At 42.3% G+C, this 1,133,408-nt stretch overlaps 4 protein-coding genes across 6 annotated transcripts; 3 read left to right on the top strand and 1 right to left on the bottom strand.

Annotated features, from left to right (window-relative positions):
- Positions 1–93,780: 93,780 nt before the first annotated feature.
- LOC126213253 (ankyrin repeat and protein kinase domain-containing protein 1-like) lies at positions 93,781–135,011 on the bottom strand. The gene is made up of 4 exons (XM_049940904.1): positions 134,927–135,011; positions 124,693–125,272; positions 113,563–113,637; positions 93,781–94,391 (listed from the first exon to the last, which is right to left on the bottom strand). The coding sequence occupies exons 2-4, from the start codon at positions 125,259–125,261 to the stop codon at positions 93,812–93,814; spliced, it is 1,224 nt and encodes a 407-aa protein (XP_049796861.1). The 5' UTR covers positions 125,262–125,272; positions 134,927–135,011; the 3' UTR covers positions 93,781–93,811.
- Positions 135,012–227,038: 92,027 nt separating this feature from the next.
- Positions 227,039–712,124, top strand: LOC126212942 (uncharacterized). Of its 2 annotated transcripts, XM_049940459.1 has the most exons (26): positions 227,039–227,172; positions 273,894–274,063; positions 274,186–274,233; positions 298,206–298,280; positions 302,048–302,125; positions 350,434–350,672; positions 370,624–370,846; positions 409,154–409,323; positions 442,302–442,428; positions 473,646–473,678; positions 483,373–483,468; positions 505,956–506,093; positions 526,010–526,147; positions 535,286–535,410; positions 547,481–547,679; positions 565,172–565,242; positions 567,487–567,709; positions 590,916–591,037; positions 605,075–605,264; positions 611,666–611,977; positions 642,921–643,159; positions 644,826–644,898; positions 675,409–675,623; positions 696,686–696,903; positions 697,171–697,297; positions 711,792–712,124. In XM_049940459.1, exons 2-26 carry the CDS (start codon positions 273,976–273,978, stop codon positions 711,948–711,950), a joined length of 3,726 nt encoding a protein of 1,241 aa, XP_049796416.1. In that variant the 5' UTR covers positions 227,039–227,172; positions 273,894–273,975; the 3' UTR covers positions 711,951–712,124. The 2 variants fall into 2 exon arrangements, with proteins under 2 accessions (XP_049796416.1, XP_049796417.1); XM_049940460.1 differs by lacking the exons at positions 642,921–643,159; positions 644,826–644,898.
- An 83,634-nt stretch (positions 712,125–795,758) lies between these two features.
- LOC126213334 (ankyrin repeat and protein kinase domain-containing protein 1-like) lies at positions 795,759–880,893 on the top strand. Of its 2 annotated transcripts, XM_049941028.1 has the most exons (8): positions 795,759–795,829; positions 802,298–802,488; positions 805,468–805,637; positions 805,755–805,838; positions 829,843–829,918; positions 848,175–848,324; positions 854,472–854,621; positions 880,318–880,893. In XM_049941028.1, the coding sequence occupies exons 3-8, from the start codon at positions 805,547–805,549 to the stop codon at positions 880,826–880,828; spliced, it is 1,062 nt and encodes a 353-aa protein (XP_049796985.1). In that variant the 5' UTR covers positions 795,759–795,829; positions 802,298–802,488; positions 805,468–805,546; the 3' UTR covers positions 880,829–880,893. The 2 variants fall into 2 exon arrangements, with proteins under 2 accessions (XP_049796985.1, XP_049796986.1); XM_049941029.1 differs by lacking the exon at positions 802,298–802,488 and having other exon boundaries at positions 795,765–795,829.
- Positions 880,894–955,424: 74,531 nt separating this feature from the next.
- On the top strand, positions 955,425–1,120,827 carry LOC126212637 (zinc finger and SCAN domain-containing protein 26-like). The gene is made up of 8 exons (XM_049940064.1): positions 955,425–955,560; positions 957,486–957,572; positions 964,002–964,064; positions 972,964–973,056; positions 1,046,663–1,046,734; positions 1,056,213–1,056,250; positions 1,064,916–1,065,589; positions 1,120,778–1,120,827. The coding sequence occupies exons 2-8, from the start codon at positions 957,504–957,506 to the stop codon at positions 1,120,825–1,120,827; spliced, it is 1,059 nt and encodes a 352-aa protein (XP_049796021.1). The 5' UTR covers positions 955,425–955,560; positions 957,486–957,503.
- The last annotated feature ends 12,581 nt before the right edge of the window (positions 1,120,828–1,133,408 follow it).

Genomic DNA, 1,133,408 nt, shown 5'->3' with positions numbered 1-1,133,408 from the left:
TCTCCTTAATGTTGCCTATCATACAGATGGACTACTCATTTTGTATATTTGCTCATTTTTTCATAGTTCCACACAACTTCTTCCTCTTTTCTCGATTGATCTGTGTTCAGTTTTTCAAGGCCTGTCCACTATGCCAACTTATAAATAAATCTGAGGGGTTCTGATCGGGATGTTCCCTTGTAAGAACCCTGAATATGGAACTAATAGGAATATAAGAAAAAGGGAGAAATGTTTATCTCAAAAAATGGTTCAAATGGCTCTCAGCATTATGGGACTTAACATCTGAGGTCATCAGTCCCCTAGAACATAGAACTACTTAAACCTAACTAACCTAAGGACATCACACACACCCAAGCCCGAGGCAGGATTCGAACCTGCGACCGTAGCGGTCGCGCGGTTCCAGACTGACGCGCCTAGAACCGCTCGGCCACACCGGCCGGCGAAGGTGTATCTGTTTAGCAAGAGTAATAGGAGGCAGATTCCAGACTACCAAACAGATCAAAACGAAAATATCTGTTCCGACACTGACATTGTTGAGTGTTTATGGAAAAAGTTCAAGGCAATTATAAAATGTGGTCTAGACAGGTACGTGCCGAGTACAACTGTGAGGGACGGGTAAAACCCACCGTGGTTCAACAACAAACTTAGAAAACTACTGCGAAAGCAAAGAGAGCTTCACTGCAAACTTAAACGCAGCCAAAACCTCTCAGACAAACATAGGAATATAAAAACAGGGATGAAGGTTTATCAGTTTAGCAAGAGTAATAGAAGCAGATTTCAAACTACCTAACAGATCAAAACGAAAATTTCTGTTCCGAGACTGACAATGTTGAGTGTTTATGGAAAAAGTGCAAGGCGATCGTAAAATGCGTTTTAGACAGGTACGTGCCGAGTAAAATTGTGAGGGACGGGAAAAAACCCACCGTGGTTCAACAACAAAGTTACGAAACTACTGCGAAAGCAAAGAGAGCTTCGCTGCAGACTTAACGTCTCAGACAAACAGAAGCTAAACGATGTCAAAGTTAGCGTAAGAAGGGCTATGTGTGAAGCGTTCAGTGAATTCGAAAGCAAAATCCTATGTACCGACTTGACAGAAAATCCTAGGAAGTTCTGGTCTTACGTTAAATCAGTAAGTGGATCGAAATGGCATTTCCAGACACTCTGGGATGATAACGGCATTGAACATTGAAACAGAGGATGACACGCGTAAGGCTGAAATACTAAACACCTTTTTCCAAAGCTGTTTCACAGAGGGAGACCGCACTGCAGGTCCTTCTCTAAGTCCTCGCACGAACAAAAAAATGGCTGACATCGAAATAAGTGTCCAAGGAATAGAAAAGCAACTGAAATCACTCAACAGAGGAAAGTCCACTGGACCTGACGGGATACCAATTGGATTCTACACACAGTACGCTAAAGAACTTGCCCCCTTTCTAACAGCCGTGTACCGCAAGTCTCCAGAGGAACGGAAGGTTGCAAATGATTGGAAAAGAGCACAGGTAGTCCCAGTCTTCGAGAAGGGTCGTCGAGCAGATGCACAAAACTATAGGCCTATATCTCTGACATCGATGTGTTGTAGAATTCTAGAACATGTTTCTTGCTCGCGTATCATGTCATTTCTGGAAACCCAGAATCTACTCTGTAGGAATCAACATGGATTCCGGAAACAGCGATCGTGTGAGACGCAACTCGCTTTATTTGTTCATGAGACGCAGAAAATATTAGATACAGGCTCCCAGGTAGATGCCATTTTCCTTGACTTCCGGAAGGCGCTCGATACAGTTCCGCACTGTCACCTGATAAACAAAGTAAGAGCCTATGGAATATCAGACCAGCTGTGTGGCTGGATTGAAGAGTTTTTAGCAAACAGAACACAGTCTGTTGCTCTCAATGACGTCTACAGACGTTAAAGTAACGTCTGGCGTGCCTCAGGGGAGTGTTATAGGGTCATTGCTTTTCACAATATATACAAACGACCTATTAGATAGTGTCGGAAGTTCCAAGCGGCTTTTCGCGGATGATGCTGTAGTATACAGAGAAGTTGCAGCATTAGAAAATTGCAGCGAAATGCAGGAAGATCTGCAGCAGATAGGCACTTGGTGCAGGGAATGGCAACTGACCCTTAACATAGACAAATGTAATGTATTGCCAATACATAGAAAGAAGGATCCTTTAGTGTATGCTTATATGATAGCGTAACAAACACTGTGAGCAAAAGGGGGTTGATCTGATATTCTGTTATTCTGCGCAACGAATTAATCTGAGAGACCCTGTGGCTCCTGCAAGATGCAATTTCCACCTCCACACTACTACAGAAGTCAGAAAGACGCTCTTAACGTTCTAAAGAGAAATGCCTCAAAAACTTTCAGCAATAATTATCTTCTGGAGTCGTCCACTCTAAGGAAATGACACAAAAATTCACAACATTTCTTACTAGTGGGATACTTGGGTACTCAAGTAGTGCTAGTTAGTGTAAGAAAAACATGAAACTAACGAAAATTATTATGTGTTTGCAAAAATTCTGAAAAATCACATTGGCAATTTTAGTTATGAAGTGAACAAGTTATTTCCGGGTTCTTTTCAGAATGTGAAGTTACCTCTCAAGGATGGGATTCGCTAATGAAATTTATATACAAAGTTTAAGATGATTATTGACTTGGCAGAATGGGTCAGAGCCGCGCCTTCTCAACTTGAATAATTATCCGTAAGAACGTTGCTAGGTACGGTCAAGGCTGTCGCGTGTGAAATGCAGTGAAGTGTACTGTTGTGGAGGAAATATGGGGCTGGCAAGAGCTGTAGCGCACAATACCGTAAGCTGCAATGACTGCTGTCTGCGCTACTTGCTGCTGACAAATAAGGTAACTCTCGTTCTATGTGGATTGACCTTCGCCAATCAAACTCTCCCTACGCCTTGATGAAGTCAAGGACTCCTATTCGCCCCTAGTTTAACTATTGGCGTGGTACACCGGTCAGATAACCAGTCCACCACGATGCCACTCAAAAATTCGCTCGCAGGAGTGTAACTATAACTCTGTCTGTTCACACCGCACAATAAGTGTGGCGGCCAACATAGTGAACATCGATTAATCGCAAGGACTCAATAGAGTCATACTCCGATTCGCTCTTGACAGAGGTGCTCTCCCAGAGAAGTGCTGAGGAGAGACTTGTTCCTCGCTCTTTGAGTACATGTACGAGCGCACACGCTCTCGTTACGTGTTCTCGCTCCAAGAGCGACAACGAAACAGCCCCTCTCCACGCCAAACGTGAAGGGGTATATCTTTAGGCCTCTTCCATTACTCCTTCAGCTCAAGGCGTCAGGATTATCGTCTGGCAATCAGCATTGCTCTTCTAAAACGGGAGAATGACGTTTCGTTTAAGGCGACCAATCCGGAAATCTGTAGCATCGGCGTTTGGCGTTTGTTGTCTCCCTGTGAAAATCTCTGAAACTGCCTGCTATATTTATAAAGAATGCATAGGCTGGGCGCTCCCACGCAATGTAGCGGAATTTGCTTTTAAGCCGAACACGGGGTCGTTCTTCCTTTCACTCGGGCAAACGCTGTCCGCTGCATGGGCAGTCGAGGTTGACTAGTTCTCTGAATGGACCGGCCTCCCGGCATGTGGTCTGCCTCTCTTGAACTAAAAGCTCCTGTGACCGTCGTGTCTGGAATGTATGTGTGCACGCCAACCTCGAGTATTTCAACCACGGTGCGCTTACTTGTTATTTGCATAACATTTACATGAATTAATACAACATTGAATTTATTTTATCGAGTTTGGGTTCGAATGAAGCGTCTTGATGTATGGAATATGATTGTGAGGGCGGAATATGTAAGCAATGAAAGTCAGGAGACCACGACATCTTACACTACTACAGAAACACACTATATGCTCAACCAGTGACATTGTTTACACATCAAATACTCGTTCACCCAGAACTTGAACATGCAGTGCAGGGATAGATAATGACAAGCAATCAATCTAAGAAGATCATGTCTAACAACAAGAGGATCCTATGAATAACTGAAAACCTAGCATATTGTCACGTAGAAGAAGGTGTAAGTAGATGAATAACGAACACTAACTTCACTTAACGAAGGTATATTCAGCACTTGCACTTACAACAGCATGGAGCAAACTGCCTCCGGCCACAACACATACAGTATATATAATGCTACAGAACATTCCAGTACAACGATTCTTCACATTTGTGGATACTTCTAGAATGTACTCGAACCGAATATAGAATTTAAAATTGTACGGTCCACGTGAGTTTAGAACTCATGACCCTCCTTGCAACAGTTTAGTATCATAACAACCACACCACGCTGCTACTCAGCTTCTTCCGCGACATTTCTCAATCCTTAAGAGAACATCGTCTCGATGTTACATCGTCCTAGTCCGAGAACGAATCATCCTGATGACTGATTCTCACCCTTGCAGTGATCTTCTTAGAACTTCGTTAGCCGCTACGCTCTTCGTCACCTTTCCGCTTGTTGCCTCTCGCCGGAGCTTCGAATTTACCCTGGGTTGCAGGATCCTTATAGGGCTTCATTCGAAGGACGTGGACCGTATCTATGATCTTTCGTCGTCTTGTGTCGGGGTCTTTATAAGGTCCAAAGTAGGGCCTGAGGAGCTTCTCAGAGAGACCAACCTTCCGAACAGGAGTGAAGATCCAGACGAGGTCACCAAGCTGGTAGACAACAGGGCAGTGGCTCGCGTCATACCCTCAGCGATCGTTTTCTTGAGCCTGCAGCGTGCAGAGTCAATATACAGAATGAAAATACACTACTGCCCATTAAAATTGCTACACCACGAAGATGACGTGCTACAGACGCTAAATTTAACCGACAGGAAGAAGATGCTGTGATATGCAAATGACTAGCTTTTCAGAGCATTCACACAAGGTTGGCGCCGTTGGCGACACCTACAACGAGTTGACATGACGACCGATTTCTCATACACAAACAGCAGTTGACCGGCGTTCCCTGGCGAAACGTTGTTGTGATTCCTTGTGTAAGGAGCAGAAATGCGTACCATCACGTTTCCGACTTTGATAAAGATCGGATTGCAGCCTATAGCGATTGCGGTTTATCTTATCGCGACATTGCTGCTCGTGTTGGTCGAGATCCAATGACTGTTAGCAGAATATGGAGTCGGTGGGTTTAGGAGGGTAATACGGAACGCCGTGCTGGATCCCAAAGGCCTCGTATCACTAGCAGTCGAGATGACAGGCATCTTATCAGCATGGCTGTAACGGATTGTGCAGCCACGACTCGATCCCTGAGTCAACAGATGGGGACGTTTGCGACACAACAACCATCTACACGAACAGTTCGACTACGTTTGCAGCAGCATGGACTATCAGCTCGGAGACTGTGGCTGCTGTTACCCTTGACGCTGCATCACAGACAGGAGCGCCTGCGATGGTGTACTCAACAGCGAACCTCGGTGCACGAATGGCAAAACGTCATTTTTTCGGATGAACTCAGGTTCTGTTTACAGCATCATCATGGTCGCATCCGTGTTTGGCGACATCGCGGTGAACGCACATTGGAAGCGTGTATTCGTTATCGCCATACTGGCGTATCACCTGGTATGATGGGATGGGGTGCCATTGGTTACACCTCTCGGTCACCTCTTGTTCGCATTGACGGCACTTTGAACAGTGGACGTTACATTCCAGATGTATTACGACCAGTGGCTCTACCCTTCATTCGATCCCTGTGAAACCCTACATTTCAGCAGGATAATGCACGACTGTATGTTGCAGGTCCTGTACGGGCCTTTCTGGGTACAGAAAATGTTCGACTGCTGCCCTGGCCAGCACATTCTCCACATCTCTCACCCATGGAAAACGAGGAACTGTCTCGCCACAATACGCCAGTCACTACTCTTGATGAACTGTAGTATCGTGTTGAAGCCGCATGGGCAGCTGTACCTGTACACGCCATCCAAGCTCTGATTGACTCAATGCCCAGGCGTATCAAGGCCGTTATTACGGCCAGAGGTGGTTGTTCTGGGTACTGATTTCTCAGGATCTATGCAGCCAAATTGCGCGAAAATGTAATCGCATGTCAGTTCTAGTATAATATATTTGTCCAATGGATACCCGTTTATCATCTGCATTTCTTCTTGGTGTAGTAATTTTAATGGCCTGTAGTGTAATTAATGAGTTATCTATTTCCGATAGAGTCGGTTAACTATAGTCGAAAAAGAATTAGAAATGATATTATTCTGTGGATGAGAAAAGATCCATTAATGCAAGCAAAGTCACAAATCCATCAAAGCAAGTACATGGCAATAAGCGTCTTCAGTCCTTCACGTTGCTGTTCACAAACAAAAAAATGCATATTTTTGAAAGAAAGTGTTTATCTTCCCGTAACGTCATAGCTTTGTATTATCGTTTTGCAACACTTTATCGCAAACCACTAGAAATACTCGTCGTCCGAGAAACACACTAAAAAACAATCAGAGAAGCATGCACCAAGGGTAAAATCATCACGCAATCCCTAACAATCCCTAAGACCAATATGCCACACTTCATATCACAAATCATTAACGTCTACATAATAATCATAAAAGGCTTGCAATCCTCACTTCTTATTATCTCATCATATCGTTCTTATAAAAATCCATTAATCATTGCTACACAAACATCGTCTGTAATTAATCCTTAAGTCTTCACTTCACATACGAATGGTTCAAATTGCTCTGAGCACTGTGGGACTTAACATTGAGGTCATCAGTCCCCTAGAAGATAGAACTACTTAAACCTAACTAACCTTACGATATCACACACATGCATGCCCGAAGCCGGATTCGAACCTGCGACTGTAGCGGTCGTGCGGCTCCAGACTAAAGCGCCTAGAAGCGCTCGGCCACTGAGGCCGGCCTTCACATAAGACACCTTTAGTAAATTTCATACAGTCAATGAAGACACCTTGCTTATATCTCAGGGTTAGAGTATCTCAGTGCAAGACACTGAAATTAAATATCTCCTCCGATTATTGACAGTACATGTCATACCTGTGAAAATATATATACTGTACTAGTTTTATCAGCGCTATCCTGATTCCGTTATGGACTACTTCTGTACGTTAGCCTGTAAGAGAAGATGCATTATGACGCGCAAAATTCTATGTTATTGTTTCTCATGTTGCTTATTTCTTCTGTGATGCCTCTGCATTTGACATCATTGCGGTCTTCTTTTACGTAATATCTACATGTAAAATGATGTATTGTAAAGATCTGGGTCCGTTATGTTAGAAAATGACGTGGTATATGCTCCGTAAAAATAATTGAATCTGTTACATAAAAGTGATAACACATAACAGTGATAAACATACGAAATGGCTTGTACTTATAGTACTGCATGAGAATAATTGTTATTGTCATTTAGGCACACATGTCAATAAAAGAATACCTGTAGAAAAAGCTATTACATACAAATGGCTGATATCGTATAAAGATAAAATACGTCTTGTCAGAAGGTAACTGTTATCTATCAATGGTGTGGAAAGTCAAATAATTAGTCAATGAACGGTTTCGTATTGGTGATGTGATGAAGACCTCTCCAAGCTTTCGTTCTGGATGTTTCAAGATGTACTACGTTCGGAAGTGGAACTCTTCTAACCCGAAATGGTCCGTTATAAAGTAATACAATTTTCTGACATTGTTCTTTGCTTTACAAGATAGTGGGTGTGCTCGAACTAAAACTTTTTGTCCAACTTTCAATTTCCTAGTGTGAGATATCTTCTTTTGTAGCATTTTCCTCTTTTCAGCTGCCTTTTTTATATTAGTAATTTCAGTGTCAATCAATGACATAAACAGTAACACTTGGAGAAAGAAACAAGTTCTTTTATTTGTCTGGTGGATTTTTATCATTCGAAGCTAAATGTGGCGAGAGCAAAGTTGACTCATTAGGAATTGAATTAATGGTATTCTGAAATATCTGTCCCATTCAGTGGGTTATTTGGTTCGTCTGTTGCTGTCTACCTTTGCTTTGATTTTCTGCGAAACATCGAAGTTAAATTCTTCATCTCCACTGTCGGTAGCAAAAGACGTGTCAGTGAAAAGTGGCGTATACCATTGTGTATTCTTTGTGTATGAACAAAGTTATAATCCGTTAATATCCTGTTCGTCCATTGAAATGCTCTGCAGAATCTACAGCGCTACTTGCTCGTTATTGTCGCGTAGTAGAATAGAAGGATCTTTAAAGTCCAAAATCGCTTCATGTTCTGCCAAGAAATCCATACCTAGCATAACTTCAGTTGTTAAAAGTGGGACGATCCAAAAATTTGCATAAAATGTGTCGCCATGAACAGTAAATTTTAATCATGTCTGTCGATTTACAGCTACTCCTTTTCCTGAAACTGCTCCTCTAACTTTAGTCTTTTGTAATGGGGTTGTAGGGCAAGAATTAGTCACATTGCGTTTATTACATGCTGCATCACAGATCCGTGTAACTAGAGAGCCATAGTCCGTTACTGCTGTAAAGTCATGTGAGTCAATTTGTATTCTGATAACCGGATGGTACAAGTTCTTTTTCCTGCAGTAACGTGTCGCTATGTCTCTATGAACACGTGTTACTGTGTTCATATTGTAAAAATGAGCAAAGTGATTAAATCCTCTACTTTACTATTAATTTTTTGATAAAAACAAAGTGGTCCCCTTGCTATTCACGAACTGATCTCTCTGCGTTGATAAATTTCGTAGCAAACACACTACAAGGTGATATATTTTCGTTACAGTATGTAATTGTTTGGAAACGTGGTGCTTGCCGCGCTCTGCGCACCAGTTGCAAATTTCGGGCTACAGTTACTGAGAGCCTAGTGCAATGCTCCAGACAGCAAGTAAACTATTTTGTACACATCACTGAGTGAGACACTCCTTTAAATAAAAATTAGTTGGATCGAGGATGTGAACAATGCTCTTAGGCGATATATTACTTTAACAATCTGTTTTTACATTATCTGATATATTATTAATCGTATGAAATTCACGTTACAACACGCATTAACATTGACAAAATGGAACATTGCTATCAAACGCATACTCTCACAAATGCTGGACAAATAATTGATACACAGGAACCAACCCTTACACTGAAAATTAAAGGATCTTTAATGAAAATTCGCAGTTTCCTGATTTGACTGTCCAGTTCAACAATGGATCTAACTACGCGCGGTTACTGTCCCACCAAATAAAAAATTTTACCTTCATTCCTCTTCACACTCTTTTCTAATATCCTTACACCTTTCATTATACATTATTAATCGAATTTTTCTGCTCTGTTTCACAACATTCAAACACAAATCACTTTACTTCAACACAGGTGCACAGGCTTACGAAATCCTTAAACTCGTATTACGATGACGAACTGAGAATGAGGTTAAGGTTGAGCCTGGGGATAGTTGTCATACTGTGGCAAATCTCGTCCTACGTGTTTGCTGCCAACATGAGAATTGCAATGAAAGGGCTCGAGAAGTCTGACAGTGACTCGCTACCAGCTGCGACGACTGGTATTCCGACTGAGGCGACAGCCACCGCCACTGAGAAGCCTCCAGCCCACCGTTCAGCCAAACCCACTGACTCCCCAGACGCACCTCGCGACCTCGTGCAAGGTAACTGCAGTGCCAGATTACAAACTACTGAGTTGCAACAAACACGTCACTACTCTTTGATGCCTGATACTCCAAATTCATCCATTAGTAACTCCACTGGGCCAACCTTGTCTACGTTTAGCCCGGAGAATGTTACACCAGCACTCAGAGCTACATTCGAGCAGCAAAGAGTGAAGAGAAAAAGAGGTCAACCGCTATTCCCACATCATCTCCCTAGTTGAATGAGGTACATGAAGTGGCCAAAAAATCGATGCAAGTTAAAGAAGCTACAGAGAATAGAGCAAATATCAGGTTGCTCGCTGGGAAAGAGAAGAAGAAAGAGTAAGTACAAGGAACATCTCTTCAGTTACAGAAGAGGCATACCAAAGAAAAGCAAATTTACTCTACAGAAAATGAAACATCCGAAGACGACGAATATGCGGAATGTACATATTGCAAGGACGGATTGCCTGACAGAAGAGCAGACAGTGGGCTGGGAACTCGTGTGCACTGAGATGTGATAACTAGGAGGAGGTGGGCAGCTGAGACCGTTTACGAGGTTACGAGATACTCCTGGGAGAAAAGGAGGAGCACCGGACGACTGGAAGCAAACCGTAATCCCTCCGCCAGAAAATAAGGGGGACAAGACACACACCCAAACTTACCGAGCTCTCTACTGGGACCTCTGCTGACTGAGACAGAAGACCAAGCAGAACACACAACTGGAGAGTACCAAGCGGGGTTGACGAAAGACAGTTTTTGCCCAGAGCAAATTCGTAACAAGAAAACAGTCCTCAGGATCGGAACAATGCAAAACAACACAGTCGTTACATTCACTGATTTCAAAAGAGCCTACGATTCTGTAGAAGAACAGACAGTATACTTAACACTGGGAGAAGCAGGTGTTGACAGAACCAGCAGACAGTCAATCACACACGTACAGACACAACTTCAAAAGTTACATTCCTAGGAGAAGTTTCTGAAGCTTTCGTAATTGAAACAGGAGTTCGGCAGGGCGATGGGCTCTCACCGATTCTCTTCTGTGTGATCTCAGGAAAGGTCATGAGAGGTTCTATAATCCCATTGTCCTCGATCTGTGGCTTTCTTTTCGTCAAAGGTCTCTTTAATTATCCTGTAGGCAGTATCTATCACCTCTAGTGAGATAAGCCTCTACATCCTTACATTTGTCCTCTAGCCATGCCTGCTTAGCCATTTTGCACTTCCTGTCGATCTCATTTTTGAGACGTTTGTATCCCTTTTTGCCTGCTTCATTTACCGCATTTTTATATTTTCTCCTTTCGTCAATTAAATTCAATATTTCTTCTGTCACCCAAGAATTTCTATTAGGCCTCATCTTTTTACCTACTAGATCCTCTGATGCCTTTACTACTTCATCCCTCAAAGCTACCCATTCTTCTTCTACTGTATGTCTTTCCCCCAGTCTTGTCAGTTGTTCCCTTACGCTCTCCCTGAAACTCTGTGCAACCACTGGTTTAGTCAGTTTATGCAGGTCCCATCTCCTTAAATTCCCACCTTTTTGCAGTTTCTTTAGTTTTAATCTACAGTTCATAACCAATAGATTGTGGTCAGAGTCCACATCTGCCCCTGGAAATGTCTTACAATTTAAAACCTGGTTCCTAAATCTCTGTCTTACCATTATATAATCTACCTGATACCTTTTATTATCTCCAGGGTTCTTCCATGTATACAACCTTCTTCGATGATTCTTGAACCAAGTGTTAGCTATGATTAAGTTATGCTCTGCTTCAAATTCTACCAGGTGGCTTCCTCTTTCATTTCTTACCCCCAATCCATATGCACCTACTACGTTTCCTTCTCTCCCTTTTCCTACTACCGAATTCCAGTCACCAATGACTATTAAATTTTCGTCTCCCTTCACTATCTGAATAATTCTTTTTATTTCATCATACATTTCATCAATTTCTTCGTCATCTGCTGAGCTAGTTGGCGTATAGACTTATACTACTGTTGTAGGCATGGGCTTCGTGTCTATCTTGGCCACAACTATGCGTTCGCTGTGCTGTTTGTAGTAGCTTACCCGCATTCCTATTGTTTTATTCATTATTAAACCTACTCCTGCATTATCCCTATTTGATTTTGTATTTATAACCCTGTATTCACCTGACCAAAGTCTTGTTCCTCCTGCCACCGAACTTCACTAATTGCCACTATATCCAACTTTAACCTATCCATTTCCCTTTTTAAATTTTCTAACCTGCCTGCCCGATTAAGGGATCTGACATTCCACGCTCCGATCCGTAGAACGCCAGTTTTCTTTCTCCTGATAACATCGTCCTCCTGGGTAGTCCCCGCCCAGAGATCCGAATGGGGGACCCTGCTTGGTAATGCAATTGGGACAATGAGTAACAAATGTTCATGCTAAGTTGCTGTAGTTATGTGACGCAAATGGAACAATTTTTTAAGCTGAGGTCTGCCATACAGTTCTAAAACTTTACGTGCTTCCAGTCTTCCTTGTTGGTTGATGAAGGTTTGAAGTCGTCGATCCAGGAGGTGGCGATAGTCACTCATTGTCGGCTGTCGCTGTTGCAGAAGCTGAATGTTGGCGTGCCTTCTTCTCGACGCTGTCACCAGGCGAAACGGGCTCTTGATGTGCGCCACCTAATGCTTCCCGTCCGTGACACCATGCCACAAACTGTCATAGCAAGTCGAGCGCAATTACATGCTGCCAAACCCCTAAAGCGCGGCAACTCGTGGGAGCATCACTCAACACACCTGCTCCACCGCCCTACTCCCGGCAGACTCTGCTCTGCCCGCGCTCCACGCGGCAGAGTTAACTCTACCAAAGATCCTAAACACTTTGGTTCTCCACACGACCTATATATATATACATATATGCATTTATGTCGATGTATAATTGTATAATTTGTATTTTTGCACTGGGTCTTGGTTACGGAAAACTATGCTATCGAACGGTTACATCGATAGGTCGTGTGGAGAACCAAAGTGTTTAGGATCTTTGGTAGAGTTAACTCTGCCGCGTGGAGCCACAGAAGTGTCATATCTTCAGGTGACAAAAGAAGGAAAAAATTTATAGTACAATAGATGGAAATAGGAGGATATGCATTTCCGGCGTTAGAAGTGGATACAATCAAATCGGTTAGATAACACTACAAATAAAGAAAGATCGAGGAAAATGGAACTATCAGACAAACTCGCCCAAATACAGATAACAAAAGATCAGTATCGTTCCGGGCAAAAATTTACACAGTAGTGCTTAAACGAGATGCGCTGTGCAGATCTGAATGCCTAACACTGAGTACAAGAGGTGAACAAGAAGTGGAAAAGCAGAAAAGCTTCAGGGCCACAAAAGAACAAAGTCATCAACTTGACGGAGAGGAGAAGTGAAGAGCTGTGTGGAGACATAGAAAAATGACAGACACAATAAGGAAGAGGAGATTAAAGTTTTACGCTCACATTTACAGAATGAGTGACAACAGACTAAAGATGAAAGTTTTTAATTTCATTTTCACTTCAAAAAACACCATGAGACAGCTGGAAGAGACAAGAAATGATTTGAGAAAACTAAACGTCACAGAAGACACCAGACAGGACAGGGAAAATATCAGGCTACTGATCAATACTAAAAAATTTCTCATCTGACTACAAAATTCACAACCTACAGGATTGATGGCAAATGGACAGAGGCAGGCCGTCAGACAATGCATAAAGAGGTTCTGGGAAGAAGAAAAATATTGTCCCATTGTCTTAGGTCCTAAGCTATCTATAAGTTGGCAAATCCAGTAATAAAAAAATACGAAATTTAAGGAGGACATGAGCAGGAAATAAAGAGAAATCGACACAGCATTCCTAAAAGAAAAAGCACTACAAAACTAACGTAAATTCAAGGAAAAGTGACAAATGCTGGAATCTGTAACTAGAATTCAGCTACATATTTCAATTCTAGATAGCAGTAAAAATTTATTACATTCTGCGATTTTGCAGCAGGTGAGTGCAGTTCTTTGTTACAGGATTTCTGTTCTTGGTGTTACCTTCTGTACTATTGCGATAAATAAGGAATTTACTAATCGCAAACTAAACTTGACCTAGGTAGCTGAAGTACAGAGATAAAAAAAAAAAAACGTAAAAGTAGTAACAAGACACTTAACAAAATTTCAGCGAAAGCTACGTACCGTGGATTGGAGGACTATAATTGACCTATATAACTGTCCCTTTAAGTTCCTCCTTAACTTCCTGCTCAGAAATCATGCTATTTTCGAAAAAATACAACCAAATATTTGTAAGAAGCAAGCTTATAAACGTGACTGCTAATCGTTCCATTCGCAGCAGTTTATGTTGTCCTCTTAGACTCCTGCAGAGCCTCATCTTCGGATATCATGTATTATTCAGAAAACTGTAGCCAAATTATTTTACGAAATCCGAGATTACAAATACGATTGCTGCTTGATTCACTAGCAGAAGTTTAGGCTGTGCCCTTAGGTTGCCGCCTAACAACACTCTCGGAGATCGTGACATATTTACAATAAACAGCATGGTTTACATCGGTTACTAAGACAACCACAAATAACATTTAATAACAGGACTTTCCACCTTCCGCATCGTAAACCCATTATGGCAAACACGACGTTACTGGTTTAAGCTGACAGATGGAACAAGACACTAGAATTGAACCAAAATAGCACTTAATGCCTGAAATTGATCTACAATACTGTAGAAATGATTGTAAAAATAAATATTCTTACGGTAGGAACACGGAGGACGCGTGTTTCAAGAAACCATGACGATGTCCTTACCTTGTCGATCATTATGTAAACGAGCTTGCCGTGGCAGCTTCGTAGGAGCGTTTATACTTGTAATTTACAGACACCCCATCATCCTGGAATTAAAAGATGGATAAAATTATTGTTTCTCCTACACAAACTGCCTTAGACAGTTTCGTATCAACAATACGCTCGACTAATTTTCAAAATTAAATTACTCTGAATATAAGTGCTGTGTCGAAGACCTCCATATTTATTAAACAGACAAGAATCGACAATTAATGTTATGCATCAGCAGAGAGATGCAATCGATTCCATGCCCGTGCTTTGGCAGAAATCAGGCGCTGGTTGATGTCTTACCAGATGCCTTACGGCTGTCGCCGCTGCGTGTTGTTTTTTGAGGCTTTGCTGCGAATGGGGACAGGAACAGTCATCTTGCTCTCGTTTCGACTCGTTTAAAACCGTTGTTATGCAACGGCGTTGGTCGTTGAGGAGAACCATGTATTCTTGACAACTGCGTCACGTGACGATTTCTCTTGTTTACTGTAAGAGGGTACAGTTGACTGATATAGTCAGTTTCGAATGAGCCTTACTCCAAATTTTGACCAAATGTGTTACAAAAGGTAACAGATCCTATACACATAGATATGCTTTCTTCCAGATACTGTAAATGTGTTTATGCGATTGAGTTACAGTGACGTCATTTATGAAAGAGCTCTGCTCCTGGAGTAGCGCCCTTTCAATGGTGATCATGTTCGCATGCTACCTACCGAACACTTGGTGCACTTATCTTTCGTTTCACTTTTCGTAGTTCAATTGCTGTTATTTCTGAATCTGCGTTGTGAAATGTAAAATAACTTATATTACTGGTTTCGAAAGTATGAAAGTAACAAGAAAACAAAGAGATAAAGAAAGAGGTAAGTTGGAAATTATGAACAGAATGCTATAAATACAGCAACAGTGAACTGTCATGGGTGTACTAACCATCTGAATCATTTTTCTTCATACATTTTGAACATCGTAACTTACAGTCACGTGTAAGCACGTAGAATGATTGCACAAGCATACATCCGATGTTTAATTTCCGGAAGTGTCCGTTGTTTTTAATTTTAAAAATACTTACTGTGGACAAGTAGCTATTAACAGGAACAAAATTCAAGACATTCAGCGTTTACTTGATTACATTCAGCGTGAATATAGGTATTGCTACGATGATTTGATGAAATGGCCTGTACGTAACACTACCGCTGCTGCTACTTTTGATGATAATGATCGATGAAACCATTTTATGAACTTTGCTTAGAGTTATAATACTGTGAAATTGAACAGGTAAAAAAGAAACAATTTGAAACACTAGTAAAACATAACTTGTCGATGCATATGAATCACTGATTCGTGAAAAGGGCCTCATTCCAACATTCTGGACTTATTTTTTTCCAATGGATTGCAAACCTTAGCAACTGCACTAATGGGAAACTATCCATTTTGTCCTGTTCTTTAAACAGGGGAAACCCGATCCTGTAACATTCCATGTACCGCAGAATGTTTTCTTTCGCTCCTGAAAACTTAAGATTTTGGAGTAATGCCCTTTCATGGATAAAAACAGTAAAGTCGATCAGTCAAGGTGAATCTTTCACTAGGTTAATATGATGTAAGTCGTTTATCTGTTTTTGTTTCGTTTCACACGTCTAGGCTAAGGAGCAAGTGTCTAAGGTGATGGAACGAGCCACTACATCAAACTAACGTCTGAAACCTTAATAACAGACAAAATTTACATGACTAGTACCCAGATGTCAAGCCGCTAAGTAATATGTAGCGTAATCAACAACACAACACATGAATTTGCTTAATTTTTGTACAAGGAGTCACGTCAGTGCAGAAGGAGTGAGTCATGAAAATTCTTCAGATCAGACTTAAAAGTGCGGGGTTCCTGCTAAGACTTTTTAATTCTTATGGTAGTTTATTGAAAATGGATAATACTCATCTAGTGATATATACAACACTATTAATTTTTTGAACAAGATACTGAACGTGCGCTCTCTCTATCAGCTCACCACCTACCCGTACACATACGAATTTGGACTGTTCGGACTGACAAATGATACGCCCATTATGTCTGAAAAAAATGACAGTTTTAGTTCAGTTGTTCACCATAAACTGTAAAAACTGAGTCTTATTCTGACTTAGCATAAGTTTGTTTTCTACAACCCATGAACTTACGCCTACAACTGCCCTATTTGATACAGCGCTTATGTGGCACTCTGTATTCTTCACTACGAAAAAACCAGCCAGAAAACAGATATATCTTACAATTTGCCGTACACATCTACATTAATACTCCGCAAGTCACCTGATGGTGTGTGGCCGAGGGGACTTCTGGTACCACTAACTGATCCCCCCTTCCCCGTTCCACTCGTGAATGGCTCGTTGGAAGAGTGATGGTCGGTAAGACTCTGTGTTGGCTCTAATTTCTGGAATTTTCTCGTCGTACTCATTTCGTGAGATGTATGTGGAGAGAAGTAATAATATGTTGTCCGACGCTTCCTGGGAAGTACCCTTCCCAAATTTCAGCAGTAAACGCTGCGTGATGCGTAATGCCTCTCTTGTACAGTCTGCCGCTGGAGTCTGTTGAGCATCTCTGTAACGCTCTCGCGCCGACTCGGCTGCCCCGTGGCGAAACACGCCGCTCTTCGTTGCATCTTCTGTACCTCTTCCGTCAGTCCCAGCTGGTAAGGGTCCCAGATGCAAGAATGGGTCCCTGTATCTGCGTTCACACTTCGTCGCTTCTCGGTATGGACGAAGGGGCCCGTGGTCAGCTACTGTGGTTCCTCGTGAAGAATACACAGCAGTCCTTTTCGTACCTGTTTTCATACAGCAAAGCTTAGAAGGTTACATCTCCACTATTGTAACTGCCTGAGATAATTGATTCCCCTACCGTGTTATTACTCCCTATTGATTTATGTACCTTATGAACCCTTCAATTCCAAACAATTCCGGAACGATGAAAGCTACATATGCAAAAAGTAAAAAATGCACTATACGTCTTGGAATCGAACACGGAATCTCCGCTCATGGACCATGTGTCTTGGTCACTAACGTTGTGCCGCTTTCGCTGGATCGTGTTTACCTTGATGCGTGTAAAAACGGCTGTTGTAAAAGTTCCTTTTCTTGATTTCGCGGAAAATACATGTTCGCGTACAACATATATGATGATGAAAAATGCTGAGTTTAAAATTATCTGTCGGTCCAGTTAATTTTGAGGCGATTAGTGTCACGAAATTTAAGGGCGATTTTCTCAAAAAGTGGGAGGTAATGAGCCGAAGTACGTTACAGTCCTTACTTTCTGTACATACACAAGAGACCTGTCAAAAATGAATCAGTTGGCCGTGCCTGAGGTTCTTCCCTTGTATGCCGTTGTAGCTCCTTTTCTGTTCCGCGATCGGTTACCTCCATACCTACCATTTTGATGTTCGTGCGATGAATAGAAGGTGGGATCATATACCGATCTTCTGCAGTGAACCCATTTCGGAAGACTGTATTCAGTATTTCGACCTTCTCTCTGTCTTCTTCCGTCTCGGTGCCTGTTTGGACTCTAAGTGACTGAATGGGTGATTTCGAAACGCTTACTGATTGTACGTCAGACCAAAACCTAAAGGGCTTTTAGTAAAATCTTTTGGCAAAATTTTACTGTCAGAGTCGTTAAACGCCTGTCTCATTGCCCTACTGATGTTCATTTTCACTTCGTTCAGTTTTTGTTTTGAGAGCTAGATTTTGACGTTTCTTGGGCATGTGATGAAGATGTCTTTGCTTACGTAGCGTTTTCCTAATACGGTTTTTAAAAGACGGTGGGTCTTTCCCATCTCTTAACGCCTTGCTCGGAAGATATTTGTCTATAAATGATGCTTCTGAATATTTTCCATTTGTGCTCCACATCTTTGTCCAGAGACTTGTGTATCTAATGTTGACTACTCACACATTCTACAATATGCATCTTGTCATTCTTGCTAGCAAAAAAATATTTTCCTCATTTCTTAATTTTCCTTGAGATAGATACCTATAGTCATAGTTGCTGCCACAGCCTTATGATCACTGGCACCTTCCTCTGCCTTAACTGATTCGACAAGTCCTGGTCTCTTTGTTGCTAGGAGGTTTAACACGCTACATTCACGAGTTGGTTCTCTTACTATCCAGTGTGTAAACGCCGTTGACTCTCGCTTAATAACGAACTGTAATTTTTGTTTTCAGTTCCGGAGAAGGTTCAGTGCAGCGGCACGAAGATTACAGAAAAATTCTGGTGGAAGATATTCCGTTCGTGAATACGGCCCCGTACCGGTTAACCGATTTCTTTAGACGAGAGGGAGGCTAGGTTTTTGGTGTTAGTGGAAGAAGGAACCGTTTACAGTCCGTTAAAAAGTGTTTCACTGGCTAGCATTTCCATCAGTACTAAGGAAATTTTTCAATAATTCTTTCTTTCATAATAATTCGTAATTAACATTATTTGAAATATTTAATTAAAAGTTTTCAATAACACGTACTAGCAAGCTTCTGGTACTTTGTGATCTCGAGAAGTATTTGAGTGAAAGTTTTAATTAAAAGGAAGTAAAATGACTATGAAGATATAGTTTCCAATAACACGTATTAGCAAGATTGGGGTAGTTTATGATCACCAGAAGTTTTAAGTAAAAGGAAGGATAATTACAAAGATCATAAAGTTGTAGGAGAAGAAAATTCTTATACCGTAGTTTCTTTTTGCCTATATATGTATGTAACTATCATTGTTAGCTCGTTACTATTCTTGTTACTATCCCTATTCCTGTTCCGGTTCCTGTCCTGTGATTGCTGTTATTGTTATTGTTGCGATAGCTAATAATGCTTATCGTGTAGAGTGAAGTACTCAAGATGTGCCAAGTTATTTTAAAAAGTGTAACGATAATTTTACAAAAGTATTACCTGCGCCTAGTTGACGTAATTTCCGTAATGATAACTGAAGGTTTGTGATATTTGACGTTATAAGGAAGTGTCAAGTGAAACGTAAAAGCTGAAATTAACTTCATTTTGGTGGGAATATTTGCAAAAGTTAACAGTATCGATAAGGACATTGAGGTGTTAGTATAAAGTTTCAACACTGCAGTCTCTTAGGGTCTCTCGCCGGACTTATCACTTTGAGCTAGCTGCAACGTTTTGATAAATTGTTAATGAATATTTGTTGACCTACCTAAAGAACAAAAAATAGGAAAGACAATAAAAAATCAGCAGACCAGATAATTACGTCGGCGCAGCCCGTTCTGTAGCGTGTCTAATAAACAGTATCGCACGCAGTGACTATAAACTATTTAAATTAAATTTAAAAAGGCTGTGTCATTTTGGAGCGAGGTGTCGGTTCCTAACCTGTGCCTCGTAAGTGACCAGAGTACAATGACTGAATTGAAGCTGCACTGCCGTCTTATTCAAATAAAACCCAGTAAGAGCTAGCATACCCCGGCAACAATGTGTACTATTTACGCCGAGATCTGCTCACACAAACTGACGGCGGCGCTGCGGGGGCGGCGCAGCTGCAGGCTGTGTTGAGCGGCAGACCCCCCAGTATTCACGTCCAAGTGGAACTGTCTCTCTGTGGCCCAGTCCTTACGTTATGCAGATTAGTTCCTCGCATAAGTTCAGAACTTACCCCGTAACGTGTTACGTATTCCTATATCGACTCTTTTTGGTGCTTTACCAGGTCTAGAAGTGGGCACCTACAGACGGTGCTTGCCGTCAGTGTAAGGTCCGTGAGACCGTTTCTGCAGCGCCATCTGCTCTGCTTCCTGTGAAGGCTGCGACGAATGTCAACACACAGTAACCCAAGTTACATACATCGGTATCTGTTTCAAACCCGTAAACATGTGGCGATTTGTGCCTACCGTGGTGTCACCGCCAGACACCACACTTGCTAGGTGCTAGCCTTTAAATCGGCCGCGGTCCGTTAGTATACGTCGGACTCGCGTGTCGCCACTATCAGTGATTGCAGACCGAGCGCCGCCACACGGCAGGTCTAGAGAGACTTCCTAGCACTCGCCCCAGTTGCACAGCCGACTTTGCTAGCGATGGTTCACTGACAAAATACGCTCTCATTTGCCGAGACGACAGTTTAGCATAGCCTTCAGCTACGTCATTTGCTACGACCTAGCAAGGCGCCATTACCAGTTTATATTGAGATTGTTTTATGTATCATCAAGAGCGCCGTTCACCATTTATGGATTAAAGTTAAGTATTCCACCAGCTACGTCCGTTTTTCTAAAGTCTAATTTCCCTGTCCTTTTCCAGACCTCACGCCAGCCTGCGTGAGCTAAAACGCGTGCCTTTCGGCTTCCTCTAGTATTCCTGGGTTGGCTGTCCTGCCAATCCACAACACCTACGAACTACGATTTGCTGACAGCATTGGTTTTTCAGTACCATTTGAAGAAAACTGCTGGAGAATCGCATCGAATGCCTGTCGAAGCTTTCGGCGAACATGCTGTCGGGAAAAACACAGTGTTTCAGGTGGTTCAAAAAGTTGAAAAGTGGTGATTTTGAAGTGAGAAACGACGAGCGCGGGAAACCACCGAAAAAGTTGGAGGACAACGAACTGCAGGCCTTATTGGATGAAGACGATACTCAAACGCAACAGGTACTCACGGAACAATTGGATGTGACGCAGAAACCCGTGTGTCTTCGGTCGAAAGTGAGGTGTGCAAGACCCCTGTTCCCACTATCATGTACTTTACACCACGTTTTTAACGTACTTCCACCTATCTACGTTAATTTGAATTACTATTGTCACTGAGTTTCCGTTTTGCCTGACCGTATCCGGCGCGTATCGATATATCCCCTCTCGTAGTATCTTTGCTCGACTGCTGTTACTTCCCGGTTGTCTGTCGTATACCAGTTCGGGTCGCGAGTTCGGGCTGCCAGTCAGTTGGAACGCGTCTGGAGCGCAGTCCGGACCTGCCAGTCGGGGAGTTGCAAAGCGGCAGTAGTGCAGTCGGGTTGGGGCAGCAGGGAGGTCTGCGTTGACATGGTTCGCCCGACCATTGCCGCCACGCATCACTTGAGCCGGGCCACGGTCGTGGTGGATCGTCCGTCGGTCGTCCTACCGGGCGACGCGTTTTGGCTCGCCGATCGTTCATGAGTCAGCTGTGTGTGAGTGTGTGTAGTGTTGACTCCCGATTTATCTTCGTGCGTGCTTAGTTACTGTTGGGTAGCGTTCAGGTCTTTGTGCAAGTGTTTGTCAAACTGTGTCTGTAGTTGGTGTCATTTCCATGACAACTTGTTTTAAATATTGCCGACGTACTGGCAGTCAGCCGGTCGGCTGCTCTCGACCAGGGAAGTTATCTCCGCGTGGTGCAGTCGGCTGGGTCTGCTGGCAGTCCTTCCTCAGTGTCGGAGCGTGTGTGGAGCTGTCTCATCGCTACGAGCTTCGTGCTTCACTGACCCAGGACGTCAAAGTTGAGTACTAGTTTCAACTACCCAAACCATGTCCTTTCTTGTTGTGTTGTTCGTTTCGGTGGTTCGATGTTGGGGAGATTTTCCTGTGAGCAACACCGAGTGTTTCTATTCCTGAAATTTAGCTGCCATACTGTGCAATTAACTATATTGGTTGACTACAATTCAAGTGCACCGGCGGAATTTACTGCCTTGTGGCCGTTATTGTTTTGGTTACCTGCCATGGCCACTAACGTCCTTTCCTCTCCTGTTGTCGCTGTCCAACATGGTGTGTAATTTTGACAGCTTGACACATATTCCACTGTGGATAATCACGTTTGTAACATTTTGTGTTTGAGTTCTCACGTACTGATTGGTGGTAAGCAAGTCGTTTTGTCGGTTGGTCCGTGGCTATCCCCTGGTTGGGTTCCGACGGATCAAGTGTAGTCGGGCTCACCACCTGTCTCGCCTAAGTGAACGAGGGCAGACCGACCTCCCTGGTGGCTTCTGAGTGCCGTTGTCTTTACTGTCCTTCTCACCGGTATTTAATTGTCCGTTTATAATCTATCATAGCCAATGATTTAAAAAGTTCTTGGTTTTACTAGATTTTATGTATTTTTGAATTTTGGAAAATCAATTGTACGCCTACAGCCGTTTGTAATGCAACTTGTTTATGTTTGTCTATTCACTCTTGCCTTGAGGCTCTCAGCCTCGCTGTGTATATATATGTTAATTATTTTAATTGCAATTTGAACTGCATGTTTTTACCAGTTGAGATCTATCTTGTTGCTTTAAGATTTCTTGTTTGGAGGCCTTTTTGAAACTCGTACTTCTAAAGCTTCGGCTATGTGCCGTTTTGGTTTAAAGGTGTTATTAAATTACAATAAATTACAATTTTGAGTGAACCTGACCGACACCTTACTTGGCCCTTTGCACAATCCTAATCATTTGTTCTGCCCAGCGGGTTTAGCGGGCGTATCAGGAAGTTATGGGAAAGGTGCAGAAAGCGGGGAAAATCGGTTCCGCATGAACTGAATGAAAGACACCAAGCAGCTCGAAAAACCACCTGCGAAATGCTGCTCGCCACACACAAAAGAAGTTCGTTTCTCCATCGAATAGTTACAGGTGATGAAAGAGGGATCCTAAGCGTCGTAAATCATGGTTGATTCCAGGCAAACCATCGACATCCACTGCAGGACCAAATCGCTTCGCAAAGAAGACAATGCTCTGTGTTTGGTGGGATCAGAAAAGTCTCGTCTATTATGAGCTGCTAAAACCTGGTGGAACCGTTAACACTGATCGCTACGAACAGCAAATGATCAATTTAAATGGATCATTAAGTGAAAAACGATCGTTGTATGAAAAAGGCAAGACAAAGTGGTATTGCTCCATTATAACGCCCCATCAGACACAGCAAAACGGGTCAGGGAAAGAAGCGGGGCGTTCAGTTGGAAAATACTAGGCCATGCGTCTTATTCTTCAGATTTCGCTCCGTGCAGTTATAATCTGTTTGCATCACTGGGACGCGCTCTCGCTGAGCGATCCTTCAGTTCGTATGAAAATGTACGAAAATGACTTGCTGACTGGCTCGCTTCAAAAGAAGAACTGTTTCTTTTTGGCGTGGCGTTCATAGCCTGCCAGAGAGGTGGGAGAAATGTGTAAATAGCAATGGAGATTACTTTGAATATCCCAACCAAATTCCGGTTCCATACTTCTACACGCGGTATTATTTATTTGATTTCTTGTTTTTAAATTTTCTTATCAGCGTTCTGTAAACTTTATGCTGACTCGTTCCGTGAAGAAGTACCTTTGACTCGAATCGTCTCACAAACCCTGACAAACCTGAATAATCAAATACGTGACCACATGCTGTAGGGAAGAGAAATCTTGAACAACCTGTCGCGTCTGTAGAACGAACACTGAACAGAGCAATTCCCACGACATAAAAGACAAGTGATTTACCGGCTGTACACTGTACCCATCACTACTCACACAGTTAGTCTCTTCAGTCCTCACGTGTGTTCCTCAGAAACCTCCCTGTTATACGCAGGACCACATCTGGGTGCCACGCAGTAAGAACGATAACTCATAATAACGTCTTCTGTTTAATTTACAATGCACACCTGAATATTGTCTCACCAAACACGTTTTGGGTCAGTCCTACAACATCAGCGACACATCGTGTTCAGGTAGACAAAGGAGTCTTCACATAACGTTTTGTTCTTAACAGTCACTGACACACCTGTGGAATGTAGCACAGACTTTACTTGCGAAAGGCAGGAACCCGAGTACAAGTTGTGGCCTGGCATACATTCTCAGCTATCGCGACATGTTGATTAAAATGCCGCATTTACCCTACTCCAGATGAAAAACGACAGACATGACGCTAAATACCGTGGAGATGCCGGCCTCCTTTTCGCAATGTCTAAGATTCACTAAATTGTCGCCAACGCATAGAATTTACTATGTGTTTAAATCAGGCAAAGGAACAGTCTGAACTCAACAGCGGACATAAAACAATAGCGAAAATGGAGAACGTAATTATAGGTCGGAGAACAGATTATGAATTACCACTTTGCCTGCGAGACATGCTATTGTCTAAATTTCTATGAATACTCTACTAACAGCCTCCGGGGAACAACACACACAGCGAACTATGTAACTGCATTGAAAAATACACGAAAAGGTGTCGTAGTAAAACACACCAAAGCTTTTCAGTAATTCTACCATTCTATGAAGATTGTAACGTTATCAATAATAAACTTAGTTGATGGATTTTCGAAACACGACGTCATAACAAAATGGTTCTGTTGACCATTCACATTTTCCTCATTTAAATTGTTGGGTGTTCCACAGAAAGTAAAAGTGCCGCCTTGAAGCCCATCTGTTTTAGTTTGATCATAATTGCTTACAGTCTTGAACTTTCCCGTGAGGTCGCCAAGTCTGTCGTAGAATCTGCATGCTGGTAGATTCAGTTGACCACGGCCTCAAGTTTTCAAGTCCTTTCATATGATCTCAGTGAAAGGCACTACCCACATTCGCTTTTCCTTTATTTAATCGTTGCTTCATTTTTAACTGGTCTGTATACTTCTATACTAGATACGAGAAATAATCTTTTCTCCAAATAAAAAGTAATAATGTCAAATATGTGAACAGCCATCGTTTTGGTGGTAGCGTTATTCTGTTTCCCTCCAATGCGGATGAACTTCTAACACGAACTACCGAATTTAATTAATCAAGTTTGAAAATAAATCTGCAAATCTGTTATGATAGGAACAAATTGTACGCCAGAATATACGTGCGGTTTACTCTTCATTCGTCATAGATGGCGATGAAGTCGACTAATAACCCGTGTTGTTGTACTTGCAATTTAGAACCGACACGTTTGCTTCTGCATTTTGTTTATGTTGTAAATAAAAACCTTTTTGCTGTCACGGTTGACATCTATGTTCGAAATTTGCTTAGTGTTGCAAATGTGATTTTACAGTAGAAATAATATGGCTAGCCATTGATACTTCTGACATAGCAAAATTAAAGAGGTCTTTGGAGAAAAAAGAAGCAGCTGTATGAATATAAAGAGCGCTGATGGAAAGCCAGTCCTAAGATAAGAAGGGAAAGCTGAAAGGTAGAAGGAGTATACAGAAGGTCTCTACTAGGCTGGTGTATTACAACTCAATATTATAAAATTGTAACAGGACGTTCATGAAGATGAGATGTGAGATATGATACAGTGACAAGAATTTGACAGAGTACTGAAAGACCTAAGTCGAAACTAGGCCCAGGGAGTAGATGGCATTCCGTCAGTACTATTGATAGCCTCGACCATGACAAAACTGTTCCATCTGCTGTGCAAGATGTATGAGACAGGCGAAATACCCTCATACTTCGAGAAAAACATAATAATTCCAATTCCAAATTCAGGTGTCGTGACAGGTGTGACTATTACCGAACTACCAGCTGATTAAGTCATGGTTGCGAAACACTAGCAAGAATTCAGTGCAGGGAGCGAAGGCTATTCTCAATTTGAACAAAAGCCACATAGCAGTTACAAGAGTCCAAGGGTACGAAAGGGAAGCAGTGATTGAGAAGGGAGTGAGATAGGGTTGTAGCCTATACCCGATGTTTTTCAATCTGTATATTGAGCAGGCAGTAAAGGAAACAAAAGAAAAAATTCGACTAGGAATTAAAGTCCAGGGAGAAGAGATAAAAACTTTGACGCTTGCCGATAACACTGTAATTCGGTCAGAGACAGGAAAGGACATGGAAGGGCAGTTGAACGGAATGGACAGTGTCTTGAAAGGAGGATATAAGATGAACATCAACAAAAGCACATCGGGGATAATGGAATGTAATCGAATTAAACCAGGTGATGATGAGGGAATTAGATTAGGAAAGGAGACACTTAAAGTAGTAAATGAGATTTGCTATTTGGGCACAAAAATAAGAGATGATGGCCCAAGCAGAGAGGATATAAAATGTAGACTGGCAATGACTAGGAATGCGTTTGTGAAGAAGAAAAATTTCTTAACATCGAACACATATTTAAGTGTTAGGAAGTCTTTCCTGGACGTATTTGTCTGGAGTGTAGCAATCTATGTAAGAGAAACATGAACAATAAACACTTTAGATAAGAAGGGAATAGAAGTGGTGAAACAGAAGAATGTTGGAGTTTAAATGGGTAGATCACGTAACAAATAAGGAGGTATTGAATAGAAATGGGGCTAAGAGGAACTTGAGCACAACCTGACTATAAAAGAAGGGATCGGTTGATAGGACACGTTCTGAAGCATCAAGGGATCACCAGTTTAGTACTGGAGGGAAGCGTGGAGCCGCGCGAGATTAGCCGAACGGTCTAAGGCGCTGCAGTCATGGACTGTGCGGCTGGTCCCGGCGGAGGTTCGAGTCCTCCCTCGGGCATGGGTGTGTGTGTTTGCCCTTAGGATAATTTAGGTTAAGTAGTGTGTAAGCTTAGGGACTGATGACCTTAGCAGTTAAGTCCCATAAGATTTCACACACATTTGAACATTTTTGAAGTGTGGAGGGTAAAAATCGTAGAGGGAGACTAAGAGATAAATACATTAAGCAGATTGAGAAGGATGTAGGTTGCAGTAGTTACTCAGAGATGAAGAACGTTGCACACGATAGAGTAGCACTGAGAGCTGCACCAAACCAGTCTTCGGATTGAAGACCACAGCAGCAAGAAGCTGCTTGTATGATAACGTAGTTTTCTGCTCCAATGCGGTTGATCAAAATGCTTGATTTCGGTGGCCATCCACAAACCTCGCCCTCAGAGTGACTGATTTCGACGTGTGTTTCCATTCGGCCACAGTAACTCTCACTCTGGCCTCTACGTTGCTCCTGATGGAATACAAACCCCAGCCACTGTAGTATGATAAAATGTAGGTGAAGCGATAGTGACCGACGTATCTGCCGCGGATACTCACCGAAATCAAGCACCCCAGTGGTGAGGCAAGACAACTCACCAACATCAACCTCCCCAGGGAACAGAAAACTACTGCATCCACGTCGTTTTCCCTGCATCACGCTAAACGTAGTTTCTAAACAAACATTGAAATTACTAACTGTATTGTACTATACAATCAAATTTGCAACACTAAGGAATATTTTAACCACTTCAAGTTTGAATAAGACGCAAGCTAATACTGAAACAAAGATTAACATTTTGCACAAGGTACAACATTCATTCAAGTTTTCTTATGAAACGCTATTTGGGGCAAATGACGACCATTCGCGACTACAAAATACTCGAACCATTTCACTCAGTTCTTTAGCACATCTTTCATAATTGCTGGAGGAATTCTGGAATTATCGTCGTGAATTCTACCATTTAACAGTTGAGAGCTTCTCGGCCTGTCGGAGTACAGTCTCGCCTTCAAAAAAAGTAAAAAATCTGTCACAATTCAATCAGGCGGGAGGGGCGACTGTTCAAACGCGTTTGGGAATAATGTGGTTACCAAACGCTTCACGGGGAACTTGTAAGATCTCGTTGGATGTGAGGCATGTTGCGCTGGCTTGTTAAGATCAAGCTGACTGGTCGCGTCTACGACTGCGAAGCGTGTGGATCGGGATCGTCTACGGCATCTCTGTATAGCGTGCGGTGCTCACAGTACGACGTGATTACTTACTGTGTCTACGACGAGCGCCTGCAACACCGGCCACCCGCGGAGCGGACCTGTAGAGCGGGCCCCGGACCGAGTGGGGGTTAGCTTTGCCGGTCCGCTGGTATAAGGAAACTCTTATCGGCTGCCACTATGGGAACCCTGGATCTTTACTGTATATCCCGATTCTACACCAGAGTATACGTACGGTTTACTCAAACCATTGTTTGTCATTCGTCGTAGATGGCGCTATAGTCGACAAATATCAAGTGTGCCTGTTCTTGCAATTGAGAATAGACGCATTTCATTCTACATTTCATTTACGTGGTAAATAAAAACCTTTGTGACGGTTGACATCTATGTTCTAAATACGCTTTAGTGTTGCAAATATGATTACACAGTACAAATAATATGGCTAGCCGTTGATATTTCTGAGAAATAAGCTACTTGTAAGGATTTAGAATTGTGTATCACTATGGAAAGACAGATACCGCCTACAGAAAAATTAAACGGGCCTCTGCAGAAAAAAGAAGCAGCTGTATAAATATCAAGAGCTCTGATGGAAAACCAGTCCTAAGGAAAGAAGGGAAAGCGGAAATGTGGAAGGAGTATACAGAATCTTTCAAATAACTTCCGGGAATTCAGCCAGGTAACACTTTCAGCGACCGCCGATATTTCGGCGGGAGAACACCCCGCCATTTTCAAGGCAAACTGCAACGGACAGGCGGCGTACATGCAAATTTAATACCTCGGTTCTACGACAGAAGCAGGAAAGATAACACACACACTGAACACTAGTGCCACCAAAGATGACCAAAGTCAGAGCTATCGATAGTGAGACTATGAATTCACAGGTGAGGCAGCATTGACTCTGTTCCTCTGTTTTTTGACAAGGGAGAGAGCCGGATTCCAAACAGAGTTTAAACAGAAACCTCCATCCCTGTTAACGAGGTTGCTCGCTAGTTTAATCTCAACTGCCTCCCTAATGACACTGTCCCAATAGCTGGACGTGCATGCCAATATCTCGGTGTTATTATATAACATGGGGTGACCAGTATCCAAGCAATGTTCGGCAACAGCAGATCTATTTGGCTGCTGTAATCGTGTGTGCCGTTTATGCTCAGTACATCTGTCCTCCACGGTCCTGATAGTTTGACCAATATATGCCATACCGCAGCTACAGGGAATACGATATACACCCGCCTTACGCAATCCAAGATCATCCTTAACGGAACTCAAAAGTGCTCTAATTTTAGATGGAGGTCGGAAAACACATTTCACATCGTATTTCCGTAAAATACGACCGATCTTATTGGACGTGTTTCCTACGTAAGGCAAAAAGGCAGTACACTTAGGTGTTGACTCAGAATTATCATCAATCACCCGATGTACAGTTGGTCGATAGCGCAACGCACGTTCAATCTGTCTATCACTGTAACCATTTTGACGAAATGTAACTTCAAGATGGGACAGCTCAGCTGGCAAAGTCTCAGCGTCAGAAACGACATGTGCCCTGTGTACCAAGGTACGAAGTACCCCTTCACGCTGAGCCGAATGGTGACAACTATTAGCTTGTAAGTACAAATCGGTGTGAGTACGTTTCCTGTAGACTGCATGTCCCAATGATCCATCATCCTTCCTCCTAACCAACACGTCGAGAAAGGGAAGGCAACCATCCTCTTCCACCTCCATCGTAAAACGAATGTTCGGGTGGATCGAGTTCAGATGTTCTAGAAAGACATTCAAATTCTCCCTACCGTGAGGCCAAACAACGAAGGTATCGTCAACGTATCCAAAGAAACAGGCGGGTTTTAAAGGCGCCGACTCCAATGCACGTTCCTCGAAGTCTTCCATAAATAAATTTGCGATCACAGGAGACAACGGACTACCCATCGCAACTCCATCTGTCTGCTCGTAATACTGGTCATTAAATAAAAAGTAAGTGGATGTCAACACATGCCTAAATAGATTAGTTAAATGAGCACCAAACCTGGCTTCAATTAACCGCAACGAATCAGACAGAGGAACACGAGTGAAGAGAGAGACCACATCGAAACTCACTAAAATATCAGAGTCATTCAGCCTCAGTCCCTCCAAACGACGTAAAAAATCAGCTGAGTTCCTGATATGATGTTCACACTGTCCTACTTGTGGACTCAACAGAGAAGCAAGATGCTTGGATACACGATATGTCGGAGCGCCGATGTTACTCACTATAGGACGGAAAGGAACCCCTTCCTTATGAACCTTTGGAAGGCCATGTTCCTCTGTCTGATTCGTTGCGGTTAATTGAAGCCAGGTTTGGTGCTCATTTAACTAATCTATTTAGGCATGTGTTGACATCCACTTACTTTTTATTTAATGACCAGTATTACGAGCAGACAGATGGAGTTGCGATGGGTAGTCCGTTGTCTCCTGTGATCGCAAATTTATTTATGGAAGACTTCGAGGAACGTGCATTGGAGTCGGCGCCTTTAAAACTCGCCTGTTTCTTTAGATACGTTGACGATACCTTCGTTGTTTGGCCTCACGGTAGGGAGAATTTGAATGTCTTTCTAGAACATCTGAACTCGATCCACCCGAACATTCGTTTTACGATGGAGGTGGAAGAGGATGGTTGCCTTGCCTTTCTCGACGTGTTAGTTAGGAGGAAGGATGATGGATCATTGGGACATGCAGTCTACAGGAAACGTACTCACACCGATTTGTACTTACAAGCTAATAGTTGTCACCATTCGGCTCAGCGTGAAGGGGTACTTCGTACCTTGGTACACAGGGCACATGTCGTTTCTGACGCTGAGACTTTGCCAGCTGAGCTGTCCCATCTTGAAGTTACATTTCGTCAAAATGGTTACAGTGATAGACAGATTGAACGTGCGTTGCGCTATCGACCAACTGTACATCGGGTGATTGATGATAATTCTGAGTCAACACCTAAGTGTACTGCCTTTTTGCCTTACGTAGGAAACACGTCCAATAAGATCGGTCGTATTTTACGGAAATACGATGTGAAATGTGTTTTCCGACCTCCATCTAAAATTAGAGCACTTTTGAGTTCCGTTAAGGATGATCTTGGATTGCGTAAGGCGGGTGTATATCGTATTCCCTGTAGCTGCGGTATGGCATATATTGGTCAAACTATCAGGACCGTGGAGGACAGATGTACTGAGCATAAACGGCACACACGATTACAGCAGCCAAATAGATCTGCTGTTGCCGAACATTGCTTGGATACTGGTCACCCCATGTTATATAATAACACCGAGATATTGGCATGCACGTCCAGCTATTGGGACAGTGTCATTAGGGAGGCAGTTGAGATTAAACTAGCGAGCAACCTCGTTAACAGGGATGGAGGTTTCTGTTTAAACTCTGTTTGGAATCCGGCTCTCTCCCTTGTCAAAAAACAGAGGAACAGAGTCAATGCTGCCTCACCTGTGAATTCATAGTCTCACTATCGATAGCTCTGACTTTGGTCATCTTTGGTGGCACTAGTGTTCAGTGTGTGTGTTATCTTTCCTGCTTCTGTCGTAGAACCGAGGTATTAAATTTGCATGTACGCCGCCTGTCCGTTGCAGTTTGCCTTGAAAATGGCGGGGTGCTCTCCCGCCGAAATATCGGCGGTCGCTGAAAGTGTTACCTGGCTGAATTCCCGGAAGTTATTTGAAAGTTGTATACGCCAGGAGAAACTCAGGTCTCACGAGTATACAGAAGGTCTCCATGAGAGGTCGTGGTATGTACGGTTCTACTTTCTTCCGCAAACCGGGCCATGGGAGATAGCAATGCATCCTGGAGCGGCCGTATTATATTTTCAATCGTCAAAACATTGTGAAACACCTGTAGAGGCAAATGCGTCGGTGGTATTTTTCGAAAACAGGCTCAGTTGATATTTGTCGATTACAACGACACAAGTACGATGAGCAGAAAACAGTGATTTGAGTAAATTGTCCCTACTTTTTGACGTAGAATTCGCATATACAATAAAAATTGGTGGGAACGGGCAGAGGGAGGGATCACATTTGAAAATACAAAGTTGTCACTGCCCATGCAGGAGTGGTGGTTAGAAGGTGTCTAGTTGTAGCACAGACACATGTCCCCTTTTCTAATATTCACTTTTCACCTAGTACGAGTTTTCGTACCACACATTGTCTCAGGTTAAAACAAAGTCATTGTATACTAGGTATGGCATTTAAAACTTTTGGCCGACATATTGGTCGAAATACACATTGTATTAAAATAGATTGGTAATAAACGTTGTTCACCTCGAAGTGGGATATTCATTAACATAATACTCGACCGCACCCCTTGCATCACCCCCGAGGGCGAGAGGGGACGGGGAGTGTGTCTTTGAAATCTTAAATAGGAACACCTATTTTTTATTGTGGATATGGATTATCCGTAAAAAATATGTAATTTTTGCATGAAACATTTCTTCCGTTTTATGATAGATGGAGCTGTAACTGGCAAACGGAAATGAGGCGACAGTTGTTGCAAAACTATACTATCTCAAAAAAATACACATCCTATTGGGACAGTCGAAGTATTTAGTTGATGTTTTTGATAATGCTATCATATGACACCTCCCACAATCCAATAGCGTATAGACCGTGATCATGCTCTCAGTCCTTGGTCAGAGTCTGCATGTTACTTGAGTAATTCGGACTGAACACATCTCTTAGCAATTGTTACACGATGTCAACGATTGCGGAGAGGGTCGATAGAATTGCCGCCTACTTTCAGGATCAGAGAAATGTTGAGGAACCACGTCAAAGTTATGCTACTCTGTTCCCCTATAGGAATGTTCCTTGTGCAACGACGTTTCGCAGTGTTGTCCACCTGTTTACTGAAACGGGAAGTGTTGGACCTAGTGGACGAGTCTAACCGCGGCCTGTGACAAACGAAAATAACACAGTGAATGTCTTAGCTGCGGTAGCTGCAAATCCTCACATTAGTCCTCTTCAAATTGCGGAACGTCCAGGAATTTCGCAAAGAAGTGTCCTACGCATACTGAATGCACACAAATGGCACCCATTTCATTTATCACTGCGTCAAGAACGGCTTGGTGACGGTTTTCACAATCGCGTGAATTTCTGCAACTGGATACAGCAGTCAATGATAATTTTATTTCACAGATACTTTTCTCTGAGAATCAAATTTTACGAATCGTGGTCAAGTGAATCGACATAATATGCATTATTGGTCCCCGTTGGGTAAGGCAAGTTGAACATCAACGTGGATGAAGTGCCAACGTTTGGTGCGGTATTTTAGGTACGCAGGTAATTGGCCCATATTTCATAGAAGATAATGTGATTGGTCAAATGTACTGCGACATTAGGGATAATTTTGTAGCCATACTAATGGGCTATGTTCCACGTGAAACTAAATTGGATATGTGGTTTCAATACGACGGATGCCCAGCGCATTAATCACGACTAGCTCGAGGAGTTTGAAATCGAAACTATCCGAGTAGATGGATTGGACGAGGAGGTCCTCAAATGTGGCCCGCACGTTCACCCAATTCGATTTCTACCGATTTTTTCCCGTGGGGATGGCTAAAAGAGAGAGTTTACATGGATGTACTAACAACCCCCGAAGATATGCGGTAGTGAATTCGCAGTGAATGTGCAAACATGAGCACAGAGACACTAATACATGTCGGTTTGTCACTCAGACACAGAGCTGCAAAATGCATTAGAAACAATGGTCAACATTTCGAACATTTGCTGCTCTGAAACACTTGTGAGAGGCAAGGGGACTCACGGTAATCAGGCAGAGGGCTCACCAACATCAAGAATCCCAAAGGGAACATATTACTATTAAGTCCACGTCGTTGTTCCTGGGTAACGCTAAATGTAGTCAAAGAATGCACTGCGGGAGGGTAGACGGTGTCACGTGGTTGCATTTTCCCGAATATCAAATAATGTACTTTGATTTTCCAAATCGGATGTGTATTTTTGTGAGATATTATCGTTTTGCAGCAATTGTCACCCCATATTCATGTGTTCCGATTACGGCGCCATCTATCACGAAAAGAAAGAAAAGTTTCATACAAAAGCTACATATTTTTTCACGGACAATCCAAATCTGCAGTAAAATATAGGGGTTTATATTTAAGATTTCAAAGTCACCGCCCCCTCCCACCCCCAGGGTCGAGCGTTATGCTAATCGGTGTCCCTCTTCTAGGTGAAAAACGTTTATTAGAACTTTTTTTTTAAATATTTCTCCAAATATTCTGGCAATCAGTTTCAAATGTCTCGTAACGTATATTAAAACCAAATAACTGACACTGGCTCTTCAAACACGGAATTAAGTTTCTTATTTCCTGAGATTAACCATTCTTCTGTTAAATTCAACTTTTATTTGCTTTAATATTGCAGTTTGCCTACCTTTTTGCCGCCACATTTACTATAGATAAAAACTTATGAGCAAATACTCTTTGAGAAAAGAAGAGGCTGTAATTGCTCAGAAGCTGCACCTAAGTTTTTCCACAGGGAATCTGGTTATTCCTTACATGCAAAACATTCCACAGGGGGCGTTCAAAAAGAAACAAGCCGGAGGCATAATTACATACCGAAAACGCCCAAGGCTATCCACGCGAGTGCAGGAAAGGTTGTGCTGACGTTCTTCTCTGACCAAGATGGCCCCCTTCTAATTCACTACCTGCAGCACGAGACAACAATGAATGCCCAGAGTTACTCGCAAACCTTGACCACCCTTCACCGAACGATCAAAACAAAACGACCAGACAATCTCACCAGTGGTGTCATTCTGCTCCAAGACAATGCAAAACCTTATACATCCAACACAGTAGCGGCAGACTTTCAGATGGGAGGCTTATATAAAGATTGCACCTTCTACATACTTCAGATACCTGCAGCGTGATGTGACAAAAGTAATGGACGTTTCTTGGCTATTGGCTTGTTTCTTTGCTAATCACACAATTCACCTGAGGATTGGTAAGAAACCTGATTTATAGGCAACTACATAGTTCTGTTCTGTTCTGTAAGTACTACGTGATTTCAGATGTTCTGGACCTTAGAGAAATAATGTTATTTCCTTACCTTTCCCTTAGGTGGTTTCAAGCCAGAGGCAGCGCCAGCTGTGGCCGAGTACAGGACACCCTGGTGTGTGGCTCTTTTAGCGGGAATGGCCGGCAGCACCTATTGAGCTGTGGACTCCCTCTGCAGCTGGCTGGGAGAGTCAGGTGAGACGCTGGCAGGGGGCAGGGCCACGCCCCACCCAGTAGAGAAAGCCCTGCAAGGCCCGGGGCTCAGCCCACGTACTGGAGGCGTGTGGCGCTCGGCGCCCCTCCTGGAGAACCGCTCACACGCTGCACTGCTGTCCACCTCCTCTGGTGCTCTGTCCAACTTTCATGTGCGTCTCACAAGCCCCCCAATGTGACTCTCAGAACGCAAAATTGGTGCCACTGAGTAAATAACCGAAACCTAAAACACCTTCTGTGTTTGCGAACGGAAGAATGCCATGTACAGCATTAATAAGAAATACTGTGCTTCGTTAAGACATCAGCAATACATGGTCTTCTACCTGTGCACACCCCAATTATTTACTTACATCGTACCTCGTCTCAGATATCACATTCAATGTATCACAAGAAAAGTTCGCAGTATTCAAGAACATCATAGGAACGATCACGTGAAGTAAAAATGGTCTAGTCAACATCGGCTCTAAAACGCATAGCTTAAGAGCTATTAGAAATTCTTCCAAGCTGCTTTCGATGATCTGAGAGGTGGTACTACGGACCAAATCAAGCAGAAACCTCTATTACACAAGGGATTTAAAGTGTATACTTTAAGAGCTACGACAAATTGTTCATCTGCGCTACTGTGGAACACACCTCTTATAACGAACAAGTGCTCATAATTTGAAGTATGTATTCAGAGCCCGTGTTTACTGAACTTTTTCCCTTATTTGCTCAATAATACCCCCTCCCAGAATAAGGTAAGCAAAGAGTTCACAATAGAAGAGATTTGTTTTGCAGAGTTGCGAATTAAGAAGTGCTCATATCTATTAGGTAGGCATTTTTAGAGACCTTGTTTGCTAGACATTTTGTTTCGAATGAGCATTCCTGTCATATCCCTGCAAACTGACGATACATCCTGGGACTACCTGTATCTTTCGCAGCTCTGCCACTGTGAATTCTCGAGCAACTTTGTGTAACATGTGCTGTACAAAACAGCAACATAAAATGGCTTCTTCTGTAAGCTGAGAGAACACTGTCATGTAAATGAAGCATATTCTTCTTTCCTTGTCACAAGACCATCGACACGTCATGTTTTGACTCGAAACATTCTCTTCCCTTACGTACAATACTAGTCTCGTCAATTACAAATACCCAGAATTAATTCATGCTCTTCAACGAAAAGTGCGTCCAGGCAGATTAAAACTGTTTGCTGGACTGGTACTCGAATCGCGGACTCTTCACTACCTTTCGTGGCAAGCGCTCTACCGACTTTGCTATGCAAGTGTGACTTTCGAGTCTGTCTGGCAAGCAGATTTAAACTGGCTGGACATTACAGACCTTGCATAAGCTGCGCTGTCAACGTGCAAACTTCGTGTAGGCCACTTTTTTAGGTGCTTCACAATTTTAGTTTCGCCACCCCCAGACACGTATTCCATCATGGGAATAGTTGCAGGAGATGCTGACTGCTTCAGAAGAAACTGTAACAACCATTCAGTGGACATTAGACAGAACACGATGTAGACTCGGGTAACACTGCCTCTAGCTTTGGACAGACAAGCGTCCAGTATTCAGTAGGCTCCATTTACAATAGACTCCCATCAGCACAGGAAATGTTAAGTGATAAACCCCAAGTATTCAAATCGAAAAGGAAGGGTTTCCTCGTGGCACTCTACAGCTGTTCCATACAGGATTTTCTCAGAGTGGTTGAGAAGTTATCTCTATAATGTGCTACTTGCTCACATAGCTTCTGTTTTCTGTGTTTTATTGACTCCTTAATACCGGTTTTATATATTTTCTCCTCATTTTTCTGTGAGCTATGTACTGCCTAGTCTCGTGATTAAATATCAGTGGCACACATGGTAGCACAAGACGTGATAAATAATTATATAAATACAAGAAAGCAAATACACGGCTGTTGAACGAACATTGAGCTATGAAGCATTAACTCCATTCTGCTTCAGTTCCCGCAACGTAAAATACGATTTTCCAGCAAGACAATGCGCCCATTTCCTACTTATGGAGTTACTCTCCTGAACGCTCACGTGTGTTCTTCAGCACATTTCATGTGGTATACAACACCGAATTTCGGTAACACACTGTAGGGACGATAACCTGTCAAAACTCTCAGTTTCTTAACGCAGTGTCGAAGTGTTTAGTATAAATAAAGCACATTTTTTGCGTCAGTCCCACAACATCGTCGACGTTCCAGGTCTACAGGGCACTGCACTATTCAGTACTTACAGCATCAATCTTCTCAGTCATCACACATGCTCCTCAGCTCCCTATCTGTGACACACAGGATCTGCTTAGTATTTCAGGCTGCAAAGGACATTAACCTGAAATCAGTTCATGTATTTCCTACAGGATGTATCAGATGTGGAAGACAACAAAAGCCCATTCATGTTCCATTCCTACAATATCACTGACTTATTACCTTTCAAGTCTGTGAAGTTCCATTCTTTACTTATAATATTGTGCGTTTCAAGCCTCGCCATCCAGGGATCTTTTACTGCAGAACTCATGAATAATTTGGGCCCCTTGTTGTATGGAACACTTTTACACAGTAACTTCTTTAGTTTGTTCTGTGATCATTGAAGTGAGCAATAAAAAATAAAGCCTATTCCGTTTTGTTTAAAATAAAAACGACAAATAATCTCCAAGATACAGTATGCAGTATTATTTAATAAAAATGTTATTGTGTCCACCATCGCTATAACTACTCAGCTCTGTTGGTTTGATTTACAGTAGAATCATTAGCTGCCATGCTCCAAGGAACAGTGTCTTAAGACAGTCTCTTGTATTTGTTGAGTGAACATTGAAGTGTACAGTAGAAACAAACCCCATCTGCTTCAGTTCCTACATTGTCAGTGACACGTGCCTTTTCAGGTGGACTCATTAATTACAGTGTCTCACTTCACAATACTCATGCATGTGCTCCTCAACTACCTGACTATTACTGTAGTACCACCTTCGGTGATACTTTTTAGGGAAAATTAACTTAAAATAACTTCTATTGTTTGCTAATCAAACAGTGAATTTACACTATTAATAAAGCACAATTAACTTTCATTACCACATTAATGACACCTGATCTACCAGTTGGACAGTCAACAATTTTTCTCTCAAACTGTTTCTCTACTCATCGTTAAACATGTCTTCCACTACCATTCATGTCAGATGCTAAACCTTTTTGGGTACTTTATGAAGAGATCAATGACCTATTTTAACTTGTTTGGTTAGCTAAGGAATCCTTGAAGGGCACAGTGAATATGAAGCACATTTTGCTGTAATACTTGCAACTTTACTGAACTTGACTCTGGAGGTATAATCCACCAGTCATAAAGTTACACTTTACAGCTCTCATCAAAATTCCTCAGCTCCTGTTCGTGAAATACAGAATTGACATGAGGTACTAACCTGTAGTTAACAATAATCTAAAATGATTCCTGTTTTCTAGGAGAAAATTCAACAAGAGCGAAGAATGACATTTAAGCTGAATACTGTTTCATCATTTACTTACAACTGCACTCTTCTAAATTAATTTTAGTTACTATTCCATGAGCAACAAGTGTTTCCAACTAAACAATACAGCACTGATTACTTACGCTAATATTCAGCAATGTACTATGCCTCGTTCCCCAGTTTCATTACAGTGACACACAGGTCCAGCTTTCAGTATCATGTTGTAAGGAACAGTGGCCTGCAACAACCTCTGGAGTTTGTTGAGAGAATGATGAAGTGAGTGGCATGAGGAAGACCACACTGTTTCAGTTTCTTCGAGATTACTGAGACACAACTTTCCAGCTGGATAACGCGCCATTCCTTGCTACTGCAGATATTCACTTAAATTTGTCAATTTGTCCTTATGTTCCTCGGCATCATTACAGTGGGACACCCAATCGGCTTTACATGTTGACCGGAGTAATAGCAGCTTAAAGTGGCATCCGAAGATTGCTCTTGAGGGAATAGTGAAGGAATAGCATGAAACAAGCACAATCTACTTCCGTTTTGTAGTGTCCCCATATGTATCTGTCGCAAACACTTTTTATTTGTTACGTTATAATGTTTTGAGTGACTTTAATGACAAAAACTCTGTATAATTTAATAACGATTGAAAAAGAGAACGAACATGGACTATAAGATTGTTAATTCTACTTTGGAAAAAACCAGTGACATTAGACTTGATATAACGTGCTACGAAATAGTATATTTACATTTGTGACTCCAACAGTTTAGTGCATAAGTAGAAACGACACTGTGATAACCCCTCTCTCGTCGAGACTCTCTCTCTGGCGCTCTTTCTTAGTCTTTGTCATCATTATAAGATAGCTCTGTGTGTTCCAGGTCTGTACGACTGTACAATGTGTTATAAACTATGAAATAGATTTTAACTTAAATTGTTATTTAATGCTTTCATTTCGTGGTTGTAACCGTCCTGTGTCAAATAGGGAAGCATTTACGGCAATGCTAGCACGCTGGGCAGTCGAAACAACGTAGCATCGCAGGCGCTGCAAGACAGCCGCCATTACGCGGCAAATTTGAATTTTAATATGCTTCTTTACAGTCGAGCAACTACTCGTGCTTCTAGTATAACATTCCACAGCAGCCTACGTACGTGGAGGGGATTTTATTTACATCGAAACAATTAGGTGTACAATAAATTACTAATTTTTTCAGCTGGCCTGACTACCAACCAACAAAGACGTACTTTCAAGTCATATTATAAAGGAATGGTGCGTGATTATCCACTGTTAAACCACTGTAGTTATAAATATTTAATATGATAGTCATTTACAGGGGTGAATTTGACTGTGTGGTGTGAAAATACGTACTTTACTTAAACGTTGTTACAGACGCTTATCATGAGGAGATGGTTTTCTTCTAGGTCACTGCTTATAACAGAATTTACGCCACGCAGTTATAATAACTAGATGCAAGGCTCAATCGTGATTACGAACTGAGGTGTGACTAATATTTATCCCGTAATTTATGACGCAATCGAAATTGATAGGCCCAGAACCTATGCAAAAGTTTATGCACTGATTTCCAAACAATAGTGGAATTTATTATAAAAGCATGTAAATATTTAAACACAAAAACAAAAATAATTTTCAGAATCTGGACACCACAGTTTCCAGAATATTGTTGAACATGGCCGGCAAGTTGGATAATGTCCCAGTCCTTACTTATGGTGTAATTCACTTCCTCCTTCCTGTTTTTCCTCTGCTTCCCTACAGTGACGTGTTGTTCCACATTTGGGTATCATGGTATCGTTGGCATGAAATATCCTGTATGACTGTTGAAAAAATATTGTAGCGAGTAGCAGAAATAAAGCGCATTGTGATTTCCGATTCTGTGACATGAGACACGATCTTCTAGCTCGACAATTACAGATTATATACACACCCTGTAAATGAGCTCCATATTTCTCTGTGTTCCTCGGCTTCCCTATGGTGAGATTCAGTACCTCACTTATGTATAACTTTGTGGGTGACAGCGGTATAAAACTACGTTTATGTTTGTTGAAACGACAATTATTTGAGCGCATAAAAAAAACTTATTCTAATTCCGTTCTTACAACTTGCGCTAAGATCTGAAAACTGTACAGTTCCCAGCCCCTACTTACGCTGAAAATCAGGTCAGCACCTCCTCACGGTCTATAAAATAAATAAAAATAAAATTTTTTGGAATAAAATATTAATGATTAATTATTCTGTATGTGATTGGTTGTAATTGGTATTTGCTTATCTGGAACGTGGACGTTTAATTATTCGGTATCAGACGCTTGACAATGGCTATTTGGAAAAGGCAATGTAACTCGTAGTTGACCGTGAAATAAAACTGAAATAATCGGACTTCGTAATTAAATCGTTTCCAAAGACTGCTGCGGTAGGTACGGACTCATGATCTAATCTCAATATTACAATGATTTGCCAGCCATGCCAATACGTCGTACAGAGGTGATTGTCTACTAAACATAAAAAAGTTACACAGTTAGTTAAATCAGATATATTCAATGAAATAGCCTACAGTTCATAATCCTACTTACTTTTATAAATATAAATTCATTACAGAATCGAGTGCCTAGTGTGGTTGCAACTCGCAGTATTCTTCTATAACATGAAAATATGGCGGTGTGCCAGACAATAAAATAAAATACGTGCTTCTCGCACCACTTCTACCTGAGCTCTTTCTTCTCTTAAACAGACATAAGAGTAACGTAATTATTCTTTTGTCTTTATCAGCGACACAGCGCTGCAGTTGTGTGCCATAGGCTTTATTTATTAGTCACTGATTATTTATTTAATTAATATTTCGCGTTTCTGCGGAAACTCACGCTCGGCATGCAAATGTGCCTTTATATTGCCCCCTGAATTGCGAGGCGAAAGGACACACCTGCAGGCGAGCAATTCACCTAAAGGCACAAGTAAATCTAAGTTATCTACAACTATTCACATGACTTACATTACACACATTATACACATTATATACAAAATTTGAATGACGCGGGTGCGCCGTAAAAGTTCTTATGTTGGCAGATAGAGTGCGTGCATGCGCAGAAGCGTCTGTGTGACTCCGGCAGTGCCGTTATATCATACAGTTAGATCACGCGGCACAGTAATGCAGTTCATATTGTTCGTGTGCACGCGTATCTTAGTCGTTGCACAAAGAAAATATTCAACCAAGATTACATATGAAGACTACATTCTATAACAGGTAACTTAGTTTGAAATTTACAATATTTGTTATATCACAATACAACTCAGATTGTTGAATGTTCTTAGTTACATAGTATTGTTTTGAAATACTTCAAAGAAAAATGTCCGTATGTTTCAGGTGCGTCGACCTATTCACATCGTGTCGTTATTACAGTTCATATTCATCTGCTGCACAATAATTTTTTCACAGGTTAGTATCATCGTGGTATAACAACGTGATTAAAACATAAGCGTGTCCATTTCCATTTCCATTATAGTCGTTGTGATGCAGTTCGTTGTGACAAAAAACATTGTTTATTACAGATCTGACGTGACCCGTTAGTAATTGGTCCACGTGTAGTTCGTTTTTTACATTCCGTGGAAGCTTGGTTGCAGAACCTCGGACGGTACATAGCTGGCGTGGATCCTTGGACAGTCCAGGTAAGAGTGTCCGTCACATTTCGAGAACATTTCATTCCCTGAAGTTCCAACCAAAATTCTTCCACCCGTCGTGTTGTTTTCTGGACAGGCACTTAGTGTCCGTTTAATCCAGTTAACATCTTGAAGTTAGGTACTGTAGTATTGTCACTAGACGATGCACGAATTATGCACTTCACATTTTCAGTTTTTTGCTGAATATAGCTCACCTAAATGTTCGTAGTTATTAATCAAAGAAATGGTTCATCGCGTTTACATAGGTACGATGCATAATGAATGTCATTAACAGTTTCTTTCACATAGGTTTCTGCGTAGTTGCAGAGTTAGTAATGTTCATTAATGTCCGTGAACAATGGTTCACTATGCAATGTCCTTTTGGCACTCGTTTTGTTCAAATTTCTTTTACATAGTAACAGTTACATTATACATCATTGAAAGAGAAGAAAAAAATATAAGTAATCATACATACACATGTCACATATTTTCTTAGCATAAATATAATACAGTTGCACATAAACATGTTTACATCATTATTACATAGCTATGGGTTATTACATTGTGTCACATTTGATTACATGAATTGCAGATAATTACGTCCTCTTTAAGGGTTTTGCTGGGATTTTATCGATGTTTATTTTGTGATGTCATCTGAAATTAAGATAGGTTAGACACAACATTCATTACATCAGTAGGCAAGACCAGGCATTTTCACTACTCAATAAATATTCAAAATGGTAAGAGAGAAAATGTTTGATTCCTCGCGTTTTGTGCGTGTGTGTATAGTGTCTGTGTGGCCTTGACTACTGATAGATGCTTTTCGTGTTGAGAGATGTGCGTCTAATCTATTTCTCAAAGTAAAAGTTCGCTTCACAGATGACGTCTGTCGGTTCGTCAGGTGTCACACCAAGTCAGTGATACCCACAGTCACAAATGTTCCGTGAAAAAATTAATATATCATTCACTGCTACGTAAACATAAATTTTATTTTAATATTCCGTCTTCCAGGTGGTGGCGCGCGCTGAAAGAAGAGTTCTTCTGCCTTCAACTGCGTCACTGGAACCGATGAAATGAAAATTTCTATACTACTTACTATCTGTGTTGTAGCAACAGAGTTTTTTTTGGGAGTTGCTTAGCAATGTTTTGATGGATGTGACTTTGACATTATTCCGCATGAAATGCTCTAAGATCTCGGTGTGCGTATAGCCCAATAATTTTGTTAGTTCTACGATGTTGTAACAAATACGCACCAGGATGCGGTATGTTAACAATTATATAAGGTCCTTCATATAGCAGACTTAGGTAGGACACCCAATTAGTATGTTTTGATGAAATATAGGTCCTCATGAATCGGTTTAATTCTCGGAAAAGTCTCTCAGTCGCGTTACATTGTGGACTAAACTTTGAAATAGATATACTTTTAATGTTATTGTCCTTCAAGAAATTTCTCCATTTGTACCCAGAGTAGTATGCTGCATTATCTGACAGAATTGCTTTAGGTTTTCCCACGTGCGTCAGGTAATCACTTGAGAATCTTCGTATTATAGCACTTGCAGTGGCGGATTTTAAAGCATAGAGCTTTACATGTTTAGAAAATATATCGTAAAAAGCCAAGATATATTTGACGCCTCCAGAGCTTGCTGGATGCGGTCCACTGATGTCAGTACACAGAATTTCCAGGGGTTTACTGGGTAAAATAGAATGTAAATCTGTCTTTGTGGATAAATTCTGAGGTTTTGATTTTTGACATATGACACATGTTTTCAGCTCCCTGTAAATTTTCCTTCTCATATTGCTAAAATAACAGTATGTGCTGAGCTTTGCTAAACACTTCTTCGTCCCATAATGACCCCAAACTAAGTGTGTGTGCCAAATTAGATTACGTTCAGACTCTTTGGGAATGCATACACACCAGTTAGTAGCATTTGAATGTCGGCGATAAAATAACACATCATTGTGTAACTTGTAATACTTAGTCAAAGGATGATTGTGTTTTTCTACCAGTAATGTTATTATCTTATATCAGTGAGGATCAGATTTTTGTAATTTAGCCATGTTTCTGCACATATCAATATAATATTGGTGATACTGCTTGTCTTGCATTAAGAGAATCCTGTAGTCATTTATATTTTCTAAGTCACTGTTGGTTTCATTCATACCTTGTGGAAGTCTAGACAAAGCGTCTGAAAAATGAACATAGCCCAAGGAATGATTTTAACTGCTTTTTAGTTCGAGGACTAGGAAAGTTTCTGATAGCATCTAATTTACTGGGATCAGGACGTATGCCCTGTGAATTAATGATATGTCCTAAATATTTTATCGCACTGCAACCAAACTTTGATTTTCTAAGATTGGCTGTGACTCCAGCTTGTGCAAATTTTTCTAAAATTCTTTGAAGTGTGTCAACGTGTTCATTCCAAGACTGTGTAGCTATCAGTATATCATCAACATAGTGTGTGACTGTCCCAACTAAATCATCGCCAAGCACGGTATCCAGGGCTGTAATGAATACCCCAGAACTGACATTCAGTCCGAAAGGTAGAACACAAAACTGATAGGTTCGCCCCCCGAACATAAATGCAGTATATTTCCGAGAATCAGGAGTGATACTCACCTGCCAAAATGAATTAGCGAGATCTATTGTGGAAAAATACTTTGCATCTAGAAATTTCTGTAATTGCTCTTCTAAATTTTCGGGTTTTGTGTGAACTGGTAAAATTATTTCATTAATAGCTCGTGCGTCTAACACTAACCTAATGCTTCCATTTGATTTTTTGACAACCAGTAGAGGACTACAGTAAGGTGAGGTGGATGGTTCAATGACCTTCCAGTCTAACATTTGTTTTAATTCTTGCCACACAGCAGGTCGTTGAGATAACGGTACGTTATATGTCTTGTGGTAGAAGATCTTGTGAGGCTTAACTTCAATCTTGTACGCATACGTGTTGATAACACCTATTCGCTTGGCAAAAACTTGTAAATATTTGGATAACACTTCCTGTAGTTTTATACGTTCATGTGCACTGAGAGCTGTAGCTTCATTTATCTTATGATCAAGCAATGTTTTCAAGTCCATTAGCTCTGTGTCAGATGAGTGTGTTTGCGTGTCTTGAATGTCATTGTCAAGTACTAACTGAACCTTGTACCCTGTACAGTGTTTGTCATGCTTTAGAGTTCTCCTGTCCAAATCAATAATAATTACACTGCCTCTATCATTTAAAATACATTTACCTTTGGAGAAGTCTATAATGCAGTCCTTCTCGCTCATAATATCTATTCCTAATATGCAATTTGTCACAAGGTTTTGTACAACCAGGAATGGCCATTGTACGGTTCCATTACCTATTTTAATGTTTACAAAAACTTGCTTCGTAACCCTACATGACTTACTACCTAGTGCAGTAGTTATTTTACAGTTTTGGGCAGGAAACTCAGGCACAGGTTCCAATTCACACATCTTTTTATAGAAATTAAAAGACAAAACGCTCACAGCTGCACCTGTATCTAAAATAATAGTAGTTGGAATCCCACCTACTACACCAGTGGTAGATGCTAAAACAATTTCATTTGTGTTTGAACGACATTGTGACTGTCTTGTAAAAGTTCATCTGATATATTGTTATTGTGGTTGTATCTTATAAATAAAACAGGTAATTTTTGTTTAGAATTATTCGGCATATCATTATTCTGATGTTCAACTGTGGTGCCAAATAACTGATTAACATTGAAGTCGCCCCCCAAGAATTCCTCAGCCACGACCTGGGGCATAGAAGTGACTGTTTCTAGTTTGTTGGATTAGCATTTGTACTAAGTACTGACACAGATTGAGGTTGTGTGTCAGGTGTCATTTCTATTATATTCACATTCGGATATTGCCTATTGTGATCTCCAAACTTTTGCGGTTGTTGTTGCTGTTGCGCATTATAACTTACCTGTCGGTCATAAGGTATGCTCCAATTTTGTCCTGGTGGCTGCTGTGGTAAAGCAGTGTTTGAATGAAAGTACTGATCGTTACGAGTCCAGCCTTGACGCTGTCTTGGCTCGTAGTTATTATTATTTCTGTTTCTGTTTGTGTTTTTGTTGTTGCCTATGTATCCGTTGTTACCGTTGTAGTTATTACCGCGGTGCCTTTTGTATGGATTGCCGCATGAAGTGTTATTACTGTTGTAACTATTGTTTGTATTGGAATACGCGTGTTGATTTTGATTTCCGTATTGAGACGGCATGTGAGTTTGCTGTTTTTGTTGTACCGCGTATCCAACTGTGGGCGCGCCAGGATTGAGTTGGCAAGCCTGCATGTTTTGCATTCCACTAGTGTAAACATTGTGGCTGCTGTTTTGCCGCGCGAAGCGCTGATCTTCAAGTAACATGTCAACCGAATCTAAAGCTGTTAAAAAATAATCTGAATCGTCATCCGGGATATGTAGGAGTTTTTCTTTAATGTTGAAAGGCAATTTGGCCTTCAACGCACGGAGTATATCGCGTGTTGCGACTGGTTCGTCTAAAAAGTGTCCCATGTTCAAGTATTTTTCAAAATATCGGCGTAAGTTGCCATTTTTACTGTTAAAAGTTTCAGGTTCTAGAATTTGTCTTCTGAGTCGCTCCTGGACGGATTGCGACCAGAATTTGTTCAGAAAAGCACGCTCAAACTCACTGTACGTGGTACATACGTCAGCTTGACTGTATGCCCAGACAGCTGCATCGCCTTGGATGTAACCGACAATATATGAAATCTTTTTCCGGTCACTCCAAGTGCGTGGAAATGCGTTACTAAAAGATTTAAGAAAAATCACCGGATGAATGGTTCGTTTTTCTGGGATAAAAATCTGAAATTGCCTGTGTTTCATTAAGCTTTCTTCTTCCTTCGCATTGTGATATGGATTTATTCCACTGTAATTACTGCTATGTTCAGCTGGCGAGTAATTACAATAATGTTGCTGTGGTTTACCATGATAATAGCTTGTGTTTGTGTTTGCACCTCGTGGTATGTGTTGTAGTCGTGGTGTGTTTTGTTCTTGTGTGTTTGTCGTGTGCGGTATGTGTGTGTCATACTCGAATGTATATTGGTTCCTGAACTGTACATTTTGACTGATATTTTCGTTACATTCAGACTGTGGTCGATCGGTGAATTGTGTCATTGGTCCATTGACGGATTGTACTGCGTCACTGATCAGCTGTTTGTTATTAGTAATGTATTGCGCTACGGAGTCGTGCACAATTGTTGGTAAATTTTCACGTAGGCATCTATCAAAATGTTTGTCTTTGTTCACTACCCAATCATGAAATTCTTTATTAATGTTTTGAAAATGAGCTGTAGCATCAGATTGTAAGATGTCAGTCAGGTGTTGTTCAACATTGTCAAATTTATTCTGTACGTCAGTAATTCGTTTTTCAAGGTTGTCGTGTACTGAAGGATATGTTTGAATTTGTTCAGTAAGAACTTCACACGTGACATTAAGATTTTTTACTTGTGTCTGTAAAAGTGCTACGTCAGTTGTAGTCTTTTCTTGTGTCGTATTAAGCTGGGAAAATTTAGTACTGAGTTCAGTCATCTGTTTGGTCAGTGTGGCGTCTATAAGTTCCACACGTTTACGTAAAGTGTCATTACTCGTCTTGAGTGCTATGAGGTCAGATTTAATTTAGTCATTTTGTGTCTGTAAGGTTGCCATGTTTTCGGCGTTCTGTTTCATTATCATTTGTAACATGTCGGCAATGTTTACCGTTTGCAACGTCTGTGCCCCCGCCGCGTCATTAGACGTGACGTCATGCATTAACATGGGCTCTGACTGAGACTTTGAAATTTTTGTGGTGGACGGCCTATTGTCAAAATTTCCGTCAACACTTGCGTCAATGTTTGATAAATCGTCACTACCGGTTGCTGTCGTAAAGTCATTTTCTAACATTTGTCTCTCGTCCGAGTCGGATTGTGTCTGAATAGTACGTCTTTGCTGTTCCATTTTTGCGTATTGATTTCTAGTCATTACCATGCCACACATGATTTATGTTTCAAGAAAATATTTGACACTGATTTTAAAATGAAATGCAGTTGAGCATGAATCGCTCGTAGCAACAATGGCTGTCCCGTTAATTTAAAAATATAAACTGAATTTGAGATTATTGGTAATGGCTGCTGGCCATGTTACATCATATCGTACAGAAGTCGGCCATATTGTACACTCGTGTATTGGTATTGTTGGATACGTTATTGTTTAGGAAAAAGTGCTAAGAATGAAATTTGTTACTGAAAACTGTTATGCGCGAAAGAAACACTACAGAATTTACTGAAAAGCTAATACACTGAATTATACGTCTGGTCAAGCCTGCTAATGCAAAGATGCTGCGTCTTACCTTATTTTGCTGGAAGCTTCATTGCGTCTTCCGGCAAAACTTTAGAATTGGAAAATATCTTCAGATTTTCATTATCTCTCATACATTCACGTCCAGGTCCAGAAAGTTGATTTTTGACATGAAACAAAAAGAACAATGTAACAAATGACAAAATAACAAGTCCTGTCACGGTCGCCAATATAAAATAAATAAAAATAAAATTTTTTGGAATAAAATATTAATGATTAATTATTCTGTATGTGATTGGTTGTAATTGGTATTTGCTTATCTGGAACGTGGACGTTTAATTATTCGGTATCAGACGCTTGACAATGGCTATTTGGAAAAGGCAATGTAACTCGTAGTTGACCGTGAAATAAAACTGAAATAATCGGACTTCGTAATTAAATCGTTTCCAAAGACTGCTGCGGTAGGTACGGACTCATGATCTAATCTCAATATTACAATGATTTGCCAGCCATGCCAATACGTCGTACAGAGGTGATTGTCTACTAAACATAAAAAAGTTACACAGTTAGTTAAATCAGATATATTCAATGAAATAGCCTACAGTTCATAATCCTACTTACTTTTATAAATATAAATTCATTACAGAATCGAGTGCCTAGTGTGGTTGCAACTCGCAGTATTCTTCTATAACATGAAAATATGGCGGTGTGCCAGACAATAAAATAAAATACGTGCTTCTCGCACCACTTCTACCTGAGCTCTTTCTTCTCTTAAACAGACATAAGAGTAACGTAATTATTCTTTTGTCTTTATCAGCGACACAGCGCTGCAGTTGTGTGCCATAGGCTTTATTTATTAGTCACTGATTATTTATTTAATTAATATTTCGCGTTTCCGCGGAAACTCACGCTCGGCATGCAAATGTGCCTTTATAGGTCCTCACCTCCGTTACCGTGTCAGTCAATAACGCATTTGTGTGTCATTTTGAGGCGAGCAGTGGCACATAATCCTCCAAGTGTTCGTTGAGGAAACATTGAAGTGAAGGAAATAAACCAAGCCTATTCGGTTTGGGTTCGTAGAACATTTGTTAGACAAAATGAAATGAAATGAGCATACGGCATCGTTGGCCGGGAGGCCACATCCGTGGAATTTCGGCCGCCAAGTGCAAGTCTTATATCAGTCGACGCCACATTGAGCGACTTGCGCGCTGGTGATGAGGATGAAATGATGATGAGGGCAACACAACAGCCAGTCCACGATAGGAGCAAATCTCCAACCCAGCCGGGAATCTAGCCTGGCCCGCTTTCAAGGGAGGCAAGCACGTCACCACCCAGCTAAACAGGCGGACATTTGTTAGACATTATCCTACACATGCAAAATCCACAAACTTTCTTACACTCTAATTCAGTTCAGCCATTCCTTACAGTTCTCAGCTTGCATCAGATGACATACAGTACCACATTTGCGAATGAAACTGTGTGGAAAACTGGCATAAAATAATCTATATGTTCGTTGCAGAAAGACTGTAATGAGGAGAATAAAATAATACTAATGTCCTTCTGTTTCTAGAATACCAGTGAGATATGGTCTTCTATTTGGACATTATCGCAACTTTTGACTATGCTGCCATTGAGTCTAATCCTTCCTTAAAATTTCTGCTTCTTTACAATGATATACAACGCCATATTTGGCTATAGTGTTGTGGGCAACAGTGACGTAAAATATTCTCTATGTTCAGAGAACACTGAAGTCAGCATGATGAGCCAAGCCCATTCTGCTTCCACATCAACAACTTGCATGATCATCCAGCCTGACTACGCCAGTAATGAAGCTCAATAATTTCTTATGTTCCTCAGTTTGCTTCCTGTGACATACTATACCTAATTCGGGTATCCTGTTGCAGGGAAAGGTGGCAGAAAATACATACAGCAGAGGAAACATTGAAGTAAACAGTATACATCAGTGCCAGCCTCATCCCATTGCTATAGCACTGGTTATACGGTAACTTCCACCTGAACACGTCCCATTCCTTACTTATACTGAAATTCAGATCCAAACATCTTTATGTTCCTCACCTTCGTAACAAGAACACACTAAAAGACATTTGAGTACAACATTGTGAGAAAGAAACAGAAACAAACACCATCCGAACCGGCCTCGAAGGCTCAACGGTACCGATGGGCCGCCAGTCATCCACAGGCGTGACCACATGCAGATACAGGAATCCTTGGGGTCAACCCACCACACTCTGGCTACTATCAGTTTTCGTGACCAGTATCGTTATTTCTCAACCAAATAGCTCCTCAATTGGCCTCGCTGTGTACACCCAGCTTGTCAACAACACTTGGCAGCCCGCATGGCGACCCTTCAAAGTGCTAACTCAGCCTGACTGCTTAACTTTGGTGCGAGGTAGTGTTACCACTGCAGCAAGGCTGTGTGTACATTATGAAGAATTAGATGATCAGTATTGACCAAGGACATTCTGCTTCCGTTTCTTCACCAACTATTACAAATAACCTTCCAGCTGGACAATACCCCATCTATTATTCACCTCAGCCCTTCCAGCTGGACAATGCCCCTTGCTATTATTCACCTCAGCCCCTCCTTATGTTAAGACACAAAGTAATTGCAGCATCCTTGTAGTGGCAAACAGCATTGTTGAGCATTGCATTGTGTGTAATAAGAGGGTAAAATAATGTCTGAGGTGACCCTCACTCGTCCCAAAGGTACCCTCACTGTTCTCATTCCCCCATAGCAACCCTCAGTCCTGCAAAAGTGATCCTCACTCCTCAAAGTGGCCCTCATTCCTCTCAGTAGCCCTCGGTCTTCCGAAAGTGACACTCACTCCCCCAAAGTTACCCTCACTCTACCCATAGTGACCCTAACTTCCCCATAAGTTAACGTTACTTCTAACAAAACGAATCAACTACTCTTGTTCCTCCCAAACTGATTTTTACTCACCTGTAGCTACATCGATAACCTACAAACCACTGTGAAGTGCATGCCAGTAGGACATCCATTGACTTTCTCTGATTCCATTCATGTGCAGGTGTGTAGGAAGAATTATTGGTTAAGTACTTCTGTGTGCATAGTAATTAGTCTAAACTAGTCTCTGTGGTTTCTGTGACAGCCCTGTGTTCAGGGTTGTAATATATTCCTAGATTCATGACTCAAAGTTAGTTCTACAGACTTTCTTCAGAATATCTTGTGTCTCCTCCAAAAGTGACCCACATTTCGATAAACCTTAGTTTCTCTTGAAGCATGCAGAAAGGAAAAATTCCGGATTGATCTAAGAAGTGTGGCATTCCAATAAGGCCAACACCCTTATCAGCTTATCGCTCATTTTGAGGATAGCGACAGGTTTGCAAATCCGTTTGTTTAGTGGTTTACTAAAAAAGTGTGAGGATGTCCATAGAGTCCTACCTAGCTAGATCTAGGTCCTCCTCTGACTGGCTCTCCACGCCAGCCCCCAGCTCTGCCAGGAGCGCAGCCAGTGTGAGGAGGTGGCTGGTCCCCCCACCAGCCAGCAGCGCCACCTCCTCGCACCGGCTGAACTCCTGGCGCCCCATGCTGCCTGTGGCGGCGCCGTGCAGCCAGCTCCGAGGACGCCGCCCTGCACCCGGACGGAAACGAGGCTCAGAAAACAATGTTAGTTCAGTCACTGAGACCCAGGGAACCAGTACAAACATGCGTATAAGAGACGTGACCGACAGAGTCTGCTGTCATGTCAAATGCTCACTCAGATCGAAAGAGAGAGTGAAAATGTGGACACAGGGATTAATTTCACCTGGTTGTTTCTTTTAAATGAAAAACACCCAACTGAACGAAAAAACATTTCAGTAGCCAATCTGCTGTTGACAGCAGTTGGATGTAGCATCACTAGCCTTGAAGGAATGCAGATCTGTGTGGGATGCATCCACCGATTTCTGCTGCTTTTACCACAACATGAGTGGGACATAATCTTCCAGCTGCGCTGCTGCAAAACTCCCTTACAGGTCCCATACTAGTTAACATCTTACAAGGAATCTTACTCTAAAGTAATTGCCAGTTCTTGCATTTAAGGAAAACGCTCTCTTGTGGTATATACAATGTGCCTGTTTGACTGTCAAAAGTTCACCTCAGTGAGATATCCACTTTCAGCATGACCACGCTCCTCACTCACTTATTATGTAACACTCTCCCATTGCTTACCTGGCAGTACTATTAAGGACGAAATTATGTTAGCACGTGTAGTGTATCGTCACCTAAAATTCTGCTGATTCTGCTGGAATACTTTACAGAAGACACCAATGTATCGCGTATACCTAGATTGCTCCACTGCTGCTCCTGCACCACGAATGGGACACTAACTTCCAGCAGGATCACGGTTCATTCATTACCCACTATTCACTTTAGAAACCCCAAATGATCTTAAGTGTCTGCAGCATTGACACACAAGGGCCATAAAAGGTGATATGTATGAAGGTATATTTACCAAAAACAAATCTCTGTGTACTTTAAAAAACGCCCAGTTATTTAGTACACACCTTAGCAGTGAAGGGTACACTTCCTACATCAGTGAAAGTGCACTTTTAGCAGAAGAACACCCCTCACTGACTTATCCGTTATATAGTATTAGTCTCATAGGTGTTCCCTACCTCCGGCCGCGGTGGTCCAGTGGTTCTAGGCGCGCAGTCCGGAACCGCGGGACTGCTACGGTCACAGGTTCGAATCCTGCCTCGGGCATGGATGTGTGTGATGTCCTTAGGTTAGTTAGGTTTAAGTAGTTCTAAGTTCTAGGGGACTGATGACCACAGAAGTTAAGTCCCATAGTGCTCAGAGCCATTTTTTTTTTGTTCCTTACTTCATCTTATCAAAATACACCATAGCAATGCTGTTATCATCTTCTGTTGTACCATAACCTGAAGTAACCGCTGGGCAACCGAGCGAGGTGGCGCAGTGGTTAGCACACTGGACTCGCATGCGGGAGGACGACGGTGGAATCCCGCGTCCGGCCATCCTGATTTAGGTTTTCCGTGATTTCCCTAAATCGCTCCAGGCAAATGCCGGGATGGTTCCTTTCAAAGGGCACAGCCGACTTCCTTCCCTAATCAGATGAGACCGATGACCTCGCAGTTTGGTCTCTTCCCCCAAACAACCCAACCGAACCTAACTGCTGGCCTATGTTGAAGAAATGCAGTTGTGTGTATGGTTAGTTGCTGATCCCAAAACGTGACTGGGACCTGGGACGTTATCTTCCTACATGACAGTCCCCTGTCGCTCACTAATACCCTAACAAGCTGCATTTCCCCACATATTGGTTCCAATGGCTCTGAGCACTATGGGACTTCTAAGTTCATCAGTTCCTTAGAACTTAGAAATACTTATACCTAACTAACCTAAGGACAGCACACACATCCATTCCCGAGGCAGGATTCGAACCTGTGACCGTAACGCTCGCGCGGTTCCAGACTGTAGCGCCGAGAACTGCTTGGCCACCCTGGCCGGCCCCCAGATATTCCGAAGCTTTGTTGGCAATGACCTGCAGGAGCCTACTGGGTGGTGAGTTCTGCGGTATTGTAATATGCAGGTCGCCTAGCCAGTCAGACTGGTACTTAAAACTTTTATTTTAGTTTTTAACTTTTAATATCCTCCTGTAACGTTACCAGGCGATCCGTCTGCAGTTTAGAAGAGGCACTTGCAACTCTTTTCTACGATATCCCTGTCTACTGAAGGTAAAAGTGATAAGCGACACGGCATTTTCAACCTAAAAGCAGCCACTGTTTTCTTACTCGTCCCTGGACTGTCTCTACCATTCTATTCTACTCCCTCTCACGTTCTCTCACGCTTTCTGCTCAGTACTTTCTTGTCGCTAGAAGTATGCCCCTGCAGAATCACTCTGAAAGCGGCCACACCTTGGGACCACGTCATCGCCCTGAAATGCGCTGTGTGGTCACATATGTGTCACATTTCTGCAGTACTTGTGACGATTAAACAAGTAAACAAGATATAAATTCGATCAGTAGGACGACTGACAGTTCTACACTTTTTGATCTCAGCTTAATATGTTATCGCTGTATATTTGAGATGTAAGATTAAAGTGATCCACAGTGGCGTTACCAGGGACATGGATCGGGGCCTAAGGGGGAGCGTCACGGTAGCGAGGGTACTGCTGACACAGCGGCGTTCCTCTGGCAGTGCCAGTTTATTTATCCTTATTACCTGTAAGCCTACCATCGACAACAAAGCGACAGAGACCCTTCGTCAACCAGATCCACTGGATGCCTCTCGGAGCACAGCTGCCATTAGAGAAACACTCGGATGAATATAAATAACAAATCGCCAGGTCTTGATGGGATTCCAATTCGGTTTTACAGAGAGTACTCTACTGCATTGGCTCCTTACTTAGCTTGCATTTATCGCGAGTCTCTTGCCCAACGTAAAGTCCCGAGCGTCTGGAAAAAAGCGCAGGTGACGCCTGTATATAAGAAGGGTAGGAGGACGGATCCTGCAAATTACAGACCAATATCCTTAACATCGGTTTTTGCAGGATTCTCGAACATATTCTCAGTTCGAATATAACGAATTTCGTTGAGACAGAGAAGCTGCTGTCCATGCATCAGCACGGCTTTAGAAAGCATCGTTCCTGCGAAACGCAACTCGTCCTTTTTTCACATGATATCTTGCGAACCATAGATGAAGGGTATCAGACGGATGCCATATTCCTTGACTTCCGGAAAGCGTTTGACTCGGTGCCCCACTGCAGACTCCTAACTAAGGTACGAGCATATGGGATTGGTTTCGCTGATGTTTACTATCTACATAAATGTTCTTTTGGATAGGGTGGATAGCAATGTGCGACTGTTTGCTGATGATGCTGTGGTGTACGGGAAGGTGTCGTCGTTGAGTGACTGTAGGAGGATACAAGATGACTTGGACAGGGTTTGTGATTGCTGTAAAGAATGGCAGCTAACTCTAAATATAGGTAAATGTAAATTAATGCAGATGAATGGGAAAAAGTATCCCATAATATTTGAATACTCCATTAGTAGTGTAGCGCTTGACACAGTCACGTCGATTAAATATTTGGGCGTAACATTGCAGAGCGATATGAAGTGGGGCAAGCATGTAATGGCAGTTGTGGGGAAGGAGGATAGTCGTCTTCAGTTCATTGGTAGAATTTTGGGAAGATATGGTTCATCTGTAAACGAGACTGCTTAGAAAACACTAATACGACCTATTCTTGAGTACTGCTCGAGCCTTTGGGATCCCTATCAGGTCGGATTGAGGGAGGACATGAAGCAATTCATAGGCGAGCTGAATGGGAAAAAGAATCCTGTAATATTTGAATACTCCTTTAGTAGTGTAGCGCTTGACACAGTCACGTCGATTAAATATTTGGGCATAAGACTGCAGAGCGATATGAAGTGGGACAAGCATGTAATGGCAGTTGTGGGGAAGGAGGATAGTCGTCTTCAGTTCATTGGTAGAATTTTGGGAAGATGTGGTTCATCTGTGAAGGAGACCGCTTATAAAACACTAATACGACCTATTCTTGAGTACTGCTCGAGCGTTTGGGATTGCTATCAGGTCAGATTGAGGGAGGACATAGAAGCCATTCAGAGGCAGGCTGCTAGATTTGTTACTGGTAGGTTTGATCATCGTGCGAGTGTTACAGGAACGCTTGAGGAACTCGGTGGGAGTCTCTAGAGGAAAGGAGGCGTTCTTTTCGTGAATCGCTGCTGAGGAAATTTAGAGAACCAGCATTTGAGGCTGACTGCAGTACAATTTTACTGCCGCCAACTTACATTTCGCGGAAAGACCACAAAGATAAGTTAAAAAGAGGTTAGGGCTCGTACATATAGGCAGTCATTTTTCCCTCGTTCTGTTTGGGAGTGGAACAGGGAGAGAAGATGCTAGTTGTGGTACAAGGTTCCCTCCACCACGTACCATATGGTGGATTTCGGAGTATGTATGTAGATGCAGATGTAGAATATTCAGAATACATATCTATGTATAATACCACATAAATGGTCTTCACCTGTAGCAACAAGCGTTTCTTCTACTTTAGCCCAAAACACTTGACCATTGAAATTCTGCTACCAGCATCATGCCATAAAATCTAAAACAAGGCTGACTAATTGTGGTAGTCTTACTTCAAAATTGAGGTGTTGAAATGGGAAATAATTTAAGTCACACAGAAGTGGAAAATACGCTTATTGCTGCAGAACATGTGAAATAGTGAAGCCAGTGGCATGATGAACGCACAGATTCCCTAGACGGAATAGTTTGGTTTCTGCAGCTCGCAGAATATTATTAGCACCGAGTGTGAAGGCCTCAGCACGAAGGAGACAGTACGTTCACGTCACGGGGCAGCAGTCTGACCCCAGGAGTGGCCTCCGTACTCTTCGTGGATGCCACACTCTCAACGGCGTTCGTGGTGTTGCTCTCAAAGTGATTTAATAGTTTCACTAACTGTGCATAATATCGACCAAAATGATTGCCCTCAAAGCGGTAAGGAGACGCTCCTCTTTGAAGTGTAGAGCACAGTTTCCGAAACAACTTCATTTCTCATTATCACTTGTTATGTCCCACTCGAATGTCCCTAGAAGCGTTGTAACGTAAAAATATTCAGTGGATATAAACTGTATCGTCTTTTTTAGGAATAATAGTCGAAAACATAATTCTCCCTTTTGGCCAATAAATCCTTCTGTCAACAAGGAGGACAACATTTTCATCTTATCTCTACTAAAAATAGTCATAAATGCTTATATTTCCATACATATGCTGTGACAATTTTTACTGTAGTTTTGTTGAAATTCGGTAGGAGTTCTTTTGCAAACGTCCAAAAAACCGTACACTGTAGATTCGAGTAACTGATGGACAGCAACCTTCAGTGTGGACGCACATTTACGTTCGACCTCCAGCAGGAATCTCACATTAGCGGTCGTGGAGCTGATGGTGGGGGGCTGCGGGCAGGCGGCGCCCCGTGGGAACGCGGGCTGCCGTGGCCCGGCCCGGCCTGGGAACCTGCCGCGGCGGCTCAGCTAAGCGCCGAGTGCGGGTGGCGCAGCGACCGGTCAGCAAAAGGCTACCCCAGGTCCCACTCCCACATTCCCACTCGTCGCCGCCGAGTCCGCATAAAGTCTCGGTGCAGCGGACATCTGTATTTCCTTCCCTTTCCTTCCCCTTCTGCCCCCTGCCCCTTCAATTTAAACAATACGATTCCAGTCAGGTGGGACCAAGCCGAACACCTCGAATATGCACGACGTCGGATATCAGCAAAGTAATACACGATGTAGGAAACTCCGTGTTGCTAACTAGGACCTCACATCAGCTAAGGGAAACTGGTTCCTGGTAAACACCCTCCAACAAAGGCGGGCGGAACAACGGCGCCTACGATCATTGTGACTCAGCAACGATCATTGTGACTTAGCAACGCCAACACTGATGTTGTGTGGCCTGTGAACGATACTGGTCATCCCTGAAGACAGACAGGTAAGCCACTAGCACGAACATAACCGTGATAGGTTACGGTAATAAAACTTGCGACAGTGAAGCCAATGTTCTATACTTCAGAATTGCACAAAAGTATAAGATCGTGTGAACTTACACGATACCGAACGAAATCAAACCTGAAAAATTACGCACATCTTATTCCATTTGTGTCTGCAGCATCGAATCTGGAATCCCAGTATCTGCTTAATATTATGTTAACAGTGTAATAACAAGTTTCCTTAGATTTAATAATGCGTTGTAAGTATTGCTGTTTCGTGATTGTGTAACAGAGTTGTTATGACGGACATTCAGGCAATGGACACCAGTTGTTTATTAGAGAAGGTCGTGACATGTGTGAGCGCACAAACTGTGGGAGGAATCCAGAGCGGCAGTTTTCCCGCCGCAGAGCACGTGGCTGGCGGCTGCTGTGGGGGCGTGGCGAGCGGCTGGCGTCTACCCATATGGCCCTGTTCGCGCGCTTGGAGAAACTTATACGCCACAGAAAAATTAATGAAAACAGAACTGAGAGTGACACTGAGGTGCGAGTTGACACTCACTGACAGAAAAATGTATAAAACTAAGTTATCTAGGTGCGCCACAAAAAAATATAATAGTTTAAAGTTACTGCCGTCTCAAAAATTGTAAATTTATGAAAGTTCGAAAGCGAATATTCCGGCAACGTTTTGGCCACTTAATATGAACAACGTGTTTACGGATGCAGCTAGTAGAGCTGCATCGAGCAACCATAGCCGATTTAGCTGAATATGAACCATTTTTGAATGAGAGGTCGGAATGTGGGATCCCACTGAGAGAAACTGTGTTTTTGGTAAAAAATAAATTTGAAGAGACGAAACTGGCGGCAGCATTATACAGTTTCAAAATGTAGATGAGTAATTAAGTATGTAGTTTTATTTTTTTTATGTTTAGTATCAAAAATCTGGGAACAGTAATATCACGCCAGAAGAACATTATTTTCGCAAAAACGGTGGCAGATACAGAAAATTGGACCTTAAATTGTTACTGCCCGGAAATTTTCCATATTTTTAACGTATCATATGTGGTTTTGTGTTTAGTTTTAGAATATTCGTAATTCTTTTTGTCAGACATTGTTTTGAGTTAGACAGTCGTTTCGAGGGTGCATAGGGCGGCCATCTTTGATCACAAGGGAGTTGAGTTTCAGCTACGCTAAGAGCCGAACGTGGTACCCATCTGGCGGCAGTATTGGCTTGGTAGCCACGACTGGGGGCAAGTATGTATGTAATAACGTTCGAAAACGATCAAGTTGAGCGCAATATAGAGGTGTAGGACAGCAGACAACTGTGTATTTTGTGAACTGTGAACAGACTGTCGAGTGCCGAGATCGCGACATATGAACTTTATAGTGAAGTATTGTAGCATCAGTTATTAACGGCCGCCCTTACGTAAAAGCCCCTCAGACTGCATTTCATGTGTTCATTTAATATACTGAAGACTATACGTTGAAAAATAGAAAAAAATGAACTTCGTGTTCAAATTATAAATTAACGTGACTTTTTTCTAAATTTCACCTCAATAAAAATGGTTCAGATGGCTCTGAGCACTATGGGACTTAACATCTAAGGTCATCAGTCCCCTAGAACTTAGAACTACTTAAACCTAACTAACCTAAGGACATCACACACATCCATACCCGAGGCAGCATTTGAACCTGCGACTGTAGCGGTCGCGCGGTTCCAGACGGAAGCGCCTAGAACTGCTCGCCCACTCCGGCCGGCTTCACCGTAATACTTGCCTGCATTGTTCTTTTACATTTTTATTTCAGCTTGCAAATTGAGTTTACGACAGGTGTGAGCTGGCACCCTATGACTAAAAACGTTGCCAAACATTGAAACCAGCCACACCTCTGGGCCGCTCAATTCAACTGACTATAACAAATATATATTTTTTCGTGCCGTAGCATGTGGGGGCTCGAGCCAAACAATTCAATTTTCAGTGCATTGTTCTCAGTACTGCCGTACATATAAGAATTATATATATCCCTGTAAAACTTTATATGTTTTACAGGGATATTCCACCAAAAAAATAAAAATCGCGGCAAAACAACCTTACCACTCACTATTAATTTCAGTTCTGCAATTTCATACCAAGAATACATACAACGATTAGAAGCAGATTGATATAGGCCGTTGCTCTGTTGTTACCTTTCGGAACCAAACGCATTTGGCCGTTTCAGTAAATGTGGAGAAATGTGCCGTTTACACGGCACTTATAGTGTATCCATAAGTGCAGACCACGGCTGTAGGACGGATGACACTGAGATGTACACAAGGCGGTGTCCACTGTGGACACGCGACGCCAAAGGTGGAATTCAGTGGACCTCCAGCACGCCGTGGGGCGGCCAGAGGGCTTAACGTTGGATCTAGAGTTGACTGGATTTGACATTTCTTGTTACGAGCGTGCTCGGAACGATAACTTCCGCCAGAATCTAGGTCACGATATGTTTCTTGGTAGGATGCAATATAAAAGTAGTGTACACCCATTATGTTGCCTAGATATTACATCGTTGGTAGAATGATTGCCTTTAATATTATGTATATGTAGCATTATGAAAGTGTGTGAAGTGAAATTTTGTGTAATTACGACAAGCCCAGTGCCCACGGAGTATCTTAGCTGCCTGTATTTCACCAAAATTGTAAGGAAGCCCGATGCACAAGCAGACATTTTTAAACAAATTCAATTCATAATCAATTACTAATATTCAGTCAGTTAATTATGAATTCATTTATTTTTTTAAATATATTACAGGTTCCAAAGAACTCTCCATTGGAGTTAGTTTACTGAATGCGACGCAAATATTGAAAAGGTGTGAAATTTTCGAAAATATGTGTTCAAGCACCGGCAGTACAATTAGTATTATCACAGTACACTGAAAATCTTTAGACAGTGCTACACAGGAGAAGAGAAACTTCACCATCCTCTACTTCAGCGCCGACTAAGACGGTGGCTAGGTGGATACTACACTGAAGAGCCGAAGAAACTCTTACAACTACCTAATATCGTGTAGAGCCTCAGCGAGCACCCAGAAGTGGGGAACACGACTTGGCATGGACTCTACTAATGTCGGAAGCTGTGCTGGAGGGAACTGACACAATGAATCCTTCACCACTGACCATAATTCCGTAAGGGTACGAGGGAGTGGAGCTCTCTGCTGACCAGCACGTTGCAAGGCATCCCAGATATGCTCAATAATGTTAATATCTGGGGAGTTTGAGGGTCAGCGGAAGTGTGCAAGCTCAGAAGAGTGTTCATGGAGTCACACTGTAGCAGTTATGGACGTGGTGTGTGTGTGTGTGTGTGTGTGTGTGTGTGTGTGTCTATGGGGGGGGGCGGAGGAGGGGTTGTCGCATTGTCCTGCTGGAATTCCACGAGACCGTCAGAATGCACAATGTATGTGAATGGATCCAGGTGACAGAATGCTTATGTACTTGTCACCTGTTGTCAGAGTCGTATCTAGAAGTATCAGGCGTCTCATATCACTCCAACTGCACACGCCCAGACCATTACAGAGCCTCCACAAGCTTCATTAGTCCCTTGTTGATATGCAGGGTCAAGGGTCCACGGGGTTGTCTCCATACCCGTACACGTCCACCCGTTCGATACAACCAGGCAACATGTTTCCAGGCCTCAAAAGTCGGTTTTCATGGGCCCAGATGAAGCATAAAGCTTTGTATCGTGCAGTCATCACGGGTACACGAGCGGGCCTATAGCTCCGAAAGCCCTTATCGATGACGTTTCGTGGAATAGTAAACATCCTGAAACTTGTTGATGACCCAGCGCTGAAATCTGCAGCAATTTGCAGAAAGATTGTACTTGTGTCACGTTGAATGATTCTCTTCAGTCGTCGTTGATCCAATTCTTGCAGTGTTTTTCCGGCCGCAGTGATATCGCAGATTTGATATGCTAACGGATTCACGGCACACGCGTGGAATGGTCATACGGGAAAAACCCCACTTTTATCGCTACCGCCGTGGTGGTGTGTCCCACAATTTGTGCGCCGCCAGTAAGACCACGTTCAAACTCATTTAAATGTTGATAACTTGCCATTGTAGCGGCAGTAACAGTTCTAACAACTGCGCCAGACACTTGTTGTCTTATATAAGCATTGCCGACCACAGCGCCGTATTCGGCCTGTTTACGTATCTCTGTATTTGAATGCCCTTGCCTATACCAGCTTCTTTGGCGCTTCAGTGTATTTTTCGTGGGGAAATGAAAAGCGATATATATCTAACATTAAATCAAAACAAAGTCGGTAATTGATTTGTGAAAAGTCTACCCTAAATTTCGTGAAGATGTAGCTTTCAAAGCTAAATAAAATTTGTGATGCGATACTATCAGTGTAATGGACGCCATTCTCTTTTATTTTCCGTTGTAGTACGTAAGTGTGAACCACCTGAGCAGCTCGGGACAAAACTAAGTTTTGCTATTTAAATGAACAATTTCGTTATTCAGAGTCAATAATTACGCGAATTCCACTCCAACATAAAAACTGAGCAGTCTGCCACTTTGACGTGGTTGTAATGAAACCATCTCCTTCACACCTCCGTAATGATGTACCGGCTGCTGGTGCCAAAAGCTGTAACTGGGCAGTGTCTTTTCTTACGCTGTCACTTCTCATGAAGAGATCCCCACCATAACTCCCACTGTGTCCACATGTCTCCTTGTTACTCGTTCACCCGTTTCTTCCAATTAGACGAAGGAAATATAATATTTTCGTACTAATACACAAACCTTAACTACTTAATGGATTTTTTGATTCCATGACATACTTTCTCCTTTTTTGTTTGATTTTCTTTTCCTTTAAAACTGCGCTTCGTTCAACTCTTTCAGTCTAATTAAATAAGCACAAAAACATATAATCCGTTCATCATCAGAATAAACCTGATGTAAATATTGCACTATGTATTCTTCCGCGTTTGGGGGAACCTCACTGGATTTCAGTTTCAGGTGGAACTGCAGCCAAGCTGTCGCGAGTACTGTCGACTACGTGCAGTGTCGTGACCAGCTGCAGTTCACACGTAAAACGATGCGTCAAGAGGAGCAATACAGCTTCGAATGTCATTTAATTTTTAAGCACCATGCAGTAATACACTGCAAGTCTCCCACAATACGCTCCTTACAAGGGAACCTCCCCATCGCACCCCCCTCAGATTTAGTTATAAGTTGGCACAGTGGATAGGCCTTGGAAAACTGAACACAGATCGATCGAGAAAACAGGAAGAAGTTCGTGAAATCTTCTCGGGTGATCAGCCGAGTAAAGGCGTCGTCTTCTCGCAACGTTTCGAAGGGTTTCGTACCCATCATCTTCAAGCGAAGTGTCGAGATGCTGTGTTGCGCGGTCCTATAAAGGCTCCTGGACCAGTGACTGATTCCGGGCGCCGACCAATCAGGTACCTGCGGAATCGGCCGCCGCGCCAGTGGTGGGGGGTTCGCGGCGCGGACCGGCCGTCGAGTCCCTGCCGGTTCCTAATACGTCTGTGGCCGCTACCGTCTTCGTGCCGGAGCGTTCTCTTCTAATCAGTCACTGGTCCAGGAGCCTTTATAGGACCGCGCAACACAGCATCTCGACACTTCGCTTGAAGATGATGGGTACGAAACCCTTCGAAACGTTGCGAGAAGACGACGCCTTTACTCGGCTGATCACCCGAGAAGATTTCACGAATGGAATACGCCGAGAAAGTCTCAAATCACAGGAAGAAGTTGTGTGGAACTATGAAAAAATAAGCAAAATATACAAACTGAGTAGTCCATGCACACGATAGGCAACATCAAGGACAGTGTGATCTCAGGAGCGCCGTGGTACCGTGGTTAGCGTGACCACTTGCGGAACGAGAGATCCTTGGTTCAAGTCTACCCTCGAGTTAAAAGTTTAATTTTTTGTTTTCAGACAATTATCAAAGTTCAGGTACTCACACATAATCAACTTCGCTCTTCAAAATTCCAGGACATGTTCAGATTTGCTTGGACATATGCAGGATTTGACGGTCTACACAAGGAAAAATTTGAAAACGTTAAAAACATATGTTTTGACAGAGCACAGGGAAAACTGTGAAACTGTTGCATTCATTTGTTGCAGTTTACGTGACAAACTCTTATGTTTTCATCACTTTTTTGGAAGTGATTATCACATTCACAAGAAAACCTAAATCGGGCAAGGTAGAAGAATATTTTTACCCATTCGCCAAGTGTACAAGTTAGGTGGGTCGACAACATATTCCTGTCATGTGACGCACATGCCGTCACCAGTGTCGTATAGAATATATCAGACGTGTTTTCCTGTGGAGGAATCGGTTGACCTATGACCTTGCGATCAAATGTTTTCGGTTCCCATTGGAGAGGCACGTCCTTCCGTTTACTAATCGCACGGTTTTGCGGTGCGGTCGCAAAACACAGACACTAAACTTATTACAGTGAACAGAGACGTCAATGAACGAACGGACAGATCATAACTTTGCGAAAATAAAAAAATTAAAATTTTTACTCGAGGTAAGACTTGAACCAAGATCCTCTCGTTCCACAGGTGGTCACGCTAACCACGGGACCACGGCGCTGCTGAGCTAAGATTATCCTTGGTGTTGACTATCATGCGCATGGACTACTCAGTTTTTATATTTTGCTTTTTTTTTCATTGTTCCACACAACTTCTTCCTGTTTTCTCGATTGATCTGCGTTCAGTTTTTCAAGGCCTATCCACTGTGCCAACTTATAACTAAATCTGAGGGGGGTGCGATGGGGAGGTTCCCTTGTTAGACGACTAGAGGAAAACTACAACACGTTACCGTTTCTACCTAACGTACTATTGCAACTAGAAACAAGAATGATGAAAATTCCTGACTTAACCACAGGGTAATTTTTGTGCATAAGCTGTGTGTAACGTAAGAGAGTATTCAAGGATTTCGCCGTATAGTTAAATATTGAAGCCACTGAAAGTATTACTTACAGTCAGTCGTCTGGTAATGTCTTAGCTCTTTCCTTATGCAAATCCGAGAAATACATTTCAATTCTGGAAGTGTCAGCTGGTATGTGGAAAACGATCCTGTCAGCAAGCGAATCCACGAAGCCAACCACGCGTTGCAATTTCTCTTTTATGTCGAGCCGTTCTATATCCATCCAGCGTTCGGCAGTGACGTGTGGAAAAGCTGCGTGCGTTAGTCCCAGTACGTCTGGCACCTTAACAGTCTCCATACTTCTCGGGCCAAACCCCACAGCGTGGCTGCAGATCAGTTCTGTTCGGTTCATATTGCAATGGTACAGTAGCAAATGTAACAAATGCACCATTTGTATGATGTGCTCGATGCTGTGAAAATGATTGGTTCAAATGGCTCTGACCACTATGGGACTTAACATCTGAGGTCATCAGTCCCCTACAACTTAGAACTACGAAAACCTAACTAACCTAAGGACATCACACACATCCATGCCCGAGTCAGGATTTGAAACTTAGAAGGTAGCGGTCGCGCTGTTCCACACTGAAGCGCCTAGAACCGCTCTACCACAACGGCCGGCGTGAAAATAATTGTTTTTCGTGTTTCTACGATATTTATCTACTACCTCTGTGTTATAAAACGACGTACAAAGTCCAAATAAAGACGATTTGGTTCGTCATTTTTGCCTTAAAAATTAAATTGTTACGTTTTCTTAATTTAAACGACTTTTATGAACAGTCTTTCATAAAATCTTGATAATTAAGATTTGTATTTGAAATGGAAAAAGGAATTTTGCGTCCAATATGTAGTTAGAAACAAGAAGACGTGCATTATTCATAAGAAATGATGATGAGTTTTAGAATTATGAGATGTAGGTATTTCAAACTGAACGAGGAAAGAAAATGGTACTGCGGAGATTTGGACATACGGACGAATAACCGCCTTCGCTCAATAATCCATTACGCTACCGATGTAGTGTAACGACGTAAGTTTCCTATAAATGGTTTTCTTTTGATATATGACCATGTGCAGACTTCGTCACCTACGTCAGTTACAACCCACTTCAAAATTATTTATATTCCTTTTAAATTGTCTCAGAATGGTTCTTGAACGAAACTGTAAAACATCATTTGAGTCGCATGCGTAGAATTTCGTCACTCAGTCCAATTGGTTTTCGCAAACTTTTTAAATTTAGATTTCCTTTGTTTCTCCTCAGAAATTATATTAATGCACGTTATCTGATTTAATAAACATTAGAAGCACATTGAATAAACTTTCGAGATTCAAACTCGCGATGAACGTTGTTAAAAATTAATAATCTTGTCAAATATGTTATTAATTCATTCACATAATTCTTCATAAATAAATTCTCGGAACACGTATTTAAACTTTTGTAGCATCCACTAGTTTATTATCTTCCTACATATAGACGTGAACCTGAGCCTTGACAAGACAGGACTAACTATTTACAAGAGGATTAAACTTTCTATGACATCATTGTTGTACAAAATTACAAAATTTTCAGTTTTTAGAAGCACGACGCAACAACTCGGTTTCAGGATCTTCTGTTGCTCTTTGGCTGTCGACCCGCGACGTATAGTGGCCAGCAATTTTCTCTCAGGTCCCGGCAGTGAAGATGCTGTCTCCGTTCGTTGCGCCGCCCTCTCCGTACATGAAACATAAAAAATTGAATCCAAACTTTAGACAATTCACAACTATTACAAATATCACAAAAATACAAATATTACAAAAATACATAGAAAAAACACTAAATTAACTTCACCTGCAAACTGGGCTGACACTGGTGGATGGGTGACGCTTCAATTTCACGTCCCACAACACCGACTACGCTACATGTTCAAGGTGAGTTTATCAACTGTGCTATACACAATGCTTGGAAAACTTCTAAGCAGGTTATCTCCGTAAATTTATGAAAAACATGAAGAACAGCATAGTTCTAGGCATCTTTTAGCCGTGTTCCAAGTGCATGTTTGTCTACGGAACAGAAAGCAGCCTCAGCCATTTCCTTACTGTACATTAACAGCGCGAAATCAGAGCACAACGCTGCAGAGGCTGTGACTGTACACGACTTTTGAAATGAAAACTACGCGGCTAAAGTGTGATTAAGAAAAACGTTGATGGTTGTTAATACGTTTGAATATCTTAAAGTTTAATTTAACGTAACTTAGTAATAATATATGTAATATATATACAGGGTGTTTCAAAAATGACCGGTATATTTGAAACGGGAATAAAAACTAAACGAGCAGCGATAGAAATACACCGTTTGTTGCAATATGCTTGGGACAACAGACAAACTTTCGAAATTACAGTAGTTACAATTTTCAACAACAGATGGCGCTGCTGTCAGGGAAACTCTATAGTACGATATTTTCCACATATCCACCATGCGTAGCAATAATATGGCGTAGTCTATGAATGAAATTACCCGAAACCTTTGACAACGTGTCTGGCGGAATGGCTTCACATGCAGATGAGATGTACTGCTTCAGCTGTTCAATTGTTTCTGGATTCTGGCGGTACACCTGGTCTTTCAAGTGTCCCCACAGAAAGAAGTCACAGGGGTTCATGTCTGGCGAATAGGGAGGCCAATCCACGCCGCCTCCTGTATGTTTCGGATAGCCCAAAGCAATCACACGATCATCGAAATATTCATTCAGGAAATTAAAGACGTCGGCCGCGCGATGTGGCCGGGCACCATCTTGCGTAAACCCAGAGGTGTTCACAGTGTCGTCTAAGACAGTTTGTACCACCACAAATTCACGAAGAATGTCCAGATAGCGTGATGCAGTAATCGTTTCGGATCTGAAAAATGGGCCAATGATTCCTTTGGAAGAAATGGCGGCCCAGACCAGTACTTTTTGAGCATGCAGGGACGATGGGACTGCAACATGGGGCTTTTCGGTTCCCCATATGCGCCAGTTCTGTTTATTGACGAAGCCGTCCAGGTAAAAATAAGCTTCGTCAGTAAACCAAATGCTGCCCACATGCATATCGCCGTCATCAATCCTGTGCACTATATCGTTAGCGAATGTCTCTAGTGCAGCAATGGTAGCGGCGCTGAGGGGTTGCCGCGTTTGAATTTTGTATGGATAGAGGTGTAAACTCTGGCGCATGAGACGATACGTGGACGTTGGCGTCATTTGGACCGCAGCTGCAACACGGTGAACGGAAACCCGAGGCCGCTGTTGGATCACCTGCTGCACTAGCTGCGCATTGCCCTCTGTGGTTGCCGTACGCGGTCGCCCTACCTTTCCAGCACGTTCATCCGTCACGTTCCCTGTCGGTTGAAATTTTTCAAACAGATCCTTTATTGTATCGCTTTTCGGTCCTTTGGTTACATTACACCTCCGTTGAAAACTTCGTCTTGCTGCAACAACACTGTGTTCTAGGCGGTGGAATTCCAACACCAGAAAAATCCTCTGTTCTAAGGAATAAACCATGTTGTCTACAGCACACTTGCACGTTGTGAACAGCACACGCTTACAGCAGAAAGACGACGTACAGAACGGCGCACCCACAGACTGCGTTGTCTTCTATATCTTTCACATCACTTGCAGCGCCATCTGTTGTTGAAAATTGGAACTACTGTAATTTCGAAAGTTTGTCCGCCTGAAAATGTACTGTTGTCCCAAGCATATTGCAACAAACGGTGTATTTCTATCGCTGCTCGTTTAGTTTTTATTGCCGTTTCAAATATACCGGTCATTTTTGAAACACCCTGTAAGTAGGACCTACTTCCAAGAGCGTAACAACGCCAGTGTACGTGTGCTACGACTTCTGACCGATCATCGCGTTTGCGTTCGCTTACATCAGGTTTATTCCTATGATGAACGGATTATAGCAGCACTAGACACTCGATAAGAGGGTGTGCTGGTCGTTTTTCTGTACCTGGAGCGGACATGCAGCTCGGTAGGTTTAACGCCCCCGCCAGTGGCCGTCGGTACGCAAGCGGGTGAACTGGAGCCTATCTCGCACCGAACACTGTTCGTGCTTGCTTGCTTACGATCGTTTGCGCTGGTCCCATTTCGTACTTACGCCCGTGCTCCGCCCCGCGCGATGTTCCTACTCTATCTGATTCCCTGTAGACCATCTCGGTCCGCAGTTCGTGGTCGTGCGGTAGCGTTCACGCTTCCCGCGCCCGGGTTCCCGGCTTCGATTCCCGGCGGGGTCAGGGATTTTCTCTGCCTCGTGATGACTGGGTGTTGTGTGCTGTCCTTAGGTTAGTTAGGGTTAAGTAGTTCTAAGTTCTAGGGGACTGATGACCATAGATGTTAAGTCCCATAGTGCTCAGAGCCATATGAACCATATGAACCAGACCATCTCGCACGTCGAGTTCGGTTGCCTCTTCTGGGTTTCAGCTCCCCGCTTTGTTGTCGACCCACCGTCAGCTAATAAGAGCTACATTTGTTCCGACAGTGACGGTTGCACTGCCTTGTCAAGCCCTAAGCAGAAACAAAAGGAGAGATTCAGTTCCCACGTCACGGTGCCACCATATGAAGTACCTATACTGGCTCGCTAAACCTTGAGTAATTTTATTCGTTCCAGTGCGCAGACTGTAGTAAAACACTCAGATAACAAGAAAGAGCCACTCTAATTTTACAGGTTTATAACATAAGTGGTTTACGAATCCTATAAGTTTTAATTAAACGCAACTTTCAATCTTCCCTAAGAACACCATTCTAGTACACTAATAATATACACTGAAGCGCCAAACGCAACTGAAGAGCCAAAGAAACTAGTATAGCCATGAGTATTCAAATATGGAGATATGTAAACAGGCAGAATACGGCGCTGCAGTCGATAATGCTTATATAAGTCAACAAGTATATGCGATTGCAGCCTTTCTCGGCGTATTCCACTGATGAATTCATCTCAGGTTATCAGCCGTGAAGAACTCATCACAAGTCAACAAGTGTCTGGCGCAGTTGCTACATCGGTTACTACTGCCACAATGCCAGCTTATGCAGACTTAAGCCAGTCTCAATGTGGCGCACGAGCGATGGGACACAGCACTCCTATAGTTCAATCCTTTTATCTTGGCGGCTCGCGCTTGCCCGCCCAGACGCGGGAGACTGCTGCGTTGCCAGTTCCACACGACGCACGCGCCAATAGAAGCAGCGCCATAGCATAGCTAGTTTGCAAGCTTACGTTTAGGGGGGAGCGCGCAGTTCGTGAAGTAAAGCCACCACGGCCGCATTAACCCTTTCGCTGTTGGACAAAGACGTGCTCCCTGCATTCCGCGCTGTGCGTGATTTTGTCACTGCACTGCTCGCCTGTGCAGACACATGGTGTTCCCACTGCTTTGACACACTTACCAATTGATTCCACAAAAACTATTTGGCCCAAAAATTAGATTTTTACAGGTCTTCTTGACTGATACCTTCCCCCCATAAATGACTTAATTTTGTTTCGATGTTCAACGCAGTTATTTAGCAGCATTAAATGTAATAAACCATTGCACGAAATTTTGAAGAGTTTGCAGAGGTAGAAGTCCATAGTGTATACTTTCCGTATGGTCGATTTTAGTTGCCAAAATCTTGAGAATTAAATGTGTACAAGATACCGAAATTTCATATAAAATTTACTGTATAACAATATCTCATTCAATTTAAGTACCACATAGGTGTCGTATGAATATTGAGAAAGATTCCGTCTTTCGCGACTGTAATAAAAGTTTTATTTGCACTGAGCACGTTTGGCTTTATTTTAAAGCACTTCAATGAATCAAAAGGAAGTAGACAAAATACATTAAACAAAACTGTGGACTTACAAAAACATTAGGACTTGAATATACCGTCTATCAGTGAAGAGCTCTCAGGCACACACAAACATCATTTATTTGCTGAAACACTGATCGGCCAACACAAACGTTGAATATTGTGTTACCGCAGCACAAAACTACGAAAGGTGACTTGGCAATGGAGGAGACAAAATACTGTCCATTGAAGATGCTTCAAAAGAGAGAAACGCGTCTGGTCTAAATAAGTCGCTTATTACAGCTGCAGAGGAGGAATATATTTCAGTACCATTGGTGAAACTGCGACTGTGGAACAAAAACAAGAAAGAGAACATGAGTACCATTGTGTATGTGCCATACCTTTCATTGATTGAAGTGCTTGAAAATAAAGCCAAACGTGCCCGGTGTAAATAAAACTTTTGTTACAGTCGCGAAAGACGGAACATTTCTCAATATTACATACGACACCTATGTGGTACTTAAATTGAATGAGATATTGTTATACAGTACATTTTATATGAAATTTAGGTATCTTGTACACATTTAATTCTCAACATTGTGGCAACTAAAATCGAACATACGGAAAGTATACACTATGGACTTCTACCTCTGCAAACTCTTCAAAATTTCGTGCAATGGTTTATTACATTTAATGCTGCATAATAACTGCGTTGAACATCGAAACAAAATTGAGTCATTTATGGGGGGAAGGTATCAGTCAAGAAGACATGTAAAAATCAAATTTTTGGGCCAAATAGTTTTTGTGAAATCAATTGGTAAGTGTGTCAAAGCAATGGGAACACCATGTGTCTGCACAGGCGAGCAGTGCAGTGATGACAAAATTGCGCACAGCGCGGAATGCGGGGAGCACGTGTCTGCAGCAGTGAAAGGGTTAATGAAGAGACAAAGCACTAGAAATTTCAAAAAATGGCATTCAAACGAATATAATTCGTTTGCCTATAGAACACAGTGAGGAGTCTAACACGTGACGCAAAATACTGACAAACACTTTTGGTATGACTATGAATTACTCACGCTTCGTCGAAGTACAATAGGAAATAAACAATTACCGCTCTTCTTTAGTGCGAAAAAGCGGTTCGTGAGATTGATACAAACACCTTTCCTTCCTATCGCCTGAATTAGGAGTCTTATTGATTGTTTGGTTTAATTAATTAATAGAATATGAAGCAATTGGTATAAAGAACGCTTCTTCCAAACTTTCTATAAAAGAAAGTCTGCTATCAAGACATTGCTTTTGTTCTATTACTTTATTTATGACTGAACGTTTCTAATACTGAAGACACTCGTCCATGCTATGCACTGCAGTCGGGATCTGGCAACGTCGTTCTCTGTTCATTGGCTGACTGTGTTTTGTGACGTCAGATGCGCAGAACGAAACTAAACTCGGTCGCCAACATAAATGACGCGCACTTTAGGTTCCGATGAATTGGGGTTTTTCCCATACGACCTTTTCACGAAGCTACCGAGAATATCAAGAATCCGGTAACACATCAAATCTCCGACAACGCTGCGGCCGGAAAAACATCCTGTAAGAACGGGACCAACGACGACAGAAGAGAATCGTTCATCACGACAGAAGTGCCACCCGTCCACCAGTTGCTGCAGATTTCAGTGCAGGGCCATCAAGAAGCCCGAGCGTTCAGTCCACTCAATGAAACATCATCAATATGGGCTTTTGGAGTTGAAGGCCGACTCGTGTGCCCTCGATGACTGCACGAGACAAAGCCTTACGCCTCTCCTGGGCCCTTCAACACTGACTGGAAACATGTTGCCTGGTTGGACGAATCTCGTTTCAAATTGTATCGAGCGGATGAACATGCACGAATGCGGAGAAAACCTCATGAATCCATGGATCCTGCATTTCAGCAGAGGACTGTTCAAGCTGGTGGAGGCTCTGTAATGGTGTTGGGTGTGTGCACTTGGAGTGATACAGGACATCTCATAGTCTAGATACGAGTCTGACAGGCGACACATGCGTAAGCATCCTGTCTGATCACCTGCATCCTCTCCACTGTGCATTCCGACGGACTTGAGCAATTCCAACAGGACAATGCGACATCTCACATGTCCAAAATGGCTACAGAGTGGCTACAGGAACACTCTTCTGAGTTTAAACGCTTCCTCCGGCCACCAAACTCCCCAGACGTGAATATTATTGAGCATATCTGGGATGCCTAGCATTGTGCTGTCCGGAAAAGATGTCCAGCTCCTCGTGGTCTTATGGACTTACGGACAGCCCTGCAGGATTCATGGGGTCAGTTCCCTCCAGTACTACTTCAGACATCAGTCGAGTCCATGCCACGTCCTGTTGCGGCACTTACGCGTGCTCGCATGGGCCCTATACGATAATAGGCAGGTGTACCGGTTTCTTTCCCTTCTCATTTTATTTTATATTTGCGTTTGAAATAAGTGATCTAAACCGTTTATTGTTAAATAGTGGTAACGACAGCTGGTGACAACGTAAGTACACCTTACTCTATCGATAGTACTTTGACACTGAGGTTTCTTATCGAAAAGCAAGAACTAGTTAATGAACCAACTTTTATCGCTTTCATAAATCTGAAAACGGCATCTGATGATGTTATCTGTCAAGATATGCTCGGAATGCTGAAGAAAGCAGGTCTAAAATACAAAGACATGCGGGTGACACACAGCTTCTCTAAGAACGGACTGGCTGTGTTTTGGAATTTTCATCACGAACAAGATGCAACAATATAAAAGGCATGCAAAAGGCTCTTCTATCTCTCCTCTTATATTCCATGAATGCATACATGAGGCTGTAAACTAAGTTCACAAAATTGTGGGCCTGCCACGACGGTCAGGATCACTATTAATGGGCAGAAGATAGACATGCTTTGTTAAACAAAGGACATTGCGGCCAAAGGTAATCTAAAGGAGGTCCTGAGCACAATGGAAAGGACGTCCTCTAGCCAGTATGCCATGAGAATAGATAACCGAAGGACTAAAGTGATGTTTAGCAGTACTGAAGAAGGGTATGAACTTTGAACTACAAGAATTGGAAAGGATAGGAACTGAAAGTGATAGAGGAATATACCTATTTCTGAAGCAGGATCGCAAAGGATGGTAGAAGTCGGAAAGACATTGTGAACACAGGCATAAATGGCGTCGAATTTGAGTAAGAATGTACTCGTCAGCAAGTGCGTCGGTCTGAAAATCACAAAAGCATTTGTTTGGAGCGTGGGTCTGTACTGGAGTGAAACTTGAACAATGGGAAAACAAGAGAGAAGACGGCTAGAAAAAAATGGTTCAAATGGCTCTGAGCACTATGGGACTCAACTGCTGTGGTCATCAGTCCCCTAGAACTTAGAACTACTTACACCTAACTAACCTAAGGACATCACACACATCCATGCCCGAGGCAGGATTCGAACCTGCGACCGTAGCAGCAGCGCGGCTTCGGACTGGAGCGCCTAGAACCGCACGGTCAAAGCGGCCGGCAGAAGAAATTTGTTGCTACTGATGGGATGAAGAAGACCAGCTGAAGAAAAGGTGCTGGGAAGGCTGGGCAAACCAGATTTCTGTGGAGGAACATCGAAGCGAGAAGAGCCAAACACGTAGCACAGGTTTTTAAGTAACAACAACATCATTCGAGCAACAGCAGAAGCAGCTATTGACGAAACAAATACCGTTGACCATTACAGCAGATTATGTACGATGTGGTATCCGCTACGTAGGTGGAAACGCTGAGGGAGGCAAAGCAGAAGAAGAGGACGGCGTACTGCTGCAAAGCGACCTCAGTTTTGAACGCTAAAGAGCGAGGGAGACATATATTCGAAGTTGATTTTGCTTAATAATTTACACTGTAAATGCTGTCAGATTATGTGGTGCAGTGACTAATGAGTGTATTGAAGAATAGATCTTCAACTCTTCAGTATTTAAGGGGCTCCGGAACGCCCTATACTTGCAATGTTAAAATAACGCTTATAAATTACATCTTTCCTCACAAAGTATTTGAGGTAGGAAGTTGAACTTGATTATTTATTGGAATATGGGCTACAAATTAACACAGGGATTTTACAAAACTTTAGTTCAGTTATTAAAGATGATTTTTTTTCAATTGTAATGAAAATCCACAACATTTCTTTGCAGTTTTTTATTTATATATTCAAAAATATACAGTTTTTTGAAAAAGGCTGTGTTAAATTATGCAGAAGGTACTGCCTAACATTTACTGAAAGCTTGAAACAAATATGTTTGGAAGATCCTTAGAAAACATGTAATTAGTATGAGAAAATAAAAGTTTTGGGAATCGAGCGACAAAGATTGGATTAACTTTTTAGTGCATTCCAGGTCCATAGGATGGATTATCTTCATCCTCTGCAAACTCCTCCTCCAGCTTCCTCTTGTTCCTCCTCCTGTTTACTCTTGCTTGTATTTCTAGACTCTTTACAGCCCTGTCTGCAGCCCGAAGGCGTTCCTTGTCTACAGCAAGCATCGCTCGTTGTTCGTAGATTTTGCTACCATTTTCTTCAGTTGCAGTTACTGCAACGGTGTTCCAAAAGGTGGTCATGTATGAACACTTATCGCATTTCAGTTGTATTTCACCAGCAAGTCCTACATGCTTTGTTATGGAGAGTTCCAGACCAACTTCACTACAATGAATACATCTTACACAGTTTGAAAAAATTCCTTTGAGAACCGACATATCAAATATTTCATTCACATCCGTTTCGCCCATAAAACATTCATAGTTTTCACTCATTGAACCAAGCTCCTTCTGTGAAGTATTTTCTTTCCCACTTTGACTGCTATGGGCAGGTGTACTTGAGAGGTTAGGTTCACTCACTTGGTTATCGTCTTTATTGTTTACAGTAATAACACATACCTTTGCCTTTCCAACATTTCTCCCTTTCTTAAAAGCCTTCAGAGGATTTCTAATAACTTTACTTTTACTCATTATTATACTTCAACAAAACAGAGACTCAAGAAACAGAATTAATTACGAATATTTTCGAGATAACGACAGAGTAAATAAACATGAAACAATCGACAATCACACCAGCGATATATATTGAACCATCACAGGTTAGCCACAACACATACTTTATCTCACATCACTAAAATGTACCTGATGAACACGGACGTTAATAATAACACCATTTGACAGCAGTTTAACAGCGCCACAGTGGGTCACGCCCATGTAGAACACATTTCAAAAAAAATTTAAAAATAGTTGTAGTCTTCGGAATTGAATAAATTATATATCTATTAAAAGGCAATAGTCTGCAGATTCAGAAAACGCAAAAAACTAAAAATTGAACTTTTTCATGATTTTGAGCCTTTTCGGAGCCCCTTAAGACAGTACAAGCATGTTCACAATGTCGTGAAATGAGGTGCTGGATCACACGTACTATATAAAGAGAGTTTTGTTAAGGACCCAATGTACAGGATGGCTATGTTTAAAATTTCGGTACTATAATCAGTGTAGATGGAAAACTACTTACCGTATGTGTACCCGAGTATACTGCATGTGTACCCAACTTTGTACGAATAATGTTCAAACTGGCCGCTGCAGGATTTGTGTGGTCAGTGGTGTTGGTGCTATTATTCGCCGCTGGGCCCAGGTACTGGTGCGGTGACGTACCATTGAAACACAACCGCTGGTGGGCATTAAAGGGTGCTTCAACGAATTGCAGATTACAGAGTGACAGCTAATTTAAAAAAGTCTAATTTTGGTAAGGAGCAAGTCATATTCTTTGGACATGCTGTGTCAGAACAAGGTATATTACCTGATTCGAATAAACTTGATGCCATACGCAATTATCCAGCTCCAAGGAATAAAAAACAACTAAAAGGCTTTTTAGGACTAGCTTAGTTTTTTCAGACAGTCGACATGGGTCTGGATGAGGCGAGCACTGCTCTAGCCATAAAGCTGTTCTATCAAAACAACAACAGTACTGCTGCTGCTCTTAGCGAGTATCGAAACATTAAAGAAATGTGGAGAGGTCCTTATTATACTCCGGTGTTGGAGAACATGATTCGAAACTTCAAATTAACTGGCGATGTAGGAACCGGCTTCTGGAACCGGTCGACGGCCAATTGCGCCACAAATTGTAGGAGAAGTTACAGTTGGTGTGGGTGAGAATGCTGGATTCGATGTGAGATCTTCCAACGGCGGACGAGCTGCGTCACGACAGCTGAACATTTCACGGACCTTACTTCGAGAAGTGCTATGAGCAACTGTGAAGTATCAGTACAAACTTCGCCATTCAGACCGTGGGTTCACCTGACGAACAGGTTTTATCAACGGCACACTAACAGATGTCGGAGGTTGAAGATGAACATAGCGAGAGAAGTACCCAACATCCGACATGATATGTTTCCGGCAGTAGTACAGCAATATATAGTGCGAGTCCAGCCTATCACTCATGCAGATGGTCGTTACACTGAGCAATGTTCATAATCTAGAACGTGAACTTAGTCCACAATTAACAAATAAAATCATCTGAGGCGGAGACTGAAACATGTTTCTTTCAATGGTTTTACCGTTATTTCTCTTCCACATGCCTTTACAATGTTTCCATATAGTTTCATAGTCCAACAATCACTCGTTTCTCATGAGGGCCCTGTTTACAAATGTTTCAACAAAGTTTCATTGTGCTACAATCAAACATTTCTTTTGAGGACCCGCTGTACAAACATTTCCGCAAAGTGTCATTGTGCTACGATCACACATTGCCAATGAGGACCCTCTTTATGAATGTTTGCACAATATTTTTTTTGTCCTACAATCGCTCCTTTCTCTAGAGGGTCCTCTTTGGAAATGTTTCCCTATAAATTTTCAGTGCGCTACAATCACTCATTTCTCATGAGGGCCCACTTAAAAAATGTTTCCACAAAGTTTCACTGTGCTGCAATCACTTATTTCTTATGAGGGCCCTCTTAAAAAATATTTCACAAAGTTTCATTGTGCTACAGTCACACTTTTCTTATGAGGAACCTCTGTACAAACGTTTCCACAAAGTGTCATTGTGCTACGACCACACATTGCCTATGAGGACCCTCTTAATGAATGTTTGCAAAATGTTTTTTTTTTCTTGTCCTGCAATCGCTCCTTTCTCATGAGGGCCCTCTTTGGAAGTGTTTCCATATTCAGTGTGCTACAATCACTCATTTCTCATGGGGACCCTCTTTACAAATGTTTCCACAAAGTTTCATTGTGCTATGATCACTCATTTCTTATGAGGATCCTCTTTAGAAATGTTTCCACAACGTTTTCATTGTGCTGCGATCACTCATTTCTTATGAGGACCTCCTTTACAAATGTTTCCACAACCTCTCATTGTCCTATGACCACTCTCATTAATGCCCTCTTTACAAATGTTTCCACGACGTTTCATTGTTCTATAATCACTCATTTGCCATGGGGGCCTCTCAAGTAGCGAAATAGCGAAAATTTAATTATAATCACCCTGTATCAAGACGTATTATCCTTACTCTTGTTCTTCAGACGTGTAAAAATATAGCAATTAAATTTTTATGCCCTTCTTCAAGCCATAATTTATGATTTGGCAAAATGATAAATTTCGCTGAACGCTTACAGCCGGTCAAGCGATTAAGTATGGAATTATAGGAGGGCGGCAGCAATATTCATTCTTCAAAATTCGCCTCAGCCATTGATAAGCTCAGCCCTACGTCCTGTAGATGGCAGATTTAGCTAACGGGCAGACAGGTGACGGACATGTCGTTATCTAGCTTTCACTGAGGTAGGATGCCACTGCCGTTGCTCCAAAAATAATAGGAAAGTGCTGAGACAAGCAGTTATGTGAACAGCAGCCTGACACAAGACACTGTAAGAAATGAATGTCTCATTTTGTCGATTTCATTGTGATATTATTTAAGCCTAATCGATAATTTTCTACTTAAACGTAGTACTTCCTGTGCTCTCAAATGTTAGTTCGCGGTGGAGTAAGAGAATGGAATGTTTTGAACCAGAACATCGAGTTACCGAATACTGTGAGGACGGAGTGATTAAGTAAACATTGACATTTGTTTTATCCATTATGGTTAGAAAACACTGCGCCTGTTTTCGCAATTTAAGCTGTAGGAAATATTGGAACCAGCCAAAAGTTTTTGTGAAATTATTTATTTGTATCATTACTAACCACACGCTTGAACCTGTCGTCAGATGGTAGAGTGCTTTCTGGGTAAGTTTTATATTTATGTCCTAAAGTATAACAAAGTTTTTCATATTACGTAATTTGCAAAGATTTTAAATTTGTGTCGGAAATTACAACAATGTTTAGTGATGACTTAGTTTAAACAAAGTTCTTCATTTGGGTCATAAAATATAACAAAGCTTTAGTGATTATGTACGTCACAGAAAACTTTACTGTGTATGTACGCTCTATGCTTTGTGCTTACACCACGAAAAGCTCTCCTTTACATACTATAGCAGACAGGTTGATTATCTTTTTCACTCCAAGTAAGTCCACGAGCAGGTCGGAGTGGCCGTGCTGTTCTAGGCGCTACAGTCTGGAACCGAGCGACCGCTACGGTCGCAGGTTCGAATCCTGCCTCGGGCCTGGATGTGTGTGATCTCCATAGGTTAGTTAGGTTTAATTAGTTCTAAGTTCTAGGCGAATGATGACCTCCGAAGTTAAGTCGCATAGTGCTCAGAGCCATTTGAACCATTTTTTAAGTCCACGAGCCAAACTAAGTACAAGATGGCGGATACAGTTGTTTGCTTCAGCTGTTGATTTAATGTGCAAAGAACGTAATATACACTACTGGCCATTAAAATTGCTACACCAAGAAGAAATGTATTCTATGGACAAATATATTATACTAGAACTGACATGTCATTATATTTTGACGCAATTTGGGTGCACAGATCCTGAGAAATCAGTACCCAGAACAACCTCCTCTCCCTGTAATAACGGCCTTGATACGCCTTGCATTGAGTCAAACAGAGCTTGGATGGCGCGTACAGGTACGGCTGCCCATGCAGCTTCAACACGATACCACAGTTCATCAAGAGTAGTGACTGGCGTATTGTGATGAGCCAGTTGCTCGGCCACCATTGACCAGACGTTTTCATTTGGTGAGAGATCTGGAGAATGTGCTGGCCAGGGCAGAAGTCGAACATTTTCTGTATCCAGAAAGGCCCGTGCTGGACCAGCAACATGCGGTCGTCCATTATCCTGCTGAAATGTAGGGTTTAGTAGGGATCGAATGAGGGGTAGAGCCACGGGTAGTACCACATCTGAAATGTAACGTCCACTGTTCAAAGTACAGTCAATGCGAACAAGAGGTGACCGAGGCGTGTAACCAATGGCGCCCCATGCCATCACGCCAGGTGATACGCCAGTATGGCGATGACGAATACACGCTTCCAATGTGCGTTCACCGCGATGTCACCAAACACGGATGCTACCATCATGATCCTGTAAACAGAACCTGGATTCATCCGAAAAAAAGGCGTTTTGCCATTCGTGCATCCAGGTTCGTCGTCGAGTACACCATCGCAGGCGCTCCTGTCTGTGATGCAGCATCAAGGGTAAACGCAGACACGGTCTCCGAGCTGATAGTCCATGCTACTGCAAACGACGTCGAACTGTTCGTGCAGATGATTGTTGCCTTGCAAAGCTCCCATCTGTTGAGTCAGGGATCGAGACGTGGCTGCACGATCCGTTACAGCCATATGGATAAGATGCCTGTCATCTCGACTACTAGTGATACGAGACCGTTGGGATCCGGCACGGCGTTCCGTATTACCCACCTGAATCCACTGATTCCATATTCTGCTAACAGTCATGGGATCTCAACCAACTCGAGCAGCAATGTTGCAATACGATAAACTGCAATCACGATAGGCTACAATCCGACCTTTATCAAAGTCGGAAACGTGATGGTACGCACTTCTCCTCCTTACACGTAGCATCACAACTACGTTCCATCAGGCAACGTATGTCAACTGCTGTTTGTGTATGAGAAATCGGTTGGAAATTTTCCTCATGTCAGCAAAAAAAAAAAAAAAAAAAAAAAAAAAAAGGTTCAAATGGCTCTGAGCAGTATGGGACTGAGCTCATCAGTCCCCTAGAACTTAGAACTACCTAAACCTAACTAACCTAAGGACACCACACACATCCATGCCTGAGGCAGGATTCGAACCTGCGACCGTAGCGGTTGCGCGGCTCCAGACTGTAGCGTCTAGAACCGCTCGGCCACTCCGGCCGGCCTCATGTCAGCACGTTGTAGGTGTCGCCACCGGCGCCAACCTTGTGTGAAGGCTATGAAAAGCTAATCATTTGCATATCACCACAACTTCTTCCTGTCGGTTAAATTTCGCGTCTGTAGCACGTCTTCTTCGTGCTGTAGCAATTTTAATGGCCAGTAGTGTATGTAGGCTTACAGACATACTATTGGAGCTATTGCAAAGATGAAGTACAGATTATTGGAAAGCTATATATTTAATTATTTAGGTTTGAAAGAAGCTGGTAATGGCCACTGAAGTATATGCTCTCTATCAGTTTCCTATTATTTCTTTCATTTTAGATGTTCTATAGAATTTTGGTGGTACATTTGTTTTCTAAACTGTAGTTCATCATTTAGGATGCATTCAGCTTTACTGTGAATATAGCTGTATACTTCTAATTCTTCTAGCACATTCATTTCTACTCTTTTTTCCTCAAAATGTAATATTTCCCTGTTTTCTTTGAGGCTGGTCTTTGTGTTTCCATGTTGGACAAAGTGAGCAGCGAATATTGATTTATTTATCTTGTTGCGCCTCCGACCATTCGTGTGTTTTCGACATTATCGTTAAAAGTCCTAAAAGATTGGCTTATGTAAAATTTGGGCCACACAGAACACTTTAGGTTATGGATGCCAGATCTGGAATGTACTTCATTCTCTAAATTTAAGTTGTGAACAGTTTTATCTTTCATTTTATTATTTGTGGTAAAACTAGTTTCCACATTTTTATCATGTACTAAGTTTGCAGTCTTATATGACACCTTAGCAGTGATTGGGATGCAGATATATTTCATGGAGTTTCTAGGAGCTATTTGTGTGGATGTGCTGTTTTATGTGGACATAAAACTATCTTTGTTACTCAATTGGTTTTTAAGTTTATTGTGAAATTTATTCGCAGAGAGAATGAATTGACAGAGTATTTGCCATTCACCATTATCAGCATCCTTCAAACCCAAATAAATAAATGTATAGCTTTAAAAGATCTGTATTATGTAAATGTATGTTCACAGTAGCACATATTAAATGATTTGCCACATCAAATCATCAGAAAACGTAATCAAATGTATCCACCAAGTTGTATTTAGTTTATCTGATGGATTAGCATGGAACTAAAAAGAGGATCCGACATCTCTCTTATACAAAGTAGTTTTCTTGCGGTAAGTACAATGTATAGAGTGTACACATAATTAAAAAAGTTTTGTAAACCACATAACCACTAAAACTTTGATATATTGTAGGAGACAAATGTAAAACTTGCCAAGAAATCAATGCTACCTTCTCACAATGAGCTCAGACCCGAAACTAATATCAGGACAAACACTTGTGGCTGCTTGCAGTATTTTTTACTGTATAATTAACATTTAAACCAAATACTGAGCTTATTGCTTAGTTCAAAACTGGTGGCAGTATTTGCGACTTTATGGAAAAATAAGAGAGATCAGTTTTTTTTAAAGAGCTATTGAACCTGGATGTGATGTGTACAACAAACTTACAGCAGTTTTCGGGCATGAATAATTCAATAGATTTTCTTGGAAATGAATTGCAATGTTAGTCATCCTAGACTAGTCGGCGTATCTGTTCAACATACAGACGTAAGCAAACACAAGTAAAGGAAACTTAAGCCAGATTACCATGCCACATTTTGCCATGCCACAGGTTACCATAACGCACATCTCACTTGCCAATCTGACTCTACGTTCTTCTTTATATCCAGTGTACCAATGTACAAGCTGTTTCCATCATTCGTTTTATGTCTTCATTTCATACCTCATGCTCTATTCTAACTTTAACATCATCTTCTTCAACACGTTATTTCCACTGACTCGGCCCTTTCTTTGTGAGATTCACCACTTCTGCCCGTATGCCACAATGCTTTGCACGAAAAATATTGTACAGCTGCTTGTTATAACTGCAGATGATTTCCACTTCCAAACTTTAATAATATATCTACAATGATCAATGAAATGACAATACGGTGGTTATGCGAGTTAATGTCAGACTACCAATTACCTACGTGGTGGGCCTTTACATGGCACAGGACGGTTACATTTTTTGGTAGCATTCTTGGAAAGTGTAATGCATCTGCATAGTAATTCACATAGAATAGATTACTGCAATGTGTTCTAGGGCAACGCTACAATGTTTGAAACATCACATAGGCCTGACAGCAGACAATAAACGGGCTCTAAGGCATTTGATCTTAAGCAGCCGGTATTCTCTATAGGAAAGTTTAACTGGGATGATAAGGATCTTAATGGAAGTATTCTTTATTTTTTTTATTTTGTTTAAGTCAACTTTTCCATAAAACCATGTTGAGGAAGAATATAAAACTGACATCAAAGTAAAACATGTGACTTCTGCTGGCTGCTTCCTTTATCACTGTACAGACCCCTGGGAAAAAGTAAGGGAGATATAGTGCATAAGGAGGTTGTACAGACGAATAATTTGTGCGCCTCAGTCGTGATAGGAATCAATTCATATTGGTATGGAGTACGCTCTCATTTTACTGTACATTGTTCAAGTGGATTTCTGAACATTTCTACTTTCATGTCAATATTCTGCAAACTACTGAAGTGCATGACAGAGGATGCTTCCATCACATGCTCTCGCATATGGAGTGCAGGAGGAATGGCTGCTGGGTTGCCTCCATATGTGCTGTAATTAGTCTGATTTTGTCTTCTCCATCCCTTATACAATGAGTTGTAATATACTATGTTTCTCAAGTAATACTCTGTTTTGAAGCTTCTCAGTGTGCTTTAATGAGATAATTGCAGGCTCCCAGCTCCTGTTTTCCAGCTTTACTGTAATTCTGTCTCAAGGCTAAAAAAAAATCTGTGACCATTTGTGCTGCTCTTTTTGCATACATTTTATATCTCTTGTTAATATCAGTTATTATAACTGCAGTAATATTCAAGTACAGACTCTAAACATGATTTGCAGACAAACTCCGTTTTAGATTAGCTGCATTTTCTCAGTATCCTGCCAATCGACCAAGGTTGTCTTACCTATGAATGAGCCCATGTGATCGTTATGTTCATAGCCTTACGAACTACTGTGCCCAGGTACTTGTACAAGTCGAATGATTTCAGCTGTGTATATATTTGAACCATCGGCTGCTTTTATTTTACACCCAATCATATACCGGTTTCAGTCTTGGCAATCTTCACGGATGAAGGGTTAAAATATCTTAAGCCATCATACTGCATTAGTCTTAATTAAAATGTGTGGTGCATGCCATTAATGTAAATATATGACACACAACTTTAAGAGCAAACATAAGATTACTAAATGTAATCAGCTGTGACTCGTTAATATTGAAAACATAGTACAGCATATTTTAGCTTTCATGTGGTACCCCTACACGATCATACACTAACGGGCGTTGTTGTAATACTCGAATGCTTTTTTGAAAATGAGAGGTACTGTATCTGTCTATCTTAATGCATTGCTTTCAGGATGTCCTGCGAGAAACGCAGGAGATAGATTTCGCATGACGAAAGGTTTCGAAATTCATACTGGTTGGCAAGGATGAGGTGATTCATTTGGAGACACTGATTCGATGAATACATTAATGCATGCTGAATTTATATTTGCTATTACAGCAACATATCCAATTACATATTAAAAATACAAAATGTACGCCGCCTGCACCAGAAAACTTAGAAAATTCTTTTAAATGAACACTTCTCAACAAAGTTTGAATGTGTACGTGATGACTCCTAGAGTGAAGGACTCTATTGGTACATGTGTATCAAGTACTGAAGTACGAAAGGTGTTGTCTACAGTTGACATTGCTTGCATTGATAGCGGTTACCTTAACTTCTACAAAAACTGAGAGTAATCATTGCACTTTAACATTATATGAAACACAGAGAAACCAACTTTCATGAACAACTTAACACAAACTTAATTAGAATCCCTTACTTGATTTATGTGCCAAAGTACTCCGTCGTCATGCCACGAGTGGCCTAACTGGACCATCCATCTTCAGTGGAGGATGCAGATAGGAGGGGCGTGGCTTCAGCACACTGCTCTCCCTGTCGTTATGATGGTATTCTTGACCGAATCCGCTAGTAATCGATCGAGTAGCTCCTCTAATGGCATCACGAGGCTGAGTGCACCCCGAAAAATGGCAACAGCGCATGGGGGCCTGGATGGTCACCCATCCAAGTGCCGACCACGCCCGACAGCGCTTAACTTCGGCGTCTCACGGGAACCGGTGTATCCTCGGCGGCAAACCGTTGCCACTTATGTGCTAAAGTAGGGAATTTTATTTCCAATTCCTTTATTACTTCAGTTACCCCAATTGCACAATCCTCCCTGATGTAGTGGGTGATTACAGTTAAACTTTCAAACTGCTTTAGATACAACACCACTGGTCAGAATGATGTCAAATTGCAAAAATTGCTACGGGATATTATAGTAGAAGGGGGAAAACGTATGGCGGAAAAAACAGTATGAAAATTGGTCAATAGATGGCACTGTATGTTTCAGAACATGGAAATGAAAACACCTGTCATGCACACGACCCACTGAAGTTGGTATAAACACGCCGGGTAGAAGGCGTTTCCCCTTTTCGCATTTGCAATGTTCACCATGACTATCTGAATGCATGATCGCGCTCTACCTGTAAAGCTGTATTACAAAAATGATGGCGGTGCACACGTCGCTCTGCAGAAGTTATGACCCCGGAAACAATTCGATTAGTTGTGGAACATGCTGTACCTCGATTTGAACTTGTGGACTGCATATTGAACATGTTTTGCGCCAGTCACACTGAAATTAATAACCAGATTCGATTTTGATTAATGCTTTTATGCGGTTTTGGGACTCTGGACTATTACAAACAGATTTTTCCTATCCGATGTGATATGACCCTGCCATGGTGGATGGTCTTACGTAACTAACAGTATTACACCCATGCACACTGAGTGGCACGTTAGGAATTGTTGTATGATTCATTTGTAAATTGTAGTCGACTACTATTGAAATATGGTGCTTACAGCGCCATCTATTGCTACATTTTGTAACTATTTATTTTTCTTCTGCCGTACGTTTTCCCCGTTCTCCGAAAATATTCCGTTGAAGTTTGCTGTCATTATGATCAGTGGTGTTATATTTACAGCAGATTGAAAGTTTAACTTTAATTATAATGATACTTATATCAAATTTTGTGTTCAGTGTTATGAATTATGTGTTTGTTTTGTGTTCATAGTTCACAATCTCTCTTCTGCAACATCTATTACTTTTGGACATTGTAATCTGATGACATGATAATATTACGAGCATAATCCATATTAGATGTAGCTTACTCTATATGTGGTAATGTGTCCCTTAACTGCAGCATTACACCGGTGTGGAAAATGCGTGCCTAGAGGTTCTTTAAAGTGATAAAACGGTTTCAGATGATAGGCCTATAACACAGTTTGAATATTGCTACCAGAGCTTCACTGTAATGAAACACAGTAGCTATTGAACCGTCTGTAATCCACACACACCAGTTAACTTAGTCTGGAAATAGAACTAATTTAGTGAGAATTTTGTTAATGATGTCACGTTATAAGTAGAGACACAAATTCCTGGACTACACGCATGGCAGACACAGAAGTAAATTCAGTCTTGGAATTGAACTGGAGACGCTTTATAACTATAAATCCTCTATGGTAGTAATCTAGGTAGGGTGATATTTGCAGTAGTTTCTCATTTCATCATACATGCTCCTACCAAGTATTTTCAGTAATCGTACATTGTGTAAAAAAGATATTTATTAGTAATGGAGTATTATTAAATTTTTGTTGAGTTTTGAAGAAAGGAAGTTTGCCTCCTGTTGCTTAGTATGTTTCGTGGATGTGGTTCCCCACAGCTCTTAAATATATGACAAATGTCATGTTACAGACCTGACCTGTAAACAAAATTCTTCATAAACACAGCCAGTTTAGGTCGAGTGACCACCATCAACTTCATAGAAGTATTCACAGCATCATGTTAGGCCAAATATAAAATTATTAATGTCAGATGATAAAACCATGAACAAGGCAGTTATCACATTGTTGTTGTTGTGGTCTTCAGTCATGAGACTGCTTTGATGCAGTTCTCCATGCTACTCTATGCTGTGCAAGCTTCTTCATCACCCAGTACCTACTGCAATCTACATCCTTCTGAATCTGCTTAGTGTATTGATCTCTTGGTTTCCCTCTACGATTTTTACCCTCCACGCTGCCCTCCAATGCTAAATTTGTGATCCCTTGATGCCTCAAAACATGTCCTACCAACCGATCCCTTCTTCTAGTCAAGTTGTGCCACAAACTTCTCTTCTCCCCAATCCTATTCAATGCCTCATCACCGAGCGAGGTGGCGCAGTGGTTAGACACTGGACTCGCATTCGGGAGGACGACGGTTCAATCCCGCGTCCGTCCATCCTGATTTAGGTTTTCCGTGATTTCCCTAAATCACTCCAGGCAAATGTCGGGATGGTTCCTTTCAAAGGGCACGGCCGACTTCCTTCCCCGTCCTTCACTAATCTGATAAGACCGATGACTTCGCTGTCTGGTCTCCTTCCCCAAAACAACCAACCAACCAATACCTCATCATTAGTTACGTGATGTACCCACCTTATCTTCAGCATTCTTCTGTAGCACCACATTTCAAAAGTTCTATGCTCTTCTTGTCCAAACTGGTTATCGTCCATGTTTCACTTCCATACATGGCTACACTCCATACAAATACTTTCAGAAACGACTTCCTGACACTTAAATCTATACTCGATGTTATCAAATTTCTCTTCTTCAGAAACGATTTCCTTGCCATTGCCAGTCTACATTTTATATCCTCTCTACTTCGACCATCATCAGTTATTTTGCTCCCTAAATAGCAAAACTCCTTTACTACTGTAAGTGTCTCATTTCCTAAACTAATCCCCTCAGCATCATCCGATTTAATTTGACTACATTCCATTATCCTCGTTTTGCTTTTGTTGATGTTCATCTTATATCCTCCTTTCAAGACACTGTCCATTCCGTTCAACTGCCAAATCCTTTGCTGTCTCTGACAGAATTACAATGTCATCGGCGAACCTCAAAGTTTTTACTTCTTCTCCATGAATTTTAATACCTACTCCGAATTTTTCTTTTGTTTCCTTTACTGCTTGCGCAATATACAGATTGAATAACATCGGGGAGAGGCTACAACCCTGTCACACCCCTTTCCCAACCACTGCTTCCCTTTCATGCCCCTCGACTCTTATAAATGCCATCTGGTTTCTGTACAAATTGTAAATAGCCTTTCGCTCCCTGTATTTTACCCCTGCCACCTTCAGAATTTTAAAGAGAGTATTCCAGTTAACGTTGTCAAAAGCTTTCTCTAAGTCTACACATGCTAGAAACGTAGGTTTGCCTTTTCTTAATCTTTCTTCTAAGATAAGTCGTAAGGTTAGTATTGCCTCACGTGTTCCAACATTTCTACGGAATCCAAACTGATCTTCCCCGAGGTCTGCTTCTACCAGTTTTTCCATTCGTCTATAAAGAATTCACGTTAGTATTTTGTAGCTGTGACTTATTAAACTGATAGTTCGGTAATTTTCACATCTGTCAACACCTGCTTTCTTTGGGATTGGAATTATTATATTCTTCTTGAAGTCTGTGGGTATTTCGCTTGTCTCATACATCTTGCTCACCAGATGGTAGAGTTTTGTCATGACTGGCTCTCCCAAGGCCATCAGTAGTTCTAATGGAATGTTGTCTACTCCCAGGGCCTTGTTTCGACGTAGGTCTTTCAGTGCTCTGTCAAACTCTTCACGCAGTATCTTATCTCCCATTTCATCTTCATCTACATCCTCTTCCATTTCCATAATATTGTCCTCAAGTACATCGCCCTTGTATAGACCCTCTATATACTCCTTCTACCTTTCTGCCTTCCCGTCTTTGCTTAGAACTGGGTTGCCATCTGAGCTCTTGATATTCATACAAGTGGTTCTCTTCTCTCCAAAGGTATCTTTAATTTTCCTGTAGGCAGTATCTATCTTATCCCTAGTGAGACAAGCCTCCACATGCTTACATTTGTCCTCTAGCCATCCCTGCTTAGCCATTTTGCACTTCCTGTCGATCTCATTTTTGAGACGTTTGTATTCCGTTTTGCCTGCTTCATTTACTGCATTTTTATATTTTCTCCTTTCATCAATTAAATTCAATATTTCTTCTGTTACCCAAGGATTTCTATTAGCCCTCGTCTTTTTACCTACTTGATCGTCTGCTGCCTTCACTACTTCATCCCTCAGAGCTACCCATTCTTCTTCTACTTTATTTCTTTCCCCCATTCCTGTCAATTGTTCCCTTATGCTCTCCCTCAACCTCTCTACAACCTCTGGTTCTTTCAGTTTATCCAGGTCCCATCTCCTTAAATTCCCACCTTTTTGCAGTTTCTTCAGTTTCAATCTGCAGTTCATAACCAATAGATTGTGGTCAGAATCCACATCTGCCCCTGGAAATGTCTTACAATTTAAAACCTGGTTCCTAAATCTCTGTCTTACCATTATATAATCTATGGTCAGAATCCACATCTGCCCCTGGAAATGTCTTACAATTTAAAACCTGGTTCCTAAATCTCTGTCTTACCATTATATAATCTATCTGATACCTTTTAGTATCTCCAGGATTCTTCCAGGTATACAACCTTCTTTTATGATTCTTGAACCAAGTGTTAGCTATGATTAAGTTATGCTCTGTGCAAAATTCTAGAAGGCGGCTTCCTCTTTCATTTCTTCCCCCCAATCCATATTCACCTACTATGTTTCCTTCTCTCCCTTTTCCTACTGACGAATTCGTCACCCATGACTATTAAATTTTCGTCTCCCTTCACTACCTGAATAATTTCTTTTATCTCCTCATACATTTCATCAATTTCTTCATCATCTGCAGAGCTAGTTGGCATATAAACTTGTACTACTGTAGTAGGCATGGGCTTTGTGTCTATCTTGGCTACAATAATGCGTTCACTATGCTGTTTGTAGTAGCTAACCCGCACTCCTATTTTTTTATTCATTATTAAACCTACTCCTGCATTACCCCTATTTGATTTTGTATTTATAACCCTGTAATCACCTGACCAAAAGTCTTGTTCCTCCAGCCACCGAACTTCACTAACTCCCACTATATCTAACTTTAACCTATCCATTTCCCTTTTTAAATTTTCTTACCTGCCCGATTAAGGGATCTGACATTCCACGCTCCGATCCGTAGAATGCCAGTTTTCTTTCTCCTGATAACGACGTCCTCTTGAGTAGTCCCCTCCCGGACATCCGAAAGGGGGACTATTTTACCTCCGGAATATTTTACCCAAGAGGACGCCATCATCATTTAATCATACAGTAAAGCTGCATGTCCTCGGGAAAAATTACGGCTGTAGTTTCCCCTTGCTTTCAGCTGTTCGCAGTACCAGCACAGCAAGGCCGTTTTGGTTAATGTTACAAGGCCTGATCAGTCAATCATTCAGACTGTTACCCCTGCAACTACTGAAAAGGCTGCTGCCCCTCTTCAGGAAGCACATGTTTGTCTGGCCTCTCAACAGATACCCCTCCGTTGTGGTTGCACCTACGGTACGGCCATCTTTATCGCTGAGGTATGCAAGACTCCCCACCAACGGCAAGGTCCATGGTCACATTACAGTTAACAAAATGTTCTGGGCTATTAGGACGTGGTCAAATGGATTTCACTTTAAAACCTGACGTTTAGTCAGGAGATGGGGACGAAACGTCAGGACACTCTCAAGCTGGATCGTATCTTTGTTGAATGTCCGGTTCACACCCGGGCTCGCTACTGACTGCAGCAAGATTCCGCTTCCGTGTACTGGCGTAGCGTCACGTTTTGAATACGCGAGCACAATTCGCCATTGTTGAATGCCGTCGTCCGCTGTTGCAATCATCCCGTGGTGGAAGAAGACTGGTACACTTCTTCTTCAGCACCAGAATCCGAGTGTCATTCAATGTCACGCCCCACTCCTTCCTACTGAAATTCCTGGGGTGTTTTGCAATCTCCATGGCCTCTCCCATACAGCCTTTCGTGATGTCCACGTGTGGCTGCCAGTACGTGAGTCCTGTCAAAATGAATGTGGTGGTCTGCTGGCTGCAAAGCACGTCTCGTATCAGTTGATATACCACCGTCCCCTCTCCTGCAATGACCCCAGTGCTCTTCTACACGTTTTTTCACAGTTCTTTTTGTGCTACCCACGTATATCTCCCCACAACTACACGGAGTCTTATAAATTCCAGCTTTTTCCAGAGGTTGGCGACCATCGTTGACCAATTTTACGTGATTTTGAATCTTCCGTGTAGATGTGTAGGTTACCGCCATGATCTGCTTTTTCAGGACATTTCCTATGCTGTCAGCCACGTCCTTAATAAATGGCAGGAAAACTTGCGATTTGACTGGCGGTAGAGCATCGCAATAATTTGTATGCAGTGGTCTTAACACTCTTTTCACAGTCGGCCGGTGTGGCCGAGCGATTCTAGGCGCTTCAGTCTGGAACCGCGAGACCACTCCGGTTACAGGTTCGAATCCTGCCTCGGGCATGGATGTGTGTGATGTCCTTAGGTTGGTTAGGTTTAAGTAGTTCTAAGTTCTAGGAGACTGATGACCTCAGATGTTAAGTCCCATAGTACTCAGAGCTATTTGAACCAATTATGAACTCTTTTCACCTCAGCGAACGAATAATCATCCTTGAGCAATGTGTTGACAAGCTGCTTTAATTCTGCATGAAGCAGCTCTGGTTCACAGATTTTAATTGCTCTATCCGCCAACGTTTTTCTGATACCTCGCCTTTGCTGTGGGTGGTGGTTCGAATCCCGGTGTAGGTGACGGTTTGGTACGTAGGTTTTCAGTAAACCATGTGGTCCAGGTTACCATCTTCTTTCTTTAAAACTAGTGCATCAAGAAAATTTTATCTTCTGCTAGCCTCCTCCTTCGGACGACGCCAGTTGGCAGCGGGTAATTGCATTCGCGTATTCAAAACATATGATGTCACGCCGCTGCGCGGAAGCGGAATTTTGCTGTAGTCATTAGCGAGCCAGGGTGTGAACCGGGCATTCAACAAAAGCTATCACCATCTTTGAAAATGTCCTCCGCAGATGAGGACGAAACGTCGGGTTTTAAAGTGAAATCCATGCGACCACGGCATAATAGCCCGGAATATTTTAGTTCTGACATTTGTGGCTGTGAAAGGTTACATTTTACAGTTGTCAAGTCATAATACAAATACAAATACATGATGGAGTGAATGTTTTTATGAACTTAATGCTGGTCAGTCGACAAAAACTGGTAGTGGAAAGAATGAATCTTATCAGCAGCTCAATGCCTAAACAAGACACTTCTCTTCTTAGTTACACTAATTTATAGACGTGTTCTATTGCTGTTATTTCTGTGTTGTAACTTGAGTAGTTGCGATATACTACTGGCCATTAGAATTACTACACCACGAACATGACGTGCTACAGACGCGAAATTTAACCGACAGGAAGAAGATGCTGTGATATGCAAATGATTAGCTTTCCAGAGCATTCACACAAGGTTGGCGCCGGTGGCGACACATGGAACATGCTGACATAAGGAAAGTTTCCAACGGATTCCTCATACACTAACAGTGGTTGACCGGCGATGCCTGATGAAACGTTGTTGTGATGCCTCGTGTAAGGAGGAGAAATGCGTACCATCACGTTTCCGACTTTGATAAATGGAGGTTTGCAAGACAACAACCGTCTGCGCGAACAGTTCGACGACGTTTGCAGCAGCACGAACTATCAGCTCTGAGACCATGGCTGCGATTACCCTTGACGCTGCACCACAGACAGGAGCGCTTGCGATGGTGTACTCAGCGACGAACCTGGGTGCACGAATGGCAAAACGCCATTTTTTCGGATGAATCCAGGTTCTGTGTACAGCATCACTATGGTCGCATCCATGTTTGGGGCATCGCGGTGAACGCACATTGGAAGCCTGTATTCGTAATCGCCATACTGGCGTATGACCCGGCGTGATGGTACAGGGTGCCATTGGTTACACGTCTCGGTTACTTCTTGTTCGCATTGACGGCACTTTGAACAGTGGATGTGTTACGATACGGGGCTCTATCCCTCATTCGATCCCTGCGAAACTGTGCATTTCAGCAGGATAATGCACGACCGCATGTTGCAGGTCCTGTACGTGCCTTTCCGGATATTGAAAATTTTAGACTGCTGCCCTGGACAGCACATTCTCCAGATCTCTCACCAATTGGAAACGTCTGGTCAATGGCGGATGAGTAACTGGCACGTCACAATATGTTGGTCACTAGTCATGATGAACTGTGGTATCGTGTTGAAGTTGCAGGAGCAGCTTACCTGTACGCGCCATCCAAGCTCTGTTTGACTCAATGTCCAGGCATATCAAGGTCGTTATTACGGGGAGAGGTGGTTGTTCTGGGTACTGATTTCTCAGGATCTATGCACCCAAATTGCGTGAAAATGTAATCACATGTCAGTTCTAGTATAATATATTCGCCCAATGAATACCCGTTTATCATCTGGATTTCTTCTTGGTGTAGCAATTTTAATGGCCAGTACTGTATACACATACCTAGATTTGTTGGTTTGTGGGGTTAAAGGGACCACTCATTTATTTATAGATATGTTCTATTGGTGTTATTTTTCTGAGTAGTTATGTACACTAGATAGATACAGATAGGAACCAAAACTGCTGGAAGAAGTTTTCATTATCTTTTATTTAAAAAGAAATAAGAAGAAATCATTTAGAGACATTCTTTTCGTTTTAGTCTACAGATGTTTCTTGGACAGCTAGCTTCATCTTAGCAAGTCTATCAGCTGCTGGCGGTTGTGCTGCCTGGCGATGTCCAGCGGTGTGTTCCCACTGTTATCTCTAGCGTCCCTGTCAGCCCCAGCCTCCAGCAACACAATCGCCGCCGCAGTGTGGCCACTGTATGCTGCGAGGTGCAGCGGTGTCCACCCATTTTGATTCCTGGCATTGTGGTAGGGAGAGGAGGTCAGCAACAGCCGCACCACCTCTGTGTGACCGTGCTGTGCCGCATAGTGCAGCGGCGTCTTCTCATACTGGTTCCTGGCGTTAGGGTCGGCAGCAGAAGACAACAGCAGCCGCACGACCGCCGCGTGGCCGCTCTCTGCAGCCGATTGCAGGGGCGTGCTCTGCCTGGAGTTCCTGCTGTCCACCTCTGCCCCATTCTCGAGGAGACGCCTCACCGCCTCCACCTGTCCCCTGCGTGCTGCCCGGTGCAGGCACGTCTCCCCCTCTCCACCCCTCGACCCCACATCCGCTCCCACCGCGAGTAGCGCCGTCAGCTCCTCCACTGCTCCCTCCTCAGCCGCCTGGATCAGCCTCCTGCTCTTCTCCTCTGCAGAAAGATTCCTGCACAAATCACAGAAATTCTCACACTTTATTACAAGTATATTGGAAGCACAACTATGGCAATCTCTAAGTATACTGAGGTGCAGAGGTGATTTCTTTCGACCTTTCGATGATATTGGTATCTAGTCATTGCCCTCTGCCGACAGAGACGCTTCATACCGCTAATACTAGGCTTTATGAACAGCAAGCCTATCTGACACTTGTAGCCGGCTGAAGTGTCCGTGCGGTTAAAGGCGCTGCAGTCTGGAACCGCAAGACCGCTACGGTCGCAGGTTCGAATCCTGCCTCGGGCATGGATGTTTGTGATGTCCTTAGGTTCGTTAGGTTTAACTAGTTCTAATTTCTAGGGGACTACTGACCTCAGCAGTTGAGTCCCATAGTGCTCAGAGCCATTTGAACCATTGACACTTGCAAATGTGACAAACAAAACTAATCACAACACCAAATCTTTACAGAAAATCCCCCGTCACAGCAGCAAAACATTTCAGTCCCATCGAAGACAGAAACCAAGTGTTTACCAGAAAACCGTTTAGTCCAACCGAGCGAGGTGGCACAGTGGTTAGACACTGGACTCGCATTCGGAAGGCCGACGGTTCAATCCCGCGTCCGGCCATCCTAATTTAGGTTCTCCGTGATTTCCCTAAACCGCTCCAGGCAAATGCCGGGATGGTTCCTTTCAAAGAGCACGGCCGCCTTCCTTCTCCATCCTTCCCTAATCCGATGAGACCGATGACCTCGCTGTCTGGTCTCCTTCCCCAAAAACAATCAACAACAACAACCATTTAGTCCACAGCTTTTAGATATAGGTATGATACTAACTAAACTGCTTGCAGTGCACAGGGTAGCCGATTGGTCTTAGGCGCCTTGCTACGGTTCATACAGCTCTCCGCATCGGAGGGTCGAATCGTCCCTTGGGCATGGACGTGTGTGATAAGCTTAGCGTAATCTGCTTACAATAAGTACTGTGTAAGTCTACAGACCGATGACTTCAGCAGTTTGGTCACATGGGAATTTACCACCACCACCACCACCACCACCACCAACTCCCTCCCACTACACAAAATCACACTTGTCTTCATGTGCACGTGGCCATACTTGCAGGGATAAATTTGCTTGCATGAGAAAAACGTGGCAGGCCGGAGTGGCCGAGTGGCTCCTGGCGGTACAGTCTGGAACCGCGCCACCGCTACGGTCGCTGGTTCGAATCCTACCTCGGGCATGGATGTGTGTGATGTCCTTAGGTTAGTTAGGTTTCAGTAGTTCTATGTTCTAGGGGACTGATATCCTCAGAAGTTAAGTCCCATAGTGCTCAGAGCCATTTGAACCATTTTTTTGAGAAAAAAGTGTACACACACACACACACACACACACACACATTTTTCACTTAAATTATTGTGGCTGTGATGCATGTGAAGTGGATGCGAAGGGTCTAACTATATTCAGAAAGGACAGATTAAATATACACTCCTGGAAATTGAAATAAGAACACCGTGAATTCATTGTCCCAGGAAGGGGAAACTTTATTGACACATTCCTGGGGTCAGATACATCACATGATCACACTGACAGAACCACAGTCACATAGACACAGGCAACAGAGCATGCACAATGTCGGCACTAGTACAGTGTATATCCACCTTTCGCAGCAATGCAGGCTGCTATTCTCCCATGGAGATGATCTTAGAGATGCTGGATGTAGTCCTGTGGAACGGCTTGTCATGCCATTTCCACCTGGCGCCTCAGTTGGACCAGCGTTCGTGCTGGACGTTGTAACGTCCCTTAGCAAAGGACATATTTTGTAGTAAAGAGAAAACAGTGTGCATCATATTCTGTTATTGTATGGAATTATGTATTTTTTTATTATTATTTATTTTAGATAATATCTCTGGCGGCCAGTACTGAAACCGCACAGACGATAAATATCATACAAAGATAAGAATATACCACTAGTATAAATAATACAGAACGAACATTAATTTCTCTGTCTTCTTCTTGGAGTTACGGGAGTAAGATAGCCTGTGTCGCAGTTGTACATGCTAACGTAGTCTTCTTTTGTCATGGTCAATAGATGTACGCCATTACGTACTCAATTTTAAAAAAAAAGGTGTGTATTGTAGATAAGTTAACATATTTGAATGTTTTGAATAGAGTTATTTAATGAAACCTTGCATTATTATTTGTAGTAGCTTGCTTAGAATATTATCCCATCCTTTTAAGACATTTTCAGTTATTGAAATATTATCCGTGGTGCAGAGCTGCGCTACGAACGAACGAGCCGCTGCCGCGGCGCATTCAAACTGCATTAAAAGAAACCGATCATACCGCAAAGAAGCGGGAAGGTAATAGTGAAATAAAATCATCTTTTTCAGCTTCCGGACTTGCAGAGCAGAGCAGCAGATTTTATGATGTGTTTTGCAGGTTGACGCGGGCTGCTGATAATATATTGCTAACAGTACAAAAGAGATAATTTACCTTCGTAACATAATACGAATTTTGCTGTGCTTAGTTCTTGTCTGGCAAACCTTATAGTGGAAACGTATTTTTCTCCAACAATAGTCTCATGTTCTTGTGCTAGTCGTGGTAATTATTGGTGTTTTACTCTTAACAAAAATCCACTGCAAAATTTTGATGTTGAACAATCTTCGTGAACTGTAACATCAGTATTTCATAACAAAGTAATTTTCATTTTCAATAGCTATAAAGTAGGGAAGATACGTTGACTTTTATAGTGAGTTACAGTAACGGAAAATGTTCCTTTAATAGAAAGCCAGATACAGAACAATAAGAATCCAATATATTCTGTTTGTTGAAAATTAATGATTATAAAGAAATTCAAGGCACAGCGTTACTGAAAGGTATTTCGCGGCTCTTTTCGTATATGCGTTATTACGCAAATAATAATAGTAATAATCACAATAATAAAACAAAACAAAATAAATAGGAAAAGGTAGTTACGAGTCGCGAAACTGGCGCCCAACGTGGGGCGCCAGTTTCGCGACTCGTAAATACTCTTTTCTATTTATTTTGTTTTATTATTGCTCGCGTAATAACGCATATACGAAAAGACCCGCAAAGATGATTTTATTTCACTATTACTTTCCCGCTTCTTTGCGGTATGATCGGTTTCTTTTAATGCAGTTTGAATGCGCCGCGGCAGCGGCTCGTTCGTTCGTAGCGCAGCTCTGCACCACGGATAATATTTCAATAACTGAAAATGTCTTAAAAGGATGGGATAATATTCTAAGCAAGCTACTACAAATAATAATGCAAGGTTTCATTAAATAACTCTATTCAAAACATTCAAATATGTTAACTTATCTACAATACACACCTTTTTTAAAAATGAGTACGTAATGGCGTATATCTATTGACAATGACAAAAGAAGACTACCTTAGCATTTACAACTGCGACACAGGCTATCTTACTCCCGTAACTCCAAGAAGAAGACAGAGAAATTAATGTTCGTTCTGTATTATTTATACTAGTGATATATTCTTATCTTTGCTGATATTTATCGTCTGTGCGGTTTCAGTACTCGACGACACAGATATTATCTAAAATAAATAAATAAAAAAAAAACATAATTCCATACAATAACAGAATACGATGCACAATATTTTAACTTTACTACAAAATATGTCCTTTCCTAAGGGACGTTACAACGTGCAGACCGCGTGAGACGACGCTTCATCCAGTCCCAAACATGCTCAATGGGGGACAGATCCGGAGATCTTGCTGGCCAGGGTAGTTGACTTACACCTTCTAGAGCACGTTGGGTGGCACGGGATACATGCGGACGTGCATTGTCCTGTTGGATCAGCAAGTTCCCTTGCCGGTCTAGGAATGGTAGAACGATGGGTTCGATGACGGTTTGGATGTACCGTGCACTATTCAGTGTCCCCTCGACGATCACCAGTGGTGTACGGCCAGTGTAGGAGATCGCTCCCCACACCATGATGCCGGGTGTTGGCCCTGTGTGCCTCGGTCGTATGCAGTCCTGATTGTGGCACTCACCTGCACGGCGCCAAACACGCATACGACCATCATTGGCACCAAGGCAGAAGCGACTCTCATCGCTGAAGACGACACGTCTCCATTCGTCCCTCCATTCACGCCTGTCGCGACACCACTGGAGGCGGGCTGCACGATGTTGGGGCGTGAGCGGAAGACGGCCTAACGGTGTGCGGGACCGTAGCCCAGCTTCATGGAGACGGTTGCGAATGGTCCTCGCCGATACCCCAGGAGCGACAGTGTCCCTAATTTGCTGGGAAGTGGCGGTGCGGTCCCCTACGGCACTGCGTAGGATCCTACGGTCTTGGCGTGCATCCGTGCGTCGCTGCGGTCCGGTCCCAGGTCGACGGGCACGTGCACCTTCCGCCGACCACTGGCGACAACATCGATGTACTGTGGAGACCTCACGCCCCACGTGTTGAGCAATTCGGCGGTACGTCCACCCGACCTACCGCATGCCCACTATACGCCCTCGCTCAAAGTCCGTCAACTGCACATACGGTTCACGTCCACGCTGTCGCGCCATGCTACCAGTGTTAAAGACTGCGATGGAGCTCCGTATGCCACGGCAAACTGGCTGACACTGACGGCGGCGGTGCACAAATGCTGCGCAGCTAGCGCCATTCGACGGCCAACACCGCGGTTCCCGGTGTGTCCGCTGTGCCGTGCGTGTGATCATTGCTTGTACAGCCCTCTCGCAGTGTCCGGAGCAAGTATGGTGGGTCTGACACACCGGTGTCAATGTGTTCTTTTTTCCATTTCCAGGAGTGTAGTTACTCAGTGCAGACTTTATTGTTGACAGAAGTACTTTACGTTGTATTCACACTGACATAGCCAATTCCCGTGAGTCAGTATAAGTACAGGTTACTCTTGACTACTGGAATAAATTAATAAGCGGTTTCTTTAACTGACCCGTGACTCATATGACACACTTTCCGAAAAGTTCAAAGAAAACTTGCGTCTCATCTCAAATAGGTACCCCACTCATAGAATTATATTTGGTTTTAACCTCAATCCATGCTCGACATTGTGGCGAAAATAAATGTTTAAAGTTGGTGGTATGCCTATAGCGTCGCCTGAAATCGTACCGAATGCTATTGAAGAATGTTTTGACCAGCCCACTAAAAGTGTAAACGGTTGCGACCTCTTAGCAATACATAATCCTGACTAAGTACAGAGTGTCATGACCCATACACGGATTAGTAATCACAAGGTCATTGTACTGTGGCTGAGTATCATCATATCAACATTTACCCAAAGTAACGCAAAATACATCCGTTTATGAAAGCAGGTAAAAATTCGTTTAGCGCCTTCGTAAATGGCAGTGTCCCCTCCAACCTAAGTGTAGATCAGATGTAGCTTGAAATTGTATCAACAGCAATTGCGAGATATACACTAAAGAAATCAATAACAGAATGTACTGATTTCTCATGGTACACAGAAGAGGTCACGCCAAATTTAATAGAACGCAAAATCCCTAAGAAACTGTATCTCAATGTCTTGCAGGAAAGCTAAAGAGATTCTCGTCATACATTAAGTTCACTAGCGGAAAGACGCAAGCAGTATCTTCACTACTCGATAACAATGGCATACTGACTAACGACGGTTTCCCGTAATTTCTACCTCAAAGAAGAGGAAGTAAATATTGCGGAACTCGATTCAAGGACAACTGCTAACAGGAGTAACTAGAAGTACATATACTGAGTGGAGTGAAGTAGCTTAAATCACAGAATAAAGGCAAGGTCTCCAGTCGAGACTGTATACCAGGCAAGTCCCTTTCAGAGTATGCTGATACAATAGCGCCATTCTTGGCAGTCATATACAAGCGCTCGCTCGTCGACAGCTGCACACCAATACCCAAGAAAGCAAATACGAGTAATCCGCTGAATTGCAGGACCCATATCATTAAAACTGATTTGCAGCAGGGTTTTGGAACATGTACAGTGTTCGAACATTATGAATTACGTCGAAAATAACGATTTATTTACCAAAAGCCCACACGGATTCAGAAAATATCGTTCTAGTGAAAGCCGGCTAGTTCTTTATTCTCACGAAGCAATAAATGCTATCGACAGATGATGCCAGATTGATTCTAGATTTTTAGAAGGTTTTTGACACCATTCCCCACAAGCGACTTCTAATCGACATGCTTGCTCATGGAATATCGTCTGAGTTGTGGTACTGGATCTGTGATTTCGTGTCGGAAAGGTCACAGTTCGCAGCAAATGATGAAAAGTCATCGAGTAAAATACAAGCGGTATCTGGCGTTTACCAAGGAAGTGTTGTAGGCCTTCTTCGGGTCCTGATTTACATAAGCTGTTTTGGAGACAATCTGAGAAGCCCTGTTAGATGGTTGACATGATGCTGGCATATACTGTCTTGTAAAATCATCATATCATCAAAAAAAATTGCAAAATTATTTATACAAGGTATCTGTAGGGTGCGGAAAGTGCCAGTGGCCTCTAAACAATGAAAAAGTGAAGCTATTCATATGAGAAATAAAAGGAATCCGTCAATTTTCGGTTACGTGATAAATTACACGAACGGAAAGGCTGTCAATTCAACTGAATACTTACACATTACGATTATGTAGATATGTTACGGGGAAGACAAACCAAAGACTGAAATTTGTTGGCAGTCACTCAGAAGATGCAACAGGTCTATTAAAAAGAGACTGCCTACACTATGCTTGTCCAACTTTTCTGGAGTATTGCTGCGTGGCACGGGATCCATCTCGTATTTACCGAGGACATCGAAAAAGTTCAAAAAAGGGAGGCTCCTTTTGTATTATAGGGGACATAGTGTGACGGATATAATACGCAAATTGATGTGGCAGTGATAAAAAAAGGCGACTTCTGTTGCGGCAGGACCTTTTCACGGAATTTCAGTCACCGGCTTTATCCTCAGTTGTGAATTTCAGAGTAATAGTCTACTTGTGGATGAACATTAATATCCACAGCTTGTGAGGGTAAAATTATTTTTCGTACACTTATCATATTCGTAATACTGCTCCAAGCCAATCACGCTTTCCCGAATACGCTTGTAAACGTCAGTCGCAGATGTATGTATTGAAAAATGTTATTTTCATGTGACAGCCTCATTGCAATGTGCGTAGTAGCCAATACCTACATACTGATACCACAAACTACACTCCTGGAAATTGAAATAAGAACACCGTGAATTCATTGTCCCAGGAAGCGGAAACTTTATTGACACATTCCTGGGGTCAGATACATCACATGATCACACTGACAGAACCACAGGCACATAGACACAGGCAACAGAGCATGCACAATGTCGGCACTAGTACAGTGTATATCCACCTTTCGCAGCAATGCAGGCTGCTATTCTCCCATGGAGACGATCGTAGAGATGCTGGATGTAGTCCTGTGGAACGGCTTGCCATGCCATTTCCACCTGGCGCCTAAGTTGGACCAGCGTTCGTGCTGGACGTGCAGACCGCGTGAGACGACGCTTCATCCAGTCCCAAACATGCTCAATGGGGGACAGATCCGGAGATCTTGCTGGCCAGGGTAGTTGACTTACACCTTCTAGAGCACGTTGGGTGGCACGGGATACATGCGGACGTGCATTGTCCTGTTGGAACAGCAAGTTCCCTTGCCGGTCTAGGAATGGTAGAACGATGGGTTCGATGACGGTTTGGATGTACCGTGCACTATTCAGTGTCCCCTCGACGATCACCAGTGGTGTACGGCCAGTGTAGGAGATCGCTCCCCACACCATGATGCCGGGTGTTGGCCCTGTGTGCCTCGGTCGTATGCAGTCCTGATTGTGGCGCTCACCTGCACGGCGCCAAACACGCATACGACCATCATTGGCACCAAGGCAGAAGCGACTCTCATCGCCGAAGACGACACGTCTCCATTCGTCCCTCCATTCACGCCTGTCGCTACACCACTGGAGGCGGGCTGCACGATGTTGGGGCGTGAGCGGAAGACGGCCTAACGGTGTGCGGGACCGTAGCCCAGCTTCATGGAGACGGTTGCGAATGGTCGTCGCCGATACCCCAGGAGCAACAGTGTCCCTAATTTGCTGGGAAGTGGCGGTGCGGTCCCCTACGGCACTGCGTAGGATCCTACGGTCTTGGCGTGCATCCGTGCGTCGCTGCGGTCCGGTCGCAGGTCGACGGGCACGTGCACCTTCCGCCGACCACTGGCGACAACATCGATGTACTGTGGAGACCTCACGCCCCACGTGTTGAGCAATTCGGCGGTACGTCCACCCGGCCTCCCGCATGCCCACTATACGCCCTCGCTCAAAGTCCGTCAACTGCACATACGGTTCACGTCCACGCTGTCGCGGCATGCTACCAGTGGTAAAGACTGCGATGGAGCTCCGTATGCCACGGCAAACTGGCCGACACTGACGGCGGCGGTGCACAAATGCTGCGCAGCTAGCGCCATTCGACGGCCAACACCGCGGTTCCTGGTGTGTCCGCTGTGCCGTGCGTGTGATCATTGCTTGTACAGCCCTCTCGCAGTGTCCGGAGCAAGTATGGTGGGTCTGACACACCGGTGTCAATGTGTTCTTTTTTCCATTTCCAGGAGTGTATTTCGTTCCTTCGCTCAGGACTGAAATGCAGCAAATTGCGTAGCAACTAAAGACAGTTAAGGAAACTTCGTTAAACCATTCTGGAAAGTCAAATATTACATCTGATAAAGCCAAATACGAGTACTCTCTCTCTTTGCCTACAAGTATTACGTACACATGGAGGTGCTAACATCACTGTTTTCTCTGAAAATTGTGCATTTCATGTCCTCCAACCGGACATTTCTGTACTGACAACTGTGTAAAACGCTCCTTGCTCTATGTTGTCGAATTAGGCGGCAGAAAATATCAATTCTGGGCGACTATACACTGGTCAACAACGTGGAAGCCGCTTTGGCCCCAACGCTGCTGCAGTAGGCGTTGCCCTATTGAAGACTTGTTTTGTCTGCGTTGTTTGCAACGGTTCACACGGACCTGTAGTCTGACACGAAGTACTAGTGATGCTTAGTTTCAAAAACGCTGAGAACACTGAGAAAGGCGAAAGTCATTTCTGAATTCTCAAGATATCCTACAAAAGCCAGTTGTGGAAATGGGTACTTAAGCGTAGAGTAACCAAGCCGCTGTACAGTTCCTGTACAGATTTTCGCCTTTACTGCTAGTGCTGTAATGTTAACCAGATGAAAACTGAATAGGGCGAGTGACTGTCAAGGACATTTAGCCTACCAGGTGCTCTCATTACTACTGTGCGTTTTTTGGAATTTGCACTTTTATTACAAGCCTGTTGCCTCATCATCTGTTCCAGTGTAAGAGCCCCCTCCCCCCCCCCCCCTGCTGAAATCCAGCAGATGTTCTGGGTGGGCAAGTTACTATCTACACTGTGTGATAAAAAGTATCCACACACCCCCGAAAAACATACGTTTTGCATATTAGCTGCATCGTGTTGCCGCCTACTGCCAGGTACTCCATATCAGCGACCTCAGTAGTCATTAGACATCGTGAGAGAGCCGAATGGGGCGCTCCGCTGCACTCACGGACTTGGAACGTGGTCAGGTGATTGGGTGTCACTTGCGTCATACGTCTGTACACGAGGTTTCCACACTCCTAAACATCCCTAGGTCCAGTGTTTCAGATGTGATAGTGAAGTGGAAACTTGAAAAAACACGTACAGCACAAAAGCGTACAGGCAGACCTCGTCTGTTGACTGACAGAGACTGCCGACAGTTCAAGAGGGTCGTAATGTGTAATAGGTAGACATCTATCCAGACCGTCACGCAGGAACTCCAAACTGCATCATGATCCACTGCAAGTACTATTATGACAGTTAGGCGGGAGGTGAGAAAACCTGGATTTCACGGTTGAGCGGCTGCTCATAAGCCAGGCATTACGCCAGTAAATGACGAGCGACACCTCCCTTGGTGTAAGCAGCGTAAACATTGGGCGATTGGACAGTGGAAAAACACTGTGTGGAGTGACGAATCACAGTACACAATGTGGCGATCTGATGGCAGGGTGTGGGTATGGCGAATGCCCGGTGAACGTCATCTGCCACCGTGTCTAATGCCAACCGTAGAATTCGGAGGCTGTGGTGTTATGATGTGGTCGTGTTTCTCATGGAGGGGGCTTGCACCCCTTGTTCGGGCATGGCGAATGCATCTTTCAACATGATCGAGCACCTGTCCATAATGCACGGCCTGTAGCGGAGTGGTTGCACAACAATAACATCCCTGTAATGGGCTGGCCAGCACAGAGTCCTGACCTGGATCCTATAGAACACCTTTGGGATGTTTTGGAACGCCGACTTCGTGCCAGGCCTCACCGACCGACATCGATACTTGTCAGTGCAGCACTCCGTGATGAATGGGCTTCAATTCCCCAAGGAACCTTCCAGCACCTGCTTTAACGTATGCCTGCTAGAGTGGAAGCTGTCACCAAGGGTAAGGGTGGGCCAACATCATCATACTGAATTCCAGCATTACTCATGTATGACGCCACGAACTTTTAGGTCATTTTCAGCCAGGTGTACGGATACTTTTGATCACATATATTCTGTTAGTAGCACCACTCGTGCACTTTTCGGTCTCGGTGTTTCGGCTGTTACGAGGGCGTGCTGAATAATAATGCCTCCAAATTTTTAGTTCTGTTCTCAATATCGGTTTAGGTATTACATGTTATCCATATTACTCACTCGACTTTCATGCTTCGCTGATGCAAGCTGCATCCCTCTGACGCTAGAGGGCTCCAAATTGCAACGGCGATGTTTGACGACACTTTGCCGGTACGTGAGAAACAGCGTGTTCTAATCGAGCTTCCCACTGAAATCCATAGTAGAATGAAAACTGTGTATGATGATGGTTGTACCGACATCTGTACTGTGTGACGCTGGGTTGTTCATGTTCGTAGTGAAGGAAATTGTGAAGCTAGCCTCAACATATGTGAGAGAGCTCGGAGTTGACAACCCTCATCGAATCGTTTTGATGAACTCGTCAGAAAAAATTGTCGAATAATACAGACGTAGGCCTCAGGCCAGCGTGGCTTATCACGAGAGCCTGTTCAGGCGATAATTGCAGAACTGCGTTGCAGAAACTGTGTGTACGGTATAGGTGCATCGAATTCTCACTCCTGACATGAAATGGAGGACGCTGGACGTGTGCCAACAGTTTCGTTTGCGTTATGAGCAGGAGGGTGACGGGTTGGTTGAAATGGCTCTGATCACTATGGGACTTAACATCTTAGGTCATCAGTCCCCTAGAAGTTAGAACTACTTAAACCTAACCAACCTAAGGACATTACACAATCCATGCCCGAGGCAGGATTCGAACCTGAGACCGAAGCGGTCGTGCGGTTCCAGACTGAAGCGCCTAGAACCGCTCGGCCACATCGACCGGCGGTGACGGGTTTCTTGAGAACAATGAGGCAGGTGATGAAAGCTGGGTTCACCATTTTGAACCCGATAACAACAGATCACCACCGGAGTTTCGCCTTGAAGGATCACCGACACCAAAACACTTGAAGACCCTGTCACCAGCAGGCAAAGACGTGCTCACAGTGTTCTTGGATGTACAAGGTGTGGTGCATTTGGAACTCATGCCTAAAGACACTACGGTAATGTCCGCAAGGTACTGAAAGACCGTCAGAACAGTCAAAGTACGAATTCTATGAGTCCGTCTTCACATGGAGCACACTTTTCGTGAGCATATCCAAACCTGGGCACACAAGAGCGCTGTGACACGTACAACAATCCGACGCGTTGGGTTTACTTTCATTCATCAGCCTCCAAATAGTCCATACAGTTTCCAAAACTTACAGAACACCTTCGAGGACTTCACGTTGGTAGTTACGCAAGCAGAGGTGAAGTTGTGGCCCCGTCATCATATTCAAATATTCTACAGTGCGGTCATCGCGTAACTGGTCTGTCGGTAGTCGAAATATGTCCGTCGTTAGGGTGACTACGTTAAGAAATAAATATGTAAACATGAAATAAAGATGTGGAATGTTGATACAGTTTGTTGTATTTAAGATGCGTGAAGAGGTTTCACTAAAAATTCGGAGGCATTACCTTTCGGCACGCCGTCGTAAAAGGAGGGGATCTCTGTACTCTAAATATGTTGTTGAAGCACCCAAACACGTCATCTGCAGTGGGTGGACGCTTTGATTTGGATGTGTGTGGGTGCTGGAACGAACAGTGGCGTCAAAATGTAGGGAAGAGAATGGGCTGTATTTCTTTATGTCAGAAAAATACTGGTCTCATTGATGTCACATACGTCATTGAGAACGAAAGAGAAAAATTACATCAGCCCAATGCATTTTAACATGGAGCGCAAAAATTCGAACGTGTGGTGTTAGCTTCTATGCTACCAAGCTGCTTGGTATGAAGCGATGTGTGCAAGTTGATGGGATAGCGTCGAAACTTTGACTTTCACTATCTTGGAAACTATTCAGTGCTCGCACTTACGACATAATAGCGTCCATTTACTTTCTCCTTCTTACACCCAGGAAACTTTTGACTGTGCCAGAGAGGGACGTATTGTGGCTCCTCCTCGTACGATGTAGTTTCAGGAAGCTGCTGATATCACTTCACACCCCTATATGGAGCATGTTCTTGCAATATTTCCGCAACAGAAACATGGATCAAGCAGTCCCTGTGGATCCCGAAAGTCGCCTTTGACAAACTAACATAGTAGCGGAATTAATCACCATGTCCTGCATCTGACAGCATTCCTATGATGTAATTAGGCTTATAAAAGTGATATTAAATAATTTTGATTCTCTTATAACTGACCTGTTTCATTTCCTGTTATCTGCATATTTTTGACTCTCTCTTTTCACACTCTTCCTCAAACTACATCACTGCTGAGCTTTTAGACGAGTTGCTGGATGCTACTTGAGGATTATATAGCCTCGGCAGTGGGTTGACGACAGTATTGGGTGGCGGACGCTCCCCACTGCCACCTTAGCTCACCAGAGTGGTTAAAACAACTCGAAAAGCTGTGGTGTTTGTTAAGTGCGTACGGCCGATCTGAAAACTGCACTGCTTGTGGAAGACATGATTTAGGTTTAAAATGGATGTGTTATAACTTATTTCATGAAGCTCATCTCATGTAATTTTTTTGGCCTCATCAGTGCTTAACTTTTTTAAGATATTCCATTGTGATGTAAAAAGTGTGTAGTCGAGTCTCCGCGACCATTGGTGCTTCTGGTTGTACTCAATTTACCTGACCCTCAACTTTTTAGTTAAGTGAGAGTAGGTGAACTATTGGCTCAGGAGACAAGGTGGTGTGAGCCGTATCTTGATGGCGTTATTAAGCCTTCCCAGTAGCCTCCCAGATGAAATGAACTTACAAATAGCGTTGTGAAATGATAATTAAATGGACACCCTAGCTGCAAACAGGCGTTGCCGGCCGCTGGTGGCCGAGCGGTTCTGGCGCTACAGTCTGGAACCGCGCGACCGCTACGGTCGCAGGTTCGAATCCTGCCTCGGGCATGGATGTGTGTGTTGTCCTTAGGTTAGTTAGGTTTAAGTAGTTCTAAGTTCTAGGGGACTTATGACCTCAGCAGTTGAGTCCCATAGTGCTCAGAGCCATTTGAGCCAAACAGGCGTTGATGAACTTCATTGGGGACATGTTGAAAATGTGTGCCCCGACCGGGGCTCGAACCCGGGATCTCCTGCTTACATGGCAGAAGCTCTATCCATCTGAGCCACTGCGGGCACAGAGGATAGTGCGTCTGCAGAGACTTATCCCTTGAACGCTCCCCGTGAGATACACATTCCCATCATGTCCACACCACTACATTCGTAGTGCGCCTAATAGATTTTTGCCCATCATACTCATTACTCGTGGCAGATTAATCTACCGAAGCAGGAGCTCCCGGGTTCGAGTCCCGGTCGGGGCACACATTTTCAACGTCCCCAATGAAGTACATCAACGCCTGTTTGCAGCTAGGGTGTCCATTTAATTATCATTTCATTTCTAGCAAAGCTGCATGGTCATCCACGGTAACTGTTCTTTCGGGAACAGATACTACCGTCATATATAGTTAAAACAGCGTTGTCCACTGAGTCAGATCCGGTCACAAGTGCTGTGATATTTAACGCCGTAGTCTGTTCTTTTTCTTTAATATTCATATATCGATATTTCAGTTACAGGTGTTGTGAAATCCTTGAGAGATCGTTACTGTGGAACAGCTGAGAAACAACCTTCGTGCAACATGCGCCAGGTGCGGAATAGTTCACAGAAATTCGGTTCCATGCTCACTTAGGCCAATGTGATCTTATTGCCTTGGTTCCTCTACGTTTTAAGCTGTCTGACAGTTGAAAAGCACATTCATCAGGTGCTTTTCGATATGATTGATAAGCCATCACCAGCAGTCATATTAAAATACTTCATTTACTTTTTCACATTTTCATGAATTATTTCTGAATATTTACAAGAAAAGTCTCTGTTACACATTGCCAAGAACTGTTCAGAAATTTCGTCACTGGTCACTGCTTTAGTTTTGGAGATGATTTCATCATTTCACATATTTATTCTTTGGTCAAAGGGACTACTTAGTTGTTGTCACCTTCTGCAATAATTTCCCCTTTAACGATAGCCCCCTGGTCTTCTATTTTCCTCTGGACTCCCACACACGTTGGCAGAACGTCTATAAATGTGTCGTGTAATTTCTTCCTTTGGCTCGCATAGCTTTCCGTCCTCGCCGATTAACTGTTCTATTGCATATGCTTTGCCCTTTTACTCTCCCACGTAATGTGTGAACTTGATGTTTCATCTGCACTGTAATTCGTCCCCACAGTCCCTGGCCTTGCTTGTGAACATTAGTTGTGTTATATTGATTATTGTATTTTTTGTCTGGGTTATCTTCAAAAATTTGTGTGTTATTTTCAGTGTTGATGTGTTCAGTGGAGGCATGGTGGTCAACACTCTCTTGTTTTGTATTGCCCCTTCTGCCACAACGTGCTTGCTGTGTTACGCATGTTGTCATCATTTGGGCAATACTTCTCTTGCTTTGCGCTCGTGAACGAAGTGTATATTCAACTGCAGTATGCTCCTAGCATGGTATCTTTTTCGTAGTGTGGCGTCGATACAAATTTTGATGTCTGTGCACAGGTGACGCAGTACTGCCTTTCAGAGTTTGTATTTTAACCTATGACTGCTGTAGTTTATATTTAGAGCAATTGTTTTTAGTTTTATGTAAGCTCTTTTATTTGTCAGCACAACTGTCTACTATCTACCAAAGAGTTAAGTCTATTTTCTTCGCCCTGTACATCATTGTTTCTATTTAAACTGTACCCATAAACACTTTCTGAACACAGATGCCGTTTTCCAACCTGATTTTCATAATCTCTTGACCACAAAGTTTTTAGGTCCCTTGTTAGACTTTTATCCTATTTCGTTTTATTTTTCTGTGTTTCCTCATACGATTGTTCCGTTATCGTCTTTTCTGGTTTTAGAAACCAATTTTGGTTGCTTTCAGCAAGTCTTCTACACTCTTTATATTGGTCTTTTTGTACTACAAAGCTCTTCAGTTGCCGTGTCTTGTTTCCGCTACTCCATCGACATTATACTAATTCCGATTTTAGTGTTATATATTGTATGTATTGTATTGTATGTTAACTGGGGGCCTAGAAACGATGGAGAGGCTCCGTCCCCGCCCCATCCGCAGTGGTCCACAACCCCACGACGACTACCCCAGTCCACTTCACCCCTCCGCTGCCTCACACTGAGACCAGGGTTATCGTGCTGTTCGGCCCCCGGTGGACCCCCCAGGGAACGTCTCACACCAGATGAGTGTAACCGCTATGTTTGCGTGGTAGAGTAATGGTGGTGTACGTGCACGTGAAGAAGTTGTTTGCGCCGCAATCCCTGACATAGTGTAACTGAGGTGGAATGAGGGGAACCAGCCCGCATTCACCGAGGCAGATGGAAAACCGCCTAAAAACCATCCACAGACTGACCGGTTCACCGGACCTCATCACAAGTCCGCCGGGCGGATTCGTGCTTGGGACCAGGCGCTCCTTCCCGCGCGGAAAGCCGTGCGTCAGACAGCACGGCCAACCGGGCAGACCATGATACATATAATTTTAAGTCTTTTTTTCTGAACACCATGTAATCTGTGTTTCACATTACTGATAGTGTTTCGAAGTCGCATGGTACTGTGTCGTCTTACGTTGAGAGGTCTCCCATTTCTAGTAATCTGATCTTCGCTACGCTCTTTTCGGAGAAGAGATTACTTCCTTGATATTTTCTTCTCGTTGGTTAGCGTGCACCTCTTCTTGTGCAAAATGATACACGTTACTTGCTTGCGTCAAATTTCGAAGATACAAGTCAGACTCCTGTTGCTGTGTATATATGTTCTGTGTCTTTATGCTTTTGAGACACGATGGGGGAACTTCTGCTGCCTACCTATGGTGTACATTGGACCTGTAGGCCGTGCATTCTACGTGTGACTATCCTGGGTTATCAACGCTCGAAATCCTTGAATCACTCTGTATGCAAGGGAACTAAGCTTTCTTACGGCCACTCAAACATTTCTTGCGTCATTACCATTAGAATACTTGCTTTGGTCTCATGTTTCCTCTTGAATGGTTATTGACTGCCACGCCATGCAACAGCTTGGTATGTTCTGCTCAGATTAATTACAAGAGGCAGGCAGAATGTTCTCAGATGTTAGGTCTGGGCTTGTGTATTATTAAGGTACAGGTACCTACTGCATTTTATTTGACTTCAACATGAACTGCATTGGCAAGGAAGTCACATTGCGACCTTATCAACTCATTATCAGATAGCAGTAGCGTTTCTAGATAGACCCAAATGTCATCGTCCACTATCATCAGTCATTCATTTACGAAAGGAAAAGTGAACTTCACGATAGATTCAAGCAGAAACTGTGAATGATGACTAAAATAACTCTACTAACGACTCTTCCAAAACTCTCTCAGCTGGAGGCCTTTGTTTACAACCGGCGAGCTGTCACTAGTCCACACGTCTCCACTCAACCACGCCAACAACAGGACTGCTCGAATTTTGCGACCAGCCGCCTTAGCCCTTGTGCCTTCTGACCACACATACAAATCTGACTCGCTTTCTTTGAGGTTGATGTTAGCACAAATAATTTCCAAACCCTACCAACAGCGATCCTTACGTACGCCTCATGTAGCAGAGTAGGACACCATCGTTCACAGACTCTGTCTATCCAGCGTTGCTAATCCCATACCCTCTGATTCCGGTGTTTAGAAAACAAGGGTCGAAATACACGTGATAATGGAAGTCTGGACTTGCCCCTGTCCTCTGGTGAGGCAGTCTAATGGTTAAGAAGACTGCTCGTCATAAACAAGAAATACACTTTAGATTCCCAGTATGGAACAATTTAATAAATTATTCAATGCTCACCAGATATGGAAACGCTGGAAAAAGTCATTTAAAGAAAAATATGCAAAACATTTTCGCATGATATGTGAACACACACCCAAAACATGCCATTCTTTATTCTGCTACTACAAATTATTTCGTTTGTCTTCTCCTGCTTGCCATTCCCTAATCTTTTCTGTTTCAGCACAGCCACAGGTTTTATTTCTTCATATAGAATCAAAATTTTGACGATTTTCTATCCTTTGGGAACCTCTTTCTCATCCATTACCTAAAGGATTGATTTGGAAGATAGAAAACCTTCAATGAAATACAATAGATTTTCTATCTTTGGAAAAGCATTTTCTTTTATATCACCTTTCCCTTATAACTGCAGTGAGTGAAAAAATTGCATTCTCAACTGAATTTGCACTGAAGCGCCAAAGAAACTGGTGTAGACATGCGTATTCAAATACAGTGATATGTACACAAGCGGAATGCGGCACTATATAAGACAAGTGTCTGGCATAGTGGTCAGATCGCTTACTGCTGCTACAATGGCAGGTTATCAAGATTTAAATGAGTTTGAACGTAGAGTTATAGTCGGCTCACGAGCGATGGGACACAGCATCTCCAAGGTAGCGATTAAGTGGGGACTTTCCCGTACGACGATTTTACGAGTGTACCGTGAATATCAGGAATTCGGTAAAACATCAAATCTCTGACATCACTACGACCAGAAAAAGGTCCCGCAAGAACGAGACCGACGACGACTGAAGAGAATCGTTCACCGTGACAGAAGTGCAAACTGCTTCAGATTTCAGTGCTGGGCCATGAACCAGTGTCAGGAAGCGAACCATTCATCGAAGCATCAGCGGTATGGGCTTTCGGGCCGAAGGCTCACTCCTGTACCCTTGATGACTGCATGACACAGAGTTTTGTGCCTCGCTTGGGCCTGGTAACACCGACATTACACTGTTTAAGACTGGAAACATGTTGCCTGATCGAACGAGTCTCCTTTGACATTCTATGGAGCGGATGGACGAGTATCGGTATAGAGACAACCTCATGAATCCATGTACCCTGCACGTCAGCAGTGGACTGATCAAGCTGGTGGAGGCTCTCTTGTAATGGTGTGGGGCGTGAGCAGTTGGAGTGATATGTGACCCCTGATACAACTAGATATTACTCTGGCAGCTGACACATGCGTGAGCATCCTGTCTGATCACCTGCATCCATGCCTGTCCACTGTGCATTCCGACGGACTTGGGCAACTTTAGCAGGACAATGCGATACCCCACACGTCCAGAATTGCTACAGAGTTTCTCCAGGAACACTCTTCCAAGTTTAAACAGTTCCGCTGGCCACAAAACTCTCCAGACATGAACATTATTGAGCATATCTGGGATGGCTTGCAACGTCCTGTTCAGAAGAGGTCTCAACCCTGAAGGACTGAGGGTGTCGGTTCTCTCCAGCAGGATTTCAGACATTTGTCGAGTCCATGCCACGTCATGTTGCGCCACTTTTGCGTGCTTGCGGGGGCGCTACACGATGTTAGGCAGGTGTGCCAGTTTCTTTGACTTTTCAGTGTAATTCACACTGTGTACCAGGAGGAGGAGGGGGGGGGGGGAGGAGGAAGTATAAGAGTTTATTCGAACATCAATGTTTAGAAATGCAATAACTTTTCATGACAACTAGAACCTCTGCTTTATCAAAATGTGCATTGAGATGACATTCGCTTTTGATCCACAATACTTGATTAACGCTTCTGTAAGTGCTACTGTGAATGTGCAGTGGTAGAACTCACCCCATGGAAGAGACTGCGTCGGCGTCTGGTGGAGGAGTGTGGCAGGCAGCCGTGGTCGGTGTAGGTGTGGCAGGTCTGAAACGAACACGGCCAATGGCAGTAGCAAGTCTGACAATGTCAGAGAGATAACAGTGAGCTATTGATTTCACACACACAAACACACAGCTTCTCCCAAGTCTCCTGTAGCGATAGTTTACTATACCAAAAAACGATTTATACAGAATAAAGCAGAACTCAATCTACAAAAGAGCCAACAATTATGCTAGAGTGATAACGATAGAACAGCAGATTAAATAGCATAATACCGTCATCATGCGACGGTGTTTGTAGCTCGTGAGTTAGGCACTGAGCTGTAGAAATACCATTGCGAAGTAGGGGTAGCAGCTGTTGGAGAGGGTGGGGAAGGAAATACAGAGAAAGAAAGCACACAGAATTTGCAGAAGTTCGAGAGATGGCACCACCGGCGCGTATCGAGGTCATGTTAAGTTAGTAGCATCTTGGAAACATCGACCACGAAGCTTCAGCCATATTGGTCTATGTGTTTGGCATTCGTGTGAATCTTCCTTAAGTCGAGTAATTGTCAAAAAATGGACAAAAAAGAATTTCGAGTGGTGATTAAACATTACTTTATGAAAGGCAAAACGCCTCAGGAGACTAAAGAGAAGCTTGATGAACATTGCGCTGACTCTGCACCTTCGATTAGAACAGTTTGCAAGTGGTTTCAAAGTTTTCGAAGTGGCCATAGGAGCACAAGTGATGCTGAACGTTCTGGACGCCCTGTGGAGGTTATGACTCCAGAAATCTATCATAAAATCCATGATATGGTGATGGATGACAGAACAGTTAAGGTGAGTGAGATTGCTAGTGGTGTGGGCATCTCGAATGACGGGTACATAATATTTTACATAAACATTTGGACATGAGAAAGCTATCCGCAAGATGGGTTCCGCGATTGCTCACGCTTGACCAAAAACGGAATCGCGTGAAGTGTTGCAAGGATGGTTTGCAGCTGTTCAGGAAGAATCTGCAGGACTTTAAGCGTCGCTTCGTCACTGTGGATGAAACATGGATACATTGCTGCACTCCTGAGACCAAAAAACAATCTAAACAATGGGTTACCTAGGGAGAATCTGCACCAAAAAAGGCGAAAACCATTCCTTCGGCCGGAAAGTCTATGGAGACTGTCTTTTAGGATTCTCAAGGGATAATTCTTATCGACTATCTCAAAAAGGGTAAAACTATTACAGGTGCATATTTTTCATCCTTATTGGACCGTTTGATAACCGAGCTGCAAGAAAAACGCCGGCCATTGGACCACAAAAAAGACATTTTCCATCACTACAATGCACTAGCACACATCTCAGAAGTTGTGGTCGCGAAATTATTGGAAATAGGATTCCAACTCTTTCCACATTCCCCCTATTCTCCAGACTTGGCTCCCTCGGACTATACTTGATCCCCAATTTGAAGAAATAGCTGGCGGGACAAAGATTTTATTCAAACAAGGAGGTGACTACAGCAACTAATATCTATCTTACAGACTTGGACAATTCCTATTACTCGGAAGGGACCAACAAATTAGAACAGCGTTGGACGAAGTGTATAAGTCTAAAAGGAGACTATGTCGAAAAATAAAAAGGTTTACCGCAAATACTTAAGTAGTAATTATTTTTGCACGGGCTTTTCAATCCCCCGTCGTACATATATATCTACACTCCTGGAAATGGAAAAAAGAACACATTGACACCGGTGTGTCAGACCCACCATACTTGCTCCGGACACTGCGAGAGGGCTGTACAAGCAATGATCACACGCACGGCACAGCGGACACACCAGGAACCGCGGTGTTGGCCGTCGAATGGCGCTAGCTGCGCAGCATTTGTGCACCGCCGCCGTCAGTGTCAGCCAGTTTGCCGTGGCATACGGAGCTCCATCGCAGTCTTTAACACTGGTAGCATGCCGCGACAGCGTGGACGTGAACCGTATGTGCAGTTGACGGACTTTGAGCGAGGGCGTATAGTGGGCATGCGGGAGGCTGGGTGGACGTACCGCCGAATTGCTCAACACGTGGGGCGTGAGGTCTCCACAGTACATCGATGTTGTCGCCAGTGGTCGGCGGAAGGTGCACGTGCCCGTCGACCTGGGACCGGACCGCAGCGACACTGTTGCTCCTGGGATATCGGGGAGGACCATTCGCAACCGTCTCCATGAAGCTGGACTGCGGTCCCGCACACCGTTAGGCCGTCTTCCGCTCACGCCCCAACATCGTGCAGCCCGCCTCCAGTGGTGTCGCGACAGGCGTGAATGGAGGGACGAATGGAGACGTGTCGTCTTCAGCGATGAGAGTCGCTTCTGCCTTGGTGCCAATGATGGTCGTATGCGTGTTTGGCGCCGTGCAAGTGAGCGCCACAATCAGAACTGCATACGACCGAGGTACACAGGGCCAACACCCGGCATCATGGTGTGGGGAGCGATCTCCTACACTGGCCGTACACCACTGGTGATCGTCGAGGGGACACTGAATAGTGCACGGTACATCCAAACCGTCATCGAACCCATCGTTCTACCATTCCTAGACTGGCAAGGGAATTTGGTGTTCCAACAGGACAATGCACGTCCGCATGTATCCCGTGCCACCCAACGTGCTCTAGAAGGTGTAAGTCAACTACCCTGGCCAGCAAGATCTCCGGATCTGTCCCCCATTGAGCATGTTTGGGACTGGATGAAGCGTCGTCTCACGCGGTCTGCACGTCCAGCACGAACGCTGGTCCAACTGAGGCGCCAGGTGGAAATGGCATGGCAAGCCGTTCCACAGGACTACATCCAGCATCTCTACGATCGTTTCCATGGGAGAATAGCAGCCTGCATTGCTGCGAAAGGTGGATATACACTGTACTAGTGCCGACATTGTGCATGCTCTGTTGCCTGTGTCTATGTGCCTGTGGTTCTGTCAGTGTGATCATGTGATGTATCTGACCCCAGGAATGTGTCAATAAAGTTTCCCCTTCCTGGGACAATGAATTCACGGTGTTCTTATTTCAATTTCCAGGAGTGTATATATCTCACAGAAATTGAAACTTTACCCCGTAAATAAATTTGCTTCACACTGGAAATGGGCCTTTCACTGAACAGGCGAATGTTGAGTATTAGCTGACTGATGGTGTGAGAGATACCAGTAAAGCTAGCAGAGACAATATGCAAGTACATTTATACCCGACTATTGATGTTGATACTCCAGTGAAATTACAAATTATGTTTAATTGTTGTACGCATTCTAATTGCTATGTATCAGACTGTGATCACGAAATTTCCTGAAGAGTGAGGTAGTCAGCATGGACGAAAATAATGACAATGAGTTTACATAACGCAGTGGGCAAAGTGCATTTCCGTAAAGGCTGATGAAATCGTGACTCTACGCAGAAAGCTGTGAAAGTCATCTTCAGCATCTTCCAGAAAGAATAAATTGGCCGATTTATGGAGGCTAAGTGGTAACCACTGAAGAGTGCTCTCGTTGGTGCGTGATTATATTATACATATTGTACTTGCGATAGTTTTTGAGTATGTATAATGTAGTCTGTTTGTTACTGCTTCACGCTGAAACAGCTGGACGGATTTGGAAGAAACTTGGTATGGAGATAATTAACACATAGACGACCTTGTATACATATGTACCTATCAAAGAGGTTGGGGTAAGGGTGAAATACAGTGTGTCCCACGACGCGAGAGTATCCATACTGTATTCATCCATTATATCAGACCAAGAGCTATTAGTGACCTGTATCAAACTTTTTAATTAATGTCAAACACTTAATAAACTTTCTCTTGCTGTTGATCCCTAAAATAATTATGAAAGGGACGAAGTTTATCACTCGCAGCATTTTCGCTTCTCATACAACAAAACTGTCGTGTCAAGCATGGCTTTTTAATTTATTACTTCAGTACTACCGACTTAATTCGCTACACATTTTGTTGACAGCTATCACATATTCAACTGAATTGATCAGCAAAATTATAGCATTGTACGACACACAGTTCAGGACTTGTGACACCATAAACACTGATATTTGTAAAAAATGACCACATCATGCAGGACGTTCTATTTTATTACTTCTTTACTGTGAACTTTGTTCACAACACATTTCACAGACGGCAGCCACATAAACCACAGGATGTAATAGCAAAAACTGTATCATTTTACGAGATATCGTTCAGGAGGCATGGCGTCAAATACTATGACGCGTAAGAAGCTGGCATGTAATACACGAAGTATTAATTTATTAGTTCTTTTCTGTTGACTCTATTCACAACACATATTGTAGAGAGTAGCCACAAGTATCACTGAGTGTATCTGCCAATTTATATCAGTGTACGGTACTTACTTCAGGAGGTAGGACATCATAAACATTGAGCTGCCTGAAAATGAAACTGCACATCGAAATTGGCTAGACACGAGGGTCAAATTTGAAAATCTTTGGTAATGTCTTATGGGATCACACTGCAGAGGTCATCGGTCCCTTAGCCTACACAGGACTTAAACCAACTTACACTATGGACAATGTACTGTTTCTCCTGGGTGGTCTTGGGTTAAAAAAAAATGTAAACTAAATATCACGATAAATTTGATAAAGAACCGACAAGTTACGCCAAGGAAGAAGAGATAGAACTACAATGGACGTGTTATTCCATGGACTCTTGCGCTTCTATGCATGAACTATCCATTCTTTGTCATTCGCTTATCTTATCTGCTTGGATTCGGACCTAAGAGACCTTGTGTAAAGCTCATCTTGCTGTACCAGCTAATATGTAAGTTGTACCAGAAAAAATATAATGATTATTTTGTCAAAAGAATTTGTGTATGCACTCAGTCAACTTGTAATCTGACACCTGTATTGTCCTAAGAAGATACAGGCCTTAACAAAGAATTTTAGAAAATCTTTAACATTTTTCTTTTAGTTCATCTACGAGACGTGCCGTCGGTTAGGACAATTAACTTTCTTTCAGATCCTACGAGCCCGGCGGCCACTGATAATAATTTAGCTATTTTACTTGTAGTTGTTCTTTATATAAGGAGATAACATCCCAGGCAGAAAAGGTCTGGTCACAGGATACCAGTTCCATTATAGGATTTCATCTGTAGATGCTACTCTTGTTATCTTGTATTGGGGAATCGAGACGAAATCACGATATTAAGTTACGTACTACAGTAGTTTACATCGAACAGACTTGTGAAATATTCTCTGCTGTAATAGGCTTACAACTTCTCACGAGCCCGGAATAATATCTGTGGTGCAGGGTAAAGAAGTGAAAGACAAGTAATTGTTGACGTTTACGTAACTTCCCTGAGAACTGAGCTAGTTTATTAATTACTGATCTGTGTTGGACTAACTCAAAAGATATTGCACTATTAAGAACCTTCTTGTTAGTCATTTTCAGAAAAGTGTTTTCAACCGCTACTATTGAGTGATTAAGAATACGATTACATTGGCAGACTGCCGTATATTTTTTATATATCACTGTTTTTATATTTTTACATTACAACAACACACACAGCCATGCCCGAGGGAGGACTCCCACGTACGATGGGGGAGTTGCATGGACCGTTACAAGGCGCCTAGACCGCATGGCTACGAGGGTGATTCAATAATTAAAGACACAAATTAGTCTGGGGAAAAACTGTTAGTAGGGAAAGTTTGGTACTTTTATGGCTTTAAGTTCACATCACTGGGATGAGCCCTGATCAGCTGATGTATCAACATTGTTTTGTTCATAACCACAAAAATACATTTCAAGGTGGAGAGTCCGCTTGAAAATCCACATTAGTTGAACGTTCTGTTATTCGTTTCTTACTTACTGAAGGCGAGAATGTCTAAAGTTTATGGTGAAGGTGATATGAATCGTGGAAATTTTTACAAGTGGGTAGTGCAGTCCAAAAACGGTCGTGATTCAGTGACTGACGAATACCGTTCTGGCCGACCAGTTGCCGCTTCAGCCGGCCGAAGTGGCCGTGCGGTTAAAGGCGCTGCAGTCTGGAACCGCAAGACCGCTACGGTCGCAGGTTCGAATCCTGCCTCGGGCATGGATGTTTGTGATGTCCTTAGGTTAGTTAGCTTTAACTAGTTCTAAGTTCTAGGGGACTAATGACCTCAGCAGTTGAGTCCCATAGTGCTCCGAGCCATTTTGAAGTTGCCGCTTCAACTCCCTCACCTGAAAGTCGAGCTGATGACATTAAGCGGAAGTACTGCAAAATATGTGCAAGATGGATCCCAAGGGTGGTTGACGCGTCTACACAAGGAAACGAGGTTGAGAGTGTGAACAGAGCGGAAGGAACGTTATGGAAGAGAAAGTGAGCACTTCCTCAACAAAATTTTAACTTTTGATGAAACTTGGGTTCACTATTATGAACCAGAATCAAAAAGACAAAGCACAGAGTGGAAGTACACCAACTCACCTGTCAAGAAAAAATTCAAAACCCAAGCATCAGCAGGAAAAGTCATGTTGACTGGTGTTTTAGGGTGGTGAAGGTCCAGTTTTTTTGTGATTATCTCGAAGAGTACCTTACAATGAACATCCAACAGGCCTACTACTGGGATTGCTTTTAAACAAGGTGAAGGGACATCGTGGATCTTAGAGGAGAGCTGTGATTCTCCAGCAAAAAAATTCACGTCCTCGTATTGCTCAACTAAACCGTGAAACCATCAAGAAAATGGGCTTGAAAGTACTGCCTCATACCCCTTACAGTCCTAATTTAGCACCTAGTGATTTACATTTGTTCAGTGCACTGAAGGAGGCATTACGTGGAATGAGGTTCTGGTACAACAAGGACGTGGAAAAGTTTATGAGAAATTGATTCAAACATCAAGATAAAGAGTTCTTTGCAGCCAGAATAAAAAAGCTTGTTGTCTGTTGGAACTAGTTCATAAATGTTCAAGGGGGTTATGTTGAAAATTGGAAAAAAGTATTGTTATGTAAATATAAACCTATTTTCTCCAGATCAATTTGTCTCTTCAATTACTGAATGACGATCTTAGTAGTTTCGGAACATGACGTCCATGAACAGATGCGTCAACCCGGTTCCCAGAACTCTGGAAGTTAGACGTTGACTATGGATATTGTATCACAGACACAGTCCCTTTGACTGTTCAGAGATGTCACTGAACGCCCCCCACCCCCTCCCTCCCCAAAGATGTAAACAACCATGCATGAGCATCGCCTATTTAGATGGAGGGGGTCCGGCAGCCGATCAGTTCCAGTCATTCCATCGGGAAGGAGGTACACGGCTCGTGTTCAACCATGCCTAGACGGTCAATACCGTGGTTCAATTGCGTACGCATTCTTACTTTGTGCCAGGAATGGCTCTCAACAAGGAAGTGTCCAGGCGTCACGGAGTGAACCAAACCGATGTTTTTCAGACATGGAGGAGATACAGAGAGACCGGAACTGTCAGTGACCTCAGTCCGCCCAAGGGCTACAACTACAGTTCGTAACGTTATTTACTGAGGCATGATGCGGTACATTTGTGGCGTTCGATACACACCGAGACAGTTACAATATTTACCGTGCTAAGCATGTCGCAGGCAGTTGTTTAATTACTTATTCTCTCTTCTGGCACATTTTAAAATTCACTATTTGGGCGTTCAAAAACCGTTTCTGAGAAGTCAACAAATGAGTTGCCAGCGATATGAGATCTGTCAGCTCATCCCTTCGTTTCAAAATTTTGTGTTTTCTTTTCCAATGTCAGCCAGCCGCAGTGGCCGTGCGGTTCTAGGCGCTGTAGTCCGGAACCGCGGGACTGCTATGGTCGCAGGTTCGAATCCTGCCTCGGGCATGGATGTGTGTGATGTCCTTAGGTTAGTTAGGTTTAAATAGTTCTAAGTTCAAGGGGACTGATGACCTAAGATGTTAAGTCCCATAGTGGTCAGAGCCATTGTTCCTAATGTCGCGCTGGGCCACTAGTGGCTCGCACTGCAAGAATCTCTAGCGATAACTTTTGTGATGGAGCATATGCATGGATAGTGACTTTCGGTATTAACATGTTTAATAAATTACTGTTGTACCATGGATAACACCATGTGTGTGTGTGTGTGTGTGGTACTATATCAGTTGTGGTACTATATGGGTACTTCAGTTGTGAATAACATTTCCAAACTTTACTTGTGAATAACACAGATAGATTTAAAGGTAATGTATTTGCAGTAGGATATCTTGAAAAGACAGGTATTCTGTACTAAGCGTTCATACTCATGTCACACTACAGTGAACAGACGTGATTGAGGCTGAGCGGTTTACAGCACAAGGTACAACTAAACGAGAAACACGCCATGCACTGTAGACAGTATTACCGCAAAGAAAATTCCCGTTTTTAAAGCAGCTTAGTGACAACTTTATAAATATTTAAACATGTTTGAACATTAATGTAAATTCGTGAAAGTTACTATGCAGTAGACTTTACAGGGAGTATTTTCAATGTGAGACGTTGTGTATCTAATAACGTAATTCATCACTCAGCGTTTAGTAAAACTATGAAGAACTTCAAGAAGGTAGACTTTGGACGCCTGTACCAAAGTACAGCAGCTGTTCTGAGGAAATACTGGCCAGAAAGGGGAAGTAAATGTGAAAGGGACGCCCAGCATAGTGTGGGAATTCCTGAAGTTGGTGTGTTTTTGTTGGGACTCGTTTTGCTATCTTGTCAGATGGTAAGTAGCTACATCCTCTTTCACATTTGCTTATGTTACGTTCCTTACTGGATGCCTTTATCACATGTTCTGACTGTCAAACACATGCTACTTCTTGGAAGTCATACCTAATTTCCCTACACTGCTTGGGGAGAATAAAGGACTTTGTAAGCATATTGCGTCCAGCTATCAAGAAAGCGTAAGAAAAATGCAAAACTTACAAAACTGTAGTACTCGTATAATAGTTATTAGTATAGATGTCTGCTCTAATACACTTAGGATTTCCACGGGTCAGAATTTCCAGTGTGGTAACATTGGTAATGGAATATACTCAACACATTGCTGCTACGTTTGAACGGTGCTGCCGCGTACTGCATTGTCTTTAATGCTGGTACTGGGCAACAGCGTTGCTCCTCACCATCTACCCGTTATGCAGCACGTCGCTGTTTGTAACTACCACACTGCCAGCAGTAGCAGAGACAGCAAACAACAATGAAGAGTACTGCACATCAAGAAGCCTAAAGTGGCCTACACAGCACACAGAGTAAGGAATGCACACTCTCTTGCCCAGGCTGCAAACATTATACGCCACTGCGTCTTCTAATAAAATTTTTCGGCGATGTTGACTGCATTGTCGATATACAATATTGTTCGACGTTTCGGCCACAATTGCAAGTGGCCTTCCTCAGGGCTGTCCTGACAGTGACAACACATCGCTCTTGAGGGAACAAAACCGACAGATGTAAAGGTAATACCCGGAGTACCACAGGGAAGTGTGATACGACCGTTTACAATATACACTATGTGATCAAAAGTATCCCGACACCTGGCTGAAAATGACCTACAAGTTCGTGGCGCCCTCCGTCGGTAATGCTGGCATTCAGTATGGTGTTGGCCTAACCTTAGCCTTGATCACAGCTTCCACACTAGGAGGCATACGTTCAATCAGGTGCTGGAAGGTTTCTTGGGGAATGGCACCCCATTGTTCATGGAGTGATGCACTGAGGAGGGGTGTCGATGTCGGTCAGTGAGGCCTGGCATGAAGTCGGAGTTTCAAAACATCCCAAAGGGGTTCTATAGGATTCAGGTCAGGACTCTGTGCAGGCCAGCCCATTACAGGGATGTTATTGTCGTGTAACCAGTCCACCAGAGGCCTTGCACTATGAACAGGTGCTCGATCATGTTGAAAGATGCAACCACCATCCCACAATTGCTCTTCAACAGTGGGAAGCAAGAAGGCTCTTAGAACATCAATGTAGGGTATGCTGTGATTGTGCCACGCAAAACAACTAGCTGTGCAAGTCCCCTCCATGAAACACACGGCCACACCACAACACCACCACCTCGGAATTTTACTTTTGGCACTACACATGTTGGAAGATGACGTTGACCAGGCAGTCGCCCTACACACACCCTGCAATCGGATCGCCACATTGTGTACCGTGATTCTTCACTCCATACAACGTTTTTCCACAGTTCAATCGTCGAATGTTTATGCTCCTTACACCAAGGGAGACGCCGTTCGGCGTTTAGCGGCGTGATGTGTGGCTTATGAGCAGCCGCTCGACCATGAAATCCAAGTTTTCTCACCTCCCACCTAACTGTCACAGTACTTGCAGTGGATCCTGATGCAGTTTGGAATTCCTGTGTGATGGTCTGAAGATTTGTCTGCCTATTAGGCATTATGACCCTCTTCAACTGTCGGCGTTCTCTGTCAGTCAACAGACGTGGTCGGCCAGTACGCTTTTGTGCTCTACGTGTCCTGTCACGTTTCCACTTCAATATCACCTCGGAAACAGTGGACCAAGGGATGTTTAGGAGTGTGGAAATGTCACGTACAGACGTATGACACAAGTGACACACCATCACCTGATTGCATTCGAAGTTTTGAGTTCTGCGGAGCCGCACGGGATTAGCTGAGCGGTCTAAGGCGCTGCAGTCATGGACTGTGTGGCTGGTCCCAGCAGAGGTTCGAGTCGTCCCTCGGGTATGGGTGTGTGTGTGTGTTTGTCCTTGGGATAATTTAGGTTAAGTAGTGTGTAAGCTTAGGGACTGATGACCTTGTCAGCTAAGTCCCATAAGATTTCACACACAGTTCTGCGGAGCGCCCCATTCTGCTCTCTCACAGTATCTGAGGTCGTTGATATGTAATAGCTGGCAGTAGGTGGCATCACAAAGCACATAATATGAAAAACGTAAGTTTTTAGGGATGTCCAGATACTTTTGGTTACATAGTGTCGTTAAATTTAGATACTGAATAAAGCTGTTATGTTGATACTATTGACAGCTATCAGCAAGGCCATTGATGTTGATTATTTTGGAGCAGAAACACATGTAAGGGAACACTGTAGCAGACACTGTATGCTTGGCATCACATACACACACACACACACACACACACACACACACACTCACACAGTATTAAGAGACACTGGCGACTGGCATGTCTAGTGCTTACCTAGTACCATGTGGTGGTGGCTGTGCAAGCAGACGACTCACTTCGAGCACGTCTTTGGGCTGATTCAGCACTGCGTCTGCCCAGCCCTGCGTCGCCATCACCAGGTAGTCGTGGGCCCTTATGAAGGCGACTGCGGTCGCAGCCAGACCGGGGCAGGAGTGCCTCACCGCCAGCACTGCGGTGGCCGCTGCCGTCTCCACATCCAGCTGCGCTGCCACGTGCCGCTCACAGTCAGCTTTCAGGTCCGGCAATCCGTATTTGTCAGCGGCGGCCAGCATTTGGGGGGCCATGCCTGGCAGCTGGGGGGCCTGCCGGGTATAGAGGTAGGCCAGCAGCTGGCGCAGAACGGGGCCCTCCACGTCAGGGATGGCCACCTGGCCGCTGCTGGCCTCCAGCGTGTCGTGGCCAAACATGGCGGCGAAGACGGGGCTCCTCGCTGTGAGGACAGCCCTGTGAGCCACAAGTCGCGTGCCGCCCGCCACCAACGTGACTACGGCGCCATCGCCTGCGTCCAGCAGGGCACCCAGGTCCACGGCCACCGTCTCCTTAATGTCCTTAACTGCTTCCATTGTGGATGATTCTGAAACACAGTATCACTGGCCAGCCCTTTCCGTTACACACCACCCTCTCTACATATACATCAGCCTCACGAAGCAGAAGTTGGTAAATACTCTCTCCGGCACATCAACTGCAACAATATATCACTTCTGTGGCAAAATGATGAATAACTGTAAATCTGCAGGGTCACTCATTAACGATTGCCACCTACAATAATTCCGACAGTATGACAGGAGCTGAAAAGTTTGTGGGTCAAATGCTGCATGGGACGACAGGGGTCTTTTTCTGCTAGGTGGGATCGTGTCAGCGATTTGATGGTCAACAATGTTTTTTGAAGCAGGATGCTATAGTTTGGTACTTATTTTCTGATACCAGCTATTGAGATCAATGATTTGTAACAGTAAGGTCTTTGAATGTCAACAAAGGTGAAAAAGGTGGCATTTACAGAAAGTGTTCGAAGTGATGACCAGTGGTATCAATACAGATCTTCTTAATTGATTGGTATTCCTTATCACATTGGCACTTACTGAAGCACGTGCTCTGGCAATTCTCACTCGGATATTGTGAAAATAGTAAATATTCGCCGAATACGGTGTATCCATCTAACGTGCCACAGACATGTAAACATTTGGACGGTTTCGCAATACAATACTAATAGAAACGGTAAGACTAGTATCGCCGAATCAAGCGAATGTGAATAATGTATTCCTTTGAAGAACAAGTCGATATGCTTCTCATTTACAGACAATGCCATCGAAATTCAGTGACAGCTACAGACTTATAAGCTGAAAGATATCCTGAAGGTATTCACTCTACACGTTATACATTTAAATATGTGTATGATAAATTGAGAACTGCATCTTTAATGCATCGGAAACACATCAGACCGAGGAAAGTTACTAACGAGGAAACGGAAATAGGAACTCTTACCACTGTGGTTCGAGATCCTTGTGTTACCTCACGTCAAATCGCGAGAGTATCTGCCATGAGACAGAGTGTTCTGCAGTTCCATAAATATTATCCTTACCATATCAGTCTCCACCAAGATTTAACTGGTACAGGTCGTATGCATCGCACTCAATACTGGCGATGGGCTCAACTTCAGATTCAGAGGAATGATACATTTATTAATTTCATTTTATTTACTGACGAGGCTACATTCATGATCCATAGAAATGTTAATCTGCATAATATGCATTACTGGGCAACTGAAAATCCATGTTGGCTGTGGCAAGTTGCACACCAAAAACCATGCTCATTGAATGTATGGTGTGGGCTTCTGGATGGCAGAATTGTAGGCCCCTATTTGATCGAAGATAATCATAATGGTAGGAAGTACACCACATTCCTGCAAGAAACATTAGGTCTGTTGTTGGAAGAAATAGCTTTAGGAATAACGAACAGAAGGTGGTAACAACACGATGGGTCTCCAGCACATTTTTCGCTGATGACTAGAAATGGGGTGCAGAGACATCTCCCAAATCGTTGGATTGGACGCGTTCGTTCGCCACACTTGACGCCTCTGGAATTTTTTTCTTGTGGGGATTTCTAAAAAACGCTGTGTATAAAGAAATATTCCAACTACATCTGAAGATATGCAAGAGAGAATTGTCAGAGCATGTGCTTCGATAAGTGCCGAAGTTATAAGGAATACCACTCACTCCGTCATAAGAAGATTGCAGCACTGCGTTGATACCAATGGTCATCACTTCGAACACCTTCTGTAAATGGACGTTCATGCTACCATTGTGACCTTCGTTGACCTTGAAAGACCTAACTGTTAAACATCATTAGATTCGCTTCGACAGCCGCTATCAGAAAAGAAGTACCAAATTGTAGCATCCCACTTTTTAAAAAAAATGAAGTTGGGCTTCATATGTCTGAAGCGACCCCACCTAGCAACAAAAAACAGACGTCATATTATGGCCCCTGTTGTCCCATGCAACTTTTGTCACACCAAGTTATCCGTTCCTAACATACCTTTGGAGTTGTTCCTGGTGGCAATAGTTACCGTCACATCCTGTACCGTTTCAAGAAATTGCTCTTTGTTTCAATGCATTTTGTCTGAAGAATCCCTGGAACGGCTCCAGATCTCATTTCCTTGACCCCTTTCTACAGTTACAGACAAGAAAACTTTCGAAGTCGAGATCTAGCACAATACTGACTAGGCGAGGAAGAACTACACTAGGACTTTATTCAACTAGTTATCCTCCTGATTTCTCCAGTTATTTAAGAAAATAACGATGTCCCAACACTGGAATCTACACTCCTGGAAATGGAAAAAAGAACACATTGACACCAGTGTGTCAGACCCACCATACTTGCTCCGGACACTGCGAGAGGGCTGTACAAGCAATGATCACACGCACGGCACAGCGGACACACCAGGAACCGCGGTGTTGGCCGTCGAATAGCGCTAGCTGCGCAGCATTTCTGCACCGCCGCCGTCAGTGTCAGCCAGTTTGCCGTGGCATACGGAGCTCCATCGCAGTCTTTAACACTGGTAGCATGCCGCGACAGCGTGGACGTGAACCGTATGTGCAGTTGACGGACTTTGAGCGAGGGCGTATAGTGGGCATGTGGGAGGCCGGGTGGACGTACCGCCGAATTGCTCAACACGTGGGGCGTGAGGTCTCCACAGTACATCGATGTTGTCGCCAGTGGTCGGCGGAAGGTGCACGTGCCCGTCGACCTGGGACCGGACCGCAGCGACGCACGGATGCACGCCAAGACCGTAGGATCCTACGCAGTGCCGTAGGGAACCGCACCGCCACTTCCCAGCAAATTGGGGACACTGTTGCTCCTGGGGTATCGGCGAGGACCATTCGCAACCGTCTCCATGAAGCTGGGCTACGGTCCCGCACACCGTTAGGCCGTCTTCCGCTCACGCCCCAACATCGTGCAGCCCGCCTCCAGTGGTGTCGCGAAAGGCGTGAATGGAGGGACGAATGGAGACATGTCGTCTTCAGCGATGAGAGTCGCTTCTGCCTTGGTGCCAATGATGGTCGTATGCGTGTTTGGCGCCGTGCAGGTGAGCGCCACAATCAGGACTGCATACGACCGAGGCACACAGGGCCAACACCCGGCATCATGGTGTGGGGAGCGATCTCCTACACTGGCCGTACACCACTGGTGATCATCGAGGGGACACTGAATAGTGCACGGTACATCCAAACCGTCATCGAACCCATCGTTCTACCATTCCTAGACCGGCAAGGGAACTTGCTGTTCCAACAGGACAATGCACGTCCGCATGTATCCCGTGCCACCCAACGTGCTCTAGAAGGTGTAAGTCAACTACCCTGGCCAGCAAGATCTCCGGATCTGTCCCCCATTGAGCATGTTTGGGACTGGATGAAGCGTCGTCTCACGCGGTCTGCACGTCCAGCACGAACGCTGGTCCAACTGAGGCGCCAGGTGGAAATGGCATGGCAAGCCGTTCCACAGGACTACATCCCGCATCTCTACGATCGTCTCCATGGGAGAATAGCAGCCTGCATTGCTGCGAAAGGTGGATATACACTGTACTAGTGCCGACATTGTGCATGCTCTGTTGCCTGTGTCTATGTGCCTGTGGTTCTGTCAGTGTGATCATGTGATGTATCTGACCCCAGGAATGTGTCAATAAAGTTTCCCCTTCCTGGGACAATGAATTCACGGTGTTCTTATTTCAATTTCCAGGAGTGTATATTACTCTGGTCGTAAGCGCTAGTCCTGCATGTAACCATGCAACAGTTAGTTGATGCTGCGGATCAACGATGTGCTAGTAAAGGCTAGGGTGCATTTGTGGTAAACCTTATGTTGGCGTAGCATACATAACCAGACCGCAGCATATTCTCAATACTACTGTCACAAGATGACACCAGAACCATAAATAGGGCGGTATACATGATACAGTCATAGAGAAGGTGTCTCATCCTTTACTAACATATGTGATATTGCTCTTTAATTCTTGTCGAACCACCACAAAGTGACAGCTGGTAGTCGTAATGAGATAATTCCTATTGGTACAAGTCCTGAGTTACAACGTCAAACTCTGACTGAAGAAAATCTCAGTTGGAGCTGATACTCAGTATCTTCAATCACTGCATTAGAAGCGTGGGGGTATCCTTTAAATGGGAATTTGAATCACATTTCATTTGTTGCAATTACAGGTATCAAACCATACGACTCGTTGGTGCATTAATTTTAAAACTGGAATTTGAACTTGCCCTGAAAAACCTGAGGAAAAACAGAGACTTGGTAATAGACAATATTACTGACAAATTCATAAAAGCAGGAGGAACGGAAATCCCGTTATCTACTAATGTGCAACTTACACTGTCCAGTCAGAGTAACGTGATCACCTACCGAAAGCGTCAATAACTAGCTTTGGCACTGCAGACCACTGCGAGACATGCAGGAAGGGAGTCAGCAAGGTTCTAGAAGGTGTCAACGTCCTGGAAGGTATCAATGTCCTGGAAGGTATCAACGTCCTGGAAGATATCAACGTCCTGGAAGGTATCAACGTCCTGGAAGGTATCAACGTCAAGATCGAGATGGCCCCACGGCTTCTCGATTGGGTTTAAATCCAGGGAGTTTCGTGACCAGGGGAGTAAGAAACTCATCCTGTTACGAGCAAACTGTGTGATGCGTTGCATTGATCTGCCAATAAAAGCTATTGTGCCGAGAACAAGATACTGCATGTAGGGGTGTACAAGGTCCCAAAGGGTAGACACATACTTGTGTTGATCTATTGTGCCTTCCAGAACGACAAGATCGTTCACCTCACGGATTGCCTTGAAAACATTCCTCGTGACCACAACGCCCACTGCTCTGGCCCAGACCCTCCTGACAAGTGTTACAGGGTGTTTGATTGCAGACGTTTCAACCTGTTCGAGGATATAAAGTAATTCACCTCAAAATGCCACCTGTCGCCACTCAGTGGGCGTTCAGTTGCAGTATTGGCGTCCAGATTCCAGCCTCCGTCGCCGATGAACAGCAGTGAACCAGGTACGTGCTGCGGAGGCCCGTACCCAGCAGCGTTCGCTATCAGGAGACACTGTTGGTAGCCCCTTGGTTCTCTTGGGAAGTCAGTTGCTCAACAGTCGCATGTGTATTCGTCCATACACATCTCTGCTACCATCACTTATCCCTAACATCTAGATCCCTTGGTGCACTACAGTTGCCTTGGCGTCTCTTTTGGATATAGCCATTCCGCCACGCACAATACACTTTAACCTAGACGGCCGTTATGTATATACTTCCACCCTTGGCCTGAAAGCGAGTGATCATGCCCTTTTGGACGACAGCTACATCACTTTTTTTCCTCGTTATATCAGCAACGACTGTTATTTTCCTCGCCTTCTGCACACTACCTATAAAACCTCCACAACTAGCGCTGCTGCCAGCCTTCTGTGTGTGTTCACTGTATACTGTACACTGTACACTATGTTATCAGAAGTATCCAGACACTCATACAAACATACATTGTCATATTAGGTGCATTGTGCGGCCACATTCTGCCAAGGCACCTTGAGGGAGCAGAAAAGGGCGCTCCGCAGAGCTCATGGATTTCAAACGTTGTCAGGCAATTGGGTGTCACTTGTGTCATACGTCTCATAAACACCACCGACAGTTGAAGAGGGTCGTAATGTGTAATAGCCATACATCTATCCAGACCATCACACGAGAATTCTAAACTGCATCACGGTCCATTGCAAGTACTATGACAGTTAGGGAGGTAAGAACTTATTTCATCGTCGAGAGGCTGTTCATAATCCACATATCGCGCCAGTATATGCCAAATGACACCTCGCTTGGTTAAGGAGCGTGAACATTGGACGATTGAACAGTGGAAAAACGTTGTGTGGATCGACGAATCACGGTACACAATATGGCGATCCGATGGCATGGTGTGGGTATGACGAACGCCCAGTGAATGCCATCTGCCAGCGTGTGTAATGTCAGTAGTAAAATTCGGCGGTGGTGATGTTATGGTATGGTTGTGCTTTCCATCGAGGGGGCTTGTACCCCTTGTTGTTTTGCGTGGCACTATCACAGTACAGGCCTACAATAATGTTTCAAACACCTTCTTGCTTCCAACTGTTTAAGAGCAATTCAGGGACGGGTGATTGCATCTTTCAACACAATCGAGCACCTATTCATAACGCACGGCTTTTGACAGAGTGGTTACACAACAACAACATGCCTGTAATGGACATGCCTGCACAGCGTCCTGGCCTGGATCCTATAGAACACGTTTGGGATGTTTTGGAACGCCGACTTTGTGCCAGGCCTCACAGACCGACATCGACAACCCTCCTCAGTGCAGCACTCCGTGGAGAATGGGCAGCCACTCCCCAAAAAACCTTCCAGCACCTGATTGAACGTATGCCTGCAAAAGTGGCAGCTGTCATCAAGGTTAAAGGTGGGCTAACACCATATTGAATTCCAGCATTACCGATGGAGGGCGCCACGAACTTGTAAGTCATTTTCAGCCAGCAGTCCGGATACTTTTGATCACATAGTGTTGGTGGTGGTCACATTACACGGTCCAAGGGACTATTGACCACGAATTTGGATAGAAAATTTACAGTGCCCACCGATAAAAAAGACTTTTTCAAAATGCAAATTTAAGAAATGCGTAGCCTTGTGGTGAGTGTATCATAAAGTAATAATTACCATGATCTTCAAACAATTGATGCCAGGTTCTTAGAATGTTGGTTCTCAAATTAGTTACAGAGCAAAGAATGGAAAGGAATACAGCTTTTGTAGGTGTACCACATATATAGGATGTGTTTAGTATGTCTAATGACAAATTGAAGTTTGAGGTAGTCAAGTAACTCGGAATATACTACAGAGGCTGGTAACGTATTTGGAAGCTCTATAAAACCGAGAGAAATGTTACTGTTAGGTGCTCTACACAGGTTAAGAGGTATACACGGAAAAGAGTCTGGCAAGAACAGGCGGTACCAGAAATTGTTTTTTATCTATACAAACGAGGTCTACTTAAAAAGTGAGAGAATAGAGTTACGTGAGATAATATAAGTGAAACGAATGTTTACACTGATCACACAGCGCGTTTTACCTGATCCTTTATTCATGTTTTTTAAAACTGGGCAAGTTATGGGGAAAGAGTAAAATATACACAAAAATGAGACTACATGAAAAGTTATGGCTAGTGACATAAGACAAAAACCAATGTTGGAGTACATGTATGTGAGCAGCTGGTGCATGACGTTGACTCACTCACTTAGGAAACAAGATGGTTGAAGGTGGGAGAAGCAAAGAAGAAATATGCAGCAGAACTGCCCAAGAAAAAGTTGCAGTACTGACAAGGGGAGTTCCCCTCTCAGTGAGATCGACGTTTTGAAACCGTCTGTATGGTGATATAGGTTAAGATCCCAGGTAGCACACTCTCCAGTTATTTATCCTGGTGGGCCGCCATTTGTAAATAATTGGTGAAAAAATATTAGAATCTTGCATGACTCAACAGCTTTAAAAATGCACTATCCCATTGAATGGTTGTGTGATGTAATGGATATTTCCTTAGAAGTCCGACTATCCTCTGTTATAAAAAAGAAATTGAGTAAAAGAATCAATTATGAACGAGTGTTAAGTTACACTCATCCATACCAAAAGAAACTGACTATTACGAACAAAATGAAAAAAAAAGACAAGATAGGGGAGGTTTTTACGTGCAGAAGTTTGAGAGTTCTAATCTTCTCAGGTACTTTAATTTTTGTGTTTTTAAGTTTTTATCTAAATGATGCTGATCATTATTTTCATTCAGTTAACCGGTTTAAATGTAACTTCTTTATTTCTGTTCCTTTGTTACATCGTTTTAATCATAATATTAGCTACTTCATTTGGTCTCATTTTCCATCCTATCATGTTTAATTTAGATTTAATTTATTTCCTTTTATCATCGTATTTTTTCTTCCATGTTATTGCATACATTAGTTTCATTGCTCATTTTGCTTGAATTTCGTTTTACTCATACTCTTTTCTTCCGTTTAAATCTTCATATGCGTTATTTTGTCCGTGGTGCAGTAGGAATTTAGGTTTGTTTTAAATGTTTGTATGACGATTACCACAAAACAATACACATCTTATAACGAAAAATAGACTTTTGACAGCTTTGCACAATGAATGCATATAGATTATTTCATCTTTTTTGTTGTAGAAGCGATAGATTCGAATTTTCTAATACTTACATCTTATAATAAATAAATATTATTATATTCACATTCAGACAAATTCCGAGCGGAAAAAGAATGATGCAAAGAAAAAATGAGAACGAATGGAAAAATTCATACAATGATTAAATGTAGTGAAGAAAAAGAAATTAAATAATTGCATTCACATAAAGGCTTTACTTTATTAGTTATACCACACAAGCAGTCAAGAAGAAACGCTACTTTATTACTGCTATTAACTGTCACATTAAATTCGAAGTCTTTTTTCGTCGATTGCTTATAAACGAGGGCCTATCGAGTTGAATAGCTGCAGGGTGTGATATCAAGGATCTTTACCCATATGGTGATGTGTAGACGATTTCAGAAAGTCGATCCTCTCCTTGCAATAAATGTGATTCTTTTCTTTGTATGCTTGTACAATCAATGGTTCCATTTAGATTTGTGGTTAGACCAACGCTTTCTGTCCCTGTACGAGATATACTAATAGAGTTCCTTAGCAACATATTGAGTTGTGCTATCATTCAGCTGTCACGTTTTCACTATTCGGTAGTGTAAGTTTTTCTGCCATACAGTCCTGTTTAAACAATTTGTGTAAGACACACTACATAACATGGCACACAGAACTGGGTCTCTATATATCTGCACGAGGATTTTCAACAAGTTGTGCCACACTTGCTTTTCTGGATGACATTTGCGTGCAAATCAGTGTGCTACTCAAATTAAGAAAAGTCTTTTACTGAAAGAACATACAAAATTGCACCCAAGATCATGAAGCTCTGAATCCGGATAACTTTCTATTTCCTGATACTTGTCCTAAACTTACGTCAGTTTATGAGAGTGACGCTTTTTAGCTTAAGGAGAGAAGTGTTCGAATACAAAAACAGTAATACTGTGTTACTTTTGAATACATTATGGGCACAGCAGTGATCAATGGCTTATAAATAATTACTATTAAAGACAGTCTTGATCACGATTTATTTAACAAGGTGACCGGTTTCAACCACTACTGTGGTCATCTTCAGACCATTGAGTAGGAACCTCTTTCTGTTGAAGAATCACTACTACAGTAGTGAACTACTACTACAGTAGTGAACACTACTACAGTAGTGAACAGAAAGAGGTTCCTACTCAATGGTCTGAAGATGACCACAGTAGTGGTTGAAACCGGTCACCTTGTTAAATAAATCGTGATCAAGACTGTTTTTAATAGTAATTAGTAATACTGTGGACGCAGGTCAGGAAAGCATAAGGATGGTGGGAAACCTGTACACAGTGCCTATCGACTCCTCCCAGTACCAGTCCGGTGCCAAGATTTACCCTTTTCACGCTTTAGACTGTGTTCCTTTCACAACTACAGAACTACTAGATTCAAATTAAACTGAGACCTTATCTGGAAGACAAACGGTAAACTGACAGAGTAATATAGCGCCTTCTCAAAAAATCAAGAAACTGTAAGAGTAAAGAGGACAAGCAATTCCTGCAGAGCCCTTACTCACCTTGGAGCCAAGAAGGACAGACGTCGGGAAGTGATCTGTTTGGCTACACGCAGCACAGTACACACCCCGGCAGCCACTGGGTGGCAGTATAGGAAGACGCGCGCCCTGCCGTACCTATCATATACCTGACGGCGGCCGGTGCGGCCGCGTGACGTCACCATTATCTTCCGCACGGTCCTCGCGTGACCATACTCAGGTAGCGCTTTTCAGCTTAGCGCTTATCTCGAGTGCCTATTATCGGGTGTGAGAATGTGAAGTCACGAGTGCACTATGTGAGCTGGTTGATCCAATCTGTCTACAAGCTAAAATACAGGATGAACGTTAATAAAACCGACAAACCGCAGGGACAGATTCCTGACTGGAAATGAAGGGAAAAGGGCCCTACGAACATGTGTCCGGAAATCTACTGTTGCCACGGTAGATGGCTCTGACGGCAGTTCCTCTGACCACGTGCCGTGTGTTCCTTTTGTGTCTCAGGCTGTGTGATTGGCGCAGCGTACTGTAAGCGGCAGAATGCACGGTATTCATTTCGAGAACAAGCCGAGATGGCGTTTGTGTACGGGCAAGCAGATGGAAGCGGTCGAGAGGCAGCAGGGCTTGTCGAAACAAGTAGCCCCACAGACACCAATCGTATCGCCCTTCAGGCGGACGCAGGCGGCGGACTGTGCGTTCACCAGACTTGGAGGATCGGTTTCCACAGGACAAGTGGCCCGCCATTGTGGTGTAAGCGAAAGCATGATTATGTGTATCCTGCGTGACAGCCGCTACTATCCATGTCACCTGCAGTTCAAAAATGGTTCAAATGGCTCTGAGCACTATGGGACTTAACATCTGTGGTCATCAGTCCCCTAGAATTTAGAACTACTTAAGGGGCTCCGGAACGCCCTATACTTGCAATGTTAAAATAACGCTTATAAATTACATCTTTCCTCACAAAGTATTTGAGGTAGGAAGTTGAACGTTTTACAGATTATTTATTGGAATATGGGCTACAACTTAACACAGGGATTTCACAAAATTTTAGTTCAGTTATTAAAGATGATTTTTTTTCAATTGTAATGAAAATTCACAACATTTTTTTTGCAATTTTTTATTTATATAATCAAAAATATACAGTTTTTTGGAAAAAGGCTGTGTTAAATTATGCAGAATGTACTGTGTAACATTTACTGAAAGTTTGAAAAATATATTTGGAAGATCCTTAGAAAACATGTAATTAGTATGAGAAAATAAAAGTTTTGGGAATCGAGCGACAAAGATTGGATTAACTTTTAAGTGCATTCCAGGTCCATAGGATGGATTATCTTCATCCTCTGCAAACTCCTTCTCCAGCTTCCTCTTGTTCCTCCTCCTGTTTACTCTTGCTTGTATTTCTAGACTCTTTACAGCCCTGTCTGCAGCCCGAAGGCGTTCCTTGTCTAAAGCAAGCATCGCTCGTACCATGTTAGAACCTATCTTCATTCCCATATTTCTAAATACCTTTGGCTTTCCAACATTTCTCCTTTTCTTAAAAGCCTTCAGAGGATTTCTAATAACTTTACTTTTACTCATTATTATACTTCAACAAAACAGAGACTCAAGAAACAGAATTAATTACGAATATTTTCGAGATAACGACAGAGTAAATAAACATGAAACAATCGACAATCACACCAGCGATATATATTGAACCATCACAGGTTAGCCACAACACATACTTTATCTCACATCACTAAAATGTACCTGATGAACACGGACGTTAATGATAACACCATTTGCCAGCAGTTTAACAGCGCCACAGTGGGTCACGCCCATGTAGAACACATTTCAAAAAAAATTTAAAAATGGTTGTAGTCTTCGGAATTGAGTAAATTATATATCTATTAGAAGGTAATAGTCTGCAGATTCAGAAAACGCAAAAAAGTAAAAATGGAACTTTTCATGACTTTGAGCCTTTCCGGAGCCCCTTAAACCTAACTAACCTAAGTCATCACACACATCCATGCCCGAGGCCGGATTCGAACCTGCGACCGTAGCAGTCGCGCGGTTCCGGACTGAGTGCCTAGAACCGCTAGACCACCGCGGCCGGCGTCACCTGCAGTCCCGTGGAGCCCACTTTGAACAATTCGTTGCGATGTGGATGCGATGCAGTTCTGTACTTTGTTTCGGGACGATTCGTTGTCGTTGCACGCATACAATCCATTTCTGGAAACGTATTCACAGGACGTACTTTGCTCCATTTCCGGTCAGGAATCTGGCCACGGATTTTGTCGGTTTTGTTAACGTTGATCCTGTAGAGACATTGGACTTCCCAGAATGCGAAATGCTAGAATGCATTTTCTATCTCATTGAGAGCTCGCACTGGATTGGAGCAAAAATGTTGTCGACCTCAGTTTAAACAACATCGAGCAGTACGTTCCTTCATTATCTGTAGAATGGGTGTGGTTGTATTTCAGAAGTCTGTTTGAGAGTTCGGTTTCTATTGAGTGAATCTGAGACGGACTCAGTAGGGTACATATTCCATAAATAATTTGTAATTCTCGAGTTAAATTTTCACTCTGCAGTGGAGTGTGCGCTGATATGAAACTTGTGGTAGATTGTGTGGCGGACCCAGACTCGAACTCGTGACCTTTGCCTTTCGCGGCCAAGTGCTCTACCATCTGAGCTACCCAATCTCCTACCTTCCAAACTTCACAGAAGCTCTCCTGCGAAACTTGCAGAATTAGCACTCCTGGAAGAAAGGATATTGTGGAGACATGGCTTTGCCACAGCCTGGCGGATGTTTCCAGAATGAAATATTCACTCTGCAACCAAGTATCCGCTGATATGAAACTTCCTGGCAGATTAAAACTGGGTTCTGGGCCGAAACTCGAGCTCGGGACATTCAGGCCAAGTGCTCTACCATCTGAGCTGCCCAAGCACGACTCACGACCCGTCCTCATACCACTCGCCTGTGAGAGGCAAAGGTCCCGAGTTCGAGTCTTTGTCTGGCACATAGTTTTAATCTTACAGGAAGTTTCAATTTGTAATTCTTTTCAAACTATGTTACATCTTTTGGCACTGCTGGCTAATAAAGTTGCAACTCCAAGAAGGATAGCGAAACAGGAAAAGGATGAGATTGTTCGTACTCTATAGTAAGGAGAGGGTATGATAAAATTTTAAGCTGATTTGGACTCATACAGGGTGCAACATTTAGAGCCCAGTGCTTGAACATCTGACAGTTGGGTATCGAACAAGTGCACTTGAGTGACAGATAAGGTTATGTCAGCCACTGCTGTTTGGACTATACGCTACATACCTTCAATCTTAGCAGGTGCCGAGTGGCTGTCACAAAGCTACCACTGATGAAATGTTTTAATGGGTGTGTGATGTGGAGAAACTATTGGATGTCCAGCAGTCAAACACCATCTGTAACAAGGTCCGTTAGGAGTGGATAGGCAGTGTTAATATTGGGTAGACCTCTATAGTAGGGCACAGCTATTAGCCTCACCACATCATAAATATAGCGAATACTGTTCATAAAGCTGGCTAAGCGACTAGGCTGTGTTGTGCGCCCAGGAGCACCCCACGCCGTCACGCAGTGTGCAGGGTCTGTACAGTGATGGAAAATGCGCTCTGGCAATATTTAGTCTCCTAAGCTAGCGTGTGCACAGAAAGGTCCATCCTGATACTGTATAGATAACAGAGACCCTTCCGAAAAGACGTCGCCATGCTACTCCTATGTGCTGTGCATTTATTGGCTGTATAACAGTCAGTTTGCCTGTCTCTGCTGTTGCGTCCAGGAAATCAGAATAAATGGTCACTGTGATGATGCTCCTTGATGCTGGAGACGTCGCCCCATTGTCTGTTTTTCTCGCTTCAGACAAACAAATATCTTAAGTCAAAGTGCGTCAGATGGATGTACGATGCTTCATGACCAAGGAAATACACTCCTGGAAATTGAAATAAGAACACCGTGAATTCATTGTCCCAGGAAGGGGAAACTTTATTGACAAATTCCTGGGGTCAGATACATCACATGATCACACTGACAGAACCACAGGCACATAGACACAGGCATCAGAGCATGCACAATGTCGGCACTAGTACAGTGTATATCCACCTTTCGCAGCAATGCAGGCTGCTATTCTCCCATGGAGACGATCGTAGAGATGCTGGATGTAGTCCTGTGGAACGGCTTGCCATGCCATTTCCACCTGGCGCCTCAGTTGGACCAGCGTTCGTGCTGGACGTGCAGACCGCGTGAGACGACGCTTCATCCAGTCCCAAACATGCTCAATGGGGGACAGATCCGGAGATCTTGCTGGCCAGGGTAGTTGACTTACACCTTCTAGAGCACGTTGGGTGGCACGGGATACATGCGGACGTGCATTGTCCTGTTGGAACAGCAAGTTCCCTTGCCGGTCTAGGAATGGTAGAATGATGGGTTCGATGACGGTTTGGATGTACCGTGCACTATTCAGTGTCCCCTCGACGATCACCAGTGGTGTACGGCCAGTGTAGGACATCGCTCCCCACACCATGATGCCGGGTGTTGGCCCTGTGTGCCTCGGTCGTATGCAGTCTTGATTGTGGCGCTCACCTGCACGGCGCCAAACACGCATACGACCATCATTGGCACCAAGGCAGAAGCGACTCTCATCGCTGCAGACGACACGTCTCCATTCGTCCCTCCATTCACGCCTGTCGCGACACCACTGGAGGCGGGCTGCACGATGTTGGGGCGTGAGCGGAAGACGGCCTAACGGTGTGCGGGACAGTAGCCCAGCTTCATGGAGACGGTTGCGAATGGTCCTCGCCGATACCCCAGGAGCAACAGTGTCCCTAATTTGCTGGGAAGTGGCGGTGCGGTCCCCTACGGCACTGCGTAGGATCCTACGGTCTTGGCGTGCATCCGTGCGTCGCTGCGGTCCGGTCCCAGGTCGACGGGCACGTGCACCTTCCGCCGACCACTGGCGACAACATCGATGTACTGCGGAGACCTCACGCCCCACGTGTTGAGCAATTCGGCGGTACATCCACCCGGCCTCCCGCATGCCCACTATACGCCCTCGCTCAAAGTCCGTCAACTGCACATACGGTTCACGTCCACGCTGTCGCGGCATGCTACCAGTGTTAAAGACTGCGATGGAGCTCCGTATGCCACGGCAAACTGGCTGACACTGACGGCGGCGGTGCACAAATGCTGCGCAGCTATTCACCGTAAGGTGGCTCGCGGAGTATAGATGTAGATTCGACGGCCAACACCGCGGGTCCTGGTGTGTCCGCTGTGCCGTGCGTGTGATCATTCATTGCTTGTACAGCCCTCTCGCAGTGTCCCGGAGCAAGTATGGTGGGTCTGACACACCGGTGTCAATGTGTTCTTTTTTCCATTTCCAGGAGTGTAGTTATTTTTCCCATGGTCGCTCACGGTGTGAGGCAGCTGAGACTGTGCGTGGCATCGAGTACGTACATCCTGAATACATCCATTCCATATTCGTGTGACACTTGTAGGGTCCTTCCCCACAGACTGTGGAGGGAGGGAGAAATGGTGGCCGCAACTATTCTGGAGGCTCCCGCTGCAGGCACAGCTCAGGACTGGCAGAGTCTGGTGTCACACAGACATGGCCTCCACTGCAGGCACTTCAGCGTTCCAGGAGGCAGCCATTTCAGGGGGCTGTGGTGGAGGGTGGGCACTGACCTTTGTAATGTGTGCAGCGACTTGCAGTTCCATGTTCCTGACGCCAGTGCCTAGTTTGAACTCTACTACTCTAGTACCGTTCTTATCCACCAAGGCTATTTAACTACCTCTTTTTAACCCTTAGAAAAGATTTCGCTATCTCCACCCTACAAACACTCTTACTGTCTGTCTCTCTCTCCTCCCCCCCCCCCCCCCACCTCTGCCTTTTGTCTCTCTCTCCCTCTCTCTCAGTGAATGATGTTGCAACGTTGAACCGATGAACGAAATAATTTGAGAGAACCTATAAAAAAGTTCTGATTGCAAATTACAAGGGCTGTTTTGAAAGAAAGGTCCGACCAGTCGCAAAATAAAAACCACAATGAAAATCAAATTTTTTTTATTCATAACAGTTAGCCACACCTCGCGGCTACCTCTCTAAATAGTCTCTGCTCCAACTTAGGCATTTGTCGCGGCGTTGTACAAACTTTCCAGTACCATCGTCACGGAAACCAGCCGCCTGTGCTTCCCGCCAATTCATTATACTGTGAGCCATGTAAAAATTGCTTGTGGAGAGCGCGCCGCAGCGCGTAGCGTGAAGCAGTCGCCCTCCGTTTCTCGCGGTGGCGCCGCTGTGGAAATCGCAGCTTTGGTGTCTCCCTCTGGTGGGAAAGGGGAAAGGTAGCCTGTTCATGTGCATTTAAGGGGCACTATGAGCTCGCCAGTCGGTGAGTTGGTCAGCCGGGTCAGCCTGGGGCAGTCAGTGCCTGTCTGTCGTCCGGAGTGATAGTATCTGTTAGGCCGCCAGTCTGCTCGAGTTTGTTCAGGCAACGGTCGCTCATTGGCGGTTGGATCGATCGGTTGGTCGGTCGTGACCTGCGACACAAGATGACTGGTCCGCCTTGAGCGTCGGAGCATGTGAGGTCGCCAAGTGAGTCCAGTGGGCCGCGCCGTATAGCGAGGCGTAGTGGCTTCGCGGCCGACACGAGAGAAAACAGGAGTCAACCCACGACATCGGTCTGGCCGGTGCGAGCTGCGACGCTGTGAGACGGGAGATCGGCGCGCCTTCCTGCGTCCCTTGAAGCCGCTGGCAGCGGACGGTTCGGGAGAGCGTTTTGGGGGTGCTGCGCCAGGTCTTCGCCAGACATCACAGTTTCTTAGAAGTTAAGTGATTAGTGATATGTTGTTTCATTTACTTGCTAAATTCTACTTGTTTTCTTGGTCAGTCTCTCGTCCCCAGCTTGCTCCTCTGTCTCTCCTCCGCATTTGTTAGGCAGCAAGTGTCTGTCTCTCTGTCAGTCTGCCGTACGTTAATAGCTGCCTCTGTCAGATTTGTCGGATTCGGTGTTAACGAATTTATTGCTTGAAGTGTAACGGCCGAATTGCTGATATATGTTTCTACCTTGCCTATCATCTTGAGAGGCGGTATATGTGTAATGTAGAGCATGTTTGGCCAACCTTGTATATTTTATGTAAGACTGCATTACATGGGTTTTTTTTTAAATGGTCATTTTAGCATATAAAGTTGTCCCCCTTCCACCGTAAGTTTTTTTAATCAAGTTGCACCTTTGGTGTCAAGTAAACCGTCTAATGTTAGTGTTTTGTACCATTTCCATGCCTCCTACAGGGTGCATAGTTTATGTGCTTGTGTGAGCTGTTAAAATTTTTAGTTCAAAGTAATCTGGTGTGTCGCAGATTTGCACCAGTGCAGTCTTTTAGAGGTTGTTGTGAGTGGCAAGGTTCTCAGTCTGATAGCTCATACAGCCAAAAATTCGTTCTTCCTGCCTCTGACTTAATTGTAACTTGATATTTCGAGGCTGCTTTCTGATTATAATATTAAATCTGGTAAAAAAAATGCTTTTAGGAATAAAATTTCCATTTGTTGAAAGATATTTGATTTGTTTTCATCAGTTACCTACTGGCAACTAGTTCCACGCTCACATAGTGTGATTAAATGTGTTAATGTTCCTCATGAATCGCTAGTAAATAAAGTAAATTATTAAGAAAAGGTTTTGAAAGTAAATTCACGGTACACACTGCTTGTGCCAAAATGTTGTCTTTGTAGCCGGCCGTTCATTTGAGCAGGGATAAGCGATGGAGGGAACCAATTAAGGGATGTATTCCAGGTGATCAGACACTTCCCATCGAAAAGGCTGCAGGAGCGTCTTCGTTGCCCCTGCAGAATGCGGCTGAAAATTGTCTTGAAGAAAGAAACACATGGCATTTATGTTATGCAGGCTGCATAGTTTCAGGCGAAATCTCTAAACAGATCCTCATACTTGGCTGGAGACACAATTGCTTCTGCGTGATCACTCTGCTGTCTGAAGTGAAAAGAGCAACGTGAAGCGATCGACAGGCACACAACAGACACTGCCGAAAACATCTGCACGGATTTTCACAGTGGTTTCCATTTCGTGCCTAATCCGACCTTACTTTCCGAATACGCCTCGTATTTTCATCTACATCTACTATCCACGAGCCGCAGATCGATGCCCGGTGGATGGAGCTTTGTAGCAGTGTTGTCCAGTTCTCATCCCGTTCCATTCATGTGAAGGGAGAGAAGACATTTTGGGCACAAAGGTACCCACCCTAACCTCTCTTAAGCTAACATGATGGTCCTGTGAGAGAAACGTGATGGAGGCAGTAGAGTCATTGCAGAGCCCACAATGTGTACACTGGTTCCATAAACACAGCCGACGGGGTTTTGCTTGAGCAACGTCTCCTTCCTCCCAAACACTGTCAATCTAACTTATAAACTTTTGTATGAGCTACAGAAACTTGTCAGGATCATAGCTGTGCGTCCCTGAACTGTAACGTCCCCATACACTGGAGCTGTCCTCCGTAATGGGTCGCATTGCAGTGCCGTGTGTTGTGTCTTGATCATATGGTCTACGCCTTCCCAGGACCCTTCCCACAAATGTAATTTCAAATTGCTCTCAGTACTATGAGACTTAACATTTGAGGTCATCAGTCCCCTACAACTTAGAACTACTTAAACCCAAGGACATCACACACATCCATGCCCTAGGCAGGATTCGAACCTGCGACCGTAGCGGTCGTGCGGTTCCAGACTCAAGCGGCTAGAACCGCTCGGCCATACCGCCCGGCCAAATGTGAGTCCTTTACTCAATCCTCCACTTTTAATTTCATGTGGTCTTGATCGCGATTCGTAGTATTTTTGCAACGAAGCAGTGTAGCTTCTCATGCAAAAATCGTCAGCTACCGAAATTATTGGCGGGTTCATATGGCTCTGAGCACTATGGGACATAACATCTGAGGTCATCAGTCCCCTAGAACTTAGAACTACTTAAACCTAACTAACCTAAGGTCGTCACACACATCCATGCCCGAGGCAGGATTCGAACCTGCGACCGTAGCGGTCGCGCTGCCGGAATTAGTAATCAGGTAACACAAGATTCTTTCCTTAATAGTAGACATTAACATTATATTGCGATACGAACTTTCGGTTATCAAACCAAGAGGAAAGTTACGATTAGAGCTATTCCACATTTTCTTTTAGACGTCCTAAAGTTACTCGTCCCTATGGACATCACGGTCTCAGAATGCAGCTCACGCTCTCTGTTAACCAGTTTGTCATGTTCAGAGTATTAATGTTGTGTCGTGCCTTCTTTGCCACAGCAGTAACAACGGTTCCCCTGAGATCACCAAATTTAAGCGCTGTCAAGCTTCGCTAGCACTCGGATGAGTGACCGTTTGCTCTACCGAGCGCTGTTGACAAGTGGGGTGCACTCAGCCCTTGTGAGGCCAGTTGAGGAGCTACTTGACTCAGAAGTAGCGGCTCTGCTCTCGAAAACTCACAACGGCTGGCAGAAGGGTGTGCTGACCACACGGTCCTCCATGTCCTCACACAGTGACGTGTACCGGCTGAGGACGACACGGCGGTCGGTCGGCTTTTTAGGTTGCATAGGAAAGATAAAAAAAGGGCTCCAGTCTTAAAGGGTACAGGGCAAAGAAACGACGTGTATCTACCAAGCAACAGTCAGTATTGTCGTTGTAAACTGTCGTAGATGTGTTGGATAAGTACGAGAGCTTCAAGCGCTGATAGAAAGCACTGAAGCTGAAATCATTATAGGAACAGAAAGCTGGCTAAAGCCGAGATAAATTCTGCCGAAATTTTTACAAGGACGCAAACCGTGTTCACAAAGCACAGATTAAATAAAGTAGGTGGTGTTGTGTTAGTGTGGGTTGGTAGTAGTTTATCTTGAAGTTGAAATAGTTCCTGCGAATTACTATAGGTAGATGTTATACTCAACAGCCGTACCAAAATAATAACTGGTTCCATCTACCGACCTCCGAATCAGATGATATAATAGCTGAACGGTTCAAAGAAAACTTTAATCTCATTGCAAATAAGTACCCCCCACTCATACAGTTATAATTGGTGGAGACTTCAATCTACCCGAGATTTGTCGGCGAAAATACATGTTCAAAGCCGGTGGTAGACAGAAAACATCTTCCGAAATTGTACTAAATGCTCTCTCTGAGAATTACTTTGAACAATTAGTTCATGAGTCCACAGGAATGGTAAATGATTGAGAAAACACACTTGACCTCTTAGCCAGAAATAATCCTGATCTAATAGAGAGTGTCATGACAGATACAGGGATTAGTGAAGACAAGATCATTGTAGCGAGGATTAAAACCATATCAACCAAAACCACTAAAAATAAACGAAAAATATATCTATTTAAAACAGCAGATAAAAATTCGCATGATGCCTTCCTCCATTCCTCCCAAGCTAATCATATAAGTGTAGACCAGATATGGCTCAAATTCAAAGATACAGTATCGACAGCAATAGATAGATTCATACAGCATAAGTTAGTAGAGACGGGAATGATTCACCATGGTACACAAAACTCGTCAGAACACAGTTGCAGACGCAACGAAAAAAGCATGCCTAATTCAGAAGAACGCAAAACCCGCAAGACTTGCTAAGTTACACGGAAGCTCGAAACTTAATGCAGACATCAATTCGAGATGCTTTTAATAGTTTCCACAATGAAACATTGTCTCAAAATATTGTAGAAAACCCAAAGAGATTCGTAAAGTACACCAGTGGCAAAAAAAAAAAAACAGTTAATACCGTCACTGCGCGATAGTGATGGAAATGTTACCGATGATGGTGCCACTAAAGCAGAGTTACTAAATACAATTTTCCGTAATTCCTTCACGATAGAAGACGAAGTAAATATTCCATAATTCGAAATCAGAACAGCTGTTAGTATGAGTGACATAAAAATAAATATCTTAGATGTTGCGAAACAACTCAAATCACTTAAGTACGGCAAGTATTCCGGTCCAGCTGGTACACCAATCACGTTCCTTTCAGAGTATGCAGACACAATAGCGCCTTTCTTATCGATCATATACAACTGCTCACTTGACGAAAAGTCTGTCCCTAAAAACTGGAAAGTAGGACAGGTCACAGCAATACTCAAGAAAGGAAATAGGATTAACCCACTGGATTACAGACCCATATCTCTGACCTCAATTTGCAGTATGCTTTTAGAGCATATACTGTACTCCAACATTATGAATCACCTTGAAGAAAATGACTTATTTATACATAACTAACACGGATTCAGAAAGTATGGTTCTTGTACAACATAGCTAGCTCTTTATTCCCATAAAGTAATGAGTGCTGTCGACAAGGTATCTCAGATCGATTCCATATTCCCGGATTTCCGGAAAGCTTTTGATATCGTTCCTCACAAGCGACTTTTAATCAAATTGCGTGAATATGGAGTATCGTCTCAGTAGTGTGACTGGGTTCGTGATTTTTTCTCAGAAGTCACGGTTCGTAGTGATAGACAGTATATCATCGGACATAACAGAAGTGATATCTGGCGTTCCCCAAGATAGTGTCATAGGCCTTCTGCTGTTCCTGATTTACATAAATGATCTAGGTGATAATCTGAGCAGCCGGCTTAGATTGCTTGCAGATGACGCTGTAATTTACCATCTGGTAAAATCAGACTATCAGTTGCAATTAAAAAATGATCTAGACAGAATTTCTGTACGGTGCGAAAAGTGGCAATTTGCACTAAATAAAGAAAAGTGCGAGGTCATAAACATGGGTACTACAAGAAATCCGATAAATTTTGGGTATACGATATATCGTACAAATCTAAGGGCTGTCAATGGGACTAAATACTTAGGAATTACAATTACGAGCAACTTAAATTGGAAGGACCACATAGATAATATTGTGGGGAAGGGGAAGAAAAAGACTGCGCTTTGTTGGTAGAACACGTAGAAGATGCGAGAAACCCATTAATGAGACAGTCTACATTACAGTTGGCCGTCCTGTGCTGGAATATTGGATCCTTAGCAGGTAGGACGTAGGACATCGAAAAAGCTCTAAGAAGGGCAGCTCCTTTCGTGGAATCGCGCAATATGGGTGAGGGTGTCATGATATGCGAGTTGGGGTGGCAGACTCTGAAACAAAGGCGGTTTTCTATGCGGGGAGATCTATTGACGAAATTTCAATCACCGACTTTCTCTCCCGAATGCGAAAAAATTTTCTTGACACCCACCTACATAGGGAGAAATGATCATCATAATAAAATAAGAGAAATCACAGCTCGAACGGAAAGATTTAGGCATTGCTTTTTCCCATGCACCTTTCGAGAGTGGAATGGTAGAGAAGTAGTACGAAAATGGTTCGATGAACCCTCTGCCAGGCAGTTAATGTGAACTGCAGAGTTACCATGTAGATGTAGATGTACCACTGGTCCTGTTCGGATGGAGTTCTTCACTTTTAGTTGTATCTGCTTCTGGATCACATGAGGAAATTTTAGTATCTATCGCGTTTTCACCGTCAGTATGACATAATTGGTTGATAATTCGACAATTCTATTAGTTGTGTACATGGCTGACAAGATATACCACATGACTCTCTCGTAATAAACAGTCTATAACGAGCTGCAGTACGTAATAGGAAAAGTTGCCTATATTGTACCGGCTCCTAATTTTTTGCGCTACAATGAAATCCGTACCTCTTGCACTGCCTGACACTTTGTGAGCTCAGTGTGAATTACGTGCTTCTTGTAGCCGCGTTGTGAGCTATGAGTCTTAGGCGTTGGGAACCTGGTCGTCTGACGGCATCTTTGATTTTGTTGTAGCCTTCACCTAACTTATAGCGTACATGGCAAAGCGAATTACTGTTATAAGGGAACACAATATTCTGTCTATAGGCGAATATACACGAAAGAACATTAGGTTTCAGGCATGAATCTTTATTCTTTGCGGTTCGTTTGCAGGAAATCAGGAAAGAGACGACGTGTATAATGTACCGTTATATACATGTCTCCACCACAAGAAACATGCTCGTATAATGAGCCTTAAAGTGTGTTCACAATTATTACAGCAACATAATTTGCAGAAATAAAATGGTGAAGTCGCCAGTGTGTTCTTATCCTAAGTCAGTAACCCACTAACCTTTTTGCATTACAATATTGCAACAGAAATGCTGCTCAAGTGACCTGTGTTTAACTGTACCGGTACAACTAAATAAGGCTCAGGGATTAGATTAACGATGTCTCCTGTAAAGCGTGCCTAAGCCAGAAATTAAGAGGTACACTGAAAATAATTAAGAAAATACTTAAAAAGACAGCAAACGGAGATACAAAATTTTTGTCGTAGTAAACTGTTTTCCACCCTTCAAGACCTAGTCAAGGAGCCTGTGAGCTGACGATCAGCCCGTACGAAACACAGCTAATAGATACAAAAGGTAAGAAATCTGTAATTACAGTTGCACCTGTGAAAAGGAAGTGTTTTGGAGACTCTGCGGGGACGCCACCACATAAACTCATTCGTAAAGCAAAGGGATGATACGGCGAGAAATTTTAGAGAACTGTTATTTGGCCGGCCATGGTGGCCGTGCGGTTCTAGGTGCTGCAGTCCGGAACCGTGGGACTGCTACGGTCGCAGGTTCGAATCCTGGATCGGGCATGGATATGTGTGATGTCCTTAGGTTAGTTAGGTTTAAGTAGTTCTAAGTTCTAGGGAACTGATGACCTAAGATGTTAATGTTACTTAAAATCCATCTTGATTGCAAATTTTTTTTTATTATTCATATGACCGGTTTCGATTTATTCAGAACCATCTTCAGATCTGATATATCAGTTACAGGAGTAACCCGTCCAAATCCAGCAACTTTCACATGCTACGTCCAAGAGGATGCTATCGCCATTTAAGCAGACAGTAAGGCAGCGTGCTGTCGGGCATAAAAGAAAAAAATAAAATACCACCCGTGGTGACGAAATGCGTCCTGCACACTGCACACTGCACACTGCACTCACAGTCGTGAGGTCCATTGTTCAGATCCGCACCCAGCCATACCGATTCACAAGCTCCCAGTGTGGCCAATGGGAGCTTAATCTAAAATGGTTCAAATGGCTCGGACCACTATGAGACTTAACATCTACGGTCATCAGTCCCCTAGAACTTAGAAGTACTTAAACCTAACTAACCTAAGGACATCACACATGTCCATGCCCGAGGCAGGATTCGAACCTACGACAGTAGCGGTCGTGTGGTACCAGACCGTAGCGCCTAGAACCGCTCGGCCACTCCGGCCGGCTGAAGGGCCAAAGAAACTGGTATAGACATACACATATAAATACAAAGTTATGCCCGACCAGTGTGCCTGTGTGGTTCTAGGCTCTACAGTCTGGAACCGCGCGACCGCTACTGTCGCACTTTCGAATCCTGCCTCAGGCATGGATTTGTGTGATGTCCTTAGGTTAGTTAGGTTTAAGTAGTCCTAAGGTCTAGGGGACTGATGACCTCAGAAGTTAAGTCCCATAGTGCTCAAAGCCATTTTGAACAAAGATATGTAAACAGGTGCCAGCCATGGTAGCCGAGCAGTTCTAGACGCTTCAGTTCGGAACTGCGCGACTCCTAGGTCGCAGGTTCGAATCCTGCTTCAGGCATAGACGTGTATGATGTCCTTATGTTAGGTTTAAGTAGTTGTAAGTTTTAGTGGACTGATGACCTCAGATGCTCAGAGTCATTTCAACCATTTGTAGTAAACAGGGAGAATACGGCGCTGCGGTCGCCAACGTCTAAAGACAACAAGTGTCTGGCGCAGTTACTAGATCGGTTACTGCTGCCACAGTGGCAGCTTATCAAGATTTAGTGTGAGTCTGAACGTGGTGTTATATTCGGCGCACGAGCGATGGGACACAGCATCTCCGAGGTAGCGGGTACGAGTGTACCATGAATATGGGGAGCCTGGTAAAACATAAGATCTCCGACATCGCTGAGGCCGGAGAAAGATGTCGCAAGAACAGACCAACGACGACAGGAGAATCGTTGAACGTGATAGAAGTGCAACCATGTTGCAAATTGCTGCAGGTTTCAATGCTGGACATCAACAAGTGTCAGCGAGCGAACCACTCAACGAAACATCATCGATAGGGCCTTTCGGAGCGGAAGGCCCACTCGTGTACCCTTGATCATTACACGAAACAGCTTTATACCTCGCCTGGGCTGTTGATGGCTGGAAACATGTTAGTTGCTCACAGGAGTCTCGTTTCAAATAGTATCGAGCGGAGGGACGTGTACGGGTATGGGACAACCTCATGAAGCCAAGGATCCTGCATGTCAGCAGGGGGCAGTTCAGGCCTGTGGAGGCTCTGTAATGGTGTGGATTGCGTGCAGTTGGAGTGATATGGGATCTCTGATACGTCTAGATACGACTCCGACAGGTGACACGTACGTAAGCATCCCGTCTGATTGCCTGCATCCATTCATGTCCATTGTGCGTTCCGACGGACTTGGGCAATTCCAACAGGACAATGCGACACCCCACACTTCCAGAATTGCTACAGAGTGGCTCAAGGGCCGCTGGCCATGAATATCCCCAGATATGAACATTATTGATGCCTTGCAACGTGCTATTCAGAAGAGATCTCCACCCCCTCGTACTCTTACGGATTTAAGGACAGTCCTGCAGGCTTCATGGAGTCAGTTGCCTGCAGCACTACTTCAGACATTAGTCGAGTCCATGCCACGTCGTGTTGCGGCACTTCTGCGTGCTCACGGAAGGGACACCCCACACTTCATGGCATTCGCTTCAGAACTGGTAAAAATTCGTCGGACAATAGACCGCGCTGCTCGAACTGTCAACACAACTGGCACTGCGAAGAGTATCCTACGACTTCCACATCGCTGGCGACGGGTTATATGCAATGCTGGTGACTACTTTGAAGGTCAGTAAAACTTTCAAACACGTATCTATTTTTTACGAGCCGTAAATAGTTGCCACAAGTAAAGTTCCAACCCTCGTATACAGAATTTAGTGGCAACAAGTAAACCTGACCGCTTTGAGGATGTCCACATAAAAACTGGTATCAGTCACTGTGACGCAGTTGTGCAGTCCTAAAGCATCAACAGCAAGAAGGCGGCGACCCGCGCGCCAATGAAAAGAGCGGGCAGCGCCATACTTCCAAGATCACAGAGTTCAGCACCCCCTGAATTAACCAGCCGCCCATCACTGGTCGGGACCAATTCGGTTGCGGACTTGGAGATTATCAGTACTGAGCAATAGGAAGACGAAACTTAGGCTGCGTTTTGCAAGTAGTAACACTGTGTAATGTTCAATGAAATCTTATGGGACTTAACTGCTAAGGTCAACAGTCCCTAAGCTTACACACTACGTAACCTTAATTACCCTAAGGACAAACATACACACCCATGCCCCAGGGAGGACTCGAACCTCCACCGGGACCAGCCGCACAGTCCATGACTGCAGCGCCTGAGACCGCTCGGCTAATCCCGCGCGGCTAGTGTCTAATGTAATGGCACAGACAGCAAGTAAAGTCCTTTTCTTATTAGAAATAAAGCGTCTGATAATCTTGCAATGTGGTTTGTACAGATGATTGTGAGTTCCTGTTTGTCCATTGCAACTCCTTTCCTTTCTTGTTTGTGTCGGTGCTGGCTCCCACAGTGGCTAACACAACAGCAACAACGATTACCAAAGTACAGAGAGACAAACAGGCAAACAGGCAGAAAGATATGCACACATCAAAAAAAGTTTTGCAACACCCCAGATCCGAGAACTCCTGAAGACAGACGTTCATTGTGGATGTTGTATCACAGACACAGTCCCTTTGACTGTACAGAGATGTCACTAAACCCTCCCAGAGATGTAAACAACCGTGCATGAGCTGCTCCTATTAGACAGTGGGGTTCCAACAGCCGATCAGTTCCAGTCATTCCACCAGGAAGAAGGTACACGGCTCGTATTGTCTGCAGTTTAACCATGCCTAGACGATCAATACCACGGTTCTATAGAGTCCGCATTGTTACTTTGTGCCAGGAAGGGTTCTCAACAAGTGTCCAGGCCTTTCGGAGTAAACCAAAGCGATGTTGTTCGGACATGGAGGAGATACAGAGAGACAGGATCTGTCGATGACACGCCTCGCTCAGGCCGCCCAAGGGCTACTACTGCAGTGGATGACCGCTACATACGAATTATGGCTCAGCCACAGGACGTCTTTTTAAAACTCAAACTGTGCGCAATAGGCTCCATGATGTGCAACTTCACTCCCGACGTCCATGGCGAGGTCCATCTTTGCAACCACGACACTATGCAGCGCGATACAGAAGGGCCCAACAACATGGTGAATGCATCACGGTTTCTTCACCGATGCTGTCGCATAAGCCTTCAACCAAACAATCGTCGGAAACGTGTTTGGAGGCAACCCTGTCAGGCTGAACGCCTTAGACACAGTGTCCAGCGAGTGTAGCAAGGTGGAAGTCCCCTGCCGTTTTGGGATGGCTCTATGAGGGACCGACGCACGCCAATGGTGGACATGGAAGGCGCCGTAACGGCTGTACGATACGTGAAAGTCATCCTCCAACCGATAGTGCAACCACATCGGCAGCATATTGGCGAGGCATTCGTCTTCATGAACGACGATTCGTACCCCCTCGTGCACATCTTGTGAATGACTTCCTTCAGGGTAACGACATAGCTCGACTTAAGTGGCCAGCATGTTCTCCAGACATGAACACTATTGAACATGCCTGGGATAGATTGAAAAGTGCTGTTTATGGACGTCGTGTCCCACCAACCACTGAGTGATCTACGCCGAATCGCCGTTGAGGAATGGGACAATCTGCACCAACATTGGCTCGATGAACTTGTGGATAGTATGCCACGACGAAGACAGGCATGCATCAGTGCAAGAGGACGTGTTGCCGGGTATGAGAGGTACCGGTGGGTACAGAAATCTGTACCACCATTTCTGAAGGTCTCGCTGTATGGTCATACAACATGCAATGTGCGGTTTTCATGAGCAATAAAAAGGGCGAAAATGATGTTTATGTTGATCTATATTCCAGTTTTCTGTACAGGTTGTGGAATTCTCGGAAAGGAAGTGATGCAAAACTCTTTTTGATGTGTGTATAAATTCAGTAAACTAGGTAAAAAATCAGCAGTGTCATATGTCAATGAGAAACTTGAAACTTTCAGTATAGGGCAGGAGCATGTAGTGGAACTATGACTTCTAAAGAAATACAGACTACTGCATGATAGGTGTAAAGGAAATTGTAGGACTATACATACTGAATGAAACGCGTTTCGCTGTCGAAAGAGCAATGGGTGATGTTTCCAATGACATCTGTAGCAGAATCTTGTCAAATGATCTTTCACAAAACCCAAAGGAACTTTGGTTGTATGTAAAAGATGTTAGTGGCTTCAAAGTTAGTGTCCAGTCCCTAGCGAATGAGGGTACCAAACAAAAAGCCGAAATGAGTAACTTGGTCTTCTAATGTTCCTATATGGAGCGAAACCCAAGAGAATTCCCCTAATGTAATCCTCGTGCCACTGAAAATATGAGTGAAATTACTATTAGAGTAAGTAGCGTTGAGAAACAGCTGAAATCATTAACATTCAACAAAGCTCCAGACCCCGATGGAACCCCTGTCAGATCCTATACCGAATTAGCGTCTGAGTTAGCCCCTCTTCTCACTGTAATCTACCGTAGATCCCTCGAAATAAACCGTGCCCACTTCTTGGAAAAAAGCACAGGTCACGCACATACTAGAAGAGATCCACAAAACTATGGCCCAGTATCCTTGACGTCGATTTGTTGTAGACTCTTACAACATATTGTGCCCACAGGTACCTCAGACAGAATGATCTACTCCATGCCAACCAGCATGGATTTCGAAAAAATCGATCATTTGAAACACAACTCACACTTTTCCCACATGACATAGTGAAAGCCTTGGATGAAGGCAGTTGGGAAGGTGCAGAATTTCTTGGTTTTCGAAAAGCATTTGACTCAGTACCACACCTCTGCTGGTTGTCAGAAGAACGTCCATATGCAGCATCGAGTGCATTTGTCACTGGATTGAGGACCTTTCGGTATGGAGGACGCAGTATCATATCTTCGATGAAGAGTCATCGTGAGACATAGAAATACAAGGGGGGATCAAAAAGAAAGGAGCTGGAGTCATAATTACAAAAACCAGTATGTGTACGTTAGAAGTATTGTCCCTGGCTGTTGAGACACTTGTCCCACTGTAACACAAGGCGGTGAATGGCTGTCTCATAAAATTGCAGGGGCTGCGATGTTAACCAGTTCCGCATGTAGAGCTGGACGTCGTAGTCCAAGGTGTATCGTTCGCCCCTGAGAACCTAAAAAGGTTCTCAGGTTCTCCCTTGTGATTCATTTCCTGCGGCACGGGACGACAGTGAATTTCCAGCGTTACTCGCAAACCTTGACCAACCTTCGCCAAGCGATCAAATCAAAACGACCAGGTAATCTCACCTGTGGTGTCATTCTGCTCACGACAATGCAAAGCCTCATATGGTCAACACAGTCGCGGCACCTCTGCAGAAATTCAAATGAGAGGTTCACCCTTCGCCATCCTCCGTACTGTCCGGACCTCTCTCCCTGTGATTACGACGTTTTTGGTCCCCTTAAAAAGGCTCTGAGGGGCAAACGATTCACCTCGGATGACGATGTCCAGCTGTACGTGCGGAACTGGTTAAAAAATGGTTCAGATGGCTCTGAGCACTACGGGACTTAACATCTGAGGTCATCAGTCCCCTAGAACTTAGAACTACTTAGACCTAACTAACCTAAGGACATCACACACATCCATGCCCGAGGCAGGATTCGAACCTGCGACTGTAGAAGTGGCGCAGTTCCAGACTGTAGCGCCCAGAACCGCTCGGCCACCCCGGCCGGCGAACTCGTTAACATCGCTGCCTTGGGAATTTTATGAGACAGCCATTCACCGCCTTGTGTTACAGTGGGACAAGTGTCTCAACAGCCAGGGACAATACTTCTAACGTACAGGTGCTGGTTTCTGTAATTATGCCTCCGGATCGTTTGTTTTTGAACGCCCCTTATGACTTTGGGTGTGTACGATGGAAGTGTATTGGGACCCTTGCTGTTCATGTTATATATTAATGACCTCGCAGACAATATTAATAGCGACCTCAGACCTTTCTGCAGGTGACGCAGTTATCTATAATGAAGAACTGTCTGAAAGAAGCTATACATTCAGTCAGCTTTTGATAACATTTCAAAGTGGTGCAAAGATTGTTAACCTGCTTTAGATGTTCGACAATGTAAAATTGTGCAATTCACAAAAGGAAAAAAAAGACACAGTATGCTGTGACTATAATATACACGAGTCCATGCTAGAATCGGCCAACTCGTACTAATACCTGAGTGTCACACTTTGTAGGGATATGAAATGGAATGGAATAAAATGTTCTCAAGTTTCCAACCGCGTCAATTGCTTAAAACTACACGACCTTTCGGCCAAGCACTCCTTGACCATTGTCAAGCGGTATGACGGCCAGTGGGCTGTTGATGCGCCCTTATATATGCTAGCTGCCGGCTGTGACGTCACTGGTGCCCGTGGCATTACCATATATGGGCATGTTTTGAGTCGGCGTTCGACGTGCCCTCTTCAACCGCGCGATCGCTGGATCACAAGCAGCGCTGAGCTGCAAGCCACCGCCTCTATTCATGGTGCTGGCGGTAATGGGTAGCCCGTTGACTCCAGCTGTTGCAAACCTCTTCATGGAGAATTTTGAGGATATTGCCATAGATACTGCGTCATTGAAGCCGAAGTGTTTCTTTCGATACGTTGACGACACGTTCGTCATTTGGCCACACGGACGCGAGAAACTAGACGAGTTTCTGGAACACCTCAATGGCATCGACAGTAATATCCAGTTCACCATGGAGGTGGAAACAGATGATGCATTGCACTTCCTCGACGTCGTAGTCCACCGTAAACGAAATGGGTGCCTTGGCCGCAGCGTCTACAGAAAACCCACCGACACAGTCCTGTACCAGCTATCATCATCCAGCACAGCAGCGCACAGTATTACAAACATTGGTGCGTCGTGCAAGAGTAATATCAGACGACGATAACTTGCCCCACCAACTGATCCACCTACGCAAGGTTTTCAGGAATAACGGCTACAGCGCCCATCAAGTGAGAGAAGTGATTTCTGGGAAGTATCAGAATAAGACAACCGACGAAGAGCAGGAAAAGAAACTTGCTTTGCTGCCATTCTGTGGCTCTGTGTCGGGCAAGATAAGCCACCTGTTGAAAAGACCCAAGATCAAATCAATCTTCAGGCCTCCAACGAAAATCCGTCAATTACTGAGACCAGTTAAAGACGCAGTAGGTCTCAGAACACCTGGAGTCTGCGAAATACCTTGTGAGTGTGGCCAGAAGTACATCGGACAAACAGTGCGCACTGTGGAACAACGCAGGAAAGAATATGAGAGGTATTATCGCCTACGCTATCCAGAGAAATCTGCGTTAGCTGAGCGTGCGTTAGAAAACGGTCACCACATAAAATCTGACGATACATTTGCCGTGGCTCGCACTAATGGCTTCTGGGACAGTTTAATAAAGGAAGCCACTGAAATAAAAATTACCGCAAACACCCTGAACAGAGACGGTGGCTTGCAGCTCAGCGCTGCGTGGGATCCAGCAATCGCGCGGTTGAAGAGGACACGTCGAACGCCGGCTCAAAACATGACCATATATGGCAATGTCACGGGCACCAGTGACGTCACATCCGGCAGCTAGCGTATATAGGGGCGCACCAACAGCCCACTGGCAGTTATACCACTTGACAATGGCCTAGGAGTGCCTGGCCGAAAGCTCGCGTAGTTTTAAGCAATTGACGCGGTTGGAAACCCGAGAACATTTTATTCTATGTTATCGCCGCGAGACTCTGCATTCACACATGAAATGGAATGATCACACAGGCTCAGTCGTATGTAAAGCAGGTGGTAAGACTTCTATTTATTGATAGAATAGTGGAAAAGTGGAATCAGTCTACAAAGGAGATTGTATGCAGATCACTCCTGCCACCGATTCAAGGATATTACTCAAGTGTGTGATTTATTTACATCCATTATATCTGATAACCTTTCCGTTGTCTGGGAAAGAAACTGATGCACTCGTCAGAATCTAAGACATAAATTCAGACGAATGCGAGCATATATACATTCCTTTCCCCAGTTCGATCTTGTCCTCCGACTCTAACGACCTCAACGTCGACGAGATGTGTGAACCCAAATTTTCCTGGGCAGCCGCGCGGTATAAGGCGCCTTGCACGGTTCGCGCAGCTCCCCTAAGTTGGAGGTTCGAGTCCTCCCTCGGGCATGTGTTTGTGTGTGTGTGTGTGTGTGTGTTGTCCTTGCCGTAAGTTAGTTAGATTAACTTTTAAGCCTAGGGACCGATGACCTCTGCAGTTTGGTCCCATAGCAACTTACCACTTTCCTTACCTCCCCGATATTTGGTTTTTCTGTCTCCTGCTCCTTCAGCCCCGCACTGTACGTACGCTAATTGCTGACCTCTAAAGTACGCAGTTTCCCAGGCCGTACAATGCGAGCCTCGCTCCTCTCAAAGCTCGCAGGACGCGCAATATGATGATGAATTTCGAAAGAGGCCGACTGACGCATTGGTATATCGATTACTTGACGTGTTTACTGAGGCGCAACGTGGAATCCGGCAGTCATTTGTCAAGAAAGCTTTCTTAGCTCGAGGGGGGTTGTAATCGCGAAGAATAGGTCAGTTTTTCCTATGAATAATGAGCGATTTTCTTTTTACTTTTTGTTCGATGTTATGAAAGTTTGTACACAAGCAAAGCAACTGGAAAAAATGTAGCGCTTATAACACATAAGTGTTGAATGAACGACTTTAAATCGGTAAACACGGCAGCGACGTCAAACTCTTGTGATCACGCATTCTCCGTTTTTCTTTTTTGTCACAGAAAAGCAATGGACATGGATTCTAACTGTGACAATGCATTAACACTGTGTTCTGTAACTCTTGGCGTAATTGTTTGTCACGAAAATGAGCCCAAAAGAGGTACCTGTGGTCCAGAATTTTATCCTGTATTGGAGGAGATCTACACTGAAGAAAGACAAGGTTTCCAGAATTTTGTCGGAACGACATGTGGGTAGTTTGAAGATCTCGTGGGGTTAGTAGCACCTCAAATTCAAAGGAAAGAGACAAATTTTAGAGCTGCACTATCACCAGCAGAACAGCTTCTTGCTATCTTTCGATTTTTGCAATAGGTGACAGTCACACATGTTTAATGTACTCCCGTCGAATATCTCTGGTCAAGAGTAGTGAAACTGTGTCTAGAGCATGCTGGGTTATCGTGAATTACTTTTTAGATAGTTACGTATGACCGCACTTGGTCACACAGAGAACATATGAGCTCTGACCCACCTACGTCACACATTCTGAAGCATATGTAGACTCAGTCACACGACCGCACTAAGAATAGGCATTTTGAGTTAAGGAATTGTTTTTGGCCGAAGAGGCACATACGGAAGCTCTTTAAGATAACACAATGAAAAGAATTGTATGAATGCCAGGTCCGGAGATGCAGGTGTTTACAATCAGAACACAGCGTCGTCATGTCCATTGTGACCGATGTCGATTTGTTAAAAACGTGCGGACCACCACACTCCAATATGGTGGTGGTGCGTCTTGCCGACAAAATATAATATGTGGAATCTGTACCGAGCTGTGGCCTATTAAATCAACGTTTTCTGCTGATACAAGTGGCCGGTCAGTATTTTTTCCCGACGATCGAAATTTTCACCTTCCCTTTACTTTCAGTGTATGTTTTCGAATGTGTACTGCATTCGAACATTCGAACGGTCAGTATTAATAACGGCTTGTGTACGTTATTCTAATTTAAAGCACATTGCACAGAAAATCTGGAAAACTTGTGTAACATGCCAAAAGTTAAGCCAATTAATTATTCGACAAAAGCAGAGTTGCGACCTATAGCAGTCAACAATATTCTTGATTTAGTCTCGTGTGACATAATGGGTCCTCTGCCAGCATCAAAAGGTAATTTTAGACATGTACTAGCATTTTACGATCTGTTTGCTAAGTACGAAAAAGGGTATACAACAAAATCTGTAAGGGTAAAGCCGATGTTAAAGATATTAACAGAGAAATACACACTTAAAGTGGGGAAAACGAAAGCTTTGTTAACGGACAATGCTTCGAATTGTTCGTGTAGAACCTGGAAAGAGTGTCTGCGCGGATAAAGAAATTGTCACATTCAGATTTCTCGTTTTAGTCCGAAAAGTAGTCCCATTGAACGCGTATTCAAAGAACTAAATCGATTCATGAGAACCTACGTCTGCAGCCAACACTATCGCTGGATAGAATATTTGCAGAAGTTCGAAGAAGTGTATATCAGTTACCCCATTCATCTACCGGTTTTTCCCCTTACAATATCTTATTTGGTAATTGTCAAACAAACAAATGGAATGAAAATCTACCATAATTCGATAATCCATTACCTACAGACAAATCTGCCTTATTTAATCAAGTGCGTGCTGCGATTCAGCATCACGCTAAGTTAAGGAAAACATACTATGATAAACAACTAAGCTTGTTACGTATCGACTTGGAGAAAGCATTTTGTTAAGATATCGTGTAACATCATCTGCCATAAAGAGGTTAAACAAAATGTGGAAATTAAAATATGAAGGTTCTCTCAGAATAGTGAAAATACCTCATCCTGGAAGTTAGTTTCTCTGTAATTAGATTAGATTAGATTAGATTAATACTAGTTCCATGGATCATGAATACGATATTTCGTAATGATGTGGAACGAGTCGAATTTTCCAATACATGACATAATTAGGTTAATTTAACAACATACTTAAGTTAATATAACAACTTTATTTTTTTGTGTTTTTTTGTTTTTCTTTATTTTTTTATTTTTATTTTTTTTTAATATATATTTTTTTCTTTTTTTCTTAATTTATATCTAAAAATTCCTCTATGGAGTAGAAGGAGTTGTCATTCAGAAATTCTTTTAATTTCTTCTTAAATACTTGTTGGTTATCTGTCAGACTTTTGATACTATTTGGTAAGTAACCAAAGACTTTAGTGCCAGTATAATTCACCCCTTTCTGTGCCAAAGTTAGATTTAATCTTGAATACTGAAGATCATCCTTTCTCCTAGTATTGTAGTTATGCACACTGCTATTACTTTTGAATTGGGTTTGGTTGTTAATAACAAATTTCATAAGAGAGTATATATACTGAGAAGCTACTGTGAATATCCCTAGATCCTTAAATAAATGTCTGCAGGATGATCTTGGGTGGACTCCAGCTGTTATTCTGATTACACGCTTTTGTGCAATAAATACTTTATTCCTCATGGATGAATTACCCCAAAATATGATGCCATATGAAAGCAATGAGTGAAAATAGGCGTAGTAAGCTAATTTACTAAGATGTTTATCACCAAAATTTGCAAAGACCCTTATTGCATAAGTAGCTGAACTCAAACGTTTCAGCAGATCATCAATGTGTTTCTTCCATAAGGGTGTGAACAAAGGCATGTATAGTCACCAAGATTTGAAGCGCCTTTGGCTGTAGATTTAAGTTTGTTGAAGGAAAGAAATATTTAAGATTTTAAATTGTTGTCCTGTTCTATAAACTGAATTGAAGATTAGTATGTAAGTAATTTATCTACGGACTTGTTCGTCAGAAGAAGAGTTTCAGTGATACTAGCAATTAAGATAACCTATGCTGATAACCTTTGAAGAAAATATTGAGACTTTGATAACAGACTAAGAAACTTTACTCTGAATAGTATTATAAACTGTTGTACACATTTAGTGGAGAATTCATGTACTCAGCAGCCTTAGGAAACAAGAAAAGCAAGAGACTCAATCTCAATTATAAAATAACTTCAAGATTTGTGCAGATAGTAAATGCACTTTCTTCATTTTATGTTTTGATACAACTGGAAGCAGTTAATACCATAAATTATCTGGGAGTACGCATTAGGAGTGATTTAAAATGGAATGATCATATAATGTTGATCGTCGGTAAAGCAGATGCCAGACTGAGATTCATTGGAAGAATCCTAAGGAAATGCAATCCGAAAACAAAGGAAGTAGGGTACAGTACGCTTGTTCGCCCACTGCTTGAATACTGCTCAGCAGTGTGGGATCCGTACCAGATAGGGTTGATACAAGACATAGAGAAGATCCAACGGAGAGCAGCGCGCTTCGTTACAGGATCATTTAGTAATCGCGAAAGCGTTGCGGAGATGATAGATAAACTCCAGTGGAAGACTCTGCAGGAGAGACGCTCAGTAGCTCGGTACGGGCTTTTGCTGGAGTTTCGAGAACATACCTTCACCGAAGAGTCAAGCAGTATATTGCTCCTTCCTACGTATATCTCGCGAAGAGACCATGAGGATAAAATCAGAGAGAATAGAGCCCACACAGAGGCATACCGACAATCCTTCTTTCCACGAACAATACGAGACTGGAATAGAAGGGAGAACCGATAGAGGTACTGAAGGTACCCTCCGCCACACACCGTCAGGCGGCTTGCGGAGTATGGATGTAGATGTAGATGTAGATGTAGAATTACAATACTTAGCGTAAGAATGGGGAAAGGTTTATAATCATAGTTGCGTGCTGCAACAGAGATGATGGCTAGGATATTTTTTATTAGTTAAAATGGATTTTAATTTGAACATTTATTATTAAGATAAGTATTTGAGAGTTGCATTTTATTTAGTGTAAGAATGATAAAAACGTTTTTCCGTTCTTGGAGCTGAAATGACACTACGTTTTGTACAGGATGTTGATATAGAACTTTCAGTTATGTATGCAAGCTTAGAATCTTTCACAGTATTATGAAACTGTTTAAATAATAACTTTCTCTAGAGACTAAAGAGTAAGCTTGCTTTGTCTAATGATGCGTAAATGTATTAAAAAGGTTGCATGTAGGAGATGTCCAATGCAAGTGTTCTAGAACATCTTGGACAAGAAGGAAATAAATGCACAGGTCATCTGCGACGTAGTAACGAACAAGGAAATGGAAAGGAAGAAGTTCATCCTTTAGCTGGCGAATGAACTCATAGGAACGAAAGAACTAGAAAATCAGACAGGATGCGGGACTCAGATCACCTAGAAAGCGGAGGAGGTTCCATTTCAGCCTGTGTAAAGGCAACAAGAGCAGCGAGAACTGTGCAAAGAACTACAAAGCCGCGTGAGGAAAGCGTGCGCCTAAAACAGAAATCGACTGTGCTAAGGGCGTCTAGCAGGTACCAATGACTTGAGTGAAAGGAATACAAAGCAGCGTATAGAACACATGCGAGAGTAATATGGAACAAATATACTAAATGTGTCTAGAATGTTGTACAAATAGTTAATACATGAAAATCTACAGTTTAGGACATTTGTTAGCATTAGCAACAAAAAAATTTGTAAGGTATATTTTGTTGAAATAAATAGGTAATTATTAATTATCGTGTTACATAATTATTGTGATTACTAAAAAACAAGGTATGCATGAAGAAACACAAAAACAAAGTTCTTGTTTAAGTCAATTATGAAAACATTTTTGTGGGGTCAAAATGACCCCATTCCGCCATTTCATGAATGTGAGAAACTCCGCCGTTCTAGTGTTATATTTTTAAAATCGGTCAGTTACTTCACGAAACACAGGAATTCACGTTTTTGTAGCCCCTGGAAGCTGTTAGTTTGGCAAATTGCAACGTTTGTTAGGTTCCGCGATATTATCTATATTCTTCTCTATAGTTGTGTGTACTCCATTTGGGCCAAGAAAAGTGTCACTTTGCCTACTTACACGAGCACCAGGCCATGTGTTGCCCGTTTGGTGTCTTGCACATTATTTTCCGTGAGTTCTTCTTTAGGGCTGTTCTTGTTAACTTCCCAGAGTTGACAGACGTTCTCTTCCACCGATTTTTTTCTCTTCTAATGCTATATTTCTAAATCAGTATTGTAGACCGCCGTCAGCAAAGTAATTTCCATATCATGGTGGAGATTTGTGCACGTTTGGTTACTTACCGTATGATATATTGGACAGGTGTATGATAACTGGCTACGCTAGTAATTCCCTGCTGGTGTGTATTCGTACGTCCGATCTAATGATTCAGGACTGGTGTGATTTTATTGGTGTTTAGCTGTTGAAACTATAGTTCCTCAGAGCTACTGCGCTCAGTATTCACTACCATAGTATCTGTTTCAAATCCCTAAATTCTTGGTTGATATTGTAAAATTGCCCAAGGAAATATTATTCTTCTGTGTTTTCTTCCAACATTTCGGTCAGTCAAGTTACTGTTTACCACACTATCTACATAATCCGCCTAATAAAAACGAGAAGAGTCTATTAAATCAACGGTCTGTAAACAAGTATGTTGTCAGTGTCGGGATGTAAATAAAGGAAGACTGTGCATGTGCAGACCAGCTGACTGCGCCATTGTACGTCCGGTCGCCAATTTCTAGCTCTTGTTGGCGTGGTTTTTGTATTCTGCTTAATACGCTTTCTACACTGAAAATTAAGATGTTCAAGTCACTGCATTACGAATAGGACTCGCATGTACTGTAATAGTGAAACAGTCAGTTCTCAGAAAGACTCTAACAGCATTTAGCACCCTGTGCTGTCAGCTCCATACTCTGACGCTGTTCTTGGTTCTTAACGTGCGCGGAATGCAGACGACTCTTTCACCTTTCGCTGGAAAATCGTTGTTCTCATGTCCCTCAAACCAGTAGTGATAGTGCGTTCGGTTTATTGTGCAAGATTCAGCGGAATCTCGCAATATAAAATTCCTTCTTATCGGTACTTTTTTTGCTCGGTGAGAGTTTTGATAAAGGTGATGGACACCTCTTAAGTTGTTTATTACAGCCAGCTTACACGTGCCAAGTTGCCACATACTCGACAGATGCCATTCCATGATTAAGAATCTGAGTTACAGATAACTATCGAGGTTTCTCTGTCTCGACATCTTTTCCTCAACTTTGGCAGCAGACTTATCAGTAACCGTGTATTTCGTCCGTCCTTCTCAAACTGTGAACCCACACTGTAACAGTGGCTTTAGAAGACTTCAAGACGACAAAAATAGCTACACCTGTGACAGATACTAGGTCATACAGCTGAATTTGTGGAAGGATTTCTCACAATTCTCGGTCCAAAGCGCCTGATACGGCCTCTCCTACTAACCCTATAAAAAAGGGGGAAAATTTCACACAGCGGCTAAACTATAATAACGTTTAGTAGTCAACATCTTATGCAAAGGAAGTCATAATTCATAAAGTGCACTACTGGCCATTAAAATTCCTACACCACGAAGATGACGTGCTACAGACGCGAAATTTAACCTACAGGAAGAAGCTGCTGTGATATGCAAATGATTAGCTTTTCAGAGCATTCACACTAGGTTGGCGCCGGTGGGGACACCTACAACGTGCTGACATGGGGAAAGTTTCCAACCGATTTCTCATACACAAACAGCAGTTGACCAGCTTTGCCTGGTGAAACGTTGTTGTGATGCCTCGTGTAAGGAGGAGAAATGCGTACCATCACGTTTCCGACTTTGATAAAGGTCGGATTGTAGCCTATAGCGATTGCGGTTTATCGTATCGCGACAGTGCTGCTCGCGTCGGTCGAGATGCTATGACTGTTAGCAGAATATGGAATCGGTGGGTTCAGGAGGATAATACAGAACGCCGTGCTGGATCCCGACGGCCTCGTATCACTAGCAGTCGAGATGACAGGCATCTTATCCGCACGTCTCGATCCCTGAATCAACAGATGGGGACGTTTGCAAGACAACAGCCATCTGCACGAACAGTTCGACGACGTTTGCAGCAGTAGGACTATCAGCTCGGAGACCGTGGCTGCGGTTACCCTTGATGCCGCATCACAGACAGGAGCGCCTGCGATGGTGTACTGAACGACGAACCTGGGGTGCATGAATGGCAAAACGTCATTTTTTCGGATGAATCCAGGTTCTGTTTACAGCATCATGATGGTCGCGTCTGTGTTTGGCAACATAGCAGTGAACGCATATCGGAAGCGTGTATTGGTCATTGCCATACTGGCGTATCACCCGGCGTGATGGTTTGGTGTGCCATTGGTTACACGTCTCGGTCACCTCTTGTTCGCATTTGACGGCATTTTGAAGAGTAGACGTTACATTTCAGATGAGTTACGACCCATCGCTCTACCCTTCATTTGACCCCTGCGAAACCCTACATTTCAGCAGGATAATGCATGACCGCTTGTTGCAGGTCCTGTAAGGGCCTTTCTGGATACGGAAAATGTTCGAATGCTGCCTTGGCCAGCATATTCTCCGTATCTCTCACCTATAGAAAACGTCTGGTCAATGGTGGCCGAGGAACTGGCTCGTCAGTATAGGCGTCACTTCTCTTGATGAACTGCAGTATCGTGCTGAAGCTGCATGGGCAGCTGTACCTGTACACGCCATCCAAGCTCTGTTTGACTCATGCCCAAAGCGTATCAAGGCCGTTATTACGGCCAGAGGTGGTTGTTCTGGGTACTGATTTCTCAGGATCTATGCACCCAAATTTCGTGAAAATGTAATCACATGTCAGTTCTAGTATAATATTTTTGTCTAATGAATACCCATTTATCATCTGAATTTCTTCTTGGTGCAGCAATTTTAATGGCCAGTAGTGTATAAATTAGTTAATTACCATTGTTAGATCTGCAGTAGTGTGTTACATACCAAACTATGTGTAAAATGTTCTGATCTGTACCGTGGTGCAGTCATAAATGTTGTGAGGGCTCAGTAATGTAGGGCTACGCGAGTATTGGTTGGGGAGTTCCCCGCTCGGCAGGCGGGGTCTGCAGTCGCCCTCTCCTTGGTGTGGCCGGTGGCTGCCTCTCGCGCGCTGCTGACAGACGAGGGGTTGCTGGGACCGGCACCGTTCCGACAGCCAAGGAAGGCGCGTTTGTAGCTGAGGACACCTTTGGGTGGGCACCAGAAACACTAATTAATGGACTGTCGGCTCTCTCTTAGTTTCCTGCACTTACTTGCACCTAATCCCACAGAAAAATTTGCAGATTTTTCATAACTACCGGGTAGTTATGATTACACTTTCCATATTTAACACGTTATAACACGGAAACTAATTTCCGTACGAGTACCAAACTTTGTAGCATCAACGTCAAGAACTTTGGGAAGAGAAAAAAAATGCAGAGTCAATTCAACTGAAATACCTTCAATGTGCTGCGACTGTACATCACACTATTACATACCGGTACCATTACTGCTTCAAAAGGATCTCAATACAACGCCCGTTAGTGTCCAGAAGCGCGGGATTGCATTCTGCACAGTAGAACGAAGCATGTGCGTGGGTATGCTGCCTATCGCTCTTCAAACGCTGCCCATCAGATCAGCACATTTGTGAATGTTACCCTTGTCAACACTGCGCTTCGGGTAGCCCCACGACAAGAAATTACATGGAGTCAGATCAGGTGATCGTCCTGGCCAAGCATTTGCAAACGATCGGCTGATAAATCGATCGATTCCAAATGTGTTTGGGAGAAGCAGGTGACCTTCACGAGCGATGCGCGCTAGGACCCCATCTTGCATGAAACCTGTTGAGCTCAATGCGTCTCTCTTCTGTATGCCGGGTACAACAGCAGTAACGCAGACTAGTCACACTGCACGTCTCTGATCACTGAGCGCCAATCTCTTAAAAAAAAAAAAAAAAAAAAAAAAGGGCCAATGATGAATACAGCCGAAAAGGCACGTTCACTGTACAGAGGAACTTCATGCACAGTCACTGGAGGTGAAGATCCCCACACTCCACCTCACCCATCAGAGAAAAATGAGATTCGTCTGTTCATAGGATGATCAGCTTCAATCTTTGCCAGAAAGTGGACAGCCAACTCAACAGGTCGTTGTCCTTCCTGTGGTGCAAGCAGCTGTACCATATGGAACTTGTATGGAAACCATTTGAGAATGGTCCGAAGCACCTTTGTTCAGTGAACCACGAGATGTGTAACTTGCACTGCCCGACGATCGAAATTTGCGCGCAGCTTGTCTGCCATAGCTACAGCGATATCATCCCGGAGCGACGACCAGTTCTCCAGATGATTCAATAGCCTGAACACAGCAGGTGGAGAAAGAGGACCCTTCCGTAATCCTTTCACACGGCGATATTCTCGAAGCGCAGCTGCAGCATTACTGTTGTTTTGGTAATAGGGCTTCACCAGTAATGTCCTGCTCCTTTTGTCCAAGCTCATGTTGACACGTCAACAAGTGCACTGCGACTGGTCAGGTGTGAGACTATGAATCGCGATGACTGTTCACAGTACCTGGTAGCCACAGTGGCGCTGAGACGCATGGAAACCATACACCTCTTGCTCTGGACATCAGTGCTACCAAGTTTGGAACTCGTATGGTGATTAGTTTCCATGACATAGTGAAAGTTTAATTATAACCAACTGGTAAGTTATTCAGATACTGTGAGCCTTTTCGTCCTGAAACTGAGACTCAATGTAGGATCTTTGTCAGCAATGGAACATACATTACTGGTCTTTAAAATTACTACAACAAGAAGAAATGCAGATGATAAATGGGTTTTCATTGGACAAATACATTATAATAGAACTGACATGTGATTACATTTTCACGAAATTTGGGTGCATTGATCCTGAGAAATCAGTACCCAGAACAACCACCTCTGGCCGTAATAACGGCCTTGATACGCCTGGATATTGAGTCAAACAGAGCTTGGATGGCGCGTACAGGTACAGCTGCCGGTGCAGCTTCAACCCCATACCACAGTTCATCAAGAGTAGTGACTGGCGTATTGTCACGAGCCAGTTGCTCGGCCACCATTGACCAGACGTTTTCAGTTGGTGAGAAATCTGGAGAATGTGCTGGCCAAGGCAGCAGTCGGACATTTTCTGTATCCAGAATGGCGCGTACAGGACCTGCAACATGCGGTCGTGCATTATCCTGCTGAAGGGTTTCGTAGGGATCGAATGAAGGGTAGAGCGATGGGTCGTAACACATGTGAAATTTAACGTCTACTGTTCAAAGTGCCGTCAATGCAAACAAGAGGTGACCGAGACGTGTAACCAATGGCACCCCATACCATCACGTCGGGTGATACGCCAGTATGGCGATGACGAATACCCTCTTCCAATGTGCGTTCATCGCGATGTCGCCAAACACGTATGCGACCATCGCGATGCTGTAAACACAACCTGGATTCATCCGAAAAAATGACGTTTTACCATTCGTGCACCCAGGTTCGTCGTCGAGTACACCATCGCAAGCGCTCCTGTCTGTGATGCAGCGTCAAGGGTAACGGCAACCACGGCCTCCGAGCTAATAGTTCCTGCTGCAAACGTCGTCGAACCGTTCGTGCAAATGGTTGTTGTCTTGCAAACGTCCCCATCTGTTGACTCAGGGATCGAGACGTGGCTGCACTATCCGCTACAGCCATGCGGATAATATGCCTGTCATCTCGACTGCTAGTGATGCGAGGCCGTCGGGATCCAGCACGACGTTCCGTTTTACCCTCCTGAACCCACCGATTCCATATTCTGCTAACATTGGATGTCGACCGACTCGAGCAGCAATGTCGCGATACGATAAACCGCAGTCGCGATAGGCTACAATCCGACCTTTATCAAAGTCGGAAACGTGATGGTACGCATTTCTCCTCCTTATACGAGACATCGCAACAACGCGTCACCAGGCAACGCCGGTCAACTGCTGTTTGTGTATGAGAAATCGGTTGGAAACTTTCCTCATGTCAGCACGTTGTAGGTGTCGCCACCGGCGCCAACCTTGTGTGAGTGGTCTGAAAAGCTAATCATATCACAGCATCTTCTTCCTGTCTGTTAAATTTCGCGTCTGTAGCACGCCATCTTCATGGTGTAGCAATTTTAATGGCCAGTAGTATAAGTCGTTCCACATACTCAGGATGTGGGAGGTTATTAATGTACACTCGACAGTGAGATCATTAGAAATGAGGGACAGGCTCGGACAGGATGAGAAGAGGGAGGCAAAGAAGCACCCAAGCATTCAGTTAATTCTGTTTAGTGAAACCAAACAGCGGGAGGGCAGATGGAGGTGCGGACCAAACCCTCGCAAATTGCGAGTGCTGTGCCTGACCGCTCCTGCGACGCGTCTCACGCCGTACACATCCTGGTGTGCGCTTCTGAGGGTGTCGCAGCCAACCTGGAGTACGCCAGCTCGAGTCGCGCTGCCACCGAATGGCGGGCGAATGTTCGGAAGGCCACGTGACTTGGGGTGTAGGGGAAGACCTGCGGGCTGTGTCTGGCTGGGGAAGCCCAGGACTGATGTAGCTGCGACTGGCTAGAACAGGCGAATGGAATGCAGTAGAAAACGAATGGGTAGTTTTAAGAGATGGAATAGTGGAAGCAACAAACAGGTAAACAGACAAACCCTAGTAGAAAGACTTTATTGAATTTAACTGATGAAAGGAGAAAATATAAAACTACAGCAAATGAAGCAGGCATAAGGGAATACTAAAGTCTAAAAAGTGAGATTGATAAGAAGTGTAAAATGGCTAAACAGGACTGGCCAGAGGGCAAAAGTAAGGATTTAGAAGAATATTTCACTAAGGGAGAGACAGACGTCACCAACAGGAAAATTAAAGAGGTCTTTGGAGAAAAGAGGAGCTGCTGTATGAATTTCAAGAGCTCAGATGGAAAACCAATTAGAAGCAAAGAAGTGAAAGGTGTAAGAAGTGTATAGAGGGTGTATACAAGCGACATGAGCGTGAAGGCAATGTTACAGAAATGGAAGAGGACGTAGATGAAGACGAAAGGGGAGATATGATACTGCGAAAGAATCGACAGAGCGCTGAAAGACCAAAGTCGAAACGAGGTTCTGGGAATAATGACTTGCCGTCAGAAATACAGATAGCCTTGGGAGAGCCAGCCGTCACAACTCTTCCATTTGGTGTGTAAGATGTATCAGACAGGCTAAATAAACTGAGACTTTAAGAAGAATGTAATAATTCCAATGCCAAAGAAAAACGTACTGACAGGTGAGAATATTACCGAAGTGTCAGCAATAAGTAGTGTCAGCAAGCAGGTTTAGAAAGATGTAGGTTGCAGCACGTATTGGGAGAAGAAGAGTCTCACACAGGGTGGAGTAGGATGAAGAGCTACATGAAACCAGTCGTCGGACTGAAGACCACGACAGTAATAATAATAAAAATAATAATTAGTATAATAATAGTATTAATGATACCGGTACGTATAAAAATGGTTTATAGGTGTACAAAGTAGATATTTTCTGCCATGGCGAGTTTCAGAGAAGGGAAACTTAAGGAGACTGCACCAGCGAAAAACACTGGAAAATAAGGGAGATCACGATGGAAAGAAAGGTGCAAAGAAGTAACGAGTGTGCACAAGGACAATCGTAGACCTTGTTGTTGCTTGAGTAGCACACATTTAGACCTTGTTGTTGCTTGAGTAGCACACATTTAGACCTTGTTGTTGCTTGAGTAGCACACATTTAGACCATGTTGTTGCTTGAGTAGCACACATTTAGACCATGTTGTTGCTTGAGCAGCACACATTTAGACCTTGTTGTTGCTTGAGTAGCACACATTTAGACCGTGTTGTTGCTTGAGTAGATATGTCAGCAACTGTCGTCTGAAGCTGGAGGTGTTGTTGAGTTCTCTAATGAAGTGTGGGAGGTCATTCCAGAGCCGTGTTGCTGCTACTGAGAACGACCTGGAGAAGGTGGCTGAATGATGGAGTGGGACAGAAGGCATTTTGCTCTGGCGTATTGCTCAAAAAGAGCGTTAAGGTCCAGGAGAAGTAGGTGCGACAGCGTACGTTGATTAGACAGTGGAGAGGACAGAGGGTACGGAAATCTCTGCGCTTTTCTGTACGTAGTCAGGATTGCTATGCATATGATGGTGAAATATGATCAAAGAGTCGAACGTTACAGATATATCGAACACAAACTTCCGTAGCCATTTGCAAGCGACGTGAGCTTCCGCGGAAAAGTCCTACGATAACATCGCTGTAATTGTGAGATGAGCCTACTTACTTGTTACATCACACGCTGATTAAAGTACACTGAAAGAAGGTATACAGCGCCTGTCATATGAGGCACTCATCTCAAGAACAAAACAACAAAAACCAAAAAAAAAGATTACAAACCATAGTTTAAGACTGCAGCAACACGGTACTTCAGGAGTGACTATTAGATGCCAATTATAGTGGCCTATTGACATAAGGCTCTCATAGACGTAAAAGTTTACTTGAATACAGTATCGCATAATGATGGCATCTGGATTTATAACAGTGTGCATAAGATAATAAGCAAAAGCCAACTGCCCAAATGTACAGGCTCTAGCGTTAAGGAAAGTTACGTGTAGAGTGCGCTAAATATATGCGCCCAAGAAATGCACCTAGACTCCATAGACTAGCTTACGTAAATTAAAACAGAAAAAGAAAATCGAGTCTTTTATAAAGCCACTGTAATCTAAAATGATACAACAGGAAACAGATTTAAAATTACGTGTAGAAACGGAATGTGAGAATGTTCTTATAACAGAGTAACACTATAAAGGCATTTCGCTGCGTGTTTAGCAAAACTGATATTGAAAGTAGTAGATACTGTAAAGAAGGGGTAGGGAGGGGAGGGGGCATGAACTACAAGTTATTAAAACGGAATTTAAACAATCGAGCAACTTCCGAGTAGCATTAAAGAAACTTACAAGCTGTACTGAGGCAGAAGAGCCAGTTTTAGATTAGGCTCCAAAACATTAGAAGAACGTGTCGAAAGGGCTGAGAATAACGCTATGTTCGTTTAAAAAGTGGTAAACCGGTGGCAGCCTCTAGTAAACCACTGTACACGGGAAAACGACCCGCGGGAGCCGGCAAACACACACTGTGCGCCCACGTCACTTGTCAGCACCAGCTGTCTGTCCCTCTTAGATAAGTGTCTCAATATTTCAAATTGGTCTAACAAATGTTATTTACAGCCTTTACCTCTTTACGTGAAATCACTGTTTTTTTACCATTTCGTCGGAGAACGATCAGAAATATTCGTAAGCAAATGCTCTGCAAACGAAGAACTTTAAACGTGGCCACTTCTCTTTCCCTGCAGACGCCCCTTACACTTCACCCCAATAGCCCTTCCATTGTGTCCCGTGTGATAACTAGGAAAACCATCGCAACACATTTTGTGGGTGATTGAGTTTGCAATAGGTCCTTGTTCAGTTTTTGTCATGTCCACTGCATTTTTCCTGAAACTGCAGCGGCTACTCCTGTAAGACATATTACCTAAAAATAGTATAGAAATAAACCTCCCATGCCCCTCTTTATTACCTTTCTGTTTATTACCATCTAAATTTGAACATTCTTTTGTTCGTGAATTAATAAAAAAACTGCCCAGACTGAACTGTCTTACGGTGATTATCAAAGATAATACTGTCATTTTGAATGCATAATTTCAAATCGAGAGCATTTGACGCAGAATTAAATTAGTATTCCGGCAGATCCTTCCGCCCACAGGTTATCCATTCCGCAATAAAGTGCGCTTTAAGAACACTACTTTCACCCGATTGTTTACAGAAAGAATCATTCTATTGATATCTATTGCAAGGAACAATACCTACAAACAAGGTGTACTACACTATTATCTTAATAACAAAACGACAAAAGAATGTTCAGATAACATGTATTTAACTGAATCAAGAACCTCTAAGTTTGTGTGATTTAACGTGCAACTGTAACTCATGTGGAAGACCTCAAACTTACTGTTAAGAATCGGTTGCCACTTACCTTGTCTAAAGCATTTTGCATTGGGTTTTTAACTTGTGACGATATTCCTAGACCGTAGCCGGCCGGAGTGGCCGTGCGGTTCTAGGCGCTACAGTCTGGAACCGCGCGACCGCTACGGTCGCAGTTTCGAATCCTGCCTCGGGCATGTATGTGTGTGATGTCCTTAGGTTAGTTAGGTTTAATTAGTTCTAAATTGTAGGCGACTGATGACCCCAGAAGTTAAGTCACGTAGTGCTCAGAGTCATTTGAACGATTTTTGACCCTAGGCCGTAAACGAGAGCATCGTCTGTAAACAGTCGAAGACATCTGCCAAAGTTTCTTCCAAACCATTTACGAGTACACAGGACGTTAGAGATCTGCATCTATCCTTAGGGCGGTTAGTTATTGTTATAATTTAGTATTGCACTCCATCTGAAGACCGCCTCTTAGTAACAAATTGCAGTCTGTTAAGTGTGAGTTATCAGTGGCCTGGTTTAGGGTATCTGGGATGGAGGTGTTGTGGCCCCAGAGCCTGCACTTGCTGTAAGTGACGAAGTAACTACTTCTGCAGGGACTGACCACGTGAGAGGGTTTATGTATTCAACAGCTCAAAACATTCCACACTCATTCAAGGATTGTCCTTTAAACCACTCACTTCATATTTTTTCTGGTACAATGCGCCATAAATACTGTCATTCGACGTACATGACACTTCTTAAACCATGATCGCTATTTCTGGCGTAGTGTAGTACGAGTGCATTCCATTGTTTCAGTTGCACACACTTCCTGGAACCACTAATTTTTTCTGCTGCCAGTACAACCTCAAAAAGATATGTAGAGAATGGTTACTGTTGGACAACGTCTGACAATACACATGATAGAATCCTAACGTACAGCGAACGCAATTACACCTAGTGTGAAACTCGTTTAGTATTTTCACAGATCAAAGGTAAGAGGGCCGGTCGCTGTGGCCGAGGTGCTTCAGTGAGGAACCGCGCGACCGCTACGGTCGCGGGTTGGAATCCTGCCTCGGGCGTGTGTGTGTGTGTGTGTGATGTCCTTAGGTTAGTTGGGTTTAAGTAGTTCTATGTTCTAGGGGACTGATGACCTCAGATGTTAAGTCCCATCGAGCTCAAAGCCATTTGAACCCTTTGAACCAACAAGGGTAAGAGAAGAACAATTTAATCTGTCGTCTCCGTCGAAGGACAATATTTTAAAGAATTAACAAATATTTTAAGGAAGTGACTTACTTAATGCTAAGGGCAGCACAAAACGGCCTGGATGTGACGTACTTCGGATCATTTGTAATGCGCCGACTGGTGGTACTCAAGATCTAACTGGAAACGACAAGGGATCGTACTGCACCAACGTCGCGAGGCCGTTGGGGTGTGGACTCGTGCCGCGCAGAATTACTTCAGCCATCCAGTCGACCACTACAGCAAGATTTGGGTACAGTTTTTGTTTTTGTACTGGCAGTCGATGTTATGACTGTGGATCGCTATCCGATCACAGAAGATTCCAGTAGTAGCCGAGTGCCTGGCAAACACTTGAAGCCTGGCTTGCACAGTAGTGGCACTCTTAGACAACAAACTGAGGACAGATCAACCCTTTGGTGATTAGCAACTGCAACGATAATAAACACTGACGTGGCAGCAGACTCAAATGGTAGATAATTTTTTTTTTGTTGTCATCAGTCTACTGACTGGTTTGATGCGGCCCGCAACGAATTCCTTTTCTGTGGCAACCTCTTCATCTCAGAGTAGCACTTGCAATCTACGTCCTCAATTATTTGCTTGACGTATTCCAATCTCTGCCTTCCTCTACACTTTTTGCCCTCTACAGCTCACTCTAGTACCATGGAAGTCATTCCCTCATTTCGTAGCAGATGTCCTATCATCCTGCCCCTTCTCCTTATCAGTGTTTTCCACATATTCCTTTCCTCTCCGATTCTGCGTAGAACCTCCTCATTCCTTACCTTATCTGTCCACCTTATTTTTCAACATTCGTCTATAGCACCACATCTCAAATGCTTCGATTCTCTTCTGTTCCGGTTTTCCCACAGTCCATGTTTCACTACCATAAAATGCTGTACTCCAGACGTACATCCTCAGAAATTTCTTCCTCAAATTAAGGCCTGTATTTGATATTAGTAGACTTCTCTTGGCCAGAAATGCCTTTTTTGCCATAGCGAGTCTGCTTTTGATGTCCTCCTTGCTCCGTCCGTCATTGGTTATTTTACTGCCTAGGTAGCAGAATTCCTTAACTTCATTGACTTCGTGACCATCAATCCTGATGTTAAGTTTCTCGCTGTTATCATTTCTACTACTTCTCATTACCTTCGTCTTTCTTCGATTTACTCTCAAACCATACTGTGTACTCATTAGACTGTTCATTCAGTTCAGCAGATCGTTTAACTCTTCTTCACTTTCACTCAGGATAGCAATGTCATCAGCGAATCGTATCATTGATATCCTTTGACCTTGTATTTTAATTATATTACGTCAAGCCAAATCGTAAATCCAGCTTGTCATTGTCCTCACAAGCAACGACTTCCCTCCAACGCAGAACAATCTCTATGTAACCGAGTCGTAATCTTTTAACAACTTTTATCATTCATCTCAGATATGAAGTGAGTGCAAATACCGATTCATACCAAACTCGTATTTTGACAATGTTTATACCGGGATAAAGATAACTGAAGCGATAATTCTACTTCTTTCTGTGTAGGGTAATTTCCAAGAATGATTGCCTATCGAAGTCAGTGAGTCCAAACGATACATATCGAACGTGCGATCGGAAATCGATCATGCACTGTGGTGGCGGGAGTTATGAGTATGTTTACGTTGGTCGCTGCAGCAACGACAAAAGAAGAGCGTTACAAAAATACTTTTAATTGCAAACAATCGTCGTCGGCGTTTTCGTGTGAAACTCCATTACGGTGGACTGGATGGATAATTTGAAAGAGACGAACCATGTATTCTTCCTGATACTCGTTAGTTTTCCGCACTATCCGCAATGAAATTGTAACGGTATTTCAGAATCGAAACTGTTCTTACGAAGGTACTTCGCACCAGCACAGTCCCTTCTTTCCTCGTCCGGTAGTACTCCATATTTGCGACAAAAAGTCGAGCAAGTTTCTACGCTGGATAAACACGGAATCAGATTCTTCCATGTGAGAGAATCCGCCGAAGAAACGTCAAGAACACCGGACATGTCACTCCCTAACGACATAAATCGTCTGGGTTTCCTAGCAAGTCACAAATAATTCGCTGAGGAATGTAATTTAGAGCAAGTAAGAGAACAACGGAAAATAGATAAAAATGACGATCACAAATAATTCATCATAACGCCCGCCACCGGAGTAGCATGATTGATTTCCGATCGGACGTACGATATGTATCATTTGGACCCAGCGTCTTCGATAGGCATCATTCTTGGAGATTACCCTGTGTAGCGTAAAGTTGCTACGTAAATAATGATTCGAACTGTATCCCACAGATTAGCCACTACATCTTTGTGAATATGATTTCTGACGTTTCGTCACGCTGTATCTGTCACAGAAAAATAACCACTCATTCTTCCCGAACTCTCCACAGGACTACAACCAATCGACCGCCCAAAACGACGATTTCGCCAAATCAGTATGTAATCCACAACTACTTCGAAATCCTGGGACCTACATATATTCCCTAGCTCGGGAGGAAAACTAAAGTCGCAGCTACGTCTACCAACAGGGGCCTAGACGACAAAGCTGCCACACTGTCTCTGTAAACTGCACAAACTACTACACTGGCTCTACCAGCCAAACTCCTTCACCTCTCCCAAGCCTTAAACACCAATGGCAATGCCTCTATACAACACGCAGTGGGTCGGCTGTAAATCCGGCGTAGACCTGCCCCGAGGTTAACAGTGTTGGTAAAGGATCTACTGGGGAGATAACTACACGACAGTTCCAAGAGCATTATTCAACATGGTGTCGTTGCTGTCGGGGTTCCTCCTAGCCATAATCCGTAGGTAGCGGTCATCCACTGCAGTAGTAGCCCTTGGGCGGCTTGAGCGAGGCATGTCATCGACTGTTCCTGTCTCTCTGTATCTCCTCCATCTCCGAACAACATCACTTTGGTTCACTCCGAGACGGCTAGACACTTCGCTTGTTGAGAGCCTTTCCTGGTACGAAGTAACAATGCGGACGCGATCTAACCGCGGTATTGACCGTCTAGGCGCGGTTAGAGACATCACGAGCCGTGTACCTCCTTTCTGGTGGAATGACTGCAACTGATTGGCTGTCGGACCCCCGCCGTCTAATGGGCGTTCCTCATGCATGATTGTTTATATCTTTGGGTTGGTTTAGTGACATCTCTGAACAGTCAGAGGGACTGTGTCTGTGATACAATATCCACAGTTAACGTCTACCTATAGAAGTTTTGGGAATTGGAGTGATGCAAAACTTTTTTTGATGCGTGTATTACCACTCCTGATTCTGGAAAACAATTAAGACGAAGCAAGGCGAACAAGGAACCACGTGCTGGCAGAATTCATGTTAGAGTGTACAGTGAATAGGCCGCGGATTCAGCTGCTTCTCCAACCCACATCTAGTGATACTATCTACTGCACCGGCCGGCAAAGAACGCAGATCACTCCTGTTTACCGAAAGGCTAAGGGATGGTGGCCTTGAAATCACAGGCCAGTATCGGTGCACGTCAGTCTGTCGGGGAATCCAAGAGCATATTGCAAGCTTCAACATTTTGACTTTCCTGGAGGAAACTAAGCTACAGTCAAAGAATCAACACAGACTCTGGCGTGAGACATAGCTTCCCCAATTCGTACACACCGTCCTACAAACAACAGGTGCAGGTGAACAGGTAGACTCCAGCATCCTAGTTTCCCGAAAGCATTTCGACTCTACACCCTTTCATCGATTATTAACCAAGATACACAAGCGCCAAAGAAACTGGTGTAGTCATGGGTAGTCACATACAGGGATATGTAAACAGGAAGAATACGGCGCTGCGGTCGGCAACGCATATGCAAGACAACAAGTGTCTGGCGCTGTTGTTAGATCGGTTACTGCTACTTCAATGGCAGGTTATCAAGATTTATGTGAGTTCCAATGTGGTGTTATAATCGGGGCACAAGCGATGGGACACAGCATCTTCGAGGTAGGGATGAACTGGGAATATTCCCGTACAACCATTTCACGAGTGTACTGTGAATATCAGGAATCCTTTAAAACACCAAATCTCCGGTATCGAAGCGGCCGGGAAAACATCCTGCAAGAACGGGACCAACGGCGACTGAAGAGAATCGTTCAACGTGACAGAAGTGAAACCCTTCCGCAAGTTTCTGCAGATTTCAATGCTGTGTCACGAACAAATGTCAGCGTGCGAACCAGATGGCTGCACGACAGAAAGCTTAGGCCTCCTCGCCTCGTCCTGTCTGCACTGACAATGAACTGTTGACGACTGGGAACAAGTTGCCTGGTCGGGTGCGCGCTGCTGGAGACAACCTCATGAATCCACGGACCCTGCATCTCAGCAGGGGACTGCTCATCCTGGTGGAGCCTCTGTATGGTGTGGGTCGTGTGCAGTTGGAGTGATTGGGGCTCCTGATACTTCTAGGTACGACTCTGACAGCTGACATGTACGTAAGCATCCTATCACCTAGATCCATTCGTTTCCGTTGCGTATTCCGACGCACTTGGCCACCTCCAGCAGGACAGTGGAACACCCCAAACGTCCAGAATTGCTACAGAGTAGCTCCAGGTACACTATTTCTAGTTTAAACACTTCTGCTTGCCACAAAACTCCCGAGACATGAACATCATTGATCTTATCTAGGATGGCTTGCAATGTGATGTTCTGCAGCGATGTTAAACCCCTCGTTCTCCAACGCATTCATGGACAGCCCTGCAGGATTTATGGTGTCAGTTCCCTCCAGCACTACTTCAGGCATTAGTGGAGTCCTTGCCACGTCGTGTTGCGGCACTTCTACGTCCCTGTAGGAGCCGTACACGATATTAGCGAGTACGAGTTTCTTTGGGTCTTCAGTGTAAAAATATGTACAACGCTACAAGGGAGCAAACTCCTCAGAAAGAAAATTGGAATAGTTGATCATGAAAATTCATCAGGAGGTGAGACAATTTATAAGGGAAAATTGAGATAATACAGAAATAAACAAAAGGGACAATTATTTAACGTATTCCACGTAAACCACAAAAGATGTTCCATGTAATCAGTGGAGAGGAAACGTCTAATTTAACAATGTCACTGTGTGAGAAGGAACCGACAGTTTCAAGCAAGACAGTAGGAAAACGTTGGAATAGCTGGAATTAAACAACGCTATTCGAAACCGTCTTGCAAACGATGCTAGCACATGTACTGAGCAAGTGATACGATGAATAACAGCAAATGGTAACTGTATAACAAAAGGAAAAGACAAACTCACTGTCGACAGACAGTACATTATGCGTGCTAAGACAGCACATGACAAAGAACTGGTAACTAAAAAAAATTGTTGAAATGGCTCTGAGCACTATGGGACTCAACTTCTGAGGTCATCTGTCCCCTAGAACTTAGAACTACTTAAACCTACCTAACCTAGGGACATCACACACATCCATGCCCGAGGCAGGATTCGAACCTGCGACCGTAGCGGTCTCGCGGCTCCAGACTGTAGCGCCTAGAACCGCGCGGCCACTCGGGCCGGCGAACTGGTAACTAACAACAGAGACAGACCCTTACTAGTATTTCCGGACCTGTTTAAATGTTTATGCAGATCAAGGCTCGAGTCAGTAATGCAGATCCCAAGAAAATCGTTACTAAGATCCCTTGAGATTTTAGGAATTAACTCAACCTATGTTGTTACTCTGAAGGATATATGCATCAGAGGTACAGCTTCCACTAGACTTCATTATTGTACGTGAAGTCAGGCAGTGAGACGCTAACTTCCTGGGTTGGTTGGTTGGTTGGTTGCTTGGGGAAGGAGACCAGACAGCGTGGTCATCGGTGTCATCGGGTTAGGGAAGGATGGGGAAAGAAGTCGGCCGTGCCCTTTCAGGGAAACCATCCCGGCATTTGCCTGGAGTGATTTAGGGAAACCTAAATTAGGATGGCCGGACGCGGGATTGAACCGTCGTCCTCCCGAATGCTAGTACAGTGTCTAACCACTGCTCCACCTCGCTCGGTCCAACTTCCTGGGCTTATGTTGAAAGTCCTGAGAGGAAGTTTCCAGCATGTGGAATCTGAAAGAAAGGAAAAGGAGTGCGTCTCAATGCGATAAACGTCAAACACTGTCGTGCTACTGTAAATTTATTGAAAACACCGGTCTGATGATTACATTGTACTTTTCACCTCCAGTGCAGATAAATCTCTGCTAACTCAAATTTTGGAAGTTACTTCTTTAAATCACTGAAATAAAGACCGAAGTCTTTCTAATGAAATCAATGAAGAAAATTGTAGTATCACCAAGTTACAGTGCAAATCGATGTGATTTCAATCATAATGTTTGGATCAAACGACTGGATCGGTAGCAAAATAAATCAATAAAAGAATAAAAACTTAGCTGAGAAAAAAGGAAGGAAGACAAGGGTTTAACGTCCCGTTGACATGGAAGAGATTAAAACCGGAGCAGAAGCTCGGAATGATTCAAGGATAGGGAAAGAAATGGGCTGTGATTTTTCAGAGGATGAATCCCAGCATTTGCCTGGAGTGATTTAAGAAATTCACGGAGATCATAAATCCGTTTGGTCAGATGTGGATTTGAACTGTCGTGGTCCTAAGTATCCTTGAATGCTTGTCGTAAAGTGGACAGAGTTTCCGAAAGAGCAGTTTCAATATTTCTCAGATATGAATACTCAGTGTGTACTACAAGTTTCGAGTTTTGGGCAGTGAGACCTTAATGTGAAAACGATGTGAATGTATTGGGTCAACTGGCAGTTGACAGTCTTTTGTGTAATGGCAAGTGGTAAAAGGGACAAGAGAACCGTTAAATAAAAAAAAAAAAAAACCAGGATACATAACCAGACTGATAGGTGGCAACTACACCTACTACTTCTTCGATGTATGCCAAGAGACATTTAGATAGTGAAGCTTCAACTTGATGAATGAGCGATTAGGTAACAAATACGTGGGTGGTTTGAAATGTTCTCAGAATCACCACCAGAGGCCAGCGCTAGCGCAACGAGTTTTTCACGAGATATTCATTGGACTGTTGTCTATAAACACCTTCCACGCCAGTGTTCTTCGAAGAGGGCTGTGGCGGTGACGTGGCTCTATTGTTGTTCCCGCATAGTGATTTGCGAAGATGGAAAAAAATCGAGATTCTGGAAGTGATTAAGTGCTTCGTAAAGAAAGGTATGGAAGCAGACATTCATGCCAATTTCCAGAATACACTGGAGGACTCTGCTCCTTCTTATTTAACTGTTGCCGAGTGAATTTAAATTTGGTAAGGAGAGCTTACATGATGATCTGCGCAGTGGTCGGCCAAGATGTGTCACTACTCCATAAATCATTGCAAAAGGGCAGAAAATGGTCACGGAGGTTTGCCGATTCAAAGTGCGTGAAATTTCTCATGCTTGCCACATGTCATCTGAAAGGGTATATCGCATTTTAACTGAAGAATTAGAAATGAAAAACGTATCTGCAAGACGGGTGCCACGACTCTTAACACTGGATGAAAATCGTATGAGAATGGACATACATGAACAAAGTTTGACCCGTTTTAGAAGAAACAAACAAGATCTTTAACGCTAGTCTGGGGCCACAGATGAAACTTGGGAGCACTACTATACCCCAGAGACAAGACAACAGTCAAAGCAGTGGAAACATGCTGATTATTCGCAACCAAAGAAAGCAAAGACAATATCTTTGACGCGTAAGGTCATGGCATCAGTGTTCTGGGATGAGAAAGGTGTTCTGTTTGTAGATTATCTCCCCACTGGGCAAACAATTACTGGACAATACTATGCTAACCTCCCGGACAAATTGCAACAAAAGATACCCGAAAATAGCCCAGGTGTAGCAAGGAAGAAAGTCATTTTCCATCAAGACAATATGCACCCGCACGCATGTACCATCACCATGGCCAAATTACACGAACTGAGGTATGAATTGTTGCCACACCTGCCCTATTCACCTGATATGGCTCCATTAGACTTCCATCTCTTCCCAAAACCGAAAATTTTTCTCGGTGAACGAAGATTCACTTGAAACGAAGAATTGATAGCCTGGGTTGACAACTATTTTGCGGGCCTGGAGGAAACTCATTTTGGAGATGGGTTGAAGGCACTAGAACATCGTTGGACCAAGTGGATTAATCTACAAGGAGACTACATTGAAAAGTAACAAGATTTTCAGTGATGTAAGTACTTTTTTTCTGTTCCGTTCTTAAAATTTTCATACCACCCTCGTATTACCGAGTGGAGCTCAGGAAACTGGACAACAAATGAGTTGGCTTTATCATTAGTGGATCCCTCAGGATTATTTCACATTGGTGGGAGATGGAAGGGCATAACAAAATGGTTCAAATGTCTCTGAGCACTATGGGACTTAACTTCTGAGGTCATCAGTCCCCTAGAACTTAAACCTAACGAACCTAAGGACATCACACACACCCATGCCCGAGGCAGGATTCGAACCTGCGACCGTAGCGGTCGCGCGGTTCCAGACTGTACTGTTGAAGGGCATAGATATCGCCAAAACAGTGTTATACACGATGCATTACTTGAAAACTGTTTTTTACCCGCATAAATATGAACACGAGATACCAGAATTCAAATGAACGCAACGAATTAAACGAGGCAGTTTCGAAGTGTGCGGAAAGCGGATTAAGTATGACCTCAGTTTGGTTTGCTCCCTATCCGCCACCATGGTTTTCGCGGAGCACACGTGATGAGACGCTGCAATATGGTCGTGACCTTCGCATCCCGCCTCATATCGCACGAAAAGTATGTCTCATTGCGGCAGACTACGATAACGCGCCAGTCAGCACGAAGAAAGGGAATTCCCCGCGTGTGCTGTCGCTTGGCAACTGCAGCAGCGAGGCCGCGCCGGGCTTATCATACAGATAGCGTCGAGGTCACGAGCTACGTTTAAAGACATCTGCCATTCGTTACTCCAAAAGGCAATTTTGTGTAAGTGTTTGTACAATTACTTACGGTCCTCCAACGACTGCGCTCCTCTGTACAGATGAAACTGTACAGCGGTCGGTCTTGCAGTGCTGCTAATCCAGTTTCCACAAGTGGGTTATGCAAACTGAGTCAACCCGGTGTTAATTTCACTTCTGACAAATATTCACTGTTCAGTATAACAAAGTGGGTTGTATTAGTGAAATATTCTACGAGCCAGTCACCCACTATACATGATACTATACTGACGGAAAAAAGTCGCAGTACCACGGGAGAACTAAGGTTGGTAGGTGTGCGTCTACATCCGAAAGATCGCGTCTGTTCAGATTTTGCACCAATCGCATACGATTCACGCTATTAGCGCCATTATGAGGATGCATGCCAAGAGGCAAACGTCACACATAATTACAAACTACGTAGGAAAGATAATCCAATGGCAGTAGAGAGCGTTTTAAACCTCGCTAAACAATGAGATTGGCAGGATGTTTATACTGTCGATAACAGAGATAACAAATATAATGCATTCCTTAACACATTTATCATGCTCTTTGAGAGTTGCTTTCCATTACAACGTTTTAAATTGTGTAGTCGCAATAAAAGACAGCATGGGTGTCTGACTAGTGAGATAAGGGTACCATGTAGAAGAAATCGGAAGTTATATCAAAGTGTTAGTAGTCACAATCAAGCTACAGTAACCCACTACAAACAGTATTGTAAGGTGCTTAAAAAAGTTATTAAGAAGGCAAAGAGTATGTCGTACGCAAATACAATAGCTAATTCACAGGATAAAATTAAAACCATATGGTCAGTTGTGAAGGAAGTGTCTGGTCAACCGGCTGGAGTGGCCTAGCGGTTCTAGGCGCTATAGCCTGGAGCCGCGCGACCGCTACGGTCGCAGGTTCGAATCCTGCCTCGGGGATGGATGTGTGTGATGTCCTTAGGTTAGTTAGGTTTAAGTAGTTCTAAGTTCTAGGGGACTGATGACCTCAGATGTTAAGTCCCATAGTGCTCAGAGCCATTTGGACCATGATGATATTAAAACTCTTGACATTTACAACTGCTCATACACTAGTTAGATACATATACACCGAAGCGGCAAAGAAACTGGTATAGTCATGCGTATTCAAATACAGACGTATACGCACAGGCAGAATAGGCACTGAGGTCGACAACGCATAAATAAGACAAGAAGTGTCTGGCGCAGTTGTTAGATCGGTTTTATCAAGATTTAAGTGAGTTTGACGATCATGTCACAGCCGGGGAACGAGAGGTTGGACACAGCGTCTCCGAGATTTTCCCGTATGACCATTTCACGAGTGTACCGTGAATATCCGGACTGAAGCGCCTAGAACTGCTCGGCCATCACGGCTGGCAATATCATCATGTACTATGCACTTTTAAACCATTAAGACTTATTAATAATTTACTAACAAGTATAAAATTTAATTATATGTTTATAAAGTGGTTTGTTATTTATGGTTTAAGAGTACTGCCATGGGATTGTCCTTTGTAAATGCGGCGTGAGGCAATAGTTCATTGCTGTTCGATGAAATGTAGTCATTGTAATTTTTCGTTACATTTGGTTCTTGCTTAGTTCTTTTTGCTAAGTTCATTTTATGATCAGTTTCTTCTGCGGGAAAGTTATATGACGAAGCACGTTTTTCACTCTGTAGGGGAGAAGGTGCACACCTGTATAGCGCATTTTGTGTGTCAACGGCATGTCAGGACAACAGATAATGAGGTTACCGTCTTAACAATAGGGTCAGCAACAACACTGGGAAACAACAGAGTAGGCCACACTCAAACTCTGTGCAGGGAGGGAGAAGCCGTCTTGGGCTACTTAGACATCGGCCGCTACTGTGTGTTGAGCTGTTTTCAATGGAGAAGCAGTCCCATATACCTCCTGCATTGGTAAAGTACAGAACTTGGATCCTACTCAACACCTCTGATCTTCAGCGATGAAAATGGTTCATGTCTTTAACTTCTTGGAAATGAGGACACAACTTTCATAAATTCTTTAAATGACGTCGTTCTATATATCAGTATTAATCATTTTTTACTTGCTCCTTTCGTCTATCAAGGACAATAAATCTAACAGGTCACTGAAAAAGAAAAGAATGTTTCGCACGGAATCCCTTGCTCACCCAAGAGCTGATCCTTTGTGGGTGAATGGCGCACTACGTGTAGCTGAGTCCCGCTATACGAGCTGTAGCAACACACATCAAGCATGAAAAAAATTTAAACCGCTTTGTCTGGAATCGATGTTTATAAATCTCAGGCTGCTATTCAGCACCCTAAGGCCAGCGCACACTGTCATCCAGTCTCGAATCCTCGATTTTGTTCGACAGTCGTTGAGGTAGTGGCGTCCTAGAGAAAACAGTTTTGAATTTTTAGAACTAACTTCTATATACCTTGTCAAAGTACATCCTCGAGCAGTATCTTTCCCTGGTCCAGGACTCATGCAGCCTACAGGACGGATGACGAAAGCTGCTTGTTGGTTGAAAATTTTTATGTTCAGTGATGAGTCTGAATCATCGCTACGAGAAGAAAATACAATTAGCGAAACTTTTAATTTAGTTATCATTGTGTGTGTGACATATATTGAGTCTATGCCCCTTCTGAAGACAAAGTACTGTAACTACATTTCAGTATTTTTTCGCAGATTATAAATATCAGGTTATCAATCGTGATATCTTCCATGTGAACTTACCAAAACTGGAAAATCACTTATGGTACCTGTCTTGACCGTCGTTGGGCCTGAGTAGTCCCCGAAATCAAAAATCAAAGTGAGCAACTCATTCAATCTTGAATCGCAACTGTCAGACAAAAATGTTAATCGTTTTCGAGTAGGAATCGTAATCGTAATCAATAATGAGAATGAACAGTTATTTTTAATAAAATAAGAATATTATTCCAGACGGGGTTATAATGACAAGTTTGTCAAGACCAACCCTTCACAGGGCTATAAAAGTGACCATTCCATCAACATCCTACTCCTAGTTGTTAAAAAGAAAATTTAAGTGTTTCCGGCTAAGAGAGGCGTCAAGCTCATGGAGGACTTCAACAAAAATTATCTACAAAAAACAAGCAACGCAAACAATACTTGCCTCTGGTTTATCTACGTAGGTGTATGACCATATATTTCCCAGACGTATAAGTAGTGGTATTCTGAAAAAAGGACAAATGGTGTAATTTGTCTCTCACGTAGAATTTATCCGCTGACAAAGTTGTGCACCTGGGAGCTACTCCACTGTGCAGAGGCGGTTAGCCATGTAGAAAGAGTCGGCAAATGATACGGGTCACGCGCATCTATCAAGTTAGATATGAATGGAAAGTAAGTGGCTTTCACGCCTAGGATGAATATTAACAATTGTAGCACACCATAAGTTGACAAAACCGCAGGACACACGGAGGAATTCCCTAATGTTGTCTGTGCTAGTCGTAATAACACTACAGATTGCAACAGATTATCAACAGATAATACACAAGAAAATAAATAATGGATACTCTATTGATGTTTGTGAGTCTGCTATTACAGTCGTCAATTCCTTCTGCAGTATATTTACCTTTCTTACAGTACTTTCGACACCAGCCGTGTAGAGTGAAACTTGCTTTCTTTTTAGTATAGTATTGTAGTATAGCGTGTTGTAGTTTCGCGGGTGCTAAGTTTATTTTGTGACGTTTTTTCTTTGTCGGTCTCTGTGGGCTACTAGTTTAGAATATTCCTGTTGAAAATATTCAAAGAGTCAAACATAATTTTATGTATTGACTGCGAAATTTGACGACAAGTGAACGAGAGGAACTGAAGAATAAGGTAAGCGTATTTGTTTTGTTTATATACGCTACAAAATTAAAAACAAGTAGGTTCTACGAGCTACGCATACATCTATGTAGGTATCGGCTATAGCTGTCTGATCTTATAATGAAATGATTCATTTACTTCCCAATACAGTAACGATTTATTTGCCACTGAGACACCAGGTGTGGGACTGAATTTTCGAAATCATCGGTATAGTGGCGTAGGATTGTGTGGCAGATTTTACACCGGGCAGGTATCTACCATGGTACGCCCTGATTTGTGAAAGTGTGACAAAGTTAATTCCTCGTGAGACAGTTGTTGTTCTGGTCTTCAGGCATGAGACTGGTTTGATGCAGCTCTACATGCTACTCTATCCTGTGCAAGCTTCTTCATATCCACGTAACTACTGCGCCCTATATCCTTGTGAATCTGCTTACTGTATTCATCTCCTGTATGGTATCGATAGCTAAGATGCCACGGTGTAGGTGCAAGTTCATAGGTTGGCACTACGACACCAACACCGACGACAGCGCCCTCTAGCCGGCGCTGTGCAGCTCTACGAGCGCCGCTGCAGACTCTACCCATTTTGATCAAGACCACAAGGTCGGGACACTTCGCTTCAGTTTCGCTTCGTATAGAGACTTCGCACTAAGGCTTCGCACTTCGTGCTCATCTATACAAAGTTATGTATGCTTCTGTATATATTCATGCACCAGTAAACCACTTTTACTTTACTTGCAGCACCGACGTGTTTTACCTCACCTGCTCCTACTCGCTTCCTTCATTCGGTCAACCTTTCAGTTTTCAGGAGCAGACCCACGCGCTGCCTTCCAGGCGGGATACAAAATCTTGGTCTCCCTCTACGATTTTACCCTCCGTGCTGCCCTCCAATCCTAAATTGGTGGTACCTTGATGCCTCAGAACATGTCCTACCAACCGATCACTTCTTCTAGTGAAGTAGTGGCACAAATTTCTCTTCTCCCCAATTCTTTTCAGTACCTCCTCATTAGTTACTTGATATACGCATCTAATCTTCAGAATTCTTCTGTAGCACTAAATTTCGAAAGCTTCCTCTTCTTGTCTAAAGTAGTTATCGTCCATGTTTCACATCCATACAAATATTTTTAGAAAAGACTTCCCGACACTTAAGTCTGTACTCGATGATAACAAATTTCTCTGCTTCAGAAACGCTTTCTTGCCATTGCCAGTCTACATTTTATATCCTCTCCACTTCGACCATCATCAGTTATTTTTCTCCCCAAATAGCAAAACACATCTACTACTTGAAGTGTCTCATTTCCTAATCTAAACCGGCCTGGGTGGCCGAGTGGTTCTAGGCGCTACAGTCTGGAACCGTGCGACCGCTTCGGTTGCAGGTTCGAATCCTGCCAAGGGCATGGATGTGTGTGATGTCCTTAGGTTAGTTAGGTTTAAGTAGTTCTAAGTTCAAGGGGACTGATGACCTCAGAAGTTAAGACCCATAATGCTCAGAGCCATTTCCTATTCTAATTCCCTCAGTATCACCTGAATTAATTATTAGAAATTCAATTTCTGATCCTCGAATTCCTCATTTCAATCGTTGTTTTAATTTTATTACTTCCCATAAATCTAATGAAGTCAACTTGCATTAAAAATGTGACTGCTGTAAGGTAGCGTTTGTGTTTTTATACGATTTGAATGTTTTCATGACGATAACCATCCAAGAAAATCACGTATCGTTCTGGGAACAAAGTAAAGAGATGTTTTATTTTACATCCTAAGCTTTGAGGCGTAAAGCAAACCAAGGGTCTGTCATTAGCGTTCGCCGCGGCCCCCACGTTGGCTTAATCCGGCAGTGCCACTGTGCTGTTGTACAAAGTTTTATCAATTCGCTGTAGGTATTCGATCTTCTGACAGGTCCAGTCATATGAAGTGATGATTTTTAATTTTTCCAATTGTGTTTAGTGTGAATCAACGTGAGTCTTATCAACAAAAACAGCGTCGACGAAGCATCTGGGATGATAACCAATCCAGCGACGAATATTTTCCTTCACGTTCTCAGTCGTCCGAAGCGTTAACACGTTTTTTTGCTTATTTTCTCCTTTTATTACTACCAATACTTTAACATCGTAATTCGTAGTTTCTTATGTTTAGATGCTTCTACCAATATAAAGTAGACCGTCTTATGTGTAACAGCTGTAGATAAACTCTGCATTACTATAAAATGAATTCTGAAAATTCATAACCTAAAAATTGAGTTACACCAGTTGCCCTAACATGTGATAGCCTGAAGGTGTCCCAGCAACCTACAGCCTTTGGGTATAAAAGATGCTGCAAAAAAACCAAACCAGTGCATTGTTCTGTTTTAGAAGGCAATGATAGATATGTTTTCATAATTTCAATAGGTTTATTAACAATTATGTTTTTATTTCAATAGATGGCATTCGTGGTAGGGGGACACAAGATGATTTAGCTGAATTCAAAAATAAAACGATGACGCAGCAGATGCACAAAGTGATATGAGAAGAGGAAAATAAATAAGAAAAAACTCAAAAAGAGAAAAAGGAATTGTAGATAATCATACACAACAAGAACGGGAAAAGTAGTTGCAGAAAAATCATTCCGTAACCCAAGCTGCAACTGCAGAAACAAATGTTTTTCTAACTTTTAACAACGAGCTCAAGATGTAATTTCACACTCTTCACAAGGAAACTTCTGAACATTGTGATATTCTTGGTATAACCTCAGCCAGTCGACGGATGAACAAGAAAACGTGAAGCTTTAACAACACCAAGAACTGCATCTGTGCAAGGCTGAAAAAGCTTGGAAGTCTATGAAACTGGAAACTGAAAAGTCAGTCTCTGATAGAATATGTCTTTTTCTTTGATTTAGAAAAGGTATTGTCATTCCTAGACTGGCATGTCAAGTAGCTTATTACAAGAGGAACTTTTATGTTTACAGTTTTGGTTGCCATGAGCTGTCATCAAAATATTAAGATTCATGTGCTGCTAGGATGGAGTGAATAGTTGACAAGGGTCCCTAGAAACGGCTGACTGCTTGTTCAACACGTCAGTACAGAAGCGCCAACCTTAAAACATCTACACTGATACCTGTACAGGACAGGACAGGAATTGGAAGACAGTCGTAACATTATTGAAATTAGTTCCGAGTGAAAAGAATAACACTGAAATCGAAGATTACTACTGATCGATTCCTGATGATCGTGACTTTACCTCACTAGAAAACTGCTTCAAGACACAAGAGATATTTCGTCCTGGTGGCTGCTACAATATTATTACAAAGTTAAACAATCTGTTTCATGCTAGTATAATGACAAACAATGTTTTCTTATCTCAGGAAAACTTGAATTCATGATGATGAGTGACACTGAAGAACATCCAGTGTCATGGGTAAGGATGCAGTGGATTCGGTTCCAAACGAATGAAGCATTCACACACTTTCCCAAAAAAAAAAAAAAAAAAAAAAAAAACTTTCTTTCAGAGAAACTATTTCAATGGGAATGGACTATTAGAAGTTGGACTTCAGATAGGGATGCGAAAAGGACACCCAGTCTCACTGGTTAACATACCTCAGTGAAGACAGGACACAGGACCCTAGGCTGTTACAGAGGAGAAGAAGAACGTGGGGAAACTTTTGTGCATCATTCCACCTATTCATCGCTAATATTTTCAACTTCTTCTGACAGTGTTGAAGACATAGGGCCACTGAATGGAGACGATAGTATTCATGATAAGTAAAAAAGACCATCTAAAATTATGTACATTCAGTGTTGTTGACCACCACGTATGTTTCTACAGTAAATTAAATTCTTCACCTGTTTATATCGCAAGTTCTGCATCTTGGGCCTTTATGTCTGACCACTAAGTCGATAAAATTTATGGTAGTTGCTAAACTAAGCTAGAAGTAACCACCCTGATAACATATTTAATAAATAGTAATAGAAAAGGTTCTCGGGCAAAACACAACTTTTATCTTTTGTTTCATTTCGCAGACATGTTTCGCTAAAGTTTCAGCATCATCAGTGGTTTTTTTTTCCTCAAGGTGCGCCCTCCACAGAAACATAACTATTGGTATACAGATGTGGACGAATGAGCTTCAACCTCATGGAAAAAGGACACCGTCTTCAGGCCACAAGTGGCCCATCGGGACCATCCGACCGCCTTGTCATCCTTAGTTGAGCATGTGGACAGGAGGGGCGTGTGGTCAGCACACCGCTCTCCCAGGCGTTATGATGGTTTTCTGTGACCAGAGCCGCTACTATTCGGCCGTGTAGCTCTTCAGTTGGCATCACGAGGTTGAGTGCACCCCGAAAAATGGCAACAGCGCATGGCGGCAGGATGGTCACCCATCCAAGTGTCGGCCACGCCCGACAGCGCTTAACGTCGAAGATCTCACGGGAACCGGTGTTTCCACTGTGGCACGGCCGTTGTCTCAACGTCATGGAGGGTACTGCCAAGCAGATGGAAACGGTCGAGAGGCAGCGCGGCTACACAAAAACAAGTACCCCCACAGACACCCCCATCACACAACATCTTGTGCCCTTTTTAGGAGTTTGTGTGATGACTGATCCTTCTAGACATACGAACGTGCTGGGAGGCGGCGGGCTGTGCGTAGACCAGATTTGAAGGACCGGGTTCCACACGATATTATTGAGATGAACCGTAGTACAAGTTCCAGACAAGTGGCCCACCAACATGATTTACGCCAAAGTACGATTATGTGTGTCCTGCATGACAATAGCTACTGTCCCTATCACCTACAATCCCAAACCTTTTTAACAGAGGAAGACCGCACTGCAGTTCCTTCTCTAAATCCTCGCACGAACGAAAAAAAGGCTGTCATCGAAATAAGTGTCAAAGGAATAGAAAAGGAACTGAAATCACTCAACAGAGGAAAGTCAACTGGACCTGACAGGGTGCCATTTCGATTGGAAAAGAGCACAGGTAGTTCCAGTTTTCAAGCAGGATTGTCGAGCAGATGCGCAAAACTATAGGCCTATATCTCTGACATCGATCTGTTGTAGCACTTTAGAACTTGTTTTCTGCTCGTGTATCATGTCATTTCTGGAAACCTAGACTCTACTCTGTAGGAATCAACATGGATTCCGGAAACAGCGATCGTGTGAGGCCCAACTCGCTCTATTTGTTGATAAGGCCCAGAAAATATTAGATAGAGGCTCCCAGGTATATGCCATTTTCCTTGACTTCCGGGAGGCGTTCGATAGAGTTACACACTGTCGCCTGATAAACAAAGTAAGAGCCTACGGAATATCAGACCAGCTGTGTGGCTGGATTCAAGAGCTTTTAGCAAACATAACACAGCATGTTGTTCTCAATGGAGAGATGTCAACAGACGTTAAAGTAACCTCTGGCGTGCCACAGAGGAGTGTTATGGGACCATTGCTTTTCACAATATATATAAATGATCTAGGAGATGGTGTCGGAAGTTCCATGCGGCTTTTCGTGGATGATGCTGTAGTATACAGAAACGTTGCAGCATTAGAAAATTGCTGCAAAATGCAGGAAGATCTGCAGCGGATAGGTACTTGGTGCAGGGAGTGGCAATTGACCCTTAACATAGACAAATGTAATGTATTGCGAATACATAGAAAGAAGGATCCTTATTGTATGATTATATGATAGCGAAACAGACACTGGTACCAGTTACTTCTGTAAAATACCCGGGAATATCCGTACGGAAAGATCTAAAGTGGAATGATCATATAAAATTCATTGTTGGTAAGGCGGGTACCAGGTTGAGATTCATTGGGAGAGTCCTGAGAAAATGTAGTCCATCAACAAAGGAGGTGGCTTACAAAACACTCGTTCGACCTATACTTGAGTACTGCTCATCATTGTGGGATCCGTACCAGGTCGGGTTGATGGAGGAGATAGAGAAGATCCAAAGACGAGCGACACGTTTCGTCACAGGGTTATTTGGTAACCGTGATAGCGTTACGGAGATGTTTAGCAAACTCGAGTGGCAGACTCTGCAAGAGAGGCGCTCTGCATCGCGGTGTAGCTTGCTGTCCAGGTTTCGAGAGGGTGCGTTTCTGCATGATGAATCGAATATATTGCTTTCCCCTATTTATACCTCCAGAGCAGATCACGAATGTAAAATTAGAGAGATTTGAGCCCGCACGAAGGCTTTCCAGCAGTCATTTCCGCGAACTGTACGCGACTGGAACAGGAAAGGGAGGTAATGACAGTGGCACGTTAAGTGCCCTCCGCCGCACACCGTCGGGTGGCTTGAGGAGTATAAATGTAGATGTAGATGTGGAGGGCAGTTTGAACACCTGTTGTGATGTGGATGCCATGCAGCTCTGTACTGTGATCCAGGACGACTTTTAGTCATTGCACACACACCGTCCATTTCTGGACACATGTTTCCAGTCAGCAATCTGTCTCTCTAGTCTGTCAGTTCTATTAATATTCAGCCCTTATAGCACAGGGTGGGGCAAATAAAAGTGGCCTGGAGAACAGAGTTCCAGGGTACAAAGAAACACAGCAGAGAAAAGGAAATACAGTACTAACCTTGAAACGCGTATGTATTCATTACCAGCGATGGCGAGGCATGACAGAATCTCTGACCAGAGAGTTATTTATCGTAGTAGCGTATAGCGAGTCGGCAGGAACAGTAGTGTGTAGCGAGTCGGCAGAGGGAGTAGTCAGTCGACAGTAGTAGCGAGTGGACGGTTGTACTGAGCAGGCGTCGGCATGCGTCGACGGCGTGTTCTTCTTGCGACTCTGGTCAGGATTGTGGTGGACGATGGGTATTGTTGTAGAAGGTAATGAAGCAGCATTGCGCACATATAGTATTGTATGTTAATTGTAATTAATTTGTTCAAAAAATGCCCCAATAATAATTTTTTCATAAAGTAACTCTTTTAAAGAAAAACACTCATTTCAATTTAAAGAATATTTCCTATGCATTTCCTCCAAGAATCAAAATTAAATATACGCCAGCACTGCACGAAGCTGTGTCGAAGAATGTAATTAAGAGCAGATATAGATGCAGTTTTTTTTTATTGAGGTAAGAATTTTTGCTTTTTTTTATTCAGAATACAGGGCCGAAGGTCAGCGCTGCTGTCCTTATAAAATTTATCAGGTTTAATTATTTCACAGGGCCAAAGGTCAGCTCTGCTGAACTTATAAAATTTATCAGGTTTAATTATTTCAGTTGAGAAGTTAAATATGGTTCATGGTTCATTATCTAATTATTATTATTGTGTGGTTTTTGGTCAATTTTCATTTATCAATGTTGTGGGAAATTCACGCATGGTTCCATTTCACATTTTTTATTTAACATTATTTTGTTGGGAGGTTACGCTTGGCTCCATTTTCTTATTTATCATTCATTAAATTTCACTGTGGGGAGGTTACAACCTGCCTATAGCAGATATTAAAAGTGACCATCATTCACCTCTTGGCACTTTTGGGCCCTGGTCAGCCAGTTGCTGAAGGACGATCGAAGCTGGGCTGCTGGAATTGCTGCAGTCTCATCCCCAATTTATGATGCAGTTCGTCAAGACCATGTGGGTCACCTTAGACTTGAGGGCTCCCCGCACAAAGTAATCACACACTGACCTGGGTGGCCAGCTAGGGCTGCTACCAGACTGACCTCTGCTAATAACCCTGCCAGGTGTGGAGACTGTGTAAATGAGCTCCAGGGTTTGGCTGGCTGTATGGACAGTTGCTCTGCCCTGTAGATCTTTTTCTTGTCAGTTAATGATGCCACAAATGGTTTGAAAATGTTGGCAATGTAACGCACCGAAATGGGAATCTAGAGATACAAGTTGGGACCAATAATGCGGCCTGCAGACACTGTACACCAAACGATAATCTCCTGATTGTGCAATTGTGTTCCGTGGAAGTTACGTGGATTCTCCTCTGCCAAGAACCAGTGATTCCGTGAGTTGACATAACCACTCAGGTAAACCAGGCTTCGTCAGACATAAAGAACAGATACATATCCAAGCCATTTATTCTTATCTCAGTAAACAGCCAGTCACAAAACTGCAGGTGATAAGGAATATCTGCTGGGTTTAATCCATGAAAATGAGACACTTGGTAGGGACACATGTGGATGTCCTGGTGGGGTGTTCGTCCACATGACTTAACTACTTGCTTTAACTAATGCGTTTGATTGTATTGATCACAAGATATTGCTCCAGAAGCTGGACCATTATCTAATACGAGGAGTTGCTCACAGTTGCTCCACCTGGTTGTTTAACAACAGAAAGAAAAAGTCGTTATTCACAGTGTTGAGCATAGCTGTCATGTGGGGTCTGATTGGGTTACAGTCACATTGAAAGGGGGGGGGGGTGCCCCAGGGATCAGTGTTGGGCCATTTCTGTTCCTTATCTATATAAATGATGAGCCCTCTAGATTTATGGGAAACTCTAAAATATTTCAATTTGCTGATGACACTAGCCTGGTATTAAAGGATGTTGTGTGCAACATTGGCTGTTTTTCAAATACTGTAGTTCATGAAGTAAGTTCATTGCTTGTAGAAAATAAACTAACTCTGAACCACAGTAAGACTCAGTTTTTACAGTTGTATCACACAATTGACAAAACACGACTTTTTAATTTCACAGAATGTGCACGTTATTAGTGAAACTGAACAGTTTAAATTTCTAAGTGTTCACATAGATGGTAAACTGTCATGGAAAGCCCATGTTCAGGATCTTGTTCAAAGACTTATATGATGCCATTTTTACTACTCCAACTGCATCTGCAGTAAGTGATTGTTCGACACGAAAATTAGTCTACTTTCCTTATTCTGATTTTCGCTAATGTCGTATGGTATTATATTTTTGGGTAACTCTTTGCATTCGAAAAGGATTTTTTGGTTCAGAAACGGACGGTTCGGGCAGTAAGTGGTGAAAGTTCACAAACCTCTCGTCGACCCCTGTTCACTAGTCTCGGTATTTTCACACTGGACTCTCAATATATATATATATATATATATATATATATATATATATATATATATATATATATATATATATATATATATAGTCATTTTTTGTTAACAGTATCAGCGTATTCCCAAGAATAAGTAGCATTCACTCACTTAATATTCGTCAGGAATCAAGCCTGCATTTGGATCTGACTTCCGTAACTCTTGTGCAGAAAGGTGTGCAGTATACTGCTGCATCAATTTTAGCAGTAATCCACGAGCTTTCAAATCCAAACGGCAGAGTTTCCTCATGGGTCAGTCCTTCTATTATGCAGAGGAGTTGCTTGAAAAATTTACCTTATTCTTATGTTATGTTGTTGATTGCGTGTACTTAAACTTATGGCTTGGCATGTTTTGGGTTCATCAACATTTTATTGTTACTGTTATTTCTTTTATGTTGACGTTTCATGTACAGAGAGGTTCCATGACCTGGGAGATCTGGTTCTCAATGTGGTCCTATGGAACTTGACGTGTAAATAAATAAATAAATGATCGACTTGATATGCCAGTGTCTTGCGACAGGTGTCACGCCGTGATTTGGCAGGACTCTGAAGCGTTTTCTGGTGAACTGCAGCGACATTTTCTGGTGTGCGGGCATGTTTTCCGACTTGTTCAAAACAAATCTTATCTGACGCACATCTTCGGAATAAGCACTGCATGGCACTCTTTGTTGGCACTTTGACACCATTAAACTTCTCAGCAGTTAATTGACCGCACCGTTTCCACGACTCGGTTGTCACGTAACTTTCCACAGCAAACACCCACTGTTCCAGTGTGAGTACCATCGGCCCCTTTGCACTGCTTCACTCACAGTGGCGCAGCTCGCACTACGCTCTTAACCGGTGTGGATCACATGGCGGGCATACACGCGGCGTGCCCCTCCCGTGGTGTGGCTATATGCATATATTCACATCTAGCCGAATCCTCTTGCACGGGGCACTTTTATTTGCCCTGCCATGTACTCGTAGTTTCATAGTTAATGTGGCGATGGTAAAAACCTGTAGCCTAGCGCGCATTCAGCGACACTGTAACCTCCGAGAGTTGTCTGCTGACCTTTCTCTGAGCGACATCCTCCAACGGTGCGCTCGATAATAAATTCAGTTGCGAAGGACATACCACAGAATGGTCCGCAGCTCGTGGTCGTGCGGTAGCGTTCTCGCTTCCCGCGCCCGGGTTCCCGGGTTCGATTCCCGGCGGGGTCAGGGATTTTCTCTGCCTCGTGATGACTGGGTGTTGTGTGATGTCCTTAGGTTAGTTAGGTTTAAGTAGTTCTAAGTTCTAGGGGACTGATGACCTCCGTAGTTAAGTCCCATAGTGCTCAGAGCCATTTGAACCATTTGAACTTCAGGTTTTGTTGGAGTAACACTCTAAATTGCGGTGTAGGAAATCTACGTGGAAAGGCATCGGCACGCGAGAATTCCGCGATTTTGTAATTATAAGATTTTGCGGAAAGGCAGTACGCGAGATAGAGCTCGGCTACGTCCCCCATAGCCGCCGAAGGCCACGGCCTGACGGAATGCATGGTGAACTGGGGGATTTCTGTAATCCGTTTAAAGGCGCCACAGCGGCCACCAGCCTCAGAGGGACGTGCGGCTGCAGGTGTTCGAGTGTTCACCAAAACAGAGCAGTGGATAGCTGGACGGCCTTTCCTGTGCGTGCTCTCGCCTATGACCCACTAATTTTACGCCTTCGAGCCACTCAAGTGGGGCTGGCCAGGAGTTCCGAGTGACAAAACCTTCAATCCAAGAATCTGTGTTCGCTACGACGGGGAATCTTGCCGGGAATGCATCGAGTGGTCTCTTGGGAGGAAACTTCAAGTAAAAATGTTATTGCCCACAGTTGTGGTTCTTCCCAGCCGGCGAGGGCGGAGTTTACTTGTGAAATTCTGTAGAAATAAAAGAAAGATGGAAAAGACACGTGTTCCCAGGCCGTACATTGGTCGGCACTGGCAAACTGGGTATTTTGAGAGTTTCTGTGGTTCACTCAGTGAAAGTTGATGCGAGAAAACAAAGGTGAAGAACGATCTTGCTGGACTCTTGGTAAAGGGCCTCCGTTCTGGGCTCTCGTACTGAGAGGACATTAGCCGTCTCCCGTATTGGTTTTTCGTTCGGAGTGGACGTTAGCCGCGCCAGCTCTTTGCTGCCGGGAAGATCGTTGCAAATAGAGAAGTTTATGGACAGCGGTCTGTTGTCCGAGTAGTGTAGGAGTGTACTTTCCGAGACGGCACACGCCAACCGCACAGCCGCGCCGTCGCCGTCGGAGACCGCCGCTGCAAAAGGAACATCACGGTGAGATCGCTCCCGCTTCGGTCTGTGTTAGGAGTAACGTTAAATAGTTGGATCACGTGCAATTGCTGTTTCCACAGGGCTTTCACGGTACTTCGGGGTTTAGCGGTTCTTCGTATTTTGCCGGCCACGGTGGCCGAGCGGTTCTAAGCACTTCAGTTCGGAACCGCGCGACTGCTACGGTTGCAGGTTCGAATCCTGCCTCGGGCATGGATGAGTGTGATGTCTTTAGGTTTAAGTAGTTCTAAGTCTAGGGGACTGATGACCTCAGATGTTAAGTCCCATAGTGCTCAGAACCATTTGAATTTCTTCGTAGTTTACGTTTTCTGTCGATGTCAGTCGGTCAGCCAAGTTACAAGACATCGCGTTTTGGACCAATTTTAACTCAGTTCACTGCTTATATTTTATTAATAGGATTAAGTAGGAATAATTAATATTTGTCATGTTGGAAATAATTGTGGTAGCAGGGAATGTCTGCACCAAAGTATTGTTGACAAGAGAGACCGCTAATTGATATAATTTTAAAAAGGGCGGGAGAGACCGCGTAAGGATACATTTTAGGAGCGGGAAAGACCGCGCATTGATACTTTTTGTAATGGTAGCAGGGATTGTCTGCACCAGAAAGCATTGTTGGCAGGAGAGACAGCACTTTAGCGTTCCTAGGAAGTCAGTGGTAAGCGAGATGTGGAGCGAGTCGGTTGCAGGTCTGAAGCGAGAGGTTGAGAGGAGCGGTGTGCCTGCCAGCCACCAGCTGTGATTTACAAGAGATCATAAACGGATGTACAGAGACATCAACTAACTAGAATCATAAGAGGAACTAATATTATTGAATTATTTTCTTTGTGAAACTCTAGACTACTGAAGGTATGTTTGCGCAATGCTAGTTGTAAGATTATTGTAAAAAGTCAGTTCCATTTGAACGTTTGTAAAATCATTTCATTACCAACAGTACATATTTGAAGCGTTTTCAAAACATAATTAATTTTTGCCAGCAATGTTCCATTACTGATTATAATCCATTCCAAAAACCATCAACATAAAACTTTGCAAAAATTATATTGTTGTCAAGAAAAAGTGTAACTATGAATTACGTAACTTCAGTCAAATTAATTAAAGAATAACGTCTGCTTCGCTAATAAAGAATAACGTCAGCTTTGGTAATAAATACAGCCACTTATTATGACAGCCCACCAGCAGTTAATAGAGTATAGTAAACCAGAGTAAGTATATTCACGTCGCAGTTCGATGTAGCAGTCAGATGGCGATCCAGTAACAGTAAAAAAAAGGTAGGGAACAGTTTTGGGTTATTGCAGATAACGACTGAGGGCCACGACGACGACACATTCTATTTTTCGTCGAAATAATCAGAAAATCACTTTTAATAAGCAGCAATTAAATTTGTATGCGAAGATTGAGAAAGACTATAAATTTCAAAGGGAAGATTTCATTTGTTATTATTAAGCAATAGATAGAAATCCTAAGGTTAGGTTTCATAGTTTATTGTAAAAGGGGAGGTGGCATAACAAAAGAGACATAGAGGAGACGGTTATTGCGTAACAACAAAAGAGGTATAGAGGAGACGGGAAGGTTTCACTTGGCGACATCCAATCGGTAAGACTCTTTTGTGAATCTACTAAGAAAATGAATATACTGACTCTGACAATTGTATGAATAAGCTAGTGCTAAGTGGCGCAACCCTTATACTAAACTGTATACCTTTAATTCACAGCCCATCGGCAATTCTGTTTGCTTTATTGATTCAGCGTTGAAAAGTGTTTATTCAGTGTTGAATCCGCTTTGAACAGTGATATATTTTGTTGCGTGTGTTAATTATAGACAATGTCCCGCAGAATAATTACTCGTTCTCAAAGTGATAAAAGTGTAGAAAATACTGACGAGGAATTCTTTTCACGAATAGACAGAAATAATACGTGTGAAAAACGCGGTAGTGAAACGTTAGGTGAACAGACATTCGAGAGCAGTAATAATATGGGTTCTTTTGACGAACAATCAACTTCAGAAATGCCAACTGACAATGAGACATTAGTGCGAAATAATTTGTTTTTAAATATAACTGACGCTACACAGCCACAAATTACGCGTAGCAGACATAATAATTTCAGTAACGAAACCACTATAATGCAGTCAAACAGTGTGACTCCATTACGTGCCGAAGCAGATTCAAACGGTACACAGCTACACAATCTGCGTAGCAGATACCACAGTTTTATTGGCAAAAATTCCGAAACCACAGAAGAGGTGACATGATTACAATCGTCCGAGGATGTTCAAATGAACACAGATGTACAACCTTTAACAACGAATACAAATACACACAGAAGTCAATCCGAAACGGATCCAATAATGGCATTTTAGCTACAAATGAGACAAGACAAAATCAAAACTTTAACAGAAGGGCACAAGAATCAGTAGAGCTAAAAAACGAAATCAAGGCAGAACGCACACACACAGATCAGAAATTAGACAAAATGTACCAAAATCTAAAACACGAAATCAAAGTAGAAATTCAAGCAGTCGCTGAAAAATCAAACCAAGAATTACACACCAAGATTCAAGACATAACAGATAAACAACTAGCATTCGGGGTAAGCATACAAGAAACAATGACAGAGAACTTTTCTAAACAAAACGCTCACATTAATGAACGTTTTAACAATCACACAGAAAACTCTTTGATACGTCACCGCAAACTGGTGCGATCACAGAACAAAGAGCGAAAAGAACTATCACAAACAATAAACAGCGACATGACGACAAAAAGAAAGTGTTTGCTCTGGGAAAAAATTATGTGGACAATCACATACACTCGATTTCGGAAGAAATCGGAACTGTTAAGGAGACAAATAATCAAATACAAGAGAGGCTCACGGAAATCCAATCACATACAATTGAGGCGAAAATTTCTACACTCACTGAAATCCAGAATATTAGGTATATATTAACAGAAGAAGTTTTGACACTAACTGACAAAATGGAACACACAGAAATCAATCAAGACTCAGAAAATTTGAAAGCAGATTTTAAGAAAGTAACCAAAAGTAATCGTAAATTACGAAACGAATTGACAGAAAAGGTCAACGAACTCACTACAAGAATAGACCTGTTAGATACTACCAATGACAGTAAATCAGATGACACTACACCAGCCTCAGTTCAACAGATTTCTAATAATAAAGATACGCAAATTACAAATGTGCAACAAACAATCGCAGACCTAGAATCACGTAATAATTTGTTACATCCGAAAATCAATTCTTTACAACAAAGGATAGCTGGCACACAAGAAATAACTGCAAACAACCAATTCCAACACAACACACCATTACGACATGCCTCAGATGCACAATACATATAATGTCGGTAGACTTCAGAGAGTAAGAGATATTAACCAGGCAGAAAGAAACACAAATTCATATTCACAACATTACGAAAATAATTACACACAAGGACATGACGGTTTCGACCATAAGCATTATTTCCTTTCAGTGAGAAAGTTTAAAACAGGACGGAAATACATCCACTGGACTCGATCCAAGAATTCAATGCAGCACTCCCACCACCATGGCCACTTCAACATACGCTACAATTTATTATTAGTTTTCTTGAAGGGAAACCAGCGAGAAGAATGCGACCAATTGCTAATCAGTGTTTTTCAGTAGAAGCATTCCAGGAAGCATTTCTAGCAGCATACTGGTCAGATACCACACAGAGTAGCATTAAAGATCGGCTAATTAGTCTGCCAAATTTTGAGAATTCTACTTTCCCAACAATCACACAATTTTTCGAGTATATGGTTGAACCAAACCAATACCTCAATGAGCCATGCAGTCAATCCGCATTAATACAGTTGTGTATTTCAAAACTCCCCAGAGCATTAAAAGTGTCATTATTAACAGGCCAGCAAAAGGACAGCGTGTACACATTTAGAGACATCCTGCAATTGCTAGAGGGACACCAGGCAGATTATGCGTTTGTTAATAAGAACTTTTCATGACATAACCCAAACCAGACAAACAATACTAATTTTGAGCAAACACCATTTGGCAATAACAGTCATAATAAACGCTTTTGCAGCGAAAATGACAACTGTAATTGAGAATACACACAGAGATTCAATGAACAGCATTATAATAACAATGTACATTACAATTCAAGACAAAAACAAAGCCATCCAAATACCACGACACATATACGACAGCAAATGCCGAACCGGTCAAACTTTCACATGACTCATCACCAAGAAAATGCGACAGGTACAAACAATTACATGGGTCAGTCGCAAAATACACAAAACGAACAAAGACAGCCTTTTCAGAGATAGACGCGTGCCTCACCGTATAACCACAGTTATGACGACAGAAGGAGAGAAAACGAACACCGACCACAAAGGCCATTCTACAATGATAATTTTCATATAATTCAAACAGTGCACAACAACGAAGTTATCGTATGAATGTACCACACACAAGATTTCATCCGCCACCTACTGCTAATAATCGAAACGGTAGAACAGTGCAGCTCACAGAAAACACACAACACTCCCTGACAGAAAATGAAATGTCAGAACATTTATGACCTGAGCCTGTGATGAATCTCTAAATGATGACACTATGGATAAGGACAGAGAAAAGATAACGACAGGCAATGCCATTACATTCGACGACGTGTGTGACACATTGTTACACGAAAAGCCGATCATGCAGAAAACTATATGCCACCCAATAATCCAGAGAAATTTAAAGTCACAAAATATTTTAGCAATAATTGATTCAGGCTCACCAATGTGCATTATTAACGAACCCACATTTAACAGATGCAAGAGCAATAATGATTACCCAGTATTCTCATTACACAAAACTAAAGTTAAGGGAGCATTTCCAGGAAAAATCATTGAAGTCAAAAGACAGACACAATTAACGTTTGTTTTTGCAGGGCAAACTTTCCACAGCAGTTGTATATGGTTCCACATTTAACAACTGATATAATATTAGGAATGAATTTTTCGTACAGTACGATGCAAAGATTGACTTTAAATCGTCATACCTAACATTACAGAAGGAAGACAGTGAAGTGGTAGTGAGATTTCAAAACACAGTGTTCTCAGAACAACAAAATTTGCACAGGATCGAGATTATTGCAGATTCTAAGGATAACGACTGTTATCTCACACTATACACGAATACACATAATAACGACATGGCAGAGGAACAGGAATATAATGTATTAGAGACAATTACACGCAGGGTTGGAGACAGTATAGCAAAAGACGACACAGAGCGCACAGAATTAGAAAATATTCTTGTGCAACATAAAACAGTTTTTAACAATGTTCCAAGAACGATTACAGGATTTCTGTACGAATTTCAGGTGAAACCACACGAGGCTCTCAAAGCAAAACACTATCCAATCCCGCATATATACACAGAAGCAGTTGAGAAAGAGTTACGAGCAATGATTGATCAGGGTATAATCGAACCAGCAGCAAGCCAATATATAAATCCATTACACATCGTTGAAAAGAAGGATTGATCACTCCATTTAGTTTTAGATTCACCTGAGGTTAATAAAATAATCATTACAGAAACTGACCGACCACAGACTTTAGAAGAGTTACTGCAAAAGTTTCGTGGCGCCTCTATATATACCACCCTCGATCTCAAATCAGGATTTTGGCAAATCCAGTTGCATCCAAATTGCCGAAAGTATACGGCATTCCTTTGCTTTGGTGAATGTTACCAATTTTGTAAACTTCCGTTTGGACTAACGATTTCGTCTGCAGCCTTTATACGAGGCATGAATACAATTCTCCCACAGGATCTTAAAAACAAAATTATTACATATGTAGATGACATTCTAATCGCAGCAGGAAACTGGGAAGAGCACAACCACACCCTTCAACAATTACTGAATACATTCGAGCAGAACGGTGTAACTATAAACCTTCGTAAATCTGAATTTGGAAAAGCCTCAATAAAATTTCTAAGTCATATCATTTCACAAACAGGTATTGCACCAGACTCCGACAAATTGCAAGCATTGAAAGATATCAATGTGCCAACAAATAAGAAGGAACTTCGGAGCTTTTTAGGCCTTATTAATTATTTTAGAAAATTCATTCATTATAAAGCATTAGACACACCCTTGCTATAACAGCTCACAAGTAAAAATACAATTTGGTCATGGAATGAAGACGCTGAAGCTGAATTCGAGAATTTGAAAGAAGTGTTAGTAATGGAACCTTTGTTATCGCATCCTGACCCAACACAAAACTTTTACATTGCAACAGATAGTTCAACTACAGCACTAGGAGTACGTATTTTCCCGGAAGTAGAGGAGGACGGTAAGACAATCGTTAAACATATTGCGTTTGCAAGCAGGATACTTTCTCCAGCAGAGCGCAATTACTCTGTAACAGAATTAGAGACGCTATGCGTAGTATGGGCATTTAAGAGATTCCGTCATTATCTATATGGAAGAAACACCACGGTACGTTCCGATCACCGAGCAATCCAGTTTTTATTATCAGCAAAACTTACGCATGATAGATTAAGGCGTTGGAAATTATATCTACAAGATTTCGACTTTACTATTGTACACATTCCAGGCACGTAGAATATTGTTGCCGACGCACTATCGAGATCTATTCAGCATAAACGACTAGAGAAAGAAAATACCTTCTGCCACAACAACCACAGTATTATGTATATCAAACAAGTAGCTTTGGAAAACTTTATATCATCAGCATTACAGGACATAGAGAGAGAACAGCAGAAAGATGAAACACTAAAAGAGATTGTAACGCTTTGGCGAGATAAGAGCAACGTAAAAATCATACATAATTACACTATACATCAAAATATTCTGTTTATTCGCTCTTACCCAGACGGAAACAATTGGCTTTTATGCATTCCAGAGGGGATCAGAAACAAACTGATGTGGTATACGCACCTAAGCTATGCACATTACGGAGTTAGGAAATGCTTTCTAATTCTTCAACAAAATTGTCACTTCAACAATATGGAAAAACACATTCGCAAAGTTATACCATCCTGCAGGATATGTCAGGAAGCTAAATCATCTACAGTATCACATATTCCACCACTGTATCCCATCATACCGGTTAAGTTAATACACATGGCAGCAGTAGATCTTTTGGGTCAAATCCCCAGAACATGTAAAGGTTATAGTTATATTCTAGTAGCCGTAGAACTGACATACAAATTTGTAACATTTTCTCCACTAAGGAAAGCAACAGCTAGATCAGTATCAAGAGCATTTGTAAGAGATTTTCTATCAATAGTAGGACATGTACAGAAGGTTATTTCAGATAACGGACCGCAGTTTAGGTTAGACATATGGAAACAAATGTTAGAGAGTAAGGAAATAACACCAGTTTACATATCAAGATATCACAGTTCTTCTAACCTGTCAGAAAGAATAATGAAAGATATCGGGAAACTTTGTAGAATTTATTGCCACAGATAGCATACCGCATGGGACGAATGCATTCCACAGATGAAGTAATAAATGCGATACCTAATGAGTCAACGACGCTCTCACCAACTGTAATACTGACGAATAAAGACCCACCGAATAAACTTACAGAATTGATTACTTTTCCAAAGACGCGTAGACTTCGTCATTGTGAGATAATAGACATGGCATTAGCGAACATTAAACGAGCTGGAGATCGTCGGAAGAGAGAGCAGAAGCAGGTAAGTAGATTACGCAAGTACGGTGTTGGCGATAAGATACTAGTCCGCACCCATTATATATCACATAAAGGAAAGAAACGATGCAAAAAATTTGAACTTCTATACGCAGGACTGTACAGAATTCGAAATATTCCGCACGCTTATGTAGTACACATTGACACACTCAGAACAAAAAAAATCGAGAGGAAACCGTCATATGTCAAACACGAAGAAATTCTTAAAATAGAAAAACCTTCTTACAGGGATACATATAGACAGAGTATAACAATAAGCTTTTTGACACATCCCAGGAAGCCCGAACACAGTGGGCTACTAATGGGTTATTAACGTGCACAACAGGTCACCTCGATTCGACCGCAGATAAATACACTGAACATTAATAGCAGTCTTAGAAGCGTTCTCGCAGGACATTTATTTCACATTATGTAGGTAAGTGAAGCAATTAACAGGACTACTTTAAAATGTAAATGTCTAACATGTACAAATAATTTTCATACAGTAGTAGCAATTAGATGTAGTCTTTAACGCCTGCATGCAGCATTGTTGTTATAATTCACCAAAATAAACGTAGTTTTGATTATAATATAAGTATTGAACATGGAGAAATGTGGATAAATGCTTTACAGGTAATGCCGAGAGCTGACGCGATTTTCCAGATGCAGAGAGATGTTAAAGTCATGCCGTGCACTGACGATTATTAACCATGAATATTTTGTTATAGGAAATACAGAGAGATATTGAAGTCATGCCGTGCGCTGACGATTATTAACCATGAATATTTTGTTATAGGCTATGTAGAGAGATGACACGAGGTACAAAGCAGAGAGGGGAATGAAGATGTTAGTATGTAAGGAATATAATTTAGTAATGGTTTATTTTGATAACAGGTGACACAGCGTAGCGCAGCACTACGGATGGAGAAACCACATTAAATTGCTTACCATATGTACTTCGCTATTCGAAAAATTTTTTCTGCATTGAACATGATATCTTTTACATCAGATACATACATAGGAAAAACAGATCAAACCAAATGTCAGCATACCGAATCGCACTCTACGTAAAATACAAATGTTTTCTCTTAAATAACAATGACGATGTGTGTTACAGAACTCAAACATAATATATAGTCGACTGACAATATGACTCGCAACTGACGAACACATTACGGAACATACTGAAATCACAGAAAGTGACATATTTTGTCAAAATGTACTTTCATATTTCGAAAACTGTGAATTCACAACCTGTGAAGTAATATGACAATGTCTCTATGTAATTATTTATATGAGCACCAGATAATTATTTATTTAGTGTCACAGAAAGTGACATAGTTTGGATAAAGGTACTTGTCTGTTTTATTTAAAATGTTGATGCCTAAATGTACTACTAAATTCCACTTACAGAAATATTTGTTTATGTTATTGACTGCCACGTAATGTAATATGTATTGTAGGCTGAATGCACTACAGATGGTAAATGTGTTTTTTATGTAATTGTTTAAAACTATAAACTTTTTCTACAGTCACAAAAGGTGACATATTTTGTCCTTTTAAACCTGAAATAAATAACTTTCATGAGCACAGAGGAAAGAGATGATGTAAACTTTGGTAATAACGGTATCAGCCATATCTGTGAACCTTTTGACAAAATGATTGTACCTGTACCTTAATTCCTGTGCATCCCCATGGTTATGGAGCGCAAACAAAGTGAAGAGTGGCCCACGTTACTTCAATCTACGATGTTTTCTATGAGGTGTCGGCAAACCAAGATGCACACCACAGTCATGATGTACGTCAATAGGTGCTTGCATACCAAGATGCAGACCATCACTACTAATGGTCAATTGGAGTTGGAACTTGTAACTGATGTAGCTGCGGCAACTCAGGCAATTCGATGGTTAACTTAGTGTTTGGTTACACTAAAACTATGGATCAAAGAGACGACGGAATCACATGGTGAAACCTGGTGTTGTGCTATGTGAGGGAAAGAAACGGACTTTTGAGTGCATTCACAGACAGTTGCCAGTGCTTTGACCATGCTATCCATTTCCTTTTTTTTTCCTTCCTTAAATATGTTAGTAATAGATGCCAATTTTACCTAAAAAATTAAAATGAAACATAAACTGTGTTCTAATTTTTTGCCATCAATTACTATTAGGCATATAAGTAACTTTTACTACCCGATGTACACTTCCAACTTACTGACTCATATTATTTGTATATTTTGTTGAAAGAAATATTCTATCATTAACTTACTTATTACTACACATATTTCTGTAATCAAATTTTCTCCTTACGTCAAGTCCAAATGACTTAACAACGTAGGAAAATTTTAAGGAAACCCAGTGGAGGGTTATTAAGACGTGTATATTTCTATTGTCTATTGTCAAATCACAATTTATGAAAGATGTTTATATTTTATTAATAAGATTAAGTAGGAATAATTAATATTTGTCATGACACTTCCTGGCAGATTAAAACTATGTGCCCGACCGAGACTCGAACTCAGGTCTGGAATATTTGTCATGTTGGAAATAATTGTGGTAGCAGGGAATGTCTGCACCAAAGTATTGACAAATTGGTATAATTTTAAAAAGGGCGGGAGAGACCGCGGAAGGATACATTTTAAGAAAAGAGCGAGAAATACCGCGCATTGATACATTTTTTATTGGTAGCAGGGATTGTCTGCACCAGAAAGCATTGTTGGCAGGAGAGGCCGTACTTTAGCGTTCGTAGGAAGTCAGTAGTAAGCGAGAAGTGAAGCGAGTTGGTAGCAGGTCTAAAGCGAGAGGTTGAGAGGAGCGGTGTGCCTGCCAGCCACCAGGTATGATTTACAAGAGATTATAAACGGATGTACAGAGACATCAACTAACTATTATCATAATAGGAACTAATATTATTGAATTATTTTCTTTGCGAAACTAAAGACTACTGAAGGTATGTTTGTGCAATGCTAGTTGTAACATTATTGTAAAAAGTCAGTCCCATTAGAACGTTTGTAAAATCAAATCATTACCAAAAGTAAATATTTGAAGCGTTTTCAGAATATAATTAATTTTTGCCAGCAATGTTGCATTACTGATTATAATCCATCCCAAAAACCATCAACGTAAAACTTTGCAAAAATTTTATTGTTGTCAAAAAAAAATGTAACTATGAATTACGTAACTTCAGTCTAATTAAATAAAGAATAACGTCAGCTTCGGTAATAAAGAATAACGTCAGCTTTGGTAATAAATACAGCCACTTATTATGACAGCCCACCAGCAGTTAATAGAGTATAGTAAACCAGAGTAAGCATATTCACGTCGCAGTTCGATGTAGCAGTCAGATGGCGATCCAGTAACAGTAAAAAAGAAAAAGGTAAGGAACAATTTTGGGTTATTGCAGATAACGACTGAGGGCCACGACGACGACACATTCTATGTTTTGTCGAAATAATCAGAAAATCACTTTTAATAAGCATCAATTAAATTTGTATGCGAATATTGAAACAGAGAATAAATTTCAAAGGGAAGATTTCATTTGTTATTATTAAGCAAGAGATAGAAATCCAAAGGATAGGTTTCATAGTTTATTGTAAAAGGGAAGGTTGCGTAACAAAAGAGATATAGAGGAGATGGTCATTGCGTAACAACAAAAGAGGTATAGAGGAGATGGGAAGGTTTAACCAGTCAGGAGGATAATTTGTAAATTGTTCATTGTGTTTTATTCAGCATTGATCTGAAGGTTATAATAAAATTACTGTGATTCAGTAGAGCCTTTACTTTCAGTACTTGATCCTGAATATACCCTTCTGCGTTATTTTATTTGTGTGTATGTGTTTGATGTCATTGAACACTCTTTCATGACCATTCATGTTTGGAAGTAAAAACAGGTGCGATTCATCGTCAACGCTACCACCACAGATTAATTAGGGGTGACAGGGCCACATTTAAATCCAGCGTTATCCATTTTTGTGTGCGGTTCCACTCCCAATTTCTCTGTAAGCTGTTTGTCAGGGGCGAACACACGCAAAACGCGGAAAAGCAACGGGTGGGGTGTTTCAGTACATTTCAATCCAAGTAGAGAAACCTCCACCATTGTGATATCTGGTGACCCTCCAGTGACTTGGGTTCGTGTTGCTGCTCGTAGTGTTGACAAGGCGAAGGGCAGCGTGTGGAGTGCTTGGGGAGAGCGGATCTGATAAATTTCCTCGACTTCTTATCACTATTTATTGCTTTCGTTACAGTTAGTTGAGTTTAACCAGCGGTAATTTTTCTTGCCTGGTGGCTGCTAATGCTCCAGTTGGCTGCGCTGGGGGTTAGTGTACGTAACGGCAGTGTACGTTTCCTCGCCTTGCCACTGCTGTCCGGTGAGGCGTGTAGTTTTGACAGCTTTCTTGACTGTAGCTCGGTGGGTGATTCTTCTAGTCTGGTGGTAGTGGTCCCTTCCTTGTTCCGGGTGCTTGAAACACAGTATTCAGGGGATGTAGTGCGGACCGCCGCTTCCGGATTTCATGGCTCTGAGCACTATGGGACTTAACGTCTGAGGTCATCAGTCCCCTAGAACTTAGAACTACTTAAACCTAACGACATCACACACATCCATGCCCGAGGCAGGATTCGAACCTGCCACCGTAGCGGTCGCGCGGTTCCAGACTGAAGCGTCTAGAACCGCTCGGCCACACCGGTGGGCTCCGGCTTTCATGTATTGTTCAAATGTTTCAATTAGCTCTGAGCACTATGTGACTTAACTTCTGAGGTCATCAGTCCCCTAGAACTTAGAACTACTTAAACCTAACGACATCACACACATCCATGTCCGAGGCAGGAATCGAACCTGCGACCGTAGCGGTCGCGCCGTTCCAGATTGTAGCGCCTAGAAACGCTCGGCCACTCCGGCCAGCTTTGGCGTATTGTAAGCTGGCTTCTCCCAGCTCAGGTTCCCGACCTAAAATTGTTCAGTGGAACATCCTCTATGTCCTGTTAAATTTTTGCACGCTCTTACGGAAACACACTGCGTAAACGGTATGGGAGACAATTTGAGCAGCTTTGTTCGAATGTTTGCAGATGATACCGTTATTTAGTGTCTAACTAAGTCATCAGATGAGGAAAACTAATTGCAAAATGATTTATAAAAGACATCTGTATGATGCGAAAATTGGCAGTTGACCCTAAATAAGGGAAAGGCTGAGATCACCCAGATGTACACTAAAAGCAACGAATCAGATTTTGATTACAGGATACATCAAACAAATGTACTCTCTGTAAATTCAACTAAATACTTTCGAATTACAGTGACGATCAAATTAAATTAGAAATATCACACAAATAACATTGTGGGAAGGCAAACCAAAGACTGCCTTTTATTTGCAGAACACTTGGAAGATGGAAACGGCCTGCTAAAGGAACTGCTTACACTACGCTTTTCCGTCCTCTGCCATAGTTATTGCAGCGCGTTGTGGGATCAACCAGACAGAGTAGACGGAGGACTTCGACAAAGTCCAAAGAAATGCAGCTCGTTTAATATTGTTGCGAAATGAGGGAAGAGAGTGTCACTGATATGATACGCCGAATTGGAGTGGCAATCGGCAGTCGTTAAAACAAAGGCATTTTGTTTTACACATAATTTCAGTCACCAACGATCTCCTATGAATTTTAGCGGAAAAATTTTTTTGACGTCTACCTACGTAGAAAAAAATGATCATCATAACAAAATGAAAGAAATGACAACTCGTAGAAAAAGATTTAAGAGTTCATTTTTTCCATACACTGTGCAGGAGTGGAACAGTAGAAAAAAAGTCCGAAGGTGGTTCGATTAACCCTCCCGCATACACTTAAATGTTAATTGCAAAGTAATCATGTAGATGCCGATGTAGAAAAGGTGTATGTGACTCAACGCTTTTGGACAGCAAACTGATAATGGCCGCGGTAGGGAAGACATGAAATATAGCCTGTGAATAGCTAGAAAAGCATTTCTTAAAAACAGAAATTTGTTAACGTCTACGTAAACTTAAGTGCTAGGAAGACCTTTCTGAAAGTGTTTATTTAGAGTGCAGCCTTTTATGGAATTGGAGCATAGATGATAAGCAGTTCAGACGAGGAGAGAAGCTTTTGATAAGAGGTTCTGCATAAGAATGGTAAAAGTTAGGTAGATTGATTAAAACATTAGGGCGTACTAAATGAAAGAGGGGAAAAACGAAATTTGTAGCACAGCTTAACTAAAAGAAGAGCTGCGTTAATAGGACACATTCCGAGGCATCAACAACTGGCCAGTTCTGTAATTTAAGGGAGATTAGGGGTAAAAATTATAGAGGGAAAGGAAGCCCTGAATGCAGTGGGTCCAGGTTGCAGTGGTTATAGGGAGATGAAGAGGCTTGCACAGGACACACTACACTATGTGATCAAAAGTATCCGGATACCTGGCTGAAAATGACTTACAAGTTTGTTGCTCCCTCTATCCGTAATGCTGCGATATAATGTTTGCCCACCCTTAGCCTTGATGACAGCTTCCACCCTTGTAGGCATACGTTCAATCAGGTGCTGGAAGGTTTCTAGGAGAACGACAGCCCATTCTTCACGGAGTGCAGCACTGAGGAGAGGTATCGATGTCGGTCGGTGAGACCTGGCATGGAGTTCTAAAACGTTCCAAAGGTGTTCAATAGGATTGAGGTAAGAACTCTGTGCTGGCCAGCCCATTACATGGATGTTATTGTCATACAATCACTGCACCACAGGCAGTGAACAGGTGCTCGATCGTGTTGAAAGATGCAATGTAATATTAGTTGCATGGATCTTGTATGATGGTGTGGATAGATGCCTGCCTATTACACATTACGACTCTCTTCAACTGTCGGCGGTCTCTGTCAGTCAACAGACGAGGTCGGCTTCTACGCTTTTGTGCTGAACGTGTCCACGTTTACACTTCACTATCACATCGGAAAGAGTGGACGTAGGGATGTTTGGAAGTGTCGAAACCTCGCGTACATACGAATGACACAAGTGACGGCCAATCGCCTGACCACCTTCGAAGTCTGTGAGTTCTGCGGTGCACCCCATTCTGCTCTCTCACGATTACTGAGGTCGCTGACGTAGAGTACCTGGCAGTAGGTGGCAGCACAATGTACCTCATATGAAAAACGTATATTTTTGGGGATGTTCGGTTACTTTTTATCACATAGTGTATATTGTAAGGACTTTACTCTAGAATATTTTCAGGAACAACAGGAACAAAGGGAAACTTTGTTTGGGTGAATTTATGGAATGCAACAGGATGGGCGTTGCAAGATTTAAAGAACAGAACAGATTGGATATTTCGCAACTACTGTAGTAGCTGTTGTTGTTGTTGTTGTGGTCTTCAGTCCTGAGACTGTTTTGATGCGGCTCTCCATGGCACTCTATCCTGTGCAAGCCTCTTCATCTCCCAGTACATACTGCAGCCTACATCCTTCTGAATCTGCTAAGTGTATTCATCTCTTGGTCTCCCTCCACGATTTTTACCCTCTGCACTGCCTTCCAATACTAAACTGGTGATCCCTCGATGTCTCATAACATGTCCTACCAACCGATCCCTTCTTCTAGTCAAATTGTGCCACAAACTCCTCTTCTCCCCAATTCTATTCAATACCTCCTCATTAGTTATGTGATGTAATCTTCAGCATTCTTCTGTAGCACCACATTTCGAAAGCTTCTATTCTCTTCTTGTCTAAACTATATATCGTCCATGTTTCACTTCCATACATGGCTACACTCCATACAAATACTTTCAGAAACGACTTACTGACATTTAAATCTATACTCGATGTTAACAAATTTTTCTTCTTCAGAAACACTTTCATTGCCATTGCCATTCTACATTTTATATCCTCTCTACTTCGACCATTATCAGTTATTTTGCTCCACAAATAGCAAAACTCCTATACTACTTTAAGTGTCTCATTTCCTAATCAGCATCACCCGATTTAATTCGACTACATTCCATTATCCTCGTTTTGCTTTTGTTGATGTTCATCTTATACCCTCCTTTCAAGACGCTATCCATTCCGTTCAAGTGCTCTTCCAAGTCCTTTGCTGTCTCTGACAGAATTACAATGTCATCGGCGAGCCTCAAAGTTTTTATTTCTTCTCCATGTGTTTTAATACCTACTCCGGACTTTTGTTTTGTTTCCTTTATTACTTGCTCAATATATAGATGGAATAACATCGGGGATAGGCTACAACCCTGTCTGACTCCCTTCCCAACCACTGCTTCCCTTTCGTACCCTTCGACTCTTATAACTGCCATCTGCTTTTTGTACAAATTGTAAATAGCCTTTCGCTCCCTGTAGTAGCTAGTTATTGCGATAGTTTTGGGAAAAATATGTCCAAAATCTTGGTTAAAGTTCGATTTCTTGAGGAAGTAATTCATATGCATTATCAAGTCATGTTTTTAGTAGCGTTTAAGTTGTTTCTTTATCTTACCCGTACATTTTCACAGTACTGCAACGCTAACCAAAGTTCATACAAAATGGTTTGATTGGTCATCATCTGAGGCAGTAGGAGCTGCATTTTTACATACACGCCATTTCACCAAACCATGACAGAAATACCTGTATTCGTGCATAGTATCATCAGGTAAACGTTGAAGATCTTGCATTTTGTTCCGGCTACTAGCCACTGGTCCTGTGTGAGCCTTTTGAAAGTTAAAAGCAACACACACATCCAGATGTAAAAGATCGGATTATGTCACACCACCTAGTTGTAACTTAATGCATACAAAAACATGGTTGAACCCTGAATTTCTGGCATTGTGGAACATGCCTGTGTTTTGATTTGTACGACAACAAATATCGTATGTTGGCCACCACATAAAGGCGTTGTACATGTTTTAAGTTTCTGCTAGCTTGATGGTGAGTGAAATAAAACAACCCTTACTTTTACATTTCTTTTTCGATACCCTAATAAAAGACTCTCTGAACATGCAATTTAGTGGAAGTTTCATAATTCCGATTGTACCAAATATACCTCCACAAAATAAGTGGTTTCATGTAATAGATTAAATTTCATAAAATTTATTATTTCATTCGTTTACTTGTATGTTATGTTTTTCCATTATATGCTAGCATTATTTTGCATTAACTAATTAAGGCATGATTAAGAAAAAATAGGTTGGCATTGTTGTTTTCCACTATTTTGTATAATGTGATGTATATCTTATGTGAAAATCTTCTATATTGTATACGCCAGTTTGGGCATAAAATACGAAAGGTTTTGTGTATAGTTATTCATAAGAACTTTGAAATGTTTATTGTCAATAATATAAATTTGCACTATAGTTTTGTTAACTTCGGTGTTATGAGCACATAAACAAGGGGAGCAGAAAGCTCAGCTGGAGACAGTTCACGGACGCGACCACTGTGCTGCATGTCAGTGTAATAATATAATTGTTGTACTACAGTGGTTTTGGTGACTGTGTAGTCTGTTGTGTGGAGTCGGCTCACACCGAGAAGAATTTGTTCACCTTGTTATTAATAAACCACTATAAAACGATTTGGAAACTGTTCTAGCAGTATACATACGTATCTGTCTCAAAGTTTTGTTTCAGTCGAAGAGGCCAGAGTGATAAATAACGAAGACACCCCCATGATCACACGTTATTGATGTCATTGGAACGTAAGTGTAAAAAGAAACTTTTCAAATTCTCCGTTTAATTAACTAATCTTTCAATGGTTAATTTTTTGTTGTATTTTCGACACAATTCCAGTCGGCCCCCAGCCAAATTCGTTACATGAGTCTACGATTTTTGGAAGCATTGATTTCACAATACTGTTTCGCCATCCACACTCTCTGAGCCCTTCTAGTATCTGTTTCACCGTGGAACATTTCCTGTCACACACGTTTTACGAATGTTGACGAATAGGAAAACACTGCTCCACTTTATCAAAATGTTTTGTGTTTACCAAATATTGGCCTACTGGAATCTTGAAGTGATTCATGTTTTGCCCAACCGCAACCACCGGAAACAAACAAAGACCTTTGACATTTTCTGATACATATTTTTTTATATAATCAAACCGAAATGAGCACACTTCATCTGCTTCTTTCGTCGCAATGCCTTCATGGTATACATGCATTACAGCCTCATAATTTATCATGTTATGCGTACAATTTAGCACTATCATTCAACAAATGACTTGAACGTAGAAAAGCGAAACGTAACGCATAGTGGATCAGGTATTCGATTACTCGGTACGCGAAGATGATCACCAATGAAAGGGGATTATTCTAAGAGTAAAGCCCTTTGAAAAATGTCGTTGCAATCACGAAGTTGCAAGAAAAACATTTACGATACCGTACACGGAAGAGAGCCCTTTTCACGCAGGAAGGTGTATCTACAGTTAAGAGCCAACGAAACTGATATACCGGTTAAAAATATCGCGTAGGGCCTCCACGAACACGCGAAGTGCCACAACACGTCGTAGCAAGGACTCGAGTAATGTCTGAAGTAGTGCTGGAGGGAACTGTCTCCATGAACCCTACAGGGCTGTCCATAAATCCGTAAGAGTACGGGGGGGCTGAAGATCTCTTCTGAACAGCATGTAGCAATGCATTCCAGATATGCCCAATAAAGTTCATTTCTGGGGATTTTGGTGACCAGCGGAAGCGTTTAAACACAGAAGAATGTTCCTGGAGACACTCTGTAGCAATTCTGGACGTGTGAGGTGTCGCATTGTTCTGCTGCAAATGCCGAAGTCCGTCTGAAAGCACAATGGACATAAATGGACGCAGGTGATCAGACAGGATGCTTGCGAACGTGTCACCTGTCAGAGTCGTATCTAGACGTATCAGGGGTCCCATATCACTGCAACTGCACACGCCCCTGTCGCATCCCGGGACAGCCTCACTATACCAGAATGAAGTAAGTGCAAAATGCGTAGCGCAGTCGTGACGTTAACGACAATGGGTTAGTTATAAATTGCTGTCAACCTTTATATCAGAGATGAGAGGGAGAGAATCTCCTTGGTTTGAAGCAAATAAGTTTCCTGAAAAAAAATTACAGAATTGCAATAGGCAGAAAAGATTGGTTAGTTTCTACCAAATTTATTCTCACATATACTTATGTGAGGTGTTGGACCATAAATCCCTTAGTAAGATTCAGTCCATTTATTTGGACTTGCTACTTCAAAGCTAATTGTCAGTACGTATAAGAAACAGGTACAAAGCAATCACTTGTTCTTGGTTAGCACTGAAATCTCTCTGAGACAAAGACTGACAGCCTCTGTTCAACACTATTTCAATGAAACCTGAAAATCCTACTTGACCTGCAGCTCCTGAGTGTCCTCCAGAGTCTATCACCATCTTCTCGTAGTTGAAGCCTTTATCAGTTGTATCGGCTGCTATGGGCCTACTCGGCCCCGCTGGCGTATCGCTGTGGAATCTCCAAACTGCCGGCACTGGCTATGAATCTGCATCTGAATCTCTGCCGGCCGGAGTGGCCCAGCGGTTCTAGGCACTACAGTCTGGATCCGCGCGACCGCTACGGTCGCAGGTTCGAATCCTGCCTCTGGCATGGATCTGTGTGATGTCCTTAGGTTAATTAGGTTTAAGTAGTTCGAAGTTCTAGGGAACTGATGACCTCAGGAGTTAAGTCCCACAGTGATCAGAGCCATTTGAACCATTTGGCACCATCTGAATCTCTGCTTCTAGCTATTTCGCTGCCTGGCCTTTTATTTCGTTTCTCATCTACTTGGGTTGTTTCACACGACCCTTTAATTTTTAAGTGATCGGATTGCACAAGAATACCTATGGTTCCACACGACACTCTCGTTTCTAATTAGTCGGCTTGTGCAAGGATGCCCTCGCTTCCACACGACACTTTCATTTTTAGCTGCACACATATTAATTTGGTTCCACACGAGTCTTTTCCGCACGTGACTGACACTCTCTCTTGCTGCATTATCGCCCTGGTGTTTGCGTCCTCCATTGTGAAAGTTTGATTCATGTTGCTTCCTCTGGCAGGTAGTCAATAAGTTATTTGATCAACAAGCCATACATGGAAGCCTCCGCCACTTATCTTGTCCCTATGTCCTGATGGACTATTTCTTAATGTCGGCTGGCTGTTTGCCTATGGAGTCTGGACTCTTATTATGGTCACAAAAGCAAGAATAAAAATTAAAATTTTCTATGGTCACAACACCCCACACCATTGCAGGGCCTCCACCAGTATGAAGATTCCCCTGCTGACATGCAGGGTCCATTGATTCATGAGGTTGTCTCCGTAGCCGACAAGTGCGTCCGCTTGAAACAACTGGATATGAGACTCGTCCGACCAGGCAACAGTTTTCCAGTAATCAAAAGTCCAATGTCGGTGTTCACCGGCCCCAGATAGGTGTAGAGCTTTGGGTCGTGCAGTCATCAAGGGTACACGAGTGGGCTTTCGGCTCCGAAAGCCCATATCGATGAGGTTTTGTTGAATGGTTCGCAGGCTGACACTTGTTGATGGTTCACGACTGATATCTGCGGAAGGGTTGCAATTGTGTCACGTCGAGCAATTCTCTTCCGCCGTCGTTGGTCCCGTTCTTGCTGGATATTTCTCCGACGGCAGCGACGTCGGAGATATGATTTTTTAGCGGATTCCTGATATTGACAGTAGACTCGTTAAATGGTCGTACGGGAAAATCCCCATTTAACGCTACCTCGAAGATGCTGTGTGGCGTCTGTCGTGCGCCGACTATGACACCACGTTCAAGCTCACTGAAACCTTGATAACCTGCCATTGTAGCAGCAGTAAACGATCTAGCAACTGCGCCAAACACTTGTCTTATGTAGATATTGCCGACCGCAGCGCCGTATTCTGGCTGTTTACATATCCCTGTATTTGAATAGCAAGCCTGTACCAGTTCTTTGGCGCTTCAGTGTATGTGTATGGAACTTGGTACCGCTCGTAAATAATTTTTTCAAAACTTGGGTGAGACCCTTTCAAAAATGACTATATCAATTCGAGCCTGATGCTTCGTAAAGGACCATTCTCACAGCAGGAAATAGCACTGCGGCTCCTGAACAGGCCAGAATAGAGAGAGACAGACCACAAGTCGCAGTTTCGCCTCTTGTTGCCAAGTATTCAGTGGACACTCGCGTCTTCCAAGCAGTTGCCAGGGCCGCCCGGAGACGCTGCTTGTTTGACGAACGATCCGTCAGCTCCTTACTGCGCCCCAACTTGCTCTCTAAATCGATCGATTACACACCCATAAAAAATATCTGACTCTGTATGAACACAGCAGGTGAAACGAAGCAGCCAAAATCCCTCTCCTTGGAGCCGGCCAGAGTGGCCAGGAGGTTCTAGGCGCTTCAGTCTGGAACCGTGCGATCACTACGTTCGCAGGTTCGAATCCTGCCTCAGGCATGGATGTGTGTGATGTCATTAGGTTAGGTTTAAGTAGTTCTAGGGGACTGATGACCTCAGAAGTTAAGTGCCATAGTGCTCAGAGCCATTTGAACCATTTGAGCCTCTCCTTGGATCTGATAATCAGTTGCTTGGCATACTTGAATAAACCTGTGGACTCTGTTCTTCGTCCATTCAGGACTATCGTCAGTACTAGAACGGGGTTGATGGTGTGAGTATCCAGTCTCCTGAGTACGGCAAATTTTTTTCCCGTGCGTGTGTCTCAGAGGAGGGGAGAGAAAGGGCTCCAAAATGAACGCTGGCAGTTGGTATGCAACTGGCCACTGTGGAGTCGGGTCGGTAGCAGCGATGGCGTTTATCGCTTTTTTGGTTATATCAGCTTCTTTCGACGCAGGTTTAACGTGAGCGTTAAAACCGCTCAAAACAACCGGTTTCGGAAACAATCGATTTTCAGTTTTTTAATGCTAGTATTTCTTGTAATAAACGTAGAAATAGGAAAATGACTGAAACGTCTCTGTATGACCATTTTTTTTTCGCGATGGTCGCGGGACCCGGCTGTTCGATTGAGGATGTCGAATTAAATACCTTTCAGGCATTAACTTTCAACCTTATTTTATTAGGCAATCAGTTTCGGCGCTTTATTACGCCATCTTCAGGCTCCTGACCGACGTGTAGGAATAATCTACCTCGCTTGTGGTCGAAGCAGGGGCAGAAATACTGGTATTAGTAGATATCTACTTGCTACAGTGACCACTTCAAACATCACCTGCCGACCAATCTATCTAACCAATTTATCTAACAGTCGGCGGGCGATGTTTGAAGTGGTCACCGTAGCAAGTAGATATCTACAAATACCAGTATTGCTGGCCGCTGGTTCGATCACAAGCGAGGTAGATTACTCCTACACGTCGGCCAGGGGCCTGAAGGTGGCGCGACCGCTACGGTAGCAGGTTGGAATCCTGCCCCAGGCATGGATGTGTGTGATGTCCTCAGTTTAGTTAGGTTTCAGTAGTTCTGAGTTCTAGGGGACTGATGACCTCAGACGTTAAGTCCCATAGTGCTCAGAACCATTTGAACCATTTGAAACTGAAGATGGTGTAATAAAGCGCCGAAACTGGTTGCCTAATAAAATAAGGTTGAAAATTGACGGCTGAAAGGTGTTTATTTTGACATCCTCAAAGATTGAAACGTATTGACTCTCTCAGTTTCAAGGTATATAGAATCAAAATATTAAATTAAATAGACAAATGAAAGAAAACTTAGTCTGAGCGCTGTTTGCTGGTTTTTTCGGTAAGCGGTAAGTCGTTGAATACTGCAAAAAGTCACTGCTGCTCTCCTACCGATTGTAATTTTTTCAAACTCAGCTCAAAAATCGTGTTGTAATCGAGGATCACACTAGTATCTGGCCATTACAAATAGTCGGTGCAGAAGGGTGGAAACTGTGGTTGGATGACCCTATTTTTCGTGTTAACTTCTCCGATTCGAAGGGCTACAAGTAAAAAAAAAAAATGGTTCAAATGGCTCTGAGCACTATGGGACTTAACATCTGAGGTAATCAGTCCCCTAGACCTTAGAACTACTTAAACCTACTAACCTAAGGACATCACACACATCCATGCCCAAGGCAGGATTCGAACCTGCGACCGTAGCGGTCGCGCGGTTCCAGACTGAAGCGCCTAGAACCGCTCGGTCACTCCGGCAAGCCGGCTACAAGAACATAAAGGAATATTATGAAGATACAGATAACAGATGAGCTACTTCCTATTTTTATTGTAAATTATGAATAACTCATTAATTACTTCTGAATACATTGTGGGAGTGAACAGTGATCGAAGTGTTACAAATATTTACTATCAAAAACAGTCTTGATCACAATTTATTTATTTATTTATTATTCAGCAGAAGGAGGTCCTTACTCATTGGTCTGAAGATGAGCACAGTAGTAGTCGAAACCGGTCACCGTTATAAATAAATTGTAATCAAGACTGTTTTTTATAGTAAATAAATCATTAAATTTGAAGTTTTCTCCTTATGTGATGTCTCAAGTTTGTTTATTTTTATTTGTTTTAGGGCGCAACTAGCGTCATACGCGCCCATGTCACAAGTGTAGAACACGAAGACAAAGAGAGGACTTAGAAACGACGGGAGAGAAGAAAGCTAAAATTAATGGGCGTGGAGAAAGGTCAATAAAACGCGCTATAGAGCAAAGCAGGTACTGAACCAAATATTAAATGGTCGTCGCCATATTGCTACGCCGGATAAAATGTAAAACGCAGTCCACAGCCCGCGCGTCGTTCGCTAAAACGGCCGATAACTCAGACGGTAAACAAATTGGAAGGTAAGTGGTAAAAAAGGGGCATCCCGTCATTGTTTCTCCCACTCTTAAAAAGAGGGATGGGTGATTGGGGGGGGGGGGGGGGGAGATTTCCCGACAAACGGGCCGACTTGGAGCAGGAAAGGCACCACATGACATTTTAGTTCCCAGTGTCTATACTTCTAGAAATAAATTTATGAAACTTTGTCAGCATGAACAGGAAGGATTTAGGAGTCACACTCATAGCAGTGGAAGTTCCAAAAAATATTTCTTACATATGAAACTTCATTATTTTTTCACTTACTATTGGCTGCATTTGTTGCTGTAGGTACACTTTTCTTCATAAGTAAGAGAGATTCTTCGATGGTTTTTGAACTGCATACAAACCATACCTACAGGTATATGGAACACTAGAATATCCCAAAACTGTGGTAAAAACTGAGATACACTACTGGCCATTGAAATTGCTACACCAAGAAGAAATGCACATGATAAACGGCTATTCATTGGACAAATATATTATACTAGAACTGACATGTAATTATATTTTCACACAATTTGGGCGCATAGATCCTGAGAAATAAGTACCCAAAACAACCACCTCTGGTCGTAATAACGGCCTTGATACATCTGGGCAATGGGTCGAACAGAGCTTGGATGGCGTGTACAGGTACAGCTGCCAATGCACCTTCAACAAGATACCATAGATCATCAAGAGTAGTGACTGGCGTATTGGGACAAGCCAGTTGCTAGGCCACCATTGACCAGATGTTTACAATTGGTAATAGATCTGGAGAAAATGGTGGCCAGGGCAGCAGTCGAACATTTTCTGTATCCATAGAGGCCCGTACTGGACCTGCAACACGCGGTCGTGCATTATCCTGCTGAAATGTAAGGTTTCGCAGGGATCCAATGAAGGGTAAAGCCACAGGTTGTAACACATCTGAAATGTAACGTCCACTGGTCAAAGTGCCGTCAATGCGAACAAGAGGTGACTGAGACGTGTAACCAATGGCACCCCATACCATCACGCCGGGTGATACGCCAGTATGGGGATGACGAATACACGCTTCCAATGTGCGTTCACCGCGATGTCGCCAAACACGGATGCGACCATGATGATGCTGTAAACAGCACCTGGATTCATCCGAAAAAATGACGTTTTGCCAGGTTCGTCGTCGAGTACACCATCGCAGGCGCTCCTATTTGTGGTGCAGCTTGAAGGGTAACCACAGCCACAGTCTCCAAGCTGATAGTCCATGCTGCTGCAAACGTCGTCCAACTGCTCGTGCAGATGGTTGTCGTCTTGCAAACGTCCCCATCTGTTGACTCAGGGATCGAGACGTGGCTGCATGATCCGTTACAGCCATGCGGATAAGATGCCTGTCATCTCCACTGCTTGCTAATGATACGAGGCCGTTGGGATCGAGCACGGCATTCTGTATTACCCTCCTGAACCCACCGATTCCATATTCTACTGACAGTCATTGGATCTCGACCAACGCGAGCAGCAATGTCGCGATACGATAAATCGCAATCGCGAGAGACTGCAATCCGAGCTTTATCAAAGTCGGAAACGTGATGGTACGCATTCTCCTCCTTACACGAGGCATCACAACAACGTTTCACCAGGCAACGCCGGTCAGCTGCTGTTTGTGTATGAGAAATCGGTTGGAAACTTTCCTAACGTCAGCACGTTTAGGTGTCGCCACCGGCGCCAACCTTGCGTCATTGCTCTGAAAAGCTAATCATTTACATATTACAGCATCTTCTTCCTGTCGGTTAAATTTCGCTTCTGTCTCACGTCATCCCCGTGGTGTAGCAATTTTAATGGACAGTAGTGTTATTAACAATAAAATTTGAATTTCTTGTAAATGAAGTTTAAATTGTAACACGTCATTCATCTTTTCATTAAGTACATTGTACAGCGTTGTACTCGACTGAAACCGCGCTTAGTGAAAAACTTCCAGACTATGGATGGAGCCATTCTCTAATGCAATTAATGTCCCACGGCGACAGCGTGAAACCAGCCGAGGCCCACGAGGTAGACAGGCCGTGGCGGGTACGTCACGGCCTGCGACACTGCACGTCTTATGAATGCTGGGAGCCGTCTTCAGCGGCGAGCGAATAATGAAACACGTCAATGAAATTCTGCATCAGCTCGGTCCGAGGAACCTGTACAGGAAATAGGAATAGAGATCAACATAAACATCATTTCCACCCTTTATTTTGCTCATGAAAAGCACACATTGCATGTTGTGCCACCATACAGCGAGAGCTTCAGAGGTGGTGGCCCAGATAGCTGTGCACACCATTACCTCTAATACCCAGTTGCACGTCCTCTTGCATTGATGCATGCCTGTATTCGTCGTGGCATGCTATCCACAAGTTCTACGGGCAGTGTTGGTCAACCTTGTCCCACTCGTCGACGGCGATTCGGCGTAGATCCCTCAGAGTGGTTGGTGGGTCGCGTCGTCTATTAACAGCCCTTGTTAATCTATCCCAGGCATGTTCGATAGGGTTCATGACTGGAAAACGTGCTGGCCACTCTAGTAGAGCTATGTCGCTATTCTCAAGGAAGTCATTCACAAGATGTGCACGATGGGGACGCGAATTGTCATCCATGAAGACGAATGCCTCGCCAATATGCTGCCGATACGGCTGTACTGCCGGTCGGAGGATGACATTCACGTAGCGTGCAGCCGTTACGGCGCCTTCCATGTCCGTCAGCGGCAGCGTCTGCCCCATATAATGCCAATCCAAAATATCAGGGAACCTCCACCGTGATGCACGCGCTGGACAGTGTGTCTAAGGCGTTCAGCCTGACCGAGTTGCCTCCAAACACGTCTCCAACGATTGTCTGGTTGAAGACGTATGCAATACTCATAGGCGAAGAGAACGTGATGCCAGTCCTGAGCGGTCCATTGGACATATTGCTGGGACCATCTGTACCGCGCTGCGTGGTGTCGTGGTCGCAAAGACGGACCTCGCCATGGACACCAGGAGTGAAGTTGCGCATCGTGCAGACTATTCGGGACTGTTTGAGTCGGAACACGACGTCATTTGGCTGCACGAAAGGCGTTATTCAACATGGTGGCGTTGCTGTCATTGTTCCTCCGAGCCATAATCCGTAGGTGGCGGTAATCCACTGCAGTAGTAGCCCTTGGCCGCTCTGAGCGAGGCGTGTTATTGACAGTTCTTGTCTCTCTGTATCTCCTCCATCTCCAAAAAACATCGCTTTCAGAATGAAATTTTCACTCTGCAGCGAACTGTGCTCTGATATGAAACTTCGTGGCAGATTAAAACTGTGTGCTGGACCGACACTCGAACTCGGGACATTTGCCTTTCGCGGGCAACTGCTCTGCGAAGTTTGGAAGGTAGGAGACGAGGTACTGGCGGAATTAAAGGAGGACGGGTCGGGAGTCGTGCTTGGGTAGCTCAGTTGGTAGAGCACTTGCCCGCGAAAGGCAATGGTCCCCAGTTGGAGTCTCGGTCCGGCACACAGTTTTAATCTGCCAGGAAGTTTAATATCGCTTTGGTTCACTCCGACACTCCTAGACACTTCCCTTCTGCCTGGAACTGATCGGCTGTCGGACTCCCTCTAGTAGGCGCTGCTCATGCATGGTTGTTTACATCTTTGGGCGCCTTTAGTGACATCTCTGAACAGTCAAAGGAACTGAGTCTGTAATACAACATCCGCAGTCAACGTCTATCTTGAGGAGTTCTGGGAACTGGTGTGATGCAAAACTTTTTCTGATGAGTGTATTTCTGACGAGTTTAATAACTCTTGACTCTTGAAATGCACGCAAGTCCTCGATGGCACACGACAAAATTAGGACTTTTAGTGGGTGCCGAGCGTTTGCGAAGAATGGCGAACACCCCCACTAGTGTGACGTGACAAGTTCGTGGCAGGGCCTGCATTTCTCGTTCACCCCGCAATCCACCATACTGACCAGATATGAGGAACATGTGTCTCGCCTAACAGACCGTGCCACGCGGTAGCAGGTACATTATCGTCTTAGTAATGCCGTACCGCTTCTTATGCCATGTATTTCTTGCTCGTTTCTCTCTGCAATAGCACTAACCGCTTTGCCCATTGTCTACAACGACGCAATATTTCGAAGCAATAAATATTTTACGAAAGCCAATGACTCGTACTTTTTTTTAAAAAAGTTTATTTAAAAACTAAACATTTTAGCAGTGTTGCTGCAGCTAATTCACATTTTGTTTTTTACCAAATTATTAGTGTTGTGTGTTCTGGTGTTCAGCCCGAAGACTGGTTTGATGCAGCTCTCCATGCTACCCTATCCTGTGCAAGCCTATTCATCTCCTAGCAACTACTGGAAACAACATCTCTCTGAATCTGCTTACTGTATTCATCTCTTGGTCTCGCTCTACAATTTTATCCTCCACGCTGCCCTCCAGTACTGAACTGGTGATCACTTGATGCTTCAGAACGTGTCCTACCAACCGATCCCTTCTTCTACTCAAGTTGTGCCACAAACTCCTCTTCTCGCCAATTGTATTCAGTAATTCTGCATTAGTTACATAGTCTACGCATGTAATCTGCAGGATCCTTCTGAAGCACCATATTATATATGCTTCCATTCTCTTCTCGCCTGAACTCTTTATCGTCCATAATTCACTTCCATCTATCGTCACTCTCCATACAAATACTTTCAGAAACGACTTCCTGACACTTAAGTCTGTACTCGATGCTAACAAATTTCTCTTCTTCAGAAACACTTTCCTTGCCATTGCCAGTCTACATTTTATATCCTCTCTACTTCGACCATCCTCAGCTATTTTGCTCCCCAAATAGCAAAACTCATCTACTACTGTCTCATTTCCTAATCTAATTCCCTCAGCTTCACCTGATTTAATTCGACTACATTCCATTACCCTCCTTTCGGTTTTGTCGATGTTCATCTCATATCCTCCTTTCAAGACACTGTCCATTTCGTTCAACTGTTCTTCCGAGTCCTTTGCTGTCTCTGACAGAATTACCATGTCATCGGTAACGCTCAAGGTTTTTTATTTCTTCTCTCTAGATTTTCATTTCTACTAAAAATTTTTCTTTTTTTCCCTTACTATTTGTTCAATGTAAATACTGAATACCATCGGGGATGGGTTACAACCCTGTCTGACTCCCTTCCCATTCATTGCCTTCCTTTCGAGTCCCCTGATTGTCCTGTAAATAACCTTTCGCTCCCTGTATTTTACGCCTACCACCTTCAGAATTTGAAAGAGAGTATTCCAGTCAGCATTGTCGAAAGCTTTCTCTAAGTCCACGACATATATTTTCCTTTACTGAGCCTCGCTTCTAAGATACGTCGAAGAGTCAGCATTGCCTCCAGTGTTCCTACATTTCTCTGTAATCCAAACTTATCTTCCCAAAGTTAAAATTTTAGCAGTTTTTCCATTCTTCTGTAAAGGATTGGTGATAGTAGTTTGCAAGCACGGTTATTAGTAAAACATTTTTAAAAATGCTCCTGTTATAACCGAGACTAAAGAAATACCGAAATTACCGGTTATTCGCAACTGGAATATCGCTATCGGTTTAAACCGGGCGGTTTTTCCCATCCCTAGTCGGTTGACGAGGCAAGCTGAGAATATGCGGTATGGCAATCGCCTTAGTTATGACGTACCGTCTGGCCTCTGTGGGTTTGGGTGTTGCGCAAGGATACTACGTGTGTGTGTGTGTGTGTGTGAGTGTGCGTGCCGGGGTGGGGGGGGGGGGAAGGTGGGAGATGGGTCTGCAGGAGAGGACAGAGAGAGGACAGAGTGGGTGGAAGGTCGCCAGCTCAGCGGCTGATAGCCTGAGGGTAAGAGGCCAAGCCGGCGGGCGCCCACTGAGCACGGTGTTTGCGGCGAGCAACGGAGCCGGACCCATGTCGTAAGTCTCTACGTGTTCAAACTTTTTGGGAACATTGTTGCACGAAACACAGGTCTAAATTTATAATCTGTTTAGCAAACACAGCTGTGGTCGCGTGTGCCGGCCGCGGTGGTCTCGCGGTTCTAGGCGCGCAGTCCGGAGCCGTGCGACTGCTACGGTCGCAGGTTCGAATCCTGCCTCGGGCATGGATGTGTGTGATGTCCTTAGGTTAGTTAGGTTTAAGTAGTTCTAAGTTCTAGGGGACTGATAACCACAGCAGTTGAGTCCCATAGTGCTCAGAGCCATTTTTTGTGGTCGCGTGCGGTTACTTCTTATTTGTGGATGATTAGTTTCGATCTGCTACATAGATCATCATCAGATCTACGTGGCTGTTCAAAAAGTAGGGTGATTTTTCAAACTGAGCGGACAGTGTACATTCCTTTTTTTTTTGTTTTGTTTTTTGTAATATTGGTACACTGTCCCGAACATATACAGGGTGAGTCACCTAACGTTACCGCTGCATATATTTCGTAAACCACACCAAATACTAACGAACCGATTCCACAGACCGAACGTGAGGAGAGGGGCTAGTGTAATTGTTTAATACAAACCATACAAAAATGCACGGAAGTATGTTCTTTAACACAAACCTAGCTTTTTTTAAATGGAACCACGTTAGTTTTGCTAGCACATCTGAACATATAAACAAATACGTAATCAGTGCCGTTTGTTGCATTGTAAAATGTTAATTACATGCGGAGATATTGTAACCTAAAGTTGACGCTTGAAACCTCCGAAGTTCAGTTGCGTGTTGTAACTAACACGGGCCACGGTCGGCGAGCAGCATCTGCAGGGACATGTTTACGATGACGACCGTGTTTACGAGTGTCGCTGTAGCGCACTGTTGTGGTTTGGTCTAGCTGTCGCAGTGTCCGCATGTAACGCTTGCTGCTATTGTAATTCTGCATTCGTCTCTGCACGCTGACCAACTGTAGTACACCGAGTTAGCAGACGTCTGTGATAGTGTAGTGTTGTAGGAACTGTGACCATGGTGTATTCGAACTCTGAAAAGGCGGAGATGATACTCATCTATGGCGAGTGTCGACGAAATGCAGCTGAAGCCTGCAGGGTGTATGCAGAACGGTACCCGGACAGAGAGCATCCAACGTGCCGCACATTGCAAAACATCTACCGCCAACAGTATGCAACAGGTATGGTCGTAGCACGCAAACGGGTCCGTAACAGGCCCGTCACAGGAGAAGCGGGTGCAGTTGGTGTGTTAGCTGCTGTTGCCATGAACCCACACATGAGTACACGGGACATTGCGAGAGCCAGTGGACTGAGTCAAAGTAGTGTCATGCGCATACTGCATCGTCACCGCTTTCACCCGTTTCATGTGTCGCTACATCAGCAATTACATGGTGATGACTTTAGTCATCGAGTGCAATTCTGTCAATGGGTATTAACAGAGAATGCGTAGCAGTTCTACCTGCTTACCGAAGAAGCGGGTTTCACAAACCACGGGGCAGTGAATCTACGGAACATGCATTACTGGTCCGTGGACAATCCTCGCTGGCTCAGACGGGTAGAGCGACAGCGTCCGTGGACTGTAAATGTATGGTGCGGAATCATTGGCGACCACCTCATTGGCCCACACTTCATTCCAGGGGCCGAAACAGCTGCAACATACATCGCGTTTCAGCAAACGTTGCTCGAAAATGTCCCACTGGAAACCCGTCGACGTATGTGGTATCAGCATGATGGTGCACCTGCACATTCCGCAATTAACACTAGGCTGACCCTTGGCAGGATGTTCGACAGGCGTTTCATAGGACGTGGAGGACGCATAAATTGGCCAGCCCGTTCTCCTGATCTTACACCTCTGGACCTCTTTCTGTGGGGTACGTTAAAGGAGAATGTGTACTGTGATGTGCCTACAACCCCAGAGGATATGAAACAACATATTGTGGCAGCCAGCGGCGACATTACACCAGATGTACTGCGGCGTGTACGACATTCATTACGCCAGAGATTGCAATTGTGTGCAGCAAATCATGGCCACCACACTGAACATCTATTGGCCTGACATGTCGGGACACACTCTATTCCACTCCGTAATTGATAACGGAAACCACATGTGTACGTGTATCTCACCCCTTATGGTATTGTACATGTGCGTCAGTGAAAAAGACCAATAGAAAGGTGTTAGCATGTGGACGTAATGTGGTGTTCCAGTCTCTTCTGTACCTAAGGTCCATCACCGTTCCGTTTGGATCCCTACGTAATTCGGTGCTCTCCGATACACACGATCGAACAGCGGAGGAGTGGTACTCAAGCGTCAACTTTAGGTTACAATATCTCCGGATGTAATTAACATTTTACAATGCAACAAACGGCACTGATTACGTATTTGTTTATATGTTCAGATGTGCTAACAAAACAAATGGGGTTCCATTCAAAAAAAACGTAGGTTTGTGTTAAAAAACATACTTCCGTGCATTTTTTTATAGTTTGTATTAACCAATTACACTAGCCCCTCTCGTCACGTTCGGTCACTGGAATCGATTCGTCAGTATTTGATGTGGTTTACGAAATATATCCAGCGGTAATGTTAGGTGACTCACCCTGTATATTCACAGATTCAAGTGTACAGTATTCATCGTTTGTTTTTGACAGACTGAAAAGTCAGATGTGTTGTACTGTGCACGGCGATTTTGGATTAATATACAAAATGGAGCAACGAATTTGCATGGAATAAAGTGCTCTGAAACACTGGAAATGTTGATCCCGGGTTCGATTCCCGGCGGGGTCAGGGATTTTCTCTGCCTCGTGATGGCTTGGTGTTGTGTGATGTCCTTAGGTTACTTAGGGGACTGATGACCATAGATGTTAAGTCCCATAGTGCTCAGAGCCATTTGAACCATTTTTTTGTTGATCCCAGTAAAAAAATGTTTGCGAACGGTTCATGCTCTTCCAGCGTGGCGGAAAAGGTGCCAATGGCAAACCTCGCTCTGGACGCCCCAGGGCATCAAAAACAGATCGACGCTGTGAAGAAAATCGTTTTGGAAAATCGTCGAATTACCGAAAGAAGTGGCTCAGGATGTTGGCGTATCTGTCGGCTCGTGTGGGGCAATTTTTTCAAATGGTTTGTTTGGGCACGAGACGTGTGACGGCGAAGTTTGTTCCTAAACTACTCAATTTTGATCAGAAGAATTGTCAAATGAGCATCGCTCAGGAGTTTTTGAATGACCTCAGTGATGATCCCGATTTGCTCAAAACGGTCGTAACTGGCAACGAAACATGGGTTTATGGTTATGACGTCGAAACCAAAGCCCAATCACCCCAATGGAGAGTCAAGACTGAAAAAACCCTGCCAAGTTCGATCAAATGTCAAAGTTTTTCTCACAGTTTTTTTTTAATTACCGTGGCGTAGTGCATCATTAATTTTTCCCTGAAGGTCGTACGGTCAATAAGGGGTATTACCTTGACGTTACGTGCTGTTTGCGAGAGGCAAGAAGCAAAAAACTTTCGGAATTGTGGAAAAACAATTCATGGTTTTTGCACCACAAGAATGCATCTGCTCGTTCATAGTTGCTTGCGAGAGATTTTTTGGCCAGAAACAACACGACAATCGTGCTTCGGCCACCATATTCAAGGAGTTTTGCCCCCTGCGACGTTTTCCTCTCCCCATAGCTGAAGAGACCTAGGAAACGACGAAGATTTTCAACGACTAATGAAATAAATACTACAAGGCTAATGACGAATATTTTTTCTCTTCCTTTGGCATGGTAGGGATTACCAAATTTCTGCTTCACGTTAGACTGCGGCGTGTTGAAGTGTAGAACGCCGTTCTGAAACCATTACCAGAGGCACAGTCCAGATATTCACTATTTCTAAGTCTTCCCTATTAACCGTGCAACTCATGAGTCACCTTACAGCGATTTTTAGTGTCAGAGGCGAAAGCCACTAAAGAGTAAATGTGTTGGTAGGTGAGTGTAAGAATTCCAAGATCCTAGAAAGACTTCTGCAATTTCATCTACAATAGTCTTATTGTTCGCTTTGCTGAATAACCATATTATCTATGTTTTTAATGCGCTTCCGCAGGACGTAATGAGGATGGAAACATTCAAAATAATCTAACATTCTTGTCTTTACATCAACAGACTTGGAGACGTTTCTGAGGGCAATATATGCAAAACTGGACTTTTTGATATGTATAGATCTTATAATTACATTTTCTCCGAGGCATTTAAGTCTCATCTTGATCTACGATAATGTTGGAAACAGAAGAAATGAATCTAGATTAGTGCCGTGATCGGGATTCGATCCCGAGTCTTCTTGCTTACTAGACACAGGTGTTGACCACTGTGCCACCACAGCACTGTAGAGCTATGGTCATCATTTCTGCGTAGTAAGCAGAAGATCCGGGTTCGAAACACGGCCGCGGCACATATTTTAATTCATTACTTCAGTTTCCAAAATATTCTTGATTTGTGTATCTACCTATTGATTCCGTTTTAACCTGGTGTCCATTTGAACCATAAGGAATTTTACAAAGTGTCTTTCACTTAGCTAGTGCGTATGGAAACTGAAAAAATTAATCAACATTAGTGCCGCGATCAGGATTCGACCACGAGTCTTCTTGCTTGCCGGCCGGAGTGGCGAAGCGGTTCTAGGCACTACAGTCTGGAACCGCGCGACCGCTATAGTCGCAGGTTCGAATCCTGCCTCCGGCATGGATGTTTGTGATGTCCTTAGGTTAGTTAGGTTTAAGTAGTTCTAAGTCCTAGGGGACTGATGATCTCAGATGTTAAGTCCCATAGTGCTCAGAGCCATTTGAACCATTTTTGAACCTTTTCTGAAATCGCGTAGTACGAATCAAGACTTAAACAGTCAAGTGTGAACCGCGTGTAGACCTGTTCAGTTGTGATTAGTGCTTGTCTCGCAAGGATGAGTGCGGTGCTCGTGCCACCTGCAAACACTGAAGTTCATTGACCAGCACTTTAAAGTCAATGCAAGACGATTCACGTAGTCTAACAACAAGAGTGCTACCGATCTTTTTTGGAGCTCATATGAAGTGTTCCCCACCTTTATGAGGTGAGTCTCATGCGTGCAACACACTACGATTTGTGTTGCGAAGGCCAGATTCAATCTATGGTAGACGGATGCCATTAATGACACCATCATTCATTAGACTGACATGTAGGATATTGAGGTGCGTACGAACGGATTTTCCCAAGGTCACCAAATATGTCAATAGGATAATTTTTCCTGCTTAGCTGTGAAAATACTTAATTATTTATGTATTGTTTCCTTCGTGAGCCACCGGCATTGCCGCAGTAGTAACATCGGTTCCCGTCGGATCATGTAAGTTAAGAGGTGTTGGGCTGGGCTAGCACTTGGATGGGTGACCATCCGGTCTGCCGAGCGCTGTTGGCAAGCGGGGTGCACTCAACCCTTGTGAGACGAAGTGGGGAGCTACTTGATTGGGAAGTAGTGGCTCCGATCTCATAAACTGACTTACGGACAGGAGAGCGGTGTACTGACTACATGCCCATCCACATCCGCATCCTGTGACGCCTGTCCGCTGAGGATGACGCGGCGGCCGGTCGGTACCGTTGGGTCTCCGGCGCCTGTGGACTGAGTTTACGTTTACGCTTCTTTTGTGAAGAAGTCTTTACGAAAGCTAAACTCTGGGGCTCAGTACTCCATCACAGCGACTTTCTCACGGATTTTGAGAAGATAGGACGGAGTGAAGCAGGTCTGTAATTAAACATATTCTGAAACTTCCTGGCAGATTAAAACTGTGTGCCGGACCGAGATTCGAACTTGGGACCTTTTCCTTCCGCGGGCAAGTGCTCTACCAACTGAGCTACCCAAGCACAACTCACGCCCCGTCCTCACAGCTTTACTTCTGCCAGTATCTCGTCTCCTACCTTCGAAACTTTACAGAAGCTCTCCTCATTCTGGAAACATATTCTGCTTATCCTCAGTTTCATACATCACTGTTCATTGATTACATAATTTTCTTAAGAGTTATCCTGTAAAGTCGGAACAAGATTTAAATGTTCTACTGTAAGCCACGACATAAGCAACGTGATTTCCACTTTTCAGTCATCTGATGATTTTTTTTTAAATGAATGTCTGTCAGTCATTCGTGTAATAACTGTTGAAGTAAATCTGTTGCGTGTGTGTTGGGTTTGTTGGCACTGTGAGGAAATTCTCAGTGTCGTCAAATGCCAGAAGACGACACGGTAGCGGGTGGGTATCGCACGGTAATCAAGTCTTTGTCGTAGGCTCCTCCTCTACTGGGGGCGCCGTTCGTAGCAGCAGCTACAGCTGTGCGCCACGGCACACAGCGGCCACTAAAACTGACTCACTATCAGTAGGAGACAAGAAAGGACTCAAAATAGAACGGCTGCACGTCGATAAACTGAAGGACCGCAACAGCTCCGCACGATTATTTAACGCTATAGCCGGAACGTGTAGGCGCACTGCCAAGCATGTGTTGCGCAAAGACTGGAGAGTAATTCAGCGCTTATGTGTCATTCATGTTGTTGTTGTTCTTTCCTGGTCTTTAGCCCGTAGTTCTGCACTACTCTACGCTATGCGATCCCCATCATCCCACTGTACATGCAGCTAGACCGCGTCCTCTTGAACCTCATTGCAGTATTCAAGCTTGGGGTGGCAGAAATTGGTTAAAACCGATACCGGTATGGTTCAAATGGCTCTGAGCACTATGCGACCTAACTTCTGAGGTCATCAGTCCCCTAGAACTTAGAACTACTTAAACCTAACTAACCTAACGACATCACACACATCCATGCCCGAGGCAGGATTCTAACCTGCGACCGTAGCGGTCGCGCGGTTCTAGACTGAAGCGACTAGAACCGCTTAGCCACACTGGCCGGCAAATACCGGCATCGTAGTTCTAAATTACCGGTATTTCTTTGCTCTCTGTTGTCACAGGTGTTGTTTATTTTTCTACTAATAACTGAGAAATGAAACCGAAATATCAAGTAACCATAGCAGTCGTGATAGTATACAGGGTGAGTCACGTAAGATGTAGCACCCCTACACATAGCGACATGCAGTTTTCGAGAAATGTTAGAGCATGGCAAGTACGTTTTTATTTGGTTCATATTTTTAGCGCTGGTGTCAACTGAGATACAGAAGAAAGAACTTTTTAAAAAAAATAACGTCTACTATAAATTGTTAATGTTGAACAGCAACAAGCCACAAACTGGAATGAGATTTTCACTGTGCAGCAGACTGTGCACTGATATGAAACGTTGTTGTCAGTTCAGAACAAAAAGTGAGCTGTTAGGTCCTGAGTGACCCTTGCAAACTCGTAGATCCAACTGCAGGAAAAGTGATTCGGACAAAGATTGTGACAAAAAAGTTCTATGACAGACCATGTCTCGATCATACTATACTCCACACTGCCCTTTGTCTCTCTCTGTCTGTCTCTCTCCATCCCTCTCTCTCCCCACCCACCCCCCTCTCACTCTCTGTTTCTCTCTCTGTCCCTCTACCTCCCTCTCTCTCACCCCCTCCCCCTATCTCTGTCTGCCTCTGTCTGTCTCTCTCCCTCCCCCCTACCCACCTTTCTGTCTGCCTCTCTCTGTCCCTCTCTCTCCCCAACCTCCCCCTCTCTCTCTGTCTGTAACTCTCTCTCTCTCTCTCCCTGCCCTCCCCCTTCTCTCTCTCTCTCTCTCTCTCTCTCTCTCTCTCTCCCTCTCTCTCCCTGCTACCCCCTCTCTTCCTCTGTCTGTCGGTCTCTCTCCCTCTGCCTCTCTCCACCCTCACCCACTCTCTCTATCTGTCTCTCTCTACCTCCCTCTCCCCCCTGCTCTCCCCCCCTCTCCCTCTGTCTGTCAGTCTCTCCCCGTCCCTCTCTCTCCCACCCTCTATCTCTCGCTATCTGTCTCTGTGTCTCTTCCTCCCTCTCTCTCCCTGCCCCTCTCCCCCCCACCCTTTTTCTCTCTACCATCTCATTCTGTTAGTATAAAAGGAAGACGGCCATAACAGTAATGCGTTCAGAATGCTGAATACTGTAAGGCCCTCTAAACTTATGGATAACATAGATATGACCATGAATACATACCTCTTACAGTAGCACTAAAGGGAATGTGCCATACTGGAGGGAGCCCTGTGTCATGTTTCAATCCTAATTCTCTTTCCAAATTTCGCTTTCCTTTCCTTTCGTCTTTGCTCAGTGTACAGTCTGAGTAACACTGGCGATAGACTGTAATCCTATCCCACCCTGTTGTCAATTGACTCCATATTCTGTGCTTCGACTCTTATAGCTGCAGTATCGTTTCTGTAATATTTCTAACTAACCTTTCGCTCCAAGTATTTTATCTTGGTTACCTTAAGAATTACAAAGCCCATTTTCCAGTCAACATTCTCTATAGCTACCTCTAAATTTACAAATACTGCAGAACTATTTCGTCTATTTTGTAAAATGATGTGCAGGTAAGTACACTACTGGCCATTGAAATTGCTACGCAAAGAAGAAATGGAGATGATAAACGGGTATTCATTGGACAAATATATTACACTAGAACTAAGCTGTGATTAAATTTTCACGCATTTTCACGCAGGTACAGCTGCCTGTGCAGCTTCAACACGATACCACAGTTCGTCAAGAGCAGTGACTGGCGTATTGTGACGAGCCAGTTGCTCGGCCACCATTGACCAGACGTTTTCAATTGGTGAGAGATTTGCAGAATGTGCTGGTTAGGGCAGCAGTCGAACATTTTGTGTTTCCAGAAAGGCCCGTACAGGACCTGCAACATGCGGCCGTGATTTATCCTGCTGAAATGTACCGTTTCGCTTGGGTCGAATGAAGGGTAGAGTCACGGGTCGTAACACATCTGAATGTAACGTCCACTGTTCAAAGTGCCGTCAATGCGAACATGAGGTGACCGAGACGTGTAACCAATGACACCCCATACCATCGAGCAAGGTGATACGTCAGTGTGGCGATGACGAATACACGCTTCCAATGTGCGTTCACCGCGATGTTGCCAAACACGGATGCCACTATCATGATGCTGTAAACAGAACCCGGTTTCATCCGAAAAATTAACGTTTTGCCATTCGTGCACCCAGGTTCGTCGTCGAGTACACCGTCGCGGTCGCTCCTGTCTGTGATGCAGCGTCAAGGGTAACAGCAGCCACGATCTCCGAGCTGATAGTCCGTGCTGCTGCAAACGTCGTCGAACTGTTCGTGCAGAAGCTTGTTGTCTTGCAAACGTCCCCGTCTGTTGACTCAGGAATCGAAACGTGGCTGCACGATCCGTTACATCCATGCGATTAAGATGCCTGTCACCTCGACTGCTAGTGATACGAGGCCGTTGGGATCCAGCACGGCGTTCCGTATTAGCCTCCTGAACCCACCGAGTCCATATTCTGCTAACAGTCATTGGATCTCGACTAACGCGAGCAGCAATGTCGCGATACGATTAACCGCAATCGCGATAGGCTACAATCCGACCTTTAAGTCGGAAACGTGATGGTACGCCTTTCTCCTCCTTACACGAGGTATCACCACAACGTTTCACCAGGCAACGTCGGTCAAGTGCTGTTTGTGTATGAGAAATCGGTTGGAAACTTTCCTCACGTCAGCACGTTGTAGGTGTCGCCAGTATCTTCTTCCTGTCGGTTAAATTTCGCGTCTGTCTCACGTCATCTTCGTGGTGTAGTAATTTTAATGGCCAGTAGTGGCTTTCTTCGAGTCTTCCTACATTTATGCAGAATCTGAAGTGATCATTCGAGTTTCACCATTCTTATGTCAATAATTCTTGCCATTATTGTGTAACCATGTCTTATTAAACTTTCAGGTCGGTTGTACTCACAGCTGTCAGCACCTGCTTTCTGTGTCATACACCTTGCACAGCGGGTAGGACAGTTCGGTCACTGCTGCCTCTCCTAGGAACGTACAGACTCTGCACTTGTGGCAATAAACCACACCGTGACACGGAGCGCCTCTCGTGCAGCGTCTGCGACGGTTTGGTTCAAATGCCTCTGAGCACCATCAGTCTAAACATCTGAGGCCATCAGTCCTCTAGAACTTAGAAGTACTTAAACATAACTAACCTAAGCACATCACACACACCCATTCCCGAGGCAGGATTCGAACCTGCGACCGTAGCCGTCGCGCGGGGTCTAGACTGAAGCGCCTAGAGCCGCTCGGCCACACCTGCCGGCTCTGCGACGGCAGTTGACCGGACATCTGCATCACATTTCCACACTTACAAAATGAAACTGTAACGATACACGTAAGCCATATTTTGCTCCTCGGTATTTCCTCTATCACTGCTATCTGCTACGGATCCCAGACTTCCAAACAGTAATCGCGTGTTGGTACGACGAGTGTTTCGTAAGCAACTCCTCTGTGGGTGGACTACATCTCCTGAGGATTTATCCAGTGAATCTCTCTCTGGCATATTTCTCACCTGCGATTAGCGTCATGATGTCGCTTCACTTTAAATAGCTCTGTACTATATATTTTACAAATGTGAATGCTTCCTGTGATTGTTCTGCAGTTGTGTAATCCTACAGTAAAAGATCTTTCTGTGTGCAACACGCTACATTTGTTTGTGTTGAATTTCAAATGCCAGTCCTTGCACCAAGCGTTGTTGCAATGCAGATCTTCATGCATTTGGCTACAAATTTCTATCGCCACCACTTCTCTGTAAACAACAGCATCACCCACAAAAAGCCTCATGTAGTTTACTGCATTATACACTTGCTCATTTAAACTGATTTAAATCATCATCATTCATCCCCATTACAGTTGGAGGAAGGCAATGGCAAACCACCTCCGCTAAGGCATTGCCTAGTCAGCGGTGTGGGTCTCCCGCATCGTCGGCTACGCTCCTCGGAATATGGGACCTCATCATTATTTAAACTGAAGAGCCAGAGAAACTGGTGTAACTGCCTAATCTCGTGTAGGGCTCCCGTGAACACGACGAAAAGCCGCAACACGACGTGGCATGGACTCGACTAATGTCTGAAGCAGCACCGGAGGGCACTGACGCCTTGATTCCTGCAGGGCTGTCCATAAATCCGTAAGAATACGAGGAAATGGAGATCTCTTCTGAACAGCACCTTGCAAGCCATCCCAGATATGATCAATAATGTTCATTTCTGGTAAATGTGGCGAGAGGAAGTGTTTAAACTAGGACAGTTCTGGACTCGTGCGGTGCCGCATTGTCCTGCTGGAAATGTCCCAATTCTGACGGAAAGTACAATGGACATGAATGGATGCAGACGATCAGGCAGGATGCTAACGTATGTGACACCAGTTTGGGTCGTATTTAGATGTATTAGGCGTCCCACATCACTCCAACTGCACACTCCCCACACCACTACAGAGCCCCCACTAGTTTGAACAGTCCCCTGCCGACAGGCAGGGTCCACGGATTCATGAGGTTGTCTCCATACGTGTACACGCCCATTCGCTCCATTAAATTTGAAACGAGACTTGTCCGATCAGGCAACATGTTTCCAGTGATCAACAGTCCAATGTCGGTGTTGAAGGGATCAGGCGAAGTGTAAAGCTTTGTGTCGTGCAGTCATCAAGGATTCACGAATCTGCCTTCGGCTCTGAAGGCCCATATCGATGGTTCTCCATTGAATGGTTCGCACACTGACAGTTGTCGATGTTGCTTATCACAGCCGTTGTGACTGTCCATTCGATTTCGGCCAGGCTTCCGAATCAGTTCAAAGGTAGTAAGTCTGCTAGAAGTAGAACTCTAGTCCTTGTGCAAAGGAAATACACTGAAGAGGCAAAGACAGACTGGACATCAAGGCAGGTGATCGCACAGGATGCTTACGTACGTGTAACATGTCAGACTCGTATCTACACGTATCAGTGGTGCCATATGGCTCCAACCATCCACGCCACCTACCATTACAAAGCCTCCACAAACTTTAACATTTCCAAGGATGCGCGAGGTTGCCTCCATACACATACACGTCAATTCGATCGATACAATTTGAAATGAGACTCGTCCGACCAGGCAATATGCTTCCAGGCATTATAAGTCAAATGGCGGTGTTGATAGGCCCAGACGTGGCTAAAGCTTTTGTGTTGCGCAGTCATCAAGAGTAAACGAGTGGGCCTTCAGTTTCGAAAGCCCGTATCGGGTTCGCACCATGGCACTCGTTGATGGCCAAGCATTCAAATCTGCTGCAATTTGCGGAAGGGTTGCACATGTGTCACGTTGAACAATTCTCTCCAGTCGTCGATGGTGCCGTTCTTGCAGGATCTTTTTCCGGCCACAGTGATCTCGGAGATTTGGTGTTTTACCGGATTCCTGATATCCACGGTGCGCTCGTAAAATGGTCGTACGGGAAAATTCCCACTTCATCGCTACCTCGCAGATGCTGTGTCCCGTCTCTCGTGCGTCGACTACAACACCACATTGAAACTCACTTAAATCTTGACAGCCTGCCATTGTAGCAGCAGTAACGGATGTAACACCTGCGCCAGACTCGTGTGTTGCCGACCGCATCGAAGTAATCTGCCTGTTTACATATCTGTGTATTTGAATACGCATGCCTATACCAGTTTCTTTCGCGCTTCAGTGTATATGCACAGGGCGCCGATACTTGAAGTTCCAGTTTCAAAACACTGTACAAAGAGAACCACCGCTCAGAATGATGTCTAATCTGAACAGTATATTACTGATGAAGGGGAAACGTCATGGAACAACAACAACAACAACAAAAATGCTAACGAAAACTGTACCAATAAACGGCACTTTATGTGTCTCAAGAGGGACAGGAGGTCAAACAGGCCGATTTGGAGCAGGAGAGGCTCCACATTATATTTTAATTTTCAGTGTCTATATTTTAGAAATAAATTCAAATAACAGAATAAATTATTTTTTACATGTGCAATTTCTTCATTTTTTCACTTACTATTGGCTGCATTTATTGCTATCGGCACATTTTTCATCATAAGTAAGAGAGATTCTTCGATGAAAATTGCACAGCGTACAAACCATACTTACAGATGTATGAAACTCTAGAATTTATTTAATTTATGAAAAAAAGAATGAGGTGTTACATTTTAAACTCTATCTTCAGAAAAAACTCAAACTTTATAGTTAATTGTCTAAGTGTTTACCACAGTTTTTAATAGGTTTGGAAAAATATAGAGTTTCATACACCTATATAGTTTGTATCATGTGCAAAATTCATCGAAGAATCTCTCTTACTTATTAAGAAAAGCATACCTATAGCAACAAATGCAGCCAATAGTAAGTGAAAAAAATGAAGAAATTGCACATGTAAAAAATAACTTATTTTGTTATGTTTTTGAACTTCCACTGCTATGAGTGTGAATCCTGAATCCTTCCTGGTCATGGTGACAAGGTTTTATGAATTTATTTCTAAAAGTATAGCCAGTGGAAATTAAACTGCCCTGCGTGGCGTCTCGTGCTCCAAGTCGGCCCCTTTGACGTCCTACCCCCTTAACGTAAATGGGGTCGGCGACAATCGCAGTCAGACGGCACAGTAAAAGTTGCATATTGCATACTGCACCATCTCTGCCATTCCATCTGCATGACAGACAACAGCTGTTTCACTGTTAGTTGGGTGGCGTCATCCACCACGGCGAGGTCGTACCGCATTGGATAGGAAACATGCATTGTAATTCTCCCGAGGCCGACAACCGCACATAAAGCCAAATGGGATCGGTTTCTAACTGCCGTGAGACTGGCGCAAGACGTGTTCAGTACGGTGTCCACCGCCTTCTACCACAAATAGGATTCGAGTAGCAACACGTTACACAACAGTTCGCAATGTCTCGGGGGGTCAAGTTCAGAATGCATTGCGCAATGGCTGCCTCATTTCAGCTACATTCGTAATTGGAGCACTGAGCACAACATCTTCCAGATAACCCCACAGCCAGAAGTCACACGGATAAGGAGTTGGTGATCTTGACGGCCAGTGTGCATGGAAAGTGTGACGACTGATAATTCTAGCATTTCAGAAATTCGTCTGCAGCAGACGCTTCACTGGCTGCACAGTGCGCAGAGGAGCGCCATCTTGCGTAAAACTGACACTCCTCATTTCCATATTATACGCTTGGTAATTTAAACTGAAGAGGCAAAGAGACTGGTACGACTGGCTAATATCGTGTAGGGCCGCGGCAAGCACGCAGAAGTGCCGCAACACGACGTGGCACGGAGTCGAGTAATGTCTGAAGTAGTTCTGGAGGGAACTGACACCAGTACATAAATCCATAAAAGGGGGGGGGGGGGGGGGGAAGAGATCCCTTGGCTTGCCAGAAATGCTCAATAATGTTAATGTCTGGGGAGTTTGTTGGCCTGCGGTAATGTTTACACTCAGAAGAATGTTCCTGCTACAATTCTGGACGTGTGGGGTGTTGCATTGTCCTGCTGGAAATTCCCAAGTCCGTAGTAATGACAGTAGACATGAACAGATGCACGTGATCAGACAGGATGCTTACGTACGTGTCACTTGTCAGAGTCGTACCTAGACGTAACAGGGATTCCATATCACTCCAACTGCACACGCCCCACACCATTACAGAGGCTCTACCATCTTAAAGAGTCCCCTGCTGACATGCTGGGTCCATGGATTCGTGGGGTTGTCTCCGTACTCGTACGCGACCATCCACTAGATATAATTTGAAACGAGCAAAATGTTTCCAGTCAGCAACAGTCCAATGTCGGTGTTGAGGGGCACAGGCGAGGCAGAAAGCTTTGTGTCTGGAAGGACAAATCGATGATGTCCTAGTAATTGGAAATGGGTTTCGTCTGTCCACAGAATGTTGCATGCAATGCATTATCCATTTCTATGCGAGCAAGAGATTTCGGAACGAAAGTTTGTCTTGAAACATGGCGTGGCCTAATAACCCAGAACATTTTAACTTCAGTGACAACGGCCACGAAAGCCTGCAGACTTACATGAAAGTTCGTCTTGCTGGCAGTTCAGTTGGTGAGAATACTGAACATAAACAATTGCAACATGTGTAACGGTAGACAAAAATGTTCTTCCTTTTTTTCCAAATTAACTGATTTACACATACATTCCGATAACCTGGTTAATGTTCTCAGTATGTGGTGTGACCACCTCTTGCAGCAATACAGCAGGCCTGACAACAACTGGGGTTGCAGTGAATGACGTCGTCGGTCTCATGTTGAGGCAGATCGCCCATTCTTCCTGCAGAGCCACTCGCAAGTCTTGGAGAGTGGTTGGTGGATGACGACGTGGTGCGACCCGCCTCCCTAGCGCATCGCTGACATGCTCTGTGGGATTCAAATCGGGAGACCAAGGAGGCCGCCTCATGTGTGCGATATCTCGCATTTCCAAACAAACATCAACCACCTGTGCTCTATGAGATCGAGCATTATCGCCCTTCAGTACGAAGTGTGGGCCGACAGCACCTCGCAACGACCTCGCGATACCTGGCAGCAGTTAAGACTTGCTGATTCACCTGTACAATTTCATGAAGAGGTGGTCGAGTGTCCCACACCATTAGGGATCCTATCTTTCCATGAGGTCCCAAGATGACCTCACAGCTGAAACTTGCTGATTCACCCGTACAATTTCAAGTACAACTGATCCCGTGGTCAACATAATCCTTGTCCACACCATTAGGATTCCTCTCTGATATCGGTATTTTCCCACGATGTTTCGGTTCCAAAATCGTCTTCCACGTTCCCTCCAGATGCGAATCCGTCGAGAACCACTCTCCACACTAAATTGGGACACATCTGAGAAAAGGACATTGACCCACTGTTCGACCATCCCGGTGTCATTTTGACGGCTCCACTCTAGATGTTCCCTTCTGTGGAGACAAGCTGGAGGTACACATACAGCAGGTCTATGACAATAAAGGCTACTCTGCCAAAGCCTTCTGTACACCGTTTGCCTCGCAACAACACGTCCAGTGGATGCTGCGAGGTCAGACGCCAGTAGATGTGCAGTACTGAGGTGATACCGTCGTGACCTTACTGTCAAACAACGGTCCTTTTCTTTTTGATATCACACGTGGACTGCCCTGCGTGGTCTTCAGGATACGGTTTCGGTCTCTGCCCGCACCTCGTGGTCGTGCGGTAGCGTTCTCGCTTCCCACGCCCGGGTTCCCGGGTTCTATTCCCGCCGGGGTCAGGGATTTTCTCTGCCCCGTGATGGCTGGGTGTTGTGTGCTGTCCTTAGGTTAGTTAGTTTTAAGCCGTTCTAAGTTCTAGGGGACTTATGACCACAGCAGTTGAGTCCCATAGTGCTCAGAGCCATTTGAACCATTTTGAACCAGTTTCGGTCTCTATTACTTATCGTCACATCCGAGAAACAATAGAACGACTGACTTGAACCCATCGGGCCAAATAAGTTTTCGGCTGTTCCGCTTCCACTCTTCCTACGTCCCTCCACTGTTGAGAGTCTGGTAGGCGCCTTCTCTGTGCCATTCTGCACCGGCTGTGACTGTACACACGGCGATTACGGATGTGGGACTACCCAGCAAACACTACCTTGTTTGGTAGGTGCCCTGACACCATCCTTGAATTGGTTTTCCGAAGAGCAAAATGTCAACACGATAATATGGACATCTGTTGGAAATTTGTATGGTTATCGAAGGAAGTAGATGAAGGTGAAATGGGAGATATGATACTGCGTGAAGAGTTTGGCAGAGCACTGAAAGCTCTAAGTCGATACAAGGCCCCGGAAGTCGACAACATTGCATTAGAACTACTGACAGACTTGGGAGAGCCAGCCCTGAGAAAACTCTACCATGTTGTGAACAAGATGTATGAGACAGGCGAAATACCCTCAGACTTCAAGAAGAATATAATAATTCCAATCCCAAAGAAAGCAGGTGTTGACAGATGTAAAAATTACCGAACTATGAGTTTAATAAGTTGCAAAATACTAACACGAATTCTATACAGACGAATGGAAAAACTGGTAGAAGTCGACCTCGGGAAAGATCAGTTTGGATTCGGTAGAAATGTTGGAACACGTGAGGCAATACTGACCCTACAACTTATCTTAGAAAATAGACTAACGAAAGACAAACCTACGTATCTAGCATTTGTAGACTTCGAGAAAGCTTTTGACAATGTTGCTGAAATACTCTCTTACAAATTCTGAATGTGGCATGGGTAAAATACAGGGAGCGAAAGGCTATTTACAATTTGTACAGAAGCCAGATCGCAGTTATAAGAGTCGAGGGGCATGAAAGGGAAGCAGTGGTTCGGAAGGGAGTCTGACAGGGTTGTAGCCTATCCTCGATGTTATTCACTATGTACATGGAACAAGCAGTAAAGGAAACAAAAGAAAAATTCGGAGTAGGAATTAAAACCATGGAGAAGAAATAAAAACTTTGTGGTTTACCGATGACATTGTAATTCTGTCCGACGCAGCAACGGACCTGAAAGAGCAGCTGAACAGAAGGAACAGTTTCTTGAAAGGAGGATATAAGATGAACATCAAAAAAAGCCAAACGAGGATGATGGAACGTAGTCGAATTAAATCGGGTGATGCTGAGAGTATTAGATTAGGAAATGAGGCGCTTAAAGTAGTAAATGAGTTTTGCTATTTAGGGAGCAAAATAACTGGGGATGCTCGGAGTAGAGGAGATATAAAATGTAGACTGACAATGGCAGGGAATGCGTTTCTGAAGAAGAGAAATTTGTCAACATCGAGTATAGATTTAAGTGTCAGGAAATCATTTCGGAAAGTATTTGTATGGAGTGTAGCCATGTATGGATGTGAAACATGGACGATAAATACACTCCTGGAAATGGAAAAAAGAACACATTGACACCGGTGTGTCAGACCCACCATAGTTGCTCCGGACACTGCGAGAGGGCTGTACAAGCAATGATCACACGCACGGCACAGCGGACACACCAGGAACCGCGGTGTTGGCCGTCGAATGACGCTAGCTGCGCAGCATTTGTGCACCGCCGCCGTCAGTGTCAGCCAGTTTGCCGTGGCATACGGAGCTCCATCGCAGTCTTTAACACTGGTAGCATGCCGCGACAGTGTGGACGTGAACCGTATGTGCAGTTGACGGACTTTGAGCGAGGGCGTATAGTGGGCATGCGGGAGGCCGGGTGGACGTACCGCCGAATTGCTCAACACGTGGGGCGTGAGGTCTCCACAGTACATCGATGTTGTCGCCAGTGGTCGGCGGAAGGTGCACGTGCCCGTCGACCTGGGACCGGACCACCGAGCGAGGTGGCGCAGTGGTTAGCACACTGGACTCGCATTCGGGAGGACGACGGTTCAATCCCGTCTCCGGCCATCCTGATTTAGGTTTTCTGTGATTTCCCTAAATCGTTTCAGGCAAATGCCGGGATGGTTCCTTTGAAAGGGCACGGCCGATTTCCTTCCCAATCCTTCCCTAACCCAAGCTTGCGCTCCGTCTCTAATGACCTCGTTGTCGACGGGACGTTAAACACTAACCACCACCACCACCACTGGGACCGGACCGCAGCGACGCACGGATGCACGCCAAGACCGTAGGATCCTACGCAGTGCCGTAGGGGACCGCACCGCCACTTCCCAGCAAATTAGGGACACTGTTGCTCCTGGGGTATCGGCGAGGACCATTCGCAACCGTCTCCATGAAGCTGGGCTACGGTCCCGCACACCGTTAGGCCGTCTTCCGCTCACGCCCCTACATCGTGCAACCCGCCTCCTGTGGTGTCGCGACAGGCGTGAATGGAGGGACGAATGGAGACGTGTCGTCTTCAGCGATGAGAGTCGCTTCTGCCTTGGTGCCAATGATGGTCGTATGCGTGTTTGGCGCCGTGCAGGTGAGCGCCACATTCAGGACTGCATACGACCGAGGCACACAGGGCCAACACCCGGCATCATGGTGTGGGGAGCGATCTCCTACACTGGCCGTACACCACTGGTGATCGTCGAGGGGACACTGAATAGTGCACGGTACATCCAAACCGTCATCGAACCCATCGTTCTACCATTCCTAGACCGGCAAGGGAACTTGCTGTTCCAACAGGACAATGCACGTCCGCATGTATCCCGTGCCACCCAACGTGCTCTAGAAGGTGTAAGTCAACTACCCTGGCCAGCAAGATCTCCGGATCTGTCCCCCATTGAGCATGTTTGGGACTGGATGAAGCGTCGTCTCACGCGGTCTGCACGTCCAGCACGAACGCTGGTCCAACTGAGGCGCCAGGTGGAAATGGCATGGCAAGCCGTTCCACAGGACTACATCCAGCATCTCTACGATCGTCTCCATGGGAGAATAGCAGCCTGTATTGCTGCGAAAGGTGGATATACACTGTACTAGTTCCGACATTGTGCATGCTCTGTTGCCTGTGTCTATGTGCCTGTGGTTCTGTCAGTGTGATCATGTGATGTATCTGACCCCAGGAATGTGTCAATAAAGTTTCCCCTTCCTGGGACAATGAATTCACGGTGTTCTTATTTCAATTTCCAGGAGTGTAGTTTGGACAAGAAGACAATATAAGCTTTCGAAATGTGGTGCTACAGAAGAATGCTGAAGATTACATGGGTAGATCACGTAACTAATGAGGAGGTATTGAATAGAACTGGGGAGAAGAGCAATTTTTGCCACAACTTGTCTAGAAGAAGAGATCGGTTGGTAGGACATGTTCTGAGGCATCAAGGGATCACCAATTTAGTATTGGACGAAAGCGTGGAGGGTAAAAATCGTAGAGGGAGACCAAGAGATGAATACACTAAACATATTCAAAAGATGTAGGTTGCAGTAGGTACTGTGAGATGAAAAAGCTTGCACAGGATAGAGTAGCATGAAGAGCTGCATCAAACCAGTCTCTGGACTAAAGACCACCACAACAACAACAACAACAACAACACCGAATTTGGCACATGACTGGGAAATAGCGGCTTGTTGCTTTAATTCTGGACACCAGTTTACTTGAGACCTAAAGGTTGGCTACGTGTGTCGCTACTGTGAATATGAATCGGAATGAAAGAATACCAGGCGCCTCCAAACGGAACCACATTGTCTGAAAGGGTTAATGCTCTGTTTTAGATTTATGACGTGACCCACCGGTCTAATAATTAATAGCCAGGTTAGCGAGCTGTAAAATAACGGATTTAACAAATAATTAGCTTAAGGTTAATTTTGTTGACCAACACAGTAGAATTACATTATATCTTCTAAAAGTTTAATGAAGTTACCCGGGTATCACCAAACGGGGGCCTCACATGTCTCTGCGGGGTAGGAGCTGTTAACCAATAATTATAAATACTGACAAACTTTAGTAGCGGAGCTTAAATCCCGTGTTGGTTTCCCGAAGCATCAACTACGAAAAGGCATGTGCATGCGTTTAAAGTCCAGATACCGTGTTTCTTCGCTGAACACGTTGCGAAACACTCTCCATTACTCATTATCTAGCGCCACAGCGGACATCATTGTCAGGAAAATAATCTGAGTTCACTGCTGTCTTGATGCTTACAACCGCGACGTTCGAACAAGTGCTTATGAATCGTAATATTCCAAGTCCCGCACGCAGTTGTAGCACTCTTAGTACAACGTCCTGCGTCCAGAAAAATCTAGAGTAATGGCACATTACATTATAATATAGTCTGGAACATTCAGAACCAGTGAAATCTTTAGTTGTGCTGTGACATTTCATCTAAATCATACTAATGGTGTGTGGCGGAGGGTACCTTCGGTACCACTATCTCGTCGCTCCAACCCTGTACCACTCGCGAATAGTGCGTGGCAAGAATGATTGTCGCTAAGCCTCTGTATTCGCTCTAATTTATTGAATTTTCTCCTCGTTCTCAATAAGCGAGATGTATGTGGGGGGAAGTAATGTGTTGTCCGACTCCTCCTGAAAAGTGCTGTCCCGAAATTTCAATAGTAAATCTCTCCGTCAGACACAACGCCTCTCTTGTAACACCTGCCAGTGGAGTTTGTTTAGCATCTCGGTAATGCTCTCTCGCTAGCTAGACGATCCCGTGGCGAAAAGCGCCGCTCTTTCTCGGATCTTCTCTGTCTCCTCTATCACTCCTATCTGATAGGGATCCCAGGTAGAAGAACAATACTCAAGAATCGGGCGAACAAGCACCTCATAAGCCACTTCTATCGTGGATGAGTTACATTACCTTAAGGCTCTACCGACGAATCTGAGTATTATGTCTGCTCTTCCCAAAATTTATTTTATATGGTTATTCCACTTAAGGTCACTCTGGATAGTTACGCCTTTATATTTTACGGCAGACGGTGTCTCCAGCTGTTTGTAATCAATAGAGTAGCTGTACAGTGGTGGATTTATTTTCCTTTGTATGAGCAACATGTTACACTTATTTACGTTCAGCGTCAACTGCCAAGGCAAGCACTATTCATCAACTCTCGGCAGGTCGTTCTGCAATTTATTACTATCTTCTGGTGTTGCTACTTTGGTATAGACAACTGCATCATCTGCGAATAGCCTTAAAGAGCATCCAACGCTGTCTACAAGATCATTTATATATATTGTAAACAGCAACGGTCCTATCACACTTCCCTGGGGCACTCCGGATATTACCTTTACATACACTCCTGGAAATTGAAATAAGAACACCGTGAATTCATTGTCCCAGGAAGGGGAAACTTTATTGACACATTCCTGGGGTCAGATACATCACATGATCACACTGACAGAACCACAGGCACATAGACACAGGCAACAGAGCATGCACAATGTCGGCACTAGTACAGTGTATATCCACCTTTCGCAGCAATGCAGGCTGCTATTCTCCCATGGAGACGATCGTAGAGATGCTGGATGTAGTCCTGTGGAACGGCTTGCCATGCCATTTCCACCTGGCGCCTCAGTTGGACCAGCGTTCGTGCTGGACGTGCAGACCGCGTGAGACGACGCTTCATCCAGTCCCAAACATGCTCAATGGGGGACAGATCCGGAGATCTTGCTGGCCAGGGTAGTTGACTTACACCTTCTAGAGCACGTTGGGTGGCACGGGATACATGCGGACGTGCATTGTCCTGTTGGAACAGCAAGTTCCCTTGCCGGTCTAGGAATGGTAGAACGATGGGTTCGATGACGGTTTGGATGTACCGTGCACTATTCAGTGTCCCCTCGACGATCACCAGTGGTGTACGGCCAGTGTAGGAGATCGCTCCCCACACCATGATGCCGGGTGTTGGCCCTGTGTACCTCGGTCGTATGCAGTCCTGTTTGTGGCGCTCACCTGTACGGCGCCAAACACGCATACGACCATCATTGGCACCAAGGCAGAAGCGACTCTCATCGCTGAAGACGACACGTCTCCATTCGTCCCTCCATTCACGCCTGTCGCGACACCACTGGAGGCGGGCTGCACGATGTTGGGGCGTGAGCGGAAGACGGCCTAACGGTGTGCGGGACCGTAGCCCAGCTTCATGGAGACGGTTGCGAATGGTCCTCGCCGATACCCCAGGAGCAACAGTGTCCCTAATTGGCTGGGAAGTGGCGGTGCGTTCCCCTACGGCACTGCGTAGGATCCTACGGTCTTGGCGTGCATCCGTGCGTCGCTACGGTCCGGTCCCAGGTCGACGGGCACGTGCACCTTCCGCCGACCACTGGCGACAACATCGATGTACTGTGGAGACCTCACGCCCCACGTGTTGAGCAATTCGGCGGTACGTCCACCCGGCCTCCCGCATGCCCACTATACGCCCTCGCTCAAAGTCCGTCAACTGCACATACGGTTCACGTCCACGCTGTCGCGGCATGCTACCAGTGTTAAAGACTGCGATGGAGCTCCGTATGCCACGGCAAACTGGCTGACACTGACGGCGGCGGTGCACAAATGCTGCGCAGCTAGCGCCATTCGACGGCCAACACCGCGGTTCCTGGTGTGTCCGCTGTGCCGTGCGTGTGATCATTGCTTGTACAGCCCTCTCGCAGTGTCCGGAGCAACTATGGTGGGTCTGACACACCGGTGTCAATGTGTTCTTTTTTCCATTTCCAGGAGTGTATGTCGATTTAGTTCCGTTAAGGACGTGTGGAGTTCTATCTGCAAGAAAGTCTTGAATCCAATCGAAAGTCTGCTCCGGTACTGCGTAAGTTCGTATTTTTTTAAGTAAACGGCAGTGTGGGACGGTGTCAGATGCCTCACTGAAATCGAGGAACACGGCATCAGCCTGAGCGCCGTCCTCCACTGCGCTGTGGATCTCATGGAGGAACAGAGCGAGCTGAGTTTCGCAGGATCTCTGTTTGCTGAATCCATATTGATTTTTATAGAGGAGATATTAATTTTCCTAAAAGGTCATACTTCTTGAGCACGTTCCATACTTCGAAAGATTGACGTCAACGATATAGGTCTATAATTGTGGGGATCTGTCTTACGGTCTTTCTTAAAAGCGGGAATGACCTGCCCTTTTTTCCAGTCGTTAGGTACCTTTCTTTGCTCAAGCGATCTACGCTAAATTGCTGCTGGAAGGGGAGCAAGTTCTTTCACATAATCCTTACAAAACCTAGTAGGTATCGTCTGGTACTCAATCCATTCCACTACTAAACGACTGTAGCTGCTTTTCAGTTCCGCGATCGGTTATCTCAGTATCTGCCATCTCGACGTTCGTACGGCGATTGGAAGGACAGTGTCACGACCTTCCATGGTGAAACAACTTCGGAAGAACGAATTTAGTATTTCGGCCTTCTCTGTTATCAAACAATGGACAAAGACTTCTAGATCAATCTAGTTTAAGACTATTTTTAAGTAACATTTCTGTCTATGTATATATGTATGTATGTATGTACAAACGCCTGAAGATGAACTGAACATGTTCAAAAAATGGTTCAAATGGCTCTGAGCACTATGGGACTTAACTTCTAAGGTCATCAGTCCCCTAGAACTTAGAACTACTTAAACCTAACCAACCTAAGGACATCATACACATCCATGCCCGAGCCAGGATTCGAACCTGCGACCGTAGCGGTCGCGCGGTTCCAGACTGTAGCGCATAGAACCGCTCGGCCACGCCGGTTGGCTGAACATTTTCGAAACACGATGTATTATGTTGGATTAAACATAAAACAAAAAATAAAAAAGTGACTGGTAGCAGAAACTAGAAATAAATAACGTCGAGTGCTGCAGTGCGTGGGCGGCGTGGGAGATTTGCAGTATCTTCTCACTGTCTTACGTCACCGGCTTACTCGGCTGTTTCGTTAACATTATTACTTTACAGTACAGACACAAAGAAAAAGTTTGTCGTTACCACTCTGCCTCAGAAGGGCCGTGCAGTCACGGGTTGTAAACAAAGGCAGTACACCAGAACTGAGCTGTCTGTGTGCCTCGTAGAGCACTGGTACAATGCCACGGAACGGGCTCTCCATTGCAGGCCGTACCAAGATCGTCACACTGATCGGACAAAACACGAGACAAGTGGACGTTGCGAATATTGTTCACGTCAATGGAAGTGTTGTCTGCAGACTGTGGAAAAAGGTCGAGGAAACGCATTCTATAGAATATCGACATCGCGAAGGTTCACCATCCATGTGTCACGATGTCTGCATGGAGACGCCCTGCAAAGACAGCGACTGCTCCGCGCCACGAGCTTCGAGAAGCCACAGCGGCTACCGCAAGTACCAAGACCGCGCGCAACAAAATGGTTCAAATGGCTGTGAGCACTATGGGACTCAACTTCTGAGATCATTAGTCCCCTAGAACTTAGAAATACTTAAACCTAACTAACCTAAGGACAGCACAAACATCCATGCCCGAGGCAGGATTCGAACCTGCGACCGTAGCGGTCCTGCGGTTCCAGACTGCAGCGCCTTTAACCGCACGGCCACTTCGGCCGGCTGCGGGCAACAGACTTCGTGATTGGGGATATGCTCGGAGTAGTGAAGCGGCTTAAATCACTTAATAAAAGAAAGTCTTCTGGTCTAGACTGTATACCAATTAGGTTCCTTTCGGAGTATGCTGGTGGATTACCTCCATACTTAACAATCATATACAGCCGTTCGCTCGACGAAAGATCCGTACCCAAAGACTGGAAAGATGCACAGGTCACACGAATATTCAAGAAAGGTAGTAGGAGTAATCCACTAAATTACAGGCCCATATCGTTAACATCGATATGCAGCAGGATTTTAGAACATATATTGTGTTGGAACGTAATGAATTACCCTGAAAAAAACTGTCTATTGACACACAGTCAACATGGGTTTAGAAAACATTGTTCTTGTGAAACACAACTAGCTCTTTATTCGCATAAAGTTCTGAGTGCTATTTACAAGGGATTTCAGATCGATTCCGTATTTCTGTTTTCCGGAAGCCTTTTGACGCCTTACCACAAGCGGCTTCTAGTGAAATTGCGTGCTTATGGAATATCGTCTCAGCTATGTGATTGGGTCTGTGATATCCTGTTCGTTGTAATTGACGGAAAGTCATCGAGTAAAACAGAAGTGATTTCTGGCGTTCCCCGAGCTAGTGTTATAGTCCCTTTGCTGTTCCTTATCTATGTAAACGATTTGGGACACAGTCTGAGCAGCCGTCTTCGGTTGTTTGCAGATGACGCTGTCGTTTATCGATTAATAAAGTCATCAGAAGATCAAAACAAACTGCAAAACGATTTAGAAGAAATATCGGAACTGTGCGAAAAGTTGCAGTTGACCTTAAACAACGAAAAATGTGAGGTCATCCACATGCGTGCTAAAAGGAACTCGTTAAACTTCGGTTACACGATGAATCAGTCTAATCTAAAAGCCCTAAATTCAACTAAATACCTAGGTATTACAATTAAGAAGAACTTAAATTGGAAAGAACACATAGAAAATGTGGGGAAGGCTAACCAAACGCTTCGTTTTATTGGCAGGACACTTAGAAAATGCAACAGATGTACTAAGGAGACTGCATAGACTACGCTTGTCCATCCCCTATTATAATACTACTGCGCGGTGTGGGATCCTTACCAGATAGGACTGACTAACTACATCGAAAAAGTTCAAAGAAAGGCAGCACGTTTTGCATTATCGCGAAATATGGGAGCGAGTGTCACAGAAATGATACAGGATTTGGGATGGACATCATTAAAAGAAAAGCGTTTTTCGTTGCGACAGAATCTTCTCACGAAATTCCAATCACCAACTTTCTCCACCGAGTGCGAAAATATTTTATTGACATCGACTTACATAGGGAGGAACGATCATCAAGATAAAATAAGGGAAATCGGAGCTCGTACAGAAAGATATAGGTGTTCATTCTTTCCGCGTGCTGTACGAGATTGGAATAATAGAGAATTGTGAAGCTGGTTCGATGAACCCTCTGCCAGGCACTTAAACGCAGAGTATCCATGTAGATGTAGATGCAGATTGTACAGCCAAAGACTTCTCGAGGCTCCACCACCCCGTCCACATCACAGGCGTGCTCGTGTATGATCGGCTGGAGCACACGAACGTTGGACACGAAACCGCCGGAGCAGAACGCTGATCATAGACGAAATGCGAATACGCTTGCAGCCTGACGACATATGGAGATGAACGGGGTTACGCAACGATCCATCAGTGGCTGTGGGACGTCACCACCAGTCCAGTGTCTGAGTCGTATTCTGGGCAGGTATCTTGAACGGCTGCCGCACACCACTCCTTCCTATTAAAGGCCACGTGACTGCTGCAGTGTGTGGAAACAACATACAGCGACCCGCAGTCAGGGGATCCACAGAGACTGCAGGGGGGGGGGGGAGGGGGGGTTTCTCTCTACAGGATTACAACGCCCGACCTCATCGGGGTCGCAGTGTGTGTCGGAAGCTGACAGGAGGTGGGATTGGCCAGCATGCTCAAAGGATCTGAGTTGCATAGACCATGGATGGAGCTTGCTCTAAACAGCCATTTCTAGTCCTCAACTTAACGACTGAAGCTGTCATGAATGCTGCCACAATGTGTGTCAAAAGGCCCGCAATGAGTTGGTACTGAGCATGCTTCTTCGCTTTCAAGAGTGCCCGAGGGTTCGTGGAGGAACTAAACGTTACTCAACAGTGCGCTGAACAGATTTTCGGTTTCTTGATGTTGTCGGACATTGCAACTTTTTTGTACGAGGGTGAGTCAAATAAATATTATTTATTGTGCGGAAGTGGTACAAAGCTGCATCACTATTCAACATAATCTCGCCCCACGCTCAATGCAAGTCCTCCAGCGCTTGCAAAGTGCATAAATTCCTTTAGAAAAAAAATTCTTTTGGTAGTCCGTGCAACCACTCGCGCACCGCGAGGCGCACCTCTTCATCAGAGCGGAACTTCTTTCCTCTCATGGCGTCTTTGAGTGGTCCAAACAGACGGGAATCACTTGGGCAAAGGTCTGTTGAGTATGGTGGATGAGGAAGACACTCAAATTGCCGGTCTGTGATTGTTGCAACTGTTGTACGGGCAGTGTGGGGCCTTCCATTGTCATGTTGCAAAAGGACGCCTGCTGACAGCAATCCACGTCGCATTGATTTCATTGCAGGCCGTGGATGATTTTTTAGGAGATCTGTGTATGATGCACTGGTGACAGTGGTCCCTCTAGGCACGTAATGCTCCAAAATGACGCTTTTTTCTTCCCAAAAGAGAGTCAGCATAACCTTCCCTGCTGATGGTTCTGTTCGAAACTACTTTGGTTTTGGTGATGGGGAATGGCGCCATTCCTCACTCGCTCTCTTCGTTTCCGGTTGGTGGAAGTGAAACCAGGTTTCGTCCGCAGTAACGATTCTGTCAGGGAAGACATCACGTTCTTGTTCAAAGCGCCGAAGAAGTTATTCACAAGCATCAACACGTCGTTCTCTCATTTCAGGAGTCAGCTGCCGTGGCACCCATCTTGCAGACACTTTGTGGAACTGGAGCACATCACGCACAGTGTGGTCTGCTGACCCATGACTAATCTGTAAACCTGCTGCAATGCCATTCAGTGTCACTCGGCGGTTTTCCTTCACTATGGCTTCAACTGCTGCAATGTTCTGTGGAGTCACAACTCTCTGTGCCTGGACGAGGAGCATCTTCCACTGAAGTCACACCACTTGCGAACTTCATACTGCATTCGTAGACTTGCTGCTGTGACAAACATGCATCACCGTACTGAACCTTCATTCGCCGATGAATTTCAATAGGTTTCACACCTTCACTACGCATAACCCGAATAACAGAACGCTGTCCCTCCCTGGGGCAAGTCGGAAGTGGGGCGGCCATCTTTATGCTGATACTGCGACGGTATGTGTGCATCTGCACTATGCTGTCACCTACAGGCCATTCTGCACGCTGTTTGTAGCACGCTTACCAACTTATAAGATAAGGGGGTGAAACTTCGATTTGTTATTACAAATTTAAGGTTTTCATTTGACTCAACCCTCGTATTTTAAAATAGTGTTCCTCTTTGATTTCACGATCACACAATATAGTTTTCGTTTCCGAAATATTCTGTGTTATCGAACAATACATGTAAGACATCTATCTCATTTCTAGACACGAAAACCAATAACATATTTAACTTTCTTTGGTGGGTGTACTACGATTAAAAAACGGTCGATCTATACCAAATGTAATTGAAAGAACTACACTACATTTATTAGCAAGTGATTATCTAAGATAATCTAAGGAGTTAGTTAAAATGTGTGATATTAGAGTGTCAATCTAAAATAGCTAAACAAACTTAACTCACACAAGCACGCGTTAATGTACGGTTAGAATATGGCAACGGCCTTGCTGCAGTGGATACACCGGTTCCCGTGATATCACCGAAGTTAAGCGCTGTTGGTCGTGGCCGGCACTTGGATGGGTGACCATCGGCCGCCATGCGCTGTTGCCATTTTTCGGGGTGCACTTAGCCTCGAGATGCCAATTGAGGAGCTACTCGACCGAATAGTAGCGGCTTCGGCCAAGAATACCATCATAACGACCGGGAGAGCGGTGTGCTAACCCCACGTCCCTCCTATCCGCATCCTCCTCCGAGGATGACACGACGGTCGGATGACCCGGTAGGCCTCTCGTGGCGTGAAGACGGAGTGCTATCTACGATTACAAAACGATCTCAACGTAACTCACACAAGCACGCGCAAATGTCAACAGAAAAGCGTCAGTAGGAAATCGTGCGTCGATAAGACGATCAACGCGCCAAGCGTACAGCAACTTCCTCACTGATATCTTAGCGAAAGATCGTGCCGAGAAGCAGAGAAAATTCTGGTCGTGGGTGAAGTCAACAGCCGGATCGAAGGCTTATGACGACCAGTCCGCGCTAGCGACAGAAGACAGCAGAAGGAAAACTGAAGTTTTGAACTCCTCGTTTAAGTAATCATTCACGCAGCACGATGGCACAAATGCAACCGATGTCTGACTGTCACACTGATTGGAGCCTGGATGATATACGATCCGTGGCGTAGAGAGGCAGCTAAAAGAATTGAGCAGAAATAAGTCGCCAGGTCCAGATGGAATCCCGTTTCGTTTTCAACAAGCGTATTCTGCGCCATTGGCCTCTGACTTAGCTTTATCCTGAACCATTCCGCCAGCTCAAAGTCAGAAGCGAATAGAAAAAAGCGCAACTATCTCCTCACACAGGTCGGTCCACCTAAACGTTTCAGTGCAAACATCTCAGGAACAATAGTAGATACTCAAAAACGACTTCCGCGGCTATGAATGTAACACAGGGGCTCTACACTACTGGCCATTAAAATTGCTACACCAAGAAGAAATGCAGATGATAAACGGGTAATCATTAGGACAAATATATTATACTAGAACTGATATGTGATTACATTTTCACGCAATTTGGGTGCATAGATCCTGAGAAATCAGTACCCAGATCAACCACCTCTGGCCGTAATAACGGCCTTGATACGCCTGGGCATTGAGTCAAACAGAGCTTGGATAGCGTGTGCAGGTACAGCTGCCCATGCAGCTTCAACACGATACCACATTTCATCAAGAGTAGTGACTGGCGTATTGTGACGAGCCAGTTGCTCGGCCACCATTGACCAGACGTTTTCACTTAGTGGAGAATGTGCTGGCCAGGGCAGGTGTCGAACATTTTCTGTATCCAGAAAGGCCCGTACTGGACCTGTAACATGCAGTCGTGCATTATCCTGCTGGAATGTAGGGTTTCGCAGGGATAGAATGAAGGGTACGGCCACGGGTCGTAACACATCTGAAATGTAACGTCCACAGTTCAAAGTGCCGTCAGTGCGAGCATGAGGTGACCGAGACGTGTAACCAATGGCACCCCGTACCCTCACGCCGGGTGATATGCCAATTTGGCGATGACGAATATACGCCTGTAATGTGCGTTCACCGCGATGTCGCCAAACACGGATGCGACCATCATGATGCTGTACACAGAACCTGAATTCATACGAAAAAATTACGTTTTTCCATTCGTGCACCCAGGTTCGTCGTCGAGTACGCCATGGCAGGCGCTCCTGCCTGTGATGCAGCTTCAGGGGTAAGGGCAGCCATGGTCTACGAGCTGATAGTCCGTGGTGCTACAAACGTCGTCGAACTGTTCGTGCAGATCGTTGTTGTCTTGCAAACGTCCCCATCTGTTGACTCGGGGATCGAGACATGGCTACACGATCCATTACAACCGTGCGGATAAGATGCCTGTCATCTCGACTGCTAGTGATACGAGGCAGTTGGAATCCAGCACGGCGTTCCTTATAACCCTCTTGAACCCACCGATTCCATATTCTGCTAACAGTCATTTGATCTAGACCAATGCGAGCAGCAAGGTCGCGATACGATAAACCGCAATCGCGATAGGCTACAATCCGACCTATATCAAAGTCGGAAACATGATGGTACGCATTTCTCCTCTTTACACGAGGCATCACAACAACGTTTCACCAGACAACAACGGGAAATGCTGTTTGTGTATGAGAAATCGGTCGGGAACTTTCCTCATGTCAGCACGTTGTAGGTGTCGCCACCGGCGCCAACCTTGTGTGAATGCTCTGAACAGCTAATCATTTGCATATCGCAGCATCTAATTCGTGTCGGTTAAATTTCGCGTCTGCCTCACGTCATCTTCCTGGTGTAGCAATCTTAATGGCCAGTGCTGTAAATACTATGAGACATCCTAAAACGTAAGCAAATATTATTTTCGACACAGACTTGTGCTTTTTACACTGAAGCGCCAAAGAAACTGATATAGGCATGCGTATTCAAATACAGAGGTATGTAAAGAGGTAGAATCTGGCGCTGCGGTCGGTAATGCCTATATAAGACAAGTGTCTGTCGCAGTTGTTAGATAGGTTACTGCCGCTACAGTGGCAGGTTAACCAGATTCAAGAGAATTTAAACGTGGTGTTATAGTCGGCGCACGAGCGATGGGACACAGCATCTCCGAGGCAGTGATGGAGTTGGCAATTTCCTGTACGACCATTCATAAGTGTACCGTGAATATCAGGAATCCTGTAAAACATCAAATCTCCGACATCGCTGCGGCCGGAAAAAGATCCTGCAAGAACGGGATCAACGACGACTGAGGGGCAGCGTGACAAAAGTGCAACTGTTCCGCAAATTGCTGCAGATTTCAATGCTGGGCCACCGACATGTGTCAACGTGCGAACCATTCAACGAAGCATCATCGATACGGGGTTTCAGAGCCGAAGGCCCACTCGTGAGTCCTTGGCTGCATGGGGGGGGGGGGGGGGGGTGAGGGTGCATACACGATATTAGGCAGGTGTACCAGTCTTTTTTTTTTTTTTTTGCTGTTCAGTGTAAATAGAAACCCCGTTTTATTTCTTAGGCAATCAACAACAGGAGAAATCCCAAATACGATGGCGTCGATTGCATAGCAGTATGTCAATTACACCACGAGAAAGTGCTGTCAGAAATTTGTGCTTGAAATGAATGAAACTCGCCGATGTTCCACTTCCCGAGAGGCAAGCGTGAACCCCATGTTGTTCGCAATCACTGTTTGATTGACGTACTACCATGAAACAGACCCTGTACTTATTGCTATTTACACCGTTATTAAGTGGACTGGAAACTATACGATGTCGAGTCACACACAATGAAATACAAGGGAACGGTTTACTCGTTCGTGGTTCGTTAATGTTTGCTACAGTACTATGACATAAGGTTAACGAACTACCGAATTCCACCGGTCAGAGTTAACATAATCATTGGCTGACCGAGGATGTAACAGAGAGGTAAATACTAGTTGTATGTAGTTGGTCATCAGTTACACACTGGTACGTGACACGTGCAGCACATGTTACTGAATATTTTTAATGATTACGCTACAACTGAGCTTGTGCACATGGTGAAGCGGTTAAATAAATGTGGAGTATTTCTCACAAAACACACGTCTTCTCGGAAACACAAAAAAAGTATGCGGGTATGCTGTCACATTTCTCACAGCAGACACGTTACGACGTATGTTAGAAGAGATCGCCATTTTCATGCCAACACCGCTATGCACGCTCTAACACTGATCGACTCACTGGTTTCTGTGTTTGAGGCGTTCTTGCAGCACATGCAGCGGTAATACGACCTTTCATGTCGTCCATTGTTGTTTGAACCCTCCGATACAACACATTTTTCACACGTTCCCAGATAAAATGGTTCATGGGGATGAGGTTGTGTGTCGGCGCTCGAAATCTCTCAACACTATTGCTCCTTACTAGCCGTCGAATTGGAAATTTTTAGTTTAGTACACTGTCGGATACTGTTTCGTTGTATGCACGTTCATAAATAACACACTGAAGGGGACACCGTTATGTACGTCAATCACATCGCAATTACTAGCAACGTGGCGTTCGAACTTGCATCTCGGGACGTCTAACATTGGCGGTGTCAGTTTATTTCAAGCGTCAACTTCGCTTTGCAGTTTCTCAGCACGTAATTGACGTATTGCGTTGCAACCAGTGCCATTATTTTCGACTGACTAAGAAATAATATTCGGTATACATTGCAAAAGCAGAACTTTGTGATGAAAATAATATTTGCTTACCTTTTAGAACGTCTCATTGTATTTACTTTCATGACCCCCTGCCTTACATTCATAGCAGCGAAAGCCAATTTCCAATATGTACGGTAGTTCCAGAGATACCTGCGTAGATACGTTAAAGTGGGCCACCCTGTGTAAGAAAGGTAAAAGAACGGACCCGTATAGCTATAGACCAATACAGTTAACATCGGTTTTCAGTAGAATTCTTGAACACATTCTGAGTTCGAATATAATATATCTCCTTGACACAAAAACGCTTCTGCCAACACATCACCATGGATTTTTAGGGAACACTGCTCATGTGAAACCATGCTTGCCCTTTTCTCACGTGATATCCTACAAGCCATGCATGGAGGGCAGCAACATGTAGCTTCCATACTCCCAGATTTCCGAAAATCATTTGACACGGCGCCACACTGCAGACTGTCGAAGGCCCGACCACACGGGTTAGGTTCGCAGATGGGCGAGTGGCTCAAAGACTTCCTGTGTAACAGAAGCCAGTATGTCGTCCTCGACGGCAGGTGTCGACCAGAGGCAAGGGTATCGTCAAGAGCGCTCCAGCAAAGTGTGAAAGGACTGATCTCATTCTGTAAATAGAAGATCCAAAGAAACTGGTACACTTGACTAATATCGTAGAGGGCCATGCGAGGATGCAGAAGTGCCCCAACACGATGTGGCACGGACTCTACCAATGTCTGAAGTAGTGCTGGAGCGAATTGACACCATGAAACCTACAGGGCTGTCCATAAGTCCGTAAGAGTACGAGGGGGGTGAAGAATTCCTCTGAACGGCACGTTGCAATGCATTCCAGACGTACTCAATAATGTTCGTGTCATGGGAGTTTGGTGGCCAGCGCAACTGTTTAAACCCAGAAGAGAGTTCCTGCAGCCACACTGCGGCATTTCTGAACGTGTAGGGTGTCCTGCTGGAGTTTCCCAAGTTCTTCGGAATGCACAATGGACATGAATGTGTAAGTAGGCTGTTTAGACTTTTATGTTGGTAACGCCACGTAGAGCTCTGTATGAAAATCACTGGCTGTGCTGTGTGAAGTCTGTGGCTGGTTTGCATTGTTGGAGTATTTGCTATTGCAGTGTTGGGCAGCTGGATGTGAACAGCGCGTAGCGTTGCACAGTTGGAGGTGACCCGCTAGCAGTGGTGGATGTGGGGAGATTCAAATGGTTCAAATGGCTCTGAGCACTATGGGACTCAACATCTTAGGTCATAAGTCCCCTAGAACTTAGAACTACTTAAACCTAACTAACCTAAAGACATCACACACACCCATGCCCGAGGCAGGATTCGAACCTGCGACCGTAGCAGTCCCGCGGTTCCGGACCGCAGCGCCAGAGCCGCTAGACCAACGCGGCCGGCCGATGTGGGGAGAGAGACGGCAGAGTTTTGAGAGCGGACGATCTGGACGTGAGTCCGCCAGAAAAAGGAAATTTGTAAGACCGGATGTCACGAACTGTTGTTGTGGTTTTCAGTCCTCAGACTGGTTTGATGCAGCTCTCCATGCTACTCTATCCTGCGCAAGCTTCTTCATCTCCCAGTACCTACAGCAACCTACATCCTTCTGAATCTGCTTAGTGTATTCATCTCTTGGTCTCCCTCTACGATTTTTACCCTCCATGCTGCCCTCCAATGCTAAATTTGTGGTCCCTTGATGCCTCAAAACATGTTCTACCAACCGATCCCTTCTTCTAGTCAAGTTGTGCCACAAACTTCTCTTCTCCCCAATCCTATTCAATACCTCCTCATTAGTTACGTGATCTACCCACCTTATCTTCAGCATTCTTCTGTAGCACCACATTTCGAATGCTTCTATTCTCTTCTTGTCCAAACTGGGTATCGTCCATGTTTCACTTCCATACATGGCTACACTCCATACAAATACTTTCAGAAACACCTTCCTGACACTTAAATCTATACTCGATGTTAACAAATTTCTTTTCCTCAGAAACGATTTCCTTGCCATTGCCAGTCTACATTTTATATCCTCTCTACTTCGACCATCATCAGTTATTTTACTCCCTAAATAGGAAAACTCCTTAACTACTTTAAGTGTCTCATTTGCTAATCTAATCCCCTCAGCATCACCCAGTTTAATTTGACTACATTCCATTATCCTCGTTTTGCTTTTGTTGATGTTCATCTTATATCCTCCTTTCAAGACACTGTCCATTCCGTTCAACTGCTCTTCCAAGTCCTTTGCTGTGTCTGACAGAATTACAATGTCATCGGCGAACCTCAAAGTTTTTACTTCTTCTCCATGAATTTTAATACCTACTCCGAATTTTTCTTTTGTTTCCTTTACTGCTTGCTCAATATACAGATTGAATAACATCGGGGAGAGGCTACAACCCTGTCTCACTACTTTCCCAACCACTGCTTCCCTTTCATGCCCCTCGACTCTTATAACTGCCATCTGGTTTCTGTACAAATTGTAAATAGCCTTTCGCTCCCTGTATTTTACCCCTGTCAACTTCAGAATTTGAAAGAGAGTATTCCAGTTAATGTTGTCAAAAGCTTTCTCTAAGTCTACAAATGCTAGAAACGTAGGTTTGCCTTTTCTTAGTCTTTCTTCTAAGATAAGTCGTAAGGTTAGTATTGCCTCACGTGTTACAACATTTCTACGGAATCCAAACTGATCTTCCCCGAACTCCGCTTCTACCAGTTTTTCCATTCGTCTGCAAAGAATTCGCGTTAGTATTTTGCAGCTGTGACTTATTAAACTGATAATCGGTAATTTTCACATCTGTCAACACCTGCTTTCTTTGGGATTGGAATTATTATGTTCTTCTTGAAGTCTGTGGGTATTTCGCCTGTCTCATACATCTTGCTCACCAATTGGTAGAGTTTTGTCATGACTGGCTCTCCCAAGGCCATCAGTAGTTCTAATGGAATGTTGTCTACTCCCGGGGCCTTGTTTCAACTCAGGTCTTTCAGTGCCCTTTCAAACTCTTCACGCAGTGTCTTATCTCCCATTTCATCTTCATCTACATCCTCTTCCATTTCCATAATATTGTCTTCAAGTACATCGCCCTTGTATAAACCCTTTATATACTCCTTCCACCTTTCTGCCTTCCCTTCTTTGCTTAAAACTGGGTTGCCATCTGAGCTCTTGATATTCATACAAGTGGTTCTCTTCTCTCCAAAGGTCTCTTTAATTTTCCTGTAGGCAATATCTATCTTACCCCTAGTGAGACAAGCCTCTACATCCTTACATTTGTCCTCTAGCCATCCCTGCTTAGCCATTTTGCACTTCCTGTCGATCTCATTTTGAGACGTTTCTATTCCTTTTTGCCTGCTTCATTTACTGCATTTTTATATTTTCTTCTTTCATCAATTAAATTCATATTTCCTTCTGTTACCCAAGGATTTCTATTAGCCCTCATCTTTTTACCTACTTGATCCTCTCCTCTACTGTATTTCTTTCCCCCATTCCTGTCAATTGTTCCCTTATGCTCTCCCTGAAACTCTCTACAACCTCTGGTTCTTTCAGTTTATCCAGGTCCCATCTCCTTAAATTCCCACCTTTTTGCAGTTTCTTCAGTTTCAATCTGCAGTTCATAACCAATAGATTGTGGTCAGAATCCAAATCTACCCCTGGGTATGTCTTACAATTTAAAACCTGGTTCCTAAATCTCTGTCTTACCATTACATAATCTATCTGATACCTTTTAGTATCTCCAGGATTCTTCCAGGTATACAACCTTCTTTTATGAATCTTGAACCAAGTGTTAGCTATGATTAAGTTATGCTCTGTGCAAAATTCTACAAGGTGGCTTCCTCTTTCATATCTTCCCCCCAATCCATATTCACCTACTATGTTTCCTTCTCTCCCTTTTCCTACTGACGAATTCCAGTCACCCATGACTATTAAATTTTCGTCTCCCTTCACTACCTGAATAATTTCTTTTATCTCGTCATACATTTCATCAATTTCTTCATCATCTGCAAATCTTCTTGGCATATAAACTTGTACTACTATAGTAGGCATGGGCTTTGTATCTATCTTGGCCACAATAATCCGTTCACTATGCTGTTTGTAGTAGCTAAACCGCATTCCTATTTTTTTATTCATTATTAAACCTACTCCTATATATATATATATATATATATATATATATATATATATATCCCCCCATGAACCATGGACCCTGCCGTTGGTGGGGAGGCTTGCGTGCCTCAACGATACAGATGGCCGTACTGTAGGTGGAACCACAACGGAGGGGTATCTGTTGAGAGGCCAGACAAACATGTGGTTCCTGAAGAGGGACAGCAGCCTTTTCAGTAGTTGCAGGGGCAACAGTCTGGATGATTGACTGATCTGGCCTTGTAACATCAACCAAAACGGCCTTGCTGTGCTGGTACTGCCAACGGCTGAAAGCAAGGGGAAACTACAGCCGTATTTTTTCCCGAGGACATGCAGCTTTACTGTATGATTAAATGATAATGGCGTCCTCTTGGGTAAAATATTCTGGAGGTAAAATAGTCCCCCATCTGAGCTCTTGATATATATATATATATATATATATATATATATATATATATATATATATATATATATATATATATATATATATATACTACGACTTTTGAACACTATTAAGGTGAATACATTCTTTGTTCTCCGTTAAAATCTTTCATTTCCTAACTATGCCTATCAGTATTTAGTCCCTTCAGTAGTTAGAATCTTTTATTTAGCTGGCACTATTGGCGCACGCTGTAGTTCGAGTAACGAAGATTTTTGTGAGGTAAGTGAATCATGACAGGTATAGGTTATTGTTAGTCAGGGCCATTCTTTTGTAGGGATTATTGAAAGTCAGATTGCGTTGCGTTAAAAATATTGTGTGTCAGTTTAGTGATGATCAGAATAAGTAAAGAGAGAAATGTCTGAGTACGTTCGGTTTCGCTCAGCTGTTTGAAAATCAAATAACGTAAGAGGTTTACCAGCACAGTACTTCATTAATTTCTCTAAGGGGACGTTTCAAATGGATGTAGGTGATCAGACAGAATGCTTACGTACGTGTCACCTGTCTAGACGTGTCCGGGGTCCCGTATCACTCCTACTGCAGACGCCTCACACCATTACAGAGCCTCCACCACAGCTTGAACAGTCGCCTGCTTTCAAGCAGCGTCCACTCATGAGGTCACCCCCATTCCCGTACACGTCCATCCACTCGCTACAATTTGAAACGAGACTCGTCCGACCAGGCAACACGTTTCGAATCATCGACAGTCCAATGACGGCGTTGACGCGCCCAGGCGAGGCGTAAAGCTTTGTGTCGTGCAGTTATCAACGGTACGTGAGTGGACCTTCAGCTCCGAAAGCCAGTATCGATGATGTTTCGTTAAATGGTTCGCTCGCTGACACATGTTGATGGCCCAGCATTGAAATTTGAGCGATTTAGTGAAGAGTTGCACTTCTGTCACGTTTAACGATTCTCTTCCGTCGTCGTTCTTGCAGGATTTTTTTCCAGCTGCAGCGATGTCGGAGATTTGATGTTTTACCGGGTTCCTGATATTCACATGGTCGCACGGGAAAACCCACACTTCATAGCTGCCTCAGAGATGCTGTCTCCCATAGCTCGTGCGCAGACTATAACACCACGTTCAGACTCACTTAAAGTATTGGAAACCTGCCATTGTAGCAGTTGGAACCGATCTAACAACTGCGCCAGACACTTGTTGTCTTACATAGGCGTTGCCGACCGCAGCGCCGTATTCTGCCTGTTAACTTATATCTGTATTTGAATACGCATTCGTATAATACTTTATTTGGCGCTTCAGTGTACAATATGGCAATAGAGATTAACAATAGAGAAATACTACATAGACTTGAAACAATAAATCTACGTACATTTTAGGCCCACTAATCAGAATGTGTGTGTGTGAAATCTTATGGGTCTGCTAAGGTCATCAGTCCCTAAGCTTACACACTACTTAACCCAAATTATCCTAAGGACAAACACACACACCCATGCCAGAGGGAGGACTCGAACCTCCGCCGGGACCAGCCGCACAGTCCACGACTGCAGCGCCTAGACCGCTCGGCTAATCCCAGTAACCAGAATAATTACTTTCATTTGGATTTCCAGTTTCTTCAGTAGAATGTATTCATAATTTTGACTTGGCCACTTATTTTAATCTGCGACTCGTCTTACAGAATAACACTGTATGTTGAGCCAACTGTAACACTTTGAAAATTATCTCTATGAAAAAGCCTTCAATACAATATGCGCATTGTGATTCATTTGATGGGAAATAAGACAAGTAAAGAAGTTGTTAATTAAGCACATCGAAAGGCCAATTATTGTATCTGCTGTGATGGTCAAAAATGAAACATGCTCAAAGTATAAGCCCTTCCCCCTATATATGAGTATATACAGGGTGAGTCACCTAACGTTACCGCTGGATATATTTCGTAAACCACATTAAATACTTACGAACCGATTCCACAGACCGAACGTGAGGAGAGGGGCTAGTGTAATTGTTTAATACAAACCATACAAAAATGCACGAAAGTATGTTTTTTAACACAAACCTACGTTTTTTTAAATGGAACCACGTTAGTTTTGTTAGCACATCTGAACATATAAACAAATACGTAATCAGTGCCGTTTGTTGCATCGTAAAATGTTAATTACATCCGGAGATAATGTAACCTAAAGTTGACGCTTGAAACGTCCGACGTTCAGTTGCGTGTTGTAACAAACACGGACCACGGTCGGCGAGCAGCATCTGCAGGGACATGTTTACGATGACGACCGTGCTTACGAGTGTGGCTGTAGTGCACTGCTGTGGTTTGGTCTAGCTGTCGCAGTGTCCGCATGTAGCGCTTGCTGCTGTTGTTATTCTGCATTCGTCTCCGCACGCAGACCAACTGTAGTACACCGTGTTACCAGACGTCTGTGATAGTGTAGTGTTGTAGGAACTGTGACCATGGTGTATTCGAACTCTGAAAAGGCGGAGATGATACTCATCTATGGCGAGTGTCGACGAAATGCAGCTGAAGCCTGCAGGGTGTATGCAGAACGGTACCCGGACAGAGAGCATCCAACGTGCCGCACATTGCAAAACATCTACCGCCAACAGTATGCAACAGGTATGGTCGTAGCACGCAAAAGGGTCCGTAACAGGCCCGTCACAGGAGAAGCGGGTGCAGTTGGTGTGTTAGCTGCTGTTGCCATGAACCCACACATGAGTACACGGGACATTGCGAGACCCGGCGGACTGAGTCAAAGTAGTGTCATGCGCATACTGCATCGTCACCGCTTTCGACCGATTCATGGTGATGACTTTAATCATCGAGTGCAATTCTGTCAATGGGCATTAACAGAGAATGCGTTGCAGTTTTATGTGTTTACCGATGAAGCGGGTTTCACAAACGACGGGGCAGTGAATCTACGGAACATGCATTACTGGTCCGTGGACAATCCTCGCTGGCTCAGACAGGTAGAGCGACAGCGACCGCGGACTGTAAATGTATGGTGCGGAATCATTGGCGACCACCTCATTGGTCCTCACTTCATTGCAGGGGCCCAAACAGCTGCAACATACATCGCGTTTCTACAGAATGATCTGCCAACGTTGCTCGAAAATGTCCCACTGGAAACGCGTCGACGTATGTGGTGTCAGCATGATGGTGCACCTGCACATTCCGCAATTAACACTAGGCTGACCCTTGGCAGGATGTTCGACGGGCGTTTCATAGGACGTGGAGGACGCATAAATTGGCTAGCCCGTTCTCCTGATCTTACACCTCTGGACTTCTTTCTGTGGGGTACGTTAAAGGTAAATGTATACTGTGATGTGCCTACAACCCAAGAGGATATGAAACAAAGTATTGTGGCAGCCTGCGGCGACATTGCACCAGATGTACTGCGGCGTGTACGACATTCATTAGGCCAGAGATTGCAATTGTGTGCAGCAAATAATGGCCACCACATTAAACATCTATTGGCCTGACATGTCGGGACACACTCTATTCCACTCCGTAATTGAAAACAGAAACCACGTGTGTACGTGTACCTCACCCCTCATGGTAATGTACATGTGCGTCAGTGAAAAACACCAATAAAAAGGTGTTAGCATGTGTACGTAATGTGGTGTTCCAGTCTCTTCTGTACCTAAGGTCCATCACCGTTCCCTTCAGATCCCTACGTAATTCGGTGCTCTCCGATACACACGATCGAACAGCGGAGGAGTGGTACTCAAGCGTCAACTTTAGGTTACAATATCTCCGGATTTAATTAACATTTTACAATGCAACAAACGGCACTGATTACGTATTTGTTTACATGTTCAGATGTGCTAACAAAACTAACGGGTTTCCATTTTTAAAAAATCGTAGGTTTGTGTTAAAAAACATACTTCCGTGCATTTTTGTATGGTTTGTATTAACCAATTACACTAGCCCCTCTCCTCACGTTCGGTCTGTGGAATCGATTCGTCGGTATTTGATGTGGTTTACGAAATATATCCAGCGGTAACGTTAGGTGACTCACCTTGTATAAATTGATAGCGTTCAGCACTTCACTGAGACTGAGGATGTGAACAAGGAGCTGATGCATAATTTGGTGTAAATGTTTCATGTTTCTCAGATCACTGAAGTCGTGGGAGAAAATATTTTGCTAATTTTCCTTCGGAGCTGTTCTTTATTAATAACGAGCTTATTCACAGAATTCCAGCGAACTGCAAAAGAAGTGATGATTTATTTTCGTCCAACTTCTTAAGCTTATTTTCTGACTTTTTAGTAGCACTTAGATTTGTCTTGCTAACATGTTAAATATTTGCTGATTTTACCATAGCATGGTAAATTGTAAATAACTCAGCTTCACTAATCTGCTGATGAAGTTAAAATTGTGATAGTGTCTTGATCATAGTCTGTTATCAATAAAACAACTAAGGACAAGATAGATCAATGGCGTGTAAGAAGCTCTTTGTCAGTATACAAAATCAAATTTCTTGGTTTTTTGCAAACCCACACAACTTCTCGTTTAATCAGCTAGAAATAGTCCTTGAAAATTACATTTTAGCTCTGAAGTGGTCTGTATTTACTTATGCCTACATATATGAAAGTATCCTATTTCCACGGTATCATTTTCCAGATACTTCTATTGATATCTTGAACTGTTTACAAAGTGTAAGTTTTATGAGTAACCGAATAATTTTACGAATAATTTACTTGTGCTGTATTGTGCCGCATGTGTGTAAGATTGAGTGTGCTACATAAAATCCATTTTCTACGTCTACATTCATACTCCGCAAGCCACCTGACGGTGTGTGGCGGAGGGTACCTTATCGGTTCTCCCTTCTATTCCAGTCTCGTATTGTTCATGGAAAGGATTGTCGGTATGCTTCTGTGTGGGCTCTAATCTCTCTGATTTTATCCTCATGGTCTCTTCGCGAAATATACGTAGGAGGGAGCAATATACCGCTTGACTCTTCGGTGAAGGTATGTTCTCGAAACTTCAGCAAAAGCCTTTACCGAGCTACTGAGCATCTCTCATGCAGAGTCTTCCACTGGAGTTTACCTATCATCTCCGTAACGCTTTCGCGATTACTAAATGATCCTGTAACGAAGCGCGCTGCTCTCCGTTGGATCTTCTCTATCTCTTCCATCAACCCTATCTGGTATGGATTCCACACTGCTGAGCAGTATTCAAGCAGTGGGCGCATAAGCGTACTGTAACCTACTTCCTTTGTTTTCTCGAGATCAGCAATAGATGTAGACCGGCTCCAAAGTCTAAAGAAAAATCCAGTATACATAGCAATGTATGACCTAATGTGCACCAATGTAAACTCATACCATGCCCTATCTCTCATAACAGACTATTCGAATTTCATACCAACGACTACTTAACTAAGAAGTATCATAATAACTACGGCCACTAACAAGAGGATAGGCAGTTTACCGCGAAGCTGACATATGAGGCTACAAGTAAAGAAAGGATCCACAATTTCTTACCACACAATTTCGGTAAAAGTGTTTGAGGAAAAATGCAGAGCAACTGGAGCGCGTGCTACACAGTGCTGGTGGTATAGTACTGCGGCACTGACTGCCTGGTTAACCAGCGACCTATGTGGGCATATGTAGGTGCATGTAGCTATGCTGGACAGCATAGCGAGTCCGCACCCGAGTTACGTACTGTCTTTGCGCTCCCACACTAAGACTCGATTAGCTACAGCTGGCGTCTTTGCTGCCGGCAAGTGCCGCTGCTGAAGACAAGACAAGACCACCATCCCTCTCTCCCTTTGCGCGAAACACCTGCTCATAATGTCACACAGCGCAGTTTCATTCGAGAAAGTTGATATTTACAGATTTGTAAAGTAATATATGGATGACACCCAGTTATAGATTCTTTTTTTGAGTCATCAATTTTCTGACTGGTTTGACTTGGCCTGCCACGAATTCCTCTCCTGTGCCAACCTCTTTATCTCAGAGTAGCACTTACAACCTACATCCTCAATTATTTGCTTGACGTATTCCAATCTCTGTCTTCCTGTACAGTTTTTGCCCTCTACAGCTCCCTCTAGTACCATGGAAGTCATTCCCTCATGTCTTAACAGACGTCCTACCATCCTGTCCCTTCTCCTTGTCACTGTTTTCCACATATTCCTTTCCTCTCCGATTCTGTGCAGAACCTCCTCATTTCTTAACTTATCAGTCTACCTAATTTTGAACATTCGTCTGTAGCACCACATCTCAAATGCTTCTATTCTCTTCCGTTCCGTTTTACCCTCAGTCCATGTTTCACTACCTTAAAATTCTGTACTCCAACGTACATTCTCAGAAATTGCTTCCTCAAATTAAGGCCTATGTTTGATGCCAGTAGACTTCTCTTGGCCAGGAATGCCCTTTTCGCCATTACTAGTCTGCTTTCTATGTACTCCTTGCTCCATCCGTCATTGGTTATTTCGCAGCCGAGGTAGTAGAATTCCTTAACTTCATGTACTTTGTGACCATCAAACCTGATGTTAAGTTTCTCCCTGTCCTCATTTCTGCTATTTATCATTACTTTCGCCTTTCTATAATTTACTTTCATTCCATATTCTGTACCCATTAGACTGTTTATCCCATTCTGCAGGGCATGTAATCCTCCTACACTTTCACTGAGGATAGCAATGTCACAAGCCAGTCGTATCATTGATATCCTTTCACTTTGATTTCAATTCCTCTCCTGAACCTTTCTTTTATTTCCATCATTGCTTTTTCGATGTACAGATTGAACATTAGGGGCAAAAGACCACACCCTTTTTAATCCATGCAATTGGTTCTTGGTCGTCCACTCTTATTATTCCCTCTTGGCTCTTGTACATAATGTATATTATCCGTTCTCTTGCCCCTATTTTTATCAGAATTTCTAACATTTTTCACTATTTACATTGTCGAACGCTTTTTCCAGGTCTACAACTCCTATGAACTTGTCTTGATTTTTCTTCAAGATTGCTTCCATTATCAACACCAACGTCAGAATCGCCTCTCTCGTGCCGCTACCTTTCCTAAAGTCAAAGTGATTGTCATCTAATGCATCGTCCAGTTTCTTCTCCATTCTTCTGTATATTATTCTTGTCAGTAACTTGAATGCATGTGTTGTTAAGCTGGTTATGCGATAATTCTCGCACTTGCCAGCTCTTGCGGTCTTCGGAATTGTGTGGAAGATATTTTTCCGAAAGTCAGATGGTATATCACCAGACTCATACATTCTACACACCAACGTGAATACTCGTTTTCTTGCCACATCCCCCAATGATTTTAGAAATTTTAATGGAATGTTATCGGTCCCTTCCGCCTTACTTGATCTTAAGTCTCCAAAAGCTCTCTTAAATTCTGATTCTAATACTGCATCCCATATTTCTTCTAAATCGACTCCTATTTCTTCTTCAAACACATCAGTCAAATCTTCCCTGTCATAGAGGCCTTCATGTACCCTATCCGTTCTCTCCTCTGCAATTTACGGTAGAATTCCCATTGCAGTCTTAATGTTAGCACCCTTGGTTTTAATTTCAGTGAAAGTTGTTTTAAATTTCTTATATGCTGAGTCAGTCCTTCCGACAATCATTTCTTTTTCGATTTCTTCACATTTTTCATTCACCTATTTCGTTGTAGCTCCCCTGCACTTCCTATTTATTTCATTCCTCGGCGACTTGTATTTCTGTATTTCTGAATTTCCCTGATCATCATTCATAGATAAACTGAAGTACTTTTTCTGTTACCCATGGTTTCTTCACAGTTACCTTCTTAGTACCTGTATTTTTCTTTCCAACTTCTGTGATTGCCCCTTTTAGATATGCCACTCCTCTTCAACTGTATTGCCAATTGAGCCATTCCTTATTGCTGCATCAACAGCCTTAGAGAACCTCAAGTGTATCTCATTATTTCTCTGTACTTCCTTATCCCAGTTCTTTGCGTATTGATTCGTCCTGACTAATCTCTTAAATTTCAGCCTACTCTTCATCACTGCTACTTTGTGATCTGAGTCTATATAGCTCTTGGGTACACCTTACAATTCAGTATCTGATTTCGGAATTTCTATCTTACCATGATGTAATGTAACTGAAATCTTTCCGTATCACACAGCCTTTTCCAAGTATGCCTCCTCCTCTTGCGATTCTCGAAAATAGTATTCGCTATTACTAGCTGAAATTTATTACAGAACGCGTCTTTCTCTCACTCCTTTTCCCAAGCCTAGAGTCTGCTCTAACCTTTTTCTCTACTCCTTCCCCGGCAGCTGCTTTCCAGTCCCCCATGCCTATTACAGTTACATCTCCCTTTGTGTACTGTATTACCCTTTCAATAACCTCATATACTTTCTCTGTCTCTTCACCTTGAGCTTGCGACATCGGCATGATTGCTGTCGATTTTGATAATAAGAATCCTGTCACTGAACTGTTCACAATAACACACTATCTGCCCTACATTCCTAGTCATAACGAATTCTACTCCCGTTATAACATTTTCTACTGCTATTGATATTACCCTTTACTCATCTGACCAGAAATCTTTGTCTTCTGTCCATTTCACTTCACTGACTCCTACTACATCTAGATTGAGGCTTTCCATTTCCTTTTTCAAATTTTCTAGCTTCCCTGCTACGTTCAAGCTTCTGACATTCCACGCCCCGACTCGTAGAACACTGTCCTTTCGTTGACTATTCAATCTTTTTCTCATGGTCACCTCCCCCGTGGCAGTCCCCTCCCAGAGATCCGAACGGTGGACTCTTCCGGAATCTTTTACCAACGGAAAGATCATCATGACACTTTTTCAATTGCAGTCCACATCTCCTGTAGATTAAATTTATGTCTCTCTGATGGATTAGTTTCCATTGCTTTCTGCACCCTCATGCCGTTGATTCTTGCCGATTCTTCCGCGTTAGGGGCAGTTTCGCACCCCAAAGAGTAAGTGAATGCCCTGAATCTCTGTCCGCTCCTCCGCTTTTGACATGGCCGTTGGCAGAATGAGGGTGACTACTTATACCGGAAGTCTGCGGCCGCCAATGTTAATTATTAATCAAGGTTTAAGCGGTGGCGGGCTTTGAACCTGGGATTGCATACAGTTTGATTACTAGTCAAAGACTCCAGCCCTAGATCACAGGTGCACAGGGATTTTCTAGAGAGCACTTCTTCACATTTGATCAGAAGGAAATAGAATTACGATATCTTAAATGGTTCCAGAGGTAAACCGCTTGGGTAGGACTGTGCGCTATGAATCTTATACAATGATGCAACCCAAGTTGGACGAAAACACTTATTTTTCCTAGCTAATTTGCTACATAGCTAGCTAAAAGAAAACTAATGTTGGAACTTTATTTATTCATAAAATTACAGGTTGTTCAGCAGTGCGCAGATGTGGTGAAGATATTTTGAAGGAAAAGTTCTTTACTTGGGTCGACATCCTTGTGCCTGCATAATGTTCTGCAGAAGCGCTAATTTCGTCATCTGCTTTTTCTTAGCAGTAGGCACAGCTACTGAATACAGCGCCGCTGATCCCGTTACAGGTAAATACATTAGTTTTTTATTTTATGTATGTCTTGGAATGATAGTGAATAACAATTTTATACCAAGTAATGAAATATATGTGCAGTTTGTTCTTAGAGATAAGCGCGATTTTCTTTTTCAGGATCCGATGGTGACGTCACTGTCTACCGTTTAAGAACTAACAGCCCAGGTAAGTATTTTTAGAGACATTTCATGGTTCTACAAATTCATTTGGCGTGAGCTAATTTACCTCATTGTGGTAGTCCTATTTCTTGATTTGATACCTGCTTTGAGTAACAGTGTCATCATCTGCTTATTATGAATGAACTCTGTAACATGATTGAGTCTTAATGAGTAATTGTGCTTGGTGTTACAGAGTGTACTAGTTGGAATGCCATTTATTTATCTCTAGCACACATGTTCTACAGTGCCTTATAGCTATCACTGTAGCCTTTTTTCGAAACTTGGCAATACTTTTACGTCACCGATTTACGAATGTGTAGCTAGCCGCAATGTTGTGCTCCATATTTTTCGACGTTTTTGTGAGGTTCTCGTATACTGCCGATGCAGTGGCACTAGTCCAAAAGGTGCCATAAAACCAGCTACGCACAAAATCTGTGCCCTTAGTCCTTCTGTTTACTTACAACTACACTGAGCAGCCAAAATATTACGGCCGCTGCTCTCCGCGTCGCAGGATGTCGGCTGGTGGCGCTGTGAACGCGTGGCGCGGTGACCAACCTGTGCAGGTGGAGCAGACGGGGACGTGGGGGGGGGGGGGGAGGGGGGGCGCCATAACGAAGACGTGGACTGTAAACGGGGCAATACACTGAGGTGGGCGAATCTGACGAAGGGCAGATTACTGTTACTCACAGCCTGAGAACGGGTATCCCGAAAACGGCGAAGCTGGTCGAATGTTCACGTGCTACTGTCGTCTGTGAGATCCCCTGCCATACTCGCAGGACAGGACAGACAGTTTACTTTGCGGAAAGGGGCCAAAATGAGTGGCTGTCAGCTACACTCGAACATACTACTTTATTTATTCAAAAATGGTTCAAATGGCTCTGAGCACTATGGGACTCAACTGCTGTGGTCATAAGTCCCCTAGAACTTAGAACTACTTAAACCTAACTAACCTAAGGACAGCACACAACACCCAGCCATCACGAGGCAGAGAAAATCCCTGACCCCGCCGGGAATCGAACCCGGGAACCCGGGTGTGGGAAGCGAGAACGCTACCGCACGACCACGAGATGCGGGCTTTTATTTATTTGACAAACGTTACAAGAGTAAAGAAAACATTAAAATCAGAGCAAGCCAAACATTAATTTAAGAATCTAATTCCCGGCTAAATGCGCCATTCAATCTCACTCTCAACTTTAATTTAAAACCAGCTGAAGGCCGATCACTTAAGACTCAAAAACAAGAATTTGAATTTTAATAGGGAGAAAGCCTCATCTTAAAACATTTCTCTAAATTAGGATGAAGGCCCAAACACTCTAACACCTTAAGCACAACTTCAATTTCAAATCGGCTAAAAGCCATACATAAATAACAACAAAGACAAATAAGAAAAGTCAGCATATCAAACGGCGCTCGCTTAGGTGAGACAGGCAGTCGGCCCAACAATACTCAATCCGGCGGCAACCCAAGCGACAGACAGTCAACGGACCAAGCGACAGGATAACTTCTGCTCCACCCGACCAGCACACAACAGGGAGTTCAATGGAACAACGCAGAAGGTATCGGCGCCCACAACGAATTACACATTCAGCTGTGAAACTACACTCCGTGCTGGACAGTCACAACACGACGAGGAAAATACACTGCCTGAATTTACGTCAACGGCTAAGGGCAGGTAACCAGAACGTTAACGGCCATGAATTTCGCCAACTTGAAAACACACGTTGTTGCTCGCAGGAGTGTCCCAACAGCCCACAACGAAATTCAAACGACCCAGTGTGAACAGCTGGGGCTGGCTGGTGTATTAAGTAAAGACTCAGTGTCCAGGATCGGTGAGCCATGGACCTCGTAGCAATGGGAACAGCCCCTCACACTCCGAGCGCGTTTGGACGCCGGCAGTGGCCCCGGCCAGACACGCGCCACGGAGACTTCCTCGCTGCTCCACCCCAACCGACCATCTGTCTGCACATGGCACAGCTGGAAACTATCAGCGCGAGGCCAAAGATGGTACAAGGGTGCGAATATCGATACACACTGCTGCTGCCACTCGTGGAGAGAGAGGATAACAGCATAATCGCGATAACCGTAGGAGACTAATCACAGAATAGCAACCAAGGTTCAATGCAAGCATAACACGAGCCAGCCACATCTCAGTCAGCATCTATGGAAAGAGACAGAAAGACAGTAACACTACCACTACACGCTAGAGACAGTAAGACAGTAATACTACCACTACACGCTAAATGGTCGGACGTCAACGACTCTTTACAGTATGTGCGGTTAGGAGGCTTGTGTGCTCTGCGAAGTAGGATAGATGGTGATCTGTGGCATCTCTGCCGAAAGAGCACAATGCTGGTGCACGCACAAGTATTTCGGAGTACACAGTTCATCGTAGAATGTTGAACATGGAATTCTTCAGCAGACCACGCCTAGGTGTTAACATGTTGACTCAATGAGATCGTCAGTTTCAATGGCAGTGGCACGGGACCAATCGGATTCGACTGTCAATCAATGGGTATTTTGTCGTCTCTTTGGTCGAATCACATTATTGCTGCAGTAGATCGACGGTCCTCTCCACAAAACGCCGTCATCGAGGTGAACGATGGCTCGAAACGTGCCGTGCGGCACTGACATAGGCTGGTGGGGGCAGCAGTATGCTGTGAGTGAGATTCTACTGCGCTCGCTTGAGACCTGTGTTAAGGAAGGAAGACACTCTGATGGCTGTGAACCATCTGCATCCATTCACGCTTGGTGTCTTCCCTGATGGCGCTGTCGTCTATCAGCAGCATAACTGTTCGTGTCTCAGAGACAGAACTGCGCTGCATTGGTTTGAGGAGAATTATAGTGAACAGACGTTGATATCTCCGCGACCACAACTGGCCTGATGTAAACCTTATCTAACCCATCTGGCCGGCCATTGTGGACGAGTGGTTCTAGGCGCTACTGTTGCAGGTTCGAATTCAGCCTCGGGCATGGATATGGGTGATGTCCTTAGGTTAGTTAGGTTTAAGTAGTTCTAGGGGACTGATGACCTCAGAAGTTAAGTCCCATAGTGCTCAGAGCCATTTGAACCAAGCCCATCTGGGATCCTATCCGGCTCCATCACCGCTTACCCGAATCACCGGCCCATTACGTACCCATATTACATGACCTGTGCATAGACATCTAATGCCACATACCTCCACAAACCTACCAACAAACTTTCGGATCACTGACCTCAGAATCAGTGATATATTTCGTTCCAAAGACGGGCAAACGAAGCAATCTCTGTTGGTTCAAAAAATGGCTCTGAGCACTATGCGACTCAACTGCTGAGGTCATTAGTCCCCTAGAACTTAGAACTAGTTAAACCTAACTAACCTAAGGACATCACAAACATCCATGCCCGAGGCAGGATTCGAACCTGCGACCGTAGCGGTCTTGCGGTTCCAGACTGCAGCGCCTTTAACCGCACGGCTACTTCGGCCGGCCAATCGCTGTTGGTTCATCATGGCCACGCAACATTGGCTGATAAATAGTTTTCAATGTCAATAAACATCATCAACATTGAGATATTTTATCTTTTCTGAAAGCAACCAGTTTCGGCAATTCATTTTTCCATCTTCAGGCCCCATAGGCTTTTATTCAAATAAGCGAACTGATCTTATAGCGCCATAAAACACTGCATATCGTGAATTCCAATCGTTATACGACTATTTCATACTAAGACGTCGCAGCAACTGAGATGGGCTCAGTTGCTGTCACGTGTTCGTAGCCCGCATCTCGTGGTCGTGCGGTAGCGTTCTCGCTTCCCACGCCCGGGTTCCCGGGTGCGATTCCCGGCGGGGTCAGGGATTTTCTCTGCCTCGTGATGGCTGGGTGTTGTGTGCTGTCCTTAGGTTAGTTAGGTTTAAGTAGTTCTAAGTTCTAGGGGACTGATGACCATAGATGTTAAGTCCCATAGTGCTCAGAGCCATTTCAACCATTTTTGAACGTGTTCGTATGAAGTATTTGTATAACGATTTGGCAGCTCTGGGGGAACAGGATGAAGCATACTACAGATCGTGGCACATGTTCCAACGAAGGATGGCTGTCGACTGGCTTCCGAAGTCGTACTTAGATGATTCGAGCGTCTGGTACAAAAAGTTGGGAAGACCAACCTCGCTCATGGAGATCTCCCCTCGTCCAGTGTCCACAAGCAGAAACCAGCTTTGGTGCTCAAAAACTCGACCACTCTTGAGCTGCACCACTGCACGGAGCTGTGACTCGGTGTCCTCCACCAGAGGGAGGGATGAACTTGGTAAAAGGCCACCTGCGGCCCACCTGGAAACACTTGTCAGAAATATTAGCAGCGCATTGTGATAGGCAATCGTTGCCAATTCTGGCCCGCGCTTTATAAAGAAATGAAGCTTCTTTTCTCCACGATTAAGCATTCACAAAGACCTTGTGTCTGAAATGGGGCTTAAGCCACACGTAACTTCTAAGTCTGTTCGTTTCCCAGGATATCCATTTCTTAGGACTCACAAACCAAATAGACCAATATGAATGTTTTAGTTGGACCACTTCTTTCGCTTTGCGATAGATGGCGATGTAATAGTCACAAACGTATAAGTACGTGGTATCACGTAACATTCCGCCAGTGTGGACGGTGTTTGCTTCGTGATACATTACCCGTGTTAAAATGGACTGTTTACCAATTGCAGAAAAGGTAGATATCGGGTTGATGTATGACTATTGTGATCAAAATGCCCAACGGGCGTGTGCTATGTATGCTGCTCGGTATCCTGGACGACATCATCCAAGTGTCCGGACCGTTCGCCGGATAGTTACGTTATTTAAGGAAACAGGAAGTGTCCAGTCTCATGTGAAACGTCAACCACGACCTGCATTAAATGATGATGCCCAAGTAGGTGTTTTAGCTGCTGTCGCGGCTAATCCGCACATCAGTAGCTAACAAATTGCGCGAGAATCGGGAATCTCAAAAACGTCGTTGTTGAGAATGCTATATCAACATCAATTGCACCCGTACCATATTTATATGTACAAGGAATCGCATGGCGAGGACTTTGCACAATTCTGCCACTGAGCACAAGAGAAATTACGGAACGATGACAGATTTTTTGCACGCGTTCTATTTAGCGACGAAGCGTCATTCACCAATAGCGGTAACGTAAATCGGCATAATATGCACTATTGGGCAACGGAAAATCCACGATGGCTGCGACAAGTCGAACATCAGCGACCTTGTCGGGTTAATGTATGGTGCGGCATTATGGGAGGAAGGATAATTGGCCCCCATTTTATCGATGTCAGTCTAAATGGTGCAATGTATGCTGATTTCCTACGTAACGTTCTACTGATGTTACTACAAGATGTTTCACTGCATGACAGAATGGCGATATACTTCCAACATGATGGATGTCCGGCACATAGCTCGCGTGCGGTTGAAGCGGTATTGAATAGCATATTTCATGACAGGTGGATTGGTCGTCGAAGCACTATACCATTGCCCGCACGTTCACCGGATCTGACGTTCCTGGATTTCTTTCTGTGGGGAAAGTTGAAGGACATTTGCTATCGTGATCCACCGACAACGCCTGACAACATGCGTCAGGGCATTGTCAATGGATGTGCGAACATAACGGAAGGCGAATTACTCGCTGTTGAGAGGAATGTCCTTACACGTATTGCCAAATGCATTGAGGTTGGCGGACATAATTTTGAGCATTTATTGCATTAATGTGGTATTCACCGGTAATCACGCTGTAACAGCATGCGTTCTGAGAAATGATAAGTTGACAAAGGTACACGTATCACATTGGAACAACCGAAATAAAATATTCAAACGTACCTACGTCCTGTATTTTAATTTAAAAACACCTACCTGTTACCAACTGTTCGTCTAAAATTGTGAGCCATATGTTTGTGACTATTAAAGCGCCATCTATCACAAAGCGAAAAAAATGGTCCAACTAAAACATTCATACTTCTTTACGTACTAGACGAATATGTAATAAAAATGGGGGTTACTATTTAGAAAAAAAATGTAGTTGATACCCGTTTGACCATCTAGTGAGCCAACCATAGCGCCGTCTGGTTTGCCCCTTCAAGCTCGACAAGTCTCGTTCTGTGTAGTTTTTTCGTTCGACGCTTATTTCGTGAGATATTTGGCCCGGCCACGATCAATGGACCACCCTGTATATAATGCGGAGTGCACTCATACCTTGTGAAGCCAAATGAGGAGCTACTTGACTGACCACATGCATCTCCCTCCAACCCCCCCCCCCCCCCCGCCGTGTCGGCATCCGGTGACTCCTATGGTCTGAGGATGACATGGCGGCCGGTCGGTACTGTTGGACCTTCAAAGCCTGTTTGGGTGATGTTTGTTGTATATGTTGATCATGTTACTGTTCTCTACATTTGTAAAGAATTAGTGTATAGACTATTGATAATGGACACTAATAAAACCTTAATTTCCAGAAACTTTCAACGTTTTGTGTATGACATCAAAAAAATGAACGAGTTTCAAGTCGAAGGGACATCATTTGTGATTTTTAAGGGTAATTAAAGTCTCATTATATTTTAATATGCTCTTTATTATGAAGCGTCAGCGCTCACATATGTACATGTGATGTCTGTATTGTGATCTGTAACATGAAGCCATCAGTGATGGATACCTTTGCCCCAGCCTTCACCTCTCCATGAGGTGAAGATGTGCCAGGAACGATACGTAGCTGTGATTCCACGTTAACCTGTGGGTCCCCTGTCCCCAGTAGGATTACTGATTACTGGTGCAGGTTAAGGGCGTGCAAGTCAGAGGTGGCGTCCAGCTGAAAGAACTGGCAAACACGCGGCATAGCATCTCTCTTGTGGGCCTCCAAACCTCTTACACCAAATGAATTTACTTCAATATCCTGACAGACTACACACATAATCGACCTTACAGTTGTTGCTTTTTACAAGATGTTAATTCAAACCATTTATTATTTATTATTTGCTATGAATGATCTGCACTGAAGCACCAGGGAAAGTGGTATAGGCACGCGTATTGAAATACAGAGGTATGTAAACAGGCAGTATACGGCGCTGCGGTCGGCAACGCCTGTATAAGACGACGAAGGACTGGCGGAATTGCTAGTTCGGTTACGACTGCTACAACAACAGCTTATCGAGATTTAAGTGAAATTGAACTTGGTGCTACAGTCGGTGCACGAGTGATGGGACAAAGCATCTCTGAGGGGAGGGGGGGGGGGGGGGGGGAGGAATTTCCCGAACGTCCATTTCACACCGCTGCTGCCGAAAAATGATCCTGCAAGAATGGGGCCAACGACGACTGCAGAGAATCTTTCAGCGTGACAGAAGTGTAATACGTCCCCAAATTGCTGCAGATTCCAACGCTGGCCCATCAACAGGTGTCAGCGTGGGACCATTCGACGAAACATCATCGATATAAGCTTTCGCAGCAGAAACCGCACTTCGTGTGCTCTTGATTACTGCACGACATAAGGCTTTACGCCTCGTACGGGCCTGTCAACACCGACATTCGACTATTGATGATTGGAAACATGTTGCCTGATCGGACGAGTTTCGTTTAACATTGTATCGAGCGGATTGACGAGACAACCTCTTTAATCCATGTACCCAGCATGTCACCAGGGGACTGTTGAAGCTGGTGGAGGCTCTGTAATGGTGTGGGGCGTGTGCAGTTGGAGTGATATGGGACCCGTGATACGTCTAGATGCGACTCTGACAGGTGACACGTACATAAGCATCCTGCCCAATCATCTGCATCCCTTCGTGTCCATTGTGAATTCCGACGGACTTGGGTAATTACAGCTGGACAGTGCGATATCCCACACGTCCAGAATTGCTACACAGAGGCTCCGCTGGCCACCAACTCCCCATACATGAATAATATTGAGCATATTTTGGTTGTATTCTGGTAAACCTTCCGGGATGTAAGGTCGTGGTCCATGAAACTCTTCAGCTCCTAACGTTTCGTCCAGAGCTGCGCTGGACATCTTCAGAGGGGTGTTTCTCCTCCGGTGAGTCTTGCCGGAGGAGAAACACCCCTCTGAAGATGTCCAGCGCAGCTCTGGACGAAACGTTAGGAGCTGAAGAGTTTCATGGACCACGACCTTATCCCGGAAGGTTTACCAGAAGATATGTCATCCGGTCGTGAATGCCTTCATACTATGATATTTTGGATGCCTTGCAACGTGACGTTCAGAAGAGATCACCACCCTATCGTACTCTTACGGATTTGTGGGCAGCCGTGCAGGATTCATGGTGTCAATTCGCTCCAGCACTAGTTGAGACATTAGTCGAGTCGATGCCACATTGTGTTGTGGCACATTTGTCTGCTCGTGGGGCTCTACACGATATTAGCCAGGTGCACCAGTTTCTTTGGCTCTTCAGTGCATTGTTAACTTCTAATGAGATTCTGGTATTGATTGTTAACTCGTACTCCACAACTGGCAACACCATATATACAGGGTGAGCGCTGATTATAAAAATTTATAACAGAATAACCGTTTGCGATAATCAGTTACATTTGATGCCGTTACATAAGTTAGTGTTACTAGTTGTTGTGACCAATAGATGGCACTGTCTGTTAGGTCTGCTAGTTGCTGGCGAAATGGCGTCGAAGCAGGAGAAAGCGCAATGTGTGCTTTGGTTTCACGAAACGAAATCGCCGATCAGTGCTCAGCGTAAATTTCGGGCTTCTTATGGACTCACGCCTCCTGACGTTAAATCAAGAAAGCTTTGGTATGCAAAGTTTAGCGAAACAGGCAGCGATGAAGATAGCCCTCGAAGTGGCAGCCCCCCCCCCCCCCACCATCCCGCTCTCCAGACATTACGCCCCTTGACTTTTCTTTCTGGGGCTATATCAAGGACAGAGTCTTCGTCACACCAGTTTCTGACATCGACGAACTGAAGGCTAGGATACAAGCTGCTTTGGGTACTGTGACAGAACACATGTTACGAAACTCCTGGTGGGAACTGGAATACCGCCTCGACATTCTCCAAGCTACCAAGGGAACACACGTTTAGGTTTACTGACATAAGTGACCTCAAAAAACCTAGTTGCACTAACCTATGTAACGGCATCAAATGTAAGTTATTATATCAAACGGTTATTCTGTAATAAATCGTTATAATTAGGGCAAGACTTTGTCCCGATCCTATATTTCATTGGGGCACTCATTTGCTAGTAGGTGGAGGTTGTCATGTAACTTTAATCCATGACTGGCGTAGCTTAAATTGATCGATACACATAGATAGTAATGGTTTTCCTTCCTGCCACATGCATGCTCCATTTGGAACAGAAAATACAGTTGCATTCGGTTTCCACTCAGTCCTTTGTTGACCAGCTTGAGTGGTAATAGAAGACAGAAAAACGAAATCCGAAGTTTTAAATTTCACGTACAAGAAATCGTTCACACAGGAGAATTGTACGAACATACCGTCATTTGAGTATGGATATAGAATCCTGTATAGACGACATAGCTATAAGCGTGTTTGGTACAGAGAAAGAGGTGAAAGATTTGAAAGCAAATAAATCACCACCTCCCGATGGAGTCCGAGTTAGATTATGCAATAAGTACTCTACGTTGTTGGTCCCGTACCTAGCTTGCATTTATCGTGAATCCCTCACCCAGTACAAAGTCTCAAACCACTGGAAAAGAGCGCAGGAGGGTAAAGGAAGGGAACCGCAAAATTAACGTCGGTTTACTGCATAATCCTTTAACATATTTTCAGTTCGAGTATAATAAAGCTTCTTGAGACTTAGGAGCCCGTATCGACGAATCAGCGTGATTTCAGAAAGCCTCACTCGTGCGAAATTCAGCTTGTCCGTTTCTCACATGATATACTGCGAAATAAGGACGATGGGCCAGCCGGTTCCATTTTTCTATATTTCCGGAAAACATTTGACGTGGTGCTCCGTTGCAGGCTGTTAACGATAAGTACGAGCATATGGAAGTTCACACATACGTGGGTGGCTTGAAGACTTCTTAAATAGCAAAACCCAGTATTTTGTCTTCGGAGGAGAAGGTTCGCAAGAGACAAGGGTATCGTCAGCAGTGACCCAGGGAAGTGTGACAGTACTGCTCTTGTTCTCTGTATGCATACACTACTGGCCACTAAAATTCCTACACCAAGAAGATATGCAGATGATAAACGGGTATTGGTTGGAAAAATATATTATACTAGAACTAACATGTGATTACATTTTCTCGCAATTTGGGTGCACAGATCCTGAGAAATCAGTACCCAGAACAACCACTCTGGCAGTAATAACGCCCTTGATACGCCTGGGCATTGAGTCAAACAGAGCTTGGATGGCGTGTACAGGTACAGCTGCCCATGCAGCTTCAACACGATACCGCAGTTCATCAAGAGTGGTGGCTGGCGTATTGTGACGAGACAGTTGCTCGGCCACCGTTGACCAAACGTTTTCACATAGTGAGAGATCTGGAGAATGTGCTGGCCAGGGCAGCAATCGAACATTTTCTGTATCCAGAAAGGCCCGTACAGGATCTGCAACATACAGTCGTGCATTATCCTGCTGAAATGTAGGGTTTCACAGGGATCGAATGAGGGGCAGAGCCACTGGTCGTAATACATCTCAAATGTAACGTCCACTTTTCAAAGTGCCCTCAATGCGAACTAGAGGTGGCCGAGACGTGTAACGAATGGCGCCCCATACCATCACACCTGGTGATACGCCAGTATGCCGATGACGAACACACGCTTCCAATGTGCGTTCACCGCGATGTCGCCAAACACGGATGCAGCCATCACGATGCTGTACACAGAACCTGGATTCGTCCGAAAAAATGACGTTTTGCCATTCGTGCACCGAGGTTCGTCGTTGAGTAGACCATAGCAGGCGCTCCTGTCTGTGAAGCAGCGTCAAGCGTAACCGCAGCCACAGTCTCCGAGCTGATAGTCCGTGCTGCTGCAAACGTCGTCGAACCGTTCGTGCAGATGGTTGTTGTCTTGCAAACGTCCCCATCTGTTGACTCAGGGATCGAGACGTGGCTGCACGATCCGTTACAGCCATGCGGATAAGATGCCTGTCATCTCGACTGCTAGTCATATGAGGCCGTTGGGATCCAGTACGGCATTCCGTATTTCCCTCCTGAACCCACCGATTCCATATTCTGCTAATAGTCATTGCATCTCGACCAACGCAAGCAGCAATGTCGCGATACGATAAACGGTAATCGCGATGGGCTACAATCCCACCTTTTCTCAAAGGCGGAAACGTGATGGTACGCATTTCTCCTCCTTACAAGAGGCATCAAAACAACATTTCACCAAGCAACGCCAGTCAACTGCTGTTTGTGTATGAGAAATCGGTTGGAAACTTTCCTCACGTCAGCACATCGTAGGTGTCGCCACCGGCGCCAACCTTGTGTGAATGCTCTGAAAAGCTAATCATTTGCATATCACAGCATCTGCTTCGTGTCGTTTAAATTTCGCGTCTGTAGCACGCCATATTCGTGGTGTAGCAATCTTAATGGCCAGTAGTGTAAATGATTTGGCGGAAAAGGTGGGCAGCAATCTGTAGTTGTTTGCTAATGCTGCCGTGGTCTACGGGAAGGTGCGAAGTTGAATGACTTTAGGAAGATTCTACTTAGAGAAAATTTCTAGTTGGTATGATGAATGGCAGCTTGCTCTAAATGTGGAAAACTTGAGTTAATGTCGGTAAGTAGGAAGATAAAACCCGTAATGTTCACTTACATTATTACTAGTGTCCTACTTGACACAGTCAAGCTATTTAAATGTTTGGGCCTAACGTTTCAAAGTGATATGAAATGGAGCAATCGTGTGGTAGGGAAGGTGGATGGTCGACTTCGGTGTATTGGGTGACTTTTAGGAAGGAGTGGTTCACCTGTAAAGGAGAGCGCGTATGGGACGCTTCTGCGACCTATTCTTGAGTACTGCTCGAGTGTTCGGGATCCGTACCAGGTCGGACTGGTGGAACCACATCGAAGTAATTCAGAGGAGGGCTGCTAGATTCGTTGCCGGTAGATCTCAACAAAACGTAAGTGTTACGGAGATGCTTCGGAAACTCAAATGTGAATCGCTGGAGGGAAAACGGCGTTGTTTTCGGGAAAACCTATTAAGAAACTTTAGAGAGTCGGTATTTGAAGCTGACTGCCGAACTATTCAAATGGTTCAAATGACTCTAAGCACTATCGGATTTAACTGCTGAGGTCATCAGTCCCCTAGAACTTAGAACTACTTAAACCTAAGTAACCTAAGGACATCACACACATCCATGCCCAAGGCAGGATTCGAACCTGCGACCGTAGCGGTCCCGCGGTTCCAGACTGTATCTCGTAGAACCGCTGCGGAACCATTCTACTGCAGCCAACATACTTTCCGTGTAACGACCAGGAAGGTAACACACGAGAAATTAGGGTTCATACGGAGCCGTACAGACACGTAGGCAGTCGTTTTTCCGTCGCTCTGTTTGAGAGTGGAACAGGAGGGAACATGACAAGTAGTGTTGCAGGTAGCTTCCGCCTCGCACCTTACGGGAGCTGCGGAGTATTTATGTAGATGTAGATGTAGATTCGTAAGATGAAAATTCATGCATTATCAATAAATATTATTTAAATAAGTAAGAAAAGTATAAATTTTTAAATGTTATCTTGAAAAAGTCCAACGTTTACTACTCAGTCAGAAGAGATCACAGTGTCAGGAGATGTTTTCTGTGATGCTGTAACTACCACAGTCTTCATTTCTAATCTCTTGAATGAGGAGTCTGTCTGCTTCTCGTTATTTACATCCACTGTGCATCTTATGATTCCATGACCATCTGATTTTGTAAAGAACTTTAGAACCATCATATACTGTTTAACAACTTTATTACTCGATAAACTGTAGTCAGTTTCAAAGTCTTTGCGAAGGAAACAAGACAGTACTGTCGTGCTTGGAGAACAAGTGCGTGAAAATCTGTATCTGCTTTCCTGAAATTAGACTTCATGTGGCCGGCCGCTGTGACCGAGTGGTTCTAGGCTCTTCAGTCCGGAACCGCGCTGCTGCTACGGTCGTAGATTCGAATCCTGACTCGGGCATGGATGTGTGTGATAGATTAGTTAGGTTTGAGTAGTTCTAACTTCTAAGGGACTGATGACTTCATACGTTAAGTCCAATAGTGCTCAGAGCCATTTGAACCATTTCGTTAGACTTCATGTAAACACAGCTTATCTGAACCTCTTCAAGAACGCATAACGCTTTCCGTTTTCGTCCTCAAACCAGGTTTTATCATTTACACACGTGACTGATTTCCTTTGCTATTACTTTTCCAGCTACAATTGTAAGTGTAACTTTCGAGTGTAGCATGTGATTTGGATAGAGAAGGGTTTGGGCTGGAGGCTGTGCTGATGTGGGCTGATTTATAAAAATAAAGTCTTCTTTACTGCGGAATAGTACGAAGCAAACATAGATTAGTAGCCAGGCAATATAGTTCCAGAAGCAGCACACAGACAAGAACAACCAAAATGCCTTCAATACAACGAAACACAGTTAAACAAAGACAATTAAAGTCACTTACCTTAGCCCACAGAATTTGGTAGCAACAGTAATAATTAAAACATACAGCCAAAAACAAGAAAAATATTAATGTACTAGTATCCATAGGACACTAAGAGGACTCAAAAGTCTAATTAGGATAACTTAAATTGTTACACATTGATCTGAATATACTTCCATACAGTCCTATGTACAAAAATCATATACACTATGTGATCAAAAGTGACCGGACACCTGGCTGAAAATGACTTACAAGTTCGTGGCGCCCTCCATCAGTAATGCTGGAATTCAGTATGGTGTTGGTCCACCCTTAGCCTTGATGACAACTTCCACTCTCGCGGTCATACGTTCAATGAGGTGCTGGAAGGCTTCTTGGGGAATGGCAGCCCGTTCTTCACGGAGTGCTGCACTGAGGAGAGGTATCGATGTCGGTGGGTGAGGCCTGGCACGAAGTCGGCGTTCCAAAACATCTTGAAGGTGTTCTATAGGATTCAGGTCAGGACTCTGTGCAGGCCAGTCCATTACAGGGATGTTATTGTGGTGTAACCACTCCGCCAAAGGCTGTGCGTTACGAACAGGTGCTCTCGATCGTGTTGAAAGATGCAGTCTCCATCCTCGAATTTCTCTTCAACAGTGGTGAGCGAGAAGGTGCTTAAAACATCGGTGTAGGCCTGTGATGTGATAGTGCCACGAAAAACAACAAGGGTTACAAGCCCCCTCGATGAAAAACACGACCACACCATAACCCTCACATCGGAATATTAATGTTGGCACTACACACGCTGGCATATGATGTTCACCGGGGATTCGCTATACCCACACCCTGCCACCAGACCGCCACATTGTGTACCGTGATGTGATTCGTCACTCCACACAACGTATTTCCACTGTTAAATCGTCCAATGTTTACGCTCCTTACACCAAGTAAGGCGTCGTTTGGCATTTACCGGCGTGATGTGTGGCTTATGAGCAGCCACTCAACCACGAAATCCAAGTTTTCTCAGCTCGTGCCTTCCATAGTACTTGCAGTGGATCCTAATGCAGTTTGGAATTCCTGTGTGATAATCTGGATAGATGTCTGCCTATTACACATTATCACCCTCTTCAACTGTCGGCAGTCTCTGTCAGTCAACAGACAATGTCGACCTGTACCCTTTTGTGCTGTAAGTGTCCCTTCACGTTTCCACTTCACTATCAGATCGCAAACAGTGGACCTAGGGATGCTTAGGAGTGTGGAAATTTCGTATGACACAAGCGACGCCCAATCATCTGACCACGTTCGATGTCGATGAGTTCCGCACAGTGCCCCATTCTGCTCTCTCACAACGTCTAATGACTACTGAGTTCGCTAATATGGAGCACCTGGCAGCAGGTGGCAGCACAATGCACCTAATATGAAAAACGTATGTTTTTGCGGGTGTTCGTATACTTTTGATGACATAGTGCCAATGAATTACTCGCACATAGCAAAGTAACTAGGTTACATCTGTATGCAAATCGGCCAAATCAATCTCTCGTACAGTGCAAATAATGCAACATCACATACATTGCAATAAACAGAAAAAAATCAAGCTCACGACATGTAATTGACACACTCAAAATGGCCGTCGCCTTTAGAGAACATATTCGTGTGGCCAGGGTACCGTCGCACAGACGATAGCACATATTCGTACAACCACCAAGTTCCAGTACGTAATATTATTTGGGAACCAATACACTGAATGCACCAGTTGCTCTCTGGACTATACACTATACTGGATTACTTATTGACCAAGACGCAGCTGTAGGTAGGTAGGTAGGTAGGGAGATGAAGGTAATGCTCGTTCTGAAATGCAGAAGCCCCTTTCGCCATATGCTCTGGAATCGCCGTCCACTGCGCTGGGGAAACACACCACCTCTTCGCCAGACTGTCTGTGCCCACACGGCGGCCACACTTGTGCTGACCGTTGGTGATGTCCTGTAGACAGCTGCCTGGCGTACCAGCTGGCGGCAGGCTTTCTGTTTCTGGATCTGCACCAGCTGACTTCCTGTCATCCACCACTGCCCCACCTGGGCTGCAGCAACACGCGGTGCAGTCATATGCCTGTTGACCTGCCATCTCATTGTGTCAGCACAAGATGCCAAGAAGGACTGTCTCACAGCAGGGAAGGCAAAGCGCGCCTTTCGACATCGTACAGTCTTCCCCCTCGAAACTCCTGCCTCCCTACAGTTCGGCTTTAGAAACCGTTTAACAACTGAAAATGCTGTATTCTCTTTTCTCTCTGAGACACTACATGGATTAAACAAGAGGTTTCGAACGCTGGGCGTATCTTTTGATTTGACTGAGGCGTTTGATTGTGTTGATCACAAAATATTGCTCTAGAAGTTGGATCATTACGAATTTCGGGAGTAGTTCACAATTGGTTCAACTCTTACTTCAACAGCAGAGAATAGTGTTGAGAGTGGCTGTGCTCTAGGGTCTGACTGGGGTAAGGTCATATGGGGAGGGCCCAGGGATCAGACTTGGGGCCGCTCCTGTTCCTTGTTTACATAAATGTTATACCCTACAGTATTACAGGTAACTCTAAAATATTTCTGCTTGCTGATGACACTAGCTTGGCAGTAGAGGATGTTGTGTGCAACATTGGCTCGGTTTCTAATAGTGCAGTTCGTGACATAAGTTCATGGTTCGTAGAAAATAAACCAGCGCTAAATCACAGTATGATTCAGTTTTTACTGTTTCTAACTCACAATTCAACAAAAGCGGACGTTTTAATTTCACAGAATGGGGATATGATTAAAAAACTGAACAGTTGAATTTTCTGGTTGTTCAGATACATTCTAAACTGTCGCGGAAAGCCGACGTTCAGGATCTTGTTCAGACACCCAGTGCTTCCATTTTACTATTCCAACGTTACCTGAAGTAAGTGTTTGCCTAAAACGAAAATTAGTCTACTTTGGTTATTTTCATTCTGTCACGTCATATGGCATTATATTTTGGGGTAACTCTTCCCATTCTAAAATAATATTTTTGGCTCAGAAATGGGCGGTTCGGGCTATAAGTGGTGTTAGTTCGCAAAACTCTTGTCGACCCCTTTTCACTAGTCTGGGTACTTTGAATATATATATTCTTTACTGTCGTTCCTTGTTAACAATATCAGCCCATTCACAAGCATAAGCAGCTTTCGCTCAGTTAATACTCGGCATAAATCCAACCTTCATTTGGGTCGGACTTCCTTAACTCTTGTGTAGAAATGTGTGCAGTATACTGCTGCATCCATTTTTAGTAAGCTGCCGCAAGAATTCAAAAATCTTTGCAAAAATCTTTGCCATGTCGTTTCAAATAGGTGTTATCGTGTATATACATTTTATACTTGGCTTATGTTTCATTGTACTGTGATCTTTGTAATCAATAAACTTATCTTTTTAGATTTGTTGTGGATTCACTTAGGTTAACAGACTTGTAGCTTGTATAATTCCTCTCTTTTTAGAGAAAATGTTTTCATTTCTCCTGCTTTTGGCGTAACAACTTGAAGTGAGATACACTATGTGATCGAAAGTATCCGGACACCCCCAAAAACATATGTTTTTCATATTAGGTGCATTGTGCTGTTATCTACTGCCAGGTACCAGGTACTCCATATCAGCAACCTCAGCAGTCATTAGACATCGCGAGAGAGCAGAATGGGGCGCTCCACAGAACTTCGGACGTAGTCAGGTGATTGGGTCTCCCTTGTGTCCCACGTCTGTACGCGAGATTTCCATACTCCTAAGGATCCCTAGATCGACGGTTTCCGATGTGATAGTGAAGTGGAAACGTGAAGGGACACGTACAGCACAAAATGGTACTGGTCGACCTCATCTGTTGACTGTTAGAGACCACCGACAGTTGAAGACGGTGGTAATGCGTAATAGGCAGACATCATTCCAGACCATCACACGGAATTCCGAACTGCATCAGGATCCTCTGCAAGTACTGTGACAGTTAGCCGTTCTGGCGTCCCTGCACTCCAACCGCGTGCTCATACTGTGGGCGCCGTAGAGCTGCTACTGCCACAGCTCTCGCAGTCGAGTTGAGACACGGTGCGCGATGACGTAGGTCCCCGATGGTGAACGGGAGACAGAAATGCAAACTCGTACGACGGACGCTTCTTCTGATTTAAGATTGAATGATTCATTGCCCGGATATGCAGTAGTTGTTAAACCTTATCTCATGCGCATCGTACACACCACCAATTGCGAGGAAACAGTCTTATCGTACGTTGTTGGCTCGTTGCTATGGAGTTGTTGAACCTGTATGAAGCGAGATCCACAGATACTATTTGATCACGTCTGAGTGAACCTACGCCGTAATGTTAAAAAGAATGTTCAAAAGTTCTCTTTTCCATTAATGAAGTAGGTATTTTGATATTCAGATTAAATTGTCCCTGCTGAACAGTCGGTGGTTAACCATCATCAATTACATCACTTAGAAGGGAACCTCCCCATCGCACCCCCCTCAGATTTAGTTATAAGTTGGCACAGTGGATAGGCCTTGAAAAACCGAACACAGATCAATTGAGAAAACAGGAAGAAGTCGTGTGGAGCTGTGAAAAAATAAGCAAAATATACAAACTGAGTAGTTAATGGGAAGATAGGCAATATCAAGGACACAGAGACCGCAGGAGCGCCGTGGTCTCGTGGTAACGTGAGCAGCTATGGAACGAAAGGTCCTTGGTTCAAATCTTACTTCGAGTGAAAACTTTAATTTTATATTTTCAGTTTATGTGACAAACTCTTATGTTTTCATCACTTTCTTGGGAGTGATTATCACATCCACAAGAAAACCTAAATCGGGCAAGGTAGAAGAATCTTTTTACCCATTCGCCAAGTGTACAAGTTAGGTGGGTCGACAACATATTCCTGTCATGTGACGCACATGCCGTCACCAGTGTCGTATAGAATATATCAGATGTGTTTTCCTGTGGAGGAATCGGTTGACCTATGACCTTGCGATTCCTCCACAGGAAAACACATCTGATATATTCTATACGACACTGGTGACGGCATGTGCGTCACATGACAGGAATATGTTGTCGACCCACCTAACTTGTACACTTGGCGAATGGGTAAAAAGATTCTTCTACCTTGCCCGATTTAGGTTTTCTTGTCGATATGATAATCACATAAACATAAACATAAACATAAGAGTTTGTCACATAAACTGAAAATATAAAATTAAAGTTTTCACTCGATGTAAGATTGGAGAGGCACGTCCTTTCGTCTACTAATCGCACGGTTTTGCGATGCGGTCGCAAAACACAGACACTAAACTTATTACAGTGAACAGAGACGTCAATGAACGAACGGACAGATAATAACTATGCAAAAATAAAGAAAGTAAAATTTTCACTCGTGGGAAGACTTGAACCAAGGACCTCTCTTTCTGCAGCTGCTCACGCTACCACGGGACCACGGCACTGCTGAGCTCATGTCCTCCTTGATGTTGCGTATGTCTCCCATGGACTACTCAGTTTGTATATTTTGCTTATTTTTCACAGTTCCACACAACTTCTTCCTGCTTTCTCAATTGATCTGTGTTCAGTTTATCAAGGCCTATCCACTGTGCCAAGTTTAAATCTGAAGGGGGTGCGATGGGGAGGTTCCCTTGTTAGTAATGTAGTCCACGCTTGATATTTCACTTGGAACGAACAGTTTATTGTTCCTTGTCCACTAAATACCTTATAACTTTCGCACCACACTCACACGCAGTTGGTTGGTAAAGTCACTTCTATTAAAATTAAATTTCTTGACAGTTACAACTTAACTCTTCAGCGTAATTGTATTATCTTCGAGAAGTCGTGTAATTGTGCCCTACTCGAGACTAATCGAGTGTAGTCCTTTGATATACTATCCACTCTTCTTTTAGTTCCAATATTCACTAGTTTCGTCAATAAAGTTCAATTAACCCGCTATGCACGATTAAACGCGTCTATCAGTTCCTGTCTCTGATTACAAAATCAGTTTCCGAAGTTCGTGAATACGCAAGAAACACTTCTGAACGCAAAACAATCTCGTCGCCTTCCGTACTCTCAATAACTAAAACAAGAATTGTTCTCGCACGTCCTTACAGGACGAGAGCCAGCAAGCGACTTCTTCTGTGAAAGAGTATTGTAAACGCATCGAATTTCTTCGTTTGCGCTTAAAACTCTCTTCCACATAAAAGTTATCTCTGACTAACATCACCTTGGACTTGGCTTTCAAGATATTAATTGCAATTGTCACTTGGATATTTGTCCATGAACTAAATCTGAGGTTTCTTCCTCCTCTTTTAATAACAAAAACTCTCAGTGATGTATAATGTTGTTGTTATAAAAACTTCTTGGTGTTAGGTTATCGGCAAAGATGTCGTACGTATTTGCCAAGATAACTCTTCCCTACTTCATATTATGATATTCTGTCTTAATTGACCTTAAGGGAGTCGTTAGGGTGTTATAGCGGGAGGTGAGAAAACTTGGATTTCATGGTCGAGCGGCTGCTCATAAGCCACCCATCACGCTGATAAATGCCTAACGACGCCTCGTTTGGGTTGACGAGCGTAAACATTAAACATTGAACAGTGGAAAAACGTTATGTGGAGTGACGAATCACGGTACACAATGTGGCGATCCGATGGCAGGGTGTGGGTATGGCGTATGGCCGGTGAACGTCATCTGCCAGCGTGTGTAGCGCCGACAGTAAAATTCGGCGTCGGTAGTGTTATGGTGTGGTCGTGTTTTTCATGGAGGGGGCTTGCAGCCCTTGTTGGTTTGCGTGGCACTATCACAGCACAGGCCTACATTGATGTTTTAAGCACCGTCTTGCCTCCTCCCACTGTTAAAGAGCAATTCGGGGATGGCGATTGCATCTTTCGAAACGATAGAGCACCTGTTCATAATGCGCGGCCTGTGGCGGAGTTGTTACACGACAATAACACTCCTGTAATGGACTGGCCTGCACAGAGTCCTGACCTGAATCCTATAGAACACCTTTGGGGTGTTTTGGAACGCCGACTTCGTGCCAGGCCTCACCGACCGACGTCGATACCTCTCCTCTGTGCAGAACTCCGTGAAGAATGGGCTGCCATTCCCCACCTTCCAGCACCTGATTGAACGTATGCCTGCGAGAGTGCAAGCGATCATCAAGGCTAAGGGTGGGCAAACACCATACTGAATTCTCCAATTACTGTTGGAGGGTGCCACGAACTTGTAAGTAATTTTCAGCCAGGTGCCCAGATACTTTTGATTACGTAGTGTATTTCTACTATTGATCTCAAACCTCCTTTTTGCATGTTATGGTCCTCTTATAGTTATAGGTAGATAAGATACCTTATTATTATATGAAATGTATGCCCACTGTAATTATGTTTTATTAAGAAATTTGGGTCTTTGTGGTATCTGTATATAGAAGTTGTGCTAGGGGCAATGTTCATGGCCTGGATGTGATACGGTTTGTCACCAAATACGTAATATCTGGTATTTGTGTGATTATCTTTTATTTATTTATCGTTCATCTGTGGTCACGAAACGAACACTGATATAGTCTCATTGTATTATACAGTAATGATACCTATGACCAATATTTGTTGTATATAATCTGACTGGGTTCATCTCCTTACCCTGTTGTCTTTAAATAGGTAAAAGTATAATGATTAGATTGTTTTTAGACATGGATTGTTTTAATATCCACAACTTCATGGTTCTTGTGCGCAATGTATGTTGGCAGCATTAGACTAGTTTGGCAGTCAACTTCCAATACCAGTTCTCTAAATTTTCTCAATAGTATAGATGTCAATGTTATGCCATGATAGTTACTGTTCTGTATATCCATTACAGTTAATAATGAAGATGTGTAACCTGATGCCTAGGTGGTTTTTAGCACTGTAATTGTACCACATTGAATAGAAAATTTGTTTTTTGCTACTACTGTGTGTTAATATAGGAATTATTTTTTATATATCGATTACTATCGTCCTATGAAGCATATATGTCGTTTTCTTACATGTCTCCTCCTACTCAGCTGCTGATTGTCTTCTGTTGTTCAAGAGTAGCCCTTAAAATATGAGGTAAAGGAAATTTTAGCGGTGTCACGAAAAAAATACATTTTGAAGTTTGTTATTACGTTACATAGAACTATATAACTGATCGTATTGAAACGATATACGCAATTGCACAGCACTGTTTGTTTTAATTTAATACGGTAGATACAGTCTCTTTTGAAAAATATCACTTAAGTAAAAAAAAAGGGATGTTGTAAGTGAAGTACCAAAAGGAAATTCGTTGTTGCTCTTTAGACTAACATTACTGCTTTTATTACATAATTTCTTTTGCGCTCTGAACCAGGTGTACACATTTGTTGTAATAATATCTGGTTTCACTGATATGTGGTTCCGCTTTTATCTTGCGACAGATTTTAGTGTAAATTCCAGTATTAATATTCCTCTCTTTTTGTTTACACTCAGTCAACGACGTCGGTAAAGATGTTCTGTTCCTTCACATTACCACTGCAGCAGAATTATGTTATTGTATTACCTATGCAGTACAAATGTACTTTCTCTGATATAACCTGACTCCTGACGCATTCTTCCTGTAATTCCAGAATGAGATTTTCACTCTGCAGCGGAGAGTGCGCTGATATGAAACTTCCTGGCAGATTAAAACTGTGTGCCCGACCGAGACTCGAACTCGGGACCTTTGCCTTTCGCGGGAAAGTGCTCTACCAACTGAGCTACCGAAGCACGACTCACGCCCGGTACTCACAGCTTTACTTCTGCCAGCACCTCGTCTCCTACCTTCCAAACTTTACAGAAGCTCTCCTGCGCTGTGGCTGTGGCTAAGCCATGTCTTCGCAATATCCTTTCTTTCAGGAGTGCTAGTTCTGCAAGTTTCGCACCTAGGCTGTGGCTAAGCCATGTCTCCGCAATATCCTTTCTTTCAGGAGTGCTAGTTCTGCAAGTTTCGCAGGAGAGCTTCTGTAAAGTTTGGAAGGTAGGAGACGAGGTACTGGCAGAAGTAAAGCTGTGAGGGCCGGGCGTGAGTCGTGCTTCGGTAGCTCAGTTGGTAGAGCACTTGCCCGCGAAAGGCAAAGGTCCCGAGTTCGAGTCTCGGTCGGGCACACAGTTTTAATCTGCCAGGAAACTTCCTGTAATTGTTCGTCTTGTTTTTCCTGTGACGTCTGTCTGTTTGACATGAGATATGACTGTCAGTATTCTAAGACAAATTATGTCAGGTGTTTGTACAATATCAGTAGATAATTTTGATACTGTTCAGCTTCAATGGAGTATGGGATACTTTTAAGTAATCTGTATTACGCAGTAAGTACAAAAATGAATTTTGCAACCGTATATTTGTTGAGTTTTGTAATTTGTCTAGGAATTGTACATTCCTAAATCATTAATGTTGATGTTGATAGGCATTCTGGAGGGTGGTTATTACCAAAACCGGTAGACAGCTGGTATTTAAAAAGCATTTTATAAAACACTTTATGGCTGTTGAACCTCACATTATAGAAACATTATGAAACATAAATCAATTGGCACCCCAGTACAGATCTATAAATATAATTCAAACACAATGGAGCCCACACCAACTGACTGTGTCTTGTCCATTGGTCCCAGCTGTGGCCATGATGTGCTTGCTGGCCTGCCCTCACATGGCACCAGTGGAACAAGCTACCGACCATGACTTGCTGGCCACAGGAAAGACAGAACTTGCCACTCAACACTGCACACTACTTTCGTAAATCTGCAATTCCAGACCACGAAATATGTAAAATACATTACTTAAATGAAATTCCATAAAGTGAACAACCACAACAGAATTAGATGCACATATTATTAATGTTAGTCCCGTGATAATAACACAGGAAATCAAGCTCTCTTGCGAACCTTGCAGAACTAGCACTCCTGAAAGAAAGGATATTGCGAAGACATGGCTCAGCCACAGCCTGGGGGATGAATCCACAATGAGGTTTCCACTGAGCAGTGGACTGGACGCCGATATGGAACTTCCTGGCAGATTAAAACTGTATGCCAGATCGAGACTCAAATTCGGGACCTTTGTCTTTCGCTGGCAAGTGCTCTACCAACTGACGAAATCAGTAAAAATTTTCCATATTTTTCCAGAAATATAACGGGAGTCACAAATGTGATACATTGTTAATGAAACACACACTGACAATAAATTGAAAGAAAATAATTTTCTGTTTTTATGATGATGAAGCTGTAAGAATTACATCTGTTTTGCACACACTGGAAGTAAAAAATTACATCAGAAGTTTCAAAATACAAGAAAGTGATTGAGACATTACAAAAGCTAAAATGTTGAAAACAAATATTCGTTTCATTTTCAAATGTCTGTGTACCTAGTGGCTCTGAGTACCAAAAATTTTTGGATATTTTTTAAATAAGAAAATATCTTTTATGATAACTTTCAGGGGATTTTTTTTTAATTTCAGGGGAAACGCTGCAAGATGATCATGCGGCAAGAATGGCAGCAAATATTGGAGAATTAATAATGCCACATGACCATGGTAAGTTAAACATCTCACCATCATCCACAGCTAAGCATGGCACATTGCATGGATCTTTAGCCTAGTAGCTTTTGCATTTTATGTCAATGGCTGTATCCAGATCACGGGTTGTAAGGATAAGAAGCGACAGTACATGAATTTTGTTTAATTTCAAAAGATGCGTTATTTAGATTTAATAGCGTTCCAAACTGGAAGGAAATGTTAGCGTTCTCACCTGATAAGAAGTGCAATGGAATAGAAATACAGAAGACACATAAATAGGACTGTGAAACAATAGATAGACGTAAAGCAGTCCCATATGCTAAAAAAGGTAAGAACAAACACAATGGTGGCAACGACATTAGATGGCCACTGTTGTTGGTGTTTAGAACCATACAAAACTACTAGTTACATCAAGTACCACACACACTTGTCCATTAGTTCGTAACATGTTGTGCTTCCTGTCATCGAGAAGCTATAAGGAAAATTATACCAACGTTTTCCTCCATAACATCAAAGTCACCTAGTTAAATGATGTCTTTCATCATCTAGTTTGATATAACCGTTTTTGATCCTTTGTATCTTAGTCTCATCACAATGTTACATAAAAGAAGAAAAATACAGTAGGACCAGTAAAATTCTCAAAGCAGCAGATGGGCAGCTCGGTTCTTAGCTTATGTGGCTGCAACTCCCAGTACTGTGAACAGTATAATAAAAACAGGTAACACCACATGTATGTATGATAAACACAGATTCTTCCATCAGGGAGGAAAGGACTGATTGGTGTAGAGGATGGACAGGAGAAACGTGAATCTGAATCTGCCTGAAGAGGGACACATTGTATGAAAACGAACAGTACGCAAGACAAAATAAAATGCTTCAGATAGGTAGGATCTTAAATACAAACCTTCAATGACCAATGTAGAACCTTCATTTCAAGTACCATGGATGGTATATTAGAATACAGACTTTTTCGGTATATATAGTTGATGAAAAGCTGTCGTCTTTCCAGCTGAATGGGACTGTTCTCCATAAATGTTTCCCACTGTAATGGTGCAATATATTACTGTTGGATCTCATTACTGACATGTGACAAAACGTGTGGAGATAATTGTCTATCATTCTGTTAATTAGACTGACATTCCCGAAATAGCATGCATTCATTATTGTCACTATTGTTGCATTTATTATGAAAGTAATTGTCACATAATGCTATGTACTATATGTTTGTAAATATTGCAATAGCTATTACTATTGTTATTAGTGTTATTATTGAGAATCGTTCATTTACTAATCATAATGAAATATTAACTTACAAAGAATATCGCACAACACACCCTGCCACCTTCAGAATTTGAGAGAATGTATTCCGGTCAACATTGTCAAAAGCTTTCTCTGCTAGAAATGGAAGTTTGCCTTTCGTTAATCTGTCTTCTAAGATCAGTCGTAGGGACAATATTGCCACGCATGGTCCAACATTTCTACGGAATCCAAATTGATCGTCCCCAAGGTTGGCTTCTACCAATTTTTCCAATTGGCTATACGGAATTCGTGTTAGTATTACACAGCCGTGACTTATTAAACTGATAGTTCAGTAATTTTCACACCTGTCAACATCTGCTTTCTCGGGATCAGAATTATTATATTCATCTTGAAGACTGAGGCTATTTTACTTGTCTCATTCGTCTTCCTCGCCAGATGGTTTCATCGTGGCTGGCTCCCCCAAGGCTATCAATAAATCTAATGGATGGTTTTCTACTTCTGGTGCCTTGTTTTGACTTAGGTCTTTCAGTGCTCTGTAAAATTCTTCATGCAGTATCACCTCTCCCATTTCATCTTCATCTACGTCCTCTTCAGTTTCCATAATATTGCCCTTAAGTAGAGTTCCCTTCTATATACTCCTTCCAACTTTCTGCATTTCCTTCTTTGCTTAGGACTAGTTCTCCATGAGTCCTTGATATTCATACAGGTGGTTCTCTTTTCTCCAAAGGTGATTTTAATTTTCCTGTAGGCAGTATCTGTCTTTCCCCTAGTGATATATACCTCTACATTTTTACATTTGTCCTCTAGCCGTACCTGCTTAGCCATTTCGCGCTTCCTGCCGATCTCATTTTTGGAACGTTTATATTTCTTTTCGCCTGCTTCATTTACTGCAGTTTCATATTTTCTCCTTCATCAATTAAATTTCTTTTCTGTGGATTTCTTCTAGCCTTCGCCTTTTTACCTACTTGATCCTCTGCTGCCTTCGCTATATCATCTCTCAAAAGTACCTATTCTTCTTCTACTGCATTTCTTTCCCCTATTCTTGTCAATCTTTCCGTAATTCTCTCTCTGAAATTCTCTACAAGCTCTGGTACTTTCAGTTTATCCAGGTCCCATCTCCTTAAATGTTACCTTTTTGCAGTTTCTTCATTTTTAATCTACAGTTCATAACCAATGAATTGTGGTCAGAGTCCACATCTGCTCCTGGAAATGTCTTACAATTTAAAACCTGATTTCTAAATATCAGTCTTACCATTATATAACCCAACTGGAACTTTCCACTGTCTCCAGGCCTCTTCCACGTGTACAGCCTTCTTTCATAATTCTTAAAACAAGTGTTAGCTATGATTAGGTTATGCTTTGTGCAAAATTCTACCAAGCAGCTTCCTCTTTTATTCCTTACGAGCTAGTCCATACTCAACTACTACTTTTCCTTCTCTTTTTTCTCCAATTAAATGTTCGTCTCCCTTAACTATCTGAATAATTTCTTTTATTGCACATACTTTTCTTGAATCTCTTCATCTGCGGAGATATTTGGCATGTAAACTTGTACTGCTGTGGTAGGGATAGTCTTTGCGTCTGTCTTGGCTACAATAATGCGTTCACTGTGCTGTGCGTAGTAGCTTATACCGTTACTATTTTTTTTATTCAGTACTAAACCTACTCCTGCACTACCCTTATTTGATTTTCTATTTATAACCCTGTATTCACCCCACCAGAAGTCTTGTTTCTCCTGCCACCGAAATTCACAAATTTCACTATATCTAATTTTAACCTATCTATTTCCCTTTTTAAACTGTCTAATCTAACTGCCTGATTAAGGGATCTGACATTCCACACACCAGTTTTCTTTCTCCTGTTAACGACGTCCTGCTGAGTAGTCCCTGCTCAGAGATCAGAATGGGGGACTATTTGACCTGTGGAATATTTTACTCAAGAGGACACCATCATCATTTAACCATACAGTAAAGCTGCGTGCCCTCGGGAAAAATTACAGCTGTAGTTTCCCCTTGGTTTCAGCCATTTGCAGTAACAGCACATCAAGGCCAGTTTGGTTGACGTTACAAGGCCAAATCAGTCAATCATCTAAACTGTTGCCCCTGCAACTACTCGAAAGGCTGCTGCTCATCTTCAGGAACCACACATTTGTCTGACCTCTCAACAGATACCCCTCCATTGTGGTTGTACCTACGGTACGGTCTGATCTATCGCTGACGCATGCAAGCCTCCCCACCAACAGCAAGGTCCATCGTTAACTGCAATTACAAAAACAAGACCCTAAGAGGTGAAAGTAAGGTGTTATTGGCTTACATATATTTTTTGATGTTATGGTATTTAACCAGCTGTGTCTGTACAATCAGACATATCTAAGACATGGAATATTTAATCTAGTTTAGTTCATGATCTACTGTTTCATTTGCTTTGCCTCAGTACTTCAGTAACTCTAATATATGTCTTTTTCAAGTAAATGTTGAAAAAAGACAACGATAACGACAATGTAATTCAATATTTTGTCCAATTTCCAGAACGACAGTTTCTTCAGACTAAAGAGGAGAACAATTTTGAGACAAAAATTGTTGCGGTACCTTATTATGGTCATCAAGGCAAGTATCTGTCTTTTCTGTACTTGGTGGAATATGTTTTACATTTTACTACTGATCTACTCTATTGTTCTTCTTATTATTATTGTTAATAGATATTGGTCCACCAACGAGTAGAAGTTTTCTAATAAAACATGTGACAATCACAAAGTGGATAGCTGTATTACAAACGAGTTGTGTACATTAATGAAGACACCTATTTCTGTTATTTCAAATTTGTCTTATATCGATATGACTGATTTGATTTTATTATTTCATAAACCATCCAGTTTCTGTCTAGCTAATTTCTTGATTTGCGTCAGTTATTTTCAAATAAATGTGGGAGATACGAAAAAAGAAACTAATTGAAGATAACATAGTGATCATTGTGAGTGATGTGGCGTGTAATGTGAATGATTTACCAAATTGTGAAAGGATGAGGTTACGAAGAACTGTCACTCTCAACATAAACATAACACACACACTTATTCTGAGAACATTTGCAAGCAAAACTTTTTATCGCAAGACAATCAGTCAATAATACCAAACGCTTTGCATCATAACACAGAAGAAGTTGACGGGCTTCTTGCATGCATAATTTTCAGGATCTTGTACAGGAACTGAATGTTGCTGGCTTCCCTCCAAGTACAAATTCAAGTCTCACATATACATAAAAGCGATGCTTGGCTTCTCTGTCATGTAGAACCATGTTTTGAGGAGATTCTGTATGTGCACAAAGAATATTCATATCCCAGAAAAACATGATTAGGATTGTCTGTTCTGACTTGACAAACTTATGTAGGTCATTCCGAGCATATCTAGAAATTATGACTAAATCATTACTGTACATCCGTTTCTACATGTGCCTAATAAGTAACAGTTCAATGTTATTATACAGGAATTCTAAAATTTAGTTAATATGATAACAGGAAGAGCGTTACCCTCTAACATCATTTCCTAACTCACTGCACAGAAGGCCGGGGCTTTGTTCTGTACACCTTCAATGGAGCCGAGAAATGTTTTTCTAATGTCAGATGAGAGGCCAGTTGCTTCTTTCCTTCAATGTGTAGAGGAGATAATTGCAGGAGTATAGAGACTTGCACTGCTAATAAATACACTGAAGAGCCAAAGAAATTGGTATACATGCCTAATATCGTGTAGGGTCCCCGCGAGAACTAAAAAGTGCCAGTACACTACATGGCATGGGCTTGACTAATATCTAAAGTAGAGTTGGAGGGAATGACACCATGAATCCTGCAGGGCTGGCCATAAATCCGTAAGAGTATGAGGGGTGGTGCTCTCTTCCGAACAGCTCGTTGTAAGGCGTCCCGGATATGCTCTTAGAAGGTTCATGTCTGGGGAGTCTGGTAGCCAGCGGAAGTGTTTAAACTCAGAAGAGAGTTCCTGGAGCCACTCGGTAGCAGTTCTGGATGTTTGAGGTTTCGCACTGTCCTGCTGAAATTGACCAAGTCGTAGGGAATGCACAATGCACATGAATGGATCCAGGTAATCACAACAGAATGCTTACACATGTGTCACCTATGAGAGTCATATCTAGACATATCAGTGTGAGTGACGTGTGGGTGCTATTCTGTCATTCTGTGCAATGGATTAATCTGAGATGTACCCTTTACCCTGTGGCTCCTGCAAGATGCAATTTCCACCCCCACACCACTAGAGAAGTCAGACAAACGTTCCTAACGTTCTAAAGAGAAATGCCTGAAAAACTTTCAGCAATAAATATCTTCTAGAGTCGTCCACTGTAAGGGAATGACACAAAAATTCACAAAATGTCTTACGTAACTAGTGGGATACTTGGGTACTGGAGTAGTGCTAGTTAGTGTAAGAAAAACATGAAACTAACGAAAATTATTATTTATTTTGAAAAAAATTCTGAGATATCACAATGGCGCTTTTAGTGATGAACTGAACAAGTTGTTTCCGGGTTCTTTTCGGAATGTGAAGTTGCCTCTTTGGTATAGGATTCGCTAATGAAATTTTTATACAAAGTTTAAGATTGTTATTGACTTGGCAGAATGGCTGAGAGCCGTGCCTACTCAACTTGAATAATTATCCTTTAGAACGTTGTTAGGTACATTCGTGGCTGTCACGTGTGAAATGCAGTGAAGTATACTCTTGTGGAGGAAATATGGGGCTCACAATAGCTGTAGCACACAATACCGTAAGCTGCGATGACTGCTGTCTGCGCCGCTCGCTGCTGACAAATAAGATAACTCTCGTTCTATCCGGATTGACCTTCGCCAATCAAACTCTCCCTACGCCTTGATGAACTCAAGGACTCCTATTCGCCCCTAGTCTAACTATGGGCGTCATTACCGGTCAGATAACCAGTCCACTGCGATGCCACTCAAAAATTTGCTCGCAGGCATTTAACTGTCCGTTCACACTGTACAGTAAGTGTGGCGGCCAACACAGTGAACAACGCTTAATCGCAAGGACTCAATATAGAGTCGCACTCTGATTCGCTCTCGACAGAGGTGCTCTCCCAGTGAAGTACTGAGGAGAGACTTGTTCCTCGCTTTTTGAGTACACGTACGAGCGCACACGCTCTCGTTACATGTTCTCGCTCCAAGAGCGACAACGGAACAGCCCCTCTCCACGCCAGACGTGGAGGGGTATATCTCTTGGTCTCTTCCATTACTCCTTCAGCTCAAGGCATCAGGAATAACATCTGCCATTCAGCATTGTTCTTTTAAAACGGGAGAATGACATTTCGTTTAAGGCGACCAATCAGGAAATCTGTACCATCGGCGTTTGGCGTTTGCTGTCTCCCTGTGAAAACCTCTGAAACTGCGTACTATGTTTGTAAAGAATGCGTAGGCTGGGCGCTCCCACACAATGTAGCGGAATTTGCTTTTAAGCCGAACATGGGGTCGTTCTCCCTTTCACTCGGGCAAACGCTGTCTGCTCTACGGGCGGTGACCAGCTGACGTAGATAGGTTGACTCGTCCTCTGAAGGGACCAGCCTCCTGGTGTGTGGTTTGCCTCTCCCGAACTAAAAGCTATTGTGACCATCCGAGGCATTGGTGGTCTGTTGGACTGATGACAGTTTCCTGTCTTTGAACCATTTGTGATCGTCGTGTCTTGAATATGTGTGTTTACGTCGGCCTCAATTATTTTAATCTCAGTGCGCAATTGTGATTTACTTGTTATTTCCATATCGTTTACATGAATTCAGATAACAGTGACTTTATTTTATGGAGTTTGGGTTCGAATGAAGCGTCTTGATGGGTGGAATATGATTGAGAGGGCGGAATGTGTAAGCAATGATGGTCTGGAGACCACGATGTCTTACATGATGGGTCCTATATTATTCCAACTGCACATGTCCCACACCATTACAGGGCCTCCACCAGCTTCAACAGTCCACTGCTGATATACAGGGTCCATGGATTCGTGAGGTTGTCTCCATACCCATACACGTCCATCTGCTTGATAAAATTTGAAACGAGACTCGACCGACCAGGCAACATGCTTCCAGTCATCAACAGTACAGTGCAGTCATCAAGGATACACGAGAAAACCTTTAGCTCCAAAAGCCCATATCGATGACGTTTCGTTGTGTGGTTCGCACACTGACGTTTACTGATAGCACAGCATTGAAATTTGCAGCAATTTGTGGATGGTCGCACTTCTGTCATTGGTCCCGTTCTTGGAGAATCTTTTCCCGACGGGAACGATATCTCATATTTGATGTTTTACCGGATTCCTGATATTCACGGTACACACGTGAAATGGACGTACTGGAAAATCCCTCCTTCATCACTATCGTGAAGATGCTGTGTCCCACCACTCGTGCACCGACTATAACAACACTGAAACTCACATAAATCTTAATAACATGCCATGGTAGCAACAGTAACCGATCTAACAACTGCTTCGGACGCTTGTTCTCTTATGTAGGTCTTTCCGACCGCAGCGCCGTATTCGATCTGTTTACACATCTCTGTATTCGAATACGCATGCCTATACCAGTTTCTTTGGCGCTTCAGTGTATATGGTACTGAAAACGCGTGCCATTTATCATGCAGTAAAGGAAACCATAGAAATATTTGGAGCAGGCATTAAGGTCCAGGGAGTAGAAATAAAAACTATGAAGCTTGCGACTGACATTATAATTCTGTCAGCGACAGCAAAGGACTTTGAATAACAATTGAAATGTATGGACAGTGTGTTGGACAGATGATAAAAGATAAATACCAACAAAAGTAAAACAAGGATACTGGAATGTAGTTGAACTAAAACAGCTGATGCTGAGGGAGTCAGATCAGAAAATGAGACACTTAAAGTAGTAGATGAATTTTGCGAGTTGGGCAGCAAAATAACTGATGTTGGTCGAAGTAGAGAGAATAAAAAATGTAGGCTAGCAAAGGTAAGAAAGAGAGTAGATAGCTCTACATATTTACAGTACCAAAGCAACTAAGTTGGATGGTCTCAGAGGAAAAGTGTTTTTTCTACTATTTTTAATGTTGCTGCTTTCATCTTCCCCAAAATTACTGGTGTGAGTAGACTGGAAATATTGTGGTTTGTTGTTGTCATAGTTTATATATGTTCCTGCTCCTTCATGAATGAATTGATTCATCCAGCACCTCCGATGGCTGTACATTATAATGCAACGCATAGATCACGATGTGAACATCAATGTAAAGTGTGTGTGAGGGGAAGGCGGGGAGGGGGGGGTGGGGGGCGGCCGAGGGAGTATGAAAAGAAAAAGTCTGCTAGTCATGGACTGGAGACTAGATTGAAATAGAGAGGAATTCTTTCTTATACTGTCAAAATATTTTCTGTTACTTTCTTTAAATATTGGTACACAAGTTCTACAATATTTTTAAATGATGTTTTCTTAATTTTAACTGTTAGAATTTTCTTTTCGCGGTTGCAGTTTCCGCATCAAGCTATTTTGAAGAAAAAATTTTCACATACAGGTTTATGTTACACATCAGTGTGCATATTACGTCGTTATAGCTACATATAGCAAGCATACATATCAAAATCTTCTATTTGGAAATGGCTTAGTGCCGAACGATAGCAATTGTTGTTGTAGTTGTTGTGGTCTTCAGTCCTGAGAGTGAATCTGCTTAGTGTATTCATCTCTTAGTCTCCCTCTACGATTTTTACCCTCCACGCTGATCTCCAATACTAAATTGTTGATCGCTTCATACCTCAGAACATGTTGTACCAACTGATCCCTTCTTCTAGTCAAGTTGTGTCACAAATTTCTCTTCTCCCCAGTTCTGTTCAACATGTCCTCATTAGTTATGTGATCTACCCATCTAATCTTCAGCATTCTTCTGTAGCACCATATCTGGAAAGCTTCTATTCTCTTCTTGTCCAAACTATTTATCGTCCATGTTTCACTTCCATACATGGCTACACTCCATACAAATACTTTTAGAAACGACTTCCTGACACATCAATACTCGATGTTAACAAATTTCTCTTCTTTAGAAACGCTTTCCTTGCCCTTGCCTTTCCATCCTCTCTACTTCGACCATCATCAGTTATTTTGCTCCCAAAATAGCAAAAGACATTTACTACTTGAAGTGTCTCATTTCCTAATCTAATTCACTCAGCATCACTTAATTCGGCTACATTCCACTATACTCATTTTGCTTTTGTTGAAGTTCATACTATATCTTCATTTCAAGACACTGTCCATTCCGTTCCACTTTTGCTGTTTCTGACAGAATTACAACGTCATTGGCGGACCTCAAAGTTCTTATTTCTTCTCCATGGATTTTAATACTTAAACCAAATTTTTCTTTTGTTTCCTTTAATGCTTGCTCAATATACAGATTGAATAACATTGGGAATAGGCTACAACCCCTGTCTCACTCCTTTCCCAACCACTGTTTCCCTTTCATGCCACTCGACTCCTATAACTTCCATCTGGTTTCTGTACAAATTGTAACTAGCCATTCGCTCCCTGTATTTTACCCCTTCCACCTTCAGAATTTGAAAGAGAATATTCCAGTCAACATTGTCAAAAGCTTTCTCTAAGTCTACAAATGCTAGAAACGTAGGTTTGCTTTTTCTTAATCTATCTTCTAAGATAAGTCGTAGGGTCAGTATTGCCTCATGTGTTCCAACATTTCAATGGAATCCGAACTGATCTTCCCTGAGGTCGACTTATACCAGTTTTTCCATTCGTCTGTAAAGAATTCGGGTTAATATTTTGCCGCCGTGACTGATTAAACTGATAGTTCAGTAATTTCACATCTGTCAACACCTGCTTTCTTTGGGATTGGTATTATTATATTCTTATTGAAGTCAGAGGGTATTTCGCCTGTCTCATACATCTTCCTCACCAGATGGTAGAGTTTTGTCAGGGCCGCCTCTCCCAAGGCTGTCAGTAGCTCTAATGGGATGTTGTCTACTCCCGGGGCCTTGTTTTGACTTAGTTCTTTCAGTTGTCTGTCAAACTCTGCATGCAGTATCATATCTCCCATTTCATCTTCATCTACACACTCTTCTACTTCCATAATATTCTCCTCAAGTACATCGCCCTTATATAGAACCTCTATATAATCCTTCCACCTTTCTGCTTTCCCTTCTTTGCTTCGCACTTGGTTTCCATCATAGCTCTTGATATTCATACAAGTGGTTCTGTTTTCTCCAAAGGTCTCTTTAATTTTCCTGTAGGCAGTATCTTACTTACCCCTAGTGAGATATGCCTCTACATCCTAACATTTGTCCTCTAGCCATTCTTGCTTAACCATTTGTCGATCTCATTTTTGAGACGTTTGTATTCCTTTTTGCCTACTTCATTTACTGCCTTTTTATATTTTCTCCTTTCATCAGTTAAATTCAATATTTCTTCTGTTACCCAAGGATTTCCACTAGCCCTTGTTCTTTTACCTAATTGATCCTTTGCTGCCTTTACTATTTCATCCCTCAAAGCTACCCATTCTTCTTCTATTGTATTTCTTTCCCCATTCCTGTCAATCGTTTCCTTACACTCTCCCTGAAACCCTCTAGAACCTCTGGTCCGACCTCCTTAAATTCCCACCTTTTTGCAGTTCCTTTAGTTTTAATCTACAGTTCACAACTAACAGATTATGGTCAAAGTCCACATTTGGCCCTGGAAGTGTCTTACAATTTAAAACCTGGTTCCTAAATCTCTGTCTTACCATTATATAATCTACCTCCCATTATCTCTTCTATGTATACAACCTTTTTTCATCATTCTTGTACCAAGTGTTAGGTATGATTAAGTTATGCTCTGTGCAAAATTCTACCAGGCGCCTTCCTCTTTCATTTCTTACCCCATTCCATATTAACCTACTACGTTTCCTTCTCTTCCTTTTGCTACTATCAAATTCCAGTCACCCATGACTATAAAATTTCGTCTCCCTTCACTATCTGAATAACTTCTTTTACCTCTTCATACATTTCATCAATCTCTTCGTCATCTGCAGAGCTAGTTGGCATATAAACTTGTACTACTGTAGTGGGAATAGCCTTCGTGTCTATCTAGGCCACAATAATGCTTCACTATGCTGTTCATAGTAGCTTATTCGGACTCCTATTTTATTATTCGTTATTAAACCTACTCCAGCATTACCCATATTTGATTTTTTATTTATATCCCTGTATTTACCTGACCAGAAGTCTTGTTTCGTCTGCCACCGAACTTCACTAATTCCCACTGCATCTAACTTTAATCTATTTCCCTTTTAAAATTTTCTAACCTCTCTGCCCGATTAAGGGATTTGACGTTCCGTGCTCCGATGTGTAGAACGCCTGTTTTCTTTCTCCTGATAACGACTTCTTCCTGAGTAGTCCCCGCCCAGAGATCCGAATTCCATATACTGATAAAACTATGAGGGTGGTTTGGAAAGTCCTGGAAATGGAACGGAAAAAAGTATTTACATCTTGAAACTTTTTTATTTTTCAATGTAGTCTCCTTGTAGATTAATGCCGTTAGTTCAACCTCGTATTTGCCCCCAGAATGAGATTTTCACTCTGCAGCGGAGTGTGTGCTGATAAGGAAGTAGGAGACGAGGTACTGGCGGAAGTAAAGCTCAGTCGGTAGAGCACATGCCCGCGAAAGGCAAAGGTCCCGAGTTCGAGTCTCGGTCGGGCACACAGTTTTAATCTCGTATTTGTTGCTCCTTAAAGATGCAGCACTATTAAAACTTACCTACATGACGTTATTTGTGAGTTTCCTCTAGGCCTGCAAAATAGTTGTCTACTCTGGCTGTCGATTCTTCGTTTGAAGTGAATCTTCATTCACCAAGGAAAATGTTCAGTTTTGGGAAGAGATGTAAGTCTGACGGAGCCATATCAGGTGAATAAGGCGGGTGTGGCAACAACTCATACTTAGTTCGTGTGCTTTTGCCATGCTGACGGCACATGTGTGCTGGCGCACGTCAAGGGTCGCTGCACCCATCTTCCAGAATTTTTTTTTTAAATTTCTAATTCTTCAGTTTAAATGTGATGTACCCTTTCATATGACATCTGAGAAGTGTGAGCAATTTCATACGCTTTCAATCGGTGATCCTCAAAAATGGTTCAAATGGCTCTGAGCACTATGAGACTTAACATCTGAGGTCATCAGTCCCCTAGAACCTCAAACTACTTAAATCAAACTAACCTAAGGACATCAAACACATCCATGCCCGAGGCAGGATTCGAACCTGCGACCTTAGCAGACTGTAGCGCCTAGAACCACTCGGCCAGTGCGGCCGGCGGTGATCCTCCGTGACCATTTTGTGCACTTTTGCAATGATGTGCAATGACGCATGTTGTCCGAATACTGCACGGATCGTCATCTAGGCTCTCCCTACCAAATTTAAACTCATTTGTCCACTTGGCAACAGTTGAATATGAAGTCCCCAGTGTATTCAGAAAATCGGCCTGAATGTCCTTTGGTTTCACACCGTTCTTTACGAAGCGTTTAATCATTACTCGATTCTCGATTTTTTTTTCCAGCTTCGCAAATCACTACGCATGAACAACCACAGAGCCACGTCACCACCACAGCTCTCTTCCGAGAGCACTGACGTGCCACGTGTTTACAGGCAACAGTCCATATGAATATCACGTGAACAAATCGTTGCGCTAGCGCTGACCTCTAGTGGTGATTCTCAGAACTTTTCAAACCACCCTCGTATTTCGAAGTTGCTGCTTAAAGATGAAGCACTATTAAAACTTGCCCAGGTGAATTTTTTAATAATCGAAAATTATATAAGACGTTATTAAGAAAGTACGAAAAGTCAAACCATAAGGAAATCACCTTATCATGTGTTACCTACCCTGTTTCATAGCTAAGAGACAACTTTCGTATGCCTAGTTTATGCTACCACAACTGTTTGTCTACTACCGTAGAAAATCAAGAGACTTCGAAACTAAATGTGGTATGCAGGTTTGAAATTTTCTTAAAATTATACTTACATTGCAGTTAATAATTTATATCTGTTTCTTCACATCACCACAACACAGTGTAGGAGATACATTCAATAATTTCGAAGCCCTTAAAAACTGTTTGACAATAAACGCATAAAGTATTTATAATTCAGTGATACGTTGGAAAAAGCAAAGCAATTGGTGTTAGTAAGTTCCTCATCTCGAAATGGTTAAGTTTATCATCTGATGGGCTTGGGAAACTAATAGACCGTACGTTTTAAAGTCCATTGTGGTATCCATCAGAGCCAGTCTGCACTACGAAAGTACAGTTTATGTATAACAAGAAAATTGATTTCAAGACATTACACACGATTGAGCACCTAAATTCATACTTTGGGGAACACAATTAAGAGGACGGCAGAGGGAACTTTCATTTGTACTACATATTAGGTTTCTTCTTGTTTTAGACGAATTTGGAGCATTGGAAAAAAATGATTCTTTTGGAACGCTGTCCTTGGAAAGTCATTCGTTTGGAGCCGAATGGAGGGTCCCAGAGAGAGGCTCTGTCGATTCTGTGACGGTCTTTGCTGCAGGTTTCTGGGCCTGCGATATGGGGTGGAGATTTGTAGGATTGCTCTTGAGTGCTCAACACACGGATAGGAAGTACTCAGGTAGCTGAGTAGTTGGACAGTGCACATGGCCTTTTATTTTTAGGCTAGGCCATCCATCCTCAAAGTGAGGAGCGCACCCCTTATCAGTGTGGCGGGGAGGGGTATGGAGAGTAATAGAGGAGGGCGCCGAGTTACATTGAAATATTTGTACTTCATTTTGTCTAAGGAATGAAAAAGATACCGGTGAACAAATATTGCCAGGTTGTCATTCCCATGAACCAAGGCTGGAAGCTCCTCCATCGCTAATCTGCTATCTTATTTTACAAGGACTGACCAGTAGATCCTGTCAGCAGGAAAGCTTGTAAATTAGATGACAGTTTGACGGTGTGGCAGCCACTACCTTGCCATGGCCACCTGAAGAATAATTTGTTAATCACAGACACTGTGACTGTCCATTCGATTTCAGTTAGTCTTCCGAAATCACTTCAATAAGTTAGCTAGAAGTAGAATTCCAGCTCTTCTCCAATGGAAATACACTGAAGAGTCAAAGAAACTGATACACCTGCTGAATATTGTGTAGGGCCCCCGCGAGCACTCCGTGGCAAGGAGTCGACTAATGTCTAAGGTAGTGCTGGAGGGAACTGGCACCATGAACCCTGCAGGGCAGTCCATAAATCCGTTAGAGTACGAGGGGGTGGAGATCTCTTATGAACAGCACGTTGAAAGGCATCCCAGATATGCTGAATAATGTTCATGTCTGACGAGTTTGGTGGCCAGCTAAAGCGTTTAAACACAGATGAGTGATCTTGGATCACTCTTTACCAGTTCTTGCCGTACGGGGTGTCGCATTTTCCTGCTGTATTTGCCCAAGTCCGTGGCAATGCACAATGGAAAACGAATGGATGAATGGATGGAGTTGATCAGACAGGACGTTTACGTACGTTTCACCTAGCAGAGTCGTACCTAGACGTATCAGAAGTCCAATATCACTACAACTTCACACGCCCCATATCATTACAGAGCCTCCACCACCTTGAAGAGCCCGCTGCTGACATGCAGTATCCACGGATTCATGAGGTCTCCATACCCGTGCACGTCCATCCGCTCCATACAATTATATACGACACTCGTCCAACCAGTCATCAACAGTCCAATGTCGGTGTTGACGGGCCCAGGCGAGGTGTAACGTTTCGTGTCATGCAGTCATCAGGGGTACACGAGTGGGCCTTCAGCTCCATATCGATAATGTTTCGTTGAATGGTTGTCACGCTGGCACTTGTTGATGCCCCAGCACTGAGTTCTGCAACAATTTGCAGAAGGGTTGTACTTCTGTCACGTAGAACGATTCTCTTCAGTCGTCGCTTGCCACATTCTTGCACGATCCTTTTGCGGCTGCAGGGATGTCAGAGATCTGATGTTTTACCGGATTCATGACATTCATGGTACACTCGTGAAACGGTCATAAGGGAAAATGCCCCTTTGATCGCTATCTCTGAGATTCTGTGCTCCATCGGTCGTGCGCCGAGTATAAGACCAAGTTCAAACTCACTTGTGATAACCTGCCATTGTAGAAGCGATGACTGAGACAACAACTGCGCCTGGCACTTGTGGTCTCATACAGGCGTTGCCGACTGTAACGCCGTATTCTGGCTGTTTACATATCTCTGTATTTGAATACCGATGGCTATACCTGTTTCTTTGGCGCTTCAGTGTAATATTAGTGGTATGCTGTCTGACACTGTCAATCGGTTAAAAGTCTAAGAGTAGCCTTCCGAGGAAATGTGAGTGAAGACATGAGGTTATAAGTAGGGAAAGTGAATGGCTTACTAGTGTTTACTTGGTAAATTGTAGGGAAGTGTAGCTCACCTACATAGGAGATGACTAGTGCGAGCACTAGTGCGGCCAATTCTACAAATGAACCGAAGACGACCATCCTCCTTCCCCAAACCTGTCATTACAAGCTTGTCCCACCTCATATCGCTCTCCAATGTTACGCCCAAATATTTGTCTCTCTACCGTTCCATTCTCGAACGGCACGCGGGAAAAAGGACCACTAAAATTTTTCCGTGCAAGCTCTGATTCCTCTTATTTTATCGTGATCATCATTTTTCCCTATGTAGGTGAGTGCCAACAGAATGTTTTCGCAATAGGAGGAGAAAACTGGTGATTGAAATTTCATGAGAAGATCCTGTCGCAAGGAAAAACGCCTTTAGAATGAGATTTTCACTCTGCAGCGGAGTGTGCACTGTAAAGCACTCCTGTAAAGTTTGGTAGGTAGGAGGCGAGGTACTGGCAGAAGTAAAGCTGTGAGGACGGCATGTGAGTCGTGCTTGGGAAGCTCAGTTGGTAGAGCACTTGCCCGTGAAAGGCAAAGGTCCCGAGTTCGAGTCTCGGTCCGGCACACAGTTTTAATCTGCCAGGAAGTTTCAAAAACGCGTTTCTTTTAATCATTGCCACTCGAATTCACGTGTCATGTCTGTGACACTATCTCCACTATTTTGCGATAATACAAAAGGAGCTGCCCTTCGTTGTACTTTTTCGATGTTATCCGTCAGTCCCACCTTATGCGGATCCCATACCGCACAGCAGTACTCCAGAATAGGGCGGACAAGCATAGTGTGAGCAGTCTCTTTGGTAGACCTGTTGCACCTTCTAAGTGTTCTGCCAATGAATCGCAGTCTTCGGTTTGCTCTACCTATAATATTATCTATGTGATAGTTTCAATTTAGGTTATTTGTAATTGTAATCCCTAAGTATTTAGTAGCTGGGGTGTTTGGGAACCCATCAGTTCAGATTAAAGGAAGACATCGAAGCAATTGAGAACTACGCTGCTACACGCGTTAGCATAAGGTTCAATTATCACGTGAATAGTTCGGAGCAGCTTCGTGAACTAAAATGGGAACTCCTCGAGGGAAGAAGAGGTACGTTTCGCGAACCACTATAGAGAAAATTTACAAAACGGGCACTTCCGGCTGACTGCAGAACGATTCTTCTGCTGACACGGTACGTTTCGCTAAAAGACAAGATACGAGAAGTTAGTGCTCGTACTGTGGCATATGGACGGTTGTTTCTCCCACACTCAATTTCCGAGTTGAACAGGAAAGGAGATGACCAGTAATGGTTCAACGTACCATCGGCCACACGCTGTATGGTGGTCTCCAGATAATGTGTGTGGACGTCAAACTGTTGTGCAGCTACCTTCCTTTATTTGTATCGATAATCTTCACCTGTAAGTTGATCGTTTGAGGATTTGTCATTCCTACCCGTGCTGAGAGGGTAAGCCTGGTATCTTCCCTGATAGTACCCTGCTAGACGGCAGGTTGGCCAGCACGGTGAAGCTCCATTCGTGAAGACGGCGGCTCAAATCCCCCTGCCGCACGTTTCATGTTTAGTTTTTTCAGGATTTCCCTAAAGTCGCTCTAGCGTCAGATCGTTGTTGCAGAAGCAACGAAAAAAGCATGCCAAATCTAAAAGAACGCAAAATCCCCAATATTGGCAAAGTTTTACAGAAGTTCGAAACATGGCCGGTACTTCAATGAGAGATGCTTTTAATAATTTCCACAACGGAAGTCTGTCTCGAAATCTGGCAGAAAACCCAAAGAGATTCTGGTCATACACAAAGCAGACCAGTGGCAAGACGCAATCAGTACCTTCACTGCGCGATAAAAACGGTGAAGTCACTGATGAGAGTGCGACGAAAGCAGAGTTATCAAATACGATTTTCCGAAACTCCTTCACCAAAGAAGACGAAGTAAATATTCCTGAATTCCAATCAAGAACAACTGCCAAGATGAGAAATATAGAAGTAGATATCCTCGTTGTAACGAAGCAGCTTAAATCACTTAAAAAAGGCAAGGCCTCCGGTCCACATTGTATACCAGTCAGGTTCCTCTCAGAGTATGCAGATAAAATAGCTCCATATTTAGCAATTATATACAACCACTCGCTCACAGAAAGATACGTACCGAAAGACTGAAAAATTGCTCAAATCACACCAATACCCAAAAAGGGAAGTAGGAGTAATCCGCTGAATTACAGGCCTATATCACTAACGTAGATCTGCAGTAGGGATTTAGAACATATACTGTGTTCGAACATTATGAAGTTCCTCGAAGAAAACGATTTATTGACATATAGTCAGCATGGATTCAGAAAATATCTTTTTTGTGAAACACAACTAGCTCTCTTACTCATGAAGTAATAAGTACTATCAACAGGGGATGTCAAATTCATTCCATATTTTTAGATTTCCAGAAGGCTTTCACCACCATTCCTCACAAGCGTCTTTTAACCAAACTGCGTGCCTACGGAGTATCGCCTCAGTTGTGCGACTGGATTCGTGATTTCCTGTCAGAAAGGTCACAGTCATCGAGTAAAACAGAAGTAATATCCGGCGTTCCCCAAGTAAGTGTTATAGGCCCTCTATTGTTCCTGATCTATATTAACGACATAGGAGACAGTCTGAGAAGCCGTCTTAGATTGTTTGCAGATGATGTTGTCATTTACCGTCTTGTACAGTCATCAAATGATCAAAACGACGTACAAAATGATTTAGATATCTGTACGTGCGAAAAGTGGCTATTGACCCTGAATAAAGAAAAGTGCGAAGTTATTCACATGAATACTAAAAGAAATCAGCTAAATTTCGATTACGTGATAAGTCACACAAATATGAGGGCTGTAAATTCAACTAAATACTTAGGGATTACAATTACAAATAACCTAAATGGGAACGATCATATAGATAATATTGTGAGTAGAGCAAACCCAAGACTGCGATACATTGGCAGAACACTTAGAAGGTGCAACAGGTCTACCAAAGAGACTGCTTACACTACGGTTGTCCGCCCTATACTGGAGTACTGCTGTGCGGTATGGGATCCGCATCAGGTGGGACTCACGGATGACATCGAAAAAGTACAAAGAAGGGCAGCTCGTTTTGTATTATCGCGAAATAGGGGAGATAGTGTCACAGACATGATCCCTGAATTGGAGTGGCAATGATTAAAACAACGGCGTTTTTCGTTGCGACGGGATCTTCTCATGAAATTTCAATCACCAGTTTTCTCCTCCAGTTGCGAAAACATTCTGTTGGCACCCACCTTCATAGGGAGAAATGATCATCATGATAAAATAAGAGAAATCAGGGCTTGAACGGAAAAATTTAAGTGGTCGTTTTTCCCGCGTGCCGTTCGAGAGTGGAACGGTAGAGAGACAAATATTTGGGCGTAACATTGGAGAGCGATATGAAGTGGGACAAGTATGTAATGACAGTGGTGGGGAAGGCGGATAGTCGTCTTCGGTTCATTGGTAGAATTCTGGGAAGGTGTGGTTCATCTGTAAAGGAGACCGATTATAGAACACTAATACGACCTATTCTTGAGTACTGCTCGAGTATTTGGGATCCCTATCAGATCGGATTGAAGGAGGACATAGAAGCAATTCAGAGGCGGGCTCCTAGATGTGTTACTGGTAGTTTTGATCATCACGCGAGTGTTACGGAAATGCTTCAGGAACTCGGGTGGGAGTCTCTGGAGGAAAGGAGGCGTTCGTTTCGTGAATCGCTTCTGAGGAAATTTAGAGAACCAACATTTGAGGCTGACTTCAGTACAATTTTACTGCCGCTAACTTATATTTCGCTGAAAGACCAGAAAGATAAGAGAGATTAGGGCTCGTTCAGAGGCATGTAGGCAGTCATTTTTCCCTCATTCTGTTTGGGATTGGAACAGGGAGAGAAGATGCTAGTTGTGGTACGAGGTACCCTCCGCCACGCACCGTAAGTATTGCGGAGTATGTATGTAGATGTAGATGTAGATGTAGGTGGTTCATTGAACCCTCTTCCAGGCACTTTATTGTGAATAGCAGAGTAATTACATAGATGTAGATGTAGGGAGCTACCGGTGTGGTACCCTTGAAAGGGCGTGGCCGATTTCGTTCCTCTTCCTTTCATAATCCGAGCTTGCGCTCCATCTCTAATGAGCTCCCTGTTGACAGGACGTTAAACTATGATATTCCTTCTTTCTTAAGGTTCTGCAGCTCAGTCGGTAGAGATCGGAACCCTTGTAGGATCACTTTGTCCGTGTGTCTATCTTCCTGCTTGGCTCTTAAGAACCCTATTTCTCTGGAACAGGTAGACGTATCAAGTCTCTCCATGGTATAAAAGATTTAAGCTTCTACAATGAAGCGTCAAAGCCACTGGTATAGGCATGCCTATTCAAATACAGAGACACGTAAAGAGCCAGAACACTGCGCTGCGGTCGGGAACGCCTATATAGGACAACAAGTGTCAGGCGCAGATCCGTTACTGCTGCTACAATGGCAGGTTATCAAGATATAAGTTCGTTTGGACGTCGGTTTGCAGTAGGGTTTTTGAGCATATACAGTATTCAAACATTATGAATCACCTGGAAGGGAACGATCTATCGATACGTAATCAGCATGGTTTCAGGAAACATCGTTCTTGTGCAACGCAGCTAGCTCTTTATTTTCACGAAGTAATGGCAGCTATCGACAGGGGATCTCAAGTTGATTCAGTATTTCTAGATTTCCGGAAAGCTTTTGACAACGTTCCTCACAAGCGACTTCTAATCAAGCTGCGGGTCTATGGGGTGTCGTCTCAGTTGTGCGACTGGATTCGTGATTTCCTGTCAGGAAGGTCGCAGTTCGTAGTAATAGACGGCAAATCATCGAGTAAAACTGAAGTGATATCAGGTGTTCCCCAGGGAAGCGTCCTGGGACCTCTGCTGTTCCTGATCTATATAAATGACCTGGGTGACAATCTAAGCAGTTCTCTTAGGTGGTTCGCAGATGATGCTGTAATTTACCGTCTAGTAAGGTCATCTGAAGACCAGTATCAGTTGCAAAGCGATTTAGAGAAGTTTGCTGTATGGTGTGGCAGGTGGCAGTTGACACAAAATAACGAAAAGTGTGAGGTGATCCGCATGAGTTCCAAAAGAAATCCGTTGGAAATCGATTACTCGATAAATAGTACATATCTCAAGACTGTCAAATCAACTAAGAAACTGGGTGTTAAAATTACGAACAACTTGTTCGAAAGACCACACAGATAATATTGTGGGGAAGGCGAGCCGAAGGTTGCGTTTCATTGGCAGGACACTTGGAAGATGCAAGTCCACTAAAGAGGCGGCTTACACTACACTCGTTCGTTCTCTGTTGGAATATTGCTGCGCTGTGTGGGATCCTTACCAGGTGGGATTGACGGAGGACATCGAAAGGGTGCAAAAAAGGGCAGCTCGTTTTGTATTATCACGTAATAGGGGAGAGAGTGTGGCAGATATGGTACGCGAGTTGGGATGTAAGTCATTAAAGCAAAGACGTTTTCCGTTGCGGCGAGATCTATGTACAAAATTTCAGTCGCCAACTTTCTCTTCCGAATGCAAAAATATTTTGTTGAGCCCAACCAACCTACATAGGTAGGAATGATCATCAAAATAAAATTAGAGAAATCAGAGCTCGAACAGAAAGGTTTAGGTGTTCGTTTTTACCGCGCGCTGTTTGGGATTGGAATGGTAGAGGGATAGTATGATTGTGGTTCGATGAACCCTGTGCCAAGCACTGAAATCTGAATTACAGAGTTACCATGTAGATGTAGATGTAGATGTAGATGGTGTTATATGCGGTGCAACAGCGATGGGGCTCATCTCCGATGTAACGATGAAGTGGGGATTTTCCCGTACGACCATTTCACGAGCGTACTGTCAATATCAGGTATCGGCTAAAACATCAAATCTCCGACATCGCAGCGGGCGGAAAATGATACTACAAGTAAGGGACCAACGCCGACTGAAGAGAATTGTTCCACCAGACGGAAGTGCAAGCCTTTCGCAAACTGGTGCAGATTTCAGTGCTGGTCCACCAACACGCGACAGTGTGCGAACCATTCGACGAAACATCACTGATATGGGCTTTCGGAGCCGAAGGTCCACTCGTGTATCGTCGATGACTGCACGACACAGAGCTGGGCCCGTCAACACTGACATTGGATTGTTGATGACTGGAAATGTGTTGTCTGGTCGGACGAATCTCGTTTCAAATTGTATCGAGCGCATGGCCGTGTATGAATTTGGAGATAATCTCACGGCTCCATAGACCCTGCGTATCAGCAGGGAACTGTTCAAGCTGGCGGAGGCTCTGCTGTGGTGTGGGGCGTTCTGGCGTTAGGAACTTGCTTATACCGTATAACAAATAGTAGTAAATAATAATAGTGATGCTGTCACTATTTGTTGGTAATATTTACTGGCAAAATGCAACCTAACACCAGATTGCGTACTTAGGGCTATCCTGTGTGGCCGTTTTTCAGTACGACTTGAAAAGAGAGAGAGATTATTAATTGAACACCGATGCGTCAGTTCTCGATTATGTTCAGGAGACGTACGGATTGATTACGCGAATAATTGATCTTTTGACCCGGATTGCCTTCACGCGATCAGAATCTTCGATGAAAATGCCTAAGGGACCTATTTGAATATAAAAATGGAAATGAAAGCACATTAGTGGAATTTCGTAAGAGAAAGATTAACAGATCGGAAATTGAACACATTAGTGGTCTCCCAGATACAATCGAGACACCGCGATAAAGAGCGAACCTGTAACAAAGCTCGTATATAATTTGAACATCATTTTTGGTTAGTGAAAAAAAAGAATAAGAAGAAAATTACTGCATCGTAAAATCTTAATATATTTTGAACAAATTGGCTTTAAACTTCTACACATTGACAAATACACAATAAACGCATGACTTACATCTGATATTACTTTTGTAAATCGCACAGTCCAATAATCGCTGCTTTGTCAGTCCGTTCCTTCTTAAAAATTAATTGTCCTTGCGTGTGCGTAAGTACATTGTATCCACACCCGAGTTACCGGAATGTTTGTTCGTCGTTTCACATAGTTTTTACACAAAATTAAAATATAACTTGTAGCAATGCTATGTAGTGCGTCTTAAATGCCAGTGACCAAAAATACAAGTGATAATGAAATCTCTAGAATATTTCTTAACAAAAGATAGATTGATCTTTCTTCTGTTTCGCAGCTTCTTGCTATCAAGAGCTACGGCAATGATTTTAAATATCTGCCCCAGGGGTCATAGTGTTTATTTAGAGTATTTAAACGCTGCACGCGCGTTTTGGTATAGGCGCACATTATAGAAATATTTCGTCTCTGCTTTCGCGCTGTGATGCTTAGCATCTTTACAAACTACAGCTCGTTGGCTGTCCTTTTCTTTAATGACAAATGTCTCACATGCTAAGTAGCTGAAATCCAATAACATTACAGTGTGTGCAGTTCGAGTGGTATGGGACTCCTGATAAGTCTAGATACGACTCCGACAGCTGACACGTACATAAATATCCTGTCTTTTCACCTGCATTCATCCATGTCCATTGCGCATTCCGACGTAGTTGGGCAACTCCAGCAGGACAATGCAACACCTCATATGCCCAGAATTCCTACAGAGTGGCTGCAGGATCAGTCTGAGCGCGTGCAGCTGGAGTGACGAGGGGCCTTTGATACGTCTAGATACGACTCTGACAGGTGACACGTACGTAAGGATCCTGTGTGATCACCAGCATCCATTCATGTCCATTGTGCATTCAGACTGATTTGGGCATTTCCAGCAGGACGATGCGACACCCCACAGGTTCAGAATTGCTACAGAGTGGCTCCAGGAACACTCCTTTGAGCACTTCCGATGACAACCAAACTCCTCAGACACGAACATTATTGAGCATATCTGGGATACCTTGAGACGTGCTGTTGAGAGGAGATATCCACCCCATCATACTCTTACGGATTTGTGGACCACCCTGCAGGAATCATGGTGCAGTTACCTTTAGCAGTTCTTCAGACATTAGTTAAGTCCATGCCACGTTGTGTAGCGGCAGTTCTTTGTGCTCGCAGGGGCAGGTATACCAGTTTCTTTTGCTTTTCAGTGTAAGTTAAATCCAAAGGTGTGGCCATGTATGTCACATTTCAAAATACTCTCTCATCAAAACTTATAGGGAAGAACTTGAAATTGACCTAGAATCATAAAATTTGGCAAGAATTAAGGGTTCACAGTACAAGTAAGAGAAAAAAATTGAAAATATTAATGTGCAATTCTATCATACGAAAAATGTATTTTTTTTCATTTCTTTACCGTCTGTCTCAGTTAAGATTCCTTTTCCTCAGGAATAGGCAGATCTATGAAGTTGAAATGTATGTCACGTACTAAGGTCAACGGTTTCTTTGCAATGTACAATAATAAAGCTTTAAAGTCAATGCATTCAAAACATGAGGCCATTTATCTGCCAGATGTTGATATATTGCCAGTATCGTTATCGATAAACGGCGAAAATTCTCGATTCTGGGTATGGATAAACTATCTATGTACTTAATTAAGTTCGTACTGAATGGTCAGTGCTCGAGTCCTACTCATCAGTTTCGACTGAAGCACTCTGACGAGACTGAACATTTTGCAACTTTCTGGCATCTATAAAACACCTGGGAGTTAGGGAAAACAGTGTATCGCAAAACATTACCGCTACAGAGCAAGGCTAAAGTGGAATACCACCATAGCACTAACTCAGATAAAATGAAAAATAAAAATAAAAGAAATTTATTGATCGGCCATGTTGTTAAATACATATTTAATAATGTCATAATGCAACATAACGTTTTTACTCTAATATCTAAGCTACTTACTATTTATTTTATTTTATTTATTTAACTTGGTCTGATTAGAGCCATCAGACCCTCTTTCACATCGGACCAGGTTTCACAAATACAGTGCCTTTCTTACATCATAGTTACCAAGAAATAACAATTTTAATATGATAGATGGTCTGAGTGTCTGAAGTGGCAAGGATGAATAAATTACGCTAACTGTGAACTTATAAAGTTAGTACTGTCAGTACTTGTAATGCTACAGCTGCTGCGACTAACAGTGATAACAGTAGTAATAAAAATAATGACAATGAAAATGACAGTAATGATAGAGAAGAATTTTTAGGTGTATGAAGTAGACGTTTTCTGATACAGCGAGTTCTGGGGCAAGGAAATTTAAGGAGACTGCACCGCCTAAGAATACTGGGATATTGGGAAGAATGATGTACAATGCAAAGGGCTACGTAAGGGGGGCAATGGTAATAATTGTTGTTTCTTGAGTCGATATGTCAGTAACTGTCGACTGAAGCTGGAGTTGTTACTCATTTCTCTAATATAATGGGGGAGGTCAATCCAAAGCCGAGTTGCTGTGCATGGGGGCTTAGTTAAAATAAAATGCAAATAATTTTATTTTTTTGATTTAGTAGGTGTCTGTCCGGTTACGTAGTCTCGTAAACGGTTGGCCCTGACTAGTATTATTACGCAATATGACTGCACAGAACAACAACAAAGACTGAAATGAAAATTTTCGTTAACACAATTAATTAATTAAGTCCCCAGCGACTATAAAACCTACGAAACCAAAGCACAAGTATAACTGTTCTGTGTGTGGAAGTGTGATTCAATGTACGCATCTGGCACGTTTCTTCTTCAATAACACAAGAATTTTTAAATATCATTTATACTGAATTAATTAAATAAAATAGAATTACCATAATTACTCAAAAAAAACCAGAATTACACTCTAATCCAAGAACACAACCCAGATGCTTTGTTGACTGAACCTGTAATGACGCATTATTCAGGACATTGAAAAAATGAAAAAAAGAAATAAAAAGAATATTTTACCTTCATATATATTGACGAAAAGCACTCTGATCATTACAATATTTCCATTCGAACAACATCTGCTGTCTAGCCCATCAAACAACTGCATAAAACATGGAACAAGCACTCCTTACTACAACATCTCGACAAGCACTGCCCACTAGCACATCTCAACACGAACTGACTACTACGAGTCCTCGACAAACACTGCCAGTGGAGGCGGCGGAACAATACTCTCTAGCGCGATCTCTGGCGCTGTGGCTCAGTGTAGCCACCTTTCATATGCCCCTCCTCCACAGGCTAGAATTTGATGATATTTTTGCCAGTATTGGTGGTGAAAATACCACCAAATTCGTCAAAAAATTCAGACAAAAATAAAAGATAATATTAATATGTAAATATCATATAACTAGATAAAAGTTTGGCTTTGCACTGACCTTTCAATAACCTAATATATAGAATACAGTAAGCAACACAAATTCTTTCATACATGTGACTTTACATAATAGTTTACACAAGTATTATGTGGTTAAACAGTTCAATCAATAGCGTCAGCAATGACGAATATGTGCAGGTAAGAGTCTCATAACTTTTCACAAACAGTTATACACAAAAAAATCAGTTTATACAAATGTTCACATAAAATGCTTTCCATAGCTTAAGAAACAAGTAGTTGACAGTTCCAGCAGTAGCACCCAGCAATGGTCAACAGGCGCAAATATCAACAAGTGACATCATTTTAGTAGAATCAGTTCCATCAGTGGCACCCAGCAATGTTGAACAGGTGCTACAGCAACAAGTGACACCATTTCAGTAGAAGCAGTCCATCAGTGGCACCCAGCAATGTTGAGCAGGTGCAGACACCAACAAGTGACATCATTTCAGTAGAAGCAGTCCATCAGTGGCACCCAGCAATGTTGAGCAGGTGCAGACACCAACAAGTGACATCATTTCAGTAGAAGCAATTCCATCAGTGGCACCCAGTAATGTTGAACAGGTGCAGACACCAACAAGTGACATTATTTTAGTAGAAGCAGTCCATCAGTGGCACCCAGCAATGTTGAGCAGGTGCAGACACCAACAAGTGACATCATTTCAGTAGAAGCAGTCCATCAGTGGCACCCAGCATTGTTGAGCAAGTGCAGACATCAACAGGTGACATCTTTTCAGTAGAAGCACTCCATCAGTGGCACCCAGCAATGTTGAACAGGTGCAGACACCAAGAAGTGATATCATTCATCAGGAACAGTTCCATTAGTGGCACCCAGCAATGTTGAGTAGGTGCAGACAGCAACAAGTGACATCATTTCAGTAGAAGCAGTCCATCAGTGGCACCCAGCAATGTTGAGCAGGTGCTGACCGCAGTCCATAATATTCACTATCACTAATCACACTGTTCATCAGCAGAAATTAAACATGTCATAGTGGCACCAATCATGTAGAAAAAATGCAAGTAACAGTCCATAATATTCACTATCACTAATCAGTCAGTTAATCAAAGTTCATTAGCACAAATTAAACATTTCCAAGTGGCATCCATTATGTTGAACAAGTGCAGGTAACAGTCCATAATATTCACTATCACTAATCAGACAGTTCATCAAAGTTCATTAGCAGAAATTAAACATTTTCAAGTGGCACCCACCAATGTTAAACAGGTGCAAGCACGAAATACAGTTTGAATGCACACACAATTGCTTTTACAAAATTATCATCAATGCTCTTACACTAAACATACTAATAATAATAAACACACAAATGATTTCAGATAATTGTCATATTAAATATTACAAATACACAAATATCAGTAAAGCTATAATATTTATGGGTGTCAGTGCAAGCCACAACAAACAAGTAAAATAATATTTAGGAGATAGGTTGGGATCACTTCTCTGGGATTATAAAAGGAAAACACACAAAACACACCCACTCATCTTTCATCCAAATTTAGTGCTACTGTGTAGTTGAATAGTGTTAACTGTGTAAATGCAATTCTGTCAAAATTTTATGTTCATCATGTGTATCAAGTAGTAGTGGCAGCAATGTATAACAGTCAATAATAGTTAGTCAACGTCATAGTCATCATGTCAAGTCCAATGTTTGCCAAGCCAGCTCAAAATGTACGGTTGCTGCACAACTGTAAGTGTGCCAAGATATGCAATTACTTCCTCTCTCCAAAAAAAAGCATATACTGCTTAGTGATTTAACAAAGTGTGTGTGTAGACAATCTTCCTTCTACTTGAGTGTTCTAGTCTGCTATCTTCATCCTCCTTGTTCCATATAGACCAACAAAAAAACAATATGCTCCTCACTTACTTTACCTCTTATCCACCAAATTCCAATAATCATCAGCATCACATAATCTCAAAACTTCAATAATACCTCATACGTCGATACATATAAACCTTATCATCAATAATACCTCTTCAATACGTCGATACATATAAACCTTATCATCAATATCATTTACCTTACCTCTTGTCCACGAAAACTCCAATAATCATCATCATCACTTAATCTTAATACTTCAATAATACCTCTTCAATACGTCGATACATATAAACCTCAGCACCAATATCATGTCACTTCCATAAGAACTCTTTCCTCTAGTCAGTCTCCTCGAACAAGTACAGACAAAATCCTAGTGCAAACTTCAATTCGGCATCCCATACAATCCGAAGACACAGTGTCCACACACAACCTCTGTGTAATCCATCTGACCCAAATCTTCTACTCATTATGCCTCATAAAATATTTTGGTTACCTTGTCCATCATTAAATAAAAGAAATGCATACATGACCTCTAACAGACTTAGTTCGAATAACTCTCAGTAATTAAGTACGATTACGGAGTGTGAATGATCATAATATTTCAGTGTGTACACCACTTCAAGAATTATGGCAAACAGAAGCAAACATGTGGAGTATTTCTTGTGTCAAGTGTCACTTCCTATTTCAATTGCTCACGAAAAATGCTGTGTAATAACTGTCAATGGTCTAACCTAGTGTTGGTATGTCATGTCGTTAGCTTCCTTCCTATTAGCATAAATTTATACAGCTTCCATAAAACCTCCAGCTCATGTGACTTCTATGAAGTTTCTTGTACTAATGTCGTTCGTCGAATCATAGCAGTTCATTTTCTTATCTTAAAAATATCAGGCACTGAGCGTAAGCAAAACATGCAATAGCGAGTAAATATACCAGTAGCGAACAGAATGTCAACAAGTGGATGCAGCACAATTCCTACAACGAGGCTCTGCCAAGCGAACAATCTATAATTAATACCATAATGTGACCTAAACTCTATGTTCAAACACAGTATATCAGCATTTCTATATACCAAATTAAAGAGTAGTTATGACAACAAACAGAAATATATAAATATGCAATCCATACGCAAAGCAGCAAATATGTATCTTACATAATAAACGGGCCATTATCATCATATCAGCATAAGGAAATAAATGTTCATACGTAATATTAATAAGTAAACATGAAGGCGCAAACAGATAAATCACAAAGTATAACTTACATACATAACCACAGTCAGCACAATTAATCAGTGGACAATTACAATTTAAATAAATAAGCATAGCAGGCACATAATAAAAAAATATGACATCAGTGAAAAGGCATAGCAGCCAAGCGATGCATAATATACATAAGTAACAACACTGTTCATTAATCAATAATTGTCAAAATCAGCAAATGTACACAAGCACGTCGCTTCACAAGTAAATACATAGAACATAAAATTTAGCACAAAGTATGAATCACGTAATCGCGAGCAGCAAATTACATCTAAAATATGTACCTAAGTGGACTTATGTTACCTGAAAAATAAACTCAATTAACAGTTACCTTTTTTAGTTTATTACTTTTTTCTTCGAAATTACATTCTTCCTGAAATTTTCTCGATAGCAAGTCCTCTTAACGCCGGACACACACAGAATTTACCTGAAGGTCTTAAATATTTTATACAACTGTATCCTGAAAAATACTGAACGTTAATAACATAATTCATCAAGTTACTATAGCTTTATACTGAATTTAGTCGGAGAAATTAGACTGTGTATTTGTTTACCACTGTCAGTGCATTCGCACTGAGCGCTCGATCAGCTGTAGGCGCGTGACGTAGGAGGTGATTGTTTGCGGTCAACGACTGCCTTGTGCGGCGCGCAGACTTCACTGTTGCTTTGAGTATCTGCCGCCGCCGGAACACGGCGCGGTATCCTTGTACTCTCCGCATGTTTACGTATAACTGTTGATTTCTCAAAAGTATGTCATTCCACAAAAATTTTAACGCTCGATATATGATGTATTCCCTCAGAGCGTCGAGATTTAAGAGTTTCTACTTCAACAGTGTTATCATGTATAATTTTGCGAATTCTGTATGCAGAAAAAATTTGCGACACAAGCCTTTTCCTTTATGAGACAAACTATGAGATTTAATTAACACCTTCTGACCAACTGACAAGATTTTTAAACGACCAGAACGTTTAGCTAATTTCTCTCTTCTAGCAGCCGCAGACGCAATATTTCGTAGAGCCAGGTTCACAACTTCGGAATGCCGCAGTTTCCATGAAGGCGGAAAAGGAACAATTTCAGAAATGCAATTTGACGGTGCTTTGTTCTTTAATATCAATAGAGGCGGTAAAGAAGTTGAGTCATTAGGGAGTTCATTCAGAATGTTTTGAAAAATATGAAGATACTGATCCCAAGTTCTGTGATTCTGATGACAATAAAGACGACACAATTTATTGATTTCCTTCATCCATCTCTCTGAAGGATTAGATTGAGGGTGAAAAAGTGAAATAAAAATTGGTTTAATCTTACGACGCCGTAAAGTACGAAGCCAAATTTTAGAGCGAAACTGTGATCCATTATCTGATATAACCTTATCAACATGACCCACTTCTTTAAGAAAATGTTTGATGAAAGCATTAGATACTGAACGAGCTGTTGCTTTGCGTAAAGTTGTAAAACACACATATTTTGATGTCAATTCCACTGCTACGAAAATGTACGCAAAACCATTAGTAGAACGAACCACTGGACCGAACAAATCGACTGCAGCCATGTCCTTTAATTTCGCTGGAATGATAGGAAACAACGGTGCTCTGTGAGAAACAGTTGGCGGCTTAGCCTTTTGACATAATTTGCATTTGGCAAGAACAGATCGAATACGTTTTTCCATATTACTGAAGTAACAATTTTCTCGTAATTTATGAAAGCATTTTCTGGGACCAAAATGTGCATAACTGAAATGTGTAAACGAAGTGTGGCCAAATCATCCAATCTAACAAAGCGTCTAAGAAAATTACAGACACCAAGGAAACTACGAACATCACGTTTTGTAGTAGGAACATCATAATTACGAATAGCGTCTAATTTCTCTGGATCAGGAAGAATACCTTCTGTAGAAATAAGGTGACCGAGACATTTCACCTGAGAACGACCAAATTCAGATTTTTCCAAGTTCACTGTAATGCCAACTCTTGCAAAAATACGTAATAATGAATCCAAAATCTTGTTCGGCTCACTCCAAGAACGTTTAGCAATAAGAATATCGTCAACATATGAAGTAATATTGTCACAAAGATAAACGGGTAAAATTTCATTTAAACTACGAATGAATGCTGATGAAGATATAGTAAGTCCAAACGGTAATTTCCAAAGTCACTTTTGGGTAAAATCGTCATATCCTGTTAATCTTTACCTACTGTCTAGATAGATGGATAGTAGAAGAATTGTTTTTATAGATGCAAAGAATAGTGAAAGAGTAGGCAGCGGTGCAGAAAACTAAAAGGGAAATAGCACCACTACAGCTCGGGGCCCTGTGAACGCTACGGCACATATTCACTTAGTATAGTGAATCCCCTGAGGACTTTAATAACTGCACATAAATTTCAGTTTGTGACTTAGTGGCAAATTTGGCGGAAGTGCATACGTAAATTGATCTAACCATGAACATGGATGTATGTCATTCTTAGAATTGCGGAAGATCTTAAATTTTCGAACAGTCAAAAAGTGTTTATAATCAAAGTTTTCGCCTCGTGGCGACAAAGACCTACCGCGTCTGTCCCAGTTCGAATGTCGATTATTGTCAAGTTCGCGCGCCTGGCGCTCTCTTGTTGCATCCCGTAAATGAAACAAATTATTTTCTTCAAACCCCTCTGGTATCTGTGATTCTAAATTTCTTTTGCTGTCTTTTCCTACGATTTCGCCTTCAATTTGTTTGACTTGCTTGTGTAACGCCTCAAATTCCCTTTTAACGCGTTCATTAAATTTTCCCTGATTTTCAACATGCTTATTTATGTTCTGGTACTCTTCGGTTTCTGCAAATGGTAATGGAGCTATATCATCCGAATCTCTGTCCCCATGTAAACTAAGATTTGTCAATTTGTCTGAAATCTCCTCAACTCTTTCCGATAAATCACCTATTTCTGTTTATTTACGTCTTCCGTAAGTGTCGCGACTCGGGTTTCAGTATTAACACATTTAGTAGTTAACTGTTCATACTGTTGTGTTAGGTTATTTAATCTGTCATTTGGCACGGATTCCTCGATTCTCTCAAATATTTCTTCCTTATCTTTTGCACGTTGTAAATTTAACTCTGAAAATTTCTGTACTATCACGCGATCTTTTTCTTCCTGTTCTCTATCCTATTCCCTTTGTCTAATCTCTACTTCAACTAATCTATTATTGTGAGCATTCAAAATCGGTTGTACTTCTTCTCTGATTTCTTTCTTTAATTCATCTTTCATATTTTTGAAACATGTCCCTATTCGTGAGTATAACCGTGTTTCCATTGTTTCCATCTCTGTTTTAATTGTTCCTATTTGTGATCCCAGTGAGTCTAACCGTGTTTCCATTGTTCCCCTATCTGTTTTTAATTCAGATCGAAACTGCTCCATTGTTCCCATGTGTAAGTCTAACCGTGTTGCCACTGTTTTTAATTCAGATCCCAAATTTAATATTACACCCATCAACTGCTCCATATTAACTGTTTCAAAATTCTTTTCACCCCTAACATTTCCCACGAAACCAGTTTCCTTCGTCATAGCTGTAAAGCTATCTGAGTTCGATACTATTCCAGAATCTTCTGTCGTTAATCTCGGATTCTGAAAATTTTTTGATTGTGAAAAATTTTGAAATGGTTCCGGGCTATTTTCCCGACTTATTACATTGTTTTCCACTTCATTATCCATCATACTGTTTTCCTCTGTTGGCGAGTTCGCCATGTTAACAATTTCGTCATTCTCACTATTCATCATTTTTGCTTTTTTCATCAATCGCGTAATCATTTACAAAACATACAAAACTCGTCACTATATGAAAATTACACACAATGACACTTTGTCTCCAACAATACCATTCACACGAAGTGTTTCCCTCAAACACGATTAACGAACAATTGAAATCTTCCTAACTGCACAAAATTGTCAAACCCGTATACAAGATAACAAAATTAAATTCTGCAAAAAAAATACCATTAGAAGAATGACAATTACCAAATATACACATGCAAAATAGACTACAATTACTAAACTACAAATTACTACAACAATACTACTGTCTACTATTTTTACAATCAGAAGAATTCCAAGGGACCATCCGAAGCAGCGGTCGCCACGTGCATGGGGGCTTAATTAAAATAAAATGCAAATAATTTTATTTTTTTGATTTAGTAGGTGTCTGTCCGGTTACGTAGTCTCGTAAACGGTTGGCCCTGACTAGTATTATTACGCAATCTGACTGCATAGAACAACAACAAAGACTGAAATGAAAATTTTCCTTAACGCAAGTAATTAATTAAGTCCCCAGCAACTATAAAACCTACGAAACCAAAGCACAAGTATAACTGTTCTGTGTGTGGAAGTGTGATTCAATGTACGCATCTGGCACGGTTCTTCTTCAATAACACAAGAATTTTTAAATATCATTTATACTGAATTAATTAAATAAAATAGAATTACCATAATTACTCAAAAAAAACCAGAATTACACTCTAATCCAAGAACACAAGCCAGATGCTTTGTTGACTGAACCTGTAATGACGCATTATTCAGGACATTGAAAAAATGAAAAAAAGAAATAAAAAGAATATTTTACCTTCATATATATTGACGAAAAGCACTCTGATCATTACAATATTTCCATTCGAACAACATCTGCTGTCCAGCCCATCAAACAACTGCATAAAACATGGAACAAGCACTCCTTACTACAACATCTCGACAAGCACTGCCCACTAGCACATCTCAACACGAACTGACTACTACGAGTCCTCGACAAACACTGCCAGTGGAGGCGGCGGAACAATACTCTCTAGCGCGATCTCTGGCGCTGTGGCTCAGTGTAGCCACCTTTCAGCTGCTACTGAGAAGGACTCGAGAACGTGGGTGAACGATGGAGTGGGACGGAAGGGATTTTGCCCTGGTGGGAACGGGTGTTTGTGACGTGTTGTTCAGATGGTTAAGATCGAGGAGAAGCAGGGGAGAACAGCGTACGTTGATTAGGCAGTAGAGAGGACAGAGGGCACGGAAATCTGTGCGCTTCTCTGCACGCAGCCAAAGCAACTGTGCATATGATGGGGAAATATGACCAAAGAGTCGATCGTCATCAATAGAATGAACACAAGCACTCATAACCAGTTCCAGCGGCCACGAGCTTTCCTGACAAAGACCTTGCAGTATAACATGCCTGTTATCAATTAGTTTCTACAAGTTTCTTTTTCGCATTAAGAGGAAAGAGTTTCTTATGCTTGGAGAGATGTTGACGTCTTCTTTCACATGATACATCCAGTTCAGATTTTCATCTATTATTACCCCTAGACTCTTTCTGAAGGAAATAAGTTGATGTTTGTCACATTTAGGGTTAAAGATGCTACGTATTCCCGAGATTTCAGACTGATGAACCTAGAATGAGTAACCAGCGCTGCTTGGGTTTTGGATGAGTTGAGACTTAACGCTTTATCCAGCACCCATTTCGGTAGTGCGCACAGGTTGGTACTAAAATTCCTGATAGCTGTATTCAGATTTATTGGTTTTGCACTAATATACCATTGGAGTTCACCACAGTGGGTGTGGTATTACCTGTAGGACAAAAGTGAGGACACATCATTTATGTACAATGAAAAGAGTAAAGGACCTAATACCAAACCGTGGGGGACACCTGATAGTACCTGCCTCGGTTATGAATTTATTGTGCTGGGCGTGTCGGATTGCTGACGAGCGTCAGATTTGAGCAAAACCATGGCAATGCACTTGGCGAGGAATTTTGGCTCCTCAGCTCGACAAGTGAAATGTAATAGTCGGCAGTGTGCAAGGTTTTGTTGAAGTCGAAGAAGCACATCGCAGCTGCCTCTTGTTCATCCATGGCAAGCTTCATGTCAGCTGTTGTATTAAGGCAGATGTTGTGCTGCAGTGTTTCTGGAGGGCTGATTGTCATTCGTCTTGTAGGTTGTCTGCAGTTAAGCAGTTTGTTAGCCGGTCGCGGGCGATATATTCAAACACCTTGGACAGTGCAGGAATGATGCAAGTACGTTTAATTCAGAGGTTACTGTAGCAGCATCTTTTTTGGTAACGGCTTAACTAGTTCCTGTTTCCAGGCCTGAGGGAAACCACTTTCGGTTAAGGAGTGGTTGAAGATATCTGTTATAATGGGCAGCTGATGTCCAATAATAAGTTTCATCATTTGGACTGCGACGCCATCGTATCCAGTAGGTGCTGATCTGATACGACGACCTTTTATTATGGTGTTTGTTTGCTACTGATACAATTTATCGTGGCTACAGTCGTTTGCTTCGATGAAATAATCAAAGATTCTTTGGTTCGTCTGTGGTTCAGCTACCAAATGTAAAGTGCTGTTCAGTTTGATGGGCCAAAGCTCCAAGTGTTACTTTGCACATACCGAGACCACGCAGGTTTTCTCGTAAGACAGCTGGTCTAATGCTGTTGTCCGTTAATGTTAATGTACTGGGATGTCTAAGTTTTGTATGTCTCACAGCTTGACGACTCTGTTCCCCTTCTGCTTGTAAGTAATACGAGTTGCAGGCTTGGCTGAAGTTTATACGACCGACGTGCAGCCGTCTCTTTGTGGTAAGAGTTTACTGTGCCTTCTCCATAATGTTGTCCGTAAAATTTCACATTGTGTGTGTGCGTGAGCTAGCACAGTACGGTATCTTAACCCCAAAAAGACGACACATTGCGAGGGAGGCACCACACACATGCAAACAACACACAAAACACTTCTGTAAATATTTTCACTTGACAGTGAGAATAAATTCTCGAAACGCATTGTTCTAGGCACGAAAAAATACGTACCAGATGTATTGTTTCATTATTTAAATGAAGAACATTCGAGCTACACGAAGGCAGCAGAAGTATAAACTAGCGTTACGGGTGGTCAGATGACGAAACACGCCAAAAAAAGTGATCGAGTAAGACAGGAGAAACTCGTTAAACAGAACTAGAAGAATCTGTGTGTAACAGTGCTGAAAGTCAGATAAACGGGAGCCCACCCGATTAGCCGCTTGGTCTAGCGCGCTGCTTCCCGAGTGGGCCAGCCTGTCGGTGGTTTCTAAACCGTAGTCGGTATCGTGAATATTTTATGAAATAAACTGTGTCGTGGGGTATTTACATACCCCATACTCTTATCGAATTTTCTACACAAGCATTTGAACATAAATTTAAAGTCATGAATACAGGATCTTCTCGTTGCTATTTAGCCTTTATTGCCATCAAAACAGCTTTGCAAAATCATAACATAACAATGGCCTTTTTAAAAACTAGTACCTCTGTAGCTCACCAGTTCAAATTGCGAAGTATCTGTTAGCTACGGAAGAAAATTAAAACAAACTTTTGCAAAGTATCTGTTAATTATCGAGAAAAAATTAAAACATAACTTTGGAATTAAGAGCACTTCAGTTATGTGCGTTAGTGTTCAAAATATCAAACATAACAAACATTAATCAGGTAAGGTTCAATTTAACGTAATTCCACTAACATTGAACTTACGCAAATATTCATTCATTCACACACTCTAAATATATTGAGTGCCCACAGGACGCACAAATATGTCGTTTGCACTTCATACAGAGCACTTCAGTTTTCTTATCCGATGATCGAGGACACTGGAAACGCATCTTCCGTTTCACTGGACCAACATTTTGCACTGAAGCGGGCTATGGCTTATTGAGAATACGCCCAATAGAAACTCGGTGTTCTCTAGGTAGTCTTGCATTGAGTAACCTTTCATTCAGGTGCATCTCACACAGTTGCCTTGAAAGGACCTTTCGGAAATCGAATCTTGAGAGGGGTTTATTGTCCCTGAAGCCTGAATAAAGTACATGTGAATTTACATCAGCAGTGTTAATAATTCCAAAAAACATTGCCATTGGCCAACGACATGTGCGCCTGTTAGTTGATAAGGTCATACATTTTTTTATGTAATCCGTCAACACCTCCTTTTGTTTGTATTATTTCACCCTTGCCTGTCTCATCATCCGTGCTTTTATAGTGATGCATACATGAAATTAATTCCACTGTTTATTTTTATAGGGCACATACGAAACCAGGGTCTTGTCTCTAGTAAACCCATATTCGGACGAGCCCTGTTTACGATTCTTTTGTGGCAAGAACCCTAATGGAAATTCCCTGTTATTTTTCTTCAGAGTGCTTACGTAAGTTAGCTTCCGTTTTCTTTTCTTTTTCTTCCACTCGTCAACTACTTCTATAGAGCTGAAGTAATTGTCAGCTGTGATATTTCTTCAAGTACCCTGGACAGGTTTACACTCTGTGATGATATCAGTAATTTCATCTCCTCAGGTGACAAACCCATTCCGTGGCTGCCTTTGCCAGTGTATTGTAGGCGTTTATGAGGTACTGTGTTCTGGGATCACATAAGATCATGGTTTTGAGGACATATTTTTCAGGTTCCGATGCCATATAGACTTTATATCTGCATCTTCCATGAAATCCTAGCAACATTTCATCAATACCGGCAGTTTCTCCTATGCAGTAGCAGTCTTGACTGCTTCTGACAAGTGAATTAAATAGATGTGATATTGCAGCTGCAGGTTCGGTTTTCAGTCTCTCATTCCCAGTTCACGAGTCATCGAAGCAAAGGCAGATTAGCAGCATCCGTTTCAATGACATTGTGCAGCGAAATATATCGCGACTGGTACCAACGGTGGCAAAGAGGGGTTCAAGAGTCTCTTTACTGCATCTGAAAATTGCAGTTGTTGTTGTTGTTGTGGTCTTCAGTCCTGAGACTGGTTTGATGCAGCTCTCCATGCTACTCTATCCTGTGCAAGCTTCTTCATCTCCCAGTACCTACTGCAACCTACATCCTTCTGAATCTGCTTAGTGTATTCATCTCTTGGTCTCCCTCTACGATTTTTACCCTCCACGCTGCCCTCCAACGCTAAATTTGTGATCCCTTGATGCCTCAAAACATGTCCTACCAACCGATCCCTTCTTCTAGTCAAGTTGTGCCACAAACTTCTCTTCTCCCCAATCCTATTCAATACCTCCTCATTAATTACGTGATCTACCCACCTTATCTTCAGCATTCTTCTGTAGCACCACATTTCGAAAGCTTCTATTCTCTTCTTGTCGAAACTAGTTATCGTCCATGTTTCACTTCCATACATGGCTACACTCCATACAAATACTTTCAGAAACGACTTCCTGACACTTAAATCTATACTCGATGTTAACAAATTTCTCTTCTTCAGAAACGATTTCCTTGCCATTGCCAGTCTACATTTTATATCCTCTCTACTTCGACCATCATCAGTTATTTTACTTCCTAAATAGCAAAACTCCTTTACTACTTTAAGTGTCTCATTTCCTAATCTAATTCCCTCAGCATCACCCGATTTAATTTGACTACATTCCATAATCCTCGTTTTGCTTTTGTTGATGTTCATCTTATATCCTCCTTTCAAGACACTGTCCATTCCGTTCAACTGCTCTTCCAAGTCCTTTGCTGTCTCTGACAGAATTACAATGTCATCGGCGAACCTGAAAGTTTTTACTTCTTCTCCATGAATTTTAATACCTACTCCGAATTTTTCTTTTCTTTCCTTTACTGCTTGCTCAATATACAGATTGAATAACATTGCAGTATTGCAGTATAGTGCAGTAATACAATAAAGGCCTTCATTTCTATCAGTGAAACATCTCTCAATTCTGTTCTGGTTTCATCAACATATCGACTTCCATATTGTTTGATTTTCTCATTTGTGTGTGTTACAACTTCAGTTACCATGACCTGTGAAAAGAAAGGGCATTGCCATACCTGCAGTAGGTTACAAGAATGACCAAAACGTTGTGCATTCCCTTTGAGTCCAGTAAGTTGTACTGTAATATTATGAGCAGGCGTTCGAATATTTATCTTCGGTTCCACTGTTGACCACTTACAGTGGTTGCGTCCATACAAAGTGTTCTGTTTTGTTCCTTGTCTAACTCGTTGACGCTCACCTGCTATTTCCAGTTCTGATTCAGTATCGTGTTCACTGTTGGATTGAGGACCACTTTCGTTGGCAGCTTCTACAACACTGTATTCAATATCTTCCAAAAAATGTGTGTGAAATATTATGGGACTTAACTGCTAAGGTCATCAGTCCCTTAAGCTTACACACTACTTAACCTAAATTATCCTAAGGACAACACACACACACCCATGCCCGAGGGGGGACTTGAACCTCCGCCAGGACCAGCCGCACAGTCTGTGACTGCAGCGCCATAGTCCGCTCGTCTATATCTTCCAACTCATGTAACCACTGAGTGATAAAAGTCTGAAAAACGGGGATATCCCACTCTGGCTTTGTTAGCCATACTGAGTGATATTTCTGTAAGAAATGTCAGTTTATAAAGTGTTTAAAATTACTGAGCTCATAATGAAAACTGTGTCATGGGGTCGCGTCATACCCCAAGCAAGTTATTCTACTTACCAAGTCAAAATAACAGCACTCGCAACAATGACTGGTCACTACAATTGCTCATAACAATCTGTACGAAAGCGACCGAGGAGCGGTAGTCCGCAGTAGGTAAAATTCTGACGTTACAGGCATTCGAATTTTGGATGGGGTATCGTCAAACCCCAGATCACCGATTGACGGATAAAGCGATTTTCCATCTACCTTGGCGAATGCGGGCTGGTTCCCCTTATTCCGCCTCAGTTACACTATGATGGCGATTGCCACGCAAACACCGTTTCCATGTACGTGTACACCCTAATTATTCTACCACGCAATCATTTGGGGTTATACTTGTCCGGTATGAGACGCTCCCGGGGGAATCCACTGGGAGCAGAACCGCACAGTAACCCTGGGTTCGATGCGGGGCGACTGTGGGGTGGGTGGACTGCTGTGACCTGTTGTGGGGTTGTGAACTTCACGAAGCCTCTCTGTCGTTTCTAGGTCCCGGTTTAATACTAATACAAAAAATATAAAAAAAGATAAATGGGACAAAAACACAGTGTATTATTAATGGTACTAATTATGAGTAACGACAGTAATATGATAAATTGCTAAATAAAAATGGAAATACGGCAGTAAATTAATCTTCTGAATGAGCCCTGTCGGAATTGTGAAATAACACACTATGTTGGCACTGGAAGTTCGAGAACTGAACAGAAATTCTATGATTAGTACTAAAGAAAAGGGTAATACAACCTCATTTGATGGGGTCCCTGACATCATCGCTGGCGTGGCTGTCCATGGACTGGAATACCATCTTCCATGCAGAACACGATCGTACAGACATCTGTTGGCAGTTTCTACAATGATATCGTGAACCTGACAAGGGAAGGGAAAATAGCGGTTTCTTGCTTTAATTTTGGACACCAGTGTATTTACAATGGTCGGTGCCATTCTGTAATACTTAAACACTGTGTGTCCACCAGTGGCAGTGAGTAGCTACCGGGTGGACGAGGTGCACATTATACAAGGTATACAGGGTGAGTCACCTAACGTTACCGCTGGATATATTTCGTAAACCACATCAAATACTGACGAACCGATTCCACAGACCGAACGTGAGGAGAGGGGCTAGTGTAATTGTTTAATACAAACCATACAAAAATGCACGGAAGTATGTTTTTTAACACAAACGTAGGTTTTTTTTAAAATGGAACCACGTTAGTTTTGTTAGCACATCTGAACATATAAACAAATACGTAATCAGTGCCGTTTGTTGCATTGTAAAATGTTAATTACATCCGGAGATATTGTAACCTAAAGTTGACGCTTGAGTACCACTCCTCCGCTGTTCGATCGTGTGTATCGGAGAGCACCGAATTGCATAGGGATCCAAAGGGAACGGTCATGGACCTTAGGTACAGAAGAGACTGGAACAGCACATTACGTCCACATGCTAACATCTTTTTATTGGTCTTTTTCACTAATGCACATGTACATTCCCATGAGGGGTTAGGTACACGTACACACGTGGTTTCCTTTTCAATTACGGAGTGGAATAGAGTGTGTCCCGACATGTCGGGCCAATAGATGTTCAATGTGGTGGCCATCATGTACCGTGTGTACCGTGATGTGGCAGCCTGCGGCGACATTACACCAGATGTACTGCGGCGTGTACGACATTCTTTAAGCCAGAGATTGCAATTGTGTGCAGCAAATTTAGGTTACAATATCTGCAGATGTAATTAACATTTTACAGTGCAACAAACGGCACTGATTACGTATGTGTTTATATGTTCAGATGTGCTAACCAAACTAACGAGGTTCCATTTGAAAAAACCTAGGATTGTGTTAAAAAACATACTTCCGTGTATTGTTGTATGGTTTGTATTAAACAATTACACTAGCCCCTCTCCTCACGTTCGGTCTGTGGAATCGGTTCGTCCGTATTTGATGTGGTTTACGAAATATATTCAGCGGTAATGTTAGGTGACTCACCCTGTATATTATGCCATGGCACAGGGACATTGCTGTCTCTGCAGTGCTGAACCACTTCTTGTGACATGTGTCTTTGCCTCGTTTCTGTTGGCATTGTTAATAGAATAGCACTCATCGCATTCCCCATTTCATATTTCAAACCGATGCAAATTTTACGAATAAAAATTAAGCGTTTCCTTAAATAATTTTAGCACTGGTGCTATGGCTGGTTGATATTTCCGTTTCTTTTTACTGGCTGTGTGACTAAAGCCTTATGCCTAGAAAGGATGTACATACTCAGTTCCATTGTCATTAAACAGCTGCACTCATTTCACTTCCTATTTTCTTGTCTATGAATGAGCACGAAGGGTTCATAAAATAAGACAATGTGTTTTGTTACACATGTCGAATGGTATTTTAGATGAAAATCGTAGGTGTTGCTTATGATATAGTTGTGGTAATCTGTGCAAAGATCGGTTCACTGTCTCATACATACATCCATCACTATCGGCTATCTATGACTAATGACTATAATCTCAGACAGTGAATTTTCTGTATATCCTGTCGACTAGTGGGTACCAGTGCGATCATGAAGCGAGTGTACAGTCTCTCTCATCCTCCTGTCAACATAACCCACCTACGGTGTACCCCGCCTAGCAGTCGACATTCTGACGACCGAGTACTGGCTGTATAATAACAACAACATTGAGTAGAAAGGAAGTACTGCACGGTACCCACCTACGCCAGCTATCGGCTGTACCTGGTAAGGTTCAGAGAATGCTGCCTCATAACCAGTCTTGACTGTGATGGCTCAGTACCCCATTCAGGGACTCAATCAACACTGATAGTGCCCAATCTAGCTTCAGAAACAGAACGGATTAGCAGGATACAGCACAGGCAAGAGACAGGGATAAAACCGTTTAATGAAGCTTAGAAACTCGCCACCTGTAACGTTAGGGGACTTGCTCTTAAGGAAGCAGAATTATCTAAACATTTGAGGGAAAAGGATTTTGTGGCGATTGAAGACACAAATAAGAAATCCGAAATTAAATATATCGATGACGATATTATCATCTATAGCGGAGTAAAACAAGAACAATGAACAAGTAAAGGTGTTGTCATCTGTTGTTGTTGTTGTGGTCTTCAGTCCTGAGACTGGTTTGATGTAGCTCTCCATGCTACTCTATCCTGTGCAAGCTTCTTCATCTCCCAGTACCTACTGCAACCTACATCCTTCTGAATCTGCTTAGTGTATTCATCTCTTGGTCTCCCCCTACGATTTTTACCCTCCACGGTGCCCTCCAATGCTAAATTTGTGATCCCTTGATGCCTCAAAACATGTCCTACCAACCGATCCCTTCTTCTAGTCAAGTTGTGCCACAAACTTCTCTTCTCCCCAATGCTATTCAATACCTCCTCATTAGTTACGTGATCTACCCACCTTATCTTCAGCATTCTTCTGTAGCACCACATTTCGAAAGCTTCTATTCTCTTCTTGTCCAAACTATTTATCGTCCATGTTTCACTTTCATACATGGCTACACTCCATACAAATACTTTCAGAAACAACTTCCTGATACTTAAATCTATACTCGACGTTAGCAAATTTCTCTTCTTCAGAAACGTTTTCCTTGCCATTGCCAGTCTACATTTTATATCCTCTCTACTTCGAGCATCATCAGTTATTTTGCTCCCTAAATAGCAAAATTCCTTTACTACGTTAAGTGTCTTATTTCCTAATCTAATTCCCTCAGTATCATGAGACTTAATTCGACTACATTCCATTACCATTGTTTCGCTTTTGATGATGTTCATCTTATATCCTCCTTTCAAGACACTGTCCATTCCGTTCAACTGCTCTTCCAAGTCCTTTGTTGTCTCTGACAGAATTACATTGCCATCGGCGAACCTCAAGGTTTTTATTTCTTCTCCATGGATTTTAATACCTACTCCGATTTTTTTTTTTTTGTTTCCTTTCCCGCTTGCTCGATATACAGATTGAATAACATCAGGGAGAGGCTACAATCCTGTCTCACACTCTTCCCAACCACTGCTTCTTTTTCATGCCCCTCGACTCTTATAACTGCCATCTGGTTTCTGTACAAATTGTAAATAGCCTTTCACTCCCTGCCACCTTTAGAATTTGAAAGAGAATATTCAGCTCAACATTGTCAAAAGCTTTCTTTAAGTCTACAAATGCTAGAAACGTAGGTTTACCTTTCCTTAATCTTTCTTCTAAGATAAGTCGTAAGGTCAGTATTGCCTCACGTGTTCCAACATTTCTACGGAATCCAAACTGATCTTCCGCGAGGTTGGCTTCTACCAATTTTTCCATTCGTCTGTAAAGAATTCGCGTCAGTATTTTGTAGCTGTGACTTATTAAATTGATAGTTCGGTAATTTTCACATCTGTCAACACCTGCTTTCTTTCGGATAGGAATTATTATATTATTGCCATCTACGGTAATAGAAAATGGGATAATAGAAAACTAGACTATGAATATCTAAATGAATGTATTGCTGTACAAAAAATTTAAAGATGCCCTGGAAGAAAGAAAAATTGACGATTCTCTTTCAAAAACAATTACGAATGACATTAAACAGGTACAATAAAAATTACTTTGTACTCAAAGCGGATCTCATTGATAGAATTGGAAATATACCAGTTTAAAAATAGGTGGCACATTTGAAGAAAAGGTATGTAGTGAAAACGGCAAAATGCTAAGAGATTTTCCTTCGTTTCATTGCTTCAAAATTCCAATAGCTACTTTAGGGGAAAAGATGTACACAAATACACCTGTTCAGCAGGACGATGTAGGCATATTACGTATAATATAAGAACAGATAAGGGGTTACAAGTACAGAGTAGACATATGTGGGGTAGTGAAGAGTGGATACTGGATCATACCACTTCTTACTTCTGTCAGTAACTGACATCTACACAAGAAGGAGAAAACTACAAATATCAATTAAGGACCTAAAGGAAGAACAAGTTTTTAAGGAGTACCTTGTAGAAGATAACAGCATAAGAGATGTCTAACAATAATGACATTAGCAAATTTGGAATCGGTAGAAGACTTGGAAAACGCTAAAAACTTAGAAACAGCTACATCTAGGTTTGGGAAAAAAAGGGATACAAAGGAAACGTTGGCAAGTGAGGATTTGGAAAGAAGACATGGAAACAACAGTTAAGGAAAAACTAGAAGCTTTCAATACCAACATAAATAGTCTGAAAACAGTAAAGGGCTGAATGGCCTTTCAAACCATGATGCACGAATTTTAACATTAAAATGCTCTGCTACTCAAATAAATGTCACATATAATTATAAGCTATGTATGAAAGTTAATACAGCAGCTTTTTGAACCCTGTCAAGGAAGAAGAGTGGCAGGAAGTTTATAGTGCCAATAATATAGATGATAAATATAATGCTTTTCTTAACACAGTTCTCATGCTCTTTGAGAGTTCCTTTCCATTAGAAAGTTCTAAACAGGGTACTAGCACTAATAGGCAGCCTGGGTGGTTGACTAGTAGGATAAGTATATCATGTAGAAAAAAGTGGGATTATATAAAAATGTTGGAAGTAGTCACAATCAAGCTACAGTAGTAAGGTGCTTAAAAACGTTATTAGGAAGGCTATGAGTATGTGGTATCAAATAGAATAACTAATTCACAGGATAACATTAAAACCATATGGTCAGCAGCGCAAGGTCGACGATATAAAATCAATTTGTAGTAACAATATTTATGTTACTGATACAACAAATGCATGTACAATATTTAACAATCATTTTCAGAGCATTCTGGCGAATTAAATAAAAATTTAATTTCCACAGGGAATCATATAACTTTCTTTGCAAATGCCTTTCTGAGATTGATGTCTGAAATACTCCTCTGTGCTACAGACAAGGGTGAGATTGAGTGAATAATTAAAACACTGAAGACTCTCATGGATATGATGGAGTGCCCAGCAGAACATTAAAGTACTGTGCTGCACGTTATCCCTGTATTTAGCCATATTTGTGATTTTTCCTTCCGGAATGGTCAGTTTCCTGAACGATTAAAGTACTCAGTAGTAAAGCCGCTTTATAAAAAGGGATAGAGGGACAATGTAGACAATTTTAGACCTATTTCTATGCCATCGGCGTTTGCTAAAGCTATTTTACATCACATAATCTACTATCAAATGTACAGTTTTAGTGGTCGTTAAACAACTCAAAATGCTATATTCTCTTTTCTCTGTGAAGTACTGGGTAGGTTAAACAAAAGATCTCGACCGCTAGGCATATCTTTTATTTAACTAAGGCGTTTGATTGCGTTGATCACAAAATATTGCTCCAGAAGTTGTACCATTAGGTAAGACAGGGAGCAGCTCAGAATTGGTTCACCTCTTGCTTTAGCAACAGACAGCCAAACGTTATTATTCATAATCCTGAGAATGGCTGTGAGGTGTGGTCTGAGTGGGGTACATTCAAGTGGGGGGATGCCCCAGGGATCAGTGTTACGGCCACTCCTGTTACTCATTTATGTAAATAATATGCCCTCTAGTACTACGGGTAACTAAACTATTTCTGTTTGCTGATGACACTAGCTTGGTAGTAAAGGATGTTGTCTGCAACATAATGCAGTTCATGGCCTAAGTTCATGGTTTGTAGCAAATAAACTAACGCAATATCACAGTAAGACGCAGGTTTTACAGTTTCTATCACACAATTCAACAAAATCAGACGTTTTAATTTCACAGCATGATCATATGATTAGTGAAACTGAACAGTTCAGATAAATAGTAAACTGTCGTGGAAAGTCCACGCTCAGGATCTTATTCAGAGACTTAATTCTACTATTCAAACGGTATCTGAAGTGAGTGATCGTTCGAAACTAAAATTAATCTACTTTGCTTATTTTAATTCGCTTATGTCGTATGGTATTGTATTTGGGGTAGTTCTTAACATTCTAAAAGGATATTTTTGGCTCAGAAACGGGCGGTTCGGGCAATAAGTGGTGTAAGTTTACGAACTCTTGTCGACCCCTGATCACGAGTATGGGTATTTTGACACTACATCATTGGACCACCCAGTATATATATATAGGATGGTCCAATGATAGTGACAGGGCCAAATATCTCACGAAATACGCATCAAACGAAAAAACTACAAAGAACGAAATATGTAGTAAAAAATGGGTGTTCCTACTTAAAAGAAACGCAGTTGATATCCGTTTGACCTATGGTAGCGTCATCTAGCCGGCCAACCATAGCACCATCAGTTTCAAACCTGCGTTTTGATCGGTTGGATCGGACTTCCTTATCTCTTGTGTAGAGAAGTGTGCAGTATACTGCTGCATCCACTTTCAATACGCTACCAGATTCAAAATTCCTAGTAGTAATCCAAGCGCTTTCAAATCGAAACTGAAGAGTTTGCTCATGGGTCCCTCCATCTATTCTGTCGAGGAGTTCTTTGAAAAATGAAGCTGATTCTGGTTGTGTTGTTGATTGCGTTTACTTAAACTTATGGATTGACGTTTTTCAGGTTCATAAACATTTTATTTTTATCTGTTATTACTATTATGTTGTAATTTCGTATACTGAAAAGTTCCATGACCTTGGATATTTGCTCCTCAATTTGGTCCTACAGAACTCGTAAATAAATAAATAAATAACATCACTTCAAAAGCATTCTTGGAAATGCTCTACTAGAAATATAGAGAATGATTTAGAGGATAAACAAATGCTCACAGGCCGGCCGGAGTGGCCGAGCGGTTCTAGGCGCTACAGTCTGGACCCGCACGACCGCTGCGGTCGCAGGTTTGAATTCTGCCTCGGGCATGGATGTGTGTCATGTCCTTAGGTTAGTCAGGTTTAAGTAGTTCTAAGTTCTAGGGGACTGATGACCTAAGATGTTAAGTCCCACAGTGCTCAGAGCCATTTGAAACATTTGAAATGCTCACATATTAAGTGATGAAAACACTCAGCAGAGATGAAAAAGATCTTACACGACTCAATAATACAGGAGAAAAGGACTAAACAGACTATTACAAAAAGTATGGCACGTCGATACTGTAATTCTTACATTACCCCAAGAAATGGCGCAAAAAAACTTCGTCGATACTGATTTATCTGACGAAAGCTCTATAAGGTACAAGCAATAGAACTGCAGATGGTGTACATGGTATTGATCTCGAACAGTCGTCATATGGATGGTTATTCCAATAACTACGGCTTCTTCACATCTTCAATGAATATTGGAGACATAAGAATGTACGAATGAACCGCTGAATGCCAAAAGTAATAACTTTTTTTAAAAGGGGCGATAAAAAGGAAAGTAACAACTATGGAGATATCAGCGTCATGAACTGAGCTCATAAATTATGATAACTAGACAAAAAATATAATCGAGAAACGAATATCTGAAGGACAATCAGATTCTGGAAAGGGGCGATCAACTACTGACAATATGTTTAAACTGCAAAAAATAATGAGAAAAGAGATGAGAATTCAATAAGGAAATTAATCTTGATTTTATGGATTTTTGAAAAGGTATTTGACGATGTGAACAGAGAAATCCTATGGAATGTAATGGCAGAAAGAGGTTATTCACCCTATCTCACAAATGCTGCTAATAATCTATACACAAACACCAAAATTGTTACAAAATATAATCAGAAGGCCAGTGAACACAAACAAAGGGCTAAGACAAGGGCGCTGTATTTCTCTGACACTCAGCGGTGTATATAGATTAAATACAATTTTATTTGCGTTCTGACTCAGCGCATTCTCCTCCTATTGCGTAGACTGTATGGCCAGCAGAAATCTTTTCGTTTTTATTTAATCGAATTTTTAAGTTGTTCACAGATTGCGGCACCTTTTAAGCTTTTCACGCTAATTAAGGCCATATAAGCATGGTCTTTCTGACCGTATATCTGTCCAGAAAGCGATCATGGAAGCTAAAGTCCATAGTTTCTCTTCATCATGCCTTTTGCGTTCTTATGGAGATATTTCCATACCAATATTCATCCACTAACAAATATTTCTTTAAATCTAACTGGGAAGTGAAATGTCAATTTTTAGTTTAGATTTAAAATTGTTTAATGTAATGAAATATTTTCTTAAATATTTTTATCCGCTGATGCATTTCGTTACAAGCTGATTTTCTAGAAACGCCAAAACACGTATTTCTTGTATTTCTAACCAACAAGTGAAATACCATTTCTCTCTGATATAGCCTTAAAATCAATTTAGTAGTATTTTAGTAATTGTTTATTTAAAAAATATTTCGCCCAACGTTTTACCCCATTAGTGGTGGAATTTCAAAGAATGCTGAAACACGTATTTCCTTACTTCTGACTGAGAAACCAAATACCAATAATCGTTGGCCTAGCTTCAAAACTGCCTTCAAAGACACAATTTTCAAAAAACCCTACACTATGTAATCATAAGTATCAGGACACCCCCAGAAAACACGTTTTTCACGTTAGGTGCATTGTGCTGCCACCTACTGCCGGGTCCCCATATCTTCGATCTCATTAGACATCGTGAGAGAGCAGAATGGGGCGCTCCGCAGAACTGACGGACTTCGAACATGGTCAGGTGATTGGATGTCACTTGTGGCATACGTATGTACGCGAGGTTTCCACACTTCTAAACATCACAAAGTCCACTATTTCCGATGCGATAGTGAAGTGGAAACATGAAGGGACACGTACAGCACAAAAGCGTACAGGCCAACCTCATTTGTTGACTGACAGAAACTGCCGACAGTTGAACAGGGTCAAGGTTCTAAGCACTTTGGGACTTAACATCAGAAGTCATGAGTCCCCTAGACGTAGAACTTAACCTAAGGACTTCACATACATCGATGCCCAAGGCAGGATTCGAACCTGCGTCCATAGCAACAGCGCAGTTCTGGACTGAAACGCCTAGAATCACTCGGCCACAGCGACCGGCCTTGGAGAGGGTCGTAATGTGTAATAGGCAGACATCTATCCAGGCCATTACACAGGAATTCCAAACTGCATCAGGATCCACTGCTAGTTAGACGGGAGGTGAGAATACTTGGATTTCATGGGCGACCGGCTGCTCATAAGCCACACATCACGCCGGTAAATGCCAAACGACGCCTCGCTTGGTGTAAGGAGCGTAAACATTGGACGATTGAAAAGTAGAAAAACGTTGTGTGGAGTGACGAATCACCGTACACATTGTGGCGATACGATGCCAGTCTGTGGGTAAGGAAAATACCCGGTGAACATCACTGCCATCGTGTGTAGCGCCGATAGTAAATTTCAGAGTCGGTGGTGTTATGGTGTGGTCGTAGTTTTCATGGTGGGGGCTTGCACACGTTGTTGTTTTGCGTGGCACCATCACAGCACACTGATGTTTTAAGCACCTTCTCGTTTCCAACTGTTGAAGAGCAATTCGGGAACGGTGATTGCACCTTTCAGTACGATTGAGCACCTGTTGGTAATGCACGTCCTGTGGCGGAGTGGTTACACAACAATAACATTCCTGTAATGGACTGGCGTGCACAGATTCCTGACCTGAAACCTGTAGATCACCTTTTGGATGTTTTGGAACGCCGACTGCGTGCCAGGCCTCACCGACCGACATCGATACCTCTCCTCAGTGCAGCACTCTGTGAAGAGTGGGCTGCCGTTCCCCCAGAAACCTTCCTGCCCTGATTGGACGTATGTTAGGGAGAGTGGAAGCTGTCATCAACGCTAAAGGTGGGGCAACACCATATTGAATTCACTCATTACCAATGGAGGAGCCGGCTGCAGTGGCCGAGTGATTGTAGGTGCTTCAGTCTGGAACCGCGCGAGCGCTACAGTCGCAGGTTCGAATCCTACTTTGGGCATGGTTGTGTGTGATGTCCTTAGGTTAGTTAGGTTTAAGTAGTACTAAGTTGTAGGGGACTGATGATCTCAGATGTTAAGTCCCATAGTGCTCAGACCATTTGAACCAATGTGGGGCGCTACGAACTTGTAAGTCATTTTCAACCAGGTGTCCAGATACTTTTGATCACATGGTGTATCACCTATTCCATCCACTTAGGGTAGGTATTTCGCTACAGTATAAGATTTTAAGTATGTATCCTTAGCGTTTGGGCTGGGTGAAGATGAATCAGTCTGTCAGTTACGCAGGACTTTGCTTTTTGTATATAGAGATGACTTAGTTCTGTTTGTAGAGAATTGAGATAACTTTCAGGTGCGGTTGTGTAAGTTGCACCAGATGGCTTCAGGTTACAACGTAAAAATCTACGTAGATAAAACGAAAGGGAGGTCGTTGTAGCGCATACAAGCAGTAAGATCAAAAATGCTCTTGAATAACAAAATGTTGGAGCTAATAAGAAATTTTAAATATCTGGACTGTGATATCACATATGAACAAAGGTATGAAGTGAAATGAAAATTAAATTTTCTTTCATATGAGAATCATGGTATAAAACTTTCAGAATAAAGCCAAGAAAGAATCCTAGTTGATGCTTATCGAAACATAATAGTACGAACCAGTACACGGGGAAGTGCAGCTTGGACAACAACAATACACCAAGAACCAAGAATACAGGCTCCAGAAACGAGCATTCTGAGAAGAATGGAAGGATGTTCAACGAAAGATTATAAATAGAATGAAGATATACGACAATTTTTAGGAATGTATAACCTAAAAGAAAAAATAAATCAAAGGAGGAGAAAATGGAAGGAAAATTTATGCCATAGGAATTAAGAAAACTTGAGGTACAGATTCCCAGTTATAAATTCACTGGCGGAAGAAATTTAGGGAAACTGTACAAGAGATGGAGTACTGTAACAAGCAATTTGCCTAATACATTCAGTGAGGATATGCTAGAGATCCTACCCTCTAGGTTAAAAACGGAAACATCATCCTGGCGTACTCGTGTGACAGCTACACAAACCTGCAGCTCATTTGCAATTTTTTTATTGTTGTATCTCTCTCTCCCTCTCATTTCTTCTCTGATAGTTCATATATTGGATTAAAGAGAAAAGAGTATTTCAGCATACCCGTGTAGTCCATTTTGATAATCGATCCTAATATATAATTTTACCACAAAAAACAGGCTCCAATGAACAAAACGTACTAATGTGCATTACCCAAGTCGCCTGTCAGATTATACCTATCACATGTGCGTCAAGTTGGAAAGAAAAATTGTGTCTCCTTACAAATTATTTTGATGGAACTCTCGTCATTTGTCACTTTTGTTTTCATGGAATCGATTTGCTTCTCTGTGGTCGGTTTACTTTCTAGAACATCGGTACAGAATTGTATGAAGTGCTGGAATGGTAGACGTAATAACGTAACACGTTTTATGAGTGAAGTTATTAATTCAATCACAGAAGCAATATTTGAGAGACTGTGGCAAGAAACATACGTTTCAGACTGTTGATGGCCCAAATGTCCACTTCGAATCTGTAGTATAGGCTGCAAGGTAAATTTCCGGATACTGTGCTTTGAATCATTTTGTTTTCTCTGATCTACGGCTATACTACCTTCCATATTACGAATGAAGAACGTATTGGAAGACAACTCGTGTTCTTATCTCTGTCAAAGTTAAAGCTACCACTCTGATTTGTAATTGTTTAGTACAACATTCATTTTAAAAGGGAATATTGATAATATAGATTTGGAAATATTTTAATATATTTCTTAGAAATTTATGGTATTATTATAAATTCTCCAGGTGACGTTACTTACGCTATTTCAGAATTTATGGTTTTTGTTTCAGCAATGCCTCACGATGATCGCTGTATGGAAAATAATGGTAACTGCTCACAGAAATGTGAAACTGTGGAAAATGAAACAGTTTGCTCTTGTTATGAAGGATACTCTCTGACAAGCCCCACTGTCTGCACTGATATTTCAGGATGTGACTTTGTTTTGTCAGGAACTTCAGGAGAGTTTACTATCCGTAGCAGTTATTGTCAGTGGCTGATAAAAGCACCAAAGGGTCATATTGTAGAAATCGTAAGTAACAAATTATATCTTTGACTTGGAAATGTTACAGTATTGGAATACAAACTGTCTTGTATTAAGATTAAAATTTAGTTGAATTTGCTCACGCAGTGGAAAATAAACTAAATTAATGAGTAAATCTGTAAGTAAGTCAGAGATTTATTAGAATTTTGCCTAGAAGCAATATTAAGGTTGTGCTACAACTATATTAAATTGATTGCTACAGTTTATATTTTGAAACCAGGAAAATATAAGCAATACACAGCCATTTTTTTTAATTTTTGCTATTCTTACATTCACTTTTTAGTGACTTTGAACCTTATTGATAATTGTTCCCCATGACAAAAATTCGTTTTCACCTGGATCCCTACGAATCTTGAAGGAAACTGAAAACGTATTTCGTTCAGCATCCTGCTAAAAGTGTGGCTCGATAGCTAAGCAGGTAAGTGTCAGACTACAAATTCAGAGGCTTGCCATTTAACCATCAGTCGGATTTTTCTGTTACCTATTTCATGTTTCACCCATTGTATTTTTTGTTAATGCGGAAACAGGCAAGTAGCACAAGGTTTCAGTACCCACATCGAACTGTAGGTCCCCCAGCACCAATTCTTTGGGTCTGGGGAGGCAAGGGGTGCCAGCCCTAGGAGGACTGTCCATAATGATGCACTGCCGACGTCCGGATGGACTTTGCTTCATTTGCGTCCTTCAAATCATTCGATTATTTAGATAGAAGGATTGAAAACGTTTGTGCATGGGCTGCCTGTTCACCATGAGTGTAAATAAATGGAGCATTTTACACATATCCAGGAAAAAAAATTCCACTTCTCTGTAATTACTGATAAGAAATTATTCTTCTATAAACTCTGTGAGGGTTACCATCCGAAGCGATCTTAAGCAGAGTGACCAGATGAAACAAATAGCAGGAAAACGAAATAGTAGATTGAGATTCATAGGGCGACTCTGAGGGAAGTGTAACTCTTCCACACAAGAAGTACGAGGGCATTTCGAAAAGTAAAGATACAGTGGCTTGCAGTCCTTAAATAGAACATTTATTTAGAAAACGTCAGTACACATCTTATTAACTGGATTATTTGTTATTTTCCGACATAATCACTCCTGTTTGTTAAGTCGGTGCATAAGCTTTTGTATCCCACAGTCATAGAAGGTAGCTACCTGTTGTCGGAACCACATTTCAACTTCATCTTTGATCTCTTCATCGTCGTGGAATGATTTTCCACCAAGATGTGACTTCAGGTAACGGAAGACATGAAGGTCGGTGGGCGCAAGGTTCGGGCTGTATAGCGGATGGTCCAATATGTCCCATTTCAATTGTCTGAGTAGTGCTTTGGTTACGAGCGCTGTGTGAGGCCGAGCGTTGTCACGAAGCAAGCGGACTCCACTTGTCAGCATTCCCCTGTGTTTGTTTTGAATTGCCCTTCGAAGATGTTTCAAAGTCTGGCAATATGAAGCAGCATTAATTGCCGTTCCAGGAGGCATAAATTCCAACAGAATAATCCTTTGTCTGTCCCAAAAAACAGAAGCCATGATTTTCTTCGCGGAAATCGATGTTTTGCACTTATTGGCTTTTGGTGAATTCGAATGGCGCCATTGCACTGATTGTTGCTTGGATTCAGGTGATAAACCCACGTCTCGTCACCTGTCACAATGTGATCAAGGAATTCATCCCCTGCTTCAGCATACCGTGTGAGGAAGTCCAGTGCAAAGCCCATCCTATTCTTTTTGTGTTCTTCTCTTAACAGTATTGAAACCCAGCGCACACACAAATTCCTGTACCCTTGCGAGGTGCCGGGGCAAGCAGTGTATTTAACACTAAATTCTAGAATCTACATATGTAAATGATGCTCTAAGGCCCCCCCCCTATTCTAACTCCGACTTTTGCTGTTGCACATGGATTAAAAAATATACGCGAACTGACTGTAATCAAACCTGCAAGTGGAGCAGAAAAGAGTTTGGCACCTGCAATAATTTAATTTGATAAGTTAAATAAAGGAAGGTTTCATTAACGTAGTGAGAAATGATGGGTTGCTCTATGGATTAACAGAATGAAAGTTCTGTGCAAAATAACAATATGATTTATTAAGACTAAACACACTATAATAAACAAAAACACATGAGACATTTATAATACATCAAATTGGCTCAAATTGGATACTCAAACAAACGCTGTGAAGGTGAAGTTGTCCCTAAACTAGATTGTGAGGTTTATGATGAAGTGGTATGTGGAGCCAATTCCTTGCCACTCAAATCTTACAAGAGACACAGCTAACCCAACATTAATTGCTGCTACTCAAGACAGAACAAAGTTAGAAAAAGACGAACAGGCGCGCTCTGCTGAGCTCTGATTATCACCTAGGAAAATCCCTATCTGCCGGTGCTGCGGACACACATACGTCCTCGACCGAAAGGCGAGAGCCGACTACCTAGAGCACCCGTACAGGCCGAACACACAACATTCCCGCCCCCACAACAGTGGCCGTTGTTAAACGTTCCAATCAGCAACTCGAAAACCGGCGGAAAATTCCACTCCATTGCCGGAGCACTACCATTCCACCAATGGAGATTCTTGGCGCCAAATTCTGCGTTGATTTTGCTACGTCACGGAGCTATGCCATGAGCAAGCCAATCACAGTTACTATTTTGCAGGAATTTTGCGGGAATTTTCCCGCCACAACTGCCTGGGTACACAAGTCATTCCCACGCCTCGCTGGTAGCCCGCCAGAAAGTGTTTTCGCTAAGATTCTGCGAAGTAACGGAACCTCTAGCCCAGCCGCTTCTTCAGACCCCTCCGGGCGTGTCTTTTGACAATGTTGGCGTCTGCAAAGCATTCACTCGACTTCCTCACACCCGTCGGCTTAACCCTTTCCAAATCAGCAGAGCCCGCCTGTCACTGGACCACCCGGGTGACGAGAGACGCTGCGTGGGAATTCCGTGTGTGAAGGAATAGAGACTTTCCACTGCATGCAATTAGAGAGGAAAATCATAAGATAGAAATCTGAGAGGGGGCTCATGCCACCTCTCATAGCCCCTACGCCATTTTAGATTGTAATTGGTGAGCGGTTGGCTCACTTAGGAGCAAGGTAGTGAGTCAATCGCCCAAGAACAATCTCGCAAACTGGCTGCACATGCTGCACTCTATAAAGAAAATCACTGCAACTGAAAAATGCAGCTCATAGAGGGAGGATTATTTAAGAAGTAGCCAACTTCACCTTCTTAATATGGAACACTAACACTCACATCACACATCCATACCCAGGGAGCCCCTTCCAAACACCGATTCACACAGACATTCACTCTCTAAGTATGGCCCGGGCATGTGAGTCAAATATGGAGCAATTTATTCTTTACAATCAGAGTTGGAGTGCTCCGCAATTAAATGCCCAAGATTTTACAACAATTTGAATCATGAAACTAACCTGAACTCACTCACACATGATACTATTTAAGTTAACAATCTCTTTGTGAGCTTTCAGAATCTAATTACAACCTCCGATTCATTCTGTCTCCCTGCAGCAAGACTAACCTTTACAAAATGTTCCCTGAACTGATGGTCCATTCACAATGACAGTGGTGGTATCTGCTTCAGTTTATGGGGACTTCAGGCACACTGTTTGCATACACACAACAATAAATACAAAAAGCAAAAAAAAACATGGTGTGGAGAACAATACAGTAATTTGTAATAAGAATTACAGTGTAAAACACAAACACATACAAGGTATAACATAAATTACAAAAACAATACTAGAGAAAGAAATTTAAGAAAAAAAACAAGGTTCATGGGGCATCAAGTTGTGCGTGCACATTGCACAAAGTTCACGACTGTGCTGAGAATGAGGCACTAAATCACATTGTTAGAAATATTCGAAGCACTTCACAAATTCCACAGTACTGACATCACATAGGGCTAAACGTCGGGTGTTGTTGCTACGTTGTTGCAACGGCAATAGGGTATGCTGGAGCATCTGCAGTACTCTGTTGAGATTGCACCAAGACCCACGCATATGATTACGGCATTACGGTAGGAAGACACAGTGATAGGCTCTGCTCACGTCGATTAATTTTCTCTGAGGTCTACTTGTTGGGATACATCACTAGGTCTCTTCTCTCGCTGGACAGTACTGCCGCGTCCGGAGAGCTAGCAGGCTGTCGCGTGTGGGTCACGTGTCAGTGTCAACGGCCAGCCTCACTTTCGCTTGTGGCCCGGCGAGGATCCCGCCTAATCCCTCAGGTATACGGCCCGGTGACTGTCAGCTTGCAGGACCGAACGCTCGCCTTCTTGCAGGTAGCCGAAGACCTTTTTGCGCTGGCTGGCCTCTGCATTGCCACGATACCCGTCATCTGCACAATTCTGACAAAAATCTTATGCCTAACTTTTTCCCATGACCTTCTATGTTATAATAAATTTACATAATGACACATTGATGGTCTGTCATTTCAGACACTCTTATTTTACTTTTATAGTTATTAATCTATGGCTATCATTACAAAATCTTGGTGTATCAAATTTAGACATGGAAATAATTTATCTTGATATTTGTGTAAAGACCGGTCTCACTACTGTACATGGTGTGTGACGCTACACTGGATGAACAGCTAAATGTGCGGGCCCGCACTAAATTTACTATTAATTATATAGATCGACAGTAGACATGCTCAAGAATTAACTACCATTTGCCAACGATCTACATTCTATGTCTTTTGAATAAATTATGTTATTATGCAGGTCGAAGTTTTACTGAGCTTATAAAGAACAAGCAACTATTCTACGTTCGCTCGTCGGTCGTCCCTCCATCTTGGGTCTGTGATTTGATGACCTGAAAAATAACGTCCCAACAGGCGCGCGCCAAACACTTGTGGTAGAAAACCCCCACAATATTAATCTAGTTATTGTTAAATCCTACAGTTTAACTTATCCTAGTATATCGTACCTTTTTTTTCTTTTTTTTTTGTTTACCTTATACTATACTCTTACATAATTCCTGTTACGTTGAGATGTCTCGCTGCTTGCCGCTATTGACGACAGTGATGTGCGCGCCGTACGACATGACCTCCGAGTTTTCATTACGCCTCACTGAAACTCCAGAGAGTTGGTTAGCCATGGCTATACACGACAATAAATTTATAGTTGCAACTTCCTTCTCTATGTGATGCGGTTTTCTTTGCGATCAAAGCACACCTTTCCAGAGGCAATGTAATATGACCAAGCCAGGACTGGTTCCTGTTGCGGATTCAGTCGCCCAACACGCGCCAGCTACAGAGTATGTCACGAATCTCCAAGTATAATTCCTTGGTTATTCATCTGTGACAGTCACGAGCAGCACGCTAAATCCCCAACCAGCACATTGGCATGGTAGGCTTTATGCCCGCATTTCTATCGTCTAGGGCACCATTGGAGTCAAACGCTCATAGGTTCACCCCGACTTGCAAGACAACGATGCTGGCGCAGCTCTGCAAAAACTATACTGCCCATATTCATCCTCGAAATCACGCAATATACCACAATCTTGCAGTGCACTGACGCGTGCCTGCAAACATTGGTATGAACGTCTCACGAACTGGTTGTGGCCGCTATGGAGCGTTTCACGACTTCTCAGAACGCTTCTAAGAGCACGTTCTTGTGTGCGCCCGTTTGTGCGACATCTCCTCACTCATCATTATCCCTCAACATGGACACCAGACAGGAAAGAACTAAAACATTGCTCATGAAAAGGTAGTGTCTCCTACTCCATCGACATTGGAAGTCGCGAACATAAACAAAAAGAAGACTAGCAGCCGTAAATTCTTTTACAAGACAACGCAGCGTGTTAATACTTTAACAATCTTAATCTATTAATGCAACGATTATTGTTCCCCGAAGAAAGATTCATATATTTGCCTATTCTAATATGTACACCACTTAAACTACTATTATTCCACGAACTTCTTTGTGTGAGAGATGTGGTGGAGTCCTATGGACTAGCGCCAATCCCTTGTCAGACTACCCCTCCTCAGACGTGCAATAGGATTTGCGGGTCTAGTTTCAATCTCCAGGTTCTCCTGTTGTCCTTGGTTTCGCTCTCTCCAATTACGGTCGCTTTGCCGTTCGTTATTCCCCCTGTCCCAGATTCCTTGTCTAGATTGACCCTGCTCCCTGACGTTCTGGTTTCCGTGTCTTTGGTTTCCATAACCTTGAATAGCGTAACCTTGGCTTCCGTAACCCTGGTTTCCTAACTGACCAGTGCGATTATGCGATCTGTTGTCATCTGCCCTTGCTGGCCCGTGGTATTTGTTATTTTGTGCCTTCTTCCTGTCCTTTGCGTCTTGTTTATCAAAGACTACTTCGAGTTCGCGCAATAGACTCTTGAATGCTTCTATGTCGGATCCACACTTCCCGATAAGTGTCTGTTGATACCTAACTGGCAATTTGGAAAAGCAAAATTTAATGATTTCTCCGTTGCTATGTGATCTAAAAACTGATTCTTCTTGAGTAAATCATCAAAAAATTTGGTTGCGCTCCTATGCCCGGACACTTCCAGTTCAGGACAAAATATTATTTCCTCTTTAATCCTGTCTTGCGTTTCCTTTGACCAGTATGTCCGCAGGAATGCACCAACAAATTCCTGATAAGTCCGACACGTCGCTGCCACACCCCGCATCTTTTCCGCAGCTTGGCCTTCGATGTGTCCACACATGAATTCTAATTTTGCCTGGGTTGGCCATGACGACGATAATGAATTTGTAAACTGCATCACCCAGCTTTTCGGATGCATCGACCCTCCATTATCTTTGAACCTCTGGAATTTTAGTATCGACAGGAAGTGATTCTGATCAAAATCCTGTCCGATCCTCGCACTGGTGTTGTCACTCGTTTCCGATACTTGCACGTCTGCTGAGTGTCCTGATCTATCTTGCTGATAACTGTGATGTACTACCTCTGTATCACACTGGAGGTGGCACTCCGAATTCACTCTCCTAAGTGGACTACCATTATTTGAGCTATTACTAGGTATTTCTGTGTGTGCATTGTTACTTCTGCACACTGTCACTGGGCTAGAGCACGGCGGGCATTTCATCGGAGACACAATTCTGTGTACTCCATCATTGGTATCCGAACGCGCAGTGCTCATGTGCCCGTTTCGCTGTAGTTTTGCTATCCGACTCTCTACTTCTTTCATTCGTTTCGTGATGTTCGTAACCGCAATATTACCTTGGGTTTTTAAGAACTCTAGGGATTTTGCATGGGCTTGTGTCGCACGTCGCAAGCGACCTGCAAGTTGAGAAGTTACTTTTGCGATTTTCATTGCCCCTGTTGCTGTCGTTTTGGCTAGGCCTGCTACTTTTTGTGCTACCATTGACATTTGTTTTGCTTCCCCACATTCTTTCTTTATTGTTAATAATTCCCCACGAATTTCCCCTATATGCGAAATTATTGCCTCAGTGTCCTTCTTACGCTGTTCGTCAGCTTCTTCCTTCTCCTTCTTACGTTGTTTCTCCTCTTCTTCCTTCTCCCTCTTACGCTGTTCGTCAGCTTCTTCCTTCTCCTTCTTACGTTGTTTCTCATCTTCTTCCTTCTCCCTCTTACTCTGTTCGTCAGCTTCTTCTTTCATTGATCGTAGGAAGCTCACTATTGGGTTTACGTCATCTTTTTGATCCTCTTCAAACGTGGGAGATGTAACTCTGGACACCTGGGCGCTAAAGCTCTGACGTGGCCGAGCTAGCTCCCGTCTCGACCTGTGTGCCTGTCTCTGTTTCATCCTCTACTTCACTATCATAATCACGGCCGCAACGCTGCTCTGAGATCGCGTCCAAATCACCTTCCTCATCAATGACCCTGGCGTCCTGTCCTGCTAAAAATGTGCCCATCTCATCTCCGAACCTATTCCCGTCAGTAAACTGCCCCTTATCCATTATGCTATCCTCTTTTGTTTTAGCTTCGCTCGATAATAGTCGTGCCTTACTTCTCGTTATCATTCATGAAAAACAAATGTATCTAAAATACACAATAAAATTAATCTACTCCATATATTTTTTACACATAGACATAAAATTTCAACAACGCCTCTCCAACGCTGTAATTATACGCACGATTTGTTGTGGTACAGAAACTGCACACAAACCCGATAAAGTGTGATGTGATACGGACACACCATCAAAGGAACACATAAACAATGAACAAAAGAATATATACACTGAAAAAAAAAACTGTAATCATGCGCCACTACTTAAAAATAAACGCGGAACTACCAGAAAAAAAACTTGGGTATTAATCAATAAAAAACTAAGCAAAAAATTAAATTCTGAGTGTCCCTACTACTAATAATACTTGCTTATCAGCGATTCACAGGAAAGATCCGAGGCTAAGGGTCGCCATTTTATGCGAGGTGCCGGGGCAAGCAGTGTATTTAACACTAAATTCTAGAACCTACATATGTAAATGATGCTCTAAGCCCCCCCTATTTTAACTCCGACTTTTGCTGTTGCACATGGATTAAAAAATATACGCGAACTGACTGTAATCAACCCTGCAAGTGGAGTAGAAAAGAGTTTGGCACTTGCAATAATTTAAGTTGATAAATAAGTTAAATAAAGGAAGGTTTCATTAACGTAGTGAGAAATGATGGGTTGCTCTATGGATTAACAGAATGAAAGTTCTGTCCAAAATAACAATATGATTTATTAAGACTAAACACACAATAATAAACAAAACACATGAAACATTTATAATACATCAAATTGGCTCAAATTGGATATTCAAACAAACGCTGTGAAGGTGAAGTTGTCCCTAAACTAGATTGTGAGGTTTATGATGAAGTGGTATGTGGAGCCAATTCCTTGCCACTCAAATCTTACAAGAGACACAGCTAACCCAACATTAATTGCTGCTACTCAAGACAGAACAAAGTTAGAAAAAGACGAACAGGCGCGCTCTGCTGAGCTCTGATTATCACCTAGGAAAATCCCTATCTGCCGGTGCTGCGGACACACATACGTCCTCGACCGAAAGGTGAGAGCCGACTACCTAGAGCACCCGTACAGGCCGAACACACAACATTCCCGCCCCCACAACAGTGGCCGTTGTTAAACGTTCCAATCAGCAACTCGAAAACCGGCGGAAAATTCCACTCCATTGCCGGAGCACTACCATTCCACCAATGGAGATTCTTGGTGCCAATTTCTGCGCTGATTTTGCTACGTCACGGAGCTATGCCATGAGCAAGCCAATCACAGTTACTATTTTGCAGAAAGCGCGGGAGTTTTCCCGCCACAACTGCCTGGGTACACAAGTCATTCCCACGCCTCGCTGGTAGCCCGCCAGAAAGTGTTTTCGCTAAGATTCTGCGAAGTAACGGAACCTCTAGCCCAGCCGCTACTTCAGACCCCTCCGGGCGTGTCTTTTGACAATGTTGGCGTCTGCAAAGCATTCACTCGACTTCCTCACACCCGTCGGTTTAACCCTTTCCAAATCAGAAGAGCCCGCCTGTCACCGGACCACCCGGGTGACGAGAGACTCTGCGTGGGAAGTCCACGTGTGAAGGAATAGAGACTTTCCACTGCATGCAATTAGAGAGGAAAATCGTAAGATACAAATATGAGAGGGGGCTCATGCCACCTCTCACCCTAACTTGACATCCAACGTCATAAAGAGTTGTCATTGACACGTCCGGTATAATCTGATGCAATTCGTTCAATGTGAGACGTCTATTCGCACGAATTTCTTCCTCAAAATGGTTCAAATGGCTCTGAGCACTATGGGACTTAACATCTGAGGTCATCAGTCCGCTAGAACTACTTGAACCTAACTAACCTAAGCTCATCACACACATCCATGCCCAAGGCATGATTCGAACCTGCGACCGTAGCAGTTATGTGGTTCCGGACTGAAGCGCATAGAACCGCTCGGCCACCGCGGCCGGCCAGTTGCTTCCTCCGTTCTCTAAAGAAGGGCTTCAGAGATCACAGATGGCCGACCTGTTCTTTGTTCGTCACGAACATCGGTCCTACCTTCAGAGAAATGACGACACCATTTCGTTTGTCGGTTCATAATGTTCTCATAAACAATTTCTTTGTGAATATCCGCTGGTCGCTGGCTTTTTGCATGAAGAAAACGTATGACGGAGCGCACTTCGCATTTGGCGGGTTTCTGAATCGGCGCAGCCATCCTACTCCAACCAGAAGCAACGTTCAACTGCCGAGTGACCGCGAGGAGAAGCTAACGGTTCAAGGTTAACACCAGTGTTGCCAACTTGCTAGCCAAAACTCTTCTGTTCCTCTTTCCTACTTTCTGAAATTCCCTCGTACTTGTTCGACCGATTCCTGAGCGCAGTTTATCTATCTCCTATCATTACCTACTAGGACTGATGGAAGAGAGAGAGAGACACAGAGACAATGAGAGAGTGAGTGAGTGAGTGAGAGAGAGAGGGGGGGAGAGGGGGGCAGAAGAGAGAAATAGAGGGAGGAAGGGGTTATTTAGTCGGTGCGAGAGCGTTGCAGACATACTCAACTAATTCCAGTGGCAGGCTCGACAAGAGAGGAATTGTGCATCACTGCAAGAACTACTGTGCGTTCTGGGAAGAGTCTGAAAACGTATTACTTCTTCCGTCATACGTCTCGTGAAACTACCTCAACGAGAAAATTCGAGAAATTATAGCTAATACAGAGACTTACTGACAATCATTTTTCCAACGCACCATTCACGAATGGAACCAGGAAGAGGGGATCAGTTAGTGTTACCAGAAGTACGCTCTGCCACTCAAAGTCATTTGGCTTACAGCCTATTTATGTGGATGTATATAATTTCCTGCACGTATTTTCTATTATATTTTCAGTGTCCGAGCGACAATCTAGGTGTTACACTTTCTTTAATATTTCTTCGAAGTACTATCCGATTAACATAGTACGCTCGTTTTAAGCAGATATCTTTTTAATCTAAATTTTAGCTCTTCTTGGTCTTCCTTTGGTAAAGTGAGCTGCCATAGTTTAACGTTGGAACTCCTTAAAATTGCGAAGCTTCTTTTTCGCTCCACAAGTGCATGAAACCACATTAACTGTAATAGACTTCAACAAAATAAATTTTCTTTCTTTTTTCCTGCCATTTACTTGATAAATGTTCTATAACAGCCCTATTGAAAGTTCAGAATGTAAAATCCCAACTGCCTTACATTTCAAATTAATAAAACAATACCACACTGTACTACACGATACCATTCCCGCTGAGCTCATGCTTCCCACATACGTATTCTCCAAATCTCATTTAGCATTGTGCAGTTTATTAAGCAACTGAGTAAACAAATGCTGCATCGGTTCTTTTTCTACAGTTCCTCTATTTCTTTCTCTATTATCTATCCCTTTTACCTACCTAGCTTCAACTCCCTCTCTAGCAGACATAACACTTCTGCACACCCAGTTGTTTGTCTTTGCAGGTTTGACTTGACTCTTAAATTGTTTTCAGGTTCATTCTCTTCTCATCATTCCTTTTTCTAAATAACTAGAATATTTTTGGCTCCAGTACCAAACTTATTCACTTTTTTCTGAAATATTTAAATTTACTTTGCATTTACTCTGTCGAATTACTAATCTATTCCTTTAATACCTTTGTGAGTGTGTGAGTGCTATTCTGTCATTCCGCACAACGGATTAAGCAGAGATGTAACCTTTACCCTTTGGCTCCTGCAAGATGCCATTTACACCCCCACACTACTACAGAAGTCAGACAGACGCTCCTAACGTTCTAAAGAGAAATGCCTGAAAAACTCTTAGCAATAAAAATCTTCTGGAGTCGTCCGCTGTAAGGAAATGACACAAAAAATGCACAACATTTCTTACATAACTAGTGGGATACTTTGGTACTGGAGTAGTGCTAGTTAGTGCAAGATAAACATGAAACTAACGAAAATTATTAATTATTTTGAAAAAACTCTGAGAAATCACAATGGCACTTTTAGTTGTGAACTGAACAAGTTATTTCGGGGTTCTTTTCAGAATGTGAAGTTACCTCTTAAGGATAGGATTCACTAATGAAATTTTTATACAAAGTTTTAGATTGTTATTGACTTGGCAGAATGGCTGAGAGCCGCATCTACTATACTTGAATAATTATCTGTTAGAATGTTGTTGGGTATGATTGATGCTGTCGCATGTGAAATGCTGTGAAGTGTACTGTTGTGGAGGCAATATGGTGCTCGCAAGAGCTGTAGCGCCCGATACCATAAGCTGCGATGACTGCTGTCTGCGCCGCTCATTGCTGACAAATAAGGTAACTCTTGTTCTATCTGGATTGACCTTCGCCAGTCAAACTCTCCCTACGCCTTGATGAAGTCAAGGATTCCTATTCGCCCCTAGTCTAACTATTGGCGTGGTACACCAGTCAGATAACCAGTACACCGCAATGCCACTCAAAAATTCGATCGCAGGCATTTAACTATTACTCAGTCCGTTCACACCACACAATAAGTGTGGCGGCCAACACAGTAAACATTGCTTAATCGCAAGGACTCAATATAGAGTCGCACTCTGATTTGCTCTTGACAGAGGTGCTCTCCCAGTGAAGTACTGAGGAGAGACTTGTTCCTCGCTTTTTTAGTACATGTATGAGCGCATACACTCTCGTTACGTGTTCTCGTTCCAAGAGCGACAACGGAACGGCCCCTCTCCACGCCAGACGTGAAGGGGTATATCTTTTTGTCTCTTCTATTACTCCTTCAGCTCAAGGCGTCAGAAATATTGTCTGTCAATCAGCATTGCTCTTCTAAAACGGGAGAATGACGCTTCGTTTAAGGCGACCAATCCGGAAATCTGCAGCATCGGCGTTTGGCGTTTGCAGTCTCCCTGTGAAAACCTCTGAAACTGCGTGTTTGTAAAGAATGTGTAGGTTGAGCACTCCCACACAATGTAGTGGAATTTGCTTTTAAGGCAAACACCGGGTCGTTCTCCCCTTTCACTCGGGCAAATGCTGTCCGCTCCACGGGTGGTCATCGGCCGTCATAAATAGGCTGAATCGTCCTCTGAAGTGACCAGCCTCCCAGGCGCGGTCTGCCTCTCCCGAACTAAAAGCTTCAGTGACCGTCGTGTCTGGAATGTGTGTGTGTACGCCAGCCTCGAGTGTTTCAATCTCGGTGCACAATTGCGATTTACTAGTTATTTGCATATCATTTACATGAATTCATACAACATTGACTTTAGCTTATCTAGTTTGGGTTCGAATGAAGCATCGTGATATGCGGAATATGATTGCGAGGGCGGAATATGTAAGCAATGAAGGTCAAGACACCACTGCGTCTTACCCCTTGTGCAGTATGACTAATTACCCGAATCTCTCCTTTAATGTCGTTGATGCTATCTCCTTGTGCTTTTATCCCATGTTCCAATTAATTTTCAGTCTGTCAAATGTACTCAGTCAAACAGAAGAATTTATAATCCTTTGCTATTAATGTAGTATTGTGCCCTCATTTCATAATTATCTTTTATTTCAGTTCTTTGCATTTCTTTCTCATAACATTTTTGTAATTACTTTGCATTTGGATCATGCTTCTTATCAGCTACTTCGCTCTCCCCAATATTTCCAGTACATAACTACCGTTGCAATGATTCTTCCTCACACTCATAAAATTTTTGTAATTACTTTGCATTTGGATCATGTTTCTTATCAGCTACTTCGGTCTCCCCAATGTTTCCAGTACATAACTACCGTTGCAATGATTCTTCCACACACTCAAGGCATGACGCCAACTCATTGAGTCTGTTTTGTAACATTACTGTTTATTCTACACTGTGTCCTGCGTTTCTGATTGTGTTAGTTATCTGACCAGTCTACTTTTATCCATTTAGATAATTATAATAATTTCTAAAAATGTGAAATGGTATTTTCTCTCCTAAAATTGAATTTATTTCAGGGGAATCTGAAGAGTTTGAACAGTTGTTTATCACAGTCTTACACACATCAAAAAAAGTCTTGCATCACCTCGGGTCCGAGAGTTCCGGAACCTATACAGAAAATTGGAACAGAGATCAACATAAACATCATTTCCACCATTATTATTGCTCATGAAAACCACACATTGCATGTTGTACCACCATACAGCGAGACCTTCAGAGGCGGTGATCCACACTGCTGTACACACCGGTACCTCTAATACCCAGTAGCACCTCCTCTTGCATTGATGCATGCCTGTATTCATTGTGGCATATTATCCACAAGTTCATCAAGGCACTGTTGGTCCAGATTGTCACACTCCTTAACGGTGATTCGGCGTAGGTCCCTCAGAGTGGTTGGCGGGTCACGTCGTCCTTAAACATACCTTTTCAATCTATCCCAGGCATGTACAATAGGGTTCACGTCCGGAGAACATGCTAGCCACTCTGGTCGAGCGATGTCATTATCCTGAAGGAACTCATTCACAGGCTGTGCACGATGGGGGCGCGAATTCTCGTCCATGCAGACGTATGCCTCACTAATATGCTGCTGAAAATAGTGTACTACCAGTCGGAGGATGGTACTCACGTATCGTACATCCGTTACGGCGCCTTCCGTGACCAAGAGCTGCGTACGTCGGCCCCACATAATGTCACACCAAAACGGCAGGGAACCTCCACCTGTACAGTGTGTCTAAGGCGTTCAGCCTGACCGTGTTGCCTCCAAACACGTCTCCAACGATTGTCTGCTTGAAGGCATATGCGACACTCGCGGTGAAAAGAACGTGATGCCAATCCTGAGCGGTTCATTCGGCATGTTGTTGGGCCCATCTGTACCGCGCGGCATGGTGTTGTGGTGCAAAGATGGACCTCGCCATGGACGTCGGTGGTGAAGTTGCGCATCATGCAGCCTATTGCTCGCAGTTTGAGTCTTAACAGGACGTCCTGTGGCTGCATAAATAGCATTATTGAACATGGTGGCGTTGCTGTCAGAGTTCGTGCGAGCCCTAATTCGTAGGTAGCGGTCATCCACTGCAGTAGTAGACCTTCGGTGGACTAAGCGAGGCATGTCTTGGACAGCTGCTGTCTCTCTGTATCTCCTCCATGTCCGAACAAGATCGCTTCGGTTCACTCCGAGACGCCTGGACCCTTTCCTTGCTGAGAGCCCTTCCTAGCACAACGTAACAATGCGGACGCGATCGAACCGCGGTTTTGACCGTCAAGGCACGGTTGAACTACAGACAACACGGGCCGTGTACCTCCTTCCTGGTGGAACGACTGTCGGACCCCCTCCGTCTAATAGGCGCTTCTCATGCATGGTTGTTTACATCTCTGGGCGGGTTTGGTGAGAGCTCTGAACAGTCACATGGGTTTCTGTCTGAGATACAATATCCACAGTCAACGTCTGTCTTCAGGAGTTCTGGGAACCGGGGTGATGCAAAAACTTTTCTTTATGTGTGTATGTAAACGTTCGATATGTGTTTGTAGGAATTAATATCAGTCTCCAGATAGCAGGAAACAGGTTTTAAATGTGGGACGCGCATCACCCTCGTTATGTGACTACTGTGACAAGCACCGTAATACGGAAGCGTAGGGTGGTTCACCAGTGTGTCTCACCTGTTTACTGTTCTTTTGGCATTGTATTCGCAGACATCTGAAAGCGGCCAAGCGTCGAGACTGGCCAGTAATGGAAACATGTTCATAGTGCAATAAAGGTACTTTGCATAATAAAACTGGTAGCCTGTTGTACTTCTACATCTACATCTACATACATACTCCGCAATCCACCATACGGTGCGTGGCGGAGGGTAACTCGTACCACAACTGGCATCTTCCACTCCCAAACACAACGAGGGAAAAATGACTGCATATATGCCTCTGTACGAGCCCTAATCTCTCTTATCTTATCTTTGTGGTCTTTCCGCGAAATGTAAGTTGGTGGTAGTAAAATTGTACTGCAGTCAGCCTGAGATGCTGGTTCTCTAAATTTCCTCAGTGGCGATTCACGAAAAGAACGCCTCCATTCCTCCCGAGTTCCTGAAGCATTTCCGTAACGCGTGATGATTAAACCTACCAGTAACAAATCTAGCTCCCCGCCTCTGAATTGCTTCTATGTCCTCCCTCAGTCCGTCCTGATAGGGATCCCAAGTGCTGAGCAGTACTCAAGAATAGGTCGTATCAGTGTTTTATAAGCGGTCTCCTTTACAGATGAACCACATCTTCCCAAAATTCTACCAATGAACCGAAGACGACTATCCTTCTTCCGCACAACTGCCATTACTTGCTTGTCCCACTTCCTATCGCTCTGCAATGTTACGCCCAAATACTTAATCGACGTACTGTGCCAAGCGCTACACTACTAATGGAGTATTCAAACATCACTGGATTCTTTTTCCTATTCATCTGCATTCATTTACATTTATCTGTGTTTAGAGTTAGCTGCCATTCTTTACACCAATCACAAATCCTGTCCAAGTCATCTTGTATCCTCCTACAGTCACTCAACGACGACACCTTCCCATACATCACAGCATCGTCAGCAAACAGCCGCACATTGCTATCCACCCTATCCAAAAGGTCATTTATGTAGATAGAAAACAACAGCGGACCCACCACACTTCCCTGTGTGGGAACTACCTAGAAGTAGTTCGACCATTTAGAAGTTGTATATAACACTACAGTCGATGCAAGTATTTTCAGACAATGGTCTTGTAAATTGTAGTACATTAAAAATCATATACAAAAATTTCTTGTATTTAAGAAAATGGGCAGAATAACAGTAGTAGTAACTGATTTTTAGTACAGTCTACGACAGATCTAGCATTCACTTCTTCTGCCTTGTTACACAATATTGAAAGTCACTGATGTTGATGCAATTTAGGGAAAACAATAATTGAATCAATAAATTAATAACTAATGATATCTGGGGCATAATATCAATAAGAGGAGCAAATTGAAAAGGTAGGAGAAATGGTATGCAAAGCTAATTGCTGTGAGTCTGTTACGTTAAATATACATCCCTCCATAAAAAAATGCAAATAAAGGTTGTACATAGCGCCAATTTAAAAAAATGTTCAAATGTGTTTGAATTCTCAAAGGACAAAACTGCTGGGCTCATCAGTTCCTAGGCTTACACACTAACTTAAACTAACTTATGCCAAGAACAACAGAGACACCCATGCCTGAGGGAGGACTCGAACCTCCGGTGGGAGCGGCCGCGCTGTCCGTGACATGGCGGCTGAGACCGCGCAGCCACTCCGCGCGGCGGGCAGTTTCATTTTTGTAAATAAAAGTGTAGTGTACATGATTCTACTTCGATGGTTGAAAATTAATTATTGTCATCCACTGATATATGTCTTGACGCTATCAAAGTTAGGCACCGAATCCACATTCACCATGCCAGAGAGAGCCATGCCAGAGAGAGCCTTCATTGTTAATTGTAGGAATTATTTGTTGTTCATCTCTTAGCACATTATAATTTGGGAAAGTAATATCTGAAAGCATTAAAGTGTAGTCCCCTCAGGAAATGAAAACATCGACAGTAAACTGTAGAGTTCTAATGAATGCAGAAGAACACTTCCGTACACTACGACACGTGTCCACACTAACACATACCTGTCTGTTGTGTAAGATAAGGAGATTAATGTTGTTAAACTTGTAACGAGGTAATGCTTACGCGCCGTACGGTTTTGTTTCATTCTCAACAGAAAGGAAACTGAACCAGGTGTAGTCGTTAATAAAAAAAGAAAAATATGAAGAGAAGAAAGAGAAGAGGTTGAAAATGTGGGAAGAAATGGTGAATAAAAAAGGGGAAAAATGAATAGCAAATTGGACTTTGTATTACAGAAAAGCTATCGGACTTCGTTATTCGGAAAAGCTATTGTTGGGGTGGTCTTTGTGGCGTTTTTGAGCAAAAGTTAAACCAATTTACATTACAAAAATTTTTTTTAAAAAAGAACAGAGAACAAGAAAATGTAACTGACAGGGGGAAATGACGTAGCTTTGAGTTCATTCTTTACCAGGTTAACATGTCTTCTTTCGTGCGGCGTCCAGGTCTTCAAAAATCTCCTTCAATTCTGCGTGAAAAGTCTGCTCCGAAATCTTGCAATCGTCCGGGAATCACTAATTTATACCAATTAAAATCATCCTGATACTGTATGCAATTTTATTTACTTTGCTACTTCCATCCTCCGAATTTCTTAACAACTTCCACAATATGTCTACACATTAAAATCAGATCAAGACTAGCTAATAAGTTTCTTTTTATGTCTTCATCAGATCACGTCTGCCCTAAGCTTCCGCTATCAAGAGACCAACAAGAAACGAATAGAAAAACAAAAAAGAGTTACAATTTTAGTATTTTCTCTGCCGTCGAGCGCTCATACCGCTGCGACGGCACAATTCATGTCTGAGGGAACGAGTGCAGCGCGGCGAAATTCAAAGTCCCGCTACACAGGGTGTCGTTTATGTTGGAGCATTTGGCAGCACTGGGGACGGGCAAGACTAAAATACATCTCACTCGACCTAAGCTGTAGCTGAAATTCTGAAAGGTGATCCCATTTTTATGACGTACGCACTTCTATATCGTTCATTGATGCAAATATAGAGTATGACGCCCAATAAAAAAATATAAACAAATGCAAGTAGCGACATAACGGTAGTAAGACATGCGGCGGACGCTTCTAATAATGTACTCTTTGTGTTTCATTTTTATTGGGAAGGGTAAAAGTATGTACCTTCACCGAGTCACTGAAACGAAAAGCGTTGAGACTTTATATTGTAAATTTTGTACAGCGACTGAAATGAGAATTGTTATAGCATGAATCACCTGTCCAGTTCGATCAAACTTTTTGGATATGTTCACCACATAACAGTATTAAGTGAGCAAACCTATTATACCATTCCGGACTGATGCCCATTATCAATATCAGTACCTGGTATGTTCCCTACAGGCACGAATAAATTTTGTTTTCGACGCGGAGTGAAAGAACAGCCGTACCTGTAGACCACGAACATTGCTGACGACATACTGGTATGGATGTGTGTGGCTTTCCCTTGCATCCCAGACATGTACGACGTGAGCCACATGGGGGACAGAGCAGACCAGTCTAACATCCGTAAATTCTTCAGGCTATGAGATATGTCAACCGTATTCTGGGATCTTGCGTTATCCTGCTTGAATTTGCCATTTGGTAACCAGGTTATGAAGGGTGTGACATTAGGGTTTTCTAGCCTTACTTCACTGATTACCAACTCAGTTCTGCTGTCATATCCAGCAGCCTCCCCCCCCCCCCCCTACCCCGCATATCATGTCTGAAGGGGCAGGAGAGATATTACGTATCAAAATTAAGTACCTTACTTTGGTTCAGATATGCAAACCTTCTCATGGGTGAGTCCTTCTTCAGTACTTTAGCAAAGGTGTTAAGCAGGGAAGTTTACTAGCGATTACCGATAGTTTGTCGTACTATATAAATTATATAATATGGCCATCCTAGTATAATACTCCTGCCACTTTGGAAATATATTCTGTCTGGACACGTCAGATGTCTATCCTCCAGTGTTAATGAAGAATTTAAATGTATCGATAAGTGCAGTATATTCTGTTACCGGTCTGTTAACTTACATAGTCTCAATGGATTATTTAAGTTGTCCATGAGAAATGGTGCTGAGGCAGTTGCGTAAGTCTGCAGGAATTTGTTTAACATAAGGAGGCATAAGACTTTTGCAGCCAGTCATATACCAAAAGCAGTGGTATTGGACTTCCAGCGTTAGGTTGACGTAAACGTTATCCTTGGAAGCCCAAAAGCAAAAAATAATGATTAGCAGTATCAGAAAAGGGAAATCTTGTGTTGTTTCATTTAAAGAGTTTTGCTGGCTTTAAGCCAAAAATGATAATGTACATAACTCCTCTTTAACATTTCTTTATTCATTAAAATGTGAAATAATAATACACTGTTGGTATATAAATTTTTATATTTCTCTATGAATGGTTTGTTCCTTTTTGCCTCTTTAAAGTGATCTCTTAAGTAATTTTTGTGGGCATTTTCTTTTTCAGACATTGCACAAAACGAATAATTATTATGAAGGGTATTTCAGTAATCACGGTGGGGATTTTGGATATATATATAACGGAGACACTACCGAAGCAAGTGTTATTAAGCGTCTCTTTCCGAGTACGGAAGAAACTGTGCTCAGAAGCTCTGGTCAAAACTTACTCATTGCAAGTGGTGAATACTGGAATTCATATTCCTTCACACAACGTGTTTCATATATGACAGGTACGTAATTTACTGCATCTCAGCGACTGTAGACTGTTTAGGTACAATAATATCCTAAAACCGATACATTCTCTCGCTGAATGTGTATGTAGAGAGTATTAACAACAAAATATATCCTTACATTTTGTAGCAACGGAAAGTGATACCCTGTTCAAGAAAAGAATGAAAATGGAATTATGTCTGTATAAATACGTTATCTTCCCATAAACGACACGTGATTAACGTATGTTCTACTCATCAGTTTTCTTCCTCTTTACTTGAGTGCTGTAAGAAAAGGACAATACTCCCTGTTTACAAGCTAGTTAACTGAAGTTAACAAATCAAACACGTTACTTTCAAGACAGGTAGGTGAGATCTACAAAGCTTAAAAAATGGAAAAATTCTTCCACACATTGCTGTAGGTGATGTGAGGTACATGAGATGAATGAGAGATTAAAGAGCACTATAGCAAATTAGCATTACCTCCATGTAACATCTATAACTGTGCTTTTGTGTTGAAATTTAAGCTCCTTTTATGTTAAGCAAGTATTTTATTTTTATGAACAGCCCATTCGTTTTCTTCAAAAAGGGCCATTGATTCATTTTATAATCGTATGTTTGTGGCAAGTGAATTTAAACCATCCACCACCCTCAAATATGTTTCTACACTGCTTGCAAAGAAATTCGTCTTGTTGAGTGCTACACTTCCCAGCCATAGATGTGTTCTTCTTGCAACCAAACGTAGTGCTATCCTGAAATTTGTTGTACAAGTTTTACTGCCAACGTTACATACTTTTCCACTGGTTAGGACGTATAGTGACCGTGATAGAGAACAGTATTTACAGCACAACTGTTTATAGTTCACCTACCTTCGAAACGAATGCAGTGTACGAGGGTGGTTTGAAAAGTTGTCGGAACGGAATAGAAAAAAGTACTTACATCACTGAAACGTCTTTATTTTTCAACGTAGTCTCCTTGTCCATTAATGCACTTGGTCCAACGATGTTCCTGTGCCTTGAACCCATCTCGAAAATGAGTTTCCTCCATTTCTGGAAAATAGTTGTAAACTCTGGCTATCAATTATTCGTTTGAAGTGAATCTTCGTCCACCAAGAAAAAGTTCCTATTTTGGGAAGAGATGGAAGTCTGACGGAGCCGTATCAGGTGAATAAGGCAACATTTCATACCTTAATTCGTGTAATTTTGCTATGGCGACGGCACATGTGTGCGGGCACACATTGTCTTGATGGAAGATGACTCTCTTCCTCGTTAAACCTGGCCTATTTTCACTTATCTTTTGTTGTAATCTGCCCGGGAGGTTAGCGTAGTATTCTCCAGTAATTGTTTTCCCAGTGGGGAGATAATCTACAAACAGAGTCCCCTCCGCATCCCAGAACACTGAAGCCATGACCTTTCCCGCTGAAGGAATTGCATTTGCTTTCTATGGTGGCAGAGAATCATCATGTTTCCACTGCGTTGACTGTTCTTTTCTCTCTGGGGTATAGTAGTGCAAAACCGGCGCAAAAAATCTTCTTCGTTGCTCCTAAAAACGGGCCAAACTTTGTTCCGATATGTTCATTCTTGTGCGTTTTTGATTTTGCGTCAAGAGTCGCGGCACCCATCTTGCAAATAATTTTTTTCATTTGTAATTCTTCAGTTAAAATGTGATATACCCTTTCAGATGGCATCTGGCAAGCGTAAACAATTTCATGCACTGTCAATCGGCGATCCTCCGTGACCATTTTGTGCACTTTTGCAATGATAGCTGCAGTAGTGACACATCTTGGCCGACCACTGCGAGGATCAACATTTAAGCTCTCCTGGCCGAATTGAAATTCATTTGTCCACATGGCAACAGCTGAATATGAAGGAGCAGAGTCCCCCAGTGTATTCTGGAAATCGGCACAAATGTCCTTTGCTTTCATATCTTTCTTTACAAAGTACTTAATCACACTCGAATCTCGATTTTTTCCACCTTCGCAAATCACTACGCGGGAACAGCAACAGAGCCACGTCACCGCCATAGCTCTCTTCCAAGAGCACTGACGTGGCACGTGTTTACAGGCAGCAGTCCAGTGAATGTCACGTGAACAACTCGTTGCGCTAGCGCTGACCTCTGGTGGTGATTCGGAGAACTTTTCAAACCACCCTCGTATTTTATACATATACTCTGGTTATCTTATACGCCACACACAGGCAGGTAGGTAATCTTGGTGGAAGCCCTGCTACACCTGCAAATGTATAGAACCATATTGTATTATACTGGCTGCCACAAGATCTTAGTAAATGGCATTTGGGTGAACATTCATGTTGTTCTCTAAATACTGTACTAAATAGTGTTGCGTTCTTCTAATGCCAATGAACAGATTTCACTCATAGTGAATTAACAATGCTTCTGTGTCCTTGTTATGTTATGTTATGTTAACTGGGGACTTAGAAACGACAGAGAGACTCCGTCCCCGCCGCAGCCGCAGCCGCAGTGGTCCACAACCCCACGAGGACTACTGCAGTCCACTTCACCCCTCCGCCGCCCCACACCGAACCCAGGGTTATTGTGTTGTTCAATCCCCAGTGGACCCCCCAGCGAATGTCTCACACCAGACGAGTAAAACCACTATGTTTGCGTGGTAGAGTAAAGGAGGTGTTCGCGTACGGGAGAACTTGTCTGTGCAGCGATCGCCGGCATAGTGTAGCTGAGGCGGAATAAGGGGAACCAGCTTGCATGCGCCTAAGCAGATGGTAAACCGCCTAAAAACCATCCACAGACTGGCCAGCACACCGGACCTCGACACAAATCCGCCGGACGGATTCGTGCCACGGACCAGGCGCTCCTTCCCACCGGGAAAGCCGTGCGTTAGACCACACGGCCAACTGGGCGGGCAGTTTCTATGTCCTTACTGACTTAAAACTACAGTCCGTTACCTTGTGAAAAATCTGGCCTTCATGGTAAAGATTATAGCACGTTAGCAGGCACCTAGTGCAGCGGGAAACCGCTATCTGTAAACTAATAGTGGTTGAGACCTAAGTGCAGCAGCGGGTAGTTTACCACAGCTGATATAGGCGTAGCTGTAGTTTTTGTTTTTGCATTGTGACACTGTTATCCAGTTTGTTGATGATGTGGTAACAAAATAGGCATTTGACTGTCAGGATGGCCACGTGCAGCTTATAATTCACAATTAGCTACCTCCTCTCTACCCACTTCCCAAATGGATTACCGTTTTGATTGTTGGCCTTCTCCCTCTTTGGAATGAGCCTTTCTTTTTTACTGTGACCTTCCTCGTGCTGATTCTTCCCATTCCCCGTTCTGTTGGCCACTGGCTCTGCCTTTTTGCACTAGTACGTACTTTTCCCTCTCCAATGTATAATTTACCATTTTCTCTAAAGCCTTCTGCTCCTTCTCAGTTTATTTGCGCTCAAATTCGTCTAATATTAGTTTCACTTGGTATTTAGTTTCCTCTTCCTTTCGTCTTTTCGTATCAAAATAATCCGCTCTGTAAGTTTTTCTGTGAATACACAACTCATTGTGTCACCTTTCACACGGTAAATGTCAGCTTTAGAGATCTGTCTAATTCCCGTTTCAGCTTTTCCTTTATCATTCATTCATACGCGCATTGTGTTCCATCATTTCCATCTATAAGAATACGATTCACGGTCGAGGAAAGATTCCAGCAATTCGTTAACAGGCAGAGACAATCACTGCATCAGTAAATATTAGTAGCGTTGATGTACTCAAACTGGTAATTACGGCAATTACTTCTACATTACTCCCTCTCCCTCTCCAATGGGTAGGTCAGGAGATTATTAGTAGATGGGAACTGAGCGAGTTGGTGAAGCAGTTAGCACACTGGACTTGGATTCTGGAGGACGATAGTTCAAACCAGCATCTGGTCATCCTGATTTAGATTTTTCCTGATTTCCCAAAACTGGTTCAGGGAAATGCTGGGGCGGTGACGCAGCCAATTTCCTTCGCCTTCGTGCTCCGTCTCTAACGTCCTCATTGCTGATGGGACATTAAAAATTAATCTGCTCCTCCCTCTTCAGTAGGTGGAAAGATTAAATAGATTAATGGTAATTAATCTAGCCTGGGTAGCTGTGTGGTCTAACACGCTGCTTCCCAAGTGGGAGGGCGAGCTGGTTCCCGCCACGAATCCGCTTTGGGTATTAGTGTCGGGCTCTAGTGTGCCGGCCATCCTGTGTATGGTTTTTAAGGCAGTTTTCCATCTATACGGCGAATGCGGGCTGGTTCCCTTAATCTGCCTCTGTTACACTGTCGACGATTGCTGTGCAAACACTGTTTCCACGTATGTGTTGTAACCTCCCCACAGAAATTTAAAATATTACTCAAATGTAAAATGGACATTCAGCTAAGTGTAAGCTCCCCAGAGAAATTATGAACACAATAATTGAATGGTAACTAGAATACAACTTAATGTAACCTCCCATGAAATAAATTTAAAGACAAAGACAATTAAATAAAAATTAGCAATCTGACCCAAGTATAAGTTCCTCACAAAAAAAATGAAAGTCAATTCAGTGATAATAAAATCTCAGTGACAATGAAAACAAAATAGACCGAAATGTTGATCTTAGGCCCTGTTCACTAATTAAACTGAAATTCTTACCTTAATAAAACTGCATCTGCTCTTATTTTTCGCCATAGCTTGGAGGAAATTCATTGCAAAAATTTTGAATTTAATGGAAACTTTTCTTTAAGGAATAGTGAGGGAATATTTCTTTGAATTAAAGGATTCTTTGTTAAAAAAATTGCTTTGAAAACAAAATTATTATTGGGGCGATTCTTGCACAAATTAGTTACAGTTAATTTACATTATTAGCTGAGCGCAATGCTGCTTCATTACCTTATTTAAAAATAATATACCTCGTCCTGAATCTTGACCAGAGTTCCATGTCGACGCCCGCCGACTGCTCACACACAACACCGACTTTCTCGTGTGCGCTACTAGCACAGACTACGTCATCTCGTATGCACTACTACTCTCGAACTGCTAACTCGCAACTGAACTGTCTCGTAACTCGACTGCAACAGAACTGGACTGGACTGACTACATGCTCTCTGGTCAGAGATTCTGTGGCTCGCCATCGCTGCCTATGAAACGTACGCGTTTCATAACCCTCCACTGGGGGGGGGGGGGGGGGGCAAAAATTTGGCAGCGATGGTGAGTCATTTGGACTTGCCAAGCGCGGCAAAATTTTTTCTTTAATCAATTAACTTTTACAATGTACAAAATATTCAGATGTAGTACATGAGTTAAATGTGGTGCACATGCACCAAGTACAAAACATTTCAGACAAAGACAAAAAATGTATACAATGAGTACAGAGCGTATCAGCAAATCAGAAAAATGTATATACAATATAAAAGACAAGAGTGCACATATACTGTACTTCAGAACAAATCGAAAAAATGTCTTTAGCATTTACACAACAAATAAACATAATGGCAAATATCATGTCGACAAGGGACATAAGTGTACTTGCATTGAAAAAATGTATAGGCCATGAACATAAATGATGTTAGCAAAAAATGATTTTCACTATTAGGATAGGAAAGGGAAGGATTGCATCATGATTGTAGCACTTTAGATTGCACACAGCTGCTCTGAAAGTCCATATCTTTCCACAAAGTACAACACCAAGTGACACAATTTGAAGTTCTTTTCCCATTAGTATTTATCAGCGTATCCAAGACACTGAAATGTCGTAGTAATATTTCTTGTGATCATTTAGGCAGTACATCAGGTACACCAAACAGTGGGACCATAATAACGTCTCCATCGCTCACGGTGGTGGACAGCATATCGTGTCAACACCACGCTCTTACAAGGCACACCAACGTAGAATTAGTGCAAAAACCAAATATAGTGCTCCATGATCAGGAGGATGGACAGGACATATGGATATTACAGTAATTCCAGGTAGTTAGGTCAGAAGGTGAAGGACATTAAGTAAAAGACAAGTCTTGATTAGTAATTACATTAGTAGTTTGCGGCATCCATAGCCTAGTTATTGAACATTCTGTACCATGTATTTTAGTATTACAGAATAATGTTCATAAAATTAAATTATTGGCCTTATGGGTAATCGTATTACAATAAACAGCGGCAGTCTTTGGCCAGTTACAAAGCATATTTAGTATGACAGAATAATGTTCATCAGAACTCTTCATTGAAAAGGAGAGTCAATTATTGGCCTAGCATAATACATTGAGTTATATAAATTATTGGCACTCATTGGCCAGTGACCAAAACATGAAAAGTCATCATTGAAAACAAGATCTAATTCATTTAGTTACATTAATTATCGGCACTCAGTGGCCAGTTATTAAAACATGAAAAGTCATAATTGAAAACAAGAGCTAATTCATTTAGTTACATTAATTATCGGCACTCAGTGGCCAGTTATTAAAACATGAAAAGTCATAATTCATTTAGTTATATTAATTATTGGCCCTCAGTGGCCAGTTATAGAACATGAAAAGTCATAATTGAAAACAAGAGCTAATTCATTTAGTTACATTAATTATCGGCACTCAGTGGCCAGTTATTAAGACATGAAAAGTCATAATTGAAAACAGGAGTTAATTAATGTCATAATTAATAACATAATTCATTTAGTGACATTAATTATTGGCACTCATTGGCTAGTTATAGAACATGAAAGGTCATAATTCATTTAGTTATATTAATTATCGGCACTCAGTGGCCAGCAAGTATTGAATAGTATAAAACATTGTTCATCATTCAGTATTATTCAGATTATTAAGAAGTCATTATTAAAATTAGTTAATTACAATCATAGCATTAATAATCATGGGCATTATAAGTAGTCTCATTACAATAAACAGTGGCAGTTATTAGCCAGTTACAAAGCATATTTAGTACTTTTTTCTTGCATCATTAAGAAGTCATTACTCAAGTGACATACTATTCAGAGCTGATCAGTATTATTCAGAATTATCATAAACTAGTAACATTATTTGGGACTGGTAATACATTTTTTTGTTTTTTTGTTTTTTTTTTGTTTTTGTGTTAGCAATGCATTGCGTTGGGATCGATAATTAATTGCTGAGGCATAACAATATTTGCTTTTGACCTATTGCTGCAAATGAGGATAGGTAACGTCATTCGTCATGAGTCAGCTGTAGCAAGGTTATGCAACAAGGCAGTATATGTGATCACATTTATAAATGATAGACACAAATGGGTAAAAAAAAATGCAAGTACTAGAACAGGTATAATAAGTAACAGGTTTAGTAAGTATCATGAAAACTGCCTCATAAGGTTTTTGTATCTTCTTTCATCTATTCCGTAGTTGAAATTCCCATTTCTGTTTAAATTTATTTCCTTTACGCACCATGTCTTTCTGAAATTGATGAACAAAGATTAATGCCTTGCATTTAAATCATATACCCACTAAATAATGACTGGTTAATGGTGACACAATTAAGCATACAGCATAACATGACAGAAAACGTAATATGTCAAGAGCATAGACAGTGTTCAGGCAAAAATGTACAGAGAATATCACAATGCAGCAGAAAAAAAAGAAGAAAAATGTAAAATAGACACGATGTTGAGATATCACAGGGCAAAAAAAAAAAAAATGTCAAAGTCAACTGGTGTGTTATACCTTAAAAATTTCACAGTGCATACAAACAAAACAGAAAAACAATCATACATACAAAAAAATGGAAAATGGGCACGGTCTGATGTGTAACGACAAGAAAAGCAACCTGCTAACCTTACCTTGCCGGGCACTTGCCAAGGAAATATACGATAATCATCAGTAATTAGTCATGTGAATATAATTGCATAAGTGGTCATAAAAAAAATTAGGAAATGGCATTACAGTGTGTTGAATCATAAAGTGTCTTCATTCAATAAAGGGTTTAATATTTGACCTATGGTGGTTGCCTTTGGATTTTCTGGTTCTCGAAGTTTCGACGTGTACAACATTGGGGTGAGGAATGCTGCGAATCCGATATGGACCTGCGTATAGAAGTTCAAATTTACTGCACTTACCTTTTATTTTGCTGGATAAATAGTGTGTTCGTACTAATATCTTCTGTCCCACGTGAAAGTCTCGGCGTGTACAAACCTGTTTTTGCTGTCTTCTCCGGCGCTCTGCGGCATGTTTGATGTTGTTCAGCGGAATGTCAATTATTTCGTGGTGTCTTAGTCGACGACAAGTAGGAAAGTTTACCAATTCTTTAATTTTGTTTGGTGGTTCAACGTTTTTCAGTATAACAGACGGAGATAGCATAGTGGATTCATTTGGTATGGAATTAATTACATCTTGGAATAAGAATATGTGTGTATCCCAATCAATATGTCTTTTGTGGCAGTATATTCTACACAGTTTACCAATTTCTTTCATTAATCGTTCACAGGGGTTCGAAGAAGCATGGTACTTGGATATATAGATCGGAGAAATGTTTCTAGCTCGTAACATGCGTGTCCATATAGCAGAACGAAATTGTGATCCATTATCGGAAATTACTCTCATCACATGCCCTACATGAAATAGAAAATGTTTTACAAATGCTTTCGAGACAGTTTTAGCAGTAGCTTTCCGTAACGGAGTGAAAGTAACAAATTTTGAAGTGAGTTCAACAGCGACAAAGATGTAGCAAAAACCTCTATTAGTTCTCGGAATTGGACGAAAAATGTCTACTGCGGCGATATGTCTTAATTTAACAGGTATAATGGGATATAATGGAGGAATATGTGAACTTGTGTCTGACTTAGCTTTCTGGCAAATTTTACATGACGCTAAAACTCGTCGTATACGTTTTTCCATGTTTGTAAAATAACAGTTCTGTCTCAGTATAAGAAAACATTTTCTGGCTCCGTAATGTGCGTAGCTTAAATGAGTGTACCAGATTAATTTGTTAACAAGTTCGTCAGGAATGCATAATAACCAATTGTTGCTGTCTGGATGAGAGCGGCGAAACAGAATGTCATTGCGTACAGTGTAATGGTGTCTAATCGTAACATTATTCTTATCTTGCCAAAGGTGTTTAATTTCTTTCCACACATTGTCTTTACTTTGCTCTTTTGCTATGTCCTGTAATGACGACGAAATAAAATTTTCAAATGCAACTTGCTGAATGTACATGACACTGAAATTTGCTTTGCAGAAGTTGGTTGCGACGTCTTGCTGATTGTTGCTGAGAGAGCGAGATAGTGCGTCTGCTATAACATTTTGTGTGCCGGGAATGTGAACTATTGTAAAATTAAATTCCTGCAAATAAAGTTTCCATCTACTTAACCTGTCGTGAGTAAATTTAGCCGAAAGTAAGAATTGTATCGCTCTGTGGTCCGTGTAAACGTTGGCATGTCTGCCATAAAGAAAGTGCCGAAATCTTGTGAAAGCCCAAACAACACATAACGTTTCCAATTCTGTGACGGAATAATTTCGTTCAGCAGGTGACAAAATGCGGCTTGCAAATGCGATGTTCTTAATTACTGTTGAGCCATCTTCTTCAATTTCCTGGAAAATGTGCACGCCTAAAGCGGTGTTGGAACTGTCGGTGGCAATGGAAAAATTTCTGGTAAGATCTGGGTGCGATAAAAGTGGAGCATTCAACAAGGCATGTTTCAGGTTCACAAATTCAGAATGTGCTTGCTTATCCCATGACCAAATAGTGTTTTTACCTGTTAATTGGCATAATCTAGGCGTGTCTAAAGCAGAGTGATGAATAAATTTGCGAAAAAAGTTAATTAAACCCAAAAACTGCGTAATTGTTTCTTCGTCGTAGGAACAGTAATGTCACGTATAGCTTGAAGTTTTTCCGGATCAGGCGCAATGCCTTCTGCTGAAATTACGTGTCCAAGAAATTTTATAGAAGTTTTACCAAAATGCGATTTGCTGAGATTAATTGTGAGTCCTTGAGCATGGAAAGTTTGTAACAGACGTTCAAGAATCATATTGTGTTCAGACCACTTAGTTTCTGCAATAAGAATGTCGTCTACGTACGTCGTGATTCTGTCTTTAAGTTCTGTCGGAAGTATGGTGTTCAAACCGCGAATAAAAGCTGCAGAAGAAATTGTTAAGCCGAACTGTAATTTACAAAATTGATAACAGTCACCAAAACAGAGAAAAGCTGTGTACTTTCTGCAATTTGGATGAAGTTGAATTTGCCAAAATCCCGATTTCAAATCTAATGTAGAATAAATAGCAGTACCATGAAATTTCTGTAACAGTTCCTCTAATGTCTGTGGTCGGTCTGTTTCATTAATAATAATGTCATTAATGTGACGCGAATCAAGTACGAGGCGAAGTGAGCCATCTTTTTTCTTAACAATATGCAGCGGGTTTATGTATGGACTAACTGCCGGTTCAAGAATTCCTTGGTCAAGCATATCCTGCAATTCTTTTTTAACTTGTTCTCTATGAATATACGGAATAGGATAATGCTTAGCTTTAAATGTGTCGTGCTGTTTGACTTGAAATTCATACATAAATCCGGACATAGTACCAGGAATGTGGTCAAAAACTGGAGCTTGCTGTAAAAGAATTTTGCGTAGTTGCGTGCGTTCGTCATCTGTATTTGCACTACTTTGTGTAACTTTATCAGAAATCATCTGCATTACGTCGTAGTCAGTTTCGTCTGGAGTATTATAGTTGTGTACGTACGTATCCGTGAACAATGTGGGATTACAGTCTATGTTACGTGATACTGAAATGACCTCTGTACAATTAATTGTTTCCTCTTCTGGCGATAATGAGTGCTGAAATTCTAAAGCCGATTGCACATTTTCATCCTTCAACATTAAATAAGAATTTTGAAAATCAACCACTGCGTCGTGTTGTACGAGAAAATTAGTACCTAAAATTACGTCTGTTGTCAATAAAGGAACAATCCAAAAATTTGAGTGAAATGTGTGACCTGCAATACAAAATGATAAATGCGTCTGTAATTTAACGTCTACTCCTTTACTCGATACTGCTCCTTTCACTTTCGTTTTGCCTAATGGTAATGTGGGATAGGTATTCTCTTTGTTACACTCGTTGAAAGTCTCATTTATAACTGACATAGGTGATCCGGAATCGATTACTGCTGAAAATTTCGATGAACCAATTTTAATTTCGATGACAGGATGTGAAATGGTTTTCTGAACAACTGGTCTTTCCTGTAAAAGAGAGTCTCGTATGTCATCAAAGGTAATTACATTTTCGTGAACAACATTCTGCGTGTCTAAAGAAGTGCTTGTGTTATTGGAAGATGCGTCCTGTACAGTATCTAGTCAAATTCTATCTGACGTGTTATTATTATCAGGAGGATGTTGTGGCATTTCTACTATTTGAACTGTTCTATTACTTCATCCAGACGTATTACGCTCTGGATGATACCTACTGTCGGGTTCATTCATGAGAATATGTTCTTGCGGATGATTTTGTTGTTGATAAGACCGACTGTTATTATATGTACGCTGATAATTGTGCTCATCATTTTTACGTCTGTCGTAATAGTCATTCCTATACGGTGCATTGCGATAGGAATTGAAATACTGCGTTTTCTGTACGTAGTTGTTCCTTTGCTGCCGTGCGCTACTATTTGTTGGATCTGGGACTATACGTGCATGCGGCGAAACATTAAAGTTAGGTTGACCTTGTGCATTACATTGTTGGTTATGTATTCCAACCGGCTGACTTTCATGCTATTGTGGTGGAAAACGTCTATTGTTACCAAAATGTGATTCCTGTTGCTCAAAATTTTGACGATATTGATAATTAGAATTTTGTCTGTTATTAAAGTTTTGGTGGTTGTCATTCCTAAAGTGTCTGTTACCTTTCCTACTAAAATTACGTGTCTGATCATAATTGCTGTACGTCTGTTGGCCTAGGTTGTTATATGAAAAATTTTTGTTTACAAAAGAATAATCAGATTGTTGTACTTCCAAGAGCTGTAACAGATCCCTGAATGCTGAAATATTTTCTTTTTGCTGACCGGTTAGAAGTGAAACTCTTAATGACCGTGGTAATTTAGAGATACATAATTGAATGAGTGCAGATTCACTGTACGGTTCACTTAGGTACTGGTTTTGTTGCACCATGTGCTCAAAAAATTGCGTGACACTAGGAGAATTCGAGTTCTCATAATTCGGTAAACTAATTAGCTGATCTTTAATTCCGCGCTGTGTCGTCTTCGACCAGTACGCTGACAGAAAAGCATTCTGAAACTCTTCTACTGAATAGCATTGTCTCGCGATCGGTCTCATACGAGTTGCCGGCTCGCCTTCCAAGAAACTGCAAATAAATTCAAGTTTGTGCGTTACGGGCCAAGTAGGTGGAAAGACAAAGCTAAATTGTTGTATCCAATCTAGCGGGTGAATCTGTGTTCTGTCATTCTTAAACACTTTAAATTTTCTTACTGACAGAAAATGTTTGTAATCGAAATTATCGTCTCTGTGTGCTGGAACAGGTTAAGGATTGTAAGAGAATCTATTGAACTGTGGTTGTTCGGAATCTAAGTCCCGTACTCTCTGTTGATTACTTAAATTATACGCGCTGCGTGAGTCTGACAAATGTTCGCAAAGTGGCGTCTGCTGTGATGTATTATTAACTGAAATATTTTTTATCTCCGTTACCTCTTGCTGTAAACTTGACAACTTTCTACGCAACGTGTTATTTGATGAATCGATCTCATTAATTGTCTGCTGTAAATTTTGAAATTCAGGTGTTTGGTTAAATGAAACCGGTGAAGTATCGTCTGATTTATTGTCATTAGTACTTTCGATAACATCAATACGACTGGCCAATTCATCACATTTTTCAGTCAGTATTTTAACCTGATCATCGGTTTTAGAATCAGAGGCGTTAATCTGTTTTTGCAACTTACGTGTAGTTTCGTTCAGTTTTTTAACATCAGCTTTCACGAGATCGGAATCCTGTGTTAGTTCTAATTGTTCGAGTCTGTCGGTCACTGTTTGAAAATCTGTTGTGTATGTGTCTGTTTTCGATTTAAGGTCAGAAATCTCATCACGTAATTCGGTGTTCAATTGTTCAATGGTATTAATTTTGTCCGATACTGTAGCAATATTGTTGTCCACGTATGTTTTTGCTTTCGCAAACATCTTACGTTTGTCTTCTTGTCTCTGTGCAGTGATTGTTTCCATGACTTGACGTTTGACTTTATTTTGATCCTCAATAAATTTGCGGAAACGCGTATCACTGTTTTGTATGTGGAGATTAAAGCGTTCGTCAATCTGAGTGTTCTGTTGTTCGAATTTCGCGTCTATCTTTGCGTCCATTGTGCGCGAAAGCTCTACCGTCATTGCTTTAAACTCGTCCCGTAATTGTGTAGCTTTTTCAGAGCATTGTTTAGCGACTCCGCTAATTCCGTATCTGAGTGTTTCTGTTGCAGCTGTTTGCAATTCCCTTAATTCCTGAGCAACAGACTTAATTTCTTCGCTACTTTTTCTTGAAGAAGCCTCAATTTCCTCGCGCAACTGTTCCTTAGTGTCATGACACTGCGCGGCAACGGCTCTAATTTGTTCACTAAGCTGTCTGGAATTGTTGTCTAATTTTTCATTAAACTGTTTGTTCTGCTCACTAAGTTGTCTGAAATCTTCACTAAGTTTATCTTGTTTTTCGTTCTGTTGTTTGACCTGTTCACTAAGTTTGTCTTGTTTTTCATTAAAGTGTTGTTTAAGATTTTCACTGTGTTGTTGTAGCTATCTTGCCATAAATTGTTCCAGCCCATTATTACCTACACTATTCACTGTGCTGTTTAATGGTGGATCTGGAATTGTCTCGCTTTCTGTAACCATTTGGTTATTCTGTACTTTACAAAAAGGTTTATCAGTCGGATGTACACTGTCAGACATTATTTCTGAATTAAATAAATCCGTCGTACTTTCAGTACACTGACCATTTTCATTCGAAAAATTTGTCTGTGCGTTACTTGAATTCTCCAAACCGGGTGTGTTAAGCTGGGCAGCGCTCATTACAATAGGGCGCCCCGCGTCATCAATTGTCGTCAAATTAACAGAGGAGACAATTTAGTTCGTTTGTACATCAGCAAGATAAAAATCGTCATTAGTGGTTGGAACGCATTGATTGTCAGTGAACGCAGGATTGTCATCATTACACTGCGTGTCACTAGTACTATCGGTCATGTTGTTTAAGTCGGTAATTTCATTCAAAATACCTCGCGATACACTATTCACAGTCTTTCGCGGCGTTTTTGCTATAGTCACAATTATTCAAAAGAGAAATAAGCACAATGCAAAAGCAACACAAAAATACAACAGAGCAACGAATTGCCGATGATCTGAGGAAAGAAAGTCACAAATTAGTAAAAGCGTTGCGCCAAATTCTAATTATATTTAAGCAAATAAGAGCAGATACCTGACTGTTTTTCAAAAGATTCTCAACGAAATACGATCCTGGACCGGGTGTCGCCAAGTGTAACCTCCCCATAGAAATTTAAAATATTACTCAAATGTAAAATGGACATTGAGCTAAGTGTAAGCTCCCCAGAGAAATTTTGAACACAATAATTGAATGGTAACTAGAATACAACTTAATGTAACCTCCCATGAAATAAATTTAAAGACAATGACAATTAAATAAAAATTAGCAATCTGACCCAAGTATAAGTTCCTCACAAAAAAAATGAAAGTCAATTCAGTGATAACAAAATCTCAGTGACAATGAAAACAAAATAGACCGAAATGTCGATCTGAGGCCCTGTTCACTAATTAAACTGAAATTCTTACCTTAATAAAACTGCATCTGCTCTTATTTTTCGCCATAGCTTGGAGGAAATTCATTGCAAAAATTTTGAATTTAATGGAAACTTTTCTTTAAGGAATAGTAAGGGAATATTTCTTTGAATTAAAGGATTCTTTGTTAAAAAAATTGCTTTGAAAACAAAATTATTATTGGGGCGATTCTTGCACAAATTAGTTACAGTTAATTTACATTATTAGCTGAGCGCAATGCTGCTTCATTACCTTATTTAAAAATAATATACCCCGTCCTGAATGTTGACCAGAGTTCCATGTCGACGCCCGCCGACTGCTCACACACAACACCGACTTTCTCGTGTGCGCTACTAGCACAGACTACGTCATCTCGTATGCACTACTACTCTCGAACTGCTAACTCGCAACTGAACTGTCTCGTAACTCGACTGCAACAGAACTGGACTGGACTGACTACATGCTCTCTGGTCAGAGATTCTGTGGCTCGCCATCGCTGCCTATGAAACGTACGCGTTTCAGCGTACGCCACAATTATTCTACCACGCTAACATATGGGGTTACACTCGACTGGTATGAGATGTTCATGTTCCTGGAGGGGGGGCTGGGGGGTGGTTGGTGGACTGGCCTCTTCTGGGGTTGTGAGCCTCTGAGGGCTACGACGGGACAAAGCCTCTCCGTCGTTTCCGGTTTAACGTACATACAGGGGTAACTTGACAGGACACATCATGATCCAAATAGGAACGGTTAATTTACTAGTGGAAGGAGGTTTGTGGGATAAAAAGCGTAAAAGGAGACTTCGATTTGCATAGATTAAGCAGGATAAAGTGGCTATAGGGTACAGATGAAGAGATCTGCGGAAACTGGGCCGGGGGAATGCATTACCTACAACATAAGAAGTGAACTGGAGTTTCCATCTGTAGACCCCCTTCTTCATTGCCACCTCTATCGAGCTGTGGGGCTATGGAAACACCTAAAATACTAGTACCACATTTTGATTTTTGTTCTCAGTTTTTTCCTTAATTTAATTAATCTGGAAGCACAAGACCACGTGGGCCCAAGCCAAGCAGTTTTCCATCTACCTTGGCGAATGCGGGCTGGTTCCCTTAATCTGCCTCAGATACACTGTGTCCACTATTGCTGTGCAAACACTGTTTACACCTATGCGTACGCCATAATTATTCTACCACGCAAACATTTGGGGTTACACTCGACTGGTATGAGATGTTCCTGAGGGGATTGGGGGGGGGGGGGGGGGGGCTGACTACAAAATTTACAGAAAGTTGATTAACAAATGTAAAAGGTTAAACCTATAAAAGAGAGAAAGAAATAATAACAGTAATTAATATGTTGCAGAGTGCTGCAATGATGCCTGTCCAATTAGATCTGAATATCTGGGGTTTATCACACAAATTTTTCATTATGACCTGTTCTAAATGGAAGATATAGATAATAGAAAATTTTGAAGTACATTTCTTAAGAGAATATTATCCAGGGGCAAACTTACCCTCTCTGTGGTGTTCTCTGCGTGAATGTAGCAGTTTCTTTTGAATAACTCCATATTGTTAATTACATAATGGAGTTTAGCCGAGCAGTGTAAGGCACTGCAGTCGTGGACTGTGCGGCTGGTCCCGGCGGAGATTCGAGTCCTCCCTCGGGCATGGCTGTGTGTGTTTGTCCTTAGGATAATTTGGGTTAAGTACTGTGTAAGCTTAGGGACTGATGGCCTTAGCAGTTAAGTCCCATTATATTTTACACACATTTGAATATTTTTTTAACAAAATGGAGTAAATTTACGTTGACTGAATAACCTGCATGAAGCTTTTGAACTTATTCTGCAAATTATTCTCACCGCATCGTTTAGCAATGTTATCTGTGAATGAACACAGTGGCCCTAAATTTTGATACCACGGGATGTTACAGAGTGAAAGTATGCAAAGTCAGGAAGCATGTTCGTTTCATTGTCATGGACAGTAGACAATATTCTTACATTGGTGTTATCACCATTTATGAGGTGGGAAGTTTTAAGAACGGGCTTGTAATTGTACAATGGTGGTACTTACATACTACCCTGATGCATCTCATTTAAAATAGTCCCCTTCTGACTGATCACACCGACTTCTACGGTGTTTCCCCTGTTTGAAACATTCCTGGAAATTTTTTTCGTGAGGTGTGTTAAGGACGCTCTCCGCATTTTCCTGTATGTCTTCATTCGAGTCAAATCGGTGCCCTTTCAGTGAAAATTTCAGTTTAGGAAACAGAAGTCAGCAGGGACCAAATCAGGGGAATATGGTGGTTGTGGATGCAGAGGAACATTGAATTTGGTCAAAAATTCAGCGATGGAGAGGGCACGATGATCTCCAGCATTGTCACGGTGTAGCACCCAACTCCTGTCTTTCCACAATGCAGGCCTTTTCTTACACACCTTTTCGCACAAACGCTCAAAGACACATTTGTAGTATTCCTGGTTAATTTTCTGTCCTCCAGCGGTAAATTCGTCATGCACACTACCGGTAGAATCGAAAAAAACCACCAACATTCTCTTCACCTTCGACCGCCTTTGCAATGCTTTTTTCCGTCGTGGTCAATCTGGAGTCTTCCACTGCGAAGACTAGATTCAGGATCATATCTGTATACCCACGATTCGTCATCTGTAATTACCCTATTTAACAAATCTGATTCATTTTTAGTCCGATTAATCAGTTCTTGGCACACTTCAAGCCGGTATTGTCTCTGGTCACTTGACAAACTTTTGGAATGAATTTTGCGGACACTCCACGTATGTTCAGATCTTCAGTTAAAATTGACTGAACTGCATAGAAATTTAAAGTAAGTCCATCAGTCACCCCCCTAATTGTAAGTCCACGATCAGAGCGCACTACTTCGCGAACTGTCACAACATTTTCATTCGCTTTTCAGTTGGAAGGACGGTCGGACCGTGGTTCATTTCCAAATGATTCGCGGCCATTTTTAAATGTGTTGAACCCGACAAAAACAATCATCTCCAAACGCTGTTTTTAATATTTCGTAAATCTCAGAAGCTGATTTCCCGGTTTTAAAACAAAATTTCACACAAACTAGTTGCTCCGTTTTTACGTCCAATTTCACGCAGACAAAATCCGCCAACAAGATCTAACAGACCCGCACTCAACCTGCTGCTACAATGAACCGAATAAAGGAAACGCAGTTTCCTGTCAGAGGGCGCTCAAGGACAAGGCAATGACTCTGTCTCCAGCCTCCGTGTGCCTGCCCGCAAAACCAGTAAGCAGTAGCGGATCCATTATTAAAACCTTTCTGTCACACCTCGTATCTCATTTCCAGAAGAGCTCTCCCTATGAACATATGAATTCAGTCCTCATTATTTAAAATTCACAATCTTCAGTTCACAATGTTGACAGTTTTACAATCTGCCCAGCATATATTACACACCAGAAAAGGTTTGCATCACCCCAGTTCCCAGACCTCCTGAAGATATCCGTTGACTGTGAATATTGTATCACAGACACAGTCCCATTGATTGTTCAGAGATGTCACTAAGACCACCCAAAGATTTAAACAACCAGGCATGAGCGTCAGCAATATGGATGAAGGTACATGGTTTGTGTTGTCTGTAGTTCAACCATGGCTAGACGGTCAGTACTGCCGTTCGATCGCGTCAACGTTGTTACTTTGTAGCAGGGAGGGCTCTCAACAAGGGAAGTGTCAAGGCATCTCGGAGTGAACCAAAGTGATGTTGTTCGGACATGGAGGAGATACAGGAGACAGGAACTGTCGATGTCATGCCTCGGTCAGGCCGGCCAAGGGCTACTACTGCAGTGGGTGACCGCTACCTACGAATTATGGTTTGGAGGAACCGTGACAGCAACGCCACCATGTTGAATAATGCTTTTAGAGCAGCCACAGGACGTCGTGTTACGACTCAAATTGTGCGCAATAGGCTGCGTGTTGCGCAACTTCACACGCAACGTCCACGGCGAGATCCATCTTTGCAACCATGACACCATGCAGAGCGGTACAAATTGGCCCAACAACATGCCGAATGGACTACTCAGGATTGGCATTACGTTCTCTTCACCGATGAGTGTCGCATATGCCTTCAACCTGACAATCGGCGGAGACGTGTATGGAGGCAACACGCTCAGGCTGAACGCCTTAGACACACTGTGCAGCGAGTGCAGCAAGGTGGAGGTTCCCTGCTGTTTTGGGGTGGCGTTATGTGGGGCTGTAGTACGCCGCTGGTGGTCATGGAAGACTCCGTAACGGCTGTACGATACGCGAATGCCATCCTCCGACCAATAGTGTAAACATATTGGCAGCATATTTCTGAGGCATTCGTCTTCATGGACGACAATTTGCGCCCCCATCGTGCATATCTTGTGAATGACTTCCTTCATGATAATGGCATCGCTTGACTAGAGTGTCCAGCATGTTCTCCAGACATGAAACCTACCGCACTTGCCTGGGACAGTTTGAAAAGATCTGTTTATGGACGACGTGACCCACCGACCACTCTGTAGGATCTACGCCGAATCGCCGTAGAGGAGTGGGACAATCTGGACCAACAGTGCCTTGATGAATTTGTGGATAGTATGCCACGGAGAATACAGGCATGCATCAATGTAAGGGGATGAGCTACTGGGTATTAGTGGTACAGCAATGTGGACCACGACCTCTGAAGTTCTCGCTGTATGGTGTTACAACAAGCAATGTGTGGTTTTCATGAGCAATAAGAAGGACGGAAATTATGTTTATGTTGATCTATATTCCAATTTTCTGTATAGGTTCCTGAAATCTCGGAACCGTGGTGATGCAAAACTTTTTTTGATATGTGTATATGTATATATATGCTGGGCAGATTCTGAAACTGGTATCATATGGCACACGTAAACGATTCAGCGTAAATATCTCTGGAACAAAACTAGATATCGGAAAACGACTAACACTGGTAGAAATGTAAGAAAGGGGCTCTTAAAAGTAAGTATTTGATACAGTCTAAACAGTAGAAAAATATGTTTCAAACGTATTTACGGTTCTTCAAATGGACGCCTGGTACTATTTCTAACAAAATCAATAACGTGAAAAGTCACCAAAAGAATTGCGTTGGCTGCATGTACATCCCAACAAATTACAAAGCGAAACTGACGCTTGAAATAAACGAAAGGCGCCGCTAATGAATATCCCGGGGTGCAAGCGTGATCCCCACATATCAGTGACCGTGGCAGGGAACTGTGTTATCACTTTCGACCCTCGTGACAGCAGTGAAAGTAATATTGCGTACGTCAATGATATCGCGATTACGAGTGACGTGGGGTTCAACGCTTGCCTCTCTAGATGTGCAGTAGCCGCGCTTTCGTTTATCTCAAGCGTCAACTACGCTTTGCTATTTCTCTGGATGTAATTGAAGTATTGCGATGCAACCATCGCCATTTTTTGTGATTTTTCATGTAGGTGATTCCGTAGGAAATATTACGGGGTATCCGTTTAAAGAAACAAAACGTAGTATTGAAACCAATATTAGCTTAAGTGGTTTCCCTGAAAGTAGTGAACCACACTTTTTTTTCTCAGCCGGAAGCAATCCTACAAATGCGAAACGTTACGTGTGTTCTTTGAAGTCTCTCGAGTGAGCGCGCCAAGTTTCCGTCTCTTTCGACAGACGGCGTACCTGCAGGACAGTTTGAAAATGGCGTCTGTGGATGACGTGCGTTGAAAGCAACGTGCCGTCGTTATTGAAAGTCTCCTTGGGAGAAATAAACTCTGGGGAATATTCACAAACGCTTTTGCGAAGTCTATGGAGCATCTGCTGTCGATAAAAGTACAGTTGGTCTCTGGGTACGGAGGGTGAGGCAGTCAGAAGCCGGTTCGCCGGATCTCCACGACTTGCAGCGGTCGGGGAGATCATGCACGGCTGTCGCACCTGACATGTTACAGCGAGCTGACGTCGTCATTCACGAGGACGGACGCGTTACGACTCGATAAGACATTGTGAGGATCGTAAGGAGGTGATTGCCTTGCTGCAGTGGATACACCGGTTCCCGTGACATCACCGAAGTTAAGCGCTGTCCGGCGTGGTCGGCACTTGGATGGGTGACCATCCAGGCCGCCGTGCACTGTTGCCACTTTTCGGGGTGCACTCAGCCTCGTGATGCCAATTGAGGAGCTACTCGACCGAATAGTAGCGGCTTCGGTCGAAGAAAACCATCACGATGGCCGGGAGAGCGGTGTGCTGCCCCACGCCCCTCCTATCCGCATCCTCCTCTGAGGAAGACACGGCGGTCGGATGGTCCCGGTAGGCCACTCGTTGCCTGAATACGGAGTAAGGCGGTGATTCCCTCAGTGCAGCACTGGCTCCGCCGCCAGGACAAGGTTTGCTACCGATAGGACGTACGCGCTGGAGGAAGACCGTAGAACGGGATGGAGATTACGTGCGAAAACACCATTCTATCGTGAGTGTAATTCTAAATTAAGATCAATAAAGTATTTTTGAACCAAAAAAAGCGGTGCTTTACTTTCTGGGCAATCCTCGTATATAGGGTGATTCAAAAGGAACTGCACACACTTCATGAGCGTAATGTACGAATCAAATGTTTGTGAATTCCTAAGGGACCAAACTGATGAGGTCATCGGTCCCTACTTACAAACTACTTAAACTAACTGAAACTAACTTACGCTAAGGACAACACACACACACACACACGCCCGAGGGAGGACTCGAACCTCCGACAGGGGGAGCCGCACGAACCGTGAAAAGGGTCCTCAGACCACACGGCCATATGCATCAAAATAAGAACAAAATGTTAAATGAAGTTTTCTCTGAAATTGTCTTATTTCAGAGTTATGAAGGAGAGCAGGGGTCACAACGGCAATACAAAGAACGTAGAATTACTTCTTCTCATGAACGACACGATGACATCTGAAATCCAGCACGACTATGTGCTGTACAATTACACCATAACACGTTCGAAACAAGGCAGGCGACAAAGACATCACAGAATTTTGTACTGGACAGTGATGTAATGCCTGCCACAAACGATATTATGCATCATAACTCGGAAAAATAGGAATTTCAGGCAAACATATATTTTATAATTTGCTGTTGTTTTGATGCCCACATTACACTCACAAGATGTGTACAGCTACTTTGACGTGTGCGTGTGTGTGTGTGTGTGTGTGTGTGTGTGTGTGTGTGTGCGTGTGTGTACGAGGGGAAGTCAAAAAGTAAAGGGACATTTGCAGTCTCCCGCAGTATGGTTTGGTAGCACTGCTAGTATCCTAGGATGAAGTGTTGTCCTCTGGAACAATTCTACACTACGTGTCACTCTTATTGCCGCGTTAGTCACTGTATTGTAGCAGACCGTGAAACATGCTAGCTGCTTGTCTGTCTACACCAAGGACGCAATGAGGGCAGTGATTCGCTTTCTGTTTGTGGAAGGTGTTAAACCTGAGGAAATTATTCGTCGAAAGCAAACGCAGTATGGTGGCTGCTATTTATCACGAAGCAAGATCTACGAATGGACAGAGCTTTTCAAACGTAGAAGAACTTCTTTACATGCACACACACACACACACAGACACACACACACACACACATACACAAATGGTTCAAATGGCTCTAAGCACTATGGGACTTAACTTCTGAGGTCATTAGTCCCCTAGAACTTAGAACTACTTAAGCCTAACTAACCTAAGGACAGCATACACATCCATGCCCGAGGCTGGATTCCAACCTGTGAATGTAGCAGCAGCGCAGTTCCGGACTGAAGGGCCTAGAACCGCTCGTCCACAGCGGTCGGCCAGACACACACACACACACACACACACACACACACACACACACACACACACACACACACACAGATATATACAGGGTGGTCCACTGATCGTGACTGGGTCAAGTATCTCACGAAATAAGCGTCAAACGAAAAAACTACAAAGAACTATATTAAGGTGGAAACCAGGTGGCGCTATGGTTGGCCCGCTAGATGGCGCTGCCATAGGTCAAACGGATATCAACTGCATTTTTTAAGATACGAATCCCCGTTATTTATTACATATTTGTATAGTACCTAAAGAAATGTGAATGTTTTAGTTGGACCACATTTTTCGTTTGTGATAGATGGTGCTATAATAGTCATAAACATATGGCTCACAATTTTAGACGAACAGTTGGTAACAGGTAGGATTTTTAATTAAAATACAGAACGTAGGTACGTTTGAACATTTTATTTCGGTTGTTCCAATGTGATACATGTGCCTTTGTGAACTTATCATTTCTGAGAACGCTTGCTGTTACAGCGTGATTACCTGTAAATACCACATTAATGCAATAAATGCTCAAAATGCTGTTCGTCAACCTCAGTGCATTTGGCAATACCTGTAACGACATTCCTTTTCAGGAGCGAGGAGTTCGCCTTCCGTAATGTTCGCACATGCACTGACAATGCGCTGACGCATGTTGTCAGGCGTTGTCGGTGGATCACATTAGCAAATATCCTTCAACTTTCCCCACAGAAAGAAATCCGGGGACGTCAGATCCGGCGAACGTGCGGGCCATGGTATGGTGCTTCGACGACCAGTCCACCTGTCATGAAATATGCTATTCAATACCTTCACGGTAAATGATGACAGTCAAAAGAGTTGCAGGATAAAGCTTTATTAAAATTCTTGACCAAGATTTCGGTACATACACTCCTGGAAATGGAAAAAAGAACACATTGACACCGGTGTGTCAGACCCACCATACTTGCTCCGGACACTGCGAGAGGGCTGTACAAGCAATGATCACACGCACGGCACAGCGGACACACCAGGAACCGCGGTGTTGGCCGTCGAATGGCGCTAGCTGCGCAGCATTTGTGCACCGCCGCCGTCAGTGTCAGCCAGTTTGCCGTGGCATACGGAGCTCCATCGCAGTCTTTAACACTGGTAGCATGCCGCGACAGCGTGGACGTGAACCGTATGTGCAGTTGACGGACTTTGAGCGAGGGCGTATAGTGGGCATGCGGAAGGCCGGGTGGACGTACCGCCGAATTGCTCAACACGTGGGGCGTGAGGTCTCCACAGTACATCGATGTTGTCGCCAGTGGTCGGCGGAAGGTGCACGTGCCCGTCGACCTGGGACCGGACCGCAGCGACGCACGGATGCACGCCAAGACCGTAGGATCCTACGCCACTTCCCAGCAAATTAGGGACACTGTTGCTCCTGGGGTATCGGCGAGGACCATTCGCAACCGTCTCCATGAAGCTGGGCTACGGTCCCGCACACCGTTATGCCGTCTTCCGCTCACGCCCCAACATCGTGCAGCCCGCCTCCAGTGGTGTCGCGACAGGCGTGAATGGAGGGACGAATGGAGACGTGTCGTCTTCAGCGATGAGAGTCGCTTCTGCCTTGGTGCCAATGATGGTCGTATGCGTGTTTGGCGCCGTGCAGGTGAGCGCCACAATCAGGACGGCATACGACCGAGGCACACAGGGCCAACACCCGGCATCATGGTGTGGGGAGCGATCTCCTACACTGGCCGTACACCACTGGTGATCGTCGAGGGGACACTGAATAGTGCACGGTACATCCAAACCGTCATCGAACCCATCGTTCTACCATTCCTAGACCGGCAAGGGAACTTGCTGTTCCAACAGGACAATGCACGTCCGCATGTATCCCGTGCCACCCAACGTGCTCTAGAAGGTGTAAGTCAACTACCCTGGCCAGCAAGATCCCCATTGAGCATGTTTGGGACTGGATGAAGCGTCGTCTCACGCGGTCTGCACGCCCAGAACGAACGCTGGTCCAGCTGAGGCGCCAGGCGGAAATGGCATGGCAAGCCGTTCCACAGGACTACATCCAGCATCTGGGAGAATAGCAGCCTGCATTGCTGCGAAAGGTGGATATACACTGTACTAGTGCCGACATTGTGCATGCTCTGTTGCCTGTGTCTATGTGCCTGTGGTTCTGTCAGTGTGATCATGTGATGTATCTGACCCCAGGAATGTGTCAATAAAGTTTCCCCTTCCTGGGACAATGAATTCACGGTGTTCTTATTTCAATTTCCAGGAGTGTATAAATATACTTTCATCAGAAGTAAAAAAATCCTCAACAGGAGGACACTTCCATTAGCAAAACCCTAGTATCGGTTCAAAATGGTTCAAATGGCTCTGAGCACTATGGGACTCAACTGCTGTGGTTATCAGTCCCCTAGAACTTAGAACTACTTAAACCTAACTAACCTAAGGACATCACACACATCCATGCCCGAGGCAGGATTCGAACCTGCGACCGTAGCAGTCGCACGGTTCCGGACTGCGCGCCTAGAACCGCGAGACCACCGCGGCCGGCCCCTAGTATCGGAAATCAGAAAGAAAAAACACTAAAGCTTAAGTAACCGTGAAATTACCAGAGTAATACAGGCACAAAATCTTTTAGTTACTTACTAAAATTACATCGTCCAATGGAGATTAATAAAACAATTGTGCCAAAGGCGTCCTCAATAATGAAGGCATCATGTTATGGGCACAAGGTAATTGCACCAGTACTTCGCCTATGAACTATCGTGACGAGAGTGTGAAAGCACTAGGGCAGATGGTTTCGCTGAGATATTGCACTTGTGGTATGTGCCAGATACTGGCGCATATTAAAATCCATGGATACATACACAAGCGTATCAAAATTATTAAAAGTTGGGCTAATTCAAACCTTCTGTCTTAACAAATAAAACATATCAGACCATTTAAAAACATCTATGTAAAATAGAAAATGTGGAACCAATTTACCTGTGTCCTAGTGTCAAACAGATAAAGCTTGCGCTATGGAACACATCTTACGAGAGAGGGCACTAGTGTAATGCGCGAGAATCTCGCGTAACGTAAGCGGTAAAATACATACTAGCGAAAACAATCAAAACGTTTTCGCTAGTATGTAACGTATGTAACGTAAGCGGTAAAATACATACTGGCGAAAACATTTTGGTTGTTTTCACTAGTATGTATTTTACCGCTCACGTTACGCAGCCACCGTGGATTTTCCGCTTACCAATAGTGCATATTATGCCGGTTTACGTTACCGCTGTTGGTGAATGACGCTTCGTCGCTAAATAGAATGCGCGCAAAAAATCTGTCATCGTTCCGTAATTTCTCTTGTGCCCAGTGGCTCAACAGTACACGACGTTCAAAGTCGTCGCCATGCAATTCCTGGTATACAGAAATGTGCTATAGGTGCAATAGATGTTGATGTAGCATTCTCAACACCGACGTTTTTGAGATTCCTGATTCTCGAGCAATTTGTCTGGTACTGATGTGCGGATTAGCCGCAACAGCAGCTAAAACACCTACTTGGGCATCATCTTTTGTTGCAGGTCGTGGATGACGTTTCACATGTGGCTAAACACTTCCTTGTTTCCTTAAATAACGTAACTATCCGGCGAACAGTCCGTGCACTAGGATGATGTCTTCCAGGGTACCGAGCAGTATACATAGCAGACGCCCGTTGGGCATTTTGATCACAATAGCCGTACATGAACACGATATCGACCTTTTCTGCAATTGGTAAACGGTCCACTTTGACAAGAGTAATGTATCACGAAGCAAATACCGTCCACACTGGCGGATTGTTACGTGATACTACGTACTTCTACGTTTCTGGCTATTACAGCGCCATCCATCACAAAGCGAAAGAAGTGGTCCAACTAAAACATTTATATTTCTTTACGTAATACACGAATATGTAATAAAAATGGGGGGTTCCTATTGAAAAAAAAAAACAAAGAAAACGCAGTTGATATCCGTTTGAGCTATGGCAGCGCCATCTAGCGGGCCAACCATAGCGCCATATGGTTTCCCCCTTCAAGCGAGACGAGTTTCGTTCTTTGTAGTTCTTTCGTTTGATGCATATTTCGTGAGATTTTTGGCCCTGTCACTATCAATGGACCACCCTGTATATATATATACTCCTGGAAATTGAAATAAGAACACCGTGAATTCATTGTCCCAGGAAGGGGAAACTTTATTGACACATTCCTGGGGTCAGATACATCACATGATCACACTGACAGAACCACAGGCACATAGACACAGGCAACAGAGCATGCACAATGTCGGCACTAGTACAGTGTATATCCACCTTTCGCAGCAATGCAGGCTGCTATTCTCCCATGGAGACGATCGTAGAGATGCTGGATGTAGTCCTGTGGAACGGCTTGCCATGCCATTTCCACCTGGCGCCTCAGTTGGACCAGCGTTCGTGCTGGACGTGCAGACCGCGTGAGCCGACGCTTCATCCAATCCCAAACATGCTCAATGGGGGACAGATCCGGAGATCTTGCTGGCCAGGGTAGTTGACTTACACCTTCTAGAGCACGTTGGGTGGCACGGGATACATGCGGACGTGCATTGTCCTGTCGGAACAGCAAGTTCCCTTGCCGGTCTAGGAATGGTAGAACGATGGGTTCGATGACGGTTTGGATGTACCGTGCACTATTCAGTGTCCCCTCGACGATCACCAGTGGTGTACGGCCAGTGTAGGAGATCGCTCCCCACACCATGATGCCGGGTGTTGGCCCTGTGTGCCTCGGTCGTATGCAGTCCCGATTGTGGCGCTCACCTGCACGGCGCCAAACACGCATACGACCATCATTGGCACCAAGGCAGAAGCGACTCTTATCGCTGAAGACGACACGTCTCCATTCGTCCCTCCATTCACGCCTGTCGCGACACCACTGGAGGCGGGCTGCACGATGTTGGGGCGTGAGCGGAAGACGGCATAACGGTGTGCGGGACCGTAGCCCAGCTTCATGGAGACGGTTGCGAATGGTCCTCGCCGATACCCCAGGAGCAACAGTGTCCCTAATTTGCTGGGAAGTGGCGGTGCAGTCCCCTACGGCACTGCGTAGGATCCTACGGTCTCGGCGTGCATCCGTGCGTCGCTGCTGTCCGGTCCCAGGTCGACGGGCACGTGCACCTTCCGCCGACCACTGGCGACAACATCGATGTACTGTGGAGACGTCACGCCCCACGTGTTGAGCAATTCGGCGGTACGTCCACCCGGCCTCCCGCATGCCCACTATACGCCCTCGCTCAAAGTCCGTCAACTGCACATACGGTTCACGTCCACGCTGTCGCGGCGTGCTACCAGTGTTAAAGACTGCGATGGAGCTCTGTATGCCACGGCAAACTGGCTGACACTGACGGCTTCGGTGCACAAATGCTGCGCAGCTAGCGCCATTCGACGGCCAACACCGCGGTTCCTGGTGTGTCCGCTGTGCCGTGCGTGTGATCATTGCTTGTACAGCCCTCTCGCAGTGTCCGGAGCAAGTATGGTGGGTCTGACACACCGGTGTCAATGTGTTCTTTTTTCCATTTCCAGGAGTGTACATATCTGTGTATGTGTGTGTGTGTGTGTGTGTGTGTGTGTATCAGAATACTGCGCTGCGGTCGGCAACGCCCTTATGGAGGTAAGTGTCTGGCGCAGTTGTTAGATCGCTTCCTGCTGCTACAATGGCATTTTATCTAGATTTAAGTGAGTTGGAACGTGGTGTCGTAGTTGGCGAACGAGAGACGCCACACAGCATCTCCGAGGTAGCGATGAAGTGAGGATTTTCCCGTACGACCATTGCAAGAGTGTACCGTGAATATCAGGAATCCCGTTAAACATTAAATGTCCGACAGCGCTGCTGCCGGAAAAAGATTATGAAATTACGGGACCAACGACGACTGAAAATAATCGTTCAACGTGGCACAAGTGCAACCCTACCCCAAATTGCTGCAGATTTCAATGCCGGGCCGTCAATAAGTGTCAGCGAGCGAACTGTTCAACGAAATAACTACGATACGGGCTTTCAGAGCCGAAGGCACACTCGTATACAGATGTTGATGACTGGAAACATGTTGGCTGGCCGGACGAGTCTCGTTTCAAACTGTATCGAGCGAATACACGACCTCATGAATCCACGGACACTGCTTGTAAGCAGGGAACTGTCCAAGCTGGTGAAGGCTCTGTAATGCTGTGCGGCGTGTGCAGTTTGAGTGATATGGGACCCCTGATATACCTCGATACGACTCTGACACGTGACACCTACGTAAACATCCTGTCTGATGACGTGCATCTATTCATTTCCATTGTGCGTTCCCGCGAACTTGTGCAATTCCAGCGGGACAATGCTAAAGTGTTGCTCCAGGAACACTCTTCTGAATTTAAACACTTCCGCTGCACACCGAACTCCGCAGGATGCCTTACAACGTGCTGTTCAGAAGATATATCGATCCCCTCATAGTCTTACGGATTTATGGGCAGTCCTGCAGGATTTCACTCCACGCTGTGGTTAAGCCATGACTCCGCAATCTCCTTTCTTTCAGGGGTGGTAGTTGTGCAAGATTCGCAGGAGAGCTTCTGTAAAGTTTGGAAGGTAGGAGACGAGGTACTGGCAGAAGTGAAGCTGTGAGGACGGGGCGTGAGTCGTGCTTGGGTAGCTCAGTTGGTAGAGCACTTGCCCGCGAAAGGCAAAGGTCCCGGGTTCGAGGCTGGGCCCGTCACACAGGTTCCATCTGCGAGAAAGTTTCACTCCAGCCCCACTTCAGACATCAGCCGAGTCCATGCCACGTCATGTTGCAGCTCTTATGTGTGCTTTCGTCATTACGTGTGAGGGATCAACGGGAATAACTTTCGTATGTTCAAGTCCGGGGACTGTGCTTCCCAGGGAAGACGCTGCAGTTCTGTTGCATGCTCCGCGATTGTACTGTCCTGGCTGTGTGAATGGGTGTGTTGTTGTCCCGAAATATGGCATCATTGTTGAATCACGGGATGCGACTTATCACCTAAAATGTTCACATAATCGTTGGCTGTAACACGGAGTTTGAGAGTAACGATGGGAACAGCAGAATGGAATGATATGGCAGCTCACAACATCACACTTCCGCCTCCATGCTTAGCCGTTAGAATTAAGGAATCTGGATTGTAGACTTCTTTTGGTGTTCTCCAGACGTAAACCCGGCCCAATGTCGGAAATAACGAAAACGTTGACTCCTCGGACCATATGACGAGCTTCCACTGACCAGCGGTCCAGGATTTATGCTCCTGACACCATGTTTTACTCTCCTGGTCCAGTGAGTTATTAATAATAAATGTAAAAATCATGCACGATGCATCTTAGTGTCTACAACGTCATATGTCCTGAAATGGGTCACGAATAGAATTAGAGATAAATGATTAGTAATTTAAAACGTAATGCCTGATGCAGAAATGGAAACTTTTTTGCTTTCGTCATTACGTGTGAGGGATCAGCGAGAATAACTTTCGTATGTGCAAGGCTCTTTCCATGTCGCCAACAACTCTCGTTCTCAAGCAACGGATGAATATAATCTGTGTATCTGCGCTTCGTGACTTACACTTATTTTTCTCTCGCCTTTGATGGGTATAGGTGGCTCTTACGCCCACAGCGATTCTTTCCAGACAGTAAATGATACACTATGTGATGAAAAGTATCAGGACGCCTGGGTGAAAACCACTTGCAAGTTCGTGGCGCCCTCCATCGGTAATGCTGGAGTTCAATATTGTGTTGGTCCACCCTTAGCCTTGTTGACAGCTTCCACTCTCGCAGGCATACGTTCAATCAGGTGCTGGAAGGTTTCTTGGGGAATGGCAGCCCATTCTTCACGGGGTGCTGCACTGAGGAGAGGTATCGATGTCAGTCGGTGAGGTTTGGCACAAAGTCGGCGTTCCAAAACATCCCAAAGGTGTTCTAAAGGATTCAGGACAGGACTCTGTGCAGGCCAGTCCATTACACGGGTGTCATTGTCGTGCAACCACTCTGCTACAGGCCGTGCATTATGAACAGGTGCTCGATCATGTTGAAAGTTGCAATCGCCATCCTCTAATATCTCTTCAACAGTGGGAAGCCAGAAGGTGCTTAAAAAAATCAATGTAGGCCTCTGCTGTGATAGTGTTACGCAAAACAAGAAGGTGTGCAAGCCCCCTCCATGGAAAACACGTCCACACCATCGCATACGAATTTTACTGTTGGCACTACACACGCTGGCACATGACGTTCACTGGCCATTCGCCATACCCTGCCACCGGACCGCCACATTGTGTACCATGCTTTGTTACTCCACACAACGTTGTCCACTGTTCAATCGTCGAATGTTCACGCTCTTTACACTAAGGGAGGCGTCGTATGGCATTTACCGGCGTGATGTGTGGCTTATGAGTAGCCGCTCGATCATGAGATCCAAGTTTTCTCACCTCCCGCTTAACTGTCATAGTACTTGCAGTGGATCCTGATGCTGTTTGGAATTCCTGTTGATGGCCTGGATAGATGTCTGCCTATTACGCATTACAACCCTCTTCGACTGTCGGCGGTCTCTATCAGTCAACTGACGAGGTCGGCCTGTTTGCTTTTGTGCTGTACGTGTCTCTTCACGTTTGCACTTGACTATCACATCAGCAAAAAGTGGACGTAGGGATGTTTAGGAGTGTGGAAATCTCAGGTACAGACGTATGACACAAGTGACACCCAATCACCTGACCACGTTCAAGGTCCGTGAGTCATGCGTAGCGCCCCATTTTTGCTCTCTCACGATCTGAAACGAGTACTGAGGTCGCTGATATGGAGTACCTGGCAGTAGGCGGCAGCACAACGCACCTAATATGAAAAAAGTGTGTTTTGTGGGTTGTCCGGATACTTTTGATGATCTAATGTATGTGTACCAAGTTTGGTTGAAATTGGTCCAGTGGTTCCGGAGAAGATGGGGAAAATGCACATACATACACATGTAGATAAATTTTTATAATATGTATGAATATCTTTATTGTGACAGGACTTTTCTGGAATACGATGTCCCTAGCTACGCTAAAGTTACCAGTGAAAATTCCATAATAAATCGTCTGGTAGTTTTTGAGATTAGAGTTCAGGAAGATAGACGGACTCGAAGGTCTTAGTAAAACTTTAAATCGCAATTTTTTTTCGTAATCTGATGATGAACTAAAGTCTGTACGGTACCCAAAAATTTGCTGAAACGACTTAGGAAAATCACACGAAAATTTGTCTACTAGTTTTGTAGATTAGTGTGTTCAAAGACAAACAGATAGACACTGCGGTTTTATAGATTTGTTAGTGGTATACAGGGTAAGTTATGTAAGACCGTAACACCCCATTTATGAACGGCTAGACAAATCGAAGCGCGTTTTTCGGCAAATGTGAGACCGTCGAGGAGAAAGTATTTATTTCGGTCAATGTTCATAGCTTTGCTATCAATGGAGAATTAGAAGCAAGTACTTCTTTTTAAATTCAGCATTTCCTGTCGGAAAGGACACAGTTCATAAGAACTACCTGGAATTCCTGGACGAGAATGGAAGCGATATCTGGCGTTTCCCAAGGCACGATGTTCTTAGCGTATATAAATGAGCTAGCCGACTTTCTCAGCAACCGTCTTAGATTACTTGCAAATGATACTGTCACTTACTGTCTAGTAAAATCATCAGAAGATCAAAACTGACTTAAAAATGATATAGGCAAGATATCTATATGGCGCTAAATGTGGCAGTTGACTCCAAAAAATAAAAGGCGCGATGTGGCCCAAACGAGCACGAAAAGTAATCTACTAATCACAAAAATGTAAAGGCTATCAGTTCAGCTAAATACCTAGAAATTACGTCTACTAACAACTTAAATCGAAAGTATCATGCAGACAGTGCTGTGAGGAACTCGAACGAATGATTGCGTTTTATTGGCAGAACACTTAGAAGATTGAAAATAATCCAATAAAGAAGCTGCCTATAGAGGAAAGGTGCCTAATATGAGACACACTTTTGTAAACCCATTTGAAAGACCTAAAAGTAAGTGCAATTGTATTTTTATGATGGTAATAATATCTTGCGTTATTTAATTTTATCATAGAATTATCGTATTTGCAATCATAAACAATCTTTCAGTAAATAAATGTTCACAAACATGGCATTTCGTAGAAATGAGATCAAGGTTTGCTAATCTGAGACAGTAACAGGATTTTGCTTTAATTATTTTATTACAGAATAATGACATATGAATATACAATTTTTAAATGTTCAATCATTTCTGTTATCCTTCACTCATTTCACACTACTTAGGTTTATATTTACGACATCTTGGGCAAACAAAATTGTCTTCTGTGACACCGCAATCTTCATGAGCCCAGCGATAATATTTCATGCACTGTGCCCATTTCTGCCCGTGTTTGTCTTCAGAAAAGCGTCCAGTACAGAACAGACACTCCGCATCATCATCACTGCTGTCTGAATCCGCACTGTCATCAAGATGGACATCGGATGCGGAGTCACTAGACGATTCTTTTGCTCTAGGTCAACGATTTGAAGGTTTTCCAATCTTCTCCCCAAATAACTTTCTGGCTGTTTTCTTAGTTTCAACCTCTGATTTCTTCTGTTTAGATTCTTGAAATTGCTTCACATAAGGAGTCGACGTTATATTTGACTATCTCCAGGTGGTTTTGCGATGTGTGGGAGAGGTATGATGTCTGCTGGGCTGACAGATTGACCATCACCATCAGTAGTTTCATTTTCGGTTTTGGCATCTCTTTCTTGAACAGCGGCAGCATAGCGATGAATTGCAAATTCATGTCCCGCGAAGATGTTAGTGTTGCATGGGATGAGACCTGTTTTCCTGAAGGCATTCACAGATGCTTCCATTGCTGCTGCTCGGTTGTAAGCTGCCACAAATAACCTGGCTGTTAACAATGGGATGATAACACGACCTGGGTTACTTGCCAACCACGTTTCCATCTCTTGGGCATAGTAGGTTTTCAAAGGCCCCATAAATCTGACGTCAAGTGGCTGCATTTTATGCGTCGGCTGAGGTGGCAAGCATACAATATGAACATTGTTTTCGCGTGCTTTGTCTAACACATCGAGATTCTTTGTGTGGGAATAATGACCATCAAGAATCAAAATTTCAGGGTCATTTGAAGATGGCTTGACATGACTCACAAAATGATCAAACCACTGAGTAAAAACGAGTTTGTATCCAGCCACTTGGATGACAAGCTGATATTGATCCTGCAGGTGCACCGTCCATCAATTCCTGCTTCATATTCTTCCTTGGGAAGACTATTAGTGGTGGAACACAAGTGTCAGCTGCGTTCATACACGTTACAACTGTGATGCGATTTCCCCTTTCTGCTGAAGTCAAGGCAGCAACTTGTCTCTTCCCTTTCATAGCAATAACCATGCTGTGTTTGTGCTTCACAGACGTCACCCCAGCTTCGTCAACATTGAAGACTCGCTGCTGGTTATGGTTGACTTCAGATAGCACAGATTCGTAAATATCAAAAAATCTCCCCACATTTTCTGGAGTTACTTTCACTCTTGCTGAGGAGTTCTCATTGATAAAATGGGATGTCTGTTAAGGAAAGCTCGGAGCCATTTCTTTCCTGCTGAAGCCATTTCTAAATTGAAGGGATTCTTCAGCCTATTCCTGATAGCTAACTGGAAGGCCATGCTTCGTATGTTCTTACATTTAAGAGCATAAAATCGCTCTTCCATTTCAAGGCAGTATTTCACTTGCCAACATTTTATTACAATAAATGATAAAATATTGTTATGTCGTGATAGTATTGCGTACATTATATATAACAAATCGCGAGAGAACGACTCCCCCCAATATGCGATAGATATCGTAATATGCGACACTGTGGCGTATTTGGATCCCCATACTATCGCATATTAGGAATTTCGCCATGTTACACAAGGAATCACGCACTTGCTAACAACGTTCGTTGGAAAATGAACCTAATTGTCAATTATTGTAGGTAATAGCGTCACAAATAACATCAATAAAAGAGTGCAGTAATATCCACTCACCATTAAGCTGAAATATGGTCTTAACACAGATTTCGCAAAAACTCCAAACACAAGAAATTTTGTATCAACCTCTACAAACTGTGTCCGGCTCAACTATGGCGTCCTACTCGCTGTGTCGTCATCTGGCACGCAGTAGACGTGTTTAAGAAACTCTCCGCCAGAGTGCAACCACTAACATGAGCACAGTTGGGGTGTCTCATATTAGGGAACTATCGCATAGTAGCCACATTTCCTCTACTACGCTTGTGCGTGCCCAGGGTACTACTGTGCGATATGGAATCCTTACCAGACGGGACTGACGGGGGAAATCGAAAAGGTTCAGAGAAGGGCAGCTCGTTTCGTAGTAACAGGGGAGAGGGTGCCACGGGCATGATGAGTGGGCTCGGGTGGCAGTCATGAAAGCAAAGGTATTTTCGTCACGAGAAATTTCAGTCATCGACTCTCTGCAACGAACGCGAAAATATATTTTTGACTCACACCTACATTTGAAGAGACGGCCGTCGTAATAAAATAAATCAGATCTTGCACGCAAATATTTAAGTTTTTGTTTTTTCCGCGCGCCGCTAGACGGTGGAACGGTGGAGGAATAGTCTGTAGGCCGTTCGATGTACTCCCTAGCAGAGTAGTCACGTAGATCTAAATGTGGATTTAGAGGTTCTAGCAAGGAATAGAACTGTACAATAAATATCCGAAGGAAACTGACTCGATTACCAAAACGAACTGATTTTAAAAAGGCAGTTAGAAAGTACCGGTTGAGTAACGTATTCCGCACAGTAAAGAATTTATTGGCTTGCGCAGAGTAGAGGTATGGTAGAAATTGTGTAAGGTCCGTTTAAAAATGTTTGCGATTACATCGAATAAATGCCTGAAATGGGAATGCATACTTTATTCGAATCGTCGTGTAGCGTGTTATATCTGGTGTGCTTACTCTGTGTTATTGTTTGAAAAAACTTTATACGAACTGATTGGGCAATGCAGCTCACAATACCAATAAAGAAATACAGTCACTGCAAAATACATTCAGCCCCTTAGGAACTGAATCACCTGGCCCTGTTAAAAACTCAATAACTTTTGTCTCTGTCCACATAACAAATAAACTGTACTGACTTACCTCTAAAGCAGCAACGGAGTAATGCGATATATTCTGATCCCTCATAAAAAAATTATAAATATGGTAGCTACATCTTCAGCAGTGAGCAGTACTGGCCATAAAACCTTGAAATGCACATGAAATTCTTTTGGTTGCTAAATGAAAACATTTCAGGAATATCCAACTTCTTTAAAAAAACATATGACCTACCCAGGTGGTACTGATCGTGGTGAATGAATAACACTGACTGACAGAGTTGTTGGACGTCATTTTGAGGATATCATACCAAATTCTGTTCAATCAGCACCTTACATGGTAAAAATCACCATGTGGTTTGAGGGCCGTGCCCTTAATGGCCCAAACGTTGTTAGTTGGGGAGAGATCCAGGGATCTTGGTAGCCGATGTAAGGTTTGGTAAGCACGACAACGAAACGGGTCCTGCTATGACATAAAATGATGTCCCAGACCGTCAATTCTGGTTGTCGAGTCATATGGCCGCTGTCTGGAGTGTATTCCAGGCGTGCTTTCACTGGTCATTAGGGCTCCGTTTGGAGAGGGACTCATCACTGAAGACAGTTATAGTACAGTCAATGAGATTCCAGAGTGAATGTGCCCAAAGCCACTGCAAACGGGCTTGTTGGTGTACAAAGGTCATGGTAGTAGGCATAAGTGGTGCTGTGAGCTCAGCCCTCTTTCTGTCAGCCACCTATTAGTGGTCTTTGTGGTCACTGAACCAGCAGGTGCACATTGGATCAATGACAATGTTAAATCTGGGGCTAAGACGAGTGCTCAGTCCTCTTGCTCTGTCAGCTCTCTAGGCCGACTGCTTGCTTTTTGATGCCGTGTTCTCTCGTGGTTCACCCATTTCTGCCAACATCATCGAATAGTGATATCACTCCTATTCAAATGTCAAACGATTCACCAATTACTCCAAGCAGGTTCTTTGAGCCCAGCCATACGTCCTCTCTCAAATGCTTACATCTCACGTATATTGTCCACACATCTGTCGGCAAGGCATAATTACTGTCCAACTGAGTACACGAAATGAAATTCGTGAAGATCTTGTACCTTGGTATTACTAACTCCCCTGTTTGTTATGCTTGCCCACAGCACAATTAATCTACACTGCAGTGTCACATATCCATCCACCAGCCACCAAAGTTTACTATTTTGTATTTTTCATCAATGCATGTATGAATATAAATTTGTAAGCTATTTGCATAGCTCCCTTACGGTGCGTCACCTCTTTTATTTGTCTTACAGTGAACAACAGTGGACAAAAAGTACTTTGCATGTATATTTTAATCTGTACTTTCATTCAGTGTGTTATTTTTATTGTAATTGTTTTGTCTTACAATGCAATCCATTCTAATGATTATTATTATTATTACTATTATTATTTCAGTGATAAGATCAATAGGGCATGGGTGACATAGTTTAAAATTTGCTTATATATTTTTTTCTAGAAGTTGTTCCCATAATTTTAGTTCCTTTCTATGACATCTAATGGACATACAAAATATGCAAAATATTGCAAGAATTTACTAGAATAACTGAATATACTAGTGACTAACTTAATGTGAAGTTGTCATAAAACGCCCTGCCTTCTCTTATTACAGTTGTTCAACCAGTTCTGACATTTATTATTATATCTTTCATAACTTATGCTTCCCACTGTATTTACTTAAACATATTTCATTACTCACTATGTTGTGAACGCTTATATTAGGGAAAATCTGTTGTTACGTGTGAGAAGCAGTTCATTTTTTGATAGATGTAGAGCAACTTATTATTTTTAAAACAGTCTCTACTAGCAGTAAACATTGAAACTGTTCAAATTGTTTCATATTATTCTACTGAAAATATCAGCTAATGAAACAACAACTCAATTTGCTTGAGTGCTTTGAAGGAATTTGTTTGTATGTGATAGTTTTTCTACAAAGAGACAGGTAAATTACCCAGCTCTTCACATAGATATAAATGGAAGAAGTACTGTAAGGCAACCAGGGAAACCATTTGCTTTGATGAGTATGGGCTCAAGTGAATTAGATATGTACAGTGATTACGGCACCTGCAGACAGAACATACTGAAATTTAATATATCTATAGATGAATTCTTTTTGCCTCTAGTTTTCAGTTTCTGATGTTATTTGGTTTCTGTCATGCAACTTTGGGAAAATAAGTTACATCTCAAATACTCTATCTCACTAATTCTTTTAATTTCTTTGCAAAATTTTAATAACCTTTATGTAATTACCAAAGTGTAATCTCAAGAGTCTTAAAGGGAGATACTCGGTGTTTATTAACTGAGACACATTACATTTTCATTCACTGCCTCTCATTCTTTTTCTGGCGAGTTTGAAACTGACTTCAACAAATTGGCATTTGCTGTGCTAGTAGTTTCAGTCTGTCAGAGCTCAATATTTACATCTCTAATTTAATGTTACATATGTCCTCTATCTGTCAATTCAGTCAGCTCATTTTTGCATCTACCCTGCCTTAATATTACATTTCCAGTTGTTTTAGTTATATATTTATAGTTCAAATAATATATATTTCTACAACACCTTCAATGTCGGAAAGTGTTCCCATTATGTTTATATTTGTGCTGTTTGATGAAAGCTTGTAGAACATATGGAAAATGTTTAATAAACAAGTGCTGTATAATGACAGGTTTCAAATATCTAGAAATTGAAGCTGGTGAGAATGATGGCCATCTGACACTTCCTGTTTCTTCATTACCTTTCGGTGAAGATTGTTTGTCTCTGACATACAGCATACAACTTGGTTCCCTGATAGTGAGCCTCAGTGACCAATTAATTAATCCACAGTTTACCTTCAAGGTATGTCAAGTAACTCATTTCTTGTGTAAGGCAGGTCTCTTTTGTACTGTATTTATTTTATTTGAGTGAATCATTTTAGTTTGTAAATTAGAGAATCATATTTTATAATACTAGAATCTGCTATAAGTCTTGTAATGGTAGAGAAATAGTGAAACATAATTAACTTGACTATTTCTTCTTGTATCCTTCATATTCATGGTTCTGATATTGGACATGAACTTTTCCATCTCCTTTCATAGCTACCAACAAAATAATGTCCTCATATTTCTTAAAACAACCTGACTGGTTGGAATTACCCACTTTCTCATAACTAAATCTTATGATTAGCTTCTCTCCTTTGTGAAAATTGGGGAATGTAACTATTTGAATATAGTCATAACTTGCAATGATGTGCCCTATACATGATCAAAGTACACTTATAAACCTGAAGAAATAATAATCACTTTGCAGAGGAATTAGTTTTGTACACTACAAGAATCATCATCAAAATCACATCGAAATTATTAAATTTCTAAACACTTAACAAAGAGATTGTGGATGTCTTTTGTTGTTAGCTATGGAAATCTCTCTGAAGAACAATTATTATTATTTATATTAAACATTTTGGTTTCCTACATTAACCTAAATTATTAATTAAATTCTTAGATTTGAACTTCATTTTTAAATATAACCTATTTTCAGAGGAAAATTTCTTTTATAGAAGTGGTCTGTGTAGAAACTTGTTCCAGTTAATAATACACTTTGAGTAGATACTAGAGATGGGCAAAACTGTTCTTTTCAGAGATCGGATCAGAACTGTTCACTCCCGGAAATGAACTAGCTCTTTTTCATGACTCACCACTCATTCACAATAGAAAATAAATGGAAGTCACATTGTCCTGTAAACTTGGTTTATTCCAGTACTATACCTGTATTTTGAAGTTACTTGATCCTATTTTGCAGTAACACAGGTAATGAGTAAGAATTTTGTATTGTTTATTGAAATTTCGACGATATGACAAAGTTTTTGATTAGTGATTTATTTTGCACTATCATGGTTTTTTGGGTGATCGGAAAATGTTGTAACTTGAGATTTACATTAACAATATATTTGGCTATAATGTATTAAAATTTCATTAACCTCGCACAAATACATCGCAAGCCATATATTTTTAAAGTGAACGTTTCATTCCGAAGACGCCTAAAATCGCAAAATCCGTACCAGAATAAGAAAAAAAAAATATAAATTTGACTGTAAGACTAAAGTGCTGCATATACCTTACGTAGAATAAAACAAGGAAAATATTGGTGTATCACATTTTGCGATATGGTTATCAGTTCGCTCGTAATTAAAGCGTAAATTCGAGTGTCCATAATAAAAATCCTATAGTAAGAGGAGTCGTCAGGAACCTAATCTGATCAGTTTAAACAAATAAAACTAAAATAAAGACAAATGATGTATACATAACATAATAATGTAATGTACATAGCGGTATTACTACGAAGAACAATATCCAGTAGAGACGAACTCCGATGCAGAGGCGCTGAGTCAAGCAGGTCGAGCCCCGAACTGTATTACTGCGTGAGCTAAGACCGCAGGGACCAGAGTGACACCTGAGTTGCTTTGCTCAACGCTCTGGCTAGAGTCGAGAACGGTGGGATGAGCGTTGAGCGGGCGAGTTCTGTGGGTGGGGAGAGCGGTGAACGGGCGAGTTCCATGGGTGGGGGGAGCGGTGAATGGGCGCCAGTCACCCGCTCTGAGACAAATATTCCGTTCTCTTGCGAGCAGGTTTTTGCAAGTAGTTCTTATGTTCTCCGCTAGGAGGCTCTCTGTCCTGTTGCTCGCATCAACTGCCCAGAGGGCAGGACGTGCGACTGAAACGATCGCCGACCGAGTGCGAGCTAAGCTGCGCCAGACACTGCACACGGCAAAGGAAGCACAGAGACGGCACGGCATATGTGAAACACAAAATCCAATGGGGCACTGCATAATGCAGGCAGCCAAGGTAGAAGCAGGGCAGAGGCTGGTGCTGGCTGTATTGTGTGGCGTGCAGTGTGCTCTGACGAGCAGAGGCCCCGCTGATCTGCTCCGTCTCTCTCTCTCTCTCTCTCTCTCTGCTGTGGGAAACGTTTGGAGCTACCGTTCTTTTTTTCTGAATCACTGATTGTTCACCCCTTTGAAAGATTCAACTCTATGAATCAGTTCAGGAGCGGATCCCCCATCTCTAGTAGATACCACTACCTAAGAATAAAATTTACTATGCCCTGCACTGAGTACTGAACATAAGTATGTTAGTCTCCCTTAAGCAACCAATTAATAAAAGTCCAAGTGATTAAACACCTATATGAAATGCTGTGTCAAGTGTTATTATGGGGCACCTCATACTTCATGTATTCTTATGAATATGGAAACACTTTTAAAGCATATTCCAAAGTCTAAAAACTTTAGACAAGAAATTAAATGTAATACCAAAGCAAAATATTCTTATTTATTAAAATTATAGTGTTCTCCAATGACCTCCAACACTGATCTCACTCTGTATTTTTTCTTTGTGTTTTGTGAATTTATTTTTCATATTTGCTGCCTTCCTTTGGCCTACGTATTCTTCCTGTGCGATTTCCATTATTCTCTAAATTCAGTGGGAATGACAGTAGCAAATTACAACTTCCTTCAATTAATAAATGAATAAAAGTGATGCAAATGGCACTGCTCTCATTAATATGTTCACTGCACTCATTCTTGGTATTACTCTTTGTGCTAACAAAACATTTGTATAAATTAGCCTACAGCAATCACTTATAAGCCAGTAATACATGTCACACGAAACTATGACAGTTATTCCAGAATATCAGAACTGTGTACATGACCTTCCATGCTTTCTACACATTCTAAATTTATATCATACTGTTCACAGTGAGCACTACTAGCTGTATTTTGTCACATCTGAAGTCCTACAAACTATACATCTTACTTCAAGTTCAAGCTAATCCCCTGACTGTTTTCTAGCCCCATAGAATGCAATCCTTAGGTGGATGAAGTTTTAGCCATACATTCATTCAAATGTCATCTCAACTTTATACCAATCTGGGTGACTGAAAACATAAATTTACAGTCAAAGAACTCACTGCATTTCCCTTCTGTTTTAACATGCCTTGTTCAAACCATTCACAGGCCTCCCATTTTAGTAGATATCCTTAAGCTCTGTAACTGTGACTAACACTTAATCCTCTGTCATGCTACATAACTAAACCTCTTTTATGTTTCATACATTCAAGGTATATAAAAAGGCAATGAACAAAAATAATCAAAGTTCAACTGTTATTAAACAGTATACAACAACTCAATTCACTATCTTAAGACATAGGATGATATCCATCATGAAGATGATTCCAGATAACCATGGTTGTTCAGAAACATGTAACATGAAAGGTTACAACTAAATACAATTCTGGGTGACTGATATCTTAAATTCACAGCCAAAGAACTCATCACATTTTCCCTTCTGTGTTACCATGTTTTCTTCAAGCCTTCTGCAGACCTCCCTCTTTTGTGCATATCCTTGAGCTCAGTAAATGTGACTAACACTTTAGCCTCAATCATAGTACGCCAGTCAACCTATTTCCATGTTCCTTATATTCAAGATATTTGAAAACCCAATGAACAAAAGTAATCAACATTAAGAGGTCACTGAACAGATTATAACAACTTAATTTACTGTCTTAAGACATGGCATGCACGTATCATATGTCATATACATCCTGAAGATAAATTCAGATAACCATGGTTCTTTAGAAAGAATTATCATGAAAGCTTTCGCCATTCCTAAAGTTAAGAGACTGGTTTAGCAATCTCTGGAATCTGTCAATTGACTCTCTAATGTTGGCAAATTTCTAAGATTTCATAGTGAATGTGGGGTAATGAAACTAAATTCAAAGCGGAATACAGTCGTGATGCCTACACCTAAAATCGCCTACTGAATAATAAAAAAAAATTGAAAAAGGTATTTCATTGCTGATACATCCACATAAACAAGAGGTGCATTCCAAATGGAACAGGCTCCAGCTGGATGCCACCTGTTTTGTATCAGTGGCAGACTTCTAAACACTCGCGACTCACGAGACGAATAGGGTCTCCCTCTAAGTGATTCTGACGCTGCAGATATTCGTACACTTGATAAAGCCTCCATTTTCGTTCAGATACGTTAGGAAATGACGTTTAGAGTGATGAATATTTGAATACTTGGGCTAAATTACCTAGTCAACTTCAGTATCAGCTAGAGATGACAATGTAGTGCTTGCACTCCATCAATAGATAGGACAGGGCCATCTCTAATAGACTTTTTTGGGCAAACAAATACTTCCTTTGAATGCAAACATTAAAATTCACCTTCACCATTTCTTCACATCCAGCTGTTTATCAAAACAAGCAAGATTTTACAATTAAAAATAATAATTAATTAAATACTACAAGTAAATTTTTCCCTTTTTTCTAGTCATTGGTGTAAACTTCAAGTTTGCTAGCTGTCTGAGAGTTCTGAAGTAACCTCTGACACTCTGAAGCTGATCCAAAGAAAAAATCACTACTGCAGTATTATTGCATTTTTTTACCGTGGAAGAGATGAAACAAAATAAAAATTTAGCTCTTTATCTTAGCTTTCTTCATAATATGATATCCCAAATGTTTTTCACATTCACTTCATAACACTACTTCCATGTTGCAAAAGTTTTAACTAGTTTTGCAAAACTATGAGCACTCAGTTATGTGGTGGATTGGCTAATTCTCTAGATTCATGTCAATGACGACTGACCTTCAAATCCTCATCGAGTCAAGGTAATTAGATATTCTGTGGTTTCACTTAAACGATTAAATCAGGTTCCTTGATTGTTTATTTGAAAAGGGTCAAATCAGATTTTTATCTCCATTATTGTCCCGCCTTAGCTGGTGCATCATCTTAAATGACCTCATTGTTAAGCATTTAGTTCACAGTTTATTAAACCTTAACCTTACCCACGAAACATAGTTACCACATGCTAGGATGTGAGACCAAATAAATTGATTACAGCCTTAATGCTAAAAGCTCTGAGTGAAACAATTATTTATGTTCCTTTTTTTACCCATATGGTTCATTAAGCATGGATAATGTGTGCTATGCCTGGAAGACATAGCTTTCACCATTTTGCTTCTAGAGTCTTTTATTAAATTTACTGTCCTTTGAGCTGCCTAGAAAAGATATATGCCAAAATTTAAATTGTATTGCCGCTAACTCACCAATAAATTTCGGTCGTTTCCTATGTGTGTGCCATTCTATTTTTGTTCTCCCAGTCACATAAACAAAGAGCTACATCCATCCTGATAGGAATGCCAACTTCACAGCATATTTTAGCTTCACGCAACGTTCTTTTAGAAGAGGACTGACTTATGCATTCATCTCTTTCTAACAATGGTAAAGAGATAGATATTAATGTATTTTTCCAGTAGGTAGAACCATCATTTGACAAGTCAACTTGAATTTCATCTTAATGGGTTTCATTTGACACTGCAGGTAGAATGACTACTACTGAAACGTAAGTCTACTGAGGTAATGCGAAGAAGTTCAGGAAAAAACAAAAAGTCAGGATCAGTGAGATGAAATTTGTTACACAGAATAAAGTAAAATTAGTGAGATGGAATGTGAGGGACTTGGGCAGTAATAAATGTGCCGGTAACTGCGTGAACAATGGAAGACTGATTTATTACCGCAGTAATAATAACATATGCAAAAATTAACTGAAAAGATTAATATGATTACGTAGCGGACCACGGGACAGGAACACAATTAAGTGTAGCAGGATTAACAGATTAGAAGTGGACATAGAAACAAGAGAGTTACAGTTTCGCAACCTTTCTGCACGCAACGTTGTTGGTAGGCAGACGATAGATAAATTTCTTACTGAGGTGTAAGGGGGATGGGCCACAACCACACATAAAGTAAAATCCCTGTAACTCCAAAAGTTGAAGGTACGTGTTTCCCCTTTTTGTTTTTAAATTAGCCATGTTACAGACATGCAGCCTTAAAGGAAATCAGAACCGAATAGCTGCTTTAAATGTCCAATACCTGCAACATCCACATTTACTCGCACACTCTACACACTACTATGAAGTGTATGGCAGACGATATTTCTCCTTGTGCGACATATGTATGTTGTTGTACATTCCATTCACGTATGCAGACTGGAAAGAGTGACTCGCTGCTTAAAGTTCTTGTGTGCAATATATATTCAAGCCTCAACTGGTCTCCATTATGCTCTTTTGCGAGCCAAACAAGTGTGTACCATTCGTGCTGCCTTTAGTTTTATACAGACTGTATCTCAAGTTAGTTTTATTTTGAATGGGTCCTGCACAAATGACAGATATTATTGGATGCATCTAACAAGTGAACTATAAGCAATTTCCTTTGAAGACTAGCTGCATTACCCTCACAAGCAGCTTGTAGTCAAGTTGCGTGCTTATGGAATATCGTCTCAGTTATGTGACTGGATTTACTGGAACTGATTTCTGGTATTCCCCAAAGTAGTGTTGTAGATCTTATTTTGTTGCTTATCTATGTAAACAATTTAGGAGACATGTGAGCAGCCATCTTGGTTTCTTTGCAGATGATGCTGTCGCTTATCGTCTAGTAAAGTCATCAGAAGACCAAAACGAATTGCGAAACGATTAGAAAAGATATGTGTATTGGGCGAGAATTGGCCGTTGATCCTAAATAATAAGTGAGAGGTCATCCACATGAGTACTAAGAGGAATCTGTTAACTTCGGTTGCACGACAAGTCAACCAAATCTAAAGGCAGTAAATTCAACTAATACCTAGGAATAGCAAGTACGAAAAATTTAAATTGGAAAGAACACATAGAAAATGTTGTGGAGAATGTAAACCAAAGAATGCATTTCATTGGCAGAACAGTTACATAACGTCACAGATGTACTAAAGAGACTGCCTACACTACACTTGTCCGTCCTCATTTGGAGTGCTGCGGCAAGGTGTGGGGTTCTTACTGGTTAGGATTTCCGGAGCACATTGAGAAAGCTCAAAGAAGAGCAGCACGTTTCGTATTACTGAGAAATAGGGGAAAGAATGTCACTGACATGATGCCGGATTTAGTGTGGATGTCATTAAAACAAAGGCGTATTTCGTTGCGGCAGTATCGTCTCACGAAATTTCAATCACAAACTTTCTCCTCTGGCAGCGAAAGTATTTTTTTATTTTGTTGAGCCGACCTACATGATGAGAAACGATCACTATGATAAAATAAGGGAAATCAGAGCTCACACAGACAGATACAGGTTTTCGTTTTCTCGACGCACTGTTCGATATTGGAATAACAGAGAATTATTGTGAAGGTCTTCCTACACTCTCCATATTGCACGAGTATGTCGGCTTTTTCTGCATTAGAAAATCCCACAGTCCACTCATGACCCACTGCCTGACCTGTCACACAGTAACAGACACAAGCACACTGCAGGCAAACATAACGCTGTACCTAGCAACTATGCAGGTTGAATACCACGAACAAGTGTCGACGAGGGATACAAAACATGACGGCTTGCACTAGAATCCTATAACAAACACCTCTGACATTGTAATTTGCCCTGCATTTTCTTTGTTAATGGCAATAAGCATCGTTTAATTTGTTTTAAAGAATTGTATGTTAGTAGAAAAAATAGATTGGATTATTACAATCTTTTTATTGGCTATCAAGACAAGCCCCAGATTTAGAATCCATTTTGTGAAACTACACATAATAGCACTTTCCATTTCTGCGATATATGAGGTTCAAGTATTAGATCATTAACCCTGTATACATTATTGTGTGTGTGTTTGTGTGTGTGCGTGCGCGCGTGTGTGTGTGTGTGTACAGGATGGGGAAAATTAAAGTGGGCAGAAGAACAGATTTCCAGGATACGAATAAACACAGCGGAGGAAAGGAAATACGGTACTAAGATGACTACAGCATATGCTAAAAGTGACCACCATCCACGTCCTGGCACTTTTGGACTCTGGTCACCAAGTTGCTGAAGTCGGATCGAAGCTAGAGTGCTGGAGTTGCTGCTGCCTCATCCGGAATATTTTGTTGTAGTTCTTGAAAACTATCAGGGTTGTTGCGATACACCTTCGAATTGAGGGCTCCCCACACAAAGTAATTGCACACTGACATATAAAGTTGCCTGGATGGCTAGCTAAGGCTCATCTATGCTAACAACTCTGTCATACGTGAAGATTGTGTGAATGTGCTCCAAGCACTGGTCAGCTGTGTCAGCAGTTGCTCCACCCTGTTAGAAGCAACTGTAGGTCTTTTCAGCCTCCGTTAATAGTGCCTCAAATGGTTTCAAAATGTTCGTAATGTAAAGAGCCGAGGTCAGCGTCTGATGAAAGAAGGTGGGACCAATAATGTCACGTGCAGACACTGCACACTAAACGTCAACCATATGATCATGCAGTGGTGGTTCACGGAAGTTACGTGGATTCTCCGCTGCGCAGAACCTGTAATTCTGTGAGTTGACATAAGCACTGAGGTGTAAGTAAGCTTTATCCACATAAAGAACAGATCTATGTCCAGGCCATACATTGTTAACTCAGTGAACAGCCACTCACAAAACTGCAGGTGATGAATAGCATGTGCTGGTTTCATTGCACAAAATAGTCACTCGGTAGCGATGGACGTGTGCGGATAGATGTAATGTGCCGGCCTCTTGTGACAGGTGTCAAGTTGATTTGGTAGGAGTCTGAAACATTTTCTGGTGAACTGCAGCCTCATTTTCTGGTGTGTGGGCACGTTTCGGAATGTTTTTTTTTTTTACTTCTTGGAAACATAGCCAGTGTGACCCATTTTCTGAATAAGCACTGTAGGGCATTCTTTGCTGGCACTACTTCTCAGTAAACACCAGACCACAACGTTTGCACGGAATCGTTGCCATGTAAATTTTCACAACGAACACCACCGCTCCCCTGTGGGTAATATTGTCTCTCTTGCACTGCTCCAGCTTCGTTGTGGCAAAAGAGATTATGCTTGCGACGGTAAAACATAGAACTTTCATAAAAATAATACAAAGAATCAAACCGAATGAGATGTTGCATTTATTCTTTTTAGCTCAAACTACCATTGCGAATTCCTTCCTGACTATCGTACAGAAGTTGACATCTACATAGGGATATCTAGTGGCGATTTGATGTAGTAATTACCAGTAATTACAGCAATATTGAATTTTAATTTTACTGGAAGTGCTTAGTACAGGGTGAGTCAAGAGAATGGGAAATTTTGGAACACGTTGTGGGAGTGCTGTGAGGCTGGCGACGCCGAATTACCCACTACACGCTGCTCGCACTGCCTCGCCATTTAGTGAACAGTAAACGTTGGGCAGTGGGACGGAGTGCGGCATACCTCTGCGGTATGACAAGTATGGAACTGTGGATGCCGCGCATCGAGAATTTTGCCGTCTTTTCAACACTGGGGAAGATGGTCGCGTTCCCCCCCAGTGCTATTTTAAGTGACGGACTCTACACTGAAGAAGCAGTCCGCAGGGAGTCCGCGAACTGCTCACACCCGAGATAAAATCGGGGCCGTGCGAACTGGTTTCGTAACAAGCACTTTTCACTCTGTTCCGCATCATGCAGAGTCCTCACAGCAGCATCGTTCCAGCGTCCAAAGAACAGTGAAAGTGAAACTTCCTGGCGGATTAAAACTGTGTACCGGACCGAGGCTCGAACTCCTGAAAGAAAGGATATTGCGGAGACATGGCTTAGCCACAGCCTGGGGGATGTTTCCAGAATGAGATTTTCACTCTGCAGCGGAGTGTGCGCTGATATGAAACTTCCTAGCAGATTAAAACTGTGCGCCCGACCGAGACTCGAACTCGGGACCTTTGCCTTTCGCGGGCAAGTGCTCTACCATCAGAGCCACCCATGCACGACTCACGCCCCGTTCTCACAGCTTTACTTCTGCCAGTATCTCGTCTCCTACCTTCCAAACTTTACAGAAGCTCCCCCAGGCTGTGCCCAAGCCATGTCTCCGCAGTATCCTTTCTTTCAGGAGTGCTAGTTCTGCAAGGTTCGCAGGAGAGCTTCTGTAAAGTTTGGAAGGTAGGAGACGAGATACTGGCAGAAGTAAAGCTGTGAGCACGGGGCGTGAGTCGTGCTTGGGAAGCTCAGTTGGTAGAGCACTTGCCCGCGCATGGCAAAGTAGTAGTAGTAGTAGTAGTAGTAGAGGAGTTTTGGGCGCATGACAGCAAGGTCTTCAGCGCCCGTGCAGTAACAGAGTGAGACGGGTGTCAAGAAAAAAACAGAATAGTTATATAAAATGGAACGTTGGTGAGGCTAATCATTCATTGAAAAACATGTGCTCACCCACACCGAAGCGTGGTATGAAGCAGGGCGTCAGCAGTAAAACATGGACAACACAGAAAGAAAATGGTAGAGGGAGCTAAAACAATGGAGCAGATGGAACTAGTTGGCTGACCGCAAGGAAAAAAGGGAAGAGTCAGCCACTCTGCAATACACTAAAACCTCCTGCCTAAAAGTTTAGGCCAGAGTCCAGACACATCACAAAACTTAAAAACCCTAGACACACACGTGTGATCATTAGCTAAAACAGGAGACAGATCCCCATCAACTTGTGCTTCTGCCCTTGCATCACGGTATAAAATGCAGTCTGTTAAAATGTGCCGGACAGAGATGTGCACACCACAAGCATCAAAAACGGAGGATCCTCCCGCCGTAATAAAAAGCTATGTGTGAGAGGACAGTGCCCGATCCAAAGACATGTGAGCAACCGGCAGGAGGAACACCACGGCCGAGTGGTTGACTTTATCAACCGCAGTTTATTGGCTGTCACCGCCAGCCATTCGACCTCCCACAACTCCATGCCCTTCCTGTGGAGTGCAGCAATGACTGACTGCAAGGGGATAGGACACTGGACCACACCTTGCTCACTGCAGGCCTCCTTGGCAGCCAGATCGGCCTGTTCATTGCCCCAGATGCCGACATGACCAGGCACCCAACAGAAGGATACCTCTTTACCCCGCCGTTGGAGCAAGTACAGTTGGTCTTATATCAGCCGGACCATCTCCTCAGTCGGGTACAGGTTCTGCAGTGATTGTAAGGCACTAAGAGAATCGGAGCAGAGAACAAATCCATCGCCCCGAACACGATTCATCTGCTCCAGTGCCTTCAGGATCGCGTGGAGCTCCGCTGCGAAAACGGTGTATTCAGCAGGGAGCCGAATCCGGGTAACTTGATCAGGGAACACTACAGAACAGCCAAGGAAATTCTCCTGTTTGGAGTCATCAGTGCAAACGACAGTGAAACCGTGATGAACATCTAAAATGTTAAAAAACAGAGATTGGAATGTAAAATCTGGTGTGCTATCTTTCTTAAAATTGGTCATATCTAAAATAAGTTTGGGTCTCTGGAGGAGCCAAAGTGGAGATCTGCTCCAACCGCGACGTAAAACACGAAGATCAGCCATAGACATCGCAGCGAGGCAATCCTGTGCGCGAATCCCATTGGGCTGCGTCGCACGTTGCCGGTTATGAAATAACTGTGCCAGAGGAGGCTGAGCAACGGTATGGTATGCAGGTGTGTATGGTGTGGACAAAGTTTTATACGCCTGGCGTACCGTAAGTAGCCGTCGCCGCATATGAAGTGGCGGTTCACCAGTCTCTGCACAGAGGCTTGGTATGGGGCTAGTTCGGAATGCCCCAGTGGCCAACCGAAGCCCTTCATGGTGCACAACGTCCAACATCTTTAAGTAAGAAGGCCTCGCAGACCCACACACCGTGCACCCATAATCGACCGAGATCGCACAAACTCCCTGTAAAACGGGAGCAGACAAGTCCTGTCAGCACCCCATGTACTGTGGCTAAGACATTTTAAAATACTTAAAGCCTGAAGCGACCGCCGTTTCAGGTCTTTAAGATGAGGTAACCACGTGAGCTTCGAGTAAAAAATGAGCCCCAGAAATTTCACTGTGTCTTTAAAAGTAAGAATAGTGTCCCTCATCCGCAACTCGGGAAAGGTTAAAATTGAACGAGAACAGTTAAAAAGAACACATACAGTCTTCTTGGTGGAAAACTTAAAACCACTCTTCTGCGCCCAGTCATCCTAATGCCTAATCTTAAGTTGCACCTGACGAGTTGTCGTTGCAAGGCTTGAAGAAGAGCAAAACAAAGAGAAATCATCCACAAACAAAGAACACTGGACAGGACTTTTCACTATGGACGTAATGCTATTAATAGAGAGTCACACTTAAAACGCTACCCTGAGGGACACCGTTCTCCTGCTCAAGGTGATCAGACAGGACGTCACCAATTCGGTATCTAAAATATCGTGGCGAGAGGAAAGACTAAATAAAAAGAGGAAGACAACCACGAAAACCCCACTCGTGAAGCTGCTCGAGGATGAGACACTTCCAAGTGGTATCGTAGGCCTTCTCGATGTCGAAAAATACACCTAGAAGGTGATGACGGCGCAGGAAAGCTTGTTGGATAGCCGCCTCCAGGAGGGCAAGGTTATAGAAGGTGGAACGAAACCTCCTGAACCCACACTGAAAGCGACTATGGAGTTGCCGGGATTCTAACATCCAGACAAGGCGGCGGTTGACCATCCGCTCCAAGGTCTTTCCTATGCAACTAGTGAGGGCAACACTACGGTAGCTACTTGGGCTCGTGCGGTCTTTCCCAAATTTTAAAAAAGGGATTAAAACTGCCTCAAGCCACGCGTCAGGAAAGTGACCTGACGCCCAAATGGCATTAAAAAGTGCGAGGAGGATTTCTCTGTTGCGCATTGTGAGGTGCCATAGCATACTGTAATGGATCCTGTCGTGACCAGGGGATGTGTCACGAGCTCCAACAATGCAGAATCGAGCTCCCACATAGAAAATGGGCAGTTGTAAACTTCATGAGAGGTGGACTGGAAGTCCAGACTACATCTCTCAGCAACCGCTCTATGGCGCTGGAAACCTGGATCCTGACTGGTTGTTGCAGTAACTGTGGCAAAATACGATGCCATAGTCTGGGCAATGTCTCACGGATCCGTGTGGAGAGTGCCGTTATTCATTACAGCAGCTATGAGGCACCTCCCTCCTCTGCCAGAAATTCTCCTGATGGTCTCCCACACAATGAAACTTTTGGTGGAACGATTAATGGTGTTCAGGAACTTTTGCCACGACCTCTTCTTGCTCTCACGAATAATGCGGCGACATGCCACCCGAAAGGCTGCAAGATTCTCAGCAGTAGGCCGACACTGGAACCGACGCAGAGCCACACGCCTGGTCCTGATTGCAGAGCAGCATTCGGCACTCCACCAAGGGACAGGTGGCCTCTTCCAGTGGCCTGTGGACTGTGGAATGGATGCTGCAGCGGCGAGGTGGACCGTTTCGGTAATATGATCCACCCACGCCTCAACATTCGCACAGTGTTCGAACTGGGACAACTGGCTATAAAATGTCCAGTCGGCTCCACTGAGCACCCATCGTGGTGGTCTTCTTTCGGGACCCACGCGATCTGGCAGGTGAATCCAGATTGGGAAGTGATCACTGCCGTGCAAGTCAGCGACCACTTCCCAATGAGCACTCGTGGCAAGAGCTGCAGAGCAAAGCGAGAGATCAATGGCAGAGAACGACCCAGTCACCGTGCAGAAATGAGTGCTCTGTCCTCCATTGAGCAAGTAGGCACAGGATGACAGGAGAAGCCTCTCAATGGCTCTACCCCTGGGACAGGTAATTGCAGAGCCCCAAAGCACATTGCGGGCATTAAAATCACCACAAATAATGAATGGCTGGGGGAGCTCTGTAAGAAGGTTGGTGAGGGCCGCTTCATCAAGTGCATCATGTGGGGGCAAATAAAGTGAACATACAGTCAATGGATGACGCACGTGCACGGACACAGCAACGGCCTGTAAAGTCGTCATAAGTGAGAGAGGCGAGGAGTGGTAGTCCGTCCTGACGAAAATACCTACGCCGCCTCTAGCTCTCTCTCCACGCAGGTCGTCCTTTTTGTGGAGCGTATAGCCGCGTAGGTCAGGGGAGTAAGAGGGATGGAAATAAGTCTCCTGGAGACATAGACACAGTGGTCTACCCTGAGATAGTAGACGAAGTTCCTCCACATGCGTCCTGAACCCTTGCACGTTCCACTGAAGTATGGGAGCCATCTATGATGGGGGTAGCACCTTCATCCTGTCTCTCCGACGGGGCGGGGAGACCGCAGCAGGTGGAGGGGCAGGCGTGGGGCGAGATGATTGCCCCACACATACATCGTATTCCATCAACTCTGGGGAAGAGTCAGAAGAAGCCTCACGTAAAACAACATCTGCATGGTCAGACGGTTTACCACAGGATTTGACCCGCTGTTGCTGCTGTACGGGAGCTTTCTGCGGTTTGGTGGGATTTGGGGCAGCTGATGTGGGAGTGGTAATGGCTATACTGGGCTTCGGAACATCCTCAGCTGTTGGAGGCGCCAGGGGCTGGCCCAAGTTCGCCACTGTACCTTTGTCTGCTGTTCGAATAGGGGCTACTGGCTCTGAAACACTGGCTGCATTGCAAGTGCACTGAGAGCTGCAGGTATTAGTGCCAACACTCACCAGCTCTGTCTGCGCTGAGGCATTGACTTTTGGAGAAGGCTTCTGAAACAGGGATGCAAAAGATGTAGCAAATGTGGGAGGTTGCATCGGCTTATAGATCTTCTTGGCCTCACCATAGGGGATACGCTTGGTTGTTTTTATTTCCTGGTCTTTGCATTCCTCTAAAGATATTCGGCGGTCCCTACTCCAAACAGGGTGGTTCCCAGAGCAATTGACACATTTGGCTGGAGAGGAGCAACCAACTTCTTCATGAGCAGCCTTACCACGGTTGCCACAAGTCGCTTCGCCTTTACAGCCTAAGGTGGTATGCCCAAAACGCCGGCATTTGAAACAGCGCATTGGGGTCGGGAAATAAGGCCTCACACTAAGGCGAAGGAAGCCAGCTATAACATGTTCAGGAAGTTTCGTGCTACTGAAGGTCAGAATAACGGAGTCGGATTTGACAAGATTGCCATCAACCCTCCTCGTGATATGGTGGACATCAACGATACTTTCCGGAGTCCACTCACGTTGCAGTTCTTCATTGGGAATGTCAACTGGATCCCGGCATGTCACAACACCTTTGCTGTAGTTCAAGGTGCTGTGCAGTTCAGTGTCTATGGCATACTCTCCAAGGCATTTAGCAGACTGGAGGTTAGTTGCTTGCTGGGAATTAGAACTTCCCACTAGCAAGGTCCCATTACGTAAGCGCTTCACCGACTTTAAGGAGCCACAGATTCCCTCCAAACCCTTTTGTATATAGAAAGGCGAAACCTTCTCGAAACTACCCTCCTTCCGTTTCACAATGAGAAACACATTCGGGTTACCAGAATGCATTCTGTTACTTAAGACTCGACTTGTCAAAGAAGTGCCGGAGTCAGGGGGACTGACTGCACGAGCCCTCTTAAGAGAATGGGTGTTAGAACCTTCCAGCGGCCCACCCTTTCCGCTGGGAGGAAGAAAAGACGATTTCGAAGGATCCATCTCGGTCCCACGAGCAGCTAGGGAACTAGAAGTCCACCTAGACAGAGCCCCGCGTGCCTAGGTAAGCCTTATACAACTGGGGTGCGGCAGGTGCCCCATAGGTTGCACGCTTGCGACTGTTCCACCCCAACAGCCATGCATCTTATAGGCGCGCAGCACACCGTAAGATTGAGGGGTTTTTGTAGAGGTTTACCTTCCTCGCAATCCAGGCGGTGAAGCCAAGATTACCATTCCCCGCAGCACACAACAGTCCACCGCCGCACCATATGGTGGTCGCTGAAGCATGTCCGGGGGTTATGGTGACAGGAGACTGGCGGCGCTGACCAGTCCCCAGCTCAGGACCCCGCGGTCGCCAAGCCGCGAAAGGCAAAGGTCCCGAGTTCGAGTCTCGATCCGGCACACAGTTTTAATCTGCCAGGAAGTTTCATATCAGCGCACACTCCGCTGCAGAGTGAAAATCTCATTCGGGAAACACTGAAAGTGTACAAGCTGTAGATCGTCCGGCAACTTCAACGTAACGCTCTGCGGATGGGTGGACAATATGCTGAACGCAAGTTAGCAAAAGTGCACTATAGTTTCATTAACAACCAGCGGATTTTCGATGAAGTTCACTTCCACCTCAGTGGCTTTGTCAATGGAGACAATTTTCGCTAATGGTCTGAGCAAAACGCACGTAAGTCACACATGAGGATATTGCACAGCAGCAGGGTTACCGCATTGCGCGCCATATAATCAAGTGGCGTTATATGTCCCTACTTTTTTGAAGATGGTGATTGGTACGCAATATCTTGTGTAAGAGAATGAAACACCTACAGCCATCCTTATGATGTCATTTACTGTGTGGAAACCAGTTTCAACTGTCAAGTTCATGGTTGGAGAGTCATCATCACAGTTACAGATGGTCTGTGTAAACAGTTATAGATGTTGGCCAATGAGGCATGGTGTATATGGATGGTGTTAACCCCTTCAGCATCACCTCAGGCCTGAAGATGTTGGACTGAAGCGCCGAAACTGGTGGCCAGACGATAAAAGACATCATAAGGACTACAGTTGGTGTTTCATTTTCTTACACACACTATGTGATCAAAAGTGTCCGGACACGTGGCTGAAAAAGACTTACAAGTTCGTGGTGCCCTCCATCGGTAATGCTGGAATTCAGTATGGTGTTGGCCCACCCTTAGCCTTGATGACAGCTTCCACTCTCGCAGGCATACGTTTAATCAGATGCTGCAACGTTTCTAGGGGAATGGCAGCCCATTCTTCATGGAGTGCTGCAACGAAGAGAGGTATTGATGTCAGTCGGTGAGGCCTGGCACGAAGTCGGTGTTCCAAAACATCCCAAAGGTGTTGTGTAGGATTCAGGTCAGGACTCTGTGCAGGCCAGTCCATTACAGGGATGCTATTGTCATGTAACCACTCCGCCACAGGCCGTGCATTATGAACAGGTGCTCAATCATGTTGAAAGATGCAATCGCCATCCCTTAATTGCTCTTCAACAGTGGGATGCAAGAAGGTGTTTAAAACATCGTAGGCTTGTGTTGTAATAGTGGCACAATAAAGGGTGCAAGACCCCTCCATGAAAAACACGACAACACCGTAACACGACCGCCACTGAATTTTACTATTGGCACTAGACACTCTGGCAGATGACGTTCACCGGGCATTCGCCATACCCACACTCTGCCATCGGATCGCCACGTTGTGTACCGTGGTTCGTCACTCCACACAACGTTTTTCCACTGTCAATCGTCCAGTGTTTACGCTCCTTGCACCAAGCGAGGCGTCGTTTGGCATTTTCCTTCGTGATGTGTATTTTATGAGCAGCTGCTCAACCATCAAATCCAAGTTTTCTCGCCTCTCGACTAACTGTCGTAGTAGTTGCAATGGATCCTGGTGTGGTTTCGAATTCCTGTGTGATGGTCTCGATATATGTCTGCCTATTACACATTACGGCCCTATTCAACTGTCGGTGGTCTCTGTCAGTCAACAGACGAGGTCGACCTGTACACTTTTGTGCTGTACGTGTCCCTTCTCATTTCCACTTCACCATCACAGTGGAAAGAGTAGACCTAGGGCTGTTTAGCAGTATGACACTCAGTCACCTGACCACGTTCGAAGTTCGCGAGTTCTGCAGAACGCCCGATTCTGCTCTTTCACAATGTCTAATAACTACTGAGGTCGCTGATATGGAGTACCTGGCAGTAGTTGGCAGCACAGTGCACCTAATATGAAAAACGTATATTTTTGGGGGTGTCCGGATACTTTTGATTACATAGTGTATGTACCCAGTAGGACAGTTCATAATGGGAGGGATGGTACATGGTAAACATTCACAGCAAAGAAAACTTTAAAGAAAAAAAGGTTACTGCATAATAGGTAAAAAGAAAACCATAGACCTACAAATAGGGAAATGCTTAATGAAATGCGTTTGGCTCTTAAAAGAGCAATGAATGACACTTTCAATGACTCTGGTACCGGAATATTCTCAAATGATCTTGTTCTGTTGTTATCTGTTGTGGCTGTGCCTTCTGTAACGTTTTGTGGTTCTGGCTGGATGAGGACTGGGTGGCCCGTTTCCTCTCTGTACAACACAAGATGCACACGTGGTTACAATACACTTTATTACAGGAATCGATTGAATAACGTGTAGTCTGAATTTCTGTGGTTAACAGCAATCAGATAACATGTACTAATTCCTGAACACTATCCGTGTCTGTATTTGAACTACACTACTGGCCATTAAAATTGTTACACCAAGAAGAAATAAAGATGATAAACGGGTATTCATTGGACAAATATATTATACTAGAACTGACATGTGATTACATTTTCGCGCAATTTGGGTGCATAGATCCTGAGAAATCAGTACCCATAACAACCACCTCCGGCCGTAATAACGGCCTTGATACGCCTGGGCATTGAGTCAAACAGAGCTTGGATGGTGTGTACAGGTACAGCTGCCCATGCAGCTTCAACACGACACCACAGTTCGTCATTAGTAGTGACTGGTGTATTGTGACGAGCCAGTTGATCGGCCACCATTGACCAGACGTTTTCAATTGGTGAGAGATATCGGGAATGTGCTGGCCAGGGCAGGAGTCGAACATTTTCTGTATCCAGAAAGGCCCGTACAGGACCTGCAAAATGCGGTCGTGCGTTATCTTGTTGAAATGTAGGGTTTCTCAGGGATCGAATGGAGGGTAGGGCCATGGGTCGTAACAAATCTTAAATGTAACGTCCACTGTTCAAAGTGCCGTCAATGCGAACAAGAGGTGACCGAGACGTGTAGCCAATGGCACCCCATACCATCAAGCAATGTGATACGCCAATATGACGATGACGAATGCACGCTTCCAATGTGCGTTCACCGCGATGTTGCCAAACACGGATTGACCATCGTGATGCTGTAAACAGAACCTGGATTCATCCGAAAAAATTACGTTTTGGCATTCGTCCACCCAGGTTCGTCGTTGAGTACACCATCGCAGGCGCTCTTGTCTGTGATGCAGCGTCGAGGGTAACCGTAGCCACGGTCTCCGAGCTGATAGTCCGTGCTGCTGCAAACATCGTCGAACTGTTCGTGCAGAAAGTTGTCGTCTTGCAAACGTCCCAATCTGCTGACTGAGTGATCGAGACGTGGCTGCACGATCCGTTACAGCCATGTGGATAAGATGCCTGTCATCTCGACTGCTAGTGATACGAGGCCGTTGGGATCCAGCACGGCGTTCCCTATTACCCTCCTGATTCCACCGATTCCATATTCTGCTAACAGTCATTGGATCTCGACCAACGCGAGCAGCAATGTTGCGATACGATAAACCGCAATCGCGATAGGCTACAATCCGACCAAGCCGGAAACGTGACGGTACGCATTTCTCCTCCTTACACGAGGCATCACAACAACGTCTCACCAGGCAACGCCGGTCAACTGCTTTTTGTATACGAGAAATCGGTTGGAAACTATCCTCATGTCATCACGTTGTAGGTTTCGCCACCGGCGCCAACCTTGTGTGAATGCTCTGGAAAGCTAATCATTTGCATATCACAGCATCTTCTTCCTGTCGATTAAATTTCGCGTCTGTAGCACGTCATCTTCGTGGTGTAGCCGTTTTAATGGCCAGTAGTGTATATGCGATGACCTCACAGCTAACTATCAGTGTGGACGGCTGGAGCACAATGCGAGGTAGTGAGGTGCAGTGTGACCTGAGTCCAGATGCGACGCACTTGGGTGCTGAGATTGAGAGCTTGAGGCAGCTCGGTCGGAGGCGGCGGCCGATATGCACGCTGCCCAGGGGGTGTTATCGGCGTGGAGCCTGGGGGCGTGTCTCGGTCTTCTCGACCATAGGCGCGCCTAGTTCAGCAGAGCCTTCTATACAGTGTTTGCTAGTGCCGACCGGTCAGGTGGCGAAGGTGTACGGCAGCACGATATCTAAAGACTGTTTGTTTGTTAGTCAGTTAGTTATGGTCCAGCTCCTAGCAAATGAGGCAGGAAATGAAATTGAGGGTAGCAAAGCAAAGGCTGAAATTTTCAAATAACTTTTTGGGAATTCAGCCAGGTAACACTTTCAGCGACCGCCGATATTTCGGCCGGAGAACACCCCGCCATTTTCAAGGCAAACTGCAACGGACAGGCGGCGTACATGCAAATTTAATACCTCGGTTCTCGGACAGAAGCAGGAAAGATAACACACACACACACACACACACACACACACACACACACACTGAACACTAGTGCCACCAAAGATGACCAAAGTGAGAGCTATCGATAGTGAGACTATGAATTCGCAGGTGAGGCAGCATTGACTCTGTTCCTCTGTTTTTTGACAAGGGAGAGAGCCGGATTCCAAACAGAGTTTAAACAGAAACCTCCATCCCTGTTAACGAGGTTGCTCGCTAATTTAATCTCAACTGCCTCCCTAATGACACTGTCCCAATAGCTGGACGTGCATGCCAATATCTCGGTGTTATTATATAACATGGGGTGACCAGTATCCAAGCAATGTTCGGCAATAGCAGATCTATTTGGCTGCTGTAATCGTGTGTGCCGTTTATGCTCAGTACATCTGTCCTCCACGGTCCTGATAGTTTGACCAATATATGCCATGCCGCAGCTACAAGGAATACGATATACACCTGCCTTACGCAGTCCAAGATCATCCTTAACGGAACTCAAAAGTGCTCTAATTTTAGATGGAGGTCGGAAAACAGATTTCACATCGTATTTCCGTAAAATACCACCGATCTTATTGGACGTGTTTCCTACGTAAAGCAAAAAGGCAGTAGACTTAGGTGTTGACTCAAAATTATCATCAATCACCCGATGTACAGTTGGTCGATAGCGCAACGCACGTTCAATCTGTCCATCACTATAACCATTTTGACGAAATGTAACTTCAAGATGGGACAGCTCAGCTGGCAAAGTCTCAGCGTCAGGAACGACATGTGCCCTGTGTACCAAGGTACGAAGTACCCCTTCAAGCTGAGCAGAATGGTGACAACTATTAGCTTGTAAGTACAAGTCGGTGTGAGTACGTTTCCTGTAGACTGCATGTCCCAATGATCCATCATCCTTCCTCCTAACCAACACGTCGAGAAAGGGAAGGCAACCATCCTCTTCCACCTCCATCGTAAAACGAATGTTCGGGTGGATCGAGTTCAGATGTTCTAGAAAGACATTCAAATTCTCCCTACCGTGAGGCCAAACAACGAAGGTATCGTCAACGTATCTAAAGAAACAGGACCGTGGAGGAGAGATGTACTGAGCATAAACGGCACACACGATTACAGCAGCCAAATAGATCTACTATTGCCGAACATTGCTTGGATACTGGTCACCCCATGTTATATAATAACGCCGAGATATTGGCATGCACGTCCAGCTATTGGGACAGTGTCATTAGGGAGGCAGTTGAGATTAAATTAGTGAGCAACCTTGTTAACAGGGATGGAGGTTTCTGTTTAAACTCTGTTTGGAATCCGGCTCTCTCCCTTGTCAAAAAACAGAGGAACAGAGTCAATGCTGCCTCACCTGCGAATTTATAGTCTCACTATCGATAGCTCTCACTTTGGTCATCTTTGGTGGCACTAGTGTTCAGTGTGTGTGTGTGTGTGTGTTATCTTTCCTGCTTCAGTCCGAGAACCGAGGTATTAAATTTGCATGTACGCCGCCTGTCCGTTGCAGTTTGCCTTGAAAATGGCGGGGTGTTCTCCCGCCGAAATATCGGAGGTCGCTGAAAGTGTTACCTGGCTGAATTCCCGGAAGTTATTTGAAAGTTGTATACGCCAGGAGAAACTCAGGTCTCACAAAGGTTGAAATGCTTAATTCCGTTTCCAAATGTTCCTTTACGAAGGAAAACCCAACATAATTTAGTCCTCACACGAGTAAAAACAAGTATTAGTGTCAGTGGCATTGAGAAACTGTTGAAATCGTTAAAACTAAACAAAGCTCTTTGGCCCGAGGGAATACCTGTCAGACTCTATACAGACTGTGTAAGCCCCTCTTCCAACTAACCCCTCCTACAAAAAACCGTGCCCAGCTCTTGGAAAGAGGCACAGATGACACCTGTCTACAAGACGGGTAGCAGAAGTGATCCACGACACTACCGTCCAATATCCTGAGTTCAAACGTAATGAGGTATGTGGAACAGAATGATCTCCTCCATGTCAACCAGCATGGCCCCTGAAAACATCGGTAATGTGAAACCCAACTCGCATTTTTCCCTTGTGACATACAGAAGGCTTTCGATCAAGCCAATCAGGTAGGTGCAGTATTTCTCTATTTCCGAAAAGCATTTGACTCAGTACCAGTTACGCCTATTGTCAGAAGTACGACAATGTGGCGTATAAACGGTGTTTGTCAGTGTATCGAGGATTTTTAGTCGGGAGGATGCAGCTTGTTATCTCGGATGGAGACTCTCCGTCAGACGTAGAAGTAACCTCGAGTGTGCCCCAGGGAAGTGCGTTGCATCCCCTTCACTGCAATAATCACAACACATCGTCTTTATGACTTTTATCAATACGATTGTTTTTAATATCCTCGCATTAGTTTCGTAGGTTTTCACACTAACGTCATGGGGATGGCACAACACTCTGAAAACTTAGTAAAAAATTCTTTCCCAACTGATACACATAAAACAGACAGATGATCAACATACGTATTTTGTCATATTTGGTCACTGTACTAATGTAGTAGGACAGGTGTTTGTGTCTGGCCTTTTGTCTGATCCCAGTACAGACGGCATCACAAGGGACTATGTTCCTTCGTAACAGACAGGCGAAGAATAGAATTACGCAGCGATTTGTTGTTATAAATGAAGCACGTAAGACAGAACGAAGCTATTTACGTGAACAGTTAATGGTCGGTAACAGTTGCGTTGTCTTAATGCCTCCCACTCTGTGTTACAATTTTTATTTCTGTGTTATAGTTTGTTAATGTGGTAATTATATTTCCTGTTATGGAAATGTTTCCGTAAATGCGAAAAGGATCCCATCAACATCGTATCACTTAAGTTTCCCATGGGGAATTCTGTGATCCATGCAATGAAAGGCTTTGGCAGAATCGTTGAGCACGCCACATGGAGCTACAAGGAGCGCCGTGTTATGGTAGTTAAGAGCGTGATCTCACGTTTAGGACGTTTCAAACATTTTCGGTCGTGAGGATTTACGTTTTCATGTTTTCCCTGATTTGATTACGCCGGGATGATTCCTCTCTTAACGTTTTCATTTATTCGTTCTTGTCCTACTCCTCATCTTCGGCAGAACGTTAAGGTCTAATATTCGGTAGTGCCCTCCAGACAAATTTTCTTGTTTATTCCTTGGCAGAACCTTCTTGTGAAGTCATTTATGACTTTCTCTGAAGAAACAAGGAAGATGTAGTTGTCCAAGAGGGTCAAAGAGTTCTTATCCTAAAACTTTCCTAATATTCTTTTCTTTGCTACTTTTCGAAAATTTATTCAAGAAACTGACAAAATCGTTGTTGTTGTTGTTGTTATAGTCCTCAGTCCGAAGACTGGTTTGATGCAGCTGTACACGCTACCGTAGCCTCTGCAATCTTCTCCATTTCTGCATAGCCACTGCAACTCACATCCATCTGGACCTGATTACTGTACTCGTCCCCCTGGCAGATTAAGTTTGGAAGGTAGGAGACGAGGTACTGGCAGAAATAAAGCTGTGAGGACGGGGCGTGAGTCGTGCTCGGGTAGCTCAGTTGGAAGAGCACTTGCCCGCGAAAGCAAAGGTCCCGAGTTCGAGTCTCGGTCCGGCACACAGTTTTAATCTGCCAGGAAGTTTCATATCAGCGCACACTCCGCTGTACAGTGAAAATTTCATTCTAGAAACAACCCCCAGGCAGTGGCTAAGCCATGTCTCCGCAATATCCTTCCTTTCAGGAGTGCTAGTTCTGCAAGGTTCGCGGGAGAGCTTCTGTTAAGTTTGGAAGGTAGGAGACGAGGTACTGGCAGAAGTAAAGCTGTAAGGACGGGGCGTGTGTCGTGGTCGGGTATCTCAGTTGGTAGAGCACTTGCCCGCTAAAAGGCAAAGGTCCCGAGTTCGAGTCTCGGTCCGACACACAGTTTGAATCTGCCAGGAAGTTTCATATCAGCGCACACTCCGCTGTAGAGTGAAAATTTCATTCTAGAAGGTAAGCCATGTTTTGTTGGTATGAGTGTACTCGACGTGTCTAGAGAGTTAATGTGCGACCTGTACCACAACATGATGAAGGTAAAATACGGAGAAAAAACTGAACTTAGTTACCAAGGCACTGGCAGCATCATCTAAAACAAAGAGTCTGAAGATTTCTACGATGACATGAACTGATTATCGAAAAATTTGACACAAGTGACTATCCAACAGAGAGTATTTACTGTGTACCACCAGTGAACAAGAAAGTTGTAGGAAAGATGAAGGATCAGTGCAATGGAACAATAATGGAAGAATTTTTTTGTATGAGAGTAAAAATGTATGTTAGTAAAGTTGATAGCAAGAAAGAAAGAAAAATCGAAAGGAGTCAAAACATGTGTAATGAAGGATATAATGTGGCTTCAAGAGTGCAAAGATTGTTCATCGACGTTGAAAAATAAAGAACGATGAACCTGGTACGAAGATACGTGATAGGAATGAAGTCGTCTCAAATTAGTGAATAAACAAGCGTTGATTCCTCACAACAACAAGATATTGTCCTGAAAAATATGATAGATATACTCCCGTACGAGCACTACTTACCCAATTACGTTGTTTGTAATACTCATAAACTGCACGAATTTCGTCGTCATCGGGATTAAACAAATGAAAATCGTGTTAATCACTCAACTGATTATAAAGGCAGACACTTCATCTTTATCAGGGTAACACACGGTTACAAAACAAGAAAGGGCAGATATTCTTACCTCACGTTTACTCATTTATGTAGAAAAAGATCTTGAAGCAATTCGACTTTAAATATACCAAGGCTTTTTTCTACATAAATGGTGGTGACATAAAGACGAATTCACGGTTATAAGGAGAAGTCACTCGATGACTTTCAACCACATATGTAAATGATGGAGAAACATTATAACACAGGCAAAGAATGTCATAAAATATCTAAATAATAAAGAATCTCACCAACAAAGAACTCTGAGTGTTATATTCCGTGGGGGATGACGAAAGAGAAGAAAGCAACAAAAAATATATAGTAAGTGCCAAGAAATTAAACTTGTGACTGCGTTTTTATAAATCTATTAGCTATGGATAAACGTGCAAACAGATGTAAAATTTGTCATCGACAACATAGGAGTAACACTGACATAAATGTAATGTGTGTGTGTGGGTGAGGGGGGCCTGCAGACATGAAAAGACATGAACTAACGGCAAAACACATAAAAATAATGGAAATGTAAGAGCCAGAGGAAGCAGGCTTAAGACTGGACAGAGTCGAAAGATTACTTCAGAAGTCACTTCGTACAGAAAATTCTTAAAAAATTTCACTGAAAATTCTGTGTCGAGCGTCGTATATCAAATTTTATCTTGCCATATATGATTATATAGACATGTGCATCATTCGGAATTTTACCGTTGAACGTTGCACACAGCTTCATTGTCATATTTTGCGTTGTCAATGCAGTTATGATTACTGACATGTCTTAGACAAAGATGGAATAATTTCGGACGAAACTGAATAGATTTAAATTAACGTCACCCCTCACCTGTGCCGCACATTTAAAAGCAGGAAAAGCACCGTAAGCTTTCAGAAAGTCGCCAGGTGGGTCGGGTTTCCACATTTATTGAGGAAAAACTTCGTTTCCCCCATTCGTCAGGTAAGCGTTCTGAAGCTGGACGTGATCGAACAGGGCAGAGTCAGCCAACTGATTATTTTTGCAATTAGTTTGGAACAGAACGAAAATTAGGTGAGGCATGCCAAACTCCGAGGAAATGTAGTAATTTGTGACATCTATCTCGAAATTTCTTTTGCTGCTCTGTCCGGCCATCTCGACGGTCTGTGCTTCAAAGAATTAAATGGGAATATTCAGATTTTAGGCCTTTCTTGTAGTAGTTCGAGCAAATATTCTGGTTCGTATCTAGCTGCAGTAGCACGGATTGCCACACTCTCCACAACAATTTTGCCTACCTTTGGAAGCATACCTACTATTTCAACAACGGCGTCATTTCGATCAGGCTAACGAAGAATGGCATCGCTTGCACCTCAACTTCATGTGAAACACACTATTAGGTTGCCTTCTTACGTCACTATCACTTCTTTATGTATAAGCTTTGAAGAACCCGCCAAGAACATCAAATGGAAAAAGTACTTAATCTTTCTTACTTTTCATCTTCCCGTTGTTGAGGATGTGACCTTTCATAGCTGTCTCATCGGCAAGAGACGAAGTCAAGCGTAACGAGGCTGATGAAAAGAACGGATGATCCTTGTTGGGAGTATTTAGTTTGTTTTTCATCTTCTCGATTCCTGGGGACGAACAGAACTGACAGCTATCGATCTTGTTCCCTCTGAAACGCTCTACAACCTAAGGTTCTTTCAGTTTATTCAGGTCCAATCTCTTTAAATTCCTACCTTTTGCAGTTTCTTCAATTTCAGTATATACTTCATAACCAATAAATTGTGGTAAGAGCCACGTCTGCCACTGTAAATTTCAAACCTGGTTCCGAAATCTTTGTCTTACCATTATACAATCTATCTGAAACCTTCCAGGCCGGCTGGGGTAGCCGAGCGGTTATTGGCGCTACAGTCTGGAACTGCGCGACCGCTACGGTCGCAGGTTCGAATCCTGCCTCGGGCATGGATGTGTGTGATGTCCTTAGGTTAATTATGTTTAAGTCGTTCTAAGTTCTAGGGGACTGATGACATCAGAAGCTAAGTGCCATTTGAACCATTTTTGAACCTTCTAGTGTCTCGAAGCCTCTTGCATGTATACAGCCTTCTTTCATGATTCTTAAAACAAGTATTAGTTATGATTGAGTTATGCTCTGTGCAGAATTCTACCAGGCGGCTTCATCTTTCATTTCTTACTCCTAGTCCACATTCACCTACTACTTCTCATTCTCTATCTTCTGCTATGACATTTTCCTCTCCCTTAACTATCTCAATAATTTCTTTTATCGCACATAAATTTCTTGAATCTGTTTATCATCTGCGGAGCTAGTTGGCATATAAACGTGTAGTACTGTGGTAGGCGTGGGCTTCGTGTCTACCTTGGTTACACTAATGTGTTCACTATGCTTTTCGTAGTAGCTTATCCACATTCCTATATTTTTTATTCATTATTAAACCTACTCGTGCATTATCCATACTTGATTTTATTTCTATAATCCTGTATTCACCTGAACAGAAGTCTTGTTCCTCCTGCCACCGTACTTCACTAATTCCCAGTATATCTAACATTAGCCCATCCATTTCTCTTTTTAAATTTTCTAACCTACCTGCCCGATTAAGGAATCTTACATTCCACGCTATGATCTGTAGAACGCCAGTTTTGTTTCTGCTGATAACGACGTCCTCTGAGTAGTCTTCGCCTGGAGATCCGAATGGGGGCTATTTTACCTCCGGTATATTTTACCCACGAGGACAAAATCATCATTTAACAATACAGTGAAGCTGCATACTCTGAGGGAAAGTTAGGGCTTGTTTCCCACTGCTTTCAGCCGTTCGCAGTGCCAGCACAGAAATTGTGTTTTGGTTAGTGTTACAAAGCCTGATCAGTCAATCATCCAGACTGTTGCCCCTGCAGCTACTGAAAAGGCTACTGCCCCTCTTGAGGAGCACCACGTGTGTCTGACATCTCAACAGATACCCCCCCCCCCCCCCATTGTGGTTGCACTTATGGCACAGCTATCTGTATTGCTGAGGCACGAAAGCCTTCCCACCAACAGCAAGGTCCATGGTTCATGGGTGGTGCCCAAGAACATTTATTTGGTAGGAGAAATGGTTGACCTTTTCTTCCCAAGACTGATGGTTGATCAAAGTGTGGATCATTCGTTCAAATGCTGATGAGAAAATGGGTGAAGGCGTCATAAATATGTACACAGACAAAGCAGTCGAGTACATCTGGATGAATGATGTACATCAGTTACGTGATAGATTAATGAGTATCCATGGTGAGGAGATGGAAGGCAACAAATATTTTAACAATGAAAATATTGGTAGTAAAACAGATTTTGTGGAATAAATACAGTAACTTATTCATCAACATTCGCAGGAGTCAGATATTTGAACAATCTTCCGCATACATTCCGCTAAAGTGAAAAGTATGGTAAAGGCTTGGTGAAAACAATGATCAACGAACTTGCGTTCGAAAGGCATCTACCAGGACACATTTATTGTGGTTCAGGAACAAAACTCGATGAAAGACTGGCTCGAGGAAACAAGGAATTAATCCGTTGTATGAAGTAGGCAAAAGACGTGACATAGTCTACAGATACCACAGAGGTCTAGATAAAACACGTAGAGCTGGCAAAGAACGTCAGTCGGCTCCAAAGGGACAAATGCAATCAGAAGATGCTGCATTTGTTTAAAAATTGCCTGCAATGATAGTAAGAGAAATAGTGTATGGAAAAGGAAAACTAGGCATGGGTTGGATGACAACAGATGAGGTTCATAAAAAATGGTTTATCTTTTTTGTCTGCGTAAATGAACAATTTTACGATTGACTACAGTGTTCTGCCGAGTGGGGAGACTAAACGCAACAACTATCAGCTACACAGCAATCACGAGTTTTTGACTGACTCGCAACGAACGAGGAAAGACAAGCAAAATACTGGTGTAAACCTACTCATAACTCTAGGCATACGTCTCGTAAAACATTGTTGAATATCTTATGAAAAAGAAGTAAGGGTCAGGACTACCACAACATAAAGGAGGATTTCTACCAATTTTACTTGCTGCACCAGGAGTAATTGGTTCACTCTCTGGTGGCGTTGTTGCCATTGCAAAATGTAATCACGACAAAACAAAAGAACGATGCAGTATTGGAAGAACAGAAGGGACACAACCATGCAATAGAGAATAAGGGAGCTACAAAGCTCGACCAAATTTTAACCTAGCAAAGTTGGCAAAACAGTTGAAAATCAGCCACTTTCGTGGTAGCTGCTTGATCGGTGAACTAACCAGTCAACCAAAAAGTGTTGTGTGTGGAGCGCTAAATTTAGACACTTCTGTTAACGTTGACACACACTTGGCGCGTTACCACAATGACAACGAGAAGGAGTTTGTCTTCGATTTATTTGGTGGTAACACCAAGACAACTGGCTGACGACGTAGGTCAACATGAACTATACTACTATGTCGAGAGAGTATTTAACTTTGATGAAGTGACTTGGAGGTCTTCGTAAAGTATGTAAGACAAAGAAAAGTAAATTTGTTAAAAAAAATTGTAGCCGCTAGAGAGGTAGTGAATGTTCGTGAAGAAACCACCAACGAACTACAGAAACCTTGGGAATATTTTTTAAAAGAAGTAGTGTCATCCAACTTTTCATATACGATTGATGGCTAGCTGACGTAATAGAAATGGACTCTGGTACTTTGAAATCCATTTCAAAAATGAACAAAAGAACCAAATGTTTATTGACTGTCATCAATGTCTTCTCACATTTTGCATCGGCCATCGCATGTAACGACAAATATGTGGAGAATGCCTTCGGAAAAAAATGTGCAGACAGAAACGGTAAAAATTTTTACAACAAACAATTTTGAAAAGTGGCGAAGAAACGTGATATCAACCGGTACTCAACATTTTGAGAGACGAATGCATCTTTTGTCGAAGGATTTAACAGAACACCGATGGAAGAAAATGTGGAAAGAGTTTTCTGTTCAAGGTAACTACAAATCGATTGGACTGGTTGAAAAGTTGGTTGATGAGTACAATAACTGGATGCTTTCAACGGTAAAGATGGAGCGAACAGATGTAACCAAAGAAGATGAGAAGGAACTACTGAAGGCAGTTCATGTTGAAGATGCCAAGCCTAAATGTAATGTGAGCAATAAAGTGAGAATCAGCAAATTTAAAAATTTTACAAAAGAGCTACAAAGTCAACTAGTCAACAGAATTTCTTATGGTTGATCGAGCTGTTTTCTCTAAGCCAGTTTCATACAAGCTGAATACCTTGTAGGGGAAGGAAGGAAAGAAATTTTTAATGAACATCAGCTACAGAAGATGAAGTTTCCACACGTATAGCCTGTTTAGAAACTCTTGAGGAAGAAGGATGACAAAGTGTATGTGAAATTCCTGGGTTTTTTATGACTAAACAAAAGTTGGGTGTGAACAGAAAAGTTTATTGTATAGAAAATTTTTTCTAAGTAAATGAAAGGCCTGGTACTTACGGAAAGAAGTAGAAATGTGTTGGAATGATCAAGATGGATGGTTCGAGTTAATGTATGAACTTTCAACGGTAAAGATGAAGCCAACAGATGTAACCAAAGAAAATGAGAAGAAACTACTGAAGGCAGTTCATGTTGAAGATGCCAAGCCTAAATGTAAGGTGAGCAATAAAGTGAGAATCAGCAAATTTAAAAATTTGAAGCGTTCTAGTTTCTTCAGATCACAGCGATATAACGTCCAGGTTTCGCAACCATGTAGCATGGTGGAAATGACTACAACTTTGTACACCATCAGTTTGGTGTACAGTGTTAGGTCTTTATTCAGGAAGACACGCTTTGTAAGACGTCCAAATGCTACATGGACAGCACGTAATCTGTACAGCGAAGTGAGCACAGGTAAAAGGCCACGAGGTGCCCCTCTCAAACGTTATAAAGATCAGTACAAGAAAAATCTTAAAAACTTGAACATCGATCCGAGTAACTGGTCCACAATAGCAGAAGACCGAAGTCGCTGGCGCTCAGTTACCTCAAATGCTCTTCAAAACTTTGAGCTGGAACGTCGAAGAATGGAGGATGACAAACGCTGGAGATGTAAACTCCTCCAGGCTCAGTCACGTCCTCCACCGTCCATCAGCTGTAATGTCTGTGGACGCCTTTTCCACTCTAGGATTGGATTGCTAAGCCATCAACGACACTTCCACGCCTGAACCGTGACAAAGGAAATCTCAGGAGAGAAATGAAAACTCGGATACGAGTATCAGCCGACGACGACGACGATGAACATTTCAAGATTATGATTGGGAGAGAACTACCATCGATGTTGAAAGAGAAAAAAAAAGCAGTAGAAAAAGCTCAGCAGCCAATGATGATGATAAAGCTCGAAGTAATAAGCAGGATACAGTTTGACTATTTTTCCTCCATTAATGTGGTTTTCCTCATTTCTGTGAAAATTTCTATTTTTGGTAAAGAAATCGTAATTTCATGCTGTTTTCATGCCAGTTTTGCTCTTTGTCCTCTGATTTTGTTGGTTTTGATTCCTCAGGAGGACACACAACAACTGTTTTAATCAATGCCAAGACGAATAACTGCTTGCATAAAGGCCAGATATGGACCAACGCGTTACTCACTAGCCCAGTTTGTGGGGCTCTTTCTCTTTAAAAATTGTAGTCATTTGTTTGCCTGTATTTGTACATGTGTCTACTAATTTCCGTCCTATGGGATTAATTCCTTCGTAAACCTTCTTTTTTGTTTTTAGTTCCTTAGTATATATTGAACAAATTAACTTATTTTCAGTCATAGACGGGCACTGCTACGGCATGTGTAGTTCTATCACTACTGTATACGTAAACAAGGTGGGAAATGGATCTTGAACCACTGAGTTGTTACAAAACAGCTCAAGGAAATCTCTATGAAGTCAGCACTTGCTTCTAATAGTCTGCTAGAAAGACAATTGTAGAAACGTTCGTTAAGACCAGGAAAACTGATAGATATGCATAAGTTGCCTGAAACAATAGTACAAGTAGCTTCAGAACTGACACCACCTTCCAGAAAATTCATTAATTTTATTACATATGTAATGAACTGGTACTACACTATATTATGGTGCTAGCTGCCTTAGCAGCATGTGTGTTCATAATGCACAGTCGAGTAGTAGTATTCTTTCATAGTCTGTGAGCGGAGACAAATAATTATTGAACATTAAAGGCCATTAGAACTTGTTATGAAGTTAAGGTACTGCAGCATGGGGATTTCTTATGTCCAGAAAAGCATTTACTCATAACAACAATATATGCCAAGGAATGCAGTTCCTACAAGTCAGCCATAATGCAACAAAGAGCAGAATCTAGAAGTAGTACAGAATGAGATAAGGGAATAGACCTTTATTCAGTATGACTGGAAGAACATTTGTGAATGGAGAAATAGCCATATGATTATGATCGACGATTAACATGAAATATGTACCATAAAAGACGTGCTTTCAGTTGGATGTATCGAATAATTATGTGAAGAACAGCGAAAAATAAAATAGTGTGTGGCTAGGAGGAAGATAAAAAATAATGTAGACTGTAACCTCATGTTCAGTCTGTGCAGTGTCACTGAGTTGGAAAGATAATAGTAGTACGCACTAAATTAAATACATGTATAAAAGTACAAGAAAGGCGTTTAAAAGTTTGTAAGTATCTAATTATTTTAATTCCATTATTCACATACAGTAATGATAGGAATCTTAGGAATAAAGAACTTTAATTTGTATTTGGGAACATTGTTGTTGCTAGAGATTGCATTTTTGTGGGTAAATATTATAGATGTGTCCTCCAACACTTCTTTGAGAGACAATTGTATTTCCGAGCTGTATCTTATGTGTTACTTATTTAGTCTTTTCTGCATTAATTCGTTAAGTTTTGTGCTCTCCATATTTAACTACTTCACAGTTGTTCTTGATGAGTACTCTCTTTGCTAGTAATAGTTTTCCTTCTTTTTTCTCTGCTTTAGTGTAATAGGTCTCCTTATGTAGAGGATTATTTACAATGTGCTAAATTCAGTTCAAAATTCGCATTCATTGTTACAGTATTGAGATTTTGTAGTATTTATGCTCATAGGAGGTACTGTTTTATGTTGATAGCACCCTGACGGGAAGTGGCGAAGAGATATTTTCCGAATTCCATATGACCGAGGAAATCATGAAGTAAAATTCCAGTTCCACGGAGAAGGTACTAAGGTTTACAACATTGGAAGGTGCCTTAACCTTGGTATGTACTTTCTATCTCATTACATGATTTTCAACATTTCTTTCAAAACATGTGTTAACTGCAAGTACCTACTGGTCCTACAGTTTGGAAAATTCTTTGGAACAGCGATAGGAAAATAAATTGATATCATGCGGCTGCCACACTGGTTCAAGCCTTTCTACTTGGCACCACTTAAATGGCTTGTTGTGTAGTCTAAAAGGCATCCCAGTACTGACCTTTCCAGATCAGACGTATCTGAGGTGGTCCCTGGGAACCAAACACTTGGCCTCCACGTTACTGGCCACCAACGCCCCTGGTTCTCATAGTTTTCCCCTTTGCACTCACCTTCTGAAACAAAAATTCTACTTTTGTCCCCCTCCCGCCCCATTTTTATTTCCTTCTTCAACACTTCTCATACTTTGCACAAACATATCCCATGATATCCACTTAGTTCTGTCTGATTATTGTAACTATCAATTACAATAATAATAATAACAATAATAGTAATGATTATTATTATTATTATTGTAACAGTAATGATTAATAGGGAAGCTGCTTCGATCATATCAAATTTTAATATTTTTGAAATTATCATACACTTCTATTATTCAAAGGAACTGAAAGTTAACAAATCTTTTTTAAAAAAACTTAGTTCACAAATAAGTTAGTTGTTTACAGTTTGTTTCCATTTATCCATTTATATGGACTTTCATTCATTACGAATTCTTTCGTATTTGAAAGATACCAATGTGCAAATGAGATAGAACAATAATCAAATTTTAAATACCCATTTAGAAACTGTTTTATTCAGACTGATCATCTGGAAAGAAAATAAAAAAGTGCACAAATGCACATGGTTCAAAATTTGGAAAATTTTGACATGTGCACTTTTAGTGTGATGTGGCGCTTGAATGTGTGAATAAAGCAGGTCCAGTCTTCGTTGGATGTTTGAAACAGTGACTTGTAATCCCCTTTACATCTGCAGCTGAGACCGAAATTCCGTCTTCATTAATACCATAGTGGAAAATGTTGAATCTCACAAGTAAGTCGACATGAAGGGCTATCACACGTCCAGTATATTTCTTGCTGAATTGGGATATTCATTCCGAGTCTGCACCCAAAACTTTTCGAGAGACTTCTATTTAAATTCATTTCGAAGAGTTCAGAAATGCATTAACTTCTCCTGTTCCACTGTTCATAAGTGGTCCATCGTATCGAAAGCGTTGTGGATTGAATCATACTCAAATTAAGAATTCGGAAATTTATAATGGAATTGCTGAGTAAGGCCACAACCATACCCTACACTAATGGTACTAATTTTCCCTACATCCACACTATTTTTCTCCGCGACCTCACTGAGACAAGAAAACATCTTGCAGTTACTGTTCTCAATGTTATTCATCTTGCGGTGCTGAAGTGATACACTATGGGATCAAAAGTATCCGGATACCCCGTAAAACATGCGAGTTTCATATTAGGTGCATTGTACTGCCAGCTACCGCCAGGTACTCCATATCAGCGACCTCAGTAGTCATTAGGCATCGTGAGAGCAGAGTTGTGCGCTACACGGAACTCACAGACTTCGAACGTGTCAGGTGATTGGGTGTCACTTGTGTCATACGTCTGTACGTGAGATTTCCACACTCCAAAATATCTCTAGGTCAACTGTTTCCGATACGATAGTGAAGTGGAGATTTGAAAGGACACATACAGCACAAAAGCTTACAGGCCGATCTCGTCTGTTGACTGACAGAGCCCGCCGACAGTTGAAGAGTGTCGTAATGTGTAATGGGCAGACATCTATCCAGACCAACACACAGTGATTCCAAACTGCATCAGAATCCACTGCAAGTACTATGGCAGTTAGGCGGGAGGTAAGAAAACTTGGATATCACGCTCGAACGGCTGCTCATAAGCCATACATCACACCGGTAAATGCCTCGCTCTGTGTAAGGAGCGTTTAACATTGTACGATTGAACAGTGGTAAAATGTTGTGTGAAGTGACGAATCACGGTACACAATGTGGCGATCCGATGGCAGGGTGTGAGTATCGCGAATGCCCGGTGAACGTCATCTGCCAGCGTGTGTATGTAGTGCCTATAGTAAAATTCGGAGGCGGAGGTATTATGGTGTGGTCGTGTTTTTCATGGAGGGGGCTTGCACCCCTTGTTGTTTTGCGTGACACTGTCACACGATGGGCTTACATTAATGTTTTAAGCACCTTGTGGCTTCCCACTGTTGAAGAGCAATGCGGGGATGGCGACTACATTTTTCAACACGATCGAGCACCTGATCGTAATGCACGACCTTTGGCGGATCGGTTACACGACAATAACATCCCTGTAATGGTCTGGCCTGCACAGAGTCCTGGCCTGAATGCTATACAACACCTCTGGGATGGTTTGGAATGCCGACTTCGTGCCAGACCTCACCGACCGACATCGATACCTCTCCTCAGTGCAGCACTCCGTGAAGAATGGGCTGCCGTTCCCCAAGAAAGCTTCCAGCATCTGATTGAACGTATGCCTGCGAGAGTGGAAGCTGTCATCAAGGGTGGGCCAAACCCATATTGGATTCCAGCATTGTCGACGTAGGGCGCCAAGAACTTGAAAATCGGCATTTTTGATTACATAGTGTACCTAGAGAAAATTCGGCTTCTCAAGACGTCGGTCAAGTAGTATAACATTACAATCCATTTGTCATTCTAAAACACAGTCGTGAGTGTAGGATTGCTTTTCAGTAGGAAAAATTCACCCTTGAGCTCCAGAACGCGACGAAGCATTTTACCACGTGACAGCCGAGGTACCTCAGAGTGGAGTAGAAGTGAAGCATGTATACAACCCATCTCCTCGCAAAGAATGGAGAATAGCTACTGTTTAAACCTTGTACTTTTACTAAATTTGCAAGACTGACAGTGTTGTTGAGCACTTTATTGACTTCCAGTCGTCTTACTTCAGAAGCCAATGCTTTCTGGAGTGAATTTTACTGAAGCTAAAACAGCACATCCCCTTGCTACGAACCGCTTTCTTCGAGGGGTTGCCCAGAAAATAATGAAGCACATTTTTTTCTTTTTCTTTATTGAACACAATGAGAATTGCACACGCGAAAGACCGTTGTTTGATGTATACACACGATTTTTCCTCACAATCTCCATCCCGTTCCGTGGCCTTCCTCCAGCTCTAAAAAGGACGTGTATGCACAGTCGGTAAAAGTCCTTGTTCTGGTGGCGGAGTAAGTGCTTCACTGTGTGAATCACCTCCTCATCGTCCTCAAAATGTCTTCCACGAGTGGTGTCCTTAATGGCCCAAACAAGTGGAAGTCCGAGTTGGCTAGGTCAGGTGTGGTAGGTGTGACAGCCGTGGATGGTCTCCCCTACCGCTTGAAATCGTGGAACTCCGGCGAACCGCCCTCTGGTGACCTCAAGCTTCGTGGCCAGCGACTCACTGTACTTCTGTCGACAGCAGATGCTCCATAAGCTTTGTATAAGCGTTTGTGAATATTCCCCACAAGTTCTTCCTCTGCAGTGAAGAATTCAGTGACGGCACGTTGTTGGTAACGTACATCACCTGCGGACGTCATTTTGAAACTGACCTACAATCACGATGTCTTAGGACTTTAATAGGAACCGGTACCTGTTTTTCAGGGCAAGTGATGGAAACTTCGCCCGCTCACTCAGGAGACTTGAAACAATACACACGTAACGTTTCGCATTCGTAGCATTGTTTTCGGCTGAGGAAATAATGCGGTGCATTAGTTTCTGGGCAACCATCGTAGTTCCGGTAAATACTGCCGCCCCATTGGTACATGTACGAATACAACTTGTCCAAGACAGATTGCAGTCAACAAAAAGGAATGGACGAAAAAGAGTTTCGCCTGTAGCGCTCCCTTCCAGAGCTTTGAAAAATAGAAAGTTCTATAGCATTTCATTTTCGTAACAGAAGCTTACAATAGTAAGAAGCTGGGAAAGGTCTCCCATATCAGCACTGTCCTCAAGTTGCGGGGCGAAATTTGGGATTTCATGAAGACGTTGCAGCAACTGATTTGTCATATCAGAGGCTGCTGTATCAAGACAATGATCACGATATCATCTGACTGTGGTATCAACTTCAGACTCTCGTCTAACCTTTCTCCTTGCATTTAGATGGCTGTGGGAAGAATTAATTTCTCCCCAATAATGTGTGGTTATTTGAATTTTGCAATCAAGTGGGATACCTAGATATATGTTCATAGGACTTGAATAGGAACTGGTACCTCTTTTTTTGAGGAATACGACGTTTCCTTTTGGATGTTGCTCATGACGCTCAAAAAATTCGATGGGTTTACTTACATGATCGGGATATTTTGTCTGCGGATAACTCTTTAACCTCATAGGATTCAGGCTGTCGTTGACTAATCTCTCCAAACGAAGAACACATTATGGTACTGGACATAAGCGTTTGGCGTCATTGGTTGGGAGGCCCCTTGCGAGGCAGGTCCGGCCGCCTTGGTGCAGGTCTTATTACATTCGACGCCACATTGGGCGACCTGTGCGCCGTATGGGGATGAAATTATGATGAAGACAACACCCGGTCCTTGAGCGCAGAAAATTCCCGACCCAGCTGGGAATGGAACCCGAGCACGTAGGACGGATCTCCGTCACGCTGACCACTCAGCTATCGGACAACACGTTGTGGTCATACCTCACTATTCAAAAGAAGAATGGTAAAGGTTACTGTTACATAATCAACTTGATATTTGCACATTTGGTTTTGCATTTATAACTAGCATTCTGATAGGAACAGATAAAGATAAAAAAGAGGAATGTACTTTGATTAAACTGGAACCTTCTCCCTTATCAGAATTGCGTACTTTCGAACCACTTCCAAGGGATCTCTTGCTACCACTGCAATGGTGGAATTTGTATCGCTTTGTTAACTACTTCCTGCACTAGAATGCAATTTTTCTGGGCATTCCTGCACAGATGTTCTGCTGATCAGTTCTTGCGAAACAAGACAGCAAATAACGATTGGTGACCTTACTATCCTGGTTGATGAGTATCTGATATATATATATATATATATATATATATATATATATATATATATATATATATATATATATATATACTCCTGGAAATGGAAAAAAGAACACATTGACACCGGTGTGTCAGACCCACCATACTTGCTCCGGACACTGCGAGAGGGCTGTACAAGCAATGATCACACGCACGGCACAGCGGACACACCAGGAACCGCGGTGTTGGCCGTCGAATGGCGCTAGCTGCGCAGCATTTGTGCACCGCCGCCGTCAGTGTCAGCCAGTTTGCCGTGGCATACGGAGCTCCATCGCATTCTTTAACACTGGTAGCATGCCGCGACAGCGTGGACGTGAACCGTATGTGCAGTTAATTCGGATGAGTAGAAAAAACAAACTTTTAATGCTCAGATACAGAATTAATAGTGCCCTTCCTGACACAGTCATGTTGTGTAAATATGTGGGTGCAACGTTACAAAGTGATATGAAATGGAACGAGCATGTGAGAATTGTGGCAGGTCATATGGACAGAAAATGCAGTGTTCGAAGTGTGCTGTGATTTGGCGAACAAATTACTTCTGACAATGGAAAAACGGTCACTCATGACCTACCAATAATTATACCATTTAAGACCAATGACGGGTTTGGTTCACCAATAATTAATGAGCCACATCATCCTTTATTTGTTCCAATCCACGAGAAAATTCAGAACTTGGAAGTAACCATAACTATTGAAAATGACGATTTGAGTTACTTCAATGGCGTCAGTATAAAAGTCGTTTTAGAAATGAAGTAATAAAATTTCTTTCTCTATAAATGAACAAGTTACAAAACTACTATTTTTACTCATTCTCTGTGAGCTAGAGGAGTAAAAATATTCCTAACTGAAAATATTCCTAACAAAGGTTTGGAGGTCAACAGCCACATTTGTAATGGTTAGGTACATCTCCTTCGTGCCCAGTCGTAAATGAGTTTAAGAATTTTTCAAGCTGGTGGGACAGTATATTCAATGTATTATTAACAGTTAAATGAAAGTGACTGATAACTTTGTAGCAAACCTTTTGATTTAGTGTCCATAAAAAAGGAAATAATATTTTATCTAGTATGGAGCATGCTTTTACTATTTCTTCAGTTTTGTTATGTTTGAATTCGTGCCTTGCCGATGAATTAGGTATGGAAGATCATATACTCACGAATGATGAGGTGAAAAAGAGAGAGAGAGAGAGAAGTGATTGGACATGCTTGGTGAATTTTGAAGTTTTTAAAGAAATTACAGGGGTATGTAATCTAACAGTAAGCTTCCATTGGAGTTAAAGTACAAACGGTGCTCGTCTTCGATGGAGTGATCGAAATGATGCAATGTTAAGATAAAAGAGGCATTACCAAAAGAAGATAAAATTATAGTAGAATACACGGAAATTCGTGTGTCTGTTGTCAAACACTATCCTAAATATCAACTTTAACTAAAACAAGAAAGGCTTAAAAATTCGAAAATTCCCGTGCCTTTCACTGAAGAACAAAATGTACAGAGTACAAGATTGAGTTAAAAGAGATATTTTCAGTTAATGTCACAATTACCTATAATTCTACACAGTTGCACATGATCTACTTTATGTTCGTTGTGTTTCAGACAAATCGTAAAAACAGTCAACTCGTTGGCTTTGCATTGTCTGATCATCTCACGCTACAGATTATCCACGTGAAAAATGAAAAAAATGAAGTTTTCCCACAAGAGATGTGAAACTTAGGTCCATCAAACAAGTATCTGAAGGCTTACGACACATTTCGTGATTTTAAACGTGTTACACATCTGTAAGGCAATGTTAACGTAAACCTGTTGTTTCATAGAAAAGTACCCCATATATGTGATGTAAGATTTTTTTTTTTAAATCAACAGTCTTCTGGCAGGTTTGCTGCGGCCCACCACGAATTTCTGTCCTACGGAAACCCCCTTATCTCAGAGTAGCACTTGCAACCTATGTCCTCAATTATTTGCTGTTTGTATTCCAGTCTCTCTCTTTCTCTACAGTTTTTACGATCTACAGCTCTCTCTACTGCTATGGAAGGCATTCCGTGATGTCTTAACAGATGTCCTATTCAGTCCCTTCTTCTTGTTAATGTTTTCCATATACTCCTTTCCTCTCCGATTCTGCAGAGAACCCTCTCATTTCTTAGCTTACCTGTACACCTAATTTTCAACTCCCTTCTGTAGTGACACATCCTAAATGCTTCGATTCTCGTCTGTTCCGGTTTTCCCACAGTCCATGTTTCACTACCATACAATGCAGTGTTCCAAACGTACTTTCTTAGAGATTTATTCCCCATATTATGGCCTATGTTTGATGCTGCTAGACTTCCCTTGGCCAGGAAAGCCCTCTTTACCAGTACTATTCTGCTTTTTATATTCTCGTTGCTTATCTATCATTGTTTATTTGGCTGCCTACAGGTAGGTAGCAGAATTACTTCGTCTATTTCACAGCCAGCAATCCTGGTGTTCAATTTCTTGCTGTTGTCATTTCTGTTACTTCTCTTTAGTTACATCTTACTTCGATTTACTCTCAATCCATGTTCGGTACTCATTAGACTGTATATTCCATTGAGCAGATCCTGTAATTCCTGTCGATATCAATGTCATCAGTGAATCTTATCGTTGGTATCCTTTCACCGAGAATTTTAATTCCACTCTTGAACCTTCCTTATATTTCCATCATTGCTTCTTCCACGTGTAAATGTAACACTAGGAGCGAAAGACTACAGCCCTGTCTTACACCCTTTTTAATTCTAGCACTTCATACTTGGTATTCAACGATTACTACTCCGTCTTGGCTCTTGAAGTTGTTGTAAATCACCGGTCACTCCCTGTAGCTTACCCCTGTTTTCCTCAGAATTTCGAACATCTTGCACCATTTTACATTGTCGAACACTTTTTCCAAGTCGAGAAATCCTATAATCTTGTTCTGACTTTTCTTACTCTCGTTTCCATTATCAACCACAACGGCAAGAACGACCTCCCAGGTGCTTTTACCTTTCCTAACGCCAAACTGATCGTCACTAACATATGCCATTTTTTCGTTTTTCTATATATTATTATTGTCAGCAACTTGGATGTATGAGCTGTTATGCTGATTATCCGATAATTGCATACTTGTCAGCTCTTGCAGTCTTTGGAATTGTGTGGATGATATTTTCCAGAAAGTCAGACGGTACATCGTCAGACTTATAGACTCTACACACGAATGTGAATAGTCGTTTGGCTGCAACTTTGCCCAATAATTTTAGAAATTCTGAGGAAATGTTATCTATCATTTCTGCCTTATTTGATCGCAAGTCTTCCAAAGCTCTTTTAAATTCTCATTTTTTAATACTGGATTTCTTATCTCTTGTATACCGGCTCCTGTTTCTGCTTCTATAACATTAGATAAGTTTCCCCCCTCAGAGAGGTCTTTAGTGTACTCTTTCCACCTATCCGCTCTCTTCTCTGCATTTAAGAGTGGAGTTCGCATTGCACTCTTAATGTTACCGCCCTTGCTTTAATATGACCGCAGGTTGTTTTGACTTTCCTATATGCTGATTCAGTGCTTCCAACACTCATTCCTTTTCGATTGCTTCACTTTCTCGAGTAGTCATTCCGTCTTAGCTTCCTTGATCTTCCCTTTCAGCTCATTCCTCAGTGACTCGTATTTTTGTATATCTTAATTACCCTTAACATTTTTGTACTTCCTTCTTTCATCCAACAACTGAAGTATTTCAACTGTTAGCCATGGTTTCTTAGCAGTTACGTTCATGGTACTTGTGTATTTGCTTCCAACTTCTGTGATTGCTCTTTTTAGAGATGTCAATTCCTCTTAAACTGTACTGCCTATCGAGCTACTTCCTATGGCCGTGTCTATAGCCTCAGATCAATTCAAACGTATCTCGTCGTTCCTTAGTACCTCCATATCCTACTTCTTTGTGCATTGATTCTTTCTGACTAGTCTCTTAAACTTCAGCCTACTGTTGATCACAACTAAATTTTGATCTGAATCCATATCTGCTCCTGAGTACACCTTAGAATCCTGTACCTGATTTTGGAATCTCTGTCTGACCGTGATGAAATCAAACTGAACTTTTCCTGTATCTCCCTGCATTTTTCAAGTATACCTCCTGCTCTTGTTATTCCTCATCGAAGTATTCCCTATAACTAGCTAAAATTTATTGCAGAACTGAATTAGTTTTTCTCCTCTTTCATTCCTAGTACCAAGCCCCTATTTATGTATTTATTTATACATTTATTTTACCTGGCAAGATTAGGGCCTTACGGCACTCTCTTACACCTAAGCAAGGAATACTAAGATTGAACGAATTTCAGTTTGTACAGAACTCTCCCGCAACCCTTTCCTCTACACCTTCCCCTCCAACCATATTCCAGTCTCATGACTATTAGATTTTCATGTTGCTTTACATATTGAATTACCTGTTCAGCATCATCACATACTTTCTTTATCTCTTCATTTTCAGCTTGTGACTTCGGCATGTATATCTGAACTGTCGATGTCAGAGTTACTTTGCTGTCAATTTTAATGAGAACTACCTTATCACTGAACTGTTTACAATAACACACTCTCAGCGCTACCTTCATGTTCATAAAAAATCTTACTCCCATTATACCATTATCTGCTGCTGTTGATATTACCCTACACTCATCTGACCATAAATCGTTGTCTTCTTTCCATTTCACTTCACTGACCTCTACTATATATAGATCGAAACTTTGCAATGCCGTTTTCCGATTTTCTGGTTTCCCTACCAATTTCAAATTTCCGACACTCCACGTCCTCACTTGTAGAACGTTATCCTTTCATTGTTTATTCATTCTTTTTCTCATGGTCACCTCCCCCTTGGCAGACCTCTCCCAGAGATCCGAATGGGGGTTTCGGAATCTTTCGTCTATGGAGAGGTCATCATGACACTTTTTCAGTTAGAGGCCACATGTCCTGTGGATACACGTTACGGGTCTTTAATGCTGTGGTTTCCACTACCTTCCGCATCCTCATGCCGTTGATCATTGCTGATTCTTTCACCTTTAGGGGCAGTTTCGCGCCCCACGGGCAAGAGAGTGAACTTCTGTCCGCTCCTCCTCAGAACATCAAAGACTGCAATGAAACTGTGTGCCCCATTCAGTGATAAAATTCGATATAATTCCAAATGATACCCTCACCTACAAAATTATATACGGCTAGAAAAATTTGACGTATGACGCACAACACAGAGTTTCAAACGATAATTTTTAAACATTTCATGAAAGTTCATTTTTCTATATTTTTGCACCTGAAGAAGAAGGTGCAACCTGCAGCCTGTTGATTCTGAATTTTTGGTCGTTAGCAGATGTTCTGTAAGACAACATGTAACAACTTCTGTACCACAGATACTGATCACTTTATTTTCCAATATTCTGGATAACAGATCTTACACGTGCTTGCACCTAGCCCCTAGACGCTGGATCTGGATAAAAATTTCCAGAATCTTTAATTTCTTGACGGTTAATATATTTTTGTTGTATTATCTTCCTCCTTATTTTTCATGGATTCCAAGAGTTTCGTGTGTTAATTGTTCGAAAATGGCTTGTAGCGCTTTTTATAATATTGATATATAATATATTTTCCACATACACAGAGCGCTCTGGTATTGGTGAGATAGAAATTTTTTATACTATTTTATCACATTCTTTACACTTATATGAATGTTTATTTTTCGTGTGCCCATGTGAACGATAGTTGTCGATTGATTTCCCCACTTCACAAAGTCTACACTTCTTAGTAATAATCGCTTCTATCTACACAGAAAGTATTTTAAAAATTTCTTTTTCTGTATAAAATCTTCTTTCTTCTTATTTGCTTGATATTTTAAGATATTTTAAAAATCCGTTTTTTTTCCAGACGTGATCTAAAAACAGTGAAAAATGCTTGAAAAATGGCTGTTTTTATGTTCCTTCATGCAACACTGAAAGTGGACTTTTATTAGGAAATAGGGCGCTTTGCAAAAATCGCGTTTTTATACCATTTTTGCTTGATATTTTTTCGATTCGAAATTTGAAGATTCTGATTGTTTTGGGCAAAGTGCGCTATAATCGGCCTTTAGCTCGTACTGGGATGGCTGCCAGGTCGTATTAAAGGAGGACATCGAAGCAGTTCAGAAGTGGTCCGCTAGATTTGTTCCCAGTTGATTCGAACAGGCCGGCCGCGGTGGCCGTGCGGTTCTAGGCGCTTCAGTCCGGAACCGCGTGACTGCTACGGACGCAGGTTCGAATCCTGCCTCGGGCATGGATGTGTGTGATGTACTTAGGTTAGTTAGGTTTAAGTAGTTCTGAGTTCTAGGGGACTGATGACCTAAGATGTCAAGTCCCATAGTGCTCGGAGCCATTTGAACCATTTTTTTCGAACAACACAGAAGTATTTCGGAACTGAAGTGGGAATCCGTGAAGGGAAGGCGACTTCCGTTTCGAGAACGCTAATGAGAAAATTCAGAGAGCCGGCATCTGAAGCTGACTGCTGAACTACTCTACTTCGTCTAGCATCCTTTTCACGTAAAGAACACGAATATAAGATAAATTATGGCTCACAGGAAGGCATATAGGTAATCGGTTTTTCCTCACTATATTTGCGAGTAGAACAGGAAAGGAAATAACCAGTAGTGGTACAGAGCACACTCCGCCACGCACTGTACAATGGCTTGTGGAGTAAGTATGTGGATGTATCCAGAATGAGACTTTTCACTCTGCAGCGGAGTGTGCGCTGATATGAAACTTCCAGGCAGATTAAAACTGTGTGCCCGACCGAGACTCGAACTGGGGACCTTTGCCCTTCGCGGGCAAGTGCTCTACCATCTGAGCTACCGAAGCACGACTCACGCCCGGTCCTCACAGCTTTACTTCTGCCAGTATCTCGTCTAAAGCTGTGAGGACCGGGCGTGTGTCGTGCTTCGGTAGCTCAGATGGTAGAGCACTTGCCCCGCGAAAGGCAAAGGTCCCGAATTCGAGTCTCGGTCGGGTACACAGTTTTAATCTGCCAGGAAGTTTCATATGTGGATGTAGTTCACGTAGATGCTTCGAATTAACGGGAATCCATGGAAGGAAGACGACGTAATTCTCATGAATAACCTGTTGAGAGATGATTTTGAAAATCACAATCTCACAAAACCATAATGCTCTCAGTGAAATTAAGCTTTTCCTAGAACAAAAGAGTCGTACCTAGACTTCGTCAGCATCACTGTAAATTGCCATGTTGCTAGAAAAATCTTTAATGCAGTGAGTTCATAACGATGTTAAGGCGCTGTATTTGTTACAAGCATAAGTTTCCCCAGTCAACTTGTATGTTAGAGAGATTGAAGCAAATGTGCACTGGGTCTACAGTTACAGAAACCTGCTGCTTGTAACGTTTAGTGTTTGTCTAAGAATCCCCAGATGGAAACTCTACAGCTGTCTACCAAAAGGGAGACAATGTAAATTCATAATCAACGAAATTTTATTCTTTCTATGTTAATCTCTAACAATATATACATAATTGTGATATAATAACCAATTTAAATCTTAGCACCTTAAGGCAGACTTGAAGCCGGCCCAGAAACATAAATAATTAAGCTCATAGGGCGATACAACTCGTTTCATCTCATTGATGATCTCTCAAAGGGTGCAAAGAATTCTGGCGAACAGTCATCATCAGTGTATCATTGCCTCAGTGGCACACATTTCGTGACATATCGCTGTTCTGCAACAGCGCCAGTGGGAATAACTCGAATACCTTTCAAGATTTGCAGTGGATAATGTGACAGGTCTTTATCAGTATGCCCGTTCATATCACAAATCCGTGGACTCTGTTGAGCGTAATACGATCACAGTGAAATTCTTGACAAAGAGTCACTTCAAAGAGAAATATGTGACTTATTAATCATGGAGTGCTCCATAAAATGCAACTTCTTGCACTTAGTGATGTCAGAGTCAAGAAACCAGCTAGATGTAACAGATCTACTTGAAGTTTTCCACCGTGTACTCCTTCACTTGTATGTGCTATTCCATGGAGTACAAGCACAAAACCTGCAACCACAACTGTCTGATCAGTACATACACAGCCATTGTCATTGTACCGAGTTTCTATCCACTTCTGAAGGTAACTTAGTTGTATATCCCTTAGTTGTATATCCCTGGTTCATACACTGAAGAGACAAAGAATCTGGTACAACTGCTTGATATCGTGTAGAGCCCCGCGAGCACGCAGAAGCGCCGCAAAACGACGTGGCATGGACAACAATAATGTCTGGAGTAGTGCTGGAGGGAATTGATGCCATGAACCCTGCACGACTGTCCATAAATCCGTAAGACTACGATTGGGTGGAGATTTCTTCTGAACAACATGTTGCAAGGCATCCCTGATATGTTCAATAATCTTCATGTTTGGGGAGTATGGTGGCCAGCGGAAGTGTTTCAACTTAAAGGAGTATTCCTGGAGCCACTCTGTAGCAATTCTGGACGTCTCGAGTGTCGCATTGTCCTGCTGGAATTGCCCCAGTCCGTTGGAATGCACAATCATTTTTTAGTACGTAAAGAAATATGAATGTTTTAGTTTGACCACTTTTATCGCTTTTTGATAGATGGCGCTGTAATAGTCACAAACGTGTAAGTACGTGGTATCACGTAACATTCCGTCAGTACTGACGGTATTTTCTTCGTGATACTTTACCTGTGTTAAAATGGACCGTTTACCAACTGCAGAAAAGGCTGATATCGTGTTGATGTATGGCTATTGTGATTAAAATGCCCAACAGGCGTGTGCTATGTATGCTGCACGGTATCCTGGACGACATCATCCAAGTGTCCGGACCGTTCGCCGGATAGTTACGTTATTTAAGGAAACAGGAAGTGTTCAGCCACTTGTAAAACGTCAACCACGACCTGCAACAAATGATTATGCCCAAGTAGGTGTTTTAGCTGCTGTCGCGGCTAACCCGCACATCAGTAGCAGATAAACTGCGCGAGAATCTGGAATCTCAAAAACGCCGGTGTCGACAATGCTACATCAACATCGATTGCACCCGTACCAAATTTCTATGCCCCAGGAATTGCATGGCAACGACTTTGAACGTCGTGTACAATTTTGCCACTGGGCACAAGAGAAATTACGGGACGATGACAGATTTTTTGCACGCGTTCTATTTAGCGACGAAACATCATTCACCAACAGCGGTAACGTAAAGCGGCATAATATGCACTATTGGGCAACGGAAAATCCACGATGGTTGCGACAAGTGGAACATCAGCGACCTTGGGGGGTTTAATTTATGGTGCGGCATTGTGGGAGGAAGGATAATTGGTCCCCATTTCATCGATGGCAATCTAAATGGTGCAATGTATACTGATTTCCTACGTAATGTGCTACCGATGTTACTACAAGATGTTTCACTGCATGACAGAATGGCGATATACTTCTACCATGATGAATGTCTGGCACATAGCTCGAGTCCGGTTGAAGCGGTATTGAATAGCATATTCCATGTTAGGTGGATTGGTCGTCGAAGCACTGTACCATAGCCCGCACGTTCACCGGATCTGACGTCCCCGGATTTCTTTCTGTGGGGAAAGTTGAAGGATATTTGCTATCGTGATCCACCGACAACGCCTGACAATATGCGTCAGCGCATTGTCAATGCATGTGCGAACATTACGGAAGGCGAACTAGTCGCTGTTAAGAGGAATGTCGTTACACGTATTGCCAAATGCATTGAGGTTGTGGGACATCATTTTGAGCATTGATTGCATCAATGTGGTATTTACAGGTAATCACGCTGTAACAGCATGCGTTCTCAGACATTATTGGTTCTCAAAGGTACATGTATAACATTGGAAAAGTTCAAACGTACCTACGTTAATAAACCTGCTTCTCACCAACTGTTCGTCTAAAATTGTGAGCGATATGTTAGTGACTATTACAGCACCATCCAAGACAAAGGGAAAAAAGTGGTCCAACTAAAACATTCATATTTCTTTACGTACTACATGAATATGTAATAAAAAAATGGGGTTCCTATTTTAAAAAAACGCAGATGGTATCCGTTTGACCTATGGCAGTGCCATCTAGCGGGCCAACCATAGCGCCACCTGGTTTCCCCCTTCAAGCTAGACAAGATTCGTTCTTTGTAGTTTTTTCGTTTGACGCTTATTTTGTGAGACATCTGGGCCAGTCACGATCAATGGACCATTCTGTATATATATAATCTGTATGAATATATCCAAGAATTTGTCTATGACGCACAGGGATTTGCTTTGGAGAATCACCATGTATACTCATATTTACCACTTTGCTTTCTACCAAATAGTTTATTTCATTGGACAGAGTTCCAAAGAAATTTACCGCTCCGGATATCACTCCTTTCTGTATCAAAGTTAGATCATTCTTCCTTCTATTGTTAAACTTGTGAATATCTCAGTTACTCTCAAACTCAGATGGATTGTTGATAAAAAAATTCATACATGAATAAATATCGTGTGAGGCTATGCTTAAAGGAATGTCTGTGGCATGTGCATATGTGTACTAAAGAGATAATTCTAATTACTCTCCTTTGTGAAATGAATACTATTTGTCTATGGGAGGACTTAACCAAGAATATTATCCTACATTAAGCAAGAAGCAACATACGTTAATTTTCCGACTTCATCTCACTAAAGTTTACAATTACTCCTATGGCAGATTGAGAGTGTAAATCAAGAAATGTAAATGTGTGGGAAATTGAAGAAAAATAATTTAGAAGCGAACTATCTGAAAGTATAGAATTCTAAACATAACAATCGTTATTTTTAATGGGGTTTATTGGTTTTTAGTGTAACTTTTCACTATTTGCTACATCTAATAGTAGTTGTTAGGGTTTTAAAAATGGAAAAATCCACAGTTTTAAAAGATATTCTCTTAATGATTGGAGAAACATAATGGAGGACTTGTGATTAACATTAAATTACACTGTAAATCATTCAGAATCACATACAAAGAGTAAAACTTTAATCAAAGCGCATAATATTGGAGAAGGCTGAAAAACATTCAATTGCTATCTATACCATTATTATCTGTTGGCCAGCTAAATATTTCCTCATGAAATGTCTTACGTTCATGTGTAATATACTGCTTCGTGTACCTGAAGTGTTGCATTTTTTTCTCTGCAACTGGAACTGTTCTTCAGGAATACGCAAATGCTGTTGGTGGAGGCAGATATCCTCTCTTAGACGTCATGAACAATGTTACTGTTTCCTTTCACATATCTGTATCTGTCACAGAAGTAAATAAAGTGGAACAGAGTGCTGATTACAAAGTTATCTTTTTCAGTTCTACACTTGGTCTTTGTTTCCTCAGAAAACTTTCTTATTGTGTTTCATCCATCAGCACATGAAGTCTACAATTATGCATGCTTTGACTTCTGTTACCATTGAATTTGCCTACTTTGTCTGTACTGTGAAAAATGTACTTTATAATCTGATGGATAGTTAAAATTCTCCCATAGAAACTAAGCCATTCGCAGATAATCTCAAAATCTCTGCCACAACTAGAAAACTGTGCCTTCTCATAGGGTAATATTGTTGTAGATTTGCGAACGACCAGAATCTGTAATTGATAGCAAGAAACTGCACAGAGACTGGTTCCGGTTCTGTTCAACACAGTTGTCACAAAACAACCTAACCTCTGTGATGCTTTTGACTACAGACTGTAGACAGCCAAATAGAAAGGAACAGTCTTCACTAGGGCCTTTTTTACCATTTCCTTTCTGGTAAACATAATATGCACGAAATCCTCTTTTTGTACCATGAATGTAAAAAATATTACGGTAAGTTTTCTTAAATAAAAGAGTTCCTGTTGTGGCACTTCCACCAAAGTGATTTTTGCATGTAATACAATGATAAGGATAATACATTCACCTCCTTGTTTGATCCACCTGACGCATTCTGCTTGAGAGCTGAGTAAAATTTTCTACTTGTATGTTGATGTATCATCAATTTTGCAGTGGCTGTTCGGTTTGCTACATCATTGAGAAATGGAGTTCTAAGTTTTTTTTGCAGCTCTTCATAGGCCTTTGGAGTCCATATCAGTAACTTAAATTGTTCCTAAAGAGGTTCCAGTAAAAGTCATAAGCTATTTTACTGTTTTCTTGAAGAACAATTTCCACATCATTTTCACTTCTAAGTCCGCACTGGGATAGTATACCTTCAAAGTAGTGTCATGACTTTCTCATAAGAGGAATGACTGGATGTATTCCTCATGAACAGAGTATCTGAGGCTATGTGTAACTCCCCTACCTCTCCTGTCACTTAGGGTTTTTCCATACAGGTTAAGTTATCTTATTCTCCATACTTGTTTCTCACTACTGTAACGATAAAAACCTCTTCATATAATAACCAGCCAACTCATGATATAAAAAGTAGTAGAATGTACATTGTAGAGTTATACTTTTTTCTTGGTCATCTCCGTTTGGCCTCTTGAGGATCTATTAATCCTTAAAAATATATGTTTTGCTCCTTGTTATTTGAAATATCGTAAAAGTCTGTACAAATTTCTAAGCAATTTTCCTCTCGAGCTACTTTGAAGCACTTCTTCTTACACCTGAATCACATAAATTAAATTGATTACAGCATAATGAAATGGATATTGATTACAGCTGTTTTCTTTCTTTTACTGACAATATGGGAAGTTATGTTTGTGATAACCAAAAGTAATAGCCCGTTTATTTCGTTTTAATTTTCGTGAGTGTAATTTTAGTACAAAAAGAAAATAAAACATATTTCCTAAATTAAATTAAATGTTACTTTACATGCATCACAACTCAGTTTTTTTTTACTTCCCTCTGTAGTTAATATAGGCTGCACCCTTCAATGAACCAGCTTTCATTTTGTCACTAATGTAACTGGAAGAAATCCTTCCTTTTCTTTCTTTATTCTACTTACATCTTCAGTATCACTTGCAATATCTGTATCATACAACATTTTTGAGGTAATAAAATTGTACTAAATAACAAACAATTGCTATTCGCTCTTCAGCTGTTTCCATGGCCGTTTTTTTTTACGTTGGTGCACGTTAGTGACTACTGCTCATTTAAAAATAGTCATCAACTTCGTTTTCCTTTACTAACCAACGCATAGCATCCCTGGTCTTCTTTTAAACACAAATGATTGACCTACCTCTGTATGAGCTAAGAAGCGGAAAACATCGGAACGGTACAAATGACCTAAGCCCATTTAAAAACGATTGATTCAAATCTAGGTGAACCAAAACCTTGTAGCAGGTCTGCTATATAATTTTTCCGTTTAAATTTTCGTTAATATCAACATATAAGCCCCTCAAACTTTCTACCCTGTTTATTATTTCTTACTAGTACACTAGATTAACAGGAAGTGGCATATTTTCGATGCTACTAAACTGCATGGGCTGTGTTTTTCAAAGTTGAAAGGTAGTCCAGTTGTGCAAGACCAGTCACCAACTTTCACAAGACCATCACTTATTATATTCTCTGCGTATATTTCTTTGCTCAGCTTCTCAACAATGTTTTTATGATCTCTAAAGTGGAATAATTATTCCTCCTGATCCAAATACATTCATTAAATTACACAGTATTGTGCAAATATTCTAACCTTGTAGAACTCTCATTGTCATATCTTTCCATGCATGGTTTCTCACTTTGTATTAATCAAAGAGGCTAGGGTATATTTAGTTTCTTAAATAGGAGCTGAACAAGGTGTCTGTTGAAGTAAATATTTTATAAATTTTTAACTACTCGAGTACCATAAGATGTTATGATTCATGCAAACAGACCTCTTTGACAAGCCAGAAAATCTCCTAATTGGTGATAAATTTCGTCATTTTAATATATTTATTATGTGCTCAGTAAATATATAACTGCAACTCTCAGTAGAGTGGTCCATCTGAAATATAATCAGTGATTGGCCAAGTATCCCATTACTACACAGGTGTATGATAACCAGGGAGTACATTACCTTGTCAAAGCTTTTAGAGAATTAGGTAAGGCATGACACTAAACAGGATTATTCATATTCGTGAAGTCGTTCTTCTTATACACTACTGGCCAATAAAATTGCTACTCCACGAAGATGACGTGCTACAGACGCGAAATTTAACCGACAGGAAGAAGATGCTGTGATATGCAAATGATTAGCTTTCCAGAGCATTCACACAAGACTGGCGCCGGTGGCGACACCTACAACGTGCTGACGTGAGGAATGTTTCCAACCGATTTCTCATACACAAGCAGCAGTTGACCGGCGTTGCCTGGTGAAACGTTGTTGTGATGCCTCGTGTAAGGAGGTGAAATGTGTACCATCCCGTTTCCGACTTCGATAAAGGTCGGATCGTAGCCTATCGCGATTGTGGTTTATCGTATCGCGACATTGCCGCTCGCGTTGGTGGAGATCCAATGACTGATAGCAGAAAATGGAATCGGTGGTTTCAGGAGGGTAATACGGAACGCCGTGCTGGATCCCAACGGCCTCGTCTCACTAGAAGGCGAGATAACAGGCATCTTATCCGCATGGCTGTAACGGATCTTGCAGCCACGTCTCGATCTCTGAGTCAACACATTGGTACGTTTACAAGACAACAAGCATCTTCACGAACAGTTGGACGACGTTTGCAGCAGCATGGACTATCAGCTCGGAGACCATGGCTGCGGTTACCCTTGACGCTGCATCACAGACAGGAGCGCCTGCGATGGTGTACTCAACGACGAACCTGGGTGCACGAATGGCAAAACGTCATTTTTTCCCATGAATTCAGGTTCTGTTTACAGCATCAGGATGGCCGCATCTGTGTTTGGTGACATCACGGTGAACGCACATTGGAAGCGTGTATTCGTCTTCGCCGTACTCGCGTATCACCCGGCGTGATGGTATGGGGTGTCATTGGTTACACGTCTCGGTCACCTCTTGTTCGCATTGACGGCACTTTGAACAGTGGACGTTACATTTCAGATGTGTTACGACCCTTGGCTCTATCCTTCATTCGATCCCTGAGAAACCCTACATTTCAGCAGGTCCTCTACCGGCCTTTCTGGGTACAGAAAATGTTCGCCTGCTGCCCTGACCAGCACAGTCTCCAGATCTCTCACCAATTGAAAACGCCTGGTCAATGGTGGCCGAGCAACTGACTCGTTACATTACGCCAGTCACTACTCTTGATGAACTGTGGTATCGTTTTGAAGCTTCCTGGGCAGCTGTACCTGTACACGCCATCCAAGCTCTGTTTGACTCAATGTCCAGGCTAATCAATGCCGTTATTACGGCCAGAGGTGGTTGTCGTGGGTACTGATTCCTCAGGATCTATGTACCGAAATTGCGTGAAAATGTCATTACATGTCAGTTCTAGATAATATATTTGTCCAATGTCCCTTTATCATCTGCATTTCTTCTTGGCGTAGCAATTCTAATGGCCAGTAGTTTACAATGGTCTAATAATGGGGTATTTTAACCTCAATGGAAAACACCCAGACTTACTGATGCTTACATAAGTGACTAAAAACGTTATAGTGTTACCTAATGTCTCCTTCCCGATTACTTTCCAACGTCTACTAAGGATGATAATGATATTAATTTTTTAAGGAAACCCAGCGACAGAAATTTGTCGCGTCCCGAACGTTAGTTTTGCTAGCGATTTGGCAACAAGGTTGGGGAATGAGGAAATAGGCCTAAGGGAGAGAGTTTCTTGAACTGACTATGTTGTTGAAATTTCCTTATTACAATAGGTGAGAGCTTAGAACATGCATTAAAATGACGAACACTGTGTTTTCCCGCGTCTGACTTTATTAAGATAACAGTATCGACTCCTGATAAACCTGCTCTTAAGGAATTGTACCCTAAGAGGACACGTCTTTACATAGAGATGGTGACTTACTAATACCACTGTGTCTACTTAAAATGGAACTATCAGTACTAACTGCGTTTGTCGTTACACTATGTCTTAGGCCTTTTATGGATTCTTAATGACGTACAGGTGCCCCCTTGCAAGGACTCTTTCCTTTCTTCCGCCTCTTACCTCTTTCCTTATATGCAATTATATCACTCTCGTTTTTACACTGTATAACGTTGCCACTACGAGGTGCGGCTAGAAAAAAACCGGACTGATGCTGGAAAAAACATTTATTTACAATTATTTACAATTTCATGTTATCTCCTTCAATGTACTCTCCTCCTCGGTCTCTACACCGCTCCATACGAATTTTCCACTGTTCATAGCAATGCTGCAGATCATTTTCGGTAAGTCCATATATTACTTCCGTAGCTTTTTCTTTTACTGCTTCAACAGTCTCAAATCTAGTTCCTTTCAAAGCTGACTTGACTTTAGGGAAAAGAAAAAAGTCACAGGGGGCCAAATCAGGTGAGTAGGGTGGATGATCTAAGATGGGAATGTTGTGTTTTGCCAAAAACGTCTTCACTGACAACGCACTGTGAGCTGTGGCATTGTCTTGGTGAAGGATCCATGACTTTTTCTCCACAAATCGTTCCGTTTTCTCCGTACTCGCTCACGTAGGGTAGCCAGGACGCTAATGTAGTAATGGTGATTCACTGTTTGTCCCTCTGGTACCCAATCAATGTGCACAATCCCTTTGATGTCAAAAAAAACAATCATCATTGCCTTGAATTTCGATTTTGACATTCGTGCTTTTTTTGTCGTGGAGAACCAGGAGTTTTCCAATGCATCGATTGGCGTTAAGTTTCGGGATCGTAAGTAAAAAACCACGATTCATCGCAAGTAATAACATTTTGTAAGAAGGTGGGATCAGTTTCAATGTTTTCCAGGATGTCAGAACAAATCATTCTTCGGCGTTCCTTCTGTTCAATTGTGAGACACTTTGGAACCATTTTTGAACACACTTTGTTCATGTTGAAACTTTCATGAAGAATCTGCCTAACACTTTCCTTGTCAACTCCTGTTAACTCAGACACTGCTCTGATTGTTAAACGGCGATCTTGTCGAACAAGTTTACCGATTTTTTCAATGTTTGCATCAGTTTTTGCTGACAATGGTCTGCCAGTGCGAGTGTCATCACTGGTGTCTTCGCGGCCATCTTTAAATCGTTTAAACCACTCAAACACTTGTGTTCGCGATAAACACTCATCTCCGTACACTTGTTGTAACATTACAAACGTTTCACTTTCAGATTTTCCTAGTTTGAAACAAAATTTGATGTTAACACGCTGTTCTTTCTGTACACTCAACATTTTCCGACGCACAGACAAAACGTCAACTACTTAAAACAGACGCCACGGGCAGACTGAGTGCAGGAGGCAGATGAAACTCGAGCAGTAGGCGGAGCGAGAGTCACGTGACAGGCCACGCGACTTTCAGCATTATTGCATTCGTTTTATTGTTTCACCAGTACTAGTCCGGTTTTTTTTCTAGCCACACCTCGTATACACGACCTTCACCTCCCTGGCGCCTCTGGTAATCGCTTTCCCGTATGCGCGTTTAGAAACCTGTGGCATTTTATGAAACCTCCCTCCGACGTCTGTTGTTGCGCCTAGGCGACCAGTACTTCTAGTCCCGTAACTTTTCCTATGTTATGCTTCGCACAGACAGGACTTGCCCTTTCCCTCTCGATACTAAAAAATGCAGTATTGAGCATTACCTAGCGAACAAGCTTCCCTGACCTATAGTGAAGAGGTAGGGCCCCGGCGAGCACGCAGAAGTGCCGCAACACGCTGTGGCATGGACTCGACTGATGTCTGATGTAGTGCTGGAGGAACGGACACCATGAAACCTACAGGGATGTCCATAAATCAGTAAGAGTACGAGGATGTGGAGATCTCTTCTGAACGGCAGTTTGGAAGGCATCCCAGATATGTTCACGTCTGGGGAGTTCGGTGGCCAGCGGAAGTGTTTAAACTCAGAAGAGTGTTCCTGGACCCACTTTGTAGCAGTTCTGGACGTGTGGGGTGTTGCATTGTTCTGCTGGATTTTTCTCTGTCGGTAGGAATGCACAATTGACGTGAATGGTTGCTGGTGATCAGACAGCATGCTTACGTACGGGTCACCTGTCAGAATCGTATCTAGACGCATCAAAGGTCCCATATAATTTCAAGTGCGCACGACCTACGCCATTCCAGAGCCTACACCAGCTTGAACAGTACCCTGCTGACATGCAGGATCTATGGATTCATGAGGATGTCTCCATACCCATACAAGTCCATCCGCTCGGTACAATGTGAAACGAGACTCATCCGAACGGGCAACATGTTTCTGGTCATCAACAGTCTAATGTTGGTATTGATGGGTGCATGCGAGGAGTAAGGCTTTGTGTCGTACAGTCATCAAGGGTACACGAGTGGTCCTTCGGTTTCGAAAGCCCATATCGATGATTCTTTGTTGAGTGGTTCGCATGCTGACGCTTGTTGAATGCCCATCTGGTACCGTTCATACAGGATCTTTTTCCGGGTGCAGCGATGTCGGAGATTTGATGTTTCACCGGTTTCCTAATATTCACGACACACTCGTGAAATGATCGTACTGAAAAATCCACACCTCATCGCTGTGCGTCATCGCTCGTGCGCCTACTATAGCACCAGACTCACTCAGATCTTGATAACCTGCCATTGTAGCAGCAGTAAGCGATCTAACAACTGCGCCAAACACTTGCTGTCTGACGTAGGCCTTGCCGACCTCGGCACCGTATTCTGTCTGCTTACATACTGTATCTTTGTATTCGAATACTTTGAGGTTCGCCGATGACATTGTAATTCTGTCAGAGACAGCAAAGGACTTGGAAGAGCAGTTGAACGGAATGGACAGTGTCTTGAAAGGAGGATATAAGATGAACATCAACAAAAGCAAAACGAAGATAATGGAATGTAGTCAAATTAAATCGGGTGATGCTGAGGGGATTAGATTAGGAAATGAGACACTTAAAGTAGTAAAGGAGTTTTGCTATTGAGGGAGTAAAATAACTGATGATGGTCGAAGTAGAGAGGATATAAAATGTAGACTGGCAATGGCAAGGAAATCGTTTCTGAAGAAGAGAAATTTGTTAACATCGAGTACAGATTTAAGTGCCAGGAAGTCGTTTCTGAAAGTATTTGTATGGAGTGTAGCCATGTATGGAAGTGAAACATGGACGATAACCAGTTTGGACAAGAAGAGAATAGAAGCTTTCGAAATATGCTACAGAAGAATGCTGAAGATAATGTGGGTAAATCACGTAACTAATGAGGAGGTATTGAATAGGATTGGGGAGAAGAGAAGTTTCTGGCACAACTTGACTAGAAGAAGGGATCGGTTGGTAGGACATGTTTTGAGGCATCAAGGGATCACAAATTTAGCATTGGAGGGCAGCGTGGAGGGTAAAAATCGTAGAGGGAGACCAAGAGATCAATACACTAAGCAGATTCAGAAGGATGTTGGTTGCAGTAGGTACTGGGAGATGAAGAAGCTTGCACAGGATAGAGTAGCATGGAGAGCTGCATCAAACCAGTCTCAGGACTGAAGACCACAACAACAACAATGCGTATATTAGTTTCCTTGGCGCTTCAGTGTATAATCAATGCGTGTTTGTCGTAAGTGTTTCCTACAAATACTAATCTTGTCTCTAGGGAACAAAATAAATATGTTACTGCAAAATACATTTAAAAGCTTTTGCTTGTACGCATTCATATTCCACCAACGATGACCAATTCTTGTGGTGTACTATACATGGCCTACATAGTTGTAGAGGTGTGTAACTTCCCATAGCTGAGTGCGGTGTGCTGCTCTGTGTTTTTCTTGTGCCACGTTTACAGCTACTGCCTACTGGAGGAGACCTGCTTTTCCTGTCACACAATAAGATCAGTATCCTGCCTACCACAGAAGGCCTGTTTTTCCGTGACAGACTGTTTTACCAGTACCCTACCTTCAAAACGTCACAAATTTTATCAGAATGCAATAAAGGAGAATAGAATAACTTACCCTAGCACCATTGTTCACAATTTTTATTAATGTCCGTGCAATACAACATAAAGTAAATGTTTGGCTGTGAAGGACTATACTTAATGTGCAGCGTGTTTATCAGGGTGTTACATACCCAAGGGAGATACAATGTGACTTCTTTTCCACTCAGACTTATTGCTTGGTTCACTCTCGATGTGTTCCTTACATACACAATAGACTCCCTCCGTGCCGTGTGATACGTTGCACAGGTATCTTAATGATGCATCACACACTCAGATGGAGACAAAGTAACTGCTACGTTTTCAAGTTCCAGCTATTAGAGTACAAAACATGAAGATGGCTTAAATATCAAGTGGAAATACAGCATTTAGCTGCGAATTAAGCAATACCTCAGTGAGAAAAATACGTCCTCGCATAAATCGCGAATTATATAAATTTACTTTCCGCGCATTCGATAACGTATTCTTTCACGTCAAGGGTAGTCAATCAGTGGAAGAAACGTAAACTTCTCAGGTGCATGACAACAGGTGCGTCGTTGCAGAGTTTGCGCTACGAGCAGCTGTTCGTGTAGGTAGTCGCTGGCTGGCATATGAAGAGCTTGGACATGTTAACGTATAATGTAGTACTTGCGGACACTGACAATTAACGGAGGCTAGTACAGAAACAGAGAGGGCGACAAACTTAACGACGAGGGTGGAATGGAAAGAAATGCATTTACATCCTATATCCAAAATACACACATAAACAAAGTTTTGCATCACCCCACAGACGTTGACTGTGGATATTGTATCACAGACCAGCACCTTTAACTGTTCAGAGATGACACTAAACCCGCCAAAAGATGTAAACAACCATGCATGAGCAGCGCCTGTTAGACGGAGGGGGTCCGACAGCCGATCTGTTCCAGTCATTCCAGCAGGAAGGAGGTACACGACTCGTGTTGTCTGTAGTTCAACCATGCCTAGACGGTCAATACCACGGATCGATCGCGTCCGCGTTGTTACTTGGTGCCATGAAGAGCTCTCAACAAGGGAAGTTTCCACGCGTCTCGGACTGACGCAAAGCGATCTTGTTCGGACATGGAGGAGATACAGAGAAACAGAAACTGTCGATGACATGCCTCGCTGAGGCCACCCACCTTAAATTGAAAAGAACACATAGAAAATGTTGTGGGGAAAGCTAACCAAAGACTGCGTTTTACTAGCGGGGCTTCCATGTAGATGTAGATGGAAGGGCTGCTACTGCAGTGGGTGACCGCTACCTACAGATTATCGTTCGGAGGAATCCTGACAGCAACGCCACCATGTGGAATAGTGCTTTTCGAGCAGCCACAGGACGTCGTGTAACGACTCAAACTGTGTGCAATAGGCTGCATGATGCGCAATTTCACTCCCGCCGTCCATGGCGAAGTGAATCTTTGCAACCACGACACCATGCTGTGCTGAACAGATGGGCTCAACAACTTGCCCAATGGAACGCTCAGGATTCGCATCACATTCTCTCACCGATGAGTGACTCATATGGCTACCACAAGACAATCGTCGGAGATGTGTTTCGAGGCAACCCAGTCAGGCTGAACGCCTTAGACACACTGTCCAGCGAGTGCAGCAAGGTGGAGGTTCCCTGCTGTTTTGTTGTGGCATTATGTGGGGCCGACGTTCGCCGTTGGTGGTCACAGAAGGCACCGTAATGGCTGTACGATACGTGAATGCCATCCTCCGACCGATAGTGCAACCATATCGGCAACATATTCGCGAGGCATTCGTCTTCATGGACGACAATTCGCGCCCCCATCGTGCACATCTTGTGAATGACGTCCTTCAGGAGAACGACATCGCTCGACTAGAGTGGCCAGTATGTTCCCTAGACATGAACACTATCGAACATGCCTGCGATAGATTGAAAATGGCTGTTTACGGACGATGTGATCCACCAACCACTCTGTGGGGTCTACGCCGAATCGCCGTTGAGGAGGCGGATAATCCGGACCAACAGTGCCTTGATGAACCTGTGGGTACTTTGGAACGACAAATACAGGCATGCACCAATGCAAGGGGCGTGCTACTGGGTGTTAGAGGTACAGCAATCTGGACGACCTCTGAAGGTCACGCTGAAACGTGGTGCGACATGCAATGTGTAGATTTCATGAGCAGTAAAAAGGGCGGAAATTACGTTTATGTTGATCTCTATTCCTATTTTCTGTACAGCTTCGCTCTCGGGACCGAGGTGATGGAAAACTTCTTTGGTGTGTGTATAAAGTCTGAGTATGAAAATACGGACAGTATTCATGACCCAATAGAGATCAATAATTTCAACAGTTTCTGCCAGAATTATTCTTCAGTGCGATCAGATATTTGTTGGTAGCCCTCTACCTACACTTTAGAATGAAAAAGAATTTTCGTTAAACACTTTTATTTTTAAAGAAAGATAAATCATGTTTTGTGTATGTTTTATTAATTACACGAGTCATAAACACAATTGATACTGCTTATTTGTAACAGTCTTTTATTTTGTAATGTCATGAAACAATCAACAGTTCATCGTAAGTGACTCCTGTAGCTCCTCCTCACAAAAGAACCCGGGTTTCAGGGTTCGATTCCCGGCGGGGTCAGGGATTTTCTCTGCCTTGTGATGACTGGGTGTTGCGTGCTGTCCTTATGTTAGGTTTAAGTAGTTCTAAGTTCTAGGGGACCGATGACCATAGATGTTAAGTCCCATAGTGCTTAGAGCCATTTCAACCATTTTTTTTTTCCACGGTGAGGGTGTACACAAAACACGCCGCCTCCGCACCAACCCCCTCCCTTGTAACACTTGGTTCAGGGACATACCGCACCCCCATTTAAAATCAACCGATTTAAAATGTCCGCAATGCTCTTACTGTTTGCAAATCACTTAAATGTTGTAATCATTACTTCTGCAGTGGCAGAAATTAGAAAACTTAAGGTTTTCTATCTGACCACTGGCATGTATAGTAATAATAATAATAGCATGTAGGCTATTTGAAATTTTAGTAGCCATTACATTGTTAATTTGTGTTCTACTACAAAATAGTTCATTTATCTGTTGCGAACTAAATAATGAAGTAATTTATGGTCAATTTTGGGAAATAACTACACCTCAGACATGGAATTTACATGAAATATTTGAGCATATACACTACTGGCCATTACAATTGCTACACCAAAAAGAAATGCAAATGATAACTGCGTATTAATTGGACCAATATATTACACCAGAACTGACATGTGATTACATTTTCACGCAATTTGGGTGCATAGATCCTGAGAAATCAGTGCCCACAACAACCACCTCTGGACGTAATAATGGCCTTGATACACCTGGGCATTGAGTCAAACAGAGCTTGGATGGCGTGTACAGGTACAGCTGCCCATGCTCCTTCAACACGGTACCACAGTTCATCATGAGTAGTGACAGGCGTATTGTGACGAGCCAGTTGATCGGCCACCATTGACCAGACGTTTCCAATTGGTGAGAGATTTGGAGAATGTGCTGGCCAGGGCGGCAGTCGAACAGTTTCCGTATCCAAAAAGGCCCGTACAGGAAATGCAACATGCGGTCGTGCATTATCCTGCTGAAATGTAAGGTTTCGCAGGGATGGAATGAAGGGTAGAGCCACGGGTCGTAACACATCTGAAATGTAACGTCCACCGTTCAAAGTGCCGTCAATACGAACAAGAGGTGACCGAGACGTGTAACCAATGGCACCCCATACCATCACGCCGGGTGATACGCCAGTATGGCGATGACGAATACACGCTTCCAATGTGCGTTCACAGCGATTTCACCAAACACGGATGCGACCATCATGATGCTGTACACAGAACCTCGATTCATCCGAAAAAATTACGTTTTTCCATTCGTGCACCCAGGTTCGTCGTCGAGTACACCATCTCAGTCGCTCCTGTCTGTCATGCAGCGTCAAGGGTAACCGCAGCCACGGTCTCCGAGCTGGTAGTCCATGCTGCTGCAAACGTCGTCGAACTGTTCGTGCAGATTGTTGTTGTCTTGTAAACGTTCCCGTCTGTTGACTCAGGGATCGAGACGTGGCTGCACGATCCGTTACAGCCATGCGGATAAGATGCCTGTCATCTCGACTGCAAGTGATACGAGGCCGTTGGGATCCAGCACGGCGTTCCGTATTACCCTCCTGAACCCACCGATTCCATATTCTGCTAACGGTCACTGGATCTCGACGCACGCGAGCAGCAATGTCGCGATAGGATAAATCGCAATCACGGTATGCTACAATCCGACCTTTATCAAAGTCGGAAACGTGATGGTACGCATTTCTCCTCCTTACACGAATCATTACAACAACGTTTCACCAGGCAACGCCGGTCAATTGCTGTTTGTGTATGAGAAATCGGTTGGAAACTTTCCTCATGTCAGCGCGTTGTAGGTGTCGCCACCGGCACCAACCTTGTGTGAATGTTCTGAAAAGCTAATCGTTTGCATATCACACCATCTTCTTCCTGTCGGTTAAATTTCGCGTCTGTAGCACGTCATATTCGTGGTGTAGCATTTTTAATGGTCAATAGTGTCGTAGCCTCGTGGGTGAACAGTGTGAGGAAGAAGTTGTTCCTACGTTCGTTTGCACAATCTTTAACTTCCACCACATCATGTCACGTGATAATGCTAGTACTGTATTACAGTATTACGAAATAGTGATTATAGTAATGAACTTTAAAAAGTAATTTCCTGTTTTTTGCCGAAACATAAAAGAATCGTTTTGTTTTGATCCCTGAGAAAATTCCTTTTTGCATCTGAGTTTTTGAACCACTGTTGTGTGTGAAGGCTTTAGCCTAATCTTCAAAAATGGCCCTAAGCACTATGGGACTTAACATCTGAGGTCATCAGTCCCCTAGAACTTAGAACTACTTAAACCTAACTAACCTAAGGACATCACATATATCCATGCCCGAGGCAGGATTCGAACCAGCGACCGTAGCGGTCGCGCAGTTCCGGACTGTTGCGCCTAGAACCCTACGGCCGCCGCAGCCGGCTAGCGTAATCTACCTTTGATAATCATTCTTTTTAGGTTGACTGTGCTTCCAACTTCCTATTAATTCACCAGGACCAAATGAATGAATCAATTGGTAGTAAAAAGTCCAAGCAGTAATCAAAGCCAGATACAAACTTCAACATTATTATAAGCATCCCTTACAATGTGACATGTGATGAGGAAATGTGACAACAGGCTACAGAAGACAGCAGTACAATAAAGAGGATGGAATGTCTACTTATAATTATTTGTTTATTTTTCCATAGAAAACTGAGGCATAATTCGTCTGTTATGACTATGGCCTCACCTAGGTTGATACCATCAAAGATATGTTATTTACGCGTGTTATGCTCGGCAATTTCGACTTTTATGATTCAATACGTAAACCCTCAACCTGCTCACTTTCAGTTTCACCCATGATGCTTTCCATGAGCTAGTTGGATCAGTGGTCTTCACTCCATTTTGTTTGTTGGATGTAGCTAGCTGTTTGTTTCAAACTTCATTTCGGAGATGTTCCAGCAGAACGGACCCTCATAGTCCTCATAAATACACATCTTCATCATTTATGTGTTCTTTCGCGTGTGTGCCACTTATTGATGAAAATGTATATTTTCAACAACCCTATGGGTTCTTTATGCTGTGCCATTTGCAAAATGAAGTTCAAAACAAACAGATGGCTACATTTAGCCTTTCCCACCTGAAGATGAAGACGTAATCCATCAAAATGCGTCATGTGAGAAAATAAAAATGACTGGTGGAGATAGTTGTTCTAATTTATTTTTAGATTTATAAACAACAGCAGTTTCCAAGTCACAGTGCAACATGGACAACATATGATCTTGTCATGTTTGTAATCCAGTTTCGTGAATCATATTTCGCCTCATTAAGGCTTGCATCCTTCATCTGAAAGCTATGTTACCATGTAGTATCAAGTAATTTTAATTTAAAAAGTGATCAAAGGTCTAAAAAAGTTATTTGCCATGATATTTTAAGTTGACTGTTGTGTATGGAAACTGCCAGTATATGCCACTCAGGTCCACAAAGTGACGATGAATGTGATACTTAAAGGGCTAGAATGTAATGAAAACACAGATAAAGTTTATTATATTATTGCAGTCAATGAAAGTAAAATGATTGTACAACATTTTTAACAAGCAGATGCGGAATTATCGATATACGCCTTAATTCCTTATGAAACACGGTCTGTATCTTGAAGTAAGTTCTTTTACACACAAGTTAATAAATTTAAGTTTTCTTTTCTTTCCAGAACGCCTTGCAGCTGGTGCCCAAGGGCCTCTAGGTGAGTAGTTTCGGTTGAATACATATAGCAAGATTATCATTCATTATATTAAAAATGAGTTCGGTATTTAATGACATTATTTAGAGTTGCAATAAACAGAAGCTACCATACATGACGGAAAGTAGTCTTAGATTCAATATATGGATTATATATCGCATATGACTTACTTTTGCTTGTTCTATGAGGTGTAAAGCATAATGTAAGGCACATAATCCTTCACTGTCAATTACAGCGTCATAATGCCTTAGTTTTACAGTCTTTAATACTGTTTTTTGTAGGATCTGTTTGGTACGATTCAGTAGGCTACTGATATTTATTATTCACAATAGGAGCATGTGGAACAAAATAAGTGAAAAATTATTTATTTTTCAGTTGTGATTTCTCTTTCCTTTGTGCTTAAATAGTCTTTGTCCCACCTCCTTGTTCTCACCGAGCGAGATGGCGCAGTGGTTAGCACACTGGACTCGCGTTCGGGAGGACGACGGTTCAATCCCGCGTCCGGCCATCCAGATTTAGGTTTTCCGTGATTTCCCTAAATCACTCCAGGCAAATGCCGGGATGGTTCCTCTGAAAGGGCACGGCCGACTTCCTTCCCCTTCCTTCCCCAATCCGATGAGACCGATGACCACGCTGTCTGGTCTCCTTCCCCAAGCAACCCACCAACCAACCTAGTTCTCATACTATACTACAGAAATTATATTTTAATATTCCTTCAAGAATATTCCTTCAAGCCCCCTAATGAACCATGGACCTTGCCATTGGTGGGGAGGCTTGCGTGCCTCAGAGATACAGATAGCTTTACCGTAGGTGCAACAACAATGGAGGGGTACCTGTTGAGAGGCCAGACAAACGTGTGGTCCCTGAAGAGCGGCAGCAGCCTCTTCAATAGTTTCAGGGGCAACGATCTGGATGATTGACTGATCTCGCCTTTTGCAACACTAACCAAAAAGGTCATGCTGTGCTGGTATTGCGAACAGCTGAAAGCAAGGGGAAACTACAGCCGTAATTTTTCCCAATAGCATGCAGCTTGACTGTATTGTTAAATGATGATGGCGTCCTCTTGGGTAAAATATTGCGGAGATAAAATAGTCCCCCATTAGGATCTCTGGGCGGGGAATGCTCAGGAGGACGTCGTTATCAAAGGAAAGAAAACTAACGTCTTACAGATCGGAGTGTGGAATGTCAGTTCCCTTTCAAGCTAAACGAGTTGCGTTCTTTGTAGTTTTTTCGTTTGACGCTTATTTCAAGAGATATTTTGCCCAGTCACGATCAGTGGACCACCTAGTAACTTAAAAATTTGAGGGACAATAGTTGCATGGGACAATGGAGGCCACAATGTGACGTTGCTTTTTTGTTCCTAGGTGTGGTCACGTCAGAGATATGCAGGTCGACTTTGTTTTTTTAAATAGGATGCTATAGTTCGATACTTATTTCCTGATAGCGGCTATCGAGACGAATCCAATGATGTGTAACAGTAAGGTATTTGATGGTCAACGAAGGTCACAAAGGTGGCATGAACGTCCATTTACAGAAGGTGTTCGAAGTGATGATCACTGGTATCAATGCAATGCTGCAATCTTCGTATCATCGATTCAGTGGCATTCCTTATCACTTCGGTACTTATCGAAGCACATGCTCTGACAATTCCATCTCGTACGGCGTATCCATCTAACGTCCCTTTTGACATGTAAACATCATTCGACGGTTTCGCAATACAACACTAATAGCAAGATTAGTATCGTTGAATCAAGCGAATGTGAATTATGTATTCCTTTGAAGAACAAGTCGATATGCTTCTCATTTACAGAGAATGCCAAGCGAAATTCAGAGAGAGCCAGAGACTTATACGATGAGAGATATTCTCAACATACTCACCTACACGTCATAGACTTAAATGTGTATGTGAAAAATTCAGAACAACTGGATCTTTAACGCATCGCAAATAAATCCCACAAAGGAAATTTATTAACGAGGAAACGGAAATTGGTACTCTTGCCACTGTAATTCGAGATTCTTGTGTTAGATCACGTCAAATCGCAGGGAGCTTGAGCCAGAGTAGTGTTGTTCGTTTTCTGCATCGCCATAAACATCATCCTTACCGTATCAGTCTCCACCAAGAATTAACTGGTATGGATTGTATGCGTCGCATTGAATTCTAGCGATGGGCTCTACTTCAGATTCAGAGGGATGACACATTTATTAATTTTATTTTATTTTCTGACGAGGTTACATTCACGAACCAAGGAAATGTTAATTTGCATAACATTCATTGTTGAGAAACTGAATATCCACGTTGGCTGTTGCAGGTTGGTCACCAAAAACCGTGGTCGGTGAATGCATGGTATGGAATTCTGGAGGACAGAATTATAGACCCCTATTTCATCGAAGGAAATGTTAATGGTAGAAAGTACACCACTTTCCTGCAAGAAACATTAGGTCTGTTATTGAAAGAAGTACCTTAAGGAACAAGGAAGAGAATTTGGAATCAACACGATGGGTGTCGGGCACATTTTTCGCTGATAGCTAGAAATGAGTTCCAGAGACAATTAATTACCAAGTCGTAGGACTGGACGCGGGGGAAATGTGTCGTGGCCGGCTCGTTCGCCATAGTTGACGCCTCTGGATTTTTTTCTTGGAGGTATTCGTAAAATACATTGTTTATAAAGACATTCCAACTATACCTGAAGATATGCGAGAGAGAATTATTAGAGCATATTCTGCGATAAGCCCCGATGTCGTAAGGAATACCACTCAGTCCATGACAAGAAGATTGCAGCACTGCATTGATACCAATCACCATCACTTGGAACACCTTCTGTAAATGGGCGTTCACGCCACCTTTATGACCTTCGTTGACCTTGAAAGATGTTACTGTTACATATCATTGGATTCGTCTCGATAGCCTCTATCAGAAAATAAGTACCAAACTGCAGCATCCTATTTAAAAAACAAAATTGACCTTCATATCTCTGAAGCGACCCCATCTAGCAAGAAAAAACCAACGTCATAGTGTCCCCCGTTTTCCTATGACGCATTTGTCCCACAAATTTTTCAGCTCCTATCATACTTTCGGAGTTATACTTCGTGGCAATAGTTAGTGACTTACCCCGTAAGTTTTGACCTTCCAGTCTTCTACTTTTCTGCATAAATTGGCTTTCCACATGAGCCAACATTCATACAAGTCCCTCTCTTCACTCTAGAGATCTCTTTAATATTCCTGTAGGTGGCACCTATATTTTTCACAATCATACATGCTTGTACAGGCTCGCATTTCTTGTCTAACCACGTCTGCTTTAAAATTTTGCGCTTTTTATTAGTTTCACTTCTTTTACGCCTGCATAGTGCATTTTCTGCACGTTTATATTGTCTCCTTTCGTCTTTTACGTTCAATAACTCGCGTGTAATTCAAAAATTTCCTCTGGCCTTTCAGTATTTATCTCGCAAAACTACCAATTCGTCACTCGTTGCATTTGTATCTCATGTTTTAGTCAATCGTTGCTTAATGCTCCCTTTGAAGATCTGAAACAACCGTGGACCATTCTGTTAGTCCAAATCCCATGTCCTTAATTTCGGAAATTTCTGCGATTTCCTGTCAGCAGTTCAAAACCAATAAATTGTGGCCAGAGTTCATACTTGCCGCTACGAATGTTTTACGGCTTAAAGTTCGTTTCGAATTATCTGTCTGAACCATTCGTGTATCCAGATCTCTTCCATGTATACGCTTTCCTTTGTGAGTCTTAAAACCAAATATTAGAAGTAATTAAATTATGTTCCGTGCAAAAGCATACCAGCTATCTTCCTATTTCACTGCAGTCCCGCAATCAGTGTTCTCCTATTTGTTCTTCTCGTCCTTTTGCTGCTGTCGAATTCCAGTTCACTATCACAATTTTTATTTTCGTCTCCCTTAACTATCTGCATTGCACTTATTTCTCATACCAGAATCACTCACAGCATATTCGTCAACAGCTATGATTATATTACTTCAGCGCTAAACTTGGTCATTTTCAAAGCGTTTTCTATTCCTTGCTGAAGTTCATCTTCTGTGCCAGGGCTGGACACAGTCAGTGAAATCATTGGGCTAGCAGGACAGAGCGGATGAGGTCATATTTGTGGAAAGGGACAGAAATAAGTTACTGTGAGTTGCACTTAACATATAAACTTTATTTCTTAAAACATTCACACAAGCAAGAATCAAAAACTCTCAAGGTTTTAACGAAAGACCTCCTTTGATTTAATTTAGATCAGCTGAAGGCCACATCGAAAATCCAAGACACAAGGCCTAAGCAAGGAATTGCGGTACAGGAGTTCTTCTGGAGGTTTCACTTATTTAGAAAAAAAAATTATCCTCAATATTAATAGGCTCAAAATCATAGCTTAAATGTTTCCCGTAGAACTCGGTTGAAGGCCTCACATTAATCAAGAACAGTGTTACAGCTTAAGGTGAAGACAAAGATTTTCCATGTTTAAATGGCTGAAAACTCGGCTGAAGGCCGCATATCAACAAAACAATTCAACGGGTTCTAGTAAGAAGAGCTTTCAATTTGAAAAGGCTGAAGGCCTTCTCTTAAAATATTTCGTGTAAAACTCGGCTGAAGCCCTCATTCTAAAGAATAACAACCTTATGACTTAAGGGCAGGACAAGGATCTTGAATTTTTAATTTAAGAGAGATTATTACTCGGCTGAAGGCCACACACCATGCAGAAAACAATTTTACGGCTTAAGGCCTAAGGGGAAGAGCTTCTAAATTTCAACTAAAATAGGCTAAAGGCTTTATCCTAAAATGCTTCATATAAAACTCTGCTGAAGGCGACATACGAAACCCAAACAATCTCATGGCTTAAAGCCCAGACAAAGAAATTTCCAATTTTTAATTTAACCTGGAAAACTCGCTGGAGGCCACATACAAACTAGAAATTATTTCTTACGGCTTAAGGCATGGACAAAAGTGTTCACCTTTTGATTTGAAAAGGCTGAAAACTCGACTAAAGGCCACATACCAACTTGAAACAAATTTACGGCTTAATTTTCAATTTTAATTTAGAATGGCTGAAACTCGGCTGAAGGCCACACAGAGTACTTAAGACTAAAAAGGAAATCATTATGTAACACATAAGGAGCGGTGCTCAGAAAGTTCCAAGGGTCGGCGTGGGATGGCCACACTATCGCACGTTTAGGTTGAGACAGGCAGCCAGACCGACAACCTCTTAATTGGAAGGCAACCCAACCGAAAGCCAGCCGACGAACCAATCAACAAGATCAGTTCTGCTCCATCCCACCAGCAAAACGACAACACGATGTCAATAGCACAACGTTCTGGATACTGGTGACCAATCCAGCCAAGTCAGAATAAACGCCCAAAACTACCAACACACCTCAGCTGTCTAACTACACGCTGTGCTGGACAGCATCAACCCGACGAGGAAAATTCACTGCTACAAACTACGTCAACGACCAGGGCAGGTCCACGGAATGTCAACGGCCACTAGTCAGAAGATACCACTGGTGTTCTTCATTAATGAAGGAATAAATTAAATTAAGTTAAACACGACACAGTAAGATGGCTGCAATTCTATCTGACTTCAATGTACACACGTTGTTGCTCGTAGGAATCTCCCAGAAAGTGACAACCAGGATCACACGAAGAGATGTGATAGCAGGATTGCTTGATAGTAGGTTAAGTGAGCGTTCAGCTTTAGTGCCCAGGATCTGTGGCCGACGAATTTCGTAACCCTCTCAAGAAGCGATGCACAACTCCAACCGCGCGTGCACGCAGCCAGCGGCTCCGGCCTGACTATCCGCCACAGCGACTTCATCGCTGCTCTGCCCCAACTGACCGACTGCTACACACATAAAATATTTCGGCCACACCAAAGATAGTACAGCTGTACTAGTACCGATTCACGCTGCTGCTGCCTTTCACAGAGAGAAGACAGCAACGTCATGGCGGTAACTGATGAAGAAATAAGACACTACTGGACTTCAAAGAATGATAAAAAAAAGAAAACAAAGCATGAGGCGACCCAGCCCCGGCTCAGTTAACACTGAAGCATGTGATGAGCAGTCTGGGCTTCTCTACTGTCACACTGAATATGAGTTCATCAGTGTAGCACCACGTTGCCTAAATAACCTGTCATTTGCAGACTTCAGATCTCAGTCTATTGAGGCACTTTCTGTAGGAGATTGGTCCTGGTGAACACACTTGACCTGCACATCGTGCAATGCCCCCTGAAGGTAAGGAATCTATCACGTGGTACTCTCAGATCTTCGGGATCCCACAGCACTATTTGAGCCTAGTGTATGAACAAAATTAAAGTTGCCATCGCCATCATTGTCACGTATGCAATTCGGCTATGGCGAGTGCATCTTCTAACACGATCGAGCACCTGTTCATAATGCACGGCCTGTAGCGGAGTGGTTACACGAGAATAACATCCCTGTAATGGACTGACCTGCACAGAGTCCTGACCTTAATGCTATAGAACACATTTGGGATTTTTTGGAACGCCTAATTCGTGCCAGGAATCACCGACCGACGTCGATACAGCTGCTCAGTGCAGCACTCCGTGAAGAATGGGCTGCCATTCCCCAAGAAACGTTCCAGCACCTGATTGAACATATTCCTGCGACAGTGGAAGCTGTCATCAAGGCTAAGGGTGGGCTAACACAAAATTGAATTCCACCATTACCAATGGACGCCACCACAAACTTGTAAGTCATTTTCAGCCAGGTCTGCATACTTTGAAATGTCCCCTTAGAGAAATTGATATTTTAGTGTGCTGAGCAAAGCTGAACGTACTCAGACATTACTCTCTTTACTTATTCTGATCAACACTAAACTGACACACAATATTTATTTTATTTTATTTCATTTATTTGTTTATGTTTTTTAGCGCAATCCCAGCAAAAGAATGGCCCTGACAAACAATAACCTATGCCTTTAATGAATCAATTACCTCACAAAACTCTTGCTAACTCAAACTAGTGCAATACAGCGATCGCCAATTCTGCCAGCTAAATAAAAAATTCTAACTACTGAAGTCACTAACTACTGATAGGCATAGTTAGCAAATGAAAGCTTTTGATAGAGAACAAACAATGTATTTACGTTAATAGTATTGAAAAGTCATTATATATATATATATATATATATATATATATATATATATATATATATATATCAGTTCATCACATCCAGTCTTACAAAATTACTCTCTCTGATGGACACACGTCCAGATCATCCGCTCTCAAAACTCCGCCATCTCTCTCCTCACATCCACCACTGCTGGCGGCTCACCTCTAACTGCGCAACGCTACGAGCTGTTCACATGAACTTTTTTATTGTTCCATTATTGTCGACGGAAAATATATTTTGAATGAATACAAAGCAATCTTAAACGTTCACGATGCTGAAATAAGTTTAGAGAAAGAAAGGAAGTCAATAGCTTTGAAATTTGAAGATTGGCTCTCAAACCATGACGAGGAAATTAATCGGCTTTACCTTCTGTTAGACAACAGTTCGGAATTTTCGACGGAACTTGACACTAACAATCACTCTGCAAGTATTCACAGGGATGATATCGACGGCGTATTTGATACTAATGAGTTAATTCAGAATAAAATTCAAACAATTGAGAATTGTAATGACACTGATAGGCAGGACCTTTTTGAGATTTTACAAGCACATTCCACAGTTTTTACTCACATAACAGGAACAATCAAGGGATTTCAATACCGATTTCGTGTTCGTGAGCATACTAAATTTTGTGATACACTATACGTAATTCCGGCACATTATAGGGACTGTGTTAGAACAGAAATACAGTCTATGCTTGACGAGGAAATTATTGATTCTGCAGTAAGCTCATACAACAATCCATTACATGTTGTTGAGAGGAAAAATGGAACGATCAGGCTTGTCTTAGATTCGAGACAAATCAATACTGTCACCATTCCTGAAACAGACAGGCCGCAAACGTTGGAAGAACTTCTTCAAAATTTTAATCGTGTAAAAGTGTTGTCTTCCATTGATCTCAGATCCAGCTATTATCAGATCGAGCTTCATCCAGAATGTAGAAAATACACAGCTTTTCTTTGTTTAGGCGTTTGTTATCAATTCCGGAAACTTCCTTTTTGTTTGAACATTTCTTCGGCAGCTTTCATTCGTGGGCTAAATTCCATATTACCTGAGTTCTTAAAACGTTACATTACCTTATATGTGGACGATATTCTGATAGCAGAAGCCTCATGGGAACAACATAATCGCATCCTCAACAGCGTGTTACATATTTTTGCAGAATCTGGAATTACAGTTTACTTGGAAAAGTCTGAATTCGGTAGAACAAAGGTAAAGTTTTTGGGACATATTATTTCGTCTGAAGGCATTCAGCTGGCTCTGAAAAGTTAGAAGCAATCAGAGCCATTCCAGTTCCATCCACAAAAAAAAAAACAAGTCCGCAGTTTTCTAGTTCCCGTAAATTTTTACCGTCATTTACTGAATATGCAAATTCTAGTTACACCAAAACTTTGTTCTCTCACTGGAAAAAATACTATTTGAAAGTGGGACGAACAGGCACAATTGGAATCCAGTTCTTTGAAATAAGCTCTACTTAACGTGCCAATATTAGCTCATCCAGATTTGTCACAAGATTTCTACCTTAGCACGGATTCTTCTAAAGTCGGTCTTGGTGCCCATATATTTAGAAAAGCCATAGAAAATGACGCTACAGTTCAGAAAACCATTGCTTTTGCTAGAAGAGAGCTAACAAAATCTGGAAAAAAGTTACTCCATTACTGAATTACTGTAGAAGCTTTAGCTATCGTTTGGGGATTTAACAAATTCCGTTTCTTTCTTTCTGTTAAGCACGTAAATGTATACAGTGATCACCGTGCATTACAATTTATTATGTCTTCAAAATTAAATCACGACAGGTTAAAACTTTGGGCATTGTTTCTGCAAGAATTCCACTTCACAATAGTCTACATTCCCAGCAAGGAGAACATTGCTGCGGACGCACTGTCACACGCACTGGATGGTCTTGAGAAAAGTAACACAGAAGGCATCCTCGAGGAAAATTTCAGTATTCTTTACATTCAGAAAGTCGCCTTTGAAAACTTCATCACCATATCTTTAAAGGACATTGTTCATGAACAAGATAATAATCCGATTTTGAAAGACATCAAAAGTAAATGGCATGAAAAGACACACAGATTCAGCATTATTATCTGGTTAGAAACGACATACTCTTCAAACGCTGCACTATTGATGACAAGCTATGGGTACTTTGCATTCCTGACGATTTTGCTAATAAGCTCATTTGGTACATTCATTTCAGCTACGCACGTTTTGCTCCACGAAAATGTTATATTCTTCGGACGACTTGTTATTTTAACAATATGGAAAAGAGAATTCGTAGAGTCTTGTCTATTTGTAAACTTTGTCAAAAGGCTAAACCATCTACTATCTCACATAGTGCTCCGTTGTGTCCTATAACCTATACACCCTACTTACAACTTTTGATCATATAGTGTAAGTCTTCCTGAGTGGGACATGTTGCCAAACTGATTGAAACCCTTTCTCGCTCCACGAAGTTTGTGTACGATATATGCCAAGTTACACATTAAATTTGTTGGAACCACTATCTTCGAAATCAGTTAAAAGTACCAAATGTAAGTAGTTTTGTAATCTTTCCACAGGGCCAGTGGAAAGCTGCCGCAACGGTGGTGTGTGGAGCGTTGCAACCAGGTCATGCACCTGCCCACAAGGATTTACTGGCGTCTACTGTGAGGAAGGTAGGAATTTTTTTAAAATTATTCTTAGTGTATCATTTCACTGATAATCCGAGTGTGTGTTTGTGACTGTGTGTGTGTGTACGTATCTTATAATTACATTACTCTGTGAATAAATGGTACGATTTTAGAGTTTTTATCAAGTGCTGACTGACTTTGTGAAGCCCATAAGTAAGTACAGTATGCTTGCTGCGTGTTGGCTATTTACTTTCAGCTATTATACTTTCATTTCCAGTTAGGCATTCTGGCGAACAAGCGTGCGAGATTTACGTAAATCTAACATACTCAACAATGTCAGGCATACCTACTGCAAGACTACTAACAGTTTTTAAACAGTTGCACCACTTTCTTTCTTTTTGCATTTTTTGTTTCATCAATGGATGTTGTTTCCTGGTATCTTAACACACGTATGAGTGCTACATTGAAGTTCTTACCTCTACAGAGTGTTTGGAAATTATTCTCACAGAATTCAAGGGCTTGTATAGGGCAGTGACTACATAATATTTTGAACAGGAACCCACGTCTGGGAAGGTATCGTTTCCGTTCTAAGACGGTATAAATTCAAATGTTTAAATCAGCCATTTCTGCATGAGGAACTGAATTAGGCGTGACGTGGTACAATTATTACCTGAGAACTAGAAAGGAAACATCCATTATCAGTTAAATGCATTTGTCTGTATAACACTTACACATTACATGTTAACATTATCCAAAAACAAACAAAAGAACCCAGCACACTGTAAATACACAACAGTACTGATGCATTACAACAGCAGCTCGATGTGGCGACCACCAACGTTGTTACAGACACTGCCCACATCACCGTCTAGCCTGTTGCATACCAGCACAACCAGCTCTGCGACTTTTCTGTTTCCCTCAGCAGATGCAGACACCATACACATATGCACTGAAACTGTCGTAGAACGCAAACGGTACGTTTCCGGACATGGGCTGTCATTCAGAATGCAGCGTCATTCTAAAAGATGGACCCATTTTCAGAAATTCCCATTTATTCAAGTACAAATCCAAAATGAACAGGCCTGATACCAATGAAAAGAGGAACTTTCAAGGTATTTTTTTCATTATGTTTGATATCAGCATAATAGATTTAATAATTTTCAATAATTTATAATTAATTAGGTTTTAATAATTATATAATAATTAGAAATGTGATAAATGCTATAAACGTTCAATGTGGCCACCATTGGCTGTACGGTAACCAAACTCGTCCCACACACGCGATAGGGTATCTGCTGTTGCTGAGCGCACGGCAGCTGTGGTCCGGTTCCACACATCGTTCAGAGTGGTCGGTAGAGGCGGGATGTAAACAGCTTCCTTCACATAACCTCCTAAGAAACAGTCGCAGGCTGTGCGGTCAGGAGATCTCGGTGGCCAGAAGTGCAGAGCCAGGTCCTCGAGTCCCCTGCGACCGATCCAACATTGAGAAAGGGAGTCGCTCAGAAAGCCTCGTACGTCACGATGCCAACGGGGTGAAGCTCCTTCCTCTTGGAAAAAGAAGTCCTGGGAAACTTGCACAAATTGAGAGAACAGCCATTGTTCCAACATGTCCCAGTATGTGCTTGCCATTACAGTTCTTTCTACAAACAAAAATGGTCCGTAAGCCTTTGTACTGGCTAAGGCACAGAACACTTCAGTCTCTTTCGTGTTGCAATGGTTAATGTGAATTTTTCCAAACCCCATATGCGAACGTTGTGCCTGTTGACTTTTCCACTAAGGTGGAACGTCGTTTTATCTCTAAAAATTACGGCCGTACTGGCGCGAACTCTACCAGCCGCTTCTGAAACCATCACCACCCGCCCGCAGCCGCCTGCCAAAACCTTTGAAACTTTCTCTTTTCATTGGTATAAAGCTTGTGTGTGAATTGGTACTGTCAATAGTGACCAAGAATGGGCAATTACAAAGCCAGGATACGGTATGTCAGATGTAGTTAACGGTAAGAGCATAAGCCCGAAGTTAGAAAAGGAGACCAGATGCCATACACAGTCCTAGTCTTTCTCCAAGTCGCAGGAGACCTACATTGCCGATTTTTTGAAGTTGAGTGGAGGGGAAATGAGTGGGGTACAGGAGTTTGTGATCATAGGATATGACAGGATGCAAGCCCGATTAGTTCTAGTGTTCAGGTGTTTACAGGTGGGTCAGAAGATGGATTTAGAGACACTGCTGGACAGTCAAATCAGGCTGAAAGGCCAGTAAGAAGAAGCATAGTTAGGGGGTTTGTGCTGCTTGCAGAACAGTGAGATTTTGAGGGTTTTTCACAGTTCAAGACGGTAACCTGCAGAGACCATCATGTTGTAAATGGATGTAAGTGTGGAGAGAAAAGGGAGGGGCATTGTTTTAGGTGTCAAAAGGTCATGTGTTGAGGACCAACAATGACTTGTTTTATGTCATGCGAAATAATAGGTACATTCAGTTCTGTTTGTGATATGTTGTTGAAGTAGTGGAAACAGGGAGCCAGGGAGCAATAGTATTTGTGCATTCACAGATTATAGGAAATGGTGAGTAATCAATATGTGAGTCATCATAAATGAAGAAGATGTTGGAGATATAGGTTGCAACGTGATCAGCTTTGTTTAGGTTGTCAGGTATTGGTTGATGTTGTGGAAGAGTGGACAGTGAGTCAATGGGATGTTTTCCAAACTTGGGAGGGTTAATGGGGAGTGTACCACTGAATCTGGTAGAATTCTGGCGCCAGTGCCGATATTCTTTGAATTTAATAAGTTATGTGTCCACGGAATCTTTCACGACGGCATACATGAACAAAACGTCCTCGGTTTTCCAGCCGCGTCAATTCGAATAAAATCCTCGAGCTTTCGATGGCCATCTTCGCCATCGTCTTCAGGAGATCCCTGACCGTCGGGGCTGCTACGGTTTCTCGCTTGTAAAGGCATTATGACATCATCAGCAGCCAATCAGATCGATCCAATGTGACGCGCGCGCTTATGTCGACCAGGGCAGCTGGGGGAGGTTTTGCCCGAAGCAGCGCCGGTGACGTCAGGTGGCGCCAGGGGCCGGCGCCACGTTTGAAAATGCCGCTCCCGCGCCGCGCATCTGTCTTTGCTTTCTTCGATGTCCAACGCCCGCCCCCATGCCCTGCTGAGTGTATATCCCTGGTCTCTGTCGAAATTGTTGTTGTTTAAACGAATATCGACCGCTTCCTTTATAACGGAGTCCCAATATGTAGACGCATGAACCAACACTTTTCTATTTTTGAAATGTATTTTATGTCCATTTCCTAGGGAATGCTCCGCTATGGCCGACTTGTCAAGCTCCCTTTGTTACTAGTGTGTTTCTGTACATGTCAGTGGTGTGGTATCCTAGTTATGAGTCCCTAGGAAGGATTGGTATGAGTGATGGGATTGTTGGAGGAATAGTATAGCTTATGGGGTGACGAGGATACAAAGATATCTGTAGAAATGTTGGCTGATATAGCATCTGAAAAGAACTGTAAGAAGGGTGGGGTGGGATCAATATAATCTGGTAGGTGGCAGGTTCTGTGTGGCTTCCAATATGCATATCTGTGGATTCCTGGTAGACATTTCCGTTGATGTGGCAATATTCTTCTATAACACTGCGATAGAGGTTGGGATCTGGTGCATGGGCTAGAGGCAGTGTGTAAGCGATGGTGAGCTGAACAGGTAGGTGGCCACTTTCAAATGGATTGGGGACTGCTGCAGTGAGGCGTCCAAGGAGGTTGAGAGAAGTCAGGAGACAACTAGAGTAGTGTCGTAGGGATAGGTGCACTGGGGAGTCGAGAGAATGTCCCCTTGGACGCGGTATGTAACAGAATGCTGGAATCAAGCAGAGGATCTGCTGCAGATGTTGAGTCAGTAGCAATAAACACAGGATGGAAACGTTTGGTCAATATGGATGAAGAAGTCACAGGAAATGGGGTGAGTAGGTGGATTTATGTAGTGTTACAGATAACTGTTAAGGTTTTGAAGAAGATAGTAAGGATAAGATATTCAGTGGGAGTATTTCATAAGGGCTGTGGTCAAACAGGGTTTTTCTTCTGGTGACCGATTGCAACTTCACCTTTTGCCACTAGAAGGCGATTATCTGAATGTCCACAGTACACAGAAAGATTTGGATGGTCTGACAGGTTTTCTATAAGGATTCGTTAAATAGGAAGCCATGGATTTTGTATTGGGATGGAGAGTGTATGAAGGGGACTTTCCTTTTTAGAGGGGAATGTTTGTTATGGAATAGAATGTTGTAGTGTAACCACTCCATGATAACTTGGATGGTGAATACAATGAGTTTAAACTAAGATGTCGAGGTGGATGGTTGTGGAGGTAAGTGGATTGGGTGCTGAGATGGAGAGATTACTGTGAGAAATGTCTTGAAGGGTATGTGGGGTAGATGTTTTGGAGCACAATCATCATGAATTTCATGACATCTTCAGGCATGAGGGGTTTGGTAAGTTCGGACGTGGCTTTGCATTTCACGGAATAGGAGGGATGGGTGTTGTTTCAGGTGCTGTACGAGGTGCATTCAAGTTCTAAGGCCTCCGATTTTTTTTCTAATTAACTTCTCACCCGAAATCGATGAAACTGGCGTTACTTCTCGACGTAATCGCCCTGCAGACGTACACATTTTTCACAACGCTGACGCCATGATTCCATGGCAGCGGCGAAGGCTTCTTTAGGAGTCTGTTTTGACCACTGGAAAATCGCTGAGGCAATAGCAGCACGCCTGGTGAATGTGCGGCCACGGAGAGTGTCTTTCATTGTTGGAAAAAGCCAAAAGTCACTAGCAGCCAGGTCAGGTGAGTAGGGAGCATGAGGAACCACTTCAAAGTTGTTATCACGAAGAAACTGTTGCGTAACGTTAGCTCGATGTATGGGTGCGTTGTCTTGGTGAAACAGCACATGCGCAGCCCTTCCCGGACGTTTTTGTTGCAGTGCAGGAAGGAATATGTTCTTCAAAACATTTTCGTAGGATGCACTTGTTACCGTAGTGCCCTTTGGAACGCAATGGGTAAGGATTACGCCCTCGCTGTCCCAGAACATGGACACCATCATATTTTCAGCACTGGCGGTTACCCGAAATTTTTTTGGTGGCGGTGAATCTGTGTGCTTCCATTGAGCTGACTGGCGCTTTGTTTCTGGATTGAAAAATGGCATCCACGTCTCATCCATTGTCACAACCGACGAAAAGAAAGTCCCATTCCTGCTGTCGTTGCGCGTCAACATTGCTCGGCAACGTGCCACACGGGCAGCTGTGTGGTCGTGCGTCAGCATTCGTGGCACCCACCTGGATGACACTTTTCGCATTTTCAGGTTGTCATGCAGGATTGTGTGCACAGAACCCACAGAAATGCCAACTCTGGAGGTGATCTGTTCAATAGTCATTCGGCGATTCCCCAAAACAATTCTCTCCACTTTCTCGATCGTGTCGTCAGACCGGCTTGTGCGAGCCCGAGGTTGTTTCGGTTTGTCATCACACGATGTTCTGCTTTCATTACACTGTCACACCCACGAACGCACTTTCGACACATCCGTAACTCCATCACCACATGTCTCCTTCAACTGTCGATGAATTTCAATTGGTTTCACACCACACAAATTCAGAAAACGAATGATTGCATGCTGTTCAAGTAAGGAAAACGTCGCCATTTTAAGTATTTAAAACAGTTCTCATTCTCACCGCTAGCGTTAAAATTCCATCTGCCGTACGGTGCTGCCATCTCTGGGACGAATTGACAATTAACGCGGCCTCATTTTAAAACAATGTGCATGTTTCTATCTCTTTCCAGTCCGGAGAAAAAAATCGGAGGCCTTAGAACTTGAATGCACCTCGTAGTTAGAGGGGAAGCTATGTTAAGGCATAGCTGAAAGAAGTTAGACGCTTTTCAGGTGGACAGGTAACGTAACAGCAACACAGTGGGCTGTTGTACGGTCTCTCAGAGATGATCCTGTCATTGTCATTTTACTTTCGGACAAAGGAAATGCCACCTTTGTTTTAAACAAACAGGATTAGTTACCAAAGATGCAATGTTTATTATCTGACAGCGTATTGCAGGATCGACGGTGACCCCACGAAAAGTGTTGAGAGCAATATGAACAGACTGCTGAAGAAAAATGGTTTGTCGTGGGACACCGTCAAGAGTCCTAACGCCTATAGTGCAATTCCCCCTAGGTTATATGGTCTTCCGAAGGTACACAAGGAACGAGATCCTTTCCGTCATATAGTGAGGAATATCGGCGCTCCGACATATCGTGTAGCCAAGCATCTTGCTTCTCAGTTGTGCCCACAAGTTGGTCGGTGTGAACATCATATCAGGAACTCAGCTGATTTTTTACGTCGTTTGGAGGGAATGCGGTTGAACGACTGATATTTAGTAAGTTTTGAAGTGGTCTCTCTCTTTCTCTCGTGTTCCTCTGTCTGATTCGTTGTGGTTAATTGAGGTTAGGTTTGGTGTTGAATTTACTAACCTTTTTCGACAAGTGTTGACATCCACAACTTTTTTTATTCAATGACCAGTATTACGAGCAGACAGATGAAGTTTCCATGGGTAGCCCGTTGTCTCCTGTGACTGGAAATTTGTTTATGGAAGACTTCAAGGAATGTGCATTGGAGTCCGCGCCTTTGAAACACGCCCACTTCTACAGATATGTTGATAATACTTTTGTTGTTTGGCCTCATGGTAGCGAGAATTTGAATGCCCTTTTAGCCCTTCTGAACTCGATCCACCCGAACATTCACTTTACGATGGAGGTGGAAGAGGATGGTTGCGTTCCCTTTCTTGATATTTTGGTTAGGAGGAAGGTTAATGGATCATTGCGACATGCAGTTTACCGGAAACGTACTCACACTGACTCGTATTTACAGGCTGATAGTTTTCACCATACTGCTCAGCGTGAAGGGGTACTCCGTACCTTGGAACACAGGGCACATGTCATTTCCGACACTGAGACTTTGCCAGCTGACCTGGCCCATCGTGAAACTACATTTCGTCAAAATGGTTATAGTGAAAGACAGATTGAAGGTGCGTTGCGCTATCGACCAACTATGCATCGGGTGACTGGTGATAATAGTGAGTCGACACCTTTTCCTTTCGCAGGAAGCTCTTCCATCAAGATCGGTCGTATTTTGCGGAAATACGATGTGAAATGTGTTTTTCCGATTTCCATCTAAAATAAGAGTGCTTTAAGGTTCTGTTAAGGATGATCCTGGTTTGCGTAAGGCGGGTGTATATTGCATTCCTTGTAGCTGTGGCATGGAATACTTTGGTCGGGCTATCAGGACAGTGGAGGAACGATGTACCGAGCATAAACGGCACACACGGTGACAGCAGCCAGGTGGATCTGCTACTGCCGTACATTGTTTTGGTACTGGTCATCCTGCGCTATATAACAACACCGAGATATTGCCGTGCACGTCCAGCTATTGGGGCTGTGTTATTAAGGAGGCCGCTGAGATTAAATTAACGAGCAACCTTGTAGACCGGGATAGAGGCGTTTGTTGAAACTCTGCTTGGAATCGTGTTCTCTCCCTCGTCAAAAAAAAGAGGAACAGAGTTAACGCTACCTCGCTTGCCAGTTCGCAGTCTTTCACTATCGATACCTCTGGTTATCTTTGGTGGCAATAGTGTTCAATGTCTGTGTGTTATCTCTCCTGAATTACTCCAGGAACCGAGGTTTAAAATTTGTTTGTACATCGCCTGTCGCTTTCAGTTTGTGCCTTGAAAATGGCGGGGCGCAGTCTACTCCCGCTGGAATATCGGCGGTCGCTGTAAATTCTACCTGGCTGAATTCCCGTAAGTTGTTTGAAAATTGTATACGCAAGGAGAAACTCAGATCCCGAAAAGAAACTTGCATTTGGTGCACTTTATGAAGCACACACTGTTAGCAAGCGAGTACCTTGATGACAAGTATGATTAATGTTACTTAAAATCCGTCTTGATTGCAATTTTTTTTTATTATTCATATGACCGGTTTCGGTTTATTCAGAACCATCTTCAGATCTGATATTTCAGTTACAGGAGTAACCCGTCCAAATCTAGCAACTTTCACATGCTACGTCACATCGTAGCATGTGAAAGTTGCTAGATTTGGACGGGTTACTCCTGTAACTGAAATATCAGATCTGAAGATGGTTCTGAATAAACCGAAACCGGTCATATGAATAATAAAAAAATAAATTGCAATCAAGACGGATTTTAAGTAACATTATAAAATCACTGATTGCTGTTATCCCATAAGACATTATGTCTGTTTTTACAAGTATGATTTACGACACACGCTTTCGTCCCCTTCTTTTGTCGAATTGTTCGTTTAACTATCGGCTGCGTATTCTACTGCGTTCTACTAGGAGGGATTTGAAAATTTAGCTTGTCCTTAATACGATCGATGGAACTGACAATACAAGTAACAGAAAAAGATATCGTTGAGTATGTGAGGCGAAATTGGTCAAAAAGTGACGTTTTCCGATTATTATCTCTTAACAATATTTGCTCTCTCAAGAATAATTTGCTGCTTCATTTAACGATTAATTCCAATTGGAAGTATAGTTTTTATTATATCAGAGTTAATAGTGCAAGTGTAAAAGTACTCTATCTCCGGAACTACTCACTCCAAAAGATTGTGGTTTACAGGTATTCATTCCTTGAATTCATGTTCACGGTAAGAGGTTGGATGCAGTGTGTAAAATGAAACAGCGACATTACACATGCATTTTGTGGAGACTCCAAATGGCAGAAAGGAAGGCTTACAGACGAAAACATTGATGAACTCCAGCAATATTGTGGAATGGCAATAAGAAACAGAACATGTGACCTACAAGGGATGAATAGAGCAGTGTGGGCTACATTCTTCCTCAGATCATCCCCTGATGATACACCTATACATGGTCTGTGCCCACCTCGTGTGATTCATGGTGCAAGTACCGCAAAACTAAGGCAGCTGGTACAGAGGAACACTTTTGGCACAAAAATAGCGTACCATGTGCAGTGATGAAAGCTAGGCAGTTAACTCATCGTGAAGTTCGTTCCAAATATCTCTACGGTCGAACGCAAAACGCTAATGAGTCTTTCAATAACGTCATTTCGACCCGCATACCAAAAAAGTCTTTGTAGGAATGACTACGCTTGGGTGTTTGTGACGCTGTGATAACGTTTAACGGTGATAATAAGAGAAGAATTAGGGTACTACAGCAACTCGCTATTATTCCCGACCTTCCAACGAATGGACTGACTTAGAATCATGAAAGCCCAGCCTGAGTGAAACAGTAGTTAGAAAAAATTTCCGATCCCTAATTGTCGAAGGTTCTGAAAAAATGGGTCATCAATATTGCCGGTTTAACGCTTTATGTATGGGATGTACACACTCCCATTAACACTATCAAGACATGCATGTTAAACGTCATTTAATTACACGTCGAAGTATTATGGAGAGATACACAGACAGGCGGCTGGGGTAAAATACAGGAAGCAAAAGGGTATTTACAATTTGTACAGAAACCAGATGTCAGTTATAAGAATCGAGGTATATGAAAGGGAAGCAGTGGTTGGGAAGGGATGAGACAGGGTTGTAGCCTATCCTCGATGTTATTCAATCTGTATGTTGAGCAAGCAGTGAAGTAAACAAATGAAAAATTCGGAGTAGGTGTTAAAATCCATGGAGAAGAAATAAAAACTATGAGGTTCGCCGATGGCATTGTAGTTCAGTGAAGGACAGCAAAAAACTTCGAAGAGCGGTTGAATGTAATTGATAGTGTCTTGAAAAAGGATATAAGATGAACATCAACAAAGGCAAAACGAGGATAATGGAAAGTAGTCGAATTAAGCCAGGTGATTCTGAGGGAATTAGATTAGGAAATGAGACACTTAAAGTAGTGAAGGAGTTTAGCTATTTGGGGAGCAAAATAACTGATGATGGTCGAAGTAGAGAGGATACAAAATGTAGACTGGCAATGGCAAGGAAAACGTTTCTGAAGAAGAGAAATTTGTTAACATCGAGTATAGATTTAAGTGTTAGGAAGTCGTTTGTATGGAGTGTAGCCATGTATGCAAGAGAAACGTGGACGATAAAAAGAGTTTAGACAAGAAGAGAACAAAAGCTTCCCAAATGTGGTGCTACAGAAGAATGCAGAAGATTAGATGGGTAGATCACATAACTAATGAGGAGGTATTGAATAGAACTGGGGAGAAGAGTTTGCGGCACAACTTGACAAGAAGAAGGGACCAGTTGGTAGGACATGTTCTGAGACATCAAGGGATCACAAATTTAGCAATGGAGGGCAGCGTGGTGAAAATCGTAGAGGGAGACCAAGAGATGGATACACTAAGCAGATTCAGAAGGATGTAGGTTGCAGTAAGCACTGGGAGATGAAGAATCTTGCACAGGATAGAGTGGCATGGAGGGCTGCATCAAACCAGTCTCAGGACTGAAGACCACAACAACAACAACAACAACACAGAGACAGGAAGTCGAAAGTGAAGGTAAAGTAACTTGATTTCCGTTCACTGTGGGCGGTGGAAAGTGAAGATAAAGTTGAGTTTGGCACCACTCTACCAGTCTTGTACATGAGCCTTCTACAAGCCCATAAACGCTGTACTCTGTACAACATCACTCGCAAACTTGTGCTACTAGGGTTGGCGGTTATTGCTGAGACAACTAGTTTTCGCTAAAATTGTTTTTTTTTTCAAATGCCAGTTTAACCTGTTGAACCCCTACAACACAACCGGTTTCTCAAATAGCCGATTTTCGATTTTTTTTGTTCTCATTACTTCGTGTAATAAATCTAGAAATCGAAGAAACACTGAAGAATTTTGACTCACCGACGCTCAACGTACAAAGGCAAAATGTTACATCAAATCGGAAAAAAGACTTACTTGATCTACTATTCTTCTATCACAAAAAATCACCGGTATTCTGCTACTGGTTCTATTTTTTGAAAGTATTCTCTTACTGATTATAATTTTTTGAAACTCTTCTCAAGAATCATATCACTATTTGGGAATTACGAACAGTCAGTGCTGAAGGGCGGAAACTGGGGAGAAAGCCTCTATTGGAGTGTTAATTTGTCCACTGTCATGGGCTACAAGCAGGTGGAGGCATGTTGTAAAGACACAGGCAGCAGATCAGCTACTTTCTATTTCCACTGTATACTATGAGTGAATTGTTGATAACTTTTTAATTTATTAGTGTAACCGCAATTTCCTTCCTCTTTTATTATTTCATAGAAATGGCAGGCAAATCTCTAATCTCCCAAAGCAAATGACGCATTGCACTTGACTCCTACATACCTTGTAAATATAAAAATACTTCCAGACTAGGGTTGGTGGCATTCTACAATACTACGGATGTCCGCCGACAACAGCGAGAAACTACCGTACAGACCTGGTCAAGTACGTGGGGGAAGGGGGGGAGGGGGAGCGGGGGTGGCGGCTTTGTTAAAGAGGCTCTTAAAAAGGTAACGTTTTTCATTTTACTCTGAAAATTCATTTATTTATTTATTTATTTTATGTAATAATTCATTTGAGAGGTATTCGTACAAGTGGTACTTGGCCTGTTAAACTACGCAAGAAAAACTTTTGTTAAAAGAAATGGTTCAAATGGCTCTGAGCACTATGCGACTTAACTTCTGAGGTCATCAGTCGCCTAGAACTTAGAACTAATTAAACCTAACTAACCTAAGGACATCATGCACATCCATTCCCGAGGCAGGATTCGAACCTGTGACCGGAGCGACCGCGCGGCTCCAGACTGTTGCGCCCAGAACCGCACGGCCACTCCGGCCGGCTTTTCATAAAAAATTATTAGATTTGGCTATAGGATAACTTCAAATGAATAAAATTTTGAATCAGTGTATTGCTTCTTTGCTAACAAAACGCAGTTCACAAGGGAAAGCCCTCAGACACGGCCCACTGATTCGGCCCAAATTTTGCAAGTCGCTTGTGTACAACTTAAAACGAAGGAAGGATTAAGGTATTTTGGCTGAACACTCCCACCCCCTCCCCTCTCTTCCAACGCCTCTCCCCCTCCCCGCTCCCGTTATTGTGAAAACCACCCCTAAAGATTGTGACGAGCAATCGACTTAAAATTGGCGGGATCGATAAGCCGGCACGGTAGCTCAGCGGTGAGAGGCTGGCTGCTCTGTGTAATAAGAGCTGAGTGAAGGGATCAACGGATGTCATGTGACGTCCGCTACGATCAAATACAACGAACAATAATGTTTCCTGTTTCTGTCGATGTAACTAGTTTTTGTTTGTTGTGCGATATCTTTCAGTTGCATAATCTGAATTAAGGAGGATTTACACCCTTCGACCAGAGCTGAAACATATAGTTGGGAGCCTAAAACAGACGACGGCAAGCGGGAAGTTACCGACGCTGCGTTTTCGTTTGTAAAAGTGTTGCAAGACAGATGTATTATCAGTGGACTTCCCGAAGCAGGCAGTTCTGTCTCTCCGCATTCCAGATTGATAGGAGCGGCTATCGAGCGATTTTTGGATCTGACGACCGAAATGACTTTTGTTGGTACTGATGAACTATACCATGAAGGCGAAGCAGAAGGTGATTCCAGTGGAAGCTATCACAACTAGTGAATCGCAAACTTGTCACAATACTTTGGAAATGTCCACGTCGCGGGCAATTTGTGCTTCACCTGTTCCCGATGAATATTACGAACCGGTTACTAAACGGCTGAACTACGGCACTATACCCCTTGAAGTAAAAGTAAAGCCGCTATCGCTAGCCAGGAATCATCCAAATTGGAACTTACAAACACTGCAAAAGAACAGACGAACAACAGCCCTGAAAAGGAAGAAGGACCTAAAATTGTGGGAAAATGATATTGTTAAATGAGGGACACGATACGACAAATGCCAGGCGATAAATAAGTGGACATAACGACCGATTTGTCGAATCTGGTCGTCGTAACGAGAACCTAACAACGGGAATAATCCAGGAGTGGGCTGCAGGTGCAGCGCCTCAGTATACGACCGACAAGGATTTTACGTTTGCTGCATCATTATCTTGGGCAAGCAATTTCAAATCGGAATAAAAAAATCGTCAACGACACGTCTCTAAACACGTCTCCCACAAGGAGGTCGAAAATATAGAAGATATACAGAAAGTGGCGGATCTTTTGGTCACGGCGTCACTTATGACCGGTTTTAATTGAGATTACGTGATCGACACCAATCAAACAGGATGCGAGTATCGGGTGAACATTCGACGCACGTTATCGCATAAGGGCGAAGAACGAATCCCTGACACATTTGGCAGTAAAGAAAAAAGACTAACTCATTTCTACACGGCGTAATATGTCATCACAGCCTCTGGAAAAGTGTTGCTTAAGGTTTTCCTGTGTATACAAGAAACGAAGGTTTGAGAAATTTGTTTGCCTACCTTTTCATTATTCCTTATTGATTTACTTACCTCGTTAACCCTCCTGTCCCTGTCAATTGATATATGGAAATATACAAACGAGAAGGATAACATCCGCTACGTTTCCTAGAGATTCGAACCCGGATTCTCCGCTTCCCACACAGTTACCTTAGCCGTTGCACAATTTTTTTTAGTCATCTAATTTTGTTCGTTGCCTTTGTTCGGGGTGGACGTCCCATGTCACCCGTTCTAGTTCGTTGTTGATGGATTCACTCTTTTTTTTCTCTTTTTTATGACAGAGGGCAGCTAACCCTCCGATCGAACACGCTGAGCTACTGTGCCGACTAGGTTTTCTTAAAATCGGGAAGGTGTTGAGCCAAAATTTCTTAGAGTACCGCACTTCGTTTTAGGTTGTACGCAAGCGACCTGAGCCGAATCGTTCGGCCATGTCTAAGGCCTTCCCCTAGTCAGTCTTCTAATATAACTTTCACTTTCGAAGAGCAGGAGAGTCTTAATGTTAGGCTGAATAACTTATAAAGTCAAATGGGATCAAATTTCTTTTAACAATAGCTGTCTTTCTCCTAGTACAATCTCCTATTTAAATTTACAGCTTATCTGAAACGAAATCAGATTTTCTTCAGCACATCAAAGCATCCAAAGTTCCTAAATACAAACGAAAATTTTATTAAATATCTTTCGTTTCATTAAAATGGTCAATTTCCTTTACTGATCAAGACTTTCTTTTAAATTATTATTTCAAATATCAACTTGAAACTAAATGAAATTTATTTACAAACTAAAACGTAGTACACAGATTGTATGAGCTACAGTTTTGGGATCTTACCGTTGAGTCATGAGTTAATTGGAACTACATTCTAATGTATGAAATGTGATAAATCAGTTTGTATTTATCCATCATAATAGTCTTGGCTACTAATAACCTACGCTATGATGTACAACATACGTTGTCGTTTGTATGACGTTTACTTACACATATGTTAAAGTTGTGACGTCTGGTCTCACTGCTGGAAAGATATTACGAATGAGACATTTCACAGTAGAATATCACCCTTGTAGTGAAACTTGGACATAATACTGGGTGCAGAAAAATTGTGTCAGGAAATTTTAGCCTGGATAGCTGATGGCCGTAGGAATCAAAATAACTTATGTTGTGTAGGTCGACAACGGACAATTTTTAAACTACGGAAACTTTGCGCCAAGCAGTCCAATTGGCCCAAGGGTTGCCGTGTTGCCGGATGCTCTGGACAGCGCATGACCACGAATGTGTATGTATCACGTTGGGACAGTGATGGGGCCATGGACGTTGTATGTGTGAACCGACACCTATACCATTGCCTGTCAACTGACGAATGGCAACATGGCACTCCTACGACCAATCGCAGCGGCTAGTTTCCGTAGTTTAAAAAATTGTGCGTTGTCGACCTACACAATATAAATAATTTTGATTCCTATAGGCATCAGCTATCAAGGGTTAAAATTTCGTGACACAATATTTGTCCACCCTTTATATGGCCGTACCACAAGTGAGGCAAGTTTATGCACAGATGCATAGTACAAAATGACGATTGATAGGCCGGCCGGAGTGGCCGAGCGGTTCTAGGCGCTACAGTCTGGAATCGCGCGACCGCTACAGTCGCAGGTTCGAATCCTGCCTCACGCATGGATGTGTGTGATGTCCTTAGGTTACTCAGGTTTAAGTAGGTCTAAGTTCTAGGGGACTGATGACCTCAGAAGTTAAGTCCCATAGTGCTCAGAGCCATTTGAACCATTTGAACGATTGATACCCGTCTTCCAGTGCAAAAGGGTCATTCGATACTTAAATTGAGACAAATTGTTCTGGAGAACTATTAGCAGGGCAAGCTTGGTACTTTTATGGCTTTAAATTGGCATCACTGGGATAAGCCCTCATCAGCTGATGTATCAACATTGTTTTGTTTATAACCTCAAAAATACATTTCAACATGGCGAGTCGGCTTGAAACTCCACATTAGTTGAAGAACGTTCTGTTATTCGTATTTTACTTGCTGAAGGCGAGAAACCAGTGAATATATACTGTAGAATGTCTAAAGTTTATGGTGAAGGTGGTATGAATCGTCCAAATTTTTACAAGTGGATAAGGCAGTTTAAAAATGGTCACGACTCAGTGACTGACGAACGCCGTTCTGGCCGACCAGTAGCAGTTTCAAGTCTCTCACTTGGAAGTGGAACTGGTGACATTATTCCCACTGACCGCCGTGTGACTGTGGAAATGATAGTTGATAAGGTTCAAGTTAGTACTGGTACAGTTCATAACATTATCTTTCACAATATGAAGTACCGCAAAACATGTGCAAGATGGATCCCAAAGGAGCTGACGCCGCTACACAAGGAAACAAAGCTGGGTGTGTGTGCAGAGCTAAAGGAACGTTATTAAAGAGAAGGTGAGCACTTTATCAACAAAATTTTAACTTGTGATGAAACTTGGGTTCACTATTATGAGCCGGAACCAAAATGACAAAACATGGAATGCGAGCACACCAACTCAACTGTCAAGAAAAAATTCAAAATCCAAGCATCAGCAGGAAAAGTCATGTTGACGGTGTTTTGGGATGCTGAAAGTACTGTTTTTGTGATTATCTCGGAGAGCACCGTACAATGAACAGCCAGTACTACTCGAATTTGCTTTTAAACCAGCCAACTATGAGAGAGAGGCATCGTGGATCCCAGAGCAGAGGTGTGAATCTCCAGCAAGACAAAGCGCGTCCTCATATTGCTCAACTAACCCCTGAAACCATCGAAAAAATGGGCTGGGAAGTACTGCCTCATCCCCCTTACAGTCCTGAGTTAGCACCTAGTGATGTCCACTTGTTTGGTGCACTGAAGGTGGCCCTACGTCGGAAGAGGTTCCAGGGCAACGAGGACGTGAGAAAGTTTGTGGGAAATTGGTTGAAACATCAAGATAAATCGTTCTTTGCAGCTCGAATAAAAGAGCTTGTAACCCGTTGGAAAAAGTGCATAAATGTTCAAGGGGAGTATGTTGAAAAGTAGAAAATGTATAGTTTTGTAAAAATAAATGCTTTTTCTCCAGACTAATTTGTCTCTTTAATTATTGAATGACCCTCGTAAAGTAGATTTTGAGCCTCAAAAGTCTCCGAACAGATGTTCGGCTCGCCTTCGACGCATCTCTTTTTGTTTAAGCAGAGGGGCTGCATCTTTAAGGGAACTAGAATCTGTCAGTAAAGAAAGGAATTCGGAAGGAATTGACTGTGGCCTATAGTAAGGGACCACGCCGGTTCCTGTCTAAGTTGAAAATGGCAAACCATAGAAAACCATTTTCAAGATTGCTGGTGGATGCATTCGGCCCACGCCGGCTCCTGAATCTACGGACTGCTAGCTACACGCCGCAGGGTGCATAGCTATTCTGGTCGGTGGCGAATTGGGAAAAACTGGTTGCCGCACATTGTTTTCAAATAAAATAATGTGGATCACAACAAAAGATGTAATTCTGAAATTGCATATTTCTCCTTCAGTTGTGCATGTTCTGTCATTTGATTGGGCATAAATGCATGCATATTTTAAGATTTGATAGTCCAAGAAATTCTTGTACAGTTATTATAGTATTACAAGAGCGTAAATAGATTTGAACTAAAGTGGGCGGGATGCAGGTCGCCCACTACGAAAATACTCTAGAAACGAACTAACTATAGAGTGTGCTGTCATCACACATCCCTTCCCCAAATGCTCCGTATCAGAACCGGTTTTCATAATTTTAGTACCGCCTGGGTGATAAGACTGATCAATATTTTACCATTTGGGCTGGTAATGATAGAAATATGAGCAATATTTTTAAAGAAATGTAGCAATCGCCGTTTGAGCGATGTTTTTGTTGAGCCGTGACGCTTCCGGGCAACAAAGGTAGATCCAAGTGTATTTTTACGAACTGACTTTAATATTATTTGTAGTGCTGTTTATCGCTCTACTGAATATTGAAATACTGCATACACAGACTGCCACCAGTCTCCAAATAACGTGTCGAGTGCTAACGTTAAACTGCTGTAGATACTTAATTAGGCTATTACGGTAGTGCATACCAGTCACGGGTACAGAACATCCTAAAATGGGGGCGCTAAAGATACCTTGAGGTACATTTACTTTTACCCTAATAAAAATTAATCAAGTCGCATGTAAAGTTAAATAAAGTTTTTTTTTTTTTTACATTGATTCTACACATATACAAGAGAATGCCATCTTATGTTATAAAAAAGTTACAACTGTGGTTCTCTTCCTTAAATGATGAATTCTATGCTCCTATTCTTCCTGGCATATTGGTTAATTGCATTGTCAATAGGACAGAAAGTCTGGAACTTTTATTGTCGATTCCGTTCTAGTTCATTCGATAGAGTTCCTATGTAGTAACAATGGGTTTTTAAGAATTTTCTCGAAAGTCACTGTTACCGGAGGTATACGCATCTATAGTTTCGCATACACGCCACGCAGGATTAGCCGAGCGGTCTGAGGCGCTGCAGTCATGGACTGTGCAGCTGGTCCCGGCGGAGGTTCGAGTCCTCCCTTGGGCATGGGTGTGTGTGTTTGTCCTTAGGAAAATTTAGTTTAAGTAGTCTGTAAGCTTAGGGACTGATGACCTTAGCAGTTAAGTCCCATAAGGTTTCACACACATTTGAACGTTTTTCCCATACCTAACTCGTGTTACGTTATTAGTAAAATTACCGTTACGAGTCTCGCAGCAATATTTTTACTGAGAAATTACTATCTGTCTATATCCGGGCTCCGCTCCAGCTACTGCCGGGTCTGGGCGCTGACGAGTCCTCTCCATTTGGCTCGGTCCTCCCACCACTTTTCTTCCTCCACTTGCTAGCAGGTCACACCTCTCCTTTCCACAGATACTCTCACTCCCGCTTTCCAACGTGTTCTTGGGCGCCCTCTTGCTCTTTTCCCATCCATCTTTAGTTCTTCCATAATTTTGGGGAGTCTCTGCCCATGCATCCTCTTAACATGCCCATACCATCTTAATCTCTTTTTTTTTCAATTTCTTATATCATACTTTCTGGTTTAAGATCCTTTCTAATCTCTACATTTCTTACTCTGTCCATTCTTGTTTTTCCCTTAACTGCTCAGAGAGATTTCATTTCCGCTGCTTGCAGTCTGCTCCAGTCCCTTTCTGTCATTGTCCATGTTTCTCCACCATAGGTGACAATAGCGAAGTAATAATTCGTATACATCAGGAGTTTTCCTTTTTCTGAAACTTCCTTATTCCAAATCAGGTGTTTTATTGTTTGCTAGAAATTGCCTCCCTTCTGTAACCTCCTATTAATTTCGTTAGTTATTCTTCCATCCCTAGATATTTCACTCCCTAAATCAGTGAAACTTTCTACCACTTTGAGGGGTTCTCCATTCAAGGTAATATTTCCGTTGATCCCTTTCTCTCTTTCAAAAACCATTAGTTCACTCTTATCTTTATTTATTTTCACTCCATACCTTTTCATCATTTCCTTCCACACATTAAGTTGTAACTATACATCTACAACTTTATCACCCCATATTACCATATCATCTGCAAAAATCATCTTTTCGTCTCTTTCTTTTACTATATCTTTAACTGCGTATTCATTCCCTCCATCACAACATTAAAAAGTGCAGGAGATAGAATACTTCCTTGCTTAAGTCCTTGTCTTATTTCGAAGCATTCAGAGTTCCCCAATGGTGTTCTAATTCTACAATTGTGTCTCCTCTACATTGTCTTTATTACATTAATGTATCCAGCATCTATATCTATCTTTTTCATTTCTTCGCAGAGTCTTTCCCTGTTAACTGACTCATATGCCTTTTCTATGTCTGTAAAAACCATTATCACCTCTTTGTAATACTCCCAAGTTTTTTTCCATCAGTTGACAGATAGAAAATATCTGGTCGATCGTGCTTCTTCCTTTCGTAAACCCATGCTGTTCTTCACTCAGCTCTTTTTGTATCTTTTAACTTATTCGATTTAGCAAACTTCTTTCAAAAATCTTGGCTGTGTGACTCATAAGGGTTATTCGTCTGTAGCTTTTGCAAAGTCTTTTATTGCCGTTTTTGAAGATGGGAACAATGTCTCCGCTTCTCCAATCGTCAGGTATTGTACTATTTCTCCACACACTTCAAATTACTATGAATTACTATAGTTAATACCTCACAATCAACTGATCACTCTCATTCTTGACTAATGTTCACACTAGCACTTGCTACAACTAGGACTTTTTACTTATTCATACTTCATATTTCTGCTTCTGAATGTAAACCAGCTTCCTGTTGGGCGAATAGTCCGTATTTATAACGCAACGTATCGAACGTTCTCTGTACAAGAAAACAATAGAATATTCGCGACTTTTCTCGAAGAAGTGCCAGGCAGAATAACGTATGGAGATCACTAGAACGGCCGCGACTTTTCTCATAGGTATGTGTTAGCTATCTATGTGCCAGACGGAAACGTACAAAATACGATGACGCGGACGCGCGTGCTACATAGGAAAGTATTACTACTCGATAAGTCGATTCAGTCGAGTCGACTGACGAAAGAAACGAACGAATAGCGTGCGGGTAGACTGACGGGGGCGGCGAGGGTGGTAATGCTGGCGGCCCCGCATGAAGGGGAGGGAGGGGGGGTGGATGCGCGCCCCGCACGCCCCCCATATGTATCCGCCACTGGTGCATGCGTATTTTAACTTACCATAATGCGAGTGGACGAATCAGAATTGCTTTTCGTCTTCTTTCTTATTACAAACTTATTCAGAGCTGGAAACTATCAGAACAGCACACAACACAAAAAGCAATGAACAGCACCACTTACATTAAATTCAAGTACAAGGAAGAACTGAGCTGATTAACAAAAAAGCATTTGAACTCGAATAAGGCGAACAATGTATAACAGTTGATCTTGGCTAAAGTAGGGGTAGGCGACAGCCGACAGGGCTGTCGACAAACCGTTAGTTTAAATCGGTGTTGGCAAATTGTAATGGAGCGGCCAAAAAGTTCCTGTTCGGACGCTCTACAGTCCAAAATTGGCATGCCACTCAAGAAAATCGCCTGGACATTCAGGTAATGATCCCATCGATGCTCCATGTTGATGACACTCTCTTGTCAAAACCCCGTGTCCTTCTGCGTGAACACCTGCGTTGTTGCCCGCTTACTTCCTCGTCCGACAGAAATCATCGCCCCTTTAAGGCTTTTCTTAAGCGACTATAAGTGTGAAAACTGAAGATGTTTTATATGACGATCACTTTGGCTTTAGGAAAGGCACCTGAGAGGCAATTATGACGTTGTGGTTGATAATGGAAGCAAGACTAAAGAAAAATCAAGACACGTTCATAGGATTTGTCGACCCGTAAAAAGCGTTCGACAGTCATAAATGGTGCAAGATGTTCGAAATTCTGATGATAATAGGTAAGCTATAGGGAGAGACCAGTAATATGCAATATGTACAAGAGCCAAGAGGGCATAATAGGAGTCGACGACCAAGAGTGAAGTCCTCTGATTAAAAAAGATGTAAGACAGGGATGTAGTCTTCGCTACTGTTCAATCTGTACATCGAAGAAGCAATGGTGGAAGTAAAAGAAGGGTTCAAGAGTGTAATTATAATTCAAGGTGCAAGGGTATCAGTGATACGATTCGTATAACATTGTTATGCTGAATGGAATGGTCTGATGAGTACAGGGTAGGGGTTGAGAGTAAATCGAAGAAAGACGAAAGTGATGAGAAGTAGCAGAAATGAGAACAGCACAGGCTTAACATGACGATTAATGGTCACGAAGTTAGGGAATTCTGCTACCTAGGCAGCAAAATTACCAACGACAGAAGGAGCAAGGAGAACATCAAAAGCAGCTGCTCACAAGCCACACATCACGCCGGTAAATGCCAAACGGCGCCTCGCTCGGCGTAAGGAGCATAAACATTGGACAATTGAACAGTGGAAAAAGGTTGTGTGGAAAGACGCATCACGGTACGCAATGTGGAGATCCGATGTCAGGGTGTGGGTACGGCGAATGACCGGTGAACGTCATCTGCCAGCGTGTGTAGTGCCGACAGTAAAATTCGGAGAAGGTGGTGTTATGGTGTGGTCGTGTTTTTCATGGCTTGCTCCCCTTGTTGTTTTGAGTGGCACTATTACAGCACACTGATGTTTTAAGCACCTTCTTGCTTCCCACTGTTGAAGACTAATTCAGGGATGGCGACTGCATTTTTCAACACGATCAGGCACCTTTTCGTAATTCACGGCCTGTGGCGGAGTGGTTATACGGTAATAACATCCCTGTAATGGACTGGCCTGCACAGAGCCCTGACCTGAATCCTTTAGTACACCTTTGGGATGTTTTGGAACGCCGACTTCTTGCCATGCCTCACGGACCCACATCGATACTTCTCAGCGCAGCACTCCGTGAAGAATGGGCTGCCATTCCCCACGAAACCTTCCAGCAGCTGACTGAACGTATGCCTGCGAGAGTGGAAGCTGTCATGAAGGCTAAGGGTGGCCCAACACTATACTGAATTCCACCATTGCCGATGCAGGGTGCCACGAACTTGTAAGTCATTTGCAGCCAGGTGTCCAGATACTTTTGATCACATAGTGTATATGTGAATATTAGCTGCAAAATGTTTCGCGAATACAGTTAGTAGTAAAGAATTAATAAATTAAGACGTCATGCCTGATACGGCTATTTTTTTTTTTTTTTTTTGGCGTGTACAGCGTAAATGCAGTAAGCGATAAAGCTTTTGCCTTTTACCATTTTGTGAGCGGGTTTCAGCGATAAATAGTTTCACGAAGGTTTTAAATAACGTGTAAAGTTAGTTAGAAGTTGCGATGTGCTTTCATTCTCAAATACTGGATCAATAAATTTTGGCTATACGCACGATGTGACGAACACCTATTTCTCCCCTTCACATCAACCCCTTTGATAGGTACGTGTCGCTTGCACCCACAGCGCTTCCTTGCAGACAGCAAGTGATATGTGTATCAAGTTCTGTTGAAATCGACGCTGGGGTTTAGGAGGAGATGTGAAAAATACTTGCTTACAAACATACATTTTTGTAATACGTATGGATTACTTAGACTTGTGGATATAAATTAATTTTTGTGTTTTGTCCTAGGTTGCGGACCAAACAGATATGGAGACAATTGTTCAAAACGCTGCTCATTTCTGAGTAGTGCATGTGAAGGGATGATATTTTGCACTAAAGAATTGTGTTCATGTGCACCAGGCTTGCAAGGAGCGAAGTGTGATACACGTAAGTACTGTGTTAAGCTTTATTTCACACGTTAATCCGGGTCTGTATTTACGAGTCAATGCGCCAATAGGTTTTCCTGACTTACGACTCTGTTTCTAATTGATTGTTTCTATTCATGCTGTTGACAGATTTTGAGATTTCTATATAATTTCAAGTGAGACTTGCTTTCCACAAACAAATTTAAAGTGTAGCAGCTGCTGCAGAGTATTAATACCCAATCTGTATCAGTGTACTGCAGATAGCAAGACACAGTTAAGTTTGATCCAGCTGGTAGACAGAAAATCTGTAAAATTTGTAATGGCTTTGTTCTCATAGCTGCTCCGTATCCAAGTTAAGCACTGTTTGCACGCCGTCTGGACTGGTGCTGGCAAACTTGGGAAAGCAGGCATGTGTTCACATGTGCACACACACACACAAAGATACACACACACACACACACACACACACACACACACACACACACAGGTGATGCTCCTATAAAGACACATTGTCACATTCATTTACTCTAAGTAACTGGCAGAAACTGGTTGTGCAGCTTGCTTCTACATCTACGTGATTACTCTGCTATTCACAATGAAGTGCCTGGCAGAGGGTTCAATGCACCACATTCAAGCTGTCTCTCTACCGTTCTACTCTCGAGCGGCACACAGGAGAAACGAGCACTTAAATTTTTCTGTGCGAACCCTGATTTCTCTTATTTTATAGTGATGATCATTTCTCCCTAAGTAGATGGGTGCCAGCAGAATGTTTTCGCAATCGCAGAGGAAAATTTTGTTTTGGTGATTCAGATTTGATGAGAATATCCCGTCGCAACGAAAAACGCCTTTGTTTTAATGATTGACACTCCAGTCGATGTCATCCGTCAGTCCCACCTGATGCAGATCCCACACTGCACATCAATATTGCAGAATGGGGCGGACAAGCGTGGTGTAAGCAGTCTCTTTAGTAGACCTGTTCCACCTTCTAAGTGTTCTGCGAATGAATCGCAGTCTTTGGTTCGTTCTAGCCACAACAATATCTATGTTATCGTTCAAATTTAGGTTATTTGTAATTGTAATCCCTAAGTATTAGTGGAATGTACAGCCTTCAATTTTGTGTGACTTTTTTAGATTTAGAAGGTTTATAGTATTAAATTCACACTTTTCTTGAATCAGGGTCGATTGTCACTTTTCACCCCCCACAGATATCTAAATCATTTTGCAAGTCGTTTCGGTTATGTGATGACTTTACAAGACGGTAGATGACAGCATCATGTGCAACCATAGGGCTACTCAGATTGTCTCCTATGTCGTTAGTATAGACCAGGAACAATAGCATGCCTATAACACTTTCTGGGGAACGCCGGATATTACTTCTGCTTTACTGGATGACTTTCCGTCTATTACTACAAACTGTGACCTTTCTGACAGGAAATCACGAATCTAGTTGCACAACCGAGGCGATATTCCATACGAAAGCGTTCTGGAAGTCTAAAAGTATGGAATCTATTTGACATCCCCTGTCGATAGCACTTCTTACTTCATGAGTATAAAGAGCTAGTTGTGTTTCTCAAGAACGATGTTTTATGAATCCGTGCTGACAATGTGTCAATAAATTGTAAACACAGTAAATGATCCGAAAACCCTACTGGATTTCAGTGTTAGTGATAAGGGCCTGTAATTCAGAGGATTACTCCTACTACCCTTTTTGGGTATTGGCGTGGCTTGAGAAATTTTCTAGTCTGTAGATACGGATCTTTCTATGAGCGAGAGGTTCCATACAATTGGAGGTATCTTATCAGCAAGTGTAGTGTAACGACGTAGGTTTTGAATAAATGATTTTCTTTTGACATATGACCATGTGCAGACTTCGTCACCTACGTCAGTTACAAAACACTTCAAAATTATTTAAATTCTTTTCAAAGTTGTCTCTGAGTGGTTCTTGAACGAAACTGTAATTAAAACATCATCATTTGAGTCGTATGCGCAGAATTACGTCACTCAGTCCAATTGGTTTGCGCAAACTTTTTTCAATTTAGATATCGTTTGTTTCTTCTCAGACATTATATTAATGCAAGTTATCTGCTTTAATAAAAATTAAAACCACATTGAATCAACTTTTAAGACTCAAACTCGCGATGAACGTTGTCAAAATTAATAATCTTGTTAAATAAATCACTAATGCTTCTTCCTTAATATAATTCTTCATAAATAAATTCTCGGAACACGTATTCAAACTTTTGTAGTATATAATAGTTTACTATCTTCCTATATACTACATATAGACGTGAACCTGAGCCTTCACAAGATAGGACTGAACATTTACATCATTAAACTTTTTATGAGGTCATTGTTGTAGAAACATTACAAATTCTAATTTTTTCAGTTTTTAGAAGCACGACGTAACAACTCGGTTTCAGGATCTTCTGTTGCTCTTTGGCTGTCGACCCGCGACGTGTAGTGGCCAGCAATTTTCTCTCTGGTCTCGGCAGTGAAGATGCTGTCTCCGTTCGTTGCGCCGCCCTCTCCGTACATGAAACATAAAAATAAATACAAAACTTTAGATGATTCACAAACATTACAAATATTACAAAATACATAAACAATAATTTAAACTTACATTCACCTGCAAACTGGGCTGACACTGGTGGATGGGTGACGCTACAATTTCGCGTCCCACTACACAATCAATCTGGACCTGAGGGCTTGCCTTTATCAAGTGATTTAAGCTGTTTTGCTACACCGAGGATATCTACTTCTATGTTTCTCACCTTGGCAGTTATTCTTGAATGGAATTCAGGAATATTTACTTCGTCTCCTTTGGTGAAGGAGTTGACTACAATTGATATGATTTACTCTAACTGATATACTACGTGATCATGGACACGTGATGTAGACACTTTCCCAGTAGTGACAGCATCCGCTCCTCAGGGCACGAACTCCCCAAGTTTGCGGAACTGATTCAGGAACCATCATGGTTTGTGACCAGCCAATCGGCCGTGGCACCTGTCTGTCTTCAAGACTTGCACATTTTGCTACAAGGTGACCTACATACCCCAACAAGGTTTAGGACATGTGGTCTTGGGAGAACAAACAAGGGCCATCGTGTCCTCTGCCTGTTCTTTGCATCATTATAACAACTTTTACTAGCGGCAGCACGGTGCTTCGTCTCGCTCAAAATATATGAAGCCTTAGGAGTACTGTAGAGAAACCAGTTGTCGCATGTAACGAGATTGCAGAATCTTGTATCGTCCGGTTTTTGAGAGATAATTACAGACTAATCAGGGACCCCAGTTGGTTCTGTGTGAACATCCGCTGCACGATAATGGCTGCATCATCAGCACGACCAGTAGTTGGTGTCACGAAATGAATTTCGTGTTACACGCTCAACTGTTCGTTCAATATTGTGGAAGGCGTATTATATCTCCAGCATAATTCATTAATTCGTAAGTGTAAATCAACACAATACGGCCATGTGGGTTGCTATTTCTTCGAGTAATTTCATAATCATACCAAAAACTGTTGTTTACATCATATTGGTTATGAATACTATCACAAGTGTAATCAGATTTGATGCATGATAGTAGTTATACGAAAAGCTTGAAGACCTGTGCACGGTTACCATCGAATATAACGTTCCCAACGGGGAGATTCAGCTACGGAGATAATAACATAATTTATGGCAGGTGTATACGATAGAAAACGTTTTTAATTTTATTTCATATTATTATTATTCACAGTTTTTTACTAACTATCAAATGGAATTGTTTTTGAGAACTTGTTCATATATGGTTTTAATCAATAACAAATTATCGCTAACTTATGTCTGTGTTATTAAGAAACATTTACAAAATAATATGGTGAAGAAGCGAGAAAGGAAGCAAGGAACATAGGGTTTAACGTCCCGGCGACATCGACGTCATTAGACATGAAGCACAAGCTGGGATTTAGGCAAGGATGGGGAAGGAAATCGCACGTGCCCTTTCAAAGGAACCATCCCGGTATTTGCCTGGAGCAATTTAGAGAAATCACGAGGTTGAACCGTTGTCCTACCGAATGCGAATCTAGTGTGCTAACCACTGTGCGACCTCGCTCGCGTGCTTTTTTTTTTGTTTTGCTTCTTTGTTTTGTTTTCCTTTTTTTATTTTTTGGTTCGGACCTTCACGAATTCTTCTCCTGTGCCAACCTATTCATCTCAGAATAGCAACGTACGTCCTCAAGTATTTGCTGGATCTACTCCAATCACTGTCTTCCACTACAGTTTTTGCCCTCTACAACTCCCTCTAGTATCAAGTAAGTCATTCTCTCATGTTTAAGAGATGTCCTATTATCCTGTCCCTTGTCAGTGTTTTCCAAATATTCCTTTCCTCTGTGATTCTGTGTAGAACCTCCTCATGTGTTGCCTTACTGGTCCACGTAATTCTCAACATTCGTCTGCAGCACCACGTCTCAAATTCTTCGATTCTCTTCTGTTCCGTTTTTTCCACAGTCCATGTTTCACTATCATACAATGCTGTGCTCTAAACATACATTCTCAGAAATTTCTTCCTCAAATTAAGGCCTATCTTCGATGCTGGTAGACTTCTCTTGGCTGGGAATGCCAGTTATAGTCTGCTTTTGATGTCCTCCTTGCTCCATCCGTCATTCGTTACTTTACTGCCTAGGTAGTAAAATTTCCTAACTCAATCTACTTCATGGCCATCAATCCTCAAAATAAATGTCTCGCTGTTCTCATTTCTGCTATTTCTCATTATTTTCGTCTATTTACTCTCAATCAATATTCTGTACTCTTAACACTGTTTATTCCATTCAGCAAATCTTGTAATTCTTCTTCACTTTCACTCAGTCTAGCGATGTCATCAGAGAATCCTATCATTGGTATCATTTCACGTTGAATTTCATTCCTGAACCTTTCTTTCATTTCCGTAATTGCTTGATGTACACACGGAAGAGTAGTCGCGAAAGACTACATCGCTGTCTTACACCCATTTTAATCCGAGGACTTCGTTCTTGGTCGTCCACTATTTATAATTCCCTCATGGCTCTTGTACAAGTTGTATATTACCCGTCTCTCCCTATAGCTTATGCCTATATTTCCAGGTCGATAAATCCTATGAACGTGTCTTAATTTTTCTGTAGTCTTGCTTCCATTATCAACCGCAACGACAGAACTGCCTCTCTCGTGCCTTTACCTTTCCTAAAGCCAAACTGATCGTCATGTAACACATCCTCAATTTTATTTTCCATTCTTCTGCACATTATTCTTATAAGCAACTTGGATGCATGAGTTGTTAATTTGATTCTGCGATAATTCCCGCACTTGTCAGCGCTTGCAGTCTTCGAAATAGTGTGGATGATATTTTTCAGAAAGTTAGATGGTACGTCGCCAGACTCATACATTCTACATATCAACGTGAATTGTCATTGTAAATTATCCTAAGGGCAAACACACACACCCATGCCCGAGGGAGGAGTAGAACCTCTACCGGAACCAGCTGCACTGATTTTTTTTTTCATTCCTCAGCGACTTGTATTTCTGTATTCCTGAATTTCCCTGAACATTTTTGTACTTCCTTCTTTCACTAACCAACTGAAGTATTTCTTCGGTTACACATGGCTTCTTCACAGTTGTCTTCTTTGTACTGATATTTACCTTTCCAACTTCTGTGACTGTCTTTTTAGAGATGTCCATTCCTCGTCAGCTATATTGCCTACTGAGCTAGTCCTTATTGCTGTATGTATTGCCTTAGTATTCCTTAGTACTTCCATATCCCTTTTCTTTGCATATTGATTCTTCCTGACTAATCTCTTAATCTTCAGCCTACGCTTCATCACTACTACATTGTGATCTGAGTGTATATCTCAATTTGAGTATGCCCTACAATCCAGTATCTGATTTCGGCATCTCTGTCCGACCTTGATGTACTCTGACTGAAATCTTCCAATATCACCCGGCCTTTTCCAGGTATACCTGCTCCTCTTGTGGTTCTTAAATTGAGTATTCCCTATTACCAGTTGGAATTTGTCACTGCATAGTCTTTCTGCTCTCGCATTCCCTGGGACTATTTCATCTATTCCTTCTCCCACAACTGCATTCCGGTCCCCCCATGAATACTAGATTTTCATCTCCCTTTACGAACTGAATTACCCTTTCAGTATCCTCATATACTTCCTCTATCTCTTCGCCTTCAGCTTGCGACGTCGGAAAGTATACCTCAACTATTGTTGTCGGCGTTGGTTTGCTGTCCATTCTGATAAGAATCACTGAACTGTTCACAGTAACACACTCTCTACCGTACCTCCCTATGCATAACGAATCCTACTCCCGCTATACCGTTTTCTGCTGGTGTTGATATTACCCCATACTCATCAGACCAGAAATCTTTGTCTTCTTTCGACTTCACTCCACTGACACCTACTATATATACGTAGATTGAGCCTTTGAGTTTCCCTTTTCAGATTTTCTAGTTTCCCTGCCACATTGAAGTTTCTGACATTCCACGCCCCGACTCGTAGCTTATTCTATCTTTTTCTTGTGATCACCTCCCTCTTCGCAGCCGCTCCTGGAGATTCGAATGGGGAACCATTCCGAAATCTTTTGCCAATGCATATATCATCATGACACTTTTTGAATTAGAGGCCACATGTTCTGTAGATACAGGTTGTTGTTGTTGTAGTCTTCAGTCCAGAGACTGGTTTGATGCAGCTCTCCATGCTACACTATCCTGTGCAAGCTTCTTCATCTCCCAGTACCTACTGAAACCTACATCCTTTTAAATCTGTTAAGTGTATTCATCTCTTGGTCTCCGATATTTACCCTCCACACTTCCCTCCAATACTAAATTGGTGATCCCTTGACGTCTCAGAATATGCCCTACCAACCGATCCCTTCTTCTAGTCAAGGTGTGCCACAAATTTCTCTTCTATCCAATTCTATTCAATACCTCCTCAACAGTTATGTGATCTACCCATCTAATCTGATTCTCTCCTTGTCCAAACTATTTATCGTCCACGTTTTACTTCCATACATGGCTACACTCCATACAAATACCTTCAGAAACGATTTCCTGACAAATCTGCACTCGATGTTCACAAATTTCTCTTCTTCAGAAGCGCTTTCCATGCCATTGCCAGTCTATATTATGTATCCCCTCTACTTCGACCATGATCAGTTATTTTACTCTCCAAATAGCAAAACTCCTTTACTGCTTTAAGCGTCTCATTTCCTAGTCTAATTCCAGCAGCATCGCCCGACTTAATTCGACTATATTCCATTATCCTCGTTTTGCTTTTGTTGATGTTCATCTTATATCGTCCTTCTAAGATACTGTCCATTACGTTCAACTGCTCTTCCAGGTCCTTTGCTGTGTCTGACAGAATTACAATGTCATTGGGGAACCTCAAAGTTTTTATTTCTTCTCCATGGATTTTAATACCTATTCATAATTTTTCTTTTGTTTCCTTTACTGCTTGCTCAACACACAGCTTAAATAACATCTGGGATAAGCTACAACGCTGTCTGACTCCCATTCCAATCACTGATTCCCTTTCGTGCCCCTTGACTCTTATAACTGCCATCTGTATTCTGTACAAACCATAAATAGCCTTTCGCTACCTGTATTTTACCCCTGCCACCTTCAGAATTTGAAAGGGAGTATTCCAGTCAACGTTGTCAAAAGCTTTCTCTAAGTCTACAAATGCTAGATATGTAGGTTTGTCTTTCCTTAATCTATTTTCTAAGATAAGTCGTTGGGTCAGAATTGCCTCACGTGTTCCAACATTTCTACGGAATCCAAACTGATCTTCCCCAAGGTCGGCTTCTACCAGTTTTTCCATTCGTCTGTAAAGAATTCGCTTTAGTATTTTGCAGCTGTGGCTTATTAAACTGATAGTTCGGTAATTTTCACATCTGTCAACACCTGCTTTCCTTGGCATTGGAATTATTATATTCTTCTTGAAGTCAGCGGGTATTTCGCCTGTCTCCTACATCTTGCTCACCAGATGGTAGAGTTTTGTTAGGTCTGGCCCTCCCAAGGCCATCAGTAGTTCTAATGGAATGTTGTTTACTCCCAGGGCCTTGTTTCGACTTAGGTCTTTCAGTGCTCCGTCAAACTCTTCAGGCAGTATCATATCTCCTATTTCATCTTCATCTAAATTCTCTTGCATTTCTATAATACTGTCCTCAAGATCAATAGACCCTCTATTGTATAGACCCTCTACATACTCCTTCCACCTTTCTGCTTTCCATTCTTTGCTCAAAACTGGGTTTCCATCTGAGCTCTTGATATTCATGCAAGTGGCTCTCTTTTCTCCAAAGGTCTCTTTAATTTTCCTGTAGGCAGTATCTGTGTTACACAGATACAGGTTGTGTTCTTAATGGAGTTATTTCTGTTGCCTTCTGCATCTACATACCTACCCAAAGACAAGAGACTGCCTGTTCATCCTTTGGCAGAATGAAGGTGTCTTCTTACGATGGAAGTCTTCGGCCGCCAATGTTGATTATAAATCGAAGTTTATGTAGTGGCGGGTTTCGAAAACGGAGCTAAGGATGTTTTGATTACGAATCAAATACGCTGCTCCTAGACCATGGGCTTATAACGTTGGGAAAAGCCGGCTCTGTGTAACCAGCTGATAATTTATTTTCCCTGCTTCTGACATGGCCCCTACTGCTATATCTTGCCGGTGGAATTGACTGCTTCTAGATATCATAGTTCTTATAATCATTACACTAAGAGACGCATGCAGCTGTAAACACAGGCGCTCAGCTAAATGCCGTGTTCTTTGACTTCCGGAAGACGTTCGGTACAGTTCTCCACTGGTGAGGAATGAAGTAAATACTAGCGTCTAGAATATCACACCAACCGTGTGACTGGATAGAAAAGTTTCAAGCAAACAGATCACAAATGTCATTCTGAATGGAGAGGCGTCTTCAGATTTAAAAGAAGCATTGGGCTTGCCCAAAGGGAGTGTTACTGCACCATGACTTTGACAATTACACTACTGGCCATTAGAAGTGCTACACCACGAAGACAATGTGCTACAGACGTGAAATTTAACCGACAGGAAGAAGATGCTGTGATATGCAAATGATTAGCTTTTCATTCACACAAGGTTGGCGTCGGTTGAGACACCTACAACGTGCTGACATGAGGAAAGTTTCCAACCGATTTGTCACACAGAAATGGCAGTTGACGGGCGTTGCCTGCTGAAACGTTGTTGTGATGCCTCGTGTAAGGAGGAGAAATGCGTACCATCACGTTTCCGACTTTGATAAATGTCGGATTGTAGCCTATCACAAATGCTGATTCTCGTATCTCGACATTGCTGCTCGCGTTGGTCGAGATACAATGACTATTAGCAGAATATGGAATAGGTTCGTTCAGGATGCCAACGGCCTCGTATTACTAGCAGTCGCGATGACAGGCATCTTATCTGCTTGGCTGTATCGGATCGTGCAGTCACGTCTCGATCCCTGAGTCAACAGATGGGGACGTTTGCACGACAACAACCATCTGCACGAACAGCTAGACGACGTTTGCAGCAGCATGGACTATCAGCTCGGAGATCATGGCTGCGGTTACCTTTGACGCTGCATCACAGACGGGAGCGCCTAAGATGGTGTACTCGACGACGAACCTGGGTGCACGAATGGCAATACGTCATTTTTTCGGATGAATCCAGTTTCTGTTTACAGCATCACGATGGTCTCATCCGCTTTTGGCGACATCGCGGTGAACACACAACGGAAGCGTCTATTCGTCATCGCCATACTGGCGTTATCACCCGGCGTGATGGTATGGGGTGCCATTGGTTACACGTCTCGGTCACCTCTTGTTGGCATTGACGGCACTTTGAACAGTGGACGTTACATTTCAGATGTGTTACGACCCGTGGCTCTACCCTTCATTCGACCCCTGCGAAACCATACATTTCAGCAGGATAATGCACGACCGCATGCTGCAGGTCCTGTACGGGCCTTTCTGGATACAGAAAATGTTTGACTGCTGCCCTGACCAGCACATTCTCCAGATCTCTCACCAAGTGAAAACGTCTGGTCAGTGGTGGCCGAGCAACTGGCTCATCACAATACATCAGTCAGTACTCTTGATGAACTGTGGTATCGCGTTGAAGCAACATGGGCAGCTGTACCTGTACACGCCATTCAAGCTCTGTTTGAATCAATGCCCAGGCGTATCAACTCCGTTATTATAGCCAGAGGTGGTTCTTGTGGTTACTGATTTCTCAGGATCTCTGCACCCAAATTGCGTGAAAATGTAGTCACATGTCAGTTCTAGTATAATATATTTGTCCAATGAATAGCCGTTTATCATCTGAATTTCTTCTTGGTGTAGCAATTTTAATGGCCAGTAGTGTAAATGCAAGGAAATGTTGGAAAGTAAGGTCTCTGGATTTTTTATGTGAAACCTCTTTGGGCTCTTTGTTATCTTAAAAAAAATTATTAACATCTTACATCTTCATTCTTCATGCCTACATATTTCTGAAAATGTTACCCGGTTGTTTCGCACATTTCTTCCAAACAGGGACGTGTTTCACTGTAGGATGTTACACTTTGTTGACGGAACCGCAACCCCACCTCTAAATCCGCTGCTTCATCACTATTGAAGTGAAGTCGTCGATGGTGTCCTTTATGTTTTGTAAACAGATGAGAATTGTACAGGGCCAAGTCAGACGTCCCAGCTCTCTAGTGTGGTCGGGCATTGTAATGCTCAAGGGGAGGGTGCTCCCCGCGTGGACGAATTGTTCTGTGGTTACAAACGCGATTGCAGCACGCTGTTCCTCACGCACCGACATGAAATGGTCGCGTGGCGTTGATGGCCGGGAGGCCCCATCAGGGGGAGTTCGGCCGTCGGGTTGCAAGTCTTATTTCAGTCTAAGCCGCATTGGGCGAGTTGCGCGTCGGTGATGATCAGATGACGACGAGCGCTACACAACACCCAGTCCACAGGCAGGCAAAATCTCCAACCCGGCTGAGAATCGAACCCGGGCCAGCTGCGTGGTAGGCAGACACGTTACCACTCAGCCAGGCAGGCGGTCACGCACCGATACAGTAACGTCACACACCGCCATGTCACACCCTACAATTCGGATCCCTCTAGCGGCAGAGGCTTCCAACTTGCGTCAGCGGAGGAGGAATTCGACCGAGTAACACGCATTATACGTCACAACTCAACCGATATTGAGAGCAGAATAAAAAATTCGCAGGCCCACCTTTGTGTAAATGACGTAGCAGATGACTTCAGAACTTCCATTAGGTTTTTTGTGGTGATACTGTTCCATGCAGAGAAATCGCGACACTCGAAAAATCTGACAAAATGCAGGATGACCTGCAGACAACTGGCACTTGCTGCAGGTGACCACCAACATAACTAAATGTAACGTATCCAGAACGAGATTTTCTCTCTGCAGCGAAGTGTGCGTTGATATGAAACTTCCAGGCAGATTAAAACTGTGTGCCGGACCGAGACTCGAACTCGGGACCTTTGCCATCCAGAGGCAAGTGCTTTTGCCAGCGAAAGGCAAAGGTCCCGAGTTCGAGTCTCGGTCCGGCACACAGTTTTAATATGCCAGGAAGTTTCAAATGTAACGTACTGCGGATGCCTAGGCAGAACAACCATTGGAAGCTGTTACTTCCATAAAATATCTAGAGTGCGCATACGACGATACTGATCTTACAACTTATCTTAGAAGATAGGCTACGGAAAGCAAACCTACGTTTCTGGCATTTGACTGCAATACTTTCTTTCAAATTTGAAGGTGGCAGGGGCAAAGTACAGGGAGCGAAAGGCTATTTACAATCTGTACAGAAACCAGCTGGCAGTTATAAGGGTCAAGGGCACAAAGGGGAATCAGTGGTTGAGAAAGAAGTCAGACAGGATTGTAGCCTATATTCGATTTAAATCAATCTGTATATTGGGCGCCGGCCGCGGTGGTCTCTCGGTTCTAGGCGCGCAGTCCGGAGCCGTGCGACTGCTACGGTCGCAGGTTCGAATCCTGCCTCGGGCATGGATGTGTGTGATGTCCTTAGGTTAGTTAGGTTTAAGTAGTTCTAAGTTCTAGGGGACTGATAACCACAGCAGTTGAGTCCCATAGTGCTCAGAGCCATTTTTTGTATATTGGGCAAGCAGTAAAGAAAACAAAAGAAAAATTTCGAGCAGGAATTAAAATACATGGGAAGAAATAAAAACTTTGAGGTTTGCCGACGATATTGTAAATTTGTCAGGGATAGCAAAGGACCTGGAAGAAGAAATGAACGAAATGAAAAGTGTTTCGATAGGAGGATATAATATGAACGTCAACAAAAGCAGAGCGAGTATAATGTAATGTAGGAAATGAGATACTCAAAGTAGAAGATGAGTTTTGCTATTTAGGGAGTAAAATAACTGACGACTGTCGAAGCAGAGAGGATATAAAGTGTAGACTGGCCACAGAAAGAGAAGTTTCAGAAGAAGAGAAATTTGTTAACATCAAGTATAGATTTAAGTGCAGAAAATCTTTTCTGAAAGTATTTGTATGGAATGTAGCCATTTATGGAAGTGAAACATGGACGATGAATAGGACAAGAAGAGAATAGAAGCCTTCGAAATGTGATGCTACAAAGGAATGCTGAAGATTAGGTGGGTAGAGGTAATGATTCGACTTGGGGAGAATAATTTGTGGCACAACTTGACTAGAAGAAGGCATTGGTTAGTACGATATGTTCTGAGGCATCAATTTAGTACCGGAGGGCAGTGTGGAGGGTAAAAATCATAGAGGGAGACCAAGAGATGAATGTATTAAGCAGACTGAGAAATATGTAGGGAACAGCAGCTATTCGGAGATGAAGAAGGTTGCACAGGATAAGGTAGCATGGAGAGCTGCATCAAACCAGTCTCTGGACTGAAGACCACAATAACAACACGCGTCGGAGCGATTTGAAGCGGAACCAGTACTTAAATTTACTCAGATGTAAGACACATGTTAGACTGAGATTCACTGGAAAAATATTGTGGAAATGTAGTGCATCAACAAAGTAAGTGGTTAACAAATCCATCATTCAATCAAAACTTGAATACTGCTCATCAATGTGGGACCTGTACGGTATAAGATGGATAGTGAAATACAGAAGATACTAAGAAGAGCAGCACTTTTTGTTATAGATCCATTTAGTATGGGCGGAATCTACTGTTAAAGTTCCAAGAGCATACATGCCTAGTATATCAGTGTGGCCGTGCCCTCCGTTCAGTACTATCTGAAAAAATGCATCTTAAAACAATTATTCAGCAGTTAAGCGTCCACAACCATGTTAAACCACTCATTGTCTACTACACAAAAGTTAAGAGACTCCTACAGGTTAAATTCAGTTCTGTGTCTTAATCACCCTATTCCTCCTACCGATCTACAGTCCTTCATGACAAACAAATTTGCATTTATTTTACCGTACCAAGTAATCCCTTAGATTTTACCTGACATTTTTCCTATCCTTCTGTCATCTCTGGAGTAAGTGAAAAAGTACAATTGTGCAGTTTTCGTATGCTTTGGCTCTTGACCTGTATTTGCTGCGATAGATCTCTTCACTATGATGCTCACGGTAGTTCACCTGCATCCCTGCATTTCTTGTTCATTATTGCACATGTATAATTTTGTGTTGACGAGTTGTCCATTGCGTGATCAGAAATTCTGTTCTAAATGGTGCTAATTGTCTCTTCATTCCCATTCTGAAATTCTGTAACTTGCTAACACGATTAAGGGCTAGAACACTCCATACTATAACTCATAAAATGACAAACAGACACTTAAATAATTACAAATCCAGAATACTACACTTGTGTCCAGAATGAAATCAATAAACAGAAATTTTTGCAAGGTTGCGCTTATTTTGCCACAAAACAGTATAGACAGGTGATACAGTACAAACAATGTACACAATAGTTCAAATGGCTCAAATGGCTCTGAGTACTATGAGACTTAACTGCTGCGGTCATCAGTCCCCTAGAACTTAGAACTACTTAAACCTACCTAACGTAAGGACATCACACACATCCATGTCCGAGGGAGGATTCGAACCTGCGACCGTAACGGTCGCGCGGTTCCAGACTGTAGCGCCTAGAACCAGTCGGCCACTCCGGCCGGCAATGTACAGAATAGAAAACCTAAACAACTGCAACGTGCACAACAGTAGACAAAGATGGTCTTCACTTTTTTGTAACCTAACACATTTCCACACATTCTGATACCCGTTTAATATTCCCACTATAGGGTGTGGCCAACTATGGCAGCAATACAGGGCTGACACTGACGGAGCGTGCTGTGAATAACGTCATTATTGTCATGTTGAGGCAAAACGCCCATGTGCAGCAGCTCGCAAGCTTGGAGAATTGTTGGTGGGTGCTGACTCGTTGCAATCCGTCTCCTTAGCGAATCCCAGACAGCTTGCGTGGAATTCAAGTTGGGAGAGCGAGCAGGCCACACTATGCCTGCAGTATCTTCTGTTTCCAAGAAAACATCAACCACTCGTGCTCTATGAAGTCGAGCATTCTCTTCCATCAGTTGATATCTGGGTCCACAGCACCTCGCTCTTGAGCTCCCAAGACCTCATCACAATAACTGACAGCAGTTAAATCTTACTGATTCACCCACACAATTTCATAAACAGGTGTTCGAGTGATCAACATAATCCCTGACCACACCATTATAGATCTTCCTCGATATCGGTCTCTTTCCACCATGTTCAGGCGTCGAAATCGTGTTCCATATTCCCTTCAGATGCGAATCCTACGACAACCACTCTCCAGACCAAATCTGGACGCATCTTTCAATTGGCCCACTGTTCGACTGTGGAGGCATTTTGATGACTCCAGATGAGTGAGAGGTAGACATACAGCAAGTCTCAGACATTAAAGGCCACTCTGCCGAAGCCTTCAGTACACCGCTTGCCTATGATACAACACCTCCAGTGGATGCTGCGAGGTCAGATGCCAGTTGCTGCGCAGTATTGAGGCGGTACCGTCGCGCCCTTACAGCCAAATAACGGTCCTCTCTATCTGATGTGGTCGGCCCTGCCATGGCTGTCGCGGTAATAGTTTCGGTCTCTATAATTTGTCGCCACATCCGAGAAACAACAGATCGATTCACGTTAAGCCATCGGGCCACATCGATTTGCGACTGTTCAGCTTCCATTGTTCCTACGACCCTCCACCGAAGAGAGTCTGGTAGGCGTCTTCTGCGTGCCATACTGCACGGTCTGTGACTGTGTATACAGTGAGTGTGGATGTGGGGCTATCCGGCAAACACTGCTCCATTTGATAGGTCCCCTGACGTCATAGTGGGCACGGTTGTCTGTTGACCGAAATGACATCTGGTGGTAGTAGTAGTAGCTTTATTCATCTGTAGATCTCATTTTACAAGGATATACGACATGTAAAAGTATTTACAAATTTAGATCAATTTAAATAAGCTAATTCGTACACACATATATTTAAAGACTTCTAGTTAGAGACCATCATTAGATTTACTCCTGGTATACAATCCCTTTTAATAAATAATTTATTAAATAATGTAATGCTGCACTGTTCACTCATATCTCACTCTTAGTCACTGCACACACTATACACACATTGTTTCATAACACTTGACTCACTACACACACACACACACACACACACACACACACACACACACACACTTGTGATCTCTGGGGCATTTTCTGTACTGCAACTTCCCATTTGCTATCCTGAAAAACTGAGTCAGCATCCCTCCATAATGAGTGAGATGTTGAGCTCAGAAAGAGTTAGAGGTATTAGTATTGTGCTACACATAGCTTGGGGGTTAGTATTTCTAGAAAGGAAAAAAGATGGAAGAAAACAAAAATTGAAGGTGTTATGTGGAATTTTGGATATTTTATAATCATTATTATTATTATTTATTTGTATAACATTTTTTTACCAAACCCCTATTCTGTTTTAGCTAAATAATTCTTCAATGTATAAAATGTATTGCGTAACAGGTACTTTTTAGCTGCCTCTTTAATTAAGTGTATTTTTGCAGTTTCTGTAATCGCTTTTGGTTATTGTACAGTTTTATTCCTTGGTACAAATGCTGTTTTGAGTTTTAAGTTTATTTTTTCTTTGTAAATGAAGCCTATCTCTTGTTGCATGGTCATGGACAGAGCTGTTTGTGCAATGATTACCAATGTTATTTTTAATATCTACAACTGACTGGTAAATCTATTCACATGGAGCAGTTAAAATCCCCAGTGTTTTGAACAGATCTTTACAATGAGCTCGACTAGTACTTTTAGTTATTATTCTTATGACTCTTTTCAGGAGTTTGAAAATTGTGTTCATATTTTTTTGCATTTGTTCCCCAAAAAAGAATTCCATAGCTAAGAACAATATGTAACTAAAAGACACTGCATGTTACACACTGACGATTGGATTCTAAGGGAATAGCATGCTGATGACATTCTGTTTGCAAGTACCTTTGTGTGTTCACACCACTTCAACTGAGAATCAATATTCATTCCTAGAAATTTTGCATTTCTTACGCAGTCTATAGAGGGGCCATCTACATTTAATTTAACATTGTAATTTTTCCTCTTCAAACTGAAATTCATGGCATTAGTTTTCTTGATGCTCAATGTCACTTTATTGCTTATTCACCTGTCACAAGCTTCCTTGAGAGTTTCATTTGCTATCTCTGCAAGGAGTTCTCTTGTTTTCTCATTGGCTGTAATATTTCTGTCATCAGCAAAGAGAATTTTTCCACCAAGAGTAAGACTATTGGGAAAATAATTGATGTATATCAGGAGCAGTATTGGACCTAATATGCTACCTGTAAAACTCCTATATTAATATATTTTGGTTCTGTTAAGCGTTTTACTAATTGTTTGGATCAATTAGAAGTATATGTTATCTCTACTCTTTGTACCCTATCTCTTAGGTATCAGCGAAACCAGTCATTAGCTACCCCTTTTATTCCTAATGCTTCTAATTTAATTAATATAATCTTTGTGTCGACAGCATCAAACGCCTTAGAAACATCCAAAAATATTCCTGTGACACACTCATCTTTATCAAGAGCAAAAGTACAACTATTGTGAATTCTACTATGGCTGACTCCGTATTTTTGCCAATTCGGAAACCAAAGTGTGATTCCCTTAAGAGATTGTATTTATTCACTTAATTAATTGACGAGTCTTTCATAATTGCTTCTATTATTTTTGAAAATGATGACAAAAGGGAAATTGGCCAGTAATTTTCTATATCTTCTACATTACCTTTCTTAAGCTAAGGTACAACTCTTTCCAGTTTTAACTGCTCTGGAAATGTCCCTGATGTGAAGGATTCATTTATTATATTTGTTAAGGGGCCTTGTATAATGTCTATACATTGTTTCAGTACACACTTTGGTACTTCATCTAAGCTTACTGCACTTTTTATTTTATAGTTTTTGAACAGTTTTATTGACTTCATTCTCTGTGACTGGAAGTTACATCATTGTATTTAGTGCAACATTATTTACAGGTGTTATATTTGTTTGGAGGAATTTTTGCTGTAACTTCTCTGCAATACTTGAGAAATGCCCGCTTACACAGTTCTTCTGTGGAAAACGATCGTATGGACATCTGTTGATTGTATGATGAAACTTCCCAGCAGATTACAACTGTGTGCCGTACCGAGACTCGACCTCGGGACCTTTGCCTTTCGCGGGCAAGTGCTCCACTAACTGAGCTACCCAAGCGTGACTCACGACCCGTTCTCACAGCTTCAATTCTGCCAGTACCTCGTCCCCAAGGTACCCGCAGAATTGAAGCTGTGAGGACTCAGAACCTTTGCCTTTAGCGGGGAAGTGCTCTACCACCTGAGCTACCCAACCACAACTCACGACCTTTTCTCACAGCTTCAATTCTACGGGTCCCTTGGGGACGAGGTACTGGCAGAATTGGTCGTGAGTCGTGCTTGGGTAGCTCAGTTGGTAGAGCACTTGCCCACAAAAGGCAAAGGTTCCGACTTCGAGTCTCAGTCCCGCACACAGCTTTAAGCTGCCAGGAAGTTTCATATCAAAGCACACTCCGCTGCAGAGTGAAAATCACATTTTGGAATATGTATGATTATACTGCGAATGAGGCATGGGATTGGCTAATAGGTGTTTGTTGCTTTAATTTTGGACATCAGCGTAGCTGCTTGTTCTATGGAAAAGAAACTAAATTTTTTACATGAAAACCTTATTTGCATCAACTGACGTCGTTGTTTCGGTCCTCACTACGCATACTGGTCTAAAACGCCTGTTCGCGCTAGTGTGCTGTGCGCTAGCCCCTTCATCCCTGCTCAGCTACCGCAGCCTATGTCCATTTACACCCGCACTCAAGCTCTGACTTCCATCCTCAGTTTTTGTCTATTCACTTCCTTCCATTACCCAACTCACGTTTCATGGATGTGTCCAGATCCATCCTACCTATCATTTCACTCTTTTACTCAAGTTTGTGCCGGTTGTGCTATTTGACTGAATGAGTGGGTTCAACTGAGAAAATTATAACCATCAGTTGTCAGCGCTGATATTCCGTAATAATATCAATTTGGCCAAACTGGCTCACGTGAGGCTACCATATTAGCACTCACTTCGTCTTCAGGCCACCGTGTCATCCTGTGCTGAGGATGCGGATAGGAGGGGCGTGTGGTCAGCACACCGCTCTCCCGATCATTATGATGGTTTTCTTTGACTGGAGCCACTACTATTCGGTTAAATAGCTCCTCAATTGGCATCACGAGGCTGAGTGCACCCCGAAAAATGGCAACAGCGCGTGGCGGCCCAGATGGTCAACCATCCAAGTGCCGCCCGGCCCGACAGTGCTTAACTTCTGTGGTCTGATGGGAACCGGTATATCCACTGCCGCAAAGCCGTTGCCCAACCATATTAGGGACGAGTCATAAAACCACTGATTATTGAAACAGCCACTACAAATGGCACACTGGGACCCTAAAGCATATTGTCTGGTTGCTTCCTGCAGCAATAATACTCTGCTGCCGTGGCCATGTAATAAAGTCAAGGAGTGCTCAGCTTTAATTATGAGAGTAAAAAGTTCTTCCAACCTCGTGTAGCATCACTGAACAGAAAAGAAAACCCGCTTTGTACTCAACTGAAATAAGTTCATCGCATTAGCACACGAATCCCCTCATCAAGTAAGAGAAATACAGTGAGTTTCTGAACGCAATATTCTGTTTACATTCTGCCAAAAGCAAAACATTCGCTGCTTCTTACCTTTTAATTATAAATCATTAACTCCGATATTGTCAGCAATATTCGTGGCCTGGCACGATGAAAATAATTACGTCAGTCAGTGTGGACCATAGAAGGGCGACTGGCCTGTTGTTCTGGCACGACACCTGCACCTGTGACCTCTCTCCAGCCCTGCTGATTGTTTTCTGATGTTCACCAACCACCCAATCAATCCACGCAGGTATTCAGTCGCTGGCTTTGTGAAGCTCTGTGGTACCTCATAAATTCACCTTCTCCAAAATTTTCGAAAACAAATTGCAAAAATTATTTGCCCCTCCATGACCCTTATGCCCTCACTCACCTGATACATTTAACACATCATCCTACCTTTCCACTGCAAGTTACTTCTTCACGAGTGAATTAAATATGTCAAACTGTGGCAATAAACCACATGAATCCCCTCATCCTTAAGCTATGTGCTAATCTAGATGCAATCTGATGTCCTACGATGTGCCATCTGTCATACAGGCAATAGTTTCACAACTACTGTGAAACTGTTGCAGGAACTGGCTGACCATAAACAAATATCATGCTATTAATCTATAGTGCCGTAAAATATGACCGCATTTCTTTCTATTTTTGGTATTTAGTGAAGAACTGTTTTCTGGCCTACAGACGTCAATCCAAACAATAACTGTTTTTAAAATTATATATGTGTTCTAGCATGTGATTTGGGGATGTATGGAGCATCTTGCCGGCAGAAGTGTGGGAAATGCAAACATGGTGAAACCTGTAATCGGTACACTGGAATGTGTCGCTCTGGATGCTCCGCTGGATTCTATCCACCGTATTGTAAGCAGAGTAAGTATAAATGTCAAAACACCGGTTTCTGCACCTGTCGAATGGACCGTTCCGTACGGCATAACTATGACTTTTTATTGTGATGTTTTACACTTCAGTCTAGCTAATGGTTTCCTTTAATCATGATAGTAGTTCTAGAAACTAGTAAAAAGCTAATGTATTTAACACGAACAGAGATTGTATTTACTAATGACGGAATAATTAGTTATCGTCCTCACTACATTTTCCTTAGGTTGTTTCCTGTTAAAACTCCCACTAAATGTGCGATGCAGTTGTCAGTTTAAGTTAGATCTTGCATCATAAATGAATAAGCATTACAGGATTTTTCTGTATGTCCATGACGTCGTTACACTAGTGCCGGATGACGAATACACGCTACCAATGTGCGTTCACCGCGATGTCGCCAAACACGGATGCGACCATCATAATGCTGTAAACTGAACCTGGAATCGTCCGAAAAAAATGACGTTTTGTCATTCGTGCACCTAGGTTCGTCGTTGAGTACACCATCGCAGGCGCTCCTGCCTGTGATGCAGCGTCAACGGTAACCGCAGCCACGGTCTCCGAGCTGATAGTCCATGCTGCTGCAAACATCGTCGAACTGTTCGTGCAGATGATCGTGGTCTTGCAAACGTCCCCATCTGTTGACTCATGGATCGAGACGTGACTGCACGATCCGTTACAGCAATGCGGATAAGATGCCTGTCATCTCGACTTCTAGCGATACGAGGCCGTTGGGATCGAGTACGGCTTTCCGTATTACCCTCCTGAACCAACCGATTCCATATTCTGCTAACAGTCATTGTATCTCGACCGACGCGAGCAGCAATGTCACAATACGATAAACCGCAATCGGGATAGGCTGCAATCCGACCTTTATCAAAGTCGGAAACGTGATGGAACGCATTTCTCCTCCTTACACGAGGCATTACAACAACGTTTCATCAAGCAACGCCGGTCAACTGCTGTTTGTGTATGAGAAATCGGTTGGAAAATTTCCCCATGTTAGCACGTTGTAGATGTCGCCACCGGCGCCAACCTTGTGTGAATGCTCTGAAAAGCTAATCATTTGCATATCTCAGCATCTTCTTCCTGTCGGTTAAATTTCGCATCTGTAGCCCATCGTCTTCGCGTGGTGTAGCAATTTTAATGATCAGTAGTGTATGTGATCGTTCAGATTTGGGTTATTTGAAATTGTGATCCCTAAGTATTTAGTTCAGTTTACAGCCTTCAGATTTGTGTGACTTATCGCGTAATCGAAATTTAGCGAATTTCTTTTAGTACTCATGTGAATAGGTTCCCACGTTTCTTTATTCAGGATCAATTGCCACTATTCGCACCATTCAGATATCTTATCTAAATAATTTTGCAATTTCATTTGATCATCTGATGACTTTACAAGACGGCAAATTACAGCGTCATCTGCAAACAGTCTAAGAGGGCTGCTCACATTGTCTCCTATATCCTTAATATAAATGAGGGAAAATAGAGGGCCTATTGCTTGGGGAACACCAGATGTTACTTCTGTTTTACTCGATGACTTTCAGTCTGTTACTATGAACTGTGACTCTGCTGACAGGAAATCACGAATCCAGTCTCACAAATGAGGCGATATTCCATAGACACGCAATATACCAGAACTTGCCATTATTTTGCACGGAGAATGGTGTAAGATTCCCTCGAATACCGGCCGGGACATTTACTTACCCATTCCATGACGCCTGGAAGCTGTTTTGAATGACAACGGTTATTCTATAACTTACCTGGTGCGGTAGTGCGTTGTGCTTTCATGCAACGACATATTTTCGCCCACCCCTTGTAAGATTTAAGCGCTTAAATCGGAGTATTGAGTGTGTCTACGAATATGGCCCACTCTATGTCGAATGTGCGGGTAGTCTGTTTGTAAGGAGATAATTCGCAAAAAGTTGGTAGGTGAGGATCAAGTCACGGTCGTGGCTTGTATTTTCAGCACTCATTTCAGGTGTATTTCTAACCTTTTTCACCTTCAGTGAATATTTGCGCATCTATTTCAGCGAGACACGTGTAAAGGAGAAAACAAGCAGCGTGCTTGTGGAAAAGAACTGTGTCCAGCTGTGTGAGCGGTGTGGTGGTGTTACAGGCACACATCGTCAGGCGCAATAGTGGGCACACCTGTTGATTAATGTTATTAGACTCACATCAGCAACGATGTAGCGTGCCCAAACTCAGTTTCCGCATCTGTCATGCAACAGGTTCTGACTCTGTACCAAACTGTTAGCACACGCACAACCTTTGAAATCCGTCACGAGCCTGGGAAGACGTTCGTTGTCCATAAAATAATCCGCGCGAAGTGGCCTCGCGGTTAGAGACACCATGTCACGGATTGCGAGAACCCTCCCACCGGAGGTACGAGGATCGAGTCCTCCCTTAGGCATGGATGTGTGTGTTGTTCTTTGCATAAGTTAGGAAATTGCAAATTTGTTTTGAGGACTATGGGAACAAGTTGCTGAGATCATCTGTCCCATGGATTACGCACTATGTAACCTAACTTAAACAAACTTACGCTAAGAACAACACACACTCCCATTACCGAGGGAGGACTCGAACCTCCGATGGGGGAAGCCGCGCTAACCGTGACAAGGTACCTAAGACCGCACGGCAACCACGCGTGGCCATGAGTTAGGGTAAGTTAGTTTCAGCACCGTGTAAGTCTAGGGACCGATGACCTGTGCAGTTTGGTGCCTTAGGAATTCATACAGACACACTCACACATCCATAAAATAAGTAACAAACGAGTCTGATAAAAACAGGCAAGATTAGGTGGCGGTAAGTATAGCCACATTTTGCGGGAAGTGCCTGAATTAAGCCAAAGACACTAAATTTTGTTATACTCAAAGCATGTATTGGTCTTCTAAATGCGTCTCTCAAAGACGTTTTATATTTCTTGCTTTGTCCATAAATCAGAAGTTTCCAAGGCTACACCAACTTGCCCCATCGAGAGACTTAAGTGTACGTATGTGAGTACTCTTGACACCTTGAGGAAAAAAAGTCCTGAAATAATGTTTAATTTGGGAGAATTGACGTTAGAACATCGTTTCGAAAGTCACGACGTTTTATCACATAATAAACATTCAAATACCAACATATACGTGTAAATATCAAGTAATACATGAGCTCAGATATAAATATTTAGTAGAAAAACGTGAATAAATGGTAGACATCGTTGAACAATATCAACAGTATAATAATGCACTATAACTACTCCGATCCTCTTGACATCCAACTGCATCTCTGAATCTACTTGAGCTAGACTGCGGTACTTGCGAAAGTTTCTCCACGATCCTTATGAGAAAAGACTTCTTCCGATCTCTCGATAAAATTAAATGTTATAGGGATCCTTAACAAGAAGGAAGAAACTTCAAAATGCGCTTGATTATTGACCTCTGTGATTTTGGTCACATAAAGTCTGTATGAAGGAGTCTTTCCCAAATACTTTGGAAACAAGAAAATCACCTTTTTGTACACTCCTGGAAATTGAAATAAGAACACCGTGAATTCATTGTCCCAGGAAGGGGAAACTTTATTGACACATTCCTGGGGTCAGATACATCACATGATCACACTGACAGAACCACAGGCACATAGACACAGGCAACAGAGCATGCACAATGTCGGCACTAGTACAGTGTATATCCACCTTTCGCAGCAATGCAGGCTGCTATTCTCCCATGGAGACGATCGTAGAGATGCTGGATGTAGTCCTGTGGAACGGCTTGCCATGCCATTTCCACCTGGCACCTCAGTTGGACCAGCGTTCTTGCTGGACGTGCAGACCGCGTGAGACGACGCTTCATCCAGTCCCAAACATGCTCAATGGGGGACAGATCCGGAGATCTTGCTGGCCGGGGTAGTTGACTTACACCTTCTAGAGCACGTTGGGTGGCACGGGATACATGCGGACGTGCATTGTCCTCTTGGAACAGCAAGTTCCCTTGCCGGTCTAGGAATGGTAGAACGAAGGGTTCGATGACGGTTTGGATGTACCGTGCACTATTCAGTGTCCCCTCGACGATCACCAGTGGTGTACGGCCAGTGTAGGAGATCGCTCCCCACACCATGATGCCGGGTGTTGGCCCTGTGTGCCTCGGTCGTATGCAGTCCTGATTGTGGCGCTCACCTGCACGGCGCCAAACACGCACACGACCATCATTGGCACCAAGGCAGAAGCGACTCTCATCGCTGAAGACGACACGTCTCCATTCGTCCCTCCATTCACGCCTGTCGCGACACCACTGGAGGCGGGCTGCACGATGTAGGGGCGTGAGCGGAAGACGGCCTAACGGTGTTCAAAATGGCTCTGAGCACTATGGGACTCAACATCTTAGGTCATAAGTCCCCTAGAACTTAGAACTACTTAAACCTAACTAACCTAAGGACATCACACACACCCATGCCCGAGGCAGGATTCGAACCTGCGACCGTAGCAGTCCCGCGGTTCCGGACTGCAGCGCCAGAACCGCTAGACCACCGCGGCCGGCTCCTAACGGTGTGCGGGACCGTAGCCCAGCTTCATGGAGACGGTTGCGAATGGTCCTCGCCGATACCCCAGGAGCAACAGTGTCCCTAATTTGCTGGGAAGTGGCGGTGCGGTCCCCTACGGCACTGCGTAGGATCCTACGGTCTTGGCGTGCATCCGTGCGTCGCTGCGGTCCGGTCCCAGGTCGACGGGCACGTGCACCTTCCGCCGACCACTGGCGACAACATCGATGTACTGTGGAGACCTCACGCCCCACGTGTTGAGCAATTCGGCGGTACGTCCACCCGGCCAACCGCATGCCCACTATACGCCCTCGCTTGAAGTCCGTCAACTGCACATACGGTTCACGTCCACACTGTCGCGGCATGCTACCAGTGTTAAAGACTGCGATGGAGCTCCGTATGCCACGGCAAACTGGCTGACACTGACGGCGGCGGTGCACAAATGCTGCGCAGCTAGCGCCATTCGACGGCCAACACCGCGGGTCCTGGGTGTCCACTGTGCCGTGCGTGTGATCATTGCTTGTACAGCCCTCTCGCAGTGTCCGGAGCAAGTATGGTGGGTCTGACACACCGGTGTCAATGTGTTCTTTTTTCCATTTCCAGGAGTGTATATGCGTGTTCACTGTGGACATGACTATCATCTATTTCAGGTTCTGTCGAAAAATGCTAGTAGAGTTGATTTCAAACCATTCCCAGATCGGTTCCTTGCTTTTTCGATCTGAGTAATAGGTATGATATCTGACGGTTTTGTGTCACTACTTGAAGAAAATGATGTTCCAAATTGAGGACTCACTGGTAGATCTGAAGGAGTCTATGAAGTAGAGGCGTGTGGTGAGGACAGTAGGTGCTTGAGAGCCGTGTACACTTGCCCCAGACTTTGATTTACCATATGTTTAATTTCTGCAAACTGAGCTAATCCCCCCCCCCGTCCCCCCGTATTTCTACATCTACATTTATACTCCGCAAGCCACCCAACGGTGTGTGGCGGAGGGCACTTTACGTGCCACTGTCATTAACTCCTTTTCCTGTTCCAGTCGCACATGGTTCGCGGGAAGAGTGACTGTCTGAAAGCCTCCGTGCGCGCTCGAATCTCTCTAATTTTACATTCGTGATCTCCTCGGGAGGTATAAGTAGGGGGAAGCAATATATTCGACACCTTATACAGAAACGCACCCTCTCGAAACCTGGAGAGCAAGCTACACCGCGATGCAGTGCGCCTCTCTTGCAGAGTCTGCCACTTGAGTTTGCTAAACATCTCCGTAACGCTATCACGGTTACCAAATAACCCTGTGACGAAACGCGCCGCTCTTCTTTGGATCTTCTCTATCTCCTCCGTCAACCCGATCTGGTAGGGATCCCACACTGGTGAGCAATACTTAAGTATAGGTCGAACGAGTGTTTTGTAAGCCACCTCCATTGTTGATGGACTACATTTTCTAAGGACTCTCCCAATGAATCCCAACCTGGTACCCGCCTTACCAACAATTAATTTTATATGATTTAGTGAATAGTAACTTCATAAGGTCTTAGTACACATTAACAAGGTGAAACAAATTCAATCAGCATGCAAAAATCACAAACAAAGTTGTGTAAAAATTACAGTGACAATGTGAAACACAGAGCATATCTTACCTTTCGACAAGCATTTGTTGATTCTCGCTCAGACATTGAGCTTCTTCGCCTTACAGCACTGCAGAACTAGTAATGCTTCAACCTAGACGTTGGTAACCGAGATTTGACAGTGCGTACATTTCTCCCCACCTACCCTGTACTGTTGAAGCTCCATATCTTCCAACGAAATTGGCTTCTATCAACATCAGTTTCAAATGAAAGCTGGAAGTACAGCGCACTAGAATTCTGGGAGTCTTCACGGAAGCCATCCACAGAAAGTAATTTTTTCCGAATTTTTTGACGAACGAGCAACCGCCATAGGATGTCAAACAGAAAGTAATGCTGATACATAGGAGTTTATACGGAGTGGGATAAACAAAAGTGTACTGGAGAACAATATTTCAGGGTACAGAGAAACACAGCAAAGGAAATGCAGAACTGACCTGACTATGGCAGATATTAAAAGTGACCACCATTCGTCTCTTGGCACTTTTTGGCCCTGATCGCCAAGTTGCTGGAGGCGGAAGCTGGACTGCTGGAAATGCTGCAGTCTCATCAGAAACATTGTGCTGCAGTTCTTGAAAACCATGAGGGTAGTTGTGATACATCTTAGGCTTGTTGCTTTCTCACACAAAGTAATCGAATACTGGCTGATCAGGTGACCAACTATAACAGCGACTCAACTGAACTCTGCTAACAGTTATGTCAGGCGTGTAGTTTCAAAGTGCTCAAAGGTTCGGCCAGATATATGGGCAGTTACTTGACCCGGTCGGAAGCAGCTGTAGGTCTTTTCTCCTCCCTTAACGCTGCCACAAATGGTTTAAAAATGTTGATGAGACAAGATGGGTCCAACAAAGCGGTGTGCAGACACTGCACACCCAACCCCATATTTCTGTTCATGCAGTGGTGTTTTGTGGACATCATGCAGTTTCTCAGCTGCCGAGAACCCGTGATTGTGTCAGCTGACATAACCACTCAGATGAAACCAGGCTTCATCAGACATAAATAACAGATCCATGTCCAAGTCACTCCCTGTTATCACAGTAAAATCACTCGCAAAACTGGAGGCGCTGTGGAGCCTCTGCCGGTTTTAATGCATGAACAACGCACACTTGCTAGGGATGCATGTGGAGGATGTCCCGGTGGGTTATCCGACCACATGATCAATTTGATGAGTGGGTCTCCTGCGACCGGTGTTGGGCTGATTTGGTAGGATTCTGAAACATTTTCTGGAGGACCACAGCCACATTTTATGATGTGTGACACGTTTCAGAATGTATTTTGATTTTTTTTTCGGAACCATTTCTGAGGCCGTTTTCGGAATAAGCGTTGCATGACACTCATTGCAGGCTCTTTGACACCATTAAATTTGTCAACGAACAACTGACCACACCTTTTCCACTACTTTGCTGTCACATAACTTTTCACAATGAACACCAACTGCTCCACTGTGAGTACCATCATCCCCTTTGCACTACTCCACTCACACTGACACAGCCCACACTATGCTCTGAACTGGTGTCGATCATGTGGCAGGTGTACACATAGGGTGCACCTCACATGGTGTCGTTATATGCGTACATTCACTTCCAACTTGTACGGGTCACTTTTGTTTGCCCCACCCTATAGTGTGGTAGCGCTGATAGCACTTAGAACCACGCCTCACAGAAAGTCATGAGTGACTATCTACCACAAAACTAAGTACACACACAGTAACCTAATGTGTGTAGCCCTACTTACGAGTAACGATGTGATACATGATGTAGTAACACGACATAAGCGTTGGTGATACGATCTAAATACGTCAATATCTGTAGTTATTCTCACAGTTAATAATATAACTTTTGAGCATGAATCAGTCACTTTCCACACGACTGTGCATGGTTATACTTTGCATCATAAGCTTAGTGTACCACTGAGGTTCAGTTGCCATCAGGTACATGCCTGACCTCAGCCAACACCCATTACATTCTCTTTCCAACGAGCAGACAATACTCTATTTTGTAACTTTTTTTTAACGTGTGACGTAAGATACAACACCTTTCCTAGCATTTATAATAAAACTCCTTGTATGAGTCATAATAGCAACAAGCACTTACATTCACTCGGAGGCCTTCTTATGATAATTTTAGAATCAATATATGTCAGTATGTTTCAATATGTGTAACACATGTTATTGTATTTTTTTTTTTTTTTGTGGAAGGACGATATCTTTTCCCCACCCCACAGCACAGGGACCTGCTGCTGCCAAGGGCTGTCTTCCCTCCAAACTACATCTTAATTTTTAGTTTCGACAGAAGTATTCCCAGACCCAGCTTCCAGAACATTGGAGACGCCTTTCTTTCGCCCCTCTCTGGGACCTGACTTCTGCCGATTTCTTAGGCTTGCATCTGCCTCAGCCAAGCATTGCCACGTTGTACGGCATGAGTCGAACACTGCTGATGCTTCTGTCCTAGAATTCTGATGCTCTTCTCGATTAAAATCAAATAACGCAGCCGAATCAAAATTTGGAGTTAGATGTGTTTCGCATCAATCAACTGCAATATTTCAGCTGTTTATTTTACAAGTTCTTCTGCGCCAATTTATGCTTCCCATGACCTTAATAGACTGCATATCATTATGTTCAGAAACGTGTACAGGACAATAGTATGTCACTGGCATCTCTCACACCCCTGTTACTATTGTAGCCATTATGTAACTTTCTATTCCTCTATTATCACCAAATACCCTTTGTAGTAAATAATTAACAAAAACGAAAATGAAGGCGCACGTTCAGATTTTGGTGATCCTTTTAAAGATCATAAGTTCGTAAAAGGTATTTGAAACTGAGAATATCTGATATTTCAAAATAAGTCTCTTGTCTAAAATCACCCAGAATGATATTTTTAATGAGTCATAAACTGGCCTGTAAGAGTCAATGCCCTACTTCACTTGGATTAAAAATAGTCATTCACTCTTAACCCAATTCGAAGCTTCTGATTAATTTGTTATTGTATTTTTTGTTTCCAGCCTATAAAGTATTAAAGTATGTGCCACATATTGTGGAAGTGACTTACAATTCATTGAAGATAAGAATACCATTGAGAGACGTACATGGAGAAGGGGAGCCCGTCTTATATCAGGTGCAATACAAGGTGAGCCTGAAAATGAATTTTTTGACATAAAAAGTTGTGTATTTATAGAATCATATTATTTGAAGAAATGATGAGGCTTGATTTAGTTTATATTGATGAACAGGCATATGAAAATAGTTCTTAAACTGCATCAACATCATTATGACCAACAGCAGCAATTTGACGTCCATGGCTGGATATAAGCTGCCTATATGATTTTCTGTTAGTTACAGTCCTCAGCTATTCACATCAACATTGACCTTATATGTTTCCTGTAGTTGTCAGCCCACCTTCCATCTAACCTTCTTCTTGTACAGCTTTGTACACAGGAAAAACTTGCTGCAACTCCCATCTGTACAGCAAAATGGGGTGGACAAAAGCAATTTTCAACTTAAAAAAAATGATAATTTCAAAACAAAATACTAAAATCAAAATTATATGGAATTATAGGTTTCGTGCCTGACATTAAACATATTATTAGACTTCAGACCTACCTCGTGCTTTCATAACGTTAAAAAATTGAAAACTTGCTGTTCACACCACAGACAGGTGTAAGTATAAACAACTTATCTCATTTTTTGTGTGAACAGGTCATGACAAAATCTGTTTGGGATCTCGAACAATAAGGATCCGAACTTATCTGGTTCAAAAAAGCCTTAGTTAATCCAAGAATTAAAAATATCCAATGAATTGTATTTTTATTACATTTTCGAAAGAAAAATTGTAATATCTCTGCTTACTTTACTGTTCAAATGAGTGTGAAATTTTATGGGACCAAACTGCTAAGGTCATCAGTCTCTAAGATTACACACTACTTAACCTAAATTATCCTAAGGGTAAACACACACACCCATTCCTGAGGGAGGACTCGAACCTCCGCCGAGACCAGCAGCACAGTCTATGACTGCAGCGCCTGAGACCGCTCGGCTAATCCCGCACGGCTTACTTTACTGTAATATTAAATATATAACCTTGATTTGTTTATTAATACACGAAGTCGCTGACATCATGTTTAAGAACTATGTGTTACCTTAACCATGGTTAACACTTGGTTCAAGAATCATGAAAGAAGGTTGTATACACGGAAGAACCCTGGAGATACTAAAAGGTTTCAGATAGATTATATAATGCTAAGACAGAGATTTAGGAACCAGATTTCAAATTGTAAGACATTTCCAGGGGCAGATGGGGACTCTGTCCACAATCTATTGGTTATTTGGTTATGAACTGTAGATTAAAACTGAAGAAACTGCATAAAGGCGGGAATTTAAGGAGATGGGACCTGGTTAAACGGAAAGAACCAGAGGTTGTACACAGTTCCAGGGAGAGCATAAGGGAGCACTTGACAGGAATGGGGGAAAGAAATACAGTAGAAGAAGAATGGGTTGCTTTGAGGAATGAAATAGTGGAGGCAGCAGAGGATCAAGTAGGTAAAAAGACGAGGGCTAGTAGAAATCCTTGGGTAACAGAAGAGATACTGAATTTAATTGATGACAGGAGAAAATACAAAAATGTAGTAAGTGAAGCAGACAAAAAGGAATACAAACATCTCAAAAATGAGATCGACAGGAAGTGAAAAATGGCTATGCAGGGATGGCTAGAGGACAAATGTAAGGATATTGAGGCTTATCTCACTAGGGGTAAGATAGATACTGCCTGCAAGGAAATTAGAGAGACCTTTGGAGAAAAGAGAACCACTTGCATGAATATCAAGAGCTCAGATGGAAACCCAGTTCTAAGCAAAGAAGGGAAAGCAGAAAGGAGGAAGGAGTATATAGACGGTCTATACAGGGGCGATGTTTTTGAGGACAATGTTATGGAAATGGAAGAGGAGGTAGATGAAGATGAAATGGGAGATATGATACTGCGTGAAGAGTTTGACAGAGCACTGAAAGACCTAAGTCGAAACAAGAACCTGGGAGACAACATTCCGTTAGAACTACTGACAGCCTTGGGAGAGCCAGTCCTGACAAAACTCTACCATCTGGTGAGCAAGATGTATGAGACAGGCGAAATTCCCTCAGACTTCAAGAAGAATGTAATAATTCCAATCCCAAAGAAAGCAGGTGTTGACAGATGTGAAAATTACCGAACTATCAGTTTAATAATTCACAGCTACAATATACTAACGCGAATTCTTTATAGACGAATGGAAAAACTGGTAGAAGCCGACCTTGGGGAAGATCAGTTTGGATTCAATAGAACTTTTGGAACACGTGAGGCAATACTGACCCTACGACTTAATTTAGAAGAAAGATTAAGGAAAGGGAAACCTACGTTTCTAGCATTTGTAGACTTAGAGAAAGCTTTTGACAATGTTGACCGGAACACTCTCATTCAAATTCTGAAGGTGGCAGGGGTAAAATACAGGTAGCGAAAGGCTATTTACAGTTTGTACAGAGTACAGGTGGCAGTTATAAGAGTCGAGGGGCATGAAAGGGAAGTAGTGGTTGGGAAGGGAGTCAGACAGCGTTGTAGCTTATCCCCGATGTTATTCAATCTGTATATTGAGCAAGCAGTAAAGGAAACAAAAGAAAAATTATGAGTAGGTATTAAAATCAATGGAGAAGAAATAAAATCTTTGAGGTTCCCCAATGATATTGTAATTCTGTCAGACACAGCAAAGGACCTGGAAGAGCAGTTGAACGGAATGGACAGGCTCTTAGAAGGACGATATAAGATGAACATTAACAAAAGCAAAACGAGGATAATGGAATGTAGTCGAACTAAATCGGGTGATGCTGCTGGAATTAGACTAGGAAATGAGATGCTTAAAGTAGTAAATGAGTTTTGCTATTTGGGGAGCAAAATAACTGATCATGGTCGAAGTAGAGGGGATATAAAATATAGACTGCCAATGGCAAGGAAAGTGTTTCTGAAGAAGAGAAATTTGTTAACATCGAGTATAGATTTAAGTGTCATGAAGTCGTTTCGGAAAGTATTTGTATGGAGTGTAGCCATGTATGGAAGTGAAATTTTGGACGATAAATAGTTTAGACAAGAAGAGAATAGAAGCTTTCGAATTGAGGTGCTACAGAAGAATGCTGAAGATTAGATGGGTAGATCACATAACTAATGATGAGGTATTGAATAGTATTGGGGAGAAGAGGAGTTTGTGGCACAACTTGACTAGAAGAAGGGATCGGTTGGTAGGACGTGTTCTAAGGCATGAAGGGCTCACCAATTTAGTACTGGAGTGGAGGGTAGAAATCGTAAAGGGAGACCAAGAGATGAATACACTAAGCAGATTCAGAAGGATGTAGGCTGCAGTAGGTACTGGGAGATGAAGAAGCTTGCGCAGGATAGTGTAGCATGGAGAGCTGCATCAAACCAGTCTCAGGACTGAAGACCACAACAACAACAAACTTGATTTGTTTGTTAATACATGAAGTCACTGACATCATGTTAGAGATTGATGACTTTGAAGCTACAAGTTGTATTATAAGAAGTAACGAGCAGCTTTCAAACAATAACTCCATGACTAAAAAGTGAGTCATTTGCTCTTGAAATAAACATGTTTAATCTTCCTTGTGTTTTCAGAAAGCAACAGAAACATAACCTGTGGCCTGTAAATAACGATTTTACTTTCACATACTTCAGTCACAGCATAAGCTCTTGGGCTGAGGACAGTGGCATGTGGTTCTTCGTTTCCACCCAATTCTTGGTCTTCTTATGAACAAAGGAGAAAGGCTGACGATTACTGTTTCCATTCACCTGCATCCCCCCCCCATCCCCCAAATTCCGAAGCACTACACCTCATTTCAAATTACCAAAAATGCAAGTTACTTTAACTTATACGTAAATAGTGAACTTTTAGTTAGTGACATGTGGCAGCAAACTTGCTTGTCGTGTAGTTTAGCTAAAAAAACACAATTTTATTGGCAATTATAAATAAAGTTTCAAGTAAGCAAATTTCACACCATGTCCGTTGTTTGTCATAGAGTGAACAAAACATTTATTGTCAGTGTTGCTAACTTTGAAATCCATTTTCATATTATATTACTTCATTACCAACTTAAACACACAAAACATTCATTGATATTCCCATTTGTCTTCTGTCACTATAGCATGGAACTCTTTTGGAAGTTTCGTTTCTCTTCATCAAATTGTTTCTGTTCATCCCATTTTATGGCATGTCTTCTCTATCACTGTTTCATTTTCACTATCATAATTAGTTATTCAGAACTCAGTTTTTTCCAAGACCTTTATGTTTGTTTTCCTGTCTCTCCTTGCTGCAAATATTTGAGAGGCTTCTCCACACTGTTTCTTCAACTTCCCTTAGTTCATGAGCAGTTCAGAGATGAAAAGTCCGTGTCACATTACTGTAAGTCAGAAATGGCAGCTCAGTGTGTAGCCTTACTTTTTCAGACACATTATTTTGTTAGCTTTCGATTTTGTTTCATTTATTAAAAGCATTCCCAGTCGATTATCTCCCACCATTTATTTCTTTTTCCGTGCATCATGTCATTCCTCAAAGTACAAAAGCTGATAAACTTGTTCTGTGATTTTATTGCAAGTTTGTATGGTTTTCTTCTTGTTGTGTTGATCGCACATTATTTTGATCTGGTTGTAACTAGTATGAAGATGTTCATTTAAAGTTTTTAATTTGTTGCTGAAGTTTGTCTACAGTAAAGACGAAGTGAAGTTGTTTGAGTTACGTTCCAGTAATGCAATTTCTTCCTGAATTTCCCAATGCTGAGATAGATAGATTTCTCTTGGAGTGCTCTAAATAACTTTTGTGATACGTAAGCTCCTTGTCAGACCCCTGTTTAGGCTCTGAATTTTCTACTTATTGAATGGAACATGTATATCCTGAATATGTATGTTCTTCAGTGTCAACATCTTACTTCATCATCCATGTAGAATCAATATAATTTCAAAATAACATTAATTGATAATAATAGGACAAAATTATTACAAAACCTCTATATCAGATACAGGTCAACTATATTATACTGGTATGTATTTGTTTACGGTACAGTCTGGCATCAACTGCCGGAGACTGTGGTCATGCGTGTATAAGTTCCATTTCCCTCTCTCTCTCTCTCTCTCTCTGTCTCTCTCTCTCTCTCTCTTTCCCTGTGTGTGTGTGTGTGGGTGTGTGTGTGTGTGTCTGTGTGTGTGTCTGTGTGTGTGTAAGTTTTGTCTATTTTCGACAAAGGCCTTGTTAATCTAAAGCTCTCTGTGACTCAGCATCTCTGCAATATGGTGAGTAGCATCTATACTTTTCATAATATTGTTAGTTACAATGTAGGACTATTTGTTTAATTATATGGTCTCTTGTCTGCTTGAAAAGTAATGTGATGCTTTTTTATACAGTACACTAATTTCTTGTTGAACAGGAGCGAGTTTTATCTGTCTTTTATTTATACATGTGAATGATAAATTTATAATTTTGAATTTGTATTTCACATGAGAACGTACAGGTCTTCTGTATTTGTTGGTTTTCAATTCCAGTAATTTTCTTAATGAAACACATAATAATTGTTTGAAATATTTTTGAATTTTTTTTGTTGCTGACTGTCTTGCAGAATCTTTGAAGTAAGTGTTCATTTCCTGCGTAAGAAACAGACGACTGAGCTGTGCAACTGGTAATGCAATGTAGGATTCATCATAGGGCTTCGTATCAGATCTTGAAATATTTAAACAGATAAATGGATTTATGGGCTCCTCGGCTAGGGCTGTCACCCCCTGCATAGACACCGCAGGAAATACAAGGTCCATTTCACCAGATGGACAACTACCAGCAACTCCTATTATGCACTGCCAATTTTCTAGTAGGACTGACTCATAAGTGTACAAAGGGCTGCACCAAGTACTGCATTACATCAAGTCACTAACGGAAGAATTATTTGTCTTACACATTGGCAAAGGAACAATAAAAATACCAGATGATGGGGCTCTTGTGGTTACTGTACCAATGGCAGTGCCTGGGCACCGAACCAAAAATCACATTTACTTGGGCGTTACTAGTACTGCCAAACCCTATTCAGATTGAAGAGTATTTTGAGAACATGGTAGCAACATCAGCATAACGTTCTATGATGCATAAAACCAAGGTATTGTATGTTGTGCCTGTATGACGTCACTCAATTTTTCAAGGACGTCAACACACTCATCTACATCTACGTCATTACTCTGCAATTCATAATTATGTGCCTGGTAGAGGGTTTATCGAACCACCTTTAAGCTACTTCTCTACAGTTCCGCTCTGGAACAGCACGTACGTAAAACGAACACACAGTATATCCATGTGAGCTCTGATTGCTATGTTACTATTAAGAGGATAAAACCACTAACCAGGATAGAAGCTATCAGGAACTCTCCTATTACTTAAGATAAAAATGAGCTCAAACTATTTTTCAAGTTTTGTGAGCTTTATAGGAAACTGTATTAAGTCAAACAATAAATGGTTCACATTTGTCAAATTGTGGTGCTACTGAACCTTTTCGTTGCTCTTGCAGGTTGATTGGGGCCACAAACATACGACAGAAGTTTCACCAAATTATTTTGATCGTTATAATTTAATTTAATAATCACTTATAATAAAAAAAAGTTCAAATGTGTGTGAAATCTTATGGGACTTAACTGCTAAGGTCATCAGTCCCTAAATTTACACACTACTTAATCTAAATTATCCTAAGGACAAACACACACACCTATGTCCGAGGGAGGACTCGAACCTCCGCCAGGACCAGCTGCACAGTCCATGACTGCAGCGCCTGAGACAGGCCAGTTAATCCCGCGCGGCCACATAATCATAACGAATTTAAAAACCTTCAAAGTTGAAACCCTGAAGGAAAATCATCTTTTAGTATAAAGATCATCATCAATAAACTACAACTGCATCATTAACTAACGCCTTCTCCTCGCTGACTTTCCAAAACAGCCGACCATAATAGTCTGTTGTACAATTAAAGCAATCCCTCATTGACTAAAACAAAATCAGTTACCGTAACGAAATATTTACAATTTTTAAAACTGAATGCTCAATCAAAACTATTCTAACAGCTTCTATTAAGATGGCCAAATTAAATTTGAAGGTTGTATTGCTAACTAACACCAACCACTAGCTGGCTCAGGTCAACTGACAACCGAAAACTTTCTTTTGTCTAAACAATACTTCATCACTCATAACAACATTTGGTTTAACCATTTAATCTACTGTCAGTTAACATCAGTATTTCCTGTCTCAGCTAAGATAACACTCAAAATAAGTCATATTTCAAACCAAGTATTTGATTAACCCATTGCAAATAACCTTAACATAGAACAATTACGAAACGAGCAGGTAACTTAGCTGGCCCACTGCAACTTCCCTTTTTCTGTTACCATGTCTGGAGAGCCAGACGGCCTTAGTACCACTGCTATATATATGTCAGTCTGTCAGCTCACCTTCCTTACCCATACATTCACACAAGACTGTGAACTGTTCCAAGGATTCCTGGAAGGCAACTGTGGCCTGGATTCCATACGGAGCAGCACAGAATTTCATGCCACTTGCAACAACCTTCACAAGCTGTAAACAGACACCATATGGGGCAAGTGTTCAAATTTTAACTTTACTGGTCGCGTCCCAGTTCACAGTCTTCGCCAGCCAGTGTGTGCCACGACTAACAGTACAAAAGCAATGCTTTGCCCACCAGGCGTACACACAACGTCCGACATGACAACACACTCTCTCTGTTAATTCTCGGGTCACGCAAAGACCTTGTACCAACATTGTAGTGCCAATCTTCAATGACAGTGCCATAATTGGCACAAAACTAAGAAATAAAAATACAGCATACTTCCAGAGGCCAGAAAGCTTTCAAAAACAGTAAGAGAGAATTTGTTGAAAGTAACAGAAAAATCCGAACACCTCTAAACCGTTTCAGAAAACGAATCATTAATTTTTCACAGGGTGCTTAAGAAATTCGTGTTTTTGCTGTGGGTCTTAAAATAGCGGTATGTACTGACTATAAAGCTAACATTTGTAGACTCAGAGAAAGCTTTTGACAATGTTTAATGGAATACTCTCTATCAAATTCTGACTGTGGCAGGGGTCAAATGCAAGGGGCGAAATGCTATGGCAGTGATAATGGTCAAGAGGCATGAACGGGAAGCAGTTGTTGAGAAAGGAGTGAGGAAGGGTTGCAGCCTATCCCCGGTGTTATTCAGTCTGTATACTCAACAAGAAGTAAAGGAAACAAAAGATAAATTCGGTGTAGGAATTAAAATCCATGGAGAAGAAATAAAAACTTTGAAGTTTGCCAATAATATTCATTGTAATTTTGGCAGAGACAGCAAAGGACCTGGAAGAGCAGTTGAACGAAATGGACAGTGTCTTGAAAGCAGAATATAACATGAACATGAAAAAAAGCAAAACGAGAATAATAGAATGTAATGGAATTAAAATAGGTGATGCTGAGGGAATTAGATTATGAAGTGAGTCAGTTAAAGCAGTAGATGGGTTTTGCTATTTGGGGAGCAAAATAACTGATGGTGGCCGAAGCAGAGAGGATATAAAATGTGGACTGGCTATGGCAAGAAAAGCGTTTCTGGAGAAGAGAAATTTCTTAACATCGAGTGTAGATTTAAGTGTCAGGAAGTCTTTTCTGAAGGTATTTTTATGGGATGTGGCCATGTATAAATGTGAAACATGGACGATGGATTGTTTAGACAAGAAGAGAATAGAAGCTTTCGATTATGTGGTGCTACAGAAGAACGTTAAAGTTTAGATGAGTAGATCATGTAACTAATGAGGTGGTAAAAGAATTGGGGAGAAATTTGTGCCACAGCTTGACTAGAAGAGTGGATCGGTTGGTAGGACATGTTCTGAGGCATCATGTGATCACCAATTTAGTATTGGATGGCAGCGTGGAGGGTACAAATCGTAGAGGGAGACCAAGAGATGAATACACTAAGCAGATTGAGAAGGATGTAGGTCGCCGTAGTTACTTGGAGATGGAGAAGCTTGCACAGGATAAAGTAGCATGGTGAGCTGCATCAAACCCGTCTCAGGACTGAGGACCACAACAACAACAAAGCTGTGCCTCATATGGATGCGTTTGTGTACTCGTACCATCAACAGGCCCCTAAGTTCGAGAAAGATCTCTTGAACCATTATGGCCCCGCCTGTAGGACACCTACTGGTGTCTGTGATTGTCTCCTGTATTAATCTTTATCAGGTGCCAAAGAAGCAAAGCGATTTGGAGCAACTCATCGTTATTACCACCCTCCTGGGTTATACGAAGATCTTTCTTCCTGGCTCATTGTAATTCTGTATGAGATAAATAGCCTATTTTGTCACATTTGCTTAAAATTTACCTCCACACATATTGGTTGTTTGTTGCGTTACAAACGCTCCAAGACTATTAAGGAATTAAATTGCTTGTGTATCTACCTACTGGTTTTCCTCTAAATTTACAAAAAGCAGCCTCCAGCTACAATTTCATTGAGGTACTTATTTCTTCTTTTATTGTTTGGACTGAAATAAACGTAATTATTGAACAGCGTCACTACGCATTCCACAAGTGGTATTCATTAAAGACTGTTGGGCTAAAACACCACTGATCATTTGACTAACACCTTCTATCCCTCTTGACATATATCATTTTAAGGAATACATTAAATTAATCTTCACACTATCAGTCACTGATGATAATTTTTTGATATTTCTTTACATCCGAGTTGTGTTGGTACTTTGTTGAATGATCTTGTTTTGAGTGCAACTTTCACAGGGTTCCACACAAGCGACTTCTAATCAGATCAGTTTCCAATGGAGTATCGTCTCAGTTGGGAACTGGATTCGTGATTTCCTGTCAGAAAGGTCCGATTTCGTCAAAACTGAAGCCACCGAGTAAAACGGAAATAATATCAGGCGTTCCCCAGGGAAGTGTTATAGGTCTCCAATAACGTTCCTTATTTACATAAGCGATTTAGGCCACAATCTCAGCAGCCTTCTTAGATTGTTTGCAGACAATGCTGGCATTTACAGTCTTCTAAAGTCATCAGATGATCAAAATGGTTTATACAAAATATCAGTATGGTGCAGAAAGTGGTATTTCGTTGGTTGGTTGGTTGATTTTGGGGGGAGGGGACCAGACAGCGAGGTCATCGCTCCCATCGGATGAAGAAAGGATGGGGAAAGAAGTCGGCCATGCCCTGTTAGAGGTACCATGCATGCACTTGCCTGAAGCGATTAAGGGAAATCACGAAAAACCTAAATCAGGATGGCCGGACGCGGGTCTGAACTGTCGTCCTCCCGATAGCGAGTCCAGTGTGCTGACCACTGCTCCTACTTGCCCGGTGTGGCGTTTGACTTTAAAGAATGAAAAGTGTGAAGACATCCATATGACTAGTAAAAGGAATCCGCTAAATTTTGAATTGTTGTTGTTGTGGGCTTCAGTCCTGAGACTGGTTTGATGCAGCTCTCCATGCTACTCTATCCTGTGCAAGCTTCTTCATCTCCCAGTACCTACTGCAACCTACATCCTTCTGAATCTGCTTAGTGTATTGATCTCTTGGTCTCCCTCTACGATTTTTACCATCCACGCTGCCCTCCAATGCTAAATTTGTGATCCCTTGATGCCTCAAAACATGTCCTACCAACCGATCCCTTCTTCTAGTCAAGTTGTGCCACAAACTTCTCTTCTCCCCAATCCTATTCAATACCTCCTCATTAGTTACGTGATCTACCCACCTTATCTTCAGCATTCTTCTGAAGCACCACATTTCGAAAGTTTCTATTCTCTTCTTGTCCAAACTGGTTATCGTCCATGTTTCACTTCCATACATGGCTACACTCCATACAAATACTTTCAGAAACGACTTCCTGACACTTAAATCTATACTCGATGTTAACAAATTTCTCTTCTTCAGAGACGATTTCCTTGCCATTGCCAGTCTACATTTTATATACTCTCTACTTCGACCATCATCAGTTATTTTGCTCCCTAAATAGCAAAACTCCTTTACTACTTTAAGTGTCTCATTTCCTAATCTAATCCCCTCAGCATCACCCGATTTAATTTGACTACATTCCATTATCCTCGTTTTGCTTTTGTTGATGTTCATCTTATATCCTCCTTTCAAGACACTGTCCATTCCGTTCAACTGCTCTTTCATGTCCTTTGCTGTCTCTGACACAATTACAATGTCATCGGCAAACCTCAAAGTTTTTACTTCTTCTCCATGAATTTTAATACCTACTCCGAATTTTTCTTTTGTTTCCTTTACTGCTTGCTCAATATACAGATTGAATAACATCGGGGAGAGGTACAACCCTGTCTCAAATTTTGAATACACGATAAATAACACAAATCTAAAGGCTGTAAACTCAACTAAATACTTAGGTGTTACAATTATGAACAACTTAAATTGGAACGATCACGTAGTTAATGTGTTGGGGCAGCAAAACCAAAGACTGTGATACATTGGCAGAACACTTCGAACACTTAATAGATCTACTAAAGAGATGGTTTACATTACGCTTGTCGACCATCTGGAGTATCATTATGTACTGTCACATCGACATCATATAATATTGACGAAGGACATCGAGAAAGTTCAATGCAGTGCAGCACGTTTTGTGTTAACGCGAAACAGAGTGCCACGGATATGACACAGGAATTGGGGTGGCAGTCATTAAAACAATAGGCGTTCTTCGCTGCGGTAGGACCTTCTCAAGAAATTTCAATCACTATCTATCTCTCCAGAGTCTGAAAATATTTAGTTGTCACCCATCTGTATAAGGAGGAACGATAATCATAATAAAATAAGAGCAATCAGAACTCGCACGGAAAGATTTATGCGTTGATTTTCAGAGGCATTGTTAGAGAGTGAAACGGTAGAGAAGTAGCTTGAATATGGTTCGATTAACCCTCTGCCAGTCACTTCACTGTGAATTTCAGAGTAGCCATGTAGATGTGGATGCAGATGCAATCATATTGCCAGCTAAGTAGAAACTTTTCTGTCATCATGGCCAAATATACAACGATGACACAAGTAAGTGTAATAAGCATTTGAAACTCTGAATTTGAAGTATGAACGAGATTAATTTGCACTGTATAACTCTTGACTTAGAAATTTTATATTATTCTTCTTGCAGGAAGAGGAACAAAATGTTTGGTCAAAGTTATCTCCAAGATTAATTCCTAATGAAACAGAACTTGGAATCTATACCGAATTTGAAATCATGGGGTTATTCGCTGGGAAAGTTTATGAAACCAGAGTTATTCTCATTGATAAGGATGGTGGTAGTTACCAAGATGATGTGCCAAAAAATAAAGCAAGAACTAAGTGCACAGGTAAGTTTCAAGGGAAAAATTTTCCTTTTTTCTATAAACATGTATTTTGTCAGAAGAAATCTCAGCCTGAATTCATAGACATTATATTGTTTCCCAACATAGACAGAGTAATCATGTAACGTAACAGGGCATCTGATTCTTCTTTACATGCTGAACAATAACAAATATATCTTTTCTTCATTTATTAAGAGATATTGCTTGCACTAATCTGTACTATGCGTTTTACCATAAGAAACACCAAAGGCATAAACGATACCCATGTATAGAATCCGTACAGTTTAGTAAAATGTGGGGTCGATTATACTGATCGAAGAAACATTTCTCCTAATTCGCAGAGCAGAGCCTTGGTCAGTGATGAATCCGCCCCTCTGGCGTGGACTATAATCCAGGGACATTACAATTTATTTACACTCATGTTCAGAAAAAAACAGCAGACACGTCGAACGACTAGAGACAGAACGTTCGTATTCCCAGGACATGTACATATTATGGTCTGTAGAAATGATTATCATTTTAGTCACCTCAGTTCAGCATGTATCCACCACGGGCACTGGTAACTTGTACCATGCGTGATGGCATCAACACGTATATGGCGCAAATAGGGTCCTATGGTATAGCCATCCATGCTGCATTCACCTGGTTCGTCTGTGGTGGTTGGCATTGCACCATTTCCCAAAAAATGGTTCAAATGGCTCTGAGCACTATGGGACCTAACATCTGAGGTCTTCAGTCCCCTAGAACTTAGAACTACTTAAACCTAACTAAGGACATCACACACATTCATGCCCGTGGCAAGATTCGAACCTGCGACCGTAGCGGTCGCGCGGTTCCAGACTGAAGCGCCTAGAACCGCTCAGCCACAGCAGCTGGCCACCATATTCCACACATTTTAGATGGGCGACAAGTCTGGTAATCTTGCGAGCTAGACCAAAAGGTTAATATCCTGTGACACCAAGAAGGCACGTGTTCCTCCAGTAACATGTGGTCGTGCATTGTCTTGCTGAAAAATGGAGTCTGGGGTGTTGTGCAGAATGGGTATGGCTACGTAATTCACGTCGGTCACAAGGGTCACAGTGCCACGGACACACACCAGTAGCGATTTGTCGCTGTACACAGTAGCCCTCCACACCATAAGGTCTCGAATTCGCTCTGAATGTGTTGTGCGAATGCATTCACAGTGATCCTCCCCCTGTCTGTAGCGATCCAAAATGCGGCCAATCATACTCAAACAAGCAGAACCTGGATTCGTCCAAAAAACTATCTGAGTCCATTCCAGTCTCCAGTGACGCCGTTCCATACAAAACTCGTCTCAGGGTTGTTTCTGCACATTCGTCACACACAGGCAGCGAAGTCATGATGCGCACGTAACCAATGTCGAAACAAACGTCGACGAGCTGTCACTCCCGACAGCGTACGATATGTTATTCTGTTCCACCGTTGCGTCAGAGGCAAGGACGCATATCTGTCCTGCAATGCCATTTGGATGAGGTGTCGATCTTCTCAGGGCTGGTCTCGGTAGTGCGACTGACCAATGTCGTCGTGTTATACTGAAGCGCCAAAGAAACTGGTATAGGCATGCATATTCGAATGGAGAGAAATGTAAATAGGCAGTCGGCAATGCCAATACAAGGCAACAAGTGCCTGGCGCAGTTGTTAGACCGGTTACTGCTGCTACAATGGCAGGTTACCAAGATTTAAGTGAGTTGGGACGTGATGAAGTGGTCGGCGCAAGAGCAATGGGACACAGCATCTCCGAGGTGGTGATGAAGTGGGAATTTTCCTGTACAACCATTTCACAAGTGTACCGTGAATATCAGGAATCCAGTAAAACATCAGATCTCCGACATCGCTGCGGCCGGAAAAATATCCTGCTAGAACGGGATCCATGACGACTAAAGAGAATCGTTCAACGTGACAGAAGTGCAACCCATCCGCAAATTACTGCACATTTCAATGCTGGGCCAGTAACAAGTGTCAACGTGCAAACCATTCAATCTATATGGGCTTTTGGAGCCGAAGGTCTTCTCGTGTAACCAAGATGACTGCATGACAGATGGTTTTACACGTCATCTGGGCCAGTCAACATCGAAATTCCACTGTTGATGACTGGAAACATGTTGTGTGGTTATACGCGTCTCGTTTCAAATTGTATCGAGTGGATGGACGTGTACAGGTATGGAGACGTCTTGAATCCAAGGCCCTGCTGGTTGACATGGGACTGTTCAAGCTGGTGAAGGCTGTGTAATGTGTGAGGCATGTGCAGTTGGAGTGATATGGGATCCCTGATACGTCTAGATATGACTCTGACCGGTGACACGTATGTAAGCATCCTGTCTGATTACCTGTATCCATTCATGTCCACTGTGTATTCGGAACGACTTGGGCAATTCCAGCAGGACAATGCGACAACTCACACGTCGGGAATATTGGCTCCAGGAACACTCTTCTGAATTTAAACACTTCCGCTGGCCACCAGACACCCCAGACATAAATATTATTGAGCATATCTGGGATGTCTTGCAACATGCTGTTCAGAAGAGATCTCCACCCCCCCCCCCCATACTCGTATGGAATTATGGACAGCCCTACAGGATACATTGTGTCAGTTCCCTCCAGCACTATCTCAGACATTAGTCATGTCCTTGCCACGTCGTATTCTGGCACTCCTGAATGCTCGTGGTGGCCCTTCACGTTGTTAGGCAGGTATACCAGGTCCTTTGGCCCTTCAGTGTAGTAGACCATGTATGGAGAGTACCTTACTGTGAAAAGCAGCAACGTATTATAAGGAAAAAGCCCAATAGAAAAATTTCTCTTAAGGATCAGTCACAATATAAAATAACAATCAGCAAATTATGGTAGTATGAAGCAACATCGTGTACTGACACTGTCCCCTAACAATGAAACCAAAATGCAAACGATGTGATTAAATATGGAAGCTAGACTGATCAGCCAAAACATTATGACCACCTCTCTAATTGCTTGTATGTCCACCTCTGGCATGGATAACAGCTGCGACACTTTGGCGTGTAGAAGCAGTGGGGCCATGGAGGGAGTTGCTGCACACCTGTGCACACAAATCACCTAATTCACGTAATCCTGGGGAGGTGAACGCTGGGCACTATCGCCACATTCAATCACATCCTAGATGTGTTCGATCGAGTCCAGGCAAGTTGGGGGGGGGGGGGGGGGGGGAGGAGGCGAGCACATCAATTGGAACTCGCCATAGTGTTCCTCGAATGACTCCCATCATACTCCTGGCCATGATCGTCATGAAGGGGTATCAGTCTGCACACAGTGTACGATACTCCTTGGGCGCCATGGTGCCTTGCACAAGCTCCACTGAACCCATTGAATCCCTCCACAATTCTCCCCAGAGCATAATGGAGCCGTCGCCAGTTTATCCCACAGTACAGATGTCGAGGAGCTGTTCCCCTGGAAGATGACAGAATCTGCGCTCTCCTATTGGTAAAGTGAAGAAGGTATCAGCATTCATCATACCGTGCAATGCTCTGACAATGCGTCAACATCCAGTGCAGGTGGTCGTGCACCCATTTCAATCATTAACATTGGCACATGTAGGGTTCGTCCGCTGTGGAGGTCCATCGTTGGGAGTGTTCGATGCACTGTGTGTTGAGACACACTTGTACTCTGCCCAGCTTTAACGTCTGACAAACACCCGACAAGGCGTGCAGTTTCCAAAATGCTCGTGCCGAGTCTTTCACAGTCTGACCTTGGTCAAGCTCAGACACATCGTGTGTCTTCCTTATTCTACACACAGGAAACAGACTCACTCCATACGTGTGTCTGACTAGCAATAATTCTTCGCTAAGTGATGTTCCCATCGCCTGGACGGGTTTATATCCATAGTGGGTCGGTGGTCGTAATGTTGCGGCTGGTCAGTGTACCTGGCACAGTGTTGGCAAGCTCCCCTGCAGCTGGTTCATAACATCAGGTTTCGGCCATCACCAGCGCAGATCGCTCGCAGTGGACGTGGGCGCCGGCTGTGCTGGTCCGGCTCCCGTGCCGCCAACTGCTGCCAGCATCGTAGGTCTGGAGCGACAGCCGCAGCTCGATGGTTCGAGTAGATGAAAGGCGTTGACCGCAGATACCAGAAGACGCAGTAGGGGTGACGAGCTGCATGCGCAATAGTGAGCTGCGCCACTGACGTCAGAGTGAACCCAACCTGCGCTCAGTAGCTCGCAGTTGCCAGAGCGTATTCTGTTGTAATTGCGTTTACGAGCGAAAACAAGAGTGTTTCCGGCACTGTGAAGTGTCATTACTGACTGGCGACAGAGTGTAGAGTTATGCCACAGTTGAGAATGCTCATATCTGCTCAGTGCTTTTACTGATTAGTATTATGAAATGGATTTGAATATTTGTTCGAATCGCAAGTTGAAGATTGATGCTATTGCAACTCTAAATCCAGCACACTTCGGTACTGATTTAGAGATTAGTAATGAGCCAAATAATATTTGAAGTATTTGGGCACAAAAATGAAGCCAAGGTAAAAAAGTAGAAGACATTTTTACAGGTAAGTAGATTACCAACTAATGAAGAAATTATTACTTGACTAAACGTTAACTGTGAAAACAAAAACTGTTGTGAATGCAAAAACATTTGCTTATGCCAACAATTAGAAATTATTGAAACAGAAGTAAAAAACCTTATGCAAAAGAACTGAGATTTGCAGCATCGTATCTGTCGATTTAGTGATGAGTAACTCAAATGAAAACTTGTTCAAAAAGTGATTCACGGCTCTATTTCTGACTGCCAACAATAAATGATTGTGAAATTTCTGTGTATTAATTCGTCATTTGAAGATATTCCAAAGGTTGCAACTTCACAATGCCCTTCTTACAAAGATCTCTCTTTGTTTTAATGTGTTTCATATGGACACGCACTTTCATTAGAATGAGTGCTATCAGCAAGAAAAAAACTTCAAACTGAAACTGAACAAAGACAGAAAACGAAGAAAGTAAAAAAAAGTTGTATCATAACTTTCCAGAGAGCCTGTTAATACAGTTAAAGAGTTTAGACTGACATAGGAGGTTTCTCCATACTACAGGGCTACGGGGTCTTAGGTTTTGTGAGCGTCTTCCCACAACTAAAAAAGCAATTCCATCAGAGACGGTGAAACAGGTTGACATCCTTTGGAAGCTTTACTCTACCATTTCATCAACCATAGAAAAAAATGCTGTAACTAATATAAAGCTTATTGATAATAATAATTATAATAATATACCAAAATTTGGAAAATCTCGATTACATTCTTACCTGAGTATGAGTTAAACATATGCGCGCTGTGCGCCTATTATCTTCAGTGCAGTGTGGTGTGGCGGGGGAGGGGGCGTGGATCCACAGTGACATCACCGCTCGCAGCCCGGCTGTGCGTGACCCCTACCTAAGGTTGTTGTCATCCATCCCGATATGCGATGTATCGGGACCATCACCGATATGAACCTTCTTGTCCCGACATCCCGACGATACCCAATTTGTGTCCCAATTTTAAAAAACGAGCTTGGCTCAAGCACTGAAGTAACTCCATCTGTTAGCGCAACATGTAAATGCAGTTTCAGTTAGTTTAATTTACGTCAACAAGTTTATGTTAACAAGGTCGTCTCACATATGGCGTTGCATGTTGCATATCCCGTGTCGACGATGCAAACACCTTCTAGTTCCACCTCCATCATTTGAGAACTATTTAAGCAGCGCCACGCCGAGGAATCGGGCAGTTCCTAATTGAACAGCGATCTGACAAGGCGATTCCTTCTAAAGGTGATACAAATAACTAGTGCAAGATAGTAATGTGTGAAGTGTTTGCTGCGGGTATATCGGGAGTTAGCTGGCCGGTGTGGCCGAGCGGTTCTAGGCGCTTCAATCTGCAACCGCGAAACCTCTACGGTCGCAGGTCCGAATCCTGCCTCGGGCATGGATGTGTGTGATGTCCCTAGGTTAGTTAGGTTTAAGTAGTTCTAAGTTCTATGGGACTGGTGACCTCAGATGTTAAGCGCAATAGTGCTCAGAGCAATTTGAACCATTTTTGAAGCATTAATTTTTTGTTCGCTAAGTCGAACGTTGAGTTTTGTGGGGACCTGCTGCTGGCAATTAGTAAGTTTTTCATTTGCGAATAGGATAAGTTGACTTTTTGTTGGATTCTCCATTTACCGAATCATGGGTTGGGTTCGGTTGTTTGGGGAAAGAGGCCAAACAGCGAGGTCATCGGTCTCATTGGATTAGGGAAGGACTGGGAAGGAAGAAGGCCGTGTCCTTTCAAAGGAACCATCCTGGCATTTGACTGGAGCGATTTAGGGAAACCACGGAAAACCTAAATCAGGATGGCCGGACGCGGGATTGAACCGTCGCCCTCCCGAATGCGAGTCCAGTGTGCTAACCACTGCGTCATCTCGCTTGGTTTACCGAATCATGTTTCGAATTTGTTTCTTCACTGACTGCACTGTAGCCGGCCCCATGTCACCATATTTATTGCATCACCTGGGTCTTGGGATGTCAGCTTCACATGCAGTTTATAACAACAGGATGAAGATGGGACCCTGGGGGACTCCCGATTTATGAACTACGATGATTTTTGAGCCTGAACTACTACCCATCTATTTCCAATGAGGTTACCTCTTAATTGTACTATTTCAGGTATGAAGTCGTATGCTATACCTTGTCAATGGAGATTTCCACGTCTATACGGAAGGCAGCTGTCACATCTGCTAAGTTGCAGGCTTCTCCTGCTTTGTTAGTTACTCTTAATAGTGGATTAGCGGCACAGTGACTGTTTCTGAAGTGAACTTCTTCATATGGTATAGTGCTGTTCTCTCCTGTTGTTGCCTGATAGTTATTGCTTCAAAAGGTTTGTCAGTTATTGGGGGTAATAGGACGTCAGTATGAGATGGGGCTACTTTTGGGTTTTCCAGATTTCGAAATCATTGTGCAGTGAAGCGCAAAAGAAACTGGTATAGGCTTGGGTATTTATATACAGAGATATGTAAACAGGCAGAATATGGCGCTGCAGTCGGCAACGACTATATAAGACAACAAGTGTCTGGCGCAGTTGTTTGATCAGTTATTGTGGCAGGTTATCAAGATTTTAGTGACTTTGCACTTGGCATTATATTCGGCGCACGAGCGTTGGGACACAGCATATCCGAAGTAGCGATGAAGTAGGGATTTTTCCGTACAATCCTTTCACGAGTGTACCGTGAATATCAGGAATCCGGTAATCGACATCGCTGCGTCCGGAAAAAGATCCTGCAAGTACGGCACCAACGAACGCTGAGTAGAATTGTTCAGCGTGGCAGAAGTGCAACCCTTCCGCAAATTGCTGCAGATTTCAATGCTTTGCCATCAGCAAGTGTCACCTTCCAAACCATTTAACGAAACATCATCGATAGCTGCTTTCGGAACCGAAGGCGCACTCGTGTACCCTTGATCACGACACAAAGCTGGGCCCATGAACACCGACATTGCACTGTTGATGACTGGAAAAATGTTGCGTGGTCGGACGAGTCTCGTTTCAAATTGTATCGAGCGGATGGACGTGTACGGGTATGGAGACAATGTCGTGAATCCATGGACCCTGCATGTCAGCAGGGGTCTGTTGAAGATGGTGGATGCTCTGTAATGGTGTGGGGCATGTGCAGTTGGAGTGATATGGGACCCCTGATGTCTAGATATGGCTCTGACATGTGACACATACATAAGCATCCTGTCTGATCACCTGCATCCATTCATGTCCATTGTGCATTCCAACGCACTTGGGCAATTGCAACAGGACAATGCGACATCGCACACGTTCAGGAGTGCGGCAGAGTGGCTCCAGGAAAACTCTTCTGAGTTTAAACACTTTTGCTGGTTGCCAAACGCCCCAGACATGAACATTATTGAGCATATCTGGGATGCCTTGGAAACGTGCTGTTCTGGAGAGGTCTCCTCCACCCCGTCGTATTCTTACGGATTTATGGACAGCCCTGCAGGATTCATGGTGTCAGTTCCCTCTAGCACTACTTCAGACATTAGTCGAGTCCATGCCACGTCATGTTGCGGCAATTCTGCATGCTTGCGGGTGCCCTTCACAGTATTAAGCAGGTGTACCTGTGACTTTGGCTTTTGAGTGTAATATGCCCAAATGATGCTGTTGTCTTCTGCAAGCTATTTTATTTTGTTAGTTATGGCTTCAAAACGTTTGTCAGCTATTGGAGGTAAAACGATATCAGTATGAGCTGGGATTTCTTTAGGGCTGTTGCAGGTCTCGGCATCATTCTAACATGCCAATTTTTCCGTTATATAAATGTGTCTTTTTTTATTGTTGCGTTATATACATGTTTCGATACGCAGGGAAAAATCTTTGACTTATGCTCTGTGACCGCGGAATAGAATGCAACCATTGTATTATCATCACTCTTATCTTGACGCGAAAGACAGCGGGCGCTGTATCGTGGTATTCTGATTGGGAATTTGAGGCTATTGTGGCGGTAGCTATTATAGTCTGTCGATATTAATGTGCCTGTTGTGCGACGTTAATTGTGTCAAACTGATGATATTTTGCAAACAAACGAATGCAATAGCTACGTCAATACAGTAGTTTAAGCCGAAAAGTGAAGAATATTTCTTGTCACGCAAAAGTGATATGCCTGATATTGTAGACGCCGAATACGGCTATAGGAGTTTCAGAAAATTATTTTTGGATGCTCCCTGTGAATACGGAGACGCGGCCAGTACAGCGGTAAGAGCGTTAACGCGTGATGATTGCTGTGAATCTCGTACGTGATCAGTTGGACACCCACCTTTCACTTGTGCACTGCGTTGCACTGTTACAGGCTCTAAGGTTCTACAAGTGAAATTAAAGAGTCTCATTAGTTTTTAGGTTATCGTAAATCGTAACAGTTTTGCAGCTGAGCGATGAAAGCTCTCGACAATCGCTGCTGCTTCAGCTATCTTCAGGCTTCATTTACAATTTCTACCGCGAGCGATAATGAATACACTTCAAAGTCGAAGCTAAACCAAGCTACCGCTAAATAAAAACGGAATATAAATAAATCAAAGACCGATAATCACAAACTTGACAGGAAAGATAAATTCAGGATTTTTATATGATTTCGCCGACGGTAATAAAGTGTGGATGACTTGTCTGTGCCCGAAAGCTTGCCATTGCAGTTGGTTCATTTAACGCAAGATTATTGGTTTTCCTCTTGTATTGCTTAAGGGGACGTTTACTATCTTTGCCACGAAAAAAGCATGTCTTTGAGAATTTTGTTCTTGGGATGTGTTATAGATATCAATGTCAAATATGGTCAAAGTGGTCATTGATATTTCCTTTACAAACTGAAATTTTTTCGACTGGAAATGTCGAAGAGCAACGGTGAAAGTGCCGTCGGAACCAAACAACTTTTCGATGTAGATCCCCACACTCGGTATGTCACAAGTGAGCCGGCTCATCTGAAAACAAAATTGAGTTGATGTTAGCGAGTTACATAAGATTCTTTAGGAGTTGTACCTCTCTTAAGTTATTGGGACCATAGGAAACAAAATGGCGGCCATTGGAAAAAAATTGGGTTTTTAATCGATTTTCGACTTCGTCAACCAAATAAAAATATTTGTAGTTGACGGATCGGAATTAAACTGGTACAACCCCTAGACAATTTAGTTAGCTTCGTCGGGTGTAAAGAATCATGCTAATCGGTTCAGTAGATTTGAAGTTACCATACCGCTCGATAAAAAAAAGTCGTTTCGAGAAAAACACGTTTGAAGTTTGACTACATATAAATACGTACGTTCAATCTGCTATTCCGGGTCCATAAACTAGTCCTTACTCTCCCTCATACAGGGCGTTCTGCTCAATCTGGGCCATCCTGCGCTGCTCCAGAGCCGCTCGTACGGCCGGTGACAAGCGGTTTTCGGCCGCTTGAATCCAGTGGTCGTCCGAATGCTTGGCGAACTGCGTCGAATAGAGTTCCAGGGTGACGTCCGTCGATGTCTTGGTCTGCAGAATTGCTGAACACCCTTCGTTGAAGCTGCTCACTGCCAATAAAGTCGCAGTCTCCACAGTCTTCGCACCAGAATGCAAATTCTTGGGGGCTAACTTCAAAACACACGCGTTCAAACTTTCATTTGAATTTCGTGTGTTTTTTCCCAAGCACCAGTACAATAGCTCGTCCTCTGTAAGGGCCTCGTAGATCGGGTGAATCACTATTTGAACTTCTTTGGAGGGCGGCTGGTGGTGTTGATATTCTTGCAGATATCGAGTAGCCCCTGCAATGCGCCACTTGCACCACCTAGTTTCCCAAGCCGGACAATTTCGGTGTTGTGGGTGGTCATCCGTCGAACACTTTTATAAATACGTTGCCCAATTGGCCTTCGTTCCACCGAAATGGAATGCCGTCGGATTGCCACGCCTTTGCACGTCGTAAGCTCCTTGATCACTTTATAAGCTGCAATCATGGACAAGCACATAAAATAATTTCTCGGGGCTACAAAGTAGAAATTCCCGAAAAAAACTGATGCGTGAAAAAGGCCGATTTCAGGCAGGTGCATTTTTTTTTTTTGTTCAACCACGAGTAACAAACTTTTCTGTTCCGTATTCGGAAAAACCTCTTCAGAGGTGGATTCTAAACTCTGTCATCGATCCAAAAATACAATTAAAAAAAAGATTTTTTGAACCAAAAGATAATAAACCTCTCCTTAAAGATGTGTCGAAAGTAGAAGGAATCAAACCAGTGTTTGTATTCGGAGTATACGCTGATGATCCACAACACTACGATCACCAACCTATTATCGATATAAGCCCACCCAGGCAACAGCAGTGTCACCTGGCGAGGAATGACTGCTGGTCAGACACACACACGTCGCATGTGGTACCAGTGAGTGTGCTGCCCGTGTGTAGAATTGGGAAGGCGTGCGACGTAACTGGGTTTGAACAAGGGTAGATTGATGTGGAGCGGACGCTCCGCACGAGCATTTCGGAAACTGTACGACTGGTGATGAAGACGAGGTGAAACGACATATAGACGTCGTGGGGTTGGGCAGCCACCCCTCGTTACAGATGTCGGCTTCGTAGGCTGAACAGGATAGAGGAACAGCACACATGGCAAACTGTGGTGGAACGAGCATCACACTTTAATACTGGGCAGTGTGCAAGTGTGTCTGAAGACACAGTGAGTGCATCGAACATTCCCAACGATGGGCCTCGGCAGCCGACGACCCGTGCATGCGCCAATATTACCACCGCAACATTGGCCAACTAACGCTGAAATGGGCAGGTGGCCATGGGCACTTGACGTTGGCACAGTGGCAGAGTGTTCCACAGTCTGATGGATTCCGATACTTTCTTCATCGTGACGATTGGAGGCCGCGAATTCGTAGTCTTGCAGGAGGACTGCTCCTTGACCCCTGTACTGCAGGCCTGACACAAGCTGGCGGCGGCTCCATTATGCTCTGGGTAACATTCACGTGTTCATGTGGCCGTCCGTGGGTCCAGTGGAGCTCGTGCAAAGCACTATCACGGCCAGGGAGATCGTACGCTTGTCGCAGCCCACGCAAATGCCCTCATGATGTTCATGTTTCCCGACGGCCGGGGAATTTTTCAACAAGATAATGCGCCATGTGGCAAGGCGACGAGTGTGCTGGAGTGGTTCGAGGAACACAGCGGCGAGATCCGATTGAGGTGCTGGTCACCTAACTCGATCTGAACCACATCGAAAACATCTGTTACTGGAACTGATTGACATGTGTGTGCAGATGTAGTGCCAACTGTCTCCAGCGACCTATCAAGTCCTCATTACTTCTGTTATCTGTGTCAACGGTGGACCTAGCGGCTATTACGGAGGTGCTCATGTTCCGGCTGATCAGTCCTCCTTGCAGGATCTTTTTCCCGCCGCAGCGATGTCGAGGATTTGATGTTTCACTCATTCCTGATATTCACGGTACACTCGTGAAATGGTGGTACGGGAAGGTCCCGACTTCGTCGCAATCTGTGTCCCGTCGCTCGTGCGCCGACTATTACAACACGTCCCAACCCACTTAGATATTGATAGCCCGCCATTGTAGCAACAGTAACCGATCCCACAACTGCGCCAGACACTTGTTGCCTTATATAGACATTGCCGACCGCAGCGCCCTATTCTGCCTTGTTACATATCTCTGTATTTGGATACACATGCCTATAGAGTAAGGTGGGGTAAATCCTACGTAGTAATTTCTTGTGGCTATAAAACGCTTTTCCGAGGTTCGATCTTAACTTTACATACGTTAAATTATAGGTAATATAAAGGAGCAACTGTTTGCAAAATATTTTTGTTATACCATCAACAGCTTTTGAGATATCAGTATTTTAAGAAACGTCCATTTTTCCATTTGCAAAAATGGTGAGCTAAATCCGATCCCCTATTTGTTTGGCTGATTTTGTACAGAAATAGTTCTAAATCAACGGTTTTTTTGGGAAATAACTATAAGCAATTATGTTTTTTACATAAATGAGCAAAATGTATCCAAAAAAATAACAATGTTTAGAGTACAAAATGTACTGAGAGTTAAATAAATGTAAATTTCAATTGAAAAAAGACGATTTCATCGCACGGCGGTGCAACAGCAATGTCGATCTCGGAACGTTAAATCACGAGCAACAACTCCTAAAGACATTCCCATTTGCACTGCAGCAACTGCTCGGCCAATATCGTTTTGATTGCGTTTTGCCGTTTTTCGTTTGTAATGTCGTACAATTTTCCTAAAAATAAACAAAATTCCCTTTGTTTCCATAAATAAATAATTCCATACAAATAAACGATAAAAAATATGCGCTCGGATTTACCCCACCATGCCATTTTTCATTTAACACACATAGAAACAATTTACACGAAATTTCCAACAAAAACGATACATACACTGAATACGTCACTAAATACACTACAAAATCACTAACTATTTGTTTTGCGATCGTTTTATTTAATAAGGTGAATCTAGTGATGCAATTTGCACAAAAATTAAATTGAAACAATCGAAAACACACTTGTTGTCTTTTGAGCGTCTAAATTTCAAATGCGACAAAGCTGTCAAGGTGACATTTTCGTTATTTCGAATGCTCCGTATGGTAACACTAATGCGAAGTCGCTCCGCTTTGCCGTTTCTCACAAATAGAGGGCGGATGGGTTTACCCACACAGTCGGATTTACCGCACCTTACCCTACCAGTTTATCTGACGCTTCACTGTATTTACATTAATGGTTTACAAGCCACGATACAGGCTGTAGCAGAGGTTACATTATGTGGCCAATATCACTTCTCTCGTCCTGTTTTCCTATTCTACCCATGAAAGTCTCAGGAGTAATGAAGGGTCACCAAGGAAAGTAGTAAATTACTTTCTTGTACAAGTCAGTGTTTTGTTTTGCACAAATCGCCTAAATATATGTTTCGGGAAAATGAGGAAATTGTCATTCATTTCCGTAGTGTCAGGTTTCGAAGATTTTGGTTGCACATATTGATGAAAACTTGAACTGGGGAAACGCCGAAATAGTTGAACGAAATGTTTCAATTAGTTTGTCGCATGAAGTAATTACAATCACTAGGCACATAGAAGTCACGTGTTGTTCATTTTCTGTGACTGATATTAAAGTGGATAATATTTTATAATGGCTCCTTGCACAGATCAGAATTACTCCCAGAACAAATTAATGAAAGTAACAGCTGCAGAATTCGAGTGAATTTAAATTTTGCAGTCTGTGTTGTCAAAATCGTTGCTGTAAAACAATTAGTCAGTCTACCCAAGGAAATAAAATGCCTGATACACAGAAAAAGTGTATTTAAATGCTGATGAATGCCGTTTCTTCTAAACAATTACTTATAATGTACACATGATATCTTGAAATATGTAGCTGTATGAATACATTCGTTTTTGTAATACGCGTGTACTACTTTTGTTCCATTGGCCTGCCGAATATGTTGTTCCACATGACCTTGACTTTTTTGCGGTTTTCCGAATAAAGTATTTGTTTTCGTTGATAAAAAGAAGGAGACTTTAAAAAAATTTGCATAGTTGTATAAGTCTTACTGTAGATAACAATTAAAAAGTATTGGTGAGGTTTTTCATTAAAATGTTTTTGTCAAAACAAAAAAGAATAACTGAATAATTCGAAATTGGTTTTTTGGCATTTAGTATGAAGTTGGCAGCACAGCACTGGCAGTGCCATCTGGCTGGGTGTTTGTTCATCAGAAGACATCTGTGTGCTGGTCCTCTGCAGTGGGGTACCTGGGCAAGCAAGAGCTCTGGATGTTTCGCAGTGAACATTCCCCATTGCTTCTCGAGGAAGTGAAGCTGTAATGTGCTTGGTTCAAATGGCTCTGAGTACTATGGGACTTAACTGCTGAGGTCATCAGTCCCCTATAACCTAGAACTACTTAAAGCTAACTAACATAAGGACATCACACACATCCATGCCCGAGGCAGGATTCGAACCGGCGACCGGAGCGGTCGCGCGGTTCCGGACTTTAGCGCCTAGAACCGCTCGGCTGTAATATGCTTCTCAAAGCTGAAGTAGAGGCGTTTGAGATACTAACCGTAGGCTTCGACCAGTGACTTAGTAGTGACGGATGTCTCACAATAGTTTCTTGGTCAGCTTTTGGAACTGCATTTCCGTATAGCGCTATTTGTACTCATAATCTTCGATGGTTTAGAGCCAAATTATATTTTTAATCCGTGCTGTGTATGAGAAGCGGTTTCGAGCCAAATTATATTTTTAATCCGTGCTGTGCATGAGAAACAAAATACTGTCTCCTATATTTCGTAGGGAATTACAATACTCTGTCAATTTATCAGTCTTTTTTCTTCACGAATACCTTTTTATTCGTACTATTTATCGTTCTCCCCACTGTATCTTCAGGCTTCTTTTACTCGTACAGTACTTGATTCGCATCCTTTCTGACAAATAGTTGAAGTTGTCGTTGTGATACTTTCTTCGATTTACTATTGGTACGTACATAATAATACTATGCATGTATCGCTGTCTCCACTTGAGCTATATAGCTAAGATTTGTATTCTGGTGCTATTTAAGATTTACTTACCATAAATAAATTTTTTACTTCCGGTAAACCTTTCGGAGCATAAGGTCATGGTCCACGGAACTCTCCTGTTTCTAATTTTCTTAGGCCGGGGCAAACGCCACTCGCATTCTAACGGGCTCGAGATTTCCCATTATGCTGCAGCGTTCGGTACAGTATCGAACAATCACTTGACATTTGAGTAGCGCGGCGCGAGTGCAAGATATACGCAAGAAACTCCGGACTAGCACAACAATAAGATGTGGCTCTGCTTAAAATTAGACAATTTCCTGAAACACTGGAGGAAGCTGCTTCAAATCCTACCACTGCAAAAACTCCTATTATGTTTAAACAAATTTAGAATATGAGTTCCCGTAAAGTATCGCTATGTAAGGATGTATATACATTTATGCTGATTTTAAGCGAAGGTAACAGACATTGTCTTCCAGAAAATATTACTTGAGTGAACCCAGTATAATATTTTATTTGTTTATGAGGAGCGGTAATTATATGTTTTGAATTAGCAATTGAGTCCCTGTTCACATATTACAATAGCACATAAAAACGTTACCAGATTTTAATTGGCATGAACACAAGACGGCAACATTCAGATGGAACAGTTTAGACCATTGGTCAGTAATTATATGCCGAACAAACGAATTGTGTAGTAAAAAAGTGACAGTAATTTTCATCGCGAGAATCAATTACAGCTGCGAGATCTGTCTTGTAGATATTACACTAGATCTCACTAGATTGGGGGGGGGGGGATAAGCGAAAGCTCGAGAATTGTACAGAATCATAATTAATATTTTTATTTACTTGTTGCCGTTGTCACGCATTTTCATTTCAGTCGATGTTTCACAGTCATTTTTATTACTAAAACCCACAGCGCATTAAAAACGCTAAGTCATGTTGTGATAGAGACGTGTTCAAACACAGCCCTAGCGTTTCGTCCAGAACTGCGCTGGAGGCTTTGTGCCTCCGGTGAGTTTTGCCGACTGGCTGGTCGGACGTCTAAGAGCGACATATGTAGTGTAGGAAAGGGGCACGATCGGAGTTACACATGATAAGCGGAGACGATCTTCGTCAAAGACAAACTGTAACTGTCGATTGTCGTTCTGCCAGAGATCAAAAACGGTTTAGTGATTCTGCAGAGCTACTGTCCATTTGCCGCTAAGTTTATATAGTCTCTTCTTTCCTGTTGTAATTATCCCTACGTTTATACATTTCGATGGCTTCTCTACATAGCCGTGGGTAATAGCTTAACGTCGTACATAATATTTTAGTTCCAGAAAAATTCGCTTCGTGACTTTCTGGCTGAAGAGCATGCTGTGCTACAGCGGATTTGTCTATTTCCCCTACTCGGAAAAGACTTTTGTGTTCTTACCCGTGTCTCTCGGTCTTTACAATTATAAACTTTCCAACATGTACGCGCCATTTATATATGCCAATGCTAACAGAGGAGGGCGTTTATCTTCACAGACCTTTCCTTTGTTGGTCTAAAAACCGGTCTAATTTCATGTTTCTGTAAAATCTTTCCAATCCGATCTGTTAGATTTTTAGTAAAAGTTCAGAAAATCCCCACGGACTTCTGGATGATACGTTAGGAAAAGGAGGTTTTTGTGGACGACGACCTCATATCGCGAAAGGTTTACCGGCAGCAATATCATTTAGCCATGAAAGCCTTCATTCTATCAACGAATTTTTAGTTCATTCGGTGGGTCGTGATGCCTATTACAGTTGTTGAACTTGTCTTTACGATTTGTGATTTGCTTTATTTACAAGAAATGTTTACCTTTTTGTATGTGATCCATCACAATAGTTGTAATTTGAACTAAAATTTCCAGATGCAGTAAATTCTCGTAATCAAAACGGTATTTGTAGCTTATGTTTCAAAACATCGACAATGATATGACGCTATACTCGTGATGTAGTTTACGCCGTTTGTCACTTGTTTACTACGTCACTGCGCTAGCCGGTTATTAACCTTCCAGATTCCTCTTCATTCCACTTCTAAAGGCAGACGTAGTTTACTCCTTGTTACATTTTTGGAGTGGATGTCACATTTAAAATTTTACAAAGGACGCAGTGTCCAGGTGTTTGTCAGTGGCATTATTTATCGCACTGCTCTCTTCAACAATCTGTTTGTACAATGCTAGCTTGTGAGCCCTACTTTCAATACTATACCGTTAGTCAATTCACGATTCTGCACTTTACTCAGTCAGTTGTTTGACAATAAAAGTTACTGCATTCATCACTGTCATCGTATTCTAATAGGCATTTGACACGACTATAGTTTCTAAATTTTAATCCCTTTTTTCTCTATGCCTTTAGAGTTACACATCACAATAACAATTACTGTATTCTTCGTTATAATGATGTTCTTATGAACAGTGTGCAGTCTCAAACTTGTAATTTTTTAATGATGCTTCTTTTTAATTTTGTTTTCCTTTTATAGATCCCGTACGAGGTGACTACAAATTTTCTGCAAGAGATGTAGATCGAATTAGTGTTCTCTTGGAATGGTCTGTAAGTATACAGCTAACATCTGTTGAATAAACAACAACTTATATCAGTGAAGACAAACTTCTTTACCAAGACCGCTAATAATAACATTTATTCCAGACAACTGGTTTCGGTAATTAAAGTTAAGATCTTCAGATCTCGACAAACAGGTCATTGTAAATAATGGCAGTAAAAGTACTCTTTCTCATGTACTAGTAGATACATGACAGACCAAAAGACATGTATCCGCATGTCAAAATTTGGACAGCTAAATGCATAATTATTCATCACATATATCTGTCTTGTGTCACTCAGAACAGGGTACATCATTGAAGCCAAGTGTACACGTGTGCTGCCACGCACAAAATTCATTCTATCGTTGCCTCCTGCTTACAAAGTTATTTCTGCTGTGCAAAATAAAATTTGTTTTAAACCTCTGAAAAACAAATTTAGTAAGTGTCATCACATTCATGTCAGAAGATCGTTAAATTAATGAATAATGTTAATGCTCTAAACCGAATAAAAAATACAAGGTGTCATTTAAAAAAGTCATACCCCTGTTCATATCTTCGAGAAAAGAAAACACAGCTACAACGAAGGCAATCCTGCTGATTGATGTCCCCTGACGGATAAAGAAAATTTGCTTGAAGCATTTTGCAATTTGCATCTGGACAAAAAGTTATTTAGGGTGGTCAAGATAAATGGGACACCCTATATATATATAATTTTTGTTATATTTACGAATTATCATCACTTTAATTGCTTTGTAGCTTTCAAAGAACACAGTTTCATCCGTGATTATCATCACTTAATACAGATTTATGATGCTTTTCATAGTGTACCAGGTGTAGAAGTATGAAACCGGAATTTCCCTATAGATGGTGCTAGCCGTCAGTGTAGATCCCGTGAGAACGTGTCTGCAATGCCATCTGCTTCGTGTAATGGCTGACGACGAATGTCGAAACACAGTAACCCAAGTTCCACAAGTCGGGGTCTGTGTCAAACCCGTCAATATGTCGAGTTTTGTGCCTACGAACTACGATCTGCAGACAGCATTTGAAGAAAACTGCTGCAGAATAGCATCGAATGCTTGTCAAAGCTTTCGGCGAACGTGATCTTGGAAAAGCTCAGTGTTCGGAGTGGTTCAAAAAATTCATAAGTGGTGATCTTGATGTGAGAAGCGACGAGCCCGGGAAACGACCGTGAAAGTTCGAAGACAACGAATTGCAGGGTCTTATTGGATTAAGATGATACTCAAAGAGAAACTCACGGAATAACTGAATGTGACGTAGAAAGCCGTTTCTCTTCGGCTGAAAGCTATGGGGAAAGTGCAGAAAGTGGGAAAATGGGTTCCGCATTAATTGAATGAAAGCAAACAATTCGAAAATCACTTGCGAAATTTTGTTCGGTACATTCAAAATAGTCGTTTCTCCATCGAATAGTGACGGGTGATGAAAAATGGATATATTTTGAGAATCCTAAGCATCGTAAATCATGGGTTAATCCAGGCAAACCGTCAACATCCACTGCAAGACCAAATCGCTTTGGAAAGAAGACAATGCTCTGTGTTTGGTGCTATCAGAAGGCTGTCGTCTGTTATGAAAAGCTAAAACCTCGTGAGACCGTCAACACTGATCGCTACCAACAGCAAATCGATGTTTTAATTCGAGCATTACCTGAAAAACGACCGGAATATGGAAAAAGGCAACACAAAGTTATATTGCTCCATGATGATGCCCCATCACACAACAGCAAAACGAGTCAGCGAAACGATCGAGGCGTTCAGTTGGGAAGTACTAGGGCATGCGGCTTATTCTCTAGACTTGGCTCCGTCCTATTATCATCTATTTGAATCACTGGGGCTGGGAGACTCTCTCACTGAACAACTCAACAAGTCGTATGAAAATGTACGAGAAAGGTTCGCTGACTGGTTCGCTTCAAAAGATGAGCTGTTTATTTGGCATGGCATTCATAGCCTGCCGGACAGGTTGGAGAAATGTATAAATAGCAATGGAGAATCTTTTGAATAAAATATTGTTTATCAGTTTTAATTAGAATAAATTTAATTACTGCAACCAAGTTCCAGTTTCATACTTCTGCACTTGGCAGTTAGAACATCAGTAATCAATATTTTTATTCCCATATCTCCTGTTTACTTCTGCCTTGATGTCCTTTCCCATTTCTTGATTTTGTGCACGTTATCACTCGTTAGAGACTTTGTGAATGTTTGACTGCATCTGATATCAAGATATTTTAATTTGTGAACAGTATGAACATGAGAAGACATCATTGCTATGTGAAATAGCGGAATTTGAGCTATCAGTTCTCTCTGGAAGTGAGCATCTTAAATATCTCGTAACTGAGAAAAATGGCAGCAAGCGACTATCAAATATTATGCCCGACACGAGCTATCGCGTCCAGCTGATTGGGAAAACTGTGACTGGCAAGAAGACTCTACCTGTAGAGATTACACTTCACACCCTGTCTGCTGGTAAGGAAGACGCCTTTGTGTTTTCCCTGTGCGATTTGTAATACTCTAAGACTAGGTTATGTTGTGTGGAATGGTGTTACTTATTTAACAAGTTTTGCAATAGAAAGGACGGAAGTATGGCTAAGAAATACAGATATGGTGGAGAGACTGTGAATGGCGAGGAAAGTAATCCCTATACCACAGGCCGAGTGAGCAAGAGATGCACTCATGAAAGACGCTGCTCTGTGTTTAAATTCCAGTCCAGCATTCTGTGTTAATCCACAGAGGGATTTCGTAATTGTTCAGGGCACTCTAGTGTAGGGTAAAAGTATTTTTCTAATCTTTAAGCCATACCAATGACAGTACCACACCTTAAATGAAATTACTAAGTGCTTATGATAGCTCAGAAAAGATGAATGTAATGTAAAAAAAGGATGGCTTAAGTATGATAATTTCCTATCTCTTGACTTAATAACAAGACTTATATGGATGAGTTCACTCAGAATGCAAATTTATGTGTATTGAATGTTGTTTACGATAGTGAAAATTACATAAAGAAAATAATACGAAATCTAACACAGCACTCGTTCTTTTCTATAGAGGAAGTATTTGCCAAACATTATTTCAACTGCAGTCTATTTGACAGTGTTTTTGATTGATGTAAATACTTATTATAGAAAAGAAGGTCTGCTTTCCAGATAAAGTTGTCACTTTCTGAAGTATACCAGCATTATTACTGCGTATACTTTATTCAATTGAACTGCAAATTTGTAACTCATACATTCAAGAATTTAAGCGCAATTCATGTCATGATGAGTAATTTAGAACGATTTTTGTACTGGGGAATCACAGATTAGAAAGAAACAATAAACATCCCTATCGTGTATAAAACAGCCTCAAACGTCTGATTATGTTACAAACGAGTTAATGTGTTAAATATCACAGCTAAGTGTGTAAAACGTTAGGAAAAGTTTGAAATTGAGTTTAAAGTTTATTGGGAATCACTAAGTGCTCTCATTCTTAGGTACTGGATGAAAAATCCAGGGTATTTTCACACCATCATTTACACTGCCCCAAGACAAACACACTGTAAAACTTGTCTTAATTCATTAAATTTTTAACGTGAGACTATACCTGTTAAGTAATGGACTATGACAACATTTTAATTTTTTAAGTTGGGTCAACAATTATGTGAAATACTGAACATTTAATTTTTGTTGCCCCTTGAAGCCATTATGCAGGCAACTTTCAACTGGTGCTATGTTCTAGGATAGTCGCTCAGTAATGCAGACAACATACAGGGTGGTCCATTGATCGTGACCAGGCCAAATATCTCACGAAATAAGCGTTAAACGAAAAAACTACAAAGAACGAAACTTGTCTAGCTTGAAGAGGGAAACCAGGAAAACAGATGGTGCTATGGTTGGCCCGCTAGATGGCGCTGCCATAGGTCAAACGGGTATCAACTGCGTTTTTTAAAAGTAGGAACCCCCATTTTTTTACATATTCGTGTAATACGTAAAGAAATATGAATGTTTTAGTTCACTTTTTTTCGCTTTATGATAGATGGCGCTGTAATTGTCACAAACATAAGGCTCACAATTTTAGACGAACAGTTGGTAACATGTAGGTTTTCTAAATTAAAATACAGAACGTTTGAACATTTTATTTCGGTTGTTCCAATGTGATACATGTACCTTTGTGAACTTATCATTTCTGAGAAAGCATGCTGTTACTGCGTGATTACCTGTAAATACCACATTAATGCAATAAATGCTCAAAATGATGTCCATCAACCCCAGTGCATTTGGCAATACGTGTAGTGACATTCCTCTCAACAGCGAGTAGTTCGCCTTCTGTAATGTTCACACATGCATTGACAATGCGCTCACACATGTTGTATATGTTCTAAGTATGTGAGCCTTATAGTCGTTACATAATCATGCAACTATCAAGCAAGAATGTACAAATAACAACACTGTGTCATCTGTTCACTATAACAATGCATTCGTAATTTCTTTTTTAACATTGTTCCCGAGGTTCTCGACTGGATAGCTATTTTCAAAACATTGTTACACGTTAACAGTTTCTAAGTTTGACAAATTGTACCAGTAGTGCGAAGTGAAAAATTTTGTAGCAAAGGCTAAGTTAAAAATCAGATTATCTTTCAATAAATGGTTTTACATGTGAAATGTGGTGCTATCTTTTACCCTTTCTAGTGCGCAGAGTTTCAACTTCAAAGCAATTATCATGTTGTATACTTCGGCAAGGAATGCTAAAATTTTTCTCGTGGTTAACATCTATGTTATTTTTCTCTGTGCCAGCCGGCGCACGTGGCTGCCTGTGGTGCGAGTCATTGTCTGTCTCTTTGTTGGCGCGCGTCGTTGTTGGGATTTGGAGATCTAACTTCTACAAATTCACCTTGTCGAGAGGGCCCAGCCCTGTTTGAGTCCCGCCAGTTCCGATGAAACTCAGGTCCGTCGTTATGTCGGTAGTTTCCATAGTTTCTTTTTTTTCGGTCATGTGGTGCAGAATTTCTCCCAGAATCGTAACTGCGCGATGGACCATTGCGTCTGACGTTATTCTGTCTCCCTTCATAATAAATATTTTGGTTCCCATATTGCCTGTTTCTCTGGTTGCCTCTGTGATAGTCATTACTATGGAAATGCGATCTTTCTCTATAACTATTATTACTCTGGCAGTGGTTGTCATATGGGTGGTGTCTGTTTTGGTCACGATTTGCGTTGTAAGAATAGCCTTGTCGTGTCCAGTTATTGTTTCGGTCGTCATGGAATTGTGATGGATGTGACCTGTAATGATTGTTTTCCTGTATTCTGGATCCCCGGTTGTCAGTGTCAATTTCCAATTCTTGAAACAGTCCCTGAAAACCTTAAATGTCATCTTTGCAACGTCCTGACAAAATAATATGTCGTAAATGTTCAGGCAATTTTATTAAGCAAATGCGGATGAGTTCCGAGGGGCTGTATGGGTTTGACAGGTACTGATTCTTGTGCAACATGTCTTCAAAATATTTGACGAGACTGAAAAATTCAGATTGTTGAAGTGTCTCATCATCATGGTGCTATGTTTTACGCGATCTTGAGTAGCTTGAGACCTATTTGCTGGGAGGAAGTCACGATAAAATTCTCCTTCAATGTGACAATCGTGAATGACCGATCGCGTTCTTACAGCTGGTTCATTCTCTAAATAGCCGCACATAAATTCTAATCTGTGCTCTAATGACCAGTTGGGAGGAAAACAAAGAGAGAATTGATGAAGCCACGCTTGTGGATGAATGTGGTTGCCAGAATTCTTAAATGTTTCGAATTTACGTGTAGTAATAAACAGCTTATAGTCAAAATCATCATGTCGACGAGTCGCATGACGGTCATTGTTACGTCGTTTCGGCGGTTCTATCTCAAAATTCGGTGTACCTTGCCAATTTCTTTCATAATTTCCGAAGTGCCCTGTGTCATTAGTTTGCGGCTGTTCCTTTTTTTTAAGTCCCTCTCCCCATATTTGAGCGCGAGTGTCCTCTGAAATATGTAATTCTTGTATTACCTGTGTCAACTGATCTAGTACTTCCCTGATTTCTCTTTGGCGTTGCGTATTAATTTGATTCTGATTTTGTTTGAATTTCCTAATTTGTTCGCATTCTTCTGTGTCATTAAAGACTACCGGTTTTGTGTAATTCAGATTATCATCTACCTTCGTAGATGAATTATTTAGCTGATCCGAAAGTTCGACTACTTTCTCTGATAGTGAACTAATTTCCTCCATGTGTCTTTCTGAGCCAATTTTCAGAGTATCTACTGTGACCTTTAAGTTTTCCTGAGTTTTTGCATGTAGCGCAACCGAATCAGTAGAGGCAACTGAGACAATTTTAGCCCGCAAGGTCTCATGATTTTCATGAACAATAGTTTGCAGTTCTTTTATAGCACCTTCGTGATTCTGTAATGCCTTTTCATTCCGCGAAAAAATAGGTTGAAAATGCTCACAAATTTGTGTTTTTACGGCATTACAGACTTTTTGACATTTCGATTCGATGTTATGTAACTCAGTAGTTATATCTTCACGTGTTTGTTCAAGTGTGGTGTCTAACTTTTGAATATTTCGTTCCATTGTGTCTAACTTTTGAAGATTTTGTTCTATTGTGTCTAACTTTCGAAGATTTTGTTCCATTGTGTCTAAGTTTTGCAGCTTTTGCTGTGTTTGTCTCTGATTTTGTTCCATCGTGTCTAACTTTTGAAGATTTTGTTCCATTGTGTCTAACTTTTGAAGCTTTTGTCCCATTTGTTGTATTAATTGTAATAACAATGCACTGGTGTCTGAAACATGTTCCTCAGTGCTTTTCGGCAGCGAATTTACACCGGCAACATTCACATTTTGACAAGAAGAAAATGTGTCTTGACTTATTTGAGAAAACGGTGAGGACCCAAAACCTGAATCTACAGTACTTGCGAGATTGTGTCCTGTCATTTCGAATTCCTGAGGCGAGCTGTTGCCGACCGATCGATCGATAATGCTTCCCTGTTCGCTAATTGTTTCACTGTCTACACCGTTATTTGCAGCCTGCTCAATTTCCCTATGCACAATTACCAAATTACTACTTTGAACATTAGTTAATTCATTACACAGTGGCGCTAACACACTGCTTTCGTCTTCACTGTCATTTCTCAGTTTACTTTGGAGCCTAGTATTACGTTTTTCACACGCCATTATTGTCATAATATTTCACACGATAACACAGAGAAGCATAATTTGAAGAACAAAATAAGAAAACACATTAACGTAGCATTGAAAATCATATCTCGTTAGTTGCAAACGCAGCTGCGAAATACTTGGTACAAATATACAGGCATGCCACAACTGTTTTACTGTACAACAATGAAAAACTACAACTACAAAGGAAATTCTCTCTATAATTACGCGCTAGCAATAAACAATAGCTACACTAATTACACAAACTACAAGAAAAAAATCAGAAGATTCCAGTGAGGTATCCTCGGCTAAGGGTCGACATATTAAACGTTCCCTTACAAAAATTTATGAATTACTGTGCTGATAAACCTCTTACATTATTTGATTTTCAAAAAGCTGAGCAGAACTGAACATACTCAGACATTTCGCTCTTTACCTATTCTGATCAACACTAAACTGGTACACAATATTTTTAGCGTAACGCAATCTGACTTTCAATAATCCCTACAAAAGAATGGCCCTGACCAACATTAACCTATACGTTTCACAAATCACTTACCTCACAAAAATGTTCGTTACTCGAACTACTGCAATACAGCGAGCGCGACTACTGCCAGCTAAATAAAAGATTCTAACTACTGAAGCCACTAACTTCTGATAGGCATAGTTAGGAAAAGAAAGATTTTGTTAGAGAACAAGCAATGTATTTACCTTAATAGTGTCCAAAAGTCATAATATATATAGCAGTTCATGGCATCCAGTCTTACAAATTTACTGTCTCTGATGGACACACGTCCAGATCATCCGCTCTCAAAACTCCACCATTTCTCTCCCCACATCCACCACTGCTGGTGGCTCACGTCCAACTGTGTAACGCTACGTGCTGTTAACAGCCAACTGCCCAACACTACAATACCAAATTCCAACCATGCAAACCAGCCACAGACTGCACACAGCACAGTCAGTGATTTTCATATAGAGCGCTATGTGGCGTTACCAACATAAAAACCTAAACAGCCTACTTACAAGGGGTATTTATCACAGGTCTACCTGAAACTACTGAAATGAGAGAAGGTCTTGACTACAAGTTTGTCCTGTATTGTCATTTAAAAGAGTACAAAGTCCACCAAAACACACAATTCTTCGCAAAAAATAACTATCTGCCTATTGTTAGGATTATCACATCCACGTACATATCACACCCATTTAATAGTAGCCACCATAATAAGTACAAATTTCTCTACCTGTTACGACTTTTAAAGAGTCAATCAGCGTTAAGAAATCAAAATATCCACGGGTGTGCTGCCGGTCTATAGTGTCCAACGGGCACAATATTTCGGCGATCATACATGTCGCCATCATCAGGTGAACTGACGGACTGAGCTCCTGTGAACGTGCCGGCACGGAGATCCTTACGCTATGGCTGCTCAGAGGGAACTGGGTTCGGTCGCGGCGGCGGCCGATTTAAATACCCTCCGCCCGCGACGCGCTCCCTCCGCCGTCCGCGCCCCGCGCCACGGTCGCGCGGTGGAACAGATTACGACGGCGTCTGAGATGACGTCGGTGTGATGGCTCTGTCCGCCGTGGTTGTCACAACTATGCGTTTGCTCGATTTACTCTTGATTAACCCAATCGCTGGTTCCCAAGCCTTGCTAAGATTATAGCCACAGTTACGGTTTATGAGGTCGTCATTGGTGCGAATTTCGATGGCCTCTCTAACAACGCTGTTCCAGTATCTCGACGTCTGTACCAGAATCCTCGTGCGGTCATACTCCATGGCGTGATTTTCCGACTTGCTCTGATACATCAGTCGAGTGTGCCTCTGGTGTTCACGGCATCGATCCTCGACGGTACGCATTGTCTGACCAATATACGACTTGCCACATCGACACGGAATCTGGTACACGCTGGCCTTCTTCAAACCGAGGTCATCTTTGGCGCTCCCCACCAGTGCACGAGTTTTATTTGGAGGACAAAAGACAGTTCCGACCTGGTGTTTCTTCAGAATGCGGGCGATTTTCCCCGAGAGTGCGCCTGTGTATGGAATAAATGCAGTGCCTACCTCCTCCGTCGTGACTTCATCCATCTCAACAGGTTGTGCTGCAGTGGTTGGGCGGAGAGCACGTTGAATCTGCCACTCTGAGTACCCATTTTTTCGAAATACAGTTCTCAGGTGTTCCAATTCCTGGGGTAGACTCTCTGCGTCAGAGATAGTGCGCGCCCTATGTACTAGAGTTTTAAGTACCCCATTCCTCTGTGAAGGGTGGTGGCAGCTGTCTGCGTGCAAATACAGATCAGCGTGCGTTGTCTTCCGATACACCCCATGATCTAGGGTGCCGTCAGGCCTTCTCTTGACCGTCAAGGAAAGGTAATTTACCCTCCGTTTCAGTCTCCATAGTGAATTTGATGTTGGGGTGTATGGAGTTTAGATGTGTAAGGAAGTCAAGGAGTTTATCCATACCATGTGGTCAGATGACGAACGTGTCGTCCACGTAACGGGAAAAGCAAGTAGGTTTCCATACGGATGACGACAGGGCTTCCTCCTCGAAGTTCTCCATGTACAAATTCGCTACCACTGGTGAGAGTGGGCTACCCATGGCGACTCCCTCCGTTTGTTCGTAGTATTCTCCATTATAAAGAAAATACGTGGAAGTCAAGACATGCCTAAAAAGTTCAGTGGTCTTGTCGTCAAACTTCTGACTAATCAATTCTAGTGACTCTCGAAGGGGTACCTGTAGTGTTGGCAGAAGAGCCAACACTGTTTTTCTAGAGGAGGCCGAAATGCACGCGTTTAATTACACGCTGACTGGCGTGAGGTCTGGAACAGTTAAAGGAATTAATAGTAGCAAATAAAGTAAGTAGTTGATATAATACTTAACTTTAATCCACAATTGTAGAACATCGCTCTTGATGATACATGCTTCACATAATAAATATCAATTGAATACGGCGCCTTGCTAGGTCGTAGCAAATGTAGCTGAAGGCTATGCTAACTATCGTCTCGGCAAATGAGAGCGTAGTTGTCAGTGATCCTTTGCTATGAACGTCGGCTGTACAACTGGGGCGAGTGCCAGTACGTCTCTCTAGACCTGTTGTGTGGTGGCGCTCGGTCTGCTATCACTGACAGTGGCGACACGCGGGTCCGACGTATACTACAAGACCGCGGCCGATTTAAAGGCTACCACCTAGCAAGTGTGGTGTCTGGCGGTGACAGCACAGTACCCTCGTAAACAAGGAAACGACGTCAAAACTCACCATGATATCTGACTCATCCAACCTGAAGCTATCAAGGCATTTAACAAAATCCACGGAACTACGGACAGTGTTGTTAGAGAGGCCATCGAAATTAGCACCAATGACGACCTCATAAACCGTGAGTGTGGCCATAATCTTAGCAAGGCTTGGGAACCAGCAAGTGGGTCAATCAAGAGTAAATCGAGCAAACGCATAGTTGTGACAACCACGGCGGACAGAGCCATCACACCGACGTCATCTCAGACGCCGTCGCAATCTGTTCCACCGCGCGACCGTGGCGCGGGGCGCGGACGGCGGAGGGAGCGCGTCGCGGGCGGAGGGTATTTAAATCGGCCGCCGCCGCGACCGAACCCAGTTCCCTCTGAGCAGCCATAGCGTACGGATCTCCGTGCCGGTACGTTCACAGGAGCTCAGTCCGTCAGTTCACCTGATGATGGCGACATGTATGATCGCCGAAATATTGTGCCCGTTGGACACTATAGACCGGCAGCACACCCGTGGATATTTTGATTATCAAATACGCCGGGAGAAACTCAAGAATCACAGCGTTAAGAAAGTTCAACGGTGTGTATCATTTCCAATATAGACTTTCAATAATGCACAGTTCACCAATATCTGAAGCTGAGAATTACGGTTACATACCACGCCAAGTGGAATTTTTAAGCTCATCGGAAGAAAGTCGCAAAAATCCCTAGTCTTCTGTAGAAGCTTTTTTGCCACCCGATAACCATCATTTTATGAACCACACTTCTTGTTAACGGCGATTTCCCGAAAAGTGAATAAACTGGGAAAAGTCTCATGTACTGGGTGAACATTAATAAAACCGACAAACTGGAAGGACGGATCCCTGATTGGTAATGGGGGAAAAAAGGTCCTATGAACATGTGTCCGGGAACGCGTCGTTGCTACGGTAGCTGGCGCTGACGAATGACAGTTCCACTGACCACGTGCCATGTCTTCCTGGTACCTGTATGTTGCAGGCTGTGTGACTGCAGCGTGGTCTGGTATTCATGCCGGGAACAAGCACAAATTGTGATTCTATAGGGCAAAGCAGATGGGAATCGTAGAGAGGGAGCTATGCCAAAATAGTAACCCTCACAGAAACCGACTGTAACATTTGAAGTCCTTTTTGGGCGTTTGTTTGATCACGGGTCCTTTGAGACAGATGAACGTGGAGGACTGTGCGTACAACGGATTTGGAGGACCGGCTTCTACAGGCTATTGACACGAACCCTATTACAATCTCCTGGCTAGTGTCCCACCAACACAGTGTAAGCCGCAGTTGCTTACAGTGGCTTACAAAACACTCATTCGACCTATACTTGAGTATTGCTCATCAGTGTGGGATCCTTACCAGGTCGGGTTGACAGAGGAAGTAGAGAAGATCCAAAGAAGAGCGGCGCGTTTCGTCAGAGGGTTATTTGGTAAGCGTGATAGCGTTACGGAGATGCAGACTCTGCAAGCTTTACGGAGATGCAGACTCTGCAAGAGAGTCGCTCTGCATCGCGGTGTAGCTTCCTGTCCAGGTTTCGAGAGGGTGCGTTTCTGCATGAGGTATCGAATATATCGCTTCCCCCTACTTATACCTCCCTAGGAGATCACGAATACAAAATTAGAGCGCACGGAGGCTTTCCGGCAGTCGTTCTTCCCGCAAACCATACACAATTGGAACAGGAAAGGGAGGTAATGACAGTGCCACGTAAAGCGCTCTCCGCCACACACCGTTGGGTGGCTTGCGGAGTATAAATGTAGACAGTTATGTGTACCCTGCATGACAACGGCTACTGTCCCTGTCACCTGCAACGAGTGCAAGGATTATCAGAGGCGGATTTCCCTCTACGGGAATGATTTTATCGATATTTCTCGCACAAGATTATCTGAGTTATGGGATTTCTGGCATCGGTCGTCTTTCCCGACGAAGCAACCTGTACCAGAACTGCCATCATCAATCTGCATAATCGTTGACTTTGGACTACAGACAGTCCTCGGGGAACGGTTGAGGCACCCCATCAGCATCGGTTCAGCAGCAACGTGCGGGTGGGGATTCTTGGCGACCACATTCTTGCACCGGTTATTATTCCACAACGCCTCGACGGAGGGACGTAACAGGACTTCTTCCGGAATACTCTGCCTAGGCTGTTTGAGAGTGTGCCTTAGGCAGTACGATAGGGTATGTGGGTTTTGCATGACGGAGCACAAACCCACTTCTGCATTACAGTTTGTCGACACCTCCACAACATTTTCTTCGGACATTGGATAGGACACAGTGGCCCCGTAGCATGGCGTGGCTGGATCAGCTGACGTAAACACCATGGATTTTTACGTCTGGGGGCATCTGAAAAGCATTGTGTGTGCTGAATCAGTTCCCGATGTGCTGACGCTTCAACACTGTGTCCTCCGCGACGCCTCTAACACATTAGGAGAGTGGTTGGAACGTGCGAAAGAGTGCAGCAGTCCATGATGCGACCTGTGGACGCGTGCATTGCATCCTATGGAGGACACTTCAAACATCTCTCGTGGCACGGATCCGGTGCAGCTCTGTATTGTGTTCCACGACGATTTGTTGCCGTAGCACGCACAACATCCATTTACAGACACATGTTCACAGGACACTTTTTCCTCCATTTCCAATTAGTTTGTCGTTTCTATTAATGACCACTCTGTACATTTGTCTTAACGCCACAAGTAAAGATTTTGGTTCTACGAACTACTTGGCCATAAACACATCATACAGTGTATGTTATTCCCTGCTAGATTTCACGACGAAATTCACACGCTCATTCATCACAAATCACAGTAAATTTCAAGGTTCAAATGTGACATACCATCACTCACTCTGACAGCGTGACATATCAAAATAATGATGTGGACACATTACTTTTTGAAAGCTCGAAACATTACATAACTTACACTCTTCAACAAAATACTGCTTAATTAACTATTTGCTGACTAAGTACGCATTTTTAAAAATAAGTATCGTAGTGTCTGAATGATGACTGTAATGGGAAGTTGTAAATTTTATTTTTTAGACAATTTTAAATTTCTCCCAAATTATTTCAAGTACGAAACTGAGAATGCTACAACACTACTCGGGAAGACTATAAAATATCATATACAGGGTGATTAAAAAGGCAGTATAAATTTGAAAACTTAATAAACCACGGAATAATGTAGACATGGAGGTAAAAATTGGCACACATGCTTGGAATGACATGGGGTTGCATTAGAACAAAAAAAAAAAAAACAAAGTTCACAAAATGTCCGACAGAAGGCGCTGGACAGCCAAACTGCTACTGTGATGGGTGAGAGGTACGCAGATATGTTACAGAATCGCATCATTCCCAGCCTGGCTGATAAAAACCTGCTGGAACGTACGATGTTTATGCAGGATGGCGCTCCACCCTATATTGCTAGACTCGTGAAAGATCTGTAGCGCGCGTCGTTTGGTGATGACCGTGTGCTCAGCCGCCACTTCTGTCATGCTTGGCCTCCCAGGTCCCCAGTCCCCAGTCTGTGAGATTATTGGCTTTGGGGTTACCTGAAGTCGCAAGTGTATCGTGATGGATCGCCATCTCTAGGGATGCCGAAAGACAACATCCGACGCCAATGCCTCACCATAACTCCGGACATGCTTTACAGTGCTGTTCATAACATTATTCCTCGACTACAGCTATTGCTGAGGAATGATGGTGGACATATTGAGTATTTCCTGTAAAGAACATCATCTTTGCTTTGTCTTACTTTGCTATGGTATAATTGCTATTCTGATCAGATGAAGCGCCATCTGTCGGACATTTTTTGAACGTTTGTATTTTTTGGTTCTAATAAAACCACATGTCATTCCAAGCATATGCGTCAATTTGTACCTCTCTATCTACATTACTCCGTGGTTTATTCAGTTTTCAAATTTATACTGACTTTTTGATCACCTGGTAGATCGGAGTATGGGAAATGAGTATTATTTTACAGATTGGTGTGTAATTTTCCCACACGTGGAAGCATGTGAACACGACAGCTTGGAAAGAGGAAGGCAGCGTAGAAAAGACATAAGGCCCGCTTTTGAGTGCTCTGTAGGGAGCCCAGGCTACTGAGGAGACCTCTCCCCCTGTCCTAAGTGCCAATGCAAATACCCACACAATTCACTTCCTGCTTTTCTTAAATGTTTGTCGCAAAACTGAAGAACTATGTAAACGGCAGACCAAACTGAACGTCTCAAACTACAAAAATGATACATAAAGTATACATCTACATCTACATCTACATGGATACTCTGCAAATCACATTTAAGTGCCTGGCAGAGGGTTCATCGAACCATCTTCACAATTCTCTACTATCTCGTATAGCGCGCGGAAAGAATGAACACCTATATCTTTCCGTACGAGCTCTGATTTCCTTATTTTATCGTGGTGATCGTTCCGCCCTATGTAGATCGGTGTCAACAAAATATTTTCGCATTGGGAGGGGAAAATTGGGGCATGGAGTTTCGTGACAAGATTCCATCTTTTAATGATTTCCAGCCCAAATCCTGTATCATTTCTGTGACACTCTCTCTCATATTTCGCGATAATACAAAACGTGCTGCCTTTCTTTGAACTTTTTAGATGTACTCCGTAAGTCTTACCTGGTAAGGATCCCACACCGCGCAGTAGTATTCTAAAAGAGGACGGAGAAGGGTAGTATAGGCAGTCTCCTTAGTACGTCACATTTTCTAAGTGTCCTGCCAATAAAACGCAGCCTTTGGTTAGCCTTCCCCACAACATTTTTTGTGTGTTCTTTCCTATTTAAGTTGTTCGTAATTGTAATACCTAAGTCTTTAGTTGAATTTACGGCTTCTGGATTAGACTGATGTATCGTGTCATGTGGATGACATCACACTTTTCGTTATTTAGGGTCAACTGCCACTTTTCGCACCATTCAGATATTTTTTTCTAAATCGTCTTGCAGTTTGTTTTAATCTTCTGATGACTTTATTAGTCGATAAACGACAGTGTAACCTACAAACAACCGAAGACGGCTGCTCAGATTGTCTCCCAAATCGTTTATGTAGATAAGGAACAGCAAAGAGACTATAACACTACCTTGGAGAACGCCCAAGATCACTTCTGTTTCACTCGATGACTTTCCGTCAATTACTACGAACTGTGACCTCTGACAGGAAATCGCAAATCCAGTCACATAACTGAGACGATATTCCCTAAGCACGCAATTTTACTACGAGCCGCTTGTGTGGTAGAGTGTCAGAAGCCTCCCGGAAATCCAGTAATACGGAATCGATCTGAAATCCCTTGTCAATAGCACTCAGCACTTCATGTGAATAAAGAGCTAGTTGTGTTTCACATGAACGATGTTTTCTAAACCCATGTTGACTGTGTGTCAATAGAACGTATTCTTCGAGGTAATTCATAATGTTCTAACACAATATATGTTCTAAAATCCTGCTGCATATCGACGTTAACGATATGGGCCTGTAATTTAGTGGATTACTCCTACTACCTTTCGTGAATATTGGTGTGACCTGTGCAACTTTCCAGTCTTTCGGTGCGGATCTTTCGTCGAGCGAACGGTTGTATATGATGGAGCTAATGCATCTGCATACTCCGAAGGGAACCTAATTGGTACACAGTCTGGACCAGAAAACTTGCTTTTATTAAGTGATTCTTTTATTAAGTTTCGAATCAATATCCATATTCCCATACCTTACAGCTCTACGAACTAGACAAGCCACATACTTAAAAAAAATTTTCCAAATACCAATATTTTACAAATTCATACTCTTCTTGAAAACTGTTAAATCTGTTTACGAAAACAAGTTTTACTGAAACAAAACTTACTTCCTAACAACAAACTTTTGCATAGGTGAGTTCAAACCATCACTTTTAAACTGAATTTCCCACATAAAGTTTGGATGACGTTTAGTCCATTATTACTTAACGTTGTTTCTCTTTTCTGAAATTCCCTGGGACCTGAAATACGGATTTATTTGCTCTTCGTCCAGTGTCGGTTTTTTCGCCCTTCCAAAATATTTCACAATCTTTCGAATTTGATCTGTATCAGTTGAAATAATTTTGTTATGCCATCTAATGGGTAACTGGCCACCGAAATCCATTATCCTCTGCTCTGGTTACTATTTATTACTTACATAAAACAAATACGTTGCCCACTAAAGCAAAAAATTAATTACATTTTATCCACTGTTGACTGAACTTCTGTCCAGTGTACAAACTATTTTGTCTGCCAATGCCCTTGCCACAGTGGTAACGCCGGTTGCCGTCAGATCACCGAAGTTAAGCGCTGTCGGGCTGGGTTAGCACTTGGATGGGTGACCTCCCCGTCCGTCGAGCGCTGTTTGCAAGCAGGGTACACTCAGCACTTGTGAGGCAAACTGAAGAGCTACTTGACTGAGAAGTGGCGCCTCCAGTTTCCGAAACTGACATACGGCCGGGAGAGCAGTGTGCTGACCACATGCCCCTCCATATCCCCATCTAGTGACGCCTATGGGCTCAGGATGACACGGCGGCCGGTCGGTACCGTTGGGCCTTCATGGCCTGTATGGGAGCAGTTTCGTTTTCTATTTACTTTTGTCTGCCAAAATACTCATTGGGAAACCTTTCTTAAACTATTTCTAAGTATCACATTGTTCAGTAGCAGTAATTTCCCAAGTTCCTGCTTCCCCTAAAATTTTAAGTAATAAAACCTATCTTTTCTATCAATAAATAATGTAGCAACGAAAACAACCAATTTTTGACAGTGTAACGCAACTGGATAGCTAAAAAAATCTACTTACCACGCGACAGCAGAACACACACACCTAAAAGAAGGTCATAATTAGGCAAGCTTTCGGAGCCAGTGGCTCCTTCTTCAGGCAGAAAGGTTGAAAGGGAAAGAAGATGGGTCTCAAAATAATTCCAAAAAAATTTTCGAGTAACACTACCAGCAGGATAAAATTTAAAAAAAACTTTCTAATTGTTATATAAGCGACTTCAGATGACTCAGTTGCAAAATTACATTCACCATCATCAGTGATTATCCAGCTGTTCTTCTCTATGTCAGCCAATCTACAATCATGCTCATACAAACTACCCTCTACATTATTAACTGCATGAGACAGCTGATGTAGGATAGCTTCTATTTCATTGCGTCATACACACACACATTCTTTTCAAACTGTACTTATTTACCTTTTCGTAGCGATTCCACTATAGTAACCTTTTTCATTACTTTTACACATCATCATTTAATGAATGTGACCGTCATTTTCTTTCTAGAGCTATTCAGTTCGTTCCCTCTCTTAATTAGATTTTTACGTCCTCTGCGGACCTCTCACATTTGGTATCAACATGAAAAATCCTTTCCTCAGATTTCTTACCAAACACATCTAAATATATCCCTAAATTTGCTTTAACTTAGACTCCTGGAATTCAATATGTCCATTAACTTCATATTTGAAACTACTGAGTCACTAGGTAAACAACTTATATAACTGTACCGCTGATCATTTTTCTGACTGCTGTTACTGGATTGTTGCTTAGTTTCGTGACTGATATTACCAGACTGTTGATCAATCTTGTTGTTCTGTCCTCTAGCCAAATTACTTATTTTACTATATTGTTCATTTATTGTGATTATTAGTTTCAAAAACATTTCCTGAGCACTCTCAGGTTTATATTCCTCATGTGTCGAACTGTATGGCATCTTTATGGTCTTGGAACAGAGTCGTGAGGCTTCTCCCAGTTTTTCCTGTATGCTAAGAGGGGCAACTTTAGAAACTGAGCTATACAAGATCTATAAGATCTATAACATCACCTATGCTACAGGACTTCCCCCATTGCGTCCAACTCTGGGATGCTATTCCAATTCAGGAGAGCCCTGGCAATAGTGATTATGTAAGGGGGAAAAGAAACTGAAGATATGAAGTTGGTGTTGGGTAGGGCAAACCATCTGAGTAATTCGTGCAGCAATGTTGACCACAGTGTTGTGGTGGTCTAAAGACCCGGGTTCACGTCCTGACTGTTGCAAAAAATTTAATTCATTTCTCCTGCTTCCACCATTATCGTAGATAAAGATGAGACTTTAATGTCTCGGGGAAAAAGTGGCATCAAAGACAAATCACAAAATATATGCGATTTTGGTGAAGTTCAGGACAAAGAACATCTTCTACAATGTTGTAACCGTTCGACATATGTAACCCTTGATGGACTGCGTCTTGGCAATAATGATGCACTTAACATGGCCAATACTAGGCTGAAAAACTGCGAAAGTAATTTTCCAGTCTCTAAAAAGTAAAAGGTACATGTGCCAGTGTGTAAATATCTATTCACAATTTTTTAAAATGTAGCCTACACAGATAAGATTGCTACAAAACTTGTCTCAGACACATTTAGTGACAACCAGTGCCATTCTACTGATCAGGCGTGCACAAACACAAACAAGTGCAAATCAGAATCGTTCTATACTGGCTAAAATGATCACCTTTGACAGTGACCTGCTAAATTTACAGACCTTGTCTGACGTGTAGGGAAAATATGATCTACAGAATGAGTTGTTCCTTTCAGCTCTCAAAATCATGAATGGAATGTGTATGTGCTACTGAAACATACCTAAACTACTTTGATGTCAATGATGAGATTCTACAGTTATGATTTTGGACACATAAACAACGAAAACTAATGAAAGACTATATTTCATCGAGTTTTCAAGTAGACCTGAAAATTAATTGGTGTAATACTATGTAACCAAAAATTTGAGAAGAAAATTTTAAAAATTAAATCCGTCGTATAGTCATTTGATGACATTTACCTACGGAATTTGAAAATAATCACTCAAAGTGCAGAAAAAAGCCACACCCTTAAATTGACCTGGTGTGGTTCAGGCAAATACTGTTTTAAGAAATGCTACTGTGATATGTCTGAAATGAAAAATTTATAGTCAATTTGTTTAACCAATTTTGAGCTAAGACAGTGAAGCAAAGACATTTAATTCAAAACGATTAAGGAAACTTAGTACACCACAGCAGCAGTAGCCCTGTTTGTTGGATGTTAGTAGAAGAGTGAAGAAAATAAGCAAGTGAATAAGAAAACTTACTGAAGGAGTAGATAGGATTGTGATGGTTGTGCATATAAATTGAAATGGAGCTGAACATGACACATAGTAGCTAAATGAGTACTAAACAGATCAACGAAGGTCTTTGCTGGATTCCAAGAAACAAGAGAGTAGAGAAAATATCCTAATGGAAGAAGGATAGATAAGAGAAAACACACAGGTCCAGCAAGCATGCATATGAGTATAAACTCTATTTCTTGGAGAAGTCTTGGGGAGGCCTCTATCCGTCATTGGACACGAAATGCCTAAGATGATGATAATGATGAAGTCAGTCCCGAGTTGCATCATAAAACAGGAAAAAAGGGACCAAACAAGTATGTTTTGAACTAATTCTGTAAATCAATAACAATGTGGAAAGATGTGCAGACTTGTAGAATTGAGAGTAGGTGACAAAAATATTGTATTATTGTAGCAATGAAATATAGTTCACTGATATTAGAAGAGTTGCCTGCGATTTCAGTTCGTATTATATTACAGCTACTGGTAAATTAGTGCAGCAGAGATTTTGTAACCCATGAAACACAATATCACAAGAACATTCAGGTACCAATGTTAACAATTTATCCTTATTTTTCAGACTAGTGCGAACAAATAAACTCTGACATATCATACTCACTGATAATGAAACATCAAGTTAATTTAGATCATTTACAGGGTAAACCCCTATGGTGTTTCTAACATATAGCGTCTGTATGAGTTGTAGCCTAATGTTGCACCCGCAATGGAATTCTCATGTATACAAATGATTAAAACGGCCCTGCTATTGACAATCTACGCCTACAGATTTGCGTAAAATGAAACTTGGTATTGTGGTTTTACTTTGCTTCATTTTAGCAATCAAACCAATTACTGCTATTGGGATGCTACTAGAATGAATCACAGCTTGGATACCATAAATGATTTATTGTCGAGAAATATATAGAGTACAAAAATTCTGTAAATATGGTAGATGCCACCCTAAATGTAATTTCTAGATTGGCGGAACATATTTTTCACTTTCCTGGGACCATGTCCCGCTTTATTACATGGACACGAAGTTGCCTGTTACTGATTAGCGGTGAGAAACGGAAGACGTGCACCTTGACAGACACTTTCGGAAAAAGCTCAGTTGACAAGCAAGTAGAACTCAATCCATTTACTGTGAGTGTTTCCCTAACAGCCTAACTCAGGAGCTGATGATGATGTCGCTGTTTGGTTTGTGGGGCGCTCAACCGCGCGGTCATCAGCGCCCGTACGAAGTACAAATTTTTATAAAGCCCAATCTAGCGACTGTCACGAATGATGATGATGATGATGATGATGAAATGATGGGTACAACACAGACACCCAGACCCCGGGCAGAGAAAATCCACGACCCAGCTGAGAATCGAACCTGGGACCCCATGATCCAGAGGCAGCAATCCTCGCCACTAGGCCACTAACTGCGAACGCAACTCAGGAGCGTGCGTCACCTACTGAAGCACCAACGGCATTTACACTGCAGCAACGATGTGCTCATTTAGATGCGGTGCAGATGAGGTACATGGCGTACATGTAATTCTCTGCCTGGACAGTGGATGCTATACGCTGTCCAAAAACGTCCAAGGATCAAATTTCGTCAGTGCAAGACACAACACAACTCAAGATTTCTGTTTCCTCACCAGCGCGAAACAGAAATCCGACCCAAGCATTCTTTCGTAAAGATGCATTTCAACGTGTGTCAGACTTCGCAGAAAGGTAAAGATTCATCACTCTACTAAAATGAATAACAACTCTGTTCACAAAGGAACGTCTTCACACCTCCTTGCGTCACAAGCAGAACGTCTCAAAATGTAGTCCCCAGGTTCTCCGCTGTTGCTCTCACCTGTGAAGATTATAGGTTGATCCCCAGAGGGAAGTATCTTCGATCAGTCCCCACAGGAACGTGAGTTCACGCCATATGCCCTCTCTCTCTGGGAACTTGGCGTCTATACCTGCGCTCAGACGACGAATCCCAGCGGCCGTTACAGAAACATTGCCACAACAAGGGCATGAATCTGCTAACCAATCGCCTGTAGCTCATACTCCATTCAAAAGATCTTCTTGAATTTGGTGCTTTTTGATGGGAAGTGTGCCTCGTCACTTCCCATGAGAATATACTTCCCATATCAGCTGATGACTGTTGCCTGTGACCCTGCACATTCCTTCACATAAAAAGTATGTGTTTTCGTATTGTTCCGACCCCAACGCTTTCACCAGGTACAACATTCTGAAATTATTTTTCGGATCACCAGACAGCAACCTCCCACCTGCACCGTCCACTGTACAGGATTTCTGTTGCGTCAGCGTTGTAAACTGCCACCTCCCTAATTTCCCCCCCCCCCCCCCCCGACCCCTCAGGGTAGTAAATATCTGGCTCTGCAGAACACCACTAATCCCCAGCCATCCCTTCCGTAGCCAACAGCAGCTTCTAAGGAACGCATTGTCCACGTCGACCTTTCTGTTAGCACCCAACTCTAATTAACTCCCAGACAAGCAGTACTCCAGCAATTCATCGTATGTGGTGCTAGCTAGCATCAGTGAACGACATGATCAATAACTCGATTGTTCGTCGTAAACAGTGCTGTAATAAACAGAAGAGACAAAGAAACTGGTACACCTGCCTAATATCACGTAGGACCTCCACCATCACGCAAAAGTGCTGCAACCCAACGTGCCCTAGGACTGTGAAGTAGTGCTGGTGGGAACAGACACCATGAATCCTGCAGGGCTGTCCATAAATCCGTAGAAGTACGAGGAGGTGGAGATCTCTACTGAACAGCACGTTGCGAGGCTTCCCAGATACGCTCAAAATGTTCATATCAGGCGAGTTTGGCGGCCAGTGGAAGTGTTTAAACTCAGAAGTGCGTTCCTGGAGCCACAATGTAGCAATTTTGGACGTAAGGGGTGTGGCATTGTCAAACTGGAATTGCCCAAATCCGTCGGAATGCACAATGGACACGAATGGATGCAGGAGATCAGACAGGATGCTTACGTATGTGTCAACTGTCAGAGTCGTGTACAGACGTGTCAGGGGTCCCATATCAGTCCAACTGCACTCGCCATCAAACACTACAGAGGCTCCACCATCTTGAACTGCCCCCCCCTCCCCCTGACATGCAGGGTCCATGGATTCATGAGGTGGCCTCCATACCCATTCACGCCCATCCACCCAAAACAATTTGAAACGATACTCGTCCTACCAGGCAACATGTATCCAGTCACCAAAAATCCAACTTCAGTGTTGACAGGCCCAGGCGGGGCGTAAAGCTCTGTGTCGTGCAGTCATCAAGGGTACACGCGTGGGCCTTCAGCTCTGAAAGCCCATATCAATGATCTTTCGTTGAATGGTTCGCAGGCTGACACTTGTTGATGGCCCAGTACTGAAATTTGCAGCAATCTGCGGAAGAGTCACACTTCTGTCACGTTGAATGATTCTCATTATTCATCGTTGGTGACGTTCTCACCTGATCTTTTTCCGGACGCAGCGATGTCGGAGATTTGATGTTTTACCGTCTTCCTGATATTCACAGTACACTCATCAAATTGTCGTACGGGAAAATTGCCACGTCATCGCTACCTCGGAGATCCTGTGTCCCATCACTCGTGCGCCGACTATGACGTGACGTTCAAGCTCACTAAAATCTTGATATCTTGCCATTATAGTGACAGTAGCCGATCTAACAACCGCGCCAGACACTTGTTCTCTTATATAAGCGTTGCCGACCACATCCTCATATATTATCTGTTACAAGTCCTTGTATTCGAATATGCATGCCTATACCAGTTTCTTTGGTGCTTCAGCGTATGTGACCATAAGTATACTGAATAAAGAAATAATAATTCTGAGAATTGAAGTTCGCAAAAGGCAAAGCATAAGGTGATAGCCACAGCCACCTCATGGAAAAAGGCGTCGATCATGTAAGAAAAAATCCATACAGTAATTACATATGCATATATAACTGTTGCCTAACTACATGTTCTTAAAAGAAATTTGCTTACAACTTTCTATAAAATTGCTTCCACTTACACACAATGCATGCACTTCTGTAAATTACATACACAAGTTTATCAGTATCATGTGAGCAAAGATTGCAGTTTAAATTGTGATTACCAATAAATGATATACTTTCAGACTTTTTTATGAACACATAAAAACATTATATGCAGTTCCTCGTTTAAAATACACTCCTGGAAATTGAAATAAGAACACCGTGAATTCATTGTCCCAGGAAGGGGAAACTTTGTTGACACATTCCTGGGGTCAGATACATCACATGATCACACTGACAGAACCACACGCACATAGACACAGGCAACAGAGCATGCACAATGTCGGCACTAGTACAGTGTATATCCAACTTTCGCAGCAATGCAGGCTGCTATTCTCCCACGGAGACGATCGTAGAGATGCTGGATGTAGTCCTGTGGAACGGCTTGCCATGCCATTTCCACCTGGCGCCTCAGTTGGACCAGCGTTCGTGCTGGACGTGCAGACCGCGTGAGACGACGCTTCATCCAGTCCCAAACATGCTCAATGGGGGACAGATCCGGAGATCTTGCTGGCCAGGGTAGTTGACTTACACCTTCTAGAGCACGTTGGGTGGCACGGGATACATGCGGACGTGCATTGTCCTGTTGGAACAGCAAGTTCCCTTGCCGGTCTAGGAATGGTAGAACGATGGGTTCGATGACGGTTTGGATGTACCGTGCACTATTCAGTGTCCCCTCGACGATCACCAGTGGTGTACGGCCAGTGTAGGAGATCGCTCCCCACACCATGATGCCGGGTGTTGGCCCTGTGTGCCTCGGTCGTATGCAGTCCTGATTGTGGCGCTCCCCTGCACGGCGCCAAACACGCATACGACCATCATTGGCACCAAGGCAGAAGCGACTCTCATCGCTGAAGACGACACGTCTCCATTCGTCCCTCTATTCACGCCTGTCGCGACACCACTGGAGGCGGGCTGCACGATGTTGGGGCGTGAGCGGAAGACGGCCTAACGGTGTGCGGGACCGTAGCCCAGCTTCATGGAGACGGTTGCGAATGGTCCTCGCCGATACCCCAGGAGCAACAGTGTCCCTAATTTGCTGGGAAGTGGCGGTGCGGTCCCCTACGGCACTGCGTAGGATCCTACGGTCTTGGCGTGCATCCGTGCGTCGCTGCGGTCCGGTCCCAGGTCGACGGGCACGTGCACCTTCCGCCGACCACTGGCGACAACATCGATGTACTGTGGAGACCTCACGCCCCACTTGTTGAGCAATTCAGCGGTACGTCCACCCGGCCTCCCGCATGCCCACTATACGCCCTCGCTCAAAGTCCGTCAACTGCACATACGGTTCACGTCCACGCTGTCGCGGTATGCTACCCGTGTTAAAGACTGCGATGGAGCTCCGTATGCCACGGCAAACTGGCTGACACTGACGGCGGCGGTGCACAAATGCTGCGCAGCTAGCGCCATTCGACGGCCAACACCGCGGTTCCTGGTGTGTCCGCTGTGCCGTGCGTGTGATCATTGCTTGTACAGCCCTCTCGCAGTGTCCGGAGCAAGTATGGTGGGTCTGACACACCGGTGTCAATGTGTTCTTTTTTCCATTTCCAGAAGTGTATGTGTACAAGATTTGTCTGAGCTAATAAAGTAATAAATATCAGACCATGTTCAGTGGGATGTCAGGATAATTAATGCCTCACGACGTTCTTTGGTTATGTAGTAATATCCCAGAAAACGTTACTATACGTATATTACAAGTTTTTGAGATTGAGTGATGTCTATAATACATATGTTGTGTGTGTGACGTTTCCAAATGAGTTGTTGTTGTTGTTGTTCTTCCATTTGTTGTACTGAACTATAGTCCTAATCGTAGTAGAAACTTAAATGACAGTAAAAACCTGAAGGGTAAACCTATAACTGTATCAGATATCAAACAACATATAACAAACACATGTGCAATTGGAAATGCTTGTAAAATATTTTTGTGTGAAATATAATTTCGTGTGTTGAGATTATTATGTATGATTGGCTAATAATGAATCATTTGTTTTTTATAATTATAACAGAGAGTGCATACAGTTATCAATAAGAAAAGGTTCATAATCAACAAATCGTTATATATACTTTCTGACCTTTCTCTTTTCTTCTTACTGGACTGCTTTATAAGGATTATTCTGTTCCAGCCCCAGGAAGTGTGAGAGCTGTGAATGTAGTGCCTTTGGTGTCTGGCAGACTGCTGAATGTTACATGGCAGCCTCCGCTGAATTCACAGGACGAGTCACTACTATACAAAGTCACATATCAGGTATCTAAAAAAACTACCAGTTATTTCATGTAACACGAATGAAAATAATGACTGAAAAATTATTATGGCTAGGGTTACACACTACCATTCACCAAATTAATATCACACTGATCTAATAGAACGGGACATTAAACTTTTGTAATGCTGTTCTTTACTCTTATTAAATGGTCACTTTGCCAACAGAGATCTATTCGTGCATTTGTCGCTGCCTCAATAAAATATTTGTGACTTTCCTTTCTTCTGTTGTTAAAGAGAGGAATATAACTCGTTTCGTAATGTTTTGTGCCCCCTCCTCATCGACTGGTCATCCTGAGAAAATTTTCCACTTAAACCTTAACAGAAAACAAATAAAATTTTATTCATGAAGAAATGTGCAATAAATGTGACTGCTTGGATAGAGTTACCTATTTGATTAGAAGGCTGTGAAATAACGGTAGGCGTGAGGTGCTGACGGATTTAAAACAGTGGAGACAGGCCATGCATCATGCTTGAGTGACTCAGTTGGTAGACTTGCCCATGAAAGGCTAAAGTTCTGGGCTTTGAGTATGGTCTGGCACACAGTTTTAAACTGTCAGGAAGTTCCAAATCAGTGCACATTCCACAGAAGAGTGAAAATTCATTCTGTATACTAAAGCGTTGATTTGTGATACTAATAAATTATAAGAAACTCGATTCAGAGGTGCTTCATTAGAGGCTTTCTGTGGTGCACAATGGTATGATGTAGTTCTAAAAAGTATTTAATATGTGTTGAATATAACATTTAATTTGTTTTGTGTCACACAAACATTACTTAAAAGCAGTGTTCAGACTGTGAATGCAGACATTTCGGTTTTAAAAACTGAAGACAAAATTAGTATCGTAACAATACGAGGTTGCAAATGAAAGATGGTACTTATTAAAAAAACCTAACAAATGTAAGACAGCAATAGTAATTAAAAGTGATATAGATAGTTAGTATATCCAAAGCCCACACATATCGGATGCAAACTGAAGGGATATGTCTTTTTCTTTTTTTTTCTTTTTTTGGGTCATCAGTATACTGACAGATTTGATGCGGCCCGCCACGAATTCCTTTCCTGTGCTAACCTCTTCATCTCAGAGTAGCACTTGCAGCCTACGTCCTCAATTATTTGCTTGACGTATTCCAATCTGTGTCTTCCTCTACAGTTTTTGCCCTCTACAGCTCCCTCTAGTACCATGGAAGTCATTCCCTCATGTCTTAGCAGATGTCCTATCATCCTGTGCCTTCTTCTTATCAGTGTTTTCCACATATTCCTTTCCTCTCCGATTCTGCGTAGAACCTCCTCATTCCTTACCTTATCAGTCCACCTAATTTCCAACATTCGTCTATAGCGCCACATCTCAAATGCTTCGATTCTCTTCTGTTCCGGTTTTCCCACAGTCCATGTTTCACTACCATACAATGCTGTACTCCAGACGTACATCCTCAGAAATTTCTTCCTCAAATTAAGACCGGTATTTGATATTAGTAGACTTCTCTTGGCCAGAAATGCCTTTTTTGCCATAGCGAGTCTGCTTTTGATGTCTTCCTTGCTCCGTCCGTCATTGGTTATTTTACTGCCTAGGTAGCAGAATTCTTTACCTTCATTGACTTCGTGACCATCAATCCTGATGTTAAGTTTCTTGCTGTTCTCATTTCTACTACTTCTCATTACCTTCGTCTTTCTCCGATTTACTCTCAAACCATACTATGTACTCATTAGACTGTTCATTCCGTTCAGAAGATCATTTAATTCTTCTTCACTTTCACTCAGGATAGCAATGTCATCAGCGAATCGCGTCATTGATATCCTTTCACCTTGTGTTTTAATTCCACTCCTGAACCTTTCTTTTATTTCCATCATTGCTCCCTCGATGTACAGATTGAAGGGTAGGGGCGAAAGGCTACAGCTTTGTCTTACACCCTTCTTAATATGAGCACTTCGTTCTTGATCGTCCACTCTTATTATTCTCTCTTGGTTGTTGTACATATTGTATATGACCCGTCTCTCCCTATAGCTTACCCCTACTTTTTTCAAAATGTCGAACAGCTTGCACCATTTTATATTGTCGAACGCTTTTTCCTGGTCGACGAATCCTATGAAAATGCCTTGATTTTTCTTTAGCCTTGCTTCCATTATTAGCCGTAACGTCAGAATTGCCTCTCTCGTCCCTTTACTTTTCCTAAAGCCAAACTGATCGTCACCTAGCGCATTCTCAATTTTCTTTTCCATTCTTCTGTATATTATTCTTGTAAGCAGCTTCGATGCATGAGCTGTTAAGCTGATTGTCCGATAATTCTCGCACTTGTCAGCTCTTGCCGTCTTCGGAATTGTGTGGATGATGCTTTTCCGAAAGTCAGATGGTATGTCGCCAGACTCATATATTCTACACACCAACGTGAATAGTCGTTTTGTTGCCACTTCCCCGAATGATTATAGAAATTCTGATGGAATGTTATCTATCCCTTCTACCTTATTTCATCGTAAGTCCTCCAAAGCTCTCTTAAATTCCGATTCTAATACTGGATCCCCTAGCTCTTCTAAATCGACTCCTGTTTCTTCTTCTATCACATCAGACACATCTTCACCCTCATAGAGGCTTTCAATGTATTCTTTCCACCTATCTGCTCTCTCCTCTGCATGTAACAGTGGAATTCCCGTTGCACTCTTAATGTTAGCACCGTTGCTTTTAATGTCACCAAAGGTTGTTTTGACTTTCCTGTATGCTGAGTCTGTCCTTCCGACAATCATATCTTTTTCGATGTCTTCACATTTTTCCTGCAGCCATTTCGTCTTAACTTCCCTGCGCTTCCTATTTATTTCATTCCTCAGCGACTTGTATTTCTGTATTCCTGATTTTCCCGGAACATGTTTGTACTTCCTCCTTTCATCAATCAACTGAAGTATTTCTTCTGTTACCCATGGTTTCAACGCAGCTACCTTCTTTGTACCTATGTTTTCCTTCCAAACTTCTGTGATGGCCCTTTTTAGAGATGTCCATTCCTCTTCAACTGGGCTGCCTACTGCGCTATTCCTTATTGCTGTATCTATAGCGTTAGAGAACTTCAAACGTATCTCGTCATTCCTTAGTACTTCCGTATCCCACTTCTTTGCGTATTGATTCTTCCTGACTAATGTCGTGAACTTCAGCCTACTCTTCATCACTACTATATTGTGATCTGAGTCTGTATCTGCTCCTGGGTACACCTTACAATCCAGTATCTGATTTCGGAATCTCTGTCTGACCATGATGTAATCTAATTGAAATCTTCCCGTATCTCCCGGCCTTTTCCAAGTATACCTCCTCCTCTTGTGATTCTTGAACAGGGTATTCGCTACTACTAGCTGAAACTTGTTACAGAACTCAATTAGTCTTTCTCCTCTTTCATTCCTTGTCCCAAGCCCATATTCTCCTGTAACCTTTTCTTCTACTCCTTCCCCTACAACTGCATTCCAGTCGCCCATGAATATTAGATTTTAGTCCCCCTTTACATACTGCATTACCCTTTCAATATCCTCATACAGTTTCTGTATCTGTTCATCTTCAGCTTGTGACGTCGGCATGTATACCTGAACTATCGTTGTCGGTGTTGGTCTGCTGTCCATTCTGATTAGAACAACCCGGTCACTGAACTGTTCACAGTAACACACCCTCTGCCCTACCTTCCTATTCATAAAGAATCCTACACGTGTTATACCATTTGCTGCTGCTGTTGATATTAACCGATACTCATCTGACCAGAGATCCTTTTCTTCCTTCCACTTCACTTCACTGACCCCTACTGTATCTAGATTGAGCCTTTGCATTTCCCTTTTCAGATTTTCTAGTTTCCCTACCACGTTCTAGCTTCTGACATTCCACGCCCCGACTCGTAGAACATTATGCTTTCGTTGATTATTCAATCTTTTTCTCATGGTAACCTCCCCCTTGGCAGTCCCCTCCCGGAGATCCGAATGGGGGACTATTCCGGAATCTTTTGCCAATGGAGAGATCATCATGATACTTCTTCAATTACGGGCCACATGTCCTGTGGATACACGTTACATGTCTTTAATGCAGTAGTTTCCATTGCCTTCTGCATCCTCATGTCGTTGATCATTGCTGATTCTACCGCCTTTAGGGGCAAATTCCCACCCCTGGGACAAGAGAGTGCCTTGAACCTCTATCCACTCCTCCGCCCTCTTTGACAAGGCCGTTGGCAGAATGAGGCTGACTTCTTATGCCGGAAGTCTTCGGCCGCCAATGCTTTTTTTTTATCAAAATTTAAGCAGTGGCAGGGATCGAACACGGGACTGAAGACGTTTTGATTATGAATCAAAGACGCTACCCCTAGACCACGGGTCACTGATTCTATTAATGCCTGGAATGATTATGTATTTATTAGACACAGCAAGCCTGAAATCAAAGAATGCTCACACTATGAAGCTTCTTGATAAACGGGGAGTTACTGACATTAAGACGAACATGTATATGCCTCAGCATTAAGGATGACATCATTTTTCTGAATTTTTGAGATGATGATGCATTCTAGAATCGTATCGGACCTTAGCAACAATAATATGACTATGTGAATCACATACTATCCTAGATAAATTGATGATTCATAGGCTTAATGTAGACCGGTGATGGCAAAGAAAGTGTTTCTGAAGAAATTTGTTATCATCGAGTATAGATTGTCAGGAAGTCTCTTCTGAAAGTATTTGTGTGGAATGTAGCCATGCATGGAAGTGAAACATGGACGATAAACAGTTTAGACTAGAAGAGAATAGAAGCTTCCAAATTGTGGTGCTACAGAAGAATGATGAAGATTAGATGGGTGGATCACATAACTAATGAGGAGTTACTGAATAGAATTCGGGAGAAGAGAAATTCATGGCACAACTTGACTAGAAGAAGGGGTCGGTTGGTAGGACATATTCTGAGGCACAAAGGGATCAGCAGTTTGATACTGGAGTGAAGCATGGAGGGTAAAAATCGTACAGGAGGACCGAGAGATGAACACACTAAGTAAATTCAGAAGGATGCAGGTGGCAGTAGGTACTGGGAGATGGAGAAGCTTGCACATGATAGAGCAGCATGGAAAGATGCATCAGACCGGTCTTTGGTCTGAAGACCACAACAACAGCAACATAGGCTTAATGATATAGCCAGCCAATGCTAATGTCATATCTAACAAAGACAAAGCAGAAGTTTGTACTTAGTAATTCAACCAATATAATTTGGGGACATATTTCTGACTAGGTAGAAATCACGTATGAGGTTCCCCAAGGTTCAGTCTTTGGTCCATAACTGTTATACAAATATGTAAACGATCTTCCTCCTCAAGAATGAAATTTCACTCCACAATGGTGTGTGGGCTGATATGAAACTTCCTGGAAGGTTAAAACTGTATACCAGACTGAGACTGTCTTTCACAGACAGGTCAGAGCACTTACCTGCAAAAGGCAAAGGTCTCGAATTTGAGTCTTGGTTTGGCACGCAGTTTTAATCTACCAGGAAGTTTCAGATCTTCTATCTAATGTACAATAAGCAGAATTGGTTCTTTCTGTAGATGACACTAGTAGTTTGATAAATCCAAGAATACAAACAGAAATGGAAGAAATGTTTAAGCAGGTTCAAGAAAATATCATCTACTGGTTTCCTGTGAATGGTCTCACCCTCAGTTTTAAAGGGAAGACATATTCCGTTTTGCAGGTCTGAGGTTACAATACCAAAGATAAGAGTAACACATGGGAGGATATAATAAACAAGGTGGTAATTTCAATATTCTTAGGTGTCAATATTGATGAGAATTCAAATTGGGAAAAGCACATTTTGGAAATACTAAAACAACTTAGATCAGCCATATTTGCACCTGGAATTATTGTAAATCCTGTGGAGACACATATCAGTAAACTGACAACTTCTGTGTATTTTCGGAAAAACGTGCTTTAAGAACAATATGTAGTACTGATTCTCGAATGTCTTGTAGACATCTGTTTAAGGAGTAGGGCATTCTGACTGCTACTTCAAGGTATATTTATTCCCTCATGACTTCTGGTGTAAATAATTCACTACAATTCAAAAGGAACAATGTTGATCATAATTAAAACACCAGATGAAAAAAGACATTACTCCTCATTAAGGATGTCTTTAGGACAATAAGGGGTGTGTAATGTTGCAACAAAAATTTTTATCACTTACCTAGTGATATAAAATATCTGATAGACAGCAAAATAAAATTGAAAACGAACTGAGAAAGTTTCTCCTTGACAACTCTTTCTATTCTGTTGAAGAATTTCTATTGCTGTAATGTGAGTAGGAATTACTGACTCATATCCATATACCTTTTTTTTTGTAAAAAACAAATAACTTAATAATGTTCGTAATGTAACCACATATACAAATTAATTTGTGATGTGAATGTAACCCCAAATGATTTGTTCCACATCATTACTGTCTATCATGCAAAATGATCCACAGAACACGTAACTGACTAACTAACTAATTAACTTGAAAGGGCGAAGCCCAAATTATTGAGGCAGCATGATCAGCAATACATACCCATGACGTGAATTAGGATTTTTGGCTGAAGCGGTGAATTATCCAGTCTTTACCTAAATGGGAATGGAATGAGTTCAAGAATTTGGAAAGGTCTCACAGCACTTTTGTTTTCATGTAAAATGGGTCTTACTAATTCGAGAAATTTTGAATGTGCCTTCAAGTACTGACTGAACATTCCATATGAAGTAAGGTCGACCATAAGTCAACGAAATTAATGTTTGTTGGATATGACTGTGACACTTTTATTCAGGATCCATTTATCTGAGACATTGTTGTCTCTTATAAAAAATAGTTCACAAAAGAACTCAAGGTCAATCCCAACTCACTGAAGTTAAGATTTTAATGAGACAAACAAGGAGCAAATTACTACATACTTAAGGAAACCAGTTGTCTGGTGAGTCTCTCCATGATGTTCCGGAACATCGCACTGAACATTCTGATTATGTCACTCGAAATATATTCTCCTCACTGAAACTAAATTGATGAAGCACTAGCATGCCTGTCAGGTATTAAGGCTATGAACTGGTTCTTGTGCAATACAGTAAAAATGCAAGCTTTATTGTGGTAGGAGAAGTTGTTGACATTTCCACCTCAAATGCCTCAAAAAATGTCATAACACAATGCGTAATGAAGTAGGAAATCTAAGAGTTTCATTAAGTGTGCAGTGAATGTAAAATGTGTGTCTGGATGTTGCATCAAAACCTAGACAGTCATTACAAACTCCACCTAGCTTAAAGATCTTTCGAGCTGGAGGACAATCTGGACAGTTTAGTAACTTCCAATCCTGTGGCATGTAATAAAAAACTTGGAATAGTTCTTTGGCTAGCAGTCACAAATAAATCGAAAACGAGAATTTCTGATTTTAAGACGTTTTTATACGTTTACCTGCAGATAGTAATTTACATGAATCAACCTAATAGATTCATGAACAGTAAAAATAGAATTTGCAATCTGAAGAACAGTTCATATGGCATAAGACAAGCTCCAAAACTGTGAAATGGGAAAGTCTCAAATTTTTTGATGACATTGTGAAATTTAAATACTTATGCTGATGATCGTTGTATCTATTACCATGAAGCCTTTTGTTTGTTGATAGTTTATTAGTTATTGAGAGATTGTCAGTCAGTACCACTGAAGTTTTGAACAAGTTGAAGCAAAAATTTGAAATAACATTTAACAGCACATTTCAGTCATATCTGCGAATAGAAATTAAAATAATGTCATAGAAAGGTTTTGTAATCAATTTAAATATACGAATATAAGACTAAGAGTCAGAGGTCAACATTTTAACACCAATATAGAACACTGAATGGTGACAGATAAAGAAAATGTTGTTTATGAAGAGCCATCAAAATCCAATAAACCATATCAAAGAGCTATAGGCAGTCTGTGGTGCCTCCCAATAATATCTCATCTGAATATCAGTTTTGCTGTTCAATAGCTTAATACGTTGAATACTCATAATAAATCCATGTTGATTCACTGGAAAACTTTTTAGTAGTAATATTAACTAAAAAGTTTGTTATAATCTGTAATGGAGCTTCACACAGCTAGCCCCTGCTGATTCTAAATGGAGGAAGTAAAAAGTCTGGCATATTATCTGATGGAGGATCAACACAGCTTGACTAGGCATATTTGGATTATCAAAGTGAAAATCCTGTCTGATGCAATAGAGAGTCTGAAGACTCAGGATAATGTGATCCTGATAATAAACAAAATAATAAATTAATGATGATTAACTGAAACCCTCAGCTGCCGACAGGTGTTGTTGATTTACCTCGATGTGGACAGCTGAAAATGTGTGCCCCAACTGGGACTCGAGCACGGCATCTCCTGCTTACATGGCAGATGCTCTAACCATCTGAGCCACCGAGGACACAGATGAATAGCGCGACTGCAGGGACATCCCCAGTAAATATACGAACTGAATACCAATGGATTTCACACCATGCAATGGGGACGCACTACCTGGTATGCATAAAAGCAAAGCCTTGTTAAAAGTTTGACAGCTGAAGCAAAATGTTGAGTCGCTGCCTCATTGATCAGTGATGTATGTTGTAGATTATGTCTTCAAGAAGACTTCGAATTTAAAGCTTGAATCAAACAGGCTGTCACGTAAATGTTGAATACAGAGTAACTCGTAAGACATATTCTACAGATTAAATCCAATATAGAACATTGTATGGTGACAAGAGGCCAGAAGCATAGAGAATTCGCAGGAAAGTTCATTTAGTGACACATTGAAAATACTGTCAAATTAAGAGATGTTAGAAACTCCCATCAGCTTGCTGATATGGCTACTGTTTAGGCCTGGGACTTATAAACTAATTGGGGAAGTAGAAAGAAAAATATTTAAAGAGAAATGTTGAGAGTCAATTATTCATCTTTACTCTTTTTTTTCTGTGTATTGTGCGTAATGTTTGCAAGTTTATTCTTGGTCTCCTCATGGGACTGCAGTAAATAATTTTAGATTGTCAGTCTGGTTAAGTATGTTGCATGGAAGAGTTATCAAGTTTCGTTCTTCGATAAAATTGTGCAAATAGTTACTTGTTACTAAAGTAATCAAATCATGAGAAACAATGCAAGTGATCTTTCTTGGGAACATCAGAATTTGCATCTGTTTGTGGGCTCATCATGTTAAAGTGCATTACTTAGAAAGTGAACTTGCCGAGAAAGTCTCAATTCAATAACAGAAATAAGAATTTGAAGGCAATATATGATACACAAGGAATGTGAAAATGATGTTTCCATTTGTAACTAGAATTCTGTGTACTTGAAACACTTCGTTTGCCAGCAGCCCACAGTGCAGTAAAAGAATCAGAAGATTGTCAGCATTTACCCCCAGCCCACAATGTAGAATAGACATAGAAAGAAACTCAGCATTTCCAGCTAGCACACACTGCATAAATTGTATACGAAACGTTATATAAAATTCATAGGCTTATATGAGAGAAGACATGAGGTTCCACAATAATAAAGAAAGTTCCACCTTTTATGATTGATTTTGCTTCCTGGTCAGATATATGCCAGAAGAGAATGCCATAAAGGAGTTATCACAGATAACCAATGTACTGCATCAGTTATACAATAATGTTAATATGAACTTCCATCAAGAAAGAGAGATAAACATTTTTTATCTATGTAAACAGAGTGTGTAGTTGATCGCTAGTAAGCTTGCAAATTTTGAGCAGTTATTTAGAAATGACTCGAGTCATATAAATGCCATATGCATTAGTAAACAATTAGTAAAATCAGTGCAAATTAGCTACCTGAGTAAACCAACCTACACATTAGCTGTGTGTTATTGCACAGAAAGTCATAAAGGTGAAAATAATGCCGAATTTACAAAAAAACTATGTATTATATAGAAAATGCGGTCAGTTATGATATTTAAATCAAGAAAAAGATTGCGATTTAGCTGCTATCAAAATTTTAGACTTCAAAACAATTATTCCTTGCGTTCCCCAAGTAGCAACGTTAAAAAATTTGTGAAATGTCTTGAAATACTGTTAACATTAAAAAATGTGCTGTGGCTACGTTAATTGATGATATTAAAACAAAAGGAAAGTTACAGAATCTCTACTGCTTCACTGATCTTACTAATTTTGAAAGCAACAGTAACATTTCTCACAATATGGGAAAACTGTTCCAAAACAACTTTAGACAAGATGCTTACAAACAGTCTTTTGCAGTCCATAGATCCTGTGTATGCAGAATACAGTGACCAATTATGCCCAAGGAATGTACCTTCAAACGTTTCCATTTAAAATACAACAAGAAATATATAAAAATCGTAAAAATTTCAGCGAAAATATAAGAACCTCGAGCCATTTACAATCAGTACAAAGTGGGGAGCATATAATGTAGATGATAGTGGCTACATACTGAGACCTCTCTTAAATAAATTCTGGCGTTATTTCCATATTACTCTCCTTCTTACTCAGAAGCACATCAGATCAAATGAATCTAAAAGGAAGTCACAGATAAGAACAGAAATTAACATTTCGTATGGAAATGTTTAACCTTACCATGTTCCCAGAGAAGTACATTAAGAAATTTGTCAAAAATACACAAAACGTATATCACACAATTCTAATGAATCGTCAATGACAGCTACGAAACAGCATCTTCAAATAAAGTGAATGTAATATGGTATGCGATAAGTTACTATGTGAGTACTGTAGAGTAATTACAGCCGGCCAGTGTGGCCGAGCGGTTCTAGGCGCTTCAGTCTGGAACTGCGTGTCCGCTACGGTCGCAGGTTCGAATCCTGCCTCAGGCATGGATGTGTGTGTGATGTCCTTAGGTTAGTTAGGTTTAAGTAGTTCTAAGGTCTAGCGGACTGATGACCTCAGCTGTTAAGTCCCATTGTGCTCAGAGCCATTTGAAGTAACTTCTACAAAATATCAGCAACACCTCAGACAGTACACAAAGTATAATAAAATCTCCCTTAGCCTCCATATTCTATAAAAAAACAATGATAGTGAAATTACATTAAGCACAATGAGTCCAAGCAACAGATCATCATCTGAAATTGATGAAATGGTTGAGTTTTCCGTAAAGAACCACTCTAATATTATATGTTAAATTAATCTCTAATGACAGGTACATTTTCTTCCTGTAAGTAGCAAGAATTATTGCACTAAGAGAAATGTGAAAAAGAATGCTCAAAGTTGAAGACCTATATCATTCGTTAAACACAGTTTGGTACACTTCATTGAAGATTATTCAATCGAGTATTGACTGCTATTTTGGAGAAAAATCCAATTATATCAGATCCTCTCCGTGGGTTCAGGAAGAATAAATATACACATATTACCATACAGGGTGAACATTACTAAAACCGACAGACTGTAGGGACGGATTTCCGACTGGAAATGGAGTTAAAAATATCCTATGAACATGTGTCCAGAAATGGACAGTGTTCATGAAATGACAACAGATCGTCCCGAACCACAGTACAGAGATGCATCGTATCCTTGTCACAAGAATGTTCAAAGTGGCCTTCATGGGACTGCCTGTGACAGGGGTGTTAATGGTTGTCATGCAGTACACACTGTGGCTTACATCATGTTGGTGGACCACTTCCCTGGAGCTTCTACTAGGAATCATCTCAATATGCTGTAGAAGCCAGTGCTCCAAATCTGGTGTCTGAAAGGACCCATTAACACACAAACATTCGAAAAGGGCCTTAAATGTTGTGTAATGTGGTGGATGTCTGTGAGGGTACTTGTTTTGGTGTAGCTGTGCTGCCTCTAGGCCGTTTCCATCTGTTGGCCGTAGACAAACTCGATCTCGCCTTGTTGCCGACATGAATACCGGACCGGTCTGCTCCTTTCATTACGCTGCGTCAATCACACAGTCTGCAACACAAAAGGAACACATGGCACGAGGTCAGAGGAACTGCCATTTGTCAGCGCCATCTACGATGGCAATGGTGCCTTTCTGGACACATGTAAAAGGACTTTTCTCCTCTTTTTCCAGTCAGGAATCCGTCCCTACAGTTTGTCGGCTTTATTAACGTTCACCCTGTATATGAACCCATACAGTATCCGACAGATGTTACTAACACTAAAGGAAAACTGTTGGGATTTTACTAAATTTATTAAATGCATTCGGTGCCACTGATCACAAAATGTTGTGAATGAACCTACTGTACTATGTCATCAGATACAGCCCTCTGTGCCAAGTCAAGTCACATATTAAAAACAGGAGGCAAAAAATAGGAACTAAATACCTCAAAGAAGAGAATGTTGCAAGCTTCTAATCTAAATATGGAGATATTTCATAAGGTGTACCATAAGTTTCAATGTAGGACCCACCCTCGTTTTGTTTACATAAATGTCTTACTATTGAACATCCAATGTTCATCATTACTTTTGTCTCTTCTTCCGCTGTTTCTTCCTGCTCAGTTTATCAGAAGTACCAATTTTCTTAAACGAAAAGCTCCAAAAACCGGTATACTGTTGGTAGATGGAAGAAGTATCTTCCATTGTGGCGAACCCGACCATGAGCTTCAAGAGGCTAGAAGTGAAGGTACAGTCGAGCTGGGTAGAATTAACCTGATAATCAATATATAAACTGTGATTTAAGAACTAGGATAACTGTTCATATAGTATAATTTGGGCTATTGATTGATGCAAGAAGGTGACTCTGATCTGTCTGAATTGAATCCATGAGGTGGTTTTGGTAGAAGGACAAAATTATCAGGACAGTCACCAACTTCCAAACATGCAGTTTGCTAGGAGTCACACAAAGTCTGAAGTCAGAGGCTGCAGTCTGTCATTGTTCCTGTTACGTGAAGTGAGATGCCATAGACTATGTGCCCATGACAGGCTCAGCAAAAAGCATAACAGCAAAGACCACATACAACTGCAACATGAAAGGTGATGGTTAATGTAATACTTTTATAAAATCTCTTGTCTTGCAGTAGTCACCAGATATTGCTTACATCAGATATTGTTTTCAGCATTCCACCTGTCTCTTCTCTCCGTGTTGCCTTCTGCTCAATTTTCTAGAAATAACTACATTTTCTTCCATCGAAACCATTATCACCTCACATAAAATTAAATTAACGTTTCTTCTCTGTTTCTGAGGTTCATCCGCCAAGTAATGCCTAATTTGATCAATCAAAATGTTACTACTGCTAGATTCAAGCTACTCATCTCATGACTGTCACTGAACATGTACAATAACGCTATTCATCATCTGATGCCATACTCAACTACTGCCACCGAATGTACCATACTGTTGTTCCAAATTGATACTGTGTACCACAAAATTCTTCATGCAATTTCTGAGTTTTGTTCTATGACATTTATCATTGTGATGAAGAAGATATTACGCTATCAAGGACAGATCAAAACAAAACTCACAGTAGCAGTGTTCTTGTTATTAGTATGTGAAATATATTCTTTGTAGACATGTAAACTATACAATAATATACTAGAGTATTATTCTAAATAAAGGTGTAGCGATTTAGATTTTAATAGCTGCCTCTGTTTTGTTAATGTGTCCCTTCACTTATTCTCTGAATGTAGTATTGTATGTTGGCTTCTATGAAATATGAAGAACGAAACAAGAACAAACCTGATTAATTGTACCTATCTAACGGATGTGGATAGTTTCATATGGATACAACAGTTTCTATGTCGATTTAAGGTTTACATCATCTGCCAGTACCAGGCAAGTGTTTTCTCCCGCTGTTATTGTTAAAGTCTGGAAATTTTCTCAACCCTGCTTATGTTAAGAGGCGTCACTCACATCTATGGTCTCAAGGTTCACTGCAGCAGTCACTCATCTCAAACTACAACGTTTTTACATAAACTGAGGTTCAAAACTAGCTATGACACATTGTACCTCTGTTGAAAATAAAGTGTGTAATGTTCAAAATTAATGGAGCTGTAAGGAACATAATATTTGTTTAGTATGTATAAACAAGCTTTTACTGTACAATTTGGTGCATAACAAGATTTCATTCACCGTTTTCAGTGTGTGTATCTACTGGCATGTGAAGACATTGACTGCTCCACATCATCTGGAGTTGTTGACGTATCAATAACTTCAGCTGTACTTGATCGCCTGCAGCCACATGCTCTTTACCAAATAGAAATAACTTCATTGTCCCCTGCTGGTCCCACATCGTGGAGTTATGCGATCAATGCTTCAACAGCACATGCAGGTATGAAGAGGTTTGAATTTTAGGTATAGTTAATGGTGTCATAAATAAAGTCAGAGATCAAATGTAATATCTTTTTAATGGAAAATTTCTAAATTTTGTATTTCCTAAATAACATTTCTCAGACCATACAGAATTAGTGTTTTATTTTATTATATTAGACAGTTGTAATGCATATTTACATATTTACATATTTACTTATAACAAGTGTGACAGGGGAAACCTTTCAATGTTACGATATACAGCATGTAACGGGTATAACTACAGATATTTGATATTTTTGGTATGTGATACCTTAATATGGTCACACATGAGTGTGTTGATTGTTTTTTCTCTGTGTCGAACAGTCGTCCCACAAACACGTAACAAACTCTAGGACCCAACGCTTTCTGCATGATCGCAGCTGCACTATGAAGTGGACTACTCCTGTCACTATAGACTATCCGTTTAGCGTCCAACTGTCCAGGCTTGAACGCCTGACCTGTTGTCTAGGGAAGAATGAGCATTAATGGATTGCTCTTGCCACATATAGTTGGAGCTACTACCCAAACACAAAACAGACGACGTGTAATAGCTATAACGATTAGTATGCCAGTGACGAAAATACTGATGTAACGTGGCTTAGCGCACTGTCCTCAGTCATCAATACAAATATATGCCCATATACCTGCCACACAATGTATGGTCTACAAGCTTTGTGATTAATCAGGGGAACAGAAAAAGGAATATGAAAAATCGAAGTGGACAGACTCATTGTTGTCCACAGACGCTGGAATGGGGCTAGGAGGGAGGAAATGGAGATACTTGCATTCATGGAAGATGGAACACAATGCAGAAGTCTCATGTATTTGTAGTAATTACTGCAATTCTAGAAAGCCACAGGTTTAGACTGTTCTGATATTACGTTGTTGAAAGTGATCGGAAATCGTGCAGTCATAGCAACTGCTGTGTGGTTTAAATTCTTTGTTTGTCATGCTGTTTCCAGTAAATTGTTTCATTCCCATTGTTTCAAGGGTGGTTTAGGTACCACCCTGTAGTGAAGAAAGAAGCGAATTTTTGAACACCACTAGTAAAGTGCATTTTGCAATATTATATCCTCCGCATCCCCAAACACACCCCTATCCAACTGTTGAACACCTTGGAGCAAAATCATCGACAGCGCTTTCCTTCCTCACCAGTACAATACGTACGTGACTCTTGTATAACTGACTGATATATGTCACAAGCAGGACATTTCACCCCACGTCAAAATGCAAATGTCAGTCAGCTTCGAAATACACCTTTATTCTGTGCACAGACCAGACTGTGGACGATTGTAGCAGAAGCGAAACACGTGGCATGTTTATGCAGTAGATTAGTTTGGTTTTACTTCTACAGTGTACCCCAGTTCATTGGTCAGAAATGTCGTTTCCTGCACTAGAAGAGACACGAAACAGCATGAAATTTTGGCCAGATCATAGAAAGGGTCATCTCAAGGCTTTTACAGTTTTTTGAACTCGATAGTGGTGCAACATCACTCAACACGCAGAGATAAAATTTTAAAAAATTCTTCAACACTAAGTCAATATAAGAGGATTATATATTTTCTTATTATTCAGTTTTCTACTATTTTTTGGACTTTCTCTTGAGTTTATTATTTCTAGCTTTGAGTTACACTGAAAAGCCGAAGACACTGATACAGCTGCCTTATGTCGGGTAGAACACCCATCAGCGCGCAGAAGTGCCGCAACACGACTAGACTAATGTCTGAAGTAGCGCCAGAGGGAACTGACACCATGAATCCTACAGGGCTGTCCAAAAATCCGTAACAGTACGAGGGGTGGAGATCTCTTCTGAACAGCACGTTGCAAGGCAGCCCAGATATGCCCAATAATGATCTAATCTGGGGTGTTTGCTGGAAAGCGGAAGTGTTTAAACTCCTAATAGTATTCCTAGTGCCACGCTGTAGCAATTCTGGACGAGTGGGGTGTCGTATTATACTGCTGGAATTGCCGAAGTCCGTCGGATTGCACAATGGACATGAATGGATGCGGATGACCGGACAGGATGCTTACATACGTGTCACCTGTCAGGGTCGTATCTAGACGTATCAGGAGTCCCATATCACTCCAACTTCACATGCCCCACATCATTACAGATCCTCTACCGGATTCAAAGTCCCCTGCTGACATGCCGGGTCCATGGATTCATGCGGTTGTCTACATACCCGTATTTGAAACAAGACTCGTCCGATCTGGCAACATGTTTCCAGTCATCAACAGTCCAACGTCGGTGTTGACAGGCACAGGCGAGGCGAAATGATTTGTGTCGTGCAGACATCAAGGGTATACAAGTGGGACTTCGGTTCCGATAGCTCATATCGATGATGTTTCGTCGTATGGTTCACATGCTGACATTTGTTGATGGTCCAGCATTGAAATCTGCAACAAATTGTGGAAGGGTTGCACTTTGTCACGTGGGATGATTCTCTTCTGTCGTCGTTGCAGGATCTATTTCCGGCCGCAGCGATTTAGGAGATTTGATGTGTTATCGGATTCCTGATATTCACGGTACACTCGTGAAATGGTCGTACAGGAAAATTCCCCACTTCACCGCTACCTCGGAGACGCTGTGTCCCATCACTCGAGCGTCGACTATAACGCCATGTTCAGTCACTTAAATCCTGATAACCACCCATTGCAGGAGCAGTAACCGATCTGACAACAGCGCCAGACACTTGTTGGCTTATATAGGCGTTGCCGACCGCAGTGCCGTATTCTGCCTGTTTACACGTCTCTATATTTGAATACACATGCCTGTACCAGTTTCTTTGGCGCTTCAGTGTATCTGCAGTCAGCTATCGCTGATTATACGATGTCTGCTGACAACATTTTATAAGCTATCATAATTGCTCATGCTGGGCGTAATATTCGAATCGTTCGTTTTTTCGTTTATTCATCGTGGTCCATAAATCAAATGAAGAAGGAGTCTGTTGAGTAATGTGCGTCAAGGTGTACGTGTCAGGGTGGCAGGGACAAGACTATAGTGCCCTGAAAATGTTCTTGAGTTCAATAATCAGAGCTCCACTCACAGTATACGTGAAGTGTCGGTGTGAAGTAGTTCTTGAATTAACGTTGTGCGTTACAGAACTCTCTGTCATAGTCTTGCTCCAGATACCGTGGAATGAAGACACTAAAGTGGGGGGTCAGTGATGCTGTTATTGCTTTTAATGATGGCATCATTGGTAGGATGAAAGTGGTACAGCATATGGGAATTAATCCTGGAGCAAACTGCATCAGAGAACTTGAACGGATGGATAAGGTTCGCATTGATAAAGCAGAATATGCAGCACAGTTCGCCACTGAGGAGTCCATAAAGAAGAACGGAAGAAGAAACTTAGAAAAAGATCAAGAGAATGATAAACAGTATTCTGCATGGTGCTTCTGAGTGACTAAAAATAAATAGATAAAGCATATATTAAGTGAGACAGTCTTTTGAAACTTTCTAAGCCATTCCTGAAGATTTACATTTTGTGTTGCATTTTTCCCTAAATCTTAGAAACCATATCGAGTAGAATATTCAAATTTTGAGGGAGTAATAGCAGATATATCCTGAGTCTACTGAACTAAAAGAAGAACATAATGTTATGTATAATTAAAATTATTTAGGTTAACAAACAAAAAAGTCCACAAAATTTTAACCGTGTAATAAAAATTGTACTTCCGAAAGCAATGGCTGAAAAGCAATTGTTGTAGTTGCGTAGACTCAGAACATACAGTTTAATGTCCTGTAAAAGTTTCACGTCAATGGCTACAGAGGTTCCTGAAGTACAGGGAAGCCAAGTCACTAAATTTAATATTGTCGGGAAAGGACGTTCCTACTGCCCTTAAATAATGCGGAAATCATTAAGAATATTTATTAAAGGAAACTGAATGTATTCTGCAGTAAGAATACTTGTCACTTTAAAATGACAAATATACGGGGTGTTTGTGTAAGAGAACAATATGAGGTAGAGAATCTGCGGTCAGAGAAGCCAGCTTAAGGAGCTAAAACCACATTACTGTGAATTTTTTTATTTACATTTGTCACAGTTAATTGGAGATACCATCATTGACACAATGAACATATCATTTGTCTTGTGTGCAGAAACTGATGGCCGTCAACCTCAATTCAAGCATGACATCGGCGAACAAGTTTCTGACGCACACTGACAAATATCCCTGGGGTGTTTCGAATCACATCTACAAATTCTGGAACTAATTCCACCCCTGTTTTCACTGGGGTCTCATCCCAATAGGAAACAATCAGCGGTATTCAGGTCAGGTGACCTCGCCGGCCATGGAATACGACCTCCTGCACTGAGATGGTTGCGGACATCCACACTGAAGTGAGGCGGTACGCCGTCATGTTGTGTCCGCATCCTCCCACGGACCACCAACCGTACGTTCTCCAACCACTCAGGTGGAACTCTGCACGAACCTGTACAGGTTGCCATTCATGGGACCAGATAAAAGATATAGAGGCTCGTCCTCCTTGTTTTCTTGCAGGAAATAAAGAACATACATGTAAATAAACAGTACAGTACGTGTAAACGTGTACGCATGTTGGTTGAAATTAATCTGGAAAACAGTAATGGTTGACAAAGCGGTAGACAAGTCTACTTCCACATCTCCTTAAGCTGCCTTCTCCGATCCCAGGTTACCTATCTCAAATTGTTCAGTAGAGGATCCTCAGTGTCCTGTTAAATTGTTGCACGCTCTCCTAGCAACACCCTGTAGCCTATTGTTTACCTAACATTGGAAGATTAAAAAGAGTTTTTCCTCAGTGTAACATAAAAAAATCACATTTACAGTGCTACGTTTTACCTAAGCTTTTTTCCACTTAAGAGCGAAAGAACGTTCTCTAAGTTGCCCCAAATTACTGAAAAAATTTTCACAGAAAAGATGATTACTTTTGGTGGGTTTACTGCACACATAATTTTTTCTGAAATGTTTTCTTTCAGGTCACAGGTGATGAAAGGTTTGCTACCGCATTTATTTGTTAAAATTTTCCTGAGATAGGTTTCGTTGAAAGTGAATACACTTAAGGGGACCTGGACGCGAACGAGGTGCATTTCTTTATCCCGTTCTCAGTGCACATTACTCTTGGTCTACAACGCGGAAGAAGTTGTGTTTTTTTTTTTTCGAAAAATGAATGAAGTTAACTCAAGCTGTAAAGGGGAACTTATTGAAATATCTGTTATAGTTTAAGAATTACAGTATTTGGCCTAACACATCCTTTTATAATACACGTTCCCACTCTGGTACCATTTTTTGGTCCATCATCAGTCTAATAGCATTCAAACTGTGGCGGGCTGCTGTCCACATTCATAGGAACACATTATGCCTCTCGTTTTGTAGTCTGGAGTGTATCTGAGGAATTATAAAAACCCTTATTATATCACATTACTATTTTGTCAAAAAGATACCGCTAAAATTATATACAGAGTGACAAACATTCTGCGATATATTAGGCATAATTCAAAGGTAATATCCAAGTCTTTACTTGAGAGAAATTTGGTGAACATGCATAAAATCACTATGAAGTTATATGTACCTAATGTTCTGAAAATGTAGTTACGAGGAAATGAGAAAAGAATGTTCACTACGGTTTTGACTCATCGTATGCCTATTTCAGAACATTCCAGAAGCATAATCTTGCTCGCCAGCTGCTTATTTATCCTCTGTAGACTTCTTCAGGAGCCTTTTGCTTACTCTGGACTCCTTAGTGGTGGCTTCCACAGTCCTTTCAGCTGCAACTACTCACTGGCGATCTATGGTAGTCAGAGCAGCTATTGGATTATTTCCCAGCTGGATGCGTAATTTGTCCACTACTTTTGTCCTGCTGATTACACCATCATTGAAACAGATGACCGCATCCGTCACACCTACTTTGAGTACTGTCCATCCAACAAACACTGTTTTTGATACTCGTTGCCACACGCAGCTGTTGAAACTGTCATTGAGGTTTTGTGTACGGCCATGTAGACATTTACTAAGTGATTTTGTGTCTGCAAGGTCCCTGTATGTTGGCTTTATTGTTTCCGTGACAGTGGCTGGCAAGAAATGTTTATGGAGATATTCCTTGCCTGTCGCATGAGTGTGGCTGGTTTGCAGACATTTGTTCAAGGAGCGGTTAAGACCAAATCAACAACTGAAATGTAGATTTAAAAAATACATGTTTTGAAACTGGATAAAATTGTCTTTCAGATGGTGACAAAAAAATGTTTTCGAAAATTTCAGTCATTTCAGGTCCAGGTCCCCTTAAAACATGTGTCGAATGCTTAAGCAGCACTTCATTATAAGCTACACTACCTTTGTAGAATGCAGTACTAATTTTCACTGGTTGTCTGAGCGATGTTGTTTTCAGTTCTTCGCCTGTTTCAGCACCGCGTGTGAAACCATCTGCTGCTGAAAACCCGATACTTGCCGTAACGAATACAAGCGTTTCGATAAGTTGGAAGCCCCCTGAAGACTGCTCTGCTCTTAATGGCTATATTTACGGCTACTCTTATTCGCTCGTCGAGAATAGCACGGCAGACGTTATGCGACAGGGGACAGTTCCCGAAAACATCCAGAGTGTCAACTTCTCAGGCCTCACGCCCAGCCACTGCTACGAGGCCTACGTTAGCGTTGTGACCTCGGGCGGAACTGGTCTCTCAGATCTGCTGATAATTCCATTCTGTACCACCAGCACAGGTGAGTGGACTATTGCTTAAGAGTAATTAGGAGAGTGGTAGTATTGAAGTAGTAGCAGTGGTAATGAATGAGTGAAGTAATACGTCATGACCAAAATGTATAGTTTCATATGCACCACATTGCTATCTTAGTTTCATATCCACGTATCACTATAGATCCCGTAGTTACTCTTAATTACAAAAGAGTGTAATGAAAAAACACATTAACCAGTGGTTTCATAACCTCAGTTCCTGAACTTTTTGTTGAGGTATAAGATTTCAAGAAATTAAAAATTACTGTCAAAAACATTCATTCTGATCAGTGAACAATTAGGCTGCTACGTGATCTGTGTGTGGACACTGCATTTGCCATACAAGTGGGTGGTATCGGGGGAGGGATGGGAAAACTAACGCCTATGTACGGTGAAGCGAGCTTATCTTTCAAATTTCGTGCCTTACGATACTCAGCTAAGAATCTTCAACTAACTGTGATTATTGATTGTGTAGTGTGTTGTTCTCTTCGTCTGGGTACCAGTTTTTAGCGTATGAGATTCTCACACTATGACTAGAGTCATTCTTCCTTACGGAGAGAGTAATTAACTCTTAGTCATTGCTCCTCACAGAATCAAGTTTATTCAAATCAGTATTCATTCATCCTTTCAATGCGTTTCCCTGGTGATGGCCTTAAATGTTACACTGTGCTGAAAGGAAGCTCAGTGGAACTGCTTTATTGCCGTTGTCTGAATAGCGTTGGTCCCAGTTGCATTCCAGAGCAGTATTCTGATGATAAACACATCATTTCGTTCTTGAATTTGCCGTTATATTATATCCTGAAACGATTATTACGAAGAGATATTGCAGTAGTATCTATTGCGAAGAGGCAATGAAATGGATACACCTACCTAATATCGTGCAGGGCCCCCGCAACCCTACATGGCACGGACTCGACTAATGTCTGAAGTAGTGCTGGAGGCAATTTACGCCACGAATCCTGCAGGTCTGTCCATAAATCAGTACGATTACTAGGGGGTGGAGTTCTCTTCTGAACAGCACCTTGCAAGGCACCACAGACATGCTCAATAATGTTCATTTCTGGGGAGTTTGGTGGCCAGCGGAGTGTCCCTGGAGCCACTGTGTAGCAATTGTGGACGTGTGGGGTGTCGCATTGTCCTGATGGAACTGCCCAAGTCCGTCGGAATGCACAATGGTCATGAATGGATGCAAGCGATCAGAGAGGATCCTTACGTAAGTGCCAGGTGTCAGAGAAGTATCTGGACGTGTCAAGGGTCCTATAAGGCTCCAGCTGCACACACCCCACACCATTACAGAGCCTCCACCAGCTTCGATAATCCCCTCCAGACTTGAACGTGTCCATCTGCTCAATACCGTTTGAAACGAGACTCGTCCGACCAGGCAACATGTTTCCAGTCATCAACAGTCTACTGAAATCTGCAGAAATTTGAGGAAGAGTTGCACTTCTGTCAGGCTGAACGTTTCTCTTCAGTCGTCGTTGGTCTCGAGCTAGCAGGATCTTTTTGCTGCCGCATCGACATCGGAGATTTGATGTTTCGCCGGATTCCTGAGACGCACGGTTCATCGCTACCTCGGAGATGACGTGTCCCATCGCTCGTGCACCGACTATAATACAACGTCCAAATCTTGATAACCTGCCAGTGTAGCAGCAGTAACCGATCTAACAACTGCGCCAGACACTTGTCGTCTTACGTAGGCGTTGCCGACCATAGCGACGTATCCTTGTGGTTTATCTCTGTACTGTCCGCTCCGATAGCTGAGTGGTCAGCGTGACAGCTTGCCGTCCTACGGGTCCAGGGTCGATTCCCGCTGGGTCGGGGATTTATCCGCTCAGGGACTGGGTATTGTGCTGTATTCAACATCATTTCATCCCCATCCGGCGTGCATCCCTCCCAATGTGGCGTCGAATTTACACTACTGGCCATTAAAACTGATACACCACAAAGATGACGTGCTACAGACGCGAAATGTAACCGACAGCAAGAAGATGAGTGATATGCAAATGATTAGCTTTTCAGAGCATTCACACAACGTTGGCGCCGGTGGCGACACCTAGAACGTGCTGACATGAAGAAAGTTTCCATCCGATTTCTCATACACAGACAGCAGTTGACCGGCGTTGTCTGGTGAAACGTTGTTATGATGCCTCGTGTAAGGAGGCGAAATGCGTACCATCACGTTTCCGACTTTTGATAAAGGTCGGATTGTAGCCTATCGCGATTGCGGTTTATCGTATTGCGACATTGCTGCTCGCGTTGGTCGAGATCCAATGACTGTTAACAGAATGGGAGGGTTCAGCAGGGTAACACGGAACGCTGTGCTGGATCCCAACGGCCTCGTATCTCTAGCAGTCAAGCTGACAGGCATCTTATCCGCATGGCTGTAACGGATCGTGCAGCCACGTCTCGATTCCTGTGTCAACAGATGGGGACGTTCGCAAGACAACAACCATCTCCACGAATAGTTCGACGACGTTTGCAGCAGCAGGGACTATCAGCTCGAAGACCGTGGCTGCGGCTACCCTTGACGCTGCATCACAGACAGGAGCGCCAGCAATGGTGTACTCAACGACGAACCTGGGTGCACGAATGGCAAAACGTCATATTTTCGGATGAATCTAGGTTCTGTCAACAGCGTCATGATGGTCGCATCCGTGTTTGCCGACATCGCGGTGAACGTACATTGGAAGCGTGTGTTCGTCATCGCCATACTGGCATATCACCCAGCATGATGGTATGGGGTGCCATTGGTTACACGTCTCGGTCACCTCTTGTTCGCATTGACGGCACTTTGAACAGTGCACGTTACATTTCAGATGTGTTACGACCCATGGCTCTACCCTTCATTCGATTCCTGCGAAACCCTACATTTCAGCAGGATAATGCACGACCGCATGTTGCAGGTCCTTTACGGGCCTTTCTGGATACAGAAAATATTCGACTGCTGCCATGGCAGAACATTCTCTAGATCTCTCACCAATTGAAACGTCTGATCAGTGGTGGCCGAGCAACTGGCTCTTCACAGTACGCCAGTCTCTTCTCTTGATGAACTGTGGCATCGTATTGAAGCTGCACGGGCAGCTGTACCTGTACACGCCATCCAAGCTCTGTTTGACTCAATGCCCAGGCGTATCAAGGCCGTTATTACGGCCAGAGGTGGTTGTTCTGGGTACCGATTTCTCGGGATCTATCCAGTGAAATTGCGTCAAAATGTAATCACATGTCAGTTCTAGTATAATATATTTGTCCAATGAATACCTGTTTATCATCTGCATTTCTTCTTGGTGTAGCAATTTTAATGGCCAGTAGTGTAATAAGACCCGCACCAAGGCGGCCGGACCTGCCCCGCAAAGGACCTTCCGGCCAGTGACGCCAAACGCTCATTTCATTTAATATCCCTGTATTTGAATACGCATGTCTATACCAGTCTCTTTGGAGCTTCAATGTACAGTATAATGATTAACTATGAGCTTTACGTCAGTGCATTGACCGATGGTAAAATTATCTCTATATTTTCACTAACGTGATTGCTGTTTTGTGCTCTATTTTAAACTTTTAAAACTGATCTTCATAACATTTAATCTTAAAATTTTGGACCAGGAGCGTTTCGTAGCATCATGTGGTTCACAACAAGTAGATTTTCTTAACGAAACATCCATCTCCTCATCCTGCATGGTGGCGTGGACTTACACAAAATTTCAGATTCCTCTGTTTCTGGATGCCATGCACCCCCTGTGATGCCTGGCATGCGAGTTAAATCAAGTCTCATATTATAGCGCTCACGTTAAGTTTATCAGGGTGTGTACATCAATTCTTGATACTGCCTGATTTGCACAATAGTCGTAATAAGAGTTTCCAGTCTCTCTTTCACCCACATAGGGAGGTTTTAAGAACTCACCACTCCTACACCAACGATGTAGCCATTGTAGGAATCTAGTTGCCACTTAAAGATATCAGGCAGTGACCACTGAATTGGAAAATGTACTCTGCCATCACTCAGTGCAATGTCTCCAACTGATTCCTTCATTCATCTGAAGAAATCTCCAGCCGGCTGTTCAAAGTTGTGCACGTCCAGTGCTATACCAAAACGAAAACACTTCGACATACCTTGTAAAAACGAATTATTAACATTAATTGTATCGTGTCCTGTCTGTCTCTTGTATCCACATCTTGTATCACATGCAGTTAGCTGAAGTACAATAAACCTCAGCGCTCCACATCAGAGTATGGGAACACGATAGTGAATTCTTCCAAACTTCCATACTGGAAGAATAAGCGTGTCTGTCACTGTTAACCTGTAACCTCCAACTGAAGAAACATGATACACTTTCAGATATCATCCCTGTGGCAGAAGACTAATGACTCGTTTGCTATTCCTGCATGGGCTGCCTGACTGCCTATTTATATTGCACAAGCTGCGAGCTCCCTGCAACTGCCAAAATATTTTAAGCATAGAGACCATTCAGCTAGAGAGTCTTGGCAGGTGGGTCACTGGCTTTGAATCAAATGAATGCACCTGATATCCCCATTCTCGTGCTAGCGACAATTCTATAGCATGTCTGAGAGAAGAGATACAATTCTTACCCAGCGGCAGGTATGAATTAACACAAGGAAATTACAGACATTGCATGCGAGTGAGAATTCATTTAAACCCATGGGAGAAGCTGAAAATTTGTGTCGGACTAGTATTTCAACCCAGGTTACCTGCTCACTGGGCAGATGTTCTGACCAATATGCCCGCCATACACAGTGGTCATCGCCACATTACTAATGTTGTGTACCTCATTACTCGTGGCAGTTCACTGATTCCCATAAGAGTTCGATCATAGTGTGCATTTGCACTGAATGAATCATGCATGCACCATCATCGCCTTAACTGCATACATGTGGTATCTGTTGTTCAGGACATGTCCAAAAGAGGGATAATATTTTGATCCAGCAGACACTGTGAATTAAGACACTATGAATAAAGACACAAAGGGATTGCAGACATTGGCTGTGAGGATGCATTGATTTAATGAGGAAAGTTGAAAATTAGAGCCGGATGTGGATTTGGACCCTTGTCTTCTGCATACTAGGCAGATGCTCTGACTGCTAAGCCAACTAGACACACTGGTCATCACATCTGCATGGCCTACATCAGCTCACTTCTATCACACCCAAATTCTCAACTTATACACACACTACATGTAGTGCTCCTTGCCCATCGTCATTACTCATGGAATTCACACTGAAAAGAGCGTTGGCCGTCCTTCTCTTAGTTGTATATATGTGGTATCTGTTGACTCATACCTGTTGCGAGTAATCAGGACAATGGGCCAGGGGCACTACATTAGTAGTGCGTGTGTGGATAAGTTGGGAACGTGGGTCTGACAGGAAGTGTATTAGGGTAGTCCGTGCACTTGTGATGAGCACAGTGTCCGAAAGGCTCAGTGGTCAGAACATTTGCCTTGTAAGCAGGAGCTCAAGGTTTGAATCCCAGTCTGAGGCAAGTTTCCAACTTTCGCCATCGATTTAAATCAGTGCCCATCAAATCCAGTATTTCTAATTTCCTTGTGTCTTAATTCTACAATAATGTTTGCCATCTGACACGACTCCATTCATCATCAGCAGCAATCTTGTATCTACCGCTGGAGGAACGCCTCCTCTAGACTCTGTAATGTATTAAAGTCTCGTCCATTACTAGTCCCTACCTCATGTTATTTGAGAATATTTGGCACTGGCAGCAGTACATAAAGTTTAAGTAAGCCTTCTGCAGTTCTGGCACAATTATCAGCTGACATCACGTGTCTCCAAATGGTGCCAATTTAAATAAGTCATGCCAGCCTAGCCGTTCAACTCCCAGCTGCGGAAAAGTATGAACATACCTCGACCGTAGGCTCTAGAAGGAAGCAGATGTGGTACCTAGTCTCACCAGCAGCAGGAGTCTTACCTTAAGGCATAGCCAGGTATTGGACCTGATTCAAACAAACCTAAAAGCACTGCTTTAGTTAAAATAAATAATGACCAAAATTTATAATGCCACTTATTGAACTTTCTACTACTATGAATGCCGAGAAAGAGATTAACGACAGTAATAGTGGTTTCATAAACCTAACGGATTAAGCCAATGACTGCGATTACAGCAATACATGTTGTTATTGTCCACTTACTTGGCATCTACATGAGTACTCTGCTATTCACAATAAAGTGCCTGGCAGAGGGTTCAATTAACTTGCCATTATCAGCGCTCAAACAGTTTTTAAGTTCCTTACCTCAAAGAAGATTTCACGTCGGAACTTTATCCTCAGAGCAACAGATGAGCTTGCTGCCCTCTACAAACTGCAGACAGGCACTCGATACCGGCGCTGGCCAATATGGAAAAGGCGTTGTCAAATTCAGGACTTTATCCTCAGAGCCGCAGATGAGCCTGCTGCCTCTTACAAACTGCAGACAGAAGTCGATCTCCCCGTTAAGGCATTCCATACCGGCACTGGCCAATATGAAAGTAGAAGATCTTGTCAAATTCAGATTTCCTGCAAACAACAAAAGGTGAATAAAATATCAAGCTTACGCTTCAAGTACAACAAGTATGCGTGAAAAAGCTGCCGAGCAAAAACTCTTGTCGAATGTCTGAATCCCACCTTAGGCAATTCCGTCAACTCCATGTTCTTAAATATTTCAAAATAGTTATACTTATAGGTTGAAGATATTTGTTCTATTGCTTCAGTTCTTTGATAGCAGTAAGCAAGAAAACATGCAGAGAATTTTGTCACCTGCTGCATTTTAGAATCTTTCACAAATATTTGGTACTTACCTTATTTTTCTATAAAAATAAAAATACTATTAATACTCACACAAACAATATGATTTTATAAAGAAAAACACTATAGCATTGTTTTACTTGCTGGTTTTAACGACGATTGGTGAAAGATTGTGGAATTTCTTCTGTAACATTTAAAATAAAAAAAAATGTTTACTTATGGAAATTTATGTTTGACAGTGTACTATTCATTTTAGAGACGTATTGTCAACATGAAGACTCTCGAAACACCACTCAAATACTAAAGAAACGATGTTTCTCTACTGTGGTTCAAAAATTATCCACATGGTACGGCGAAGTCCGGTACTTCTAGTGTTAAATTTAACCCTAGAAGTAGTCCTTATTGACTCTAAAAGCGTGTGCCACTTGAAATTTGCTCGCTGCCTCTCCGCCAGTGACAGGCTTCCTCGGGTCCCCTCGCCCCTCGCCTGCCATTGTTCACGACCCAAAAGCTACTTAAGGTGTCTGTCTTCTGTCCGCCTGCTTAGCTGGGTGGTAACGTGCTCGCTTCGCATGCAAGCGGGCCCTGGTTCGATTCCTAGCTGGGTTGGAGGCTTTCTCCGCTCGGGGACTCGGTGTTGTGTCGTCCTCATCATCATTTCATCCCCATCACCGGCCCGCAAGTCGCGCATTGTGGCGTCGACTGCAGGAAGACTGGCACTCGGCGGCAGACCGTCCCCGAATAGAGACTTCTCGGCCAACGTCGCCATACACTCATTTTCATTTCGGCCCCCTGACACCTTACTGCACAACATTAGTGAACTCCACGAAAATTTTCTTCTAGCCACGTATTGTAACCAAAAACTTTCATGTGTTAAGGTGGGGTCCAGTGGATTCCCAAGACATGTTAATAAGTAGGTTACTTAACACAAAATAATGTCAAGGGAACAGTAGAAATTATTAAATTGACTCAGTTAATGCTTATTTGAACAAATGATGCATTCCATTAAATTAGAAAACAGGTAATACCTACAGTTACGCTTAGGCAATATAAACTGAGAATTCAATGATTCAACAGTCCTCTACTGACAACTCTTTACAACTACCATTCATACACTGATCACAGACAGGAAGGAAATGTTTCATGCAGACACGTTTTCCTCACTGATGGCAAGTAAATCGAGTTTCTACATCCTTATTTCTAGGACAGATGGCGCACCTTCTTTTCGCAGCTGACGCTTCTTGTACTGGTTCGTCATTAACAACAGTTGTTGATTAACTCATTTTTGCTGCCATTTGGCGAATTTCTCTGGGTAAACAACCCGTTATTGCCCTTCTCTTTAGCTGGTCTTGCACCAAGCCGAATCCTGTTTCCCAATGAAAATCCTTCCCTGCCATTTTCTTATTGCTTCTAAAAATTTCAATGCTTTTGATTCCATCTAGGTCAATCATGCGAAATAATATTGCCATCTACTGCACTTCCTCACCGTTGCGCCCGGGTTCCCGGGTTCGATTCCCGGCGGGGTCAGGGATTTTCTCTGCCTCGTGATGACTGGGTATTGTGTGATGTCCTTAGGTTAGTTAGGTTTAAGTAGTTCTAAGTTCTAGGGGACTAATGACCATAGATGTTAAGTCCCATGGTGCTCAGAGCCATTTGAACCATTTGAACCTCACCGTTGAGTATGTGGCACACGACTTCCCAATTACAAAAACCGCCCACGACCCCATTTTTCTGTCGTTGTAAAATGTGACTATGTTTGGTTCCTTGTTTACACCCGACTTACAGTCTATTGACGTATCTTCAAGGTGAAGAGAAGAAATTGACAGTTCATTTGTATTCTTATTTGGGGCATAGGGGAGCGAAGTGAAATCATTTTGAAAGTCAAACATTGTGGATTCTACATGTCTCTTCTTAGCCACAAGTTGGGGAGGAACCCCTCACTTTTTTTTCAGCGTACCGACATACTGGGTAACAATTATTAAACTGTAGAGTGCGCCACAGAAAATGTATACACTCTTTGTCAGGCTCTACCGAGGTATCGATATTGTCGTTCGAGTTGAGTTACGAATGTGTTGTAGTATAGTCTTGGGCTCAACAGATTTTAGTACTCTCATCACGGTATTGAGAAAACAAGATGGCTGGTGCACGCTTGACATTCGAGCAACGAAAATGTGTTGTGAATTCGGCGAAGTGGCGTCAAATCGAAAGACTTGCACCCGGCGAACGGTCTACCCGACTGGAGGCCGTAGTCACACATTGACATGTTTTAGTGGTTTTTCAAGTTTGATAATGCCGTTGAAGTGCAACGCCAATGGAGGCGGGAGTTTGAAACAGAACCGCCCACCCGCCTAAGAATTAAACGTATCATTGACAAGGTTGAATTGCATGAAACGATTTGTGATACTCAGAAAGGAAGATCAGGAAGACAGCGTACAGCTACAAGTCCTGCTACGTCGTCTTGCGTGTAGGAAACGTTTGTTAATTCTCCATGGAAGTCTGCTACCCAATGTGCACGTGAAGTGGGGTTAGCAGTACAAGTGTACGAAGAATTCTGAGTTGCAAAGTGGAAAGTTTACATTCCACGATTACTGCAGCCGATTAATGATAACGATCCTGATGGTCGAGTGCAATTTTGCGAATCGTATCAGCAATGGTAAATGATGACGAACAATCTGTGACGAAGGTAATGTGGAGTGATAAGCACAGTATAAACATAATGGGACCGTGAATTGGCATAAAGTGTGTACTGGGCACCGGAAAATCCGCTGTTTATGTGGATGAAGCGGTCAATTCACCAGGGGTTCCTGTGTAGTGTGGACGTAGGGGCTTAGTAGGACCCTTTTTCCTTGATGCTGCTGTCACTGGAAAAGTGTATCTGGAGTTGTTACGCACATCAATTTTGCCAGATTTACGTGCACTTTATGGAGCTGATGACGAGGTCTTCTGCCAACAGGACGGGGCGACACAACGCTACCACCTAGCCGTACGAGCTTTCGTGGATGACTATTTTCTGGGGCTTTGGACTGGACGAAGAGGGCCCATTGAGTTGCCGCCGTGGTCACCAGATCTATCACCTTCGGACTTTTACGTGTGGGGGAACTGTGAAAGATAACCTCTATCGACGTAAGTCACGCACGCTGGAGGAACTTCGTCAGGAGGTTACAGCGACATGTGCAGTTAGTTACGAACTACGGCGTGCACGCATTTTATTCTACATGTAAACGTCACTACATGTATTCGGATTTAGGTTATGACATGTTTGATAGGCCTGCTATCATTGGCGTTGATGTGGCGCAGACGAATAGCGAAATCCTGCGTGACCCGCTAAAGTATCGGAACATCGACGCTCTCGAAGACCTCCTGAATGGCTGTTTTCAGCTCGGCAATGGTTTTGGGGTTATTGTTGTACACCTTGTCTTTAATATAGCCCCACAGAAAGAGTCGCATCTATTCAGATCCGGAGAATATGGCGGCCAATCGAGGTCGATTCCAGTGTCCTTTGGGTACCAGTGCCCTTTGGGTACCCCACAGCCAGAATGCAGTCCCCAAAGTGCTCCTCCAGGACAACCAACTCTCTTCTGATTCGATAGGGCTGAGCTCCGTCTTGCACGAGCCACATCTGGTCCACATCAGGGTCACGTTGGATAATGGGGATGAAATCACCTTCCAAAACGTCCACTTACCGTTTAGTGTTCATGGTGGCATCGAGAAATATCGCACCGATTATTCTGTGACTGGAGAGTGCACACAACACAGTTACTTGTTGGATGAAGAGACCTCTCGATCGTCTCACTCCCCCAAATGCGCCAATTTTGCTTATTGACGAACCCATCCGAATGAATGTGGCCGACAACAACAAGTCGCGTGTGCATGCGCGTTCTAATTCCCATCATGCCCCACGGCCAATCATGCAGTTTGAACGTCCAAACGCAAACCGTTCAGACACTATGACGATTTCATTTCATACAGTTATTCTATATGTTAGGTTTTTCTCGAACAATCTTAGGATAAGAGGAATACTAGAAAGCTAGTTATCTCCAGTTATGTTCCTACCTATGTCACTCAATGACTCTACCAGTCTTATAACCACATCATCTCCACAGGTGGACAACTTGTATGGGCCATTACGTTGATTTCCAATGTAAATCTCCATGGAAGTAGTGTACAAAGTTTTCGCGTCGGTTAGACAGAAGACTTTGAGGTCATTTTGGCCATATTAATTGACAAATACTGTCGAAAGCTACAGCGACATCTGAATGGACACAAGATGCTCATCTACTGTCAGATACCCAGAAGATTTGTAATTGTCTCTGCATCTGCGTATGAAATGTTCAAATATATATCGAATTGGTGGCAGTTTGTCTAGTTATTTACGTTGTGATCGAGAGTCCGCCATCAAACCGCATGCACCTCAGAAGAAACTGGAAACGAAGTGATTGTTGTTGGGAAACGTTGACTTCCCATTCTCTGTATATCCCACAAGTCGGGCAAGTTTCGGTGACTTCAGTGAATATATCCCGCTAAAATCGGAAGTCCAGTGATGGCTTTTAATCCAGTATCATCAGCCAAATACACAGTCATGTCATTTTCTTATTTTCCTTGTCTTTGTCAATTTTTATGTTTGTACTAATGACTGTAGTGTCTATTAGCGCAGACAAACAATCACTAGGAGATTTACAAGTCTTTGCCGATCGCTTTACTCCGGGAACGTGAGTTCTGGCATTGCTCATTCTAGCTTTTACTCTCTGCAGTCGTCTTCCATCTGACATTATCCCAGGTCCCACAATCTTTTGCTTGAACAACATTTGTGGTAATTCGACAACTGCTACTGGCGTCTTTCCGCTCAGAGACAGGCAGCCTGCCGCATAGGAGACTGACGCTCTGACTGCTCTCTTATTGTGTCTCAGTTTGGTATTCGTCGACAGATGTTTCAAGGCGTACGTTTTTTCAACAAGCATAGTCCTTTCTATCTAGTTCGCTTGCCTTTGTTAGAAGACTAAAGCTTTGCTGAGATCACTTGTCCATCCTCCAGAATACTCTGCGGTTTCGACTCTAGATATGTTTGCTAGTGTTGGCTCTTGTCGTTACCGGGTGTCTTTAGCGTTGCTATTGTATTTTCTATTTCCAATGCTGATCAGTATACCTATTTTCTCTGTTATCAAATGCAGTGCTTGGAACTGCACAGAACCCTCCCGCACGTCATTTGCCTATATATTCATTATTGACTATTTCCCAACTTTGTCTATGTTCTCTTACCTGCGAAAATAATGGGAGTGTATAATACATCAGTCAGTTCGTTCACAGTGTATTGTTTATTACTTCAGGAGTGGATGTGTAGTAGCTGGTACTGTTCCATGACGCTTACCCGCCAGGTCAGCCGAGGGCGCAAACGCGCTGCTTCCTGGGTTCAGGTGGGCGCGCGAACCTTGGATCGAATCCGCCCAGCAGATAAACGACGAGGGCCAGCCTGTATGTGGTTTTTAGGCGATTTTCCACATTCCCTAGGAGAATACCGGACTGAACCCCACGGTCCGCCTCAGTTACACAACTCGGAGACATTTAAAAAACGTTTGAACTATTTTATGGCTTACACTAGTCACAGATAGTTGGGGTACACTAACTCCATCCAGAGGGGTACGGGAAGGACATCTGGCCACCCTCTTACACTATCATCGCCAAATCCATAATCTCATGGTCGACCCCACGCTGCAGTGGGACTAATGCCCAAATAAAATGATGATGATGATGATGACTGTTTCATGATGCTTCTGAGGACGTAGATGAAGATGAAATTGGAGATATGATGTTGCATGAAGAATTTGTCAAAGCACTGAAAGACCTAAATCGAAACAAGGGCCGGGGAGTAGACAGCATGCCATTAGAATTACTGATAGCCTTGGGAGAAATAGCCCTCACAAAACTCTACCATCTGGTGAGTAAAATTTATGACACAAGCAAAATGCCACCAGTGTTCAAGAAGAATATAATAATTCGAATCCCAAAGAAAGCAGGAGTTGACAGGTGTGAAAATTACCGAACTATAAGGTATGGCTGCAAAATACTAACACGAATTCTGTACAGACGAATGGAAAAAGTGGTAGAAGCCGACCTCAGGGACGATCTGTTTGTATTTCGTAGAAATTTTGGGACACGTGGCGCTATACTGACGTTAGACTTATCTTAGAAGATACATTAAGGAAAGGCATTTGTAGACATAGAGAAAGATTTTGACAATGGTGACTTGAATACTCTCTTTCAAATTCTGAAGGTGGTAGGGGTCAAATACAGGGAGCAAAAGGCTATTTACAATTTTTACAGGAACCAGATGTCTGTTATAAGAGTCGTCGGCCATGAAAGGGGTGGCTGGGAAGGGAGTGAGACAGGGTTGTAGCCTATCCCCGATGTTATTCAGTGTGTATATTGAGCAAGGAGTAACCGAAACAAAAGAAAAATTTTGAGTAGGAATTAAAATCCATGGAGAAGAAGTGTATACTTTGAAGTTTACCGATGACACTGTAATTTTTTCAGTGACAGGAAAGAACCTGGAAGAGCAGTTGAACGGAATGGACAATGTCTTGAAAGGAGGATAGAAGATGAACATGAGCAAAGGAAAACGAGGATAATGGAATGCAGTCTAATTAAATCAGGTGATGCTCAGGGAATTAGATTAGGAAATTAGACACTTAAAGTAGTAAATGAGTTTTGGTATTTGTGGAGCAAAATAACTGATGATGGTCGAAGTAGAGAGGATATAAAATGTAGACTGGCAATGGCAAGGAAAGCGTTTCTGAAGAAGAGAAATTTGTTAACATCGAGTATAGATTTAAGTGTCAGGAAGTCGTTTCTGAAAGTATTAGCATGGAGTGTATCCATGTATGGAAGTGAAGTAGTTTAGACAAGAAGAGAATAGAAGCTTTCTAAATGTGGTGCTACAGAAGAATGCTGAAGAATGGATGGGTAGATCATGTAACTAATGACGAGGTACTGAATAGAATTGGGGAGAAGAGGAAATTGTGGCAGAACTTGACTAGAAGAAGGAATCGGTTGGTAGGACGTATTCTGAGGCATCAAGGGATCACCAGTTTAGCATTTGAGGGCAGCTTAGAGGGTAAAAATCGTAGAGGGGGACCAAGAGATGAATACACTAAGCAGATTCAGAAGCATATAGGTTGCAGTAGTTACTTGGAGATGAAGAAGCTTGCACAGGATAAAGCTGCATCAGACCAGTTTCTGGACTGAAGACCACAACAATAACACACTATTTTATAAAGGAAATGTGCCCAACGATATTCTTATTTCAATCAAGTGTGTGACGTAAATAGACTTAAAAGGGAAATCGTACGAATGTTTGTGGACATACCGCAAAATTGTGTCGGTGAAATTGTTAACATTTATACAGGACGTTCGGAAATTCCGTTTACGAACTCCTAGGACTTGTAGAGGGGGAGTGAATACATAACATTTGTAATACGAACCCATGTCCGGAAACGTAATGCAACGTCGCTACAGAGCGTAAAAGTCATAGGCGCCGGCGCCTGTAAATGTACGTATATACAGGGTGATTGCGTGAAGACGCTAAAAGCTTCCTAGGATGATGGAGAAGGACAGAAGTTTTAATCTGAGGTAAGCATCCCTGTACCGGATGCGAACGTGTCGAGATTTACAAGCGAAAACCGTTCTGTTATCCCTGGCAGTGGAGTACATGTACTGGTACAGTTGTTGCTGAGATAGTAGGGCACGCAAATTTCAGACATGGAGGTATGGACCAAAATCAGGGAAAAAATGTACAGCAAACAAGGGCTCCAAAATGCTTAACTTAAGAGCTATGAGCACCTGTTGAATAGAGGAGATGTGTTTCACACTGGTGAAGAAGAGCAAGTGCTCACAACTGACGAGGTATGCGTGTTAGAGAAAACGTTTACTAGACACTTTTTCCTTGTTTTGGTCCATACTATCACGTCTGAAAGTTTCCTACCCTAAAATCTTAGAAACAACAAACACAACAGTAGCGATACATGTATTCCACTGTAAGAGCTATCAGAATTATTGTTTTCAAAAAATGGTTCAAATGGCTCTGAGCACTATGGGACTTAACATCTTAGGTCATCAGTCCCCTAGAACTTAGAACTACTTAAACCTAACTAACCTAAGGACATCACACTTCCATACCCGAGGCAGGATTCGAACCTGCGACCGTAGCAGTCCCGCGGTTCCGGACTGCAGCTCCTAGAACCGCACGGCCACCGCGGCCGGCAATTATTGTTTTCACTTATATCTTTAGACTCATTCACTTCCGGTACGGCGACTCTTACCTGATATTGATTCATCTATCCTTCTCTATCATCCTAGGAAGTTTGTAACATTATCACGTAATCACGCCAAATGTAAATGCACTGACAGGCGTCAGTGACTGTAGCTTTGACGCTGTGTTGCGTCGCTGGATGACATCTGCGGACATGGGATGCTATTCAGAATATCACTTAGTCACTCCCATCTACATGTCCGAGCAATTTGTGACGGGAATTTCCGAACACCCTGTATACTGTGAACCCCGCTGTATGAGACTTCATCTTCTCATATTGTCATTACGTTAATTTCTGTTTGTTGTAGAATGGTTTCTGATTGTTTAAACTGCTAGCCTCATAACTTTGATCTCTTACAGTTGGAGTAAAGGAAAAATGAACCCAGGCTTAATATGAAATAAAAAATGAGAACTGAGTGATATTATGAAAAACCAAAAGTTGCTCATGGTGCGTTATATTACTTACTCATATGCACTATGTGATAAAAAGTATCCGAACACACCCAAAAACATGCGATTTTCGTATCAGGTGCATTGTGCTGCTACCTACTGCCAGGTACTCCGTATCAGCGAGTAGTCATTAGAAATCGTCAGAGAGCAGTACAGGGCGCTCCGCGGAACCCACAGACATCAAACATGTTCAGGTGATTGGGTGTCACTTGCGTCGTACGGATGTACATGAGATTTCCACACTCCTAAACATCCCTAGGTCCACTGTTTCCCATGTGATAGTGAAGTCGAAAAGTGAAGGGACACGTACAGCACAATAGCGTACAAGTCGACCTCGTCTGTTGTCTGACAGAGACTGCTGACAGTTGAAGAGGGTCGTAATGGGTAATAGTTGGACATCTATCGAGACCATCACACAGGAATTTCAAACTGCATTAGGATCCACTGCAAGTACTATGTTAGGCGGGATGTGAGAAAACTTGGATTTAATGGTCTAGCGGCTGCTCATAAGCCACACGTCACGCTGGTAAATGCCAAACGACGCCTCGCTTGGTGTAAGGAGAGTAATCGTTGGAAGAATTAAACAGTGGAAAAACGCTGTGTGGAGTGACGAATGACGGTACACAATGTGGCGATCCCACCGCAATTACATATTTCAACACGGTCGAGCACCTGTTCATAACGGACGGCCTGTGGCCGAGTGGTTGCACGACAGTATCTTCCCTGTAATTAACTGGCTTGTACAGAGTCCTGACCTGAATCCTATGGAACACCTTTGGGATGTTTTGGAACGCTAACTTTGTGACAGGTCTCACCGACCGACATCGATATCTCTCCTCAAAGCAGCACTCCGTGAAGAATGGGCTGCCATTCCCAAGAAACCTTCCAGCACCTTCATTGAGAGAGTGGAAGCTGTCTTCAAGGCTAAGGGTGGGACAACAGCATACTGAATTCCAGCATTACCGATGGAGGGCACCACGAACCTGTGAGTCATTTTCAGCCAGGTGTCCGGATACTTTTGATCTCATACTGTATCTTCTGTGAGCATCCACAGGAGTACTCATTTTACAGAAGTATGACGGCCGTAGTATCGGCACATAACACCGTTACATAGTAAGAAAGAAATTATCTTGTAACTCATTACATACAAAGCTTTCCTTTTAGATATTATCCACGGTCTCTGGGCTTGTACGCTCATATTGTCTTTGATCGCTTGTAACAGTCAAAATAAGGTGGGCACCAGCAAGGACAAAGCTGAAGTTCGTAGGACGCCATCATTTTCTCCTCCTCTTGTTGACGCATTCTCCCTGTTGGCCACCTTCTACAAAGCCATAAGCTTTATGGAAAGTGGTCGTACAAAATGCTCAAGGTGATTCTATTGGACTCAATGCTTGAGTTTAGCTCATCCAGAGTAGTGCGATTTACCTGCTAGGACTACATGTGTGGTAGAGTGGTTGGCGCTGTTAGCTACTGTAGTACATGCACTGGGTTTCATTCCCTCAGATCACGGATGGCTGAATTTTCCAGAGATGAGTCGGTCCGGAACGGGACACACTCACTCACATGCGATTAGATGAGAAGGTTCTCAAGTAAATGAAAACCGGCATTTACCTACAGTGCTAACACCTGCCTGGGATTACTTATTCGTCTGTGACAATGAAAGTAGGTGTGATATTACTCATTTAAATGATCAACATCAACTGGACCATCCAAGTTCGAAGCTGAAACATTATTTTCTTTAGATTTCCCATGGTTGCCTGAGAACATTTTCACCATAGAGTGTCATTCACGCTGAAATGAGCTGTACGATACATAAATTGTCTGTGAAGCCACTACCGTGTGCCGCACGAGAAACCATATATCGACCTTCTATGCTGTGGTGGGCGATGCCACTACAAGTGGTTTTCAAGGCGTACCTTCGGTCCTACGTGACGGATATCGCTTTCCAGATTTCCAGATTCCATAGTGGCTTATGTGAACTGTGGACGGAAGTATATGGCAGAATATGTGACAAAAGCTGTGCGGCACATTTAGGAGCATTCAGATACTAATGGTTGTGTATGAATATTTCCCTCCACACCTCGGTATCCGCTGTTTTTAAATTCGTCACACACTTTTGATTGTTACAAGCAGCGCCTGCAACAGACAAGAATCCAGGTTTAAGTCCTTCTCTAGCATGTAATCCTAATTTGAGTTTTTAAACATTTATTAAGGTTTTCAAATTGCGTGACGTAATCCTTATTTGTCAAAGTCACATAATGCTTCACTCGATTTTCATACCACAACTGCTGCCTGAAACAGAACATTTTTCCGATTCTTTTTTTTGTGTAGTATGAAACATACTAGGAAAGGAAAACAGGAAATGCAAAAATATACCACACTGCTCCGGAATTACCTATAAATGTAAAGGCAACTGCACTCGGTTTGTGGTAGCATCAGAAAAACTCGATCCTCCGAAGAATGTCAGCCATTCCTAGCAGAATTTTCGCCCTATTTCACTGTTTGTATGAATCGCAAAGGTTTTATGCGGACGTTGATTTGATGCACTCAGCAGCGGAGTTGCTAGCCCTCTTGCTAAAATATTCCGTGACAAATATGCTTAAAATAAACAAACTCATAAAGAAAAAAAAACTTGAAACCAGACTCCCAGGTTATCACATTCATTCACCCAATAAATTAGGTGACATACATTGTAAGGTTATCAGTTTCATCAATGATAAAGTGCGTTATTTCAAACATAATCTATAGCCTTAATGCTACAGTTACAGATTAGAAAAATGTTACTGGGTGATTAGTTATTCAAACGCACTGTGACGACCCGACAAATGTTAGAACACAGTTCCCTCTTACTTAAGTCAAACATTTGACAAAATCTTGAAAATGTTACCTCATTCTTCCAACCGTCTGCTAAAACCGGGGGGATCCAGGTCCGGACACTGTCTCAAGTTTACTTACGGTGTCGTCGACGAATATGACGAAAAGAGTGTAAGAAAATCTTAACGCCTAACTTTATTGATATTTACGCCTGGCAAGAGCGTACGTAAATAGAGCACTTATTTGGGGGAGCAGGCACAAGAAAGAATGATGATAATATGGGGGACCTGAATCTGTACTTTCGTAAAATAGTTCTCTGAACTGTGATTATTTAACAGCACGCGACTCACCGCCTTGTCAATACAGCATTGCGGGAGACGATTTTAAAATCTGTTACAAAATTGATGTCTATGTGATGCATTCATAGACACAAAAACATAGACGTAATCTCAGGGAATATATTTCGTGTCATCACATTAAAATATTGCAGCAGGATAGCTTCACTGTAGGGAAATTATGAAAAGAAACATTTGAGTTAAATAAAGTATTTCCTTTTTAAACGAAATGATCTGTTTTTCCGAGAAGCGGGCAATTATACTGAACTGAACGTTTTTAGTTTTTACTTTAATATGAAATTTATTAATTTATGCACTTTCTTTTTTTACTAATTATGATTTTGAGTCTATTAGAGCGTCCATTTATTCCTACATAAAACGTTTGCCAAGAATGGTCTATTGTTCGGCCGTTCTTCTCGTTTATCCAGCGTAATGAAAACTTTGAAAAACAAACCTAATTTTTACTTCTCCATGAAGGTCACAATATGCATGAAAGAAAAATGTGCAATTTGCATAAATTACAATATATTCTTTAAAACTAACAACTTACAATGCGAAATGGCCGCTGTAGCGTTCGTTTTCTTCGAGGCTAGATCAGAGAGTTTGTGTAATAAAGCTGGTTTGTTCCACCAGCGAGTAAAAGAACAATTATGTTGCTATGCACATTCTATATAGTTATCTTATCGCGAATTTTGCTCATTCTATACAGTTATAGAGACTTTTGCTTCGTTACTATTTCGTTTCATTACAAATTACCATTCTGACTATTAATTACACGCGCATTTTCAGAGTCCCCGTGTGATATTTTCAATCAAGTAAAGTTTTACAATTTTATTTTACTTCGTTTTGCGTTCGACTTGTCGACGCAGGATTTGATATTTTGTACCGCGTATGGGTACAGACAGAGGAGCTAGTATATTAGTCGCAGCCATCTCGAATGTATGGACTGTATGTGCCTAAAATATTAGGACACAGAGATCTGGCTGTGGTGGCCATTGCGCCTACACGTCTAAAAACAGTAAACAATTTTATTCTGACAGCACTCAGTTTGTACATGTGGGTAATAACACCACATGACACAGAAATACTTTAAATGAAAGGACGAGAACAGTCACGTTATAGATCCAATATTACCAATTCCTGACAGAGGTTTCTTTCTAATTTCAAACCAAGGTCTGTAATCACCATGTACTCAAATGGGCCAGATAGGGAAATTCCAAAGGTTTTAAAAACCATGAAATTTCAGTAAGTAAATGTAATGTTAAAAATTCAAAAAAGAGATCTCAGCAGAAGCACAAGAAATCAATTGTAGTCCGCAGTAAGAACTCTTTTAAGGGGACATCGTACATTAAATTAGAGAAATTTGACATTTTCTGTTTTCTACTCCATAATGTACTTTGGACTTTACCGAACATTTTGGTGTATAATAGATTGAAATCAGACAATTGTAGGACCTTCAAATAATATTTTGAATGTCGACATGTGACTGTCAAATTTCGCAGCTACATATATACTGCCACAGTTGAGCAGTCATATCTTGAGACGTACACAGTCTAGAAGGCTGTGAATTGCTTCGCTTTGAGTGTCTTGCTACGTCTCAGGAGTTGGCATTGCGAAAAAACAAATCGGTCCTTTCGTTCTGGTACTAGTTTTTTTAAGTAGTGTAATTATCGGTTATTTCTGCAGTAAGGTAACTTCAATTGCTTTTTATTTGTAAATAAAATGACTAAGCGTAAAAGTAACTTCAAGAATCGCAAATTTGCGGGTAACACATATTTGAGACCTGCATTTTCTTTTGAAGTACTTGAAAACACGTGTGCTAGCAGTGAAGGCAACCACGATAATGTTTCTGAAGTGACCACGCTCCCTAGTGCATAGAAATGGAAAGTAACTTTAGAAGCGAGTTTGGTGGATGCATTTCACACTTAGTTCTGTAAGTTAAAGTGTAACTGTGTTAGTGGTGCGTGTGTAGGACGTGTCACGGAAAGGAGGGGAACATGGCTGCATGACCCAAAAACCAAGCTAGATACCGCAAAACTGTCTGATGACAAGTCAATAAAATGTGCTGGAAGACTAACGGACAAAGTAATTGATGAATTACAGGAATATAATGAGAAGGCCATTAGAAATAACTGTGAGAATTTAGAGAAGATGAAAAGGGCTGTGTGGAGCACTTTCATTCATTGAATGTCAACTGATGAGAAGCCATGTCATGCTTTGTATCTACCAAAAACTTGGTGTAAATATAGGCAAGCTGAATTTTATGGCACACTGAATGAATTTACACATAAACATTCTCTTCCTTCAGCAGTAATGGAGGCAATCCTATTTACAGAGATTTGGCAAATCCTGAGCTACTAAAGAAATGTTTACATGGGAAGACCCAGACTGTGAATGAGACCCTCAACAATGTTGTGTGGTACCGTGTGCCTAAAAATGTATTTGTTGGCCTTATGACGCTAAAGTTAGCAGTGTCTGATGCTGTAATAACTTTTAATAGTGGAAACTATGAAAGAAGGTTCTGGAGAAGTTAGGGGTAAGATTTGGACAGAACACAGCTAAAGGACTGTGGGAACTGGATGAGCTTCTTGTACATGAAGCAGAGTTAGCTACTCAGCAAATGACAAAAGAAGCAAGAAAGAAAAGGAGCAGGCAAGCAATGAGCTGTTGTGACACTGAAGAAGACAGAGAATATGGGCCAGGACAATTGTAGTGAATAAAAGATGCAGAAATGTAAGTCTGTATAAGCCTCGATATCTCTGAACTACTTCCAATAAATTACCCATTTTCTAAAAAGTACTGATGGTAGACACATGAAATTTTCACAGCATGCCAAGTGAGAGATTCAAAAACAAAAGGAGCAAGAATAATTAAAAATTCTGAGTTGTTTTGTTTTTATGTTCATTTATTTACAAAATTCTGTCAAAAATTGAGTGTTTAGAAAAAAAGATAACATGTCCCACAATACAATTTTAGTATTAATTCTAGTTCAGTGTATCTAGAAACGTGCATTCAATAATTATGGGAAATCGTAAGTTGGTGTCTTAAAAAGCTTCCAAGATAATGGGTCACAAAATTCCATAATTTAACATTGGCAGCATAGGACATACAATGTCTCTTTAAAGGAAAATTGGCCCTGTAAGGAACAAGCCACAGGACAAGCAGTTTTTCTTGAAGGGAAAGGAACTTCTGAACAGATCCTCAACATAAGACAATAGAAAAATCGCGAGAGTTCTGTGTTCCTGTTTTCATCTGCTTCTTTGACTATAGGAAAGCCTTGACTGTGTTGTTTGGGAAAAGCTGTGGCAGGTGCTCACAGAGTTTGGTGTCCCACCCCACTTGATAGCATTGATCAAAGGTCTATACAACAGTCACTTTGCAGTTGTAAAAACAAGTGCTGACACGTCGGATTCCTTCAGAGCACCGAAATGTGTGTGACAGGGTTGTGTCCTATCCCCAGAACTGTACAACATCTATGCAGAAAACGTCATTAGGAAAGCTCTTGATGATTGGACCAAAGGCATCTCAATTGGTGAGAGAACTATCAGTAACCTTCGTTTTCCTGATGACACTGTGCTTCTAGCCAACAGCGAAGATGAACTTGCTGCGCTACTAACAAGTTTAAGGGACATTAGTCTAGCATATGGATTAGACATCAAACTCAGCAAGTCCAAACTCATGATAATTGATCGAGAAGAATAGATCCAGCTCACAGGCTGATTAAAGTAACTGGAAATCGTACATTCCTTCACCCATCTTGGTTCAACCATGTGCAGCACTGGAAGTTGTGAAGTTGAGATAAGAAGACGGATCACACTAGGTTGAGTGGCTATGAAGAAGCTCACCAAGATTTGGCACAGCAGAGCAATAACAAATTGGACAAAGATCCAACTAGTTGAACACTCGTGTTTTCTGTCTTTTTTTATGGTTGCAAAACATGGACACTCAAGGCCAGAGACAAACAGTGCATCGACGTGTTTGAGCTTTGGTGCTGGTGTAGGATGCTACACATAAAATGGACCGAAAGAAGAACAAATGTGTCCATTATTGAACAACCCAATATCTCCAGACGCCTTTCTTTTCGGGTCACGGAAAATATTCTCCAGTTCTTTGGCCACATTGTGAGAAGTGATGAAGAAAATCCAGAGAAAATAATTTTCTAAGGAAAGATCGAGGGAACGAGACCAAGAGGAAGAGCAGTGAGCAGATGGATAGATCTTCAGCTGGCAGTAAGGACGCTGGCAACCGTCCGAGATGGAGACGCTTGGTTCACGGGTCATGACGCTCAGCAATGAGCACAACGACTTACGATGCTGAAGGAACGAGAAAGAGATCACCCATAATTTCTTTCTTCTTTTTGAGGCCTTCAGTAAATTAGATCATTATCATCTCAACTCAGGCACGTAAATGATGACCAACAAAATAATTACCAAAGACATTTTTTAAAAAAATACCATGCATGTACTGGCCCACAAGAGGACACACACAAGTGGGAGTGCTAGTGACCCCTAGGTTACACTTTCATTTGTATACAGACAAAGCAAATACATTTTCTAAAACTGAGCAAGAATCATTAGTCTTGCACTTGTGTTATTATTACAGAGTACCAGATAACTAATAAAATAAAACCCATGAGTTAGAACAACAAATTTCGATTTCAATTTCTCAGAACTCGCATAAGAGGTGCTGCCAAACAAAGTTTACAAACGGGCGCAAGCACATATCAATGAACATCGTAACTCAAGCAGTCTTAGATTCCAGAAAAACAATACATATGTGGTGCTTATTTAACACAAAAACTTAATTTAGGTATGGACCGATTGAGAAGGACCCCTCATATGACAAATCACTGTCCCCAGGAATAGACAACCCAATGTCGCAATGTTAGAGAGACCCCAAACACAAGGTGGTACAAAGAGGCTCGCCATTTTCAACCGGCACCCCTATGAATGCAGCAGTGAAGATGATGGGCGACAACGGGTGGATAGGCAGTCTCACTAGCACAGGCCGCTGGCACAGTAGGAGGAACAGCCATATGGGATGCCCCTCACGTGAAGCTCTGCACTCTGCCAGTGCTCCCGTGTTCCACTGCCCAGCTTGTTCCTCGTCCATCCCAAAACTCCCCGCATGTTGTGCTGTGTCTGTACTTAACACCTTTTGAGGGCCAAAGATGCTTTCTCGTCCCATATCTTCAATCAGAAATTGGCATGGTTAAAGCATTACTGCATGAAGACTGCTCACTCGGGGGTTCTCCTGCTGGTTCAAATGGTTAAAATGGCTCTGGGCACTACGCGACTTAACTTCTGAGGTCATCAGTCGTCTAGAACTTAGAACTAATTAAACCGAACTAACCTAAGGACATCCCACACATCCATGCCCGAGGCAGGATTCGAACCTGCGACCGTAGCGGTCGCTCGGCTCCAGACTGTAGCGCCTAGAACCGCACGGCTACTCCAGTCGGCTTCTCCTGCTGGAATAGTTGGTTTTACCAGTCTGGCGACTCATTTGATAACAAAAAAAATGAGAGAATACCGCAAGTATTGGGATATAACGTTTTGGTGGGGACCATATACTGAACCTCACGATTTTGAATACACGCTTTCGTGTCTGCTATATTGTAATCCCTTTCCTTTTTTGCAGAAAATGTCAGCAGCGTAGGCAGAGCAACGAATCTTTGGTGTGCTGAGAATACAAGGGTGATTTTAAAAGTTCTTAGAACAGAATAGAAAAAATGTATTTACATCACTGAATCTTTTTTTTACTTTCCAACGTATTCTCCTTGTACGTTAATGAACTTGTCCAACTATGTTCGAGAGCCTTGATCCCATCTCGAAAATGACTTTCCTCAAGGTCTGCAAAATAGTTCTCAACTTCAGTTTTCAGTTCTTCGTTTGAAGTGAATCTTCGTCCACCAAGAAAAATTTGAAGTTTTGGGAAGATATGGTAGTATGACGGAGCCATATTAGGTGAATAAGGCGGCTGTGGCCACAATGAATACCTTAATTCGTGTAATTTTGCCATGGAAACGGCACATGTATGCGTGCAGGCATTGTCTTGATGGAAGATGACTTTCTTCCTTGCTAAACGTGGACTTTTTACGCATATCGTTTGTTGCAATTTGTCCAGGAGATTAGCGTAATATTCTCCAGTAATTGTTTGCCCACTGGATGATAATCTACAATCAGAATCCCCTTCGCACCCCAGAACACAAATGTCATGACCTTTCCCGCTAGAGGAATTGTCTAGGCTTTCTTGGTGGCGGAGAATCAGCATGTTTCCACAGCTCTGACTGTTGGTTTCTCTCTGGGTTATAGTAATGCACCCAAGTTTCATCTTTGGTCACAAAAAGTCGCAAAAAGTTTTGTTCGTTTCTCCTAAAACGGTCCAAACATCGTTCCGATATGTCCGTTCTCAAGCGTTTTTGATCCAATGTCAAGAGTCATGGCACCCATCTTTCAGATAATTTTTTTCATTTCTAATTCTTCAGTTAAAATGTGATATAACCTTTCAGATGACATCTGTCAAGAGTGAGCAATTTCACACACTTACAATCGGCGATGCTCCTTGAGTATTTTGTGCAATTTTGCAATGATTTTTGAAGTAGTGACATATTTTGGACAACCACTGCACGGATCACGATCTAAGCTCTCCCGACCAGATTTGATTTCATTTGTCCACTTGGCAACAGTTGAATATGAAGGAGCAGACTCGTCCAGTGTAAATTCGAAATCGACATGAATGTCCTTTGCTTTCATACCTTTTTTTACGAAGTACTCAATCACTTCTCGAATCTCGATTTTTTCCATCTTTGCAAATCATTGCTCAGGAACAACAACAGAGCCACGTCCCCGCCAGAGCTCTCTTCCAAGAGCACTGACGTGGCACGTGTTTGCAGGCAACAGTCCAATGAATATCACGTGAACCGCTCATGGTGAATCCGAGAACTTTCCATACCACACTCGTATTTTCCTGCCAGTTATATACATTGTATAGATTTGAGGACATTGAGGGAGTCGGAAATGACGAGCCATTCCTGAGGATGAATACATCCCATCTGCTGTCTTGCCTTCAAGAGTGCATGTAATTCTGCGTCGAGTATAGTAGATTTGTTTGGTAATCGAAAACTGAGGAGATGCTCTAGGAATACAAATGAGCAGCAAAGAGGTTTCTCCTTCTTGTTCATATCCGTCAGTATCACCGCACAGTTACTCTGCTAATTCGAAAAGTCGTAAAAAAAAAGACAGAAAATCACACCCAACTTTGCTGTGCTTTAGTGCTTAATTTCTAAACTTCTAGGTTCCTTGACGCGCACCGTTCTACCACTGCCCCCCCTCCCCCCCTCCCCCCCTCCCCACCCCCGTCCCACGGCCCCCGCCGGGCACAGAGCGAGACTTGTGATAAGTTTTTCAAGGAGAAATCATTTTATAGAAAATACTGTTCTGAAATTCAGGTTTTTAAACCATAATATCTTATAATCAAAAACATAACACCACAAAGTTCCAGTATAAACAACAGCTGCCACCGCCTGCCGCCGTACCAGTCTCACTTTGCTCCATAGTCCTCCTTCATACGTATTGGCACAAGTCGGTAGTCTTCATGACTATGACATCATGTTTCCAAATGCTGCGAGCCGCAACGTTCGAACAGTTGCTTTGTAGCTACTCTATGAACGTGTGTTCAGTATCAATCAACAAGGCATTTAGCGGGTAATGACGATGAAGATATTCCTGTTTCATCTGGGTCTCGTACAATTCCGATTTCCCACGTCTTCACGAAACGTGAGTTCTGTGTGCATTTTGTGCCGTAGCAGCTGATCGTTGCATCGCGGCTGAGTTGATAAAAGTGCCAGATAAAGATAAAACATTCCCCCTCCCCCCTCCTCGCCCTGAGGCTGCCGTAATCTTCCTCCTCTCCTTTCCTCTCCTCCCCACATCATGTCACACTGCCATGGGGAAAGACTATACAGTATGTAAAACTTTCACGATAGAGAGTGAAAAAGAAGTCTCAAGTTTTATTTACACAGGTAATAAATAAATTCGCTTCTAAATGTAAAATGTTCCTAATAGAATAAAAATATCTATGACTTCTTTCCAAACTCGTAAAATAATTAAGTAGTTTATATGTCACTAGCCTAAGAGAAAGGTCTTTACTATTAAATTAACATGAGACTCTACGTGTAAAAATTGAACTGAAAAACCACTATTGTTGTTTGTAATTTTTGGCGGCCTTGAAACAACTCTACTTCGTGGCGCTGCTGACCGGGCCAAGCAGCAGGTCGCCGTATATGAACAATCGGCACGTAGCTTCAGCATAGTTGTAACAATGGCGGCAGCATCAAAGCTGGTCGCGGCGCCATTAAAACTGCTCACACGAACAGCAGCACACGTTGCCAGTGGTGGCGTGCTGATCCGTGCCTTTTGAACGCTCGGACTCGCAGAGACCCGCTTCTCGGTGGTGTTGTGTAGAGAGGCCTTCTGCACCTAGAAACTCAGTTCCGTCTCTTTCTTACTGCATCTACTGATTATTTCTGTGTAATCAAACTAAAACAGGAAGCGCGCTTGAAAATGCTAGTGAAACTTGCTAAGCATTGTAATTTGGAAAGTAATTCTGAATCTATATGGAACGTACGCCTCACTGCTGTTGTGACGCTGCCCGACGCCAAAACATTGTATTCAACTATTGTCAGTACTGTCTACCAAATCGCTCAATAAACATTACCTTTTGTTCTGCTCGCGCTATTGAATATACATTATTGTAAACACAGAACACAGGCTATTATGACCCCACAGAAATTAGTTTAAATAAAATTACTTCGATAACAAAACTGTAATGTAGTTAAGTTACAATAAGCCTGACCATAAAATACACACCAACGGGTATTGTTTCTAAACGAAAACAATAGTTGTGGAAAATGGCATGTAATTTAAATATTTCAATATCTTGCATCCTGCAGTGAGCATAAGCAAGGAAATGCTTCCTCTGTCTAATTTACTCAAATATATACAGAAATTAATTACTGGAAAACAATTATCAAAATTCAAGGATCGTGGGATTTTGTTGTTAGCAACAGCAATTAAAGAAATATCTGATAAAAAATGACCAATTTGATTCAGAACTAACCATTAAACTGGGAAATTCTGTGACGCTATACATTACGTTATAATAATCAGAAAATCATAAACTCGTCATACAGATGACAGATCTGTGCTGTAAGTCCATACTGTCTTTTAACTGAGAAAAACATCTTTCATGAGTAGTCACTGCACACTGAATATTTATTTATTGAACCACAAACAGTCAAAAGGGACCTGTTATCATAAATGTTCACGCGTTTGCTGCAATCTGACCGAAAAAAGTTTTACACCTATAATACATCTTGTAGGAAATTCAATCAACGCATTTCGCATTGGGAGAGAATTATTACAAAAATAAACACGCACTTGAATTAAAATCAGTTTCACAGCGAAGTCGACTATTTCAATCAAGGTCACACTTACAACAATCATCCATCTTTGACGAATATTTTACAAAAATATCAAAGCTTCTTGAGTTACATTATAGCTCTGTTAAAATTACTTTTTCATTTCCAATAACATACTGTGTATATAAAAATGCCTTGTACTTTAAACCATTATTTAACAATTTTACTTCAGTGGGGTACATGAAGTTGTTACACTGTTTGAAGCACCAGTGCAGAACTTTAAGAATTCCACATCTCAGTAGATTTTTGGCTCGATTTGTCATTCAACAATTAAAATGCTAATGACCAATAAACTGAATCGGTCAGATTGAGAATCGACCTGTTAACTCATTTATGATGAACTACAAATGTTACCAAATCAAGAATATCACATTAATAATAAATCGTATTCAGCGCTAATTTTGAGATTACAATTTTGTAGTCTGAAATATGAATTTAATTGCCCTTCACTCTAAAATAACAAGTCCTGTCAACATGCAGTATATATCTTTGACCTAAGGGTATATAACTTTGTTTAAATTCTTCCCTTTAAATTATATTACACTTTCAACATAGCATATTAACTTAAAATCACAAACATCTGTTATTCTGACAAGAGTCGGTGGCATATGACCAGTCAATTTATGCAGAATATACGTTTTACATATATTGTTAAAAAGTACCTTTTTAGGATATTTTGAATTTTAACTGAGCTCATAGTTTTATCTTACTCAGTGGCTCAAAACGAAGGAAAAAAGTATGCATTGCGAAATTATTTCAAACACAATCAATCACAAACACGATATTGTCTTCATTATACACTTTATCACTTCGTGCTTTTGACTGTGTAGCAAGTGAAGAATGATATCCCTTCGCCAGGCAAGACTTTACATGACGCCCAGGTTCATATCTAGCTAGAGCTGGTCCCAGACGTCTGATGCATAATAAACTACAAAGAGTGCTGATGTAGAGTGAAGATCTCAGTGGTGTCACAAATAAGTTCATTGCAGAAAAGCCACGTTCACACTCCACACTCAACACTGCAATGCTGTTTATTACCGATAAGAATTTTTTGAGCGTTGCTGGCTGTACAAGAATAGTTGGTGTTTCTCCGCTTAGTACTGGTTTTAGAACCTGTTTGTACTCCCTGAAGTCCTTTATTATTTCACAAGGGCTATTAATCTTAAATCTTTCACACATTCGAGAAACCTCATTTTCTCCATAAGTGATCGATATGTTTTTAGGCCAGAATTTGGGGTGAATGATCTTCATGTCATTCATAACAACATCGTAGCTTTCAGATGCATTCACTGTTGATAACAGCCTGGATGACAAATTATTTGTCAAGCTGCGATAAAACTGTTTATCAGAAATCTTACATAAAGTTCGACACATTGAAAGTTCATATTTTCCAGTGCAATGTTAGATACATTTGCATGTTGTCACATTGCATCAACCCGACTTTGATAACACTTTTATTAAAAGTCGTTGTGAGCTTGAACAAGGTTTACACTTGATCTTTGAAGCTGTAGCGATAGATCGACCAACTCTTCTGAGGCATCATACATTACAGCTAGGTTGGAAACAAAAGATGTATATGACAATGTATTACAAAGCCCCATGTTTTGAGTCCCGTTTATCGTCCTCTGATGCTTCTAAAAACTGATGTAATCTTTCCGTACAGCTTTTACTGCCAATAAACTGGAGGCCACCCAACGAGTGTCAGGCACACGACCGATTTATAAAATTTCTTGTTCCAAATCTCTAACATATACTGCCAGCTCAATGCTGTTTTACAGAGAGCAGATGAGAATGTTTCTAACTTTATCCATGAATATTTTAAAGTGATTAATTCCCACCACTTCTTCTATTGTGATGAATAAGTTTGGAAACATTTCCATCGCCTGCTTTGTGAGGCTAGACTTTTTTCCTAACATGACAGAATCTCCATCGCAAGTCAAAGCGATTAAATGGTAATTCAAAAAGTCATAGCCTAGACCTAGTGATTCTGCTTTAAAAGTTCTTTCAAGATACCAGATGCTGTGGTGTCATTTAGCTCAAAAAGCGTCATGGGGTTTTCCATTCCTTTAAACAAGGTTCTAAAGTATACAGTCAAAGCGTTTATGTTTGAAAGAGAAGTGGCTTCATCCAATGAAGTGAAAATTTGGAGTCATTCTTTATTAATTTATTTATTAGATCTGATGTCATCTGGTCAGAAATATGAAGCATTATAATAGAGCAAGCAACATTGGAATGTAGTATTCAGCCCATATCCAAACCATTTTTAATTTGGAGATCGATTTCTGTCTCAAACTCATAAAACAGTCTATTTAACTTTGCTTGCTTATAAGCCGTGTGAAATACACACTCAGTAACAACTTGTAGTTCCTTTTCCATGGAAGAAACTGGGTTATGAATGATATGTTTTTCCATGTTAGTCTGGATTTTGTTCGCTATACCATGAGCTTGAGATGTGCGATGATCAAATAGTTTTTTCCTAAGAGACGTTAGTTGATCTTTTTTATTTGTCCCATATGAGCTTGCAGTTCCTAAAACCGATTGCTCACTCAGTTTTAACCCTTTCGTTTTGTCAGCACCTGGTGTAGATACACTTCTACAAACTTGACTACCCAGCTTTTCTTTAATAATTAACCATCGGTTTTTAGCTTTATAACCGTTACATTGTTCGATAGACCAACAATCTGGCTTTTCATCTTAATAACAATTATGTTTTGAGGCATGGAGTGCATGAGATTCGAAGTATAGTAGTTCACTATATTAGCAGAGCTCTATTATTTTCACACAGTTGATTTTATTCTCCTCTTCCAGCTCCTGATGCAGTGCAATCCCTCAATGTCTACAAGAGAGGTCGCAGAATGGTTGGCTTGAGATGGTCACCACCAGTCAACACATATGGGGATATTGAATCGTTTATTATCACTTACACTAAAGAAGGCAGCGGCCATAAAAAGAAATTTATAACAGAACCAACATATTGTGGTGCTTGGATTGATCTTTTCTGTTATACTGTTTCTGGTCTATCACCAGGAAAGAAATACCACTTTGAGGTAATAAGACTGTACTATTATTATGGACTCAGATAAACATAAGTTCATCTTTAAAAAGAGTTTGACAAAACATCTTTAGTAAATTGTCCAACATTATCGCAACACTTCTTTTTCTCTCACACAGTTGTACCTGTTACTACAAGTGAAAACTGTGAAACCAAATTCTGCTGCTGATAACACAAAATTTATAACTAATATTAGATATTATATTCAACCTTACCCATTAATACATTTCTGAAATTAATCAATAAATTGCGATTTTCATATATGAAATTTATAATCTGCAAAGTAGAAATTTAACAGACAATAGTGGTTTCCTAGCAGATTCATCAGTGATGTTTTTCATATTACCATCATGCATTTAAGTATAAGGGACCTCCTTTGCAGCATTTAATAATTTGTTTAGATCACATCAGTAAGCAAAGTTTGTGATCTGATTTTTAACTATCAACTAGTTTGTATCTGTATTTTGCATAAATATTTCTTAAGATTTTTTCAATATTTACACAACAAAAATAACACACACACACACACACACACACACATAGTGTAAACTAGTTACTCATATGTCAGAGTCTAGTAGATAAGAAAGAGTTCTCTTGTGATGGAGATCACAATTTATAGTAAAAGCTGCCAGTCAATTTATTTTAAAAGCTGACAGTCCAGAGTTTCATATTAAATTATTACAAAGAGAAATAATGCATTAATTATATGACAAAATTCAAATATTTTGTTCTTCAGATACAGACATGTACTCGATGTCATTTGAAAATAGGGTGGTATGAGGTCAAAATCACTCATGATTTCCAATGAAATTGTGTTAAAACTGTGGTTATATTCTTCCATTACCTAGTCACATTTCAAATCTGGGTTATCATACGACCAATAATTTTTGTTTCTTTTGCGTTGAAAATACTGACGTGTTCAGTTCTCATAAGTGAGAAAAGTTGATGTTTATATTTTCTAAGAGCTTGTCATGTGTTCTCACTATTCGGAAATTTCTATTAAACACAAATATTTTCTTGAACAACTAATGTATTTGTGATTGCAATGGGTCATTTTCTCATCTCTTAGATCCAAGTAAATGTTGCTCCCATTTGTTTATAAGATGTAATACTTCAAGACAGGCATATCAGTACACTCGTTTTGATACATGAAAGTTTTGTGAATTAGGATGAAATTGATATTGAAAGCATAGAGCACATAAATATTCAACCTAATGGACTCACCACTGTGTGTAGTTTTGTTCATTCTGCAATTGTTTTGTACTAGTACATAGAACACATCAGAAAGGGTCAAACGTACTCCATCTTGACTGTCTCTTGTTACTGGAGGAATTTGTATTGAAAAAGTGTTCTGTACACTGCTGAGTGTGTGTGAGTGTATAGGTATATGTACGCTTTCTTGCGAGATGAAACAACCGACTGGAGGATATGAATGAGAGGTTCAGACGCTTCTGCGACTGTGTAGGCTGCAGATTCCTCTACTGCCGCCATATGGTGGTTGTGTTTCGGGTTCCGCTGAATAGTGACAGGAAGATAGGGAGAGAGATGGAGAAAGAGAGAGAGAGAGAGAGAGAGAGAATATGTATACCTCTGCTACAGTTACTACATTTCAAAATTTCAGGTCTCATTTTTATAACAAGAAAATTTTCTATTATATTTAGGTCCAGGCACGTAATAAAGAAGTGAGCATCGATGGAGAACCTACTGCAGTGGAAGCTGTCACTTTAGAAGGGGGTATGACGATTTATTACCACACTACTGCAATACTTTTAATGACACTTACGATAATGTTGCTAATTATAGATAAATATTGAGATCCTCTATTTTAGAAGATACATCTGAATTGAAGTTAAGCATACTGCTACTCTTTATGTGACATTTCTCATATGATGTATCAGTCCGACAGCAGCAATCGGCCCAGACAGAAGCGGCAACAGGGAAGTAACCAATTCTGTGACTTTTACGAGTTCCTAACGAATGCTTTGATAGTTTAGTTTCTTGAGTTTGTGCATGTTAATTTAATACCTAATAGACACAGTTCTTGCAGTGGAAAGTAAACCGATCTTGTGACATATTATAAGTTCCTAATCAAGAACGAATTATTTAGCCTTACCAGAGTCTTCGGTGTTTCGGTTTTTGAATCTCTGTGTATTATTGTAATTTATTGGACACAGTTCTTGAGTTTTCGTCAGGGTCTACGGTAAAGTTCGGCAGCACGTGTCGCTATTGAGTTTGCCTGTATAGTGGTTTTCCACGGTCTGTAGTATGGACAGGGACTTAGACATGCAATCATTGCCATTAGATTACTTCCATAAAGCGTTCATAATTTAAATAGATTGGCTCTCCTCATTGGAATAATTGTTTATTAATAAGGTTACAGAGCAGCTTTGTAAAAACTGTTGCATAACATCACCCTTCCCTCGTTTTTAAAGTGGGTTACAATGCTTTTGCAACATCCTGAAGAACTGATATTTCCTTAAGAATCTCATACACTGAAGGATGCCTTGTTGCACAAATCCATTCTCCAGGTCAATTGAATGAAAATTTATGAGAAATTCACATTTACTGTATTTTGATCCTGATCATTCTTACTTTTAGACATTATACTTATCTTATATGGATGTGGTGTCCGTTCTTTCAGACATGTCCGAAAGAACAAACACCAGATCCATATAAGTATATAGTTCTGGAAATTCACCTTCTTCTTCTGTGCGAATGCACACATATTACTTCAACTCTTACGGGACTAGGTAAGAGTGCCTTCCACAAGTAATGAGTGTGTGGGGTAGGGACACTATGAATGTAGTGTGTGGACATATAAGGTGAGAATGTGGGTCTCACAGAGGCGTGCGCAAGGTAGTCCCTGCAGTCGCACTATCCTCTGTGCCCTCGGAGGTTCAGATGGGTAGAGCGTGTGCAATGTAAGCAGGAGATACTGGGTTCGAGTCCCGGTTGGTACACACATCTCCACCAGTCTCCGTTAATAAACAGCGTGTAAATTTTGACAAACCAGAATAACTCGAAAAATAAGTTTCACACGAAAATAATGTGTAGAATCCAAAGTTGATTATTTTCGAGGGGGCCATCTGCTGGTGTTAAAATTAGCCCGCTACCCCAGCCCATGGGGATGGGGCGAGAGGCAACTTTAAAATTTCTAATAGTAACCCTCATTTTTCATTGCAGAATCACATTCTACATAAATAACTATGTACATTTTGTCTGGAGCATTTGTTTTGATTCTTGGTAGCTGGTGCTGTAATAAAAAAAGAATCCATGTTCTCATTTTTGCGTGTTTATAAATGTCAAACCAAATATTTGGGTCACCATTTGTAAAACTGTAACTCCTCTCTCTCAAACCCTACCCTATTGAGAGAAAGGGAGAGTTCTTGTTCTAGCGAGTAACAAGTATTTTTTATTTATCCGTAACATTTGCCACACAAAAAAGAGAACATGGATTTTTTTGAATTACAGCGCAAACTACCAAGAATCAAAACAAATGTTTAAGACAAAATGTACTTAGTTTATTTATGAAGAATCTGATTCTGCAATAAAAAATGGGGGTTCCAACTTGAAATTTTAAAGTTGCATCCCGACCCAAGCCCACGGGGGCTGGGATGGCGGGCTAATTTTAGTACCAGCAGATGTCCTCCGCGGGCTGTAAGTCTCTTTTTCCATTACATTTATACACTGAAGCGCCAAAGAAACTGTTATACGCATGCGTATTCAAATACAGAGATATATAAATAGGCAGAATACGGCGCTGTGGTCGGCATTGCCTGCATAAGACAATAAGTGTCTGGCGCAGTTGTTAGATCAGATTCACTCAAATCTTGATAACCTTCCACTGTAGCACCAGGAACCGAAAGTCGGCGCACGAGCGATGGGACACAGGTAGCGACGAAGTGGGGATTTTCCAGTACGATCATTTCACGAGTGTACCGCGAATATTAGGAATCCGCTAAAACATAAGATCTCCTACAGCACTGCGGCGAGAAAAAGATCCTCCATGAATGGGACCAACGACGACTGAACACCGTCGTTCAACGTGACAGAAGTGTAATCCTTCCGCAAATTGCTGCATATTTCAGTGCTGCGCCATCAACAAATGTCAGCGTGCGACTCATTCAACGAAACATCACCAATATGGCCTTTCGGAGCCGAAGACTCACTCATGTACCTTCGATGACTACACGACACAAAGCTTTACGCCCCGCCTGGTCCCATCAACACTGACCTAGGACTGTTGATGACTGGAAACATGTTGCCTGGTCGGACGAGGTCTCGTTTCAGATTGTATCTAACAGATGGACTTGTACGGGTATGGAGACTATCCAATGAATCCACGGACCCAACATGTCAGTAGGTTGGAGGCTCTGTAATGGTGTGGGATGTATGCAGTTGGAGTGGTACGGTACCCCTGATACGTCTAGATACGACTCTGACAGGTGACACGTACGCAAGCGTCCTGTCTGATCACCAGCATCCATTCATGTCCATTGCGCATTCCGACAGACTTGGGCTTTTCCAGCAGGACAATGCGACGTCCCACATGTCCAGAACTGCTACAGGAATAATGGTGTCAGTTCCCTCCAGCACTACTTCAGCCATTAGTCCAGCCCATGCCACGTCGTGCTGCGTGCTCGCGGTGGCCCTACACGATATTAAGCAGGTGTACCAATTTCTTTGGCTCTTCAGTGTAATTTAAGATACGGATTACCTCCATACGTCAGTTGTACTTCCTGTGAACAGTATGATGCGAACACAAACGAACCCGGCACCGCCGGCCGTGATGGCCGAGCGGTTCTAGGCGCTCAGTCCGGAGCCGCGCGACTGCTACGGTCGCAGGTTCGAATCCTGCATCGGGCATGGATGTGGGTGATGTGTTAGTTAGGTTTAAGTAGTTCTAAGTTCTAGGGGACTGATGACCACAGATGTTAAGTCCCATAGTGCTCAGAGCCATTTGAACCATTTGAACCCGGCACCCTCCGTTAATCGGACTCAACAGAGGTGCACCACAAGTGGCGCGTCTGTACCCTAACTCTCCCCGTTAACGGCTCAGTGCATCCCGCTGTTGGCTCTCTTACGAAAGCAAGTGCCACTGTCCTCCATCGGGGGCGGAAAATACACACGTCTCGACGCTTTCTTGCTACCAGCAATCGTGGTGCGAAATATCCCGCTGCCGGCGCCTAACCGTTCTGATAGGTAAAATTCACACACTAGCTCGTCCGACGCTTTCATCCTTCTCGTCTTCCAAGCACCCAAGCATTAATTTATCAAAATATCTCTTCTATTCAGACATGGATTAGTTTTCCTTTCCTATGTTTCAAGCCCACCTTCTTGTATGTTCTTTTTGTACGTTCTCATACGTTCTTTACTCCAGAAATCTTTTGATGTGGGAAATGGGTCGTCGTCCCTTCGATTTTCGGCTCTCGATGCATTCAGTCTCCACAATGTTGTCGTGAATAATTCACCTTATCCAATATGGTCCGCAGAAGATACAGAAAAATTTAGCTTATGAACTTCCTTCTTAACGTTGTTTTCCTGGTCTCTCTACATACATACCCCGGAATACTGTGTGTGGTGGAGGGCGTCCTGTCTACTTGTCACTTCCGGCGATACTTGAATCGTTCCGCAGTCAGCTTGAAACGCCGGTGAGTCCGAAACACTTGCATGTTGTTCGACTCCCATTTTTTATTTATATTTTATTTTTTCCTGGCTGGTTTGATGCGGCCCGCCACGATTTGCTCTCCTGTGCCAAACTCTTCATCTCAGAGTAGTACTTGCAACCTACGCCCTCAAATATTTGCTATACAGGGTGGTCCATTGATCGTGAGCGGGCCAAATATCTCACGAAATAAGCGACAAATGAAGAAACTACAAAGAACGAAACTTGTCTATCTTGAAGGGGGAAACCAGATGGCGCTATGGTTTGCCTGCTAGATGGCGCTGCCATAGGTCAAACAAATATCAACTGCGTTTTTGAAAATAGTAACCCCCATTTTTATTACATATTCGTGTAGTACGTAAAGAAATATGAATGTTTTAGTTGGACCACATTTTTCGCTTTGTGATAGATGGAGCTGTAATAGTCACAAACATACGGTTCACAATTTTAGACGAACAGTTGCTAACAGATAGGTTCTTTAAATTAAAATACAGAACGTAGGTACGATTGAACATTTTATTTCGGTTGTTCCAATGTGATATATGTACGTTTGTGAACTTATCATTTCTGAGAACGCATGCTGTTACGGCGTGATTACCTGAAAATACCACATTAATGCAATAAATGCTCAAAATGATGACCTCAATGCATTTGGCAATACGTGTAACGACATTCCTCTCAACAGCGAGTAGTTCGCCTTCCGTAATGTTCGCACATACATTGAAAATTCGCTGACGCATGTTGTCAGGCGTTGTCGGTGTATCACGATATAGCAAATATCCTTCAAATTTCCGCACAGAAAGAAATCCGGGGACGTCAGATCCGGTGAACGTGCGGGCCGTGGTATGGTGCTTCGACGACCAATCCACCTGTCATGAAATATGCTATTCAATACCGCTTCAACCGCACGCGAGCTATGTGCCGGACATCCATCATGTTGGAAGTACATCGCCATTCTGTTATGCAGTCAAACATCTTGTAGTAACGTCGGTAGAACATTACGTACCAAACCAGCATACATTGCCCCATTTAGATTGCCATCGATAAAATGGGGGCAATTATCCTACCTCCCATAATGCCGCGCCATACATTAACCCGACAAGATCGCTGATGTTCCATTGTCGCAGCCATCGTGGATTTTCCGTTGCCCAATAGTGCATATTACGCCGGTTTACGTTACAGCTGTTGGTGAATGACGCTTCGTCGCTAAATAGAACGCGTGCAAAAAATCTGTCATCGTCCCGTAATTTCTCTTGCGCCCAGTGGCAGAACTGTACACGACGTTCAAAGTCGTCGCCATGCAATTCCTGGTGCATAGAAATATGGTACGGGTGCAATCGATGTTGATGTAGCATTCTCAACACCGACGTTTCTGAGATTCCCGATTGTCGCGCAATTTGTCTGCTACTGATGTGCGGATTAGCCGAGACAGCAGCTAAAACACCTACTTGGGCATCGTCATTTGTGGCAGGTCGTAGTTGACGTTTCACATGTGGCTAACACTTCCTATTTCCTTAAATAACGTAATTATCCGGCGAACGGTCCGAACACTTGGATTATGTCGTCCAGGACACCGAGCAGCATACATAGCACACTCCCGTTGGGCATTTTGATCGCAATAGCCATACATCAACACGATATCGACCTTTTTCGCAATTGGTAAACGGTCCATTTTAACACGGGTAATGTATCACGAAGCAAATACCGTCCTCACTGGCTGAACGTTACGTGGTACCACGTACGTTTGTGACTATTACAGCGCCATCTATCACAAAGCGAAAAAAATTGTGCAACTAAAACATTCATATTTTCTTTACGTACTACACGAATATGTAATAAAAATGGGGGCTACTATTTAAAAAAAAAACGGGGTTGATATCCGTTTGACCTATGGCAGCGCCATCTAGCGGGCCAACTATAGCGCCATCAGGTTTCCCCTTTCAAGCTAGACAAGTTTCGTTCTTTGTAGTTTTTTCGTTTCATGCTTATTTCGAGATATATTTGGCCTGGTCACTACCAATCAACCACCCTGTATGTACTGCAATCTCTGTCTTCCTGTACAGCTCCTGCCCTCTACAACTGCCTCTGGTACCATGGAAGTCATTCACTCATCTCTTAACAAATGTCCTATCATCCTGTCCCTTCTCCTCCTCAGTGTTTTCCACAAATTCCTGTCCTCTCCGATTCTGTGCAGAACCTCCTCATTCCTTATCAGTCCACCTAATTTTCAACGTTCGTCTGTAGCACTACATTTCAAATGTTTCTATTCTCTTCCGTTTCGGTTTACCCACAGTCCATGTTTCACTATCATACAATGCTGCACTCTGGAGGTACATTTCAGAAATTTCTTCCTCAAATTAAGGCGTATGTTTGATAATATCAGTCTTCTCTTGGCCAAGAATGCCCATTTCGCCATTGCGAGTCTGATTTTATGTCCTCCTTACTCCTACCGTCATTGGTTATTTTACTGCCTAGGCAACAGAAATTCTTAACTTTATGTATTTCTTGACCATCAATCGTGATGTTAAGTTTCTCACTGTTCTCATTTCGGCTACTCCTCATTACTTTCGTCTTTCTTCGATTTACTGAAAATTCATATTCTGTACTCATTAGATTGTTCATTCCATTCAGAAGATCATGTAATTCTTCTTCATTTCACTCAGGATAGCAATGTCATCAGCGAATCGTAGCATTGATATCATTTCACCCTGAATTTTAATTCCACTCCAAAGCCTCTCTTTTATTTCCATCATTGCTTCTTCGATGTACATGTTGAACAGTAGAAGCAGAAGACTACGTCTCTATCTTACACCCTTTTTAATCCGAGCACTTCATTCTTAGTCAAAATGGCTCTGAGCACTATGGGACTTAACATCTGAGGTCATCAGTCCCTAGAACTTAGAACTACTTAAACCTAACTAACCTAAGGACATCACAGATACACATGCCCGAGGCAGGATTCGAACCTGCGACAGTAGCGGTCGCGCGGTTCCAGACTGAAGCGCCTAGAACTGCTCGGCCACCTCGGCCGGCTCGTTCTCAGTTGTCCACTCTAATTATTCCCTCTTGGCTCTTGTTCATGTTGTATATTACCCGTCTCTCCCTACCATCATGTTGGAGGTACATCGCCATTCTGTTATGCAGTGAAATATCTTGTAGTAACATCGGTAGAACATTACGTAGCAAACCAGCATACATTGCACCATTTAGATTGCCATCGATAAAATGGGGGCAATTATCCTCCCTCCCATAATGCCGCACCATACAGTTACCCGCCAAGGTCGCTGATGTTCCACTTGTCGCAGCCATCGTGGATTTTCCGTTGCCCAATACTGCATATTATGCCGGTTTACGTTACCGCTGTTGGTGAATGACGCTTCGTCGCAAAATAGGACGCGTGTAAAAAATCTGTCATCGTCCCGTAATTTATCTTGTGCCCACTGGCAGAACTATACACGACGTTCAAAGTCGTCGCCATGCAATTCCTGGTGTATAGAAATATGGTACGGGTGCAATCGATGTTGATGTAGCATTCTCAACACCGACGTTATTGAGATTCCCGATTCATTCCTCATAATTTCGAACATCGTGCGCCATTTTGCATTGTCGAACGCTTTTTCGAGGTTGACATATCCTATGGACGTGTCTTCTTTTTTGTTTAGTCTTGCTTCTGTTATCAACCGCAACGATAGAACTCCTTCTCTCGTGCCTTTACCTTTTCTAAAGCCAAACTGACTGTAATATAACAATTTTCGTTTCAATTCTTCTGCATATTATTCTTGTCAGCAAGTTGGATGCACGAGCTGTTAAGCTGATTGTGCCATAATTCTCGCAGTTTTCAGCTCTATCAGTCTTCGAAATTCTGTGGATACTATTTTTCCGGAAGTGAGATGGTATGTCGCCATACTAATACATTCTACACACCAACATGAGTTTTGCCCCCGAACGATTTCAGAAATTCTGAGGCAATGTTACCTACCCTTTCTCCCTTATTTGATCTTCAGTCCTCCCATGCTCTTTTAAATTCTGATTCTAATACTGGATCCCCTATCTCTTCTAAATCGACTCCTGTTTCTTCTTCTGTCATACCACACAAATCTTCTGCCTGATACCTTTCAATGTATTCTTTCCACCTATCCGCTCTCTTCTCTGCATTTAACAGTGGAATTTCCGTTGCACTCTTAATTTTGTCACCCTTCCTTTTAATGTTGACTATGTATGCTGAGTCTGTCCTTCGGACAGTCATTTCTTTTGCGATTTGTTCACATTTTTCATGTAGCCATTTCGTCTTAGCCTGCCTGCACTTCCCATTTATTTCATTCCTCAGCGACTTGTATTGCTGAGCTTCCCGGAACATTTCTGTACTTCCTCCTTTGATCGTTCAACTGAAGTATTTCGTCTTTTACCCATGGTTTCTTCGAAGTTACCTCCTATGTACCTATGTTTTTGTTTCCAACTTCTGTGATGGCGCTATTTAGAGATGTCCATTCCTCTTCCTTGATCAATTAAACAGAGAACCGACTCAGCCGTAAATTGAAATATTAAAAAAGTTAGGAAGATTTTTCTGTTTAGCAAAAGTGACAAAAAGCAGATTTCAGAATACCTGACGGCTCAACACAAAAGTTTTGTCTCAAGTACAGATAGTGTTGAGGATCAGTGGACAAAGTTCAACACACTCGTATAATATGCGTTAGATGAGTATGTGCCAAGCAAGATCGTAAGAGATGGGAAAGAGCCACCGTGGTACAACAACTGAGTTAGAAAACTGCTGCAGAAGCAAAGGGAACTTCACAGCAAACGTAAACATAGCCAAAGCCTTGCAGACAAACAAAAATTACGCGAAGCGAAATGTAGTGTGAGGAGGGCTATGCGAGAGGCGTTCAAAGGATTCGAAAGTAAAGTTCTATGTACTGACTTGACAGAGAATCCTAAGAAATATTGGTGTTATGTCAAAGCGACAGGTGGATCAAAACAAAATGTCCAGACACTCTGTGACCAAAATGGTACTGAAACAGAGGATGACAGACTAAAGGCCGAAATACTAAATGTATTTTCCCAAAGCTGTTTCACAGAGGGAGACTGCGCTGTAGTTCCTTCTCTAGATTGTCGCACAGATGACAAAATGGTAGATATTGAAATAGACGACAGAGGGATAGAAAAACAACTAAAATCGCTCGAAAGGCCGCTGGACCTCATGGGATACCAGTTCGATTTTACACAGAGTACGCGAAGGAACTTGCCCCTCCTTCTTGCAGCGGTGTACCGTAGGTCTTAGAAGAGCGTAGCGTTCCAAAGGATTGGAAAAGGGCACAGATCATCCCCGTTTTCAAGAAGGGACGTCGAACAGATGTGCAGAACTATAGACCTATATCTCTAACGTCGAACAGTTGTAGAATTTTGGAAGATGTATTATGTTCGAGTATAATGACTTTTCTGGAGACTAGAAATCTACTCTGTAGGAATCAGCATGCGTTTCGAAAAAGACGGTGGTGTGAAACCCAGCTCGCACTATTCGTCCACGAGACTCAGAGGGCCATAGACACGGGTCCACAGCTAGATGCCGTATTTCTTGACTTCCGCAAGGCGTTCGATACAGTTCCCCACAGTCGTTTAATGAACAGAGTAAGAGCATATGGACTATCAGATCAATTGTGTGATTGGATTGAAGAGTTCCTAGATAACAGAACGCAGCATGTCATTCTCAATGGAGAGAAGTCTTCCGAAGTAAGAGTGATTTCAGGTGTGCCGCAGGGGAGTGTCATAGGGCCGTTGCTATTCGCAATATACATAAATGACCTTGTGGATGACATCGGAAGTTCACTGAGGCTTTTTGCAGATGATGCTGTAGTCTATCGAGAGGTTGTAACAATGGAAAATTGTACTGAAATGCAGGAGGATCTGCAGCGAATTGACGGATGGTGCAGGGAATGGCAATTCAATCTCAATGTAGACAAGTGTAATGTGCTGCGAATACATAGAAAGATAGATCCCTTATCATTTAGCTACAAAATGGCAGGTCAGCAACTGGAAGCAGTTAATTCCATAAATTATCTGGGAGTACGCATTAGAAGTGATTTAAAGTGGAATGATCATATAAAGTTGATCGTCGGTAAAGCAGATGCCAGACTGAGATTCATTGGAAGAATCCTAAGGAAATGCAATCCGAAAACAAAGGAAGTAGGTTACAGTACACTTGTTTGCCCACTGCTGGAATATTGGTCACCAGTGTGGGATCCGTACCAGATAGGGTTGATAGAAGAGACAGAGAAGATCCAACGGAGAGCAGCGCGCATCGTTACAGGCTCATTTAGCAATCGCGAAAACGTTACGGAGGTGACAGATAAACTCCAGTGGATGACTCTGCAGGAGAGACGCTCAGTAGCTCGGTACGGGCTTTTGTTGAAGTTTCGAGAACATACCTTCACCGAGGAGTCAGGCAGTATATTGTTCCCTACTACTTATATCTCGCGAAGAGACCATGAGGATAAAATCAGAGAGATTAGAGCCCACACAGAGGCATACCGACAATCATTCTTTCCACGAACAATACGAGACTGGAATAGAAGGGAGAACCGATAGAGGTACTCAAGGTACCCTCTGCTACACACCGTCAGGTGGCTTGCGGAGTATGGATGACGGATGTAGATGTAGATGTACTGCGTACTGATCTATTCCTTATTGCTGTGTCTATTCCCTTAGAGAACTTCAAGTGTATCTTGACATCCTTAGTACTTCTGTATCCCACTTCATTGCGTATTGATTCTTCCTGATTAATGTCTTAAACTTCAGCCTACTCTTCATCCCTGTTACATTGTGATCTGAACCTACATCTGCCCCTGGGTATGCCTTACAGTCCAGTATCTGATTTAGGAGTCTCTGTCTGACCATGGTGTAATCTAGCTGAAGTCTTCCCGTGTCACTCGGCTGGAACAGAGTATTCGCTATTTGTTGTTGTGGTCTTCAGTCCTGAGACTGGTTTGGTGCAGTTCTCCATGCTACTCTATCCTGTGCAAGCTTCTTCATCTCCCAGTACCTACTGCAACCTACATCCTTCTGAATCTGCTTAGTGTATTGATCTCTTGGTCTCCCTCTACGATTTTTACCCTCCACGCTGCCCTCCAATGCTAAATTTGTGATCCCTCGATGCCTCAAAACATGTCCTACCAACCGATCCCGTCAAGTTGTGCCACAAACTTCTCTTCTCCCCAATCCTATTCAATACCTCCTCATTAGTTACGTGATCTACCCACCTAATCTTTAGCATTCTTCTGTAGCACCACATTTCGAAAGCTTCAATTCTCCTCTTGTCCAAACTAGTTATCGTCCATGTTTCACTTCCATACATGGCTACGCTCCATACAAATACTTTCAGAAACGACTTCCTGACACTTAAATCTATACTTGATGTTAACAAATTTCTCTTCTTCAGAAACGATTTCCTTACCATTGCCAGTCTACACTTTCTATCCTCTCTACTTCGACCATCCTCAGTTATTTTACTCCCTAAATAGCAAAACTCCTTTACTACTTTAAGTGTCTCATTTCCTAATCTAATTCCCTCAGCATCACCCGACTTAATTTGACTACATTCCATTATCCTCGTTTTGCTTTTGTTGATGTTCATCTTATATCCTCCTTTCAAGACACTGACCATTCCGTTCAACTGCTCTTCCAAGTCCTTTGCTGTCTCTGACAGAATTACAATGTCATCGGCGAACCTCAAAGTTTTTACTTCTTCTCCATGAATTTTAATACCTACTCCGAATTTTTCTTTTGTTTCCTTTATTGCTTGCTCAATATACAGATTGAATAACATCGGGGAGAGGCTACAACCCTGTCTCACTCCTTTCCCAACCACTGCTTCCCTTTCATGCCCCTCGACTCTTATAACTGCCATCTGGTTTCTGTACAAATTGTAAATAGCCTTTCGCTCCCTGTATTTTACCCCTGCCACCTTCAGAATTTGAAAGAGAGTATTCCAGTTAACGTTGTCAAAAGCTTTCTCTAAGTCTACAAATGCTAGAAACGTAGGTTTGCCTTTTCTTAATCTTTCTCCTAAGATAAGTCGTAAGGTTAGTATTGCCTCACGTGTTCCAACATTTCTACGGAATCCAAACTGATCTTCATCGAGGTCCGCTTCTACCAGTTTTTCCATTCGTCTGTAAAGAATTCGCGTTAGTATTTTGCAGCTGTGACTTATTAAACTGATAGTTCGGTAATTTTCACATCTGTCAACACCTGATTTCTTTGGGATTGGAATTATTATATTCTTCTTGAAGTCTGTGGGTATTTCGCCTGTGTCATATATCTTGCTCACCAGATGGTAGAGTTTTGTCATGACTGGCTCTCCCAAGGCCATCAGTAGTTCTAATGGAATGTTGTCTACTCCCGGGGCCTTGTTTCGACTCAGGTCCTTCAGTGCTCTGTCAAACTCTTCACGCAGTATCTTATCCCCCATTTCATCTTCATCTACATCCTCTTCCATTTCCATAATATTGTCCTCAAGTACATCGCCCTTGTATAAACCCTCTATATACTCCTTCCACCTTTCTGCCTTCCCTTCTTTGCTTAGAACTGGGTTGCCATCTGAGCTCTTGATATTCATACAAGTGGTTCTCTTATCTCCAAAGGTCTCTTTAATTTTCCTGTAGGCAGTATGCATCTTACCCCTAGTGAGACAAGCCTCTACATCCTTACATTTGTCCTCTAGCCATCCCTGCTTAGCCATTTTGCACTTCCTGTTGATCTCATTTTTGAGACGTTTGTATTCCTTTTTGCCTGCTTCATTTACTGCATTTTTATATTTTCTCCTTTCATCAATTAAATTCAATATTTCTTCTGTTACCCAAGGATTTCTACTAGCTCTCGTCTTTTTACCTACTTGATCCTCTGCTGCCTTCACTACTTCATCCCTCAAAGCTACCCATTCTTCTTCTACTGTATTTATTTCCCCCATTCCTGTCAATTGTTCCCTTACGCTCTCCCAAGAAACTCTCTACAACCTCTGGTTCTTTCAGTTTATCCAGGTCCCATCTCCTTAAATTCCCACCTTTTTGCAGTTTCTTCAGTTTCAATCTGCAGTTCATAACCAATAGATTGTGGTCAGAATCCACATCTGCCCCTGGAAATGTCTTACAATTTAAAACCTGGTTCCTAAGTCTCTGTCTTACCATTATATAATCTATCTGATACCTTTTAGTATCTCCAGGATTCTTCCAGGTATACAACCTTCTTTTATGATTCTTAACCAAGTGTTAGCTATGATTAAGTCATGCTCTGTGCAAGATTCTACCAGGCGGCTTCCTCTTTCATTTCTTAGCCCCAATCCATATTCACCTACTACGTTTCCTTCTCTCCCTTTTCTTACACTCGAGTTCCAGTCACCCATCACTATCTGAATAATTTCTTTTATCTCATCATACATTTCATCAATTTCTTCATCATCTGCAGAGCTAGTTGGCATATAAACTTGTACTACTGTAGTAGGCATGGGCTTTGTGACTATCTTGGCCACAATAATGCGTTCACTATGCTGCTTGTAGTAGCTAACCCGCTGTCCTATTTTTTGATTCATTATTAAACCTACTCCTACATTACCCCTATTTGATTTTGTATTTATAACCCTGTAATCACCTGACCAAAAGTCTTGTTCCTCCTGCCACCGAACTTCACTAATTCCCACTATATCTAACTTTAACCTATCCATTTCCCTTTTTAAATTTTCTAACCTACCTGCCCGATTAAGGGATCTGACATTCCACGCTCCGATCCGTAGATTGCCAGTTTTCTTTCTCCTGATAACGACGTCCTCTTGAGTAGTCCCCGCCCGGAGATCCGAATGGGGGACTATTTTACCTCCGGAATATTTTACCCAAGAGGACGCCATCATCATTTAATCATACAGTAAAGCTGCATGTCCTCGGGAAAAATTACGGCTGTAGTTTCCCCTTGCTTTCAGTCATTCGCAGTACCAGCACAGCAAGGCCGTTTTGGTTAATGTTACAAGGCCAGATCAGTCAATCATCCAGACTGTTGCCCCTGCAACTACTGAAAAGGCTGCTGCCCCTCATCAGGAACCACATGTTTGTCTGCCCTCTCTACAGATACCCCTCGATCTGTATCGCTGAGGCACGCAAGCCTCCCCACCAACGGCAAGGTCCATGGTTCATGGGGGGAGCTATTACTAGCTGAAATTTATTACAGAACTCAATTAGTCTTTCTCCTCTCTCACTCCCTGTCCCAAGCCCATACTCTCATGTAACCTTTTTTTCTACTCCTTCCCCTATAACTGCATTCCAGTCCCCCACGACTATTAGATTTTCATATCCCTTTACGAACTGTGTTAGCCTTTCAATATTCTCATATACTTATTCTATCTCTTCATCTTCACCTTTCGACATCAGCATGTATATCTGAACTAGCGTTATCGGTGTTGGTTTGCTGTCGATTCTGATAAGAACAACCCTATCACTGAACCGTTCACAGTAACACAATCTCTACCCTACCTTCATATACATAACGAATCCTATTCCAGTTGTAGCATTTTCTGCTGCTGTTGATATTACCCTATATTCATCTGACCAGAAATCCTTGTCTTCCTTCCATTTCACTTCACTGATCCTTGCAGTATCTAGATTGAGCCCTTGCGCTTACCTACCGGTAACAAATCTAGCAACCCGCCTCTGAATTGCTTCCACGTCTTCCTGTAATCCGATATTCTACGGGTCCCCAACACTCGAGCAGTACTCAAGAGCAGGTCGCACTAGCGTGCTGTATGCGGTCTGTGCAAGTACTTCAGCTCTAACGATTCCCATCCCATTCGGAAAATTCTCCCGTTGTGCGTCGTCGCTATGTCTCATAGTGCGGCTTACGTTTAAGAGGGATTAATCTTCCTCGTCGCTCCTTTCTCATTCTCCTGGCGTCGCCTGACCTGCTCCCTGAAGCGCTGTGAAACTATACATTTAATTCGTGGTAATATACAAATGAGGACGTTCACATAGTAAGGTCTAGACACTAAGACTAAAAGAAAGACACACCAAGAAGAAATTGTCCGAATGTGATGGAAATCGCTACATGCGATGTAAACAACTGGCCATTAAAATTGCTACACCACAATGGTGCCGTGCTACAGACGCGAAATTTTACCGACACGAAGAAGATGCTGTGATATGCAAATGATTAGCTTTTAAGAGCATTCACACAAGGTTGGAGCCGGTAGCGACACCTACAACGTGCTGACATGAGGGAAGTTTCTAACGGATTTCTCATACACAGCCGGCCGTGGTGGCCGAGCCGTTCTAAGCACTTCAGTCCGGAACCACGTGACTGTCACGGTTGCAGGTTCGAATCCTGCCTCGGACATGGTTGTGTGGATGTTTTTGGGTTACTTAGGTTTAAGTAGTTCTAAGTTCTAGGGGACTGATGACCTCAGATGTTAAGTCCCATAGTGCTCAGAGCCATTTGAACCATTTTCTCATACACAAACAGCAGTTGACCGGCGTTGCCTAGTGAAATGTTGTTGTGATGCGTACCATCACGTTTCCGATTTTGATAAACGTCGGATTGAAGCCTATCGCGATTGCGGTTTATCGAATCGCGACATTGCTGCTCGCGTTGGTCGAGATCCAATGACTGTTAGCAGAATATGGGTTCAGGAGGGTAACACAGAAGGCCGTGCTGGATCCCAACGGCCTCGTATCACTAGCAGTCGAGATGACAGGCATCTTATCCGCATGGCTGTAACTGATTGCGCAGCCATGTCTCGATCCCTGAATCAACAGTTGGGGACGTTTGCAAGACAACAGCCAACTACACGAACAGTTCGACTACGTTTGGAGCAGCATCGACTATCAGTTCGGAGACCATGGTTGCACGTACCTTTGACGCTGCATCACAGACAGGAGCGCCTGCGATGGTGTACTCAATGACGAACCTGGGTGCACGATTGGCAAAACGTCATTTTTTCGGATGAATCCAGGTTCTGTTTGCAGCATCATGATGGTCGCATCCGTGTTTGGCGACTTGGAACGTACATTGGAAGCGTGTATACGTCATCGTCATACTGGTGTATCACCCAGCGTGATGGTATGGGGTGCCATTGCTTACACGTCTCGGTCACCTCTCGTTCGCATTGACGGCACTTTGAACAGTGGACGTTACATTTCATATGTGTTACGACCCGTGGCTCTACGCTCCATTCGATCGCTGCGAAACCCTACATTTCAGCAGGATAGTGCACGGCCGCATATTGCAGGTCCTTTACTGGTCTTTCTGGATACAGAAAATTTTGGAATGCTGCCCTGGATGCACATTCTCCAGATCTCTGACCAATTGAAAACGTCTGGTCAATGGTGGCCGAGCAACTGTCTCGCGACAATACTCCAGTCACTATTCTTGATGAACTGTCATATCGTGTTGAAGCTGCATGGGCAGCTGTACCTATACACGCCATCCAAGCTCAATGCCCAGGCGTATCAAGGCCAGAGGTGGTTGTTCTGAGTACTGATTCCTCCGGATCTATGCACCCAAATTGCGTGAAAATGTAATCACATGTCAGTTCTAGTATAATATATTTGTCCAATGAATACCCGTTTATCATCTGCATTTCTTCTTGGTGCAGCAATTTTAATGGCCAGTAGTGTGCATGTACAGACAGGCAATTGATTACAATTTCAGGAAAACTAGATTATTTATTCAAGGGAAAGAGCTTTACAAACGGAGCAACGCAAACGCCTTGGCCCATCTCAAACCCTTATGGAAACTGTTATTCAGCTTGGCGTTGATTGATAGAATTGTCGGGTGTCCTCTTGAGGGATGCAGTGCCAAATTTTGTCCAACTGGCGGGCTGGAGCGTCAGCATCCTGACCTGGTTAAAGGGCCCTGCCCGAAAATCTCCAAAAACTTCTGAATTGTGGAGTGAACTGGCGGCCGTTTTAGCTAAAGTATGGTTTGCCGAGCATGGAGACAAGCCGTAGAAACACTAGCCGTATGTGGACTGGCATTATCTTGCTGAAGTGTAGCCCAGGATGTGTTACCATGAAGGGCAACGGAACGGGGCGCATCATTATCGCCTACGTACCACTGTACTGTAAGGGCGCCGCGGATGGCCGCCAAAGGGCTGCTGCTACGAAGTGAAACGGCACCCCAGGCCATCAGCCCTGCCTGTTGGGCGCTACAGAGGGCGAGTCAGGTTGGTTTCCCACTGTACGTCTTCACAGGTCACCAGGGCTCAGTTAGAATGGGAACTCATCACTGAAGACAGTGCGATTCAAGATCGATGATGTGTCTCAACGAAAAATTTCTTACGGAATATAGAACTGTAGTTGGCAAGCCACATAAAGCAGCTTACATAATTCAGTTTTCGAAACGATAATTGTTGTGAGTGCACAATGTGTGTGCAAAGTTCGTGAATGTCAATTGAGAGACAGAGAACAAGAGACAGAATGGCATTAGGATTTGTGATTCAGACAACTAGTATGTTATGTGTTAGCAGCTGTATACCTTCAGTACAGTATTTCTGTTAACAATGTGTTAGGAATGTGACAGGTTACCTTTGCTCTGTTTTAAGTAATATTTTTCGACGTATGAGGTGTGATAAAACCATGTTGGCTACTATTCGAGGCAGTCTATAGCACACTGTATAACTTTTCCCACCATTTAGAAAAGAATAAATTCTTATATTGTTCTGCACAGCAGAAATTCTAATTCACTGTATTGAATGCATAGTTCCCATATGTGTTTACCAATGTGCGAACACCGTGTTGTAAAACTATATGACTTAGATTAGTAAGCTAGCTGTAAAATTCGAATGAAGAAATGTGCTGAGTTCAGATGCGTGTGAAATGTTATGGGACTTAACTGCTAAGGTCATCACTCCCTAAGCTTACACACTACTTAACCTAAATTATCCTAAGGACAAACACTCACACCCATGCCCAAGGGAGGACTCGAATCTCCGCCGGGACCAGCCGCACAGTCCATGACTGCAGCGCCTTAGATCGCTCGGCTAATCCCGTGCGGCAATTCTAATGAAGGTTACAGTTCAACACCAGAACTTGTCGCCTTGGTCCTGTGAACGTTTACACTATAGCAGTGGGACATGAAAGGCAACGGCCTTGCTGCAATGGATACACCGGTTCCCGTCAGATTTCCGAAGTTAAGCGCTGTTGGGCGTGGCCGGCACTTTGATGGGTGACCATTCGGGTTGCCTTGCGCTGTTGCCATTTTTCGAGGTGCACTCAGCCTCGTGATGCCAATTGAGGAGCTACTCGAGCGAAAAGTAGCGGCTCTGGTCACAGAACACCATCATGACGACCGGGAGAGTGGTGTGCTGACCACACGCCCTTCCTATCCGCATCCTTAGTTGAGGATGACATGGCGGTCGGATTTGTGGTCTCAAGATGGAGTGCTTTAAGGACTCATGACACATTTATACACTATGTAATTAAAAGTATCTGCACACCCAAAAACACGTTTTTCAAAAAAAATGTTCAAACGGCTCTGAGCACTATAGGACTTAACATCTATGGTCATCAGTCCCCTAGAACTTAGAACTACTTAAACCTAACTAACCTAAAGACAGCACACAACACCCAGCCATCACGAGGCAGAGAAAATCCCTGACCCCGCCGGGAATCGAACCCGGGAACCCGGGCGTGGGAAGCGAGAACGCTACCGCACGACCACGAGATGCGGGCGACGTTTTTCATATTACGTGCATTGTGCTGCCAACTAATGCCAGGTACTCCATATTAGCGACGTCAGTAGTCATTACACATCGTCACAGAGCAGAATGGGGCACTCCCCAGAAGTCACAGACTTCGAACGTGGTTAGGTAATTGGATGTAACCTATGTCATACGTCAGTATGCGAGATTTCCACGCTCCTAAACATCCCTAGGTCCAGCGTTTCCGATGTAATAGTGAAGTGGAAACGTGAAGGGACACGTACAGTACAAAAGCGTACAGGCCGACCTCGTCTGCTTACTGACAGAGGGCGCCAACAGTTGAAGAGGGTCGTAATGTGTTATAGGGAGACATCTATCCAGACCATCACACAGGAATCCAAACTGCATCAAGATCCACTGATAGTGCTTTGACAGTTAGGCGGGAAGTGAGAAAACTTGGATTTCACGGTCCAGCAGCTGCTTATAAGCCACACATGACGCCAGTAAATGCCAAACGACGCCTCACTCGGTGCTAGGATAGCAAACATAGGACGATTGAACAGTCGAAAAATGTTGTGTAGAGTGACGAATCACGGCACCCAATGTGGCGATCCAATGGCAGGGTCTGGGTATGGCGAATGCCCGGTCAGCGTCATCTGCCAGCGTGTATAGTGCTAACAGTAAAATTGGGAGGCGGCGGTGTTATGGTGTGGTCGTGTTTTTCAAATGGTTCAAATGGCTCTGAGCACTATGGGACTCAACTGCTGAGGTCATTAGTCCCCTAGAACTTAGAACTAGTTAAACCTAACTAACCTAAGGACATCACAAACATCCATGCCCGAGGCAGGATTCGAACCTGCGACCGTAGCGGTCTTGCGGTTCCAGACTGCAGCGCCTTTAACCGCACGGCCACTTCGGCCGGCCCCGTGTTTTTCATTGATGGGGCTTGCACCCCTTGTTATTTTGTGTTGCACTATCACAGCACAGGCCAACGTTGACGTCTTAAGCACCTTCTTGCTTCCCGATGTTTAAGAGCAAATTCGGTTATGGTTATTGCATCTTTCGCCGGCCGTAGTGGCTGAGCGGTTCTAGGCGCTACAGTCTGTAATTACGCAGCCTACCTCGGTCGCACGTTCGAATCCTGCCTCTGGCACGCATATGTGTGACGTCCTTTGGTTGGTTAGGTTTAAGTAGTTCTATGTTCTAGGGGACTGATGACCTCAGAAGTTAAGTCCCATAGTGCTCAGAGGCATTTGAACCATTTTTATTGCATCTTTCGACACGATCAGGCACCTGTTCATATTCACGGCCTGTGGTGTTTATACGACAACAACATCCCTGTAAGGGACTAGCCTGCATAGAGTCCTGACCTGAATCCTGTAGAATACCTCTGGGACGTTTTGGAACGCCGACTTCGTGCCAGGCCTCACCGACCATCATCGATATCTCTCCAGAGTGCAGCAGTCCGTGAAGAATGGGCTGCCATTCCCCAAGAAACCTTCCAACACCTGACTGATCGTGTGAGAGTGGAAGCTGTCATCAAGGCTAAGGGTGGGCCAACACCACATTTAATTCCAGCACTGTCGATGGAGGGCGCAACGAACTTGCGAGTCATTTTCAGCTAGGTGTCCGGATACTTTTGATCACATAGTGTATGATTACCTTACTGGTATTCTTGCCTTTATGTAGAAGCTACCATGGAAGAAACTGAATCCTCGCTGAGTAAGTGACAAACATACCACACTCTGTATGACCAGTGTAGGATCCAGTGCGTTAGTGAAATGACAACATCTGTTACCCTGTATACAGATTTCTAGCGCTTCTCGAAGTAATGAACAGCTGAAGGACAAGAGATAACATCATTATTTTATAACACAGAGCAAAGGCAGTTGTTAAACAGTGTTACAAGATGTTTCATTTGGTTACGAATTAGAACACTGTGGAGCATTCGTGCTAATGACAACAATCACCGATTTTAGTGTATTGCCACCTCAACGTGTTCTATTCAGTAGCTGCACGGGTTGAGCAAGACTCCTGGCTTCTCTCCAGATCAACACTAGAACGGCGGGGTTTCTGACATTCCTAAAACGGCGGAAAGGGGTCATTTTGACCCCACATGAAATATTTTCATATTTGGCTTACACAAGTACTTTCCTTAGTGTTTGTTAATCCAAACTTTATTTCTAGTAATCACAAAAATTATTTACAATTATAAATAATAATTATTAATTCATTTGAACAACAATGTATCATACAAATTTATTGTTCCTATTGCTAACAAGTTTCTTAACTACAGATTTTGGTTTATTAACTGTTCATACAACCTTCTAGACACGTTTAGTATATTTCGTCCATTTTACTCTCACATACGTTTCACAAACAGCTGTGTTTTACTTTTCACTTCAGTTATTTGAAGCTACTAGAAGCACTTAGGACAGGTTTTACGTGCACATTTTCCGCACACGACTTTGTGGCACTTTACACAGTTTTTGCTGGTCCTGTTGCCTTTGCAGAAGCTGGTTTGCCACTTCCTCGGCTTTCTAGGTGATTTCAATTCCGTATCCTCTTCCTTTGCCTAATGTTCTTGCTCTTTCGTTCCCTTGAGTTCACTTGCCAGTACAAGTATGAACGTCTTCCTTTCCATTTCCTTGTTCGTTATTATGTTATAGATAACCTATGCATTTATTGCCGCCATGTTCCGTATGTTGTAGAAGACATGCATTGTGCATCTTCTACGTGCAACCTTTGTGGTATATTTATGAGTCATTTGATCAACCACGTCCATCCTGTACTTTGTTGCATTGTAGAACTTCACGGTTTCAGTTTTTTTCTTTCTTTCCTTGCTTATTGCTACTTCAGCATGCAGCGTACTCAAAACAATGACATTTTTATTCGTCTTCCCTTGGTATACAGTCAAGGTACGGTCTGTGTCGCCATTATTGTGCAGTATTGTGGTGGAGTGTATTTCAGCATTCGGTTTCCATACTTCATCGGGTATTTCACGGCGGATCTTGTTCACTGTACCAACTACAGAAGTTTTCCTTTCTTTGAGTTCTTTAGCAAGTTGTCTCTGGTCGCAATTCTTCCTTGATTTACAAAGGGCTCCATGAGATGCAGAACGACATACTCTCAAAATGGTTGGCTGTCTCTATTCGTGTCCTCTTTGACGAGGTATGGGAAAGCTTTAAATATATACTTCGTTGTTACATCAACAGCCAACCAGAATTTGAGGCCATATTTGTCTGCCTTGTTCGACATGAGTTGAGTAAACCTGCATCTTGCTTTGCTTGGTCAATGGGTGGTACGCGTTAATACTGTTTTCAATTAACTTCCCCCAAATTTCAGATAAAAGAGCGAATTTGTTGGGTGCAAGGCTTTCAGTCCGGGTTGAATTTTCATCAAAACGGAGAATTCTGAGAAGCTCCTGAAATCGGTCCTTGGCGGCATAATGTCCTTGATAAAAACAGGTCCCCAAGATTGTGACCAGAGGTCATCCGCAGATATACCTTTTGTGCACAATACACCCCAAACATACATGATAGCTATCTGTTTCTCCAATTCCTCAAGGATACAGTCCAGGCATTTTTGTTAGTACTTTTCGAGCATTTGATTGTGTGTAGTTCTTCATGAGATGTAGCATTGCTTCATCAAAAATCAGACGGAAGGCACTGATGACAGAGCTGTCTACTCATTGGCAAGCGTAACCAGGGGACCTCCTCTCTCCTTCAGAACGTTCACAGTTGAGCGCCTTCCAGTAGATGAATAATTTCCAATCTCCCACACAGTTCCATTACTTGCAATCATTTTTGTAGACGCTGCTAACTGTACCTTATGTGGTGAAAGGAGGTGATGATTGACGTATATCAGCATCTGAATCCTCTAATAGCCCCTAGTTCACGATGTCTTCCTCTTCATTTGTGTCAGGTACAATATCATCATCTTCATCAGTGAAGCCAATTTCCGATTCAACTTTGGAATTCTCTAAGAGATGTAACACTTCTCCATCAGAAAGTCCACGCTGACGATACATGTTCGAAAACGTGTTTCACGGGCAGAGACTGCCTGAGTGACACAACATAAGCTGTGGTCGACTGGAATGTACGCGTGCCAAGTTGCAACAATGAGGGCCAACTTCTCTGCCTTACAGCTCACTGTTTCCACTGTATTGTTGGATAATTTACTTATATACAGGATGTAAATTACAGTGCGTTCAAATTGACCCCTTCCACCGTTCTAGGTATGCTGAATGAAATGACGATAAAAATTAAAATATTTTATAACTACAAAATCTTCAGAAAGAGGAGAAAAAATTTGAGGAAGTCATATAATTTCATTAACGAAGTAAACAAATTGGAATATTACCATGAACAAAACCGTATGACAGGGATCATTTTGGCCCCTTCCGCCGTTCTAGCGTTGACAGTCGGTTAGAGTCATTCTGCAAGTAAAGCAGTGCTTCACATGTGAAGATGATAGTACTCCACTGTTTTTCACGTCAACGTAGTCGTGGGAGCTGGGTGGGAAAACTATAAGCCCTCCCAGTACCTTAATGATCTTACTGAACTCATTGCCAGTGTAAGGGGCTGGTTCAGTTGTCTTGCTCGGTCCTTTGTCGCACGGACGCTGGCAGCTGCTAAGCTCTAGATGTACGCCTGTATACTGCAAGCCAATGTACCATGTGTTTCAGAGGGTGCACAGTGCACCAGATGCACATACCTCATATCTTTGTCCATTCACAGATGTCTGGGAAGAAATACTGTCAGAAAATCTCAGTATATTCACCACTTAAACGGCTCAGCATCGGAAGTGTAAGCAAGAGGAACTAAGACATCTCTCAATAGAACCAGTTCAGGGTTCCTACGATGCAAGCGCTCACCAAAAAATACTGTGCTCTTATTTGATTCTTCTGTTCGTCTTCGCATAATCCAACAGGTGAGGTTTCCAAATGGTTCAAATGGCCCTGAGCACTATGGGACTTAACTTCTAAGGTCATCAGTCCCCTAGAACTTAGAACTACTTAAACCTAAGTAACCTAAGGACATCACACACATCCATGCCCGAGGCAGGATTCGAACCTGCGACCGTAGCGATCGCGCGGTTCCAGACTGTAGCGCTAGAACCGCTCGGCCACCCCGGCCGGCTCAGGTTTCCAAACAGATAAAAATTCTTAAAAATTGGTGAACCCAGGTTCTGAAGGCAGCCTCATTCGTGGATGCATTACGCTTCCGTAGGCTTGTGCTGATAAGTATCTGACTAACATCTACGTTATCCACATCTAGATTCTTATGCCAGCGCTATATTACATTGCATTCATAGATACTTGATCTTTCTGACACATGGGTCATTTACTGCGAGCCCAGAAGTTATCGTGTCTTTTCATCTATTTAAGCACATAGTGGATGCATTACGCTTCCGTAGGCTTGTGCTGATAAGTATCTGACTAACATCTACGTTATCCACATCTAGATTCTTATGCCAGCGCTATATTACATTGCTCATAGATACTTGATCTTTCTGACACGTGGGTCATTTACTGCGAGCCCAGAAGTTATCGTGTCTTTTCATCTATTTAAGCACATAGTCTTGTGTGTTTCTGAGTTGAATGTCAGCTGACGGCTTCCAAACAGAGCGCTGATCACCTTCAAATCTCGCTGCATTTCATGAGATTTTTATGATGTGATTTCCTCGCTTACAACAGCAGTTTCCTTGAGTATTCTCAGAGAGTTAAGTGTTCCTGCTAGCACTAAGATGGACGCCTATATCGCTAACACAATCGGTAACGGATCTATCACACCTCTTCATGGCATACAGAATGTTACTTTTGCTTCTCACGTTATTTCTCCATTAAAGACTGCATATAGCCTACTAGATTCTGTTCAGCAGCAGGCCAGTGGCACAGTTCTTCCAATATTCTATTAGCGTACTTTTTAATGACTATGCTTTGGTTGATAACCGTCCCAAATTTTAGCACAACAGTTTGCTGCTCTTGAAAAATGTCATTACTCATTGATACAAAATACCCTGTGTCACAGGCTGACAGCAGTGAGAGAAGACAGCAATGATGGGCATTTTTTTCTGGGGTCACAGGAGATTGTCTGTAGCCGTAGTGCCTTACACTAGGTTATTGATAGAGGAGAGCTAAGTTTCTCCGTATTGTCAGTATAGAGTAAAATGGGTCCATGTGACATGCGTCCGTATTTCCTCATTCAAATGTTTTCAGTAACTTTTCAAAGCCACCTCATTTCTATATTCATGTGCTGGTCATGTGACATTCTTGAGTAGGACAGCTTTGAAAGACGTAAGTCTGTATTTAAATGACAATTTTTTCTATTTTATTTTGGTGACACCTCGATCAGTGGGCATATCAATAGATATTCATTCCTTTAATGCTCAAAACTATTTAGGTATTTTGATAATCTGGGGCACAACACCTTGATTTCAAATTCATTAGATGCTTCTAAAATTACTGCATATTTTTCTCTTTGGCACACTATATCGTACAGCGAGCGCTCTTTAATTCTATAGGAACAAAGCTACAAATATAGAAAGTAGAAACATAGCACTCTTTGTCAAAACTTGGTTTCTTAATGAAACAACACAAACACTTGGGCCCCATGACAACAGAATACATTCCATACACTGGTAACACACCAAAGGAGGTCAGTCAGAAGAATATAATAAGTTTTTTCTGTCCGTCTTTCAAGATCTCAACCTGAGGAGACATATTGTGAACAAAAGCGTCATACACAAAGACACTAAAGCTGACAACAGCCGGGAGAACAGTGTGCTCTTCCACATCAACATCCAGTGACACCTTTCGGTGGAGCATGGTGTAACAGTCGGTTGGTGCCGTTCGGCCTTCCAAGGCCTGTATGGAAAATTTGCGTATATTTGTTTGTTTCCAATTATGGTACTAACATACCCTGTGTTCAACTCAGCTGGAACATGGTTCTCAAGGATAATTGATTTTACTTCAACAAGGCGTGGGGACCCACACTTTAGACATGAAAGTCTCAAAACTGTAACATCAATGACACAGTCTGAGGCTGAAACATATCATGATGAACGACAATGTGGCTACATGCATGTATGTGCTTTGTGACATCCTGACACACTGTTCTACCGGCTGTTGTCAGTTCTTGTGACCTTGTTTCCAGTAGCCCCTCACTTGGTGTGCACCCCATTCCAGTCCTCCCAGCAATGAAAAATCTCTTCCAGCACTGGGATCAAACCTGGGTCCTCTACATGGCTGTTGATGTAGCCATGTGAGTACACAGACATGGATACTAGCCGGCCGATGTGGCCGTGTGGTTAAAGGTGCTGCAGTCTGGAACCGCAAGACCGCTACGGTCGCAGGTTCGAATCCTGCCTCGGGCATGGATGTTTGTGATGTCCTTAGGTTAGTTCGGTTTAACTAGTTCTAAGTTCTAGGGGACTAATGCCCTCAGCAGTTGAGTCCCATAGTGCTCAGAGCCATTTGAACCATGGATATTAGCATAAAAAGAGGTTGTGGGCAGAGATTTAGGTTTAGAATGGTTTCTTGTCCTTAGCGTCAGTTGCATCACCTCATTGCAGAAGAAACATAGACAGAAAAATAAAGTGATAACTTTAACAAATTATCACTGTAAATCGTAAGCACCATAACGTCGTCGCACCACAGCCCCTTTTACTTGGTTTTGAAAACTTGACCAGGTTAGCAGAAAATGTCACCAAGGGCTGACATCAGAAGCCTTAGACAAGTGATTCAGATGCGACCCAGCGAGGCATACTTACACAAGAAGCCAACAGTAGCCTATACTGATATATCAAGAGGTGCTGCCTGGCCCTCACACTGGGGCAAGGTATTACATATCTGACCATAAAGTCCACAGCAGGTGCTGAAGCCCACTGACACAGCAAAAGCACAGGAGCAGACTGTGACAGTGCTGACATTGAGTGGGACACTGGGTCACTTCTGTGGCCTAAGTGATGGTTTGGCAAAACAGTGGTGGGTGTGACCCAACGCACGTTGCACCACTTTCAGCTATGCAGCGACTGTCACCACCTGCAGGCAGTTACTCCACGCCAGTCGTTGGCCTGGGAAGAACCATCCAGCTGCTGCTGCTATTAGACACCACGTTTGCTACCTGTGGAACTATATGCAGGACTTGGGCCTGATGCCGCTCGGTGGCCAACTGCTACCTTCTAGGCAAGGGATCTCCTTTCATTCGGCTTCTACTGACTTCAGTGTGTCTACTGGGGGACACATGTTTGTCACCTGGGCTGAGCCACCCCCTAAGTTGTGTGAGTACATCCTGATATTGTAGGCTCACCCCTGCAAACCACTGCCACTGTATCCTCCACAGGGGTCCTTGGTTCCACTCTGCATGTTCAACTACTTCCCAATGCGACTCACATCTGCAGACCCTGCCATAGCGACGTCCCAGTAACGTGGCAGGAGTGCTGGCAATATAACTTCGCCTCAGCTGCCGCCTCAGCTCGATGTGGACATGCCAAATAGTGTCTGTTCCATGAGGCTGCGTGCTGAGTTCAGCACACGTCTCTTACTGGGACAAGCCTGTGACTTGGGGTACTGGCCACTGCCCAGTAACACTACACCTACTGTACTTCTGCCAAGGGTTAAACAAACTTGTGTAATTGCTGTTTTTATGACTTTCTGTTTCCATGAACCTGCTGCCTTGATAATCGACATTCAGCACTGTCGCACTCCTTCCTTCCAGGAATGTGAGTTCTGCGAGGTTCGCAGGACAGCTTCTGTGAAGTTTGGAAGGTAATACCCGAGGTACTGGTAGAATTGAAGCTGACTCCTGCTTGGGTAACTCACTTGGTAGAATACTTGCCCACGAAAGGCTAAGATCCCGAGTTCGCGTCTCGGTCCGGCACACAGTTTAAATCTGACGAGAAGTTTCATAGGAGGTTTAGGAGGTTGTGTTGCTCAGACTCGTCCAATGCAGGCAAGTCGAGTTCGTCTACCTCAGTGTAAGACAATCCATCATAGGTCGTTGCGTGAGTTAGTCACTCAGTATCTTTGATGAGGAGGACGGCCAAGGTTCCCTGCGTCTCCTTAGGCGGATTCCAACTGTCATCTCGTCCATTAGCAGTGGTGTGTGCAGAACAAACAAGACAATTTGCTTTTGCTGTAAATCCACAAACATGACAACTCTACCAGGGCACCCATACTCTACAGCAGCGATTCACAAGCGGTCAGTCGCTTCCTCTAGGGGGCTGTCGTAACTCTAGATGGGCAGTGCGAGCTCATTGAAAACAAAAATATCAACTAAAAAATTTATTAACTTATTATAAGGGGTGGAAGCAAAATATATTCTGACATAATAAAAACTGAAATCCACATTACATTAATACACAACTTGCAGAAAACGGCGGACAAGTTCATGGCGCCTCCATTGGTAATGCTGTTGGCCCACCCTTAGCCTCTATGACAGCTTCCACTCTCGCAGGCATACGATCAATCAGATGCTGGAAGGTTTCTTGGAGAATGGCAGCTCATTCTTCAAGGAGTGCTGCACTGAGGAGAGGTATCGATATCGGTCGGTGAGGGCTGGCACGAAGTTGGCGTTCCAAAACGTCCCAGAGGTGTTCTATAGGATTCAGATCAGGACTCTGTGCAGGCCAGTCCATTACAGGGATGTTATTGTCGTGTAACCACTCCGCCAAAGGCCGTGCATTATGAACAGATGCTGCATCGTGTTGAAACATGCAGTCACCATCCCCGAATTGCTCTTCAACATTGGGAAGCAAGAAGTTGCTTAAAACATCAATGTAGGCCTGTTCTGTGATAGTGCCACGCGAAAACAACAAGGGTTGCAAGCCCCCTCCATGAAAAACTCGACTACACCATAACACCACCGCCTCGGAATATTACTGTTGGCACTACACACGCTGGCAGATGACGTTCACCGGGCATTTGCCATACCCACACCCTGCCATCGGTTCGTAACATTGTGGACCGTGATCCGTCACTCCACGCAGTGCTTTCCACTGTTCAGCAGTCCAATGTTTACGCTCGTTACACCAAGCGAGACGTCGTTCGGCATTTACCAGCGTGATGTGTGGCTCATGAGCAGCCCTTCGACCATGGAATCCAAGTTTTCTCACCTCCCGCCTAACTGTCATAGTACTTCCAGTGGATCCTGATGTAGTCTGGAACTCCTGTGTGATGGTCTGGATAGATGTCAGCCTCTGTCAGTCAACGGACGAGGTCGTCCTGTGCGCTTTTCTGCTGCACGTGTCCCTTCACGTTTCCACTTCACTATCACATCAAAGCCCGTGAGTTCCGTGGGGCGCCCCATTCTGTTCTCTCACGATATCTAATGGCTACTGAGGTCGTTGATATGTAGTACCTGGCAGTAGGTGGCATCACAACGCACCTAATTTGAAAAAATATGTTTTGGGGGATTTCCGGATACCTTTCCTCACATAGTGTATAATACACTTATGAATGGTTTTGTGTCAGTTTTACACAGTGCATTAAACAATTAACTTCTAAGCACCACATTCAAAATATGTTTAATAGTTACTAATGAGTCGCATAGGCCTGGCTTGCGCAGCAGAGTCTTTCGAAGGCAGCAGCCGTGATACTTACCCTCTGCACTACGCACTGCCCTGACGTAATCCAGCCACTTTCCATGCACTGCTTGTAAGGCAGGGAGGAACGGAGGGCCTTCGATTCTGGGTTTGTTAACGTAGTGGATCAGCGCTGCTAAATAGCAATAAATTTACATATTCTTGCTAATATGTAGGGTTTGTACCTTTGTAACTTCCGTGTAAAATACTCAAAATACACTATGTATCGTTATCTTCTGAGGAAGAAGGGTGGGGGAGGGGGATGAAAGTTACCACCGAAAATTGGTTCACGATCATTGAAAAGGTGAGAAATGCTCCTCTACAGGTCTGTTTGCTTTGCTCTCTCCAGCGCTTATTGGGCATGTAACTCATGTACAAATAATAGGACTTACCCATACTTTGTTCGGAATACATTTGACATTCTGAATATATTTTGTATTTTACACTGATGGCATGAATCAAGTCCTAGACTTTCAGGTCTCTTTATAACTAGTAATTACTCTTAAATGTTTTCTTAAAATTCGATACATGCGGTTTCTGGAGAGAAGCATGTTTCATCGGGCCACTCAACCTTCTTAAATTCCTTCTCTTCTTTTTCTTCTTTTACCTGGCCTTATCTGGTGTCCCTTGGATGGGTCCCCCCCCCACCCCTATAACGGTGGTTCTGTAATCCTCCCATCTACTTCTAGCGTTATCCCATGTGAAAGTGTAAGAACAGGTTTTCAAATGTTTGTGAATCACATGTTCGGGACGTGCCTGCCAACCCAGTGTTCACGTAATCGGACGTCGGAAACCACCTAAAAGCCACCACATCCAGATAGGCTAGCACACTAGCCCTCGCCGTTTATCTGCTGGGCGAATTCGGTATGGGATCAGCGTGCCTCTGCGAATCCTGGAAACAGTGTACTAAGTTCTGCTGTCTGGACGTGTGCTTAACCGTCTGAATGAGTCACTTTTATCTGAATTATACGATTCTCATTAAATACTTTGGCATGACAATAGAATTCAACTTCTCAAGAGTCTGGGTCATTGCACTGCGATACCAGTCTTCATGAGCTTTGCATTTACTTTTTAAACTGAATTTTACATGCTGCGTTCCTCCTTTTTCTCGGGTAACTATATTGGACTTGCATTATGCTTCCTGGAGTCGTTAATCTTCAATAAAATTTCCCATTTAAAAAAAGCACCACCTAATTTTTGTAATAGCCCGCCTTTACTTTAACCAGATTCGTTGGACTAGATGTATTCAGTTCCTAATTTTTGTTAGCAGATTTAACGTCAGTGAAAAAAATTAAATACTTTTTTCATCGTAATTCTTTCTATTTTTCAGCTTCCACCCCACCAGTAAATCTGAGAATAATCAACGCAACAGAGAACAGCATGTTGGTGGAGTGGGGCATGCCTGATAACATCAATGGACAGCTGAGATCTTTTATCATAATTGTTGAACAGATTGACACACAAGTTAATTCTAATGAGTGTTGTGATGATATCCCATTGCAAGATTATCGTGTGTCTTCAGAGGAACCTTCCTACCAATATGAGGTATATGGACGAATGTTACAATCTATTTCATACAAGTCTTTAAGTTATGGTCTCTTAAAGCATATTTGAGGAATAGGGAGTTGCCTCTTACTAACTAAAATAATTGACGAATACTTGAGGAATAGGGAATTGCCTCTTACTAACTACTAACTGGCTATGAACTTACTCAAGTAAGAATATAAAATTTCAGGATACAAAAGACAGTCTCAGATCTCTTGGTCTATAGCAAATGACAGTGTAGAGAGGGTAGAGTCCCTCAAACCGTTAAGTGAAAACAACATCACGTGAGTTAAGTGAAAACAACATCACCTCAGATGATGTTGCCCGCAGCCGGCAACGAAACGTCAGGGAGAAGTATTTCTACTATTGGACCACGGCCTCTTAGCCCGGAAGTTTTAATTAGTGAAGACGCCGGCCGTGAAAGCCTACACGCTATGATTGGACGACTTTTGTTATTTATTTGTCTATCGGTTACATCCCGAACAAAGCCACAAAGTTTCAAGCGCTCCTAAACAGCAGTGGAACTCAGGTAACGCTAGGTATAGAAAGCTTTCTGAAATTTACAGCAGTGCCATTTCTAGAGTAAATGTAATCGTATATACAAAGGATCATCTAATAGAAAATGGACATAATGTATCCATCACAGTAGATGAAAAATTCTTGTCCTTTGAGACACAGACTGAAGATGCATTTGAGACTGTTTGTGCAAGACACAGTATCATCAGTCGGCGCAGGCGGACAGATGGCTCCTTCTAGGGACAACTAGGCATCCTCATGTGTAGCCAAAACGTTTAATGAAAAACCCACGTCACTTGAATGTATGTTCCCCAGTCATACTCTCAGCACTGAAGGACTCTTTTGTCATCCAACATATGATTAGGATGATTTCAATAAGTGGACATCCTAATAACCTAGGTGATTAATTTCAAAGTTACTTAGAACACATACTTCGGTAGCGCCTCATGATAGAAATGGAAGAGGATCGTTTGAAAAGTTCTAGGAATATATTCTCATATGTAGCCAAAACGTTTAATGAAAAACGCACGTCACTAGAATGTATGTTCCCCAGTCATACTCTCTTCACTGAAGGACTCTTTTGTTATCCAACATTTGGTTAGGATGATTTCAATAAGTGGACATCCTAATAACCTAGGTGATTAATTTGAAAGTTACTTAGAACACATACTTTGGTAGCGCCTCATGATGGAAATGGAAGAGGATCGTTTGAAAAGTTCTAGGAATATATCCTCATATGTAGCCTAAACGTTTAATGAAAAACCCACGTCACTAGAACGTATGTCCCCCAGTCATACTCTCATCACTCAAGGGCTCTTTTGTTATCCAACATTTGGTTAGGATGATTTCAATAAGTCCACATCCTAATAACCTAGGTGATTAATTTGAAAGTTACTTAGAACACATACTTTGGTAGCGCCTCATGATGGAAATGGAAGAGGATCATTTGAAAAGTTCTAGGAATACATCCTCATATGTAGCCAAAACGTATAATGAAAAACATACATAACTAGAATGTATGTACCCCAGTCATATTCTCATCACTGAAGGACTATTTTGTCATCCAACATTTGGTTAGGATGATTTCAATTAGTGGACATCCTAATAACCTAGGTGATTAATTTGAAAGTTACTTAGAACACATACTTTTGTAGCGCCTAATGACGGAAATGTATGAGGGTCGTTTGAAGAGTTCTCGGAATATATCCTCATGTGTAGCCAAAACGTTTAATGAAAAACCCACTTCACTAGAATGTATTTTCCCCAGTAATGCTCTCATCACTGAAGGACTCTTTTGTCATCCAACATTTGATTACGATGATTTCAATAAGTGGACATCCTAATAAACCTAGGTGATTAATTTGAAAGTTACTTAGAACACATACTTTTGTAGCGCCTCATGATGAAAATGTATGGGGGTGGTTTGTGAAGTTCTTGGAATCATCACGAGAGGTCAGCGCTAGCACAACGAGTTGTTCACGTGATATTCATTGGACTGTTGCCTGTAAACACGTGCCACGTCAGTGATCTCGAAAGAGAGCTGTGGCGGTGAAGTGGCTGTGTTGTTGTTCCCGCGTAGTGATTTGCGAAGATGGTAAAATCGAAATTCGAGCAGTGATTAAGTACTTTGTAAAGAAAGGCATGAAGGCAAAGGGCATTCGTGCTGATTTCCAGAATACACAGGGGGACTCTGCTCCTTTACACTGAACTGCTTCCAGGTGGAGAAATGCATTTAAAATTTTTCGGGAGAGCTTTGATCATGATCCGCACAGTGGTCGGCCAAGATGTGTCACTACTCCAGAAATCATTGCAAAAGTGCACAAAATATTCACGGAGGATCGCCGATTGAAAGTGCGAGAAATTGCTCTTGCTTGTCAGACGTTATCTGAAAGGGTATATCCCATTTTAACTGAAGAATTAGAATAATAAATGAAAAGCACCAGTTTGCTTTTGTTCCACAATATTACTTTTATTGCTAACCGGTTTTCGGTTTACAAGGCCATTTTTAGACATTTATTATTATAATGTTCTTCTACCAAGAACCGACGGAAGATTCTGTTAATATGAAGAATTAGAAATAAAAAATTTTATCTCCAAGATGGGTACCGCGAATCTTGACGCTGGATCTAAAACGCGTGAGAATGGACATATATGAGCAATGTTTGACCAGTTTTAGGAGGAACGAACAAGATTTTTTGCTCCGGTTTGTGACCACAGTTGAAACTTGGATGCACTACTATACCCCAAAGACAAAACAACAGTCAAACCAGTGGAAACATGTTGATTCTCTTCCACCAAAGAAGGCAAAGTCAATTCCTTTGGTGGGAAAGGTCATGGCATCAGTGTTCTGGGATGCGAAGGGGATTCTGCTTGTAGATTATCTCCCCACTGTGTAACCAATTACTGGAAAATACTATGCTAACCTTCTGGGCAAATTGCAACAAAAGATACGCGATAAAAAGCCACGTTTAGGACGGAAGAGTGTCATCTTCCATCGAGACAATGCGCGCCCGCACATATGTGCCGTCGCAATGGAAAAATTACACGAACTAAGGTACGAATTGTTGCCACACCCACCTTATTCACCTGACATGGTTCCGTCAGACTTCCATCTCTTCCCAAAACTGCAAAACTAACTTGGTGGACGAAGGTTCACTTCAAACGAAGAACTGATTGCCAGAGTTGACATTTTTTTTGCCTGCCTGGAGGAAACTCATTTTCGAGATGGGATCAAGGCACTGGCATATCGTTGGACCAAGTGCATTAATCTACAAAGAGACTTCATTCAAAAATAAAATAGTTTCAGTGATGTAAGTTTTTTTTTCCTATTCCGTTCTGGGAACTTTTCAAACCACCCTCCTATTACCTCTAATGGCAACAAGAAGAGCAGACCATTTAGATGATTTCCGTCTTGTGCCAGTGACTGTTAGGTAGTTCTTGAGACGTTGATTCGAAATTAGAGAGTTCAACTAAAAGATACAAGAAGATTTATATATTTAGTAAAGTAGATAAAGTGGCAGCAGTGTCATACCTCGAAGGAAAACTCGAAACATTTAGCTCTGCGCAGGAACATGTAAAAGAAATATGGCTTGGCTGTAGGAAAATTGCTCATCAAGCACTTCATAGATATGTATCTAACGTAACAGTTTTCGATGGGAGAACCCCTCCATGGTATATAGCAGCCATAACGAAACTGACTACTGCACATTAGATGAAATATAAAGTATAGCACTGTAGATAGACTTTGTAAATGAAACGTGTGATTATATGTAAAAGCTGTCAGTGTAATCCACAATATTGTTCAGGCAATTGTGAATGACACAGGAACTGAAGGTAAAGGTTGCGAAGCAAAATCAGAAGTGCTAATTGCGTTGACAAAAGTTGCTTTAACTGTGAAAAATTCCGGAATACTGTCCCAGTTTAATTTTCTCACCACTGCAAAGATGATGGATACCCATACAGATGTTGGTGAGTATTGTTGGGGAATAGCTGATGCCGTCAGAATTGAACAACTCCTCATGATCTGATGGAATCCCTATTAGAATCCGTTCAAATTTGCCGCAAAGTTACTCTCTCGTTTAACCATAGCACGAGTGTAAGTCAATCATTATCCGCAAAGTAGTTATAAAATTTTATTGTAATCAAATAGGAAACTTACAAGAACATCAGTTTTAGACATCGTTGTACAAGCTTCCTGATGCTCGCATAAAAGAAGGTTCTCGGTTGAGCTGCGAGCCAGGAATGCTCCACTTCTTCCACTGCTTCGTCCGAGACAAATCGACGTCCCTTTAATGCCTGTTTGAGTGGACCAAACAAGTGATAGTCAGAAGGGGCAAGATTGCGACTATATGGAGGATGATCCAGTACTTGAAATTTGAGTTTCTGGAGCGTTTCAGCAGTGTGGGCAGCAGTATGCGGACGGACATTGTCGTGCAACAACACAACACCTTGTGACAGCAATCCTCGGCGTTTGCTTCGAATTGCACGCTTTAGCCTGGCAGTAAGCATCTCACTGTAACGTACATTGTTTATTGTTGTACCCCTTTCCCCATAATGTTCCAGTACTTGACCTTGTGCGTCCCAAGGAATAGTAAGCATCATTTTTCCTGTGGACGGTTGGGTCTTGAACTTTTTCTTGCACAGCGAATTTGGATGTTTCCATTCCATACTCTGCCGTTTACTCTCCGGCTCGTAATGGTAGATCCATTTTTTGTCACCAGTAATGATCCTGTCTAAGAAGTTGTCTCCTTCGTTACAATATCGATTCAGATGTCCTAGCGCGTTTTGTTTTTGCAACTATGTGAGTTGTTTTGGGACCCATCTTGTACAAACCTTATGAAACCCAAGTCTGTTGTGGACGATTTCGTAGGCAGAACCGTGACTAATTTGCAGACCATGTGCCACTTCGTCAATAGTTAATCGCTTGCCTAAGACAATCATTTCACGGGAGCGCTCAGTGGTTTCTTCATTTGTGGCGGTAAACGGTCGTCCGGCTCCTTCATGGTGTGTAACACTTGTGCGACCATTTCGGGATTTTTCAATCCATTCTTAGACACTCTGTTGTGGCAAACCACTATTCCTGTACTGTACCGTACGTCTTCGATGAGTTTCGGCCCCTGACACGACTTCCGATCACAAGAAACGGATCGCTGAATGTTGCTCTTCTTTATGCAAATAGACTGTGGAGCAGCCATGATTAACAGCACGGCAGCGATAACGAAACTAACCTAGCAGTTTGAAAATTATAATAAGCAAAGCATGCGCTATCAACCTAAAACGACACTACCACCGAAAGAAACAAAAATATAACTAAATTGCAGATAATAATTGACTTCCCCTCATGTACGGTATACCCAGTGAACAAAAAGTGTGCCCAGATGGAACGAAGCACAAGCCACACTTGTCTAGAAGCAGCTGCCTGAAGTGGTCCAAGAAACCTTCGTCCATTATCTGCGACACCCGTCCGTTGTAAAATCTTATAACAAATTCTGAGCCCAATGACCTCCATCATGCCAACCAGAGAACATCGGTCGATCCCAATTCACGCGTATCCAGCACAACAGTCGGAAAGTCAGGGATCAAAGCAGTCATGTGGATGCTACAAGGGTCACTCCAAAAGAAATGCACACTATTTTTTTAATCCATCTTTTATTCTACATGTTTGAAAGTTTTACAGTATGCAGATACATCCATTAGGAACAATATTTTTATTTCTCCACATAATTTTCATCCCTCTCAACTGCCTTACGCCATCTTGGAACCAGCGCCTGTATACCCGCATGGTAAAATTCTGGACCAACCTGCTGGAGCCACTGTTTGGCTGCGTGCACAATGCAGTCATCATCTTCAAACCTTGTTCCACGAAGAGAGTCTTTTAGTTTCCCAAAGAGATGATAGTCACATGGAGCCAGGTCAGGACTGTAAGGCGGGTGTTTCAGTGTTGTCCATCCGAGTTTTGTGATCTTTTCTACATCTACATCTACATCTACATCCATACTCCGCAAGCCACCTGACGGTGTGTAGCGGAGGGTACCCTGAGTACCTCTATCGGTTCTTCCTTCTATTCCAGTCTCGTATTGTTCGTGGAAAGAAGGATTGTCGGTATGCCTCTGTGTGGGCTCTAATCTCTCTGATTTTATCCTCATGGTCTCTTCGCGAGATATACGTAGGAGGGAGCAATACACTGCTTGACTCTTCGATGAAGGTGTTCTCGAAACTTTAACAAAAGCCCGTACCTAGCTACTGAGCGTCTCTCCTGTAGAGTCTTCCACTGGAGTTTATCTATCATCTCCGTAACGCTTTCGCGATTACTAAATGATCCTGTAACGAAGCGCGCTGCTCTCCGTTAGATCTTCTCTATCTCTTCTATCAACCCTATCTGGTATGGATCCCACACTGCTGAGCAGTATTCAAGCAGTGGGCGGACATGCGTACTGTAACCTACTTCCTTTGTTTTCGGATTGCATTTCCTTAGGATTCTTCCAATGAATCTCAGTCTGGCATCTGCTTTACCGACGATCAACTTTATATGATCATTCCATTTTAAATCACTCCTAATGCGTACTTACAGATAATTTATGGAATTAACTGCTTCCAGTTTCTGACCTGCTATTTTATAGCTAAATGATAAGGGATCTATCTTTCTATGTATTCGCAGCACATTACACTTGCCTACATTGAGATTCAATTGCCATTCCTTGCACCATGCGTCAATTCGCTGCAGTTCCTTCCACGGTTTTTTGACTGACATGTGGCCGTCCATTGTCGTGCAAATAGCAAAACATCCTGCTTTTGCCGATGTGGTTGAACACGACTCAGTCGAGCTTGAAGTTCCTTCAGTGTCATCACATACGCATCAGAATTTATGGTGGTTCCACTTGGCATGAATCCACATGCAGGAGTCCTTCGGAATCGAAAAACACCATAGCCATAACTTTTCCAGCAGAAGGTGTGGTTTTCAATTTTTTTTCTTGGGTGAATTTGCCTGATGCCACTCCATTGATTGCCTCTTCATGTCTGGTGAAAAATGATGGAGCCAAGTTTCATCACCTGTCACAATTCTTCCAAGAAATTCATCTCCACTATTCTCGTACTGTTCCAAAAGTTCGCTGCATACCGTTTTTCTTGTTTCTTTGTGAGCCACTGTCAACATCCTGGGAACCCACCTGGCACAAACGTATTTTAACGCCAACACTTTCAGTATTCTGCAGACACTTCCTTCCCCTATCCCAGCGTAGCGTGACAGTTCGTTCACTGTGACGCGTCGGTCAGCAGTCACCAATTAGTTAACTGTCTGCACAGTCTGGAGTGTGTGCAGTACGAGGCCTGCCGCTGCGAGGACAATCCTCCATATTGCCGTGCCCGCTTTCATCACGTAACCTGCTTTCCCACCGACTAACTGTACTGCGATCGACAGCAGCATATCCGGACACCTTTTTCAACCCCTTGTGGATGTTTCCCACTGCCTCATTTTCACAGCACAGGAATTCTATGACAGCACTTTGCTTCTGACGAACGTCAAGTGTAGCAGCCATTTTGAAGACATGCTGTGACGGCGCCAATCACGGGAACAGGTTGAACTAAGTTTGAAAACAAGTGGGAAGGATGCATCTACAGACTGTAAAACTTTCACACATGCAGAATGAAAATTGTATTTTTACAAAAATAGTGTGCATTTTTTTTGGAGTGACCCTCGTATATGTCTATAGATCAAAAAACTTTTGACTCAGTACTCCGCCGACGTTTATTAACAAATGTACGATAGCTTAAAAAGATATTTGTCCCCTGATTGAGGATTTCTCGCAGGGAGAGCACAGGTAAAAGATCGTCTACAGATGTGGAAGTAAGTTGCATGGAAGCGTGTAGAATCCTTGCTGTTGGTATTATTAATAATAATTTTAGTCTATTTGCGGAATTTCTGCTGTTATCTATAATGAAACACTACCTGAAAAACTTTCTAGAATGGTCTTGATGAAGTTTTAAGGTGACACAGAGGTGGACAACTTAGTTTAAATATTTATTAGTGTAAATCTGAGCACTTTTCAAAACGTGGAAAACTAGTACACCCGTAATTGCGATATCAGTCACTCATAGATCATTTGAGTCTTCTCATAAGGCTGCAAGAGTGTAACAATTTGTGGGGATGTAAAATTGAATGGTAATATAGGCATAACATTTCTGCATTGAGACATGTCGCCATCGTCAAGTGCGCTGAAAAAACCTACATAATTGAGGCGCAAGACCGACTGATCCCTGCCTACAGCCTCTAGTCCTGATATCTTTTCACCAGTATGAAAAGGATTGGTCCCTTGCAACAGTTTATTTTCTGCCTCACACAATGTCTCCAAAGTCTTTCACTTTATTAACTTCTGCGGGTTGTTTAGGCTTACTACACGTATCAAATTTCCACGTAGTTGTACCATTATATACACTCCATGGAACACCCATAGAATCAAACCCTTTAACATTGAATTTACCGAGCACGTTACTAGGAGCATTGCGTATTTTCTTCATGTGAACCTGTTCCTCAAAACATTTCTTCGAAGCACTACCATCAGTAGTAATTCTTTCAAAATTCACATGTAACCTATAAATACTCGGTTATTCTAAATTATGGACCCACTTTCAAAAATTCGCATGTATTCAAGTACAAATCCAAAATGAACAAGCTTTATACCTACAAAAAGACGAAGTTTCTCAAAGTTTTTGGCGGGCGGCGGCGGGAGGGCGGTGATGGTTTCAGAAGCGGCCGGTAGAGTTCTCGCGGCAATGGGGCCGTCATTCCGTTCCCCTGTCACTTGTGAGTGAGATGGTGACTGTGCAGCACAACGTTGTGTGAGTTCGCGAAAAGTGAGTCGCAAATTGCAGTACAACGGGCATTTCGTACCAAATTCTGTATTAAACAACCAACTCACAAAAGTTGGTTTAGGGAATTTAAACAGACTGGGAGTGTGTGCAAAGGAAAAAGCACAGGCCGACCGCGTGTGTCAGAGAAAGTTTTGTGTGCAGTCCCAGTAAGTCTACCAACAGAGCCAGTCGAGAACTTGGAATACCCCAACCAACTGTATGGAGAGATCTGAGACGGCGTTTGCTGCACAAGCGCTACCGATTACAACTTGTGCAGGTTCCCAACCCCCAAAGACAAAGAGAGGCGACTCGCGTTTTGTGGTCATGTGCTGGTAAATGTGGAAGATGACGCATTCCTACAGCGTGTAATTTTTAGCGATAAAGCGACGTTCCACCTTAGTGGAAAATTCAACAGACGGAATGTTCGCGTATGGGATTTGGAAAATCCGCATTCACCATTCCAACACGAAAGAGACTCGCTGCAGATCAACGTGTTCTGTGCCGTATCCCATACAAAGGTTTATGGACCACTTTTCTTTGCGGAAACAACTGTAATGGGGATCAAGTAAGTGCACATATTGGAACAATGGCTCTTACCTTAAGTTATGGAAGATTCCCAGGACTTCATCTTGCAATAGGATGGAGCTTCGCCCCGTTGGCACAATGATGTACGAGGCTTTTTGTACGACTCCCTACCTCAGCGCTGGATCCGTTGCAAGGGACTCGAGGACCTGGCTCTGCACTTCTGACCACCGAGATCTCCTGATCCCACACCCTGTGTCTTTCTCTTATGGGGTTACGTGAAGGAAGCTGTTTACGTACCACCCCTGCCAACCACGCTGAACGATCTGTGGAACCAAATCACTTTTGCCGTGCACTCAGCAACAGCAGATAAGCTTTCGTGTGTGTAGGACGAGTTTGGCTGTTGTGTCGCTGTTTGCTATGCAGCCAAAGGTACTTACATTGAACATGTATAACATTTATCACTTTTGTAATTATTAAATAATTATTAAAAACTAATTCATTGAAAATTATTACAAATTATTAAATTAATATCAAACATTATGAAAAAAAGATTTGAAACTTACTCTTTTCATTGGTATAAAGCTTGTTCATTTAGGATTTGTACCTGAATAAATGCAAAGTTTTGAAAATGAGTCAATCATTTAGAATAACCCTGTACATGTAATTACTTTATTAATTCTGACATATTACAAAGTAAAAATGAGGTAAATACTTAGCATATCTATAGAGAAACATCAGGATCACCCTTGCCATATGTAAATTCCAGATTAAATGAATTAGTAAACTTGGTCCTCCAATTACACAAATGACCAAGAATCAGCAACATTGGGCTAATATTCCTGTGCCACCACATCGGGCAATGACCAGTGACATGTCAGCACATGTCAGTGGCTGAAGAGACGATTGCGTCAGTACCCTGTAGGAGTGAATAGCCTGTAGAAGTGAACTGGAGTTTGTTCTCTACCTTCTTGCTGGAACCGGTGTTGATCATCCTGTAGGAGCGATAATCTAGAGTGCCCTGCATCCAGAATCAATTGCACTCTGCAGTCTTGATTTGAAACTAGCTAAGATACTATTGCTGTGTTCATGATCTGGTTTTGGACCTGAGACATTCGCCTCTTGTGGGCAACCAGTCTACTGACTGAGTTACCCAAGCATGACTCAAGACCCATCCTCTCATATCCACCAGTACCTCATCTCTTGTTTTCCAGACCACAGAAATTGTCTTGTGGGACAAGCATTCATGGTACACAGTATGTTGTGGTTCAAATGGCTCTGAGCAATATGGGACTTAAATTCTGAGGTCATCAGTTCCCTAGAACTTAGAACTACTTAAACCTAACTAACCTAGGGACATCACACACATCCATGCCAGAGGCAGGTCGCGCAGTTCCAGACTGTAGCACATAGAACCACTTGGCCACCCCGGCCGGCAGTTTGTTGTGAAGACCTGGCTTAATCACAGGGTGGAGGCTGATTTCCAGAGCGAATGTTTATCATCAGGAAGTTTCAGATCAATCATCATTCCGTTTCAGAGTGAAAATTAACTGTGGCTAAGCCTGAATAGCCCTGTCAGTAGAACACTCACCTGTGGAATATAAAGGTACAGGTGTTGTGGGTTGGCAGAGCCACAGTGTTGCTTCTGTCAGCAGGGATGACAACAATGTCTGACACCCTCTCTAATGTCACGAACGGCTGACCTCTCCCTGCCTCGCTGCAGCAGAGTGGCTGTAAGCATCCTGTCCACTCTGATAAGACCTGGTGCTGGTTCCCCAGCCGTGCTCAGATTGCTGAGGCAGAGATTGTACCTAGCGCCTTTTCTGATAGTCTCTGTAACGATACTGCCCAAGTCTTCCACCGTCTGTGCTAAAATCCTAGTGCGTTCGAATGCCATAGCATAAGTCCCAGTGGAACACAAGTCTATGACCATCGACTTGTTAGGATACATTAGTACATTGTGTCGTTCGAGCTAAAGCAGTTATAGCCCTCAGTCACTAAATTTAAGTCTTTTGACCACTTTCAACACTTCTATGAGTCCTTTCATCATAAATTAAGTATTCAAATTGGTTTATAACATAAGTACTAATTACTGGAAAAATATTTATATATAAAAATGTAAGTACTGGCTAACAGTACAAGAAAGAAGCAGTACTTACATGTCACGTATAAGATAAATATCAAGCAAGGAAGGCTTTAATCAGAAGAATTTAAAAATGCGTGGAAGGCGACCCACTATGGGCTGCTCACAACTATAAAGCCACAGGTAGCAATAGACTGAGGCGCCTGCGTTAGCAAGTGCACGCAGGTGAACCTTACACCAACAGTGCTATCTAGTGGCTGTAAATATAAGTAGGCTACTTACCATTTAAAATACAGACATCTGGATGTTAATATGAACAGTATATGAATTTACAGGTAAAATTTTATTAGACAACAGCTGACAGGGTAATTTTTTTATTTAAAAGCATAGAAAAACAATTTGAAGACTGAAAACTGTTTAACAGTACAAAAACAAGCAGTACTTACACCTCGCGTATAAAATAAATTAAAACTGTGACTAAAGCTTTTTCCCTTAATATAGTTTAAAATTGTGACTAAAGCTTTTTCGTACGTGAACTGCAAGTACTGCTTCTCCCCTTCTCTCCCTGTGTGTGAAACCGCCTATTGATGGTCCTTGTGGTCTCTGGAGTGCCAGTTGCACGTCAGATTGATGATAACGACGAATTTAGGTTTGTCAGTGCCCCTCTGACGATTGCTCGGTGCTCAAGTTCTGTCATATCTCTAGGTCGACCACTTCCTCCTTGACACTGTGTTCAGCACTCGTTCACTCACTCTCCAGATAGTGGCATTTCTAATATTCAAATGCTGAGTGATTATCGCCGGTTCTTCCAACTGGTTTCTTTGGGCCGAACTACACGTCTTCTCTGAAATGCTGATACCAGTGAATCTTATCCACACAGCTGTCTATGAGGCAGAGTTACTGTCCAATTGAGTATGGTGAATGAAATTTACCGATACTGTATGGCTCAACAGCGACAAGTTAGCTGTCTATTCTCCCTGGCAGCTGTGGCTTGAAACTGCTCTGCAGAGTTACAGGTTCATCCGCTGGCCTCCAAAAATTACAGCTTGGCATTTTCCGTCCATACGTCTATGAATATCAATTTGCGACTAATTTGTATGACTCCTACGTAGTGTGTCATTTTCTATTGTCTAAGGGTGTTTTCTGGGCTATCATGTCATTGCTGGATGATTTATTTTTGTTGAAACCCTAACATCTTAGGCCCTTGTGTGAAGGGCTATTCGCAACTGTAAGTGAATATCTCTCTATATTACTGCCAATAACGGAAGGTGTACTGGTGACTGCAGGAAAACTGACAGATCACTGTGTGCGCTTTGGGATAATAAGCCGTGTAGTGGTGACTTGAACAAAATTGACAGATTATTGTCAGGCACTGTAGGATAATAAACTGTGTACTGGTGACTGCAACAAAATTGACAGATTATAGTGAGGCACTAAGCGATAATAAATTGTGGTGACGCTGATAAAATTGACAGATTAATGCATGGTATTATGGGAAAACGCGTTTGACATCGTCTTATAGAAGAAGAAATTTGATAATTTGCAACTCAATCAGACGATATGGCATTTCGACGTTTCCTACACTTATCAATTTATCCGAATACTTTTTATCTATGAGAGATCTGTACTTTCCAGGACGGAAATTTTACCATTGGTCTGTGATATGTACAAAGGGGAGAAATTGCACCCATTGTAGAAGCAGACATTCGTAGAGTGGATCCGGTAACAGTTGATGAAATCTGTACAGAAGCAGTAAGAGTATTAGCTCCTAGCAGTAACGTAACTGTGGGCGATAGGAAGGCTCCTAATCACCTGAATGAGGACAACAGTATTACATTCTTCCTGCTGTCAACGGCAATGCAACAGGAGCTATGGAATGTGGCCCACTATCACACTAAGGTTATGGATATATTATTTCTTCAGACATACAGGAAGTGGATTAATTGACCTAGTGACAATATCCTCAGGAGTCTTGGATGGTTAATAAACAAGTCGTCAGTCAAAGAGAGCGCTCAGAAAGATGTGTTGAGTTTAGTCTTGCTGCGATCGAGACATAACGGGAGGAAAAAGTCACTTTTTATGTGGTACCGCCGCGCGGGATTGCCGAGCGGTCTCAGGCGCTGCAGTCATGGACTGTGCGGCTGGTCCAGCGGAGGTTCGAGTCCTCCCTCGGGCAGGGGTGTGTGTGTTTGTCCTTAGGACAATTTAGGTTCAGTAGCTTGTAAGCTTAGAGACTGAAGACCTTAGCAGTTAAGTCCGATAAGATTCCACACACTTCTGACTATTTTTTGATGTGGAACCGCTGTTTAACCGTCATTCCGCTTCGCGAAGTGTTGGAGCAACTGAATCGGATTTTTCCTGTCAGTATCTCAGAATTCTTTAAATATTGCCTCACGACCACATTATTCCAATGCGATGATGTGTGGCTATTCGAAGCCCGTTTATCACAGTGATAGCAAAACAACAAAACGGGATATGTGGTTTCGTTACGCGGATGTGTTGTTGTTGTGAAGACATCATGGACTAGAAATAATTTGTTTTCGTGAGCATGTCAATGGTTTTAATCCAAATATTCAATTCGGTATGGAGTAGGAGGTAGATGGATGGGTTCTGGAAAGAAGATGGAATCATGGCTCACACTGTAAAATGAAATCGAATGTCCATCGACCGTTCCTACCCTGGGATTGAAACCATCATCCACGACAAAAAGCGATGTTTTACAGAAACGTCGGTGGATAGAGCGAGGTACATCTGTGAACCAGAGCTACTGGACACATCATTTTAGTATCTCGCCAATGCATTCCTAAATAACGAATATCCGTATGCAGAAATAACAAAGACGTTAAGATAGACATGAAAAGGTCATAACGAAGTACAGGTGTCTGCGTAGTTCAAGGTTTTCCTGACGTTCATAAAATACATTACTGACGGCACAGGAAAGATGGTGAGTAAATGAAATATCGCTGTAATCTGCAAATCCATCCAGAAGATACAGGAACATCTTCATTCGGCCAAGGGTGCTCCCAAACCGCTGCAAATAGCCGGAGTTTGCAGGACATTGGGCAGTTGTGGAGGCGTATACTTTGGCACAACTAAAATATCGGTCGGCAAACAGCTATAACAACACCTGAGCAATTGTAGAAGGGGAGAAACTGACATAGCTGTTCTTACGGAACATGCTTTGTGACAAGGAGACCATGGGACTCGTTTTGGTAACACTCAAGTACTGGCAGCCACAAGCAGATACTATAAAACACCGTAAAGAAAGCCCATAGAAATCGCTAGACACGCTAATAATTTTCATCGGTAAGAGGCCGTTGTGAAACTAAACGCTACCTAGCTTCTGGTGCTGAAGAAGATGCTTACCATGGGGTGGTAGTAACAATGGACACGGGCCGAATACAAATGGGGTATTCAAAACATGTGACATCACGAGTCTGTGTGGGAGCAAATGGAGACGAAATTTTGGATCAATTACTAGTTGATATTTCCAAAGAAACTTTCATCCCCCTAACCTGTTCTTTACATCTAACTGACAAGTCAAATGCCAGTATTCATAGATTTAGCTATAAATATTTTTTCATACAAGTAAATATTTTCTTCAATATTTTCACCCCCTAAGGGAATGAATTTACAAAAACAGTGAAACACGTTACTTTATATTTCCGACACTAAATCTATTTACAAATTTTCATAATTTCGCTTTGAAAACGTTTTCATAATGAAATAATGTCATAGAACATTTCATCCTCTATTTCACTCCCTTGGGGGGTCAAATTTCCAAAAACACTGAAACACGTACTTTTTTCATTTTTAGCTGAAAGATCAAATACCACTTTTCATACCAGTTGCTTTACAAATGTTTTAATAGTTCCTTACTTATTATTCATATGCAAAACAACTTTCGTCCCTATTTTACCCCCTTGCCATTTAATTTCCAAAAATGCTGAAGTTAGTACTTTTTAATTCTGTCTGGGAAAATAAATCATAGGTCGATCTTTAAAATTGCATTAATGGCGATACATTTTCAAAAAGTTTTTCCTTCCCTGTTTCACCCCTATAGGGGTTAAATTTCCAAAGACAGTGAATTCCTATTTCACTCTTTTGTAACTGAGAAGTCAAACAGCAGTATTGATACATTTTGCTTTAAAATGCTTTCACAACGAAATATTTTCATAAAACATTTCACCTCCCTATTTCACCCTCTTAGGGACTCAATTTCCAAAAACAGTGACATGCATATTTTTTTGTTTCTAACAGAGGAGCCAAACACAGATTTTCATAGAATTAGCTTCAAAAATGTTAGCATAATGAAATATTTCCACTCTCATCCGTTATTCCACCCCCATACCAGTTGAATTTCCTAAAACAGTGATACATGTAGTTTTTTGTCTACCCAAGAAGTCAAATGCAAATTTTCATGAATTTAGCTTGGAGAGTGTGTCCATAATGAAATATGTCATGAAACACTTAGGTCGCTATTTCAAACCCTATAGGGGTCAAATTTCCAGAAACACTTTTTTACTTGTAACCAAGATGTTAAATGCCAGTTTGCATAGATGTAGCTTTAAAAATACTTTAGTAGTTCTTTTACAATTATTTATTTTCAAAAAGTGTTTCACCTAGCATTTCAACCCCATATGTGGTTACATTTTCAATAATGCTAAGAAACGTATTTCTTCGTTCTGACCAAGAAACCAAATACCAGTTTTCATAGATCTGGCCTCAAAATTGCGTTAATAGAAAATATTTTCAAAAACATATCTGTCCCTTTTTCACTCACTAAGTAGTGGAAATTCGAAAAATACCTTCATAAGCGATTCCTACAGTATAAAATCATCATCCTCTATAAATTTCAAGTTTCTGTCGTTAGAGGCTTGCTCTGTTCGATAATGAGTCAGTGAGTGAGTGGGCCAGACGAAACATGGCCATTTATATACAGAGGTTAGAAGAATAATATTACAGTAATTGTGACCAGTTTGTGACCTCTCATTATAAAAGTGACACATTACCACATATACTGTTGACAGAATTCATGAGTGCGATAGTGTCTGGTTTTACAGTATGAAGTAGTTGCATTTAAATTACATAACAAATGTCCAGACAAGAAAATGAACCCTCTTGCCCTCTAGATACTTGTTTTTAAATAAAAAAAGTCTTACATTTAATATTCACACTCCCACAGATATTTAATACAACCTTAGTGAATGACCTTTTACATACATATTCATTTAAAGTAAATCTAATCATTAAATCTAAACGATCATTACCTGGTACAATTAGACGAGGAACTATGATGGCCTTCTTATTACCTGTAGCTTGTGGAGGATTTATGATTCTGGCACATATGCGTATTTGACTTTTATGAAATAGTCTGTAACTTTTGAGAGACATAGAGAATTTGGAACGTGGCTTGTTGTAGTCTGTGCTGACATTGTCACTTTTTGTTAAATAATTCATATGCTGTGATTACTTCAGTGGTTTAAGTGTTATTAATTTCTGTTGTACTGTGTAGTATTCATAATTAACTGTTGTAACTTGCTTATCATTGAATCATGCATGAAGTTAGAATGAGCTCACCTAACAGCTGCAATTTTTATGCTGTAATTGCTTTTATGTTAGCTTGTTAATGAGGCCTGTAACATAGTTCCCATGGAAAAGCAATATCCATCGTATGTTTTCGTTCACTGTAGTCGCCATTGTGTTTGCTCCAACCGAAACATGGCCCTTTATATACAGAGGTTAGATAAATAATATTACAGTAATTGTGATCAGTTTGTGACCTCTCATTATAAAAGTGACACATTACCACATAAACTGTTGACAGAATTCATGAGTGCGATAGTGTCTGATTTTACAGTATGAAGTAGTTGCATTTAAATTACATAACAAATGTCCAGACAAGAAAATGAACCTTCTTGCCCTCTAGAAACTTGTTTTTGGATACAAATGTCTTACACTTAATATTCACACTCCCACAGCAATTTCATACAACTTCTGTTAATGACCTTTTACATACATATTCATTTAAAGTAACCGCTTCACTAATGCCTGTTTGGACCCACCAGTAAAATTACCACATCCAGCAGCACTCTGTGCTAGTGTAGCCAGCCCTTCTCAGCCACCAACTTAACACATAGTCAATGCCGCCTCTGTTAGCTGAAGGCTCCATGAGGCAACTACCCATAATATCACAATTCTGAACTAAGAAAACCGCGTTCCTGATGCAGTTGTCACATTTCTCAGTATATTATGTGAGACATTACACGAAATAAATGAAAAGAAGTACTTTAGAGTCACTGTAAGTGTAGAGTTCCAATGTAACGTAGTTTAAGAGAGAATATAAACTCGAAATACATTGTGGAGAATGAAAATGCTAATACAAGTGAAGAGTTTCCTTAACTGAATAACTTCGTAATTTTTGAATATATTTGGTGTTTATGGAAATTGTGTTTCTCTTTAATACTGAATGATAAATTAGTCGGAAATATATTTAGGGTGTACATTTCATACTTTACAACTTTTCTACGTATAGAAAGTTGTTACATGCTAAATAGCTTCCTCTGTGAATTATCAGAGTGATCAATGGATACAGTATAACTAATGAAAATAAAAAAAGTAACAATTATTTAGGAATAAAGTTGATGACTCAGCGAAAGGCAGAAGTGCTTTTTCGTCGATAGGGACACAAACAAATGGTAGGGAACTCGGCTAGCATCTTGAATGCACATCCTTTTTCTAGCTGAAAGAAAAAAAAAACATGCACACAAATACAAATACACACAATCACTCACCTGCACATGCCTGTGTCTCTACATTGTTAGAGGTGTGCAGTAGGGTGGAGTGAGGGATGGAGAGAGGCCAGAGGCAGGGAGTGGTTGGGGAGTGCCAAGCGACTTGTGGGAGAATGGCAAGGCGTCTGTGAGATACCTAGGGGTGCAGATAGAGGGGCAGGTGGAGAAGGCTGAGCACACTGTTTCGTGGACTAGGGAGTAAGATAACAGTACATAATTAGCTGATGTGGGGACAGGTTGGGTGGGGGTTCTGGGACATGGGATGGTGTACCCCTCTCTCTCTCTCTCTCTCTCTCTCTCTCTCTCTCTCTCTCTCTCTCTCACACACACACACACACACACACAATTGGGTAGTGGGTGGGGGGTTGAGGCACAAGTTGCCTTGGTTAGAGTATCAAAGGATATGCTGTAAGAATAGCTCCCAAATGTGCATTTCAGTAAAGCAAGTGGTGATAGAGAGGATACAGATGGCATGGGTTGTGAAGAAGCCATATGTTGTGCTCTGCTGCATGTTGTGCCTCTGGCTGCTCTACCTTGTTTTTGGCAACAGTTTGGCGGCGGCCAGTCATTCTAGTTGACAGCTGGTTGGTTGTCATACCAATGTAACACGCTGTGCAGTGGTTGCAGCGGAGTTTGTATGTAACATGGCTGCTTTCACAAGTGGTCTGGCCTCTCATGGGCTAGGATAAACCTCTGACAGTACTGCAGTAAGCTGTAGTCAGTGAGTAGATTAGCCAGGTCTTGCATCTGGACATTTCACAGCAGTATAATCCCTGTGGCAGAGGATTAGGGATGGGAGTGGCAAAGGAATGGGTTACGATTTTGTGGAGATTGGGTAGGTGGTGGAAAACCACTTTGGGAAGCCCAATTCAGCCACTCAGCCCGGCCTACCCAAGTCCCATAACAGGCTTATCCTACCGTATCTGAGCCTGGGCCAGCTGCGAAAGTAGCCATGTTGTATACCAGCTCTGTTGCAGACAGTACACAGCGTGTTACATTGGTCTGATAACACAGCAGCTGTCAAATAGAATGAATGGCCACCACCAGACTGTCAGCAAAAACTGGCTGGACCACCCAGTGCTACAACATGCGAGGTTTCAATGACAACTTCACAACCCATGCCATCTGGATCCTCCCCGCCACCACCATATTCTCTATGAAGATGGGAGCTATCCTTACAGCACGTTTTTTGCTCCTGCAATCTTCAGGTCGAAAGCTAAGGTAACTCGCTGCCCCTCCACCTGCACCCAGTAGTGTGTGCGTGTGTGTGTGTGTGTGTGTGTGTGTGTGTGTGTGTGTGTGTGTGTGTGTGTAAGTGTTGGTGTGCGTGCGTGCGTGTGTGTGTGTGTGTGTGTGTGTGTGTGTGTGTGTGTGTGTGTGTGTGTGTGTGTGTGCTTTCCCCCACCCAGTACCCCTACATCAACTAAACGTGTGCGGTTATCTTACTCCCTAGTCTAGGAAATCATGTGGCCAGCCTTGTGACACCTGCTGCCTTACCTGCACCCCTAGGTAGCCCATAGACGTCTCCCCACTCTCCCACAAACCGCTAGATGCTTCCCCAAACTTCCTCCCAGCCTCCCACTTCTCTCCACCCCTCACCCAACCCCATACCCCCACCACACCCCAGTATACTTACTGTAGGCCAGCAAAGAGCTGGCAGTCGATTGAGCATTATGTAGGGAGACATCTGTGCACATTTGTGTTGTGCACTCATGTGGATGTTTTTCCTAGAGCTAGAAAAAGGAAGTGCATTTCTTAAGCCATCCCAGTACTGTACCCTTTGTTTGTGTGCCTATCGACAATGCAGCGCTTCTGCCATTCGATGAGTTGTCTCCTTTATTCCTAAGTAATCTGTAGTTTTCAAGCAGAACATCCTGTACATTACTATTAAAATTTTCAAAAGGTAGTGTTTCTCTTCTGTTCTTTAATGAAACAGTCAAATATGTTGTGTGTAGCCAATCAATTGTTTTTTATGGTGTACATGCAAGGGGAAAGCAGTCTCGATAATATCCAGCTACTAATGTAAACAGGCACTAAATACTTTATTCAGATTATTATTCCAAAGAACAAAGATGGATATAATCAAAAAGATTATCATGATCATAATCACAGTCTTTCAGATCCAGAAAACTCATGGCTTGTAGTGTACATCAACTTTCTATACGTGGTACCTGTAGGTGGATAAAAAATATATTTTAGTTTCACAAATTTATTTTGAAATTATTCAGTGCATCATATAGACAGACAAGTCTTATCATTTCTTATTAGTGTTCTTGAGGAATATAATTTCATATATTTCTATAATTTATAATTTTCTTCCGTGTAAATTTTTTTATGGAAATATAGAAACATCTCACTTTCTAGTCCATACGCTATTCTTCGCATGAGTTTTTAATTTTACATAATTGCCCATAACTTAATGTAAAAAATGTGTCACCAAATCATATTTCACTTCAAAGCAAGGTAGCATTTTTTTCTGACGTGGCTCCTTCAATTCTGCACTTTAAATATAAAAATAATGTACATCTGACACTAACAGTTCTTTATTAATGAGACTTTTCTCTGCTTATTCCGCTCACTCTCCTTTTGTTTCTGTCTCAGGTCATCGTATATTCATATCTGGTGTAAAGAACACTACAACAACATTAAAGATGTTCTGTGTCAAAATTCATCTTCTCCAGGCCTCGTTGTAAACTTATTCATTGATATTCTATGCAGCGCTGTGTGTGCACAACAAAAAAACATAAGCCTCCATTTGGAATGGTTTCTTAGTATTCTCATGCAAATGTATTCGTTCTCAGGTTACAGGTTTGTCAGCTGCCAGGACATACTCCGTGGCCGTATCTGCGAAGACAGTGACTCTGGGTGATGAATCGCGGATAATAGGCCACACTTATCCTCCAAAAGCAATTTTGCCACAGAACGCACTCACAGTAGTTAACACAGAAAGTGGTAGCTACAGCTCTGATGTAGTTACTTTGCAGATTCATGCTGCTGACAGGATTAGTGGTGTCAACAGGTAACAAGGAAAGAATAATCTATGGATTGCTTTCTGCACTACCAAATAATATTTGTAGATGATGCCATAGTTCTTCTGACATGAGGCGTATTGTTTTCTCACATGAAATCTGAATTAAACATAATGCAGCTTATAAAATATTACACAGACTGTACTTTTCAATATTATGCTAAAATCGTAAGTTTGACAATGGAAAAAGTTTGGTAACTTTCGTATTTCTAATGTAATATGAGAAATGTAACTTTCGATTTCTCTTACTCCCTACAGGACATACATCCTCCTTTACCTGGCCAGAGACTCAAGTACGCAGCAGCCATTTGAAGACAACGAGTTAGCTACTTTATTGCAGTCAAGATTTATTGAAAATTATCATCTCATATCAGAGTACACACAGGTAGGTGATTTTCCATTTGCCTGCTGTTATGAATGGCTGCCCATGTTTGAATTATACGCATTAGGCAGAATTTCCAAAATACATTTCCAAAGAACGTCTTTACTTCTCAAATCTTTCTGAAATATATGAAAAAAAGAATAAAGAAAGGATGCACCATCACTGATAACGAGAAGAAATAGAAGTTTCAAATACATAACAAAACATAATTACTTAAAAGTCGGTTTTAAAAGCTACTTTTGTGAACATGATGGTAAGTTAGTTACTTTAACATTTCTGAGACGAATGTACCCAGATAAAGACAATCACATGTGATGTGTCACTGGTATTTTGATATAGATGAGTTAGTTCAATTCCTAGTAGTTTCTAGATACATGCTGGCCTGGCAGTAATAGGTGCACACGTTGCAACATATTTCTGTGGATCCATGTCTATGTCAAGTCCCAAACTTATCTGTGATGTGTCCTGTTGAAAAGTATGACACTGAATATGGAAATCTGCTTGTGCCATGAGAACTTTGAATTCAGTGCTCTTCTTGGTGTCATTTTATAGAAGTAGTTTTATACTTCAACAGTATCTTGTTCTCTCCCTTCTATTGAATCTCCACGATAACACTAAAGCAAATTTATACTGTACAAGCACACATTACAGCCATCAGCACTGTATTCTGTAGTAAATTACTAGTGATTATAAATATCAGAGCACCAACGTCTTACAAGAAATAGGGCAGAACCAAATGTAGTCTACGATACATTAGAAAAGAAACTAGCTTTGTATCTCAGAAAGCTTCTGAAAAACATATAGTTGCATGCAGAACTTAAACAAACGTCTGTCTGTTAAAAGTTTTCAGCAGTAACAAGAATTAGGCAGGCAGCTGTAATTCAGTTATTATAAAATATCCGCTATCCTAATGTATCAAAGTAATTGAAATATAACTATGGAATCAGTTACTTACACTGATAGATTACAGTTATGAAACCCTGCCTGTTTGAACACTTGAGATCATGGCTGAAAACATGTTACGTGTTAATGGATATAGGTAAGCTCTGTGGAGCAGACATGTGGAACAGAGGAACTGTTGCCCCAACGAAAAACTCACCAATATTTAAAAACACACTTTGCTGGAAACGGTAGAAAGGAAGTCATGCTGAATCCTTTACAACTGTGTCCATATTGTGAACATCTTATGTAGAAAACTTTAACCCATTGTCTAACCACCTTGAAGATATCATTAAAAATGAGTGACTGCTATTAATTTTAATATACAGCTACTAAAAAGTCTCCTCCAATTAGACTTCATTGAAATCAATAATATTATGAGTTGTCCGTCTAGTGTAAACTTTTAAAGGAGGACACTCAAAGATATCCTCTAAAGAGTCTTTATAGACATATCATTATTTTAACAGTCTTCTGAAAGTCACTCTCAATTTAATAACACTTCAGTTACAGGCGTAATGTTTGCTTCATCGCTTGTAAATCTCGGATTCATAATTTACTGAAAGTACATATTTTTTGTGCACGACATTCTAATGAAAAGAAATTTTTGTGCGGTTCGAATGAGAATCTAGGAGTACAGCTACTTAAATCAATATGTGTTTTGTCCACAACACAATCGTCACTGTTGTAGATTCTCATCACAGTCTTTACTGTCCGACTCCAGTAGCTGAATGGTCAGCATGATGGATTGTCAATCCTCTGGGCCGCAGTTCGATTCCCAGTTTGGTCAGGGAATTTTCTACGCCCACGGATTGAATCGAGTGTGGAATTGGTCAAACCGAATGAAGCCCTATCCTCACTTACAGCATTCCACTGTGTATGTAGTTCTATAATATTTGCCTTCATTTCAGCCATTTTTAGAACAAAGACTGCACAGCTTCCCACGTGGTAACCCCCTATGTTTCTCATTCTGGCACTGTGGAATATCTATGTAACAATTACAACAGAGAAACGAAACAGGAACAACAATGGTATCAACAACCACAACAACAAAAACATAGGCAACTGCAATGTTAAAACATTACTTCTAATTCTTATGTGTAATACTGAGAAATCTTGCCTCAGTTTACTGTTTCACATAAGGAACAAATTTTTGTCATATTTAACACTTAACTGATGCTAGCTCTGTGCACAGTCTACTCTGTCCCATTAAGTTGTACTGTGTGCGTCTTACGGGACTCATGCTAGCGTAATCATCAACATTTTTCCAAAACTGTAACAAGTCGACAGGTTCCTCTGGCTTAACGAAGTGTGCCATACAGCGCTGCCATTTGCCAGTCATAACGCTTGCATGCGGAACATGAGAGATATACAGTAATACAGTGCAGTCAATCCAGTCAGCCTTATCTAATTCGATGCTGTATGCTGCAGCTGGAGACGAGGTCTTTGATTCAGCTGTAGGAGTGACAAGAAGGCTTCTGACTCAATTTTCTAAGGTCAATCGTGATTGAGCTTCAGGGAGGATGGTGGGTCCAGGCTCCTAGTGGTCAGGAAGGCCTTCAGCTCTCCACCTGGGATTTGGCTACGGCGGGGTGGTGCGTAGGTTCTAGGTTGTTGCCCAACAGTTTGCCAGTGGCAGCCATACCATCGGTATATTTATTCCACTCCCAGAAACCGACGCTCGTGGTGCTGCTTGGTTGCAGTGAGCACTCCCGTGCTGCAGGCTGGCCTCGTTTGGTGAAATGTGGCTAAGTCCGTAAGTGTGCTGCCATCGTGGCTGGCGGTCAGCGTTGTCCCGTCTAGCACACATTAGGTTAAGGTACACAGTCTGACAGTGGGGTCCGACTGACTTGGGTCCTGGGTTCGGCAGCACAGGGCTTCCAGTAAAGGAGGCTGCTACAGCTGGAATTTGTACACACCTTAGTGAGAGGTTGTAGCGAAACAAGGGCTGTATCGTTTGAGAGATGCAGAGACGAGTGATTGTGCCGGGACTCAACCCAGTTCACTGCGAGAAGCGCCACGTCACCGTAAAGCGTCTGCGCGTAGCACACAAGTATTGCGTCATAATTAAGAACGAAATTAAAAGTTAAAACTGCCGTTTTCAAACTTTTTTCAAGATATATGTTAATGTAATCATGTTTTAAACGCCAAGTGTGTGGGTGAAAAGATCAGTAGTTATCATAAATACACCGTTTTAAGAAAAAATTAAATGGCGCTAAATAATAAAGCTATGAAGCAAGAAATTGGTCATAATTAATTGGTGGAAGTCTAAATTTGATTAAATAAAAATTGTGGTCAGAATCTACGTTTTTAAGAAAAATTGAAGGCGCTAAATATTATACTTAGAAATGTACAAATTTGTGTAAGGTTTGAGTTCAACTTAAAAATAATAATTACGTGACCACATTAAGATACTGCTAATAGTTGTCGAATAATTTAATGAAAACTAAATTTGTAACTGAAACATACCCGTTTGTAGCAGATTAAGTATCTGTAATTGTAATGCTAGAAAATTTTGTTTACAGCACATGATAAAACCTATTAAATAATGAAGATATAACAAATTTTAGGACCGTACTGGTAATAACAACCAGTACAAGGTCTCTTAAGGTTATAGTTCAGTGGGAAGGATCTGCTGTCAGTTCCGCTCTAAAAATTGTAGAAGGCGAAGTTTTTAAGCAATCGAGGTGAAAATTTTTCTGTAATTTCAATCAACGTGCCTACATGCAGGCAAATATGAAGATGTCCTAAATTAATTCATAATTAGGTTATTAAAGATTATGTGTCAGAGAAAGCGGCCGTTTAGAGACTGCTGCTGTGTGCATAGGGCGGATGACAGCAGGTGTTCCCTCGGCCGTCCGCTGCGCCACGTATACAAATACAGCCTGAGAGGCTTCACTTCGCACCCAGCCACTGTACGAACCACGTCACTCAAATGCCGTATTGCGCGCTCCCTCGGATGACGTCAAAGACGGGCTGTTGTTAACGCTGATTTTCTGTAATAATTGGTAGTGGACTCGCGAGGACTGTACACCGTCCTGGATCGCTTAGATTGTCGCCAATGTAATTGTTAGTGTGCCGTCCGTGATATTTACAAATTGGCGTGGCAAATAGGGAAATTATCTTCCACTTTTGTGGCGAGCATTTAATTTAATTAAGTATCAGTAGTCAGGGCGAAAGACAATATGGTAGCAATTTACCACAGAGCTCGCCTCTGAAATGCTAATAGTGCTGTTTAGGAAACAAAGATCTACTGTCAGTATGAACATAATGGCATTGACAATGTTATGTGTGTGAAACTTTACCAAATATAAGTATAAACTAGAACTCTAAAATTTCATTTATGATGATAGTCCCGATCCCGCTTAGCAAAAAGAGAATAGATACACTTCTTTCAGTGGGCTGCACAAGAATGTGGATGTGCAGGCTGGAAACTATGGTCAGTATGTTCTCCATCGCTTTCTGGCCGACCACAAGAATAGTTGCCAGGCTCTCGTAAAAAGGCGTCTAATCAGTTTATATAATTCCCATCATTACCCGCCGCCCCGCAAGGTGTACTGACGTGTGCTCAGCCACATCGATTGTGGATAATGACTGAAGCTGTATATGGCTACTCACGGGTGATGTGCTTGTATATCTGAAAGTTGTACTCGCAGAAAATTTCGTGAAATGTACAGCCATGATGAAAAATAATAGGAAACAGAAACAGCCACGAAATTACTTGGAGTTTGCCTACAGGGTGATCTTAAATTGAACACCCGCACAAAACGTGTCGATGCCAGGAAGATTCTTTGAAAGATCACAAGCAAAATTATTTGATGTGTGGAAGAGGTAATTTACAAAAAGGTTAAGCAGTCAGGTCCATATTGACGCAAATTATTTTTAGCGTTGGTGACAATGTAGTCTTGTCAGAGAGGTTTGATTTCTACATTCTTAGTTTTCACACTTCATTGTTAGCATTCCCATTGTGTTTGTGACAGTGTGTATTATAGGTAGTGGTTCAACAACAGAAATGTAGCATACTGATGTGAAGTAAGTACTGTTATATGAAGGAGTTCTTTGTTTTTCCGGGTGAAACTGTTTGCAGTAGATCTAAATATGTGTATTGTGGGTTTGGTTTGAAAGAAGTTGTTATCCATCGATTTACATTCTGTTTACAAACTGAGTTTTTCAGTCAGGTCCATGTGCACAGACTGGGCAGCTGGCAGGGTAAAAAATGACTTCGCTTCTTATCTCTCTTTTGTTTCGTAACAGGGGTATCGCGGAATGTTTGCAACCAGGTCTGACTGAGCAGGATGTCCGAGACATCCTGTCCCCCCAGACAGTTGGAACGTACACAGTCCCCCTGATCCAGCAGTTCCGCCGGATGGGGACTCAGATGCGGATGATGACTATGAAGGGGGAAAACCAGACAGTCTCAACCATCGGCGACTCCAGGCCAAAGCTTAAATTAAGTCTGATAGATTCAAAAACAGAAGCAGATTTGAGAAATTCGGAAATAAGCAGAAAACCTGTATTTATACTTATGGTGCACTAACTTCTAAACTGGAACTTTTTCCTGACTGAAGCTCGTGCACATGTGTTGACAAGTGTAGTGGGGAGTTACTCTTTCATGATGATCTCACACAATTCCTAGTCGAAGAGTCAAACACCTGCACACCTTCTAAGAACTTCCCAAATCCTCACACAGCGTCTCAGGAAATAATGTGTTTCCTCAGCATCGTCATCCTAATTAGTTGTAACCGTCTCGTCAGTAAGAGGCTACACAGCGTTTCCAGTGTGGACACAAGGTACGAGCTTGTATGGAATTCGATGAGAAGGACAAATACTCAGATACCTACACTGTAGTGAAAGTAATAAATTTGCTGGAAAGGTCAAGTTGTGGTAAAACAGATCCTTTACTGAAAGAGTAAGAGACAAATGTAATAAACTCTTTGTTTCTCAGCATCAGCCTTGTGAGGAATCGATGATAAAATATTTTGAGAGACACACTCGCTAGCAACTTATCAGGCGGAAACGATTTGAATACAAATTTTCGTTTTGTCCTCCACTTCTGGATGTTTTGTAAATTCTTCTTTTTATCAAGAAAAGTCGCCAAATGCAAAAGCAGAACAGTTTGGTAAAGCTGCCACCTCACTCATTTAGATGTAGAAGATTTAACACTGGAAGTAAGGCTAGTGCCACAGCATTTCTTCTGGGGATTTGATGTTCTGACTTTCCCAGCAGAACAAGTTTGTGGAGGGAGTTCTCAAATCTTGCCTCATTTCTCCAAAGCAAGAGCTAGCTAACGAAATGCGAATGGGATTTTTAAATCTTCATCTTAGAAGGATGATGGCGTTATTGTAACAGAATGAGTGGAAAATTCAGCAGTTGCTGAAGCATCGACTTCTCATGGAGTGCAACATGTGTTATATTTAAAATGATACTCTGCACATGGGAAGAAGACCATTTCAGCACAACGTCCTCAAATTATGGCAGCCTATCATAATTACATAGGCGAGTGGGCATGATCCATGCTTCTAGATGCAGAATAAATATTGGGCAGGGAAAAGATACTGGCTTTTATTTTCTTGGCCGATTGACATACCTATAGATAATACCTCGCAGCTGATGGAAAGAACAGGAGCTGGGGCTGCTCAGCTTGAATTCAGAAGAGAGAATTTCAATGTCACAGAAAAAAAATGAAAATATGCATCTAAGTGCCAAAGATCACATAATAGCTTTTACGCATTACTTACGTGTATCGTAAGTCAATACAATGCAGAAAAGTAAAATATTGTATTCTGAAAAAATGCGAGCCTTTAAGGATTATAAAAGAAGAGAAAAATCGAAAGAAGATCGCAAGTCCAGTTGAAAAACACTAGAAGCTCACGAAAACGTTCATCATCTTCACTGGCACACGTTATGAGGCATATAAACGTTTACTGATGAAATTCTGAGATTTGAAAAAGAATCTGGCAACGTATTGCTTCCTCGCATACATAGCTCATGAAATTACCATCATCAGAAAATCAAGGAAATCTGAAGTTATACGGAAACATACCGACATCCATTCTTCTGTATACCGTTCGGGAAGGAATCAGGAAAGGGGAAGCACGACAGTGGCACAGAAAGTTTCTCCGATGATGCACCATATGGAGGCTTGTTGACTGCAGTTATTGCTTGACACGTTCTGGGATAAGGTTGCAGGTAACTGTATGATGTTCTAATGTACACAGTTTCCCACTGATAACAATATGGCAAAATAAATTCCGTTTGCGTTTTTTTGTTGAAAATTTGGCTGACGAAACATAATGCTCCATCTATATAGCCCAATCTTCTTTATTTAATCAATCCCACAAGTACAGTGTTTCTTGCTTTCTATAAGTAATTTACACTACTGGTCATTAAAATTGCTACACCAAGAAGAAATTCACATATTAAATGGGTATTCATTGGAGATATATATTATACTAGAACTGACATGTGATTACGACCTTGATACGCCTGGGCATTGATTCAAACAGAGATTGGATGGCTTGTACAGGTACAGCTGCCCATGCAGCTTCAACACGATACCACAGTTCATCAAGAGTAGTGACTGCCGTATTGTGACGAGCCAGTTGCTCGGCCACCATTAACCAGACTGTTTCAATTGGTGAGAGATCTAGAGAATGTTCTGGTCAGGGCAGCAGTCGAACATTTTCTGTATCCAGAAAGGCCCGTACGGGACCTGCAACATGCGGTCATGCATTACCCTGCTGAAATGTATGGTTTCGCAGGGATCGAATGAAGGGTAGAGCCACGGGTCGTAACACATCTGAAATGTAACGTCCACTGTTGAAAGTGTCGTCAATGAGAACAAGAGGTGACCGATACGTGTAACCAATAGCACCCCATACCATCACGCCTGGTGATACGCCAGTATGGCGATGACGAATACACGGTTCCAATGTGCGTTCACCGCGATGTCGCCAAACATGGATGCGACCAACGCAATGCTGTAAACACCTGGATTCATCCGAATAAATGACGTTTTGTCATTCATGCACCCAGGTTCGTCGTCGAGTACACCATCGCCGGCGCTCCTGTCTGTGATGCAGCGTCAAGGGTAACCACCGCCGTGGTCTCCGTGCTGATAGCCCATGCTGCTGCAAACGTCGTGGAACTGTTCGTGCAAATGGTTGTTGTCTTGCAAACGTCACCATCTGTTGACTCAGGGACCGTGACGTAGCTGCACGATCCGTTACAGCCATGTGGATAAGATGCCTGCCATCTCGACTGCTAGTGATACGAGGCCGTTGGGTTCCAGCACGGCGTTCTGCATTACTCCCCTGAATCCACCGATTCCATATTCTGCTAACAGTCATTGGACCTCGACCAACGCGAGCGGCAATGTCGCGATAGGCTACAATCTATCAAAGTCGGAAACGTGGTGGTACGCATTTCTCCTCCTTACACGAGGCATCACAACAACGTTTCACCAGGCAACACCGGTCAACTGCTGTTTGTGTATGAGAAATCGGTTGGAAACTTTTATCATGTCAGCACGTTGTAGCTGTCGCCACCGTCGCCAACCTTGTGTGAATGCTCTGAAAATCTAATCATTTGCATATCACAGCATCTTCTACCTTTGGTTAAATTTCGCGTCTGTAGCACGTCATCTTCGTGGTGTAGCGCAATTTTAATGGTCGCTACTGTTACATGTACACACTGTCAGATGCTGAGCACATGAGATAGAAGGAGAAATGTCCTAGGAACATGTGTCCAGAAATTGACGGTGTTCGTGCAACGACAACAAATTGTCCGAGAACACAGTACAGAGCGGCATCGTATCCACGTCACAACAGATCTTGAAAGTGGTTCCAACGCCATGCACGCATTCACACGTCGAATCATGGATTTCTGTACCGTTTGACACGTTCCAGCCTCTCTCCGAACTGCGTCATACGCGCTGTGAACATTCTGTTGAAGGGACTACACATTAGGAACCGGTGCAACATACACGACGCTTTTCAGATGGCCCCAATGATAAAAAAACCTGTCGGCTTTAAGTCCAGTGATCTAGCAGGCGGTGCTGCAGGGTCTCTGTGTCCTATCCAGAGTCCGATGAAGGTGCTGTTGGGGTGTCGGTGAGCTGTAATGCGGACATGCGGTATTGTTTTGTCACACAGAAACCACATAACCTGTCATGTTGCCAAAGGCACATTTTGAAGAAGCTCAGGTACATTCCTCCATCGAGGCGTTGTGGAATAATAACTGGCCCAAGTATGTATTCGCCAAGAATTCCTGTCAACACACTCAAGCTGAACCGATGCCGATGAGATGACTATAATGCAGGTTGATGTTGGCAGTTCTGCTAAAGGTTGCTTCATCAGTAAAGAGGACTGATGGCAGAAATCAAATAATGGTGACGATCTGGTGCAAAAACCATTGGGAAAATCCTTCCTGTAGAGGGTAATCCATGCTGATAATCGTTCTACTTGTCGTAGGTCTACGTCTACATCTACATTTCGCAAGCCACCCAACGGTGTGTGGCGGAGGGCACTTACGTGCCACTGTCGTTACCTGCCTTTCCTCTTCCAGCCGCGTATGGTTCGCGGGAAGAACGACTGCCGGAAAGCCTCCGTGAGCGCTCGAATCTCTCTAATTTTACATTCGTGATCTCCTTGGGAGGTATGAGTAGGAGGAAGCAATATATTCGATACTTCATCCAGAAACGCAAAGCAGAGCGCCTGTCTTGCAGAGTCTGCCACTCGATTTTGCTAAACATCTCCATAACGCTATCACGCTTACCAAATAACCCTGTGACGAAACGCACCGCTCTTCTTTGGATCTTCTCTATCTCCTCTGTCAACCCGACCTAGTACGGATCCCACACTGATGAGCAATACTCAAGTAGAGGTCGAACGAGTGTTTTTTAAGCCACCTCCTTTGTTGATGGACTACATTTTCTGAGGACTCTCCCAATGAATCTCAACCTGGCACCAGACTTACCAACAATTAATTTTATATAATCATTCCACTTCAAATCGTTCCGTACGCATACTCCCAGATATTTTACAGAAGTAACTGCTACCAGCGTTTGTTCCGCTATCATATAATCATACAATAAAGGATCCTTCTTTCTACGTATTCGCAATACGTTACATTTGTCTCTGTTAAGGGTCAGTTGCCACTCCATGCACCAAGTGCCTATCCGCTGCAGATCTTCCTGCATTTCACTGCAATTTTCTAATGCTGCAGCTTCTCTGTATACTACAGCATGATCAGCGAAAAGCCGCATAGAACTGACGACACTATCTACTTGATCATTTATATATACTGTGAAAAGCAATGGTCCCATAACACTCCCCTTTGGCATTCCAGAGGTTGCTTTGACGTCTGTACACGTCTCTCCATTGAGAACAACATGCTGTGTTCTGTTTGTTAAAAACTCTTCAATCCAGCCACACAGCGGGTCTGATATTCTGTAAGCTAGGTGATAGGGGCAGTAGCGGTTGTCATTGAGGAAACCATGTTGTTGGGCCACTTGCCTGGAGCTTGTGCTACAGTTCATCCTAATATCTTGTAGAACCCGGTCCTCCAAATCTGGTGTATGCACAGTTTGCCGCCTCGCAGCATATTCGTCTGTCTGAAAGGACCTATGATCACACAAACCCCTAAAAGGCGCTTAAAATGTTGGTGCCTGCTAGGGTACTTGTTTTGGTACAGCTGTTCTGCCTGTCGACTGTTTCCACCTCATTTGCCATACACACACACACCATCTCGGCCTGTTCCTGATATCAGTACCGGACCATCCTGGTGTTTATAGTGCCTTGCGTCAATCGGACGGTCTGCAACGCACAAGGAAGACAATTCCCATGGTCAGAGCAACTGCCATTCGTTAGCGCCGTGTACCATGGCAACAGTGCCTTTCCGGTCTCATGCTCATAGGATATTTTTCCTCTTTTCGAATCAGGCATCCATACTTGCCGGCTGTAGTTTTTATTAGTGTTTACCCTGTAGTGTAATTTCCTCTTTTCTTTAAAATCAACATGTGAAAATCATTGATAAATTTAACACCATCAAAGCACAAAAGTTGTCAGACATTACAAGAAGACATTTTTTCCAAGTCTGGTATTTTGGTCTAGTGATATCTTTTTGTATAATGTACAACGACAGGACAAAACACGATGACTGTTGCTCAGCGCGGTAGTGGATAGCGGCTGGCGGATTTCTCAGTACATTATGCTGTTAGGAAAACATACCGTCTATAAGTGGAGCGGGGAAGAATAAGCAATCGTCGAGTGATGATGTGGGCCATAGATATGGGAAATCCAATGACGTAAGTGACTTTGGCATATCAAAGATTGTCATGACCAGTCGCTGGGCAACGAGCATCTCAGAAATGAGGAAGCTAGTGGGGTGGGTCACGCGTTTGCGAATCTACAGGTATTGGTTGAAGGACTGAGAAAGCGTGATGTTGGAAGTGCACGCCACTGAGACTGGAGGGTCGCCCACTCTGAAAATCATCTCACATGGTGATCAGTAGCAGATCTGACGACAGAGGGCAATGCTGGTGAAGGTGCACACTGTTCAGCACACTCTACTGAACAAGGGGTTTTGCTGGGAACGACCTCTACATGTTGTCACGTTGACCCAACAATATCATTCATTACAATTGACGTGCGAGTGAGATCATCGACATAGGACCTCGAATAAATGGAGACATGTCATCTGGACCACTGAGTCACGTATCTTCTCATACTAACTGGACCGTCAGGCCCAGATAAGCTATTAGCCAGATTGCAGCTGCTTGAAGGGTGCACTGCACCACAGACGCAGGTCATTTGGGGCTGTATTATGCTATGCAGAACACACAGCTGGGATTGCACAGGAGGTGTGCTAGTAATCATAGGCACTATGACAGCTGTGGACTATGAGAACATTACTGTGGGCCACCTGCTGTCCTTGCCACTCGACATCATACACATTCGCGATGGCAATAAGTCAAGCACTGCATTACACTAGACTACTATTCTAAGACTACAATATGATCAGTCCATTCCACCACACATATCCACACACACCTTGGAAGATGTGCTATGACTCTGAGGTTGGTGGGTCGACTTAGTAGAGCCCACTCAGCAAGTGCCGGGAATTGTGAATGGATGTATGCAGTCTGCCAGGAACAGAACTGATGATGAGAGAATTGGATGAACTTGCTGGCAGAAGTAAAGCTATGAGTACCGGGCGTGAGTCGTGCTTCGGTAGCTCAGATGGTAGAGCACTTGCCCGCAAAAGGCATAGGTCCCGAGTTCGAGTCTCGGTCGGGCACACAGTTTTAATTTGCCAGGAAGTTTCATATCAGCGCACACTCCGCTGCAGAGTGAAAATTTCATTCTGGAAACCTCCCCCAGGCTGTGGCTAAGCCATGTCCCCGCAGTATCTTTTCTTTCAGGAGTGCTAGTTTTGCAAGGTTCGCAGGAGAGCTTCTGTAAAGTTTGGAAGGTAGGAGACGAGATACTGGCAGAAGTAAAGCTGTGAGTACCGGGCGTGAGTCGTGCTTCGGTAGCTCAGATGGTAGAGCACTTGCCCGCGAAAGGCAAAGGTCCCGAGTTGGAGTCTCGGTCGGGCACACGGTTTTAATCTGCCAGGAAGTTTCATATCAGCGCACACTACGCTGCAGAGTGAAAATCTCATTCTGGAAACTTGCTGGTTGTTCATTAATTCACCACCAAGTGAGTATAACGCAGTTACATGGCTTTACAATAAGCTCTCAACGATAGACAGCAGCCAGGTTCCACATTTACCTTTCACACGAACGCTACGAAAGTCACAGACCACATCACACGTAGAAATTACACTCTTCTCAGTCTTTGTTTATAGCAACGTATTTTTACGTAAAGACTCACTTAACAAATAACTACCTACTTAATAAACTTAAAATATCTCCACTATATAAACCCGAGCTCACTGAAGTTATTTTGTCTATTCGGATAAGGGAATTGGACACGAAATGTTGGGGAGATACAGCCTGTCCACAAAACGAAAAGTGAGTGCTGCTGATGGTGCGGGAAGCCGACGTTCCTGGAAGAATGCTCCAGCCACCGTGCAGGCTGGGAAGAATCAATTATTCCTCTAGACTGTAGAACAGTATACAGAGATTACGGAGAGACTGTCGATATGCGTTAGTTGCGTTGGTACTGTTAGTAACTCATATCTGTATTCCATGCGATATGCGTTTGTTGCGTTAGTACTGTTAGTAACTCATATCTGTATTCCACGTCGATTAACACATTTTGTGGGAGGTAAGCAAGCCCACACATGTCTGCCCACTGCATTGCCTGTTATTCATAAGGTGTAATGTGGTGAGTCTGCATAATCTTGCGAAACACCGTGCAGTTGCTTTTTGTGACGTAGTGGGATAATGGCATTGGGAATAATCACATCGCACTTCAGTTTGCAGACCAATGGTGGATGGTACTGTGTGACCACACTGCGTTTCCACCCGACCCTCCACCCCCTCCCCCTCCACTCTGTTGCATCCCCAGAACAAAATCTACCCCTCAGTGTAGCTCTTCTGCACCTGTATATGGTACACAGTCTAATATTGCTTATTAATCAATTTCGTTGTACCATTCTAAAACTATTTTTGATAATCTGTGGTTCCTTCATCATCGGGACAGCAGGATCGATAAGTCCTAGACAAAAACTGAATGGGACCTCTTTTGTAGGATATTTAACATAATGTAATTTTGTACTGGGAAAGATTTTCACTTCAAGAAAAACGTAAAAAAAGTGAACTTTTACTCCACCAATCCCAATGCTCACAACCCACTGGTGGGGATTTTTAGTATTTTGTTCATGACACTCTACCCTTACCACTGTACAAAAATTTGCGACTACAAGAATTTTTCCTATATTCCTCCTTTTTTGGTCTTCTTTGACTGAGTGGATGATAGCGATTGTACTTTGACGTATTGAGCACCAAAATTAACCTCAGCTGCATCTGTGCAACACATCTTGGACGCTATAGGGCATCAACTCTACACACACAAACCAGCGTCTCATAGTTACACTGTCTACGTGACGTGTGGCAAGGCGTCTGCAAACCTACCAACGAATTCCTGAATTCATGCCACACAGCTCTAGTGTTCTTCAAAGGTGGACAAACGTGATGTCAATCAGGTGATCACAGTTTTTTGCGTTATCAGCTTGTTATTGTAATATAAATTAAGTACAGTAAAACACACACTCCATTTCAAGAAAACGCATGAGTAGAAACTCAATATCACACACTTTACACTTTTGTTTCTTCAGTGTGTCATATAATTCGTGAGAAAACTGATAATTTTAGTTTAATTTTCCTTGCCTCATAATAACATAATGAGGAGTATATATTTTTTGTTATCAATAATTCCGCTATAAATAAAAAACCAAGAATTATTGGGATACTTTAAGTCATTAATTTAAAAGTTTGTTTTTATACTTACATCCTTTCACCATTGTCACTTATTTTGGTACTCTACAGACACTAGAATATCTCCAAAACAGTTCACGTGTGAAATAAATTTAAATGTCCTTGCTTATATTTCAGGAAGAGGTAGAGAATCAATCTGTGGTCACATTCCATTTAAAAGAAATGGTATTTGTATCAACAGAAATTCAATTCCAGAAATATGCCCTTATATTGATTCAAGAATACATGGGAAACCGAAGTATGGACATTTTTATAACGGAGGAAACGGAAGTTTAAATGGAAGAGAGAAGAATTTAGCATCAGTGTTATAAGTCAAAAAAATATTCTTCCAGTATCTATGAAACTATAACATTTATATGTATCTTTAATTTGTGGATTAAAATAGTTGTTAAACAATCATTCAGCTTCATCCTATTATTCTTACAGAAAATAAATTTTTTTAGAAAATTACCCTATTATTATTCATTCATCCTTGGAATCCTGCTCACAGCACACTACATTTGATTGGTTTCTGTGGTCAAGGGTATCACACAATAAAAACAGCCAACACAGTATTGACATTCATAATAAGGAACATGAATTTAATGAATTTATGATTCTAAGTAAATCCACGTTGAAAAAGTCAATATATGAAACTCAAAAGTGGAGTTCAACCAGCAATTAGGTTCCATTAGACCTCAACAACATACTGAACATAAAAGGACGTCCACCAGGTGAATTCTACAGGCAGTAGAAGGCTGTGTTCATACATTTGGGGGAAAATTCTCTTCACCACAGAACTGGGAAGGAACATATCAATGCAACAAGAAATGTGACTGAAAACTTATGTTTGCAAATGGTGGCGAGAGATACAGTAACAAAGCAGATATAATAACACAAAATAATCTGCATAATTGAGGAACTTTGTAATACATCAAGATCAGTGTCACAGATGCATTTAAATTGTTAATAAATATCCCAGTAGATATAATTTGCATTACAATAGCTGTGCACTATAACCACTAGTGACGCTGCAACAGATGGCGATATGGCACGGCTGTCAAAGTACTAGATGTGCTACCCATTGGTGACAAGTGATGATATGTTAGGCCTTCAATGTGGGGCAACAGCGTGGGCAAGTGGTGGCACAACAGCCTGAAACCTGGGGCCCAGTGATACATGCACGGCCAGTAGTGTGCCAGCAATTTTTTGTGGTAGCAAAGCATGTGTACTGTAAATTGGACGGTCGGTGGCTCACGATGTGGCTGAGATTTCAGGCACGCTGGTGAGCAGCCTCTGAAGCCAAGGCCCTCTGCTGATGCCCAGAAGCTAGTTGGTGTTACCCTGAGGTTTGACGGCTCTAGTTCAGGTCTTGGCAGCATCAGATGTAGGAGAGGTCTGTATGCCAGTGGCTAGCAAATGTAGCAGTTGGACTTGGTTGAGGCTGGGTTACCCACTTCAGGTTATTGGCTGTCCTGGAGTACTTTTTGGCATTAGCAGCAGTCAAAGACAATGCCCTGCTAACACTGGGCTGTCAGTGTTTGTGATCGAGTTTCCCAGCTTTTCTTGTGACTGATCCCACCTCAGACCATATAGGGACTGAGGCAGTGTAGCATCAGGTCAAGGTATGAGGTTATTCAGCTCGCTAGTGCAGTGGAATGAAGTCCTGCACCATGCTGCCTCAACAGTATTCTGGTCTGGCAGTACGACTGTGCAAGTAGCGAGCTGGTCTGCCCAGCTACAGGTATGGACTGACTGACGATGGTGCAACTCTCCTCCTCTCTCAGAAGATCCAGTCCACTAGATCTCAGGCTGTTGCTAAATTTGTAAATTCATTAACTCATACAGCATGGAGTAGGGGACACTAACGTCTACTTAAGTCGTAGTGGTGACCGACTCACTCAGAATCTGCTGCATTTGGGGTCAGGATATGGTGGACGATTCTCTGCTGTAGACGGACAGAGACTGTACAGGTAAGGACCAGGATTACCTGAAGACGAGATTCCTGTCGTCGTGACTCAGTGCTGGTTTCTTCTGAATGTGTTGAAACGTTTGCTCTGTGTTAATTTGTCCCTTCTGTGCAATTATAATCTCATTCAGGGCGCTGGTAGCAACCGATTGACCAACACCTTCCCCTTTCACTGTCTCTGTTGTAGGTACGAGGGTAAACCCAAAAGTAAGGTTTCCTATTTTTTTATAAGTACACAGACCTGTTTATTTCTACAATGGTTTACATAAGTTTACAGCTTGATCATTTAGCTATTTTTCGACATAATCACCATGTCTGTCGATGCATTTTTGTAGACGCTGTGGCAGTTTTTGTATGCCCATGTCATACCAGGTCGCCGTCATGCTGTGCAGAAGGTTATGGACCCCTTCTTTCACCTCGTCGTCGGAGCTGAAACGCTTTCCGGCCAGATGTTCTTTTAACCTAGGGAACAGGCGATAGTCACTGGGGGCCAAGCCAGAACTCTAGGGTGGGTGGGTGACTATGTTCCACTGAAACTGTTGCAGGAGAGCAACGTTTTGCCGAGCGATATATGGGCGAGCATTGTAATGGAGAATGTGTACGCCCTTGCTCAAAATTCCTCTTCTCCAGTTCTGAATTGCCCGTTTGAGTTTTTTCAGCGTTAATTGTGGTCCCAGCGATTCAGCCACAGTGTCTACAAAAATGCATCGACAGTGGTGATTATGTCGAAAAATAGCCATATTTTCAAGCAGTAAACTGATGTAAACCATTGTAGAAATAAACAGGTCTATGTACTTATAAAAAAATAGGTGACCTTACTTTTAGGATTACCCTCGCATTTGCGGTAACTGTACCCAGATGACATACATAGTATACTCAGTGAAATCCTGCGCTCTGAAAATAGGATAGTGTGGCGAGGAAGGCCATCGACATTCCTCTGCACCTGTCCCTCGTAGAAATAACTTCATCTCACATATCTGAGACAGTCTGGATATCCCTGGAGGGTATACCGGGCGTCTCATTTATCTTGATCACCCTAAATAACTGTTTATCCAGATGCTAATTACAAAATGTTTCAAGCAAATGTTCTTTATCCGTAGGGGGGGGGGGGACATCAATCAGCATGATTGCCTTCGTTTTAGCGTTGTTTTTTATAAAGATACGAACAACGGTATGACTTTTTTAAATAGCACCCTTAATTTTTTATTCGGTAATTCATTTTCTCTTCTAAAGACCTATTCAAAAATGTATCACAGTGTACCATTCACTGCAACACAACATTATTAATTACATAACACAACACTGACGTTGACGCTCCCAGTGCTTAGTGCAGGTACTCGGCGTACTGGAACACATCCATGTGCTGACGTTAACAGAGAAAAATGTAAACATTAGTAGAACGCACACCCATCATTCCACCAACCACCATCAGTTGAAGAGTTGTGTGAGTAGAATGTACACCAACGAAGATAAGGTAGAAATGGGGAATGTAAGTTAGCAGAACAGTAATTCCAATACTGTTTTCTTATGTACGGGTATATTTAGTATAGTAGTTTAGTCGTGTTAAATACTGTTGTGTAAAGTAGGTGTACAGTAAAGGCTGTCCTTCCTACAAACTGCATGGATATAACGTTTCTTTTATTGTTGTTGTTGTTGTTGTTGTTGTTGAAAGTAGGCGAACTGCTACGTAGGCAGCGGAACTGTACAGAGAGCCATATCCTGACAAGAACCCACCTTCCTGACGGATGTTTTCTCGTCTTGTTCTACGCTTCAGGAAACGGGAAGTTTAACCCACGACAACGGAATCGTCGTAGCACTCGCACAGACGAAGCTGCCGAGGTTCCTGTTCTCGCTTCCGTTGCTACGAATCCACATGTGTGCACACGACTGCTTGAACACGAGACTGGCATTCCTAAAACCAGTCTTACACGTCACCGGTTCCATCCTTACCATGTACACCTACATCAAGAATTGCATGGGAATGATTTACAGAATTGTGTACATCCTGTCAGTAGGCACAGCAGAAAATCCTCGCCAACTTCTTCTCTAATGTTCTGTTTACCGATGATGTTCCTTCTCAAACAAAGGACAGGTAAATACAAGGAAAACGCATTATTGGTCCAGCGACAACCCACGATGGCTTAGACAGCTGGAACATCTGCGTCAACGGAGAGTTAACGACTGGTCTGGGACGCTTGATGCTACAATTATTGGTGCTCATTTCATCAATGGTAGTCCAAACGGCACAGCGTATGCCATCTTCCTCGACCAAATTCTTCCTCCTCTTCTGGATGAAGTGCCGCTAAGAACCAGAATGCTTATGTGGTATCAACACAATGGATGTCCAGCACATAATGCCTTGCGCGCGCGTCGCGTTCTGAACCGAAGGTATCCTGCAAGATGGATTGGTCGAGGAGAAGCAGTTACTTGGCCTGCTAGGTCTCCTGATTTACATCCTCTGGACTTTTTTCTTTGGGGATGCATTAAAGACGTTGTCTATCGCGATATTACAACAGTTCCAGAGGACGTGCAGGAACGTATCGTGCTTGCTTGTAATTCTCTTCAGCAGGCAACACTGAAAGCAGTAAATAATTCTTTCATTCAACAAGTTCACCAGTGTATTGTTGTCCAGGGTCACCCCTTTGAGCATCTTTGAATGGTCTATTCCAGGGCAATGGTACAGCAGAGTCAGTCAATTTTGTGTTATGTTTCTACTTGGTTTGCATTTATTTTCCGACAGCTCCAGCAAGTAGACGAGTTTCTAATCACGGGCTCCAAGTCAATGTTGTGTTATGTAATTAATAACGTTGTGTTTCAGTGAATGGATTCAGTGAATCATACCGCTGTTCATACCTCTGTAAAAAAAACAAAGCTCCAACGTAGGAAATCATGCTGATTGATGTTCCACTGACGTCTAAAGAACATTTGCTTGAAACATTTTGTAATTTTCATCTGGACAACAGTTATTTAGAGTGTTCAAGGTAAATGGGACACCCTGTATAGTAATTTACTCTACTTTACATCGTCGCATTCCGTCTGCTGATAACTTTGTGACCAAGTACTGCTTTCTTTCTGCTCTACCATGAAATGAGTACGTGGTAAAAGCACACTCAGTCACCTGCTACAATCTCTTGCACGGTCACTTACTCTGGAGTCTTGTACTTTACCAATTAGCTGAAACCATTTGCGTTTTTACAGGATTGGGAGGAGTCCCTTATTTGTCCGACTTTCTCTTATAACACCATTTCTCCTTCTATTTATGGCCATTCCATTAATGTAATTATATAGTTATATAGACTTACTTTTCCTTTTAAATGTTTCTCTGTCAGCAAAATGCGTCTTAAATTACAGTCAGTTTCCTCCAGGCTTGAACTAAATACACCATCTGAGCCGTTGTAAAAAAAAAATGCTGTTAGAAGAGCGCGCTGCAGCGCGTTGTGTGAAGCAGTCGCCCTCCATTTCTGGCGGTGGCGCCGCTGCGGTAATCGCAGCTTTGGTGTCTCCCTCTGGTGGGAAAGCGGAAAGGTTGCCTGTTCACGTGCATTTAATGGGTGCTATGAGCTCGGTAGAGGGGTCAGTCGAAGTGAGGCTAGGTCAGTCTCACGTCACCAGATGCTGGTCTGTCTCTCATTTGCATTTGTGCGGCAGTTAGCGTCTGTCTGTCGTCGGAGTGCTAGTATGTCTGTCGTTTGGATAAAACTTTAAAGCGAGAAAATGAGACTCTTGCCACTCCGCCAGTAACAGAACTCAGCGAGTGGTCGCCAGGTCGGGGCTGAGTTCCTGCATCTGAGTCTGGCGTTAGGCCGCCAGTCTGCTCGAGTTGCTCGGGCAACGGTCATTGGCGGTTCGATCGGTCGGTTGGTCGGTCGCGCAGTGAGACACAAGGTGACTTGTCCGCCTTGAGCGTCGGTGCATGTGAGGTCCCCACGTGAGTCCAGTGGGCAGCGCCGTATAGAAAGGGGTAGGGGGATCGCGGTTCACACGAGAGCAACAGGAGCGAAACCACGATATAGGGCTGGCCGGGGCGAGCTGCGACGCCGTGAGACGGGAGATCGGCGCGCCTTCCTGCGTCCGTTGAAGCGGCTGGCAGCGTTGGGGGTGCTGCGCCAGGTCTTCGCCAGAAATCGCAGTTTATTAGAAGTTAAGTGATTGGAGATATGTTGTTTCATTTACTTGTTAAATTCTACTTGTTTTCTTAGTGAGGTCACCAGCCGCTTTGTTTTGGGGTCGTCCCACCATTCTTCTCTGTTTGGCCACCCATGGCAAGGTGGTTATTTGTGAATTGGGTGGTCCGTTTTTCCCTTGTGGAATTGGGGAGGTTTAGAGTAATCTGCGGTTCGGGTTGTTTAGTAAACGGTTTCATTTTTGTCACCGTTGACAAGAAGGGACAAAATCATGCGAATAGAAGTTATCCTACTAACCTCAGTGAAATACTTCTAGCATTATACTCTATCAAACAGTAAACTGAAATACGTTGCCAGTAAAGGTTTTGTAGTCATTTTCGTTAGTCTCCTGTTACTGGAAGTAGCTCGAAATATGAGACTTTCGTTATACATAATTTTAGTGTGAGACTGTTAACTGGAAGTGATTGAAGCATAGAGTTGGAAATCCGTCCATCCAGACAGGATAGAGCCATAGGTCATCCACATTGTCCAAGTTCGGATAACCAGCAATTCTGGAGGAATTATCACGACACTCGGTAAATGCCATAAACTTCCACTACACATTTCTTTTACATAAAAGCGCAGATTACATATTATTTTACAAAAATTTTGAATAGATATCAAAAACAAAACAGTGATTTTTATCGAATATCTTGAGCCAAAGTATTAGGTCGTTTACATCCAGCATGATCACTTGAGCAGTTCACCTGCATTAGTTTATCCAAAGTCGTTTCTGCCTGGGTTTGAAACCATCGATTATTGTGGCCAATTGCGTTTCCTCTCTGTATTCTTCCCAAAGACATGATTAGCTAACCCGTCATCACATTCGTCATTACAACGAAATGAATACCCCTAGCTGCATACAGGCGTCGATATAAGTAAACGGGGACAGTTGAAAATGTGTGCCCCGACAGGGACTCGAACTCGGGATCTCCTGCTTACAAGGCAGACGCTCTATATACCTGAGCCACTGAGGACAAAGAGGATAGTGCGACTGCAGGGACTTACCTCTGACACGCCTGCCGTGAGACCCACATTCGCAACTTATTGCCCCGCACTAAATTCATAGTGCCCCTGCCCATTATACTCATTACTCGCGGCTTTACTGCCGATTTTCGTAAGAGTTCGGGCACTGACTTCGCATCAGCACAGAAGAAGATGGTCAAATGGCCGGTGAGCCTTAACTACATATGTATGAAGATGGTATCGGACGTGTCCGAAAGAACAGATGCCATCTTCATATATATATTAGTCATTGTCTGTAGACTAACAGCCGGCGGTAATTTCGTCAGACGAAATCATAGCGTAGTCAGGCTCGCTGCCATTTCACTGCCAGTCATTTACGTCTTTAACACCTGTGGATGGGAATACTGGAATGTCTAAAAATGCTGCAACGAACCACGACGATCCGACATTGCTAGAAGTCCCTTTATCCAGTGTAAAAACTGGAACAGAGGACTCACAGATGTTCGGTGATAGATAATCCTTCCGCCGTGACACCACTGAAATTCCATCACGAAATTCAGCGGCAATGTCATTCAAGAATACTTCTCTATCCGTCGTTCGCAATTGATCTAACATTTTGTTCATAGGCACTTCCATCTTCTTTCTCTTTGAGACAATTTTTACTCACAAGGAGTAGTACAGTGTTCACTTGTTAAGTGACTCCATGCCAGGATCTACATATTATCGTTGGCTGAATTTAGATAATGACTCTCATCGATATTTGTTTCCGTTATCGTGCTAGAGTACTGAATACAATTACAGTACTTAAAAAAGAAAGATGTCCACTCCGGATGAACTAGTGATACAGATTGATGAGTGCTAGATAGACGAAGTTCCACTGTACTTCATGTTAATACGCCCAAATGTTACACTCGAAAGAGTATTATTAGAGGCTACATCAGCCGCGGCAGTCTGGAAACCTGTCACAGCTCGTCCCTGATGAAGGCGCCCCGCCAGCCGCTGCTGCTGTGTGGGTTGCGTCGCGCAGAGATGAGGCGCTGAGGATTCGTTGCCAGGCGGACACACGGCTGGCACATATACAGATGACCGCCTCTCAGCTGCGGAGTGGGCAGAGCGACGGGGGAGATGGGAATGGAAAGGGAAGGCCAAGGCCAAGGCCAGGCAAGGCACGGGGAAGGGAAGTAAGGGAAGGCAAGGCAAGGGAAAGGCAGGGCAGCCAAGCGAAGGGGAAGGTAAGGCAAGGGAAAGGGAAGGCAAGGCAAGCGAAGGGGAAGGCAAGGCAAGGGAAGGGGATGGCAAGGCAAGGGAAGGGGAAGGCAAGGCAAGGGAAGGAGAAGGCAAGGCAAGGGAAGGGGAAGGCAAGGCAAGGCAAGGGAAGGGGAAGGCAAGGCAAGGGAAGGGGAAGGCAAGGCAAGGGAAGGGGAAGGCATGGGCAAGGGGAAGGCATGGGGAAGGCATGGGGAAGTGGAAGGGAAGGAAAGGGAAGGGAAGGAAAAGGAAGGGAAGGGCTCTAGTAGGGCAAGACTTTCTTGTGCTGTCACTTTGGCTCCAAGTGCTCTGCTTAATAGTGAATGACACATTGTTATTACTACTCATCTCGTTAGTGTGAGAACAGATTTTCCTGGAATTTTTTTAAAATTTTATTCATAACATATTACTGTACGAGGATTTATATCTTCATATTTCTATGGATACTATCAGTGTCATAGAAACTGGTGATGGGACGATTTAGTCACTCTCTCTTTTTCTTACTTTTTTCGTTTATGTTAATGTGAAAGTAAGCTTACAGACTGTCGCTGAGGGTATACCTGCCAGTGCTAACTGCACCTCCCTTCCCTGCTCCATAGCAGACTGGTGAGTGGGAAGAATGATTGTCAGTAAACCTCCTAATTAGCATTCTTCTCCTTGTGGCGATTTTGCGAAATGTATATGGGATGAAGCAGTATGGCTCGCTGGTTCTTCCTGGAACGTACTTTCTAGGTATTTCTCTGTGATGAACAATGCCTCTCTTGTAGTGTCTGCTGCTAACGTTTGTTGTGCAACTCCGTAATGCTCTCGCGCCGATTAAACTATCCAGTGCCGATCTTCGTCGGATCTCCTCTGTCCCTCCTGATAGTGCAACTTGGTAACGTTCCCAGACTGATCAGCAATACGCAAGATTTGGTCAAACAACTGTCCTGTGAGCAACATCTCTTGTGGATGTTCGGTGACAGCTTTATAGGATCGTATAGAGCATTGCAGAATTCTTTCGACGCAAGCTGCCTCTTCTGGTTGTAGAGGATCCTTAATTCTTGAGCAACATCGCACAACAGACCACTCTAACTCTGTGACGAATAAAACCAGGATGTGTAGTACACAGTTTCTCTCTCACGAACCCTCTTGCTTGCTTGCAACTTACACAAAGGCCTACCTTTCTCCTGTATATAGTGCACGACTTTAGCTTTTCCCCCCCTCTTGTCATCTGACCCTCTATTGTGGGGCCTCTCGATACCCGACATGCCCAGGTGATCATCACAAATGTCTCTACCGTCGCCGCTAAGAAAGGATTTCCTTGATGTGGACCTACCATGTTGTCCTTACACCTTCCTCTGCGACACAGTTGATGAGATCTATTGAAGCGAATCGTTAGAGTAAAAGAAAGAAAGCGCCACCACAAGCCGTGGCAAAAATGGAATGAATGGTGTTACGATTGCTGGTGGATTATTCGGTCACACAACGACAGTCCACTCATGGTGCCAGAATGTGTCACTAGTGGGCAAGTTACCATCGTTCCTGGCCACCAACGATCTCTTCTTCTTCTGTAACATACTGAAGTCATCAGAGACGTGAATCTCATTATAAAATCAGCACATCAGTGAAGATTATTGCGTCTTTCAGTTGTAGCTTATTTGCAATCAGCTTCCGTTTGGCAGCCTGGTTTTAGGCTGTATAATTGGAGCTGGTGTGACAAGTCATATGGGCTGAAATGCTGGCACTCCTAGAGGTCTCGTTGTCTGCTCTTCCTGGCTTTGAACTTGCAGCAGGCAGTACGTTTGTAAGCTGTCTACTATCTTGTGAACTATTGCACTACGTGAAGTGCAGAGAAGTGAAGTGAAGTGAAGTGCAGTAAAGTGAAGCAAAGTGCAGTGCAGTGAAGTGAAGCAAAGTGCAATGCACTCCAGTTCAGTGCACTGAAGCAAAGTGAAGTGAAGCAAAGTGAAATGAAGCAAAGTGAAGTGAAGCAAAGTGTAGTAAAGTCTTGCAAAGCAAAGTGCGACCCAGTGCTGTGCAGTGAGTCGTAAAGCACGGCGCAGTGCAATGAAGTGAAGTGACGTGAAGTGACGTGACATTATGGGACGTGATTGGACTGGGCGGGACAGGACAGGATGGGTCGGGATGCGACGGGACAGAACGGGCTGTGTTGGGAAGGGATGGGATGGGAAGTGATGAGGTGGGGTGGGATGGGAGGGGACGGGAAGGGGCACGCTGGGATGAGATGGGAAGGACTATGTCCTGATATACTGAATCTATGCTTTGTTATGCAAATGTTAATATCTCTATTATCAATTTGATCACACAATCTGATTTCTTTTTTTTCCTTTATTGTGATTTCGAACAATTTATACAAAGGCGGGCTGTCAGCAGCATAGTACCCCTCTCTTCAGCCTTGAGTTTTACAATAAGTATTACATATAGGTGGCACAGAGAATACAATCAAAACAGGCGGGCAAAAAAATGTAGACACTAAAAAACAAAAAAAAAGCATGGAGCCATTCACGCTGGACGAGAAATATCACTAACACTAGTTGACACGGCGCACATAACACGGATGACGGCGATGGCACATGTGAACAGTGGTGGCGTGACGGCGAATGAACACTAAACACAAACGAAGGCACACACACGAGACACTGATGGCGGTGATCTCCGGCGCGCGAATGTTCACTGTGCGTGTGCGAGTCCGGGGACCTGCCAAGAGGGGAGGAGGAGGAAGGGGAGTGAGAGAGGGAGAGGGGAGAGCAGAGGTGTCAGGGGCATGGGAGATAGGGGGAGGGAGGAAGGGGAATGGGAAGCCCAGGGGAAGAGGGATGGAGGAAGGGGGATGGGGGAAAAGGAAAGAGAAGGGAGGAAGGGTGCCTAAAGGAAAGGACACAGGAGGTGGGGGGGGAGGATCAATGTTGATAAGAGGGGTAGATGGAGGGGAGGAGAACATCATCAGGGAGGGGGAGTTGGCGGAAGCCACCTTGGGAGAGGGTAAGGAGGGTGGAGAGATGGAGACCGGGTGGGATGTGGGAATACAGGCGCGACAGCGGGCGAGGGTAGGAGAGGATGGGTGAGATAAGCGGGTGAGGAGGATCGAGTTTGCGGGAGGTGTACAGGATCCGTATCCTTTCAAGGAAGAGGAGGAGGTGGGGGAAGGGGAGGAGATCGTACAGGATCCGCGTGGGGGAGGGGAGACGGATGCGATAGGTGAGGTGGAGAGCGTGGCGTTCAAGGATTTGAAGGGATTTATAAAAGGTAGGGGGGGGGGCGGAGATCCAGGCCGGATGGGCGTAACAAAGGATAGGGCAGATGAGGGATTTATAGGTGTGGATGATGGTGGAGGGGTCCAGACCCCACGTACGGCCGTAAATCTGATTTCGAAATTATCGAAATAAAAACAGTAGAACACACTTACGAGGAGAACACGCGATGCCAGCCACCGTGACAGGACTTTGGCTGAGATTATTATGCTTTACAATGTATACAGAGTAGTCCATTGATCGTGACTGGGCCAAATATCTCACGAAATGAGCGTCAAACGAGAAAACTACCAAGAACGAAACTTGTCTAGCTTGAAGGGGTAAACCAGATGGCGCTATGGTTGGCCCGCTAGATGGCGCAGACATAGGTCAAACGGATATCAACTGCATTTTTTTAAAATTGGAACCCCATTTTTTATTGCATACTTGTGTAGTACGTAAAGAAATATGAATGTTTTAGTTGGACCACGTTTTTCGCTTTGTGGTAGATGGCGCTGTAATAGTCACATACATATGGCTCACAATTTTAGACGAACATTTGGTAACAGGTAGGATTTTTAAATTAAAAACTCAGAACGTACGTACATTTGAACATTTTATTTCGGTTGTTCCAACGTGAACTTATCATTTCTGACAACGTATGCTGTTACAGCGTGATTACCTGTAAATACCTCATTAATGCAATAAATGCTCAAAATGATGTCCGTCAACCTCAATGCATTTGGCAATACGAGTAACGACATACCTCTCAACAGGGAGTAGTTCGCCTTCCGAAATGTTCGCACATGCATTGACAATGCACTGGCGCTTGTTGTCAGGCGTTGTCGGTGGATCACGATGGCAAATATCCTTCAACCTCCCCCCAGAAAGAAATCCGGGGACGTCAGATCCGGTCAATGTGCGGGCCATGGTACGGTGCTACGAGGACCACTCCACCTGTCATGAAATATGCTATTCAGTACCACTTCAACCGCACGTGAGCTATGTGCTGGACATCCATCATGTTGGAAGTACATCGCTATTCTGTTTTGCAGTTAAACATCTTGTAGTAACATCGGTAGAACATTATATAGAAAATCAGATACACTGCACTACTTATATTGCCATCGATAAAATGGGGGCAATTATCCTTCCTCCCATAATGACGGAGCATACATTAATCCGCCAAGGTCGCTGATGTTTCACTTGTCGCAGCCATCGTGGATTTTCCGTTGCCCAATAGTGCATATTATGCTGGTTTACGTTACTGCTGTTGGTGAATGACTCTTCGTCGCTATACAGAACGCATGCACATAATCTGTCATCGTCCCGTAATTTCTCTTGTTGCCAGTGGAAGAACTGTACACGACGTTCAAAGTCGTCGCCATGTAATTACTGGTGCATAGAAATATAGTACGGGTGTAATGGATGTTGATGTAGCATTCTCTACACCGACGTTTTTGAGACTCCCGATTCTTACACAATTTGTGTGCTACTGATGTGCGGATTAGGTGCGGCAGGAGCTAAAACACCTACTTGGGCATCATCACTTGTTGCAGGTCGTGGTTACGTTCCACATGTGGCTGAATACTTCCTGTTTCCTTAAATAACGTAACTATCCGGCGAACGGTCCGGACACTTGGATGAGGTCGTCCAGGATACCGAGCAGCATACATAGCACACGCCCGTTGGGCATTTAGATCACAATAGCGATACATCAACACGATATCGAACTTTTCCGTAATTGGTAAACGGTCCATTTTAACACTGGTAATGTATCACGAAGCAAATACCGTTCGTACTGGCGGAATGTTAGGTGATACCACTTACTTATACGTTTGTGACTATTACAGAGCCATCTATCACAAAGCGAAAAAAGTCGTCCAACTAAAACATTCATATTTCTTTACGTACTATACGAATATGTAATAAAAATTGGAGTTCCTATTCAAAAAAACGCAATTGATATCCGTTTGACAAATGACAGTGGCATCTAGCGGGCCAACCATAGCGCCATCTGGTTTCCTCCTTAAAGCTAGACAAGCTTCGTTCTTTGTAGTTTTTTCGTTTGACGCTTATTTCGTGAGATATTTGTCTGGTCACGATCAATGGACCACCCTGTATAAATTACATCGAAAACTGTGATCGGCGTTTCCTTGGTATATAGGCAACAGATAAGCGGAGACATGTGCACGTTTATTTTGACTCCTCTTCCACTGAACTAATATTCTGGAAAATCTGGCTAAGGCACTTGTCCTTTTCTCCTCATTAGTATAACCCACCCAACTGGAAAGTGACAACGACAGCTTGTAAGACTGAAGTTTAAATGATATCATCAATCCTCCAAAACTTCTATCAGACCTACATAATATACTATCATACCCAAAAATATCCAAAAGACTTGGATTGCGTTTCGCCTGGTTTATAAACAGCCCACAAAATGTAGCTTTCTTGCAGGTCATTTGATCTATCTGCAGTATTGAGTGAAATGGGGGGTGCTCAAGGGAACAGTGTTGGGGCCACTCCTGTTCCTTACTTATATAAAAGATATTCCCTCTAGTATTAAGGGTAACTAAAATATTTCGTTTTCTTGGTGACACTAGCTTGGTAGTAAAGAATGTTGTGTGCAACATTGGCTCGGTTTGAAGCAGTGCAGTTCATGACATAAGTTCTTGGATTATAGAAAATAAACTAAAGCTAAATACAGTAACACTCAGTTTTTACAGTTTCCAACACGCAATTCAACAAACACGACTTTTTAATTTCACACAATGGGCATATGATTAGTGAAACTAAATAGTTCTAATTTATAGGTGTTCAGATAGATAGTAAATTGTCGTGCAAAGCCCAGGGGCTTGTTCAAAGACTTAATTCTGACATTTTTTCTATTCGAACAGTATCTGAAGTAAGTGAATTAGTTTACATTGCTTATTTTCATTCAATTACGTCGTATGGTATTATATTTTGGGGTAACTCTTCCCATACTAAAAGGATATTTTTGGCTTAGTTATCGGCGGTTCGGGGAATAAGTGGTGTAAATTCGCTAACCTCTTGTTAACTCCTGTTCAGTAATCTGGGTATGTTGACATTGGCTTCTCAGTATATATGTTCCTTGCTGTCGTTTCGTATTAACAGTACCAGCTTATTCCACAGAATAAGCAGCTTTCACTCAGTTAATACTCGGAAGAAATCTACCTGCATTTTGTTCGGACTTCCTCAAATCTTGTGCAGAAAGGGGTGCAGTATACAGCTGCATCCATTTTCAATAAGCTACCATAAGAATTCAAATATCTTAGCAATAATCCACGCGGCTTCAAATTCAAACTAAAGAGTTTGCTCATGTGTCACTCCTTCTATTCTGTCGAGGAGTTCCTTGAAAAATTAATCTGATTCTGATGTGGTATTGTTGATTGCGTTTACTTAAACTTATGGCTTGACCTTTCTTGGGATCATAAACACTTTATTTTTATCTGTTATTACTTTTATGTTGCAATTTCATGTACTGACACGTTCCATGACCTTGGAGATTTGCTCCTCTACTGGGTCCTCCGGAACTTGGCGTGTAAATAAATAACTAAATAAGTAAATACAGACCTTTGACTATCCAAAAATGATACCACAAGAGATCTTTAGAGAACACTGTTCTTAAAGATAAAAACTCCACGTGTAAATGAACACCACGATGTAGCAAATACTAGCAAACGAGTCATTCAAGATGAGACGTCCTTAACGCCTATCGAGTCATTTTATTACAGAAAGCGGTGCGCCTGCTTAGCTGTGTGGTAACGTGCTTGCTTCCCATTCAGCGTGTCCTGGTTCGATTCCCGGCTGTGTTGGAGATTTTCTCCGCTCGTGGACTGGCTGTTGTGTTGTTCTCATCGTCATTTAATCCTCATCACCGGCACGCAAGTCGACCAGTGTGGCGTCGACTGAAATGAAGCTTGCACTCGGGGGCCGAACTTCCTCGGATGGGACCTCCCAGCCAACAATGCCACACGATTTTTTAATTTCATAACAGCAAGTGACATTTCAAAATCATTACCACACTCATTAGAATTTGAGTTTACCTACTCTGCCATGCAAATCATTCCAGCAATCTTTAGGCAGAATTAAATTTTCTTAGAACAAGTAATTTTGAGACAATATTTGGACTTCCCAACTTTTCTGACAATTCGAAGTAATTTTGCTCTTTGAAATCTTTTCTCACACATCTGAAACGTCGCTAAAGAAACGCGATTAATCCCGGAGAGCTCTCTATGGAAACGTTTAACTTCAGCTGCATTTTTCTTGTACTCATGACAGAGCTATTATTTGTCCATATGTCTGAACTTTATACAACATCACGAACTTTTTTGTTCTGGATCTAGATTGAAACCAATTACCCATAGATACTGTAACCAACCAACAACTTCGTGCCTGACAGCAACTCTATCACAGGAACGCTCGTCATTGGTGACCAGGCATTAAGAGACGTACAGTTTCCACCTGTATCAGTTTGTAAGTCTGAACTTGAAACCTTCTGTGTTCTCCCTGGAGTCCTGTCAAGATCCTTATCTACCTGTGAACCAACCACGAAAAAGATGTAATATAATTTCAAATGACAAAGTTTTCACTTGTTTAAAACTAAATGCCGAGATGTAAATTTTGGGATGTGGACTCGAACCCAGCTCAAAATCAGACTGCTAACTATATAAAATCAGAGGTTAGATATCGGAATTTTTCACTAGCTGCGAGATATTCGAATTTTAAATAATGATACAACTTTTTTGCTTGACCAAGAATTGAACACAGCATCAACCGCCGTTGTTTTCTATCCATGAATTGTTTGCTAACAGAGAATGGAATGCAGGGAAGTGTGACTAGAAATAACAACCCCTATCGATATTGTTGACAAAACATGAAGAGACATTAAAAATGAAAGTTATTTACACTTGTGTTTTGGTGTGTATATGTTTGGGCTTGATATGACACCACGAATATATTTATGCTGGACCAGGGTTAGAACCTGTGGGTTGGACGGCATGAGAGAGGAGATCCGGATTCGAATCCCAGTCTGGCATCAAACTTTCAATGCCACAAGTTAGAATAAAGTAACAGCCCTAGGACCTGATGTGACCACAGGCTCGTTAGTAAAATAAAGTATCTAGTGTAAGCAAGCTCACTGACGACAGAGTTTCTGTTTACCGCGACTTGCGCCTCTGCTATGGCCCAAACTAAACCGGTTCTGCGTCAGTTGGTAACGAAGAGATGTGACGTTCATAATGAGGATGTAGAACGATGGTGCAACGTGACGTTCTCCACTTGGCATTACTAGACGTGAAGAAAACCCGTTCTTGTGTTTTTAAAGCGAAAGACGCAAGTGGCAATGGAACCCATACCTCCAAACTTAGGTACTAAAAGCATTCCTGCAGACCATCTAACCCCACAGGTGTTAAGTGGATGACTGTGTCATAACGTATGACGCACATAGCTAAGAAATTAGACGCCGAGGAAAGGTCTAGTTCTTTATTAACTGGTTGTTCATCTTTAGGTTTCTGACACGTAAATTATAGTAGTCTCGTGTCAACGGGATGTAAAATCTCTTTTAGCCATTATAGCCAAGATTCGAAGCCATTTTGAAATTTTCACGGTTTCGAGAAATTTCTTAGGTCGAGAAATACCATTGCAGAGTGTCAAGTTCCCAATAACTTCAGTTTATGGTGTCATCATCTCTACTGAGTTCTTCATTCTGCTGATACTACAAGCACGCTTGAAGGAAGCATTTAATGGCTCTTGGTCACTTCAAGAAGCAATTGCCAGTGAAAAGATAAATATTTAATTCGCATAAAATGGTTGCGGCGTTTTGTGGAAAGTGGACCGTAACAAATAGTTATTTAGTTCTTTCCATGTCTACGGAGTATTTTTAAGTTACCGGATATCTCCAGTTATTCTTAGATTATATAAATCTAAATTAACTGACGAAGACGTTACTTGATAATTGAAATAGCGCTGCACTACTTCATAAACTTGTGCTTAGCAACGACGCTTGTAAAATACTAAAACTGGCGGGCGGTAAACACAACTTCCAAAGCCAGAGAATGTTAATGTCTTCAGATAAGTCTCGCTGTCATTCTCTCCTGATGATTTGGTTGACGTCACCTGTTTCAAGTAGTACAAGGAAGAATATAGTGATGAAGATCAACTGTTTTCGTTGCAATAAACCCGTATTACGTAATCCAACTTCACATTGTCGGCGAGTTACTCTAACTGTAGTGTCCACTTGAACAATGTATTACAGTATTTCAACGTTTTCGGGTCCCACTCACAGGCCTTACACTTAATCACCAACTAGAAATTCAAAGTCTGTGTCCGAGTGAGGTGGCGCAGTGGTTAACAAGCTGGACTCGCATTCAGGAGGACCACGGCTCAATCCCGCGTCGGGCCGTCCTGATTTAGGTTTTGCTTGATTTCCCTAAACCGCTCCAGGCAAATGTCAGGATGGTTCCTTTTAAAGGGCACGGCCGACTTCCCTCCCCGTCCTTCCCTAATCCGATGAGACCGATGACCTTGCTGTTTGGTCTTCTCCCCAAAACAACACAACCCAACCCTTTGTGTAGCAAAAACTGTTTACAACTGCTCTTCCTAACCAGTAAATACGCAGTTGACTTACTGGGCTTTGTAACAACAGCGCAACAGCAATCTAGAGTCTAAGCAATGCATAAAACTTGTAGACTTTATAAAAGTCACATGACCCCCCCCCCCCTGAAATGTTTCATCTCGTTTCTCCTTTCAGTGTGAAAGATTAGTTTTCTGGTCAGTGGGCTTTTTCCTTTCCAACCGGCGAAATGCGGCAGTGTTGTAGGTGAAGGAATTTAGTTTAATCTTAAAACATCTTAAGCAGCAACGTTCACAGATTTACCCCATAACAACAGCTTACTCTCCGGGTAGGAAAAGGTTTACAAACAATATCTGCACAATCTGGGCCATTTCGATCTTTTAGTCTGATAGCCCAGCATTTTTGTTTGCCTTAGAGGTATCACGTTGTGTTCCTGAAGCTGTGGAAATCATTAGATCAACCTGAGATGAAGATCTAGGAATACCGCACTGCTAATACTACAAAACGATTAACAATCTAAGGCTGTAACTCTTCAGGCTCTCCCGGCGATCTAATGACATCTTGGGTTGTCGGGTGTTCTGCCGGATATCAGCGTCGTACTTGCACGATATTTCGGTCACGTAGCTCGTAACCTTCATCAGGTGCGACCTGAGACTGCTCCTCTAAGGCTGAGTTCATCCTCAAACAAAGGTTTATTTATGACAGGGAATGGGGTACACCGTTTCTCATAGCCTTCTCCACTGAGCACTGGGAGCCACATACACAAGTAATTAAAATACTGCGGGTACTTTGAACGTAGTGATTAACGTTGTCCTCCCATACTAACAATTCTTTGTTTACAACAGAAGCAGTAGTATTCGAGCCTGGTAACAAGAGGCTACCAACTCGCCACTTTAACCTACGCCGTTGTCCTCTGACTGTTGCCAATTTCCGTGATGTTACACGTGAGGTATCACAGTTGACTAAAATACGATAACCATAGCAATGTGACTGAAAATTTTACCTTTATTCATTGAAAACCATGTCATTGATGTTACTACACATGATGTTTGCGTACAAAATACATTACACAATATTGTAAACAATACTGACAAGGAACTTATTTTCTTTCCTATGATTCGTTTTTCGTTTGTAACCTACCTCTGTCGCCAATCATCTGAAATTAAGTGTTAACAAGGACTGCAACTCGTGTAGCCAGTTTGACGACAGTTTCAGGTAGCCAATGACAGGGAGAAATTACAGTTTACTTTCAACCTAAAACAAATTTTTCTGTGTTGCTACTTTGCTCCTAGAGGTTAGCTGTTATCGCCACGAACAGAGCTAGAGTTATTTTAATTCTTCTGCAGATTGTTTTGACCACTGTTTTTTCGGCTACATTGCATATTATAAGGATGTGTTTAGGTTAGGCCACGGTTGTAAATTCAGTTTAGTCTTTAGTCTTTTGAAATCAGCTGTCCACAGAGCGTCTTTCATTTCCATCAAACCTCACGGCAGCCAATTCCGACATGGTTCTGTGTTACATATTAACAGTGTTTGTGGAGTTACCCGCCATGTTTCCGTGTCGCCTAGAATGGAGCAGCTGCCGGCTGCCGACGCGGCAACACTGTAGCGGCAAGTGGCAGCTGTCCAGCTGTCACGTAACTTTACTTGGACAAGAGTGCTGTGACACAGTGCGTGCTCGTGTGCAATCTGCGGTGGAAACTGACAAAAAATTACACTGTAATAAGTCACTGCTCCAACAACCACAACGCTTAAAGAGGCAGTCCACTGCTATGGAGGCAGCGAGAAAAGAATGAAGTTGCACAAAAAATGGAACGGTTAACAGAAACACGATCGGCATCCAGTCAGGTAATGTAAAAGCCTAACTGCTCGCAAAGCTTAATGGGAGGGGGGAGGGGGAGGACGTCAAGAGAGCCGACTTGGAGCAGGAGAGGCACCACAGGACATTTTAATATCCACTGTCTATACTTTTACAAATAAATTCATAAAACTTTGTCAGAATGACCAAGAAGGAACCAAGAGACTAAATTCTCTGCAAACAATTGTGTAAGCGAATTCGCACTGACAGCCATGAAAAACGCACCTTCGGAGGGCAGAACTGACTGTCAAAGACGATCTGCTACCCAAGTGAAGCACGCACTATTCACCATCGTCAAGCTGTGCCGCGAAGAGACAAATGATTAAACAGTTGACGTAGTGTGCTGGTATCGACGGGATGCTAGAAAACACATACACAATTCATAAATAAACTCGTAATTATGAAAATGTAGTGCTTGCATAAATGTTGACCGGTAAACTCCGCCATCGACAACAATGCGACGTGCTTCAGGGAGTGTCGAATGCGCGCTGTAAATCTAAAATTGTTACCGTGTGCGAGTGACTAAATGAACACGTAACAAGACACTCGTCTGCGCACTGTAGCTCTTAGGTTAGTGAAATGCATGAACGAGCTCTTATGGCAGTGAACATACAAACTTTTATTCGTGCTACGAGGATGGTTTGAAAAGTTCTCTGAATGGAATAGAAAAAAAGTACTTACACCACTGAAACTTTTTTATTTTTCAGTGTAGTCTCCTTGTAGATTAGTGCACTTGATCCAACCATGTTCCAGTCTCTTTATCCCATCTCAAACATGAGTTTCCTCTAGGGCTGTAAAATAGTTGTCAACTCCAGCTATGAATTCTTTGTTTGAAGTGAATCTTCGTCCACCAAGAAAAATAGTATTGGGAAGAGATGGAAGTCTGACAGAGGCATATCAGATGAATAAGGCGGTTGTGGCAACAATTCGTACCTTAGTTCCTGTAATTTCGCCATGGCGGCGGCACATGTGTGCGGGCGCGCATTGTCTTGATGGAATATGACTTTCTTCCTTGCTAAACATGGCCTTTTTTCGCGTATCTTTTGTTGCAATTTGTCCAGGAGGTTAGCAGTAATTGTTTGCCCAGTGGAGAGATAATCTACAAACATAATCCCCTTCGCATCGCAGAACACTGATGGCATGACCTTTCCTGCCGAAGGAATTGTATTTGCTTTCTTTGCTGGCGGAGAATCAGCATGTTTCCACTGCTTTTATTGTTGTTTTGTCTCTGGGATACAGTAGTTCCACCCAAGTGTCATCTGTGGTCACAAACCAGTGCAAAAAATCTTGTTCGTTTCTCCTAAAATATGCCAAACGTTGTTTCGATATGTTCATTCTTGTGCGTTTTTCATCCAGCGTCAAGAGTCAGGGCACCCATTTTTCAGATAATATGTTCATTTCTAATTCTTCAGTTAAAATGTGATATACCCTTTCAGATGACATCTGGGAATCGTGAGCAATTTCACGCACTTTCAATTGACTATCCTCCGTGACCATTTAGTGCACTTTTGCAATGTTTCCTGGAGCAGTGACACATGTTGCCCGGCCACTGCGCGGACCGTCATGTAAGCTCTCCCGGCCAGATTTAGATTCATTTGTCCACTTGGCAACAGTTGCATATGAAGGAGCAGAGTCCCCCAGTGTATTCTGGAAATCTGCAAAAATATCCTTTGCTTTCACACGTTTCCTTACCAAGTACTTAATCACTGCTCGAATCTCTTCGCAAATTACTACGCGGGAACAACAACAGAGCCACGTCATGTCCACAGCTCTCTTCCAAGAGCACTGACGTAGCACGTGTTTACAGGCAACAGTCCAATGAGTGTCACGTGAATAACTCGTTGCGCTAGCGCTGACCTCTCGTGATGATTCCGAGAACTTTTCAAACCACCCTTGTATGTAGTGTAACTGGCCACGGACATATACCTTTCCAAATTTAGAAAAATGAACAAGTTTATGGATACTTCTAAAATATAATGATCCATAATCTAACTTCGAGTGCACTTTACGCAGATAACCAGTCAGCCAGGAAGTGCACCGTGTGCAGCTTAGCTTTTGCAGCAACTACTAAAAAAACTGATACCGCTATTTTATCCTTTCCATGAACTATCCCGGGCGCTGGTGAACGAATTGGCGACACTGCAGCCATTCGTTTCTCGCAAAGGCTGCCATGAAAGTCAGATGCCACAGCAAGCTGACACCTGAGCCATTGACACGCTGGCGAGATGCAGATGTAAGCATTCTATCAGAGGAGGGTGGGGCGCCTGCAGCGCCTTAACGCCACGACCATGTCTCTCGTCGCGGAGCAGCAAAACACAACAACAAACCTTTGTGATTCCATTTACCAGGAAGAACAACAAGTCTACATAGCGTTATATAAGCCCATACAGTCGAAATTATACTGCTCTTCACATACAGCCGCCGAACACCAAGACAACAACAAACCTTCGTAATTCACATCTAACAGGAGCACAATGTGTCCACATACACTATGTGATCAGAAGTAGCCGAACACCTGGTTGAAAATGACTTACAAGTTCATTGCGCCCTCCAGCGCTAATGCTGGAATTCTATATGGTGTTGCCCCACCCTTAGCCTTCGTGACATCTTCCACTCTCGCAGCCATACGTTCAATCAATTCGGGAGGACGACGGTTCAATCCCAACTCCGGCCATCCTGATTTAGGTTTTCCGTGATTTCCCTAAATCGTTTCTGGTGAATGCCGGGATGGTTCCTTTGAAAGGGCACGGCCGATTTCCTTCCCAATCCTTCCCTAGCCCGAGCTTGCGCTCCGTCTCTAATGACCTCGTTGTCGACGCGACGTTAAACACTAACCACCACCACGTTCAATCAGGTGCTGGAAGGTTTCTTGGGGAATGGCTGCCCATTCTTCACAGAGTGCTACAATGAGTACAGGTATCGACGGCGGTTGGCGAGGCCTGGCACGAAGCCGGCATTCCAAAACATCCCAAAGGGTTTCCTACAGGATTCAGGCCAGGACTCTGTGCAGGACAGTCCATTACAGGGATGTTACTGTCGTGTAGCCACTCCGCCACAGGCCGTGCATTATGAATAAGCGTTCGATCGTGTTGAAGATGCAACCATCCCCGAATAGCTCTTCAAAAGTGGGAAGTAAGAAGGTGCTTAAAACATCTATGTAGGCCTGTGCTGCGATAGTGCCAGTGAAAACGACAAGAGGTGCAAGCCCCCTCGATGGAAAACACGATCACACCATAACACCACCGCCTCCTAATTTTACTGTTGACGCTACACACGCTGGCAGATGACGTTCACTGGGCATTTGCCGTACCCACACCTTACCATCGGACCACCACACTGTGTGCCGTGATTCGTCACTCCACACAACGTTTTTCCACTGTTAATTCATCCAATGTTAATGCTCCTTCCAAAAGTGGGTCTTCGTTTGACACTTACCGTCATGACGTGTGGCTTGTGAGCAGCCACTCGACCATGATATCCAAGTTATCCCACCTCCCGCCTAACTGCCGTAGTAGTTGCATTGGATCCTGATGCAGTCTGGAGTTCCTGTGTATGTCTGGGTAGATGTCTGCCTGTAACACATCACGACCCTCTCCAACTGTCAGTCAACAGACGAGTTCGGCCTGTACGCTTTTGTGCTGTACGTGTCCATTCACGTTTCCACTTTGCTGTCACATAGGAAACAGTGGACCTAGGGATATTTAGGATTGTGGATATCTCGCGTACAGACATATGACACAAGTGACACCCAATCACCTGACCACTTTCGGAGTCCGTGAGTTTCGCGGAGCGCGCCATTCTGCTCTGTCACGAAGTCTAATGACTACTGAGGTCGCTGTTACGGAGTACCTGGCAGTAGGTGTCGGCACAGTGCACCTAATATGAAAAACATACGTTTTGTGGGTGTCCGGATACTTTTGATCACATAGTCAATCACCGGGTGTGTAAACCGTTTTCCTGGAATAAACACCCGAAACTTCCTGTGGTTGACAATGCTTTCTCCCAAAAGCACGGCTGCAAATGTCGGTGCTGAGCCGGCAGAATCGTACCTGCATCCTGCACATGTGCCATAAGATTCTGTTTCTTTTTATACTTGCGGGTTGTTCGTCTCTACATTCCCATACGTTTGCGGCATGTGCATGGGCATATGTATAATGTCATTCGACGTGTTAACAACTCTTTCGATCTGCTTTTTGACGTCGGTTATTTGAACGCACTATTGTGGTAATATTCTGCTAACGTTTTCCATATTTAGACAAGTTCTATGCGAATAGTTTCGCCAGCAGTTCCTGGCTCGGACACAACTTACTCGCTTACGACTGGCACCGCAGCACGTGTTTCTTATTTCGGTATTCTGGAAACCCATTCCTAAAATCCTCTGTCATATTTTTCTCCCTGAGCAGTCAGCTGTTGTCACCTTCTGACCTTGCTCAAGCAAGAACTCATTTACCTCGCTAGTGAGGCTCGATACATTAGTCTCTTTTTCGAATTGTTTGTCCTTTATTCTTGTGATATCATCCGACAATTTATTTACGATACCAGGTATCTCGCGCTACGTCTTAGTCAAATTTGAAATATCTGTTTTGACCTCATCCAATGGCGTAGCGATCTGTGTATTTATATCTTTCACTACGACATCGAACTTTGATCCAATATTTTGCAGTGATGTTTCGCGATTGCGATATTGTGCTATTCAAATTTTCACATTGTTCTCTGACTTTGTTATCAGTTTCGTCAGATTGTTGTTTAAGTTTATTTTTGATTCCTTCTGATTCTTTCGCAATAACTAAACTTTGTTGCTGAAAATATTCATATTGTTCTTTGGCAACAGTTAAACTTTGTTACTTGACAATTTGCGTGGCATTCGCATAATTTGAGGCATCAAATCGTCTAATGGGGAAACCGACTGTATTGTCGGTATGACCTGTTCGCAAATTTGCGATTGTAATTCCACTTCCTCAAACACGGGATTTTCATTTTCTTCTCCAAATTTTGACATTACTGTATCAAAATCTGCCTTATGTTGAGGTGGCTCGACGGGATTGTCCCCACCAACTGGAGTCTGGTTTTGTTTTTCCTGATTTGCTTCCATGCCTTCACCCTTTCTAATTTTTGTCATAATCACACAATAAACCACAAGAGTTCAAAATTATTTGCACAAATCAAAATAATTACACACTTATAAAAAGAACAACCAAATACACGAACACTGAAGAAAAATAATTTACCGCTACGAACGATGAGATGGATTCTATAATGAGACAGCAGAATGGCTAAGTACCCATCTTGCCGACATGCTGTGCTAAAGCAGCCACTTTGGCTAATTCTGTTACAGCAATACTTTATAAGAAAATATTGTACAAGAACGAGACGAAAATAATTCTTTACAAATTTGTATTTAGTGAGCCACATAATAAATAAGCGAATTATGAAAGAAGTTGCCGAAATGCAAAGGCGGGCTACCAATGCCGCTGTCCATTATCTTTTCTACAGCACGGCGTGTCAGGCCTGGAATGATTTTCTCGTTTCTCTGGTGTGAGCTGGTTAACATTAAATTTCCATCCGTACGAGTATTTCTAGATGTGTATATTAGTTCGGCTCCCCACAGACTGGATATACGGAAAAAGAACGAACGTATGTAATTCATGTACACTGTGTGATCTAAAGTATCCGGACACCTCAAAAAACGTACGTTTTTCATATTGGGTGCATTGTGCTTCCTCCTACTGCCAGCTACTCCATATCAACAACCTCAGCGGAGAGAGCAGAATGGGTCACGTCGTACAACTCACGCACTTCGAACGTGGTCAGGCGATTGGGTGTCACTCGTGTCATACATCCGTACGCGAGATTTCCACACTCTTAAATATCCCTAGATCCACTGTTTCCGATCTGATAGTGACTTGGAAACGTGAAGGGACACTTACAGCACAAAAGGGTACAAGCCGAATTCGTCTGTTGACTGACAGACAGCGCCGACAGCTGAAGAAGGTCGTAATGCGTAACAGACAGACATCTATCCAGACCATCACCCAGGGATTCCAAACAGTATCAGGATCCACTGATAGTGCTATGACAGTTAGGCGGGAGGTGATAAAACTTGGATTTTATGATCGAATGGCTGCTCATAAGCCACACATCACGTCGATAAAAATGCCAAAAACGCCTCGCTTGGTGTAAGGAGCGTAAAAATTGGACAACTGAACAATCGCAAAACGTTGTGTGGGGCGACGAATCACGGTACACGATGTGGCGATCCGATGGCAGGGTGTGAGTATGGGGAATGCCCAGTGAACGTCATCTGGCAGCGTGTATAGTGCCAACAGTAAAATTCAGAGCGGTGCTCTTCAACTTTGGGAAGCAAGAAGGTGATTAAAACATTAATGTAGGCCTGTACTGTGATAGTGCCACGCAAAACAACAAGGGATGCAAGCCGCCTCCGTGAAAAACACGACCACACCACACACCATCGCAAATGACGTTCACCCGGCATTCGCCATACCCACACGCTGCCATCGGATCGCCACATCGTGTACTGTGATTAGTCACTCCACACGACGTTTTCCACTGTTCAATCGTCCAGCGTTTACGCTCCTTACACCAAGTGAGGCGTCGTTTGACCTTTACTGGCGTGACGTGTGGCATGTGAGCAGCCACTCGACCATAAAACACCAGTTATCTCACCTTCTACCTGTCATAGTACTTGCAGTGGACCCTGAAGCAGTTTGGAATTCCTGTGTGTTGATCTGGATAGTTGTCTGCCTACTGCACGTTACAACCCTCTTCAACTGTCGGCAATCTCTGTCACTCAACAGACGAGGTCGCCATGTAAGCTTTTGTGCTGTACGTGTCCCTTCACGTTTCCACTTCACCATTACATGGGAATCACTAGACCGAGGGATGTTTGGAAGTGTGAAAATCTCGCGTACAGACGTCTGACACAAGTGACACCCAATGACCTGATCACGCTCAAAGTCCATGAGTTCTGTGGAGTGCCCCATTCTGCTCTCTCACGATGTCTACTGAGGTCGCTCATATGGAGAGTACCCGGCAGTAGGTGGCAGCATAATGCAACTACTATGATAAACGTATGTTTCGGGGGTGTCCGGATACTTTTTTCACATAGTGTATCACATTCAGGTGACACCGAACACAGTCGTGGAGGAAAATTTGGAAATTTGTGGTAAGTTCCTATTGGACTTAATTGCTGAGGTCATCGGTCACTAGTCTTACACGCTAAGGACAACACACACACACCCATGCCCAAGTGAGGCTTGAAACCTCTGACGTGACCGAGACCACGGCGAGGCACCTCAGAATGCACTGCTACCCCGCGAGCCTGCCTGGTGGATGTTGTATACTTATGCTTCAATGCAGTTCTTCACAGAGGACAGTGTGTCAAACATAGACACAACGTAATCCGTGGACTATCAGGTCCAACAACCGCTGTTTTTTCGTATTTGCTTGATTCGCCAACTCAAAACTAAAATGCTGTAGATCAATTTGTCACAACAATCAACATTTCGAGACAGAGAGAGAGAGAGCTCATTACGTATATTAGCCACCGCCACCGCAATCTGCAGAATGTAGTACCTAAATAAACTTTGGAACCACAACTGAGGTACAGATCGTTAAGGGAGACCGCAATCCTCTAAAAATACCTTTAAGAAGCTCTTTTGCTTCTCCACTACCAGTTTAGGGTGGTTATTCCCGTCCTCTGGTGTCTAGAAACGTTTCAGTGAGGTATCGGAATCGTCAGCAGAAAGCCGTCAGCTACGAGAGTTTGTCCTGATGAACTGTGTATAGCGCCTCTTTAGCTCTTATCCATATTTGGGAGGAAGCACTAAATGTTCAAACTTGAACAGGCCGCACACTGAGCACACACGGAAATTCCCTACTATATTACTTAACAGACACATTAGTGGTTGCCGATAAGTTGTTACTTTTTATTTGTGGATGATCGACTACAGAGATCTTCATCAGTTCTATATTCCTTGGTGGTAGTAGCGATGGAGCATAACCGCCCTTGCTGGCGTTGAGAACACGCAAGCGATCCCTGCTACCACTTAGGAATATAGATATGACGATGACCTATGAAATGGATCGAAATCGGTCATCCACAAATGAAAAGTAACAACTTATATGCGACCACGGCTGTGTTTTCTAAATAAATTATAAGATCGGTTTTCCCTAGAACAATGTAAAAAAAACCTAGTCTAAAAAAATGGCTCTGAGCACAATGGGACTTAACTTCTGAGGTTATCAGTCCCCTAGAACTTAGAACTACTTAACACTAACTAACCTAAGGACATCACATACATCCATGCCCGAGACAGGATTCGAACCTGCGACCGTAGCGGTCGCGCGGTTCCCGACTGTAACGCCTAGAACCGCTAGGCCACAGTCCGGGCGGCTACATCCCTAGTCTGTATGTTGACAATTGCAGCCACGCGCTTTACACATGGTGTTTCTGTGTATAAGTTTATAAATTGTACTGAAACAAGTGCAGCATCAGGAGGTGGACATAATGGAAAAATACGTCCAAATCACTAAAATAAACCGTGCAAAAGTACAAAAACGGCTGGTTGCCATCACCCTGAATAACTTTAACTGAATAACAGGCACTGAAAACATTTCCACTCTGCAGCGAAAAGTGCGTTGGTCTCAAGATCTTGCAGATCCAGAGACATCTTTAATTCGTAAGGAAGTTTAGAGGCGTGTAGTTTCATTCACGCACAGTATGTTTCTTAAAGAAAGCGCTCTTTGAACGTTCTGTTTTTAAAATGATGAGAAATAAAAAGCTAAGTAGTTAATTTTCAGAAGTTAAATTAAACTACAAGTCAGTGGTGTGGTGGGTAGTGTGTGAACCTAAGAATATTTTCTTATATTCGATTCAGTCTCGGGCAATAGACATTATGACGTATTTGAAAAATGGACATTTCCTCTATATAAATTAACATGAATTCCACAAACAGAGATTCTAAGAAACTCAGCTCGCTCTGTTCCTCCATGAGATCCACAGCGCAGTGGAGGACGGCGCTCAGGCTGATCCAGTGTTCCTTAATTTCAGTGAGGCGTTTCACACCGTCGCTCACTGCCGTTTAATGAAAGCAATACCGAACTTCCTGGCAGACTAAAACTGTGTGCCGGACTGAGAATCGAACTCGAGACATTTGCCTTTCTCGGGCAAGTGCTCTACCATCTGAGCTACCCAAGCACGACTCACGACCCATAGAGGACTTTCCTGCGAAAGGTAAAGGTCCCGAGTTCGAGTATCGGTCCAGCACACAGTTTTAATCTGCCAGGAAGTTTCATATCAGTGCAGATACCGCTGCAGAGTGAAAATTTCAAAGAAATACGAGCTTAAATCGTCTCGGAGCAGACCTGCGACTTGATTCCAGACTTTCTTCCAGACGGAACTCAACATGTCGGATGCTCTTTAAGGCTATTCGCAGATGGTACAGTTGTGTATACCAAAGTTGCAACGTCAGAAGATAGCATGAATTTGAAGAACGACCTGTAGATAACTAATGAATGGTGCAGACTCTGGCTGTTGACTGAGACGCATACAAATTTAACTTATTGCGCATATATACGAAAAGAAATTCATTACTGTACAGCTACTCTGTTGATGACAACAGGTGGAGACAGCGTCTGCCGTAAAATATCTAGGAGTAACTATCCAGAGGGATCTTAAGTGGAATGACCGTATAAAACGGATAGTGGGAAAAGCAGATGTTAAGGAAATGTTACTCATCCACGAAGGAAGTGGCTTGTAAGGCGTCTGTTCGTCCGATTCTTGAGTATTGTTTATCTATCTGGGATCCCTATCAGGTAGGATTGATAGAGGAGACAGAGAAGATCCAATGAAGAACGGCGAGTTTTGTCACGGGATCGTTTAGCTGGCCATAGGCTTCACTGGCAGACGCTACAAGAGAGGCGTTGTGCATCACGGAGAAATTTACTATTGAAATTTCAGGACAGTACTTTTGAGGATTCGGAAATTTATTACTTGCCCCTACATACATCTCGCGTATTGACCACGAGGAGAAAATTTGAGAAATTAGAGCCAATACAGAGGCTCAACGCCAACCATTCTTCACACGCAGTATTCGCGAGTGGAACAGAGTTGGAGGGATCGGACACACCCCATTAGATGGCCTGCGGAGTACAATGTAGATGTAGATTGTATATATGCCCCATCTTGATTAGGCGCCTCGGTCTACACAGCAAGTTCACACCTGTTTTGCCCATCGCCACGTTCTTTTCTCTGTTCTTTCTGTGTTGGGGATCTCTCTCTCTCTCTCTCTCTCTCTCTCTCTCTCTTTGCCCTCCTCATCACTCCCCCCTCCTGGCCCCTACTCAGCCACTCTGCCGTGGCCACCGCGGCTCCGTCCGCTTCCCACGCTGCCACTGGCGTCCAGATGAGTCGTAACGAGCGCCACTTGAGTCGCAGCGAGTCGCGGCGTGCCAGTCTGCGGCTCTGGGACGCCCGCCGCTGCCTCGCCAGCCACCTGTGTGCGCATCACTGCTCTGCTATTCACGCCTAAGTGCTGGTAGACGTCCCACAGAACCACTCTTGCACTATCTCTGTACCGCTCCACTCTGAAGCGGCGCGCGGGAAAAAATGAACCTTTAAATCTTTCCGTGCGCGTTCTGATTTCTCGTATTTCATTTCTCTCTATCTAGGTTTCCTCAAAACATTTTCGCATTTGCAAGAGAAATTTGGAGAGAAATCTCTCGTTACAACGCCGCTACGCTCTCCCGCGTTTAGTGAAAATAAAGAAAGCAGCAGCCATTCTTCTTTCTCGACGCCTCCTCCGTCAATCCCGTCTTGTAAGGACGCATACCGCACAACAGCATTGTTGCAGAGGATGTACGAGGGTACTGTAGGCTCTTTAGTGCATTTGTTGTATGAGGATCATTCAATAATTAAAGAGACAAATTGGTATAAAGAAAAAGCGTTTATTTTTACAAAATACTTTCTCTACTTTTCAACATATTCCCCTTGAACATTTATGCACTTGTTCCAACAGGCTACAAGGGTTTTTATTCAAGCTGCAACGAACTCTATATCCTGATGTTACAACCAATTTTCCACAAACTTTTTAACGTCCTCGTTGTGCTTTTCCCACGTAATGCCTACTTCAGTGCACCAAACAAATGGAAATCGCTATGTGCTAAATCAGGAGAGTAAGGGGGATTAGGCAGTACTTCGCAGCCCATTTTGTCGAAGGTTTCACGGGTTAGTTGAGCGTTGTCTTGCTGCAGAATCACACCTCTCTTCTGAGATCCACGACGTCTGTCTCTCATGGCTGGCTTCACCTTGTTTAAAAGCAAATCCAAGTAGTATTGGCTGTTCACTGTACGCTTCTCTTAGGGATAATCACAAAAAACTGGACCTTCAGCATACCAAGATACCGTCACTATGACTTTTCTTGCTGATGGTTGGGTTCTGAATTTTTTCTTGACAGGTGCGTTGGTGGGCTTCCACTCCATGCTTTGTGTTTTTGATTGTAGCTCATAATAGTGAACCCAAGTTTCATCACAAGTTAAAATTTTGTTGAGAAAGTGACCACCTTCTCCGTCATAACGGTCCCTTAGCTCTGGGCACACTCTCAACCTTGTTTTCTTATGTAGCCATGTCAACTTCTTTGGGACCCATCTTGCACATGTTTTGCGGAACTTCAGCTTGTTACAGATAATGTCATGAACTGTACCTGTCCTAACTTGAACCTTATCAACTATCATTTCCACATTCACATTGCAGAACTAGCACTCCTGGAAGAGAGGAAACTGCGGAGACACGGCTTATCCACAGCCTGGGGGATGTTTCGTGAGTGAAATTTTCACTCTGCAGCGGAATGTTCGCCGATAACAAACTTCATGGCAGATTAAAACTGTGTGCCAGACAAAGACACGATCTCGGGGCCTTTGCTCTTCTGTGAAGTTCGGAAGGTAGGAGACGAGTTGTAAGGACAGGTCGTGAGTCTTGCTTGGGTATCTCAAATGGAGCCGGCACGGTAGCTCCACATGTTCGGTAAGAGGGATAGCAGCTGCCCTCTGTAATAAAATTAAAAAAGAAAAAAAACTGAGTTAACGATGAACTTGAAACAAGCGTCATAGGACGTTCGCCCTGAACAAATACAATGACTAATAACGATTCAAAAAAAAAGAAAAAGAAAAGAAAAACGATGGTAGAGCACTTGCCCGTGAAAGGTAAAGGTCCTGAGTTCGAGTCTCGGTCCGACACACAGTTTTAATCTGCCAGGAAGTTTCATATGAGACAGACATTCCATACTGTGACGTCTTGCCATATATTTTTGCTCTCTATTTAACCCTTGGCCCACGTAACTGTTTCATTTCGATTTATTATGAATCCATCATGACGGCGATGCGAAAACGTTGCATAGTAATAAGTGAGCTCAATAGGTACGGAGAGACGCTTCCAGTGCATAGACATCTGCGCTCTGATTGCCGGATCTGACGGAACACTGTGGACTGGGCTTAAGTGTCTGCGCGCCTGCTGCGCTTAGACTAAGCTTTGTCTCTGCAGTATCCATGGGAGCGATTATTAGGTGCGTCAAGAATATCCGTAGACTCCACAGTTATTAATGTTGCTTCCTGAAACTTTGCAAGTTGGCTAAGACGAGACCGTGTGCGTGTAACTAATCTCAAGCGTCTACCGGTTGGTGATTTTCGGGATTACCTTGTCGCCCTGATCTGGAGCACTCATGTGTCTGTTCGTGCTCCCCTACTTTCTACACGTTCAGTGCCCCCGGTGAGTCTTTTTTTGAAATGGGTCAAGCACTCTCCAGCAACATTCTACGATGGATCTCATGTGTATGCCTAAGCAGGCCCCTTTCTCTGTTCCACCAGTTTCCTGCGTCGAAGACTGGCACTGGCTTCACTTACGACTGACCAGATTATTCTACGTCGTATCCCTATAGGTGACCACAACCAGCTATCTCAGTTTGCTGATTGTAAAAGTGACTCATTAGTATTACAGTAATAGAAAAATACGCTTCCTAATTGTTTGTGTTCGAAGTTTTACATTTGTGTAAACCTGAAGCACGTTCTTCATTTTTGCATTATCTTGAAATCTTAGCGCTATATGGTCGAATCATTGTCGAGTGTTTTTGAGACAGTTCTACCTTATGGATAAACAACATGTGTAGCTTAAAATATTTACTGATTGAGGGAGGGGGTAGGACGTCAAACGGGCCGACTTGGAGCTGGAGAGGCACCACAGGACTTTTTAATTTCCACTGTCTATACTTTTACAAATATATTCATAAAACTTTGTCAGCATCACGAGGAACAATTCAGGATTCACACTCATAGCAGTGGAAGTTCAAAAACGTAACAAAATAATTTTTTTGCATGTAAAATTTCATGTTTTTTCTCTTTGCATTGCTGCATTTGTTGCTATGGGTATAGTTTCCTTGATAAATAAGAGAGATACTTCCATGAATTTTGCACGCCATACAAACCCTATTTACAGGTGTATGAAACTCCAGATTTTATTTAATTTATGAAAAAATGAATGAGCTCTTACATTTTATGCTTCATGTCTAGAAATAACTCAAATTTTGTAGTTAATCATTTGAATTTTTAGCACAGTTTTTAATAGATTTGCCCCCTACGCTGTGCGACTGAGTGTACTGGTGTTTTCTTTTGAGTTCTTTGGCCAAGGTTAATCGCTTAAAATCTTGTTCCTGGACGTCACTGCTGCAGCGGCGCCGAGTCCGGGCCTCTCCCTGCCGGTATATCGCTGGGCCCGGTCCTCAGACAGCAACACCGTGTCTTCTGTACTCTGCGACTCAGTGTTCTGATGTTTGGTTTTGAGTTTGCAGTCGCATTTCCATTCGGTGTGGTACACACCAACGATCAGTGAATGTATCTTGCGTTGCGCTATGCAAATACAATCGTGTGTGGAATGTCGGCTCGAATTCATGCGAAAATTTCCCAGTGTGAGTGTCCCCAATGACTCGACGATACGCAGATTAGTGAAGAAATTTCAAGAGACTGAATCTGACTTACACAAACGAAGAGCTAAAGAAAAGTAAATTAGACGAGATAGGAGAGGCGTTGGAGAGGAGTCCGAGAAAATCTCCGTGCCGTTCGGCGCTTCCACTGGTTGTGTCGAGAGCATCTGCTCGCGGAACTGTGCACAAACTGAAACCCAGATCATACAAAATAACGGCAGTGCGTCAACCGAGGAAATGTTGCTGCCCGACGTCGTTATTGCACCTGGCTGTTACAGTCTGTGTACGATAGAAATGCTGATCCCGAGACGTTTTTCTTTTCCGATGAAACATAGCTGCACTTGTCAGGGTACGTAAATTCTTTGAACAGTCGACGTTGGAGCTCTGAAAATCCTGACGCAATACATCAGCCACCACTGCATGACGTGAAAACAGCAGTGTGATACGCAATTAGTGCAAGACGGATTATTGGCCCAAACGCTTTCCACGAAACAATACGTTCTGACTGGTACACTATGCGATCAAAAGTATCCGGATAATTGGCTGAAAATAACTTACAAGTTCATGGCGCCATCCATCGGTAATGCTGTGATTCGATATGGTGTTGCCCCACCTTCAGCCTTGATGACGGCTTCCACTCTCGCAAGCATACGTTCAGTCAAGTGCTGAAAGGTTTCTTGGGGAAAGGCAGCCCATTCTTCACGGAGTGCTGCACTGAGGAGAGGTATCGATGTGGGTCAGTTAGGCCTGGCACCAAGGTGGCGTTCCAAATCAGCCAAAGGTATTCTATAGAATTCAGGCCAGGCCTCTGTGCAGGTCAGTCCATTACAGGGATGTTATTGACATGCAACCACTCCGCCACAGGCCGTGCATTACATACAGGTGCTCGATAGTTTTGTAAAATGCAATCGCCATCTCTGAATTGCTCTTCAACAATGGGAAGCAAGAAAGTGCTTAAAACATCAGTGTAGGCCTGTGCTTTGATAGTGCCATGCAAAACAACAAGGGGCGCAAGCCGCCTCCATGACTAACACGACCACACCATAACACCAACGAGTCCGAATTTTACTGTGGGCACTGCACATACAGGCAGATGATGTTCACCGAGCACTCGCCATACCCGCACCCTGCCATCGGGTAACGACAATGTGTAGCGTGATTCGTCACTCCACACCACTTTTTGCACTGTTCAATCGTTCAATGTTTATTCTCCTTACAACGAGCGATACGTCGTTTGTCATTTGTCGGCGTGACGTGTGATATGAGCAGCCGCTCGACTGTGAAATCCAAATTTTCTCACCTCCCACCTAACTGTCATAGCTGTGGATCTTAATACAGTTTGGAATTCCTGTGTGATGGTCTGGATAGATGTCTGCCTCTTACACATTACCACCCTCTTCAACTGTTGTCGGTCTCTGGCAGTCAACAGACGAGGTCGGCCCGTACGCTTTTGTGCTGTACGTGTCCCTTCACGTTTCCACTTCACTATCACCTCGGAAACAATGGACCTAGGGATGTTTGGGACTGTGGAAATCTCGAGTACAGACGTATGACACATGTGACACCCAATCACCTGATCAGTTCGAAGTCCTTGAGTTCCACGAAGCGCCCCATTCTGCTCTCTCACGATGGCTAATCATTACTGAGGTTGCTGATATGGAGTACGTGGCAGTAGGTGGCAGCACAATTCACCGAATATGCACAACGCATGTTTTTGGCAGTGTCCAGATACTTTTGATCATATAGTGTATGTGAACAATACACTGCATCCTTTTCTTCGTGAACTAACACCTAACGAAGAGATTTACTGTTATTTAATGTAGGAAAATACAAGACCACTCATCGCCAATGCTTATATGACAGCAATGAGAGGTGGTTTTGACGATAGGTTGGTTGACTGGTCTCATCGTTCTCCTGATCTAACACTGTGTGATTTTAATCTTTTGGGAGGCGTAAGCAACAAATCTCCACAAGCTCTAAGAGTTGGAAGACAGGGTTCGGCTGGCCATTTCCCAGGTTTCGGCAGCCGAAAGTCGCCGAGTGCTCGCTGAGGTGTTCGGGAGATGTCGGCCTACTCTTAACACAGTGGGACGTCTTTTTAAGCATCTGCTGTAAATAAAGCTCATCTTAAGCTAATCAGATGACAACGCTGTTTATGTTCAATTTTTCAAAACTTTTGCAGATGCTGATATTCAGGATCGAAGTTGTTTGGCAGCATCTGTAACGTCGGAAAAGAAACTGAACCCGATTTAACCTATGGGTGGACAGAGACTATGCAGCTTTTTCCGATTACAGTGTCTGTGTGTGCAGAGAAAAAAAGCGCTTCAGCAACGCAGCGAAAGAAGAAGTTCTTAGGCGAGCACCTTAGCGGACACCGAAGACTGGCACAGGACCGAAAAAGTAATCAACCTTTCCCTTTAAGTGAGTCCGGGCGCGTTTTAAAGAAACGGGGGAATTTCAAAAATTGGCTGGTTTGTTTAGAACTGAGAGAAAACCCGGCGTGGTACTGTACGTGTGCTATCGAGAGGGGATGTCAGATTGATTCCATATTTTTAGATTTCCAGAAGGCTTTCGACACCGTTCCTCACAAGCGTCTTCTAGACAAACTCAGTGCCTATGGAATATCGCCTCGGTTGTGGGATTAGATTCGTGATTTCCTGTCAGAAAGATCACAGTTCGAAGTAACAGACGGAAAGTCATGGAGTAAAACAGAAGTAATGGCTCTGAGCACTATGGGACTTAACTGCTGAGATCATAAGTCCCATAGAACTTAGAACTACTTAAGCCTAACTAACCTAAGGACATCACACACATCCATGCCCGAGGCAGGATTCAAACCAGCGACCGTAGCGGTCGCGTGGTTCCAGACTGTAGCGCCTAGAACCGCTTGGCCACTCTGGCCGGCAAAACAGAATTAATATTCGGCGTTCCCCTAGGGCAGTGCTGTAAGCCCTCTATCGTTGCTGATCTATATTAACGACATATCAGTAGCCCTCTCACATTGTTTGCAGATAATGCTGTCATTTACAGTGCTGTAACGTCATCAGATCACCAAAAAGACTTTCAAAATTATTTAGATAAGATATCTGTATGGTGCGAAAAGTGGCAGTTGACCCTGACTAAAGAAAAGTGTGAAGCTATTCACATGAGTACTGAAACAAATCCCCTAGATTTTGATTACGCGATAAGTCACACAAACCTGAAGGCTGTAAATTTAACTAAATACTAAGGGATTACGATTAGAAATTACCTGAATTGGAACAATCACATAGATAATGTTGTGAGTGGAGCAAACCAAAGACTGCGATTCCTTGGCAGGACACTTAAAAGGTGCAACAGGTCTACTAAAGAGGTTGCTTACAACATGCTTGTCCTCCTTATTCTGAAGTACTGCTGGTCGGTGTGGGATACGCATCAGATGGGACTGACGGATGACATCGTTAAAGTTCAAAGAAGGGCAGCACGTTTTGTATTATCACGAAACACGGGAGATAGTGACACACACATGACACGTGAATTTGAGTGGCAGTCACTAAAAGAAAGGCGCTTTTCCGTGCGACGGAATCTTCTCATGAAATTTCAAACACCATTTTTCTCCTCTGATTCCGAAAAGATTTAGTTGGCACGCACCGACATAGGGATAAATGACCGTGACGATAAAATAAAATAAATCACGGCTCTCACAGAAAAAATTAAGTGCTCGTTTTTGACGCGCGCCTTTCGAGAGTGGAACAGCTTCAAAGTGGTTCATTGAACCCTCCGCCAGGCGCTTTATTATGAATAGCAGAGTAATCACGTAGATTTAGATGTAGATGTGTCAAATTGGCTCGAGGATACGGCTGGTCTTATAAAGAAGCTAGAAAGAGATAAAAGTGAATGGACGTGAAAGTAGCGCTCATGGCAAATAGTTGTTTTGTATTATCACGAAACACGGGAGATAGTGACACACACATGACACGTGAATTTGAGTGGCAGTCACTAAAAGAAAGGCGCTTTTCCGTGCGACGGAATCTTCTCATGAAATTTCAAACACCATTTTTCTCCTCTGATTCCGAAAAGATTTAGTTGGCACGCACCGACATAGGGATAAATGACCGTGACGATAAAATAAAATAAATCACGGCTCTCACAGAAAAAATTAAGTGCTCGTTTTTGACGCGCGCCTTTCGAGAGTGGAACAGCTTCAAAGTGGTTCATTGAACCCTCTGCCAGGCGCTTTATTATGAATAGCAGAGTAATCACGTAGATTTAGATGTAGATGTGTCAAATTGGCTCGAGGATACGGCTGGTCTTATAAAGAAGCTAGAAAGAGATAAAAGTGAATGGACGTGAAAGTAGCGCTCATGGCAAATAGTTGTTTTGTATTATCACGAAACACGGGAGATAGTGACACACACATGACACGTGAATTTGAGTGGCAGTCACTAAAAGAAAGGCGCTTTTCCGTGCGACGGAATCTTCTCATGAAATTTCAAACACCATTTTTCTCCTCTGATTCCGAAAAGATTTAGTTGGCACGCACCGACATAGGGATAAATGACCGTGACGATAAAATAAAATAAATCACGGCTCTCACAGAAAAAATTAAGTGCTCGTTTTTGACGCGCGCCTTTCGAGAGTGGAACAGCTTCAAAGTGGTTCATTGAACCCTCTGCCACGCGCTTTATTATGAATAGCAGAGTAATCACGTAGATTTAGATGTAGATGTGTCAAATTGGCTCGAGGATACGGCTGGTCTTATAAAGAAGCTAGAAAGAGATAAAAGTGAATGGACGTGAAAGTAGCGCTCATGGCAAATAGTTGTTTTGTATTATCACGAAACACGGGAGATAGTGACACACACATGACACGTGAATTTGAGTGGCAGTCACTAAAAGAAAGGCGCTTTTCCGTGCGACGGAATCTTCTCATGAAATTTCAAACACCATTTTTCTCCTCTGATTCCGAAAAGATTTAGTTGGCACGCACCGACATAGGGATAAATGACCGTGACGATAAAATAAAATAAATCACGGCTCTCACAGAAAAAATTAAGTGCTCGTTTTTGACGCGCGCCTTTCGAGAGTGGAACAGCTTCAAAGTGGTTCATTGAACCCTCTGCCACGCGCTTTATTATGAATAGCAGAGTAATCACGTAGATTTAGATGTAGATGTGTCAAATTGGCTCGAGGATACGGCTGGTCTTATAAAGAAGCTAGAAAGAGATAAAAGTGAATGGACGTGAAAGTAGCGCTCATGGCAAATAGTTGTACCGGTAACTAGAATAGCGCACGATGGAATATGCGGTACTAAGCAATTCAGCCATTGTCAACCTTTTAGACCAAAATATTGTCAGAGAAGAGCAGCACCGGGCCAAAATGTCGCATTGCGTAATCGAAGCAGTTTCTTCTGTCGCAGAAACAGGTTTAGTTTCGAATCTGTTTTTCTTCTTGTTGCGGAACTTTATTATCTGTCTTAAATGCCCTCTCATAATTCGATCAAAATTCTCAAGACGCCCAAAAAATTGTCACTTCGACAATCACCCAGAGATCGTCGAAACGATAATTCTTTGGGCGTCTTAACAAATTTTTTTCAATACCTGGAGACTTTGTTCGACAGACTATTTAAACGGAGGTGAAACGTAATAAATAACTTCCTTTTATGGCACAGGCGACTTCCGATGAAGTGAAAACAGAGTAAAATGTTTTTATATCGCGGTACATTGACTTTGCTAAAGAAAATCAATACAGGGTTATAGACTATTTCCTCGACTTCGTTGACTGTGACAAGAAGACTACTCAGTGAGTCCCTAAGATGATTTGCGACGAGCTGAAACGTTATGGCTTGCATGTTTCAGACTACCGTGGACAGGTCTATGACACAGGAGCTGTGTGAGGGGCACCCTTCAGGGAGTTCAAGCTCATACATTAAAAGAAACTACGTTGGCAATTTTTGCTCCTTTGGGCGCTCATTCATTAAATCTACGTAGCATCCACGCTGTGGAGAGCTGTGAGGATGTAGTCACTTTCTTCGGAACTGTTTCATAAACATACTTTCTTTTCATTCTAGTCCCCAAATAGTAAAGTTTTAAAAGAGAATAGTGGAGCGTTCTTTATGGCCTGTCAGCAACGAGATGGTCTACATCTACATGCATACTCCGCAAGCCGCCATACGATGCGTGATGGAGGGCACTCTGTACCACTGTACCACTGCTAGTACCACCAGCACGACTGCAACGACGGTAGACGTTGTAAGTCTGGACGAACGGATCCTGTGCGTTCATTTGCTAAGCATTTTCCAAGATTCCAAAGGTCGGTTGAAATCGTTTTTAACTTTGACTGCGGAGGCACATACTGAACTAAAGAGCATACAGAAGTACTGGGAATCATTTCAATGTGTCTCGGAGTCTTCGATGCTACACAAATTATTAGCTGCAATAAAAATAAGTAACGTTGCACTTCACGCAAAGGAAGCCACGGTAGATGTAACAAGAGCCAATATTAAGACGCTCTTCCGAAGATTGCAAGAGCTGACAAGTGCGAGAACTATCGCACAATCAGCTTAACAGCTCATGCATCCGAAGTTGGTGAAGAAACTAATGTACAGAAGGATGGAACAGAAAATTGAGGATGCGTAAGATGACGTTCAGTTTTGATTTAGGAAAGGTAAAGCCACCAGAGAGGCAATTCGGACGTTGCGCTTGATAATAGAAGCAAGACTGAAGGAAAATCAAGACAGTTTCGTAGGATTTGTCGACCTGGAAAAAGCGTTTGACAATGTAAAATGGTGCAAGATCTTCGAAATTCTGAGGAAAACAGGGACAAGCTATAGGGAGAGACGGGTAATATACAATGTGTACAAGAAGCAAGAGGGAATAATAAGAGTGGACGTGCAACAACGAAATGGTCGGATTAAAGAGTGTGTGAGACAGGAATGTAGCCTTTCGCCCCTACTGTTCAATCTGTACATCGAAGAAGCAATGATGCAAACAAAGGAAAGGTTCTGGAGTGGAATTAAAATTCAAGGTGAAAGGATATCAGTGATTGCTATCCGGAGTAAAAGTGAAGAATAATCACATGATCTTCTGAATGGAATGATCCATCTAACGAGTACAGAATATGAACTGAGAGTAAATCGAAGAAAGACGATAGTAATGAGAAGTAGCAGAAATGAAAACAGCGAGAAACTTTACATCACCACTGATGGTAACGAAGTGCTTAAGGTTAAAGAATTCTGCTTCGTAGGCGACAAAATAACCCATGATGGACAGAGCAAGGAGGACATCAAAAGCACTGTTTTAAGGGCATTCTGGCCCAGAGTAGTCTACTAGCAATTTGAGGAATAAATTTCTGAGAATATACGTTTGGAGCACAGTATTGTATGGTAGTGTAACAAAGACTGTGAGAAAACTGGAATAGAAGAGAATCCAAGCATTTGATATGTGGTGCTACAGACAAATGTTGAAAATTAGGTGGACTGGAAAGTTAAGGAATGAGGAGGTACTGAGCAGAATCGGAGAGGAAAGGAATATGTGCAAAACACTGATAAGGAGAAAGGACAGGATGATAAGACAACTATTAAGACGTGAGAGAATGACTTGCATGGTACTAAAGTGAGCTGTATAGGGCAAAAACTGGAGAGGAAGACGGAGATGGAACACATCAAGCAGGTAATTGAGGACGTAGGTTGCAAGTGCTACTCTGAGATGAAGAGGTTGGCACAGGAGAGATATTCGTGGAAGACGGATGACTCAAAAAGCAAAATGAAAGAATTAAATAAATAGCGAAACACTTCGTATGTTATTTATGCAGAAAGTTGCAAGATAGCGGAAAATATTGTAATATCGGTTGACTTCAATGTAATGATTCGCGGCACAGAGAAACGGAAAGGCAAAAGAAAATGCTTTGTAGTTGAGACACCAGATGAAGATCAAAAATTACCCCAAAAGGTCAGTTTTAAACTAAATGTTTTCAACGTTTTCCTAGACACAGTTACAGGAAACTTAGCTACAAGGTATGCTGCCATAGAGAACACGATGGACACACGTGGTTTTTTATAAAACTGCATACGCTTGGCCGAGTCTGCTCTGTTAGTGTATGTACAACACATGACATCCTTGTACAGCGTAGACATTAATCAGCAGGATATGGAAAGATATTATACAGATAGAAAAGTTTCGCGCAACTAATTTTATGCCTGATCCACTTGTCCCTCTCTGCCTGCTCAATGCACTTCACAAGCGCAGTTTTAATAACATATTTCTCAATATAATGGCACTCTTACACATTTTCTGCATTTTGTCTCTTACTGTTGCCCAGGCAGAACGATTAGTTAGCATTCTCGCAAGAGTTGAGAATTGTTGACAATTATAATGCTGTCAAAAAAAACTTTTGGAATTAGCTAGGTATAGTCGCAATAGGGTCACAGTATACTCATTATGTTGTAATTGGATTATGAAAGAGATCGCGTTTTAAAAAGCTGGAAAGAAGGTATAGATTGGTGAAGTATCGAATTAACGTTAACTCCGAGCACTGATAACGTTCCGTAAAAAGGAGGGTTGCTTGACTTTTTTGCATTAAAGTTTTCCGATTTTATTCAAAAAACCAATGTTTCAAATAAAAATATTAATGTATAGTCTTAAGAATGTCTGCCCTGTGCCAGATAATCGTAGTGCCGACACTGTCTGTATTTAATAGCCGATAAAAAAGATATTATTAGAAACGTTTCTGCCAGTAACAGAAGGGAACTCAACAAAGAGACTGGCAAAAAAAAGGGAAACAGGGGAAAGATACATAACAGATCAAAAAAATATTTAGAAAAGCGTTTACGGGAATCGCTAGTTCATTTTCCGTCTGTTGTTAATGTTTTAAACATTTAACCTCTTGAAGTTTATGCAAATGGAATCCTTCAGGATGTTAGCTAGATGTTAATCTATACATCCTACTGTACGTCCGCACTTCTTTAAAACGAGATCCAAAGGCTATTTTACCACTGTATTAGTATGTTCGCTAAAGTGCCTGTCTACATCTACATCTACATCTACATCCATACTCCGCAATTCACCTGACGGTGTGTGGCGGAGGGTATCTTGAGTACCTCTATCGGTTCTCCCTTCTATTCCAGTCTCGTATTGTTCGTGGAAAGAAGGATTGTCGGTATGCCTCAGTGTGGGCTCTAATCTCTCTGATTTTATCCTCATGCTCTCTTCGCGAGATATACGTAGGAGGGAACAATATACCGCTTGACTCCTCGGTGAAGGTATGTTCTCGAAACTTCTACAAAAGCCCGTACCGAGCTACTGAGCGTCTCTCTTGCAGAGTCTTCCACTGGAGTTTATCCATCATCTCCGTAACGCTTTCGCGATTACTAAATGATCCTGTAACGAAGCGCGCTGCTCACCGTTGGATCTTCTCTATCTCTTCTATCAACCCTATCTGGTACGGATCCCACACTGCTGAGCAGTATTCAAGCAGTGGGCGAACAAGCGTACTGTAACCTACTTCCTTTGTTTTCGAATTGCATTTTCTTAGGCTTCTTCCAATGAATCTCAGTCTGGCATCTGCTTTACCCACGATCAAGTTTATATGATCATTCCATTTTAAATCACTCCTAATGCCTACTCCCAGATAATTTATGGAATTAACTATTTCCAGTTGCTGACCTGCTATGTTGTAGCTAAATGATAAGGGATCTTTCTTTCTATGTATTCGCAGCACATTACACTTGTCTACATTAAGATTCAATTGCCATTCCCTGCACCATGGGACAATTCGCTGCAGATCCTCCTGCATTTCAGTAGAATTTTCCATTGTTACAACCTATCGATGTACCACAGTATCATCCGCAAAAAGCCTCAGTGAACTTCCGATGCCATCCACAAGGTTATATATGTATATTGTGAATAGCTACGGTCCTACGACACTCCCCTGCGGCACACCTGAAATCACACTTACTTCGAAAGACTTCTCTCCATTGAGAATGACATGCTGCGTTCTGTTATCTAGGAACTCCTCAATCCAATCATACAATTGGTCTGATAGTCCATATGCTCTTACTTCGTTCATTAAACGACTGTGGGGAACTGTATCGAACGCCTTGCGGAAGTCAAGAAACACGGCATCTACCTGGCAACCCGTGTCTATGGCCCTCTGAGTCTCGTGGACGAATAGCGCGAGCTGGGTTTCACACGATCGTCTTTTTTGAAACCCATGCTGATTCCTACATAGTAGGTTTCTAGTCTCCAGAAAAGTCATTATACTCGAACATAATACGTGTTCCAAAATTCTACAACTGATAGACGTTAGAGATATAGGTCTATAGTTCTGCACATCGGTTCGACGTCCCTTCTTGAAAACGGGGATGACCTGTGCCCTTTTCCAATCCTTTGGAACGCTACGCTCTTCTAGGGACCTACGGTACACCGCTGCAAGAAGGGGGGCAAGTTCCTTCGCGTACTCTGTGTAAAATCGAACTGGTATCCCATCATATCCAGCGGCCTTTCCTCTTTTGAGCGATTTTAATTGTTTCTATATCCCTGTGTCGTCTATTTTGATATCTACTATTTTGTCATCGGTGCGACAATCTAGAGAAGGGACTACAGTGCAGTCTTTCTCTGTGAAACAGTTTTGGAAAAAGACATTTAGTATTTCGGCCTGTAGTCTGTCATCCTCTGGCCAAAGTCTTACATAAGCCAGCAGAGCAGATCGTTTGATATTCGCTTTAGAGAACCTTGTCATACAAAAGGCTTCTTCTCACAATCAGTTTTACATTTTGGTAATCTTAGTCTTATATTTGTAATTTAAAATATACCAACTCTATACAATTACCTATTCACTGCATCTTTCAGTTCCAACAGTCGGAAGGCAGACATGTTTACTTTGTTAGTGTTTCTTTTTAGTTGGTGATTTGTTGTGTAACGTGTACAAGTGCGTGCAGTTTTGTAGATAAATACTTCGATTTGCCATTTAGTTTGGTAGCACCCCACTGTCTCTTTTCTCTGCGTTTAAACAAATTACCTACTGGCGACTTTGTTATAAGTCGAAACCAATAATTGTCCCATTTTTCTGTCTGTATTTCTCTGTTTCAATTGTTCTCACCCCACGAAGCCCCATCTTGACGGAAGTCGTTCCCGTTTTTAAGACAGGCCGTAAGACATATCCAAACAATTACAGACCTATACCGCTGACGTCAATCTGTTGTAGAATTATGGAACATGTTTTATGCTCAGGAATTACGACGTTTTTGGAAAATGAACATCTCCTCTATGAAAATCAACATGGATTCCGGAAACTGAGATCCAGCGAAACTCAGCTCGCTCTGTTCCTCCATGAGATCCACAGCGCAGTGGACAACGGCACTCAGGTTGATGCCGTGTTCCTTGATTTCAGTAAGGCGTTTGACACCGTCTCACATTGCCGTTTGATGATAGGAATATGAGCTTACGGAGTATCGGGGCAGACCTGCGATTGGATTCCAGACATTCTTCCAGACAGAAGTCAATTCGTCGATCTTAACGGAACTAAATGGACAGATTTAAAGGCAATATTCGGAGATCCACAGGGAAGTGTGATAGGACCGTTGCTGTGTACAATATATATGAATGACCCAGCAGAAAGCGTCGGATGCTCTTTAAGTTTATTCGCAGATGATGCTGTTGTCCATACCAAAGTAGCAACACCAGAAAACAGTAAAAATTGCGCAGAACGACCTGCAGAGAATTGATGGATGGTGCAAGCTCTGACAGTTTACACTGGAAGTTAATAAATGTAACACATTGCGCATACATAACAAAAGAAATCCACTACTGTACAGCTACACTATTGATGACAAACAGCTGGAGATAACGTCTGCAGTAAAATATCTACACGCAACTATCCTGGGCGACCTTCAGTGGAATGACCATATTAAACAGTTAGGGGGGGGGGGGGAAGCAGACACCAGACTAAGATTCATAGGAAGAATCTTAAGGAAATATTACTCATCCATGAAAGAAGTGGCTTATATGGCACTTGTTCGCTCGATTCTTGAGTAATGTTCATGTATCTGGGATCACTATCAGGTAGGCTTATAGAGAATATCCAACGAAGAGCGGCCTGTTTCTTCACGGGGTCGTTTAGCTTCCGAGAGAGCGTTACAGAGATGCTAAACAAACTCCACTGGCAGACGTTACAAGAGAGGCGTCGCGCATCACAGAGGGTTTTGCTATTGACATTTGGAGGCCGCACTTCTCACGATGAGTCGGACAACATATTACTTCCCCCCTCAATCATCTCACGTATTGACCATAAAGACAAAATTCAAGCCGGCCGCAGTGGCCGAGAGGTTCTAGGCACCTCATTCAGGAACCGCGCGATCGCTGCCGTCGCAGGATCGAATCCTGCCTCGGGCATGGATGTGTGTGACGTCCTTAGGTTAGTTAGGTTTAAATAGTTCTAAGTTCTAGGGGATGTTAAGTCCCATCGTGCACAGAGCCATTTTTTTTTGAGAAAATTCGAGAAGTTAGAGGCAATACATAAGCTTACCGACAATCATTTTTCCAACGCACTGTTAGCGAGTGGGTTGGAGCGATGAAGTAGAGGTACCGAAAGTACCCTCCGCCACAGACCATTAGGCGACTTGCGGAGTAGTATGTAGGTGTAGGTGTAGATGTAGATGTAAGTAGGCTGTTTAGCTTTTTGTGTTGGTAACGCCACGTAACGCTCTGTATGAAAATCACTGGCTGTGATGTGTGCAGTCTGTGGCTGGTGGGCGTTGTTGAAATAGTCGCTATTGTAGTGTTGGGCAGTTAGCTGATAACAGCGCGTAGCGTTGCGCAGTTGGAAGTGAGCCGCCAGCAGTGGTGGATGTGGGGAAGTGAGATGGCGGAGTTTTGAGAGTGGACGCTCTAGACGTGTGTCCGTCAGAAAAAGGAAATTTGTAAGACTAGATGTCATGAACTGATATGTATATGATGACTTTTGAACATTATCAAGGTAAATACATTGTTTGTTCTCTATCAAAACTTTGCCTATCAGTAGTTAGTGCCTTCAGTAGTTAGAATCTTTTATTTAGCTGGCAGTATTGGCGCTCGCTGTATTGCAGTAGTTCGAGTAACGAAGATTTTTGTAACGTAGGTGAATCATGAACGGTATAGATTATTGTTATTCAGAGCTTTTCTTTTGTAGGCATTATTGAAAGTCAGATTGCGTTGCGCTTAAAATATTGTGTGTCAGTTTAATGATGATCAGAATAAGTAAAGAGAAAACTGTCTAAGTACGTTGAGTTTTGCTCAGCTGTTTGTAAATCAAATAACGTAAGAGGTTTACCAGCACAGTAATTCATAATTTTTCTAATAAAATAAAATCACAACGGACAAGTCCACATACTGCACAACCCATACACTCATTTGCGTACCGCCAGTATTGGCATTCACTGATAACAAGTGAGCTGGACCATGTGCTCTACGATTTGAAATCGTCAGACCAGTTGGCGAGAGATCCAGTTGTGAACTAGTGGCAGCGCCGAACAAGTGAAGAACGCTCTCGCTGCTCTCTGTTCCTGTAATTCACTACGATAGTTACGGTTTCTACTAACTCTGTGCCGCGCCATTAGCCGAGCGGTCTAGGGCGCTGCAGTCATGGACTGTGCGGCTGGTCCCGGCGGAGGTTCGAGTCCTCCCTCGGGCATGGGTGTGTGTGTTTGTCCTTAGGATAATTTAGGTTAAGTAGTGTGTAAGATTAGGGACTGATGACCCTAGCAGTTAAGTCCCATAAGATTTCACACACATTTGAACATTTTTACTAACTCTGTATCATTTTTATAACGTTTATGTTCAACAGCTGACGAACTTTCAACATCATCAACTTTCCCTCTCCTTGAATCGCATTCCTGAACTGATACGGAGTGACACCCTAACCACTGAAGTAGAGCACAGCAAAACAGGCAGAGGCTGACAACATCCAGCACATGTTGCAATAATTTAAATACACAAACTGTACTCAAGGAACACTAACGCTACTTAAAAAGTAATAATAAGGGGAAATAGCCTACTGACAGACACTGTCCCAACTAACACAAGAAAAAGCACTAAACGAACAGAGCGTGGAAAACTCAAAATAAAGTAACAATGAGAAGCACATACTGTACCACTCACGGATTAGACAAGCAAAGAACAAAATCACTGCTCCTCTCCACCGACAATGACACGAGGAAACGGACAGCACTAGATTAACGGAACCCCTAAAAGTTATACGATACAGCGTGTAGTCCTAATCAGAAACTATTCCAGTCATTAACCAGTAAAATTCACCACTAATTCTTAAAAATAGCGACACCGACTTTAATTCTTTCCTCATTAAATCTAATAGTAAAGAGATTTATCTGCTTCGAAGGCTTCACACACAAAAGTACAAAAAGAAACCTCCCACCTAGGTTTCCACAAACTTCATTAAATTAGAGACACTCTACAGCCATAAATGGCCTGCAATGCGCCGCTCTAATCGAGCTAAAGGGAAATCATAGCGCCCTGAGAAAGGTGCGAGGCAAAATCTAGCAGGAGAAAAAGAACTAAAAAATTATTGCAGTTCCAAAATGCAAATAATTAGCTCTAGCTACAGTTCCCTTATTATTGCTTGACGCAACATAAAAATAGTGCAGCATACTATTACATCACTAACAAAAGGAAACACTTTAGACCAAATATGGGTTTTTATAGAGATCACAGACTGTGAAGAAGTTAAGAAACTAATCTTTGACAAGACAAATTCCACATGTATAAATGGCTACTGTTATTTCTTTACACAGTTACCACAGCAACTCCAACCGATCCACTGAACCACAGAATATGACACAATCACATATACAAGTTAGATTCTTGGACCACAATAAACAACAAGAAAGTCTGTTTCCTACATGAGAAAAAATATGAGACCTTAGGTACATAAAAATAACGTTGACCTATTAATGCATACATTTAATAACAGCCCACTATAAGGAAACTGACTTGAAAAAAGATTCTGTATCTGCTTCATTTATTGATATAATTTCTTGCTTAAATGAAAGTTGAATATATTCAACATGTGTTGAGCATTTGTGCTTTTATATAAACATAAAATGGGTCTAAACTTTGTATGTGAGATCAATGTACTCGTATTTTCCTTCTCTTTCATTTCGTTAATCTGTATTGTAGTCACTTAATATTACAGTAGTTCATCACATACCACCCTAGTAAACTATCCGATTCAAATTTAAATCATTACTGTGGTAGGAAAAATAAATATTTTTATTGAGATTCTCTTATAAAGGATTCAGTGAATCTTCATTTGGAAAGACACATAGAAATCTTTGAATCCGCCTGAGCAGAACCAAAACCGTCCACCGCGCTATTACTTGTTACTTACTTTTCAGCTCATTCTTCCAGCGCAAAGCAGCCTACAAGCAGCATTGTAGGTTAGTGGCACCTTGTTCTCCAGCCCCCAAAGTTACCTTAGGTTTTTACATATGTGGTTAGGTACCGAATAGGGGAACATATATTATGGATTGTCTATATGCACTCAGCATCTATGTCAAATGAAATAATTTACCTTTGTGCTAAAACATTCCAACATTGCATCTGGTTGAATTGCTTAAGAACAACAGAAAATAATTTCATGCTATAAAAGATTAATCAGTAGGACCCACTAAAAGCACACAAAAGATAAAACTAACATTCACAACAGAATTAATTTACTATTTTTGTAAACACGGTCGGCACGCTATTTGTCACCCCACGTCAAGGCAAAGGTGTACCTAGCGAAACCTAATCCCGACAGTAGGTTTAACAGAAATACGATTTGAAAAACGAAGTTCCTGCCAACGCTGTAACTGCGTGCAGCATGGCCAAGAGCCGGCAGGAGTGGTCGAGCGGTTCTAGGCACTACAGTCTGGAACCGCGCGACCGCTACGGTCGCAGGTACGAATCCTGCCTCGGGCATGGATGTTTGTGATGTCCTTAGGTCAGTTAAGTTTACATAGTTCTAAGTTCTAGGGCACTGATGACCTCAGATGAGTCCCATAATGCTGAGAGACATTTGAACCATGGCCAACAAAAGAGAGCATGAGCTACTCGCTGTGCCAGAGCTGCTGTTCCACCAGCTCAGATCCTGGCCGGTTAGCTCAGCGTGATAGCTCAGAGGGCTGATTTCCGTCTGAAAAAAAAATAAAATAAAAAAGACAACAATCAACGAAAGGTGGGGAGGCGGGCGGGGCGCAAGAAAAAAGGTGAGCAGAGGCAATGGCGTGGGAAACGGATATGCATACTCGCTAACGTTCGAGTAGCATTCGCGCCAGACATTTCTTCTTCTTCATTTCAGTTAAAGTATCAAACTGTATCCAGTTTACATCTTCAAAATGCGGTATCTTGCGTATTCCCTTGTGTTTCTGTAACCTTTGTTTGAACATCAGGAGATAACACGAACTTCTTACAGACCACTTCGTTTCGTTCATGACTGAAATAAAGCAAATAAGGAATAACAGTGTACACAGCAACGTGGTCTGCACCCAGTGAGGTACAACAAGACACGACAGGTAGGCGACACTAGAGTGCAAACCATGCAACACTCAATAATAATTACCATTCCTTACGTTTGACGTCCAGCCTTTACAGAGCCAGTACGTACACATGCGAGCAACACTCAATTTAGAGGAGATGTTCAAAGTGACCATCTAACAAGTTAAAATACTTCGCCACTCACTAGATCGTTCTTTGCTGTACCCTAAGCAACACACTTATATTCACCATCGGCAAAGCGGCATGCGAGCGAGCTATTAGGTCATGTAGATCCATGGGTGGAGTGCTATAAACTTATTTCTTTAAGTGTCCCCACGCACAAAAATATAATCGATTGAGACCCGAGGAACGTGGAAGTCAGAACATTAGGCCTGTGTGACCAAACTGTTTCCCTGGGAATGCTTCGTTTAAATAGTTATTTATATTCCTTGCAAAGTGTCCTGATACCAGAGCTGTCGCCGAACACCAAGTGGTTCTAATGCGTCAGGCAAAGTGTTATAAGGAAACGTACAATACAGGGGCGCAATCAACTTGTCCTGCAATAGGTATGCGCCCAAAAGCACTCTTCTCACGATTCCAGCTCACAGGTTCATGCCAAAGTGTGGCTGAAGGGCACATTCACACGCGACACGTGCGTTGCGTTCCGGCCAGTAATGGCTGTTTCGGATGTTGGAAATATCTTCACAGGTGAAGATGCACTAAGTGAACAAAAGTTTCCAGACACCTCCACAAACATACGTTTTTCATATTAGGTGCATTGTGCGGCCACCTGCTGCCAGGTGCTCCATAGCAGCGACCTCAGTAGTCATTAGAGATCGTCAGACAGCAGAATCACACTTATGCACGCGAGATTCCCACACAACTATACATCCCTAGGTCCACTGCTTCCGATGTGATTGTGAAGTCAGAACGTGAAGGCACACGTACAGCACAAAACCGTACACGCCGACCTCCTCTGTTGGCTGACACACACTGATGAAATGGCTCTGAGAACTATGGGACTTACATCTTAGGTCATCAGTCCCATAGAACTTAGAACTACTTAAACCTAACTAACCTAAGGACATCACACACATCCATGCCCAAGGCAGGATTCGAACCTGCGACCGTAGCAGTCCCGCGGTTCCGGACCGAAGCGCCTAGAACCGCACGGCCACCGCGGCCGGCAGAGACCGATGACAGTTGAAGAGGGTCCTAATGTGTGATAGGCAGACATCTATCTAGACCATCACACAGGAATTGCAGACTGCATCCGGATCCACTGCAAGTACTGTTACAGTCAGGCGGGAGGTGAGAAAACGGATTTCACGGTCTAGTGGCTGCTCATTAACCACACATCAGGCTGGTAAATGCCACACGACGCCTCGCTGGCTGTAAGGAGCGTAGACATTGGACGATTGAACAGTGGAGAAACGTTGTGTGGAGTGACGAATCACGGTACACATGGTCGCCATGCCATAGCAGGTTATGGGTACAGTGTATGCCCGTTGAACGTCATCTGGCAGCGTGCATAGTGCCAAGAATAAAAATCGGAAGCGGTGGTGTTATGGTGTGGTCGTGTTTTACATGGAGTGGGCTTGCTCCGCTTGTCGTTTTGTGTGGCATTCTCACAGCACAGGCCTACACTGATGTTTTAAGATCCTTCTTGCTTCCCACTGGTCAAGACGAATTAAGGAATGGTGATTGCATCTTTCTGCAAGATCGAGCATCTGTTCATAATGCAAGGCCTGTGGAGCAGTGGCTACACGACAATAACATCCCTGTAATGGACTGGCCTGCACAGAGGCGTCACCTGAATCCTGTAGAACACCTTTGGATTGTTTTGGAACACCAGTTTTGTGCCAGGCCTCACCGACCAACATCGATACCTCTCCTCAGCGCAGCACTCCGTGAACAATGGGCTGCCATTCTCCAAGAAACCTATCAGAACGTCAATGAATGTACAACTGCGAGTGTGAAAGCTGTCATCACAGTTTAAAGGTGGACCAACACCATATTGATTTCCACTATTACCGATGGAGGGCGCCACGAACTTCTCAGTCTTTTTCAGCCAGGTGTCCGGATATTTTTGATTAGATAGTGTAGATTCGTCAGTGTATACGATGTTATTTATAAAATACTCCTTATCTTCTGTTTGTGAAAAAGTCATTCACAAAACTCTACTCATCAAATGCGGTTTTCTGGTCGCTTTTGTCGAGTTAATGTGTAGTGATATGCACTCCTGGAAATTAAGAACACCGTGAATTCATTGTCCCAGGAAGGGGAAACTTTATTGACACATTCCTGGGGTCAGATACATCACATGATCACACTGACAGAACCACAGGCACTTAGACACAGGCAACAGAGCATGCACAATGTCGGCACTAGTACAGTGTATATCCACCTTTCGCAGCAATGCAGGCTGCTATTCTCCCATGGAGACGATCGTAGAGATGCTGGATGTAGTCCTGTGGAACGGCTTGCCATGCCATTTCCACCTGGCGCCTCAGTTGGACCAGCGTTCGTGCTGGACGTGCAGACCGCGTGAGACGACGCTTCATCCAGTCCCAAACATGCTCAATGGGGGACACATCCGGAGATCTTGCTGGCCAGGGTAGTTGACTTACACCTTCTAGAGCACGTTGGGTGGCACGGGATACATGCGGACGTGCATTGTCCTGTTGGAACAGCAAGTTCCCTTGCCGGTCTAGGAATGGTAGAACGATGGGTTCGATGACGGTTTGGATGTACCGTGCACTATTCAGTGTCCCCTCGACGATCACCAGTGGTGTACGGCCAGTGAAGGAGATCGCTCCCCACACCATGATGCCGGGTGTTGGCCCTGTGTGCCTCGGTCGTATGCAGTCCTGATTGTGGCGCTCACCTGCACGGCGCCAAACACGCATACGACCATCATTGGCACCAAGGCAGAAGCGACTCTCATCGCTGAAGACGACACGTCTCCATTCGTCCCTCCATTCACGCCTGTCGCGACACCACTCGAGGCGGGCTGCACGATGTTGGGGCGTGAGCGGAAGACGGCCTAACGGTGTGCGGGACCGTAGCCCAGCTTCATAGAGACGGTTGCGAATGGTCCTCGCCGATGCCCCAGGAGCAACAGTGTCCCTAATTTGCTGGGAAGTGGCGGTGCAGTCCCCTACGGCACTGCGTAGGATCCTACGGTCTTGGCGTGCATCCGTGCGTCGCTGCGGTCCGGTCCCAGGTCGACGGGCACGTGCACCTTCCGCCGACCACTGGCGACAACATCGATGTACTGTGGAGACCTCACGCCCCACGTGTTGAGCAATTCGGCGGTACGTCCACCCGGCCTCCCGCATGCCCACTATACGCCCTCGCTCAAAGTCCGTCAACTGCACATACGGTTCACGTCCACGCTGTCGCGGCATGCTACCAGTGTTAAAGACTGCGATGGAGCTCCGTATGCCACGGCAAACTGGCTGACACTGACGGCGGCGGTGCACAAATGCTGCGCAGCTAGCGCCATTAGACGGCCAACACCGCGGGTCCTGGTGTGTCCGCTGTGCCGTGCGTGTGATCATTGCTTGTACAGCCCTCTCGCAGTGTCCGGAGCAAGTATGGTGGGTCTGACACACCGGTGTCAATGTGTTCTTTTTTCCATTTCCAGGAGTGTAGATGCGGTTCCCCATCGTGCAACACTTTGATGTATCTCGGGTAATTCCCAGCCATATCCTTGAGCCAATTTAGACTCATCTACATCTACAACTAAATCTACGTTATTACTCTGTTATTCATAATAAAGTGCCTGGCCCAGGGTTCAATGAACCACCTTCAAGCTGTCTCTCTACCGCTCCACTCTCGAAAGGCGCGGGGAAAAAACGAGCACTTAAATATTTCTGTGCGAGCCCTGATTTCTCTTATTTTATCGTGATGAAAATTTGTCCCTATGTAGGTGGATGCCAACAGAATGTATTCGCAATCGGAGCAGAAAACTGGTGATTGAATTTGACGAGATGATCCCGTCGCAACGAAAAACGCCTTTGTTTTAATGATTGCCATTCCAATTCACGTATCATTCCTGTGGCACTATCTCCCCTGTTTCACGATACTACAAAACGAGCTGCTCTTCTTTGTACTTTTTCGATGTCATCCATCAGTCTCACCTGATGCGGATCCCCACCGCACAGCAGTACTCCAGAATATGGCGGACAAGCGTGGTGTAAGCAGTCTCTTTAGTAGACCTGTTGTACCTTTTATGTATCCTGCCAATGAATTGCAGTCTTTGGTTTGCTCTACTCACACCATTATCTACGTTATCGTTACAATTTAGGTTATTTGTAATTGTAATCCCTAAGTATTTAGCTGATTTCTTTTACTACTCATGTGACTAACTCTACACTTTTCTTTATTCACGGTCAATTGCCACTTTACACACCCGACGCATATCTTATCTAAATCATTTTGCAAGTCGTTTTGATCATCTGATGACTTTAGAAGACGTAAATGACAGCATTATCTGCAAACAATCTAAGGCGTCTACTCAGATGTCGTTATTATAAATCAGCAACAATAGAGGGCGTATAACACTTCCCTGGGGAACACCGAATATTGCTTCTGTTTTACTCGGTGACTTTCCATCTATTACTACGGACTGTGACCTTTCTGACAGGAAATCGCGAATCCAATCCCACAACTGAGGCGGCACTCCGTAGGCACGCAGTTTGGTTAGAAGGCGCTTGTGAGGAACGGTGTTGAAAGCCTTCTGGAAATCTAAAAATATGGAATCAATTCGATATCCCCTGTCGATGGCACTAATTACTTCATGAGTATAAAGAGCTAGTGGTGTTTCACAAGAACGATATTTTCTGAATCCGTGCCTATTGTGTGTCCATAAATCGTTTTCTCCGAGGTACTTTATAATGTTCGAATAGAGTATCTGTTCCAAAACCCTACTGCAAAATGACGTTAGTGATATAGGCCTGTAATTCAGCGGATTACTCCTACTTCCCTTTTTGGGTATTGGTGTGACTTGAGCCATTTTGCAGTGTGTAGGTACGGATCTTTGTGTGAGCGAGTGGTCGTATATAACTGCTAAATACGGAGGTATTTTATCAGCATACTCTGAGAGGAACCTGACTGTTATACAGTCTGGAGCGGAGGGCTTGCCTTTATTGATTTAAACTGCTTCGTTACACCGAGGATATCTACATCTATGTTTCTCATCTTGGCAGTTGTTCTTGATTGGAATTCAGGAATATTTACTTCGTCTTCTTTGGTGAAGGAGTTTCCGAAAACCGTGTTTTATCACTCTGTTTTAGTGGCACTGTCATCAGTGACTTCACCGTTGTTATGGCGCAGTGAAGGTACTGATTGCGTCTTGCCACTGGTCTGCTTTATGTATAACCAGAATCTCTTTGGGTTTTCTGCCAGATTTAGAGACAGAATTTCGTTGTGGAAATTATTAAAAGCATCTGGCATTGAAGTATGTGCTATATTTCGAACTTCCGTAAAACTTTGCCAATCTTGGGGATTTTGCGTTCTTTTAAATTTGGTATGCTTTTTTCGTTGCTTCTGCAACAACGATCTGACCCGTTTTGTGTTCCATGGGGGATCAGTACCATCACTTATTAATTTATGTGGTATATATCTCTCCCTTTATTTCGATACTATCTCTTTAAAGACATTACACAGCTTTTCTACACTTATATGAGCAGATCGGAACAAGTGAAGACTGTCTCTTAAAAAGGTGTTAAGAGCATTTTTATCAGCTTTCTTAAACATATATACTTTGGGTCGTGATTGGTGAACGGTTTCGAGAATCGCTTTCTCTGTTAGGAGAGCGTCTCTAGTCCTTCGACGACCTCTGTCCTTTACTTATTACCGAAGGCCTTGCTCCACGCTATTAAATACGTTCTTGTCGGGATGGCGCCTTTGAGGTTGCACTGCACCATGCGCTCGAGCAGCAGGAGCAGCAGCAGCTTGGTTATCGGATGTGCCCAGCACCAAAAGCCTATCAACGTATTCAACCCGGGCGACACCCTACGTGGGCTTGGCAGGACTGGTTAGTGTTGTGCACTGCGTGTTTAGTACACACATGCATGGAGTTTAATGGATCACACTGTCCCGTGATAGGCTATTGTCATGTGAAAAAGTGATGTCCTGCTTATAAAAGACTAAAACCAGAGCGGTGGTATAAAAAATAAAAAAAAGATAGAGTCTTACGAGAATTCGAAACACAGTGAGCTGCAGCGGCTGGTGCAGTTGTGCGGCGTGGAACACATTCCTCTAGACATTCCGATAGGCTTCACGATGTGATAGCATTGCCAGTTCCTCTTTTTCGTACACGTCTTTTCAAAATGCGCCTGAGCCGATTTTGCTAGATAAACTTTTATGTTGAATCTGGTCGTGTGTACTGTCCTTAACACAGTATTAGCTGACAAACAGGTTTCTCCTCATTTTGCTCAATTCGAAGTCCTTCGGCAGTTGTTATCTCTGCTGCTTCATCTCTGGTGTGGCCACAATGTCCTGGCTAACGCGACCCAAAGTTGCCCTTACTCATTTATCTGGATGCGCTCTCGGTCGAAACTCAGACACTTTGCGTCACGGCACTAAGTGTAGTGTCCTGCAGTCGGCAGCAAAGAACTAACAATCAACATTGAACACACTTCATTTAACTAAAATGCCTTCTTGGCGTACATTAATTTCCAGACTCGAGAACAACAAGAAACACAATAAATCTTGTGGTGGCAAAAGCTAGATAAAAGTTACAAGACAATGATAAGAAATAATAACAACCAAAATACTGAAACTTCCTGGCAGATTAAAACTGTGTGCCGGACTGAGACTCGAACTCGGGACATTTGCCTTTCACAGGCAGATACTAAAGCTGTTAGGATGGGGCGTGAGTCGTGCTTGGGTAGCTCAGATAGTGGAGCACATGCCCGCAAAAGGCAAAGGTCCCGAGATCGAGTCTCGGTCCAGCACACAGTTTTAATCTCCCAGGAAGTTTCATATCAGCGCACTCTCCGCTGCAGAGTGAGAAACTCATTCTGGAACCAAAATACTACACAACACAATTCCCAAGTGCCGTTACGCCCCATAAGATATAAATTTCTACAGAAGACTACGGAAAGTGTCTACTGGGCTAGAGGCAGCATAGGTAATGGCCAGGGCTGTCCTAGCTGTCGGTCCACACTGCCGGTCTGACTATGCTGGCGTGCCGAGTCTGCCGTGTGTTACACTTAGTAACATTGCTTCGAACTGGTGGACCTCTGTCACATAATAATCGCAAAGTAGTGACGTGTTTTTGGGGAAAGTGTTGACGTTTACATTCACTGGCTTTGTTTTGATATGAGCTGTTGAAGGGAGGTCAGCAGCCCACCTTGCTTGTCTATAGTGCCGGTCCCCTAACTGATAAGGGGCAGCTACGACACTAACGGATCCTTCGGCGTCTTCTGTGTTGACGTCACTAGGTGTCCAGGACACCTGCAGCTTCATTCCAGCAAGCAGACGTTCTGCAGTCCCTCGGATTTGATCCGACTCAGTTTTCATCTTTTCAGCAGCCCAGTCAATCAAATGAAAATGGTTAATAACACTGGTAAACTTTTTTCTGTCTATTTTCCTAACCACTGATACAATACTCATTTACGAAATCAACCACTCGTTATGTAACTGATGCACCTAGCTGAAACAGCTTCACAACCACTAGAAGAATCAGGTTCACTGTTGACAAAATTATACAATATTTCATAAAAAGTGCTTCAGATTAATCTCAGCCTAACTTATTTTGGACGAAAATTTGACTCGATGTACAGCAGTAGTCTTGCCTAGCAACATCGTTGTACCCCACACAACATCTGCTTCAGGAAATATACTGCTGCAGATTAAAATCGAAATATAAGGAAGAATGAACAGCAATTAACAAAGTATTACAAAATGAAAATGTTCAAATGGATGTGAATTCCTAAGGGACCAAACCGCTGAGGTCATCGGTCCCTAGACTTACACTCGACTTAAACTAACCTAATCTAAATTACACTAAGAACCACACACACACCCATGCCTGAGGGAGGACTCGAACCTCCAGCGGGAGGGACCACGCAATCCGTGACAGGACGCCTCTGACCACACAGCCACTCTACGCGGCAAAAGGATTACATTGTGTCAAAAAATGGTTCAAATGGCTTTGAGCACTATGGGACTCAACTTCTGAGGTCATTGGTCCCCTAGAACTTAGAACTAGTTAAACCTAACTAACCTAAGGACATCACAAACATCCATGCCCGAGGCAGGATTCGAACCTGCGACTGTAGCGGTCTTGCGGTTCCAGACTGCAGCGCCTTTAACCGCACGGCCACTTCGGCCGGCATACATTGTGTCCCTATACAGTGTGGTATGAAATGTACGTGATTAAACAACCCATGGCGTTTGCCTAGGTGGGGTGATTTGCGTTCCTCTAAGCCGGAAACGATTGTGAAGGATTATAAATGAAACAGTAATATTCCAAATAGTGATACAAAAATAGATGTGGGATAAGAGGCTGTGGAACTTCCACAGTTATGGGCTGAAAAGTCTGATGTATAGTTTTGTCAGTCTGAGGCACAATTCACAATTTCGGGAATCCAGAATAAAGCAACTTAATTCAATTACTTGATGGCACAGTTTGAATCCCAAAATCTTGAAACCATACGGGATCTCATGACAAGTCACGAAAGCAACAAATATGCGTTAGCTAAAGAGAGACTGTTGGTGATTTTTCCGGGAAAGTGAAGACCTTCAGATTAAGAAACTAGTTACCGAATTTATTGTTGGTGACATGAAACCCTGTAAATTTATTCGAAGAAAGAAAGGTTATGAAGGAAAGAATGTTCCAGATAAAATTTTTTAAGACTCTGTGGCTAGGCAAACTTCGTGGTTGTGTACAAAGTACAGGGTGTATCAGAAAAGAATCATCAGATTAAAAAAAATCATAGCTATTATTTTATTTGAGTTATGTACGATGTGCATGAACAACATACTGCAGGAAAAATCAAGCTATCGAGTTTTAGATGGTTCACGCACGGCAGCAGCCGTGTTTAAATGGCTCTAAGGACTATGGGACTTAACATCTTAGGTCATCAGTCCCCTAGACTCATAACTACTAAAATGTAACTAACCTAAGATCATCACACACATCCATGCCCGAGGCAGGATTCGAACCTGTGACCACAGCAGCAGCACGGTTCCGGACTGAAGTGCCTAGAACTGCTCGGCCTCAGCGACCGGCTAGCAGGGGTGTGCGCCTACTTCAGTTCTAGTAAAAATGGTGTCAGGACAACAGAAAGCGTTTCGTGTTCTACGTTTTGCGCTGTGCAGGTAAGTAATAAGTGTTCAGGTTGGTCTTCGGACTAGGTATGGTGTGGATCCTCCTACAACACAGAACATTAGACCATGGCACGAACAATTCCGAGAAACAGGTTGTTTGTGTACAGGCAGATCGCCGGGCCGTCCCCGAGTGTCTGACGCGGACGTCGAACGCATCCGCCATAGTTTCACAAGGAGTCCACAGAAACCCGTTCGCCGCGCAGCTCGACGTACCCCGATGTTCGTCTGGCGTGTGTTGCGTCGACGTTTACACATCAAACCATATATAATTCAGCTACTACAGGCTCTTCGTGAAGGTGACAAACAACAACGTGTGGAGTTGTGTAATTTCGGTTTCGGCAAGATGGAGGATGACAATTTTGTTCCACTCTTAGTGTTTAGTGACGAGGTAATATTCCATTTAAAGCGGGAGGTGAACCATCATAATGTGGTAATATGGGGTACAGAACAACCACATGAAGCTGTACAACATGAGAGGGACTCTGCAAAATTTAATGCGTTTTGTGAAGTTTCATGGGAAAAGGTCTACGGTCCATTTTTCTTTGTCGAGAACATTATTGCAGGAGGAACACATCCCTATATGATTTAGAACTTTCTTTTTTTACAATTGCAGACTCATTCAGACTACTTCATTTACCGACAGGATGGGGCACCGCCACACAGGCATCTGGAAGTGCCGGAATTTTTAAATCAAAGGACTACTGAACGATGGATCGGTCCGCACTGAACCAAATGATTCGTTCTTACGTTACTGGCCTCCAAGGTCACCGGATCTGACTGTATGTGATTATTTCTTGTGGGGGTGTATAAAAGACTCCTTTTATTTGCCTCCATTACCAGCAACAATGAATGAAGTGAGACATCGCATAACAGCAGCTGTGGACAGCTGTAACTAAAGACATACTCGCAGCAGTGTGGGAGTAATTTAAATATGGTAGTAATTTGAATACTGCATTGACAATGCCGAGCATTTCAAGAGGGTCATATTGAACACCTATGTAAAGATATTTAAAAAATCTTCTGTGTTTCCCGTTCGTCGTAAAACAGAATTCATTGTATATGTTTATTAGTTTCAGAAATATAGACGTGCCAGATCGGATAATTCCTTTTGATACACCCTGTATTATAATAGTTTCCGAAGAAAATGTGGACAAACTAGCGCAAATGGCTGGTCTGATGATGGAAATGCGAAGCATCCAGGAACTTGAGTCATCTCCAACGAAGTGTTCCCTGCGTTGTGTGACTTCTGTGTATCAGTGAAAGATTTTCTGGTAAGGATCGATGAGCTTGAAGCTGAAGTTGTAAAATGCAGATCTAGGGATTGACAGTGTCAATCGCGACGACATTCTCATAGCAGAGACCACAGCAAGCCGAGGTACAACAGTTCAGGAAAGTACTGCTGTTTTGATTTTCGCAGTAGACCTGCAGACCTGAGGAGTGTGGTCAACCTCTCCAGTGTAAAAGTGAGGGAAATTGCAGTCGGCGGCCGAGTGTTCTGCCGTAGCGGTTTTACCAGCCGCCGAAATCGATTGATTGTTAGAGATAAAACGACAGTGTTCCCTTTTCTGCCTGACAGCGGTGCTGGCGTTTACGTTGTACCAGCGTGTCCCAGGATGGGATTAAAAAGTCTGGCTACGAACTTTATGCTGCGGATGTATGATTGATCAAATCTTGACTAAGGTTTAAAATGCAGTTTGAAGTATCCTTTTATTGTAGGCAACACAACAAAATGTATAATCGCTGGAGACATTTTTTTATGAGTTTCACTTTGACCTGGTGGGAAAATATTAGCTGCCAGCACTAATCAGTTGCACGTGGCTTAACAGCAGTATGCAGTTGGTTTGTCTGATTCCGTTACTTCACTCTATGGTAACTGTAGTACTGTGAACTACTTAAGAATTTCCTGATCTGACGAAACCCAGCTTTACGCTGGTGGGGGGGGGGGGGGGGATTAAGAATGATATTAATCATCATATCACAACCAGCTCTGGCCCGCCAGTGTGCTCAAAAGCCGGTAGGTTAGATCCACATAAACTAAATTTTGGTGAACTAGAATTCCAGTTCCTAATGAATCATAATAAACTGAAGAGGCAAAAAATGGTATAGGCATGCATATTCAAACGCAGATATAAGTAAACAGGCAGAATACGGAGCTGCGGTCGGCAAAAGACAGAAGGTGTCTTGCGCAGTTGCTAGATCGGTTACTGCTGCTACAACTGCAGTTTATCAACATTGAGTTTGAACGTGGTGCTATAGTCGGCTCAAGAGCGATGGGACACAGCATCTCCGAGGTAGCGATGAAGTGGGGATTGTCCCATAGGACCATCTCACGAGTGTACCGTGAATATCGGGAATTCGGTAAAACATTAAATTTCCGACATCGCTGCATCCGGAAAAAGATCCTGCGAATACGGGGCCAACGACGACTTAAGAGAATGACCCAGCGTGACAGAAGAGCAACCATTTGGCTAATTCCTGCAGATTTCAGTGCTGGGCCATCAACAAGTGTCAACTTGAGATCCATTCGACGAAACGTCACCGATATGGGTTTTCGGAGCCAAAGGCCCACTCGTGTACGCTTGATGACTGCACGACACAAAGCCTTACGCCTCACATGGGACCGTCAACACCTATATTCGACTATTGATGACTGAAAACATCTTGCCTAGTCGAACGAGTCTCTTTTGAAATTGTATCGAGTGGACGGACGTGTACGAGTATGGAGACAATCTCATGAATCCATTGACCGTGTATGTCAGCAGGGGACTGTTCGAGCTGGTGGAGGCTCTGTAATGGTGTGCGGCGTGTGCAGCTGGCGTGATATGGGACCCCTGATACATCTGGATACAACTCTGACAGGTGACACGAACGTAAGCATCCTGTCTGATCACCTGCATCCATTCATGTCCATTGTGCATTCCTACGGGCTTGGGCAATTCCAGCTGAACAGTGCAACACACCACAGGTCCAGATTTGCCACAGAACGGCTCCAGGAACGCTTTCGCTGGCCAGGCACGAACATTATTGAGCATATTTGGGATGCCTTGCAACGTGCTGTTCAGAAGAGATCTGCACCTCCTCGTGCTCGTACGGGTTTATGGACAGCCCTGCAAGATTCATGCCATCAGTTCCCTCCAGCACTACTCTGGACATTAGTCGAGTACAAGCCACGTTGTATTGCCGTACTTCTCAGCGTTCCCGGGCACCCTACACGATATTGGGAAGGTGTACCAGTTTCTTTGACTCTTCAGTTTATATTTCACCCTTCTAAATCCTAGTGAACTAGTTCGCGGCACAGGGTACAAAAGCTGGATGGTGTACATATTAATGACAGCTACCCAGTTTCTCCTGTAGATGATTTAAATTCCATCCCTATGGGCAAGACAACTCCAATTCTTCAAAGCGTTTTCCATACTCACCAGATGAAAGTGATAAGGAAAAGAGGGCTGTGACCACACCCTTTGGACTGTATGAGTTCAGTTTCATGCCATTTCGCCTCAGGAATGGAGCCGGTACCTTTCAGAGACTACGTAATGAATTTAGAAGATATTTAGTGTGGTGTCACCGCTAGACACCACACTTGCTAGGTGGTAACTTAAATCGGCCGCGGTCCTGTAGTACATGTCGGACCCGCGTGTCGCCACTGTGGGATCGCAAACCTAGCGCCACCACAAGGCAGGTCTCGAGAGACTGAGGAGACCTCGTCCCCAGTTGTACGGACAACATAGCTAGCGATTGGACGTGCTAAGCCTTGCTCTCAATTGCCGAGAGATAGACAGTAGAATAGCCCTCTGCTAAGTTAAATGGCGACCACCTAGCAAGGCGCCATTTGTATCAGTGCCAATAGCTTACGAGTATGCAGGAGAGATGTATTCCAACAAGAGAATAAAGTTAAGTATTAAAAAAGCTACGTATTTTTCTTTAGTGCATTTATAAGTCTCATGTTCCAGACTTCACGCCCGTCTGCGTTAGCCTTGCGTGCCCTATCGGCTACAGCATTGTGTCTGGGCTGTATGGTCTAGACACAACATTATTGGCGACGAGAAAAAGAGTTTGTATTAATTCGTTTGTGTCATGGCTTCGCCACAATCTCCGGATGTACTGTCCGAATTTTTTCGCTTGCAGAATCAGCAGACGCAGGCGTTATTGGAAGCCCTGGGACAGCTCGTCCAGGGTCAACGTGCGCTGCAAACCGATGCGGCAGCCGCCGCTTCTTCGCTACCGCTGCCACACAACGCTGTTGCACCTCCGTTTCGTAGCTTTGACGCAGCTCAAGAGTCGTGGACTGAGTGGTCCCGACAATTTGCCTTCCATCTAGCAGCCTACAGAATTCAAGGTAACGAGCGGCAGCCGTTTTTGCTTTCTTGTGTCGGTGTGTCTACCTACCGTGTGATAGTGAAATTGTTTCCCCGACGCGACGTGGCAACTCTGACCTACGAAGAAATTTTGTCTGCTTTAGATGCCTATTTCAAGGAAACAGTTAATGTCGTTGCAAAAAGGTATACGTTCTTTCGTACAAAACGTACGGCCGGTCAGACTAATAGGGAGTGGGTTGCAACTTTGCAAGGACTTACTAGGGAGTGTGCATTTGAATGTGACTGTGGACTTCCGTATTCAGATACAATGGTGCGTGATGCAATAGCACAGAACGTTTCTGATGTTCGCATAAGGGAACAGATTTTGAAACTCGTTAATCCCTCCCTTCAACAAGTGATAGACATATTGGATAGGCAAGACACACTTGACTCTGCTCAGGACTCATTTGAAACTTCGCCAGCAGTGTGTCACATTAACCGGCCCGCCGGGCCCGCTGCACGGGACGCTACGCGGCCCTCGCGCCCATCACAGCAGCGGCAGCCTACCTTGCAAACACGTGCGCCGCGTAAGCAAGCAACTGTAGTGAAATCATGCCCGCGGTGTGCCACTAGACATTCGCGTGAAAATTGCCCGTCACGCCAAGCTATTTGCTTTTACTGTCAAAAGAAAGGACATGTTCAAAGTGTTTGCCAGAAAAAGCTTAGATCAGACAATCACAATAATTCCAGGCCCTTTGCTTCGCGCCGGAATCGAACCCAGGACAATCAGGCTCGTGGACCTTCGCCCATGGACATTCATGTAGTTCATTCCCACCCGTCCAGTGACGCTTTAGCTAACGGTGACTGTGTTCGTCCCACAAACAGTGTGCGTCGACGTCGCCGAAAATCCCGTGAAGTCGCAAGTGCTTCTGTACCTGTATCAGTTCAAATTGCACGTGACAGTCGCTCTTGTCGTCAGCAGGACAATAAACTTTTTGTGGACTTAGACTTTGAAGGCAAAGTGATACCCTTCCAGCTCGATACCGGAGCTGCAGTTTCATTGCTCAATCACGACACGTACAAACAACTGGGCAAACCGCCATTGCGTGCCGCAAATGTTAAATTACATAGTTACTCTGGACAGCATATACCTGTGTTAGGACAGTGCAGCCTTCTTGCCACATACATGGGACAGACAAAACTTGTATCATTTTACGTTCTTCGTTCTACTTCTGCAGTGAACTTGTTTGGTTTACATTTATTTCAATTGTTTAATATGTCTATAGTAAATCAGGTCCTATCAGTGAATCAGACTGTGCCTTCCGCCAGTGTTTCTAGTCTTTGTGAAGAATTTGCAGACATTTTTGCACCGGGCCTTGGTTGCGCTAAGAACTATGAAGCGCATTTGGAACTGCAAGAAAACGCGCAACCGAAATTTTTCAGAGCGCGCAATGTTCCCCACGCATTGCGTGATGAGGTCGCCAGAACATTAGCCGATTTAGAATCTCAAGGTGTAATTGAACGTGTGCAGGCTTCTCTCTGGGCCTCACACTTAGTAATTTTGCCAAAACCTTCCGGTAAACTGAGACTTTGTGTGGACTTCAAGGCAACAGTGAATCCACAACTTGTGACTGCCACTTTTCCTTTGCCCCGCCCGGAAGATCTTTTTGACAAACTGTGCCCGGGAAAATATTTTTCAAAATTGGACCTAGCAGATGCGTACTTGCAAATACCTGTGGACGCAGATTCCCAGCGCGTCTTGGTGGTAAACACGCATCTTGGCTTGTATCGCTTCAAAAGACTGCCATTCGGGTGTGCTTCCGCCCCGGCTTTGTTTCAGCAATATTTACAAACTGTTTGTGCGTCGGTCCCTACTGCTGCGAACTATCTGGACGATATTGTGATCTCAGGAAAGACAGAAGCCGAACATTTGCAAAATCTCCGAACATTATTTCAGGTCTTGCATCAGAATGGTCTTCGCTTGAGGAAGGACAAATGTGTGTTTTTTGCTCGGGACTTACCCTACCTGGGGCATGTCATAAATGCCCAAGGTATACATCCGAGTCCAGAGCACCTCCGTGCCATACAGGAGTTGCCTTCGCCACGGGATGTTAACCAACTACAGAGTGTGCTGGGTAAAATTAATTATTATGCAAAGTTTGTGCGCAATGCTTCTTCCATTTCAGCTCCGCTTCATCGCTTACGCCGTAAAGGTGTTCCGTTCGTCTGGACGACGGAATGCGAACGCGCCTTTCGCCAGTTGAAATCGGCGTTACTTTCAAATACTTGCCTTACGCCATTCGATCCCCGAAAACCCCTTTTGTTGATGGTAGATGCATCGGATTTCGGGATCGGTGCTGTGCTTGCGCACAAAGATGGCTCGCCTGATCGCCCTATTGTCTTTGCGTCAAAATTGCTCTCCTCTGCGCAAAGAAATTATTCACAGATAGAGAAAGAAGCTTTAGCTCTCGTGTTTGGTGTTACAAAGTTTCACGCTTTCTTGTATGATCGTCCCTTTACCATCGTCACGGCCCACAAGCCTTTGACATCGCTTTTTCATCCGACCAAGCCTGTACCTCCACGTACAGCGCAGAAATTCATTCGCTGGTCACTTTTTCTCTCGCAGTACCGCTACAATATCTTGTATCGGTCCACTGCTAAGCACGGAAACGCTGATGCGTTGTCCCGTTTGCCTGTTGCTGAGGATAAAGCATTCGATTCTTCCGAACTTGCTTGCATGTTCATTGATTCGGAAACCGATGACGTGGTCGAATCGTTTCCGATTGATTTTCGTCGTGTAGCTGCAGCCACAGCTGCTGACCCTGTCCTTGCTACTGTTTTGCGTTTTGTTGCTACGCAATGGCCCTTGTCAAAGTCACGGATCGAGGATCCTTTGGTTCGCCGTTTTTTTGCTCACAAGGAGAGACTTTTTGTACGACGTGGTGTTTTGTTGTTGCGTTCCGATAATGATCAATCCAGAGTCGTGGTCCCACGTTCGTTACAGTCCTCTGTCTTAAAGCTTCTTCACCAAGGACATTGGGGTATAGTGCGTACGAAACAACTTGCTCGTCAGCACTGTACTTGGTTCGGAATCGATGCTGCGATTACGAATATGTGCTCCTCTTGCGTGGCGTGTGCCGAACAGCAATCCGCACCGCCGCGGCAATTCTTTGCATGGCCGAAAGCCACTTCCCCTTGGCAACGCTTGCACATCGATTTTGCTGGTCCATTCTGGAATGCTCGATGGTTGGTTGTGGTCGATGCTTTCAGTAATTTTCCTTTTGTTGTCCGGATGTCTTCCACGACGTCTTCTGCCACAATCCAAGCCTTGTCTGCTATCTTTTGCATTGAAGGTCTTCCGCAGACTATTGTTTCCGACAATGGCCCACAATTCATGTCCGCAGAATTTCAGTCCTTCTGCGAGGCCAATGGTATTCAACATCTGACATCCGCGCCGTTTTCGCCTCAGTCAAACGGTGCCGCTGAACGATTCGTCCGGACTTTCAAGTCACAGATGTTGAAATTGAAAGAGTCGCATTCTCGGGAGGACGCTTTGTTGCTCTTTTTGTCTTCGTATCGCTCTCAGCCCCGCGATGGTCGCTCGCCGGCTGAATTGCTCCATGGTCGTTCTCATCGCACCTTGATGTCTTTGCTGCATCCGCCACATCAGGTTCCTGTGCAGCGGCAGACTCCTGCTTTTGCTCCTGGCGACGTTGTCTATTATCGCACCTATCGCGGTTCACGGCGTTGGCTCGCAGGGCGCATTCTTCGCTGCCTCGGCCGCGCGATGTATTTGGTTTTGGGGGCCTCTGGTGAGGTGCGTCGGCATCTCACTCAGCTGCGCCTCTGTCGTCGCCTGGGTTCTGCCGCTCCCCGTCTGCTTTCAGCGACGGAGCCGTCCGGTCAGCGCCTTGGGGACCCATCTACTGGCTCGTCTCATCCCCAGGTGTTACCGACGCTGCCTTCCCTTTTGCCTCATGGCGTCGCGCCGCCGCCGCAGCCGCCGCCGGCGCCGCCCGCAGTGGACGCTTCGCTGCAACCGCCCGGCGCCTCCCAGGGTCACGCGCCGCCGCTCGCTTCCCGTGACCAGCCGTCCTCCGCCATGGACCTCTTGCCCGCTCCGGACCAGATGTCGTCATCGCGCGTCGGATTCCCCGACGCAATGGAGGTCGACCCTTCGGCCCCTCCTGTCTCATTACGTGCGCATACACCGCATGTTGACGTGCACCCTGGACTAGGTTTTCAGGCGTTTCCTAGCTCCCCTCGGACCGAATGGCCGGGTGCGGGTGGCACAGCCTCGCCTGTTGTTAGGCTCCCCACCTCATCGCATACGTCACCATGCGGTCCTCCCCACGGCGGGCGGAAGCCTTATCTCACGACCGTTCGCCGATTTGCGGGGGAGGAATGTGGTGTCACCGCTAGACACCACACTTGCTAGGTGGTAACTTAAATCGGCCGCGGTCCTGTAGTACATGTCGGACCCGCGTGTCGCCACTGTGGGATCGCAAACCTAGCGCCACCACAAGGCAGGTCTCGAGAGACTGAGGAGACCTCGTCCCCAGTTGTACGGACAACATAGCTAGCGATTGGACGTGCTAAGCCTTGCTCTCAATTGCCGAGAGATAGACAGTAGAATAGCCCTCTGCTAAGTTAAATGGCGACCACCTAGCAAGGCGCCATTTGTATCAGTTCCAATAGCTTACGAGTATGCAGGAGAGATGTATTCCAACAAGAGAATAAAGTTAAGTATTAAAAAAGCTACGTATTTTTCTTTAGTGCATTTATAAGTCTCATGTTCCAGACTTCACGCCCGTCTGCGTTAGCCTTGCGTGCCCTATCGGCTACAGCATTGTGTCTGGGCTGTATGGTCTAGACACAACATTTAGATTTCAATCTTGCATATTTAGAGGCTATACTGATATCCTCTACTCCTGAGAAAAATACGCTCAGCACATAACTATCCTGTTAGAACAATTGAACTATTTTGCTTTAATGATTACTATTGCAAAATCTTTGTTTGGCGGCCAAGAAATTATCTTTTAGGTCTTGCGATTGATCCAGGATGTACCAAACCAGACACAAAACGAGTACAAGTGGTAACTAATTTCTGATTTGTAGCAACTGTGTCACAAATACTTCTTTCCTTCGCATATTCAATTTTTACCGGTGGCGTTTTTAACATGTCGAAAAAAATCTAGCTGCTATATCAGGTGTACAAGTATGAACCCGGAATCTCGTTCCAATAATTACACGTCTGTTGCTCGAATGTGATAAACAATATTTTATTCAAAATAATCTCCATTGCTGTTCATACATTTCTCCCACCTGTCCGGCAGGCTATAAATCGCACGCCAAAAAATAAATAAATAAATAAATAAATAAAATTTTTCGTGGACCAATGTGACTTTATGTTGTCTTTCTTCAGATTCCGCTCGTTTTCCGCGTAATGTTCCATTGAAATCGACCACTTTCTGTTGGTGGCGATCAGTATTAACGGTTTCACGAGGTTTTAGCAGGTCATAATAGATGACACCCTCCCGATCCCACCAAACACAGAACGTTGTGATCTTTCCAAAGCGATTTAGCCTTGCAGTGGATATTGACGGTTTTCCTGGATTCACCCAGGATTTACGACGCTTAGGATCCATTTTTCACCACCTGTCGCTATTCGAAAAAAACTTTCTTTTGTACCTGGAGAGCAGCACTTCACAAGTCGACTATCGAGTTGCTTGCTGTCTTTCATCGCCTTCTCCCACTTTCTGCACCCTTTCGATAGCTTTCAACCGAAAAGAGACCACCTTCTGCGTTACATTCAGTTGTTCCGAGAGTTCCTGTTGAGTCTGAGTATCGTCTTCAATCAATAAGGGCTGCAATTCGTTGTCTTCGAACGTTTTCGGTGGTTTCCCGGGATCGTCGTTTCTCACGTCAACATCACCACTTTTGAATTGTTTTAACCATTTGAAACACTGTGTTTCCGCAATAGCATGTTCGCCGAAAGCTTCGACAAGCGTCCGACGCTATTCTGCAGCAGTTTTCGTCAAATGAAAGCAAAAAACCAACGCTGTCGGCAAATCGTACTTCGTAGGCACAAAAATAAACATGTTTACTAGTTTGAAACAGATACCGATGTACGGAACTTGGGTTACTGTGTGTTGACATTCGTCGTCAGCCGTTACAGAAAGCAAATGGCGCTGCAGATGCGGTCTCAATGGCCCTCCACTGTCTGATAGCACCATCTAAAGGGATATTCCGGTTTCATACTTCTACATCTGGTAAACGATTACTTGAAGAATATCAATAAATACGACAAAAGAAGCAATCAGTCGCAGAGGATTCAATAAAGCAGTTCGAGAAGTGCAAAATCGTTTCTGCAAACGCAGTCGTTTCATCATACCCTAGTATGGAGAGCGAATCATTTACAGATGCTCGAGGTCTTGCACGTGGTGTAGTGCTGCGACACACAGAAGGTATACTCCAAAAAGTTCTCGCCATCCCGGATGGAAATATTCAACATACGGTAGGGAAATTCTCATCATGCAAACGGCAATAAGATATATTAAATACTTCCGTGAAAGACGTCCACTTGCAACGTATAACGACCATACTTCTTTGATGCATGCCTTTGGACAACGAAACGACAAGGCAACCGCTGTGCAGTTCCGCCTCCTACTGTTCGTACGACATGTTGCCGAAGAAAGCAGACACATTTCTAGAAAACAATGTCTTGTGACTGAAAACCTATCCAGACTGTAAGAAACAGTACCAACTGAGCAGTGTGTACTTCCGTCTTTCCACAGCTCGTTTCCTGAGCGTCGTGTGGCGCCAATATTTTTGGTAATCGACAGTGTTTGGGCGCGATCGGGCTCTAGCATCTCGTTGCTGTCTTTTATTGCTTCGCCTCTATTTCGTTTTCCGCAGTTGTTCAGGGCTGGTCTTTTAAGAAGCCCTTTCGTTTGAACTCCCGCCCGTAGTGTACCCACTATCGATTGCGAGTTCTGTCTTTGGTGTACTTAGAAACCGTAGGTTGGTAACACGACCGACTCACGGGTTTACTGCAGCATCCTCTTTGGCCTGTACTATTTATAGGCGAGCGCGGTCACGCCGGGGGAGGTTGTCGCGCAGTGGCCTTCGTGTCTGCTCTGGAGACGTCGACATCCTGCCTTCCGCCTATGGGTGTTGTTATCGAACCCGCACTTCTACCCGTGGAGGAACGCCGGCCTGGTAGGGCCCCTCTGTCCGCTCTTCACTGGTTGTCCGCGGGAGGCGGATGGCTGTCTAATCATCGCCTGTGTCGACGAAGGCAAACAAACAGTGACCATCATGGGGCGGTGGAGCCGCCGTTCGCCGAGGGTTTGAGTCCGAGAGCAGTTCGGCTGGGTCGGTGTCTGCCGGGACGACTGGGGACGGCTCATAATTGTGCACGGCAGTCCCGGACAAACGACGAAGTGTGCCGAAGGAAAGGAGAAAAGAAGTTAAGTGTGAATGTTTCAAGTTGATCGTCCTTTGGGATTGAGTTCATCCAGTCGTCATTCCCGCCTTGTTGCCACCGCTGTGTTCTGTTCACTGGTGCAATTCTTACAGTGCAGATTCCTCCACGCATCGTTGCTAACCGGCGTAGTGGTGTATTTTGGGTAGTTGTTTGTGTACGTTTGCACTTCTATGTTTTGGTAGTTCATCCTCCCGCCCTTTGGTTGCAGAATTTCGGGTGGGGAGTTAGTTCCTTGTCTCCCAGGATCTAGTGCTGTACTATTGAGGTTAATTCTATTTCAGTCTACTGTTCTGTTAATCCCTGGGTATATGTGTCCGCCATACTATTTGCGCTGTATCTATTCTAAGTGAGTAGCTCTGACAGTAGTGGGGGTGGGGGTTCGAGTCCTGTCACGGAGCTGATAAGGGTTCACTTTGGTTTCGGCTTCTCAGTTGGAGGATGTTGTCTTAGAGGTTTGTTAACACTGGCATGTCAGCGTTTCAAGCGCTACAAGGACCTAAAGGAGAACATTGTGCTGATTAGGGAATGTTGATAGACGTTCTTCTTTCCATTTTGATACCTGTATTTGTGAAGGCAACCGCCTGAAGTAAGATCTGTTCTGAAGCTATGCTGGATCTTACGCTCTTGGGATTTTTGGTTTTGTTTGGATCCCGACTCTTTGGGTGTCAGGAATATGGAACTGTGTTGATAATGTTTGGCTTGAACAGCGGATACGCCGCTAGTTTAGTACGTGCGTCCTCGTGAACGCGGGCCCGCTAGATTGCTATTGCGTCTCCTCAATGTGTAATTTCCACCTTACTAAAACCCCCTTGTTAAAAGGGAGGAAGGAAAAAAAACTTTAGAAGTATCTTCTATTTGCATTAACTATCTTACCTGTCGCTTAAGTAAATATCTGCTCAGTGATTAAGCTAATGGGAGCACCTATCCTAAAAGCAACCGGCGCACTTCTGTTATGGTGGCCCTCGTGCCTATTTTGGCCCGAAAGATTGTATAAACAGGCTTACATGCTCCGTATCGAACTTCTGATGTTGTTTTTTGAATGATGATGGATTATTAAAATTGATTATAGTGCAAACGTTTGTATTTTACCAACCGTGTTTATAAGCTATTAATGTGATTGGCTGGAATGTAATACGAAAGTTTTAGGACCATAGGTCGTCCAGGTAGAAATTTTGAAGCCATGCTGTGTTGTGAATTATGTATTTATGTTTTATATTGCAATGAGAATTGAAATTTGGTAAATCCCACGCTTTGTGATTAATAATTAAAGATTTAAGATTGCGTTCACATAGCGCTCACTTATGTGTTGTATTATTATAATTTAAAAAAATTAAAATAGGTGTTTTAGCTTCTTTAATTAAAGCCTTTCCAATTCGAAAGTGGTGGCCTTCCCATTTTGGGCAATTTTAAGCATCGAAGCAGGATTTACGTAATTGGTGTTACGTATTGTATGTTATGTATAAATTATTTGTGTGTGAAATCACGTCTGACATATCAGTTCCTTGGCCCTGTCCACACATTGGTCGTAGTCTTTAATATTAAATGATAAGACCACCGTTCCACCAACTGATAAGATAGCAGATGCTCAAATGTGCTATGAAAAACTCGAGAAACTTCCCTCTGGTCCTCATACCTCAAGTTTCAACAGCAGGAAACCCTAGTGAAGGATTATTACAGTGCGATGAATCAACAACTAACATTCGTCCAGTATGTGATCGATAGTATCCGGACACCTGGCTGACAGTGACTTGAAAGTTTTGAGTGCCTTCCATCTGTTGTTGTTGTGGTCTTCAGTCCTGAGACTGGTTTGATGCAGCTCTCCATGCTACTCTATCCTGTGCAAGCTTCTTCATCTCCCAGTACCTACTGCAACCTGTATCCTTCTGAATCTGCTTAGTGTATTCATCTCTTGGTCTCCCTCTACGATTTTCACCCTCCACACTGCCCTCCAATACTAAATTGGTGATTCATTGATGCCTCAGAACATGTCCTACCAACCGATCTGTTCTTCTAGTCAAGTTGTGCCACAAAAGTCTCTTCTCCCCAATCCTATTCAATACCTCCACATTAGTTATATGATCTACCCATCTAATCTTCAGCATTCTTCTGTAGCCTTCCATCTATAATGCTGGAATTCAATGTGGTGTTGGCCCACCCTTAGCCTTAATGACAGCTTCCGCTCTGGCTGGCATACCTTCAATCAGGTGCTGGAAGGTTTCTTAGGGAATGACAGCCCATTCATCACGGAATTCTGCACTGAGAAGAAGTATCGATGTCGGTCGGTGAGACCTGGCACGAAATCTGCGTTCCAAAACAACCCAAAAGTGTCTATAGGATTCAGGTCAGGGCTCTGTTCCGGCCAGTCCATCACAGGGATGTTATTGTCGTGTAACCACTACGCCACAGGCCGTGCATTATGGACACGTGCTCGATCGTGTTGAAAGATGCAACCGCCATCCCCGAATTGCTCTGTAACAGTGGGAAGCAAGAAGTTGCTTGAAACGCCAATGTAGGTCTGTGCTGTGATAGTGGCACGCAAAACAACAAGAGGAGCAAGCCCCCTCCATGAAAAATACCACCGCCAGCCGCGGTAGGCGAGCGGTTCTGGGCGCTTCAGTCCGGAACCGAGCGACTGCTACGGTCGCAGGTTCGAATCCTGCCCCGGGTATGGATGTCTGTGATGTCCTAAAGTTATTTAGGTTTAAGTAGTTCTAAGTTCTAGGGGACTGATGACCTCAGATGTTAAGTCCCATAGAGCTCAGAGCCATTTGATTTTTGAAAAAGCCGGCCGTGGTGGCCGTGTGGTTCTAGGCCCTACAGTCAGGAACCGCGTGACCGCTACGGTCGCAGGTTCGAATCCTGCCTCGGTCATGGATGTGTGTGATGTCCTTAGGTTAGTTAGGTTTAAGTAGTGCTAAGTCCTAGGGGACTGATGACCTCAGATGTTAAGTCCCATAGGGCTCAGAGCCATTTGAACTATTTTTTGAACCAATTTTGAAAAACATCACCACACCATAACACCACAGTCTCCGAATTTTACTGTTGGCACTACACACGCCGGCAGATGAGGTTCACGGGGCATTCGCCATTCCCACACCCTTTCATCGGATCGCCACATGTTTGTCCACTGTTCAGTTGTCCATTGTTTTCGCTCGTTGTACTAAAAGTGGCGTTGTTTGGCATTTACGGGTGTGATGTGTGGCTTATGAGCAGCCGCCCGACCATGAAGTGCAAGTGTTCTCACCTCCCACCTATCTTCGTAGTTCTTGCAGTAGATCCTGATTCAGATTTGAATTCGTTATCGTCTGGGTGGATGTCTGCATTTTACACATTACAACTCTTCTCAACCCTCGGCGGTCTCTGTCAGTCAACAGATGGGGCCGGCCTGTACACTTTTGTGCTGTACATGTCCGTTTACGTTTCCACTTCACTATCACATTGGGAACAGTGGACGTAGGGATATTTAGGAATGTGGAAATCTCGTGTAAAGACGTACGACACAAGTGACACCCAATCACCTCACCATTTTCGAAGCCTGTGAGTTCTGCAGAGTGCCCCATTTTGCTCTCTCACAATTTATAATGACTACTGGGGTCGCTGACATATAGTACCTGGCAGTAGATGGCAGCACAGTGCTCCTAATATGAAAAACGTATGTTTTTGGGAGTGTCCGGATACTTCTGATCACATAGTGTAACTCTCAGCAATTTAAAGTTTTTCAGTATTACCACTAGGTGACACACCCTAGTATTAAGTCTCCTTTTAAATAACTCACTTGCTGATTTGTTTGTCAAACATCAAACAAGATGTCCAAAAATGGGCGAAATCGTACTAGAATGGATAGAACATAAGACTATAGGACGGCAAGGTGCGATCTTCCATCGAGAGCGCACAGAAGCAGGTAGTAGGACAGACACTGAGGGATAATTCTTTAAAAGAGACTTTTGTTAAAGAATTTAAACAGATTAAATACAAAATAGGCGATGAATGCACCAAAGGGTGTCACTCGGCTATTAGTTTCACTTGGAACACATCGATATGATGGGCGTACTGGCTTCCTCAGAAGAATTCATATACAGCTTAACGTGCACCAGACGGCCGAAGTGGCCGTGGAGTTCTAGGTGCTACAGTCCGGAGCCGAGCTACCGCAACGGTCGCAGGTTCGAATCCTGCCTCGTGCATGGATGCATGTCCTTAGGTTAGTTAGGTTTAATTAGTTCTAAGTTCTAGGCGACTAATGACCTCAGAACTTAAGTCGCATAGTGCTCAGAGCCATTTGAACCATTTAATGTCCACCGAACGGTTCAGTGAAATGGACAGCTGTCACTCCACTGTTTGATGTCCTAGCAGGAATAGTGGTACGAGTGTTTTATAACTTCTGGATCAGCACATAACTAAAACAGTGAGTGACCGAGCAGCATAATTTTAGTCAAAGCTATTCTCTTCATTTGCTAAAATTTGTGATAGTAAATTAAAGCAATCTACGGCATGTCATCCACAATCAGATGGGGAAATATAGAAAACTCATCGAATGCTGAAGACAGCTGTCAGAACAGATGGTAAAAATAAATGGAATGACATGATTCCCACAATTCTTCTACGGCTGAGTTGGTGTTTGACAGGCGAAAATAACTCAACAGCTACTGGGAAGCTACGTGGCACGACTCTGACAATTTCCAGTTGAATTTCGTTGTAAGGTCGGGAAGCAAACAAGACATAGACCTACCACCATATACTTCTCAGTTACGCCAAAATGTCGATAAACAACGCCCCTCAAAATGTTCCCACGAGGTGAAGCAAGCAATACGCGTTAGTAAACATCTGTTGTTATGTGGTCTTCAGTCCTGAGACTGGTTTGATGCAGCTCTCCATGCTACTCTATCCTGTGCAAGCTTCATCATCTCCCAGTACCTACTGCAGCCTACATCCTTCTGAATCTGCTTAGTGTATTCATTTCTTGGTCTCCCTCTACGATTTTTACCCTCCACGCTGCCTTCCAGTACTAAATTGGTGATCCCTTGTTGCCTCTGAACCTTCTTCTAGTCGTGCCACAAACTCCTCTTCTCCCCAATTCTATTCAATACCTCCTCATTAGTTATGTGCTCTACCCATCTAATCTTCAGCATTCTTCTGTAGCGCCACATTCCGAAAGCTTCTATTCTTTTCTTGTCTAAACTATTTATCGTCCATGTTTCACTTCCACACATGGCTACACTCCATACTTCGACCATCATCAGTTATTTTGGTCCCCAAACAGCAAAACTCCTTTACTACTTTAAGTGTCTCATTTCCTAATCTAATTCCCTCAGCATCACCCGACTTAATTCGACTACATTCTATTATCCTCGTTTTGCTTTTGTTGATGTTCATCTTATATCCCCCTTTCAAGACACTGTCCATTTCGTTCAACTACTCTTGCAAGTCCTTTGCTGTCTCTGACAGAATTACACTGTCATAGGCGAACTTCAAAGTTTTTACTTCTTGTCCATGGATTTTAACACCTACTCCGAACTTTTCTTTTGTTTCCTTTACTGCTTGCTCAATATACAGATAAAATAATATCGGGGAGAGGCTACAACCCTGTCTTACTCCCTTCCCAACCACTGCTTCCCTTTCATGTCCCTCGACTCTTATGACTGCGATCTGTTTTCTGTACAAATTGTAAATAGCCTTTCGATCCCTTTATTTTACGCCTGCCACCTTCAGAATTTGAAAGAGAGTATTCCAGTCAACATTGTCAAAAGCTTTCTCTAAGTCTACAAATGCTAGAAACGTAGGTTTGCCTTTCCTTAATCCTTCTTGTAAGACAAGTCGTAGGGTCAGTATTGTCTCACGCGTTCCAACATTTCTACGTAATCCAAACTTATCTTCCCCGAGATCGGCTTCTACCAGTTTTTCCATTCGTCTGTAAAGAATTCGAGTTAGTATTTTGCAGCTGTGACTTACGTATTTGGGAGCAGTGACAAAGTTAAAGCCAATTTAGGGCATCCCTACGAGGGCCACTACTAAGTCCTGGAGCGAAAAGAGAATACTTCGTTCTAAAAAGTCAGGCTATGAAAGGGAACATTCCACCTAACTGAGTGAAATCTGGCTACGTTCTTGTGACGTCAAACGCCAGTGATCAACAGGATAACATGCGCAGCACATCATCTGTGAATGAGTTATGTGCACCTCCAAGTGTCACCAAAGAAAGTTACCCGATTTGGTCGAATTGTGAAATTCCCCGAAAAGTTCAAGTAATTGACTTACAAACTGAAAGTGGATGCTGTAGTGTTATGTTTATGCAATAACCTGCTGATTTGTAAACAGTTCTTCTTTGCGCTGATTTTATTTTTCTTTGAAAACAAATGATATTTAGAAATACACAGGGTAAGGGGCCTAGGTGTCACTTCATTTCTTTGAGTGTGTAATATTAGCCTCGTAACAAATGGAAGTTTCCAAACAATATTTTCGAATCAAAAATACTGTTATTCTATGACGTTGTCAAGAGGAAGATACATGATCTGTTGGTTTACACATGTGTGGATAAAAATGCTGCGTTAAGGTCGCAAATTTTCTTTATTGATTACCCGTTTCGGCTCACTGACGAGCCGTCTTCAGATCAGTCTAAAATGTAGTCCAGTGTGTCACAATCATGACACATCTTCGTATTCCTAAAGCTAAGTGCTCAAAAATGAAAAATCGTTGTTGGTTATGTAAAATGACAACATTAAATCGCTAATCAAATATTGCTACAGTGCCCATATTGCCTCAGATGGTTTGGATAAATATATGCGTGGTGTGAAGAAACAAAAACCGCCAAGAAATGATGATGGTTCAACAGAAATCGCAAAACATTTATGCTAAAGAACGTAAGCACACAATGTCTATGGAGTAGATTACTCCCTATATACTGCAGCAATGGTCTAATTGCTTAACTTTAAAAAGATCGATACAGTCGAGCATAAACATTTATTAACGTACCAGCTGACTCTCCACAATTTGCTAGATATTCACAATGCATAGAAAAAGGGAAAGCCAACATTAAAGAAGCCAAAGCGCGGTAGCGTTCTCGCTTCCCGCGCCTGGGTTCCCGGGTTCGATTCCCGGCGGGGTCAGGGATTTTCTCTGCCTCGTGATGGCTGGGTGTTGTGTGATGTCCTTAGGTTAGTTAGGTTTAAGTAGTTCTAAGTTCTAGGGGACTGATGACCGTAGCTGTTAAGTCCCATAGTGCTCAGAGCCGTAGAAGCCAAATAACAAGCTGACTGTAGAAGTGAATGGAGGGCAGTGGAACACTTGCAAATCCTAGATTTAAACGTGGACTAATCTAATGACTGTGGGCTAAAACTTCTTGGCGTTCACACATTTTACGAAAGTATCAGACTCGGTTTCAACGAAACCTGTACTGAGCACCTTTGAGAGCGAAGGAGAGGATCCAGTCAGTGTTAGTATAGTGAGGAATTTAGAAAAAAAGATATCTGTATGGTGCGAAAATTGGTAATTGGCTCTAACTAACGAAAAGGGTGAGTTCTTCCACATGAGTGCTAAAAGGAATCCGTTAAACTTCCGTCAGATCTAAAGACTGTAAATTCAACTAAATACCTAGGAATTACAATTACGAACCATTTAAATTGGAAAGAACACACAGAAAATATTATGGGGAAGGCTGCGTTTTATTGGCAGGACACTTAGAAACTGTAACAGACCTACTAAGGAGACTCCAACAATACGCTTGTCTGTCCTCTTTTAGAATACTGCTGTGCGGTGTGGGATCCTTACCAGATAGGAGGGGCAGCACGTTTTGTATTATAGCGAAATAGGGGAGGGAGTGTCTCTGAATTGATACAGAATTTGGGGTGGACATCATTAAAACAAAGGCGTTTTTCGTTGCGACGGTATCTTCTCACGAAATTCCAATCACCAGCTTTCTCCTCCGAATGCGAAAATATTTTTTTGTCACTGACCTACAAAGGGAGAAACAATCATCATGATAAAATAAGGGAAACCGGAGCTTGTACGGGAGGATACAGGTGTTCGTTCTTTCCGCGCGCTATACGAGACTGGAACAACAGAGAATTGTGAAGGTGGCCAGGCACTTAAATTTCATTTGCAGAGTATCCATGTGGATGTAGATGTAGACAGGAACATTCTATCGCATCAGTTAGCGCTGCAGTTCATCAGGACAGCGGAAAACGCTGAACTGCAGAGAGCGAGAGATGCCAGGCAGGGAGCTCTGCACCACACAACCACCTGGACTGCCCTCAGCAACCACAGAGGAAGCTGTCGTGTCCTGACAACGGCAAGATAAATAAGTAATGCATGGAACGGGATATCCCAAAACGACCTTCATATTATTGAAGAGTTGGTACTGCTTTCTTCTAGGCCAACTAAACGTCAACAACGAATGAAATCACCTTTCGAGCAAATTAGAGACTTGGTTTTAGAATCGATTGTAGTGGGATATAAATAATGTACAATCACAATATCGAAAAGAAAACAGTGTAAATCAAGAATGATATACTGAAACAGAGGACAGATGCAGGCGGGGAAATAATAGACAGACAGGAAAATAAACAAAAGTATCTGAGAACGGATGTGAGTGTAAAGCTGAATTACAACATTACTGACTGTGTAATGGAGGTGGAATAAAAGCGCAACTAGGTGAATAGTTGGCACGTAGTCAAAGGAATATAAGGGAAAAGTAGTAGAGGAAGTGCCGAAAATAGGATGGGCCATCCGATATTCCGAGAAGAATTTGACTGAGCACAGAAAGACTTAAATGTAAACAAGGTCCCTGAAGTAGACACCACTCTCTCGGAGTTTTTGGGATCCTTGTGGGAGCAGACACGACCAAATTGTTCCACATGGTGTACAAGATCTATAACATCTATGAGAATGTAATAATTCTAGTACCACACAAGGCAAGCAAAGGTTTCAGTTTTACCAAAGCATCAGTGTGCTGTCATGGATGTAAGATACTGACATGAATTGTTTGTAAAAGAATGGAAGAAAGTGTAGAAGCCGACATCAGGGAAGATCAGTTTGGCTTCCAGAGGAATGTAGAAACGTATGATCAGTTGAATGGAATGGAATGGATAGAGTCTTGAGGAGGAATTTTAAAAAGAGCATGAACAAAAAAGTAAAATAAGGGTAATGGAATATGGTCTAATTAAATCAAACGATGCTTAGGGTACTAGATTAGGAAATGAAACAGTAAAGGTTGTAGATGACTTTCTATTTGGGCTGCAAAATAAGTGATGACAGCCGAAGTAGAGAAGATCCAAATTCGTAATTGGAATAGCGTGAAAAGTACTTCTGGAAAAGAGACATTTGTGAAGCAGTTTCTGAAAGGTACTTTTCTGGAGTGTGGCTTTGTATAGAAGTATATCGCGGGTTACGGGCAGTTCACACAAGAAAACATAGGTGCTATCATGTTTGGACGTGTCTTTAAAATCTGACCACACCTTGCCTGAAGTTCCCCGATTTGTAGGTCTATGAACGTGTGCTGTCCAATGTATCGATATGGAAAGAAATACAACAGCAGGTATGTCATAAAAACAGTTTTACCGCTAGGGCCAACGACAAAAGCCACAGCTTGTCAACTACAGATGGTTTCAAATCGATGAAGGAAAGCTTCCGTCACTGAATACATGGCCATATCGCAACGTGTCCGGGCGATATTTGCCAAGAGAAGCGTATGCAACGGAGTTGGGACCAAGCACCCTATTAGACTCTGGAACTTCAGCAGGACAAACAACACAGAAACTGAGCTGTAGCTGGCTGGAGGTGTGTAATATGTTCCCACAAGTCACAGTTTCGCATCTTGTCCACTGGTGCCGAGGTGTCGAGGGCACAATGAGACTTTAGTGCAAACCCACACGCCTCCATTGACCTCTGTGACGATGTGCCATCAAACTACGATCTTCTTTTCATTCTTCCGAATTCAAGCCACTACTTACAGATATCGAATTTAATTGATGAATGAAGAAAATATAAAACTGCAGTGAATGAAGCAGGCGAAAAGGAATGCAAACATCTCAAAAACGGATGAGCAGGGATGGCTAGAAGACAAATGTAAGGGTGTAGAAGCATATATCACAAGAGGTAAGATAGACATAAGATAGACACTGCCTGCAAAAAAGTTAAAGCGACCTTCGGAGGAAAGAGAACTACTTGTATGAATATCAAGTGCTCAGATGGGGAACCAGTCCTAAGAAAAGAAAGGAAACAGAAAGTTGGAAGGAGTATATAGAGGGTCTATACAAGGGCAATGTACTAGAGGGCAATATTATGGAAATTTAAGATGACATAGATGAAGATGAAATGGGAGAAGTGATAATGAAGAATTTGACAGTGCAGTGAAAGACCCAAGTAGAAACAAGGACCTAGGGGTAGATAAAATTCCATTAGAACAACTAATATCCTGGGGAGAGACAGCCACAACAAAACTCTTCCATCTGGTGAGGAAGATGTATGAGACAGGCGAAATACCTCCAGACTTCAAGAAGAATATAAGAATTCCAATCCCAAAGAAAGTAAGTGTTGACAGGTGCGAAAAATACCGTAGTAAGTCATGGCTGCAAAATACTGACACAAATTTTTTACACACATGAACGGAACAAATGGTAAAAGGCGACCTTGGGGAAGATCAGTTTGGATTTTGTGGAAATTCCGGAACACGCGAAGCAATACTGACTCTATGACTTACCTTCGAAGATAGGTTAAGGAAAGGCAAACCTACGTTTCTAGCACTTATAGGCATAGAAAAAGCTTTTGACAAAGTTGATTGGAATAGTCTCTTTCAAATTCTGAAGGTGGCAAGGGTAAAATACAGGGAGCTGTGTACAATTTGGACAGAAATCAGATGACAGCTATGAGAGTCGAGACGTATGAAAGAGGAGAAACTGTTGAGAAGGGGGTGAAGCAGAGTTGTAGTCTATCCCTGATGTTATTCGACCTGTATATTGAGCAAGCAGTAAAGGAAAGATAAGAAAAATTTGGAGCATGGATTAAAATCCATAGAGAACAAATAAAAGTTTTTAGGTCTGGCGATAATATTGTAATTCAGTCACAGACAGCAAAGGACCTGGAAGAGCAAATGAAGAGAATGGACAGTGTCTTGAAAGGAGGATATAAGATGAACATAAACGAAAGCAAAACGAGGATAATGGAATGTAGTCGAATTAAATCCGGTCATACTGAGGGAATTAGATCAGGAAATGAAACATTTAAAGTAGAAATGTTTTGATGTTTGGGGAGCTAGATAACTGATGATGGTCGAAATAGAGACTATACAAAATGTAGACTGGCTGGGGAAGCATTCCTGGAGAAGAGAGATCTGTTGGCGCCAAGTATACATGTAAGTGTCAGGAATGCTTGTCTGAAAGTATTTGTACGGAGTTTAGCCGTGTTTGGAAGTGAAAGATGGACGAGAAACAGTTAGACCATAAGAGAACAGAAGCTTTTGAAATGTGGTGCTACAGAAGAAAAATGAAGAGTAGATGGGTAGATTACATAACTAATGAGCACGTACAAAATTAAATTGGGGAGAAGAATTTGTGGCTCAACTTGACTAGAGGAAGGGATCGGTTGGTAGAACATGTTCTGAGGCATGAAGGGATCACCTGTTTAGTACTGGAGGGAAGCGTACAAGGATGTGTGTTGCATTAGAGATGAAGAGGCTTGCACAGGATAGAGTAGCATGGAGAGCTGCATCAAACCAGTCTCTGGACTGAAGACCACAACAACAACACTTACAGAGGATTCAGTTCCGGGTGGAAGTGGTTGTGTGAAGTTTCAAGGTGCTTTTTACTCTAGCCTACTTATTGAGGTTGCAGTGAACTTTAACCACGGTGTTTATTTAAACATTTTCGTTGTCAAAGTGTCGCCCTTTCTCTGCAGCTTTGTTGATTATTATGCTGTATACGCTGCCACATTTAAATATGACAACTGCTGTTAACACACACGTTCCTGATTTGACTCTCCTCACAGTTTTGTAGCTCTACAGGTCCAATTATCATTTATACGGCACGCCTCAGAAACGACGTGGACTCTATTCTTCACGAAAATGAGGGCACTGTCGAGACTAGAGGCGCGATATGAGCGTGACGTCACCTGAGGTTACGAGTTTTTTGTCCGGAGTGAGTATTTCAGAGGGGGAGGAGTGAATGACGGCTGGGATGGAGAGCTCACCGTGTGCAAGTACGCGACCCTCCTGGAGTCGAGTCAAGAGAGGTCGCGAGCTGAGAAAGAGGAGCGGCGCAGTTGTCCCGATTACGAAGGCGCCCTCCACGTCCTCGGTGTGAGGCGCTGCAAAGCAGTACTTGAGACGTCAGACGGCTGCAGATCTTTCGTTGTTGGGGTCGGGCGTGGGTGTGTATGGGGGGGGGGGGCAGGTGGGGAAGGGGGCGGAGCATGGTGGGGACCACGGGCTCAGTGGGGGGGGGGGGGGGGGGCAGCCCAGCCGCGGCCAGGGAGCGTGGCCAGAAGAGAAGGCGGGAGCCGCCGCAGCCATCGCCGCCGCCGCCCGCCACTGCTCCGCCTGCTGCGCCGCTGCACGCCTCCGGTGAGTCTCCGCCGCACCTCTGCCGCCGCCGTGCGACGCGTCGCGCCCCTCACTTAACTCAGCTTCCTAGTCTCCTGTCATCAGTGTTCCTCATTCTTAAAGTAAGGACCGAGTCCTTTTTTCTGTCTGTCTTAACTTCGTAATCTTACTCTCCCACACATCAGTATTAAAATTATCTGTCTTTGCCCAAATTTCGAAAGCTTCGAGAGACTGAAGATATACAAAAGAATAACTCTTTACCTATCTTCATTATCTCGTTTCTGTTGTAGATGGCTCAGTCTTATCTAGGGGTACATTCTTGCAACTGGAATTTCGATTTTGTAGATTGTTGATGACTAAATAACCGATGAAGATTTGCCTATATTATTCTTCGATTTTCTTCTTTGTCACATCTTTCAACATCACACCGCTTATACATTTTTTTAGATTAGAAAAAAAAACAATAACTGCATTGTTGGTGACAAAAGACTTCTTCTTCCATCGGAGGCAAGCTCACCAATCCATACATTCTGCGGTACTCACACTATTCCAAGCAGTTTAAAAAAGCAAAAGAATATACAAACTGTCTTTACCAAAGAATGGCTACGGCCTTGCCGCAGTAGATACACCGGTTCCCGTGAAATCACCAAAGTTAAGTGCTGTCGGTCGCGGTCGGCACTTGGATGGGTGACCATCCAGGCCGCCATGCGCTGTTGGCATTTTTCGGGGTGCACTCAGCCTCGTGATGCCAATTGAGGAGCTACTCGACCGAATGGTAGCGGCTTCGATCAAGAACACCATCATAACGACCGGGAGAGCGGTGTGCTGACCACACGCCTCTCATATCCGTATACTCGACTGAGAATGACACGGCGGTCGGATGGTCCCGGTAGGCCACTCGCGGCCTGACGACGGAGTGTTGTACCAACGAATAATCCTCGCTAAAATATATCATTATTCTTTAAATCAATCTAGAAATAAATTTAATATTTAGTATTAGATTGTACATTTAATAATATGTAAACATACCATAAATTTCAGTTATTTTTAAAATAAGACTAATTTTAACTGTTACTACATATCAATTGTAACACATTAATTTCTTTCTTATATATTGTAGCCTGACATAGACTACATCGTATAGAAAATCATATGAATTCTTTTAATGAAACAGCTGAGATAATTTTAACCTATGCAAGAATCGATAGTACGCATGGTGTCGGTTATCTCTATATAAAGAAAGGTAATGTTAGAGGACAGTGACTCATTATACTGTTATAATTGGATAGGCTTCCGAGGCCAGAGTCTGTCAACATAAACGTTTTCTGGGTGTCGTACCGCGTCATCATGTATGAAACTGCTGCTGCTGGAGAGAAGCCAACGTTTCGGCCACTAGCAGCGCTCTAGCTATGCCGTGTCCCTTATATTTTGTTGTCACTGTTCACTCTGCATGCCATTACGTTGTAATTTTATAAAGATAGTTCGTTTAATTGGTCACTTAAGGAAGAAGGAGAAGGAACTTAGTCCGCCACTGTGGCCGAACTGTTCTAGGCGCTTCAGTGTGGAACTGAGCGATCGCTACGGTCGCCGGTTAGAATCCTGCCTCGGGCATCGATGTGTATGATGTCCTTAGGTTAGGTTAAAGTAGTTCTAAGTTCCAGGGGACTGATGACCTCAGATGTTAAGTCCCATAGTGGTGAAAGCCATTTGAACCATTTAGAAGGAACTTGATCTTGATTGGTTATTGCGATGTTCCATGACCTGGAACGCAACAGCTCGTCTGATGCCTTCCTGTATTGGTTAACACGAGCTATGCACAATAGCAGATTACTCTTACAGCATAATTTTAACAGTGCCATTACTACCAATATTTACTGTCGTCGCATCTTGTATGTTTTTCAAAGCTCTGAACTAATTTTACCCTAGATTTAAGCATGTCGGAGCAGTATGAGCAGTGGATACTTGCAGCAAGCTTCTTCCACAAAGTGGCAGTATATGTAAGCCCTATTTCCCAGTTGACCGACCTTCAGGCACTGAGGACTGATCAATGTTTTTCCTAAAACAAGAAAGAATATTGTGGACAGTTGGACGTAGAATTCATTACGTTATGTACAGTTATTTGAAAGACTGCACACAACCCGAAGGAGCTGACCGGTTAGCCAAAATGAAACAACCTTACCAGTTGGAACTAAATCTCAGGCTATGGAATTTCAGGAACAACAAGACAGTCAATGAAAATGCTTCTGAACTTCAGCAGTGTACTGTTTAGTCGACAATGTTGTGCATTGCAGAAATGGCCAATAGGAAGAGCATTAGCACATTTTCCTTTGATGTACGTGGCGCACTCAGTTCCACGTAACTCAGACGCTGGACAGGTAGAGGTGGTCCAGGTGCATGGTCACCTCGCTCTCCACATCTGACGACCCCCAAAAATTATTTTTAATTTTGTAGGGGCGTATCAAAAGCCTCGTGTACGTATCACCAATTCCCGACGAAAAAACTGTGGCACCTGTTACAGTTTCTGCGCAGTCTTTTGAATCGCCCTGTGCTCTGGTAAAACCGATTGTAATTGTCGGCTACAATAAACGTATTTGGAAGTAGTGAAACAACTGTAAGAGTTAAGCAAGATTATCTACGTACCGCAATAATCTTACTGTCCACACCCGCGGAATAAACACTTTATCTGCTTTCGGTACACTGCACCAGGAGACATTACCGCAAATCAATGTGACAAGAGGCAGAATGAGTAAAGGTCCCTGACTGTAGGTCAGTAGGGTGCGAGGTGCTTCTGAGAGCGGAAGATGTTCTTGATGAGTTTGTCTCTGTTCGTTGACGACATTTTAATTTGTTACCCATTCGGACACCAAGGAATTTTACACAAACTGTTCCATTTATTTTGTGACCATTAACGACTGATACTGCTGCAAGTAGGTCACTGTTGCTTGTTTGGAAACGCATAATGAGACTCACTGTGGTATTAAGACTCATAAACTGCCAACTGTGAACCGCATCTTCGGCTGTCATCCTTGTTTTATGGGGCTGAGTTTGGATTCTTGATTAGTGTGCTTGGGTCACGATCTACAGTTTTTTAACCGCACGCTAGAGTCTCTACAAGGTTATTCATGGAGATTAAGAGCGAGAGTGTGCCCATTCGGAACTCACACGTCGTGTTCCCCCTCAGTCAGAGGTTAGTTTCACGCCTATAACACCCTATGACTTCCGATACGAATGTCATTAATTATGAAATGTGTGAAATTTCACATGAGTACTAAAAGAAATCCACCAAATTTTGATTACATGATAAGTCACACAAATCTCAAGGGCGTAAATGCAGCTAAATACTTAGGGATTACAAATACAAATAACCTAAATTGTTACGATCACATGGATAATATTATGGATAGTGTTGTGTCTAGACAAGACAGCCTAGACACAATGAGAGGAAGCCGAAAGGCACGCGCTTAAACTCACGCAGGCTGGCGTGAGGTCTGAAACAGGATACGTGATGAATGCTATAAAGAAAAGTACGTAGCTTCTTGAATACTTAACTTTAATCCATAATTGTATAACATCTCTCGTTACGGGACATGCTTCATAACATTAATTATCAATTGAATACGGCGCCTTGCTAGGTCGTAGCAATTGACTTAGCTGAAGGCTATGCTAACTATCGTCTCGGCAAATGAGAGAGTCTTCGTCAGTGTAGCATCGCTAGCAAAGTCGGCTGTACAACTGGGGCGAGTGCTAGTAAGTCTCTCTAGACCTGGCGTGTGGTGGCGCTCGGTCTGCAATTACTGACAGAGGCGACACGCGGGTCCGGCGTATACTAATGGACCGCGGCCGATTTAAAGTGTGGTGTCTGGCGGTGACACCACAAGTAGAACAAATCAAAGACTTTCAATGGCAGAACACTTCAAAGGCTGTAACAGGTCTACTAAAGAGAATACTTACACCAAGCTTATCCGCCCTATTTTGGAGTACTGGTGTGCGGTGTGGGATCCGCATCAGGTGGGACTGACGTATGACATCGATAAATTTCAAAGAAGGGCAGCTCGTTTTGTACTATCACGAAACAGGGGAGATAGTGCCGCAGACATGATACGTGAATTGGAGTGGCAGTCATTAAAAGAAAGGCGTTTTTCGTTGCGACGGGATGTTCTCATGAAATTTCAATCACCAGTTTTCTCCTCCGATTGCAAAAACATTCTGTTGTAACTCACCTACATAGGGAGAAATGATAATCACGATAAAATAAGAGAAATCAGGGCTCGCAGAGAAAAATTTAGGTGCTCGTTTTTCCCACTCGCCGTTCAAGAATGCAACGATCGAGAGACAGCTTGAAGGTGGCTCTTTATTGTGAATATCAGATTAATTACGTAGATGTAGATGCCAAGTAGAACTTTGTGTTCCTCACGATTGGAGATTTTTACCCGGTCACGATATACACCAACAAGATAAATTACCACATTAGCTAATGAATCACTTTACATCCCATTTTCTGTGGAGAAGTCCTCAAAGTGAAACTGTGAAGCAGTTAAAGAGTCCTGCTCAATTAAAAGCGTCACTACTCTTTCGTAGACACTTTTTCGTAGAATTCTGAAAAGAGTGGAAGGAGTGAAACAGGCAAATAATTAAAGATGGTCTGGCTATGTGTAATTTTATAGATCGCTATTCCTATAGTACATTTAACTCTGTCAGGAAGTGTGCACCAAGTCGTTGATTACATAAATAGCTAAGGGGTGATCCTATCAAATCAGCAGAAACTCCATCAGGCCATCATTATTATTAACCTTAAGTGATGTGATGAATCTATAAACATTTGGTCATAGCCAACAGAATTTCTGTTTTTGGTGGTCTGATGACTTTGTTATCTCCCTAGTTTCTCCACATTTGAAACTAAAGTCCGTTGGCGGAAAAGCAGTGTCTGCACAAATAAATCTAATGCGTCTGTACAGGGCTCGCTGCCACTGTGAGGAAGTAATCAGTGTTGGCATATGGCAGAGGATGACACGGTAGCAGGTCGGCATCTGACGGTAATCTGGTCCTAATTCTAGAGCTATTTATTTTAGTAGTTGGAAGTGGTATATTGATAGTAAATAAACAATTCTTCATAATCTCCATCCACAAAATGAATGGGAATCCCCCCGCCCCCCCATTCCGTCATCTATCACAGACAACGGATACGCTCTTCATAACAGAAGTTGTAAACGTAGCGCTATAGCATGATACATACAGACGACGAAAATTGGTTAATTTATAGACAAAATTGAAAACCGAGCCTCTGAATATATGTAACCACACTGCCATGCTGACATATATAGACAAATATTTTAATATATTATTCTACAAGTAAAACTAAAAAATTTCACATGAACATAGGACCGGAAATGTTTAGTTACGGAGTTACGGCTAATAAAAGATTTTGCATGAAATTTATCAACTTCGCTAACATGGAGCCATCGTAAAACTGTCCGAGGTTAAAATAAAGCACGATTTCCACTTATTTTGTTGTTATTGGTCTGGTGAATCTAATAAAACATGTCCCAGACGTGAGCCTGCAGCGGTTTTCCAGAACATCCGGAGAAGACGCAAGTTCGTAAAACTTTTAGTTTATTAACTACTTGGCCCAATTTGTTTTTTTAAATTCCAGATAATTGCACAAAGTTTTCAACAGAAGTTGTAGAAAATATAAATGTGGAAAAATGAAGGTAATAACGTTGAGTAGAGCAACCCTTATGTAACCCAAACTGTGATTTATTGGGGATATTATTGTTGCCAATGTGAGATATACGTTTTTAGAATACATCACCTTCTCAAAAATTTTGGAAAATGATGTCAGCAGTGAAATAGGTCGGGATTTACTGACGTTTCTCTTATCAACTTTCTTAAAGAGGGGTTTAAAGATGGCATATTTTAGTCTCTCTTGGAAAATGCATTGAATCAGTGATGTATTACATATTTCAGACAATACCAGACTTATTAAATGGGAACAAATCTTTAGTATTCTATTGCAAACATCATCAAAACCAGAAGAGCTTTTATTCTTGAGAGAATGTATGAACCACTTAATTAAGTTCAAATTTTCTGGAAGGTTGAACCTATCTTTTTCGTTTCACTCACGTGTTTCAAATTTCAATTCAAAATGTGCCCTTCCCTATACATAACCCTCCCCCCTCCCACCCCTGCCCCTTCCCAACGCTGTATATGGTCTCCACTCGTCTGTATTTCTCATTTCCACTGTCTCCTCTCTGTTTTGCTTCCACTGTTTCTTTCTCCACCCATCTCTCCATCTGTCTTATTGCAGCAGTCTCTCACTGGCCATCAATATCACTCTCATTCATCCCCACTGTTATTGCCTTCATAAATCTGTCTTTCTCTTTCCCTGCCATGTTCTGTCTTGCACCATCATTATATTCTGGCTCTTTGTCCCTCACTGGCACTGCCTCCTCTCCCTTACGTGTCCAATATCTCTCTGTTACTCTGTTTCAGCGCAAAAAACCACGAGCATGTTCTCATGCCAAAGCGTTTGGTGAGGAACACGGGTTCATGCAGCTGGCTCCCCACTCCGTGTCAAAGTCTTTTAAAGGGGAACATATTCGCCTTTTTTTGTGCTCTGACAGGCACTTTCTCCTGCTGGTCTGTAACACGGTGTCCTGCTTATACAAAAGAGAATTCTGCAGGTCAGTACAATCTGGAAAGGTAATGTATGTACTTCCCCTCATTTATATACTTTGACGCATATAAGCTATAAATAAGTACTCTTAATATAAGGTTTAAACACAGTCTCTTGTTTTACATTTTTTGGGTGCTTTGCTTGATAACCACTGTTCATCGAAAATGCCCAGCTTATGATGTATTAAAAAACTAAAAATGTTACTAGAAATATTTTATTGAATTTGTTAACTTTCCAAATATAAATGATGTTTTAAGTTCTTTTCTGGCTTATTAAAACCCTTTTTAGCCCATTCTCTTGTCGCTGAAGTACCACCTTGGGCATGAAGTGCCCATTGTTGATGGACAGGGCGTCATAAAGTCTTATTAGTGAAGAAATGCTGACTAAAAATTTAATTTCGTCACCTCACAACCATTGCGATGATTGTAAAACCTCTTTCATTTGTTCACTACGTCAGTTGAAACTACACTTTCGCCTCAGACCTTTTATTAATCGTAACTATTGTAACCTTGAACCTCTGGATGGTATCGAAAAAAGTGCTCCGAGAATACCGTCTTGGAAAAATATGGTGAAAATTTCGGCATATCTACCATGAATTGAAATGATAGAAGTGGCAATCCCCCAATTGATACTTACCGTGCTCAAAAAGTCATAGCTTTGCATAGTTTGCTCAGGAACCGCACTTGAAAAAATCGTCTTTTTAAAAGCTACCTAAGGTACGCCCTAGTGCACGACCGGTGCAAAAAGAACCAACCGATTTGCTCAGTTTGCCTGGACTGGAGGAAGTGCGTAATGTTTAAATTTGGACCCTGTAGTGTAAGATGCGTACGGCCTTGCCGCGGTCGTAACACCGGTTCCCGTCAGATCAACGAAGTTAAGCGCTGTCTGACAGGGTTAGCACTTGGACGGGTGACCATCCGGTCTATCGAGTGCTGAGGGAAACTGAGAAGCTACTTCATCGACAAGTAGCGGAACCGGTCTCGTAAACTGACATACGGCCGGGAGAGCGGGGTGTGCTGACTACATGGTCTTCCAAATCCGCACCCAGTGACGCCTGTGGGCTGAGGGTGACATGGCGGCCGATCGGTACCGTTGGGTATTCATGGACTCTTCGCACGGAGTTTTTTTTTTTGTACTGTAATATTGCTACAGTATGCGCGTTCTTCCGACAGGTATGCAAACGCTAGATAGGCCAAGAGCTACCTAAAACACTGGATCCTTTGTGTTTAACAGAACTCCGAGATACGACCTACTGAAAGATCGCTGTTTCTCTCACATACTGGTACCAACCATTGTCGCGCCCAGATCACATGCCACCGTGACCATCAGCTGCAGCAAATGATGCTCTCTTGAATATCATAAGCAGGAAGTTGCAGTGCTCCAAAATCCATCACAGAAACTGCCTTCAGAATGCTCCAAGTCGCTCACAAAGTTAAAGCTTGAGCCTGAGCTCAATTCACTTCCGCCAAGCCCCACGTTCTGCACCCAGAGAATGTTCGTGTTGACTCTCGCGTTCACCTATCCGCCTAGGTGCTAATTTCAGAATTTCCTCTCGTGACATCACTGCAACGATTTACTGAGAACGGCTGTTGCTGAAACCGGAAAGACGAAACTCCAAAAAACCGAAAGACGCCAGTGGCACAAAGAGCGTACAGTATGCACACAGATTTTGGCGCTGAAATACCACCTGTGACGTCCCACACTGCTGACGACCTCAGCAGTTCAGTCCCATAGTGCTCAGAGACATTTGAACCATTTTATTTATTTATTTATTTATTTATTTTTTTGCATCAGGATCCACTGCACGTACTATCACAGGCGGAAGGTGAGAAAGCTTGTATTTCGTGTCGAGCGGCTGCTCATACGCCATACATCACGCCGGTAAATGCCAAACGATGCCTCGCTCGGTGTAAGGAGCGTAAACACTGGACGCTTGAACAATTGAAAAACGTTGTGTGGAGTGCCGAATCAAGGTAGACAATGTGGCGATCGAATGGCAGGGTGTGAGTATGGCGAATGCCCAATGAACGTCATCCGCCAGCGTGTGTAGTGCCAATAGTAAAATTCTAAGGCGGTGATGTTATTGTGTGGTCTTGTATTTCATGGAGGAGGCTTGCACCCCATCTTGTTTTACGTGGAACTATTACAGCACAGGCCTACATTGATGTTTTCAGAACCTTCGTGCATCCCACTGTTGAAGGGCAATTTGGGCATAATGATTGAATTTTTCAACATGATCGAGCTCCTATTCGCAATGGACGGCCTAGGGCTAATTGGTTACACAACAATAACATCCCTGTAATGGACTGGCCTGCACAGAGCCCTGACATGAATCCTATGGATTCTTTTTGGGATGTTCTGCAACGTTAACGGCGTGCCAGGCCCCACCTCTCCTCAGTGCATCTCTCTGTGAAGCATGGGCTGCCATTCCCCAAGAGTCCCTCCAGCACCTGATTGAACGTATGCCTACCAGAGTGGAAGCTGCCACCAAGGCTAATGGTCGGCCAACACCGTATTGACTACCAGCATTACCGACGAAGGGCGCCACGAACTTGTTAGTCATTTTCAGGCAGGTGTCGGGATACTTTTGATTACATAGCGTACAGTAGTATAAAATAATCTTACATCCATGACGATCATTTTGTGGCCTCTCGGGACATAAACCATGTACGGTTAAATAATAATTCGAGTCAGCACTCAGTTGCCGCTATGAAGTTCCCCAAGTACTTAATTTCACCCAGCACCATGCTCGGACGTGCGTGCTGGCATGTCCTTACCGGCCTAAGGCTCGTTTAGCTGGCGAAAGCTGCTGCTATACTCAAGACACCCTCCCACCCCATCTCTTACATATATTGGACAGGACGAAGTTATATGAGTCTTGTAGAGTGATAAGGATCCTAGTCGGAGTGAAACATTAATTTACACAAGTGAAAGTGTATTATACCATGTAGAAAGAAAATTAACTCATTTATTCATAAAATTACAGGTTCTTCAGCAGTCTGAAAATCTTATGAAGGTATTTTGAGGGAGTTCTTTATTTGACGTAGCAGCTTTATCCCGGCATTATGATCTACAGAACCAGTATTTGGCTAATCTACATTTTAATGGCGGCAGTCAGAGCTACCGACTTCAGTGACGCCGAGTCCAACACAACAGGTAACGTTTTATTGCAGTTGACGGAAGTCTCGGTATAGCAATGACCAATAATTTTATAGTAGCTGATTAAATACATGTTCTATTTTTCCACTGAGATTTTATTAATTTATTTTTCAGAATACGTTCCAGAGGCCACAGTCGATCGTTTAAGAACTGACGATCCACGGTCCACAGTCGATCGTTTAAGAACTGACGATCCACGTAAGTACCGGTACTACTTTTCCATTATTCGTAGATACGTCAAAAGGGGGACATATTAATTTCACGACGAACTCCGCTCTGTTTTTTCATTTACAAACCCTTACGGAGCCGCAGCAGGAAATGGGGTTGTAGTTTACTAACCCGAGTGGGGTTCCATTGGTCCTCTCTCGCTTCGTGGGTGGATAAATTGTTCACTGCATGTTGTAATCTTACTCTCCCACATATCTGTATTAAATTTTTCTTAGTGTTCTCATTAGTTTCAAAACTCCGAAAGACATAATATATACAAAATAAAAACTTTTTACTTATCTTCTTTTTCTCTTGTTGTGGACTCCAGTTTTTGCGTCTAGGGTACATTCTTGAGGCTGAAATTTTGCTTTTGCTTTGTTGGTTCGTGATGACTAAATAAAAGATGAAGATAACTTGAATTTTATTCTTTGTCGCATTTTTCAATATTACACTGTCTTTACAATTTCCACTTAATAATCCAAATTACGTTGTTAGTGCCGACCATAAAAGAAATACGTTTGCCTCCATCACACACATACCCACCACTCCTGAAATTCCGCAGTACTCATAATATTCAAAAGAGTTTACAAAGCAAAAGCGTCTACATACTTTCTTGTCAAAGGAATAATCATCAGTAAGTTATAACATTATTTTATAAATGAATCCAGAAATAAATTTAATAATTAGCGTTAGATTGTGCAATTAGTAATATGAATTTTAGGTATGCCACATATTTAGTAATTTCAAATGTTTCTAAAAGAAAGGATAATTTTAACCGTACATGCCGAGCGTAACAAGTTAATATCTTTTTATGAATTTTTGCCTGACATCATATGAAATTCATTTAGTTAAATAGCTGAGATACTGTTCACCTATACAAGTTACTTAGTATCGACTATTTCTATAAAAAAAGGTTGTGTTAGGAACGGGTGTCCCATTACTATAGACATGTGGCATACGGGATCGCGATTTATTGAAGCAACAAACCAACTAAGTGATCGAACCCAAAGAAACAAAAACTACCAAGCAAACCCAAGAGATACGCGAAGATACGGCCGACCTTGTAGCGACGTATTATTTACTTAGATTCACTTGGCATAACCTTTGATAGCTTTCAGGATAATCAAACACTCTCTGAGCCAAAGGGGAGTAGACAATCTTAAACGGCAAGGCGACTGCGTTTATCAAACTATTTATCTATTAGAAAGCTTTGTAACGGATTCGCCATACACAAATATATGTTGTTGTTGTGGTGGTCTTCAGTCCTGGGACTGGTTTGATGCAGCTCTCCATGCCACTCTATCCTGTGCAAGCTTCTTCATCTCCCAGTACGTACTGCAGCCTACACCCTTCTGAATCTGCTTAGTGTATTCATCTCTTGGTCTCCCTCTACGATTTTTACCCTCCACACTGCCCTCCAGTACTAAATTGGTGATCCCTTGATGCCTCAGAACATGTCCTACCAACCGATCCCTTCTTCTAGTGAAGTTGTGCCACAAACTCTTCTTCTCCCCAATCCTATTCAGTACCTCCTCATTAGTTATGTGATCTACCCATCTAATCTTTAGCATCCTTCTGTAGTACCACATTTCGAAAGCTTCTATTCTCTTCTCGTCCATGTTTCACTTCCATGCATTTTAGCCTGACATCATATGAAATTAATTTAACTAAACAGCTGAGATACTGTTCACCTATACAAGTTACTTGGCATCGACTATTTCTATACAAAATGGTTATGTTAGAAACGGGTGTATTCCACTTTATTTCCTTACATACACCAAAGCAGGGATGGTCCACGTGAATTTAGCACTGGAGTTGTGGACAGATAGCCTCTTCGTTCGTCTGGGATAAAGATCTACATTAGAGTAAACCTACGATTATCCACTCATATGGAGATCACAGAGACACGGAAATTAACAACGCCTGTTCTCAATCGCCAGTAAATGACAGGGATTATTGATTTGTTGAGGGTATTTTTGTTCTGTCGTTGCCATTACGAAGATGCGTGCGTATAAATGGGTAGCGAAAACCGTAAGAAATGTATAGTTCTGTAGAACATCTAAAAATAAGACCAAAATTATCAATGTCTAACGCATAAAAACAACAATGTGTAAGCATACGGCATTTCCCGATGTAAGAGAGAAATCAACCGAAAATCACCGTAAGTACAAAATGGTTCAAATGGCTTTGAGCACTATGGGACTCAACTGCTGAGGTCATTAGTCCCCTAGAACTTAGTAGTACTTAAACCTAACTAGCCTAAGGACATCACAAACATCCATGCCGGAGGCAGGATTCGAACCTGCGACCGTAGCAGTCTTGCGGTTCCAGACTGCAGCGCCTTTAACCGCACGGCCACACCGTAAGTACAAATCAATGTGTTCTTAACGAACTGTTTTTCAATGTAAAGGCAAATCGAAATGTAAATAGCTCAATTACAGACCACAGATGATGTTTTACCTCAATAAAGAGAAAAGCGTCTAGTGAAAAAAATCACGCATTTTTGTAGTTGCAACAACAGAACAAAAATACTCTCAAGAGTTATAATGCAACTAAGGACACTTTGGCCACATAAATGAACAATTATAGATATGGTATGTGCCTAGCGGGATTCGATAGACATGTGGGCCTGAGGTCCTTCCAGTAACGGCAATTACAGTCAGTGTTGGAATGGCCAGTGACTGCGTGGCATCCGAAACCACGCAAGGGAAATAATCCTTCAGCCCTGAATTTTGCACAAACGAAACAGGAACTACGGCTGGCCAGCTGCACTTGAAAGATAAGTGGCGCGTAATTAATAACCAGTTTCATAGCGTCCATGCCACTAATTACAAGATTACGCAACAAAGTTAATACATAATTCTAACCTCCACAAAAAACAATTAAACTTCTCGTGCAAAAGAGAAAACAAGTAAAATTAATCACTCTCCCTACACCTTAGAGTCCTCATCCTACCCAGTGCCAATATGACCTAACTTAAAAAATCTTAACCTGACTTCGTGTCTAAGACCACGCTCCAATGGAAATGAGTGTACCATCCGGCTGCCTGTGTCTGAGTGTCTCCGGCCAGAAATTTCGCAGACCCGCCCCGCACGCAGTGTCCAGAGTCAGTTCTCTGTGGAGGGCCGACATCTCACCAGCCCCTGGCGCCTGTTCAGAAAGCGAGGCGCGCTCAACCAACGAGGTTGGTCGGACAGCGCGAACAGCCGTCGCCCCTGGGCTCCCTCTGAGCAGCGAGGAGTCCCACACAGTTGTGCAAAGTTCTGCAGGGGGCTCCGCAGGGCCAATCAGGGCACTCGGTTTTAAGTACTGAAGGAAGGCTGGCTTCTGGCATTGACTTGTTCACGCCAGCTATTCATACAGAAGACTTACGAACTTTCCCCCGGCTCCCAGAGGAAAATAGGGACCTTCTCTAACTTTACACTACGTCAACATGTCCTGAACTGTTGTAGGTAATTACACTGGAACATATTGTCTGGAATGGACTGAGGCTGCTGGTTACTGAAGCAAAATAGGAAAGTGGGATTAATATTAAATGTATAGCTGCAATAATCATTGGCACACGCCAGACCAAATTCTACCTAACAGAAACGTTGAATAGGAATAGTAAGTGAAGGGAAGATAAAAATAATTTAAAGAGGAGCGAGAATAATGGAATTGTCTTAAAAAACTCATTTCGTGCTCAATTCCCGTCCGCAGCTCGTGGTCGTGCGGTAGCGTTCTCGCTTCCCGCGCCCGGGTTGCCGGGTTCGATTCCTGGCGGGGTCAGGGACTTTCTCTGCCTCGTGATGACTGGGTGTTGTGTGATGTCCTTAGGTTAGTTAGGTTTAAGTAGTTCTAAGTTCTAGGGGACTGATGACCATAGATGTTAAGTCCCATAGTGCTCAGAGCCATTTGAACCATTTGAACCCATCGTGCTCAGAGCCATGTGAACCATTTTTGCTCAATTCCATTGACCGACTGCGTGGTGCAGTAACTGCCTTGAGTCACTGTGTAACCAAAGCAGTTAGCATCGTTGTGACTCAGTAGTGTTCGTTTGCATAATCCTCTTGAGAAATGCTATGAACTGTGAATCAGCGGTAAGTATGCCCAACTTTACAATAAACTACTTGCAGCATGAGGTCCTTGGCTATATTTTACAAATCACTTTTCCTTGAGAACAAAGATTACTCGAGAAAGAGAAGAGTTTGATTAAAATTACTTACATAACACATACGGCAACTGCAGAAGCAAAAGGGGCAGCTTTATGAATGTCTGTTCAATAACAATAGGAACACAAAAGTCACTAAGTTCCTTTGTTACAGTGTGAAGATTACTTTGTAATCTGAGTGATATAATATTCGTGCTTTTTACCTCCTGTAACAGTTCATTACTATACCTAACTTTGGTTTCGTCTACGTTTTTATCGCTACAGAGAAACTGAAAGTAGTTTGATCTTACATGTGTCTACCGAAAGGACGCTAATGGCAAAGAAGTTATCAAACAGGAAAGAAAGTTACTGGGGACCGTAACTGATCAATTTTCGTTGACCATATTGGTGTCAGCTGTAACCATTAACGTAATTTACACGTAGCACCTGTCAGCAGGTCGTTGTCATAAATCGGTAACAAAATGTGACACACAACGCAATCCACAAATACGCAAGAACCAAATCTGACGGCACAGACACTCTCTATCAGTGGGAGAGGTTTTCAAGTCGCTGCCAGAAAATACACTAACGGTACAGTGCTGGGCGTTTACTGACAAAAGATCGCGACCGACAGAATTGTATTACTGGAACCTTAGATCGTTCTTGCGGACAAATACACTATGTGATCAAAAGGATCCGGATACCACCAAAAACAGACGTTTTTCATATTAGGTGCATTGTGCTGCCACCTACTGCCAGTAGCCGGCCGCGGTGGTCTCGCGGTTCTAGGCGCGCAGTCCGGAACCGTGCGACTGCTACGGTCGCAGGTTCGAATCCTGCCTCGGGCATGGATGTGTGTGGTGTCCTTAGGTTAGTTAGGTTTAAGTAGTTCTAAGTTCTAGGGGACTTATGACCACAGCAGTTGAGTCCCATAGTTCTCAGAGCCATTTGAACCATTTTTGAACTACTGCCAGTAACTCCATATCAGCGACCTCAGTAGTCATTAGACGTCGTGAGAGAGCATAATGGGGCGCTCCGCGGAACTCGCGGACTTTGAACGTGGTCAGGTGATCGAGTGTCACTTGTGTCATACGTCTGTACGCGAGATTTCCACACTCCTAAACATCCCTAGGTCCACTGTTTCCGATGTCATAGTGAAGCAGAAACGTGAAGGGACACGTACAGCATAAAAGCGTACAGGCCGACGTCGTCTGTTGACTGACAGAGACCGCCGACAGGTGAAGATGGTCGTAATGTGTAATACGTAGACATCTATCCAGACCATCACACAGAAATTCCTACCTGCATCAGGATCTACTGCAAATACTCGTACTACGTCAGTTAGGTATGAGCTGTTAAGCTGATTGTGCTATAATTCTCGCACTTGTCAACTATTGCAGTCTTCTGAATAATGTCGACAATTTTCCGGAAGTCAGACGGTATGTGGCCGAATTCATACATTCTACACACCAACGTGAATAAACGTTTTGTTGCCACTTCCCCGAGTGATTTTAGAAATTCTGATGGAATGTTATCTATCCCCTCTGCCTCATTTGATTTTAAGTCCTCCGAAGCACTTTTAAATTTGGATTCTAATTCTGGATATTCTATCTCTTCTAAATCGATTCCTGTTTCTTCTTCTATCACATCAGACAAATCTTTTGCCTCACAGAGGCCTTCGATGGACCGTTTCCACCTATCAGCCCTCTCCTCTGCATTTAACGGTGGAATTCCCGTTGCACTCTTAATGTTACCATCCTTGCTTTTAATTTCACCGAATGTTGTTTCGATTTCTTCACATTTTTCATGCAAGCCTTCTCTGAACTTCCTATTTATTTCATTCCTCAGCGACTTGTATTTCTATAGTCCTGAATATTTTTGTACTTCCTTCTTTCATCGATTAGCTAAAGTATTTCTTCTGTTTTCCAGGATTTGTTTGCAGTCAAGTTCTTTGTGACTATGTTGTTATTTCCAGCTTCTGTGATTACACCTTTTAGAGGTGGCCATTGCTCTTCAACCGTACTGCTTACTTAGCTATTCCTTATTGCTGTATGCATAGCCTTAGAGAACTTCAAGAGTGTCTCTTCATTCCTTAGTACTTCTGTATCCCACTTCTTCCAGTATTGATTCTTCGTGAATAAGCTCTTAAGCCTCAGCTTACTCTTCATCACTACAACATTCGGATCTGAGTCTATATCTGCTCCTGGGTACTCCAGTATCTGATTTCGGATTCTCTGTCTGACCATGATGTAATCTAACTGGAATCTTCCCATATTATCCGACGTTTTCCAAGTAAAGGTTCTTCTCTTGCGATTCTTGAACAGAGTATTCGTTATTGGCAGCTGAAATTTATCACAGAACTCAATTAGTCTTTCTCCTCTCACATTCCTTATCCCAAGCCCGCATTCGCCTGAAACCTTTCCTTGTGTTCCTTCTCCTACAACTGCATTCCTATTCCCCATGACTATTAGATTATCATCTCCCTTTACGTAGTGTATTACTCTTTTAGTATCCTCATATACTTCTTTATCTGCAGCTTACGACGTCGCCGTGTATACCTAAACCATCGTCGCAAGTGCTGGTCTGCTGTCGGTTCTTATGAGAGGAAATCCATCACTGAAATGTCGACAGCAACACATTCTCTGCCCTACATTCCTATTCATAACGCATTCTACTCCGGTTATACCATCTTCTGCTGCTGTTGATATTATCCTATGCCCATCTGATCAGAAATCCTTGTCTTCTTTCGATTTCAATTCACTGATCCCTACTACATCCACATTGAGCCGTGATATGTCCATTTTCTGATTTTCTAGCCTCCCTGCCACGTCAGGCTTTTGACATTCCATGCCCCGACCCGTAGATCATCATCCTTTGGTTGGTTGTTTAGTCTTTACGTCGTGGTCACCTCCCACCTGACAGTCCCCTCCCGGACATCCGAGAGGGGAACTATTCCGGAATATTTTGCCAATGGGGAGACCATAGTGACACTTTTTCAACTACAGGCCACTTGTCCTGTGGACACATGATATGTGTCTTCAATGCTCTGGCTTCCATTTCTTCCTGCAACTTCATACCATTGATCATTGCGGATTCTTCCGCCTTAGGGGTGGTTTCCCACGGCAAGGACCAGAGAGTGCCTGAATTTTAATCCTGCCCATCGACCCTTTTTTCATTTCCGTGATTGCTTCTCCGATGTACAGATTAAACAGTAGCGAAGACATACTGCATCCTAGCTGTACACTCTCCGTCCTTTTCCCTTTGTCTTCTGTTAGTATAGCACCTGCTTGGTTCTTGTAAATATTGTACGTTATACATCTTTCATTATAGCTCAGACATAGTTTTACCAGTATTTGTATTATGTAGCAACACTTCGTAATGTCGAAAGCTTTTTCTATGTTGTAGAATCCTATGAAAGTGCCCAGATTTTTCTTTACTATGGCTTACAACTCCGATATTACACCTGCCTCGTTGGTCCCTTCATCGTTCCTGGCCAAACTGATCGTCATCTTGCACAGCCTCAGTACCCTTTTCCATTTTTATATATGGTATCCTTGTCAGAAGCTTGGATGTGTGAAATGTTAAAAGGATTACTACCCGACAGTTCTCGTATTTATCTGGTCTTGTTGCCGTCAGGGTTGTGGTGACTGTTCAGTGGCGTGACTCCAGTGTTACAGACTGTTTATACACACACACACACACACACACAATCAGTCCGCAGCTAGTGGTCTAGTGGCTAGCATTGTTGCCTCTGGGTCATGGTGTCCCGCGTTTGATGCCCGGCCTGGTTGGGGATTTACTCTGCCTGGGGCTACATCGGATTGTGTAAAAATTGCACTGTGTAAAAATAGGGACTTTGTATGGGCGCTGATTGTTGTGCAGTTGAGCGCCCCACAAACCAAACATCACCATCACACACACTGTATGAGAGATGTGCTATGCGTTCATACATCTCCAGGAGAACAGGACGCCGGATGTGGCTCAGGTGAAGCACCCCTCGTCGACTGGTGTGCCATATGACGATCGGTATGCGCTCCTCATTTAGCCACTGATGTAAGATCTTCCTGGAACCTTACACACAAGTATGCCAATGAGGCCTTCAAACGATTCACCTTGCAGACAGCCCCTTGTTTGTGGCCTGTGATTTTTTTTATGTGGATGAGCACCATCTGGTGTCCATATCAGTCATAGGTTTCTGGTTCTTGGTACGAGAGGTGTTGTCCCTTGTTGCCCGTATGACTCCTAATCACATGCCCCTAAAACCCCTCCTCTCTCAGAACTTTGGATACTTCCCACAAACGAAGACGAATTCCGTGACGTGGATTTGTGGACCCGCAGTTTACTACTTGTTTCCTGACGGCTAGAAAAAGGTCCTCGATTTTTGGAATTTCCATGTGCAGTTGTCTGCAATCCCAAATACAGACGACTTTTTTCTAATAATTCTTTGTAGTGCTTTTCCTAACGCATCTCGGAGTTGGCGTGTTAGTGCAATGAGAAGTTCATCCATACGCTCTCCACTCATAGTACGTTATTCTCTGATCATTGTAATACTTTCCTCCGAGCTAGTACACATAGATCGTCACAACGAGTGTGACGAATTGATGCTCTCTCCCCCTCGCGTTCTTGTTTTCCTCCTAGACTTGGTCCTACTTTACGTGTCTCATACCCCTATTCCTCGTTCTCTATGCCTCTTTGATCGCTGGGAACAGGACATGGCGCCCATTCCATGTGTTGCAACCCCTGATCAGTTTGCCCCCACCACTCCCTCTAGGCACTACATAGGTGCCACTGGGAAAAGAGGTAGGGTTGCACCTTTGACTACTAGTTAAAATGTCCTGGAACCTGGGTTGCTTAAAATATGAATGAACTCATCACAACTGAGGGCTGAAGACTTCTGGTATGAGAAGTCACCCTGCCTGCCATCAGCATTGTCAAAGAAGGTGGAGGGACGCACAAAAGTGGTTCAGAGCGCCCTCTGCCCCTGGGGTGGGAAACTGCTCCTAAAAGGCGGAGGAATCAGGAATTATCAACGGTATGAGGATGCAAGAGAGAGCGGAAGCCACCACATTAAAGACACATAATTTGTATTCACATGACATGTGGACTGTAACTGTAAAAGTGTCATGATGATCTCCCCTCTGTCAAAAGATTCCAGACTAGTCCCTCTATTCGAATCTTGATGAGGGGACTGCCAATGGGGAAGTGACCGTGAGAAAAAGGTTGAATTACCCACTAAAGGTCAACATTCCACGATTCGAGGCGTGGAGTGTCAGATGTCTGAACGTTGTAGGGAAGCTAGAATATCTGAAAAAGAAAATTCAAAGGCTCAGTTTAGATATTGTGAGGGTCAGTGAAGTGAAACAGAAAGACAACAGGGATATCTGGTGTTACGAGTGTGTACCGTAATATCAACAGCAGCAGTAACAGCAATAACAGAGTGTACCGTAATATCAACAGCAGCAGTAACAGCAATAACGGGAGTAGGATTCGTTATGAATAGGATGGTACATCAGCGAGGGAGTCATTGTGAACTGTTGAGTAATGCAGTTGTTGTCATTAGAATCGACAGAAAACCAGCACCAATATTTCAGGTGCACATGCCGACGTCGCAGACAGAAGAAGAAAAGACGGAGGAAGCATATGATAATAATAATTAAATTCATAAAGGGAGATAAAGTGTAATAGTTAATGGGGGATTGGAGTGCGGTTGTGGGGGACTAGTAGAAGTAGTGGTTACGGGACAATATGGGCATGATAATGAAAATGAGAGAGAAGAAGGACTGACTGAGTTCGGCAATAAATTTCAGCTAGTAATTGTGAATACTCTTTTCAAGAATCACAAGAGGGTGGTTGGTTGGTTGTTTCGGGGAAGGAGACCAGACAGCGAGGTCATCGGTCTCATCGGATTAGGGAAGGACGGGGAAGGAAGTCGGCCGTGCCCTTTCAAAGGAACCATACCGGCATTTGCCTGGAGCGATTTAGGGAAATCACGGAAAACCTAAATCAGGATGGCCGGACGCGGGATTGAACCGTCGTCCTCCCGAATGCGAGTCCAGTGTCTAACCACTGCGCCACCTCGCTCGGTTCACAAGAGGAAGAGATGTACTTGGAGAAGGTTAGGAAACACAGGAAGATGCCAGTTAGATTACATCATGGTCAGGCAGACATGTCCAAAATCAGATATCGGCTTGTAAAGCATAGCCAGGTCGCAATTTAGCTATCATGAAGAATAGGATGAAGTTTATAATACTACTCAGGAAGAAGAAATGCGCAAAAAAGTGGGATACGAAAGTACTAAGGAATGAAGACATACGCTTAACATTCTCTGAGGCTATTGATACTGTGACCATGAATAGCTCAGTCATCAGTTTAGTTGAAGAGGAATGGACATCCCTAAGAAGGGCAATCATAAAAACTGGAAAGAAAAATTTAACCAGGAAGGGAACTGTGAAGAAAGTATGGGTAACAGGAGAAATAATTCAGTTTATCGATGAAAGAATGAATTACAAAAATGATAAGAGAAATTTAGACATACAGAAATACGAATCACTTAGGAATGAAATAAATAGGAATTGCTAGCAAGCTAAGGCGAAATGGCTCCTCGAAAAATGTGAAGAAATCGAGAAAGAAATGATTACCGGAAAAACTGACTCATATTATACAAAAATCAACACAATCTTCGATTAAATTTGAAACATTAAGAGTGCAATATGAACTGCACTGGTAAGTGCAGAGGAGAAAGCGAATAGGTGGAAAGGGCACACTGAAGGCCTCTATGAGGGGGAGGAGTTTTCTGATGAAATTACAGAAGAAGAAAGCTGAGGCGATATGGAAGAGGTGGGGCATCAATCGGATTTTCACAGAGCTCTGGACGACTTAAGGTCAAATAAGGCGGAAGAGATAGATAACATTCCATTGTAATTTCTAAAAACCTTGGGAAGTGGCAAGAAAACTACTATTAACGTTGGTTTGTTGACTGTATAAGACTGGCCATATGCCATCAGACTTCCAGAAAACATCGTTAACACAATTACGAAGATACCAAGAAATGGCAAGTGCGAAAATTATTGGGTGGCCAGCGTAATATCTCATGCATGCAAGTTCCTGACAAGAACAATGTACAGAAGAACTAATCTGTTTCATGACGGTCAGTTTGGATTTAGGGAAGGTAAAGACACCAGAGAGGCAGTTCTGACACTGCGGTTGATAACGGAAGCAAGAGTGAAGAAAAATCGTGACATGTCGATAGGATTTGTCGTCCTGGAAAAAGCATTCGGTAGAGTACGGTGGTGTAAAATGTTCGAAATTCTAAAAAACCTAGGGATACGTTGTAGGGAAAGACGGGTAATATTCAATATGTACATAAACCAAGAGTGAGAAATAAGAACAGAATACCAAGAACGAAGCGATCTTATTAAAAAGGGTGTAAACCCAGAGACTTACACTTTCGTCCCTACTGTTCAACATTTTCGTCGAAGAAACAATGAGGGAAACAACAAAATTTTATGAACGGGATTAAAATTCAGGGCGAAAGGGTATCACTGATAATATTCGCTGATTACATTTCTATACTCCGTGAAAGTGAAGAGGCACTACAGGAGTGGTTCAATGGAATGAATAGTCTAGCGATTACAAAATGTGGGTTGAGAGAAAATCGAAGAAAGAGGAAAGTAATGAGAAATAGCAGAAACGAGAATACCGAGAAACCTAACATCAGAATTTGGGATCACGAAGTTACGGAATTGTGCTACTGGGCAACAACATAACGTATGATGGACAAAGCAAGGAGGATAAGCGCGACATTTCTAGCTAAGGGAAGTCTACTAGTATCAAAGAGGGGCCTTAATGTGAGGAGAAATTTCTAAGAATGTGTGTTAGGAGCACAGCATGTTATGATAGTGGGAGGTTGACTGAAAAAGCCGGAACAGATGAGAATCGAAGCATTTGAGGTGTGGTGCTACAGAAGAATGTCGAATATTAGGAGGACTAATAAGGTAAAGAATGAGGAGGCTCCCTGCAGAATCGGCCCGTAAGGGAATACGTGGAAAACACTGACGAGAAGAAGTGACAGAACGAATAATTTCCATTTTACTACAGGAAGCTGTAGATGGTAAAAATTGTGGAGGAAGACAGAGGTTGGGATACATCCAACAGATAATTGAGGTTGTAGGTTGCAGTTAGTAATCTGAGATAAAAAGGTTGGCACAGCAGAGGATTTCGTGGTCTGTCACATTTAATCAATCACAAGACTGGTGACGAAAGAAAAAGGAAAAAAAAAAAGATCTTTCATTTGCTTAAAACTCAGCTACTATGACTTGCTAGTAAATAAGTGTAAATGAAGCTTTCCGAAGCGGCAGGTCTGATTTGTCTATGAATTTCAGCTAATCAGATTTCAGATCAATTTGAGGCCAGTTATCTTGTTTGCAAACAGCAGTCAAGAGAAATGTAATTAAGTTCAACAAACAATTTCTCACCAAAGTTAAGAGTGCACAAAGAATTTATTCTTAACATGGCATTAGAATACTATTAAAAAGGTTTCAGACAATTTTACCAGTCTAAACTTAAATGTTTAAATTAAAGGAATTGGTGAATACATGTTGAGAAATATCTGGAGAGGTTTCGGCAGCTAGGCCAGCACACCGTACGTTGATGATTTACTTAATATTCGGCACCTGCACAGCGACGATAGACTAGTGCGTGCAACGTCTAATGTCGCAGCTCACCGCGTCCTTCACGCAGCGTGCCCTGCGGAACTGGGCACGTACGAGCCTCTCGTTACACGGTGACGTCAGTCCTGCTACTTCCAAAGGAAGCAGGCTGTCCAAGATGCAAAGGGATTGTGTGCACTGGCGGCGGTAGTGGTTAATGAAACGGGATTGACAGAACGTAGCGTTGTTTTTCTTGCTTTGTGGCCATTCTTTCACTCGGTTCGTAGCACTGACTTCTCATTGTCTCAATGACAATAGTCGCATACGTAGTTATCTGGTAAAAAGTCTCTCTCCTTTCTGTATATAACTTAAGTCATTCTGCTATTGTTTATCTGCATTAATAAATATTCCCACATTGAAAGAAAGCTAATATACATTGGATTCTAACAGTAGCTGACACGCTTCCGTTTCTGAAGTCTATTTCAACGCGAAAATTTCGTCGCTGATTGCCTCGTTACCTATCGACTGGTTCGGTCAGTACCTCTATTGATCGCCCTAAAGTGGAAAGCTCTTGCAATATTCCACTCGCCACCCAGAATAGCCTGCAGAGGGACAAAGTACAGGGTCTTTCCGTAAGAGCGTGCGAAAATGTAACCAGATATAGAGAATGCTTCACTGTACAATTTGAGGTACGAAACATGGAGTTGGATAAACCAGCTAAAGGAGATATGGAAACAAACTTGTCGATCTCTTTGTCTAGCATTCCTGTTTTCCACATTATTCATGACTAACATGGGTACAGATTTACATCTACTGCGTTGTTTATTTACATGTAGGTTTATTATTTCCTCCAAGAAAACGAGGATGATCCTGATTACTAGGAAGTCATGATGCAGGTTTTATTTATTTTAATTATTCGTAAGGTGGCTCTGTTGTATCGTATTTACACTGTCCCCTTGGCTGTCCCTGAGGGGATGTGGAAACGACATGATGGTGCACTGCCTCGCTTCGGTGTGGACGTCCGCAGCCCTCTCAAGTGGTCACTGGACTTGAATCTGAGGTCCTATTTCATGACCTGTGAGGTCACCTGACATGAATCCCCCTGATTATTTCCAGTGGGGATATCTAAAGCCACTTGCATATGAGACCTCAGCGGATATGGAGAGGGATTATTGCCAGAATTGTAGCTGCCTGTGATGTGATTCGAGACACACCAGAGATATTTGTGAGCGTGCAACAGAATCTCGTTCTTCGATATCATGATTGCACTGAGGTTGGTGGCCGTCAGTATCAGCCCATTCAGTAAGATACAGTACAAATGGTAATTGCTGTTAACTGTAACTGATGTGAATAAAAAAGAAGACAGCAATGTGATTTTATTCCTGTCATCTCCAAAAGCTGGCTTCTCCAATCCCCGGTTCGCTACTGAAATTTCTCAGTGAAGCATCTTGTTTCGTCCTGTTAAACTTTTGCATGCTCTTACAGAAACATCCAGGATAATGAGGCCAAATGTCGATATCCAAGATCAATGTGTATAATGTCTTTTGAAGTCTCGTTCAGTCACGCTACAGTCGCAGATTCGAATCCTGCCTCGGGCATGGATGTGTGTGATGTCCTTAGGTTAGTTAGGTTTAACTAGTTCTAAGTTCTAGAGGACTGATGACCACAGCAGTTAAGTCCCATAGTACTCAGAGCCATTTTTTTTTTCTCGTTCAGTCATTGCACGAGAAGCGAATTACGAAAAACGTAAATAAATGCTAACATTGTTGTATGGGCCACAGTTCTGTACACTTAGCTGTATGCTGGATTTTACAATTGAGAGATGGTCTATGTTTCCAAGCTACTGTGATTTATCAGCACAAAATACTGCGATACTAACGATTGCATTTTCCTCACGTTTTCCTGGTATACATCGTACAACCTAGCGCCCATTGCGAGTTTTAGTTTAGCTACACTCAACAGTTGATTATTATTCCAATTCCCACTTTAGCGGCTATGTCTGAACTATCGAAAAAGACAAATATGTCTTCCAAGGAATTTTCCGAAAAACGAAGTGACCAATGCAGCGATGACAGGTGTCTAGGATGAACGGTTCACTCCTTTCCTCTCTTAATTCCCCTGCAACTGAACTGCTATGTTTATTAGCTGACGAATAGCATGGTGAGATAAAACTTACTTCTCCATATATTCTACTTGCTACAGACACAAGCATCAGTATACTATTACCAAATGCACAAATGTGTGTGAATTTCCCAGCTACCAAACTGCTGAGTTCATCGGTCCCTAGACTTACCCACTACTTAAACCAAAGAAAACTAACTTATGTAAGAACAACACGCACACCCATGTCCGATGGAGGACTCAAACCTCCGGCCGCAGAGGCCGCGCGATCTATGACATGGCGCCACAAACCACGCGGTCCTTCAACTGACAGTTTAACTACGGCCCCATCCTTCAGACTGTGTCCTATCAACATGTCCCTTCTTTCAGTTGTACCCAAAAGATCCTCTTTTATTCCATTCTGCACTTCTTGCTTAATTATTCTATCTTCCTATTTAATCTTCAGCGTCCTTCTGTACCATTAATTTGGAAAGTTTCTGTTGTCTTCGCGTGTATACTGTTTACCATTCGTATCTAACTTCCACTCTGTTGAAACGACATTCTGAAAAGAATACGCATTAAGGACGACGACCGTTCACATCTCCGTCCAGCCATCCAGATTTAGGTTTTCTGTGATTTACCGAAATATCTCCTGACAAATGCCAGGATGGTTTCATGAAAGGGCACAGCCAGTTTCGTTCCTTGCCCTTGTGCTCCATCCGTAATGACCTCACTGTCGACGAAATTTGGAACCATAATCTTCCTTTCTTCTCCCTGAAAAGAATTACTAACAGCTATATTTCCTACTTCTTGCGATTAGAGTTCACAGTCGGGTAGAATTTTTAAAAGATATCATAGTCGACTTTGGGTGTAAAAGTTATTTAAGGTTCAACAACAAGTACGCTGTTTTTGTTCTACCGAAGTCATTTATTTGCATCACTCAGACTTTTACCTTATCTTCTGACATGTCATATCAAAGTACGAGGGTTGTTTTTTAAGTAAGGGCCGTTTTTATTTTTTAAAAAAAGATACAAATACTTTTGTAAAAAAACTTTTATTTTCTGATTCTACACACTTTTACCTATTTTTCTACATAGTTGCCTTGTTTATTTAAGCACTTGTCATACCGTACAACTAAGTTTTTAATTCGCTCTTCAAAGAATTCGGCCGCCTGCTCCGACAGCCAAGAGTTCACGGCCGCTTTCACTTCATCGTCGTCATTGAAGCGCTGCCCGCCAAGATGGTGTTTCAGGTACCGGGAAAGGTGTAAATCGCTAGGAGCAAGGTCGGGGCTGTATGGTGCATGGTCCAAAACTTCCCAGCCAAAATAATCAATCAAATCCCGAGTCTTTTGAGAGGTGTGAGGCCTAGCGTTATCGTGCAGGAGCAAAACTCCTTTTGTCAGCATGCCGCGCCTTTTGTTTTGAATTGCTCTGCGGAGCTTCTTTAGAGTTGCACAGTAGGCATCTGAGTTGATTGTCGTTCCTCGTGGCATAAAGTCCACTAGCAAAACACCGCGCCGGTCCCAGAACACAGTAGCCATAGTCTTGCGCTTTGACAGCGTCTGTTTGGCTTTGACCTTGACGGGTGAGGTTGTGTGTCGCCATTCCATCGATTGTCGCTTGCTTTCGGGAGTGATATGAGACGCCCATGTTTCATCTCCAGTGACAATTTGACTCAACATGTCATCCCCTTCTTCCTCGTAACGAATCAAAAATTCCAATGAAGTGGCAAATCTCTTCCCTTTGTGGTCCTCTGTGAGGAGTCTGGGTACCCACCGAGAACACAGTTTCTTAAAGTTTAGGTTTTCAGACACAATTTTGTACAAAACCGGTCTTGAAACTTGTGGAAATTCCAAAGAAAGAGTGGAAATTGTGAATCTTCTGTCCTCACGAATCTTTGTTTCGACTGCAGCCACCAAATCATCAGTGATCACAGAGGGCCGGCCTGAGCGTTCTTCGTCATGGACGTTTTGACGCCATTTTTAAACTCTCTAACCCATTGACGCACTTTACCTTCACTCATTTCATTCAAGCCATAAACTTCTGTTAACTGACGATGAATTTCTGCAGCTGATAGGCTTCTCTCGGTCAAAAAACGAATCACTGACCGTATCTCACACGCGGCGGGCGATTCAATAATCGTAAACATTATAAAGTAGCACAGCGATGCGTACACGTCAGCTACAGAGCTGCAACTTGCGTCAGTGTGAGCGGGAAGGATGCCGGCAAGTGGCGCGGTGGCTTGTTCCGGCGTCCGCGCGAACTACGGGACTATACGCGCAAACGGCCCTTACTTAAAAAACAACCCTCGTATTAGGTCTTTCAGTGTTGTTAACAACATCAATATGAATCCCACGAAATCATTATTTCAATGTGAAACTCAAAAATCGAGAAAAATGGCCACACTACCGGCCACGTCTACACGGCACTGCTGACCGGGAGGCCCCATCCCGGGAGGTTCGGCCGCCGAGTGCGACTCTCTGTTCAGTCGACGCTACAAGGGACGGCTCACGTGCCAGTGGTTGGGATAACACAACACCCAGTCCACGAGCCGAGAAAATGCCCATACCAGCCAGGAATCGAACCTGGGCCAGCTGCACGGGAGGCACGCACTTTACCACTCAGCTAAGCAGGCGGGCACCTACGTGGAGTCAACTGCAAATGAATGAGAACGGACAACATGTAATGACACGTGTTCGCGCATATAGCACTCCAGTTTTTTCATTCTAATCACATTCAATCCTATTTTTAATCAAGTGAAAGAACTTCCGTTAAGTGGGCAGTCATCATTTAATCGTCATGATATTTCAGCATGTGTGTTCGAAGTAACATTGAAATTTTTAATGGATCTCATCACAAAGGATCGTGTTTTTGCAAAGACGCTGTTCGATGCATTCTATTGAGTGGCGTAAGAGAGGGTTGCCATTAGCATACACTTTGACTTGCTTGATCGGAAAACCCACACACCAGATAATATTGGTCAAATCGTCTCAGCAGAAGTACCACTTGTCGGCACTTATCCAGAATTAGGTTATTTTATGTAACAGAATGGGAGATCTGTGGCCGTCCTTATGATGTCATTTATTATGTGGCTACTAGTTTCGGTGCTTCAATACATAATCTTCAGGCCTTAACTGACGCTGAGGGGTTTAACACCATTCGTATACCAGAGTCATCAATGGGCAACGTATATGAACTGGTCTCCACAAACTACCTGTAACAACGATGCTGTGTCTCCAACTATCAACTACGAACATGACGATTGGAGACAAAACATCGTTGTTACAAGTAGTTGATAGATGCTGCCCACTGATGAATCGTATGTGTCATTGGAGTTAACTCGCTCAGCGTCAGTTAAGACCTGGAGACGATGTACTGAAGCACCGAAAGTGGTAGCCATATAATAAATAACATCGTAAGGACAGCTGTAGGTGTTCCATTTTATTATATAAGCGAATGGCCTAAGTCTATAAAGCCTCCAATCAAAAGGACAGACATACAGAAAATAGGTTAATCTAGGTCGTCACCAAACCATGATACGTGTTCCATGTGACTCACTCAGCAAATAATTCACCAAGCATGTCTGATGAGAAATGCACGAAATGAAACCCAACACACTTAACTGCTAAACTGCCAGAAGAAATGTCGTATCTACTCTGACGTCGACGATCAGCTAAAGATGGCGGAAGAGCCATTACTCTAGAACTAGGAAACAATGATGTTGAATTTCATAATAACAGAGATGTATCTTATTGGCCATTCATCATGTGTATTTTGTATGTGTTTGTGATACATCCAAAATACACATCAATATTGAATAATGCTATTCAGTGAAGTGGCTAAAGCACATGTGCAGACGAATCAGGAAAGGTGGCGATATAGCAGTATTTGGGATGGGAAGTGCAACAGTATACATCAACGAAATTGGCCAATATCAGCGGGGACTTGCGTTAGTAGCAATGAGACAGAATAGCGTATTTTATTATTTAAAATCCATGAACGACATCAAACAGTTGTTCATTTGGAAGCAGACCTTGAAAACGAAGACCACAAGTACTTCACTAACAGAAAATACACGTTAACTGCATTTTTCTCGTTATGCAGAGCCGGTATGTTTCGTAAGACGCTACTTTTCTCTGAATTGTCAACATAATGCACTTTGAATGCATCAGTGAACAAGTTACAAAGTCGCAAATTAGATAAAGCACTGAATCGACGCACTAGGTCATCTCTAAGGATGTTGTTAATTGCGATTATTGTTAAACAGCGTACATGTATAAATATCTTCGCAAGAGGTGGGGACATGAGACAGTGAACAGTCAAGTATGTGTCACTTATTGTGAAGCTTGCCAAAAGTTAAATCATCTCAAAGGCACTAGCCACTTGCACTGGACACTGGGATCTGGGTACTGGGTACTGGGGACTGAGGAATGGGTTCTGGGACTGAGGATTGGGGACTGGGCTCAGGGGACTGGAGACTGGAGATGGGATTGGGCACTGGGGCTGAGGACTGGGTACTGGGGACTGGGGACCAGGACTGGGCAGTGGCCACTGGGGACTGGAGATGGGACTGGGCACATGGTTGTTGGACACTGGGGTTTGGAGGCTGGGGACTGCTGACTGTGGCTGGGCACTGGGGGCTGGGGACTGGATACTGGTGACTGGGGGCTGGGGACAGGGGCTGGGGACTGGGCAGTGGGCACTGGGGGCTGGACAGTGGGCACAGTTGACTGGAGATGGGACGGCACATGGTTGTTGGGCACTGGGGTTTGGAGACTGGGGACTGGTTACTGTGGACTAGGGACTAGTCACTGTGAAAAGACACTGGGGTCTGAGGGCTGGGTACTGGGAACTGAGGACAGGGGGCTGAGCTCTGGGGACTGGGGATGGGATTGGGCACTGTGGATTGAGCCCTGGGGGCTGGGTACTAGGGACTGGGGGCTGGGAACACAGGCTGGGGACTGGGCAATAGGTACTGGGGGCTGGGTACTGGGCACAGGGAACTGGACACGGGGGACTGGGCACATGGGCACTGGGGTTTGGAGGCTGGGGACTGGGGACTGGGGACTGCTGACTGGGGCTATGCACTGGGAGTTGGGGATTGAACACTGGGGACGGGGGGCTGGGGACAGGGGCTGGGGACTGGGCAGTGGGCACTGGGGACTGGGGACTGGAGACTGGGGATGAGATTGGGCACTGGGGATTGAGCGCTGGGGGCTGGGAACTGGCCCCCCACTGTGGCAGCAGTAGCAGGAGTCTGTGATTAACTCTTCTGAAGCATGTGCAACCAGTCTACATTGGTGCAACATTGAAGCAAAGTGGCTTTCTCCTTGTAAAAAATTATTGGCAGCATCACTATGGTTGTTGCCTGTACATATTATGGCCATGGCTTAATTACCAGCCTTAAAGTCATTAATCCTGGTTTCTTGTGCACTTTCTTGACAGTTGTGGTTTGAAACTACTGTCTGATATTGATGAGAGCTGGTTTTTCAAGATGGTCCTGCATAAGGTTACGATTGTGGATGGGGTCGTAATCAGTTACTCTCAGTTGCACAACAAATATGTAAAATTTATTTAAAGAAATTAAAATTTTAAAACAATCTCTTAAAAAAACACAATTGACTGCATGACGGCTGAAGGCCTCATCACAGGAAAAAAGATCCACAATTTTAGGGCCAAAGGGCACAAACAATAGCCTCATACAACAAACAGCTGAAGGCCTGAATTTGATGTCAGAAGAACAATTCCAAATAGCACATATTAAGATAAATACTTCGTTTTAAAACAAACTGTTACATGGCTGAAGTACTTTTTACAAAAGGAGTGAAATTATTACTTGGTTGAAGACGACAAACAATTTCCAATAACAAATTTCTGAAGGCCTGAATTAGAAGTCAGGAAAACAATTCCAAATAGCACTTTTAAAATAAATCCCTTGCTTTGAAAAGAAGTTTGCTTAAAGAAACTTACTATCACATGGCTGAAGGCCTTATCACTAAAGATGTGAAATTATTGCTCGGCTGAAGGCCACACCAACAATAATTAGAAAATTACCTGTATCCCTAAAACAAAGATCACAAACGAAGGAATCTAGACAAGTGGTTTTCGGCAAGTGTTACAAGGGTCGGTCTGGGAAGGTAACTCAAACATAAGGTAAGGTGAGATAGGCAGCCAAGAATTGTACTCATGTAACAGAATGGCAACTCAAACTAGGGGCAGCTTAGGCGCCGACCGACTAAGTAACCAATCCGCCTAACGTCCGATCACCCGTAGAATGACAGAAAATTTTTAGTCAAGGGTGAAGAGACTGACAGCATTAACTCTTTAGAAAACACCTAAGGCCAAAGGAAACACTTGAACGAAAGTCGACCTCCCAAAAAAAATGCACATTACAATACAGGAGGCTGTCGAACTACACGCCATGTCGGACAGCATCAACACGAGGAGGAAAGGTACACTACCGGATAAGTACGCTAACCTCCAGGGCAAGTAAATGGGGCGTCTGCGACCACAAGGCAGAACATGCCGCTAGTAGCACTTCACTAATAAGAATAATACTAAATTCAATGATGAATAACAAACAGAGAAAGAGGGCTGCAATATTTCACTGCCTTGAAACACTTCACTTGTTGTCACCAGGCTCAGTGGCCCTGGGAGCAACAAGCCGCCGACCACAGGCGAGATCTCAGAATAGTTGAGGTTGCATAAGTAGTTAACTCTTCACTCAACTTAAACGTCCAGGGTTCGGTGAGCAACGAAGTCTTCGCTCTTGCAGCTACCCCTCCACGATCCGGCAGTGGCAGCACGCCGCCAGTTGCCCCGGCTTGCCCCTCGCACTGCACGGACCTGCTCGCTGCTGCGCCCCAACCGAACTGATCTCAATTCGCAACTCCCCATTCTACACAACGCGACCTGGAAATACTAGTGGTCGCTCCAGACATAGTACGACAGTACTCATATCGATAAGCACTGCTGCTGCCACTCATGGGCAAGCAAGCCACCAACTTAGTGAATCGAATAAGAAACTAAATGCCATAACCACAATGAGAAGATGCCAAGCAGTAAACAGCATTAACACGAGCTGCGCACAACTCTGGCCAACAATATAGGCAAGAATTGTGTTCACAACTAAGCATGTATTTGCAGAGTGTGCAGTCATGGATTGAGGCTCTAAACCTGTGATCAACTGGGCACTGTGTTGAGTGTAAAAGGTAATTTCCTGTTACATACTTTAGTGCATGACTGGTTCTGCTTTCTTCCTCATGTTGGTAGTGTATGGAGGCATTTACGGTTTGTTCAAACAGTGCTTTTGGCACTTACTTTTAAGTTCACTTATACTTGGCAATCTCCCACATTATCCAGTGTCCTGCGTTTTATGCAACTGGTGTTACATATTTTCTTTTGTTGGTTCCTTGGTTCTTAAACTTATCTTACACATTGAATTTGAGTACTTTACTGTCAATTTTCACGTATATCATGCAGGACATGTATTCTTTTGCTACAGAATTTATGTGCAGGGTCTCACTGCATACCTTAGGTAGTACTGTGATGGATGTCAAATAGAATTAGTAATATGTTCTTTTACTGTGGTACGTTTTTGTGGAAAAGCTGGGCAGCTGGGAAATTTAGATCTGTATTAGCTTGCCATTTGAAATTCTTCAAATAGTTTTATGCATTATCTTTTAGTTGATTATTTGACCATGCCAACTGTACCTCCCTAGTCTGTCTGTAGTTTCAACAGCTTTTCCTACTATCAAATTCCAGTCACCCATGTCTATTAAATTTTCGTCTCCCTTCACTATCTGAATAATTTCTTTTACCTCATCATACATTTCATCAATCTCTTCGTCATCTGCGGAGCTAATTGGCATATAAACTTGTACTACTGTGGTAGGCATGGGCTTCATGTCTATCTTGGCCAGAATAATGCGTTGACTATGCTGTTTGTAGTAGTTTCCCCACACTCCTATTTTTTATTCATTATTATACCTTCTCCTGCATTACCCCTATCTGATTTTTTATTTATAGTCCTGTATTCACCTGACCAGAAGTATTGTACCTCCTGTTACCGAACTTCACTAATTCCCACTATATCAAACTTTAACCTATCCATTTCCTTTTTAAAATTTTCTAACCTACCTGACCGATTAAGGGATCTGACATTCCACGCTCCGATCCATAGAACGCCAGTTTTCTTTCTCCTGATAACGATGTCCTCCTGAGTAGTTCCCGCCCAGAGATCCGAATGGGGGACTATTTTACCTCCGGAATATTTTACCCAAGAGGACGCCATCATCATTTAACCATACAGTTCAGATAGGACACGTTTTTCTGGCCTCTCAGCAGATACCCCTCCATTGTGGTTGCACCTATGGTACAGCTGTCTGATCCCTAAGGCACCCAAGCCTCCCCACCAATGGCAAGGTCAATGGTTCATGGGGGGGGGGGGGCTGGAGGGGGGCACAAAACGATAGCAAATATGTTATTTGAAAGGAAGACGTATTCACTATGACTAGCTCTGACATGCCGCCCTGTTCCTGGTTGAGCGTTGTTATTTTGGACTACTTCAGATGTGTATAGAATGAATTGCAGCCCAAAACTGTTACCTGGAGTTAATGTTTTCTGGAAAGTATTCCAGATTTTAGTAGCAGATGTTTAATACCCTATGTGAAACATTCCCTTCATGAAAACATTCAGTATTAGCAATTAAGGCAGAATGATACCGACTCGAATCATAAAATTTTGTTGTTCTCTTCAGGAGGATAGCTCAATAAAATACTATAATAGTTCGATCTGGAGCTTTTAGAATTATGTTAGACCTCAATTCAGAAAGACTTCCTCAGCAAGCAGCAGTAGAAAGAAAGTCAGGGAATGAGGTCTCCACCAATTCTTGGGCGTTTTGTGTAAACAAGTAGAGAATTCTTTAAGTGATATTATCAGAGATTTGCAGCTGTTTATGTATGGAATTAGTCTGATGCCGCAAGGATGTTGCTATAGTTGGATTTTGATGGCCAACATCTACCAACTGTTGCTTGCTATAGATCTGCCTGTATCTCATACAAGTGTAGACAGATCTGTGTACGGACAAAGAACTGCCCAGTGACGCCGTTTTCCAGAATCGCCCCCGACGGCGCCAGCTGAGGAGGTTACGGACACCGCGGCCGTGGACCTGGAGCCAGCAACAGAAACCAGGTAGGCACGTGAGAAGGCACTCGCCTCTGTTGCCCAGTTCTAGGTGTGTGTGCTATTCTGAAGCCTGCAGTGTATGACACTCAGTTTCCTTAGATCCGTTTGTGCTGTAAAATACACTATCACTCATGGCCATTTTCTGATAGTTCATAATGCTTTCAGTGACTTCTCATAATACGCTCATCGAATCTCGAAATTGAAGTGTGTACATTATCAAATAAGTTAGCTAAGGAATGTCATATAAGAGCCGAGTTTCTCGTAGCTGCATAAATTGTTTCGACCCTACTTGCTGTCATGATTTCTGTTAAATTGCATAAATGCAAGAAGCTGTTCCATAAAAACACGGGAGAACTGCCGGATGTCAGTAACGTCCTGCCACGATATTTCGGCTCAAAGTCTTCTGGCCATCTTGAGGTGAGTGCCACTGTATTAGTACTGGCCCCGAAGGGGGCGGGCTGGCAGCAGCTTAGTATGCCGCTCTTCGGAATACAGACTTTGGTAGAAAGATGAAGAGAATAAATAATAAAAAACAGGCGATAAAATCGGAGACTTAAAGAGTAACATGGCGAAAATAAATCGTGGAACTTAAAACAAAGAAACAGAGGGATGATGACGGTAAGAAAATACATACAAAGCAGACAGGTAAAACATTAGACAGACAATTAAAAAAACACGGCGACAGTCTGGTTTCTGTTCGCAAAAGACATAAAATTCACACCCAGCGACAGCATGGTTTCTGTTCACAACACGAGAAAGACGAACAACACTGAACAGTCACTGGAACACTGCACTAAAAAGGTGGCAAATGTGACGTACCACAGTCGAGAGCAGGTGGGGGGAAACTGGACAGATGATGGGAAAATAAAAAAAAGGGGGAGGGGGGGTGGGAGCGCGCGTACGCGCTGAGCTCTGCTATTTAAAGCCGTACTGAGGTGACATTGCGCATGCGCTGCTCAGCGTGCGCGTTCATAACGGCTCCGTGCGCTGCGCCTCGCGCCCTCCACTGTGAAAGCCTGGCGTATCGGTGTCAGGTCGATTTTCATCTTTATGCAGATAACTACGTCGACTACGAAGTTTCTCTATAACAGGATTCCAAGAGGAGTTTAGCTGATAACCGCTATCTCGATTGATGAAAGTCTCGTTGTCAGACAATCTTATTTCCACAGATTCATTGATAATCGAGCTCCAAAAGTTTGATGTATGGGCCAAAATTTTTGTGTCGTTGTAATTCATGGAATGGTCTGTGGAAGTACAATGTTCGGCGATTGCGGACTTGGTGTGTTGGAGAAGGCGAGTATGCCGTTGGTGTTCCACAATGCGTTCCTGCACAGTTCGTGTTGCTTGCCCTATATATGATTTGCCGCATTCGCACGGAATTTTGTAAACACCTGATTTACGCAGGCCCAGGTCGTCTTTAACAGATCCCACCAGTGATGAAATTTTGGAAGGAGGGCGAAAGATGACTCTCACTTGTCCTCACAATGTTCTTCCTATCTGTGAAGAAATATTCCCAATAAATGGTAGATAAACAGTCGACCTGAAGGCCTCTTCCTCTTCTTTGTTCCGTCGTTTGTAGGTCTTCATCGCTCTGTTCACTTGCCTAAGTGAAAATCCATTCTTCAAAAATACTTTTTGCAGGTGTTCCAGTTCCGCTTGAAGACTGTCGGCGTCAGAGATAGTATGGGCACGGTGGATCAAGGTTTTGATAACTCCCATTGTTTGTACTGGACGGTGGCAACTAGTAGCTTGTAGATACAGGTCTGTATGAGTGGGGTTTCTGTACACCGAGTGACCAAGTGTGCCATCACTCTTCCGTTGCACCAAGACGTCTAAAAATGGCAGACAACCATCTTTCTCTATCTCCATGGTAAACTTTTATGTTTTCATGTATGGAGTTCATGTGACGTAAAAATTCTTGGAGGCGGTCCAGACCATGAGGCCACACTATGAAAGTGTCGTCAGCGTACCGCCAAAATACTGTCGGTTTAAAAGTGGCAGAGTGCTCTCTCCTCAAAATCCTCCATAAAAAGATTGGCCACCAGGGGAGACGAAGGACTCCCCTTGGCGACACCGTCAAATTGTTCGTAAAATTCGTTGTTAAATATAAAGTATGTAGAGGAGAGAGTGTGCTCAAACAACGCTGTAATGTCTGCACCAAACATATTGCCAATGAGGTGTAGTGAGTCCACCAGAGGCACCTTTGTGAAAAGTGAAACCACATCAAGACTGACCAATAAGTCGTTACTTTGCAGTTGTAGTGACTGAAGTCGACTGATAAAATCACCAGAATTCTATATGTGATGTGCACACTTGCCTATCATTGGTTTGAGCAAAGATGCCAAGAATTTTGCTAGGTCGTAGGTGGCTGCTCCAATGTTACTCACAATTGGACGTAATGGCACATTTTCCTTCTGGATCTTAGGCAGTCCATATAGCCTCGGTGGAACTGAACTGTTTGGTTTCAGTCTCTTGATGACCTCCTTCGGTAGAGAACAATTTGATAAAAGTTGTGCTGTTTTTCGCACCACTCGGCTCGTGGGATCCTTTGGAACTGGCAGCAAGACTATCTTCTCTGTCTGTATGGCTCTAATGTCTCGAATTTCCTCCTCATACTCAGTATGTGAGAATTATGTTGGGGGAACTAATACCTTGCCCAACTCCTCCTGAAATGTGTTGTCCCGAAAATGCAATAGTAAATGTGTGATGCACAACGCGTCTCTTGTAACGTCTCACAGCGGAATTTGTTTAGCATCTCTGTAACGCTCTCTCGCCCCCTAAACCATCCCGTAACGAAACTCGGCGCTATTTGTAGGATCTTGCCTATCTCCTCTATCAAGTCTACCTGACAGAGATCCCAGATATATGAACAATTCTCAAGAAGAGGGTGAACAAGCGCCTTATAAGTCACTTCTTTCGTGGAAGGGCTACATTTTCTTAAGATTCTCCCTATGAATCTGGTATTTGCTTTCCCCGCTACCTGTTTTACGTGGTCATTCCACTTAAGGTTTCTGGATAGTTACTCCTAGATATTTCACGGCAGAGGCTGTAAAATAAGATATACCAAAATTTTAGAATAATCATGTAGTCACTATTTTGGCTTGACCATATACTCCCCAGCCACTAAAGGCGTGGAAGGAATGACATCAAATAATTAACCACACCTATTCACATACTCCGCAAGCCACCGTATGGTACGTGGCGGAGGGTACTCTGTACCACTACCAGTCGGGTTCTGTTCCACTCGCAAACAAAGCGAGGGATAAACGATTGTGTATGTTCCTTTGTATGAGCCCTGCTTTCTTGTCTTCACGGTTCTTCGCGAAATGTGCGTTGTCAGCTATAGAATAACTCTGCAGTCAGCATCAAATATGGGTTCTCTTAATTTTTCACGCTAGTGCTCCTCGGGAAGAACGTCGCGTTACCTCGCAGTGATTCCCATTTGCAACACCGTAACACTTGCGTCTTGTTTGAGCCTACCAGTAAAAGATCTAGCAGACCGTTTTTGAATTGATTCGACGTCCTCTTTTAATCTGACCTGGTGTGAATCCCAAAAACTCGAACAGTATTCAACAATGGGTCGCACTAGACTTCTCCTTTACACATGAACCACATTCTCCTAGAATTCGCCAAATAAAGTCGACCATCCACCTTCCATACTACACCCTATACATGCTGATTCGACTTCATATTGCTTTGCAACGTTACCCCTAGATATTTAATGGACGTAACCATGCCAAGCAGAATACTGCTAGTACTATATTCGAACATTATGGGTTTGGTTTTCCTACTCATCAACATTAACTTACGTGTTTTTACATTTAGAGCCAGCTGCAATTCATCACACCGACTAGAAATTTTGTCTACGTCATCCGGTCTCCTTCTACAGTCACTCAACGTCGGCGCCTTCCCGTACGCCACAGCATCATCGGCAGACAGCCGCAGACTGCTGCTTACCCTGTCTGCCAGATCTTTTATGTGCATAGAAAATAACGCTTCTCTGGGACACTCCTAACAATATCATCGCCCCAAGTCGTCGTCGGGGACAACGTACTGGGTTCTGTTACTTAAGAAGTCTTCAAGTGACTCACATACCTGGGAAACCATTTCGCATTCTTGTACATTCGTTAACAGTCGCCAGTATGGCACAGTGTCAAATGCTTCACGGAAATCTGTTACTATGGAATCCGCCCGTTTCCCGTCATCCATAGTTCACACGATCTCGTGTAAGTGAGGGCTGGCCGAGTTTCATAAGAGGGATGCATTCAAAAACCATGCTGAACTGTAGACAGAAGCTTTTCCCTCTCAAGGAAATTTATTATACTCCAGCTGAGAACATAGTCACGGATTCTTCAGCCAACTAATTTTACAGTTAATGGTCTGTAATTTTCAGAGTCCGTTCTTTTACACTTACACTATGTGATCAAAAGTATCCAGACACCTTGTTCAAAATGACTTACAAGTTCGTGGCGTCCTCCATCAGTAATGCTGGAAATCATTAAGGTGTTGGCCCATCCATAGCCTTGATGAAGCTTCCACTCTCGCAGGCATACGTTGAATCAAGTGCTAGAAGGTTTCTTGGAAAATGGCAGCCCATTCTTCACGGAGTGCTGCACTGAGGAGAGGTATCGATGTCGGTCGGCGAAGCCTGCCACGAAGTCGGCGTTCCAAAACATGGCAAAGGTGTTCTAAAGGATTCAAGTCAGGACTCTATGCAGGCCACTCCATTAAAGGGTTGTTATTGTCGTGTAACCACTCCGCCACAGGCCGTGCATTGTGACCAGGTGCTCGATCGTGTTGAAAGATGCAATCGCCACACACTGGCACATCACGTTCGCCTGTCATTTGCCGGACACTGCCATCGGATCGCCACATTGTGTACCGTGATTCGACACTCCACGCAACATTTTTCCACTGTTCAGTCGTGGAATGTTTACGCTGCTTACACCAAGCGAGGCGTCGTTTGGCATTTACCGGCGTGATGTGAGGCTCGTGATATCCAAGATCTATCTCCTGCCGCTTAACTTGCAGTGGATCCTGCTGCAGTTTGGAATTTCTTTGTAATGGTCTGGATAGATATCTGCCTATTACACATTACTACCCTCTTCAACTGTCGGAAGCCTCCGTCAGGGAACAGACGAGGTCGGCCTGTACGGTTTTGTGCTGTACGTGTCCCTTCACGTTTCCACTTTACTATCATTTCGAAACAGTGCACTTATATATGTTTAGCAGTGTTTAAATCTCGCGTACAGACGTATGACACAAGCGACACCAAATCACCTGACTACATTCGTAATCCGTGAGGTCCGTGGAGCGCCCAATTCTACTCTCTCACAGTGTCTAATGACTACTGATTTCGCTGATATGGCAGCACAATCCACCTAATATGAAAAACGTAAGTTTTTTCGGTTGTCCGGATACTTTTGATTACATAGTGTAGTTTACATTTCTCGAGAGTGTGAATAGAACTGGCAGTGGCTTCAGGTCATATACAGAATATATGGCCTACTACTGGATAAATCTACATGAAGCATATGCTACAGATTCTCTCTTAACTACCCCATCCTACAAAACAATGGCCACAACTCCTGACGTGGTGGAGTCAGTTTGAACAAAATTCTAGGAAAGTTTGGTACGTCTGTAAAGGAGACCACATGTAGGACACTGGTGCCATCTATTCTGGAGTACTGCTAGAGTGATTGTGATCCGAACCAGGTCGGATTAAAGAAAGACATCGAATCAGTACAGAGGTGGGCTGCTAGGTTTGTTACTGGTAGTTTCAAGCAACATGGAAATGGTAGTGAGATGCTTGGGGAACTCAACTGGTTGTTCTTTTCGTGGAACACTATTGAGAAAATTTAGAGGAACTAACTGATGGAAGTAATTAACCATCCCAACACTGCTTGTACATTTTAAGCTCTGGGATATGAATAAAAAGCCTTTCTCCGACTCTGATTGACTGTAATATCTTGACCACAAACAATACGAACTAAGAATGAGATTTCTGGCTGAGCAAAGTAGCTCTGGATATTTTAACCAAAAACACAGTCCTACGCAGCAGCTGAAGCATCTGTGTGATGTGGCCTACTTGCTCTGAAACTTCCCACTAAAGATCACCAAATAATCAAGATAGTGATAGGCAGAGTGGGATTTAAGGTCAGAAAAATCTTATCCAATACACCTTGCAGCGCCCGCTACTGTAGACAACCCAGATCAGTGTTTATTAAAATCGAACAGTGAGTAAACCGTTGGAATTTGATAATAGGCATCGTGTAGGTCAAAGGTAGTGACGACCTTTGCCCCTTGAAACTATGAGAAGCACGACTGAATATAAGGAAGAGTTAAAGATTGAGGAACTACTTTCTCATTCAGGGCCTGATAGTAAACATCTGGTATCACCCTGCCATGTGGCTTGGGCACCATAAACATACGGGTGGGGGGGGGGGGCAGTATTGGGAATTGGATTGCTTTCTAGCATGCTTCCATAGCATCTCATCTGAACGCGCCTTAGGTGGGGGCAGTCTGTTTGGGAATTCTTTGCGAGAATATTGCCTGTAAATTCAGTAATGTCCTTTGCTCCTCTAACCAAATCTAGTCTGTCAATGAGCACTTCCCTAAATCCTACACATAAACCCACAATCTCTTTATTCAGCTGGAGTGTTACAAGTCATAATCTGGAAAATCGGTGTTGACTGAACTGGTAAATTGTATTTGATCCCCTGCTCTTCGATTCACCATATGCTTACAAAACTAAAGAATTTCTGGTCTGAAAACTCAGAATAAAACTTTCCTTGACTCCACTGAGAAACTAATCCAGATTTACGGATTGACAACCTTTGATAGCTGACACAGAGAAATTATATTCTATCGTAACTGTGAATTTCAATATAAAAACTCCAATACGGATCTTAACATTAATACTTCCCAAAACCTGCATCTCCGTAGAATTGGCCAGCTTACAGGACTCCACCACATCCGAAAATCCTGGAAAATTAGGTGAGTTTACACCGTTCACTAGAAGTGGAAGCCCAAACTGCAGAAATAGAACTTTCAATACCTAGAGCCACAAGCAGGCTCTTATTTCATAGCCAAGGACTCAGATATTAGGCCTTCTGCATGATTCTTTCTTCTAGTTCGTCAACAATATTTTCCTTACAAAAAAAAAAAATATATATATATATATATATATATATATATATATATATATATATATATATATATATGTGTGTGTGTGTGTGTGTGTGTGTGTGTGTGTGTGTGTGTGTGGACTCACACACATAGTGGTTTTATTTACAAACTGCTATTTTTGATGACTTTTGACTGTCACCTGCATTAATGATGCAACCTGGTTACTGCATTTCCCATATAATCACTACATTCAATATATCCAGCATTTCTTTTAGGATATTTACATTTCAATGAATCAGCTCTTTCTGTGTTCCATGTATACAGTTCTTTCGATATATTTGGTATTTCGTTAATGGTTTCTGTTCTGTTTACGCTGTATGCAGGGGAAACAGAGAGAAGCACCAGCTGGTGAAGAAACATCGAAACAAGACATTGTGCTCTTCATGAATATTGGTGGGATATTCCAGCTCTACCCTTAGACCATACCCCTCACCACAATCCTCAGCTTAATGGATCTCATGCTTCAAACTGTCGATTTTCTTCTTGGACAGCCACTAGAACCCTTCAAAAGGTATACTTCATTACATAGACTGTTCATATGGATGATTGACAACCAGGTAAAGGTTGTAATTTGTCACTTATTTATGGGTTATTCACCCTAGCGTATCTTGCCATGAACTGGCAAATCCCCAGTGAATCCCACATTTTAAGAAGACTAACATATCAGTATTGGTCAGCAGAACAATGTTGACAAACATCTTCCTTAACATTGCATCCCACGAAAGCCCAGGTGCCATCAAGTGGAAGGCAGTATCCAAAAAGCATATGCTCATGTGTACATTCCAGAACTTCTTGAATATTTCAGTGAGCATGTGTATGTCAGCGTTCCACATCATCTGGCATATTCGTTTAAATCAGTGATGCCAAACTCCAGTCAAATATTAACCTTGTACTCATACTCCACATCCGTTATGATAATGTTTACTATTTCACTGGAGAATGCAGCTGAGTTGGCAATGTAGTTTCATTGATTCTCTCCATTGGTGATATTATGTATCAGTACTACATCATAGGCATCATAGCAATTGAATTGCATGTTTCTGTCTGACTCCGATAGTGGTACCATGGAATCTGGTGGACCCAGCCATCGCAGCCACTGAGCTATGTGTTCAGCAGGTGTACTTCGAGCGTTCTTGGTGGCTGAAATACGGGATGGCTAGTGACAGAGGCTCAGCCTGCTCGCACTTGGAGCCTCTTCGTTATGGATGCCACTCCGATTCCGCCAAGTCACAGCTCCCACGTCATAGTTGTTGCTATTGTGTGAGCTGAACTCTATATCTTATTGCATCATTTGTAATAAGTCTTTGCATATTTGGCGAAATACAAGTGAAGTAAATCTTCTGTTTGCTGTGTTACTTGTTCAATTATCACTTCTGCTACCGTCCAGCTATCTTATGACAATGGCTGTCGCCTGCCCCTGTTGCCCCTTATCACTGTGTATGAAGGCATACCGAACACCATCGAAAACAAGTATTTATGTTGAAACCCACTCTTCTTTGTCACAAGGTGAAACTTCGATCATCTGGATGTGTGGCTCTGGTGATTTGCATATCCTCAAAACACATTGGCTCAGTATGTATCTAAAGAGACACATGCATTAAGTGAAGCGAATCCACGAAGCAAATCATTATTCTTGGCATGATTCTATTTGAAAATGAGATGTACTTTTCAACAGTATTAGGAATGACATAGACCTTCTCAGTTTTCAACGAGAAATCACCCGAATACTGAACGAGAAAGTGGATATCATACCCAATGAAATGGTATAAAAAGATTGGTATTTGCCATGGCAGCTGGTAATTCCAAATGAATGTGTTGTGAGGTGCTCCAATGAATGTCCTTGTTAGGTGACAATGGTCACGATGAGGAGATTCCTCATCTCTGTCAAACAGCACCCCACAAATACAGCAATCAAATGCATTCTCAAACAATGGATCATTCTACTTTAAGTTGGTCATGGGGACATTGTCACTATGAGCATAATTAGCTTCCCACACAAGTTCTTAGAAGTCAGTGATCATCCATCTCTCGCAGGATTTTCCCCAACATAAATTTGAATTTGTTGAGACTAGAGTCATACATGCATGCAATGTATTATGCAGCTGCATATGGTACAAGCCATTCTATGTAGATGATATGGAAGGCAGGGGGATCACCTTCAGAATGTGTCACAGGAACTGTGAGGCACTCGAGAACAGTGTACATAACTAAGGAACACCGCTTCTGGTGGTGATCGTTCTTACATTTTAAGAACTTTTTCTCTTTGGCAGGTTTTCCACATGTACCAGTTCATGGATTGAGCAGTCAATGAAGTGTGTTTCGAGATACTCACCCTTGGTGAATGACTTGAGACATCTATTTCAGAAATGTCTTGTACCACAATGTTTGGACATGTGGGCAGAAACAAGTGTGGCATGTGTTTTATCCAAAATGCGCTCAGATATTAGGTGTCTGAATCTGGAACACTTACCGGCTAACTTGAAGAAGTTGTGTGGTCCCCTTGCTTTACGCTTCACTTAATTGTTGTTCAAGGTCTGCTCATGGTCGTGCTCATTGGCTGGGTCATTATCTCCGAGGATGCACAAATGAATCGTGTAATTGGAGTTCTGCATATCAAATTTTGAATGTCCTACAGATTTACAGAAAATGCTGTGGACTCTACGACGACAGGGGACACTGGATGTTTTGTATGTATTCGAGTGACATTCATGACTAGGGTAATTCCTATTGCTGGCCATAAACGACAATGTTATGCAATATACATCCCTTTTGGCATTATTCCAGACATAAAATCACGCATGTTTTGCAGCGACATCTTATGGAAGAGAGATGTAAATGGACCTCCAATACCTGGATCAAAAACATGTGAGTAAAAATTAAGGTGGAGTACATGGCTGTGTGCCTCACCAGACATTCTTTCCGGCATCTCAGGAAAAAGGCCGAACATAAAACTCTTAATAAAAGTTCTGAACTACTCTGCCACCGACCCACCCCATGATACCATGACAGTTCACCTCCATATTTTGAAGACGCTGCTCTCCTCAAAACCATTTCGTGTTTCATGGAGTGCGTCATCTTACAGTACAGAACTGCCTTGCACTTAATGGCGGGATACTGTCGATGTATCCAGGGAGCTCCCTTTCCAAAACTGCTTCACAAGCATGAAGGAAAGTGGCAGGATCTCGGTAGCTCACATTCAGATTGTCAGTCTGAGCAGATGAGATAATTTCGGAAATGCTCTAGTGATCACTGAGTAGTGCAGTACCGCAGAAGTACTTACTCTCTAATCCTTAATAGCACAGATGTGAGTACTGCAGCTACCAGACACGACTCGGTATCACGGCGATCTCTGATGGTGATGCTTGCGAGATGGGCAGGGTCGTTGAGAGCACTTTCAACATAATGGAAAGCTGGCTGGAATTGAACTGCTGTGCCACAGGTTTGGAACTTTGATGGCCAGTGCTGCACCACAGATGTCACTAGGCCTGGAATGCCTCTGCCTCGTGGTCAGCCATAAGTACATCACCACAGTCATCAATGGGGCAGGCTGCTGCTGCAATGACCAGTTGCTGCTCTTGCTGGTGCTGTGGGCGGCTGTGGAGCATGCTGGATCATCATGGGTCGACCAGCTCCTGTTTGACGCACATGTCCACCACACTACCTCTCCCACATATCACATACAAAGACAGAATGAGGAACCAATATTCATTATCATACATAATTTCAAAAAACAGAGTATGTAGGGGCCTATACTGTTTCTATGTACATTCAAAATCAGCAGTGTCTCTCATCAGGCCAGGCTGCATCATGGATGGCGGGAGAACTGCTGGAACACATACGGTGGGCAAGGCTGCTGCACAGCCAGATGCAGCTGTACCATCGTCATTGGGCCTGCTGCTGCTACATGTGCGACTCTACCACCCAGCACCTCCTCCATATAATCTGCACCAAGAGGAGCAGGAAAAATATAAAGGATCATGCATAATTTTTATAAAATGAAGATATATGTGGACGTCTACAGCGTTTCTAATAACGTTCAGAGTTAACTGCCTCTGAATGAGTCAAAGGGAATTTATTAGTCACTACCTCCAACAAAAGTTGGTCAACCTGGACACGTGCATCGAGTGCACCAGCAAACACAGAATAGAACACATAACATTAGTAATCAATGCAGGCAGTTGTGTTTGTTGATAGAACTATTCTCTATTTGATGGCCAAAATCATGCTCCATGGACTAATGTTGAATAAAAAGGTCAAGAAATTCACATGATACTCATTGTTGAGTGCACCTACAAGCAGACAAGGACACATACCATTAGCAGTGCTAGAATGTAATTTTTTGTGTTGGGTGGTAGGAGAACTACTGCTCATATCTGTGGTATTCGACGTTTGGTGTTATCTGCCATGGGGTGGGCTCAGAAGGTATCTCCTGCCTGCCGTTGTCGTCAGTAATGAGAATGGTACACTGAGTTGGAGTCAAGCCAGTAGTTACTGGACTCAGCTGTGGCACTGGATCCATCCCCAACTCCTTGATCTGACTGAAGATTTCTGCAAAAGACAGAAACAAAAATGGTATTGTTAGACATCTGTGCACATTCACATATGGAGAGGGAGAGAGGGGAGAGAAACTCATAGTCGCTTTCACATAAATCAGAATTTAAGCAGAAGCCTTCCTCAGGAGTGCAAAGCTGCCTAACCAGATCCTGAACTGCAATGGCGCTCAATATAGGCGACAGGATGCTCAGAACTGCAATGGGTGGAGGAGAAGGAAACTTGTCATCTGATAGGAAGTTATAAAAAACGGAAATACACACATACACAGACAAGAGAGCTGAACTTACTTCTGTATACCTATGTTGAAAGCAGCGACACAGCGTTTCATAATGCTGAAAGGGTCTAGGGTTGAAGAAGAACGGTTGAAACAGCAGTGGCAAAGAATGAAAGGACAGTAATTGTTGAGAAGCACTAACCAGTCGGCTCAATACATAATGAGAGAGAGGAATGGAGGGATAGCGGGTTGAGAACCACCAGTGAGGAATTCTGAGGAGATGACACCTTGCAAATAGGTGAGTGCCACCCATTCCAGGAACACTTCACTGCCTTGTCGAATCGACTCCTGCGTTCATACGTATGGGTGACACAGAACTTGCCTGCTGTATTCCATGATCAAGAGAGTAGTTTATGTTCCCACCACATTGTGGCAGTACTATCATGCTTGTGTCATGGGTGTAGCCTCCACACAGCACTGGTGGTTGTATGTTTCACTGTAGGTGCACAGTATAACGCACTATGTGAGCTACCGAGCACCTGGTGGCGAATAAAATACTCCAGAGGTTGTAGAAGCAATGAGCAGTAGTCACAACCTGGCAACAGCATACCGGCCACCACTAGATGGAGAGTCTTATGCATGCAAGCAGCTAACATAGGTTAGTACTGACCTGCTCTGGGCCCTGGCCAAGAGCTGGCTACTACCTGAAGAGTACTGCCCACACACTACCATGATACTGCTGGTGGCCACTGTGATCCTGGCAGCCAGTCCTGTGACACTGCCCTCACACACCTGAGGTGCTGAAAGCTTACATACAATATAGCTATGGTGCCTAGGAAGAACATACATTTTCCAGAAGAGGTATATACCTCAGTTCGTTTATTAGATGATTGGCCACTTACCTAGTACAGAGAAGCTCATGTAGGTCCTTGGATGCAGGCAGCTGTCATTAATCGGTTTACCACCATCAGCCAGATGCTTTCTCGGTATCATTCCAGGTTCACTGAAATTGTATCCAACAGGATAAAGCTCGACTGGCAGTTTATTGAGAATGCCACCACCACCTCCTCTGATTACCTTACTAGCACTAATGGAATGCTACTGCGTTATCTGAGGTTTGCGCACCGTGTTGTACCGCAGTTTTGAGCATTCACACAGCTGATCAGTAATTATTAACACCCAAGACATTTCACTAACGCGCTGTTACCTCTATCCTTAAGACAGATTCTACGAGAAGCAAATTTAAGTCGGAACTCTTGTGCCATTCCTCTGTGTAAAAACTTCCCACAGTTTCTTCACCAGCGCTGTTCTTTAAGGTGTGTGTTCTCGCGTTTGTTCCCTGTGCTGTGGACACTGTAAAGGTCTCCGTTGAGCAGCTAGGAAAGTAAGATTTATGAGACACAATTTTTTATTTTGAAATAAGCACTAAATCATCTACTATGACTTTCTGACTGCGTGGATCCACCATCTTAATCCGCTTGTATGCTGTATTCAGAAGTCCATTGTCACGTGCATCGACAGCTGTCTTCAGTTGGATTATAAACTCGCATAAGTTGTTGGAGAATATATCGACATGTGTGCAAGCCATCCACATATGGTATCCATATAGGTCCAATAATATCGACCGGCCACCGTTTCATCCTCAGACCACAGGCGTCACTGGATGTGGATACAGATGGGCACGTGGTCAGCACACCACTCTCCCAGCCGTTATCAGGCTATGAGACTGGAGCAGCTACTTCTCAGTCAAGTGGCTCAAGCAGCTGCTCAGCAGACCGGTTGATCACCCATCCAAGAGGTAGCCCAACCTGACAGCGCTTAACTTCGTTGACCTTACTGGAACTGGGGTTGCCACTGAGGCAAGGCCCTTGGTTCTGCTCATACGCTCTCCAATACTCGCTTTTATGTGGGAGAATGTTGAATAGTGGTTTATCCCTTATCGCTCCATTACCAGCTTGATGTCCTTATTGTAATATTCACCTGTGTGATCATTCTGCAGTTTGTCTGGACACCACTTCCTACAGTTCTGAAGCAGTTGTTCAAACGCCTGCACCACGTTACTCCCTCTCTTTGCCTTCAGAGGAGCTGCCCAGGAAAATTTGGAACACATATCTCTGATCATTAAGATATATTTCAACCTGCATTAATTCATGAGTTTTCTGTTGCATCCACGAGATCGGCCTGTGATAGATCACCCAAATTATTTATTATAGCTCTTCTGCCCTGGAAGATTCTGCGATAGCACTAGTGAAGTTTACGGATCACCGTCTCCACTATTATTGTTCAACAATGCGACTTCCTCGTAGCTCTGAGGTGATTGATATTCCATTTGTGTGCACTGTATTCGCTGCTGCTGATGCCGATACAAGTTTTCGTTAGGATCATTGTAATACATATACTCGGGAGGTAATGTGTTCAGCATTTTATGCTGAATGTCAAAGGCATGGCATAGGCGAAACTCGCTGCGTAACATTGGTCTAATAATGTTAATGTGTATCCTACTGTTTCTGATTTTTAATGGTCTTTTTGGGGTGTTCGATTTTGTATGGTAGTCATACGTAGTATGTCACCAATATTTTTATTTCAGCTAATACTTTTAATGGTTTGATGTTTTTAGGTCCAGTAAACCAGATGTCCATTCAAAATCCCTTCTCTTTAAGGTGTTCTTCGTTAAGCTTATATGTAGCTTTCCCTAAATACAGGGATGATTTCGACTACCCACACCTTCTTGCTCTCCTTCTTCTTCTTCTTCTTCTTCTTCTTCTTCTTCCACTTTCCTTTCTTCTTCTACTACTACCACTACCACCATTCGTCACCACCGCCAAGAACTGTTAAATACTTCCGGTTACGGGTCTAAACGTTTCAGAGAGACACTTTTCACTATCCAGCTATCCCGAGAGACGCAATTTCTGGCGAGTAGCTTTCAACACCTATAGGACCATGTGTTTTGTTGGTATCCTGCTGCCTACTGATCAAACTTCGAGACAGAATGCGACTTACTTGCTGTGGGGTTCTGCCATTGAACTCAACTGTTGTAGCTGCTGCCTTGATAATGTCCTCCAATACCGCTAACCTTTTGCTCAGTCTTTGCTCAGTTGAGTGGAGTCTGTCATTCGGCTGGGATTCCCCTTTCAGAGTTGCTGCCTTGACGCAGTTATCCTAATCTGACACTGAAGGTCTCGATTTTTCTCTTGATGAGCACACTGCAGCCATGCAAACTTGAACATAGCCTACAGTATACCGACACGATTACAGTCCAGTACACTAGCTTTTATACAGAATCTCGTCGAAGTTTTGTCTATATCGCCACTCATTCAGTTTCTTCGTTTTATCACTAATCGGAAAATCATATTGCGAGTTATCTTATCAATCCCAACATACGGTGCTGATTTCAGCTAATGACATGTCGGTTCCTTCATGAGTTTGGTAAACGTACTTGAAATTCAGATTGTCCTGCCTGAAAGGTTTGCAGTATCCCGGATCAAATGATTTTGGACCCTTGAGTATGTCTGGCTGAAATGCTGTATATCAACTAGCGTATATGAGTGAAGCATAAATATTTTCTGATTTCTCACTGCAACATCGTCAAATTTGAACACACTATTTGACTACACTTTTTCAGCAGGTGGACTATCGATTCTTTCGCTGAACGTTTGGTACATAGATTCCACCTTAAACGATTCAAATGGTCATAGGTCAGGCATACCAAACGTTTTCTGAACCCTAACCAGATCCTTTCTGATGATCAGGGCCACCAAGCATTTCCTGTGCATGCAGAGAGATGAACCAGGATTCACAACCCCGAACAGAAAAACTTAATGCACTCGATCACTCGATGGTACACGCTGCTATTGACGATGCAGAGCATGGAAAATCATCAAGTCCAGGAATGGAAACAATGTAATCCGTCGGCGTAGACGCTGTGGATGGTAGCTGTTGGTTGAAAGCTGATGGGGTGACTACCTCCTGTGGTCACTCAACAGCAGGCAGCTTCGTTTCAGAGGCGCAGCAGTCGTACTGGCCACAGTGCCACCCAATGTGACATGCAGCAGATGTGTGTGTGGGTATTCAGAAACTTTTCAAAGGTGACGACTCTGAGTTGGTAGACAAACACATTATCTGTAGACGTTATTATACTTCCAGTATTCAGAAGTGTTGCTCAGAGAAGCACTTAATAAATGAAATAGAATCTGTGTTGATATTCCTGACTATCAACTTCACCACAGGCTTCACAAACTAATGCATAGTAGGAGTCCATCTGCTTATCATAGGATCAATGTCTCGTATAACGTCCGTTTATCATATCCTCCACTTCGTGTTATTCGTAAATTCATAGCCCAATTATTCTACATGAAGTGTCCTCCTCAATAGCTGAGGAGACAGCGCGTCAGAATGCCATGCTAAGGGGCCTGGGTTCGATTCCTGGCCTCGTCGGAGATTTCCTCCGCTCAAGGACTGGGTGTTGTGTTGTCTTTATCATCATCATCATCTGATCCCCATCGACGCTCAAGTGGCCGAAGTGGCGTCAACTAAGAAGACTTACACCAGGCGACCGATCAACCCAACGGTAGGCCCAAGCCACACGACATTTCACTACATTAAGTAATGGAAAAAATCACACACACACACCCATACACACTTTATTCAGTGGTTATACTTCACATCAGAGACATAAGCGTCTATCTCCTCTTCACTGCCAAAATTCACAGATTACTTTAAGGATTTCTTATGTGCAATCGTTGTTTCATGTGTCCTTACTGAAATGTGCTTTGATAGTTCTATTGCGTAACCTCTTTCTCATTAATTTCTACCATATTGACTCCTTCCTTCTCCAGGAAATCCCTCAATCACAGTCTGATAGTACGAGTACACTGAATACAATAACGAAACAGAATTTTTAATTTCAGCAGAGTGACACCCTGTTGTCAGTTACCAGGCATATACTGTCTCACCTTACCTTAATGAAGTTCCTCAAATACTCATTCGACTTAACAGTCATTTGATGCTCAATGTTCACCTGCTTAGTGATACTTCTCGTTGGGCAACGTAAATCAAATCTGTTTCTTTCTTTTTCATAAGAATAGCTTCATACAAGAAGTTCTCAGCCTTGTTTAACATCGGTGTCTCTAACAGCCAGGTGTCTAACACAGAACCGACATATACCATCTGATGATCACAATATCGCATTAACAATATCATGAGAAGGAAAGTAGCAACTCACTATATAGCAGAGATGCTGAGTCGCAGATACGCACTACAAAAAGACTCTCTCAATTAAGGCTTTTGGACATTGGCTTTTGTCAAGAACAGACACACATACACGTACACACACAGTCACGCAAACGCAACTCACAAACACGACCGCCGTCTCACGCATCTGAGGCCACATTGGGAGCAGCAGCACCAGTGGCGACTGGGTGGGGGAAAGGAGGAGGCCATGGGCAGGGAGACTGCTTGAGACTGCAGTCGTGTTTGTGAGTTGCGTCTGCATGATTGTGTGTGTATGCGTATGTGTGTCTATTGTTGACGAAAGCCAATGGCCGAAAGCTTTAATTGTGAGAGTCTTTTTGTAGTGCGTATCTGTGACTCAGCATCTCTGCTATATGGTGAGTAGCTACTTTCTGTCTCATGAAAGTGTTACATTCCACCCTACATTTTCCATTGTTTGATAGTATCACATGAAGTACATTTAAAGGCTACAGCCATTGTAATATTGCTCATATTGTAGATATGCTTTCAAACTTTGCTGCCCAGTGGTTGCTATAGAAGTGCAGCATAAGTATAGACCATTGCGTATACCGTTTATATGTGGTTTATCTCGTACATACTATGGTCTAATACGCTAAGCTGGTGGTATGGGAAATTCAGGAGGAAAAATGTGTGAACTGATTACCTCTATGGTGTCCAACTGCTTAGCTCAGTGTTACTGTGCGTGCCTACAATGCAGTCGGCCGAGGTTCAATTCCTGGCGGGGTTGGACATTTTCCCTACTCGTGGACTGGATGTTGTGTTGTGCTCATCATCATTTCATCCTCATCACCAGCACACAAGTCCCCCAATGTGGCGTCGACTGAAATAAGACTTGCACTCAGCGGCTGAACTTCCCCAGATGGGACCTCCCAGCCAAAAATGTCATATAATCATTTCTTGTACGTCAATGGTACATCTTAGTGGAGCGACTATTGTCGTTCACACCATGTGTTGTATTTTTTGTGTTTGGACAAGCCCTCAGCAGCACTGTCTATAGCCAGCTGCTACCTGGCCTCCACGTGAGTACACCTCCACTCACTGCTTGTCTCTGTACAGTGTTCCAGCCACCCCAGAGTGCAGACTGGCAGCCAGCACTCTGCCACACAGCGACCACGGCGACCACAGCAAGAGTCCTATCGCAACTGCGCCGACGACAACCGCCCACACCACCCCCACAACTGGTGACACCACGGTCTCTCGCCTACGGTGAGTTCTGTCTCTATACGTGCACGTTTTACGCCTTCACAGTGGAACTTGTTCAGTTTCAAGCTTGAGTGTCATACCTTTGATTCTCCATTTTCTCGTGATGCAGCATATGGGTTATGACCACTTATGAAAATGGATATTTCATTAGACTCAGTGAATTGTGGGTGTTGAAATTTCCTGTCAGATTAAAACTGTGTGCCAGGACGAGACTTGAACTCAGAAACTTTGTCTGCCGCGCGGGATTAGCCATGTGGTCTGGTCGCTGCAGTTATGGACTGTGCGGCTGGTCCCAGCGGAGGTTCGAGCCCTCCATCGGGCATGGGTGTGTGTTTGTCCTTAGGATAATTTAGGTTAAGTAGTGTGTAAGTTTAGGGACTGATGACCTTAGCAGTTAAGTCCCATAAGATTTCACACATTGAAAAAAAAATTGTCTTTTGCTGACAAGAGCTCTATGGTCTCAGCTACCTGAGGACGACTCACAACCCGTCTTCATAGCTTAACTTCCACCAGTACCTCGTCCCCTGCCTTCCAAACTTCACAGACGCTCTCCAGCATAACTTGCAAGACCAGCTAGCACTCCTGGAAGAAAGGATATTGCAGAGACATGGCTTAGCCACAGCCTGGGTGGATTGCGGGCTGATATGAAACATCCAGGCAGATTAAAACTGTGTTCATTCAGCGATGCTACCTCCTTGTGGTCTGACATGGTCGATTTGATCCATGATGACGGGAATGCCTGCCCTGACGCCCCCATGCAGTTTAACACGGGGTCCCATCGCATTCTAATGACCCAAAAGCTGGATATTGTAGGATTCGAGCAGCAAGGCAAGTGAAGACTCGCAATAAAGCTTCTTTAAAACCCCTCAGTTGCCAATAATGCTGTTTCACGTGAATACTCGACATCACCATCTCATTCAGAGTTCGCTCAACAGAGGGCGCTGTTTATGCCACTTTTCTACCTTATAAGGCCTGGAAACAATGCTAAAAATTGAACAACAGTACTACACACTCCCAGCCATTCTGCCACTCACAGAGAACTGCATTTCCAACTAATTACATACCTGTTGATGATGTGTATGTGTATGAAGTTATACTGAAATCACACCAAGTCTTCTTGATGCATCACTTTCTCTTTTATTTTATTTGTGGTTCTAATTTCCAGCAACTGTAGTATTATTTTTTCAGGATTAAATTCAGCCATCAGTTCCTAATAAGTTTTATTACGCTTTACCGGTTTCGACAAATCAATTTGTCATCTTCAGAAGCCTACAAAATTAGTGATATTATAAATCGTTAGACCTTGACTCTACATTTATGTGAAGCATAAAAAGTATATTACAGAAAAATACAACTTCAAAGATTTTGTGACTACAGCTTTATCGCTTCATATTTATTTTATACCTAACATGTAAGTGCTGTTCCTTTCTTGTACTCTTAGTCAGTACTTACACTTATACAAAAAAAATGTCGCATAATTTTTGTACTTACGTTATAGGCCAGTTTGAATGTTTTACTTCTGATGAAGGCACTATTAGTAGTGCCAAAACTAGGTCAAAAGACTTAATATTTGCGACCGAGGGGTTTTATTGCTTTAATTTTACTTTGAAAACGGTCACTGATCACGCAGCCATGTTTAAAACTTTAATATTACAGAAACTTACTTAATGTGTGTTTATCAGATGTCAATATCTCCTTCATAGAAGCATATTGCCATGGTATGCCTAGAAATGTACATATTATGCATGATTATTTTAAACACATTTTATGCTTCAGATAAATGTATAGCCAAGGTCTATAGTATGCATAATTTTGTACGCATCTAAAGATGACAAATTAATTTATCGTAACCTGTACAGCACCCCAAAATATATTTGCAGCTGATGACTGAATTTCGTCCTGGAAGTAAGTCAAATTTTTGTCTGACAGTGCAATACGAATTTTGAAATAGGAGCCTGATAACAATTTACTTACCAGTTTTTTTGTTTCCACCTCCCTCTTTGGATTCATAGAGTGAACAGCGTTCAGCTTCGACACTCAGTGTCATACCTTTCCTTCAAAATTGAGTAACTGCCATTTATTCTTACTTTAAGACAAATTATTGCCTTGTTTTGTTTTATATTATGCGAAATCTGTGCGTAATGATTTGAAGAGATCCTGTTTATTTGCTGCCTACTCACTTTGTCATGCAATATTAAAGTACTATGATAAAGACGTAACACGATATGCAGTTGTCACTTTAAAGTGGCCCAATTAGCCCCAGTTTCCTTGTGTTCTCAGAGCACTCGGATGTTCTTTACCGCTTTCTACACAACCTGTAGTCGCAAAGAAATGACGTCATACACGGTAACGTCCTCTCATGATATATCACTGTTATAATACAATACGGAAAAAAATAGTGCACCACTTAAGAAGTTTCCATTTCGTTCAAGCTTTATTGTTGCAACAGCGCATATGGAGTACATGAAATGATTACAAATGGTTCAAATGGCTCTGAGCACAATGGGACTCAACTGCTGAGGTCATTAGTCCCCTAGAACTTAGAACTAGTTAAACCTAAGGACATCACAAACATCCATGCCCGAGGCAGGATTCGAACCTGCGACCGTAGCGGTCTTGCGGTTCCAGACTGCAGCGCCTTTAACCGCACGGCCACTTCGGCCGGCGAAAGGATTACACTTAAAGATTGATAGCACAGACAGTTCTGTGGTACCAGGTATCGACCACGGTGAAACACCCACATTTGTACATGGTTTAGCCTCCACAGCACCAATGTAGGTGCTGACTCTTGCGTCCACTCAACTGAACAGAAGGTAAATACTGTCATGGGGTATGCTATGCCACATCAGCTCGACCTGTTCATGTAGTTCTGTAAGAGTTGTTAGTTGATGAGTCTCATAATTCACCTCGTGTCCCATCATGTCCCACACTTGCTCCCTAGGAGATTTGCCTGGGGATTATGCTGGCAGGGAAGTTGCTCCGTGTCTTACAGAGCGTTTCGGCGTAATATGAAGCGCCGGCACATTGGCCAGGAACGCTACGGTAGAGAGGGCTGTGATGCGGCGTCAGCCAATAGCACGCTAACGGACGTACGGCACTGATACAAGAGTGCCCTCTACACGAGGAGGATACAAGCGCCGCTCCACCTGGCTGTGGCCTGAGTTGAGCCGACGTACGAACGCTACAGCAGTGACTTAAAAACTGTATTCGTTCACTTGTATTACGAATTGTGTATACTGAAGAGTTCGCTTATGTTCGTCTGTCACCTCTTGCTTGTGACACGTAAATATCTCGTAAGTTTTATAATGAATTCCCTTAATACGATTTGCTTGAATTATTGTCTAGCGATCCGAGGAAGCAGCTTTCCTAAGCACCCTATGTTAGATGAGTGGGCAGAACACAAAACTGAGCATATTGAGCTTTACAGGCAGCTTGATGGTGTGCATTGTCCTGTTGGAATAACACAACATATTCCTGTTGGAAGAATGGAAAAAGAAAAGGTCTAACAACATTCTGCTAATACTGAGTACTGAGTAGCGCCCTTTTCAGAATCGCCTAAGGTGAACGAGAATTGAAGCTTGTCACAACCTATACCATAACATCTGGAGTAGGACGAGAGTGTCTTGGACGAGTTCACTCTACAACGTAGCACTCACAAGATCTACACAGTATGCACTAAGAACCATTACTTGCGTGCAGCCAGAATCCACTTCCATCGCTGGAGACCACAGCGCGCCATTCCATGTTCCAAATGATCCTTCGACAGCACCAGTCGAGTCATGCATGTCAATGGTGTTCACAAATGAAAGATGGGCGAGAGTTGTGCATGTCGGCAGTCCCACTGCAAATAACCAGTTCACAACACTACGTGTTGACACATATGGCCTCACAAGATCTCTTATCTGTAGTGTGTTAGCTGTATGGTCTGTCACTGCTGCCCTTACAATGCTACGATCCAGACAGGTGTCTGTGCCACATGGCCTTCCAAGACTTCATCTATGAGCGTCAGAGTATTCAGCTGACTACTGATATCTGCATCGTATACAATTGATACCATACTTATGTGACAGTTCTCTGGAAGGACAATCCCGCCACTCAAAGCCCACAATTTGACCCCTTCCAAATTCGCCCAGTTAGCTGCAGAGAGAACAAGTGTGTCTCTGTGGCATGGTTGCCTGCTTGCTTAAAACGTTTGCACCTCTCTGAGCCTTCTGGCTGTGAGCATTCATTGTTATAGGGTACACTCAGATAGCACACTATTAGCTACGCCACCAAGCTATATACCGTCTGAAGACACTGATACCATTAACAGTACATCCAATATCCACCATTTGGCACATACCATCATTGGATCAAAACAGACGTCGTCTTTCTAGGTGTCTGGCAGAATATGTCCTTTTCTGTTTTTATTTTTAGTTTCTTCGTACTTTAGATTTATTTTTTTGTTTTCTTTAGATACCACGCATGTAATAACACAAAGTGATATGTAGCAACTAAGATCTGACCATCTGTGTGTCCTACAGACCCATCGATGACACACAAGCTAAAACCATCATCTGATGAAAATAGTAACACATTCAGTACATTTATAGGTTTCTGTCGTTCTAATTTCTATACGTCTATTGGTGTTAGGTGTTCAGAGAGTATGATGTGAAATAGTTGTATCTTTCAGTGTAATTGTTCTCTTGTACGTTATCTTCATTTCTGTTTAGTTCCGTACAATCTCTTCCTTTATATGCTACACTATGTGATCAAACATATCCGGACATCACCAAAAAACATACGTTTTTCCTATTATATGCATTTTACTGCCACCTACAGCCAGGTACTCCATATCAGCGACTCAGTGGTAGTTAGACATCGTCAGAGAGGAGAATAGGTCGCTCTGTGGAAGTCACAGAATTCGAAAATGGTCAGGTGACTGGGTGTCATATGTGTCATACGTCTGTACGCGAGATTTCCACATTTCTAAACATCCCTAAGTCTACTGTTTCCGAAGTTATAGTGAAGTGGAAACGTGAAGGGACATGTACAGCACAAAAGCGTACAGGCCGACCTCGTTTGCTGGCTGACAGAGACCGCCGACAGTTGAAGAGGGTCGTAATGTGTAACAAGTAGACATCTATCCAGACCATCACACAGTAATTCCAAATTGCATCAGGATCCACTGCAAGTATTATGACAGTGAGAAAACTTGGATTTCATGGTCGAGCGGCTATCCATAAGCCACACATTACGCCAGTAAATGCCAAACAGCTTGGTGTAAGGAGCGTAAACATTGGACGATTGAACAGCGGAAAAACGTAGTGTGGAGTTACAAAAATCACGGTACACAATGTGGCGATCCGATGGCTAGGTGTGGGTATGGCGAATGCTCGGTGAACGTCATCTGCCAGACTTTATAGTGCCGAAAGTAAAATTCGGATTCGATGCTCTTATGGTGTGTTTGTATTTTTCTTGGAGAGAGATTGCACGCCTTGTTGTTTTGCGTGGCACTATCACAGCACAGGCCTACATTGATGTTTTTAGCACCTTCTTGCTTCCCACTGTTGAAGAACAATTCAGAGATTGCAATTGTATCTTTTAACACGATCGAACACCTGTTCGTAATATACGGCCTGTGGCGGAGTTGTTACACGACAATAACATCTCTGTCATGGACTGGCCTGCACAAAGTCTTGACCTGAATCCTATAGAACACCTTTGGTATGTTGTGGAACGCCGACTTCGTGCCAGGCGTCACCGACCGACATCGATACCTCTCCTCAGTGCAGCACTCCGTGAAGAATGGGTTGCCATTCCAGCAGCTGACAGAGCGTATGACTGCGAGAGTGGAAGCTGTCATCAAGGCTAAGTGTGGGCCAACACCATACTGAATTTCAGCATAACTGATGGAGGGCGCCACAAACTAGTAAGTCATTTTCGGTCAGGTGTCCGGATACTTCTGATCACATAATGTAAATTACTGGTGTGGGGAACTCAGGAGAAGCTGTGAATGAGGTGATTAGCTCAGTGCTAAGTCCTTCAAGGTAAAGATGCAGTTATTGTCGTTGTGTTGTAGATCCTTCACCAGTATTGTCTGTATTATACTGTCCTCTAGCCTCCATGTGAACATGCTATCACGTCTCCACGTCATGTCTCTCTGCGCAGCACGCCAGCCACCGCAGACGGCGAGACCACGGCCACCGCCCAGCCACACGGCAACTGCAGCGAGCAGAACCGGACTGCTTCCACCGCTGCGCCGCTCCCTCCTCTCTGCGAGATTCCCCCACCTGATGACCCTGACGTCTCTCGCTTGCGGTTAGTTCTGTCACCACACATGAATCAAGTACTATGGTAAAAGATCTAACTTTACTGTATTTTTTTCGATGGAGCAGATGTTATAGTTGTCAGGAAAAGTTGATCTTTTCATGACTTATGATGTTCAAGTAGGCGTGGGTCAAAGTGATCCTGAGCATACTCTTTGGATTACAAGTGTGATTCACTCATTGTGGTTATATGGGAAGATGCTATAAAATAAAGTTCTTTTCCATAGACAATGAATGTACTGGTGTGAAAGAAGCAGTTTCTATTTCAGTTCATCTTTTTTTGTCTTCTAAATTAATTCTGTAGAGAATGGGTGTGGAATAGGGTTTTTACGCATTGGATCTGCACGAGACATTGACTTTATGGGAACAAATAATGGTAATCTATTTCATTGCTGGTCCTCAAAAATAAACAATGAAGGAATACACCAGTAGGCAGGAAACGACAGAAATTACTATGTAGTGGGGAATAAGGATATGTTATATTGTGGGGTGTCTGTTCAAATTTCGTATCAGTACTGTATATTTATCTTTAAACGACTTCTTTGGACACTTCCACATGTAGTGAACATCGAAAATTTGTGGCACACTGAGATCTCTTGCTCATCACAAATAGCCATCTTAATAAACAGGCCACCTGACCTCACGACCACACCTAGCTCAGACTTCTACTGTCACTTAAATTTACACCTTTGTTTCCCAGACACTACAATCAGAAGTTCATCCACACCATAATGGGAATAGCAACACTACTACAGTTGGGTAGTGAGAGGATAGTGGTTAACCCTACTGTGAGAGATTTGTGTGACTACCTCTGATGGTAGTGTTTGGAAAGCCTTCATGGACATACCAGCCTCGATGACAGACTGAGTCCATTTTGTAGGTGTGCTCCTGTGCAGTTGTGGTTAACAGGTCTCCTCCTTACTATTAGGAAATTCAGACACACCCACTGCGTGTGTTGATGAGTAGAGATGTGTGCAGCAGTGAACACTTCCCCAGTTCCGGAATATAGCGGGGATTTCCATGTGTGCTGAGTACAGTTTCTTCACTCATTGTATTTGACTGTATGAAAAAATACCGATATTTGGCTGTGAATTGATAGGATCGCCACACAACTTCACATCCATTGTTGTTAATGTTAAATTCAAATGCAGTACAACTGGCACTTGGATAGTACTAACATAGGCCCAGAAATGTGTGAGTGGACTTAAGAAAACATATTCCTTTCTGGACAGTGATTAAAGAATTTTGTACATTGATTAACTAAGATGGTCAGCCTCTTATGTGAGCGAGCTGTGGGTCCAATGTCCATTTAAAAGATTCATACAGCATAGGTAGACAACAGAATTTAACAAAATGCTATTGATAATCAACAAAGATGCAGAACACTTATGGGGAGATGGAACGATCCATATCCTCCACGTTAATTTTAGCAAATAGAAGGAACATCTTTTCTAAAAGAATTAAACATATTGGTCTGAAATTTGGACTACATGTTCAGTGAATATTTCTCTACAAAGTTATAATGCTATGTTATGAAATATTTATTTGTTTTTGTTTTACAATTTTTTTAAACAGATGCATATTTTTGTCTCTAAAATTTTACACTTTTTGTACTATAACTCTTGAATTATACAATATTTTTTTACAATTTGTTATAAAAATGAAGGAAAAGAAGTAAACAATATTCTGTATAGATTTCACTGATATGCTTTTAGCAGTTTTTGAGAAAATGTTCTTCAAAGATGGAAATTTTAAAGTTACGAAAATGGCTTCCAAAGTTTTTTAATACATTCCTGACCCATATGATGGATTGCCAGCATCCTCGTCTTTTTTCAGTGTTAGTTTCCTTTTCAGTGTTCGTTTCTTCCCTTTTGCTGCATGTAGTAGGCTTTTGTCTCTTCTTCCTGCACCTCTTAGTCTTTGTTCAGCAATTAGGCCCATTGTCGAAATGGCTTTGTGTCCTGGTTGGAAACCTAAACGTTTCCTCACATCACATTTGATAAAGTTTCGCCGGCCGGAGTGACCGAGCGGTTATAGGCGCTTTAGTCTGGAACCGCGCGACTGCTACGGTCGCAGGTTCGAGTTCTGCCTCAGGCATGGATGTGTGTGATGTCCTTAGGAAAGTTAGGTTTAAGTAGTTCTAAGTTCTAGGGGACTGATGACCTCAGAGGTCCCATAGTGCTCAGAGCCATTTGAACCATTTGATAATGTTTCCTTCATTGTATGTTGCCACTGCATCATACACTCCAAAATGCAATGCTTTTATCTGTACAAACAGTCTTTTGGGAATCCTAATCCAAATTAAATTATTTAAACTTTCATTTGGATTTTGTGTTTTCCCCTGTAAACACTTTTCCAATAAACTTGGCCTGAATATGGCCTTAATTACACCAGTTCCAGCATTTGGCAAACTGTTTTTATGGGCATATTCCTTTCCTGATTGGTACTTACACCATGAGTCATCACCTATGGGGCACAGTACATGTTGTGGATGCTCATTTGTTGATGCAGTATCAAAAACAATAATGCCCATACTGCTCTCCTCATATGCTCAATGCTTCTTGTATTTTGCCTAATTGCACACCCATAGTCCCTCTTCCTCCAAGGGTCTTACCATCACTAAGCTTCCGGGATCCTAAAAGTTTACACAAGTGAGCCCCCATGCACTTCTGCACATGCCCAATGCACTCATGTTTTTTAATGTGAATTTGATTGCCATAAGGTTTGAGTTCCTCTACAGCTTTATATCACTTAGAATCACCATCTCCTAGATACTTAGTGTATCGTACATTATACCACACCCGTGATCTGGAAAAATTTGCTTTCACTCCCTCAACTTCCATCGTCCCACTCGTGCCATGAAAATTTACTTCACAACTTTCGCTAAGTTCGTCCTTGGTATTGCCCTTACATCTACAACGTTTTGAGGGAATAGCAACATCAGTTAGTTTGCAACTGTCTCCACTGGTAGCTGTCACAACACCATTTAGAAATTTATGACCTCTACATTACCATGAGCCATCTAAAGTAACAGTTAAATCTCTACAATTCCCATTATCTGTTACAGCTTCTTCAACTGCTTTCTTCATTGTTGCTTCAGCAATATCTTCTGCAGAAGATCCCACCAATTCATTATAAAGTCCAAACTAGGTTGGCGGTTTTAGCAGGTTCATAATTCCACACAACAATGTCCCTGCAGCACTGCCCTTGACAGTGCAACGTGAGCCATACACTAGCCTAACATTTACATCATACACCGTCTTTCCACTATTACCACTACAAGGAATACTGTTATAATTGGAAAACGAAACTTCTGCAGCACATTTGTTACACTTCAATAACAGTTTACATGACAAGCCAATGTGTGAAGTTATTTTCAATTCCAGTCCTCTTTCTTTGCAAACTTGGCATAATACGTAATGTTTCAAAACATTAGAGAGCAAGGAAATGTTAATTATTTCATTCACGTCATTACTGTCACTTTAACAGTTTTCAAATTTTTTTTGCTGTCACGAAGTTTCTTGTAAGAAGGAGTTCTATCACATACATTTGGAGTAGTCGGTGAAATAGTCGGAGCAGCATCTCCTTTCAAAAGCGACAAAAGATATCTTCTTCCACTCATTGTGCCTTTTCTTAAACACTCAGTTGCTGAAACAGGGCATATTGATATTCACAAACCAAATACGTAAAACAGGTAAGAGCAAAATTCGTCAAATACGCAAAAATGAACAGCTAAACAACACAAAGCAAACTCCACAAGTAAACACACACAGTATAGCGTTTATGTTTACTGATATTAGCAGTCACTTGTCACAGAGATAAAGACATACAACGTTGAAAACAAAACACTGTCTAATTCTGCAAAGATACCCTGCTTGTAGCAAGCGAGTGGTGCCGCCAGAGATGACACACCAAGTAGCTACAACCGTTTACGCAGTGCGTCAAATTTCCAGCGATAAAAAACACACTTCGAATTCACTTAGAAGGGTAAACTTGATTTGTTTTATTCAGAAAATTCCAAATAATTTTACACTGGAAGAAAACCACAAATTCTGTCATTTTCATCGATCTGGCTCCCCTTATGTTGAAATTATAACAGCAGAAGGAGTCTTATAGTAGCCTGTATTTGCCAAATATGCTGCATAAAATAAACTTGACATGTTTCAAACAACATCAGATGCATGGTAACAAGCGGCAAGAAGCCAGTATCCCAGAAGATATCGAAGAAAATGAACACAGCCAGGACTAATTTGCCAAAATGAAAAATGACAGAAACCGCTGAATGTAAGATGTCACAGCAAAATGCATATCCTTAAACACAATCACATATGTAAACTAAGTCTACATGCTGTCCAATACAAGACTTTAAAACGTCTAGCACATAGTAAAATGGAACTTAGTAGAATCTCAGTAGACATTGTGACAGAAAACAAAGTGGGAAATAAATTAGATGATTGTAATTAGAAATAAGATATTGATGTGGGAGAACTTAACAGCACACAAACCCCATTATAAAGACTGATGGTAATATTTGGAAAGCCTTCATGGACATATCAGCCTCGATGACAGACTGAGTCCATTTTGTAGGTGTGCTCCTGTTCACTTGTGGTTAAGAGGTCTCCTTCTTACTATTAGGAAATTCAGACACACCCACTGCGTGTGTTGATGAGTAGAGATGTGTGCAGCAGTGAACACTTCCCCAGTTCCGGAATATAGCGGGGATTTCCATGTGTGCTGAGTACAGTTTCTTCACTCATTGTATTTGACTGTATGAAAAAATACCGATATTTGGCTGTGAATTGATAGGATCGCCACACAACTTCACATCCATTGTTGTTAATGTTAAATTCAAATGCAGTACAACTGGCACTTGGATAGTACTAACATAGGCCCAGAAATGTGTGAGTGGACTTAAGAAAACATATTCCTTTCTGTACAGTGATTAAAGGATTTTGTATGTTGATTAACTAAGATGGTCAGCCTCTTATGTGAGCGAGCTGTGGGTCCAATGTCCATTTAAAAGATTCATACAGCATAGGTAGACAACAGAATTTAACAAAATGCTATTGATAATCAACAAAGATGCAGAACACTTATGGGGAGATGAAACGATCCATATCCTCCATGTTAATTTTAGCAAATAGAAGGAACATCTTTTCTAAAAGAATTAAACATATTGGTCTGAAATTTGGACTACATGTTCAGTGAATATTTCTCTACAATGTTATAATGCTATGTTATGAAATATTTATTTATTTTTGTTTTACAAGGAAGCAACCAAAACAGGTTATCAAAAACTGAAGAAAACGACAAGAGAACAATCAGAGGAGGAAGTAAAACAGTTAGAGCAGAAAATACAAAGCCGTAGGACAAAACATGAAAAACAGATTGCAGAGGAAGTCTTGTGTCGGGAATTACTAGACAGGTATGATACTAATAAGAATAACATAAGTACATGGCGAAAAACATGAAGACATCCCACCATGTGGGTAGCAGACGATTGTAGGGACCTATAAAGGCCTTATATACAAATTACAGGACATGGAAGTCCTAAACCAACCAATTTAAAAATAAATAGCAAATACGAACTCTAAAAAACTTCCATTAAAGAGCAAAATTAAATATAATTTTATAACTACGAGTACAAACCAAGTGAAACTAAATCCCTAGTTGTGACATTGTGTGAAATTTAGATTATTTGGGTGGAAGAACAAATTTATTTACAGATGAACTGTGAAACATCGACAGTTTTAAAAAAAATGTAATAGGGGTAGTGATATGGCAAAGGTCGTGAATATTTTTACAAATTTCAGAACGGAAAATAGAAAACGTGGGAACTGTTTCTTTAGAGAATACATTGTAACTAATTTTTTAGACCAAGCACCCTCATTAGGGGAGCAATATAACTGTGTTATTCGTAGATACATTCAGAACCCAAACTTTAATTTTACTAAATACTCTGATTTGGCCATCACACTACTTCCGTATCATTCTGCTTACACAGCACAGCAAGAACACACACTCGTACACACACACATGTGTGGGTGCACAAAAACACACACACATAACCACACACACACACACACACACACACACACACACACTTTACTATATACATACATATATTTTACTTAAATTTTTTCATGATCCTCTGTTAAACATACAGATGGACATAGACCATATATTTTGAATAGCAGTCGCATATATATATATATATATATATATATATATATATATATGTGTGTGTGTGTGTGTGTGTGTGTTTGTGTGTGTGTGTGTGTGTGTGTGTGTGTGTGTGTGTGTGTATATATATAACAGAGAATGTGTATATATGTCCAGGATATCCTTCAAAACCCCGTTTCCAATCCAACCTAACTTGGCATTGAAACAGCACACATCAGGAGTATTGACCCTGCGGGGGCTTATAACCTTACACCCCCAATAACAGCCAAGATATGGTTTAAGAGGTGTTTTTCCTGATCTCTGGCATACTGCCTGCCTTGCACGACAGGTATGTTCTATGGGGACGATATCAGCCTGCCTTACTGACCTGCTTTGCAGTACAGTCTACTCGTAAGCGGCAGGGAACAATGGAACAATTACCCTGCATGACAGATATGTTTTATTGGAATGGTACAACTGATTTTATCGGTCTGTTTAACATGACAACCTACATGTCAAGCACAAAAATGGTTGTCAAGTCCTGACAAGTAGGCTGCTGTAATATTTTCCTGTTTTATAGATGGGTTTTGCAGGGGCAATATCTATGGGTGGACTTGCTGGGGAAAGTTTCATGTGTACAGAGGAGGGGAAGGATATGGGCAGGGCCAGTAGGAGAAAGAAAGTGAAGACGCTAATAGGGGATGGGCAAGGCAAAGGTCAGAAGTGGACAGACAGAGAGAGGAATGGGAGAATGGGGACAGAGAGGGGCAAAAGGGGAACAGAGACAGTTGGAGCAACGGAAGATGGATGGAAAATGGTGGAGGAGGAGTCCGATGGGAAAAGTGACTTGCAGGAAATGAAGAGGATGAGGTGAGGAAGTGAAGGGAGGAAAAGATAGGAGAATGACTGGTGCATGGGGGAGGATGAGATAGAAATGGAAGGAGAAAATGGACAGAGAGAAGGGGCAGGAGAGGATGGTCAGAGATTTGAGGAGGGAGATATAGGCGGAGGGGAGGGGGAGGAGATGACAGGAAAAAGTGTGGTGGAGGAGAAGCAGGAGGACAGAGAAAGAGAGAAAAAGATATGGACAGAGGCAGGGGGAGGGAGACATGGTGGAAGAGACAGGCCATAAGGAATGGGCAGGAAGGGGGAGTAGGATATGTAAAGACAGAGACAGCTGAGGTGGAAGCATGGGGTGGATTGAGAAATGGGAGAAGAAGAGGTGAACACAGAGAGGAGGGAGTAGATTCGTGCAATATATGTATCGAATGTTTATGCAAATGAAGACACTGGGTAAGGACAAGTATATACACTCCTGGAAATGGAAAAAAGAACACATTGACACCGGTGTGTCAGACCCACCATACTTGCTCCGGACACTGCGAGAGGGCTGTACAAGCAATGATCACACGCACGGCACAGCGGACACACCAGGAACCGCGGTGTTGGCTGTCGAATGGCGCTAGCTGCGCAGCATTTGTGCACCGCCGCCGTCAGTGTCAGCCAGTTTGCCGTGGCATACGGAGCTCCATCGAAGTCTTTAACACTGGTAGCATGCCGTGACAGCGTGGACGTGAACCGTATGTGCAGTTGACGGACTTTGAGCGAGGGCGTATAGTGGGCATGCGGGAGGCCGGGTGGACGTACCGCCGAATTGCTCAACACGTGGGGCGTGAGGTCTCCACAGTACATCGATGTTGTCGCCAGTGGTCGGCGGAAGGTGCACGTGCCCGTCGACCTGGGACCGGACCGCAGCGACGCATGGATGCACGCCAAGACCGTAGGATCCTACGCAGTGCCGTAGGGGACCGCACCGCCACTTCCCAGCAAATTAGGAACACTGTTGCTCCTGGGGTATCGGCGAGGACCATTCGCAACCGTCTCCATGAAGCTGGGCTACGGTCCCGCACACCGTTAGGCCGTCTTCCGCTCACGCCCCAACATCGTGCAGCCCGCCTCCAGTGGTGTCGCGACAGGCGTGAATGGAGGGACGAATGGAGGCGTGTCGTCTTCAGCGATGAGAGTCGCTTCTGCCTTGGTGCCAATGATGGTCGTATGCGTGTTTGGCGCCGTCCAGGTGAGCGCCACAATCAGGACCGCATACGACCGAGGCACACAGGTCCAACACCCGGCATCATGGTGTGGGGAGCGATCTCCTACACTGGCCGTACACCACTGGTGATCGTCGAGGGGACACTGAATAGTGCACGGTACATCCAAACCGTCATCGAACCCATCGTTCTACCATTCCTAGACCGGCAAGGGAACTTGCTGTTCCAACAGGACAATGCACGTCCGCATGTATCCCGTGCCACCCAACGTGCTCTAGAAGGTGTAAGTCAACTACCCTGGCCAGCAAGATCTCCGGATCTGTCCCCCATTGAGCATGTTTGGGACTGGATGAAGTGTCGTCTCACGCGGTCTGCACGTCCAGCACGAACGCTAGTCCAACTGAGGCGCCAGGTGGAAATGGCATGGCAAGCCGTTCCACAGGACTACATCCAGCATCTCTACGATCGTCTCCATGGGAGAATAGCAGCCTGCATTGCTGCGAAAGGTGGATATACACTGTACTAGTGCCGACATTGTGCATGGTCTGTTGCCTGTGTCTATGTGCCTGTGGTTCTGTCAGTGTGATCATGTGATGTATCTGACCCCTGGAATGTGTCAATAAAGTTTCCCCTTCCTGGGACAATGAATTCACGGTGTTCTTATTTCAATTTCCAGGAGTGTACATGAAGGGGAAGTGTTGTTACAAAAAATCAGATTTGTTCAAAGTATTCTAATCAACATTTTCATAGGGGTAGGATACATATTTTCAGTTGTGACAATTTCAGTGCCATCTATCACAAAGCGAAAAAAGTGGTGCAGCTAAAATATTCGTATGTCTTTACGTATTACACGAATATGTAATAAAAGATGGGGGTTCCTATTTCAAAAAACGCAGTTGATATCCGTTTGACCTATGGCAGCGTCACCTAGTGGGCCAACCATAGCGCCATCTGGTTTCCCCCTTCAAGCGAGACAAGTTTTGTTCTTTGTAGGTTTTCGTTTGACGCTTATTTCGTGAGATATTTGGCCCGGTCACGAACAATGGACCACCGTATATATATATATATATATATATATATATATATATATATATATATATATTGGTTACCAGTCACTGAATGCTGGACTATGTATTGACTGATCCAGAGATGAGATTCTTCCTATACGTCAGTCAGGGGTCCTGAAGATAGTGCAATGTAGTGCTGAAACTTTTTGCTCAAATAACTGAAAATTTAGACAGCTAAAAGTGTTTTGGTTTGACATTTTAAAACCACAGAATATTATTCAACGTCCCCTTGTGGCATATATCAACACTGAGATAACGTACAACACAATTTTGGACAATTATGCGGATTTTGTTACTTGTGACGAAATGTTGTTCTGTCTTCATTATAAATTTACTTCTCTTTTCTCAGTGATCCTGTAATCATTTTGCACCATTCTGATTAGTTCTTTTCATGCAGTGGAGGTTTCATAATTTTAAAGAGTGCTACCAAATTGAAAGACATAAGATAAGGAAATTTCATGCAAAGTGTCAACTTGACGATGCACAGCAGACTGCGAAATTGGCCCAATAATTTGTGGATGAGATAAACTTATCGCATCGTTCAGCAAGGAAGTCGTTTTCAACTCCGACCACTCGGGATTTGAAAAGGATATGTGTATGAAAGGAACCCTGGAAACTGGAAGTACCAAGGGTGTTGTATCAATATCAAATACCTTAACAGACTCTTATTCAGTTATGTCGACTGGTAATTTGGATGGTAGATACTCTGGAAAGTTGGAGGAGTTAAACCCCCGGCGATTCTTTCTCGTTCGCATGATATTGTAAGGGCAACAGGGAACATTTACGTCACACCAAGCAAGAGAGGGAAAATGGGCGTAAGAGTACTACAACTATGGTGTGAGCACTGCTATTATCCAATAACTGGTCAAAATAACTGGCTTTTGCCTGACCCCTGGTCTGCGTATAAAAATCATACTCCTTTAGCGCAAAGTATCCACCCTGAAAAGTGTTCGACATTGCAAGATGAACAAATACAGCCTCTGGATGTTTGTTTTTTCTGAGCCTGTAAAACATATTATCACACTGTCTGTAGCTATGCCTTAAATTATAGCCAATTCAACGATAAGCTCCCAGACACACTGTTTCACTTTCGGTCACATGTCATCATAGTCCCTCATTTCTCATCACCAGGTTACACCAATATGATTCGATACGCATTCTTTGAGACTGGATACCCAGCTCAACATTCTTCACAGTTTGCAACTTCCAAGGAGTTCGCCTTAAATCGTAATGGTGTGAACCTCTGTGGCCACTGTGGCACACCATTTTTCATTTGGTGCTCGTGGTGGAAGTTAATGGTTTGCTTTTAATATTTCTTGAATGTCGACGATTTCCATTTTGTGAAGTGGAATACACACACCCCGTAAAAGGTTGGTGTCAGCACCTCCTGCTCAGTCAATTTCTGTCTCCCTCCTGATGCACATGATGAGGCATTATCAGCTAATATTTTTCCAGTCACTATTGTTAACACAACGCTTTCAAATGAGCCTTTCTAAAGACTGAATTTGCGAACTCGCACTTGAGGGCTTCTTTGTAAGCTGCGGGCTTGTGGCACTATACTTCCAACAGCTTCTCCCCATTGGCAATTTCTTCATGCTCCCATACTTGATAATATGCTCCATGACTGGAAATTCCAATGAGTAGGCGCTAAGTGCTGCAGGCCATTTTCGAACTGTATCAACGAGGGTTACTGTCCCTTCTCGAAATTCTGAAGTGCTGTTCTTTGTGGAAGTACTGGAAAGGAGCTGCGAAATCCCTTAAGTGTGATGAAAAATATTCGCAGATTTTCTTTTTTTTTAAATGGAGCGGCTCTAAACGTAATGAGATTCAACTGGTGATCACAGCAATGAATGTCTGAAGCACAAGTGATTTTACAGCTTGTGTCCACTTATCCAGTCATACTCGCTGTGTGACAAGTAGGTCATGTCTGTGCACATGTTGGGAGCGAATGCTGCTCCGCATACTCCCAGCTTCACCTTCAACTACCAGGAGGGTCCAGTAGATTGTTGTCAAGAATTGCCTCCATACTCCACCACCGCCCCCCCCCCCCCACTCGACCATTTTGAAAGTCTGGGTCCACGTTTGCATACCCAGCGCAACCCAAGTCACTGTCAGCATATTTTAGTCCCACAACACTGCTTTCAGTGCTCAGTGCACGGACACTACAGACAAGATAAATGGCACACAACTTTTTTACTTGTGTAGAAAACTCAAGAATCAATCGCAGTTAAACAGCAGTATCCCTTGGAGGTACTGCAAACCTACGCAGAGGCCGTCCCTGATACCGAGTAGAGAGCACGCTAAAGCAGCTCTGAAAAAGAATTTTAGACCTCGAAACTAAAGATGGGTGTGACGTTCTGGACAGTATCATTAGAGATACTGATACTTGCGATCATTAGGTCATTGCAGCGCCAATGATAACTGAAGTTCATCAAAAAGATATGGAGAGTATTTAACCTGGACAGATCACGAATCAGTACAATTGTTAGCATCCTGCTCAGATAATTAATAGAGATTTTTTAGTCCGTATTGAGCGGACATAGACGAATCAGAGCAAAGTATAGACTGACTGTAAATCGTGCAAGGGAGGTGTTGTCTTCAGTCCTGAGACTGGTTTGATGCAGCTCTCCATGCTACTCTATCCTGTACAAGCTTCTTCATATCTGAGTAAATACTGCACCCTACATCCTTCTTAATCAATGTATTCATCTCTTGGTCTCCCTCTACCATTTTTACCCTCGACGCTTCCCTCCAGTACTAAATTGCTGATCACTTGATGCCTCAGAACGTGTCCTATCAACGATCCCTTCTTCTAGTCAAGTTAAGCCACAAATTACTCTTCTCAGAATTAGTCACATGATCTACCTATCTAATCTTCAGCATTATTCTGTAGCACCACAATTCGAAAGCTACTACTTTCTTCTTGTCTGAACTATTTACCGTCCATGTTCCACTTCCATACATGGCTACACTCCACACAAATACTTTCAGAAAAGACTTCTTGACACTTAAATCTATACTCGACGTTCACAAATTTTTCTTCTTCAGAATCCCTTTCCTTGTAAATGCCAGGTCTACATTTTATATCTTCTCTACTTCGACCATCATTCATTTTGCTCCCCAAATAGCAAAACTCATCAACCACTTTAAGTGTCTCAATTCCAATTCCTCACCACCCACTGATTTAATCCGACTACTTTCCATTATCCTTGTTTTGCTTTTATTGATGTTCATCTTATATCCTCCTTTCTAGACACTCCATTCCGTTCAACTTATCTTCCTCGGTCCTTTGCTGTCTCTGATGGAATTACAATGTCATCGGCAAACTTCCAAGTTTTTATTTTTTCTCCATGGATTTTAATTCCTACTTCATATTGTTCTTTTGTTTCCTTTACTGCTTGCTCAATATACAGATTGAATAACGTCAGGGATAGACTACAACCCTGTCTCACTCCCTTACCAACGACTGCTTCCCTTTCATGCCCCTCGACTCTTATAACTGTCATTTGGTTTCTGTACAAATCGTAAATGTGCCTATAAATGCTATAAGGATGTAAAAGCCCAACCATGGTTGAATAATAAAACTCGGAAAATGCTGAGGGATGGCAGAGTGATCAGAAAAGAGCGCAGCAATGTCCACAACCCAAAATTAGTCGCAAGTCATGTATATGTCACAACATCGACGTACGAAGCACACAACAAACTCCACAGCCAGGCCTTAGCTAAATAACTAACACAGAACATGACTTAAGTTGGGAATAAGTGTAATCATTATATGGATCGAGGGTTTCAATCGAGTCACTCATTGCAAGTACGATGTACCAATAAATGAGAGGAAAATGAAAGCCAAAGTTTTAAATTTCGCGTACAGGATATCAGCGACATGTTGACATGTTGTCTTTTGAAGGCACTCAGATGCCCGTATGGAGGACGTAGCAATTGCAACCCCCACCGTACTGAATCAGCTGAAAGAGTTGAAAACAAGTAAGTCGCCAGGTCTGGATGGAATTTTACAGCGAGTACTTCATTTTATTGTCCCTTTAATTAACCAGCATTTAACGCCAATCACTCTTCCACATCGAAGTCACGAGGGACTGGAATAAAGCACCGGTGACTCTTGTGTACAAGAAGGGTAAAAAGAGCCGACCAGTTGTGTTGACCTCGACTGCTAGTTTTCAGCAGAGACGAGGCTACAGTTAGGAGAGCCTCATGGAAGTGTCATCGGGCCGCTTTTCTATTCTTTATATGTAAGTGATCTGACAGCAGCAATCTGCGACTGTGTATTGATGAGACTGTAGTGTATGGGAAAGTGTCATCGCATAATTCCTGTAGGAATATAGAAGATGGCTTAGAAAGAATTTTTATTTGATGTGATGAATAGCAGCTAGAAAATTATGTGTTAATGCAAGAGCACAGTATTAATGGGGATGCTGTTTGAGAAAGGGTAGTGCTGAAACTGGTTGCTCAAATAAAGTAACTGAAAATTTAGACAGCTAAAGGTGTTTGGGTTTGACGTTTCAAAACCATAGAATGTTATTCAACGTCGATTAAATATCAAGGGACAATGTCGCAAAGTGATGTGAACTGAAATGAGAACATTGGGACGTTAGTAGGGATGGCGAATGTTTAGACCAGTTCCATGATCTGTAATTATTCGACAGTTAATTTTCGTTTCTGTCGCTTAGAGGTGCGTTTAAAATTTGGTTGATTTTCTGAAAATATCCCTTATCGTTGATCACCGACCTGATTTCGTGAGATTTCTTCTGATGTACCCTTTTCACGCCAGACACCTTGGGTCCTTTTTATGTTTCGAGACGTAGTTCCACGTCAGTTGCGTGTAACATTGCTGGGAGTAGTCATCTCTGTCGAAGTGACATTTTTGGTGACAATTCTGCCATAAACACTGTCTCCGGACGTCTCATAAATTATAACGATGTTGATAATGTTTGTCGTCCATTAGTTAAATCCCATTTTGGTCATACACCTAGCAGGTAATTGATACACATGAAATGTATTTGCAGTTGCGAATATGGATGTATGATGTATGATGTATGATGTATGATGGAATGACGAGAACGAAAATTTGTACCAGACCGCGACTCAAACCCGGATTTCCCGCTTATCCCCAGCGGTTGCCATTATGCTACCTAAGCAAGACCCAAAGGTCCACATGTCATTAACCATTTGGTTGTAATTACTCTTTCCCTATTCAACACGTTATAGCACAGAAACTAATGAACGTACGAGGACCAAACTTGGTAGCATTAATTTCAGGGACATGCAGAAGAGAAATAACCCAAAATCACCTGAATTAAAACACATTCAATGTGCTGCTACGGTGCAGCATACCATTACATACTGGTACCATTATGTCTGCAAAAGGTGCTCAATATGGTGCCCATCAGTGCCCAGATAAGTCTGACAGCGCAGTATTGCATTTCGAACAGCAAAGTGAAGCATGTTCATATGGTGTCTACGGCTTTTGGAATGCTTGGCTTCAGATCAGCACAAGTCTAAACGTTCCCCTGGTAAACCCTGTCCTTCAGGTAGCCCCGCAACCAGAAATTACATGGAGTGAGATCAGGTGATCGTGCCGGCCAAGCATTCGGAAACGATAGCATGATAATTTGACCGTTTCCAAATGTGTTTCGGAGAATCAGGTGAACTTCACGAGCGATGTGCGCTAGGGCCCCATCTTGCGTGAAAACTGTTGAGTTCATGACATGATGGCGAGGCATATCACAGGAATGCTGGTCAGTGACACTGCATGTCTTTGGTCCTCGAGCGCAAATCTATTCAAAAAAGAAGTGGGCCGATGATGAACATGGCCATGAAGGCACACCAAACAGTGATGTGTTCACCATACACAGGAACTTCATGCTCAGAGAATGGTTCAAAGCACCTTCCATATAGTGGACCACTGGATGTTCAACTTTCATGACACAATACACGCACTGCCTGACGATTAGGAATGTGTGCAGCGTTGTCTGCCATGGGACCAGCGATTTCATCAACCACCTGTGTTGGTGTCAGCCTCTTCCCAGAGCGACGCCCAGTTCTCCAGTTGATACAAATTTCTTCATCGTGCTCTGTACAGCAGGTGGAGAAAGAGGGCCCTTCCATAATCTTTTCAGCTAGCCATATTCTTCTGAGCTACACGTTCACTGCCGTGTCGTCTCTTTCTAGTAGATAGTTGTCTTTAACTCAATTACACAAATTCACAAAAGCTGTCATTTGTGTGAGGAGTGTTCAAATGAAAAGAAGAAAAAGGTTGTAATAACCAAACAGTTGAAATATGCATCTGCCACCTTGGGAAAACGTGGTGATACCTGTAGGGGTGCGAATATAACGTCATCTCCTCCCCATAAAAAATTCAAAGCTGTACCGTCAATTGCAAGGAGAAGTTGACTGTCTTTTTCGATGTTCGTGGTCCGGTACTCACCGAATCCGTCGGACATGGAAAAACCATAATAGTGTCGTGTACTGTGAGACACAACATATCCTATGCAAGTCCATCCAGAACAGACAGCCTGGGCCGCTGTAGGAGGGAGCGATTCAGCGCCACGGTAACGCAAGTCACACGTCATCAAGGTCACACTAACAGTCAAGGTCATGTGGCAGCAGCTTGATCACCCGCCCTACACCTCGGTCATTGTCGCCCTGCGACTTCCAAGTGTTTGGTCCAATAAAAAAAGAAAAATAAAATCTGAAAGCGTTTCAGTTCTGACGATGAGTTGAAGGGCACAGCGTATGACTGGCTCCTGTCGCAGCCACAGGAAGTCCAGAACCAGGAAACCATTCGGCTCGTGAAACAATGGGACAGCGGGATACTTGTGCTTTGGCCTCTGGTGATTGCTTTTGAATAACGACTTCCATTATACTGATAATGTTGTTCAGTAACTTTTCTTTTCAATAACTTCATAGAGTGATGCAAGATACAAAATATATCTGCAAATTTCTCCAACCAGTCTGACATATTGCCACTGTAGTTCTCATGAGTTGGTATCTAGACAGTGTGATCAAAAGTAGCCGGGCACCTGGCTGAAAACGACTTACAAGTTCGTGGCGCCCTCCACCAGTAATGCTGGAATTCAGTATGGTGTTGGCCAACCCTTAGCCTTGATGACAGCTTCCATTCTCGGAAGGGACACGTTCAGTCAGGTGCTGGAAGGTTTCTTGTGGGACGGCAGCCCATTCTTCACGGAGTGCTACACTGGTGAGACATATCGATGTCGATCGGCGAGGCCTGGCACGAGGTCGGCGTTCCAAAATATCTCAAAGGTGTTCTATAGGATTCAAGTCAGGAGTTTCTGCAGGCCAGTCCATTACAAGTATGTTATTGTCGTGTAACAACTCTGCCACAGGCCAGACATTATGAACAGGTGCTCGATCGTGTCGAAAGATGCAGTTACCATCTCCGAATTGCTCTTCAACAGTGGAAAGCAAGAAGGTGCTTAAAACATCAATACAGACCTGTGCTATTATAATGCCACGACCTCACCATAACACCACTGTCTCCGAATTCTACTGTTGGCACTACACACGCTGGCAGATGACGTTCACCAGACATTCGCCATACCCACACCCTGCCATCGGATCGCCACATTCTGTACCGTGATTCTTCACTCGATACAATGTTTTTCCGCTGTTCAATCGTCCTTGCTTACGCTCCTTACACCAAGCGAGGCGACGTTTGGCATTTAGTGGCATGGTGTGTGGCCTATGAGCAGCCTCTCGATCGTATAATCAAAGTTCTTTCACCTCCCGCAACTGTCATAGTACTTGCAGTGGATACTGATACAGCTTGGACGAGGTCGGCCTGTATGATTTTGTGCTGTACGTGTCCCTTCACGTTTCCACGTCACTATCAAATCGGAAACAGTGGATCTAGGGATGTTTAGGAGTGTGGAAATCTCGCGTACAGACGTATTACACAAGTGACATCAAATCACCTGACCACTATCGAAGACCTTGACTTCTACAGAGCGCCCCATTCTGCTCCCTCATGATGTCAAATGACTACTGAGGTCGCTGATATGGGGTACCTGGCAGTAGGTGGCAGCACAATGCTCCTAATATGAAAAACGTAAGTTTTTGGGAGTGTCTGCGTGCTTTGTGTCATATAGTGGACATGTACATCCATCTACATCTATATACATACTCCACTGGTAACCATATGGCGCAAAGCGGTAGGTACCATGTTCCAGTAGTATTAGTCACTTCATTTCCTGTGTGCTCACAAATGGAGCGAGGGAGAAACGATTGTGCACATCCATCCATAAGAGCCATTACCTCTCTTAGCATTCCTTCGTAATCCTTTCGCAATATGTACGTTGACAGTAATAGAACCGATACGTAGACAGGTGAAAAGAGTGGTTCTCTACATTTCCTTAGTGTTTCGCGGGAAAGGTGTCCTCTTCGCTTCAGGGATTGCCATATGAGTTCTCGAAGCACCTCCACAATACTTGTGTGTTGATCGAAACTACCATTAACAAATCTAGCAACACACCCATGATTTGCTTGGATGACTTCCTTTAATATGACCTGGTGGGCATCCCAAACACCTGAGCAGTATTCAAGAATTGGTTGAGCTAGTGTTCCATACATAGTCACCTTTACAAGTGAGAAACAGTTTCCTATAATACTGTCAATAAACCGAAGTCGACCACTCGACATCCCTACTATCGTCCTCACGTTCTCGTTTCATATCGTATCAGTTTGCTACATTATGCCTAGATATTTAGTAGACGTTCCTTTGTCAAAAACCGAGCGAGGTGGCGCAGTGGTTAGGCACTGGACTCGCATTCGGGAGGACGACGGTTCAATCCCGCGTCCGGCCATCCTGATTTAGGTTTTCCGTGATTTCCCTAAATCGCTCCAGGCAAATGCCGGGATGGTTCCTTTCAAAGGGCACGGCCGACTTCCTTCCCCGTCCTTCCCTAATCCGATGAGACCGATGACGTCGCTGTCTGGTCTCCTTCCCCAAAACCAACCAGCCAACCTTTGTCAAAAAACATTCTCACTTATATTTATACATTAGAGGAATTTTTTCCTACTCATCTTCATTAACACGTATTTTTCTAGCTGCCATTCATCACATCAAGCAAAAATTATTTCTAACTCATCTTGTATTCTCCTACAGTCATCAAACGAGTATACTTTCCCGTACACTACAGCCTCATCAACAATTGGTCGCAGGTTGCTACTCTGTCAGATCATTCCCATACAAAGAGTGCAAAAGCGGTCCCATCACACTTCCATGGGTCTTCCCCAACGATACCGCAGTCCCTGATTAACATTGGCTGTCGTGACAGTGGTGTTCGTACTTACACTCTTTTCCAAACTGAAAAACATGCTTTCACTTTATTGGGAACATAAATATAAGAGAAAACTTGAAACAAGGAAGGACTATGACACAATAGTATCTGATAATGTCGAACTGGTATACTTCATGATCACATGTATCACCAGTAGAATTAATTATTTAGCAGCAATTATTCCACTGTCCACCAAATTTGGGAACAGAACATGGGCAATGGTATTTCAATTTGTGTGACGTGACGGTATTGGCTCAAACGGCTCTGAGCACTATGGGACTTAACATCTGAGGTCATCAGTCCCCTAGGATTAGAACTACTTAAGCCTAACTAATCTATGAACATCACACACATCCATGCCCGAGGCAGGATTCGAACCCACATCCATGCCCGAGGCAGGATTCGAACCTGCAACCGTAGCAGCACCGCAGTTCCGGACTGAAACGCAAAGAACCACTCGGCCACAGCGGCCAGCATGACGATATTTCCCAGACTGCCTGTAATATAATAACTCTATCATGAACCCAAATACTGTTGCTAGTCACAGATGTTGGTGGTCAAAGAATGGTGCTCAATAACATGTAAAACAAGGAAACACTGCAAAACAACCATGGTATTACATCCAAATGTCATTTTATTCCACTCGCACCCCACAGCAAAAACATCTCGATCAATGTGGGCCAGATAAATCACAAAATAGATTGTATTCGACGGTACTGCATGGATACTAGGTGTTTACAAGGAATGATGTAAACAATATCATACTCAAAAAAATGGTTCAAATGGCTCAGAGCACTATGGGACTTAACATCTATGGTCATCAGTCCCCTAGAACTTAGAACTACTTAAACCTAACTAACCTAAGGCCATCACACAACACCCAGTCATCACGAGGCAGAGAAAATCCCTGTTACTATTGTAACATTTTCTTCTGAGAAAGGTGGAAACTAAGATAAAAATACAAGTGGTAAAAATCTTTCCAGAATCATAAAGTTAAAATTACATTATGTATAACAAACTTCTTTCCATACCTAATGTGGGTGGTATTTTTCTAACAAAATCATAAGTTTAAGCAGTGTCCTATTAATAATTGCACATACACCAATCCAAAATGTGGCAGAGTAGCAAGTAACATGTAGAGGCAGATAGTATTTTGGAGTATATCACTGCCATTAATGAAGTTCACATATATGTTGCGTAGAGGAAAATTGCAGAGTAGTTCCTGAGAAACTAATATATTTCCATGTGGGAAGCGTAATATTTCGTCAGGATGACAAGTCGTTCATTATACCTACTGACGTCAGTGCCCGGAACGCCATTCACCAGACTGACTGGCACACCGTGTCCTGTCACAGCTCACCTGTATGTAGCATGATGTTGTCCTCAGTTTGCACCTCAAGGGCACCTTTACAGCTTGACGTCACTGTTGGAACCAGCAACAACACTTACACATCGCAGAATCTCGTCCCACTGAAGACGACATGTGTTTTCCACGTTTAAATGGCCAAAAAACACTGAGGCACAGATATGCATATATAACTGCCCTAGGAGAATAGAGGATTCGAGTAGCTCTGCCATCCACAAAATCTGTTGTACAGCAGCAGGGAAGTCCTTGAACTGGAAGTGATAGTGAGGCAACCAGCTGATAATAAAATGTGCACTAATAGAAAGAATATGGAGTGAGGTGACTCTTACAACGTCCCTAATCCTAATCAGCTTGCATCCTTACAATAGGAGTAGTGATAGCCAAATGTCTGAATGTGGATAATCTTGGTTGTTCTGTAGTAAAGTGTACAAGTGCACTCCCTTCTATTTTGTTGAACTCTGAACCGATGCACAAACCAGTAGCTGGCAAAGGGAAGTACCTCGCCGAAGTCGAAGCTTAGTGTAGCACTGTGTGCATCAAAACCACAAAAAAAAAAGGTTAAAATTTGTGTGAAAACTTATCGGACTTAACTGCTAAGGTCATCAGTCCCTAAGCTTACACACTACTTAACCTAAATTATCCTAAGGACGAGCACACAAACCCATGCCCGAGGGAGGACTCGAACCTCTGCCGGGACCACCTGCACACTCCATGACAGCAGCGCCTAAGACCGCTCGGCTAATCCCGCGTGGCTGAAAACCACATACTAGCTGTTAGCGATTTTATGGTAATTCAGAATTTTCATTTGCTACTTCTTCATTCCATAGGAGAGATCAAGGAGAGTCTCACACATCTGTCAGAGTATTAAGGTTTATTTTGAGTATGTGAACTCTATGATTTTATTGTTTGTAGAAAAAGTGGGCGAGTGCTGCATCGACTGATGGAAATTGGTTTTATCAGCCGTAACATCTTACTTGGCAGAATGAGAGAAACTACTTGTTCTTAATTTTCTTTAACATATAAAAAATTTTGCTGCACATCTTAGCCACATTATAGTGATGATGTCACATGCGAATGAAATGGTGTGCAGGCATACATCAGCGTTGTGAGGTCAACAGTGTGTCAGGAAACTGGAGTTTATTTGGATCAATATTTCGGATTGCAATGTACATCCACATCTACATTTATATATATACTCCGCTAACCACCAAGCAGTGTGTGCGGAGTGCACAATTCGAGACAAAGTCATATCCCCCCTCTGTTCCACTCGCCGATCGCGCGAGGGATAAACGACTGTCTGAACGCCTCTGTACAAGCCCTAATTACCCTTATCTTTGAATGGTGATCATTGAGCGATCTGAAAGTTGGTGGTAATAATATAAGCTCTACATCCTCGGCGAAGATCGGATTTCGAAATTTAGTGAGCAGCCCCTTCCGTTTAGCACGTCGTGTGTTTCACTTCAAACTTTCTATGAGATTTGTAACGCTCTAGCGGTGGCTAAATGTACCAGTCACGAATCTTGCCGCTCTTCTTTGGACCTTCTCAATCTCTTGAATCAGACCCAACTGACAAGGGTCCCATACAGACGAACAATAAGACTGGACGAACTGACGTATTGTAAGCCATTTCCTCTGTTGAAGGGCTGCATCGTTTCAGGATTCTACCAATCAACTGAAATCTAGGAACCGCCTTGACCATTCCTTGATAATTCCATCTGAGATCATTTCAAATAGTCACACCCAGATACTTGACGGATATTACCGCTTCTGAAGACTGGGCATTTATTTTGTACTCGTACATTAATGGGGATTTTCGCCTTGTTATAAGCAGTAGATCACGCCTATTAATACTGAGAGATAACTGCCAGTCATTACACCACACATTTATTTTTTGCAAATCCTCACTGATTTCTTCACAAGTTTCGTGTAATACTACTTTCCTGTAAACTACAGCATCATCGGCAAACAGTCCAATGCCGATGTCAGTACCATCAACCAGGTCGTTTATGTAAATACACTCCTGGAAATTGAAATAAGAACACCGTGAATTCATTGTCCCAGGAAGGGGAAACTTTATTGACACATTCCTGGGGTCAGATACATCACATGATCACACTGACAGAACCACAGGCACATAGACACAGGCAACAGACCATGCACAATGTCGGCACTAGTACAGTGTATATCCACCTTTCGCAGCAATGCAGGCTGCTATTCTCCCATGGAGACGATCGTAGAGATGCTGGATGTAGTCCTGTGGAACGGCTTGCCATGCCATTTCCACCTGGCGCCTCAGTTGGACCAGCGTTCGTGCTGGACGTGCAGACCGCGTGAGACGACGCTTCATCCAGTCCCAAACATGCTCAATGGGGGACAGATCCGGAGATCTTGCTGGCCAGGGTAGTTGACTTACACCTTCTAGAGCACGTTGGGTGGCACGGGATACATGCGGACGTGCATTGTCCTGTTGGAACAGCAAGTTCCCTTGCCGGTCTAGGAATGGTAGAACGATGGGCTCGATGACGGTTTGGATGTACCGTGCACTATTCAGTGTCCCCTCGACGATTACCAGTGGTGTACGGCCAGTGTAGGAGATCGCTCCCCACACCATGATGCCGGGTGTTGGCCCTGTGTGCCTCGGTCGTATGCAGTCCTGATTGTGGCGCTCACCTGCACGGCGCCAAACACGCATACGACCATCATTGGCACCAAGGCAGAAGCGACTCTCATCGCTGAAGACGACACGTCTCCATTCGTCCCTCCATTCACGCCTGTCGCGACACCACTGGAGGCGGGCTGCACGATGTTGGGGCGTGAGCGGAAGACGGCCTAACGGTGTGCGGGACCGTAGCCCAGCTTCATGGAGACGGTTGCGAATGGTCCTCGCCGATACCCCAGGAGCAACAGTGTCCCTAATTTGCTGGGAAGTGGCGGTGCGGTCCCCTACGGCACTGCGTAGGATCCTACGGTCTTGGCGTGCATCCGTGCGTCGCTGCGGTCCGGTCCCAGGTCGACGGGCACGTGCCCCTTCCGCCGACCACTGGCGACAACATCGATGTACTGTGGAGACCTCACGCCCCACGTGTTGAGCAATTCGGCGGTACGTCCACCCGGCCTCCCGCATGCCCACTATACGCCCTCGCTCAAAGTCCGTCAACTGCACATACGGTTCACGTCCACGCTGTCGCGGCATGCTACCAGTGTTAAAGACTGCGATGGAGCTCCGTATGCCACGGCAAACTGGCTGACACTAACGGCGGCGGTGCACAAATGCTGCGCAGCTAGAACCATTCGACGGCCAACACCGCGGTTCCTGGTGTGTCCGCTGTGCCGTGCGTGTGATCATTGCTTGTACAGCCCTCTCGCAGTGTCCGGAGCAAGTATGGTGGGTCTGACACACCGGTGTCAATGTGTTCTTTTTTCCATTTCCAGGAGTGTAGTAAAAAGCAGCGCACTTTATGCAGCAAGCGACAGTAAGGAACTGAGTCGAACGCCTTTCGAAAGTCGAGAAATATGGCACCAACCTGGGAGCCGGTATGTAGAGCCTGCCGTTTATCATGTACAAAGAGTTCCAGCTGTGTCTCGCATGACCGCTGTTTCCTAAACCTGTGCTGGTTTCTGCAGATGAGCTTCTCAGAGTCGAAAAAGTTTATTATGTGTGAACACAAAATGTGTTCATGATTCTACAACAAATCCATGTCAGTGAAATTAGTCATTAATTATGTGCATCCGATTTTCTACCCTTTTTATTGATTACTATGACCTGAGCCTTCTTCCAGTACTGTGTAACGCTCCTCTGTTGCAATTATCTCTGATAGATGATGAATAAGAATTGTAGCAGGGATACTGTCTGGGCCAGTGCCTTCCTTCCATCTAAGGATCTTAACTGTTTTACAATCCCATCTACACTAAACACTATGTCAGCCATTCTTGCGTTTGTTTGGTAATTGAAAGGGGGAAAGGTGCTGCAGTCCTCTACCGAAACGAGTTTTTGAAAGCTAGGTTTAGAATTTCGGCCTTCTGTTTACCATCATCCATTACATTACCTGTACTGTCAGCAAGAGAAGATATTGAATTATTTGTGGCTTCGTGGATTTTACGTACGAGCAAATTTTTTTGGGATTGTTTTTAGAATCTGCAGATGAAATATTTTCAAATTCGTTAAAAGAATCTCTCATTGATCTTTTGACAGCTACTTTCATTTCACATAATTTCTGTTCGTCAGTGGGGCAGTGACTACGTTAAAAACGACTGTGCAAAATTCTTTGCTTTCTCAGCAACTTCCTAATTTGTTTGTTGTACCAAGGTGGAGCCTTTCCCTCCCCTACATATCTGCTAGGCACACACTTCTCTAGCACGTGGTGGACAGTACCTTTAAATTCTGACCAAAGATGCTCAATGGCTTTGTGTCCCACGGCGAAAGCTTGGAGCTGACTATGAAGATATTCATTAATGACACTTTTATTTGCATTCCCAAACAAGAAACTTCTACGCTGTTTCTTTACCTTTTTTGTAACTTCCACTGACATAGAAGCCACAACGACATTATGGTCGCTAACGCCTTCTTCTAGATTAACTTCAGGTCTGTAGATGAAGCATTAATTTTGTCTCATAAACTGCAGGCTTCTCAGTTGCTTTCTGGAGCATTGCACCGACACGAACATGGGTTAAGAATGTGTGTGTGTGTGTGTGTGTGTGTGTGTGTGTGTGTGTCTGTGTGTGAGTGAGTAACTGCATGTGTGCATGTGTATCTGTGTGTGTGCTGAATGCATGTGTGCTTGCTCGTTACTGTGCAGTCGTGTTTATCTGTGCATGTGGACTCATGTGCATGCGCCATCAAATGTGTTTGTGTGTAGGGGCAGGGGAATCGAATTAGTGTCATAGCCATACCTGAAATATTTCGCCTAAAATGTTTGCTGGTAAATTTTAGCTTTCTCTAATAGAATGAAGGCTTTCACGGCAGGTGTTGTCATCTCTTAACATTTGCGGGCTGAGATGCCATGGTCCATACATAAGACTCTCCCCTGACATTTCGCCTTCGACTGCGGAAGGCATCCACCGAGGACAATCGGCGAACTGCCAACTGGGCAGTTCGCCGATTGTTCTTGGAGGATGCCTTCCGCAGTCGAAGGCGAAACATCAAGGGAGAGTCTTCAGTACAGACCACAGCATCTCAGCCTGGAAATGTTAAGTGATTTAGCTTTCTCTGTTTGAAGGGGCTGTGTCAGTAAATTTTCTAGTAAATAGATTCAAAACTTTTTCTCCCACAATAGGAAATTTTATTTAAATACGGGAATAAGTGATTTTTTTAGTTGCAATTGCTAGTATTAGGATGATTTGCTGAGTATAGAGGACAAGTAGAGTCTGCATTAATCATCTCTTTCAGTGAAGTGCAAACACTGATTAACCATAGCATCCTGAGCTCATATGAATTCACAATCAGGAATCTATGTGGCAAAATGTAACGTCTGAATCTGTGGAGTGATGGAATCTAAGACTTTCTTATGGTGAGTGAGTGAAGCTTTGTGAGGATGATGCGATTGTATATCTGTACTTCAATGGAGAGGCACTTTTCCCCTATTCTGTATTATATGATAGAGGGGGAAAATTTGAAGATTCATTAGTTTTCACTGTTCTGACATGTTTTTAGAACTGGTCGTTATAGTTTACCTCATAAACAGTGTATATATGGAGAAAAATACGAGAACTTCTCTGTTTCTTGCAGGACCCTTCCTGTAGACATGAACAGCAGGGGGCTGCTCCAGTCAGCTACACGGGGGTCAATGGAGGAAGTGCAGGTGCTGCTTGGGGCTGGCGCTGATGTGGGGCACAGAGGATGGACCATGTGGACCGCTCTACATTATGCAGCGAAGCAGGGACATGCTGATATTGTGAGGTGTCTGATCGGGAATGGGGCAGAAGTGGATGCCAGGACCGATGTGAGGCAGACGCCTCTACATTTGGCTGCATGGAAAGGCCACGCGGCAGTGGTGCGGCTGCTGGCGGCGTCTTCGGCCGACGTCGATGCCAAGGATCAGTGGGGTAGGACGCCTCTGCACTGGGCGGCACCCTACGGCAACGCAGAGGCAGCGATGGCGCTGCTGGAGGCAGGGGCCGATAGGGACGCCAAGGAGGACGCAGGGAACACCGCGCTGGACTTAGCAAGAGTGAACAAGCGACAATGGATGGTAGAAATCCTATCTAGCATTCCAACAAACGACTGTGATGTGAACTAAATAAAGCTTTGATACATGATTTTTCCTTCTCTTTAAAATAAAATATGCAAAATGTTAAATCAGCAGTCATTCTTTGTAACTGTATTTTCGATCTACGTCTAACTGCTCCACTTACATCAGAACAAGACACCGATTCAGGTGGTGCAGTGGTTAGTACACTGGCCTCAAACTGGGAGGACGACAGTTCAGTCCCACGTCCGACCTTCCTGATGTAGGTTTTCCGCGATTTCCCTAAATCACTTCAAGCAAATTCTGGGATGGTTCCTTTGACAGGGCACGGCCGACTTCCTTCCTCATCCTCCCCCAATCCGACGAGACCAATGACCTCGCTGTTTGGTCTCTTCCCTCAAATCAACCCAACCCAACTCAGACAAGATTAACAACGTAAGATATTTACAAAGTAATGCAAGTCGTCAGAAGCAAGATTCCATTCTTGAAAACAAGAGAATCCGAAAAATACACCAGGTCTCTACAATACATAATTACTGAAGAGTACTTGATAGGAGCAGCAAAGGTGCTATGTGAACCTGCTGTAAATTTCACAATATACATATTACTGCCATGTAAGCAGTACGCTTAGAAAGGAATTTTCCTGTCTCTACTGGGCAGATAGTCCAATAATTTGTGCCCGTAGTTACAATGTCATATTATTAGAAGTACTCACACTACATTAATTCAGATGCCAGACAGAATGTATTGGTGTGCCTGCAGTACAGATAAACACACAAAAAATGTATGTATCACCACAGTTCCAAGAGCTCCGTAACTAGTAAAGAAACTTGGAATAGAGATCAAAATAAACATCATTTCCGCCCATTTCATTGTTCAGTTCCAGACTGTTGTACATCCCGGTACCTCTCATACCCAGTCGCAAGTCCTGTTCCGTTGATGCATGTATGTATTTGTCGTGGCAAAGCATCCACAAGTTCATCAAGGCACTGTTGGTCCGGATTGTCCCACTCCTCAATGGCGATTCATTGTAGAACTCTTAGAGTGGTTGATGGGTTACGTCGTCAGTATACAGCACCTTTCCAATCTGTCCCAGGCATGTCCGATAAGGTTCATATCTGGAGAATATGCTGGCCACTCGATGTCGTTATACTGAAGGAAGTCGTTCACGAGATGTGCACGACGGGGGCGCAAATTTTCGTCCATGAAGACGAATGTCTCGCCAACATGCTGCAAATATGAATGCACTATAGGTTGGGGATGGCATTCACATATTTACAGCTGTTACAGCTTAACATTCTGAATGGTGCTGGGCGTCTCCAATCCAATCAGTGCAATACTCCACATCCTGTAATAAAGACGATCGTTATTTTAAAGTCAGATTATATTTCCACTGAACCTCAACTGATGAGTGGATGTTTAACACAGATCCTTACATATCCTTCTTGGTGAAAAGTAATGGGAACATGATTCACAGATGCCCACACAGGTATTAATATCTTGGTATCGATGAAGATTGTAGAGCAAACGTCTTCTGTTTGTGAAGTATCGTTGCAATTCTTCTGATGGCTGCACCTCTCCAAAGTAGTATTAGTAGACATTATTTCTAATTTCTTAGCATATGCCACCCACTTGCTTCCTGGGCCTGGTAATATATACATTCACATTTCCACATTATCTTATATTCCACATAGTTTTTGGTAAAATATACTGCATAAACACACCACAGAATCTAGGAACCCTGAATTTTTTCTTAACAAACCTGAGAAGATTTGAACTTGTAAGCACCCTGCCTGGTAGGATAGCTAATGAGCCTTATTTCAATTTATGAAAAGCCCTAATACTTCCTTATATGGTTTCCGGTCTGGTCCATTTCTGATGTCTGCCACTTCCATCATGTAGTTATGTCTCATGGGGGTTCTGTGCGTTCTTTACTGTTCTGGCAATAGCTGCAGCACCACCAGCCACTGAAATTAGCGCTGAGAGACCTGAGAGGACAGAAATGCAGGAATTAGGAAGGGGATAACACCTCCTGATGTCTTAGGTATCAGTAGAACCCTGGTGCTCTAACCAGTCCTTTATGGTTCAGGGCGCTTTTCGCTGCACACATTGCTGGCAGGATACAGTTCTTGAACACATCTGTCCTAGCCTCTTCTTCTTCATCATAGTTTTCTTCTTCTTAATGTTCAGAGCACGATGTGCAGCGTTCATAACTTGCTTGAAATTCACATACATGCCCAACTTGCTTTTACCATGCATCGTTGTAGCCACTAAAAATTCTGTACTACAGTGTCCCAGAACATTATCTTTTCTCACACATATTACCTTGGCTTAATAGGCTAACATAAAGTCTGCAGCATGACGACTTGGAAGACCTTTATTTCCTGCATATAAAGCGTCATGTTCCAAACATGCCTCAGCAAGGAGTTTAATCCCCTTATCACCCAGAGGAAAACGTTTTTGAGACTTTGTACCAGCTCTGCTGTTTTCATACCACAGAACGTGTAATTCGACTGGTAGTTTCTCGAGAACACCACCACCACCTATAACAAATATCCTTTTGAGCATATTAAGCTGCTGTGCTGGTTGTCCTCTGTGCACCCCATTATACATCAAATCCTCATCGTCAGTCCATTTGTTTTCCGTTGCAGTAAAACTAGTGCTTATTTCCTCAACTATTTGTGATGTGCACTTTGAGAAATACATGTGGTTCTGAGCTCAATTCCTCTGAGTAAAAGCATCCTGCAATTTCAGTACCACTTCTATCCTTTAAGATGTAAGCCCTCGTATTTGTCCTTTGCACTTTTTCGAATATCTCACTATAGCAGTTTGGTAGGTAAGACTTCCCATTTGCTGTCTTGTGTTTCGAGATAAATACCAAATCACTTCAACCAGCAGGTCCAGGGGCTAGAATAGGTTCGAGGTATTCCTGCCTGTCGTAAGAGGCGACTAAAAGGAGTCACACACATTTTCGCCATATGTCAGGTCCCATTCTATGGTCTGACCTGACACTTTCCAAATTCCACAGACGTGCGTACCATATGGGGAAGGACGCCTTACCTGGTGCACAAGTTATCTGCAGTGCCTTAGATTCTGTCTCCTGAATCTCTTGTCATCATGACTTTGCATCTCTAACTGAAACTGGGTGAAAACATTTTATGGGGTATGCCATCTATTTCCGTCGTCTCCTGTCCTCTTTCGACCCCATGACACTATAGGATTCCTCTGCGCCAAATATCCAGCACAGTAGCCAGTCCGTTGGGTTGGGGCCGTCATGTGCCCATTTGGTGGTAGTCCCATGACAACACAGGGATTGCACTGCTGATACCTCAGCTGTAAACTCCCCACGTATGCCAAGGAGTATATGACTGTCTTCTTGGGGTATCAGAACTCCCATCAACACCCATCATTCCAGGTGGCCTTTGCTATGGCTGGGTGGCACCTGTGGGGAGAGCTCCTGATCGACGGTGGTGTCATCAGGATGGATGACCTGCAATGAAACAGGCTAAGTCATCTTTTGCTGGGGACTGAATGACCCCAGCCGGCCGAAGTGGCCGTGCGGTTAAAGGCGCTGCAGTCTGGAACCGCAAGACCACTACGGTCGCAGGTTCGAATCCTGCCTCGGGCATGGATGTTTGTGATGTCCTTAGGTTAGTTAGGTTTAACTAGTTCTAAGTTCTAGGGGACTAATGACCTCAGCAGTTGAGTCCCATAGTGCTCAGAGCCATTTGAACCATTTTTGAATGACCCCATCAGTCTCTAAAAAAGGAAAGGTTGATTACAACACTGACAAGTATGACCCTAACTCGTTCCCATCTCTAGCAACACCTTGGGAGCAACATAGTGCTTGAGAGTGACAGGATCCCTATTCACCATGTTACTTAGGCAGCATGACTTATGACCACAGCAGTTGAGTCCCATAGTGCTCAGAGCCATTTGAACTTAGGCAGCAAAACTGATGGGTACCCCTTTCTCGAAACGAAACCTCTGTTTTTATTGAGCACTTAGAGGATAGGTTTTTGAATGTGCCAGCACTGTCCAAAATGCACAATGCGTCTATTTTGTTCAGATGGCATCCCCAACCCAGTCCAAGACGTTACTCGCCTGTGAAAAGCTGGGTGATATTCCGGTTTCAGTCACTTCCCACAACAGCCTCAATATGGTGCAGGGAATTAATTTTCATCGCAACCCACTGTTACAGTCTGATGAAAAGCTACATGCCAATTTAGAATGGTGGGGTGTCCATTTCGTCTGACACGTTTACAAGGGGTAAAAGACAATAGTGAGACGCCCTGCTAATCCCGCAGGACAGGACAGATAGTCTAACTTGTGGAAAGGGGCCAAAATGAGGGCTGTCAGCTACACTCAGACATACAACTTTATTATTTGATCAAACATTACAAGTCCCCCCCCCTCCCCAAAAAAAAAAAAAAAAAAAAACTCACAGCTTCAATCCTTGGGACTTAATTACCGGCTGAAAGCTACTTTAACTTAAAAATGTCTGAAGGCCAATAACTTAAAACGCAACCATAATCAGAAATTTAACAGGCAAGCCTTATCTTCAAACAGTTCTGTAGTTAGGCTGAAGCAAACAAATTAAATTCAAATCGGCTGAAGGCCTAACACTTAAAACTCCATAACATAATTTTTTTAGAGAATACCAAAGGCCTTACGTGAAAAAGCTCTTTAATTTAGGCTTAAAGCCTTAAGAGCAAAAGAACTCAAACTCAAAATCGGCTGAAGGCCCAAGACTTAAAATTCAACAACATTAAAAGTTTTAAAATGCCAAAGGGCTTATGTGAAACAGTACTTTAAACTAGGCTGAAGGCCTTAAACGCACAAGTCAAACTAGAAATCGGCTGAAGGACAAAGACTTAAAATTCAGCAACATTAAAATTTTTAAAAACCAAAGGACTAACGTGAAACAATATTTTAAACTCGGCTGAAGGCTTTAAGAGCAAAACGACAACCAATCATACATGGAGCAGTCAAACTACACACTCTGCTGGACAGTAACAACACGATGAGGAAACTACACTGCCAGAAATTTACGTCAACTGCTAGAGCAGGTAATCGGAACGTTAACGGTCACAAGGCAGAAGATTCCACTGCTGCACTTCAATTCAAATAACCAAATACAGTGATACTCCACCGGAGGGTGACTAGAATTTTCTGACTTGAAAACCATGTTGTTTCTCAAGGGAATACCCCAACAGCGACAACGAACTCCAAACGACACAATGTGAACAGTCTTAACTTGCTGGTAGGTTAAATCGAAACTCAACTTTCATGTCCTGGGTCGATGATCCATGGTCCTTGTAGCAATGGGAAGAGCACCTCACAGTCCGACACTGCATAGAGACCACCAGCAGGCCCCGGCCAAACAACGCAGCACCGAGAGTTCCTCGCTGCTCCACGCCAACCGACCGACTGGTCACACATCAGCCAGATGGAAAATATAAGCGCCAGGTCAAAGATAGTCCAAGGTGCGAACATCGATACACACTGTTGCTGCCACCCGCAGAAGGAGAGGATAACAGCATAACCGCAATAACTGCAGGGGACTAAACACAGAATCGCAACGGTGGTTTAATCCAGCGCATAGCCTGAGCCAGCAACGACTCAATCTCACCCCCTCAAACTTAAAGCGGGATGGGGGTAATTCAACCCCTGAGCTACCTGAATGTAACTTGGCTAAGATGAACCTGATACTGATTACCTGAACTGTTCTCCTTGACCAACAGGTTTACCTCGCCTAAAAAACACATGATAGTGCAAGGCCCCAGGAAACTAGGAGTAAATTTACTAAGATTCCCGCCACGCACCTGCCTCCCCAGGAAATAGCGGACATAAACATGATCCCCTGACCAACCCTTAAAGGTTTTTTGATTGCTATTTAATGCTCAGATTATTTACTATGGGCTCTGAGTATATTGCACATGGCCCAGTTCCAGTTTTCCTTGATAAAAGCCGGCCGCGGTGGTCTCGCGGTTCTAGGCGCGCAGTCCGGAATCGTGCGACTGCTACGGTCGCAGGTTCGAATCCTGCCTCGGGCATGGATGTGTGTGATGTCCTTAGGTTAGTTAGGTTTAAGTAGTTCTAAGTTCTAGGGGACTAATAACCACAGCAGTTGAGTCCCATAGTGCTCAGAGCCATTTGAACCATTTTGAACCTTGATAAAACGAGGACTAATATCGGCTGGAATAAGATCTTGAACTCCCCATAACTTTGAAAAAGGGGAATTAACCAGATAGGAAAAGAACAAGGGGGAGGACGTATCTCGCAAGGCTGCATGACTGGCGGTTTTAAAGGCAAAACTAAGCAAGGGAAGACTGGAGTTCCATTTACTAGGGGTTTTCTGATGATAAATAATCAATGTGGATTTGTGATTTCGGTTATCTCTCTCTGCGAAAGACCCATGGGGATAATATGGGGTGATATTGATATGCCTGACACCGTTATGAAAACAGACAGCGTTGAAAGGAGATGAAAGAAAAGCAGGAGCATTATCGCTAACAAGCTGCTTGGACATTAATTTATTAAGAATTGATCACTTTTAATTAAAAAGGGGTACACATTGATGTTATAGTCAGCCATTTAACACCAGATGCAAGTGTTGAACCTAAAATTAATGAAGAAAGTGACTTGGGATTTCAACTACTTGACTGAAAACAGATGCACTCGATTAGCACAAATTTATTCTAACTCCCGACCTTCAATCATCACATTACAAGACTCTCCTATGAGGCAGTAGTAATAAATTGCGTTTGCGTGGAGTAAAGCGCGATAACTCAAAAGTAATTCCTATTGAATGACCCAGGTGTAATGCGAAGTGCGAGAAGAAGTCTGCAATACACGGCCCATGAAACCCTTGTGGAAACTTTGCCGACGTTATCCAACAAATTAATCAGTGGCCGGAGCGGGCGCAATATCACCGAATACAGCGTGGCGGAGCGGCGTCATTGTGTGGACGTCGGTTAACCTCGTGGTGCTGCAAGGCTGAGCTCATCTATTCACTCCTAGCTATCTTGCTCAGTACATAGCTGAACCAAAATTTCCTATCTCCAAGCTCAATCGCTCCCTTTGCTAGGTCCTAAACTGCAGAGATGCTCACTCTTTCCCAGGCACGCTGAGTAAAGAATGCCATGTCCCCACTCTAGGCAAGCTGGGAACGGAAGACCACCACGGAGACTTCTCACAGTCCGCTCTTCGCCTCGGTTTCCCCTCCAGCAAAATCACTTACGCCAATTGCAGCGGAAATCGCGTTAATTATGCGTCGCTTCCCAGCGCTGACGAATGCCTGCTCTGGGAAGTGAACAAATTCCCACAAAATTTCCCTTCCTCTCAACTTCTGCTATTTTGCTCCTCCCAGGCCACCCATCAAGGTTAACGTCTGCACAGACACCAATTTTTCCGGAATTCTGACTCCCAGGAGAGTACTTCAAATTCCTTGGTCTTATGTTCCCATCGGAGGCCAGCGTATTTCATACTGTCGCTCTTCACCTGATTTACTTCAGGCTCTGCGGACCGTGAATTCACCGTCAAATTGCTATAGTCACGAACATGCATATTTTGACCTCAGTCGACCGGTCCACCGTAGCTTTGCGTGGCTTTCTCGCATGCTTCACGGAAAATGGGACGACGGACATTTATCAAAAGGTGTAAAGTTCTCCGTCTGTTTCCCAGTACACCAGCATGGAGTCAGGGTCAACCACCCACTCACTGTCACTCATCTTAAGGTGGCTGGAGGCCGCGCCACGTTACCACTTTCTCAGAGCTTAGGCCACCCTAAGCTGCCTATTGTCGCTTCCCTTAGCCGCTCCTCTGGCGGCCACGGTTAATTCTGAGTACTTCCCTGGGGTAAACTACCCTCCAGTAAATCGACTCGTTTCCGCAAAGTTTTCATGTCGTGTGAATTACTTTAAAACCATCACCCGACATTAATTATTCCAATACGTCCATACTATACCCACTACAAGATGCATTGTGCCTTGTCAGTCATTTTTGTTCAGCTCTACTGTTCGCTCAAAATGAGTTAGGTGATCTTTAATGACTTCATGTAAGGGGCATAGTTCTTGCCATCTTACATAGCCCCTCTCTTCAAATCAATTTTGTAGTACAGGTACCTGTGGCACAAAATTAATATCTCCATAACTGTTATTTTAATCCATTCGCGTGGTTAGTTACGGGCGATTGATTACCACAGCCTCCTCTCTGATGCAAACTCCCACTCATTCCTAGGGTACCTGCCTTCGATGAGTGGATTTACTGTTAAAGACGTGGTCATTATTTAGTCTAATTTTACCTTAATCTCTGCCGATTCCTGAGACTATTATTGGTCAGAGTACTCAAAAGAAAACTACAATTATACTACAAGGACACACGTCGCAAAGGGCAAATACACGTGTTTAAGCACCTCTGTGCTTGTCATTTGAATGGCAAGACCCACAATTATAACTTAAGGTCTATTCACTCTCAGTTATCCATCCCTACTCGACTTAAATTACTAAAAACATACATGAACAATATTTGTGTAACATTTTGTGAATTTGATAGAGGTTGCTTTCATTCAGTTATATGTGAATGCCCGTTTGGCATTTTCTAAATAAAGGTTTTTTTTTTTTTGTGTCTCACTGTCTCTGGACGTTTATATTGTGCATGGTGTAAGTGTCATCTTTACACAATTCAACAAGGTCTGGTCCAGTCCAGTGTCTGGATTGTGTACACACATGTACCTTTTATAACACATGCAAAATGACAAGAATCATTGTGTATTGAGCAACCACTGTTGTGTATTTGTAACAAGGTATAAGTATGAAATCTTATTCTAACACAAACAGACGTGGCATGACAAATATATGACGTTTTAACAGATGGCACATTTATAAAATCATAACCTTCTTATAACATAATTCATAAACAGAACAAATGAATACGTTCGTTGTGGCACATGTTATTGTTTTGAATCCACACTGACACTCACACACATGGCACAAGTTTCTTGCAGAAATGGAAGTGACATTAGCTCTGACTAAGAAGTTGAGGGATGGCTAACGGCTGAGAAGAGAGCAACGTCGATTACGGAGATGGCGCCACAGGCGCCCGCATCTTCTTGAGGCAGGATGGCTCTCACCTAGGAGCTCGTTGTTGACATCTTGTCCGACAGGCACAAGACCCCATCGGTGCATCTATGATTGGTGACCTTTCGCGGCTCAGCAACAGGTCATTGCTCCTTTGATAGACGTTTTAGGGCAAGGGAAGGACCTTGATCTGACAAGAGCCTATTTTTTGCTCAAGCCTTCAAAGTTGGTGTCATTACGCACGAAAGGTCATCTGGGCTGTCGCTCCACCTGACGTGGCAAGCAACAAATATAGAAACATTTTTGGACCTCTTCATTGCTGCCCCCGATCTGCACCGTGTACAGAGACCAGGGCCGACCTCTTTGTCGTACACAGAGGTGCTGGATGTCACCTCTCCTTGGCTGCTCAGTTGACCACCGCCCCGTCGATGCAGGGGGTGGTTTGCATGCCATCACCATCGTCAGCTGTGTGCTCCCCTCATTGCTGTCGTCCTCGTTCCTTGTCAGCTCGTGTGTGGTGTGCCAGGTGTCGTAGCTTCAACTCCCTCTTGCTCAATTACGCTACATTAACACACTAAGACAAGTAATTTTAGTACATGGAAAGTGCTGATGTTTAACCATCAGCACCATACATTTATTTTTTCTGAGGACAATGAAATTGTCTCGTTACAAAAGGAATGATTTTCTTGTTTGTAAATCAACATCAGGATCAATTAAAATTGAAATGAAACAGAACTTTTTTTATACATGAATATAAAATATGTACAAGACAACTTGCTCACAGTCATTCACACACACACAATCAAGGGCTAGGGAATCAAGATTATCTGGACAGGATCCCATCACCATTTCTAACCACCAGTTCCTACGACTAACCCTGTGTTGGCCAACCCTACTACCTATTTACTATTTACTACTTTTTTTCTCTAATCTTGTTTTTTCTTCTGAGTTCCCTATGTGGCAGACGTCCCTCTTATTGTGCCTGCGAACATGTATAAAACACAACAAACTTACACATGTGTCAGTCTTACCAAGATTTTTGTTGGAAGTTTGGATAGCGTCCATTATCGTGTGCTATTGCGACACTTCTTCTCTTCTCTATTTTCTTCCCGTTTTCTCCTTTTGTTATGAATGATTTTATAAGGCCTGTGAACATGTTTCGGATTAGCAATGTCACAGCGGCACAACACAAATATAGCTCACTGCTCACACTCTCAGTTGTTACACTATCTTGGTATCAACAAGTATTTCTGGCATATCAGTGCTGCTGTTCACTCTGTAGATGATTACATCCGGTTCTTTATTAGCATGCACTGGGTGCGCTAATTCACGCTACTGCGCATAGCTGTCCGCCTCTTACGTATTCAGGGGCATACGAGATGCGTCAGTGCGTCCTCGTAACGATCCATGGGACTGGCCACCTTAAATACCTTCTCCAATGACAGAGATACAACTACGGGGAACTTTTCTGTAATTTACAGAGTTCCTAATAAATCTTTTTTTTTTTAGGGGTACACCAAGAAATACTTGTTTTTCCATTCTTTTATCATGTGTTTTTACAAAATACTCTAGTGCACTTTACTTTCACCACATCGAGAGGCGAGATATCATTATTAATAATGAAAACGCAAAATATCGGCACATATAAATTAGACATTCTACCACTAAGATCAGTATATACACAAACAAACAAGACCCTTTAACAAAATTCCTTATTGTAAGCCTATATTTACTACAATTCCATGTACAAAGTCTGCAGTTCATCATTCCACAAATGCCTTTACATGTGCTATCGGATGCACTCCCAGAGATTTTCCTGTTTTTATGTACTTCCCATGCGTTGGCATGCGCTATTCTCCACACTCGCACAGGCCCACTATACGCGGCGAAGAATTTGTGGCGCAACTTCCTTTGCTTGTTTGACAGTCGGTGTGTCTTAATGAGTACCATTTCCACAACCACAAATTGTCGTACTCGCGCCCCTTTATCCGCGCGTGCTTTGCGCTTCTTGCCTGCACGTCGTATATTTTGTAGGGCTTTCTCCACGACAGTCCCATGTCGCTGCCGTGTTTTTGGTGGAAACTCCACTAACAGACGGAGCCTGTCCGGTGGGTCCCGGTTCTTTAGTACCGTGATTGGAGCTAACAGGGAGGTGCTGTGGGGTATCTGATTAATTACTTCCTGGAAATCTTTGATGAAGATGTCCCATGTGGCGTGCTTCTTACTGCAGTACAATCTGCAAAGGTTAAGTACAGGGTGTTTCAAAAATGACCGGTATATTTGAAACGGCAATAAAAACTAAACGAGCAGCGATAGAAATACACCGTTTGTTGCAATATGCTTGGGACAACAGTACATTTTCAGGCGGACAAACTTTCGAAATTACAGTAGTTACAATTTTCAACAACAGATGGCGCTGCGGTCTGGGAAACTCTATAGTACGATATTTTCCACATATCCACCATGCGTAGCAATAATATGGCGTAGTCTCTGAATGAAATTACCCGAAACCTTTGACAACGTATCTGGCGGAATGGCTTCACATGCAGATGAGATGTACTGCTTCAGCTGTTCAATTGTTTCTGGATTCTGGCGGTACACCTGGTCTTTCAAGTGTCCCCACAGGAAGAAGTCACAGGGGTTAATGTCTGGCGAATAGGGAGGCCAATCCACGCCGCCTCCTGTATGTTTCGGATAGCCCAAAGCAATCACACGATCATCGAAATATTCATTCAGGAAATTAAAGACGTCGGCCGTGCGATGTGGCCGGGCACCATCTTGCATAAACCACGAGGTGTTCGCAGTGTCGTCTAAGGCAGTTTGTACCGCCACAAATTCACGAAGAATGTCCAGATAGCGTGATGCAGTAATCGTTTCGGATCTGAAAAATGGGCCAATGATTCCTTTGGAAGAAATGGCGGCCCAGACCAGTACTTTTTGAGGATGCAGGGACGATGGGACTGCAACATGGGGCTTTTCGGTTCCCCATATGCGCCAGTTCTGTTTATTGACGAAGCTGTCCAGGTAAAAATAAGCTTCGTGAGTAAACCAAATGCTGCCCACATGCATATCGCCGTCATCAATCCTGTGCACTATATCGTTAGCGAATGTCTCTCGTGCAGCAATGGTAGCGGCGCTGAGGGGTTGCCGCGTTTGAATTTTGTATGGATAGAGGTGTAAACTCTGGCGCATGAGACGATACGTGGACGTTGGCGTCATTTGGACCACAGCTGCAACACGGCGAACGGAAACCCGAGGCCACTGTTGGATCACCTGCTGCACTAGCTGCGCGTTGCCCTCTGTGGTTGCCATACGCGGTCGCCCTACCTTTCCAGCACGTTCATCCGTCACGTTCCCAGTCCGCTGAAATTTTTCAAACAGATCCTTTATTGTATCGCTTTTCGGTCCTTTGGTTACATTAAACCTCCGTTGAAAACTTCGTCTTGTTGCAACAACACTGTGTTCTAGGCGGTGGAATTCCAACACCAGAAAAATCCTCTGTTCTAAGGAATAAACCATGTTGTCTACAGCACACTTGCACGTTGTGAACAGCACACGCTTACAGCAGAAAGACGACCTTCAGAATGGCGCACCCACAGACTGCGTTGTCTTCTATATCGTTCACATCACTTGCAGCGCCATCTGTTGTTGAAAATTGTAACTACTGTAATTTCGAAAGTTTGTCCGCCTGAAAATGTACTGTTGTCCCAAGCATATTGCAACAAACGGTGTATTTCTATCGCTGCTCGTTTAGTTTTTATTGCCGTTTCAAATATACCGGTCATTTTTGAAACACCCTGTAAATCCTTCATTGTTCTTTCTGAGGGATTAGAACTGGGGTGGAAGCGGGATATGAAAACTGGTTTAGTTCCATGACTTTCAAGTGTTCTCTTCCATACCTCCGACCTGTACTGTGGCCCATTGCCTGACAAAATATACTCTATTGTCTTGTTCTCGCCCAATATCACGCATTGTCACTGTGATATAATTTTCGTAGATAGAACAAGGAGAAATATTCTTGTTCCAGTTCTTCAGCCTGATAATTGCTTATCCCCAGAGGGGAACGGGATAGCGCATCCGCTATTACATTTTTGGGTCCCGGTACGTAGACTATTGTGAAATTGAAATCCTGGAGGACAGCAACCCATCTCGCAAGCCTCCAATGCGTTAATTTGGCAGTAAGTAAGAACTCCAGAGCTCTACGATCGGTATAGACATGTGTCTTACGTCCGAATAAAAAGTACTTGAACTTGTGGAACCCCCATGCTGTCGCGAGGGCCTCCAGTTCGGTTACTGAGTAGTTCCTTTCGCTTTTACTCACCATCCGACTCCCGAACGCGATCGTTTTGTGTATCTTTACTCCATCTTCTTCATATTCTTGGAAGACCATTACGCCTAGCCCAGTTTTCGCGCTATCCGTGGCCATACAGAAGTCATGCACCACATCAGGATGTGACAGAATCGGAGCCTTTACCAGAGCTGATTTTAGCATACTGAATTCGCTTTCTGCATCATTGTCCAATACCCACGCCGCACTCTTTCCGGTTAATTGCCACAGTTGTGGTGTCGCCAATGACTCTATATATATGAATTTGTTGTAAAAATTCATGACACCGAGCAAGTCTCTCAGCTGTGTCCTTGTGGTTGGCGTTGCAAATTCTGCGATTGCCCTCATCTGCTCTTGGTCTGGCATAATTCCTTCCCCTGAGATGACATGACCCAAGAAATGTACTTGTCTTCCTCCAGAACAGGACTTTTTTATATTTACCGTCACCCCATGTTTTCTTAATTTGGGGATCACTTCTCCTAGAAGATTGTTGTGAGATTCCCATGTCTTTTCCGCAATGAGGATATCATCAACGTAACATGTTATTCTCTCTCTTAACCCCTCATCCAAAATTGTTCCTAATCCTCTTATAAATCCTGCAGACGAAATATTCAGGACAAAGGGGAGTCTCTTAAATAGATAGCATCTACCAAATGCGATGAACGCCGTACATCTTCTACATTCTGGATCCAACTCGATTTGCCACAAGCTGGATTTCAAATCCAGAGAGGGAGACACCGAAACCCCATGGAATTTCTGCAGCAACTCATCGAGCCTCTCGGGTCTGTCGGTTTCCGGAACTATGATCGTACTGATCTGACGGGAATCTAACACAAGTCGAATTGCCCCGTTCCTTTTGTGTACGATCCTGAGGGGGCTGTTGTATTGTGACTTTGCTGGCTCTATCACATCCTCCCTCTGCATTCGCTGGAGTTCGATAAAAACACGAGCTCGGTACGACCACAGAATCCGGTACGGCGGTACTCGAAACGATTTGTGCCTCTTTACGTCAAATTTATATTGATAGCCCTTTATGGAGCCCGTCTTGGGGAGAAAAACTTCAATATTCCTTCTTAGCACATTGTGTAACCCTTCTTTGTCTGCGTCTCTTATGACCTTTATGCCCTGCAATTTCTCGCTTATTTCCTTATGTAGTTCTACTATCTGTGCTTCTTTCGAAGTACTATCTCGATTGTCCTGTCCGCCGTCGGCTTCACCTGTTGACTCCTCCTGGTTTGGAAACTGTAGTCTGAGACAGCTCTTTTGTACCTGCCCTGGGATTGTCTGTTCATCGAAACGAAGACGGATTTTGTCACCCTCTCCTAATGCGACCTCTCCTCGACCCAAATCGATTATGACTTTGTTCGTTGATAGGAAATCCATACCAATGATAATATCGGTGGACTGTTTAGGAATGACAAAAAGATTAGCAGTCAACTGATGTCCCTGACATTCGAATTCTAAACGTGTCTGGTGAGATATTTCTGTACTCTTTCCAAGTAATGCACCCCTGACCTTCGTCTTTTGTGTGGCAAGAGTCGGTGAGTTCAGCACATTCTTACATGTCTTAAATACCTCTTCTGAGATCGCTCAAAGCTGCCTTCCACTATCAATTATAGCGGCCACCGTTAAGTCACCTATTTTGATTTTGACTACGGGGTATATTTCTTTATTTTGTTGCCCTTCCTTTTCTTCGAGGAGTAACTCGGTGACATCGTCGTATTCGATAATGTTTGTGTTACTGACTAGTTCCGAGGTTACGGACGTTTTGCAACTCCTGTCCGCGCTCTTGTCTAGTCATTCGTAATCCTGCCCGTTAAGGTGGGATGGACCAGGCTTCGGAGGGCGGACTTCGACCTCTTCGTGGTTGTTATTTTGGTAACTATTCTTCCTGTTCCTTCCCGATTGCTGATTACCGCCCCAAGTCCTTTGTAATTTATTATGTTGCACCGGAGGGTGTCGCTCATCTTCCGTGTACTTTCTTTTCGAATTTCCATTACTCTTATCTTGATTGTGGCCGCTGTAGTTCGGCACTGGCCTACTACCCCACTTAGATCCATTATTGCGACGGTTGTTATTTTGTTCACGCTGTCGGCGTTTCTCCCACGCCTGTTCCTCTTGAAATGCGAATTCCAGTTCGCGCAAAATGCCCTTAAATACCTCAGTATCGCTACCACAACGACCGGCAAGTGATTGTTGATACGAGATGAGAAGAATCTGATGATTTCCGTACTGCTACATGGGTTGTCTAGGTACTGGTTCCTTTTTGTCATATTTTCTAAAAATTTGACCGGACTCCGGCACCCTGCCCCTTCCATATCTCTGGACATCATAATTTCTAGTTTGATCCTTTCTTGGGTTTCTTTAGACCAATACTTGCCCAAGAAGGAATTTTTGTTTTGAATTCTTCGAACGAGACGCTCGTCTTCGCTACATTTCTCATGTACTCAGCGGTCGCGCCCTCCATATGGGAGCACACAACATCCAGCTGGTACATCGATGGCCAGTGTGGGGGCAAAGATAACTCGAATTGTCCCATAAAAATTTTTGGATGCAAGCTATTACCTTCGTCCTTGTAGTGATGGAACCATCGGACTGATACAAAATGCTTGTAGTCAAACCGGTCATCATTCCAGTTATCGTTTCGACCGTTCTTACGATTCGTAAGAACTTCGGGACGTGGGCTAATTCGTTCCGACACGCTAACGTCACCTCTTCCCCCACTGTATATTCGACAGTTGTTCGGTACATCTAATCAGCCGACAGCAGTTGTGCTCACTGGACTGCTGCGCGCCGTCCGTGTTTACCTCGGTCGTTGCCTCAGAGCTGTGAATGAAGGCGTGGCTGCCGTTGCTTATAGTGTCGACTTTGTCACACCGTGAAGCAGTTATCTGTGTTCCGACAAGTGACGGTTCAGTCGACGCAGCAATTACACCCTTCTCCTTTCCTGATGTCTCTGTAATGAGACGTTTTACCTCGTCCTCTAAATTTCTTTTTAATATCGCCTCCTCCTCTTTCAACATCTCGTTAGGCCCTATGTCCGGCTGCTCTTGTTGCTTTTCTTCGATACGTTTTATCCGGATTTGTAGCCTTGATAACATGACCCTTCCTAATTTTGCTGTGCTTTGCGTGGAGTCCCGAGTTTCTCTCGCTATTTTCCTTGCACCTTTCGCAATTAATTTGGCCTCAATTGCCGTTCGTTTGATGATGGCAATCTCTTTCTCTATTTTGACGCCGAGATTCTCTACCTTCTATTTTACTTGCTCTTTCAACTCCGAATTCGCCTTTTTAATTTCGGCATTAAGGTTGGCGCTCTGCTCTAAGTTCATCGTTTGCATCTGTTGCAACAGGTACGTAATATTTTTGAGAGTAGCCGCATTTTGATCCTCGTTCTTTTGTGGTTGAAAATGCGACTCCTCCTCTGTTCTGAAGAACCCTTCCATATGTAGACAAGTACCGTCTCCGCACCCCCGTGGGATCACTTGTGAATGAATCGTATGATAATGGTCGGACACCGTTTTGTTCCAACACACTCTGGCTTCTTAGGCTGGATCTTCCATACTTATGGATTAATCCTGTACTCCCTGCGTTCCCCGAGCCCTCAGTATCACTGCCTGAATCAACGTCCTTGCTATTCAGCGGACTAAACCAGTCGTGAGACCCAGTTTCACGAAGTTGCAGCTCTCGTTCGTCATGCTCATCGGTAGAGCTTTCCCTACTATCACCCATGTTCTCCCATGTAACAATCTGAATACATTCTGCCGTTGTCTTGGCTTTTCCCCTCGTTATCATTTGCACTTTTATGTTACACGAAAACTCAAAACCAAGGTATCCCTTACTCTCAATAATTAGGTAATGCAAAACATATATCAGGACACAAATTGATACACTGGGTGTGAGCAGTGACCCGACAAACCGTTGATGAAGCATTCCCCCAAAAAGGCTAGTACCAATGATTGTGTTCTGTGTGCTCAGCATCGGCTGATTACGGCACTGCACGTCATAAGTACTCCAACAAATCACAAATACATTGCACAGGCACCTATAAATGTCAATTTGAAAGGACAGCACATGAAGAAGACAATGTAACTTATTGTAACTAATGCTACTCGTGTTTCAATTAAAATTTGCTAAGTAATGGACCATGTGGAAAAATTTCCTTTTTCAAGACTACTTCCTAGCAAAACCTGAAGTATCGTATTCTGGCATGGGTCTGCCACATGTAACACACGACCTGTCACTTATCTGGTTTTGGTGTGTGTTCACCCCAGCTAATTGACTAACAGAGCAACAAAGAGTGCAAAACTGCCGCAATATCGGATAACGTAAAGAAAGTAATAAGGCCCTGTGACTCCTGATTGAACTGCAGTTGCAGTGTTGACATTAATTGATTCAGAATTGATCACTTTTAATTAAAAAGGGGTGCACATTGATGTTATATTCAGCAATGGAACACCAGATGCAAAGGTTGAACATAAAATTAATTAAGGAAATGACTTGGGATTTCAACTACTTGATTGAAAACAGATGCAGTCGATTAGCACAAATTTATTTTAACTCCCAACCTTCCATCATCACATTACATGACTCTCCTATCAGGCAGTGGTAATAAATTGCGTTTACATGGAGTAAAGCGCGATAAATCAAAATTAATTCCTATCGACTGACCCAGGCGTAACGCGAAGTGCGAGGAGAATTCCCCAATACACGGCCCATGAAATCCTCATAGATACTTCGCCGACATGATCCAACAAATTAATGTGGCCTAATTCAAGCCGAGCGGGTGCAATATCACCGAATTCAGCGTGGCGGGGAGGCGTCATTGTGAGAACGTCGGCCGGCCTCATGGTATTGCAAGGCTGTGCTCATCTATTCACTCCTAGCTATCTTCCTCAGTACATAGCTGAACCAAAATTTTCTATCTCCAAGCTCAGTCGTTGTATTTGCTAAGTCCTAAACTGCAGAGATGCTCACCCTCCCTCAGGCAAGCTGAGTAAAGCACGCCACGTCCGCACTCTAGGCAAGCTGGGAATGGAAGACCACTACGGAGACTTCACCCAGTCCACTCTTCACCTCTGCTTCCCCTCCAGAAAAATCACTTACGCCAATTGCAGCGCAACTTGCGTTAATTATGCGTCGCTTCCCAGCGCCGACCAATGCCTGTTCTGGGCAGTGAACAAATTCCCGCAAAATTTTCCTTCCTCTTAACTTCTGCTATTTAGCTCCTCCCAGGCCACCCATCAAGGTTAGCGTCTGCACAAAACACCAATTTTTCCAGACTTCTTACTCCCAGAAGAGTACTTTAAATTCCTTGGTCCTATGTTCCCATCGGAGGATGGCGTATTTCATTCTGTCGCTCTTCACCTGATTTACTTCGGACTCTGAGGACCGTGAATTCAGCGTGAAATTGCTATAGTCACAAACACGCATATTTTGGCCTCTGTTGACCGCTCCACCTTAGCTTTGCGTTGCTTTCTCGCATGTTTCACTGAAAACGGTACAACGGACATTTATCAACAGGCATACAAGTTCCCCGTCTGCTTCCCGATACACCAGCATGGGATCAACCACCCACTCACGGTCACTCATCTTAAGGCAGCTGGAGGCTGCACCCCATTACCGCTCTCTCAGAGCTTGAGCCGCCCTAAGCTGCCTATTGTCGCTTCCCTTCACTGTTCCCCAGCCGGCTACGGTCAACTCTGTATACTTCCCAGGGATAAACTAGCCTCCAGTAAATCGACGCGTTTCCACAAAGTTTTCATGTCGTGTGAATTACTTTAAAACCATCACCCAACATTAATTATTCCAATACGTCCATAGTATACCTGCTACAAGGCGCATTGTGCCTTGTCAGTCATTTTTGTTCAGCCCTACTGTGCGCTCAACGTGAGTTAGGTGATCTTTAATGACTTCATGTAAGGGGCATAGTTCTTGCCATCTTACAATGTAAGCAGTCCAACCAGCCTTCCTGGTTTTACCGTCTTACCAGAATTATGCACTGAAATACAGTGCTCCAGTCTCGACCAAAATTTTGTTGCGTCTCCAGTATTTTTTGTCTACATTCACCTACCAGTCTCACTGTGTAGGTTACAAATCATTATATATTCCTTTGATTACTCAGAGAAGCCCATATCTGACATGGTCGAGTGTGGGACGGCAGACCACTCATCATTTGATCGTCCTGTGTGTGTGTGTGTGTGTGTGTGTGTGTGTGTGTGTGTGTGTGTGTCTTTACTGGCGTTGCCATGGGGCACGTGACAAAGCTTTTCATTCAGTCATAACTTTGGAGAGACACGGTTTTTTAATGATCTTCTGCCATGTACTGATGGCCACAGCAACGTCCAAGACGACTGTCCATCTGCAAATGCCACCTGCTCTTGTTTCCTAAGTCGATCCCTTTTGCGGCAATTGTAAACAGTTCGTGGTCAATATATCGTTTAGCAACTGATGACATATGTGTTCAGTGAATAGATTTGTAGTTTCCATTCTGTGGGCCTTGTTGTGAATGTTAGTGAAACAATGGTGGGCTTTTGGGTCTTCGGCCCAGTTATTTCCAAATTATGTACAATACTTGGACCACTGAGTCACCTGTGTTCATCAGTTTCTAAAAATGCCAGAACAACCACAAGCTGTAAGAAGTGTGTCAGAACTCTCCATTACATTGAAAACAATATAGCCAACTTAACGCTATTCTTTGCATCGTGTAAGATTGGAAATAAATAAGCACTCAGATATCGATAGTAACAATCTGAGGGCGAAACACGGGAGCGCGATTCTAAGAATTGTTGTGAGACGAGGTCTGTCTGCGGGAGTGGAAGTAGTAATGTCGGTGGAGAGCTCGGAGACAGAAGACGTCTCACGCTGCCCTTTCATTTACATAGGCAGGAGAGATTTAGATGGCTTAACTACGCTTGAAGATGGAATTCAGGGTAAAATTCACAAGCATAGCGTAAAGCATAATTGCAGGGTTAGGCTCCTGATTGTTAGACCGAGTTTGCAATAATCCCACGTTTTTCTTGTGAGTTGAAAAGAAACCTCCTTATCCCCAGAATAATAATAATTATTCTCCACATCTATTTAATAAATATGCTGTGGTTATTAAATGTTAATGTAACTTTGAAATCGAAATAATTCATTAATCTGGCACTCAGCCATTATTGATATTTAGTTGTCATTGTTTGTTATTGGTCACGAGGATTTCTAAAGTTTTTAAATAGACTTAATTTGTGAAATCCCTTCTTGCAAGTTATTTAGCAGTTAACAAAACCCAAGCAAACTCAGTTTTATTAAATTGATTCTTAGTGACAATAAGCTGCAGCCGCTGCTGCTGCGAATTGCTGTAAACCACATGGAAAAAGGCAGTCATCTAAAGGGGTGAGATGAAACTCGGGGCCCAAACAGAGACATTGACACACCTCAACATGTCATGTACTCTAATCCAGTAAATTCCGTTTCACAAGCCACATTCTGTATCACTTGCAAATTCTTGTTCGAAAACGCAGTCAGACAACTTAGGTATTCGTTGTTACAGGTTCATTTGTTACTGTACCTTTTCATATTCAAATACGCAGTCAGATAGCTCATCCAAATGTTATTAGTTTTACGTTTGTCATGTAAAGATCTGTTGAGGGCTTAAATGACAGTGAAACCGACACTCATACAACACTCACACAGTGTTATGCAGGTTAGATACTGAATACTGATACCTCAGGTTGCTTATCGAGTCCATTTTCACAGCTGAACATAGACAATATCTGTCGTAGCTACATTACACGTTAGTTGTAGGTACGTTACAAAGCACGCCCTCGATCAGTGGCGCCGGAGAACCTCGTGAGATCACATGTATGGGTAAACGTGTTGTGAGGCACTTCATCCCAGTTTGTCTGTCTCTTAGTGTGTAACCACCAAACCTCCGATTCTTTAAAGAATCCACTTCCATGCATAAAACAGCTTTAAGCTTCCCATTACATTGCAAGTCAGTTAATATGTCAAATATCCGGCTGTAAGCAAGTAAGTGACAAAAAATTTAGAAAACATTTGAAATTATACTCAAGGTAGTTACGTCGCGTCATTATGAAACACTAGGTAAGACAGCCAGGGGAATTTGAGCGCTACGTTAACCAAAAGCATGTTTTTCATGCATTTCGGTGTTTATGACGTCATACACTGAAGGGCCAAAAAAACTGGTACACCTGCCTAATATCGTGTAGCGCCCCCCGCGAGCACACAAAGGTGCCGCAACACGACGTGGCATGGACCCCACTAATGTTTGAAGTATTGCTGGAGGGAGCTGATACCGTGAATCCTGCAGGGCTGTCCATAAATCCGTAAAAGTACCAGGGGGTGGAGATCTCTTCTGAACAGCACTTTACAAGGCATCCCAAATATGCTCAATGTTCACGTCTGGGCAGTTTTGTGGCCAGCGGAGCTGTTTAAACTCATAAGAGTGTTCCCGGAGCCAATCTAGCAATTCTGGGCGTATGGGGTGTAGAATTGTCCTGCTGGAATTGCCCAAGTTGGTCGGAGTGCACAATGGACATGAATGCATACATTGGATCAGACAGGATGCATACATACATGTCATCAGTCAGAGTTGTGTCAAAACATATCATGGTGGGGGGCGGGCTCCCATATCACTCCAATTGCAAACACCCCACGCCATTACAGAGCATCCTCCACCAGCTTATACAGTCCCCTGCTGACATGAAGGTCCATGCATTCATGAGGTCGTCTCGATACCCGTACACATCCATCTGCTCGGTAAAATTTTAAAAGAGAGTCGTCTGACCAGGCAACAGTTTTCAGTCATCAACAGTCCAATGTCGGTGTCGATGGGATCAGGTGAGGCGTAATGGTTTGTGTTGTGCAGTCATCGAAGGTACACGAGTAGGCCTTCAGCTCCAAAAGCCCATATCGATGGTGTTTCGCTGAATGGTTCGCACGCTGATACTTGTTCATGCCCCAGCATTGATCTGCAGCAATTTGTCAAGAGTTGCACCTCTGTCACGTCGACGATTCTCTTCAGTCGTCGTTGGTCATCGATTCTCTTCAGTCGTCATCGATCCCGTTCTTGCAGGATCTTTTTCCGGCCGCAGCGATATCGGAGATTTGCTGTTTTACCAGATACCTGATATTCACAGTACACCTGTGAAATGGTCGTTCGGGAAAATCCCCACTTGATCACTACCTCAGAGATTCTGTGTCCCATCGCTCGTGCGCCGACTATAACACGACGTTCAAACTCGCCCAAATCTTGATAACCTGCCGTTGTAGCAGCAGTAACCGATCTAGACAATAGTCTATATATTTAATGCTACTACTACGTCAGCTACTACTACTACTATTACTACTACTGCTATTACTACAACTACTACTAGTAGTACTACTACCACTACTAATACTACTGCTAATAATAATAATAGTAATAATAACAAAAAGCTTATAAATGTTCAGTATGTATCCATATTTTCATATTAATTTGCTACATAAATGTAAAATGGTCCATTACACAACATTACAAATTATTATGCAAATGATCCATGTGACATAAAATTAAATAACTTATTTGTTTTGTTATTTGCTGTCAAATCATAGATATTAGCATTACTCTTCTTTATCCTCTCGACAAAAATTACCACTGAGTCATTTTGCCTCTGTGGACACCCCACTCAACTGTTCACGAAGGGATGTAGACCTATTTCGGTTCTTACAGTGCAGCACAACACCTTCTTTCAGCTGTTCAAACAAAAACACATTTCTTAAGTTTTCATAATACATCATGTAAGTCTTTGCTTCTTCCGCTAGTTTGGTCATCTGTAACACCTGCTCATCTCTCAAAAATTTAGCTTTGTGGTTACATCTGTTGTCTCATCTAAAACGTTGCTAACAAAACTGGCATTAGCTGAATATAATGTAGGAGATGTCAAACTGGAGGAAGCACTATCTTCTTTCACGCCAGCTGATTCTGCATCTCTGTATTGTCTGATTTTAGCTGAGATACTTGATCTACAAAAGACTATGCCGACTGCTGTGCATCATAGGATGCACCTCATACGGAGGACACTTTGCTTCCACAAAATCATAACGACATATCCGCTGGTCTCGCCCTCGTGGGCAGGCAGCTGACAGCCTTGAGAAACATCCACCATGACGAGAGTGAGAGCTCAAGGGTGGACTGGTTCCACCAGCCAGTCACGCCCACCCAACATCCGACCATGCCCACTCCTTGCTCTATGTCAGACCCTCTCTATCAGTGATCTTGGGCATACAGTGATGCACACACAGCTACCCCACCACTGATATCATCAGCCACACCCTCTCACTATACAGCATATAGTTTCCATGTGTCTTCTGCATCACTCACTGCTATGCATCCTGACTGTCGCCCACTGTAGATCATCACACATTAACATCAATCTCACAGGTTGGGTTCATCTGGTTCCACATACGACTCCCACACATCCACCACAGGGGTTGATGTTTTACCACACCACATACAGAACATAAAGGAGGAACTGACCCCAACATGACGCCATTTCAACTGCTGTCATTTGCACAATACCCCTTCAATTATAGCTGGCAACTTATGGACTCCCTTCCTAATGTGAGCTCAATGCAATAATGCCAGACTCTGCGATAGCACCTTTGCTTACACCGGCTTCAACAATGGCCCAAAAAGGTTGGTACTCAATATTCCTGGGTCAACATGGCCGCCAGCCAAACATGGATGGCCGACGCACGTTCTGAGTCTATCAAAGTTCACATTCTCTAACAAATTAGCGACTCACATCAAAGGTACTGCTCCCTCAATGTACCCTTTCACTTTGATTAGATCAAAGTCACTCTAGCCTGCATGGCCTCCACATGTCAATATCCTTGTCATTGACACCCCAATCCTGTCTTTTCAATGGCATCACCAGCATCCCATGTGGATACACTGGATGCTTCTCATGCGAGCCACACCTATACCACTACTTCAGTGCTCACACCACGCCCACCGCGACTTTGAGAAATGGTCCAGTCATATCTCACACAAATGACAGCCATGGTAAACGACTGGACAAGTGCAGATGCACAGTATCATTCGAGAAATGGTTGTGTCGAGTCTTGAGAAAGAGACTGCCACAGAATGACCGGTCATGTACATCTGAACGTACCACATCCTTAGTCCCTGACCTCTATTCTCGTCCTCCCTTCAGCGCTCCGCACTATAGGGCAGAGACTGCGTGGGGTCATCCACAGCGACTTACGTCGTTGATGTGCTGTGAGTGCAATAATTGGGAATTGACCAGGGACTTCAGTTTGTCCTTAGCATCTATGGTGTGTTTTTCCCGTGCATACAGTCACTCAACATGGTGTAAGTCTACCGTACCATGTTATACCTCATTTATATCATATCCACACCATACCTGATTTCCACCTAGTAAAACGTGTTACTAGAATCCCAGATTTTATTTTGTCTCGCCATGTGTTTCTGTTACTCCCATCGTAAGCAAATTCTCTCAGTTAACTGTTTTTCCTGCTGTTATAAATTATGTGTGGATGATATTACCCGCATTTTGCACTTTTGAACTCAAGGCCCCATAATCCGATAACTGATCTGCAGTGAACAGCTAACAGTTTTTTTGACAACTCAGTCATCGTTGTGATGGTAAAATTACATTCCTTTGGTTGTAACACGTGTTCATTTGTGTTATGTGAGAAACATAATGTCTTGTTTAAGTATGTAACTACAAGATAGCAATTTAATTTATGAACGGAAGGCAACCAGTAACTGTTAAACGATTTTGTTATATACTACAAGAAATTTGCCATAACTGTTTGCTCAAAACTAAATGCAACTTCTTACTTTAACACCTGGTTACTAAGTAAACCAATTTTTGAACTAAAAAATATTTAGCATAGCATGATTTTTCCGATATATGGCACACTACGTATTACCATTTCGTACTGCTGCACCCCAGAAAAATTCGGCACATGAATTGTGAATCCGTAAAATTTTGTTCCTACTGTAATCTAGTGCCAGTAAGGCGTCTGTTCTGCAGTCTTGCGGGATACGAACTGCCCTGCACTAAGGCTGTAGCAGCCACATCTTCTACATTTAGGTGTGTTGCTCATTGGCTCGTAATTATTAAGAGAGTAGATGGGTGATGATACGGGGGGAAAATAATTTATAAGCTTTATTGAATGTATTAATGGGTTATTTGTGTTTCTGGCGTACGAGATCTTTGAGAAAAGTAAGGAGGATAACAACGTTGTTCTGCTTGTGTAGATCAGTGTGATCATCCTAACAGATGTTCAGTCAGACTTTCAGCTCCGTGCAGTCATCACGTGATTTTTGACATCGCTATTAGTGAAATTGTGTTCTCGTTGTGTTTCAAGAAAACGGAACAGCGAAATTTCAACAATACACCTTCAAATTCAGTGTTAAAATTGCGGACTCCGTTAGTGTGACCTCTGAAAAACTGAAACATGCTTATCAAGAGCACAAGTTTTTCGCTGGCGCAAATCATTTTTGGAAGGCTGAGAACATGTTGAAGATCACCCTCGCTCAGGGAGATTTTCGACTTTAAAAACTGACGAACATGTGTGTACTCTTGTAAGATTGGACCGACGTTTAACACTAAGGAAGATGGGTGACCTGCTCAGATACCTTCAGTGAATTTCAAATTCTGACCGAAGTTTCGCACACGCGAAAAGTTTCTGCCAAAATGGTGCCAAAAAAGCTACACATCTGAGCAGAAGTGCAATCGAAGAAACGTGTGCGTTCATATTCTTGAAGGGATTGCCAGTGACCATCAATGTTTCAGCTGTGTTATCACAGGTGATGAATTAGGAGCGACACAAACTAAGACATCTCAACACAAAAAAAATCGAATGAACAAGTCACATAAAGAATTTGTTGCTCCAGGACAAATCAGCAACCAAATGGTTTACAAAAATGTCCTTGAAAGGCTTATAGAAAGGGTGAATCGCGTCAGACTGGACACTGAAGACTAATGAATGCCACATCATGACAATGTGCTATATCACACAGTCACTTCCATCACTGGTATTTTGACCTGAAAAGGCATTCCCATTGTTCCACACCCCTGATATTCACCTGATCTAAGCCCTTGTGACTTCTTTCTTTTGCCAAAATTGAAAAATGTCTTAAAAGGACGTCATTTTGAGACACTGTAGAACATTCAAAAGACTGTGATCAGCATGTTAAATCAGCTGAAACCTTTCAATGTTGGTACCAAGACGCAACAGTGACACTACCAGAGGGAACTGCTTTGAAGATACTATGAAGAGGAAAATATTGATGCTTGAAAAAAAATCTTGGTGCATAAAAAAATCAGTCTTAATACTTTTCTCAAGCACCTTGTAATTAGAGTAGAAGTAAAATACGCAAACTGGTAGAAATAATGTGCTGCTGCTGCTACTACTGCAGAGTCTGTTGCTGCTGCAACAGGGCAAGTGCAGGTGTTAACAGAGGAAAATTTTCGCCAAAAGCAGGAACATGAGGACCTCCTTCCTAGATATGAGGCTCTGGAAGCCGGTTAGAGGAAAATAAGGCAGAGTTTGGGATAACTTCTCCTTTTGATCCAGCAGTGGTCACACTTATTAATCCCTTTTGGAGAAAACAGTGGAAGATGTGTTGGTTTTCATTAATGATGTTCAAGCTACTGCCGCAATGAGCGGTTGGTCAGAAAAAGTTACCCTCTGTGTGGCTAACTTACGTTCAACAGGGAAGCCAAGGCGTGTGTGACATATCATGAGATCCTCAGTAAAGCACAGTCATTTCAGCAGTTCTCTGCTGGACTGTGCCGGCGTTACCAAAAACAAAATAGCGGCCACTTTTCTCCTGAGAAGCTTAGGTTTTTGAAACGTAATTAGTCAGTGGAACAATTTTCAGACAGAATTCTCAAAGTCAATGCTTAGACCTATGTTTCTATCCAGAATGCAGAGGCGAATAACGTGTTACTGCGGGAGGCAGAAAACAGGACGCTAGACGTTTTGTTGCGCAGAATTCAAGCAGAATTGCCACTAGGGATTCATATTGAGAATGTGAGTGATTTAACAGCAGCTCCTAGAATCGTCACTCGATTGCAGGATATTTTGGCATGAAGCAATGGGTAGATCGCTGCACATTCGCTTCTGAGGTCAAACGCTACAGGTGTGGACCTAAGGGACACATGCAGAAACAGTGTAAACAACCAGTGTTACTTGTATAGGAAAGTGGGCCACTGAGTGTCTGACTGTCGGAATAGAAAGAATGGGAAGCACTATTCAGAAAAGCAGCCGTTGAACTCAAACAGGTATTGTTCAATTATCTGAAATCAGTTCTGATAGACCGTAAAACCGCCCAGATAGAGTGCTGCTTATTGAATGTAGATAGTGGTGTGCAATAGAGATTTATTGTAGACACAGGGGTGCATGTTTCCATCACCAGTCTGGACCCAGTGAGTTGGAGGAGACTGAGACCATCACAATAATTTTATCTTGGATAGGTGATAGTAGTCTTGAGTCTTTGGCTATGATGGTAGTTGAGTTTACCATTGAGGAAAGTATGCTTACAGAGCATATAGAAGGTTTGCCTTGTGGCTGAAGGATATTCAGTGATCTTTCGACTGGATTTTTTCAACAAACGTCATACAAGGACTGATTTTTGTCAATGCACAGTTGATCTCAGTGAAACTTTGTTTCGGTTGGGTTATATAGTTGCAAACGAAGCCATGTTGCAAGGCTCACCTGTCTTGAAGGTGTTGCCAACTAAAATGCAGACGAGTTCATTAGAGATTGATCAACAGGACAAAATACTGGCAAGTACAGAAAAGGAAGTGAGGGCTTCAGTGGGTACAGATTTGCCTCGTGGGACTTCATACGTAGCTGTGCCAGTCTCTAGGAATAAAGATTTGGATGGTTCAACAGTTTTGTACGAGATCTCAAACAGGTAAGCTTTTGTATGAGAAGCAAAACGTGCATGAGGAGTGTTAATGGGACATGTATGGTTCCAGTTAGAGTAGTTAACTTTGACAGAGGTGAAATAAGCCTAAAGAAAGTTATAGCTGTAGCAGTATTAGAGGAGAAAGACTTCTGTAGATCAAGTCTGGATGTAAACCACAAGCAAAGAGTTGATTCAGCAGTGTCATGTGAAAGGTGGGTCACTTGATAAGCACTGATTGCTGTGGAAGAAGTGCTGTTGATGTTTAGCGACTTGTTTCGTACAGATTGGTGATTACTAGCAGTTCCAGTAACTTAGCATCACATACCAGCATGGCATAGAACACCAATTTATAGCAAACCACATGGCACAGCGAGACATTTACAGTCGTTAATAGAGGAGTTCATTGAACAGCAACTACGAAATGGGACCACAGAACCTAGTGACAGTCTCTGAAGTGCAAATATCCTAATCTTCCCTCAGAAATCATTGGCTGGAAAGAAGAAATATAAGTTTCGCTGTAGTTATCGGTTTATTAACGCATAGACCATTACAAATGCTTATCCAATCCCTAATATTAGAGAAACCTTGGATAATTTCGATTAGTATCTTTACTTACTACAATGGATCTCAAAAGTGGTCACCATCGTTAGGAGTAGTACTTGAGGATAAGACAAAGACAGCATTTACCACATCATGTGGGCATTATCAGTATAAGTAGATGGCATTTGGTTTAAAAATGTACGTGCTACTTTGCAGCGGTTATTAAAGGGTTAAGGCCTATGACCTGTATGGTATATTAAGATGATATAATAGTCATGTGAGACGATTGGAGGATGTTTTTAGTACATTACAGTTAGCATATATGACATTGAGCATGGAAAAGAGGCATTTTGCTCAAACTCGAGTTAGCTATCTGTGTAAGGTGTTTAGTGAGTGTTTTCTGCAAGCTGATCCTCATCTTTCAGAAGCAATTCTGAATTTTCCAGTAATGCAGGCGACCAAACAGGTACACTCATTCGTTGGCTTGTGCAACTACTACCGTAAATTCGTGATTTCGTAAAACTAGCAGAATATTTGAACAGTTTATTCAAAAAGGGTGTAAAGATTCGGTGAACACAGGAATGTCAGCAAGCATTCGAGAAACTGAGGAGTCATTTATTTCGGATTTCATGCTGGTTTTTCCAGATTTTGAAAAAGAATTAATCCTCTCTTGTGACGCTTCTCAATGGGCAGTTCGCTGTAATTTGTGTCAAATGAATGATGGACAAGAACACCCAGTAGCAGATGTTTTGAGAAAAGGAAGTGCTAGTAGTGGGTGTTAGACACTAATCCCTATACACCAAATAGAAAGTGAAGAACTTCTTGACCAGTTATTATGGACTATATCAGGTCGTGGTGATGACCTCACCAGTTAACACAAAGATACAGTTTCCTACCAAAACATCTATTGTGCACTACAGTTGAGTGAAACCATTGAGGGGCTGTTACAGTATTAAATATTTCCAATGTTTATCTGTATGATAGATTTAAAGTTGTGACTGCTCCTGCATCATTGAAATGGTGGCTTGATCTAGAAGATCCATCTATTCGTCTAACACATTGGGCCCTCAGGCTTAGTCCTATTGCGAGGTTGTCCACAAGTCAAACACACAAATACAGACTTAATGAATGACAGAGTAGCCATGTTGAGTACACTGAGCAAGAGGGTGTTGGAATGCCAACAAGCTGAAGCAGAGAACAAAGACTGTCAGGCTTTTAGATCACAGGCGCACTGTATCATACATGGGGATTTGTTATGCACAGCCACAAAACGTAGGACATGTATCATGGTCCTCGGAGGGGTGTTGCAGGAGGCTCATGACTATGTGTCCACAGGTCATAGCGGCTGATAGGTGTGTTGCCGGATAGTTTGGCGGAAAAATTGGAAGCATGATATGAAGAGTATGTTGAAGAGTGTTTACCATGTGCGCAGAAATACGATATTTCGGATCAGAAAATCGCTACACAGAGGTTACCAAAAGTGTCGAAGTCATTTTAAATGTCTGAGCTCGACATTTATGCGGCATGTAACAGAACACCTGCAGAGAATCGGAGTATGCTTACAATCATTGACCATGTTTCTCGCTTTATAGTAGTGATAGGAATTCCTCACCAACAGGAAGGTATTGTGCCATTGGCAATAGTTAATAATTGCATATTGAAGTTTGGAGTGCCTGATACCTTTGTCACAGATAGGGGTACGAACTTTGTTTCGTAAGTTGTGAGACACGTATGTCATGTGTAGCGTATTTGGGAGTTATTAACCAGCTGTTGGACCAATAGTAGGACATAGAGCATTCACAAGACCATTTCGAAAATGCCAATATTTGACGTGAGTGGTAGGCACAACGTCTAGGATATCTGTCTTCCATACGTGGTTTGCATGTACAACTCAAAGGTTCATGCAGGAACAGGCTTGTCACCATTTCAGTTAGTGTACAGGACGAAGATGCCGTCCCCATGTCACATTTAAAGTCTTAAATTAGGACCGAACTGCGAGTCAGTGAAGAAGTTTGAGAGAAGAATGTGGGAGGTATGAAGGAATGTACAAAAGGTGAACGTAAATGCCCTGGTATGTCAGGAACAGCCAAACAGAAGCATGGGCAGACCACCACAGCATCGTACAGGGTAGTGGATATTGGTCACTAATCTCTATACACCAGAGGGAAACAGAAAAAGTTGTTGACCATATATCACGGACTAAATTAGATCGTGGAGATCATCTCACCAATTTAATACAAAGGTACAGTTTCCTATCAAAACGTCCATTGTGCACTTCAGTTGGGTGGAACCATTTAAGGGTATAGTGGACGTGGTACCACAATTAGGTGCCATGGAGCTAGTACACAGAAGTTCAGTAGGCAGGAAAAGGAACCTCTAGCAGCTAGACAGCACAAGACACAGAACGTGCCTTGTGCTTTGATAAATAGCAGTTATTTATGTTGTTATATTCTCTGCAATTTTATGTGAGTGCCAGATTTATTCTTGTTATTTGTGTTATGGATGTGCTTTGCATTGAGTTGTGTTCAGATGGATTTAATGTTTTGGTATTTGGGTATTTTTCTTTTATTGTTGTAGGGTTATTTTCTAGTTGCTATTACTGTTATTTCTTGTTTCTAAATGTAGTCAGATCCTCGTTTCAGAAGAAGGGAAGGGATAAGGGATGATGGACGGTTCCTTTCCTCAGGTGGTGACATCGTGAGGGCATCCTGGATGATGTCAATGGTCGTGGGTTGGCCATACTACATTGGAAGTGGAACAGAGCGCTTAACAATCGTTTATCTATTAGAACCATGTGTTGTTCTTTAGGTAATCGGGTATCTTGCTTAGAAGCCATCAATGGACACTGAAATCAATAGTAGAGACACGGGAAGTTAGGGATGAAATCCATAGTTTGGAAGATGCTTTTTCGGAATTATGTAAAGAGGCCCAGGGAAATGACATTTATAGGAAAGTGCATGGGACGTACCATGAGTTACAGTTTACCTACGATAAATTAAGGACACAGTTATCACAGCTGGTGGATAGCGTACCACAGATCATCGTTCTGAGGAAATTAGTGGATTGAATGTTGGAAGTAAATTATAAAAATCTATGTTTGGGACAGTGGATGACGAGGACATTAAGACTTGCTCACATCCAGCAAACGGCGAGTTCTACAAAGGGTGTTGTAGAATGGCAAGCAACTCGGTTGTCTGTTTTAGAGCATGGTGTATTAAACAATACGAGGGTAGTATGGGAGTTAACTATGGTATAGCAGTGAGACACAGAAGATTTCGAAAATCGATTTGTGGAAGGTACTGCAACAATTAACTTTGTTGGATAACAAGTTGGCCATTGCAAGGTTGTTGCATGCATTAGCAGATTGGCTGGGTGATGCAAGGAGTGAGATGACCATATTGCAGAAAGCAATTCATCATGTAGTACATGAAGGCTAAGAACTGGTGTTCATTCCTGCACGATAGTTTACGTAAGTATTATGCCTAGCAGAGAAGGATTTCTCAGCAGAATTAAGGTGTGTAGTAGAAATGATTGAAAGTAATTGAGCATTATTTAAGATAAGGCTCAGAAAGGATCGAGCAGGGATACAGTGGTTCACTTACCTTTAGTAGGGATTGGTTCGAAATTTAAGTGTTACATCATTCATCCATATCAGCTAAAATGGGGTAATAGGGTAATGGATACAGATAAGGAGGTGGGACATATTGTCAATTTCGGGTAGTACTCATATGGTTACGTCGTTAGCAGCCTCTCAATGGAGTACTGTTGTCTGTCCAGGAAGACTAGTACAGACTGATATGCAGAAACATGAGTTTAGAATGTTTTCAGGGAAAATAAGTGAGACGGTTTGCAAGAAAGAAATCTTGCCAACATGGTCTTACTTCTAGGAGGTAGGGAGGCATTGGCTGTACTCGGTCTTCTTGCCAGAAACTCTATTGACAAACTGCTGTGAAAAAAGGGAAATCTGAGGGGATGAGAAAATTAGAGTTGCAGGGAAGCAGTATTATCATGAACAGTACAGCTTGAGAGATAATCAGGAAGGATTTCCACCTTATGGACATGCTCACCGGTAGGACTGTCATGAAACTGATCTAGAATACGGGGCATTGGCTGGAAAGGTCACTAAAGATACCAACTAACCAGAAATTACCTTACCTCAGTGCCATCCCCAGCCCGAAACTTAGGTGTTCATTAGACAAATTTAACCACAACTGGGAAAAATTTCAGTGACGTAGACATAACAATATGTACAAAATTTACGAAGAAATCATAATCATGGGATTATATCGCTAAGTATTTCAGCTACTAGTTGTGGCATGTTTTTTACTAGGTATTTTCATTTTATTTCTGTAATAAATACAGATGAGTGCAGTCTACAGATCGATCAACCTATCATCTGCCAATCGAGAGGTTAGCGAGGATAGGCTGAGGGAAGACTTGATGAACTTAAAACTCTGTATTAAATAGTATAAGCATTCGATTAAGGATTGTGGTATAATAAGGTCCTGGAGACCGCACTTAGTAAGCTCATGTTAATAGTGGGTAAGGGAGAAATCCATATGGGACAACTCATGGTTGGACTTGGGTGTTGCTGTTAGCATGGCACAGAGGTTTTTTTGGGGTACAAGTCAGTTTAACTAAAGACTTAACTTGGAAAATTTGGGACGAGTCATTCAAAAAAGGGAAAGAGTACTGTGTCTCAGAAAAATTAGGCACATAAATTGTGAATTTTTAAAGATTTATCCCTATTGTAGCCAGACACAGAGCCCAGCCCAGCTGATGTGCTAATCCAGTATACCACTGAACGGTATTGTTGACGAAACTCTTTGGGTGGATGAGGGTTTGTGACACCAGTCAACAGTCGAGTGCATGGGACAGCTAACATGAACGATAAAGAATGAAGTACACTTTGTAAATCAGGTGACTTTTGAGAAAATCACACATTGTGTGTTTAACTGGGCCTAGCAACCTGTGTTCAGACCAGAGCAAGAGAGAAAAAGCTGACAGTACTAGTAAACTTACTCATCCACCTCTCGTGAGTCTATATCACAAGCATAGCTATAAGCATATACACAATCGAGCTTAGAGGCTCAAAGCATCCAGTCATGCCGTTATTCTCTCTGTATCATCAGATGGAGAGAATGATGGGGTTTTGAGTTCCAAAGGAATCATTGGTGATGAAGATTACCTGCCATCTTCTGCAGCCTCCTAGCCACCTAGACACCATTGGCCATTATCCTGGTTGCTCCCTCTGGGAGTAACTAGGGCATTGTTGCTCAGCATCAGGCATCTGGTGTCGGCTACTGCACTCAAGAGCATGACATGGGGACCACAAGTAAGTGTGGGGATATGTATCTGTCAAGACTCCAGAGGACCTGGGAGGGCCATACTCGTTCTTCACCAATGGAGCATGCAAGACATCTACTGCTGGTGGACTGCTGGGTAATTGTGGTAGCTACTGTCAATGACCCAGGACAATGAGCATCACTAGCAGACTGGAAAGTCATTGCATTCTGTGATCACCTACATTTGCCAGCACATAACATGGCCCTAAGGGCAGATGGAGTGCCGTATAAGGTTGCTTGAATGAACACCTGTGAGTACTCCCATTGTTTGACTCTATGCCCTAGCGTAAATCTACCTTCTCTGTCACCATTATTCTCATGCATCCTAATGCATAGTGGCCCGGAAATGGCCAGGTCATTATGGTAGCATATGTTCTGGGCTGGTGAATCATGAAATCTAACTGCATGGTGTTTTCACAAACATCCAAACTATTTTACAGCACCACAAAATGAGAAATTTTTAGTTTCATGACCACAAGTAATGTCAATAAAAGGCAGCTACAATAAGAAGTCAGTGACGCAACCACTCCGAAAATCATTGGTGTCGTTCGTGATTTCATTCGTGCAATTAAACACTGTGTAACCCTCACCATTTTTCTTCACATAATCTGTGATGCATAAATATTATTACACTTATGACTAACAAATACTATATGTGTGCATCAAGAAATAAATCTAAAACAGAAAAAACGATGCACCACGAACGGATTATCCGAATGGAACAGAAATCGGTACATGTGTTGTAAATGTACACAGACGAACAAATGATATCATCTTCAGAAAAATTGGATGATTTATTCAAGAGAAAGATCTTCACAAATTGAGTGAGTCAGTAATGCGTTGGTCCGCTCTAGCCATTATCCAAGCAGTTATTTCTCTTGACATTGATTTGTTGGGTATCCTCCTGAAGGATGTCATGCCAAATTTTGTCCTATTGGTGCATTAGATAGTTAAAATACCGAGCTGGTTGTAGGGTCCTCCCATAATGCTCCAATCGATTTCAGCCGGCTGGAAATCCGCCCAAGAAAGAATTTGATAAGCACAAAGACCAGCAGTACAAATACTCGTCGTGTACAGGCGAGCATTATCTTGCTAAAAAGTAAGCCCAGGAAGTTTTTCCATGAAGCACAACAAAATGTGGCATAGAATATCGTCACATAGCGCTGTGCTGTAGGGATGCAGTGTATGACAACCAAAGAGCTTCTGCTACGAAAAGAAATGGCATCCCAGACTATTACTCCTGGATGTCATCCAATATGGCGGGTGACAGTCAGGCCGGTATCCCACTGACATCCAGGGCATCTCCAGACACATCTTCACTGGTCACTGGGGCTCAGTTCGAAAAGCTGTAGGATAACAATCTGATTGTCGCCCACCATACAGCCCGACAACCAGGAGTGATGGTCTGGGGATGCCATTTCATTTCATAATAGGACTCCTGTGGTTGTCATCCACAGCACCCTTATATCACAGCTGTACATCGACGATACTGTATACCCTGTTTACTTCTCCTTCATGGCATTCCATTCTATGGTTACATTTCAGCAAGATAATGCCCGCCTGCACACCACAGCAGTTTCCATTGCTTGTCTTCCTGCATGCCAAATCCTATCTGCGGCAGCAAGGTCGCTGGATATCTTCCCAATTGAGATCGTTTGGAGCATTATGGGCACAGCCTAGTAACTGCAAGGGCCATAGCTGGAACAACACGTTACTAACTTGCTCAATTTCTGAAGCTCTTCCTCTTGAATAAATCATGCAATTTTTCTGAAACTGTAACAATTCATTTGTCTCTACATGTACATCACATCTACCGATTTCCGACCCATTCAGATAATTCCTTCATGGCACTTTTCTTCCTTTGCCTTAGAGTGAATGTAATGTTTTATCTGTCCTTACAAGCCACCATACACTTCAAGTGCCAGACTCTTACCACCCCACTGGCGTCCACCCAGAGGTTTAAAATACCCTGTGCGTGCAGTAGCCTCAGAGAGTCTAGTTATTTTTACAAGGTTGTGTTTGGACTGCTACTATAAATTCCAACATCAATTTCCAAAGCTATTTATGTGGAAATTATGTCATGATCCCACTCATACACAGCATGTAGGATAATGCACAAACAGTACAGTTTGTTCTAGAATCTACATCGTTTTAGTTTCCATGAGAAAGAGAAGTGACATTTTAAGGCACTTTCAAAATGCTTCTGCAGCGTTTCGTCACCTGACTACATTATACACTGCAGCGAATCATTAAAAACTGCAAGTTCTCTCTTAGCTATTACCTGGTAACAGTAAACTTGTCGTGTTATTCAGTATCAATACCAGTCACTGCAAAGCCTAACCTGAATTAGTAACAGTTAACGTAAAATCAAAAACTGCATTTCAATTGTTTTTTCCCTTACAGACATATCACGCAATGCATTCAATCACTGTGCAAGAAACATTTGACTTCAAGTTAGTGGGACTACTTTGTACTAATTTCACAAGGTTCGTACTGACAATTTCTTCTACAATCTTAGTTTTGTGTGTCACTATTTTAAAAAATTACTTTTTAACACCATTCAGATTCGTGAAACATTTGGAAACTGGTGTACAGACAGCTTATAACTGTGCTATTTTGTGCCAGAAACACACACCCCATACAAAGTGAGCTCTTAACTGAGTCTGTCGGAAATGTTCTCTTTATGCCATCTACGTTATTCTTCAAATTTTAATGTTTGTCAGGTTGCCATAGATTCAATAAAATCTTATACTTTATTTATTGTTTTTATATTTTTATTTAGCTATCACATGTGATCCAATAAGGGACCAGGGTTTCACACATACAGTATTTCTTTTACTCTACGTAACAGTTACCTAGCAAATAACACTAATTTTATATGATAAATAGTAATAAAATAGCGTAATAAATTAAAAATTATTTGAATGTATGCAGAAGAAATGTTTGCAAATAGTTCTGATAGAGAACTAGTAAAGCTAATACTAGAGTATACTACTTCTACCACTTGCTACTACTACTAATAATGATGATGATAGTGATAGTATTAGATACACAAAGTATTTGTAGATATAAAAAAGTAACCCAAAATTAGCATCAGACTGACAAAAAATTAAAATCATCAGTAGAGTTGTTACAAATCAAATTTAGAGATATTAAATAAGTAGACACAAAAAAACATAATGATGAAACAACTTCATAAAGAATAACACACCATTTTATAGTAACTATAGGTTATATAAATTTTAAAGGTAGAATAATTATGAATATAAGCAATCCAATTGTTGTAACAGGTGTTGTGAACAAACAATACTTGCAGAATGAGTTATCCAATCTTGTTGGAAAACCAGTATTCACAAGTATTCTAATACACCTGAAAAATTATACCTTTAAAATGGATTTTTATCAAACTTTTAATCAACTTAATAAAACTAATCTAGCAAATTATTTTGCTAATAAGATGGCGGACTTTCAGATTATTTCCCAGAATCTCTATACATAAATGAGTTAAGTAAACGTGAAGTAAAATAATCGAATTTAAATTCAAAATGTTGAATATGAGTTTAGACTGGAGAGTATTATTGTTGTTGGTAAGAATATTAACAAAGATCTTAAATTTGATGATTTTGATATCACTGTAAGTGTATCTGATAGGCTATATGAAAAAGATAATTGTAACCAATCAATAGTGGTGTTTAAGTGAAATTTTCTTACTGCAAGAGTAACAAACAGTTATAACAGTTCCTGCAGATGTAAAACTAATTATATTTTCTCAAAAAATTTAAATCTTATTAAATTTTCCTTCTGTATACATCGGCAACCAGACCTACAGTTTGAAGTGTAAAAAATTTTCTAATATACATGATCCTCACAGAGTCATCACTAAAAATGGAAAATAGGATTAAATATCTTTTTACAGTATGTAAAAGCCAAAAAAGTAAATCCTTAAAGATTTTTGTAGGTGAATGGGAGAATCGATCGATCACTCATGAATTATTAATGAATTATATAAACCTATGAGAAAAAAATTTAAAAGAAGAAATGTAATTTATCTCAGTATTGATAGTATATGGCAAGCTGATATAGTCGAAAGGGATTCAAGTAATTTGAAAGGTATTTTAAATATAAATGAAGGATATAAATTTTTGTTAACTATTATTTTCTAAATATGCTTGGTGTATTCCAATTAAGGATAAAATGTGTGAGACTATAATTGTGTCTTTTGAAAAAATATTTACTCAGACATCACCAAAAAATTTAAAACAGATAACATGAATGAATTCTATAGTAAGAAAAGATGAGGATACAATTTGTTCTTATTTGTAACTACAAATGGATAGGCATCATTTCTGAATTAGTTAATGGATGTGGTATCACAAAACATTCAATTGTAAAAATGAATCCGATAGTAGTTAATGATGAGAATTAACTGTTGTAGCAGCTAATGAAAGTCGAAATTTGAAAAACGTGATAAAGTTACCATCAGTAAAGTTAAAGAAATATTTGAAAATGGATACATTACTATTTGGTCAACAAACCTTTTTAAAATTCAATCTGTTATTAATTCTAAACCAATCGCATAGAAATTAAGAGAATTAATTGGTGAAGACGCTAAAATAAATTTTTATGAACAAGAATTGATGAAAACAAAATGTCCAGATTTCTATGTTTTAGAAAAAGTTTTGTAAAAGCAAGTAAATAAAGGAATTACTTTTGAATGCATTACAGGAACAGCAGTGATCAATGTCTTATAAATAATTACTATTAAAAACAGTCTTGATCACGATTTATTTAACAAGGTGACCGGTTTCGACCACTGCTGTGGTCATCTTCTGACCATTGAGTAGGAACCTCTTTCTGTTGGAGAATCACCAACAGAAAGAGGTTCCTACTCAATGGTCTGAAGATGACACAATGCTTGGGTGTACAGAAATGATATTACCTTATAAAATTTTTTATACATAAATGGAGTTCCTTACTTTATCAAAGTAACATATACAAAATTATATTGTTTGATGCATGAAGATTTAAAATTAGAGTTTCTAATAGACAACTTGTTTGTTCTCCCTACTTTAAATGTATTAAGTAAAGAATTTCTTTTTGAGATGGCCTTTAGATATAACCATTTCTAGTCTTTTCTTTAACCTTGTCAGTAAAGAATATCCAATTCATATTGACTTGCTCTGGCTTTTAATTTTTATTTCCTAATTATTCTAAAATCTATACCTAGTTATTCTTTATCTTTGTATATTGCCATATAGTCATTTGTAGTTTGAATTTGTCATATTTTCTAATTGAAGATAAGACTTCACTAGCTACCCATTTGTAAACTGCTGAGCCTCTTCTTTCTTAGAAGATTAAATATAAACATGTAAACCAGATTAATTTATAAATAATTGATTGCCTTTTAACTCTGGCAAATCACCGAGGCTGAAAATATCTTCATATTTTATTTTATGATAAACATCTACATGTTTAGAGACAGCATCATTAATCTCTTTATACTCCATTATTTCAGCAAAATCTGTACCTTTACACAAGGGTTCATCATATTTATCAACAATAACATACACTTGCTTGTTGTGGCATGAAATCTTGTCGTTCTGATTTAATTCAAATCCATTCATTTCAGCATTACACATACTTGCAATAGCTTTAATTTATTAAAAATAATAAAATTAATTTAAAAAATTATAAGTATAAGTGGATGAAGATCAGAATGAAGAAACTTACTCTTTCATTCTTTCTAACCATGTGTTAGCTTAATGAAGATAAGTCAGTATTTATTAGTCATTTAACAGACGAAAATTTGAATTCTTTATATTTTCTAAAAGGTAATGAAACCTGTATTGTTTATCAATACTATAAAAAACGTTTTAGTGTCTAAAGATTGTAAGTGAACTATAAGTTTTATTGATTTAATTAGATCCCCTTTCATTGATTTAAAATTTCAGATTCTGCCATTCCAGACCTTGCAGTTCAATAATGAATTTATAGTTAAATTATGTAAAATGTTCCTTCCAAAAATATTTTCATATTTTTTACAAATCCAATACTATTTTTTCTATATGAATTGCGAGTCTAAATATTCTAAAACTCAATGAATTCAAAGAAAAAGCTTAAGAGCTAGGAATTAATGGTTTGTCTACATTAGAAATGGAAAATATTATTCTATTGATTACTTATAATTTCGAAAATTTACGTTTCAAGGAATAATATAAATGGTACTCAACAACAGCTTCAACATACAGTAATAATATCATTGATTATATTCAAAATGAAAATCCAACCAATGTACTTCAATGGGATTAAGTATCATATTATTATGAATTACCATAAAACTTTTTGAGAGAAGATGAAGATAAATTCAACTGGTAAAATGCATTACAAATTATCACAAGATTTTTTTAGCGAATTTCAAGATAAATCTAATTTAACTTCTTGATAAAGTGAAAAAATTGTCTGTAGATCTTAAAAAGGATTTCAAGATAAATTAGATGGCGAAATTTATTCATATCAAAAAGAAATGCCACTTGAAATTAGCCGAGTAGCCTAAGGCCCTGCAGTCATGGACTGTGGGGATGGTTCCAGCGGAGGTTCAAGTCCTCCCTCAGGCATGGGTGTGTGTGTTTGTGATTAAGATAATATAATTTAAGTAGTGTGTAAGCTTAGGGACTGCTGACCTTAGCAGTTAAGTTCCACAAGATTTCACACACATTTGAACATTGTTTGGAAAAAGAATTGTCAAAAAACTACATAAGAGAATATCCAGATAAACTGAATTGGATAATATATCAGATTTTCAGAGATTATCTGAAGGTCTTATAAGAGAATTTATGGATAAATTAGATTGGGAAATTATCTCACATAATAAAAAATTGTCTGAAAATTTTATGAGAGAAATTCTAGAAAAATCAGAATGAAAACGTTATACAATCTCATGAAAAGATTTTATGAGCAGTTTCGAAGATAAAGGAAACTAGAATAATGTATCAACGAGACAAGAATTATATGAAGATTTTATAATAGAATCTGAAGATAAAGTTGTTTGGGAACTTTTTTAACTGAGTCATTCTTACAAATCAATAAAAAATACTTAGTAAATAATGGATCAAGTTATTAAAAAGAACATAATTAATTTTCACAAAGCAAGAGCTAAAGCTGTCTTTAGACTGCCAAAGCTGTCTTTTGTTTGTGTCTGAGTCAAGTTAATTAGTTCATAAATCAATTGTTGTTGACTGTAATTATTAAAACATGTCTGTCAACAAATAATTGTTATTGTTTCTTTCATTTGTTGATACAAATTTATTGAATTAACACTATAATTAAGTCTTAAAATTTCTTCAAATTTAGGATGTTTACCTTCCATTCTGTACAATTGCCTTTGTCAGTTTTATTAATTAAATTTTAAATGTAATAAATGGGTTGGTGTTGTTTGATTGATTCATACATTGGTTTTGTTCTTGTATGCATTATCACTAACATTCATTGTAATTATAATTCATATTTTTAATTAAATTCATTATAGTGAAGTAATATGAGTAAATGATACTAGTATATTGTTGGTAAAATTAAATGGCTTTATATGACAGTCCTTAAACTGCTCAACCGGTTGAGCATAAAAATTAAATCCTTTTTCCAAATCTTCTAGTTTTTGTAGTATGGAAAGCATTTTTGATAGCAAACAATATGCTAAATGAAAGGTAGTTCACCATAACATGGATAACTGTTCCCTTCTTTTGCCTAGTTTTCAATATGTTTCTTATACTGTTTCATTCTTCTTAGTGACTACTTTTTATAGGACCATTTTCACCCCTACCAAATTTTTTTAAAAATCGTTTTCTGTTTTTTCTCTCTTCAATAATGTAATACTGTGACCTTGATCTATATCTTCTCAAATTTTGCATTAGCAATTCAAACAATGTCATTGTATGTATTACACAGCTCTACAAATTAAAATTTTTTTTCGTTGCCAGGGAAGTTTGAACGAAAATGGGATATTGTTATGATACTCATTCCGAGTATATTTGTACTTTTTCCAAATTGGCTCTGGTTGTTGATTTATAGGTTATTTGTGGAAATGAGAGTTTCATGTGGATAATATCGACTGCAGGGTCCATATATGGTGGAATGTATTTGCTACCTGTTTTTTAATTAGTGATATTGTACTATCTTTATTAAACAATTGTGCTCAGGGAGTGCATCTGTGTGGTTGAGGATTACATCATGCAAACATCGCACTGTCAGCATGTGTTCAGTCCCGTTGTGCGGTGCGTGTGTTGAAGATATTGAGGGTTGTGCAGATTTGAATTCGGCGGTACTCAACATTCATTTGTTGGCCGAGGTAATCCCCGCAACAGCCGATAGGTAGCGTTCAGTGTAAACAAGAAAAATGGCGATGGTCGAAAGTCACACACATGTGCAGTGCAGCTTCAAGGAGATAGAACCTTTTCATCGTGACGTAGCAAATAAGCGGTGAGTATTCATTCCACACAAAACAATTAATGATGTTTGTTGGATGTGATTGACATGCAAATACAAGAAAATTCTGCATAATATGCAGTATTTGTGCAATTTTGTTTTAGGAAAACATGAGTTCTTCACGCCGTCTTTGCGCGAACCATCCAGATGAGTTCTGCTACATTTGTGGTGAATACGTTCTTCAAAAGAACAGGAAGAATATCACTCCTTTTGTGAAGGAAGCGTATCTGGCATATTTCGGAATTAAACTTGGAGATCAAAACAAGGCGTGGGCACCCCATAAAGTTTGTAAATGCTGTGTGGAGTGCTTACGGCAGTGGACAAAACGAAAAAGGAAAAGCTTAAACTTCGGAGTGCCTATGGTATGGCGAGAGCAGAATAACCATAAAGAGGATTGCTATTTTTGCATTGTTAATGTGAAAGGTTTTAATAGGTTCAAAAAACGAAAGTGGGAATATCCCGATTTGGAGTCAGCAAGAAGACCGGTGGTGCACAGCAACGATGTTCCTGTACCAACCTTCACAACATTACCCACGCTAACATCATCAGATGACGATGTGCACGGCGAGGAATGTACAAGTAGTGGTTCGGAATACGAAGGACGTGAGACACAACCCCAGCAGTTCGACCAGAAGGAGCTCAGTGACTTGATACGAGAACTCAATCTTTCAAAGCAAGCATCAGAACTCTTAGCATCCAGGCTTAAGGAAAAGAACTGTCTTCATCCAAGTGTTAAAATAACAGCTTACCGGACGAGAGAAGAAAACCTTCTTCCATACTTCAACCAAGAAGAGGTTATAGTGTATTGTAGCAATATACCTGGACTTTTACTTGAATTGGGGCTGCCGGAACATAGACCAGAGGACTGGCGTCTCTTCATAGACAGTTCCACTAGAAGTTTAAATTGTGTTCTCCTACACAATGGCAATCGTTACGCACCTATTCCAATTGCCCACTCAACAAAACTTTGTGAAGCATATGCTAACATCAAGATGGTTCTGCAGAAAATTCAGTATATGCAGCACCAGTGGTTGATTTGTGTTGATTTGAAAATGGTGAACTTCTTGCTTGGACAACAAAGTGGATACACAAAGCACCCATGTTTTATCTGCATGTGTGATAGTTGGGCAAAGCACGAACATTGGAAGCAGAAAACATGGCCTCCAAGGGAACATATGGCTGTTGGTGAAGCAAACATCATTAATGAACCTCTGGTTAGTAGGGACAAGATTGTTCTTCCACCATTACATATTAAGTTAGGACTAATGAAGCAATTCACCAAAGCTTTAGACAGAAATGGTAATTGCTTCACATACATCTGCAATACGTTCCCTGGACTCAGTAGAGAAAAACTTAAGGCAGGAATATTTGATGGTCCTCAAATTCGCAGGCTCATCAACGATACCAATTTTACAAGTGTCATGACTGTCACTGAAGCATCGTCCTGGAACAGTTTTGTCGCTGTTGTAAAATGTTTTTTGGGCAATCATAAAGCTCCCAATTACGAGGAACTGCTCAAAAACATGCTCACTAACTTTCAAAACTTAGGAGCTAACATAAGCATAAAATTGCACTTCCTTCACAGCCACTTGGATCGATTTCCTCGTAATCTAGGTGATTTCAGTGAGGAACAAGGAGAGCGGTTCCATCAGGATGTGAAAGGAATAGAGGAAAGATATAAAGGAAGATGGACGGGCATATGATGGCAGATTATTGCTGGAATCTGCAACATGACTGTTCTGAAGAGACCTATAAAAGGAAAGCGTGCAGGAAGCGGTTCGTCATTGACGGAAAATGATATACTTACAGAGAAACTTTTCAATTATGTCTTATACGTGGACAAATGCCTATCAGGTTTTCATAGAAGCTATTTATAAAGATTATTTTCTTTTTTCATTGTAGTTTGTAGCGCTCGAGTTCAGCATTAGCAATTTTTTCTAATTTTTTGAATAAATCATGCATTATCTCAAAAACTAGAGCCAAACTGCATAAATGCTTGCTATATTCGTCCTCAGCACCACTAACCCATCCTAAAGCCACTCAAATATCCTTGGCAAGAAAATGAGTGTTGACCAGTGTTATATGATAGTTTTAATTAAAAGAATAAAAATTTTTCTAAATAAATGAAACTTCCAAACAGTGAAAATGTTGTGAAGTGGATAAGGCAACTGATACCATTTAATCACAGAAGTATACAAAGGATAGGCATACACATATTTGTAAGGAATGTGATAAAATTCTCAAAAGATATATATGTAAAAATAAGTAAGTTCTTCTTGAAGAATTTATATCTAACTATAAGAAACTTTTAAGAGATAAATGTTCCTAAAATATTATTGTCAATGATAAAAGATGAAGAACATCAAAGTATTTAAAAATTCTGCTTGTTTATACTTTACTACATCTAGGAACAAGCTCTCAAATAGATGTAAAATTTGTCAACAAGAAGATAAGAATAAAAGAACAATGGTGTGTAAATGTGGTTAACAAGTAATTAAAAGCATTTAATCCATTTGACAGCCAAATCAACTGAAAATGAAATTTAATTTTGCTAATCCCATTTTTCACCAAGTTAATGTTTCTTTATACTACATAAAAGGAGTGGTTTAGAGACACCCAACTTTGTGATTATTGCAGAAGGAATTATTTGAGAGGATATAGTAGATGAAGGGAAGCTGATTTAGGCATATTTATTAATGAAAATCACATACCTGAAGTGGGCTCTGCAATTAACGGCAATCTTTGGAAACATCTACCGTTTTATGAACTTGGAAATGATGAAATTTTTCAAATAAAGATACGAAATCACTGAAATATTTCCAGTTTATTATAATAAATTTGAGAAGCAAAGACAAAACAACAATTAGAGATCTAGGTGATACAGCATTTAAAAGCAGATTGAAAACTATAAATTCTGAGTATAATATAAACTCAAGTCAGCCTAATCATTTCTTAAATGTGGCAGAACCAAAAATTATGAAAATAGTCAGAGAAAATTTTAAACTATTTAATGGTTTTCAAATAATTTTTAATTTATCTTGTGATGACAGACTGCTGGCAAATGATAAACTTTAGCAATGTGAATAACAAAAACTAACCAATGCTAGCATTGTCAAGAAGGATTTGATTTAAAAATCCGAGCATGTAAGGCGAGATATTTTAATGAAATTATCTAATTTTCAAGCAAGAGGATCAGGATGGACATGAAATAGAGTTATTGGACTCAGATTAGGAATTAACACATATGTTCCACTGAGACAATCCTCTTACATTGAATTACCAGAAAAAATAAATGAAAAATAAGCTTGTCTTAATGTATGTATGGTGATCAAAAATGTTTTCTGTGATCTATAATATATGCATTATCCCCTGCAAATAAATATTCGCAAAGGGTTACAAAATATATAAAAGTTGGTCTTGATCTTGATCAAAACTAGAAAATTTTGAATTTCCTGTGGTGTTCACAACATTCAAAAAATTAGAGTAGAAATAATGTATATATGAACATTTATTCATTTGACAGAATATTCAAGATTACAAAAAGTAAGAAAGAAAAACATGGAAATTTATTATATTTTAAAAAGAATAGGAAGTTGGAAACTCATATTATTATTGGATTAAAGATTTATTTCAACTCGTTTCTGCCCATATCTCAAAACATAAAGAACCAAAATTTATTTGGAATATATGCTTACCCCATTTCAGCAGTGAAGAAACAATTAGATAGAAACAAACCAAATTGCTTATTTACCAAACCAATACATGAAGAATTACCACAGAAAGGATCATTCATCATCAGAATACACTGAAGTTTCCAGTATTATCGATGGGGATTATGAGAGTATATTAAAAAAGATGGACAACTGTCAACCAAATCCTATAAACAAACTGAAGATTTCTATGAAGACACGAAATCGATGATTGATCACTTCGATACAAGTTACTATAGATCAGATAATATATACAATATGCCACAACTCAATAAGAAAGTTTAGGAACACTGAGAGATGAATGTAATTGAAAAATAATAGAAGAATTTTGAAAACTGAAAGCAAAACTGTAAGCATATAAAGTTGGTGATAAAGTGAAGAAAAATCTAAAGTATTCAAGAAATATGTTGTTAAAACTAAAACAAGTTCAGAAAACTATAAAAACTGTTTATTCAACAACAGACAACAATGTAATATGATGAATTTGACTGGAGCCAAAAATGAAATCTGCACAGTTGAGGTAAACATTGAGCACTGAGTCCTCATGATGATAAAAATATGTTCTGGAAATTAGGATAGGTACATTACCATACTGACATTCTTTATTATTATCATCTTCTGTATAGTTTTCATATTCATAATTATTATCTTCTTTAAAAATAAACCCCTTAATTCAGGTTTATTATTTCTCATTTCTGCTACATGTTCAACCATATAAAGTGGTGTAGAGTTTTTGTTGTTGTTTTCTGAGTCTATATATAACATAAAATTTAATTGCAAAAATATGAATAAAAATTTGTCTACATAAATGGAGACTTAACTGAAGAAGCTCACAATAGAAAATTATGATACAGTGCCATATGGAAACTGAAGCTGTTCTGTTACTTCTAATATAAAATAAAAATCCTTACTATATTTATATTACAAATGGTACAACTTTATTAGTACATTTTTATTGCAATCTTTCGCTTCTAAACCTCTATTGATTGAGTGAGAAACTTTTAAAAATAGTGAATAGACTTTTATATAATTTTGTAATATTTTTGGTAAAATTTTTTATTGGTAAATTATAATTTGCTACTTTTTTTACACTTATGAAAGAGAGAGAATCAGAATTTTCTATTTCTTTCCATATCTCTATATAACTTTCCTTATAACTATCAAATCTAATTTTGTATTCTCTTTCTCCAAAAATTTGCTTCAATATATTAGTACTGTTAGCGTGGTCCTGACTTCTCAAATGTTCTATAATTGAAGGCGATTTAAAATATTTTTTTACAAATATTACACTCAACTTTTCTCTCTCCTGATTTATTATTTCTCTCAACAAAAATGTAAAATAGCAATTCATTCCACACATTATTCATGTTTGTAAGTTTAAGAATTGTAAAACTTATTACATTTTTAATTTATAAAATCTAATATTCTACTGAAGAAGTTTAATAACGCAAGTTATTGCAATTTATTTAAAGAGATGAGAGAGCTAAAAGTAAATCAACTGTATTACTGTATGTTACAGTATATTTAAAAACTAGATATGGGGAGAAAATTTGTGTGAAGCTTAATAATGAGTAAGATCATTTTGCCTGATAGATACTCAAAATTTATTACTGGTTGGAGCTTCCAGATCGTGATGATGGTATTATTAAACTGATGTATAAAGGAATGAAGATGCTAAAAAATAATGTAACGAGTTCCATGATCTGAAATTTTTATTCTGTATCTGACGGCATTACTTTACTTCGAGTGTATTTGAAAGTATATTTTCAACTACCTTATTAAATTTATACCTGTCATTTTGCTCTCATATGATGGCATGAGCGGGTAAATAGCATTTTTGTGGTTATTTATGTATGAAAATATCGTTTTGTGTGTGCATATTTGCCTTTTGTTTTATTTAAAAACATAGGGGCTTTTGATTTTTTACGTTATTTTTGTATAAAAGTACCTATTTATAAGACTGTGCTTGTGTCCCAATGTACATCTATTCAAAGGCGTTCATAGCTAGTAACAAGAGTCTTGAGCTCTTCTGTGAACGACCTTGCAGCAAAACATTGCTGTAATCAATTGGAAGTATAAGTGTTTATATGTGCTCCTTTTTGATGTCTAAGGGGAGATGAGGACATGTATACACAGTGATGCCCTCTTGCACACTGCAGTTACGTGCTCAGATTTTTATGTTTTATTGCTCCTAGAATCTTTGCTGGGGCAGAGATGTTGACATTTGTGACATTTAGGAGTAAAGATGTAAAGGATTTCCGATATTTCGTGTAATGAGTCCAGGAGACAGTCGGGACCACTTGGTTTTCGTTTCGGTTGAAGTTTAACCTTATATTCACTCAGTGTCCATTTTGAAACTGCACAGATGTCGACATTTCAATTCTCCAAAGCTGTTTTCTAGTTTACTAGTTTTGCACTTAGTTATAACTGGAGGTCACCACCATACATGTGGAATCCACAGCACAACAAAAGTGATGATACAACATTGACATACAATGAAAAGAGTACAGGCCCTAACGCCAAACAGTGGGGGGGAATACCTGTTATTGCCTATCACCATTGTCACATATAGAGCTGGACACCAGATTTTGGGTGCGCAAGTAATCACTGCACTGCACTGGTCCAGAAATTTATCGATGACAACATCTTGAAAAGCTTTGCTGAAGTCTAATAAGCGCAAGAGAGTGCCTCTTGTCTATCTTTGAGAAGCTTGATATCGTCTGTTCTTTACTAAGTGGGGTGACAAGCTGCGATATTTGTGGAAACCTGATTGGTGTTCGACTAGAAGGTTGTTTGTAATTATGTAGAGGGTTAGCTGGTTGCAGACTACATAGTGTGAAGTCTTGAACAGTGTTAGAGGGATTCAAATCGGTCAGTAATGAGCGGGCGCTGTGGCAATGTACTTTTTAGGTAGTATCTTTACTAGACCCTGTTACGAAGCCTCAGGTGCAACACATGTGGTTAACGAGTGGTTGAAAATGCATAATGGGCAGTAGTGGCTAGTAATTTGGCGTGTGAAACCATTGTATCCAGTGGATGCTGTTCTAATAAATATGATGGCTTTTTTGACAATATTGTAAAGAACATGCTTTACACAGAATTTTGCATTGCTACTGTCGTTTATCCCCATGAAGTAACCAGTAAGTAACATCTTCGTTTGGGGTCAGCAAATCGTCATTCTCGTTTTCTACAACGCAATTTTCGGCTTCCGAAATAGTGACTGGGAGACAACTATTCGTTTTGCCAAGCACTTAAAGTCAGTTGAGATACCGGCGAGGTCTATATTTTCTCCAACTGTACCAGGACTTTTAATCCAGATATTTGAGGATTCATTATCCTTTTACACCTCACAACTCATAAAATTATAAGTAAGCCACATTCAATGCAAAAGCGTACATTTAAAACTCATTGTAGACAATGGAAAACCGAGGTATACTTTCATTTACTGCCCACAACACTCTCGCAGCATACAGATTAGCTGAATTTCATAACAGTGCACTATAGAGACCTTCGTGCTCAAATGTGATGCTTATTTCCAGTAATAATTATAAAATTAAGTGAAGACAGCTGTAATTTGAATGATGATTTCTTCTTGTGTCTACTGCAAAGTACTCATGAGCTGCCACACAGTACAAATGAAGACCTCTTCAGCAGATGAAAAGAAATGTAACACAATATGCTACTTTCAGTGAGCGCCTAAGAGTTGTAGGCCATTATTTGAATTTTGAAGAAGCAAGCTTTTGTCGAGTATGTTTTCTTGTGCAACTGCTTTATTCCATAAATAGCCACTTGACGTTTATGAATACGTGCATTCCAAGTGATGTGGAAATTGGGGGATTGACTTTTCCATTCCCTAGGAAGACATTTCCGAGACAGAACTCTCACCGCTGATGGCCTTTTCAGCGGATGGTGTACACATATAGTCTAGTAGTTTCACCATTCAGTTGACCAGTAACTTAATCTCACTGTATTATAACTTATTAGTATCGCCCAGTGTTTGTCTCCTTCCCTGGGAGCTATACAGTGTTCTTAAGCACTAAAATCTCTAATATTCTGGTCATAAAATGTAAATTTAATATTCCGTTTTTCATATTACTAGCAAGTTCTACACTTCATTTAATTTTTTAAAATCTCATGTCATTATGAAGATATTTCTACATTTTATGCATATTTGTGCATAACATCTGTTTACAATACAAGAATTCATTCTTTTAATGCTGGCAGTAACGAACGTACAGTGCACGTGCCTTGAGGGAAACCATAAGTACATGTTGTAAATAAATTCCTGGTTTATCTGCTTAGCTCCGTTATAGCGTCACTTAATGTTGTTCACTTGTCCTTGTTAATGCTCTTGAGATGAACATACCGATATTGTACCAAATGGATTGTGTATTTGTGAAATACCATGTGGTGGTCATTTGAATTCCTTTTTGAAACTAAAGGAAACATCTAAGTGCAAACTCCAATTGTTTCAACAAATGCTAAAAGATTTCCTAACTACTAGCATTCGCTCATCTTCAAGAACCTCTGAATCCTATCATCCACTGTTATAGCCCTAAGATGGTTATCCTACAGCTTTCGTACACAACGTGAAGGACAATTTAAAATCAGAGATGGTGACATAGTCTATATTAAACCGAGTGAAAGTCCAAATCCTCACAAGCTGTTTATTGTGTTTCCACTGTATGACGACCGTTTTCATACCATGAAGGTATACCTTCAGGTCGTATCTGCATATAGAATGAAACTACAAAAGTAAAAGCGCTAATAGCCAACATAACCTACCGAACAAAGTATACACTAAAGCGATAGTTCATGTGCCACAAATTACAAGGTACAAGTGTGCATAAAAACATGTCACTCCTTCGTAAAACCTTGGATGAAACACCAGATGGGCATCTGATCCAAACCATACAAGATCAGTAGTACACTTCAAAATACATTCAGAAGACGGGCAGCTGATGATGAACTTCATATGGTAGGATGAAACCTATGAGCACAAAACATTCTAGAATGAATGTAATGTAAATTAAAACACACCTCGCAGTTTCAGTAGGATATAAGGGAGGAGAAAACTGCCAACGTCAAATTCCATGGGAGAAACAAACAATTAAAAGACACATAATCCGCAGAATTCGTCAACATACTAAAATATGTTGGCAAGCGTCAAACGAAACTACACATTACAGCACTAGCCACACACTGAATACTGTGAAGCCAAGCACACGCCATCCCATTGCACCTTGAAGAGTGCGACATCTAGTGGTAGAAACCAAAATTAAAAGGACACGTAGGCAGGACCTTGGAAATCACAACAACAAAATGATCTCAGTATCAAATAACTATCCTCTACAGCACACAGAGAATATTACCCATTACACTTATGAGAAGTAAGATACACTTAAAATTGCTTACAGCTAAGGAAACTCAACCACCTGGTTACAGCCAAAATCCAACTGAAGCCCTAGTCCTGGATAGCAAAATGTATTAAACCAACAAAAATACCAAAAATATGTATAAAAATACATAAAAATATAAGGGATATAAAAATATAAAAATAACAAAATATCTAAAATGGTGATGCTAGACCAGGTTAACGTAAAAATCGACCTCTACCCGTTTTTAGTTTATGGCTGCTGTGAAAATGGATGATTTTTGGCATGGCTGAGGTTAGACTACTAGAGGCTAAATGGTTATCACAATTTTGGTAAACATTTTTGGAATACAGTGATCAATTAATTGTTATATTTTGATTAAAATTCAGTCTTGATCACGTTATGTCTATTTTAATGAGTAACCGGTTTCGGTTTTTTCTATAAAACCATCATCAGACCCATTGGCTCCCTTTGGTTGGTAGGTGGAGCTCTCCTTGTTGCTGTGCAGTCAACTGCAGTTCCTTGTGACTGCACAGCAACAAGGAGAGCTCCACCTACCAACCAAAGGGAGCCAATGGGTCTGATGATGGTTTTATAGAAAAAACCGAAACCGGTTACTCATTAAAATAGACATAACGTGATCAAGACTGAATTTTAATCAAAATATAAATGGTTATCAGTTTGAGTATCTTAAAATAAAGTAACACTGACAGACTGAGTGACACCCATAGCCACAGATATAAGGTTATCAGTTCAGCACTATATGAGAGATTTAAACATATGCACTGGAAAGATAGTGAAGATATGGAAGCCTAATTAACACTCATAGATTTGTTCTGTGTGATGGGTCCATTACTAGCGACGCCTATAATGCAACATAGGACACCAACAGGATGGAACACTCCAGAGCATAGGATGTCATACAGCATCCCAAAGAATGTACAACCATTGATGGAGGGTTTCACCTGCCAGCAGTTAGCCAATGTAATCACTGAACACAATGATATCACTGAGGTGTGAGCATTGTCATCAAGCTCAAATATCGGCAGATGGTACCAAGAACTATAGATTCTATTGCGTGTGTGACTTCCTAAATGGAAGGACTGTCCGTGATGCATATACCATCCATAAAATTAGGCAACGTTCGACAATTTGGACCAATCTAGACACTTTTCAACCATGTGTTTCAAGAGGGGCTACCACCAACCTAAGGCAGTTCGAAAATATGGGCCAACAGCAGCCTTTTCATGGGGGCATTACCAGCATCATAGGATGGCATGGCTGGTTTCATCAAACTAGTCAGAAAATTCAAGAAAAAAAATGCCATTTGGCCTGAAGAATGTGAAGGCTAAATTCCTTAGACTCTTGGACGGAGTGTTTCAGGAACTGAAACCTAAAAAGAAGTGTGGTCTCTCTTGACGACATGATTGTCTTTTTAAAGGATATGGAAGAAAATGAGTCAACTAGATAAACTTTCTAAAAGACTGCAGGTACCACATCTGACACTAAGTGCACATTAGTGCCATTTCACTAGAGTAGAAGTAAACTAGCTCAGTTACTTAATTAGTCAGGAAGGAGTAAAACCTGATCCACATCTCATATCAGCGGTCTGAGACTTTCTGGCACTGCATCCTATGAAACAAGTACAGTCATTCTTAGGTCTCTGCAATTATTATAAAAATTTTTGACTTTTGCACAAACATCCAAGTCGTTGAATCGTGTATTGAGAAAGAAAAGACTGAAATTCGAATGGTTAGCAAAGTGTCAAGCTGCTTTTGAGAAACTGAAACATTCGTTGATATAAGTTATGTCTTGGTATTTTCTGAATTTGAGCAAGTGTTCATCCAATCACGTGATGTGATCAATACAGCAAATTGGTTGTGTTTTGAGCTACATTGTGAATAACAGGATGCTTCCAGTGGCTTATGTGCCAAGGCAGTAGAACGAGGAGAATGTAACTATTCCACTACAGAGAAGGAAGTACTAGCTGTCATTTATGGCACTATCTACTTTCAGTGTTATTTATATGGACAAACATTTAAGGTATCTATGGATCATACTTGCCGTTAGTGATTGTTGAGAGTGATAGACACTTCCAGTATGTTGACACAATGGGTGATGAAGCCAAGTAGATTCAGTTATAAAGTGGTGCACATACCATACATGGGAAAATGCACACAAATGCTGACACACCGAGTAGGAAGATTGGAGCTATGCAAGCACTAGATGAAAGTCTGTTACAGTGGCAGAAGGCACAAGCAGCTGATGTAGACTGTCAGGTTCAAATGGCTCTGAGCACTATGGGACTCAACTGCTGAGGTCATTAGTCCCCTAGAACTTAGAACTAGTTAAACCTAACTAACCTAAGGACATCACAAACATCCATGCCCGAGGCAGGATTCGAACCTGCGACCGTAGCGGTCTTGCGGTTCCAGACTGCAGCGCCTTTAACCGCACGGCCACTTCGGCCGGCTAGACTGTCAGGCATTTAGGTCGCAGCCATAGTTTGATACGCCTGGGGGAATGTTTGTTATACAGTAGAAATACGAAATGCAGACCACTCATGGTGGTTCCCACATCACAGAAATAAATTATTATGACCGGCACATGACCATGACTATCATGGTGGACATATGACATCAGACAGGTGTGAAACTGACAAGGTTTGGTGGACCACCAGAAAACAAGATGCTCTACAGTATATGAAAGACAGTGTGCCATGTGCACAAAGAGCAAAGATTGGTGGTACAGTTAAAAACTTTTGAAATTCTGGGTTTGGATACCTGTGGATCATTTAATAGGACAGCAGCAGGAAATAAATATATTCCGACGATACTAGCCACTTTTCCAAGTTTGTAGCAATGGTTGTGATTTCAGACCAGTGAGCAAGCACATCACGAAATGGATAGTTACCACTTGGTTATAAACATTTGACATTCCCAATGCTATAATTGCAGGTCAATGTACAAATTTTGTGTCAGATCTGTTGAAGCAGCTGTGTTGCCAGCTTCATATCGGAAAACTCTGCACTATCTATTACCATTCTCAACAAACGGACTCCGCAAGCCACCCAACGGTGTGTGGCGGAGGGCACTTTACGTGCCACTGTCATTACCTCCCTTTCCTGTTCCAGTCGCGTATGGTTCGCGGGAAGAACGACTGTCTGAAAGCCTCCGTGCACGGCCTAATCTCTCTAATTTTACATTCGTGATCTCCTCGGGAGGTATAAGTAGGGGGAAGCAATATATTTGATACCTCATCCAGAAACACACCCTCTCGAAACCTGGCGAGCAAGCTACACCGCGATGCAGAGCGCCTCTCTTGCAGAGTCTGCCACTTGAGTTTATTAAACATCTCCGTAACGCTATCACGGTTACCAAATAACCCTGTGACGAAACGCGCCGCTCTTCTTTGGATCTTCTCTACCTCCTCCCTCAACCCGATCTGGTACGGATCCCACACTGACGAGCAATACTCAAGTATAGGTCGAACGAGTGTTTTGTAAGTCACCTCCTTTGTTGATGGACTACATTTTCTAAGCACTCTCCCAATGAATCTCAACCTGGTACCGCCTTACCAACAATTAATTTTATATGATCATTCCACTTCAAATCGTTCCGCATGCATACTCCCAGATATTTTACAGAAGTAACTGCTACCAGTGTTTGTTCCGCTATCATATAATCATACAATAAAGGATCCTTCTTTCTATGTATTCGCAATACATTACATTTGTCTATGTTAAGGGACAGTTGCCACTCCCTGCACCAAGTGCCTATCCGCTGCAGATCTTCCTGCATTTCGCTACAATTTTCTAATGCTGCAACTTCTCTGTATACTACAGCATCATCCGCGAAAAGCCGCATGGAACTTCCGACACTATATAACACTCCCCTGTGGCACGCCAGAGGTTACTTTAACGTCTGTAGACGTCTCTCCATTGATAACAACATGCTGTGTTCTGTTTGCTAAAAACTCTTCAATCCAGCCACACAGCTGGTCTGATATTCCGTAGGCTCTTACTTTGTTTATCAGGCGACAGTGCGGAACTGTATCGAACGCCTTCCGGAAGTCAAGAAAAATAGCATTTACCTGGGAGCCTGTATCTAACATTTTCTGGGTCTCATGAACAAATAAAGCGAGTTGGGTCTCACACGATCGCTGTTTCCGGAATCCATGTTGATTCCTACATAGTAGATTCTGGGTTTCCAAAAACGACATGATACTCGAGCAAAAAACATGTTCTAAAATTCTACAACAGATCGACGTCGGAGATATAGGTCTATAGTTTTGCGCATCTGCTCGACGACCCTTCTTGAAGACTGGGACTACCTGTGCTCTTTTCCAATCATTTGGAACCCTCCGTTCCTCTAGAGACTTGCGGTACACGGCTGTTAGAAGGGGGGCAAGTTCTTTCGCGTACTCTGTGTAGAATCGAACTGGTATCCCGTCAGGTCCAGTGGACTTTCCTCTGTTGAGTGATTCCAGTTGCTTTTCTATTCCTTGGACACTTATTTCGATGTCAGCCATTTTTTCGTTTGTGCGAGCATTTAGAGAAGGAACTGCAGTGCAGTCTTCCTCTGTGAAACAGCTTTGGAAAAAGGTGTTTAGTATTTCAGCTTTGCGCGTGTCATCCTCTGTTTCAATGCCATCATCATCCTGGAGTGTCTGGATATTCTGTTTCGAGCCACTTACTGATTTAACGTAAGACCAGAACTTCCTAGGATTTTCTGTCAAGTCGGTACATAGAATTTTACTTTCGAATTCACTGAACGCTTCACGCATAGCCCTCCTTACGCTAACTTTGACATCGTTTAGCTTCTGTTTGTCTGAGAGGTTTTGGCAGCGTTTAAACTTAGAATGAAGCTCTTTTTGGTTTCGCAGTAGTTTCCTAACTTTGTTGTTGTACCACGGTGGGTTTTTCCCTTCCCTCACAGTTTTACTCGGCACGTACCTGTTTAAAACGCATTTTACGATTGCCTTGAACTTTTACCATAAACACTCAACATTCTCAGTGTCGGAACAGAAATTTTCGTTTTGATCTGTTGGGTAGTCTGAAATCTGCCTTCTATTACTCTTGCTAAACAGATAAACCTTCCTCCCTTTTTTTATATTCCTATTAACTTCCATATTCAGGGATGCTGCAACGGCCTTATGATCACTGATTCCCTGTTCTGCTCATACAGAGTCGAAAAGTTCGGGTCTGTTTGTTATCAGTAGGTCCAAGATGTTATCTCCACGAGTCGGTTCTCTGTTTAATTGCTCGATTTAATTTTCGGATAGTGCACTCAGTATAATGTCACTCGATGCTCTGTCCCTACCACCTGTCCTAAACATCTGAGTGTCCCAGTCTATATCTGGTCAATTGAAATCTCCACCTAAGACTATAACATGCTGAGAAAATTTATGTGAAATGTATTCCAAATTTTCTCTCAGTTGTTCTGCCACTAATGCTGCTGAGTCGGGAGGTCGGTAAAAGGAGCCAATTATTAACCTAGCTCGGTTGTTGAGTGTAACCTCCACCCATAATAATACTGAGAGAGTTCATCGCATAGTTTTTAGAATTTTGAGTCATTATGTGAATAATCAGCAAGGTAATTGGGATATGTGTCTTCAATACGTCTTCTCTGTGTATAATTCCAAAGTACACAGAGGAACAGGTCTTTCAGCACTCGAGGTGGTATGTGGTAGGAAGATGCCATCTCCTTTAGAGATTTGGAAACCTAAATTAGGTTCTAATGAGGAATCGGTGGACAAGGTCGGGAAACAGTTAAGAGAGGTTTGGCAGAAGATCAAATGAACGAAAAGAAAGGCACTTGAACATCAAGAATGGATGGGGAAACTTACTGGAAAACTGCTGCCATACTGGATCTCTTCGATGGGGTTTAGTGACAAAACCTTACACACCAAAGTTCAGAACAAAGAAGATTTTAATTATCATAGTTTATATGAAGTGATAGAGTTGATATAACTCGCAAATGTGAAGATGCAACTTCTAACGAAGACATCTATTATTTGTGCCTGCCAAGTCAAACCCCTGAGTGGAGTGATAGATAATTTGTTACACATTCCATCACTGCAGGGGGTAAAGAATATAGTGCCTATGAGGGCAAAGAAGCCACTATTTTAAAATGATCAGGTTACATGCAGCACGTCAAATACACTAAAACTGCATGATAGGTAAAGTGTTTTTAATTTATTTAGTCTCGATACGTATTTTTGTCTTCTTGTTTCTGAAAAACAAGAACTTATTACTGCATCAAATTCCGGTTGAATGGATACAAAAATCCAGAGCATACACTGTACCACTAAAATGTATGTAGAGACAATTGTTGCTTGCTACTTCATTGTATTGTTACTGATCGTCATTCTACCATATTTCTAACATTACTTTACCAAAATTTCTTAATACTGTTGTATTTCAAGCTATTACAGAATGAATGTATTATATACTTTTCCTAGTGGGCTAAGGCTTCCGCTTTGTTGTTTCTTAGTCATTTGTGGATGAACATAGGAGAAAATTTGAGGACAAATTTTTCTGGCTGGGGGATTGTAGGCTGTATAATAATGATGTTTGATTTAAGGTTGTATATAATAATTATGTATCATGGTATTATTTATGGTTGTACAAAGCAGGGATCCGTCAGAAAAATACGCTCTGATGATCTGTGCCAGATGACGCTGACCCTGAGGGTTGTTGGTTCGATTCCGCGATGGAGCGTGCCACACCATGTGGTAGCCTTTTGTTACGAACGCAGCGAGCGAATTCACAAGGAGAAAACCGCGCCGCCACTGCAGAGTGTCCCGGGCATGGCACTGATGGAAGAATACGCCACCTGGCGCTCTGCTGCAACACGAGCCGTCGCCGTATCTGTGGTCACTGGAATCTGCATGCTACCACCCTGTGCCGCTCTCCTGTCGCAAGGAATGGAGCGCGTCAGAACACATTATATTACTCTGTTTGTTTAAAGGGTCTCATGTCTCAATAAATGAGTAATAGTGGAACCACCAATGTTTCACTTACACCCCACCCACTGAGTCAAGGAAACAGCCCATCCACCGCCCACAAAGTGTCGCTTTCCCTCCTGCCATCCCCGACAAAATAATGACCTGTGCTCTCCTCTGTCACTGATGCTCAATATCTAGTGTCACAAAACCCCGACCCACTACAGTAGTAAGGTTACGTAGTTTAGCAGACATGAGCAGCCAACCATAATAATAGATGATAAAAGTACACTACATGTATGAATATAATAGTTGTCACATGTTCATTATAACTGCTTATGTGTCATGAAGAAAGAAAGAATGGAAGGAAGCATAGGCAGAGAAGGCAGAGTATGTGTGCAGAGGAAACATTTGTCTGAAGAAATCAACGTTTCATCTGAGCAGAGAACTGCAAATATCGCAGTCAGCTGTCTGGTGCATTCTACAAGAAATTCTGTGTGTAAAGGAGCATTAGAAAATGATCTGCCACAGACAGCACTTGTGACAACCATCTGGCAGTAGAATGGATGGAATTGAGAGGAACTGAGAGAATTAGCAGACACATTATCTGCACTCAGAAAGAGAGTGCAGTTCTAGACTCCTGTGAATTGTGCATGCACAAATTTGGACATGTACATTAGATGGCCACAACTTGCACATACTCAGAAGGGAGAATTCTGAGTATTAGTATGATTTCTGTTTGTTGTTGTTTATGGTCTACTGTTGTTGACATATGTGGCCAGCAGCTATAGTGCATTTAAAATAAGTTGCGACTTTAGACGTTTGGCTGACGGGAGGGGAACGTGATATCCTTACCCAGTGCTGAGGTAACACCAGTGGCGAGCTGGCTTTACCTACCACACTGTTCTGTACTCGTGAGGTTCTGTAGTGTTCGCACTGCATTAATAAAAACAATACAGTATATCTGAACACGAGATTTTAAGCAAAAGTATCACCCAATAACACGTTCACTGGCTGGGAAGATAACGTTGTGCTGCAAAACATTCTTCGGAATTCGACAACAGTAATGGACAAAACATCACACCCCTCTGCTGAGATGCATAAAGCTCCAACAATGCAGGGGAGACAAGTGGATATTTTGCTCTGGGTTCAAACAGTTGTTCCTTAGGATAAGGCGAAGTTGGTGTAACTTGTAATGCTGTACAAGCCAAAATCTCGCACTACCAGGTCGACGAACTGGCTAATGGTAAAGGGAGTAGTTTAATCAGACTTCCTCCTTATCATGCACATTTAAATCCGACAGAGAACATGGGTTTAAATGAAAAGTAATGCGACAAAAAACAACAAGAAGTTTATGTTCACTGAGGTTGAAATACTGACAAAAGAACCCACTTCAAGTGGTACATGGCAGGACTAGGCTTGAGGTGAGCCATAACAAGAAGATAGTTGAGGAGACGTTGATTCATGAAGAACTGTGATAAGTTTTGAAAAATGTGTCTTCTCTTGTTGCCATATTAAAATATGCTTCTTTTGCCAAAACACAGCAGAGTTTAGAAATATTCAGCTCATTAACATTCTAATATATACCAGTAACAGCGTCACAAAAAAGCCCTTTGCTTGCAAAAATGGACGTAGGACATTTTGTATCTTGTGTATATAGTTGAGAATATGTAGAATACAAGTTTTTGATCTTCAAAACCCTCAGGACAACCTTTTCTGCCAGAAAAAGCACGAAATTTTGCCACTTTTCCAGATTTTCTCCAATTAATCGAAAATTGTGCATCCTACTGAAAATTTATCATTACAAAAATGAAAGCGCATTCAATTATTCTTTGAATGACTGTTAAATGTCAAAATTTGTGCAGCCGTTTGGCCACAGTCAGTTGTCAAATTTCGGTCATTTCTTCCCAACTTGGTTCGAAAGCCGGCTCCAACGCCTTAGCTTAGAAAGAGCCACTCCAAATTTAAATTAAAGTTGTAGAGCATGAAACTTCATGTTACAAAAGCATCAAGTTTCTCAGTTTTCGACAATATTAATCGTCTTGGGGTTCAAACGGAACAACCGCATCTATTTTATAAGGGTTAAGTGTGCATGGGACTTTAATTTGCTAGCAGTGTGTAGTCATTCGAGTCAGGTATCTTTTAATTCAAGTTTCATCACTGTATCAACTATATTTCGCTTTGCGTAGGGAATTCTGCTAAGGTTCTCCCAATGGGCATCAATTTCCTAACCACAACAAAAGCAATGTTTATTAAAATCAAATACCTTCTCGTATGATCGACGATTTGAAGCTGGCTGAAGTTGAAGTGCACAGTTCTTGTCGGAAGAAGCACAAGAATGCTAACATGATTAGATCGTCTTTGACAATATAAATAAACAAAAGGTGCTGCAAATTTACTCCCAAGAGATGCTCATATTGGAAGACTGAATGGATGCTGCTGAATTCAACTAATTTACATCTGAAGCCTACCTCACCATTAGGTGAAGTGTTAAATTTTAGTGTGGCATATGGTCTGATATGACGATAGAGCAAACTTTAATCAGGACAACGAAAGCGAAAGGTGGCTCAATTCACGGATGGGGGTTTTCAGATTCTTTGCTCTTAAAGTGGACTTCAGGGATGGAAACCCTACAGGAGATTTGTAAAAAAATTAAAAATTCTTTGGTATATAAGAAGGAACAAGCAAGCAACATGTAGATTCAAGAGCCTCACGCACAGATGGAAATGTAGCAGACAATGACAATCTGAATAATTGGTTGTTAAAACATCCATCTTTTCCAAAATGTAATGTGATTATGTCAATAAACAGTGGAGTAATTGGTGATGAATGGGTGACCTTTCATGAATTATTAGTAGAGGACATCAAACGGATCACCGGAATGAAAAGAGAGAACTTGAAGAACATCTCATTTCGACACAACACCAAGGTGCCTTACCACACTTGCGTCCTGCACTAGAACACTCAAGATAGGGAAGAGGAGGATTTATACCATAAACTCATTAACATTGTTTTACAGACTATGTGTTACCAAGCAGTCTGATAAAGATGTGAAGTTCTGTTCCTCATTTGAACTTTCCCCATCCCCCATGTCGTTGTTCACAGAATATGGTCTCAATAGGGGTACCAAACCATATCGCTATGATGCATTCACACCTCTCCAACAGATGAAGTAGCCAAAATAAAACGCCTTGTTGTGAATGGAGGTCACCTGCTCCATAAGGTTGCTTGGCACATCAAAGAAAAGTTTGGAATCATCTGTATGAAATATTTTGAGGACGGAGATATTAAAATAGAACAGGCAGAAGAAGTTGCGGATTCATTAATTGTGAAAACGGCTATTTCCCAAGTTGCTGAGTCTGACAGTGTGGCAGTCGTGAGCGAGTACAGTCACTTGCTTGTTCTCCTAATGGGTCGACAAAACAACTACAACTTGTGCTTCCATAAACAGGGAAGAAGGAAAGTAAGCTGGAGTGTGGTACTCCAGTAATTCTTTCACTTTGTATCCTGAATCTGCTTTTTCAGTTATGCCTTACAAGACGCGCTACCACATCTTCTACTTTTTTTGGCGAATGAAACAGAAAATTAATAAGCCTTGTGGAGCAACAGCCACACATCAAAGTGCAAGGTGCTGAATTCGTTAACGCCTTAGTCTCTCGAGAAGTTATGGCAGAGGTAGGAGAACAGTTGACGTTTGCACTTTTATGGAATTCCAACTGTGTAACTTTCTACGAGCTTTTCGTAAAGTCTTCCTGAAAAAATCTCCCAAACTTGAAAGGCTACTGGCAGCATCGGACACAGCAAGGCCCCACTCATTGCGATCCTACCATCAGGTGCAGTCTTGGCTGAGGAAGAAAACTCATCCATGCCAGCTGGGCTGGAAGGAAAACGTATCAGGCTTGTTTCCCATGGTGATGAGGAAAGATGTGGCAGCACTCACGGTAGTGAAGATGGTTTCCTGCAGTTGCAAAACAGGATGCACAGCAATACGTGGATGTTGCAAATATGGACAGAACTACTCCTCGACATGCAAATACTGTTGTGGCTTATCCAGCGTGAATGCCCCAAAAATTGTGTTCGACACGGGTGAGGAAGGGATCGAAGATAACTTATAGAACAAGTAAGTGGTGAAGGTGACATAATGGATGCTGAAGATCGGACACTGGACCGGTAACTGCCGCAGTCTGGGAGACTCGATAGAATTGAGATTTGTCACAATGTGAATCAGTTATTTAAATTCTGCTTTCTTAAATACTCACATGCCCTTTTATTTGTTCATTTGTACACACTTGTGTATTACTCGTACATAAACACATACTGGCCATTACTACGTACTTGGTTTTCATTTTAGCAACCCACTGCCACCAATAAAGTGATGGATAAAAATGAATAAAAATACACACGAATGAAGAAACATGAAAAGATGTACATAGATACATATATGTGCTCATTAGAGAGCCGTCTTCCCACTGGAAATTCATTTCATTGAATAACTTTGCTTGAAAAAAAAAAAAAAAAGAGACCTTCGGTTTCAATAGTATGAACACTTTATAGTGACTAAAACTGCAAAACTAGACGCTTTCGTAACATGAAATTTCATGCTCTACAACTTTGATGACGTTTACCATTTGGAGTGGGCACTTTTGAGTTACAGGAGCTGAAGACGACTTTTTAGACCAGTTGCTAAAAATGAACGAACTTTGACAACTTACTGCAGCCAGATGGGTACACCGACATTGGCATCTACGTAATCATTCGATGTAAAATTTAATGTTCCTTCATTTTGGTAATAGTTAAATTCTGAGTAGGATGCATAGTGACCGAGTAATAAGTGAAAACCCGAGAAATGTAGCAAAAGTTTGTGGTTTTCTGTCCACAGAAATTGTCCTGAGGGTTTTGGAGGTCGAAAACGTGGATTCTACATGCTCTCGACTATATGCAAAAGATGAAAATTCTATCTCAGCTTTTGCAACCAAAAGCACCCCGTTACTGGACTAATACAATTGAAATTGCGGCAGAATAATGACATAGTGGATTATTAAACTAACAGCTAAGTGCAAGTCAGGTCAATAGTTTGTGGAACAGCCGAGTCTCAGTATAGAGATAAACTTGTAACTTCTTTGCTTGTACTGTTACAAAACCTACAGCAGTTCTCGTTTCACAAGTTATCTATGGTTCTCAATAATTACATTATTTAATTGAAAAAGCCTGGAGTACCTCGAATGCCGAGGCAGAAATGGAAGTTTCACATATTAAACATATGCCAAAACGCTCTCGTGCTATCATTTGCAGAAATCTTGTTTCGGTATCACAGACCATTTAAGAGGTACGAGGAAATTTTGAATGCGTCGTTCTAGTTTCTCACTGACACACGAGTTCGTGATGGAGAGATTTAAATACATTCTATTTTATCGAGATTGGAAACAGACAGCGATATACTTCCAAGTTTAAAGAATGATTCAATATATTATCTACATTTAATACACAGCAACATGTAATCTGACACGAACCAAACACAGATTCATAGCGGTACCTATTTTTCACTGCAAACTAAGAATTTCTTGAATAGTTTACCTACTAGCGAAATATCACAATAAATATAACCATTAACGAAATGCTAGATGGTTATTCATGAAGCTGGCGAATTAAGCTATGAGATGCGCGAGAACGACCATTTATTACCGAATAGTTTCTTTAATATCGTTTCAGAAAGATCGCAGATTGGCCGGCTTGAGCGGCAGTTAAGCTAGCCTGACTGGTTCTGCGCCGAGTAGGTCTGTACTGGCATTACACTGTGGTCACCTGCAAACCCGCCCAGCACACACTGGTAAACTGCACTTCCCTCCACTCGCTCTGTAGTGAAGTGTCGAGAGTCGCCACTTATTTTAAACGCACTTAAACTTCAGGTTTCCATAGTGTAAATTTACCACAGTTTTCAGTGATTAAATTTTCATAAATGTAATAATTAAACAAAAACGATATTTTGCCAACAAACTTTCTTTTAGACACATTGTTACAGGAAATCAGTCTTTGTACTGATTGTTTCGTAGCCTACAAATAGAAATAAATAGACAAGCATTTAGCGGTCTAAATCATGTGTTTGGTGAGGAAACGTGTCTGTATACAGTCATCGGCACGTCGGCAAACGTTTAGTTCTGAGTAATTAAGTATATAACATTATATGTGTACTTTCGTTTTTTATATGTAGTGCCATAATTGCTGGAAGGTCAAATTTGATTTGATTTCATATTTTGCTTTATTTCAGCATGCCAGGAAGAAGAAACTGGCAAGAGTAGGTGAGAGTGCTCGATTACAAAATGAGTAAAAAATTATTTAATGGACCCTTCTGACTAGATGAAAGTGTCTAACATTACGGTATCTGTTGAGTGAATTACTTCTTGTATCATCGACAGCCGCTTGTCGAAATAAGCCGCCCCATTCCCACGAAGTTCCAGAATTCCTGCAGATCTGTGTCAGTTCCTTCAGCAATAGGGAATGCATGCCATCAACTTCCACCCTTTTTCCCAGCCTGGTTTGACCCCCACAATATTTGCCTTGTGGTCATCATTACACTGCCCTTACCCTATGAGTGACAAATACTGGCTGTCCAGTAGACCCAAAAACAACTGCATCCTCATAGTGCATAATGATGTAACAGCGCAGTTCATACAAACATATTCTTGTGATTCCATATGTCATCACTTGAAACAGTTAAGCCGATAATTCAGAACAGAAATAATATAGTTCGATGATAGTTACATAAGAGAGCAACAATTACATAATAAATAATAATAACAAGAAATAGAAACAATTACTTAATAAATAGAAACTTCTAGTTCTCAGACATTTTGAATTGGAATGAACAGCTTTACAAGAAATCAGACAGCCCACTTCAAGATTTGCACATAATTACCATCTAGTGTGAACGCCTGGACTTACACCAGGACTACTCTGTCTGCATGATGTAATCAAGTGACAGTAACCAATGTGCAGTTCCAAACATGTACGCTAGGGGCTCTTCTGCATAGGCCTAGGACTACATCTTAGGTATATCATGTAATACAGGCTTAAAACCATACCAGCTACAAGCGACGACTTCAAGTGACAACAAGTGGAAGACAGTTTTTGACAATGTTTATTTTCGGTGATGAAGCCAAGTTTTGTGTGTCTCGAAAGGTAAATCATACACACGAGATTATAGAAAAAATTCGTGGTTCACCTAACATTAACGTCTTTTGTGCCACGTCCTCTTCAAAAGTTTACAGACTACTTTTCTGCCTGGAGAAAACCGTGCCTGATTTCGTCTACCTACACGCACTGCAGCTGTGGCTTATGCCAGAAGTACAGCAAGCAAGTGAAGGGTTCATTTTGCAACTACAAAATGCTCCACCTTACTTTCTTTCAGACATTTATGATTATCTCAATGCCGAACTGCCTCAGTGTCGAAATGCACATGGTTCCCATTGTCACCCTCTTCTCCAGTGGTCCCCCACAGTCACCTGTCTTAGCTTCATATGATTTCTTCTTATGGGGTTAAGTCAAAGATCACCACGTTCCCGCTTCCATTGCCACTTAATTTGGAAGAGTTGAAAGGAAGGACTAATATGGTCGCTGACAATGTAATTGGTAATATAGATAGAAACTGCCTTGGACAGATTTAAAAGCACAGAGAACATAACATTATGGCATAAAACAGAAAATTCAGTTTCTAGTTCTTCAGAAGGATGAGAAATGCACTGAACTCTTCCTGGGACTGACATGAAAGAACGCAAAAATCCGATTTAAAAAAATGGATTGGGCTTGTATGCCACACAGTGATAAAAATTTCTCTGTATTCCTATCTGATAGTAAATACATAGCAGATTATATGGATATCAGACACTGAAAAATTTCACACGAGTATTAGTCATGAGCAGCATGACACCAGTAAATGATGTACTCTAGAACTAGACAACCTTGGAGTACTGCTAATTATATTGAGCAGCTTGAGCTAATATGAAGAGACTAACAGATTTTCATTCTTTCATTTTTCTACAGTGTGTTTGTGGAGAAAGACGTGTTGCCCTGAGTGGCATGTGGCAGAGACCAAGTGAACTAGTTGTGACATGTTTACCACAAGCAGCCAGAGATGCTAAACAGCACTATGAATTTTGAGTCAAAAGGTTCCAACATGTCCTTCACTCTTTATGTAAAAGTAAACAGTGGTATAAATGTGCACACTTGCTATACATTATGAATTTTAACAACTGAGAAGCATCAAAAGAGTGCTGTGTAGACAAGTTTCACAAGGTGCATTTTAGCTGTGTATGTTTTTACTTGCGACAATTCTGTTTGTAATGAACTTTTTGTCAAACCTGTGTGGAATGTGCAATCCGATCTCCACTCAAATGTGAACATCACATGCGTGACGAATGCACAATGGAACATGATGTAGACCCGAACAAGTTTTTAAAGATCTGAAGGTGACAATCTTAGCTGTTGAAACCAGTCAATAAGAAACTGTTTGGATCGAAATCTTGCCTATAGACTATTTCTTTGAAGTACATAGAGATCGCTGATTCTCATTTCTCATTATAAAAAAATTCAGAGAAGTTATATGCCAGTTTAAGCTTAGGGAACAGATGTATAATGAGCAGGCTGGTGGAAATATGGGATGAAATATCACAAAGATGCCATTAGAAAACAAATTTTGTGAACAAACAAAACAAAAATTTTGTACAGCTGCTTGATATGTATTTACGTAGAAATCTATAACTGGCTGTAGTACCTTTCCAATATAAGGAAACTTTTGAAAGTGGAGTCTTTTTAATTGACATTAGCAAATTAGAATAAAAAGTGATTGATGAACTTTTGTCATAGACTTTCTTCTACCAGTATGAAGCTTACAGTAGACGCTCAAGTTAACAAAACACACAGACTTGGAGAGGAACAAAGCACAAACTTAGTGTGACTTTACCTTCTGGATTCTTTTCTCGACGTTATTTCTAAACAAATTTTTAGTAAAAATGTGAAAATAAACAGTTAAATATTCATCTAATGCGCTTCGCACATTTCTTCAACACAATTATTTTCTTACAACATTATAATGTTTTCTGTCATTGTTAGCACTTTTTTAAAGAGGACATTTAAGCATCATTTGTCTTCTTATTTTTTTCCTGAGGATCGGAGTTCCACGTGACTTTTCAATATAAATATTACATTACTTGTAACAATTATTAACAAAAGGTTTACATGAAGTAATTCCATTTTGAATGCTATTAATCACTTCCTGAAACAAAATTAAATCAATCCAAGAATAACAATAATTACCAACTGATGAAACTGTTTCTGTTATGCCACTTGCTGTGGCGTCCCTTTGGTTGCAAGTCACTCCTGCACCCCACATCAGTTAAACAAGAGCAAATAATGAACTTACTCTATAACGAATTTGGAATTATACTTCGTGCAAGTGCACTTAAAGACACTCTAATACAATTCATTTGCATTGTTAAAAACTACACTTAATCTCTGTAATCTCGTTCATTTTCTATATTAAAGAATATACTTAATCTGAAGTTATACTGTCACCAGAAACCTCCTTACCTCCTTCCTCAAATCCACTAGGTCAGTGTCTAACGCTTTGTACTCTGTAATGGAGACATAGGGCATCTGTGTACACTCATATTTAAATCGCCACCACCTGGTGGCGAGTGTGCCACAGGGAATTGCACAAGCCTCTTTGTGGAAACAATAAGGTCACTGTCCAACAATTAGGATAAACATTAAAACAAGAAGTGCACTTTCATGCAAGCATATTTACATAACCATTACAAACCAAAACTTTTCATTGTTTGAAATTTTTTGAATATCTTCAGGGTGGTCTGTTTCCGCTTTCATTTTACTTGAATTGTTTACAAATGAATCACTGTCATTATAAAGACTATTGTCATGGAAATCGTTGTTGTTCCGGTTTTCACTTTAAGATTTCTGTACAAGCTCTACACTGTCTACCTCAGAAAGGAATGTATATGAAGAATTAGCTATTTCACACCAACTTACTTGAACTTTGTAATTACAACTTTTCTCTCAACATTATGGCTATAGTTCGACACTGAGTTAACACAGACTTCCCTAAATAGGAAGCAGTCAGGTTCGAGAATGGGGCATGTAAGAGCTACGAAAAGCAATATATGGAATATCGACCGCCACTGGCCATTGGAGTGGGAAGGATTGAGAGCATTGAAGCTGCCAACCCTAAAATCCGAATATACTGCCAATACTGTATTTAGTTTCACCATTTGTAGAAATGAGTGAGCTAAGGTGAAACTACTAATCACCTTCAATTAACTACCCAATAATACTTGCTTACTCAGACAGAAATCTTAACTGTGCATCATATAATGGGACAGCATAAACAATATAAATTAACAATGATGTGCCCACAACTGCAGTGGCCAAACGTTTCATTGCTAGCAACGCAAAATGTAGAAATTAAATATTACATTCCTGTTAATATACACATCATATAGTCACAGTCAGGGCACATGCTGTTTGGAATAAAAACACGCATGATGTTGCCAAAGTTACTTGTTGCTTACCGATAATGAAATAATGCTCCACATCTTTTTCTTTTTTTGGCTTAAGTACGGTAACATTATTATTGTGATCAGACTTTCACAACTGTCTCTCTGCATTTCAAAGAATATACAGGATATTTTTCAACATGCACACAAAATTAACTAATAATTTCTTTTAGTAGGCTATAATATAACTTATTTACAACCATACAATTGCAACATAATTTTTAGAAATAAGTCTGTATGGGTGCCAGTTGGACTGGCAGACACACCACTTCCAGTGGCTGTAGCACAACAAACAGTACTAAAACCGACAGTTTTTGTAGAGATCTTTGATATGGTCTAAAACTGAATCTGCATATTATCCTAATACACAGGTATAAATATCAAAGCTACCAATACTGCATACTAGCTTCAGAAGCACTGAAACCATAATGGCAATTGCTCGATTTACTTCTGACACTAATTAGTGTGGGTGAATGAAAGTGGTGCCAAATAGTTAAAACGACTTTATCTTTTATGACATAACTAAAAGTGGCTTCAATTGAGTGATACCACAGTAATCGGGGTGCTGCAATTTCTGCATAGTTACACAGTTTTCTATATGGCGTCTGTGTCAACTGAAATTATTGAGGCAGGTATTACGTAGTAGTATAGAGCGTGGCATTCGAATAATTAATTACACATGAAAGAAAATGCAAAAGATACCAAAACGGATTTCAGGCAGGAATAAAATAGAAATCACACATTCACCTTTAAAAGAATTACCATTCAAACCTGAAAATTGTTTTATACATCATTTCTGAATTACAAAAACAAATTTAGAGTACTTCTTGAATCATGCATCAAGCTCCATTTAAAGATGAGGAACACAAATTTTGGACGCAAACCCAGTTTGCCTGAAACTGCAGGTGATAGATACTGGCATGTCAGCGTTATAGTGCCTCTACACTATCCTCAAAAATACATTTTTGGGGTACTTACCTTAGATGCTGGATGATGTTTACAGAAGTAGCCATCATAATAAAATTTCTATCTGTGGGCCACTTTCTAATAACAAGAACAAATGTTGCATAGTTGTAGAGCTGCATATTGGACACCATTTAAAAATCCTACACTCATATTAAAGATGCATATAAGTTCGAGTGAAACTGCAAATGACACTTCGATATTTGACATGTGGCATTTACCTGTCATCTCTCCAATATTTATATCACATCCCCAAACACAAATTTTTAAATTCTTGCATGTTCTGTTCCATGTTGTGTACTATGACCAGAAGATACAATTGAGAGCTAATATTTTTTCATCCTTGCACCCAATGTCAGTTAAAAATGACAAAACAATAATGTTACTCTGTAATAAATTTTGTAGTTATGCTTTGTTCAAGTGCACTATAATATAATTGAACATTGAATATCCATGTTCCTTTATTAAAAGCTAGAGTCAAGTTGAAAGTATATTGCCAACAGTGACCTTCTTTACTTCCTTTCTGAAATTCACTTGATAGATGCTCAAATGTATGTCGCCAGTACTATGATCTGAATAAATTTGCCAATATTGTGTTGACATTCAACATTTGTAGAATTTAGTGAGCTGCAGTGAAACTACAAATCCCCTTCCACTAATTACACAATGACACATGCTTACACACAACCAGAACCTACCCATGTGCCTGATAGCACAGATATGATACATTTCCACCACATAGATTAACCATTTTAGCTCATATCTGCAATCTCAAAAAACTTAAGCTATGAAGAACTTCGAAAGTAGGAAGTTGATATATGCTCCTACTGACATAATTTAACTAAAAACATACATATCATGTTGTAAGAATTGCTTGGTACTCACCTTGTACACAACTTACAGAATGATACCACACTTTATATCTTCTTGTTGTCTCACTGGCTAAGCAGAGTAATAACAGTATTTCTACCCTACTTTCTCAGATTATCACAACATATTTTAAAGAAAATACAGATTGTTTTTCTAACAAAAAAAAACAAGCAAACACTATTCAAACCGGCCTTGAAGGTTCAATAGTACTGACTGGCCGATATGTTATCCTCAGTCTTTAGGCATCATCAGATGGGGATATGGAGGAGCACATGGTGAGAACACCACTCTCCCAGCCATTGTCAATTTCCATGAGCAGCTTTTGTAGACACATAAAATAAAATAACAGGTTTCTAGAGTACAATTTTTTTCATGTAGTGCCAAACATTTTCAGCAACAATCTTTTTGGGTGCCAGATAAATCTGTACACACGCCACTCTTCGAAGATTTTAACGATTTGTTATGTTCATTGATGTAGATATAGTGATTAATTCTTATTTTGGCTTTTGGCACAAATAAATGACAACTGTAGACAATTTCCCATGTACCTACATCAACATATATGCTCTGTAGGCCAGCCTGAAGTCAATGGTACAGGGTATGTCCAAATACCAGTTATTAGTGTTTCTTCCCATTTCAATCCCTTGGAACATGGGAAGCATGACTGTTTGAACGCCTCTGCATGTGCTGTAATTAATCTAATCTTTCCCTCACTATACGTATTTGATTGATACATAAGGGGTTATAATATATTCGTATAGTCATCATTCAAAGTCGGTTCTCAATACTTTGTTAGTAATATTTCTTAGGATAGTTTATGTCTGTCTTCAAATTCTGCAGTTCAGCTTCTTCAGCATCTCTGTGACATTTTCACAAAGCTCAAACAAACCTGTGTCCATTTGTGCTGCCCTTCTCTGTATACTTTCAATATCTCCCGTTAGCCCTTTCTGGGACAGGTCACACACACTTGAACAATATGCTAGAACCAATCACAAGACTGATTTGAAAGCAATTTCCTTTGTAGACTGATTGCACTTCCCCAGTATTCTACCAATAAACTGGAGTCTGCCCTCTGCTTTTGCACCGACTGAGCCACCTCATATCCCTACAAAGGGTTATACCCAGGTATTTGTATAGCTCGCCTCATTGGTATTATAGTCATAGGATACTACACTTTTTCATGTTGACGTGCACAGTGTTATGTTTCTGATCATTTAAACCAAGTTGTCAGTTATTACATGCCTTTGAAATCTTATCACGATCTGGCTGAAAATTTACACAGCTTCTTTCAGACAGTACTTCATTATGGATGACTGCATCATCTACAAAAAGTGTGAAGTTACTGTTAATATTGTATGCAAGGGGGAGACCAAGAGATGAATACACTAAGCAGATTCAGAAGGATGTAGGTTGCAGTAGGTACTGGGAGATGAAGAAGCTTGCACAGGATAGAGTAGCATGGAGAGCTGCATCAAACCAGTCTCAGGACTGAAGACCACAACAACAACAACAACAACAACAACATGAACGACAAGAGCCTAACACACTTCCCTGTGGCACATCTGAAGTTATTACTACATGTAAAGACGACTCTCCATCCAAAATAACATGCTGCATCCTCCCTACCAAAATTCCTCAATCCAGTCGCAAAGTTCAATCAATACTCCATATGAATGTACTTTTGATAACAAGCACAGGTGTGGTACTGAGTCAGATGCTTTTCGACAATCAATAAATACTGCATCTACCTGACTGCCTTGATCCAAAGATTTTAGTATGTCATGTGAGAAAAGAATGAGTTGGGTTTCACATGACTGATATTTTCGGAATCCTTGCTGGCTGGCATGGAGGAGATACCTCATCATGTTTGGGCTCAGAGTATGTTCTAAGATCCTAAACCAAATGGATGTCAAGGATGCTGGATTGTCACTTTGTGGATTACTTCTACTACCACCTTATAGATGGACATGACCTGTCCTTTCTTCAAACTACTAGGTACCATGTTTTGTTTGAGGCATCAGTGACAGATTTTAGTTAGAAGGGGGGCTAACTTAGCGTAAATTTGGTGTAGAATCTGACAGGGATTCCATTGGGCCCTCGAGCTTTACTCAAGTATAACGATTACAGTGGTTTATCAGCACCACTGACACTAGTACTTAATTCCTTCATCTTTTCAGTGTTATGAGGACTAAATTAGGACATTTCTCCTGGGTTTTTCTTTGAAATGGAAAATCTGAAAACAGATTTTGCTTTGCTACCCTCAGTTTCAGTTCCTCTTTCCTTCGCTAGGGACTGGACAGTAACTTTTGTGCCACTAACAGCCTTTAAATACAACCAGAATTGCTTTGGGGTTTGTGAAATATCATTTGACAACAATGCCCGGCAATTCCTGCCCATCAGTACGTGACGTCTGCCTGGTCTCGGTTTATCTATGTTCATTCCTTCATAGCTCCACGTCACAGTCACAGCATCGATATTCGACGTGGGCAGCTGACAGAACATTTGACAATATTCTGCTGCGGCTGTCATTGAAAGCCTCACACATTGATCTCTTGACAGACAAATGCGTTTTATTCAGCAATTCTCTAGCTACAGCTCTATGCTTTGTTTTACATCTATGACACAGTAGTCTCTATTTCTTTAGCTGTTTCTTTACAATAACTGTATACTGTAGACATTGCTTCCCATTATGAACTGTTCTACTGGGTACATATCTGTCCAGTGCATGCTCAACTATTTTTTTAAACTTGAGCCAGCATTCCTCTACATACTGCTGTCCTGTGCATAAACTTTCAGTTCCTCATTGAGATACGACACTACTAATGTTTTTATCTACTTTACTGTATATGCTTGTTTCAGTTATTCTTTGTATTCTGTTAGTCATTTGCTGCCACAACCATATCAAGTTCACTGATGTGGACATCCTCAAAGAGGTCAGGTCTATTTGTTGCCGTTAGAAACAATATATTGTCATCATGAGTGAGGTTCCTAATCGCGCGCCGGAGATCATCGCCATCAGTGTCTAGTGTGTGTGCATCGTTTTGTGTTTCGTGCAGTTACAACTCAACTGTTCACATGTGCCGTACCCGTTCTCCGTGTTTTGTGCGCCGTGTCTACAAGTGTTAGTGTTTTTATCGTCCAACGTGAACGGCTTCTTGTTTATTGTTTTTTGTATCTCCATTTTTTGCCCACCGTTTTTTGTATTGTCTGTATCACCTCTATTTCATGTTATTGTTCCACTTAATGCTGAAGAGCAGCGTACTATGCTGCTGACAGCCCGCCTGTATAGGTGATTAAAATTACAATAAAGGAAGAAAAAAAAGAGGTTCCTAACTGTCTGTTCTAATTAGTTTTCAGAGAAGGCAACGGGACCGATGACCTCACTGTTTGCTCTCCTCCCCCCAAATTAACCAAAAAACGACTTTAATATTTTTCCTAGCATATATGCAGCTCTCATTGCAAGAATGTTAGAACGACCTCCGCGGTAGGTTCTTTCTTCCGCATTAATTGACTTTGACCACAGCAGCAGACGGATGTAGGGTTTAGTAGTTCGTGTCATGCGTTTGTACGGTATTATGTTGCGTTTTCTGTGTAATATGTAAGTGATTTGATGGTGGAAACAGGAAATCACGGAAAGACGTATATTGAGTGTGGTAGTAAGTCAATACTTAATTTTTATTATCATTACAGCTAACTGCCTCGAATGAAGTAGTTTTCCAATGCCTTGTAATGATGCTATAGTAACTGTTCGTACAGTTATTATATCGGTTTAATTTCATTTATTGGGCACATTCGAATGATAAGTTTGTTCCACATTTAATTCTTGTATCATCCTTGGCGCTTGTGGTTATGGTTTGAGATAGCCTTAGAATTTCGTAAGTAATTATTTCAGGTTATGTGTATCAGAACCAAACACTTGTATTTTCAGTGAGCTTATGTTTCCGCATTGCGAGCGGGAGGTGACTAGTATTTAGACAAACATATTAGTGCACATTACGTACCTGTGCTGTTCGGCAATTACGAAAAATACCAGATCGACGTGTGAGTATGTAATATGCTTGCTGTTTTCGTTCTGTCCGATAAAATTGCAAAATGTTTCCCGTGATTTAGCAAAAGAACCGCCAGATATTTTGATATGTTGTCTGTAATTACCGGAAAAGTGTCTATATGTGGTGGTTAGAGAAAGTGCAGGTCAATGTGAAATACTTGGTGATTGACGAAAAAAGGCCCTCATGAAGTTCACACGTCCGCTGCATTCATATTGTTATATTTGTGTTGTGCATGCGAAGTTCGGTAACAATATTTGTGAAGGAAGGAACAGGGACAGTAAGAGTTCACTGTAATCTGTAGATCGCCCGGGTTGTAGCGCAAACAGTTATACTGCCGATACATCAGATTCGTTAGCACACGTTAATACAGAGTATCAGAGATTGGTTATGTTGGTATGAAAGAGAATGCAGTAGAGGGAATTCATTGAGTTGCGTTTTCCATGGATTATCGATGTCCCTATGTGCTCCATAGTTTAGTAAATAGTGTTAACTGCTGTTTGTAGTAATGTGCACGTTTCAATCTATGGAAGGATATGGGAAATGTAATTGACTCTGTAAGGCCTAATGGGTATGTGTAGTTGCCATCGACAAAAGCATCCCAAAACCACAGAACATTGTCATGGGTACGCTTATGAGAAAGTAATTTCACTAAGTCTTGTTAGAGGAATTTAATCGGTGTTAAATCTTGACAGTCAAGAATCATTTATTTTTCCATGCAACGTTCAGGCAGCAGTGTGTGTTTTTTAGTGACTGGGTGAAGATTGCAGCATTGTGCTGTATTGAGTTGATAATGTTGAATATAGATGACTGTATAAGGAAACAATTCTTAAAAATACATACTAAACTGACTGAAAAAGACGAAAGTTCTGTCTGTATGGGTGGATTTTCATGTTCTGCTTTTCTGCATACCATGAGCAAACATGTGTTTATAGATTGATTGAAAGTGCAGCCAGTATGATTGAGAAATAATTCTTTTCGGTCCTTGCATACGTTGCTAAGAACATAATTATAAACCTCTTACATTATTCTGTATATTAAGGAATTTGCAGGATACATTGACAGGCTTAGGTATAGCTCGAGACTCATTTTAATCTTTTATTCTTCATACATAAAATTGTCTACAGTAAATAGATTTGTCTGGTAAATTCACTTTCTTAGTTGCTTCACATGACACTTACAAATTTATGTGGAAAAAGCAAGATGTGTCAGCTACCATATTCAGAATAGTATTGTATACCACAAGCAAATGCTACTAAGTAACAGCAGTAACTGTAAGTCATTTGTTTCCATTGTGTGTGGTTTTTGTTTTCTGTCAAATTGAGTTGTGTTTTCCATTAATGACAGTGAGGCTTAAGAGTCCTTATAACCAGCAAGTTGTAAATCACTTCTTTCTATCAGGTTCTTTGTTCCTCAGCCAGTTTTAAATTTGTAATATGCATTGACTCGTTTGCTGCAGCCAGAAAATGCTGCCTGTGCACTATGTTGAATAGTAACAATTTAAACAATATCACTTTTTCTTTCTTGTTTTTCAGTGGATTAGGAGAGCACTCATGGACTCAAAGGGAACTGGTTGGCTGAAAAAAGAGAAGAATGAAGTATATGCTGAACCAGGCTCCTTGGTAAATAGCTTCTCGTATTTTTTACCATTGTTTCATTAATTTCTCTGTGAAATGTGATGTGTAAACAAGCAGATTACCTCCCCTGTTGTTTGTCGGATGAAATATTTGGTACTGGCTGTTGGTTTTGATTCTTGACCAAATGAAGTTGTGGCTCTTGGCTGTGCAACATATTTGCAATGGATTGGTATCTTGTAGTATATAATGCTGCTCTCCAGTATTTAATTTGTTTTAAAATTTCTGTAGCTTCTTGTTAGTGTGATGTTGGCATGCCAGTAGTTAATGATTACGGGTTTTTGTCTACTAGGAAATAGTCATATGTTCTTGAACAATTGTGGTGTTTGCAATTACTTGTTACAAATTAATTTTCTACTTTGAGATTTAGTTTGGTGTGTTGTTAATGTCTAGATTTGTTCCTTTCTTAGAAAGTGGTATTATTAATGGATATGATAAAGTAATATATGAGTAGGACTTTACTTGCTAGAGTGCAGATGATTCAGCTGCTACTGTAGATCAGTTGTATGGCTTGCTGGATGAATTGATCAGATGTTCTATTTGTGGTCAGTTTTTAAGTTGACCATAGTTGCTTTCTCAGACAAGAGGGAGATTATATATATATATATATATATATATATATATATATATATATATATATAATGTGTGTGTGTGTGTGGATTTATTGCAAAGACAATATGTGGCAGTCTTTTTGTCATGGTGCCTGATGGAGAAATCTAAACTCATGACGTACAATATTATTTTCCTGGTGTATTATTTTTGCTATTTTATGCACTCAATGTTCTTGTTAGCAATATTACTGTTCTTGATCAGTTTTTGATTTGGGGGTAGGTATTCAGAATCTATTAAATATAGGGAAGTGGTAGGTGACCAAGAGCTGTTGTTGAAATCCTTTGAGGAGCTTAAATACTATTAAATGAAAGAGCAGTTGGTAGTGTAATTTAAAACCCTAAGAAAGAAATGGTGGTAATGCTGATACTAAAAGAGTAAAGGAGTGTTACAGTTATAACTACGGAATGTTTGCAGTGCTCTTTAACCAGTAGATTTTCACATGACCACTCTAAATATTTGGTAACACATAAATTACTTAAATGTTAGTATAATCACAGAGTTCAACTGTGTGGGCTCAAATATGACACATCCGTAACACACAACATATGCCTACGGATTTGGTGCTCATAAAAGAAGTAATTATAGCAGAACGTCACTGTCAGCTTCTGGCAAATTAAAACATGCTAAAGCTACTGTTAGGGCTCACTTCTTGATTCAGTATCTCTGAGATCAGCAGGATTTTAAGTTGCCAGTGTGTGGCCATCAACATTCTACAGATAATTCTCTCCTCATTGAACTTGTTTTGAAAATATATTGTTCATTTCTTTCTTCATCAAAGTGCTGTAATTAATTTAAGTTTTTGTAGCTAGATCAAAACACATGTGACCCTGTAAAGATGTCTTTGAATCATTCATCTTGAAAGTTTATGTAGAAGCAGTGAAAACACAAATGTAAACCCATGCTAGACAATGTCACATTATGAAAGTAGCCTTCACAGGTTTTTGTTAGTGTCAACTGCCAAAGTCTGGGTCAAGTAGGACCTTCCTCTCCCCCCCCCCCACCCCACCCCACCCCCAAAGGAAGAAAACCTTTGTACTTTCAATGTCTCACTTACCTTTCTTTCTATGAACTTGGTGTGTGTAGTGTCCTGCTCATATTCAGGATGTTCATTCTTCTAGTGGTACTCTAGGTCTAGCATTGATCTCAAAATGAAAGCAGTTGGTAAAGGCAAGTCATCGTAGATTTAGCACACATGCCTTAGGTGTTCCAGTCCTCTTATCACTTCTTTTTGGAACAACTACAGAAGTGACGACTACAATGCACTTTCATATCATGTGATACATCTGTATTGTAAATGTATCTCTTTTCCATTAGCTCAAAGCTGTGTGACTGAGCAGTCGCTGTTCCGGCTTTTCATGTGGGGTTGTATCTGAACTGGTCCAACGGTGAAAAGCAAAACTCAGTTGCCGACAACTCAGGTGCCTCAGTTACATTTTCCAAAGAACAGAGAAAGTAGAATCAAACACAGAGAAGGTCAGGATAGAATAATGGTATACAAGGGATACATTTGTACTCAACACATTGAGGAGGCCTTTGTTTTCAGGTAGGTAGAATCAATTGACTGCTAAATATTTAAGCTTTTGGACAAAGTCATTCATATGAAGTACAGAACAACACTAGAGCATGAATACATCTAATGCAAGCAGAAATCTGTTGGTGTGACTGGTGGTGTAAAGAGGCGCTGTGGGGTGGGAAGTGAGGGATAGCAGGGTAGGGGTGGAGGTGATGCTGTGCTGTCTGTGGGATTGGTCAAGGACATAGGGTGACAGAATAGGGCTTCTAGGTGCAGTGTTGGGAGGCTGTACGGGGGGGGGGGGAAGTTGTTGGGTAGGTGTGTGCACTGCTCAGTGCTAGAATGAGAGCAGGGTAGGGAATAGGTGGGGCGGAGCATACAGACTAGTGAACATTGATGCTGTGGGGGGGTTATGTGGATGAGTGATATGTTGTAGGAAGAGTTTCCATTTTATACAATTTAGGGAAGTGCTATGACCCTCTATGATCACATCCCCCAACACACATGACTTTGTCACTGAACAGTACCCTCCCCAGTGTCTGACTGTCTCCTAACCTATAGCCCATTCCTGGTTGCCATGTCCAACTACATTCTCACACACAATTACTTCTCTATTGAAGGGATTGCCTACAAACAAATCTGCAGTACATCAAAGGCCAACTGTATGTCACCATGTTCTGCAAATTTATTCATAGGCCACCTCAAGGATTCCTTACTAACCACCTAGAATCACAAACTGTTCACCAGATCAAGATTCGTTGATGACATTTTTGTGATCTTATTGGTTTGTTTATTGAACTTGATATGATTAAGTCCATCAGACCCACTATTAAATTGGACCATGGTTTCCCTTTTTATATCATTTTTTTCTGAAACCAAGTTTTAATATGGCAAATAGTATTAAATGATTTGAGTGTCTGATGTAGCAGTGTCAGTGAATAATATTATGAACTAAAAGTTAATACTGGCAGTACTTCTGCTACTGCAGTTGCTACCACTAGTGGTTCTGGTAGTGGTGGTGATGAAAGAATTTGTAGGTGTGCAAGGTAGACTTTTTCTGATGCAGAGTGTTACGGGGAAAGGAAATGTAAGGAGTCTCTAGCAGCTAAGAATATTGGGAAACAATGTGGTTTGAAGGAAATGCTAAGGGTCACACTGAGGCGTGCACAGCCTAAAATTTCCTTTACAGCCTTTTCCCAGAAACGGAATTCTCATGCCTTGTCAGTCACAAATACAGAAGCGTCCGATTCCACCTATCTGCTTTGACCCATGACGTCACAAATATGGCGGAAAGGGCCATACACTAAGACTCCAATATGGCGCCTATAATGTCATTACATAAGCATGACCACTAATATGAAAATACAATTAAAAACCAACACACACGTTCCACAAAAACCTAAGGAAACTAATGGGACAAGTGTGGAAATAAGGGGTTTTTGGATGGGGACAAAGTAAATACAAACGAATTTAGACACACACCACCATACTAAACGACACAAACCGGCAAAATAAACGACGGCACAAAACTACTCAAATACCACTAAACACAATATACAGTGGAATCGGACACTTGGCTTGATCTACATAGCTCAACAGCAGCTCCCAATCCCACGAATTGGAATTTAACATTTCCCTTCACCTGTTATCCTTAAGACACCTCCACATATAGCCATCCCTGATAAGAGATGCCAGAAGTTTAGTAAGCTGCATTTCTTCACAACACACTGAACACTTCAAGACTTCATCCAAAAATCCGAATAGTTGAAGAAATTTTATTAGAGACAACGCATTGTCCCCCATCATCGCTGACAACCGAAAACTGTTCACCCTGCCAGTTACATCCATACCTACCAAAGACATAGAAAAAGCAGTTTACCAAAATTCACACACACCAATCAAAAAAAAGTAACATTGACATAACAAAACCAAAATTGTTAACTCCCTGAAAAATATTCCGCTGAAAGCACAGTCACTACCAATACCACACACGTGCAATGCTACAACGCAAATGAACATCATACGCCACGTAACACGCTACGCATAAACACACTACCAGAGAGAACCACCAACCGCAACAATAACCCACCTATAAACACGCCACACATCAAACTAAACCAAAAACATCACCTAACACACAACACATGAACACATCACCAGAGATCACCACCGATCACATCAAAACACCTACAAATACGCCACTCTCACAAACTAAATTCCACACCGCCATGATGTCACATACCACAATAGCCTTAAGTCACGGGTCAAAGCCGACGGGTAAGATCGGACACTTTGGTCGATCCCATCTCCCACATACTCCTAGACTAGCACTCCCCTTGCAAGTCAGTGCTACCCGTGACTGAAGCAACTGAATCACATTTTATGCCGGGATTTACCCTACCTCTCATGCCTTGAAATGAGGAATAATCTCTCCACCCTTCCCACAGTTGCGTTTCGTTTCCAATTGAACTGATAAAATATTCTTGCCCATCGCTATTCCAGCCCTGCTTCCTACCTCTTGCCTCATGTCTCATATCCCTGAAACAGAGCTACATGCAGGACATGCCTGTTTCCTGCAGCCCTGTCAGACATCTCCAACACAAAGGCAGGGCTACCTGTGAAAGCAACCTTGTGATTGGCAACTACCCACCTGCAGCCACTGTACTGTATCCTACATAGGCATGACAACTAAATTGCTCTGTCTGCAGGAGTGACCACTGCCAAAGTGTGGCCAAGAAAGCTGGACCACCCACTTGCTGGAAGTGCCCCCAGCATGATGTGGTTCACTTCATTAACTGCTTCACAGCTGGCTCCAACTGGATTCTATCTTCTAACACAACATATTATTTCCTGTAACCCCTCTAGACTCAGCCTATGCTAGTCCATGTCCTCTACCCATATCCCCTTTCCCTGCGCGCGCGCGCACACACTTCTTTCCTCCCAGTGCAATTACTATTTTCCCTTTCTCAATTTCTCTCCTCCCCTTCCCCTCCCACAGTACAGCTTCCCAAAACTACCTTTAGCAACTCCTACTGTCTCTGCCACATCCTTGCATGCTATCACAGAGAACACATTATCTTCCACCCACCTCTCCTCCCACTTTTACACTGCTATCCCTCTCTTGCTACCCCGTGCCTCCTCATATCTCACAACCCACCCTAACAGATGGCTGCTCATACCAAAAACAGATGGTCATTTCCAGTTCCTGGAGACAGTGGCCATGTGTGTGTGTGTGTGTGTGTGTGTGTGTGTGTGTGTGTGTGTGTGTGTGTGTGTGTGTGTTCCTGTGAATCTGTTCTCTATTTCAGAAGGGCTTTGTCCAGAACCTCAATTTTTTAATACTGTTTCATTGTATTTTTCTGCAAGTCAGTATAGAAAGTAAACATGCCAAATTTCATGTTAATGGGAAAGTGAACTGCAAAAAAACACACCAACCAAATCTGCAAGAAAAGTCCTCAAGAATGTTCTACCTCGTGTGTAAACTGAGAGGAGTGTTTGGTTCATACATGTGTTAATTCCCCTGATGTCAGTAACATAAAGGTCCGTGTGATATGCTAGGTGGAACATACAGTGCCGTCTGTATTTTGTTTACCAGGCTTAGAATACTAATAGTTTTTGATATCTCTATGACTCTGCTGTAGGCATCAGGGAGAATGTTAAAGAATGTGTTCCCAGAAAGCAGTTCACAAACAAGATACTGTAAGTAATGCAAAAATCCACATCCCAAGGCATGGGCTAGCAAGAACAGGAAACTCTCACAAAGTGAATGGCCTCAAAAATTTTACTTATTATTCCCTCCCTGCTTCATCCACATTATTTTAATATTTCAAAATAAAACTGTGTGATTGGCTGATGGAAAATGCATGTTGCAATTAGTTATATGATGTGGGTATTGTTGATTTTAATATTAAAGATTCTAGTTGTACCCACTGATTTCATTACACTACTGGTTTTTTATATGATGCGCATTTCGTATTAAATAGTTAATGATAAGTAAATAAAGATTATGGAAGTAGGAAATATGATTGAAAATAGCAGCATAGGAAAATGAAGTGCAAGTTGCTAATAAATTTTCAAATATGTTGCCACTGATCATTCATATAACTTTTCGATCATTACCATTGAAATGCACCTTACTGACTGTCACTGAGAAGGCCACTCTCTGAAAAGAATGAGTAATTTATTCTTTAGAAGTGTCATAGACTTACAATATGTTATACTTTTTTGTAATATATCTAAAATTGTCTTCTTAAAAGAACTCCTTGCAGATATTTTTTTACTATTCACCACAGGTTCCGTTACACACACCTACCATGAAAGTAAAAGAAGAATTGGATGAACAAGTGAACCAACAGGTAAGTCTAGAATTTGTGTGACTGTATGAAATTCAGCAGTGTTATGTTATGGCTCAGGTTTGGTGAATATAATATTGGCTTGATGCACTTGTCCATGTTAGTCTACCCTCTATAAACCTCTTAATCTCTGATGACTGTCACCTACTACGTCCATTCGAACTTGCTTCTTGTCTTCATGCCATAGTCTCCCTCTACACTTTTTACCCTCACATATCCCTCCATTACCAAACTGACTATCCCTAGATGCCTCAAAATTTGTGCTATTAACAGGTCCCTTGTGTTAGTGAAATTGGTCCCTATGTTCCTCCCTCATTTGTTTCGTCTACCCGTCAAATCTTCAGCATTCTTCTGTAGCACATTTCAGATGCTTCCATTCTCATCTTGTTTGAATTGCCTATCATTTATGTTTGACTTCCATACAGGGCTGCACTGCGAATATCTTCAGAAAATACTTCCTAACACTTAAAATTATATTAGATGAGAACAGTCCTCTTTATTAGGCACATGTTCCTTGATATTCCTAGTCTTCACTTTATTTCTTTCTTACTTCAGCCATTGTCAGTTACTTTGGTGCCCAAATAGCAAAAGTTGTCTGCTGCTTTTAGTGTCTCATTTTCTAGTTGAAACTCAACATTGACTGATCTGTTTCAGCTAGATTCTATTAGTTTTATTGATGTTTGCCGTACAATCTCTTCTAGTAATACTATACAATTTTACTCTTTCAGCTTTTACATCCCACACATACCTTAATTGACAATTTCAAGATGCTCGTTCTGTTGATAGAATTTCATTGTCATTGGTAAACACACAGTTTCCTTTACCTTCCAGATTTCCTTCATGTCTTCCTTGTACAGAGTGCATATCAGATGTAGGCTACAAGCCTTTCACATTTCCTACTCAATGCTTCCCTTTCATGTCTTTCAGCTCTTACAACTGGAGTCTGGTTTCTGTGAAAGTTGCAAACAAACTTGGGCTTCCTGTCTATTCTGCTGCTGTCCAAATTCCAAAGAGTGCAGTCAACTCCACATTCTCAAAAGCATTTCAGTAAATCTGCAAAAGCTGTAAACACAACTTTGTTTGCATTTAACTCATCTTCTATGGTAAGCCATAGTATCAGTATTGCCTTGTGTTACATGTTCCTGGTACCCAAAGTGATCTTACGTAAGGTTAACCCTCTAAAAGCTTTTCCATTCTTGCAAGCATGATATATTGATCTGATGGTCTGGTCCGATAGTATTCACACCTGTTAGCACCTGCCTTTCTTCAAATTTGAATTATTACATTCTGGTTGATGTATAACTTTGTCAGCTATCTCGTATCTTGCACAAAAGTGGAATAATTTTGTCATGGATGGCTTTCCCAAGTATCCCAATAATTCTGAGGGAATGTCATCAACTGCAATGGCCTTGTTAAGACTTTGCTCTTTCAGTGTTGTATCAAATTCTGGCCATATCATAATATCTCCAGTCTTGTCTACAACTACTTCCTTTCCCCTTTCTGGAGCAAGTTTGTTCCCCTTTGCCTTACAACCATTCTTGTCTAGCTATATTGCATGTTCTGTTAACATTATTGTCTGTATTCCCTTTTGTCTGTTTTAATAGCCACATGTTTGTATATTCTCTTCTCATCAGTTAAATTCAGCATCTCATGAGTTGTTAAGGTATTTGTACTAGGCCTTACTTTTTACCTATGTTTCCTCCTGCCTTCACTGTTTCATCTCAAAGCTGCCTATTCATCACCCAGTGTATAATTACCCCCTATTTATCACTGCTCATTTTCAAACTATCAATGATTTTTGGTTCATTCAACTTACCCAAGTCCCATGTACTTAAATTCTACTTTTACCATTTCAACAGCATTACTCTGCAGTTAATAAAAACAACTCTATCCAGAGTCCACATCTGTCACTGGAAATGTTTTGTAGTTTACAATCCTGTTTTGAAATCTTAGTTTTTGACATTACATAATCTGCTTGAAACCTTTTGGTTTCTCCACGTTATTCCACTTACACAAGCTTCTTTCATGATACTTGAAACAAGTATTTTCAGTGACTAATTCATGCAATGTGCAAAATTCTACCAGGCGGCTTCCCCCTTTCAGTCATTTATGCCATTGGATGTTCTCGTAACTATTGTGCATCCAGTTCCTACTATTGAATTTCATTACCTTCTAGAATTGGCTTTCATCTTCTTTAGCTATTGAATAATTACTCATCAAACTTTTTCCTATTCCATTCTTCTGCTGGTCTGGTTGCCATACAAATTTCTACCACTGTTGTATTTCCTTCATGCCTATTTCAGCTATGGTAATTCATTGACATTGCTGTTGATAATAGCTTACTCATGTTCCTATTTTCTTGCTCATTACTAGGGCTCCCCTGCATGACTCCTATTTGATTTTTGTAGATAATCCTGTACTAACCTGATCAGAAGTCTTGTCCTTTCTGCCACTGCACTTCAGCTCTTACAACTGAATACAACCTATCAATGTTTCGTTTTTAAAGTCTCTAACCTCCATATGCTGTTGTCGTCATCGTCAGTTCAGAGACTGGTTTCGTGCAGCTCTCCATACTACCCCATCCTCTGCAAGCTTCATCTCAAAGTACGTACTGCACTCTACATCTTTCTGAATCTGCTTAGTGTATTCATCTCTTGGTCTCTCTCTTTGACTTTTACCCTCAACACTGCCCTCCTATACTAAATGGGGGATCCATTGATGCCTCAGAACATGTCCTACCAACAGATACCTGCTTCCAGTCAAGTTGTGCCACAAATTTCTCATCCCGATTCTACTCAGTACCTCCTCATTAGTTACATGATCTACCTACCTAATCTTCACCATTCTTCCGTACCACCACATTTCAAAAGCTTCTATTCTCTTACACACACACACACACACACACACACACACGCAGGTAGCTGCCAAGCTGTGCTCTCAGCTCTCTGAGACTGCGTGCGAGTGAGTGTCTACTGCTGACAAAGGCCTTAATGGCCAAAAGCCTTAATTGTGTGAATCTTTTTATTGTGCCTATCGTGACTCAGCATCACTGCTGTATCATGAGTAGCAACTTTCCTTCTCTGGTATTGTTACATTCCATCCTGGATTTTCCATTGTTTGATGTTTGCTTCTATTCTCTTCTTGTTTAAACTGTTTGTCGTCCGTGTCATCCACTTCCATACAAGACTGCACTCCATACAAATACTTTCAGAAAAGACTTCCGGACACTTAAACTATACTCGATGTTAACAAATTTGTCTTCTCATGAAAAGCATTACTTGCCATTGCCACCCTACATTTTATATCCTGTCTACTTTGACCATCATCAGTTATTTTGCTCCCCAAATAGGAAAACTCATGTACTACTTTGTGTCTCATTTCCTAATCTTAATCCCTCAGCATCACTGATTTAATTCGCCTACATTCCATTATCCTCATTTTGCTTTTGTTGATGTTCATCTTATATTCTCCTTTCAATACACTGTTCCTTCTGTTCAACTGTTCTTCCAGGTACTTCACTATCTCTGACAGAATTACAATGTCATCGGCGAACCTCAAAGTTTTTATCTCTTCTCCATGGATTTCAATTTCTGCTTAAAATTTTTCTTTTCTTTTCTGAACTGCTTGCTCAGTATACAGATTCAATACCATCAGGGATAGGCTACAACCCTGTCTTGCTCCCTTCCCAACTGCTCTTTCCCTTTCATGCCCCTTGACTCTTATAACTGCCATCTGGTTACTGTACAAATTGTAAATAGCCTTTTGTTCCCTGTGTTTGGCCTCTGAAACCTTCAGAATTTGATAGTGTATTCAAGTCAACATTGTCAAAAGGTTTCTCTAAGTCTACAAATGCTGTAAATATAGGTTTGCCTTTCCTTAATCTGTGTTCTAAGACAGGTTGTAGGGTCAGTATTGCGTCATGTTTTCAAACATTTCTATGGAATCCAAACTGATTTTTCCCAAGGTCAGTTTCTAACGGTTTTTCCATTCATTTGTAATGTATTCGTGTTAGTATTTTGCAGCCATGACTTACCAAACTGATAGTTTGGTAATTTTCACGTCTGTCAACACCTTATTTCTTTGGGATTGGAATTATTATATTCTTCTTGAAGTCTGAGGGTATTTCACCTTTCGCTTACATACTACTCACCACATGGTAGAGTTCTGTCAGGTCTGGCTCTTCGAAGGCTATCAGTAGTTCTAATGGAATGTTGTATACTTGCAGGGCCTTGTTTCGACTCGGGTCTTTCACGGCTTTGTCAAACTTGTCACAGAGTATCATTTCTCCCATATCATCTTTATCTACATCCTGCTCTATTTCCATATATTGCCCTCCAGTACATCGCCCTTCTATAGACACTCCATATAATCCTTCCACATTTTTGCTTTCTCCTCTTTGCTTAGAACTGGTTTTCCGTCTGAGCTCTTCATATTCATCCAAGTGCTTCTCTTTTCTCTAAAGGTCTCTTTAATTTTCTTGTAGGCAGTATCTATCTTACCCCCAATTCATACATACTTACCCTACTAAGGTATGTAATACTCCACACTCAGACATATAGAGTGCCTGTCCTGCTATTTCTGATAACATCAGACTTAGTAGCCTCTACCTGTAGATCTGAATGGGGGATTATTTTACCTCCAGAATATTTTGCCTAAGATAATTTTGTACAGTAGATCTGCATACTCTTGAGAAGAAAAAAACAAATATAGCTGCAGTTTCCCTTTGCTTTCATCCACTTGCAGTATTGGCACAGGAAGTTGGTTAATGCTACAAGGCCAGGTCAGTTGATCATACAGACCATTGCTCCTGCAACTGCTGAAAAGGCTTTTGCCTCTCTTGAGGAACCATGTGTTATCTTGATTTCCCCTCAGATAATACTTATTTGTGTTTGCACCTAACTGTTTTCAGTATCGTTGACATGCCAGCAACACTACCTTGGCAGTGTCCATGGTTCATTTGGGGTGGGGGCTGTGCACTATTGTTTAAAGTGCTGTCTTGGAGCAGAAGAAATAGTCTTAGCATGTATATTTGTATTATCTGTATGAACACAAATAACAATTCTGAGAGACTGTTGGTACACATACAAACCCACAGATGAAAACTGTTGCTATGTCTCAGATTTGAGGCTGTAACTCCTGGTTTCAGGATAAGTTACTTTAACAATTACCCTAACCAAGCATGCCTCCAGGGCTGCCAAGGGGATTTCACTTGTGTGTCCTCATAGATTTTCATCTTAGGTTCAGGATTTGAGGGTCAGTGGCCAGCCAATTATTTGGCAAAGTAGTATGATACCGTTCTCCATAAAAGTAGAAACAAGAAATGCATTTGGCAATTGGGTGATTTGTGAGTGCTGGCAAGTGTAAAAAATGTATTATATAGTTGTCTGTAGCTGAGTGCATAGGGTAATATTATAATAATCATAAAATTGGGGGTTCTGATCACACTAAGTGCTACCAGTTGTTTTAGTTTTATTTAAATTCCATATGTAAAACAAATGGTAATTTTAATTCATGCTGAGTCATATTTTTCTAATAGTTATTTTTAGTTACATAAAAATGTGAGTATTGTTAAAAAATTACATTTTGGTGCAAAAATGGAGAGCATCAAATTGAAAATAAATAAATCTCACATAAATGTATCAAAATTTTTGTTTTAGTATGTTGAATGATGAAAAAATATGTAATTTTTACCAAACCATTACAATTCAGTATTGTTAAATTTGCAGTTTGTTAGTAGACATGGAAGTTTTTAAAAAGTAGTAGTTCCTACTAGGAGATTCGAACCAGCAACTTTTTGATTAAGTCACTTATATGCTATTCTTCCAATTACCAGAAAATTGTGTTAATAAATAGGAAATGTTTTGTAGTATGCAGCACTCAAAAGTCTTCTGATCTTCAAAGTCACATTTTTTTTTAGTTTGGTTACTGCCTAGTGCTGGTTTAGGACATAGATGTTCCAGCACTAAACTCCAAATACTGTAAATCTGAAGGAAATTGAAGAGGATGATCTGCAAGATACCCTTTTCAGTCAAGTTCTTATTGTCACAGGGATGTGTCCATAATGGTTAAGGTGGCAGCCCATAAAATGCAAGAAATCCAGGTTTAACTTATCAGTGCAGCCAAAATAAATTTTTACATCTGTTGTTAGACAAATCTCTAATATTAGACAGTCACTAGATCACTATGTGAATGTTTCTGATTAGCTTAAATCATCCGGTACTCAAAATTGTATTGGCTGATTGCATTCAGCAGAACAGTGAGTGAATAGAGCAGTCAATTTTACTTGATGAATGACTGTAGGATTCATTTTTATTCATGCAGAGGATCTGTTCTCTTTCTAAAATCATATAGAACAAAATTATCTGCTGTTTAGGTCTTTAGCTCCAAACATGTTTGCTGTGCCTCTTCTTACAACCTGAAATGACCTGTGCATTTTTCTATTACCATGAAACGCCACTGTTCCATAAAATCCTGCAACACCCACTTGTTTTAATTCATCTCATGGCTGCCCCTTCAGGTCTAGTGGTCAATTGTGTAGAAAAAGTTTGGTTTTTCCTTCTCCCTCCTGTCCCCACTTTAGTCAATTATGTATCTGTCATTTTAGTATCTGTGCTGTATTAAGAAATGTGTAATGCATTTTTATGTTCTTTAGTGGAGAAAATTTCTAAGGCACAAAGTATTGTAATTATGTCTTTTCTGTTACTGTATTCTGTTTTGCTACCATCTGCATTATTGTCAACTATCAACTGTAGAGATGTCTTTGATCCCTTTTCTAACATTTTTGTTCAGAAGTTCTGGGGTTTTCGTTTTTTGTTTCATGTTTTGCAAGATATGATGTTACTTATAAATTAATGGAAGGCTTCTTATATAAGCTGTCTTGGTGGTTCTCATATGTTCAACTTTTGGTTGGCCATGGGGATTCAGGGGATTTCGCTTCATTTGAATTTGTTGTACAGATATCTGCTGTCATGTAACTATGTAATGTTAACATTTGCAGGTCCTCACTGTATTCCACAACATTCCCCATGCTGGGTATATTGGCTGTTATGTCATGTCTGATCACTTTATCAGGTTTGTTAGGCAGAAGTGTGTTCCTGTCTGCCAGAGTTTGTTTTTAACAGTAGCAATCTGTGATGCTTCAGTAGTCCAGTGCTCATGTTCCAATCTCAGTATTTAGAGAATTTATTATTTTGGGCATGTCTATTACTAACAGAATAAATATTTTCCTGTTGTGTGGTTTTTCTAAACAGTTACACAGGCTAATTTTGGGAAAACATGTTTTGTAGATTTTCACAGGAATTTTTGTTTTCACAGCTGTGCTAATGTTACAGGACATGATTTTGAGATGAAAGAGTTCAGTTTGTCCTCTCAAAATTTAGATCTACATTTTGCATGGATTCTCTAAATCTCTTCAATGAAATGGATGGACAGCATGGCTCATGTTGTCTATATTTGGTCAACCTCATGTCATGTTGTACTTTATTGATGTAATTTTCTTCCAAATTTTTTTTCACTGTTTGAATTCATGCATCTTCAATTATGTAGCTGACAAGTATATATATCCTGTCACTGCAGTATGATAGAGGATTTTGATTTGTATACAACATTTATCAGACTATTTCTTAAGCATTAATGTACTATGGTGGGTGGATGTTGGAACTCAAATAGTTACTTTTTCCACATCACATTTGACACTTCAGAATTATTTTTTCCTCACATTTGATACTCACCTGCATGCAGATTCCAAATTTCAGTAACACTCAATGAGAAAAATGCAGATTTATCTCATTGTCCAGTACTGATTTTTCATGATAATGTATTACTGCCTGTGTTCTGTGGTGCATCTTTCTAGTGGGTCCTCGGCATGGAATATCTGATTTTGTAGCTAATTATTTCTAGTTTTGCTTCCAGTGTTGTGTACAATGCCACTGTTAGTTAATGAAACTCTGGATCTTGTCTTGAATGCATATACACTTTTCTAAGAGTAAGAGGATTGCTTATTGAATGGGTGTGAGGCTACAAATTCAAGTGTTCTGGGTTCCATCCCAGGCATCATCTGTCACTTTTTCACATGGAAATTCTCTATGTGGAAAATGAGTTTCCATTCCATTGTGAAACTCTAGGTCCTCATGTCACTTATTGTGTCAGTTAGTTCAGAAGTTGGAGGAAGCCAGTGGTGTACCACATCCAGTAAGACAATGTCTAACAGAGCACTAAGGTGTTAATAACTAACTCCAGGTTGTTGAAAGCTTTACTTTTACTTCAGGTTTGCATTAGTTTTTGTGACATCAGACATGTATTTTCCTCAGTACCAAAATTTGGTGACCTACACTTAGATCTGCATTTACCTGCTTATTGTCTTTACAGGTGGTTTTCTGACCTAAAAAATGCATTCTGCATATAACCTGCTAGTTGCTTAGTTTCTTCTTGACCATAGTGCCCTCACTGGCTTTGCAGAGTTACCCTATCATCTTCCACTGAATAACAGAGGTCACAAAATAGGGAGCTGAGATCATCATACAATCAAAAAATGTTCTTATGGGAGCCTTCACCTTGGCACATTCAGAGGGGGGGGGGTAGAGAGGTAGTAGTAGTAGTAGTAGTAGTAGCTGCTTGGCAAGGATGATATAATTTCTGTTTGGTTGATATCTGTTGTCTACCTCCAAAGTAAACAGAACTTTGACTACAAATGTTCATGTTTTTCTGACATTTCCTACATCCTGTAGGACCTCCTCAGTATGAATCAATTGGAATGAAGTAAATCTAATTTAATGTGACACATATTCTTGTTACCTATTGCCAGTAAGTGAATACATGTGACCAATAGCTTTTTAGCCCCACTAGATGTGTAACACAAGCACAAGAACAGAAGCTTTGAATATGCCATTCTTTCTTTTTTCAGTTTCTTCAAGATCCACCAAGGATTGTAATGCCTAGTCTTCGTATAAAGCAAGACCTAGAACTGAAACGGGATTTAGATGGCATTGAGCATGATGTAAGTTTTCACATCGGTGATGCATTGTGCATGAAGTACTGTATGAATATCATGAAATGCGTTGGCTGCAGTAAATTCCAGTGATCATAAATGATGAATCATTAAAACCTAGGATATTAGCACTTCGCCACAATTTTTATAGTATTTCAGTTGACTGTAGGTATATTGTTCTGTTGTGTGTAATGGTATTTGAATGAAACTTGTAGGGAACATAAGTTTATTAACTATAACACATGGTAGTTTTAAGGTACATGTAAATAATAAATGTCTCAAATTCGTTCTTGGAACAAATGTACCGAAGAAGACTTCTTTGCAGCAGCTGTCAGTTTCTGTCACAGTTCTGTAATAGAAAAGATGTAAGAGGTAAAGCAATCAACTGTAAGCAGTATGTTATCAGATAAGTATGGTATTTGTCATACTATTTCTTTTCTCTGAAGTATTTAATGAAAAATATACTGCATTACTGGAATTCTGTTTGCTCTATGTAAAGACAATGGGTTTATCCAGTATGCATGACATAAATTTACAGTGTAATGGAACATTGCTTATCCCAAACTGCTTGCAAAGAGAAAACATTGTGATAGCAAGAATTCTTGTAAGCAGCATTAAATTTAGCACATTACAGTGATAGTGTGTGAAATTCCATATTCATTTAATTAACTATCACCATAGTGTACTAAATTCAATACTGATGAAGGTTTCTCAGGTCTTCAGCTGCATGGTAGTGTTGATATCTCGCAACGTTTCAGGAATTGTCATACTGCCAATCTTCTGGCGAAGTGTCGAGATTGGTGGAGAGCGGGTTATTTATATGTGCGGTCACCCCCCTCCACTAGACCTTGGGTAGCCGCGGTGGACCAGTGGTGTGCACACGGTGATGGTGATGACAGTCGCCCTTGGCAGTCATGTTTGGTTCTCGGTGTAAGCATTCTGTCTACGTCCGTGGCAGAGGACGTTGAGGGGTAAGCTCCCGATGGACTGCCGCTATCGCAGAGTTCCACGCTGCACCGCGTTGAGATCCCTCATCTATGTTGACCAGATTGTTGCGAATCCTTACTTCTATGGATTCTTTGATAATGCTTTCCCAGAAGCCAGATGCTCGGCACTGTACCCTTGTGTTTTCCAAGTTGAGTGTGTGTGTTTCATTTATGCTGTATTTTGCTTCGGCTGATTTTTCTGTGTGGCCTAGTCACACACATCTGATATGTTCTTCACAGCGTTCAGATGTACTGTGCTGTGTTTGCCCAATGTATTGTTTTACGCATTTGCATGGTATGCTTTATACTCCTGGTGTGTTAAGGATCAGCAGGTCTTTGGCAGTACCTAGGAGCTCCCAGACTTTGATGTTGGTTGGAGAACGGTTTTGATATTATATTTGCCCAGAAATAGTGCAATTTTGGCTGAGAGCGTAACCGTGTACGGAAGGAAAGTGAGTCGTTTGTCTCCTTCTACTTCATCATAATCTGGGGTTCTCACTGCTTCCTTCTTCCTTTTAAGTGCCCTGTTGATCTGCATTTCACTGTAGCAATTTTGGAGGAAGACTTCCCTCAGGTGTTGCAGCTCGGATGGTTGGCTGTCTTAGTTGCAGATGACATGCGCCCTATTTACCAGCGTGGTAAGTACTGTTTGGCCGGCCGGAGTGGCCGAGGGTTCTAGGTGCTGCAGTCTGGAACTGCACGACTGCTCTACGGTCGCAGGTTTGAATTCTGCCTCAGGCATGGATGTGTGTGATGTCCTTAGGTTAGTTATGTTTAGGTAGTTCTAAGTTCTAGGGGACTGATGACCACAGCAGTTAAGTTCCATAGTGCTCAGAGCCATTTAAGTATGGTTTGTCTTCGTGCTGGATGGTGGCAGCTAGTTGCATGAAGGTACAGGTCTGTGTATGCCTTCTTCTTATGTACTGCATGGCCTAGTGAACCATCTGCCTTCCTCTTAATTAAAATATCAAGGAAGGGCAGGCATCCATTTTCCTCCATTTCCATTATAAATTTGGTGTTTGGATGGATGCTGTTGAGGTGTTCCTGAAACTCATCTAGCACCTGTTTTCCATGTCCGCATATAACAAAAGTGTCGTCGACATAGCGGAAGAAGTGCTTTGGTTTCTGTCTGGCACTTTGAAGGGCCACCTCCTCGAAATGTTCGATATAGAGGTTTGAATTCACAGGAGCCAGTGGAAAACCCATGGCCACATTGTCAATCTGTTTGATGAATTCCCTGTGGTGCTGAAAGTAGGCTGTTAGTGCTTGTTCGAAGAGGCTGACTTTGTGGTTGTGCTGGGCTAAAAGTGTCAAGGAGTCTTGAAGGACACGTTCGTGAAAAGCGACGTCATGTTGAAGCTCACGAGTAGGTCCTCGATTTGTAGTAGCATGTCACTGAGTATTTTTATGAATTTGGCTGAGATTCTCACATAGTGGCTGCAGTGTCCCACAAGGGGTTGGAGCAGTGTTGCTAGCGATTTAGCAAGTCCTTAACTGTGAGAGTTGGAGTCTGCAATTGGTCGAGAGGTACCCCTTCCTTATGGATCTTAGTGAGTCCATAGAGGTGTGGTATTGCTGGCACTCTAGGGTGCAGCCACTTCTTCATTGGCTCAGGTAAGCCAGATTTCTTCAGCAGAGTTATCATCTTTCTATTCATTGTCGGGGTTGGATCCTTCTTCAGCATCTTATAGGCCTCGTGTTGTGGCAGTAGGTTTACTTTCTACCAGTACTCGGCAGTGCTTAATAGCACTGCAGCGTTCCCTTTATCTGCTGGTAGGATCGTTACATCACCGTCATCTCTAAGGGACCAGAGAGCTGCTCATTCTTTCGCAGATACATTATTTGTAGGCAACTGAGATCTGTCTATTATTCTGGAAGTTTCCCACCTGACTTCCTCTACTTCCTCCTTTGGAAGCCCTTACTGCTTCTTCCACACCACTATAATGTCTCGTTTCGGGTTTGTTCTGGGGATAGGGGCAAAATTCAGTTCTTTCTTGAGGACTGTGATTGTGGCAGTGTCCAGTTCTTTTCCAGCCAAATTGATCATGGCTCTGATGTCATTCATCTCCTTTTTTGTCAAAAACGTTGCAAGATATCAATGCTACCACCCGGCTGGAGACCCACTAAACCTTCAACAGTCTTTGCCGGGAAAGCCAACAGTCAAATTTAATGCTGTTTACAAAAATTTGTAACACTTAGTAGAAATCTATTCTTTGTAACAGTATCCAGCTCTGTGGACTAAGATCAGTTGTGGTGAATATTGGAATTTTTACTGGGTAGACGTGATTGGAAAATGAAGAGAAGGGAACTGAAACATTTCAGATGTGGGATTAGAGAATGCCACTGAAAATTAAGTGAACTTACAAGGAATATGGAGTCCTCAGTAGAACTGTTAAGGAAAGAAATGTACAGAAAATGCTGACTGAAAGAAGGGACAGGATGATAGGATAAGTGTTAAGACATCAGATAGTGAACTAGTCAGATGTGTTTCCATTTCACTTGGGGAAAAATGCTACTATTACACATATCAAATAGGAACTTTAAATAGAGTGCAGTTCATTTTTATGTTAGTTACATAGTCAATAGTGGAACCTCATCACGCACTTGCAACTCTAAACTAGTAGATAAAGAAGTGCTTTTTTGAGGAGGATATAGTGTAATTCAGTACACAGCAAGATTTGGACAATGTACTATTTATTCCAATATATATCTTACAAAATCAGTGTGGCAACAAAATAGGAGGCATTAGAGCTAATATAGATGCTTCCTGGCAATTGTTCTCCCCAAACACCACCTTGATATGGAGTAGGAAAGAGAGAAGTAATGGATGTAGTGGTACCAGTTGTACCCTCTTCCATGCACCATTGGGTGACTAGTCTGGTGTAGATGTAGGTGTACAAAGAATCGGAAATTAATATGCAGGGATATGGACTCTATTATGAGAGAATAAGGAACCCATTTCTTAAAGATCACAGTACTCACAGACAATGATTGAACAGCACCATGAGGGTGTTGAACAACATCGTCGTCATTGTTCAAGTGTGTTCAACATAATACTTGATAAATTAACAGTGATACATTGAATGGGAAAATCTGTGCTTGGCACTGTCATAGTAAATTCCAGAGCTAAAATGGTTGTCCATAGCATGCATGAAAGTTGGTCTGTAGAGCATTACCTGAGGAAACAGGTTGAGAACTATTGACACATGGGTACAAGCTACAGCTGAATTTAAAGCACTAGTAGATCAATAACATTGAAATTATGAAAATGATAGTGTGTAAAATCACAATCTACAGTGAAATTAAAACTGAGGCTTGTTATCTATACTGTCCCCAAAAGTACTTTGGTATTGACACTAGAGCAGGAACACATGGAGATGCAAAATGCAGTTGCCTCACTCTTCCTTGACTGTTTGTATGATCTGACGTTTCATTGACCACACTCTAATTTGCATACTAATCAGTGTACAAAGGTGGAAGTGGGTTCTGGAGGAGTTGCACTACATTCTCATTTTAGATTTGTTTGTGGCAATTAATTTGTAGTTTTATATGCAGAATATTTTCGAAAATCCATTATCTAATGTTCCTGAAAATTTGACTCATAGGGAAACTTTGTTACTGAGTTTAAATGACCAAATTGTGTTAACAAAATACTTAGAATATATCTTATTTTCAACAGCTCCAAACTCTATCAGAGATGGCTAACAAGATTAATTTAAATTAAATATTATGTGTGATGCTCTGCTCATGTGATAAGGTATCAGTCATCTGTTTTGTTGAGAGAAACACAGCACAGCATTTATGGTTAACATGACATTACATTTTCTGATCAAACATTACAAATCTTTGTAGCAAGAAAGGTACCCATTTTGGTAGAGGTATGGAAATTTAAGTATGAAAGTAAGAAGAGTAGTGATAACATCATTCACTACCTTCCAATTGCAACTATTATGATGGAAACAATGAAGATCTTGTTAGTGTCATTAGTGCAGAATTCCTGAGGTGCACTTCATTTGATTGTAGTTGCCAATAAAAGCCTTCTTAGTAATGAAAATACAATCTGCTCTGCAGGTAAATACACCACACATTCTGTGGTAATTTTCTTAACAGCTTCATTACTGAGTTCCCCAACTGGACAGTGTACCTTTTTTACTTGTTTCATCAATGTTTTGCAACATAATCTTCAATTTAGGCCCATATCAATTCTGTTGGGTTGAGGTGCCAGTGAGAAGTTATCAGCCTAATTATTTTATGCCTGTATGTTTTTGTCAACCTGTAAGTTTTTATATGTGGCCAACTGGTTTATTGAAAGGTATTGGATTTATATGCTCTATCTTTTCAAATTTTTCACTTACTTCCACTAACGGATGCTGAAGCCAATAATTTCCTCTTTTTATTTTAGCGTAAGTTTCTCATGAACAACAGTACACTTGGAAGCACTATCAACAAAAGGTGTTGGTGATGTAGGCAGATTATGCACAAATCATTTCTCTCAACTGATTTTATGTTGCAATGCCTTGAACAAGAGTGATATTGATATGTTGTTGTTGTGGTCTTCAGTCCTGAGACTGGTTTGATGCAGCTCTCCATGCTACTCTATCCTGTGCAAGCTTCATCTCCCAGTACCTACTGCAGCCTACATCCTTCTGAATCTGCTTAGTGTATTCATCTCTTGGTCTCCCTTTACGATTTTTACCCTCCACGCTGCCCTCCAGTACTAAATTGGTGATCCCTTAATGCCTCAGAACATGTTCTACCAACCTATCACTTCTTCTGGTCAAGTTGTGCCACAGACTCCTCTTCTCCCCAATTGTATTTAACACCTCCTCATTAGTTACATGATCTACCCATCTAATCTTAAGCATTCTTCTGTATGACCACATTTCAAAAGCTTCTATTCTCTTCTTGTCTAAACTATTTATCGTCAATGTTTCACTTCCATACATGGCTACACTCCATACAAATACTTTCAGAAACGATTTCCTGACACTTACATCTATACTCGATGTTAACAAATTTCTCTTCAGAAACGCTTTCCTTGCTATTGTCAGTCTGCATTTTATATCCGCTCTACTTCGACCATCATCAGTTATTTTCTCCCTAAATAGCAAAACTCCTTTACTACTTTAAGTGTCTCATTTCCTAATCTAATTCCCTCAGCATCACCTGACTTGGACTCCATTCCATTATCCTTGTTTTGCTTTTGTTGATGTTCATCTTATACCCTCCTTTCAAGACACTGTCCATTTCATTCAACTGCTCTTCCAGGTCGTTTTCTTACAATGTCATTAGTGAACCTCAAAGTTTTTGTTTCTTCTCCATGGATTTTAATACCTACTCTGAACTTCTCTTTTGTTTCCTTTACTGCTTGCTCAATATAAAGATTGAATAGTATCGGGGAGAAGCTACAACCTTGTCTCACTCCCTTCCCAACCACTCCCTCCCGTTTATGTCCCTCAACTCTTATAACTGCCATCTGCTTTCTGTACAAATTGTAAATAGCCTTTCACTCCCTGTACCACCTTCAGAATTTGAAAGAGTATTCCAGTCAACATTGTGAAAAGCTTTCTCTAATGCTAGAAATGTATTGATATATCCACTGAATAACATTTGCTGAAGTGGCTTTTAGCATCAAGCACTGCACAGTCCACAACTGCTAACAGTAATGACAGGTAACATTGCAACTAGAAGTATATGAAATGAATGCAAACAAAATACCATAGTGCAGTGAAAACTTCCAAAGGCCAGTGAGCTGCCTAAAACTGAACTGTACTGCACTTGCATAGTATATTGGCAGTGTGGTGAAGGTCTATCCCTTGGGATAGACAATGTATGCTCTGCAGTCTTCGCATGTATCACCACACTATTTCGTTTCTAGTTGCCAGTCCTAAAGTAATTCTAAATAGAGTTCAATTAAATTACCCTGTTGCTTTCTAGAACCAGGTCCTTGATTGTCACACAGGCAGTCAATGCAAAATAATGTTTGCAGGCTGAAAATCTTGGATGTTATCTTGGGTCCAGTGCAAGAAACTATTGTTGATTGGAAAGGAGAAGTCAAAAATTACCAGAACAATAATACATTGCCCAGAAATGGGTGTCAAATGCCTGAACTCATTTGCACTAAAGCTGTGAGTGTGAGAAGTTAAGTTGATAAATGCGGGCAACAATAGGCGGGTGAAAGCTGAAGACGAGTGATAAAAGGTGTGTGGATAGGAAAAGCACAACACTGCAACGTTAGGCAAACTTGGGTCACCAGACGATGGTCAGAGTCTGTGCTGTGCTGTAACAGTGTAACAGAGAGCTGTTAGTGTCTCTGCAAAGAGCACAGTGAAATGTACCACAAGGTGGAATCATGGGAATGTGGGTTAGAAAAGCTGATCAGCAAATTATATCTTTGTATTACAGATTTGCACAAGCTGTATAATTCGTATACTCTTTGTTATTTTCTTGAAGGTCTGTTGGGAGTATCTTGTCACAGTGATTGTATCAGTGAGGATCCCAGACTAAATTTGGTGTGGGATGATCTTGAGAATATTGCAAGCATTTACATCACTAATATTGCATGTAGATTGAGAAAAGTTATCCGCTAGTTAAAAGCTAATTGAAATAATCATAGATTGTGAGTTTTCTAGAGATCAGCAGTATATTTGTAACCAGCTGAGTTCGTGGCATTGCTGGGGTAGGTATTTATTCCAATCTGTTAGTCCATCTTCTCCTCACACGTTCATTCCATCTCCTCCTTTGCCACTCTTCTGTCTCCCCCTCGCCCACTATTTTTCCATCTTGTCACCTACTGTCTCTGCTTGTCTCGTCCTTGCCCTTTCTCTCTGCCCCTCAACTTCTCCTCAAGGTGTGCAGTACACCTATGAGCTCCTTCGCAGGCAGAATGACATAACTGTCTAATTACAGTGTCATGTAGCAATTGTATTCCAGCTACCACCTGGAAAAAAAATGTATTAGTCAACAATATGAAGCACATACCAAGCAGTAGTAGGAATAAACTATTTCTTATGACTAGACACAGCCATGTTCCAGTTAAAGTTGTGCTCAATGCTATGGGATGGTGGAAACTTGTTGTTAACAAAATTAAAGTTTTTTGTTGATGAGAAGGCAATGACATTGCAGAGGCAAAGGGTGAAAGAATACACAAAACAAATATTAAATGTCCAATTTTCTGTATGCAAGCTATGGCAAGAATATGTAATACTGAAATGAGTGGAATCGGAATATCTATGCCAAAGGAAAAGCAGTAACATGTACACAACATAAATTCCTGGGCAATGTGATAAATGTGTTGTATGGCAGAAATTCTGTGAGCTTATGAACAATCCAACTTTGCTAGAGGTTAACAGCTTATGTTGAAGAGAAATCGATAGCAGAGCTAGCAAACAGTCCTACAAGGGGATAGGAAAACAGGCTGCGGCTGCTGTTATTTAAAGTGCTGGGTATCCCATCCAGCAACCATTTTTGATGGTGGCATTTGTTGCACAAGTATCGACAAATTTAAATCTGTTTAAAAGATTACACCTCATTTAGTAGAACAGATGAGGTTTGTGGTTCAGATCCTACTACACAATGAATTTTCCTTCTCTTTTCCTCTAAGGAAAATCAGTAAGATACTTTTCATTGCACCATGAACGTTAGATGGACAGCTTGCCACAGGTGCATTTAATTTACAATAAATTTAAGAAACAACGTACTAGGGACATCATGCATCATTTGTTTTTTTATATTAATTTTACAGCCATTAACCTGTATAAGATTTAAATTCAGCTTTCTTAACCACTATTTTCAGTCATATATGCCAACACACGCTGTCATCAACAAAATATAAAAGTAAGTTTGAAAGTAGCATCAAATCTACGAGCTGTGGAGCCCCATTGTGATATTACAGCACTCTTACTAATGTCAATGCATTTACTGTTCTAATAGGTGGTAGGTAATTTCATCTCGTGGTTACCATGCATGAAGTTGCTGTACAACAGCTCAACAGTGTGAACAGCTTTACTGTAAGATAGCTGACAGCTTAAGATAGGTTACCACTGTTCTTCTTCAGCGCCAATATGATGCACATCCTCCACTTCTGAGGAAATTCGTTCCCTGAATGAAATTCCTTTTTTCACTACATGCATAAACAATGCAACACAATTTCCAAATCGACTTATCAAACATATTTTTATGAAAATATGAGGCATATTACTGAAGTGGCAAGTGGCTTATTTTCACAAAGCATGGATTTATGTATATTGTCGTATGATTAGGTACTGCCAGAGCAATCAGGTCTAAAGAACATTGCCACAGTGCCTGTCTTCATTTGTGTTTTTCAGTGATTGACATGCAGATGTCTAGGGTGTTGCATGCTTTGCTTTTTACAGATACCACAGTTTTCATCGTTATGTCAACACAATTCTGTTTGTAAAGCATAAATGTGGCAGTACTGTGGAATAGCCTATGACATAACTAGATCTCTCTTTTCTCAAAGGTACTAGAGCTGTAGAAACAGTACCTGAACAGCTGCTTGCGTACTAAGGAGTACAGAATATGGCACTGTGTTTCCAGGTGACCGACATTGAACTGAGGGTGACAGTATTTCCAAAATGCAGTGCAACTGTGGCTGTGATCTGCTATATGCTGCAGACAAATAAGAATTGAATATGGCAGTACACAGTAAGTGGACCAAACATTGAATGTAAGATTACAGTTATTGGAAGAACTGTCATCATCTGTTGGAGATTACACAAGATTTTGGGTTTTTGATGTGAATCACATTTAGGGCAGATACTCAATATCACAAAGAAATAAATGTAAAGGTGACCTCAAGTGTTGATGAAGAAATGGGACCTAGAAAAGGGGTATGTGGGGTGATCAACATACTACTGTGAGTCAGCTGATCACCAGTTTGAATTTGAAGGCAGCAGGGCCTATTGCTATGAGAACTTTACTGAGACAATTGCAATGTATATGACTTGGCGCTTAACCACATCCAATGCCTACCCATGACTCCTAGGTTACTCAGCATATATGAAGATTCCCATTAGGTAAAATCTGTAACAAAACCAGGTGTTCTTGTTAGTGTTCAATGTAAAATACTTGCCTTTCCTGTATTGTTTGTGTTGCAGCCACCTGGTGCATGTACATACCCATGATTAATCTTCATTCTGTTTATACATCTGTATCTGTACTCTGCTACATATGAGTGGCAGTCTTTAAAAAAGTTGGTTACATAATTAAATTTTGCTTTGTGTGTAGGTACATATCAGCCTTGCTGGTACCCTTTTTAATTTTCGAATCACAGTAGGCTGCTTTATGACGAAAAAAGAAAAATTATGGGACAGCTTTAGTCTAGAGTAATTCATTTCCGGCAGCAGCAGGAACGGTTGAGCTGTGTCGAGCTTATCCTGATGACTGAGTTAGCTGTGTGGATTGGTTCCCTTAGTGAGGAGCAGACATCGAAGTTTTTGTTTCTTATCCATGGATTTTAATTCCTACTCCTAATTTCTATTTTGTGTCATTTCCTGCTTGCTTAATATGCTGATCGAATAGCATCACGGATAGGGTACAACTCTGCCCAACCATTGCTTCCCTTTCATGCCACTTGACTCATAACTGCCATCTGGTTTCTGTACCAATTGTAAATATCTTTTTGTTCCCTGTATTTGACCCCTGCCACCTTCAAAATTTCCCCCCCTGCGGGTCCGGGGATTAGAATAGGCCCGAGGTATTCCTGCCTGTCGTAAGAGGCAACTAAAAGGAGTCCATCCCCCTCACGGGGGTAGTTAGCGCCTGCATCCGGAGACGGACGGTTTCACGACCTATAATCGTGGTCTTTTTGGTTTTTCACTTCTCGTTTCTTCCTTCCTTTTGTTGGTCCCTTTCTTTGCTCTTCTCCACTTCACTGTCTTCCTTACTCTTTCCCTTGACTCCTCCTTGGTTCTCATTGCCTCCTTCTCCTTGCTTTCTCATTGCCTTCTTCTCCTTGCCTTCTCTGGTCTCCGCCTCGGCGTTTGAGACAGTCTGTCCTCTTTCTCCCTCTCTCTTCTTTTTCCTCTTCTTCCTTCCTCCCTGTGCGTGTCTGAAGGCCGACCCACGTGTTCGCACGCGTAGCCGGTGACGGGGTAACGCGTAAGTCCCCGCCCTGGGTAGACATGTAAGGCACGCGCGTACCCCCTGGTAAAGGCCAGGCCCGGGGAGGGGTGATTGCCTGAGCTGATACCTTCTGACCATGCCGATTGGTCCCTCCGTCTGTTTCTCGGGAGGTGTGACCTGAGGTGTAAACATTCACCTAAGGCGGGAGTGCCCTCTGAGAGGGTCCCCACAAGGAAGGAGCGCGCCATCGGAGACGCTGGCAATCATGGGGGATTCCTCCGCAATGGATTCTACTCCATCGCTTTCGACTTCGACCCACAAACGGAAACGTGACCAGCCAACAGTGACAAAAATACTACCGCCTGCCCCACAGTTCCTCGTAGTTTCTCGATCTGAGGACGGAAAGGATTTTTCCTCTGTCAACCCTTTCGTTATCCAGAAGGGCGTAGATGCCATAGCCGGATCTGTCAAATCTTGTACCAGGTTGCGTAACGGTACCTTATTACTAGAAACTGAGAGTGCCTTTCAGGCACAAAAACTGCTTCGGGCCACACTCTTGTACACGTTCCCTGTCCGGGTGGAGGCCCACCGCACTTTGAATTCGTCTCGTGGTGTAGTCTATAGTAGCTCTCTCGACGGATTGACTGACGAGGAGCTTCAATCTTTCCTCGCTGAGCAGGGCGTGACGGCTGTCCATCGGGTCATGAAAAAGGTCAACAATGACCTTGTACCGACCCGGACACTTTTCTTAACCTTCGATAGTGTTAAGCTGCCATCGCGCATCAAGGCGGGCTACGAGGTTATTTCTGTTCGCCCCTATGTCCCGACACCTACGCGCTGCTACCAGTGTCAGCGTTTCAATCACACTCGCCAGTCTTGTTCCAATGCGGCTAAATGTGTCACTTGTGGCAGGGATGCCCATGAGGGTGACTGTCCACCTCCGTCTCCTCGTTGTGTGAACTGTCAGGGTGACCATGCCGCATCCTCCCGCGACTGTCCTGTCTATAAGGAAGAACGCTGTATCCAGGAAATTCGAGTCAAAGAGAAAGTGTCCACCTCGGCTGCTCGCAAGCTATTGGCTAGTAGGAAGCCCACGCTGCTCCCAGCGGGGAAATACAGCACTGTCCTCGCCTCTCCTCGGACTACCCGGGAGGTAGCAACCCAGACATGCGATCTGACCTTCAGCACCACGGTCGTCCGTTCGGCCAGTGCTAAGGTCGCGCGGTCGACGTCTCCTCTTCCTCCCATCACCCCACAGACACCAGCCACTTCCTCAGCTTCTGCTCAGTCGAAGACCCCGAAGTTAGATGCACGGGCCTTCAAGAAGGAACCATCCCGTGCAGACTTCCTCCGTCCCTCGACCTCCCAGCCTTCGACCGGTACTTCCACCAAACGTCCTTCTAAAAAGGCGCATAGGAAGCACAGTTCTCCTTCTCCGCCGCGGCGCCTTTCTTCTCCTGCGCCACCCAGCGGTTGCCGCCCCAGGCCGTCATCCGTTTCGCCTGGCCGCACCGCTGGTAGCCGAACATCTGGCTGTTCACCGGCGGAGGAAGCTCCCCCTCCCTGCCATCCTCCTGAGATGGCCGATGACCCTATAGACCCCATGGACGATGACTGTCCGCCTCCTGCTAGCGGCAGCAGTGCTCGCTCGAAGCCAGGCCCTAAGCGGCCTTCGAGGTGACCCCTTCTCTCATCTTCCTTTTCTTACGATGGCACTTATTAACTGGAATATTCGCAGCATTCGCTCCAACCGAGAGGACTTGAAGTTGCTGCTCCGCTCGCATCGTCCGCTCGTCGTAGCCCTCCAGGAAACGAAGCTACGCCCATGCGATCAAATTGCCTTGGCACACTACACCTCTGTGCGTTTTGACCTACCCCCTGTGGTAGGTATCCCAGCTCATGGAGGGGTTATGTTGCTGGTCCGGGATGATATTTACTACGATCCCATCACGTTGCACACCGGCCTGCAGGCAGTTGCCATCCGCATTACTCTCCCCACTTTTACGTTTTCCTTTTGTACCGTTTACGCTCCATCGTCATCTGCCATTACCAGGGCAGCCATGACGCAACTTATTGCTCAGCTACCTGCACCATTTTTGTTGACTGGAGACTTCAATGCCCACCATCCTCTTTGGGGCTCTCCCGCATCCTGCCCGAGGGGCTCCTTGTTAGCAGACCTTTTCAACCAGCTCAATCTTGTCTGCCTCAATACTGGCGCCCCTACTTTTCTTTCGGACGCATCTCATACCTATTCCCATTTAGACCTCTCTATATGTACTCCCCAACTTGCACGCCGGTTTGAGTGGTATGCCCTTGCTGATACATATTCGAGCGACCACTTCCCGTGTATTATCCATCTCCTGCAGCATACTCCCTCTCCGTGCTCCTCTCGTTGGACCATCTCCAAGGCAGACTGGGGGCTCTTCTCTTCCAGGGCGACCTTTCAGGATCAAACCTTCACAAGCTGCGATCGTCAGGTCGCACACCTCACGGAAGTCATTCTCGCTGCTGCTGAATATTCCATCCCTCACCCTACTTCTTCTCCACGTCGCGTACCGGTCCCCTGGTGGACCGCAGCATGTAGGGACGCTATACGTGCTCGTCGACGTGCTTTACGCACCTTTAAACGCCACCCTACAGTGGCGAATTGTATTAATTATAAACGATTACGTGCTCAGTGTCGTCGTATTATTAAAGAAAGCTGGCTTTCTTAGCCAGCTGGGCTGCTTTCACCAGCACCTTCAACAGTTCTACTCCTTCTTCTGTTGTCTGGGGTAGCCTGCGCCGGCTATCTGGCACTAAGGTCCACTCCCCAATTTCTGGCTTGAAGGTCGCGAATGAAGTCCTTGTGGCCCCTGAGGCTGTCTCCAATGCCTTCGGCCGCTTTTTCGCCGAGGTTTCGAGCTCCGCTCATTACCACCCTGCCTTCCTCCCCCGCAAACAGGCCGAGGAGGCTAGGCCACGTGACTTCCGCCCCTCGAATTGTGAAAGTTATAATGCCCCATTCACCATGCGGGAACTCGAAACCGCACTTGGCCGATCACGGTCCTCCGCTCCAGGGCCTGATTCTATTCATATTCAGATGCTGAAGAACCTTTCTCCTGCGGGTAAAGGTTTTCTTCTTCGTACATACAATCGCATCTGGATTGAGGGACATGTTCCCGCATGCTGGCGCGAGTCTATTGTTGTCCCGATTCCTAAGCCGGGGAAGGACAAGCACTTGCCTTCCAGTTATCAACCCATCTCGCTTACCAGCTGTGTCTGTAAAGTGATGGAGCGAATGGTTAACTCTCGATTGGTTTGGCTGCTCGAGTCTCGACGCCTACTTACCAACGTACAATGTGGATTTCGAAGGCGCCGCTCTGCTGTCGACCATCTGGTTACCTTGTCGACCTTCATCATGAATAACTTCTTGCGGAAGCGCCCGACCGCGGCTGTGTTCTTTGATTTGGAGAAGGCTTACGACACCTGTTGGAGGGCGGGCATTCTCCGCACCATGCATACGTGGGGCTTTCGCGGTCGCCTCCCTCTTTTTATTCGTTCCTTTTTAATGGATCGACAGTTTCGGGTACGTCTGGGTTCTGTCCTGTCCGACACCTTTCGCCAGGAGAATGGGGTGCCACAGGGCTCAGTTTTGAGCGTCGCTCTCTTCGCCATCGCGATCAATCCAATAATGGATTGCCTCCCAGCTGATGTATCAGGCTCCCTTTTCGTGGACGATTTTACCATCTATTGCAGCGCGCAGTGTCCACGTATCCTGGAGCGCTGTCTTCAGCGTTCTCTTGACCGTCTTTACTCCTGGAGTGTCGCCAATGGCTTCCGTTTTTCTGCCGAGAAGACGGTCTGTATTAACTTCTGGCGCTATAAAGAGTTTCTCCCACCGTCCTTACGACTCGGTCCCGTTGCTCTCCCACTCGTGGAGACAATCAAATTTTTAGGCCTTACCTTTGACAGGAAACTTAGCTGGTCTCCACATGTGTCATATTTGGCCGCCCGTTGTACCCGTTCTTTAAATGTCCTCCGTGTTCTCAGTGGTATGTCGTGGGGAGCGGATCGAACCGTCCTACTTCGTCTATATCGGTCGATCGTCCGCTCCAAGCTGGATTATGGGAGCTTCGTATACTCCTCTGCACGGCCATCCATCTTACGCCGCCTCAACTCCATACAACATCGGGGTTTACGACTTGCGATCGGAGCATTTTATACCAGTCCCGTAGAGAGTCTTCATGCTGACGCTGGCGAATTGCCACTCACCTACCGGCGCGATATACTGCTTTGTCGGTATGCCTGTCGGCTACTGTCAATGCCCGACCATCCTTCTTATCGTTCCTTTTTTGACGACTCTCTTGACCTTCAATACGGGTTGTATGTCTCTGCCTTGCTACCCCCTGGAGTTCGCTTTTGTCGCCTCCTTCAACACCTTCATTTTTCACTCCCTGCAACCTTTCGAGTGGGCGAGAGCCGCACGCCACCTTGGCTCCAGGCTCAGGTCCGCGTTCACCTCGACCTCAGCTCGCTCCCAAAAGAGGTCACCCCCGGTTCGGTCTACCACTCCCGTTTTTTGGAACTTCGTTCGAAGTTCAACAACATGACTTTCATTTATACAGATGGCTCTAAGACCAATGACGGGGTCGGGTGTTCCTTTATTGTCGGGGCACAAAGTTTCCAATACCGGCTCCATGGCCATTGTTCGGTCTTCACAGCTGAGATCTTTGCCCTCTACCAGGCTGTTCTGTACATCTGCCGCCACCGCCATTCTGCTTATGTCATCTGCTCAGATTCCCTGAGCGCCATCCAGAGCCTCAGTGATCCGTACCCGGTTCACCCTTTCGTACACCGGATCCAACGCTCTCTTCAGCAGCTGGTGGACGTCGGTACGCCGGTTAGCTTTATGTGGGTTCCTGACCATGTCGGTATCCCTGGGAACGAAGCTGCAGATGCCGCGGCCAAGGCTGCGGTCCTCCAGCCTCGGACAGCTTCTTGTTGTGTCCCTTCGTCCGATTTTAGCAGGGTCATTTGTCGGCGCGTTGTGTCGCTGTGTCATGCCGATTGGGCTGCACTTACCGACAACAAGCTTCGGGCCTTAAAACCTCTTCCCGTGGCTTGGACGTCCTCCTCACGCCCTTCTCGGCGGGAGGAGGTCGTTTTAGCAAGGTTAAGAATTGGACACTGCCGGTTCAGCCATCGCCATCTGCTGACGGCTGCGCCGGCGCCGTTCTGCCCATGTGGGCACTTGCTGACGGTTCGTCACATTTTAATGTCCTGTCCCGATCTTAAAACACTGCGCCTCGATCTTAACCTGCCTACTACTTTAGATGCCATTTTAGCGGATGACCCACGAGCAGCTGCTCGTGTTCTTTGTTTTATCAATTTGACAAACCTCGCTAAGGACATTTGATGATGTTTTTTAATCCTATGCCTGTCAGTCTGTCTTTTATTGTGGTTTCCCTTTTAGTTGTTGTTGTCAACTTGTGCCTCGCGGTGCATTCTTAGAGTAGTCAGGGCGCTAATGACCATTGAAGTTGTGCGCCCGAAAACCACAAAAAAAAAAACCTCCAAAATTTGACACAGTGTTAGTCAACATTGTCAAAAGTTTTCTGTAAGTCTACAAATGTTGGTTTGCTTTTCATAAATCTATCTTCTAAGTTCAATGAACTGTCTGCCAGGCACTTACACGTGATTTTCGGAGTATGCATGTAGATACAGGTGATGCAGATTTGGATAAGTCGTAGGTTCAGTATTGCCTCACGTGTTCCAACATTTGTATGGAATCCAAACTGATTTTCCCTGAGGTCAGCTTGTACCAGTTTTTCCAGTCATCTGTAAGGAATTCATGTTAATATTTTGCAGCTGTGACTTATAAAACTGACAGCTTGGCAATTTTCAAACACATGCTTTCTTTGTGATTGGAATTATTGTATTCTTCTTGAAATCTGAGGGTATTTCGCCTGTCTATCAGGCTATCAGTAGTTCTAATGGAATGTTGTCTACTCTTCGTGGTTTCACTTGCTGAAGATGGTCAGTCCTTCACAACAGTAAATCTGTTTCTAATTCAGAAAGGTGTTGATGCAATTGCAAGCCCTGTGATGTCCTGCTCTCATTTTGCGGAATAGCACTTTGCTTTTGGAAACTGCTTCTGATTCTCAAGCATGATGACTGCTTGCTGCTTTGCTTCTCGACGACATCCTGTTTCTGTTGAGGCCCATAGAACTCAGAACTCTGTGTTGGTGCTTACAGTAGGCTGCTGGATGGTCTGATCAAGGCCGAAATCCAAACATACCACTCTGATCAGGATGCCATTGCCGTCAATCTGGTGATGAAAAAGGTAGGTGCCTCCTTAGTGTGCATGCACGTGTGCACCCTCTCTCTCTCTCTCTCTCTCTCTCTCTCTCTCTCTCTCTCTCTCTCTCTCAACATTGATAGATTGGTGCTTCCGTCAAAGATCAAAGCAGGCTATGAAGTTATCACAGTCCAACCATGTATTCTGAATCTGATGTGCTGCTACCAGTGTCATTGTTTCAATCACTTGATTGTCTTGTTGACACCTGGCCAAATGTTTAACCTATGGTGGGGATGCACACAAGGGCAATTGTTCTCTTCCTCCCCGCCGTATAAATAGAAATGGCCACCATGCTCTTCCTCTTGAGATAACCCCATGTATCTTGATGAGTGGGGTGTCCAGGAGATCTAGCTAAAAGAAAAAGTACCTTAGCTGGTCGCTCGAAAGTTACTGGCTAGTCTCAAACCCTTTCTTCTGCTGTCTGGTACTTAGAGTACCGTTCTTGCTAAATCTCGCTCCATGCAAACCTGAGACCTTCAATTCTACTCTGAAGTTGTGAATTGCCCAGTGTTATGGTAGCATGGCTATTCCTTCTTCCAGTTGTGCAACAAGCCATCCAACTCTGGCCACACAGGGTGAAGTCACCAGTTATACAACCGGCAGGCCAGGAAGGACAGCAGGAATACTCCTGTGAAGAACTCGTATGACTCTCCTGCTAACCACAGCCTTAGTCACCTGCTAGCCTGAAAGGTCTGAAGAAGTCCAAGAACGGCAAATGGTCTTCTGCTTCACCAATTCAAAGAGCCTCTTTGGTGGTGTCGCCACATGATACCTTGGCCTGGCTGGCCTTTGTGTCTCCGGTGTGCGCCACTAACCATTTCTCTGTATTGAACTCTGCAAGCTGTCTGCACAACAAAGCCGACACGTCTGTAGACTACATGGAACACGATTGTCATGGCTCTGTACCCTGTAGCAGTGAGTCTTGACAGGATGGCAATCGGCATCCTCTGAGGTGACATCCATTCATTGTTTCCTTATCATGACTTCCTGAATGGATGTTCGTGGCCTTCAATCCAACAAAGAGGATTTAGGGCTACTTTTAGAATTGCAGCATCCACTTGTATTCTGCTCTCAGGAAACAAAATTGTGTCCTCATAACTGCATTGAGAGTTTGCATTTCTTCCTGGTCTGATTTGACTTTCCTCAAGCTCATCTATTGGGGAGTCAAGCTGCTCATACCGGATGATGTTCATAGTAAAGCCATCTCCCTGACTCCCCGTCTTCAAGCTGTTCCAGTTCGCCTTTTCCTTCCTAATTTGACCTCCCTTTGCACCACTTACATCCCTCCATCATTCATCACCAGGGAAGAATCTCGCAGCTTGTTGGGCAACTTCCTCACCCACTTCTGCTGCTCAATGACTAAAGCACATCATCCCTTCTGCCACCCCCCCCCCCCCCCCCCAACTCTGCAAGTCCGGTGGTTAGAATATGCCCGAGGTATTCTGGCCTGTCGTAAGAGGCGACTAAAAGGAGTCTCATGTGTCTTAGCCTTTGTGATGGTTCCCTGTCTGGTTTGACCATCTTTCTAAATTTTCCTGAAGAGCGAGCCAAGTGGGGAAGGGTGCCTTACATGGTGCATCGTGTCCATCATGCATTGAGATATTTAACACACTTTTTCGTCATCACATTGCAGTTCTCCCCATTCTGCATATCTTCGGTGAGAGACCCTCCTGTGTACGTTTCCACCATGCACTATGCAGCGTCACTTTCTGTGCCCAGGGTGACCATGGACTTCTTTGCACCTCATATCCAGCACGGTATCTAGTCCAGTGTGTGTGTACCCTCTTGGTTACAGCGTCCCCGACAACACAGGGATCACTCTGCTGATGTCTGCGCCATTAACTCCCCACATACGCCATGATGGCCATCTCCCTAGGGCATCGGGACTCCCAGCAATGGCCATCTTGCCAGGTGATCCTTGCTGAGGCTGGGTGGCACCTGTGGGGAGGGCCCCTGTTCAGAGTGTGTGGCATTGGGTTGGTGGCATCAGGGCAGATGACACACCATGATGTGTAGTATGTCATCTCATGCTGGTCGTCCGCTGCCAGCAGTCTTTCAGTGGGAAAAGTCTAACTTCAATGCTAATAAATATGAGCCCAAATCGTCCCCCTCCCTGGCCACATCATGGCAGGAACGCCAGGCTAAAGATGGCGGTGAAACTTATTCGCCCCAGTACCTCGTATGTACAAGAGTTCATGGGGAATCTTTGATGTCCATGAAACCTCAATTTTTCGTGGAGCATTTGGGTGACAAGTTCAGGAAAGTGGAGGGTTTGTCCAAAATGCGCTCTGGGTCAGTCCTTATAAAAACAGCATCTTCTGCCCAATCACAGGTATAACTCACGTGTGACAAATTGGGGGATGTTTCTGTTTCCATCACACTCCATAAGATCTTAAATCTGGTCCAGGGTATTACATTCCACAGGGACTGGAACAGAAAAGGGAGGTAATGACAGTGGCACGTAAAGTGCCCTCCGCCATACACCGTTGGGTGGCTTGTGGAGTATAAATGTAGATGTAGACCTAGTTTGGCAGTCTGACAACGAGCTGCATGCCAGTTTAGAGCGGCGGTGTGTTCATTTCATCTGCCGCATCCATCGGGGTCCGAGGAATAATCAGTTTGCCACTGGTGCCTTCATCTTGGCCTTCGAGGGTGCTACATTGCCTGAGAAGGTGAAGGTGATGGTCTACCGCTTTGACGTCAAGCCATATATACATCCCCCCGATGAAGTGCTTTAAGTGCTGGAGGTGGCCATATGTCTGCCTGCTGTACTTCCAGTGTCACATTTCGATATTGTGAATGTCAATCACATCCCAATATTCCATGTGCCCTGCCTCCCATCTGTGTCAACTGTGGAGAGCATTATTCACCTTGATCGCGAGGATTTTACAAGAAGAGACTTCTCCCATGTATCTACTGGAGATCACATGACGACCTGTGAGGTAGTGACCACTTCCCCATCTTCCTGCCACTGCCCTGGCGTCAGGCCCATGGACGCCTGCCCAGATGGGCTTTAAACCAGGTGGACTGGGAAACTTTCGCCTCTGCTGTCACCATTGAATCTTCCCCACACGGCAACATCGATGTGATGGTTGAGCAGGTAATTACAACAGTCGTTTCTGTGGCAGAAAACACGATCCTTCGCACTTCAGGGTGTCCCAGCGAAAGGAAGTCACTTGGTGGTCGCCGGAAGTCACTGAAGCAATTGAGAAGCGTTGGCTAGCTCTGCGGCGGCATAAGTGGCACCCTTCTCTGGTGCACCTCATAGCCTTCAAATGGCTCCATGCCTATGTTCACCTACTTATCAAACAACGGAAGCAGGAGTGTTTAGAGAGGTATGTTTTGACCATTGGGTGTGGTACATCATCTTCCCAAGTGTGGGCCAAAATCAAACTTGTTTTCAGGTACCTGACTCCAAAAGGTGTTGCCAGTGTTAACATAAATGGCGTGTTATCTACCGACACAAAAGTGATTGCCAAGCGCTTTGCTGGGCACTATGCTCGGGCCTCTGCATCAGAGAACTACCTAACAGGCTTTTGCACTCTCAAATGGCTGCTGGAAGGACAAGACCTCTCGTTCACTACACTCCAAAGTGAATTCTATAATGCACCATTTACAGAGTGAGATATCCTCAGTGCTTTGCACATCACCCTGACACAGCTATTGGACCAGATCAGATTCACTGTCAGATGATTACACACCTCTCATCTGACTACAAGTGTCATCTCCTTGTCTTCAACAGAATCTGGTGCGATGGCATCTTTATATTGCAATGGCGGGAGAGCACCATCATTCCAGTGCTCAAACCCAGTAAAAACCCCTTTGATGTGGATAGCTGTCGCCCCATCAGCCTCACCAACGTTATTTGTATGCTGCTGGAATGTATGGTGTGTCGGCAGTTGGGTTGGGTCCTGGAGTCAAGTGGCCTACTGGCTTCATGTCAGGGCGGCTTCCACTAGGGTCGCTATACCACTGATAATATTGTCACTTGAGCCTACCATCTGAAAAGCCTTTTCCAGCTGCCAACACCTGGTTGCCGACTTTTTTGATTTACGAAAAGTACACGACACCACTTGGCGACGTCATATCCTTGCCACATTATACGAGGGGGTCTCCGAGGCACGCTCTCGATTTTTATCCAGAATTTCCTGTCACTTGGCACTTTCGATGTCAGAGTTAGTGCCTCTCATAGTTCACTCCATATCCAGGAGAATGGGCTCCCACAGGGCGATGTATTAAGTGTTTCTCTGCTTTTGGTGGCCATTAATTGTCTAGCAGCGGGTGTTGAGTCGTCCCTCTCACCTTCTCCGTATGCAGACGACTTCTGCATTTCGTACTGCTCCACCAGTGTGGGTGTTGCTGAGTGGCGCCTACAGGGAGCAATTCAGAAGATGCAGTCATGGTCTTTAGCCCACAGTTTCCAGTTTTCGGCCACTAAGTCATGTGACATGCACTTCTGTCGGCAACGTACCGCTCATCCGCAACCAGAACTTTACCTTCATGACGATCCAGTAACTGTAGTGGAGCCATATCGAGTCTTAGGAGTGGTTTTCGACACCTGATCGACTTTTCATCCTCAACTCCATCAGCTTAAGTGGAAGTGCTGCCAGCACTTCAATGCTCTCCACTGCCTGAGTAACACCAGCTGGGGTGCTGATAGCTCTGTGTTGCTGCAGCTCTACAGAGCCCTCATTCAATCCCACCCTGACTTTTGGAATCTGGTTTATGGTTTGGAGGCGCCCTCAGTGTTGCGTTTACTCGACTGGGTGCTCCACTGTGGCCTACACTTAGCAACAGGAGCTTTTAGGACGAGTCCAGTGACCAATGTCCTTGTGGAGGCCAGAGTACCTCCAATTCAGATTAAGTATGCACAACTGCTGGCCAGTTACATTGCACAAACTCATAGTTCTCCTGCACATCCAAATTACTGTCTCCTTTCCCCACCCATGGTGGTTCATCTCCTGCATCGGCAGGCCAGGTCAGGGCTAATGATTGTGGTTCGTGTGTGGTCCCTTCTCTCCGAACTGGAATCCTTCAGTTTACCACCTCTACTTGCAGTCCATTCATGTACGCCTCCATGATATACACATCGGCCGCAGCTTTGTCTGGACCTTTCAGGTGGCCATAAGGACTCAGTTAACCCTGCAGCTCCCTGCTTTCACTTCCTCTCGATTATTGACATGTTCTGGGGCTCTGAAGTGGTTTACACCGATGGCTCAATGGCTGATGGTCGTGTTGGCTTTGTCTACGTTCAAGGCAGCCATATTGTGAACAGAATTCCTTACCTGATGGCAGCAATGTATTAACTGCAGAGCTGGTGGCCATTTATCGTGGACCTCAGTGTGTCTGTTCATGGCCTGGGGAGTCATTTCTTTTATGTACATGCTCTTTGAGCAGCCTGAAAACTGTCGACCAGGGCTACCCTCGTCATCCATTGGTATCATCCATCCAGGATTCCATCTATGCCCTGTAACGGTGCATTCGTTCAGTGGTGTTTATCTGGTCCCCTGGTCACGCCAGAGTACCAGGAAATGAACTTACTGACAGGCTGGCCAAACAGTCTACACGGCAACCACTTCTGGAGATCAGCATCGCCGCAGCTAACTTGCTTTCTTTATTACGTCACAAGGTTTTTCAGCTTTGGGAGACGGAATGGCAAAATCTCAGTATGCACAACAAACTGCGAGCCATTAAGGGGACCACGAATGGGCGGAAGTCCTTGATGAGAGTCTCTCACAGGGACTTGGTGGTTCTCCGTCAGCTCTGCATCGGTCATGCCTGGGCGACCCGCGGCTACCTCCTGTGCTGTGAAGACCCACCTCAGTGTTGATGCAGCACCTGGTTGACAGTGACCTAAATTCTTCTCCTTTGTCCTTCTTTGGCTGCCCTGTGACATCTTCGGTTGCTTATCATTGATTTTAGCAGATGACGCCTCATCAGCTGATTCTGTTTTACATTTCATCTATGAGGGTGGGTATTATCACTCGATCTGAGTTTTAGTGCATGTCTGTGTCCTCCACCCTAGTGCTTTTAGGGTAGGTATTTTAATGTGTCGCAGAATGGCTGCTTTTTCCTTTTTATTCTCGTGGTCTGGCAGCCAGTTGTTCTTGATTGGAATTCAGGAATATTTACTACTACTTCTTCTTTGCCAAAGGAGTTTCGAAAAACCGTGTTTAATAACTCTGCTTTAGTGGCACTCTCTTCAGTGACTTCACCATTATCACGCAGTGAAGGTATTGATTGTGTCTTGCCACTGGTGTCCTTTATGTATGACCAGAATCTCTTTGGGTTTCTGCCAGATTTTGAGACTGAATTTCATTGTGGAAATTGTTAAAAATCATCTTGCATTGAAGAAAGCGCCATATTTCAAACTTCTGTAAAACTTTGCCGATCTTGGGGATTTTGCGTTCTTTTAAATTTGACTTGCTTTTTTCGTTGCTTCTACAACAACGATCTGACCTGTTTTGTGTACCATGGGGGATCAGTACCCTCACTTACTAATTTATGTGGTATATATATCTCAATTGCTGTCGATACTATCTCTCTGAAAACATTCCACAACTTTTTTACGCTTACATGATCAGATCCGAAGGAGTGTAGACTGTCTCTGAAAAAGGGTTTAAGAGCATTATCAGCTTTTTTAAATAGATATACTTCGCGTTTCTTTTTGATTGTAGGTGTTACGGTATTCAGTGTAGCAGCAGCTGCCTTGTGATCGCTAATTCCTGTATTCATCACAATACTCGCCATATGTCGACGATTATTTGTTACTAAAAGGTTAAGTATGCTTTGGCAACTATTTACGGTTCGAGTGGGCTCATGAACTAATTATTCAAAATAATTTTCTGAGAAAGTATTCATTGCAATTTCTGATGACGTTTTATGGCTGCCACCGGCTTGAAACGTATAATTTTTCCAGCATATTGAGGGTAGATTAAAGACGCCACCGACTATAATTGCATGAGTGGGGTACATATTTGAAATGACTCAAGTTTTGTTTCAACTGTTCAGCTACTATATCTTCTGAGTCGGGGGGCGGGGGGGTCGGAAAAAGATCCAATTAATAGTCTAGTCCGATTGTCAGGTATAAGGTCTTTCCATACTATTTCACACGAACTATCTACTTTAACTTCGCTACAAGGCAAACTACCTCTGACATCAATAAATACACCACCAACTGTATTTAATCTATCCTTTCTGAACACTGTTAGATCGCTTGAAAAAATGTCAGCTGAACTTATTTCTGGCTTTAGCCACCTCTCTGTACCTACAAGTATTTAAGCTTTAGTGCTTTCTATTAGGTCTTGGAGCTCTGTTTCTATCCGAACACAGCTACGACAATTTACAACTACAATACCAATCTTTCCTATAACTACCTAACAGTGTTTCACCTGCCTACTTTTAGACGGATGTCCCTTCTGTGGTTCCCTGAGACCCTCTAACCTAAAAATTCGCCCAGTCCGTTCCACACAACTGCCAGTACCTGTCTAGCCACTTCCTGTGTGTAGTGGGCTCCTGACCTATTAAGCAGAACCTGGAAAACCACCACCCGATGGCACAAGACAAGGGATCTGCAGCCTACATTGTCACAGAACTGCCCGAGCCTCTGATTCAGACCCTCCACTCGGCTCTGTACCAAAGGACCACAGTCGGTTCTATCGATGAGCTGCACCTTAATCTCAGAAGCAAGACTGGCAGTCTTCACCATTTCCACTAGCCACCTGAAACCAGATAGTCTCCTCCAATCCAAAGAGACAAATGTCATTGGTACCGACATGAGCCACCACCTGCAGCTGGCTGCACCCTGTACTCTCCATGGCATCCAGAAGCACCGTTTCCATATCTGGAATGACTCCCCCAGAATGCTCACTGGCTCTCTTCCACTCCTTGGCAGCCATGTTCCTAAGGGGCCCCACTACACACCTAATGTTGGAGCTCCCAACAACAAGCAAACCCACCCTCTGTGAATGCCCAGACCATGTGGGACAAGAATCTTCCTTTGAAACAGGGTGGATGACTGCATCCAGGTCAGAGACATCAGCCACAGGTAACACCTGAAACCTGTTCATCAAACAAACTTGGAAGGCACTACGATCGGGCCCCTTGGAAAGTTTTACGCTGCATGCAAGACTTTAGAATGATCTCCCACTCGACCACAGGTGAGGGGTCAATCTCAGTGCAGGCAGTACACGGGGCAGCCACAGCAGTGGACCGATAGGAGGACATGTGGGACGTGCTCGACGACCCTCGCGTTCCTGTGTTTGATCCCCCATAGTGACGCCCCTGGGCAGCAGCCTCAAGCTGTGTGATGGAAGCCAAAGCAGCCTGGAGCTGTGAGTGAAGGGTCGCCAACTCAGCTCACATCTGTACACAACAATCACAGTTTCTATCCATTACTGCAGTCACTGCTGTTTTAAGCTGGTAAAAATATGTAAGACACAAGTGGTTTACTTGCATTATTAGAAGCAGGAATTAGTGCTGCTGCTCTCACTGATTGTCTAACTGAACTTATGAGCCGCCACTTGACCACGAAATGCAAGTATTCTCACCTCCCACCTAACCGGCATGGTACATGAAGCGGATCCTGATGCAATTTGGAATTTCTGTGTGATGGTCTAGATAGGTGTCTGCCTATTATACATTATGACCCTCCTTAACTGTCGGCAGTCTGTGTCAGTCAACAGATGAGGTCGGCCTGTATGCTTTTGTGCTGTACACGTCCATTCACCTTTCCACTTCATTATCCCATCAGGAACAGTGGACCTAGGGATCTTCAGGAGTGTGGAAATCTCGTGTAAAGACGTATGACAAGTGACACCCTATGATCTGACGAAGTTCAAAGGCTATGAGTTCCGTAGAGCACACCATTCTGATGGCTACTGAGGTCGCTGTTATGGACTACCTGGCAGCACAATGCACCTAATATGTAAAACGTATGTTTTGGGGGTGTAGGGATACTTTTGATCACATAGTGTACGTGTGGGGTAGTCAAATATTTAACCAGTACCTCAAAATATAAAGTTGTGAAATAAAATTTTGGTTGTTCACAGGCACATTTGCTGATATTTTGTATCAGGGTGTAAAAACTAGAATCATTCGCGCCCATGTAAAAACTGTGAAACATGGAGAAAAAGAAGAGAGAAAAATTGCCACACATTAATCCCAATAGACTGAAGAGAAGACAGCTAAACACGGGGACATGGAGAAATGTCTACAAAATACATTAAAGAGAAATAGAGGTCCATAACTAAAAATTAAATGGGGTTTGCCATATCGCTATGATGGATAAAAAGTATAATGCAGTCGAGAGCCCGCACATCATTCACTAAGAAAAAATGGCCAGAAACTCGGACAGCAAATCCAAACAGGTACATGAACACTTAAAAATGGGCATTCCTCAGGAAATGACAGACAGTTACAAGTTGGGCGCAATGCGCACAAATTGTTGGGGGAGCTCCACTTATCAAATGCTGATGGCTAAAAAGGCAGCACCCAATACACAACGAAATTAAAATGACCCGTCTGCAGCAGGGGAAGGTCGAGAGGAGATTGTCCAAGCCGATGCTGAAAAACCTGGAGCTTATTCCCATGAAGGGAGGACATGTGGCAATGCCGAAGTGACACCACCTCCTGCCAGACAGCAACACACAGATCACCAGAGGGAATGTAAGAACTAGTGGGCTGAGGTACAAGGAATGCAGCCTTGGCAGCAGCATCAGCAGCCACATTTCCTGTCAGACCGACACGACTAGGAACCCACAAAAATCACAGTGGCTCCATCAAGAGTAAGCAAGTGACAGTTTTCTTGGACCCACTGCATTAAGGGATGGGCGGTGTACAGTGCACAGAGGCTTCGAAGTCACTGATAGAGTGAGCAGATGACAATTGAAAAAGCTGTGTCACCAGATGTACTCCAGTATTGATACAGGGTGCAGAGCTCTGCTGTAGCTACTGAGCAGTGTGATGGAAGCCGATACTGAAAAATATCGCCAATGATGAAGGCATACCGACACCATTGTCAGTCTGAGAAACGTCAGTGTACACAAAGGTACTATCATGACGTTCCATACACATGTTGTGCAACAATGGAATAGAGCAAGGTTGGAGTAGTGTCCCAAGGAAGCAAATGAAGGCCAAGGTGAACGTGGGCCACCACATGAATACGAGATTGTCAAGGGTTTCACACCTACAAGGAAAGTTGCAGGTAGTGTGAAGTTAAGCTGCTGGAGCAAGAGCCGAAAGTGCAGATGCATGAAAAAAGCACCGGTAGTCTAATTTCGAACATACAAGGGATCAGTACAAACTGAGGATGGTGGAGTACAATTGAGGACGTGAGGAACATAGAGGGATCGCATACAGGGGGCTGCAGGTGAGACATGGGAGGACAAAGAAACTTTCCTACCGAGCAAGAGACCTAGGTATTTCAGTTTCCATGAAGAGAAGAGCAACAGGGCCAAGATGTAAAGACAGTGGAAGGAATCAACTGCATGCTAGAAATTCATACAAACTGTTCTGTCAGTGGAAAAGCGAAAGCCATTGTCAATGCTCCATGAGAAAAAACGATCGAGACATCGCTGAAGATGTTACTCAATGAGAAAGGTCTGTGGATAACTGCAATGAATGGAAAAAACAACAAAAAGGGAGCTGGAGGAACCAGGAGGGAGACAGGGCATTATAGGGTTAATGGCAATAGCAAAGAGGATGATGCTCAGGACAGAACCCTGAGGCACACTATTTTCCTGGATAAAGGCGTCCGACACAGCAGAAACCACACACACCTTGAAAAGTCTCTTAAAAATTCCTCACGGAAATTGGGCATGTAACCACAGAAGCCCCACATGTAAAGACTGCAGACGATTAGTCCTCCAGCACACGATGTAGGCTTTCTCCAAATCGAAAGAGACAGCCACACCCTGGGGTTTGTGCAGAAAACCATTCATGACATTGATGGGCAAAATGACAAGATGGTTAACTGCAGAATGGCACACTCGAAATCCATAGTGTGCAGTCATAAGCAAACTGAGAGACCAGCCACCATACCAGCTGGCCATGAATCGTGTGTTCCATGGGTGGTAGCTAGAAGGAAGGTGATTGTCCTTCTCAGGCTTAGGTATGGGTATGACTGGCTTCACAGCAGTGCCTGGGAAACGTGCCCTCTGCCCAGGTGAGGTTGTACATATTAAGCAGAAAGTGCTTGCCTGCAAGACAAAGGAGCTAAAACATCTGAATGTGAACAGATCTGGCCCTGAGGTGGAGGATCGGGATGAAGTGAGAGCATGAACTAGCTCGTTCATAGTATCAGCGACATTGTAGCACACTCGATTTTGAGAAGGGTATTGCCCGAGCCGCCTCTGATCGTTTCCGATGGAGGAAAGGAGAGCGACAGTGAGAAAAGTTCGAAATTTCCTCAAAATGGCGGCCCAAGGCGTTACGAGATCACAGTGGAGTCCACAACAGCATCATCTGCTACTGTCAGACTGGAAACTGGAGAATGTATCTTGGCCCCAGAGAGCTGTCAGAGGTTGGCCCACATGACAGTGGGAGTGGAACTGTTAAAAGAACTTGTAAATGAAATCCAGTAAGCTTTTTTGCTGTCCCAAAAAACACGACACTGTGCATGCATTTCTGTATAATGAATGCAATTTGCCTTCGGTGGATGATGGTTGGAAGTGCAGATAGCACATCTACATGCCCAAGGACATGGTGTGGTAAAGAGGAAGTGTAATGAATGGAATGTTCTGCAGCAGTAAGGATAATGTTTGTGAGATATTCCACCTGGTCATCACAACTGGTGAAATCGTCTTCGTCAAAGGCCACCAGGGAGGAGTAAAGCCCCCAGTCAGCCTTAGTAACCTGCTATGTGGGTGTGCATGCAGGTGTGGTAGGAGTCAGCATATGGATATCACACAGGAAATGGTCGCTCAAGTACGTGTCGGAAGTAATGGACCGCTTGAGACCATGGGCAACCTGGGTGATGGAGAAGTATATGTCCAAATAGGACTAGGTGTGTAAGGAGTGGGAAAGGAATGTGGGTGTTCCTGTATTAAGATAGAAGTGGTTAAGTTGGTCAAGGTCAGCTAAGTGGGCACCTGTCTGACAGTTTATGGGAGAACCCCAAAAGGCATGGTTTGTTGGTATAAAATAGGGGGAAGGGACCAAACTGCGAGGTCATCAGTAAAAGAATTAGGCAATGGAAAGAAGGAAAAGGAGGCGTACACCAAAATGACAGGAGAAAGGTAGAACCAAAATAACAAGTCGGACAACCAACACTACTATGGAGGAAACAGGAAAAGAAAACCACAGAGAGAAGCAAGAAACAGGTACAAGGGGTAAAAAAAAGAGAAACAAGATGAGAAACATAGAAGTAGATATCCTCAGAGTAATAAAGCAGTTTAAATCAATAAAGGCAAGGCCTCCGGTCCAGATTGTAAACCAGTCAGATTCCTCTCAGATAATCCTTATAAAATAGCTCCATATTTAGCAATTGTATACAACCACTCTCTGGCAAAGATCCGTACCTAAAGACTGGAAAATTTTAAGTCACAAAAACACCCAAAAAGGGAGGTAGGAGTAATCCGCTGAATTACAGGCCTATATCGAACATATTCTGTGTTCGGACATTATGAAGTACCTCGAAGAAAACTTTGACACATAGTCAGCACGGTTTCAGAAAATACCGTTCTTCTGAAACACAACTAGCTCCTTATACTCATAAGATAAGTGCTATTGACAGGGGATGTCAAATAGATGCCATATTTTTTGATTTACAGAAGGCTTAAGACACTGTTCCTCACAAGCGTTTTCTAACCAAACTGTGTACCTATGGAGTATCGCCTAAGTTGTGCGATTGGATTCATGATTTCCTGTCAGAATGGTCATAGTTCGTACTAATAGATCGAAAGTCATCGAGTAAAACAGAACTAATATCCGGCGTTCCCCAAAGAAGTGTTGTAGGCCCTCTATTGTTCCTGATCCATGTTAATGACAGGAGACAATCTGAGTAGTTGGCTTAGATTGTTGGCAGATGTTGCTGTCATTTACCGTCTTGCAAAGTCATCAGATGATCAAAACGGCTTGCAAAATGATTTAGATAAGATATCTGTATGGTGCGAAAATTGGCAACTGACCCTGAATAAGGAAAAGTGTGAAGTTACATGAGTACTAAAAGAAACTAGCTAAATTTCGATTATGTGATAAGTCACACAGATCTGAAGGTTGTAAATTCAACTAAATACTTAGCGATTACAATTACAAATAACCTAAATTGGAACGATCACGTAGATAATATTGTAGATAGAACAAACCAAAGACTGCGATTCATTGGCAAAACACTTAGAAGGTGCAACAGGTCTACTAAAGAGACGACCTACACCACACTTGCCCACCCCATTCTGGAGTACTTCTGTGCGGTGTAGGATCCGCATCAGGTGGGACTGACGAATGACATCGAAAAAGTACAAAGAAGGGCAGCTCGTTTTGTATTATTGCGAAATAGGGGACAGCGTGCCATAGACATGGTAGGTGAATTGGAGTGGCAATCATTTTAAAAAAAAGCGTTTTTCGTTGCGATGGGATCTTCTCATGAAATTTCAATCACCAGTTTTCTCTTCCGATTTCGAAAACATTCTGTTGACACCCGCCTACATAGGGGGAATTGATCATGACGATAAAATAAAGCAAATCAGGGCCCGCACAGAAAAATTTAAGTTGTTCGTTTTTCCCGCATGCTGTTCTGGAGTGGAACGATAGACAGCTTGAAGGTGGTTCATTGAACCCTCTTCCAGGCACATAATTGTGAATAGCAGAGTAATCACGTAGACATAGATCAGTTACACATCAAGCCAGTGAATGCCAAACGACGCCTTGCTTGGTGTAAGGAGCTTAAACATGGGACGATTGAACAGTGCAAAAACGGGTGGAGTGATGAATCATGGTACCGGGTACACAATGTGGCTATCCGATGGCGGGGTGTGGGTACAGCAGATGCCCAGTGAAAGTCATATGCCAGCATGTATAGTGCCAACAGTAAGATTCGGAGGTGGTGGTGGTACGTTGTGATGATGTTTTTCATGGAGGGGGCTTGCACCCATTGTTTTGCGTGGCACTATCACAGCACAGGTCTACATTTATATTCTAAGCACCTTCTTGCTTTCCACTGTTGAAGAGCAATTCAGGAATGGCGATTTTACCTTTCTACACGATTGAGCACTTGTTCATGATGCATGGCCTGTGGCGGAGTGGTTACGCGACAATGACATCCCTGTAATTGTCTGGCCTGCACAGAGTCCTGACCTGAATTTAACAGAAAACATTCAGGTTGAAACTTCCTGGCAGATTAAAAGTGTGTGCTGGACCGGTAGGTAGGAGACGAGGTACTGGCAGAAGTAAAGCTGTGAGGACAGGGCGTGAGTCGTGCTTGGGTAGCTCAGTTGGTAGAGCACTTGCCCGCGAAAGGCAAAGGTCCCGAGTTCGAGTCTCGGTCCGGCACACAGTTTTAATCTGCCAGGAAGTTTCATATCAGCGCACAAGCCGCTGCAGAGTGGAAATCTCATTCTGGAAACATTAGGGTTGTTTTGGAACACAGACTTCGAACCAGGCGTCACCAACCGACATAGATACCTCTCCCAGCACCTGACTGAACATATGCCTGCGAGAGTGGAAGCTGTTATCATGGCTAAGGGTAGGTGAAAACCATATTGAATTACTGATGGAGGGCGCCATGAACTGGTAAGACATTTTCAGTCAGGTCTCTGGATACTTCTGATCACATAGTGTGTCTTTACTTCTGTTTTGATGTCATGTAGCTCGAGTCACTGTAAAAGTCTTCCTGTCTTAGGTAGTTCCTCACAAGCATGAGGTCATGTTCATATTGCAGCCCACATTTTGTCACTACATGCGAAATGTGGGACCCAGCTACTGGAACAAATGGTGAGTTCCTACATTATGAAATACTGTAAAGAAAATGATCTATTGGCACATAATCAGTGGAGATTCAGAATATGTCTTTGTGAAACATGACTGGTATCATATTCACATGTGGTGATAAATGCTTCTGATAGCGTATCTCAAGTTCATACCATAATTATAGATTTTGAGAAGGCTGTTAACATCATTTGTCGTAAGTGGCTTCCAATCAAATTATGTGCCTTCAGATTGTCATACTCATGGCACTAGATTCCTGATTTTGTCAGTAAGGTCGCAGTTCATAGGAACTGACAGGAAGTCTTCTAATGGGATTGAAGTAATTAGTTGGTTCCCCAAGGAAATGTCTTAGGGCATCTTTCGTTCCTAATTTATGTAAATGATATAGGAGACAATCTGAGCAGCTGTCTTTGTTTATAGATCTTTATTTTCTAGTAAACTCATCACATGAAGACAAATCCAAAATAATTTAGAGAAGATAACTATATGGTGGGAAAATAGCAACTTATGAAAACTATAAAGTGTGGTCCCCAACATGAGAGTAAGGAGCTTGCACAGAAAGATAGTGCCCATATTTCCCCCACATCGTTTTTGAGAGTAGAAGAGGAGAGAAATATTCTGGAAGTGGTTCTGCGAACTTTAGTCAAACACTTGTGCGAATTGCAGAGCTTTGTAGGTGCAGATTTAGATGTAGAAGCACTTATACTACTTGCTGCTTCACCATTGGTCAAGGAGTAGTTGTTAGCATGTCCATAATGCTATCTCACGGTTCTAATTAAGCAGTGTCCATTTGAGCTGCTCTTCATGGTATATGATCAGTATCTCATGTCAGTCCTGTTTCATAGAAGTACTGAACGCTTCAGGTTTGTACTAGAATGGGTCGTAAGCGTTAGTAAGCCATCTCCTTTGAGGCGCATAGTGTTTTTTCTGTAGTCTACCACTGAACTGATGTCTGCCATTGGCTTTACCTATAGCTAAGCCTGTGTGATTGTTGAGTTTCAAATTCCTAAAAATTGCTACATTCAGATATTTGTATGAGTGGACCATTTCCAGCTGTGACTCATTGATACTGTGGTAGTGGGATCCTACATTTTTTGTGAAGTGTAAAATTTTACATTCTGAACACTTATTGCAAGTTACCCATTTTAGCACTACGAAATCCGATCAAGATGTGACTACTTCTGCAGAACTTTCCTTTTATAGACTGGCAAAATGTAGACAATGTTCTACTTGTAGTAGATGAGAACCCTCAAGCAACAAAGAAATTAGAAATTCCTACACTCGAGGTATGAATTAAAAAACGCCTTTAGTCATAATTTGTCGTGTTTTATTCAGTACACGCTGCGTTTCGGATCCTGTGGTCCATCTTCAGGTGTAATTCGTATTAATCCATGTTTTATTTGTTCTCTTGAATGTGATGAAGTGCATATTCCTATGAAGAAAAGGTTTGATGTTAGGTTACGAATTTCTATAGTCAAATGCGGAAAATATTTGCGAAATAGTGATAAAGATGGTGTACACTTGCAAATAATCCAAGAAAATCGTTTTTAACGATTTAGTAACGGCATAAGTTGTTTCCTCCATCGTTTTCAAGCTCATCATTTCATTCAAGAGACACCTTCACAAACAGATGTTCGTAAACACTTCAGACTTTTTGTACAACGTGTGGTTAAAGATGCGTTTTTCATAGTGCTAAAGATTTAATAATTAAACAATTGACACATGCAGGAACAACTTCAGAACAGATCTTTAAAATTACAGGAAAAGCTGTGGCTTGTGAAATCTCTTTGTTCATTTAATATTGAATATGGTTTTTTGATTTTGTGGTGGTGTATCTCCAGTTGTTCTAACAACAGATCCAGGGTCTTACCATTGACTTCATTATGTAATACTAACAAATTATTTTGTAGGTTGTTGATGATGACATGGTTCGTCTCCAACTTATGTTGTGCAATGACTGATTTGTCAAAGTGGTTGAGCCTGAACGCATTTACGTGTTCTAGAAAACTGGTTTTATAGTTTCTGCTTGTTTTCCATACATATTAGGCAGGACAACTAGGCCATGATACTTCATGCACACCACTGTTGAATGTTTCAGTATCTGATTTTGTGTTATGGATGAGTAAGTTTCCTAATTTATTATTAGTTGAGAATGAAACTGTCACATTTCTTTCTTTTTAAAGGTCAGCTATTTTTGTGAGATGGGGTCCAGGTACGGGAGACTGGCGAATATATTCTCTTCTTTAATAGTGTTGTCATTTGTTGTCATGCTTTTGTGTATTTGTCTGTATAAATTGTCAATTGATATCGTTGTGTAGCCATTCCTTATGGCAATGCTCTATATTGTATCCATCTCATTCTTCAGGGTGTTTCCTTCTAGAGCAAGGTAGTGTACTCTGTGTAGCATGGACCTAAATGCAGCTTTTTTCTGTGTGGTGGATGACATGAGTTGTCCAGTGTAATATCTGTGTATGTGTGTTTTCTGTGTATGCTAAACTTATGTTTTTGTTGATGGTTGGTGATTTTAAGATCCAGGAAATTTATGCTTTTGTTGTCCGCACGTTCTACTGTGAATTTTATGTGTTTGTGCAAAGAATTGAATACTGCTGGTAGTTCGTTGAACTCATTTTTGTTCCATCAAATAGAAGCAAGGTATCATCAACATATCTCCAGTAATATCTTATTTTACTTTTGAATGTATTGTTTTCAGTAAAGAACTTACTTTCCAGATGATTGAGAAATATGTCTGCAAGAACAATTGATAGGGTACTGCCCATGGCAAGACCTTCATTCTGTTGGTGAGCTTTCCCATTGAACGTAAAGTAATTGTGAGACAATAATATTCCCAGGTTCGATTCCCAGCGGGGTCAGGGATTTTCTCTGCCTCGTGATGGCTGGGTGTTGTGTGCTGTCCTTAGGTTAGTTAGGTTTAAGTAGTTCTAAGTTCTAGGGGACTTATGACCACAGCAGTTGAGTCCCATAGTGCTCAGAGCCAGCCATTTGAGACAATAATAGCTGCAACTTGTCCTTGACTTCCGATATTTCTGCAATTAAAATTTTTTATATGATATTAAGTTTTCAAAATTACGTCTATTGTTTCTTCAGTTGGTACGTTTGTAAATAGGTTAGTTACATCGAAAGAGGCAAACCCGACACATGCAGGAATATTTGTCTTTAAGGAATTAGAAACTAAAATTAATGTTCTTAAGTGAGTGTGATTTATCTAATGTATAGTACTGATTCAGAATTTTGTTTAGTTATTGGAGACTTTGACAGGTGTATTCCCAGAATTAACAGTAGACCTCAATGGAACTTGAGATTTAGGTTGAGGAGGAGGAAAGTAGTGTTTAATGTCATGTCAACAATGTCATTAGAGAAGGAACTCAAGCTCGGATTAGGGAAGGATGTGGAAGGAAATCCGCCATGCCGTTTCTAAGGAACCATCCCAGCATTATCCCGAAATGATTTAGGAAAATCATAGAAATCTAAATCAGGATGGCTGGAGATGTGTTAGAACTGTTGTCCTCCTGAATGCGAGTCGAGTGTGCTAACCACTGCACAACCCTGCTCGGTCTCTCAGGTTGAGCTCTGTCTTTGGGCTGTGGGATTCATTAAAATGCATGTTTTTGCTTCTTTTTCTCTGAAGAAGAAATTACATTTATTAACCATTTTTCTGATTTTGTTTTGGAAATTTGTAATTTGATCTTGCTTGAACTCTGTTAATTTATTTTCAGAAAAGAAAGTGCTTTAGAGATGTATTCATCGTTTTTCATAATTACTGCAGAATTGCTTTCGTCAACTTTCAGAATCATGCCATTGTTGTTGAGTTTCATAATTATGCTGTTTAATAGCTTTCTCCCTTGATGCACTGCTTTGGGGGTTTCGTAAAGGTTCCTTAAGCTTTCCTGAATAATTGTATTTATGTTGTGTGCTAGGACAGTCTGTTCAGTGTTAATAAGATCAGCTAAATCAGCTGCTTTTTTAATGTCTGTGATGAGGTTTTATGGCTGTTAGTACTTAATCTGGGTTCTATGTTGTACTTTAGCGCTTTCCTGAGTAAATGTTGTTCTTTTTCACTAAATTTGATATGAGTTTGGTTAATGACTCCTTTGTAAAACTGTTTTGTTGGATGGTTGGTTGTCCTGCTGTTGATGCAGTACCAGATCACCATTCGTGTGTGGATTCGATCCAAAAAGATCAACATGAATACAGTTCTCCCTTCGATTCTTCCTAATCGCAGTAATTTTTCTAATCTTTGATGTAGAAATGTCATTAACTGTCTAATTGTAATTATTTTCAAAATCTCAGACATTATAATCTGAAGAGTATCAACAGTATTTTTTATTCTAGTCCTATTACGCGGACTATACCACGAATGAAATAAAAGAGCCTTACAATGAGCAGAATAAAGGGTTGTAGTTAACTATAATATTTGGGTTGCATTAAAAAAGTATTGATATAATCAATCAACCTTAAATAGAGTAAGAAGCAAACTATTGCAGTCATTTTTGACCTGAAACATTGGTAAATAAAATAACCTTATTCTTATTAATTGAAGCCAAAAACAGGAGTATTACTGTTAATAATAAAATTGAACTATAAAGTTCCAATTAAGGATATGAAAAGCCAATATGAAACCTGCTAACTTTTTATATTAGCAGTTAAACTCCGTTAACATTACTAAAATTTATATAGTTTAAATAAAACATTACATTAACAGTGTAAAAATAATATTCATATTTGAAAATACCTAAAAGTAAAAGTACTTCCTTAACATCTTCAGTGTCACACTGTAATCATAAGCTATTTAAGTTTAAGAAAAATAACATTCTTAAAATTAACACTAAAAAAATAAAAGTTAAAAGATATATCTTAAAGTTAGAATCATATCAACCTTGGATATAACCAATTAACTAAATAAATAATCTATATAAACCTTGGCCAACAACTAACCAACCCCAGCCATAGCAAATGATTTTGATGAATAATAACCCAATTTTAAAGGAACATATCTAATAAACTTAGTTGAAAGAAAAGGTATAAATCGTATAGAACCAGCAAATCTAACAAAATAAAGCATACTTGCAGAAAATAAATTATGAGAACTATCAAACTTAGAAATAAGATAACCCAAATAAGCACCTAAAACAACAATAATCGTCAAAAACTTTAAATAATAAGGCAAAGCAATCACATGAGGAATAGGGAAAAATCAATGAAGATAAGACTACCACCAAAAACAGCAACAAATAATAAACGAATCATACCAAATGAAATATAATAACCCTCATCATCAAAAGAAAGTCTAGAACAAAAATCATCCCCAGATATTGAATAATAAACGAAAGAATAAGCAGCTGTTAAACCAGTAGAAAAAATAAAAAAATTAAACAATTAATTCAACCTAAACAAACCATTTCATGAATCAAGTCCTTTGAATAAAATCCTGCCAAAAGAGGTATACCACTCAGATACAAACTAGAAACAATGAAACAAACAGAAGTTAAAGGTATAAAATTAAGAATTGAGCCCATCAAACGACTATTTTGAGAATCCTTTAAATTATAAATTATTGAACCTGCACACAAATAATAATGCCTTAAACAAAGCATGACCCAATAAATGAAAGAAATCTAACTTTGGATAACCTATAGCCAAAATTCTTATTATTAAACCAAGTTGTCTTAAAGTAGAAAGAGCAATAATCTTCTTTGAATCAAATTCAGAATTAGCACCCAATCCAGCCATAAATATAGTTATACAACCAATTAAAAGTAAAAACCAACAACAATTATAAGTATCTAATATTGGTCTAAAACGAATCAATAAATAAACTCCAGCAGTAACAAGAGTGGAAGAATGAACTACAGCAGAAACAGGAGTAGGAGCAAACATAGCAGCAGGAAGTCAAGAGGAAAAAGGAATTTGAGGTCATTTAGTTACAGCTGCTAAACAATTAATCTAGTAATAACTTTTATTTCAAAACAATTAGAAATAAAATCATAATATAATTTCAACCACCACATTTAATATTCAAGCAACAGAATTAAAGTAGCGACATCACCAATACTATTAGAGAGCAGTTAATATACTACCACTTTAAGATTTTACATTTGATAATAAATAACTAAACAATAACAAACCAAACCTAAACCATCCCATCCTAAAAAAATTCTAATCAAATCAGGACTAATAATTAAAAACAGTATAGAAAGAACAAATATTAAAACAATAATAATAAAACGATTTATATTTGCTTCTCCTGATACATAATCCTCCCTCTAATAACTCACAAAAGAAGAAATACACATAACAAGACATAAAAATAAGAGATACTCAATCCAAAACTAGAGTTATAACAACTGCAGAATCATTCAAATTAAAAAGTGCTCATTCAACAAAACTCTCTAATCAATTATTAAATAATAAATACCTAAAATAAAAATTACAGTTCCAGAAAAGAATAAAGAGAAACTCAAAGAACAAATAGAACATAAATTCACGGCCTAGGATGAAAAATGTCATATCATTGATTCCACAAAAGAATATTTTAAATTGAACTATTTAAGTAATTTATACAAAGATATACTCACCCTTTAAAGAAAGAATAGTCAAAGGCAATCAATACAAAAGTAAAAGATGAAATTCACGAAAATAACCAAGAGAACAAGTATAAAACCCAGAATAATAATTTCCATGCTGAGAATAAGAATGTATATACGAAGTATGAACAGCTCCAAAAAAGAAAGATTTTAAGCAAAAAATCTAAAAAAGATAAAGACGTAATTCTATTTAATAATCTAAGTTCACCTACCAAATTCAGTGATGGAGGATCAGCCATATTTGATGATCTTAAAAGGAATCACCATAAAGCCATTTTAGGTATTAAATAAATTAAACCCTTGTTAATTAATCATCTTTATGTACCTAAATGTTCATAAATAATATTAGATAAAATAATTCAGAAGAATATAAACTATGACCAACCATTAAAGAAAGTGAGCCCATACAACCACATCAATTTATAGTTACCAATCCACCAATAACCATTCTTATGAGCAACAGAAGAATATTTAGTTAAAGACCCCAAATCAACCTGATGAAAACAAATAAATCTAATAACTCCACCAGATAAACCTAAAGATAATCAAAAATAATTAAACCTTAAACCCAAAAAAGAAATAACCTTAATGAACCAAAAATATTGGCATCTTAACTAAAAAAGCCAAAATTAGAAATACATAAAATATAAAATCAACCAATAAAGGGAAATACAAAGTGTTAGAAAAATCATAAACCTTAAATAAAACCAACAGAAAAGGTAATCTGGCAACCAAAGTATAAAAAATTAAACACCAGCCTGCAAACGCTCAGGCTGATAACCTCAACCGAAAATCAAAAGCAAAGTAGGAACTAATATAGCCTCAAAAATATATAAAAACATAGATGCAACCTAGCAAATGAACAATAAAGTAAAATTATTAAAATTAAAACGATAAAAGCAAAAAATTAGAATAAGAACTCAAATAAACTGAATCTCTAGTATTAATTATTAAAGAACAAATTCAAAAACTCAACAAAATTAAACTAAAAGAAAAATAGTCAATACCAAAATAATATCTAATTATATTTAAATCAGCATACGAATACACACAAATTATAAAAACAAAACTTGACAGAAACATTAAAGAATTATTTAATAAATAAAGAGGGACCAAAAATAGTTCCAAATAAATACTTTAACATGAAGATAAACCAAAAGAATTAAAGAATCATTACCATGAGACCGTATCATTGAAACCAAAGTAGAAAGACCCAAAGCACCTTCACAAACAGAAAAAACTAGAACAATAAAAGGAAAGAAATAATCGTAATCAAATTAAATATGGAAAACAATGATAATTGAAAGAAAGAAAGAAAGAAAGAACAATATACTACAATCTCAAAAGAACCATTAATAAATGCTTACATTAAGAAGAGAAAAATGAACACCAGCAAAATATACCAACAAAGATGTAAAAACAGAGAATATAAACATTAGTTTTAATAGTTAAAAAAAACACACCGGTCTTCTAAACTGGATATAAGTCTAGCCCCCACTTTTAAAACTTCAGAGGTGGAAAGCTTCCATTATCGGTCCCCAAAACCGATATTTTAAGGAAACCAACCCCTGAAATGATTAAAATAATAATTATAACACCATCAAACATAATATTAATTTTATTAATTTAAGACATCCAATATCAATAATACATTTCATTATCCTTCAAACTTTCTTAGTTGGATTAGTAACTGGAACAATAATGGAAAGCTATTGACTATCATATATTTTATTAACATTTGTTGGTGGTATATTAGTTCTATTTACTTATATTACAAAATTTGCATCAAACGAAATAGTTCAACCTAAATCAATTACCGTAATTATCACCCTAACAACATGCGTATTTATTATATCAATATTAATTATCCTAGACATAGCAATATTTATAGACTTCTTCAAAAATACTGAAACAATAAATATTGATAATTCAAGCAATTATCAAGAAATAACAATATCCTTCGAAAAATTATATAACAGACCAACATTCATTTTTGGTGCCTGTGTGTGATTTAAGTCTGCATTTTATTTACAATTCTTTCTACATACTACTTAGCAGCTTTTAGTTCTAATAGTGTAGAGTATTAGGTAATTGTAAATACATGTTACAAAAGAACTTAACAATATCTTCTTCTTCTGTACTACGATTTTACGTCTTACTTCTTCCACATTATCTCACATTTCATTTTGGCGACCTGGGCTGCAACATACTTGTCTTTGATCTTCACTTTGACATAATTAGGACGAAATCCACATGGTATACATGCTTTGGTGAACTTAATACTAGCACTTGCTTTCATGAACTTTATTTTGTAATTAGTGTAAGAGTGTACTGCTTTCAGTGCCTGGCTGGTCAAATTCAATTTAATCTTATTCATATTTTGCAGCTTCATACGTGACTGTAGTCAACACACTCGAGGTATGAATTAAAAAACGCCTTGTGTCACAATGTTTCGTGTTTTATTCAGAACATTATGCACATCTGACCCTGTGGGGCGATCTTCAGGTGTAATTCGTCTTAATACCTGCTTTATTTGTCCTCTTGCATGAGAACAATTGCATATTCCTGTCATGGAAATGTTTGATGTTAAGATCCGAATTTTCGTAAGCAACACGCAGAAAAATGTGCGAAATAGTGGAAAAGTTGAATAGTGTAAACTTACCGAAGTAATCCAAGAAAAGCGTTTTTAATGCTTTAGTAATAGTGTAAGTTATCTGCTCCATCATTTCCTTGCATACAATTTCATTTAAGAGGCACCTCTCTGAACACATGTTTGGGAACACTTCACAGATGTTTTGTACATGGAGTGGTCAAAGGTGCGTTTTTCATAGTGCTGAAGATATAATTATTAAACAATTGATGTAAGCAGGAAATAACTTCGTAACATATCTTCAGAAATACAGAAGTAACTGTGGCTTGCGAAATATGTTTGTTCATTTAACATCAACTCTGGTGTTCGATTTTCTGGAGGTGTATCTCCAGTTGTTCAGATTTCGGGTCTTATCATTGGCTACATTATGCAATACTACGAGATTGTTTTTCTGGATTGTTGATGACATGCTTCATTTCCAACATACGTTGTGAAATGACTGATTTTTTAGAGTGATTAAGCCTGAAAGCATTTACATGTTCCTGAGAACTGATTTTGAAGTTCCTGCTTGTTTCCTAATTTATTATTAGTTGAGAATTAATCTGTTACATTTTTCTTTTTCATTTTTCGCACGTATTTTCTGCGTCTGACTTTTCAAATTCATATACTAATATCAAACCTTTTCATGACAAGAATATGCACTTCATCCCTTTCAAGAGAACAAATAAAGCATGTATTAAGACGAACTACACCTGAAGATGGACCCACATGGTCAGATACGCATAATGTACTGAATAAAACACGAAAAATTGTGATGGAAGGCGTTTTTTAATTCTTACCTCGTGCATGTTCAGTACAGTCACGTTTAAAGCTCCAAAATGTGGATAAAATTAAATTGAATTTGCCCAGCTGGGCACTGAAAGCATCATACTCATACAGGAATTACAAGCTAGTGTTAAATTCACCAATGAATGTCTAGAGCTCAAGCAAGATCCAACTATAAAATTCCTAAACAAAGCAGATAAATGGTTAATAAATGCAATTTCTCCTTCACAGAAAAAGAAGCAAAAACTTGGATTTTAATGAATCCCACAGACCAAAGACTGAGCTCAACCTAAGACCCATAAATACCAAGTTACATTGAGGTCTACTGTTAATTCTGGGAATACACCTGTCAAAGTCTCCCAATTACTAAACAAAATTCTGAAGCAGTACTATATATTTCATAAATCATACTCAGGAACATTAATTTTGGTTCCTAATTCCTTAAAGACATAAATATTCCTGCATGTGTCAGGTTTGCCTCTTTTGATGTAACTAACCTATTTACAAATGTACCAACTGTAGAAACAATAGACAATTTTTGAAAACTTAATCACATAAAAAAATTGTCCACTGCAGAAATATCAAAAGTCAAGGACATGTTGCAGCTAATTTACGTTCAGTGGCAAAGTTCACCAACAGAATGTAGGTCTTGCTATGGGCAGTACCCTATCAATTGTTATTGCAGACATATTTCTCAATCATCTGGAAAGTAAGTTCTTTAATGAAAACAATAGATTCAAAAGTAAAATAAGATATTACTGGAGATATGTTGATGATACCTTGCTTCTGTTTGATGGAACAAAAAATAAGTTCAAAGAACTACTAGCAGTACTCAATTCTTTCCACAAACACATAAAATTCACAGTAGAACAGGAGGACAACAAAAGCATAAATTTCCTGGATCTTAAAATCACGAACCATCAACAAAAACATAAGTTTAGCACACACACACACACACACACACACACACACACACACACACACACACAGATATTATACTGGACAATTCATCATGTTATCCACCACCCATAAACAAGCCACATTTAGGTCCATGCTGCACACAGTACATTACCTTGCTCTAGATGGAAACACCCTCAAGAATGAGATGGATACAATAAATAGAATTACCATAAGCAATGGCTACACAACAAAATCAATTGACAATTCAGGCAGACAATTACAGAAAAGCAAGACAACAAATAACACTATTAAAGAAGAGAATATATTCGCCAGTCTCCCGTACCTGGACCCCCATCTCACAAAAATAGCTAACCTTTTTAAAAAAACGGCAAATGTAAGAGTTTCATTCTCAACTAATAATAAATTAGGAAACTTACTCATCCATAACATAAAATGGAATATGCATATAAACAACAAAAACAGTTGGGTGTACAAAGTATCACGCCCCAGTTGCCCTGCCCACTACGTAAGGAAAACAAGCAGGCACTTAAAAACCAATTTTCGAAGAACATGTATTTACATGCTTTAAAGTTCAACCACTTTGAACAAATCACTCATTGCACAACACATGCTGGAAACGAAACATGTCATTAACAATCTAGAAAACAATTTGGTAGTATTACATAATGAAGCCAATGGTAAGACCCTAAATCTGTTAGAACAATTAGAGATACACCTCCACTGAATCAAAAAAACAGAGTCGGTGTTAAATGAACAAACAAATTTCGAAAGCTACAGTTACCTTTGTAATTTTAAATACCTGTTCTCAAGTTATTTCCTGCGTATGTCAGTTTTTTCCTGCATATGTCAATTGCTTAATATATGTATCTTCAGCACTATGAAAAATGCACCTCGGACTACACCATGTAGAAAAACATCTGCAAAGTGTTAACAGACGTTGTTCCCAGATGTGCCTCTTGAATAACATGATATGCATGAAAACGATGGAGCAGCAAACTTACGGTGTTACTAAAGCGTTAAAAACGCTTTTCTTATACACTCCTGGGAATGGAAAAAAGAACACATTGACACCGGTGTGTCAGACCCACCATACTTGCTCCGGACACTGCGAGAGGGCTGTACAAGCAATGATCACACGCACGGCACAGCGGACACACCAGGAACCGCGGTGTTGGCCGTCGAATGGCGCTAGCTGCGCAGCATTTGTGCACCGCCGCCGTCAGTGTCAGCCAGTTTGCCGTGGCATACGGAGCTCCATCGCAGTCTTTAACACTGGTAGCATGCCGCGACAGCGTGGACGTGAACCGTATGTGCAGTTGACGGACTTTGAGCGAGGGCGTATAGTGGGCATGCGGGAGGCCGGGTGGACGTACCGCCGAATTGCTCAACACGTGCGGCGTGAGGTCTCCACAGTACATCGATGTTGTCGCCAGTGGTCAGCGGAAGGTGCACGTGCCCGTCGACCTGGGACCGGACCGCAGCGACGCACGGATGCACGCCAAGACCGTAGGATCCTACGCAGTGCCGTAGGGGACCGCACCGCCACTTCCCAGCAAATTAGGGACACTGTTGCTCCTGGGGTATCGGCGAGGACCATTCGCAACCGTCTCCATGAAGCTGGGCTACGGTCCCGCTCACCGTTAGGCCGTCTTCCGCTCACGCCCCAACATCGTGCAGCCCGCCTCCAGTGGTGTTGCGACAGGCGTGAATGGAGGGACGAATGGAGACGTGTCGTCTTCAGCGATGAGAGTCGCTTCTGCCTTGGTGCCAATGATGGTCGTATGCGTGTTTGGCGCCGTGCAGGTGAGCGCCACAATCAGGACTGCATACGACCGAGGCACACAGGGCCAACACCCGGCATCATGGTGTGGGGAGCGATCTCCTACACTGGCCGTACACCACTGGTGATCGTCGAGGGGACACTGAATAGTGCACGGTAGATCCAAACCGTCATCGAACCCATCGTTCTACCATTCCTAGACCGGCAAGGGAACTTGCTGTTCCAACAGGACAATGCACGTCCGCATGTATCCCGTGCCACCCAACGTGCTCTAGAAGGTGTAAGTCAACTACCCTGGCCAGCAAGATCTCCGGATCTGTCCCCCATTGAGCATGTTTGGGACTGGATGAAGCGTCGTCTCACGCGGTCTGCACGTCCAGCACGAACGCTGGTCCAACTGAGGCGCCAGGTGGAAATGGCATGGCAAGCCGTTCCACAGGACTACATCCAGCATGTCTACGATCGTCTCCATGGGAGAATAGCAGCCTGCATTGCTGCGAAAGGTGGATATACACTGTACTAGTGCCGACATTGTGCATGCTCTGTTGCCTGTGTCTATGTGCTTGTGGTTCTGTCAGTGTGATCATGTGATGTATCTGACCCCAGGAATGTGTCAATAAAGTTTCCCCTTCCTGGGACAATGAATTCACGGTGTTCTTATTTCAATTTCCAGGAGTGTATTATTTGGTAAGTTTACACTATCCATCTTTTCTACTATTTCGCACATTTTTCTGCGTGTGGCTTTCGAAATTCGTAACCTAACGTCACACCTTTCTATGACAGGAATATGCATTTAATCTCATTCAAGAAGATGAATAAAGCATATATTAAGACGAAATACTCCTGGAGATGGACCCACAGGGACCGAAGTACATCGTGTACGGAATAAAACACGACAAATTGTGACTAAAGGCGTTTTTTAATTCATAACTCGAGTGTATTGAGTACGCGTTTGAAGCTGCAAAATATCGATAAAATTAAATTACTAGGTTTTTGGTTGAATGATTAAATTGTGCCACACTGATTTTTCTCTGGTGTGGTTCTTTCTTTCTTAACACAGCATAATATAAACATGAGAACTAAATGGGAACAGTTTTGTGTTGCTCTGGGATAAGAAAATGTTTGATACCCACAGCAAGTGTAGATTTAATATTAGAACAAAATGAATTTGTAAGTACTATCATTTTTCCTTCCATGTGGGCTAGAGTATGAACTTGCTCCTAGAGTGACAGACAGAAAAATGAGTGAATTAAATCTTAAACAGCTTGTATGCTTGTAGTTAAAGATTTAAAGCAATCAACCACACGATAATGAAGTCACACTATTCTGGATCAATAATTAGAGGAAGGTTTCATATTCAGCAGTTGAGTTCTGGGTGAAAACGTCCTGTCTCATCAAGATTAATGTAAAATATTTATTATGTAACAAAAGAAACCTTTAATATGCTTACAAATTAGACCATTCATAAAAAAGTGGCTAAATCTATGCTAAAAGAACTTTTATCCACATGTCAAGCAGAGGAAGAACCGTAAATGGATGTGCATTTAAAATGTAATCACAAAAATTGAGTAATGAAAATTTTTTCATTTGTCTTTACAAAAAAAACCACATGATCTCCTGGAAGTTGGGAACTGCAGTCAGTGGCAACTGGCATGGCAAGTCATGTGGAAATGCCAGCAGGTGGACTAGTTACACTTCATAATTGCCACCATGTGTCCGGAAAGAATTACCTCCATTGGTATAATTTATGGGAAACACCACGTGGATCCCCCCCCCCCAGGGGGTCCACAACTCTTTTGTGGATATGTACGTGGCGAGCACGGGACCCCGAGCTAATGTGGCCCTCTTTCCTTTCTGGACTCCATACCTTCCTTTTCCACATCCTTCCCCATCCCCCATGTCCCTCACCTCGCCTCTGCCTCTGACTCTTCCCTTCCTATGTCCGAAGACGGACGCTCGTAACTGTAAGACAGCCTCTCTTCTTCACTTTCTATGCTGGAAAGTCTGTCCCTCCTTTGTCCTTCCCTTCTCCTTGCCTCTTCTCTTTACCCTCTTATCCACTGCGGTGTTTGAGACCTCTTTTCCTTTCCTTTCCTTTCCTTTCCTTTCCGTTGTTCCTCCCTTCTCTTTTTTCCTCCCTGTGCATGTCTGAAGGCCGACCCATGCATTCCCACGTGTAGCCGGTGACGGGGCAACGCGTAATTCCCCGCCCTGGGTAGACAGGTAAGAGACGTACGTACCCCCTGGTAACGACCAGGCCTTGGGAAGGGTGATTACCCGAGCTGGTACCTTCCGAACGTGCCGATTGGTCCCTCCGTCCGTTTCTCGGGAGGTGTGACCTGAGGTGTGGACAATCACCTAAGGCGGGAAAGCCCTCAGAGAGGGCCCCCACAAGGAAGAAGCGCGCCATCGGAGACGCTGGTAATCATGGGGGATACTTCCGCAATGGTTTTCTCTACGACTACAATTTCTGCTCACAAGCAAAATTTAACTGAATCTCGGTCACAGACAATTCTTCCATCAGTGCTACAGTTCCTTCTTGTTTCTCGGTTGGACGGAGGTCACGACTTCTCCACAGTAAACCTTTTCATCATTCAGAAAGGTGTCGACGCAGTTGCAGGTCCTGAAAGTCTTGTTCCTGATTACGAAATAGCACCTTGTAGTTAGAAGCAGTCAGTGCCCTCCTGGCACAAAAATTGCAGCGAACTTCCCTGTCCAGTTGGAAGCGCACTGCACACTAAATTCAGCTCCCTCCACGGATTGTCTGACGAGGAAATTCAAAACTACCTGTCTGACGAGGGTGTAACGGCTGTTCATCGAGTCTTGAAAATGGTTGACGAGGACTTGGTTCCAACCCTTACTATCTTCCTGACATTTGAGAGTTCAACTCCCATCGAACATAAAAGCGGTCTATGAGATAATTTCAGTTTGCCCTTACATCCCCAACCCTCTGTGTTGCTATCGGTGTCAGCGGTTCAATCATACCAGCCAGTCGTGTTCCAATCTGGCCAAATGCATTACCTGTGGCAAGGCTGCCCATGAGGGTGCTTGTCCACCTCCATCCCCTCGTTGCATCAACTGTTTGGGTGACCACACTGCTGCCTCTAGATTGCCCCATTTTCAAAGGTGAACGGTTTATTCAGGAAATCAGAGTGAAGGAAAAGGTGTCGACATTTGCTGCTCGTAAGTTATTCGCCAGTAAAAAGCCCACTGTGCCTCTCACAGGTAAATATAGCAGTGTCCTTGCGTCTCCTCAGCTCACTAAGGTGGCCTGAGCTCCCAGTTGGTGCACATCGACAGCGCAGAAAGATACGTATATAGCTTCTTTTCTGTGTTTACTTCGTAGATTCTTACTTACATTTCGTGTGTGTTTCGTATAGGAGGTGTAATTTCGAGTTTTAGTTACTGTAATCGTAAATTCAGGCAGAGTGTAGCGCAGTCGTTAGGCATTTGATTTGTAATGGAGCCCCTTAGGTATATCGCGGCTAAGGAGGGGAAGAAATCCAGCGTGCACTCCATGTGCATTCCGGGTGGAGTTATTCCTGATGTGGAAAGGGTCCTTCCGGATGCCATGAAGAGCACAGGGTGCAGGCAGCTGCAGGTGGTGGCACATGTCGGCACTAATGACGTGTGGCGCTTTGGATCTGAGGAAATTCTCTCTGGATTCCAGCGGCCATCTGATTTGGTGAAGGCTGGCAGTCTTGCTTAAGAGATGAAGGCAGAGCTCATCACTGCAGCATAGTTGACAGAACCGACTGCGGACCTTTGGTGCAGAGCCGGTAGGAGGGTCTGAATCAGAGTCTCAGACGGTTTTGCGACCGTGTTTGCTGCAGATTCCTTGACTTGCGCCATAGGGTGGTGGGGTTTCGGGTTCTGCTGAATAGGTCAGGAGTTCACTACACTCAGCTGGCGGCTACACGGGTAGCGGCGGCTGTGTGGCGTGGACTGGGCGGTTTTTTTAGGTTAGAAGGCCTCGGGAAAGTACGGGGTGGGCTGCAATCTCAAAGGGTGCATGGCAAATACAGGACGTGCTTGGATCAAGGGACAGTCGGAATTGTAGTTGTAAATTGTTGTAGTTGTGCTGGGAAAGTCCCTGAGCTTCAAGCGCTAATAGAAAGCACAGAAGCTGAAATCGTTATAGGTACAGAAAGCTGGGTAAAGCCTGAAATAAGTTCTGCTGAAATTCTTACGAAGTCTCAGACGGTGTTCAGGAAAGATAGATTAGGCAGAATTGGTGGTGGAGTGTTAGTGTCTGTCAGTAGTGGTTTATCTTGTAGTAAAGTCGAAGTAGATACTCCGTGCGAACTGGTATGGGTGGAGGTTATACTTAACAGCCGAACTAAGTTAATAATTGGCTCCTTCTACCGACCCACAGACTCCGATGATATAGTTGGTGGGGACTTCAACCTTCCCTCGATATGTCGGCAAAAATACGTGTTCAAAACCGGTGGTAGGCAGAAAACATCTTCAGAGATTGTCTTAAATGCTTTCTCCGAAAATTATTTCGAGCAGTAAGTCCACGAACCCACGCGAATTGTAAATGGTTGCGAAAACACACTTGACCTCTTAGCCACAAACAATCCAGAGCTAATAGAGAGCATCATGACTGATACAGAAATTAGTGATCACAAGGTCGTTGTACCTCGGCTCAATACCGTTTCTTCCAAATCCACCAGAAACAAACGCAAAATAATTCTATTTAAAAAAGCGGATAAAGTGTCACTGGAAGCCTTCCTAAGAGACAATCCCCATTATTTCCGAACTGACTGTGCAAATGTAGACGAGATGTGGATGAAATTCAAAGATACAGTAGCAACAGCAATTGAGAGATTCATAACTCATAAATTGGTAAGAGATGGAACTGATCCACCATGGTACACAGAACAGGTCCGAATGCTATTGCAGAGGCAACGGAAAAAGCATGAGAAGTTCAGAAGAACGCGAAATCCCGAAGATTGGCTAAAATTTACAGACGCGCAAAATTTGGCACTGACTTCAATGCGAGATGCCTTTAATAGGTTCCACAATGAAATACTGTCTCGAAATTTGGTAGAAAATCCGAAGAAATTATGGTCGTATGTAAAGTACAAAAGCGGCAAGACGCAGTCAATACCTTCGCTGTGCAGTGCCGATGGGTACTGTTACCGACGACTGTGCCGCTAAAGCGGAGTTATTGAACGCAGTTTTCCGAAATTCCTTCATCAGGGAAGACGAATGTTATATTCCAGAATTTGAAACACGAACAGCTGCTAGCATGAGTTTCTTAGAAGTAGATCCCTTAGTGGTTGTGAAGCAACTCAAATCGCTTGATACGGGCAAGTTTTCAGGTCCAGATTGTATACCGATTAGGTTCCTTTCAGATTACGCTGATACAATAGCTCCCTACTTAGCAATCATATACAACCGCTTGCTCACCGATAAATCTGTACCTACAGACTGGAAAATTGCGCAGGTCGCACCAGTGTTGAAGAAGGGTAGTAGGAGTAATCCATCGAACTACAGACCTATATCATTACGGTCGGTTTGCAGTAGGGTTTTGGAGCATGCACTGTTTTCAAACATTATGAATCACCTCCAGGGGAACGATCTATTGATACGTAATCAGCATGGTTTCAGAAATCATCGTTCTTGTGCAACGCAACTAGCTCTTTATTCGCACGAAGTAAAGGCCGCTATCGACAGGGGATCTCAAGTTGATTCCATACTTCTAGATTTCCGGAAAGCTTTTGACACAGTTCCTCACAAGCGACTTCTAATTAAGCTGCGGGCCTATGGGGTATCGTCTCAGTTGTGCGACTGGATTCGTGATATCCTGTCAGGAAGGTCGATGTTCGTAGTAATAGACGGCAAATCATTGAGTAAAACTGAAGTGATATCGGGTGTTCCCCAGGGAAGCGTCCTGGTACCTCTGCTGTTCCTGGTCTATATGGTCTATATAAATGACCTGGGTGACAATCTGAGCAGTTCTCTTAGGTTATGTGCAGATGATGCTGTAATCTAGCGTCTAGTAAGGTCATCTGAAGACCAGTATCAGTTGCAAAGTGAGTTAGAAAAGATTGCTGCATGGTGTGGCAGGTGGCAGTTGACGCTAAATAACGAAAAGTGTGAGGTGATCCACATGAGTTCCAAACGAAATCCGTTGGAATTCGATTACTCGATAAATAGTACAATTCTCAAGGCTGTCAATTCAACTAAGTACCTGGGTGTTAAAATTACGAACAACTTCAGTTGAAAAGACCACATAGATAACGTTGTGGGGAAGGCGAGCCAGAGATTGCGTTTCATTGGCAGGACACCAAGAAGATGCAACAAGTCCACTAAAGAGACAGCTTACACTTTACTCGTTCGTCCTCTGTTAGAATATTGCTGCGCGCTGTGGGATCCTTACCAGGTGGGATTGGCAGATGACATCGAAAGGGTGCAAAAAAGGGGAGCTCGTTTTGTATTATCACGTAATAAGGGAGAGAGTGTGGCAGATATGATAAGCGAGTTGGGATGGAAGTCATTAAAGCAAAGACGTTTTTCGTCGCTGTGAGATCTATTTACGAAATTTCAGTCACCAACTTTCTCTTCTGAATGCGAAAATATTTTGTTGAGCCCAACCTACATAGGTAGGAATGATCATCAAAATAAAAGAAGAGAAATCAGAGCTCGATCAGAAAGGTTTAGGTGTTCATTTTTTCCCGCGCACTTTTCAGGAGTGGACTGGTAGAGAGATAGTATAATTGTGGTTCGATGAACCCTCTGCCAAGCACTTAAATGTGAATTGCAGAGTAATCATGTAGATGTAGATGCAGACTTGTGATCTCACCTTTAGTGCCACGATCGTCAGATCGGCCAGCGCAAAGGTCGTCCATTCGACCTCCCCACTATTACCTGCTCACTCTACGACTCGCCCTTCATCCTCTGCTGAATCGTGAGCCCCAAAATCAGACATCCGGCATTTAAAAAGGAGCCTACTCGTGAAGATTTTTTATGTACCCTGACTTCACAACCGTCGATTCCTCCATCATCTCAACGTCCTGTTTCCAAGAAGGCTCATAAGAAACCCAGTTCCTCTCCTCCTCCGCCACGGCGTGTCTCATCTACAGCGCCACCTGGTGGTAACCGCCCTCGGCCATCTTCCATGTCGCCAAAGCGCACTGCTGGCGGCTGATCAACCGGCCGATAGCTGGTGGCAGGAGCTGCTCCCAAACAACCTATGGATCAGGATCTTCTGCCTTTGGCTGAATGCCGTTCCACGCTGTCGGCCGCCGACCCTCAGCAGTCGTTGAGTTGAGAGCCACCGTGATAAGATTCTTCCCTTTTCTGCCCCCCCCCCCCTATGTCCATTATCCATTGGCATATCCACGGCATTAGAGCCAGTCGGGGTGAATTGTCGATCCTCTTACGATCCTACTCGCCGGTCATCTTCTTTCTTCAGGAAACGAAGCTGCATCCCCATGATAACTTCTTTCCCCTCATTTCCAGTCGGTCCGGTTTGATCTCCCCTCTGTTGATGGCACTCCAGCACATGGAGGAATCACGGTTCTTCTCCATTATACTGTCCATTATCACCCATTACCCTTAAACAGTTCCTTCCAAGCTGTTGCTGTCCGTCATTCCCTTTTTGGATACATCCTCTCTCTTTGTACTGATACATTCCATCGTCCACACCGATGGCAAGAGGTGATCTCCTTCATATCCTTGGTCAGCTCCCGCTCCCCTCCCCCCCTCCCCCCGAACCCCCCTATTTGCTGGTTGGGGACTTCAATACCCACCACGCGATTCGGGGATCTCCGCGTCCTTGTCCGCAAGGCTCCCTATTGATTGATATCTTCCACCAAGCGGATCTAGTTTGCCTCAACACTGGGGACCCTACGTTTTTGTCTGCCTCCACGACAAATTTCTCTCATTTGGACCTTTTGGGCGGTACTGTTCAGCTAGCTCGGCGCTTGAAATGGTTCACTCTTGCTGATACACACTCGAGTGACCATTTTCCATGCGTCCTTAAACTGCAGCCACAACTCCCATCTATGTGCCCGAGACGCTGGAAGTTTGCCCAAGCTAATTGGACACTTTCTTCGTCTCTAGCAACATTCGATGACCGTCACTTTCCCAGCGTCAACCAACAGGTCACTCATATTACAGAAGTTACTCTTACAGCCACGTATCACTCAATACCTTGCACCTCCGATTTGCCCTCAGGCCCCCTACTTCCTTGGTGGAACGAGGCATTGGGACACCTTTCACTTGAGTGCCTCTACTTTACTCTGTTACGCGCCCATCTACAGCTGTCGCCTGATACATCTTCCATTTTAGCAGATGGCATGCCCTCAGCCGATCGCGTTCTCAAGTTTATTATCTGTAAAGAGAAATTATGTTGCTATAATAAATTTGATTGTGTACAATGCACTACATGATCCTTCCTTTTTGTTCTTCTCCCATCATGTGTTAGGTGATTTCACCTCTGCTGGTCAACATGTTCTAGCAATCCCTTCTGTCATCTTCACCTCTTTCTTGTCCCTTGTGGTTTGTAATCAAGAATTAGTTTAGGAAGTTGCTTTCAGGCATTCTATCTACATGTTCCCACCATCTGTTTCCATTTCGTGTGCATTGAATCAACTTGCAATTCATTCCTGATGTCTTCATTTCTGGAACTATGTTCCCTGCTCATATCCATATGATTCATAATAATTGAAGAAAATGAAGAGAATCTTCAGAGAGTTGTCTATCATCTTGATTTGTTGGCTTCTGAATGTCACATGAAAATCTCCATTAAGAAAACAAGTGTTAAGGTAGTCAAGGGAAAATTCATATATCACATCAAAAATTGTTATAAATAATGTAATACTGGAACAGGTAACTCACTTTCAGTGTCATGCTTGTGGCATAAGATGAAATTCTTGCAATGATATTGATAAGATCATGAAATTTGAAACAATGTGTCTCCCATGATAAAAGTGAAACCACACATGTGAGAAACAATCTTACTGTAAAGTGTATGTTTCTGTGTATGTTTATATATTTTGTGAGGTATGAATCTTACTTTTAAAACACACATCAGATCTGTATTGTTCTGATGCTTCATTTCTTAAAACACAACTGTAAGAACTTATCATTTATAGAATGAAGGATTATTACTTGAAAATCTGATTTAAGTAGGAAACAGAATCTGGTTATAAAAACAGCTGTGTTTTAGAAAATAATTACAGTTCGTATTGAGACAGTTGCAAGATAATAGTGAAGGGAAACAGAATGGCCACAGAGGTGTACCACATGCCACAGCAGTTTGTGTGACAAATCACACCTGTGTGTTTATGCAGGCCAGTCTGCACCAACCACCATCTTTCCATGGCTGGCAGACATGAAAAAAATCCACTTTGATGGGTGTATTGAGCCACTGGAGATTGTATGTTTACTGGAGAACATTGTCATAAATATAAGTAAGTGGTGTAGGAGAATATATTTTGTTCATTAATACTCTTTCCTTTTGGAAGTATAAATTTGCTGCTCTTCAAGCAATCAAGATACCCCTCTTTCCAGCTACGTAAAATCATCTTGTTGCTATTGTCAGTACTTCTGATTTTATGGTTGTTGACAAACATCTACCTCGTGCAGTTTTACTTTGTGTAACACTGTTTTATGTTACATTTTTAGCACCAGTGACAAACTACACCCGGCTGAAACAAGTACAAATAATTTCATGTTTTAATGTCATTTGCTGTACCATTGTAAGCGTCAGCATTATAGTGGTACTGAAATAATTTTTTGTATTGTTGCACGTCATTCTTCCATACACCAACCTAGATCTGGAGATGACCTGCCATTCAAACCAAAACTGGCCGTTTTTAATAAAAATATAGTAAACGAGATAATTTTTTTCATTGATAAAAACAGCAGTCGAGATTGCCATAACATTAGTTTATTATTACCAGTTTCAGATTATGTTAAAGCCATCCTCAAATTTTTTGAACCCCTATGGCTGGTGCTGTGCACGATAATGGTATTGTGAAGAACTGATCAGTTGCCAGCACCAGCCATAGGGGGCGTTAAGTCTGAAGATGGTTTTAACAAAAGCCGAAACAGATAACAATAAACAAATGTTAACGTGATATTGACAATTGTTTGGACCAAAGTTAGTATCAGGTTGCTGCACTCCATAGACAACACTGTCTAAATTTATTATGATTTTCATTCATTAGGCAAGTTATTAACAGTAACCTAACTGGTTGCACCATGTGTGGTGACTCTTGAGTGGGTCAATGCTAACTCATGACAAAAGTGATTTCCTTTTGAATAATCCCAGGTGCAGACCCCTTGAGTGAGTTTGTGAGTTTTGAGAGGGTTACAAGCCAACCTAGCTTCAATCCTGCTAGCCAATATATGATGCTTTTAGTCACTATTTGGTAGAGCCCCCAAGTCTTCACATTTATCTACAACTAGATAAATATTTCTTCAGCTGACATACAGTGCATGATGGATGATACCTTAGGCCACCAATGATCATTAACATTGTCACACTTGCAACTGGAATGATGGAGAATTGACTGGCTATATGCTTCCATAGGAGCCCTCATTTTTTTATCCTGTCTTCTTAAGCCTTCTGAGATGTATGTTAGTGGTAATGTATCGTTGTACAGTCTTTTGCATAAGCTGGTTATCTTACCTTTCTCACTAGCAGTTTGTAAGAACACGTTCCTTCCACAGGAACCTAAAAATACTGCCCAGTTACCTTCACACAGGTGCCACTTCCTGTGTATAGTGGACTCCTGACTTATTAAGCAGAACCCAGAAACCCACCACCCTATGGTGCAACTCAAGGAATCTTCTACCTACATGGTTGCAGAACCATCTGGACCCTTGATTCGAGCCATCCACTGGCCTCTGTACCCAAGGACCACAGTTGGTTATGCATACGATGCTACAGATGGCGAGCTCTGTCTTCATCTCACAACCAAGACTTGGTCTTCACTACTTCAACTAGCCACTCAAAACCATAGAGAATCTCTTCCAATCCAATGCAAGACATCTTTTTAGTTCCAACATGAGCTACTACCTGCACTTGGCAGCACACTTTGTTTTTCATGGTATCTGGAAGCACCAATTCCCCATCTAGGATAATGCCTTCCAAAATTCCTCCTTATCTGTGCACAGTGCACAATGCACAATGGATTCCTTCCCCTCCTCAGCAGCCATATCCCCTAATGTTGGAACTCCCAACTACCAGTAAACCCCCCCCCCCCTGTGAATGCCCAGACCTTGTGGACTGAGAAGCTGGTTCTGGAAAAGAGGAATGCCTTCATCTGGCTCAGGATTTCGTCAGCTACAAATAGCTCCCAGAACTTGTCATACTATCTGGGGTGGAACACTGATCAGCCCCTCAAATTCTTTTGTTGGAGCTACTTATGACTCGACTGCAGGTGAGGGGTCAGCTCCAGTGCAGGCAGTTCCGAGGAGGGTCACAGTAGTTGACCAATCGGGAGATGTGTGGTACATAGATGTCTAGTCTTCCATAGTGATGCCCATTGGCAACAGCCTGAAGCTGTGTGGCTGAAGCCAACACCACCTGGAGCTGTTTGCTAAGTCACCAACTAGGCTCAAATCTGAACAGAGCAGTCAGTCCCTATTCATACCAAAGATGGAAAAACTGTAAACTACCCAGTTATTAGGATGCTAGACTATGCCTGGTAAGTATCCAGACATGCAAGAAATTAGAAAGTAAACTGTATGCACAAAGATAACTGAAAATAAGTCGCTGCTGTTTGATGCTTGTAAATAAAGTTTGCAAACAAATGGTGTACTCACCTTACCTGCAGCAGCACATAAGATAGGCACCCTGGTGGCCTAGCCAAACTGACCCAATCAAAGCAAAGCAAAAACAAAAAATGACATGATACAGGGATCAATAAAAGTGTCAGTCAGATACTCCACGCCACACTGTGGAATGAACAGTTCTCATGACACAATACGAACGCTAGCCCTATCTGGGACATGGCCACATGGTCAGTTATAGCAATCAACAACTCCATCCAGATAGGGAGCCTCCCTCTTCCAGATGCTGCACCAAGCTCACTTACGTTTTATAATTTCATTATCATCACCTTTAAACCATTTAATGACACTGGTCCTCTCCGCAGACCTTACTGTGTCAGTGCAGCACTGTAATTCCTGCTCTTAACAGAAAACTGTTTCACTAACAGCCCATGGTCCCATTTGATAGCCACACTGTTCACTCATGTTATGGATTGTCAAATGACAGCATGTATGTCATAGTGTCAGACAAACAGTGTACAGTGTCAAATTTTGCACTGGCGTGTCCAAAGTTGGAACTGGCTTTTTCCAGTGTCCTCCAGTTCCCCAATTAATGCAGCTACCAAGTTTTGCTTTGGTATGATGATCAAATTCCATACTGAACCTGTGCAAGTAGCTGCTCTATAATTACAAGCACCTGGTGCTGAGGTCCCATGTGTATAGCTCTCATATGTGTCACGTCAAAATTAGATTTATTACAGATTTCATGAACACATTTAAACAGTCATTCTTCGTGCGCTCCATGTGTGAATAGAATGGGGAAAAAGCCAGTGGGATGTTACCTCTGCCGTGCACATCACAGTGGTTTGCAGAATTAAGATGTGAATGTGGAGAGACCTCTCCAATTTATATAATACTGTAAGTACCAGTTCATTATTTTTACCATGAAGTGCCCACAAATACCTGTCGATTCCAACCTATGTAATAAACATTCTTCATACTTGGAGAACTCTATGATGGCATTTAATACTAACATTCCTTGAGGACCACAAAAGGATTTGTTTATTGTTGTTGTTATTGTTGTTGTGGTCTTCAGTGCAGAGGCAAGTGTGATGCAGCTCTCCATGCTACTGTATCTTGTGCAATCTTCATCTCCCAGTACCTACTGCAACCTACATCCTTCTGAATCTGTTCAGTTGATTTGTTTGTATCTTGTGTTATTTTTCACTGCTTAAACTAACATTATTGATTGGCATTATTGCTAATTACTTCACATTACATTGCTACACTTCGTTCCAAAAAAGGTGTTTAACTTTCATTGGTGTCTGTATGGTTGTATAGCGGTCTTGGCACATTCATCATTCCCATATCAAAATATTGCTTTATTTTCTCCCTTTTATGTACACTCCTGGAAATTGAAATAAGAACGCCGTGAATTCATTGTCCCAGGAAGAGGAAACTTTATTGACACATTCCTGGGGTCAGATATATCACATGATCACACTGACAGAACCACAGGCACATAGACACAGGCAACAGAGCATGCACAATGTCGGCACTATTACAGTGTATATCCACCTTTCGCAGCAATGCAGGCTGCTATTCTCCCATGGAGACGATCGTACAGATGCTGGATGTAGTCCTGTGGAATGGCTTGCCATGCCATTTCCACCTGGCGCCTCAGTTGGACCAGCGTTTGTGCTGGACGTGCAGACCACGTGAGACGACGCTTCATCCAGTCCCAAACATGCTCAGTGGGGGACAGATCCGGAGATCTTGCTGGCCAGGGTAGTTGACTTACACCTTCTAGAGCACGTTGGGTGGCACGGGATACATGCGGACGTGCATTGTCCTGTAGGAACAGCAAGTTCCCTTGCCGGTCTAGGAATGGTAGAACGATGGGTTCGATGATGGTTTGGATGTACCGTGCACTATTCAGTGTCCCCTCGACGATCACCAGTGGTGTACGGCCAGTGTAGGAGATCGCTCCCCACACCATGATGCCGGGTGTTGGCCCTGTGTGCCTCGGTCGTATGCAGTCTTCATTGTGGCGCTCACCTGCACGGCGCCAAACACGCATACGACCATCATTGGCACCAAGGCAGAAGCGACTCTCATCGCTGAAGACGACACGTCTCCATTCGTCCCTCCATTCACGCCTGTCGCGACACCACTGGAGGCGGGCTGCACGATGTTGGGGCGTGAGCGGAAGACGGCCTAACGGTGTGCGGGACCATAGCCCAGCTTCATGGAGACGGTTGCGAATGGTCCTCGCCGATACCCCAGGAGCAACAGTGTCCCTAATTTGCTGGGAAGTGGCGGTGCGGTCCCCTACGGCACTGCGTAGGATCCTACGGTCTTGGCGTGCATCCGTGCGTCGCTGCGGTCCGGTCCCAGGTCGACGGGCACGTGCACCTTCCGCCGACCACTGGCGACAACATCGATGTACTGTGGAGACCTCACGCCGCACGTGTTGAGCAATTCGGCGGTACGTCCACCCGGCCTCCCGCATGCCCACTATACGCCCTCGCTCAAAGTCCGTCAACTGCACATACGGTTCACGTCCACGCTGTCGCGGCGTGCTACCAGTGTTAAAGACTGCGATGGAGCTCCGTATGCCACGGCAAACTGGCTGACACTGACGGCGGCGGTGCACAAATGCTGCGCAGCTAGCGCCATTCGACGGCCAACACCGCGGTTCCTGGTGTGTCCACTGTGCCGTGCGTGTGATCATTGCTTGTACAGCCCTCTCGCAGTGTCCGGAGCAAGTATGGTGGGTCTGACACACCGGCGTCAATGTGTTCTTTTTTCCATTTCCAGGAGTGTATTATGCCATTTTGTAGTAGACTGATACATGGCATTCTGCTTTAACAATATGTAACTTAGTTACCATAACTTCAGTGACAGTTAGAAACTCATTCATATGAAATATAACCATGCCTGTATGGATTACACTAAATCCTAGTCAGTTTTCAATATATACAGTAACTGGTCATACCTCAACAGTATATTTTGAAATGAACAGATAAGGATACCATTTCAATCAGTCAATTTCTTCAAACAAAATAATGTTCTGTGCTTCAGTCTGGTAGCCTCCAAATCCAATGCATGAACAGAACAGTGTGTAGCAGTTTTGTTGCCCACAGCTCGTGGTCGTGTGGTAGCGTTCCCACTTCCCGCGCCCGGGTTCCCAGGTTCGATTCCCGGCGGGGTCAGGGATTTTCTCTGCCTCGTGATGGCTGGGTGTTGTGTGATGTCTTTAGGTTAGTTACGTTTAAGTAGTTCTAAGTTCTAGGGGACTGATGACCATAGATGTTAAGTCCCATAGTGCTCAGAGCGAGCAGTTTTGTTACTTCATGACCCAAAGTACAAGTGCAGTAGCTCAGCAAACGTTTCATACTTTGCTTTATATTGATTCTCCAAAGACCTACATTTATTATTTTTACCATTATATTTCCACCGAAAACCCATTGATTCTAACCTATGTAATGTCAATTCTTCATACTTGTTACGAAATACGTTCATTGATTTCTCTAACAATCCTAGATCATGGAATACTTTGTTTCTATCATATGTTGTTTCCTCGATATATAAATAAATGGTAGTGATGTATACAATCATATTTGGAATAAAAGGACCTGACAAGGAATTTGTAATCACTCAATTCAATTGGCTGTAAACAGCTCTGTGCTGATTGTTGCCATGAAGGCTGTGGGAAATGGTAGTTGAACTGAACAATAGAACGTGTGAGGTCCCCCACACCGGAACTGTAGAATGCCACTGAATTTTGGTTTACATGATAAATCATACAGATTTAATGATTGTAGATTCCACAAAACACCCAGGGACTAATATTACAAAAACCTTAACATAAAAAATGTTGTGCGGAAGGTGCAACAAATCAAGTAGACTACCTACACTATGCTTGTCTGCTATCTTCTGGAGTATTGCTGAACAGTATGGGATCCTTAGTAGATAGGATTAATGGAGGGGACCGAAAAAGTTCAAAGGAGGACAGCTTGTTTTGTATTATTGCAAAATAGGGGGGAAAGTGTAATGTGTACATTATGAGTTCAGGTGGCAAACAGAAGAAAGACGTTTCTCTTTGTATTGAGTTCTTTCTGCAAAATTTCAATCACCGACTTCTTTTCCTCTGAATGCCAAAATATGCTTCGACACATCTACATCAGGAGAAATGATGATAAAATAAGAGGAATCAGGGCATACACAAAGGGAATTGTTAATCTCAGCACTGCTAGATTAGTCTCTGTCCATCCATACACACGCAAGTAGTCTCAAGAGGGCAGAATTAGACTTTTATCTGTATCTCCTAACGGTTACTGACGACTAGCAGTGCAGTTCTTCACATGCCATTACTCTGAAGGGACAGGAACTGTGTGTGTGTGTGTGTGTGTGTGTGTGTGTGTGTGTTGAGGTGAGAGCAAGGAAGGGGGCATGGGTAGAGGATATGGACTAGCATAGGTTGAGTCTAGAGGAGTTAGGGGGGTGTGTAGTCTACTGATTGCAAGTACAACAAACATCCTTTCAGTGCACTCGAAGTGTAGAGTCTAACTCAGTGGAGATGTTGTGTTGTATTATTATAGGTGAATGGAAGGAAAAATGGAAAAAGAGTGAAGAGCATTTACATCCATGTCCTCATAAAAATCCATACTCAGGAATCTGCTGAGAGTTATACGGCAGATTTCCTACTGTACCAGTAAGTAGGGCTTCTTCCATTCCATTCACAAACTGAGTGCAGGAAAATGCCCATGAAAATGACTCTGTGCAGCCGGCCTGGGTGGCCGAGCGGTTCTAGGCGCTACAGTCTGGAACCGCGCGACCGCTACGGTAGCAGGTTCGAATCCTGCCTCGGGCATGGATGTGTGTGATGCCCTTAGGTTAGTTAGGTTTAAGTAGTTCTAAGTTCAAGGGGACTGATGACCTCAGAAGTTAAGTCCCATGGTGCTCAGAGCCATTTGACTCTGTGCATGCTGTAATTAGTCAAGTCTTGTCTTTACGTTCCCTGGGGAAGTGATACATAATAGGATGTAGTACATTTCTAGATTAAGAACTTACAGCTGGTTCTTAAATCTCTGTAACTAGGCTTTCATAGGATAGTTGGCATCTATCTTAAAAACATTGATGTGTCTCGTTTCTTAGCATCTGCATGACACTGTCACATGGGTCAAACAAACTTGTGAACATTTGTGGTGCTCAGATGTGATAGTCATATGTGGTGCAGGTGCCACACACCTGAGCAGGCTTGCAGTATGAATTGTACAACTGTTTTATAAGCAATCTCCTTTGTGGACTAGTTGCAGTTTTACATTTCTGAACAGACTGATGATCTCAGCAGTTTGGTCACTTTTCTGATCATTTACAGCAAGTTGACAATCTCTGCACCACTTTGACCTCTTATCCAGATGTGACTGACCATTCATGCAGCTTTTCCCGGTGTAGGGTGACAAAATATAAACAGCATTACAAATGACCTACAAGCAACAAATTCGCATTCCTTGCTTTTATACAATAATTAAATTGTGCCATCACTATCCAGTACAGCTGACTCTTCTTCTGCCTTAACACTGCATAATATGAGCATGAGAGAACTACAGACAAAAGTATTTGATACCTTATGAGATAGGAAAATGCTGATTTTTTTTTATATGCACATGAATCTGGTGTGGATTTTTAACACAGTGAGACCATTAAATAATGTGAGAGGAAGAAACACTTGGTTATTTGAAAAAAAATTTTAACACCATGCTAATGAGGGGAAGAACAATGGGATGTGTTACGAATGGCATAAGAAATATTTAATTTTGGAAAACTTTTTCAGTTCTTACAAAAATCTCAGGTGATCTCCTGGAAGTAAGAAACTTCAGTCACTGGGCACTGGTTGCAGATCAACAAGATACTTTCTTCTTAATTGTTTGCACCTCATGTATACATTATCACCATTGGTATAATGAATGGAAACCACCATCTGCATCACCATTATCTATAATAAAGATGGTCAGTTTTCATAGGAATAGCAGATAAGTCCCATATAAAAATTGGAAAAGGAAAAATGAGAGAAAACAATATAAATATTACGTGTGTGTAACACCATAAAAATAGTGATAATGTTACAAGAAATATCATCAAATAATGGTCTCATTCATATCCAGTGCTGTAAGCTGTAGATTGCCAGTAATGACAATATTTCACAGAAAACTTTAAAAGGTATAGAGGATGCAATACGTGGACTGAACAGGTGTGGTGACAGAGCGATAAATTGTGAGAACAGTATGGAATTCTGTAAATTATGGTGATAAGTTTAGGAATGCTGTGTTCATTTGTCCAATGACCACTGAACTCTCTTTTTTATAGCCCAGTCTGTGAAGCCCAAAGATGTTCGATTAGGGGAAAAATATCGTGTAGCCATTAATTTTTGCCTAGTGTCAAGAGGGAGTGTTGTGATCAGTATGCTAAAAATCCAGAGTGGTAGGATGTGAGTCTTGGGATGGGGCAGTGATGTTTAAAGATCACTTTTAACGTTTTATTTCGAGTAACTCAAAAACTGCAGTTTCGACTGAAAATGTTTCCCACACAGAATCAAACTAGATGAAATTTGCTAAAAATGTTCCTTTTGGATCTATGACTAATAGCTTCTGCATTTCAGGAAATAGGAAAAACCAATTGTTAAAAATATTGCTTCAACTATACGAAATTAATTGTCTTTACATGGAGGGGTTCAAAAACAAATTTGTGTACCATGTGTAACTGTAGTACAGCCATATTACAGTACAAATCATGTTCTGGGAGTGCAACAGGGTGATGGGGAGGTATGGGGAGTAGAAGCAAAGGAAAGATAGGTTGCCAGATTATGTTCATGCTCTTCCTTCCTTCACAGGTCTGCAGACTGAAGATAAAAGGGGGTGATTCCCCATTCGATCTACCCCACTATGTCACACGAAGCAACCAAACAGTGTCTCACAAAGTTACTACAACTTTCCACAATGTGCCTATGAAGAGCTCACTACCACAGTCTGCAGACATGCCTGGAGGCCATTTATTTTCCACAGAATGCGTCAAGACTTAATGGAAAGCTGATATTAGTTACTAATGACATTAACACAAGAAACACATACAGACAGTCTCTGAAAATCTTTCCAGGCTGTTGTACGCTGTTGGAGGGGAAACTGATTGTGTCATCCTTTATGGAGGTTGTAGCCATCTTGTGGGAGGTGAAAATTCCTTCACCATGAGTGCTGCTTGCTTTCCAATTTAGACAGACTATACCTCCCCAGCATTTATTGTCCAGTTCGCCTGTGTGTGTAGACAAAATAACTTCACTGGGCTCATGTTTGTACAGTGGAGTTATTTTCAGATTGTTAAGGAAATACCTTGTTGTAGTTGTTTGGTGAGGTATTATGTAAAAACAAAACTCAACAGAGGAGCTGTGAGGGTCCCCCACACTGAAGAGCCTGTCTGAACTGTAACACTCCATCAATATATATGTGATAATCTCAATTTCTTTGTCTTTTCTATGCCTTTCTGGAATATTTTTCATGGCATCAGGGATTTCAAAATGCACGTCTTCAGCTTTTGCTTGCCAACATATGAAGAGACCCAGAGTCTTAAATTGCATTTCTCTACAAGAGAGATTGGTAACCTGTTATAGAAAGTAAGATATTTCACCATAAGACAAGCAATGCATTACAGCAGACTACTGTTCTAGATGGAATATGGTCAGTCCCATTCCATCAGACATACTCACGCCCATCATGGAAGATATACTATGGATGTATGGTATGTAGGTCCACTCAGTGCAGCCCATTTCACAACTGCAATAAGTTCCACTTACTCCTAAACGTAAAAGATTAATGCATCCTATCACTAACACAATCAATAGTGAGAGACCTGCAGTACCCTTCTGATGATTTGTTGTTTCACCAAGTGACAGGAACATAATCACACAGCTTTACAACATGCTTTCAATGGTAGACAGCAACCAGGTGACACATTTACCAATCTAGTCCCTTTGCCACCAACACTATCACATCTACAAACTAAGTACTTCTCGGCCCTAATTTCAGGCTTGTATTTTACACATTACCTCACATAATACATGCAGTGAGTATTGATTTAATAATCTGAAAATAACACCACCATATAGTGTTTTTTCCACAATTTACGAACTACAGGGAATGATGGATGAGGGGATACAATCCAGAAAAGATCCTATGTCCAAAATGAATGATTTCCATGCTAGAGACCATTTATTAAATCACACATTGTTACATAGTGTGTTCCAATATGTACCATATCATCCAGCCACAGTTACTGTATGCATGGTTTCCTACTAGAAAGTAATACTGTTTCTCATACATCTTGCCATAGGATCCTCCCCTAACATAGTAATTGGTAATGCGTGTGATTCACTTCTCTTATCGACTCACCTTGTAGTGGATGTGATACAGCATTGTACACAGTCGTTCCATATTCGTATTGAGCGCTTGCAAACGTGGTGTTTCCTTATGGAAAGGCGAATGGCGATGGCTAGCAGGGTCGTATCAGGAGACCTATCCCCGCCAATAACAACACCACCATTCAATGTTGGCAACAGTGTTTCACTGTTTCTCTAAGACAGGGTTGTTTCAGGAAGCAGGAAATCATGGTGTACCCAAAATATGCATACACCAGACTTGGAGGAAAATGTAATTAACACTGTGGAAGGCAACTGCTGTGTTAGTTCCAGACAGTCGGCTTGCCAGTACAGTGTAGCCCATATGACCATGTGGAACATTCTCTATGACAATTGTTGCTACCATTAACTCTTAAGACAACAGGGCTTGCTTGCTAGTGACAGATTTTCCACATCAGGAGCAGTTTCGTCTCTACTCCCTTCACCAGACAACCACAGTTCTAAGATTTGTCATCCATCCTATCCACAGATGAGGTCACCTTTATGCAGAGTGGTATCATCAGCTTTCATAACAGTCATCTGTGGGACAGTATGCAGAGCCCCTGTGGTATGGTGACAGTGAATCATCAGGATCAGTGAACAAAGGATTATGTGGCTGTATATGATGGTGGTCCAGCCCACTTCACTGTTGATGTCTGGACCCCTCTCAGTTGTCTCCACTGGTAGATGTATCTGTATTTGATGAGGGGGGGGGTCCAGTAGCATGACCTGCTCATTCACCAGATCTCAACCCATTCGATTTCTGGTTATCTCAGAAGTACTGTATATGCAGAGCCCATTCCAGATGTGGAGACATTGGAGCAATGTGTTCATATCGGCTTTGCCATCGTTTAGTTGCAGCTTGACCAAACAGCTTGAGACAGAACATGCTACAGCACATACTCACATATAGGGAGTCACATGGAAACCATTTCAGTACTTATTGCAACTGTGGCAGCTTGGTACAACACAGTCTACGTCGCAGTCTCTGTATGATTACATAAATGGTCTCTAGCAAGGAAACTATGCATTCTGGACATAAGTTCATTAGACCTTCTTTGTTCTGCATCCTCTCATCAATCAATCCCTAGAGTTTGTACACGGTGGAAAAAATCACCATGTATAAATGCCAGCTGAGTGAAGTTATTTTGTCTACATACAGAAGAGGACTGGACAGGGAATTCTGGGAGGCATAGACTGTATGTAAACTGAAAATCGAGCTACAGTTGTTGTGGGGGAAGTTGCTTTCCCTGGAAGAACATTTTAGTTACTGTACTGGATGACACACAAAATTTCTCCCTCTAGCAGTGTAAAACAGGATAGACATTCATACAGATTTTGTCCATATGTTACTTGTATTACCATTATTAGCGAAGTGTTAATGCATGTTGTTGAAAAGAAACAAAACACCTTCACGCTTATCCTCCATCCTCCACCTTCCCCTGCCTATGCCATGGGCATATCTTCATACTGGGTCCCCAGTAATTCATTAACCAAACTGTGGAAGGGTCCATATTATTTTGTGAAATACCCTGCTCTTAATTTTTGTAACAGTGCTGTTAAGAGAGTGGGAAATTTCCTGCTCACCATTTTGCAGGCTTATTAAGGAGTGAAGTGAAGTGTGTGAACGCAATCCTGCAACTTGCTTTCCATTGTGCTTCTACTCAACACATCCCGCTCTTCACGTACCCACACACCCCGGTACATAAGTTATATGTTAATATTACTGTATTGCACTCAAATGTGGTACAAACCTTTAATATTTGATTTTAACCCATTTCATTTAAAGTTACAAATTAACTATATACCGTTAAAACTGCTTTTTTTCCATCCTCTGCAATAGAATCAACATAAACCCATCCATGTGATAACAGTGTCACCTGGCAAAGGATGACTGTCACACATGCATGGTACATGTAGTGTCAGTGAGCATCCTCTATGTGTAGAATGGAGGTGTGTGATCTGAGTTTGACTAAGGGCAGATTGTGATAGCCCAGAGGCTCAGCACGAGTATATCGGAAAAGGTATGACTTGTCAGGTGTTCGATGAGTGCTGTGGCAAAACAAAGGTGAAACAACATCCAGACATCGTGGAGCTGTGTGGCGTCCCCTCATTACAGATGTCATAAGCTAGACAGACTGGTAAGAGGATGGGCAGCAAACTGTGGTAGAACTAACATCAGACTTTAATGCTGGTCAGAGAAAAGGGTGTCTGAACACACATTGCACATAACACTGCTGATGGACCTCTGCAGCCTACGACTCTAGAACATGCCAATGTTAACATCACATCATCAGCAACTACAACTGAAATGGGCAAGTGACCATTGGCACTGAACGTTGGCACAGTGGCAGTGTGTTACATGGTCTGATGAACCCCCTCATCATGCCAGTGGGAGGGCGCAGATCTGTCGTCTTCCATGTGAACAATTCTTTGTTTTGAAATGCGTACTACAGCTAGAGACAAACTGGTGGCAGCTCCATTATGATCTGGGGATCATTCATGTGGCCATCCATGGAACCAATGGAACTCAGGTAGGGCACAGTGATGGGCAAGGGCTATCATACACTAGTTGCAGACGACATATGCCACTTCATAAGTAACGTTTCGTGACAGCACTGGCATTTTTCAACAAGACAATGCACCATGTCACAAGGCCAGGAGTGTGATGGAGTAGTATGGAGTGGTTAGAGGAACACAGTGGTGAGTCCCAATTGATGTGCTGGCTCCTTCTCCCCCAACTCGCAAGATCTGAACCCAATCGAATAGTTCTGGGATGTGATTGAACATAGCTTCAGAGCTCATTGGTCCCCCCCCCAAAATAAACTCCCTTCAAATACCTACCAAGGCCTCATCGCTTCCAGGCCACAATGCCTTGCTGCTGTTACCCATGCTGAAAGCTAGTATCTAGCTTTGTAAAACAAGAAGAGCTAGAATCATTACTGGCTAGATGGAGGTGGAATACAGAAAATAAAATCACTGAACCATCTGAGATGTGTTATTACAAAAGACTGATCAAAATAATTGAACTGATATGACTGGGTGATTGGGAATGAGGTTCTCCATAGAATTACTAGAAAGGCACTTATGGAAAACATTGATGGGAAGGGACAGTGTAATAGGAAGTGTATATGAAGACAACAGAGAATTACTTGTGTGATACTAGATGGAGCTGTAGAGGGCAAAAACTATAGGGTTATACACATTGGAATATACCAAACAAGTAGTTGAAGATGTTGGATACCATTGCTGCTATGAGATGATGAGGCCGGCACAGGACCCCAAGTCATGACAGCCCACATAAAACCAGTCAGAAGTATCCTCCCCTCTCATGGACAAAGAATACCAATTTTAATGTTATGTATGTCAAATAGGTACTGTAAATGGAGTGTAATTAATGTGTGCATTTTGTGTGGTGCATAGTGCATACACATGTAGTACAAAGGAGGCAGCTCAGAACTGGTAGGTAATGTGTTTTTTGAGAACTATATGCTATACATCCATCTGCACAGAATTTTGTAAGAACAGTGTGACATAATATTTATTCCAGTATCGGACAACATGACTGTGATGTCTAAATTACAGTTTTGAGCACCAGCATATGCTTCCTGACACCTGTTGATACAAGCACTACACTCACAAGCACCTGAACTACAAAACTGTTTGTGCAAATGTCAGATGTTTCTACAATATTGCCTCTGGAAAAAGATTGTTGTATTGGTATCACAAATACTCCGACACATAATGTAAATTGCCTTGCACAGTTTAACTGTAGAAGCAATTCGAAGTCAGTCCTTGCACAGTTTAACTGTAGAAGCAATTGGAAGTCAGTAGGCAGAAATGTGAACTTTAAACCACATTTATGAGGGCATGTTAAAAAGTAATGCCTCCAAATTTATGTGAAAACTCGTACAGATTTTTGAATAAAACTTTATAAACATTCTACACCTTTATTCTTCATCTCTACATGTTTGTGTTGCAACAAAGCCACATTGGCAATGAAAACATTTCTCCCAGTGAGTGATCGGTTCATTGATACTGTCGCTGCAGGCTGTTCAATTTGTTGATGGAGCCACAGCCTCACCTCTATTTGCACAACTTTATCATAAGACTTAATTCTTCAAAGATGTCTTTAAGTGTTGGCCTATGCAGCTGTCCACTTTGAGCTGAGGTTAGGAGTTCTGTTTGCTTCATTACGAGTATGAACAACTGAATGTTTTGACATTACCGACGTTGATATAGTGAAAACAATGCACTGGTTTCGTTCTTCTGTGGATTCAATTGAAGGCTCATTTTGTGCAGTTACAAACTTCATTAGAGCACACTCTTTCGCATGCAATAACATAGTTCCATTACACACTGCAATGTTACACACTACAATTAGAAGCTACATAAGAATAATGTTGCAACTTGTCAATGAAATGGGAATTCGACCACGTAATATGCATGATAAGTAATACCTAAATTGATACTGAGAACAGAATAAAAAAATTCGGCAGTATTACTTTTCAATGAGCCTCCATATTACGAGACAATGGGAGAAGTGCGAGGAATTTAACTAACACATTTCTTCAGTGTTAATAGATTTTTCCATCACGGGACAATGGTCACAGACAGAGGTTACACAACAATGTGAGGAAGTGTTGAAATCCAAAAAAGTTAGTGGGTGTAGTGAGGAGATGGACAGGGACAAGAGCAAAGGTACAAATATGAGAGAGAAGATGCCCTGTACATTTAAAATGCGTACTGATTTGGGACAAGATTCTACTTGTCACCATGAATGCTCAACATAATATTTAACAGATTACTGGAAATAGCAAAGACGTCAGCTTGATATGGCACGTGACATAACAGCGAGGTTTGTAGTCCAAAATGCTAAGAAGCCATATGTGTTGACTCTGCCTTCAGGAGTGGTGCAAAGTGACCCAGTGCATACTGGAAATTTCATTTACAACCGTAGCGAAATTTTGTTGTGTGGGCACCAACTTGCAGCTGGATGTTACATGGGGCAGCATTAGTCATTCAAAGCTCTGAAACTATGAAAATGATTGTGACTTAACTTAGTATCTCCAGCAACACTAAAATTTAGGCTTATAATAGTTACAGCACCAGGGTTGGTGTATAAACCTAGTTCTTAAGTATTGTAAACACAACTGAGAGAAAATCTCATCTCTATGATCTTTTGTCCATTCTGAGACAATGATGATATCTCGACAGAAAGAAAAAACAAACAGTGTTGGAAATGACATTGTCGGAAAAGTCTCACACGCCAGAAAATATTCAAACCAGAGCTATGAGCATGAGAATGTTAACCTGGTAAATCCAAACAGGAATGAATAGGCAGGTGATTTAATTAAAAATTAAGGACAAGTCGTTGAGTGGATGGAAGAAACACTAAACTGCAGGAAAACATATTGAGTAGAAGAGGAAACGTGCTGACTACCCTAGTTCAATAGTTCCGCAGTGAGATATCAGTTCGTTTACTTGTGACCCATAGAAGTATGTGTTACAATGACAAAATCAGCAGACTGACCTACATTGTGGATCTTCGATATTATATGAAATACAAAGTTTTTTTTTCAAATATGTTTTCTGCTCCAAAACTCTGTGTTGGTTCTTTTGTTGCAAATATCCAGCTAACATCAGCATTTCTCTTATGCATGAAATCAACGAAAATTCGCGTTTATGTTCAATTTCTGCAACAGACAATGAAAGTTTTACAGGAACTCTACTGGCAAGCAAATTGTAACTTGTCCAAGCAGAATTAGTCTTACTGATAGGTGACGATTGCAACTCGGACACCTAGAGATACCGAAATGATGCTGCTGTTGGGAGAGAGATGCAACCTCTTTTCCATAAGTATTTAGGTATTTCTAATGTACTATTAGTGGTTACTCTTAGCGGCCAGTGTGTTCTTTCAGAACCAAAGCTTTTACTATATTGGCTAGAACGCTTCCCCATTTCATCAACTTTTTGTGAGCATGTGCGTTTTGTACAAAGCATCACCAAGAGAATAAAAGTGTGTCGACTAACTTGTTCATCTATCTAATAAATAATCCCGTTGATTCTGGAGAACTATCTTGTCGATAATTGAAGTTGATGATGCCATTGTTAAAAAGTACATCAGTTTTATCACATCAACCATTTGTAACTCAATTCATGACGTGGATAGCGTACGAAAATTTCCATGTTCTTCTGGTCGTGCCAACTGCATTTGATATTGAGCAAGGAACTTTATTTTTTATGTCAGTAATTCCTAGACACTGCTGGACCTCTTTATTCAGTCTGTACTGTACCATAAGAAGTGCATGTAACAAGTGTCATTCTGGCTTGATCTAGCTGGATAATTACTTGAATAAGTATATGCTAGACATCACTAGGAGTGACATTGATTCGAGTACACTAAAATAGGGTGAATACGGTTACGCATCAGAGCCACAGATATGAACACCAGAGCAATGATAGGCAAAGTTACTACTACAGTCGTCCGAAGTATATACCCATAAACTGACGAAACAAATTTCCAGCAAAGTGTTACTGAAATGTAAATTTCCTTGTGCTTTACTTCATCAAAAATCAGCGTATCTTTGTTTTTATTCGTTCTTTCCGAAAATAATTCTTAATTGTTCTACAGCCTCTTCGTTAATTTCACGTGAGAATTTGAAATCATTTACTTTTGGAGATGTTTCAGAAGGTTGTTGCAACAATGCGTGCCTCAGACCATGTCTATATCCTTTGAGCTTCTAATTTTCAAGGGCATGCTATCCAGAGTAAATTCATTGTCACATCACATAGTGCATTCTCTTGCTGTTTTTAAATTGGCATTTCTTTAACATAGTGGCAAATATGATTTTCTGTTTTTACTGAGTATACAGTGATGTAGGACAATCGACTGAGCCATCTTATGGTTTTCATCTGAGACTTGCTTTTGGAAGAGATTTATTTCGGCATTTTCTGTCCTTAATTTATCACGTAATCGGACAGTTTCCAGTTCCTGGTACATCAACATCATTTTAATGTGATTACTACTCCATTCAGTACTGATACGCTCCCTATATTTTCCTCAGCAAAAGCAGCACTGGCAGACATCGAAACTGCAGCTTGTTTACTGTCTTCTTTCCACAGATTCCCTTTAGCGAGTGCTTGACGGACGATTTTCTTTTGTGTAATATTTTCGACAGATATTTCAGTAAACTGGGAAATACACGAGGAACCACTGAGCCGCTCTCGTTTTATAAGACCACCCTTGTCTTACAATTTCAACTTGTTTACTGGTGATAGAGATTTGTTGTTCCTCACTAAAATGAGAATAACAGACAACACAACTCTTGAGTCAGATTGTCTTTCTGGGGAATTGCTGTCAACCATTTTGAAATAATACTTTAGTTTTTGGAGACCTACAAAATATTTACCCTTAGTTTCTCTTCAGCCATATCGGGTCACTGGATCGAAAAACGTGGACATGTTTTGTTCGTTTTCTTCTATAATTACCAGTAACTACAACTCTCACCACTTCTTTATAACCACAGCCTTCAACTCTTAACCATTCACTCACAAGTCCTAAACAAACTCTCAGAATAAATTGAGGCAGAAGCAACAAACGCCATCCGATTACATGTCAACTTGAGTCTCAAGTGACAGTGATATTCATAGTTCTTGGGTGTATGAAGATGGTACCTGTTGTTTCGGACATTTACAAAAGAACAGATACCACCTTCAAGGCTCAATGGCCATTTGACCGTCTTCTTCTACGCGGATGCACAAACAGTGCCTGAACTCTTACAGGAATCGGCAAAAAGCTGCGAGTAATGAGTATAATGGGCAGGGGCACTAAGAGTATAGTATGGGACAATAGGCTGGGAATGTGGGTCTCACGGTAGGCGTGCCAGAGATAAGTAGATAAGTCCCTGCAGTTGCACTATCCTCCATGTCCTCAGTGGCTCAGATGGATAGAGCATCTGCCATGTATGGAGGAGATCCCAGGTTCGAGTCCCAGTTGGGGCACTTATTTTCAACTGTCCCCATTGATTTATATCAATGCCTGTATGCAGCTAGGGATATTCATTTCATTGTAGTTCTATGGCTTGCCACCTCTCCTGTCCAACTACATTAATGCACAGGGAGTAAGCACACTCTCTCTTCTTCTTGCTATGGGCAAAGTGTGAGGTTCCCAAATGAAGGATAAGGGTCAGAAAGCACCATGAAGTACGCTATGTACAAACTGATTATGTGTAAAATTAGTGCAGTATAGCACAGTGTGAAATTATGGTGATATATGTTGGCAGAATAACTGCTATATTCATAAAAAAAGAAATATTGGGAGCCATGTCATAAGTACAGAAGGGTGCAAGTAGTTTTAACTGAGACTTTTTCTCTTTCAGTGTCTTGAAGATAATTTGGTAATCTCTCGGCCATATGATTTTATCAAGGAGGATCCTGAACTAAATTTGGAGGTGGGTGGAACTGAGAATACTGTAAGCACTCCCATCTCTGATTTATTGCATGTAGAGTGATAAAAATGTATTTGTGTAATTGATGTAAGAAATGCATTACTGTGGGACAGGCACAGATTGTGAGTTTTCTAGACCTAAGTGCAATTAATACCTTTACAGTACTCTTGTGATATTCCACTTGATGTGGATTAGCAACTGTTGTTTGCTTATTGTTGTGAATTTGTAACAATATGTTTAACCATACTTTCTGTGACCCTTCTGGATGTTAAACAGTTTGTATACGTTTAAACCATGAGAGTGTAGATCATTTGAAAAATATTCCTCCTTCCAGTAACTTATGATTAACGGATTGCAGAATACATTGGACATGGTTTATCTTTTCAGTGAATCATTGATATTTGTCAGTTTGAACTAAAAATTTTCAAAGTTGCCAAAGGTACAAAGTGTGCTACTATTTTTATGTGACAGATCACCCTTGATACATTGATCTCAAAATAGTTACAGTATGGCTACTTCAATTGTATATGTTGAATTACTCACAGATTTGTCAGTCACAGAAAAACTCTTGGACATATGCAGATAAATCCATGTATTACCTCACCATAGAAGTCATTGCAGATCCAAATAAATTATCTTCTTGGCACAACCTACAGCTTTGATAAGGTCTCCTTGTATGAAGCATAAAACTTAATCCAGTAAAATAAAATGTTGTATTAATTTTGTCCACCTTGCATAAGAGAAAGTGGATGGTTAGATTCATAAACTTCTCACAGGAATAAAACCTAACAAACATTTGGGAATGTAAGGTAGAGGACTGAAAAACGTACTCATAGTGCTTAGAGCCATTTGAACCATTTAAACTGAAAAACGTAAATCCGAAGACATACTATGCAAGACACTGTATGGTACATGGCGGTGGGTATTTTCCACTACTATTAGTCATTTCCTTTTCTTTTTTGCTTGCAAGCAGAGTGAGGGAAAAGCAACTGTTTGTTCCCTCCATAAAAGCCCTAATTTCTCGTCTTTTGTTGTCTGTAAATGACCCTCATACACATTCATGCCTGTTGATTGTGCAAGCATACCACTCAAGGAAAAATGCTAGGGACAGCGGATATGGTATACAGGGTGTTACAAAAAGGTACAGCCAAACTTTCAGGAAACATTTCTCACGCACAAATAAAGAATATATGTTATGTGGACATGTGTCCGGAAACGCTGAATTTCCATGGTAGAGCTCATTTTAGTTTCGTCAGTTATGAAGAGTGCTATGGGAGAACCAGTTGTTTCCATACCATGTACAGCATGTGCTTGCACTATCAGCAGCTGATTGGCCTCCACGGGTACACTTCTCCGAATGGTTCATCCAACAATGTGTCAATCCTCATTTCAGTGCAAATGTTCTCTTTACGGATGAGGCTTCATTCCAACGTGATCAAATTGTAAATTTTCACAATCAACATGTGTGGGCTGACGAGAATCCGCACGCAATCGTGCAGTCACCTCATCAACACAGATTTTCTGTGAACGTTTGGGCAGGCATTATTGGTGATGTCTTGATTGGGCCCCATTTTCTTCCACCTACGCTCAATGGAGCACATTATCATGATTTCATACGGGATACTCTACCTGTGCTGCTGGAACATGTGCCTTTACAAGTATGACACAACATGTGGTTCATCCACAATGGACGTCCTGCACATTTCAGTCGAAGTGTTCATACGCTTCTCAACAACAGATTTCGTGACCGATGGATTGGTAGAGGCGGACCAATTCCATGGCCTCCACACTCTCCTGACCTCAACCCTCTTGACTTTCATTTATAGGGGTATTTGAAAGCTCTTGTCTACGCAACCCCAGTACCAAATGTAGAGACTCTTCGTGCTCGTATTGTGGACAGCTGTGATACAATACGCCATTCTCCAAGGCTACATCAGCGCATCAGGGAGGGTGAATGCATGTATCCTCGCTAACGAAGGACATTTTGAACATTTCCTGTAACAGAGTGTTTGAAGTCATGCTGGTACGTTCTGTTGCTGTGTGTTTCCATTCCATGATTAATGTGATTTGAAGAGAAGTAATAAAATGAGCTCTAACATGGAAAGTAAGCGTTTCCGGACACATGTCCACATAACATATTTTCTTTCTTTGTGTGTGAGGATGTTTCCTGAAAGTTTAGCCGTACCTTTTTGTAACACCCTGTATACTGAAGAGTGAACCTGGCATAACTGGTTCCTGCATCGCATTCTCTCTTCCCAAATTAAGCATTTGTTTGTTTGGCTTCATTCCGTTGTATATGCATGGTGTAATAACAATTTTCTATGGGGCACAGGCATAGTAGTTTTTGCATATGGTATTCACTTTGGAGAATGTGTTCAATACTGAAATCAGTTCATTTAGCAGAAGTTTTCCTTTACTGTCACTGCTCTGATATTTTCCCACATTACATCAGTTCACAATAAGAGGTAGATCGACACCTTGGACTATTAACTTAGTTGTTGGCATTGTGCTTCATAAAATTTTCCATTAGTAAATGTGTCTCTGCATCATTTCCAAGTTGCTGCCTTCATGCTATTGTGTGGAAAAACAATCTGGAATGCATAAATTTTAGTTCCATTTTGTCCACTATCTTTACAATCCACAGCGCACCAGAAAAAAGTATTTGTCTATGTTTACAGGTTCACGATCCATGACTCTATACTGTCTAACAGCAACCTTACACAATTGATCTCCTCCCATTGTTATGACAAAACTCACTATTTATTGGTACACACCTAAACTCTGTCTTCTGGAATATTACCATCACTAAATCCTATTAAACGTTTCCTATTTCAGTATACACAAACAGGTGATTTCAAAATTAACAAAAGACATTAGATGATAAAACAGTAAACATAGAAAAATAAAACTCAGCATGTCTCTGACAGCTATGGAGGATACACAAAGTGTGATGCATTGTATTATAGGCAAATATTAGTATACAAATTAGACCAACAAAGTTTTATTATGGTTCCTTACAATACACGCTGATCAAAAGTTACATCAGCAGTGAGCCTCAAATGCCAGTTCCCTAAATTTTCTCAACATTGACTCTTGAAACGAACATCATCTTCCCTCCAAGGATTCCTGTCTGAGTTGCTGAACCATATCCATAACATTTGTGTGCTAATGATAGCTAATAGTAGCAAATCTAAAAGCATGCCACTGAATTGCTTCAGTGTCTGACTGGTGGGATGTCACATTGTCAAGCATGCTTATGTTCCAACAAAAAAATTTGGAAAACAGGAGTTCGATAGAGAATATATAAAAATCGTGAGATGAAGCTGGGAAAATGAGATCAAAATCACTACCACATAATTTAAACCTGCAAAGAAGCTACACAAATGGCATTTCCTGAACTCTGCTTTGTGTGTGTTTCAGATACACTCTGTTGTTACAGGCAATAAGGATATAAAAATACGCAGTGTAAGAACAAGAAAGGAATTTTTTAGTCATTTCAACGTCTCCGGCATATAAAGATTACATTTCAACCTGTCGGAAAAGAAACACAAGTGAATAAATCAGTCATCATTAATCCATTATCACTCGTATTATGAGTAAGAAATTTTTCAACAAATTATTCATTGATATACCATAAATTGTAAGAAACTTGCAGACATACTGAAAACCATTATGAGATTGTGCTAACCACAAAAGAGGAGAAAACATAGGTAGTGGAACATTGTCTATGATCACAGTCTAGTAGATTTGAGGGAACAAGCATTGAAAATTTTAAATAGTAACAAACCATAGAAAATGGCAGGAATTCTTGGAAGTATAGGAAATAATGTTCAAGGCTATAAAAAAGAATGTAAACTGGTCACTTGAAACCAACATAAAAATAACAATTTTAGTCTATGACTATCACTCAGTTCTTGGCTGTGTGCCTCTGAAAGAACAACTAAATTTTGGAGGCGAAACAATTCAGATTAAAAATCATCTGTTGAGGAACTGAAAGAAATCAGTACTTTGGAAAATGACAAGTCATCAGCGGAAACAGAAACTCATAGCTGAAGTATGCAGATACAGATACTGAGCAACAGTAATCTGACACAAGCAACTGACAGAATTATGTTAAACATTTGTAAAATTGAAAAAATTACTGAAGACTGGAAATGTGCATTAATTGTTCCTCTTCATAAAAATGACATAAAACCAGTCTGAATCATTGCAGGGAATTTCACTGCATCCTGTTATGTCCAAAATTCTTCAAAAAGCCCTGTGAAGTCGACTGGATGAACATGTAGGCCCATTAATAGTTGATTATAAGGCACGATTTTGCAAAGGGTAATCGTGTAGAGAACAGATATGTGAACCAAAGTCAGTTTTGCAAAGATGATGATGTGTAAATACTGTGACAACTTATGACAAGTGTCATAAAGGCTTATGATTTGATAGAAAAAAAATATTGATTCAGTACTTAAAGGAATTAAAAATTGACAGGTAAATAGTGGCAATTATCGAACAGACATTAATGGGTACAACCTCAAATGTTAAATTGATTGGAGAAATTTCAGAAGCATTTGAAATGCACAACAGTGTGCAGCCAGGGATCCACAATCCCCTCCAATTTAAAATAATTCTGAAAAAAAAGTTATGAAGACATAGGGAAGGAGATGAGGGAATCCAAATTGAAATTAAAAAAGAGCAGAGAACCAACATCAGGTGTATGGCTCTTATAGACACTCACAGTTCTAAGAAACTGTAGAGAAGCCAAACTTGTCTTGGAGAAGCTTCATAAAATGTCACAGAAAACTGTTCTACAAATCATCTGTGAGGAAACTTGGTAATTGACAGGAAGCCTGCAGATAATCTCTCCACTATAACTTGGTATGAGGAAGTGTCACAAGATATATACATTAAATATCCAGGAGAGATTATCCAATCAGCATTTATTTATTTATTTATTTATTTATTTATGCTAGTCCGACGAGGGCCATCAGGTTCTCTTCTCCATTGGACCAGGGTTTCACACATACATCATAGTTACCTAAGAAACAACAGTTTTAATATGACAAATAGTATTAAAATGATTTGAGTGTCCTGAGTGGCAATGTGAGTAAGTAATACTGACTACGAACTAATAAAGTTAATAATGAAAGTACTAGTAGAATTACAGCTGCTGCCACTAATGGCGCTGGTGGTAACAGTAGTAATGACAACAATGATAGTGGCAGGTATAAAAAGGATTTATAAATGTACAAGATAGTTTTCAGATATAGTGAGTCCCGTGGAAAGGAAATTTAGAAAGCCTTCACCAGCTAAGAATTCTGAGAAAAGAGGAAGATCTGGGTGGAGCATCATTATATGCTCACATGTCAGTTCAAAGAGCAAGTTAAAAACAGCCAAACCTGGGTGTTTCAGGACGTTTGTAGAGGACACACATTGGTGACTTTCTGTTAAGGGATGAGATCTCTATGAACGTATTCCTCTTGTTTATCTTCATGATTGTTGGATGTGTGTAGCACATTATGTGATAAATCAAGAGTATACATATGCCGCTAGTCCACCCAGTTGTCAGTTACACCTGTTGTATCTTGAAAAGTTGTAGTCTTCTCAATTTACGGAACTTGTGGACATACTTGGTGTGAGCCACATCTCTGATAGAAGAATCAGATGTATGTCCATGCCTTGAAATATGTGACACTTTGTTATGATGAGGTGGCAGAGATCGAACATTTGCAAGTGCAGTGTGATGTTCAGTGCATTTGGCTACAAGGCTCATGTAGATGCTAGATAGTAGCGACTTTAGGCTGGTGAGGTTGGGAGAACAAAGAATACCAAAGTGCATTGTGGTAGAGGAGCAAGGTTCCTTGACGTGAAAGTGGGAGATATCTGCAGGAGGAGGGAGGTTTTGCGGCCAAGGCCAGCAGGCTTTGCACTAGTCAGTGAATGGTCAACTGAAGACAGGAGGAGAAAGTTCCTGAACAGATTTAGAACAGTTTCTGCACAACAATACTGACAGCAAGATGAATGGAATGAAAGCAGTCTGTCGTACTATTGGTGCTAATGATGAGTAACCACAGTAATATGATGATAAATTATTAAAGTAGAAATAAGACTGTAATTTATCATCTGAATCAGAGCCTTGTGAACATAGAATAGTAATAGTGAATTAATGAATAGTATTGGTCTTGGAGGTACGAGAATTGAGCAGAAAATTAGTACTAAGAGTAATCATAGACAAACAGAGAATAATAAGAGGGGAAACTGTTTTAAGTATAATATTAGTAAAACAAATTGTTTCTTTGCAAAATCGACATGAAAGTAAACACACAAAATTAGAGGCAACAAGAGTTGAAATTTTTTTAGCTTCAAACGTCCTGTCTGCATTGCAGACTGATCATTCCCATTTTGGGTCTTCACCATCATCCTGTCATCATTTGTCCACAAGTTTTGCAGCTGAAATCTGGAGATCACACTGTTAAAAATCTTCAGTCTTTCAAAAGTGAGGTCCCCCCTTGTTGTCAAACGTAACTTCAGGAGTTTCTTGCTCAAAAGCTTGTCAACTGATGTGGAGTTGTCATAACAAAAAATCTATTTTATTCAATGCAAAACTACTGCTGGAATAACTCTTTACTGTAGAAAATACTATGATTCATGGTCCAACAAAAATGACTGACTGAGAAGCAGGAAAGAAAAATTCTCAGGAAAATATTTGGATCAGTTTTCTGTGAACGAAATTGGATAAAGAGGCCCTATAGAGGAATCTGTAGATAGACAGGAACAATAACGGACACCTATAGATAAAAGGGGATAAAATTCTGTGGACGCATCAGAGGATGACTGACGACAGGTTCACAAGGCAGATCTTCGAGGTAGCAAGCACTAGCAAAAACAGTTCAAAATGGATCTTAGGTACAGAAGAAGTTGGACTCTCACAAGATAACATAGTAAATCGAAAAAGAGTCAAGAAAGACCATGAAACATTCTTAAACAGCGACACATGGAAAACAGAAATGGATATAAATATTTGGAAGACCACAGAGGACATACACTAGGTGATCAAAAGTATCCGGGCACCTGGCTGAAAATGGCTTGAAAGTTCGTGGCGCCCTCCACAAGTAATGCTGGAATTGAATATGGTATTGGCCCATCCTTATCCTTGGTGACTGCTTCCACTCTTGCAGACATACGTTCAATCATGTGCTGGAATGTTTCTTGGGGAATGGCAACCCATTCTTAACAGGTGTTTGCACTGAGGAAAGGAATCGATGTCGGTCAGTGATGCCTCTCATGAAGTCAGCATTCCAAAACATCCCAAAGGTATTCTAAAGGATTCACATCATGTCTCTATGCAGGCCAGTCCATTACAGGTTTGTTATGGTCGTGTAGCCACTCCGCCACAGGCCATGCATTATGAACAGGTGTGTCTGATCATGTTGAAAGCTGCAATTGCCATCCCCAAATTTATCTTAAACATTGGGAAGCAAGAAGGTACTTATAACATCAATGTAGGCCTGTGCTGTGATTGCGCCATGCAAAACAAGGGATGCAAGCCCCCTCGGTGAAAAACATTATGACACCATAACACCAGAACCACCTCCGAATTTTACTGTTGGCACTACACACACTGGCAGATGATGTTCACCAGGTATTTGCCATACACACACCGACCCATCAGGTCACCACATTGTGTACCTTGATTCTTCACTCCACACAACGATTTTACACTGTTCAATCGTCCAATGTTTTCGTTCCTTACATCAAGCGAGGCGTCATTTGGAATTTACCTGCGTCATGTGTGGCTTATGAGCAGGTGCTCGACGGTGAAGTATAGGTTTTCTCACCTCCCACCTAACAGTCGTAATACCTGCAGTGAATAATGATGAAGTCTGGAATTCCTATGTGATGGTCTGTATAGATGTCTGCCTGTTATACATTACAAACCTCTTGAAGTGTCAGCAGTTTCTGTCAGTCAAAAAACGTGGTAGCCCAGTACGCTTCTGTGCTGTATGTGTCCCTTCGCGTTTCCACTTCACTATCACATCAGAAACAGTGTACCTAGGTACGTTTAGGAGTGTGGAAATCTGGCATAGAGACATATAACACAAGTGGTACCCAATCACCTGACCAAGTTCGAAGTGCATGGGTTCCGCGGAGTGCCCCATTCTGATCTCTCATGATGTCTAATGACTACTGAGTTCGCTGATATGGAGTACCTGGCAGTAGGTTGCAGCACAATGCACCTAACATGAAAAACCTATGTTTTTGGGGGTGTTTGGATACTTTTGATCACATTGTGTATGTAAAGAAATTGGGAAGGATATAGGAGTAAGAAGAAAATTTTAAATTTAGGCACTATCTCTTACAAGTTAGTGTATGGGATGATGATGATGATGACGATGGTGATGGTGATGATGACAATGATGATGGTGATGACGACGATGACGATGCAATCTGGAAACATCTCCCGTAATTATCAGTGTGAGGAGATTAGAGGTATCTGACTGTCAGTACCCTTATCTTTGTTATTACTCATTTTCAGTGCAGTTATTATTTTTGAAAAAAAAAACTGATTTAGTTACCTTAATTCAACTTGCTGTTACAGATGACTCAGTCTTTACTGTTAATGTGAAATAGTTTGTTTAATCTGAAATGTTTCTCATAAGGTGATCATCTCTGGGTTTGATGACTGAATCTTTTGATTATCCTTGATCTTAATGGTCTTCTGCTAGATTCGAGTAACACTTATTTTACAGCTATTGTAGTTGTCCACTTGCTCATTGATTCTTCATAGGTATTCATTGTATGTATGAAAGCACATTCAATCATTTGAAGAGGACACTGTCGTCATGCTAACCATGTTGTTTATTTCCTATTTATGATAATACACGAATCTTTGTCATTTATATGCCTATAAAATAACAGCACTTCATGTAATAATTCCTATAACTTCCATGTCATGCAGTAATCCATAATTTCCTCTGTGGATGAAACTGATGTGACATTTAACGGCTTTGATGTTCCATGCAGTGAGCTATCTAAAGAGTATGGCATAATATTCAATGCTACAGTTGTGAAAAAAATACGTTCAATAGCAGTTCAGATAGAACTTTTTTTTCAGTTCTTTTCTTTACCTGTTTCATCAATAAAAATCAGACGATTTTTTACATTTTTCTCCGGTACTTCACCTTACTGTATGTGCATGGCAGGTGAATGATGTTTCACGCTTTTAATTTTGAAGTATCAAACAGGAAATTTGTTTTCAAATAAGTGTCTTTATAATTATTTACAAAGCTAAAAGCAAAGTCCTGAAATGAAGTGTTAATTTTTACTTATAATTTTCTTCAATAACTGCTACAGTTATGTGGTGTCTCTTTGATAATACTATTTCCAACTATTGTTTGGAACAATCAGATGTTAGTGGGTGTTAATACAATTTTATTTATTTACTGTTTCATCAATTTTAAATCACCAGTAATTCTTTGTATTCTTTCAGGTGGCAGCCTCAGTAAGAAATGCATCTGATAGTTCAAGGTACGTTTTTTATTATTCACTGCAGAATTTTTTGAGCAGTATAAATTTTTAGTTACTCAAAGTGAAAGAAAAATAATAACCCCTATGGACCAAAATACCAGAAGTTATTTTTAAAAAGTTCTGTTTTTGGAGTTCCATTTTTTCTGTATATTAACCATTTGTTGTATATACATACAGTATATACAAACTACAGCAATATTATGCATATTATCAGAGAAAACACTACTATATCCACTATTCTATTATTGCAAAAGATTAAAAAGGAACTTTACTATATTACAACGTACATCAGTCCCATTTATAACATTGGTTTGCAATAACAACACAAACAGCAAAAATGAAAACTAAAGCCCTTACATTAAATACTGTACTGTAACATGAAAAATGATACACTCAAATAATGTTCTAAATCTAGTATATTGTGCTGTCACAGAGAGGAACAAAAATGCCTGAAAACTTGCACTTGCAGATAATTTTCTAATGGCAAACATTCAATACATCGTGCTGCCACAGAAAGAAACAAAAATGCTTGCTAAGTAGATGGCCAGCTGTAAGAACGTATGTAAAACTTATGATCTGTTCAGATGTTGCAGCAAAACTTTCTATAGTGTCCAAGGCATTTAACACTTCATGGTGGGTAGGCAAAATGGTCTTGTCCTCCTCACATTCTTCTGATGTTTTTCGCACCTCTGACAGAAATGTTTGTACACCAGGTTCAGGGTTTTAAATGTCTTGCAAAATAATGCATAGTCAGGTGACGTGATATTGTTGTCACCATCTAACTTGCCAACATAATGTCTCCAGGCATTGCTAAAACAGTTCTGTAAGTGTTATGAGGAAACTGATGGAACTGATCCCCAGCTTGTATTGCATCCAATGCTTCCATCTCGTTCTCAGCAATAAGGATAGCACAAATGGTTTGTGATACAATGTCTTCATAGCAGCAGTAATGCCTTGATTCAAAGGCAGAACGCAACTTAACATATTAGGTAGTAAAAAGTGAACATTTAAATTAGTTAATATTAAAACGAAAAAGCCATTTATCATTAACTGTCAATCCAAGCTTTCCAATAATGAGAGTAGATGCAAGGTAAAGCATTAATTTCATGTTCTTAAAACATATCAGTTTCTCAGATTTATTGATCACCCAAGATTGTTGTTCATCTATGTTGTATGAATTACAGACAAGTACAAAAGTTAAAAACATTGTTTACTGCTGGCCCCACCATGCTACATGTCATCTTTTATTTTGTGGGTTTGACTTGGCAGAAGATGTAAAGAAATCCTAGTTTTGCCTGCATTGCTGGCGTAATATATAGCAAACTTTTCTCTCACTTGGTCAAATTCATGCAACCAATGCTTGCCCCTTCTTCATCAACTTTATTCATTTCATTGCCAGTCACTGAGCATGAAATTAGGCTTCTATTTTGGAAATTACACAGTCGACAAGCAAAACGCCTGATGTTTGTTTCGAATGTCTAAATTTTTTTCTGCAGTCTCATTTGTTGTTGATTGAATTATAGTTCCACTTAAAGATACATTATAAGTGCACATATAGCTTGAACCATTGCAAAAGTAAATGTTCAGCATCTTCATGCATAACACTGTGAAATCACTTTGATTTGCACCTGGAACCCAGTGCAGCAGAATTAAGAACTTTTCATTTAAATAGTGTGGATAATGTAAATTTGTTGAATCTAAGCTTTCTGCCAGTTGTGCTGTTTTTCAATACACCATGTTCTGCTTCCTGCAGAATATTTAGTTTCGCTTGCTGATCTATGCTTTGTGCTTCCTATTGCATGACAACCCTTTCCCTGCTTGGAACTCAATGTTACTAATAGTGGCCCTGTTAGAGAATATAAAAGCACATCTCAACATGGAATTGCACTTGTTGATGGAATCTAGTTTTCCACACTGTTGGTGTCACAATTGTTTTCCTTGTTGATGGCGATTGTTGAGCAATGATATGCATAAAAGTCAGCTAGAGAAACATAAGGAAAAGAGAAAAACGTAGACAATTCAGGTTTAATGAAAAATGTAATGATGCAACAGACTAAAAAACAGTTCGTAATTCATGGTGACTGAAATTTGTTAACCATTAAAACATTGTACATCACTGCCAGTACAGATATTTTGCTGGTGTTAACCAAGTGTTCACCTTAAGTGAGTTCATGTTCAGCATGATTGATTGTTCATTATTATTTGTAAGTAAAAATATTACAAAGAAGTAGGGTTAGTAACACATTCTATAAAACAGCTGGTTTGTGTATTGGTTCCTTAATAAAAACAGTGTACTTCTTTTATTAAAAAGAAGCAAGCTAAAGTGCAGGTGAAGTGTCCACAGCTGTATAGTGCTAACTATTCTAATTGAATATGACATGGAAGTCATAGAAATTCAATGTGATGGGTACAAGCTAATGTCCTACCATATAGAATGAGTAAGAGGAAAGGGTGAGTGGTTATATACCCAAAAACTGGAGTCAAGTTTAAGCCCCTTCAGATTAATGAATGTTGGGGTGAACAGCTCTTTGAATACTGTGTCAGCATTGTGGATTGGGAAACATAAGCTTGTTGTATTGACAGTTTACAGGCCACCATCATGATCTTAAATTTCATAAAGCAGCTGTAGTCAGCTTTAGTAAGGCCATGAAGACTTAACTGGTGAGTCATCTTTTGTGACTTGAGAAGCTACTAACCAAGGATGCCTAGAATTACCAATGTCTGAATTTGGGAAATCTAACACAGTACAATTCCCCAAAAGGACTTAATGCACACATTGCAAAGTTGGCTGATTTGGGAGAAAAACTGACAGTGATTTCCAGACTGAGATTTTTACTCTGCAGCAGAGTGTGCGCTGATATGAAACTTCCTGGCAGATTAAAACTGTGTGCCCGACCGAGACTCGAACTCGGGACCTTTGCCTTTCGCGGGCAAGTGCTCTACCATCTGAGCTACCGAAGCACGACTCACGCCCGGTGCTCACAGCTTTACTTCTGCCAGTATCTCGTCTCCTACCTTCCAAACTTTACAGAAGCTCTCCTGCAAACCATGCAGAACTAGCACTCCTGAAAGAAAGGATACTGCGGTCATGGCTTAGCCACAGCCTGGGGGATGTTTCCAGAATGACAGTGATTTATCTGGCAATGACAGTAAAATGAATACTAATCAGTTGTGCTTATGTCATAGAAGGAAAGTATTGTCACCACAGAGTTAGAGTGAAATTACAGGACAAATGTTATCAGTTGTGTTAATAATTTTCCTAATATTGTTATTCTCTAAAAAACCATGATACTGAGTGGAAGTAATAGAAAGGGAAGAACAACTCCTTGGACTTCAGTATCTTCTGCAAGGTAGACAGAGCTCTAACTACTTCAGAAGACAACAAACTGTGCATAGTGAAATATTTTGCTATACTGTCTGTAGTGCACTATCAGATCTTCCTTTGTGTTCAGTAAAGCTCTTTCTTCCTGGCACAAGATGTTCTCATCCCAAATTGTGGCTATGCTTTTTTGGTGTTTGAACTGTAGTAGCCACTTGAACTGTTGTATAGGAAGGCTGGACTCATGAGGTTGCAAAATCAGTTTCAGGAAATAATTCAATTCTACATTTACTGTGTATATCCATGGTAAACATTTTATCATTTTTCACCTAGTAAATGCTCACAGATGAGTGTGACCGCTATGTCTAGATCTACATCTGTTCCTTGCCAAGCAATGTGAAGTAAAAGATTAATATCCCTGGTTAGACCTATTTGATATGCATCACACAACCTTTAGCAATGTTCTGAGGTGAGTCACACAGTTGTTTTGAAAGCATTGGATTTCTGTGGTATCCCAGCAATGGACTGACTGCTGTACCTACAACTGAAACAGTGTGATGATTCCATTGGTATCTCCACATATTGCTACACTCAAGAATTTATGATTGTAGTTGTAGGGCACTATGTTTCTCCATTTTGTGAAATTCACTATTTTTAGTCGTAATGGTTAAAGGCTCGCTCCACCTCAACATTTTATCTAGGTACAAGCTTATATATTCTTTTAAGTTCTTCATAATTGACAGAGCTAGTAATTATATGTGCCTGTACAATTGTGGATAGTTTTGCCTTTTTATCTGTGTTGCCTACGGAACTGAGTCAACAGTACTGTTCATAATAGTTTACCTACATTTCTGTATTATTATTTATAATTACTTCTACTCATGCATTACTCGTATTTCATTTTGTGTTGATAACTCTGCACTCACCTAACCAGAAATGTTCTTCTTCCTCCCATGCACCACACTAATTCCCACCATATCAAACTTCAACTTATCCATTTCTGATTTCATGTTCTCTGACTCACCTAATCAATCAAGGGACTTAACATTCCACACTCTCACTTGTAGTGATATTGTTTCTTTCCCCTGATGATATCCACCAGAGTAGCCCCCTCCCAGAGATCTTATGGGAGGCTACATTGCTACTGGAATATTTTACTCAATTGGATGTCATTATCATTAAACTATACAGCAGAGCAGCATGTCCTCAGGAATTTCAAAATAATTTCCCTAGTATATGGTATGGTGGTGGCTGGTACCTTTACTACTGGAAAGACCGGCCATCCATCTTCATTAACCACATGTTAGCGTGTGGACGCTCCGTAGATATCCTTCCATTGCAGTTTTACATACTGTATGTCTCCCAGTTTCATTAAGGCAGGCATGTCACTCCACTTTGGCAAGATAAATGTTTCATATGGTAAGTGGGTGCACACAACTGAAACATGTCAAATAACTTATCTATTACCAAAAAGTCACAAAATTAGGAAATCATGACATTGTGCTGTGGAGATGCTGATAGACTTCTTAATTTTACACTAAATATCATATATTCTCACAACACTATAGTAAGTTATTGTTTATCATAAGTTATTTTTCAGACGTTACACAGCAATTAAGAAGGGCTGGTAGAAATGAGGCAACACATTCTTGAGGAAAATTATGAATAACTAAAATGGTACGATGCTGTTAATCGATATAATATTAAACTGAAGTTCATAAGGGTTGACAGCATGTGTTACTGCCATAAGTCCCAAATATCACAAGCTTTGTTGTGGGATTTCACTGTGTCATTTAAAGGACAGGAACTCCATGAGAAATATCAGAAAGCTGCATATGAATCAGGGACATAAGTGTTGCAACAATTCTACCACCTTGAACCATGACTGTCCAGCAAAAGACTAGAATATTTGCTGTGTCATTCACTTTTGTTATGGGAAGGTTGTTCCAATGGGACATCTTCGTATATTCAGTGTTGGAACTTTCACTAGCAATGTCTTCAAGAACACATTTGATGATGGCTTGAGGGTTGTGGCACCTGATGGGGGTGTTACTTGATGTTCTACTCTATCCCAAAAGAACAAAATACAGAATACGTGAAACCTAAACCACCACCATACTCCCTGGAGAAAAAAACATACAAGATAATAACTGTCCAAATAATGAGACTTGGCACTTCCAGAGCATCAGGTACAAATACCCTATATCCCATGAATCACATGTGATGCAAACATTGATGGTTTTGTGATGGAACCACAAAGTTCCACAGTGAAAACCTTCAAATTGTCATCTCCCTAATGCCTTGTAGTAATAACACAAAAGCTTATCATCGGTTTAATATCTATTATACTGCAATGGAACAGTCATGTTTTGATAGAACATGTGGAGTAAATGAAACTTTATATTTGTAGAAGATCACTGTATTTCACATGAGTCACTTTGTAAATGTTTCAATACTCCCATGCTGTCAGGGCACAGTATCTGACTGGTTGCCACTGGGGGTAAGGACAGCTGGATGGGCAACCTGTATTATTTGCTGTGTGTGAGGGATAAGTGAGGTCTGAGATCAGACACTAGCTGTATGAATTCTTAGGGCAGTTTCTCAATGATAACAATAGATTTTGTTTTGATTTGCCAAGATCCTCTTTGCAAGAAGCATTGCTAATATTGTCCTAAAATTTTGCCAGCCACTTCATAATATTAATGTCAGTAATATGCAGGTGTAATGCCAGCATCTCCTGGTAGGTTGTGAGATGAGCTATGTCTTCTGAATACAAGTGCTAGAATTTACTTCAGCACAGTTATTTGTTTGCTCACAACTAATCTCTAATCCTGCTTAATTATAATTGTAACCTATACACATACACATGTCAAAAGGAGGTCACTGAGGTGGGTACCACATGGAGCAAACAGAGGATTGTTTTACCATCTGGTGATATTCAAAATTGCTTACATCTTACCAGACTATGATTATTGCAAGGTAGATTCACCACACTGTTGGTGCACTTGTCCTGTTTTGGAGGTAAGTGTCAACCCACAGTATTCACCTCTCGCAAAGCTTGGTGATAGTTCCAATGTTGTTCATCTACAGTGAATATTTAGCCCAGAACAGCTGTCTACATAGTTTCTTTTGTCAGCTGGCTCAACAAAAATACGAGTAATGACGAGGAGGATTTATTATTGTTGTGATAGCCCTTAAAACTGCTGTATCAGTCAGGAACAAATTTAAAAACCAGAGGGGAGAAAAGGAGATAGCTCAGACTGGGTGGATGTAATGCCGCAATAAACCTAGATATGACTTATTATTTTCAAGTAGTGCTACATAACAGCTGAAGTAGTAGGAAAATTTCAGCTTTATGTGAGAAAGCAATCTTGCCTGTTCTACTGAACCCAGGGGAAAATGATACATTGCACAATAATTACTGTAAGGTGGCCCTCACCAACTGTAAGCCAAATGACAAGAAAAATTCGATCAGCATGTGGCATGCCTGGTCTGTAGAATCCAAGAAACTACGCACTCACATCCAGTGTACATTTGAAGGATATTGCTCCACCCTGAGAATGTGAATGGCTGGAATACACTGCCTTTCCCTAATCTGATAATATTTTGGAAATGTGTGTAATTGTGGCTGTGTCCTTGTATATGTGTACATAGGAGTGTGTGGGGAAAGTCAGTGCCTGCCATCTATGTCATCTGTAAGCTTTGAAAGTGGGAGGTGTTTTCAGCCACTTTGATTATGGGCACACCAGGCATCTACTCTCATAATCTGACAGATGTGGAAGCAACTGTATAAGAAATGTACCTACATAGGGCATACCCAAAAGGCGTGTTCTTTTTGAATTCAACATACAGTACTGTAGTCAGTGGGATACAATATTCTACGTTAACTTAGTGTCCGATGATTTTAGACAGCCTTTTGTAGCCTTGAATTTAAACTCATGTCCCAACCTTACCACAACTATATGAGCTGCAGTATATCCAAGAAAACAGAGATTAACAATCTGCAGCACAACTGAGATAATGATTATTTTGTTCAGAGCTTTTAAGGCTAACCTCTATGAGCGAACTCAAGACAGAAAAATTTCTTAATATGTTTCTTTGCACAGCCATCTACTGCAGCAAAATTTCAGTTTTTGATGAAAGCAAACTGTAATGTTTCACTGTCATTGGCTACTTGAAACCACACATCCATCAAAAAGCAAAACAGTCAAAACAGCAATCAAGATAGAATAATAGCATGCAAGTATGTGCATGCTCCTACACATCCACAGCCATATCCACACTCAAATAACCTCATTGGGAATCTCAAAGATGTCCAGTTCCATGGTGATGGAATGGAGTAGCTGCAGGTGGAACGATTGGACCCAGATATCACATGGGTAGACCATGCACCTACTGCCATCACTTGCTCGCAGAAGACTATGGTAGGATGGACTGTACATGATTTGTGCTGATGTCACCATTGATAGGGTTGTGTCATTCAGTTGAGGATGTTTTGGAACTCCATGAGACCAGGAGTTGTGAAGATAGTTTCGAATAGGAGGCTGTAACTGCATTGGCATCCTCCCTGACAGACAATATGTCAATTAGAAAGGGTTACACATAAGCTGTGCTGCTAACAACACACTCTTAATGTTGGAATAATTTGTGTGTGTCATTCACATTTGTTCGTCAGTCTGGAAATTTATGTATGTGTTCCTGTACAGGTGTGGACCACCTGGTTGATGGCCATAATACTTAGCCAATAATAAATGTGATGTTTGTGGTAGTTGGGGATTCATTTGGAATCAAATAAAATGCCATGCTTCATTCCTTTGTGAAACAAATTTATCATGAGTGCTTTTAAGAATTTACACTCTAAGCTCAAAGTGTTCTCCAAAACAAAGAAAAATCCACTAGGAGAGAGTGATTTATTTTAATTTTAAAATCATTGATTTCTCTTCTTTTCTTTTCCTTTATCATTGGGTGGAAACTGTTATCTCAAAAACTGGAGGATATTATATCTAATAAAAGTAATAATTTGGTCTAAAAGATTGTTGAACAGAATTTTAAAAATATTACAAGACCTTTCAATAACATTACCTACTAAAAAAATGTGGAAACCCAGTCAGCACTGAATGAGACTGGTCGTTATTGAATTTCCTGTGATCATTTGCCTTACAAAAATTCTATCGCTCTGGCAGAATGTTATGATAATTTTAAATCACTTACATGTACTGAATAAGTTATCTGTGACACCCACACATTTTTATCTTTCGGTTTATAGTCCCTGATTTTGTGGATGGTGAAATACTGTTTTTTGTATCGTGTAAATCAACATTTCACACCTCTTTTCTCCTTCCTCAGTTTCTTTCAAAGTGCTGGTGACAGCTGTAACGTTTCGTATCAAGAAGCATTACATCAAGGACTGGTCAATGACGATCTGGAGATAGATACACAGATGAGAACAGATTTCTGTATGTCTCATAACTATACCAAGTTACAGACTTCACAAGAAGACAGCTTATGTGGCACGAGATTAAGTTGTAGCATCAGGGAAAAGGAATTCCATAAGTTTAACTGTAGTTTCTGCCTACAGAGCTTCCCTTCAAAATACACACTCATAATGCATATCTTCATCCACATTGATGGTGTGCAGGCACCTGCATATGTGTGTAAGTCATGTGGTGAGGTATTTCCCACTGATGACAGCTTGAAAGAACATTTGAGAATGAGTGAGGGTGACCAAGCATTATCAGCTGCCAACAGTGAGAAACTTGAATGCAGTGATGACCATGAAAACAACATCTCCTTAGAAAGTGTACAAGAAGAAATCGTGGAACAGACTAAGAAGCTATCTTCATCCAAGGAAACCAGGAAAACTTTAAGGAAATCCTTTAGTGACATATGCAATACACGTACTGTGCCACAAGATGCAGAGAAACTCAGATGTGATGACTATGGAATTTTGTGTACAAGTGATCATGTTAATGTCCACACTGTGCGAAGTGCAAAGAGACATCACAAATGTGATGTTTGTGGTAAATTGTTTAATCGTTCAAATAGTCTCAAGGTACATGAATTAATACACACGGGAAGGAGACCCCACGAATGCCATGTTTGTGGAAAATCGTTTACTCAGTCAAGCAATCTCAAAAGACACGAATTAATACATACAGGAAAGAGAGCCCATGAATGCGGTGTTTGTGGAAAATCGTTTACTCACTCGAGCAGTCTCAAGGTACATGAATTAATACACTCGGGAAAGAGACCTCACGAATGCCGTGTTTGTGGAAAGTCGTTTACTCAGTCGAACAATCTCAAGGCACATGAATTAATACACACGGGAAAGAGACCCCACAAATGCCGTGTTTGTGGAAAATCGTTTACTCAGTCGGGCAATCTCAAGACACATGAATTAATACATGCAGGACAGAGACCCTACAAATGTACTGTTTGTGGCAAATGGTTTATTGGTTCGGGTAATCTCAAGGTACATGAATTAATACACACGGGAATGAGACCCCACAAATGCCTTGTTTGTGGAAAATCGTTTACTCAGTCGAGCAGTCTGAAGAAACATGAATTAATACATGCAGGAAAGATACCCCATGAATGCGATGTTTGTGGAAAATCGTTTACTTAGTCGAGCCATCTCAAGAGGCATTTGTTGACACACGTTGGAAAAAGACCCTACAAATATAGTGTTTGTGGTAAATCGTTTCCTCGATGAGGCAGTCTCAAGCAACACGAATTAATACATACTGAACACGGACCACACTAAGTCAATGTTGGTGGCAAATCGTTTTCAGAACTGGGTCATCTAAAAACACAGAAATTAATACACGCAGGAAGGAGCCCCTGCAAATATGATACTTGCGGCAAATATTTATCTTACTCTGGTAATCTCAAGGAAAGTACACACCGGTAAATGACCACACAAATGTAGTATTTATGGCAAATTGTATAAAAACTCGAGTAACCTCAAGAAACAGCTATCACTACACACTGAAAAAAAGGCTACACAGAAGTGATATTTGCTGGGAATCTTTTACTCCGGTCTAGCATCTTTAGAAGCATGCAATAATATATATTACATAGAGAGGTCTGTAGACTTAAACATGTTCAAAGGAGACCACAAGTGTGTTATGAATATTGTTCGCATGTGCTACAGAAAGGTCACAGAAAATATGACAAATCCGTTTTCACAGCTTCATGTTCAAAGAAGTTGCATACTAAATACAATATATGAAGCACACAATTGCAATTTTTTGTTGTAAATGCTCCATGCTATAACGATCTGTCTACCAGAAATTGGTGCATTGAGAGATATCTGTTACTCGTTTGAGTAGAAGTCCTATGCAGTAACCACGACTCCATATTCTTCAAGAGAATTTACCAGAATGTTGCTAATTATTTGAAAGAAACTGCCATTTCAATATTGATGGAGCTGTAGGCAGTACCCAGGCGACAGCATAAATGTGTTTATTACATGTCCATCACTCAGGCTATTTTTCTCAACGATGGAGAAAGATACAAAAATATCATGATTATGCGAACATGTTACTGAGGTATGCCTCCTTAATAGTAATGCTATTTGTGTGATCAAAATTTGCACACATGTGTACTATCTATGCTACTTCTACATTAGGAAATAACTGATGGTGGCAAGTATGCAGAGATCAGGCAAAAATTGTAATCATCTGCCTAGTAGCACTTTCAGACTGCAATACAACAGTGCTTCTGTATGGTATGGACTCATTAGTTCTGTTAGTGTTCCACTAGTAAATTGTATATGTCTACACACACCTCACACAGTTCCCATTTACTGCAGGCTATCAGTTTGTTGCTGTGTAGTTGGTGTGCAATAGCATCCCAAATTCGTTTCATAATGATCTAATGAGGTGGGAAAGACAACAGTGTGAGCTATCATGATGCTCAAACCATTGCAGTGTGATTCTGGCATTGTGATTGTGACCAGGGAATACATCAACCATTAAGTGACACAGAGGTTGCAATTACGTTCGTGTTCTCCACATCTGTCATGCTGCTTCCAATTATGACCAGCTGTTTCTTGGCGTCTCATATGAATATCCCCCATAGCATGACATTGCCCCCATCTTTCTGCACCTGTTGTGTTGTGCATGTGTTGAACGACTGTTCATCTGGATGATGGCACATCTGGGCACAACCATTGACCTGGTCCACAAGAAATGTCACTTACCCCAACACGTGACACATCTTTATTGGTATGTAGTCCAATCTCAATTATCCCATTTGTATTACTATAGTAACTGACAATGTTGTTAGAGCAACATGGGAATACAAAGCTGTTATGTAACTTGGGGCCTCATGTTCAACAGTGTCTGCTGAATAGCTTGAAACTCTTGTGCCTGCTCAAGCATTTTCTCCTGTCTCCACAGATTGCCATCAGTCCCACTATACAGAGCAGCTAGGTTCTGATCTCCTTGTTCTAGGTAATGCATGGTAATCCTACAACCTTTTGTCAAATTGTGGATGTACCATCTTTCAACGATGTTCCATAGAGGCTAATGATAGAAGCATCTGAGCAGCCAACCAGATGCACTGTTTTTTAGATGCACTTACCCAAGCACCAGGCAAAACAATCTGCTCTTTGGCAAAGTTATTTATGCCAGTTTTTTACACATACTGTAACTAGAATGATCACCCATTCATTGCTGGTTATATAGTTTCGTTACTACTTGACATAACGAAAATGCCACTGGGTAGCACACACTCCTCCTAGGGAAGTGGGTATAATGATTTGGATCAACAGTGTATCTTGACACAAAAGGATCTTGTGGTAAATTGTGTAGTAATTCAAATATTCATGTTTCGTTAAATTTTATGCCAATACACTATTGTCAGTTTAAGTGCCATATTTCTTGTGAAAAATATTTGTATTAAAAATCCCTGTACATAATTCTGATTAAATGAAGATTAATTTTATGCATCAAATCTTTTAATTATTTGTCTTTTTTAAATATCATGTAACTACTGTACAAACATCAGTGGCAAAACTGTCATCATGTAGTGTCAGGTTATAATTCCAATTGTTGGTATAAACACGAGGACAGTTGAAAGAGCTCAGTGTGATTACTAGAATATGAATTTAATCCAAATTCATAATTTTTATTGTAATAAGTTAATTCATTAAATGTGCTTTCTTTCTAATTGCTTTGTTTTAATCTGATTTTTTTGGTTGTCTTTTATCTTCTTTAAACATGATTTCATAGTGTGTATTTTCTATAATTTCTCTGAGTAAATGTGAGGTTTTCAGAAATCTTTACTAATGCTTTGTCTTATATTTCATAATGTTTGCTTTTGGTCAGTGTTTTCGATTTCTCACCAATTTATTATTGGTGTAAGGTAGTTCGTTTATTAAGTTTTGTCATACTTTTAATAACTTGAGACTATTTTTATTAAGTGATAGGCGTTTCTGAGGTTTCCGACACTTTCAGCTGTGTGGTTTTTTACTGTAATGAGAATGTATCTCTCATGATGGTTCTTGCAACGTAATAGTGTGCTGCTATCTAGGCTGCAATGCTGCAGTGGCTTTTAAATATTTAGGGAATGCTGATCTATTTATAGTTTGTGGGCTCCCATCCTCATACACACTTCATTAGAAATATTTGTTGTGACTTGGAAAGAAATTGCATGGATTTTAAATTGTGTCATTCTCCTTATAGTAATGTTGTTACGCTATTCTGTCCAGCTACTTAGTTGCATATTGCTACTTCAGTTCCTGTTGGTACTGTGCTTTTTGTGGTTGGTCTATTTTAATGAAAACAGAAAAATATTTTGTTCTCTCAGGAAAGCTTGCTGAGACAAACATCATTACTATTATTATTCAGGTAAGAACAGAGCCTTGAATTCACAAACTTACAATACTATACTCACATGAAGCTTAAATTCTGGCTTGTAACTCTTCTGTTTTAATAGTCTCATCACTGAAAGTACGCTTGTGATGATTCTAAAGATTCTGAACAGAAATTAAGTAACCCACAGTGATATATTAAAATAGGAGTTCAAGTGACAGAAGCAATGGGAAATATTGACAATACTACTTTGTCAAAATAAAGTGCCATTAATTGTTGTAATGTGGTATTTATATAATAAGACTGAAACAAATGTCATTATTAGTAACTGGTTATTATTGCCATCATCATATGATGTTCTTGCTCACTTTTACATGTTTTCTGCTGAAATATATGTGGAAAATTCCATAAAGGCTGTAATGAATGTCTTCACATTATCACCACTGCACTTCAAGCTAATATGGGTGGCATTTTATAACCAAAAAGTTCTTAAGAACATTATTTCGACACAATAATTGTTGCGTTGCACTCCTGTCCAAAATGGATCTTTTTGAAACCTGTATTGTTAGACATCTGTTGAAAGACTGTTAGTGTTAACTTGAGTCCAAACTGAATCATAAATCAAGAAAGTATGATTTTAAATGTTGTTGTAAACAGAATTGGAGTACTTTTTGTTTGAAATTCCTTGAGTGAATGGAGTTTGTTGGAAGATGATACAGGTTTCATTTAAAGCTAGAAAAGCTGCTTTTCACTAAAATATAAAATTGTAAAAATACTTTGCAGATTCATGATACTTATTTGGATTCTGTATTACGTATTCCTGCTATTAAAATTTTTTATGGTTTATGTTTAATGTGGCTACGTTTACTAAGGGTAAGTTAAATAGTGTGCCACATAGGACTGCAGGTGTAACTCACTCATACATTTATACCCACAAATTTGTACAAGTTGGAGCTAGGCAGTTGCACATCGACATTGTTTCATATCTTTGGTTACAGTGCATGGCACGTGAGGTAGACGTATGCAATTCATACATTGTCTCATAAAGAACAGATTGAGGTACACCAGTATCCCCCTGTGGATGTTCCATTAGCTAAGTCTGTTTGATTATACTCAGGTTAGTTGATTTTCAACAAATATTGCCGTAAAGCATGCTATGGGACATTTTTAAGCATTTGCATTACTACAAATAATTATGATCTCTCCAGAGTTAAGGCCTCATCTAATAATGTGGTACACGAAAGGATCCTCCCTGAAGATTGCAATGTTTGATGATAAATACGGAGATATGAATTGCAATCAGGTGTACCCTGGGAAATGTTAGAATAACCTGGCAGCCGATCCTTTCACACCAGAAGTATTAGAGTCATCAAATCAACAGTCGTTTTTGGGCCACTGTTGACTATAATATCCATGAATATTGAAGGAATACCTTCCTGCAAGCAACAACTCTTGCAAGACGTGCCACACTGAGTACTGTGATATCTTGTGTTGAAGAAATACATAGATACCCAGCAGAGATGTCCTTCTGTTCCTGGAATGAAACTGGTTGCTGAAACACATGATGTACAGTATGGAAGCGCCATCCTTATAAGACCTGACCTTGAAGTCTGTAGTATTCGTCGGTCAGATAACAATAATGAAATTATTACTGTTAAGTAACTGTAGAGTCACATCAGCATATAAACCTCCAGCAACAGATTTTTCCTTCACCCAACCTGAAAATTTTATTGCAGGGAAAGATTCTATTGTGATACCTGGTTTCAACAGTCACAACCTTGCTTGGGGGTACACTCAAGGGCATCAAAATGGTGAGGCTGTCCTCCTGTGGGCTGCAACTTTCCATCTCTCACTCCTTCATGACAGCAAACTACCTCATTCCTTCTACAGTGGATGCTGGCTATAATCCGTATCTGCTTTTCGTTAGTAAAAGTATTTTTAATACCTGCACTAAATCCGCCTGTAAGCCCATACCGAGTACACAACGTCGACCTATTATGTGTCAAGTTCTCCCACAAGTAAGACCTCAAGAAATCCCTTTCAGACGAAGGTACAACTTCAAAACGGCTGATTGGCAGAAATCTTCAAAATTATTAGATGAGAAAATTTATCTATAGGTCCTGTGATAGATCAATATGAGAATTTTGTTAACATCGTTAATGCCTCCTCCCGAGCATCAATTCTAAGCGGATGCAGAATGAAATATATCAAGGGTATAACACATGAAACGACCACTCTTCTTAAAGAGTACTACAGGGAGTTGGAAGAAGATCCTTTCAGTGAAGCCACATCAAGCCTTGCACAGAATGTCCTCTCTTTAATATCTGAGGCTAAGAGAGAAGAATGGATACAATTAATGGCCGACTGTGACGTGAGTAAAAGTAGCCAAAAGGCCATATATTTTGGTAGTGGTAGCGGTGGTGGTAGTAACAACAACATAAATAAGAAGGCTGTGTTGATACTGAGGATAAATGTAGTAAGCAATAATAATTTTAACTGTGGGAATCAAAATTAATTTGAAGTACAAAGTGCCAATACAAAAAAAATGGCTCTGAGCACTATGGGACTTAACATCTGTGGTCATCAGTCACCTAGAACTTAGAACTACTTAAACCTAACTAACCTAAGGACATCACACACATCCATGCCCAAGGCAGGATTCGAACCGGCGACCATAACAGTCGCGCGGTTCCGGACCGAGGGTCTAGAACCGCTGGACCACCGCGGCCGACAAAGTGCCAGTACATTTACTATGAATAGAATGATACTGTGCAAAACTTACGATATGTTCAAAAATGGTAGAAATTTGAAAATTTATTACCCAGTCCACAACAGAATTAAAAGAAAGAAGAAAATACAGTAAAAGGGGACAAATTCAAAAACAAGTGTGTACATTGTTTTAGAAACTAGTATTCCATATTATGAGAGGCAGTAGTATATATCATAACAAGAACTGTGTAGGAGACATAGGCTCTAAAATACGTACTGTACCTTAAGGGGGGATATAATGGAAAATGCAAACATTTATTTAAAAAATCGTTACAGCCATATTTATTAATGTACAAATCTAAAATTCTACATGTGTAAACCAAAAGGGCTGTGTTTTAACGGAAAAATATAATAAAATATGCAGGAATAATATTTGCCGGAAATTTGAATTTTTTATTTTTTTATTGGCTTTTTTTATGAAAAAGCTCAACTTAAATTCTAATCATGCAATTAATCTGAAAACTCTATTTCAGTGTTCTGAGAAGGTTACAAGACCGCTGAACTACAGTTATTAATTTGTGGTACAAATTGTATTATTAACAGAGTTTCTGATTTTAAATATCCAAAATAAACTTTTTTCTACATATCTAAAAAATCTACATATCTAAAAATTTGAATTTAGTAGCAAGCAGTTCCAGAAAATTTCATACCATTGGCGCATATACTTTCTGAGAAAATGCTTCTAATAACGTGAGAAATGTAAAACACACACATGAGGTTCAAAAATTTTCTTATCATACTTCTAGATGTAATAAGCTTACCTCAGTTTTAAAGTCGTCCATACTGATACATCCTCCAGATTTTTTATCTTTCCGAATCTCCCTGCCCCTTTTTTTACAGGTCAGACACTGATCTGTCAGCTTTCTTGACCCAGCCCTCATCGATGGTGTAAAATGATTTTGTTTTAAACACACCAGGATCTACACCAGCTCTATCCATCACTTCAGTTCTGCCATTATTTCCGTTGTTGTAACATAAAACTGCATCATAGACACCTATTTTGAGTACTTCAAGTCCACAGAATGGTCCTTTTGAGCATTTAATCCAAATTAAATTCTTGAGTCTTTCATTTGCATATTGTGTCTTTGCTTGAAGACACTTCCTCAATAAATCAGGGTTTGCAAGAAACATGAACATGAAAACTTTACAGCCTGGCAGAGAAGCTCTAAATCAATAAGTCTGAATCCAGCGGAATTCATATCAACATCATTAACCAGTACAATTATCAAGAAGCTGAGAACTGAAGCTGAGAGCTTATGTTCTTCAATTCGAGTTGCTTCCTCTTTTTTGTTTGTAAACCGATTTCCATGAAACCTCCAATTCCTATACACTGTTTTTCCACCACCCATTAAGCATAAATCTTTATTTCCACGTAAAGGTTTGCGAATTCAACCCACACCTACTAATATGTGTTAGTATGGTCAAAACGTAAATAAACCACATGCAAGTTTTCAGGCAGAGTTATAAATGTCAGCCGAAGATATCGAAAGAATATAGCCTTCACACTGATAAAAATTCCGCTGAAGCAAGCAGTTTCCCAAATGTTGGAAAAGGTGGGAGTGGCTGCCAGTGCAGAGTTAATCAGTTTAACAATTTAAATGCCTCTCTGAAGTTGCTATCACGGTAAAATTCACACAAAACATAGATTAAACTCTGTAGATCAAGAAAATGTTTTTTTTAAAAAATCGATTTTTTTTACCAAAACCCACTACATCCCGCCGCAAGAAATAAGAGTACTTGTTGATTTTCGTACTGTGAAACATCTCTTTTCCTGCAAGCCTTTTTTTTTCTCCAAAAGCTACCAAACAAATTGAACAGTCTATAGAAGGTAGTAAACAAATGAGTAGATTGCAGCAAACAAGACGACTGTATTCTGTTATTGTGGGACAGTAGAGCTTCCAATGCATCTGCTAATGTATACAGCCAGCATTTGTGAGCCATCACTGAAGGAGGTGTCCATTATGATGTCCATTCACAGTAACGCAAGCTTCTATCTATGTCTTAGGGAATCTTGGGTAACCACACCCTGTGGAGAAACTCTCGTGTGTGACAGATGTGTTGGCGGATGTTTATGATGTATTTCTGTAGTGTCTGAACATTGTTAATGGCGCGTCCATGCACCAAATGTTCCAAGTGTCTCCACAAACAAAAATTCAAGGGATGGCAGTTGGGGGATTAACCTGGCCAAAGTACTGGGTCACCTCATAAAATCCATTGTCCAAGTGGTGTTCTCATACATCTCTCTTTGGTGGAATGCTATATTGTCTAGCAGTGCAGACAAGTCAATTGTTTGGAATTAATGATACCTCATACCAATCAACATGTTTGCTAACATTTGGTAGTATAAAGGTTGCAGTAGAAGAGCTGATGTGTTTCACAGTGAAAAAGATGAACAAGTTCTCATAGTTCTTACCGTATGCATTTTGAAGTCCATATTGACTGTACATTTTTGTCTTGTTTTGATTCATACTACCACATCTAACAAAGTGGAGTACGTTTTAACACCCAGTATACAGCAGCATAAAATTCTCACAAAAACGAAAAACAGAGATATGCTGTGTCAAAATCAGTTGTGTGAGGCACACATGCTGCACTGTGGAGCGACCAGTATGGCTGAAAATAAACGCACTTCATATGCTGAGATCAGAGTGCAGGCAGTTTTATATGATAATATTCACCACCACTTGCATGGACAATATGAGGATTTTGGCTGTGTGCTTTTTTACCATTTGTGTGCATTTTACCAACTGCGTGTATTTCATCAACTAGATTTTTATCATGAAATTTATACATGCAGAATGCCTTTTATGCTTTGACTTCATGTAATGTAGCATGGCAATTTTATAGCAAGTTACAGAAGATCAGATGATGGCAGCATAAGACTGCCATATTGGAGCAAAAGAGTGTCTACACTGTGATGGTGGCATATGAAGTGTGCTCATTTTAAAACCTATTACAATAAAACCTAATATTCCTATGAAACTAGGTTGAGAAAAAGATAGCAGAGCATTTATGTAAAAGACAACTGTAGCCCTAACTGTTAACAAGGATGAAAAACTTACAAATGCTTGTATTAAATATTATGAACATTCTATCTCCCATAGTCACAACTACATGTTTTTCTCTAATTCTTGCTTGCCTTGTCCCATTTTACGATGGGGGTTGACATTTTTGTTTGGGTTGTGGTAATGTTAGTGACAGTGGGTGACTGTGTGCCCTTCCTGATGCCACTATTCCCCCACTATTGAGTCTGTATATCCTCTGTGTGTGCATGTAGAGTAAATTTCAAGTGAAAATGAGAGAACATTTTGTTTTAAATTTTAGTGTAGTGAGTATCTGAGGTACGACAACACTAACCAGCCTGTATTTACATAATTGATTCTGGGAAATCGCCTAAAAATCATACCCTGGTTCATCAGCCCTCCATGAGGCTAATTCAAACTAGTGTTGGCTCGCCTCCCCAAATCCTGTATGTGGTACATAAACATGTGTGGCTATCTGGACAGGCTGCAGCATCAGAGTTATATAAATAACAGATAATTTAACTCAATAAAGATGTGAAGCAAATCGCAGCAACAAGAGCAGCAGACATAGAAGAAATTGTAATTACTCATTTCCACACATAAAAGAAATACTGTGTTGTTTTTCTGTTTGCAAAAATTACCTTAAAGAATTATAATGGCGGTAGCTTGTTTACTTGTTTTTCAAGAGCAAAGACCTACACGATTTTAATTGTGAACGTCTGTGAAAGAAAAATGAATCACATGAGAATGGATGGTCAGGAGGCCTGCAGTACGTTACTGTAGGCGGTGTTGCAGTGACATGGTGCGTTGATACCAGATTGTTGTCTTAACATTTCGTGATGAAAAAGCATAGCTGAAAATTCCTTTTATTCCATAACAAACTACAACACTCGTGACGCTCCTGGAAGGAGGGCAACATCCTCAAGTCACAGGACAGACTCAGACAGTGACAGCAGGCTTGCCTCAGCAATGGCCTGGTATATCTGGCAGTATGTAGAGTCAGGTGAAGCGATGTGGTCAGCACAGCAGCACAGATGCCGATTTAGACAGCGAGTGGCAGCCAGCAACAAAGGTCAGACAGACTTGACACAGTTACACAGCTTGGACTGAGGTACGCCAGAATGTGCAGAATGAGACTGTAGACTCAGTGTGGATGGCGGTGATTCACAGCGATGATGAGTGCCAACACAGATAATGGAAAACAACTACTGTGTTTGCCCACATGAGAAGATAATCGACGACAGTGTTTACGTGCTCAGTCGAGTGCACCTTGGCTCTGGAACACAGAACACCAGGTTAGGTGACAAGTAGTGGTCAGTGGTTTGCTAGTGGGTGCGAAGTCAGCAGCATTGAGATGCAGTACAGGTAGCAGGCCCACACTTGGCAGAAGCAGAGTCTGACAGTGGCAGCTTTCTACACATTTAGTGGACTGACGTGGACCTCCCCTCTTAACTAGTGTCTGGTGAGGACTCATAATACCTGTCGAAATTTGGCAGTATGTGTATAAGCTGATGTGCTGTGGTTTGGAAATGGTAGCGCTCCTGATCTGTAATTAATAACAGGGTCCAGACTGACCACAGAGCAATCGTGACATCACTGCTCCATCTTGCCTGTCATATCAGCAACTTCACATCATTGACAGTGCTTTAATGGTGTAGTAACTTCTTTCAGAAGGCTAGGGAAATGTCATCACCCCCCTGATTACGGCTTCTTTTCGAAGAAAACTCATTCATTGTGGTTGCTGAGACTCCCTGCATCACCCCTGCTGTGACATTGCCTATTGAGCTGGTCACAGGCTCTGTGCGTGCCTCCAGGCAAGGCCTTGGTGCAACTGCATTGTGCAATCAGGTGGCCATAAGGCTAATAATTAAAACAGAAGAAAAGATCGGATTTCTCACAGGACAAAAATAACTTACTTTGATACCTGATTCGACTTGCAGACCTGTCTGCCATATGACAACCACTAACTTTACAACGATTTGCAACTGCATGTGACATAAATGAGACAACATTCTGAGACACTTTTTGCGTGAAGTCACACTGAACCATACGCTCAAAAGACGATGCGCACTATCTTCAATATTCGTTACCTGTATAGAAATCACAGTAGAAACGTACCAAAACGACAAATGTTTCGATGTGGGGAAGTGCTAAGGAGTGTTACAGAATAGATCGAATGGAATTTCAGGTAAAATAATGCCACCAAGCTCAAGTGGGCAGTGCAAGAGTCGACTTGAATTTCTCAGACCACAGACGTTGGGAGGGTAACATTGTTGTGGTATTTACAAAGAAACACTCAGTGGTAGTTGTTGTGTAATAGCACGAGAGCATGCAAACACCATAACTTTTGACACCTTTGGGAGTTTTTGGTGTTTTTTCTTTGAATTTTGGTAAAAGTAATGTAGAAGTGATAATCTGAAACATACGGCGCTAAATCTACCACGCTGCACTACATTGCTACTCCTATAGAGTGTGTGAAACTTGGTTTCACGGTCGAGAGCACACCTTCAGTTGTACGCGATTTAAGGAGCTTTTGCTTATGCACAACTGGCGTGACGCAATTGACTTATGGGCCAGATACGTACGAATTTGATAAACAACGTGCACGGTTCATGGTGTGCACAGCTAGCCCTTTCTATTCAACTAAAAGTTCTTTTCAGTGGCCCCAAGTGGTAGCAGACTGCTGCAGACTCTTTTCGCCATTCGCTTCTCATAAATCCCATTACATCGTTGCACACTCCTCAGATACGCCAATTGACTCACTATATAGTAAAATTGGATCGGATATCAATAGATGTTATTCTTACGCTGACAGAAAAATATATTTTGTAGTATTATGAATAAGATATAATATATTAAGCAATGGATTTTATCATACAGTATTCCGTTTGAAGCACTGAGAACCATGAAGTATATCATTGTCAATTGTGACACTGTAGCATGATTTCATGCTTCAAATAGCTGTTGATTTTATGGTGGGTCAGGTTTATCTGTGCTGTAGGCCCACATTGTAAATATGAACAATCGCGAAAAGCTCTCTCACTGGTTTCTTCGATATTTAGTTAAATGTGGGATCAATGATAGTGTGCTTTTGGTCTGTATGGTACTCAGCGCCTCATTTCTATTGTTGTCAATTTAGCATTGGAGGGCAGCGTGGAGGGTAAAAATCGTAGAGGGAGACCAAGAGATGAATACACTAAGCAGATTCAGAAGGATGTAGGTTGCAGTAGGTACTGGGAGATGAAGAAGCTTGCACAGGATAGAGTAGCATGGAGAGCTGCATCAAACCAGTCTCAGGACCACAACAACAACAACAACAATTTATAGTGTTGGTAGACAATACTACATGAATATAATCATTTCCATAAACGGTAGTTTGTATTAGGAGTTGGTTGTTTACTGTCCTAGAATCTGCTTTCGTGTGTAGTGGCAACATGAACTCTGTCGAATATGTTTTAAGTTCTAACAGAAAAGAAAATTATAAGAAAAAGTTGGCTGCAAAGTAATTAGGGCTTCCCAGATCACCTCCATTGCCTGAGAAAGTGATGAAATCAAATAAGCGTGACTATAAGCGAACAAAGGAGTGTGTAATAAACGTAAGGTGTGTGGGTGTAATGTAACAATGTCTGATTTTCTGCCTGCCAGTTAATTCGTTAGCTAATGCATGTGATAGGGATCTTGTACATTTCTCCAAAAAAATGAAAAAGCATGCAGACTGCCATTTGCACAAAAATGCGAAACGGAGAGTAACCCAAACTTGCACATTATTTCGTTGTTGCCCTTAACTGTATTTAATTGTGTACAAAATAACAAAATCAACCAAAAACAAATCTTGTTTCAGTAAAGTTTTGCATATTATTGTTATTATTATTATTGTTATTATTATTATTACTACTGTTCTTATTATTGGCAAAGGCTGCAGTTGTGTAATTATGTTGATTATACAGAAGATACTATTAATTTCATACTCTCACTACATATCTGAGTCGATAAATTTGTGAACACACAGAACGTATGATCATGAGCCACTACTGGCAACACTGGTGGGAAACAGTCGTTCATTCAAAAAACCTCACTGAATTATAAACCTGAAAATATGTGATTATTTTCACTTGTTGTGTGAGATACTTTGACACAAGAATGGGAAAAGATCTCTCAGAACATAATGAGTTTAATTTCAGAGGAATGGAGTACTGCATTCACAAAGGGTTCTCAGAGTATCTGGTGCAGATGGTGCTGAGACATTAGTATGTATTTGTGAAATAGAATAACTGTTCAGGTATACTGAGTCCACCTTGCGTACCACATAAATAAAAGTAACAAAAAACGGAAAATGTGATACCCTGCAGGAAAACATCGATATTCCTCTGACAAGCAAACTTGTTACAGAGAACTGCTACACACCTAAGATGGATGGTACAGCATTGGTGTAAATGTACATGTAGACGAAGAATTATCATCCTTCGAGACTGCTCCCAGATAAATGGCAGATTTCGAAAAGGAATAGACTGCACTGCAAAGTTGACACGTCCTTTTCACTCCCAAAGAGTATCTGATGAAAGAAATGCAACAAATCTGGAGACTATTACGAATAGCCAGAAAGAAGACAAACTACATTTCCGACACTACAGAGAATTCAAAAATAGTTGACAGATACTACAGACATTGGCGTAAACATATTAGCCTTCGAGTGTTATAAAACACATTGAGCTTAGACGAAATTAAATTTTTTACCAACAAACACAGAGCAATGCAGTAGAGGAGGAACAAATAAATTGAAACAGAAAAAATTTATGTTTTTCACTGAAACATAATTAACTCTTTATTCAGGTGAAGAGGCAAATGCTTTCCACAGATCTCAAATTGATTCCATATTTCTAGATATACTGAAAATTTTTGATACCATTTCTCAGAAGACACTTGTAATCATACTGCATGTCTATGGAAAGTTGCCTCAGCTATGCGAATGGATTCATGATTTTCTGTCAGAAAGATCATAGTATGTAGTAATCAAGGGAAAATCATCGAGTCAAACAAAAGTGATTTTCCCCTAGGAAGTGCTATAGGCCCTGTACCGTTGTTAATCTACATAAATTATTTAGAGGATAATCTGGGTGGCCCTTTTAATCGTTGCACATGATGCTGTTATTTATAGTGGAGTAAAGTCATCAGAAGATCAAAACCAAATGGAAAATGATTGAGGCAAAATATCTGCATGATGCGAAAAGTGTGAGGTCCTCCTCATGAGAACGAAAAGAAATCCATTAAATTTTGGTTACATGATACATTACTCAAATCTAGGAGCTGTCAATTCAACCAAATACCTAAGAATTAGAATTACGAACAACTTAAATTGGAATGATGATGTAGATAATGTTGAAGGAAAGGCAAACTAAAGACCGCATATTATTGGCAAAAGACTTTGAAGATGCTACGGATCTGCTAAACAGACTGCCTACACTACATTTCTCCGACCTCTTTTAGAGAGTGTATGTGCACTATGGGATCCTTATCCGGCAGGAATGAAGGAGGACGTCGAGGAACACCAAAGAATGGCAGTTCGTTTTGTAGTACGCGAAATGGTGGAGAGACAGTCATGTATATGATAAGCGAGTTGGTATGACAGTCATTAAAATAAAGGCGCTTTTCTTTGTAGCGAGATCATTTCACGAAATTTCAAGCACTGATATTCTCCCATGAATGTGAAAATATTTTACTGTCGCCAACGTACAGAGGTAGAAATGGTAATCGGAAAAATAAGAGAAATCAGAGAACATATAGAAATATTTTACTACGCACTGTTAGAGGGCAGAATGCTATAGAAATAGTCTGAAGGTGGTTCGAATAAACGTCGGCCAGGCAATTAAGTTTGACTTGCAGAGTAATCATGCAGACGTTGATGTATTTCTCCCATGTCCATTGTAATAACCAGAAAAATATACAAAATAATATTTCTCCCAACAAGGGCATGGATTACTCCTCTTAAATTGTTTTTTTAATTGCAACCTAAGAAATAAGTGTTTTGGAAGCGATGCCTGATGTCTTTTAGTTGTTATTTACTGCTGTTTCACAGGAACGTTTTGTAATAACTTAAAAACATCATCCATCATCTACATATACATCTATATCAATAGCAACAAACCACTGTGAAGTGCATGGCAAGGGGTGCGACCTATTCTACCAGTTATCAGTGTCTCTTCACGTTCCATTCACATATGGAGCGGGTGAAGAACGATTGTTTGAACACCTGTGTGAATGCTGTAACTGTTCTAATCCTGTTCTCATGATCCCTATGTGAGCAATACCTGGGGAACTCATCCGAAATTTCAATGTAGAATCGGACAGGGATTGCATTGGGGCCTAGAGCTTTATGCAATTTTAATGAATTTTAACGAAATTAGTTCTTTCTCAACACCACTGACACTAAAAATTATTTCACTCATCTTTCAGTTGCACAAGGGTTAAATTGGGGCAGTTCTCCTAGCTTTTCTTTGAAAAGGAACATTTGGGAACGGAGTTAAGCATTTCAGATTTTGCTTTTCTGCCCTCTGTTTGAGTTCCTGTCTCATTCGCTAGGGACTGGACACTAAATTTGGTGGCACAAACAGCCTTTACTTACAACCAGAATCTCGTTGGGTTTTGTACAAGATCATTTGACAATATTCTGCAAAGGTAATCACTGAGGACATTGTCCACTTAATAAGGAAATGTGTTTCATTCAACATCTCTTTATCTATAGTGCTGTTCCTTGTTATACACCTGTTATGCACTAGTTTCCGTTTCTTTAGAAGTTTCGTTACAGTGACTGTATACCATTGATGATCCCTCCCATTACGAACTGTTGTACTGCATACATATCTGTCCACTGTATGGTGAACCATTCCGTTAACTTGAGGTATAGTTCCCCTACATGCTCCCGCCCTGTGCTGGAAGTTTCACGTTCCCCATGGAGAAATGACACTACCGATTTTTTATCTAGTTTACTGAACACACATATCTTTTTGCTTGTTTTAGTTGTCCTTTGTACTTTGGTAATCATTCTTGCCACAATATCATCATGATCACTGATACCAGTTTGGATGTAGACATCCTCAAAGACGTCATTTCTGTTTGTTCCCATTAGATACAACATATTTCCATCATGAGTGGGGTTCTGAACTACCTGTTCTAAGTAGTTTCCAGAGAAGATATTTAGTACTGTTTCACAGGATGACTTATCAAGCCCACCACTAACAAAACTATAATTTCCCAGTTGATTCTTGAATGACTGAAGTCTCCATCAGTGATTACATTATGACTGGGTAACTTACATAGAAGTGAACTGAGGTTTTCCCAGAAGTTTCCGGTTACATCAGCAGATGAGTTTGGTAGGCAGTAGAGGGTCCAATTACCATTTCATGTCAACCACTGACACTGAATCTTGCCCAGTCAGTCTCTCATCCAGCTTCAATTTCTGATACTGAGTCTTGCCCAATCAGTCTCTCACCCAGCTTCAGTTTCTATCTCAGTGGATTTCATTCTTCGAGTACTGTGACAAAAACATTGCTTACATTTCCCGTTAGCCTGTCCTTACGATGTACACTTAAATTTTCCCCAAAAACCTGATTGCTATCAATTTCAGGTTTCAAATGGCTTTTTGTATTATGGAGACTTCATAGCTTTTCAGTAGTGCTTTGAATTTTGGCACTTTGTTGCGAATGCTTGAGCAGTTAACCACTAGGATTTTAATACTCTCACCTGTGGGAGGCATTTGTTTCGATCTTATACAGATACTACTTCTGGATTTACTGCAACTCTTGTTCCCAGGATTGCATGGAAGGTCGCCTAGTCTAAAAAAACTTTTGTTTTACTCCCACATACAGTCAGCTACCTGGATAGCAGCCTCTGATGTGTAGTGCACACCTGACCCATCTAGAGGCACCCTACAGTTCTCCACACAATGGGATAACTCCAGGAAGTAGCAATCTAGCTTGTCACAGAACTTTTAAAGTCTCTGGTTCAGTGCTTCCACTCAGTGCAGAACCAATGATCCACAATCAGTTCTGGAGATAATGCTGCAAATTGTGAGCTCTGCTGAAACTCGGTGCACAAGGCTGGTCTTCTCAGCTGTCTCTATCAATTTCTGAAATGATCCAAGTATGACCTCAGAGCCCAGACAACAGGCTTCATTTATTCCAACATGTGCAACAATCTGCAGTTGTTTTCACCTCATTCCCTCAATGGCTGTTGGAATAACCTCTTCAAGATGTTCAATGAGGCCTCCAGATATACACACTGGGTGCACCTCATGCCCTTTCCTGTCCCTTGCTGCCATTTCCCTAAGGAGTACCACCATTCCCTGTACAATTGAACTTCCAACTGTTCAAACACCTCTACATTTTTGCATTTACCTCCTACTGACACTGGACAAAAAAGGTTTCCCGAAAACAGGTGAAGTGAGTCTCACTGGCTTAGTTTCAGTTTCAATTTCAGTGAAAGACAGCACCTCGAAATTGATATTTAGGGTATCAGTACAACACCCTGAGTTCTCCATGGTCCCTGTTGACACTGTGGAGGATGCCTGGATCTACCACTGAAAGGCCACTCACAGTCTAGTGCACGAGTAATGAGAGATTCTCTACTCTCTGCAGAGGAGACAGCATCCATAGAAGAGGACAGTTCTTGAGTCACCATTGATACTGGCACCACAGGTATATGACTCTCGGGAACTCTTCATCACACTTATATGCAGCGTCTGACAGTCCTTTGACAGTTGTCAAGGCGATTTCCAGCTGCCTACAAAAGTCAACCAGCTCATCCCATGACAGAATAGCATTCACTGCGGGGCTGAATTTTGGCTGGCGCAATGTATTGCAGGACAGTGAACAAATAATTCCAAATTAACCCTGCTGATTATCTATTATGTCCATTGAGTTAAAAAGCTACTAATTCCCGTAAGAACTGAAGCAAACATAGAGAATGATATTTCTATTAAGACAAAAGAGTAAAATTTTTAGGGTTAGTTATAGCTATTAGGAAACCGTAAAATGGAGTTAATTTATGATAAATGTAGGTAATATGTACGTTCTTTAATGGAAAACTATGTGTCTGCTACAGTACCTAAATCACAAACTTTGATTGACAACAAGTTAGATTATGCACAGGACAAGCAGCTTCTGAAAATTCTCAAAAATGCACGTTTATTTGCGTCGATACACCGTGAAATTTGGGGTGATTTACTCTTTGGCAGTAACTGTGAATGACAAATACTGATTTTCTACTAAATAAGTTATCCAAAAACACTTGCGAAAATATAGTTTTGTAAGCGACTGAAATTTCTCACAAGTAACGTATTTCTCAATTAATTATACAGTGCAATTAGAAAAGGATTGTTTTAAAAAGGATAGTTCTACTGTTCTAAAAAAATTTATGAGAGCAAAATTGAGTTAAAGCCTACAATTAACAATAACAGTATGCATTGATTGTGACACTTGCGAATATTCGAATTTCACAATAGACCACAATACAAACGGATATCGATACAGTCAATAAAACATTATGCAGAACTGACGTGATCAGTAAAGTATGCGAATCTAGAATTTCAACTCGGCTCTTCAGTCTCACACAAAGGAAAATTCCGAAGTCGACTTTTATATATAAATAAACGTGCTAACTGCACGAGTTTTTAAGTTAGCTGTTTCTGTGCCAACTTCTTCCCTGGCATGCTGAAGAAGAACACTGCAGCATGTGTTAATCAGTCGAAATATACAAAAATGTGCAGCACCAACAAAGCACATCTTCTGCTTCTTCCTGCTAGCTAGATATCTAGAAGTACAGTATGAGTTAGATTTTCAAGACCAGCACAGAAGATAAAATCTTTCTCGTGGTCTCGCGGTAGCGTCCTCGCTTCCCGAGCACAGGGTCCCGGGTTCGATTCCCGGCGGAGTCAGGGATTTTTCCTGCCTCGAGATGACTGGGTGTTGTTGTGTCGTCTTCATCATCATCATTCATCCCCATTACGGTCGGAGGAAGGCAACGGCAAACCACCTCCATTAAGACCTTGCCTAGTAAGGCGGCGCGGGTCTCCCGCATCGTTCCCCTACGCTCTGTAAAGAAGCATGGGACTGTGTGTGTGTGTGTGTGTGTGTGTGTGTGTGTGTGTGTGTGTGTGTGTGTGTGTGTGTGTACCTGAGCGTGTGTATATGTGTGTGTGTGTGTGTGAGTGAGTGTGTGTAATTCCACATAAATACAAACAAAAATTTATGAAGCAATTTTCATTAAATAATTTGAAGTTAGGCTTCACTGGTTTGTGTAAGATACCAGTGCAAGATATGCTTTTATCTCATGATCATTAAATTCATTATACTCAACGTCTGTAACATAATTCGTCAAGATTTTATAAACTTTTATTATTCTCATCAGTGTCATCATCGTCATAAAACTCTTATGACAACATAAATTTGTAAGCAAGCTTGAAAATATCGTCAAAATATGTATCAACGTAAATCTTCCAGTGCACATCTCATTCCTCCCAATTCACAATACTCACTGTAAGAGTGACAAGAAACAGTGCGTACATTATATTTTATCAACTCAGTCATGCTGCTGATTATCAGGTGCGCAATACTACTTTAGAATTTGCCCACTTACTGTTAATTGCATTTAGCCTCAATGTAATTGAGCTGTGGCTGGTTCGCCTTGTGCCTTACATTAAACCTTGGTTGGTATTCTGTGATTAGTCTCCTGCAGTTATCATGATCATGCTGCTATCCTCTCTCTCCGCAAGTGGCAGCAGCAGCGTGTATCGATATTCAAACCCTTGTAGTATCTTTGGCCTCGTGCTTATACTTTCCGGCTGTGCGGTGCTGGCAGTTGGTTGGTTGCTGTGGGGCAGCGAGGAAGTCTCTGTGGTGCATGTCTCGCTGGACCTGCTGGCGGAGTCCACTCATTTACGTCGCTTTCCACAAGTTAAACTATCTGTCCTGTCCTGCGGGTGTCTCAGGGGATCTCAGTAATATCGAATGAGGTTGAAAAACGTAGAATGATAAATTGCAAATAATCAAATGTGATGTCAGGAAGAGTAAAAATTTAAGAAACGTCCCACATAACTAAAACACTACATGCTAATTAGACACACTGCCATAAAGGTCGACTCACACATGAGAGAATAGAACAGCAAAAGCATTTCACATTGTATTTCAAGATTGCATTCACACAGAGTGTGAATGGCATGGAACACTATCGCAATGTCAAGGTTTTTTGGGAAGAAAGTATTGACACTGATGCAGGGTGGAGGGGGCAGGAGACGACGATGACGATGAAGATGCTGTTGTCATCTAATACCACAAGTCAATCTACATTCACAATGCTTCACTCATGTTACAGTACTGGATTTCGTACATCTGCGTCTTCCTAGTGCTTATTTTATTATTATACTTTGCTTTCTTGGCACATTGCAGACTTTCTATGGCAAGTTGGTTTTTTTATTGAATGTTCTTCCACAAGACTGGCTAGATATCTGAATGCACAATATGTGGTAGGTTTTTAGGTAGCAGCACAGATGAAAAAAATCAACACAGAGTGTGTGTGTGTGTTGAAAAGACTCTGCATAGTATTCCAGTTTTGTTAGACATGTTTCTACATTTATAATTTCTTTAGCAAATGTTAGTGTCGATGTTCAGAAATGCTTAGGCCACACTTTTCCTAGTGATTCAGTTCCCAGTAATTTAACGTGCCTTCATTGTAAAGAACATCCGTATGAATTTAGCTTTGGCTATTAATAAGCTTATGTCGGTTCATGGCTCATATCGGTACCAATAACGTGTGTCCCTTTGGAGCAGAGGAACTTCTCTCTGGTTTCGGGCAGCTTGTGGAAATGGTAGACTGCCAGTCTTGCTTGCGGGATTGAGGTGGAGTTCACCATTTGCAGCATCGTTGACAGAACCAACTGTGGTCCATTGGTGCAGAGCCGAGTGCAGGGCCTGAATCAGAGGCTCAGGCGGTTCTGTGACGGTGTAGACTGCAGATTCCTTGACTTGCACCATCGGGTGTTGGGTTTCCAGTTTCCGCTTAATGGGTCAAAAGTTCACTACGTACAGGAAGCGGCTACACGGGTAGCGGGGCCTGTGTGGAAGCGTCTGGGCGGTTTTTTAGGTTAGAAGGTCTCAGGGAACCATAGAAAGGGCGTCTGTCGAAAGGGGACGGGTAAAACACAGTAAGTTGGTTCTAGAAACGATTGGTATTGTAGTTGTAAATGGTCTTAGCTGTGACGGAAAAGAACCAGAGCTCCAAGCCCTAATAGAAAGCACTGAAGCTGAAATAGTTATAGATAGAGAAAGCTAGCTAAAGCCAGAAATAAGTTCAGCAGCAATTTCTCAAACGATCTAAAAATGTTCAGAAAAGGTAGATTAAATACAGTTGTTGGGGAATATTTATTGCTGTCAGACGTAGTTTACCTTGTAGTGAAATTGAAGTAGATAGTTCCTGCGAAATAGTATGGGTAAAGGTTATACTTGACAATCGGACAAAACTATTAGTTCGATCATTTTACCGAGACCCCAACTCAGAAGATATAGCTGCTGACCAGTTCAAAGGAAACTAAGTCTCATTTCAAATAGGTTGAGAGGCACCCACATGCCTTGCTCATACTGTGGCATCAAGCAGTCAGGCCTGCAAGATGAGTGGTCTGCCAAGCGAGTGGATTCATTCTTAATTTATCGAGTAACATGAACTCTCGTATCTTACTATTTAGTTACAAATTATCCTCCTGTATGAATAATACGCAACGGAAACACGCTTCTGACTATCAGTGATTTACAGAACTCTGACTGTACACTACACACTGGCAATACCACATTTTCTTTGTCTTTTTTATTTAACGGCTTTTGTCTACACGTGGCCACTGCACTGAATATGAATGGCGCACACATTATAAATTCGGGACATTATGACAACATACGATTCGAAGGAAAAGTCCACCAATCTTCCTCTTTTCACTATCTTATTTATTCCGATAAATTCTCTAACCTAAACACACAAATTCTATAACCTACAACAATAACACATGAGAAATTCCGCCCAGTGGGCATGGCTTTACATTGGTGAATCTCTATATTATGGTCTCGTAATTAATTAACGCTACAGTGCTCTTCCTGGATAGGATGGTGGATCTTTTATTATTTCTCACACTTCGACTCTCACAATCATCATCACGAAACTTTCCTCCAGACCGAGCGGAACAGAAGGAACAAGCATAACCCATTAATCTTTTGAAACTACCTCGCTACTCTCCCATGCAAACCACACATACCCAAATTACATGACATACACCACACTACAATGTGAAATACTACACAGGGAATAGTCACAACATTATCACTTTCAGCTTTCCCACTTCAATTAATATTTATCCCAGTTTCACACGACACTGCCCCACTTTGTAATTCTACTTTCCTACTATGTACTCTGGAGATATATGCACGTCTTCCTGTGCAATGCAAGCCAAGTGGCGTTGCTGGATAGACGGCCGACTCACCTTGATTCTCTCTCAGAGTTTAAATCTAGCGTCACCTGGAATCATATCACGCAATGTAATATTATAAACACATTCATCACACACGCGAGTCCTCAACTGATACCATGGACGAGTACTTCTCTTTATCCTTTGTCTCATACACAGATTGAGACTCACACAGTACTCACCACGTGGAAGTACTCGTCTCTAATTTCAAGTCGTGCACACGCCATTTATTAAATATGTCAACTTATTGTACACACGCTAGTAATTCAGCTTAACTTAAGCACACGGAAGTGTTTCAACTTATTGCTACACGTGGTTTCAATGTGACCGTTGGTCACTTCCGAAGATTACTACAATCCCATTAATATTACCTGCCTGACATTTAATTCTCCCCACAAAATTTCCTGAGATAGAGAAATTATTATTTCAAACTACTCTTAAATATTCCACATGCATACCATGTCTCCACTCTTTCGTCATTACAGAGCACAAATAAAACAGGTCTTAACAGCACAAGATCCAGTGGCAGAGTGCTGAAACATGGCCGTTCTTGAGGTTCTCTCCCACCTCTGTCGAAGTGGGGGAAGCACCTTGTTATCGTATTGGTCAGCCACATTTCAGGCGCTCAAAGCTCTGGTAAATTTCATGTCTTTGGTCCCACCAAAGGTGGCCAATCGATCGACTCAAAGATGATCATATATTCACATTCACTATCTGTGGTTAGCAGACGACCATACATTCATTAATTTCACAGATCTCACCAAACTGGATGTAGGGATTTACGTTGTGGGAGTGCACATGCGATCAATTAAATAAATAAATTGTCATTCTTTCCCACACTGGTATCCGGCTTCGCTGCATTAATTGAAATTGAGTTATTTTTACACAAAAAATGTGTTGTTCTGACAAGAATAATGAAGTATTTTGTACCTATTTTCAATGTCGGGCGGTACTGTACCCTTTCAAGGTACTCTACTCATACAGTTATAGTCGGTGGTAACTTCAATCTACCCTCGATATGCTGGAAAAATTATACATTTAAAGCTGGTGGTAGGCAAAAGCGTCATCCGAAATTGCACTGAATGCTTTCTCAGAAAATTATTTTAAACAATTAGTTGATGAACCTACTCGAAGCGTAAATTCTTGCAAAAGCATACTTGACCTCTTAGCAACAAATAATCCTGGACAAATAGTGAGTATCGTGATGAATACAGCGATTAGTGAACACAAGACAGTTGCTGCTAGGCTGAATGCTGTAACACGTACAACCATCAAAAAGAAAAGCAAAGTACGAGTATATCTATTTAAAATATCGGATAAAAATGCTCTGAACGCCGTTTTAAGAGACAGTCTTCACTCCTCCCGACCAAATCATGTAAGCATAGGAAAGTTGTGGAATGATTTCAAAGAGATAGTTTCAACAGCAGTTGAGAGATATATACCATATAAATTAATAAGTGATGGTACTGATCCCCCATGGTACACAAAACAGGTCATATCGCTGCTGCCGAAGCAGCGTAAGTACACTCCTAATGCAAAAGAACGCAAAATCCCCAAGACTGGTAAAGATTGACAGAAGTTCGAAATATAGTGTGAACTTCGATGCGAGATGCTTTTAATAATTTCCACAACGAAACTCTGTCGCATTATATGGCAAAAAACTCAAAGAGATTCTGGTCATACATAAAGCACACCAATGGCAAGACGCAATCAATGAAGTCACTGATGACAATGGCCGTAAAGCAGAGTTACTAAACACGGTTTCTGAAACTCCACCAAAGAACACAAAGTAAATATTCCTGAATTCCAATCAAGAAAAACTGCCAAGATGATAAACATGGAATCATCAGTGTCGCAAAGCACCTTAAATCACTTAATAAAGGCAAGGGTCCAGATCGTATACCAGTCAGGTTCCTCTCAGAGGATGCGTGTTGATTTAATAGCTCCATATTCAGCAATTATATATTACCACTCGCTGACAGACAGATCTATACCTAAAGACTGGAAAATTGCTCAAGTCACACCAATACCCAAAAAGGGAAGTAGGAGTAATCCGCCGAATTACAGGCTCATATCACTAACGTCGATTTGCAATAGGGTTTTGGAACGTATACTGTATTCAAACCTCGAAGAAAACGATTTATTGACACATAGTCAGCATGGATTTAGAAAATATCGTTCTTGCAAAACACAACTGCCTCTTTATACTCCTGAAGTAATAAGTGCTATCGACAGGGGATGTCAGATTGATTCCATATTTTTAGATTTCCAGAAGGCTTGCGACACCACTTCTCACAAGTGTCTTCTAACCAAACTGCATGCCTATGGAATATCGCCTTATTTGTGCTACTGGATTCGTGATTTCCTGTCAGAAAGGTCACAGTTCATAGTAATAGATGGAAAGTCATCGAGTAAAACAGAAGTAATATCCAGCCTTCCCCAAGGGTGTGTTACAGGCCCTCTGTTGTTCCTGATCTATATTAACGATATAGGAGCAACACTCTGAATTTATAGATAATTGCAATAGTGATTACGAACTAGTAGAACCAAAGTATAAAAAATTGTTTCTTAAATATATTATAGGTCAAATAATGGGTTCTGCCCGCAGTAAACTTATAGTTAGAGATTACACTGAAACATAGTCAGAAGTGAGGGAGATTCTCACAGAGCATTACGCAAACATTATGGCATTAGATTTCTATACGTGCAAAATCTTTAATAGCCAGCAAACGAGGGATGGAAGTGTGGGGCAATGGGGAGCCCGAGTAGATTCTCTGCAGTTTCATTTCACAGAAGCCATGAGGAAGGCAATGATGGCAGACGAAATTCCAGGCAGTTGCGCATTGATAGGAGAATTAGGGAGAGCTGTTTTTATACAGGGACTATTTATCGAAAGGATAAAGACGAATAGCGAGCACAGGGAGAGAGAATCACTTTGTCAGAAGCAATTGATTTAGCATCGACGGAAGAGAGTGCAATCCCCTCTGAAAAAGAAAAATATCGGCAGGTAGGATATCCAAAGCAAATTAATAAGAAGAGGTGCCATAACTGCGGGAAAAAAGGGCATTTAGCGAGAGAATGCAAAAGCAGAGTACAAATAAGTTCAGCCAGAACGAGGGGGCTCCATCCAAACCCATGAGAACTAAACTACCCATAAAGGAAATAGATGTTGACGAGCTGTGAGGAAATGGTGCTCACGGAGAATGTCCTCTGCCAATAAGGTGTGTAAAGTGTAACCTAGTAGGTCATTCCCTCCTTGTAATAGAGCAAAACCTGTTACGTCTTTCACATGCCGTCGCACAGGACACTATGCTAGTGAATGTAGTGAGAGTCGTTGGACCAACATACATCAACTAGAGAGGACCAATATACATCAACTAGAGAAGCCGGGAAACGGACCACAAACGTAATGCAGCAGTTCCATTACGTTGTGGTGACAGGAATAGTACGTACAGCAGACTGCATTAGTAAAAATGATTACTTACAATAGAGAGCAAGATAGGGCTGTTAGTGGACAGCGGAGCACACGTAAGTATAATTAAAGCTGAGGTTTTAAAGCAGAAAAATAGTAGACACCAGAAAGGCAGTGACAATAAGGAGTATCGCAAATGAGGAAATTAGAACTGAAGGACAGGTTATAATACAGCTGCAGACGAAAAGAGGTAAAGGATATTACCACGAATTCCAAGTTGTAAGGGCACAAATGTATTTGCCATTCGAAGGGTTACTAAGAAGGGGTTTACTAGAAAAGCACAGAGTAGTGTTAGATTATGTACGTAGAAGCTTTAAGTTTTGAGCTTAATGGTTAGAGTTGAGGGAAGCCACAGAAGACGCACTGTTATCGAAGCCGTCTTGAATAGTAAACAGAGAATGGGCCAGTTACGCAGCAGTTACCAAACACGGACGAACGGGAGCGTCACCGTTAGCAGATAAGCAAGGTATGCAAGGCGAAGGCCACGAGGACCGGATAGACACATATCGAGAGACATAGAGGGAATTTCACAGATAAAGAGAGAGTGCCATGCGTTGAAAGTGAGTGTAAATACGGAAATTTGAAATATGAAGAAGAAAGAAGAGAAAACGATAAAATAAGGAAGGAAAACCGTTATTTATAAGCTAAAGTGTATTTCGTGGAGAGCGAATTAGAAACTGCCAAAAAGCAGATAGAAAAACTGAGAAGGGAAATAGCTCATCCCAGGAAATCAGTTGAAGGTCAGATAATTAAAATGAAGAATAGCACCGAGAAGGCAGAAGAACATAGATTCACAAGAGAGAAACTGCTACTTAAGGCCAGTAAGGGGCAATCAGTGAAATGTAGCTAGCAGGGCAACCAGTAAAAGATTTTAAGTGTGATTAATATAGCCAGCAGGGGCTACCATCGCGCAAAATTACGATCGGTTCCAGGGAGGAAAGATTCATACGAGTATCGAAAGTGAACAGTACAGAAGTGATAATTCCGAAACAGGGACGTGATTATCCCCGAGGCAATAGTAACAGTCCAAGGAGGGACTTGTATTACTAGTATATTAAATACTCGTGAAGAAAAGTTACAATTAGACATGCCAGACGTGTTAGCAGAAGGATTTCCGCCACCAAGTAGTTATAAAATTAGACAAGTATGCACCAGAATGAAGAGCGTAAATACGTCAAGGCTCTTCATGTAAAGAGAAAGCAGGCGAACAAAACATTTAGATAGTTAGGAAGTACAGGCTTTCGAGAGGATATGTGCCACATATAACGTTGTATTTCATTTACTTGGAAATGTATTGACTCATACTACAGTAGTGAAACATAGTATACCGTTAATACCAGAAGCAAAAGGAGTGATAATAAATCAAAGGTCGTATACACTCCTGGAAATTGAAATAAGAACACCGTGAATTCATTGTCCCAGGAAGGGGAAACTTTATTGACACATTCCTGGGGTCAGATACATCACATGATCACACTGACAGAACCACAGGCACATAGACACAGGCAACAGAGCATGCACAATGTCGGCACTAGTACAGTGTATATCCACCTTTCGCAGCAATGCAGGCTGCTATTCTCCCATGGAGACGATCGTAGAGATGCTGGATGTAGTCCTGTGGAACGGCTTGCCATGCCATTTCCACCTGGCGCCTCAGTTGGACCAGCGTTCGTGCTGGACGTGCAGACCGCGTGAGACGACGCTTCATCCAGTCCCAAACATGCTCAATGGGGGACAGATCCGGAGATCTTGCTGGCCAGGGTAGTTGACTTACACCTTCTAGAGCACGTTGGGTGGCACGGGATACATGCGGACGTGCATTGTCCTGTTGGAACAGCAAGTTCCCTTGCCGGTCTAGGAATGGTAGAACGGTGGGTTCGATGACTGTTTGGATGTACCGTGCACTATTCAGTGTCCCCTCGACGATCACCAGTGGTGTACGGCCAGTGTAGGAGATCGCTCCCCACACCATGATGCCGGGTGTTGGCCCTGTGTGCCTCGGTCGTATGCAGTCCTGATTGTGGCGCTCACCTGCACGGCGCCAAACACGCATACGACCATCATTGGCACCAAGGCAGAAGCGACTCTCATCGCTGAAGACGACACGTCTCCATTCGTCCCTCCATTCACGCCTGTCGCAACACCACTGGAGGCGGGCTGCACGATGTTGGGGCGTGAGCGGAAGACGGCCTAACGGTGAGCGGGACCGTAGCCCAACTTCATGGAGACGGTTGAGAATGGTCCTCGCCGATACCTCAGGAGCAACAGTGTCCCTAATTTGCTGGGAAGTGGCGGTGCGGTCCCCTACGGCACTGCGTAGGATCCTACGGTCTTGGCGTGCATCCGTGCGTCGCTGCGGTCCGGTCCCAGGTCGACGGGCACGTGCACCTTCCGCCGACCACTGGCGACAACATCGATGTACTGTGGAGACCTCACGCCCCACGTGTTGAGCAATTCGGCGGTACGTCCACCCGGCCTCCCGCATGCCCACTATACGCCCTCGCTCAAAGTCCGTCAACTGCACATACGGTTCACGTCCACGCTGTCGCGGCATGCTACCAGTGTTAAAGACTGCGATGGAGCTCCGTATGCCACGGCAAACTGGCTGACACTGACGGCGGCGGTGCACAAACGCTGCGCAGCTAGCGCCATTCGACGGCCAACACCGCGGTTCCTGGTGTGTCCGCTGTGCCGTGCGTGTGATCATTGCTTGTACAGCCCTCTCGCAGTGTCCGGAGCAAGTATGGTTGGTCTGACACACCGGTGTCAATGTGTTCATTTTTCCATTTCCAGGAGTGTAGAATACCCCAGGCGCAGCAAGAATCGCAACAAAAGAAGTACAAGGGATGTTAGCTGATGGCATAATATCCCATAGTACTAGCCCATTTCCCCATATTGATATTGCCAAACAAACTAGATGCCAGTGGTCAGCAAAAATGGCGAATAGTAGCGGATTATGTGAAGTTAAACGACATTCCATTTAATATGGTTTATCCCCTTCCCAGGATAGATGAGATATTAGACATCCTGGGAAAAACTATTTTTCCATGCTAGATTTAGCGAAAGGGTATTATCAAGTGTTGATTGACGAAAAGGACCGAGAGAAAACAGTTTTTAGCACTCCCACAGGACATTATGAGTACAATAAAATGATCATGGGACTAAAAACCGCGCCGTCGACATTCCAGAGACTAATGAATACGGTACTCAGTGGAGTACAAGGCAACAGGATTTTTATTTACCTCGATGATATTGTGGTAGTGGGTGCAGCGGTAGAGGAACATAATGCACACCTGGAAAAAGTATTCGAACGCCTAAGACAAGAAAACTTGAAATTACAAGTAGATAAATATGAGTTTCTAAGAAAAGAGGTAACTTTTCTGGGCCATGTCCTAACTGCATCAGGACTACAGCCAGAACCTGCAAAGATAGAGACCATCAAAAAGTTCCCACCGCCAAAGACAACAAAGCAATTGAAATCATATCTGGGGCTCATTGGATAATACAGGCGCTTTATAAGGAATTTTAGCAAAATGGCCAAACCCCTACATGATTTATTGAAGAAGGGAATTCCGTATGAGTGGGGATCGAGCCAAGAAGAGGCATTCCAGGAGTTGAAGGACAAACTGATTAGTCCACCGATATTGCAATACCCGGATTTTGAAGAAGAATTTATAGTAACCAAGAACACCAGCAATCATGCAGTCAGAGTTTATCTAAGCCAAGGAGAAATGGGAAAGGATTTAGCCATAGAATTCATATCGTTAACATTAAATAACGTGGAACAAGATTATAGTACGGTGGGACGAGAATTACTCGCCTTTGTATGTGCTGTGAAATATTTTAGGCCATATGTATTTGGTGTGAAGTTTAAAATCGTGACCGACCACAAGACACTTGTGTAATTAGGAAGTATATCAGATCCATGATCGAGATTAATGACGTTCCTGTTGAAGGTAGAAGAATACGACTACCAAATACTGTACTGAAAGACATATTATCACGTATTGCGAGTATGCAAGAAGGAAAAACAGAGGCAGTGCCGAAGACGGAAGACGAAGCACCGGAAGAAACAGAAACTGCGACCAGGCAGGCGCAAGAGGAACAAAAAGGCGTAGAAGAGGCAGAGCAAGAAGCGGCGCCACCGATGGACTCAGAGATTGCATTGAGTCAGGAAGAGAAAATGGATATTTTAAAGCAGATGCACGTGTCACCGATAGGGGGACATAAAGAAATGGGGAGGACATATGAGCGAGTAAAACAGTACTGCAGTTGGCCTGGAATGAAGACAAATATCGGAAAATTTATGCGTTCTTGCGAGAGTTGCCAGAAGAATAAGATAACACAGACGAAGACAAAACAGCCATTGGAGATAAAGCCAACGCCAGAGATTTTTTTTTTTTTTAGAATTGTGCCATTGACATAGTAGGTCCTATGACGCTATCGAATGCAGGAAACAGATACATCCTGATGTTCCAAGATTCTCTGACTAAATTTGTTATAGCAGAACCAATAGAAGGGCAAGATGCGGATACAGTTGCAAGAAAACTAGTAGAAAGTGTAATCTTGAAATTCGGAATACTAACATCACTGCTAAGCGGTATGGGAAGTAAATTTTTAAGAGAGACTATGAAGCGGGTGTACAAATTATTAAAGATTGAGAAAATACAGACAACCAGCTTCCATCCACAAATGAATGGGGCTCTGTAGTGCACACATCATACACTAACGGAAATGTTAAGAAATTTTATAGCAAAGGATCAGACCGATTGGGATAATTAGATACCGTTTGAAACTTTCGAATTCAACACGAAGCCACACAGTACAACAGGTTATACGCCTTTTGAATTATTTTTTGCGAGAAAGTGCAATATTCTGGGAATATTACAGAAGAAGCTAGAGAACGTAATATATAATTACAATGAGTATGTGACAGAAAGAAGGCAAAGGATGTAGATATTACATCAAGAGGCTAGGGCTAACACGCAGAAACGCGAAGAACAAAGTAAATAACAATATGACAGACACAGAATACGAAAGTGTAAGAAGAGGGCTTTCGAGGAAACTAGATAGTCAATTGAGAGGATCATTCACTGTTGTAGATGTAAAGGGGCCAAATGTAGTAATAACGATAAAAGGACAGAAGTACGTAATAGTGCATCCAAATAGACTAAAAGAGTTCTTTTAATTACTCATGATTGCAGGAACGATTGGAGAGTAATAATAATTGGAAGCTTCTCAGTGGCCAGTGTAACAGAAAACAAGATACTTCCACAGGAGGTGCAGGTGCAGAGAATCCAGTCAGCACCTGGTACATATAACGATAATCAATGAACTGTACAGCTACACAGCACAACGTGGCGTATAGCAAGTTATTTTAATTTGCAGGCATGGCACAATAAGCTTGAAAGCACGAATCAGGTATCCAAAAGGGCAATGGCAAATTGCATAAGTGAAATAAAGAAGGCAAAACTAAGTACCGTAGAATGTGAGAATGCGAACCAAACCATCAGCTGGCATAGCGGGAAAATAATGGAAGCGAGGACATTAATAAATCAACTAGCCCGACACCAGCAAGGATGTGCGAAAAGAGGCATTTTGAATTTTATAGTGGAAACAAGTAAAGTGTTATTCAGTACATTATACGAGGAAGATGCGTAATTTTTTGATGTAAAGATAGATGTTCTGGAAGAAAAGCAGCGAGAATTGTTAAGGCTGTCAAAGGAACAAGTAACGATCGTAAGGATATCATCAGTGGGGTTCAATCAGAAAATAATTGCGGTAACTAAAATATGAGGAAATTATACAAAATGGAATACATAAATTGAGCAAACATATAGGGGAGTTCCAAAATAGTACAGATAAGAAAATACCGCTAACATTGATTTTAGTAGCAGTCACGGAACAGTTAGTTCAGCTAACGATGATATCTTATGAGTTAGAAACAGAATATGATCTGTTCGTATTGGCAGTTGCAAATGCACGCAAAAAATTATTAGAGCTGCACTTAATAAATCCTATTCGAGTGGTAAAAGTGTTTGGGGCTAATTAACAAAGAATTGAGAGATAAAAAGTTTCTGATTGAACACACTGAAGACTGTGGGTATCAGCTATTACTTGTAATAGACTTAGATGTATTTTTAGCCAGCAGTACATTAAGTAACGTATTAAATGTACCATCAGTGGATAGCAATGAGTACTCTTTATATAAAATATGGTCTTTACATGCAGACTATGATAGTAATATGAGGTAATTTACATATATCATCCCAGAGAAAGAGTTTCTCATAATTGATTATGGAAAGAGGCAATACACACAAATGGCAGGAGACAAACATGTGTGTGAAACGATAACCATGAAGCACCAAAAATATAAACAGAATTTTATATTAATGTCGACGTATGACCATGAGAGGTATGAAGCCGGAATGCTTCAATCAGTTAGTACAATACTGAAAGATTGCAAACTGAAATATATTATATTGAACGAAAGTATCTGGACGCAGATATGGGGAAACAAATGGTTATTCGTAGTCCCAAAAGAGGAAGGATTTACTATACTATGTAATGACTTGCCACCTTCCGATCTCATAATAAGAGGAACAGGAAAATTGAGTTTTAAGAGTGAATGCAAAGGATATGGTGCTCCAATAATCTTACAATCAGAGAGGATAATTCTTAGCAATAATACTGTAAAAGATATAGTCCCACCCTTAAATATTGATATCGATTTTTGTACACTGGAAGATGAGAAGCAGAAGGTGTCAGAAATACTAGTGATGTTACTACTGGAGCGTATAGTACCTCATTTAGATGAATTAAAAGCAGCAGGACATAAGATACGTGACCTGCAAAACGAAATATAATATCAACAGTGGACCACCTTCCGAGGCTGGTCAATGAGTACATTTTCCATGTGGGGATACATGTGGTCTGTAACAATAGTGTTAATTATTTCTATGTGTTGTATATTGCAAATGTTGTCGAAAATGTGGACGAAGCATGTATGAAATAAGTAGGGGTTGTTGTGCAAAAATCTGTGTAACAAACAATGTTGTAAGCAGGAGCCAAAAAGGGAAATAGTGAGGTATAAGTGCACACAGGCCTCCGAACCTATGAGGCAGAAGACGAACTAAACACTGTAAGTTTCTCAACCACTCCAGTTAACAGAGCATGGAAAGAGAAAAATAAATCGCCAAACATGTCCATAGCATCAAGAGCAACCACCCCCATGGTTGGATCGCCAAGAATATGCAGAGATAAAAGATAGATAAACTTGTAAATTGTAGTAATAAAAGGTATTGTGTAAGGAAATGTCCACTGAAAGAGTATTAAGGACAATGTGTAAAAAGAAAAATTTAGTTGATATGTATTTAAAAAGAAATGGTAGTTGCTGTATTACGTATAAAGGAAAGTGATGAATGGAAAAGAGAATTCAATATTAAATGTTGTAAAATTATGTGTGAGTGAATTTTCATGCGTCCAATCAATGTTAATGGACACCATGTATTTTGATGGAAAGATATTGTTAGAATGTATAAAGCTAATAAACAAAAGAGAAATGTTCCACTCACACTGAAACAGAGGTTTCAGAAATTTTATAGCCTCTCAGAACAGAGCTTATAAAATTTCCCCCGGGGGAGGGAGGTGTTGCGAATCTCAATCAGCGGCGATTATAAATTAAATGTATTATGACTTATTCAGCTGGAAAAGCAGCTAGGCTCACGCTCGAGGAAGCATTGCAACAGTATTTGTAGGTGATACTGACCAGCGCTGATGAAGTGGCGCCAAGCGACAAATGACGTTACGTGACTAAATGACTGCTGTGGTGAGACTCAAAACAGGGATCCAAGTATCTTTCAAACATCACATGATGATGGAAATACAACAAGTAAGTGGTCAGCCTCTCTGCAGTAGATATATGTTCTAGAAGCTTTCTGTGACACACGAAAGCTGTATAAATAGGGGCTCAGGAGGACCCTGTAGTCAGTCGAGATCTGCTGAGTATAACGACACAAGCTCAGTGTCGTTCTACGACAGACGTGGGAACTTTGTACGAATCGCAAGCCTCAGCTCCGCAGCATTTAGGCAGATAGATTCCAGATAAAAGGATTCAACTGATAAAATTATTACAAGGCATTGCCAGTAGGCTTTTCAGTTATCAAGCTATAGGAATTTTATGAATTCTGCCCTGAATAAGTAACCACTCCTTACCGAGTTACGTATCCTTCTCTTTAGCAATAGCTTACTCCTTCAAGATTTCGGAGTTGCAGAAGCTGCCTTCACCTCCTTCCACTCTTCGAGAAGAGTGTCGATCTAACTCCCTCTCTGGACATGACAAATCTTTGTAGCTGTCTTAGATTGTTTGTAGATGATGCTGTCATTTTCCAGCTTGTAAAGTCATCAGATGACCAAAGCGAATTGCAAAATGCTTTAGATAAGATATCTGTGTGGTGAGGAAAGTGGCAATTGACCCTGAATAAAGAAAAGTGTGAAGTTATGCAAATGGCTACTAAAAGAAATCCACTAGATTTAGATTAAGTGACAAGTCACACAAATCTGAAGGCTGTCATTTCAACCAAATACTTAGGGATTACAATTATAAATAACCTAAATTGGAACGATCACATAGATAATATTGTGGGTAGACTGCGATTCATTGGCAGAACACTTAGAAGATGCTACTGGTTTACTAAAGAGACTGCTTACACCTCGCTTGTCCACCCTATTCTGGAGTATTGCTGTGTGGTGTGGGATCCACATCAGTTGGGACTAACGGATGACACAAAAAAGTACAAAGAAGAGCGTCTCGTTTTGCGTTATCGCGAAATAGGGGAGATAGTGCCAAAGATATGATACGTGAATTGGAGTGGCAATCATTAAAACAAAGGCATTTTTCGTTGTGACGGGATCTTCTCACGAAATTTCAATAACCAGTTTTCTCCTCCGATTGCGAAAACATTCTGTTGGCACCCACCTACATAGGGAGAAATATTCATCACGATAAAATAAGAGAAATCACGGCACACACAGAAAAATTTAAGTGCTCGTTGTTCCCGTGAGCCGTTCGAGAGTAGAACAGTAAAGAGACAACTTGCAGGTTATTCATTGAACCCTCTGCCAGGCACTTTATTGTGAGTAGCAGAGTAATCACGTAGATGTAGATGTAGAGATCATTGCTAGGTTCTGTATTCTGATACTGTATTCAGATTTTTTGAATTATGGACGACATAACTTGACTTTCGTCATTCAGTACTGTGACAAGCAAAGTGATATCATGTTGATGTTCCATCTAGTGTGAGGATGTTACCATTTAACCATTGCGTTGCCAGCCACTATTCACCATTCTATTAATTTGTAGTGTTAATCAATCTAAGCTGTCAACTCCTGTTTCTGGAGATTGAGTAGTATTGTTGCTATATATAATATTTTCAAGAATAAGGAATTTTGCATGCCTCTCAGCTTTTAGTTTACTTGATGTTTTACATGTTCTAACAAGCTACTTTACAATTACCAGACGTTTACACTATACATTGAATTACCACTTATTTTGTTAATTTACTACACATTTTATACTTCTCTGCTCGTGGAAATCTTCTACTCTTCAAAAGCAGTTATTTCGAGTTTGTTTTAGAAACACCTTTTAGAAACTGTTGTCCAATCTTATAAGTATAGAGAAAATCGTAGAGGGCAGAGCAGTCTGTAAGGCCCCCTTGTTAGCTAAATTGCAGCATCTTCACATACCATAGTAAACACCCATTATAAAATATAAATCTGACGAATAGTGCACCAAGTGAGGTGGATCTGTTGTCAGCACACTGGATTCAGATCTGGGAGGACAACAGTTAAAACTGGCCTCTGACCATCCTGATTTAAGTTTTCCATGATGTCCCTAAATCACTTCAGACAAGTGCAAGGGTGGTTCCTGTGAAAGAGGACAGCTGACTTTCTTCCCCATCCTTTCCTAATCACAAGGGACTGAGAACCTCATTGTTTGGTCCTGTCTCCTAAATCAATCAACCAACCATCAAATAATGCAGCCCTCTAGCAATGTCTTCGAATGCACAGGAGACAGCACTTGAAAGGAAATACAAGTGAGACATACAATAAAGCAATATTTCCTTGAAAATCTGCTCTTCAGCATCACCTGCAACAAACAATGGCATCTACTAGATGGGAATTTCTCCTGCATACCCAGTTCCCAATAGGCTAAAGCCAAGGAGCATAACATTTATTCTTTTTGGCTTCCAGTGCCCATAGATACATACAGCTATGGCACAGGGAGAATTCTCTGAAACAAAAGCTATGGTGGTGGTGAAAGCACATGGAAAACTATGTGGCAATTGTTAGCTGTGCCACTTATATCACGGTGGCATCAGAAAGCAATGTGGAGCTGGCTGCAGTGACATCATGTTCAGTGGCAACTGACCAGTAACAAACTCTTAACCTGAAGCCTTATTTTCAGTGGCGCAAATGCGAGCAGAATAAGTGAACAAGCATTTGCAGGCAACTAAACAGTGTTTACTACCATTTGTTTATGCATCTTCTAACGACTGTCTGTTATACTGATAACAGTGAACTAAAAAAAAACGCCTTTATATAGCAATCGATATGCAAAAACGATTATTTTTGTGAAAATTAAGGTAATTTTATAGTAGTGGTGACAGAAAGTAAAATAGTATTACTACCATCTTCTTGGCAATAAGAAGTGGTTCAAATGCTTGATATCATTTTTCAGTAATCAGATCCATATCAAGACTGAAACACCATTTATATGTTACACTTGTGAATTTATAACAACGTTTTTCTTTCATAGCATTGATAGATAATTTTTTAGGGTCAGAGACAAAATTTTGCTTATCTTGTATTTCAATAGTAGAACAATCACACATGACTGACTCATTCAAGGTAACTAACTGATTACCAGTATGCAGGAATGTCACAATTGCATCCCTAAAGGTACTGCTATGCATATATATATATATATATATATATATATATATATATATATATATATATATATATATATATCCAATGATATAAATTATTAATGTATTTGTTAATATTGTAAATAAAAATAGTACTCATCTATTAGTTCTTCTCTTTTAAATTATTTCTGCATAACAAAATATATGATTTTATTTATTTTTATATCTACTGAATGTAATAAATATCTGTATGATTAAATGTCTGGTGTATACATAGTCAGTTATGCATATTATATTTATAGAAGATAAATAAATAGTTACAACTAAAAAGTATGCTAATAAACCTAGCTCCCAGCAAAAACCAATAACTGCACAAATAAGGTCACAAGTGGTACCATAAGTATATATATGGAAACTGCCATTGGTAGATTCAGTTTTGATCAGAGGCTATCAACCTCATCACCCTCACAGAGTGTCATGCATAGCTCAATATGACATTTTGTGCCCCATGGAAACATAAATTGCATAGGAACAGTCATCCAGTACAATTATGAAAGCAAAGTTTTCAAATAGTCGAACTGTCTTTATGATATGAGAAGTTTTGAGGGAAGTAGCTATTGTTAGTGAAAAGTGTGACAAAGCAGCAATTAATCATGCATCATATTACAAACTGAACAATACTGTTCTTAACAAAACAAAATTTCTGGATTTTATCAACATGTTGTAAATAAACATACAACTGGTTAATTAGGTCATAAAAACAAAAGCAAAATATAGAAGTTTCAGATCTGATAACCCAAAGACGTAAAGTGTGTAAAGAATGGCTACATTGTTTTTGAAATTGATGTTAAATCTGCAAAAGATGTAGTTTATGTGAGTGTGTGTGTGTTTTATCTATAAGTAACAAAAGCTGATAAGACTTATCAAAGTTTACTTTTATATGAAACCAAGATCAATAAATGATTTCAAACATAATCCAACTTTGGATGAATGAATCATATGGACTGAATTTACAACAAATTTTAAACAAAGTTCATAAATCTATGACAACAAGCAGAATGTGAACTGATATTTGACAACTATAGAATTTTATATTATCTTCCAGAAATCAGATTGATGCAAATGAATGAATATGTATTGTGGTGTTAGTTTTAAAATGAAAAGTGCAATTACAAATTCATGGCAAAGAATAATTATTGCACTTCTTTGACAATGGTAGGTTTTAAATCCATTTACACACTTCTACTAGTTGGAAATAAAAGCCGAGAATAATGAACTTACAAAAATACTTTCACAAAAGTCATTAAATTGCCATCAGAAGCACTAAATTAACTACTAGTCACACAAATTTGAAAACGCTTGAATAATGCACCAATTATATAACAAGATATATTTCTGAACATAGTTGTAAACTGAAATTATTGCCAATGCTCAGCCTTATCTCATGTAGCTACTCCACTTATTCCTTCAAACATAAGGAAAACACTATCCCTGGATAATCTCTACTGAGAACAACTTTACCAAACGACATGACAATACTGTTCAAAAATAGTTCATTTTCATAGAATATTGCCAATATCTTCGTCATAGAGTTTGACCCGTCCACAACCACAAATTATTATTACTTTTTAAACACCTCTTTGAGACTCAAACTTTACAAGTAAATCCATATAATGATTATTCAAAATAGCTGTATCTGAATTCATAGTAGGGGAGACCGGTGACGAAAGTAACAGGGAATGAAAGTAACGTTCCCACTCCATCTTTGCATGTATCTCCGAAAATCACATGTTTCGTACAATGAATGTCCTTGAACATTCTGCACTGCCTATCAGTCGATGGCTGTTATTGGAAAGGAACTGTTTAGTGTGACGCAATAAAACGTGTTTTCAGTACTTCGAGTAAGTTTTCTCAAACCTCTTAGTTTTGTGATAAGGGCAACGGAACGCTGTAAGCGTAAGTCTACTATAATAATCTAACTATGTTACGCTCATTTTTGTGCCACAGTTAGTATCAATGTTTTTATTATTTGTATAGGTCTTGCCTAAAATACGAATTTAACAGAAAATTGTGGCTGGGGCGAAAGTAACAGTGCTGCTGGGGACAAAAGTAATACTGTTACTTTCATCCCTTCTTTCTATGTATTCGCAATACATTACATTTGTCTATGTTAAGGGTCAGTTGCCACTCCCTGCACCAAGTGCCTATCCGCTGCAGATCTTCCTGCATTTCGCTACAATTTTCTAATGCTGCAACTTCTCTGTATACTACAGCATCATCCGCGAAAAGCCGCATGGAACTTCCGACACTATCTACTAGGTCATTTATATATATTGTGAAAAGCAATGGTCCCATAACACTCCCCTGTGGCACACCAGAGGTTACTTTAACGTCTGTAGACATCTCTCCATTGATAACAACATGCTGTGTTCTGTTTGCTAAAAACTCTTCAATCCAGCCACACAGCTGGTCTGATATTCCGTAGGCTCTTACTTTATTTATCAGGCGACGGTGCGGAACTGTATCGAACGCCTTCCGGAAGTCAAGAAAAATAGCATCTACCTGGGAGCCTGTATCTAATATTTTCTGGGTCTCATGAACAAATAAAGCGAGTTGGGTCTCACACGATCACTGTTTCTGGAATCCATGTTGATTCCTACATAGTAGATTCTGGGTTTCCAAAAACATGATACTCGAGCAAAAAAAGGTTCTAAAATTCTACAACAGATCGACGTCAGAGATATAGGTCTATAGTTTTGCGCATCTGCTCGACGACCCTTCTTGAAGACTGGGACTACCTGTGCTCTTTTCCAATCATTTGGAACCTTCCATTCCTCTAGAGCAGGCTGTTCCAGCTCGTCGGCTCCGTTGTGAGCTGCGGAGCGCTCGCTGCTCCAGGGAGCCGTGTCGCTCGCTGTAACCAGTCAAGTGGGCCGGCACGCCGGTACGTGGCACTGCTGGCTGAGGCAGGCGGCAAGGCAAGCGTTTTGATGTGCCAGCTGCGTCTTACAAGATCGACAATCTCATACTCTTGGCTGCTAAGACGTGGTGACATGCTACACCAGGAAATACGATGTTCAGGAAATAAATAAGAAACAACAGTTTTACAAGAAATTGCATACTAACTTTATTGGGTCTCTGTAGCTTGACATTTTCTTTTCATTACAAGATCGGAAATATCAAGCGTCAAAGTGTTCGCAGGGTTAATGCGGAGGATGGCCTTCATTGTTGAATCCTGAAGAAACGATCGTCCCTTACTTTTTACTCTTTTCATTACTGAGAAAAGCTGCTCACAACAATACGTAGATCCAGACATGCACATGATCTGAGCGGCATTGTTGTGAAGCTTGGGAAATGTTTTTTTGCTGTAATGAACGACACCATCGTGACAAATCCAAAGTGTTGTAGTACCTCTCTTTCAACAAAGTTGAAGTTTGCAAATCAATTATCTCCAATTGAAGTGACGGTGCTGAACACCTTAAGTTCCATTTCCAAACTAGTGAGGTCTCGGAATCGTGTTTCAAACGACGTGATGAGCTGCTTTAACTTTGCTTGGTAATCGCCGACAGTAGTACCTTCAGGAAGTTCTAAAGAAGTAAATCGACTGAAGAACGTTAAATGTCCATTACTCATCTGCCTCTCAAATAAACGTAACTTTTCCATGAACGCTTTGATCTGGTCGTGCATGTCAACGATTAGCTGCTCTTTGTCCTGCAGTGACAGATTTAAATTATTCAGATGCATAGTTATATCAGCTAGGAACGCCAGGTCTGATATCCATTTTATATCTTTCAGACAACACATTTCTTCCCCTTTCGCCGGCCTGTGTGGCCGTGCGGTTCTAGGCACTTCAGTCTGGAATCGCGTGACCGCTACGGTCGCAGGTTCGAACCCTGCCTCGGGTATGGATGTGTGTGATGTCCTTAGGTTAGTTAGGTTTAAGTAGTTCTAAGTTCTAGGGGACTGACGACCATAGATGTTAAGTCCCATAGTGCTCAGAGCCATTTTTCTTCCCCTTTCATTTCGAGAAAAAGGGATATTTCCTCACGAATGGCAAAGAAAACATCAAGAACTTTTCCCCGAATCAGCCAACGAGCTGTACTGTGGTAAGGTATATCCCCATTCTCCGCTTCGATATCTTTCAGGAATCCTTTGAATTGGCGATGATTCATACCGTGACGCCGCACAAAATTCACACACTTCACGACATCTTTCATTACGCCACCTAGCTCTACTGTTTCAGCACACAGTGCCTCTTGGTGAATAAAACAATGAAGAGTCAAAATGTCTTTCCCGAATTCGTCCCTGAGTTTATTTTTCAAACGAGAAGCAAAACCTTGGTGACGCCTGATCATTTGTGGTGCACCGTCTGTCGTTACAGAATGGAGCTTATCCCACAGCAAATTCATATTGTCCACTGATTCACAAACAGCTTCAAAAATGTCACGTCCTGTTGCGGTGTAATCGAGTGGTACCACATCCAAGAGTTCTTCAGTTATTTGCAGCTCCATGTCGACACCACGCACAAAGACTGCAAGCTGAGCACAGTCCGATAGGTCGGTGCTTTCGTCAAGCGCTAGCGAAAATGCAACAAATCTCTCCGCCTTTTTCCTGAGCTGTGTCTCTAAATCCGCTGCCATGTCCAGGATTCGACGAGACATTGTTTGCTTCGACAGGCAAACCCCTTCAATTGCCTGCACCTCCATTGGAAACAAACATTCTGCAGCAGCTACCATGCACGATTTTACGAGTGGTCCCACCGAAAATGGCTTGCCACTTGTCGCAATGATGTGAGCGACCCTGTAGCTTGCTCGAAGTGCAGACTCAATAGTGTTTTCTCCGCTGTCATTCACCTGAAAATTATAAACGCATTACAGAACACGAACTATGTTGCATGTTTTGATACCCTCCGTATTACGAAACTGTTCTTGAACTTACATCTCCTGCTATGTCGTTCTTAAGCCTGGCTACCAGTTCTCTGCGTGCAACGCCTTCTACCTGATCGTAGTGCGCAGCGTGAAGACGTGTGTAATGTCGTTGTATATTGTACCTCTTCGCAGAATTGAATACTTTATGACATACAAGACATTGCGGACGACCATCCCTCTCAATGAATAGAAAGGTATCCTCCAACAGAGGTACAGGGCTCTTGCGGCTAGTCATAGCTGTCATTGAACAAGGATTATTGTGTCAGTTGCGGCTGCATGCGGCCAGGGTGCAGTGAGTTCACTTTCCCCCTCCACGCGGGCTCCCTGGAGCTCGGTTGGAACAGCCTGCTCTAGAGACTTGTGGTACACGGCTGTTAGAAGGGGCTCAAGTTCTTTCGCGAAGAAAGAAGACGACTTTGACTAGCTGGGAAGGTTAGTCACGGCGCTGGTTCAACACGCGTGAAGTGGTCGACAGCGAGAAAGAAAGAAGAAGACAAATTTGACTGGCTGGGAAGGTCAGTCATGGTGTTGTTCCCACACGCTTGGAGCTGTCGACGGCCAGAAAAAAAGAGGAAGACGAGTGTGATAGGCTGCGAAGGTCCGTCACGGCATGGTTTCACCACGCGGGAAGTGGTCGACGGCGAGAAGAAAGAAGACGACTCTGACGGGCTGGGAAGGTCAGTCATGCCACGGGTTCGACACGCGTCAAGTGGTCGCTGGCTAAAAAGAAATAAGAAGACAACTCTGACGGGCTGGGAAAGACAGTCTTGGCGTGGTTTTGACACGCGTGGAGTGGTCGATGGCGAGAAAGAAAGAAGACAACTTTGATGGGCTGGGTAGGTCAGTAATGGCGCGTATTCCACACGCGTGAAGCAGTCGACGGCGAGAAAGAAAGAAGAAGACAACTTTGACTTGCTGGGGAAGTCAGTCATGGCGTGGTTTCGACACGCATGGAGTGGTCGATGGCGAGAAAAATGGAAGAAGACGACTGTGATGGGCTGCGAAGGTCCGTCACGGCGCAGTTTCGACACGCGGGAAGTGGTCGATGGCGAGAAAAAAAGAAGACGATTCTGTCGGAATGCAAGGGTCTGTCACGGCGCGGTTTCGACACGCGGGAAGTGGTCGATGGTGAGAAGAAAGAAGAAGATGACTCTGACGGGCTGGGAAGGTCAGTCAAAGCGTGGGTTCGACACGCGTAGAACAGTCGCTGGCGAGAAGAAATAACAAGACAACTTTGACTGGCTGTGAAGGTCAGTCATGTTGTGTTTTTGACATGCTTGGAGCAGTTGACGGGGAAAAAAAAGAAGAAAACAACTCTGACCGGCTGCAAAGGTCCGTCACAGCGCGGTTTCGACATGCGGGAAGTATTCGACGGCGAGGAGAAATAAGAAGTCGACTCTGACAGGCTGGGAAGGTCAGTCATGGCGCTGGTTCGACATGCGTAAAGCGGTCGACGGCGAGAAAGAAAGAAGAAGACGACTTTGACGGGCTGGGATGGTCAGTCATGGCGCAGGTTCAACGCGCGTGAAGCGGTCGACGGCGAGACGGAAAGAAGAAGACGACTCTGACTGGCTGTGAAGGTCAGTTATGGCACGGGATCGACATGCGTGAAGCGGTCGCCGGCGAGAAAGAAAGAAGACGACTTTGACGGGCTGCGAAGGTCCGTCACGGCGCGGGTTTGACACGCGGGAAGCGGTCGCCGGCGAGGTGCAAATGTCTTCCAGCTCCAGAGAGGGAGGCGGCGTCATCGTTCTTCGGGAGGGCCACAGAGACCCGTCAGCTGTTGGAAGCAGATAACGAGGCATGCGGCTGCCAAGCGAGGCAGGCGGCAAAGGGGACGTGGCGAGCAACGAGAAGCGGCGCACGAATCAGCGCAGACCACAGAGACACTTAATAAGGTAAGAAAAATCTTCTTCGTACAAAATTCCACAGTCATGGCGGGCGGAATCAAGCAGTAATTACATTGCGCAATCATGAACAATCCGGCAAAACATTACTTTGAGTGATGCGTTAGAGTTGTTGCCTCAGCCTTTTGATGGTAATAAATTTCAGCTCAAACAGTTTCTAGACAACTGTGATAGTGCGTTTGAGGTAGCGGCCCCTGAACAGCACAATGTGTTACTAAAGTTTGTTAAGGCGCGCATAGTGGGTGGAGCTATAAGTAAGTTATTAGTTAGAGAATTGACAACCACTTGCTCCGATGTACGTACTATACTTGTTGAAAATTACGCGTGTAAACTGTTTGCAAGTCGTCAGGAAAGAGGTGAAGGCATCCACAGTGGGGTTCACATATTGTCGCGTTACAACATCATTTTAGAGAAGCCATTCGAGGTGTGATGAAAGAAGCTGAATTGGCTGGGAGTATTGCGCTAATGTTGAAATAAGGAAGAGCAGTGATTATACAGGGACTCTATGACCTCAGAATCAAAACAATAGTGAGTGCTAGAGGAGAGCCCGTGACACTCTCTGAAGCCGTTGACATTGCTATACGGAGGAAAGCGCGATAGCATCGTCTAAAGAGAAACCGACCGTGAGATATATGGTTCGAACACCGAGGACGGACAAGGCCATCGTGTTGTAATTGTGGAAATCCAGGACACATGGCGAAAGACTGTCGTGCACACAGGCGTGTACAAGTTTTCGAAAAAGACGCGGATAGAAAGCGTAGGGAAGAGAAAGAAAATACAGAAAGGACAGTGAACTTTGAACAGGAAGAAGCAGGCAGGCTAGCGGATATAAATAGAGAATTTAAGGGGCATTGTAGAGAAATAGAGTGTATGTCACCAGTTAAGTGTTCTCAGTGCAATTTGTCAAGGCACAAAGCACTGTGTACATATTCGACTGATGTAATACGTTTCAAATTCAACCAGAGAGCAGAGAGGACATTACGCAAGACAGTGTAACGAATGCCCATGGTTGGCGAAACGAAAGAATAAGAGGCCGGTAAACTAGGAGGAGGCGCAATGAGGCAGTCACATTGCGTCACATCCAGTAAGGTATTTACAGTAGACTACACAAATAGAAACGAATTTATAGAGTTAGGGTGCACAAAAGGAAAAAGAAATCCAATGAAGTTTTTAATAGATATTGGGGCAAAAATAAGTTTATTAAAAAAAAAAAAAGATTGTGGAACATTGGGAAACGTAACCCAAGAGACGGTATTAGGATAAGGGGGATCACTAATACCGTTGCAAAGACTGAAGGTCCAATAGAGTTGGAATTGCAGATTGCAAGGTATCTGCTTGTAAAACATACAGGGACAGAGGTAGATCTGCCGTTTGAAGGTCTGCTAGGGAGAGATATCCTAACCCAGACAAAATTCCGTGATAGATTATGGAGCAAAATGTGTATGGATTCGTGGAAGGCGAATTGAGTTAAGAACGGCATGGGAACGTCAGTCTACAGGGAGGGAATCCTGTAGAAACAGCTATAATGGCAGCACGGTAGGAGCCACGGAAAAAGGTGTACTTGTTCGGTTGTGGTCGGAGCTGCGAAACCGAGAGAAGTCAGATCGAACATGGTCGGAGCCAGTTCGATGGCGGCGGTAGCCGCGAGAGAGAGCTATTGTACTGAGAAGGCGGTAGGAGCCGCCGAGCAAAAGTATAAATGTTCGTTTGCGGTCGGAACCGTGAAACGAAGTAAACATCTATCGAACGCAGTTGGAGGTGGTTTGATAGCAGTTGGAGCAGCGAGAGAAGAAAAAGACACGTCGAACGCGGTTGGCGCCGGTTCGATGGCAGTAGAATCTGCAAAACAGTGCGAGAATACGGTTACGGTTGGTGCCGTGACACAGAAGTTAAATCAGTGCAGACGGGAAACCACAAGAGCGAAACAAAAGGGGCAAAGAATAGTAATGGGCCTTAGAGAAGAAAGAATTCTTAGAATCGAAGTCAATGCAAGGAATGAATCAGAGGAGGTTATTCCTAAACAGGAAATAAATCCTGGAGTTTATGTACCAGAAGCGCTGGTACGAGTTAAGGAGTGCACTTGCATAACAAGAATATCTATGAAGTGTCCAGTATTAGTGACAGGGAAAGTGCCACCCGAGGAGGTGTATAAGGTATGGTAAGTGAAGACAGGAAAGCCTGAAGTGAAGTCACGGGCTAGTAAGTTAAAGCAAAACCTGAGGGTTGAACATTTAAATAGTGAAGAAAGGAATGCCATTTTAGAAATATGCGTGGCATATAATGATATCTTCCAGATAAATTAACATACACAGACGTCACAAAACATGAAATTAAATTAATACCGGAAGCAGAAGGGAGAATAGTGTGTTCCAGGCTCTACAGAATACCGCAGGCGCAAAAAGAGGTCTTGTAAGAGGAAACTGATAAAATGTTGCAAGACGATATTATAGTTCCAAGAGTGCATGGAATTTCCCATTATTCATTATCTCTAAGATAAGTGTCAGTTAGACCGTCAGCGAGAGCGCATCGCTAGCTCCTGCTACTACTAAGGCGAGTACACCGTTTGCTTCTTACATATTTTACAAACAGCAGCGACTTACTTTCAGTTATCTGTGTAATTACTAGTTTATTTTTGAAATTTCTTGCGTGTTCGAGTGCTTACTAGGTAGAACCTTTTATTTCAATAACAGTGTTTTTGTACTTATTTGCTGCGCTTAGCTTTTAAATAGTTTTTCTGGGAAAACCTAGCGTAGTTTTCGCGTCTCGTATTTCAGTGAGTGTTTCTTGATTATCAGAGTAGCTCATCAGAAGATTATCTTGGGAATTTGTCACCGTATAGAGTAGGGTAAACATAGTCATGTGTAGGGACTGTGGTTGTTGTGAGCGGACGCAAGGAGAATTGGCCACTCTTCGGGGACAGGTGGAGGCTTTGTCTGTTAGGCTCAACGAGCTCGAGGCGCAGGCGTCGGCTCGTAGTGGCGTTGGGGCAACTGTGGTGAGACCTATGCCTACTTCGGTGGCCTTGGAATCACATGGAACCCCTGATGTCGCTGCGTCTTCCGGCAGTGAGCATCTTACCGGTCAGCCATCACTCCAGGGTGAATGGCGGACAGTGGTGGGCTCGCGCGTGCCTGGCCGAAAGGCGAAGGTGGGATCTGGCCGCGTGGCGGCTGCCTTACCCCTTTCCAACAGGTACGGGGTGCTTCCTAGTGGTGATGACATCGTTTCCGAGCCACCACAGGATGCCTCGCCTGTTGGGCCAGTGGCCGATTCTCCGGCAAGGTCCCGACAGTCACAGAGGGCGGGCCTATTAGTTATAGGGAGCTCCAACGTTAGGCGGGTTATGGAGCCCCTCAGGAAAATAGCGGGTAGGTCGGGGAAGAATGCCAGTGTGCACTCGGTGTGCTTGCCGGGGGGTCTCGTCCGTAATGTGGAGGAGGCCCTTCCGGCAGCTATTGAACGCACTGGGTGTGACCGGCTGCAGATAGTAGCACATGTCGGAACGAATGACGCCTGCCGCTTGGGTTCTGAGGCCATCCTTGGTTCCTTCCGGCGGCTGGCTGATTTGGTGAAGACAACCAGCATCGCACGCGGAGTGCAAGCTGAGCTTAATATCTGCAGCATAGTGCCCAGAGTCGATCGCGGTCCTCTGGTTTGGAGCCGTGTGGAGGGTCTAAACCAGAGGCTCAGACGACTCTGCGACTATAATGGTTGCAAATTCATCGACCTCCGTTATTGGGTGGAGAACTGTAGGGCCCCCCTAGACAGGTCAGGCGTGCACTACACACCGGAAGCAGCTACTAGGGTAGCAGAGTACGTGTGGCGTGCACACGGGGGTTTTTTAGGTTAGAGGGACCCCCCCTTGGGCGAAACGATAAAATACCTAACGGCTTACCAGAGAGAACATTATCATCGTTGATAAAGAACGTCCGTCCTCAGAGACCAAAAACAGGAAAAGTTAACGTAATATTGGTAAACTGCAGGAGTATCCAGGGCAAGGTTCCTGAATTAGTATCTCTTATTGAAGGAAATAGTGCGCATATAGTATTAGGAACGGAAAGTTGGTTAAAACCGGAAGTGAACAGTAACGAAATCCTAGACACAGAATGGAATATATACCGCAAGGATAGGATAAACGCCAATGGTGGAGGAGTATTTATAGCAGTAAAGAATTCAATAATATCCAGTGAAGTTATTAGCGAATGCGAATGTGAAATAATCTGGGTTAAGTTAAGTATCAAAGGTGGGTCAGATATGATAGTCGGATGCTTCTATAGGCCACCTGCATCAGCAACCGTAGTAGTTGAGCGCCTCAGAGAGAACCTGCAGAACGTCGTGAAGAAGTTTCGTGATCATACTATTGTAATAGGGGGAGACTTCAATCTACCAGGTATAGAATGGGATAGTCACACAATCAGAACTGGAGCCAGGGACAGAGACTCTTGTGACATTATCCTGACTGCCTTGTCCGAGAATTACTTCGAGCAGATAGTTAGAGAACCAACTCGTGAAGCTAACGTTTTAGACCTCATAGCAACAAATAGACCGGAACTTTTCGACTCCGTGAATGTAGAAGAGGGTATCAGTGATCATAAGTCAGTGGTTGCATCAATGACTACAAGTGTAATAAGAAATGCCAAGAAAGGAAGGAAAATCTATTTGCTTAACAAGAGTGATAGGGCACAAATCGCAGAATATCTGAGTGACCACCATCAAACGTTCATTTCTGAGGAAGAGGATGTGGAACAAAAATGGAAAAAATTCAGAAACATCGTCCAGTACGCCTTAGATAAGTTCGTACCGACTAAGGTCCAAAGCGAGGGGAAAGATCCACCGTGGTATAACAATCATGTACGAAAGGTACTACGGAAACAAAGAAAGCTTCACCATAGGTTTAAGAGTAGTCGAATCATAGCTGATAAGGAAAAGCTGAACGAAGCGAAAAAGAGCGTAAAGAGAGCAATGAGAGAAGCATTCAACGAATTCGAACATAAAACATTGGCAAACAATCTAAACAAGAACCCTAAAAAGTTTTGGTCATATGTAAAATCGGTAAGCGGATCTAAATCCCCTATTCAGTCACTCGTTGACCACGATGGCACCGAAACAGAGGACGACCGAAGAAAGGCAGAAATACTGAATTCAGTGTTCCGAAACTGTTTCACTGCGGAAAATCGTAACACGGTCCCTGACTTCAGCCGTCGCACGGACGCCAAAATGGAAAATATTGAAATAAACGATATCGGAATTGAAAAACAACTGCTATCACTTAGTAGCGGAAAAGCATCCGGACCAGACGAGATACCCTTAAGATTCTACAGCGATTATGCTAAAGAACTTGCCCCCTTTCTATCAGCAATTTATCGTAGATCTCTGGAAGAACGTAAAGTACCTAGCGACTGGAAGAAAGCACAGGTCGTTCCCATTTTCAAGAAGGGTCATAAATCAGATGCGAATAATTATAGGCCTATTTCACTTACGTCAATCTGTTGTAGAATAATGGAACATGTTTTGTGTTCTCGTATTATGACGTTCTTAGATAATACAAATCTCCTTCATCATAACCAACATGGATTCCGCAAACAGAGATCATGTGAAACCCAGCTCGCCCTATTTGCCCAAGAAATTCACAGTGCCGTAGACACTGGCGAGCAGATTGATGCCGTATTCCTGGACTTCAGGAAGGCATTTGATACGGTTCCGCACTTACGTTTAGTGAAAAAAATACGTGCTTACGGAATATCGGACCAGGTTTGTGATTGGATTCAGGATTTCCTAGAAGAAAGAACACAACATGTCATTCTTAACGGTTCAAAATCTGCAGATGTAGAGGTAATTTCGGGAGTACCGCAAGGAAGCGTGATAGGACCTTTATTGTTTACAATATACATAAATGACTTAGTTGACAACATCGGTAGCTCCGTGAGGCTATTTGCAGATGACACGGTTGTCTACAAGAAAGTAGCAACATCAGAAGACTCGTACGTACTCCAGGAAGACCTGCAGAGGATTAATGAATGGTGCGACAGCTGGCAGCTTTCCCTAAACGTAGATAAATGTAATATAATGCGCATACATAGGGGCAGAAATCCATTCCAGTACGATTATGCCATAGGTGGTAAATCATTGGAAGCGGTAACGACCGTAAAATACTTAGGAGTTACTATCCGGAGCGATCTGAAGTGGAATGATCACATAAAACAAATAGTGGGAAAAGCAGGCGCCAGGTTGAGATTCATAGGAAGAATTCTAAGAAAATGTGACTCATCGACGAAAGAAGTAGCTTACAAAACGCTTGTTCGTCCGATTCTTGAGTATTGCTCATCAGTATGGGACCCTTACCAGGTTGGATTAATAGAAGAGATAGACATGATCCAGCGAAAAGCAGCGCGATTCGTCATGGGGACATTTAGTCAGCGCGAGAGCGTTACGGAGATGCTGAACAAGCTCCAGTGGCGGACACTTCAAGAAAGGCGTTACGCAATACGGAGAGGTTTATTATCGAAATTACGAGAGAGCACATTCCGGGAAGAGATGGGCAACATATTACTACCGCCCACATATATCTCGCGTAATGATCACAACGAAAAGATCCGAGAAATTAGAGCAAATACGGAGACTTACAAGCAGTCGTTCTTCCCACGCACAATTCGTGAATGGAACAGGGAAGGGGGGATCAGATAGTGGTACAATAAGTACCCTCCGCCACACACCGTAAGGTGGCTCGCGGAGTATAGATGTAGATGTAGATGTAAGAAAATGGATGCTAGTGGGAGACAAAAATGGCGAATTGTAGCCGATTATAGGCCCCTGAATGAGATCTCAATTAATAATGTGTATCCTCTCCCAAGAATAGACGAAATCTTGGACGGACTAGGAAAGGCAAAACACTTCTTGACAGTTGATTTAGCTAAAGGGTACTATCAAGTATTACTAGATGAGCGAGATCAAGAGAAAACGGCGTTTAGTACGCCCTATGGGCATTATAAAAGGATGCTAATGGGTCTAAAGACAACCCCGAGTACATTTCAAAAATTAATGAATTCAGTGTTAATGGGACTGAAGGGAGAAAAGGTATTCATCTACCTAGAAGATGTAGTAATATTTGGATCCTCACTGGAAGAACGCAATAGTAGACTTGAAGAAACATTTGAAAGATTCAGAAAATATAATTTAAAATTACAAGCCGACAAGTGTGAGTTCTTACATAAAGAAGTGACGTTTTTGAGGCATCTTCTTACAACAAAAGGATTAAGGCCAGATTCAAAAAAGGTCGAAGCAGTGAGACAATATCCGCAGCGAAAGACTACTACACAGTTAAAAGGTTTGCTCGGACTCAGCGGGTATTATAGGCGTTTTATAAGCAATTATAGTAAAATTGCGAAACCCCTTTACGAACTGCTAAAGAGAGGAGTAGTATATAATTGTGGAATGGAACAGGAGGAAGCATTTCATCAGTTGAAGGAAAAACTGATAAATCCTCCAATATTGCTGTAACCAGATTTTGGACAGGAATTTATAGTAACCACAGATGCTAGCAAAAGTTCCATTGCAGCCGTTTTGAGTCAAGGAAAAATAGGTAATCATTTACCTGTCGCATATATTTCAAGAACATTGAGTAAAGCTGAGCGATCATATAGCACCACAGAGAGAGAAATGTTAGCTATATGTTGTGCAGTGAAATATTTTCGACCGTATTTGTTTGGTCGAAAATTCACAATTTGCACAGACCATAAGCCATTAACGTGGGTAAGCAGCGTTACCGATCTGTCGTCAAGCTTAATGAAATTCAGATTGCATCTAGAAGAATATGACTACAAAATTCTGTATAAAAGTGGTAAACGAAACCAGGTAGCAGATGCCCTATCTAGAATACGAAATTTGAGGGCAACGACCGAGGTAGATGACGACAGAGACGCAACGGAAAGGAGTCAGGAACAGATAACCGGAACAGCTGAAACAGCTGCGGTGAGCAGTGACTTAGAAGCGGTCTCTGAGGTCGCAAGTGATGACGTAAAAGAGCCAGCTGCAGGGCAAAGCGCTCAGGCCATGTGGAAGGCAAAGGTACACAGGCCGTCACAAAAAAGGCAGCCGCTAATTTGAGTTTAGAGGAGAAGAACACGATCCTCAAACACTTTCACGATTCGCCAATTGGTGGTCCTCAGGGACTAGGAAGAACTTACCAAAGAATAAAAAAATATTGTACATGGGAAGGCATGAAAGCCGATATAGAGCAGTGTATTCGCAAATGCGAAAGCTGCCAAAGGAAGAAAATTACACAGAACAAAGCCAAAATGCCCATGGAAATTACGACTACCCCTGAGCATATATTTGAAAAGTGTGACTTTGATATTGTTGGTCCAATGACTTCCACAGGCAATGGCATAAGTACATCCTTACTTTTCAAGATGCACTAATTGAGAAACAAGAGTCCGAAACGGTAGCAAGTGTGCTAGTTCAAAAGACCATTTTGAAGTTTGGCATACCATCCATATTATTAAGTGAGAGGGCAGCAACTTCGTTAGTGAAACAATGCGAAGAGTATGCAAATTGTTACGCATAGAGAAAAATCAAAATATTTGTTACCATCCGCAGACTAATGGAGCGCTAGAAAGAACACACAGAACCTTAACTGAAACGCTCCGCCATTATACAGATCGAGCACAAACTGATTGGGATACATGGATGCCATATGCGGTCTTTGTATTCAACACAACACCACATAGTGCAACTGGGTACACACCTCACGAGTTGTTCTTCGGGAGATTGCGTAGTGTACCAGGAGTGCTACAAACGAACCCAGCAGAAGTAACATATAATTATGACGATTACGTGCTCGAACTAAAAGAGCGAATGCACCAGTGTGCGCGAAGCTATAATGCCCAAATTAAATTAAAGAACAAGGAGTATTATGACAAAACCCAGCATCCGAAAGAGTTCCAATCGGGAGACAAAGTCCTCCTGTACGATGAAAGTGTTAGAAGAGGAAGGTCAAGGAAATTAGATAGTCAATGGCGAAGCCCATACATAGTAAAAGAAACTAAAGGACCAAATGTGGTCGTGCAGATAAGAAAGAAAAAGTACCTGACGGTACACGCCAATCCCCTGAAAGAATTTTTCTGATTACAGGACGGCGATGACACAGCTGGTAAATGGAATGGCCATATTAGCCTTCGGGATTACTTTGGTACAAACAGTGATTCTTCATCCGGATCACCTTACAAAATTCCAATCATCACCAGGACTGTATTATGACAACAGGGGGGTCAGTCTTTACAGTGTGACATCGAGAACTGTAAGTTATTTTAACTTGCTAGAGTTACAAAAGAAATTTGAAAACACCGAAGTATTAGCTACCACAGCTGTGACATTCTGTCAGAATAGATTCGCTTTACTTAATATGAGTGCCTCAGAATGTGCTGTGCGGAACATGAATTAGAATGGCACATCGGAAAAATAGAATAATCTCAAAGTCTAATTGGAAAGTTAGCTCGCCATGAAATAAGAATACGAAAACGGGAAATACTACATTTTTTTGGAGAAATAAGTAAAGTTTTATTTGGAACTCTAGATGAAGATGACGCATCATATTTCAAGTCAAAAATTGATGTGTTAGAGGAAGAACACAAACAGCTATTAAGATTAAGCCGAGAACAAGTCACAATAGGAAAGGCCACTTTAACGAGTTTTAATCAAACTGTCAGCTCAATAGCCAGAAATGAACAGGTAATTACTCAAGGAATGAAAAAGCTCAGTCAGAACATTATAAAGTTCAAAAACAGCACTGATAAGCGGCTACAGAGAGCAGTTATTTTGATAACCATTAATGAGCATCTAATTCAGCTATTGTCTATTTCCAACGAGCTAGAACGCGAATATGATTTGTTAATCACAGCAATTGTAAACGCACAGAAAGTTATTTTAGAACTACATTTAATGAATCCTTTGCAAGTAGTTAGATATTTGAAATTAATATACGATGATATAAAAGACAAAAGATTCCTAATTGCACTTACAGGGAACAATGGTTATCAGTTACTTAAGGTAATTGACCTTGATGTTTTTGAAGCTGGTAACATATTAAGTTATGTATTATTCCCCTGGTAGATAGCAGTGTATTTGATGTGTATAAAATGTGGCCCCTACCAATTGAAGTAGACGCTAAGACACAACTGTTTACATATATATCTCCAGAGAAAGAGATATTATAGATGATGCGAAAAGACAATATGTGAAGTTAAACTATGAACAATTGTTATGCAAAAATTAGACCAAGGTCGCAGAATATGTAAGCAAACATTTGTTCTTTTGTCTACTTACGATCATGAGATGTGTGAGGCTAGAATGCTACAACCAGTTATCAAGATGCCGAAAGATTGTAACCAGAGGTATATAGTATTAAATGAAAGCGTATAGACGCAAATCAGAGGTAACGAATGGTTATTTGTAGCACCTAAAGATGAAGGTCTTACAGAGTTATGTAGTGCTAATGGGCTCTGGGATGTAGTTGTTTATGGTAACAGCAAGTTAAAATTTCTTGGAAAATGTAAAGGTTATGGTGCTCAAATATTAATACGATCTGAGAAAATAATTAAAACAAATGTAACAAATGATGATATTCTTCCAAATCTGAATATGGAGGTAATATAAAATATAACAGAGCTTACCTTAAACTTGCCAGTCGAACATGTTGTAAGATAGTTAGATGACTTAAATACAGCTGGACATAAGTAAGATGAATTGGAGAATGAAATTTTATACCAGCAAAGGACCACCTTTTGCGGATTTTCACTAACCAGTATGTCCATCTGGAGTTACATGGGCCCAAGTATTGTAACTGTAGTAATCCTTTTATGTATTTGCAGATTCTGTAAATGTTGTAGAGAATGCTACAAATTTATGTTTAAGAGTATGAGACATGATTGTTGCAAAAAAATCTGTCTAAGAATTAAAATTATAAATCAGTATCCAAGTAGAGAAATGGTTAGGTACCAACCTGCTCGTAGGGAATTTGGAGAAAATGAGGAAATTATTTTAGAAAGAATGCCTATCAGATATGACGCCAGAGATAGCGGCCATGTGAGTTACGAAAGAAGAGTAGTACGTGCAAGATATTTGGAAGAGATCGAAGGACGATTACCGGTAATGTTAATGTCAAGTTCAGACAAGAGATAAGAGAATAAGATTGTATTAGTGTAATAATGGAGATGATATTATGTGTGTGCCTCAAGATGTAATTATTCGTGTGCCCTTGAAAGGAGAGAAATTATGATGTTCCCATGATTTGTATTGATACAAATGTATACAGAAAGTAAATTTTTCTGTTGTGTTAAGAACAGATATAATGTGTGCCCTTGAGAAAATATTGTTTGTGCGCCCATTGAAAACAAAGAAACTACAATGTGCCCATAATTGTACACAAAGTAGAAATTTCTAGTGTATTAAGACTAGATAATGTGTATGTCCTTGTGCTGTGTTCCTTGAAATATATAAAAAAAATGTGCCTATGAATTGTATACAAAGAGAGTAAATAGTTCCAATATGGAGGATGAATAACTATGTGTAGAGTTGACGATGATTTTTAAATGCTATTGAAAACAAAGGGATAATTCTATTAATGAATTTTTATATTAATTTGTATATTCATAGCCGGCCGAAGTGGCCGTGCGGTTCTAGGCGCTGCATTCTGGAACCGCGAGACCGCTACGGTCGCAGGTTCGAATCCTGCCTCAGGCATGGATGTGTGTGATGTCCTTAGGTTAGTTAGGTTTAACTAGTTCTAAGTTCTAGGGGACTAACGACCTTAGAACTTAAGTCCCATAGTGCTCAGAGCCATTTGAACCATTTTTTTGTATATTCATAATAGGATTTTGTAAAATACCATTGAAATGTAAAAGTATCAAGTGCCTTATGCTAAACAAACTGTTTTAAAAGATGTTAATGAACTTCATAGAAAAAGAGTAAATGTATAAAGAAAATTTAAATTTACAATTTAATAAAAAGTCGAATGCTAGAGGCATAAGCTAACACATTGATAGCAAAATTTTGCAATCTCTGAGGACAGTACAAAATTTTCCCTCGGGGAGCGAGGTGTCGCGAATGGGTCGCCGATGTGAGTAGAAATGCATAAGATTTCATAAGGTGAACCTGTAGGAAAGCAATCTAACGTCACCCATGGCGCTGGGAAGCAGGAGAGCCAGCGCTTTTGTGGTAAGGGACGCTGGAGCTACGTGGCCAGCTACGACAGAATGTCCTAGAAGGACGACCGGACACGGGAGGCGCACGAGATCGCGGGCGATGGCATCAGACGGGCCTATATAAGCAGGGCCGCTGCTGCTGCTGGCGGACTCCTTCGACAGTTGGCTCAAACGCTGGACCTGTGTTACTCTGCCCTCGGGACGGGACTTGGTTTCTCGTGGCACTTGGCTGCACAGGGTACATGCAGGACTGCACAACTTACATTCAGTGTGTTTGTCCCTCTTAGGGTTCGACAGTAGTCTTATCCTACCTCATGTTTCGTCTCAGTTATTGCATCAGAAGTATACGTCCTTTATCTCACCGAGTTCCCTTATCTGCACAGAATTTCCAGCTTTTTTTCCAGCACCAGGACTTCGAGTTCGACGTGCCACCTCATTACTGGATTTAGCGTCTAGCTCCCATCCTGCTCCGCTCGCAGGAAACTACAGACGCGAGAGTAGGCACTACTTTTTCATTAAGTTTCGGAGCTAATTATTACCAACACTGTAATCTCTCCCTTATCCGCAACATGGTGCACATGAATGCAGAACTTCTGTCGTCAAAATGACGTCACGTTTGCAGAAACTGTCTACTGTAGGTTACCCTTAACACTGTTGCCAAGTCAGACCACAGTGCTAACTCTACGAAACACGAAATGTTAATATTAATAGAAACCTCAGGGTTTTTTTCAGACGATCCAGTTATCTATGTTGTACTGTCTGAAAGATGCTGCATAAATATTCAGTCAGATCTTGATGCCGGCCGTAGTGGACTCATGGTTCTAGGTGCTACAGTCTGGAACCGCGCGACCGTTACGGTCGCAGGTTCGAATCCTGCCTCGGGCATGGATGCGTGTGATGTCCTTACGTTAGTTAGGTTTATGAAGTTCTAAGTTCTAGGGGACTCATGACCTCAGAAGTTAAGTCCCATAGTGCTCAGAGGCATCTGAACCGTATCTTGATAAGATTTCAAAGTGGTGGAAAGACGGCAACTTGATTTAAATGTTCATAAAGGTAAAACTGCGCACTTCTACATGTACATCTGCATCTACATGATTACTTTGCAATTCACATTTAAGTGCTTGGCAAAGGGTTCATCGAACCACAATCATACTATCTGCCTACCATTCCACTCCAGAACAGCGCGCGGGAAAAACGAACACCTAAACCTTTCTGTTCGAGCTCTGATTTCTCTTATTTTATTTTGATGATCATTCCTACCTATGTAGGTTGGGCTCTACAAAATATTTTCGCATTCGGAAGAGAAAGTTGGTGACTGAAATTTCGTAAATAGATCTCGTTACGACGAAAAACGTCTTTGCCTTAATGACTTCCATCCCAACTCGCGTATCATATCTGCCACACTCTCTACCCTATTACGTGATAATACAAAACGAGCTGCCCTTTCTTGCACCCTTTCGATGTCCTCCGTCAATCCCACCTGGTAAGGATCCCACACCGCGCAGCAATATTCTAACAGAGGACGAACGAGTGTGGTGTAAGCTGTCTCTTTAGTGGACTTGTTGCATCTTCTAAGTGTCCTGCCAATGAAACGCAACCTTTGGCCCGCCTTCCCCACAATATTATCCATGTGGTCTTTCCAACTGAAGTTGTTCGTAACTTTTACACCCAGGTATTTAGTTGAATTGATAGCCTTGAGAATTGTACTATTTATCGAGTAATCGAATTCCAACGGATTTCTTTTGGAACTCATGTGGATCACCTCACACTTTTCGTTATTTAGCGTCAATTGCCACCTGCCACACCATACAGCAACCTTTTCTAAATCGTTTTGCAACTGATACTGGTCTTCGGATGACCTTACTAGACGGTAAATTACAGCATCATCTGCGAATAACCTAAGAGAACTGCTCAGATTGTCACCCAGCTCATTTATATAGATCAGGAGCAGCAGAGGTCCCAGAACGCTTCCCTGGGGAACACCTGATATCACTTTAGTTTTACTCGATGATTTGCCGTCTATTACTACGAACTGCGACCTTCCTCACAGGAAATCACGAATCTAGTCGCACAACTGAGACGATACCCCATAGGCCCGCAGCTTGATTAGAAGTCGCTTGTGAGGAACGGTGTCAAAAGCTTTCCGGAAATCTAGGAATAAGGAATCAACTTGAGATCCCCCATCGATAGCGGCCATTACTTCGTGCGAATAAAGATCTAGCTGCGTTGCACAAGAACGATGTTTTCTGAAACCATGCTGATTACGTATCAATAGATCGTTCCCTTCGAGGTGATTCATAATGTTCGAATACAGTATATGCTCCAAAACCCTACTGCAAACCGACCGCAATGATATAGGTCTGTAGTTCGATGGATTACTCCTACTACCCTTCTTAAACACTGGTGCGACCTGCGCAATTTTCCAATCTGCAGGTACAGATCTATCGTTGAGCGAGCGGTTGTATATGATTCCTAAGTAGGTAGCTATTGTATCAGCGTAATCTGAAAGAAACCTAATCGGTATACAATCTGGACCTGAAGACTTGCCCGTACCAAGCGATTTGAGTTGCTTCGCAACCCCAAGGTATCTACTTCACGAAACGAAAAAAAAACATATTATTCTATTACTGTTATATCAATGAGTCACTGTTGGAATCGGCCAACAAAAAAAGTAGCTGGTATGAAATGGAATGAAATACGCTTAGTTGTAGGTAAAGCAGGTGACAGACTTCGGTTTATTGGCAGAGTACTGGGGAAGGGCAGTCAGCTTACAGACGAGATTGCTTACAAACCACTAGTGCCACCGGTTCTAGAATATTGCTCAAGTGCGTCGGACCCGCACCAAATGGGAGTAACACGGGATACTGAACGTATGCACAGAAGGGCAGCACGAATGGTCACACGTTTGTTTGACCCATGGGAGTGTAACAGAGATACGCGAGGAACTAAACTTCCAGACTCTCAAAGACAAACGTAAACTATCCCGAGAAAGTCTGTTAACAAAGTTTAAAGAACCGGCTTTAGATGGTTATGCTAGGAATATACTACAAACCCCTACGTATCGCTCACACAGAGATGGTGAAGATAAGGTTACAATAATTATTACACGCAGAGACGCATTCAAACAGTCATTCTTCCCGCGCTCCATACGTGAATGTAACAGGAAGAAGCATTAATAACTGGTACAGTGGGACGTACTCCGTGCCACAGTCGTTTGCAGTGAATGTAGATGTAGAAGCGGATGTAGAAAATGCTGTTTAGCATTGTATTGTCATAGCGTCTTTCGTAGTTTCTCTCCATTCTCGTCCTCATTTCCTTTTATTTTTTCTTTTTTTGTCGCAGTGCATCTTAATTTTCCTTTCATCACATACGCAGGAATTCTGCTGTAGATTTCTTCTGCACTTTCTTGAGCTGGCTATTCATCCACAGTTGTTCCTACGTGTACTTCGGTCGATTCCAAGTTGAGCTCCCATTTTCTCTGTCACAATTATCTAATGTTGTTTCTCGTGTTAACTCGCAAGTACTTTGGATTCCTATAAAATTTTAATGATTCCAGTTTAAGTGGACTGCCTGTAGGTATTTGTTATGATTCGCCTATGGCTTCTGTGCAGTTACTATATCTGGAACATGGAGCGTTTGCTTAACTGGACTTTCCAGTTCCTATACTCATGTTTTTTCGCTCCCAAGTGTCTCGCTAATGTCCGTACTTGGCTTACACATGTTGTCAATTAACACTGGCATTTGCACTCATAGCGTCCACCGGAAGATAATGACGTATTTGCAGCTACACGTCCAAACTCAAGTAGTCTGTTATCGGTAGATGAGTGAAACTCGGACACTTGACAATAATGAAATCACATTCGTTGAAGTGGAGACATTGAATTTTGACGTCAGAACACAGTTGAATCCTCTTTTTCACAAGTATTAGGAGATTCTTAAAGTAGTTTGAATAGTTACTGGGAGTTCTTTCAGAAGCAAATGAGTTTGTTGTATCGGCGATAATCCTTCTAGACTTGATAACATTTTCTTGAATTGTCGTTTTTTACAGAAAGAATCATCAGGAAAAGAAGGGTCAAGTATGTCCCTTAAGTTGTTCACACCCCTCGTGCGTCATGTCGTTAACTCACTCCTCTCGAATCTTACAGTTTTTATTCCACTCAAGCATTTTGTGGTGTTTGTCTGCTGAGTAAACTAGTCATCAACGGCACAGCTAATCTCGTACGTTGAACCGACGTCTGAGGCAAGAGAGTCGGGAGTTAATTTGAGGCAAATTTTCAATACAGCCAAATCTTTGGAATCATCATGTGGATAACCCAATCGATCATCATTGTAATACATCACCTCATCGCTCAAAAGTGCATCAGTTTCATGACAAAAGTTATGTCTCACGGATTTTGTTCAAGGAATGGCGTCTGAAAAATCATTTTCCCCTAACTTTACTACCTATTGTCGATACTCACAGAAATTTCCAGATCGCTTCATCCGACTGACTGCCCTCTGGAGTAATCACAGTAATACTTGTTCCGGCTCCCTCAAACTGGGTAGGCCGGTCAGTCAGCATCTGTGAGGTGAGGTAACCAGGAAACCAGGACTTTACGTCACCACTCGCATACATTATGAGACGTTTTTAATGCAACACAGGAACAACCGTTAAGAGCAGAAAAATATTCTTGAGTTTATTGATAGTAATCTCTACTGTATATCCGTAAGTTAAGGAAACCGTTCACTCTCAGACAAGTGTTCAAATGGCTCTGAGCACTATAAGACTTAACAGCTGAGGTTATCAGTCCCCTAGAACTTAGAACTACTCAAATCTAACTTACCTTAGGACATCACACACACATCCATGCCCGGGGCAGTATTTGAACCTGCGACCGTAGTCAGACAAGTGTTAGTTAATTGTAATTTTTCTTCGCTCCTGGACGAAAATCAGAACACTGAACCGCTTTTTATCTAGTATCCAAAAATTGTTACTGAACGCTTCCACGGCATGTGTACTAAATAGTATTGGCGTCTGAGACCCAGTACTAAATTTCGAACCTGTATTGTTTAAGGGCAGTGGCAAGAAATCGTGCTTCAATGTCCACATACTTTTGGGTTACTTACTTCGTTGAACGAACACCGTCCAGAAGAAGATAGTTATTAAAGCGCATTTCCGTATATCGCTGTTGGAATTTTACATAGTGTCCACCAATATTTTTCGTTTCTTAGCGCTTTCACAATGTTCACAGAGAAGTGATAGGGCTTTCTTGCGGTTTCCATTTGCGATGCGTTTCTGCAGTCGATTCTTCCGGCTCTGGCTCTTCTCAGTGTATTTCGTAGTCGCACAACTTCTGGTTCCTTACGCTTCAGTTTTTCATGAATCTGTTGCTGCGTCTGGGAGCAATTCATTCCTCGCATTTTCGTGGGCGGAAGACACTTCAGGTTAGAACATCTTCTCTGTGGCAACTTTTCTTTTTCTAAGGCAGCCAACTTTATGAAAAGTAAGTAGGGGACAATCTCGTCAACGTCTGTGGGTATGGAGGATAAGCGATTGAGGGTGTCGGATGTGCTGAACGTAGGCAAGGAATATACGCTACTGAAGCAGTAATTTGTTTAAATACACATTTCCGACATAGGTGAAATTTTATTAACTCTGGGTTTTGGTTTAGAATTTCACTGCATTATTCATAGCTCCCCACATTGTTTTACTGTAAACACTGGACGTAGCGTTCCAGCTTCGAGTTGCTTATTTGCCGATCAGCGGAGATACCCGCCAGCAGGTGGGTCGCTGGCAGACAAGAGAAGGCGGTGGGCGCTGACCAGGCTGGCTGCCTCTGGCGTCTGCTGGGCGTTCAGTTTTCGGAACACTTCTCACCAATGCTGCTCCGTAGCGGTCTCCATCTCGGCCTCTCTCTTCAGAACACCGTGGTCCACCTGATTTGTGACGTAACTTACTTCGTCGAATAAGTTTCGTTTGACTATAGTACGGCCCACGAACGATGGCGGATCGCGCAGGTCGAGAACCTGACTGCAGCTGCTCTGCTGGCGGTCCCAGGCGGCGGCTGCAGGGCGGGCTCTGCGCTCCACGTGAGCGCCGTGAGTCTCGCAAACCGCTTCTCTCACTTGACTGCGTAGAATGCGTCGCCTAACACCACCATCAAGCGTGGCAAGTCGTAACAAACTCAACAAGTTCATTAAGTAACTCGCTAGGCTCACACTGGGTACCGTATTCAGAGGAGAGCGTCCAGAACACCGCAGAACGCTCATTGGCTGTCGGAAAGTGCGTCACGCAGGCGCGCAGAACGAGCGTGAGGTCGACTGCCGTCGTATGTGACTCCATCTGCAACACACGCAGCTGTCGCACCTCAGACTGCTGGTAAGTCTGCTCATTTGGCTGGTTATCGTATTTTCTACAGTGTAATGTACGAAAACAGCTGCAGTGTTCTCTAACCAATGTGGGTGCAACATGGTGCTGTTTTAGTTGACACAGTCCTATGGCTGGAGGCTGCTGTGGATGTACACGTCTTCCCAGCGCAGTCCGAATATGCTCTGTGGGGGACAAAACAGTGGACTGCCCAGTTCTCTCATCGGATCTCGGAATTTTACTTCACAATAGCTAGGTAGCAGCGGGGCTATTACTAATTACAGGCGGTTTATTCCTTTCTCGCAGGTTAAAGCGAGGTTGGTGTCCCTTACATCAGACTGAATTAACACATGTTGCCCAGTAGGAAATTCATGTGGTCCTCCAGTAAACGTTGCCACGTCACGTGTCTGGCGGCAGTAGTGTGGAGTCTGGCTGCTTCCATGAGTGGAGCTGGGGGAGGGGGTGGAGGAGGGTCTGCAGAGACTGACAGGGAGGGGAGAGGAGGGGAGGGGAGGGGAGGGCCTCCTCGGCAGTGGGGATCGTCTCTGGTGTCAGCGTCTCTCTGCAATCAGACGTGTGGGCGAGTAAACTGCACCTGGTAGTACCCACCTCGTGACGTACCAAGATGGCGAGTCATGCTGCAGTCTCCAGTTCTGCTGTGTCCTAAGTGGCAACTCTTCCTTCCCGACAGTCACTGTTAACATTATGGATGGTCGGTACGTGAGTGATTATCGCTGTAATTTGAGTGTTTCTGACAATTACATATAGTACCAGGTCTTCAGTTGGGCAGCATATTAAATTCACACAGGTAGCAGTTTCATTTCTACTTGTCGCTCACTCGTTTTTTACTTAAACAAATGGCCGTTCTTTCATCGATACCACATCACAATAAACAGTACATAATATGCTGTTACACTTACGGAAAAACGTGTGTCCTTTCAGTTCAAGTTCTGGCACATGTCTTTCCTACCACAATACTATCTGCGTAAATCCTTTTTTAAATAATGTTCTTCCTAGTTTAAGACTACAACACCGGGTACACATTACTTTTTAACGTCCTGTATATCACTTTTGTGTACCTCTACATCAGCAACTCAACATCCCATCTCACAAAAGCACATTAGTCCAGTCCTATGTAAAACTCTTATTTAACTTCTTTGTGTTCACTTGAGATTACGTAGCGCACCTATAACCAATTATTACAGTCTTCTATGCAACCACATGCAAATAAGTAATTAACTGTAAATAAAGAATTAATTATAAATCTGAGGCACTGTTTTGTGAAATCAGTCGCAGTTAATTTTGTCTCATCTCTCAGGTTCTGTCTGTATGACTAATCACATGCTTCAGAACTGTCTATAGTGAAAGACAATCCTTTGAGAAGGAAGCTTACAGAGGTTACAATGAGGATTCTGCAACGGCCGCATGTTCTTTTTTCCTCCTCGCTACATTTCTCTCAGCCGCTGAGCACAGCTCTTGCTCCGGGATGGTGATGTCTGGGTTGAAACACGCCAGTATCCTCTTCTTGAGTATGGGGAGCGTTGTTCCATTACAAATGAAAAAAAAACATACAGCAGTGGTCCCTGCACCATTGTAGCTATATGTACGCAGTACACAAGCTGTGCCACGTCCTGTACCTGGTGAAACCCAATTCTAATAATAATCCCAATTCCACTTAACATTACAGTTTTAACTGACATAAAAACAAGTTCTTTCTTTGAGGCAATTTTACCCTTCCTACAAATTTTGAGTTGCTGCATTGTTCCGAGTTCGTAGGTACATGATTCCCACCAGTCCGAGACAAACCAAGTTGAAAGATATCGATAGTGAAATCGCCCCAAGGAATATTATCCGACTGTAGATCACGTAATACTTGCTCGTGCATTCCAAAGTGATACACGTTGTGCATACTATACTCCAGGGTATTAGCACACACAGCACCTGGCGACGGAATATCCGGCTTGCTTCCGTAGGTGCTAGCTCGTTAGGAAGCCTCAGATGACGAAGACATGCGTACATGTGGTAGCAGAATGAGTTTAGCCAGGTACAGCTGAGAAATGTGAGGGCGCTATCGATCAGTACCATTACAGATAAGTCGGGGACGCCTGCCATACGATAAACGACCTCAGAACACAGTACCTGAACTATACCCATGATCTGGAAGGACAAGAATATCTTTCCAGGCACATTACGTAAATGGGGAAGGCGCATGTATAGTCCGGCAGTCAAAAAGCGGAAAAGAATATTTACCACTACAAACGATATTTCTAAAGGTTTCAACCTGTCGATTTTAAAATTCTTGTATTTCGAAGTGGCACTATGTACACTCTCTTTGTAACTCAATGTTCTTTCTGTTGGCTTTACATAACCTCTGAGGGGATTCCTCCACGTTGCTTCAAAGTCACTTGGGTACAGTCCAGCTCCGTAATATCTGACGGCACACAGCTCAGGAGATTTATGGAAAGAGAACTCGCGACCCTTCAGCAACAGAATAGCTCTGGAGACAGAGCAGATGGCGTCTGTGGTGTTCGATTCCAGACATGACTGGTCGTCGGGACTGTCGAAGTAGCAGCGAGCATCGTGCACGGACTGCACGATACTGAATGGGACGTCGTGGCAAATGCCAAACGAGTTGACAGCCATCCAGGCCAGCAGGCAGAGGTTGATGTTCGCCCTCTCCCTGTAGGCCAGGTAGCTGGTGACGGGTATGTGGGACGACCTCTGCAGCATGTCGTCCCACAGCTGCTCGCAGCACTGTAAGTGCTGTTGGATGGTCTCTGGTGGAAGGTCATCCAGTGGACAAGTGGGGTGGTCCAGGACATCAGCCAACAGCTGCAGGCAGTCAGTGTCCGCGTTGAGCTCGGCGTTGCTTTTGTCCTCCAGCTGCCACTTCTCATCTGGAAAAAACGACAGCAAGAAGTTGGTGCTCAAACGCTACAGTTGGCTTTGGAAGATATGACTGGGAGTCGTTCAAATAAATCATCGATCATCAGTAGTTATGGTAGATGATAAACAACAAAAAACCAGGGGTATTTATCCAGAATGATGTAGGGCAGAAAGTGAGCATAACAATAAGTGTTCACAAGGAAAGATAACGTAGGTTCATTGAACGAATACTATGCAAGCTCATTTCATCTAAAGAGTGTCCAAGTAGACCCCCATATCCCCTCCGAATTTGTATAATTGAGATAATAAGTAGGTTTTATTAATGTCTCTGTTTTGATGTAGATACACTATGTGATCAAAAGTATCCGAACACCTCCAAAAACATACGTTTTTCATAATAGGTGCATTGTGCTGACGTCTGCTGCCAGGTAATCCGTATCAGAGACCTCAGTAGTCATCAGTCATCGTAAGAGAGCAGAATGAGGCGCTCTGCGGAAGTCACAGAACATGGTCATGCGATTGGGTGTCACTTGTGTCATATGTCTGCACGCGAGATTTACACACTCCTAAAAACCCCTAGGTCCACTGTTTCCGGTGTGATAGTGAAGTGGAAACGTGAAGGGGCACGTACAACACAAAATTGTGCAGGCCGACCTCGTCTCTTGACTGACAGAGACCGCCCACAGTTCAAGAGGATCGTAATGCGTAATAGGCAGACAGCTGTCCAGACCATCACATAGGAATTCCAAACTGCATCAGGATCCACTGCAAGTACTATGACAGGCGGGAGGTGAGAAGACTTGGATTTCATGGTCGATCGATTGCTCGGAAGTCACAAATTATGCTGGTAAACGCCAAACGATGCCTCGCTTGGTGTCAGGAGCGTGATGATTGCACAATAGAACAGTGGAGAAACGTTGTGTGGACTGACGAATCACGATACACAGTGTGGCGATCGGATGGCAGGGTGTGGTTATGGCGAATGCCTGGTGTGTGTAGTGCCAACAGTAAAATTCGGTGCCGGCCGCGGTGGTCTCGCGGTTCTAGGCGCGCAGTCCGGAACCGTGAGACTGCTACGGTCGCAGGTTCGAATCCTGCCTCGGGCATGGATGTTTGTGATGTCCTTAGGTTAGTTAGGTTTAAGTAGTTCTAAGTTCTAGGGGACTAATGACCACAGCAGTTGAGTCCCATAGTGCTCAGAGCCATTTTTTTAAAATTCGGTGGCGGTGTTATTATTGTGTGGTCGTGTTTTTCATGGAGGGATCTTGCACCCCTTGTTGTTTTGCGTGGCACTATCACAGCACATGCCTACATTGAAGGCTAAGTGTGTAGTATCGCCTAATTTATGGAGGATCAGCTTATCTCAATGTGAACATTCTGTTTCCAGTCGTTTTATAATATTATCTAATACATCAAAGGATACCTACCTATATTTTGAGAACTGTGGATCATCAATGCATTCATCTGTCATTTCAGCTCTACTCATGGAATTTTCAGGCTGCGTCTTAATCGAGCTTTTCGTGAAATTTAGAAAGTCGACCAGTTTACCTTCATTTTTTTGTTTTTCATATGAGCAATACATTCTGAGGTAGCATTGTTTTTTCTGAAGAATGTTGAACACCATTTCAGTTTTTAGACGTATGCTTTGAGAAACAGAGAGAAGAAAAACAATCTCAGCCTCTTTGAGGCTTTCTTTGAAAACGCATGCTTATCTTCCATTAGTTGCACTAGAGTTTGTACTGTCAATTACTTCATTTTTCAACCTCAATTAGCCAGGAACAGTTTCGGAGGATGGTAGATATTTTTCTGGCTTTACAATTCCATCTCGTTTCATTGTTCGAACGAGCGCGTTTATCAGTAATAGTGTCGAGACTTTCTGTGCGTCTGAAAGACGGGTAGAAGGGAGCCGGTGTACCCTGAAGCTTGAAGAGGAAAGATCCCTGCTGGTTTCCCCCCCAAGGACAGCTCTGCTGGGAAAGTAAATTCAAGCGATGTTCAGAACAGTGAGTGAAAACAGCTCGGGAGGCAATTTCACGGATCTTAGCTTGCAGGCCATTTAAGTCTCCT

This window comes from Schistocerca nitens, chromosome 11 (assembly GCF_023898315.1).
Source record: "Schistocerca nitens isolate TAMUIC-IGC-003100 chromosome 11, iqSchNite1.1, whole genome shotgun sequence".
Classification (NCBI taxonomy): Eukaryota; Metazoa; Arthropoda; class Insecta; order Orthoptera; family Acrididae; genus Schistocerca; species Schistocerca nitens.
This window is presented reverse-complemented; position numbering and strand designations above follow the sequence as displayed.

What these genes read in the sequence shown, in the direction of transcription:
- LOC126213253 (XM_049940904.1), bottom strand. Translation starts at nt 125,261, where the DNA reads ATGGAAGCAGTTAAGGACATTAAGGAGACGGTGGCCGTGGACCTGGGT. An exon ending in CCACCACCACATGGTACTAG is followed by an intron (nt 113,638 to 124,692) that starts GTAAGCACTAGA and finishes TGTTCGTTTCAG; the next exon opens with ACCTGCCACACCTACACCGA. An exon ending in GACGCAGTCTCTTCCATGGG is followed by an intron (nt 94,392 to 113,562) that starts GTGAGTTCTACC and finishes TGATTTGTGCAG; the next exon opens with GAATCTTTCTGCAGAGGAGA.
- LOC126212942 (XM_049940459.1), top strand. Translation starts at nt 273,976, where the DNA reads ATGTTCTGCAGAAGCGCTAATTTCGTCATCTGCTTTTTCTTAGCAGTA. An exon ending in TGGCGTCTACTGTGAGGAAG is followed by an intron (nt 483,469 to 505,955) that starts GTAGGAATTTTT and finishes GTTTTGTCCTAG; the next exon opens with GTTGCGGACCAAACAGATAT. An exon ending in TATATCAGGTGCAATACAAG is followed by an intron (nt 535,411 to 547,480) that starts GTGAGCCTGAAA and finishes TTCTTCTTGCAG; the next exon opens with GAAGAGGAACAAAATGTTTG.
- LOC126213334 (XM_049941028.1), top strand. Translation starts at nt 805,547, where the DNA reads ATGATCTACAGAACCAGTATTTGGCTAATCTACATTTTAATGGCGGCA. An exon ending in TTTAAGAACTGACGATCCAC is followed by an intron (nt 805,839 to 829,842) that starts GTAAGTACCGGT and finishes GCCGTTTTCCAG; the next exon opens with AATCGCCCCCGACGGCGCCA. An exon ending in CCTGACGTCTCTCGCTTGCG is followed by an intron (nt 854,622 to 880,317) that starts GTTAGTTCTGTC and finishes TGTTTCTTGCAG; the next exon opens with GACCCTTCCTGTAGACATGA.
- LOC126212637 (XM_049940064.1), top strand. Translation starts at nt 957,504, where the DNA reads ATGGACTCAAAGGGAACTGGTTGGCTGAAAAAAGAGAAGAATGAAGTA. An exon ending in ATGAACAAGTGAACCAACAG is followed by an intron (nt 964,065 to 972,963) that starts GTAAGTCTAGAA and finishes TTCTTTTTTCAG; the next exon opens with TTTCTTCAAGATCCACCAAG. An exon ending in AATGCATCTGATAGTTCAAG is followed by an intron (nt 1,056,251 to 1,064,915) that starts GTACGTTTTTTA and finishes CTCCTTCCTCAG; the next exon opens with TTTCTTTCAAAGTGCTGGTG.